General features: G+C 36.9%; 4 protein-coding genes, 1 long non-coding RNA gene and 11 pseudogenes across 26 annotated transcripts; 9 read left to right on the top strand and 7 right to left on the bottom strand.

Moving 5' to 3' along the window:
- Nucleotides 1-105,285: 105,285 nt before the first annotated feature.
- ORC5 (origin recognition complex subunit 5) lies at nucleotides 105,286-199,742 on the bottom strand. Of its 5 annotated transcripts, none has more exons than XM_036230287.1 (14): nucleotides 199,563-199,742; nucleotides 196,463-196,555; nucleotides 193,477-193,677; nucleotides 184,058-184,132; nucleotides 181,086-181,197; nucleotides 176,078-176,208; nucleotides 164,377-164,425; nucleotides 164,198-164,288; nucleotides 151,094-151,146; nucleotides 149,592-149,704; nucleotides 148,636-148,683; nucleotides 139,850-139,960; nucleotides 117,850-117,962; nucleotides 105,286-108,908 (listed from the first exon to the last, which is right to left on the bottom strand). In XM_036230287.1, exons 1-14 carry the CDS (start codon nucleotides 199,632-199,634, stop codon nucleotides 108,800-108,802), a joined length of 1,371 nt encoding a protein of 456 aa, XP_036086180.1. In that variant the 5' UTR covers nucleotides 199,635-199,742; the 3' UTR covers nucleotides 105,286-108,799. The 5 variants fall into 5 exon arrangements, with proteins under 5 accessions (XP_036086180.1, XP_016001407.2, XP_016001409.2 ...); XM_016145921.2 differs by lacking the exon at nucleotides 105,286-108,908 and adding an exon at nucleotides 109,630-110,419; XM_016145923.2 differs by lacking the exons at nucleotides 105,286-108,908; nucleotides 139,850-139,960 and adding an exon at nucleotides 109,630-110,419.
- Nucleotides 168,346-168,464, bottom strand: LOC118611049 (annotated as a pseudogene).
- Nucleotides 199,743-206,882: 7,140 nt separating the features above from the next.
- Nucleotides 206,883-270,949, top strand: LOC107511474 (annotated as a pseudogene).
- A 21,422-nt stretch (nucleotides 270,950-292,371) lies between these two features.
- LHFPL3 (LHFPL tetraspan subfamily member 3) lies at nucleotides 292,372-782,858 on the top strand. 6 transcript variants are annotated; one of them, XM_016145908.2, is made up of 4 exons: nucleotides 292,372-293,154; nucleotides 625,461-625,697; nucleotides 696,326-696,418; nucleotides 697,813-698,789. In XM_016145908.2, exons 1-4 carry the CDS (start codon nucleotides 292,710-292,712, stop codon nucleotides 697,920-697,922), a joined length of 885 nt encoding a protein of 294 aa, XP_016001394.1. In that variant the 5' UTR covers nucleotides 292,372-292,709; the 3' UTR covers nucleotides 697,923-698,789. The 6 variants fall into 6 exon arrangements, with proteins under 6 accessions (XP_016001394.1, XP_016001395.1, XP_036086961.1 ...); XM_016145913.2 differs by lacking the exons at nucleotides 696,326-696,418; nucleotides 697,813-698,789 and adding exons at nucleotides 721,750-721,777; nucleotides 774,347-776,576 and having other exon boundaries at nucleotides 292,374-293,154; XM_016145911.2 differs by lacking the exons at nucleotides 696,326-696,418; nucleotides 697,813-698,789 and adding exons at nucleotides 721,750-721,797; nucleotides 774,347-776,576 and having other exon boundaries at nucleotides 292,374-293,154.
- On the top strand, nucleotides 404,701-406,697 carry LOC118610800. The gene is made up of 2 exons (XR_004954083.1): nucleotides 404,701-405,114; nucleotides 405,518-406,697. It is a non-coding gene; the product is annotated as an uncharacterized LOC118610800 (long non-coding RNA).
- Nucleotides 416,658-416,776, bottom strand: LOC118611057 (annotated as a pseudogene).
- Nucleotides 463,865-463,982, top strand: LOC118611021 (annotated as a pseudogene).
- LOC118611220 lies at nucleotides 488,318-488,436 on the top strand (annotated as a pseudogene).
- LOC118611183 lies at nucleotides 686,507-686,625 on the bottom strand (annotated as a pseudogene).
- A 1,205-nt stretch (nucleotides 782,859-784,063) lies between the features above and the next one.
- Nucleotides 784,064-785,815, bottom strand: LOC107511481 (annotated as a pseudogene).
- Nucleotides 785,816-856,735: 70,920 nt separating this feature from the next.
- On the top strand, nucleotides 856,736-856,855 carry LOC118610999 (annotated as a pseudogene).
- A 10,355-nt stretch (nucleotides 856,856-867,210) lies between these two features.
- On the top strand, nucleotides 867,211-947,469 carry KMT2E (lysine methyltransferase 2E (inactive)). Of its 5 annotated transcripts, XM_016145902.2 has the most exons (28): nucleotides 867,227-867,540; nucleotides 886,150-886,222; nucleotides 888,048-888,096; nucleotides 889,102-889,286; nucleotides 907,328-907,442; nucleotides 908,498-908,724; nucleotides 911,537-911,617; nucleotides 915,740-915,798; nucleotides 916,694-916,869; nucleotides 917,282-917,320; nucleotides 920,235-920,465; nucleotides 920,577-920,707; nucleotides 921,768-921,885; nucleotides 922,844-922,953; nucleotides 926,951-927,215; nucleotides 928,128-928,226; nucleotides 936,239-936,403; nucleotides 936,716-937,024; nucleotides 938,555-938,809; nucleotides 938,973-939,117; nucleotides 939,659-939,909; nucleotides 940,240-940,296; nucleotides 940,449-941,012; nucleotides 942,046-942,332; nucleotides 943,172-943,260; nucleotides 943,369-943,494; nucleotides 943,676-943,773; nucleotides 944,658-946,918. In XM_016145902.2, the coding sequence occupies exons 4-28, from the start codon at nucleotides 889,216-889,218 to the stop codon at nucleotides 946,167-946,169; spliced, it is 5,580 nt and encodes a 1,859-aa protein (XP_016001388.2). In that variant the 5' UTR covers nucleotides 867,227-867,540; nucleotides 886,150-886,222; nucleotides 888,048-888,096; nucleotides 889,102-889,215; the 3' UTR covers nucleotides 946,170-946,918. The 5 variants fall into 5 exon arrangements, with proteins under 5 accessions (XP_016001385.2, XP_016001388.2, XP_016001386.2 ...); XM_016145899.2 differs by lacking the exon at nucleotides 888,048-888,096 and having other exon boundaries at nucleotides 867,211-867,540; XM_016145900.2 differs by lacking the exons at nucleotides 886,150-886,222; nucleotides 888,048-888,096 and having other exon boundaries at nucleotides 867,228-867,540.
- Nucleotides 947,470-947,686: 217 nt separating this feature from the next.
- On the bottom strand, nucleotides 947,687-1,144,031 carry SRPK2 (SRSF protein kinase 2). 9 transcript variants are annotated; one of them, XM_036231061.1, is made up of 18 exons: nucleotides 1,143,892-1,144,031; nucleotides 1,143,750-1,143,804; nucleotides 1,068,531-1,068,594; nucleotides 1,014,440-1,014,591; nucleotides 991,321-991,429; nucleotides 990,526-990,613; nucleotides 990,210-990,297; nucleotides 986,084-986,190; nucleotides 976,166-976,331; nucleotides 974,977-975,002; nucleotides 973,281-973,524; nucleotides 972,568-973,050; nucleotides 967,126-967,226; nucleotides 966,906-967,013; nucleotides 962,236-962,305; nucleotides 961,472-961,564; nucleotides 961,001-961,093; nucleotides 949,741-950,860 (listed from the first exon to the last, which is right to left on the bottom strand). In XM_036231061.1, exons 3-18 carry the CDS (start codon nucleotides 1,068,566-1,068,568, stop codon nucleotides 950,676-950,678), a joined length of 2,151 nt encoding a protein of 716 aa, XP_036086954.1. In that variant the 5' UTR covers nucleotides 1,068,569-1,068,594; nucleotides 1,143,750-1,143,804; nucleotides 1,143,892-1,144,031; the 3' UTR covers nucleotides 949,741-950,675. The 9 variants fall into 9 exon arrangements, with proteins under 9 accessions (XP_036086960.1, XP_036086958.1, XP_036086957.1 ...); XM_036231065.1 differs by lacking the exon at nucleotides 961,001-961,093 and having other exon boundaries at nucleotides 949,221-950,860; XM_036231059.1 differs by lacking the exon at nucleotides 1,068,531-1,068,594 and having other exon boundaries at nucleotides 1,143,892-1,144,026.
- Nucleotides 1,059,619-1,060,054, top strand: LOC107511471 (annotated as a pseudogene).
- Nucleotides 1,090,697-1,090,815, bottom strand: LOC118611024 (annotated as a pseudogene).
- LOC118611138 lies at nucleotides 1,121,080-1,121,198 on the top strand (annotated as a pseudogene).
- Nucleotides 1,144,032-1,145,881: the final 1,850 nt, after the last annotated feature.

Below are 1,145,881 nucleotides of genomic sequence, written 5' to 3'. Positions count from 1 at the left end.
GGTGAACACAATGCAATATATATATATATACACATATATATATGTATATGTATATATATACACACACACACATATATATACACACACATACATATATATGTATGTATATACACATATGTGTATATACATACATATATATAAAATCTCATAGTATTGAATTATACACTTGAAATAATTTTATTAACCAATGTCACCCCAATAAATTTAATATTTTTAAGTTACAAGAGTTTACTCACTGCCTTTCATTGATTTCTTTGAACCAAACATTTTAATATGTATAGGAAAGTTAATCTCTACTCTAATTTACAATGTAAAAGTCAAGCAGAAAGTCTATCAAATGAAAACTATATAAATAGAAATATAGAGAGGGTGAATAACTGAAATCTGTCTACTTTATAGGCTTCAAAATGGCCAAATAAGAGAAAAACCTTCCTTACATAGCAGTTGGTAAAGATATTAAATCTATTACCCATAAGACATGGTACAATCTGAAGAAACTGAGGCTCTTTAGAAAAGGTTAACTAAGTCTTCGGGGAATTAAACTTCAGTGAGAAAGGTGAGGTATTTGAGGATTGGCTCTGATATGAATATCCTACCAGGATATGTTACTTAATGCACCTCAAAATTAAATACTGAAATGAGATAAGCTATGGGTCAATAAAAAATCAGTACATCATAAAATTTCTGAAAAAGAACTCGATTCTTCAACACTAAAAAACCCTTTTTTTAAGCTTCTCTAATTCTGGGTATTTGCACATGCTGTTTCCTCTCTCCTGGAATGTCCTTCCCATTTCTTGTGTCCTAATTTCACACCTTCAGCCATCCCCTCTCCCACCTCACTCCTCTCTTGGATGCTATGGACTCATCCTCCAACTCCCCATTTGCATGTTTTTGCCTCTGAAAGACCTTTTTGAACCAGCACTCTTCTTCCTAAATCAGGTTCTCTGTTGTCACATTGTCCATTATGGTAGGCCCTAACCTACATGTGTCTCTTCAAATCAAAATTAAATAAAATGAAGTTCCCTAGTCACACTAAGCACATTTTAAGTATTCAGTAGCCATATGTGGCTAGTATTTACTGTATTCCACAAAGAACTTACAGACTATGATGGTTAATTTTATGTGTCAACTTGACTAGCCTAAAATGTACCCAGAAAGCTTATAAAATATTATTTCTGAGTGTGTCTATTAGGGTGTTTACAGAAGAAGAGTTAGCACTTCAGTTGGCGAACTGAATGAAGTGGATGATTTTTTCCAGTGTCAGTGAGCATCATCCAATCCACGAGAGCCGAAATAGACCAAAAAAGTAAAAGGGCAAATTCCCTCTCTCTGCTTGAGCCGAGACATCTATCTTCTCCTGCCCTCAGATGTCTGCACTCCTGGTTCTCAAGTTTTTGGACTCAGATCAGGACTATCAAGCCTTCAGACTCAGACCGAATTACACTACTGGCTTTCCTAGTTCTCCAGCTGGCAGATTGCAGATTGTGGGACATCTTGGCTTCCATAACCATGTGAGCCAATTCTTATATTAAATATAAGAGATATATATATATATATATTTCTCTGGAGAACACTTACTAATACATGGGTTGTTCACACCATTGCAGAAAGTTTTATTGAACAACACGTTGTACACTGAATAGGTGAATGAATGCTCTGTCGCTAACACATTCATTCAATCAATATTTATTAAACACCTCCTATGTGCCAGTCAAATTGCTAGATGCAGTGGACACTGCAATGAATATCGCTAATAAAGCACCAGACCTAATGGGATTTAAAGCCTTCAGTGTTGGGGATGGAACAATAAACATTACTATAAACAAGATAACTTCTGCCACTGGTAAATGTTATGAAGAAGTAAAACAAGATGATGTGGTACAGAGAGTCTACAGCAGGGAGCTTTCTTCAGATTAAGGCATCAGGGAAAACTTCTCTGGTAGAGTGAAACTGGAGCCGAAACTTCATGAACATGGAAGAGCCTGCCACATGAACGTGTAGGGGAATAGCAATTTTGCAAGACCACACAGCTAGTAGTAAGGCACTAAAGCAGAACCACATTCGGGATATTCCAAGGCTCAGGAAGGACAGCAGAAGGGAAGAGCAGTTAGGAAATAGGGTGTAGGGTCATGAGGAACCTCTTTTAACTCATTGCCAAACTTGTGAGATATAAAGAGAAATCTTTAGAGGTCAAAAATTAAGTGAAAGCAGGAATTCAAAGATAAGACAGTAAGTTCCCAACCCACCCAGGACTCTGTGATATCTGCCCATTTCAATAGACCTTAAACTTCCATTCTGATGGCCATGTGAGGTGTGGGAACAGGAGATAAAATTTAGGGCCTGCCCAAGGTGGGATGAATGATTCGATAGTGCTACTCTGAGTGGGGTTTGCAGGTCTGCTTACAAATTATCTGTTGCCACTCCAGAGATATGTACAGAAATTGAGAGTGTTTAGAAACTTTCATAGTAATTTTATAGTGCAATAACATTCCATTCCAAGCAGCATTCCATTTTTCTTGTAACTCATTTTGGTTGTATTTTATAAAAGTATCTGTCTGTGATAGATTGCAAACAAGTAGTTTCTGAAGCACTGTGAGAGGAACTTCATGCATAAATATTTACCCATCCTTAATAGCTAGATTCTCAGTGAGAAGGTGAACTAGAAAAAAATTGTCCTCATTTGTCTCAATATTGGCATAGGGTAGTTATGGCAGGGGAATTCTCTCAACAAAATTTGAAGCCACAATCTGGTTCTTAAGAGTTTGTGGACCAAATTATACTTCTGTTTGATTTGAAAAACCTCCAGGCAAGAATTAATTTTAAAGTGGTCCTCGATTGAAAGTACTTTCAGGCACCTGGCAGAAACAAAGTTAAAATTGTTTAAGTCATGCTTCAAAGAATTACAACAGATAAAGATGCATCGAACATATGTTCATAATCTAGAATCACTAACACTGTGAGAAAACAGAACCCAGGGAATCAATAGAAACAGTAGATAACCAGAATCAGATCCATGAAGTCTTCACATATTGGAATTATTAGCTACAGAATACAAAGTGTAGATATTTAATAAATTTATAAAAATGAAATAATGTTTCAAAAATAAAAGTAAGAATAAGGAACCATCAAGAATGATCAAGCATTCTCAAAATGAAAAATATGATAACCAAAATTTAGAACTCTAAAGACAGAGACATCTGGTTCTTGACAGTATAGAATATTATACATTCTTGGAGGACTTCTTCCTGTAAAACAACTAGATTCAGCATAACATGTAATTTTCTTGTGTTATTGGGATCATAGAAAGTAAAGGAAATCACTAAGAGACCAGGACCTTTTAAAAAGGGACTAGCCATTTGGGGAGACCAGGACTGTGGGCAGTGAGCACACGTGATTGTGGGTTCCCAGTCACATTAGGAACTCAATATATCATCAGCTGGTACTACAGATTAAAAGAGGAACACAATGGAGTTTTCAATAAAGGTAATGAGATAATTGGTTATCCATACGGAAAATAATAAAATTGGACCTCTACCTCCCAACGAAAGCCACAGGCTTAAGTATAGGGTTTTTCACTCGCATGAGTCTCTTCCAAGGCCCTGAAGGGGCCTAGAAATTGTTTCACATGGTCATATGTTTTCGTAAAATTTGAAAAGATATTTTGACCACATTGGTTAAGATCAATGTCCCTTTCTATTCTAACTAACTCTTTATGACGTTTCTCTTTGTGTAGATTGTCACCGGAGTGACTGTGAGCATGTTTAAATATTTTAATTTTGGGAGGATATGGTTAAAGAGAAATCAGTTTAGAGATTCACCACATTTGACTTCAGCTGTGTATTATTATGTGGTTTGCAGTCACTGTTCACTGAAGTTATTGCTAGCTTCTGTTTCAGTAAAGAATAAGTTCCAGAAATACTTTTGTTCTCTACTATGTGGACCTAACTAAACTTGTGATATGTAAATGCTGATTAGAGATATCATGATCTGTGTCCTATGGCCCCTGGCACCAGAAATATGTGGATAGTGGATGGGAAACAAGGTATGAAATGTGTGGAGCCAGAAGCCAGTTTGCAGAAAATTCTTCCAATCGAAAGATGTTTCAAAAGTTCTCCTCTGTCAGAAATACATGAAACAATGCAGTGTTTACAATGATAACTATATATTTTTTATAAGATCACCTGAAATGTAATTTAACTTAATTTGAATTCCTGTATTCAAAAGGTATAAACCTGTAATACCACTACAAACAGCAAGACATTTATAAGTGAAGAATCATGTTTCATAACTCTCAATCCATGAATCACATATTTAGTGTGTCTAACAAACTTTCCTCTGACAGTCTGATGGTTCCAAACAAAACAGTACACAAAATTGTCACCTGTGCAGTGCAATAGCCTGAAGAAACAAGTGTTCCAGTGACAAAGCTAAATGTATTGATCAGTAGATCTAGGTATGTAGTATGAGTAATTTGGTAATTACATTCATAATTATTGATTATACCAATATTTAGATAGGATGAGGAAGAATTATTCGAGGAAATGTCAAAAACGTAAAAAAAAATTTAATGGTTTAAAGTTTTAAAAATGTCAAAAACTTTCTTTTTATATAACTGAAGGAACTCAAAACTTTGATAGCCAATGTCATTAAGACAAAGAAAAGAATTAAGATAGCCAAAAATATATAGGTGATAAAAATGAAAATAGAAGAGATCATGAAAATTATGAAAATTAGTGCCCTCCCAAACATGAAATAAAAATGAGAAGATGAAAATAATATAAAGAAAAATACAGTGAATATGATCACAGAACGTACATGAATGTCTGGAGCAGCTTCCGTTTGACAAACTTGTTGACTCAGACAAGCACTATGGATCTTTTATTTTTTCTCCTATTCAGATAGATAATAACTTTACTCAAAACCATTTAACGAGAGTTTTGTAAAACAATTTTCAAAATAGTGATCCCACTAATATTTATAGAAAATTACATCATAAGATGAACAAGATGAACAAAAGAGCTTCTCCAAAAACAAGTCAAGCCACTATAAGATTTTGTTTGAGCTATTGCAAAAGTAAAGGATTGCTTTCATTGTTTTGTTTGTTAACTCTTTTAACAAGACATATGAGTTTGCTCATACCAAATGGATGTTCGGACTGGATAAATTTATTAAGATCCCTCAAATTCGTGAGGACCACTCAAAGCATAAGAAGTCTATGACATATGAAGCAGTTTATTGAAGCATACACAGCCAAAAAATGAAGGAAAAGAAGTATTATGGAAGTAGGTCAGGCAGTTCATTAATAAAAGGATTATAATATTTCTGGATTTTATAATGTTTTTGATAGCTTTTTAAAAATTTGCACTATTATAAATTTTTCTCATTCTTAATAAACATTCTTTTTTATACATAATTTATTATTCTTCTTAAGAAGGCCCCCCAAGTTATATATGCATCTCATGGCCCATAGGCCTGGATCTACCTTTGCTAAGATAGAATATTCAGCCAATGCACATAGGTGTGCCTTTTTACCTGATGTTAACAGGCAGCATTAATTCTGACTATAGATAGAGTCATTGTTTTCAGGTGATTGTGCCCCATGCTGTATCAGTTTTTACATAATTTGAATATTAAATGTAAATACTCAATTGCTAAAATAAAGTTTTAATGCGAAAAGCAAAACTTCAAAACTTTTAGAAGAAAATTTTGAGCTAGATATCTTTCATTTGCCATGCCCCTCCCTATCCACTCTCCAATCTTCTGCACTATGACTTATGCTCGAGATGCTGACCTATGCAGATGACACCAACAGTGTGCCTGTGTCCTCTGTTTTCTGAGTGAGTTTGGCCAACAGGGAAATGAAGCAGTAGACCAAAGGGAGAAGAAAATGGCATCAGGGTCTTTAAAGGGCTCAAATTAGAATGAGGTAAATAAGACATTACACTTTGAAATTTGCCTCTCTACCTTCTATCTAGTCTTTCCTTTTAGACCTCAGTGCAGATGTAAACTAAATTTTCTCACTTGTTTTCTATATCTTTTAGCCTCTTTGTTACATTTAATGTCAATTTGTCTCTCCACCGCATTTGAGGGAATTTCTGTGAAAACCAACTGAGGTTGTGGCTGAGTGAGACAGAGGGCTGCTGGAATCCCAGCAGCTCCTCTTAAATAGCCAACACACAAACTTACTTGCTGACAGACTCTTCCTCTGAACTTCAGTGTTGGGGAAGTAGCTCAAAAGGCACCAGGGACATATAGGTTGGAGAATTGTCTGGCTTCAGGGCAGAGCTGCAAACGTGACTTTCTCCCAGATACCAGTTCTGGTGGAATCCATTGTTACTTTTGCAGGTGGCCACCATTTCTGAATCTCTATTGACCTGGATAATAACATTCACCCTACCCTGGTTGATTCCCTGAGACCTCGCCCCACCCAACCTGCAGATTCACCCAAGTGCTTTTCCATATAAACAGCCTGTCTTGGCTCATGCTGAGAACTTTCCTAAAATTTTTGAGGGGTCACAAAACCACAACAAGCAGCATCTGGCCTCAGTGTGCTCCATACCTCTTGCTGAGCAGCCCCAAGCTCTGCACTAGTAGCAGCCAGCCTCAGTTCACGGCTTGACCTCTTCAGGCATCTCCAAGACCAATACGAGTGGTGCCATCTGCGGATTGCTTGGTAGCTCATGTCAGGTAGCCCCAGGCAAGGCACAGGCTGCAGCTAAACTTGGCCTGCAGCGTGGACCCCTCCCAGGAGAACCCAAGCCAGCAAGCATAGTGGTTGTCTTCAGACCAAACTGGAGCACCGAGCAGGGTTGCATTCAAGGAGGACATACCCAGAAGGCAGACTGAGCAGGTACTACAGCCCCGCTAAAGTGAATCCTGCCCCATAGGTTAGCCCTTCACTAGCCAATACTCACGACCAATCAACCTAAGCATGAATACCTTCCACTAATGTGCAAATAGTAACCAAGTTTCAACTACAAGAGGAGGGCACATATAACCCATACAGGTACACATCTGAAGCACCTGGGGAAGACTGAGTCACTGAGCCTCACAGGACCCCTACTACGTAAGGCCACTCTATTAAGACTGGGAGACATAGCAGATCTACCTATTACATAGAAACAAATATAGAAAGACAGCCAAAATAGGGATATTCCAAAGAAACATGTCCCAAATGAAAGAACAGAATGAAGCTCTAGAAAAAGAACTAGACAAAATGGAGACAAGCAATCTACCTGATGCAGAGTTCAAAACACTGTTTATAAGGATGCTCAATGAACTTAGAGGAAGAGTAGATGAACTCAGTGAAAACTTAAAGAGATAGAAAACATAAAAATGGAGATAGTTAACACAAAAAAGAAGCAGTCAGAAATAAGAATTCGGTAACTGAAATGAATAATACATTACAGGGAATCAACAGTAGATTAGCTGAAGCAGAGAATAAAATCAGCGATTTAGATGATAAGGTAAAAGAAAACATCAAATGAGAACAGCAACAAGGAAAAAAATCTAAAAAATGAGAATAATATAAGGGGCCTCTAGAAGCACATCAAATATACCAACATTTGCATCATAGGAGTTCAGAAGGAGAAGAGAGACGCCAAAAATTTGAAAACATATTTGAAGAAATAATGATGGAAAACTTTCCTAAATAATGATGGAAAACTTTCCTAACCTAATGAAGAAAATAGACATACAACCCCTGGAAGCCCAGAGAATCCCAAACAAGATGAACCAAGAGAGGCTCACGCCAAGACACATCATAATTAAAATGCCAAAGGGTAAAGACAAAGCGAATCTTAAAAGCAGCATGAGAAAAGCAATTAATTATCTATAAGTGTACTCCCACAAGACTGTCAGCTGATTTCTCAACAGAAACTTTGCAGGCCAGAAGGGATTGGCACAAAACATGCAAAGTGATGAAAAGGAAGGACCTACAACCAAGATTACTCACTCTACCTAGCAAAGCTATCATTTAAAATCGAAGGACAGATAAAGAGCTTTCTAGATAGGAAAAGCTAAAGGAGTTCTTCAACACCAAACCAACATTACAGGAAATGTTAGAGGCACATCTTTAAGAGAAAGAAGAAAAAAAGAAGACAAAATTATGAATAATGAAATGGCAATAACTATGTATCAATCAACAATTATTTTCCACATAAATGGATTAAATGCTCTAATCAAAAGCCATTGGGTGGCTGAATGGATAAGAAAATGATATACTGCTTATAAAAGACTCACTTCAGATTGAAAGACATACAGAGACTGAAAGTAAAGGAATGGAAAAAGATATTACATGAAAAGAAAAAAAAGCTGGGGTAGCAATACTTATATCAGACAAAATAGACCTTAAACAAAGGCTATACTGAGAGACAAAGAAAGATCTAGTAATCCCACTTCTGGATATTTTTCTGAAGAAACCCAAAACACTACTTCAAAGGGACATGTGAATCCATATGTTCTCTCCAGCATTACTTGCAATTGCCAAGATATGGAGACAACCTGGGAGTCAATCAATGAATAAATAAAGAAGAGGTGGTACATATGTAAAAATAGAATAATACTCAGCCATAAAAATGAATGGATTATTGCCATCTGTAACAACATGGATGGACCTAGAGGGTATTATGCTGAGTAGAGTAAGTCAGAGAAAGACAAACGTCATATGATTTCACTTACATTTGAAATCTACAGAACAAAATAAACAAACAAAACAGAAGACAAACTCATAAATACAAAGAACAGTTTGATGATTGCCAGGTGAGAGGGGGATTGGGGAGATGAGTGACAAAGGGGAAGGGATTAAGAAGTAAAAACTGGTAGTTAACAAAATATCATGGAGATGTAAAGTATAGCACAAGGAATATAGCCCATAATATTTTAACAACTATGTGTGGTGTCAGATGGGTACTAGATTTATTGGTTGATCACTTCTTAAGTTATATAAATGCCTAATATAATATTGTATGCTAGCTATAATTGAGAACTTTAAAAAATATTTTTTAAAAATATGTACAGCTTTTTGTATATCAATCATCCCTTAATAAAGTGGCTGTTTTAAAAAAAATTGTGAGCAGAATCATGGTAACAATAATAATGAATAATATAGTAATAAATAATTGTACATATTAGAAATTAGAAGTTAAGTTGTGGAATATGTATATATATATAATTATATATATAATTTAAATTGAGGTTGGTATAATCAGAGTTTGTGTTCAGTAGGAGCATACGGGCCAACTTCCATCTTTATTAATAAGAGTTTAGTTTAATTAAACATCATGTTTAATATATATGGCTGTATAGGGCTTACATTGCAAAAGGGTGACCAAAAAAAGTTCAAAGGTGGCAGATTGCATGAGCCTGAGCATCACTTGCCAACCCCAGACAAGGCAATATGAAAATGGAACATTATGGACCAATCTCAATCACTCATGTACAAAGATGAGCCAATTCTAAACAATCCACTGTGAACAAGATAATACAGGATGATAAAGTTGGATTCTTTCCATGACTAAAATAATAATTTTATATTAGAAAAGCTCTTCACTCTATTAACAATTAAAGAAGAAAATTAAAGAATCATTTCAATAGATATAGGAAACTTAGCATCTATTTATGATGAACTCATAGCAAAATGATGAAAGATATTTGCCAAAATATTCTATAAGAAACATTATTCTTGTTGGTGAAACATTAAAAGCATTCCCTTTAAGATCAAGAATGAGACAAAAACACCCTCCACCATCATTTTTATTGAACATTGTATTGGAGCTCCTGGTCAGTGAAATAAGAACAGAAAAAGAAAAAAGAAAGAAAGAAAGGAAATACATGAGGATTGGAAAGGAACAAACTGAATTTTTAGCTGGCAGTTAATTTCTTTCTGCATATTGAATATATCATTACATTGTCTCTGGCCTTTCATTATTGCTATTGAGAAGTCAACTGTCATTAACTGCTGAAGAAAATCTGTATTTTTTTTTCTGGCTCTTTTAGGAATTTTGTGTTATCTTTGATGTTCTTCAGTTTAACTATGGCACATTTATTTTCTGCATAAAAATCCAACTAACTTTCACAGCACATATATTTATTATAATAGTTTGTATATGTTACAAATAATTTGATTACTTACATGGAAAACAGGAGAAAATATAAAACGATACTACTCAGAGCAGCACAACAATAAAACAGGAACAAAATATGCACTCTAGGAAGAAATTCAAACAAAAACATGAAATTATATATGAATAAAATTATAAAGTAATTTTCCTAGGTTACTTAACTCCAAGGAAATGGTAGAACCATAATTCAAATGTAGACAGAATATTCCTAGCAACTAACCACTACACATTTCTGCCTTGAGTCAAAGAAAGAGAAACACCAATTCTTATAACAGATGACAAAATGTAGGAAAGCAAATTAAAACACAATACCATTTCATACTTACTTGATTGTCAAGAGTTAAAATTTGACAATAGCAAGAATTGGCGAAGCTATAAAATGACAGGAATTCTTACAGACTTCTGCTGGAATATAAATTGTTGAAACTATCTGGAAAGCAATATGTCAATATCTAGTAAAGCTGAAGCAATAAAGTAATTTTGCCTCTAGCTATACACCAGAGAGACATCCCAGCAAGTACAGAAGGACAAATGTGCAAGAATGCTCAAAGAAATATTGCTCTTAATAGGAAAAAAAAAAAAAAAAAGGAAAACACCTAAATATCCATTAATTGAAAAATAAATAAGTGTTTTGGTCAAACAACGGAGCAAAAGTTGTTGCCTGTTTAATAGCTTCACTGAAATTTAGCTTAAATACCATAAATTTCATCCATTTTAAGTGTACAATTGAATGCCTTTTAGTTCATCTACAGAGTTGTACAATGTCGCCACAATCAGAGTTTAGAAGATTTCCATTACCCTAAGAAAGATCCTTCATGCCCATTTGCAGTTTATCCCATCTTCCTCACCCCTAGCCTTAAGCAACTACTAATTTACTTTCTATATATAGATCTGTCTTTTCTGGACATTTCATATAAATGAAATCATAAAATTTGTAGTTTTGTATCTGGTTTCTTTCACCTAGCATAATATTTTTTGAAGTGCATCCATGTTGCGGCAGTATCAATGCTTAGTTCCTTTTATTGCTAAAGGAGTATTCTAATGAATGGGTAGACCATTGACTTTTTGGCTATTATGAATAATGCTGCTATGAACATTCACATAAAAGTCTTCGTATGGATGTACATTTTCATTTTTCTTGGGTAGAGGCCTAGGAGGGGCATTGCTTGGGAGTGAATGTTCCCAACTTTATTTGTACCAAGGACCTCTTTAGCAGTCTGATGAAACCTATCAACTTCTTCTCAGGATAATGTTTTTTAAAATTGTAATGCCTTTAAATAAAATATATAGGATTACAAAGAAATAAATTATGTTAAAATATAGTTATTATCAACATACTAAAAAAGTTATGGTAATATATGTGTTTTTATTAACCCATTAACTAATTAGATGGGGTAGCAAGATAAACAATTAACAATTTCAAAACAATTAATGAGCTTAGTCTATATTTCAAGATCCCTGTATTAACCATAATGGGATATGGAAATACCTGTGATTTTTATTGGTGCTAGTCGCTTGTTACTACTATGGTAGATTACTTATTTTTTAATTGAAGGAAATGCTAAATTTCAGTTAAAGGTTAGTGACAATTCTATTTTATATATTTTCCCCTACTCTGTGCTTGTTCTCAACCTATTAAGAACTTAAAATGTAATAGTATATTGGAGTGAAAATGAATGAAGTAGAGCTACTTATTTCTAAATGAATGAATCTTACATGTAATGTTTAATTTAAAAAGCAAGTTGCAAGAGAAAATATACACTATTATGCCACTTACATAAAGCTTAGTTACCTCCTAAATAACACTATTTGTTGTTTAGGCATTCATGCATATATGGTAAAGTATGAAGAAATGCATGGGAATGATAAACAACCAATTCAGAATGTTAATTCAGAGAGAGAGACAGAGATTTGTCCAAGGAGAGGGCGAGGGGGTTTCAATTTCACTTGTAATGATATAATCCTTATGCTGATAGGTACACAGGTGTTGGTATATTATTATATATGTTTATATTTTATTTTCAATGTATTTCTATATGTATGAACTATTTCATAAAAAATTTTTAAAGAATGAATTAACCTTTTTTAAAACATGTAAAGTATAGCCTCTACTTAACTATCAATTACAATATTCAAAATAGTAACACCTTAAATATAACTAAAATACTGTGCTATACTCAAAATTATAAAACTAAAAAATGGAAGATAAGAATTTATAACTTTTTTCCTCACATATCACTCCTAGTTGAGTTTTTGTCTAATTTTTAAAAGTAGCTTTTAAATGCTTTCAGAGATGTTTAATGTTCATTCTCTTAATATTTACTTTAACTTTTCTATTATTTGAACTCTCTGGACTTTCCCAAAACATCTCGTCTAGATAACTTTTTAATTTCATTACATTATTATTAGGGTTGATAGTACCTTTTGGTTGTAAGCAATGGAGACCCGACTCAAATTAGTTTAATTTTAAAAATGCTAGTTATTGGTTGAAATAATCGAAACATCCAAAGAAATTTCTAGCTTTTAGCACAGCTTAAATAATACTGCCAGGACTGCATTCACTCTCTCTCCACCTCTCACCTCTCTTCTTTCCTTCAGTGGTATCACTCTCCAGCAGGCCCTCTCGACATGGTAGCCCTTTGCAAAGTCCAGGTATACTTTATCGTTACTACTGCATCGTGTCTCATTGGATTGGCTTAGAGTCGTCTGCCAATCTCTGAACCAGTAACTGTGATGGAAATGCTGATTGACCCAGTTGGGGACATGTCTCCTAGAGCCTAGGCTAAGTTAATGGAGAGTCAGGCCCTCCAAAACCACGTGGACAATGAGGGAGTAAGAGGTGGATCCCCAAAAGAAAATGTACCAGAAGAAGGGAAAGCGAATGGTAAGCAGAAAAAACAACAAGTGCTCACTGTGTCAACTGAAGATTGAAATATTCTTCCATTGTCTAGCAATGGAGGTTCATGCTGGTATCACGTAGTTCTCCAGTAATTACAAGATGTCTAACAATATGTCTGAATGGTTTCTTTCGCTAAATGATGAATGCTGATCAGGGCTGTTTTTAGAAGTAGAATTCATGGTAAGATAATTTTAATTTGATCAATAAAAGTCTGGACTATTATAAAATAGAGGCCAGGACTCCCATGTTCTATAAAACTTAATAATATTAATGGTGTTTCCTATCCAGGTCTTCAGTTAGCTACTTCCATGATGAAGTCCTACATGAAAAATATATAACCTGAAAATCTTCCCAGTAAAGTTAAATAAAAAAAGAAGGATTTGTTTAATACTATTGGATTCAATGCTCTGTACTGATGTAATGGGAAAATTATTCAAGAACATTTCATTCTTAAGAAAATACTGTCCACATTATCGATGCCTTGATGTACTTGGGCTTATAAAAAACCATAATCTATGCTTTCTGAGCACATGACCTTGTTCGCAATTTCACCACAAATTTTATCTTGGAATTCAACAGCTGCTATTAGTGGTGCTTAAAAAGTAAGTTTTCTGAAACAAACAAGGATACAATTGTAGGTGATATCTACCCCACTTTCTTTCACAGTGTTCAAGGAAATTTTCTAAGGACATTATCTATTTATAAACACTCCTCCCATTGAAATAGGTAGCCAGTATTCTGCTTATCAGGGAATGAACTGAGATTAATAAATATTGATTTATTAAATATTGTTCACCTATAGTATACCGAGCACCATGGTAAGCCCTGGGGATATAAGAGTGAGACATGCAGACAAATAATTATAATATAGTGTGATAAATATTTTGATAAAGTAAATAATATGCATTGTGGTACTTACTACTGAGGATCAGCAAGACAAATGGCAGAGGTATTGGGAATGCTTCAATGGAGAATAAATGTCTTAGGGAAACTTGGGCTAAGTCTTAAGGACAAGCAAGAATTATCCAGGCAGAAGAGGTGGGGTGGAAATGGAAAGAATAATCTAAGCAGAATAAACAGAGAAATGAGCAAATATAGAGAGTTCAGCTAACTAAAAATAGGCTTAAATGAAGAATGCATGTAATTAAAGATATAGGCATTTCCTGGTAGGCCTTGAGAACGGTACCTACTAAAATATCTGTCAAGTGCCCACTGAGATATTATTCATATAATTGCAATTAATTGAATCTTAAAAACATTTTGAATCGGTTAACATTCTTGGGGGTGGTTACAGGAGAAATAGCAGTGATCTACATTTTAGTGTCAATTAGTTTAATCAGTTTACTACTGCTTATCATTTGGTCTATATCAAGGGTCAGCAAACCTTTTGTGTAAAGGACCAAATGGTAAATATTTTGGACTCTTCGAGCCATACAGTTTATGTTGCAACTACTCAACTCTGCAGTTGTATCATAGAAGCAGCCATAAGCAATACATGAGCAAGTGGATGCAGCTATGTACCAATAGAACTTGATTAACAAAATCAAGAGAACGTGATTCTCTGAGGTCTCTAGGTAATAGAGCTATGAATTAAACCAAAGGCTTTGCATTACACAAATAGTGCCCTTTCCTAGGCTTGCTGGCCAACAACAAACCTTGAACTTTGAGCATCTTCATGGACAGACAACACTACTCCTTATTTTTCTTTTAAATGGCTACCCCTCAGAGGCCACATAAGTGATTTCTCTGGAAATCTGTAATGAAGAGAGAAGAGAAACCTGCCCGTCCTTCCTTGATTCATCCCCTGCCTGGGAGAGGCAGCAGATAGGAATCCTGTACAGCTCACCAGCTTTTTTTATTCCAGTGTTAACCCTCCCTTTCAAAGCATCCCACTTCCTCTTCTCCTCTTCAGGCTGGCCTGCGCATGGCACACATTTGTGCTTGGAAATAATTTTGGCTATATGCAGTTTACAGGGAACACTGCATTCCAATTCTGAATTTATTTCCCTCCCCTCATGCCCTCCCCCAAATATAGTAAATTATAGTTAGGGTTTAAACCTAAACATAAGAGCCTATTTCACACATTACATACCTAAAATATAGCACTATTCCACTGCTAAAAGTTCTGTCATGTTTAGTAAATGTGTGGGTCTTGGACCATGAAACTTACTCTGAAAGGCATAAAAATAAGAACTAGAAATACCAAGCCTTTGGGGAGGGAGGAAAAAGAATAAAACTGGCTACCTTTAATAATTTACTTCTCTCATTCCTCATTTGAATTTGAGAAAACATTTAAAGCTTAGAGGGAACTTGCTCATGCCAAACAATTTATCTCTATGAATTCCTTTTTTGTGCACTTCACATGTCAGAGACGCAAAATAATGCCACCATTACTTGCCAGTTGCATGAACTTTGATCTCAAATGGGTCATGAGTCAGTTTCAAACAAAGCACTAAATGTGAAATGATAAGCAACTTCCATGCCTATGATATTACGAGATTTTATTTTTCACATAGTGGACACAATGGCATATTTTTGTCCTAATTTTTCAATTAAGGACTATAATATGGATATTACTCAAAGTCGGGGACAGGCCTAACAATTTTGTTGAAAATATAAACTTCTCAGCATTACACAATCCAGTATATCTTATTTCCTGATAGTTTAATGGACATTTCATTGTTCATTAATATTAAAGCATTTAATAAGAGAAATACCATTGACCAAATTTGTCTTATAATTGAAAATCTAAGATTTTAAGAGCTTAAAAGTGGGCACTGTTAAGACATGATTTCACAAAGTTATTGCTGAAACTGCAGGTACCAATGTAAAAAGTAATAATTTTAAAAGCCTTAACTTAGCCAAATTCTCTATTATTTATAAAATTCATATGTGTTAAATATCACACATTTTACATTAAAATGTGAGTTAAGGCATTTATAACAATAATAATGCTGTAGCTTCAGTATCGAGATATGTAAATTTGGACCCATGACTAAAAGTGCTCAAATTCAGTGGATTTGTAAATAATCAAGTGGTACAAATACTGTGACTATAGCATTAGATTTTTGGATTGTAACCAACTATCTCTAACAAAATCCTCACTCCTTTTGCAAGTACTGCTAGCCCTCTGTAGTTCTGATTATTCTAGAGGGCTTGAAAGTTTTGTTTTATGAGAACCCACAAACCTAAGGATCCATAATGTAGTTCTGACCAAATTTAATGTCTAATAACTATAAGTTATATGCTCATTTTTAAAAAAATGGTAGCTATGATTATTTTTAAAATATTTAAAATATATAATATCATATGTGTGTATGTATATGTGTATGTATATATATATGTGTGTATATATACATATACACACATATATATATAAGTTGGGCCAAATCGAAGCCTTTAAAATTATGACTACTATTATTTTGCACTACTATACGAAGCATGAACAGCAACCATTTGCAACCATGTCTTAAGAGTGATGAGTTTTATAACTCTTATTAAAGGTAATTTTTCAATTATAAGCAAATTTTGTTAATGGCTTTTCTCTCATTAAATTCTTTTTAATAAGACAAAATTACTTATGACATTGTTCCTCCTTTCTAGTAAAATTCCTAGTTCAGTTCACCAAACGACTGCCTGCAAGGTGGGTTTACAACTTTTTAAATTCACTTGTGAATATTTATTCTGGGTGGCATTTATGTGAAGTGTATTTGTAATACTGATAATCACAAAAATCTCCTTTCATTTTACAACAGTTTATAATTTAATTTAAGGGACACGCAATGATATAAACCACTAGCCACTTGCCTTTTCAGTTAAGGTAGAATTTAAGATGAATGTATTAAATAATTTATAATTGTTTTCTATGTTCAGTATGATTAATTTTACATCTTTGGGGTGTCCTAGGCGGAGAAAGCTGGCAAAAAGACTACAATTTATGGTCTTTTAATGCTTAGCCCTCAGATTTTCCACTGAAATACTCCCAGTGTTAAAAAATCCGTATATTTGAGATTGACTCTCAACTGTGTTATTTTCACAGTTCATGAAATTTTCACACTTTCATGAAAATAAAGTATAGCCACCTTGCTTTATTTTGCAGAAGACTTTCCAGTAGGCAAGCTATGGCTCTTCCATTTAAAGTGCCTGAAGGAAAGAGAGAGGATTTTCTCCAAGATTGGGCAGTTCAGAGGCTCCACATGACATGAGGTCTGAAATGCTTCCCCATCAGAAGGCCCAGGGACCTGGCACCCACAATGAGGACAGCATGCCCCTCTGTCCAAAGAATCCACACTCTCTGACCTGGATGGACAAGCCGATCCATACACAGGGTGACAGAGGCTGGTGAGTTATTGGGATCAAGCAGCTTCACTTGTTGACACGAAAACTCTAAACTTTGTATGTCAATAAGCTACACTTTTGGGGAGCTCAGTAATGTGCTTCTACCACAGCCCTTCTCCCTACCCCTGTTAATCATTGAACTCTCTTTTTCTGAATTTGAGAGTGAGTCATGGCTTTAACTCTAGGACAGCCTGATAAAAGTCCAGCTTCAGTGACCTGCCCTGGGATTTCCAGGTCAAAGGAAAAGGAAAAAAGAAGGGAAAATGACAACAACTGCCAACTTAAAAGAGGCCCTGTGACAAGAGTTAATTGTTGAAAAATAATGTTGACCTCACAATGACCTCACTACACCACAGCACTCCCTGCTCATAGATAAACTGAGCATATACCAAGCTATAACATCTGTAAGTAGGATGGAACTTCTTTTGCGCACCACATTTTGAGTTTTGCTAATACAAGGTATACTAGCTAATCTTGATTGGGACAACTATTGTCCTGATATGTATAAAGCAACTGGTTCACTGAGGTTTCAAGTGAGCATGTGTGACCAGTTCCCTAAAAGAGGAAATCATAGGTAAACCCTCAAAGATTTCGAAGGCCCCAGCTTAGTGATTACATCTTCCAAAAGTTACTATTAATAAAACTGGGCATGATTTCGTTGTCTAAGAGGTATTTATTTTATTTAGGTCATTTTATAAATTCAATTGTTAGTATTTTTAAGAAATCTTGAAGCCAGAATGATGAGGGTTTCTTTCTTGACTGAAGTGATACAAACAAGGAATTCTGAACTTGGGGAAGAAGAAAATCACATATCAAAGATTCAATAATCAGAATAATTTTCCAAATTATCCTGGCAAATGAAATGAGAGCAGAATATGTTAAATTAGGTTAATTAGGGCAAAATGCTGTAGATGATAGAGGCTCTGTTAATCCCTCTGGCGACCAAATCAAAACTGTAACAGGAACAACGAGCAGCAGTAAGGAAAAACACCTGGGATCTTGATGAACAAACCATACAAATAGGGAGAAATCCAAGAAATCACCCTGAAGTGGCAGAAGGTGGGGTGGTGCAAGGATGTGGGGCTGCCTGGTCTCCAGCTGCTGAGTGAGACAGAGGCTTTGGCAGCGGCAGAAGCCTCTTAAAGAAGTCACATCTGCAAGCAGATCTTCGCGACGATGGAACTGCTCGCTCTGAGCACCAGGGCCAATTTCGCTGCACGTGGGGGACACCAGGGACTTACAGGGAGGCAGTGTCAGAGGGAGGGCTGAGGTGAGACTCGCAAGGTTCAGAAGTGCCAGCGGTATCCATCGTTCCCTGTTGAACCCTCCCTTCTGCCAGGGCAAGGACACAGTGCCCCGCCATAGCTGTGACATCATCAAACTGGATAACAGAGGTCGCTCCACCCAGAGGTTTCCCTGAAACTATGCCTCCACCAACTCTTGGCCCCATCCAAACCACAACCAGGTGCATACTCAGAGAGTCATGTGTTCCTTCCTGAGCAGCGCCTAGACTCACACTGGAGGCAGCCTCGTTTTCTGGTGCAGCCTTTTGAGGTGGCTCTGGAGGGGCACAGGCTTGGACTAAATTTGGCCTGCAGTTGAACCACTCTCGGGGCTGTGCCACTGGACACCTCAATCCACACCAATCCGCACCAATAAGACTGGGAGACTTAGGAGCTTTGCTTAGTACATAGAAACAGACATGGAAAGGCAGCTGAAATGGGAAGGCAAAGAAGTAGAAAGCATATAACAGAACAGAACAGAGATCCAGACATAATGGAGTCAAGTAATCTAATAGATGCAGAGTTCAAAACACTGGTTGTAAAAATGCTCAATGAACTTTTGAGAAGTGTAGATAAATTCAGCAACGATAAAATACATAAAAATGGAAATAGAAATTATAAAAGGGAACCAGTCTGAAATGAAGAACACATTATCTGAGATGAGAAGTATATTAAATGGAATAAACAAAGGAATAAACAAAGTGAATTTTAAAAAGGATCAAATGCCCTATCTAGAGGATGGGAAAGCCAAGGACATGCAATCAGAATGGCAAGAGATAAGATGTCAAGACTATAAAAATAATTTAAGGAGTATATGGGACACTATTAAGGCTCCAAATATTCGTCTGATTGGCGTAACTGAAGAAAATCAAGATGTTGAACAGCTGTTTAAAGAAATAATGATGGAAAACTTCCCTAACCTGGTGAAGGAAATGGACGTAAAACCCCAGGAAGCTCAGAAAATTCCAAAAGTCAGGGATCCAAAGAGGCCCACACCAAGACACATCATACTTAAAACGCCAAAGGTTAAATGCAAAGAAAGAACCTTAAAAACAGCAAGAGAAAAAGTTAATTACTTATAAGGGAATGCCCATAAGACTGGCAGCTGATTTCTCAAAAGAAACTATGCAGGACAGAAGGGCATGGCAAAAAATACTCTACAGGATAAAGACCCAGGATCTACAATCAAGGATACTTTATCCAGCAACGCTATCATTTAGAGTTGAAAGACAGATAAAGAGCTTCCCAGACAAAAATAAGCTAAAGAAATTCATCACCAGCAGGCTGGTATTACAGGAATTAGTGGGAGAACTTCTTTAAGAAGAAAAAATATGTTATCAGAAACAGGAATAAAGAATGGTAACAACTACATTCCTAAGTGGAAAAGAATTAAGTGCTCCAACTAAAAGGTAGAGTGGAAGAAAGGATAAGAAAGCAAGACCCCTACACATGAAAAGGAAGGGGATGGAAAAAGACATTGCTTTGATGGACCTAGAAGGTATTTAAGTCAGAGAAAGATAAACACTGTATAATTTCACTTATATGTGGAATCTAAGGAATAAAAAGAATAAACTAATCAAAAATAGACCTACAAATATAGTGGACAATTTGATGATGGTCAGAGAGGAAGGAGGTTTGGGGGGCCGAGAGAATGGGGCGAAGGGTTAAAGAAGTACAAATTAGTAGCTGATAGATGGTCATGGGGATGGAGAGCATGGCATAGGGAATGCAGTTAGTATTAATACATTGGCTAGGTGGAGGAGGGTCAAGGGAGGAAAGGAGCAATTGGGGAGATTGTTTTATGAACTTTATAGATGTCTAACCAATGTACTGTATACTTGATACTAATTAAAATAAATTAATTTAAAAAAACAGTGAAGAAATAACAGCTTATTCAAAAAATAGGTTAATATGTGGTTTTTACAGTCAAATGTATTGTTCGACATGATTACTAAATTAAACAATATACATATAAGATGAATTTCAGGGACTAAGGAAGCCCTAAGGTCAGCTCTTACCATTAACTGAGCAAACCCTATATGCTGTTCCAAATTCCAATGACAAGTCTGTTACTGCCGAAATTTATTTTCTAAATTGCTTATTATTGAATGATAAACTATGAAAAGGGGTCAGGGAAATAAAAAGACAATAAGGGTTTAGTAGCAGTCCAGTAGTCTAATTTTAGTATAGTTTCAGGCCATAAATATTACATTTTCTTAATATTCTGTACCTGAGAAAACACTTGCATGCACGAGTACTCATTTTATTTAATTTTCAAAATAAATCCATGAGGTTAGTATTACCATTTCATTCTATAGATGTCAATGGTGAGGCTCAGTGAGTTTAAGAGCATTCTACAGAGATTCATTCAAATGACTGACTACAATATGCCAAGCATGACCAGTAAAATTTCTTTGCCATTCCAGTGCCATGCCAAAGTAACCTCTGACATTCTGATAGCTAGAAAGCAATAGATTTATTTAACTCCTGAAGTACTAATTAGAGGCAAAATTGTGAGCTGCAGCTGAGAGCCAAGTAACCCCTTCCCACCACAGGGCCTTCTCTGGACTTGCTCTCTCTCTTTACCTGTGTTCCACCATTTCCACTTCAATTAATTCTTATTTGAAAAGCAATCTTTAAAAAGAAAAGTATATTCTTAAGAAAAATAAAAAAGATAAGCCTAATTAATAAAAAAAAAGGAAAGAAAGGAAAATGTGGTTTTAAAAGAGAGATTCAACTACAGATATGGAAGAGATTGTAGAAAATGTGGGAGAAATCTGTGCAACCCAATGGCAACAAAATTGAAAATCTATAGGGAAATGGTAATTTTCCACCAAAATACAAATTAGCAAAATTAGTGTAAGAATGAAAAATCTGAACAACCAATAATCATAGAAGGCAACTAAAGATATGCCTTTAAGCTACAAGCCCAGTCGGTATTACAGATCTATTTAGTCTTTAAAAACTGATGATTGTGTCACTTAATATACTCTTGCTCTTAGTAAAATGTATTAATCTCCATTTTATACAGACAGCATGACCTTATTAATTAAACTCAAGAGTAAAAACAAGAAACATAAATTGGTTTTGCTTATAAACATAGATGCAAAATTCTAAGTAAAATATTATCCATCTAATCTAGCACCAAATAAAAATTCTAGGTATGCAAGGATGGTTCAATATTTTAAAATCTTTCAAGATAATTTACTCCACCAACAAATTGAGTATGAAATTATTATTGTTATGAGTATAACAATAGTGTATTAAAACAAGATTTATCAAAATTCACCATCCATTTCTAATTTTAAAAACTTCCAAATAAAATAGAAGTAGAAGGATATATACAGACTGATTGACACAAACCAATAGCCAATATTAAACTAAAGAGTAAAATGCTAGAGCCATTTCTGTGAAAATCAGGAACAATGCAGAATGTCCACATCAACATTATCGTACAACATCATTTTAGAGCTGATTTTTTAAACAAAAAAATTCATATAAATATTGGAAAATAAAATTTTTATTCTTTGTTGCAGGATAAGATTACTGATATTGAAGCTCCAAGAAATTAGTAAGTTAATAATAAAAAAGGAATATATATATCGAGGTAATATATAAAAATATTTAGTTTCTCTTTATATTAGCAATAACCAATAGAATAACATAGCATATTGATAACATATAGAATAGAAACATCACTCATAACAGCACTAATTATGACAAAACATACATGAAGAAAAATATTAAATTGTACTAAGAAACCTAAAGACCTGAACATACTGAACGATATACCCTGATTCTGAATGAGGAACTTTAACCTCATAAAATGTTACCCTTTCAAAATGAATATGTTAATTTAATTCAACTTAAATAAACATATTTTGGAGCTGAGTAATATTTTAAAGGTCAATTGAAAGTGTCTGCAGATAGCCAAGAAGACTCTGAAAAAGAGAATTTTAATATGAGATTTGTCTTGTCAGGTAATAAATATAATATAATGCTATTATAACAAAAATAGTATAAATAGACAATAAAATAGAGAGTGAAGGAAAAACCACGTATAAGTAAATTACAAAGGTAGCATTCCATTTACAGGAGAAAGTAGAACTTATTTAATATATAGTGTAACTACAGTAGGCAAGTGGTCTAGAAAAAAATAAAATTCATTTCCTATCTCACTAATGTACAGAAATAAATTATATATGGGCTTAAATTTAAAGTAAAATATGAAGCTATTAGTTTGCATAATTGTGGGGCAGAGGAAATTTTCATAAGTAAGATAGTAAATTCAGGAACCAATAAGTAAACTAATAAGCATAGATTTTTTCCCCAGCTTTATTGAAGTATAATAGACAATTAGTTGCTCATTTTTACATTGTATAATTCATGAGTTTTTTCATTATAGTGGCATACAATAATTGCCACTATAACTGCCACAAGTGTCAGTTGTACAGAATAGTGACTAGAGATCTATATAACTCACAAAGTAATCATTCTACTTCCCCCTTACATATTTATTACAACATTATTGACTATTTTCCTTATGCTACACTATATCTCCATGACTATTTTGTATCTATCCATTTGTACTTCTTAATCTCTTTGCCCTTTTTCACCATCTCCCCCAAACACCACTCCTATCTAGTAGCCCTCAAAATATTCCTTGTATCTATGAGTTTGTTTCCATTTTTCTTGTTGTTTAGTTTGTTCTTTATATTCCACATGTACATGAAAACATGTTATTTGTCTTTCTCTATCTGACTTCATTCAACGTGATACCCTCTAAGTCCATCAAGGCAATATCTTTTTGAATCCCCTTCCTTTTAGTCTGGGTGTGTTTTTTAATCTGAAGTGAGTCTCTTTTAGGCAGCAAATATAGGGGTCTTGTTTTCTTATCCATTCAGCTTCCCTATCTTTTGGTCGTAGCACTTAATTCTTTTCCATTTGAGGTACTTGATAGATATGTAGTTATTACCACTCTTTATTCATGTTTTTGATACATGTTTTTTCTTCTTAAAGAAGTCCCTCTAACAATTCCTGTAATAGTGGCTTGATGTTGATGAATTCCTTTAGCTTATTTTTGTCTGGGAAACTCTTTATCTGTCCTTCAACTCTAAATGATAGCGTTGCTGGATAAAGTATCCTTGGTTGTAGATTCTGGGTCTTTATCCTGTAGAGTATTTTTTGCCACACCCTTCTGTCCTGCATAGTTTCTTTTGAGAAATCACCTGCCAGTCTTATGGGTGTTCCCTTATAAGTAATTAACTGTTTTTCTCTTGCTGTTTTTAAGATTCTCTCTTTGTATATTACCTTGGGCTTTTTAATTATGTTGTGTCTTGGTGTGGGCCTCTTTGGGTTCATTTTTTAAGGGACTCTTTGAGCTTCCTTAGGTTGTATGTCTATGTCCTTCACCAGGGTAGGGAAGTTTTCCATTATTAATTCTTCAAATATATTTTCAACTTCTTATTCTCTCTCTTCAGGTACCCCTATGACATGGACATCGTTACCCTTAATTTTGTCCTATAGGCTTTTACAATTATCATTATATTCTTGGTTACTTTTTTCTTGCCATTCTGGTTGGGTATCTTTGTCTTCCTCATCTATATTGGTAGTTCAATCCTGTTCTTCATCCACTCCGTTGATTCCCTCTAATATATTCTTCATCTTAGATAATGTATTCTTCATTTCTGACTGGTTCCCTTTCGTATTTTCCATTTCCATTTTTATGTGTTTTTTTTTTATATCTTTCTTAAAGTTATCACTGAATTCATCTACACTTCCCATAAGTTCATTGAGCATCTTTATAACCAGTGTTTTGAGCTCTGCATCTGTTAGATTGCTTGACTCCATTTTTCCTGTATCTCTGTTCTGTGCTTTCATATGATTTCTGCTTCTTTGTCTTCCCATTTCAGCTGCCTTACTGTGTCTTTTCTATGTACTAAGCTAAGCTCCTAAGTCTCCCAGTCTTATTGGTATGGATTTGTGAAGTAGGTGTCCAGTGGCACGGCCCCAAGAGTGGTTCAGCTGCAGGCCAAATTTAGCCCAAGCCTGTGCACCTCTGGAGCCACCTGTTAAGATTCAGCAAACAATCCACAGATGCTGTGCTTATAGTTACCTCAAAAGGCTGCACCAGAAAATGAGGCTGCCTCCAGTGTGAGTCTAGGCGCTGCTCAGCAAGGAGCACCTGGCTCGCTGAGGACACATCTGAATGTGGCTTGGATAGGGCTGCAAGTTGGGGGAGGTGGGGTTTCAAGGAATCCTCTGGGTGGAGCGACCTCTGTTATCCAGTTTGACGATGCCTCAACTATGGTGGCGCTGGGTCCGCACACTGCGAGCAGGGAGGGCTCAACAGACGAACAATGGATACCGCCAGCCTTTCTATACAGAGCAAGCCTCGCCTCCAAGCTCTCACTCCCACAACTCGGAACTCCTTTTGCCCCTTTGAGCAGCCAACCAGGCTCTGGTGCTCAGAGAAAACAAGGCCTTCACTGTGGAAGTCCGGTCGTGGACACGGCTCCTTTAAGAGGTATCTGCAGCTGCCGGCTGCCACTGCTTTAGCCTCTGTCCCACTGAACTGCTGGGGACTGGGCAGCCTTGAATCTTTGCCCCATCTTACCTCCAAATGTTGCAGGGTGATTTCTTATTTCTCTCTCTAGCAGTAGGGCTTGTTCATCTAGATGCCTGGTGACTCTGCTTGCTGTTTGTTCCATGTTTCCATCACAGCTTTGATGTGGTCACAAGAGGGGATGAACAAAGCTTCTAGCAAACATAGATCTTATATAATAATTTAAAAGGCTTCTAGGGCAAAGTATATTATAAAAACGATATATGTGGAGTGGGATTTCAGTACAAGTAAGGGAAAGAAACTTTTTCTCTTTATACCCTTCTGTACTGTTTGGAATGATTTTTTTTGAATGAGGAACATGTATTCATTTTTTAAAATATAATAAACTAATTTCAGTGATTAAAAGTAACATAATGTCACCCTTCAATGAATATTTAAATTTTAATGGACAATTCAGAACTTTTTATCTAGGAAGAATAAGTTTACTTTATTGACCACCAGGCCAATACAAGAGAAACTCCTCAAAACATACCTTATACACTCATTAACCTGGTCTATCTACTCACAACTCTTTTCAAATATTTTTTCTCATGTATAGAACTTCATTTCTTGAACTTTAAAGCTTTGCTGTCAGGATTCCAAGGCAGCTGGGAGGGAAATTTAGTGTTAAGAGGATAATCCATGAAATGTGGAGAAAAGAGATTAGTAAACACATCATATACATCTATTAATACTGTTCATATCACTCCACCACATGTTTTTTGTATCAGGCTGATTCACAGATCAGAAAGAACCAGAAAACTCTGTGTCGAAATTATTTGTTGTGTTCATGTCTTAAGAAAACCTAAAGTCAGTGATTGCATTTCACAAGGCCACTGTGAAAAGCCAGTTGCAGCTTTCTCACTTCGTGTTACCCACACAAGGTAGACATTGATCATATGAAGAACAGACAATAATACTGATAGAATATATATTCTGCTGTTATTCCCATAGCCAAGTCCACCTGACTACAATAATTAATAAAAATGAGAAATCGTTTACTTACAAAAGTCTTGCCATAATATCTGAACTGGGTGGACATGGGGAAGCACAAAGAAACAACAGTTATTTATTATTTGGAAGTCCTCTTTACATTGTCTTAATAAATCACACATCAAATAAATACTTTTGAAGGAAAAAAATTACATGAACTGAGAGTTGAATGTCAGGTTGAGAAGGGAATCTTAATTGGAGAATAGTGGTCCTTAATGGATATGGATGACACTTTTAAGTGTGGTTATCACTTCCTTTCTCTCTCACATCTCGCTCCCAACACAAAGTGATAATTGCTTTAAAAGTAAAGTAGTTCTAGATACACTGATTAGGTATTCTTTTTCCCCAGAGGCTATAAGTAGCAAATCTCAACACCTAATGAATCATGTTATTTCTCATCTCATTTAACAAACTCTAAGAGGCACCTAAAAATCTCTTACCGGGTATTCATTTATCTCAGTAAAAATGTTTGAGGTTGAAGTCTAGCCCAGAAAATGGAACAGAAAGATCAGGAAAGGGAAATTATATAACTGTCATCAATGATAGTCTGCTCTTCTGGACCTGAGTCATGCTGATATTTCCTTTTTGAGAAAAATGTAAAAATCATCAAAAATTTAGAAATCTAAATAAAATATAGACAAACGTTGAGTGTCCTGAATGAACTCATTGTAAAAGAGATAAAAGAAAATGAGAAAAACGTTCTACATAAGGGTTTTTCACAAAAATGAAATAAACACTTGCAACATTCATAGAAGGGACAGAAGATAATTGTAGTCAATTTTATTATACTCCTACTCCTGAGAAAATATCTCAGTCCAGGAAATGAGTTCTGAGATCCTTCCTGTATGTGATAATATGTCCCACTGAGCCTAATCGTCATTAAATGCCCTACTTTCACACAATCTAGGAGTGGATATGCATTTTTATTGATTTTTATGTACCACACCTTCTGTTCCAAAATGGACTTAAGCTAGCTTAAAAAGACCCATAAATTGCAACGAGACCTTCTAAATTAAAAGTATGGGCAAAGAAGAAAGGAAAATAGTTAGGAGCAAAAATAGAGCTAAAAAATATAAGCCAAAGACATTATAATAACCTTACTCTTGTTATTCGTGGGCCACAGATGTAGTGCTAAGCTCTCTAGCAGTGACTGAGAAAGGGAAGAAATCAAACTCTGGTATATCCTTATAGAAGGAAAAGTCCCAATGAATCTCCAGCATTGGCTTAAATTATTTTACTTGTAATAGAAGTACAAATACAGTGGTAGATAGAGTTTAACACTCGTAAAAATCTAATGAAGTAAATAATACCAATACCCCTTTTTATAGATCAGGAAACCAAGGAACAGAGTGGTTATGTATCTTGCCCAAGATCCAATGTCTAGTAAGGGATAAAGTAAGATGTTACTAAGTGTGCTCTTAGATAAACAAAGCATAGATTGTGTGTTTATAGCATTTAAATATCCAACTATATGAAACAAATTTGATTGAACACAAAGCTAAAAATACAAGCCTGCTAACAATTGTAGTGTTATGTGATAAATGATGTTTGAAACAAAGACTTGTGACACTACTAAGGAATTGAGTGCTCAGATGAAAGTTCATTTAAGTTTGGCATGATACGGTTTGATGACTCATTCTCCTTTCATTTTTCTCTAATTAGACTACCGAGAAACTTAGTTCATATGGCCTATTGTGATACTGTTTGGCCTTCCTTTGGTGAGAAGACGACATTGATGTATCAAGCACACCAGTGTTCTTATCTCATCAGTTGTCAACAATTCACAAATATCACTTGGCATCAACTCTGTTGGAAGCACAAACAGGAATTCAAGCAGTGAAACTGTGGAACGGTTTTCAATTATAAGATACAAATTGTCCAAAATATGCTTGTATTAATTTGTTTCCTAGAATTTAAAGAAAAACACAAAATTTAAACATTTTGTGAATAACTCTCAAGTCCCCTCTTTTGAGAAAAACTGGTTTTGGAGGAAACATATTTGACAATGTTCTTAATTTTAAAAATAAATAAATTGTTTAGGTATTACTAATCTTCATACTAGAAGACAGTTATTTCTCATGGGTATATAAAGAGAATAGTATAGAATTAATAATGATTTTGGCTATCTACAGAAAAAGACAAGGATCTTGAAAATATAGTGATGATGTCACACCAAAGGACAACTCAGTAAAAATAACTGATGATCTGGTTTGGTTTGAAGATATATTTTTAAGTAGAGAAAAGCCTATCTTTGTGGAAAGAAGACTGTGGCAATCAACTCACAGATATCAAATACCTGAATTCAGCAAGCATATGTTGTTGACCAAATACAGACAGATTCATGGACTTTAAAAGAAGCTTTTCCATAGAAAGCTAAAGAGCCCAACAATAACTTGAACCTAAATAGATACATTCCATTTCTATTCACAAATGGGCTGAGAAAATATTCCTTGGACATGTACCATCCAAGAATATGTATTTATATGATGTCCTTAAGCTTGGAAATCAACAAGACCTTAAAGATTCAGTATTTCATTTGTGCCCTTTTTCAGTACCATTAACAGTTAGGATAGGATGTCTTCAGCATGACTTACACAGTAATAAAATGTATTTTCTCATATAATAAAATGTCTAATATAGGTTGGGTTTCAGGGTTGGCTAATTTAGCAGCTTGAAAAAGTCCAGGCCCCATGTTCTTTTCATCTCAGTGCTTTGCCTTCCACAGTGTGGACATTTCCTATGACAGATTTCCCCAGCAATCAGAGCATAGTTACCAGTAATAAGAAAGGTACATGATTCCTCATTTATATCCAGCAGAGAGCAAATGAGAGTTTCTTCCCCAATTATGCAATAAGATTACTTACTTTTAGTCTGATTGGCCCAACATAGGTTCCATTACCAAGACAATGTCGTGAACTGATTTCTTAAGCCAGGTTAGTAAACCAACCCAGTTGAGAGACACCATGTTTGATTCAGACTAGTTAAAGCATAAAGAGCCTTGTGCTGGGGTCACCTTTCCCTAAGTCACATGGGCTGCATTTTGTGGAAGCCTGCATAAGACTTTCACTCTGCGAAGGGGTAAGTAGGGATAGGATCCCGGGTAGATAATCAACAGGCCTGGCAATAAAACCCTTTCCTGAGAATATCAACATTTTGTCCTGTGTCCTGACATATCTTGTACAGACTATAGGGGGCAGTAGTGGCTCAGTATTCAATGAATTTCTGTCATGTAGTAAAGAGATACTACTTCTCTGGAGAGGTGTTTTTCTTTAAGAATCATACAGCATTTGCTATCACTAAATTATAACTGATATTTTCATCAATTAAAATCACAGCTACATTGGGTCGAACACATACAAATAATGACTGCTTCCTTTTATCAGTATCTTATTATAGGATCTTTCTGTATCTTGGACAATTTGCAGAATGATTTGAGTTAGCAAGAACAGTTTACACATTTGATTAAAATATTTTCCCTACCAATCATTTGCTGACTATTTGCTATAGAATGGGTAAACAGACAAAAGATACTTCTATATATTTATTCTATACAAAGCAGCATGGTTAACATTAACCTTAAATGTTAAAAATGTTAGAAAGATGAGCTAATAAATATATCAATTACTGATTTAACCAAGAAGACTTCTTGAATGAGTTCGACTCTGAGAAAGAGATGAATGAAAGGTCAAGATGGAGAAGGAAGGTATTACAGATAAACAGACTCCAGTGGACTAAGAAAGAAGGCCTGCCGGGGTGGTGACTCTCTGGGAAGATAGCAGGATGAAAGAAAGAGTCATGGGACTAGTTCACTGATAACTCAGGTTGGATTCTGAATTACTGAGTAATGAAAAACCTAGTGAAGGAGATAGGGATAAAACTAACATTTGTTTGTTGTCTAAAAGGTGCCAGACACTGTTGGATACTTAATATATTTATTTTTGTAAATCCTCACAAGAACAAGCAAAGTAAGTTTTATCATTATCACCCTCTTTCTCAGAAAACTGAGAATCAAAGATGTCAAGTAAATTGTTCAAGATAAGACAGCTAGTAATTGGCAGAAGAATTTTAATCCAAGTCTGTTTACTCCAAATCCTGAGCTTTTCTCACTGCATAAAGTTGTCTCCTGTTGGAAGAAACTGAGCATTTAGAATTGACCACAGGCTGTTGGTGAGAGAACTGAGGGAGGGTACTCCAATTATTTAAAAGAGGGGGTGGTTGGTGGCTATCAGATAGGGCTTGTGTATAATTCTTGATTATAGAGATCTAGATGAGATAATGTACATGTTACTCACAAGCAATTAAATATATAAGGCAAAGGATCCTAAAGTATCTCCAGGTTCTTTGTTTGGTTAATTGAGCAAATGATTCTGCTTCCAACCAAAATATAGAAGACAAAATGTCAGGAATTAATTGTCATTGTTATTAAGAATAGTGATTGGGCCAAGAAACATTTGAAAAATATTTTTATTTGTAGCCCTATGGGTAATATTCTGCAGACCTCTCACTTAGGAACAGAGCTAAATTTCAGGTTTTCTTAAAATGTGCTTCATACCTAACCCACTTAGAATTTCTCATTTGAAAAAAAGATTGAGTTGTTTCCCTTCTTATTATATAGATTAATGGTTTAAGAAAGATATCTATCACTTATATGTGGGATATAAACCTAAAAACACAAACGAACAGGACAGAGACTCATGGACATGGACAATGGACTAGTGGTTACCAGAGTAGGGGGAGGGAGAGGAAGGAGGTAGATGGGGTAAAAGAGGTCAAATATGTGGTGACAGAAAGAAATCTAACTATGGGAGGTGAACACACAGTTTAAATGTATATATGCCTTACTGTTAAAGTGTACAGCTGAAACTTATTGGATTTTGTTAACCAATGTCACCATAAAAAATTCATTCATTCATTCATTTTTAAAAAATTATAAGAAAATAAGGATATCTAAAAATATAAATTATTTTACTTTAAAGTTTGGAGTCTAACAAACTGAGTATTTTTTCAAGGTGAATTGACAAAACTAAAGTGTGAATATTCACATTACAATATAATTCATGGTAGTACTCCATGAAATAGCAAGTTCTCCTTGTCAACTTTAAATACATATTCAGTTCACATTCTAAAGTCCTATCTCTTTTGATTCCATATGTTACAGCTGAGGTTTACATGGTCTGTTCTCAATGGAAAATTTCAGGGCCCCGAGATCCTATTACTCGCTTTTGAAAAAAACTTTTTCATGATTTAATTTAAGAGGTGCATGGTAAATGCTTGTTGAATGACAGCATGTTTTTTAAATGAAAATTTAGCATTTTATGTTAGTACTGTTGGAAAGTGCTGCTGGCTCCTCTGCTTTCTGCTGTGTGACTTCAAACAAATTCTTTCACATTCCGAATGGTGTCAATGAAGCCTTCTGAACACAGTCACTGTGAAGACAAACAGCAATATGTGCAAAAACACCATACATATTATTTATTTTATTAAATAAATAAGTTACAGTAGTGTAAATATTTTAGACAGCATGCCGTTAAGCACCTTAGCCATGTCAACAGGGCAAACCTTGATACTCTACTCTGAGGATGTGAGTGTATAAAAAACCTTCTCTCCTAACATATGCTATAATCCAACTGTCTTATAAATTCAGACCAGCAACCCTCAAAAGATTCCTTCTTTCCAATAAAATGAAGTTTAATAATAATAAAAAATGGGAGAAAAAAGTCAAGAAACTAATATACACTTTCTAGACTATCAGAGTTGTTTATTCCCCCTTTCCCTTGTCTGTTGACATTCCCTTGAGCAAAGAAGCTATTTCTTTTGATTTTTGCCATACATCCACTCTGTACAACTCGAATCAATGATGGTATAACTCTCAAATGAATTAAGTAAGTTTTGAACTAAAATCAAATGTCAATGTTAAGGGTATATATAAGATATAAATAAGAACTCTATTGGGGGGAAGAACTTGAGGACATAGAGAAAAAGAATAATGAGGGTAGCTTGGAGATTTGGAGGGCAGGAGGGAACAGAAAAATCAGAAAGGCCATAACTGTTTGAGTGTCCAGCAACAGTTCCTATGATGAATTCTAAAATTATGATCCTCTCAGACACAAATGCTTCTCCAAACCTCCATTCCTCTCAAGTACAATGCAAGAAAGTATTGTTTAGACATTGTCTATAAGAGCTGCTATGGTGCTAGGAAACAGAGAAAAAATATAGAATTAGCTCAAAGTTCAATGTTGTTTGCATATAGATTTAGGCCATACTACAAAATCCATACTCGTGACCTTGTCCTGAATCCTGATCAATGGAGACAACGACAACAAAAAAAAAAAACCAGGGAGGAGGGAGAATCAGAAAACTTTGGCCACATGATCCTAAAATTGGTGGCTTTCTACCATTAACAAATGAAGTGGGCAACAAATTCAACTAGACATTAAAACAATCAAATTTAATGCAGATGAGATTTTTAAATAAAATCTAGAGAAAAATCTAGATATTTTATTAAATATTAGAATGGTTTTCTAAAATTTATTGTGCTTTAAAGGCTTTACCAAGGGGCTCCATCCCCTCTCTCCCCAGCCCCACTCTACTCTTAGGGTGGTTATTCTGCCTTTCAGTGCTTTGGGTAAGAGCATACAACAGAGTAGCTAGCTACTTGCAACTCAAGTCCTGGAGTCAAATAATCACAGGATTGAATCTGATGCAACTACTACTAGCTTGGTGATTTTAGGAAGTTACTCAACTTCTCCATGCCTCAGTTTCCTCATGTGTAGAGATATAATAATAGTACCTGCTTCATAGACTTGTTGGGAGTGTTGCTCAGCTCAATACCTGACACAAAAAATTCAATAAATGTGACCCTTAATATTAAATATATTCCCTATTAACAGAGTAGGAAATCAAAGGGCTACTCATTTGGGAAACTATGCCTTGCCTTCTAATGATGCACTAGCATGTGGGACACAAAGGAAAGATGTGTAGTGAGCCTCTATCAGGAATTACTGGATGGCCTGGATCTGTTATTGGAAAAGAACATAGGCAATGAGAGCTCCACCATTTCCCAAAAAGGGAGAGAGGATGCAATCTGCCCATAGCTGCACCTCCTAGAATGGATATTTATGTGAGCAACAGATTAAGTTTAAACTTTTTGCGTTTAACTTTTAAAGCTCGTGAAGGACTGCTTCCAAGTGACCTTTATAAACTCTGGGACAGCCCTTGCCTCCAGGGGCTTTGAGGAAATGAAGCTTTGGACATTGGGGTTTAGCCGAACATTAAAGGGATTGTACATCTCCATCCTTACACGGCCCCCAGGCAGAGAAGATAATCTCTCATTTTAAAAAGCTTTCATTTTTCAGAGCTCCTTGGAACCTCAGATTCATTTCATATCTAAGTTTTATAGCTGTTATTTATTTATTTATTTATTTTTGGTAGTCTACATTTACCTTTTTTATGCTTTCCTTTTGCATTGTTTTTTGGGGGAATGCACTTTGGGTTAGAACCCAGCTAATATGCACTACTGACAAGAATGTCTGCTGTGAGTTTTTGAAATTGCTGAATAATAGACCAGTAGACTCCTTTTAAAGTTTTTTAAAAGACTACTTTAAAAACTATTTTTAAAAGTCAAATATACCACTTTGCGACATGTACTTTAGTCATTTATTTTAACACGTATAATTTAAGAAATAGCAACATGTGGGATGTCTTTAAAGTCTTTTATCTGAGGCTCTCTGAATAAGCTTTTATTGTGGTGAGCCCATGAGTCCAACTTATGTCGAAAACAAAGATTCCAAGAAACTAACAAAATTACCCAAGATCATGTAATAAATTGTAGCCAATCTGGACATAGAGTTCAGAACCCTTGACCAGTACAGGGTCCTGCATGAACCTCAGAATGACTGACAAATTTTTCAGACATGGAGGTTTTCCCATCACCACACTGCACGAGTCCACTTCAGGAATGTGGGCAAGGACTCAGGAATATTTATTTTTATACACGGTTCTACATGTTATTTTTAATAATCCTGAGGCAGGTGGTCCAAGGATCATACTTCAAAAACTATATCTTTAAATCTAGTTCAGAGCTCTAAGACAGTGAGTCTCAAACTTTTTGGATTCAGGAACCATCTAAACTTTTAAAAAAGATTAAGAATGCCAAAAAGCTTTTATTTTTGTAGGTCATATCTATTAATATATTTTGTCCTAGAAATTTAAATGGAGACATTAAAATATATTTACTTATAAATCCATTTAAAAATAATAAATACATTCCATGTGACCATAAACAACACATTGTTTATGAAAATAATTATATTTTTCAAAACAAAAAAAGAGTGGCATAGTTTTACATTTTTGCAAATCTCTTCAATGAGTGGCTTAATAGAAAACAGCTAGATTCTCATATCTACTTCTGCATTTACTCTGTTACAGTATGCTTTGGGTTGAAGTACGTGAAGAAAATCACTCAGATAGTTGGAAAAGGAGGAACTATTTTAATAATGTTTTTATATAATTATGAATCTTCTTTGATATTACAGCAAAATTCAACAGGTGGAAGTTTCCTAAAAGTTGGTTGCAATATGAAGTCTGAAACCATATAAATAAATTCTTATAGTCTATCACATTAAAATCCACTGGTCTCACTTGTATTTTGAATATTCTTTTTACTTATTCCTGATTTTGTAACATATATTAGTCATTTTGAAAATACTGTCTTACCGAGTTAGGCAGATCTTCCAAATTTCGACATATTTCACTACATAACATTTAAAAATCACACTCATTAATATCAGCATCAATATTGTCATAAAAGTTAAGTATTGAGAAGCTTTCAAGCTTATGGTAGCATATATAAAGTTTCCAAAATCCTAATTTTTACTTAAAAGTTCGAATTTTATCATTGGCAACAAATATCTAAAGATAGAACCAAGGCTTACTTGGTCTATTTCTGCAAAATCTAAAGAGCCATATTTTATATGTCAGTTCTTTCAAATTAAAATAGTGTTCCATGAAAAAAAGTGGCTTGTTCAGCTCAAAAGTCAAATAATTGCACTATTCCTTTACCTTGAAACAAATGATTAGACTTCGGTCTCCGTGAGCACTTCCCATTTTGTCACAGATTAAAAAGACATGTTCTCAAAGATCAAGATTTCATAAAATTAGTAATTTTTACTGCTTCATCAAGGACATTCTTAACTGAAATTTTTTGTTTGTTTGCTCGTTGAACTGCAAAAGCATAATAGTGAAAAATGACTATTAGTACAATTTGGTACCATTGCCTTGATTTGTCCTAAGGTATCAGCAGCTTGCTTTTTTACTATCAAGACAAATGTCAACACTGCAAAAAAGGCAAATAATATCTTAATGTTTTTATGAAATTAGTTTGACCTTGCAGACCTTATGAAAAGATCTCCAGGAATCCAGGGGTCTGTGGACCACACTTTGAGAACCAATGTTCTAAAAAGAAAGTTTGCTGTTATTTTAATATAATCCACTCTTGAAAATAAAAGGGTAAATTAAGCATGCTGTTCTCACTTTTATTGGTTCATCTTCCCTTAAACAGGTAACACAATGAGTGCAATTAATTAACCCACCACTAAACCATGTAAAAAAAAAAATTGTCATAGACACATGCTAAAAAATGAAAGTAGACCACTTTCTTACACAATATACAAAAATAAACTTAAAATGGATTAAAGTCTTAAACATAAGATCTGAAACCATAAAACTTGTAGAAGAAAAGTTTACATAGGCAGTAAACTCTCTAACATTGCTCTTAGCAATATTTTTTTGGATGTCTCCTCTGGCAAAGGAAACAAAAGAAAAAGTAACCAAATGAGATACATTAAACTAAAACAACTTTGCACAGCTAAAGAAACCAAATGAAAAGACAACTTACTGAACAGGAGAAAATATTTGCCAATGATACATCCAATAAAAGTTAGTATCCAAAATATATAAGGAACTCATACAACTTACCACAAAAACAAACAATTTGATTAAAAAATAAGCAGAGGAACTGAATAGACATTTCTCCAAAGAGGACATACAAATGACTAATTTATACATATAAAAAGATGTTAAACATCATTACTTATGAGGAAAATGCAAATTAAAACCACAATGAGATATCACCTCACACCTGTCAGAATGGCTATCATCAGTAAATCAACAAATGAGTGTTGGTAAGGATATGGAGAAAAGGGAACCCTTGTCCATTCTTAGCAGGATTGTAAATTGGTGCAGCCACTATGGAAAACAGTATGGAGGTTCCTCAAAAATTAAAAATAGAACTATCATATGACCCAGCAATTTCCTCTTCTGGGTATTTATATGAAGAAATACAGAACACTAACTTGAAAAAAATATGCATCCCTATGTCCACTGCAACATTATCTACAATAGCCAAAATATGGAAGTAACCTAAGTGTCCATCAATGGACAAGTGGATAAAGAAGATGTGGTACATATATACAATAGATTATTACTCAGCCATAAAAAAGAATGAAATCTTGCCATTTGCAACAACATGAATAAACCTAGAGGCTATTAAGCTAAGTGAAATAAGTCAGACAGAAAAAGACAAATACCATATGATCTCACTTATATATGGAATATAAAAAACAAAATAAATCAACAAACCAGGAATAAACTCATAGATAGAGAACAAATTGATAAGCCAGATGGGAGGGAGGTTGGGAGGATGAGTGAAAAAGGTGAAAGGGATTAAGAAGTACAAATTGCCAGTTATAAAAATAGTCACAGGGATGTAAATTACAGCATAGGGAATACAGTCAACAATATTGTAAAAACTATATATGTCAGATGGGTACGAGATTCATCAGCATGATCAATTTGTAAGGTATATAAATGTCTAATCACTATGTTGTACACCTGAAACTAATATAAAATTGTGTGTCAACTGTAATTGAAAAGTAAACTTTAAAAAATTTTAAGTAAATAAATAAATAATTAAAATATATATGTCTTGTAGAGCTGGAAAGCTGGAAAACATGCAACATGAGATAAAAACTCATCGCTTTTTATAGAATGGGTAATAACTCAAGTGTCAAATGATGGTTACAACATTTTGAAGGTCTTCAAGCTACTGTTTTACTCTTAGCCTGATATAAAATGAAGGATTAAAAAGAGTTTGGATAAAGTTTAGGTCACACTGGATCTTGAGCCTATTTCATCACAGAGAAAAACATTCCTTAGCTAGGCATGCATAGGCATGCATCGTATATCATAAGCAATACAGAAAAAACCTTCACCCCTGAGCATAAGTGTTCTGACTGTTGGGCGTTGGGGGAATTGCTATTGAAATGATAATAATGTGATGAGAGAAATAAAAATAAATTTCTCTTTGCCCCTTAGGCATTCATCTTCCAATGACTAGATGTTACCCTTGTATGCCTTTCTTTCTTTAGGCACAAAATGTAAAGGTGCTTCAAACTCAGAGTAAAATTTAAATAGTCCAGACATCTGCCTTCTAGCTACGTAGTTACAGCTATAACTTTCGACACAGCCAAAACTGCTAAGAGCCTTAAAATCTCTTCCACCTGACACATTTTACCATAATTGTGAACATTTAATATATATTTTTAGAAATCGATAGATGTTTAATGACTTTGCAATAATTTTTCAGCTATTGCTTTCTGTCCAGGGTCACTGGTTGGAGAGAAGGTAAGAGCCCTGGATATTGGTGCTTTCCCCATCTCTTCACTAACTAGTTGTATGGGCTTGAGCAGACCTCAAGTTTTCCAACACATATGTACATATAATGAGAGGCCTGGACTCTGTAAAGCACAAAATCCTGGAGTCAGAAGGTCTTTGGAGACTATTATCTACTTAAACACCCTCTTTGTTGAAGTAAAAGTAACCATTGCTAATTTACTATTTACTGCAGCCAGGTGCTATCCTGAGTGTTTTGTACATATTAACTCACTTAACCATTAGCCTAATGAAGAAGACAGCTATGGATGGTAAGTCAGTTCTGCTATAACCATGATGCTTGTGTTCCTAAAAATTATGACTCTGCAAAATCATGCAATAATGCATAGGTCTTATGGGAAAATGAGGTAGGGGCACAATCAATAGTCAGCGGCACATATTTTTTTAAATGGCATATAATAAAAATGGTAACACATTTTTACAGATGTGAAATAGTTCAGAAATACATAATTACTGCAACATATATGGTACTTACATTGAAAAAGACCTGAAGCTTGCCTAAGTGGGAACCTGCAGTCCCACAGGCTGTTCACATGTTCCCAGTTGCTACCTTGTGTACAGAAAACAAAATAAGTATAAGAAAAGAGTGAGAGAGAAAAAAAACAGAGGAAACTACAAAACAGAGAAGAAAAAGGAAAAATTAACAAGAGGTGAGGGTGTCTGACTGTGTGGTAGCTGCTTGTTAGTGTGAAGTGGGAGGAGAAGGGTTATCAGAAATCAGAGAGGAGGCTATAACAGCATATTGGATGGGCATGGCTCCTTGTCCTCGCCAGATGTGTGTATTTCTGTATATTCTAGTGGGGCTCAGTTCAGTTGAGTGCAGTTTTCTGCATTCATCTAGTGTTTCTTGTATACCGCCAGGGTGTTGTGCTTAACTCCTTTGAACATTCATGTTTTCTTAACAGGCAGAACTAGCCGTATCTCCATCTTATGTATGAAGAATCAAAGGAACAGAAAAGTTAAATAAATTGTTTAACATTAGGGAGCTAAAAAGAGGTAAAACCAGTACTTGAACTTGTGCTAATTAGCACAAATGGCCATGTTCTCACCATGCTACAGTGCCCTCCCACTTCAGGGAGGAAATGGCTATACCTACAGCCTGTGCAATGCAGTTCCCAGATTTAAAGATCTCAAAGGAGGAAAGGAAACAAAAAAGAGAAAGTAAAAGAAGAAAGGTGGCAGCCGATAAATGATTCAGAGAGAGAGAGAGAGAGAGGGAGAGAGAGAGAAAGCAAGTGGTCATACAAGTTTGGCCAGTATTTATCCACCTTAGAGTTGGTATATTAATTCCAATATTCTACTCAGAGACCAAGCCTGGGAAGCTGAGGTCTCCCTCCATGTTTCACATTCTCAAATGCATTTTCCAAGACATTCTTATTCTCCTTTAGTCCACAACTAAGAAATTATGTTCTGCCCCTTAGAATTTTGGAAGAATATTCAAAAGACCAGCATTTTTTATATCAGTACAGAGTACTTCCTTAGCATGGCTGAAGGAGAGGGCAGGCACTCCTCAATGCACTGGGGCAGCGATGTACTAGGAAATGGTGGGGGAGAGCCCTGATTTGTAACACCTGCCCATTCTGTAAAGTAAATACTCCTATCATGGCCAATTTCAAGCAACTAAAATTCATCACCAGGATTCTGGGAAGCATGGTGGAGTGAGAGACGTCCTCGGAGCTCTCCTCTTGAAACAACAATAAGCTGAACATCTAAAACTCACCCAAACTGCAAACTAGCACATCTGAATGTGGAATCTGAGCATGTCAGAACCCCCGGTGTGGGGCAGTGGACTGGGAGAACTCTTGCAGCTGCCAGAGTTCCCTGAAGGAGTGGGGAGAGGAAAAGGAGTGGTGAGTTCCTTGAACAGCCTTGACTGGGAAAGCTATGAGCTCTCCGCAGCTGGTGGGCACTAGGGCCCAGTCATCAGGGCAAAAGGCAAAGAAGTGTGATGGGAACTCAGAGAAACAACAGTTGATTTTTACTGGCCATGGTTGCAGAACTGAGGCTGAACCATAGCCCTAAACCTCCTACTCGAAGGGCCCCTCTTCCCATACCCTCCGAGACTGATCAGCACGGAACCCCAAAGGAATCTGAGCAAATGCTGACGAGACTGGAGCTACCTCTCGCAGCCTCTGGAGCTCCCTGCAGGAGGAGGGGAAGAGAGAAGGTGCAGCAACTTCCCCGAACAGTCTGCCTGGGAGTGCTGTGAGTTCCACGCAGCCGACAGCAGGGCCTAGTCATCAGGGCAGAAGGCAGAGGAATGGGATGGGATCACAGAGAAACAACAGTTGACTTTTACCAGCCCTGATTGCAAACCCGAGGCTGAGCCCTACCCTTCAACTCCCAACCCAGAGGGACCTTCACCCCATAACTTCCAAGACCGATCACCGCGGAGCCCCAGGGCAATTTAACCTAACGCTGCCGAGAATGTTGCTGACATTGACAGGGACTGAAATGGAGGGTAGCAAGCGTGATTAAATATCTACAAGAAAATTAAAAAAGCATTATTTAGGCTTTATATAAAGCAGGGATCCAAGAGGCTTAGATGCCACCTACTGGAAACCAAAAGAAGAGCGCCTTCTTTGCAGCAGGCTAAAGAGAGTCCTTTATATAATAAATCTTTCTGGCAAAATGGCAGAATATACTTCCATTAAAGCCTAGGCAGAAAAATAATCGATTAAACACCATAAACAACCAAAGTGACAAGAAAGCTTAGAAAGAAAGAGAAAAGTCTCCAGAAAATAAGCTTACAGACATAGAAATATGTGACTTAAATGACAGAGAATTCAAGATGGTACTTCTGAGAAAACTCAGTGAGTTCCTAAATGAGTCATATCAATAATTTCAGGAATTTAAAAAAAACAACTGGATGATCAGAACAATGAGACTGAAACCTTCAAAAAGAACAGAATAGATCTTCTAGATATATATATATATATATATATATAAACATACTGTAAGAGTTAAAAAAGGAAGGAGCAAGCTTGGGAAATAGAGTCGAGCAAACAGAGGAAAGGACCAGTTATATCAAAGACAGAAATCTAGAAATAAATCGGAAGTAAGAAAAGAGAAATTGAAGAATGAAAAATAATGAAAGAGAAATTCAAGAACTAGCTGATACTATCAGGAAAGGAACATAAAAATAATGGGAATTCTTGAAGGTGAGAAAAAAGAGCAGGGACTAGAAAACATTTTCAGACAGTCTACAAGAATTTCCTAAATCTAAGGAATGAACTGGAGCTTGGAATTCAAGTCAACAGAACACCCGATTACCTCAACCTGTGAAGGCCTTCACCAAGATACATTGTATTAAAATTATCGTAAATCAACGACAAAGACAGAATTCTCAGGGAAGCCAGGGAGAAGAAAATGGTAATTTACAAAGGAAAATCCACTAGATTATCGTTGGACTTCACAGCATAAACCTTACAAGCCAGAAAGGAATGGAATCAAATATTCAAAATGTTAAGTGAAAGGAACCATCAGCCAAGAATAATGTATCCAGCTAAGCTCTCCTTTAGAGGAAGGAGAAATTAAGACCTTCTCAGGCATACAAAAATTGAGGCAATTCTCCACTATGAGGCCTGCACTACAGGAAACACTGAATGGAGTCAGCACACCTAAAACAAAATGAGGGTAAAAAAATACATAATTAGGAGTAAGGTGACTATCAGGCAAATAGAAAAAGAGGAGTGCGATCATTAATAAGAACAGAGCATTATAAGCTTAAACGATAAGAAGAGAATTGCTATAGCAAGATAGTAATGAACATTCAGCATACATAGGGACAAAATGAGATAACAATGACTGAAAAGGGAAGGATTCAAAGATCCAAATTCACAAAAGGGAAAGGAGATAAGGCACATGCAGAAGAAAATGGACCACAGTATATTATAGCTATCCTTTTCATATTTGTAGTGGTAACCACATACCAAAGATTCAGAACTAACGTATATAATAAAACAAGAAGTACCAGAGGCAAAACCCACAAAAGCCAACCATAATAAAGAAAAAAAAAAAAAAAAAAAAAAGGATAAAGAAGCAATGGGAAAACTGAGCTACTGGAAAGCAAAACATAAAATGGCTATAAGGCCTCATATTTCAATAATTGCCCTAAATGTAAATGGACTGAACTCACCAAAAAAAAAAAAAAAAAAGGCACAGAATGGAACACAAAACCCAACCATATGCTGCCTCCAGGAGACATATCTTAGATCCAAAGACAAATATAGGCTCAAAGTCAAAGTGTGGGAAATGATATTTCACACAAATGGCCTTCAGAGAAAAGTGGGAGTACTGGTACTAATATCAGATGAAATAGACTTCAAAATAAAAAAGGTAAAGAAAGATACTAAGGAACACTTCATGATGATAAACGGAATCGTATACCAAGAAGACATAACAATTATTAATATCTATGCTCCCAATCAGGAAGCTCTGAAATATGTAAAGCAATTACTAACAGAACTAAAGGAAGAAACAGATCAAAACACTATCGTTGTAGGAGACCTAAATACCCCATTGTCGGATATGGACAGATCATCCAAACAGAAAATCAATAAGGAAATAACATCCTTAAATGATGCATTAGACCAACTGGACATAATTGACATATACAGAGCCTTCCATCCCAAAACAGCTGCTTATACATTCTTCTCTAGTGCACATAGAACATTCTCAAGGATCGATCACATACTGGGACACAGAGATAGCCTCAACAAATATAAGAGGGTTGAAATCATACCAATCATATTCTCTGATCATAATAATTTGAAACAAAAAATCAACTGCAAAAAGAAATCAGGAAGAACCACAAATACATGGAAATTAAACAACATGCTACTGAAGAATAACTGGGTCAGGGAAGAAATAATAAGAGAGATCAAAAGATACATAGAAATGAATGATAATGATAATATAACATATCAAAACTTTTGGAACACAGCGAAAGCAGTCATAAGAGGAAAGTTCATATCATTAAAGGCCTATCTCCAAAAATAAGAATAAGCCCAAATAAACAACCTAGCGCTTCATCTTAAAAAACTAGAAAAGGAAGAACAAATGAAGCTAAAGTCAGCAAAAGGCAAGAAATCATCAAAATTAAAGCAGAGATAAATAAAATTTTTTAAAAAATAGAAAATATATAAAACAAAGAGCTAGTTCTTTGAGAAGGTTAATAAAATTAACAAACCACTGGCTAGACTCACTAAAGAAAAATGAGAAAGGTCACAAATAAACAAAATCAGGGAAGAAAGAGGAAAAATTATGACTGACATCGCATACATACAAAGGATCACACAAAAATACTATGAAAAAGTATATAATAACAAATTTAATAACCTAGAAGAAATGGACCAGTACTTAGAAAAATACAATCTTATTAGACTGAATCAAGAAGATTTGGAAAATCTAAATAGAGTGATCAGTAGCATGGAAATTGAAACAATCATCAAAACCCTACCAAAAAGTAAAAGTCCAGGACCAGATGGCTTCATTAGTGAATTCAAACAAACATTCTAAGGAGATTGAATACATGTTCTCCTCAAACTCTTCCAAAAAATCGAAGAGGAGGTAATACTTTCCAATATTACTCTGATACCAAAACCTGGCAAAGATAACACAGAAAAAGAAAACTACAGAGTGATATCTCTCATGAACACAGATGCAAAAGTCCTAAATAAGATACTGGCGAACCGAATACAGCAACATATTTAAAAGATTACATACCATGATTAAGTGGGCTTCATCCCAAAGGCACAGAGATCGTTCAACATACGCCAATCGATTAATGTAATACACCACATAAACGAATTAAAACATAAGAAACATAATCATATCAATAAATGCAGAAAAAGCCTTCAACAAGATACGGCATCCATTTATGATCAAAACACTTCACAAAATTGGTATAGAAGGAAAGTACCTTAACATAATAAAGGCCATCTATGAAAAACCTTCAGCAAACATTATACTTAATGGTGAAAAATGAAAACCCTTCCCTCTAAGATCAGGAACAAGGCAAGGCTGTCCATTATTGCCACTATTATTCAATATAACATTGGAGGTCCTAGTGAGTGCAATCAGACAAGAGAAAGATATAAAAGGCATCCAAATAGGAAACGAAGAAGTCAAAATGTCACTATTTATGAATGACATGATTCTCTATATAGAGAACCCTAAAGACTCCACTAGAACACTACTAAAAACAATGAGTAAATACAGTAAAGTCTCTGTACACAAAATCGATATTCAAAAATCTATAGCATTCCTATACTCAAATAATGAAGTGTCAGAAAAAGAAGTAGAAAGAATAATTCCTTTCACATTTGCAACAAGAACAAAAAAAAATACCTAAGAATAACTTTAACAAAACACGTGAAGGACCTATATAATGAAAACCACAAGACCTTATTAAAAGAAAAAAAGAAATGGAAAGATATTCCGTGTTCCTGGATTGGAAGAATCAACATAGTGAAAATGACCATATTACCCAAAGCATTATACGGATTTAATACAATCTCCATCAAAATTTTTTAAAGAAATAGAACAAAAAATAATCAGATTTGTATGGAAGCACAAAAGACTCTGAATTGCCAAAGCCATCCTGAGAACAAAGAACAAGGCTGGAGGCATCACTCTGCCCAACTTCAAATTATACTATGAAGTAACATTAATCAAAACAGCATGGTATTGGCAACAAAACAGACACACAGACCAGTGGAATTGAGAGTCCAGAAGTAAACCCATATTTATATGGGCAAATAGTTGTTGACAAAAAAAAAAGCCAAAAACATACAGTGGAGAAAGGAAAGCCTCTTCAATAAATGGTGCTGGGAAAACAGGAAGGCCACCTGCAAAAGAATGAAACTAGACTGTTGTGTATCACCACACACCAAAAATAATTCAAAATGGATTAAGGACCTGAATGTAAGACCTGAAACAATAAAATGCATAGAAGAAAACATACGAACTAAACTCAAAGACCTTGGAATTAAAGCAGATTTTATGAATTTGATCTCAAATGCAAAGGAAGTAAAAGCAAAAATAAATGAATGGGACTACATCAAATTAAAAAGCTTCTGCGCAGCAAAAGAAACCATCAACAAGGTAAAGGGACAACCATCTAAATGGAAAAACACGTTTGTAAGCAAAGCCTCTGATAAGGGTCTAATATTCAAAATATACAAAGAACTCATACAAATAAGTAACAACGAAAAAGCAAACGATCCAATCAAAAAATGGAGAGAGGACCTGACCAGACACTTCTCCCAAATGGCCAACAAATATTTGAAAAAATGCTCAACATCGCTAGCTATCAGGGAAATGCAAATCAAAACCACAATGAGATACCATCTCACATCTGTTAGAATAGCTATAATCAACAGGACAAGTAATAACAAATGTTAGAAAGGTGCAGAGAAAAAGGAACCCTCATACACTGCTGGTGAGACTGCAAATTGGTACAGCCACTATGGAAAACAGTATGGAGGTTCCTCAAAACACTAAGAGGTGATCTACCATATGATCCAGCAATCCCTCTATTGGGTATTTATCCCAAAGAGTTGAAAATCCATGTCCAAAAATATATTTGCACACCGATATTCATAGCAGCATTATTCACAGTGGCAAGGATGTAGAAGCAAACAAAGTGTCCTCGGATAGATGATTGGATAAAGAAGCTGTGGTACATATCTACAATGGAATATTACTCAACCATAAGAAGAGATGAAATATTGTCATTTGCTACAACGTGGATGGACCTCGAGATAATCATGCTAAACAAAATAAGCCGAACAGAAAAAGTTGAAAAGCACAAGATATCAATTATGTGTGGCATATTAACCTAAAAGCAACAAATGAATGGACAAACAAAAAGAGACTCATGGAATTGGACTAGTGGTTACCAGAGGGTAGAAGGTAGGGGAAGAGGGGCGATGTAGACAGGGTAAAGGGGGTCGAATATATGGGGTAGGTGAGGGTGAAATGAGTAAAGGAGATCAAATAGATGGTAGCTGAAGGAAACTGGACTTTGGTAAACACACAATAGAATATATAGATGTCAAATTATAATGTACACCTGAAAATTATATAATCGTATTAACCAATGTTACTCTAATAAACTTAATTTTTAAAACTACAAATAAATAAATAAATAAATAAATAAATAAATAAATAAATAAATAAAATTCATCACTAACTTGCAAAAGTCCTGAATATTTAGCTTTCAGCTCTTCCAAGCCAATAAGAATGAGCTCTGATGCAGGCTGGAAGCTCCTGACTCCTAGTGTTAAGGGAGGCCAGACTTCAAAACAGTCAATGCTCCCATAGTTGCAGTTATGGCCAAACACAAAAACATGAACACAACTCCAATTTACAGATTAGTACACTGAGGCCTAGGAGGGTATTTGATTTTTCATTATCACACAGTATAATGATTAGATCTCTGGTGTTTACACTCTTATTTCATTAACAGTCTAAAGCAGCAATTCTCAAATGTTCACCTGAATTAGAATCACCTGGAGGATTTGTTAAACCACGGATCACTAATGCCCACTCCGAGTTTCAGATTCAATACATCTGGGTGGGGATCTAGATGATTCCTATACCCTTATGTGCACATCCTGCATAATCTTCCTGTGAGTATGGGTGGCATTAGTATGTAAGAGATTTCACTCCTGTGATTAATATATGTTACAAGGCAAAAGTGAAGGGATTTTGCAGATATACTTAAAGTTCCTAATCAGTTCATTTTGAGTTTAAAAGAATGGATATTCTAGGTGTGCCTGACCTTATTAATGAGCCCTTCAAAAGAGAGAGGAATGGAAAGCATGGAGTTTCTTGGAAGGGAGAATTGGTCTGGGCCCTTGAGGTGAGGGAAATCTCCAACAAGGGGCTTGCAAGGCAGAGAGTATATTGAATAAAGGACAAGAAGTATGTAGGTGCAGAAAAATTGGGGAAATAAAAATCAGGCCAGAATGGTTATCAGAGATAGCTAGGCAGTGACCACAGTTGAAACAGTGAACACTGGTGAGGTTATCAATAAGAAAAGGACCAAAGAACCTTGAAGGAAACCCACATTAAAAGTCCAAGTAGGCTTTTCTTAGGTATAGATTAAAAACAGCATGAAACCAACAACAAATAAATCATTATAATAGTATAAATTCTACAATGATCTGTTGAAAAGAAAGAAAGATCTGAGAATATTTTCTATCTACAGTGGGCTTTATTTACTTCTAAGTATTTGAGGTATGACAAATTAGAAGGTTGTGTTATAGAAGTGGTCTGTGGACAAGGAGCATAAGTATCACCCAGAAAATATTAGAAATGCTAGTTCTTCAGCCCCACTCCAGATCTAAAGTTTGCCATTAATCTGTTTTAACAAGCCCTCCAGGAGAAGCCATACTACCCTGAAGTTTGAGGAGCAACACTGTGTTAGGAAAAGAATGGTTATAATAGTTAGGCAGAGACTCAGAGTGGCTGCAAAGAGTAAAAGGACTGTCTAATCTAAGGTATGTTAGTCATCAGGTTATCAGAAAAAAATCAATTTAAACATAAGATCAAACAGCTATCATGTTGATAAAATGTTCTCAGAACAGAGACAGATTCCTTGCCTGAAAATGTGTTGATTATTTGAAAATCTACCATCAAAGCCGGTATGAACATTAGAAAGCAAGACCAAGGGCATGATTAAAAGCAATTAATTGATCATTACTCTATAGAGTTCTATAACTAGACAACCCCAGCTTTATCAAAAGATGGTAGCAGTAGTCATAGCCAGACCTCATGGATCATATTTACTCGCATTATCCTCTAGTACATATAGCTGAAATATAAAGCCCAAGAAATTCTGAAAACCAGTTTAAATGGCTTTTAAGGACTGGATTATTTCCTTTGTGAATACATGGATTAAATAATTCACTTGCAGAACCTCATTGAAAGTTCATCATAGAAATATAAAACTTCATTAGTCTTTCTTATATGTTGTTGCTGACTTATTTTTATCAAAATTTTGTATCAGAGAGTGCTTTCAATTGCAAGTGAGAGAAAACCTCAACCCAGGAGAGCTTAAGCAGTAAGAAAATGTAACTAGGAGCTTAAGGCAGCTCCAAACTCAGTGCTGCAAGATTCTAGTCCCGCCCTGCTCTCCTCTGTGTATTAGCTTCATCTACAGGCTGGCAGCAAGATAGCTCCAGCTGTTCCCATTATCACATCCAGGCACGACAATGTCCAAATGAAGAAGAAGGGCCAGCTTCTTCTTGCAGTTTTTTTTTTTAGCAGCAATGAAACCTTTCCCAGAAACTCCCCAACAGACTTTTCCTCTTATCTTACTGTCCTGAATTGGGTGCCATACCAATTGTGGGTCTTACTAACACACTTCCCATGAGATGTCTTCAGCAAATCTCTCAAGATTTATCCTATTTAGAGGAGTAGAACTTGCCAGCTTCATGGACCCCTACCTTTCTATGTTTCCCTGGGGTGTTTATCAAGTAGAGTTGGCAGTTAGGCATTTTAATAAAATTATTGGTCATTTTCCTTTTTCTATTGGTAAAGGTACAGTCAGTCACAGTATGAGTAAGTATATGACCATGACTAGCTCAAGCTAACCCTATGTGGTGGAATAGATGTTGGAAAGGCAACCACTATTTCCACTACAAATAACAGTGTCCACTAACTCTTATTAAATGTACTTTCTATTGTACTAGGGACTAGGTTAAACACTTTGCTTGTATTATATCATTTTTTTAAAAATCCAGGAGGTATGTACCTTTATTCATTTCATATTACACCTGAGGAACTTAGGCTGAGGTTGATGAATCACTCAATTACACACCTAGTAGATGCAGTACTAGACACAAGCCTAAAGACCCTTCCAAAGACCCACTCTGTTATATGGAGAGAACACATTTAAAACTACTTTTTAAATTTAAATGTACTAGTCAAATATCAGGACTATTATCAAGGCAAGCATGGCCTAAACCTCAGCAAAAGGTCACAGACAGATAGGAGAGGAGATACCAATAAGCATGAACTTGGTTGCTTTCAATGCTTCCAAGCTTTCAAGCTCTAAAAGTTTTATAGCAAAACATAGAAAGAATCTGTGTATATGACTTTTGTGATGTCATGGAGAAACAAAAAGTGCCAGAAAACTGGAGAAGAGCAAATGCCTAAATTTTCAAGAAGCAAAAAAGAATAGATTATGAACCAAACAATAACAGCTAACATTTATTGAGTGCTTCCTCTATGTCTGAGATTGCTCCAACAATTTTATGGTGTAAAATTATTATTTTCTACATGGGGTTTCTGAAAAGATTAAACAAATGGTCAAATAAGTAAAGTATTTAGAATAATTCTTGGCACATAGTAAAACCTTATATAGGCTACTATTGTTATGGAGAAATCAAAGTTCTCCTCTTTATGCCTGCCATCTGAATTTATTTCATTTATACTTATTTAATTTATAGCTGTTATTTCATTTTCTAATTATTTTTCATTAGCAATGTTTTATAGCAATATCATGCATCAAACAAGAGTACATACAATGTTAGTAGATTCATTTTTCAGGAAAAGAAACAGAGGCAAGCAAATTAAGCAACTGATGCAAGATCTCGCGATTTGTTTAGTGGATGAAGCAGGGTTAACATCACTAACACTAGGACACAAGGGCACTTAAAGTTCATCTCTCTGACTCACTAGTGTCAACTAAATCTGAATTCAGCCTCTTCAGCAGTCTGGGGCCTGGGAGATGAATGTCTGAGCTGAGTTTAAATTGCTGATTTGTTATTTACTGAACTATTCTCTTTTTCTTCCTTTTGTGTTTCTGGCCTTTGTCTGCAAGTAGTCATAAAAGTTTCATATAATGACAGATAAGGGACTAAGAAAAGATGCAGGCATATGAAATCTGACACTTAAAAGATGTATTTGTCCTACAATATGCTTCAAAGAAAGCATTTTTCTGGGCATTAAGACAATAACAATGAAAGAACCCCAGCCCTTGCCAACGCTGAATTATTTTGGCACAAAAGTCATTTTGCCTCACCTCACAAACAATAGGTGGTTGTTTCTTAGACACACCTGAATCATTGGAATACCTAAATAGTTAGAGAATAAAAATGTTTGCAAATTCTGAGATGTGAAGGTAGTAGTTTTATTATTTATTGTTTGTTTGTTTGTTTGTTTCTAGAGGCATTTGGTCTCTTTTCATTGTGGTTCTCATTAGCACATAATTTGTAAGTTTCTCTGAGATGTTTGTCAAGTAGAGTTGGTATTTAGTCATTTTTACAAATTTACTGATTATTTTTACTTTTTATAGCAGTTAAAATATTAATTCTAAATTAAATTCCTTTCTCATCCCCTAATTTGAAGTCAATTTTATTGTTATCCCAAATGTATTCGCTTACTCATGTAATCAAAGACCACCACGTAAAACAGCCTATACAACAGATCCCCCAATAGGTGGAAACTGAGTGAGTGTGTCTGTGCATGTATGTGTGTAACCACAATCTGGATAATACAAAATTAAAAAAAAAGAAATTTTAATTTTCATCCCTGACTTGAATTTGTATTATTTATTGTAACCAAGAAAGAAGGTCCACTATCAAGGAAAGGATTGTTGGTTGGTACCACTTGTGGCTCTCTTCACTTCCACTGCCTCAGACTGGAAAAATCAGAGTTTGCTAGTATCCTGGGAATAATGGTAAGGGTGACTTAGCTACTCCTTCAACCAACCAAATACTGGAACAAAATTTCATTGAACGTTATCTGTTATTACACCAGAGTTAAGTAATATAGTTTTCAGACCCAGTCAGGGGACTTGGAGTGACAAAGATTTGTGAATGACATTCTTCATCTATTTGGATGGTCTCTGATTTCCTCTTTTAGACATAGAGCCTTACTCCCAGACTCTGGGTAGCCCATGTAACATCAATTATCAGCAAATATTCCCTTAGGCTCTCTCCCTGTATCTTCTCATCTCCCACAAAAATACCTCAGGCCCTATAACCATTTCTCTACCCATCCCCAAGGAGCAGACTTCATCTCGTGTCCTGCTTTTGCCAATGGTTATAGTCACTCTATGTACTAGCACACTGAGGGAGAAGGAGAGCTTCAAATCAGTGAATGAATCGGAAAAATGAAGAGACTATCAAGAAGAGCCAGCCTGAGAGTAAAAAATATAGCAACCATTCAGACACTTCACATCACTAAGAATAATTCGTTGAGGCTATCCCCTATGTCCCATATGCTACATTAGTGCCTGTCTCCTGCCCTTCAGTTATATTCCCTCCAAATCCCTTTCTTAGCATTGGAAAGAGCTAGTTCTCTGAGGGGACAGATGGGAGGGATGGAGAATGGGAAGAGATAATCCTTTCTACAGTAGTATATCACTTTAGGAATCCCTACAGTAACATGCATCATTGACTATAAAACAATTTGCTTTATTACGGTAAATATGTTATACCATATTTCTGAGTATACAAACAAATATAGATAGTAGTTTTTATGTGGGAGTTTGTACAGATTTCCTTCTTCCCCAAGTCAACCAAAAATATCCTGTAACTTCCAGGCTATTCTCTATCCTCTTCAGTCTTGTGAAGAGGATGAATCCTCACTTACTGTGAAAGATGTTGAGTTTATTTATACAATGAAAGACTTACAGGAAGTGGAGTAGTAAGAGAAAGTAAGAACAAATGCTTTTTGCAAAGTTAAAGAAAAAAAGGTGACAGCAGATGTAAAGAGAAAAGACAATGGTAAGAGAACTGTATACCTGGATTTCTATCAGTGTCCTTTGTAAGACGCAAGTATGAAACAAAATTCCTTATAAAGTATTTTTAGCTATTAAGTATACTCCTTCATTCATGTTTTTAAAACAGCTTTATTGAAATATAATTCATATGTCATGTGTTTCACCATTTTAAAGTTGTATAATTCAGTTGCTTTTAGCATATTCAGAGCTGTGCAACAACACTATTATATACTAGAAAATATTCATCACCCAAAAAAGAAACCTCATTTCTTCCTCTCCCACACCTTGCAACTATTAATATACTATTTGTATGGATTTGCCTATTCTAGATATTATATTTTATATAATGAAATCATATAATGTATGACTTTCTGTTATTGGCTTCTTTTCCTTTGAATAATAATTTCAAGGATCATCCATGTGGTGGCATGGATCAGTACTTTATTCCTTTTTATGACTGAATAAATATCCATTTTATGGCTATATCACCTTTTGTTTACCCATTCATCCACTGATGGGTATTTATTTCTTTGGGGGGAAGAGAGCTATTATGAATGCTGCTGCTATGAGCATTCATGTACATGACAGTTTCGGTTTTCTTAGGGATATATCTAGGAGCAAAAATGCTGGGTCAAATGTTTACTTATGTTTAACATTTTGAGAAACTGGCAAACTACTGTACCATTTTACTTTCTCACCAGCAATAGTGAGGGTTCTAACTTCACCACATTTTGCCAAAACTTATTATGGTCCATCATTTAGACTACAGACACCCTAATGGATGTTAAGTGATGTTTCATTATGGTTTTGATGTGCGTTTACTTGATGTCTAATGATGTTTAACATTACTTCATATATTTCTTGGCCGTTTGCATATTTTCATAGAGTAAATGTCTATTTATTTATTTTTCCCACTCTTAAATTGGGCTATTTGTATATCCTGGATACAAGTCCCTTCTCAAATATAGATCTGAACATATGTTCTCTTATCCCATGAATTGTGGAAAGCTTTTTCAGTCTTTTACCATTAAGCATGATGTTGTCTGTGGGATTTTTGTAGATGTCTTTTATCAGACTAAGAAACTTCCTATCTTTTCTGTGTATGTGCGCACACACACATTGTGGAAGAGTGTTGGAATTTATCAAATGTGGTTAATCTGTTATTATGTGGATGACCATGTGGTTTTTGTCCTTTATTCTATAATATGGTATGTTATATTAATTGAGTTTTGTATGTTGGTCACATTATATAATCTTTTATATGAATTCAGTCCTTGAGGATTTTTTACATCTATTTTTATAAGAGATATTGGTCTGTAGTTTTCTTGTGATGTTCATCTGGTCTAGCTATTAGGATAATACTGGACTCACAGAATAAGTTAGGAAGTGTGCCTCCTCTCCTATTTGTTGGAATTTTGCAAATAATTGGTGTTAATTCTTCTTTAAACATTTGGTAGAATTGACTAGTAAAGCCATCTGGGCCTGGGATTTTCCAGATGGGAAGTTTTAAAATGATTAATTCAATCTCTTTACTTGTTATATGTCTTTCATACTTTCTATTTTTTCTAGAGCTGGTTTCAATAGTTCCTGCCTTTCTAGGAATTTGTCCATTTAATTTAGGTTATCTAATTTGTTGGCATATCTTCTAGATGCCATGCACAGTTCCAGGTTCTAGGTATAAGGGGTGAGAAAAAGAGACAACACCTTGCCCTTATGGAGCACATATTTTCTCATAAGAAAGGTGAACAAGAAGTAAAAAATAAAAGTTATAAAATATATAATATAATGTCAGGAAAAGTTTTGATTTTTGAGTAGAGTTTAATAGATGACAGCTTATTAACCCATTGGACATTATATTCCAATCATAATAAGTTAATAAACAAATATAACATGTTGACAAGATGCCTGTTAGGTTAAGCAGATTCTCATAATGAATTTCTTTTCCTACCTCAAGCTCATATAACTCAAATATAATTTGCATATGTATTTTATTTTTTAAATTAAAGTGTGTCTACAAAGATATTAATTGATCAATTAAGACAATTCACTAAAGGAAAGACAAATAAAATCAAAACAGCTGTCTTAAGTGGCTAGTTGTTTCAGTAATACTTAATCCCACCATACAGTTTATATGAAACAGTTTGTCAATGGTCTCACTTAAATTTAGTAAAAATGATGGCCTTACATAAATGAAATCTGACTGAATAGAAGCCTGTATGTTTAATAGGCTGTACATACTGTACAGCTCTGGGCAAGCTATTTGTATTGTTCATATTGTGTTATAAGAGATTGTGATTCAGAGCCCACCTCAGGACCTTGGTCAGCACCCAGTTAATAGCCCATGTTAGCACATGCAAAAATATTAACTTTAATTATTAAGTTATGCTAAATTATTTATGATCATAATCTCATGATCCATAATGACACTGTAAGGTAGATATACTATTTTCTTCTCTATATATGAAAAAACTGAGGCTCTGAGACATAGTCATATAGCTAGAAGGTGGCTAAGATAGAATTTGAACACAGGAAATTTGACTCTAAGTTGATATGTTTTTACCATTGTGTTATCCTGTCTCCCTTATAAGGAACAGATTATATATGTAAAAAGTACTCATTTTATCAGTTACATGTAGCTAACCTCACATTCCTCAAGTTACACTCATTAATAAAGGAATTTGCATATGTAATTTATAAAAAATTAAAGCAAAGATATTAACTGGTCAATTAAGAGAATTCAAGAATGAGAGAGGTGAACAAATCAAAACAGCCATCTTCTAGCTAAACTATTTCTTCCTAAACACCCCACACATCCTTAGCCTTGCACCTATCTTCAAAAGTTGCCTTTTCATAGACTTCTTGAGAAGACATGTTATGACCCATCTTGACTCATAATGCAGACTTTCTTAAAATCCTTGAAAGGGTCACAAAACTCAAACAAGCAGCATCTGGCCTTGGTATGCCCTGTACCTCTTGCTAAGGAGCCCCAAGTCTGGCCCTGAGAGCAGCTGACCTTGGTTCATGGCTTGGCTTCTCAAAGCACCTCTTAGCCCAGCCTGGTGATGACCACCTGCATATTGCTTAGTGACTCTTGCCAGGTGGCCACAGGCAGGGCACAGGCTGCAGCTGAACCTGGCCTGCTGGTGGGGCCTTGGAGCTTGCACAGCCAGTGTCACTCTTCAGACCTAAACACAGCACCACCTGGAGCTGCATCTGAGAACAACGAACACAAAGGGTAGACTGAGCAGGCACCAGAGCCCTGCTGAGTGAATCCTGCTCCTTAAGGTCAGCTCCTCACTGACCAATCCTTACAACCAATCAGCCAGGGGGTCAATCCCTCCCATTGATATGTACACAGCAATCAAGGTTCACAAAACCCATACAAGGGACACACCTGTAGCACTGGGTTCAGGTGACAAGAGGAGACTGTGCCACTGGGCCCCACAGGACATCTATCACATAAGGCCACTCTACTAAGTCTGAGAGACATAGCAGCCCTACCTACTACATAGATACAGGGAGGCAGTTAAAATTGTGAGACAAACATTTCCCAAATGATAGAACAGAACAGAGCTCCAGAAAAAGAACTAGACAAAATGGAGACAAGCAATCTACCAGATGCAGAGTTCAAAACACTGGTTATAAGGATGTTTAATGAACTTAAGAGAAGAGTAGATGGACTCAGTGAGAACTTTAACAAATATATAGAAAACACAAAAATGGAGATGAAAAACATAAAAGGGGTCCCATCAGAAATGAAGAATACAACAATTGAAATAAAGAATACATTAGAGGGAATCAACAAGAGATTACATGAAACAGAGAATCAAATCAGCAATTTAGAAGATAAGGTAGTAAAAACACCTAGTGAGAATATCAACAACAAAAGAAAGAATCCAGAAAAATGAGGATAGTTTAAGGGGTCTCTGGGACAACATCCAGTATACCAAATTTACATAATAGTGGTATCAGAAGAAGCGAGAGAGTGAAAATCTATTTGAAGAAATAATGATTAAAAACTTCCTAAATCTGGTGAAGAAAATAGACAAAAAGCCCAGAAAGCACAGAGAGTCTCAAAGAAGATGAACCCAAAGAGGCCCACACCAAGACACATCATAATTAAAATGCCAGAGGTTAAAGACAAAAAAAAAAGACTCTTAAAAGCAGAAAGAGAAAAGCAATTAGTTACCCATAAGACTGTTGGATGACTTCTCAACAGAAACTTCATAGGCTAGAAGAGATTGGCAGGCAATATTCCAAGTGATGAAAAAGACAAGACCATACAACCAAGATTACTTACTTTATCCAGCAAAGCTATCATTTAAAATGGAAGGACAAAAAAGAGCTTCCCAGACAAGAAAAAGCTAAAGGAATTAATCACCACCAAACCAGTATTACGAGAAATGTTAAAGGGACTTCGTTAAGAAGAGATTAAAATATGAATAATAAAATGGCAATAACTATATATATATATCAATAATTACTTTCAATGTAAATGTATTAGATAATCCAGTCAAAAGACATAGGGTGGCTGAATGGAAGAAAAGAAGACTCTTTCATATGCTGCCTATAAGACACACTTCAGATCAAGGACACGCACAGACTGAAAGTAAAGGGATAGAAAAAGATATTTCATGAAAGTGGAAACAAACAAAAAACCTGGATAGCAATATCTATATCAGATGAAATATCCTTTAAAATGAAGGAAGGACTCAGTAATCCCACTTCCAGGAATTTATCCAAAGAAACCCTAAACGCTACTTCAAAGGGACATATTAATCCATATGTTTATGGCAGAATTACTTACAATTGCCAAGATATGAAGTCAACTTGACTGTCCATCAATAGATGAATGAATATAGAAGAGGTGGTACATATATACAATGGAATATTATTCAACCATAAAAAAGAATGAAATGTTACTATTTTCATGGATGGACCTAGAGAGTATTGTGCTGAGTGGAGTAAGTCAGACAGAGAAAGACAAGTGCAATATGATTTCACATACATGCGAAATCTAAAGAACAAAATAAATAAATAAAAATACAGAAACAATCTCATAGATATGGAAACATTTTGATGGTTGCCAGTGAGAGGGGAACTAGGAGGGTAGGTGAAAAAGAGGAAGGAATTAAGAAGTATAAATTAGTAGTTACAAAATAGTCATGAGGATGTAAAGTATAACATAAGGAATATAGTCAATAATATTGCAATGACTATGTATGGTGTCATATGGGTACTAGATTTATACAGGTGATTACTTTGTACATTATATAAATGTATAATCACCACTTTGTACACCTGAAACTAATATAATATTGCATGCATCTGTAATTGAAAAAAATCAAAGAAATCATGGTATATAGATCCAATGGGATGATATTCACCCATAAAAAGGAATGAAGTACTGACATATGTTACAATGTGGATAAACCTCAAAAATATTATGCTAAGTGAGGAACAAAACCAGATACAAAAAAGACTTTTGTGTGATTCTGTTTATATGAAATATCCAGAATAGGTAAATCCATAGAGACAGACAGTAGATCAGCGGTTGCATAGGAGTTGGCTGAAGGAATTGGAATATGTATGAGTTTTTCTTTAGAAAGATGAAAATGTTTTGTAACTAGATAGAGGTAGTGTTATGAATGTACTAAAATGTACAACATTGTGAATATACTAAATGTCACTGAGTCGTTGGCTTTAAAATCATTAATTTTATGTTCTGTGAAATTCATCTCAATAAAAAATGTATTTTTAAAAAATGTTTTAAATTAAAAAAAATATTTAAAAAATCTCTTCCTGCTGAAAATCATAAAGATATTCTTCTACACAGAAATCTCCTTTTTAAAAAATGTCTCAAAATGTTTTCCTATTCACTAAATTTTTGTGTGCCTTCTTTTTTGCATTAGACAAATCCCTGTCTCTGGATGTGTGGAGGACACAATAATGAATAAGGAATCAACAATTTTACCAGGCTCAGGGGACCTATGTGTCCCCTCCATAGGTTTTCATCCTTATTGAGAAACATCCACTGCATAACATTCCTGGACTCTCCCATCCCTTCTTCACTCCCAGGAAAGGAATTTCTTTGTTGAGTGACTTCAGAAGCATGGACTGTGAGTACGTAGCTTAGTTCCTCCTTCCCCTTTTCTCTTTGGGATTTGTCTGCTTGCAGAGAAAATTTGCCACAAGGTAAGTTTGGTAGTAAAAGCTCTACCATTATAGAGGGATATCATAGTTTTCCTGGGCTACTTGTGATGGGTGGGTAAGTTGGTCAAATTCTGGGATTCAACATTAGGAAATTCTCTCTTGTCATGTACCTAAGTCATATCCTCTGATTCAACAATAATCATCAATAAACCTAATACCTTTATCTTCATTTCCTGACTCCTTTCTTTATCTTCTGGTTTAGAAGCTGGTGTGTGGGCAGGGGTGCACAACCCAGCCAGGAGTCCACTGTTCAAACAAGGGGAATTTGTCTAGAAAGCAATTGAAAATTTTCAAATGGGCCATAAAGTATTCAGAATCCCTGTATTAGTCAACTGAAACCAACTCGAGCTGGGGAGTTTCACGTGAAGATACAGTGATGTTTCATTGAACTCAAAGCAAAAAAAGCTGTTGGACCTCAGGAGGAAAGTGGAACCAGGAAATGAGAGCCCGGCTGGATTCTCTCTACCTCTTGTCTTGATAGCCAATGTTTTTACTTCATTCTCTTTCTCTGCTTCTCTAGACCGCATGGGTGTGTGTGTGTGTGTGTGTGTGTGTGTGTGTGTGTGTGTGTGTGTGTGTGTGTGTGTGTGTTGGCAGTTACCCACACTGATACAATCAATTGTAGTCATGAAAAGAATCATACAGAATGATGTATATACTCTATCAATAATTCAATAATGAAGGTTATCACTGAGAGTGAGGAATGGGGGAACAACTGTAGTAGGTTTGGGGGTCTAAGAAGAGAGTGTAAAATTGGATGGGAGAGAGAAGCTGGAAGTTTAAGTATCATGGCACTGGTAGTCTGTGCTCAGGGCACCTGTGAGATCTGTGAGATCTGTACTTAGAGACTAGTTGTCCCAGCTATAATTGTTTCCTCAGTCAAGAACAGCTGCTGCTGTGCAGATATAACACAGGCAGAGGGTTTAGTTTAACCTACGTTTTTTGTTGTTGTTTTTTTCTTGGTCAATGAGTAAATCAGAGGAAGAGAAGATGTTGATGGTATTTTGTCTGATATAGGTAAACCTGTCCCTGTTCTCCTTTGGTTTCTACTTAAATATATTCTTGTAGAAGCCCCCTAACTTTCTCTTCTAATTTGGGCTTTCCAGGCCTACTGCTGAATTCTCTTCATGGGATCTCTTTTTAGTGCACACCTAAATTACTGTCACCATTTCTTGCATCCTACAACTCTTTTTGTATTTTTATCTTATTTTCTCAGAAGAAAATTCTTTAGAAGGAATATTTTACATGTAAAAAATCTGAGACTTTGTATCTCTAAAGTTGTGTTTACATTACCATCACTGTCAATTGATAATTTGACTAGGGATGTAGAATTCTAGCTTGAAAATTATTTTCCTCAGAATCCTTGGAGTTCTAAAATTCATGACAATATGTCTACTTGTGGGTCTTTTTTCATCCACTCTTCTCAGAATTGGATAAGTAAATTCAATCTTAATTTAAAGTAATCTATTTCAGATTAATGCTAATTTAATTTAAATATTACATAGAAACTTTTCCCCAACAAACATCCCTTCTTGCCTCCCATCTTGGACTATTATTGTCTTACAAATTACATCTTTACATGTCGTAAGTCCAACAACATAGTTTTATAATTATAGTTTTATGCAGTTATTTTTCAAAACAGTAGAATTATGAAAAAGCCAATTTCAATCTAAAGTCATGTCTCTTTAGCTCTGAGAAATTTTCTTCTATTATTTCTTTGATAGTATCTCTTTTTCCCCCTTCTATTTTCTTTTCCTGAAGCTCATACTAGTAAGATTTGCAGTCTGTTTGTATATTTTCTCTGTTATCTCAATTCTTCTATTATTTCATCAATAATATTTTTATCATCCAAGACCTCCTTTTTCTTCTCTGATTGTTCCTTTTCTATAGTACTTTGTTCTTAACTTATGGCTATATTATGTTTTATCAATATATTAATTTAAATAATAACACATGATCCTGAGACAAACTCATTAGGTAAAGAAAAAAATGTATAGTGACAAGTAAGTTCTTTCTCACCTAGGTCCCAGCCCTAAAGACAATCTTGGTATTAATTTCTTATGAATCCTTCAGAGATATTTCATGAATCTTAAAAACATATAGACACTTAAAAATATATTCTTGAATCTCTTTGAGTATTTGAGTATATAATTTCAGTTGGTTTTTTTTTTCATTCTCTTCTCTTTCCTAAATTATCTTGTATTTTTGGGGGAATCAGATATTGTTCTTTTCTTGGAATTTTAATTTTATAATTCTGTTTTTCTTCATGTGATTCATCGTCATGTGATTCACATGTAAACATGGACTAGATCACTGTAGGTAGCAGATACGGATTTTCTCCCATTGCAAATGTTAGTATATTTTCTTGCTCCTTCTCGTACTTAAGTAGAAAAGCTGCCTAGGATCTATGTTTATGTGTAGTAATGGTGGTAGAGAGAGGGTAGAGGGAATCAACACAATGGATTTATTTTAGAATAAGTGACAGAGAGGTGTCTACAGGCTGGTCAGATGAATGAATAGAGGAGCCAGAATCTACCCAGCAACCTTCTCTCAGGCAGTTCTATCCCTTTACACAGACTTCCAGTTAATGCCATGTTTTCCATCTCCATTGTCACTCCCACATTTCTGCCAACTCCAAGTCCAGAGACCCTCTAGGTTTTGCCTGGCAGTTCAGCTCTCTCCACACTATTGTCCTTCTTTACACTGACACAGAATTGTTTAGGACTACAGCTTCCACTGATTTATAGTAGTTATTAATATCTTCCACCAGATGAAATCTCTCATCTGCTGGTGGTCCCTTTCAGTACATCATCCCTGGGAAAAGTTCTGGGCATTGGTAAAGTGCAGTTCAAATACTCCAGACTAACCTGTCCTGTCATTTGTTAAGTAACATAAAAGAACAGCCCATGACAGGGGTGGGTACTTCTCTAGAGAAGGATGTATTTTTAATGTGAAGAGTATAAGTTTTTTCTTGTGGGTTTGGAGACACATTTGGGGGGGGGGGAGCGGTAGCTCTAGAACAAGGGAGGGAGAAGAAATGCTATTTTTATTAATTTGTTCCTGCAGCTTCCTCCATTCCCCATCTGGAAGATTGGTATTTTCCTGAGGATATCTGGCAGCCTTGTCTATTCCAGGGTTTCTCGTTAGTTTAGACAACAAGGAAAATGCTCTGTAGATATTATTTCTTCCTTATAAATACAGCATCTTGCAATAGTTGCAGGACTTTGGATATTATTATGGCTTCATCTCCCTGGAAATATTTCTCATTTCCTACTTTGAAGTACATTGTTCTCTTCTAATAGAAGGACCTTCGCTCATTTAGGCTTCTAGCAACACTATAAAATTAGAAGGAAAAAAACTTCAGAAGTGGCAAAACAGATGATTAACAGTAGTGCTGTGGCCTTATTAAGTTAAGGATCTCACACTGTTTATCCATTCACACATGCTTATTGATTTAATGTTTTGTAAATTTAGCTCTCTTCAGTCTCAGCTGATGTGTGGGTGCATATACCAACCAGACTGATTTTATGCCATAAGTGAGAAATAACTTGATAATTTATGAGTGGTGAAACCAAAAGTTGAACAGGTTTTATCTTTTCTAAAATGCTGCACATTTTAGACAACTCTCTTCCTAGGTTCTTCCATTTCTAGAATGTAAGCACTTTCTGAGGAGTGGTCAGGGGGAGAATTATGCAATTCAGTCAGCCCACATTTTCCTTTATGAAGTGTTTCTGAGAGAAATGTGCCTAAGTGATGGGGTTTTATTCCTTGCTTTTGCTCAGCATCTGTGCAGAGGTTGGACCTGAACTAATGAGGCCATCCTGGGAGTTCAGTGGCCACATTTGGGATGTCTGAGGGTCTGTGACTAAGTGTCCAGACCACGGAGAAGCCACGATGACGGAATAATTAGTAAAACAAATCCTATGTATTATCTAATATCATAACATCCCTTTCTTAAATGCTCTGTGCTTAACAAAAGAGCTCTCTGGTTTTTGTTTTGTTTTGTTTCAAACTAGGGGAATGGATTTGGTTACAAAGGGGAAAAAGAAGTTCCTCCATTGAAAAGAAGAGCATATATCAGTTTGTGGAGGAGAGGTTAGAAGAAAGTTACTTGAACTTCCTCTTTGAAATATAGCCAAATACACACACATATTTGCACACATTCTTACACACATATTTATGCTCACATATATGTACTTAATGATGAGAAGGATATGGAATACTGAAGACAAAAAAGGGGCCAGCTGGTCAGTGCCCTTCCCCACAAACTTGCTCGCCTTTGGTTTGGAGATGTCTGTGGCAGCCCAAAGACACCTGAACTGGAAAACTGATTTAAAGCACAATAGCTGTGTCAATACAGATCACTCAGAGACCACGGGCTTCAATGTAAAACAGAAACTGCTTTGGCTTAGTTTTGTTACTGGCTGTAATGGAGGAGAGGATTGGAAATCAGAAAGCTAATTCAAAGATTGAAGCTGAAAATGGGGGGAAACACAAGGGGAGGTGTGCATCAGTCAGTCACTGGTCTGTAGTAATTCTAGAAAACAGTCAGGTACTTATTAATTTTTCGATAAGTGCCCAGTACTGCTCCTTGGTTCTTGATTCTCAGTTCAAGTTGACAGTGCTTCCACCAGACTAATTCTTTTAAATAGTCTGCAGGTTCTCCATGAATCTTATTAAATTTAGTTTCAATCATTTTAAGAAAGCCACAATCTCAAATCTCTTTAAGATAAACTCTCTTCTATCTGTAGTCCTTATGAAGCTGCTGTGTGACAGTATCTTAAAATTCTAAGAAGACTCATGGTTTAACAGAGACTCTTTGATATATACCCCTTTAGAAGGGCTTTTTTTTTTCTTTTTTCTTTTTTTTTTTCTGTTTGAGTCTACAGATGCCACCTTAAATCATTCTGAGGTTTATAAAAAAGGATCTTACAGGCCCATCCTAGATTTGATCTTAGCCTGGAAGCCATTTCTTAATTTGAGAATAGCTTGCCATTTTAAGAGATCTCGAGAAAACACACTTTTATTTTCAAATCTAAAAAATCCTGGCTCCTTCATACTCCCTCAAATTTTGATTGAAAATTTAACAATTGCTGTGTTAGTTTTTTTTTTATTTCTCTGTAACAAATTATCATAAACTTAGTAGTTTAAAGCAACATAAATTTATTATTTCATATTTCTGTGAATCAGCCATCCAGCATATTTTAGCTGGGTCTTCTGCTCAGGGTCTCACAGAGTGAAATCAAGGTCTCAGACAGCTGTTCTTACCTGTAGACTTGACTGGAGAAGATCCATTTCCAAGCTCCCTTGGTTAATGGCAGAATTCATTTTCTTGGACTATATATATAAATGAGGTTCCTGTGCCTTGCTGCTCTCAGTTCTTAGAGGCAGATCCTTTCCATGGCCCCCTCACCCTTCAAATCTCTTTACAGAAAAGCACCAGTCCCTTTTAAAGGCTCACCTGATTAGGTCAAACCCACCTAGGATAATCTTTTTTGATTAACTCAAAGTTAACTCATTAGGGACTTTAATTACATCTGTGAAATTCCTTCTGCCATACAATGTAACCTAATCATGAATGCAGCACCAAGAGGTGGAGCTCATAGGGGCCATTATAGAATTCTGCCTGCCAGTTTCTTTTTCGTTCATCTCTCTTCTCTCATTTTATTACGTATAGCCAAAAAACACAAGAAGAACCATCAATGCTTTCCCTGGGAGCTTCCATAACTAGATCATCAAGTTTATTATTATATTTTCTATTTTTCACATTCTGTTACTATATAACAAGAGCCCTGTTTCTCTAACTTCCAATAATATTTTCCTCTCTTTAGGTCCCACTGACAGCTTCCTTGTTAGATTTCCACTAAAACTCTTCTCAAGGCCTTTTAGGTTTTCACTAACATTCTCCTGTGTCTCTTCCAGCTTCTACCAATCATTAGATGCCAAAGCCAATAACATGAAGTTGCAATGACTAAAACTTAGTCACTGAAAATAACAACAATCATGTTTTAGCCCACAAATCTGCCAGGAAAATTCCAGACATAGGTCTGTGTTTACTGAACCAATTAACACATAATATGAGGTGAGATTGCTCTGTTAGATTAAAATTCTCTGGTTCTACTTTTTAGCCATTAATAACTAGTTATTTGGACCAAACTCCCCACTGAGAACTAGAAATTCTGGAACACACACACACAAGAGAGTTAAGATGTGTGGGGAAAATACCTTAGGGAGAAAAAGGAAGTCACAAGATCTGAGTCTGGTATTTGGTGCCACTATCATGTCAAAAGAGATGGCATTTTTACAAGCAGTAGATGAGAAGCTGAGCAGAACTTTTAGCAGACACAGGTCTAGGAGGCAAAAACTGAAGTTCAAGGGTTGGTGAAGAAAAAGAATCTATTTCTTGAAGTGAGTTAGGACTCTAAAGGGATATACACTTAGAGTAGGAGTAAACTGGAAATAAACTGCCCTCTCAGATATTGACATTCAACTTCGAATCATTTTAATTTTTTATAGTAAACTTATCTGGAAGCCCTAGTTCATGGTCAATTTCCAGGAGTAAAAGAAAATTCCCTTTGAAAGAAGATAACATGCAGAACTTTAATTTCCCAATCAAAAACATTTGGGTATTTGAGAAGATAGAAATTAACTGAAAGCCAAGGTAACAAAATACATGTTGATGTTTATTATTTTGTCTGATGGATTTACTAGACATAAACTTCAAAATATATTCAAGGAAGTAAAAGAACAAAATAGAGTATTTCAGCAGATAAATACAGAAGAAGAACAAAATATACTCTACTGGTAGTCCTAATATTAATAGTAACTGATATTAAGAACTTGATGATTAACACACTTGATTTAACTTCCATATATAGAACAGTACACTCAATAAATATAGAATCATTTATCAAAATTCAGCATATGGTAGTTTATCAGCTACTCTAATAAACCTCATAAGGTTAAAATTAGAGAATATATTCTTTGATCATAGTGGAAATAAGTCAGAGGATAGCAACACTATCACCAAAAACCTAAAAAAATTCCATATGTTTAGAACATAAATAATATAATTCTAAATAACCATGTGACCCAGAGAAAATCATAAATTAGAAAATACTTGAACTAAATAATAATGAAAATCAGACATAATAAAATTTGTGTGATGAAACTAAAACAGTGCTTAGAGGGAAATATATAGATGTCAAATATATATTAGAAAAGCAAAGAGGCTTAAAATCAATGATTAAAGTATCTGTCTCAAGAAGTTCCAAAAATAAAATCAAATGTAACCCAAAGTAAGTAGAAGCAGAGAAATTATAACTATGATGGCAGAAATTATTTAAAAAGAAAAACTTAAAAGAAAGAAGATTAACAAAGCCAAAATATCTTATTCTTTGGAAAGGTTATGATAATTGATAACACCTTGGCATGACTGATCAATGAAAAATAGAGATGGCATATGCTAATAAGAAAATGAAACTGGTCCTTCTGACAATAAAAAAGAATAATATGAGGATATTAGGATTATGATGAGAGATTAGAAAGTTTAGGTAAAATGGAAAAATTCCCAGAACACAGTTACTACAAGTGACATCAAAAGGTAAAAACTGATCAACTGATACTAAAATTTATATGGAAATAGAGCTAATAATAGCTGAGATAATTTTGAAGAAAAAGAACAGAGCTGGAGGAACTACACTATCGAATATCAAGATTTATTGTAGACCTCCTACAATTGAAGCTATAGTATTTGCACAAGGACAGACTAATAGAGATGGAACAGAATAGAATCAAGCAAAAGACCTACCCATATATGAATACTTGATTTATGTAAATGATGGGACAGCAGAAAAGGGAGAAGATGGTCTTGCAACAAATGGTACTGGGCTAATTGGATATCCCTATTTTTAAAAAACTGAAAACAAAATCCAGCTATTATTTGACAGTTCCCACAGTCACAGTGGGGAGAAATTCTGAATGAATGAATGAATGAATAAATAAATAAATAAATAAATAAGAAAAAAATCTTTATGAAGTGAGATTGGCAAATTTTTCTTAAATGGACACAAAAGGTACCAACCATAAAAGAGAAGATGAATAAGATTAAAATAAGTTAAATTTAAGAACTCTGGTTCCTAAAGGAAAATATACCAATAAGAGAGTGAAAGGCAAAGAACAGTTTTTTCTATATTTGATATTGTAAAAACATAACAAAGGGCTCATATCTAGAAAAGAGACAAATAATTTTCATAAATCTATAAGAAAAATATAGAGAATCCTATAGAAAGATATCCAAATGGCACAAAAAATTTAGAAGATGCTCAATATTATTACTAATCAAGGAAATACACTAACTAAAACCTCAATGAAATACTACTACACTCTCACCAGAATGGCTAATTAAAAAGAGTGACTATATCAAGTGTTGGTAAGAATATGGAACAACTAGAACTTTCATGCATTGCTGGTGGGAATTAAATTTGTGAGACCATTCTGGAAAAATGTACAGTACATGTACATATATCTTATGGCCCAAGTAGTCCTCTTCTAGGTTTATATTGAAGAAAAATGTTTAAATACATGAACCAAAAGACACGTATGAAAATATTCATAGCATCATTATTTGTAATAGCTAAAAATAAAACATGATAACAACCAAAGTTCCATTAACTGCCAAATGACAAATACTGTGTGGTTTAATCATACAATAAAAGAATGCATAGCAATGACCATGTATGTTCTATGGCCACACAACATGAATCAACCTCACTAATATACTATCAAGCAAATAAATTAACCCCCCAAAATATGTATATTACATGATTACATTTATATGAAGCTTGAATACAGCAAAAATAATCCTGAATAGTCATTTTTGGGACACGTGGAGGCAGCAGAAATTAGAAGATTGGTCTTTCCCCAGCCTCATGGAGTTTCAACTCACATATGCATAGGTTGCTACTCAACCAGAGACTCAGGGAACTCTCTGCTAACCTCCAGAGCTTTCTCTGTGCAACTTCTTCCTCTCCGATACTCTGCTCCACAAGTCCTAGCCACCTTAGCCTCCCCAGTGAGACCTACAGGCTCCCTTTGGGGTTCCTTTTCCTGAGCTGTGGCCTGGAAACAGCCTCTAGGCAGGACACTGGAGCAACTGAAGGCTCCCCTCATTTGTTTTCCTCCTTCCATGGATCATAATCTTGCATTGCGTATTATCTAATGTCTAAAAACCAAATGTTGACATATTTCTCCACTTTTCTAGTCATGTATGGCAGGATTGAAGAAGTATTAAAAGTATAAATATTTGTATCTCACTCCTGGAAGTTCTGATATCACTAAATCCAACATGAGGCCCAGGCGTCTACATTTTGAAAAACATGTAAAAGTGATTCTGCAATGCAGTTTCCTCATTTGTATATGATGAAAAAGAAGCCATTGCAACTTTTTGACAGGCCTGTAGCTCCCTATTTGAAATACTGATGGTCACATTAACAGATACATACAGTGTGCATATTTAATTAGCATATAACATCATTTCAACTAGTATATATTTATTAAGATGTTATTTAATTATACTGGGCATTGTGAACCTATGATTTAAACTCTAAAGTGAAAATATATTCACCATTTTCAAGTACAAAGAGTACAAAGTCGAGCTGGCTTGATATGCATGTCTAATTTTTAAAATTCATGTTGGATATCCTTCTACAAAAGACATCTCTGTTCAAGGATTTTTATAACTTATTGATCTTTTAAGAAAATTACTGAACCCACTTACATTCCGATTCTGTAATCTGTAGCAGTTTTTAGATTATGCAAATACACATATCATAATTTGCATACATATAAGTTTTTAAACAATATAATGGCATTAATAGCTAATATTTATTGAGCAATTATGTGCCAGCCACTGCACTAAATTCCATATATTGACTATATTTTTTGAAACTCAAAACGTCATAAAATTTAGATCTTGTCATTATCTCCTTTTATAGAGGTTGGTATCTTGCCCAATGCGAGGCAATGACAAGGTGTAGAACTATAAATCAGCTTCTGTTTGTGACTCTAAATTCCATGCATCTAATAACTATGCTGAAAAACTCATGCAGAATCAGAAAAATTCCCCCCAAATATTTAGAGATAAGAAAGTAAAAGAGTGAAGAAATTTTGGCTAAACTCTTTCCTCAGATTATTAAGATTTTTAAATAAACTTCTTTCACAGAAAGTCGAATAAAAATTAGCAAATGGGAATTTTTCTAATGATAACCCTTTCCCTAAAGTAAGCAATGACCTTTCAAGTCAATATTTGCTATTATTGATTCAAATCTAAACATACAGTAAGTTCAACTGAAGAAGAAAGTTTTGCCATACCAAAAAACTTTGATGCAGATAAAGAAGAAAATGATTAATCCTGGGGGAATCAGAACTTTGATCCCGCGTTTACCATAGCAGGTGAATAGAAGCAGACACTTAACCAAAGAAGAGTCATCAAAATGAATTAATGACTTCAGGAATCCCTTGGATCAATCTATAGCTCTCCCCATGTTTTAATACCCATTTGTTTCTGTACTAATGGGATGGGTTCTGTTTAGACATCTCACAATACCATACATTCTTTGCTCATTAAAGCTACAAATGATGAACTCAATAAAGTTCAGCCATCAGATAAGGTATTGTCCCATCTCCAAAATAAATGTCTTATTAACTTTCACTAAAAACACTAAGGCAGTCTATGCATATGTGCTTCACAGACTATCATAAAGGAAAGAGCAGGGCATACATTTGCATTACTTCTGTTTTTGTCTTTTTAAAAAGATATACTACTTTCCTTTCCTTTGCACTTCCACACCAGAAACATTTGCCTGTTTCATAAAACTCAGCATAAAGAAAGTTGGCTTAGTAAACTACACATGAATAGAAATAGTGCCCAGGTTTCCACAGTGAACATTAGGGTTGTTCATCTTCTCCACCTCTAACAGGAATTGCAAAGTGAAAGTTATGCCTGGATGTGTAATGCGCACCTGTTTTATTTACTTGTGATATAACTCGAGCTGCTGCAAAAATCGCTTTTGCAGTAAGATAAGAAGTGATAAACAAGCTCCTCTTCCCCAAGGCACAGTAGCTTATCTATAACTATCACTTCATAAACAGATTCAATCTAATTCTCATCTTTTGGTGTCCCCTAGGAAAGCAGTACTGCCTTGCAAAAGGGTAGGAAAATATACACTCTGGCTCACACTGTATTGGATTTGGATCCCAACACAACCACACGATAGCTGTGTAATCTTGAGCAAATCACTTACCCATCCCCTGCCTCACTTCCTTATCTGGAAAATGGGAATAACAACAGTACCTATCCAACAGGGTTGTTGTGAGGATGAATAGAATTTTTGAAATAAAATTCAGTTTCCTTTGACTGCTCCAATAATAACTGCAATGATAAATTCTCCAATATATATCAATCTTATTTGAAATAAGGCAGATAAAGTCTGATAGAGTTAAGAAATATCTAAAACAATCTATATTTGCAATATATCCTAGCTAATTTCCTCCAGGCTCAAGACCCTTTACAAGTCCCTCCTACATACAGAATGTACCATGTGTAGCCTTGGTCAAAAGGGCATCATGTATATTCCTCCAAATTCCCAAGTTACAGTAAGTGCTGTGTCGCTCACCCTTGCAGTTTATCACATATTGTCTTTTATTCACAATGATACCTTTTACTTACAATTTTGCCTCAAATTGGTCTGAGATTTTTTTTAGAAATCAAAGTTTTCCTGAAAACTTTATACTAAACTGCCTGCTTCTAGGTAATTAAGAATTAAGGGAAAAAACTGCATGCATTTTTAATTGACATTGTTTTACTTTTTTTTTTTTTTGATAAATTAAAATCAAGCATGTTTTAAGCAAACTTATGTAAAGTTATAAAATGTCAAATGAAGGACTCCAAATTTTCATTTCTAATTATTTGGCTTCATCATCATTGTGGGAAAATGACATGTTCTAGTATAAAGGATTTAATTTTGCAACTGTTAAGAAAGAAAACTTCATAGGTAAATTTGATTAGTAAATACAAACATGTAACTGTAGCTGAAAATTGTTCGCTTAAAGCTCAGTAAGCCTTTCTGTAAATTTTGACTTTGTTCATGTTTTTTAAATGATGCTATACTTCAGATCAAAAATAGTTATAAAAGTTGTTCTTCTCTGACATCATTCCAAAACAAAACAAAACAAAACAAAACAAAACAAAAAACCAACACTGTGAGCAACTCAAAGGTGAGACTTTGTATAATAGTTCTTTGATTCCTCCCTTACATTTAGCAGCAGGAGCATCATCTGTCATCATCAACATCATCATCAAATCTCCTCTTATATCATCATCATCCTATCATTATCATCATCATCGTTGTTGTCTCGTTGTCATCATCATCGTCGTTATCGGCGTCACCATCATCATCATCATTACGTCTCTTATCTCTTCAGCTAAGGCAATCCCAAAAAGGTCTGACAGCCGAAGACTATCTGTCAGCAGCACTCTCAATGGCTGCGGTAATAAATCTTTTGTTCCTGAAGAGGTACCTGGATGGTATAGCAGAATATCCACTATAATTTTCAAAATAGTGGTAGGTATAATAACCATAGAAGGTAGAGCTGGGCCTTCCTGCATTTGGGCAGATAATTCCTATCTATGATGGTGTTGGGTACTTTTTCCTAGTAGAATAGTTTGGATGACCTCTGAAGGTTGACCTTGTCTATTATCGGCCCTCGAGCCAGTGGCAGTTGAGAGGTTTCCTTGGACAAATAATTATTGCCCTAGTGAATCAGAACATCAATACTAACAAAACACAGACATCTGTTTGAGCAACCATGTTCAATTACAGGTCCAAAGAATTCCTGATGATTCCTTTCCCCAAACTGAAGCCAAAAGAAGCTGAAGAAGAGCTTAGAGCTGACTCCACAACTTAAGAAAACAAAACAAACAATAAAAAAAGCAAAAATAATGATAAACTCTTTGGTAAATAAAAGACGGTTGTGTCTGAGGTGGGTAGATGATGAGGTATGTTCTTTAGCCCCAAATGGGTATAAGCTGGCAGGAAATTTTCTGTTTGAGCTCTTTTCTCTCTCCAGACTGCCTTGAGCAGATAATTGTCTTCTCTGGTACAAGCACAGGGACAGTAAAATAATACCCTGGAAGCTCCAGACACTTTGAAGTAAAGAATGAACAGCATTAAGTGCAGATGAGCTGACAAACACCTCAGCAACCTGCTCCTCCTCAAACCATCCCTATAGTTTGAGCAACTGCAATATTCTTGAATATAAGCAGTTCCTGGGAAGAAGGACTGAATTATTCAGGTAGAGAGGATGATACAGCAGTGGCTTAATGCTGCGCTTCAATACGAGGGCCTCTCCACCATGGGGCACTCCCCCCAAGTCATGTGGTATAGCACTCTCTCTCCTGACTCACTTGGAGAAACACTAGCTGGGGCCTAATAAGCTTTTGCCCCTCTCTCCAGGTAGACATCACTACTGAATACACTAGTCAGGGTCTGACAGGAAGTGGTGGCATAATCAAATTAATAATTTGCGAAGACTTTAGTAACACTATAGTCTGGATTTAGTTGCAGAATGATTACAATCAAAGACCAAATTGGTAAGCTGGAAGATCAGCTCAAGAAATTCTTCCAGAAATATTGAAGAAATAAAGAGAATGGAAGAGTAGTTAAAAACCATGAAAGAAAGGTTAACATTCATCTTGTGGGAGCCCCAGATACAGATAAGGATTAAATGAAAACAAGAACATATTTAAGTAAATGATGACCAAGAGTCTCCCAGTTAAAGAAACATCCAGAATGAAAGGATTTGTAATTATGAATAGGGCACAGAAGAAAAAGCTTACACTAAACACATTACAGCAAAATTCTAAAATGTCAAAGAAAAAGAAAAACCAGATTTCTCAACAGCAAAACTGTACAGAGGACAGATATATAATCTCTCTAAAGTATTGAAGAAAAATAACTTTCAACTTTGATACTTTATAATCAACTAATGTATCATTTAAATGCAATAATGGAATAAAAATACTGTGAGGTATACACGTTTCAGAAAATTTACTACACTAACACTCTTTGAAAGAACTTTTAAAGTATGTGTTCCAGCAAGAACAGACATTAATATAGGAGGAAGCGATATATGAGAAGAAAGAATATGGTAAGATTTATTTTTGTTTAGTTAAGACTTGGCCAAGACAAACAGCAAAAAATATATTCATAATAATCCAGAACTAAAATTTAGCTGATACTCTTAATAAGATATAGAGTATGTCATGGACTGAATTCTGTCCCCCTCAAATTCAGATGTTGAAGTCCCCACTTCCAGTACCTAAAAATTTAACTGTATTTGGAGATAAGTTCTTTATGAGGTGATTAAGTTAAAACAAGGTCATTAGGATGGGGCCCTAATCCATTCTGACTAGTGTCTGTATTTGTAGAAATTAGGACATAAAAAGAGATATAAGGGATGCACATAAACAGAGGAAAAGCCATGTGAGGACCAAAGCAAGAAGGCCATGGAGGCCTCAGTAGAAACCAAAGATGCTGACACTTTGATCTTGGATTTCTAACTTCCAGACTGTGAGAAAATCTATTTCTATTGTTCAAGCCAGCCAGTCTTTAGTATTTTATAACGGCAGCCCTAGTAAACTAATGCAGTGCATAATACCATTTATTGTCTTTAAAAACACATTCAGCAAAGCTAATTTTTTTTTCAAAAAAGCACATATATCTAAATAAATTAAGAACGGTTTGGAAAAATACACACACACACACACACACACACCCAGTAAGGGTATTGAAAGGAAGGAATGGGAGTGAAGAGAAAGAAGGAAGACAAAAATAAAAAAAAGATCAAATAAAAGAAAGCAAATAAAAGAAAGCAAAAGATGGTCTTCAACAGACTAAAGATGCTAACATGTAATGAACTGGAGTATAATCAACACAGTTCTGTACATCTGAGTCCATCTCCCAGCCATCATACCACCAAACGAGGAGGGAAATTCCATTCTGAAAATAACAAACAGGAAGGGTAAAATTAGAGTGAGTTATAATGAAGCACAAAGAATGTGGCATGTCAGGTTTCTGATTAACTCCATTTATATATAATACAGTAAGCAAAGCCACAGCCTTAGCCAGAAGAAGTCCTCTACGGGTGGTAGAGAGGAGATGCTCATGGGGTTAGGGATGAGGTATTCCACAGAAGGTGACTCTGAGAGAACAGATTTCTTCATTCACACACATGATGGGACATTGGTGAATGTCAGTATGCCAGGAGTCAGTCCCTGAGACTGGTAATAGAGGTGCAGAGATTTATTGTTAGACTAAAACTCTAGCTGATGAGAGACTGGAGTTACAAACAAAGGCAGAACTGGACCAGAGCTACTCTGTCTTGTCACCAAGGCCATGAGTATCTTCCATGTGCTTCCTTTTGATTCCTTCCCCTGAAACACCACACTTCTCACTCTCTCAGCTCTTACCAACTCTATTCCAAGTGTGGAAGTCCAAAATTTCCCAAAAACCTACATAGGGAGCTCATTGAGAGACTATAAGGCCTAGCAGTAAATTGAACTCAGAGATAATGCATAGAGGCTAAATCGAAAACATCGACTTAAGTATGAGCTGTTGAGCGAAACAAAATGAACTGGAATGAATTTATTAGGCACAGTAAATTCAAAATTAGAAATTTGACTCTAACCACTGAAAAAGGTAGATTGTCAGAGCTCAAAAAAACTTTACATGTTACCTGGTTTATAAATCCATGTGGTCTTCCTTCATTCAACAACCATTTCCTGACCTACTATGGTCCAGTTATGATGTTAGGCTCTAGTGATTCACTGATGAGTCAAAACAGATCAATCTCTTGCCTTCATCAAACTTTAGTCAAGTGGCAGAGATGGTCAAACTTCTTCCTGCCTTTGAGCCTTCACAAATACTGTTTCTTCTGCCTAGAAGAAACTTTAAATTGAAAGTCTCTTTCTCAAACTTTAGGTTTTAGCTGAAATGTTAAAGGCTTGTCCTAACAACTTTGGCTAAAGTTCAATCCACACACTGGTATTCTCCTTTCATAACACCCTACTTATTTCCTTCATAGCACTTGTTACTATTTGTAATTATGTTTATCAAGTTGCTTTGTTCAATGCCTAAAGTTTACAGATGATAAACTGAGGACCATGAAATCATGGCATACAGCAAGTAATGATCAGAACCAGGATTAAAATCCAAGCTGCTTAAATATATGGAAACTTTAAGAAGCTATGTGTAGGAAAACTTAAGAAGCTATAGATGGAAAAACTGAATCTCAGTTTCCCATTTGTAAAATGTGGTCAATATATCTATACTACCATGGATACCATGCAATGAAAAGATGTAAAGGGCACCCAGACTGAAAAGGAAGAAGTAAAACTATCTCTATTTTAGATCATATAGATGACATAATATTATATGTAGAAACTCCCAAGAAATCCACACACATTAAAAAAAAAAAAAACAACGATTAGAGTTAATAAGTGAGTTCAGTAAGGTTGCAGGATATAAGATCAATATACAAAGATCAGTTGTATTTCTATATATCAGAAATCAATAATCTGGAAAAAGAAATTAAGAAAACAATTCCATTTACAATAGCATCAAAAAGAATAAAATACTTAAAAATAAGTTGAACCAAGAAGGGGTAAGACTCGTACATTGGAAGCTACAAAATATTGTTGACAGAAATAAAAGAAAAGCTAAGAGAAAGTCATCCCATGTTTACAGATTGAAACAATGTTGTTAAGATGGCAGTTCTACAGATTGAATCAACCTGTGAAATACTTATCAAAATCACAGCTGGCTTCCCAAACAATTTTGAAAAAGAAGAGCAAAGTAGAGGATGCACATATCCCATTTCAAACATTATACAAAATTATACTAATCAAGACTGTGGTACTGGTATAAGTATAGACATATAGATCAATGGAACAGAATCGAGAGTCCAGAAATAAACCTGTACATTAATGGTCACCTAGTTTTGACAAGAATGCTAAGATGTTTGAATAGTGAAAGAAAAGTTTTTTCAGCAAATAGTTCTTGGACAACAGGGTATTCACATACAAAAGAATGAAGTTCAATCCTACCCCCTACCATACACAAAAATTAACTCAAAATTGATCATAGACCTAAATGGAAGAGCTGAAACTGTGAAACTCTTAAAAGAAAATATAGAGATAAATCTTTGTGACCTTGGACTAGACAATGGTTTCTTAAATATGACATTAAAAAAATTTTTTTGAAGTTCCCCAAATTAAGAACTTTTATACTTCAAAAGACACTACCAAGGAAATGAAAGAAAGGGGGAGGGAAAAAATGGCCTAGATGATAGAGACTCTGTTCATCCCTCTGGCGACCTAATCAAAGTTGTGATGGAAACAAGGAGCAGCAGCAAAGAAAATTTTGCCTGGGATCTTGATGAATAAGCCAAACAACTAGGGAGAAATCAAAGAAAGCACCCTACAACAGCAGAAGGTAGGATGGGGGGAGGATATGGGGCTGCCCGGTCTCCAACAGACTGAGTGAGATGGAGGCAGCTGCAGCTCCAGAAGCCTCTTAAAGGGGCCGCATCTGCAAGCAGCTTTTTGGGATGACGGACTTGCTTGCTTTGAGCACCAGTGCTGATTTGGCTGCGTGCAGGGGGCACCAGGGACTTAAAGGGAGACATTGTTGAAGTGAGAGCTGAGGCGAGACTCACTGGGTACAGAAGTTCCAATGATATATCCATTGTTCCCTGTTGAGCCCTACCCTACTACCAGTGCACTGGACACAGCACCGCCATATATGTGACAACAAACTAGATTACAGAGGTTGCTCCACCCAGAGGATTCCCTGAAACACCACCTCCCTTAACTTGCAGCCCCACCCAAGTCACATCCAGGTTTATCTTCAGTGAATCAGGTGCTCCTTGTTGAGCAGCACCTAGACTCACACTGGAGGCAGCTGGCCTCGGTTTCTGGTGTAGCCTTTTGAGGCAACTATAAGCACAGCATCTGTGGACCGCTTGCTGAATCTTAACAAGTGGCCCCAGAGGGGCAGAAGCTTGGGCTAAATTTGACCTGCAGCTGAACCCCTCTCGGGACTGTGTCACTGGACACCTACTTCACAAATCCACACCAATAAGAAAGACTGGAAGACTTAGGAGCTTTGCTTAGTATATAGAAACAGACACAGAAAGGCAGCCAAAATGGGAAGAAAAAGAAGCAGAAACCATATGAGAGAACAGAACAGAGATCCAGATATAATAGAGTCAAGTAATCTAATAGATGCAGAGTTCAAAACACTGGTTATGAAGATGCTCAATGAACTTTTGGAAAGTGTAGATAAATTCAGTGAGAACTTCAACAAAGAGATAAAAAAAACATAAAAATGGAAATAGAAATTATAAAAGGGAACCAGTCTGAAATGAAGAACACATTATCTGAGATGAGAAGTATGTTAAAAGGAATAAACAAAGGAATAAACAAAATGAATTTTAAAAAGAATCAAATGCCCTATCTAGAGGATGGGAAAGCCAAGGACACACAATCAGAATAGCAAGAGATAAAATCCCAAGACTATAAAAATAATATAAGGAGTATATGGGACACAATTAAGGCTCCAAATATTTGTCTGATTGGCTAACTGAAGAAAATCAAGATGTTGAACAGCTGTTTGAAGAAATAATGATGGAAAACTTCCCTAACCTGGTGAAGGAAATGGACGTAAAACCCCAGGAAGCTCAGAAAATTCCAAAAGTCAGGGATCCAAAGAGGCCTACACCAAGACACATCATAGTTAAAATGCCAAAGGTTAAATACAAAGAAAGAACCTTAAAAGCAGCAAGAGAAAAAAACAGTTAATTACTTATAAGGGAACACTCACAAGACTGGCAGCTGATTTCTCAAAAGAAACTATGCAGGACAGAAGGGCTTGGAAAAAAATATTCGACAAGATGAAAACCCAGGATCTATAACCAAAGATACTTTATCCAGCAAAGCTATCATTTAGAGCTGAAGGACAGATAAAGAGCTTCCCAGACAAAAATAAGCTAAAGGAATTTATCACCACCAAACCAGTATTACAGAAAATGTTGGAGGGACTTCTTTAAGAAGAAAAAAACAAGTATCTAAAACAGAAATAAAAGATGGTAATCAAAAACAGACTCACAAATATAGTGAGAATTTGGTGACGGTCAGAGGAGAGGGGGGTTGGGGGACTGGGAGAATGGGATGAAGGGTTAAAGAAGTACAAATTAGTAGCTGATGGATGGTCACAGGGATGGGGAGCACAGCAGAGAGAATGCAATTAGCATTAATACATTGGCTAGGTGGACGGTCAGGGGAGGGAGAGAGAAATTGGGGTGATCGTTTTATGAACTATATAGATGTCTAACCAATGTACTGTATGCTTGAAACTAATTTAAATAAATAATTTTTTTAAAGAGTTAAAAAATAAAAAGAAAAGATAGTGAAAGATAGCCCACAGAATGACGAAAAGTATTTATTTGCTACTGTAGGACACTTCGGTTGCTTCCATATCCTGGCCACTGTGAATAATGCTGCTATGAATATCAGTGTGAAAACATATTTTCGGACATAGATTTTCAACTCTTTGGGATAAATGCCCAATAGAAGGATTGCTGGATCATATGGTAGATCACTTCTTAGTGTTTTGGGGAACCTCCATACTTTTTTCTATACTGGCTACACCAATTTGCAGTCCCACCAGCAGTGTATGAGGGTTTCTTTTTCTCTGCATCCTCTCCAACATTTGTTATCACTTGTCCTGTTGATAACAGCCATTCTAACAGGTGTGAGATGGTATCTCGTTGTGGTTTTGATTTGCATTTCCCTAATAGCTAGCGATGTTGAATATCTTTTCATATGTTTGTTGGACATTTGTATGTTCTCCTAGGGAGAAGTGTCTCTTCAAATTCTCTGCCCATTTTTTGATTGAATTGTCTGTTTTTTTTTATTATTGTTATTGAGTTCTTTGTATATTTTGGACATTAGGCCCTTATCAGAGGCTTTACTTACAAACGTGTTTTTCCATTCAGATGGTTGTCCCTTTACCTTGTTGATGGTTTCTTTTGCTATGCAGAAGCTTTTTAATTTGATGTAGTCCCATTCATTTATTTTTGCTTTTACTTCTCTTGCCTTTGAGGTCAAATTCATAAAAACCTTTTTAAATCCAAGGTCTTTGAGTTTCATTCCTATGTTTTCTTCTATGCATTTTATCGTTTCAGATCTTATATTCAGGTCCTTAATGCATTTTGAGTTAATTTTGGTGTGTGGTGATAGAAAACAGTCTAGTTTCATTCTTTTGTAGGTGGCTTTCCAGTTTTCCTAGCACCATTTATTGCATTTATTAAAGAAGCGTTCCTTTCTCCACTGTATATTTTTAGCTCTTTGTCAAGTATTATTTGCCCATATAAACATGGGCTTATTTCTGGACTCTCAATTCTGTTTCACTGGTCTGTGTGTCTTTTTTTCTGCCAATACCGTGCCGTTTTGATTATCATTGCTTATTAGTATAGTTTGAAGTTGGGCAGCCTCGACTGCCTCCAGCCTCGTTCTTTTTGCTCAGGATGGCTTTGGTGATTCAGGGTCTTTTGTGCTTCCATGTGAATCTGATAATTTTTTGTTCTATTTCTTTAAAAAAATGTCGATAGGATTTTGATGGGGATTGCATTAAATCTGTATAATAGGTAATGTGGTCATTTTAGCTATATTGATTCTTCCAATCCAAGAACACGGAATATCTTTCCATTTCCTTGTATCTACTTTGATTTCTTTTAATAGGGTTTTATAGTTTATATTACATAGGTCCTTCCAATAGATGATTGGATAAAGAAGCTATGGTACATATATAAAATGGAATATTACTCAGCCATAAGAAGAGATGAAATACTGCCATATGCAACAACATGGATGGACCTTGAGATAATCATGCTAAGCGAAATAAGCCAGACAGAAAAAGTTGAAAACCACATGATATCACTTATATGTGAGAGATGAATCTAAAAGCAACAAATGAACAGGACAGAGACTCTGGGGGGGGCGGGGGTTGGAGAAAGGTGGCAGATAAGGTAAAAGGGGTCAAACATGTGATGACAGAAAGAAATCCATCTAGAGGTGGTGAACACACAATGCAATGTTATTTCTGTCTTACTGCTGAATTATACACCTGAAACTCTCTGGATTTCATTAACTAATGTCACCATAATAAAAATAAATAAATCAATATTTATTTGAAAATCATATATCTAATATCTAGAGTATATAAAGAACTCTTACAAGACGAATTAAAAAGATAAATAATCCAATAAAAAATGAGCAAAGGATTTCAACAGACAGTTCTCCAAGATATAGAAGATATAGAAATGTCCAATAAAAGCATGAGAAGATGATCAACATCATTAATAATTATGGAAATACACATCAAAACCACAATGAGGTACTATTTCATATATGTTAAGATGGCTATAATAAAAAAGATGAACAATCACAAGTGTTGAAGATGTGGAGAAACTGGAACTCTGTATATTGCTGGTAGAAAATATGAAATGGTTCAGATGCTTTGGAAAACAGCTGGGAAGTTCCTCAAAATATTAAGCATAGAGTTATCATATGTCCCCATAATTAAATTCATTGGTATAGACTCAAGAGAGTTGAAAACACATTCACACAAAAATTTGTATATGAATGTCCACACCCCCAAAGTGAAATCAACCCAAATGTCTGTCAACTGATGAATGGATAAACAAAATGTGGTATATCCATTTAATGGAATATTATTGAATTATAAAAAGGAATAAAGTAATGGTTAATGCTACAATGTAGATGAACCTTGAAAACATGCTAAGAGAAAGAAGCCCAACACAAAATGCTACATATTGTACAATCCCATTTATATGAAATGTCCAGAATAGGCAAATCCATAGAGATAAGAAAGTGAATTAGTGATTGGTAGGGGCCAGGAGAGGGGAGAATGAGGAGTGACTGCTAATGGGTAAAGGATTTCTTTGGAGGGTGAGAAAATGTTCTGGAAGGAGATAGCAGTGATGGTTGCACAACCTTGTGAATGTACTAAAACCCACTAAATTGTATACCTTAAAAGGGAAAACTTATGGTATGTGAATTATAACAACAGAGTTTAATATCTTTCCTGATATAGTGCATATCAACTTCTCGCTCTCCCAAACTTTGGTGTTCTTAAACTTACTTCACTCTCCACCTCCCATCCTCCACCATCATCATCATGGGGTATCTAATAGGACAGTCATGTTTTTACAAAACTCTGCTTCTAGACTCCATCTATTGGTCCCGATAAGTGTCTATTAATTAGGATCCTTCTCCAGGATTTCGAACTTAGGGATGATAAAGAAGCAGTCAATTCTTCATCAGTGTTAGAAATGGTTAGAGTTAAATCCACGTTGAAATCAGAAGCTGTTAACACACCATGTGAAGAAAGCTAGTTCACAGTGAGGAGCAAATTAAGCTGACCTCAGAAGGAGGAAGGAATGAAAAACAAAGAACATGTCCTGGGGGCATCCAAGTCCTGATTCTAGAGGTCCTGGACACCAGATACATGTGGGACCTCCCCATAGTTTGGGTGTCCAACTCCCTTGGGTTCCATGAATCAGTAACTTGTCTCTCTGCCTAAATTAGTTTCTATCACTGTCTACCACATCAATATACTTTAGCACTGCAAAACTTATGGTGAATAATACATGACTGTAGGTTATGAAAAAGAAAATAGTACTAAGAGCTAACATTTATAGGCCTTACTCTTTGTCAGACACCATTTTAAGTGCTTTAAGTGTCTTAACACAATCAATCCTCACAACAATCTTAGGAGGTAGGTGCTACTCTTATTCACAGATGAAGAAATCAAGGCACAGAAAAGCTGAGAAACTTATTCAAGGTCACACAGGTAGTAATTAGTTGACTATTTCTCAAGCTTGCTATTTCATTTTTCATCTCTTGCAGTGTGTTCTTCATCTATAGAAATTCTATTTTTTTTTTTTGAGGGTTTCAACCTCCTTGCTAAAGAACTCATTCTACTCATCTAGTTTTTTTTTTTTTTTTTTCAATTCCTGTGGTAGATCTTATGTGCAGATCCCATGTTCGGACATGCTGGTGTGCAGTTTGGTTGTTTTTTGTTGAGTTTTAAATGTTCAGCTTATTGTTATTTCAAAGAGAGAGATCTGGGGACGTCTCTTACTCTGCCATATTTCTGATGTCCTGGACAGCTGTTTTTCACACAGGTAGTAATTAGCAATGTCAATATTCTTAATCATTGCACTATGTTGCCTTATATAGAGTAAAACACTATATGTGCATAAGTGTTATTATTATTTGGAAGAAATTAACATAGGAAGTTTCTGTATTATTGTGATTAACTATTCTGAGATGTGGGTTTCTTTTAAAAATCAGTATTTCATATGGAAACTTTCAAGAACTATTCATGAAATTTGGTACTTCTAACCTATGATTTCAGTTCTCTGACTTCTATTTATTACCAAAATCCAAACTAACTTTTATAGAGGCCTTGGTTATTATGGATATTTTGGCTTATAGACACAGAGAGCTACACACAGTATCTGTCTCTCTGTTATGCTCCCAAAGAAAGAAATGATCATATTCTGATGTTTTTATTATCAGGAAAGTCAGTAAGTGATCTACACAGAGTTCAACTAGAGCTACAGGGTTTGAGAGAATATGATTGCGTTATTTAAAATGCATGCAGGGCCTACTATTGCAGCTGTAAATCAAAAAGACAACGTGTGTGTTGCCTAGTTCTCCTTGTAGGAGCATCTCTAAATTCATATTAAACTTGCAAGCTGCTTTCTCAAGATGAGTAGAAAATCAGATTCTGGTGAATCCCAGTGCTTACCCAATTTATCCCCAGTGGAAGTTGGAAAGTTGTGCATTAAACTTTACTTCTCCTTCCTGTTAGATCTTCTTGCCGAAGGATGTATCAACTTTTTGTTCAAGGAAGCACTTAAGGGAGAGGCTTTTTCCTCCAGTCTATTCAGTCCCCTGTGTCTGATTTCCTACAGAGTGCTAATTATTGGTGGAAACCTGTTAGATAGAGTTAGAGCATTGGGCATCTTTGTACAAGGAACAGGAAATAAAATTACCACTTCATTTCACATAAATACAAAGTTGTCACCCAAAAGGCAACAACCTGTGCCAACTTCAGTATGAACTGGTGGCCCCCGCAGGGAGCATGCTGGCTTTAGATGTAAGTTAAGAAGGGTGCTGAGGTGGGTGAGGAAACTAAGTTAGCCAGAAAATACTTCCTCCTCTTGCAGGATAATATTTGAAATTCCATGATTTGAGTTTCATTCCTTAGTTTAAGACTTTGCTAGGTTATTGAATTGCAATAAGTCTAAGAGAAGAAGACATTTTAAATGTTATCAATTCTTTGTATCTTATTATTGTTGAGTTTCAGATCCTATCCTGTGACTATGTTTTAGGAATGGAAAGAAAGAAGAAGAATACACTTCAGGAAGGAGAGATAAGTGACAGGAGCCTAGAACAAACCCAAGAGGGTGCTTTAAATGAGGTTCATCTATATATTATTGTGCTTAAGCAGTCTCTCTTTTTACTAGTACCTGATTCAGTCAGCTTATCAATCCTATTTACAAGGTGTCTAAAACTGATTTTATGTTCTCTTCCTCACAAGAATCCATAATGCGAGATTTTAGGTAAGTCTGATGTTTCTGTTCTTACTCTCTAAAGACTGCTTTGATATATTTCTTTTCCCCAATAGCTTGGAAAATAAAGTTAAGCATCAAAATAATTAATGCTAACTACTCATCATCTAACCCTAAAAGACCCTGAAATTTTTCTAAAAATAATTTGAATAAAGTAAGCATGTCTTAAATGTATTAAAAGAATGAGGGTAGAAAATTGATTTATCATAAAATAATGGTTTTGCATTTGTCACAATACATTAGTGACAGACACTCCAATCTCTAAAAATGCAGAGTTTTAAAATAGAAATAATTAAAATCTGTATAGCATCTAACAAATTATCTCTTGATTCTCCCAACCAACCCATAAAGGAGATAGGAATGGTGTTTACTATGTGACAAACGATGAAACATTGGGACTATTTTTTTTCTTTTTTCTCCAACTTTATTTTGTGAAAAATTTCAAATAAAGTTGAAGAGTACAGTATAAATATTTTGCTAACTTTATTTGTACATATACGAAAATATTTGTCTTTTGCTGAACATTTTGAAAATAAGTCACATAAACTTTATCCTTAAATATTTCAGAATTTGTCAATCAAAAATGATGACATTCTTCTTTTAAAGGCATTTTCACTCTAAAAAAAAATAGAAATTATTCCCTAATACTGTTTAACATTTAGACCATGTCTAAATTTCCTCAATTATTCCCTAAAAGTTCTTGTTTTTGTTTTTTTATTATAATATAATTCACATACTATAAATCTATCTTTCAAAGTGTATAATTGAGTGGTATTAGTAGACACCGTCATGACTATTTAATTCCAGAATATTGTCATTTCCTCAAGGAAATCCCTTACCCATTAGCAGTCATTCTTCATTCGCTCCTCCCTCCAGCCCCTGCCAACCATTAATATACTTTCCGTCTCTGTGGATTTGCTATTCTAGACATTTCATATAAATGGGATCATGCAATAGGCATCCTTTGTCTGGCTTCTTTCACCCAGCACGAAAGTTTCAAGATTGATCCGTGCTGTAGAATGTATCAGCACTCTGTATCTTTTCATAGTTGAGAAATACTCCATTGCAAGAATACACAACATTTTGTCTATCCATTCATTAGCTGATGGACATTTGGATTGACTCTACTTTTTGGCTATTATGAATAATGTTGCTACAAACATTCATGTAGGAATTTTTGTGTGAACATGTTTTCAACTTCCTTGAGTCTATACTTAAGAGAGTAATTGCCTGGACATATGTAACTCTATGTTCATTATTTTAAAAAACTTCCAAATTGTTTGCCAAGACAGCTGAACCATCTTACATTCTCACTACAACTGTATGAGGGTTCCAGTTTCTCTGCATCTTCACCAACACTGGTGATCGTCCATCTTTTTATCATGCCACCCTAATGTGTATGAAGTGGTATTTTATTGTGGTTTTGATGTGCATTTACCTAATGACAAGGCTACTGAGACTCATATTTACTTATTGGCCATTTAGATATCTTCTTTGGATATATGTCTATTCAAATCCTTTGCTTATTATAAAATTAGGTGATTTGTCTTTATTATTGAGTTATAAATGTACCTTATATATTCTGGACATCAAACCTTTATCTGATACATAATCTGTACATATCTTTTCTCATTCTGTGAGTTGCATTTTCACTTTCTTGATGGTATCCTTAAAATACAACAGTTTTCAGTTTTGATGACATTTAATCAATCTATTTTTTCTTTTGTTATTTGTACTTTTGGTATCATATCTAAGAAACAATTGCCTAATCCAAGGTCACAAGATTTATCCATGTTTTCTTCTAAAAGTTTCATAGTTTTTGCTCTTAAATTTAGGTCTATGATTAGTTTTGGATTAAATTTTCTATATGGTATGAAGTAGAGATCCAATTTAATTTTTTTTACACATGGATATCTAGTTGTCCCAGCATCATCTGTTGGAAAGAATTCTTTCCCTATTGAATTCCCTTATCACTCTTGTCAAAAATCAGTTGACCATAAATGTATGGGTTTGTTTCTGTACTGTCAATTCTATTCCATTGATCTATGTATCTAAACATATGCTAATTTTTTGCTAGTCTTGATTATTGTAGCTTTGCAGTAAGTTTTGAAATTGGTAAGTGTGTGTCCTCCAATTCTGCTCTTCTTTTTCAAGATTGTTTTGGCTATTCTGGGTTCCCTGCATTTTCAGATGAATAATAATATCAGCGTGTCAATTTCTATAAAAAAGACAGCTAGAATTTTGATAGAGACTGTTTAATATTCTAAAAAATTACAAAGAAAGACTTTTAGATGATAGCCAAAAAGCTTTTCTAAGCAAAGAGGACAATCACCTTTAACTATTTTAATTGTTTCAAAGGACTAAATGTGGGGTATTTATTCCTGTTTTTAAATAACTTCATTTATTTTAAAGAAAAATTACACTGAATAGATGCAAAACTGAATTTCAAAGGGTTTTCATGAATAAAGATGTACACTACCAAGTAATCTACAGCACTGTTACCAAGAACTAGTGCTCTTTAATCATCAACTTAAAAAAAAAAAGATAATTTTGCAAGGGATTTTTTTTCCTTTTGAAGAAATCTGATTGCTAATTATTAGAGAGAGTACTACATAGCTCTAACAACTCAGTGAGGAACAGATTGAAAGATGAATTTTCAGCAAACGAAAATTCAAAAAGCTTCAACCACACTTCAATCTGTTGGTGTAAGCTCTTAAATGCTAGATTCTAGAAGCCTGATTGCCTAGGATTTCAGTTAGTGACACTGTCAAAGAAAAAGATTTTTAAATGCTTCCCATTATGGGTTTGCATGCCAAACACTTGCAGTTAATTTTTATCACTGCTCTTTCTCTTTCTCAATGCTTCCTCATCGTCCCCCTCCCCCACTTCCTCTTCACTGAGTGCTTCCTTTTTTGGAATTTCACATATGGATTTTTAAACATGTCTAAAATAAAGGTAAAATATATTATTACATAAATAATGGATTTTCTTACATCCAGGTCACTGTTGACCCATTCTATTCCAAGTCTTGTGTTACATCCTAAAAAATGGCAGAGACCTGTCTGGAGAGTGTATAGATCAATTCAGATAAATGTGCACATGAATATCAAGATATGATGCTATCCACCCTCCACTGACTCTACAACAAGACAGACTTAGGTGTAAAATTTCCTAAGAAAAAATTTCCTGGTACTTCTAAAGCAAATTCATCTTCGACAGGACTCATGATTAACTAGACAAATTAAAATGTTCTCTACAGCAAATACTATTCAATAGAAGAATAATACTCAAATATACATGTCATAAGTGTGAATTTTGACATCTGCAAAATCTCTTACAAAATAGCTACTTCATGGGTTATATGAGGCAAAGTTTAATCTCAAAGTGGCAACTTTCAATAATTTAGTTTGCTTCTGAGTCACCCACCTTCTTCCACTGTCAGAGAACCTATGTTTAGAGAAGGAAATTTATTTTAATATACCTGTACAGAAAATAAAGAATGTAGTAAAACTATAAGAAAATTCCAGTAGCATATTCTAAAACAAATGCTACAACTGATATTTTATCTAGTTTTTGAACTCTCTGATCCACTAGCCTCCCATGTATTATCAAAAAGGTGAACATATGTATATTTAATGTGTCTAGGCTTCAAAAGGCAATATGTGTTAAGTCAAATAACCACTCACACAGACACGTTGACCCTCTCTCATTTTACTGAAATGTCTAACCTGCCGGTTAGGTGCAGTTTCCAAGAATGTCCTTGTTTAGTATGGTTTAAAACAACTCAAACCTAAGCTACAAAATCCTTGCAGAAAGTTATTATGATAAAGTATACTTTACCAAAGAATTAAGATTTTAATGCTTTCTTTCTTTAACTTGTAATTTAGTATTAAAGAATGTACTCTATGATGGTAGCTTTGAACTTTTTTTTTCACTTTGACCTATATAAAAAATACATTTTATATTGCAACTCAATACACAAACGTGAGTGTGTGTGTGTGTGTGTGTGAAACAAGTTTAATGAAACAATACTTGTCTTTACTATACGCAGTGCACTCTGATATTTTCTATTCTATTACTTTAATTTTGTAAAAATGCTAAGCTATCCACCCAACTGATTTCACAAGTCAATAATGGTTCCCAACCTGCAGTTTAATAAACACTGCTCAAAGTCAGTCTTATCACATCAGAGTAATCCAAGAATTAGACCTCAGTTTGTCACCTGATAACCCCAGCTCTGACTCAGCTGCTGCCCCACTTTGTGTGACCAAGAAGGCTTATATTCTTTCCTATTTTCTTTCTTCTGTAATAGTCTCAGATGTAGTACAGATAAATACAGATGTGCAAAGAGATAAGACTCAGCAATCCTGCAACATCGGTCACAGGCTTTTTAAAAATCCTTTAATTTGAATATAACAATCTATAAAATTGGTAATTATGTAATCAGCAATCAAGAGAGGGATCTATATTGAAGGAGAAATAGCCCCACAAAAGCAAAACGCACATATACTGTCACATTCTAAACCTGCTTCTCTCTAGACTCATTTTTTTTATCCTCTGTCCTCCCTAATGTCAATTTTTTTGCTCAGTAAGTAGAATATAGTTGCCTTCTCTGCTTTAATGTCTGCTTTATTTCCCAGAAAGTTTCTTTTCTCTTAGATTCATGGCAGCCTTCCACACAGTCTCACCCCTTCCTTCTCTAGCATTCTCTGAATAATAGAAGCTCTTTTATTCTACCCAGGGCACTAGCTCTCACTTGACTCCTTACTCACTAATCAATCACTCATTGCCCAAGGATTCCCAGTAAACTCTGGCTCCCCTTCCTACCCTGCCAGAACATCTTTTCAGCTTTCATCAAACAAAGGCAATGATTACATACCCAACCTAGATAAGAATAACAAAAAAAGAGGGGTTTAAAAAGATTATTTCATTACAGGCAACACCATAACCTATTGGATAGATATTAGTCACTGTATCTACCCAGCATAAGATAAAGATTTTATTTGATTTACCCATTGATTAGGTGAAACTAACTGACTCATAGGAAATTCCCTGCTCCAGCTCTGGCTGGGGAAAAAATTTTCTTTAGTAGTCTTAGCCTTTCTGTTTAACTGCGCATATCGCCTTGTTAGTGAGACTGTGTCACTTTTAATTTTCTATTCCATCAGCTGTTGGTTTTGTTCATTAGTTTTACTTTTCTAACAATGAATCTTTCTTTTCTTGTTACTTAGCTACCAAACTAAATACAAATTAAACTTATAACCTAGAATGAAGTAATTTTCTGTTCAAAAATAACTTTTTGGAAGGCATATTTTATTACATTATTCCTTTTTTGAAAAGATAGTCTGGGTAGTACTTAATACCAGGTAGCAAAGCTCAATAAAAAATAATAATAATAACCTACTTGACATTTTTGCTTTATTATTTTCCCCTGATTTTAACTAATAGAAATCCATATATGATTTTTTGCCTATGTAGAGGTATAAAGATAAGTGAAGATCAACCATTATTCCACCACCTACGAATAACCACTGACAACACTTTGGTACATATTCATGGAGACACTTTCTATCTCCCTTATATATATGTCACACGCACAAACACACAGGCAAATACAATATTTTAAAAAATTTCAAAGGCAGTTGTCTTTGGGTGGTTGGACTAAGGATTATTTCTTTCCTACTTCTTTACATCTTTCTCTGCTTTCCATATATATTTTTTTAAATAATGTCCATGCATTGGTTGCAAATCACACACACAAAAATCAAAAACTAAAAAGATTAACTGAGGAGCCATGATCATGTAGCAGGGCAGAAGGATGGCCAAGAGGTAGGCAGGGGAGTGGACAAGGGGAAGGAGTGCAGGTGGGACTGGGGAAGGGTCTGCAGAACCTAAACTTCAGTTCTTGCTGCTGTTCTCTCCAAACTTTCACACTTGGGCACCTTCACAGTTTACTTTTACATGTTTATATTTTGCAGGACTTTGATTAAGAGCTGATAAAAAGAAAATAGTCTAGATCTTTTGCCAATGTAAAGAAGTGAGGAATAATTTATAAATATTTCCTTAACTTCTGCTGGTTGGATCATTATGAAAATCCCACTCATAGATGGGATATAGCTGGCAGGAAAGATTTGATTATTATCTGTCTTCTGCCATCAGACTCAGAGAGGAGGAAGTGCACACATCTCTACGGGACTAAAACTGACTCTCCATAGGCCACTATTTCAACCCAACTCTGTTAAATTACACTCCCTCACCAATCCTAGGAAACCATCTCTTTCCCTAATGAAGCATTTATCACTCTCTCCACACTGAATCTACAGCCTGCTCCCTCTCCTGCACCTGCATCAGCCCATCTATCTCTTCCCTTTGTATTACTTTAGGAGGGAGGCTTGTTATATATTGCTTGTATAATGTTTTAATCATGGATTATGGGTTGCTTTACAGCTCCCTGAATGCTTTGGCAAGGTCTCTATATAAATAAAATTATTATTATTAAAGTCAATTAATCAGAGGCACAATTCACTTTCAGTGTCTGACATCCTGAAAGCTTACTGATGTGGGAGTCTTTTTTGTTCACATGCAGTGTAACAACATTTTTAGGAATCAATAATATAGACCATGGTATTATAGAGGTCTTTAATTAGATTGTAATTTCTACATACATATGGATACATTTTTTTTGGTTGACCTGTTAAGGACCAATGATTGATCAGTAGTGAAATAAGTTATGCTGAGTAATTATGTTTAGGAAGTGCCGGTGAGGCTTGTCTTATAATTTTTAAGCTATTGTAATTCATACTCAGCAAAAGAAAGAAGGGGAGAAGCAGCTCCTTGCATAATTAGAATCTCTAATCCACCTCAATCTCTATTTGACAGGTTCTCTGGAGTAGTTAATAACCTGATTTTTCTTTTTAGTAAACTTTTTATTGAAGCTTACATAACACACACACACACGGAAAAGTGTGCAAATCATAAATGTACAGCCCAACAATTTTCACAAAGCAAACCAAAAAAAGTACCACTCGGATCAAGCAATAGAACATGACCACTCCTCAGAGGCCCCCTCATGCCATCTCCCATTATCACCCTTACTCAAAAGTAGTCCTGATGCCTGTCCCAGATTATTTTGCCTATTTTGTAACTTTTTATACATACAGTCACGCAGGTGGTATTCTTCTGTGTCTGTCCAATGATTTGGCTTTAATGGTACTTAGGATTTTAATTTAGTTATTAAGTACCTGCCATGAGGCAGGAATTATATGAAGGCCAGGGACTATAAAGACCTATTAGAGACAGTACCCACCCCTGACAGTCTTTCAGTCCAGGGCCAGGGGCGATGACAGATATATGTACAGATGGCAGGAGGTCTCTGTTAGTGGTTCTGTGAAGGAAGACAGTGGGGTTCCAAGCAGATGGGGCTCGGTCCCACTGAATTTCAGTAGGTAGATTAAAAAGATTCCCGAGGTCATCTGCTCATTTTTTAGTTGGAGTGTTTTTGTTGTTGTTGAGTTGTATGAAGTCTTTACATGTTTCGGATATTAGTCCCTTATCGAAGGCGTTGTTTGCACCTATCTCCTCCCTTCGGGAGGCTGCCTCCTTGTTTTGTTGATGGTTTCTTTTGCTGTGCAAAAGTTTTTTAGTTTGATGTAGCCTCATTCATTTTTTTTACTTTTTCACAGACACTTTCCCCAAGAAGACATACAAATGGCTAACAGACATATGAAAGATGCTCAACTTCACTAGCTACTGGGAAATGCAAATCAAAACCATAATGACATACAACTTCACACCTGTAAGAATGATTATTATCAACAAGGCAAGTAATAACAAGTGTTGGAGAGGTTGTGGGAGAAAAGGAACCCTCATATACTGTTCCTGATAATATAAATTGGTACAGCCACTATGGAAAACAATATGGAGATTCCTCAAAAAATTAAGAATGGAATTACCATATGACCCAACAATCCCTCTTCTGGATATCTACCCAGAAGATTTGAAAACATTTATCCATAAAGATATATGCACCCCGATGGTCATTGCAGCATTATTCGCAATGGCCAAGATATGGAAACAACCAAAATATCCTTCAATAGATGATTGGATAAAGAAGATGTGGTACATATATACAATAGAATACTCCTCAGCCATAGGAAAAGATGAAATACTTCCATTTTCTACAATATGGGTAGATCTTGAGATTATCATGCTAAGTGAAATAAGTCAGACAGAAAAAGTTGAGAACCATATGATTTCATTCGTATGTGGGATATAAAAATGAAAGCAGCAAACAAATCAGACAAACAAAAACCCATAGACACAGACAACAGTTTAGTGGTTACCAGAGGTAAAGGGGGTCGAATATATGGTGACAGAAGATTTGACTTTGGGTGGTGAACACACAATGCAACATACAGATGATGTATTATTGAATTGTAGACTGGGAACCTATATAATTTTATTAACTAATATTACCCCAATATATTTAATTTTAAAAGTACTCTCTGGGGAAAAAAAAAAAAACGATGTCTATCTTGATACCTGTTATAAGTTTTTAAATTCTCTAAGGACTTAAGTAGGAAGGCATAATAGTGTTGTTTGCACAGTTATTCTGGAGGGACCTTCTGGTTGTCGATGGAGTCCTTCCCTTTCAGCTCATTCCATTCCTCCCCCTTTTTCTAGTTCTATCCCTGTCCTTCTCCTTTTCCCCTCTCTCTTCCCTCTTTTTAGTCTCCCTCTCATCAGGATCTGCAGGTTCTCGTCCCACATCTGCTCTGGATCCTTCTTTCCTGACTGACCCTTGCTTCCAGGGTGAGAGGAGACAAAAGATTGAAGCCTCTATGCTTGTAATGCCCACTTGCCTTCCCAAGAGGGTCAGTGGGCTCATAGCACTTTTGGTGGCTGAGGGATGAGCAGTGGAGAAGATAGATAAAGGGAAAAATAAATATGGGTGGAGGATGAATAGAAAGGACAAGCAAAATCATTTCAATCAATTCTATTTGGTTTCCCACGTTGAGTCCTGCGGTCAATTGAATTGAGTCTGGCTGATTTAATATTTATTGTGTTTCTTGTACTGTTGCCAAGCACTATTCAATTTCGAATATTGAGGTGTCGTGGAACAAGTTTTGTTTTGTTTGATCTCCTGTAAATCCATCCTTCTCTAAGAAAACCCAAAAGGTGGTTTGTGGTGATTATCGATCCACTGAGGAGATGCTGCTCTCATGTCTCCTGCCAGAGGGAGGCTCTATGTTCAGTGTCAATAAGAGACCATTTAAAACACCAGCAAGGGACTTGGACCTCCTACTTCACCATTACGGCAAAAATCCTCAGCCTTTTTCATTTGATTCCGACAGGGTGGATTTTGTATTTTACCCACTGGCTGCCTAAATTGAAGACTTGGCTGAAAATGAACTGGCTAGAGTTCAATAAAGACAAGATAAATGCGCAGGGTTGGAAAACTACAGAAATTGGAAGAGACAGTCCTAGTCCCTCTTTATATGAGATTTTCCACCAGGGGATGTTGGAGTTTCAGAGGACTGACTGTGACTGTCATTTGACAAGTGTTAGGTTATGTTAAGAAACAGAGTAACGAGATGGTGAACATCAAAGGGCTTTAGATCAAACCATCTGAGTTTAAATCTTGGCTGCATCAACTAGCTGGGTGACCTTAGGCTAGCTGCTTAAACTCAAAGGCTCTTCACCAGTCTTTTACTTGGGATGGTAAAGCAGGCCTCACAATTGCTGGGCTGGAATCAGTGAGTGAGATCATATACGTGAAGGATTTGGTGCAGGGTTTGGCACAGCAACTCTAGTGAGTTGTGTCTTTATCTCTTCTGGATGGGATTCTGTTTTTAAACCAGACAATGCTTGTTGATGCGAGTGCCCTATGGTAAAAGGCATATTTTTGAAGAGACCATATTTTATGTCTCATTGGAGGTTAGATTTCGGAAAGGACATAGTTGTTGAAACTCAAAAAATGTAGCTTTCTGGTTTGCATGTCTGATGTACAGATCTCAGGGAAGGCCAGAGGTCCCATGACACAGATAGTGTGGTCTCATTGAACAGTCACTAGGACCCAGACTTTGAATGAAGGAAGACTGCTCCTAAAGAAGCATCTCTTTGTACTTCTTTAAGCTGGGCATTTCAATAAAAATCAGAAATAATAACTTACCCAATATAGTAGCTTAAACTGCTTATACTCCCACTAGAGCATAAAACCAGAATCAATATAATTTAATACTGATATAGCTCTTTTAATAGATAGTAAGTAATGATAGAGTGCTGGGGTTGTTTGCTGATTATTATCTCAAAGAATGTATGGGATAAAATTACGTGCATGTATCTTGTATGTAAATGAAAGTATAATATCCTTTTCATGCCATGAAACATTTATTTAGAGCCTGTATTATACCTGGAATCATGCTTTATGCTGTAGGGATGAGAAAAGACATAGGCCCTGTCATGAAGGAGGCCACAATCCAGTGTTCGAATTCATGAGTGTTTCTCTGGAAACACAGCTTTGAAGTTGTAATGATAGATTAAAAGATTTGAGACAAAAACAATTGATTTCTGTTTTTCTTTTACAGGCTACATCCCCATAGGCCAGGAAATCCTGTTAGCTCTACCATAAAAATATACTAGAATCTACCACTTCTCACCACTCCTCTACTACAAACCAAGACCAAGTAAATTATCATCATCTTTCATTTGGAATAGCCTCTCCCATTACATGATTCTAAACATAGCAGACCAAGAGGCCCTTTTAAAGTGTGCCACCCCTATACTCAAGGCCCTATGCTCAATGGTTTCCTATTTCACTCAGAATAAAAGACAAACCCTTTATAGTGGCCCTAATTGATCTGGGTTCCCATTCCTTCTCTGAACTCATCTCCTATTGCATCCACTTGACCTCTCTGCTCTACTACACCAGCCTCCTTGCTGCAACCTCACGCATTACTCAGTTACCATACCCCAGGGTGCTCATACAAGCTCTTCCATCAGCCTGGACTATTCTTCACCATAAAGCCACATGACTAACCCCTAATGACCTTCAAGCTCTTATTCAAATGTCATCTTCTCAACGAGGCCTACCTTTACCACAGTATTTTAAATTCCCTTTTCCTCTCTCTCTCTTTCTCTCTCTCTCTCCCTCCACCTCCTCTCCCCCGCACCTCCACTCCTCCCACTCCACCACCCCTCCACCTTACATACACACACACACACACACACACACACACACACACACACACGTACACACCAACTCTGGCACTCTGGTACATCTAACCTGCATTTCTATCAATGACTTATTGCTTTATATTTGTGTAATTTGCTCACTTATTATGTTTATTGTTTATTTTTCATCTCCTTCTACTAGAATGTAAATTCTATTTTTGTTATTTTATTCGCTAGTGTATTATAAGCACCTAGAACACTTAACAATACATATTTGTTAAATAGATGAATTAATCACATAATCAAAGTAGTAAGATACCTTGGAAATAATCTGACCTCTATCACCTGATACCTCAAACTTTTCAGGATGCATCTAATATACAAACTGAGGACAATCTGTACTTCTATGCTTTAAATTCAGTTCTGCTAAGAGTACACTCCTTGGCAAATGGATTTATTTACTTAGTTCAATTTTATTTTAACCAGTGGTTCTAAAATTATCTGAATAAAGGATCTTTTTAAAAAAATTCCCATCGGCAATGGACCGGTACTTACATATATTACAATATAAATTAATTACTAGAAACTTAAGTTTAAAATAGACATAATAGTAATAATAAATTAATAATATAATGCATTATTATAAGGAAATACAATTACTCTGTCAAATAACTACAAAAATTTTCAACACTTATTCTTAATTTCCATCTTTATGTCATCGCAGGCAAGTAACAATAGTTGGAGAGACATGCTTTAAGAGTCCAGTCTAGACTCTGCTTCAAAATTCAGTCTTCTCTCCTACCCATCCCCAAGCTTTTGGCATCCTCGTCCCCTCATGCCCTCAGGTTAAGGAGGTTTTAGGCCTTTAAGTTTTGCTAACTCTGTCCACAATTTCTTTCTGGAGAAGGCCTCTAGAAGCCTGCTATGGAATCCTCAAGAATTCTAGTTTAACAGAAGCCCAGTGAGTTGACCTTTGGAATGTGGGGATAAAGTCTTAACTTTCTAAAGTCATTTATCCTTCTGTTGAGGAATAGTAAGACCACTCTTTAAAAGTTTATTTTATATTTCACTATGTTCACTGTTAATAAAAAAAAAAACCCATATTTCTTAAAATGCAACATGCTTAATACAGTTTGTATGTATGGTACCCAGGAACATCTACAAATAAGTCTAAAATTTAGCCATATGTATAAATGCAGTGAAAAATATATCTCTCTTATTTCATAGCACTTAACAGTCTATTATCTGAGTACAGTAATAATAAAAATTGTAACCATAAAAAAGATGTGACCAATTTAAAAGTGCCAAATATGTTCTAGGGGAGGAAGTGGAAATACAATTTGGAAAATAAAAAAGGTAGTGAACTCATATTTCTCTAGCCACTTAAAAAATATGACACTTGCAGCAGAGCTCACATTTCAGTGTGTGTAATTTCTTAACAATAACCTGATTGAGCTTTTGTAAAGTTAACAGGCATTTGTTTTCAGTTTATGTGCAAGACTTCTCCATGGTGATACGTCCATAACATGAAGGCATCCAATATAGAAAATGACATGCAATGCCTTTATTCTTCCTGTTTAATTAATGCTGTGACAACCACTTGGCAGAGCTTGCAGTGGAGAGGAGGCCTCTGTAGGGAACTGCAGGTTACAAGCAGTAAGGAAACTGTCAAACTGTTACTGGGATCCAACATATCAAAACCTGAAGCTAACTTTGCAGCATCACTGGAGGTAAGTTTCAAGGAGAACAAGCAACTTGAGAAATTGGGTGTTTAGTCTAACAAAGAAGAAAGTTGATAATAATGGCAGTCGTAATGTTTGATGCATTTTACATTTCTAGAAAATGGATTCCCACCTTTAAAAAAAAAAATCCTAATACCTATCCAAATCTTTTAGATTTTGCTGACTTACCCACATTTGACTAATTCCTAGGAAAAGTTGGACTTGGAGCACTGCACTATTTCTTGAGGATTAATCATGTAATGAAGAATGGAGCCTTCCTGGAATTCCCTGTGTCAGGCTAGAGCCCTGCATGAGCCCTTCTCACTCCATGATGCCCAGTGCCTCTTACCAAATATGGACGAGCAGCGAACTGGGCTGTTCCCCAGAAAACAGTGGCTGAATGCAAAAATGCTTCTTAGCTATAAGAAGAATTACCTGAGGAACTAAAGTGTTCCAGGAACTTGAAGTTTAGAAGATAAATTTGCAGCACAGTGAGGACTGAGAATGGGAGAAAAAATAACAGCGAAAATGAAGAGTTAAATAAGGCCAAGAGCAAAGGCAGCTTAACACAAGAGAACAGGTTAACCTGGGCAGCGTGACGGAAGCTGTTAAGAAACAGTACAATATGGTCAAGACCAGGGGACAAGGTTATTTCACCACAGGATCTGTGACCTGAGTGGTGTAAGCCCAGTTAGGTGAAGCTCCTCTGCCAACCAGACCCCTCCCTCACTCTTCCTAAAGAAGAAAGCATTCATTGCCTCCAGGTTTCGCTCACCCCATTCTTCCCCTTAACATCTTACCAGTTTTTCAGTGCCCAGGCCACATGCCACTGCCTTCCCACAAAGATATATGGAGTGTGTCCACTCTGTAGAGGTTCCCTGCCTATTAGTCACTTAGTAGCCAGTTATCAGATCAACTGTCACATTATCACAGTACTTGAGTTCAGTAACCCTTATTTTCTATAATAATGGCCTCAAAGCCATTCACATGACTTTTATTACAATATATTGTTATAATTGTTCTGTTTATTACTCATTATTGTTAAACTCTTATGTCTAATTTATAAATCAAACTTTATCATAAGTCTCTATGTATAGGGAAAAAAAGTATATACAGGGTTTGGTATACTATCTGTGGTTTCAGGCATCAACTGGGGTCTTGAAATGCAGCCCCTGCAGATAAGGGGGGACTACTGTAATTACAGTCCTCCATATAAAGCCTCATGCCCCAGCCCCAAGTAGAGACTCTGTGGACAACTACTGTGCCACCGTATGATGGTAAGGTCAATTACCTTTTCCCCGTCACCCAGCACGTATTTTGGCATTATAGTTTCCTGGGGCTTCTTGCATTCAACAAATGAATCAGCAGAACTTGGTTATAAAGATACTGTCTATAAGTGACATCTCTGAATTCATCAAGGACATGGCTGGATGATCTTTAAAGTAAGTGGCTGTCAGATAAAGAAACACTGTTGATATTATTTTTTGTTTTGTTTTAAATGCTCATGTTGGTTGTTGTTTGTATTGCTTATTTTCCACCTATATATATATATATATTCTTCCTTTCCACTTATAATTTAATTTTACTGCTACTGACTCAGAATTGCAATCAGAATAATTATCAAATGTCATTAATGTACCATTTATTCCACAGAGCATGTTTACAAAATTAGTTCACACACATCTTAAACTAAGTCCCAGTCTCCACCGAGCTCTCCTCACCCTTTAGTATGCTGATATTGAATTAACCTTTTATGATCTTAATATTTTAATCAATATACTTTTAGATGTATTAATTTACAAGAACTAGTTTGGAAAGGCTTTATTCAAATGCTTTTATTTTAATATAGACATCTAATGGTTCTTCTTGTTGATTAAGTTGGTGAATTCACAAATACAAGGCTAGGATATTCAGTAGTTTTCAAACCCTTACTGTGTTCTTAATAGGTCCATTACATTGTTTCAGCATCACATATCATATTTTTTAAAGTAGCATCTTATGCTCGATGTATTTTCTTCCTCTCACTGTCAACATTTAAAACAGTCAGATTTCCATGACAACTGAAGCTCACAAGGTCCCCACTGGCTGCTCATGACTTATAGAAGATTGTCAACCCAGCTGAGATTGATTGTGAGGTCACAGGTTTCAGAGGCAGCCCTCACCATGATCAAGAGCATTTCCAATGGAGAAGGAAACATGCCTGGCTTAACCTGTTAGCTACACCTGCCCGTTCCCCATTCATGAACTTTCCTCTCTGAATCAAGGGCAAGGCTTCAAATAAGAAACAGACAAGTTCCTTACCACAAATGTCTTGGGGCCCTTTGGAATACAATATAATGCAAACATGCTGACTCAATGTTTGGTGAAGGTAAACTAAAAACCCTAAAATTGATGTTTGTGGTGTCTACATTCCCATTAACCGGGATGCCAAGGTTTATCTAAAGGATTTAACCTGTGACACATATAGTTTCTAGGGAACAAGAGTATTGAAAATATACTGATCAAAACCTAGCATCACCAAATTTGTAGCCATGAAATAATGGGGTATAGTATGGCTTGAGTTTGAAACCTGGTTTTGCATCTTACTTAGCCTTAGATATACCTGTTAACCCATTCGAAGTTTTACTTTCTTTAGATAAAAAGAATAGTATCTTCCTTGCAGAGTTGAAAATGCAAAACATTTAAAACCTAAGAAATTTAAACCTAGGGTTTGCTTTCCCCCTCTTTTTTGGATTTTTGCCTTTTGTTTTGCTATTATGATTAAAACCACTTTAAATAGTCAAGTACAGCCTTTACTTTTTTTTTTTTTTGGTTTGTTTGTTTTTGTCATTTTGGAGAATAGTAGTTTTCATTCCTCTTGAATAAAACCTTAGAAGCAGAATTGCTGGGTTGTGTGACTATGTATGTTTAACTTTTTAAGAAACTGACAAACTGTTTTCCTAAGTGGTTGTACCATTTGGCATTCCCAGTAATATCAACATAAAAGAGTTCTGGTTGTTTGGCACCCCTGCTAGTGCTTATATTTTCAGTTTGTGTTGTTTGTTTGCTATCTTTAGCTAATCTGTGTGTAATGATGTCTCAATGTGGTTTTAACTTTCATTTTCCTTCTGATTAATGATGCTAAGCATTTTTCATGTGTTTTCTGCCATCTTTATATCTTTTTTGATAAGGTGTCTGTTGAAATCTTCTGTCGAATTTTTAACAGCTTATTTTATTATTGAGTTGTGTGTTTATTACATAGGGATGCTAGCCCTATATGCTTTGCCACTATGATTCCCCAGTCTGTGGCTTGTTTTTCCATTTTCTTAACACTGTCTTTGAAGAAGAAAATTTTTTATTTTAATAAAAAACGACATCATTTTTTCTTTATATTGTTTGCAATTTTTGTGTCCTAATAAGTCTTTGCTTAACCGAAGATCATGAAGATTTATTATGTTCCCTTTGGGAGTTATATAGTTTTAGGTTTTAAATTTAGACATAATAAATTTTTTATATGATTCAAGTTATTATATTTTCATGTTTTGTTTTGCACATGGATTTCTAATTTTTCCAGCATCATTAATTGAGAGGACTATCCTTTCTCCACTGAATTATCTTGATACCTTTGTTGAACATCAATTGCTCTATCTATAATCAATTTGTGTTGGACGAAAGGTGCTCAGATAATTTAGTGGCTATAAATATATATATATATATATATGATATATATAATAAAATATTTTTACATTTATATTTTATATTTTATATATGTAATAAAATATTAAACTTATGAGCATAAACCTGTTCACAACATTCTATTTTTATCTCTTAGCATCTGTGCGATTAGTGGTTATATCCTTTCTATCATACAGTAATTTGTCTTCTTTTTTCTTTGTTTGACTACAGGTTTATCAGTTTTGCTGATGTTCCCTAGTGGTAGACAGATTTTCTTTTTTTCTGTTCCTTTCCCCCAGCTGCAGTGTGACCCCAAAGATTATTATATTTGTTTCCTTTCTCCCAGTGGTTTATGGCATTTTTCATAGGGAGGTAGAAGAGAGGCATATGACTGGGGCTTCATGCCTTTCCACACCAGTTAGTTCTTTTCTCCAGGTTTGCACAATGCAGAGGATTTCTTCAGTCTCTTGCCCTGCCCTTAACCTTTCTTCCAAACTCTTGGAGGAGAGCCTTTGAATGTATACAGATTTATCTTAAGTCTGCATCTCCCAAGAATTCTATATTCCCATAACAGCCCATACTCAATTTTTAACAATTCGTTTAAAATTTTAGCTGTATTCTTCTTACCAGCTTACATGACACCTAGCATCTGGCCCAGTTTAAATGAATGCTCACGTACTGTTTTTCTTTGATTTCAAGTCACCTGTCTTTCCTTAGGTTTCAAGCTAGTTGGTTGCTCCGTTATCTCAGCTTTCTGATGGACTTAAGGGAAGTCATGATTTTGTAGACTTATCTTTTTCTTCTTGTAGAATAGTGTCTTGGGGAAACTCTGTGACTTTCTACATACACAGCTTTTGATCTACCTAATGCAATTTTTTCAATATCTATCAGGAATGAGATTCACATGCAATTCTCATTCACATATGATGGATAATTACATATATTCACGATCTTACTCCAGGGTTATGCTAATTCTTCTGCTCTCTGTTACAATATACCCAAAGAGAACTGAACCATCTGGATTACATAAAACATCATATTGGTCCACTGTGTTGATAACATGGTATTAATAGTGCCTGTTAAGCAAGAACCTGAAAGGAACCTAGATGCCTTGGTATGACATGTCCCCAGGTACTGGATGGTAAAAAAGCCTCTTGAAGATTCAGAAGCCTTTCACATCAGGGGTCTTGTGGTCTGGGATCTCACGAAGCATCCCTTCCAAAGTAAAGTTATTGCACATGCACCTCTTATTACTGACATAGAAACAATGCTTCTCAAGCTTCTTCAGATTCAGGGAGCAACACATACTATTCCTACCTATTAATCAATGATATGAAGGGCTGCTATTTCTGAGAGGGGAGCAGAGCTTGAAAGAGGTCTATAGCAGATCTAGGCTGTAGGACAAGCAACCCTGCAGATCCCATGGTAATAGTACCTGTGGGGGAGAAGAATGTGGTGTAGAGTTCCAATAGCAGAGGTGTAGCTTCCCTTTAGGGCCAAAGCAAATAGCTCTGGGCATGCTACAGTGTTTCAGCAGAAGCTGAGGAACTAACTATGGGATATCAAGTGTCACATGGCCAAAATTTCCCATTTTGATTAACTGGGCACTCTTGGACCCAATTCAGCAGCAGCTATCCATTTCTAAATGGAAGTAATACACTGGATATCAATCTCGAATAGTTCCAGAAAGCATAAGAAAGCACAGAAACAGGAAGCCCAGATCCACAGTTGTTCCAATGACTCTCCCTCAGCTCATATCTATGACTTAATGGTAGGTTTCCCTATGATCAACTAATGCAAGAGAAAAAGGCTGGTTTTGTTTCATGAATGGGTAAGCTCTGTATGCTGGTGCAAGTTGAAAATGGGCTGTTGTTGCATTAGAGCCCTACTCAGTGGAAGGGAAAGATAGTGGTGAGCGGAAAGCCTCTCAGTGGGCAGTTTCGAGTGGTCATCACTTTATATGGAGAGAGAGGTAGCCCCAGGTAAGGCTATAGTCAGACTCAGGGGCCATGGTGAATGGCTTGGCTGGTTGGCTAGAAATATACAAGGAACAGGATCAGGGACAACGAGGTCTGCAGAAGAGGCATGTAGATAGACCTAAGAATGGATGCAAACCATAAGTATCTTCTGCATCCACTGCAGAGGATGCACTAAATCTTACCAAGTGAAAAAGAAAGACTAGGTAAGAAGAAGTCAGACAATTATTATCCTCACTTATTCTAGTGCTTGCACAATAGACTCATGAATAGCTGAGATTCCAGCTATGCATGGGCCTAACAATATGGGTGGAGAGGGAGGAAAAGAATCCTAGGAGACTGAGCTCAAACTAGAAAAGCCTAAGTTAATCTTGAATTTGTCTGTTAGTTTCTACCAATAACAGAAGTGGGGGCTCAAAAAGTAAGTGAATTTCAGTTATAAAAAATATAGCATGTGATGATTTTTGCTTGAGTTTTTCACACCCAATATGTGTCTGAGTTCCTTGTTTGGAGGGAGGGAGCTTGAAGTTTACATTCTCATGGTCACTTCTAACCAATTTCTTACTTTAGCTGATTTTGTGGCTTCCACTGGTATTTCATAGGCTTTAAAAAACATTTACTTAAGTGTCAACCCATTTGTAGAAAACAGCCTCTTTTTGATCTACCCCAAAACATGACTGTTACAGAAAATTTAAGGTTCCCCAAAATGGGCACATCTAGAATTGTAAAATTCCTCCTTGGCTGTATCATCTACACTGTAGCCCAGCTTACAGGCTCTTTTTTTTGTGCTACTGCCTGATGCTATGAATCAAAAATAAAGTCTTATTTTTTTATTCAGAAGAGTTTAGCCATCTTTCTGCTGCCTTACTTCTTCTAAGGAACTCTTAATGCCTTATCTTCTGCCTTTTCTGCATCTCCTTTCTCAATTTCTGCTCCTAGCTACTCATCGAGGTATTCTCTTCTGTAAGAGATACTCCACTGTCAGCTGTTGAGTGAATACATTTTTCTTCATCCAAACCATATAAGCATTAGAGATAATATATGTGAATTGTCTATTAATAGTGGCAGATACATAGATGTTCAAGTGGTAGTTATCATTATTACAATCACATAGTTTTAATTGTGAAAAGTAAGAGGAAAAAATCAATTTTCATCTTCAAGGACAATGTGTCCAGTAATCTAACTTCTGTCTTCACCTTCCTTATTCAGGCAGGTCTTATTTATTGTACGATAATGATGGAACTGTATTGCCAGTTTTAATCATTAACAGACCTGTCAGTTTCACTCTGTTCTGCTTCCCATAACTGTCTTGCTAATGGGCACCACTGTTTACGAAGGAGATTAAAAGAACATCAATGCAAACCAATCAAACATCTGGAGCCACAACTCTAAGCATGTGCACTACTGAGTGTGATTCAGCGGTGGATTTCTCATGATGAGGGTAAAAAATACAATGAAAGATAGACAGATATTTCCAGGAAAAATAAAAATTAGGTACAAATAACCAAATATTCCACACTTAGATCTATTTAGAAGAAACCTTTGTATCCGACGAAGAAATTGAGCATATAACTTTATTTGTTATGTTTGCTTCTGAAATGGAAAGCAAATGTATAGTAATAACAGCTTTAAAACAAAGGGCTCTTAAATTTTAATGAGCACAGTTAATCTGTAAACTCAGCATTTATAGGCCATTTTGTGCAGGCTGCACATGGTGTACATTGTTATACCTAAATCTATGATTAACGCACTCTTTTCCTATAATTTTTTTTAACATTGCAAAGACCAGTTGAAATTTTCATATTGAAATTCAGTATTTAAAATTTTAGTATTTAAATAAAAAGAACTGTAATTGTATCATGGGTTCCATAATCCCATAGAAAAGACTGATCAAAGGTTCCTTACATTACAGTTTACAATAGCTCCCCAGAGAGGGGGGTCATCTGCTAGAAGGGCTCTGAATCCTCCTGGGCAGGAGCTCAGCCAGTGAAAAGGAAGTGTTAGCTAACCCAGAAGAGCTGACCATATTTCCTTTATATATACTTCCTGAGTTTCTACCTTGAACTCCAGACATGTCTATCTGCCTCCTTGACATCTTCACTTAGATATCTAATAGTAATTTCCAATTTACCGTGCCACATCTGAACCATTGATCTTTTCTCTCCTCTACCCTTCCAGATATTCAGGTCAAAAACCCTGGAGTCTACCTTGACTCATTCATTCACAATCAATATCCAATTAATTACCATGGTCTGCAGACATTTCTTTCAAATTATATCCCGAATCTGACAATTTCTCACCACCTGTACTGTTAACATCCTTACTGTTAACAGCCACAATTATCTTCAACTCAGATAATGTTAATAGCTTTCTAACTGCTCTTTCTGCTTCCACCATCTCCCCTATAGCCTATTCTTAATATAGCACCAAGTGATCCAGATCACAGAACCAAATCGAAGCCAGATCACATGACTTCTCTACTCCAAACTCCCCATTTCACATAGAATAAAAACCAAGGTCCTTCAATGCCCTGCAAGGCCACACACGACCTGGCCCCCATCACCTGTCTGATTCCATCTCCTACCATAGTTGCTTTTGCTTCCCGTGCTCCAACCACATTGGCCTCATCATAGCCACAGCTCTTGTGCTTTAGAAAAAGGAAGAGAAATACTTGCAGGGGGTGGAGGGACAATCAGCAGTCTCTGCGAGAACAATTCAAATATTGAAATGATATAAAATATGATCCATCTGCATTCTATAATATTATTATTTTCATCCTATATGCCCTGTGTGATGGTTTAAAATTTGTTTGTAAATTCTTTGACATTCCTTTTATTGACAGGTGGGTCTAATCCCCTTCCCTTTAATACAAGCAGGTCATAATCACCGCCTTAATCACAATGCTGCAAGAGTGATGCTATATAACTTCTGAGGCTAGATTAGAAAAGGCCATGTAACATCTGCTGGCTTCTCATGGGATGCTGGCTTTCCAAACCTGGTCACCATGCCATGAGGAAGTGGAGAGAACATATGGATAGACCATGCATAGGTGTTCCAGGTGAAAATCACTGGCCATCATTAGTCTCCAGACACGAGTGAGCCAACCTTCATGTGATTCCAACTTGAGGCTCAAGTTTCCCGAGTCAACACTTGGAGCCAAGCCCTGCCCAAATTGTAGATTCATAATCAAAATTAATGATTGTTATTTTAGGCCATTAAGTTTGGGGTGGTTTGTTATCCAGCAATAGATAACTGGGACATCTTGTTTCTGTGCCATTTTGTATTCAAATTTCTACAAGTTAGCATCTATTTCACCGCCCTCTTCCATACTTCCCTTATTTTTTTTTTTACTCTGTCCTCTTTCTCCCATTTTATCATCATGATAAGCATTTTTAATAAGCAATTCTATTAAAAGAAACATATTGGCCACACATATTTGAGAATCGGTTTTTGATATGTCTTTGGGATACAGCTTTTCATTACGTCTCATATTTCAATTATTTGTATGTATATAAGTGATTTTTAAAAAAACTGTTCACTCCAAACATTTTTGGTGAAACTCCAACCTTAATTCTCCTACCAATCATATCCGACAGGATGCTATGATCACCATTAGTCTCCACCCTACCCGTCTTCTTTTTTCAATGTAAAAGATACAATTATACTTTTTCTTTAAATTGCAATATAGTAACTAGAAAATCTAGAGAGGGTTAAGAAATTCCAGAAATACCTGAGCAAGAGCAATGCCTCTATTACAGTTGACCCTTGAACAATGTGGGGGTTGGAATGCTGACAACCTGTGCAGTCGAAAATCCACATATAACTGACTCCCCAAAAACTTAACTACTATTATTAAGCCTATTGTTGATTGGAAGCCTTACTGATAAGTCAATTAACACATATTTTGTATGTTAAGTATATTACATACTGTATTCTTACAATATAGTAGACTAGAGAATGTTAAGAATATCATGAGAAAACATGTATGTATTTTATGCATTCACAACATACCTTTTTCTTAATTTTTTGTTATTTTTGTTATTTCTAGGCTACAGTTTGTGAATTTTTTCATATTGTCACAAATCTCTAAAATAATTTTTGATATATTTATTGAAAAATCTGCATGTAAGTGGACCAGCACGATTCAAACCCACATTGTTCAAGGGTTAACTGTATTGAGTCAGCTGAAAGTGATGGAACTGTGTTTGGATCTAACATTCTCCACAAAACTAAAAGTCTAAGTGGGTTTGGTTTTTCCTTTCGGGATCATATACCAAAAGGGACTTAGCCCAGGTCTCTTACTCTCTTACTGTCACTTCATATACTGAAGGGAATAAGGTTTATAGGAATAGTGGAGAATAGTTACTTAAAAAATTAAAATTAAATTAACTTACAGTTTAAGAGCAATAGTTATGACTACCTTTTATATATTTTAACTCAAGATGGTTTCTCCCTCACCATGACCTTAAGAACTCAGACCTTTAATTCACTAAATAGCCACCTCTATTCTGATGACTCCTATATTTATACTTGGTAATAACTCTGATCTCTAACCTAAATCCAACCACCTACTTTACATGAGTACTTGGATTTCTTATATCAAGGCAACATGTTCTGAAACTGAACTCACGATCTCCCTCACCCCAGAGATCCAAGTCATCACACAGGATTTCCTATCTTAAGGAATGGCTCTACCGATGTCAAAAGTACCTGTTGTCTAGGCCAGAAATCTGTCTCCTTTCTGTACTGTTTTAACTCCTATATCCAACACAATGCCGGGCACATAGTTAACTTAGTATTCATTGAATGATTGTTGAATACTTTAATGGAAACTGCCATTAAATCAGACTCTCAAATCCTTTAAAGACCAAGGCAATGAATTACGGTTTATCCAAAACCCAAGCAGATCTTTATAGACTCTAAAATCCAGCCTCTTTCCATCATGCCAAAGCTACCACTATTTACTCAAACAGTTGAATGCCTTCTAAAATTCCAATCATTACTGTGCATCAACATGCAGTTAAATGAATGGATTATAATTTTCTCTGCTGTACCAAATTTCTACTTCTCATACTGTGCTTCATGAATGTGTCACTGCTGGAAAATGAACACTAACTGTGTATTCAGGGCATTTAATGGCAAATTTGAGTGAAATGTTGATATCTCGATAGGAACAATTTCTTTGAGCTCTGCTAAGCATTTTTGAAAGCAAATCATGTCAGCAGACTGAAATTACATGCAAAATTATCTAAACTATTCACATGTGATAGGCAGTCACACTTTCTAGCAGGTGAAGCTTTCAAAATGTAGGAGATGAAGCTGAATAATATCAACCTCTGGTCTAATTACCTCCAGTCCAAGTCTCTGCTCATGGCTGAAGGCATAAAATGCAAACAATTATGGTACACAATAGGGTGAGACATCCGGTAGCAAGGGAGGACACTGTTATAGTCCTGATTGCTGCATTTCATCTACTATTTTAGAGAATGAGTGCTTGAAGCATTAAGGGATGCATTATTCCTGGACATGGTCTACCACTTTACTTTTCTTTGTATAGTAGAAGCAGAGTGGTACAAACTTTGGAGGGACTAAGGAGGTTTCTTCTTACTGAATATATTCATGCTCCAGATGACCTTAATTACATTAAACAATTGTTGGTTAACTAAATCCATATTAGAGATATACTACTAATTGTCTAGCCATAATACTTTGAGGGCAAACAATGAATTTCTCAGTCACCTGTTTCTCTAATTCAATCATTCTTGGCTCATGCCTTTGATTATTCCACAAAATCCTAAAAAAATAAGTAATAAGATCTGCATGTGGATTAGAACCCAGTACATCATCTTTCCATTCTAAAAATAAAAATCCAAAATATTGTGTCCATTGAATAATTCCAAATTTTAAATAAGAACTAAATTTCATAGCTAGTTAGGTAAGGGTACCTCTTCTCTTTTTAGTTGGAATGTTACCACATTCTCTCACATCTTTTCGAAGCCATGAAGATGCATTTCATGATAATAACAATAGCTAACATTTATTGAACACTTACTATGTGCCAGGTACCTTACTTAATTCAGTTTCTCAACCTTGGGACTATTGACATTTTGGATCTGTTAATTCTGTTGCTGGATATGCATTTAAGAAGCTTAGCAGCAGCCCAGGCCTCTACTCTCCCCACTCACACCTATCAGTGACAAATAAACATGTCTCCAGAAACTATAAATGTTCCTTGATGGGCAAAACTGCCCCTAGTTGAGAACTACTGGCTTAGATATATAATTTATCTAATCCTCTAAACAACTCAATGAGGTAGTGCTATTCTCCACTGTAAAGGTGAGAAAAGAGGCACACAGATTGACTAACTTGACTAAAGTTGCACAATCTGTAGAAGAGCCAATATTTGATCCAAGCTAGTCTGACTCCAGAGCCCTGTCTTAATTGCTGCCCTAGGAACTTGACCACTTTCTGACTTTAGGGTTTAATGAGAAGAGGCTTGTTAGATCAGAATCCCTTCTAGAGTTATTGAAAAGGAATTGCTTCAGCAATGAATTCAGGGATTTAAACTAACTCAAAAGAAGGAGATGGGAGTAGGGTCTCTACCTGATTATGTATACCTGGGTCATGGTAATTGAAAGAAGACATTTTAAAAATAGAGGATCAGCCATGTACAAAAAATCTAAAAACCTACAGCTTGGTAACTTTCTACTTCTGCCACCTAAATCGCTTTTTAGCTAGGTAGAATAGGTGCTGAGTATAATTTAAGCACCTCCTCTCTTAATGAAAATATCTGGCCCACCAATCAACATAATTCTCATTATATTCCCTCCTGTAATTAGCAATTTATACCTTCCAATTAGAGAATTCATTTGCAGATAACCCTTGTAAAAAAAAAAAAAGAAAAAAGAAAAGAAAAAAACACAACTATCCATATTAGGCTCTGTTAGTCTTCATTTACATAAAGGTATCGAATTAGTGAGTCACTTAGCAAGCCATTAAAAAATGAATTACAAAACAGGAAAGTTCTGATGGCCCAGTCAGGACAGACAAAATCTGGTTACAAGGTATTTTGCAGAGAAACCACATGTGGAGCTAGGAGCTCAGAGTGGGGCATACAGGATAAGCCCCACACAATGTGGACAGTAGACAGGTGGCCAACAGTGAAGAGAAGCCATGGAAAGTCATTTAAGGAAACTCCCTTCTTCCTGTCCTCCCCAGTTCTCTACTTGACAAGTTCTTCTCCCTCTAATATTCTAGAGTTCTTCCCTTGAAATGTAGATTGGTCCCAGCCTATCCAAGAAGACTGCACAGCAGATCTGCCACTTTATGGCAAACTGTGAGGGCTGAACACTTCCCCAACTGGCATTGCTCTTCCTGGAATCAGGTATGAAGTCTGTCGACCAAATGTAAATGAATCTGGCTTTGCTAAAATTTAAAATGGCACACCCTTTATTCAAGGGTCTAAGGATTTGCAAATCAGAAACACTACCAGGTTAACACCCAGAGTGTTCCAAAGAAAAAGAAAAATTGAGAGTTCTTACAGTAAAAAGTGCATTTGTGAGAAAAAAAAATCAGTCTTGCTTTCTTAGCTTATGGGCTGGTCCAAGATGGTAATCTTCTAGATGTCCGGTGGTCTGGATAATGCATGTCAGGTGATCTGGATAAAGGATGTCAGGTGGTCTGAACATATAAACATTCTTTCTTAAGTTCTTCAGAGGATTATCTATAGGATATATGCATTTTCTGGCATTGACACACTACAGAAAATTTCAAAAGTTTAAGTTCCCAGGCTAGTTAAAACAAGGATATAATCATTTCCTCATGCCTCAGTCTACTTTAATAATTTAGCAGCTTGACTATAGTGACTCCATTTTATTTCTTTACTCTTTTCTCACTACTTTAATGATACATGAATTTCTATGTGCAGGAAACCTAAGCCTGAATTTGCAATGTATGTGGCTTTTCCCTGGTCCTGGCTTCTCTAAACATCTTATGGAACACAAAATTTCACCATCTTCTGTGGGACAAGAGACTTAGAATACGGGTGCTCAAAAGTCTTCCCTTGATGTCTTATGTAGGAAGACAAAAAGGTATGCCAGTCTTCTCTCCCTACTCATTACCTCTAAAAAAAAAAATGCAAGTAGACAACTACTTTTATTCTTTGATCCAGAAAGTGTCAGATAATCACTATATTTTAAAAGGCTTCCTATCCGGGAGTGCCTACTGTGAGAATTTTTCTTCAAGAAAGAAATGAAAGAATGAAATGCCACTGAAATTTAAACTAGGCTCTGTAATTAAGTACTTTACATCTGCACAAAACAATTTTCAAGCATTCAAGTGCTAACAGAAAGCTTCTCCAAAAATATGAACAGACAAGAAAATCAGACCCAAGGTTCGTAACTGATATAACAAGAAAAATTTTTATTGTGGAACTAACTTTAAAGGCAAATGATTAAAAAAGAAAAAAATATCATGCAGATTAAAAAGCTAGGTTGGGTGGTTAATTGCAAGAGTGACCATATAAACCTCACACAAGCATACTAGTTATCAAGTAAGCTTAGAGATGGAAAGTCGGCCTATATCTGATCAAACTACCTTGCTTTTTGAGAAAAGCACGGTGACAGATAAGCATATACAAGCTTGGATTAAAAAAATTTTTTCTATTTATTATGTTTTGCAACTCTGATCTTTTAAAACAGTGGCCTTAGGAAAATCTGCTTTGGCAAGCAACTGCAGAGGCTCCTGTGGAGAGGAAGTGAAAAGACTGGGCTTACATACAAGGGCTGCTGGCACCTTCAAAGTGCAGGGGATAGTTCACAGCAAAATGTAGTCCTAAGTAAATGGGTTTCAGGCAATTTCAGTGTTAAGATAACATCATTAAGAGAAGAACAGATTGTGCTCAAACCCTGCTGTTTATAATTAACACGTTGCTTCCAAATACTCCAGGGTCCCTGGTAAATAGTCTTCTGTTCACATCCACCCAGACCAATCAGAGTATTTTCATCAGATTCCATGCTGGGCCAGCACCTGTCTGGACAAATCCAATAGAGCCAAAGAACTCCTCTCCCTGGCCAGCTAAGTAGTTGGATGAACACAGCTTGGCTTAGTCATTGTCATAGTGTCCATATGGCTTTGAAGCTTGTTTTCACAAGAAATCATACAAGTATTTTATTATGTCAAAGTTCACCGTCCTATAAACAAAAACAGATAATATGTTAGCATCCTCACCGCCCCAGACTGCTCAGCTTTGTATGTATGATTCTGGGAAGCACATACAAAATAACTCAATTGATGCTAAACAATCCTATAGTGCTATCAAAAGCACTATCATAGGATCGACATTAATTTTTCAAAATGTCACTGGGAAAAGAGTTTCTTTAAAAAGTTTCTCTTTCCCTTCTGACAGAAAGTTTGCTTTAAAAAAAATATAAAAAGGAAAAAAAGTTCGAACCATTCACATTTTGTATTTCAATTATACTACAGAAAGTTTAGATTCCATTTAAAAGCTATTTGCTTTTTGTCCAATAACCAGAACAAATTAGAGATGCAAAAGTATTTAAATCTTCTTTGCTTTTAAACATTGTTTATCTTCAAAAACACCTGTTTTATCATTACATAATGCATAGCTCATTTGTCCTCATTTGTAGTTTTCATTCTTTTCAGTCTTTTAACATTGGCTGACCTGTGTGTGTATTGTAACTAAATCCGTATGATCCAAGAATATGATAAAACAATGTGAATGTATATTTTTGTACTCTATGGCAGGCAGAATAAAATATCAGGGAGAGACATATAATTATTTTCCTTTCTGTAAATTCATTCTTCACTATAAATATTCAGACTTGGAGGTTTATTATTTGAATAAATGGTCAAAATAATTAGATATAATGATCTAGCAATAAGTATAAAATTAAAGCCTTAAAGTATTCAATTTTGCAAAAATAATCATCCATGTGAGAAAAGCTTTTTAAAGATTCACTAATTGCGTGCTCTTATTTATTAAACCATCATCAATTAATGTTTTTGTCTCTCATTTTGTAATACACTTTCTAAAAACGTTTCTAAGCCTGACTGACATATCAAATATTTTTAAAATTAGGAATGGGGAACTATAAATACTGCTTATCAAAATACATTTAAAAATAGCTCAAAAGGAGTGGTATGGCTATTGTGGAACCTAACAGTGGACTGAAGACTCTTCATTATAACAGTGCCTCTCTGAAGAACTCCTTTCCAAACAGCATAAAAACACTGCCAAAACAATCCTGTTGTCCCTATCATCCCTCCAGCCCCCAATATAAACAGGTGACTTGCCAACTGATCCCCACATATACTATTCTAAGACATGGTAGAATTTGATAGAATAACCATAAGGGCAACATTGAAAATTATGTAACATATTCCAAAGATAACTTTGCTTGTTAAGGACTGGGAAATGAACAATTCACTTCAAAGAAAGTTTTAACTTATAAAAGGAGCTATGTACTTTGCAAGTGCCTTCTCTGGTTTTTCATGGCTTTAGATACACATGTGCACTTGCTTCTGCAGCACATATACTAAAATTAGATGTATATGAGATTCATATAAAGACAATTTTAAGACTTTGGATAGTTTCTATATACTACAGGAGATTCTCTCATAGAACTCAAATGAATTATTTTCTAAAGTAATAATCTAGAAAGAAATAGGATAAACACAACAGGAGCAATTTGCCTAGGAGTAATCTTAAATCAGAATTTAGAATATTTTAATACAAGTTAATTACATGGAATGTATCTAAGGATTTAATTTAGACTTTATTCTTTTGTGTCACTTTGTTGATTCTTTTGCATCATTGAAATGTCTTTCTCATGGGATACTATTTTATTTCTTTTTAATTTGGTATGCAGTTTGAGTCTGAGTTCTTTTTAGTTTGGTTCTTCTGACAACTTGCAACTGTACAACTTGAAGTTTCAAACTTAAGTTATCTGTACTGTTTTTTCATTGACGATGGAGGTGAAAAAAAAGGAAACTCAGAACTACCATTCACAATAAAAACAGTACAAGGACAATATTTAATAAGGGTCTCAGTTCATCTGCCATCTGTCTTATCCCATACTCTACCTCCATATTCTGTGCTCCCTTTCTAGAACCAGGCTCTTACTGATTCTCTGTCCAAACTTTTCCACTGTCCCTTGGTTAATAAAGCTCTCTATGACTTCTATGTCTTCCAGGCTTAACTGAAGGTTGACATCCCCTGAAAGACCAATCCTTCTCTTAAGCTCTTTCCAATGAGGTTAGACTCTCTACAGTATCTCAGGCAGTCCTGCCAGGTGGGTTTGCTGTCATTGTACAAAAAGCTCTGCTCCTCTGAACTTCATACCATTCAATTCGCCACCATTTATCCCCCATTACCATCTCTTAGTCACTGAATAATACAGCACCTAGTTTAGTCTTCCTTTCCACTCCAAGATCCACATGAGCCTTAGTGACTGCACTGCATATTCGTCGTTTGCACCTCCAACAGCTTTCTATTTTACTCTCACGACCCATGATCACACTCAGAAATATTCTCCCTACACATGTAAATTCAGACATTCTACCCTCTGATTCCAAATTTTTTTCTTTAAGCTGTCTAGAACACCTCGAGACAGCTGGTTCACAAACTCCTTCACTTTCTTCTGATCTACAAATGCTGAGTATCTATGTGCCAGGCAGTGAACTATTAGCACTCTCCTGGCTTTAATTTCTTCCTTCCCTTCCTAGCGTAGACGCCACAGTTCATCACTTCTAGCACTCACTTGCTAGCATCTATCGAATTCACCTGGCAAAACCCCAATATGTGATTTCAATTATATTCTTTTGCCGTCTCAGTACCTAGCATATGGAATGCTGCTGGAGAAGATCACAAGTTTCACAGATTGGTGCCACTGTCGATTCAAGGTCAGGAACATCAACTGGGCCCTCAACACTCCCAGCGAGTTGCTTTCCTTGTCAGCACTTTCTTCAGTCCCCAGCAGCAGCTATCTCAAATATCCATATCCCTCTCAAATGGCTACTACTCTGTCTTTGGTCTCAATGCTGCCCACTTCTTCACAGGCAAAGTAGAAGCTATGAGATCAGAACTCCCTCAACTTCTTGCCACCAAACCTCCACACTCATCTCCATCTGAATCTACCTTTTCCTCTTGTCATAATGTGAAAGGATTCCTTTCACTCACTCAGGGTTATTTCTTTCAATTCATATTTCTAAATCCCATGTTTATATACCATTTCAAAGACTTCATGCTTTAATCTCTCTCTTTTGTATCACTAACTTTTTTAGAAGTCCTTTCCCGTCGGCATTTAAATATGCTCAAATCTTTAAAAAATAATAACCCCCTCACATCATTACAATCACTTTAGCAGGTAATGATCCTCTCTATTCCTCTTTATAGGAAAATATTCTAGAATATAGCCTCAAGGGGGATAGGATGTAGATCTGTTCAACTTGTTGCTATATCCCCCAAGCTTAGCACAGTAATTATAATGGGCAACACAATAAATGTTAAATAAATGAATGGACACATTCTATTTCTTATAAATAGTATTTTAAAATACTATAATCTGACTGTCACCCTACTGTACTCCTGATAAAGTATTCCTGATAAAGTTACAAATGACTACTTTATCACTGAATCAAATAGATCCTGCTTTATTTCATGGCAGCAATTGACAGTTTAGACTGTTACTCCCTTCCCTTAGGTTTTCCTACTACTTTTCTTAGAATACAAATTTCTATAGAACTGCTTAACTTCATAATGGTTTGTTGGGTTTTTTTGGTCTGTTTTTCGTTTTTTGTTTTTTTGCAAGAATGTACCATAAATTACTAATCTATTTCCTTCTTTTGGAATGTAGGTTGTGTCCTGTGATCTGTTGGTCCTCTTCCACAAGTACCTCAAACTAGGCTATCTATCTCTCCTTCAGTAACTATCCTTGGGATCTCCTCTTTCCACCAGGCTTTGATCTGAAATAAGACTTTGTCTCTTTAGCTCCCTTCTTCTTGCTGAACTAAAAGACAAACCCATAATGGCTCCCTTTCATCTGAAGTTTTACTGCTAATCACTATATGAAAACATGCAATATTTAAATATTGAGCATATCCGAAGTTTAAAGCATTGTGCTAGTGTGGAGGTAAAGCAGTAATTGACACAAACACAGTCTCTGTTTTGAGCTTCATGGACTTGTAGAAATAAAGACAAACTGTAATTACTGAATGAATTAAAATGAAGATATATATCAGAAGGTGACAATGGGACCTGTCTATTGTGTGGGATGGAGGGAGTGATATGATGGTGATCATGTTATGTTTGAGAAGGCTTCTTCAGCAGTTATCTAGCTAAAAGAGAGGAGGAGCTGGAAAGTGCTGCAAATACAAAAATGGGAATCACAATGGTGAATACAAAAAACTGAAAAAGCCAGAGAGGTTAAAGTATAAACACCTAAGGGAGATGTGTGTGCCAGGTGTGGCTGGGGCCAGATCACTAGGGCCTTCTCGACTATTTCAAAGATTCTGTTTGATCCCAAAAGTTATGGAAAACTACTGAAGATTTTTAAGTAGGTAGTTGACATTAAATTTTATAAGATCATGGCTATATGTAGACCATAAATTATAAGGGGATAAAAGTAGACAGAAAACCAATTAAAGGCTACCACAAAAGAGATGATGGAGGGCTTAGTCTAAAGAAGTAACAGTACAAATGATAAAAGTGAATGATTTTGAGATATATAGGAGGGACTTGGTAGGCTCAAAAAGACTAATGCTTGGATACTGACAGTGTGGGAGAGAGCAATGTCAGAAATGACTCCCAGGCCTGTGCAACATGGCAGACTGCATTGCTGATCACTGATACAGGGAACACTGGCAGAAAGCTGGGTCATTCTTTTTTTGTTGGCAGGCAAAAGTAGAGTTAGCATTTCTGAGTTCAGTTTTGGAAATGATGTAGCTGGGAAACACCCAATAAAGGTCAGAAGTATTAGAAGAAAGGTCTTGCCTTTACAACTGGGGAGTTATTAATATGTAGATGGTTGTTGAAGTCATGGGTATCATTAAAATTGCCTAGGAAAAAGTATATGCAAAAAGAGCCAAGCCTCATTTAAAGGTCAGGTCGTGAGAAGTTGACACATTAGCCTTAGGAAAAACAACCAAAAAATAAAGAGAAAAACCAGCAACTGAAATTATGGACCTTAAGAGAGTTTTAAGAGCTGTCAACAGTGTTAGGTGCCACAGAGCAAGGCAAATAGCCTGAGGACTAAAAACTCTCCCGAGGAAATGGAATTTAGAGCATAGATGGAAGAATACACTTTGGACAAGAAGAGGGACTTACCCTACTGAAAGGAAAGAAAGAAGATGTACACCAGTGTAGGCAGTTGAAAGAGTTCTCAACTGATAATTTCAATTTGTTTTGTGAAACAGAGTGAATGCTGAACAGAGTGACTATAGATGTTAGAATTTTTCTGTAGTTTGAAGAGAGCCAAGAATCTAGGTTAAAAAGAAGTCTGTGATCTATTCTTTAATACATGAGGTGGAATGGTTGGGAGGTTGCAGAAGATAATCACAGGAGAATAGGGAAATAGAGCTAGAGTGCATGAGTCTCAAAGAAGTCCATATTTTTACAAGAATTGGGGTTAGTAATAATCTGAAGTGGCAACAAGAAGAGATGACACTAAAAGTGCCTGCAATCCTGAGGCATTTGGGTTTGAGAAATAAGTAGCTACTTCTAGAGATAGATCCAAGGGAAGTAGTATGCCCAGATAAGAATCAGGCTTTCATTAAGGCAGAATGTTAGGAAAAGATAGAAGAATATAGGAGGGAGGGAAAGAACAAGAAGTTAAATCAGCAAAAAAAGAAGTACTAAACACCGTGGGAGTGAGAGAGTGAAAGGGAGCAGATGTGGAAAGAAGGTAGTAGTTACTCTTTGGACACTGCCCATGGAAAGTGAGGAAGATTAAGAAAACAAAGGTAGCAAAGCAAGTTACGGAGTTGATAAAGTCTATGACAGAATTCCAGGTCTACAATTCCTGTTCCCTTCTGAGGTGGTAAATGGAAGTGCATTTCTCTGGATGTGTCTAATATTACTGATGCTATAGATCAAATAACACCCGATTCAGTTTGGTTCACTGTGTATTCACCATATTGAACTGTCACAAACTTCTGTCCTATACATGATAATGCTGGGGCATGACCTGACACATTTGGAGCAATGACAAAAATCCCTAAAATAAAGATGCTTCATTAAAAAGTTATGCCTTTGATTGAGGTTCTTAGATATAGAGTTTTTAATATCGTTGTTTGGAAAAAGAAAGTTATTGCCTTATGGCCATAGTAATACATTCAAAAAAACATTTTGCTCAATTTCTTCTGTGTAAAAAGCTGCCCAGTTTTAATATAACGACACATTTCAAAATCCTCATTTTACGTTTTAGTCTACACACCATCAAAACATTTCAAATACCTATATCATATTATCAGAGAACTTTTAATTCAGAAGAGACTTCAGGATTAAGGCTGACAACCTGTACACTTGAAAACTTCAAGAAGCTGCACAATTCATTAAAGGAGATCTACAAATCCATACCCATGTCAAGCACTGTTCTTGGTCTGAATAAATGTTTCATGCCTACATGTTATTAATTTTGAAATATATGTAAAGACTTTCATGATTAATTTTAAAAGAATATTAAAACAAAATCTCCATATTCAAAAAGGTTGAGAAGGTACTGTCTTATGGATTATCTTGTACCACCTACCAGTCTACACAGATATTACCTCTTCTCTACAAGTCTTGGCAGATTGTTATCCAGCTGCAACCATGAGATGAGGTCATTAATTCATATAAGTAGTTGGAACATTTTCCATACCAGTAAGTATACCACTTTGTGAGGAAACTTGTTACATTTTTAGACAACTCTCATTTTGACATACTTTCTTTCCTATAACTTCTAATGCTCTACAATTACTCAGAATTAGTTTCATCCATTTTGCCCGTAACAACTCCTGAAAGTACTTGAGACAGTTACCATATCCTTCCTAAGGCTTTTTTTCTCACAACCTGTCCCTTAATCAGATATAACATGGTTCCTCATTCTACCACTCTCTTTCTGCCCCTTCAGCATGTACCTATTTGTCAATGTCCCTCTTAAAACTCAAGGCACAGCACAGTACACCAGATTTGACCTGCAACAGACAGTAGACCTATTACATTCCTTGAATAAGACACCAGGATTTTCAAAACCCTGTAGTCAGCTCAAATACTTAAGACTTAAGCCAGGTCTCTCCCACCTTGTTTTTGTACAAAAGAGTTTTTTTGTAGTCGACTGTTGAATATATCCTACCTTGCTACTGTATTTCAGTCTGTTAATGTCTCAGAATCTTGATTTTTGCCATCTAACATGTTAGCTAATTGTCCCAATTTTATGTCATTTGTAAATTTGATGAAAGAGTTCATTCTAGAGTGAAACTTATTCATTCTTGGCACTTAAATGATCTTTCCTTGCTTAAATGACTAATGACATTACATTAGGAAGAACATTAATTTTTTTATATTTAGTGTGTCATTTACATAATTCAAGACATTATACATCCATGATTATTCTATACTTACCTAGCAATAGCTCTGATGAAGTCTAGAGATACTGTGCATTTGTATTTTGGTCCATCAAGTTGATCATCATGGCCAACCAGGGTTAACAGCTGCAAGGTAACTAGAGAGGTAATCTAAAATAAGAAAGCATTATTATGAGAAAATGTTAATAAGATTACATGCTGTCCTTGTTTCTGAAACATTTTATAGTTCTTCTGATACAGATATAATTGATTTCACAAGAATATCTGCAAAGAATGACTACTTTGAAATTTGTATACATAAATCGGTATATATGCTTAAAGGCCTAGTTAATCAAACTAACAATCGGTCTTTAAGGTTTCCATTAGAGACAGATTTGTTTCATTAATTACTCACACGACTGCTAACTTTTAAAAACTATAAATAAAGCACATTCCTTCTCTACATAAGAATTTTATGGAGTTTCTACCTAAATACCTCAGAATATAAAATCTACACCCACTTGAAAATCAAGCTGATAAAATGTGGATGTGGGCCTTTTTCAGAGTTGGGTTGCTGATCAAATGAGGAATAAGAAATACATCCTTGGGAAACTTAGGTCAAGATGGCATAGAAGGTAGATACTGAGCTCGCTTCCTCTTGCAATCACACCAAAATTCTGAGGAAACTACAGAACAACCATGATTAGGAATCACCTGAGGTCTGGCTGAACAGAAGTCCTACAACTGGGGACATACATAAGAGGTCACCACAAGACTGGTAGGAGAGATGGAGACACAAAATGGCCAGGTCCTACAACCACGTATGGAGGTTGAGAATCAGGAGGGATATGTTGGCTGTAGAGATCTCTCCACACTGGAGGAGTGAGGGGTCCCGGCTCCACACTGGGTTCCCCTAGCCTAGAGTTCCCCTGCTAGAAAGAGAAGTCCCCGCAACCCTGGCTGTGAAAACAAGCAGAGATTATAGCCAAGTGAGACAGAGGGTTGCAGGAGTTGCAGATGTTCTTCTTAAAGGGACCATGCCCAGACTTACTCAGTGACCAAACTCACTCACTCAGAGCTTCAGCACTAGGGCAGCTGCTCAAAGAGTGCTAAGGACATACTGAGAGGAAATGAGTTGTTGGGCTTCGGGGTGAAGGCTGGAAGGGAGGTTTTCTCCAAGACAGAAGTGCTGGCAGTATCATTGTTCCTTTGTTGAGCCTTCCCCCTTTCCAGCATGTGGATGCAGGTGGCCACCATATCTGAGTCTCCATCAATCTGGTTAACATAGGTGGCTCCACCCAGGTGATTCCCTGAGACCCTACCTCTCCCATCTTGCCAATTCACCCAAGCTGCTCCCAGTAGTTTATTCCATACAAATAGCTTGTCTTGGCTCATGCTGTGGACTTTCCTAAAATCTCTCAAAGGTTCACTAAACCCAAAGCAGCAGCACCTGGCCTCAGTGTGCCCTGTACCTCTTGCTGAGCAGCCCCAAACCTGGCACTAACAGCAGCCAGCCTCAGTTCCTGGCTTGGTCTCTCAAGGCACCTATAAACCCAGCACAGGTGGCAGCTATCTGCAGATTGCTTAGTGCGTCTTACCAGGTGGCCCCAGAAGTACACAGGCTGTAGCTAAACTTGGCCTGCAGCTGGGTGCCTCCTAGAAGGCCCTTAGGCTGGCATATTCAGTGGCTTGCTTTAACTGACACCAGAGACAAAGCACCGCCCGGGGAAGAATATGAGGATGACACATCTGAAGGGAAGACTGGGCAGGCACCAAAGCCCTGCTAAAGTGAATCTAGCTCCATAGGGTCAGCTCCTCACTGGCCAATCTTCACGGCCACTCAGTCCAAGGGTTATCCCTCCCATCAACACGCAAAAGCAACCAAGGCTCAACTACAACAGGAAGGTGCACACACAACCCACACAGGGATCACATCTGGTGCACCTTGCTTAGGGAAGACTGTGTCACTGGGGCCCACAGCACACCTACTATATAAAGCCATTCTACTAAGACTGGAATTCTTAGGAGTCATACCTAATACATAGGAAAAAACACAGACTGGCAGCCAAAAAGGGGAGACAAGGAAACATGTCCCATCTGAAAGAACAGAACAAAGCTCCAAAAACAGAATTTAACAAAATACAGACAAGGTATCTACTAGATGAGTTCAAAACACTGGTTATAAGAATCTCAATGATTAGAGGAAGAGTAGATGAACTCAGTGAGAACTTTAAGAGATAAAAAACATAAAAATGGAGATGGAAAACATAAAAAGGAACCAGTTTGAAGTGAAGAACACAACACTTGAGATGAAGAGCACATTAGAGTGAATCAACAGATTGGATGAAGCAAAGGTTTGAATCAGCGATTTAGAGGATGGGGTAGTGGAGGACATCCAATCATAACAACAACAAGAAAAAAGAAATACCTCCCTCCCCCAAAATGAGAATAGTTTAAAGCAGGGGTCCCCATCCCCTGGGCTGTGGACCAGTACCATCCATGCCATAGGAGCCATGCCGCACAGCAGGAGGTGAGTGGCAGGTGAGCAATTCCCCAGATCTAGCATCACAGACTCAACTCCACCTCAGATCATTAGGCATTAGATTCTCATAGAAGCTCCAGTCCCTGGTGCCAGAAAGGTTGGGAACCTCTGGTTTAAGGAACTTCTGGGATAACATCAAGCATAACAACAGAAGGAAAAGAGAGAGAACAAGAAATTATAAACCTATTTAAAGAAATAATGATGAAAAACTTCCCCGACCTGACAAGGAAATAGATAGTCAAGCCTAGGAAGCACAGAGAGTCCCAAACAAGATGAACTCAAAGAGGCCTACTCCAAGGCACATCATAATTAAAATGTCAAAGGTTAAAGACAAAGGATCTTAAAAGCAGAAAGAGAAAAACAATTAGTTTCCTACAAAGGAGCTGTAATAAAAGAAACTTTGCAGACCAGAAGGGCTTTCATGAAATAGTCAAAATGATGAAAACCTAGGACCTACAGCCAAGATTACTCTACCTAGTAAAGGTGTAATTATAGTAAAGCTATAATTTAGAATGGAAGGACAGATAAAGAGCTTTCCAGATAAGAAAAAGCTAAAGGAGTTCATCACCACCAAACCAATATTACAAGAAGTGTTAGAGGCACTTCTTTAAAAAGAAAAAAAAATCAAAAATATGAATAAAAAAATGGCAATAACTACATATCTATCAACCAGTATTTCCTATGAAAAAGAATTAAATGTTCCAATCCAAAGATAGGAAGGCTGAATGTATAAGAAAACAAGACCTTTAGATGCTGCCTAGAAGAGACTCACTTCAGATTAAAACACACACACAGTTTGAAAGTAAAGGAATGGAAAGAGATATTTTATGATGGACCTAGGAGGTATGTGCTGAGTGGAGTAAGTCAGATAGACAAAGACAAATACCATATGATTTCACGTACATGTGGAATCCAAAAAACAAAATAAATAAATTCATATATATTTTGAGGTTTATCACATGTGAAGGAGGTTGGAGGGTCAGTGGAAAAGGAGGAAGGGATTAAGAAGTTCGAATAGATTACAAAATAGTCATGGAGATATAAAGTATAGTGTAAGGAATATAGTCAATAATGTTGTAATAATTATGTATGGTGTCAGATGGGTATTAGATTTACTGGGGTGATCACTTTTTGAGTTTTACAGATGCCTAATCACCATTGTATACCTGAAACTAATATAATATTGTAAGCCAAGCATAATTGAAAAATAAAAAAAATATATTATTAAAAAAATAGTTTTAAAGCATAGTCTATTTAAAGAAAGTTTTACTTAATGACAAAATGCATGCCCTGAGCTCTTATCTCTCTTTCAATGAGTTGCTTGAAACTTTTACTATGAAGGAATGAGACACAGAATAGGATGGGGAGCCAAGGAATAATGGGATCTTTGAGGTGGGGGGGGGGGGGATAAATACTGCTGAAAGTCAAGACAAACTTGTATCCTTCCCAGTTTGGAAACAAGTAGGAATCATGATGAAAGTAGGCCTTACATTTTAACAAATAAGAAAAGAAAGAAAGAAAAGAAAGAAAAGAAAGAAAAGAAAGAAAGAGAGAAAGAGAGAAAGAGAGAAAGAGAGAAAGAGAGAAAGAGAAAGAGAAAGAGATACATATGAGTTAACACAGTTAACACAGTCTCCTATGGCAAAATAATATTCATTAACTTCAATCTTTTCTATTTTTCTTTAAGGAATTCATTTGTTAAAGTAGGTTAGTAATAGTCACTTGAAACTAATATATTAATCTCTCATTATTATTAAAGGCAGGTTTCTTTGTAGTTCTTTTTCTTTTAACACAGAAGAAAATATAAATTACCTTTTACTTTGCCAGTGGCATTCCCTTATATTTTTATAATTCTATTTTCCTGTGATTCAAATATTCTCATACATTTAATTCAATTCTTTAACTCAAGTAATATTACTCTCCATAGAGAAATACAAAATCTGTCTTTGAGTTACAATTTCAAGAACATTTTCAGATGTCTTATAGTTTTATTACTTTTCCCACATTAGTTACAACAAATTTCAAAACACAAGAAGCTGAACTAGATCCTTGAAGTCACACAGTTCTACCAATGTTCCATGGATAATTGTATAAATTGTGCAAAGGATACAGCACCACTTTAAGATGCAGCAGTCAAAATATTAATAAGATGATTGCTCAATTTGAGGGGGAAGGGGTCTGATATAGGAAAAGCTGATACACAAAAAAATCTAAACCAAAATGAAGTAATTAAAGTAGGACATGATTTTTCACATTAAAAAAATACTAATTTCTTTTATTCCTTGACCTTACCATATGAACAAAAACATACAAATACAGAGTTTAGGAGAATATAAAGCAATGTACAACTGTACCAACAACATAAAAGTACTATGCCAATTTATTAAAATATTGCTGTAGTACAAATGAAAAAAAAATCAACTACAAAGATTAACTTATGAGGTCAACATTTTGAATCTCAAACATATTAATTTATACCCAAATAAAAAGTTCTGGAAAAAAATATGAAACATTGGGAAAATTACTTCTATACACACATAAGTAGAAGAATATTCACATGCCACTTCATTATTCAATACTTAAAATTATCTAATTTTTTCTTTTTTGCAATTGCATATGCATAAAACTCTTAAAGACTTGCTTGCTCTAGGTACTGTGCATGCAGAAATGAATAGGATCATGGAAAATACTGATTTATCTCCTTGCCCAACTTTAAATGTTCATGACAACATAATGAGGTCATATTTCCATGCTGGCATTAATACCTAAATAGCTTGATAAGGTCCCTGGAGACACTAAAGAAATCTCTAGTCAGTGAAGGTTCTCAGGATCAGCTTCATAAAGGTGTCCCAGTTTTGCATGTGTGCATGTGCTGCACAATGTGGCCGTGGAACCAGTCCTTCCTATCTGCTGCAGCAGCCATTCCTGTTGTTGAAGTCCCAAATACACAAAGTGATTTAGAGTAAGGCTCTAGTTCGGCAAAGAATAAATTGGAATATTTTACAGCTGATAAAATTTATGTCTTAGAATGATTTAACCTTTGTTGAGAAAAAGCTCTCTGAATAATGGTAAAACATATTTGAATATGCTGAAATCCTTTTTAGCACTCTTTAATTTACAGAAGGCTTCTCATGCAATTGAGCTCTGAATTACCCTGGAACATATTTCATAAACAAACATTAACAAAAAGCCTAGACAGAAGGGTTAAAAAGAAGAAAAAAAAATACAGAACTTCTTGTCCAGACAAGATGGTATAGACTCGTATTTACTGTTCTTCCCTGCTAAGTACAACCATAAATCCTGGAAACAGCATAAATGGCAACCAAAGAAAAACTGAAAGGTAGAAAGAGGAAGGTAGACTGCATAGGGACCCACAACGGAAGGAAAAATATAGAGGCAGGGAATCTTGTGACTCCCCACCCAACAGCACAAGTGACCCATGCCAAGCATCCTCCAATCCCAAAACCAGAACAGAAAGCTACTCAGGAAGATTTATTCCTCCCCTGGACAGAATAGGAATACTGACAGAAAGAAATGGCAATTGTGAATTCTATATCTCAAAAAACTTCATGAATGAAGTAGAAACAAAAACATTCTCAAATGAGAAAAAACTAAGAAATGTGTCACTAGCAGACCTACCTCTAAAGTATAGCTGCAAGTTCTTCAAACAAAAAGGAAATGATTAAAAAGGAAACTTAAGCATCAAGAATGAAAATGGAATGATGAAGAAATATATCTATCTCCTCATGAGTTTTCTAAATCACATCTGATTAAAAATTATAATGCCACCTGATACTCAAAGACAATAATATTTAAAAAGTGGGAAAGTAAAGGGACCTAAACGAAGTAAGGTTGCCATACCTCCCTGGAAGTGGTAAAACATTGATACCACTTATAAAACTAAATATGCAATTACCATATTATCCAGCAATTGCACCTTGGGCATTTATCCCAGAGAAGTACATGTTCACAAAAAAACTTGTATATAAATGTTCATAGTAGCTTTATTTGTAATAGGCAAAAAACTGGAAGGAACCCAGATGTCCTTCAATGGGTGAATGATTAAACAAACTGTGGTACATCCATATCAGGGAATAATCACAAAGCAATAAAAAAGAATGAACTATTTATATATGCAACAATTTAGACGAATCTCAAAGGAATTAATTATACTGAGTGAAAAAAAAAAAAGCCAACCTCAAAATGTATATGATTCTGTTCATATAAAATCTTGAAATGACAAAAATTTAGTGGTTGCCAGGGATTGGAGGAAGGGGTAGGAGGGAGATAAAGTGTGGTTATAAAAGGAAGGATTCTTGTGATGATGACATTGGTCTACGTCTTGACTGTTGTGGTAGATATACAAACCTACATACAAATAAAATTTCACATAACCAAATACACACAGGTATATACAAAAATGAATACACGTAAAAGTGGGAAATTTGAAGATCAGCAGATTGCATCAATGTCAATTTTCTGGTTGTTATATTGTACTATATTTTTGCAAGATGTTACCTTAGGGAGAAACTGAGCAAAGGGCACACAGGAAGAGAGAGTCCATATTATTTCTTACAATTGCATGTGAATGCACAATTACCTCCAAAAATTTTTAATGAAAAAATTAATACGTAAGAAAAAGATTTTGTAACAATATATAGTAATGGATATTAAATAGATTATTGTGGTGATCATTTCAAAATATACACAAACATGGAATCATTGTGTTGTACACTTGAAATTAACACAATGTTATATGTCAATATACCTCAATAAAAACATACTCATAAATACGCAAAATATAGAGGGCTTTGATAAAGATCTTATAAACTGCTGTAATAAATTTTAGCTCAAAATGTTTAAGTACCTATGAAATTACAAAAATCTACTCATAGAAATAAAAATATTTTTTGACTTTTATTTACAGAGAATGTAAAGAAACTACTTGATTAAATATTGCTTAAAGTAGGCAAATTAGATAATTATTTCAATACTGATATGCTGCTGGGAGGAGGAGATATATGTTTTAAAAAGTTTACAGATTGCAGATTTTCTTACTGAAAGTCTGATGATCAGTTATAACTTGTAGTTCAGCCACAAATGGAATCTGTAGCTACTGGTTCCATGTTGTGAGCCCACAAAGGTCTCACAAAGTCGCTACAAACCTGTGGCTTATACAACTTATTACCTCCTCAACAGCACAAGAAAAGAGCAAAACTGTTATTATATAATCCAAATCTGACTGTTCTATATTTTCTCAAATTTGATTTTTCATTTTTCTATTTTTTTTAAATGGGGAAGGTTTTGGTGAGGGGCTACAAAAAACCAACTGTACTTCAAATTTATTAAAAACTAAAATGTTCCAATGTAATGTAAAAATTATAACATAAAAGTCAGAGCTAGCCCATCAGGACTGAAAACCTTGAGGATCAATACCTCCCTCATTTACGGATGAGAAAGTACAAATCATAAAAGGATGAATGACATTATCAGTCTCTAATCAGTCACCCTCAACAAATATGTTGAGGCACTTTAGCAGATGTTTCAAATTTATTTAATCCAAATATCCCAGTGAAAAATAACAAAAACATATACCATGCTAGAACTCTACTAAAATGCATTTTAGAGTTGTAACAACAAATTTTAAATTAAGCACTTAAGAACATTTAACATATTAAAAATGTTTAGCCAAAATAATGACTCATTTTTGAGTGTAGATAAATACTGAAGGTCATTTGCCAAGACTATTAACTATTGAAATAAAGACTCCAGTCAGTGCTTTTATCAAAATATATATTCTACTGCTCTTCAAAATTCCTGAAAACACCACATTTGTAATCTGGCATTCACTCCTTCCCTCAGGATGTAGCAGAAGCTATGGACAAAATTTGAGGAGAGTTGGGGGAAGAGCTATGGGAACTAGTTAATACTAGTGACCATGGGTAATTAGTGGCATAGGGATTGGAACTTACTGAGTCCAGGCTCTATAGAGCAGATACAGACATTGACAGATCTCTATCTGTAGATGACAGATACAGACATCGTGTAAAACACTTCACAGTTTATCCTAGAACAACACAAGTTTGAACTGTGAGGTCCAATGATACATGGATTTTTTTTTTTTCAGTAAATATGTACAGCACTGTAAGTGTATTTTTCTTATTTTCTTAACATTTTTTCTCTAGCTTTATTGTATGAATACAGTATTTAATGCATATAACATATAAAATATGTGTTAATCAACTACTTATGATACAAGGCTTTTAGTCAATAGTAGAATATTAATAGGTAAGCTTTGGGGAGTCAAGTTTCACTTGGATTTTCAACTCTTAAAGAGTGTATCCCCCTAACTCCTGCATGGTTACACTGTCAACTGTAATTTCTTCAATCCTCATATAACAACTACACCATGAAATAGGTATCATAAATAAACCTCTTTTCCTAGAAGAGAAAACGTCAGAGAGGTTAGTAAATGTTCACAGTCACTGAACTAGTAATAGTAAAATTCAGATAGATTTGAATACTATCTGAATCTAAAGCCCATATTCCTCACATTGCCCCAAACACAACAAAGAGGTAACCTGGCTGGGACAGACTAAGGAAAGCTTTATGGAAGAACTGAGCAAAATGATAACTCCAGAAGCATTTCATTCAGAAAGGAAGTACTATGAATACGATGGAGGTTAGAAATGTAGCAGCAAAGACGCTGAAGATAAAACAGAGAAAAAAACCTTAAATGGAATTGTAGCGAAAAAGATAAAGAACTATCTCAATATAGGCAACTGTCCTACCCCAAGGACAATCCTGTGAATAAAATTATCAGATATGAGCAGTTAGATGTCACCAAAGTAAACGTGGAATTTATTAACCTAATGACGTTAACATTTCATAAATCGGATTGCATATTATTATTAGACATAAAATTACTGTTTAAGGTTTAATTTTTAAAAGATAACTCAAGGTGGGGCAAAAGTGTGATTTCTTAAAATCTGAAATTATTAGACAACACTAAAAATAGTATTTCAATGCAAAATTTCTTGTACTTTTGTGACTTTAAAACCATTTATAAAAAATTATGATTATGAATCATAAAATTAATAAATTAGTTAAGATAAACATTGTATTTTAAAAAGCAAAGATAATAAAAGTTATCCTGAAACACTGAAATAATTTTAATTAAATTATATAAATAAATTTTAAAATGCATGGGGAAATTATTATTCCCCTTCTTGGTTTCTGTTACCTATGAAGATATATTCTTTTGCCAATAATTTTCAGATTTTATGGGAGTATATACTGCTTCCATAGCTGTTTCCTTGCTTACTTGTCTATTGGGTCAAGTTCAAATTCAAATGAATTAAATTCAAATGGATAAAAAGTAGCCTAGTGAGTGGATTTTCTTTTTCAAAGTCAGGATTCAGATTTTGTGCTAGGAAATACAGAATAAAGTTAAGGGAAAAAAATTGTACTAAAAGTCAGTGACTTCACCTTTAAATTTTAGTCATGTTTCCATTGACTTTTTTCCTCAAAATAAAAATTCTGCTTTTTAGTCCTTGGTTTAAAATAAACAAAGCTCCTAAAAATTGGAAGCATCTTGCTATCAAAGAGAATGGTATTCCCTAGTTTTCATATATTAACAGCATATTGACACTAATTAAAGGAATTTATTTTACTTTAGGTTAAAATAATCAATTTACCTAATTCGAAAGCCAAAGTATATATTATTTCCTTCTGACTAGCTCCTATATCATGACTGAAGCATTCACAAAGAAACATAAAGAATGAAAACCTCCTTATACATGGGATATTTTTTAATTTACATCTTAAATGAGGCTATGCAATATTTGCTTAGTTAATCTCTGTATACTACTACATTCTTTGTTCTCATCCACATAGGGGATGAGTTGATTACTTATGTCTTAACAATAGGAGTTCATGTTCCACAGTGAGAGTTTTTTTCTTAATCTGAGAGGCAGTCATTAACAAGCTTCTGCTGGAAGTGCTTGATGTTAAAACAGTGTGAACCTGTTCCCAGGCTAATAAACTATGTTCTTTCTGCCAACAAAAGGAAATCAATTTACAAATGTAATTAATTTTCAACATGCTCATTATTTTTATACTTTTATAGGTTGGAATATATGTCAAATGATTTGTGAAACAGCCTATCCTGCTTGTCCTAAAGGAGCTTTACAATCTAAAACATATTAAATTATTTAAATAAAAGAACTTAATATGTGAGGTTCACACAATCCAATAAGCACTACATTTGACATGATTTCAGGTGATGTGATAGTTTATGAGCATAAGGCATATATCGAGAGACTTCAACTGACATTTTTACACACATTAGGTAGATAGAAAAATACTGCCAAAGATGTTCAACTTAAAATGATCACCTCTGGAAATTCATTTTTTGAACTTTTATTTCACACACAAAAAAGCAGGGAGTGGATTGTTAGCCTTCAAATGTGCTCAGGTAAACAAAAAGTGGCATGTATGTTTATACACACAGGAACTAAAGATAGCACCTCTCACCTCTGGAACTTATTAGCACTTAAATGACTGCAAATCTCTATCCAGAAACACCATAACTGCATGCTTAGGGGAATGGGAAGTCATTCATTGAGTGAGTAAATCCCATGTTCAAGGCACTGTGCCCAAGACACAAAAATGAAAAGACAAGGCCTTTAGGTATTAGGAAGACAAACATAATAAAATGGTAATGGGCACAATATGAGAGTTATGCTGGTGAGTGATATGTATAAATGCAATTATCTGATTATAGAGAAGGGAATGACTAAGACAGAGGGAGGCAAAATGTGAATTCATTGAGAAATGACATTTGATGGATGGACCACAAAGCATAAAAGAGAGTTCATTTCAACAATGGCAGGAGGATAGCACATGTAACAATACAGAAAAAAAATTGGTGTATTTTCAGGGAAGAAACAGCTTATTGTAAATAGCTTTGAGGGTGAATAAATAAAGTGGCAGAAAATGGGGCCAGTATGTGCAGGGCCTTACAAGAAATGCTATGAAATGCAGACTTGGTTTTATAGATAATGTAATTCATTTAAAAAATATAAGCAGAAAACAAGACCAAAAGTTTTTTTAAAGATTTATACTAATACTGTATAGAAAATGAATTGGAAAGTGTCTGTTGACAGGGAAAGCAGTTAAGATGCTGGTGCAATAGATGAAGCTACAGATTTAAAGCAATGGCAGTGGGGATGAGAAGAAAGGAAGAAGAGACATTTGTATTTAGAAGGAAAAAATATACTGAACTCGACTAAATGGAGTGAAAACAAGAGAAGGTTCAGAGATAATTTCTCTATTTAACTGAACCTATTTAACTGAACCTATTTAACTTAACCTAGAAATCATATATTATCTTTGTTTCACACCTAACACTGTACATGTCACAAAAAATAAACATATTTATTCATGTCAAGAAAGACATGAATAAATGACTAGTTTTGAAATCTAAGTAAAAATTAAAAAAATCACAGAAAAAGGTTCAGAGAATAATTTAGTTTGGGATGTATCATACCCTAGATAATAGCTGGCACATTCAGATATTAACATTCAGGAGTCGATCTGGGTCCAGAGCCAGAGGATGAGGACTAGAGATATAGAATTCAAAAGATATCAACAATATCAACAAAAGATATCAAGCATATACAGAGCATTTGAAGCCAAGGAGTCAATAAGGCAGTTCCAGATAAACCTAGCTCTCTTTCTTATTCCTAACTATTGGGATAAGTCTTATTCCATTCTAAGACTTCAACTCTCTACAGGTGCTTGAGTGCTCATGGTGAGGGAGCAGTTAGGTTCTATAGTGACTTGGTACTGAGGACCCTAATTTCTTATCTGGGGGAAAGGAAAAGGACTTTTCTACAGGATCAGCAGCTGAAATATGTATAGGCAGGTGAGGCCAATCTCCTCCAAAGGAATTAGCTGTGAGCTGACAAAGAATCAAGAAAATTTCTCACTGGAAACCATTACCTTAAGCATCAACATTTCTTTTAATCATCCTTTTATAGAAATATTTTAAAATGCAGCACACCTCCATAATGTTAGATTTTCCGAAATCATTTATCTCCTAACGTGTTATTAAAACATCTTTTCTCATCAAACCAATCTAGTCACACTGCTCTATCTCATGGGTGTATCTGCCTTTATGTTTATTATATTAACAGTACATATTTTCTTAAAGAGGTATGTGCACACAAACTCTTTTTCGTACTCTCAGAAAAAAAACAATTGCCAAGGCAAATAAAATTAATTGGTATTGAATACATGTCCTCCCCCAAAATGAATAAAACACATACAATTGGTATATTTATTAGAAGCATTATAAAAGACTGCCTATGAAAATAAGGTATCAATGTACTATTTATTCAAAAATTGAAAGTCTAATTTATGAATTTTTTAATCCCTTAGGTAATATTTTACATATCACCCTTGAGCAATGGTTCCATTTTTCTAGAATTCAGTAAAAATACCTATTACCAGGATGACAGATTCACAAAGGTAAAGTTGTTACACTGAAGAAATTTAACACCAGCTTCAGGGAAGACACGAGTAGAGGTAAACACTGTTCTTTCACAAATAAAAACAATAAAGACAACATTTTACCCCCAGATAATAGAGTAAAATACACTGTGTTTCTTATTATCTTTGGTAATGATTAATTTCAGTAGCCCTTACAACAGAAGTACAGCTAGGGAAAATCAGAGATCAATCTCACTCTTTTCAAATATGAAACATCCCAAAACAGCTTTTAAAAATCTCCTGAAATTAGTACCTCCTGCATAGTGGTCTGATAGCAGAATAGTAATACATCCACACCAGGGGTAGGAGGAGATTTGAGAATCTAATTTACTGCACCAGTGGAGATGGAGCATCATGGCAGTAAGGCTCTTCACTACTAGAGACCGGCCCGCCACGTCAAACAGCACCCCTGCTGACCCATTCATCAGCGAAGTAGGCATTAAATAAGGGTTCTTTACCATCTTTGGAATGGAATGCCTGACAATCTCAGTTGTGGTTAAGAAAAAAACATAGTAAAATTATTAGAAAATGTTAGTGTTCAAGATATTTTCTGTGATTTACATAATTTACCTTAATAGTATCAAGTATTTAAGTTGGATATTAGAGACACTGGAATGCTGGTACAAGCCAATTGAAGGACAGAGAAATTCAAATGAAGAACAGAGAAATTGAAAAAGAATAAATAGCTTTTTACATTTTCTAAATGCTAGTATCCAAGCAATGTTTAGAACAATTGTCCCTTTTGTTTACCCACTTTAATATCTATAAAGATAATTCTCATCCTCAAATCAACTTTATGTGAATATATTACAGCTAGATTTCAGGATATTACACTTTGTTTTTGAGGTTCAAATTCTTATCTAATCAATATATGCATTAGATAGTATTGATTAACTATGAATTCTGATGTTATGTGACTAGCATTTGATAAATGTTATTACTTTTGTAGAAATGTAAATCAAACCATAATATTATATAGTGTACAAGCTAATTTTTTTTAAGGTAAACAGGTTTTAAACTTTATAAATAAAGTCTATAAAATCGGTTATTTGGTTAAAGTGCTTTTGGTTAAAAAAAATCCATAAAAGTAGTTTGAAATACTGTATATAAAAGAGTAATATAATGAGTATAACATTTAATCATAAAGTATTTGAAATACAGCCATGTGACTTTTTAGGAAGAGCCACTTAGTTTCTAATAGGCTACTTACAATGTACTCCTTAGTTGTACACAACTTAAGTTTCAAGTCTTAATCAAGACTGATACTAGTAAACATAACTAGTTATAACCAAATTTAATTGATTAGCAAAATTTAGTTATGACACAGTATCAAACAATCATGCTCCACAACGCTAAGTTCAAGGCATGTCAGAAAAAAAATTCAACAGATTATTTTACTGGAAAAATACACTTAAATAACTATATTATCAAATAACAGGGACTACAAGTAAAAAATCCTACTTTTACTTATTCACTTTTAAGTATTTAAATGTAAATTTTCACTTAAGTATTAGTTCCTTCAGCGAGTACTCTGTCAACTCTAGCATAAGCTAGAATCTGGCAACTGCACCGAATACAAATGAAAGGCAGTAGAAGTCACAGACTGACTGATAAGGTCCTTGAGGGCAAGAAATGCATTTTCCCCACTTTTGTATTCTCTTTACCCAACATAGTTCTTGCAATATAGCAGACCCATAATAAGTTATCTGTTAAACAAAATTTTAAACACAGAAAGAAAAATTTATTCCAACTAGGGAAAAAAGTGAATACTGACTTTGAAGTTTGAACTAAAGTATTATTTTTAAAAATTTTGAATTAAATCATTTACAAAATGTGTTCTTTACTTTAAAAAATGAAAAATTATGTAAATTTACTATATATTTACCTATATGTGAAGACGAATGCCAAAAACCTGTTTTGGTTTAATAAAACGTTAACTGCCCTAATAAGTACAGCAAAAACATCTTCCTATAGCAATGGTAAATTAAGAGATGAAGCACCCACTTCAAAACACTCTCCTAGAGAAAATAGCTAAATTATCATTCTTCTTTTTAATGATAAACACATTGGAAAGTATCTACATAATTAGTTTAAATATATCATGTATGGTTCAGAAACAAACACCTAATGAGTAAAAACTATAAGGTTATCAAAAGCTATAATTAATTACAGCTTATAATTCAGTTGCCCTGTCTTTTGATTGGAGCATTTACATTGAATATAATTAATGGTAGGCAGTAATCATTGCCACTTTATTATTCATATATACATATTTTTTCTTCTTCTTAAAGAAGTCCCTTTAATATTTCTTGTAATATTAGTTTGGTAGTGATGAACTCCTTTAGCTTTTTATTGTCTGGGAAGCTCTTATCTGCCCTTTGATTCTAAATGACAGCTTTGCTGGGTAATCTTGGTTGTAGGTTCTTGCTTTTAATTACTTTGAATATTTCATGTTAATCCCTCCTGGACAGTAAAGTTTCTGTTGAGAAATCAGCTGATAGTCTTATGGGAGCTCCCTTGTAGGTAACTGGTTTTCTCTTGCTGCTCTTATTATTCTTTGTCTTTAACCTCAGCCTTTTTAAATATGATGTGTAGGCTTCTTTGGGTTCACCTTGTTTGGAACTCTGTGCTTCCTGGGCTTTTATGTCCCGGTTAGGGAAGTTTTCTGTCATTATTTATTCAAACACGTTTTCAATTTCTTGTTTTCTCTCTTCTCCTTCTGGTACCTTGTTGCAAATGTCTGTATACTTGATGTTATCCCAGAGGCCTACTTTTTTGGACTCTTTTCTATTGTTGCTGTTCTGATTGGGTGTTATCTGCTACCTTACCTTCCAAATTGCTGATCTGATCCTCTGCTTCATCTAATCTACTGTTAATTCTAATGTATTTTTCATTTCAGTTATTGTATTCTTCATTTCCAACTGGTGTTTATGTTTTTTTTATCTTCATTTTTAGGTTTCCTATCTCTTTGTCGAAGTTCTAAGATCACAGAGCATCCTTACAACTAGTGTTTTGAACTCTGCATCTGGTAGATTGCTTGTCTTTACTTGGTTTCTTTTTCTGAAGCTTTGTTCTATTCTTTCATTTGAGATGTTTGTCTCCCCATTTGGGCTGCCTCCCTGTGTTTGTTTCTATTTATTAGGTGGAGCTGCTATGTCTTTCAGTTTTAGTAGAGGCCTTAGGTAGTAGGTGTCCAGTGGGGCCCAGTGGTGCAATCTCTCTGGTCACCTGAGCCATGTGCTCCAGGCATGCCCCTTGTATAGGTTGTGCATGCTGTCCTGTTGTAGTAGAGCATTATTTGCTGTTAGTACAATAAGACGGATTGACCCTTGGGCTGACTGGTTGTGAGGACTGGCAGTAACTATAGTGGAGGAGCTATTGTGCAGAGGCTAGCTCTATGAAACAGGGTTCACTTTTGCAGGGTGCTGGTGCCTGCCCAGTCTGCTCTCTTGGTGTGTCTTTTATAGGTAGTAGGGTGGTGCTCTGGTGTGATCAACACATCTGGCCACCAGGTGTGTTAGTTTTGGGGCCTCTTGGGAGCTCTGGTACAGGCCAAGTTCAGCCACTGCCTGTGCCCTGCCCAGGGCTACTGGGTACGAGCTACAAAATGATCTTCAAATTGTTGCCGCTTGTGCTGGGCTCAGAGGTGCCTGGGTAAGGCTAAACTGTAAACTGAGGCCAGCTGCCACTAGTGCTGGGCTTGGGACTGCTTAGTAAGAGATATGAGGCATACCAAGGCCAGATGATGCTTGTTTGGGGTTGGTGAACCTTTGAGAGATTTTAGGATGAGCGAAAACAAGTCATTTGTATGGAAAAGCCACCAGAGATGGCTTACGTGGGCCTACAAATTGGATGGGGCAGGATCTCAGGTAATCACCAAGGTTGGGCAAACCATGTTAGCCAGGTTGATGGAGACTCAGATATGGCGCTTGCCTGCATCTGGACCCTGAAGCCAGATAACTCAGTTCCTCTTCCTCATATGTACCTGGTGTCTTTCGAGCTGCTGCCCCTGTGCTGGAGCTCAGAGCCAGTGAGTCTGTCAGTAAGTCAGCCTGTGTGCAGGTCCTTTAAGAGGAACACCTGGGACTCCAGCAGCCCTCTCTCTCTCATTCAGCCAGGGTCTCCACTAGTCTTCACAGCCCGAAGTTGTGCGGACTTCTTTTCCTGGTACTGGAAACCTGGGCTTGGGAGCCTGGTATGGGCTGGGACCCCTCACAATCACAGCTGAGAATCCTCTCCCGATTTTTGATGGCCGCACATGGGTGTGCAACCACCCTGTTCTGTGTCTGCCCCTCCTATCAGTGTCGACATGTCTTCTTTCAATTCCACAGGACTTCAGTTCAGCTAGACTCCTGGTGATTCTCAATGATGATTCTTCTTGTAGTTGTAATTTTGAGATGGCCATGAGAAGAGGTGAGCACAGTGTTTACCCTATTTCACCATCTTGACTGGAACTTCCCAAAATGCTTTTTACTTATACTTGAAGAAATAAAGATAAATTTATAGGGACATTTAAATTTAATTTTTCCTTATTAAATTATGTACAAATATGAAGCCATTCAGAAACTAGATATTATTTTAAAAAATGCAACTTGTTTATATGGTACATACAGAGAACCATTTTTTTAAAGGAACTATGCTTCTTTTCCTATCTTTCAGCTGTTTTTTAATCTTAATTCAGAGTGCATTATTTATTATAATATATAGTAATATAGTAATTATTTTAAACCTAAATTGTAGAATTAAGTGAATTACCGTCAAAAATAATTTTTCAAAATGCTAACTGATCAAATAAGATCAATGATAATGTGATACAGATATATATGTAATTAAATGTCCCTGATTTTAAAGATAATTCTCCTTTTAAAAGTCCCTTTAAAAATGTGTCTCCATAATTTGAAAATAAACTACTTACCATTTTTACCATCTGGAAAAAAATAAAGCATTATGATTTAATATTTTAAAATAAGTGATATATCTGTACTTCTACTGTCTTCAGCTAACTACATAACTACAGGACTATGAAAAAGGTGGGTAAAACTAAGTAAAAGATAAAGACCAAAAGAATAAAATAGATTATTCAAAAATTTCCAAATTATCATTCTTCAAAAAAAAAAAAAAAGAAAAAAAAAGAAGGTAAAAAGGCATAACATGCTCTTAATACACTTCCAAGAAAAAAATGACAATTCAATAGTATTTCTTTTAAAGATGATAAATGGTGGTCGAAAACACATCTCATCAAATGTTTTGAAAGTAACAAACTTTACTATTTACTGTATCTAAATTATACAGTTTCTTCACTTTATCCATGCTGAGAGGAAAAAAATGAAAACGCTGGAATTAATGCTTTGTCATTCACAAAGTTCAGGTATGTATTGAACTACATTTATTTGAATTAAAATTTTTAAAATGATTTATTATCATTACTGCAACATTGCAGTAAATTAGATAAGGCTAAAATTATCTTACATGTCTAAGAAAAATTTAAAAACCATATTTCAATTCAAAAATATGACCATTAATCTAAAAATGTCAAATACACTAATATTCTTTTACTTATTTATGAGACTAAAAATTAATGAGTAGAATTCCATCTAAAATTTAGTAAGGAATAAAAAAACTCATAATACCAACTACAATACTACTATGACTATTATGAATTTTAATAACTTTAAAGATTCCTTAAACTACTACTTTTTAACTTTATTACAGAATAGATTCAAATAAATTTACATGAAATGCAATGAAGATAAACTTTTGCTTCAAGAGAACTTTGAACAAAGATGCCACATTTGATCAATTTATTATATGTGTAAAATTATGAATAATTAGGTATCTGGTAAATCGAGCCATAAAATAGCACATTGCTATAAAACAAACTCAAAAATTGCATATAAAATAAATGAATAGAAAAAAATAATTATCTTCGTAGGCACATTACAACCAATAAAAAGAAATTTAGTTCCAGGCAGAAAATTCGCATGTAACACAATTCATTACCAATTTTATTTACATTTTCATGAAAGTACGTACAGCGTGTGCATGTGTACACATATATATTATTAAACACCTTCAGGTAATTTTATTCATTAAACCAATGTGTTAAAAATAGCTTTCTCTACATATCAAAGACAATATTAAAAAATAAGGTTTCCTGGTTGGTCTTAAAGCTAGAATGTAACAATATTGCCATCTAGTGTTCATATCAAATAAAAACTTACAAGTGTCATACTTTTGTTTTTCACTTAAAAAAATAAAGTGTGAATAGGTTAAATAAAAATTTCCATTCCTAGGGGCAAGAATATAGTTTTGACAGATAAGTAAAAGTAGAAAAACAGAAAAGGTCACTGTGAGTCAATGGAAGGAAAAAGAAAATAAGGCATGTGGAAGAAATACCCTTCTGTTGGATGTGATTTCTGACAAACTTTGTTTTTAAACACAGTATATATGTTACTTGATTATCTTGGATATTTTATTGACTAAACAAAAGTACAGGTCAACTCCTTAGGGTTAGTGATATCATCCCTTTGTAGCACCTACCCTTTGTTTTTCAAATAAAAATCAACTGAGATCAAGTCCTAAGTGATTTGTCATCAAATGAACATAAACAAATTCATAAGAGCCATGTTTTAAATATGTAAAATTTATCGTTTTAACTTCTGCTAATGAAGAGATAAAGAATTAAAAAATTGCTTTAGGTTAAGGTTAAAAAGAATTCCACAACTGTTAAGGCTGAAAAGAATTTAACTTTGTTTAAAAAATATACATTTTAGGCCAAACTGTTACTTAATGACATGACAAGCATTGCTGAAAACAAAGATGGGTGCCACTGTTTATCTATAATCAAGGCCCGCTGCTGGGAAAGTCTTCTTCAAGTCTGGATGTTACCAGTGATTTGCTATGTGGCATTGGGCGGATCTCTTAGGCATTCAGAGCTTCAGTTTCTTCTCTTTAAAGATTAACTTAGTATGTGACAAAACTTTATAAAATGCAAAATGTTCTACTAATGTAAGGTACAACAGGTAAGTTACCCACCAAGATGTGATGGGTGGTGGTGGCAGTCTTATTACTACTAGATCTTAACTACAATGACAGCTACCACCACCATAATATAATCCCATCCACTTTCACAAGTGTGTCTTGTTTTCTTCTAGTCCTACCCCTTTGGTCATATTATCTTCCCTTCATAAATCTCTAGTCTAAAAAAGCTCTATTCACTGGAAATAAGATGTCAGCTAATATCTATTATACTTTCCTTTCATTTACCCATTTTCTCATTTCTGTATAATAAAAATCGATCACTTATGTAAATCAGAAATATTTGAAAAAAAAAATCCTATTCATTCTCCACAGCCCAGCTCCATTTTTCACCTTCTCTGTGAAGTCATCTTTCTTTTATCCTGCCCAATCCAGAAGTGATCTCTCTCTGCTCTAAACTTCTCAGCAGCACTAATTAGTATTAATTTATAGCCTTACATTATTTTTATGTACATGTTTTATCCCCTCAGAATAAGTATGAGATCTCTGAAAAGAAAAAACCTTTATTATCCTTTGTGTTCCGTAGAAAGGTAACATTTGGGCACCTGAGAAGTACAACCACATGTTGACACAAACACCTTCTTGCCCTGTTCAGAAGCACCCCGCTTCCCCAGGCTTTGGCTCTCAAAGATTTACATGTGTCATACCAGCAACATTGTTTAACCTCTCTGAGGCTCAATCCCTGACAGGAAAGATCACAACACCTATTTCATAGTTATGGCAAGAGCAAATACCAAATAAAAAACTCATATATTGGATGTAAAAAGGCATTAATAAAATGTAAAGTTTGATTAAAAATTTAAAAATTACTTAATTTCAAACAAAGCATTTAAATATATATATACAAAATATGTATATATATTATATATATATATATATATCCATCTCTGTAATACAGATTAATACTGATTTAGGATTTTTAAGTTATTGGCATTAAGGCCAGTCTATTCATCTATTTTAGCTAGTTATAGCTTACTAATGGACTAGATCACCTTTCTTCAAGAACATAGAAAAGGTAGATAAAATTTTCTAAGTGCTGACACAAAAATGATCTACCTTCAATGTTGAGCCAAACGAAGAACATATATTTTTGGTTCTCAAAGATTTCTTTAAAAGAAGAATTAAAAGTTACCACCACACATTACATTACAAAATCTAACATCCATTTAGGGCCCAAATTTATTTGTAATGAATTAAAATGTAAATGCTATTTTCATATTTATCAACCTAAAAACATACATAAAACAAAATCCTCATTGTAACATTTCTGGTGACTTTTCTTTTCAATAGTCGCATTTGCTTTTTCTTCTATTCATTCATACTGTGTGCTAAATATTGTTTTTCTGCACCATTTAAGAAAACTATTATGACTATGTTTTTAATAAATAGGTTTTTATTAAAATGGCAACTGAAAAAAACCCTTAACATTTAGTAATTTAATAACTGTCAGTTTCTATTTTATGCTACTGCTGCCATCTAGTGAAAATTTTGAGAACGTAAATCATTCTGGAAAATAGATAATTTTTTAATGCAAACTACCAATCTGTAAGGTATGTGTGTATATATAGAGAGAGATATGAGGAATAAGGATAAGAAGATTACTTCCTGGAAAATCATTTTTTAAATTGTTTTCATTAAATTTCCTTTCTATATTATAATTAATTTAATCATAAAGCTACTCGTTTATTTAATCAGCAATTATAATCATTTAAAAAATTCCTTTATTAAAAAAATCAAGCTGTTTTTATCAAGTTATACCAATAAATACATGTAAATTCAGAAATACTCTCAAAGATTCTATATTTGGAATTTTCAACTACCAAAAACACTATTCATTATATAGTTTAAAACAGTAAATGTGCTGACCAAAACTCTATATGCCTGGAACTCTACCTATTTACCTGAAAAATTCCATAAAGCTTACCTGGGAAAAGATATTTGCTGTTGGAGCAACTCTGCTGTCCACGATACTATATAATATTGCTAATAATCTATCTAGTGGAAAGAGTTTTGGTCCGAGGAGATGATTGCTTGTCTAGAAGGAAAAAGAACATGAGTTTTCTTCTTATAGCAGAGAACTCACTTTCTGCACTATGAATTCCCCGTAACAATATATTTATATTCTACAGTTCCCCAAAGACGCTAACAAGCCAACTTTCAGTCTCTATGTTAAAACTTTATCTGATGTAACCATAATTCAACCCTTAACATTTTCTTCAAGATTTTCTGACTTAACATCAACAAATATTAAAGAATTCACAAGTTATCCAGCCCTATTTTGCTGATGGAACCAGATACTAAGTGACTTAGCCAAGTCATTAGTCAAAACAGCACATAACCAAAATCAAGGTCTAGGTCCTGACTCCTAGTCTAGAACTTACTACTTATTTCTCACCATTCCTCTTCGTGCCACAGACTAGAAATGTATTTGTTCATCATTAATAGTTCTAAAAGGATCAGTTATAGTAAATACTAGCTTAGAAAACTTTTATAATCTGTGAATAATCTGTTGTCCCAAAATAATGTAAAATCCATAAAAAGTTTAAAGACTGTAAAATGTTCATACTGGTGTTCAAAGTCATATGGTACAATAACTTGTCATTAGAAAACTGCAGGGCTCAAGGTCGACTCCTTAGATAATTTTAGTTGCAATGTAAGAATTTAAGTACTCTATATTAGCAATGGCAAATAAAATGAGAATTTATATGCATGGGAATAATTACTTCTTTAAAGAAGAAGGACTGCAAAGAAAAATACCTACTCGGAATTATAAAATGAAATATTTACCTCAGCTATTTATATCTAAAATATAGTTTAGGAACCATTTTTCAAGTCTTGAATTTTGTATGCTTTTCTCATTAAATATGTCAAACATTCAGAAAAATACAGAGGTTAATATAATACCAATGTACTCACCAATAAATTTTATCAAACCCTAACATTATACAATATGTACTAAGAAATAAAACATTAAATTATATTACAAATAAGCTCTAGTCCATTTTTAAACTACCCTACAGAAGTCCATTTTATGGTAAATCACTACCTACTTTAAAAAACTCAACACTGTCCCAAACAATACTGTCATGGACAACCCTGTCACATTTCTCCTTGTACACTTGTGTCGGTTTCTCAAAGTGAGGTTGTTAATTAAAGTACAGGGCAGAGAAAATGTTATGTGTTCACCAATGCTGTTTCTTCTTGGGCACATAGGAAGACTACATTTCTCAGCCTTTGTTGCAGTTAAATGAAGGCCATATGATTAAGTTCTGGCCAACAGAATATGGGTAAAAGTGATGTAAACTACTTCCAAGCCCAGCCTTTCCAACCACTGGCTCCTTTAGTCTTCTTTCTCTTCGGTGGCAACTCTGGAGGCCCCCATGTTTCACTTGACATAAGATGAAAGAATGCCACTCAACTCATAACTCAATTGTGTCATGAGCAATATATAAATCTTTGTTAAGCCACTGAGGGGTAGGTGGGGGATGGGGCGGGGATTGTTGTTGTTGTGTACTACAGCATAGCTCAGCCTACCCTGACTAATACAAAGTACATTCACATATTAACTTTATTTAGGTATGTATCACCAACCTGCAGAATATTGAGGCTCTTAATCTTCCACATTAGCACCAACACTTGGAATCACCAGACTTATTTTTCAGTTTTGCAAGTCTGAGAGTGTAAAGTAATATCTTACTGTTCTTTAAAGTTGCATTTCTCTCATTAGTGACGAGGCTGATAATCATGTCAGGTTTGTTAGACATTCAAGTTCCTTCTTGTATCACCTATTCATTTATCAACTGGATTTTTGCCTTTTTCTTATTGGTTTGTACAAGTCTTTAAAAACTGTGGCCACTAATCAGTTGCCAGTTGTATGAATTCAAGAATAGTGGTTAACACCATGGTAGGCTTTGAAATCAAACAGTCCTGGAATTGGATGCTGGATCCACCACATAAATTATGTAATCTTGGACAAGTTATAAAATTTCTCTTTTATACTCAAGTTTCCTCATCTAGAAATGAGGATAATAAGAGTGACCACATTCGTTAGGTCATTGTGAGAATTAAATAAGATCACATGGAGAGCTTAACAGTGTTTGGCTTGTAAGTGCTCAACAGCTTTTACTTTTACCATCAAGATACACTTGTTTAAACGTTTTTTTCTTTCCTAGAGAAATGTCTTGAAAACAAAATTTTATTCATCTTTTTATCCCTAACACTTGAGGCTGTTCGTTAAATAAATGAATAGATAAATGGATAATGAATTAATAAATAAAATGGTATTAGAGAAAAGAAAGAAAAAAATAAAAGTAAATGTTGAGATATCTAAGTGGAATTGGTGTCCCTGTCCTCATTAACACTTAGAAGTGACTTGAGATTAGTAAAACTCAGCTAATTTCTAAAGTGTTGGGAATAATGTGGAAAGCAATTCAGGCTGAGATTCACATTGTGAAAGCTGCTGTTATTTTTCTGATTTTCACTCTTCTTTTTATTCTGTGATTAGAAAACACATTTCCAAATTAAAGTCGAAGTGTTCTAGTGGCATGTAGGGCATATGATATTTATTTTCTTCACTGAAATGATTCTGTCTGCTATAAATGCAAGCTGGCTTCTCACCTAGAAAGGAAGGCAAAGTCTGAGAAATACCTCACTAGATAGGTCATTAGAGAGGATAAAGACCTGTAAGAATGGAAGAGAATCGAAAAAATAATTATTGAGAAGGTAGAATGAAATAAAAATTGGAGACAGGAACATAAACTTTGAGTTATAAATATTTATGCCAGAAAAACAAAAAACTAGAAACAGTTCAAAAAAGTTGCCTGTAGGGAATTGGACTAAGGGTAAGGAAAGGAAAAAGATTTGCTTCTCCACATAAACTAACTGGCAAGTAATCTGGTACCATACATGTGCATTAACTAAATTAAAAAGTTAAATCTTAAAAAAATCAAATTTCAACTGAGGATACACAGAGAAAAGGAATTCTACAATTGAAGATATGTAATAGATTTAAAATGGCTGTTCGGATAATTATTTGTGGTTTGCTTTTTAATATCTTATGCCTGATTAAATGGAGAGCTACATGAGGGCAGACACATGGACTATTTTGTTCTCTACTGTATTTGCAACATCTAGCAGAATGCTTAGCACAAAGTAAGCATTCAATCAAGATTTCAGGAAGAGGGAGAAAAATATAAAGAAACTAGTAAGTATACATAGCAAGCTTTCAGTTAAGCTCAGGTTTTAAAGGAACATGAACTAAAGACAAAAGAGGCTACTGTAAGAGTCAAATCTATAAGAATAACAGAAGAACTAGAGTTCATCTAGAAGTAGAGACATCTTCGTGATGTCTTTGTTCTGAGAGTTCATTCTGTCAACACTGTCCTTTTCCTGGATTCATACAAATCCACTCATTTCACAAGGATGGTCTCAAATGCCAGCTCCTTCAGTTGTCACTCATCATCATCACTCATATATGTATGTCTCCGTTCTTGAACTTCTTAAATAATTTTCTGTTTAAACAATAAAATTCTTAGCTTTATGTTCATTCTTTAAGTTTCTTCATTCATTCATTCCATTTATTCATTTGTTTAATAAACACCCTTCAAATATAACCAAGTGCTAAGATACTGAGGTGAACAGATAGGCTTCCTTCCCTTAAGGAACTGGTGAGTGAGGCTATTCCTCCACAATTCAACTTCAATTGACTTTTTCTGAAACTTGCCACACACTCCAGCCAATTTTCTTTTATTTCTTTTATATACCCTACACTTTCTCACAGATGCTTCTTGGCTTAAATCTTTCCTCAACTAGAATGTCTTCCTCTACCAATTCTATATATCCATTCTTCACCATTCTTGAGAGCCTACTCACATGCAAACCCTGCCACATATCCTTCCTTGACCAATCCAGCTAGAAGTACTCTCTCCTACAAATCCTTTATGACCCAAAGCAGCCACACATGTAAGAAAGAGGGTACAAAATCAACAATCTGCCTATTGTGGAAAGCCTAACCAGATATGTCTCAGTGAAAGGACATACTAGAAAAATCTTTCCATTATAAGAAAATGGATTTTTAAGGAAATTTCTCTCCCAAACACTGGCATTGCGTGCAGAGAGAGAGAAAAAAAAAGTCTCCCCTGGGGATTTTAACTAGAATCTAAAGCTAACAATGATTTGAATGCAGAATTCACAATCTTTGTGGTCTGAAAATCTCCAGGCTAAAAACTGAACTTCAAATGATCCCAGGTTACTAGTATTCCTAAGTACCTATACAGAAGTAAATGCAAAACCTTTCTAAAGGAACACACCTCAGGTCTCAAAAATTCCGAAGATTAAATAATAAAATGTTCAAGAAACAAGGCATATGTGCATGAGTCAGCAAACATAGAAAATGTGGAATTAGACCAATAAAGAGTTTAAATACTAAAAGACGATAAAGAATATAAAATAGGTTATTTTTATGTTAAAGAAAAATATGACTAGAAAAAGTATAAAAGTGACCAAGCATGAAGTAAACCAATAAACCTTCTAAAAATTACAAATAAGATTACTGAAATTACAAAGGTGATAGAAATAAAAGACAAAACGAAAGAAAAAATCTAAACATAGACCTGAAGAAATTACCCAGAAAACAGCACACAGAGACCTAAGGAAATGAAGAATGAGAACTTAAGAGACAAAGAAAATAGAGTAAGACCTATCCTATGTCTAATTAATATCTCGGAAAGACATATTAGAGAATGGAGGGGTGGCAATATTTGAAAAGTTAATGACTGAGAATTTATCAGAACTGAATAAAGGCATCATTATTCAAATTCAAGAGGCAAAACTGATCCCAAGTAAAAAGAAATCCAATCTCAGAAATACCAAAGTGAAGCTGAAAACACTAAAGGAAAAGAACTTAAAAGCAGCTATGAGAAAATAGATAAATTTTTAAAAAGATTTTTTTTAGCAGGAACAATAAAACCAGAAGACAGTAAAACAATGTCTTCAAAGTACTAAAAAAAAGTTATCAATTTAGAAGTGTACACTTAGCAAAACTGCTTTGAAGACTGAAAGTGAGAAAAAAAAAAGTCACAGGTTCTCGTTTCTGGTCAAGATGGTGGAGTAGGTAAAAGCTGTGCTTGTCTCCTCACACAACCACATCAAAATGACAACTAAACTACAGGAAGCCATTATTAGGAGTCACCTGAAGTTTAGCTGAACGGAAGTCCTACAACTGGGGATATATACAGAAGAGGCCACCTCAAGGCTGGTAGGAGGGATGGAGTTAAGGAATGTGTTGGTCCCATACCCTCCTGTGAAGGTTAAGAATCACAAAGAATATCTCAGTTATGGAGGTCCCCCCAGAGGAGTGAGGGGTTCCAGCCACACGCCAGGCTCCCTAGCGCAGGTTTCCAGTGCCAGGAAGAGAAGTGCCCACAACTTCTGGCTGTGAAAACCACTGAAGATTATGGCTGAATGAGATGAAGAGTGGCTAGAGTCACAAGACATTCCTCTTAAAGGGCCCACACTTGGACTTATTCACTGACAGGCTCAGTGGCTCAGAGATCCAACTCTGGGGCAGCAACCTGTAAAGCACTGGGTACATAAAAGGAGGAAGTGAATTGTCTGGCTTCAGGGAGAGGGCTGGAAGGTCAGCTTTCAGCCAGACAGAAGTGCTGGCAGAAGTTATTGTTACTTTGTTGAGCCCTCGTCGCTCCTAGCACGTAGACAGCAGACTGCAGCCATATCTGAGTCTCCATCGACCTGGCTAACACAGTTTGCCCTGCCCTGGCGATTCCCTGAAACCCCGCCCACCCAACTTATGGGCCCACCCAAGCTTCCTCCAGTGGTTTTTCCATACAAACAGACTGTCTTGGCTCATGATGCAGACAGGGCAGAGGCCTGCTGGCCAGCTTCGGATTGAGATGGAATACCACCTGGGGCTTCATCTGAGAACAACAAACTCAAGAGAAGACTGAGCAGGCACCAGAGTCCTCACAACCAATCAGGGTCAATCCCTACAACTGATGTGCAAACATCAACCAAGGCTCAACTAAAACTGGAAGCACAAACCACCCATACAAGGAACATACCTAGACAACTCAGTTCAGGTGGCAAGGGAAGACTGAGCCACTGGGCCCCAGAGGACACCTACTACATAAGGCTACTCTGCTAAGATCAGGACACACAAAAGCCCTAACTAATACATAGAGACAACCACAGGGAGGCAGCCAAAATGGGGAGACAAAGAAACATGTCCCAGACGAAAGAACAGAACAAAGTTCCAGAAAAAGAACTAAACAAAATGTAAACAAGCAATCTACCAGATGTAAAGTTCAAAACACTGGTTATAACAATGTTCAAATGAACTTAGAAGAATGGATGAACTCAGAAGAAACTTTAACAAAAATATAGAAAACAAAAATAGAGGTAGAAAACATAAAAAAGAAGCAGTCATAAATGAAGAATGCATTACAGGGAATCAACAGATTACATAAAGCAGAGGATCAAATCAGCAATTTAGAAGATAAGGAGGCAGAAAACACCCAATCAGAACAGCAACAAGAAAAAAAAGTCCAAAAGAAATTAGGATAGTTTAAGAGACTGCTGGGACAACATCAAGTGTACTGACATTCACATCATAGGGGTACCAGAAGGAGAAGAGAGAGAACAATGAATTAAAAACCTATTTGAATAAACAATGATGAAAAACTTCCCTAACCTGGCAAAGGAAACAGACATACAAGCCCAGGAAGCATAGAGAGTCTCAAACAAGATGAACCTAAAGTAGCCCACATCAAGACACAATTAAAATGGCAAAGGTTAATCTTAAAAGCAGCAAGAGAAAGCAGTTAGTTACCTACAAGGGAGCACAGCTCCATAAGACTCAGTAATTTTTTCAAAAGAAACTTGGCAGGTCAGAAGAGATTGGTACAAAATATGCGAAGTGATGAAAAGTAAAGCCTACAACCAAGATTACTCATTCTACCCAGCAAAGCTATCATTTAGAATTGAAGGACAAGATAAAAAGTTTCCCAGACAAGAAAAAGTTAAAGGAGTTCATCTCCACCAAACCAGTATTACAAGAAACATTACAGGAATTTCTTGAAAAAGAAAAATAAAAAGTCTAAAATATGAATAATAGATAGCAATAACTACATATCTATCAATAATTACTTTCAATGTAAATGGATTAAATCCTCTAATCAAAAGATAGGGTGGCTGAATGAATAAGAAAACATACCCTTACATATGCTGCCTACAATAGACTCATTTCAGATCAAAAGATACACACAAACTGAAAGTAAAGGAATGGAAAGAGGTATTCTATGAAAACGGAAACAAACAAAAAAGTTAGGGCAGCAATACTTATACCAGACAAAATAGACTTTAAAGCAAAGGCTTAACAAGAGACAAAGAAGGACCCAGTAATCTCACCTCTGGGTATTTATCCAAACAAATCCAGAATACTACTTAAAAGGAACACATGAATCCACATGCCCACTGCATTTTTTTATAACAGCCAAGATATCAAGGCAATCTGGGTGTCCATCAATAGATGAATGGATAAAGAAGAGGTGGTACATATATACAATATTTCTCAGTCCTAAGAAAAGAATGAAATCTTGCCATCTGACACAATAAGGATGGACCTAGAGGGTATTGTGCTGAGTGGAGTAAGTCAGATAGAGAAAAACAAATGCCATATGATTTCACCTACATGTGGAATCTAAAGAACAAAATAAACAAAACAGAAACAAATTTATAGATACAGAGAATATTTTGATGGTTGCCAGATGGGAAGGGGTTGGGAGGTGGGTAAAAGAAAAAAAGAGATTAAGAAGTAGAAACTGGCAATTACAAAACAGTCATGGGGATATAAAGTATAGCATAAGGAATATAGTCAATAATATTGTAATAACTATGTATGGTGTCAGGTACTAGATTCATTGCAGTGATCAATTCATGATATATAAATGTCTAATCATTGTGTTATATACCTGAAATACTATAATATTGTATGCCAACTGTAATTGAAAAATAAAACAATGATTCAGAAAAAAATGAACACACCCAGGTTTTAGCCACTATTAACAAAACTCACAGCTTCTACACTGTGAATTTTATAGTTCAAACTTCTCCATCTTCCGCCAAGAAAAGTAGCAGTGGTTTAGATGTATGAAGTGGAACTAATGCTTCTTTCAATTTCTTCTTGCCCCATATCCCATCTTCAAACGTGCAGATGCTTCTAATTCCCGTTTTCCCAGATTCCTCAGGTCACAACAGTCTGTACTGAAGGTTAGATTTCAGCCTCTTTTGCTGGTTAGTCACCTGCATATCTGTCTATTATGCAATTCTAAATTTTGTGGTTCTCTCATCTGCTTAATCCTCACAAGTTTATCTTTTTTTTCAATATCATTTTTGTGGGTGCTTCAAAGGAGAACAAAAGAAAATCAGCTGTGTTTAATTAAAAATTCCCCAGTGATCTTTTTGATCTACTAATTGACCAAAAAAACTTGTCAACTTTTATCTCTAGTACCAGCTTCTTTGACTGTGCCTTTAATCAATGCATGCAACATAACAAAATACTAGTATATTATAATGGTATCATAGCAATACAAGTAACTTTTACCTAGATAACTAATAAAAGCATGCATTTATCCACTTCCTATAGTATCCTAAATTCATGAGTTTTTCTCATTAGAGAAATTAAAATGTAAATACCTTTTCATGTTTCTTTAGAAAGTTAGTTTTCTTGATTTTCCCATGATGCTGCAAACAAAGAAAATAATTTTTAAGATAAAAAAAGATAGTATTCCACAAAAACAAAAAACATTATTTGTTTAAAACATGGCACAGGCAATACTAATTCGTGTGTCTTAACTTTTTTATTTTATTCTATTTATTACCTAAAATATCAACATATGGTAAGCTGATATGACTTAGATTTCTATTGTATATAATTTTTGAATTAAAAAAATATTTTAAAATAGTGATACTTCCTAAAAGAACTTATTATATTGATGTATTAAAGCAGATTTGTTTCTATAAAAACAAAAGTTCTAAATATAAATGGATTTTTAGTCATCCCCTAAGGCAAGCTGTCAATCTACATAAAAACACTGAGAACTTTCTATAATGGGAAAAAAAATGAATGTGGTCCCTGATCTCATGAAACTAATAAAGACTAGTGGGAGAGATATGCAAAAAAATAAGTAAAAGTTTATTACAAATACATTTAATAATAAATAAAATTGTATATTATTTTCTCAAAAAGAAAACAATTCTAAAATGGGATTTTTTCAGCTAATGTATACACAGGAGAGGCTCTTAAATGTTCCAGATAATGTTTAGAGTGCATGACACTACAGCAGGAGCTTTAGAACAATAAAGGAGTTACCACCCTTAAAACTATTCTCCTCTCATACTTTAAACGGAACCTTATTTATGTATTTTTAAAATCTAAAATTATTACTTAAAGTATACCTGAACTCTTTTGTGTAACTATTTTTCCCATTCAGGTGATCTTAATTTAAAACCTTTAGGGAATGAGTCCTAAATACATAATTAGCAATCTCTTTTTCTAATCTATGTCTGCTCCTTAGAAATTTATGGGTGTTGAGATATTTTAAAATATGCCTGGGATCTTCAAAAGTAAAGTGAAAAGAAGAAAAAATTACCTTAAGGAAGAACCTCTTGTCAGTTCTTGCTGGATTATAAGAAGCGAGGTATGCAGCAATTAGAATAAACTTAGAGTAATATGGAAGTTCCACATGAGTATATGCCGAGAGACCTATACGACAAAAACTTTCATGAAGGTATTTAATAGCCTACCATTGGATTTTAAGTATCTTATCTTCTTTCACTTATTTTTTGACTTCCATACAGTATTCTCTAGTCAAAATGGCAAACTCAAAACAAACAAACAAAAAAAGACAAATTCCTTGAACTTAAAGTGCCATGACAATGATGGTGGTGGCTGATATGCTTTCCTTATTCTATTAGTTTTACTTAGCTCCTATTCTGAAGTCTAACACCTACCTATCCTGCCCTTCAAAGCCACAGTTTCCATGAAACCTCCCCTAATGCTTCCCTACCACACCAAAATAGAAAAATCTGTTTCTATTATGAATTCCTACTTTGTGCATTTCACTTATGGCCCATATAACTTTATATTAACAGTTAATTATATTGAAATTATATTTTTTACCAAGCTATACTGTACACTGAAGGAGTTATGTCTTTTTTTTGTTTGTTTAATCCCTACTGTGCTTTTTGCAAAGGAAATAATCAAATGAATGGGTAAATAAAATGACTGGGTCAAACAGCATTGATTTTTACAAGGGAAGAAGGAATCTGGTTATTTACTGAAAATATAGTACGTGTCAGACACTGTGCTAGGTGCTTTACTTAAGCATCTCTGAATCCTTGTAGTCACTTAAGCTAAATATTCTTCCCATTTTAGATTAACTGAGTTGGGCTCATAGTTAGGGTATAGGGCAGACTAACTACTGAAGATTTTCTAACTCCTGCATCTACTTCTTTCCATTAAGATACACAACTAAAATCACTTGTACAGCATCCCAACCACTGAGAAACCAAAATAAACAAAATAGAGTCTCAATACCACTTCATTTCATACCACATTCTCCTAACCACTAGCCACTGATCTATTTTTTAAGTAAGAATACTTTAAATACTCGTTTATTATTTTAAAAAGTAAACGTTGTTCTATTGGTTTAAATCCAAAGTAATACTTTTTTTAAAAAAAACAAAAACATAAAGCTTGTAAAACATAACTAATTGAAATGCATCTCTTAAACTAGGTTAACATAAAATTGGATTTTATTACATATAAATCATGAAATATATACATATTGAGATAGAACTGTGTCATATAATTCTTTTAACAAAAGCATTTAATGAAATATAAACTGCTTGACTTCCACCTGACATAATCCAACATTTAGAAAACAAAACTGGTATTCGAACTTCGCTTTCTCCCATTTAATTGGAGCTTCGTTTAAAAGAAAATCATTAATTAAAGTATCATTATAGCTTATTATTTGCTTTTATAACATGAATAACTGATGTGACCTATAATATTAACTTTAGTATCTTGATTATTATTAATCAAATAAAGAAGTGTCTCTGGTAATTGTCTCAATATTTTCTTTGATACCTTTCAGTTGTCCAAGATCTGTGTCATCTTTTTGTAGCTTTTCCCACTGTGAACTGAAAGAAAATAGAAAAATAATAATGGATTGAAAATATACTAAGTCAATATGTTGTACTTAAAATAGGGTCCTAGAAAAACTAAAAATTAGTTATTTACAAAGACTCAATTTCCCTATAAACAAGACAATACATACATGCAATATACATGTTTGTACCTCTACAAAATCATTTAGTGTGTATTAGAACAATATAAATTTATAAATACCCAGATGTTAATTTTTTAAAAAATCTTTTATTCTAACCATAATTAGAAAGCTATTGAAAAGTATCAATAAATAAATAATATCACCTATTATTCAGTAAAACTTCCAATGTTCCAGTTACCATATTAGATAGAAACTGTCATACACTATTTCTAAACTCAGTAACAATCTCTTAAAATAAGTAATATTACACCAGAAAACAGAGGCCCACAGGGTTAAGTTGCCCAAGGACACCCCGCCAGTCAGTAGTGGAGCTAAAATTGAATCCTAATAGAATGCTTGCAGAGTTCATGCTATTTTCACTGCCTTGCCTGATCTTACTTGCAATTTAAACTGCTAAAAGAGCCCCAAATATTATTAAGACTACGAAGTGATTATGATATAAGCAATCAAAGTCATAAGGAAACATACCGTAATGAAATGACTGCCTTGGGAGACAGAAGTTTTAGCTGAATAAATCAATACATCATCAAAAAGTAAGGCACTTAGATACAATGGTCTATAAGGACCCCTTCTAACTCTAAAACTCTCTTAAAATGCTAATTTAAAAGTAAACGCCAGATCAGAACAATTAAGTACCCTAAATCAAACTATACATATTTTTTCAAATCTGCAAGCATAGTTGAAAATTCTGGGAATATAGCAAATGGGAATGTTTGATAGGTTATTAATAACTAATGTGGAAAGCAAACAAGCTAACCTCCAAAATAGATCATTTTCTCCATCCTACAGATGAATAGTGCTTCACACAAATTAGAAGGCATTTTCACATTCATTACTTCTTATAAGTGCAAATAAAAATAAATGGTTATCAGTTACAATGTTATAAATTAGACATCCGAGAGCTTAAATTGATAAGATTTTCTTATATAGCAAATACTCGTTTAATGTTACTAACTCTCAAAGGACAATCAGGGAAAAACTGACCATCTTTAATGGAAAGAGAGAAAGCTATAAGATCTACTAAATGTTTATTATGAACCCAGCTCTTAACACATTCCATTTAATTCTCATAAATTTAAGAGACTATAATTTTTTTCTTTATTTACAAATGACAAAAATGAGTCACAGAGGTTAAGTAATTTGATTAAGGTTCCAAAGCTTCTAAGTGGTGGAACTGGCATTTCAACTGAGATCTGACTAAAAAGTCCATCCATGTTCTAAATAAATATATATGAACTATCAATTTCCAGAGGTGCTTCAAAGTCACAGTAGTTATATTAATTAAAACAGAATAGGCCAGAATTTTAAGATGAACGAGGGAATCAGGTTGAAGTCTTTTTTTCATAATTTGTCCTCACTGCTTATAAAAGCTACATAAAACCAACATACAATTCAACTAAGTTTGTTGGATATAGCCTTCTATGACTTTATTCTCCTTTTTCTTTATTTTACTTATCCCAATTATTTAATCTCAATTAGAAAATATGAAATATGTGATTACTGTTATTTTTTAACTCAGTAAAATTTAATTTTACATGGGTGAAGAGGGTAAAAGGAATTAGGGAAAGAATAGACGAACTTGAAGAAATCTGAACACTTTCAAATGGACCAGAAGATATCAGCTGCCTTAGAATGCCATTTTTCTACTATACTATTGTAAAGTTTCACTGGTCCTTTGTGACACATTGTGAGTAAAAAGGAGACTAAGGCCATTATATATAATATGATTATAAAGTTGACCAATTGGAATAAAAATGCAAACTGTCCTATCAAATTTTTTTCAAAAAGACAAATAACAACATAGAGAAATTCAGGAAAGTAACATGTATGACAAAGTTAAAACACACACACACACACACACACACACTTCATATCAATAAATACAAATGAATATAACTCATCTTTTAAAGAAAAGGTTCTCAGAATGCCTCAGTGAGACAGTAGGTCAGATTAGCAGTGCTTATTTCTGTGCTCTATACCTTTTTTGTGAAAGAAACATATTACAGATTATATATAAATTGCAAAAGGAAGAAGATGCCTCTGCATATATAAAACATATTACAGATTAACTGATAACCATTTATTTAATATATAAACATATTACTGATTATATATAAATTCCAAAAGGAAGAAGATGCCTCTGCATATATAAAAGATACATATGTATGTATTTGCATATTTTTTAAAAAGATAGAGAACAGACCAGAAATTCTATATGTGATAAGAGAAAGAGTGAAAGGGATAAGGATGAATGTGAGACTTGAGTACACTTTTTTAAAATACACTTTTAACTTATGAATTATTCTTTGATACCCATCTCTTATCTCTACATCAAGTTTGTTCTACTTTGCCCTTTCTCTCCTCCTTCTCTTTGCATTTTTTAACATTGTAACTATTACTCTTACCCTGTCAGAACATGTAATGATTGATTGATTGATTGATTGATAGGCAGATAGATAGAGATAGATAGATATTCTTCTACCCTTGTTCTCATCTTTAGTTTTGAGCTAACATTAATTAGATTTAGTGCTCATAATGAATCCTTTTGGTAGTGTCCCCAGTCATCTCTGTTGCACCAAAAATGTCAATAGTAGACTCTTCAGAAGTTTAGGAACATAGTGCTCCCTGAGTTCTTACATGTTTAAATGTTTTTCTATAGCCCTGATACTTGAATAAGATTGGCTGAATATAAAATTCCTTGCCTTATACTTCCTTTCTCCTTGGAGTTTCTTAAAAATGTTGCTCCACTTATCTTTATTACAGATTCACTTTCCTTTCTAAGAGATACATCTTTTTGCCTGGAAGCTCAGAGATATTTTTTTTTCTTTAATGTTATTTTTAAAGCTACAAGTACAAGAAAGTCTCTGCAAAAGGCTGAATAATAGTCCCTAAAGATGTCCATGCTCTAATCTCTGGAACCTATGAATGTTAACTTACATGGTAAAAGGGACTTTACAGTATAACTGAGTTAAGGATCTTGAGAGGGGGATATTATTCTGGATTATCGAGGCAGGCTCAATGTAATCAGGATTCTTCTAAGAAGACAGGAGATTACAGAGAAGAAAAAATAATCCATTGCTGCCTTTGAAGGCAGAGGAACGAACACAAGCCAAGGAATGCAGGTAACCTCTAGATGCTAAAAAAAAATGAAAGAAACAGATTCTTCCCAAAAGCCTCCAGGAATGCAGTCCTATGCACTCATTTTAGACTCTGACATCATAAATGTAAGATAATAAATGTATCTTGTTTTAAACTACTAATTTGTGGTAACCTGTTACAGAGCAATAGACTAGGACAGTCTCAGAATTGACTACTCTGGGTCAAATAGAAAAATGAACCCTTTAATAATGTAGAGCAGTCTTTCACTTCTGAAAAGTTTTCTTAGATTATAGTTTTAGATTTTAATTCATATCCATTGTTTTGTTTTTTCAAGAATTTCAATTATACATACACTGAATCTTCTTTGCCTTATATTCCACTTTATTATTTTTATCACTTTATTTAGTTTTGTGCTCTTGGTTGTTTTCATTCTTCTCTTCAATATCCTTTACTATTTTCAGTTGAATGCACTTACTTGGAACTCTTAAAATTTCATTTTCATTTCTAAGAAGATTACTTTTGCTTGAAGTCCAATCCTGAGTTTGGTTAATTTTTGTTTACCCTTCTCCTCTTCTTTGGCCATTTATTCTTAATGGCTGAATTTCTAATTTAAGGTATTTTTTTCATATGTGAATATGATGATTTAAAATTTTTAAATCAGGTTGGAATATTTTAGATGAAAAGGAGGCAATTTCATCACCTAAAAAGTTTTTATTCACATATTCTATTTCTTCTCATAACATCTTTTCTATTTTGTTTTCTCTCTCTTCATTTTGAAATACCCAAAGTTTGCTTAGATCAGCAAACAGATGACTCTATGAATGCAGGGTTTTGGATGACTTAGTAGATTTCTTGATTCTAGAGTACTTTTTTTTTTTTTTAAGAATAATGAAGTGCAGTTTCTTTAACATATAGTACCATCTTAAGGGGTAGGGATGGGCTTATCTTCTGATTTTCTCATTATCTTTTTGTTTGACAGAGGTGGGCTTAGGGAGTGGGAAGGGTGTTATCCCCTGCTTCTGTCTTCACTACCAAGCCTCTAGGGAATGCCATGTCCTTCCAAATCATTTCCCTGTCTCCCCTCAGAAACAGTACTTTCCCAGGACTGCTATGCTAATTTCTGTCCTATATACTCTTAGAATACTTCCTTTTAATTCCTCAGGAGCCAGCACTCTAATCCTTCATGTGTCATACCTCTTCTCAGTATTTTCCCATTCAAGAGTTAGACCTTTTTCGTGGAGTAGATGTCATCTGCATTTCACCACTACTAAGTCACCCCTATACCCTGTCCTGACTATCTTCTTCTCTTTTCTATGCAGTCTTTGCTTAACTTCCCTTCAATGTAAGCTCCAGAGCTGGCTCTGCAAGCTTCAGCTATTTCACAATTTACACATATATTGAAGTTTGCAGTCGACTCTATTGACTCCTAGTTATTGCTGCAGAAATGGATTATAAATGGTTTTATTTGCTCTCCTTATTGATCTTGTGGAGAGAACTAGATTTAGGTGGCCATCAATATCCTATGGAAAACTAGAAGTCCTTTCATTGTAATGTAAGATTCGTTCTAACATCCGAATTTTTCTACCTTTAGAAGAGCAGTTCACAAGCTTTTCTATTCTATGACTTCTAAAATTTCTCATCAATGTTTTATTATTGAAAAAAATAATAGTATCTTATTCAGAAACTAATACATTTTAACCTGAATGGTAATCTAATCAGTGAATTAAATTGAAAGTAAAGTTAGTAAAGTAGCTTAGAGCATAGGCATTTAAATCTTCTAAGGACAATTAGAGGAAGAAGATGAGAGCTGGAGTTTTTAGATGACTTGCAAAGACCACATAAGGCAGAAAATGGCTGAGATGAGAATCAAAACCATGTTCTTCCCACTACACTATGTGATACCACGTCTCCTGAGCAGTTTCATTACTCTGAAATTCTAATAAAAAACAAATGTAGGTTTATGATTTGATTTGTACATTTCTTTAACAATCAAGTTTTCTTTATACCATTCAAATACCTAACATAAATTTTTTAAAAAGCTAAAACAGATTTTCCTGTAGTTATCCAGATTTTTTAAATTTTGCAATTATTAGATATAATTGTTTCAAACTGTGCAACATACTGGTTACAAATTGTCCTTATAGGAGCACCTATATACATAAAGAAATTATTGACTGACATAAAAGGAGAAAGCAACAGAATACACTCTTAGTAGAGGACTTTAACACTCCATTGACACCAATGGACAGATCTTCCAGAAGGAAAATTAACAAAAAACAATGGGCCTAAGAGACACTCGACCAGATAGATTTAATAGATATTTTCAGAGCATTTCATACCAAAACAGCAAAATATACATTCTTCTCAAGTGTACATGAAACGTTTTCCAGAACAGACTACTTGTTAGGACACAAAACAGATACCAGTAAATTTCAGAAGACTAAAATCATAATTATCACAATGGTATGCAACTAGAAAGCAACTGTAAGAAAAAAACTGGAAAATACACAAACACAAGGAGGTTAGCATGCAACTAAACAATGAATGGGTTAACAACGAGATCACAAAAGAAATCAAAAGGTACCTAGAAATAAATGAAAATGAAAACACAACTCAAAATCTATGAGACATGGTGAAAGTAGTCCTAAGAGTGAAATTCATAACAATACAGACCTACCTCAAGAAACAAGAAAAGGATTAAATAAACATTATAACCTTATTCTTAAAAGAACTACAAAAAGAACAGCAAACAAAGCCCAAAGTGAGTAAAAGGAAAGAAATAATAAAGATCAGAGCAGAAATGAAAAAAATAGAGCCTAGAAAAACAACACAAAGGATTAATGAAACCAAGAGTTGCTTCCTTGAAAGGATAAACAAAATTGACAAACCCTTAACAAGACTAACCAAGGGGGGAAAAAAAAGACGACTCAAATAAAATCAGAAATTAAAGAGGACTAGAAACTACAGACTCTACAGAAATACAAAGGATCATAAGAATACTATAATCAATTATATGGTAACAAACTGGACAAACTGGAAGAAATGGATACAGTCAAGGAACTATACAATTTTCCAAAACTGAGTTAATAAGAAACAGAAAATCTAAACTGACCGATTATCACCAACAAAATTGAATCAGTGATCAAAACACTCCCCCCAAAAAAAGTTCTGAGAGAAACATGACAGAGTGAAAGACATCCCCAGATCTCTCCCCTTGAAACAACAATAAGCTGAACATCTAAAACTCAACAAAAACACAGAAACTGCATACCAGCACGTATGAACATGGGATCTGTGCATAAGAGCTACCACAGGCTAGAACCTTGGGAGTCAGGCAGTAGACACGTGAAACAAAGAACCTGCCTCTCACAGCCAGAGCTCCCTGAAGGAGGAGGAGGAGTAGAGAAGGTGCAGCTTTTTCTCTGAACAGCTCTGCCTGGGAGACCTGTGCGTTCCAAGGGGTGGCAGTGCCCAGAGATCAGGACAGAAAGCAGAGAAGTCAGGACAGCAGAAAAATTACAGTTGATTATTACCAGCTGTGGCTACAAAACATGAGGCTGAGAAACAGCACTCAGCCTCCAGCCCAGAGGGCCTCTCCCCTCATATCTTCTGACACCAAACACCACAGAGCCACAGGGGAATCTGAGCAAATGCTACCGAAACTCGCTAATACTGATGGGGACAGAGACTAAGGGTAGCGACCGTGACTGAATATCTATTAGAAAAACAAAAGGCATTATTAAGTCTTTATATAAAGCAGGGAACCAAGAGGCTTAGACACCACCTACAGGAAATCAAAAGAAAAACTCCTTTGCAACAGGCTAAAGAGATACCTTTATATAATAAATCTTTCTTGGGGGGGGTGGGGGGAAGAAAAGCAGAATACACTTCCATTAATACCCAGGCAGAAAATCAGTCTATTAAACCCTATGAACAACCAAGGTGACACAGCAGCTTAAAAAGAAAGAGAAAAATCTCCAGAAAATAAGCTTACAGACACAGAAATACAAGACTTAAATGACAGAGAATTCGGGATGGTACTTCTGAAAAAACTCAGTGAGATCTGAAATGAGTCATATCAACAATTTAAAGAATTGAAAAATCAACTAGATGAGCAGAATGAGTTCTTTCGCAAGGAGCCTGAAACCCTCAAAAAGAACCGAATACAAATTCTGGAGATAAAAAGCACACTGCAAGAATTGAAAAATAAAATAGCAAGCTTGGGAAATAGAGTTGACCAAATGGAGGAAAGGATCAATGATATCAGAGTCAGAAATCTAAAAATAAATCAGAGGGAAGAAGAGAGAAACCAAATAATGAAAAATAATCAAAGAGAAATACAGGAACTAGCTGATACCATCGGGAGAGGAAACCTAAGTATAATTGGCATTATCAAAGATGAGGAAAATGAGCAGGGATTGGAAAGCATTTTCAGACAAATAGTTGATGAGAATTTCCCAAATTTAAGCAATGAGCTGGAGCTTGGAATTCAAGAAGTCAACAGAACACTCAATTCTCTCAATCCAAAAAGGAAAACTTAAATAGACTGATCGGCAGTATAAATTGAAACAATCATCAAAAACCTACCAAAGAGTAAAAGTCCAGGACCAGATGGTTTCACCAGTGAATTTTATCAAACATTCAAAGACTTAATACCTATCTTCCTCAAACTCTTTCAAAAAATCGAAGAGGAGGCAATACTTACCAACCATTTTACGAGGCCAATATTACACTGATACCAAAACCTGGTAAAGATAACACACACAAAAAAAACTACAAACCAGTATCTCTTATGAACACAGATGCAAAAATCCTAAATAAGATACTAGTGAATCAAATATAGCAACATATTAAAAATATTATATACCGCAACCAAATATGCTAATCAATTAAAGTGATACACCACATAAACAAAGTAAAAAATAAGAATAATATATCAACAGATGCAGAAAAAGTCTTTGACAAGATAAAGCATCCATTTATGATCAAAACACTTTACAAAGTCAGTATAAAAGGAAAGTACTTTAACATAACAAAGGCCATCTATGACAAACCCTCCGCCAACATTATACTTAATGGTGAAAAATGAAAAACCTTCTCTCTAAGATCAGGAACCAAGCAAGGCTGTCCACTATCATCACTGTTATTCAATATAACATTGGAGGTCTTAGCAAGTGCAATCAGACAAGAGAAAGATATAAAAGGCATCCAAATAGGAAATGAAGACATCACCCTGTCACTATTTATGGATGACATAATTCTCTATATAGAAAACTCTAAAGACTCCACAAGAACACTAGAAAAAATAAGCAAAGACAGTAAAGTTTCTAGATATAAAATTAGTGCTCAAAAATCCATAGCATTCCTATACTCTAATAATGAAGTGTCAGAAAAAGTGGAAAAAATAATTCCTTTTGCAAATGCAACAAAAAGAATAAAATACCTAGGAATAAATCTAACAGAACATGTAAAGACCTATATAATGAAAACTGCAAGACCCTATTAAATGAAATCAAAGAAGATACAAAGAAATGGAAAGATATTCCATGATCTTAAACTGGATTAATCAACATAGTTAAAATGACCATATTACCTAAAGCATTATACAGATTTAATGCAATCCCCATCAAATTCTCAACAGCATTTTTTAAAGAAATAGAACAAAAACTCGTCACATTAGTAAGGAAGCACAAAAGACCTCGAATCACCAAAGCCATCTTGAGAAAAAAGAATGAGGCTGGAGGCATCACTCTGTGTGACTTCATATTATACTTAAAAGCGATAATATCAAAACAGCATGGATTGGCAGCAAAACAAACACACAGACCACTGGAATAGAATCGAGAGTCCAGAAGTAAACCCACATTATTCTTAAAAGCGATAATAGCAAAACAGCATGGATTAGCAGCAAAACACACACACAGACCATTGGAACAGAATCGAGAGTCCAGAAGTAAAACCATATTTATATGGACAAATAATTTGCGACAAAAAAAGCCAAAAACATACAGTGGAGAAAGGAAAGCCTCTTCAGTAAATAGTGCTGGGAAAACTGGAAAGCCACGTGCAAAAGAATGAAACTAGACTGTTGTCTATCATCACACACCAAAATTAACTCCAAATGGATTAAGGACCTAAATATAAGACCTGAAACAATAAAATGCATAGAAGAAAACATAGGAACTAAACTCAAGGACCTTGGACTTAAAGAGGATTTTATAAATTTGGCCTCAAAAGCAAGGGAAGTAAAAGCAAAAATAAATGAATGGGACTACATCAAACTAAAAAGCTTCTGCACAGCAAAAGAAACCATCAACAAGGTAAAGAGACAACCATCCAAATGGGAAAATATATTTGCAAGCAACGCCTCCAATAAAGGCCTAAAATCCAAAATATACAAAGAACTCATACAACTCAATAACAACAAAAACAACAAAGCGAATGATCCAATCAAAAAATGGGCAGAAGACCTAAACAGACACTTCTCCCTAGAGGACATACAAATGGCCAACAAATATTGGAAAAGATGCTCAACATTGCTAGCTATTAGGGAAATGCAAATTGAAAGCACAATGAGACACCATCTCACTCCTGTTAGAGTAGCTGTTATCAACAGAATAAGTAATATCCTTATTACTTATAAGGATGCAGAGAAAATGGAACCTTAATACACTGCCAGTGGGACTGAAAATTGGTACAGCCACTATGGAAAACAGTATGGAGGTTCCTTAAAACACTAAGAATTGATCTACCATATGATCCAGCAATCCCTCTACTGGGTATTTACCCCAAAGACTTGAAAACCCACATCTGAAAACATATTTGTGCACAGATGTTCATAAGCAGCATTATTCATGGTAGACAGGACATGGAAGCAATGGCAGTGTCCTACAATAGGTGACTAGCTAAAGAAGCTGTGGTACATTTGTACAATGGAATATTACTCAGCTATAATAAGAGATGAAATACTGCCATTTGCAACTACATGGATGGACCACGAGATAATCATGCTAAGCGAAAAAAGCCAGACAGAAAAAGCTGAAAATCACATGATATCACTTATATGTGGAGTATAAACCTAAAAGCAACAAACAGAAAGGACAAACAGAGACTTGTGGACATGTACTATAGACTAGTGTTTACCAGAGGGTAGGGGGTAGGGAAGGAGTGGGGAGGTAAAGTAGACAGTATAAAAGGGGTCAAATATGTGGTGACAGAAAGAAATCTAACTAGAGGTGAAAATACAGTGTAAATAAACATATCCTTTACTGTTAAAGATTACAGCTGAAACTTATTGTATTAGGTAACCAGTGTCACCATAAAAAATAATAGTAGTAATAATAATAATTAATTTTGAGAGCACAAATGTAAACGAAAAATAATTAATGATGGCAAACTTTCCTAATCTGGTGAAGGATATAGATAATAACCCCAGGAAGCTTATTGAGTCCCTAAGAAAATGAACCCAAAGAGGCCCACATCAAGACACATCATAATTAAAATGACAAAGGTTAAATACAAAGAAACAATATTAAAAGCAGCAAGAGAAAAGCAATTAGTTTTCTACAAGGGAGCACCCATAAGACTTCCAGCAGATTTCTTAAAAGAAACTATCCAAGACAGAAAGGCTTGGCGCAAAATATTCAATGTGATGAAAACCCAGGATCTACAACCAAGAATACTTTATCCAGCAAAGCTATCATTTAGAGTGGAAGGACAAAGACCTTCCCAGGCAAAAAGTAAGCTAAAGGAATTCATCAACCAAGCCGGTATTACAGGAAATGTTGGAGGGGCTTCTTTAAGAAGAAAAAAACAAGTATCAAAACCAGGAATAAAGAATGGTAACAACTGCATTCCTATCAACAAGTACCTCAAATAGAAAAGAATTAAGTGCTCCAACCAAAAGACATAGTGGATGGTTGGATAAGAAAACAAGACCCCTACAAATGCTGCCGACGAGAGACTCACTTCACCTTAAAAGACACACACAGACTAAAAGGAAGGAGAAAAAGATATTACCTTCATAGATCTAGAGGGTATTGCACTGAAAAAATAAATTGGAAAGACAAAGACAAATATTGCATGATTTCACATACAGGTGGAATCTAAAGAACAAAATCAACAACAAAAACAAAAGCTGAAATAAACTCATAGACACAGAGGATATTTTGAGGGTTACTAGATAAGGAGGGGTTTGGGGGAGACAGCAAAAAAAGGGAAAGGGATTAAGAGGTACAAATTGATAGTTGCAGAACAGACATGGAGATACAGAGTGTAGCATGAGGAAGATGGCTAATAATGTTGTAATAAATATATAAAGGGGAAGAAGGGTACTAGATGTAGTGGGGTGATCACTTTGTTAGTTATGTGGCTCTCTGATCACTATGCTATACAATTGAAACTAGTATATTACTGTATGCCAATTATAACTGGAAAAAAAACCTCTTTGAATTGTACAATATAAATACCTGCACCTAATTGTCTATTATATTTCAATAAAGCTGGAAAAAAAAATAACAACAACAAAAAAATAACCATGAATAAAGAATGGTAATAACTACATTCCTATCAACAAGTACCTCAAATGGAATAGAATTAAGTGTGCTCCAACCAAAAGAGTGTGTCACTGAACAGATAAGAAAATAAAACCCCTACATATGCTGCTTACAATAGACTCACTTCAGATTAAAAGGAAGGGGATGAAAAAAGATATTACCTTGATGGACCTAGAGGATACTACGCTGAATAAAATAAGTCAGATAGAGAAAGACAAATACCACATAATTTCACATACATATTGAATCTAAAGAACTAAATAAACAACAATGAAAACAAACTCAGATACCGAGAATATTTTGAGGGTTACTAGACAGGAAGGGGGTTGGTGGATGGCAAAAAAGGGCAAAGGGATTAAGAAGTACAAATGGAAAAACACAAAATAGTCATCATGGAGATATAAAGTGTAGCATAAGGAAAATAGTCAACAATGTTGTAATAAATATGTAAGGGGGCAAAGGGGTACTCCATTTAGTGGGGTGATTGCTTTGTGAGGTATATAGATCTCTAATCTCTAAGCTGTACAACTGAAATTAATATTGTATGCCAACTATAATCGAAAAATACAATGAATTATACAATGTAAATATGAGCAACTGTCTATTATATTTCAATAAAGCTATAAAAAAAAGAAATTACGGTTTATATAGATACAATGGAATAGTACTCGGCCATAAAAATAAAATAAAATCCTACCATTCACAATGATATGAATGGACCTAGAGGTTAATACACTGAGCAAAATAAGTCAGAGGGAGAAAGATAAATACTATACGATTTCACTCAAATGAGAAATCTAAGGAACGAAAATAACAAACTAATCAAAAACAGACTCACAAACATAGGGGACAATCTGGTGATGGCCAGAGGGGTTGAGGGACTAGGAGAAAGCAGTGAAGGGTTAAAGAAATACAAATTAGTAGGTGATAGATGGTCAAGGCAATGGGGAGCACAGCATAGGGAATGCAGTTGGTAGTGATATAATGGCTACATGTAGAGCCAGAGGGGTGATAAGAGTAATTAGGGGGATCATTTCATAAACTATGTAACTGTCTAACCAATGTACTGTATACTTGAAACTAATAATAAAATAAAATGCTAAAAAAAATTGTTTGTTTTTCCCAAAACAATAAGAAATAATTTAAACCTCCAGAATTTTTCCCAATGTGAAAACAAAAACATGTATACTTTAATAAATGTCCCAAATAAGTATATAGAAATAATATACATATTAAATAGAAAATTACCTTGATATCTCCCTGAGATAAACAGTCTGCATGGCTTTCTTCAAGTGAGGTTCAATATTTCTCCAGAGTTTGCGAGTATCACGTTCACTTGCTACTCCAAAGGGGAGGAAATTTCAGTTATTTAGAGCTTACAAAATTTTTTTCAAAAGAAATATTAATAAATAAAATTACATAGTTACCTTCTCCTTTAACCACAGGTTCACAATATTTAGGAAAATTAAGTACTGCCTACAAACAAAGAAAAAAAGTAGTTGTCTACCACAATTAGGAATTATTTTTCAAGTAATATTTTTATTACAATTCAGGCAATTTTATTTCATTGCAATTGCTCAAGTAAAATGTTATTACAGTGTATTACTATAATAATAAAACAGTAAATATCAATAATGGTAGTAAAACAACAGGTAAAATATTCCTTAATTGGCTAATCCTGCCTAATGTATTGGTCCCTAGATTTAATACAACAAAGCATACTTTGTAATTTTAGGTCAAAATTAATTATATCACAAAGGACCAAAAACATACAATAAAACACCTCTAGCTCAACGAATTAACCTGTTATTTTCCAAAGTCTGATCATTCTCACAAATTAAGCATCATCTAATTCAGTATAACTCAAATTACTTCAACTGGCAGCACTGAGATTGTTATAAATCCAAGTTCTTCACACCATCCCAGCCAGGAATACTACATCAGAATCTCTGAGGATGAGTCCCAGGAATCTATGTCTAAATAATCTCTCCATATTCTAAAGCCTGAGCAGCACTAACTAATCATATTAGTAGTTTTCCATGAATCAGCACTGCATTCTGAAAGGTTATTTAATCAAATCGAGTACATGTAACTGTCCAAAAGTTTCTATATTTAAGTAAACCTATAAAAACTAGTAACCCTTACTAACAAGTGGAATTTTATGAAATATCCGTCCAAATACAAAATACTTTTCACAACTCTGGCTATTAACATTTAAACATGCTCTCCAATATTATGCCCATTTCTCCTATATTAATCCTCAAATGTAGGCAAATTCCCCCTTCTCTGTATTAGGATTAGTTAAAACAAAATCTAAATTCAAGCCCACTGGTATTTTAAACTGTCTTCTCAACTACCCAAAAAAATGAAAACAAAAGGTTACTAACAAAATCACACAAATAATTCCAAAGCCAAAACAGAAATAATTTTTAGATAATTTTTGATATTATGAATTTTCACTAGCACTGTACATTACACCATATAACTTCCTATTATTTTTTAACTTTTAAATATACAGCTTAATCTTAACTAGTCGCATTAATAAAAAGATGGGAGAGGCATAACTTTATTAAGAAATGACCAAGTGCTAAGCAAATACTAATACTCATAACAGTAACAGAAGCATAATTATCCAGAGCTAATTACAGCCATCTGTTATTTTATTCCTGACCAGTGCGTTTTTATTATGCCCATTGGTCAGCTGAGGGAACAGCAGCAAAATATAAGTTGTCTACAGGCACACAGAGATTCCACTGCCTGAATTTACGATCATGGATCTGTAAGGTGTTTTGGGAATTTACCTCAAAACAAATAAGGATCTCATGTTTTCAAAGACTGATTTAGGTGAAACAGAATATAGATATACCTCGTTTTATTGTACTTTGCTTTATTGCACTTCACAGGTGTTGTGGTTTTCAAGACTTTCCACCAGCAGCGATTATGACTTGCTTTATTGCAATACTCACTTTACTATGGTGGTCTGAAACCCAACCTGTAATATCTCCAGGGTGTGTCTGTACTTCCTTTATATTGCAAAGAAAACTTCATTAATTTACAATCTAGGATAAATACTGAATAGGCTGCCACAAGACAAGATAGGCAATTTGAGAAACTTTCCCAACTCTTTCTCAGTCAATTTTCAAAAAGCCTTCATTGTTGTATTTGAAATTATTTGTTAGAAAATAATCTGATACATGTACAACATAATAAGAAGAACTCTAAGACCCCAAGACTCCTGGCCCCTAATATGCACATACTTTCTCTCAGTTAGTCTATCAAACACTAAATTAGGCACTGCTGTGAAGGGATTTTGTAGATACAATTAAGGTTCCAAAGATTATACTATTAATGGGTGAGTTAAAATAAGGAGATGATCAGATAAGTCTGACCTAATCACACGAACCCTTTAAAAGCTAAGTTCCCTCTGGCTCATCACAGAAGTCAGATATGCTGTGTATGAGAAGGATTCAACATGCCTTTACTGACTTGTAGATGGAGGGGGCCACGTGGCAAAAAATGTGGGTAGTCTCTAAGAGGCCACAAAAAGACTCTTGGCTGACAGCCAGCATGGGAACTTCAGACCTCATTCTAACAAACAAGAGGCAATGGATTCAAAAATCTTAATGAATTTGGAAGCAGTTTTTCCCTAAAGTCTCAAGATGAAAATTCAGTTCAGCCAAAACTTTAATTTTAGACTTCTCATATCCTGAGCAGAGAAGAAGCAACAGTTGCCTGGATTTCTGACCTTGGGAACTGTGAGCTAATGCATGCTGTTTTAAGCCACTAACTTTGTGGCAATTTGTTTTACATCAATACAAAACTAACACATACATTGAAGTATAAATATAAAAACATATTCCATAGCCAAGTACAAATAATTTCTGAACTGTTTTGCCTTTTTTAGAATTCCTAAATTTTACTTCAAAAACATTAGAGGATCAATATCAGAACCGAGAACATCTACATTAACGACAATTTATAGGAATTTTCATCAGTGAGGCCTTACTATCCTAGGTAACCTATATGTATTAACTCATTTAGTCCTCCAAATGATGCTACAAGGTTTAAATGAGTTATTATTATCCCCATTTTACAGTGAATTTAAACTATACTTCTAATCTCTGACTTCTATTTCTCTAATTAGCAGAAAAAACTCACCCCTATTAAAGGGCTCGTTAGATTCGGTCAGAACCACCCTGTTAATTGCTCTGTCTTAAAATATGACATCCAGAGAAACCAGACTGATATGAAAAAATTACTAAGTTGAAATTCAGATAAGGGACAAGGTATTTACATTTCAAAGTACCTCCCCAGAGAATACATATTAATTACAAAGGAAAAAAATACCACCTTAATCAAATGATCGAAGTGAATATTATCAGTAATGAGATGAAATCAAATCTTTTGACACCTGATAGGATGCAATGAGAACACAGCATCATTTCTGTGATGGTCCTGTCAGATACATAACCTGAATCTAATCATGAAGAAACATTAGACAAACCGAACTTGAGGGAGATACTACAAAGGTGTCAAGGTTATGAAAATCAAAGACTGAGAAACTGTTTCAGAGGAGAGTTCAAGAGATATGACAACTGCAATAGGTGATTCTGAACTGAATTCTTTTGCACTAAAGTACATTACTGGAACAAATGACAAATCTTTTTTTTTTTATTTTTAATTAAGTTTATCGAGGTAACATTGGTTAATACAATTATATAATTTTCAGGTGGCAAATCTTGACTAGGGTCTGAGTATACGATTGCAGCAATAAATCAATTTTCTGATTTTGATGTTTGTGCCTTGATTATGTATGAGGATGTCTTTGTAGAAAATGCACACTAAAAATTCAGGGGTAATGGGGAATCAGGTCACAAACTTACTCTCAAATGTTTTAGGGAAAAAGAGGGAAAGTTCTTTTTACTGTATTTTTCAATGTTCCTATAAATTAAAATTACTTCCTAATTTCTTGTTATTAAAATATGCAATACTTTCATTATCTTGTAAATACTATATCTAATGAAATAATTAGAGCAAACTATTAACATGTCAGTACCACTCAATGTGGTTATGATACAAAAAGAATTCTCTGCAGCCATGAATAAAGGAACCCTGTAAAGGCCTAACTAGTAAAGCTGTCTTAAATACCACTTCCTACTTTATGAATCTAAAGATTATGTGACTTATCAGAATAACCCACAGCTACGTTTAACATGGACGAATATCTCAAATAAAATGTTGAGCAAAAGTATATAAAAAAAACATGCTGAGTTTCCATTTACAAAAAAATTTAAAACAAGCAAAACTAATTTTTTTTTTAGGTGAGGCAACCATTGGTTGATTTCACAGATTGCGAGGACCTTGTCAACTTACAATCTCTTATTTTTTATTCTTTACGCCTACAGCACCTCATCTTCCTAGGTGGTCTCCCATCCAAGTACTAACCAGGCTTGACCCTGCTTAGCTTCCAAGATCAAATGGGATCGGGCTTGTTCAGGGTAGCATGGTCATAGATGCAAAACTAATCTTTGATATTAGAAGTAAGGACAGTGATTTCCATCAGGAAGAAAAAAAGAGGAGAAATTAGGAGGAAACATGAAGTGGGCTCCTGAGATGCTGATAATTTTCTGTTGACCTGGATTTATTTACACACGTGTTTTGTTTTGTGATAATTCACTTAGATACATATTTATGGTTTCTGTGCTTTTCTATATGTATGGTATACTTTAATCAAAAAGCTAAGAAAAAAGAAAAATAAACCCAACTAGATTACTTCTAACTAATGACTCAACCTCCCCCTTAAGTATCTTTAACCAAAGAATAGCTCTTCGTGAAAAAGACATCCTCACCCACAAAGCAATCAGTACAGAGATACAAAAGAGTATTAAAGAATACCTACCCACCCAGCTATCTGTCAAATCAATTCTGGCAATGAATGGGATGACAGCTGTTCTATCAGATCACTTCTCAAACTTCATATAACTTTAATATATGATGCAAACCTACAGCAGGTATTAGCAGTATCCATACTTGGGCTCTGTTCATGTTCTTACAGATAAGCAAGATCTCGATCTATTTTTAAGCCTGTGAACTTTTGCTCAGAAGGAGGAAGTGAACTAAAATTACCTGATCTCCAACAGGTTATCAGGCATTTTACATGTGTTCCCTTCTTTTTACTTCACAAAATTTCTTTTGAGGTGATATTATATCTACTTAACAGGAGAGAAAATTCACTTAAAAAGATTAAGAAATTTGGCCAAAAATTACAGAGCTGTTTCTGCATCTGTAAAATGAGGATTCATGATAGTACCTTCCTTTATAGGACTGTCGTGAAAATTAATTGACAATAATAGTAAAAGATTTACAACAATACCCAGCACACAGTAAGTACTCAATAAAGCCTGGCTATTATTTAAGAGGTAGTAAAGTATAATGTTTATGAGCAAGTGCTATGGACCCAGACATCATGATTCTTTATTCACAAAATTTTATAGTCTTTTCATTTAAGTTCTCAAGGACCATTTTTTCCTATCATACAATCAAATGGTAAATAAGCAAAAATAATATGTATAGACACATATCCATGTATATTGTCTTTATGAATGCAGACAGCTGAAGGACAGATTTATAACCACTTCAGAACAATCTCTACCTCATCAAAAAATATTGTTTAAAAAATACATGAAAGAATTTGAGATCTGGGAATTTAATGATACCATATGAAGTAGTCAGAGAGTATTTTGGGTTGGTCAGTTGCATATAAGATAGCTAAGCTACATGCAAGACATCAGAAGTCTATCTGTACTTTATGCAGCTAAAAGGACATCAGCTCCTTCACTGGCCTGCTGCCACTTCTCCCACTCTAAAACATCCATAGGCCATCTACCCAGCTCAATGCTCAAAAGTGAAACGAAACTTCTATTCCATAGGAATTGCTGGGTCTTGGCTATAAAAAGCAGCTATATCATTTTGAAGAATTCATGAAGTATAAATGATAGTCTCAATAATTGTATTTTAAAAGAATATTTATTCAAATGACTTAGTATTATCAGTAATGTCATGTAATATCTTTAAAGATATTGTTCATATGCACTTTGATAGAGTATTTCATTTTATAATCATAAAAATCATCTGGAGTGACATCAGAAACATGGTAGAGTGAAAGATGTCCCCAGATCTCTACCCGTGAAACAACAATAAGCTGAATACCTAAAACTCAACAAAAAACACCCAAACTGTACATCAGCACATCTGAGTGTGGGATCTGTGCCTAAGAGCTACCATAGGTCAGAACCCCGGGTACCAGGGGATGGATTGGGAGAAACAAAGAAGCTGCTTCTTGCAGCTGCAAGAGCTCCCTGTAGGAGGAGGGGGAGGGGAGAAGGTATAGCAACTTCCTTGAACAGCCCTGCCTGGGAGTGCCATGAGCTCCATGAGGCCGGTGGCAGTGCCCGGTCATCAAAGCAGAAAAGCAGGGACGGCAAAGAAACAACAGTTGATTTTTACCAGCCGTGGCTGCAAAACGTGAGGCTGAGCTGCAACCCCCATCCCCCAACCCAGAGGGCCCCTCATCCTATATCCTTCAACATCAAACACCGCTGGGCCCAGGGGAATCTGAGTAAATTCTACTGAAACTGTCACTAAGACTGACAGGCACTAAGACTGAGGGTAGCGAGCATGATTAACATCTGTAAGGGGGAAAAAAAGCATTATTAAGGCTTTATATAAAGCAAAAATCTAAGAGGCTTACACACCACCTACTGGAAACCAAAAGAAAAATGTCTTATTTGCAACAGGCAAAAGAAAGACCTTTATATAATAACTCTTTCTGGAAAAAAAGCAGAATACACTTCCATTAATTCCCAGAGAAATAGTCCATTAAACACCATGAACAACCAAGGTGACAAGACAGCTCAGAAGGAAAGAGAAAAATATCCAGAAAATAAGCTTAAAGACATAGAAATATGCGACTTAAATGACAGAATTCAGGATGGTACTTCTGAAAAAACTCAGTGAGATCTGAAATGAGTCATAGCAACAAATTAAAGAATTGAAAAAACAACTAGATGAACAGAATAAGGAGACTGAAACCCTCAAAATGAACAGAATATATCTTCTGAAGATAAAAAACACACTGCAAGCATTGAAAAATGAAATAGCAAGCTTGGGAAATAGAGTTGACAAATAAAGAAAAGGATTAGTGATATTGAAGACAGAAATCTAGAAATAAATCAGAAGGAAGAAGAGAGAACCCAAAGAATGAAAAATAATGAAAGAGAAATACAAGAACTAGCTGATACCATCAGGAGAAGAAACATAAGATGAATGGGCATTCTCAAAAGCAAGAAAATGAGCAGAGATTAGAAAGCATTTTCAGACAAATCGTCGAAGAGAATTTCCCAAATCTGAGGAATGAGCTGGAGACTGGAATTCAAGAAGTCAACAGAATACCCAATTATCTCAACCCAAACAGGCCTTCTTCAAAACACATTGTATTAAAATTATCAAAAATTAATGACAATGACAATACTCAGGGCAGCCAGGAAAAAGAAGACGGTAACATATAAAGGAAAAGCCATCAGATTATCATCAGACTTCTCAGCATAAACCTTACAAGCCATAAAGAAATGAAATGAAATGTTCAAACTATAAATGAAAGGAACTACCAGCCAAGAATAATGAATCCAGCTAAGCTCTCCTTTAGACATGATGGAGAAATAAAAACCTTTTCAGACATACAAAAACTGAGGGCATTCTCCAATACAAGGCCTGCATTACAGAAAATACTAAAGGGGATCAGCTCACCTAAAATAAAATGACAACAACAAAAAAATACATAATTAGGAGTAAGGTGACTATCAGGTAAAGATGCAGAAAAGTGCAACCCTTACTAAGAACAGGGCATTATAAGCTTAAATAAGAAGAGATTTGCTACAGCAAGATAATATTGAACATTCAGCATACATAGGGACAAATTGAGACAGCAATGACTGAAAAGAGAATTCAAAGATCCAAATTCGCAAAGTGGAATGGAGATAAGGCACATGCAATAGAAAATGGATGACTGTGTGTGTGTGTGTGTGTGTGTGTGTGTATAAATCCCTTTACATATTTGTAATCTAGCCACATGCAAAAAAATTCAGAACTGAAATATATAACATAAAACAAGAAGCAACAGTGGGAAAACTCACAAAACCCAACCAAAATTAAAAAAACAGACACACAAGGACAAGGAAGCAATGAAAACACCGAGCTACCAGAAAGCAAAAGGTAAAATGGCTATAAGAAGACCTCATATTTCAATAATCACCCTAAATGTAAATGGACTGAACTCACCAATAAAAAGGCACACAGTTGAAGAATGTATCAAAACAAAACCCAACCATATGCTGCCTCCAGGAGACACACCTCAGCTCCAAAGGCAAATATAGACTCAAAGTAAAAGGGTGGAAAATGGTATTTCAAGCAAATGGCATTCAGAGAAAAGAGGGAGTAGTAGTACTAATATCAGACGAAACAGACTGCAAAATAAAAAAGGTAAAGAAAGACAGTGAGGGACATTTCATAGTGATAAATGGAATCATGTACCAAGAAGACATAATACTTATTAATATCTATGCTCCCAATCAGGGAGCCCTGAAATATATGAAGCAATTACTAACAGAACTAAAGGAGAAACAGACTGAAACACTAATAGGGGACCTAAATACCCCACTGTCAGATATGGATAGCTCATCCAAACAGAAAATCAATAAGGAAATAACATCCTTAAATGACACATTAGACCAACTGGACACAACTGACATTGACAGAGTCTTTCATCCCAAAACAGCTGCTTATACATTCTTCTCTAGTGCACATGGAACATTCTCAAGAATCAACCACATACTGGGACACAGAAATAGCCTCAACAAATATAAGACAGTTGAAATCATACCAACCATATTCTTTGTTCATAATGCTTTGAAAGTAGAAAAAAAAAAAGTGGCAAGAACTCTAGAGGACACACATATGGCCAACAAATATTTGAAAAGATTGCCAACATCGCTAGTTATGAGGGAAATGCAAATCAAAACCACAATGAGATACCATCTCACTGCTGTTTGAATAGCTATAATCAACAGGACAAGTAATAACAAATGTTGAGAGGATGCAGAGAAAAGGGAACCCTCAAGACACTGCTGGTGGGACTGAAAATTGGCACAGCCACTATGGAAAACAGTATGGAGGTTCCTCAAAACACTAAGAATTGATCCAGCAATCCCTCTATTGGATATATACCCCCAAAGACTTGAAATCTCACATCTGAAAACATATTTGCACATCGATGTTCATAGCAGCATTATTTACAGTGGCCCAGACAGGAAGCAACGACACTTGAAGTGTCCTACAACAGATAACTAGATAAAGCAGCCATGGTACATTTATACAATGGAATATTACTCAGACATAAGAAGAAATGAAATACTGCCATTTGTGACAACATGGATGGACCTCAAAATAATCATGCTAAGCGAAATAAGCCAGACAGAAAAAGTTGAAAATCACATGGTATCACTTATATGTGGGATATAAACCTAAAAGCAACAAAAGAACAGGACAAATAGAGACTACAGACTCATGGACGGACTACAGACTAGTGGTTACCAGAGGAAAGGATAGAGGGGGAGGGATTAGGTAGACGGGGTAAAAGGGGTCAAATATGTGGTGAGAGAAAGAAATCTAACTATGGGAGATGAACACACAATGTGAATATATAAATGCCTTACTGTTAAAATGTAAAGCTGAAATTTATCATTAACCAATGTCACCATAAAAAAAACTTAATTAAAAAAATTATCTAAAGTATGTATTCTTAGTCCCACTTTAGAAAAGAGGAAAATGCAGTACAGAAAATTAAGTATCATACCCAACATAACACAGGTGGTAAGCAGTGAAGCTAAGGTATATTTAATATTAAGTCCTCTGTTCATTCTGCCATATATATTTCAATTATTTGGCACCCACTTCTTAGTAACTGTGTCACGAGCAAACACCACTAGCCACAAGGACAAACAAAACAACAATAGGCATCAGAAACATGGAACTGTACTCCAAAAGACTGCTAAGTTCTGGCTTAGCAATTCATTTTTCAGAGATGTATAAGAAAATTATGATATCTGGGGGTGGGGTGAAGGTTTGAAATACCTTTATATTTAATGCAATATATTTAATGTGGGAAAAACAATAAATTCAATGTGACAAATGTTTAAAAAAATGAAAAACTAAAATTTATTTAGAAAATGAATTACTCTGTGCTTTGCATCTATTTATAGGAGTATAAAAATAACTTCTTCAATTGATCTTTTTAAAAATTATGATTACAATTTTTAGGAATATTATATGGATCGTCAGAGAAGACAAACCTAAATGAATAGTCAAAGTAGTACTTTTACATCTCCTGTCTTGTGCTATGTATAGAGCTAGCCTCAAAAAAATAATACTTAAATACCAATTCCTAAAATAAATTTAAAAGCACACACATAGAAAAGATAACTGAAAAAAATCTTTTGTAGGTGATTTATCAAATTTTCAAGATTACACCACTTGCAAACTTTGAAACAAAAACACTATCCATTTGAAAAAATATATATTTTTATTCTCCTATGTTCTACATATGGCAAAAATAAGAACACTATGTTATTTTTTTCTCCAATGCCTAAAGATAATTTTTTAACGGCTTAGACTGTACTTCAAGCTTCAAGTTTGTGAATATGATGTAATAACAAAAAAAGCTGTAACCTTATCCCTAAATAAAATCTTCCTCAGTCAAACCCAAAAGATTTTATAAACTACCACATTTAAATATTTATTTTCTCCTTTTACATTTTCTTTTCCTAGAAATAGTTTCCCTAGGTAATTCTTCCTTCTTATAAAATCCAGTTTGAAATGACTGCTAACACTGGATTCAGGGGCATCAGTACTAAGGGAGCAGTAACTGCGAGTTATTTCCTAGGAAAGACAGTGGAGTATTTGTTCCTACCTCCAGTGGAGTATTTGTTCCTACTTCCATCTCACCCAGGGACTGTTTACTGATCCTCACTCAGTCTCTTTGTAAACCCCTTCCTCTGTTGTCATCTCCCTTGGGCACCAGGAATCCAAACAATCGACTTCTAAATGATGAGCTTGAATTAGAACAGCTTGTCTTTTGTTTCTTCCCTAATCAGAAGATGCTTTAATCTACATCTAAGTCAGAAGAGACTTGAAATCTAAAACTTCCAAAATGTACTAAATGTGAACATAAATTCATAAGTTCATATGGTCATCTTCCCCTAATGCTGTCTCAAATACACACCCAAATGCACATTGAATCACTGAGAAATACTTTTCTTTCTTGGGGGGGGGAGGAAGCAGAGAAAATGTGCTAAGAGATATAGAATGCTACTTTGTAAGCAACTGTTTTCCAGCCTTAGATACCTTTTCTGTTACATGGAGAGAGGATCTTGAGTATTAATTGAAGGTTTTTAAAAGGGAAACCAGACATTCTTGCCTTTCTTTTACATCCTCATAATTAAAAAAGAAGATCAAAGAAAAAATTAAATATAATTTTCTAAATTGCCTGTGAAATATAAAGCTATTCCAATGTTTAAAAAATTTAAGTAAACTTTTATGTAAATTAGAAATATTTTATATAAAGGTTACTAACTCAAGGTCAATGGCTAATGAAAGACCTGTAATTAAAGCTTCAGACCACACTCAAGTTCATCTAGATTCCAGACTACTATTACTACATATATAAAACCTCAAAGCTATGTCTTACAAAAATTAACAAAGAAGTAAAATTGCTTAACCTTTCTGTTTGTTACTCTTCATTTTTATTTTAATGAAGTTCTACATTTTCTATAATTAGAAAAAAGAGAAGAGAGAAAAACGCTCCTATGGAAGAGTGAAAAGATATAACTAAAGTTTTCTAATCAGGTCAAAGTTTGTACTAACCCACAGATTTCTACCTTCTTATGGTGTATTAGCCTCAAAAGAGCGAGTCAAAATTTCCAGAATAAATTTTCAGCATCCAACCTACCACACACCATTTCTACATGGAAAAATATTAAAAGATACAATCTTTTTTAGAGCAAAATGCTCACTCACCAGATGTCTGAGCTCTTTCAAATCCCGGCAGACAGTATAGAAAACTCCAAGAAGAATATTAATGTAAGCAGCATAGAAATCAGCCGAATATTCTGGAGGATGATCGTGGGACAAGATCTTTTGAAGGTTTCCTGTTCACAGCACACAAATGAACTTAGAATAATTAATATAGCCCCTTAGTTATATCTTCTAGCATTTTATAACAAATGTTTAAAATACACAGGCCTAGCAATAATTAAGGAATAAAACTATTACAAGATTAGAAATATAATACAAATTGTGAAACTGAGGTAAAACAATGATAAACCTAATGTCCTCAAAAAATTCCTAAATTTTGCTTAAGACAAATATCAAACAATGATATCTATAGAAAATCTCAAGAATCTTATTACTGGCAAAAGCAATATGAAGGACAAAAAATAAATAGATTCCATTTTATTTTTCTGCCTATTAAGTAGTCAAATTATAAAAATAAGAAAGGGGTACTATATAAACTAGGGGTACTACCACCAAACTGGAAAATGTTCTTCATTTTTGTAAAGTAAAAAGAATTCATAAACATTTTAATGAAAATCATAACACTTTGTCATTCCCTTTTATAAAACATTTTCTTTAAAAATTTCTTCTTACAACTTTAGTATATTTCTTTTTACATTCTTTATACAATATCACATATTTGGACTTATAAACTTTTATTTAATCCTGCTAGAAAAATCATATTGTAGAAGCATAGTTAAAATTAAACCACCTATTATTCAAAATTTCCCAGTTATAGCACATGAATCCACTAGCCATTCATTCTTTACTGCAGTTCCCTTTGACTTCTTGGTGCAATGGTCTCTTAACACTTCCCAAAGAAATCTTGGAATACGCTGGTATTTTATATCTAGTTCCACAGGGTACAAGACTTTTGCAATACTTACAAGTAAAAACTCTTGTAGGATGTTCTGATCATGTCATTTTCCTTTTGTTTAAGGTTCCAATTAAGTGAGCATTTTTACCATGGATACCATGCCGTTTAGCAACAACTTTTAACTTTAACCACTCTCTTATTCTCTTGTTCCTCACAATCAGTTATATATTTGCAAAATCAAACAACATATGTAGACTACCAATAGATATCCAGAAACAGAAATTTAGAAATAACTATATTATGGGCATCTTTTAAACAGGGCAGTTGATCCAAAAAAATTTTTTTTCAAAGACTAGTTTTATGCTTAGAATATTATCCTGAGCAGATTCCAGATAGAAGACTGTTACTTAATGTGCATTTTTCTATCATAGCTACTGAAAAAAAATATGCAAAAGCCAAAACTTGACTTGGAGTCTATGTAGTTTAATATTCTAACAGCGAAATTTAAATCTAATGTCAAGTTTTTTTTAACTATGCATGGGAAAATATTTAATATACTGAAAACTTCCAAAGGAAACTTAAAACTTGGAGATAAAGATGTTTTTATATAAAAGTCACCAAATCACTGGATAGATGGAAGGGAGGAGGAAGGAAGGCAGGGGAGAAGGGATAGACAGACAGACAAAAAATATATGAGCAAAAAAGATGGTCTATAAAAACATGGATGAGGAAATTTGGAAGTTATGACTTCAGCACAGACTCTACTTCTGAGCTCCGTCTGAACATCTCTGTCTAGATATCCTTTACTAGTGATCCTCAGTGCCTCATGTGAAAGTTGATTAGATGTTATTAATGGCCCACTTCAGTCCTGATGAAAATCTTAATATGAATTATAAATCTCACTGCGTTGCTGCAAAAGTAAAAGAGACTACGGACAAAATCTCCAAGGACAACTCTATATTAAGTAAGCCGCGCCGGCTCTAACAGTCTAAGACTATTCAAGCTTATATAAAACAAATCCCATCTTTAATAGCTAAAAATTGCTTCTAATTGGTCTTCTGATGTCTTAAATTTTCGCTACCCCAGTATAGTATAACATATATTTCTAAACTGAAGAGGGACTTCTGCTTCCAGTCATGATAAAGTAAGAGAATCCAGAAATACTATCTGGTAATAAACTAAAAACTAGATAAAATATAGAAAACAACCATCAAACAGACAGTAAATGACTATGATACCTGAGATAGGGGAAATAAAAGAAGTGAGTCCCACTTTCAGCCAAGATATCTAACTAGAAGTAATTTTAAAACTAGTACAAGGAGAGTTCCAAAAGGAGCCCTTAATCTCAATGAATTAAAGAAACAAAGAAAAGAGCAGAGGGAGCTAAAGCAGCTAGGATTTGCAGGGCAGAGTACAAGAGAAGGTAGTTATGTAAGAAAGAGCTCTGGAAATCTGCACAGGCCCTTGATTCCTAGATATATACCAATTGTTATATGCACAGAGTAAAACCCCATAATGACAAGCAAAAACAACTTCTGGGGGGAAAAAAACAATCATTAGAGAGCTATAAGTCAACAGTTCCCAGAGTTAGAGCTGTAAGTCAAACAGTTCCCAGTTTACATGAGGCTGTGAATCACTTACATTCCCACCACTCAGAATAAAGAAACTGCTGAATACATGGGGCATTCATGCAACAGAGATCCCAGAAGGGCTAAATCTTATAACTGGAGCTAAAATTAAATGCTTACCAGGAAAAAGTCCAACATGCAACAACAAAAAACACAATTTCATTCAGTCAAAAATTACTAAACATACAAAGGCACATAATGGACATCCATAATACAGAAAAATTATTCAACAGAAACAAATCTAAAATCAAAGAGATAATGGAATTAATAGACTATTATACTTATGCTCATATGCTCAAGGATATAAAGGGAAACAAAAGCATGAGATCTGTAATGAAAAATCACACAAGATGAGATTAACAGATTAGACAATTATAGAAAAAAAGGTTAGTGAACTTTTAAAGACAAAAACAAAAACTATTCTAAATAAAACAGAGGAAAAAAGATTTAAAATTTAAAGAGAGATTCAATAAATAAATAAAGAAGGACAATATTAAGTGGTCTAACAGACATATAATATAGTCACAGAAAAAGGAAAGGGGGTGGTTAAATTTTTGAAGAAATAATGGCTAAAAATGTTCCAAAGTTGATGAAACTATACATTCACATATCAAAGAAGCTCAACAAATTTCAAGTAGGATAAATGATAAAAGATATTTTCTTTGCTTTTATTTCTTTAAAGCCCAAATAATAATTTATTATGGGGTTTATAATAAATGTAAAACTGTAGGACAACAATAGCATAAAGGTTGTGAGACAAAATTTATAAGTGACTGAGATTTTCAAATTATATATTATTGGACTGTAACTTATCCTGACTGACACAATGATCAAATCAAAAACCTGATCACCTACATTATAAACCATCTAAGAAAAAAAAATGCATTTTACCAAAAGATGAGTAGTCTGCATGTGGCATAAACCAGAAAACAAGAATTGCAAATTGGGCCCCTAGTGTCACTGCTGAGAGGAGAGGGTATCCTCAATATCACACACATATTCCAAAAGATAATATATGCATGAAGTTATGATTGGATGACATAGCCACTAAGATTATTCCTTTGCCCTGGTTCCATGCTTACTTTCTCTGACTATAATTTGGCTTACCAATTAATGCTTCCTTTCTGAATGCCTTTTTGTGTAATTATGGTATTTTTTGCTTAAAAAAAATTTGAAATGTAAGAGGCACTAGAATTTAATAATCAGATTAAATTCCGCTCCATATATACTTTTCAAATATCCATCAGCCCATACTCTCTAAAACTGGCAAGATCACTTTAGTTATTTAATTATGTCCTCAAATTCTTTCCATCTATGCTGCCTTGTATCTTTTTTTACTTTGTAAAATTTTTAATCAAATTCTATAATTCATTATACCATACTTGAATCCAACTTTGCTAAGGTGTAGAAAATCAGCATTTTAATAATTTTCTTGAATTCTAATTAATATTTTTTTTTTTAAGCCTACAGTACCCGGTAATCCTAGGTGATCTCCCATCCAAGTACTGACCAGGCCCCAACCCTGTTTAGCTTCTAAAAATTTTTTCAATACTGAAACCTAAAATGGGTCATGAAAAAAATTTAACTTCAAACGGCGATGACATAGGTACAAAGAAATCTTTTCAATGAAGTCCTTTGATTTATTCTTTTCTTCTTACCCTTTTCTCTTTTCTTAATTTAACGGTTTTCATAGAAGAGAAGCTATTGAAAATAAGGGCTCCCTGCATCTATTTTTGGTTCCTTTTTTTATCTCAGTTAATTAGTTAAGGCAGGAGGTATTCTTTCATTGCTGTTCTTGTGAAAAAAGACAAAAATGTGATCTTAACAATGAATGTTTACAGCTGATTAGTTCAGAAGGGTATTGTAAATGAGGCCAAGGTCAAGGAATGCTATTTTTTCAGAGCCTGCTAACCACCTTATGCTTCAGTTATAATCTTTGAATCGAAAGTATTATATTTGTATAGTGACATCACAATATTAATCTACAAAGCTATTTGACAACACAAAAAGCTATTGTGTTCTTCCAAAAATAAAAGTCATCAGGATCCACACCAAAAAGAAATAAGAAACAGAAGGGCCATCAGTTGGTACTCTAAGAATACAGTAATGAAAAATGAAATTTACAAAATCAAAAATACATCTCACACAGTACTTAACCCAAGTACACAGTAAATAAAGATTTCGACACAATTTTAATGTGCTTTGCCAACCTAGTCTGATTCTTACTTGTATGAATGTTACAATTGCAATATACACATCTTAATGTACTAGCTAAAAAATGTAAAAACATACCATAAGCACAAATATGTGAGAACTGGTTACTCAAAAAATTTTAGTCATACAAGAATAACCCCTCAGTTACAAAATAAAACCTCTATAAATGCAGAATCATAAGCATTTGAGATTAGAAGCAAACTTTAACAGATTAAAACATCAAAGTATTCCCATTTGAACATGCTGGCTTAATCTTCCAAACAAAGACTATTTTACTGAGTATCACTTATCAAAACAATGTTTTAAAATTTACCTATGCTATAATCAGGGAAATACAAGACAAATGGCTCAAAGCATCCGGTATTTGGACGAAACTTTTCCCAAACAATTTCACTGAGAAAGATAACAGTCACATTTCTGTGGGTCTGTAAAGGAAAAAGAAATGAAAGTAACTGCATTTAAAAATCTTAATCAGAGCACTAATTCCATCTGAATTTTTCTTTCAAATAAATACAGCAAAGTTGCAACATATAACAAATTATTTGCATGTTAATAAGCCATATTTAGAAAACCTAATCAAGGAATTCATCCACTTGCAAATTTTCATACATAATTACTTGGTATTTCCATAAAATTTTGGGATTAATCAACATTTCAGTTACCCATGAATGCTAGAACAGCCACCCAAGGACTTATTTTATAGAAATTAAGATACACATTTGCTTGAATAATTAAGACAAAACCTTTTTATGGGAATTTTTGAAGAAATCGTTAGCTTTCAATCAATAAACAAAAAAATGGCTAAACTTAACAGCTCTCATTAAAATGGCTACAGCAACCAAGAAAAAAAGAGTTGAAGAAAAACAAATGAGCCATACCATATAAACACATATTATTAGAAAAATTCTAATTTTTAAAGGTGATTTTCATACAAAGTATTAAGTAAAATTGATGAATATACATTAAAAACACAAACAAGTATGAATATTCATATCTAAAACACCAGCATTAAGTAAATAGACATTTTTGAAGTATATTTAAGAATTATAATTAGTATACCAGAAAAAATATTAAGAGAACAAGCTCACCATGTATGTTATCCTTCTGCAGAGCAGCCACAAATGCCCTATGCATCCTAGTTAGGATTTATCAATAGATACCTCTGCATTTTCAACACAGATTTGAATTTTTCCAATATTCTTTTTGATATCTCCCAAGTTGACAAAAGCTCTTTTGTCCTATAACTATTCTTAGGATCCTATTTCAGAAATAAATTATAGCATACGTTCATGAAGATTAACTATTTACTGATTCCGAACTTATGTGTAATCTTATATTCCATATTGCATTATTTAGGAAAAAATTATTTTGGCTGCCAAAGAATTAATAATTCCACAAAAATCTAGCATCTTTATGAAAGGAAAAGATTTTTACTTTCAATGTTTTTTGTCTTATAAACTCATTAATTTTTAAGAATTCTTAAATTTATTTCTATAGAGAAAAAAAAGTATGCTCTAACCACAATTATGATGCAAACTATTGAGTTGCTTCTGCTTTAAAATATGATTATCCAAAAGTGTTTTATAAAATCAGTTTAAAATACTGAAAAGTTTTAAAAAATGTATTTATCGGTCTGGAAGGATTTTAAGTTGCTAGTGGGTTCATCTGTAAATGTGTTCGATATACAATATCTATAATAATTTATACTTCATTTTACTCAGATAAATATTTAATATAAAAACACAAAATGCTTTTGCTATATTTCTCTAAAATGAAATACATTTTTAAAAATCAAACATGTTTTCAGAAATATCAAAACAATTCTCTTTTCTGGTAGAGTACAGATTACTGTGAATCTTTTAATTTTCTTCGGTTTCCAAAATTAAAACTAAAAAAAAAAATGTGAAAGGCCTAAAGACTGTGCAAGGACACAAAATCACCATTACTGGGCATGAAGGGAAAAACTAGGATAAGCAGTACTGGAAAGGCAAGGAGATAGCAAGCAGCACTCTGGATACCAGACAGGGAGTCCTAGACCAACGCAACAGGAAGCAGTGGATATGAATGCCAGAAAAAAAAAAAAAAAACAATACAAACACAATAAAATAATGAGAGAGGAGGAGACAACTGCTCAAACAGGACAGGTCTCTGATCTCAGCAGTAAGAGTTAAGCAAAATGGAAAAAGCTAGACTGTGTGAGGACACTTCCAGGATAAGCTACTGAGAGCTACACTTAATCTCCTCCTGTCCTCTCCATATTGGCCCTGGAAAACAATTACTAAAAGTGAATTTTAGGCATTGGCCTTAGGCACACCATGATTTCAGTGGCACTTGGAAAGGCTCCCTGAACTTTTAACAGCTTCTCAAATTTGAATAATGCATTTAATTTTTCAAAGGTGAAAATACTGTAAGCACCATCTCCCCAAATACTTTTTATTATGTTACTTAATATTTAAATAACATAGACATAAAACTACATAGATATAAGCTATTTATGGAAAAAGCACTCACAAAATTATAGAACCAAAATAAATTTATGTTAAATACAAAACTAGAAAAATCAATAAAATTTAAATTAACATTAACTGAATATAATGAACAGTACTGTTTGTTCAAACTAAATTTTTGCTCACTTTGCAAACATGGTTCTAGTAGGAAACGGCCATAGTTCTTTTGTTTAGCATTCCTATACCAACTGGTATGGTGAACACTGAATTCTCTCATCAAATTTCTTTATTTAAACTACTGTAAAACCCTGTTTTTGCCATAATATTATTTGGCTTTCACCTGACACATATTAAAAAACATGCCTGCTCTTTTCCCAGGCCATGACAATTAAAGTGATATTAATACTATTTGGTGCCAACACAACTGTAAATTAAAATGGAAAGTTGGTTCTGACAGAGTAGCCATGATATAGAAATTGAGATAAATCAAAGTAGACGTACCACTCTTTTTTCAGATTACTGAAATGAAAAGAAAATTTTAAATTCTTGCAGAAAGTCAATCTAGCCCATTGCCATTTACTCTAGCAAACACCTAAAATCTTTTCATAGAAAGCAGTGTTAGTCACTTACAATTAGAAATAAAAAGCTAAAACAATTGAAGAATAATTGTTATCAAGTCATAAACTAACTTTGAAAAAAGGCTAATTTCACTCAGAATAGAGAAATGCAAATTAATATCATATTAAGATAACATTTCTCACCTATCGGATTAGCAAAAGGAAAAAAGTTAACAACACAATCTACTGATTAGGCCGTAGCTGAAAAAGACATTACTTACCAATTCTTGTAACCTAAGAAACCCAGGCAAGATATTCACTTCCATATCTCTTAGATACTCTGCTTTATCTAGAACCTTATTAAAAAAAAAAATGCGGCATCAAAATCAATGTGCAAAGCCCTTTACAAAAGATTTACAATTATTTTATAAATGTTAAAAATATTAATAATGTACAATTCAAGAACTAAACTTTCCATGTTAAAAAGTTGTAACATGAATTTTTAATAATATTTACACTTGTGGAAGACATTTTAAATAAGTCAAATAAGTTTAAAAAATGGACTACTGATGACATGTTTTAACTCAAATTTCTAAATAGAAAATGAGTCATAGCTGTATTTAAAAGGTTTACTTCACAAGTAGGTAAACTATAGAAAAGATAATGATGCGAGACATTTTCTTAGGTGTATAAGAAATACAACCATGTGCATTTTTTATTCCATTTGATAATAAATGTCCACTGTGAACCAAAAATTACAACTCCTGACAAGAGAAAGAGAGAGGGAAATTCTGAATTTCACCACGTAAAACTTTTCTTGCTTGAACTTTAACTGCATGCTAAACCCTGTTTAACTAGATAACAGATCATGTTAAGTTAAAAGTTTTGTTCAGTGTTATGACAATGTTAATGGGATTATGTTTTTTAAAAAGATACTTATCTTTTAGAGATATCTAGGATACATACTATATACAGAGAAAGAGCACATACATATTAATCTATATGTATATATGATATACATATATAGTAGAATAGATATATAAAACATATATATTTTTATGGATGACATGATGTGATCCAGGAAACAATTAATGGGGTACAAATGACACAAAAGTCTGGCCACATGTTAAAATTATTAAAGCTGGGTGATGGGTTTACTTGGATACGCTATATTATTCTATTTATATGTTTGGTTTCCATTAAAAAAAGAAAAAATATTAAAAAACTTGTTTGAAGAGGTCATCCATCAGTCCATAAAAAAAAAATCGAGGTCTTAAAAGCAGTACTTAAAACATTTACTCTTTTATCCAAAGAAAACCAAAACAATAATTTGTAAAGATTGGTGCACTCCAATATTAATGGCAGCACAATTTACAATAGCCAAGATATGGAAGCAACCCAAATGCCCATCAACAGACAACTGGATAAAGAAATTATGGTTCATGTATACAATGGAATATTACTCAGCCATTAAAAAAAAAATGAAATACCATTTTCAATGACATGGATGGACCTAGAAGTTATTATGCTGAATGAAAGAAGTCAGAGAAAGATAAATACTATATGATTTCAATTATATGCGGAATCTAAGGAATAATAAGAACTAATCAAAAACAGACTCACAAATATAATGGACAATTTGGTGAGGGACAGAGGGGAGAGAGGTTGGGGAGCTGGGAGAATGGAGTTAAAGGTTAAAGTACAAATTAGTAGTTGATAGTTGGTCACGGGGATGGGGAGCACGGCAGAAGGAACACAGTTAGCATTAATATGATGGCTAGGTGGAGGGCCAAAGGAGGGAGGGAGCAATTGGAGGGATCGTTTTATTAACTACGTAGAGGTCTAACCAATGTACTGTATACTTGAACTAATTTAAATAAATTTTTGAAAAAAACATTTACTCTAACATTTTTTACGTTTTGTTATAGAAATTTTAAAATATACACAAAAGTAGGAAGATTGGTACCATGAATTCCCATATATATTTCATCCAACTTCAACATCATCAACATATGGCCAATCTTGTTTCTTCTATCCACCCCCCACTTTTCCCTCCACCATCTTGCTGGATAATTTAAAGCAAATCCCGGACATACCATTCTCTGTAAATAAGTCAGTATGCAGGTATAAAAAATCAGGACTTTAAAAAAAAAAAAAAAAACATAACCACAATATCACTATCATGCCTAAAAAATTAAACAATATTCCTTAATATCTATTAACCAGTATTCAAATTTCCTCACTTGTATCCATAAATGTCTTCTTAGATTAGCTTATGAGTCAGGATCCTAAAAGGTCCATATATTACATCTTGTTATATTTGGTTTGTCATCTAAGTTTGTTTTCAATAACAGTTTCACCAACTCTTTTTGTTTCCTTGTTATTTATTGGTTAAGAGAAATCGGGTCACTTGCCATATGGAATTTTCCAAATTCTGGATTGGTCGACTATATTTCTGTGATGTTCCTAGAGGCCCTATATTTACTTTAAAATAACAGGTAGATCCAGACTTTTGATCAGATTCAGGTTCAAGTTTTGGACAAGAATACTTCACAAATGGTGTTGTATATTTCTTCTTGAATTACATCAACAAGCATATAATACCCGGTTGTCTCTCTTTTTTGTGATGTTAAGATTGACTAAAAGGTTCAAGTGTTGTCAGCCTGATTCATTCACTATAAAGTTCCCTAATAGCTTTTCACCTAATGATTTCAGCATCAATTGATGATCGCTGCCTGTGTACATTACTAATTAGAGACTGTGATTATTAATTAGGGATTATTAATTAGGGACTACAAAACTATAATCTTCTATGACTTTCTGTATTTATTAAAGGACATTTTTCTAGAAAGAAGCTTCCCTCATCCCCTATTTGGCTACCCAGAAATAAAGTTCATACAGGACAAGAGGGATAAATGCTTGATTTTTTCCCGTTATCTACCAATTTTCAGAATGAGTATGTGTCTGTATTAACTTTCTGTGGTAGCTATAACACATCACTACAAATTTGGTGGCTTACACTAAAAATTTATTCTTTCACAGTTCTGGAAATCCAAAGCCTGAAATCAGTTTCACTGGGCCAAAATCAAGATGTTGGCAGGGTCATATTCCCTTCTACTTTCTTAGTAACTTTCAGGTAAGTGTATAATACAGTATCATTAACTATAATCACTATGTTCTACATTAGGATCCCCAGAATTTATTCATTTTATAACTAGAAGTTTGTACCCTTTAACCAACATCTCCCATTTCCCTTACCTTCTAAGCCCCTGGGTAACTACCATTCTACTCTATTTCTATAAGCTTAGCTTTTTTAAATTCCACATGTGAGATCATAAGTATTTGTCTTTCTCTGACCTATTTCACTTGGCGTAACGCCCTCAAGATCCATCCATTTTGTCGCAATGGCTGAATTTCCTTCCTTCTAATGGGTGAATAATCCTCCTTTGGGAAAAATAATCTAAACTGAGTTTATTCAAAATGGAGTCAAAGCCGCCATTCTGGAGGAACTGCCTAGCACATCTTGTTCTTGAATCTTTGTACTTGGGCTAAAATCCAAAGGTCTAAAATCAACATTGTTTTTAAAAAGAACTGTTTGTAAAGCCAGCAGGAAAGGGGACATCCTGACCACAAGGACTAATGATTATGGACTCTATCTGAAGACAGAATCAGTGACCAATCACATATAGCCAAGATTCGCTCAGCTTATATACCATAGGAATTCTTCTTTTATTTATTTATTTATTTTTTAAATTTTTATTATGGTGACATGGGTTAACAAAACCCAGTTAAGCTTCAGGTGTAAAATTCAACAGTAAGGCATATATATATTTCATTGTGTCTTCATCATCCATAGATTTCTGTCACCACATATTTGACCCCTTTTACTCTATATACTTGCTCCCCTCCCCCTCCCCCTCAGGCAATCACTTTTCGTTTAATCCTTTCCCTTCCTCATAAAAAACCCTTTGCTTTCATCCTGTAATAGGGACACCATCTAGTTTTTTGACTAAATCTATGCTACCCAAACCCAAATTGCAATTCTTTGCCACCCAAATAAATACTTCTGGCCTCTGATTTTAGCTTTTAATTTTAGATTTACAATATATAATTTCATCCACTGATGGCCATTTAAGTTGTTTCTGTATTTTGACTACTGTGAATAATGCTGTAATGAATATGAGGATGCATATATCTCTTTGAGAACCTGATTTCATTTCCTTTGAATATATATCCATAAATAAGATTGCTAGATCATATGGTAGTTCTCTATTTTAAATTCTGAGAAACTTCCATACGATTTTTCATAGTGACTGTACCAATTTATAGTGCACAAGCATTCCCTTTTCCTCACATCCTTGCCAATACTTGTTATCTCTTGTCTTTTTGACAATAGCCATTCTAACAGGTGTGAGGAGATCTCTCATTGTGGTTTTGACTTGCCTTTCCCTGATGATTAGTGATGTCGAGAACCTCTTCATGGACCAGTTGGCCATTGGATATCATCTTTGGAAAAATGTCTATTAAGTTCCTCTGCCCATTTTTTAATTAGATTGTTTTTTTGCTACTGAGTTATATGAGTTCCTTATATATTTTAAATGTTAACCCCTTTATCAGATATATGATTTGAAAATACTTTCTCCCATCTCTCTTTTCATCATTTTGATGGTTTCTTTTGCTGTGTGGAAGCTTTTTAATTTGATGCAGTCCCAGTTGATTATTTTTGTTATTGTTGCCTTTGCTTTTGGTGTCAAATCCAAAAAAAAAGATTGCAGGACTGACCTAAAAGAGATTTCTTCCTATTTTATTCATGGAGTTTTATAGTTTCAGGTCTCATGTTAAGGTGTTTAATGCATTTTGAGTTAATTTTGTGCATACTGTAAGATAATGGTCATTTCATTCTTTCACATGTGACTATCCAGTTTTTCCAACAACAATTACTGAAGAGACTGTACTTTCTCCATTGTATATTCTTGGCTCCTTTGTCATAATTAACTGACCTCATATATGTGGGTTTATTCCTGAGGTCTCTATCTGTTCCACTGATTTATGTGTCTATTTTTATGCCAGTACCATACTGTTTTAATACTATAGCTTTACTACAGTTTAAAATCATGAAGTATGATGCTTCCAGCTTTCTCAGGATTTGTTCTTCTTTCTCAGAAATGTTTTGGCTATTAATAGTCTTTCATGATTCCATATAAATTTTAGAATTGTTTTTTCTATTTCTGTGAAAAATGCCATTGGAATTTTGATAGGGACTACACTAAATCTATAGATCACTTTGGGTAGTAAGGACATTAAACAATATTAATTAATTTGATCCATGAGATCCTGTCTTTTTAAAATAACTTTAGTAGCAGTTGATAGTTTCCTAGTTTTCTATTATGGCAAGATGGTCTAGGTTACTCTTGCACATTTTCTACCCAAACTGAAATCGCCCTTTCTCCAAAGAAAGCTGTTTTTTTTTTTAAATCATTTATACTTTATTAATAAATTTTATTGCAAATTATAATTATTTAAATTAGGAACAGAATTAAAATGTAGGGGGTATTGTTTCCCCGAATAATACAAATTGTTTTATATCTGTTTTATTAATAGACAGCTTGAAACAATGAGTAATTGACCTAAGATATTTCATTCCTAATTAGTTTAGACAAAATAAAACTAAATTGTTTAGTGCTAAAAAGGTATAAGTTAGTTTTTCCACTATGTTGTCCCATTATGCAATTTCCCATCAATCTCCATTGAGATAACTCTCTGATTTAGGACACAGATTAATTCGAATAAATTGGTCAATTTTTATGTCCATTTCAATATAAAACACAAAGCGGCACTGTAAATTAATAGTTCATCCTGATTTGATATAGGTAACCCACTGTAATTAATGATTTTATTGTATTCTAATAAATTATTCTTTTTTTAAAAAGCAATTATCAGAAAAGTAATATTCAGAGGAGTAAAAATTTTAATTCAGATCCAAGTATCTCTTTAAATAATCTATACAAAGGCTTTCTAACACTCTTAATTTATAAAACTAGTTTACTGACTAGAAAACATTCTCAGCCACCTTTATGTATTATTTCCTAAGTACCAAAGATTCCCAGTTCATATGTTAGATATCTGAATAGTGTATAGATTTACTCTAAAAATTTGTTCTAAACTAAATATCTGCAAACTTATCCACTCTTAACATACAGTCAACAAATATTGAATGCCTCCTTTGATCCATAGGGCCTGAAAAATGAGTAGAGCCCTTATTACTTTTCAGAGCTGTTTTTAGAATACTGATTCTCCCTCCTCCCTAAAAACATCTAGCTCTGAAATTCTACTTGTTGAAGTTATCCACATATTCTTGAGTCATTCCTCCTCATTCTTTAAGCATTACAGTTTCTATCACTTCTCTAATACAACTCCTGTATTTTTTGGCTATTCAAACCTACATAAATGACCTCCCTCTGAGATGGGGACTTAGTTCTTTAAAATCCTCTACACTGATGATCTTGTCTCTTATACACTTAGTAAAAAAAAAAAAAAAAAAAATTTTCTAGATCACTGGTTTTTGAAGTGTGATGTGTGACCCCCTGGGGCAGGGGGACAAGGGTGGTGGTGGTGATCCCTGACACCTTTCGAGAGATTGGCAAGGTCAAAACTATTTTCATAATAATAGTAAGATATGATTTGCCTTTTTTACCATGTTGACATTTGCACTGATAGTGCAAAAACAAAGGTGGGTTAAACTAGAGCCTCCTTAGCATAAATCAAGGTGGTAATGGGCCAAACTATACTAGTTGCTGTATTCTTCACTTTGCACTTGCATTTTTTAAAAAATTAGATTTCCACTTCTGAGAAGATGGAGATATACTTTTTCCAATTCTTCCTCTTAAAATGAAGAATCTTGAATATTATATATAAAACAAACAGGGCTAGAGAGAAGGCAGACCAGCTAGGCACCTCTGAACCAGAAGAATGGCAACTCACCCCAGAGAGTAAACTGCCTGAGTTGTCCTTTGCCTCACATATCCCAGGTGTGGAAATGAAGCAGCAGCATTACAGAAAGGCCCACAAGCATAGATCACAAAAGCCTCAACAAAAGCCTGCTCTCTCTGGCCAAAAGACAGGAAAGGGCAGCTTAGTGAGACTTCCAGGACACTGTACTCCCCAAGTTTTCTTTGAACACCACTGATTTCTTCTGCCTCCTCATTTGTTCTTCTTTATCTCCTGAACACTGGAGTGCCACGGGGCTCAGTTACTGGACTCATCTCTTATCTAATTCACTCACTCTCTTGGTGACCTAATCCAGTTTCACAGCTTATAGTACTACTATCTATATGTTCACAACTCCAAAATCCCCATCATGTTGGACCTCTCTTGACCTCAAACTCAAGTGTTCAAGTGTCAATTCGACATCTCTACTTGGACTAACCACACCCAAAACCAAACTCCTGATCACTTCTTCCCCTACACAAAAATCCCCACCTGCTATAGTTTTCTCTACTCAAATACTGACAATTTCATCTTTTCAGGTGCACACAAACTGTTGAGTCATCCTGACTTCTTTCTTTCTCTCCTCCACACTCACTTTGATAGGTTTATCAGAAAATTCTGTCAACCTTAATTTTAAAATATACCCAGACCACTTCTTACCACCTTCATTACTACTACCTTGGTCTAAGCCAACATGATGTTTTGCCTAGATTATTAGAAATGCCTCTAAACTAATTGTATTGGATTCCTACGACTGCCACGACAAAGCGCCACAAACAGGGTGATTTAAACAACAGAAGTTATATGCCACAAACAGGGTGATTTAAACACCAGAAGTTTATTGTTCTGAAAAATAGAAGTCCAAGATCTAGGTGTTGGCAAATCGATGCTTCGTCTGAAGGTGTTAGTGAAGAATCTGTTCCAGGCCTCCTAGCTTCCACTAGTCCCTTGCTTGTGGCAGCGTAACTCCAATCTTTACATGGCATTCTAACTCCTAATATCTCAGAATATGACCATGTACATGTCTGTCTCCAAAATCTCCTTTTTCATAAGGACACTGGTCATTCTGAAATAGGAGCCCAATCTTCTCTAGTATGACTTCATCTTAATTAGAACTGCAATGACCCTATTTCCAAAAATGGTCATATTCTGAGATATTAGGAGTTAGAATTTCAATATATGAATTTCCGGAGAAAAAATTCAATCCGTAACATTAGTTTACATGCTTCTGTCCTTGAATCCTCCCATTGATTCTCAACATTACCACTCTCCCCCTTACTTGAATTACTCCAGCTACAATGTCATTCCTGATATTCTTTGAATACACAAGGTATGCTCTAATCTCCTTTAGACCCTCATGTTAATCTCTGCTTAAAATACTCTTGTAAGATGTTTTCATGGCTTGCCCCTCATTTCCTTCAGGTTTTAGCTCAATTATCATCATCTCAGTGAGATAGCCCCTGTCTTTCCTATTTAGAAAAATAACTACTCTCCCTCACTCGTTTCTCCCTTACTCTATTGACATATCACATCTGACATACTTCACATTAACTTGCTCATTATCTACCTTCCTCAACTAGACTATAAGCAGCAAGCAGGAAGAGACTATTTGGTTACACGTTCTATCTCCAGTATCTAGAAGAGTGCCTCTCATACAGGAAGTGCTCAATAAATATTTGTTGAACAAATAAATGAATGAAATTAAATGAGGAAGGAACTGTTTTTTACATTTAAGGAGATTCAAGAATAAATAAGATTTGGCCCTTTCAGTGAATTTATAACTTACTGTTTTGATCTTTATATTCAATTCCAAATCCAGAAATAATCATTTTTTTAAAAAAAGTTAAGGTATTTTTAAAAATTCACTAATGTAAAACATATTACACATTTTCAATTAACTGCTAGTCATTTTCACATTGATGTAACTACAATTCAGACTTAGCCAACATAAAATCAATTGATTCATCTTTCCCTACAAATTTACCTGATACAACTGACAAGTTTGACCTTTGCTGTCTCGCATTTATTCTTTTCTACATCTCCTGCCTCAACTCTAATCCAGACCCAAATTTCCTCTAATGTAAATAGCTACTCAAAACCATTCTAGCCTTCAGTCTTTCACCTGTTCCAAACTACCTATTCAACATGCCTTCAGAGTAATCTTCCTAAAGCATATTTGTTGCTCTAAAATCTTCCTCTTGCTACATAGAAAGTGAAACAAAGTGCCTTAGTATAGTTTTCAAGATATTCCAGATCTGCCACCACCTATCTTTCTAGTCTTCTTTTTCTCTCTTCATACTTATAACCCACTACAACTATACAATTTGACATTCCCTGGCCTCCATTCCCATCTGCATGCCTTTGCTTACATAATTCCTCCATGTGAAATTCCTAATCTTCAGTTTCTTCCTATAATACCCTAATCATTCTTTTATGACTATCTCAAATGCTGTCACCTCTTGAAGTTGTGCCTAAGTCAGAGTTTGCATCTCATTGGTATCACTTATCAGAATCTACATGTAGTCAGTCATATGTCAGTATTGTCAAACTGAAGCTCTCTTTGTATAAGAAATACATCTAAAACATTTTTGTATCCCAAAAGCACCTTGCATAGTATACTATACATAAGACTCTAAACAAATACATAGAAATTGAGCTAATAAACAAATTAGTTTTCAAATAAGAGATGAAATAATGAAATTAAATTACTTACAATATATACAGTTTGATTCTCAAGACTTTTAGCTTTGGTTACTTGTTTAAACAAGCGAACAAAGTCATTAAACGTGTCACAAGTTATTTGAGTAGAACATCCATCCTCTGAAGAATTAAGATGATTCAACCTGTTTAAAATTTGTTCCAAAAGCAGCCTCAAGGTAAAGCATTCAACACAATTCACAAAGACATGTGGTAGCTGAAAACAAAACAAAACAGAAAGTGTAAAGAGAAAACACACATACACTATAAAGGCTCTTCTGGATATTCCCCATTTGCCCTCCTAAACCTATATCCTACCACTTTCCAACCTGCTATGTCCCAGGAGTCTGACCACTACACACTGCATCGCATAGACTCTCTTATAATCTAGCACTGATTGGATTCAGCCAATGGGAAGAACCAGCAGAAGACTGAAGGAGAGTGGTAAGAGAGAAGCTGAATGTCTATTCCCTTGATTCCCATCCCTACCCCTCAGAGGCCCACAGTTTGAAAGCAGCTACGAGCTTCTTCCAAAGGCCACAGCTCCAGTTGGGTAGCCCTTAGTTGAAGGCTACAGCTCTTGCTGGGGTCTGGTAACAACTTTTTTCTGTGGCCAGTTCAGGTTTGGGAGAGGTAAAGGCTCTCAATGCTTCACCATCCCTTACTGGTTCCCTTAACACTTCTTCATCCATTGTAAAACAGTCCCTTCATTAAACTCATTTCAATTATTTGAGTTTACCATTTGTTTCCTATAAGGATTCAAAACAAACCTGTATTTTTCTATAAAAAATTCTTATAAGTAACCCATGTACATATGAATGTTAAAATTCTTAGTGGAAATTTCATACTTGTAAGTTTAATATAATACCCTTAACTTAATAACGCATAAACCTAGATCAAAAAAAAAGGATTGTAAGAGTTAGAAACCATAATACTACGAAGAATGAGAACTAGCTCTTCATTTAGAGAACTATCAAAATTAAGGTAATTCTGAAATAACAAGGAAATATAAGACTTGCTCACAAACATAGTCTGTTTTCAGGATGAAATCACAAAAGCAGTACTGATCATTCAGAGAAAGACACCTGTGGTATCTGGCACAAAAAAATAGAACCTATAATTCTTTTTAGTTATATCCTATAAATTTCACCCAGTAATGAGGCATTTCTTTCTCTGAGTAACGGTATAACTAAGACTACATTATATATACTAAGGCACAATACCAGCATTTACTGACCTCCCTTACCCCCACAAAGTTCACAAGATCTCCATTATGAATAAATGTCTTGCTTACTACTATCCCTAAAGGCATGACCTTTATTGGCAGCATATTCTAAGTGCCTCTCTGTGTACCTATACCAAAAGTAGTAGTAATCATCATTTATTACAATGACTAAAGAGCAACAAAGACTATAATGTGTTAAAAAATGACATATATCCCATAAATATGTAACTTCCTTATTTAGTTTTCATGCCTATTATACAGACACACACACACTTAATATAGGAGGTTCTCAGATTCTGAAGTCTGGTACAAAGCCCAGGCATCTGCATTTTTAAATGCACGGGTGATCTTAGGGATCAAAGCTAAAACTCAAAAGTTGATATGTGCCTAGCACTGTGCTTGTTGCTAAGGATAATCTCAAGAAACTCAGTCTTGAGCCAGCAAAACACAAATACAATATCACAGCTGAAAGGGCTAAATATTATGACAGAATTAAGCACAGAGTACTGAGGTTGCACAACAGAGGAGAGTCTAACACACTCTAGGGAATGGAGAACAGATTCCCAAAATATAAGTAGCAAAATACATAAGTATTGGCCAAGCCATAGGGTAGCAGAGGCCAAGTGAGTACAGGAAAAACATTCCGAGCAGAGGAAGTAGTATGTGCCAAGGTGTAAAAGTAAGAAAGCAAGAACTATAAGTCATTCAGTATGCCATACATAAGATACAGCCTCAGAACTAGAGCTTACAACTGGGGATTAGCAAACTGCAGCCTGTAGGCCAGCATGTTTTAATAAAAGTTGTATTATAACACAGCAAGACCCATTCAGACAGATATTGTCTACAACTCCTTTTACACTAAGGTAGAGTTGAGTATTTTTGTGATAGAAACTATACGGCCTATAAACCTAAAATATTTACTATCTGACTCACAAGAAGTTTGCCCATCCTGAGAACATGAAAGAGAATATAGCGATTGTCATTAAAATAGCAGCTAACCTTTAGAGTTACTATATACTAAGTATTCTACTAAGCACTTTTTATGTATTAACTCATTTAATTCTTACAATTCCAAATGTTGTCACTATTAGCTCTACTTTTCAGATGGGGAAAGCACTAAGTGGTAAGTTCAGAAGAAGAAAATGAGTCTGCCAGACTTTTAGCTATTATATTATGAAAGATAAACTGAATTCGGCTTATGAAAGGTCTTATATATCAGACAAAGCACTTGAATACTTGCCTAATGATCTTAAGAGAGGATGAAGAATGGACTGCACTGAGTAGACTTGGCAGAAATACATAGAAGAAACAATGATGAGGATGAGGAAGTAGTAAAGAGAAAGTTTAGACAACTCTGTGAATGCTGAGACCATTCTCTGTGATAGGCAATATGGGAAGAAGACAGGGTAAAGGTGATATAGTCAGTTTTGTATTTGTGGAGTTTCACAATTACTGGTTTCAAAGTTACAAATACACCAGAAACAGATTTTAATATTTTTTAAAGAATTTATCATGTGTTTTTTTCTGCAAATATTATCAGCCAATGAAAATGAGAAATAAAAAATAACTTTCTAACATTAAGGCTTAAGTTATGTAACAATCCTTTCTGAAGCTTACAGTCTTTGAATATATTCAACAAAAGATGGTCAGAAATGTTTTATGCAGATGACATTCCTTCAGAGAAAGGTAAACTGGACTAAATATTTCAGATCCCTCCCATTTCTTGGACTCTGAGTAAAAATCAATTAACATCGAGTTTATTTAGGGTTATTCTTACCTCTAAAGTTCTCAACAAAGTTTGTGTTACATAAGTCTTTCCACTGGCAGTATGTCCATATATAAAAATGGATGGAAAGCTGAAATGATGTCTCTAGGAGAAAAAGACAAATATTAATCTATACAGACAAAACAAAAAATAAACACTTATCAATTCATGAGAAAGTTTGATATCGTAAAGTAAAATATTCAATCCAAATTATTTCAATGGTGAGCATACTGGAGTCATCGCACTTTGCATTTACCTGAAGTCAATTCTAAGCACTTTCTCTGTTAAGAAATTAAAATTTCTGAAAATTACATCTGGCACATTTATTATATACTATATATAGTTATGCTTTTTATATTGTTGTACAGGTTCATATATACCAACTCTTGTATTTTCGAATTTATAGGGAATTGAAGAGATTTTTCAAGGATAATTTTGACCATACTCTGTTTTTATCATAACCCTTTTGTAAAGAATCTAATCCCACACAGGCAGCAACTTTATTATACATTTTAGAGCTTTGAAACTAAATAAATATTGCAACGACATGGATGAATCTTGAGACTAGCAAGCTAAGCAAAACAAATCAGACAAAAAAAGTGGAGACCCATATGATTTCACTCTATGTGGACATGGATAACAGTTTAATGATTGCCAGACGAAAGGGAGAAAGAAGGGATGTCACTAAGGAATGTTAAAGGAAATCAAATATATGGTGACAGAAGGAAATTTAACTTTGGATGGTGAATACACAATGCAATATACATATGACTATCTAAATGTACACTTGAAAAATATATAATTTTATTAATCAATGTCATCTCAATAAATTCAGTTAAAAATAATCATTGTTGGAAATATTTTTTATAAAACCTAAACAGGGTTGGGATTTCAAGTCCTCTGTTCTTAGGGAACTTTACAGGATACTTTTTGAGTTATGCATATTAAGTTACCCTGGCCTAAATGTTTACATTTCATCAAGTAAAACAGTGATACTATCTACCTATCTTTCAAAGAACACGTTCCCTAAGATCCTCCTACAGTACATTAAGAATCATCTGTCTGGTGAAAATTAATACTACAAATATGTTTCAGTCATTCAATAAACATTTATTAGATACCTATTATATGCTAAAAACCATGATGCACTGAAGAGTATAAATATCAGTTAAAGACAAAATCTACTTTGGAGTTCATAGTATAGTGGGAAGACATATATTTTTAAAATAATTACAAGAAAATTGGATGATGCAATTTCCATGAGAAAGTAGGGTCTCTATGATCATCTACTACTACAATAGTAGCCATAAACATTTATCACATTCTAGCCACTAAGTTATACATTTCCTTTTGCAGGACAAATTGGAAATCAGATTTATACAGAAAAAAAAACTTTCCAAATGCCATATGCCTATGGCAAAAGCAACCCAAATCCTACAAATAAACTAAAAATAGATGTTTAACTACATAATCCTGTTTTAAAATGTATGTAAAAATCTTATAAATTAACTGGTTCAAAAATTTTGTCCCAAAATTAAATGCATGCTTGCTGAACACCTGTTATACAAATATTATATGTCATTTAAAGAAAAGTTCAAGACATCCTATAGGAACCTTTCTCACACTATCCTAAAACTCTCCTTTTCTAGAATCTTACCGCACTTTGCATCCATTATTTTGTGCTTCATAATATCATAACATCTTTCCTATTGCTCCCTAGAATTAAATTGAACACTTGCATTGTTATTTAACCTTTCACCTTCATAAACCTCCCTAATATAAACTGTAGTAAGCCGGGCTATGGCACAGTGTCTGACACAGAAAAGGTTCTCAGTAAGTATTTGTTCGTTGAACAAATAAAGGAATCTGCTTAAAAATATGAACCAGTTTTTGCACCTCCCTCATGCACAGCACCTTGAAGAAATGTGATAATATTGTTAAACATGATTTGCAGTAAGACTGAAGGTCAAAACTCTTTCTGTAACCCATGCCACATTGATACTGTACATCTCTATTTGCCAACATTCTTTTTCAGGAGGACCACTTCTGGTTAGGGTAATCTGGCTTTATCAACTAACTCCAGGGAAGGAATGCACAGAGCATTTAACCTAGAATATGTTTGAGTGATAATATGGCTAATTATAACTGAATGCATTATAACTAGAATACTTACTGAGTATGCAGTCACTGACCTCTTACTTCCCTAACGAATGTGCCACTTTAGATGAAGGGTGGTACCTTTCCACTTATATTTCACAGACCCACCTCAGGCTGCCATTCAACATTTCTAGAAGGATGATAGTACTTAAAAGGACTTAAGGCAAACCAGAAGATGGGAGAAGGGCAGATAATGGGCATGACTCAAAACTCTCATTTACTCTTTTACAAATAAGATCCAAGTCTGATTAATTCCAAGTCTAAATAATGAGTTTGAAGCAAAAGGCTCCCCAAGGGTGAGAATATAATTTTAAAAACAGATTAAGATTTGAATTGGTGAATGCTACCTCCTGCCCACGGAAAGGACTCCCCTAGCTGTGTCCATCCAGAGGAGACACTTAATCTCTTCTCTCAGACAGCATCAAAAAGTCTCGACTGGATCTCTTCAGGGCTTTCCCAATTCTAGGTAGGCTGCTGAATTTTTAAACTTGAAGCACTACTTTGGCCCTCACTGATCTTGAAAAACACCACCTATTCACACTTGACTTACCCTATCTCACTGAAATGTGCGAACTTACATCTGAATAAATAACACTCTGCAAACACCCGTTGTATAAAATGCTGTTCAGCTGGGGCAAGATAAGAAGCAACTGCTGGTGGCTACTTTAGGCTAACACGATCTCAAAAGTGTGGCGTGTGTAATCGAACACGTCGGGGGATAACATCCTGTAGTGCGAGCCGGTCCTGCACTATAGTTTTCTTTTAAAGGGACTAACGCAAGTTACTTTGAAGGAAGGACTTGGGTAGACCTACAATACCCCCTATACCAACGTAAAAAATGGTCTATTGCCCCTCAATGCAAACACGGAAAAAAAAAAAAAATGGAACACGTCACCAGACCACGGAAACGTTTGCTCCGGGATTTGGAAGAGAAAAGGTAGTTTGACCACAGTACCTCTCCAAACAGGGACTGCAAGGTGGACACTTGGGACTCGCGGCAAAGCACCATGTTTTCCAAGTGAGACATTCTGGCGTCAACCAGGGTACAGTGCAGACGACGGCCAGCTGGCGTCACCAAGTCAGCCGCAGTTCCTTCTCTACAACGCGGGCCCGACTCCCGCCGGAAACCTGACCGACAGGGTTATGGGAGGGGCCGACGTGCCCGTGCGTCTGTATGACGTCAACGCGCACGCGTAACTTCGCCCCGCCTTAGGCTTCAACGGTCTGCGGCCCCCGGCTCTGTGGCTTTCGCAGCGGGAGGGTTTTCCGGCGGCTCCTGCCTGAAGGTGGGCGTCTTTAGGCACGGCGTTTGCTACCCAAAGTCTGCGTGGACTCGGGGATGGGCGAACGAGATGGAACTGAAAAAAGCAAAAAGGGCTCTGTGGGCTGCCGGTGACCCGCAAACCTGTGTTTTTAGTTTTCCCGCCTTGAGGCCCCAAATTCAGAGACTTTGGGTACCCGGGAGCTTTAATCCTGGAGACCCACGCAGGAAGGGAAGCGGGGCGCGGGACTGTGGCCCACTTCCTTACAGGGATGTGGAGAAGGCAGATTCAGATGATCAATATACTCAGAAGATGGAGTTTTTCCCTGTGGCAGAAAGAGCATGTAATGAGGTTGAACAAACAATTTAGAATTACTAGTCTTCATGCAAGGTTTAGAAGATCCTCTCTCTAAACGGAAGAGGTTGTAGTGTACGTTGGTGAGGGCAGCAGGATAAAAATAATTACCCTTAGCATACTGCTTTAACGTGTATTTGTTCATAGAACACCTGTCAGAAACCAGACTCTGGAAGATTCTGGAAATGAAAAAATACAGAAGCGTATGGTGGAAAAAGGGCTTGGGTGCTGAAACCACTGGGTTGGAACCACTGACTCAATGACTTCCGAACACAGACCTTGGAAGAATTGTTGAACCATTTTGAATCTCCACTTATAAAATAGGAATAATAACAGTATAAGCTGGGATATTGCTAGGAGTAAAAGATGTCTGCTCAACATAGATTTAAATTGTGGACATCATGATCAATTCTTGTATTTGTGATGGCCCAAAGGCTCTTTTGATAATCATGGCCTCATAACATTAGCTAGTCAAAATCATATTTTTAAAACAATTTAAATGCAATTGCCTAAGTACTTTAAAGAGTGCGATGGGACCATTCATTAAATCTTTCAATATCTCTTCTTAACGGAACCTAGACCTTACCACCTTCCTAAGGTTGGGTTATACTCATAACACTACATCTTTATAGCATTCAACAAAAATAACTAAATGTTAGTCTCCCTCTTCAGATTCTTTATGAGAGCAGGAAACTCTGTTTTCTTGATAGCTCCATTTTCAGCATATACTGTAGTACATACATAATAAGCAAAGTTATTGTTGACCTAAGAGGAAGTGTCTGGACAGATTAATGAAAGTCGTTTTTGTTCTTTTTTTGGGGGGGAGGGGGGGTTGGGAGGGAGTGGGAGGTGTGGGGACCAGGAAGCTGAGTCTAAAGAATAAGAATTCACCTGCAAGACCAACAAAGAAATTCTAAGACAAAAGACAAAAGGGGGGCAAATGGGCAATCCCATACCAAAGTAAACCTAGTGTAGTGACAGATGGTCAGGTAAGGGACAATTTATGTTATGCTAAAAGGATTGTATCTTATGGAGGCCAAAGAGAGCCAATGATAAATTTTAGGCAGAGAAACAAATGATGAGACTTTAGTCATAGGAAGATTCCTGTGGCTACCGCATGGAAAGTGGGATCATTTTTTTTTAAGACTATTGCAATGTTCAAACAAATCATAATGGCTTAAGTTAAAGCAATAGGAATAGAAGTGAGAGAAGGACAATTAAGGTTTACTAAGCGTAATGTGGCAGGCACTAAGATATATTATCTGACTTAAACTTTAACAATACTAGAAATATTCCTTTTAGCAAATAGAAAACTAGCCAAAGTAAAGAATTTAACCAAAGTCTCACAATTTCTGTATACTTTAACCTAGGTCTGGTTCCTTCATCTTTCCACTACACCATATTGGGAAGGGGCTGAATCTGAGAGAAATTTAGAAATATATTTCATAGACTCGGTAGCTGCTTGAATGAGATGGAAGGGTGAATCATTGAGAATAGCATTTAGGTTTCTGACTTAGATGATTTTAAGTTTTGCTAGTAATTAAAAAATAAAAGGTTTATTGATTAACTTTCCTTTTCATGGGTTAAATTTAGTTTTATCTTTATGACCAAAGTGAGTTCGTCATATTAAATTTGAAGTGTCTTCAGGATGACTAGGTAAAGAAGAGAAGTAAAAATAAGATCTGGAGCTACAGTGAGAGTCTCCTAGAGAAGGAGACACAGAAGTCATGACTATCTAGGTAGTTGAACCAATGTTGTTTTGAATTAGTCACAGAGAATGTGTGTGTGTTATACAGTAAGCCTGCAAATAATGTAATAGTGGTAGATGAAGTACTGTTTAGTGCTCCAGTATTATAAATTATTTTTCCACACAAAGAATGTGTCTTCAAAGAAGACCCCCAAAAGAACTATGTATGGTGTCAAATGGGTGCTGGATTTATCGGGGTGATCACCATAAGTTATATAAATGTCTAATCAGTTTTTTGTTGTATACCTGAAACTAATATAATATTGTATGTCAACTATAATTTTAAAATATAAAAATATAAAAATTAAAAAACTGCAAAAAAAAGAAACACCCCAATAGTAAGAAGTTCACTGAAATCCTCCACATCATATTTAATAGCTATAGTTTTTGGCCTGCTGTATTAAAATTCAAGATTTCATTAAAAAGTCAAGAGTACTTACAGTCACAAGTAGATTATTTCGCTAGGTTTTCTACTTATCAGAATTAGTTTTATAAACCAAAGATTCTGGCAATATATATGGCCCTAGTTTAAAGACTATAAGGACAATAATGTGAGAATGGTGTCCTATAGAAAATGTGAACACAGCCACGAATCACCAATAGTTACACAGTTGGGATGTTTTAAAGGGTTTTGAAAATTGCCAAGTCTATCAATATGTAACTATAAGAGCAAATAAGTACAGTATTTATGTATCAAAAGGATCTTTAATCACAATTTCGATCTTTTAAAGCTAAAACATTACATGTGAAAGAACATGAAATTTTATTTTTCAAAACAAAGCTCAAACTTGTGTTTAAGAGCCAAAAAAATAAGGAAATAGAATGAAACTGAGTTTTACTATCATTATTGTTAATGCTATCAACAATACCCCTGTGCTCATTTAGTCTTTAGTTAGTTACCCTCTAGCTTTTAGCTTAATGATTTGTTTACAAAACAGACATAGAAGCTTTAGTCCTAAAACACTGGGTGATAATATGCACTTTCAGGTTGTTTTTAAATGTGTTGGCATCTCAGGATGAATGAAATACAAATTGTTTTTAAAAGTAATCAAGAATACAGATGTCATAAAGTTGTACACCTGAAATTCACATAATGTTAGCCAATGTTACCCCAGTAAATTTAATTTTAAAAATTGGGGTGTGAGGGGGGCAGAGATGGACCAGGAAAAAAAATAATCGAGCAGAAAGAAAATCTCAAATAAAGGTTGTAGCACTTAGTCATGGTGACACACAAACTAAAGATAAGCCCAAATGTAGATAGAAAGCTTCCAGATTTTAATAATCTAACTTTATGAAAGTAATTCCATTGTCATCCTCCTGCTCAAGTCCTTGTCATCCCTTCTTCCTGCCAGGTCCTCACAATGTACAAGACACTGTAGAACCTGCTCCCCACCTCACCCCTTCCCTCCCTCACCTAATGTTCTGTTTCTCTTCCTTAAATTCACTCCCATTCAGCTGCACTGGCCTCTTTGCTTTCTCTGAAACATGCTGGTCATACTCCAGTTTTTTGTGACTGCACTTATTGTTCCTCCTGGAATCCTTTCCTCAAACTTATTCATATGGCTCACTCTCAACTCTCAGATCTTAGCTCAAATGTCATCTTATTAAAAAGGACTTTTTTGAGCACTTTGTCTCTGTCATGCCCTCTTCCCCTTTTTTCTTTATTTTGGCTCACAGTGCTTATCACTACATATTTTTCTTGTTTTATGTCCCACACTAAAACATTAGCCATCTGAGGAGCTTAAATAACCTAGAAAAGGTCCTGGTACATAGTAGGCACTCAATAAATATTTGTTGAATTAATTAATGATATCTCAAATGACTGGCACAGAGTAGGTGTTAACCCACATTTGTTTAATGAAATGGATCACTAAGGAAAAATTACTGATAAAATACAAAAAAAAGAGAGAGAGACCTAGTTTTAGTTGCAAGGATGATTGTTTCTGGGTCTTTAAATGTGGGATCCCATCCTTACTCAGCAATCTGATTATTGTAGTTTTAGCCACTCTGAGAACTACTCTGAACCCAAAAGAAAGTATAAAATGGTTGTTGTACAAAAAATAGACATGTAAATAAATAAAATTAAGATAAAGTAAAGGCAATTTACTCTGAAATAAAGTTGCCCTTAGGTCCTTTGGTCACCTACTGATAAGAATATTTGAATGTGAAAGACAAGCATGGTTTTTAGAAATTGGGTAATATATCCTTAGTACCAAGTTAGACATTTATGAAAATCCCCATAAATAAATGAGGATATTGTTTAGGGTATTATCTGAAAAAAAAAATTATTTCCAAAATATATTTAATAACATAGCAATTAAATAATAATAACCTATATTCATATTCACATATTTATATTAGGAGAAAACATGAAGTAGATGTGAAAGCAATATCATCCTTAGGCAGATTGCTGTATTATTTTATATATCTTCTCTAACCTTATTATAAATCTCTAATTCAATCTAAGCATATGTCCAACTTTCCCCCTCCCTCTAATTACCACCTGTGATAGGCTGAAAACTGGCCTCCCAAAGATAGTGATGCCCTGATTCCAGGACCTGTGACTATGTTAGATTACATGGCAAAGAGAAATTCAGGTAGCAGATGAAATGAAGGTTATCGGCTGACCTGGAGATGTGGGAAGGAGACACTTATTCAGGTGGGCCCAGTTTAATCAGTGGGTCATTATCAGTGGAAGAGGGAGACAGAAGGAGAACCAGAGAGTGACAGTGTAAGAATGGTTTGGCCTGACATTATTGACTTGGAAATGGGAGAAATGGGTACATGAGCTAAGGAATGCAGGCACCTATAGAAACTGGAAAGGGTAAAAAAATATTCTCCCTTAGAGCCTCCAGAAAAGAAAGCAGCCCTGGTGAAACCTTGATTTTAGCCCAGTGAGATTCATTTCAGACTCTGACCTCCAAAACTATAAGTAAAAAAAAAAAAAAATTGAGTTGTTTTAAGCCACTAAACGTATGGTGATTTGTAACAGAATAGAAAACTAATATATCACCTGTGACATTAGAGTTCATTCTGATTTCTCTGCTAGGACAAAAATTTAAATACACTCTACCAATTAGTACTCATGGATTACTTTTCATAGTAATCATGTTTGGAAACAATTCTAGGGTATTAAAGTAATTAAAAGGGATAATTGTCTTATAGATTTTAAGAGTAAGGGTCATAATACAATATACCCTGAAGTATAATTTTTCTATTGCATCAACATATAGAACAACTCTTGAAATTACATCAAAATATAAAATGCAAAAAAGTGGAAATTCAAGGAAAAGCTGACAAGTGTACTATAGCAAGAGATCTCAACAGAATGTCTCTAAATTACTATTAGGTTAGACAACAATAGTAAGGATATAGAAGGTTTGAAAAACATAATTAACAAGTTTGATTTACCAGACAAACCCATGCAAGTAATAATAAGAATAAAACTTTCTAAGCATATACAGCAGATTTACTTAAGTTGACCACCGTGTACCAGGGCATAAACAAATTTTAAAGGATTGGCATCATAAAGATATTCTCATTGCAATGCAATCAAAATAGATGTCAATAATTAAAAGATAAAAAATATAAGTGAGAATTTGAAAATATGCTTTTAAATAAGTTAAAGAAGAAATATCCTATTTTAAAAATATTTCATACTGAGTTATTTAATATCAAAAATTATAAATATCAAAACATCTGGAATACTGGGAAATCAATACTAAGAGGAAAATGGAACCTTAAAATAACTGGAAATTAATGCGGACTCCAACTTAAGTAATAAGATTTATGTGGTAAGAATAAACCCAAAAGTACAGGAGGAAAGAGAAATAAAGATTTAAAAAGTAACAAATTAGACCAGAAATTTCCAAATAAGAGAGTGGGAAGTTTAAATAAATATACAACTAAAATTACAAAGAAAATACTATTGAAAAGCTTTATGCTAATAAATTTGAAAACTTAGTCTTATGATCTGAGTGTGTTCCCCCAAAATTCATATGTTGAAATTTTAATGTTGGATGAGATTGTATTTGGAGGGTGAAGATTTGGGGAGGTGATTAGGTCATGAACCTTGAGCCCTCTGGATAGGATTAGTGCTCTTATAAAAGAAGCCCTACGGAGATCCCAAATCCCTTCTACCATGTGCTGCTACAGTAAAAAGGCACCAGCTATGAACCTGGAACAGAGCTCTCAACAGAACTTGGCTCTGCTGTTGCCTTGACCGTGGACTTTCCAGCTTTCAGAACTGTGAGAAATAAATGTTGTTCGTAAGACTGGTGTCAGTGGTATTTTATTATAGCAGTCTCCACAGACTAAGACATTGTTTGGTTTGGTTTTCCTTTTCTTTCTTTCTTTCTTTCTTTCTTTCTTTCTTTCTTTCTTTCTTTCTTTCTTTCTTTCTTTCTTTCTTTCTTTCTTTTTCTTTCTTTCTTTCTTTCTTTTTCTTTCTTTCTTTCTTTTTCAATATTCTCCCTCCATTCTCAACTTTTGGCCTTTTCCTGTGCACCTGCAATTCAGAGGTAGTCTTTCTCCACATTCTTGCCTCTCCCCCAGAGAGAGAATGCTGTTTTTTGTTACTTGGTACTAGCTCGTTTGACTACACAGTGGGGAATGTTCTCTGCCGTTCTGTCCTGCTTCAGTCTTAGATAAGCCCTAGACCTCTGGAATGTTTTTTTCTCAGTAAACCTGGTCCTCCCCATTGCATCTAAACTCTGCAGGCTCTTGTATGGGAGAGTATTTTCAGCTTTGCTCCAAGGGTAGAGGGCTTTTTGTCCTTTTGCCCTTCTCCCAGTCCGATAACTTTTTACATGTACTCCGAAGGTGACAATGTTTGCTGCCTTTCTTCCAAAAGCTTGAGACTTTTTGTTATCAAGCAAGGGCTCACTGTCCGACATCCATACAAGCCAATACTATGTCACCAGCTTGTAAGAAAAGAACAAGCTTTCATTGTGAGTCAACCGGCAAGGAGACGGGAGACAAGACTCAAATCTCTCTCCTCAATCCAGAGTTAATGGAGAATTTTAAGGGATTAGGGGGACCAGTCTGGTATGTGGAAGTGCTGGCAGGGCAGGAGAGTTTTGGAACTTGTCTGTTTATGGTAAGATGATGGTAAGAGGTTTCAGCACCTGATCTCCAGGTGTTCAAATTCCAGTCATGTCCTGGTCCTTTGATTTAAAAGGGTTAGAGGTTGTGGGACATGACTTTGGTTCCAAGTGCAACTGGAGGTCCGAGTTCTCTCTTCTGCGCATGCTTTAGCTACATGACTTCTGGTTTTGGTCTGTTGTCTCTAAAAAGCAACTCAGTATCTTGTTAGAAACAGGACAAGACCAGTTTGAGCTGGTTCTGTGATTCCTTTTATAATGAATAAAGGTCAAGGCAGAGCTTTGTTCATTTCCTATTTCCAACATTTCTCAAAGTCTATTTCCCAAAGGAGAGGTGGCCACTTCTTTCCCTCTAGATTTTCACCTCTTAGGGCGCCTTTCTCCCGCTCTGCCCTCAATCTTGCTTTTGAGCATCCAGTGGAGGTCCCTAGAGATGAGCCTGTGAGTGAGAGTGACTTCTTTTTGTGTCTCTGGCTCTTTATTAGTCTTTACCAAATTATTAAAGATTTTAGTTTTGAGGCATAGTTCTGTAATGTAGTGGTTAGCACGTCTGCCTTACATGCAGAAGGTCCTGAGTTTGCTCCCCAGGTGGAGCTGGGGTCTAGGCCCCGGGTGCACTGGGCCCCCTAGGGTGCACCCCAGGTGCACACCAGGCCCCAGGTGCGTGCCATGAGTGTGTGGAAGGAGACTCACTGCCCTGCCTTCAGAGAACCAGTTCTTAAGGGAGGTCAGGAATAGAGGTGTGTGTATGAGGGGGATGGAATTAAAGAAGGGGAAAAGAAATTTTAACTTTGAATATTTTTACCTGCTTGTGTGGCACCTATCTTCTCTCTTACCTCCTATTTTGCTACATATGGAATCAGGGCTTGCATTCCCATCTCTTCTTCAAGGAGCCCGTCTTCCTTCCATTTCAGGCTAGTTCTCTCTGTGATCTTAGCTCTCTGATGGGTTAAAGACTTATTTTTTAACTTATCCAACTGTGATATTGTGGTTTATAAAAGGAAATATGTATTTGATCTTCATCTAGCTTCTGGCACAGACCTCCTAAAACCCTTGGAATTTCCTCAGAGATGAGACTGGCAAAGGCGTCTTTTGTTATGTTAATGAAATGACTTTAGGATTGCTCTTAAGAATGGGGCCTGGTTGCCAGGAGAACCAACCATGTGATTAAAAGATTGGAACTTTTAGTCCTATACCCTTAATTTCCAGGGAAGAGAGAGTGAGCTAGAGGTTGAATCAATCACTAATGGTCAGTGATTTAATCAGTCATATGTAATATGACTATGCAATAAATGCTAGGTAATGCAGCCTCCATAAAAACCCAAAAGGACAGCTCATGGTCCCCTTTTCTAGAGAATTTTCACATTGAGATACCAAAACATTTCCAGGAGGACAGAAGTGTCTTCATTTGGGAACTTGCCCTATACATCTCGTCATCTGGCTATTGATTTGTATCCTTCAATATCCTCTGTAATAAATCAGTAACCTAATGAGTAAATGAGTTTTGAGTCCTGGGAGCCATTCTAGAAAATTAATCAAACCAGAAGAGGGGGTCGTATGAGCCTCTGATATGTAGTCAGTCAGTTAGAAGTGGAGGGCAATTTGTGGGACTGAGCTCCTTACCTACAGAATCTGATTCTATCTCTGGGTAGATAGTTCCAGAATTGAGTTCTCAGACACCCTGCTGGTGTCCAAGAATTCCTCGTTGGTGTGGGGAAGCTTCTACATACACGTTAGAATTGGATCCAGAAACCCTTTTTCTCCAGCTTTTCTTGTTGTTAGGGTGGGAGTGATGCTCTTTCCAGATTTTTACAATCCAGATAGTAGTAAAATTTGTTATTTTTTAAAATCAAATATGTTCTCTTATCTCACTTCCCTTTGTATTCATTCCTTCTGCTCTTGGTTTGAACCTTCCATCTGAAAGCAATTTCATCATTGACCCAGACTGTATCTCTAGGAAACCAAACCCAAACCATCTGCCTATCTTAATTCCAAGCTCTGAAGTTGTGAAACTCCCCCAATTTTCTCAACAAAATTTTCCAGTCTCTGAAGCCTCATAGGATTTATTATTTACACTCATTATACACCTAAAACTTTCAACCTTGTATTACTGATATTTGTGCTTATGGTTCATTGGGCACCAACTGGATTAAAATACCCAAAGTCATTAATTCCATTCATTAATCTAGCATTAATTGAGGACCTGTCATGTTGGAGTACCAGAGACGCAGTGTGACCAAGAGAGACATTGTACCCATCTTCATGAAACTTACAATCTAGGAAGAAAGACAATGAAGATGTAATTAGAAGTTTATTGAGTGCTACAAATGCCAAGTCTCGGTCAGTAATAACAATAAACATAAACACTTGTATATGTTGAATAAATGTATGAATAAAAATCCCTTCTCCACACTTTTTCCCCTCTTTCTATATAATACTTTTAGCTTAAAATATTTTTGTTATGGTCCATGTAACATTATTTTAGAATTTTGTAGTAGCTAGCCTCAGGAAATATTTTCCACAAAATTTTTTCTTTGATAAATGATCAAAACATAGCCACGACAGCCAGAGAGTCCTAGGAAGCAGGGTGCAGTCAGGAACTAACTCATTTGAGCAGGACATGGCCAGGCAGGGTCACCCTGCCACAGTACCACCTACCATATGAGAGCCAAGTGCAAAGTGTTGGGACAAGGAAAGCAACTTTAGTAGAAAAACCAGCAAGCTGAGAATATGGTGGACTAGTGTCCTAAAGAACCATCTTAAAAAAGTGTAAAATTCAGGTTTCTTTTCTGTCTGGGGAAGGGGGAAACAGAAGGGGCAGAAGGTGATCGATGGCCACAGGAACCAGCAGGGCTCTGAGGAAGGTTGTGAAATTTCTTTGCTCTTAGTCTGTTGACTTTAGTTGATGTGAGTCTGGTCACAAGGTTCCTGTAACTCTTTGATAATCATTTTTGTATATACTTCTCTTATCTGCTCGGGAGAGGCATTTTCTGGTTTGGAGCTGTTTTTGTAAAACTCAAGCCCCAGGCAGAATTCCTCTAATGTTTAGCACATTCAAATGCAAGACTAAGCAGAAGCTATTAACCTGAAGGCCATATGAACAAAGCAGGCTTGGACAAGACAGAGTCAGAGAGACTCTGTTACTTTCTGCTCCGGGAAGGCAGAGTTTGAGGAGCCTAGGAGACATCCAAATGGTGATGTCCAATTGGCTAAATGGTTTAAGAACATCATTTGAGCTAAATACTCAGATTTGAGAGTCATTAACATTTAAATGGTTGTTAAATTTATAATAATAATGATGATAATAATAATGATGATGATGATAATGATAATGATGATGGAGCCACTTCAAAATGGAATCAGAGCCCACATCTCAGAGTACCTGCATTGCCCATCTTTCTCCTCACACCTTTGGAATATTTAAAACTGGACAAAATAATCTTTGGGCTGGGCCTAAAACAGCATTGTATTACAAACAACTGTTTGTAAAGCCAACGGGAAAGCAGACATCATAATTACAGGACTGAAAATTAAAGACATTCTTTACAATTAGCATCACTATGTTAGATATCTGCACCAATAGAAATTCCTTCCTTCTATTCTTGTAACTATTCCCCTTCTTTTCCTCGTCAATACCCCTTGCCTTCATCTCTCAATCTGAATATTTAGGTTGATGCCTGAATTAGGGCTTTTGGATCTCAAATGCCTGTTGACTCTTACTTTGGCCTTTTATTTTTAGATTACAAATTCGTGTAATAAGTGAAGTTACTCAAGGAGAGTGGGTAGAATGAGAAGATAAACAAAAGGGAAATATGAAAATCTGAAAATCATCAACATTTAGAATGGGCAAAAGAATAGATTAACAGATTGAGAAGGCAGACAGAGTGAAAGAAAATTAGGAGTGAGGACAGTGTCATGAAACTAAAAAAGTTTCAAGAATAAGGGAATGATCAGCAGGGTCAACTGAAATATATATTGAGACTATATTATTTATGATGTTCTATAGACTGCTTTTTTCCATACAGAATGTTGCAAACATTTTCTCATTTCAATAACTGTAGATCTGCATTGTAATTTAAAATAACTACAATGTAGCTGCTACGTATGATTCAATTATATGGGTGCAACATAATTTACTTAACCAATCAATAACTAAACCTTAAATTATTTCTAATTTTTGCTTTTATAGAAATTTTCTTATCTTCATATATAGATCTTGGCATGTGTTCAAATATTTTCTTGGGTTAAAAATCCTAGAATCAGAATTATTAGGTCAGAATGTCTATAGATTTTAAAGATTTTTGATATATTCATCAAATTGCCTTCCAATAATTTGCTCCAAGTAGCTAAACTTGGGACATCTGGATTAAACCTGGGAGGCTGAAAAGAAGGGTATGTGGTCACAAGCCAATAATGCCACCTGATTATGGCAAAAGGAAATGGATATCCTCTCTAGGGAAAAGCATTTGTGGACAAGGGCTCCTTAGATTAAGATTTACCAATCCTGGGGCCTGCTTTACAAGATAAATTGCTAGACTGACCAAAGAGGAGGTGACAGACAGGTGGTAGGTGAACAGTACGGGTGAAGCAGGAAAGCATTCTCTGTGTGACAGTGTAACTTAACTACCTGGAGATGGTGTAACAAGTTAGGAAAATCCCTCAATTCAGCAGCAGGGTTATCAAGGAAAGTGCTATATTTCTGGCCTTGGGTGGAATTCTTTGGGTATTTGCAGGCAGCTGCAGCTGTAGGGTAAAGAAAGAGAAAGGCAGGGGACTGACAGAAGAACCCTGACCGGAACCACAAAAGGTGCCCTGGGGCTGGGTAGATGAGAAAGAGAAAAACTAGAGCAGTTTTTATGGAAAGAAAATCTCCTAGAAGATCAACAGAGGGTGATTAAAACCCCTGGGGATGGGAAAATTCAATTATTTTGAGAAATAAGAACTTTTGTGTTACCCTCTAAACATCCAGCCTCTCAGTCTCAGAAAGAGAGGGTCACCCACTTATGCCTCTCCCATGCACCAGCTCTAGTGCAGCCTGGCAAACCCACTACTCTGGGCAGGTCTGTTGGACCTAGAGGAGGATGAAAATGGGGCTCGGTTGTCTGCCTCTCTGGGGTTGCTGATACTCACAGTCGGGGACTACACTTACCAGATTTAATTTGGGGTCTTTTAGCTAAACCATAAGAGCTCATCACATCTCCCTGCTGATGAATTTTAGAATGGAAGGCCAAGTAGAACCAGAAAGTGGTTTGAAATAGACTGGAGAGAGTTGGACATTCAGGAAGAAGTCAGCCACTTTACCCTGGCAGGACCCTGGTTACCGGGGAAAGAGGACCTCAGGGGATAGCTGGAAGGGATACAGATGGCTTCGAGTAGCTCTGCAGCTACTCGTCTTTGCCTCTAGATGTCACCCTTGCTGTCGGAATGACGACTGGATCCCAGAGAACCCAACACACCAAGAAAAATACCTTGTCCTCAGGTGGAATGACAAACCCAAACAGGTTAAACTTAGGCACATCCGACCCCGAAACCAAAGGGCTGCAGGGGTGGGAGTGAGGGGCAAATAACTGCTCTTTCTCTTCCTGTGTCAGATAAGTGAGAAGACTGAAGGTTAGAGGCTGAAATTATGGTACAGCAATTGAATTGTCTGAGATTCTTGAAATTTTTCTGTTGCCTGCCTGGACAATCAACTAGTTTGGCCCAGGAGCTACCTCCTACCCCCAACAGGAGGGGCTCCAACTTCTTATTAGCTCCATGAAGATCTCCAAGGTGCTGGGCAGCCGTGTTTCCCAGAAAACCCCTTGTAAACAGCTGATATCGGAATCGTCATTTCTAGGGAACTAGATAATCTCAGTGTTTGTCCCACGGAGATTACTCTCATGCTTGCCCAGCAAAACAGAGGGAACAAAGAGGGATGTCTCTTCAATTAACTTTGTTTTATGGATCTTTGTGGAATAGATCTCTATGGGGTGGAGGAAGAGTTAGGACACTGAGTTCTTTGCTTGGTGCCTTTGGCTTGTGAATGTCCCCCAATAACACCTATTTCTTACTCATGCCACTCTATATTGCAAAATTCGCCTTTGTCTTCCTTATCACACTGCAGAAAAGCAAAAAACAGAAGATCATAAGAACAACTCAAGAGAAAAGTCAAAACTGAGGAAGAAACCACAAATAGACTGACAGTAGACTTCCTACTCAACATGGAAGATTGAGAGAAGAAGAATATCAGCCAAGAGTAAGAGAAAATATCTGTCTCAAATTGTGTGCCCCAAAAACCTTCTTTCAAGAATGAGGGCAAGAATGGAGTCAAGATAAATTTATTTTGATAAGTAGAAACTTAGAGTTTACCACCAACAAATCTATACTTAAGTTACATGTAAAAGTTGTACTTCAAAAAGAATAAAATTAGGAGCAGGAAAAAAAAAATGGCATACATAATAGAGGCTCTGTTCATTCCTCTGGTGACCAAGTTGTGACAGAAACAAGGAACAAACAGCAAGGAAAAATAGCCTTGGATCTAGATGAACAAGCCATACAACTAGGGAGAAATCTAAGAAATCACACTGGAACAGCAGAAGGTAGGATGGATTGAGGACACGAGTCTACACAGTACCAAGTGGCTGAGTGAGATGGATGCTAATGCTGCGGTAATGGCAGAAGCCTCTTAAAGGGGGTGAGTCCACCATTGGACTTTCTTGTGGTGATAGACCAGTGCCCTTTGGCTGCACAGGAGGCACTAGGGACTTACAGGGGACACTGAGTTGTTGGAGTGAGGGCCGAGGCAAGACTTGCTCTGTACAGAAGTGCCGGTGGTATCCATTGTTCTTCTGTTGAGCCCTCCCTCATCCCAGTGTGTGGACACAGTGCCGCCATAGCAGAGATGTCATCAAACTGGAAAACAGAGGTCACTTCACCCAGAGGATTCCCTGAAACTACGCCTCCCCCAGCTAGGAGCCCCACCCAAGCCACATGGAGATTTGTACATGTTTAGTCAGGTGCCCCTTGGACACCTGGGGCACCTGACTAAAGTGAGCACCTGGACTCACACTAGTGGCAGGTGGCCTCAGTTTCTGGTGTGGCCTTTTGAGGCAACTACAAGCACAGCATTTGTGGATTGCTTGCTGAATATTAACAAGTGGCCCTGGAGGGGCACAGGCTGAAGATAAATTTGGCCTGCAGCTGTACCCCTTTCAGGACCGTGCCACTGGACACCTACTGCACAAATCCACACTAATAAGAGCTTTACTTAGTTCATAGAAAAGACACAGAAAGGCAGCCATAATGGGAAGACAAAGAAGCAGAAACCATATGAGAGAACAGAACAGAGATCCAGAAATAATGAAATCAAGTAATCTAACAAATGTGGAGTTCAAAACACTGGTTATTAAAGATGCTCAATGAAATTAAGGGAAGTGTAGATGAATTCAGTGAGAACTTTCAAAAAAAGATAAAACGTAAAAATGGAAATGGGAATTATAAAAGGAAGCCAGTCAGAAATGAACAACATATTATCTGGGATGAAGACTTTATTAGGGGGAATAAACAGAGTGGATAAAGAGGAAGATCGAACCACTGATAAAAAGGATGGGGAAGCCAAGGACACTCAATGAGAACAGCAAAAATAAAAAGCCCAAGACTATAATAATACTTTGCAGAACCTATGGAACACCATTAAATATAAAAAATTCATATCATGGGGGTACCTGAAGAGAGAGAACAAGAAATTGAAAATATATTTGAAGCGTTAATGATGGAAAACTCACCTAACCTAGTGAAGGAAATAGACACATAATCCCAGGAAGCTTAAAAAAATGAACCCAAAGAAGTCCACACCAAGATACATCATAATTAAAATGACAAAGGTTAAATACAAAGAGAGAATCTTAAAAGCAGCAAGAGAAAAGCAATTAGTTACCTATAAGGGAGCACCCATAAGACTGGCAGCAGATTTCTCAAAAGAAACTGTGCAGGACAGAAGGGTTTGGCACAAAATATTCGATGTGATGAAAACCCAGGATTTATAACCATATCTTTACCAGCAAAGTACTTTATCCAGCAAAGCTACCATTTAGAGTGGCAGGACAAAGAGCTTCCCAGACAAAAGTAAGCTAAAAGAATTCATCAATACCAAGCCAGTATTACAGAAAATGTTGGAGGGACTTCTTTAAGAAGAAAAAATATGTATCAAAAACAGGAATAAAGAATGGCAACAACTGCATTCCTATCAACAAGTACCTCAAATGGAAAAGAATTAAGTGCTCCAACCAAAAGATAGAGTGGCTGAATGGATAAGAAAACAAGATCTCTACATATGCTGCCTACAAGAGACTCACTTCAGATTAAAAGGCACCCACAGACTAAAAGGAAGGGAATGGAAAAAATATTGCCTTGACAGACCTAGAGGGTATTGTGCTGAATGAAATAAGTCAAACAGAGAAAGACAAATATGCATGATTTTTCATACACGTGGAATCTAAAGAACAAAATCGACAACAACAAAAGCAGAAATAAACTCAGAAATACAGAGAATATTTTGAGGGCTACTAGATGGGAAGGAAATTGGGGCTGAGATAAAAAGGCAAAGAGATCAAGAGGTACAAATGGATAGTTGCGGAATAGACATGGAGATGTAGAGTGTAGCATGGGGAAAATGGTTAATAAAGTAATAAATATGTAAGGGGGAAGAGGGGTACTAGAATTAGTTGGGTGATCACTTTGCAAATGATGCGGATCTCTGATCACTATGCTATACAATTGAAACTAGTATATTATTTTATGCCAACTATACTTGAAAAAAAAACTCATTGAATTGTACAATGTAAATACAAGCAACTAATTGTCTATCATATTTCAGTAAAGACAAAAAAAGTGAAAAAAAAAGTATGAACTGGAGAAGTTACAGGTATTTGGGGAATGCCTTTGGGTTCCATCCAATTCAGGACTAATATTCTCTGCCAGGTTCTATTGCTTCTGATGCCTGGCAAACCAGAAAATTCAAAGTAGCTCTTATTCAGAGAAAATCTATCTTAGTTTCTTAAGTGTACTTTGCTTTATTCGACAGATGTATTGGAACTTCTAATTAAAGTGATATTACAAAAATGAAAAAATCTTTGGTAAAACAAATCATTTCTCCAAAGTTATGTATATATTTTAAAAATTAAAAATTTTGTACAGTGTTAAAAAAAGAAGGAAAATTATATCAGAAGGAGAGTCTGACGTTCAAGAAGCAATGGTAAGAAAGTGCTAAACATAGATAAATCTAAAATATTGCAAAAATAAATAACAACAGATAGTATAAAATTTTAATTAAAAAATTATTTACTAAAGCGACAGTAACAATAAAATAATATCCTAGGAATAAATCTAAAAAAACAAGCAAGATTTGAAAGAAACTGTGAACTTATCTCTCTAAAAATATACACATGTATGAAAACTTCAAGCTATTTGGTCCTATCTTCAGTCACTTGATAGCAACACCTGTAAAATCCTCAGGGCTACTTTTGGGAAGACCTTAGGGGAGAGAGGCAGGATGCTGAGAAGGCCTAACACAAAACTGGATGTTTGTCCAGTCAGGGAAGCCCTTAGCCATGTATTGCTCCTCTTTCACAGTATCTCCCAGTCAGACAACTCTGGCCCATTCAAAGTATGGAATAATATCTGAAGAGTCCACTGGTGGTTTCTTCACAAGAAACATTTGATCGCATCTTGGGGAGCCCTTCCTAGTACTTAAACACCCATGGTATGTAATTCCTAAGGTTCATCCTACACCTTTTTTGTTCTCAACAACATAATAAAACCTGAGGGGTGTCCATCATAGAGTATTGTTGCAGTTATAATAAGGTATTGTCCCAGACTTGCTGGTTATAATAAATATATGGCCATCCACCATGTATTTTCTTTATAAAATCTGACAAATTCTGAATTCCAAAAGATTGGACCACAAGGATTCAGAAAAATGATTGTGGAACTTATATACTTTGATCTTACTGGCTCACACACACAACAACTATTCCAAGATAGACTCCTTAAGTCACTTATTTCCAACCACGGGAAAATACAACATGAGAGAAGATGTACAGAGTAGTGACTCTCAAGGTCGATTAACCTGAAGGCCTGATCTCTCCTGAGGGCAGACAGGACAATGAAATACGAAAAGAGGTAGCATATGACAGGGCTCCCTGGCTCTCCATGTGGTGTGTAAGTCTGCTGGCCAAGGAAGCAATATGTCCAACATAGCAGTAATTCCCTACCTGTCAGCTGGGCTTTATTCACACATTGGGAACAAAAAGGGGAAGGGGAAGCTATGTTCTATGTCCTTGAGATGGAGGTGAAGTATAGGAGGAGAAGGGAATGGGCAGTCTCTGTTGCCCAGTCTGAAACTTATCAGCAGAAAAAGATCTTTTAGGAAACATAAATCCAGGTCTTGCAAATTAGCAAGATATTTTGCCAAATAGCAACTACATGCTTATTAGGTTTGTTTTATATGAAAAAGAAGATGTGATTGGGGAAAAGAAAGCAATAAAGAAAATGAAATAGGGAGGCTCTTCAATAGGAAATGGTTTATTTCTTTACATGAGGAGATCAGAGCTAATACACTAGAAGGTAAAAATGTAGATGAGAGTCTAAGAATATCAAGAGGAAAGGTACTGACATATGTGGGCCTCCTTGCAGCTATTTCACAGTGTGAGAAGACATCTGGGTTTTACTTTCACAGTTTGAGAAAGCATCCATAATGGGAAGACTTTATTTTATAAGAAAGCATTCATACGAGCTAATTCAAATTCATTCATGAACAAAAGAGGTATGGTTAAGTAAACAAGTATAATTTAAACTTATCTACCACAACAGATAAGAAATATACTTATCTTGGAGATGTTCAGTATGTGTTTTACATAATACCATTACTGTGAGCTTTAAGGAGCTCACCACAGGATTTGACTGGCTTAGACCATTTGAGGCTCGGCAAACTATCTGTCCTGTAGGGATCCTAGTTAACCATATGTACTAGAGTAATGTTTCCTCCATAATGCATATTCTCATAAAAAGTCTGGGGACAGGGAGGTGTGCGATTCTCACAGGCTGATTTACTCAACAGATCAGGGTGAGATTTATGAAAAGTTCCCACTTTCCTATCCATGTTGTGGCTGTGACAGGGTGGCCTTCTACCCCTCTGTCTCACTGGGGATCCACTGGCAAGTTTCCCACACAAGATGTAGAAAGGGCCTTTGACCTACTTTCACATGCTTCTGGTTTTCACATGATATCACCTCCAGCATCTTGCTAGTTGTCTTTATTCTCAGTTCCTGACTGTTTTCTCACTTTTTCTTGGCTGCCACTTGGGATTACCTTCTGTTCACCCTTGGTTTGTGTTTTACTTCCTGACTCTGGGATGTCATCAATTTGACCTGTTTATGTGGTTCTCATCCAGCATCATTTCCGGCTAGATTCAATATCCCTATCCCTTCAGTTCTCTTCCTGAGAGAAGCTGTACTATTTTCCTCTCTGATTAGCCTCCTCCTCCTATGACACACTTGTATCCAGCCTCTTCTTGATTATTTATATATTTAGAGACCAGAGACTGCCATATATGCCATTTAAATTCTGTATAATGACTATATTTCTGGACATTTATTGCTCATTGAATATTTGTCAAATTGAAGATCAATCAAACCGGTTTTCAAAATACAATCAATTGTCATGAAAACACTCTGGTAAGTCAGGATGAGGATTTTTTTTAAATGAAGTAGAATATGAAAACATGGAAAATATGAGTGCATTGCAAAACAGAGTACTGATTTGTGAAATCATGTTTCACAATAGTTGAGAATCTTAAGGTGAAGTGCTTTTTCATCACTGCAGCTCAAGGTTTAAAAAGTTTGAAAGCCATGAATTAGATATCAGGGGGGAGGGTTAGAGAGATGAACTAAACATTTATTGTTTTTGCCTAACACATTCTCCAGCCATATTTCTGGTAACAAAATTACTTCCATTTCATGCCTTTTGGACAGGGTTTATATTTTGCCCACCCAGCCTGGTTTAGAGAACTCTATTCCTAATCATGTGTTTAGCTGAAGAGGAAGCACACAGCAGAAGCCAATCTAATCAAGTACTTCCTGGGATTTCTTTCCTAGAGCTACTAGGAAAAACTTATTCTTTCCACTGGAGTTGCCAGATCAATAGAATATGATTTTAAGGCTACCAGTGGACGTATTGGAGAGACTTGGTGGGGTCGGGGGGGGGGGGGGAGGAGAGACTGCCCCCATTTTAGTGTTACTCCTAAACATTTTTATTACATGAGCCAATAGACTTTCTTTTTGGCTTAAGGTAGTTTAAATTGAATTTTTGCCCCTTGCAACCAAAAGAATCCTGGCCAATAGAAAAGAGCATGGAACAAGGAATGGAGAAACCTAGATTTAGATGTAAGAGTGTCACACCCTACATGTATAATCCTTGGAAAAAATTTCAAAATCTGTATGAGTCTCAGTTTTCTCTTCCTCTGAAATAGGAGAAACGGATAAGATGTAACTCACAATCCTTATTGGTCATCAGAGTTCCCTGTGGGGCTTTTAAAAATACAAGTACCTGAGCTCCATACTAGTTTTTCTGAGTCAAAATCTATAAGAATGTGGCCTAGCAGGCATCTGTTATTTTAAAATAAACTTAGGTCATTCTGATGCACAGCCACCATGGGTAAGTGCTGGACTAGTTCATCTCTAAGGTGTTTTCTATCCTAATATTCAGTGCTCTGTGATTCCAACGAGATCACACAATCTGATTGAATTTTCAGCAGTTGATAGAGCGACAAATGCAGACTCTGGATTTATACTACTTTTGTTGACTGTCCTGAAATGACTAATGTGATGTAAATGGTAATAATTATTAGTTAAGATATGCTATCACTATTCCTAATTAGCCTTATAGAGAAGAAATACCAATACATCAATCACTTTTTCTTGTGCAGACACTCACAATATGGTTCATCATTATAATGAATTCTTTTTTTATCTAAGAAGTAAAGGCCCAAGAGGAGAAATATGGAAGTAAAATAATAAGTGCGAGAAAGTCATATGATTAAGTTTGCTGTGTGTTACTACAAATATTTCCAGTATCCAGAAGTGTCACATTTTAGTTCTTTCTTGTGTCAAGAACACAAATGTAAATTAGAGCTGTAAGACAAGTGATAATACAATGGCTTCAATGATTTTTCTTAAGTAATTTTTTCTTGCTTAGTGATTTCATTCTGTATAGAAAAGGCATGCTTCTCTCATTAATAAAAAACCCACAGAGCTAAGTCTCATTACCTTTACAGATTTGTGTCTATTTTCCTTTTTAGTATGCTGCAAGGTAATTCATTAGTCTATTCATTGTTTTTCACAGAAACACTAACAAGATTAGCAGATTTGAAATCCTTTGTCTGGGAAACTGATATCTTGGTAAATTTTCAACATGTTCTTCTCCCAATCTTTGGTGGAAAAGGCTGTGAGTTATAGGATAGCTGCAGAGTTCTATATGAACCCTTCAAATACACATATTCAATTCAGTATTCTAGCGTTTCCATGACTGTGGCCGTAGAAGGGGGTGGGGAGGAATTTATATAGGTCTGTACTTGAATGATTAATGATAACCTTTGGGAGGGAGGAAGAAGATGCATAGGAACAACTAAGGAGGCAGAATGGGGGAGGCAAGATAGGAGAAAATTTTGCACCTAAGGAAATAACTATTTTTGAAATATTAGAGTAGCCTGCCAGCCTTGACATTTTTTTTTTCAGATACAGAGGAAACTGGGGTGAGTAATTACAAGCAGTAATTGTCATTGTCAAGATAGTTCTGTTATTAGAGAAACACAAAATATGTCTCTTTTAGAGGCACCTCGAATAGAGCCATGGGAGCAGCCATCAGATAAGGTTAATTAGACAGTGGTGCTGAAGCTAAAGACTACAGCTGTGACGATGACAGAAGAGGACATTTTGTCATTCTTAAAGCACAGACTTGCTTTAAAGCAAATTTGGATGGAGCAGTCTAGAAGGAGAAATGGGCCCTGGAATCTGTAGTAAAATTGAAAAGATGGCACAGAAGAAAATCCTACCAAATTCCTGTGCATTAACTAGTCAGATATTTATAATCTTATGTGTTTTCTTATATTCAGGGAATAAAAAATAATTTGAGGCAGAGGAGTGAGGTTCTTTCTTTAGACTCATAATATAGTTGTAATTCATTTTGCTCATGTGTAAATCTAATGAAAGGGTTTAAGTGAGGCAACTCACTGTCTAAATAGTCAATGTTTTAATAAGTATTGAGCCAAAATTTTAACTACCTCATAATTGGAACTTCACCCATGTGGGAAACAAATATGTATGAAATAAGGTGTTAGTTGAAGGAATATAATCTTTATCATTAATTTCACAAACAGGAGAAGCAGTTAGATGAAGCTACCTTCAGGCATCTGGTCCAGGTTTATGGATGTCCAAATAGACATCTCAAATTCTAATAAAGACACATGATCAGAACAACTGACTGCACACACTATCTTGTTATGTGTGGTTTTTGTTTTGCTTTTTAATTCAGAAATGTCTCTCTTATTTTTACCACACCAATAAAAAGAAAAAAAAAAGCTTAAGAAAAAAAGTATATTTAACTTTTATGTAATCACATGTTTAAGATGATTTTCAGAATATAAGAAAAGTCCAAGGAAGTTTAAATTTTCTGAAAAGCCAGGTAACAACGTCTCTCTTCCTCCTCCTTTTCTCATCTCTCCTTTCCTTTGCATTTTATATTTAGGATATGAAAACTCTCTAAGTAAAATGTGAGAACTGTGTGAAAATTAGGCTAAAATGGACTTTTGTTTAGGAAAGCTTTTATTCATCAGCCACAAATAGATGTGATCTTTAAATACTAACATTATTTCTTAGTCTAGATGTAAGAATTATTTTAAAAGTCAAGATTTTAAAAAGACCAAAGTACTAAGATTTCAATTGACTAGAGCAAAGATGTTCGTTCATATATGTAGCTTTTCCCCTTCTCATTTAATAGTCAGTACAATGGATTCCAGTTTTCATTCTGTACTTGAGCCAATAATATCATAAGCAGTACTCAATTTTATCCAAGGGTAATGTTATCTACTGGTAGGTTCAGAGAGAGCTAGTTGAACATTACTGATGATAAAATGATAGTCATGTCTTTTTTAAAAATTAGCTAGAGTTTAAAATGTGTGGTCTAATAAGTTGATTAAAAATCTAACATTTGTGGTTCAAATAGAAATGTTAATTACTTATAAAAAAGATAAGTGAAAAGGTGGTTTTTTAAAATTCCAATCTTATAACTGAGAGGCTCATGGCACAAAGTACTTTGAGTAGTTTCATTTCTGTCGAATTGACCTCCCATCCAGAAGCTGTGATATTTTCTCTATATATAGCTTAATATAATTGCAGGACTCCCCCACCTGACAACATGTTGAAAGTATTCTTTCATTCCTCAAATATTTAGACACAAGGGTAAATGTCCTGAGGAAATGAAGATGAAGGAGGCGTAGTCTCTATCATCAAGAAGCCCAAAAATTAGGCAAGAAAGAAGACATTTACAAATAAATGTCTATTAAGTTCAGACATGGACTAGAGGGCTAGAGGACTAGAAGAGTCTAGCTCTACCAGGAATCTTTTGACTAAAAGATAGCTTCAGAGAGTATTTGATGTTTGAGTTGAGTCATGAAGGAGGATTAAAAGTCTCACAGCCACATAAGAGTGTTCCAGAAAAGTGAATCGCCTGTGCAAGGGCATGAGTTATATGGGAAGGTTTAAAAGCAGCAATTGGTTTGATTTAGCTAGAATAAAAATTGAAAAAGTGGAGGATAACTGAAGATAAGGAGACAAAAAAGGGAGATAGAGGTCAGATGGCAATTACATTTCATCCAACTGGCCAGTTGATTTTTAGCCTTAGAAAACAAACACATATTATTCTTCAAGAAAATTTTACATGATTTCATAGAATTCTTTTCCCCATTTCTCACCCACTACCAAAGCCTTCAGGATAAGAACCCCTGTAAAAGAAAGTATCTTAAGTCAGAGAATAATACAATAAAATTCATGATTTAGAAAGACCATACTTACAATAGTCTGGAGAATATTCCTTGATTACCTCTCATGTACCAGGGTCGAAGAGGGGCAGTCTAGCAGCCTTCCATCCCAAAACAGCTGCTTATACATTCTTCTCCAGTGCACACAGAACATTCTCAAGAATTGACCACGTACTGGGACACAAACAAAGCCTCAACAAATATAAGAGGGTTGAAATCATACCAACCATATTCTCTGCTTATAATGTTTTGAAACTAGAGATCTCAATTGTAAAAAAAAAAAAAAAAGCGGGAAGAACCACAAATACATGAAGAATAAACAACATGCTACTGACAAATAATTGGGTCAGAGAAGAAATAATAAGAGAGATCAAGGGATACGTAGAAATAAATGATAATGATAGTACAACATAATCAAAATTTTTGGAACGTAGTAAAAGCAGTCATATCATTACAGGCTTATCTCCAAAAACAAGAACAAGTTCAAATAAACAACCAAATGCTTTATCTTAAAAAACTAGAAAAGGAAGAACAAATGAAGCCTAAAGTCAGTGAAAGGAAACAAATCATCAAAATTACAGCAGAAATAAATTAAATTGAAAACAAAAGAATGATAGAAAAAATAAGTGCAAGAAAGAGCAGGTTCTTTGAGAAAGCAAATGAATTGACAAACCCCTGGCTAGACTCCCTGAAGAAAAAAGGGAAAGGACATCAAATAAACAAAATCAGGGATAAAAGAGGGAGAGTTACAAATGGCATCGCAGAAATACAAAGAACCATACAAGAATACTATGGAAAAGTATATAACACCAAATTTAATAACCTAGAAGAAATAGACTAGTACTTAAAAAAATACAACCTTCTATACTGAGTCAAGAAGAACTGAAAAACCTAAATAGACCAATCAGCAGTATGAAAGTTGAAATAATCAAAAATCTACTAAAAAGTAAAAGTCCAGGACCACATGGCTTCGACAGTGAACTCTACCAATATTCAAAGAAGATTTAATACCTATTCTCTTCAAACTCTTCCAAAAAATCGAAGAGGAGGCAATACTTTCCAACTCATTTTTTTAAGGCCAATATTACCCTGATATGAAAATGTGGTAAAGATAACACACAAAAAAGAAGACTAATATTGATTAATTTGATACACCACATAAACAAATTAAAAAATAAGAATCATCTGATCACATCAATAGATGCAGAAACAGCCTTTGAGAAGATAGAGCACCCATTTATGATCAAAACGCTTAACAAAAGTGGTATAGAAGGAAAGTGTCTTAACATAATAGGGGCCATATATGACAAAATCTCAGCCAACATTATACTTAATGGTGAAAAATGAAAAACCTTCCCTCTAAGATCAGGAAAAAGGCAAGGCTGTTCTCTTATTCAATATAACATTGGAGGTCCTAGAGAGCGCAATCAGACAAGTGAAAGATATAAAAGGCATCCAAATAGGAAACGAAGAAGTCATACTGTCACTATTTGCGGATGACATGATTCTCTATATAGAAAACCCTAAAAACTCCACAAGAACACTACTAGAAATAATAAGCAAATATGGTAAGGTTTCTGGATACAAAATCAATTTTAAAAAATCCACAGCATCCCTATACTCTAATAATAAAGTGTCAGAAAAAGAAGTCAGAAAAAATAATTTCTTTTGCAATTGAAAAGAAAGAATAAAATACCTAGGAATAAATTTAATGAAACATGTGAGGGACCTATATAATGAAAGCTACAAGACCCTATTAAAAGAATTTGAAGAAGATACAAAGAAATGGAAAGATATTCTGTGTTCTTGTTTTTGGAAGAATCAACATAGTTAAAATGACCATATTACCTAAAGCATTATACAGATTTAATGCAATCCCCATCAAAATCCTATCAGCGTTTTTAAAAGAAATACAACAAAAAATTATCAGATTTGTGTGGAAGCACAAAAGACCCTGAATCGCCAAAGCCATCCTGAGAAAAAACAATGAGGCTGGAGACATCACTCTGTCCAACTTCAAATTATACTACAAAACGACAGTAATCAAAACGACATGGTATTGAAAGAAAAACAGATACACGGACCAGTGAAACAGAATCGAGAGTCCCGTATTTATATGGGCAAATAATTTTTGACAAAAAAAATCCAAAAACATACAGTGGAGAAAGGCAACCCTCTTCAATAAGTAGTGCTGGGAAAACTGAAAAGCTATCTATAAAAGAATGAAACTAGACTATTGTCTATCACCACATACCAAAATTAACTCTAAATGGATAAGGACCTGAATATAAGACCTGAAACAATAAAATGAATGGAAGAAAGCATAGGAACTAAACTCAAGGACCTTGGACTTAAAGAGGATTTTATAAATTTGACCTCAAAAGCAAGGGAAATAAAGGCAAAAATAAATGAATGGTACTACATCAAACTAAAATGCTTCTGCACAGCAAAAGAAACCATCAATTAGGTAAAGAGACAACCATCCAAATGGGAAAATATATTTGCAAGCAACACCTCCAATAAGGGCCTAATATCAAAAATATACAAAGAACTCATACAACTCAATAACAACAACAACAAAACAAATGATCCAATCAAAAAATGGGCAGAGGACCTAAACAGACACTCTCTCTGGAGGACATACAAATGGCCAACAAATATTGGGAAAGATGCTCAACATTGCTAGCTATTAGGGAAAAGCAAATCAAAACCACAATGTGATACCATCTCATACCTGTTAGAATAGCTATAATTGATAGAACAAGTAATAACAAATGCTGAATTGGATGTGAAGAAAAAGGAACCCTCATACACTGCTGGTGGAACTGCAAATTGGTACAGCCACTATGAAAAACAGTATGGAGGTTCCTCAAAAAATGAAGAATTGATCTTCCATATAATCCAGCAATCCTCAACTGAATATTTACCCCAAAAGACTTGAAAATTCATACCCCAAAAGATATTTGCACGCTGATGTTCATAGCAGCATTATTCACAGGGGCCAGGACATGGAAGCAACTAAAGTGTCTTGCAATAGAGGATTGGCTAAAGAAGCTATGGTACATATATACAATGGAATATTATTTAGTCATAAAAAGAGATGAAATACTGCCATTTGTGACAACATGGATGGACCATGAGATAATCTTGCTCAGTGAAATAAGCCAGACAGAAAAAGTTAAAAATCACATGATATCACTTATATGTGGGATATAAGCCTAAAAGCAACAAATGAACAGGACAAACAGAGACTCGTTACCATGGACTATAGACTAGTGGTTACCAGAGGGAAGGGGTTGGGGGAGAAGGAGTGAGGTGATTAGGGTAAAGAGGTCGAATATATGGGGATAGAGGGAGGGTAAAGTGGGTAAAGGAACTCAAATATATGATAGCTGAAGGAAACTGGACTTTGGGTGGTAATCACACAATAGAACATACAGATGTCAAATTGTAATGTACACCTGAAAAATATATAATTGTATTAATCAATGTTACCCCCAATAAACTTAATTTAAAAAATAATAATAATGGGTAAAATGATGCTCAACGAACTTATGGGGAGAATGGGTGAGCACAATGAGAACCTCAGCGGAGAGATGGTAAGCATAAAATTGGACATAGAAACCATAAAAAAAGAACCAGATAGAAACGAAGAATACAATAATTGAAATGAATAATACACTAGAAAGATTCAATAGTAGATTGGATGAAGCAGAAGATTGAATCAGCGAATTGGAAGATAACAGAATACTCCCAATCAGAGCAATAACAACATAAAATAATTTTTTAAAATGAGGATAGTTTAAGAGACCTCTGGGAAAATATGAAGCGAAGAAATATCAGAATCCTAGAAGTACCTGAGGAGGAAGAGAGAGAGCAAGGGATTAAGAATCTATTTGAAGAAATAATGACAGAAAACGTCCCTAAACTGGCAAAGGAACTAGACATACAAATTCAGGAAGCACAGAGTCTTAAACTAGAGGAATTCAATCAGACCTACACTAAGACACATCATAATTAAAATGCCAAAGGTCAAAGACAAAGAGTGAATCTTAAAAGTAGCAAAAGAAAGGAAGCTAGTTACTTATAAATTATCCCCATAAGAATGTCTGCTAACTTTTCAATGGAAATTTTGCAGCCAGAAGGGAATGGCAATAAATATTCAAAGGTATGAAAAACAAGAATCTACAACCATGAATACTCTATCCAGCAAGATTTTTGATTAAAATGGAAGGTAAGATAAAGAGCTTCCCCGACAGGAAAAAGCTTAAGGAATTCATCACCAACAAGCCAACATTACAAGAAATGTTAAAGGGTCTTCTGTAAAAAGAAAAAGGATAAAAAAGAAAATAAAAATAACAAATATTAATAATAAAATGGCAGTAACAATATACCTATCAGCAATCACTTTAAATGTAAATGAATGAAATGCTCCAATCAAAAGACATAGGGTAACCGAATGGATAAGAAAACAAGACCCATGCATATGCTGTCTAAAAGAGACCCGCTTCAGATCAAATGACACTCAAAACTGAAAGTAAAGGGATAAAAAAAAGATATTTCATGCAAAAAGGAATAATAAAAAAAATCCAGGGTAGTAATACTCATATCAGATAAAATAAACTTTAAAACAAAAGTTATAATAAGAGACAAAAAAGGGCATTGCGTAATGATAAAGGGATCGATAAATCAAGAAGACATAATCATAGTAAACATATATGCACCCAACATAGGAGCACCTACATACATAAAGAAATTATTGACTGATAAAAGGAGAGATCAATAGTAATACGCTCATAGTAAGAGACTTTAACATCCCATTGAAACCAATGGACAGATCTTCCAGGCTAAGAATCAACAAGGAAACAATGGGCCTAAAAAACACACTAGAACAGATGGACTTAATAGATATTTTCAGAGCATTTTACCCCAAAAGAGCAAAATATACATTGTTCTCAAGTTCACATGGAACATTTTCAAGGATAGACCACATGTTAGGACACAAAACAGGTATCAGTAAATATAAGAAGACTGAAATCGTATCGACTATCTCTGATCACAGTGGTATAAAATTAGATATTGACTACAAGAAAAAAACTAGAAAATACACAAATACGTGGAGGTTAAATAACATGCTGCTAAATAATGAATGGGTTATTAATGAGATCAAAGAAAAAATCAAAAGATACCTAGAGATAAATGAAAATGAAAACACAACAACTCAAAATTTATGGAACACACCTAAAGCAGTCCTAAGAGGGAAATTCATAGCAATATAGTCCTACCTCAAGAAATAAGAAAAAGCTTAAATAAACAATCTAACCTTACAATTAATAAAACTAGAAAAAGAAGAGCAAACAAAGCCCAAAGTGAATGGAAGGAAGGAAATCATAAAGATCAGAGCAGAAATAAATGAAATAGAGTCTAGAAAAACAATACAAAAGATTAATGAAACCAAGAGCTGGTTCTTTGAAAGGATAAACAAAATTGACAAACCCTCAGTTAGACTCATTAAAGAAAAAAGAGAGAGGACGCAAATAAAATTAGAAATGAAAGAAGAGAAATAATCATGGGCTCTACAGAAATACAATGGGTTATAAGAAAATACCACAAGCAATTATATGCCAACAAATTGGACAATCTGGAAGAAATGGACACATTCCTAGAAACATACAATGTTCCAAGACTGAGCCAAGAAGAAACATAAAACCTGAACCGATTAATTACCACCAATGAAATTGAATCAGTAATCAAAAACCTCCCAAAAAACAAAGGTCCTGGACCAGATGGCTTTATAGGCGAATTTTACCAAACGTTCAAAGAATTATCACCTATTCTTCTCAATTATTCCAAAAAATTCAAGAAGAGAGAAGGCTCCCTAATTCCTTTTATGAGGCCACCATTACCTTAATTTCAAAACCGGTCAAAGACATTATAAAAAAAGAAAGCTATAGGCCTATATCTCTTATGAACATTGATGAAAAATCCCCAATAAAATATTAGCAAACCGAATTCAGCAATACATTAAAAATATCATATGCCATGATCAAGTTGGATTTATTCCTGGGATGCAAGATTGGCACAATATCCGCAAATCAATTAATGTGATATATCACATTAACAAATCAAAAGATAAAAATCATATGATCATATCGATAGATGCAGAAAAAGCATTTGACAAAATCCAACATCTGTTTAAGATAAAAACTCTCAGAAACTGAAAATGGAAGAAACAAACCTCAACATAAAAAGGCCATATATGACAAACCTATAGCTAACATTATACTCAATGGGGAAAAGCTAAAAGCATTTTCCATAAGATCAAGAACAAAACAAGGATGCCCACTTTCACTCCTCTTCTTCAATACTGTATTAAAAGTTTTAGCCACAGCAATAAGACAAGAGAGAGAAATAAAAGGCATTCAAATTGGAAAAGTAAAACTCTCATTATTTGCAGATGACATACTATATGTAGAGAACCCTTAAGATCCCACTAAAAAACTGTTAGAACTGATCAATGAATTCAGTAAAGCAGCAGGTTACAAAATAAATATTAATAAGTCAGTGGCATTTTTATACACGAATGATGAACTTACAGAAAGAGAAATTAAGAAAACAATCCCATTAACAATTGCTTGAAAATTATTAAATACCTGGGAATCAAATTAACCAAGAAGGTAAAAAAAGACTTGTTTTCAGAAAATTATGTCGCTGAAAAAAGAAATCGAAGAAGATACAAATAAATGGAAGCATATACCATGTTCATAGGTAGGAAGAATCGACATTGTAAAAATGACCATACTACCCAAAGCAATCTATAGATTCGATGCAATTCCTATCAAAATACCAATGGCATTTTTCAGAGAACTAGAACAAATAATCCTAAAATTTATATAGAGCCATAAAAAATAATAGCCACAACAATCTTGAGAAATAAAAACAAAGTTGGAGGTATCACACTACCTGATACCAAACTATAGTACAAGGCTACAGTAATCAAAACGGCATTGTACTGGTATATAAACAGTTACACTGATCAATAGAACAGAATAGAGAACCCAGAAATAAATCCATACCTACACGCTCATTTAATGTATGACAAAGGAGATAAGAATATACAATGGGGTAAAGACAGTCTCTAATAAATGGTGTTGAGAAAATTGGATAGATACATGCGAAAAAAAAAAAAAGAAGCTGGACCATTTTTTTAAACTGTATACAAAAATAGACTCAAAATAGATTAAAGACTTAAATGTAAGACCTGAAATCATAAAACTTCTAGAAGAAAATATAGGCAGTAAACTCTCCAATATTACTAACAGGAATTTCTTTTCAGATATATCTCCTCAGGCAAGGGAAACAAAAGAAAAAATAAAGGGGACTACATCAAACCAAAAAGGTTTTGTACAGCAAAGGAAACCATCAACAAAACAAAAAGACAACCAACTGTTTGAGAGAAGATATTCACTAATGATACATCTGATAAGGGATTAATATCCAAAATATATAATGAACTTACATAACTCAAACCAAAAACTCAAACAGTCCAATTAAAAACTGGGCAGAAGACCTGAACAGATACTTCTCCAAAGATGAAAAACAGATGGCCAATAGACATATGAAAAAATGCTCGAGGTCACTAACCATCAGAGAAATGCAAATTAAAACTACAATGAAATATCACCTCACACCTGTCAGAATGTCTATCATCAATAAACCAAAAAACAAGTGTTGATGAGGATGCAGAGAAAAGGGAATCCTCATACATTGTTAGTGGGATTGCAAATTGATATAGCCACTATGAAAAACAGTATGGAAGTTTCTCAAAATATTAAAAATGGATATACCTTTGACCCGGCAATTGTACTTCTGGGCGTTTATCCAAAGAAAACCATAACAATAATTCGTAAAGATCTATGCGCTCCAAAATTCATGGCTGCACAATATACAGTAGCCAAGATATGGAAGCAACCTAAATACCCATCAACAGACAACTGTATAAAGAAATTATGGTTTATATATATAATGGAATATTACTCAGTCATTAAAAAATGAAATCTTACTATTTGCAACGACATGGATGGACCTAAAGGTTCTTATGCTTAGTGAAACAAGTCAGACAGAGAAAGATAAATACCATATGATTTCACTTATATGCAGAATCTAAGGAACAAAAAGAACAAACTAATCAAAAATAGACTCACAAATATAGCGGACAATTTGGTGACAGACAGAGAGGAGGAGGGTGGGGGCTGAGAGAATGGGGTGAAGGATTAAAGAGGTACAAAGTAGTAGTCGATAGGCAGGTGATTCTGATGTCATTTTAAGCATGCCAAAACAGACTGGTGAAAAGTAAACCATGCAAATTTTTTTCTTTAATAAAACTGGGCAGAGCTTGTTCTAAAAACTGAAAAAAAAATGTTGGTGAATCCTAGATATTGATTCTTACTTGCTTTGTCTTACCCTTGCATGCGGCCTCTGCATGACTTTATCCATTCTCGTGGCTTTAACTTGCCTGAATGCTAATCTCTTTGCTTCCAATCTTTTCCCTTTCCAATTGTGTAACAGGAATTCAATGAATATTTATTTAAAAAATGGTATATGGTTCAGTGAACCCATCTTCATAATGTCAAAGAATTCTCTTCTTAAAATGTAAACATGAGTCAGTCTGGAGTCCAGCATAGAATCAATTAAATAAGGCTTAGTAATGGATGAATTCACCCAGGGAGAATATGGAACTAGAGAAGAAAAGACAACGGAGAGCAGAACTTTGGGTGTCAACAATGTTTAAGAGTTAGGTAGAAGAAAATGGGGAGAGTTACTTAGGAGTGAACAGGGAGGTGGGAGGAATATAAGGAAATCCTTATATCTTAAAAGCCAAACAAAAACATGTTTTGGACAGGAGGGCCATAAGTGGCTGTGGTACTAGGGATGTAAGAATGGGCCCAGTGTATGTATGGCTCCCACTTACCGAGACTGATTTAGTTACTGCTACTGCTGAATGTCAAATCTGCTATCAACAGAAACCAACTCTTGAAGAGTCCACCTACCACTTGATGGCAAGTTGTCTACATTGGATTTCTTCTACTATGGAAGAGACACCAATTCATTCTAACGGAAATTGACATATTTTCTGGCATGGGCTTACTTTTCCTCTCCATAAGGCCTCAGCCAGCACTGCTATTCAAGAGTTTACAGAATGATCCACAGACATAGGATGCCACATAACATCATTTTACATCAGAGGACTCACTTTACAAAACAAGGATAAGTGGAAGTGGGTCTTTGGCAATGGGTCCTATTATTCTTATGGTTCTGCATTACCCAGAAGTGACTGTGCTGATAGACGACTGGCATATCCTATTAAAAGCATAACTGATGTGTAAGCTTGGACACAATACTTTATAAGATAAAATGACATGATGTACATTCTGATGGGTCCAGGAACCAAGAGATGAAAGCAGGAGTTGTCCCTATTTATCATCACTCCCAAGAAACTCTCATTGCTTTCCACATGAGGAATTGGTTCTTCTCATTCCTGAAACTGATTTCAGCAGGCTTAGAGGTCCTGATTTCGAAAGGAGAAATACCTCCACCAGGGGACAATGCAAAAATCCTATTGAATTATAAACTATGACTACTATGGCACTTATGGTCATTGTGCCAAGGGAAAAGCAGCTAAAAAGGAGTATCAACATCCTAGCAGTGATAAGTAACCCTAATCATTGAAAAGAGGCAGTTGCCTAATAAGAGCAGGAAGGAATATGCTTGACATTTCGGTGACTCATTGGAGCGTCACTTGGTACTTCCATGCCCAATTTTTATGACGGATAGAAAAGTGCAGCAATCTTGTCCTGAGAAAATCATGGTGACCAAGGCCTTGCCCCTCAGGGATATGCTAGCTGAAGAATCTAGAATGAATAGTAGGGGGCAGAAATGGTGAGTATCAGTTACAGCCTTAAGAACAGCTGGAGTGGCAGGGCCATAATTCACCACATTGGCCTTCTCTGCTAAGTTCCTCCAGGAAGAACAGTCAACTAGAATCCTGAAAGAGCTGCTTCCAGAATATAAATGAAGTGAATCCAAATAACACAAATCATTCACTGTGGTAGACACTGTGATACACTGCCCAGATCCCTCTTCAATGAAAGACATGTCTTCAATTGCACCAGTTGCTAGGACTGCTAACTTTGAAAGTCCTTTCTATCTCTACAGTTCTTCTTGAGGTCAGCCAAGGCTGTCATTAGGCTGTATCACAGCTCCACTTTCTCCTCTTTCCAGTCCTGCTTCTCCTCTACCTTCCACAGGTATTAGTCTCAAGGATTCTTTTTGGTAAACATCCTTCACACTGAACTGTTTCTGCTCCCCAAGGAGCCCAACTTGTGACAGTTCCCTAATGACTAATCCATTATTCCTGGATAAGGGTTCTCTTCATACCACCGTTTATCATTTCTTCAGAGTTGGGATCAGTCCTCCTTAGGAATCTCAAGCTCTTAGTTTAAGCTCATGGGGTCCTTCGGTCATGGGGTCCTCTTTCAATAGAAGTCCATCTGGCCTAACATCTTCTCTCAGCTAAATTTAAACATTCACATGACTGCTATTAGGATATGGAGTCTTGGAATAATACTCTACTATTCTGGCTAGGGTTACACATCTTTCAGCAGATCATAGAGAAATGGAAATTCAATTCAACTAATATTTATTGAACACCTACTCCAGCAGAAACAAGAAGCTACCATTTGGGAGTTTCCAGAGATAAATTAAATCTTTTCCCTGAAGAATTTACAAAAAAAAAAAAAAAAAAAAAGTGCTAGACTAGCAATTTCCTCCTTTGGAGACTAACCCAGAAAAAGCAAAGCCTTTAGTTTTTCACATATTATATGCTTCTTTTCTTTCAGAGCCTAGGTATTTCTGTGAGCTTCAAAGACAACATGCAGAAAGGATGGTGGAATGTATGCCAGCCTATATGCCCTACAGATAGCTTTCAGCTGTCAGCCCTTACAACAACAGCCTCAACCACAGAGAGTGCCTTTGCCAAAGTCATGTCCCTTCCTAGGGCAGTCCCCACCTGCTAATTGATTAATGTGGTAATATAAAACCCTGGCCATCTTTACCCAACTCAGGCTAATTTTGAAGATCCTCCCTAGGTCTAGGGTTCTCCTTGTGGTCAGCCAAGCCTGCCCCAATCACAGGATCTGGCATTCAGCAGTTTCTTTCACATAAGTGCTTTATACCTGAGTCCATGAATAGACAAAATGCCACAACTGATAGTCTATTGGCATATACTTACTAGGTGGTAGATGAGAATCATTATATCAACCAGGGTACTCATGGACAAATACTAGCCACTAAACCCCATTGTATATGCCAAATAATTCTTTAAGGATGGATGGCCCTAAGAGGCTATTTCCACTGACCTATATTTAAGCATAGTGCTTAAGGAGGTCAGGGGTCAGAATCCTGGCTCTAGACAAGCAAGGTCACATTCAGCGCTATATACTATACACACATGTTATTTTGAAAGACCAGACTTCACAAAGAGACTTCCTCAAAGACAAGTTGCTATATTGATAAACATCTTAGATTATCTTCATTATTACAATCATCCAGGCAGATAGAAGTGGGCTATGACCTCCACTTTTTCTTGTTCATAAATAATAATGATATTATTATTTAATAGTATCATTATTATTAGCATAATAATGACTGTCCATGCTGCCTTGCATTTTCTTGTGCAAGTCAAATGAGAACATGTAAATTCACTTTTTTTAAAAAAAGTACTAATTCGATAATCTCAAACACATAGTCTAGAGACATGTTTGGTTTTGTTAGAACAAAGTTTTCGGTGTTTTTAAATTCAGGTCCCTTCAGAAGAATGACAGTTCTCAGGTTTTACACTTGGTAGCCTTCATTAATTTATACAAACCGCATGACCCCGAAGGCTTTCAGCTTGTAATTCTGCTTATGCAAATGTAAGATATTATTATTATCACTGCTTTAAAAGAAACTCATATATTACAATGGCATATGCATCATTAACAATGTCTAATAAATTATAGATAAATCTCTATATTAACTGTAAATTTATTCTGTTTAATGTGAACTCACTGAAAAGAAATGCAGTATCTTATTCATTATTATATCTCCAAAGCCTAAGACAGTGTCTGAGCATTGCAAATGCTCAATAAATATTTGTTGGGCCTAACTAAACCAGATGGTGAGGAAAGTGGCTCATTGTAATATTAAGGAGAAGCAGGACATAGAAATGACAAAAACAAAACAAAACAAAACAAAACAAAACTTAAAAACAGTGGAAATAATTGGTCAAGTAGAAATTGAGCTTTACCCCTTCAGAGAGAAAAGAAAAATACTAAAACAACAAATATTGAGCACCAAGTAGACACAGGGATACAACTAGGACAGTTTAGACTCCAAGGGTTGAGGTTCAGGGAAGGGGAAATGGAGTAGGTTTTTAAAGACAAATAACTGAGAATTGTGTCTGTTCTACAGTAGGAAAGCAAAGCTTGAGTGTCGCAGATTTTGGCAGGTAATATCTGTGCTCGTTGAACAGATAAGTATGGGGCTGGCTGGAGGTGGTCTGCTGTACATATGCGGGTACTCGATTTAGGATTATGACATTAGTTGCCTCTGCTGCTTATGTAAGGTTAACTGTCTAAAGATTATGGTGTTCAGCTCACCTCTGCTCTGTATGCAAAGAAACCAAGTCAGGATTATGTCACCCAGTCCGGTCTGCACAGATGATCTTCTTCAGCATAATCCCCAGCCTAGACTGAAGAGTAGACTTTAAGCACTGCATGCTACAGCCTGTACTATTTGGTTGTGCTATCTTTTGGCTTCCTGACTGCAACTTCTTCCTGCTCCAACTCTTATTACATTGGATTTGTTTCCCCCTTACATGGCTCCCACTTGTTTTCCAATTGAATTAAAATTCCAACTCCAAGTATTCACCCTTATCTTACCACGGAACCCTCCTGCTGCATTCATTCATGCATGTGCATACCCTTTCTTTCATCAAGCCATTCCTTGTACTTTCATATGCTCCTCCTGTCTGGGCCTATTCTAGTTTCCATTTGCAGCGGTCTCCCCACTTTTCTTCACCAACCATTTGTAATCTTAATTTAATATTTTAATTTTGAATTGTGGGTTTATATGTCACTCTTGGAAGTTCTGGAATAGAAATGCATTGTCTCAAAAAGTCATTGTCCTAAGCATGGCTTATCTATCTGGATAAATGACCTTGTCACTTGGGGAAGAACACACATTCTGTGGTGAGGAAGGAAAGGTATTCCTATGTATATGACCACACTGACCATCCGCAAGAGGGTAGATATAAATTGCCTTCACTTGAGCAGGAGGCAGCCTCTTGGTCAAATCCAGCCTGCTGCCTGTTTTTACAAATGAGGCTTTATTCAAACACAGCCACATTCATTCATTTACATAGTGTTTACGGTTGCTTTCATGCTACAATGGCTGAGCTAGCTGAGCAGTTACAACAGAGACCATATGGGCGCAAAGCCTAAAATTAAAATTCAGTATCTAGCCTTTTACATAATGTTTGCCAATAACTAACCTAGAGTTTTCTTTATTTTAGCCTGTCTCATCTCCTCCATTAGACTGCAACCTACTTAAGAAGACGTCCATATTTCCCCCACTACAACTGTAATATACTCCATACAATGAAAAAGTTGAATTTCTGATTGAATGACAGGCATTCATCCAAGAAACATTTTGAAGTACATCAGATGAGCAGGAAAATCTAAAGATGATTTATATTTTATGCGGTGGAAAGGTTATATCCATGCCTTTTATTCTCAATACATTGATTTTTAAAAAGTTTCACTCCACAGGGGTACCATAATAAAAACATCTCATAATAAAAGCAACTTTGCTGAAAAGGTTTTCAGGAGATATAGTCTCTGAGGAAAAGGATTATCTATCTGGTTCACTGCAGTGCTTGGCATAGAGGAGATGTTCAACAGATATTAGTCCATTGAATGACGAATAAATGAGCTTCTCTTCTGGCTGCAAATAACTTTATTTAAAATATGTTGTTTGAAAACATATGTAAACTTGAATTTCACAATGTTCATACTACGCAGTTAATTAAGTAACACCCAGACATATGTTTGTTCAGCGAATGCCAACATATGTGCAGGGAGATCATCTAAAAAAGCAAGCATTTGCAAAATGGCAACTTAGGGAAGCTCTGAAGTCCCCTCTTCCCATGGAGTCTATAGCTACATATTGCCTTTAAAAGAAAAAAAAAAACCTAAAAAAACTAAAAAAAAATACTTAAAGGCCAGCTGACTGACAGCAGCACATTGAGCAAATAAGAAGAAAACCACATCCAAGTGAAAAAGGCTGGGACACAGTTTCACCATGAACCGCCGCCTCCCACACTCCCACCCCTGGCATGGTGACTTAGAACTGGGAGGGAACTGAAAACCCAAAACCTGGAGGTTCTCCCTGAGGAGGAAAGGATTTGAACCCCACAGAGAGCATCCCAATTTTTAAGACGTACACTTCCGAGACGAGCCCAATCAAAACTAACTGTGCTCACACCCATGAGACCCACAAGACTAAACCCATCTGAGATACATCTTTTAAAGGGCTCCTGCGATTAAACTTATTCACTCCAGGGTCCAGCACAGAGATAGCAAATCATGCCCAAAGTAAAGGTCAGTCACTTATTAAAGCATTGGCCTGAAGGGCAGATATCTATTTAACACACACATCTAGGAGCCTGCTGGAACACTCTCCAGGGACAAGACTGGCAGGTGCCACCTTTGTATTCTCTTTTTGCTGTGACCTAGACAGCAGCGGTCCCCAACCTTTTTGGCACCAAAGACTGGTGCTCCTATGAGAATCTAATAATGCCTGATGATCTGAGGTGGAGCTGAAGCAGCGATGCTAGCACTGCAGAGCAGCTGCAAATACAAATGAAGCTTCGCTCGCTTGCCCACCGCTCACCTCCTGCTGTGAGGCCCTGTTTCTAATAGGCCACAGACCAGTACTGGTCCATGGCCCAGGGACTGGGGACCCCTGCCCTAGAACACCAGTATCTCCCAGAAGGGAGCTTTCATACATATCTGGTACCCCAGTTTCTGCAACTGCCACCTAGGCGATACCTCTTAATTGCCTGACTACAGAGGCTAGCAGAGCTTGCATTACTCTCTCTCCCCCTCCTGCCCACCTTCCACTCTCTCTAGATAGACATCACACACATAATACAGAAAAATCCCCTGTGCTTCACGTACTCATTCCTCTGCTGTCCCCTGAACCTCTGGCAACCACTGATCTTTTTTGTTGTCTCAATACTTTTAACCTTCTCCAGAATATCACGTAATTGTAATATAATTCAAGAATATCATATAATTGGAATCATAAAGTCTTTTCGGACTGGCTTCTTTCATTTAGCAATATGTGTTTAAGTTTCCTCCATATTTTTATGTGGCTTGATAGCTCATTTCTTTTTATTATTGACTAATATTCCATTATAAGGATATACCACAGTTTATTTATTCATTACCTATAGAAAAGATGAAATACTTCCATTTGTGACAACATGGATGGATATTGAGATTATCATGCAAAATGAAATAAGTCAGACAGAAAAATTTGAGAATCATGTGATTTCACTCATACATGAGATATAAAACTGTGCAGGTTATTGTGTGAACATATGTTTTTAACTCAATTGGGTAGATACCTAGAGCACAATTGCTTAATCGTATGCTAAAACTATATTGAGCTTTGTAAGAAACTGCCAAACTGTCTTCCAAAGTTATTACACCATTTTGCATTCCGACCAACAATGAATAACTGTTGCTGTTACTTCATGTCTTTGCCAATTTAGTGTTGTTCACTAATGTCATTTTGGGGGGATTTTAATCATTCTAATAGATGTATATTGATATTTTATTATTGTTTTAATTTACAATTCCTTAATACCAATGATGGTGAGCATCTTTGCATATGCCATCTGTATATATTCTTAGGCAAAGTGTTTGTTTACATCTTTTACCCAATATGTTATTGGGTTATCAATTTTATTATTATTGAATTTTAAGTATTCTTAGTATATCTTTGATAAAAATTATTAATAAAAAGAGTATAGTCATACTTGGAATATACTTTTTAAATATACAGTAATTCTGTAAAGAGTTCTCACTAAATACATTGACTAGGTCTTATTCAAGTGGATCATACGAAGCTATTGATTTTAAACATAATTATTTTATTCTGAAATTTACCTAATTACTCAGACTTTTCTGATTCATTTCTTTCATTTCTATTTTCTCCACTAAAATTTTTTTAAAAATTTCTTCCTTTATAACATTTAGAAAATCATATATTCTATGCGTATGGATAAAGACTAGCTGAAATTGTATGAGTAAAAGGAGTGTAAAATCAGACTGCTCTCCAAAATAATCATGTTACAATATTCATTTATTAATAGAAAGATAAAATTTGAATAATCCAAAAAAGTTTTTAAAAAGCATTTTTTAAAATTGTTTTACACAGATAATAAGGAGATTTTACTATAGAGCCTTCATTGTAAAGCCAAAGGAATAGAAAATAAATGGTAGCAGTCCAGGAACACTTGATAGAGGCAATTAATATTCATAACAGTATCTTATGCCTACAAAATATTGCTTATAAAAGATTGTTATAGCTAGTATATAAAATCCAATTGAATTCTTCAGGATTAGCACAGTAATGTCATTATAGTGTGAAATCATGTTATAAAACTGTAATTATGCTAGCCTAAATAAAATGAGAATTTGTAGCAGAAAAATTTATTTATTTATTTACATTTTGCATTTCACTAACTCAAATGCCTTCTATCTAGACTGTACATCCCATAGTCCTATAAGAACTGTACAAACAGGAGAAAATGGAAGCACCAACTAAGGTGCCATCTATAGGATATCACAGAAAAAGCAAATGTTATGTACTGTGGGATTATCTAGTTAACAAGAAGCAACTAACTACAGGCCACTTTCTGGGATGGGAAACATGTAGAAGCAAGGTCTCAGAAAGAAAGCAAAATACAGAATCAAAAGAGCTAGTTAATTACTATTTTTGAGTTGACTGGATGGAGTAAACTACATGGTTCAAGTAATGAGATACCACCCTCATTTGTACTTGATTTTATAATTTTCAATGTACCAAATCAAATTTAAAAAAATTATTTGCAAAAAAAATCCTTTCTTTATGTTTGATTTGTCCAGAGGGCATTTTGATAAAATAAAGACTCTCGAAACAAGAAGTTAAGAAATCTAGATTCGGGGTGGCTCCATAATGTAGTAGTTAGCACGTCTGCTTTACACACAGAAGGTCCCTAGGTGGAGCCACGTGCCAGGCCCCAGGTGTGTCAGACCCCAGGTGCGCCAGGCCCCAGGTGAGCCAGGCCCCTTCCCCACTCCCTCCCGCTGTTCTCCTCTTTTTACTTCTTTTTCTCAAAGATATTCACAAAACTTGCTCTTTTAAACCATTTACCAAATGTTAATAAAATAGCTAAATATACCCAGTTTCAGGTCTTGCATTAATGTTATTTTATTTTCATTACTATGATTTTCCAGCTGCCCAACATATTACACAGTTTATGGATTTAGCGCCTCCCCCCCAGCCTTCTTGGCAGCCAAAGCACAGGCATATGACTGACTTCATTAGACTCCACCAATGATACTTACCCACGGAACACTTAAGATTTAGAAGAAGGTAACTTGGAGCAGAAGAGTCTGCATGCTGGCAAGCAAGGTGACAGAGGTGTGGCAACCATGAGAATGCATGCCAGACATCCAACAATGGGGAACATAATGACCACAGTCCTCAGTTGCTGCCCTCTGAGAACCACCACAGCTTTTGTACTGAGGCCACATAGCTGTTGAATGAGCGATGCAGGAATATTCAAGCAGGCCCATTCCTATTCTCTGATGACCAACTTCAGCTGGAAAACTCCCTGAAGTTCCTTCCAGAAACTTTCTTAGACTGCAGCAGTCTAGTACACCTCTATTCACCTTCCCTCTCTTTTCCCTTCACTCAGGGTTAGACTTGGTTAATGGTCTGATGGCAATCCCCTCCTACTCCAGCATCCTTTATTTTCTGTCACACAGGAGTTTCCCCTAATAAAATCCTTGCATGTTTGATGCTGTCTTGGTATTTGCTTCTAGAATGACCCAGAGTAACCACGAGAGGCATTCAGCTTTGAAGGAAGGTAGTGGCTACAAGGTTGAGTCTCTGGCATTAAAGCAGCAAAGGTTGCAGAAAAGTCAAGGTCCTGATACCAGTGCTCGATGAGGGCTGTGGTGGATGTTCCCTTACAGGGCAGTTCTAATGTATGTTTGGAGACATTTTCCCTAGAACCTTAGTCTCAAATCTCATTCTCTAGCTACCTCTACAATTCCAAGAGCTTCTTAATATCTTAATATAAAGTATTATTTATGCTTAATCAGGCAAAATAACTTTTTCATCCTTAAAGGTAAGAATTCTAAATACAGAAATTGATTATAGAAGTGATTAAAGGCAGCAGAACCTTAGAAATAGAGAAAATCTGAAATGGGTTACCTGAGCTGGTTGGGGCTGGTAGATTCTAAAATCTAGCTAATACTAATGGATAGATTCTGGCATCACATGGCATACACAGAGCAGCAAAAGAGCTAATTAAGTTTAGTAATACAATTAACACTTGGAATAAAGCAACATGGAATAAAGTGCCCATTAAAGGCAAGACTTTGTACGACCAAGCATCTGCTACCATAGAAAGAATATGAAGGTTGTGAGGAATTTAAGGGCTGTAGGATAAGCTAGTTGTTTCTAAATGCACTGAATAGTTTAAAAAGAATAAAAGCCTCAACTTAAATTCTCAGCTTATGGAAAACCAAGGAACATCTATGATTATGATATCAAATTTCTTATCAAAAGTATTTGTAGGACAACATCAGAAAACCAAACTCAAAATTTGATTCTCTAAATTGCTTCTTTATATCAGTTGAATTCACAGCCATGTCTGTTCTCTATAAGGAAATTAAGAGAAAGACTAGGACCCTAAGAATTGAATGGGAACTTCAGGGAAGATGTGAGTGACTCAGAGAATTCTAAATCCACACAATCCTCTGTGCCTCTTTTTAGGCGGAGCACCACCTGCTCCTCTGTCTGTGGAGGCTCCTCCTGACTTATTTAAAGACCCTATGATTATCCCACCTCAGTGTCCAGCAAGGAGAAGGCAATTCTCCTTCTGCCACTAGTACCATCTCCCATGTCTCCAGACCTTTTCCTGGAATCAGTTCCCAGGAAGCCCAAAGTTGGCCAATACAAGGCCAAACCTGAGGATCAAAGACTCACACTCCAAAAGAATTGCATTGCTAATTTGCATTGATGAATGGAAGGAAGGAAGGGAAGAAGGAAAGAAGAGAAAGGAGAAAAAAATATATGTATTATAAAATGTTCTAAAAGAGAGCAAGGAAAAGAGAATAAATTTTTTTAGATTAGGTTAAACTTATATGAGTACACTCATCAGAGTTACTGGATTAGTGTTTGAGAGAATTATATAGGTATTATTTGATTGGTCAGTTGACTCAATGTTCCTCTAGTGATCCCCTAGATCTGTAGGTAAAATCTACCAGACAACTCTTTCCTCTGCCATTCCAAGACTTGCTTACTCAATGGGCTCATAGAAAACATAACTAACCTAGCCTTAGTCAGATTCTGTTGCTTGAAACTGAAGACTCTAATGTAACATGTATCTTTAATTTTAAAAGTTAAACACAAGGTATATTAGGTTTCTCCACAAAAACAGAACCATTAAAATAATATATATTATTATATATAATATATATTATATATAATTATATATATGGATTATGTTATATATACATTATATATATATATATGTATATACACACACACACATTTTTTTAAGGAATTGACTCACGCTATTATGGATGATAGCAAGTTCAAGTTCAAAATTTGCTGAATGAGCTAAGAGGCTGGAATCTAAGCCCATGTGATAGCTCAAGTCTGAAAGATTTCAGCTGAAGGTCAGCTTTTTGTTTTATTCTGGCCTTCAGCTGATTGGATGAGTCCCACTCAATGGAGGCACTCTACTTTATTCAAAATTTACCTATTTAAATGTTTATCTCATCCAAACATTCCCACAAAAACTTCCATAATAATGTTTAACCACGTATCTGGGCACTGTGGCCCATCAAATTGACACATGACATTAACCACAACTAGATAAATAAAACTCTTCATCAGAATACTGAGAGTATGTATTATAAACTAGGAATTATTTCTATAGATGGCTGTATTTAACTTTTTTGTAAATAACCCCAAAAGTGAATGTCTAGGACAATATAACTTGAGTCCAGTTTAAAATCTTGAATTTAAATGCTACAGAATTCCCTACTGTACATTTTTAAAAATTACTTGTTCTAATGTCGATGGTAGGATAGGAGGGCACCAGTCTATAATGCCTACTCTCAATTCTTTTTTCTCAGTCAATATGCTTTATTAGGAGATTTCAAGCAAGTAACCTTGGTATTCATGGCACAAACCTAAATAGAAGCCCGTGAAAGATAATCAGTAAACATTAAGACTCCAAAGTTCTGAACCATGGAGTCATCAGGCTATTGATCTTGCTTGTTTATATTTATCTTGCCAATGGAAATCCTAAAATATATCACCTTAATGTGTATTACTAGAAAATAAGTGCAAAATCACAGAATAGATCATATACTTTAATGAAAGGCAAACAGATGAAAATGATTAATAGTTAGAGAACATTTTCCCCTAGACAAATGGAGATTTAACAACAAAAGCATATTCTTTTTATTTAATTCAGTCAAGGTTACTTTTTCATGATGTTAGGGTGATAGAGGCCCTACAGATAATATTCTCATAAAATTTTCTCTGCCTAATATATAACTCAAATGAGATATAAAAAGAATCAGTGAATTATTCTATTGAAAGCAACATTTTATAATAAAAATCTGCAGAAAAAGATGAATTAACTTTATGCATTATGATATCATTATTTGACCTCCCTTGAACTGAGAATTTCAAGGACTCTTGAGAGTCAGACAAAAGCTATTTAGTTTCACTGAAGGCTTTATAAGTCTCCCCTTTAAACCAATCCTGTATTCAATGTTCAAGGTAATTATTACTTAGTGACTCACAACACAATGTTCTTGGCCACTAACATAAGTGGTATACTAAACAACTAGGTTGTCCATGTCAAAACCCACAAGTGCTCCACAATCCTGCCTTTGAATAAGCCCAACTATTCTAGAAAGTGTCATAGAAATATAATAAATTTACTTTCACAGTATAACACTTAAGAACAATAGCTTAACTGTTATTTTAAATCATCTTCAACAATTTAATGACATAGCTGGGTATGGCATGGTAGAACATTTTCTCTTGCGTCTACTTTCCATTCATAAAATTCCTATGCAATTTGTGGTTACTGCAGTAGATGGCAGTGTTTTAAAACTTCCTCCATTTGTAAATTAGGACAACTGGGTGATTATCTTTAATCAGGCTATTTATATTATGTATAGATGAGTCTATACAAAACAGTCATGCTTTGATTTTCACATTCGTTACTTCCTGGGCAAATGCTAAAAGGCAATGAAATTTGAATTAACAAACATGATTTGTGTACTTGAGAGGTGCCAGGTGTTACTTGAGGAGTACATGAAATTATCAGAGCTTTGGAAGGAAAAAAAAGTCAGGGTTAAATTGTACTAATATTGGTCATCTGCAGACACTAATAGAGCCTAGAAAACTTTAAATGTGCCTTATAAAGAAGCCAATACTGAAATGAGGGTTTATACTTTATGTAATAGTCACTTAGTAACCCCAGAAGAGGTGAAATTATTCTCTCCATTGAAAAATATTTCCGACTCTCAGATTTGCACTGGAAATCTTTAGAAGTGCTTTTGGCTGAGTATTGTTCAGCATCAGTAATATGTTATTTGCTTTTTATTTACTATTATAGATATATATGTTCCTAGCTTTTACCAACTCCACCTAGAAGCAGTAATTTAAGCTTTGCTTTTTTTTTGTTTTGTTTTGTTTTTTTGTTTTTGTTTTTGTTTTTTTTTTGGTCACTTTTCCTTTTCACCACAGAGAAAATGAAACATTCCCCATTATCCTTGAAAATAGGCAGAGGTTTTGATAATTGGAGGAAGGCCAGGAAGAAACCAACATAACTCCTGATTAAGCATTTCGTGGAATCTATCCTTCTCCAACCCGGTACATTATTCTCCTCCAACACTTCCTGAACACAGAATATTAAACACTTCAATGACCAATGCGAGTAATGATCTGAAAACTCTGCTTAATAAACACCTAGTATGTGTTTTTCTGATTTTAGATTAACCCTTGATCATGCATTTCGTCCTACTTCCTGTTTCCTCAGGAGATGTGCTCTATGAACTATCCATTCTATCTTCTATCTGACCTTTTCCCTTTTCATTGGCTTCCTCCTCTTAGTCTAGAATCATGCGCAATCATTCTCATCCTAAAAAAATTAAAATTAAAAGTCTTTCTCTTGATCCAGAACCTTATTTCGGTTATTGCCTGTATTAGCTCAGGATGCCATGACAAAATACCATAGAATGAGTGGCTAAAATCAACGGTTCCCAACCTTTTTGGCACCATGGATCAGTGCTTCTATGAGAATCTAATGCCTGATGATCTGAGGTGGAGCTAAGGCAGTGATGATAGCATTGGGGAGCTGCTGCAAGTACAGATGAAGCTTCGCTTTCTCTCCCACTGCTCACCTCCTGCTGTGAGCCCTGTTCCTAACAGGCCACAGATCTGTACCGATTCGAAAGTCCAGGAGTCGGGGACTCCTGGCCTAAACAACAGAAATTTATTTTCTCACAGTTCTGGATACTGGAGGTCCAAGATCAGGGTGTCAGCATGATGAGTTTCTGGTGAAAGCTCTCTTTCTGGCTTGCACATAGCCACCTTCTCACTGTATCCTCACATGGCAGAGAGAGAAGGATCTCTCTCCACCTCTTTTTATAAATCCACTAATCCCACCATGAGGGCCCTACTCTCATGACTTAATCTAACCTTAATTATTTTTCCAAAGCCTTGTCTCCAAATACCACCACACTGATGTATTTGTGATAACACCCCACATCAGAACATATGAATTGGGGGAAGGAAGCACAAACATTCAGTCCATAACATTGTCCCATTGTCCTTCTTCTGGAACTTTTCTGATAACATTCTGGTAAAAAGTAACTTTCACTTCCTGCTCTTCTTCCTCACCTCTCCTTTGTTCATGACTTTTCACAATTTGGCTTTTCTTCTCATAATGTGACTAAAATCACTAAAATAATCAGTGACTTTAATGTTTAAGTTCAAATACTACTTTTCAGTTATTTTATGTCTCTCAAGTGTCCAATGCTGCCGACCATTTTATTTCCTCGGCTTTTTTTCTCTGGCTTCTAAGTCACGATGCTATTTTCTGACTCCTCCTAGCTCCAGAGTTTCTCCTTCTCAGTCTCGCTTGGATTGTGTTCCTCAGGGACTTCAATGTCAGGGTTCCATCGTCAGTGCTCTTCTCTTTGTAATCTATATTCTCTCCTTATTCCTATGTCTTTATCATGGCCTCTGTGTGTAGTAGATCGCTGTCTGTCCAGATGCAAGGGAACTCTCTGCCTGGCCAGGCAACCTGTGTCACTGTTCTAGTTATTTAGACAAGTATTTTTTTTCAGATGGAATTAAAATATGCCTCCTTACTGATTCTAGTTTTTTCCTTTATGGGAATATAAAACAAATTTCTCCTCTTACCTCTCGAGAAGAGCTCTTAAAATATATATTTTAAAATCTCTATAATAGTCTTTCTCAGTTTTTTCTTATCATCTGAAAGTAGCATGTTACCTCTACTGCTCCTCCATAGGTATGGTCTCCAATTACTACTCCAATTACTTCTGGATACTTCACTGTCAATTCCTTCCTTAAAACGTGCCTCTAGAAAATCACACATACTACTCCAGAAGTAAAGGAACTATTAGTCTCATGATCTTGACATTATTCTTTTTAAAATAAAATGATCTTCTACAAGATATTTTCATAAACGACAACCTGTTTCCAAAGCACACTTTCAAGGCACAGTTGAAATTTTTCGGAAGAAAAAGTACACAAATTGTCATTTATTTCTATTGACTTTCATGCAACCATTTTTTTTTTGTCTAGTATCCTAGTTCATAGAAATAATAAATTGTAATAATATAATCTATTGTGCAGTTTCTTTCTATTGAATAAATTATCATTCCTAATTTTACCTTTTGACATTTGAATACTCTGTTTTCTGGGACTTTCTCCAAGTTACTGATATTGCTGAATAGGACGAAATCACAGAAGAACCTCTTATACTTTATTAAAGATACTGCCTTACTGGCAGTGCTGTGTGCTTTACTCAGGATTTGCTCTGGAAGTAGGCTGACCCACAATATCATAAACATCAATGTCATAAGCATTAAGCTTGCATAATTCACCAAGGACGCTGTCATGTCATCAACCTATTTATGAGGCTGTTATGAAAATCTTCCTCAAAAGTTTATTAAAAAATAAGATACATTAAATGTCTATGATGTTTTTGTGTTCCACCAAGCCATAAGTCTTATCCAAAAAAGAAGATTCATTTTATATGATTGTTTTTGCTGAATTCTTTTTTATAGCTAATGAGCACTACATTTTCCATTAAATACTCTATTTTATAATATGTCCAAAACTTTTTATTTTATCTTGATTTTTATTACAATTTTCAGACAAATATTAAGTTGCCTTTCCCTTTCCTTTCTCATTTGTTTACTTGCCTTGAGTAGTTAGGCCAAGTAACTGGGCAGAGACAAATCCTTTGTATTGTTTCCTTTTTCTAGGATATTTTGCTGACAGGTTTCTGTAGCATGGTTTGTTACAGTGATGAGAAACTCTCTATAACCTAAATAATATAGCCTAAATGATAATTATTCCTCTGAAGTAAGTTTTGCCACTGTGTCACACAGGAGTCTTCCAAAATAAAAAAAACTATGCTTTTATTGTACTTTGCATATCAGTCTCTCAAGTACATTAGTGAGCTTCAGAGTGTGATTTTCATTCAGCATTTTAATCCTAGACATATGCACATAAATATATTTCAGGAAATTCTGATTAGCTGTATCATGGGTATGTTTCACATTCAGTTGCAAATATTTCAAACACTTTGATTGCAGTATAAATGTTCTGCCTCAAGATTCTTCCACATTCCAAAATATTGCCTCAAAATTGGTGGTTGAGAATCTATTTCTACCAATTTTCACAGCTTTCCAGAAACATCTTAGTCAAGCAATGTATTTGTATAAATGCTATCACATTTCAGTTCGCCTTTTCTTGACTTCCCCTGATCTATTTGCCATTAGGGCCTTACTCACTAGAGCAAAACAGCTCTAGCTGCTCTCTTAACCTTCTGAGCATCTACTATCAAGCTGCGTTTCCCCTGAACTTTTCTTTTACAGTCTCTTGCCGATCACTGACAACCTCCCATCCTCATTACTGCTGCTCCATCTTTTATTTTCCCAACCTACATAATCAACCCCCATGAGGAGCATTTGTAGTTAGATTAAATCTCATCTACACTTAAGTTTAAAATTTCCAGGTGTTTGCCCTTGATTTCTAGCTGCCAAATGAGACACTTCAATTCCTGTGAAAAGAATTTGAGGCTATAGTCAGCAGGTAGAAGAAAGTTTTGCTTCTGATGGGGGAGTTATTTTCTTCTTGCTCCTGAATCAGATTATATCTAAATCTGGCCCAGAAAGTAAAGCTCCTTTTTGTCATTTATTTACGATGCCTGACATAAAGGTAGCTTAGTCAGAATGGGCAGTGTAGAGTCTGAGCTAGTCCCTTAAGACAACTATTTCAAGAAAATTAAGGGGCAAAAGTTTGGAGAAAAAAACTGAAAAGTAACCCCCCCCCTCAAAAAAAATTTTTTTTGGTTATATGTAGCAATTAATTTGACCAATTATGTAATTCTTAGACTGATAGTTACCTTAATCTACAGAGAGGTCCAACATAAGAAATCATAAAAGATCACTAGGGTCGAGTGAAACCAAAATTTCTACTTAACCTCTAGAATAGCCAAAAGGGAATCAAACAACAGATACCTCTTTTATAATTTTTGGGACTGTAATTAAGTCCCTTAAGAACTAGAAAACTATATTAAAATTATATTTTTGATTCATAAGCCTCATGGGTTACAATGAGTTATTGGATAGTATGGTGAGCAACACCTGACTAAAGTTGATCCTATATGCCTGATAGAAGAATAAGTCCTACATGAGGTCAATTTAATTTCTGATAAAAATGATTAAATCATCGTTCTTAGCGAGCTGGACTGAGACAGAAAAATAATGGTCCCTCTGACATGCAGTCATGTTGAAGATTAAAAAATTATACTTTCAGCTAAAAATTAGAGTTCTACTGTAGCACTTTATATAATGACAAGCCATTGGTGATTTCCCATACAAGATCAATCTTATTCAGGAAAGAGAAAGCCTAGAAAGTAAGAAAGTAATCTTTCTTTTATGAAAATTAGTCTACTCCTAAAATTGATTCAAGTCATGAAAAATGCAGTATTTCATCTGGAAAAATCAAATTTGAACTTTTGACATTCAGCATGTTGAAGAGGTAGTATATTAACAAGGCTGACATTAATGGAAACAGAATTGGTTGCTCAGATGGCCCTATATTTTTGCAGATCTCACAAAAATTCTCTGCTTGGACATTTTGAACAAATATCATTTAAAATAAACTTCCCTAGGATGGTAGGGAGGAGCTGCATACACAGAAATATGTACCTTCATTAATTTATGTTGGCATATTTTCAAGGAAATTGAAATTAGAGAAAGGTATGAAATCAATTATATAAATGCACTGATACAGTTCTCAGTGAAATTGGTATTCTGTCAGAAGGTGGGAAATTACCTAGTGACCAAATGCAAAAAAATTAATGACTCATTGACACACCTAATTCCACTTACATAAAACAGATGGCCTACTCAATTCCCTCACTATCCTTTGGTCATCTTTCTTCTCTCCAACTAGGATTAACATCAATACATTGAAAAAATGGTGGTCTTCTTAAATTGTTTCTGTTACTATAATATTAGCTTCTGTACGTCTTCTCTTTTTGTTTAATGTGGCTCATAGAAATCAGTCAGAAATCAGTCTTCAGGAGTAGATTATCTATTCCGAGAAGGGTAAATAGGTTTAGCCAAATGGAGAGTCACAAGTGTCTTATGCAACATTAGAGAACTTTGTACCAGCAAAAAGCAAGTGGTCTAGAAGTTGGAATCTAGAAGTTGTTTGGTCCTAAACCTCATGATAGCTTCTAGGTAAGTAACTTCATGTTTGGCATCTTCTCAAACATAGCATTAAGATCAGATACTGTTGATCTTGCTTAGAATTTGCACTGTCTTCACACCAAAGCTGTGACTTATTGGGAAACAGCAGCAGGGACCACACATTAAGTAGTAATCAGGAGATTGCTCAAAGTTTTCAGTAAAGGCAGATCGTGAGGCAAGAAACATGTATTTTACATGATTGGGGCTCCGAACACAGAAGTCTTCCCTATGGTGTACCTCTGAACTGTGGGGAAAGAAGAGCTGATCACAAATGTACATTTTCAGCCTCAAATGGGCTCATGCACTCAGAAAGTTGCTATAGTAGAAGGAGTAGCGGCAGCATTAATACGAATGTGTAGATATGTATGCTGCTGCAGTGGTAAAACACTTCAGTTACTTAAACTTACTGAAGAAATACATCTCAAGTTATGTGTGAAGTTTATTTATGAAAGTGGCATTACAGGAGTACTTTATATTTCAATAATCTGTGTTCTCCATTGATTTCAAACGATCTGGTGTTCTCAGGAAAGATCTGTATTTGTATGGGGAAAAGCCAAATTTCCATTTGGAGAGTGTTAAAATATGGAATAGCAAGGCAGATGATGAGCAGGATAGACTGGGTTGGTCCATAATTCCCAAAGGCATGGAAATCAACATTTTTACTTCTTGAAAAGATAAAAGGAAAAGAAAAAATGTATTCAGCAATGGACCAGCATTTGCCATTAATTGTAACTTAACCCAGTTGCATATTGAAGAGCAGTTACAGTCCTTTACAATTTACATAACAATTAAGAGTAGTACGATTTATTTACAAAGGGCTCTTTTGATGTTCTCTTTGCAATGGCCCATAAAGTCATATTTTTTTCATCCAAATAACATTTTATCTGAATTCCAAATTTAGTCCTAGGAAGAAATGTAGGCAGTCAAATACGTTTGTTGGGGACATGAGCCACGTGAGAATCCCAAGCCTCTCAGAATTTGTGTCAGCTACTCTGTCTTCTCTAAGTCCAGTTATGTCTCCTGAGGTTTCCATCTTTATCAGCACTGGACCCTGAAGACAGGATGGGGGACATCATGATGTTCCCCTACCTAGCATCAAATACCCGTCTGTCATTTGAGTCCCAGTTTTCCTCTGGAAAATTATCCCTCCCTCCTTCACTAAATGCAGAACCGATGGGCATAACAATCAAGATGTCCTGCCTCCTGTGGTCAAGGGGTAGCACTATGACCCAAGCTAGGTTATTAGAGGCTTTTTTTGTGGAATTCTGACTCTTGAATTGAGACCAATACAAGGAGATGACCCATTCTAATGAAGGTGCTTTGAAGAGAATGTCCATAGGTTCCTGTTATTGAGTTCCCTCAGACCACTCTGGACCCTATTTTTACTACATATTTGCTAATTTGAATTTGCAAATCACCTCAACAACATTCTCCCTCCCTTTCTTTCTTTCTTAAATTAGCTAATTTTTTTTCTCTCACTTACATACAAAGACTCTAACAAGGGAGCTATTTTCTCAGCCTGTAAAATCTTTCTCTCAGAATACCAGTCCCCATGGCCAATCTTCTCTATTTACTCCACTCTTTTCACAATATCTCACTGACACTTTGTGAGTGACCTGATGACTGCTAAGCGAAGATGCCTCAGGAGGGTATAATAAGGACAGGAAAAGAGACAAAAATTTTCTTAACAAATATTTAGTATTTTAGATGTCAAAACCTTTTTTTCTTAAAATTGGAGATACTTACTTACATATTTGAACTCCTGATATACCAAAATTGGATCCTACTTCATCAGCAATTCAAATAAAGATGTTCATCGCAGACGATCAGCAACTCAAATAAGCATCTGGCACACTGCCAGAAAATTCTGCACAACCTGCTGTTCTCAGGAGTGGTTCCTATTTATTTCTCTCTACAAAATTGTGTAGAAGGCAGGCTTGGGTGGGAGATTTCCCTTTAGGGATTTCCTGGAAACCACCTTGGTGAGAGCCAAATGTGCCCCTTAAAGGCTTTCTTGTTTTGCACCTTTTCCCCCTATACTTTCTTGTCTTTCAAAGTCATCTAGCTCCAATTCCATATTCACTTTTTTTTTTTTAACATCTTGACTTCTGGGTTGGGGTACAGAGGGCTAGTATGAGGCTCTTTATCCAGAGGCATTCTTTTTTATTAATTTCTGAGTTTACTTTGTCTTCTATGTCTTCCACATTAGCCTCTTTGATATTCCAATATGCTTTCCAATGGTATTAGAAAAAAGTAAAAAAACTCCTTCATTGTATTGAAAATAACAAATGTGTAAGTTATTACAAATCCTAAAGCCAATGTTTTTTAAACTATGAATCAAAACTCAGTTGCAGGCTATGAAATTAATATAGTAGATTGTGTTCAATATTTTTTAAAAATAAAATTGCACAGAGTAGAGTAGAACTGAATAGAAACTCTCACAATAACTCACTCATAATAAAAAAAAAATTAAACATAAGCTTTATCTCTCTGATGTGTAATTCATAGTCTTGTCTCTTTGGACTACGTCAAGATCCAATTGGGCTGCCTGATTGACATGCCCCCCTCTCCTATTCCACCCTTTGAGAAGCACAGCATCTCTGCCACATTCTTCACCTTGTATTCTGGCCTATTGGAGGATACAATGCGTCACTTACAAGATGGTGTAACACTGTGAACTTTGTTCTCCAAGCTCAGTAGTAAATTTGCCAACATGAGGAGTGAGGGAATTTAGGAAATCCTGTAAGCGAAGCTATTGTCTTGTTGCCTAAACCTACTTTGCATGTCAGAAGCTGAATTTCACAATGTTACCATGTTCTTACTCTGCATTCTGCATTTCTTCTTTACAGTTCCTAATCTCTCAGACAAACTCTTTCACCCACCTTTGGATACCTAGGCTCAGTGGAGTGAAGGTTAAGTACCCAGGAAGGCAAGAAAGAAAAAAGTACATTCATTTAACAACTATCATCAGGTTATACATACAACGGCTTCTTCATGTAGTACCAAGCTAATAATGAGTATTACAATGTTTCTCTGAATGAGAATTTTAACTTAATAGCCTCTAAGTTCCTGTTCAGTTCAAGATTCTATCATTCTAAGAACATCTGTACCATTTCCTCTTTGAACTCTCTACCTATCACCCTCTATACCTTCCCAAGGGCCGAGTGCCCTTTTGGTATCTTACCCTTCTGTCCTCCAGGTTCACCAAGTTCATTAATGTTATTGCAAATGGCAGAATGGATGAAAAATATTCCATTGTATATATATAGAACACAATTTCTGTTTCTGGACACTTAGGTTGTTTCCATATCTTGGCTACTGTGAATAGTGCTGCAATGAACATGGGAGTGCAGATATATCTCCCTAAGGTACTGATTTAATTTCCTTGCGTTATATACCCAGAAGAGGTTGCTAGATGATATGAGATTTCTATTTTTATTTTTTCGAGAAAAGTCCACACTGTTGTCCATTTAGAATATAATCCCTTGAAATATGAACACTGTATACTAAAAAGTCTCAAGTGACTTGCCAATTGCTGATCTTTTCAGTTCTCATTCTATCTGATCTCTTTACAGCATTTGATACTGTTGGCCTCTCTTTCTTTAAACTCATGTTAATTTCCATTTATTCATTTAATGAATTTATTGTCCACCTACAATGTACCAGGCATTGTGCAGGAGCCAGGATAAACATCAGTAAAACACAGTAGCAATAAAAATTCCTGCCCTTATGGAACTTACTTCTTAGTAGTAGGGGAAATTTTTGCATTCTCTTGCCTTTTTCACTTGTGCAAGTCTCCTCCAAGTTCTCTGATAGTTCTTCAGGCTTTTTTTCACCTCCACATTCTCTTCTCTCTCTTTAAATGTTTATGCTCTACCATGGTTCCTCCTATGGACCTCTTCTCTTAATGTTTTGTCTGCTCTTCCAGGATAATTTTGTTTGGTCTCATGACTTTAACTTCTGCCTACATAACATTAACATTTATGTTAATATCTCTATCCCGAGCATCAGGACCAATTTTTAACTACTTACTGAAAATGTCTATAGTTCCTCAAATTCCATTTATTTTTTAAAATAAGATTTATATAATATAGACACATTAATTAAAAATCTTAAGTCACCTTTAATTTATATCAGTCAAAAACTTTCATCTATTGTATTACTAAATATTTATCTAGGTTTTGGATCTTGAAACTTATCAACTGTCCCATTGTAACATCCTCCTAACTGACCTCCTCTCACTCTAATATCCATTTTTCACATTGACACTGAGTTACGTTGAGACAGAAATCTGATCATGGCATTCTTCTGCTTAAATGTTAATGGCTCCTGACCTCACATAGGATAAAATTCAAACTCCTTTATGAAACACCTAAGGCCTTTCGGAATCTGTCTAATCCTTGTCTCCCACAAAGATGTTCCACCCTTCTACTGGAGCCAAACCAAATTTCTGACACTCACATCAATCAAGCTTTGCACATGTAACACTTTCTGCCTAAGAAAAGAGAAGGTGACCTATCATCACTGAATATCCACTATGTGCCAGGCATTGTGTTATCCATATCCTCCTCCATACTCCTGAAAATTAGTTGTGGTTTTTCTTCATTTCGAAAATGAGAAAAATCATGCATAGAAAAGTTTTAAAACCTTGCTCAAATTCATAGAATGTTTAAAAGCTAAAACCAGGATTCAAATTTACTCCTTTTGATTCTAAATCCCAAGCACTTTTCACTAAATGTCTATACTCTGGCTCATTCTCTCTTTGTCCTTCAAGACCCAGTCTAAAATGCCACCTCTTCTGTGAACCTTTTTTCTGACCCCCAAGTCAGAATTTGTTACTCCCTCTTCCAAACTCTGGTCCCACAGTGCACACCTCTCTGTGGTAGTTCTCGTCACATGTATTGTAGATATGTACATGTCAGCATGTGGGAAAAGAGCCACATCTAATTCATCAGCAAAGAAACAAACAGGGAGGTGAAAACAGCAACAACTTACTGACTGCTGAATCTCATTTCTAGTATTTATTAACCATGTAAACATGGCTAATTTATTACTCCTCAAAGAATTTCTTCACCTGCCCAATGGTGATGACAATACTATAGCAAGGTTTCTACCACATAGAAGGCTCTCAGTAAATGTTAAAATAAAAACTTTTAAGAATATTTGATAGTTTGGTAGTTATTTCAAGATATAAACTCACATTTTAGGGGATCTTCTGCAGAACTTCAATAGTGGGATTTTTGTTATTTGTGGGAGACTGGACAGAGAGGTGATTTGAGTTAGGCAGAGCATCAGATATTTCACTCTGCTCATATTTTGGTACCCCCAAATGCTTGCCTTAGTGGGACAGACCTGACTGCTAGTAGAAACAACTTATTCTAAGATCTCTTTAGCTCCTCTTCACAAGAGCCAGTCCTGTGCTGAGCAGGTATTGAGAACATACCCACTGATTGACTGATTTGCTAATTGAAAATTCTTAGCTTTATAAAGAGAAATAAATGTGTGTTTTATTGTACATTCATGAAAAATACTTGGTAATAAACTTAGTTTCACAAAATATCTTTAAAAATATATATATCCCTAAAACATCTTTCATAAAGCTAATTATTGTATTTTAATATTTATGTAATCTTTCTGTCCACATAGACTCAAAAGCACTTTACAAACAGATTTATTGCCTATATAGTGTGTTCTAGTCTATTAAAGTAAAATTCAATTAAAATGCAACCACCTTCAAAGTAGGGCACAGCAGATGTTTAACAGCTCACAGCAATACCTCACAGCAGTGCAACTTAAGCAATAGTTGACGAATGAAAATGAAGAATTCCATTTTCTATTTAAGCTACAGGAGCAACAGAGAGAAGCAGAATGTAATTATCCAAATTAGAAATTTTCTGTGACACTGAGGTCACCATCTCCACTATTCACAGAAGGAACAAGAGATATTTATTGATCACATGCAGCAAAGAACACTGTTTTATTTCTCTGCTGATGAACAGCCCCCTCAGGCACATGGACTCCAATACTCCAGTGATGAGAATTCATGACAAAGCTGGGAATGCTCTTCAGGACTTCAAAAAGGCAATCCCTTACTCCTTATTTTTCTACCGCAGGGCTCAGACAAGAGTCTGACCTCTAGACTGTCTACTGAATGATACAGTAGAATACGATGTAAATGATGCTGCTCTAATGTCTCTTTTTGTCCAGTGCAGTAGGGATATTACTGGCATTCAACTTGATCTTGAGTCTAAATGGAGTGGAAAACATTCTGACCACTTCGTTCTGTGATTTTCAAGTTCACTGCTGCTGAAGACTAAAGGATACTGAGGTGGGTCGGAGTTTCACTTACACATGCAGATGTGATTTTAAGAGAGTGACTAAACAATATCAAAGTAGCCTACAAAGAGTAAAAAAAAGAAAAAAATCAACCACTGAAAATTTCCTGGATGGAGAACTAAATATGTCTCTCTTTCTTCTAGATGTGAGCTGGTACTGCATGCACAAGTCAGCTTAATCATACTGTGTGTACTAATCATATGTCCTACTATATTGCATTTAATTTAAATTCCGGATAAAATAGGTTTCCAGATAGAAATGAAAAAGAACAGCCTCTCGACTTCGGTTTGGGTTAAACTTAATAATAATATGACTCAATTTTGCCTTAATCTGATAGAATTCTAAAATTAGAAACAAACAGAAACATGCTAATGAATTTGTCTCTGGGTCAAATTTTTACATCAACTAGCTATTGTAACGCTATTACATAGTTCATTCATTTTGGTAATGGCCACCAGAAAACAACTTTTGATAAATGTAGAATTAACAATTATTCTGTCTCTGCATGCTGAGGGAAGGATATCTCTACAGTCTGAAGGAGAATGAAGCCAGCAGTTTCTGGTAGAGGCACTCTTTATCTCTAAATCATACTCTATTTAGATGTTTTTATAACAATTTTACCCGACAAGAAATATAACTTCATCTGCTTAGATATTATTGTATAACCTCACCTCTAGCCTATGGATTACAGGAATTAAATACTGAGATATATATATTTTTTTCCTCCTATGTAAGAAAAGCAAAAGTCTTACTTAAGATGTTTATATGGACTTGATTTTCTCAAGATCAAGCAGATACAAATCAATATGTTTATTACATACCCACCATGTGCACAAAACTGTGCTGAGTGCTAGGCAGATATAAAGATGAACACAATGATCTCTTGAATCCTTACAATATCTCAGGAATCTAAGGAGATGAGAATGAGCAAAAACTAAGACACAAGGTCGCACAGAATGTTTATGGTAGAGCCAGAATTCATATTAGAACTTTTTGTAGTTGGTGCTTCCCTTCAGAAGCAGAGTTTAGAATTCGGCCTTAGAAATATCAAATTGTTTTCAAGAGCATATATAGAGTGATGGAACCAAGAAGGTCACCTTCAAGATAGCAGAGAAGAATCATCTCTGGTCAAACAGAGGAGAGACAAAATTTGGAGACTAAGATAGACACAGTCATCTCTCTCAAGATTGAGATTTCTCCTGTCACCTGATAAACTTTATTCGTTACTCCTATCCTTGACTGCTGGGTCCTTCTTGGCACAGAATTTTCCCCTTCATAGCCAGGCTCAGAAAGGAGTCATCTGCCCTTAAGGCCCTTGCTTATTTATCTAAGTTTTGCCTCAGACACCAGCACTTTGGCACCACACTATTGAGACTGCTCTCCTAAGATCACTAACAACACTTCTGTCATTCTTCTCAGTGCTGCAATGATCCTGTTTACAGTTTCCTTTATCTTGAATCTCTCCTTACCACTGCCTCTATGACACCACCCTTTCTAATCTCCGCCCTCTCAGACCACTCATATGTGGCCCATTTCACAAGCCACCTCTTTAATATCATTCTTTCCAAGAATTCCATTCTTGGTTCTCTTGCTCTGTTAATCTCCCAGAGAACCATGGAGAGTGGAAATAACCTGAGCTTCTGAGACAGTAATGGAGGTTGGAACATTGATTCTTCCACTTATTAGTTATGTGATCTTGAGCAAGTTTTTCAACTTTCCTGAATCTCAGTTTCCTTGTCTTAAATAATATGGGGCTAATCATGCATATTTCAGCAAGTTCTTATGAGAAATAAATATGAAACCATAAGTAAAGAGATCATCTCAGGTCTGCCACATGGCATGTTCTAAGTAATGTTCGTTCTTCTTCACCTACCACCCCTGTGTTGATAATGTCTTAATTTATTTTTCTAGCTCACACCTTATCTCAGTGAAGGTATACACCCTATCAGGGCCCACAAGTCACCTTAGATCCTATCTTCTACCTCACTCCCACGTGGAGCCCATTGGCCTTACAGCTCTTGAATTAATTACTCACTTGTTTTTCCACCATGACTCCCATCTCACTTTGGGATACCGTCATCCTTTCTCTAGACTATTTCAGTAGTCTTTCAGTTGGTCTCCCTCTGGTCATTCCCACTGCTACCTCTCAATCCATCTCCCTCCCTAGTTACCATCTAAAGCATCTTCTCTACTGGAAAGCCTTCACTGGCTCCCCATTGCTTAGAAAACAAAGCTCACATCTTTTGCATGGTGTACAAAGCCTCTCAGAGTTTTGCTTTTATTATAACTTTCTGCTTTTATCTCCAACTCCTTTCCACAGACTTCCTGCCTTCCATTCTTACCGATCTACTAGTAAGTTTCCTAACTCACATGTCCTTACATTCTCTCTGCCTTTTACACACTGATTGCTCTATCGAGTGTACTCTATCCCCTCTTGCTCATCCTTCAAACCTCAATTATCACCTTCTCTCTTGAGTCTTCCCTAATGTTTCCCCTGCTTCTACCCTTTATATGCTTTTTAATTCAATAAACATTTATTTCTTTATTCAATGAATGTTTATTGGACCCTGAATTAGTTATCTATAACTCTATAACAAATTACCCCAAAATTTAGTGGCCTAAACATTTATTAAACAATAGTTTCCTTGGGTCAGAAATCTCAGTACAGCTTAGCTAGGTTCTCAGGCTTAGTTAGGGTCTCTCATAAGGCTTCAATTAAGGTGTCATTCAGTGTTGCAGTCATCTTAATATTTGACTGTGAAGGATTAACTTTCAAGCTTATTCATGATAGCATAATTGAGTTATTGGAGAGCCATTGGGCTGAAGGCTTCAATTTCTTACTGGCTGTTGGTCTAAGTCAATCCTTAGTTCCTTGCCTCTTCACAAATCATGTCACAACATGGCAGCCGACTTTATCAGGGAAAACAAATGTGTGTGTTGGCGGCGGGGGCGGGGGCGGGGGGGGTGGTGGGAGGGGTCGGGGGTAGGGGGAGACCAGCAAGATGAAATTACAGTCTTTTATAAGCTTATCTCAGAAGTGACACCTCCATTACATTTATCATAAAGTGTTCATTAGAAGCAAGCCACATTCAAAGCTCTAGCCCACATTCAAAGGGAAAAGTTAACACAGGGCATAAATCCAAGAGTGGGGATCATGGTGCCATCTGTAACAGGCAGTAAATACTGGACTAGGTTTCTCCTGCCATTAAGAAACACCTACTCTAGGAAGGGAGGGAGATATGCATGCAAATAGTTGCAGCCATTTGAAAATGATATAATAGAGCAGTACCCAAGTTCATTGGTTAGAAATGTTCTTGGCTGTGAGCTACAGCAAATCCAATTACAGTGGCTTAAACATATCGGAGTTCAGTTTCTTCACATAATATGAAATCTAGAGGCAGATTATTACTACTGTTGGCTTAGTGACCCTTCACAGGAAGGTCAAAATAAGTCTTTAATTCATACTTTTCTTGTCTCATGGCTCCATGATGCTATTGCACCTTCAGGCATTATGTCTTGTTTTAAGGCAAGAAGAAAGGGATGGGAGCATTAGATTTTCTCCTCCCATAGCTTTGTTTTTGTGTTTTGGAAGGAAAACTCTCCTCAGGAGATTTTTTTCTCTCGGAAGCAATGAAGTATCAAAATTAAGAGTATGGATTTTGAAGCCAGACTCAGTAGATTCAAATCCTATCTCAATCAATTATAAGTTGTTTGACTTTGTTGCCTAACTACATCTCACTTTTCACATCTGTAAAATGGTTAGACCACTTTACTTCATAGGATTATTATGTTAATTAAATTATTAAAATTATGCAATGATCTTAGAACAGCACCTATGGGTACTTTATATACCTTTTCACTGTATCACTGATGTTTTTGTCTAACCAGCAAGAACTAGGTCACATGCTTATTCTTGAATGGATCACTGGTTAAAAAGAATGAAATTATATGACTATTTTGGACGAGTGTTTCATCTTGTAAGGCTGGACAGGGACCTAAGATCAAGGGATCCCACCTACCTACTCAACAAATTGGGTTCTCTTGTCGAGGACCAATGTGGCAGAAAAAATAAAGGCTGTTGAGAAGGCAAAGGTATCTTGGGAACTGTGGTTGGACAAATAATAGTTCTTCAAAGGTGTCAATGTCCAAATCCCTGGAAACTTACGTGTTGAAAGGATTTTACAGATGTCAAGGATCCTGAGAGGGGAAAACTGCCCTGGATTATCAGGTAGGCCCAATGGAAAAACAAGGATCCTTATAAAAAAAGAGAGAAGCACGAGGTGTAGAGGCAACGAAGGAGAAGTGAAGACAGAAGCAGACACTGAAGTGATATGATTGCTATCTTTGAAGAAAAATGGGGGCCAAGCAATGTGGGAAGTGTCTAGCAGTTGGAGAAGACAAGGAAAAGGACTTGGAGTCTCCAGAAGGAATACAGCCCTACCGACACTTGATTTTAGCTCAAGGAGATTCATTTCAAATTTCTGATCTTCAGAAATATGAGAAAATAAATTTGTGTTGTTTTAAGACACTAAGTTTGTGGTCATTTGTTAAAGCAGCCATAGGAAACTAATACAGGACAGAAAGGCAGAACCCAGCCTCTGCTCCTTGCTCTTCTGCATGTGTGTCTGAGGCTCACCTTCACCACAGCACTCTCACATCACTCTCACTGGACCACAAAGTCTTGGAAGGCAAGAATGGTCTTATTTCCTCTTGTGTCCTCCAGGCCTACCACATTGTATGACACATAGTAGTAGACATTTAACTATTTCAAATGTCGTAGCCACCAGCCCCTGAAAGACACAGACCACCAGAACTAAGTGAGTTATAGGAAACATACTCTTTATTCAGCCAGCTGGGTGCCAGGGGCACGTAGACCTCAAATTAAGCAGCCCCAAAATGTAGAGGTACAGGGGTTTTAAGCCCAAAATCCCATTTTTCATTCTGTCTAAACACAAAGGTCTATTTTTCTTCTATTAATTACCTGTCAATGCACAGGTCAGGTGTGCAAGCGGGGGTACAGAAGCAGAAAGCTTATTGTTAGAATGTTTTGTTCCTATGGGTGACGGCCTATGTTCTCATGGACATAGCCAAGCAGTAATTTTCCAGCCAGCACACAAACAAATAAATGGATGAGTTATTAAAGAAGTCTCTCACCAAGTAACAATTTAAGGATCACAATGAAAGATGTTAAAATCAATTGCTGAACACAATCAGTGAAAATACCTGGATCCATAGCAATATAAAATACATAGGACCAAATTTTAGGAAACCACAAAGAGAAATATAAAGTGTTCTAACACTACACAGTGTGGTATGTATGTGTTTGTATGTGTGAACTAACACTTTGCTCCCTACAGTGGGATAAAATAAGCAGAGAATTGTGAGTGGGAGAGGGACAACACAAAATTCAACAAGGAAGGGAAAATAAACTCTTAGAATCTTGAATAATGTTTTACTAGAGTAATTAATAAAATAAGAGGCATTTCCAATCTGGATCAATTAGGCAAATTTCTCCCAAATTGAACTCACGTGTAAGAATTTAAGCTATTAAATACATTAAGAGTATTGTTGCTAGATTAAAATATAGGGTTTTTTTTTTTTTTTACGAATTAATATCTTAGTATAGCAAAGGCTCCCAATTTTCAGAGGCAATTTCTTCACTGAAAATCACAAAATAGAAAGTATATTCCCTTAACCACCAAGGCCTAGAAACTACTGGTTTTCTTTAACTGTTATTAATAGGAATTTTAGACGGGAATTGCAACATCTTCAGCTACCAAATCTGGAATATCAAAGTGACTTCCCTTTTGCTGTGCATTTAATTCATTTACTTACTTAACTCAAGCCACTTTCAATTCAGTTTAAAATCAGGAATAATTACACTTAAAGCAAAAAAGAACACCTCTCTTTATAAAGGACATGATCATAGGCTCATACTGCTTCTTACACTTTTCTTTCTTTCTATTACTCAAAAAGAGGAAGAATTTGGTCAGCCAATTTAAGTTTAGTGATGGTGGGATGGGGGAAAAGATTTATGAAAGCTAGAGACCTTTACTATCCATGACAAAACAAAGTTGATCTCTGAGTACAGGCATTGAAGGAAATCAGCTTCAATATTTTCCACTTTTCTATTATCTCACATTTGGGTGCAGGTTACCAGTTTGTCACTCTTAGTCACAAAGGAAGATCCCTTCTCATTTCACTTGGGAAATACTTCCCATAAGCATGAGGTTTCTGAATAATGAGGAAGATAGTAATTAGCAATATTTATATCCTAAGATATAAAGCTTGGGCGCTGTAAACTGACTGCCTGGTTACAAATCCAGATTTACCATTTACTAAATGATTATTCTCAGTTTCCTTCTTTGTAAAGTTGGGGTGATGATAATAATAATAATAGGACGTGTGTTATGGGGTCATTGTGGGTTTTAACCTCACTGGTTAAATGTACAGTATTTAGAACAGATCTTGTCTGCAGTTGGTTTACAATAAATGTTAGACCTTATTATAATCTGTCACTGTTCTGAATGACCTAGTGATTATTTATAGAACTTCTGTATGATTTTTTTTGATCGAATCATGAAATGTTTGTGATAGAAAAAAAAAAATCTTAAAAATCACCTGGTCCAGTCCCTTCAAGCCCTCTTGCCAATCTTTTTTTTTTTTTCACACAGTAGTCAAAGTGATCTATTTCACCTGGCTTAATATTCTAGCTGCTCCCCTCCCCTCATCATGTATTAACAATTCAAGACTGTTTTGCTAAGCTCTGCCCTACCTTGGGCTTCCCAGGAGCTGTTGCTTCTGTCTCAAACACTCTTCCAGTTATCTCACTATTCTAATTCTCTTACCTTAAGGCAAATATAAATTTTCTACCTTAAGGTAGGATCCCATCTGTGTGCTTACAGAGAACTCCTCTACTTTTTCCGCTAGCACTTATCTTTGTCTGTATCCAGTTCAGTGACGGGAAGGGTCATCTTCTCCTTCTCTATAGCTTTATCTTTAAGACTAAGGTCATTACCTGGAACATGGTAGGTGCAAAAAAAAAATATTTGTTTTATTAATGAATCACTAAATCAATGATTTTTCCCCAGGGTACTCAGGGCAAAAATAGGATTAGAATTAACGTTTCTTTCCTCCATAGGCATTGATCAATTCTTTGGACAAAATGGAAAGGCTTTGTTTAGTAGTCATTGAAGATGTCAGAAGAAATATTTTTTTCAAATAACAAACATAAACACTCTTACATAAATAAAGCACCAGGATTATATTTTAAATATCTATTCCTTGCCTTGGCTTCTTATAAACATGAACATATTTTCATTTCTTGATTTTATCCTTTTCACTTGGCAGATAATGGTTTTTTTCTTTGTGTGTGTATGTTTAATGGAGCTGAGATTAACATGGATATTTTTACTTGACAGTTTCAATTTCTGAAGCTTCTTCTTATAACCAAACATCTTTAATTTGATACTATATCAGTGGTTAGGAAGGGAAATTTTTTATGATGGGAAGTATCTGTCTCATAGTTACTGACTACTGTAATTGTGAGAAAGAAAATAAAATAAAATCATCCACCTGATCTCATAAATGTGCTGAAAGTCTTAAATTAAGAAAAGACTGCTTCTCCCCCGTGTAGAATTAAAGAGAAAGCCTCAGAGTATTGATGTTCAATATAAACCATTCCATTTCAGCCTTCATATCAACTCTGGCAGGAGGAAATGAGACCCCAAAACTCTGCATTTCTGGTAATGCTTTCACTTGTCCTCCCCAGCTACGGGCCCAGGCTCTCTGACTTGCTCTTCTTTGACAATCCCAGCATTAATTTCATTGCATTCTTTTATCTCTGCTTACTTTAGTTACCAGTGGCTGTTCAGGATGCCAGGTCATCTCACCTCCCACCCACTCTAATCCCCAAGCAATTCTGCATATTCTCTTTTACGATTTTATCTCACTCCTTCCCTTTCCAACAGTTCTTTAAAACTTGTGTTCCACCATCATAAAATCTCCTCAATCTTCAGGGAACATTGCCTTCATTTTCTCCCCCTCACAAAAAGGTGGCAATCCCCTCCGGACTCTGCTTCCACTTTGGCTTTCTCAAAGGAAGGCTGTTTTCTTCCCATACTCTGTATGACTGGGATTGGAGGTGGTCCTTGTTTCTCATTACTTCCTATAGCCCATTCTTTCTCTTCCCTCTCTCTTACCAAATGCCAGTTAAAATTTTGAGTCATCGGAATCTGCTACTTGCTACCTCTCTCGTTATCACCTAAGGACTCCTCCTCATTTTTGAAGATTTTACTTTAGGCCTTATCTTGGGTTCGGGTTCCCCATGAAACAGATTCTGGAATATTTGTATGAAGGAGGTTTACTGGGGAGTGCACTATGGAGTAACATTTGTAAGGTAATAAAAGAAGTCAGATTAAATTAAAGAGAAATTGATCCATGATGTAGCTGCAAGAGAGTACCCAATTCACTCCGTGGGAGGCACCAGAATTGGAATAGTCCTTCAGAGTCCGCCCCAATTGATAGCATCACTTGAATCTCCTCAGGGACCTACTTCTTTTGAAGTGAAATTTCTTAGGTTCAATGGCTGGGTGGCCTCATGGTTTCCTGAGACTAATGAATTGTGATGCACTAGATATTGTAGGTGTGAAAGAGATGGGAATAGAGCTTGGTGGTAGTACTGGGATCAGAACAGAAGTAAAGCTAGAAGTGAGGTCAGCAGGTTGCATCCGAGACTAAAGTTATGTTGGAGTCAGAACTGAAATGGCAGGCAAGTAGGTCACAGGACAGCAACAATACTTACTTCTTCCAGCGGAAGTTGGAGCTGGCAAGGAATGGGAGGTCACTTCCATGGTCTATCTTCCTTATTACAGCCACAACCTTATATCCTTCACCTTTGTCCCATTGGTCCTACACAGCTCAGTTCTAGAACTTATCTGGAACACAATGAAATCAAATGAATGAATCAGATGTGCAGTTTACCCCCCCTAGCTTATTTGCATTTATAATTCCATTTATATAGAATTAAACATTTATCCATACCAACTTTCTCAGACTTGAAAAGAAATAAAAATGCAGACTTGAAAATTAAATAAAAATATTTAAAATGCATCTTTAAACGTTGAATACTTGACCTCATGGGGAACTGCCAGACAAATTCAGAGAGAAAGACACACCCCAGAGAGAGGAGGAAAGTTGTTGAGGGCTCTCTGAGGTGATCTGCCACTGTTAGGAAAGATACCAAGAAACTTGAGCTTTGATTTAGCAGCCTCGGGGGTAAGGAGACAGAAATTGAGTCCTACACCAGAAAATGCTACAAAACACTCAATAATGAAATAAATCAGTAATAAAATAATTCTGGAAGTACTCTTCCAGAAACTAGAAAGAAGAAAAATTTCCCAACTTCTTTTACGTAGTTAGTATATCCTCGATTCCAAAATTCAATAAGGATAGTATGTGAAGGGAAAAATAGAGGTGAATCTCAACATATAGAAATAGTTGCAAAATCCAGGCATGTGAGATTGGGTTAACATTAAAATCAATCAATCACAACAAAAAATTGAGGTAGAAAAATCATATGATCAACTCAAAAGATTTTTAAAAATACAGCTTAAATGCACTATTAGAATGCAAAGGAATATTATATGCAAATGACAGTGAGTCAACTATAGCTAAATGCCACAATATAAATGAATCTTACATATAAAGTTAGCTAAAGAAGAATATCTATAGCATGATTTCATTTATATAAAGTTTAAAAAAAACAGGCAAAATGCAATTACATTGTTTAGGAATGCATACATAGTTGGTAAAACTATAAAGAAATTTTTACTGTAAATACAAGAATGTTGTTACGTTTAGAAAAGAGAGCCTGTGATTGGATGGGATACATGGCAGGTGCTGTCAATGTTTTATTTCTTGACCTAAGTGGTGGTTACTCAGGTGCCCACTTAATAATTATTGTAATTGTTAAACTTTATGGTTTATGCACTTTTAAATATTTATCTTATTTTTTACACCAAAAAATATTTTTTAAGAAAACATTTCAAGACTCACAGAAGTAAAACTCTCATGGATGCATTTTAGGCACCATGTATGACAAGTAGCAGGAAAACTATTTTTCGGTAAAGTAGGCAGACCCACAGCCCCTTCAGCCACAATACATACTCATCTGTTTTCTCTGCTACTCACACAGGCACTCTTGCCCTCTGCAATCTACCTCACAAGACTGGAAAGCCTGGTCCTTATCATTTATGCATCTGTCTATTGATTTTGCCATGATCTTTCAGAACCAAACAAACCAACTTATGATTAGTTCAACCATAACACATCTTAAATCTAAATTGAAAGCACAGTAATTATTTTCATGTCTTTTAAAAATTTGAATTACACAAACCAATGAACATGATCCCAAAGCAACTAAGATGATTATTTATGCCTTGTAATTTGTCTGGTCGTGGGTCATAAGAAATAAGAAATAAGAAATAAAAGACACTGAAAAAAGTCAATGATAGAAGATACAAATGGAAAACTTAGTGTGTGTGTATATATATATATATATATTTTTTTTTTTTTTGAATAATAGCAACAGCTCATCAGAGAAGCGCTTGGGAGTTGTCGTGGCAACAGTAATACATGAAAGTGAGCCTTTAGCCTCCAAGTCTCCCTTTTCTCTCTTTTCTAGTGCTGGCACTAAATAGTAAAGAATGGTCCCAGATGATGTGTAAAACCTATAATGTTTATAAATTGGTCTCAGTTAACTCATACAACAACCTTGAGTTTCTAAACAAATAATACACTGATGAGTGTTAAGAGAGCAGAGACATCTCCAATGAATGTACAATGCATCCAGGTCCCATAAAATAATATAATATGGCATATGGTTGGGTTTACTGTTGGTTTTCCCATATCAGACCTGATTAGCATCATGTGTAGTTTCAAGTTCTGAATTTTGTTCCATCTTTATGACACTTTGCTGTAATATATCTCATTTCAGCCTTCATATCCCTGGTCTCTAATCAGCCTACATTTATTTATCCATTGTACAATAAATAGGTAGTATAGTATACTGATTAAGATAGTGGAGTTCAGGACTAGATAAACCTAAATTTGAATTCCGGCACTGCCACTTATTTGCTGGGCAATCTTGGGTGACTTACTTAATATTTCCAAAGTTAAAATTCCTCATCTGTAAAATAGAGATAACTATAATTATAAATATAATCCCTCAAATAGGATAGTTTGAGGGTTAAATGAGATAATATCTATAAAAGCACTTAGCACAGAACTTAGTACATATTAAACACTCTAAATATTAATATATTATTATACATAAAATACTACCCATGGCCTATGATTAAAATATCTATAATTATAGATAATTTAAGCAATTTTTTAAATCGCAGAAAAATTAGAGTTTTTAGAATATAATTCTTGAACACTTTATTCAACTTCTGTTTCTGTTGCTGATTTAATGTGTTTTATTTTTCAGTTAATATTTGGAGATACTATTCAAAGATGACTCTGCCAGACTTCTCGCTGCTTTATTATGCTTTTGCTTGGGTCCCAATCTCAATCACAATTAAGAGTGGTAAGCTCTGAGAGACAAGGCTCAGTTTAATTCCTATTCATCTATAGTTCAGTAAGTGAGATAAATAAAGCTTATAAATATGCCATATCTATGAGTATAAAAAAAATAGAAGATTGGACAACAACTGGCAAAAAGCTGAAAGAAATAAGAATAATGTGAAATGACAATCCCACAGCAAGAATTAAAACTCTAATTCAAAAAGATATATGCACCCTTATGTTCATTGCAGCAATATTTATAATAGCCAAAATACAGAAGCAACCTAATATCCATTAATAGATGATTGGATAAAGAAGATGTAATACATACATATAATGGAATATTACTCAGCCATAAAAAGTAATAAAATCTTGCCATTTGCAAAAACATGGATGGACCTAGAGGATATCATGCTAAGTGAAATGTCACACAGAGAAAGACAAATACCAGATGATTTCACTGATATGTGGAATCTAAAAACAAAATAAATGTACAAACAAAACAGAAACACATACAGAAAACGAATTGCTGGTCGCCAGATGGGAAGGGGTTTGGAGGTGAATGAAAAAGGAGAAAGGGATTAAGAAGTACAAATTGACAGTTATAAAAGTGTCATGGAAGTGTAAAGTACACCATAGGGAATATGGTCTATACTATTATAATATTATACTATTATATTATTATAATAACAATATATGGTGTCAGGTACTAGACTTTTCAGGGTGATCACTTCATAAGGTATATAAATATCTAATCACTATGTTATACACCTAAAACTAATGTAAAATTGTATATCAACTGAAATTGAAAAATAAATTTTAAAAAGAGTATGTCAAAAATGTGCAGAAAGGTCTTGGTAAGGCTCATTGCATTCAATTGTTCTAGAAAGCAAAGAAAGATCATAACTAGCCAATTGAGGTCTTATTCACTTAGTCTTGAGGACTTCTGGGTACTTTTCCCAATAGCTAACAGATACCGGTTAGGAGTATAAACTTGAGCCAGGTTGCTTACCTTTTATTTTATTTTTCTTAATCGAAGTGTGTTATACGTTCAGAAGCATGGATATTTTGTGTACAGCTTGATGAACTTTCACAAAATGAACATCTTCATGTACCCAGCACTCAGATAAAGAAATAGAACATTGGTGGCCTAAACCTGAGTCCTGGCCTTTCGCCTTCCTCCCAGAACATGAATTTCAGCATCTGTTCAGCTTTTCCACCAGTTACTGGCCCTTGGGCTCTGTGTAGTCACATAGTTACTGGGTCTGGCCAGCAGCAGCACGGCCAGCGTGTACGCAGGTGCAGGGGGCTCAGCTCTCAGATCTTTGTGTCCCATTCCACCAGCCTCCGAGGTGGTTGAGGGTGCAGGGGCCTGGCTGCAGGAATGGCCTGGTTCTGGAGGGTACAAATGATACCCAGACTAAGAAGGGGACTATGCAATACCTGAATGACCACCTGGCCTCCAACTTGGTGAGGGTGAAGAGCCTGGAAGCTGATAGTTAGAGACTAAAGAGGTAAATCTAAGAACACCTGGAGAAGAGGGGATCCCAGGTCAGAGACTGGGGATGTTACTTCAAGGCCACCAAAGACCTGGGTGCTCAGATCTTTACAAGTTCTGAGGACAATGCCTGCATTGTTCTGCAGATTGACAATGCTTGTCTGGCTACTGATGACTTCAGTCAAGTATGAGATAGGGCTGGCCATGCACCAGTCTGTGGAGAGTGACTCTGTGGGCTCTGAAAGGTCATTGATGACATCACTATCACTCATCTACAGCTGGAGATGGAGATTGAGTCTCTCAGGCAGGAGCTGCTTTTCATGAAGAGAACCATGAAGAGAAAATAAATAGTCTTCAAAAACAGATTGCTAACTCTGGGTTGACCATGGAGTTTGGGTGCCCCCAAATCTCAAGGCTTCAGCAAGATCAGGGCAGACATCTAGGGCCAGTATGATGAAAAGCTTGGAAAAACCATGAGGAGCTAGAAAAGTGTTGATCCCAGCAGATTGAGGAGAGCACCACAGTAGTCACTTTGCAGACCTCTGAGAAAGAAGCTGCTAAGATGACACTCACAGAGCTGAGATACAGCCCAGTCCTTGGAGGATGACCTGGACTTGATAAAAAAAAATCTGAAATCCAGCTTGGAGAAGAGCCTGAGGGAAGTGGAGGCACACTATGCCACGCAGATGTAACAGCTCAACAGGATCCTGCTGCACCTGGAGTCAGAGTTGATCCAGACTTCAGAAGAGGGACAGCGCCAGACCCAGGAGTATGAGGCCCTGTTGAACATCAAGGTCATACCGAAGGCTGAGATCACCACCTACCGCCGCCTGCTGGAAGAAGGGAAGGACTTCGATTCTGGTGATGTCCTGTACATCAACTCCATGTAATTCATCTAAAAGACCACAGCCACCCACAAGATTGTGGATGGCAAAGTGGAAATCTGAGGTCAATGACACCAAAGTCCTGAGGAGTTAAGGTAGCAGAAGTGGAGCACCACTCGAGGGGGGCAGGAGGCTAATAAAATGCTCAGAAACCATCAAAAATAAAAAGAAATAGAACATTATCGGCATAACAGAAGACTTCCTTAGACCCCTTCCCAATCATTACTGACACTTTCCTATTATTGTTGCAAGAAGCAACACCCAAAGGAGGAAATTAAACGCTCAGACAACTTAGTTAAAAGGAGAATTTATTAGCTGGCGGAGAATGTGGGGCTTAACAGCATCGAAACACGAGCTCTCCTTGGTTAGATTTCTTACGGTTTATATACCTTTGTAGTGTCCATGCAAGGGGCACATGATTCCTTTGTCTGAGGTTTTACATGTACCTCATGACTCGGGATGCGGAGCAGTTTTGGGTTGGGGGCTGCAAGAGGGAATTTCTAAACTACTGATCTTATCTTATCTACAGGTCCTTTGTCTTGTAGATGTTGCAAGAGTTTCCAGAAGGCTATTTAGAGATTTATAGGATGTGGTTAATCTATAACCAGCTGAGTCAGTCCTTTCTACAAGCCCTTTCCTTTACATTTTCCAGATGCTTCCTCTCCTTTCTTGTTAGTGTCACTTAGTTTTGTCTTTTAACTCCGTAACTAGTTTAAATATCTTTAAATAAAGATACAATGTATAATTCTGTTCTTTTTCATCAACAATATTCTTGTGAGACTATGATTTATAATAAGAAATATTTATTTGGTCTTTGACCTTTTCCTGACACAGGATTCCTAAAACTCTTTAAATTTCCTAAGTGATGAGAACGATGAAGGTGTCTTTTGTTACGTTAATGCAATGACTTTTGGAAAGCCCTTAGGTAACCTAAGAATGGAAGCTGGTTTCCAGGGGAACCAGCTACAGTGATTAGAGTGTTGGAATTTTCATTCCCAAACCCCCAAACAGGGGTGGGGACAGGGAGAGAGGAGTAGGGCTCAAGGTTGAATCAATCGCCAATGGCCAATGATTTAATCAATGACTATGTAATGAAGCCTGCATAAAAACCCAAAAGGACTGGGTTCAAAGAGTATCAGGTTGGTGAGCATGTGCAGGTGCAGAGAGAGGTGCTTGGAGAGTGCATGGAAACTCTGCACCCTTTCCTCCTACCTTGTCTTGCGCATCTCTTCCATCTGACTGTTTCTGAGTTATATTCTTTTATAATAAACCAGTGATCTACTAAGTAAAATATTTCTCTGAGTTCTGTGAGCTGCCTTAGGAAATTAATTGAACCCAAGAGTTGTTAGAACTTCTAATCTATAGCTAGTCAGTCAGAAGCACAGATGACTGGAATCTAAACAGAGGTGGGAGACTGTTTTGTAGGATTGACCCCCTAATATATGGGGTCTGACACTACCTCTGGATAGATAGTATTCAGAATTGAGTTGTAGGACCACTGGTGTTGAAGAATTGCTCATTGGTGTGGGGAAATACTACCTCCCCCATATGTTGGAATTGGTGACCAGAACATCTAGACACTCACCTGTGTTGTATATGGCTGTGGTTTGCTTATTTTCATTGTATATAGCATTCCATTATATAAATATACTATAATTTTTAAAAATCCATTTACCATTGATGGGCATTTGGGTTGTTCTCATTTGGGGAGTTTTACACATGGTGGTGCAATAAACAGTCTTGTATCTGTCTTTTGGTGTACAGTATGCAGTCTCTTTCATTTTCGTTAGAATGCATATCTAAGAGTGAAAATACTGGATTGTGGAGTATGCAAATGTTGAGCTTAGTAGATACTGGTGAATCAGTATCTTCACTTAGCCAAAGTTGGTTTTGCCAAATTGTACTCTTAATGTAAGGAGGAAGAGAAAGAACTAAAATGTTAATCAGGCTACATTCAGAGACTGCCAGACCAGGAGGATACCTGCAGGACAAAGGAAGATTTCTGCTGGAATTGCTAACAACCCATTTTTCACACCTGTGGAAGGGGAAACAAGAACAACAGTCTTTAAATGGTGCCTTCCACAAATAAAATCATTCATTCCCTGTGGCTAAAACCATGAGGAATCTATGGATTAAAGGCTAGGAACTATCAACAGACCTTTTAGGCTACATACTCTTCCCCTTCCCCTTCCTCACTGTATGTCCCTAGCAAAGGAAATGGGAACTAAAGAATGACATACCAATTGAATTCCTTGAACACTTGCTCCCCCCACACTCCCCAAACTCCCCCACCCCACTCACTGCCTTTCCAAGTCTCTCTCACTCCTCTCATTCTCTGCCTCTGAGAGGAGACCACACTCTGTGGAGTGTTACTTCTTTTCTAATAAACTTTCCTTTTGGCTCTAACTTTGACGTGTGTATTGAATTCTTTTTACACTCTCTGTCAAAGAACCCTCTTCTTCTCTGTGTGTGGGGCTAGGTCTCCCCGTCACTTGTCTTGCATCACTCTCACCTGTAGTATATGAGACTTCCAGATGCTTCTTATTCTCACTAACACTTGGTATTGTTGTGGTGCGATCAAATCTAAGACCCACAGAGCCAATTGAGATGAATTGCGACTGACTCTCTGCCATGCAGGGTTAGAAGAGATCAGTCTCGAGCTCCCAAAAGAGGCAGTTTATAAAGCCTAGAACCATGTCCTGGTTAACAAGTAAGCAGATTACCACACCCTGGTTAACAGAATCAGAAGTAAATCCTTAATGCTGGCTTACTGGAAAATTTTCCACCCTTAACATTCCCCACTGGTTTTCTAGGAGAATTCAAATCATTGATTCGTCAACCTGGAGCAGTGGGCAGTGAGCTCTGAGAACTGTGAGTTTCACTGCCTACACCCTTTTTAGACATATGTGGTTAAAAGTAGGTCTAATCCTCTCCTATTCTGTCAGGTTTCACCTGGAGCCATACAAAGACCCCCTTACTTTAGGACAGAGAGAATTAAGACGGTCCAGACTGGACCCTTGATAGTCTTACTTTTAGTGGGTCCTCTGTCCAACGCAGGGTCCATTGCTCTGATGTCTGTGGTGGATGTGCAGCCTTGATTCTGGTATGGTGAATGCAATGATGGTGTCCAGCTGCCTTGACCACAGTGGATGTTGTTAGGATGATAGGGAAAGGTCTGTCCCAGCGGGGCTCAGGAGATGAAAGCTGTACCTTTCCCACCCAGATCCAATTGCCTGGAGCGTGGTCGTGTGGCTAGACTGGATACTGAGCAGTTGTTCTGGTGGCAGAGACCAGTTGGTGGGTCTCTTGCTGTGCAAGAGCTGTTAGCTTTTCCCCCCTAACTTGGAGAGGGGAGGTGGGGGTCTTCCAAACATTATTTCATAAGGTGTTATGTCCTTACAATAGGGTGTGCAACATGCCCTTAAAAGGGTAAAGGGGAGGAGACTCACCCAGTTTTTGCCAGTTTCCAGCTTGGACTTAGTTAAGGTTTCTTTCAAAGTCCTTTTCATCCTTTCTACCTGTCCTGAACTCTGAGGCCTATAAATGCAATGCAATTTCCAATTGATCCCTAATACCTTTGATAGAGATTGGCTGGTCTGGGCGATGAACGCCAGGCCGTTGTCGGACCCCAATGTTATGGGCAGACCAAATCAAGGCACTATTTCTGAGACTAATTTCTTTGCTACTACCTGAGTGGTATCCTGCTTGGTGGGGAAGGCTTCAGTCCATCCTGAAAAAGTGTCAACGAACACAAGCAAGTACTTGAATCCGAAAGTTCCCGGGCTGACCTCAGTGAAATCCAACTCCCAATGTTCCCCCAGTGCTTGTCCATTTAGTCTCGCCCCTTGTTGTGTTTCCTTGAAGGGCTCTGGATTCACTTGTACACAGATGTGGCACCGGGCTGATATCTGCTTGGCCATTTGTTGCAGCCCTGGAAGGGAATAGTCTCTTTTAATCAGTTCAGTTAACTTGGTTCTTCCCAAGTGAGTGCTCTGGTGAACCTGGGTTATGAAGTCTCAGCTCAAGGCCTCAGGTACTACAATGTGGCCATCTGGGAGCCTAACCCACCCAGCAGATTCTTCTTTGCCTCTCAGCTTGTTGCATAGTTCAACTTCCCCTGAGTGTAGGTAGGGGTGTCCGTTAGCACTCTGGGCGGTAAGGCCGGCAGAATGTCAATTGGCCCCACTGGTTTTTGGGCAGCCTCCTTTGCTGTCTGATCAGAGAAGGAGTTGCCCTGTGCTGTCTCAGAGCCAGAGCTCTGGTGCCCTGGGCAATGGATGATTGCCACTTTCTTTGGCAGCCAAATTGCCTCAAGAAGGGCTAGTATTTCCTCTTTATTCTTAATTTCTTTTCCTCCCGAGGTCAGTAACTCCCTTTCTTTATATAATGCCCCATGTACATGTGCCTTGGCAAAGGCATACCTGCTGTCCGTGTAGATGTTAACAGTCTTGTTTTTACCCCACTGCAGAGCTTGAGTCACTGCCACTAGTTCGGCCCTCTGAGCTGAAGTGCCATGGCTTAGGGCTTGTGCCCAGATGACAGTCTCAGTGGTAACCACTGCAGCCCCGGCATACCTGACTCCTTCTGAGACAAAGCTACTCCCATTCGTAAATAGAGCAGCATCTGGATTCAGCCAAGGGCTGTCTGTCAGGTCTGGTCTGGTGCAGGTGACGTTCTCTAGGACCTCAAGGCAGTCATGCAGGGGTTGGTGAGGGTCATTGTTGGGCAGTAGGGTAGCTGGGTTGAGTGTGGCAGTTTTCAGGAACTCCTCATTCTGCATCTTTGAAGAGGATGAGGGGGCCCTTCTTTTTGGGGTCTCATCCTTTTTGAGGACACTCATTCTTCCAATGTCCCTTTTTCTTGTAATATGTGTATTGGTTCTTCTCTAACTTGACTCTCCTGGGTCCATTGTTCGCCCTGGGTGCCTGTTTTCAGCCTCTGCCTTTTCTTGGAGGTCGCTTTGGCTGGGCTTCTTGTATGGTTGCAAGCAAGATCTTGGTCATCTTCTTAATATGCGCTATATCTACCTCATCTCTATTGTTGGATATTTGTTGGGCTATCTCGACCAGCTCAGACAGGTTCTTTCCTTCAAACCCTTCCATCTTCTGCAGTTTCTTTCTAATATCTGGGGCCAACAGACTGACAAAGGCCGACTGACTGACAAAGGCTGAATTCACCCTTCTATTATTAGGGTCCTCCAGGTCAATAGGGGTATATAACTGGCATGACTCTAAGAGTCATTCCAGGAACACCACCGGTGACTTATCTTTAGTTTGAATGACCTCGCTTACCTTAGATAGGTTAGTGGGTCATCGGGCGGCAGACCGGAGGCCCTGGAGCAGAAGCTGGTGATACTGTTGGAGAGCCTCCTTACCTTGGTCTGTGTTGGGGTCCCAAAGCAGACAGGTGTTCGGGAGAACATGTTGGATACGGGCCGGACATGTTGGAAGGCTGCCCGTTAGGCTCTAATACTGCTTTTGCAGCCTCCCTCAGGATCCATTCCCTCTCCTCTGAGGTATAAGGGACCTAGAGGAATAGCTGACAGTTGTCCCAGGTTGGCTGAAAGACTGTTTGCAGGTCGAGTGAGCCCTCTGATGCCCACCCTGTTCCAAATGTGGGCCAATCTAACTGGCAGAACCTCTGAAGGTCAAAGGGAGTGACGCTAGCTGCCTAGGCTTGGGCTTGTCTCCTGAAATCCTTAAAATGGTAGGACGATTCAAGGAAGAAGCTTGACTCATGTTAATTAAAACAGGCAAGATCCCCACATTGAAGGAGGGTAGGACGATTCAAGGAAGAAGCTTGACTCATGTTAATAAAAACAGGCAAGATCCCCACAAAAGCCAAATAAGCCAGGGCTAGGATCAGCTTCTGACCTAGCGTCCAATCAGATGGGCCATGGAGGCCAGATCTAAGGAAAGAATTAAAATACCACACTTTGATATATGGAGTAAGCTTATGAAAATCAAGGCAATAAGAGGGTAATAGTACATTTTGACAGTCCGGACAGACAGACACAATACAGAATACAAAACAGTTAACAGACTAAGGTTAACCAGTCCAGACAGACAGACACAATACAGAACAGTACATTCGACCAGTCCGGCGACCAGTCCAGACAAACACAATATAGACAGACAAGAACCAGTCCGGACAGACGGACACAATACAGAACGCAAAACAGTAGTAACAGACTAAGGTAAACCAGTCCGGACAGACAAACACAATACAAACTACAGGTAACACAAAACACTAGTGCACCCCAAAACCAGAAGTCCAGTCTGACGTCTCAGATCTTGACCGAACTAGGGAAGAATTGCTGCATCCACCCTCCCACTAGTTCCCCAACAGATATCCAGAAACCTGGATACCTGTAGTGCAGTCTGACTCACCGGTGAAGCTGCTCCAGATGGCTCGTGCCCAATTGTTACAGAATTGTACCTTTTGTCCACCTGCCCTCCTGGACAAGTCCGCCTGGCGTCCAGGGCTGAGGAACATCTCTCAGCGGCTGTCCCCTAGATGGGGCAGGTCCTCGCCCAAGGTGGCCGGGGTCATGGGTCTTAGGAGATCTCCTCCTTTGGAGAAATCTCGCTGGGGCCTCTGAATGTTGTGGTGCGATCAAATCTAAGACCCACAGAGCCAATTGAGATGAATTGTGAGCCTTTATTAGCTGACCGGCGACTGACTCTCTACCACGCAGGGTTATAAAAGATCAGCCCCAACCTTCCAAAAGAGGCAGTTTATAAAGCCTAGAGCCACATCCTGGTTATCAAGTAAGCAGATTACCACACCCTGGTTAACAGAATCAGAAGTAAATCCTTAATGCTGGCTTACTGGAAAATTTTCCACCCTTAACAGTAGTATGCCTGACTGCTTAATTTTAGCCTTACTGGTGAGTGTACAGTGGTATTGTTATGGCGCGTTCAAATCTAAGAGTCATGGAGTCAATTGAGATTAATTATGAATCTTTATTAGCCGACCGGAGACTGACTCTCTCCACTAGAGAATCAGCCCTGAGCTTCCAGAGGAGGCAGCTTATAAAGCCTAAAACTACATCAAACAAACAAGCAGGTTTACAGAAGCAGAAGTTATCCATTAGCATATCTTTGCACAGGATAACTACACCCTTAATATTAGCATATCTTTGCACAGAATATCTCCTAGAACTACACCCTCGTTAAACATTAAACAAGCAGGCAGGAGTTGGCCATTTGAAAATTTCCCCCCCTTAACAGTATCTCACTGTGGTTTTGATGTTCTTGATGAACTATAAGGTTGAACATATTTTCATATGTTTTTGGACATTTGGTTATCCTCTTTTGTAAAGTGCCTGGCCAAACCTTTTGCTCATTTTTCTATTGTACTGTTTCTCTTTTTCTTATTGATTGGAAAAATTTTATTAATATATTTTATTAAATATATGTATTCAAGGGTTCATAAATAGCCAAAGTAAAATAGATGAATCACTGAAGTAGTAATTAGTAAAAATGTATTTGTTCACACCAAAAAGACAGTTTGCAAATCAGGAACAAGCCAAAACGTGGAATGAGGCTCAAAGAAGTGACCAAAGCAAGGAGTTTTTATATCTTTTAAATAAAAAATTAATTATTTTTGAAGAATTGACAACGGGGTTCAGGCTTTGGGTAGCAGATTGCTGAAGATGAAACAAAGTTTGTTTATATAGCCTTTTGGCCTTGAATTTCCTAATGCTGGCAATAAGTACCCCTCTCTTTCTCTTGGTACAGGGAGGCTACTTTTTGTATGAGAAATTTATTTCCTCCTTTCAAGGAGCGCAAAAGAGGGTCAGGGTGTCCTGCTTGCACTGGTTGTTTCTTAAATAACTTTAATTCAAAATAATCAATATGCTACTTTGGCATATTTTGGGGCGGTCTGACCTGAATCCCATTATTAGCTTTGCAATATAAGCTAAATTAAGCTTTGTATGACTAAACTGGGAAGCTTCAAGGCTGGTCTCTATTTGCTTTCGATTTTAAAAATATAAATTATTCTGGATATGATTCCTTTGTCAGATACAGATACTACAAATATCTTCTTTCAAACATTGTTTTTTTTTCTTTTTTTCTTTCTTAACAGTACCATTTGAAAAATAGTTTTAATTTTGATGCAGTTCACTTTATCAACAGCATAGTGGTTAAGAAATTAGCCCTGAAGTTAGACATATGTTAAAGTCCCAGTTCTGACTCTTATTAACGTTGTGGGATTTGGGCAAATTGTTTTACCTATCTAAGTTTGAGTTTCCTCATCTGCAAAATGAGAATAGGAATCTCATCTCCACATGGTACTGCTGTCCAGATTAATTAGGATCATTTGTGTGAAGCACTTGGAACTCTCCTAGGTGTGCAAACCGTTATTATCCACATCATTATCATTGTAATACTTATTATTTTATTTCCATGTTAAAATAATCATGTAGGAGCCAAGTTGTTGAGAGGAATAGCTTGCCAGTCTTTGGTATCTGCAACTCTCTAAATAAACCTTACTAAAAAAAAAAAAATTATGTAATAATAGCACAATTTTAATAGGCTCACATCATGGAGTAAACATAATTAATTTGTTCATATTAATTTTAATATAGAAACATAATGTTCTGGAACTGTTTGATATTGTATTGCAGGCCTGGATCAGGCAGTGCAGTTGAAGAGATTTCTTCATTGTCTAGAATCTACATGACTAGAAAGCATTTGATTTGCCAACACAGTTGATTTTGAGTCTTTAGTTGTCTCAATCCGTTTTTATGTTTCATTATATCAGTTGTGCCTTAATATAGTGAAATTCCACCACACTATGTCGATAAAACCTTTGAAAAAGGAAACATACTTCATTATTCTCCCTTTAACATCACTGGGAAAAAGTTCTTATGATCACATTTACACAGTTGTTCATCTAGATTTACCTGAAACTTTATTAAACAACTTTCTGAAAATAAGGTAGGCATTTTTGGTAATTTGCTGAAAACACTATGGTATCATTCAGTGTACCGTGGTCTTAATTTTCTAAATTATATTCTGGTTCCCCAAGTTGCTAGGGCAAACTTAGAGTTAGGATTGTTCTTCACCTAGTGAACTTGTAATAAAACTGCGACAAACATGAAGACAACTGAAGTGGGAAGGCGAATGATTTGACATAGTGAGAAGTAGTTTTGAAAATTGTAAACTGACTTATTTCTTTCAAAACTGCTTCACACATACCATCTGTTTATAAAGGTCAAGCAGAGACTGGCCATCTAGAATGAACCTAGAATCAGTGAGTCACGGTGTATACAGTGTAAGACTTGGTATTTACTAAGCACTTTCTATAGCCAAGTACCTTCTCAACGCTTAGTGTGGATTATCTCTTTTAACCTTCCCCACAATCTTTCAGAAGGGGTACCATTTCGTACCCATTGTACGACTAAAGAAACTGAGCCTTGGAATAAATAATTGAGCCTCAATCACACAATAAATGATAAGTCAGGATTCAAACCCAGGTATCCAGACTCAGTATCTGTCACTCTTTATTCACAACGTACCATGCTCTATTTGCATTCTATCAGTAGGTGCTTAACTTCTGAGGGGAGACTGCAACAGTGCTTCTTAAGATGTACTCCAAAGAGTTATGTTCCCCCATACTGCAACCATGATAACCTGACTGGCTTAATGATCAGCCATATTGCAGTGAATCCACAAAGTCCCTCGATTAGTACATATCTAGTAAGACACACTCCACAAAGCATGCAAAAGTAAAATTAAGAACCTAAACCATTCTAGACACTTTGTTCAGAAGAACTATCACTGAAAATTCCTTTGATCAGGTATTTCTATTATCCTTGTAATAGTCTTTTAAGCTGCTTCTTTACCAACACATACCAATTACCATTGAACCCTGTACCACAAGGCAATTTAGTAGACTTAAATAACATAAGAATTGGAAATTATATAGGAAAGAAGAGATTAAAAAGGAATAAGGGATTGGACAGAAATAAAGCATAGAATTGGGATCTAGATTGATTGAAAAGATATAAATTCTTTATATTAATGTGATATTTTGCGACTCTTTAATGTGATGTTCTGATGGTTTCTTCTGCTCTATTCAATTATTAAAATGGTTGATTGAAAAGCACTTTGCAAGTAACTAAATAATCAATCTGATTTAGTGATTTTAACAATCTAATCTGATAATATTTCAGTAAAGTATGAATCTCATTCACTATATATTATAGTTATCTCTGCTGTGTAACAAACCACCCCAAAACTTCATGGCTTAAAAAGAATAGCAATCATTTATCTGGGAGAAAGGCTTTGCAGAGGTGGCTCATTGCTGCTACACATAGTAAAAGCTGGAGTGGCTCGACTGGGGGCTGGATGATCCATTTTTAAGATAGCTCACACAGAATGCTGCAAAATGGTGCTGGCTGTCAGCTGGGAGTTCTACCAGAGTGATGGAATGGAGGGTCTTATTTCCCCATCTTATGGGCTTCTCCATAGGCTATTTGGACTTCTTCATGTTTTGGAAGCTGATTCCGAGAACAAAGGTCTCAAAAGAAACCAGATGCAAGCTGTTGCCTTTTACAGCCTAGCCTCAGAAGGCACATAACATCACTTCTGTTGTAATCGCAAGCCAGCCTAGATTTAAGAGAAGAGAACATAATTCCCACCTCTCAACAGGAGGAGCATTAAAACTACACATTAAGAAAAGCATTTGGAATGGGAGATATTGTTGTGGCCATTTCTGGAAAGTGCAACCTACCACACTGTATGTGGCCATCATTCACTGAGCACTGAATTAAGAGTTACATTTTTAGTATTAAGGAAAAATACACACTTATTGTCTGGAGAGGGAAACAGGAGGTATTCAAACAGTCACATAAATATATATGCAATTATAATGGTGATTAATTGTGCAACTGAGAGATCATGAGGGAATATGAAGTCTAAGAGGTCAGCAAAGGCTTTTGGGAAAACAAATAAGAGTTAAACTGAGATCTTAAGGATGAGGAAAGGTAAATTTTTCAAAGAACGTTTTCTGCACAAGGAACAGCATGTGAAAAAGTTCTATGGCAGAAGGATAGAACATGGTGAGAACAAGGGTATGAAGAAGGCTTGTGTGGCTGGAGATGTAAGCGAGAAAGTGAAAATAAAATAAGCTGAGGCTAGAGAGGCTTATAGAAGAAGTGTCTAGACTAGGCAAATGCATGCTAAGGCTTATTGCCTTTAGTTCCAGAGCAGTGGGACACCATGAAGTGTTCTAAGCAGATGCAATGGCATGATCATATTTGCACTTCAAAAGGTACACTGTCTTCAGTGTGAAAGATAAATAGTAGAAAGTGAAAGCAAGGAGTACAATAATGTGGCTATCTAGTAGTTCAGGCAAGAGGAAACTAATAAACTAGCCTGGTAGTAGAGATAGGGAGAACGGAACAGATGCAAAAAACAGACAGGAGGGCCTGTGTTTACTTAGGTCTCTTCTGAACTACTGGACTCCAGTTCCTCTAGAGTAACAAGGGTCAAATCCAAATAACCTTTGACTCCTTACCACTCAGCCCACCATCTGGAATTTAAGAGATAAAGAATGAATGTTTGTTGGATGAATGGATGGATGGATGGATGGATGGATGGATGGATGGATGGATGGATGGACGAACAGAAGAATGAATAAGAAAATAGATACACCTTTCCTCTTTAATTCCAAGTTCTTTTGCCGTAGTGTCCTTATTCCTATTGTTCTCTCTTCTCTAACAACCTCCCTGCTTGTTCTCGCCGCTCCATGCCCTTATCAATCTATTCCTCACCAAGGGAGTTTTCTTGCATCTCAGGCCAGTTAGATTCCCTCAGTGCCTTCAGAAAACATCACTTTCAGATGTTAGAACATACTTCACTGCATTGCAGTACTCACTTTGTCCTTTTTCTGTGATCGTGTGAGCTCCCTCGGGCAAGGACTGTGTCTTGTTCACATCCTTAACCCAAGCAAGCAGAACAGTGTACAACCTACAGTAGGCACTAGTTAATATTTGTTTATATCCGCGAATGACGGAAATGATTTCTGTGTGGACAAGATCACCAAATGAAAAGGTGTCAGATATGACATTCTGTGGTGGGAAGTTAGGAGGGCAACTAGACTTTTCTTCCAAAGGGTTTCCATTGCTTCTGCCTGAAAGTAGGCCAGAAGGTTGCTGGTGAGCAGTCCTCATTGCTCTTCTTCCCTCCCAGTGTGCAACCAAGAATCTGCCTCAGCATTTGAAGAAATACTCAGGTGAGATTTCAGAATTCTCCACCATAAAATGCAATAGGAATGAATTGGGACCGAAAAATATTTAAAAGCAGGTGCTTTCAATTAAATATTTAGTAAGTAGACTATCCCTCCCAACAGAATAATTAGTTGAAGCACTATTTTATGCTTTCAGTGAGGTCACTAATAAAATATAAATACTCATGTAAATGGCAAACACTATCAGGTAAATTGCATAATAATTTAGGCTCGTGTGTCTTAAACCAAAATCCACATGACATATTCTTCAGCATTTGTGACTTCTCTAGGAGAATTTTTAATTTTAGTTTTAAATTAGGTGTTAATTTAAAAATTAATATAGCATATTTCAAATTATCTGATACACTTACTGTTTGGTGGGGAAACAGGCTGAAAAACAGTATTCATAAAGTTTTAAAATAGAAGAGGGTTATATATTTATGATTGCATTGATGTCGAGTGTGATCCATCAAGGAGGTTAGTTTTAAATGTGTTAATAAGCATGTCCAGGTCCATTGCACATCCCAATGTCAAGATGATAACACTCATCCCACAAATATTATACAGCTCCTACTAGTTTCAAAGACAAACAAACAAACCTCAAAAAACCTCTTATTTTGGACAGTGATAATTTGTAATTGAAAATCATTTTCAAAGAATAAGATGTTAATTTCTTATTTAGTGACTACAATAATATTATTTGAAAATGATACTGTGCATCAGAGTAATATTGTGAAGTAATAACATATAATATAAGTGGTTTTTATGTATAAATTTATTCATTTATTTTTTTGGTATGTGCAATAGACCATATATTGTTCCATGCTTTGAGAACACAGCGGTGACTCAAAACAAGTTCCTGGTCCTGTGCAGGTTACGTTCTTGTGAATGACATCTAGGCACCAAGTAAAGCCAAAGCACATTACAGTCCAACTATGCAAAAGAAAGTTATACAGTAGTTTGGAGGAAAAAGAGTGGTGAGAATTGAGTCACCACGGGCACATTGTAGTCTACACATTGCAGCCTCTAAAATACCTATGCTAGATCAACCATGTCCAAATTCACAGTGAGAGAGGACTTACTGAGTTGGTCTTGTCTTTGTATATCAACTTGCATAAAGTTGATTAGCATGTGAATAAATAACATTTAAGAAAAAGATTTTTAGTAGTTGATATCTTTAAATTCCTCAGTTATATTCTGGAAATGTTAATATGCATTTTATTAGTTTGATGGTTTGACATAGTTAATTTGTAAATTTCTTTTTGGGTTGATAATTGCGTAAGCAGATTTTAAAAGAAGTATAAACAGGAGGAATTTAAATTTAATTTTGTAAGCAGTTTTATTGAGGTATAATTTACATGCCATAACATTCAATCTTGTAAGTGTGCAGTTCAATAATTTTTTAGTAAATTTCTACAATTGTGCAACTATCACCACGACTTAGTTTTAGAATAATTTAATTTTCCCCAAAAGTTGTCTCGTGCCCCTGCTTCCACCACCAGCCCCAGGCAATTACTAATCTGTCTCTGGAAATTTTCCTATTCTGAAAGTTTCTTAAAAACTGAATGTTTTATGTCTGGCTTCTTTCACTCAGCATAATGCTTTTGAGGTTTATTCACCTTGTAGCATGTATCAGTTTTTTCATTTCTATGGCTGAATAAATTTGTTACATACATAAAATACATTTTGTTTATCCATTAGCAGTTCATGGACGTTTGGATTGTTTTCTAGCCAGTCTGACAATCTCTAATCTTTGATTAGAGTGTTTGGTCCATTCACTTTTTTTTTATTATATCTTTTTTCCCCTAAGTTTAAAATACATTTTCAGTTTTATATGTAATTTTACACATAATTTTTAAAATTCAACTTTTTATTTTAATAGAATTGTAGATTCACATGGAGTTATAAGAAATAATACAGAGAAGATTCTTGTGTACCCTTAACTCAGTTTTCCCCAATTAACATTTAGCAAAACTATAATATTATAGCAAAAGTAGGATATTAACATTGATACAGGCAAGAAACAGAACACTTCCATTAATGTAGCTTTCTGAGCCATACTCACTTCCCTCCCATATCTACTCCCTCCTTAACCCCTAACAGCTGTTGATCTGTTTTCCATTTCTATAAAATTGTTATTTTAACATTATTATATAAATAGAATCATACAGTATATCATCTGAGATTGGCTTTTTTTCTCTAGGCATAGTCCCCTGGAGATTCACCCAGGTTATTGCACGTATCGATAGTTTGTTCCTTTTTAAAAATTGCTAAGTGATATTTAGTTTTGAAGGACAGTTTTCCTGGTTATAGAATTCTTAGTGGACAGTTATTTTTCCTTTTAGCATTTTGAATATATCATCCAAATGCCACTGACCTCCATTGTTTCTGGTGAAAAATTAGCCATAAATTGTACTGTCATTCCAGTGTTCTATGAATTGTTTTTTCTTTCTTGCTATTTTCAATATTTTCTCCTTGTCTTTAGTTCTAGCAGTTTAACTAAGCTATGTTTATATATGGATCTCTTTATGTTTATTCTCCTTGAGATTTGTTGACTTTCTTGGTTTTGTAGAGTAATGTTTTTATCAATTGTGTGATGTTTTCAGCCATTATTTATTCAGATAATCTTTCTGCCCTTTTATGGGACTCTCATTTCACATTTTTTGGTACACTTGATATTGTCCTACAGAACTCTGCTTATTTTTCTTTACTCTTTTTTTCTTTCTGTTCTTCACTTTTCTTTGATTTATCTCCAGGGAAAGTTCACTGATCTGCTGTTGAACCCATCTAGTGATTTTTTTCATTTTAGTTATTGTACTTTTTAACTCTAGAATCACCATTTCATTCTTTTTGTAGTTTCTATCTATCAAGATTCTCTATTCGTATAGTAATAGTTGCTATATTTTGTCTTTAAACACGGTTTCTTTTCATTTTTAAAACATATTTTAAAAGAATTGCTTTGAAGTTTTGTCTGCTACAACCAATACTGAGATCCATTCAGTCAGTTTCCACTGACTAATTTCTCTCCTGAGTAAAAGTTAGATTTTCCCATTTATTTGTATGTCTCAATATTTTTTTTTGAAAACTGAACATTTTAAGATAAGTTATAGCAAATCTAGATTCTGATTTTTCCCTCTAAGAGACTTTTTTCAGTAACTTGCCTGGATTTAACTTATAGACTCTGTCTCTCTCATAGTGTGTGGTTGATGATATCTCTGCTCAAGTTTTTTTTTTTTTTTAATATTATTCTTATATAAAAATTTTAGCCTGGTTTCCTAAAGCTTCTCCGTGAGTCTGCATAGCTTAATGGTCAGGAAATGATTTGGGCAGCAGTTATACTCAAGTACATTAAACCTATAAAATTTCCATCCTCTGACCACGGATTTCGGCATTTCTCAAGTCTTCCTCAGCTTTGACTTTCCAACAAATTCTTTTCTGTCTCCTTTGAATGTGCATGTCATTCCTCAGTTGGCCAGGGATGTGTGCAAGGCTTATCTAGTTTTCCTGTGGCTCTCTCATTTCCAGGGTATCTTCATTAAATTTTTGACTTGTCTATAGCTTGCCCCAAAGTAGAACCTCAGTGTAGAAGAGCCATAAATTATCCATACTCATTTTCTATTGTGGTTGCTAATTTCAGTAATAATGTCGTTTGGCATGAACTTTTGTCCTCGCTCCAAATGAAGTCTTTCCCCTTCTGGCAGAAGCTGATGGTGTTCACTGCTGGCTCTGCCCTACTAAAACAATATGCTAAATGAGCTGGAGATAAGTAGAAAGGGATACATTCCAGGCAAGGAGACCATAGTCCCACTTTTCTTATCCAAGTTCCGGTATTTCTTCAAGAATAAACACGTCTCAATTTGTTGTTTGCCTTTGGTCAACCTTTAAGGACTTAAAATGGCTGTTTTGACAATTTTATTCCGTTTTATACTTGTTTTGGAGGTGATGATGCACTGCCTTCTTCATGCTGCCATTATTGAAAGTCAAGTTAAGTTTATGATTTAAATATGTAGATAAAATTGGATATATACATTTAGATAACATTACAATAACAATTTTGTGTTATTACTGTGGGTATACTAAGGTGTTTTTCTTTTTAAGGTGTATATTCATTTGGAAAATACTGTAAGCTTTTGAGAGTTCACAAGGCAACATAAATTTTCTCCACTTTCAAACTAAATGCCATTTCTGATCAAAGATGCTTTAGTAGGCATCATGCTCAATATTGTAAAGTGGAGAAATTCATTCTGAATCTATCTTCTCAGAGGACTTTTTTCAGTTTATTAATTTTTCCATTAAAAAATACCAAGTAGAGGCAGATTCTTCAATAAAAAATGAGTAGGATGAACGTTTATTCTAAACGAAATATAGCAGGGGTCCCCAACCCCCTGGCCAGGAAGTTACCAGTCTGTGGCCAGTTGCAAGCCCGGCCGCACAGCAGGAGGTGAGTAGCAAGCAAACAAGTTAAGCTTCATCTGTATTTGCAGCCGCTCCTCAGCATCACTGCCTCAGCTCCACCTCACATCATTAGGGTTTAGATTCTCATAGGAGCACTGGTTCCTGGTGTCAAAAAGGTTGGAGACCACTTGTCTATAGCCTTTAAACAAATATTATATATACATATAGACTTTCCAGGAAACATTTGAAAAGTAAGTTGATTTTAAAGTTTTGTCATAGGATAGATGTAATAAATTTGATTCATGCTCTTAAGTTTTCACTCGTTTGTTTCCTGTAAGGGAATTTTATATCCCTAGCACATTGACTTTTGGCTCTTCATATGATATGCTTTGCCCCGCGGAATCACATGCTATGTTTAAGCAGAAGTTTTAAATACAGTTTTATAACTTTTCCCAGCCTCTTATATTTCCGTCCTTATGCCAACAACATGTCCCAGATAGAGGCAGCTCCTTCAACTGGAACCTCACAAGGAGAATACAAGAAGATCCACATTTAGGCCCACTGCCTGGAGCAGAACCTTAGCCAACCAGCAACCATCATGTGGTGTGGGTTAGAAGTAAATGTGGTTATAAACCACTGAGAGTTCGGATTGCTTGTCACTATAGCAGTAAAAGAAAGTATCTGGATGGGGTTCTTTTTCATTTAGAGGGGCGTTTGGGGTTATAAGATGTAAAATATATGCTCTGTGGCTTGGGGAGATTCTCAAAAGTTCTGAAACTGAGGTTTAAAAGACTCAAGTGATTGTAGGAAAGACAAACTTTGTGGATAAAGACATCTTTAGCAGATAATCCAGGCAGTGGTTTCAAATATGATCCATAAATTAAAGGTACTAGGGTAGCTGTTCCAAATGAAATCATCAATTTTCAATCAAGGTGCACCTCGAGTGAAAACTCCATGAAGCAAGTTCAGAATAAAGAGCAAATAGAATTTTTTTTTTTTAAGATCAGAAAGGCCAACTAGTACTACATTGAAGGAGAATAGAATGTACACACTGAACTTAAAACTTTAATATTGCTCCATTATAGACTTACAAAATCATACCTTAAATGATGGTTATGTTTCCATAGTATTTTATTCAATAGCAGTCACTACTTACCTTCAGACAGAATTGTTCTGAAATTATCGAGGACTTAAAAGGTTAACAGAGAGACGGTTCTTCTAGCACAAGCTATGGAGGTGTTTAGCCTTCAGAGAAAAAACTTATACTTTTACCTGGGTTATGGAAAAGTGAAAAGAACTTATAAAAGGTCTGACTCTTAAACAGAATCCAATTCAAAATAGAGGAAAAAGAGAAATGAGCAATATTCCTATTGCTCATTTTTCTCCACAGGTGGAGCTCCTATCTCCTTGCAAAGTGGTATAGATTAGATACAATTAAATCAGAGCCTTGTGATCTATTTGATCTTAATTTGCAGGGGGCATTGAAACACTTAATCTATCTGATTGCCACTGCTAACCTAGTGACTGATTAACTAAGAGGTATTTCTTGATTTCTGAAAAGCCCTTAAAGAAAACCAAGGTGGGGGAGGGGCAGAAGGAAACCCATGGTGAGTTAAAAGAGCTTCATTATTAGAATCTTTATACTCTGGAGTAGGATCTGATACTGACCTTGGTAAAGCTCTACAAATCAATTAAGTAACAGATTTTAGAAATCATCTCTTTCTATTTCCCAAGGTCATAGATAGCAACGACTCACCTGAAAACATTAAGTACCCATCACCTGAAAAATTATAACAATTGAGTTTCAGAAAGAGTTTTCAATTTTAAATAAAGTGTTTACATCACCAGAGTCTCTCTCTTGTTAAGTCTTGTCTCATTTTTTTTTTCAAGTACTGGGTTTTATGATTTTTTGCAAAGTCACTCTTTGTAGAAGAGAATTTTACTGCATAAAGAGAGCTTAGAATTCACCTGATGTGCCCTCTCCCTTGCCACAATTCTAGAGGTGAGAAAATAGAGTCCCCAGAGCCTTAGACACTTACAGTCTGGATCTGGATCCCAAGTCTCTTGCCCTCCAAGGCTTTCACATCCCAAGCCATCATAGAGTAGTTTGGGATCAAAACATTTAGTCTTTTAACTCATCCAGAATCTCTTTAGCAGTGTTACATAGTCCAACCATTCTGTTGTTTTCTCTTTTATAGTCCTAATATTATTAAGATGCAGTTTGGGAAAAGAGTGGGTCTCACTACTGACTCTTTGTGGCAGTAAGAGAAAAACATTTTTAACAGTCAGGTTTGAGATTTGAGTGTTAGTGTTTCTAATTCAATGCTGTCAATGACACTGGCTTCTATTAGTTATTTAGCACATATGAATCATGTTATAGTTTCAAAATAGTTTTCTATCAATAGTAACTTCTTAGCATGAATCAAGCTAGTTTTATTATTTCCTCCTCCTTAAAACAGCTTTCCTGGTCACATATTTGATGACTGTAATTAGTTGTCCAGATGCTTAACTGTCTGAACACCTACAATCTACCTGGTGCCTAACAAAGCTTTAGATTAAGGGTTGGGATAGCTTTCTTCTGGAGTTTCTGGTAGCCAAGGACAAGGTAAGAGTTGGCAACAGAGGGATTTGGGAAGATGTAGAAAGACAATCTGTCTTTACTGATGACAACTGAAGAGTTTGCAGGTGTTCTAGCTCATCCCAATTCCAAGCCTTGGGTGACTCTGCCTTTATTATAGAAATCTATGGTGAAAGGCAGAATAGAGGTGGGAAGGGCCGTTGGCAGGGTTCACTTTACCCTTGACTAACCCCTCACTTCAAGGGGAAACCCATGAGATCACTTTAGATCAGAGAACAGCAACACTGGTCTGTTCCTAGATGCTGTTGACAGGAGGGGACACCTTGAGTGATTCTGAACATGAACCCAGAGGCAATTCCAAACCTAGAATAAGAAAAAGGCATGACTCAAATAGAAAAGCTCTTTGAATCACAACATTTGAATCTGAGTCACTCGCCAGTCTTTTCTTTATTCTATAATGGCAATTTAAGCATTGAGGTCTAAAGCAGGCCTTTTGATTCTCAGACTTTCCCCTCTCAGCAAACTTCCATCTCAACCACCATATAGGAAGAGTAAGATCTCTTTTAGTCATTGAATTTAAAGAAAGACCACTTCATACAAGTGATTTGGGGAATTCGAGGGCTTGGGAGAATCACTAGAAATTATTGTCGGTTTGTACTTTAAAGCTATCTCTGCATCTGGGACACATGGCCTGTCAAATGGCTCAATAAATCTGATTACTCTCATTTTTCCTCTTCCTCCTTCCATGTTAAAACTCTTCTAATTTTCTGATCTACCAGCAACTTCAGGGGGACTTAAGTTAAATGAAACCTAACTGAAGTTATGACCTTTCATTGTCACCAATTCATGATGATGCATCATCACGTATTATATTTTTAGATACTTGCGAGTGTTATATCGGGCCAGCTCATATTTAGGTCATTCACTCCACCTTCCCCAAACCCCTCTGATTTTTAAAAGACTTTCAGAGCCTCTACAACCATACTTGCAAGAAATTCTTATTCGCTTAAACCTATGTCTCATGCTACTGTTCAATTCTGTCCTCTTGATTTCCAAAGTTCTGCCTAATGAAACTTGAACTATAATACCTAAATTTCATACCTATAAGAAAAGCTGAATTTAAGATTTCAACTCTCACCCTTTTAAATTCTTTCCCAGTTTCAGCCCCTTCATTATTTTGTGGTATAAAATAATCTGTTACCAAAATCTGCTGCTGCTATGCACCCTTCTGGTTCCATTGCTTCAAGTAGGGGTTACATGTTTCTTTTTATCAGACTCAGAAGGAACCAAGAAAGTAACTAATGGAAATAAAGAAATGGAGTTTGAATGTCAGGGACCGTTAAAAGGGCAATAGAAAGACTGGGAGAAATTCATTAAGCTAAGTAAACAGCAGGTATAAAACAACAATGCCACTTGCAAATGTAAGGAATTGTGTATGGATAATTCAGGGGAAATTATTCTGAAAACAACTCTGGTTACTGGAACTTTGGATTGCTGGGCAGGGGGAACTACCTGGAAAATAAAAACCATCACCTACTGTCTTCCTCATTGTATCCATAGCATCTAGCACAGTGAATATTTGTGTAAGAGATATAACACTGGCCAAACTATCTAATGTTTTCAGACAAATTATACGTTTCTGTGACAGTCACTTCTATGCCCCTACAGGCCCCATCTATGGCAGGGTTTGTGTGAAAAACGACTTGACTTAAAGGAATGTATAGGGCACCGACTGACTACAGTTCGGCTCCCTACAAAGAAGGGAAAACGCGAAGAGGTAGCAAGCTCAGTTCAGCAGACATGAGACCACCTTTGAGATATGTCTTTTACATTATTGTTTGCCAGCTCCTGCCCAACTTCTCCTGTCTCCACCTTGTGGACCCGAGGCAACCGAGGAGTTAGCAAGCGGCAGTTCTGTTGTAACCCGGAAGTCTCTTGGGGGCAGTACGTCTCCTTTCCCTTGGCATCTCTCGCTTGCAACTGCCGCGCTGCCCCTCGCGTCTTGGCAAAGATGCATAGGTCGAAGCACGTTGCTGTGCGGAGCCGAAATGCTCCCAGATTCCGCCTCGCGCGCGGGGTTCCTGACGCCAGCCGAGATCCTGGGATAGCCTCTAGGATCCAGTGGGTGTTCCCGTCCCTTTAGATTCTCCCTCCCTAGCTACAGGCCCGCTTCTCAGGCTCACGCCAGCTACTCGAGGAGCATCCCACAGGCTCGCGGCGGTCTTCCATGCCCCGGGGCACTTGGCCGCTCCGGCCGGGCCGGGAGGGGGAGGGGCGGAAGGCGGGAAGCGGAGTCGGGGCGCTGGAGCTCGAGCTCCACGTTGCCCCGCACGGGATTTGTCGCCTTCAGCTGCAGCAGCTGCCGCGGCGGCGGGAAGAGGGGTGGAGGGTAGTGAGAAGGGCTGGAGCCCCGGCCAGGAAGGAGGGAGGAGGGCCGCGAGACAGTGCCAGGAGAGCCCGAGGGGTGCTTGGCGCTCCCCCGCCCTCCTTCCGGGAGCTAGGATGCAGACTCTGAAACTGGCGCTGCTGGGCTGAGGCGGAGGCAGGGGAGTTGCAGCGCGCGGCTCGGTGAGTGTGTCTCCTGAGCGCGGAGAGGCGGGGGAGGCGGAGGACCAGGAGGAGGCGGAGGAGGAGGGGGAGAATGCCCGGAGCCGCCGCCGCTGCCGCCGCCGCCGCCGCCGCTATGCTCCCGGCTCAGGAGGCTGCGAAGCTGTACCACACCAACTACGTGCGGAACTCGCGGGCCATCGGCGTGCTATGGGCCATCTTCACCATCTGCTTTGCCATCGTCAACGTGGTGTGCTTCATCCAGCCCTACTGGATCGGCGACGGCGTGGACACCCCGCAAGCCGGCTATTTCGGGCTCTTCCACTACTGCATCGGCAACGGCTTCTCTCGGGAGCTGACCTGCAGGGGCAGCTTCACGGACTTCTCCACGCTGCCCTCGGGCGCCTTCAAAGCCGCCTCCTTCTTCATCGGCCTCTCCATGATGCTCATCATCGCCTGCATCATTTGCTTTTCTCTCTTCTTCTTCTGCAACACGGCGACCGTGTACAAGATCTGTGCCTGGATGCAGCTCACCTCCGGTGAGTGCGCGCTCACTTCCGCGGAGGCGAGGTGGGGGGACCCCGGGGCACCCGAGCCCGAGGCGCGGGAATGGGAGGGACCGGGCTGTGAGTGTAGCTGGATGTCGAGCAACTTAATCCGCTCAGGCTTGGGGGTGTGGGAGGCGGAAGCCCTGGGAGGCCGGAATCCCCGGGGTTCGCCAGCCTCAGCACAAGCCTCTTGTCCCGGGGCTTTCGAGAATTTCTCCTGTGCGGGGACGCCACCCAGAGGGACCCGCCTGAGGCAGGGCGGTTGCTGGGCCGAGTCCGCTCAAAACTAAGGGTGGGAGAAGCTACTGCTTAGGGCGTCTGTTCTGGGACTGAGGAGGGGCTGACACAGCGGGACGAAAAGCGGATTTAGAGAGGTTGTAGTTGAAGGAGAGTCAGTGTGCTCTGTTCCTCGCTGGGACTGTTTCTGTCATTGGTTCTTGGGAGACGTGTGTGTGTGTGTGTGTGTGTGTGTGTGTGTGTGTGTGTGTGTGTGTGTGTGTTGGAGGAGGTGGTGGCTGGAGTGGAATTGTTTCTCTGTCCCGAGCAGTTGTAAAAATTTTACCATGCTTCTAGAAATGCATAAATCCTACTTGTTTTGGGTTTCACCCTTTTAAGAAGAATGCAGCTTAGGAAGTTCCTTAGCAATTCTCTAGTGTCCATTTAGTTTGCTTCCTTGTCACAGCAGAGGTTCTTCCATTCCATCTTTAAACGAAGAGAGGTCTTAAGGGAATCAAGGTCTCGTTTTTGGGAAGTGCCTTTATTTAGGAAGATGAGAAGAGAGGAAAACCTATTTCAGGAGTATCTCTGATCACCCTTTGCCAGTTGGTAATAGATTGTTGCTAGCTGGAGAATATGAAATTAATTTTTTTCTGAGTATCAAAGTTACTCTTATCCCAGAAAAGATAGGGGTGCATTTCCCGTCTCCTTTTACTACATGCCATGTGAAGCCAACTCTCACTCCGCCAGCCACCTTGGGTGCCCTGCCTTTGAAGGCAGCTCCATCCTCCCACACTTGACACCTCCTTGTTCTAGCATTGTCAAGGTCCTTTTGATTTTATGGATGATCTGATGTAGAGGAATAGAAGATGTCTCAGGCAGCCAAATTTTCTCATTTGTGTTTTGTTTTATTTGATTGTTTTCATTCTTCAAAGATGTTACCTTCGAGATTTTGTATTTATTACTATGCTTGGGAAGGTTTTCTGGGGAGTAGGGATTTGATTCCCAAGTTTACCAGAGTGATATAGGATGATTAAGCCCCCAAAGGTGCTGGACAAGAGAGTTAAGTTTCATCATGATCTTATATTTGCTATTTTGATATAAGAGAAGCTGATGGGACACTAAACTAGTATGGAAGCATTTGTCATATATTAGGTGTGTCTCAGCTGATTTAGGTGTGTCATGAACGGTGAACGTGCTCCATGTGAAAATCAAGAAAAGAGCTCTTTTGAGACTCCTCCGACTCTATTATCCTCCTGAAATGTGAGAATTCTTTGTTTTTCCTTCTGTCCTTCCACTCCCAACATGTTGAGGCACCCTTCACCTCCCTCCCACCCCATGTTTTTATATATAATGTAAACTCATAGAGACATTTCAAGAGCAGACTGAGATTTGGAATAAATTCATGTATTATAGTTGTTCTTGACACTTAATTCTGGTTTGACTTTGAAGACAATAGGACATTGAGAATGCAGATGTTTTAGAAAAAGAATTGACCCTTCATAGCTAATTTTAATTTTTCTAAGTTAAATGACCTATTTAGACTGGTGATTCCAATTAGATTGTTTTTCAAAGGTCTGAAAATAATTTGCAAGTGATTTCTCAATACATATTTTTAAATATTTTATTTTTATGAGGTTTTTGTACTCTAAACCCAAATTATTTTTTCTTTTTAAAGGAAAGAAAACTATTTTGGGTAAAGAATGATCAGCTTTCAAGTTAATACAAACTGCAACTCTTTTCCTCTTCTTGAACACAGAACACAAAAAATTACTTATTCCGGGATAGTGAAATATGAAGTTATGTTTTCAGAGATTTGACATTAATATATTATATGTTCCTATTTGTCAATGTAAAAATGTGATGATAGCCTTTGTACTAAAGAATATATAAGGACATTTACTTCATTTTTGTAGTGGTACAGGTTCTTCAGGTCTAAGCATACTTTTTAAAGCTTTTATTTGGTATTTTATTTCTAGATAAACCACAGAAAGACACAAGTTTATTTATTAATAAAGTATGTTAATTAAAGAAGAATGAATTATGACAATGGGGCAATTAAGAATCAGTCAATTACATTCACAGATTTTTAAGCAATAGGATGTAGATGTTTCTGAAAAATGTCACATTTATTATGGGTTTTGGGGTTTTGATTTTTAAGTCTCATGACACTAACAAGAAATTTTTGTATAATGTAAACTCTTATGGACATTTCAAGAGCAGACTGAGATTTGGAATAAATTCCTGTATTATAGTTGTTCCTGACACTGTAAGTTACTTTCAAAGTTCAGTTTTGAACCATTAGGCTATTTCTTTTTACTGTTAAGAAGACTTCTCATACTTTTAACTGTACCAAGGCTAATCTCAAGTGTAATGTGCTACAGGGAAGGATGAGACTTAATGCACCATTTTGTTATTAGAGACTGTTTAACCCTCATTGAAAGTCAAATGATTAACTTGTGTATTTAGTTATCTAGGCATTTTAATATAGTAACATCATTAATTAGAACTAGGTAGAATGTAAAACCCTCATATGAAATGATACACTAAAATGATGAGGCAGGAGACTTTCTTGTGGCAATACAACATTCAGAATTATTCTTTTTATAATTCTGGACTTGAAAATTATGTTGCTCTTCTATCTCGATGTGTGAAGAACTAATACTTAATGGTGCTGTTATGAAGACCTGCCCTTTCCTTCTTGCTCTCCCCTCTAAATCATTACTAACCTCAGTGGAATGAAACTGTAGAATTAGGAGCTAATATGTCACACTACTGTTGAATGTAATCAACAGTAGTTGATTACATATGGACTATGCCTGATTTAAAAACTGAAGACATGAAAATAATACCTAAAATAAATAATAGCAATCAGGGATCCGAAATTTCCAAATTTACAGAGAGATAACTTTTTGAGAAGAAAAGAGAGCCTTTTCTTCCTTCTGTATGATTTCTCTAACATGAAAAGAAGCAGGTCTGTAATTGGTCAGACAGGGTAATAAAGCCCAGATTTAAAAAAGTCAAGATGGGAAGGGAATTTTTTTTTTTTTTTTTTTTTTTTTTTTTTTGCTTTGGGACCTTGATTCTCTGCTTCCCTAGTTTTGTTCTTTAAAGTGTGTTTCAGTCTGTTTTCAAATCTCATAAAGGTGTTCTGTTTCTTTTACTGACTACAAGCTGTATCTTGAATTATTTCCAGAAGCCTAAGTGTTAATAATTGTAGGCCAAAGAAATCTTTTTTTTTTTAAATAAGCTAATGTATTAAGGCAAAAATCATTGTTTTTAGATATCTACCGTGGACTTCTTGGTTGAAGGCAGCAGATGAGGTATTCGCTTTCATGTATGAAGAAGGGGCACCTGATCCAAGTTGGATTTCCTTATTAAGGAGGGATAAGGATAGGAGAAGGGACTTTATTTACCAGATCCTTTATCTCCTATCATTCTGAATGTGCCGACAAGAAGGGCCACCAAGATGGCAAGGCTCTTCTTGGTGATATGGGTTAAGGGTTGAATTGCTTAGTCACTTTCCCTGACCTCCCAACTTTAGTTTTGTTTAGCTCTTTTTGGCCAACTTGCTTTCTTAAATTTTATAACTTTGTCAGATGAGATGAGACTCACCTGAGGTAATCATTGCATTTCATAGTCTGCAAGGCCAGCCTTTGTAATGTTATACCATCCTATCTCATGGTACCTTGTTCTTCGTTATATATCTTGTCAGCATTTGAGACTACAAATGTGTTTGTTTATTTGTTTAATGTCTGTGTTCTCTAGTACACTGAAAGTTCTATGAAGTCATGTCTGTTTTTTCGAACAGCATAGAAATCAAGATCATGGACACTGGAGTAAAAAGACGTTTGAACTCGGGTTTGAACTCAGACTCTGACACTCACTGACTGTGTAACTTGGGGGAATTATCTCTTGTATTTCAGTTGTTAATCTGCCCAGTGGGCATATAACTGTCCTTACCTTAGGAGATTGGTACAAGGATTAAATAAGCAAATGTATATACTGACGATAGTACTTAGTGTATAGTAAGCAAGCACTATTTGAGAGTTAGCTTTGCTTCCTGTTCTTGTGTTATTTTTATTCCTGTATCTTGGCACACAATAGTATGTGTATGTCTGGCAAATAGTAGGTATTCAGTAAATTTTTGTTGAGTTACTAACTTAAAAAAAAAGAATGATTAATGGGGCAAATGAAAGGAGAAAGGAGTGATTTAGAATTTCCCAGATACCATGTTGAGAAGTGAATACAGAATACTTTGAAAGCCACGGTGCTCATCTTTCTCACTGGTTTGTGACATCAGCAGTAATTGAACTAGAGGAACTCTTCCAACATTCTTTGATGGCAATGGTTGTGGCTCGACAACCTAATTCATGATGATCTTATTCTCAAATGGAGGAATTTTCTGATGCATAGGTAGTGATCTTCATTACAGCACTGGGAGAGAATCAATTATATCTTAGAATTCAGCAGATTTTTCCTTACCATTTAGTTTCTTATGAAAGAAAAATCACAGTATTCAAAATGGAGGTTTTTGTAAGAATCAAAAGATCAGGCTTTTTTTCATAAGCGTAGTGACCCATTTCCAGGTTGCTTTTCCTTATGTGCCTTCAGGAGCAATCTGGACAGATGATGTGACTTCTAGGTTTCCCATTTCAGTCTTCTGGGCACCATGCAGATGTGCTCTTCTTTGACCTGCCAGGCAGTCTGCCAAGCCTGCTCAGATAGGTGGCCCTGTGCGTGTAGAACTCTGATGTGGGTGCCCTGAAAAGGGGACAAGGTTGGGATTTATCTACTCAAGCACAGATTTGGCATTCAGGACCATCATTAATTCTCACCATTTGGCCTGTGCTGAGCAGCATGAGGAAGTGAGGTCTTGTCTCAAAGAGCTTCTGATCCATCTTGAGTTCAGTTATAGAGTGACCACAGAGGGATTTTTCCTATGCCAGAGCATTTTAAACATTCCCCCAGTTGCAGAGGAATGAATGTATATGCCTGGTGAGGGTGGTTTTCATTTTTAACAACATATTCCACTTCTAAGAATTTTCTATTTACCAAGCCAAACTTATATGGAAATGATTTGAAACAAAAATTTAGAAACTTTATTATTATTATTATTATTATTATTATTATTTGATTTTATGTAGTGTGACAAGGAATGTGACAATTGAAGAGATATGTTGGAAATTAAGTGAATAGCTGTGAAAAATAACAGGCCTCATATAACCCAAAATATATATTGTTAGGTGATTTTTTTTTAGTTCAAGCCTGCACATTTAACAGCTTTTAACCATTGTAAAAATGATAACAAGGTGCTTATATACTTCTATAAATAATAAATACAAACATACATACCTACCTAATGTAATGTGGTATCAGATACTTAACACGAAAACAATTATTTAATGTTTGGTGCTTATGTTTGATATGAGGCTATGACCCAGTAAAAAGAATTCAGATGGCCAGGCCAGTATATTACATTATATGCGCATACCTTAGAAGTCTTTCAAAGTGAGCAAAATTTTTAAAAAAGAGAAAAAGAGACAGTGGAGCATATAGCTATAGTTGCAGTATGTGGCTCAGTACACTTCTGTGTGTGGTGTGAAGAGATAAACTATGGGAAGAGGAATAGAAAGAACTTCTGATCACACTAGTGTGAAGTAATACTTAAGGAAAATTCTAATTTGGGGGCTTAATAGCATGATAACTATGAGAGTTTTAAAGTGTAATTTCCATAATGTGTTTGAATTTTGGGGGTCAGCACTACCTTTACTTAATGTGATTTTTCCCTTATAATGAGTCAACTGGAATTTTTATTTGATATGAGGAAAGACCAAAGAGCTAACCTTTATTCTTAATAATAACAAGAAGATAGTATCAACAGAAATAAGAGGCTGGTTCATTTAACAAATGGTAGGTAAGTTATTCGATGATTTAAACATAAACTTATGAAAAATCATTGGGTCATTAAAAAAAAAAAGGAATAAAAACAACCTTTCCCAGAATCCTAAATGTTCACATAATTATATTATGCAGGTCTCAAATTATAGCTACGATTCCGATGCTCCTATTGCATAGAATTATTGTACCATTCATAGTTAAATCATCCTAACTGTAATCTTGAGCATATTTCTCAAAAACAATGAGGGGCTAGCAAGAGGAAGATAAATAAGTTTTTAATCAATCTAGACATGAACTATACCTAGCTTCTATTTAGCAGAATGAAAGCAGTAAGCAAACCTTTCTGAAGTAGAGTTACTGACATGGAATTGCCAGAATGAGTCTTGCATACCTGACATCTTCTCCAGCCTAATGAAACAAAGTCTGTGGCAGGGTAAGGACTGTCTGTCTATATGTGCATATGTGCTTCATGGGAGAAGAGATCCTAAATGATAGACTGAGTGAAGATAGTCTAATTGCATCAGATTTAGAGATTATGGCTTATCAATGAAAGGGCTAGTGGAAGAGTCGTGAAAGGCAGTGAAATGAATGATAAATTATTGTCAATCAGAAAAGAGGTCTTAGTTCAGAATCAGACATGCAGAACCTAACTAATAGTGTTCTCCATATATATTTTTTGCCCTATTTGAAAACAGTGGCAGACAGGAGTTTGAAGGGAATTTAACTTCAGCTACAGTACAGAATGCATCATAGGCACATTTACTTAAGTGTCTGGAGACCATTTGTGGAAATAGTCTGTGAAGAGAGTGCTTTGCATTTCCCCTTTTTGGTTTTGATGAAGATCAAGAGTAAGGGTGCAACATCAGAATGGGAAATGTGTATCATCGTTGACAAAAGGCTCAGTATTTGAAAAACAGACAAATATATCCAGCTGTGAAGAATGACAAGGATTAGAAGAGTGACACCAAAAATAATTGAAGTATGAATAAAAAAGAATTGAAGAAATTCAAGGTTAAAAAGCATGTGGAATTTGATAACATCTAAAGCCTGTTGAATTTGATATAACCAATGGCTTAAAAATATAGTAGCACAGAAAAAGCAGAGAGTTGAAATATGCATCACAGTGCAAAACAGTGTGCAAATTCAATTACCAAGAAAGAAAAATTATGGCTCCACCCGCCTCCTCCATACAAGGAGTTATAAAAGATTCTGAGATCAAGGTATTCAAAGGGAGAGATGATTGAACTTCCCGTATGGCAGATGGGAATATGGAGAAGGATTAAATAAGATAGAAAAGGTCATTGTACAATGTGATAAAGAGCATTCTATAGTTTCTCTTTGAAAGTCTAATTACAGATTATGAAACTAAATTTGTTTCTACAATGATTTTAATGGGGAAAGAGAACTTCCAATGAATGTATTTAGGATAAATATATTTATGGAACATTTTAAGAACATGTACAGTCAAGCTAGATTGAATTCGTCTAAGATATAGATGATTAATAACCAGCAATATTGTGGATCTGTGTAATGCCAAATATCAGTTAACCGAATATTTATATTTTAACCAGTTTACTGGGCCAGGTGTGGTACTGACTAGTTGGCATTTTTTGAAAACCTTCATAGGGAAAAGGAATGCCGTATTGCAGTTTTACTTGGTGACACTTTGGGTCATGATATCAAAATACTAGTATGTAATGATCAGCATTAAAACTTGGATTAAAGCAGAATAGAAAATATGAATGTAATATAGATAATGGTTTTATGAAACCTTTATTTACATATGTGTGTATGGGTTAGATGGCAATGTATAATGTATTGCTTACTCTGGATTGTAGTAAAAACATTCGAAAGACATTATTCCAGAGAAAAGATGGTATGGTATGAATTTGGAAAAATAATTTTCTCTTCACTGGAAAATTGTAAAAATTTCACATTATTTTGTAGGTGATTTTATATGAGAGGGTAGAGTAGATAAAATATACTTAACCTAAGCAATTTGAGATATTTTTCTTGGCTTTTATTCCCTCACCTCCATTAATGACTTTTAATGCTAATGTACCCCAATTAAATTATGGGTTGAATGAAAATAAGACTTATTTTTCCAGATGTGATTTGGTTGGCCATTTCATGGTATAAAAAAGTGACATAGTCCACCTCTGAGCAACAATCCAGCTCAGCAAACATTCAAACAAGTGTATTTAACCCAGTGCCAAATGGATAAAGACTTACAAGCTTTTAGAAGTTGGATGGATATTAAAACTTAACTTAGCAATCTCCTGATTTTCTAGATAAAGAAATAATGGCAAATACTACCTACTGAGCAACTGCTATTTGCAAAAACTTTTAGTTTAGTATATTTAACCTTTACAACAATCCTGCGAGGTTAGTATTATAACATCCAGTTTGCAGATGAAGAGAGGCTTAACAATTTTTAGCAGTCTCAGAGCCAGTAAATGGTTGAGCTATAATCAGATTTTCCCACCCTATAGCACACTGCCTTGGCATCTGAGAGAACTTAAGAATCTTGATAAAATTGCACCTTGTAAGAATTGAAACTAACACACATCTGATTCTCAGTTCGGTGCTATTTCTACCACTTTCTTTTGTCTCCCAACTTAATGTGCATTTGTTTAGCATAAGTCTTTGATATGCATTTTCACCATTCTGTATCAATAGGAAGGGAAGGAACTGCTATTTACAGGGAAAATAATTATCTACATGTTTACCAGATTTCCCTCTTCAAGCATGCTTAAGTGTGATGAGGTATTCCTCATCTCAACCTTTTCGTTTCCCTAACCTAGAACCTGGGTGGTTCTTTGCCCACACTGCCCCTCTGGTTATGTCTGATCTCATCGCTATCAATCTTAGGACGTGAATCCTACAAGACTAGGGCAAATGTCAACAGCTCTGTATCATCCATCCCCTCCCTGCATCAGATGCAGAAACATTCTTAATAGATTAGCTTATTGATGGTGGTGGTGAAAGCGGTGAAGGTGGACCGGATCACCAAGTCACAGATACAGTTCCAGAGAGGGAACAATAGACTTGGCAGCTTCCGGAGGCATTAGGGTGAGGAAATGGTTGTAAGATTTGCATCTTGACTTGACCACTTATTGGCTGGATGATTTTGGGCAAGTCGTCTTACTACTCTCGACTTTTCATATTCTCGACATTATTTTTCTAAGATTTATTTAATTGTATTCCAGATATGTATAAAGAGATTGCAAGTTATGAACATTAAAATATATCATCTGTTAATTAAATGTTGCTGAGCATATACCAACAAAGTAAATGTTAGGAAAATCATGGAAAATAGGGTGAAATTAGAGCCTAAAGCAAATAGGGTACAATCTTAGACAAAGTTACATTTCCTCAATAAAAAGACTTTAAATAAAAATATCTATATTCTGTGTCTTAGGATTGTTGGATTAGTCCATGTAGAATGTAAATAAAGCACTATATACTAGCATATAGTAAGCACTCAGTGTTCGCTGTTGCTGTGATCACTGCTACTACCATTGAGGAGAGCAGGACTGGAGGAGTGGTTAGTATTCAAAAAATTAGTGGACAGGAAAATTGAACTCACAATGCACAATTTAAAGGACAATTTTGTTTCACAATTTGTTTATGCCACACCTACCTTGTTCTGAGGATCAAGGAAGATAACAGCTATGAAATCTTTTTAGAAACTGAACAGTGTTATGTAAATACCATTGTGATTACTATAATGGATATTGTATATTACTAACAAACCCTGATTCAGTTAAGAGTTTAATTTTGTGTTAGTAAGGTCTAGCTCTTCCATTTTATTTGTCTAAATTAATGACTCAAAGTAATAAGAATGTATTTTGGAGACAATTTTGAACTGTTTAATAATTTTAACTGAACAAACTTGAAAAAAGCCACATTTTAAAGGCAACGTGGACCATCTTTAGATTATGATAAGACCTACCTAAATACTTAGGAATTCTTAAGTTATCCAAAGTGATAGAAAAATACTCAAATTATTTCTTCTTCACAATCACTAAAACCAAAATGGAATATTCTCAGTCTCTAATAGCATCATGTAACAACAGGAACAAATGTGAAGAAGCCTTTTTTTGTGACTATTTTAAATGTAGCGCTAATGTTTTAAAAATTGTTTCTTAATATTATATCTCTGAATCTTTATTTTTCTTCCCTAGCAAGAAAAGTAGTGATTTAAGATTCTCCTTGTATTTCTTTAGCTTTTCTAAAGAAGTTTAAAAATAACAAACCCTTACATTGCTTCTTATTAATATTTTCATTTCAGGTTTAAAGTCATCAGCTTATTATAAAATGAGAACATCAGTTCATTATGACTACATCTATGACCATGACCCAAACCACTGGATTGAATAATGAACAAATGAATGTTCTCTTCTCTGCATATTATCAATATCCCTTTTATGCTGAATAATCATTGTTGATGTTGATGAGAACTTATTAACTAAGTGTGCTTGAAAGATGCTATTGAAAAGATGTTGGAAAAGAGGTACTTCTAGAGATGCTGGTGAGCACTGCTGGATAGTCTTCCACCTGCGTCCTGTAGGTCATAGTGAATGGCTCTGCTCTTTTAGACCTCTCAGTCTCCTGGAAAGGGCTCTCCAGCAAGAGAGCTAGGATGGAGAAATGGGCCAGGATATGCCCCGACCTAGTTCACTTTACTGAAGACCCCTCCACTGACTGCAGGATGGACTCTAGAGGGAGCTCCAGCCCTGTTATCGTGTGCTTCTTAGAACTTTGCCTTTTATAGGGTCAGGTCCAGAATCGTTTTTTCCCTGACACCACGTGTCAGGTAACATTTTAGATGAAGAGTGGAGGATAAAATATGAAGGCTGAAAAAGAATGAGAAAACGGATTTACCCACAATACATGCAGTAGGAGGAAAGCTCCTTTTACCTACAAAGAAAAAGCCAACTCCTCCTGGACTTTCCTGCAGCCCATTTGCCTTGATATCAATTCTTTTAAATTAGTCTCTATAATTTACCTGACCTTTTAGGGAGCTTTTTGACTTTCCAGGGTCCTACTTTTTTGAAGGACTCATTGGCATGGTATTCCATCAGAACATTTTGGCTGTTGAGTCTTAGCCTAGAGATGGACACTTTAGAATAACTTGAACATCACTGGATGATTAGCAGGTCACTGGAGAATTTAAAAGAAGTTGAGGGATTCAGAACTACAGGATTCTAAAGAGTCATTTGATCTTGGTGGTCATGAGCTATGCATTATGTTTGCATGTCTGCAGCAGCCCAGACATGTTTTGCGAATGAAAAAAGTAGAGTTGGAAATTCCATTTCTTGGGAAACTTAGGAATTTTTCAGAATTTAAAAATGATGTTTACAATAACTAAGAACAGGGATCCTATAAATATAAATAATGCTTCACAGGATCAGAATGAAAAACTGGGCACCTAATTTAATTACTAGCTATATATTCTAGTCTCCATTTCCATAAAAACATCAGGAAAAAAAGAAGGAATGAGTACCTGCTTTCTCTTATAGCTATTGCAATTAGATACAGTTGTACACTCTTACATAGGTTTCTCCACTGCAAGCCACTGAAAAAACACACAAATTCCATTCTCTTTTTCTTTTTTTAAAAATGGAACCTAAGCTCAATCTGATTTTTACCTCTTTGGGAATCTGAAGTGCCGAAAGTTCTTTAGAGGAAAACTTTCAAACAGCACTCTTTTCTGCTCAACATCAAGCCTTTATTTTTTTCTATCTCACAGTCAAAAAACATTAATTTTTAATCCTCACCAGAAGTCCTCCTCATTAGCCCCCAAACCCCACTCTGACCCAGTTCCAAGGCCAAACAGAAAATTTGAAACTATACCGATCTTGCAGTTCAATACAGCAACCTAGCATTGGTCTGAGACCTCTTAGAATTTGTGGACTAGCTTAATGTGCATAGAACAAAGGGAAAAAGCTCTGTAATCAGTCTGAGTTCATTTGACAAAAACTGTTCCCTTCCTTTGTATACTGTTAAAGAATTGATTTTTTTTTTAAACAAAAGTTCTCTAAAAAACCAACCTAATGATTGTGAGAGGTGGTTCCTAAATGCTAAACTTTTAATTGTGATAGATTTAATTGTGATTTATTCAGGTAATAGAATGAATCTCATATAAAATTCTTTTTCTCTGTCTCATGGTGACATGAACAATTCTTATGGAATATATTCCCAAATGTGTTTAGTATTATAGGTAGAAATATAACTTATAAGAAGGCATATTTGAATTTGTACAATGAAAGAGGTGATTTAAATTTCTCTTGTAGTTATAATGTTATTTAGCTTAGCTATCATTCTGGTTTTGTTTAATATTTGCAAAATGAATCATTGTTTTAGTTCATCTGCAAACATATTATGAATAATATATATTGCATTTGTGTGTATGTGCCTGTGTGTGTTTGTGTGTACAATTTAAAGAATAATACTTGTGTGTCTGCCACCCTGTTTTCTGATGATGTCTATCCACAGGTAGCCACCTTCTCGATTTTTGTATTATTAGCCTACATTCCTTATAATAGTAATATACATGTAATGTACATATACATGTAAGGTACACTAATGTATATATTTCTGAGTAACACATTGTTTAATTTTTGTCTGTTTTTAAAGGAAATGTTTTTAATATTTCATCATTTAGTATGACATAAGGGGTAGATTTTTTTTCTGCAAATACTATTTATTAGGTTAAGGAAGTTCGCATATTCATTCCTACATCGATAAGTTTTTAGATTGTGAATATATATTGAATTTTATCGAATGCATTTTCTGCATCAGTTGAGATCAAATAATGTCTCTGAATTAATGTATTGATGAGATGAAATATAATACTAGATTTTCTAATGATAAAATAATCATGCACTTAAAAAACACTACCACTTTGACACACATTGTGAGTCTCAGTCTCTAATATTTTATTTAATATTTTAAAAAGTATTTTCATGAGTAAGGTAGATCTTTTTTTCCCCTTCGTAATACTGTCTTTATTTAGTTTGGGTATCAAGATTATGTAAGACTCATAAAACTAGTTGAGAAGTCTCTCTTGTTCAGCTTTTTGAAAGAATGTATGTACTATTGGAATAATCTTTTTTTTTTTTGAATGTTTAATAGAAGTTATAAAACTGTCTGGGTCTCATATGCCTTTGTAAGAAGATTTTAAACTACTGATTACGTTTCTTTAATTGTTATAGAATCATATTTTCTATTTTATCTTGAGTCAGTTTGTAAAGATATATTTTTTCTAAGAATTTGTTCATCTACATTTTCAAATTTATTGGCATATAACTGTTCATACTAGGCTTTTACAATCATATAAAAGTTTGCTGATATCTTCTCTGTTTTCTTTGACTCAGTTTTGCCACAGTTTGTCAGCTTTATTAGTCTTTTAAAAAGAGCCAACTCTATTGTTCTGCATTACTTTCTTCTGTTATGTAGCATTAATTTTTGCTTTTATTTTTTAAATTTTCTTCTATTTTATTTGCATTTATTCTCTTGTTTTTTTCTAACTTCTTAATTTGGTTACCAAACTCATGAATTTTTAGCTGCTACAAACATAAAAACTGTTTATGTAAAATTAGACTTTTGAAGAGATTATCATTAAAAGTTTTGATCTGGAATTGCATGCGATCATCTCAAGCATAGCCTGAATGGAAAAAAATAGATGTTGGTGAAGGAAAGCTCAAGTTACTTAAAATATTTACATATATTCTGCTGGCATGGTTTATACAAATCCAGTATATTTAATATTGAATGTATATTCAATATATTTAATATTCAATATTCTATTTTTCTTATATAAAATAAATATAATAAATGAAAGTTACATATTGGTGTTTCCAAATACCCTCTCATTTATTCTAGCAATTGCTATTGTAGTAATATCATCTTCTATGTGTATTAGAAAAAGATGAGTGAAAACTCTCAAATATCAGCAATCAGTTGGTGCCACCAAGCTCAGTGTCAGCTTTAGTGCTCAATTGCTTCTTTGGACTTTTGCTTTGTCTTTTTTCTTACCTGTAAGTATTTCTCTTACTCTCAACTCAGCCATACATGTTAACAATTTTTTAGCATTTTGAAGTGCTCTATTTGAGAGGGTTTTTTGAGTCATCTGGTCTTCCACATTTCCCAAAATATAAATTCCATGGATAACATTCAGTTGACTTTGCTTAGTTCTATGGTCACGTAAACTCCAAACTTTAAAGTCCTAAGTCACCAATTTATGCTATTGCTAAAAGAGGGACAGGATCAGAGAAATGTGGATTGGTGCATGCAAACTAATTATAATTTCTGGACCTACTACTCAAAACTCATGAATCCCCCACAGTGAGTTAGCATCATGTTTTTCTAAGATAAACTATATATTAGGAGCAAAGGAATGAAGGTCTCTACTTCTAATGGTATATACATGTAATAGAGTAGATTTCTCTTAGTGTTAATGTAAAAATGCTAGATGAAATTACAAAAAATACTATCATTGGGTTCTCAGTCCTTTTATTCTAAACTTCATTTATATTTCCTTTTGCATGTCTGTTATGTGTATTAGAGGAGATAGGAAGACTAAAACACTTTCTAATATTTAAGATATCTTCAGATTTGTTTTCTTCTTAGGTTTGGAAAGAATTTTGTATTACTAAGAAAAATGTAGAGGCAGCTATATACCATACTAGATAAACATATAAGCTCTGAAAGCAAAACATCTGGGTTTGTGTGGCTGCTACTTCATTTACAAGGTCATTGTATGACCTTGGGCCAATTTTTTAGACTATCTATGCCTTAGTTTCCTCATCTATAAAATGAGGAAAACTATAGTAACTGCCTCATGTCTGGAACACAGAAAACACTCATAAATGTTAGATATTAACATCAACATCACAGTTGTCACCATCATCATCGCTCTCTAGAAAGGCAGTCCCAGAAGTATTTTAAAAAGTAAAGGACCTAGTATGTTGCTGTTTTGTAAAAGCCCCATATGACTTCAATATTTTATTTTTCTTTCATTCTAAAAAAGAAATCATGTACATTTTGGGGCTGTTAATTCATTGTTACTGCCTTTTTTTTTTTTTTTTTTTTTTGGTCAGGTGTAGCTCTTGTCATTCTAGGTTCTTGTGGAGATTTGTCGATTGTGAGAGGAGGACAGAGGAAGTTGTGGAATTTCCCTGAAGTGGGTGCCCTGTGGGCCCCTTTTTCGGTTTGGACCGTAGAGATCTGTGGAAGGATATCATTAGGGCTCAGAGAGGACCGGTAGTAGTTAGCAATTGTAGTTCCTTGTGACCTTACTGGAAACTTCTTGAGGACAGGGATCATGGATGTTTTATTCACCATTATATATTTAGTACCTAGGATCCTTGTTGTAAGTTTGCCTTATCTTTCAGTGCACTAAACTGATGCCACAACTCCAAGCTTATTTTAGGAATTGGTATAAGACAATTTCTCAGCTCTTTTTAGAGGATGGGTCAACATAGTGACCCATCTAGATATCTTATCATTTCTGTATGATTTAAGCTCTACTTAAGAAAACAGGTCCTATTTTTTATTTCAAGTTCTGAAATGATGAAATGTGAACCAAACTTGATTATCTTTAATATTATTATCTTTAATATCATATTTGTGTATATGAATATGGAATGACACCTTCTAAATGGCTCACTTTGACCAGAGAAATATGACACTGAAAAATTGATGCTTTGTTAAAATTCAGCATGTGGGTTTGTTTTATGGTTTATAATTTTTGACCTTAACACAAAGAATGAAAATGTTAAAGAACCAAGTAAATACTAACATATTTGAGTATAAACTTCGTTTTCAAACAGGTTATTTCCCAAAAGAAATTCTTTTAGTTTTCAGCCTTTAAGGTCACAACCATAAAATCTGAGAGTAGAGCAACATGGGAAGATGTAGAGGACAAATGAAAAGACAAAAAGACAGAACGGTATAGTTCAAGTAACTAAACAGATGGGACTAGCATGTGACAGAGCAGCAGTAGTCTTGTGTAGTCTCCACGATCCTTGCTCCATTTATGGACATTTATATAATGGTTGCAAGGGGAGACTCAGATCAAGTCTAATCAGGGAGCCAAAAACCCTTTTTGTTCCACCTCCCCTCCTCTTCCTTCTCAAATTTGGCTTGACGTTCAAATTCTTAGGGAAGGAGAAAAACCATGGAGTTTATAATTGAAAAAAACCTATGTAGGTAGGGAAAGAATGTTTTATTTGGAGGCTAACAAAAAGGACAATACAAAATAAAAAAATTAATCCAAGCCTCCTTGAAAATATAATAACATTGTTTGCTGCTTCCCAGGGCAATAATAAGGTGATGTCATAAGACATATTGCATAATCGTTTTTTCTTACAAAATAATTTTTACCTTTTTTTATCATTGTATTTTAAAAATAGAAACCCTCAGATATCAGAAAAAATATGTAGAATCTCAAATATAGTTGTAAAGTAGATATTGAAAGCTGAAGAAAAGTGTTGGTACATGAATTATTCTCTATGGTAAATACCAAACATACATGGGAGCCTTTTCATGATATTGCTCAGTTACATTGTTCACAAGGTTTCTTTAAGAAAATGCGCCTTGTTTTTTATTTTAAAATGACTTTTTGATGTCTGGCTGCTATGGTAACTGCTATTTTATTAAAGAGTAACATTATAGTCAACTAAAATTGTCAACTTGTTGGCATGCTATTCTAGATTTCCTTTATATTTATTCTATTTTCTGATTTATCACATTTGATATAATCTTACATTTTGGAAATGCTTACATTTTCCTATGTTTGTTTATATGTTAGATGAATATTGTTGTTAGGTCTGAATAAGGATTCAGTTTTATTGCAAAACCAGCTCCTTTTGCCTGCAATAGTACCATTTACTGAGAGCTCACTGTGTACCAGGTACTGTTCCAGTACTCTACATATTACCTCACTTAATCCTCATAAAGTCTATGGGGAGCTATTTCTTCTTGTTGTTATCATTTCACTGATATGGAAATGGAGGCACAGAGAGCTTAAGAAATGTTGCCAAGATCATACAGCTAGAATTGTGCTGTCCAATACAGAAACTTCTAGCTACATGTGACTAAAATTTAAGTTAAATGACATTAAAAATTTAATTCCTCAGTCACACTAGCCACACTTCAAGTGCTCAATAGATCCACGTGGCTAGTGACCACTGAACTGGACTGTGTAGAACAGAATATCTCTATCATTGCAAAAAGTTCTATTGGACAATGCTGTTTTGAAGAAGCAGTGAAGCCAGGCTTGAAGCCAGGTGGCATGGTTCCTGGGTCTATACTCATAACTACTACACTGAAACGTCATATTGTCCACCTTCCATTAACAGTAAAGGGACTGGTACTGAGAGTCAATGAGTTGATATTGACCTGAAGGATAAAGGGCAAGACTAATGACAAAAGCCTGACTAGGAGATTCATTCATTCATTCATTCATTCTTTCCACAAATCTTTATTGGGCACCTGCAGAGTGATAAATACTGTTCTAGATACTGTTGATAATAGCAGTGAACCAAATCAGATAGATTCTCTGACCCCACAGAGCTTACATTCTGCTAGGGAAGAGAGACACACACAGATTATTAAATACATGATGTATATCAGGTAGTGATAAATGCTGTGGAGAAAGTGTAGCAAGGTAAGGGTGATGATAGGGAGTGCTGATGAAAAGTCTCTCTGATAAGATACCGTTTAAGAAGAGATCTGCAAGCAGGACAAAGAGAAGCGAGAGAGGAGACTCCAGGCAATAGGAAAAGCAGAGCAGAGGCCCCAAGGCAGAGATATGTGAGTTCAGTTCATATGTCCAGTGCCACACAAAATGGCAGGCATCCACAGAAATTCCTTCTCTTCCTGATTGTCATACCTCATGTTTCAGCCTTCCTTACCCTCTGTATGAAGTCGCCTTCCTTTCCCAGTTCCTGTGTATCTTCCTTTGGGTCCTTAGAGTCTATTGCATTTCTCTTACAACTATTAATTTTGTAGTCTTCAAATTTGGGAACACAAAGCAAATCTTAGCACCCTTCCATGATTAACCTTGTCTTAAAGGAGTTACAGGATCATACATGTTTGAAGAATATTTCTGCTTTTCATGACCTCTTTCTCCCAATAAGTAGAGACTAGTCTACCAGATCAGAAGTTACTATATGTAAAGCCAGGCTGATAAAATTATTTTTAGAAGAAAATTAAAAAGAAAGGAAACTAAATCATAGTCCTGGACTCAAGAAACAATCTTATAAATGTAATTTTTAATTGTTAATAGTTTAACCAAGCACAGAAAATAAATGCCTGGCCTTAGAGCAAATTAAAAAATGTCAAGATAGCAACTACATTGATACTCCATAAGGATACATTCAACCTCTCGTTTGCTAAGCATTAGGAAAAATTTGATTCTTAAAATGGTACCTAGGAATTTTCGTGCACCTTTCCTCCTGACTATGGCACTGGTCCTCCCTTGGTCTCTGCTTCCTCTAAGTCCAAGTTCATGCTTTCATTTTCTCTGTTAAAATTTAGCACATTATCACTGCTCCTCCCTTCTTGTAATTGTGAGAACAAGTGAGTTACTAGATGTAAAGTATTACTTCTACAATGATATTCCATGCGTTTTACATATAAAATACTTTTACATGTAAAGTTCTTAGAAGAGTATAAAGTACATGATAAGAATTCCATAGATCTAAGCTGTTATTATTATTCTGAGCACTCTAATCCCTTTCTCTGCTTGATTTAAGCAGATCTTGCCTCAAAGCATCCTACCCTTCCTTGCTGTAGCCTACGCGTATCTGCCAGTCCCACCCCTCTATCCTGGACAGCTCATACACAGTGCATGTGCCCTTCAGTGAACACCACTTCCCCTCCTGATCCTCCTAACCAACCCTTAAAATTGGAGTTTTTACACCCTGAAAACCCTTTAAAATCCTGTGCGAGGCACTGTTGAGATTTTGCCTATGCGCCACAGCATTTTATAATCTAAAAGGAAGGCCTCAAGGTAGAGGATAATAAGCCTGGTTGTCCAGGAGTACAGCTTTCTCTATCCTTTTCCCTCAATGTAGGCCAGACCATGTGGGACTACCTCCGTGTCTTCAGCCAAGAACCTGGAACCCAGGTAGAACCAGTCTCTTGCTCCTGGCTAATATCAGAGTGACAATTGGGGCTCCCCAACCCATTTAAAAACATTCTAGAAAAGCTCCAAAGTTGGCGGGGAGCCTGTGAGGGATACTCAGAAAGGCTACTTTCCCTTTGCAGTCCTGGATGCCTCATAGTGGCTCCAAACAGATTGAAATTTACTTATTTCTGTTTACAAGGTATTTATGAGGAAGCAATAAAAGCTCCGACATGTTCATGAAACCAGGCATATATGTGTGTGTATATATATACCTATACATACACGCATATATACATGCATACATATATTCACATATATATTTATATAACACTATTGGCCACTCTGTGAGGAAGTGTAAGATATTTAACACTAGCCAATGATGGAGGAATTCACATTTTAAAACTCCCTTAGCTTATAGGCAACCACACTGAAGAGGAGTAAAACAGGGTGGGCCGTGCTGCAGGTTAGATGGGACTAAATAAGGAAGGAATGTAGGTAATATATATTCCCCCCCAAACCTTCTTAATATCTGTTGAGTCATATTAGCCCTTTTTATTTATATTTTCTCAGGCTTTAGTTTAGGTCTGTGATCCTGATAGATACAGTGATAAATTATTCATTTGTATGCAAATGAAAATAACAGTTTCTAGATGGAAGAAGTGTTTGCAGAGTGAGAGTAGTACCTGTAAGATAAAGGATAACCCTATATAACTACCTACGATCTGCATTATGGCTCATTTTCTTTATTGGTGTCCAATTAGCCTGGAGTTATAAGCACCCATGCCTGGTAGAGCAGGGAGAATGTGCTTCAGTAGGTCAGCAGAACCTGCATAAAACACAAGATATAATAGTTGTTCCCATTGAAGGAATCTCGGAAGATACAAGAGCTGTGTTGGGTGTTTTCCTTTTCTTAACACTTTTTCAAGGTAGATTTTGTTATTCGCTGATGATATATCATCTGAAGCTCAGTGAGGTTATGTGACTTATCCAGAGCCATCACTATAATTGGAAAGGCAAGGCTTCATTCTCTCTTTCTCTCTTCTTTTATACATTCTTTCTAGTTCCATTTTACCTCATCTCTCACTCCCATTGTCTTCCTTACCCACTGCCAAGCCATTATAAAAAGTCTGATAGTTATCTTTTGTTTGTATGGATTCTTATAAAAAAATAACCTTTCTTGTTTGTGTTTCTGTATTTTTAATTCCTATAAATGGTATTCTACTATAGATTTCTTACTCTGTTATCTGTTTATTTAAAACAATTTTTTGGCAGTGCTAGGTTGTACTTCTGATCCACTGTTACTGACGCTGCACAGTACTCAGCATAGGATCCACCACATTTCATCTTTATTAAGATGAGATGTGTGCTGGCTTTGCCTATGCAGTAAATACACTTATTAATCTGGGTGGCAGATACCCAGATTGCCTCTAGATCTCTACCTGCTGAATAACCCTGCAGTGGGCATCTTGTCTACAACTGTTGATGAACTTAGGTGAGGTCATTGGGAATTGCTGGACCATAGGGCACACATACGCCAACTTTGACTATATTGGGTCAGTTTGCTGTCCAGGCTGGCTGCTCCAGTCCATGTCCACCAGCAGTGCAGGGGCACTCCTGTATCCTCTTATCCCCACTGGTACTTATATTTTTCTCATTTTCTTTATTTTCTAGTTTTGGTCAGTCTGTATGGTCTAAAGTGGTATCTCATTGTTTTAGTGTACATTTCTCAAAATATTTAGTGTTCTTTAAAGAATCGCCTCTTGATCTTTTCATATGCTTGTTAGTTTTCTACCTCTACCCTGTGTTCCCATTCAGGGGATAAAGGATATGGTCAGGGTGTTGCTCATTTCTTTAGACTAGCACTGTCCATTTGAAATATAATGCAAACCACATATGTAATTTCAAGTGGCCAGATTAGAAAAGGTAAAAGGAGATAGGTGTAATTAATTTCAATAATATATCTTATTTAACTCAATAGATATAAATTATTATTATATAAATTATATAAATTTCCATGTATAATTGAGAAAACAATTATTTAGATGTTTATATTTTTTTCCATATTAAGTCTTCAAAATCCCATGTGCATTTAAATTTTCAATGATTGAAGTGAAATGTCAGTTTATACAAACAAAGTTTTATTTAACAGAAAAATACATTGTTTATAAAGTTTTAGATATACCTGATTATTAGAAATCCCTTCTTGTATTGAAATAAAATCTGCTTCTCTTTCATTGTTACTCATTTGTTATAATATTGCTTTCTATGGCCACACGTAGAATGTGTAATCTGTCTTTTAGAGGACAGCCTGATAAGCCTTGAATTATAGCTCTTGAATTTCTCTTTCCTCATAATGTTTTCTCTTCTTAGTCCTCAAAATCCCCATTTCTCCCACTTGTCCCTCACATGACATAGTTCCTTTACCTCTGGGTTTAACCACATTGGGCCCTTGGATTGATTTCGTTCTCAATTGTTCATATCTTTCCTGAGATGGGCTATTAGAAGCAGCATGGTTCTTTAGATGTAGTCTATGGATGGGGCAGTGTCCAAATGATTCTAGCTTCCTCTGACCCAGACACTGTACACCACTAGAGTAACTTGAAACTAAATAAGTTTTTAACAATCACATTTGGACTTGGTTAACAATTACTTGTTGTCTGGTAATTCATCTGTTGATGTTTTCCAAGCACCCACTCTATGTTTAATAGATATATAAAAGTATAGATTAGATGTGGCCTCTTACTAGTAAAAATTTCTAAGCAAAGACAATCAAGCTTATAAAAATAAAATTTGTTTAAATAACATAATAAATTTTCTCCAGTGTAACTGCCCCCCTGAAAGCCTTGCAAAGACCCATCTTCAGATAAAACTATAGCATGCCTTAAGTGACTGGAGAGATTTCTTAGACCCAAAATTAGTGGAAAACCTTTTCCACCACTAGCATTTATCCACAATGAATTAGTAGGGCAGTCTTAGAATCTGTTGTTAATCTGACATAAGGATTAGTTAGTATATTTATTGCATAGGCAAAACCAGAACACATCTCACTTTAATAAGGAAAATATGATATAAAAGGTAAATTTTCATATTGATATAATTGATATAGTTCATTCCACAGGTGTACCAAATTAAGACATAATGATATGAGATATGGTAGGCATTAATAATAAAGAGTATGAAAGATTGTAGGACAGATGTAGTATCAGTGAAATGATCATACTAGGATATACCTTTTATAACAGAAGAAAACAAAAAAAAATGCTGTAACAAAAGAAAGAAAGATGTGGTTGCTTGCAATTTACAGTCAAATATTCAGATTTGGTCACTGCTCAGTTCAGGGCAGGTGAGAAGAAATGAAAAAAATCCAGACTCGTGGCAAGAATATAGCAGATAAAAGAAAATTCTTCCTTGTTTCCTCTACTCCTTAGTATTGATCACCAACTTCTCCCAACCATATATTGAGAGAAAGAGGTAACAACTTTAACCCTTAAATTAGGTGAGGACCAGTTTGAGAAACATGATGGAAAAAATAATCAAGAGAATGGGAAGACATATGGGCCTGGAATCATCCTTATCTGACCCTTCAGGATCCTTCTGCTTTCTATTATTTCCAGGAGGAGTTTCATTTGGGTTATGGCAGCTATGGAATTCAAGTGTTTTCCTTTTGTTTTGGTAGAACGGGAAGATCAAGAGAGCAAGTGGGAGATTGGGGGAACAGATGAAGAAGGAAGAAAAGAAAAACTCAACTCTGACCCAAAAGGATTAAAGATGGACTCTAGTTCCCAATTCTCCCAGACTCCTCAGGGCTTAATTTCACTTCAGCGAACAATCGTTTTATAGACACTGTGCTAGTCTTCATAGGATCCTAAAGAATAGATACATCACTCACACAATCTGATGGGAAGGAGATGGCACAAGTGCACAGACAATGGAAATCAAGGGCAGAGTGTGCCAAACGGTCTAAGAGAGACGCAGAGTGCTGTAGAAACTCAAAGGAAGACTTCACATTTAATTCAATTTGGGAACTTGGGGTGAACTATTGAATGGATAGTCTTTGAGGTAGACTTTAAAGGATGAGTAGGATTTTCACAGACAAAGATGATCTGGGAAAAGCATGCTATTCCTTCAAAGGGAAGTCCCAAGTGGTATTTTGTAGGCAGAATTCCTTGCCTACTGTACTTAGAGTACAGGGCTAAGTAGTAAAGGCTTCCATGCCTGTGCTCTTTAGGTCTCACAGTATTGTGAACATAAACCAGAATAGTCTCAGAGCTGTGAGACAAGCACTTCCTGGACAAGTCATGTGTAGTATTGGCCGGAAACCTGGTCAGGAAGTATGAGTCTGAACCCAGGATACAGATAGAGTCAGGCTTTTTTCTTCCTCTTAATGGCAAGTAATAGTTATTGTTTGAGGCATTTGGGCAAATGACTATCTCAAACAACTGTTTAAGTTAGGACATCTTTAAAGTTCTAAGAGCACTAAACTTTTAGATAGCTAACTTCAGTGGACTAGAAAAAGCAGAATAGTTTTTTCCCTCCTGTGTTGGTCAGGGTTCAACCAGAGAAACAAAACTGATAGGAGATATATATTAATAGATTTATTCTGAGGAATTGGCCTATATGATTGTGGGGACTGACTGGCAAGTTTGAAATCTGTGGGGCAGGCTGTCAGGAAGGGCAGGCTGGAACTCTTGCACATGAGCTGAAGCCTCTGACCATGGGTGAAATTTCTTCTTCATCTTTAGGGAAGCCTCAGTTCTACTCTTAGGGCCTTCCAATTAATTATGGGCTTTAAGCACATGTATGAAGTATCTCCATGGCAACACCTAGGTTAATGTGTGACTGAATAACTGGGGCCTATCGCCTAGTCAAGTAGACATGTAAAATGGACCATCATACCTCTCATAGACCAGACCTGATATTAAGGTGAGATCAGGTAACATTAGCAATGGGATTAGGTAACTTAGAGCAATGGCAGAGGGAAAGCAATCAAAGATACAAAATACAACATATTATATGAATCTATTTACTTTTATGAATATCTGGAATAGACAAATCTACAGAGACAGAATGCAGATTTGTGGTTGCCAAGGGCTGAGGGCAGTAGAGAATGGGGTTTCTGTTTAGGGATGATTTAATGTTCTGGGACTGGATAGTGGTGACAGCTGCACACCATTATGAATGAACTAATACTATTGAATTGTACACTTTACAATGGTAAATTGTATGTTATGTACATTTTTTACTATAATAAGAAAAATCAAATGCAATGGTTATTAAACAGTTCTCTGCAAAGCTAACTGCTGTGGGCCCGAAACTGGAACACACCTCTCATTGTGGATTGGTAGGGTGTAATTTAAAAGTACCAGTTTAGTGTATTTACCTTTGGGGAGTCAGGTCCTTGACAAGTGGCAGCCTCTGCTCCCTCACACACTTGAGGTGGACATTGTTCAAGACTATTGTTCTGAATCCCCAGCTTATAATGTGAGGGCACAAATAGGCTTTGCTTAGACTATTGAAAGCATATTGAATAATAAAGATAATATAGGATTGGTGGCTTACACAGAGCCAGTGACGGAGATCTTCAAGTGCAGGGAACTTTTGTTTCGAGTGTGCCCATTGAGAAGATGGGCCTGAATCTCTGGCCTGTCAGAAAGAAAACCTGAGATTTAGCTTGTGTTCTACTTGGGTTCCTGGGAGTATTTTACCACCATGGCTCTTTTCTTCTCCATAAATGCTGTCGTGTTGTTCAGACCAGCTTTTTATTGGGAACTATGGTGTGTGGGTCTTTTCCTTGTATATAGCGTGAGCTCTTGTCAGCTTACGGTGGATGTCAGCATAATGATCTTTTGCAGCGGTGACAGTTTAGAGAAATGTTTTTTAAATTTGTTGCTACTGACAGACATAGATGAATTCCCAACCAGAGTTATGGATCACCAAGAAAATGGGCTCTGACAGTGCCCTGGAGCTGGCGAGCAGAATAGACCTTCCATGGGAGAGGCTGCATGGCACACAAGTTTCAGAGCTGTTGTGTGAGATATGTGTCATTTCACAAAACTGATGCTCAGAAAGGTGAGTACCTTGCCCAAGGTCACACAGATAGTAAGTGACAGGGCTGATATAGAAATATATAGGTAAGTCAGAACCTGAAATATAAATGCAGTGACAGACTTGACGATAAAATCCAAGATTTCTAGTCATTGTATTTTCAGCTGTAGAGGGGGTTGATTTCCACATTGGAATTTTTTTTAAGGTAGAATTTTTTTTTAAGGTTTTCTTTGGTGTGTTTATGTGTGTATGTGTGCATGTGTGTTTACACATTTACAAGCATTTTTGCCCAAGACGAAAGCAAAGAAAGAATTTGCAGAAAGATTTCAGAGAAAGTGAAAATGGGGAGATCATCTGCTCTGAAGACTCACAGATCCCCATGTTAGCTTCTAAGCTACGATCAGGGAACTATAGCCTGTGGACCAAATCCCTCTTACTGTCTGTTTCTGTATGGTTCCACAAAAACATAGCTAAGAATGAGTTTTTACATATTTTAGTGGTTGAAAAAAAATCAAAAGACTATTTTTGTAACATCTGAAAATTATATGGAATTTACACCTCAGTGCTCGTAAGTAAAGTTTTATTGAAACACATCCATGCCTATTCATTTATGTATTATTTGTGGCTGCTTTTGTGTTGTAAGAACAGAGCTGAGTAGTTGCAACAATGACCATATATCCCATAAAGCCTCAAATATTTACTATCTGGTTCTTTGCCGAAAAAGTTTGCCAGCCTCTGCTCTAAGCTCTAGTAGTGTCATTTTCTTTTAAGGCTGGTGAGAAAACAAAATAACATTGTTTCCATTGTTTCAGGAGCTTTCTAGTGGAGCATATTGATTTTATTTATATATTTCTATTGATTTTTGGTGTTACTTTAATCTGTGTTGGCATGAAAGGCCTGAAATAATTGTTGTACATTGTGAAGGTACATTCTAAATAGCATCTGGAAAAATCTCTCATGATTGATTTTGGTAAAGCAGCTTTAATTTTTAAATTGCTTTTGAACATTTCCAACTGAAAGTGAATACTAAGGGAAAAGGGTGAGATGGATAATAGCAGCCCTTGGCCTCATGCTACCTCATGGGCTGCCGTGAGGATTAATGAGATAATGTATAGGCAACATTTTGTGCTTCTCGAGAAAAAAGGTGCTACAAAAGAATAAGACATTATTAATAATATGCAGAGGGCCTCGGGGTAATGATCTTCATCTCTGACTCACAAAATAGTAGGTTTCTACTAAAACAATTTATTTTGATGATTAAACGCATATCTGTAATGGGGCCAAAGTAGCAGGAAAATGTTCGAGCAATGAAAGAGACCATTGTGATTTCGAGAAATATAAATCTGTCTCGATTTTTAAAAAAGATGATTTTGGCCAGATGCTTCTGAAAAATAAAAGTAAGGTAGCAGGGAGAGTAGGAGAAAGAAGAGGGAAAACCAACAGAGTGCATATTTCTGGGACGGTTAACCTGTGGATATGTGAGCTTCAGCTGCCAGGGACCCTCTGAGGCAATCTGTGGAATAAGCCTCAGATCACCTTTCCTAAGGAGGCTGAATTAGTGAGCTCCTTAAATGATAAAAATGACCGTTGCTATGTTTTGAGGTCAAACATTGTGCCAGGAGCTTTGCCTAAGTAGTTTTGTTTAATTCTGAAAAAAAATCTATAAAGGTATCTGTAGTCATATTTAACAACAAGAAACTGAGGAGTTAGTATAAGTTACCTAAAGTCACTTGGTGTTAGGCCCAGGATAAAATCCAGGCTTGCCTAACGGAAAGAAAGCTCCACTCTTTCCTCTGGGCTATGTAAGACTGTAATTGCCTCCTACTACAATTTAAGTTATTTCTAAGTTTTGGTGTTGGAGGATTGGTATGTATTAGGAGGTTATGCTGCAGTAACAAATAACCCCCATAATATCAGTAATTTAACCACACTTGTTTCTTTTACTACTCGTGCATGAGTGTGTCAGGGTTGCTTCATCTCGACATTAGCCTCATTTAGAGATCCAGGCTGATGGGGCAGCGCTATCTAGCAACGTTGTTTCTAGGATGAGGCAAGTGAGGCCCCTCTGTACTCACTGTCGGGGTCGCGCAAGTGCCAAATTTGCATTTCCATGACCCTGGGAGTGAGTACCTCCTAAATTGTGTACTGTACGCACCTTGCTGTCTTTACTCTAGTCCAGTCCAAGCAGCAGAGGGAAGAGGGCCTGGCGAAGCACATGTGGCCTCTTGAAGCTTTCACCCAGGAAGACATTGCTATTTCTGTTTACATTTCATTGAGAAAGTGGGAAGGACACCAGATATTGGTGAACAATAATAGAGTCTCCCAGAGTAGGTTTGATTTAATTCGCTTTTACAAGTGTCTTCCTTTTCTTGTTAATAGGTTAACACATTTAAGCTATTAGGAAGATCATCATGGCTTGGAATATATTTAATTCAGATGTTGACTTTCCTGTGTGATCTCAAGAAAATTCAGAGTAAGCAAAGGCTGCAGCTGGAAGTTCCTGTACTTGAGTATTAGAACCAGAGTGACAAGGAGGGTGCTCTCTCCATAAGTTTCTGCCCCCAGTCAGCAATCCGTAGCTAATCTTGGGATTTAGCCATTTTCTAGATGGCATGGGAGGCAGAGGAGACAGGCAATTATTACCCACAGATTTCGTTTGGAACGTGTAATGAGAGCCCTTGGCAGTGGGCACAGTTTGATAATAATAGAGCGTGATGATGGCGGGGGGCTTGTTTGTAAGTAGTTGTCCTTTTAAGCTTGTGGTCCAGCAACTTCTTTTGTTGTGGGCCGCATTTTCTCTGATTCAGAAACAAACCATACAGAGTAAATGTAAAAAGAACATTACCCACCCTGCCCCCCCACCACACGTGTGCATTTCAAAGAGATATTGCAAGAAGAAAAATAACTTTGAACAAATAATAGCAAAGCCAACTATAGACATTAGATTTTTATGTCTGCTTAGCCCTGTTCAGAAGTACAAAGAATCCAGATCTTCTACCAAAATTCTCTTCTTATCTGGGGGCAAGTTCTAATGGTGGAAAATGGTGTGGTAGTGTCAGGATTAGAATGTAGGTATTGAGGGAAAGGACAGAGTGTTAGGAGACAGGGTTCATATTATAGTAAAGAACTATTGCACTCTTGTGTTTTTCTTCACTCTAGCATGCACAAGTTGGGTAAGCATGAGCAGGTCTTCACTTGTAAGGTGAAACTGGAGAAGATTGTAGCTCTGAATTTGGTGATGAGAATAAAAGAAGAGTGTCAGTTCAGGGGGTAGCAGAACAGAGAAATTTCTTTTTTAAGCTAAAAGAAACTGTAAGATATTTGTATTTAGAGGAGTTGAGGGTTACTGAAAATGTGGGAGGAAGAACATTTCTGTTATAGCAAGGTTGTGAATGACGTGGGAGACAGTGACATCAGGAGACCAGTGTGAAAGTTTCAGTCCTGAAAAGTGAGGATACTTCTCCTTTTAAGCTGGAGGGAAGACACGGGAGATGAAAAGAATGTGGTAGTGTCAAGAAGATCAAAAGCCTTGTGCCTTCTTGGTCATCTGCCTAGAAAGTATTGTCAGGGAGGGGAGGTAGACATACTAAAGAGTAGAGAAAAAGTTTGGAACAATTGTGTGGAGGGTAATCAAGAGAATTACCGAGACGGTAATAGAAACATTTTGGAGCATAGCAAGGACTCAGATGAAGTCGAACAACAGGAATTGTGCTAGACCATATTTCTCATAATTTGACATGCATGGACAATGTAAGAGGGAGTCTAAATGTAAGATGGCTACCTTGGAAGGGTTGCCCTTGGCGACTTGGCCTGAGAGGAAAACAGTCTGAGGTTTCCTTTGAGGTTTCCTGTGGTCTCTGAGGGAGCAGAGAAGGCTTAGTAGGAACAAGAGTGTGGAGTGGGAATTACATTCTCTTTTTGAGGAGGTTGAGGAAGAGGTGGGAGGAGTGCTAGACTGTGAGCCCAATGAGGCCAGGTCCAAAGGTCTCCTTTACTTTCTTTGACATCCTTGCCCATAATGTTGTCAGGCACACAGAGGATGCTCAGTGGGTCTTTATAGAAGTAAATCAAGCTGAGTATTATCCAGGATGATGGCAAAAGATGGAGTCAGGCAAAAAAATTCTGTGATGACTGGGCTGCAGACAAGGTTGACATGTGCAGGTCTCATCTCATTCAAACTAGGAGGTGACCTAGTTTCTTCTGCCAGGCACCCTATCAAAAACTTTCCTTTCCTCTCTTTATGACTGACTCCACAAATAAAAGGTAGTTCCCCTAACTACTCCAGCTGTGCTTCCCACTTCTCTAGGAAGGGTTTCTGCTATCATCCTAATATAAAATTATATCCTCCTGCTTGCCTGTATCAACACATTTTATGGTCATGGCTTTGACTATATTCTTGCTAATCATTCCTAGAAATTCAGTAAATATAATACAGATAAAACGAAACAGAAATGAGAACCCAGCTGATTTGTATTAAAGATGGGTGAGTCCATTTGTAGATTACTGAATTTTGAAAAATCGCCAGCGAAGAGGAAACAAAACAAACAGCTAGTACTGCTGAATGTAGGATTTTTTCTCCATTTACTTTGCTAAGTGTGGATGGTTGTTAATTACATATTTATGACAATACTTCATAACTTAATTATGAATGTCCTGAAGCATGTTTTCTGAATGTAATAAAGTCTGGACTGCATGGGGCCCTCTAATTCCATTATTCTGCTATTAAATTTTATCTGAGAAGTGGTTTAAGTTTACTATGGAGTTTGTGGATTAATTATATTGCGGTAGATTTAGTTGGGTTCTCATGATCAAACTAAAATACCAGAGAGACAGCCTCAATTTTTGAGAAGTTCTATAAGGTTTCTACTTTTACTGTATACAAATAATGTAGTTGATTATCAGAGAAAACTATTTTGGTGTTGCGTTCCAAGGATCTTACCTTATGGGCTGTAAAAGTCAGGGCAGCCCTTTATTTCCAGCTTAGGAATTAATAGATGCTCTGTGTTTAACTCTTAACCTAAGTGCCCATCTTTCTTATTCTCCTGTTTCTAAATTAGAGAATTAGTATGTTGTTACACTCAAGCGTCTGTGTCTTAAGAAGGGATTCAGTTTTAACTTCCATCTAGTACTAATGTTGGGTCAGATAAAATGGGCCGTGGATGACTCTGGGACATAGATTGTCAGATTTTAAGCAGGTGGGAGAGGGAGACTGCTGTCTTGTAGGTGACAACACCTAAAGCTAGTGGATTTGGGAACAGCATAATTAATGGATGTTTTCCAACTTGGAAATTCTAGAGCTATTCACATAGTATTAAAAAAAAAAGTGTGTGTGCGTGTGTGTTTTGGTTTATTTTGTTTGTTTTTGTTTTGGGTTGCCCAAACATAAAATTGCATTGTCATGACTTGCAGATGAAAGAGGCAGTTGCTGAGGGATTGATGGGATTTAAGGAGGGGGAAATATCTCTCAGAATTTTTTATTATTATTGTTATTATTATTATTTCATCAAAGACACAGGGAAAGACTGCATGTATGTAATGGTCCTTTTACTAGAAGTAGCTATACCCCTAGGCTTAGTTTCCTTACTTTAAGCCTTTAGCCCAGAAGCACTGGGAAATTTATCGTTGTAATTCTTTGGCTATCATTTGTTGCCTGTGAACCCAGCTTTCCTTTCATTGGCCATTTGGTGTTCTTGCTAGGTGAGTTATCCATAGAGAGTGGCACTGAGTGAAGCTGTCAGCTCGTTAGCAGAGGCCCTGTGATTTAGGTGCACTGTGGGATTCAGGAGGGCTGAATCAGGAGTCCTTGCCAGGCAGCCTTTGCTGTGGGTCCTACACTTTGTTTTCCCCAGCAGAGCAATTTGGACCTGAATAACATTTTCCTTGGGTTTAAAACCTTTGTCCAGCTTGTTTTGAGGGTATGAAGGAGAAAGGAAGGAAGGGACATGCATGATTCACTTTGGGACTTTTAAGACTTTAATTTTAGCTTAGCAAGAACCTGCAGGACCTTGGCAAAAGCAAAAGGCTTGTTATAGACACCTAGCTACCTGAATGAGGTGGGGGAGGTGGGGACCCACTTCTCTGGCTTGCAGTCTGTTCCTTTATACTTACCAGCACTTCCTAATTTTCATTTATTTCATTGTTCCTGCTTCTGCCAAAGTTTTCTCCCTCCCCCCACCCTCTAGCATCTGCATCCTATTTCCAAACGTGTTGTTAGTGTCCTGTTTCCAAGCATGCATGAGTATGTTCTTTTGTTTTTCTTTACAAAGCATTCCCACAGACCAGCAATTCTATGGTTTCCATAAGGATGCTTCCTTTTGGATACCACTGTACTGATCTCCTAGAAGAGGATGGCCAGCTTGTTCTGCACCGGTACTAATATTTATTAAGTATCTGCTATATGTCAAGTGTTTAATTTGTGGTAAGACAAAATAATAATGTGAGAGTTAACACATAGCCTTTATTATGTGACAGGGTCTGTTCTATACACCTTCTATATAGTGTTAACTTGTTTTATATTCACAGCAGCCCTGCGAGGGTTGTGTTAGTCAGGGCCTATTCAGGAGACAGAAACAACACCATTTAAAAATTAGCATTATTGCGTATGATTTATAGACCATAAAATCTATCCATTATAAGTGTACAATTCAATGATTTTTGGTAAATTTATATAGTTGTGTAATCACCACTATAATCCTGTTTTTAGAGTAGTTCTGTCATTCCCTAGAATTTCCCTGAGCTTGGTTGCAGTCATTACCTGCCCTCATTCTCAGTTTCATGCAACCACTGGTCTTTATATCTCTAAAGACTTACCTTCTCCAGAGATTCCTCATAACATGGAATTCTACAGTATGTGATATTTTGTGTCTGGCATCTTTTGATAGTGTAATGCTTTTGAACATCATACATGTTGTTGCATGTATCAAAAGTTCATTCCTTTCATTGCTGAATAATACTTTATTGTATGGATACACCACATTTTGTTTGTGAATTTCCCAATTGATGGACATTTCCTTTTTTTTTTTCAGTTTTGACTATTATGAATAATGTGTAAGCATATGTTTTTATTTCTTTTGGATAGATTCCTAGAACTGGAATTACTTGGTTGCATGGCACATTTATATGTAACTTTTTAAGAAACTACCAAACTGTTTTCCAGAGCGGATGTACCATTTACATTCCCACGAGCAAAGTATGATAGTTTGATTTCTCCACATTCTTGCCCATATTTGATGTTGTCTGTCCTTTTGATTATAGCCATATTAGTAGGTATGTAGTGGTATCTCATTTGGTTTTAATTTGCATTTCTTAAATGAATAATGATCTTGAGCACTTTTTCATGTTCCTATTAGCCATTCACATGTCTTATTTGGTGAATTGTCTTTTCAAACCTTTTTTTAATGTTCACTTTCTTTTCTCTTCTTTTCTTTTCTTTTCTTTTCTTTTCTTTTCCTTTCTTTTCTTTCTTTCTTTCTTTCTTTCTTTCTTTCTTTCTTTCTTTCTTTCTTTCTTTCTTTTTTTTTGAGTTAAAAGACTTCTTTATATATTCTGGATACAAGTCCTTTATCAGATATATAATTTGTAAATGTCTTCTCCCAAGCTATAGCTGGTCTTTTCACACATCAATTATTTTAATAGAGATAATTTAATATGAAGAAGTATTAACCATGTTAGCATACATGTTAACTCTCTACTGAAGAATTGAAAAGAGAAAAAAGAGCACAAAAGCTTCATGGAAGCAACCACTACAAGAAGCAGCTAAGGATGGAGGAACAAAAGGAAGAGGTTAAAATTAAAAGACTAGAAGCTTGGAGAAGGAGCTAAAACTTACTCCTCTGAGGAGAGGCTGCTGCCCGCTTGGTGTTGTGTCTATGAGGGGGTACAGTAAGGCCATTTCTTGTCATGTTGGAAAAACTGCAAACTGGAATCATCTGCTGTTGCTGGAACTGCCACTGGGGAAGAAGAAGAGCAGTTAGGGCAACGGACAGGAAGATCAAGAAGTTCCTTTTCCTCCTCTAGCCTTCCAGTTGTCTTCTGCCCGCACCCTCTGCCCCCCACCACCCTCCACCCTCCCACCCCCACCACTCCATGCTGCTCTTTCCCAATGGCAGAGCCTAATGAAGGGTAAGATGACAAAGCAGAAATGTGACTTGCAGAGCCCCAGCCCCAACGTCAAAGAATAGAGTACAGAAGGAGGGTTTGAAGTTGATAGACAGTAGCTTAATAACCAGCATGGGTAGGTGGCATTATTCCCATTTTGCAGATGAAGAACTGAGGAACAAAGAAGTTACATAAATTTCCCAAGATATTCAAGCTGGTAAGTAACAGAACTGGGATCTGAACTCACATGTCTGGCTCCAGAGCCCATTTTCTTAACTGCTACATTAGTCTGCCTCTCAGGTCCAACCAACCATAAGTTGTAATAAAACATGGTTTGCAAACAATGCTCTTTCCTATTGTGAACTCTTGGATCTTCTGTGGTCCAAAGGTCTTGTTAGTTGATAAAAGAAAGTACCATACATATTTCTTCTTATGGTTCTTGAAAACATGGAGAATTAATTGTAGAGTTCTAGGTCCTACATAGAGAGACCTCAGACAGTGAGCTTTGGCTCTGGTCTTCAAAAGAAGCCAATCCACCTGATTGTTCCTTTTTTTAAAATAATAACTTTGTTTTCCATTCTTAACTCTTCACTTTCTATGACATTAAAATGGCTTACTAACAAGGGCACATGGTTATTCTTCCCCCAATGTTACCCACGGAAGATGAGATCATTAGTCATTAGAGGAGAATCATTCGGAAATGGTTCTTAGGGCAAGGGCCTAATTGACTTAATTCTGTGTTTTCCCGTTGATTATGTCTTCCTCTCTTATTTTTTAATTGCTTTCTATTTCTTAGAGTTTCAGAACATAGTTCACTATTTTCACTTTGGACTTGATGCTTTCATTGCTTAACTTCAAATTCTGGAATAGTGATATTACCATGACTTTCTCCAACTGAGAAATTAGGCAAAAAAAATTTTTTTTTCAGATGAGTCACAGTATGGATGTTACACAATATGGATTATAATCCACAATCGGCTGTCTGGTACTCTTATGCTTAGAATTTGAGATTTTAGAACACTTGAGTCTGAGTATATAGGTACATAATTTTGCATAGACAAATAACATTACAACAACAACAACAACAACATCTGGGATATGCATATATGCATAAAGCGTATGAGTATTCCCCCATTCTATGAATATACATGTAGGAGATATATATTTTCCATGACAGATTTATCTAGACCAAAAGTCTGGATCAGAATTATCTCACTGCACATTGAGAACCTCAGAGAAGATACAATTTTTGGTGGGTGGATTTTAAATTCATTTTTCTTTTCAGTGAAGTTACATTCCTTTAAAGCCCTTTCAGAACTGTTGCCTCTTTGATGATAATATGTTAGTGTTCTAAGCAGCCATTAAAAACAGTAAGAATTCAGCCAGAGTGGCCAGGGCCTAACCATGGCTTCAGTCTTGTAGCAGGAGGTACTCATGTGTCCACTCACAACATAATCCAGTCTCTAATAGCCTGTGTGCTGGTGAGGAAGCTATTTTCTCATGTGTACTTTGAGTTTTGGGCTCTTGCCCTTTTCTAGTCAGGGAGCCTATGAAATGGAAATTCAGGGTTGCAGTTCTCAATAAATGATCCTAATTTGGGACCTGCAAGAGCAGTAAATCTGATGCTTGCATCTAAGTATCATAGTTCTTGATTCATCTGTGACTTCAGTGTTCCCAGGATACTGTTCACATCCTATTATTTTTAGAATCAACTGGTTGTGATTTTATTATACATTATCCAGTGAATGGTTGAATAATGAATTAACCGAAATAAAACACTTGACGCCTGTCATTGACCATATTTCTGAGTAAAAGAAAATGTCTGTGGCTTAAACATGCATTTCCCAAGTTTTCTCCAGAGATACTTAAAAAACAAAACAAAACAATAAAACAAAAGAAATAAACAAACAAAAACAAAAACAGTTCCATAGGCAAATAAGTTTGTGAAATGCTGCATGCTCTAGTCCTCTACTAAAGATTCATAAGGCACATGAACATATTAAAAGTTCTGAGAAGTCTTACAAGAAATCATGCTAGTAATCTTGTTAATCCAACATGTTCTACTTATTTGACTGTTAGCCCTTTCCCCTTATGGAACATCTCATGGAATAGTGTACCCATTTGGTATATTCTGCTTTTACCAAATTTTTAAAGACAACAAGGTGATTGAGATTTACTTGAAAATAACATCAGAGAAAAAAGTCTTTTTACTTGCACAGTAGCAGTCATATTTCAGGAAAAATTGTGAACTAAATTAAATTAATTTTTAGTTGGATGAAACTAGGAAAAAAGTATTATATATGTTTTTAATATTTCTGAAATTATTTTTGCTTTCTATTTATTGATGATGTGTTATAACCTGACATCTTTTTAGTTCCCAAGCTAGGAATAAACATGTCTTGAATATTTGTTGATTTAGAGGATAACTCTGTTATCTATGAATGGATATTAAAATTTCTTTGCAGACTGGGGATGGGAGATTAGAGACACATATGAAAAATGGAAATTAAAACACAGCATGGGAAGTATTTTGTGGGCGTTGCCTGGAGTGTTAGAAACACAGAGTCTTACTTTGATCTAATAGGATGGTTTTGGTAGCACACTCCTTCCTTTGAAGGGCATCAAGGGGAGTAATGTTATTGCAAGTAATTTTAGAGCCCACTGGATGTGTGAGTTCCTCCTCCAGACTGTGAGATTCTTAGGATGGACTTTGTTTTTGTGTTGTTAGGTCCTAGCACAGTGCCAGGCACATGGTAAATAAGAAATTACATTTTTGAATCTTCAGTGAACTAGTAGAATTGTAAGCAGAATGTTTTGACTCCTCCTGTCATTCAGATATTTTTTTGCCTTATGCTATTTGCTTCAAGCAATAGACAAACTATTAGTTTATTTTAAATTTGATTTCTAATGAATTTCATCTGTAGAAATAATAATGCAAAGTAAAACTGAAAACAATGGATACTGCACATGGTACATTTTGGTATGTTTGACAAACAAATTGTATAACCAAATCTGTTTGGTAAATTGAAATCTGTAAAAATTGACCTGGAAAAAATTGGACTTGATGAAAAGTGGTCAAAGTAATATAAAACTAACAAGACTCAGAATTTCACGTGGTTAAATTTCTGGTTGGCTAATTGTTCACAGAATAATGAGATCTTGATGACATTTAGATTTGCAAGATTTGATCCCAGAAAAATAAATGAATTTAGTAGAAACAATAGATGTAAAAGAAACCTCACAGACACTGTTCTGGATCCTCCACTTTGATGATGAGTCTCTGGAGGCAAACCTGCACGGGCTAGTATTTCTTTCACATTATTTTCCAGAGAATGTGTTATTACAGTTCTCTAGCAACTGGCATTGTCTTACCATTATCATAGCTGCCTGCCTTCATCTTCTGTATCAAATGGTTTGCCATCATCTTTTCCCAGCTCACTGTTCCCCAGAGTGCTTCAACATCAATCTGCAATATTTATAAAAATGCAGATTCTTGGGTGCTACTCCTAGACTATTGAATATGAATTTGTAAGGTTTGGCCTAGGAATCTGCATCTTCACAGCATATTGGGTGATCCTAATGCAGATTACAGTCTAGAAACTACTGGTTAATACATAGGATTCATGATATTGGATGTTGGAAAGGACATGAACAATAAATACCATTGGTGGCAAGATGTCAGGACAACACACATTCATTCATTGATTTATCCAATAATTCAACATAGTTTGTGGACACCTTTATGTGTCAGGCTCTGTCCTACCTTCATTAAGTTTACATTTTTGTGTTAAAGACTGACTATACACAAATAAAAAAGTATGTATTTTCAGGTAGTGATAACTGCAATGAGTAAAGAGTAAAGAAGTTTTCATATACAACTTTTAGTGTATCATCAAATACCAAGAGCTAGATGAGGTATCTGGAGCCCTTCAGCTCCCCAGTAGGGTAAGGGTAACACTGGAAGTTTTCCCCTGTTAATACCTCTGCTCCTTTTATGGAATGTAGGTTGTCATGGTAATAAAATAGGGCTGAACTGGCTGGGGGTTGTGAAAAATTGCATGATGAGAAGGAATTTTCGTTCTATAAAAGCTTTTGTCAAAATACACTTCTTGGGCAGACATCAAGCAAGTTGGTGAGGTGTCTGCAGACCAGTCTCTATTACTCTGGCCTGGCAGAGAAGCAGTGGCTACATTCTTCTTTATCATTGCTAAAATATATGGTAAATTGTTATTTTAGTCATTTTACCAATAATATTTATACATCTACAATTCAGAATATATAGTTTTTCCTTCAGAAGTTCTAGGAGTCCTGCAAAGCAAGTTGGCAATGTTGTAGGTATGCAGTATACTTGGGTATGACTTTAAAATTTTGATATATGATGTAGTATAAAGCTTAATTTTCTTGCTGGAAATTTTGTTTGGTGAAGACACAAAGGAAATATCACAGATTGGCTACACTTTCCCAGATATCTGGATGGTTTCCAGTTCCCAACTAACTCCAGGAAGGATTGCAGGAAGGTTGAAAATATCCTAAACTGTTGTGGGTGGCAGGGGACTAGATGCATTGTGACATCTTGTAAAGTTCCATGCCTTGTTTAATCACAGGATAGAAGGTAAGAATTTGCTGACTCACTAGCCATCCTTGCAGGTGTGTAGTTTAACCATCCCCAGGAAAGGTGACCGAGAAGGATCATAGGGTGCTGTAAAATGCTGAATACCTCTTGTAAAACACAATTAATTGTTAAAATGCCTTTTTATTTCCCTGCTTATTTGTCACTTGGGGGGAGACATAGCTCCATTCTTTATAGGAAAAGGAGAGAAATCAGTTTTTGATGTCTCACAAAGGCACATATAGGTTAGAGGAAGGAGCCTTTCAAACTGAATGCCTGGAAAAGCTCCTCTTCATTATAATATGTTTTGATTCTTCAGAATCAATTTTTAAAGAAATGACAGAAGCCTCATTGTTTGAAATATTTAAAAACCATCTATTGGCTTTTCTGAATAATCAGCTTGAACCTGTAAAGAACTGGGTCAATTAACATAAATTGACTCTTACCATTTTTTGTGACAAGTTGGCAAAACAGTGACTTCTCCACATTTCACCCCACCTCAAACTGTTGGGTTGTCTTCTCAGCATTATATAACCTCTGTGAAGGACAAAGCTACATATTAAAAAAACTAATAATGCTTCCTAAAGTTCCCTGTGTCTTCTCAGTAATAATAGCTAAGTTTTTATTTGCTTTTAACTTAGAAACCTAGAGAGTACTTGCCTGTGGCTTCTTCAATTCTTGTAAAAATTCCATCTTGTGAAAATAAAATGGATGCAGCACTGAAGTTGAATTCTAAACTTTCCCAAATGAAATTTACTTTCCGTCTAGTCTCTTAAACATATCAATTCTTTTGGGGTATGACTTTCACATAATAAAATGCACTAATTTCAAGTGTACATTTCAGAGTTTTGACAAATTATACACCTAAGTAAAACTATCACAGTCAAGAGGTAGACTATTTCTACCATCCTCAAAACTTTTCTCCTCCCCATTGAGGTTGTACCCCTTGCCCTTGACCCAGGCAACCACTGATCTACTTTCTTTTATGATAGATTAATTGACGTTTTCTTGAATTTCAGAGAATTGGAGCATGCAATGTATAATCTTATGCCTGTTTTGCAAAACATGCTTTTAGATTTATCAAAATTATCATGATTATCAATAGTTCATTTTTTCATTGCTGAAATTCTGTTTTATGGAGGTACTACATTTATTACCTATTAATGAGCTTTTGTTTTCAGGTTTTAGCTATTGTGAATAAAGCTGCTATAAACATTCATGTACAAGTCTGTATAAATACGTTTTCACATTTCTTGAGTAAATATCTAGAAAAGAAATTTCTTAGACATAGGGTAAGCATGTGTTTAACTTCTCAGAAATTGTTGTTTTCTAAAGTGGCTGTATCATTTTACATTCCTACTAGCAATGTATGAGAGTTGCACTTCCCCATATCCATGTTCACACATGGTATTGAATTTGTTCACACTTTGATTATAGCTATTGAATGGATGTATAGAGATATCTCATTTTAATTTGCTTTGTTTAGAGTGCTTATTGGCTGTCAGTATATATCTTCAGTGAAGTGTCTTCAAATCTTATGTAAGAGTTTAGTATGAGAGTTTTTCATATATTCTTTATGTCAGTCCTTTGATTTATATGTGGACCTTGAACATTTTCTTCTAGTTTGTGATTTGCCTTTTCATTTTTTGTAATGGAGTCTTTCAAAGAGTTCAGTTAATGTTTTCCTTTTATGCTTTAGGTTCAATTTATTCTTAAGTCTCCCAACACATCATCTAAGACATTGTTCCTAAACTAAGAATGAAATTTTAAAACCAGGAACCAATAGGATCAGGTGAGAGTGCAGACTTTTATTTTACAAACATAGCACAGAAGTTTTGAGAGAAATAGTGCAGGATGGCATGGAGATACTGACCGTGCTGTTTCCTTCCAACTTCAGTCCAGCCAGAGTTCATTTATAGGGCAAGCTTGGAAATTTAGATTGATTTGCAGATTCCTAGTGCCATCCCAGGACAGAGCCAGGTCTCCACATTGATCTCTGAGAGAATTTGAGGTAATTTGGGGGAATAGTCCACACTTCCTAGGCCTTCCATGGTGCAGACCTGTCTGAACCAAAGCAAAATAACTGCTGACATTGGGGAATCTCCCTTGTAAGTTTGCAAGTGTGCCTGTCCACTTTTGATGCTTTCTCGAATATGAAAATAGGATTGCTCCCTTATTTCAGGAGGCTAGTACTATAATAAAGTGCTTCTTTTCTTTTACATCTTGGACAAGTCAACTATGTTAATTGTCCAAACTGGCAGTAAGGAAGTAGGACATCCAAGGAGTAGAGTGGTATAATAGACACATTGGCTGATGACCTTTCCTGTAGTTTATACTTCTTAGACAAGACCTGATAAATCAGAAAGCCACAAAACTATCTGGGAAAAAGTCACAAAGTTTCAAGTAAATGTAAAGATCCCATTTTAACTTTTAGGGAAACAGAAGTAATGGGAAAATAGCTTCTCAACAAAGTCACTGCTCTCTTATGTAGAGGAAATAATGGATGTGGGTAGAGCCATAGTTTGGGATCCTCGATCACAGTGCTGTCCCAGGTTCTATCAATTCCTGTGCTTTTCATGATGAGAGATACCATATTTGAGTATTTATTGGTCTGGTTATATGAGAATACTCTGATTAGAGCAGAAACATTGAATTCTGCCCATGGCATAGATTTAATAAGAAAAATATTACTTTCCGTTTCTTGATTCATAGTCTTTTCTGTTGCATGATATATGTATGTGTATAATAATAATGATCTTCTTAATAGTTAACATAATGGTTAAGAGCACCAGATCTAAAGTTAGACTCCATCACTTTCCAGCTGTGTGACCCTGAACATGTAATTGTATCTTTAAGCCTCAAGGTTCTCAACTCCAAAATGGGCAATATAACATAACCTTTCTCACAGAGTTTTCTTATAAAGATTCATTTAGATAATCCATGTGTCCAGCACATGGTAAGTCCTTAATAAATATTAACTATTATTTTATTTAACACAATATACTTGTACTTAAATATATGTAGATATATTGAGAGATGGAATTAAAATGTGTTAGATATGGACATGCAGATAATCAGCACATGGTAACTGGCATGTCTGCAGAAGGTTTAAGAACAGATGGAAAGTTTTATCAGTCAAGAAGGTGGAGCAGGTAAACTGTGCTTGCCTTCTCTGACAACCACATCAAAATTACAACTGAACTACAAAATAACCATCATTGAGAACTGCCTGAAATCTAGTTGAACAGAAATCCTATAATTAAGAATATATGGAAGAAGCCACACAGAAACTGGTAGGAAGGGCAGAGATGTGGAATGGCCAGTTCCAACCTACATGTGGTAGTTAAAAATATGGTGGTATATGTTGGCTGCAGAGGTACTCCCTGAGGAGCAAAGGGTCCCAATTCCACACTAGGCTCCCCAGCCCAGGGTTCCAGTGCCAGGAAGAGAAGCCCCCACAACTTCTGGATGTAAAATAAAGTGGAGACTGTGGCTGAGTGAGAGAAAGGGCAGCTGGAGTCTCAGGTATTCCTCTTAAAGGGCCTGTACATGAACTTACTGACTGACAGACTCACTCACTCTGAGCTCCATCGTTGGGCAGCAGCTTGAAAGGTGCCAGAGACATAAAGGGAGGAACCGAATTTTCTGGTTTTAGGGTGAAGGCTGGAGGGACTGCTTACTCACAGACAGAAGTTTTGGCAGAAACCATTATTCCTTTGTTGAGCTTTTCTCTCACCCAGAATGCAGAGGCGGGCACCATAACTGAGTCTCCATCAACCTGGCTAACATTGTTTGCCCAGCCTTGTGATTCCCTTAAACACTGCCCTACCCAACTTGTGGACCCACCCAAGCTGCCTCTAGTGGCTTTTCCATACAAATGGCCTGTCTTGGCCTAGGATGTGGACTTTCTTAAAATCTCTCGAAGATTAACAAAGTAGCATTTGACCTTGGCATGATCTGTATCTGTTGCTAAGCAGCCCAAGCCTAGCACCAATGGCAGCCAGCCTTGGTTTGCAGCTTAGCTTGCCCCGGCACCTCCAAGCCCAACACAAGTGTTAACCATCTGTAGATCACTTTGTAGCTCGTACCGAGTAGCCCCGGGCAGGGCACAGGTAGCAGCTGACATTGGCCTGCGATAAAGCCCCTCGTAGGAGGCCCCAGAGCCAACGAATCTGATGGCCAGCTTCAAACTACATCAGAGAACCACCCAACCACCTCCACAAAAGACACAACCATAGGTCAGACTGGGTAGGCACTAGAGTCCCGCTAAAGCCAATCCTGCTCAGTAGATTCGACCCCTGCACAACAGCTCCTCCACTGTAGCCCAGTCAACCAATAAGCCTGAGGGTCAGTTCTTCCCACTGGCGTGCAAAGAACAGCCAACACTCAGCTATAATAGTAGGGCACAAACAACCTACAAAAGGGACACTCCTGGAGTACCCAGTTCAGGTGACCAAGAAGACCGTGCCACATGACACCGACCACATAATGCCCCTCTACTAAGACCAGGAGACATAGCAGCCCAAACTAATACATAGAAGTAAATGCATTTAGGTAGCCAAAGTGAGGAGACAAAGAAAAATGTTTCAAATGAAAAGAATAAAAAAAAAATGGAGATAAGCAATCTACTAGATGTAGAATTCAAAACAGTGGTTATAAGGATGCTCAATGATCTTAGTGATAACTTCAACAAAGACACAGGCTACATAAAAATGAAGATAGAAAACTCAAAAATCAGTCAGAAACGAAGAATACAATAACTGCAATAAAGAATTCATTAGAGGGTATGGACAGTAGATTAGATGGTGCAGAGGATTGAATCAGTGTCTTGAAAGATAAGGTAGTAGAAAACACCCAATCAGAGCAGTGAAAAGAAAAAAAAAATTCAAAAAATAAGGATAGTTTAAGGGGTGGCTGGAACAACATCAAGTGTATCAAAATTCATATCATAGGGATATCAGAAGGACCAGAGAAAAAGCAAGGGGTTGAAAGCCTATTTGAAGAAATAATGATAGAGACCTTCCCTAATCTGGTAAAGGAAATAGACATACATGCCCAGGAAGCATGGAGAGTCCCAAATAAGATAAACCCAAAGAGGCCCACACCAAGATATGTCATAATTAAAATACCAAAGGTTAAAGACAAAGAAAGAATCTTAAAAGCAGCAAGAGAAATGCCATTAGTTACCTACAAGGAGCTCCCATAAGAATGTCAGCTGATTTCCCAATAGAAACTTTGCAGGCCAGAGGGACTGGCATGAAACATTCACAGTGATGAAAAGCAAGGACCTATAACCAAGATTACTCTACTCAGTAAAGCTATCATTTAGAATGGAAGGACTGATCAAGAACTTTCCAGACAAGCAAAAGCTAAAGGAGTTCATCAGCACCAAACCAGTATTGCAAGAAATGTTAGAGGGACTTCTTTAAGAAGAAAGAGAAAAGAAAAAAAATCGAAGATATAAGTAAAAAAATGGTAATAACTACATAACTATCAACAATTTCTTTAAATGTAAATGATTAAATGTTCCAATCAAAAGGCATAGGGTTGCTGAATGGATAAGAAACCAAGACCATGCCTACAAAAGACTCACTTTAGATCGAAAGATACACAGACTGAAAGTAAAGGGATGGAAAATGATATTTCATGAAAATGGAAATTTAAAAAAGCTGGTGTAGCAATACTTACACCAGACAAAATAGATTTTTAAGCAAGGACTATAACAAGAAACAAAGAAGGAGCGAGCAATTTCATTTCTAGATATTTATCTGAAGAAACCCAAAGTACTAATTTGAAAAGAGAAATATACCTGTATATTTATTGCAGCATTATTTATAATAGCTAAGATATGGAGGCAACCTGGGTGTCCATCAATGGATAAAGAGATAAAGAAGAGGCGGCACATATATACAATGGAATATTACTCAGCCGTAAAAAAAAAAAGAACTCTTGCCATCTGCAATAACATGGCTGAACCTAGAGCATGCTGTGACAAGTGGAGCAAGTCAAGCAGAGAAAGACAAATGTCATATGATTTCACTTATATATAGAATGTAAAGAACAGAATAAATGAACAAACAAAACAGAAACAGACTCATAGATACAGAGAACATTTTGATAGTTGCCAGACGGGAGAGGGGTTTGGAGAATGTATGAAAAAAGGGAAGGGATTAAGAAGTACAAATTAGCAGTTACAAAATAGTCATGGGGATGTAAAGGAATAGAGTTAATATTGTGATAACTGTGGTGTCAGGCACTAGATTTATCGTCATGATTACCTTGTAAATTATATTAATGTCTAATCACTATGTTATACACTTGAAACTAATATATAATATTGTACATCAATTTTAATAAAAAAATAAATATTTAAAAAAGAACAAATGAAACATAAACAGTATTCATAGATATAAATAGAAGAAAATATTTCAGGGCTCAAGAATGACCCGAATCTGCAGATTGAAATGGTTTACCATGTTTCAGGAAAAATTAATGAAATAGTTGTAATCTAAACATATCTATGTGATATTTTTGAATTTTAAGAGTAAAGAAAATTCTGGCAAACATTCAGTAAGGGAAAAAAGTTTTCTACAGAAGAATAAAATGTCAAGTTAGCCATAGAACTCTCTATAATATGATGATGTGTCGACAGATTTTTAGGAGAAATGTTTGTAGTTGAGAAATTCTATATCATTTATTTACTATCCTGAAAATTTAACTTACAGATATTCTCTAGCCAAAAAAGAAATGAATAAAAATGAAGACAGCAGAAAGGGGAATTCAAAAGGAATCGTGAACCTTAAAATCACTCGTGCAGATTTATTCTTAACTGTTTAAAACTTGTTTACTGTTAGAATGTAATTATAATAAATACGTCTTAAGAGATAAGATAAACACTAGTTTAGTATTTATAAACTTGTTATAAAATCCTAATTTTTTTTGAGAAATAGCAAATGTGGGCATTAGTAAGGAGAAAAATAGTAAATATCTTAAATTTTTAACCTCAAGGAAGAGAGTTAACCTCAAGAAAGTTTCACTCTCCTGCTGATAATTAGTGTCAGGGGCTCAATGTGAATTTTAAAGCTGAAAGGTACTTATAAGTGGAATTAAAAATAGAACCAAACCTTCCGAAAAGTATTGAAACTGAAAATCAGCATGTATGATGGGTGAATTTTAAGGCATATAAACTATGCCTCAATAAAGCTGTTTTTAAAAAAGTATAGAAATAAAATATAAACATGTTACAAAAGAGATTGCAAAAGAAAGATCAAAGTACTATACAAAATCAAAATCATGGAGCATAATGATGAAATTAAAACATTCATTTATGACTATATTCAGGTTATGACTATAAATTAAAGTGAATTCTATTTCTCTATTTACTCACCAAGATTATAAATCAAGTCAGTTAACAAGAAAGTTCAACAAATCACTGTATGTGAGAGCAGACAGTTAAGTATGGTGACTCAAAAAGGTCGACTTTTGAGTTTCTAGCATTTCTGCCATATGTGCTTAAACATTCTTATTTTTCATATTTGCATGTTATGCTATTAAACACATAAAGATTCAAGACTATTATCTCTTTATTGTGGACTATGCCCTTTATCAATATAAATAATACCCCTTTCCCATTTGCTTTTTTGGCCTTCCTTCATTCTATTCTGAATAAGCTTCACCCCTCTCCATCCTCCCGACTACGCCCAAACATCACCTAGGTCCTTCAGGGGGACGCAGGAAGGTCAGTCCTTTCGTTCCTTTCCTATTTCTTCCTTGCCTTTCTTTGGTTTTACTTTCCTTTCCTTTCCTTCTTTCCTTTCCTTTCCTTTTTCCTTTCCTTCCTTCCTTCCTTCCTTCCTTCCTTCCTTCCTTCCTTCCTTCCTTCCTTCCTTCCTTCCTTCCTCCCCTCCCTCCTTTTTACTTTCCTCTTCTCCCTCCTCCCTTCTTTTGTTTGACATGCAGTTATTGAATGTTTACTCTGTATCAGGCACTGACTGCACTTGTTCTGGATATAAAGTTGTAAGTAAAACACATATGGCTCCTGTTCTCATGGAATTTAAAATCTAATGAGAAATTAAGATTTTAATTTCTGTTTTTATTGTTTGCCTGATAATTTTCTGCTTATTTATTTATTATAAAACACTTTTGTAAATGAATAATGATAAGTTGATTTTGACTTGAAAAAATCTACCCTTTTTCATTGAGAGCTTGATACTGGGTGAAATAGCGCTTCTACCAGAACAAATGCACTAGAATGATGAGAGACACTAATTTGATTAAAAATACCAGAGATTAGCATAAAAATATATATCCTCATTCATCATTTTCATCATTTAAATTAGCCTTAGCTAAGAAATTGTGAGGTGGGCAGAAGTTGTGTTCCCCACTCTCACTGTGGGCCGTAGACCCCATTCTGGGATACTTAGTTCCCCTTCACCTCACCATACATTCACTCTCCTACTAAATTTTGGCTTCTAAGACTCATCTATGCACATGGATAAAGAGGGAATTTTTGATTATCTAGGGCAGAGGTTCTCAAAATGTTTTCCCTGGACCAGCAGCATCAGGATCATCATCACCAGGAAATTCTGTTAGAAATGTAGATTCTTGGGCCTTATCCCATATCTACTGAATCAGAGACTCTGGGGGTGGGGCCCAGCAATTTGTGTTTAACGGGTTCTTATGCTGATTCTGTTGTGGGGGTCCTCAAGCTTTCTGCACACTGGAATCACCCAGGGAGTTTTGCTAATTACTGATGCTGGAGTCCTACTATCAATGATGCTGGATTTAATTGTTCTTGGATGTGGCCTAAGCATCGAGTTCTGACCTTGTGCAACCAAAGTTGAGTACTATTAGCCTAGATCTTTACAGACTGTCATTCTCTTGATATCCCATTTCTGATCATATTTGACATATCCTATGTCCTATTTCCACAATGAAATCTGAATAACAAAACAGCCAACTTCATTAACTATCATATTGTGGTGAGATGGTATGCAAAGTGCTTGACCGGGCTTTGAGACAGATGGCCCTGATTATTATTCAGGGTTTTGGCACTTACTGCTTTGTGTTTGTCAGCAGGTTATCTCACTTCCTTATGGCTCAGTTTTCTCATCTGAAAAATATTAATCAAAATACCTGTTATATACTTACCATGTGCCAGCCACTCTTAAAGGCAGCTTCTGTACAAAAATCAATGTATTGTTCATAGTAGTTTTAAGAGATAAGTACATACACTATTTGCCCCCTTTCACAGATGAGAAAACTGTGGCACAGTGAGGTGCTAGTACCTCATAGACCCAGGCTTCAAGTGCAGGCTCTCAAATTCTACATCCATATTCCTGACCACCATGCCATAATGTCCCATAGTGATGGTAACAATTGGAGGTCGTGAGATTTTTGAGGATCATAGTGTAACAAATGTAAAAGCCCTTAGTAGTACTTTAATATCTGTGCTTTTCCTCCTCTGAACTGTGCATGTTATAGTTTCATTGCTTATAGAGGCTCTTGTTTAATACAGTAACTCTAATGCAGGGGTATCAGAGGCCAAGACAGAATATGGGTGCGGTCCTAGGCCACAGGACTGTCAGTGCCTTTCACAAATTGTTGGCTTCCCAATCTGCTTAGACATATACTGGCCTTGTCAATCATTATTAAAGTTAATTTTTTAAATGTATATGGTAATTGGCCTCTGTGAGTGTACTTTTAACCAGATATTCAGATGAACTAGCATTTCAAAAACTTTGGTTTAATAGCTTTTGCCCTGAGATCTTAGCATTTCATTGGCATTTACTGATTGAATACGCAGCACCTGGCTTCTTTTCTAAAGTGTTGCTATGATGGAAATGGTCTTTTCTCCTAAGGAGAAACATTTTAAATTCATTTGATTTTTGGATGGAAATTGTTCCTCTCACTCGGTAAACCTGAACTTTGTTGCTAGTTTGCCTCTCTTTTTTGACAGTATTTAAAATCTGAAGACAAGGAGGAATGGTCCTGTTTTCTTTGTCTTGTCAAGGGGAATAGAGACAGTCTTATGGACTCTCATTAAAGGTTAGTTTTGAATCTTGAACGTCAATAGATCTCGTTTCTGTGTGCCTTGTGAATTTGTTTTTAAGCATGTCATAAGTTATGTGACCTTTAGCAATTGCCTTCTTTCAGCAATCAGGAGGGCATCTTGTGGATCCTGGAAGCTTGGCTTTTCTTTTTACTCACCTGGCTTTTTCTTTTCCATCTGTGATCTGTAGAAGTAGAAAAGAGAAATTTTGAATATGAGCATAGTATATAGGGAGAATAAGTTAAATAGTAAGCAATAATGATGACAAAGGAAGCTAAACGAAACCAAGCACTGAGGGTGTTGAGGATGGGAGAAGTAGAGACCCAGTGAATAAATATGTTTGTAAATGGTTAAAACCCAGAAACTGAGAGAGACTAAATAAAAAATTGAAGAATGTAATGGAGGTAGAAGACTACACAGGAGGACAAAGGTGAAAAGAAGGATCAGGAGTCTTTAGACAGTTATTTGGATGTCAAATGCCACAGTAACCTGTTTAATGCAGACAATAAATAAAAAATGGGTGGAAGAGGCTAGAGGTGATGGCAAAACTGAGATGCTTCCTAGAACTTGGGTCTGAGCAGTAATCTGTAAAGTAAATTTGAGGGACTTGAATGAAGCCAAGTATGACTAAAGAATGAACATTTCAAAAGGACTGTTTGAAGTAGCATAGATTAAAAGGAGAATCAGCAAAGAGGATCTTGGTGAGAACCATTCAAACTTTGCCCAGAAGAGGGAAGTCTTTCACATCAGAGGGTAAGTAGTAGTTGGGAAATTTAATCCTAATTATGTTTTTTAATATTCATTTTAAACTTATAGTTGACATTCAATATTATATAAGTTTCATGTGTATAGCATTGTGGTTATACATTTATATAACGTACAAAGTGATCCTCCAATTGCAGTGAGGATTTTACAGGTTACCTTAGACTAGCTGGATTGGTCTATTTGAAAACCTGGGGCTTCTGAGCAGATAGTACTGATGACCAGCTTTCTGAAAGGGGGATTGTATGCCTCTGCCACTTGTAGAACCACTTTCCGAAACCCTGACCTTTTCTCACCCTTCTCAAGCTCAGGGAAACCATGTCCTCCCCATGTTAGGCTACTTCCTTTTCTTGTTTAAGTGTCAGTCTTCTCCTTCATCCTAGTTGAGGCATTGCCACCTTAACTCCTTGTTGGGCTCAACCTTCCACAAAGGCTGGGGTGGCCCCGAAAAAGCACAAAGAAGGTGCTTAGTTCCTCCCTGTTCGAAACCCAAAGCCCCGCCTCCCCTCACTCCTCCATCTGAGAAAAACCTTAGATCTTACATGGTAAGGTTGCTTTACATTATTTCCAGTTTCCTAAAGAAACAGGAACAAGACAGAAGTTAAGATTTTAATAGATTCTCAAGCCTCAGCAGCCCAATATCACTAAACATTTAAATGTTATAACAATTCTCATTGCCTTTTTCTGTGCTCACCTGGCAGTCCTCTCAAAATGATTTGTCTTCCCACATAGATCTACCTACAGGGAGAAAATACACTAGACCGGCTGATGTAATTATTGTGTTTCTCATGGTATTTATAGTTCTTATTGTAAATTAATAAGTTGGCATTCTGATCTCTATGAGCTGGTTAATGAGAAGCTGTCCAAGAGATGTGGCCCCACTGGCTTTAAGCTGAGTGTGCAAAGCCGAAGACCAGACTTGGCACCAAGATAATGATTGCTTCTTTAAAAGGCATATTGGTAGGCAGCCAGTCTTTCTCTCCTGGTGATACTTGGACTCCCTGGGAGGATGGAATTTTATCATTTATGCATACATTCACTCATTTATTTACCCACTCATCTACCAGTTCACTCTTTCATTCATTCAAGAAACGGTTTTACTTTAATGCTAGAGTGAGCTAACGTAACTACATTTTCTTACCTACATTATAATACTGTGAATTATCAGTGGTTCTAAATTGAAGATTAATGCAACCATCACATTCTGTTCTTTTGTTCTTTCAATATAGAAGTAAGTTTTAAAATGCTTATTTTTAAAAGTTTGAAAGGAAGAAGCACTTCTGGAATGGACCTCCAAAAATTGAACCTCCTCCATAAGAGCAAAAAGAACACTGGCAGTTATCAAAACCAACTTTTTGACCTCTGGTAATTAACGAAAGGCTTGCAAAGATCTGAGAAGCAGCTATTTAAGAAAAACAGCTGAACCTCAGAACAATAAGCTTTATGACATTTTTATTTGTCCTATACCCAGCCCCTTTCCCAGCTCTGTGGTAGCCTTCAATACTAGTGACCTCACAACCATGGTAGTTGTGAAAAACAGCAGCATAGCAGCCACTGGAGTGGGCATAACAGGTTAGGAATGCTTCAAAGAGTCCCATCTCCAGAGCATTGTCTTTCTTTGACCTCTCTCACAGTTCCATGGAAAACCTCTGTTCACAGGGCATTGCTATTATGTGATCTGAGCCAGAGCTCACACTGCAGGAAAACTACTCTTCCTGAGGTGTATATAAAAAACAATCATTGACCATTATTTAATATCACACATACCCGAGGCTGCAATGCCAGTTGGGACAAACAAGAGCTTGCCCTCAAACTTCAAAGATAGATATGAGAAACAAGATGTCAAGAGGAGCTTTTGAAAAGCTCTGCCATAGTCCTGGGGATCTAGAAGGCCACATACATGTGCAAGGCTGTGATCATGTCAGGAAAGACCAGGGAATGTCCAAATTTCTCATGACTGGCTGATGTTGAGGCTCTGTACAAGCAAGAAGTAAAGGCACTAAGGAAAAGTTATAAACTTTCAGAGCATTGCAGGTGGCCCACTACACACATAGAATCCTGCAGCAAAGGCTCAGAGACTGCTGTTTTAAGGCAAGTAAGAAAATCTTTGTCCAGTTAGCTGACCATTAGGCTAACTGAGCTGAGACAATCTGTGGCTACATATAACCTAGAATACAGACTTTATAGAACTAGTTCAGGAAAGTCACTAAACAAATAACAACAGAAACAAAAAAAGAGCAACAACAATAAACCCTGAGTGGGGGGGGAGATCTGATTTTCAGTGTTGCCACGTTGTAGTACTTAAAAATGCCCACTTTTTAACAAAGAATTATATGTCAGCCAAAGAAACAGTTTGGCTCAAAAAGCAGTCAGTGGAAACTATTCCTGAAAAAGCCAAGATGTTGGACTTTACAGACAAAGACTTTATATCAACTTTATGAATATATTAAAAGAACTAAAAGAAACATGTCTAAAGAATTAAAGGAAAATATATGATGTTTTACCAAAGAGGAACTGTCAATAAAGAGATTGATTATAAAGAACTGAATATAAACTTTGGAATTTAAAGAACAATAACTGAAATCGAAAATTCACTAGAGGGCTTAAAAGCAGATTTGAGCTGGCAGAAGAAAGAACTGACAAAACTGAAGCAAGCCCAATCAAGAATATTCAGTCTGAGGAACAGAAAAAAAGAATGAGCAGCGGAATATACATTCTTCTAAAGTACACATGGAACATTTTCCAGGATAGACCACATGTTAGGCCATAAAACGACTATCAATAAATTTAAGAAGATTGAAATCATATCAAGAATCTTTTCTCACAACAATAATATGAAACTAGAAATCAATTACAACAAAAAAAGTGAAAACACACAAACACATGGTGGTTCAATAACATGCTACTAAACGATGAATGGGTGAACAATGAGATCAAGGAAGAAATGAAAAGATAGTTTGAGAGAAACGAGAATGAAAACACATCGCAAAACCTATGGGACACAGAGAAAGCAGTCCTGAGTGAAATTCATAGCAATACAAACCAACTCAAGAAACAAGAAAAATCTCAGACAAACAATCTGACCTTACACTTAAACAAATCAGAAAAAGAACAGCAAACAAAGCCTAAAGTGAGTAAAAAAATAATAAAGATCAGAGAGGAACTAAACGAATAAAGTCTAGGAAAACAATAGAAAGGATAAATGAAAACAAGAGCTGGTTCTTTGAAAGGATAAACAAAATTGACAAACCTTTAACTAGAGTCATCGAGAAAAAGAGAACTCATATAAATAAAATCAGAAATAAAAGAAGAGAATTAACTATGGACCGCACAGAAAATCAAAGGATTATAAGAAAATAGTATGAGTAATTATATGCCAACAAATTGGACAATCTGGAAGAAATGGACACATTCCTAGAAACATGCAATGTTCCGAGACTGAGTCAAGAAGAAACAAAAAATCTGAACAGATCAATTTCCACCAATGAAATTGAATCAGTAATCAAAAAACTTTCAAAAAACAAAAGTCCTGGACCAGATGGCTTCATAGGTAAATTTTACTAAACATTCAAATAAGAATCAACACCTCGTCTTCTCAAACTATTCCAGAAAATTCAATGAGAAAGTAAGGCTCCCTAATTTTTTTTAAGGGAAGGCCTCATCATTACTCTGATTTCAAAACCAGAAAAAAAAGACAGTGTAAAAAATGAAAACTATAAGCTGATATTCCTGATGAACATTGATGCAAAAATTCTGAACAAAATATTAGCAAACCAAATTCAGCGATACATTAAAAATATCATATGCCATGATCAAGTTGGAGTTTTTCCTGGGATGCAAGTTTGGTTTAATATCTGCAAATCAATTAATGTGATATACCACATTAAAAAATTGAAAAATGAAAATCATATAATCATATTAATAGATACAGAGAAAGCATTTGACAAAATCCAGCATCTATTTATGGTAAAAACCCTCAGCAAGGTGGGAATAAAGGGAACAGATCACAACATAATAAAGGCTATATATGACAAAACTACAGGTAATATCATACTCAGTGGAGAAGAGCTAAAAGCATTTTCCTTAAATCAGGATCAAGACAAAGATGCCCACTTTTACCATTCCTATTTAACATAGTATTGGAAGTCCTAGCTACAACAGTCAAACAAGAAAGAGAAATAAAAAGTATCCAAATTGGAGCAGAAGAAGTAAAACCATCATAATTTGCAGATGACATACAATTTAAAGAGAACCCTAAAGATTCCACCAAAAAAACTGTTAGAACTGATAAATGAATTCGGTAAAGTAGCAGGATACCAAATAAATATTCAGAAGTCAGTGGCATTTTTATACACTAATGATGAACTATCAGAAAGAGAAATTAAGAAATCAATTCCATCAGAAACAATCAAATACTTGGGAATCAAATTAACCAAGGAAGTAAAAGACTTGTTCTCAGAAAATTATGTCATTGGAAAGAGAAGTTGAAGAACATATAAATAAATGGAAGCATATACCTTGTTCATGGATTGGAAAGATCATCATTATTAAAATGGGCACACTACCCAAAGCCATCGATAGATTCAGTGCAATCCTTATCAAAATACCAATAGCATTTTTCATAGAACTAGATCAAGAAATCCCAAATTTATATAGAAACTATAAAAGGCCCTGAATAGCCATGACAATCTTGAGAAAGAAGAACAAAGTTGGAGATATCACACTACCAGATATCATACTACAAGGCTATAGTAGTCAAAACAGCTTGGTACTGGCATTAACAGACACATAGATCAATGGAACAGAATAGAGAGCCCAGAAATAAATCCACACCTATAGATCTTAGATTATTTAATCTATGACAAAGAAGGCAAGAATATACATTGGGGTAAAGATGACCTTTTCAACAAATGGTGTTGGGAAAACTGGACAGATACATAATAAATAAATAAATAAATAAATAAATAAATAAATAAATAATCACATTCTTACAACATATACAAGAATAAATTCCAAATGGATTAAAGACTTAAATGTAAGACTCAAAACCATAAAACTTCTGGAAGAAAACATAAGCAGTAAACTCTCTGATGTTGGTATTTGTAATTATTTTTCTGATATATTTTCTCAGACAAGGGAAATTATATATATATATATATATATATATATATATATATATATATATAAATGGGACTACATCAAACGAAAACATTTTTGTGCAGCAAAGGAAATACCAACAAAATGAAAAGAAAACCTACTGGGAGAAGACATTTGCCTATGATATATCTGGTAAGGGTTTAATATCCAAAATTTATAAAGAACTCATACAACTCAATGCCAAAAATAACAAACAATCCAATTAAAAAATGGGCAGAAGATCTGAATAGGTATTTCTCTAAAGAGGAAATACAAATGGCCAATAGACATATGAAAAGATGCTCAAGATTGCTAACTATCAGAGAAATGAAGGTTAAAATCACAATGAAATATTACCACACACCTGTCAGAATGGCTATCATCAATAAATCAAAAAACAACAAATGTCGACAAGGATGTGGAGTAAAGGGAACCCTTGTACACTGTTGGTGGGTTTGCAAAATGGTACAACTACTACGGAAAACATTTTGGAGGTTCCTCAAAAAATTAAAAATAGAGCTACCTTTTGACCTAGCAGTTGCACTTCTGGTTATATATTCAAAGAAAACCAAAACAATAACTTGTGAAGATATATGCACCTCTGTGTTCATTGCAGCACTATTTATAATAGCTAAGATATGGAAGCAACCTTAGTGCCCATCAATAGACTGAATAAAGAAGAGGTGTTATATGTATACAATGAAAGATTACTCAGCCATAAAAAATGTAATGTTGATGCTTCTGGTCCTCCAACTAATAGACTTGTCCTATTACCCCCCACACACCAAAAAATCAACTTTAGAAATATTATCAATTAATGTCCTGGTGATGTAATTTATGTCATTTTAATTTTTAAAAATATTTTTCTGCCTTTTGATTCTTAGAAAGCTTTTTTTTTTTTTAAATGAGAAAGAAGTAAATAGCTCTTTCTAAGAAAAGGAAAATAAATCCTCTGCAAGCACATTATATTTGTTTTAGGCTAGTTTTAGTTTTCTATCATACTTCTGTCGAGAGAATTAATTTTGTAACAAAATTATGGATGAAAATCTAAATATATACATTCATATTATTGTTGATTTTTTAATTTTCTTTTTAAACATCTGATTAGCATTAATAAGGCAATTGAGATTAATTAGTTATAGTTCCTAGCCACCATTTTCTAAGGATCAACATTGGCAGGTGCTGTGACTAGTTCTTGCTTAGAAAACTAATTTTAATATCACAGTTACCCAATGTCTACTATACACCTCATAGCCGTGAAAGACGCCAAAGAAGAAGGAATTCTAAAGATTTGATTTACGAGAAACTTCTTGTGATTTTATCACGTACTAGACAGGTTACTAAATAACAAGGCTCATTTTAACATGACTAACAAACATGGAGATTTTAAAATTAAATCTAATTTTATTCTAAATTTGTGTGTCCACATTTAGTTAAGAAAGCTAACCTTATAGTTTGTCATTTCAGAGCAATTTAGTTGTAATAGCTGGATTTTTCGTATGCTTTCCACATTCTTTGAGTACATTCAGTGACTTACCTGTGTCCTCCAGCCAGTCTGACACTTAGTATTGTATCATTATAGACAATAATATTTTTTTTCTGTAACTAGAAGCTAGCTTCTTTGTCACCTACTCTCAGACTTTCTTCCACTCCTACCCCAGAGACAATCTCCATAGTGTTTATGTAGTTAGTTATTAGAAGTACCCACCGACTGACAGGAGAAGCAGTGGTTAGAAGTGGGAGTAATTGTGCAACGGGTGGAAGGAATAAATTGCCTGCCACTGAGATACCAACGTTCTTGTGCAGTTTTTCTGTCTCAATTTTTGCTCTATCCTAAACATACTTTAGGAGAATAAATGTCAATACTTTATGAGAATAATGTCTTCAACCTGGATTTTTCTAGGGCAGCAGGTGATTTTACATATTCGATTAATGACTTAATTCAATTATGACTAATGACATTTATTTTTTATTTCCTAATGTTTATGGTGTTCAGTTAGCTTTAGATTTTAAAATACTCTCAAAAATATAACTTTGCTTTTTTATAAACATGCATTTATTAGTAAAGGCTCTTAGTGGCTAAAAGTGATAGAAATAGGCAAGTAAAAGTAAGCCCCAAGGGAGAAATCCCAGGTTGTTTCACTGGCCTCAAGAGCAAGAAGGCAGGTGGGCCTGAAGGAGAGACATAATGGATGAAGACCACCACAACTCCTCCATTCTCTCTGTAGGAATCTTTCCCTGCCCTTGGGTCCACATGGTAAAAAACATGGCCATTCTACTGCCTCTGAACTTATGTGTTGTTAGACCTGTAGGTTCAGCCATACTAAGCTTTCTCTTGGACCTATTCAAGATTCCCAGGAAGTGGAATTGGGGCTGGACCTTTTTATTTTTTATTTTTTTGTAGTTGCCCATTTTATGCTAGGGTTACATTGAAGAAAAAAAAAAAGGCTTCCAAAGACCCACTGTTACTGGGATTACTGGGGGACATGAATTAGGTCAAATTCAGGGAAACGGAGATAGCACAAAATGACAAAATAGCATTGACACAAGTGAAATAATAGCCCTTCAGGTCTTCAGAGCAGTGGTTACGGAAGGTATCAGAGAAAGTTGGTGAAAGAAAGATCCACCGATTAACTGAAAGCAGAGGGTGCTGCCAGCAGTGGCAGAATTACGATGCTGTTACTCTGAGTTCCTCAAGGGGGCGAATGACACCTCTAGGATAGTAAAGATTCTTCAAAGCTCCATCTAAGGAAATCAGACATCTTCTTTCTCCAACCCATACTCTTCATTAGATCCCGTTTTTATCATGAAATATTGTACAAAAGCACAATAATGAAAAGTTAAGGGGGAAAAAGGTGAAAAACATGCAGAGATTTTTCTTCTGTTTTTAGTTGTAATGTTTTGCTTGATTGGGTTAAAAAAAAATCAGCTTAATATACCCAATGAGTCCCAATAAAAGCTGGAAATCGAGAAGACTGTAAATAAAATCAAATGTGAAAAATATATATTGAAGCATAAAGAACATTCTTATAGATTTTAAGCCACATTTAATTTAAGGGAATTTGTACCAGTGAATTTACCAAAAATATTATACAAATTCCATAAAATTATAGGCTATAAGTTATATCATGTAGCATTCTTATCTTAAGAAATACTCTATAGCTGTTAACACCAAGAGTAGGAATTCTTTTTGTTTTGGGGATTTCATTACTCAACAAATCATTTCACCATATTCTTCCTAACTTCCGTAGTTACTTAACTTTAAAAAAATTATGTGTATTAACATTAAGTAGTACTTAATTTTTGATCTTCCTACTACATCATCTAAGAAAACCTGAGACCCTTGAGACATTCTTGGGAATTCCTAGGAATTCATGGTCATGCTCACAATGGCAGCATAGGAAGGAAAATATAACTATTGGTCAAGAAGTCTTCAGTTGCTTTTTCACATCACGCCCTAGTTGTTTTTTTTTGAAGTGACAGCACTTTCCTTTCTCTCTTCTCTGGGAGCAGTCTCTCCTTCTCCCATTGAATACACTTCATGATAGCAGAAGTAGTGCATTTCTTACCCTCCAATAACCCACTTATTCAGGAAACATTGAGTATCTGCTACTTGAAAAGCAGAAGGAGGGGTGTGAACAACCAGGAAGGAAGCAGTGTACAATGAGAGTAAACCAAGGAGTGTTTAGTTCAAAAGGAGGTGATGATAAACTTGAGGCTGGCAGGGAGAGTGGGAATGGGACAGGGAACAAGGAAAGGGCAGTCCATGTTAAACAAAGAGCACCAGTAAAGGCTCCTGTAGGTTCGAAGTTTATCTTGAGCTCCATGGAGATAACAAAAAATGTAATCACTTAAATGTGCAGTTTCTCATGGTGGATAGACAGGGTGAGCCCTTACTCTAAATTTATCTCTTTCAAGATGACAGACTAACTCCTGTGAAATTTTAAGATGGGTATCCTTTTCTATTCAATTAACTTTTTGTTTTTGTTTTTTTTTGGTAAATCTCTTCAGTTTATCAATTTTTAAAAAACAAATATTACAACTCTACAAAATCTTCCTATGAACATTTTACCAGTTATGAAGTCGAGAGTGAACTGCAGAAGTAAATGAGTCATTGTCAATTTATAAAAAGTTCACAGCCCTCTTCCCACTTGTTTTGAGTTAGGTCCCTTCCCATGGAAGCAACTCTGTAATATCTTCCCTGTGAAAAGCATGAGAAAGACAGAACTCTAGGGCTCAATCCTTGTTTTCAAATATTTTCTGAACACAGGGAACAGATATCGCACATGCAAGAGAAATTTCGTCAGAGTTAGTAACCTATCACTGTTCTATCTGGATTTTTTTTTCATGTTATTTGTGGGTTTCCCTTTTCCCACTTTGTGGCAAAACTAGGACAAAGTGAAAAGGTAGGTGAAAAATTATCCCAATAAAAGCATAACATTTTTAATGCTTTACAGTTTACAAAGCGTTTCCACATGTTTTGCCTCATTGAATTCTCACATTCATCCTGTGCTTATTATCCCATTATACAGAAGAGAAAATGAGACAAAGAGAAATAAGGTAACTAATTTTTCAGTATCTTCCTGCCATTAGCAAGGAGTCAAGCCCAACTCTTCCTTTCTCTCATACCTTATTATAGTTTAGCAGTTCTGAGCTGCCTGGGTAACTGCCGTATCCTATTCCTCACTCTTACATTTCTGTTCTTCACTGGCAAATTTCTATTTTCCTTCCCTCGGGAAACTTTTTTGGACAAAGTAGCATCCCCTGGGTGCTCTCATAGGAACTACATGTTCCTGTATTACAGCTCTTATCATACTGTTTTTTTTTATGAGTTGTTTGTTTTTCTTCCTTCCTGGCCTTAGTGTCTTGAGAGCATGGATTAAGTCTTGTTTGTTTTGATATCTCCAGTGCCTACCATAAGGTCTGACATACAGTAGATGACTAAAAATAGTTTCCTTTCTAATGACTGGGATTATAGTCATGGTTGGAGTGAAAACACTGGTTTGCAGGTGCTTGTGTGTGCTGCTGACAGTTGGCAGGGAATTCGGGGGAAAGATGTCTCTTCTTGTGGCGTTTTCTGAGGGATAGTTTGTGTCAGCTGGCCCGGAAGCTGTTATCTCTGATACACTCTCACTTCCCTAGATATCTGGGGTTCTCAGGTGGGCAAGGTCCTGGTGCAGCTCTGGAATACTAGAGTAAGCATCTAAGTACTAAATTGTTTGCAATTAGAGTGAGTGTTGGTATTTTGTGCAATTTTAAATTTGCTGGGCAATTTAAGATTTTTATTTATCATTTGTTATTGTTCTCGTTTTTTTTTCACATTTATCTATAACTGAGTGAGATCAGAGTAAAGTAAATGATAATTCCATTATGTTATTCTGTACTTAAGGCAATTATATTACCTTGGAGCGCCTACCCAAGATACCCAAGGGGTTGTATTGAGGGCTATATAAAAACACTACGAGAACTTGACCTGCCATGTATTTTTACAGATTAACACCTTTGTACAGTCATCCAGGGTCAAGTTAGTTAATGAAGTTCAAAGAAAACGACATAAATTCTCTGCTATGATGATGGACACAAGAAGTGTCTGAAACTGCCAATTAACTATTGTTAGAAAGAACAGCTTGACATAAATTGCATTGCAACTAAAGTTGTATTTGGCAGATTTTGTCCAACATTTAATGGGAGAACATAATTAACCCTACCTGATAGGTCAATTCTTTCAGCTACCTAGGGGCATATCCTTAAAGTTATTCGTAATGATAAGCCATTTGCTTGCCATTTTGCTAAAGAAATTAAAATATTCTACATAGACCATACTGAGGTTCTTCAGTTTATGAGTAATGATTGCCTAATGATTCCAGTTTCCTATTACCTATCATCTGATTTTTATCAGATTGCATAAGTGGTAAATGAAAAAATCTAAAATTTGACAACAAAGACAATACTCATTATACTTAGCCAGATTAACAAACTCAAATACCCTTTAACATTATCTAGATTGGCCCATTGTGTACAGAGAATGCACTATATAATTTCTGTGAAAATCACAGACATTTTAATTTTTTCTTAATATATTCACCTCAAAATTTCTTTTTTTTTACAAAGGTTATATTATTTTAATGATAAAAATCATAACAAATTACAAAATTCAAAAGTTATACAGCCCAAATATCAAAAATATAAGACAATAATATATTTTACGAATTAACCACCTGACACCACTCTATTTTCCTAAATTTTGGGTTTATATAATCTTTGATAGCGTCTTCATAAGAGAATAATTTTGCAACATCATAGAGGATACAGAAAAATAATTTAGCCTGGCTTTTGCATAATTGAAAAGTTATTTTTTATTAATAACTTCAAGAAAATGTAATGATTTTGACATCAGAGCTTTTAAATTCCATTTTGACATGCTATGGAAGTTTTTGATATTTTGAACCTTTTGCCAGTCTCCTGTCTTTTCATTTCTTATGTGGCTTCCATGAGATAATCATGCTAAATGAAATAAGCATACAGAAAAAGTTGAAAACCACATAATATCACTTGTATGTGAGATATAAACCTAAAAGCAACAAACGAACAAGAAAAACAGAGACTCATGGACATGGACAATAGACTAGTGGTTACCAGAGGAGAGGGGACAAGGGAAGGGGGAGGTAGATGGGGTAAAGGGGGTCAAATAGGTGGTGACAGAAAGAAATCTAACTATGGGAGATGAACACACAACGTAAATATATAAATGCCTTACTGTTAAAATGTACAGCTGAAATTTATCATTAACTGTCACCATAAAAAATTAATTAAAAAAAGATTTTAAAAAATCAAATAAAATATACTTAGTTTATATAAGAGAAAATTGACACATATCAGTAAGTTGATATATATGATAGAAGAGGAATTTGATTACACAATTGTACTGTTCTATACTGTAGAGTGGCAATTTAAACTTGCAGTTTGGTTTGACTTATTTCAATTTAATCTTCTATATTTTTCATAATTGTTCATCAGATAAATATTCAAATAATAATAGAATGAAATATATCACCTCAAAATTTTGAACCTCCTCCTTCAAAACTTTCCTAAGAATTATTTATATATTTTTTTCATTATAATCATTTGTAATTATTTTTATAAATACTTTCCATTGGTGAGGATAGCCACTATCTGTAAAGGTTTACTGAACTCTCATTATATTATTGTAAGTAATTTAGAGCTATTAATTTTATACTGACATCTATACTGGAGTCCTGTAGAAGTGACAAAATGCATATAATTTTCTTGATTGTTAGATTGGAAGCTTAGGACTAGTTCTAGTCTGGGGCTAGACCCTGGCACTGGGCTTGGCTGTGGGTCTCTTCACCTCTCCCCTGTCAGTGGCAAGGGCTCTCACTCTCTCTGTAGTGCTCTGAGGCAACACAAGTAATGAATTATGTGTGGAGAAAATCAAGATTCTCAGCTGCAAACCCTAAGCACAATAGAATATGGCTATTCTAGGCCCATTTCTAGCATTTATCCCAAATAAGTTAGAAAGATCCTTGAGATTCTTGAAGGAAAAGAAAATCTGAGAGAAAATATTGTTGTGCATTTTTCAAAGGCTATCAGGATGGAATTTTAAAAAATATACTTAGCATAATGTTTAACCTAACGTTTTCATTAAATAAAAACAGCCAAGTCAATTTCAACAGTGTTTGGAATACCATAAAATAATTTGTATTTGCAAAATGGAAAAGGACAGAGACCAATGGAAAAGAAAAACAAATGAGTGTAACCTATTGGATGACTCAGAATTTCAAAAACAGAAGTAGAAATTCTAAACTCAAATAAATTTTATCTAAGGAAAAAGAAGATACCAAGTGTCATATTTTTCAAAAATTTAAGAAAGAATATTTAGAAAATATAAGTCAAGCAAGACAAATTAGATTTCTCCTAAAGATAGCCATAAATAATCGTATACATTCTCTGTTTTTGCTTTTATTATTTGATGGCTAGCTGTGTACCTTTCATTACGAGAAAGATTCAGGAAATTGTAGAAAGAATCCAGTGAGGGAAAACAAATAATATAAATTATTAAGAGAACAATGGAATTAATTTACCAGGAAAGATTAAAGTAGCAAAGAATGTCTAGCTTTGCTTTGAAGTGACTCAGGGGAGTGATAATAACAGTCTATAAACATTTAAAAGGTGTAAAACACTGAGAAGAAGGAGGAATTATTTAGCACGATGCCACGTGGGTATAATCAGAAATAACAGGATAAACTCCAAAAGGTTACAAAAAAAGCTTCAACCAGCGAATACTTTTGGTTGGCTGAATTCTTACTCCCTCTGGAAGTGCTACAGGTTTTAAACATTGAGCTTTCTGAGCAAATAAAACATTAAAAGTCCTCTTTGTTTTTACTTATTAGTCTTCTCAGTCAATCCACTAACATCCTCAGATCCAAATTCCAGGGAGGTGGGGAGATCCCACAACCTAATTAAAGTAAATTTATATGAAAGTTTAAATTAGGAAATTGTGTCTGGCTTACTTAGCAAGGGCTTTTGCTAGTAGAGTTCATTAATACTGTTCTATTTCACCTTATCTGGCACGCCCTACTCTTTATTCAAGACTCAGTTCATATTGTCCTGGAAAAACTTTTACCACACAATTAAGGGTTAAACAGTTGACCTGGGTCCTTCTGGGACAGGATGAGCAAGCCTGTACCCACCCTGGCATAACACAGTGTGATAGAATCCCAAGTTTACTTGTCTGTTTTCCCTGCTAGGCCCTGGGCTCCTTCAGGCCAAAGATCATGTTTTATTGATCTCTGCATCCCCAGCATTTCTCAAGGCACTGCGCACAGAGAAGGTACTCTGTAAACTTCAGCTACATGATTGACTGACTGACTGAGTAAATGCATAAGGAAAAGATACAATTAATGATGGAACTATCCAACTCTTTCCTTTTGAATGAATTATTTTCATCTTTGGATAAGTTTTTAATTCTCGGATTCTTTATTATCATTTTTAAAAATATGGTTAAAGATATCCTTGGAGGAAAAAAATGGAGGACTATAAAGTGAACCTTCAGGATCTTGCTAGAATGAGAGTGGTTTTGGTGGTACTGGGGATCAAAGCAGTCCTAAGTGAGTACAGATGCTCTCATTCTGTCTTTATGTGACAGAAAGCCTATAATGGAGGTGCTGTTCCTAAGCTTTGGCTAGAGCAGAAGTCGGCAAAATACTGCTACCCAGCCAAATCTGGCTTGCCACCTGGATTTGTATGGCTCATTATCTAAGAATGATTTTTGCATATTTAAATGTTTGAAAAAATCAAAAGAAGAATAACATTTTGTGATATGTGAAAATTATATGAAATTCTAATTTCAGTGTTCATAAATAAAGTTTTATTGGAACAGCCAGGGTCATTTGTTTATGTATTGTCCATGGCCTTTTTTGTGCTATAATAGCATAATTTGAGGAGTCGAGAATCATATGGCCTAGAAGCCTAAAATACCCATCAAGCTCTTTAAAGAAAAAAGTTTTTTGACCTTGCTCTAGAGAAACAAGAGTTCTACCAAACTGTTGGAAAGAATGGTATCTTGTGTCTTGGTTATAAGCTAAATCTTTAAACAGTTATTTTAATGAGATCACTGTGATAGTTAATTTTTTTCTGGTTTTCCTACTTTTTGTAATTGCTGTTGATACAGTAGTTGTTTAAATAATTAAAACTAAACATTATTTTATTCTCGAAATATAATTACATTTAATTAAATATCTTTAGACTTTTAGTCAAATAAAAGATCGTTTTTAATGCCTATGTGATTCATTAGAGATCAATAATGATTTGAATATAGGTCTGTTTTTACTGAAGTAATAGTGTTTGAAAAATGCATGCTATATTTTAGAGAGATTATTTTGACTTTCAGTAAATAAAGTCTGACTTGAAAATCTGGTTCATAGCAGCAAATCACAGTAGTCACCTCTCCAGTCATAAAAGGAATCAGAATTGAGCCATAAATGTGTTAAGACAAACTGCATGCATTCAAACTAGTAGTTCTGTCTCCTTGGGTTCTGTCTTGGCCTATGTCAGCTATAAGCCTTTTTAGGAAGCAATGTAGCTGAGCTCCATGTTTCTGACCTGAATAACTCAAGTGAGTAGGTGGTACCTTTCTTGCTGATAATCAGCCACCTATGAACCTAGCTCTATTTTTATTGAACCATTTTGTATTTTTATCCTGTTCTGCCGTACGGGGACTATACATGCCTTGAATTCATAGCTTATTACCCAGGTAGTTTAAACCAAAATAAACAAATAAACTTTTGTGGAATTACCTATACAAAGAGGGTGAAAATTAGGATGTTCTCAAATTTGTTATTTGACCCTAGTCTATTGTTGATACTTGGCAATAACCGATAAGGACCATAAAATCTATTTGACAAGTTATTACATCTACTTTAGTTACTTGAATATTTTTTCTTAGTCACACAATTTTTAAAAATTTATTCATTTTAATTAGTTTCAAGTATATAGTACATTGGTTAGACATCTATGTAGTTCATAAAACGATCCTCCTAGTTGCTCCCTCCCTCCCCTGACCCTCCACCTAGCCAATGTATTAATGCTCCTGCATTTCCTATGCCGTGCTCCCCATCCCCATGACCATGCATCAGCTACTAATTTGTACTTTTTTAACCCTTCACCCCATTGTTCCAGCCCCTCTCCCCTCTGTCCATTACCAAATTGTCCACTATATTTGTGAATCTGCTTTTGATTAGTTTGTTCTTTTTATTCCTAAGATTCCACATACAAGTAAAATCATATAGTGTTTATCTTTCTCTGTCTGACTTAAATACCTTCTAGGCCCATCAAAGCAATATCTTTTCCTATCTCCTTCCTTTTAGTCTGTGTGTTTTTAAATCTAAAGTGGGTCTTCTGTAGGCAGCATATATAGGGATCTTACTCTTTCAGCCACTCTATCTTTTGGTTGGAGCATTTAATTTTTTTCCATTTAAGGTACTTATTGATAGGAATGTAGTTGTTACCATTCTTTATTCCGGTTTTTAAAACATGCTTTTTCTTCTTAAAAAAGTCCCTCCAACATTTCCTGTAATACTGGCTTGGTAGTGATAAATTCCTTTAGTTTATTTTTGTCTGAGAAACTCTTTATCTGTCCTTCAACTCTAAATGATAGCTTTGTAGAATAAATTATTCTTGGTTGTAGATCCTGTGTTCTCATCCTGTCAACTATATTTTGCCAAGCCCTCTGTCCTGCATAGTTTCTTTTGGGAAATCAGCTGCCAGTCTCATGGGTGTTCTCTTATATGTAATTACTTGTTTTTCTCTTGCTGCTTTTAAGATTCTTTCTTTGTACTTAACCTTTGGCATTTTAATTATGATGTGTCTTGGTGTGGGCCTCTTTGGATCGCTGATTTTGGAATTCTCTGAGCTTCTTGGGATTTCATGTCCATTTCCTTCACCGGGTTAGGAAAGTTTTCCATCATTATTTCTTCAAACGGCTGTTCAACATCTTGATTTTCTTCTATTATGCTAATCAGATGAATATTTGGAACCTTAATAGTGTCCCATATACTCCTTATATTATTTTTATAGTCTTGGGATCTTATCTCTTACCATTCTGATTGCTTGTCCTTGGCTTTCTCATCCTCTAGATAGGGCATTTTATCCTTTTTTTTTATTCACTTCGTTTATTCCATTTAACATACTTCTTATCTCAGATAATGTGTTCTTCATTTCAGACTGGTTCCCTTTTATAATTTGTTTCCATTTTTATGTTTTTCTTTTATCTCTTTGTCGAAGTTCTCACTGAATTTATCGACACTTCCCAAAAGCTCATTGAGCATCATTATAACCAGTGTTTTGAACTCTGCATCTGTTAGATTACTTGACTCCATTATATCTGGATCTCTGTTCTGTTCTCTCATATGGTTTCTGCTTCTTTGTCTTTTCATTTTGGCTCCCTTTCCAAATCTGTTTCTATGTACTAAGCAAAGTTCCTAAGTTTCTCCATCTTATTAGTGTGGATTTGTGAAGTAGGTGTCCAGTGGTACAGTACTGAGAAGGGTTCAGCTGCAGGACACACTTACCCCAAGCCTCTACCCCTCCAGAGCCACCTGTTAAGATTCAGCAAGCAATCCACAGATGCTGTGCTTATAGTTACCTCAAGAGGCCACACCAGAAACCAAAGCCAGCTGCCTCCACTGTGGGTATAGGCGCTGTTCAGCAAGGATCACCTGACTCACTGAGGATACACCTGGATATGGCTTGGGTGGGGCCGCGAGTTAGGGGAGGTGAGGTTTCAGGGAATCCTCTGGGCAGAGTGACTGCTGTTACACAGTTTGATGATGTCAGGGCTATGGCAGTGCTGTGTCAGGGGCATTCGGAGTGGAGAGGGCTCAATGGGGAACCATGGATATCGCCGGCACTTCTGTACCGATGAGTCTCGCTTATGCCCTCACTTCGACAATGTCTTCTTGTAAGTCCCTGGTGCCCACTGTGTGCAGCTGAATCCCACTGGTGCTCAGAGCGAGCAGGTCCATCACCGTGAAATCCACTGGCAGACACGGCCCCTTTAAGAGGCTTATGCCGCTGCCTCAGCCTCAGTCTCACTCAGCCGCTCCAGACCCAGCTTCCCCATGTCCTCCCCCATCCTATCTTCTGCCTTTGCAAGGTGCTTTCTTGGATTTCCCTTTAGTTGTGTGGCTTGTTCATCTAGAACCCCGGGCGATTTTCCATGCTGCTGCTCCTTGTTTCCATCAGAACTTTGATTTAGTCGTCAGAGGGATGAGTAGAGCCTCTGTCATCTGTGCCATTTTTTTCTCTCTCACTTGAATTTTTTTAAGGAGGGATGTGTGCATTTGTGTGTGATTTGTTTTAACAAATTCAGATAGGTAGTTTTTCAATAGAATTGATTCTATTTATGAGATATTACTGTTTACTTAAGGTAAAATCATGAGATTTATTAGTCAGTTTTTCTAATGATTAGAAAATTTCAGTACTACAGATTTACAGAATGAGGTAAAAAATGACATTTAAGATATTTTCTCCTAATAAATATTTTATGGTGTAAAAATATTATTTCCTCTCCCTGTACTTTTACTTATTAATAATGTAGAATTAACTGGAAAAATGTTTTTAATTGCTACTTTAGTAGTATGTGTCATACTTAATTTATCAAACAACTGGCAAAGTAAAAATAAAATCCAGGTATTCCCAAATAATAATAGCTAACATTTACTAGGAAATGCCTGGTATTCTCCTAAGCGCTTTACATAAAATTTCTATCTTCATCCTGTCCCAAGTTTAATGAACTAGATACTGTGATTATCCTTATAGAACTTGAGCAAAGAGAGGGCAAGTAAGTTGTCTAAAGTCACACAGTAATAGTGGATTCATTATCTTCTTGGCTACTTTTTAATTATAAATTTTATTTTTATAACTTTGGGACAAAACAACATTTAAAGCTTAGATATGTTTGAGAAGATTTGGATTCAGCATGTATTAATTGAGTGTTTATTACATGTTAAATTCTAGGCCAGTGGCATTCGCTTCCTATAATTCTCTTTAATCCTCACAAGAGTGTTGAGATGTAGGATTCATTATTCCTGTTTTCTGAAATAGGAGATGGAAATTTAAAGATGTTAGTAAGTTTCCCTGAGTTAAACAGGTAAAATGACCGCTAGAATTCTAACAGAGTAATTCATTTCTGCATATATCTCTCTGGGAGTCCTTTTTTCATTTATTGTCCTCTAGATAAGGATTCATAACTTTTCACAAGTATGCTGTCAAGTTGTAGTTACTCACTAATTTAAAGCTTTCCATTTATAACGTAGCCACTCTCCACCTAGATCCTGGCTGAGAGCTTACTGGTAAGCTGGGACCCAGAGGAATGGAAGTGTAGTTATACCGATGATATATTCTTATTTGTCATGAGTCCAAAGATGATAGATTTGGACCAGTACAGCATCCTTACATGCAGAAGACAGAGGGAACATTTTACCCATGGAATGCAGGCCGAGTCAGAAATGTTCAGAGAACAGTTTCAGAGCCAATACCAGCAGTGGTTGTTCAAGAAAGGATCAAAGAGATAACCAATATGCATTGCTTCTATAGACTGAATATTTATGCCCCCCTATTCAAATGTTGAAACATAATCTCAAATTCGATGGTATTAGGGGTTGGGCCTTTGGGGATTGATTAGGTCGTGAGGGTACATCCCTCATAAATGGAATGACTGTCCTTGTAAAAGAGACCCCAAAGAACTCTCTCACTCCTTCCACCATGTGAGGACATGGCATGAAGATGGCTATCTATGAACCAGGAATCAGGCTCTTACCAGATACCGAATCTGCCAGTACTTTGTCCTTGGACTTCCCAGTCTCAAGAACTGTGAGAAATATATTTCTGTCATTTATAAGTCACCCAGTTTATGGTATTCTGCTATAGCAGCATGAACAGACTAAGACATTTGCTTATCTACTATGTGCCAAGAAATTAACATATTTTCTATCATTGATTCCTCAAAATCACCCTAAAATGATGTTATAACTATCTCCATTTTAATTGATATATTAATTGAAGTCAAAGGGTGAATAAAATGCCCATAGTTATGTAGTAGAATTCACACTCAGGTTGTCTGACTCCAGAGCCCATGACTGTTCTACTGAACTAAATTCTTTCTTCTCAGAGAAAGACATGGGTAGGTGTACAGGAAAAAAATGTGGGTGTTATTGCTGTTGCATAGTTGTCAACTCATGTCAGTTGTCCTTGGTTATTCAGAAATGCTATGGAAGCAATACAGATATTCTCTGATCTCTTCCTGTGGTCAATGGCAGATGCTAAAACCGGAGGGTTTCAAAAGATACAGAGGCACACTCTGCTTTCAGGGAATCTGTAATTTATGGGGTATTCCAGGGTACTTGCATAGTCTATCTTTCTGGAAATCCATGCTCAATAACTTATATCTCTTTGGTCATGAGTTAGGAAGAGCTTGGACTTTATACTGTAAACTTATTACCACAGTTATGTTAGTGAACACACCCATCATGTCACACAACTAATTTTTTTCATGCGTGTGTGGTAAGAACATTTAAGAGCGACTCTCTCAGCAAATACCAAATATATAGGTATTGTTAACTATATTCACCATGTTTTATATGAGACCCCAGAACTTAGTCATCTTATAACTGAAAGTTTTTACTCTTTAGCCAACTTCTCTCCATTTTGCCCAAGCCCCAGCCTTTGGCAACCACCATTCTACTCTGTTTCTATGGTTTAGCTTTTTTAGATTTCACATATAAGTGAGATCATACAGTATCTTTCTCAGTCTCACTTTGCTTAGCATAATGCCCTCAGGTCCATTCATGTTGTCATAAAAGTCAGGGTTTCCTTATTATGGTTGAAAAATATTTTTTATTGTGTTTATATACCACAGCTTCTTTATCTGTTAATCCATTGATGGACACTTAGGTTGTTTCCGGGTCTTGGCTATTGTAGATAAAGCTGCCATGAACATGGGGGTACAGATATCTTTTTGAGATAATGATGCTACTTCCTTCAAATAAGTACCTGGAAGTGGAATAGCTGGGTTATATGGTAATTCTATTTTAATTTTTGAGGAACCTACATTCTGTTTTCCATAGCGGCCATACTAATATACATTCCTACCAGCAGTGCTCGAAGGTTCCCTTTTCTCCTCACCCTTGCCAATGCTTGTTGTCTCTTATCTTTTCGATAATATCCATTCTGTCAGGTGTGAGGTGGTATCTCCTGATTTTTAGGAAGAACACTTGAACCAAAACTAGGAGACCTGGCCCAAATTCCTTCACTAACCAGCTGTATGCCTTGAAAAATTATTTAACATCTTTGTGCGTCTATATTAACCATTAAAGAACCTACCTTACTTGATCATAGGATTGCTGTGAGAATCAGCTGTGTAACAAAATAGTGAATGTGAAAACAAGTTAACATAAATATAGGTCTATTAGTGACTAAAGGGAGTAATAATCCACAAATTGAAATATTTTACCATTAAACTGACTGACTATGTTATTTGTGAGATATAACACATCTTGTTAAAGATAAAGCAAAATCATGCAAAGGGCATAGATAGTGCATTACTTCTTCAGCAATGAGGAAAATATGTGTAATAATATACTTAATATTTGTTATTAATGTGGATCACACAAAGATAAGCACCAAATGAACTTAATAACTCAAGGAAAGAGCTAAGAAGGATATTAGTAAACATGTAAATTAAAACATTTGAAGGATGGATTGGCAAAGCAAAATGTCTCATGCTGATATATCTTGAGTGTTTCAGTGTGGTTCTAAGTGACTTTCAGAAATGTGATTAATTTCCTCATTCATGCAGGAAAAACCAAGACCTAAGCAGATATTTATTTTAGTAGTTTAAATCTTCCTGTGATTTAAACACTGCAGAATAGAGAAGGCATATTGACTATGCCCTCTTAAAAGTGTATTTTTTCTAATTGGAGTAATTTCAGTGAAGTTATTTTAATTAAAAGGTAACATGGGCTTAGTTGTGTAGAACATGTTATAACTCTGTTCTCATGCTTGCTGGCAATCAGTTGGTGTTGAATGTGTTAACGTCTTGATTTTTGACTTACAAGTTTAGTTCTAGATTCCAGTAGTCTTTTTTTTATTGATAATAATGCTGATTACTTATCTTTATAAGTGAAAGGATTAACAAGATGATAGATACAGTGCCATTGACTGTATTATGAATATCTTGAAGCCGTTCCTCAGAATGGCAGGTTGTTTTGGCTAGATAAGAGTTTTGCAGTAAAACAACCAAGAAATGTTTATTGGTATAACTTTTCAATCAGAGATGGTAGGAGTGGAAAAATAGTTGATACAGTTTTTATTTATTTTTAAAATTCAATAGTTTTAATTCTTTAACACACACAGGTAACATGTCCCTCAAGGACACTCCCTGCTTTCCTCCTAAAATTACCCCAAATAGATCTAATTGAAGCTTAGAATAACCATTTCAGAACCCTGGAAATAGGCTACCCAAAAGAAGTCCTCAAAAAACAATAAAGATTCTTGTACTAGTAAATACCATTAGTTGTTTGCCACAAGTCTTTCATTAGCATTTTTATAGCAAACCAGATTTGAATAGGTCACTTGCCTTGTTTCTTTCCAAAGTTCCTCATCCCCTTCTAGTCCGCCCCACTACCCATACACAGTAAAGGGACAGAATGGATTGTAATCCTGCTCTTGACCTATTTACTTTCTGCAAATGTAGAGGAAGAAGTGGTAGCTACTAATTTTTTTTTTTTCAGAATCACCTACTGGCTTAGAAATATGTCAGGCAAAGGGAAGGAAAGAGATAGGCTCTGGCTTATTACCACCTGAAAAGTCCTTCCGCAGTCAGGTTGGTGAACAGCATTGGACAGCAAAGTGAGAGCCCCAGGTGGTACTGACCTGCTTCTTCCCTCAAATGAGTTTGATATTGTTAAACCAACATTGAGAGAAAATCTGTGGTTGTAGGTTTCACATCCTTGCCTTGTCTTTGCCTAGGATGTGCCTGTTGCCCCAGTGGGCCCTCACCCTTTGGTCTGCTTCTCTGAATCCTCATCATCCTCAAATATACTGGCTAAGACTTAGGAAGCACTTATTGGTCAGGTACTCTTCCAAGGTCTTTTTCTATTAACTCATTTAACCCTAAGAAGAACTCTATTATACCTATTTTGTAGGTGAGGAACCTGAGGCACAGAGCAGTAAGATAACTTGGTCAAGGTCACATCGTCTGTGAGAGGTAGAGTAGGAATTGGAACCCAGGCGGTGTGGCTCCAAAGTCCATGCTCTTGACTACTAGGCTCTTTGCCTTTTCTAAGAGAACTCAGCTCAGTGTCCCTCGCCTCCTGTGAAACCTTTCTGAGATGCTCCAAATGGTAGGAGGGTGTTCTGCACTACAAAAATCAGTGTGTTCTAATAGAAATACCAGCTCATATTGTTTTTAGTAGCCTAAGGTCATTGTTTTTGGTTCCTGTCTAGTCCCATCACAGTCAAAATCAGACAAAGCTTCCAATATATGGTATCACCAGTTTTGCTTTTGTTTTTGCCAGGAATCCTGTTTTTACTTCTCATTTGGCCTACTGGCCAGATTAATGTCTTTGCTGTAGAAAAGGTGATTTAAAATATTAGAATCTCTTGTTCATTAGAAAAGACAAGACTTTTAAAAAGTATAATATTATAGTAAAGGTGGACTGTTTAAATGAATGCCTTCATCTCTTCTAAATGTGGGATTATATTTCTCCAGTATTTCAGTGAAAGAGAACTGTATTACGCAAAGTTTAATTTTTATTTGAAACTTGTTCAATGGCATTTAGTATAAATAGTAGATGGAGAATCAAAGTTATACTGAAAATGATTAACTACCAGTCACAGCGGCTTTCATAGTTTATCCATGTAAAAATTACATACTTAATTAGAATTTCCCTTTTGCTTTTTAAACAGAGCTTCAGGACTAAGAAGAGGAAATTGCAGCTGATGAGTTCTCAGGATCCCTAGCAGAGAAGTTTCTGTGTGGATTTTTAAAAGGATCTTTCAGAAGGAGAACATTATTAGGCATTTCATAGAGTTTCTTAAGAGCCTCTGTATTCTGAGCAACACATGATTGTGCCTAGATCTGAGGACAGGGAACTCTCAAACAAAACACAGCTGTCCTGATATTTTAAGAGAATTGTAAGGGTGACACTCCGTGTAATCAATTGAATTATTCTTTCCTCCCTTTCAGAAGACAGAAACAATTTGTAAATGCAAAGTTGCTGTTGAGAATGTAAATTGGCTAGAGTATCTGTTTATGCTGTTAGATTTATGCATAAACTGTAAATGGCACAAACAAGGTCTTATTGACCTTAGCAGCTAAGTAGTGATCCAAAACATTCTCATTGCATTCAATTTCATGCTGCTACTAGCAGTGTAACAATTTCAGTTTTGAGGGTTGAATTCTCTTACTGATTCAAAGAGAACTTTGACAAATTCAGATAATGTTGCCATCTAAAAATTTTATCCACCATTCCAAATGAGTATGATTTCAATATTTAATAATGGCATTGCTTAGTGTGTATTTGGATAGTAGCTAGCATCCATTCACGGGTCAGCCAAGAAGAAAAAAATTGCCCCATGTAGTTATGCTACCAGTAAATGTTAACTTCGATTAGTATATAATTGAGATTATGCTGGAAAACAGTGAGTACAGAAATTGACTTAAGAGCATAACCTTTTTTTTTTAAAAAAAAAGGGGGAGAATAAATTCTTAATCCATTGCAAGTATTAATAATTCAACGATTCAACAACAGATACTTGTTGAGCATGTTATGTTTTCTGATCTGTGCTAGGTCCTAACAACAAAATAGTTAAGATATAATTTCTGATTTGAAAGTTTGGTTGAGTTGCTCTTAACTATTCTGTGAATGAGTCTTCCTGTATATATTTTTCTTAATACCCCCAAAGTGTTAGACGGATTCACTATCCCTAAACACTACTGTGAAATTCCCACTAAGAAAACAATAAATTATAGTACCAGGTTGGAGATAGACCTTGGGCCATGATTCTTCCCTTTCTGCCTCTTGAAGAATTTTTTGAAAATTATATAATATTATAAAAGACAATTGTGAAAAATAGAGTGCAGCTATTTCCTAACCTCAGCCCCGATATAATATTACTGTTATTTTCCAGTTCTTGGCAGCCTAAGTATATATTTCCACATGCCTCTAATCATAAAATACATCCTATTTTCTAATCTGTCTTTTTATTTAATGTGATACATAAATATATTTTTTAATTAGTGATTTTTTTTGAACATTTGTAGATTGATGGAAGAATTGGGGGGAAAGTACGGTGGATTCCAGTATCCCTCCCTCCCCACCTGCCCTGCACCGCAGTTTCCTCTGTTAACATCTTGCATTAGTGTGGCACATTTGTTACAGTCGATAAGCCAATATGGATACATTGTTATTAACCACAGTCCACAGTAGACACTGGGGTTTAGTCTTTGTGGTGTTGTACCTTTGTCCTTTAGTAGATGAACTATGGTACCACTAGACAATAGAATACTATTCAATGATAAAAAGAAATGAGCACTCAAACCAGGCAAAGACATGGAGGAACCTTAAATGCATATTGCTAAGTGAAAAGAGTTAATCTGGAAAGACTACATACTGTATGATTCCAACTAGATAACATTTCAGAAAAGGCAGAACTATGTGAGTAAGTAAAAAAGATGAATGGTTGCCAGGGGTTAGTGGGGAGAGAGACATGAATAGGTGGAGCAGAGGGATTTTTAAGGCATTGAAACTATTCTGTATGATACTGTAAGTGTGGCTTTATGTCATTGTACATTTATGGAAACCAAAAGATACATAAATATTTTTATACTTTTAAATAGCTCTGTAGTATTCTTGGTGGAAAACAACAGAAATATAGCCAATTTAAGTAGAATAGGAATTGTTAAAAAACATTAGATAGCTCTAGAATTTCTAGGAGGAGTAAGTACGTCCTATCACTGCCACCAAGCATTAGACCTTGCAGCTTGCACTGGAGACGCATTGGCATGGGTCAGTAGATATCACCTGTTATGGGTTGCAAGCTCTTTACCATGTATGGGGACGTTGTCTCACACAGTAAAACTAGCAGATCCAATGTGGTTGCAATTTCGAACGCAAGTTCTATTGATATTGATGAAAGACAAACCAGAAGAAATATACTGCTGAAAAACTATGGAGGGTGCTTAAATGTCAGGTGAATTGGTTTGAAATTAGTAGGGACTAGAGTGCCACTGGTGTTCTGAGCAGCAGAGTGACAGGTTAGAAGTGTTGCCTTGGAAGAGTAGTCTGGTGACATTGTATAGGATTTATTGGAAAGAGAGATACTGGAGTTAAGGAGTCAGTTAAAGAGATAAATTACTATTGGTATGGTAACAAAAGCTTGCAATATAGTTGAGAGATTGATATAGAAGAGTTGTGAATTTGAAAGACATTTCTAAGATAAGAGAATTTAGTGGCCCATGAAATATGGGGAGAAGGAAAGAAAAGCCAAAGATGTATCATGTTTCACATCTCAGTGACTGGAGGATTGATATCACTTAAAACATATATAGACATTAGAAGAAGAATGGATTTTAGGGGGAAGATTATAAACCTGATTTTAGACATGTTGACTTTAAGGGGGAATAGCTTCATCAAAAAGTTCAGGAATTCAGAACTAGAACTTGAACGAAGGATGAAGCCAAAACTAGAGATTTGGGGTCCTCTGAGTGGAGATGTTAGTTGAAGGTGGTGGCTATCTGTATTGCTGAAGGAAAGGGGGAAGAAGATGGCATGGAGGCTGGACGTTTAGAAATATTACACTTAAAAGGAAGGAGGAAGAAAAAGGGGCAAGGGGAGGACTCAAAGAAGTAACAGTCTTCTCCGTGTTATAATGGGATGCATATAGGTCGAACTGGATGAGGATGCCCAGAAATACCCCAGCCACACCCTTGACAAATTTACACTCATGCTAGACTCCAATTGAAAAACAAAGTTCAGGGAAGACAACTGGATACACCATAGTAGCCCAGAAGCAAAGCAGGATGGAAAGCACTTTTTTGGCCTTCTTTGAGGAGTTATAGCCAGGACTTCTCATTGCTTTTGCTACAAAGAGGGAGGAGAGAACCAAAGGGCCCAACCCACTGGAACAGTGCTCATCAAAGTTTCTGTGGTACCCTTCCCTCCCTGGTAGCTGGAGTGGTGAAACTGGGATATAGAACAGCTATGACTATCCTCTTCCTTATATTTAACAAAGATACCAGACAAATAGACAGATAGGCAACAAAGAGACTTGTAAAAGAAGAAAAGAGTTCTGAGGATGGAGGAAGGTGAGAATTGAAGAAAGATCACATTTAAGTTTTACTTGATTATGGTAGCCTTCCAAAAGGTAGATTTAGTAGAAGAGTAGATTCAAACCAAATTGACAGGATTGGAAAATAAGCAAATGGGAAATATGGAAAAGAATTAATGTGGACTATACTTTGAGATAATTTGAGTTGAAAGGAATCAGAGAGATGGGCCAACAACTCAAGGGCATAGGCAGACTGGGACATTTGTAGTTGTTTTTGTATATTGTTTGAAAGATAAGGGAGATTGAAAGAGAACAGAAACAGTAAGTTTATGCAAAAGAGAAATATATACTTAATGAAATAAGAATTAGAAAAAGACTTCTTGTTGAATTTTTTCAAAAAAGGAAAATGCTCTTGGTTTAAATGTAACTGGAGTCCATGAGGACTGATGAGCAAGGATAACTTTGCTCCTATAGGTTTAAGGAAGAAAGATAAGATGTGGGCAGGTTTGGGTGAGGGTGGAGAAGAGAGAGTGGAAGTGAGTCCTGACTAGATGAAAGGCATTGTGACAGGAGAAAACGCAACATGTCGCAGATGGCCACCTGTTAGCAGCTGATTTTTTTGGAATGATATCATAGAGTTAGAGGTCAAAAAACTTAAAAGTTTTCTTGAGAAGAGGACACAGATTATTTTCTGCGCCATCTTAAACTAGAGGAAATGAAGTCTTCATTGACTGTTAGAGAGACTCAGCCAGGGAAGTCAGAGAGAAGATGTCTGCTGTCAATAAGAGACATTACTTAAAGCACTAGAAGAGAAAAATGGAGAAGAATAAGGTAAGTTGCCAAGACATGTAGAAGAAAAAAAATGGATTTGGAAATTGTTCAGATATGGAAAGCAAAGGTTGTCATAGTCCTCCTAACCGTGGTCTTCCTAATTTCTTCCTCCCCCCAGATAAATTAGGTTGGGCTATATGGTTTAAAGAGATTCACTTATCTTCAACTAACTACTATTGCAGAATGGTTAAACAAAGTTCTAGATTTATACTTCCTGAGCTTGAATCCTAACTCCATCATGTGCTATCTATGTGACTTGGGCAAGTAACCTTATTTCTCTAAGCCTCTGTTTTCTCACCTATACAAAAGGGATAATACTATAATGCCTACCTCATGGTGAAGATTATATATGGTAGAGCACCAGTAAAAGGTCCCATAACTGGCAACTATTATACATTCATTAACATTAATATTCTCTTACCATGATGATGGTGATGTAAAGTACATTGGAAATTCAGAGATGAATAAGATTGAGCCCCTGTCCTCAAGGACTCAGAAGCTATTGAAAAATATGTTAATACCATCAAGGGAATGAACAATTAATATAAAATTAATTGATTTATTGAACAAATAGTTACTGAGCCCCTTACATGACTCTAGGTGCTAGGGAAATGTTAGTGAATGAAACATACCAAGATTTCCTGCCCTCATGATATTTGCAGTCTAGTGAGGTGTGAAAAAACAAATAAATGATAGAGTAAATAAGTACAATCTGTTATGAAGTGGTATGTGTTAAAGAGAGGAAGGAATAAGCTAAGGGTAATAATTTTGGGTATGGAGAGCTGGCAGGGATGCCAATAAAAGTATAGTTAAGTTAGGCCTCATTCAGCAAGGTGCTTGGGGTTGTGATGAACATTTATAATGAAGTCATCAAATGGGCTGCTGCTTATAGAAGTACAGAGGTGGCCAACAAACTTGGCTTGACCAGAGGAGAGAGGGAGGCTTACCACTCTAGAGGATGTTTGAACTAGAAGGGGCCATCAGCAATCAGAAAGACTGGCCGACCTATGGAAAACAGTACAAAAGTTCCTCAAAAAATGTAAAATAGAAGTGCCATATGATCCAGCAATTTCACTTCTGGGTATATACCAAAAGAAATCAAATCACTATTGAAGTGATATCTGTACCTCCATTTCATCGCAGCATTATTTACAATAGCCAAGACATGGGAACCACCTAAGTGTCCATTGACAGTTGAATGGATAAATAGAATATGATATATGCAATGTGTTCAATTATAAAAAAGAAGGAAATTCTGTGTCATTTGCAACATCATGGATGAAACTTGAGGGCATTTTGCTAAGTGAAATAAGTCAGACAGAGAAAGACAAATACTGTATGATCTCACTTATATGTGGAATTTAAAAAACAAACTCATAGAAACAGAACAAATTGGTGATTGCCAGAAATGGAGGAGGATAGTGGATGGGGAGAGGCTGGTCAAATGATACAGACTTCTAGTTATAAGATAAATATGTTCTGGGATGTAATATATAGCAGGGTGACTATAGTTAACGCTGTATTATATGTTTGAAAGTTGCTAAGAGAGTAGATTTTAAAAGTTCTCACCATACACAAATTGTAACTCTGTGAGTTGATAGTTATGTTAATTAACCTTATTGTGATAAGCATTTCAGAATATATACATATATAAAATCACCGCATCGTATGCCTTAAACTTATAGAATGGTTATCAATTATATCTCAGTAAAAGTGAAGGGGGAGGGGAAGCTGGCAGAGAACTGACCTATTGAGAGGGAATGGCCTGGGTAAGGCTTTAGCTTTGTTATTAAAGGAGGCAATATGATGCACCCTAATGTCCTATCCAAATTACGTACTAGTGCTTTAGACAAGAGATTATTGTATAGATGCTTCTAACCCTTAAAAGAAGGGGGGCACAGACTGTGCTTCATAGTGTTTTTTATATTGTTTCTTAAACTATGACTCCTTTACCAAGTGTGTGATTTACTGGCATTATTTAGAGAAATTGGTTTTCTGATTTAACTGTCTGTCTCTTGATAGGCACTTGCTGTGCAGGAGGCAGCAGAGCCTCACTTGGCTCAAGGTACTTTTGCTGGGGAATCAGAGAACTGTCTTTTGTAATTCACAGAAGTGCTGCTGGATGAAGGTACAGAAAGAAGAAAGGCCTTCCACTGAGGCACAGAGGAGCTCTTATAAAAGCTGTACCAGAACTAGACAGTCTTTCAATTCATTTCAAAATGCTCACAGCTTTCCATTACAGAGGAGGTTATGTAAGACCAAAGAAAGATAGATACTAAAAGTACAGACTAACTGAATAAACACCGTAGCACCTCCCCTACCCCCAAAACAAATCCAACTATTGCTTAATCTTAAACCTCAGCCAGCTAGATCTGGAGACAGTTTTGGTTGTCACAACTAGTTGAGGGAGAAGCTACTGACTGACATCTGGTGGGTAGAGGTCAGGGATGCAGCTGAGCTGCCTGCAATGCACAGGACAGCCTCCACTACAAAGAATTATCCAGCCCCAAATGTCAGTAGTGCCAAGGTTGAGAAACCCTGTGATAGAGCATAAAATTTAAGCTGGGAAAGTGGGAACAAAGACATGGAGTAGATGAGGGGTGGTGAAAAGTGGTACAAACAGTAGATTGTAGGGTTCAATACGGAGAAAGGCGCGTTGGATTCAGGCAGTGGAGGGGAGAGGATGACAAACAGATGTGGGGGTGGAGGGGGAATCTTGAAATAGGGATTTTGGAGAGTGGTGTCCAGTTATTGATATAGTAGACCCTCCCCTTTATCCATGGGGGATATGTTCCAAGATATTACATTAGTGGGTTAAGAAATACTTTTTGATAAATATCTTAACATTGAACTTCCACATTGCTTCAAAATTATGTGCTATGGACTTTCTTTTTTACTAAATGCAGTTCCTTGGGAGAGGAGAAATTGTGCATTATTCATGACTCTCACTGCTGCCCCAGCCACGCCCTAGCCCCAATATATGGCACATAATAAACATTCAAAAAATGTTTATTGAAATAAAATTGAATTGGTAAATTTTTATAGAGTACCTACTGTGTACTAGGTACCACGCTAAGTTCTAGGAATTCAAGAACATTGTATCTCAAGGTGTTCAGAGTCTAGTCAAATATAGCAGAGATTTGTCCATTGTCAACACTCAGTGATGTTTATGGAGGGCTGGAAGGCAAGGTGGAAGAAGAGAGAAGAGAGGAAGAGAGGGAAAAGACATGCAGTGTTCTTTAGTATCTTCAGGGAGACCAGTCTAGTTCTCAAATGAAACTTCTGTGAACTTGAAAAGCTGACTTTGTGGATGAGTGAAATATTATTTTTCCTAATTCCATTTCAGCCTAAATTATCTCTAAGTAGAAGGGGCTGCTAAGAAATTAACAGGTGAAGCAATCATAGAGCTTTTCTTCTACTTCCTAAAGGAAGAAAATTATTCTTTTTAATCTGTTAATTACTTAAAAATGGATGGTGCTAGTGTCAGATCATCCTTTAAAGCACACCTGGCAGGGTCTTTGTTTGAAAATATTTTGTCAACATGTAGTTTAAATTACTGTGTAAATTTGAAAGAAGCAAACCACAAATCTTAAAAAAACATTCTATGATCAGGCTTCGTATTGACATAACCTGGCTTGTCCCCTGGCTTAGTCCACATTAGGGCTTTGCTGAGCTTTCTCCATCTGGGGGTTTAAGCAGGCCAATGGCATATGTGGAATCTGAAGTTCTGAACCCTATTTCAAATTCAAATTGTGTAGTTTTTCAGGTACCTGACTTTTTGTATACAGGGTCATGAACAAAGAAACTTGGATTGTTCAATTCAAGCAATCACAGCTTGATAACATCTCATGTATCAGTTTTTGCTGTAATGAGCATCAAGAATGAGAACTATCACCAGCAGTTCCAATTGCTTCTTGAAAATATGAAAGCTGAGATTACACAACATATGCTAGAATAGAACATGCCTAATTAAAATGGATGGAAAGTGCTATCCCAATGAAATAGATAACACCTCAGTGTCACAATACATCAGGTAGGTACCAATAACATTTCACCTTGCTCACTTAGTTTTTAAATGGTCATTTAGCCACTTAGAACTGCAGTCATATTACACTGTCTTTATATAATAGCATCCTAAATGATGGCCATTTTTTAGGTGTCTGTCCACAATTATGTTAAAATCTACATACATTCCCTGGTAGTGTGGTCCCACAATGCCAAGTTTTCCTCACTTAGGAGAGACTAGAGAACAATTCATGTGTGAAAATAGGATCATAAAATAATAATTAATTAGATTGTTTCACCATATCCAAGAATGGTGAAACAATCTAATGTCTAAGTAAATTTTCTGGTGATTAATATCTTTTTCTTTCAGAGATGAGAAGAATTGAATTTTCTTGATAACTTAGGGGGTAACAAAAATAGGCATTTGTTTTTCAGTTTTGATGATTTAGCACATTCTCTTGCCAATATTTACCTATATGTAGTTTACAAAGTAACAATTGCTATCCTGATTATATTGTCTGATATTGAATCTAGAATTTGTACTTAATTAAATCTTCACAGAGCTATATATAGTACTGAAATATCTACCTCAACCCCAAGTCATGGCTTCTAGCTTATCAGTCATGATCTGTTTTTGTGGAGCTACAAGAATTAACCATTTAGAATTAACCATTTAGAATTATTATAAAACAACTTTGCAACTCTCAAAATTTTTATTTTGTAATTGTTTTCATGTTTTTACTTTTTTCATTGTTTGGAGATGAATGAAACAATATTTTCCCCATCCAAATGCTTAGCTTTAACATGATATCAATATGGTTTTCTCTGGTAGACTAATAGAGTGTTTTTTTAAATAATTCAATTGATAGGACTGTATCTTTGGATGCTTTCCTTGTGTACACATACTGTCCTCTGGGAATTAAATATTGGTGTCGGGGCTAGGTTCAGAATTTGACCAAAAATAAATAAACAGAACCATCCTTACTTCCAAATGCTGGCACAAAAAGAAAAATCCCTGTGATAAACTGAGAAACATGATCGAATTAGTAACTACCAATGATATTATCTGTTGTTTTTTTGTGGTCATGAGTATTTCTCATTTTATTCAGAGATACATGCTTTTCTCGATGAAATTGCTGGTGAACAAGCATTTAAAAATTAACCCCGCAAAAAATCTGCCCTATTTAAAAAACAGCAGCCTAGATTTTTTTAATACAGGGATCTGTGTTAAAATACTTCATGTTACATCTTTCACAAGAGTGGAACAGGTTTCACTCTTTCCTATAGAAAGAGTTGTCAGTCTCTATTAATGTGCCCCCAAAATCTTCCCTTAGCTTTCTGAAGCAAACAAGAGGTTCCCTCTGAAGCAGCCAAGCAATGAAAAATTTCCCTTCACACCCTCGCTAGGCACTGAAATAGATTTACTGTGCCAGCTAGGAGTTAACAATCCCTGATGTTACTTATATCAACAAAACAAAACAAACAAACAGAATAGCAAAGAAAATACCAGAGCAAAGCAATACCTATTTAAAGATCCAGGGAAAGATCCAGGGACACTCATTACAAAAAGGCTGAAAAATCTCAGCACTGCTGCTTGGGATAGGAACAGTGCAACTCAGGTAAGTTACTTTGATTTCAGTTTTCCTTATCAATAAAGGTAGGCTAATAATACATAATAAGATTGTTTTGAAGCTTAAATGAAATAATACGTGTACAGATATGTGCTGCATGATGACATTTTGGTCAATGATGGATTGCATAAAGAATGGTGGTCCTATTCCCTAGTGACATTGTAGCTATTGTAATGTCATAGTGCAAAGGATGCAAAAATCAATAAGGCTGTGGTTGAGATGGCAAACAACTTTAATCTGGATGTGGATAAGGATGACACTGAGGAGCTCCTAGAGGTGGTGCCTGAGGAATTGATTAATGAGGAGTTGTTGGAACTGGAACAGGAACACATAGCTGAGGAAGAAGCAGAAGTTTTTGCATATATGAACTTTTCTGTAGAGGGAATGCATAGTTTTCAACTTCGGAGGGTTTTTAGGATTCAAAATTGTAAGAACCACTTTACAATTAATTAATTGGTTTAGTGCGTAAAGGGCTATTTTATTTTCTATGAAAAGGAGTAAACTTAGGTACACGATGAGTCATTGTCCCAGGTCCCATTTTATACTTACTATGACTCTGTGAGAATTCTTTATTGAATTTGTAGAATTCTGTACTGTATGTAATATAAATTGAGGATGTAAATCTTTGTAAATCATACAACTGTTCAAATAGACTTGGAAGGTGTTTAGGGGCAAAATCAGACCTAAAATTTCAGGTTAATGCTAATAAATCACATTCGAGATAGCCTTAAGCTCAGAAAGCTATATTGTAAGATTAGATTTCTGTAGACAAATAATTTTTAAAAACATTAATTTATCCATTCTGTAGACAAATTATTTTTAAAAACATTAATTTTTTTTCACATAGATACTAGTAATATGATTTGTTAGGTGTTTACTTAATTTATTAATATATTATTCATTATTAAGTATGTTAAGTGCTTATTAAGTGTTTTGTTTGCCTATGGGATATATCTTTTTTGTTAAAGATGTGACTTTCTTATTTGGTGGCACAACAGTAAAGTAAAGGAAAAGTAAACATTTTAAAATGAAAACAAATAGGAAAAATGGGATTAAATGCTTTCCATAATATTCTTTTTAATATTCGTATATTAAAAGGCATTAGACTTTGATAGTTTTCATTTCAGGTTAGATTTCTTCTCTTATTTTTATCACCCCTCTCCACCCAAAATATATACACTAGTATTCTTTATGGTATGACATATTCTGGATCTATTAGAGCATAAAAGTATCCTTAATCAATGACTTAGATTGTTGAATACCTCTTTTTCCTTTTCTCTATTTTGAAAGATCACCTCAACAAAGTCTTTTTTAAATTGAATTTCTGTCTAAATGTACATTTCTTCCTGCATTTATGTTATGTTTTGGGTAACTATAAAATAAGTGATTATTTTTAGACTGACACCATAGTCTATGATTTAGTTTAAATATGTGCATCATATGTGGAAAGGCACCATTGACTGCACTTACTAAATCATTATGCTCAATTTTTTTGACCACTCATTAATTATGCAAAGGTTTTTGTTAAAATTCAGCTAGTAGATTTCTATCTCTCATGTCATTAAATTGTCAACTGAATTCCTTATGATTTTCAAGTGACAAAAATAAGGCTATTTTCAAGATTCTATAAGACACATGGCAATGATAATACAATTATATTTGATCTAAGAATATGTTTTGAATTCATATTTGAATATGAAGATGTCTGGTGTTCTGAGAATCAGTAGTAATAAAAAACTTCAAATAATAGCTAACTATACATATTCATTATACACTACATCTGCATCAACTGTTGTGTTATGATAGTCCCTAGCTACATGTAGTTACTGATCACTTGAAATGTGACCAGTGCCACGTATCAAAAGAATAATATTTTAGAGATATAAGGATAAATAAAATAAATTACTAATATTAGTTTCATCTGTTTCTTTTTACTTTTATAATGAAGCTACTGGAATATTTTACTTTATTTTTCTTTTTTATTAATTTTATTTTTTAAATTAAGCTTATTGGGGTAACATTGGTTAATACAATTATATAATTTTCAGGTGTACATTATCATTTGACATCTATATATTTTGTGTGATTACCACCCAAAGTCCAGTTTCCTTCAGCTACCATATATTTGATCCCGCTCCCACCCCCTACCCTCTGGTAACCATTAGTCCATTGTCCATGTCCCCGAGTCTCTGTTTATCCTGTTCATTTGTTGCTTTTAGGGTTAGATCCCACATATAAGTGATATCATATAATTTTCAACTTTTTCTGTCTGGCTTATTTCACTTAGCATGATTATCTCAAGGTTCATCCCTGTTGTAACAAATGGCAGTATTTCATCTCTTCTTATGGCTGAGTAATATTCCATCATGTATATGTACCACAGCCTCTTTAGCCATTCATCTATCATAAGGCACTTTGGTTGCTTCCATGCCCTGGCCACTGTGAATAATGCTGCTCTGAACATCAGTGTGCAAGTATCTTTTTGGATATGAGTTTTCAAGTCTTTGAGGTAAATACCCAGCAGAAGGATTGCTGGATCATATGGTAGATCAATTCTTAGTTTTTTTGAGGAAACTCCATACTGTTTTCCAGAGTGACTGTACCAATTTGTAGTCCCACCAGCAGTGTATGAGGGTTCCTTTTTCTCTGCATCCTCTCCAACATTTGTTATTACTTGTCCTGTTGATTATAATTATTCTAACAGGTGTGAGGTGGTATCTCATTGTGGTTTTGATTTGCATTTCCCTAATAGCTAGCTATGTTAAGCATCTTTTCATATATTTGTTGGCCATTTGTATGTCCTCAAGGGAGGAGCGTCTGCTCAGGTCCTCTGCCCATATTTTGATTGGGTTGTTTGGTTTTTTTTTGTTGTTATTGAGTCATATTAGTTCTTTGTATATTTTGGATATTAGGCTCTTATCAAAGACATTGTTTACAAATATATTTTCCCATTCGGATGGTTGTCTCTTTACTTTGTCGACAGTTTCTTTTGCTGAGCAGAAGCTTTTTAGTTTGATGTAGTCTGATGCATTTACTTTTGCTTTTACTTCCCTTGTCTTTAAGGTCAAATTCATAAAATTCTCTTTAATTCCAAGGTCCTTGAATTCAGTTTCTATGTTTTCTTCTATGCATTTTATTGTTTTAGATCTTGCATTCCGGTTCTTAATTCGTTTTGAGTTAATTTTGGTGTGTGGTGATAGACATCAGTCTAGTTTCATCCTTTTGAAGGTGGCTTTCCAATTTTCTCAACACCATTTATTGAAGAGCCTTTCCTTTCTCCACTATATGTTTTTGGCTTTTTTGTTGAAAATTATTTGCCCCTATAAATATGGGTTTACTTCTGGATTCTCGATTCTGTTCCACTGGTCCATGTGTCTGTTTTGCTGCCAATACCATGCCATTTTGATTACTGTTGCTTTGTAGTATAATTTGAAGTCAGGCAGAGAGATGCCTCCAGCATCCTTCTTTTTTCTCAGGATGGCTTTGGCAAGTCAGGGTCTTTTGTGCTTCCATACAAATCTGACGATGTTTTGTTGCATTTCTTTAAAAAATTCCAAATGAAATTTTGATGGGGATTGCATTAAATCTGTATAATGCTTTAGGTAATATGGTCATTTTAACTATGTTGATTCTTCCAATCCAAGAACATGGAATATCTTCCATTTCTTTGTACCTTCTATTTTAATAGGGTGTGTAGTTTTCATTATATAGTCCTTCACATGTTTCGTAAGATTTATTCCTAGGTATTTTATTATTTTTGTTGCAATTAAAAAAGGAATTATTTTTCCCACTTCTTTTTATGACATTTCGTTGTTAGAGTATAGGAACGCTATGGATTTTTGAACGTTGATTTTGTATCCAGATACTTTTACTATATTAGTTTATTGTTTCTAGCAGTGTTCTTGTGGCATCTTTAGGGTTCTCATCTGCAAATAGTGACAGTGTGCCTTCTTCGTTTCCTATCTGGATGACTTTTATTTATTTCTCTTGTCTGATTGCACTTGCTAGGACTTCCAATGTTATTTTGAAAAACAGTGATGATAGTGGACAGCTTTGCCTTGTTCCTGATCTTAGAAGCAAGGTTTTTTGTTTTTTTACCATTAAGTATTATGTTGGGCTAGGTTCGTCATATATAGCCTTTATTATGTTAAGGTACTTTCCTTCTATACTAATTTTGTTAAGTGTTTTGATCATAAATGGATGCTGTATCTTCTTGAAGGCTTTTTCTGCATCTATTGATGTGATCAGATGATCCTTATTTTTTAATTTGTTTATGTGGTGTATCACATTAAACAATTGGCGTATGTTGAACCATCCTGTGTCTCTGGATGAAGCCCACTTGATCATGGTGTATAGTCTTTTGAATATGTTGTTGTGTTCAGTTCACTAGAGTCTTATTTATGGTTTTTGCATCTGTGTTCATGAGAGATATTGGCCTGTAGTTTTCTTTTTTTGTGTGTTACATTTACCAGGTTTTGGTATTAGAGTAATATTGACCTCATAAGATGAGTTGGGAAGCATTGCCTCCTCTTCGATTTTTTGGAAGAGTTTGAAGAGAATAGGTATTAAATCTTCTTTGAATGTCTGGTAGAATTCACTGGTGAAGCCATGTGGTCCTGGACTTTTACTTTTTGGTAGGTTTTTGATGATTGTTTCAATTTCCATACTGCTGATCGGTCGGTCTGTTTAGATTTTCCATATCTTCTTGATTCAGTCTAAGAAGATTGTATTTTCTAAGTACGGGTCTATTTCTTCTAGGTTATTAAATTTGGTGTTATATACTTTTTCATAGTATTCTTGTATGATCCTTTGTATTTCTGTGATGTCAGTTGTAATTTCTCCTCTTTCATCCCTGATTTTGTTTATTTGTGTCCTTTCTCTTTTTTCTTTAGTGAATCTAGCCAGGGGTTTGTCAATTTTATGAACCTTCTCAAAGAACCAGCTCTTTGTTGCATTTATTTTTTCTATTATTTTTTCTTTGTTTTCAATTTCATTTATTTCTGCTCTAATTTTGTTGATTTCTTTTCTTTTGCTGACTTTAGGCCTCATTTGTTCTTCCTATTCTAGTTTTTATAGATGAAGCGTTAGATTGTTTAATTGGGCTCATTCTTGTTTTTGGAAGTAGGCCTGTAATGATGTGAACTTTCCTCTTATGACCGCTTTTGCTGTGTCCCAAAAGTTTTGATGTGTTGTACTATCATTATCATGTTTCTATGTATCTCTTGATCTCTTTTTATTTCTTCCCTGACCCAGTTATTCTTCAGTAGCATGTTGTTTAATCTCCATGTATCTGTGGTTCTTCCTGATTTCTTCTTGCAGTTGATCTCTAATTTCAAAGCATTATGATCAGAGCATATAGTTCGTATGATTTCAGCTCTCTTATATTTGTTGAGGCTATTTCCGTGTCCAGTATGTGGTTGATTCTTGAGAATTTTCCATGTGCACTAGAGAAGAATGTATAAGTAGCTGTTTTGGGATGGAAAGCTCTGTAAATGTCACTTATGTCCAATTGGTCTAATGTGTCATTTAAGGATGTTATTTCCTTATTGATTTTCTGTTCGGATGATCTGTCCATATCTGACAGTGGAGTATTCAGGTCCCCTACTATGATAGTGTTGGTTTGTTTCTCCCTTTAGTTCTGTTAGTAATTGCTTCACATATTTCAGTACTCCCTGATTGGGAGCATAGATATTAATGTGTTATGTCTTCCTTGTGCATGATTCACTTTATCATTATGAAGTGTCCCTCAGTGTCTTTCTTTACCTTTTTTATTTTGAAGTCCATTTCATCTGATATTAGTACCACTACTCCCGCTTTTCTCCAAATGTCATTTGGTTGAAATATCATTTCCCACCCTTTCACTCTGAGTCTATATTTGTCTTTGGAGCTGAGATGTGTCTCCTGGAGGCAGCATATGGTTGGGTTTTGTTTTGATACATTCTTCAACTGTGTGCCTTTTTATTGGTGAGTTCAGTCTATTTACATTTAGAGTGATTATTGAAATATGAGGTCTTCTTATAGCCATTTTATCTTTTGCTTTTTGGTAGCTTGGTGTTTCCATTGCTTCCTTGTCCTTGTGTTTCTGTTTTTTTTTTTTTTTTTGGTTGGTTTTTGTTGGCTTTCCCGCTGATCCTTCTTGTTTTATGTTATATACTTCAGTTCTGAATCTTTGGCGTGTGGTTACCATTACAAAAATGAAAGGAATAGTTACACACACACACACACACACACACACACACACACACACACACACACATATGCAGTCATCCATTTTCTTCTGCATGTGCTGTATCTCTTTTCCGCTTTGTAAATTGGATCTTTGAATCCTCCACTTTTTAGTCATTGTTATCTCAATTTGTCCCCATGTATGATGAACTTTCATTACTATCTTACAGTAGCAATTCTCTTATTATTTAAGCTTATAATGCTCCATTCTTAGTAAGGATTCCACTCCTCTGCTTCTATTTGCCTGACAGTCACTTTACTCCTATTTATGTAATTTTATTATTATTATTATTATTATTATTATTATTTTGTTTTAGGGAGCTGACCTCTTTCAGGATTCCCTGTAGTGCAGGCCTCTTAGTGGAGAATTTCCTTCACTGTCGGAAAGTTCTTAATTTCTCCTTTATATCTAAAGGAGAGCATAGCTGGATGCATTATTCTAGGCTCGTAGTTACCTTCACTTAATAGTTTAAATATTTGATTCCATTCCTTTCTGGCTTGTAAGGTTTGCACTGAGGTGTTCGAGGATAATCAAATGGATTTTCCTTTATAAGTTACCATTTTTTTTTCTCTCTGGCTCCCTTGAAAATTCTGTCTTTGTTGTTGATTTTTGAAAATTTTAATACAGTGTGTCTTGGTGAAGGTCTTTACGGATTGAGATAATTGGGTGTTGACTTCTTGAATTCCAAGCTCCAGCTCATTCCTCAGATTTGGGAAATTCTCATCAACTATTTGTCTGAAAATGCTTTCTAAACCCTGTTCCTTTTCATTGTCTTTGTTAATGCCCATTATTCTTGTTTGCTCTCCTGATGATATCAGCTAGGTCTTGAATTTCTCTTTCATTAATTTTATTCTTTGGTTTCTCTCTTCCTCCTTCTCAATTATTTCTAGATTTCTGTCTTTGATACCAGTGATCCTTTCTTCTATTTGGTCAACTCTATTTCCCAAGCTTGCTATTTGATTTTTCAACTCTTGTAATGTGTTTTTTATCTCCAGAAGATCTATTCTGTTCTTTTTGAGGGTTTCAATCTCCTTACTCTATTTATCTAGTTGTTTTTCAATTCCTGATATTGTTGCTATGACTAGTTTTGGAACTCACTGAGGTTTTTTAGAAGTAACATCCTGAATTCTCTGTCATTTAAGTTACATATTTCTATGTCTGTTAGCTTATTTTCTGGAGATTTGTCTCTCTTTTTTTTCTGAGCTGCCTTGTCCCATTGGTTGTTCATGGTGTTTAATGGGCTATTTCTCCCCCTGGGCATTATTGGAAATGTATGCTGCTTTTTTTCCAGAAAGAAGATTTATTATATAAAAATATCCTTTAGCCTGTTGCACAGAAGGCACTTTTCTTTTGGTTTTCAGTAGGTAGTGTCCAAGCCTCTTGGATCCCTGCTTTATATGTCTTTAAAAATGCCTTTTTATTTTCTGATAAATATTTAATCACGCTCGCTACCCTGTGTTTCAGTCTCTGTCAGTGTCAGCAACAGTCTCAGCAGTGTTTGCTCAGATTCCCCTGGGTTCCTCAGTGTTCTGTCTTGTAGGGTTTCGGAGGAAGGGCTCTCTAGTTAGGAGTTGGGGGCAGTGGCTCAGCCTCGGTTTTGCATCCACAGTCAGTAAAAATCAACTATTGTTTCTCTGCAGGCCTCTTCTCTGTTTTTTGCCCTGATGACTGGGCCTTGTGCCAGCTGGCCATGGTGAGCTCACACTTTCCCAGATAGGGCTGTTCAGGGACCTCACCACTCCTTCTTCCCTCTCCCACATCCTACAGGTAGCTCTGGCAGTTTCGATAGACTCCTTCTTTATTTCTCCCAGTTCACTGCCAGACACCCGGGTTACTGATCTGTGGTAGCTCTCATCCACAGAACCCATGTTCAGGCATGCTGGCATGCAGTTTGGGTGTTTTTTGTTGAGTTTTAGATGTTCAGCTTCTTTTTGTTTCAAGGGGAGAGCTCTGAAGATGTCTCTCGCTTTGCCATGTTTTTCTACTGTCCTATGCATGTTCGTTTTTAAAAACTTCAAACAAAATTATTAAATCTCTAACAAGGCTGTTCATGAAAAAATAGAGAAAATGTAAATTATAAACATCAGCAAGGAAAAGAATGTTGCTACATATTCTACAAACTAAAATATACTGTAAAGAATGAATATGAACAAGTATATGCCAATAAACTCAACAACTTAGATGAAATGGGCAATTTCTTGAAAATTAGAATGTATCAAAATTGACAGAAGATGGATTAGAAAATATGAATGGCCTATATCCATAAAAATTATTAATTTTTAAAAAATAGTTCCTCACATTGCAAAGTCCAGTACTTGGTAGTTTCACTCATGAATTCTAACAAAGAATTAAAGAAGAAATAATAATGTTATGCAAGCTATTTTAGAAAACAGAGGAAGAAGAAATACTTTTTGACTAATTTTATGAGGTAAGAATAACTCTGGATACCAAAAGCCAGGCCAAAGATATTACAAAAACTACAAATAAATATCCTTCATAAACACAGACACAAAATCCTTTTAAAATTAACAAGTCGAATCCAGCAATGCATATAAAAATATTATAAAGAAGATAATACATAGTATATATAATATATACCGACTAGCTAGGGTTTATCTCAAGAATGAAAAGTTGGTCTAACATCCAAAAATCAAACAATGTAACTTACCATATTAACAGACTAAAAATTAAATATCCTGATTATCTCAAATGATGCAAAGTATTTGATAAAAATTAATGTCCATTTACTGATTAAAAAAACAACTATCAGTAAACTGAAAATAGATGTAAACTTTCTCAGTCTAGTAAAGGATTCTTACAAAGTGCCTATAGCTAAAATAAGAGTTGTGAAAGATTGAATATTTTCTCCCTGATATTAGGAACAAAAAAAAAGATATCCACTGTCAGCATTTTTATTTAACATAGTAGAAGAGATCCAAGCCAACGAATAAGGCAAGATAAAGAAATAAAACAAAAATTGATAAGAAAGAAGTAAACTATAAACAACACGATTATATAGAATATTCTAAGGAAGCAACCGCAGCTTCAGCTACACAATAAAACACACCGGAACTAATAAGTAAGTTTCAGAATATAATATATAAGATCAATATACAATACAAAGCCATAAACTTGTCACCCATAGAATATGATCTTATTTAAAAGCAAATAATTAGTATGGCCATATGAAATTTTGACATAGTCAAACAGCAATTATATAGAACAGCCTAATAATAAGGGGAAGGAAACTCTGAGTAATTTAAGTTCCCAGACAGTTAATACATATGTGCATATATCTTTATATACATAAGCAAATAATAATCGACCTAGTTTATACCTCCCCTCTTCAGACACTCATCAAATTAAAGAGAACAATTCATTGGTTTGTTTTCTCTCTGTCCCAGCTTCTCTCAGAGTAGCACTAATTAGCACAGAAATGGCTGGAAGGGAAGTGGAGTAAGGAAAGAAGAAAGAAGGTAAGCCTTTTTAGTTCATAAACTGTAATTGCATGTTAACTGAATTAGAATGCTAGGTACAGAGAGAGCTCAGGAGATATTATTGCCACAGATACTTTCTGGTTGATTGAAGACATATGGACTATGGGACTCTATTTCTAAGGAATTGTGTGATTACATAGATTAACCATCAATCCTAAGGAAGATGGGGTATCTACTTGTAGAATATGTACATACACTAACATCTGAATTTTTACCTAAGTCATGTGAATGGTTTGTTTCAATTATTTTTTTCTTATTTTTTAAAACAGCTTTATTTTGAGGTATAATTGATATACAAAAACTACACATATTTAATGTATACAATTTGATGAGTTTAGATATATGTAAAGCCAGCACCATAATCAAAGTAATAGACATATCCATCACTACCAAAGTTTCTTTGTGCCTCTTTTTTGGAAGGGGTCAGATAAGAACACTCAACATAAGATCTACCCTCTTAACAAAAATTTCAAGTTCATAATATAGTATTGTTACTGTACTGTGTTGTACTATGTTGTACAACAGTTCTGTACAAGTTATTCATCTACACAATTAAAACTTTATACATATTGAATGGCACCACTCCTTTCCCTCCTCCCTCAGCCCTGGACAACCAACATTCTACTCTTTGATTCTATGAATTGATTATTTTAGATACTTTATATAAATGGAATCATGCAATATTTGTCGTTCTGTGACTGAGTCATTTCACTTGGCACATTGTCTTCTGGGTTTGTACATATTGTCACATTTGGCAGGATTTCCTTTACTAAAGGTGAAAACTATTCCATCGTATGTATATACACATTTTTAAAATCCATTCATCTATTGATGTACATTTAGGCTGTTTCCATATCCTGGCTAATGTGAATAATGCTGCAGGGAACATGGATGTGCAGATATCTTTTGGAGATCCTAATTCCATTTCTTGTGGTCGTATACCCAGAAGTAGGATTGCTGAATCATGTGGTAGTTTCGTTTTAATTTTCTGGAGGAATATCCATATTGTTTACTATAGTGGCTGCATTCTTACCCACAGTGTACAGGGTTCCAGTTTCTCTACATCCTCACCAACATTTGTTATCTTTTTTTTTTTTGATAATAGCCATTCTGACAGGTGTGAGATAATATGTTATTATGGTTTTAATTTGTATTTTCCAAATGATTAATGATGTTGAGCATCTTATCATATATTCTTTGACCATTTGTATGTCTTTTTTTGGAGAAAAATCTATTCAAGCCCTTAGTCCATTTTTAAAATTGGGTTATTTGTATTTTTGCTACTGAGTTCCTTATATATTCTAGATATTAACCTCTAATCTGTTTCAATTCTAGCCTTATTGTAATTCTTCTCCATGTCAGCTTATAGATAGATAGATAGATAGATAGATAGATAGATAGATAGATAGATGGATATTGACCTGAAGCTTTGGTACAGGGATTCTTGCTTTATTTTAAAAGATAAAAGGGATAACAGTATATGTTGAATTGAACTGAATTAAAAATCTATGGAGACTGAGGGAACAGGTATATAAAACCTAGATGAAAGAGTAGATTGCTAAGGTTTTGAGAACTGTTATCTTTTTATGAAGCAATTTATGTCTAGGAACGTAGATTTGTGGCTTACTGGGTAGAATCTGGGTTTTTAGGTTGATGATTCTCTGAGTATTTTTTCAGCCAGATGGTTCTACAGGCTGGGTGCCATCTGACCAGACAATGTTTAGTTAAATTATTTAATTGTGTGTTTATTAAAGCTTGCTCTTTTTGGCAACATATTGTACCTTTTTAAAGTGTCTCCTTGGCAAACTGCTGAGTTTGGGGTGGTGATTGTTTTTTTTTTTTTTAAGTATATTACTAGGGCTACCAGAGATCACTGCTTATTCTCCTATACTCTAGAATGCCAAAGAATAGAGCTTCTTTACCTTTGGACCTCACTGCACTCTTACCACAGCTGCTTTTTGATTCTTAAGCCTGATCCTTTATTTTGTAATATTTGGGCATGTCCTTTGGAGTTATTGTCATAAGTGATCTTGTGATTGATGATTGAACCCTGAATCCCCTCACTGAGTTACATTATCTTGGAAAGTACCAATAGTTTATAGCTGACAGCTGGTAACCATGGCAGGACCCCATTTTCAGAAAGTGTGATTGGGGTAACTTAAGAAGACAAAGATTAATGTGGCTGGCAGAAACTTGGGTGATTTTGTGGTACTGTGCAGCCACTGAAAGGGAAGAAGACAAGCAAAATGTAGCCCCTAAGCTTGTCCCTCAAGTGAGCAGCACAGCATCACAGAATACTAGCATCTCCCAATCCCATCTAACATACCAGATCACACCCACATTGGATGGCACGGGTTAGGCACAGATGAACAAATTTTCAGAGGAGACAAAAGGAGTCCATGACCATTATTTTCAATGCATGAATGTTTGGCCTCCAGAGTGTGTTTTCTCATAAGCTCTGATCATGTTGTGAATGCCCATTGGCACTGAAGGATACAAGTGCTATTAGACATCTTGGCACGGCCCTTCTCTACCCATCCGGTCCACCACTTATAGATTAGGCAAATGGCTGAGAGTGCCTAGCATTTACAAAGACCCTCTATATTAGCTAGGAGAAAATTCAGAAGCATTTGAGACAAAAGAAATAGAGGTTGCCCCCAGGTGCTTCCCTTTAACCAACAAGGACATTTAACTCTAAAATTCCTTAATTCCCAGAGCAACTCTGACTTTTGCCCCCTGGTAAGTTGTCTAAGTGGAGAGTCTGGACCCCCACTCCCATTTCAGACTAAGGCTGCCCTAACAGTATTCTGCAGAAGCTACTGGCTTATAGTTCTGCAGCTTGTTCATGAGTATTCATTAGTGGTCAGAAAAGGCAGAATAAGTATATTTCTTTGGGGGAACTGAAAGAGAGTAATAGGAGAGCATACAGAGAGCACAAAAGAAATTATAGTGATAAAAAGATGATCTATCAAAATCATAGCATCTAGATGAATTTACCGAACTGAAAAGTAGATTAATGCAGTGTTTATTTCCCCAAAAGTTGACTGATCATGACCACATAATATGGGTCATTTGCAAATTAACACAACCTTTGGGCATTATACAGAGGGTAGGAAAATGATATCATTCCACATGCGGTTAAATACTTATTCTGAAACTGGATTTCTTTGATGAGTTTCCCTTCTCAGGCATAGTTCAATACAGTAGAGAGACAGATATAAGCCAGGGGCTATTTGTAACCAGCAGAGCAGCTGTAACATGCCTGCAGAGTGACTTCATTCATTAAAGGAAATCCATGCATGGTAACTCCGGCCAGGTGCACATCCCTGAAGAAAACAAACAATAGCACTGGGTTTTTTGTGTTGTCAGGACAATAATGTGTGTGTCAGTTAAGCAAGTGCTACGTTGTGATTACTCTTGAAATCCTTTGAATTGAATGTTAGTTTAATTGACACCTACATTATGCATGTGTTAGAAGCCACTCCTCAGTATTTTTAAACATCTGTAATATATAGATTGTGTTTAAAGGGATTCAAAATTTTAGTTTTACCTAGGTACTCCACTGTGTTGGTTACATAATAAACTTCTGTCAACCTAACATTGTTCTTTGTCAGCAATTCTTAACTATGATTTCTAAGTTGCAGTCGCCATGTTTATTGACTCATAAATATGGACTGGCAAGGTCTAACTTCAAAGAACCTTTTTTGGGTAGCTTGGTAATTTTTAAAAGCATATTATAGTTCTGGGAACCTTTCTAATAATTGTTAATTTGCATGTACTCTATAGTTGATCTGAAGTTTTGTGTTGCCTTGACAGTTTTTGGTTTGTTTGTTTGTTTTTATTTTTGTTTGGTTTGTTTTTTTAAATTTACTTTTATTATGGTGACATTGGTTAACAAAATCCAGTAAGTTTTAGGTGTACAATTCAACAGAAAGGCATATATATATATGTATTGCATTATGTGTTCACCTTATTGTTTTTGTTTTTAATACTGTATTTTTCATCTGGCCAAGATGCGGTAGTCTTGTATATCTATTTGTTATTAGCAACACTTAATAACACTTATGTCATTAAAACATGAGGCAGTATTTTATAGAATTAAAAAATCAACTTCCCAAGCTTCATTGTATAGGGAAACAATATCACATAATAGATAAGAGCATTGGTTTGGAAATCAGAGCTCTAGGGTCCAAATCCAGCTTCCCTACTTACTAGATATGTCTTTAGGCAAGCTACTTAATCTTTCTAATCTTTGGTTTTCTCATTGTTAAGTGGGAAGATAAAGATTATCTACTTTATAAGATTATCGCGAAGAGTAAATGAAGTAATCCCCTTAACACAGGGCTTGGCACACAGTAAATGTTCAATGAACTTTTCATATCTCATCTATTAACATTCTCGCAGACTTCAGAAATGGTGCCTATCCCTGGAGTTAATCATCCTTTGTCTGGTTACTGTGTGGAAGTGACATAAAATGGCCAGACTTCTAGCTTAGTGCTTCCTTTTTTATATAGATACTTTTTTCATTTACAACAATGAGATTTATATCCAGGCAAAGTTGAAGATATAAAATTTAGAAACAATTAATTTCATTCTTTTGTAAGTCTTTTAAAAAGGGGGTTTTGTTTATTGTAATACTCCACCAATTGTTTGGATCCCTCCTCTCTTCATATTTCTCCTACAAGTTAATAGCAGCAAAGCAAGGAGAGAACTAAAACCATTTTTCTGTCCTTTGATTTAATCTGAGCCTCTTGACCCTGATCCACAAAGCAGGATATTTCATCTTCTGCCAGAGGTGCTAATTAAAGTCAAGTGTTATAAGACATTGTTCTTATCACCAGGAAGTCAGCGCCTTCACAGAGGGACGTAAGATAATTTGATAAAACTTGATATTTATTTGATAAAATATCTTGCAGGTCAGTTTCTGTGATTTTTTTCCTCAAGAGGCTTAGGAATTATCCCCAAAATGAAAAAAAAAAAAATCTTTGAATTTGAGAAGTAATTTGTAGTAGAAATTGACTTAAGGGAAGTCAGTTCCATTTGTTTTCTGCTCTCTGATCATTTGTAATGGCCTCTTGCATTACAGGAGGAGGAAGGGGGCAGATGGAAAAACAAAGATAAAAACATAATCACTAAAGATGAGGCTGCCAAAAGATTATGCAGAGCTGTATATTTCCTTTCTGCTATCTATAAACCCTTTAGATAGAAAGATTCTTGATCAGACCTATTTGGAGATAGCAGTTTTATTTGGTACTCACATCTGATTTAGGTCTTAGCACCTTTAAGTCTTAAACTTCTTTTTCCAGATTTTATCAACTTTAAAAAAAACTTGCAAGTTACAAAATAACATGCTTGCTCTGATTAACTCATACAAATAGATAAGCAAATTCTTAACTTCAGGAGAATTTTAGTATTCAGAAATATAGGTAGAAAAACTGTTACATTAGGGACAGTATTGAAATCTGTAGTTGTTATTTTGCATTTCAGTCTTGATTGCAACTTTCTAAAACATTTTATCTTTTTTCTACAACTCTTTCTCAAATATATTATATGCTTGAAATTGCATCAAACTTGGATCTCAGACTTTAGAGTTTAGGGATTTGCCCATGTCGTTGGGGCAGACATTACTAAGAAGCTACGTTCTTTCTCTAAAAACTCCGATAACTTGCTTTAATCTGAGCAAAAGAAAAGTTATAAATTTTTCTCTCCAGTGGTCTTTAGGATTCATTTATTAAATACTGAACTTAAAAAGACAATATTTTCTCTAATTGGTTAATCAAATCATTTACTGATGCAAACTATTGAACTAGCTTAGTGACTTACAGAATTACAAGCTTCTTACTCTCAAGAATTTTTTTCATTTAATTGGTCCTACAAGTCAAAAAGTCAGGTTCTTTATAAAGCAAGGCCATGAATGCTCTTTCTTTAAATCTTTAAATCCAATGGTGTTTTCTTTTTTCAATTGAGATATAATTGATATATAACATATTAGTTTCAAGCATACAACATAACATTTTGTTATTGTACATATTGAAAAATGATTGCCAAAGTAAGTCTAGTTAACAGTCACACCATACATGGTTAATTTTTTTCTTTTTTTATGAGATTTATGATTATTTATATATTATTTATTTTTATATAATATATATATAGTATTATATATAAATAATAATTATTATTAACTATGGCCTTTGTGCTGCACATCACCTCCCAAGGTACAGTGCATTCTCTTAGTGTTGTTTTCTTTAGTAGCTCTCAGATGTGGAAACACTAAGCAGGTACTCCTCTTACTTTTTTGACTTCTGTGTTCCTTAAATAGAGATTTTGAGGTTCATATCTTAAGTATTTTCTATTCTCTGGAACATTTGTTTTTATAAAAAATACTTTAAAATGTTACTTTCTATTTTTTATTTCTTATTATGATCAAGTTAAATGAAAATATCTACTTATCTGAAAGTAAGTGTTCAGGACACATGTACAGTATTAAGTTGGACCACATGAAATCACTATTTCTGCAGGTCAAATATGGTCAAATATTGGCAATTTCTTCTTTTCCTCTTGTATTTTTGTTTGCTTTCTCTACTACTATATAGGAGATCCATTTTTGCCTGAATAAATCAAGATATGATTTAGTTTTAGGCTTTCTAATACATTTTAATGAAAGAATTCTTGTTTTCAACTAAATTGATTAATTTGGATGTTCTATTTTCCTCCTCAAGTCATGTGGGTAACTTCCATTATCATTAATATGCTACAAATATTGCAAAGGAAGATGATATTATTGAGGTTTTTTTCAGTTATATATTGGAATCATGGATTTAACTGGTAGTAGATCTTATAGTTTTCTGAGTATTAAATAGTGAAAAAGATAGGAGAATTCTTTCTTTCTTTTGCTTTTCTTCAGTAAATAGGTTATTCATTCCTGTCTACAATGCCAGAGTTAGAAATAACTGTAGCCATTTCAAGGTCTTACCCTGTAGCTGGTTCATCTCGTTCCTTGGCAGGCACAGACGGTACTTTATATGATGACTCTATAATTACCCAGTTTTGGTAAACATGCGTTATTTAGCCAATACAGCAAAATGGCTCCTTCAGAGCCATTACATTGCAGTTCATCAAGTAAATAGTGATTTAGCCATTTTCATGAAAAATATGTGTTATTTCGTTGATAGCCTGTCAACCCACAGCATTCAGCTAATTCCCTATCACCCTTTATGAGTATTTTGGAACCTCTTTTGAAAAGCATTACTGTACTCTATGAATACTGTACAATTTTCTATTTCAATTTAAAAGTCAGTTAATGTGATTGTTTTTTATAGATATTCCTATTATGAACAGTATCTCAGTGTTAGAGATATCAGCACACAGTACCCAGACTATTAAGGTGAATTGTTTTGATAGAAAAGAAAATGGCTCGATTGCCTTTTAAGAATGGAAAGAAATGATTTTATAATGTTTAGGCCCTTTTGACATTTTTGCTTAAATTTGATGTAATTTAATGACAGAATTTTAAAACTCATTTAAGAAGATATGCTTATGTGTCTATTGCTCTATCTGAAAGCAGGTGTACACTGGTGAAGCTGAACTTTAATACAAATGGAGTTTGTTTCACAAACAAAGATGCCTTTCAGATTACAACTAAGATGATGTCTTTAGAAATCCTTCAAAAGAATCCATTTTCTTCAGGCTAAAATTACAATGCGGGTTTTTGGGTATCGCCTCCTAAGGGACAGCGAGAAGTAGCCTCATAACTCAAAAGAGAGAAATTCATGAAGACAGTGGTGAGGATTCTGTGCGCATTTGTTTTTGTGGTGATGTGCCATGCAGAGATTACTAATGAAGTAATACATTGGGATGTGGATGGAGTTCCTACCCACTGAAATGATTTTTATTTTTCTGAGAGACAAAAATAGCTGCCTCGGCATTCTGTGGTGCTGGGCCTTGGTGGAAAATGTTGTGGTTTCATGCTTCTTCCTCTGATGACATGATACATATATTTAACAAAGGTGTGACAGTCTGAATATATTTAGCAAATCTCTGTAGGGCACAGAAGTAGAAAATTAGAATGGAATCACCCACCAAAGGACTTCAAAATGAATTCCCAAAAAACCACAATGGGCCTTGCTGTATTCAATAACTCTATGAGGACAGGGCGAAAAAATAACATCTTGATTGCACTTCACATATGAATTAACAGTGGTTCATACCTCAATGTGTCTTTTCAGGCCTTAGTTCAATGGTTTGCCTTAATCCATATACATTCCTAAGAAAATTCCTTTAGTCCACTTCCCTAATCCATGTGTGATTTAATCAGAGCAGAATTGAGTTTGAGGACAACGACCTTTTGTCCATGGTGCTGTCCCATCATCCCTTGTGGTGATAGTGGCCTCAAACTCTGCCTTCTCTCCCCAACTAGTGACCCTAGGCTGTCTTCCCTAAGAATGGTGAAACATTTTCTATTTTGGATGACCACTTGTTTGATAATCAGAGGTGTCTGCCTGTATTCTCTTGATTAGTGACACATGAAGACAGTTCCTTCACACTTTGGCTGCTTCCCTCAGTTCATACAACTTTCTGGCTTTGTTTTTACATTTCATCCATCATTTGGATGGATATATTCAAGGAAAATGACCAAAAGAAAACCAATTATGAAGGATACTATATGGCAGTTTGTTTTCTGTGTGTGTTTGTTTTCCCTCAGAAACACCTGTGGCCTTCTGAGTTTTCCTGAAGACTCTCAGGAAAAAAAATCTCCTGAACTTATCAGAGAAATCTGGAGAGCCGAGAGAAGCAGAGTGAAAAAAAAGTGGGAAAAAAGTTGTTTTACTTAAAGTGCCTATTATCAAAAGTGCCATCCTTAGCATTAAAAGATTCTTTGTGACTTCTGTATTTTAAATACAGCCTTTTAAAAAGTAGTTGTACAAAATGAAGTTACTCTTCTAGATAGGAATAAGAAGAAAGAATGGTGGTCTGGGCTCTGTTTTTGCCCTTCTGACATCTCTATGAATCTCCTTTCCCCATTCTACAGTGAGCTTTATTATTCTCTTTCTGAAAAGCCTTCACTGCAGAAACAAAGCAGAGTGGAAATGAATGAATAAGATGACTCCTTTAAACCTACCTCTGCCTCTTCCCTTTACCTTTCTATGCTAGAGAGTGGTATCTTCCAGCATGGGTGGCTAATAGGTGGACCAGAGCCCTGAGCAAGGAGCCTATAGCTCCTCCTAAAAATCTAATGAAGCTGAGACCAGAGAGAACCAACAGTAGAATCAGAACTATAGGTCTGGATTTGACTTTTCTGGATATCATATACATGTAGTGTGACTAATTAGTTTTTTCATGTAGAGTGTCAGAGGGAGTGTTGACAGAAAATGGGACAATACTCATAAGATTACAAATCTAAAATTTAGTAAAACCTGTAAAATTATAGATTTTATTTATTTTTTAAATTATTACTATTTTTTGGCGACATTGGTTAACAAAATAAAGTAAGTTTCAGGTGTATAATTTAATAGTAAGGCAGGTATATATTAGATTGTGTTTTCCCTTCCCATGGTTAGATTTCTTTCTGTCAACACATATTTGACCCCTTTTACCCCATCTATGTCCCTCCTCCTCTGTGCCCTTACCCTCTGGTAACCACTGGTCTATTGTCCACGTACATGAATCTATGCTGATTTGTCCTATTCCTTTGTTGCTTTTAGGTTTATGTCCCACATATAAGTGATATCGTGTGATTTTCAACATTTTCTGTCTGGCTTATTTTGCTTAGCATGACTATCTCAAGATCCATCATGGTTGTCACAAATGGCAGTATTTCATCTCTTCTTATGGCTGAGAAACAGTCCATTGTATATATGTACCACAGCCTCTTTGACCATTCATCTACCATAAGGCACTTGGCCACTGTGAATAATGGTCACTGTGAATAATGGTCACTGTGAATAATGGTCACTGTGAATAATGCTGCTTGAACATCAGTGTGCAACTATCTTTTTGAATATGGGTTTTCAATTCTAAATACCCAGCAGCAGGATTGCTGGATCATATGGTAGATCAATTCTTAGTTTTTTGAGGAACCTCCATACTGTTTTCCAGAGTGACTGTACCAATTTGCAGTCCCACCAGCAGTGTATGAGTGTTCCTTTTTCTCTGCATCCTCTCCAACATTTGTTATTACTTGTCCTGTTGATTATAATTATTCTAACAGGTGTGAGGTGGTATCTCATTGTGGTTTTGATTTGCATTACCCTAACAGCTAGCGATGATGAGCATCTTTTCATTTGTTTGTTAGCCTTTTGTATGTCTTCTTGGGTGAAGTGTCTGTATTTGCTTATTGTTTCTAATAGTGTTCTCGTGGAGTCTTTAGAGTTTTCTATTTAGAGAATCATGTCATCCACAAATAGTGACAGTGTGACTTCATTTCCTATTTAAATGCCTTTTATTTCTTTTTCTTTCCTGACTGCACTTGCTAGGACCTCCAATGTTATATTGAATAACAGTGATGATAGTGAACAGCATTGCCTTGTTTCTGATCTTAGAGGGAAGGTTTTTCATTTTTCACCATTAAGTATAATGTTGGCTGAGGTTTGTCATATAGGCCTCTATTATGTTAAAGTACTTTCCTTCTATACCAGTTTTGTTAAGTGTTTTGACCATAAATGGATGCCGTATCTTCTTGAAGGCTTTTTCTGCATCTATTAATGTGATCAGATGATCCTTATTTTTTAATTTGTTTATGTGGTGTATCACATTAATCGATTGGCATATGTTGAACCATCCTGTGCCTCTGGATGAAGCCCACTTGATCATGGTGTATAGTCTTTTGAATATGTTGTTGTGTTCGGTTCACTAGAGTCTTATTTATTGTTTTCACATCTGTGTTCATGAGAGATATTGGTCTGTAGTTTTCTTTTTTGTATGTTATATTTACCAGGTTTTGGTATTAGAGTAATATTGACCTCATAAGATGAGTTGGGAAGCATTGCCTCCTCTTCGAATTTTTGGAAGAGTTTGAAGAGAATAGGTATTAAATCTTCTTTGAATGTCTGGTAGAATTCACTGGTGAAGCCATGTGGTCCTGGACTTTTACTTTTTGGTAGGTTTTTGATGATTGTTTCAATTTCCATACTGCTGATCGGTCGGTCTGTTTAGATTTTCCATATCTTCTTGATTCAGTCTAAGAAGATTGTATTTTCTAAGTACGGTTCTATTTCTTCTAGGTTATTAAATTTGATGTTATATACTTTTTCATAGTATTCTTGTATGATCCTTTGTATTTCTGTGATGTCAGTTGTAATTTCTCCTCTTTCATCCCTGATTTTGTTTATTTGTCTCCCTTCTCTTTTTTCTTTAGTGAATCTAGCCAGGGGTTTGTCAATTTTATGAACCTTCTCAAAGAACCAGCTCTTTGTTGCATTTATTTTTTCTATTATTTTTCTTTGTTTTCAATTTCATTTATTTCTGCTCTAATTTTGATGATTTCTTTTCTTTTGCTGACTTTAGGCCCATTTGTTCTTCCTATTCTAGTTTTTACAGATGAAGTGTTAGACTGTTTAATTGGGCTCATTCTAGTTTTTGGAAGTAGGCCTGTAATGATGTGAACTTTCCTCTTATGACCGCTTTTGCTGTGTCCCAAAAGTTTTGATGTGTTGTACTATCATTATCATTGTTTCTATGTATCTCTTGATCTCTTTTTATTTCTTCCCTGACCCAGTTATTCTTCAGTAGCATGTTGTTTAATCTCCATGTATCTGTGGTTCTTCCTGATTTCCTTTTGCAGTTGATCTCTAATTTCAAAGCATTATGATCAGAGCATATAGTTCGTATGATTTCAGCTCTCTTATATTTGTTGAGGCTATTTCCGTGTCCAGTATGTGGTCGATTCTTGAGAATTCTCCATGTGCACTAGAGAAGAATGTATAAGTAGCTGTTTTGGGATGGAAAGCTCTGTAAATGTCACTTATGTCCAATTGGTCTAATGTGTCATTTAAGGATGTTATTTCCTTATTGATTTTCTGTTCGGATGATCTGTCCATATCTGACAGTGGAATATTCAGGTCCCCTTCTATGATAGTGTTGGTTTGTTTCTCCCTTTAGTTCTGTTAGTAATTGCTTCACATATTTCAGACTCCCTGATTGGGAGCATAGATATTAATGTGTTATGTCTTCCTTGTGCATGATTCCCTTTATCATTATGAAGTGTTCCTCAGTGTCTTTCTTTACATCCGATATTAGTACTGCTACTCCCGCTTTTCTCCGAATGTCATTTGCTTGAAATATCATTTCCCACCCTTTCACTCTGAGTCTATATTTGTCTTTGGAGCTGAGATGTGTCTCCTGGAGGCAGCATATGGTTGGGTTTTGTTTTGATACATTCTTCAACTGTGTGCCTTTTTATTGGTGAGTTCAGTCCATTTACATTTAGGGTGATTATTGAAATATGAGGTCTTCTTATAGCCATTTTATCTTTTGCTTTTTGGTAGCTCGGTGTTTCCATTGCTTCCTTGTCCTTGCGTTTCTGTTTTCTTTATTTTGGTGGGCTTGTGTGGATTTTCCTGCTGGTCTTTCTTGTTCTATGTTATGTACTTCATTTCTGAATCTTTGATGTGTGGTTATCATTACAAATATGTAAAGGATAGTTATACATATACAGTTATCCATTTTCTTCTGCATGTACCTTATCTTCTTTCCCCTTTGCGAATCTGATCGTTGAATCTTTTTTTTTCAGTCATTATTTCAATTTGTCCTTATCTATGCTTAACATTCATTAGTATCTTACTATAGCAATTTCTTATTATTGTTTAAGCTTATAATGCCCTGTTCTTATTATGGGTTGCATTCTTCTGTTTCTATTTGCTTTATAGTCACCTTACTCCTAATTATCTATTTTTTCCTTTCATTTTGTTTTAGGTGAGGTGACCCCTTTCAGTATTTCCTGTAGTGCAGGCCTCATAGTATAGAATTTCCTCAATTTTTGTATGTCTGGAAAGGTCTTAATTTCTCCTTCATATATAAAAGAGAGCTTAACTGGATACGTCATTTTAGGCTGGTAGTTCCTTTCACTTAATAGTTTAAATATTTGATTTCATTCCTTCTGGCCTGTAAGGTCTATGCCGTGAAGTCTACTGATAACATAATGGGTTTTCCTTTATGAGTTACCATTTTCTTTTCCCTGGCTTCTCTGAGAATTCTGTCTTTGTCCTTGATTTTTGATAATTTTAATACAATGTGTCTTGGTCAAGGTCTTTATAGGTTGAGATAATTGGGTGTTCTGTTGACTTCTTGAATTCCGAGCTCCTGCTTATTCCTTAGATTTGGGAAATACTCATCCACTATTTATCTGAAAGTGCTTTCTAGTCCTTGCTCTTTTTCCTCACCTTCGATAATGCCCATTATTCTTATGTTTCTTTTCCTGATGGTATCAGCTAGTTCTTGTATTTCTTTTTCATTATTTTTAATTCTTCGGTTTTTCTCTTCTTCCCCCTGATTTATTTCTAGATTTCTGTCTTCGATATCACTGATGCTTTCCTCCATTTGGTAAACTCTATTTCCTTAGCTTGCTGTTTCATTTACAACTCTTGCAGTATGTTTTTTTATCCCCAGATGATCTATTTTGTTCTTTTTGAGGGTTTCAATCTCCTTACTAAAGAACTCATTCTGCTCATCTAGTTGTTTTTTCAATTCCTGTAATTGTTGATATGACTTGTTCCAGAACTCACTGAGTTTTTTGAGAAACACCATCTTGAATTCTCTGTCATTTAAGTTTCATATTTCTATGTCTGTAAGCTTATTTTCTGGAGATTTGTCTCTTTCTTTCTGAGATGCCTTGTTGCTTTGATTGTTCTTGGTGTTTAATGGACTATTTCTCCACCTCGGCATTAATAAAAATGTATTCTTCTTTTCTTCCAGAAATAAGATTTATTATATAAGAGTGTCTCTTTAGACTGCTGTAAGGAAAGTGCCTTTCTTTTGGTTTCCAATATGTGGAGTTTAAGCCTCTTGGGTCTGTGCTTTATATAAAGCCTTAATAATGCTTTTTTTTCTTTCTCTTACAGATGTTTAATCTTGCTCGCTACCCTCAGTCTCAGTCCTTGTCAATGTTAGCGACAGTTTCTGTAGCGTTTGCTCATATTCCTTTGGGTTCCGCGGTGTTTGGTCTTGGAGAGAATGGGGGGAGGGGCCCTCTGGGTTTGGGGTTGAGGACTGCATCTCATACTCAGTTTTGCAGCTGGGACTGGTAAAAATCAACTGTTGTTTCTCTGCTATCTGCTTATCTGCTTTCTGCCCTGATTAGTAGGCCCTGCTGCTGGTTCCTTGGAGCTCATAGCACTTCCAGGCAGGGCTGTTCAGGGATCTCCCTGTACCATCTCCCTACCCTCTCCTCCTACAGGGAGCTCCCACCTCTGTAAGAAGCAGCTTTTTTATTTCTTACTGTCCACCACCCAACACCTTGGGTCCTGACCTGTGATAGCTCTTATGCATTGATCTCATGCTCAGATGTGCTGTTGTGTGCAGTTTGGGTGTTTTTTGTTGCGTTTTAGATGTTCAGCTTATTGTCATATCAAGGGGAGAGATCTGGGGATGTCTCTCACTCTACCATGTTTCTCCAAACTCCTTCTCTGCTTTAATTAAAAGACATGAGGGGCATAATTGTAAAACTGTTCCATTCTTTAATTCTTATGTGGCCCATCTATAAAGATATAAATTATTTGGAAATCCTATCCTTTGGTTTTATTCTCCAGTTTATACACTATTAATGCTGAATGGAAAGGAAATGAGGTATATAACCTACATTTTCCATCTTGTCTCATTAGTGTGATCGATTAGCCAGTCTCCTCATTGTGCCTCCATCATTTTGCCTAAGAGCCTCCTCAGTGTTTTCCTTTATAATTTTATTTAATTTTGATGCACAAACTAGGTGTGGATTGCAACTTTTTACTTTATCACTAATATCAACATTGACTTATAGACAGCTTTGCTCTCCAAAAATGGATCTTGGGGTTTTAAAAAGCACAATTATTAACATTTTTATTTTAATGGATTATTGGTGATGAGGCAAATTAAGTGAATCACATAATACTTACTCAGGTCTATCATATGCCACTGGTTGATTAACAACTAACTACATAGATGAAATGTTCCAATCAAAAGACAAAGGGGAGCTGAATGGATAAAAAAACAAGACCCTCACATATGCTGTGTATAAGAGACCAACTTCAACTCGAAGACACACACATTAAAAGTAAAGGGATAGAAAAAGATATTTCATGAAAAGGGAAAAAAAGCTTGAGTAGCAATACTTATATCAGATAAAATGGACTTTAAAACAAAGGTGATAATAAGAGTCAAAGAAGGACATTACATAATGATAAAGGGATCAGTACAACAAGAGAGTATAACCCTAGTAAACATTTATTTGCCCAACCTAGGAACATGTAAATATATAAAGCAAATATTAACCAATATAAAGGAAGAGATCACAGTAATACAGTTATAATAGGGGACTTTAACATCCCATTGACACAAATGGACAAGTCTTCCAGACAGAAAATGAACAAGTAAACAGTGGCCTTAAATGACACATTAGACCAAGTGGATTTAATTGACATTTTTAGGACGTTTCACCCAGAAGCAGCAGAATATACATTCTTAAGTGTACATGACCATTTTCCCAGATAGACCACATGTTAGGCTGCAAAACAAGTCTCAATAAATTTAAGAAAATTGAAATCATGTCAAGAGTCTTCTTTGACCACTATTGTGAAACTAGGAGTTAATTACAAGGGAAAAAAACTGAAAAACACACAAACATACAGTGGTTCAATAACATGCTTCTAAACAAAAAATAGGTGAACAATGAGATAAAGCAACAAATCAAAAGATATCTTATGAGAAATGAAAACACACACACACACACACACACACACACACACACCCAATCACCCAAAACCTATGGAACACAGAGAAAGCAGTCCTAAGAGTGCTTTCAGTTAGCAATATAGGCCAACTTGAGGAACAAGAAAAAGCTCAAATAAACAATCAAACCTTACAGTCAAAAGAATTAGAAAAATAATAGCAAACACAGCCCAAAGTGAGTGGAAAGAGGAATAATAAAGATGAGAATAGAAAAAAAGTCTAAAAAAGCAATACAAAAGATCAATGATACCAAGAGCTGGTTCTTTGAAAAGATAAACAAAATTGACAAAGCCTTTAACCAGACTCATTAAGAACAAAAGAAGAGTACTGAAATAAATAAAATCAGAAATGAAAGAGAAGTGACAACTGTCTCCACAGAAATACAAAGAGTTAGAAGAAAATACTATGAGCAATTGTGTGCCAACAAATTGGACAATCTGGGAGAAATGGGTACATTCCTAGAAACATAAAATCTTCCAAAATTGAATCGAGAAGAAACAGAAAATCCGAACTGACTTTTTACTATTAACAAAATTCAATCAGCAATCAAAAAAGTCCATACAAACAAAAGTCCTGGACCAGATGGCTTCATAGGTGAATTTTACCAAACATTCAAAGAAGAATTAACACCTATTCTTCTTAAACTGGTCCAAAAAATTCAAGAAGAATAAAGGCTCTCAGGCTCATCTAATAAGGTCACCATTACTCTGATTCCAACCAAAGACTTTACAAAGATAGAAAATTATAGGCCCATATCCCTGATAAACATAGATGCAAAAATCCTCAAGGAAATATTAGCAAACCAAATTCAGGAGGACATTAAAAAGATCATACACCGTGAATAAGTTGGACTTATTCCTAAGATTCAAGGTTGGTTCAATACCCACAAATCCATTAATGTGATACACGACATTAATAAACTGAAAGATTAAAATTATAAGATTACAACAATAGATGTAGAAAAAGCATTTGACAAAATTCAGCATCCAAAAACTCTCAAAAAAGTGGAAATAGAGGGAATATACCTCAACATAGTAAAGGCCATAGCTGAAAAACCCACAACTAACATACTCAATGGGGAAAAGCTAAAAGCATTCTTTTAAAATCAGGAACGAGACAAGGATGTCCACTTTCACCTCTTTTATTCCACATAGTATTGGAAATTTTAGCCACAGAAAATAGACAAGAGAATTAAAAGTCATCCAAATGGGAAAGGAAAGTAGTAAAGCTGTTTATATTTGCAGATGACATGATATTATATATAAAGAACCTTAAAGATTCCACCAAAAAACTGTTGAAACTGATAAATGAATTCAGTAATGTATCAGGTTACAAAATTAACATTCAGAAATCAGTTGCAGTTTTATATGCCAATAATGAACTATAGAAAGAGAAATTAAAAAATAAAATAAAGAGAAATTAAGAAAACAATCCAATCCCATTTATAATTGCATCAAAAAAAAATACTTAGGAATAAATTTAACCAAGGTGGTAAATGACCTGTACTTGGGAAATTATAGGTCATTAAAGAAAAACTGAAGGAGCTAGAAATAAATGAAATGTATAATGTGCTCATGAACAGTAAGAATGAACAGCATTAAAATGTCCATACTATCCAAAACAATCTATAGAGACTGAATGCAATCCCTCTCACAATACCAATGGCATTTTTTTACAGACCTAGATCAAATAATCCTAAAATTTATATGAAATCATAAAAGATCTTGAATAGCCACGGATGTCTACCTGATGTCAACCTCTACTACCAGCCTATAATAATCAAAACATCATGGTAATGGCATAAAAACAGAAACAAAGATCAATGGAACAGAATGGGGAGTCTAGAAATAAATCTATGCCTATATTGTAATTTTATCTATGACAAAGTAGTCAAGAATTATAAATGATATAAAGACAGTCTTTTCCATAAATGGTGTTGGGAAAACGGGACAGATACATGCAAAGAAATTAAACTGGACAAATATCTTACACCATATACAGGAATAGACTCAAAATGGAGTAAAGACTTAAATGTAAGACCCGAAACCATGAAACACCTAGAAGAAAACATAGGCAGTAAACTCTCTGACACTGCTCTTAGTCATATTTTTTTCAGATATATCTTCTTGGGCAAGGGAAACAAAAGAAAAAACAAACAAATGGGACTACAGCAAACTAAAACATTTTTGCACAGCAGAGGAAACCAACAAAATGAAAAGACAACCTTCTGAATGGGAGAAGATATCACCTATGATACATCCAATAAGGGGTTAATATCCAAAATTTATAAAGAACTCATGCAGCTCAACAGCAAACGAACAATTTAATTAAAAAATGGGCAGAAGACTTGAATAGGTATTTCTTTAAAGAGGAAATACAGATGGCCAATACAATATGAAAAGATGCTCAAGATTGCTAATCATCAGAGAAATGCAGATTAAAACCACAATGAGCTATCACCTCACACCTGTCAGAATGGCTATCATCAATAAATCAAAAAACAAGTGTTGGTGAAAATGTGGAACAAAGGGAACCATTGTATACTGTTGATAGGCTTACAAAATGGTACAACCACTGCGGAAAACATTTTGGAGTTTCTTCAAAAAATTGAAAATGGATCTGCCTTTGATCCAGCAATTGCACTAGCCAAAACACTAATTTAAAAAGATACATGTACACCTTTGTTCACTGCAGCTTTATTTACAATAGCCAAGATATGGAAGCATCCTAAGTACCCATCAATAGATGATTGGATATAGAAGAAGTGGTGCATGTATACAGTGGAATATTACTCAGCCATCAAAATTAAATCTTACCATCTGCAATGACACGGATGGTCCTAGGATATTATGCTAAGTGAAATAAGACAGAGAAAGACAAATCCAATATGACCTCACTTATTTGGGGAATCTAAACAACAAAATAAATAAACAAACAAAACTGAATCAGACTGATAGATACAGAGGACAAACTGATGATTGCCAGATGGGAAGGGGGTTGCAGGGGCTGGGTGGAAAGGGTAATGGGATTAAGAAGTACAAATTGGTAGCTACAAAATATTCATGAAGTGCAGCGTAGGGAATTAGTCAATAATATTATAATAACTGTAGAACCCAGGTGGGTTCTAGACTAATCGAGGGGATCACTTTGTAAGTTACATAAATCTCTAACCACTCTTCTATATACCTGAAACTAATATAAAATAATATTGAATTGTAATGGCTGAAAAAAGACTGATAGAAATTTATTACTTGCAGGAAAATTACTGCTTGGCTGTGTCCATGGGAACATGGCTATGTCTATGGGAACATAGGCTGTCACCCATAGGAACATAACATTCTAACAATAAGCTTTCTGCTTCTTTACCCCCGCTTACGCACCTGACCTGTGAGTTGACAGGTAATGAATAAAAGAAGCATAGACCTTTGTGTTTAGACAGAATGAAAAATGGGATTTTGGGCTTAAAACCCCTGTACCTCTACATTTCGGGACTGCTTAATTTGGGGTCTGTGTACCCCTGGCAGACCCAGCTGGCTGAATAAAGAGTGTGTTTCCTATAACTCACTGAGTTCTGGTGGTCCATGTGTCTTTCGGGGGCTGGCGGCCACAACAGAATGTCAGCTCTGATTGAAAAAAAAAAATGTGTTCTGACTCTATTTCTAAAAAGAAAAAAATCCCAATATGTAAAAACTAATTATGTTAGGAGATTTTGCTACAGATTTGGCAATATTTGTTGCGTAGGTTCACATTTTAGCTTTAAATGCTTTAAGATTTTTTTTCTCAGATTTATTTCCAACTCATTTTAATAGATCTCTCTTTCTTCTATAGTTTTTTAAACCTTGTATTCTGTTATTGGCCTATTTGCTTTTAGCCATCCTGTGCTGGGGTAGGTTGCATCACTCTTAGATTCTGTTTCTCACATCCCGTTGTCCATGGTCTTTTCATTAGGTTCTGCAAATGAAAGGCACTGTTTGGCTATTAGGCAGTATGGAGATGAGTGGTGTCCAGTTTCTGGAGGATTTACAGCATTGCAATAGAGGTAACAGCATTGTCAACCATGGCCATGGAGGTAGGAAGGGGCAGGAGGATATCTGGGCAGCAGAGGAACTAAGAAGCTAGAGGTTTATATACTCGTCTTATTGTTCCAAGATAAATAATGGGATCAACATTAAAACATGGTATCCTCTTTGATTATGATTTTCCAGGGAAATATTATCCTTAATTTTAAAAAAGAATTCATTTTTATTGCTTCAACAGATTTACAAAAAATTACCTCAATAACACCTTTACCCCTCAACAATTTACATATCTTAAAATTTGCATCTCTTAAGCTATTGCTATTGAGAATGTGCAAAAAGCAAACAGAAAAACCTTAAACATTATTGGAACTTAATGGCATGTTTCTGATTTCAGTCTTCTAAAACTCTATTTTTTTATTGCAGAGATGGTTAGGAAGAAGAGTCGAAGAGTCGGAGTCTGGAAATGCATTAACTAACATGGATAAGGGAGAGGGGAAGAATGGCAGTGCTAGCATCCCCAGCCATGTCTCCACGGCTTTTTATTCTCTCTCTCACAAAGCTGGCTTTTGTTGTTATTATTAGTTACAATCAGATTATTAATTACAGATTATGGTCAACTCCCAAATTCAGCCTCAAGGCCACCACCATGTTATCAGCTACTCCCTCTTCTTATCCTTGTGCCTAGAGCAAGAAGTCCCATAATAGGTAAGGTGTGTGTGCCCTCCCTGTAGTGTGACCTTGTTGCTCCAAGCACCAGGCATCCTGCCATGACTGCAGGCATCTCTCACAACATTTTTGGAGACCACTCAGAGTCTAGAGATACATTTGAATGAAGGGATGAGCTGCAGAAATTCATCACATAAATGTGTTTTTAGACAAGTAATATTTTAGCCCTTCTGCAAGAGAGCAGTACATGTTGACATTGGAAACAAGAGAAGTAAATAGACTGTGTTACCGGGCTCAGACAACTGTATATATGTCTTAGGCCATTCAGGCTACTATAACAAAATCTCACAGACTAGTTATAAACAACAGAAATTTATTTCTCACAGTTCTAGTGGCTGGGATGTCCAAGATCCAGGCACCAGCAGGTGAAGGCCAGCTTCGTAGATGGCATTTTCGCTCTGTGTCCTCATGTGGTAGAAGGGGTGAGGAAGTTCTCTGGAGTCTTTTTTTTTTTTAAGAGAACTAATCCCATTAATAAGGGCTCTGCCCTCATGACCTAATTACCTCCTAAAGACCCTACTTCCTAATACCATTACATTCGGGTTAAAATTTTAACATATGGGTTTGGGGGGAACATAAACATTCATTCTGTAGCATTATACTAATGCTATTCTATTTATAGCATTATACTAATGCTACTACGAAAAATATCGAGATAATTTGGAAATAAGCTGCTCTTCCACTGCTAAAAGCTAACTTTTTTTTTTTCAAATTTTACAGCATCAGTTAAGTCCCCGTGTTTAGCCTTGTTCAGCCTCAGCTCTGAAACCGTCTTTTATTTTGTCAGTTTTAGGTGGCCCAAGGCTTAGGATAAGTGGAACTGGGTGTTTGACCTATGTAATTCCTGCCTGTGGATTAAAAGGGATTTTAGCTGGAATTGAAATCTTCTGATGAGAACCAAATGAAACCACGTTGTTAAGACTCCACCTGTTTCAACAACATAGTATTTGCCTAGAATCACCATCTGAGTTTTGGTTTCTATTTCCATTTTTTTCTTGATCAAGAACCGTATTTTGGACCCTTTCCTTTAAATCTTATCTATCTCCCTCCAAAGTGCTCATCATTGTTAGGCATTAACTCATCCCAATGATTCTCTAGTTATCTCCGTTATTAACATAAATTTCCTCTGTAGCTTCACATTGGTGCCTCTCTTTCCCAACATTCTCTCTAGAACATAATATTTTTTATTTTTTACTTGCATCTGCTAAATCCAAGTGTCTAATGCTTAATAGTTGTAATGCAGGGCAAGGAAAGTGACTTTGAGTTTATTGTTCTCTGGTGGTGTCAGTAAGTTTCATTGTAAAAATGGAAGGGAAGCATTTCTTGCCCTACCTGTCTCATAGAGTTGATGTGACAGTCAAACAAGAGAAGATAGAAGGCAGTAAGAGATAATGGAAAGAACCGAAATTGGGGGAGGAGTGAAAACTCCAGCTTAACTCATATCTCTCCAACATAATAACACTCCTTGAGTGTCAATTTCTTCCACTGTAAAACAGGAGCAATAATAATTCCTACTTGTCTCATTCATAGAAGCGCATTAGGAGCAGTTGAGATATGGTATGTGAATATACCTTGTACATTGTAAAGTGCTATAAAATGTAGATTATACAGGCTTATATCTAATCAGGAAAAAAGTGGCAAACTTATTGTGAGGTATTAATTCATTTCGTTATTTCTGTATTAGATTGTAATGCATGACAAACACACTAGCTTCTGTTATTTGGCAAGCTACATAGATGCATATTTAACTTAATGACATTTTGGGGTTCATTTCTCCTCACCCAATCAAGAAATTAGATACATTTGGATAGGAAAATATTTGAGAATAGACAAATAGGAAACATGGGTTGGCAATAATTGATAATTTGCACAGAGCATATTATGAACTTAGACATCAAGTCATTTGGTTTCTTTATTTCTCCCTCTCCTCCTCCCCCTCTTCCTGTTCTTCCTATTCCTCTTTGTCTCTCTCTATCCTTTCTCTTTTTTTCTCCGTGTCTTTGACCCTATAGGCTAACCCATGGATTTCCTTACTGCATTGTTTTTACTTTCCCACAACTTAGCAGTAAGGGATGTCTTTATCCAACTATTGCCCAGGAGAGTTAGATCTGTCAGTGTTCCGTGAACTCAAGATATTTTAAATGGAAAGACTAATATAAAGAATTAGGTATTTATGAAATCATTGAAAGGTCTGGAGGAGCAGAAATCATCTAGACTGTTGATTTCAAGGTTAAACTAACATAGCTGCAACCCAGAGGTCAGAAAGATGTTATTGTCCTCCCTTCCTCCCTATCTCAATTGGTTTGTATCCTTGAAGTTGATGACTAGACACTGGAAAATGGAGTCTAGTTATTGAGGCCATAATTACCTATCTTGCCAGCCTAAACTCATATGGGAGCATCTCATTGGCAATTGCATTCAGAACCCTGGATGCTAGGGAGTCTAGAAATGCAATCCTCTCTAAGACTGGGGTGAGAATAGAAGCTAAGTGCCAATAGCTTCAGCTTGGGAGGCTGGCTGGCTTATGTTGCCAGATCATCTCGAAGTTTTCAGAAACGAAGGGAGAAAAATATGACTTCGAGTAATAAAGAACCAATAAAATAGATGCATCATTTGCACCCTTGCAAGTGAGAGCAAATATGATAAGATCTGCTCTTAGACTGAGAGTTGTATAGGCATGTTTCAGCATAGAATAGTTTCTATGGAGAATGACAAATTCTCCAAAATAGGAAGTACTTGTGGAAACATTTTCCTACCTTTAACCAATGAGGGGCTCCCCAGGCACTACAACTTTGATCCATTTAGCTCTCTCGTGATTCATTCAATAGGAGACTTCAATTTAACGAGCGCACAGCAAACCTTTGCCCTGTTTGGAACCAGGGCATATGGATGGTTTGATCCAGCCTGTGGTCGCTGAAGTAAATGAAGTGAGCACCGACAGCTTTAGAGCCGATGGGTTTATTTCTGAAATGGCTGCTGCAGATTATTACAAGTGCAGTCTGGAAACAGGGAAGCAATGTCACTCATGGCTAAAAGTAGACCTAGTTCTATTTCCAGCCCATCAGAAATGTATTTTGTATAATAGAAAAAGGACAGGGGGGTTTTAACCCCTTCCACCTTTTGTGGCATGTCCCATGAAATTGGCATATCTGATGATGTAGCTTTAAAGCACTGTGTAGTGGTACTCATTTTGTGAATACTTCCTGGTAAGCATTAATAGGGACAGGCACTAAACTGGATTGTGTTTGTGTCTTTTCCTCTTAGTAAAAGTTTCCTCCCCCAAATAAATAACTCATTAACTATTTAACTATTCTTATTTTTAATATTATTTACCAGATTTAGCTAACTCATAGAATGTGATATAAATCTTCAAAGGCTGTCCATGTACCTCAGATAACTAACTTTAAATTTGCATTTCCCATCAGTTTTCCTGCTTATCCTTACTTGAATTTAATTCTTGGAGACCTCCAGGATTCATGATGGTTCCTCCTCCTAAATTAACTTTAACAGGGTTAGAACTCTTTTCCCTAATTGTAAGCATTAAATTTTGTTTCTGCTTTTATAGGAGCAAACAGAGGTTGAAAAAAAGGCCAGCTGGGAGATATGGAGAGAAGAAAATGGATATTGTTGGGGGCTTTACCACTCTGTTCTTAGTATCTGGCCCCATATTTTCAAAAATAAGAAAAGAAAAAATGATCTATTAGAGTGACCTGTTTCTAGCCAGAGCTGGCTATTATTGGTGATTCCATTCTACTTTTATTTCACAGACAGGGTTAATCTATATTCATCCTTTTATTTTAAATAACTACTCATTCTTTGTGAACCTATGTCTCTCATGTAGTCCCATTCATGTAATGTATTGAGTGTAAGACAGGATTTTAAAGCATTTGTGATATCTCAATTCCTATTAAACTCAGCTAAGGTGGAGCATCTCATCTTCACGACCATTTCCATGTTTGGCCTGGGAAGAATACCAGTGTGTTACATTTAGCCAACACTTTTAGTGCTCCCTCTATGCAACCACAAACAGCTCTACAAATATTAACTCACTGAACTCTGATGACAACTCTATTGCTCCCTGTTGTACAGATGAGGAAAATGAGGGACAAAGAGCACAGGGAACTTGACCAATGTCACATACCTAATGAGTCCAAGGTTGAAATCTGTACCCAGGAGTCCATGTCCTTAACCTCTTTGCCTCTCCATCACAAATGCTTGTGGTAGTCTTTTTATCGATGCTTTCTCTTCACAGCAAATCCTCCAGCTTTTCCATCTCTTCCCTTTCATTCCATCTCTCATTTCCATAATCTGGATTCTAGTAGGACCTTTTCTGTGCAGCTCATATTTCATATTCAGGACACTGCCTTTCCACCAGTTCCTAGCCCAGCTCTTTCCACCCTTTGCCTTGTTGAAGCTTTCTCAGTTTCCTGGGAGTCCAAGAAATCTCAGTGTTTCTATGAAAACACCCCTGACCAATAAGAAAACAGTTTCTCTTTGTAATCATGGAACTCCCACAATTTTCTCATTTATCATATTCCTGATGTATGATCATTATGCTATATACAATAGGACAATTCAATATTTCTTCCCATAGAGTATGCTCATTTACTTTTAGTATATTTTCTGTATTTGTGTTAATGTTCACTTAGACCCTAGATGTCAGGAAAAGTACATGTAATTCAATTCAAAACATCTCATGGAGTATTCTCCCCGCCTTTAATCCCCCCACCCCAACTTCCACCCCTGACCTATGGATGTTGCCATTTCCCCTTAAGAACTGGATCTCTGAAGGTAGGGTGTTTCCTCCCACCTGCTCACCGTGTGCACTAGGTGGGATGAGGGTGGGGAGCGGAGGGGGGCCTGACACGCCCCGGGTATGGTCTGTGGCTCCACCTGGGGAGCGAACCCAGGACCTTCTGCATGTAAAGCAGACATGCTTACCACTACACTATGGAGCCACCCTCACCATGGAGTATTCTTAACAAATATCTTTGATGGCAATGATAATGGTGATAGTGACAATTTTCAGTTGTAGGGTGAGAATATGATGTTTTGCTGTTGCTGTTGAAAGAAAGTGAAGTGGCTTCCTTCTTGTTGTTCTTTTCTCTTCCCTCCCCCCATCATTGTGACCATGTGTGCTTATGGTGCACCAGCTACAGTTCTGATATACATGATTTTTTTTAATCCTCATCACCAATATGAGGTGGATATCATCACTCTTATATTACACATGAAGAAAAATATGTTTAGGTAGCTTGCCTGGGTTCATATATGACAAGGCCAGGAATTAAATTCAAGATATTACAAGATACTACAAGACTTCAAAGTCTGTAGCCTTGACAATTACTATTTTCGGTTTATAGAAAACTTTATGAACCGCAGATAAAAGGTTCTCTATTGCATGACCTTGGGCAAGTTACATAATCACTCTTATTTTTCCTGGCAACATTTTATTGTAGTGAGTAGAATCAGAAAGCTGCATAATACAGTTTCACATTTAGTACTTTCCATTTGATTTATACCTTGAAATTGAATTATAATAACAATGTCCATAGATATTATGAGAAATCTCACACTGAAGTTAATCTTACCCTGAAATCTTACAATCATTAATACTCTGACCAAATATTTTAATGTAAAATTTTTATTACTTAAAGTTTGTAATATGTTCTATTGTAGCCACTATAAGCAAAACAAGAAACATCACTTCATGCATGCCACTGATGAATTTTATATGCTTTTAAGAAGAAAAAATAAGAGATGGATAGAAGCTCCATTTTAAAGAATCCAGTTTTAGTTTCTATTAAATGGGTAATATGAAGTATGGTCCTCAAAAGCTACTTCATTCTATTTTTAATTACCTTTGAATACATTTGCTTTGTACAATATTAGAAAATACAGGCAAGCAAAAATAAAAATTAAATAAAACTTCATGTTTCTACGAGTCAGAGGTCGTCAATGTAGCATTCTCTTGCATATTTTTCTAGATGTCATTGTATGCACATATGTGTATGAATATTTGTAAATATGTATTTTTAATTAATCAAAATGTTATCCTATTATAACCACTTATGTAATTTTTTAAATCAATAATTTCCTTTTTATTTAGGTAAAATTTCACCTCTTCTAAATCAAGTCCATATTAATATTTCCCAACAGACCCAGTACTTTTCTATATATTGGTTTTGTTCGAACCAGCATCATTATATTTAGTTATTATCCTTTAAGTCTCTTTTAATTTAACACTTCTTTTTTTATATGATACAGGCTTATTTAAAAAATGCAATTTCATGGTAAAATGTCACAATCCAATCCTTGATTGAAGATTTCAAACCTGATCAGGATAAAACTTAATGAGGAATTATAGGATCCTTCTTCATTAGACCCTCCAGGAGACTGATAACAAATATTAATGATTCTAATAAAAGAGATTCCTAATTTCAAAGAGCTGTAATTTAGAAGAAATTAAAATTTTATTATTTGTGGAACTAGATGCAGTAAAATGGAGAACTGTTTTCAAACTAATGGCTCAGAATTATACTGACACATTTTGTGAAATATAAATGCTACAAATGTTGTGGTGCGATCAAATCCAAGACCCACGGAGCCAATTGAGATGAATTGTGAGCCGTTATTAACCAAATAGCGACTGACTCTCTACTACGCAGGGTTAGAAGAGATCAGCTCTGAGCTCCCAGAAAAGGCAGTTTATATAGCAACCAGCACATCCCTGAGCAGATCACCACACCCTGGTTAACAGTTGGCCGTTAGCATATCCTTGATCAGATTACCCTGGTTAACAGTATCTCCTTGATCAGATTACCCTGGTTAACAGTATCTCCTTGATCAGATTACCCTGGTTAACAGCGTCTCCTTGATCAGATTACCACACCCTGGTTAACAGGCTCAGAAGTAAATATTTAATACTGGCTTACTGGAAAATTGTCCACCCATAACACAAACACACTGTCTGTGGTGAGAACAACTACCAGAACTCTGTAGGGAATAAATGCTGCTTTCGGTTTTAGTTTCACAACCTGTTCAAATGTGGTGGGTTTTTTTTTTTTTTTTGGTATAATTTATGATTGGATTTTCCAAAAATTTTCTCTTAACGAAAATAAAGATTTTCTTTATGCAGATCCTTCCAAGTTGAACTTCTCAGTGGAATACTTACATGTTCTACAGTGCTTTTCTTGTATCTACTACAGAATGAATAGAAAATGGCAGGCAGGTCATCATAGAAGCTTTAATACAAATAGGCTAGTTCTTACAATCTTCCTATCATCAACTGCTTCCACAGTTTTCCAAGAAAATAGGTATTCAGAGCTAACTTTGTGCCTATCTATGCATACATTGTGGTGAAAAACTAGGACTCTGGAGTCTGATTTTATTTAAATCTCTTCTCTATTGTATGACCTTAGGCATATTATATAATTACCCGCTGCCTCCTTTCCCCTGGTTGTAAAGTTAGAATAAAGCAGTCTCTATCTCATGGGGTTCTTGTGGAGATTAGATGAAATACTTATTTAGAATCGTGCCTGGCACATAGTAAGCACTAAAGAAATCTCAGAGTAAATTTGTTTTTAAAACTAAATTTGACAAATGGTATATGAAAGCACTTCTCTGAAAAAAATGTTCCTTAATATTCACCCTTCACTAAGAGAAACAAGAAAAATAAAAAATAAAACATTTATTTGGGGAAAGGTATTCTTAAGCTGCATGGCACACATAATCCTCCTTCTCCCACCTAGACACACACACACACACACACACAGTGTATACCATTTGTCCACAAGCTCACAACTCTGTTCTCTGCTCTCAAACCTGACACTGTCAGGGACAGGACAACACTCCAAGCCAGGAGGTATATGTGATCTGCTCAGCAGAGTAGTTGTGTAAAATAAATACTAAGACCTCTTGCTTCTACCCCAGTTCACTGTAGCTGAAAAGAAATCATTCCAGTCAAATGTAGCTTGTCCCCTGTCTTCTGGATGGCACAAATATAAGTATCTCTAGAAAGTTAGAATTTGATCTGCTTCTAAAGGCCTACTTTGAGATTCAGTACAATTCATGTGGACACATATTTGAGAGTTAATTATAAGTAGGTAGTATACTAGGCCTAAGGTAAATAAAAGGATTAAGAACTTTTTCTTGACTTCAAAGACCCTGTATTTCCAAAATAGGAGATGTAATAGCAGAATAAAATATATGCTGAGAAGACATAAGCAAGGGGTCTTAGAGGGGCTTTATTTTCTGTTGCAGAGAGAAAAGAGTTGTTCTTACTAGATAACATGGAAGAATCACATGACAAGATAAACCTATAAAAATTATAAAGGCATAGGGGTCTAAAATTAGTATGTGGCATATTAGGGAATTGTGGGATGTCTGAAGCACTGAGTATTGAGGGAAAAGGCTAGGAATATAAACTGGAACCAAATCACAAAGTGCAAAGAATCCTTTCAGGGAAGATTGAACTTCACATTCTATGCCAGAAGAGCTGCTGAACATTATTAAGATGAGAAGAGACATAATGTGGTCAGTTAAACAATATTTTTCTCTGGGAATGCTACCTTTTATATAAAACACCCCTCATAAGCTATAATGTTTCTCTCATTAAGTTCTTAGCATGGACGGCGAAACCATTATTTCTAATAATATCTAAATATTATTTTCTAGCTTTTATTTTCTGTCATCGGAGTAGTGGTAATCAAGAGAGACTTATGGGAATAATGGTGAAGATAGAAATTCAAAAAGACGTGACCCATTATTGTCAAAGAAAACTGCTAAATATTTTTGTTAACCATTCCCTACATCTGTCCTGGTGGTTTTAAATTTTTAACAAAACTAGAATTCTTCAGCCCGTTACCTGAAAACTCTTGTTCTTTGGTATATTAGAAATCATGTCTTACAAAAGTACAATGGTGGTTGCCAGGGGATGAGGAGAGGAAAAAATGGAAAGTAGTTGTTCAGTGGGTCTATAGGGTTTCAGTTTTGCAAAAATGAGAAAGTTTTGGAGATCTGTTGCATAACAATGAATATACTCAATGCTACCGAACTGTACACTTTAAAATGACTAAGATGGTAAATTTTATATTATGTATTGTTCAGCACAATTAAAAAAAATTTTTTTAATTTTATTAGTAGGGAAAGTACACTTCCAGACATAGAAACAGGCCTAAGCAAGAGAAGTGTGGCTCAAAAGGCACACAATTACAAATTTTAAAGAAAAAAAATATGTCTTACAGAAAGAGCTCTGTGGTCAAGTATGTTTGTAAAACATGCACACTTATAATTCTATTTTGGTAACCTAAGAGTTCACAAAGCCCTAAGAAGCCCTACAGTAAGGGAAACCACTTAACTTTGTTTAGAGCTAAATTTCTAAACATAGTAGTACACACTAGTTTTTTCTCAAAATAATTTAGGAGACCTTTGTTAGACTCCATGACTAGAAAATGTTGAATAATTTGTTTTCTATTCGATCATAAATGGAATATCATGAAATTCTTCAAACAATGGTTTTTTTTTTGCTATCAATTTTTAATCTCTTAATTTTGAAAAAAAAATTTTTAATAGATATCATCACTGACACTAGTCTAATTTAGAAGTAATTTTTCTTCTTGCCTGAATGTAGTTTGTCTTGAATCTGTGCTTACTAATCTTAGAGAAATCAAATTGGTGACCTTTGTTTATTATAGATATTCTCTCTAGCATTTTTTATTGACAGACATCCAGCTATTGCCCTCTAAAATGGGCATGCCTGAAGGAGCCTCTTTGTCAATGATTATTATAGAAAAATAAGGCAAACACAAAATCCGATTGGAGATACCACACAAGAGATATAAAATAGCAAAATAATGTAACAGAACAGTCCTGGTAAAGGATTGGGAAACTAGATTTCAGATTATGTTAATTGTTGATATTGTTCCTGATTTTTGTCACCCCTTAAGTATTGTAAGACCCAAACGTTGGAGGAAATGGGAGTATATCAGTATATAAATGCTATCTACTGAAACCCTGAAATGACTCCTTAGCACCCTCTTTTTTATTATTACTAAATTTAAAAAAAAAGAAAAAGAAAGGAAATGGTTTGGAGGAATTATTTTGACTAAAATCTTCGTATTAAATAAGTTAGAAACAAGTACAATCCATAGAAGAACACATCTGGAGCAATATTAACTACTTGAGGGCAGGAAAGGGACTGTTCTATAAATTGCTCTCAAACATTTCACTGTGATCCTGGTCTCTACAGACATAATTCCTTATAGGTAGTTTCATTCATTTATTAATTTATTTGCTATATATTTATCAGCTGTTAGCTATTTGCCAAATGCTGTGCTAGGCAATAGGTAAAAAGCGATGAGCAAATCCAGTGTGGTCTCTGCTGTCATGGTTCTTGTCATTAAGAGAAGATAAACATTAATCAAATGATCACACAAATGAGTGGACAATTATGAACACAGTGATGTATTTTTTAAAAAAGAAATGCTGTCCTAATATAAGCATTAACAAAGGAAACTATATGTCTTAGAGTGCTTCACTGAGAAAGTGACACTTAACTGAGATTTGAAGGATGACCAGAAATTAGCCAGATGAGGACAGAGAAAGGAAAGCTTTCCAGACATGAATAGCTTGTGAAAAGGACTAGGGGCTGTTCCATGTTGAACCCCATCTGGTAGCAAATAACTACAGAAATCTTCAATGCTGTCTCTGTTTTTCTTTAATGAAGGAAATATTAGAAAAATAAGCATTAAAATGTTAAATATGAGTGCTTTGTATATATTTTTACCTTTCTGTTTTTATTCTTTTTTTATAATGAAAATATATACATATTTTTTTACACCTATAGCACCTGTCTTCCTAGGTGGTCTCCCATCCAAGTACTAACCAGGCCCAACCCTGCTTTAGCTTCTGAGATCAGACAAGATCAGGCATGTTCAGGGTAGCATGGCTGTAGACTGAAAACAATATTTTTATTTAAAGTTAAACGTTATAAAAAAAAACTCATGAATCAAAAAGGACTTTTATTGGATTGATAGTTTCATAGGAACCCTTTTATGAAGCTCTGTTATCTTAGTAAAACTCTTGATCAGTTAAGAAATTATTTCAATTTTCACAGAATTACCTGGCATAGGAAGATGTGTGGTCTGCTAGTTTCTGGGCTTCAGTCACCAGGGATTCTTGGTAGTCATACCTCTGAATGAGTAAGAGCAAATATGGACTTTGGGGACTCCTGAGCCAGTTTCGTTGTTTGCTTCCTTAGTCTTTTCCTTCCACGGCTCCGCTCACCTACAGGAGTCTCAATGAGGCATGGAGTCCTCCAGAGGGAAAACAAGAGTAGGGTGGGAGTGGAGAACAACCAAAGCACTTCAGCTCATCCTGATCCATTGCTGGCCAGTGCTTCACCTTTTTGTTTGTTCTTGTATTACCCATGTCTCTGATATAATGATTCTAAGGAGCAGGAATTTCATGTTCTCTGAGTGCTACTTTTAAGTGTGTTCCATGCATTCTGTCCCAGAATCTTAAATCTCTTTCTTAGGTAATAAACATTTAAAGGCTATTAATAAAGGAGCCTTAGCAAGTTTCAGGCACTCTTTGGTATGTTGCTGCACAATTAGCTCTTAACTATTGGTCTTAACTCTAATGCACAAATAAAGTGCTCCCTGAGAGCAGAAAGAATGTCCTGTGAAGACAGTACTGACTGAGGGTGGGGTGGTAACAGGACAAGATTGCCCCAAAACCAAATTAGGAGACCACACACTGGTGCTGTAGTGGGAGATTTCCCTCTGTGGCTGAGTAAAATCACTCTCAAGGAAATATGCCTTGACTGGAGTCTGCACTCTGCTGGGGTTGGCTGTTGACTCTTGTGCACATGGTGGGAAAGGACTTCACACTGAAAGAAATATTCAAGAATTCATAGGACCCTTATCTGAAGAGAGAGAAAAACAGTAAGCTTAGTTTACTTAAATCTAGTCACCATGTGTCTGTCACAGTTTTCATTAAGGAGTTATTTTCCTCAGGCACTTAATTCTCTAATGGCTATTCTGAGGGATCCCCATAGGAGCTCTTAAGTATGCTAGTTCTGTACCACCCCTGAACTAACACAAGATGTTGAGGGTACTTCTTCCATTTCTGCTAACATTAAACAGTCCCAAGGGAGAAATTTGATCAGCTCCCAGACTTCCCATGTCTGCCAAACTTGCAAGATTTTTGAGCCCTCACTGCCTCTATTCCCAACCCCCACAGTTGGTGTCTGTATACACGCATAGAGTAATGTTTCCTGTTTGTGTAGCAGCTTATTATTTTCTAGAAATTTCTTGTTGATCATCTCATTTGTTCCTCACAATCTGTAAGGTTGGCAAAATAGGTTTCATTATTTTCATATGCAGAACAGAAAACAGAAACTAAGATGAAGGTTATAATGTTTAAATAGTATTTACCCATCACTCTCATAATAAACAGGTTTTGAAATATTTCATCATGGAATCAAGTACGAAGAAAAGAAAGCCTTGCATAGTAGGTAAATTAAGGTCTTGGAAGAAGATAGGCCCCAATATGAATCTTGGTGTTGTGGGACCTAATCATTCAACCTCTCTGAGTCTCTCTTCTTAACTATAAAATAGGAATAGTGATTCTACGTCCCAGAATTGTTGTTGAGATAGAACGAGATTATATATGCCAAGTCATTTAGTTCAGTACCCAATACACAGCTGGTTCTCAACAAATGACACCCCCCCGCCCCCCCCCCCCCACACTTTCCAAAAGGAATAAAGTGGAATGATACTTAAATTCATACCTAGTTGTGACCAGCTAGTTGCAGGCAGCTCTGCCCAACTGCAAATGAAAATTATAGAGAAAATGCCTATTTATGAAAGGGAAAATGTATTTCGAATAGAAAAGAGAATAAACAATTTTACTTGAACAATTGGAGTGGATTATTCTGAGAATATTTCAAGGATATATAATTGTGAGGCTTGAACATTATTTATTCCCAGTTGCCAAGTCAAGAGTGGCCTCTTTATACAGCTATTATAAGCTGTTTTAAACCACTTCATTAAGTATCTCTGAAAAAAATAAATTATGGAACATATCCTACTATTGTTCTACGGACAGAGTGTTCCCTCACTCTGAGTTCCCCCCACACAAAACTACTTGCAGATCTCTGACACACCTGGATACTTCTTGCTTCAATGCTTTTGTTTATGCTGCTTTCTCTGCCTGGGGGGCTTTCCTCTCCCTTTCATATACATCTCCCTCTAATAGCATAGGGACCTTGTCAGATTCATCCAGTGCTCAGTGCTGTGCCTGATACATAGCAAAACTTGGTATTTAGTGAAAGAATGAGTGAGTAAATGAATGTTGATGGTTCATATTTCAGACACGAGAGTCAAAAGAATATTTTACTTTCAGTGCTCCTTAAATTACAGGTATAGACTACTCATACAAAAAGGAAAAGTGGTAATTCAGAACCCAGAGACCAAATTCAGTTCATTTTGTGGGCATCAGTGGTACAGAAAGGAGACTCCCTGGAAAGAGTTCTCGTATTTGAGAAAAAAAGTTCTAAGTTCCGGTCATTTGTGCTTTCTTCTATAAAGCGTAGATGCCATCACTGAGGGACAGCGGGAAAAGGGCATGGGAAGTCTCATGGGTACAGAAGGAGATGGAAAAGGAAATGTGGTTGGAGATTGGGAATCAGAAAAAAAATGAGGACATGAGAGCCGGTGAGGAATCCAGTGTGTTCGTAAAAATACTCTGAGAATATCACTGTACATAAGGGGAAGTTGAAATTTTTCAATGTCTCCTAAATACAAGATTTATGGCACCTCACCCCAAGCATTTTTGAGTGTTAATAAAAGCTATTCCTTATAAAAAAAAAAAAAATACCTCTTTTAGAAAAGATATAGGCTCAAGGACTAAGCAGTTGACCTAGGATACACCTCTGTGTGGTAGCACATATTGGTGCCCTGGCCACATCTGTAACCATGTACCCACCTGTCTCTCCCACCCCTAGAGTATTGGCTGCTATGGGCTCACACTTATAACTTTCACTGGAAATTTGCCCTATTGGAGGGTAATTGCCCTGCTTGAGTGGTTATTGCCTCTTTCCTCTCGGGGGTGGTCTGCAACTGACTGATTAACACAGGAGTACAAAAGCCCAGGTCCTTTTCCTCAAGGTGAAAAAATTCTATAGTGATTGCTATCCACACTAAAGAATTCCCCAGGGGATAATGCTGAGCTTAGATTTCAGTTGAACCACATCCTTGCTTTTTCTTCTTCCTCTGTCATGTTCCTTCACTTCCTTACAAGTTTGTCTCTTGAGAACACTCCCTCAATAAATCACTTATGAAATTGTTTGGCTTGGACTCTGCTTCTAGGAACCCAATCAATCTAAACCCAATCTGGTGGTCTGGAAGCCCTCTCATGGAGTCAGACCTTCTTAATTAAGGGGTTCCAGAGGTTTGCTGTCAATCATGTTTTCACCCTGGTTGAGCCTCTTCGAAGCCACTCTTCTCAGCCTGATTAGATGTCTTATAAGTGGGGTAGTTAACAAAGTTCTTCTTTAAGCTGGGTCTCTTCTTTTAGACTCATGTGTTTACACTCCTATGACTCTCTCCCTGCTTCAATGCGAGTAGTAGGCAGAGTGAGTCAGTTATTTGTCACAAACGGGGCTAAAAGAAGAAACTGCTTTTCTGAGGTTTGCTTTTCTTGTTATTTCTTCTACTGCCCACCTCCTCAAACCCTAAAACAGCAATTGCTTGCATCTCATGAACATTGAACAGACTTAGAATCCAAAAGGCGCTGGCAAGTTGCCCAGTGTGCCATATGCCACCTTTTCCCACTCCAGGTGTTTTCCCTCTTGACTGGCAGCTCACAGGCTGGCTGTGGTCCAGTCTGAGGAAAAGAGATCTGGGAAGATATGCTTAACACATTTCTTCATAAAGCCAAGTCTCCATCTGGGTTTTAGTTTGTTGGACAGTGTTTGTAGATACCTACATGGAAATGTACACAGGATTACAGGAAGTATGTTGGATATACTTTATACTCTGGTGATGTAGACACATGTGGAACCACATGGAGATACTCTCAACCTCGGTTTTGCAGTTTGGAGTGATCACATTATTGAGGTATTGACTCTAAAATAGAAGGGAGTCATTAAATTCTGTGAAAATATGCTCAATGCAATAAAAACAAATGTTTGGGGACCATTTCACCAACAGATAAGAGGACAGCCATTGGTTTTGACTCTTAGACCTGACTTATTTTTTGAGACTGATTCTGTTCCCTTAGATACCCTTCTAGTTCTAAAGTATAATTGAAAACAATCGCCAGCAAGTGGTGATAATTAATTGTTGATAAACTGTTTTTGAGTTCTGAGATTAAACAAGAAAGGTATAAATCAATATGACTATCACTCTAATTCGCCATTTTATAAATTTTGTTAGTCATAATTTTCTTTCTTAACCAAAGAGCAAGCTTTTAAAATTAATGATACACAGATTTTAAAAGTTATTTTTACTGTTTGCCTCAAGAAAAAAGGTATATCATGTAAAGGAGATGTAAAAGCAAATATGTGGGTGAGAAACTCTTGACACATTTTGAAATATTTATAGCTCTTCCAAGTTACTTAGTGAAAATTCTTAAACTTATATTTTAGACATGTAGTCATTTTATATAAGATACTGATTCCAGTAAATGAACATTTGGCTTATATGTCAACTTTATTGAAAGGTTTTTATACAGTATCCTTGAGGTATTCAAATCTTATTTATCGTAATAGGCCTAGAGATTCGAATTTTTCATTCCTTTTTCTCTCCTTCAATGATTTGCAGTCCTTTAAGTTCTTATGTCCCTTATTTTAAAAAACAAACAAACAAACAAACAAAAAATTTTCTCATCGTGCTGTGACTGCAACCTACTTTTTCTTCCATCTGATTTCAAATAGTGATGCTGGCTCTGAAATATCAAGGGAAGCTGGACTAGCAGTCAGGCAGTGACACACCCCAAACCATAGGGAGTCTCAAGGCTCACTCCCCACCTTACTTACCTCACACTCACATGGTGACAGTTTTCATCCCTTTCCCTCCTTCATTCCATCTCTCAGAGTATGGATATTCCTGCTCTAAAATGCTAGGGACAGAGCATGATGGGGAGGGGCAAGGGGGAAGGTGAAGGCACTGGGTTCCACAGGGAGTGTGCTCCTGCTGATCTTTTTGGTTTCTCGATTCCTTTTGAACTTACACTCCTGAAGTCTCTCTTCTCTCCTTGGGCAGGTAAGGCAAAGGATTTAAGAGACCTCACACAGAATAGGGCTAGGGGTTCTCCAGAGATGAAAATGGAATGATGAGCAGGGGAAGAAAGGCCTGATGAGCTCTGTTTTTCCATTTACATATTATTCATACAGTTTTTAATAGGTAATTGATTCATGTGATTTAAACATTATGAAGCGTATAAAATTATACAGTGGAAACTGTCTTTTGTATCTTATTCTTATCCTCTCAGTTCCTGGTCATGATGTTGACTTTTGCACTAAGAGAAAGATATTTTATCCTGCGAAGGCAGTATCCCTTAATGCTCATTGTACAGAGTGTTCTTTTTTTAAAAAAAAAAAAAATTTAAAATGTTAGTGATATGTTTTTATTTTTATTTTTGGAACTACTGGTATGGTGAATTATATTAATGTAACTCTAAATTTTGAACCATCCTTTGGTCATTACTCCTTAATGTACTGTTGAATTCCATTCACTAGTATTTTATTTAGTACTTTTACATTGACATTCATAAGTAATATTGACATATAGTTTGGGAAAATTTTTGTGCATTCTTTATCATCTTTTGATATTAATATTCTGCTTACCACATACAAAAATTTGTAAGTGTTCCTTTTGATTGTATTTCCATAGAACAATCTAAATAGCATTGTAATAATGTTGCTTTTAAAAGATTAGTAGGATTTGCCTGTGGAGGCATCTTGGTCTGGTGCTTTTTAGGGATGAGGGAGATCTCGTTGATAGCTTTCAACTATATAAATTAACCACTAGATTTTCTATTAAAAAATTTTTCTATTAAAAAATTGGAGGCAGGGAAGGGCATACTACATGCAATCTGTGATTCACAAACTTGAGGCTTTCTTCCTCTTGGCTTCCACCAAGACAGGCTACTTCCTGCAAGTACGGCTTGTCTCCAGGATTTATCATGTCTGTTTTCCTTTGCCTCTCTGAACTAAACTAGGTCAGCTCACTTCCATTTCTGCTTCTTTCTGTTGCATGCAAGATCCCCTTGGGAATGGGACTCTTAACTACAGAAAAATGTATTTTTGTTATTCCTTTCTGAGACCTCCCACAGCTGAATTCTTGCTTGGCTCCTCCCCTGTTTCCCCATGCAGCTTCTGGGTAAACATTTTAGTTTCTTCTCTAAAAATTGAGTGTGCTTTTGAATGATTTTCTAGAGGAGAGAGGGAAAATGTTATATCCACACCATAATTCCTTGATGAATTTTTGAATTCTTTAAGGAACAATGCTCTTTTAATTAGTTCACTTTTCCTTAGAAAATGGTAAGATCTTGAGTGTCAAAGGGCCAAGAAGGCAGCCACACTGCTTTTCACCTGGTCTACTTGAGTTTGGGCACCTGGGATTTTTCACTATAAGGGAATAACTGTACAATCTCTCTCTCTCTCTCTCTCTCTCGTTCTCTCTCTCTCGTTCTCTCTCTCTCATTCTCTCTCTCTCTCTCTCTCTCTCTCTCTCTCTCTCTCTCTCTCTCTCTCTCTCTCTCTCTCTCTCTCACCTCCAGAGCCTAAGAATTCGGAAGGTCCAAGACCTGAATTATACCTATTCATTCCCTCTTAGGGAGGGTGGGTGTCAGATGGTCAAGGGCTAAGAAGAAGTCCAGCTGACCATGACAGGAGGTCCAGCTGATCAGGCAGCTTTGGGAATTTCGACATACGGCAACAGACTGCAAGTGTAGTTCAGGTAGGAATGAGGTGTCAGGGAGCCTTAACCTCAGTGACACAGTGTGTAGGGAGTCCAGAGCACGCAACAAAGTTCCAGGTAGGCAGCAAAGTCTATCAGCATTTAGTAGGATATAGACTCTGCACTGAGAATGGGTAGAGATTGGCAAAAAACAGATTCCAGTTCTTGGGAGACTGGGGCTTTAGGCAAAGTAAACAGAGCTGTGTAACCTGTTCTGGCTTCAGGGGCATATGACCTATGTAGTCACAGTATCCCATACTCAGAAAGGGCCTCCATGTGATTTACTGCTCTATTGCACTATCTTGGAATTTTTAATATACTCTGAACAAGGAGCCTTAAATTTTCATTTGCACTGAGCCATGCAAATTCTTTAGCAGGTTCTATATGCAACTCAGAGACCAGGGAATTCCTATTCACCCTTTAGATTTCAGTTTAAACCTGCAAATATATTCTCTCTTACCTTTGTGTCCTCATCATCTGGTGTGCCTCAGTAACTATTGATTTAATAAATTAGTGTAATGGTCACTAGAAGGGGAGCATGAGGTCCAAATAACTGACTTTGTGCTCTTTCAGTTCCCGCTTGTCAGGAACAGGATGGAAGTCTTAGGTGGGAATGAAACCACAGGTTACTAAGCTCTAGACTTTGAGAAGTGTGAGGACTGGGAGCTGGCCCATTGAAGACTGTAGGTGGATGGTGTCATATAACACCATGTGTGTGATATAGGTAATACTATAACCAATCATACCCCCTCTGGATCTAGACAGATATGACTGTCTAGTTCACCAGAATAATGTGGAGATTTTGTGGATGATCAGTTCACTCTTATTTGCCATGTGGCAGGGTACAATCAGCTGTGCGGTTTACAGCCTCCTTACTGCTGAAACCCTAAGCTTTTCAATTTCTATTACCCCTCACACTGTGGCCCACTGCAGGCTTAATGTGAGCTTCTCAGAAGGTTTTTTGCAAACATCCCAACCATCCCACGTATTGGTGTAGGGGCCGGAGAGGGACTTGTTAGGCAGTTTTGTAGCTAATTTTTGTATAGTTTCTGTAGTTTTTTTAAAAATCATCAGTCCCACTTTTAACTTTCCTAGCCAGTCAATCCACTTTCTTTTTCTTTTGCAACTAGACAGTCTTGCCTAACCGTCTTTTCCTAATTATTTTACTAAATAAGAAAAAAAGAATCACCAAATGAGCAACCAACATTCTCTTATCCTTTAAAGTGCTTCCCTTTTGCTCCTATACTACCAGGTAACCTTTCCATAGAAACAACCCAAATCACCCCCAGTAGAGTGAGATCTAATCTCTAATTCATAAGAGATTTACAAACAAATAATGATCCCTTTTAAGAGAAACCAGAAGCTGTAGCAAATGCATGGAGATATTAATTCTTCTTGACCTGTGGCAGAATATCTGAAAATCAGCCCCTGAGTACTCAAATCCAAGAATTCCCCTGGGCATATCAGACAGCCTTAAAAAAAAACAAAAACAAAAACAAAAACAAAAAAACCTCTTTACTCTCCACTGGGTACACAGACAACCACAAAAGGGCCTAAAAACCTAAGGCTGCTAAAATAAAAAATTAAATCCCCATATGTTTAAAACATTATAATAATGATCAGAAAAAAAGGCAGGAAAAAATGGATTTAACTGTTTTGCCAAAAATCTTGCCCTAATTTCTTTTTCCAGATAAAACAGTGTGTAATATAAAAACTGAGCTTCCTCTATCTAAATGCTACTCTCTGAAATTCCCTCATCCTTCTTTTCACATGTTTCCTTTTGGGGTGCCACACCTATTTTTAAGGCCTTCTTATTGAGTTACATAGTTAAAATAGTTTTAGCCATCCGTGCTTGGTTCGCTTCTTGCCTTGTCCTAGGACTAAGTGCTGGTAACCCCTCTCTGGTCCATGTGGAATTTACACAGGTGTTCATTTACATACTGAGTTCATTTGGAACTTAGTATAAGTTCCTGGAAAGATTGGTATCTAGATCCCCGTGGCCAGGATTTACTCTTAATGGTTCAAAGATGCAGAAAGCAGAGCCCAAAGAATAGGAGCAGTGGGCCTCACTCCAGCAGTAGCTCTGAAACATAACCTAAGGTTTAGATTAAACCAGAGACCCAGATATTCAGTGCTGATGTTTCATTTTTATCCTGACTCCACAGATTTACCTTTGCATCAGCAGTCACTTAACCAGGAATTCTGGCAATACTCTACTTTCCCATAGAATATACAGCTGGGGGAAATAGAGTGGAAAATGACCACTTCAGCTGAGCTTTAGCGGATATTTAATGTGTGCATAGGTGTATATATCCCCTGGCAGATCATAACATAATCCAGTTGAAGTTCTACATTCATATTCCTCTTAGATACTTTCATTTATCATTACAAGTAAAGAGATGATGATATTAAGTTTGGCAAAATAGCAAGAATTTTTCCATGTAAAAAAAAAAAATTTTAAATGGGAGAGGGGTGCTAAACATAAACACAGTAGCCCATTTATTGCCTCAGGGTGGACAAGGACGTATCAGGGCATTAACAGATACCTGCTGGGGTAAATCAGATCACTGTAAGGGAGGGCTGATTGGCCAGACCTGCAGCCTTCTCCACCGTCCCCCTTTATACTAGGCAATGTGAAGATGGGAGCATAAAGACATAATATAAACAAAGTATAGAATTATCTTTTTACATCTAAAAGTGATTTATCTTGTGTTCTGTATTTATATTATGCAAATTAAACATTCTACTATATCCAAAGTAATCAATACAATATTGTCTCATCCAAATTAAAATGATCACAGAATACCAAATACAAGTTTAAAAAAATTTAAAACTTACTAATTTACAATCCTCAATTTCATCCTCATCACATTTTTCACACATTCTTAATATTTAAGAATAAATATTCTTCTTCAAAAGTCAAAAATTAGGTCTGTGTTCTTAAGGAAAAGTGTCTGTGTGTACCAGTGTGGAATGTTTATCTAAAAAAAGTTAATTGGATTTGAGTGTTTCTTTCCTTTAGTATGTGCTGATTCACCAAGAGTTAATTTAAAATTATTAAAGATTTTTTTCTGTTCTAGCATAAATTATCAACCAATAGATAACAGCTACAGGATTGTTTGAATAACAATGCTATTATGAATTGGATTTTATTTTAAAATGTTAGTTTTGCATTTGTTTTTTCACTAAATGATTGTTCCCCTTTCTTATTTACAAGTAGTTACCAAGAAACAACATCAGAAATAGGATAGGATAGAAATAGGATAGTAACACTCTTGAAGCAATGGACCTTTAGAGCAAAGAGGAGACTGACTTGCCTCAAATTGCTTAGTACTGACTCATTGTAGGGAGAATGTCTGAGTTTCAAATTCAATGTCCCTGAAATTATCCATTCAGAGCATATTTGAACCTAAAGTCAGACCCTAGACCATACTGAATTCACTAAAGAAATGGTACCTTGCAGGATGTTTTGGGCAATAGCTCTGTTTTCAGGCTTTGGCTGACACATGTTGTTTTGTTGGCTGGGTTTTCCAATTGGAACCTTGTATAGTTAACACAGAAAAGCTTAATAAATATTGTATAATAATAAATAGTCAAGACATATGGTTCCAGTTCTTATGTAAATTCTATGAAAATCTATTCTGCTTTTCCATTTATTTATAACTACCATGCCCCCTAGTTTAAAGGATATCTGACATATGAGAGTCCTAAAAATGTTGCTTTCCAATTCGAAATGTCTATTTTAACCCACTATCTCTCCTTTCTGTTCTCTTAGAGGAAGGTGTAGATGTTCACTGTCTTCCCTCCATTTGTATCTTTGATCCCATTCTCTCCTGCCTCTTTGAGGGCTTTCAGCCATCTATCATCACTCCCTACTTTTATTTCTCCTTTTCCACCAGCTCCTTCTCCAGACCCTGTAAATAGGGACAAGTCTTACTGATTCTAAATGACAAAGCATCAAAAACTTTACTTTCTCCTTCAAGCAATTCTCCTTATTCCTTATTTATTTATTCTTCAAATTTATTAAGAGAGTAATATATATATATATATATGCATTGTTTCACTTCATTTTCCACATGCTCCTTTAATCTAGCTACTGTTCCCACTGTGCCCTGGAATCTTGAAGATTACCAATGACCTCTTTAAAACCCCTCCCAGTCTTGGCGCTCACCATCCCCATTCTCTCTGCAGAATCTGATCCCTTCCTTTCTTGAGATGTTCTACACCTTGGACAAGGGCTTTCCCCATTCTCCTCCAATGCCTTTGATTGCTCCTTCTCCATTTCCTCTTCCTCCCTCAACACATCTCCTAGTGTAGGTGAGATTTTTTATCTTTAGCTCCATTCTCCATCCCCTAAAGCTCCCTGCCTATGAAATGGTTCCCAGTATCAGAGTTTCAGTGTCTCCTCTGTGTAATGACTTCCTGGTCTAACTTTTAGTACCTAGTCCTACTGATACTCCTGCCTTCCCAGTCTTAGACACTAGGTTAAGCATTAACTTCTCCCTCTTCCTTAACTGCATAGTAGTTAATTTTCAGATGCTGTTGATTTTACTTCTGCAATGATTCTATTTATTTACCTAATATTATTTTACAGCATAGTTGGGAAATTCTCATCAACTATTTATCTGAAAATGCTTTCCTATCCCTATTCCTTTCCCTCTCCTTTGAGAATGCCCATTATTCTTGTTTTCTCTCCTGATGGTATCAGCTAGTATTTCTCTTTCATTATTTTTCATTCTTTGTTTTTTTCTTCTTCCTTCTCATTTATTTCTATATTTCTGTATTCAATGTCACCGATCCTTTCCTCCATTTGGTCAACTCTATTTCCCAAGCTTACTATTTCATTTTTCAACTTTTGCAGTGTGTTCTTCATCTCCAGATCTATTCTGTCCTTTTTGAGGGTTTCAATCTCCTTGCTAAAGAACTCATTCTGTTCATCTAATTGTTTTTTCAATCCCTGTAATTGTTGATATGATTCATTGTAGAACTCACTGAGTTTTTTCAAAAGTACCATCCTGAATTCTCTGTCATTTAAGCTGCATATTTCTATATCTGTAAGCTTATTTCCTGGAAGTTTTTCTCTTTTGTCCTAAGGTGCCTCGTCACCTTGGTTGTTCATGGTGTTTAGTGGACTATGTCTCTGCCTGGACATTAATGGAAGTGTATTCTGCTTTCTCCCCTCCATGAAAGATTTATTATATAAAGGTCTCTCTTTAGCCTGTTGCAATGAAGTCATTTTTCTTTTGGTTTCCAATAAGTGGCATCTAATCATCTTGGATCTCTCCTTTATATCAAGTCTTAATAATGTCTTTTTTTTCTTATAGATATGCAATCATGCTCGCTACCCTCAGTCTCAGTCCTCATCAATGTTAGTGACAGTTCTGGTAGTGTTTGCTCAGATTCCCCCAAGGCTCTGCGGTGTTCGGTCTCGGAGGACATGGGAGGAAGGGCCCTCTGGGTTGGGGAATGGGGGCTGTGGCTCAGCCTCATGTTTTTCAACTGCACCTGGTAGTAATCAACGGTTGTTTCTCTGCCATCCCCACTTATCTGCTTTCTGCCCTGATGCCTTGGCCCTGCTGCTGGCCGCGTGGAGCTCACAGCTCTCCCAGGCAGGGCTGTTCAAGGAAACTGCCACACTTTCCCCCGCCCCCCACTCCTCCTACAGGGAGCTCTAGTTGCGGGAGGCAGCTTATTTATTTCTCTCAGTCTACCGCCCGACTCCTGGGGTTCTCACCTGTGCTATCTCTTATGTGTAGATCCTACACTCAGGCAAGCGGGTGTATAGTTTAGGTGTTTTTTTGTTAAGTTTTAGATGTTCAGCTTATTGTTGTTTCAAGGGGAAAGATCTGGGGACGTCTCTCACTCCACCATGTTTCTGATGGAATGATTTGTGGATTTTCAACCAACTTTGCATCCCAGGAATAAATCCCAGCTGATCATGGTATATGGTCTTTATAATGTATTATTGATTTAAGTTTGCAATATTTTGTTGAGGATTTTTGCATTTATGTTCATCAGGGATGTTTGCCTATAATGTTTTGTTTGTTTGTTTGTTTTTGTTTTTTTTCATTTTTGTTTTTTGGTTTTGGGGGTTTTATTTTTTAATGTCATTGTCTGGGTTTTGAATTAAGGTAATGGTGGCATTGTAAAATGAGCTTGGGATTCTTCCTTCCTCTTGAATTTTTTGGGATAATTTGAGAAGGATAGGTGTTAATTCTTTGAATGTTTAGTAAAATTCACTTGTGAAGTCATTCAGTCTAGGATTTTTGTTTGTGGGGAGTTTTTGACTGCTGATTTGATGTCATTAGCAGTAATTAGTTGGTTCAGTTTTTGTTTCTTTTTGACTTAGCTTTGGAAGGTTGTATGTTTCTAGGAATGTACCTATTTCTTCCAGATTGTCCAATTTGTTGACATATAATTGTGATATTTTCTTGTAACCCTTTGCATTTCTGTGGTGCTCGCTATCACTTTTTTTTATTTCTGATTTTATTTCTTTGGGTATTCTCTTTTTTTCTTGATGAGTCTGGTTAAAACTTTGTCAATTTTTTTTTATCTTTTCAAAGAACCAGACCTTGGTTTTATCTTTTTCCATCCCTTGGCTTTCAGTTTGTGTGTTATTTTATCTGAATTGGTTATATTGTAGTCAGCATATAAATGGATTTTGTTTCCTTATCCATTTAGCTACCCTGTCATTTGATTGGAGCATTTAATCCATTTATGTTTGAAGTGATTATTAATAGGTACATAGTTATTTTTATTTTATTATTCATATATGTGTTCTTTTTCTGCTCTTCTTCTTAAATAATCCCCTTAAAATTTCTTGTAATAGAAGCTTGGTGGTGATTAATTTCTTTAGCTTTTTCTTGTCTGAAAAGCTCTTTATCTCACCTTCAATTTTAATTGATAGACCTACTGAGTAGAGTGGTCTTGGTTTTAGGTCCTAGCTTTTCATTACCTTGAATATTTCATGCCAAGCCATTCTTGCCTGCGAAGTTTCTGTCGAGAAATCACCTGACAGTCTTATGGGAGCTCACTTGTAAATACCTAGCTGCCTTTCACTTGCTGCTTTAAGGATTCTTCGTCATTAGTCTTTGGCATTTTAATTATGATGGGTCTTTGTGTGGAGCTCTTTGGGTTTATCTTATTTGAACTCTCTGTACTTCCTTGATTTGTATGTCTAGTGTTTTCTCCAGGTTAGGAAGTTTCCCTTTATTATTTCTTCAAACAAGTTCTCAATCCCTTGTTCTTTCTCTTCTTCTTTTACCCATATGATGCAAATGTTGGTACACTTGATGTTATCCCAGAGGTTCCTTAAACTATCTTAATTTTTAGGATATTTTTTCTTGTCGATGTTTCGATTGGGTGTTCTCTGATTCCTTATCTTCCAAATCACTTTTTTTGATCCTCTGCTTCATCTAATCTACTGTTGATTCTCTCTACTGTATTTTTCATTTTAGTTATTGTATTCTTTATTTTTGACTGGTTCTTTTTTATGGTTTCAACGTGCTTTTTTTTATGCTTACTATCTCTTTGTTGAAGTTCTCACTGGGGTCATCTATTCTTCTAAGTTTATTGAACTTCCTCATATCTAGTGTTTTGAACTCTGTTTCTAGCAGGTTGCTTCCTCCATTTCATTTAGTTATTTTTTTTTTAATTTTTTTTCTGTTCTTTCAATTGTGACTTTTGTTTGGTTTTGTTTTCTCATTTTGGCTGCCTCTCTGTTCATTTGTATGTATTATGCTGATTTTCTACATCTCTCAGTCTTGGCCAGATGGCCTTGTGTAGTAGGTGCCCTGTGTTGCTCTGTGTCACAGACTCCCTTATCACCTGTGCTGTGTGCTCCAGGAGTGACCCTTGTGTGGTTTGTGTGTGCCCTCCCACAGTAGTTGAACTTTGATTGCTGTTATCATATCAGTGGGTGGGATTGATTCTAAGGCTGACTAGCTATGAAGATTGGCCACGCCCACAGGGTATGAGCTGCTGTGTGGGTGCTGACCCCACAGAGTGGGATTCACCCCAGTGGGCATGTATGCCTATTGAGCCCATCCTTTGGGTGTTCCACTTGTGAGGCTAATCATGTGGTGTTCTGTTGTGTTCTGATGGCAGCTTCTGGGAGTATCAGTTCTGGAGCCCTTAGGGAGGGGCTCCCATGCAAGCCAGGGTCAGATGCTGGCTGTGACTTACTGGGGATACCTGGTAGGAGCTAAAAAGTGATCTGCAGTTGGTTGCAGCCTTTGCTAGATCTGGAGGCAGGTGGAAGAGGCCATGCTGGGAATCGAGGCTGGCCGCCACCAGTACCAGGCATGAGTTAGCTTAGCAAATGGTCTAGGCCACCCCAAAGCTTGAGTCTGCCTACTGGTTGCCTGTAAGGCTGATAGAGCCTTTTGGTGCTACATGAGTTGGGTAGGGCGGGGTACCAGGGATTCACCAGGGTATAGAAAGTGGCCAATGCAGATTAAGATTTGATGCCACTGCTGAGCCTATGGCCACTAGCAAAAGTTTCAGATCACACTGAAACTAGCTACTGCCTGCCTTGGGCCATCAGACCTCCGAGATTTATTCAAGAAGTACCGCAGCTTGGGCAGAGCTGGTTGCTTGCCATTGGAATTGTCTCCAGAGATGTGCAGACCAAGGTCTGCTGATTGTTGCTTTAAAAAGCCTCCTGCCAAGAGAAATGGGTGAGTTTGATTACCCTGCTGTGACCTGGCTCTGGCAATTTGGAAGTTGTAGGGTGTGGGGTCCCAGGGAGTCACTGGCGAAAAGTGAACAAAAATTGAGCGTATTTCACCAGGCCAGTTCAGGTTCAGATTTGGTGTCAGTGCCGAACCTGTGGCCTCTCACAAAAGTCTCAGATCACACAGAGGACAGCCATTGCCCACCTCAGGCTGCAGAACTCTGAGATTTGTTCAAGAGATACTGCAACTCTGGCTGGAGTTGTTACCCGCTACTGAAAGTGTCTCCTGAAGTTCTGCAATGATTCTTGCAATCATCTTTTTTGCTTTGGTCCCACCACCACTATCCAAATTCAGTTCCTTATTACTTCTCTCCTGAGCTATTACAGTCACCTCCTAACTAATCTCCTCTCCTGATTTCTTACTACCTACCCTACACCATCCTAGAGGCCTATAGTATCTAACTAGAAGTGATTGGTCACAAGTGACTACCGAGCACTTGAAATGTGGTCCCAGTGGAGATATGCATTCCCACTGAGATATGCAGTAAGTGCAAAATACACACCTGATATTGAGTACTTAGTACTAAAAGTATAATATACCTTAATTTTTATATTGGGTACATGTCGAAATGATAATATATTGTGATAAGTATTAAAATTAATTTCATCTTTTTCGTGGTGACTAGAAATTTTTAAATTACATCTGTGGGTTTTAATATATTGCTGTTAGGTAGCACTGCTATAGTGCATAGTGAGGCTTATGTTATTTCTCTTCTCAACAACTTTCACAGCTTCTCATTACCATGAAGTGATATTGTCAATAGAAGGAATAACTAGCATATATTACTCTACAAAATGCTTTTACATTTATGCTTTGTTTAGTGTCATATCCAAACCTTTTAGTTCAATATTTTGTGCCCTGACCCATCTGGTCCATCCTATATTTTGCATTCATGTATTCACTCATGTAACAGCTATGCATTATCTCCCTCTATTTCTTGTTTATAACTTACATGCCTTAAAACCTTGTCTGCCACGTAGTCCGCATTCGTACCCTTGCACTTTCACTCCTCTTTGTTTATAACGTTCTCTCTGTTAGAACTTTGTTCTCATTTTCACATGTCTATGTTCTTCCATTCTTCACTATCTTTAATAAAATCTTCTCTGCTTCTTCCACGACAGAAAAATATCCTTCCAATTCTTTTCATGCTCTGTGCAGTGTGTGCAATTTTGCTCTATGATCCTCCAAAAGATCATGCTTGATTGATCCCCTTCCTCTCTCAAAATCAATAACAAGAGGCAGAAGCCAAGATTACAACTGTCCCAATATGTCGCCCTGTTTCCTTTGTACCTCTGTCTCTCCCAAGGCATTTCTGTAGTTCAGACATCTCTTCAGGGAAGGCTGAATGCCTTCCACCTTCCACCAACCCATCCCATTACCAACCAGCCAGAGAGTCAATACTTTCTTTGGATTTCATGACACCTTTATTTGAGCAGTGTTTCACTTTATTTCATTCTCAGTATATGCCAGACACTCTGACATTATCTCAGTTAATCCTCACTCATTACTTCACTTTGAGAAGATAAGCTAATTGTGTGAAATTGCACAGCTAGTAAATAGAGGCACCAGGATTTTAGACAAAGTCTTGACTGTTCCAAAGTCTGTGTTTAGCCATTAACCTATGTGACTTCAGCTTAAGTGTAATTGGATATACCTGGCTTCGAATATGTATCTCATCATTGCTACCAGATGTTAAACTGAGGACAAGAGCAGTGCTCACTCTCTGTGCCCAGCATGGAGCAGTGCACATGGGATGTGAATACAAAGCACTCCAGGAAAGGGAGGGAGGGGAACCCTAGAACGTTTTTAATCTGAGCTTTTTAAAAACTTTCTAATTCTTATGAACTTTTTCAAATTATGTTTCAGGTGTCACTTCTGCATCTTAATGATATAAAATTAAAAGCATAAATGAAGAACAAGGTCCCTTTTGCTCACTCCATCATTCCTGACCCAAGCAGCTCCCAATCTCCCTAAAAACAGTAGAAATCACCCCACAGCCTATTTTGTGGTTTTATAGGTAATTTTCTGGGTAGCTGAACTGCTGGGGGTGTAAGAATGGATGAGTAGATTATCCGATTATTATTATGATGATCATCAAATATGATTGACAAAAAACAAAAGCATTCTTCCTAGAGCATGTTTTATGCATTTTACAGGTTTACTTGTGTTAGAACAAAGCTTGCTAATTTACTTGATAAAGAGTTTCTTTGGTTTCAATCCTAAAAAGTAAAATTTCATTTTGAATGTTATTAATTTAAAAATATATACACACATAATGTGAGGGTATGTATATTTTAAAAGCAATACTATTTTATCTGATAAAGAAGATTCTTAAATTTCATTCTCAAAAGTAAAATTTCCTTTTAAACATTATTAATTTAAAAAATTAGTGCACATACATAATGTGAAGATACACATTACCGGTAGGACAGCAATAAAGCCACCTGGAAACCACTTAAAACCTTCATCTTCATCTTCATCTGTGAGAGCTGGCACATCTACCACTTTTAGTAAACAGCCTATGATATGCATTTTTGGGGCAAAATCTCATTTCTCTTATTCTGCTGTTACTATGGTTACCATCCTACAGAATCCCTGCACCAGTTAAAAAAAAAGAAGGAAGGGAGAGCACAAACATAAATTTCAATCTTAACATCCTCTCTTAAGTATGTAAAACTGAACAAGCTCTGCAGGGGTGGAGAAAGTACCAGCCATTCTTCCCTCCAGAGGGTCCCACTGCTGGGAACATGCCTTGAGACTGGTCAGAAATCTCAGGCACTGATGTCCCAGTATTGCCCATTAAGCTCATCTCGAATGCCTCCATGAAAGGCAGCAGACACCTGAAGTGGGGAAGAAGCAGAACCAGAGCCCCGCTGACTCATTTTGATAACAGAGAATGGACATCTGAGTCACAGAGTTCTAACCTGTCATAGCCTGTCACAGATGACATGTGAGAAGCCAGGATCCAAAGGTCTGGATTTTAGGAAAGTCAGAAAATCTAGGCATGTCAGTGGGGAGGCATAGGTGCTCAAGGCCTGAATGATTTTTTCGAAGTTCTTTTCTTTGAAGCAGGTTTATATTTGATCCTCAGTTTCCTAATCTTTAACATGTAAAGAAAAAAATAATACCCACCTCGCAGAGATAAATAAGATTATCATTATGGATGTATTTTGTGAGCTGACAGTATTATAAAAGGCAGTTTTTAATCATTATGGTTATGGTTATTACTATGACAACAAAATTAGCCATGAATACCATGACTAGTTTCATGCATTCTATCAAAACATCAGGCCTTGAAACTTCTCTTGTCATCCACTTTCACGTTTTGTTCTAGACATTTAATTTTTGCACTAGAAGATAATTGAGCCAAAAACTTTTTATCTGAAATTGATTTTAATCCTTATTTGTTACATTCACTTATGTTTCACTCATGTATGTGAAAATAATTTTTAGTAAAAGTTTTGCCTTTTTTGGCAATAAAAATGTTTGGAAATGCTAGCTGTTTAGGCAAAAATGTGTCCGCATTCAATAAACGAAAAACAAACCTTTAAGTAAAATTTTAAATGGAAAGAAGTATTCATCTATTTCTTCTTTGAGGTCCAGTTCCAAAAATGTTCATTGAATTTCCTTTCATGATGACTGTGGGTCTAAGGTATAATAACTCAGGGAAGCTCAAATGAAGTGAAGCATAATTGAAAGTTATTTCTTACTCCGAAAGTGATGGCACGGACATGGCTAGTAAGGCTTTTTATTGCCCTAATCTTATTTATGAGAGAAGTAGTTTTATCTTAACTATTCTATGAGGAAAAGAATACAGAACTAATAGTCAAAAGACAGGAGTCCAGTCCTCTCTTTGCTATCAACTTGGTGGGTGATCTTAGGAAAATTGTTTTAGCCTGGTTTACCAGTTATCTTGTTTGCAAAATAAATCATACCTTCCCCATTCATCTTAGCAAAGTTCTTGCTATAAAATGAATCGATGCCATTGTGCTTCAAAAAAAGGTTTTTTTCATGCTATCCCAAACCTGCATTGTTTACATTTTTGTTAGTAATTGCTCTTCAGGGAAGAAACCCCTTAAAGTTATGATGAAGCAAAATCCAGCTCTTTTCCTTTAAGTTACTACCTTAGTATTGCCCCCATGCAGGCCGTTGGTAAGTTCCACCACGCACCAGTCCCAGTGGCTCCCAGGACTTCGGAGAAGCCTGTCAAGTGAGTGAGGGAATCTTTGTGTTTGTGTTAGCTTTCAGCACCAGTACTGCATCGTTAATTACAGAGTGTCTTCCCTCCCTAAAGAGTCCTAGTGACTAGTAATAAGGTAAATTAGCTCACTCTATTACATTAATTTCTTCTTATTGGGAGATTTAAATAATTAAACTAATGATCTCATCCATATTTTGAAGCAAGATAATAAAACACATGCAGTTATCATCGCATTTACTCAAAAACTATGCAGAAGTTGGTAAATTGCTTTAAAAGATTCGTTATTTTTTAGTACACTTAATGGTAGAAGAAATAAGGAAAATACTCCCAGAAATAAAGAGAATAACAAAATGAATCAAAAGTTTAGAAAGATGTTTTACAACTTTTATTTTCCAACTGCAGTAAATGTATTATTCTGTCAGAGTTTTAAGGCATTGTTAAAACAATCCCTTTAACACAGGGTTGAATTATAAAGATGAACACAGTACATGTGGATGGTTAAATGTTTGCCTTGGCTATGCATCATCTCTGTTTGGATGGCAGTTTCCAGGACTGATTCAGTTCAAGAAGAAATGGGAATATGGGTAAATATTGATGCCTCACGTATTCCACAGGTAACCACAGCCTTTTGTTTAATAGTAACATAGTTCTTCTGAGGTTTGCTCTTCTCAGAGACATTTGAGGGGGCTAGAAAGCTTCTGGAAATCTTTTTCAGCAGCCTGTTGATTTTACCAATATCTTTGTGATTCCTTCTAATCAACTGGAGATCAAAATTAGATATTTTGAAAAACAAAATGGAAAGAATTTGCTATATATAGCCTAGCTTGCTATTTTACAATGTACTAGGCACTAAATTTTGCATTATAAAGCCAAAATTAACATTTCACCTTTATGAAGGTAACAAAGATAACTAGTGGAAATATATAAATATAATCTCCACAATTTCATTTCATTAGTATTTTGTGTTGATGAGAGATGAAGTCCCTATGATTTTGGTGTTATCTTTTGAATCCATCCACTTTCTCTTTCCTTGTTGCTTCTGGGCTGCTACTTCAGGCTTCCATCCTCTCTCACCTGGACCATTGTAATTAGCCTCCTTTGGTTTCCCTACCTTACATCTTTTCCTCTTCCACACCTTTTCCTTCATGCAGAAGACTCAGTGCATTTCCTAAACATAAATCAGATCACTCACCAACCTGAAATTCTTGAGCAAATCCCTGCCCGTAAAATAAAGCCTCTCTTCTGTTCATACGTGACTGTGTGCATGTCTCTCAATGTTATGTGCTCCTTCATGTCTCCAAGCCTATTCTCCTAGGAATATCCTTATTGTTCTTTAAAATGCCTTGTCATCCTTCAAGTGTCACGTGTCCCTGAGATGCCCTCTCAAACCTACCCCATCTCCTCTATACTTCTAGGCTAGCTTACCTGGTATATAGTTATCTTGGTATGCAGAGTTGTCATTTTATATTACAACTTCATATTTAGCCCCTGCCTGCTCATCTTTGTCATTAATATAGCCCCAAGTTTTATCACAGTATCTGACAAAAATGCACAATAAGTGTTTATTACATGAAGGAAGGAAGAATAAAGGAACTTGGTTTGGTGTATTGTTTTTAATTTCAAATATTATTCTTTGGTTAATCATAATTATCTTTTCACAGACTCTTTACCAATACCAAATACCACTTTAATGTTGCTTTTTTTCCAACATCATTTGTTCCACTAATTTAAAGGCTATTAAGTAACATTTTACTTAAGCCTTTAAAACCAGTCAACTAAACTGCTCCAGTCACTTGGGAGCAGTTAGTGCTCTATACAATCACTAATATAATTTAAACCAAAGGCAAATGTTTTAGATCTGAAGTTAAGAGCAAATAAGATGTTAATAAAATTTGGAGCTCCATCTAAATGGAATTTTTTTGCATGTGGTTTTATTATTGTAAAAGTAGAACTGAAGATAAACAGTTTACTCTCTGAATGTAATGGCAAGTCATACTGACAAGTCACTCATTCCTTCCCTTCCAGGGGTTTGGGAGTTGTATTTCCTAGGCCCTGCTCTTCTTTGACATCCACCATAAAATATCCTAAATTCAGAGATTCTGGGCCAGTTGACCTGATAACAGCCTGGGGCAGAGGTATGTTGTGAAAAATGAAAGAGAGCTCTAGAAATGATAGATTCCAATTTGAAATAAGGGGGAAAGGAAAGGTCATAACTCAAGGAAAATCTCAATGAAAACCAAATATATTCTGCAGCTATGTCTAGACTCTACTATTGAATTAACTGTAGCATAGTTGATTTGATGGTTGTCCTTTTTCTTTCCTTTTCTTTTTCTGGCTGTAGTAACTGGATTTCTGAACAATAAATTAGATCAATTGTCCTCTACCAAGAATCAAATTAACTGAAAGGAATTTCAAGATAATCAGATTGTGGTCTGCTTATTGTGAATGCATTTGGTCAAGGGGGTGAAAATTAGATTCCTAAGGATACCTATAAGGAAAATGATTTAGTGAAAATAGACATGAATTATCAAAACTTCACATGTCATTATTGAGATTTTTATGGATATTAAAACAATTCAGAATATTCATGTCCACAAAAATGGTATCCTAACGGTATAGCATGTTACTTTCTATGTTATATATGAAATATAATAATGTAAAACACAATTTATTTGCTAACGCTCGAACTAGTTAAAAATTTGTTCTTTGTCCCATGGTTCGTAATTTGGAAATAAATTTCACTTTTACCTAAAGAATAAGGAAGAAGTCAGTTTTAAATACTTCAGTTCTTAAGACATAATGCACCAAATTAAGAAAAAAATGGTTTTATACTATTCTTATATGAACGAAAAGATGACAGAAATCATGTTGGTTAGGCCATCTGGCCAATAAATAAAGTCTTACAGAGGTCTTGACTGACTGCATGAATTATTACTGTTCTACACTGAGATTACAAAAGTTTGTACCTGTTATCCAAGGTGGATCTAAGATGCTGTGCTCCATCTGCCTCCAGGGTGTAAATAATATTTCTTATTGTTTATTCAACTCTATAATGTACTAACTGGGTAATAGGATGGTTCTAGCGGGCCTAATTTTCAGAGTATTTTGGCTTAAAAAGGTAATATTCGGTTATATCCGAATCCTTAGAAAAGGGCATTCTTCACATTGTCAGTGATAATATAAATCCTTTCAAATTTTCTGGATGAGAATTAAGAAATAGTTACTAACAGCTTTAGAATTCTGGAAATCCTTGATCCCAGCAATTTTCTTCTAGAAATTTATACTAAAAATGTAATTGCATATGTTTGCAAATATTTAATTACATAAATGTTTATCACATGTTTGTAAAAAGAAAAACTAGAAAAAATTTAAATATCCCATATAAGGTATTGGTTGAATAAGCTTTATGGGACAGTAGAATACTATGAAGCTATGAAAAGATATTTACATATAATTTAAATGGTAAGATGATTTTAAAAAAAGAACGAACAAATGTATTGTGTTTTAGTGAAAACAAACACATGTATGTACACACACACATGAAGAAAAGACTGGAAGTGATTTAACTCTCTGGCTTCTGAAATTATAGGTGCTTTTTATATTCCTCTTTTTTATAACATATTTTTTCCTAGATTTTCTATAATCATGTTTGTTTATTTTGTAGAACAAACAAAAAATCATTTTATGTGCCCAAGGCAATGATTACTAAAATATTATCAAGTATTCTGTTTTGTGGTTTGATCATTCCGTATTTAAGAAATTGTTTCAAGTTCAACCAACATTTTTTTGCTTTCATGAAAGCCCATTCTTTTTTCTTTAGGCTCTTGTTTTATATGTCTTGTTTTGTTTTTATTTGGTCAAGGATGGAAAATAATTGTTCAGCACACTTACACGAACTATGCTGCATTTGAAGACAATAACTGAGTCACCTGTTACTCATGCTTCTCATCAGGCCTAAAAATACCCCATTCTTTTCATCTTTCTTTGTGAACCAATTTTGATTCTTTTAATCTTTATTTGTGTTTATCTCTGAACCTTCTCTACTTTCTTCTGTAGAATTTTAAATGCAGCGATCAAACTGGAGACATTCATAGAAAAATGTAGCTAAGATAGACTATAAAAGAAGTCGTCCTTAACCTATAGCTATTCAAGAGCATGATAAATTATTTTTAACAGTCATAGTTAATTATGTATTTGCCTTACATTTATAAACAGTTAATATTTCCAGGATTTTCTTTCTTTCTTTTTCTTTTGGCTACACATTTATTTTATTACACTTTATTGCAATTTTTAATGTCTGCTGTTAAATTTTTGTCTTCAGCATTTTCTTTTTTGTATGCTTACCTGTATAACATTAAATTGCATTCTCTTGATACTAAAATATCTCAGAAATGTTAAGGTCATGTGATGTTAAGAGAAATAACACCCCTTCTGATTGAAAATTCTCCACAGGTCTGGAAAGTGCATTCCTGATTGTGGGGCATTAATGTTGAATACAAATACATTGGCCTTAAGGCTGATTCTGATGCACACCCATCACCTCTTCCTCTAGGTTTCAGCCTTGATTCAACTATCTGTTCACATTACACTAGGGCAAAAAACACCTTACTTCCTACCTTGTTGATGAGACATTGTGTATAATGGCATTAAAACCTTTGCTATATTTTAGGTTAAATTACTTCAGTTACTATCCCTTTGTTTTTGCTGTTTGGAAATATCATAAAAAGAAATACAATTGGTTCAGCATGCTTTGGTTCTCATAGAGTTACTGTAGAAGATTTTTGTTGACTGATCATCAACAATGGAACAGTCAGCCTGATGAAATTTTCCTAATCTTCAAGGACTGCAAAGCCACACTGCTCCTATGCAAGAAGTAGTGCAGTAAGGCAAAACTCTTCAACATTTACAGTTTTGTCAGAGTGGCATTGACCCCCCGAATCAATATTCATAAAGATGAGTATTAAAGAAAATACATAGTACTTTTCTGTCTTATGGGACATAAATCATATAACCAGTGGAATTTTTGTCTTTTAACTCCATGATTACATTCTGTCATAAACAGGAGAGAACATTAAACCTAGGCTATATTTTTTAAAAGCCTTCACATTGAAATGAGATATGGAAATGAAAAAGCTTTCATATCGCTGATGTGAAGAGCAAATTAGAAGCAAATGATGATAATTATAAAGCACAACCTTGTGTGCTACTGTATATGCCTAAAGGTAATGAGGAAGTAGAGGGTAAAAAGTCGGAGCTAGCAAATGGAGAGCATGGAGAATGGTGAGCTGTCAGTGAGTTACAGGTGAAAAAGACATAACATCAATGATGTTGAACATCATGGGGAAAATCATCTGATAATGGATGACTGAGTTGTTTTGTTTGAGAGAAAAAAATTAAAATTCTTTGAGAATATTGCTGTTGGTTAATTATCTTATATATAAAACATATTTATGTATCCAAAAAAGATAAGCACAAGGTGATGGATGAATTACCATAGTAGGAGAACTCAAATACATATTCAAATATGAATAAATGCAATTAATGGGATTAGTCGCTATTGTAATTAACAGAGCATCTCATTGTAATATGAAAGCTAATCTCTCTCATATAGATTAATGAAGAGTCTTCAAAAAGTTACCCTTCTCCATTTTCCAAGATCATAGTTACAGACCAGAAGTTATATAGTAAAGACAGCTTATATATATCTCTTCCTCGAAAGCTGAAAATTAATTTGAGTACACATAATTTGTATGCATTTATTGAAAGTGAGCTTCACTTTTAATTCACAGGAATAGCATGAAAACTAGCCTTATAAGGAAAATATTGTTTTTTCTTTCATTACCTCAAAGCGTGCAGAGCATACCTCAGGACTCAGCTTTAGGTGTACCTTCTCTGGGAAACCTTGCAAAAACCCTCAAAGCTCCTAAGGGTTCCCATGACAACAAATGTGCACATTATGTTCCCTTCCATTTATTCCATGACCTATTCACTAATCTGTCTCTGCCACTGTTCTGTGTCAAGTTCTTGAGGGTGTATTATACTCACTGTTGTATATCCAGTGCCTACCATAGTACCTAACACTACTCTATGTTGATTAAATATATATAATATCACTTGGATACCAATCTGACCCTAAAAAGTAAAGGTTGAGATTATAATCTCCATTTTATAGTGAAGAAAATGAGCTTCTGTGATTTATACAAATTCATACAGACAGTTAGTGAAAGAACTGTGATTCAACCATTTGGTCACAGAAACAAAGGAAGATGGAATTTTAAGAGGAGTAACCAAACAATTCTAAATGGAGCAGACATTTAGATTTAATTCAAAGAAAAAGATACAGAGATAACTGGTAATCTTTGAGAGCAGCTTCAGCATAAGACCAAGGAATGGAAGTACAAATCCAGAAAATTTAGAGAAGAAAAATTGCAATTAAAGGGAAGTAACAGAAATTGCTGACTAATTTACAGAGTTTTCATTAGAGGCCACAAAAAAAATGTGAAGGTCCTAAGAAGGCATCTTAAGAAAATTGTTTTCCAGAAGGAAAGACCTCCTGTACACTTAAAGCACAGAGCCAGGTTCCACCTCCAGGAAGATGGATAGATGTATTTTTCTTTATTCCTCCTGCTAAGTACAACTAAAAAACTTGAACATTATATACAAGCCTAAGGAGACTCTGAACAGTAGAGATAAGGCAGATGGTCTGGACCTTCAGGCTTCAAATAACTACAGAGAAATGAGTTCCCTGAGTTTTCTCAGAGTTGGAGTAGAAGAAACCAGAAACACTGACGTGTCAGCAGGCAGAGAGAAAAAATACTGTCCCAACAGAAGTCTGCTCTCTCTAGACAAAGCACCAAGAAAGGGGCAACAAGATAGAAAACTTTTAGATTATAACCAGTCTACTCCAGCCAAACATTACTCATGAAACTGTGGCCCCACCTCCACCCATGCCAGCAACAGCCAAATGCAGAGTTTAGACTTACACTCACTTCTACCCTCTCTGTGCTGTAATGAGTCTCTCTCTCCCACCCGTATCTGCTTCAGTGTTAGTGGAGTTCACATGGAAAGCTTGGACTTCTACCCCTACCCAGCAGTAACCAGGTGCTTCTCCTCCTCCCCACTGGGGTACTGTCAGAGGAGGTCTAGTGTAGAATCAGCACTACTGCTGTCACCCAGTAGTAATTAGACTAGGCCAATTACAATGTCAGTGGAGGACACACTTTCATTCCCCTTCCAGGAGCAACAAAAAGTCTGCAGCCTTGGGTGTCAACAGATCCCAACAAAGGAACATGGAGTTCTACCTGCACCTAAAAGTACCACACGGTGCACATCCCCCTTCATCTGCCAGAGTGGTATCAGAGAAAAACAGCTAAAACAGTGGTTTAAATAAGATCCAGGGTCTCATAACATAACATGAGAATGTTCAGATTTCAATCAAAAATCATTTATACTGAGAATCAGGATATCTCAAACCAAAGGGAAAAAAGACAATCAATAGATGCAAACACCAAGATGACAGAGATGTTAGAATTATGTGACAGATTTTAAAGCAACTATGATAAAACACTTCAACAAGTAAACATGAGTAAGCTTGAAACAAATGAAAAAAAAATTAGAAAACCTTAGGAAATATGTAGAAAGTTCCAGGAAATAGAGAATATTAAGGAAAAACAAAATGGAAATTTTAGAACTGAAAAACACAACAACTGAAATTAAAAGCTCAGTGGATGGAATCAATAGCATAATGTAGGGGTCAGGGGAGTCAGTGAACTGGAAGCCAGAACAGTAGAAATTACTGAATCTAAGAAACAGAGAAACAAGAAAAAGAAGAAAACTGAATAAAGCCTCAGAGGCCTATAGGATTATAACAAATGATTAAAATTCATGTCAAATCACAGAAGGAGAGAAAGAGGATGGGGGTAAAAAAAGTACTTGAAGAAACGCTGGCTGAAAATTTCTCGGATTTGGCAAGAGACATAAACCTACTGATCAAAGAAGCTAAACAGGACAAACCCAAAGATATCCACACCAAGACTCTTTATAATTAAACTTCTAAAAACAGACAGCCCCGCACTCCCCCCCTTCCCCCTCAAAAATCTTTTAACCAGCCAGAGTAAACTGGTACAACCATTCTGGAAAACAGTTTGGCAATTTCTTAAAAAATGAAACATTTAGCTACCATAAGATTCAGCACTAATACTTCAGGACATTTATCCCAGAGAAACAGAGACGTGTTCACACAAAAGCCTGCACACAAGATTCATGGCAGCTTCATTCATAATAGCCAATAATCAGAAACAACTCAGTTATCTTTTATTAGGTGAACAGTTAAAACGAGCAGTGGTATATTCAACCCAGGGAATACTGCTCAGCAGTTAAAAGGAACAAACCTGGTACATGAAGCTACCACAGCTGCCAGGATGTATCTTCCAAGAATTATGCTAAGTGAAAAATGCCAGTTCCAAAAGGTTATATACTGTATGGTCTTATTTACATAACATTTTTTAAATGGCAAAATTGTAGAAACAAAGAACAAGGTAGTGGGTGCCAGGGGTAAAGGAGTAGGTGAAGGTAGAAGGGCAGGGCTGTGGCTGTTTATAAAGGGGGATCCTTGTGATGGTTTTGAATATCTTGTTTGTAATGTTGTACTATAGTTTTGTAAGCTGTTACCTTTGAAGAGTACTGGGGGTTTCTACATTATTCCTTACAATTGCATGTGAATCTACAGTGCTCACTTAGAACAAAATGCACAGAACCAGTAGAAAGGGAAAGACTGAAGACGAGAAGAAAATGTGTGAGAGAAACAGGAACAGGGAGTTTTACTTTTCATTTAGGAGCTCTCCCTGGTGTTCCCGCAGTTTCAATTCCAATCCAGCTGTTTATTAAGAAGTTATATACAGAGATCTCCATTACATGGCGAGTCTTAATGGACCAAGTAGAGGCAATAATTAAAGATGGAGAGTGGCAAATACAAACACAATTTCTCTCTTCCCTCCTTCTATTCTCTCTGGTCAAATACTCAACCTAGAACAGCAGTTCTCAATCTTGGCTGAACATTTTAATCATCAAGGGAGCTTTGAAAAAATACCATTGCCTGGATCCACCCTGCCCAAAGACTGATTAAATTGCTCTAAGGTATCTCTTGGACATTAACATTCTTAAAGGTCTAGGAGTGTTGTTTGTAAAGTGTAGTAGCCAAGGTTGAGAACCAGTGGCCAAATGGAGTTCCACAGCCTGTTTGAATCTTATTTGTGGGTACACATCATGTGTTTGTTTCATATTGAAAATTCAGAGACAAGACTGTGGCATGTGTAAACCATTCACTGTGCCTGTAGTGATGAGGTTAAGTACATTTTTTAAGGTAGAGATTATATACAAATGAAATTAATTAACATGGTTGTTAGCTTCCCCAAACTGGAAAGTCCCCAAACTTCCCTGCCTGTCTCACTGGCCTTCTTCCAGCTCCTAGAACATTCCATGTTTTCTTTTACTACAGAGCTTTTTAATGTATGCCATTCTCCTGCACAGATCCAGAAGTCTCTCACGCTCATTCTCATTTTTCGCTCTCACATACAAAACCATTCTTCTTTTACTTCTTTGTCTAATAAATTACTTTCAGTTCTCATTCAGTCTTCACCTCCTCAGAGAAGTCAGCCTTTTATGCTACCATAAACCTCCTTCCCCGTATTTATCATGGTTATAATTTTACAATTACTTTATCGTTATTCCATTAACATCTCTCCACTAGAGTGTAAACTCTGTGAGGGCAGAAATCTCCAGCCACCAGTGCCTGATGTATGATAGGTGCTATCTGTATATGATACCTGAATGAACCAGTCATTCTCTATTTAGAAACTTGTGGAGTGTTCACCAGAGATAGAGGATGTCATAAAAGCAGTTGCCTAGGAATGGTTCAGCTGAAAACTAGTTAATGTCATTTTGGGCAGATCACTAAGTTTTCCTGGGGCTCAGTGTGTACGTCTGCTAAACAAGAATGGTCCTCACACTTAGCTGCACATTAGAACCACTGGGGAACCTTCTAAAACACCAGTGTCTGGGACCCAACACAGATGTACTTATTTAACTGGCTTGAGGAGGAACCCAGGTATTAGACATTTTTAAATGCTCCCAGGTGATTGAATATGCTGTCAAAGTTGAGAACCACTGGACTGGGCTTAATGAAGTCTAAAATCTGGCACGATTACAGAAGTTTGGGGTAACATAAAGCAGCCCATCTCCTTTTGAAATGACCCTCCTTTTCTGTTAGGGTAATCACTCAAAGGAAACCGAGCCAATGATAACTCAGGGACAGAGACAAAATGAAAGCTATTTGTAACCTGCCACATTAATTTTTTTCATATTTCTTTTACTTTTAATAGTGAAGGTGTTCACACTGCCATTTCTCCACAGACCTGGCCTGTTGGCACCCTATGAAGTGAGATTGTGAGATGGCGCTATGTGAGGTACAAGTAAATTGGAAATTAATTATTGACATAAAATCAGAGCAAATAAATATTAGCTCTTTTGATTGTTAACTTTCTGATTTTCAAAATAACAGTTTAAAAACACATCTTTCCATGAAAATACTGAGAGGGATTAATCAGCACTGAAGATTAATTCCCTGAGACGTTTCACTCTTTAACAGTCTCCTGGTTTGGTTTTCAATATTTGGCCCTAAAAATGAAGTCTGATGCCAGATTTCCTTTGTTGCCACTTTTTAGCTGTAATTGACTCTAAGATATAAAAGAACTCATCAGGTTCTGTGACTGTTGACCATAACAGAGCAATATCCCTGTTCAAAGAACTAGGATTACAGAATGCAAACAAGGAGAGAGCTCATTAGCCAGGCATATGAGAGACTGCCTCAGAAGTAAAGCCAGAACCGTGTCCTCCAGCTTCTTTCATGTTGTATTATTTTTTGCTGTTGTTTACTGGGGTTGTGACATAAACCTCAGCTGATTAGTAGAATAACTTGGATTTTAAACAAATCATGCTTTGAAGTGATATGATTTTATTCAAATTAGAAAAGTTCATTGGTACAAGAAACAAAGCCAATACAAAAGGAAGGATTTTTTACATTTCTTTATAGCCCTGGAGATTAAGTGTACCTCTGTGGTGGTCTGTTCACAGAGTGTGGAAAACACCAGCACAGTTTAAGTTATTGGGAATCAGGAAGAGCTATCCTCTTTATTCTTGAGCAGTGTAGACAACACATCTCCTCCTCTGCCAGAGTCAGTCTGATGCTCAGGTCAGGGACTCCGAAGCCTGTTCACTTCTTACAGCCCAGAGGGGTATTCTTTGAGCCCATTCTTTAGTGGTTCAGTTACTTAGATGGCACCTCCCTGAGTGTTTAACTTAAATACTAAAAGTTAGAGGCCTGAATGCACTCACAGTATGTTAGGCATAGAGAAACCTTTTATTTGGGGAGTGATGAGTTGGGTAGAGGCAAGCAAATGGCTGGTTTTCTATTCTGTATTGAGGAAGAGAGAGTAAAAGAGAAAATTTCCCCATTTTTCACTATGTCCATCGAAAAATAGCTCTGGCTTCTATCCACCAATAATCCCTCTTTGAGGATGAAGGCAACTTTGACCATTCACACTTTAGTATGAATTATGTAACTTAGAAAACAGCTCACTTTCCTCCTTAGGGAGTGAAGAGTGAGGTTAATTTCAGAGCACAAGGAAAAAGATTTGTGTGAGGTCCCAGGGTGGGGGATTTCAAATGAGAACTCCTGATGCCTGGGTCAGGAGGGAAGTCCAGGAGTAAGGGGTGTTATAAATATGGCAGACTAGAGGCCATTTAAATGTCTACTTTGTACATTCGCCTATATTTAGCCATTGAACTCTGTGGCAATAAAAATATACTTCTTGCCGCACTGGGTATGTACATTGCTATAGAGAAATAAGAGGTTTTGTTATCTTAATCTAAAAATTAGAAAGTGTCATTTCCTTAGGAACATGTATACAGTTGGCCAAAGTGTAGCCAACTGCCCTCACAATCTATCTGGAGACTCAAACACCAATTAAAGCATTGCCTTTCATCCTCCCTTTGGTTCCCTAAGGCCAGAGAATTCCCTACTGGGATTCATGTGCTTCCAGGACTCACAGCGTGTTCATGCAGTAGGCACACACGGAGAGCATAAGGAAATCAACTTTCAGGTCCTAACTGATCTACTGGAGAGAAAACTTTCAATCAATATGTCAAGGTGTTACGCAGGTTCTTCTTTCCCACTTTCCCTTTCATAGTAACTCTTTTTCTGCATTACAAAAGAAATTTTCACCCTTCCAAAACTCACTATGGTAACCTCCAGAATGCCAAACAAAGGGACAACTGAAACTATTGAAGCAGGTAAGCCTCCCTTAATTAAAGCACTTAGGCAAGGCATATGTCTTTCCTGTCTTAGACACATTTCTCTTATAGGCCATGGCGATGTTAGAAAGCAAGTACACTGGTCCTTGTTGAAATGTTCTGAATTCCCATAGTGATGGCAGTTTTTCCTTAATGACTCATTTTTTCTACCACCGCCCCCAAAATTATTTGCAAAGAATATGTTTCTATGGAGGGAGAGTTCTTTGAAAGCAAAGTGAAACGAAGCATAGATAGAATACTGAAGATGGTAGTACTTTATTCCATTCTTGCAACAAAGTCTTGGAGAGCTCCATACTCTGTCTATCTCTCTGAGTGTCAAAAATTTGAAGCGAGGTATCTGTAACAAAGATGTATATTAACACAATTATTAGAACAGAAACATGCCAAACTCTCCCTAACAAAGAGTGAGATTGTCAAGCCAATTGTCTGACAGTAAGTCATGTTATTAAAAAAAAAACAAACTTGTATTGGCAAATTAGTATTGACATTGACAATGTTTTTATTTCTCCAACCATTTTTGAGTGTAGTGAATTAAATAAGATGTCTTTAAGTGAAAGATAACAAGTATAATGAAAAATCATTTGAAAAATCTTAGTAAAATATTTTTGATACACTTCTCAGAACCTGATAACGCTAATGCTGCTAATGAATATCAAATGCCTTTATAAGACAGATTTCTGTTTTCCAAAATGAATTAAAAGTTGCCAGAGGTGTGGGGTTGGGAGTGGATGAATGGATAAAAAGGGTCGAAAGGTACAAACTTCAGTTATAAGTCCTGCGGATATAATGTACAGAATGTGACTATAGTAAATTATACTGTATAGCATATTTGAAAGTTGCTAAAAGAGTATATATTAAAAGTTCTCATCACAAGAAAAAAATTATAGTAATGTACAATGATAGACGTTAACTAAACTTATTTTTGTGGTGATCATTTTGCAATATATACAATATACAAATCATGTTATACACATGAAATTAATATAAGGTTATATGTCAATTATACTTCCATTTAAAAAATGAATTAAAAGATATAAGCATTAAAATTAATTTAAAATGATTATTATATTTGTTTTTAATTAATTTTTTATTTTTAAATTATATTCAACATTCAATGTTATATTAGTTTCAAGTATACAGCATAGTGCTTAGATATTTACATAATTTACAATATGATCTCCTATTGATAAGTCTAGTACCCACCTGGCACCATATGTAGTTATTTCAAAATTATTGACTATATTTCCTATGCTGTACTTTAACTCCCCAAGACTATTTTGTAGCTACCAATTTGTGCTTCTTAATTCTTTCCACTTTTTTCAGCCAGTTCCCCCAAACCCCTCCCATCTGGCAACTATCAGTTTATTCTCTATAACTATGAGTTTGTTTTTCTTTTGGTCGTTCATTTATTTTGTCTTTTAGATTCCATATGTAAGTGAAATCATGTGGTATTTGTTTTTCTCTGTCTGACTTATTTCACTTAGCATAATACCCTCTAGGTCCATTCATGTCATAAACGGTAAGATTTCATTTTTTATGACTGAGTAATATTCCATTGTATATATGTACTACATCTTTATTTAATTATCTGTTGATGAACACTTAAGTTGTTTTAATATCTTGGCTATTGTATATGAAATGTCTTTTTTTTCTCTTGTTATAGCTGTTGTTTTAAAGTCAATTTTTTTTTTCTGGTATAAATATTGCTACCCCAGCTTTTTGGTTACCATTTTCAAGAAATATCTTTTTCTCCCTCTTTGTTTTCAGTCTGAATATCTTTGATCTGAAGTGAATCACTGGTAGGCAGCATATGTAAGGGTCTTGTTTTCGTATACATTCGGCCATCCTATATCATTTAATCCATTTACATTTCAAGTAATTATTGATAAAAAATGTAGTTATTATCATGGTATTTTTCATTTTTTTTATTTCTTCTCCTTCCCTTCCTCCTCTCCCTGCTCCTCCTCCCAGAAGTTCCTTTAATGTTTCTTGTAATACTGGTTCAGTGTTGATGGATTCCTTTAGCTTTTTCTTGTCTAGGAAGCTCTTTACTTGTCCTTCTATTTTAAATGACAGCTTTGCTGGGTTGAGTGAGTATTCTTGGTTGTAGGTCCTTGCTTTTTATTACTTTGATTATTTCATGTCAATTCATTCTGGGCAGTAAAGTTTCTGTTGAGAAATCAGCTGACAGTCTCATGGGTGCTCCCTTGTAGGTAACTTTTGCTGCTTTTAAGATTCTCTCTTTGTCTTTAACTTTTGGTATTTTAATTATAATGTGTTTTGGTGTGGGCCTGTTTGGGTTCATCTTGTTTGGGACTCTCTGCGCTTCCTGGCTTGTATGTCTATTTCCTTCTTCAGGTTAAGGAAGTTTTCAGTCATTATTTGTTCACGTAGGTTTTCAAATCCTTGCTTTCTCTCTCCTTCTGGTATCCCCATGATGCAGATGTTGGTACACTTGATGTTGTCTCAGAAGCCTCATTTTTTAAATTGGCTTTTTTTTTCTTTTTGCTGTTCTAATTGGGTGTTTCCTGCTATCTTGTCTACCAAATTGCTGATTTAGTTCTCTGCTTCATCTAATCTGCTGTTGATTCCATCTAATGTGTTCTTCATTTCAGTTATGTATTCTTCATTTCTGACTGGTTCTTTTTTTATGATTTCTATCTCTTTGTTTAAGTTCTGAGTTCATCTTTTCTTCCCCTAGGTTTATTGATCATCCTTAAAACCAGCGTTTTGAACTCTGTATCTTGTAGATTGCTTGCCTCCATTTTATTTAGTTCTTTTTCTGGAATTTTTTCCTGTTCTTTCATTTGAGACATGTTTCTTTGTCTCCCATTTTGACGGCCTTCCTGTGTTTGTTTCTATGTATTAGGTAGATCTGCTACATCTCCCAGACTTAACAGGGTGGCCTATGTAGTAGGGGTCCTGTGGGGCCCAGTGGTATAGTCTCCCTGTTAACTTGAACTGGGTTCTCTAAGGGTGTTCCTTGTATGGGCTGTGTGTGTCCTCCTCCTATAATTGAACCTTGATTGCTGTTGGCATTTCAGTGAGTGATTTTGACTTTCAAGCTGCCTGACTGTGAAGATTGTCTGTGACTACAGCGGATAAGCTGTTTTTCAGGGGCTGACAGAGCAGGATTCACTTTAGTGGCACTCTGGTGCCTGCTGAGTCCACTCCTTTAGTGGTGCTCTGGTGTGGTCTGAAGCTAACCATTGGGTGTGTTGGTTCTGGGGCCTCTTGGGAGGGCCTCCAGTGTAGGCTCAGGTCAACTGCTGCCTGTTCCTGGCCTGGGACCACTTGGTAGTTGTCTGTGCTGGGCTTGGAGGTGCCTGGGAGAAGTTATGATGTGACTGAGGCCAGCTGCCACTAATGTCAGGAGCCACATAGCAGGAGGTGTAGGGCTATCTTTGAGATAGCCACAGCTTTCTCAGTTATCACAGGTTGGCAGCTTGTGAGGAAAGCCACTGAAAGAGGTACAGGTTTTTGTGTGGGTTGGGTGGGGCAGGTCTCAAGAATTGCCAGGGTGGGGTGAGAGTGGTATTAGAGAGGTAATGGAGACTCAGATTTGACACCTGCCTGTGCCTGCTGGCTGTAGGGAGGGATTGCTAAACAAAGGAACAATAGGGCATGCCAGCACTGGAGAGAGCTGCCCCTCCAGGCCTCACCCTGAAGCCAGACAATTCAGTTCCTCCCCTTATGTCCCTGGTACCTCTCAAGCTGCTATTCCTTTGCTGACTTAGGGCATGTGTTTGTGAGTGAATCTCTGCAGACCCTTTAAGAAGATGCCTGGGCCTCTACTAGCCTTTTTCTCACCCAGATAGAATCTGCACTGCTTTTCACAGCCAGCTGTTGTGGGAACTTCTCTTCCCAACACTGATACCACATGCTGGGGAGCCTTGCTTATCAGAGAGGGACCTCAGCTGAGATATCCTGATTTTTACCCAGCAAATATGGGTGTGGGCATCTCTGCCCCTTCTTCCAGTATTGATGTGGCTTCTTCTTTATGTGTTTAGTTATAAGACTTCAGCTCAGCTAGTCTTCGGGTGGGTCTCAAGGGTGGTTGTTGTTCTATAATTTAGTTGTAATTTTGATGTGGTCATGGAAGGAAGTGAGCATAGCATTTACCTGTTCTGTCATCTTGCCTGGAAGTCTCCCTATTAATATTAGATTTAATTAACTAATTAAATGTATTTGACAAAATAATTTTAAATGAAATTGCATTATATTAATTTGATTATTAAGTTATTATTAAGCAATGACCCTGTGATTTTTGACATGTAACTCAAAAATTTCAAATAATTGGGTGGTATTATAACACAATTTCATCTACATATTTACGTGAATAACATTTCCAGTATATGTCTATAAAAATGAAAAATAGCAATCAAATTGAGCCCTGTTTCATCCTAGTAATAAATATTAATCTAGGACTATATAAGCTAGATTAACAATAACAACAAACCATTAAGAGTTGAATTTCCAGTAAGATTTTACTTGGATAATTTATCAATCTTATTATCTAAATAGTTGTTTTGATCACTTTTATACTACTAATAATATTTATATAGTACTACTAACAATTATAATTTTTTCATTCAGAAGAAAAATTTTAAACTTTTTATAGCCTGTGGTAAGAGAATATTTTTTAAAAAAATCTAATCTCTATACTTTTTTGTTTCAGAGAACTATGATAGAGTAATCAATAAAGGATTTCAAGGATGAAAATATATTATATTTGTATAATAATTAATGGAAGAAATAGAAGGCAAGTACAAGTTAAAGGAGCAAATGAGTGGTATTATTATTTTGACAAAGAAGAGACTAAGCCTGTTTTTTAATTAATGATAATGTATATCTAATCTCTGTGGTATTTAAATTCCATTGGATATGTTTAAAAGAGTGGTAAGAGTTTAGTTTTGGAATATTGATAGACTTCCTTTATAACTAAGAATTTTGCGTGTTAACTTGAAAAACGTATAAAAGGGCACATAATTTTTCGAAATTTTGGGGCTGGCATACATGAGCAAAAATGTTTTGGAGACCTTTGTCTTAGAGATTTCCCTTTTCTTCCAACGAACGTCTCCTCCCCCTGTTCCCTCAAGATCCTCACTGCTTCTTTCCAAACTGACATGCTGATGCTCACTTTGGTGTTAAGCACTTACTCTTTTCAAAAGGCATTTGTGTTGTACCAGGGTTTCCTGGAAATAATAATGTGATCTAAAAGAATGATGCTTGAATGAGAATTTTCAGTGATGGACAAAGGTGTTTGAGGCAAGAGGGAAAGTTCCCAGAACTCGCACGGGTATTTTGAGATTTGCTGGGTCCTCTCTGATTGCAAGTAATACAGGGCTGTCAGGAGAGCCCAGCCAGTGAGAGCAACGTTGGAAACTGTGGGTCAAATAGAATTTTCGTTAAACTCATGACTGAGGAAAAATTAAACTCACTAGAAACATGTTGCTTTTATAATTTAACAAAGATATTTCTGACATTGCCTGCTACAATATTTTGATAGATGTGTATATGCACCCAAAATAAGATTGAAACTCGTTTAAAAGTAGAGGAAGGAAACTAACATCTTTCAAAAGAAGCCAATCATTTGCATTCTTTTGTTTCTTTGGGTTTTTTTCCGTTGCACTGACTCAGTCCCCCCACCCCCCTCACCTCCTCACACACAGAGCTCTGTGTCAAGAAAACACTTTTTTTTTTCATTACAAAAAATTCACTTAGCAGGCCAAAGTCATTGCTTTGATGACTGTGTTGACTAGTAAGTTTATCTTGCCTGGAAGACAAATACAATAATTGATACAGGAGAGATAAGCCAGCTTGTTCACAGAGGCCTTTATGTGCTTTTGGGAAAATGACTGTGGACATCAAATTGAAGGTGCTCAAGAGTATCATTTTTACAAATGAAGAATTATAAATTATAAATGTGGTTGTCCTTGGGACTAGTGAAATTCATCCTGCCTGTTTGGATTTCTGCAATTGTCAAGGTCTTGCTGGATGTTAAGGTATCAGCTTACTGAAAAAAAAAATTTGTGAGCACCAGGTGTGACAAAATATATGTTTCCTAGCCTTAAGAAATCTAAAATCCAACCTCATGGACAAGATTTGTTCTTTAAGAAATGACAGACAAATACAAACAGTCTTGATTGTCATTTGTCCTGTACTACAGTTCATATGAAGAAGATTTCATTTGGAGCTAAGCCCATAGGGGAAGGAAGGTTCATGGCATGGTACGAGACTTGACTAGGGCCTTGAAACCAAGGTAAGACTTTGAATAGTGAGGAGAGTCAACAAGTTCTTTCAAGCCACAGGGAAATGCTCACATATTGTGTTCACAGAGTAAATAGTAGACAGTGCTCCTTAGAACAGTGAGTTTGAAGAGAGGGGGCAGGACAGGGTCATCTCCAACATACACACATATGTGAGCTTGAGCTCTAATTGTTCACTCACAACTTTATATAAAATATGCTGCCCAAATTGATCTTGGCTAATAGCACCTTCCTGGGTAATAATAATCTAGTATTTCTGAGCCCCTACCATGTGCCTGGCACTGCAGTAGACCCTCTAAGTAAATACATTATTTATACATTTAACAATCTCATATGGCAAACTTGTCTCTGGACTATATAAAACTGACATACACTGGAGAATCTAAAAAAATAGCATTTTCCCAACCTACATGTCCATCTATGGATGAATGGATAAAAAAGCTTATTACACACACACACACACACACACACACACACACACACACAATGGAATATTATTCAGCCATAGAAAAGCAAGGAAATCCTACCATTTGTGACAACATGGATGAATTGTAAAGACATTGTACAAAGTGAGGTCAGTTAGACAGAGAAAGATAAATACTGTACGATCTCACTTATATGTGGAATCTAATTTAAGAAAAATACACACACATCCAACACATAGAAGAAGAGATCATGCTTGAGGTACCAGAGGCGAGGGGTGAGAGGAGGGTAGTCAAAGGTACAAACTTCTAGTTATAAGATAAGTACTGGGGAGGTAATGTACAACATGATGACTATAGCTAACACTGCTATATGACATATAGGAAAGCTGTTAAGAGAGTAGATCCTGAGTTCTCATCACAAGGAGAAATTTTTTTATTGTATCTATATTGCCTATTGAGGTAATCATTTCACAATATATATAAATCAAACCATCGTGCTTATACCTTAAACTTATTCAGTAATGTATGTCAAATATTTCTTAATAAAACTGGAAAATAAATAAATAAAAAGTGTTTTCCAACTCTTTTGATAATAAAAACATTTTCTAAGACTAGAGAGAAAAATTATCATAAAAATTAGTTTTTCCTTTACATGTATATTGTATGTGTTAACAGCGTCCAATGTATGAAGTAAAACTTACCTCATGACCCATTAATCAAAGTTGATATTGCTTTTCATTTTCCCCTTCCTATCCTCTAGTCTACAGGCATCTTTTCTCTATTCTGCATAAAAATCCATTATAACGAATGTTTGATATATACATAACTACTTATATGATGCATAAATCTCCTTCATCAGCCACGTTGGTATGCCCTGCAACACGGAAATAGATTATCACTCTTCAGTGAATAATTCAATGACTACAAAAGTCCAAGGAAATCCAGGACCTTGCTGTCTTCATCCTAGTTCAGTAATAGAGTAACAGAGCCTCTGAGTGGTAATCTTTCAACCTGGCTACACTGCTAGAGAAGAGTTTAAAACATTCAGATTCATGTTACTCTCCCAAATTTATTAAGGAAGAGTCTCCCAGCTCTGTCCCAGGAATCAGTGAATTAAATATTTTCCTTCACATGATTCTGATGCAGAGGCAGTCCATGATCAGGTGTTTATTCTCAGGCCTAACCCAGTACTTGTCAGTGTTTGTTGAATGAATTAAACTGAATCAACCACTCATGACAGAACCTATGGTATTGCTCAAGGGTCATAAAGTTTTATCTACAAAAAAAGTATGTTTTAATTTTGTAACAATAATTACTATACTATTTTGAATAAAGACCAAGAATAATGAGAATGCTTTAATCCTAAGTTGTATTGACCTAAGTTGTATTGGCCCTTCAGATTTCTTTCAAACTTTGTAGGTTCTTTGCTTCCCTTAAGTGTTCTTGAAATTCTGTTCATTTCAACCTATTCATTCTTTTTTACTTTCAGCAGTTTGCTCAAACGAACAAACAAAAAACCCAGGATTTTTATTCATTTTTCATGGTTTGTCTTCTGCAGTGCTTCAAACCTTTGACAATTTATATACACCTAGTTTTTCTGCTATGATGTTGGCTTCCTAGAGAAGCAGAATGTTGTGGCCATATGTATCGTTGTGGAAATATGAGAAGATGGTGCTGATTTAACAGCTCCTTCAGTTTATGTTGGAGTAACAGTTTCCCTTAAAATAGTGGTGTGTGTGTTTGTTTCCCACTCAAGAGCTGAGCTCCTTAATGTGTATCACACGTCTTAAATCTCAATATGCTGCTCACTATTTTAGCTCCAGAAATCACTAAATTCATATCGTCCCAAAAGAAGCAGTTACTCTCTTTTTCAGACTGCCAGTATCACTACTTTTATATGTCCTTATTCCACTCATAGTGGAATATATGAAAATCAAGCATTGGAAGTCTGAAGACCAACACCATTAGTATAAATATATATGATAAATATTCACAGACCCTTCTAGAGCCTCCTGAATTTATGATTTTCCCAGGCATTATTTTACTCTAGAGTAGTGCAGGCACTTTTGGAAGTAATAGAAACTCAAGACAGTGAATTTAAGCAAAAAAGAAAGTATTGGCTCCTGCAACAGAGAAGGCTACTTAGGTAATTCACAAGATTAAAAGAAGAGCTTAAGGAATCAAGTCTCAGGGACTGGTCCAGAAGAATTGCCTTCAGATCTCTATCTTTATTTTCTCTTGACTCTGCTTGTCTTTCCTTGGCTTTATCCTGCAAGGAGGGATGTTCTCCCATGTATAGAGAAGAGGGCTGCTGGAAACCCAGATTCATACCTATCAGCTTGACAACTTCAGTAGAAAGACAACATTTTTCTTTCAGAGTCCATGTATTGATCCAGGAAAAGATTTGGGTTGGTCTCACATGAGCCCTGTTCCTACCCTGATTCTGAATTCTGTGGACCTAGTATTAGTAACATGCGGTTCTCATTAGTAAAGACAGAGAACCCACTTATTCAATGGTTGTTATAAGGAAGACTCAAAATCCCTACCCTCTTGAGCTTACATTCAAGTTGGGAGACAGATGGTAACTAAGCACACACTCTTATAATAAAATGCCAAATAGTGACAAGTGCAAGAAGGAAAAATAAAGCTGGGTAAAAAGAGTAACGGGATTATGACCTTAGCTGAAAGTCAGGGAAGGCCCTTCCAAGGAGATGACACAGGAATGAAGTAAGAGCACAAGCCATGTGCGGATCTGGCAGAAGGGTACAAAGGCAAAGACCTCGAGGTGAGAACAAGCTTGATGTGTTCACACCAGTGTGTCTACAGCAGAAAGTGGTGTGGTGAGTGATGATATTGAAGAGGAGGGCAGGGAGCAGATACTGTAAGGCCTTGTAGTCCACCACAAGGAGTTGGGGTTGTATGCTAAATGTGATAGAGAGCCGTTGGGGTATTTCAGGGGTAGCAGTGGTGAGATCCAGTTTTTAAGTTTTGTAAGGTCAGATTTTTCTGTCTGGCATAGAATGAATGGCCAGAGTAGAAGCTAAATGATTGGGTTGGAATTCATAAAAATTTGTCCTGAGGCAGTAGCGATAGAGGTGGTGTGAGACAGGAGCAGATTTGGGATCTATTTTGAAGTATAATGCACTGGATTGCAGACAAAGGGCAAGAAAGTGTCAATAAGAAGAAGGAAGGAATGAATGTAAGGAATCCCCCAAAATAGGGAGAGTAAAGGCAGAAAAAGGTCTTGAATTGAACAAGGGGTAAGTTACTATTTTTAAATAGAAGAATATTAGTAGTGATCTTTGAGAGAGGTGCATATAGAGTGTTGGGGAGGGACAGGTGTGAAGGAAGGACAATGATGAGGAAGATCAGGCAACAGACTCAAGATGGCCTGTTTGATAGTCTTGGCTCTACTAAAGCCATTCAGCCCCCCTTAGCCTTAATTTTGGATCAGAATACAGAGAGAAATTCACTTATCTCCTAAACTCTTTAAGAAATATCTATTTACTTTTGCCTCCACACCTGAAACAGGATAGCTCGAGATTCAAACTGTAACAAGAGCAGGAACTTTACCTCTAATATTTAAAGAAGGTGACACTATTTATTTAAATGTAAATCACAAATCAAAGTTTATGCATGGTTATCTTTGGGGACATTGATCTCTATCCTTCATCTCTTGAAAATGGCTGTTCCAAATTAATTAAATTCTTATGAGAGAAGAGGACTCAGCTAGAAGGCAGATAATTAAATTAATAGCTTCTTAGACTTTGTGATACATTTTTTTTCCACAAAGGAAACCAAAATTAGTTGCTTTTACATCAGGGATTCCACGGGTTTGATCATTTTAAAGGGATTGGTATCTTCCTTTTGGGTTCAGCAGCCAGCAGGGGATTTATTAACATATTTCAAAGCAACTGGGTGAGTTGCTGTGATTGGTAGAAATATATACAGGAGCAGGAAGGACTATACAGTTATGTAAATAGAGTCATTTAGCTTCCTCTTGGAGGATAAGCAATGTTCTAATATGGGAATTGAAGTTAAATTTGGTGAGAAGGATTCACAGACTCCAGTAAAAGGATTTTGCTTTCCTTTTTTTAATCTTTTTTTTTTTTACTCTAGGCAGATAAACAATTAAAACACCTACTGTAAGCTCAAGACTATGTGATACATACAGAATGACGGTCCCAGGTATGAACAGTGAAAAAGCTAATTGAGTGAACAAGGCAAGTACATAAGAGTCAATGATGAATCATCTAAGGGAATATATAATGAGGGGCTAAGCCATGTGCAACAGATATGTTAAAAGATGTTTCAATCACATAGGATTATTTCTTGTTCTCTGAGAATTCCAGGTCTTTTCTAGGATTATGAAAGGTCAATTGCAACTTCCATATTAATTAAGAGAGTCATAATTATGTAGGTTGCATGCCTTCACACTTTGTCTTTTTATTTTCTGAATAATTAAGTTTAAACACCTTAGCATGTCATTCAAGATATATGGCTAAAGACTATTTTGGGGTATGAGGAATAGGAAACCTAACTCAAACTGGCTTTGACAGTTTCATTAGCTCATATAACCAATCTAGGGGTGAGTACACTTTCATGCATGATTTGATCTAGGAGCTCGGTGTCTCCCAAGCTCTCTGGACAGCCTTCTCCTGCATTGCTTTCAGTCTCAAACTCTATATGTTACATCCTGATAGCTCCAGGTTCACAGTCCCAGTGGACAAAGAGCATGTGCTTTATTCCTAAGAGGCTCAACAGAAGGTTCATTGCATCTCTTATTTCTGATTGGATTGAATGTCCATCTCTGAACCAATGATCAAAGTCAGAAAGATGTGATTGGCCAGACCTTATTAACATGGCTTTTCTTGAATATCCGTTTGCTGTCTTTAGGACAGTAAAACAACATACCTTAAATATGAGTTTCCTCACTTAGGCCTTGTATCCCCAGCTTTATCTCTTGCTATTCCTCTTTCAGTCCCCAATGTTCCAATCCCAAGAGATTAATTGTTGTTCCCTAAGGACTTTAGGCACTTTTCAAGATTAAGAGCTCATGTCTATGCAGTTCCCACTGCCTGTGATGTCTTTTCCTCTCTTCAGAAATATTCAGTCTGACAGTTCAAGACCTAGCTCCTGCCTGATCTGAGCTGATGAAGAGTTCTCCAAGAAGCGTAATTAAGAACATACATGAAATATTGGGTATAACACCCTCTTCAGTGAAAGTAGTCATCAGGTGGTTTCCATCTCCTGGTTTCCATCTATCTTTCTCTACAGAAGGCAGGAAATCATGTTGAAAGATTTGGCCCACAGTCGGAGGGCCAGACTAATTGGAAAGGTGGCAGGAGAGATCCAGGCTGGTTCAACTGGCCTAGAGAGTGACACGTGAATCAGAACAAGAGTGGGCACTATCTGTGTAGTGCCATTCGAGAAAAGGCTGAATCAGCACTGAGAGTGGAGATTCTGGGTGGGAGCCTAGCATCGAACAAGTCAGGCTGGGGTAAACTAAAAAGTGCAAATTTGAGACTAAGATTCAGGTAGAATGAGTCAGGCTCTGAAGACAGTGTAGACATACATGACAAGAAGAGTGAGGGTGTGCAGGTACCAAAACACAGACAAAACTGGACTATGAGGGGGTGTTGCTTCAACTATTTTTCATCCAAGAATGTGCCTATACTGTGTTTTTATCCTCCTAGTCTAAATGGTTTGTACAGCTTCTGTTGGAATGTTAAAAATAGTGTAACATCTGAAGCGGGGCTCTGAGATATTTGAAAAGAAAAGATGATACAATTGAATAATCATTATTATGATCGCACCTCAGAGTTTGAGACTTGGGCCCTTAGTTCTAGATCTAAGTCATATTACAACCTATGGAAATGAAAACAAGTTAATTCCCATAGACTTGAAGAAGAAGATATATATATTGGTTCTACTTTCTGATTACATTATTTGGCTCCAATATAGCCAAAATTATTTTGCACTGGAGGCCACATGGCTCTTTATGGCCACAAACAGTGAGCATATGGCCTAGAGGGTGCTTTCCTCCCTAGCAGTTATATTTCCAGTACACCCAGGACCCAGTGCAGCCACAGCTGTAATTGGCAGACAGCTAATACGGCTGGCTGGTTGTTTGCTTGTCCTTGTAAAATTAAGCATGACAAGCCAATGAGGGGTGGAGCTGTGCCTGTTGTAAACACATTTAGAATTCAAGAAAAGCAAAGTGTAGATTTGAGAATTTGATTTGTGAAACTCATAAGTATTCATTCATTTCTTAACCATAGTTCATTAAATTTAACAGTTGTGTGATTCCAAATCCACAGATGACAACCACAGCATATTTTGAGCAATAAATTAGTAGCTGCTTTAAGAAATAGGAATGATTTAACCGTGTATTGCGGAATAGTAATAGAAGCACTAAAATCTGCCCTTTTACCTCCAAGGGGTTTGTTTTAAAGGTTTAGATTGCAATAGTAATCATTCTTTTAATCCTTCACCATGTAAGCAAGTCCGTTTTCACAGGCAGTTATTTACTTGTCTTGTAATAAAAAGTGATTTATAGTACATGATATCGATTTACATTTATAGCTTTTCTCTATGGCAGTGGCATAATGCTCTTTGGTTGTTCTAGTGGAAAGTGCTTTATAATTATCTGATATCTGAAACAAAAATATTACTTGTATTTGAAAAGTAAAAGTTCTGGAAGGGCCGGCGATAGGTGTGAGTTACAGACCCTAAGTCAGCGCTGAAGGGTGCCCCCTTAACTTTTACTTCTTGTGTTAAAGACCACTGATATATATTTTTATGACAATTATCGCATCTTTTTTCATTTGGTTTTACTTTTGTCTGTATTGAGTATTTCTTTTTTTTTTCCCTCTACAATTCTTTCCCCAGATATGTGCAGACAGATCAGCTCACTTTGTCAACTGAGAACTTCAGGGAACAGTAGGATTCCGATGAAGACATAAGCAGCTATCACTAGCCAACAACCACAATATCTGTTAACCACTAGATAAAATAAGAGTGGGCAAGAGCCACTGGGTCTGAACCGAGCATTTTCCCAATGGGAGGGTTAAACTTCTGCTGATTAACATACCCATGATCCGGATTAACCTTGTGGCATACATAGCGTTTGTATAATTGTGTCATCGGCTTTGAAATGAGAATCTTACTTTCAGAGATGCTTCAGAAGCGATTGTTTTACTTTTTCCTGGAACCTGAGATGTCTACAGAGATAACCTGGTCCACACTTTATCTGCAAACATGTCTTTTAGGATTTCCCTAAGGATCCCATTTAGATGTATATAAAGGGGTCCATATGGGAAATTCTTATACACTGAATAATTTATGAATTTGTCACAGTGTTCAAGGTAAAAGAGAAGCTGAGTTTAATGTGTCAATGAGGAGAGGGTGGAGGGAGCATCAGCTTTCCCGAAATCTTCCAAGGAACCTATAATATTCAAGCTTCTACTTCTAAATCATACTATTTTACCCATATGATTATATATAATTAAATGATTTTTATAGTCATCTTTTATCTATTAGCATTAGCCAAATCTTCTATATTAAAATGGTTTTTTTATAGAGGTTTGTGGACCTTCTCAAGGCCTCTTTCTACACTTGTGTGACCACTCTTCTTTGAAACTATCTTTTCCTTTGGATTCCACAGAAGCATGAGTTCATGGGTCTCCTGCCTTTTTCATCTTTCCTCCTTGAAATCTTTTATGGGGATTTTCCTTTGTCCACATCTGAATACTTATCAGTGTACAATTTTTGGTCCTCTTTCTCTCGCAAGATGATCTCACTTGCCCTCTGTTTTAATCAGAATCCATCTACCAGCTAATGACTCACCCCTCCAAGCCCAGTGAACTTTGTACCCTCACTTCCAAATATATGCTGAACACCCCTATTTGAATGTTCTGTAGCACCCCACACTCAAAACATTTCCTAAGCAGAATGCCTCAACCTCATCTTACCGACCTGCACCCTCTTTGTTGTTCTTTTTAGAATTGAAATAGTTGTAATCCCCATCCTTGCTCCTTAATCTTGACCAGCCCACCTAAGCACATAAAATCATTACCTGTCTACGCCATGCCACCCTGAACAAGCCCAATCCCGTCTGATCTTGGAAGCTAAGCAGAGTCGAGCCTGGTTAGTACTTGGACGGGAGACCACCTAAGAAGACCAGGTGCTGTAGGCTTAAAAATTTTTTTGAAATAAGGGATTGTAAACTGACAAGGTCCTTGCAATCTGTGAGGCCAACCAAGAGTTGCCACGCCCAAATAAACAAACAAACAAACAAATAAATAATCAGCATCTGGCTAAGTAGTTGCTATAGCTGCCCCAGATTTACTCCTTGTCTCCTTATTACTCTTACTCAACTGGCTCTGAGACTCCAGGTTTGACTGCAGACTTGGCCTCTGACCTTGACAGTTTGGTAATTTTTGGTCTCCCTTTTTGCTTCTTGAACTTCAGCTTCCCTTTTAAGACTTGTTTCTATCTCTCACTGCATTGTCCCCCACAATCCTGGCAGAAAACTTCCTCAGCCAGTCAGGCTAACTTCCTAGGCTGCCCCCCACTGGTGAAGGATGAGCCACCGTTCTCCTGACTTCCACACTTGGCTTGACTCCTCCCTCACCTTTCTTCACCTTCTCACATGGAATTAAGCACTAAGTTGTCACTGAACCTGTTCTGGACTCTCCTTTACACCCTTGCTGACACTGCATTAATTTAAGCTCTCATCCACACTTCCTTGGATTATTTAAACAGCTTCCACATGATCTTGAATCTCCTATTTTGTTCCATACACTGCAGCCAGAATGATTGTTCTAAAATGCAGTGCTGATCATTCCTTTGCTTAAAACTCATCAGCAAATATTTGCAACCCTGATATCTCGTTGAAAAAAAAATATCCATGAAACATTTCAAGTATATCGATCTTGGCTTCAACTCAGGGAATCTGTGATAAGGCTCTTGCCTCAGTGTGCTGAAAGAAGTCCTCGGGGTACTCTGATGTACGGCTTCCTTAGCATGGCCCCCCCAAATCCACTGTGACCTGCCTCCGTACACATTTCCATCTCACCTCCTGCTCCAGGAGAGCTGGAAGGTATCTCTTACCTCTCTCTATCCTTGGTGTTCATTGCCATTAACTGGACAACTGCAGGATGACAGCAAGTATTATCAAAGGATCAGAGCTGTTTTTGAGGTCACTAAGTAGCCTGGAGTTACACCTTAAAGAATTCCTTTCTAATTGTTCAAACCGTAATTCACTGTATTCCTTTTCTTAATTCCATGTTCGATGCTATTTCTGTAGGGTATTAGACAAAATAATTCCTCACCCTACTTGGTATTTACACCTTTAAAGTATTAATAGACTGCTTTTGTGTCCTTAGTTAGTCATCACTTAACTAAGCAGTATACATCTTGCTTCCACACTATTAATTTAGAAATCCAATCCTCCATTAGGTGATAACTATTCCTGAATTATTCCATTCTTTTATGTGTTCTTAAATTGTGGTTTTCCTGCTTTGAATAGCTAGATTGTAAACCCATTGAGGAGAGCAATTATGACTTACAATTATGACCTCAGTGTTATTGTTACCTCTTTCATGCTTGACACAGACCTGGGCATAAAATACAAGGTCGGGGGGAGGGGGGAAAGGGAAGAGTAAATTTTTCAAGACTCCTGCTTCTGTCGTTTTTTTCTTTTTTCTTTTTGTCCTGTTCACCTCTGTTTAAAATGCTCTTACTGCTACCACTGGGTATTTTAGATATCAGTATTTCTGACTGAACTGTGAATAGCCTTATTCAGGAATAAGCTTATTCTTTGGTAAGAAGGAAAATCTAGGAGAAAATGGAATACTTTGCATTGTTTTACATCTCTGGAAAAGGATCGATCACATCATATAACTTGAGAATTTGCCAGATATCCAAATGATGCTTCTATTAAGCTGCATAAATTATGATTTTGGATCTGTTTTATAAGAAGTTGTATTTGGCTACAATCCAATGAAATGTACCAAAATACAGTTTTCAAGGCATTCAGAACTGTACCTCTCATTCGATTCTGTGCATGCCCATGTAGTAGCTGGAAAATATTCATGAAGTTTCTATTACTGGGTGAAATAATTCAGGACCCATTTCAGTAAATCCTTGATAATTTATAGACCCCCCTCTGCACTGACAACCATCTCAAGCATCCAGTTCTGTTCTAAACACAGCTTCAAGAAGAAAAGCTTGGTTTGTTTTGTTTTGTTTTGTTTTGTTTTTACCAGCAGAAGAATAACTCTTGGGCCCTACAACAGTGAAAACCATAGAACACCTAAATTTCAGACAGAGAACACTGGTTTGCTGTTAGGAATGTTAGAAAGATAAAAGCCCTGTGCCAGTGGAGAAATACATCAAAACCAGGCTAGCCTTTGAGAGCTAAAGAACATGGGAGAAGCATGGGCATCCAAAGAGACAAGAAAGAAGGAATGCAGAGAGAAGAGGTGGTGCATAACTAAAGCAGCAGAGATAACAAGTCGTGGACTTCCTCAGCTCGTTACAATTATTGCACCGGAAGTCATGGAAAGACAGAAAAGAGAACAGTTCTGCTGTCAGAAAGTGGGAAGCAAGTGACATCAACACACATCCTGGTGACCCCTGGAGCCAGTCTTGTGTGCTCACTAGCACAGTTACTGTAGCTCTGACATCTGGAGGAGCCATCACTGTGCCTACAAGGACCTCCTTACCAGGCTACATCATCTCCCGGTGGCCCACACCAAGTATATGTTTATGTGCAGCCATAGCTACATGGTGGGCATGGTAAATATTTCATAATCAATAAGAGAATCTCAACTCAAATCAAGATAAAGTAGCATTTAATTTTCTCTGTTTAGGAAAGCACAGATGAATACAATACATGTTTTAAGATTTCTAATTTTAAAAATATTTGCTATAAATCCTTAAACAAGGAAAACAAAACAAATGCACAAAGTCTCTAATAAAATTGGGGGACTCCTGTAACCCCAAGCTATGATAAATGAAGATGGAAAGCAAATGTATGTTAGAGGACAGCGAAGTCACATTTTCATGTATCTTTTAATGATTGACCCAGCCCACATGCCTGGGAATATTTGTGATTTCATGTCCAAATCAACTGAAAAATTTTTTCCCAAGTGCAGTTTCCCAGACCATTTGATTAAATCTCCCCATAAAATAAGAATAAATAATCGGCTCTTTCTCAATATCAATTAAAGTTGTTCTTTCAGAGGAGCTATTAATCTAATCTTTGTCATCTGATCTTGATCAGGAAACATGAAATATAACTTTTGACCTCTGGCTTCTCACGTCTTTCCCCTAAATGGCCAACTTCAGGTTCTCTAATCCTTTTACACTGATGAGAAGTTGTATCTCATTTACTTCCCCTCTACAGCCTGCACTGTTTATTTCAGAATGGTAACAAAGTAAGCTTGCATTTACACAAAAACTCTTCCGCTAATTTCTTTCAAGTCAATACATTTATAATAGAACACACCAAAAAGTACCAAAGAATGTCAATAATGGGCAATAGCGTTAGGCTTAAATGAACATTAATTTAATCCTTGTTTATTATCCTGTGGTCCTTGATATCAATGTTGTAGACTGTTTAATTTTCGAACTCTGGTTACCTTTTTCTTTAGGTTGCAGAAGATGTTTCTGTCCCTCAGAGTTTGATACTAAAAATGAATTTTAACTGCTGAACCCTTGCAACTTCTTTAATGAGCCTGGCTGATCTTTAACTCAAGAAATCGGTTGCCCATCTGTTCAAGAGGAGCTTGACTCCTGCAGTTTGGCTTGCACCACAGAAGGCATTTCAACACACAGCCTCCATCTGGTCACTGCTGCTTGCTAATCTAAAAAGAGACTTGGAAGTGTAGGGGAGAGTGACATTTCCAGTTAACAGTAATTGTTTTTAAAAGCTCTCAGCTTCTTTTCATGTTTCCCCCTCTTTCTGACACTTCCATTTCTCATAGAGGACTTTTAGAAAACAAGTTATTAGTAGACTCTTCAGACTATAAGAAAGATATTCTTGTGCTAAATTTTCTCAGTTAAGCAACCTTGGTTTTGCTTGTTGGTTGTCTGTTTGTTACTCCTCCTTCTTGATTTTGGGTTTCAGCCCCAAGTTGTTTGATTTTCTTAGATACATTGCACATATCTGAAGCAAGTGTGAGGAAACGGGATGCTCCCTCTAAGCCTACATCTGAACCATCACCCAGCCACTCTAGCTGTTTTATCTAGCTTGATGATTAAAAAAAAGATTGCATATGTAAATCCATGATGCATCTGTCAGCTTTGATTAACATGGATAAAATTGTTGGATTTCCTACTTAATGGATGTGAAGCTCAGATAATCTTATAGAGGTGAAGGATTATCATTAATGACACTTCTTTCACTAACCTAAATCAAGACAGTACTCTCAAAATGTGGTATAGATTTACAATATTAGACCTTAAACAAGAAGAATATCCTACTATTTGCAAAAACATGGATGAACCTGGAGGTCACTATGCTAAGTGAAATAAGTCAGACTCAGAAAGATAACGGCGTGCGATCTCACTTATATGTAGAATCTGAAATAGACTCAGGGAAGCAGAGTAGAGTAGTGGTTGCCAGTGGCTGAGGGATGGGGGATATGGAGAGGTGTTGGTCAAAGAGTATAAAGTTTCATTTATGCAAGACAAGTCAGTTTCAGAGACCTAATATACACATTGTGATTGTAGTAAACAATACTGTATTATATACTTGAAATTTGCTAACAGTGTAATCTTAAGTGTTCTTACTACAAAAAAAAATTAGAGAAGGAAAGAAAATGGTAAGGTGAAGAATATGTTAATTAGTTTGATCATGCTGATTCTTTCACAGTGTATACATATATCAAAACATCCAGTTGTACACTTTAAATATATACAATTTCCATTTGTCAATTAAACCTCAATAAAGCAGGGGGTAAAATAGAGAGCACTTTTTCCTTAGTGGTCTCTAATGCGAATGGATGAGAGAGGTTGAAGAGACTTGTCTAGAATAACGTATGTACAATCCTACTTATAAACAAATGATTCTTTTAGATTCTTTGTCACCAAAATCCTCCTTGGGTAGGTAAAATCTATTCTGAAGCCAGGGGCAGTTTTAGACATTGTCTGACCATCTCACCAGACTATATGTCATAGTAAAAGGAGGTCAAGGCAAAGTTTCTTCTGCAATAAGCAGTCTTTCCTGAGCCCTGCTAGAGAAAACAAAACTCTGGGCTCGGGGTTTTTTGGTTCACATGATGAATTCTGCTACAAAGATCTTATTTACCGTGTACTATTATATTATTTAACCATTGAAATATCCAAGCCATGAATCACCACTGCATAATCATGCTAAATTATTAAACAAAAATAGCTGTGTTTACTCCACATAGGTTTTGTGAATCTGAATACTGTGACAGCTGAAAGGGAGCTTATGAGAAATGTGTTCTTAGATCAAAGCTCAGGAAGCCTAACTGCGTAAGGTTCCTAGGTGGTAAAAATATATGACACGTAGGGATGAGTTTCTCCTGACTGCACAAGGCTGAATTATGAAAGCTGGAGCCCAGTTTAGAAGATTGTTTTTCAGACGTCTTGTATGGCCATGAACGTTTGTCTTTGAACACATAATCAAACACACACTGAGTGTTGGGGGAAAGCATTGATGCATTTTCAAATGCGATTTAAAACATGTCTAAAATGTTTTCACTGCCTCATCAGCTACGCATGGCGGCTGTCTACTCCACAGGGCAGATTTTTTTATTGCTTTATTTATCACAAAAGTATTAGGAGGAGCTTTGGGTACACGTAGACCTAGGTTCAAATCCTAATTGTCATTTGTTATTTTTGTGATCTTAAGCAAGTTTCCCATCATGAATAAAAAGAGAGGACTATGGATTGTTAAAGAACAGTAATGATGGGTGTAGTAGGCAGAATAATAGCCCCCAAAGATATCCACAGTTTAATTCTCAGAACCTGTGAATATAGTAGCCAATCCCCCTTACCCATGGTGGATATATTCCAAAGACCCCCAGCAGGTAGTATGGAATCCTAGATATATATTATGTTGTTTTCCCATACTTACGTACCTTTTCACTTAAAGGAAGCATTTTATGGCTTCTTTTTGGCATATCTGAATTTCTGCCATCTCCACTCTTGCATGTTGTGGCCATTATGAGTAAAATAAGGATTACTTAAACACAAACACTGAAATACAATGACAGTTGATCTGATAACCAAGCCAGATCCTAAGTGACTAATGGGTGGGGAGTGTATATAGCATGGATATATACACGGATCTATAGCATGGACAAAGGGAAGATTCATGTCCCAAGTGGGATGGAGCTGGTGGGGTGAGATTTCATCACACTACTCAGAATGGTATGAAATTTAAAACTTATGAATTGTTTATTTGTGGAATTTTTCATTTAATATTTTCAGAACTTGATTGATCATGAGTAACTGAAAGAGCAGAAAGCAAAACCATGGATAAGATTGGACTTCTGTGTGTTACTTTAAATGGTAAAAGTAATGTTGCAGATGTGATTAAGTACGGACCTTGAGATGGAAAGATTATCCTAGATTATTCAAGTGGACTCAATCTAATCACATTGGTCCTTAAAATCAGAAAACCTCTTCTGATTCAGGTCAGAGTCAGAGAGATATATGACTGTGGAAGAATGGTCAGAGAAGTGTAACACTTCTCTTCTGGCTTTAAAGCTGGAGGAATTGTGCTACAAATTAAGAAATACAGGTAGCCTCGACAAACTGGAAAAAAAATTAAAAAAATAAAAACCCAGAATCTCTGTGAAGGCCTCCAAAAAGAAACACAGTTCTGCCAACACCTTGATTTAAACCCAATGAGACCTGTGTCAGACTTCTGACCTATGGAACTGTAAGGTTATAACTTCATGTTATAAGATCACTGAGTTTGTGGTAATTTGTAGAATAGGTATTCCTGGGAAAGGGAATGGCTTATCCAAAGCCAGAGTCAATTCAACCACTTAAAACAGCTTGCTTTTATTGGATGCCCAATACTTACTAGCAAGGCCCTTTTCTACAAAGGCAAGGAGATGCTGCTGGTTGTGGCCTATATAAAAAGAATTCCAGTAGGTAGAATACACAAAGTATCTCAAACAGTAAACTAAATAAGGAGAAAGATTGCCTCTGGTTTGGGACAACTTAATTTTTACATGCTAACTTTAAAGAAGGAGTAGAAGTTTTCTAGACAGTGATGTGTGGGAAGAACATATTGGTGTGGGAGCATACAGCACATGGGCAAAAAAGTCCAAGTCAAGGGAGAAAATAATGTAGTGAGGTCTGATTGCCCTGGAAATGAGATCAATGCTGGTCCATGATATATGCACCAGTGTTTTCTCAGAAATGAAAAAACCAGGCAATAAAATGAATCCTTTTATAAAGTTAAATGCATTCCATTTAAATTTCTTCTTTCATCTTAAGATTATGTTTTTTTTCTATTTTCAATATTAAAATTCTATTTAACAAAATGATGGTTGAGTGGTTGTTGCTATTATTGTTGTTGAAATGTTCTTACCTGGAAAAATGAAAAGTTAGCAAACTTATGTTTGTTTGTTTGTTTGTTTTTGTATAGGTGTTCTGGGTGGAGAGGGGTCTCTGATTCACAAGATGTGGAAATCTGGAAGGCAGAGTATTATGACAAAGAATGAATTGGGAGGAATAATAGGTAATAATGAGATTCAGCAGGAAAGTTAGGGGGATAGATTTATGCAATGTTGACTACCAGAGTAGAAGTTTGGGTTTCAATCTCTTGATAATAGAGAGTGGATAAATATATCATTCAGTGACATTCAATGCTGTATTCTAGACATTGTGTAAGGTATAGGTAAACTATGTGGTGTGAGAAGAATGAGAATATAATACACCTTACCTGGCTAGAGCGGTAATCTATGGAGGAAAGCAATCAAAAAACCATATTTTAAAGAATGGGAGTTGGTATTACAAATGTAATTGGTGGAGGGACAAAAAATTCTATAATGAATGTTCTAAACCACAGCTGATTCCACCCCTCACAGCCCAGGTTACAGGGATGTCTCACAATATCTGGCAACATTTTTGATAGTCATCATTGGGGTTGGAGTACTGCTGGCATCTAGTGGGTAGAGGCCATCCCATGATGCACAGGACAAGCCCCCACAACAAAAAATTATCAGTCAGTTATCAATTCTCTTCTGTCCATCCCTACTGCCATTGTCTTAGTTAAAAGCCATCGTTATCTGTTGCCTGGGTTACTGAATGTAACAACCTTCCACTGGCTTTCTTCTCATTCCTTTTCCTGATTATTGTCAAAGGGAGCTTTCTAAACAGTTCTTCTGACCTTATCACTTTCTTGCCTTAAACCCTGTGGTGCACAGTTTCTCTTCTTTACTTTGATTGTGCTTGTTTTCTTCACATCCACATCCTCCCCATCTCTCTCTCTCTCTCTCTCTCTCTCTCTCTCTCTCTCTCTCTCTCTCTCTCTCTCTCTCTCTCTCTCACACACACACACACACACACACACACACCACTCTGGATAACTCTTGCTCCAGGTCCTTCAGAACTCACTTACAGAGGGAGAGCTTCTCTGATCCCCAAGGCTGATGTAAGTGCCCTTCCTGTTTGCTTCCTTGGCTTCTGTGCATGTCTCATCAATGCTTTTACTAGCCTTTGTATTAGTGGTTCCTTTATCTGTCTATGTCTTCCACTAAAATACGAACAACATGAGAGCAAGGACCATATGATTCTAATATGTATGCTCAGCACTAGGCACACATAGGTGTCAGATGATACATATTGAGCGAATGTCCCCCCCTTCCACCCCCAACACTCTGTATGAACATTAAGTTAGGTTCAGTATTCTTGAAACACAGGAGGGCCAGATTAAAGCCTGTTTCCTCCCCTTAGACCAGAGGTTCCCAGCCCCTGGGCTGTGGACCAGTACCTGTCCATGGCCTGTTATAAAGCTGGCTGCAGAGCAGGAAGTGAGCAGTGGGCCAGCGAGCAAAGCTTCATCTGTATTTGCAGCTGCTCCCTAGTGCCAGCATTACTGCCTCAGCTCCACCTCATATCATCAGGCATTAGATTCTCATAGGAGCACCAGTCCCTGGTGCCAAAAAAGTTGAGGACTGCTGCTCTAGACATAAGGTGATGAGGATCTGGAGTAAGGTTTTGACTATGAGGAAGGAAAGGGAAGATGTAAAATACACAAAAGAAGCAAGTCTGTAAGACTTGTTGATAGCAATGTGGGAAGAGAGAGATTACTGCAAAGGATTTGTAAGTGAGCAAGTGTGTAAGACCAGGATACTAACATTGTCATAAATGATAATACAGAAGCATGCTTCTGTACTGCAAATTATCAGTAATTGTTGAGTGAATAAACTTGAATGTTTATTTTTAAATTTGACAACCATTTAAATAGAGCGTAAAGATGGTATTTAAAACCATAAGAATAAATGGGGTCCCCCAGGAAGATGCCTAACAAGGAAGAGAAAGGAACTTAAGACCAAGCCCAAGGAACACCAACAATTAAGTCGTTAAAGGAGGAGCCCAGGAAGGAGATGAAAAGGCAGATGCTAAAAGGTAGAAGCAAGCTGGAAGAGCTAGAGTATGCTGTGAAAGCCATGCTGGGAATGTTTAAAGAAAGAAGTGATCTTCTCAGTGATGTGCTGCTGAGAGCTTGAGTAAAATAGGGCAAGAAGTAACTGTTTCACAGAGCTTTCCTTCTTGGTGAGAAGAAGTACTAGGAGTGCTAGCAGACACTGAGGACGGAGATGACCACCAAGACAGCTTGGTTTTTCAAGGCCCCAGTTCCGGCACCTGGTCAAGCAGACCCGGCCTTAACTGTTTTCATACCTTGTATCATTTTGACTTTGTTTCTTTAAGCAAGATAAGGCAATTCAACTAAGGAAGTTTAAAGCCCTCTAGTGTCTGAGCAGTCTTAGGAAATAAGAATGGCTTATTCAATACTTTAAGGGATGAGCAGTCCCCATATCTACTTCTGTTCATCAGAAGAGGTTCCATCTTCTGATGAACAGAAGTAGATATGGGGACTACCATAAAAAACCCAGGACCTGATCACAGACCCAAGTTACTCTTTGAGACTTCCCAAATTATTCCTGTACAGAACATGCTCTGATACATACCCAGTGCTGTTGCTCCCTCTTCCTCCAAATGGAATCTTGGCTAAGAGACCCTGCCCAGATAAGTTATGGTCTTCAATAAGTAGTTACTCTTGCCTCTTCCTCAGACACACCCATCACAGGTGGGAGGCTTCTGGAACTACCCAGTGTGCTGGGGGTAGGGGGGTGAGGAGACAATTGATGTTGATTTTTTGTCATCTACTTTACTCAATACAAGAGTCCTTTAAAGAATACATGTCATCAGGAGTTTTTCATTCATTCAACACTCAAAAATGGGTGAGAAAAAAAACAGAATTATGTTATTTAAACTCTTCTAGCTAACCTAGGTGTCATTCGGGCAAATGGAAATAAATCAATGTACTATAATTCAAATGCTGATGGCTATAAAACATCACTAATAACTGGAATTGCAGTGTTTTCCAATGAATTTTAAGATCCCATTTTTAGAGAATGAAAGTAACCCAAATAGTAAACTCACATTTATAGATCTGGGGAACATTTGTATGGCTCCAAGGTCATCTCAGAATATAAGCTTACCATGTATACAAGTCACTTTGTGTAACAAGTGGTGATTAGGCAAGCAAGCACAAGGTTATAATTTGCTTTCACAAAGACAGAAATTTGAAACATTATAGGGTCAGATGCATTTTGATGGGACATCTGTTGTCTTCTCCCACAGAAATATAACTTTTTCTTTTCCCATTAACCCCAAGCCCTGAAGTCATTTATCTCTCAGTCCTTTCTAGGACAACCAGGAGTTTTAGCTGAGAAATGATGGGAGAGAGCCATTCGGTGTCAGTAATGGGGGCTTTTGAAAAAGACAAAAATAGTCCACCCAACGGATCAGTTCTCTTCCACTCCATCCTTCACATTGCATCTCTATTTATCTGCAAAGATGATTTCTGAAGAAAAAAGTGTGTTTTATGTGGTAAATGGAAAATGATTTGGGATAGAGGAGTATGCAATTGTGGAACTCTTTAAAATTACAGGTTCTCTTCCTTTCCCTCACCAGAAGTAAAGCTGTTCTTATAAGGCAGGCTCTGGAGAAATGAAGAAGTATCTTTTTAGCCTTTTTAAAGCGTATTTGTCTTCATTTAGAACAACCTCATGTAAGCCTTAAATTAGGATTTCTGGATTAGGTGCATTAGATGTAACCTGACAGTTTTCCCATTGAGATTTATACCAAAATGGAGACTGCCTTATCTCATCTTGAATTTAAGCCTCTGTGTCCTCCCCATCCTCTGACCTAATAAGTTCTCAAATCATTTTACCATTGGAAGTTGTCCAGTTTTTTCTTTGGTTTGATTAGGGCCAACCGAATAATACAAACATCATTCCCACTTACACCATTCCTGAGAAAACACATGCTTCCTTTTTATCCTCATCTTTCTCTGGCATTGTTACTTGTCACTAAAGAAAGATTGAATACCAAATAAGTCTCACCAAATGTATCAGCCTGCTGAGCTGTAGGCTTTTTATCTCTGAATGGCCTGTTCTGGAACTCCTCTCCAATGTTCATCTCTGCTGATTCCTATCTCACAGAATCATTTCCTAGATTCTTGTACTTGTCTAGTGCTGGCCTCTAGGGATTATCCAAACCTTGTTTCCAATCAACTCATCTGCATCTTTGCCTGCCTGCTAAGCATAAAGAGGGGTTCTAGTCTTCCAAGGGCTTTCTTCAAGGTTGGTTTGGTCTTGTGGCTCTGGTAGAATACTGTGTAAGCCACCACCTCCCTTCCAATTATATGGACAGCTCATAGAGATGTTCCTGTGTCCAAGGGACTTAGTTTAGCCATTTGAACCCTTCCAACTAAGACCCCCTTTGTACCACAATCTAAAGGGTTCCATAATTTGAGTTTACTGCTTAAGCAAATCTATTTGAAAAGTCTAAGAGCAAGGAAATTGCTCTGTCTTTCTGGCCCCCTGCCTCCACCAGGCCTGCTTCCACGTGGGGATTGAAAACTGAAAAGTACACAACAGCCAGGAACCTCTTTTCTACATGGATTAGGCAAGCATTCTCCTTTAGTTCTCAGCTTGTGTGAAAATATTCAGACACTAAAATATAAAGGATCCTTGGTCGTCTCTGAACCCACTGTGAACTAAAAATCTTATAAAGGATACTGACACAAACACATAAAAATTACAAAGGAAGAAAATGTTGGCTGGGTATTAGCAAACTGAATTTTTGTTTCAGAGGCTCATTTTGAGCTATTGAGACTTGTTTAATTATATCGTCGATATTTTAACTTTCTGGACCAGAATGCACCGGATGGGTCTTTCTTTAGTGGATGCACCCTGTTTGCAGTCTGACTTTGAAAGAAATATCCCAGGGAAATAACCATGGAATTTGATTTAACAGCTAATTGGTTACTTGTATTTAACTGTATATTTCTAGTGGAAATACATGAATCCACTACACAATATTTAATCTAGAACTTTTAGATCAGTAAACTAATTTATCTTTGAAATTCCCTTGATGTGTTGCCAAGACTAATTGCCAGCTACTTATCAGCCACACATTGTATAATAAAGGTTTATGAGGCACTAGATAACAAATGTAACTTTGTTGCGGAAAATGACAAAAGACACTAAAGAAAGTCAAATAATGAAACTTTTAATTGATGTGAAGACTGCTCTCTTAACAAATGGCCCCTCACTGTAATGTAAGTGATAATGTAGATTTCTTTCATTGTAGCACAAATTGTCACTATTGCTTAATGGCACATTGATTTAAGATTCACTGTAGCTACAGAAATTCATAAAGAGAGCTTATCACCTACAATAAATTCTTGGGTCCTCGAGAGGCTACACACTGAGTTATGAAAATTCTTGCTTTGATTTTGGGGGCCTGGGTTCAGATTCTAGCTCCATGACCTACTCTTAAAAAGCTATGTGACCTTAGTCATTACTATGAGCCTCAGTTTTCTCTTCTGTAAAATGAAAGTAATAACTTGTGTGTATATATCTTACAGGTTTGTTAAAAGGAGTAAATGAGAAAATGTAAAATTTCTGGCACATATGTTAATAAGATCTCAAAAAATGGTGGCTTGAAATAAGTATGATATATGCCAGTTAATTTGCCTGCTTTCCAGTGGACTAATTTATTTGCCTGTCATTGAAGATGGTTGCATTTGTTATTTCAATATACTCAAGGGATATAGTGCAGTTCTTTTTCAATAGTGTATTCTAGCGTTTGGAATCTGGGCTTGGAAACATGCAAATTATAACAGGTTTGAATAATCAATAGTGACATGGTTCTGGAGGTGTCCTTCAAAGTTGCCTCTTGAATATAAAAACGGTTTATGTCTATATGTATCCTGTATAAATAAGTCATGATAGTGAGAGTTGACAGTATTCTCCAGCTATGCAGTGGGCCATGTTTTTGCATGCTATTCCTAGATTTAGAAACCTTCCAAACAGCACATTGACCAACTAGTTCACTGGCCTTTCTCATAGCATAGGACATGAGAAGTAAGAGAATGAAATAGAGATTTATACCCTTCTAAGGTTCAGGATCCAGAAGGTTGTGGAGGGAATATTTGGGCCATTGCTCTTCAGGTCCCACTTATATCAAATACATCTAATGAAAAGTAATATGACAACCAGTTAAAGTTTCAAAATTTTAGAAAAAAAAATCTTTTTATTTGCTCACACAGCAAAGATTAGTAAATCCAAGCTAAATCCAAGCTATTCCAATTCTGGAAAAAATAGTATGCTATAACATGATTTTTCAGAAATATAAACTGTACCGAGGCAACTATGACAACATATACAATTACTTAATACTTAAAGATTAAAAATTTACTACATATTTTAGAGTGTTATTTTATCCTAAATAGTATTTTTTCTATATTTAAACTAAATAAGAACCCAAAATTCTGAAATCAGTATTCTTTTAGCCATAAAATTTTCTTTCCATTAATTAATGCAGTTTTCCTCTCAGTCTTCATTTTTTTGTTTCATTTTAAGCATTTTTTTCTCCAGTTGTTTTGTGTGTACTAACATATAAATAGTGTTGTGTTAAATAAAATGAAAGTAAGAGATAAGAAAAGGAGCAAATGCAGAATCCAAGTAAATATAAACATGTATACTCTACTTTTCCCAAGCCCAGATTCTAAACTGCTTTTTTTTTTTAACCTGATGATTTTTTGAATTAAGTAGTCTATTTGTAACTATTTGCTGGAGAAAATTTTCTTCTTTAAGTGCTCCATTAGGAATTCCTGCCAAGAGAGAGAGAGCTTGGCCATGCTTGCAGTGGTTAGCCAGACCAGGTAAGCAATAAAAAGAAAGAGGTACCCACACCCTTTTTTTGTGTCTTCCTGTAAGAGAGACACAAAGCAGCATTTCTCTGCCAATTGGAGCATAAGTCTACCAGCAGCAGACTGTGTACCAGCTCTGGGAGGAAATGAGGCAGCTGCCACTGGGATTGTTTTCTAGAACCCTGTGGTCTGGCTGCTTGCACAGACCCACTAGACAGTAGCTTAGTACATTTATTTCAAATGTTTGATAGAGTTATACAGTCCTTAAGGAATTCTTAGAAAAGAATTTTTGACTCAAGAAATATTTGGGAGAACTGGATTTTATTTCAAATTTGAAGAATCCAGTAGCTGGGTTTGTGGTGAAAAAAAGACCTCTATAGGTCAAGATGGAAGTTAAGATATATATAGGGAATAATGATGCATTGGTGGGAAAATTAGTAAATAACAAATATGATTTTAAAAGTAATGTGATTGTCCATACTTGATGTAATAATCAAGGTGGGCTGCTGAAGATCATGGATCAGAAAGGATACTTTCTCATCCTTACTATATCACAGACCCTGTTCTATGCGCACACCCACCCACACACATTATATATGTTAATCCTTGCTACAGTCCTATCAAGTAGATATTGATATTCTCTATATTACTGATAAAGATAATCAAACATAGTGAGAGGTTAAGTAAACTGCCCTAGGTTGCATAGCTAACCTGTGATGCAGTTAGAATTCAAACCCAGGTAATCAGTTTCAGAGAGTACTTTCAACCATAACCTTATAGTGCTTTGAAAGGAAGTGCTGGAAGGAACATTAAGTATGATTTTTCTGTCATCGAACTCAGTTTAGTGTAAGGGAATGAGCAGGAAATTTGTCTAGGAAACCAGAGGAGTCGATAAAAGTAAGCTTGTGCAAGTGAAATCTGTTTTCCTGCCATGTAAAATGGTATAAAATGAAGGTAGAACTGTTTTTAACATTCTTCAATGCTATGCACATAGAAACTATACTGCTTGGCACAATCAAAAATAATTAAAGTAAGTCTAGAGGAGTCACTAGCCTAGTACCTTTTCAGGATACACAATTTCCAGCACCTTCTCCCCCTACACATACATGCTTACGTATACAATATGCGTTTGGTATGCACTCACTCTACTGAAATATATATTGGAGTCATGGGAACCCTCAAGGGACATTGGTGTTAGAGTTTTGTTCTTACAATTGACAGATAATGAGGAGGAAGTGATGCGATTAGAAAATAATTATAACAACTTTAAATAATCTGAGAATGTCTTTACAGAATGAAGAAAATATTTTGCTTAACTTCTGTATTTCTGTATCTATTTGGAGACCTTGATTATTAATAATTCAATTTATTATGTACCAGGCAGTGTACTGAGTGAGCACTGCCCTCCTAGAATTTACTGCAGAGGAGAAGACAGAGATGTTAACCAATAAATATGCTCTAAGTGTTGTATCATAGGCCTGTAAAAGGTACAGTGGAAACCAATGGGAAGAAGTAATCACTTTTGCCCTGGAGAAAAGAATAAAGGGTGGAGTAAGGCTGTCAGAGGGTGTAATTGGGGAAATAACAGTTCGAGGGTGAGGAAGAGTGGAAAAGGCAATGTGGGAAAGAACATTCTGTCCAAAGGCACAGAGTTACATCATGAGTAATTTGAAAGACCACAGAATGAGTGAGAGGAAAACCATATAAGAGGGAGTTGGAAATATAATCATTTGCCAGAAAACCAAAGCATTGATTGTATGGCAGAGGGGTTCTGGACTTCTCTCTTAGGCCATGAAGAGTCATCGGGGTTTTAAGTAGTAAAGTATCTTGATCAGATGTGTGTTTTAGGAAGGTCACAATGACCTTTGCGCTCACAAAAGCAGCAAGATTACCAGCTCTGTTTAAATCTATGGAAATCATTTAAGTTTCTTAGATAAAGATAGGGTAATATAACATTATTTTATCTTTCCACAGCGAGAAATTATTCTAGATTTTTTAAGCAATTTGTATAAGAAGTTATAGTTCTTGATATCTTTTTCCAATTACACACTTCATAAGAAAAGAACAAAATCCCTTCAAAAATATTTTTATCTTCCAAACAGTATGAAAGCCTCTCAAAAATTTCCAGAGCTCTTCTAGCTCTCTCTCATCAGGTTATATTTAGCTCAGCTATAGACCTTGACCTTTTTAATAGACTGCACAATATGATGCACTAATCAGAACATTCCTTACTGGACTTAAATGGGGATAACGCCAATCTCAGCCTTGTCCACACACATACACACACAGGTACACACACAAACACACAGAGACACTCATTCATGTATTGGAGTATTTTGTAAAACAGCTATTAAGTTGGCTCAGGAAAAGGCAAATGTTTTGTAACTTTGCTAACAATATAGGTTTTAAATAGGCTTTATTTCTTTGAGCTTAGGGAAGCATAGATTTGCATTTCCTTTCTTTCTTAAGAAAATTGTCTTTTTGTATAGTGTTAGCATATTTCTAGTTGCTATAAATTTTAACTTGAATAGCTCTTCCTTTGGTCCTATTTCTCAGGTATGGTTTGGTTTTCAAACAGGAACTGTATAATCGACTTGCATGCAAGTGCATAGTATTCTTCATAAGAATGTGAACCCTCCCCTCCTTTCTGTACTTGCCCTCACCCACTTTGCTGTAGCTCCTATGGATTGCTTTTGCTCAGGGAGTCCTTCGTCGTGTTGTCAAGTACTTTTAATGCAGAATGAAGTTTCTTTACCAATGCTTCACTATATTGTTTATTAATGTAGTGTTAATACTAATTATAGCATTGATGACAAAGTGGGAGACCATGCATGCCCTCCTGACCCTTGACTACACAACTACTCAAAATTAATCTAAACTATCCTATTCACAATCCTATTTAAAATAAACATGATTATCAGAAGTAAAAATAAAGGAAAACTGAATAATCAGAGGATAAACTGGATCGTTCTCCCAGGGAGGAGTATGAGAACAGGAAGAAAGACTCCTTTTGAAGCATATCAATCTCCATACGGAAATTATAGCAGCTTGGCCAGCTGGCCATTCACTTATTTCATGGTGTGCTCTGCTCATCAGCCACCTTCTGCTCTCCAGAACACTAGTTTCACAGCCTAGAGCCTCCTGCCTTCTTCTGTGAAGTACTACCTACCTTAAGCTTTGTCACCCTTAACAGTGTGGTCTCTGCCACTAGTCTGGCTGGGTTTGAATCCAGCTTCACCACTTACTAGCTAGCTATATGCTTTTAACCTCCTTGTGCTTCAGTTTTATAATTTAGAAAGCCCTGCCTAGATAGGCCATAGGGCTTAAAGTAGTCCACAGCAATATTAGAGAGGTATCAGTCAGCAACCGAAGAAACAGGACATGAACCAAGTAATCAAGATGAGGGAGAATAAACACTAGCAAGAACAGGGCATAGTAGCCAGGGTCAAACAGATATCAGCACCACGAACAGCTCTAAGCGAGCAGAGCAGCATGGCCTTTCCAACAAGAAATGGTTCGCTTTCTGACTTAGTACTGAAGCAATTGCCTCTTAATTAATTATGGCTCACCAGAGTGTCACCTTGTCCATGGTCGGGCTGTTTGAGATCTAACCTGACCGAGATATTGCTGAGGGACCTGTGAGGAGGATTTCGGTTTCCTAGCAGTGGAGCAGGAATGGGAAGGCATCCTTCTCCCCTCAGAAAAATTATCGTGGAGACGCACTATTGCTTTTGAGTTAAGCAATAGAGGTCTCTCTGAATCAGGGTTGGAATTTAAAAGGAATAAATTCAGTTCCTGGCTATTTCTAAGAAAGTGCATGTATTACTTGTAATTAATTCATGTTATGAAATACATATGTGTAGATTTTGTAATTGAAATATTTTAAGTGTAACAGGTTTTTATTTGTGCTGATTGTGATCTAATGACTCCAGTGAAGAAAATTACTATTTCCTAGTTTTCCTTCTTTTATCTAGATTTTTATGATCTGGAAATATAAAGTACAAATTAAGCCTGTAGGTTCATATCTTTGTTCTGCCTTTTATTAGCTGTGTGACTTGGGCATGCTATTTAACTCTCTATGTATTCAGTGTTCCCTCTTTATATGAAGATATGAATGGTGCATATTTTAATTATTATTTTGAAGATCGAATGGGTTAATCTCCATAAAGTACTTGGACTTCTGGCCTCATTAAATATTGATCTGTGTTATGATTTTTGTTATTTATATATTAGATTTCTTTATTGTAAGGTACTTCTCCACATTTCCAGCTCAGTTTGCAGCTTCTAATATGTTATTTCAATCCTTAATCTAAAATAAGAATCCAGGTCTTGTTTTATAGATGTTTTTGCAACATTCTAGCCGTGAGAGGCAATATTTCACATTCTTAGAGTTTACACCTCCTGAACTGAAGCCAGAGTTTGGCCTTCAGATTAATAACTCAGGGCAGAAGGCAGCCCACACAAACTGTGCTGTAAGACACAAAAATATGCTCTTCGCTGCTGCTTTGCCACCTTTCTATCTATTTTGATACATGTTTTAAAAGACTCAACATTCTCAACTTAGATAGACTTCAGTTCTTTTGTTGTCCAAAATGAGGAATGACTTGAGATCATCTGTTACTTTCCTAATCTCTGAACACCTTACAGAAAAATTTTAACCCTAATTCTTCTGGTTGGATAAGAAACTGCCTTTATACCCAGTGATTTTAGGAATACGAATCTAAAATGCTAGTGGTTTAAAGTCACCTTGTTTACATCTCTCATTTTAGTTTAACTTTAATTTTGCTGTGCCTTACTAGTCTTCATCACATTTCTCATGAGCTTTAAGGCAATTTACAAAGTAAAACCACAGAATATTAAGATCATTTCACACCATACAAATAAGCAATTCTCCTTTGTTGCCATACTAACATCTCAGCTGTTATTGACATTTTATGGTGAGAAGTAAACACTGAACTTAATTAGTCCAGGCTTGCAGAATCTTCTTTTCCCAATAACTAGTGTCTGGTCAGACTAGAGGCTTAAGTGTGGACTGTGTGAATGTGAATAATTGTGGATTATGGATTTATTCTGTTTTATTCTGTCTCCCAGGATTTACTTGTGATGTCTCTGTCTCAGAGTTTTTTCTTTACAATACTCAGGATTCCTCTTGATATTAATATTTCTAGCTAATGATAGTTCATTAGCAGCTACCATTTTTTAGGTGATTATTATGTGCTAAGTATTATACTAAACATTTCACATGCAATATCTTATTTGATTCTCTCAACAGTCCTACAGTGTGGCTAGAGAGATTAAGTAACATGGCCAAAGTCGCAGGATTTACCCTATGTTCGTCTCCCTTAAAACCTATGACCATAACCCCTGTGTTATGGGATTTATTGCCTCTGCTTTTATTGATTGATGTTCAGAGGCCTAAATTAGGGTCATAGATTCTCATCATATCCAAGACTCAGTAGTTCTTCATGTAGTGGTACTACTTTAGAAAATCTTTCCTTGCATTATAAAATATGTCAGTAAAATAGGTTAAAAGTGAGCAGTAGGAACTATGTAGTGTTAGATATAAAGCTGGTTATTGCAAAGAATGCAAAGATATTTGAATAATATAATGAACTCATCTAGATACCTCATAGAATCTCATCATCTATATAAAAGGTAAGTTTTTATATGAGAAAATTGAACATAGAGAAATGTGTTCTCCTGAATGTCTTTCCATAAGTTCTCTTCTTGGTAATGCCTTATGACCAAAGCAGTCAGATGTGAGTAACCAGTCTGCTTCAGAAGGTAGCTGAGGATAGGAAGGTTGTTCTTAAAATAACAGAACATTAATGGCCTCTCTGCTCCTGAAGCCTAGGAGGGCCATGCCATAATGCTCACTTTGCCTCTGTGTAAGAGGAAAGTGTGCCTAGATTTCCATGGGGTTGAGACTGGAGAGGAGAGTGCCATCTTTATTTCAGTGACGAAGTTCAGGCTTGGGTGTTGGCTGTGTAAATTACTCATGCTCATTGCTCCCATTAGCAATGACTCTCCACTAGTGATATTGAAGTATAAACTAAAGGAAGTCAGTGATGGAATCTTGTGAACCTGGAATATTAAATAATATTGTGCAGCCTGCATTGATCTAGGGTCATTTTGCAAATGGCTTAATTTATCAATTAAAAAAATACTATTAATGAGTTAAAATTATAATTGACCAGTAGACTTAAGTAAAATAAAACTAAGTCTTTGAAATCACCTTTGTGTTCAAATGTAAGGGACAGATTTATTGAAAACATTAAGTCCTGTGGGGGTAACCTTATTCAATGCTTTGGCTCTAACAACAACAACAACAAAATGATCTAATCAAAAAATAGTCAGAGGACCTGAACAGACACTTCTCCATAGAGGACATACAAATGGCCAACAAATATATGAAAAGATGCTCAACATCTCTATAGCTATTAGAGAAATGTACATTAAAACCACAATGAGATATCATCTTACAGCTGTTAGAATAGCTATAATCAACAGGACAAGTAATAACAAATGTTGGAGAGGATGCAGAGAAAAAGGAACCCTCATATACTGCTAGTGAGACTGAATATTGGTACAGCCACTATGGAAAACAGTATGGAGGTTTCTCAAAAAATTAAGAATTGATCGACCATGTGATCCTACAATCCCTTTACTGGGCATTTACCCCAAAGACTTGAAAACCCATATCCGAAAAGATATTTGCACGCCGATGTTTATAGCAGCATTATTGACAGTGGCCAGGACATGGAAACAATCGAAGTGTCCTAGGATAGATGATTGGATAAAGAAGCTGTGGTACATATTGGAATATTACTCAGCCATAAGAAGAGATGAAATATTGCCATTTGCGACAACATGGATGGACCTCGAGATAATCATGCTAAGTGAAATAAGCCAGACAGAAAAAGTTGAAAATCACATGATATTGCTTATATTTGAGATATAAACCTAAAAGCAACAAATGAACAGACAAACAAACAGAGACTCAGGGACATGGACAATGGACTAGTGGTTACCAGAGGGTAGGGAGTCGGGGAAGAGGGGAGAGGTAGACAGGGTAAAGGGAGTCAAATATAGGGGAGTAGGGGGAGGGCGAAGTGAGTAAAGTGGGTCAAATATATGTTAGCTGAAAGAAACTAGACTTTAGGTAGTAAGCACACAATAGAATATATAGATGGCAAATGATAATGTGCACTTGAAAATTATATAATTGTATTAACCAATGTTACCCCAATAAAATTAATTTTAAAAAATACTATGGCTCATAGATATTTTGAAGGAAACTAAAGCCCTCCAGAAAATCATATTTTTAAGCCTACCTCCTGTTCAGAAAGCCCTATTTTAAATAATATATTTAAGAGACTAATACATAAAAAGACATGTTGTTGTTTATCTGGGCACTCTTTAAAAAGCTGTATTTAAGAATAAGGACTAAATTGGCCTATTAGGTAAATTGGTTTAACTTGTCCAAAACAGATTTGTTTGGTAGATTTAAGAGGGGAAGCAAAGAGAGGAGAGAGAAGGAACTGACAGAAAATAGAGAAGTAAAAGTTGTCTAAATGTTTAAAATGGGAAAACACTAATTTAAAATATAGATTACTTATTGCTTGGATCTTTAATGAAGGTCATTCAGCAAATGCATGTACTTTGTCTATTGCATAACAGTTAGCCTCTGTTTGTTTCTCAAATTTCTGTATGCTTGCTAAGTGACACCACACTTTATCTTCCTGACTGTATATAATTCCCAACAATCTTGCCATATGACCTGTCACTCCAAAGCATCAATTCTGGGGCAAGTGAAGTCATGAATATGTCTCATTTTGCATCTCAATTCGTCAGAAAATATGATAAGTGGCTTTTGTATAAGAACTGGGTCTATAGAGGTATGGGAGCCTTTGTTTATTTTTTAATCTTCCCTTTTAGTAGCCTTTATATTATCAGTCAACAGATATTCTAAGCTCCCATTCTGGGGCAACCACTGATATATGAGTGTGACTATTTGTGATCATCTGTGGCAGGGCCAATAAGCATGTTATACTATTAAGGCCCAGAGCCATCTATTCGCCAGACAAAATAAGCATTTCACTCAAAGAGCCAAACAGAGGTAGGAATTAGAAGGTCAGCTCTAATCGGTTTTGTGACTCAGAACCTGCCTTCTCTCTACACTTATTGCTTACCCTCAGCTTTCATATCTAGAAGTGCGAACACTCTGACTTCTCATGACAAGTGATTTTACGGAATCTTGTGAATCTATGGAATCATGTTTAGAAAGTGAATTGTGAAATAACAAATATTTATACAAGGGCTTCCAAAATTCCTTTTTAATATTTAGAAGGAAAAATGATGGGTTTCAAGTTAGATCCAAAGATTACTCATATTATTAAATCTGAGATGTGTGGATAGGGCCACAACATGAGCCTCAAGCCCTGTTCTGATCTCTTTTCCAGTAGTCAGATGATGGCTCTAGGTGTATATCCTTCTTCCCCAATAATAACACAGAGGCAGTTGTTCACCCTATTTCATAAGAATTAATTACTATTTTTTAAGATGAAAAATTCTGAGGAAATACTACATGTGATTGAGCCAAGTCCTCTCTGTGCCATTTATTTCTTTGTTTATCCAAGCACCAAGGAAGAATTTTATTTTTCTCTTAAATGCAATTCTCTGTTTAATAACTGTATTGCATGAGGTACTTCACAAGGAAAAAATGTTATATTCTTTCAATTGAAACTAAAAATTCTCCTTGACCTTTTGTTAGGGTTTCTCTTCTTCAAGTAAGGTGCTTGTGGTTCATCCCTCACACTCTTTTGTGCCAATCTTCTCTAATAACTATTGTAATTCTTAACAAACTTGGTTTTACTTTCATAGTTTCTTCCCAGATCACTATATACCAATGCTCCTCAACTTATGATGGTGTTACATCATGATAAATCAATATGAATTGAAAATATAACTTGAAGATGCATTTAATACACCTAACCTACCAACCATCAAAGCTGAGCCTAGCTGGTTTATACTGAATGTACATCACTTTCATACCATCACAAAGTCAAAAGATCGTTAAATCAATTGTCGTAAGTTGAGTACTGTGTATCTTCTATATTTTGAATACAAAATAGAGTGCACTTAATGTAAAACTAAGTTTTTAGGTGGCACAGTCTTTCACTTAACTTTCATGAAAGTAGAGTTTCCAAAGTGATTTTTAGTGATTGAGAGACTGTGCACATTTTAGAAGACTCTATTTCCTTTACCAATGAGTTGAACAACTTCTCAATAATTATATCCAAAGGAACACATGTGCAATAGAGCCGTATTTAGCCATAGCAACATTTTAGACCCTCAAAATAAATCAGTCACTCTCAGGAGATACCAGAGTTGAGAAGCCTTCTTCAGGAGGGCCAATGCTGCTTTCACTTGCCTTGGTTATACCCATGTTGTGTCAGATGTGGGATTTTATATTCTTTTTGAATGTATTGACGTATCTAAAGCTGGTGTGTCAGCTCATCTGTGGAATCGAATGAGGACCTTGACAAGTTTCAGAGTCAAACCGACAGACAACTAGGACAAAATCATCCCTGTAGTCACAAAGCTATGTTTGTCTGTTCCTCTTTTGTGGTGGTTCTGGAATCCTTTTAAAAAGTATAAGAAACCTGTTTTGTTAGAATGCAGCCCATAATGAAGAAAGTGACTGGGGCTAGTGGTGACAGGAGGGGGCTTCTTTCTTTTTACTTTGTGTTGTGAATATGTCTCCAAAGACCTAGTGCAGCCTTCCTCATGCTCCTGTGGATCACTGCCTCATTCTGTAAAGGACATGCCTGCAGTACAGACAGAGGATCCCTGCTGCTGAACTAATGGTCATGCCAGCTGTATTGTATGTGGACCTTCCCACCTCTCCCAGACCTCAGATACTTTTCCTCCCATCTCTCTGAGCCATGGACCTAAATGCATGTTTGCTGCCTTCTCAGACATGTCTCTGGATACCAAAGATGTAGGTACTGCAGGTTTTGTAGGTTCAAAGATGTTAGATATGGAAGGGGCCTGTGTGTAATATCCTTATTTAAATTACCCTTCTTGGCTACGGCCATGCTACCCTGAATAAGCCCAATCCTGTCTGATCTCAGAAGCTAAGCAAGGTGAGGCCTGGTTAGTACTTGGATGGAAGACCACCTAGGAAGACCTGGTGCTATAGATGTAAAAAATAAAAAAAATAAAAAACAAGGAATTGTAAGTTGAAAAGGTCCTTGCAATTTGTGAGGTCAACCAAGGATTGCCTTGCCTAAAAAAATTAAATAAATAAAAAAACAAACAAATAAAATTATATTTAAAAAATAATAAATTACCCTTCTCTTCAATCCCCACACCCCTCCTATGGGCCCTCAAGAACCCTGGAGATAAAGAGCTTCCAATAGAATCCTTAATACTTGTGTACCTGAGATTCATCTGGGGAGAATTTTCAAATTCAGGCTCCATAGAGAACAACTTGGTAGATGCAAGGTGGACCTCCCAAGGTGATTCTGACGTGCTGTTCTGGCTTAGCATCTAATACCATGTGGCACTCTTCCTTTTGTGCTAAATGTACTTGTGTTTCGCTCATCTCCCTCACCAAAGTGTGAGCTCCTTGGAAAGAACCATGTCCTATTCTTCTTTGAATTTTATTTCTTATCTTACGGTAGATGCTCAGTATTTGTAAAAGAGACAGGAAGTTCTTAAGCTGAGAAAGCCAAGCATGACTGCAGCTTATATTATATCCTAAAAATCATACTGCTTATCTGGCAGCTTTTCTGTTCCTTACCAGTTGTCTTGGTCTTTTTATCACATGTGACATGGTGCAAATTCTTGATTCAAAAAAAAAAAAAATCCACTAGTGGTACCCTCCCAGAGGCCAGAGAAATCAGAATTCATCTTCTAAAGCATTACAAATTAATGACTAAACTTTTCAATCAGTTCCTTAGATTGCTGCTAAATTTCCCATGACTGTTCTTTGGTATGTAAAATAACATGATGTTACTAAAAATCTAGTGGGCTTTTTTTTTTTATGTGAATTAATGGGGAAAGAAGTTTTATACTGCCTGAATATTGAAGCATATATTGAGTATATGGGAAAGTGACAGGCTAACAAATGTATTTTAACAAAAAATAATCCCCCTAAGAATTAATAGATTTGGTGATTAGTCTTCATTACAGGATTCAAGGCTTCCACTGACATATTTTTATTAAATTATGTTTTTCAACTTGTCTTTTGTGTTATGTTTCTGGATAAATGATCACCTACAGACAATATAGAAATCAAAGTACAGAGAATCAGAGGATCAAGTCTCCCTGCGTCCTTGCCTTTCTCCCTTGAGCCATGGTATCTCTTACATTAATTTCTAGTGTAGCGCCCATGACATTGTAGTACAAGTATTTATTTTTCATGAATGTTTCTTCTACTAGACTTCAGGCAACATAAGGACAGAGAAATGTCTTATCCATCTTTGTATCACCAGCATCTAGCCAATATTCAATAAACACATTTATATGAATGAATAACATTCGACCTACAAAATTAAGTAGTCTTACGTTTATAGCAAAGGTAGAAAAAAATTGTATATTAATTTCTCATTAATAGCAACAATTGTAAATATGGTATTCATAAAGATAACTAAAATTTATTATGTGCTAGGCACATGCTTAGTTTCAGGTACTATGTCATTTAATTCTGACAGCAAACCCTATAAGGTATATGCTATTGTTTTCCCTGTGCCCATGATACAAAGCAGGCTTAGTAAAGTTGAGTAACTTGCCTCAGGTCACATGGCCTATAAACAATGAAAATAAGATTCAAACCCAACTCCATTTGATGCTAGAGACTTTCTTCTCAACCACTGTGCTATACTGTCCTTCCACCCCAGCTGCTACTCAGTTTTCCTAATTATCTTCAAGGACAATCTTAAGACAAACACATGAGAATCATAAATATTTGCTACAACAGAGACATGCCTCATTGTGTTTTGGAGCACCAGAGTCTTATATGATGTTAATTTCTCCAAAATCTGTTTTCTTTTACATGTTTAAAGTGCTGTCTGAAATTAAATTAGAATATTTCTTTGTTATAAAAGCTGTAATTTCCAATGGCCATTGAAAAATTGTGGGATGGGTAAAATTTATTATTACAGAGTAAACCCAATCAATTTGGATTGATTGATTGATTGATCAGTCGATTGAAATCTTCCTATTTCCACATTTTGCCTGTTCTTGTCAGTCCTGCCGTGTGCTCATCAGCATTGGTCATCAGCATTGCTTAGAGCCCTCATGGTGGCACCACACTTTGGTTAAAGACAGCTAATGCATCAACCTTTCCTTGGGTGACTTCCATATGCAAGAATGTTTCTCTCACAAGAAGGACTGTAATTTCAGGAGCTCAAATTGCTATGTTCTCAGTGACACCACTGTCTACTCAGCCAATGTTAGGTAAACCAGGATTCAAATCAGAACCTGGGCTTAGTGAAATAATTTGCATTTCTTATTATGTCACAAGCAAAAAAAAAAAAAAAAAAAAGAACGGAGCAGTTTTCTTGAACTCCTGTCTCCTTGATAGTAAGGAGCAAATTCATTTCTAGTACCTGTCCTTGTTTATCTTAGAATGGATGCCTAACAGTGGCATTGTCTCCATAATCATCAGTTTTCACCAATAGAAGTATTTCTAATAAGCTCTATGCTGCTTTCTTATGAACTCATATATATAAATATACACCCTACCTAGATAATCCCACTTTTCCTCCTAATAATTATTCTGGAATACTAGCTGTTCTTATTTTGTAAAGAATCAGACATTTTCACATTTCTCACACTTCCTGCCATTAGTGTTCACCTGATAAAAAGAGTTCTTTTGGAGAACCCAGCATATGTGAATAAGAGTAGCATCTGAATTAAAATGTTAATTTGATTTTATTTTACACTCTGTTTAAATTCATGTTGCCTTAGTATTAAAAAGCCTCTTACAAACTCTTTCAGCAACTTCACCCTAAAATTTATGATGTCTGTAACTCATTCTTCTCATTTTTACATGGTGCCCTGAAGTGTCTGCTTTAGACTGTATAATAAAAAGGCTATGAAAAAGTTCAGAATTTGTCATTTTATCCAGTCAAGAGACCATAAATGATTCTCCATTAAACCAGACTCTTTCCTCTGTTTTTTATCTTCAGTCAGTGGCAAAAGATGAAGTGTGGAATGAAGTTCTGTTTCAGCACAAATCAGAGAATCTTCCATTTGGACAAAACCTTGAAGCTCTTGCATTCTCCATCCTTTGCCTCCTTACAGTGTAGCCATCTCATCTCTGAAGCCCCTCATAAGTGATTCTCTTGAGCACATTTAGTGAAAAGTAGCTCACTTCTTTCAAGAAAGCCATATCCACTAATGGGTGGCTCAAGTTATAAGAAAAATGCTCCATGAATAGAGACAAAAATCTGCTTCCCTGTTATTTCCACCAATTAACCTAAATACTGCCTTCAGAAGAAACACCACATGTATTTCATCTTTTCCCCCCTCTGGCAACCCTGTAGGCATTTGCAGACAACTAAGTCTTCTCCAGGCTAAACATTCTCCCACTCTCATTCCTCCCTCAGAAGAATGGTATTTGGTATATTCATCACCCTGATGAGTCTCTGGATGCACTACATTTTGGTAAAAATATTTTTTACCAAAAAACGTTTTTTTCTTATTTAAAGAAATTTAATATGCAATATGTAAAGTAGAATATAAAAACCTTCTAAAATCTTAACACCCCCTTTCCAAAGCATAACCCTGAGATATTTTTTTTCTTTGATATCTTTCTGGCTGTCAGTCTGTCTTAAACTACAAATTTTAACTGAGTAATTTTTTTTCCTTCAAGAGATGTACCATTTGAGTTTTTTTTTAAAATTGCCAAGTCAGAAAGAATGATGGTGTTTTTAAAGATTTTCCTCACAGATTTGAACCTATATTTTGTTACAAAAAAAAAAATTTTTAATATACAACCATAGGCTCATCTATGGTTCACCTTTTGGAAATATGACTTTGGGAGCAAGGGAGAAATGTGGGCGTTGGTTTGGTGAATGATCAAGTCTGTTTTAGTTCAAAAGAAATAATATTCATCCGGAGAAGGAGAAGAATTCTATAGCTTTATTAATGTAATTGGGGTGCAAAAATCAAGCTGTTTGGGGAGATTTCCTTTTCTTCAAACATGAAATATTTATGAATATTTATGATGTTGTCCAACAATTTTTATGTACCCTAGTGTCATAGAACTACATATTTTTTCTCTCTTTATAAAATGTGATCTATTGTATTTTATTTCTGGTTGATAATTTTTTCAAAAGAGCAGAAATGATTCTTAGTATTTTACTAATTAGTTACCTCATAATAGCATGTATTTCCTAATAGCACTCTGCTTTTTAGGGTTAATCTTGTATAGGGATTAAAGTAGATCAGTGTTTTCCTAAGTTTGGAACTTGAGCACTGGTGTTACAGCAGGTGATTTTAGGTGTTAGGGACCACACAGAATAACACAGATCATAAATGATAAAGGTATTTCTTCTTTAATTATCTTTCAGTTATGTTAATTAAAAGAACTAAGTCTCATGTTGGTCTCTTAATGTTAACCAGTTTCCTTTCAAGTAGAAAGAGTAGGTCTTTTCAGGCACAGCTTTTGACTGACCACAAGATTTAGCTAGAATTAGATAGGTTTTTTTTTTATTGTATTTTCATTAACAATTACCTTATAGCAATTGTTATTTTTTTTCTTTTAAAAGTAGTATAGGGAGTTTTCTTTAAATCAATTGATTTAGGGAAGAAAAGTGAATTCATTTAAAGAAAAATATTAAGAAATAATGTGCAGGTGGTGTTTGGCTATTAAATAATATATGGATACATTTAGGAAACTGAGATGTAAAGGAAATGCCAACTAGTATGAGATGATTTTCCATGTGTTTGCTTCCTTTGGAATTTTTTGTCCCTCCTGTTCTCAGCTACAGTTCTACTTATATCAGTCACTGAGTGGCCCTTTCTACCTAACAGCAAGAATCCTAGGTATAGGCCGGGAGGAGCATATTCCTGTTTTTCAATAAGCTCTTTTCAGTGGCCCTTCCTGATAAAAAGGGGATTAGTGGGTAACATTCCTCTTCTCTCTCAATACCATCATTTATTCTGGTCACGGTACTTTGCATTGCACAACTGCATGCTGCATGTTCCTCTTCCCTTTAAAGTTCCCCCAGCTAAGCTTTCTCCTTTGTCTTTGTTAAAATAGAATAATATTCCACTTTAATTTCTGTGTCAGTATGAATGACATCCATCCACAAAAGAGCATAAATTTGAAGAGGCAGGGAATGGAATGATTGAAATTTGGAATAAAAGATTGTTGTATCACAGCTCGAAAATATTTACTACTAATGCAGATATCTTGTGTCCAAAGCAATACAAAAAAATAGATGACTATGAAAAACCCCAGCAAAATTAAGAAATTGTAGAAGTTCCCAATAATCTAAAAATCATACAAAGTGAGTTTTCCACTTATATTCACCACTAAAGATTGTCGACCAAGGAAAAGTCCAACTAAGAGAAATGGCTTAATTATCTACTCAGAACACCATTGCTTCATCTGAAAAGAAACATGTCATATTGGTCCATTACCATGCATTTCATTAGGGAGCAGAGACAAGGACAGGAACAAGCTGTGCTGGATAAGGAACACAAAAGTCCTACAATATCATTAATGGATTATTAACTTTCACAAAATTAGGATAGCATAAAGTACACTTAACATACATTTATACTGGAAACATAACTATCATCTTTCTATTCAGAAAAATCCCTTAAAGGACTTTACATTTTTAAAGTAGTGCTTTGACAAATTCTAAACCTATGGAAAACTGCTCAAAGAACATAGCAACTTTTAGAGTTCCTAATTTTTTTAGAGTCTTTTAGTGGGAAAGGGAGAAGAACTAGCAAGATGTCCTCTAGAAAATAAAACGAAAAAAATACTGTGAGAATTTGAGGGTGGTAAACACAGGTATTGTCAAAAATCCATCTATATTACACATTTTCATGATAAATAGAAATCTAACTACCTATTCTGAAGTGATATATGATAAAGGATTTTTTTTTTTTACTTTGGAAAGCTTACTTTTAAACTTTATTTATGTTTATTTAAGACTTTTCCCCCAGTCTCACATAATTTTAGAGTTTTGCATATGTTACTGTCCTAGAGAAAGAGAAGGCAGTTTTGGAGTTAAAGAAGAGCAGCTGTAGAATGCTCTATGCTTGCAGGTCTTGGGAAAAGGATGAGAAAGGGCACCCAGTACATTTTAACCCCAATGTAATCTGTGAGAGTTTTACTAAAAAATGGTCAGTGTTTTTGATAATAAATATTAACTCTTTAATCATTATAAATGTCCAATGAAAGTAATAAATTACTTCTTGTATATTCGTTTCTGAGAGAATGAAAATGGAACACATACAGAAAAAGACTTCTTTTTAAGAAGTGGCTAAGAATATTTTGCATATTATTAATTCTTTAAACTTGAGAGTTGGAAATAGCCTTAGAAGGAATCCAATTTCCCCAGTTTGGCAAATCAGAAAAATGAAACAGAGAGAAATTGTGCCTGGCTCAATTAATCATGGAACCAAAACTAGATATCGGACCCCCGCCTCTCAAACTATTCTACTACACCATTATCCTTGCCCCGTGGCTTTTAGGAATTCTCTGTAAGGGTTTGCATGAAGACTATAACATGTCCCTAATTATACTGAAAAGAACCAACCTTGAAAAGAAATTCGAGATAAGTTTATTTAAACAAAATAATAGAAATTGAGTATGGCTAGCTAGACAATTCTGACTGTAAATTTCACTAAAAGTGTTATGTACATTTTAATGTTATTGACCAAAGAAAAGTATATTTTTAACATGTGAAAAGTGGATGATAAGATAGCAGATAGTGCCTCCAGTTGGAGATAGGACCTGCCCAAAAAGTCCCCATGGTGGGCTCACTCACTTTATTCTTCAGAAATGAGGAGGGAACCTGCTTCCCCTACCCTAGACTGGTGTTCTTGAAAGCAGTGTCTCCAGAACCTCCATGTTTAGGGGGCAATCTCTTTGGAACAGGTGGTTAAGGAATTTATCCTGTAGCCAAGATTGCAAGCATGCTGTTGCTATTTAGACTGTTCATTTTCAATAGTTTAGGGAAGAGAACTAATGGAGATTATAAGTGGGCTCGAGTACCTCCAACATCCTTCCAGTGCTAGGCATTGGCATTGGTTCTTAACCTTTAAGACTGCCATCCTGTCTAAGCAAAGAATAAATTTGCCTACTCCACAACCATAGTGAACATAAGTCTTTCTCCCAGGGCAGACATACTGATCCTCTGTGTTACGGGTGAGAGTTTGCTGTCCTTTTGCCATGACTTGCACTGTTTTATGGACCATTCATTTCCCAGTGACCTTCAGTCAACGGTCTTATACCTTGACCTCCAGATCCTTTGAGAAGCAAACAAATTATGGCTATAACAACATCATGACTAACGCTTAAATGAGAAAGTGATTAGTGCCAAATTTCCAAACGTCATCAGTCTTATCTGCCATCACTTCCTGAGGATCCTATTCTAGATATATCTTTGTCTCTCTGACAGTCTCTCACTGGGTTCTTGCCCACAGTGAACCTATCCCCAAAGGTTCTCTTCTTACCTTCACTGAATTTTAGACTCTAGCTCAAACCTCTGTTTAATCATTTGTCTTCTGATGACTCTTATCCTTATGAAGCACTTAAAAATCAACTGAATCCATATAGCCTCAAGTTTCCTGTTTTCCATGAAAACGATACAGCATTTCATTGATTTATTCATTCAATGCGCATTTACTAAACATCAAACACGAATCAATAACTGCAATTCTAAGGACATAAACACTCAGTTCTTCTCAGGAGAGAGATATATTATGCTGATGGGATGTATTTAATAGATAGTTAAAGACGATATGCTCTAGGAGAAGCTATGGGAGTGTGTATAGAAGCAGGTGGGAGTGAGGATGTCAGGGTGAGTTTCCTGGAAGAAGTCACTTGCATCTTAAAGGATAAGTAGGCATAAAAATGATTAAAGAGAGAAAGGTATTCAGGCAGAAAGAACAGCATAAACAAAAGCCTGGATGAAAGAATCAGCACAGAGTATATAGAGAATTTCAAATAGTTCATTTGAGAGCATAAAGTGTTAAGAGGAAGTGAGTGGCTAGGCAGTCACTGGAAAGTTTAAAGCATGAGAGTAGTGCCAAATTTATAGTCTAAAAAGATCACTCTCACTAAAGAATAAAGAATGAATTTAAACGTGCAAAGCTGGAGGTAGGGGGATAAGTGAGGAGGCTGTGCCTATAACCTATAAAAAATTATAAGGACCTGAACTAAGCCAGGCAGAAGAAAAAATTGAGAGCTACATATGAATCAAAATAAGCAAGACTTTGTGAATAATTGGCCTTGGGCTATGTGAGAAAGAAGCAGGAGTAAAATTAGGACTCGGTTCTAACATAATGATTGGGTGGATGATGACACCTTCAACTAGGGCAGACAATAAAGGAGGGAGAGCTGGGTTAGAGGAGGGACAGTGAGTTTGGTTTTGACTGTGTAGGTTTGAGGAGACCATCAGATATTCAAATATGGAAGTGGAGCTCATAACTTGAAATATAGGAAAGTTAAGTACTAGTTAAAACCATCAAGTGGATGAGATCACCTAGGGAGATTTCATAGAGTGATAAAAAGAGTAAAAGGAGAATGAAACTCTGGGGAAAATCCCCTTTTGAAGAACAAGCAGAAAAAGAAGGTCCAGAAAAAAAGATGTGGAAAAATAATGGTTAGAAAGGAATGAGGAGAACCAGGAGCCCATGGCATTGTGAAGGCCAAGGAAGTAGAGAACTTCAAGAAGGAAAACATTATCAGTATGAAAGTTCAGGAAGGAAATTCAATATTTTAAGGACAGAAGGTTTCCGTTAGATTTTGCAACCCAATGCAGGATGATTATTAGCAGGTAGAGATGGTAGTAATGAATGCTGGATTGCAATGGATATATATGAATAGATCGAAAGAAGAAGTAAGGATGCATTTGAGAGTTTTGATGAAAAAGGAAGAGAAAGATGGATCATAACTAGAAGGAAACAACTAGTAGAAGGAAAAGCATCCAAAGGGTGGTAATGATTGAAGATATGGGGAAGAAATAGGCAATGGTGGATAAAATGTGGTTCTAGAGTTTACCGGAGAAGGTATGGACTTGACCCACTTCATCCTCTAAAACTTGAGTATGCATACAAAGATGGGTTGAATGTAGGTAAATTTGAGGGAAAATTTAGGGGACCCTGAAACAGGAAGTTGCATGAGAACATGCCCAATGTCCCCTTGTGAGATGAGTCTGAGAGTCCAACCGAGGGAAAAGGGAAAAGGAACTGACTGAAGACAAGTAAAGAGGTCAATGGGAGATACTTCCATGAACATTTTTGGACACTTAGGAGGCAGGGACATTGATACTGGGCCCAATTAGCAAATAAAGGGGCCTGAGGAGTTATCTTAATTTCAAACCTATCCAAGTAGATGATGGTAGTATAGAAGCTGTTATGGAGTTGGGGCAGGGGTGAAGAAGGAAAGAGAGAAACACTCTCCTTTTTCTTTGAAAGTAATACTGCTCCAGGAGAAGATAAAATATTTGAAGCTGGTGATGGGCAGATCAGATTTATTTTTATGTTCATATTTTCAAAGACCTACTCTCAGTGGTCAGTGGTTAGCAGTCAGCAGTGTGTGTGTCTGCATTAATGAAGAGTCAACAGTTGAGTTAAATAACCCAACCTTCTTGTTCTCCTCTCTTTATTTAGACACCTTCTCTTTACCTTCTCCTGAGTTCCCCTCTCTTGTATCTAAATTTGTTATGTGGTTCTTAATTCCCAGCAATGTGAAAATAAGTGCATAAACCATTTTTATTCTAATGCTAACTATATTTTAACTGATGTTAGAGAAAAGTATTTGACATCAAAGAAAGTGTTTGAATTCAGTTAAAATTCAGGCATCAGTCTTCAGTTGGCTGCTGACTTGGAGCAGTGTCTAGTATCTCAGAGACACTTTTTACTTAATGGGTCAGATTCCATCACAGAAAGAACAAATGAGACTGTTTGAATAGTTCTCCCTTCTGAGAATATTTGAAAAATATAGAGTGACCAGTCCTCTTAATTTTATAGTTTACACATTGGTCAAAACCAAGGATAACCATCACTGTAGTCAAGTCATTTTAACTCTTCAAGTCGGTTAAAATGTTTTATCAGCCATCTTGACTCAAAAACATCTGGAACTAAGAGACAAGAGTGGGAACTCCACAAAAGCCGTTGGGAGATTATTTCACCTTTGGAATTCATGATCTGGAAACTTCCCACACATTTAGACTTATTTCCTTTTGTTAATTATATGAACTCTTCCTTGAAACACCCTATTTGAAAAATATATTGGTTCTATTCTTCAGCAATTTTTATAGACTCCTACCATGTTCCAGACTATGTGCTGGGGGCAAGGGATGCAAAGATGAGCAAGTCGCAAAGTGTGCCTTCAAAGAAACCGAGATGCACCTTCATCATGTCACTGCGTGGTGCCAGCAAGATGCTTCCAGGCACCTAAATTGGACTGGGCCAGTAAAGAAGAGGTGACAGTGCCACCATCAGATTTGTTTTGGAAAGCTAATTCTTGTTTGGAGGTTCAAATAGTCCAAAGCCAAGACCCATAAACACTTCATTGATATTATTCAAGAACAATTAGTATGGTCTCCCGTCCAGAAACAGCAATGAGGAAAAATTAAAGAGCCCAAGCTCCCCCTGGCAGTGTAGTGAGAGAACTGCTTTTATGGACTACACTTTCATTATCTCAGCTGATTGGATACCCACAGAACTGGAAATTATAACTAAATCTTTATCATCACCACACCATTGATTCTAGCTTTCAAATCAATCATGTAATAGTCCCCCTGTGCCGCAGTTTCTCTATCATGTAAACATGAAGTGGCAGTGGAACTACTGCTTTCAAGTCTTAAATAAAATCCTCTCCCTGCCTTTCTTTTTCATGGCGTCAGGTTACATGTGGCCAGCCTACACATGATAAATTCCCTTCACCTTGTCTCTTAATTCAGTTGCCTTGTTGAATCACTTGCTGCTGACATTCTTTGAAGTCACACCAAGTTCTCTTTTTACCTCCTTTAACACTGAAAGCTTCATATTCTACTTCGAGTCATCTTGATGTATGTGAGGCAAATAATCATATCCTTCTACTATGTACTCGAACCTTTGTGTTTGCAGAGTCTTAAACTTTCAGCCGCTGCATTTCATTATAGGGCCACATGTAATTTATTTTCTGTCAATGCTCTCAAATATTTTAATTTTTCCTAAAGATTTTCTTTCTATTCAGTGTCTGCAGATTGAATTATCTAGTTCCTCCTGCTTTATAAACTAGCTCCTCACAAGTGTCATTAAGCTCCTGTTGAATGATAAACTACCAAAATTTAAGTTAAGGGATTTTATTCCTTTGCCTATGTCAGAGAAATTTACTTTTGCATTCTTAAACTATATTGTCTTATTAGTGAAAATCTATTCTCCACTCTTAATAGATTGTGAGTAGTAATAGACAATTAAGGTATTTTCCATGTGAAAGTATCCTAATGAAGTGCTTAAAAGAGTGGGGGGAAAAGGCTGTCATGTCATAGAAACAACAGAGGGCCCCAGTAGAGAGAGATTTGGTGGTCAGAGGTGTGATTGTATAAGACCAGCAATTAAATTATTTTGTTCTGATCTAAACCCAGTTCTTGTTATTAGCTAAGTAACATTCACCTAAAATCGTAACTGTTTTTTTTTTTTAATATGATAGATCGATTTTCAAGGAAACTACAATTATTGTCAATGGCAGAGCATTTAATAAGAGGCTTTCCCACAAATATAAATGACAAAAGCCATCCTTGGAGGATGTGAAGATCTGTCCTTAGAGTTTCATCCCAGGGTAAAGGGGTCATGAGTGCCTGGCAACTCAATAATGGATCATCTCATGATTTCATTTAAAAGAATTTAAATGATTTCATTTTAAAGAATCAACTTTAGGTGCTGGAAGAGGCTTAAGAGCTCATTTAGTTCAGTTTCTTTCTTTTATAGATGAGGAGCCTGAGCTGCAGCTCTCAGCCCAGGTCTGACGGTTGTCTCACTTTCAGGCCAGACCACAACCTAACCTTGAATTCCATACTGTTTAGAATAGTCTTACAAAACATCATCCATGTAGTATTGTGGTGCTCTACACAGGTATAAGAATCAAGATGATACCATAGTATCATCATCCTGAAATAAGGGAGATATTTTGTCTGTTTCAACTATACCACTTGACATTTCAAATTCCTATTTCATAACTTTAGAAAGATCTACTTAATTTTGTTTACTTATTCAGCAAACATTCACTGAAGACTTACTCTGGGTCAGGCATTGTGTTTGATACCTTATTTATTTTCATTAAATAATAACAAAATATACCTTAAATTTAATCAATGGTTTAATTTGGCATCTTATTAAAAAAGTAGCTAATAACATTTTGCATAAAGGCTTTTATATATTTATTATTGGAGGTATTTGGAGATTAATTACACAAATCTCTATTGAGTACATATCATTTACTGTGGGATTTAAAGACATCAGAGGAGAATGCTTTTTACTCTGTATGTCTCAGAGAATTGCCAGTCAGTGGTATGGTCCCCTGTGTGACCAGAGGTGTAGTTAGCCCACACTTTTTGTCAGCAACTCACCCAACCAAAGTTGAGAGGGAACTCAGTGCAGTGTGGAGGCTCATTCACTCATTTATTACAAACATTACTATGATGAGGATTTTTTTAAAAAACAGCTGCAACATAATTAAAGACATCAGAGGAGAATGCTTTTTACTCTGTATGTCTCAGAGTAAAAAATAAAACAGGATAAGGTTAGCTGCTGCTACCAACTTAACTTTGATTTCTAAAAACAGGCAGAATACCAGTTAAACATAGCAGTTCCTCCTGTAACTCCAATAAGATGAAAACGCAGGAATAAAATAGTATAATTCCTGCCTACAAACCTCACCTCCAAAATGTAGAAAGACTAATGGATCAAATGCTTTAACATTTCATAATGTAAAAAGCAGAGGAGACACAGGAGTGGCAACTGGCACTGCAGAGCCAAGGCAGCAATAATTTAAGTGCCTGTGGAAGGGCTACTAATGATCATGGTATTAAACTGTATTTCTAGAGGCAACTACAGTTATGCAGATGGAATTTTCATAACCTCTTAGAAGGTCTTTCTAACATCTTCTGGGAAAAATTCTCCAGGCCATGGTTGGGAGCTGCAGTTTAAGTAGTATACAGGCAAAGTAGCTACATGCTTCCTCTGGGGTTTACACTCAAAAGATTTCAATCCAGTGTAAATCTGATTTGTGCTATCTTACCTTTAAATATAGCTTTCAAAAATTGTTCAAAATTTTATTTAAGTTGGTATATTTTTTAAAATCTAGTCAATAGTACTTTATATTTTAAAACATGGTGTTCTATAATTGGGGGGAAGGGCTAAGTGAATTAAATTCCAGCAGTATATAAATATAAGTATGATTGCATATATGCTGTATATTTATAAATGTGTGTGTATTCCCCTTGAGCAAAATGAATACCTATTTCATATAATGTTTCTTAAATCTACGTATAGTTTCCCTTAGTGTTCCTCTGATATTCACTGTTTTTCTGGAAGTTCTCATCTGGTTTCATAAACTATGCCTTCTATAAATGCTAATGGAAAAACAGAAGATGGAGTTTATTCTTTATAATGTGAGGCATATTGAGCTGTGGTTTCTGTGAGTGGTTGGTCACTCTCATTATCACCTTGTATTTTCCAGAAAACCATCACTGTACCCATTCTGCCCCAAGGCTTCTAATGTGTTCTGACATCTTTAACAAATGCTTAAAGCGTTTCCACAATAATACAAACTCTTTTTCCCTCCTTAACCTGGGGAAGTGAGAAAAATACATTTGGCTCTGTCTCTCTATGGAAGAAAATAAAAATTCTGGAAGGAAATTTTGTCAGTTTATCATCTTTTAGAATATCCGGGAGAATGGTAGCTCAGATAAAGAAATGCAGTAGGGGACAATTATTTAAGGCATTTTTCTAAATCACTTAATATCAGTTGTTTGTGTCCGAAGTGTCAGAAACAAGTTATAGGCAGTTAGTTTTTCCAGGAAAGAGGTTTTAGAAAGACACTGTGATTTATGTTTTAAGAGTCACAGTATTATGGACTTGTTTTGAAAAGGTTTCCTCCAGGCATAGGTAACTCTTAGCGATCCCCTTGCCAGGGAGGCTCAGCGGAGCTGCCCTGTGATGAGCCTGCTTCAGTCATAATCTTTGTCACTTTTCATCCCACTTCGTGAGACATTTGAACATGGGGATTGCCCATCTATGATAAATTCTGCCCTTAGCTGACATATCCACACTCCCCTTCTTTAGCCAGAGGTACCCCGCTCCCTTCACCTGTGGCTTCTAGGCCTTAAGGCAGCTAGGCCAAAACATTCCACATTTCTGAAGGCCCAGTGAGTCAACATTGGCTATTGTTATTGTTATTCTAAATAAACACTTTGTATTTTATAGTTACTTAACTTTCTCCATTCAGAAGTAAACTATAGAAACCAGATTAAAACTCTAGTGAGAAAACTAAGCCCAACCCATAATAAAATAAATGTTTACTGAGTATCTGCTATGTGCACGGAACATCAAGGGACACAGTAGTGAGTTAAGACAGAGTTTTCATCCTCTTGGAGCTTACTATGTAGCTAGTCTAGAGCTAGAGCTTGCATGTCATAGCTCTAGAGGTTGAGAGTTGTGTCTCTTTACTAGTTAATAGCAAGATTTACAACTCAAAACCCAGCTTTTTGTAATGAAGTACTTACTTAAATTGCTGATTATTGATGGTAGATTCTGTGCTATAAATATGACTTTTCCATGTTCAATCCTAAATTGAAAAAATGAGATACCCAGGAATGAATTTGCAAAGACTGTCAGGAGATTTACAGAAATTAAATCACTCACTCATCTATAGTCAAAATAGGTTCTGAGAATGTTTTTATGCTTAATAAATTCCTTTCGGCTGACTAGTCGGGTTCCCTCTGAAGTGCTGATATATGCAAATTATTGGTGACTATTTGTGAAGGTCCAGGAGTGCAGTCTGTCAAAGATGACAACTGCAGTATATGTTATCTTTTCCTTTTCCCAAACAGTTTATTGTGAAAATTGTCAAACATAAGAAAAATTGAAAAAACTGCAGTGATCACCCATGTACCTACCGCCTAGATTTTAGAATTGTGAATAAGTTTTTGCTTTATCATATATGTTTCCATCTATCCATCTATCGATCCATCTTTTCGTATATTTCAAAGTGAGTTGCAGGCATCAATGACCTTAATACCTAAGCACTTCAGCGCGCATTTCATTAACTAGAGTTTGCTATTTCATTATAGTGTGAAATACAATTCTTAAGTGTACAATTTGGTAAATTTTGGCCAATGCATAAGATGCATATACCTCTGTAACTCACACACCTATAAAGATACAGAACATTCCTATTCCTCCAGTAAATTCACTCATACTCTTCCCAGTCAATCCCACTCCTATCCTCAGAAGCTGTTCTGATATTTTTTTTTACCATAGATCAGTTTTCCCTGTTCTAAACTTCATATAAATTGAATAAGCTCTTTTGTGTAAGGTTTTTGTCACTCAGCATGATGTGTTTGAGGTCCATTCATGGCATTGTATCTATCCTAATTCTTTTTATCATTGTCCAGTATTCCCATGTATGAATACGCCGAGTTCATTCATCTACTCTCCTGCCAATAGACACTGAGGTCATTTCCAGTTAATGAATATTATGAATAAAGCTGTGATGGACATTCTTATTCAAGTTTTCTTTTGTGGACATGTTTCATTTCTCTTGGATAACAAGCTAAGAATGGAATTGCTAAGTCATAGGGTGAGTGTATTTTTCATTTTATAGGAAATATAAAAATTCTGTTCATCTGTCAGATGCTTTCCTCAGTGGTTGAACCATTGCACGCTCCTATCAGCAAAGTATGAGAGCTCCAGTTGTTCTACATCATTACCAAAATTTTATGTTGTCAGTCTTTTTAGTTTTAGCTATTCTGACAGATGTGTAATGATATCTTACTGTGGTTCATTTTGGAAATCCCCAAAGGCTAATGATTTTGAGCATTTTTTCATATACTTATTGGCCATTCATTTATCTTCTTTCGTGAAGTGTCTGTTTAAATATTTCTTTCATTTTTATTGATTCATTTGCCATTTATTATTGAGTAGCAGGTTTTTTAGTATTCTGGATACATGTTCTTTGTCAGACATACATTTTATGCATATTTTCTACTGTTGTGTGACTGGCCTCTTCATTTTCTTAATAGTGCCTTTTAATGAACAGAACTTTTTAATTTTCATGAAGACTAATTTATCAGTTTTTTGTTTTATGCATGTTTTCCGTGTCCTGTCTAAGAAGCCTTTCCTGCTCATAGTTTGTGAAGATCTTCTACGTCTCCTTCTAGAAGCTTTATAGTTTTAGCTTCTATATTAGGGTCTATGATCCATCTCAAATTAATTTTTGTATAAAAGGAAATTCCCTTTTTCTATATAGATAGCCAGATGCTGCAGTACCATTTGTTGAAGACTTTTTCTTCCCCATTGAATTATCTTGGCACATCTATCAAAAAGCAAATAACTATATAAGTATGGGTCTATGTCTGGGCTCTCAATTTTGTTGCATTGATCTGTTTGCCTGTTATGTCAGTACCACACTATGTTGATTAATGTAGCTTGACAGTAGACTTTAAACTAAAGTATTAAAGTCCTTTAACTTTGCTCCTCTTTTTCAGATTGCTTTGGATGTTTTAGATATTTTTCATTTCCATATAAAATTTTAAATCAGTTTGTTAATTTTTACCAAATAAAGCATTGATGCGATTATCAGAATAGCATTGAATCCATGACTATTTTCAGGAAAATTGATGTTAACCACACTGAGTCTTCCAATCCAAACACATCTATTTCCAATTTACTTAGTCTTCTTTAATTTCTCTCAGCAATATTTTGTAATTTTCATATGAAAAGTTTGTATATCATTTAAAAATGTATTCCTTTTTTAAATCTCTTTAAAATTTATTTTGTTTTTCGACACCGTTTAATTTCATTTTTCATTGCTAATATATAGAAATGTTATTGATTTTTATATGTGGACCTTGTATTTTCCAACTTATTAAGTTGTAATTATTAAATCTAATAATTATCTCTTATTTTATATTTTCTACTTAATTGTGCCATTTGTAAATAAAAGCATTTTCCCCTTTTCTTCTGTCCATTATTTTTTTTCAAATTAAATTTATTGGGTGATGTCAGCTAATAAAATTATATAGGTTTCAAGTATATAATTCAATAATACATCATCTGTGTATTGCATTACGTGTTCACCACCAACAGTCAAATCTCCTTCCATCACTATATATTTGATGCCCTTTACCCGTAACTACTTCTCCCCTCCCCTCCCCATTTCCCTCTAGTAACCACTAAACTGTCTATGAGTTTTTGTGTTTTTTTTGTCCTGTTCATTTGTTGCTTTCAGTTTTATATCCCACATATGAGTGACATTATGTAGTTCTCAACTTTTTCTGTCTGACTTACTTCACTCACTTAACATGACAGTCTCAAGACCCATCTATGTTGTTGCAAATGGCAGTATTTCATTTTTTCTCATGGCTGACTAATAGTCCATTGTATATCTATACCATATTTTTTCCAATCACCTATTGAAGGACACTTCAGTTGTTTACATGTCTTGGCCACCATGAATAATGATGCAATGAGATCAGGGTGCATATATCTTTACAGATAAAAGTTTTCAAATTTTGGGGGTAGATACCCAGAAGAGGGATTGCTGGGTCATAATGTAATTCTATTCTTAATTTTCTGATACACCTTCATGCTGTTTTTCATAGTGGCTGTACCAACTTGCATTCCCACTAGCAGTGTATGAGGGTTCCTTTTCTCCCACAACCTCTCAAACACTTGTTACTTGTCTTGTTGAAAAATAGCCATTCTTACAGGTGTGAGGTAGTATCTCATTGTGGTTTTGATTTGTATTTGTATTTGTATTTTCTCAAACAGCTAATGAAGTTGAGCACAGTTGGCCGTTTTTATGTCTTCTTGGGAGAATTGACTGTTCAGGTCCTCTGTCCATTTTTTTTAGATTAGCTTTGTTCGTTGTTGAATTGTATGAGTTCTTTATGTATTTTGGATGTTAGCCCCTTATTGGAAGTGTTGTTTGCAAATATCTTCTGCCATTCAATTGATTGCCTCTGTTTTCTTGATGGTTTCTTTAGCTGTGCAGAAGCTGTTTAGTTTAATATAGTCCCATTCATTTATTTTTGCTTTCATTTCTTTTGCCTTTGAATTCAAATTCATAAAATCTTCTCTAAGACCAAGATCCATGAGTTTAGTATGTATGTTTTCTTCTAAACAATTTCAGGTCTTATATTTAGGTCTTTTATCCATTTCAAATTAATTTTGGTGTATGGTGACAGATAGAAATCTAGTTTCATTCTTTTGCAGGTGGCTTTCCAATTTTCCCAGCACCACTTATTGAAGAGGCTTTCTTTTCTCCACTGTACGTTTTTGCCTCCAGTTATTTGCCCATATATATGGGTTTATTTCTGGGCTCAGTTATGTTTCATTGGTCTGTGTGTCTGTTTTTCTGCCAATACCATGCTGTTTTGATTTTTGTCACTTTGAAATATAATTTGAAGTCAGGCAGTGTGATACCTCCAGACTTCTTTTTTCTCAGGATGGCTTTGGCTATTGGGGTCTTTTGTGATTCCATACAAAACTGATGATTTTTTCTTCTATTTCTTTAAACAATGCCATCGGGATTTTGATGGGGATTGTATTAAATCTGTATTTGCTTTGTTTTTTATTTATTTTCAATCTGCGGCCTTTTATTTATTTATTTTGCTTACCTTATTGCATTGACTAGGATCTACAGAACAATATTAAATATAAGTGGTAAAAATGGATATCCTTGCTTTTTTCCCTGATCTTAAGAGAAAGTAGTAAACATTTTATCATTGAGTATAATATTAGCTGTAGGTTTTCTATACTACTCTTTACTGGATTGAGAAGTCCTCTTCTATTTTGCTAGTATTTATTATGAATGGGTATTAAATTTTGTCAAGTGCTTTTTCTGTCTCTATTGAGACTATTGTATTTTTTTACTCTGTTCATATGGTGAATTACACTGATTATTTTGCTAAGGAATATATGTATATATATAATCTCCAGATAACACACACACGCGCGCACACACACGTGTGTGTACGCGTGCGTGTGTGTGTGTAAAATCTCCAGATAAAAACTTAAACTTATTAGTCGCTAGTCTGGCACTCCTGGAGCTATAGCAGAGAGTATCTGGATATGTGAGGTTTTAAAGTACTGTCAAAATAGGCTTCTCCAAATCAAAACATTGCAAACATTCATTTCCTCCCTGTAGTCAAGCAGTTAAATAGAAAAGAGAGATCATTTACTTTATTTTGATTAATCAATTTTTGACGTGATTGCATTTTGTTCTCTATCAATTAATAAAATATCATTTAAATGTAAACCAACCACTAGCCATTATCCAGTAATAGAGTTCAGTTGTTATATATTAAATTAGGAGACTAACCAAGGTAAGAAAGTCTCACTGAGTTCTTAGAGTGGAATCTTGAATGTTTAGAAAGAATGCATTTTCTTAAGGAAATTTGTTTATATTACCACTTGCAAGAAACAGTAAAACTTAGAAGTAATCTAAATAAGAAAGAATCACAAGATGGTAGAAAAGATCACTGGTCATAGTGGTACACAGAATAAACTTCTAGAAGTCAGCATAGTAGTTTGGTGAACTCGACTAACCTTAATCAACGTTAAATAAGGGGCTTCTGTAGAATTATTTTTGGTTTTATGTTTTTATATGTTTTGTATTTCCACTAAAGCCTTATGCCCCTGCATGAGGGTAGCCATTCTAGCACATTGTAGTTGCTCAGTGGCACCTGAGCCTCAAGGGTCTCTGCCATGATTGGCACTTCTCTCTACTCCCAATACTCTTATATAGTGTTCTACCTGTCCTCCCTTTCCTCCTTTTACTATCTGACCTCTGTCTTCCCTGTGCCATGGCCTGTCACAACTTCTTGGGGTACCTGGGGCTATATTGCCTGGGGGAATGCCTATGACTAAAAGGATTCTACCCAAGAAAATCTTTTAACCAACTCTTTGTTTCTCTAAAGGAAGATATTGACATATACCATGAACAAGTTAAACTTTTGTCAAGATTTGCACAGAGCTCTGCAGCATTCTCCACCGTCCTCCTCATTGCTTTAAATCACAGCCACTTTATTTGAATATGATGAAGCTTATGATGGCAGTGGAATACAGCACTGGAAAAAAAAACACACGCGCGCGCACGCGCGCTCACTCACACACACACACACACACACACACACACACACACACACATCCCATAGCTTTGTCCATGATAAATGTTTAAGAGAACAGAAGCCTGTACATGATGAAAGTTTTGGCAGGTTATGCTGTTCTACAGTTTATCAGTTGATAACTTTTGCTGCCTCCAAGTCACTGCATTTTCCCAAGTGAAGAACCTTTGGCTTAGTGCTAGAAGTATACACGCTCCGCAGAAATGAAAAGTTATTAAACCAAGACTACAGGGGAATGCCGAGAGATGCTCTGTTTGTAATTCTAGGGAAACAGTTTAGAACACACTTTTTACAACTTAACAAAATTGCTTGAAATCTTGTAGGGGAACACCAGCCTTTTAAAAATCTGGTCCCCAAGGATGTCATTCATCTTTTAGATCTAGTTGCTGCAAAACACTGATAATACACAAAATCTACTAGGTGTTAAATCTGCATCTACCAGTAACTTCTGAATTAATAAAATTACCTTAAAGTTAATGCAGTCAGTGAGAAGAGTTTAATGATATTTGAAACCTTCACGGTAATAATTACAGATGAAGAGGGTCAGTCAGTTGAGAATTAACATGGAATGTGAATAGAACGAAAATCTGAATTAGGATATCAGAACCTGCATAAATTGTGGGGAAGGTGAACCATGAAAATAAAATTCATTTATGTTCATTTGTAAGAAAAAAAATAAAAGAAGGTGTGCTAGAATTTGAACCTAGGGAAATTTTAAGTATTTGGACAGTTTTAATGAGGAAAGAGAAAGGGGTGTTAAGGATGGTTAGGAAAGCAAGTTAAAGATGGAGCATTATTTTTTCTTACACTTACTTCTTTCATTTTTTTTAGTGTACTAAAACAGCTATTTTAATTTTTCTACCGCTCCCACCCACAAGTTTCTTTTCCCTGATGTCATCTATACACACACCTTTTATTTCTCCACTATATTTTTAAGGGGAGAGGTAGCATGGTATATAAATTATCCTTCTTGCTCAAAAAATAATTGACTGTACAAAGCATTATAATGTAGAAAATGGAAATAAGTTAAAATATATTTTCTTCTAATTCATCTTACCCAGATCTCCTTTCTTTTGGAAAGGTATTGCTTTATTAATGGCATTTACTTTAAATGTTATTTTAAGATTTCCTAAATATTTTAGAATTAGTATTGTCTACTCATTGCATTTTCATAGAAGGCAGCCACAACAGACGGTGTGTTAACTTTTAAAAACATGATTGGCTTACTAACCAGATGCAGGTCTCCTATTTTACATGTCAGTCATATGTTTTCTTTTAAAAAAAGAAAACCCTCTAGCAGAGCACATTAACCCAATCTATAGGACCCTAACGAGTCAACTGAAGAACTCTGGGAGAAGTCAGTAGGTGTTTCTGGGAGCATGTAAAACATTGAAAAGTCCCTTCTTTCAGGTGTATCCTGTTGAAAGATCACATCCATGTTCTTCTCCAGTTCAGAGGCATAAAATTAAGAGTTTAGTATGTATGAGTGTGAAAAAAAAAAGACAGAAATCATCTCTGTGTGATGTCAAAAATAATAAAAAGGGAAATACTCACTGAATTTTTCATTTACTTAATCTGTTTTTACTGAACATTTGCCATGTTACAGACACTGTGATATGCTCTTGAGATACAGAAATGAATATGAAAGTATGGTCCTTGCCATCAAGGAAGCCCCTCTCTATAATGAAGAGATAGCTATGCAAATCAACAAATGTAACGACGTAATTCGAGTGTCATGATAGAAAGATACATAAGGGCATACAGAGAGATGAGGTCAGAGACATTCTCAGAGTTGAGTCTTACAACTGAGTGAATGTCCACCTACTTGACAAAAGGAAGAAGGCAAAAGAGACAGATACAAGAGCCACCATGAAATAGCTCAGTTGTGGAAATTAAAAGTAGCTAAGTTTAACCAAAGAGTCACAACACAAGGGGAATGACAAGTTGGAGAAATAGGCAGGTTCCAAATTACAAAAACCCTCTTAAACTCTATCAAAGGTGTGGATGTTATCTCTGAGGTATTTGAGAGTCCTGAAGGTTTTAATCAGGAGTAATAAAATCATATTTGACAGTTATTAAGATTACTCTGGAGGTGGGAAGCAAGACTTAAATATAAGGGAAAATGTTTTAAGATATTTTATTTTTACTAGAAATTAAATATTCAGCAATTATATCATGAAAACAATCTGAGTGACATGCAGAGTGGGTCATACTGCCACAAACTGCAGAAGCCATTCTTCGGGTTGGTTCTGTTGTCTCCATCTACTAGCTTAGAGGCTGCCTCTATTCTTATTGCTTCTCTGTCACTCTGATCAACAAATGCATTCATTTATTCAGTGAGTGTGTGTGTGCCAAGTCCTGTGATGGCTCTTGAGATTGTGTGACAAAAGTAACTCATGGTCCCTGCTCTAAAAGTGTTCACTGGGCCATCCCCAACTGTCTTTCTGGAGCCAGACATGCCCCTTGAAGAGTCCTAGTCTCGTTCCTTCTCATGCAGCCACATCTGACTTTTCTCTCCCCCTTCCCAAAGTCAAACTCATTTGTTGCTCTCACCATCTTCATGTGCCAACTGCAAAGTGGAATTGCAACAGTTCCATTTCGAGAATTGCCATGAAGGGAAGAGTTGGAGGGTTGAGTTAGAGGATACTTAATGGTCCACTGCTGAGTCGGAGCCTCATCTACTAGTTTAAATATTTAACAAGGGGACCCTGATTTTTACAAGGTTGCTGTATATGAACTTGCTAAAAGTTCTTATTACTCTGTCACTAAAGGAATCAAAAATTTCAAATTCCCATTATAAACTTTTAGGTTAACATATTAATTATTATTTTGATAACTAGAAAAACTGCCCCCTCAAGCAAATCTCAGAGCATAGACTTTATTAACCATACTTTTAGACTGTTGTTGGACCTGTTATCTGCACTGCATACGTCTAAATTAACACTTAATGGTGCTACTTCCCCTTATATGTTCTCAGTTTGTGGAGAACACCTTCAGAAATTCCTTGCCAACTTCCTGTGGTCAAGTTGTTCTAGTGGCATGAATTTCTTGGAAATTGATTATTAATGGTGTGAACATTTCCTGAGGGATTTCAATGCTGCACTTCATAATAAATCAAAACTATTCTTTGATGATGCTGTAGACCTCGTAGCATAGCTTTCAGTAATAAAACTTTTATTCATAGCCTTGAAGGCTTCATGATAACCATGTCAGCTTTGGCAAAGGGCTAAACAGCACATGCTGTTCCATCATTAATTAAACAAATGTTTATTTGAGAGCCTACTGTGTGACAGGCACTGTTTCAAGTGCTGTTTTCTGTACCCTGCTTCTATATAGTCATTCTCCAGGTCTCTGCCTAAAAATCAAAGACTTCCCTCAGTCCTCTCAACCAGGTTAGGATCTGAAAATTCCAGGGAACTGACCCAATTCCAACATGTGTGTGGAGGCTTTCCTATACCAATAAGCAATTGTCAGATGCCAGCAAGATGCTGAGACTTCAACTCAATATTGGCAGATAGAATCAGATTCCACAGATAAGGGGCTCAGCCCATAAAACCCACCCTCTACTTCGTACACCAGTCACAAGCCCAGGTTGTTACCTGCACTTCTGACTGACTGGCTATAAATCAGAGGTTCCCATGACCCCCCCTCCTTGAGTTTGATTAATTTGCTCACGGAACTCAGGAAAACATGTTTACTCACTAGATTACCAATTTGTTACAAAGGATACTAAAGGATATAAATCAATAGCAGATGAAGAAATACAGAGGGCAACGCCCCAAACAAAAGAGTTTCTGGCCTTGTGGGGCTTGGGTTCCAGCTCGGTGGCAATGGAAGCATTCGGGCTCCTCAGTGTGGAAGCTCTCTGATAAAAGGACTGGGGAGCTGTCCTTCAGGGTTTTATGGAGACTTCATTACACAGTCATGATTGACTAAGTCATTGACCATTGGCATTTATTTAGTTCAACCTCAAGCCTCACTTCCTCCCTCAGAAATCTAGGGATGGACTGAAAGTTCCAGTCCTATAAGGAGATAGTTAGCTCCTACAGGTAACCAGGTTCTACCCTTGGGTGGGTTCCAGTAGTCACCTCATCATCATAATAAGAGTAATTCCAAGGGGTTTGGGAGCTGTGAGCCAGGAACTGTGAATGAAGACCAAATATATATATTTCTTGACTATAATATTGTCAAGGATCCTTGATAGATGCTCTCATAACCCTCTGCAACTCTCCTTAGATACATTTAGCACCATTAAAATTTTGCAATTACTTCTGTAATTTAAAGGGTGAGAAAAAGCTCAGCCTCCTTTGCGAGACTATAAGCTTTGTGTTGATGGGAATCATTTCTTGATTGTGTAAACAATCAAGATTGCTGAATCCCAGGTAAGATGAACTGCTTTGATAGAACCTGGCATTTTCTAATTGTTTTTGAATGAAGTACTCCCTCCAAATGCCCCTTCCTCTTACAGAATCTGCTTCAAACATCCATTGCAAACATACATGAAGTTAAGTTCAAACCATGAGACACTTGTTTATCCAATGGTTCTGCAGATGGTCTGAAGCAAGCCTTTCCTAGGCTCCCCTGCTATTGCAGCCATGAGCTCTAGCCAGTTACTGTGTCAGTGTTCATACTGCAAATAATTCCTTTAATTTTATCACATGGGATACATTCTCCTTAAGACCTTCTCAGAGCTCATAAAGGTGTGTTTAGTTGAGAGGTACCATTTAAGAGCTCCTTAAGGTAAGAGCTCCAAGGTAAACCCACAATGCATTTAAATGCATAGAATTGATTTGTTGAGACAAATCACACAAATCTTCTTCAGGAACAGCAGAATCTTCATGAAGTAGTTTCCTCCATTTGTGCTTTAAATCTCAATATGATTGATGGATAGCAACACGACTGAGTGAGGACTTTTCAGCTCTCTTTGTCCAACGCTAAGTAGAGATAATAGTAATTCTACATCTTTTTTGAATCTTATTAAAGGTTAGAAAATTAAAATCACTTTGTTCAGATTTATTTGTTTGTTTCAAGATAGAATAATGGCATATAAATAATAAAATGACAGAAAGCTCTTCAGTGTGCTTCATACTTGCCTCAGTAATCATAGGATCTACCATTGAAGGGTGGAGGTTGAATCCAAATACCTAATAATGCAACTGAAGTTTTACCCTCTTATTCTAGGCCAGCTTTCCTTCTATTAGTATCTGACGTTCATTGCCAGAAGATGAATGGCTAGGCCTTTTTGCTCTTTATTGAAGTTATTAATGAACTCTAAATTATTATCTTTGTACATGTCTGTCTTCCTCAAGTAACCATGAGCTCATTGAGGGACTTAGTAACCCTGTCGTGTTCATCTACTTTATCTCCAAACAGCATTCACAACATCTAACACCAATCTGGGTGCTGAATAAATGTTTGTTGAACAACAGGAACTCACAAACACAACTTCTTCTGTTCTTCTCCACCGAAAGCACCTATAGTCATCTCCCCTCCAAATAAATTTATGCTGTCTCTCTTTCTAAGTCACATAGCTATAGGACGATAAATGGATATATAAGATGCCAAAACAATAGTACTTTGCCTAATGGAAGTAACATTCTTTTATCAATTTGTATATATAGCATGATAAGGTATTTTTTTTCCTACTTAGAGTTCTTTTGGGATAATTGTGCTTTCTCATCTTTTGCATACTACTTAATTCAATTCAGTCATTCTTTCTGTTGAATATTCATTAAAGTTGCCTTTAGAGCTAGCTATAAAATAAAATTTTCGTTTTCACTCCTTACATTTCAAGCTTCGATACAACCGAATCATTAAACACTTTAGTTAAGACTTGCAGATGCATCTTTAAATTGATCCCCCTTGATTAAAGGTAGTTTGTAGGCATCTGATAATACAGTCATACCAGAAGGAATTAAATGCTTATTATTCTCATTAGATTGTTCAAGTCTACTTTACTTTACTCCATTATATAAATAGACAAATAGAACCTGCCTTGATTGAGATATGTGGTTTAAAAAAAAAAAGTGTGGTTACTTATTCCATCAATTCAGAGGAAATATAATCTTAAAGTCTGAATAGACTGCACTTTTAAGGAACTGGAATTATCTTTGCCAAAATTCTGACTATAATTATTCAATTGCAATCAATATATAAAATTTCTTTGTATATTGACAATATTGGCTTCTTATCTTAAATAGATAAACATTCTACCAACTGTATCTATTTATTATTTTTAAGGATAATAAACAAAAAAATTTTATTGTGGCTCCCATTTGAATTATCACAAGTTGAGAATTAGTGACCCAATAAATGAGAATTATTCCTGTAGCTTCCTACTAGTTTATGTGATTTAAAAATTCATATATATGGAATGAATAAGTATTATCACCATTGATAGTCTGCCTCTGTCACAGAATTGTTTTATATTTACTTTCTTTTCATTTTTGTTGGAATTAAACTTGGCTTTCAAGGTCCATTTTGGAGCTAAATTTTTCTTGTAACTATACTGAGTTTCTTGAACTGGCTGTATGGAAGGTAGAAATAATAGGACAGAGTAATGATGTTATGTGGTCCTTAATTGATCAACAAATCTTCTGTCCTCTCTTTATTGGTAGAGCAGCATTAGACTTTGAGAGTGAAAGAAACTATCATATGTTTTATGCATTCCTTTCCTCATTCATTCAATCCATATAGCACCTTTTATATGCCAGGGACTGTGCACAGCATTGGTGATATGAGGATGAGCCAAACACATACCACTGTCTAATGAGGGAGACATTGGAAATTTAACACCTAAATTCAATAAGGAAGGTCCGTGATGCAGACATGCACCAGTGTTAGGGAAACATCGCAGAGGGGCCTAAAGAGAGACCTAAATTCATGACAGCAATGGTGAAGAGGGGACCAGAGACCTGCTCTCTTTCATTTTCCCATCCAATCAACCAAAGTGCCTCTACCAGCCAAATGCCAGCAATGGTTGATGTGAGGCCATTCAATAACCAAGGTCTGGCTAGGCACTAACTTAAAAGTTTGTAAAAGCCCTTGTCCTCTTAAACCCAGGCACCATCTAGATCATCCCTGGCTCTTCAACAACTGTAGGCCCTTTGGTTTCACCTGACCAGGCTCGTTGACTCTAGCCCTAGGCCAGGAGTCTCAGATAAGTACTTAGGCCTCTTGTCCTGGGTGAGATGTCTGTGTATGGTAATGCACCTGGCCTTCCTCACCACTCTTTAATGTTGTGTTTAACCCTTAGAACTGTAAACTGGGACACTCCTGGCCCACAGACTCATTGGTAGTATTGGGGAATGAGGGATAGGAAAATAATCTGAACTCATAGAAGAATTGTTAAGTAAATTTTATCATCATAACATGACTTCACTATTGAATACTGTCTGTTTTCTTTTTGAAAATAAATCCTTCATTCTTTTTATTCGACAAATGTTTATTGAGGTATTAAACTCTGTTCTGTGGAAAATATAAACCCTCAGGAGCTTAAGGAACTGGCATTATTTCTATTTACTTTCCCTATCACCAAGCTGATCTATGACTGAAAGATTTTTGTAATACAGGTTCTAATAGGACCTTCACTGTTCATTTGAGCTGTTACCAGAGTCATTAGAGCCATCATTTTGCTGTTGATGATGGTGATGACAAAGAGCTTATGTTTCAAATGATTTCCACTTTTACAAAACATTTTCCAAACTATTGTCACATTTTCTCTTCACAGTGAAGAAGTAGATAATGCTGATAAAATCCTCTTTTTTACTGATAAAAATTTAGAGGCTGACCTAAGACTAACTTAGTCACTTAGCTCATGGTGAAGCCAAGAATAGAGAGTCCCATGCTTGAATGATACTCTGTAACTCATAAGTGGCAGTACTGTTTTTTTGATTCATTCTTCAGTGTCCCTGTGACTTAGAGTCCCCACTCTTTTACAGATGAGGAAACTTAGGTACATAGGAGTGATATAGCCACCCAAGATCATGCATATTCAAATCCAGCTAAGAGGTATTAGCAGCTACTTTGAATCAGGCACTGTGCTGAGTACATTCACATATAATGTCTTATCTCATCTCCTTACAACCTGTAAGGGTAAGTATCATTATCCATATTTGACACAAATGTAAACCAATTAATCATCCGGGTCTCCATTTACTGGTAGTGGAGTCACTTCTTAAACTCTTTTCTAATGTTTCCATTAAACCAGAGGTTCTCAGCCTTTTTTTTTTCACCTCCAATTCATTTATAAGTAGTGTGCATGCTCATTGATACTATCTCATCTTACACAACAAAGATTTTTCATAAAGGATTTGTTCCCATAGGAGATGTATCAGAATCTGCTAGGAGAGAAAAAGGAGGTATAAAGAGGGGCATTCAGTTGAGAGGGTAATCTAAATTAACATTCTTCTTCTTCCCTATTGGTGACTAAACTATATCTCTTAACTCTTATAACAATCTTTTTTAAAAAATCCAAATTTATCTGTTTTATCCTGTTAACAAAAGGGTATTGAGTGCCTACATGTGCCAAGTATATTCTAGGTATTGAAGATATGGCAGTGAACAAAATCAATGAGGTTCCTACATTTATGAAGCACAAATTCCAGATAGTGACAAGTTCTCTGAATGAAATTAAACTGGATGATGGGATAGACATAGGAGAGAGGGGCTGCTGGATAGGATGGTCAAGGAAGTCCTCTCTAAGGAGTGGCACTTAGGCCAAACTTGAATGGCAAAAAGCAGGTGGCCATGCAAAGAGCTGGAGTCAGGTCTTGGATATTTTCTTGCCCACAGCAAGCACTGATACTGCTCTCTCTTATTCCACAAAGGCACCCAGCATAAACTCCACCTCATGGACTCCCAACTTGAGCCAGAATGCTAAAAGCACCAGCAAGGCCTGGTCCTTAGCAACCTTTCTCTATGCCAAAGCCTGGAGCTGGGTCTGGTCCACATGACCTGGAATCACAGACTGTTCCATAGCTCCCAAGCCCATAGGAGTACTCATTCTATCTTCAGCAAAGATAGAGACTTTCACAGAGAGAGCTCCTGATTCACATGATAGTTGAATTTCAAAATATTTGTTATTTCAATACTGAAAAACATTCACATCAGTCAATTATTTTTCTATGTCTTTGTTAAGGATCCAGATTCTTTTCTTTTCCTATCCTCTGTAAGGAGCTCAACATACAAGCAGGAAACAAGGCAACTAGTGGAACAGGTGAGAACTAGAAGATTCTGGAAAGCACCTTGGCTCATGGTTTCTTGTTTGCCATGTTTATACCTCATGTCCTGTAAACTTTAAAACCTAACCTTAAAGGTTAGTCATAGAATAAAGGAGGCATATGATCCCTGGTAAGATTTTTCAAATTAACATTTCTTCTGCCCCTCATAAAAAATTCTGGAGATATGGCCCTTTTGGCAATAGTCCTTATACTCAGGTCTGCTACTCTTGGTGTCTGTTGGAAGAAAAAAATTTCTGCAATCTACTGGAAGAGAATTTTTCACAGAGCCAGCCTCTAAATAAATTATAACTTTTAGAAGCTATCAGTGCAGAGTCAAGATATGCACAACCTTGGCTGATGACCCTAAGTTGGAATTAACATACTCCCACCCTTCCACAATACTTGGCATGTCTGTAATGGCACCTCTTATATTGCACTTACCTGTAATTTGCACTGTCTCTCATCTCAGTGTGAAGACAGACACCTTTCTAGTCTCACAGGGGCGTGTACATAGATGCTGAAGCTTTGTTGAAAAAAAAAATGTTGTATTCAAACACTTAGATATTTCCTAATTTTTTTTGCATTGATGCATTTGGACAAAATCCTGAATTTCTAAAATAAGCTTCTCAAGTAGGATTTAGACTATAAATCAGTTGATTTATTCCTTCTGCAAATACTCATTCATGTGTACTCTGTTGATCAGCTTACCCCTCACAGATTTTAAAATACATACTTAAAAATAACAGTTATCACTTTTGAAATCTATACACATAATGATGATTTAATTTTGAGATTTCTGCAACTTACAGCGCTTAAATATCTCATTTCAATCCACCTAAGTTGGCAGAAACTCTGAAATAAGCTTTTCTTGGATAACAGAATAACTATGTCTGTCACTATGATATGATTTTTTTTAACTTTTGGGGAAAGCAAACAGCAGGAAGATCAAATTCCTCCAATAATGGATTTTCCACTCAATTATTCAGCTGTCGAAGCTGCTGGGCCATGCAGAACTAGTTTCAAGACTGCTCTACTGCCAGATGAAGCTTTTAGGATTGCTAGCCTTCAGGGAGCCTGGGAATTGTTCCAGTATGGCCACAAAGGACCATCAGAATTAAATGTACTTTACTGGGGAAAAATAGCTATTTTCCTATTAAAATTTACCAGCTATCTCCTTCATCCTTCAAGGTTCTAAAATGACTCTCAATAAACACAATTCTGTTATTTTCAGCTGTCTATCCAAGATATCTGTAACTAAATATTCAAATAACCTATGTTTCGAAAGTGTAAACACAACTAACTTTTTTAATCCATAAGAAAAATTCTACACTATCAAAGAAGATTCTTAAAACTTTGATAATTCTCATCTGAAATAATGGCTTTTGCTTTGTTTCATAAAGACAATTCCTTAACCTACCTCGCTTTCTAATTAGCATGCCTTTCCAAAGAATTACCTTCCTACTAATGGAATAAAATAAATGAAAGTTTCCTCCTATTAAAGCAATTGAGGAAAATGGCCAATTCCCCTGATTTCCAGTGGCAGTGATAGGCATGCATATTAATTTACTTAATGGCTATCTTAGTTGCCTTTGAATTAGTCTTTCAAAATTGCGCTCACTCATAATGCTGCAGTAGTACAGACTTATAAGGTAAGAATGCTTGCCAAGAGTAATGAATGAAAAAACACTTTATTAATATTACACACAGACACATGCACACACATGGATATACACACAAAAATTCAAAAGCGTACTCTGATTTGAACAAGTTGATTGGGAAATTATAAATTTACGAACATCAGTAAGTGATAGTGCTTATAAAAGCAATCTTTAATGGCCTCAAATAACATTTTGGGTGATTCAGTTTACAGATAACTTTCAAGAACATTCCCGTAATATTTAGCACATTGCAGTTAACACAACTACAGAAAAAATCATATTAAGAAGGCAGAAAATCCAAGTCCTTTTTAAAGCTGGTCACAACCAAAATGACAGTTTGTAAAAAAGAAACATCTTTAAAAATATTGAAAAAATTACCACAGATTTTGACAGGCTTTTGCTTTAAAATATAAAGGTGTTGGATAGAGTCAATCAAGATGACACATTTATGTGGCAGAATTTGAAAGCTGATGGGACTGGAAACTTGCAGTATAAACCACACCCTATCATCGTTATCAATGTTTATTGATTGGATCACTTCAGTATGCCTGGCTCTTGGGGAGACAGTAATGAGTGAGATTTGGAAGCAGAAAAACAGACAGAAATTTTGGAAGGCACTATTGCTTTTACTTTTTTTTTTTTTTTTTTTTTTTGCAAATTCATCATTTGGGTGTCTACAGACAACTAGTTTTATTGTTTTGAATAGCCTGACAGGTGTCCAGGGCTGATTTACTTTGACTCCGCATTCGAAATGCTTCATCTTTTGTGAGCTTGGCAAATCCCTTATCCTCTTTGAACTTCAGATTTCTATTAAAATGTAAAAAGTGGAAATAATGATAACACCACTCCTGCCTGCTTCAAAGGGTTAGGAGGAAGGTCGAGTGAGATCCTATACGATAATGGCTTTGAAAACCACAAAGCAGTGCACAAATGTACGGTGTCATTCTTACTGTCTCAGAAGAGTTGTCTGTCTGAAACACATCAAGCAATCCCGAAACCCTAGCAATGTGGAGGAGTGCATGTTCAGGTCAGAGTCACTGGTCTGTCTGCAAAAGGCTTTCAAAACTCCCTGTGCAATGTTCCCTCTATAACCATCATCGTGAGTAGGTCCAACAAGAATGAAGATTCAGGGCTCGTTGCAGAAGGTCAGCGCCTACCAGGTGCCAAGCCCGACACCAAAGGCACCACGCCTGGCATTTAGGAGAACACCCTCATTTCCTTGAAGTGAGAACAAGTTGTAAAAGATACTGACGTTGTTCTAGACATTGTATCAGTACCCTAGGCAGTTTGGATGACACTGGCAGAAATCTAACCTTTAAGCAAATGGGTACAAATCTAGACATGGTGATTAAGTCAATGCAGTACAGAGATTAAAAAGTGAATTCTGCTTGATCCACCTATGTGTGCCTTGGCCTTATCATCTGTAAAATGGAGAGAGTAATAATGCGTCTCTAGTGGGGTTGTTTAAAGGATTAAATTAGATAATCAAGCACTTAGAATAGTGCCTTTAACATAGTAAGCTTTCAACGGAAATTAGCTAGTTTTATTTTTATTATCTTAATTATGATTTAAACTCCTATACCTCCATTTATAATATAAACACAAGCAACAACCCATCTCCTGGAAGTAGAGAATTTTTTTTTCCAGTAATTGAGATAAATCTTGAGATACATAACTGTTTTTATTTTGAAGTAAATAAGGTTTAAATGGAATATTCTCTTTGGTTTAAGAAGTTGGACACGATAAAGGGTTTCAGCTTAAATGAATAGGAAGAGGTACAGAATCACCAGTAATGAAAATTGCAAAGAATATAAAAACCCAGGAAAACAGTAAAGTACAGTTAAAATGACAATATTGGTATTACACTGTGCCCATGAAACAGCTGAGCATGCAGTTCTTGCCAAGTTTGTTTGCCATCACTTCCTAAATTTGGCTGGTGAGTAAGGAAGACATCTGGAAAAATAGTTAAAACAAAACAGTGTCTAATTAGTTTTTAAATATTTTAGTTAAAAAGTACAGTAATTAAATAATGCATTTCTGAGGGGATAAAAGGAAATGACTATTCTGGGAAGACACGGTATTATATTCTCAGACATTGCCAATGGAGATATTTGGGGCTTGTGAGGGAAGCATAATTATTTCTTCTTTAATTTTTCATAAAACTATTCAAACTAACAAAAAGACCAAAAATAATATAAGACACCTTTTTCCCACCACTAAGGTTAAATACACATCAACATTTTGCCTTAGTCTCTTCACAAAGTTATTGCTAAAAACCAAAATTATATCCAATTATTGTGTTATCTGTTCCCTATTCTAGTGTTAATTATAGCTGGCTATGTTTCTATTTTCTGTGACTACGGATACAATACAATAAATTGAAATTTGGACTTTGGATTCTGAGTTGTAAAAAAATTCTCCCTATATCCTGAATCTTCTGAGATTCACTGGGAATCTCTGATTGAATTAGTTAGTTTTTTTTTTAAATAGATTAAAGCAAAGCCAATCCTCTACATTAGGTGGTATGATTTAAAGCAGTAGTCCCCAACCTTTTTGGCACCAGGGACTGGTTCCCCTCTGAGAATATAATGCCTGATGATCAGAAGTAGAGGCGGTGATGCTAGCGCTGGTGAGCAGCTGCAAATACAGATGAAGCTTCACTCACTGGCCTACCTCTCACCTCCTGCTATGCAACCCATTTCCTCACAAGCCACAGCCCGGTACTGGTCCAGGGCCTTGGAAGTGGGGACCCCTGATTTAAATCACCTTAGATATCCTGCATATTTAAAAATGTTTTTCCCTTCAACTTGCCAGTTCCTCTATTGGTCAATTGAATTATAATCGCAACTCACTCCCGTAGGGTTTGTATTAGTTTGGATTATCTAGAGAGATAGAACCTATGTATGTGTATACCTACATGCCTACATACAGAGATTTATTATAAGGAATGCACCGCTGTCCTTCAGGGATATTCCAGAAATGGGCTATAGTGCTGCAGGTGTCTCCTTTCAGATAATACCTGCCTATCAATGAAGAGCCATCTCTAAGCCAGGTCTAACTCTTCTGTTCCTCTATCACCTGATCACAGGGAACTTTTCATGAGGCTATAGGTGCAGGCTGGGAAAAAGAAGGCAGTGAAGCAGGTATGGGTACCATGCACATTTGGGCCATTTCATGTAACTGACTTGTGCTTTCAGGGCCTTCTCAAGCCCAATCATATATATGGCACTTATATTTGATGATGCAATGCTGCTGTACATGCCAAACTTTATGGCTTAGTGAGTAAGATAACACCCAATTCGTGATGAGCAGCTCAGGTTGCATGGTAACATGTGACCCATTGTTCAGCCTCTACTAGGCCCAATAGTCAGCCACAAACTGTTACTGAAAAGAGTAGTTATCTGTGGAGAACGATAAGGTTTCACTTCAAAATCCTAAGGCCCTGCTCTACAGTTCACCTACAGGAGTCTGCTAAAAGATCCAAATAGCATCTCTCTCTGCCACACTTCAAGCACCATTGGATCTTCTGGATCATATAACCAAATGGGAAAGCAGCTTGCACAGCAGCCTGGACCTGTTGCAGAGCCTTCTCTTGTTCTCAGCCCCATTCAAAACTAGCAGTTTTTTGGGTCACTCAGTAAATGAGCTATAGTCAACCTAAATGAGGAATATGTTGCTTCAGTTATAGAGGAGGCCAAATATAACAACTTATCCTTTACCTTGAAAGTTGAAAGGACACCCAAACATGCCTGTTTTCACTGGACCCCTAGAAATCTCACTAAGGTAGGTAGAAGGCCTCTAAATTTTGTCAGATTTCTCTCTCACTTTCTGTCTTACAAAGGTCTTAGTAATAAGTCTAGAATGGTTTGTACTTCTTGCTCACTGCATCCAAGCAGCATAATTTCATCAATGTTATGGATCAATGTGATATCTCATGGAAGAAAAAGGCAATTAGATCCCCGGAAACTAAATTATGACATAGGGCTGGAGAGGTGATATACATCTGAAGTAGGGCAGTGAAGGTTTATTGCTGGCCTTGCCAGGTGAAAGCAAACTGCTTTTGGTAGTCTTTACTAATAGATATCAGGGGGAAAAAAGCATTTGCCATATCAAGATTTTCATACCAGGTCCCAGGGAATGTGTTAATTTACTCAAGCAATGAAACCAAATCTGGTACACCAACTGTGGTTGGAGTTACCACCTGGTTAAGTTTACAATAATCCAATGCCATTCTCCAAGATCATTCTGTCTTCTGCACAGGCCATATAGGTGAGTTGACTAGAGATGTGATGGAAATCACCACCCCTTTGTCTTTCAAATCTTTGATGGTGGCACTAATCCTTCAGTACCTCAAAAAATTCAATGTTGCTTTTGGTTTACTGTTTTCCTAGGCAGAAGCAGTAGTAGTGGCTTTCACTTAGCCTTTTCCACCATCATATCTCTAATTCTACTAGTCAGGAAATCAATGTCGAGACTCTGCCAGTTGCTGAGTATATCTATTCCAATTATGCGTTTGGAACTGGGGAAATAACCACAGGATGGATCCAGGGGCTCCATGTGAGACAAACCTGAGTTAAAAATCCATTGATCACCTGATTGCCATAAGCTCCTACTCTGACGTATGGACCACAATGACATTTTGGAGCTTCTAAAATTAGTGTTAATTCCGAACCAGTGTTAGTAGTCCCTGGAAAGATTGTTCTCTCCCCTCTGTCCCCCAATGCACAGTAACCCTGGTAAGAGGTCGTAGGTCCCTTTGGGGAAGGCTGAAAGAAAGACTTATAATACAGATTTCTGGCAGTGTACCAGGGTACTTACTCAAGGCGCCCAGCCTCCCCTTCATTTAAGAGGTTCTGACTCTGTTAATCAGCTCAAATATGGGAACTGATTGAGGTGCCATCATTCTATTTTTATGATTTAGGTTGGATTTTTGTTCATTTGACCTAGAACTTTTCTGCTTATATAGATCAAGGATTTAGTAGGCTTCCTATCTATTTCACTTCTATGAACACCATGAACAACTAGCCAACACCATAGGTTTGCGGGAATCAGATTATTCTGCCTGCTGCTTTGACCCTGTTGCCCTGTAGCAGTCACCGCACCTACTTTGCCTTTGGCAATCTAATGCTGCCACTGAGCTTCTGCCACCCTGGAATCTAATTACTCTCACTGCAGTTAGGTTCAATTCAGTGACTGCAGTCCCCACTGTAATGTGTGGCCTACATGGAAAAGCAATCACAGGACTCTTCAAGGATGCTGGGGCTCCCCCTCACAAATTGATCTCATGGTATTAGTGAAAGATATGTCTTCTGGACCCTTCCAGGGTGGGTGAGCAAGTCTTAAATGACAGTAGGTCTTAAATGACAGCCGTGGGTTGGGGACGCTATTTCCACTCAGGTAGAAAGGCCTCTTTAATGCCAAAGAAGACACATCAGAATTTAGGGGCCCAATGTCCCCAGCTTCATCCGGATCTTCCCAGACATTCTCATTCCAACTTACAGAATCCTATTCTTTCCCAGTTAATCCCTTCATTTTTTATATTAGGTTGGGAGTTCAACTTGCATTGTAATTCAGCCAATGGAAGAAGGAGATTCTGCATTTGATTTTCAGCAGTCTCAGTTCTGGGAATACAGGAGAAAAGGGTCCCTTTGGGGCACCCGTAGAAGCTTCCAGTCATTCATGTAGCACTTGAGCTGAGAATTTGAATTCTTGAGTTCATCCTTTTCTCACATAACTTTGTCAAGAGACATTAATAGCAACCTCATCCTTGTTAGATTTCTAAAATTATTCAGAGCTATCACATACAGAATTACTTAATTTCTTCTTATAAGTGGTTTGACTAGGGGTACTAATGGAGATATTTTGCAGACTCCTGTTGTCAGATTATACCATGGACTATCAGTACTTTCTTTACTACTAGAATATTTATTAGCATCTTGAAATCTAATCAGATTAGGGAGCTAATTCCAGAAACCCCCAAAGAATTTTAAAAACATCCTTAAATATCTGTTCTCTAGAGAAACAGAACTAATGATGTATGTGTGTATATAGCTATACACATACATTATTATATATATAGTTTATTATAATAAACTATATATATTATATATGTATAGTTTATTATAAGGAATTAGCTCACACAATTATGGAGGCTGAGAAGTATAAGATCTGCACCTGGCAAGCTGGTGACTCAGAAGAGTCGATGATATAGTTCCAGTCCAAGGAACTATAGAACCAAGGACCTGAGATGCAGAAGAACCAATGATGTAAGTTCCAGTCTGAGTCTAAGTTCCAAAGCAGGAGACAACTGATGTTCCAGCTCAAAGATAGTCAGACCAAGAGAGAATTATTTTACTCAGGCTTTTATTTTACAAGGGCTTTCGATGATTAAATGAAACCCATTCATATTGAAGAGGACAATCTGCTTCATTCAGTTTACCAATTCAAATGGTGTTTCTCATCCAGAAACACCATTACAAACATACCTAGAAATAATTTTTAACCAAATAGTTGGGCACCACATGACCCAGTCAAGTCGACAGGTAAAATTAACCATCACAAGGTGGATGAGAAAAAGTAAAGCAGCTTTCTTGAACACAAACTCAGCTTAAATACCCAACTTCTGGTTGTGTGGAACAATCTTCTAACAATCTTTTTATTTGAACAGTAGCATAAATCAGTTGAGTCCTATGAAGAAATGAGATGCTGGACCAATAAGTTTAAAATGCAGTGAGACAGGAAGGTTGAGAAAACAAAGCAGCTCTGAGACATCTGGACCAGGAAAGGCAGATGTGGACTGATAAGGGAGTTGGGGTAGAGTCTAGGATGGTGATGATAATTGGTGGTGGTGGTGGTAGTGGCAATGAGGGCAGATAAAATTTATTGTTAAACAATCATAATGAATTAAGCAGGTACCATGATAACACTAACGTTATTTAATTATCAGAGCAACCATATAAGGCACACACTGCAATTGTCCCCAGTTTACAAATAAGACAACTGAGACTTCCGGAGTTTATATCCAAAGGTTATTGCTCAGATACAGAGCTGGAATTCCAACCCACTATGTGAAACTACTTGGAGGGGATACCAATATCAAGTAATAAAGACTGCATGGGAAGGGATCAAGGCAAGAAATACACATCATGCACTGCATAGTTTTGCCTTAGCTAATTAGAAGGTGTGTTTTTAGAATACTTGAAAGTGTCTAAATCAAAGGGCAAACAAGGCAGACTAATCTCTGATGTTTACCTCAACTCAGAGAAGTTGGCAATAAGGATATTTGACACAGCAAAAGAAGAAAAGGGAAAGGCAAAAAAGAAATAGACTCATCTTTGCTCTATTTTTTCATTCCCAAAGTTGTAATTAATTATAGTGGAGAAAAATAGAAACATGGAATCAAAAATTAGACAGTTGATTAAAAGGCAGAAAATATTAAAAGAAATTCAGAGGAATTATTTAGGAAGAACAATAGAGTAAGAGTAGTTACAAATATAACAATTAAATCTCAGTTTAGGTTATTTGGAAAAAATAAGATAGTATAGAGGTACTGTGCTTTGTATAATATGTAATGCAATCCTGGGCTGCCTTATACACTTGAGGCTGATGTGTAGGCTTTTAGGAAGCATGTCACCCACTTCTGACATCCAGCTTCTGACACAGCAATTTGCCCAGAGTAGTACCCAATAAAATATTGTCATTCTCCAACATTGAATTGGATGATTATCACAACTACTTTTCCATTATTAGACAATAGTCTAATTTTTTTCTTCCTTTGAAGTTATGTGGTATGTGAAACATTAGGGAGTTTAATTGCTTAAGTATGTTTGAAAACTTGAGACCAGAGTTTAAGAATACAGAATTTGTAGTATACTGGATTTTCAATCTCAACTTCTCTACCTATAAGCTCTAGGACTTTAAACGTGTTATTTAAACCTTCTGGCCCTCAGTCTCCACTTTCATAAACTCATGCTGCTTATAGTCACCTCCCAGGTTGTTGAGGACCTGTATTATCCTGAGTCTAGTATTATCTTGATGCCTCAATAAATAGTGATAATGGATGGGTGGGTGGGTGGATGGATGGATGGATGGATGGATGGCCAAGAAGCAAAACAAAACAGTGAATACCTCAAAAAAGAAATGTGGACTTACAAAACCCAAAATTTAGAATAGAAAGTCCCATGAAGCTGAGAAGCCTCCAGGAAGGCATTCAGCTGACCCTCCCTGCCGACCTAACAGGTACCACCACCTCTCTAATAACTGTGAATAGTTTTAGAAATATTCGAATGGTTTGTTTGGGCTTCTAAAATTTGACTATGGATTAAAAATCTTAAAATGAGCTCTTGAAGAAACCTCTCCAGGCACCTGCGCTGAGGTCTAAACCTTCACACCTCTCTATTGATTAATTGTGTAATTGTGGGCCGTTACAGGTAGGTGGAGTGCTGTGAAGGATGATGGCACTGCTTTGCTTAGAGAGATTGACATTTCATTTTTCCTAACTGACTTTTCAAATAATTCTCTTCCTCCTCCTCCACAGACTATCTGAGAATCCAAATGTTGTGAACTAAACTGTGGCATTAATCATAGCTTCCTCATTCCAGAATTTTTCATATCAGTGTTTCCCCATATTACACTCAGCTCTCACGCTTATGACTGAGAGGTGGAATTGGAGCAATTCACTTGGAAACAAATATGCAGAGAAATGTATTTAATAATCACAGCACTTGTAATAAAGGCTACTCACTTACATGTGGAATCTAAAATAGTCAAACTTGTGACAGAGCAGAATGTTGTTTACCAAGGGCTGGGGATGGAAAAGTGGGGACATGTTGGTCAAAGGGTACAAACTTTTAGTTATAAGATGAATTGTTCTGGAAGCCTAATTGTTCTGGAAGCCTAATTGTTCTGGAAGCCTAAGTGATGATAGTTAATGACAATGTATCACATACTTAAAATCTGCTAAGCGTTCTTACCACACACAACAAAACAATAACGGTGAGATGGTAGATATGTTAATTATCTTGGTTGTGGTAATCATTTTACAATGTATATGTCTATGAAAACGTTATGCTTTACCTAAAATATATACAATTTATATTTGTCAATCATACCTCAGTAAAGTGGGGGTGAGTGGTGGGAAGAGAGTCAATACTAAATGATGTCAGAACCCCAGACATTTTTAAAGCTCAATGCCCAGATGGAGACTCCACAGATCAGCTTAGGGCAAATCTGCTTTTAAAGGATCTTAAACTACGAAGAAGAATTTTAAGAACAAGAAGTCTATCGCCTTGAATCCTAAAACTTCTTTCCTGTGTAATAGTAATCAATGCCTTTTAATTGCTGCTGTCAAAGAAAGAAATCGAGGGGTTAGAAAATAATCATGCTGTTGGAATTACCTCTTCAGAACCAGTAGGATAATGAAAGGACAATGAAAGGTAGTGATAAAGAACAGTCTTTCCCTTCTTGCCTTGTACAACACCACCTTCCACTCATCTTCAGGTCATTTGCCTAAACAACTCCAACTTTTGGACCATGGCTTAATCATTACTTTCTCTGTGAAGTGTCCCCAACCACTCTACCCTCAAACTTAGATTAGAGTTATCAAAGAGAAGTTGTACCAGGCAAGTAAAACAGGCAAGGATAGCTTAATTTGAGACTATTACAATGGGGGGAGAGATTAAACTAACTCTGTTGAAGGGAAAGGCCAGAGAGCTTTTAAACCCTGGGGTGAACGAGTAGAAAAGTACTGGAGGACATGAGAGGGGAGGTTGGTCAATGAAATTAGGCCATCTGTGTTTGCTAATTAGCACTTAAATTAAGCTCCTATATCCCTCACACCCCAGCCTAGCTATAGGGGCACTATCTTGATAATTATACATCAAAAGATGGCTCCCAGTCTTTGAGAAAGACATTTTTGAGACATTTCTTGTACCAGAAAGACATTACTGGCACAAGTCTGGGAGAAGACTTACATCTCAAAAGGGCAGAGAAAATTTACAATTCCAAGTTTTCTAATGTAAATGCTCTAAGAAAATGGAAAGCTGCCTTTCTAAAGTGCAGTCAGGTTGGGGGGAAACTTTAAAGACATCTTGGTCAGGGCCCTCCTGCCTATTATACGCTTTCATAATACTTGTTCCAATTATAATTATTTGTTTGGGCTTCTGAAGGTTAGACTGTGAATTTACAAGCTTAGCAAGAACTCTTGATGAGAGCCCCAAAGGCATTTGTATTGAGTGTAACTGATTTATTTAATATCTGTTCGTTTGGGCAGGGACAATGTCTCTGCGCTTACCACTATGTCCCTAGTACACAGTACCTGGCACTTAGTAGACTTTAATTAAATATTTGTGGGAAAAGTTCTGAAATAACCCAGTTCCTTCATCCTTTAGATTTCTTCTCTGCTTTTTTTTTTCTTTTTCCTTTTTGGTATCATAAGGTTAAAAATCTTTTGCTATTGGGTAAATGGAGGACTTTATTCATTAAGTTATAAATATTTATTACCAAGAGCACAGCACTGTCCTTCCCAAAGACCATGCCTTTTACCTGATTGCTCCTTGATAAGTAAACACAATATACCAAAAGTTTACACACGGAATTCACAAAATATTTGTTTATATGAGCTGACTCAAACTAATTAACTCTAAAAAACGTGGGAAAAACTTTTGTATACCCTCTTCAACTTTACAAAGATGCTTTAAAGAAGATAAATGACATATGTCTCTTTAAAGGGTTATTTGGAAACATTTGTACTAATGTCATTTTTCTTCTCTCAAAAAATACTTCCCCATAGCAAGTAAAAGCATTTACAGTCATTCTTTTTCAGAAAGTCATTGTAGTTTTACAAACATTTTAAATCATTGCTCAAGTCTAGCCTTGGACTAGAATAATGAGTTCTAATAGAAGAATTATACTATTTATAGAACCTAGAACCCAAGCTCCTTTATAAGAATAGTTCCCCTAAATTTAGTGATTCACCTGCCTTCTAAATAAAATAAAGATGATTGTTAACTGAATGTGAAGCCCCATGAAGCGGACTTTATTAACAATGAATCTAGAATTTTAAAACTTTCTTCAGCCACCAAGAATCACTCAGGGTTTTTCATGCATGACATGGAACAGCATTCTTAAATCATAACACGAATTAAAGGCTTTCATTTCTGCCAGGACCATCATGTAGTTACACTGTAAAGACAAGAAAAGCTAACTTATTCCTTTACATATTTACTTGGTTCTTGCCAAAGTTTTAGAGTTGGAAGAGTTTTAATAATGGCATCAATATTGGGGGGGGGGGGGGAGGAGAGTGTTCCCTAGATATAATTCACGTTTTCATAGTGCTAACATATCTGGATATGAGGAGGAAAATCTAACTAATAGCCTTCTGTTTTTTCTAGATGATATCTAATGTCCAGATATTTCCAGATGCCTTAATCACAAAGACACGTAGTTGTGAATAATAATCAGATGAATGTTCTAACTTCATCCAAATATTCTAACTTCAAGTAGCCCCAAAGCTCACTTCACTGTTATTGGCTTTGATGATGACTTCAAGCTGAGACTGTAGATTTTTAGTTTTCCTTAACATATTTATGACATTAGTAATTCCATAGTTTGTTGAAGACAAAATCTAAGCCAGTGTCTGTGTATTTAGGAGAAATTTGCAATCTGTGCACACTAAATCAACTATATTGCTTGCAGCTGACAAGTAACAGAAAATAAACTCAAATATCTTAAGCCTTAAGCTTGAACAATAAGGAATCAAATTATCTCACTAAACAAGAACTCACTGGTGAGGCAGTTCCAGACTAATTGAATCTGCCGCTTACCAATATCATCACTGTCCTTTGTTCTTGTCCTACAGTCAGTCTTCCAGGTGTCTTCCTTGTCCTCAGAACCAAAAGGTAACTTCCCAAGCTCCAGATATTGTGTATTACAGAGAAGGGAAACTTGTTCTACAGGTCTGTTTTTATCAGCCAAGGAATAGACCCTTTCCAGCAATTTTCGTGTTGCATCATATTATTTAATCATCTGGACAGGCCTAAACCAGCCACTTGCAAGAAGAATGAGATCATAAAAGACAGAAAAATTAAGATTTCTCCAAATCATATGCCCCAAAGAAACCAGGTTCTACCCATAAGGACAGAGGGAATGCCTGTTCCTAGACAACTTGCAGGGTATTCTGAAATCTTTAGAGCTCATCCAGTCATTTTTTCATAAGCAGCTATTTTCTCAATGCCTACTTTAGACCCTAAGGATAAAGCAGTAAGGAAAATAGCCCTACTCATATTAAGCAAGTGGTCTAGAGACATAAGATATTTAAAACAAAAAGAAACAAAACCAAAAAGCAAATAGACAAGGAGATAAAAGCTGTGGAGAGGGAAAAGAAAGGTAAAGGGGCAAGGGAGTTACAGCTTCTGAGGGCGGTGTGTGTATATGCATGTGTCAGGGGCGTGAGATGGGGGATAAGGGGTATTGTATGGAGCATTTCGGGAAGACCTCACTGATAAGGTGTGTCATTTGAACAGAGAATTGGGATGTAATTCTGAGTGAAATGAGAAGACATTGGAGGGTTTGAACAAAGGAGTGATGTGATCGGACTTATATTTTTAGAAAATGTAAGGACTGCCACAGGAATACCGTGAGGTAGGAATACCATCGCCATATTCCAGGTGACAGATAATGAAGGCCTGGCCCAAGGTATTAGTGAAGAAGGTGATAAGTGGTAGTATTCTGGATACACTTTTAAGATAGCACAAACAGAATTTGCTGATGGAGACTTAGACATGGTGTGTGAGAAGTAAAGAGCCAAGGATGACTCCAGAGGCTTTGAGCCGCTCAACCAATAAGGGCAGGTTTGCAATGACCACTGGATTTAGCAACATGGATGGAGCTTATCAGTGACCTTGACAAGGACCAGAGTCTTTTTTAGTAGAATGATGGAAAAGGATATCTAATCAGAGTACCTGCCTGTTCTTAAGGAATGGACTTTGAGAATGGCAACTTTTATGTTATGAAAACTTACGGGGTGAAAAGACAAGCCCATCAATAAACACTATGCCCAGAAATGTGTATAGATAAAAATCATGTCTGTCCTGTCAAAATACTTGATGTATGCAGAGACTGACACAAGCAGGCTTGGATCACTGTTCAGTGGTTTAGTAGTGGTGGTAGTTGCTGCTTTAACAGAGGTTCCATTTTTCCAACACCTTTCCCTTAACATTATGAACAATCCCAAAAGTTATTATTTTCTTAAGAGTTACCCGTTTTATTCACCACTATATCCAAGCATCTAGAAGAATGCCTAGCACAAAGTAGGATTTCGATATGTATTTGTTGATTGAATCCATACTTATTTGACAACAGGACTTCAGTCCTTGGTTGTTGATTTTTTCCTGTAATCTCTTTTCATACTAGCTCCATAAAACAACCATTCCTTTTTTTTTTTTTTTAATAGCCAGAGACTTTTTTTCACCCTGGCTGCTTATTATAATGTACAATACACACCACTATAGAGAGTGTGTTTTATAGCCATGAAAAAAAAGTAAGAATAAATTCTATAATGAAGAAAATAGTATCATCAGGGCTTTAATAAACAGATGCTTGATTATCAATAACCTTACTTAATGCTTACTATAGGCATTACGATACCTATTCATACGATTCTTATCCCAGCCCTATGGTGAGGTACTATTATTAGAGCCCCCACTTTATAGATGAGAAGATTGAGGCATAAAGAGGTTAAGTGTCTTGCCCAAAGTTTCATAGTTGGTAAGTGCCAGAACCAGGATTTGAACCCAGGGAGTCTGGCTCTACAATCCATGTTCTTAAAGGTCATGCTCTGCTGCCACTATTTACCTAATTTTAAAGACCGTACCTCTTCCAATTTATTGTATAGCAGGTTCCTCTTATCCACGATTTTGCTTTCCAAGATTCACTTACCTATGGTAAACCACAGTGTGAAAGTATTAAATGGGACATTCCAGAAATAAATAATTTATAAGTCTTATTGCACACCGTCCTGCCAGAGACATGAATCATCCCTCTGTACAGCATCTCCACGCTGTGCATGCTCCCCACTGTTAGTCATTAGTAGCCATCCTGGTTATCAGATTAACTGCCATGGTATCACAGTGCTTGTGTTTAGGTAACCCTCATTTTACTTAATAGTGGCCCCCAAACGCAGGAGTACTGAGTTTGACATACTAAAGAGGAGCCGTAAAGTGCTTCCTTTAAGTGAAAAAGTGTGTATGTATTGTAAAAAACATAGCATACACAGGGCTTGGTACCTTCCATGGTTTCAGGCATCCATCCACTGGGGGTTTTGGAACATATTCCCTGCTAATACGGGGAGTGCTGCTGTACATTATTGTTTGATGACATGTCTTCTCATTTCTTAATGAAAAACTTACATGGGCTATGTCATAGGCCTAAATAACCTAAAGAAACATATATACATATAAAATATATAAATATATGTTAAATAGTTTTTGTTTTCAGGGAGAGAAACTCTGTACTAAGATTCTGAAAGGGAAGAGTAATGGAAAAATTACTAGATTGAGATTATTTGGCTCCCAATGGGAAACTGTAAAATCCAGAAAGGCCACATGACTTAGCCAGTCTCACAGCCCCATAATTGTAGAGCTGGAGTTAGGGTACATATTATCTTGCCAGCTACTTAGCTGAGTTTGGAGGTGATATCTTAATCAAGTTCAGAATGACATGTAATACCCTTTGCATGAACAAAGTAGAATACTAGAATGCAGAGCAGCTGAAAAAAAAAAAAAAACAGGCCTTTTTGTAACTTCTCAATTCATCTTTCTCCTTGTAATTTTTCACTCAGTGATCAAGTAAAATCATTAGTTGTAATTGTATCGGGAGCATTTCTTAGACTTAACACCCTCTCTTTGGACTCCTTGAGAAATGAGACAGCACACCTTGTGTGCTGTGGAGTGTGGGAAATGGGGAAAGCTCTTTAAAACTACGAATTGATTCTTTTAGATATAAGTCACTTTAGTAAGAATAATATATAATTCCTCATATTGTTTCTCATGATATTTATTTCTAATACTAATTTTAGAGCACAATATGGAAAATATCCTACCATTAATTCCATTGCTTTTCTTTATTCTTCCTTTATACATCTGTTATTTTTCACATATTCCTTTTACTGTGACTTGTTTTAAAATGTCTAATATAATGTCAATAGTATTTTATTGTTACATTTCAGCTGTAATTATAGTTTCTTTTTCTTGTTTGAGAATTTTCTTTGCCAGTGCTTGTTATGTTTCTTTTATGAAATTCAATTGAATTTTTTATTAATTTGAATGATTTGGATGAGAGCTATTCTGGTTTAATAGAATGTTAAATATTTATTCTAGTTAGAAGAATATTATATATTTATTAAATCAATATGCTGATATTTCAATTTTCAAATAACTCATATTAAACATACTTAATGCTCATTAATTTATTCTTTAAATCAGAAAACATTTATTACCTGAATCAAGCAGTATTCTAGATACTGGGAACATAACATTGTCATGTCTTTGTTCCCCAAGAAGTTTATGGTCTATTTGGGGAGCTAGACAAGTATCATATAGTATGGCAAGTATCATATAACGAGGGTAAGAACACAGCATTTAGTGGACCTTTAGATAAGCCTGTGACTCAGCCTTAGGGAATTAGAGACTCAGACAAATCTTGTTCACTATAATTTGGTCTTGGGTGATTCAGAGGACACTTTGGGATCTACTAGTGCTTTAGAGTTGTTATTGAAGCAGATATCACTACTGTAGATTTATAAAGGTTTTTGTCAAAAGTTTTAAGTGGAACAATGATGAACAAACCCTATAAAAATATAGAGAGATTATATTACATATTTTTTTGCTTCTACTTCATCTTTGCTTTATTGTCATATTGTACATTTGCTTCCATTTTGACCATTTATCACTGCATGATGGTCTTTGCTTTCTTCCTCCAACTCTGTGATTATATAAATACTTTTGTAAATCGACATTCATTACATTTCTGCAGATCCTCCTTATCAGTGTTAACTCCTTGTCTAAGCTTCCAGAGTGGTCACACAGCAACGCTAGCCAAATAGAAATACTTTTATCTTTAGTGTAACACTTCCCCTCACACCCACCTCGACCCCCGCCCCAGTGATTTCCCACTCTAGGTACATAATGGCCCAGAGCTCTCTAACTCGTCACTGAGAATCTTGAAATGGCAATAATTCTCATGTATAGAAGCCCGGTTTGAGGGTTAACAATGAACAAGAAGGCTAAATGAAGTACTCAACTACTTTTTAGGTAGCCAGAGTACTACTGCAGATAAAGATATCATGAGGTCATGACTGAGGCTGACCTTCAGTGGCCTGAGGTTGGGGAACTGTCTCATTTTCCTCCTCACAGATAAAGCTTTTTCCTCAAGCTTTTACTGTATAAATCTCTACCCTCTTTAGGAAAACCTCTATTGTCTGTTTCCAGGAGTTGGCTTTGTTCAGGCATTTGTCTTGTCCATCTCCTCTTACATAGACAATCTATGGGGAAAAATTAGGACTCCTAAACTATCCTTACTTTTTTTGTGATTCTTTTCTTGTTGCTATCCTGGTTGGGTGTTTTATGCTATCTTATCTCCCAGATCACTAATTCAATCCTCTGCTTCATCTAATCTCTGTTGACTCCCTCTAACGTATTCATTTCAGACTGGTTCTTTTTTGTGTTTTCTATTTCTATTTTTATGTTTCCTTTCTCTTTGTTGAAGTTCTCACTGAGATAATTGAGCATCCTTATAACCAGTATTCTGAACTCTGCATCTAGTAGATTGCTTGTCTCAATTTAATTCCCTTTCATTCTCTTTCTGGAGCTTTGTTCTATTCTTTCATTTGGGACATGTTTCTTTGTGTCCTCATGTTGACTGTTTCCCTGTATTTGTTTCTATTTATTAGATAAATCTGCTATGTCTCCTGGTCTAATAAGAGTGGCCTTAATAGTAGGTATCCTATGAAGACCAGTGACGCAGTCTCCCTGGTCACCTGAGCTGCATGTTCTAGGTGCGTCCCTTGTACTTTCCTGTTGTAGTTGAACCTTGGTTGCTGTTTGCACATCAATGGGAAGGACTGCCCCTCAGGCTGATTGGTTGTGAGGACTGGCCATTTACTGTAGTGGAAGAGATGTTGTGCAGGGGTGGTGTGGCCCTCCATAGCAGGATTCGCTTTTACAGGGCTCAGACACATGCTCAGTCTGCCCTTTGTGTCAGTCATTTGTGGAGGTGGTTCAGTGTTTCCCTGGTGTGGTCTGAAGCTGGCCACTGGGTGTGTTGTTTATGGGATGTCTTGGGAGGGTCTCTTGCTGGTGAAGGTCAGCTGCTGACTGCCCCTGCCAGGGACTACTTGGTTAAAGCTAAATAGTGATCTGCAGATGGTTGCCACTTGTGCCAGGCTTGGAGCTGCTTAGCAAGAGGTACAGGCCATGCCAAGTCCAGATGCTGCTTGTTTGGAGTTTGTGAACCTTTGAGTGATTTTAGGAAAGTCCTCAGCATGAGCCAAGATGGGTTATTATAAGGAAAAGCCACTGGAAGAGGCTTGGATGGGCTCATAAGTTGGGCAGGGCAGAGTCTTGGGGGAATCACTAGCATGAGACAAACGATGTTAGCCAGGTTGATGGATACTCAGATATGGATGGCACCCTGCCTGTGTCTGTATGCTGAGTATGGGGAGGGCTCAACAAAGGAACAATAGCTTCTGCCCACACTTCTGTCTGAAAGAAAGCTGCCTTTTCCCGGAAGCTAGACAATTCATTTCCTCCCCTTATGTCCCTGGTGCCTTTTGAGCTGCTTCCCCCTTGCTGGAGCTCAGAGTAATTGAGTTCATCAGAGAATAAGTTTGTGTGTGGGCCCTTTACGAGGACTGCCTTTCGTCTCACTCAGCCACAATCTCCACTGATTTTCATAGCCAAAAGTTATGGGAACTTCTTTTCCCAGCCCTGGAGCCCTGGACTGGGGATCCTGGTATTGGGCCGGGACCCCTCGCTCCTCAGAAGTGACCTCGACAACCAAGATATCGTCCCAATGTTTAGCTGCCACACATGGGTTTGGGACCAGCCCATTCACATCTCTACTCTGTCAGTCTTGAGGTGGCTTCTCATATATGTCCTCAGTTATAGGACTTCTGTTCAGCTAGACTTTAGGTGATTCTCAGTGATGGTTGTTCTGTAGTTTAGTTCTAATATTGATGTGGTCACAATAGGAGGCAAGCTCAGTGTTTACCTACTCGGCCTTCTTGACGATCTCAGTCAGGTTTTTTCTCTCTTGACGGATTAGTAGAAAACTCTAATATTTTATGTGAGAGGTTGCACTGAAAGAATTTCCCACTCCAGAAACAAGCGTGCTCATGTTTTTGTGTGTGACCTTTCCTAAAAGCCCAATGCTAATATGTAATCTCCCAGAGTTAACACATTTGCAAACGGAATTATTGCCCACGCTAGCAAACACATATTGAAAGAAGCAGCTGCTAACCAAGAATGAATAACAAAAACCACTGAAGAGTGAGCTGAGCAAGAGGGGGGCCGAAAACTTCTAAACAGAGGTGCTTACATTGACACCTTTCCCTCCATGGAGCTGGGAGATCATTTTATCTTATTGTCATCTGTAAAGATAATGACATACTAAGGAATTGTTATCTCTCTCACAAGGGAGTCGTAACTGGCTTTTTAATTGCATCTGTAAATAGGGAAAAGATGGCAGCATGTGCATTAAGACTTCAGTCCTCTCCTTTTATCATAGAATTGTTGAAAGTAGGAAGGGCAGGAAGAACCCTTACATTAATAAATAGAGATTACAAAACTTTATAGTAACTTTGAGTTCTAGGTTTCCAATTTTTTTTTAAAAAAGATAGGCCTCTTATGCTCAATCTTCTGGTCTTTTAGTAACCTACATTGACACAAAAAAACATCATTTTCTACTCACCCAAAAAAAAAGTACTCTTTTTCACCGCAGAAGGCAAAGCATACGTGTTCATTAAATTCCCTTGATTTCTACTTATTGTACTATGAACAGTGAATCTTCCAGGGTGTAGTAGATTGTGTTTCCAAAAATGACTGCAACAACATCTCCCTCCCATCACAGCTTTATGGAGATGTAATTCACATAACATTAAATCCATCTGTCCAAAGTGCACAGTCCAATGGTTTTTAGTTACTCACAAGTTGTACAACCATCAACGATAATTGATTTTAGAACATTTTCATTACCTTCCCCCAAAACTTCCTATTAGCAATCGCTCTCTCTTTCCCATCCATCCTTTCTACCCTACAGCCCTAGGCAACCACTAATCTCCTTTTCGTCTCTATAAATTTTCCTATTCTGGACATTTCATATAAATGGAATCATACAGTATATGATCTTTAGTGACCAACTTCTTAACATAATATTTTAAAAGATCATCTATGTTATTGCATGCATCATTACTTTATTCTTTTTTATTGCCAAATAATATTCCATTGAATGAACATATCACCTTTTATGAATGGTTATGGGCATTTGGGTAATTTCCACTTTTTTTGCTATTATGAATAATGCTACTTAGAACAGTCATTGACAAGTTTTTATGTAGACATATGTTTTCATTTCTCTTTAGCACATACATAGGAGTGGAATTGCTGGACTATATGGTTACTTTTATATGTAACCGTTGGAAAAATGACCAGACCGTTTACAAAGCAAGTATGCTATTTTACATTCCCATCAGCAGTGAATAAGGGTTCTGATTTTTTCCGCATCCTCACCACTTGTTATTTGTCTTTTTATTATAATCATCCTAGTGGGCGTGAGGTGTTCTCTCATTGTAGTTTTTATTTGCATTTCCTTGATGGCTAATGATGCTGAGCTTCTTTCCATGTGTTTATTGGCTCTTTATACATGTTATTTGGAGAAACGCCTATTTAAATTCTTTGCCCATTTTTTAATTGGGTCATTCATTTTTTTGTTATTAAGTAGTAAGAATTCTTTATACAGTCTAGATATAAATCAGATATATGCCTAGCAAATATTTTCTTCTCCCACATGCTCTTTTGCAATGTGATTTTGACCTTTTTCTTTCAATCTGGGCTGGACTCTTTCACCCAGACTCATTTGACCAAGAGTATGTTGCAAGAGTGACTCTGAGTAACCTCTGAGTCTGTATTTTAAGAGATTTTCAGGTTATGCCTTTAAATATAGAAAAATTTCTTCTTGGACCTAGCAGCCAGGCTGCGAGAAAGCCCAAACAGCCATGTGGAGAGCTCCACATGAAGGGAAACTGAAGCCGAAGCCAGCATGAACTGCCAGCCATGTGAGTGTAGACCTTCCAGGTATTCCAGCACCCCAGTCAATGCCACATGAAGCAGAACATCACAGATGTGCCCTGCATCAATTTCTTATCAGAATCATGAGAAAATAAAATGGTGTTTTTAAGCCACTAAATTTTCAGTTAGTTTGTTTCACAAAATTAACTGATACACTGGGAAAGCGACTATTTGTGTCTAGTTCAGAAATTAAAGGTTATATCTAATGAAGAAACTTGCTATAGAAGAGATGATGTTTTTTGGTGTTATAATTAGAATCCTAAGTCTTGAATATTGTGGATGTTAGGAGATTTTCCAGTTGTTCAGGCAGTAGTGACCTCTCAAATGCTACATCACTTCAAATTTAAACCAAATATCCAGAGACTTTTACACACATCTAAAAGTAGAACCATCCACCTTTTAAAACAATTCAGGGTAGAGTTTGTGGAGCTGCAGCTATGCTCAGCCATCCAGCTTCTAGCTAAGAAGCCAATATTGGGAATCAGAGACCTCCTGTAATTAACTCCTGTAGTATGTAGATAAAGGAGGACCTGCTGAAAACCAGGAACTCCTTTGGAATTTCAACTGTTCTAATAGTCACTCAGAGACAAGGCACTTCATCTTAGAATCATCTTCCTCTGGAGATCCAGAATCCCATAGGGGATTCGTGGGGAAGGAGGGCGAGAAAGGATGATGAGCCCAGTGAATGGGCCTTCTCATCACCATCCCTTCAGCCAAAGCAGCTTTGCTCTTTTGTGACTTAAATATTGGAATTTTGAATTATAATAATTATTATTATGAAGAAAAAGAGAGATGGATTAATGGATGGAAGGAAGGAGAAAGAATAATATTCTTTGAGAGACCATTTAGCAGTATCTCTTCAACTCAAAAAAAAATCGAAGCATTGAAAAAAGTGGCAGGTTGAGATTTATAGATAATAAGCATTGTGTTTTACCTCCTTAAAGACTATGAAGAGTTAAAAAGTCATCTTCATTTTTCCCACAATTGTTTAGGTGGCACCTACCTGTAAATTATATGTAGAGAGCCTTTCTTCTTTTTTTTTTAAAAACATCTTCACAAATCACATATAGCCAGATGACTATTCACTAAGATGGTCCTTGCATCTTACTAACATGGAGAGTGTTAACACTCTGGAGAATGTTAAGTATCATGCAGTTATTTAAAAATACTAATTACATTGAATAAATTGTCCTCCTTCACCATGCAAAATGTCTGCAAAGAAGGCGACCATTCTATATTAATTATGACATCTATTTGAAAATAATGCCTGTAATTGCATTTAGTATTTTGGAGCCTATTACAGAAAACAGTCAGCTTAGACAACAAACTTACAATTTTGCCTTTTTGTTCTATAAGCAAAGTGCTGCTCATCTCAGTTCCACGATATGTGAGACCCAAATCCTCCCATTCGTGAGCCAGGCAGCAATAATAAGCATGGCATTTCTATCAAAGAGTGAAGTAACACTTAGCATTTTCTATCTTCAAAGTGTCTAGTACATGTCCCTTAATTTTTTACCCTATTATCTCATCCATAAAGGAAGAATAAGATCATGTTATCATTTTTATAATTGGTCTCTCTGTTGAGACTGATATCACCAATCATTTGCAATGTGAACATCCACCTCCCTTGCTCATTGGCTGTCCTCTACTTTCAAATTACAAACAACTTGCAGTCTTTAAGTGGTCTCTAGCGCATCTAAACTTGGACTTCAAAAGGAAATTTTTACCAATTTGCAACTCTACCCTGGAGTCTTTCATGAACCAAATGTGACTTTACCAACCAAATACAATCACAGTTACCCACACAAAGATCTCAGGGTTTAAAATGTTTACATGGTACTCACATCATGACACTTTATCAAAATTTCCAAAATAATATCCTGGGCAGCCAGCTGTCATCTTCCCTCCATGGCCCTACAGAGGCAATTTGTTTGACAGGCCTTAATAAGCTCCACTCTCACACTTAGCATATATTCAATGAGAATAAACAGCACAATGTACTGTAGTCATTCCTTTAATATAAATAAGACAGTAACATTGTAGGAAAAACACCCACCAAGCCCATGTAATTTTTTCCCTTTAATCACAGTATGCACTATCTCCAGCACCTCACATTTTAAATATGAGTGCCTGCTCCTCGCACAACTGCTTTCCAGAGTGGGCGGTGTTGTGTGACTCATTATCAACCCCAAAGGCACTTAGAACTCTGGTTATCAGACTTTCTGCTGCTAGAGTCCAACTGTTCACAGTATAAGTGTTAATATCAGAGGCAGAAGGTTTTAGACTTGCATTCTATTTTTTTAGTTTCCCAAATAGAAATCTACAATAAACTGAATTGCTCTGGATTTCATAATATCCTTTCTTTGTTCTCTTATTTAAGCACTATAAAATACTTACCTCCCCTCCATCCTTCACTTCTATGGCCCCCATTGTAGTGACCTGTTGTCTCCAATCTAGTATACAAATCTGTGTAATTTAGGATTTTTGACACATGGGTGCTGAACATTATGAGAATACAAAAGGATTTTAGATATTATAAAGTACTGGTATGCCTTGGCTGAAAACATCCAGAAACTAAATTATTTAATTGACGGAACACCCTTTCTGCTGTTTTTGTAACCAAATTATGGGGTGTATGTTGTTCTGGTGATGGAAGGTAAATCTTCAGAAGGAACTAGAAGAAGACATATTTGGGGTGATCAGTCTTACCCACAAAATTAGGTCTCTTCCTGGGCGATTCTTCCAATGCAAAGACCTTCTGACTTTTGCTAGCCCCCATGAAGATACCGTCCTTTTCATTATTTGTACTGAATGATCTTTTGAACAACAAGCAAGGATGAGTTCAGCACCTAAGGCAGTTCCTTGCATAGTGTAAATGCTCTGTATTGAGAATCTGAGATTAGAACTCTGATTTCTGAAATTTGATCTATGATTAAACTGCCAGACTATACTGACTCTAAGGCAGAATCCAAAGAAAGCACTTTTGATTTATTATGTGGTATTATAGAGAGTTATTGAAAAATCTAATAGTCTCCTCTGCATTTAACTGCTGCTTTTGCAATAAAGAATATTGGGAAATAACTGTAACCATGAAATATCTAAACCAGGTGTCTATAATCCATTAAAGGTATTACATTTATGACCTTTTTCATCCTGAATCATCAGGGTAATCAGGGTTTCTAACAAGGGTGCTGTGCCCACAGGTAACTCTTGAATGCCTTGGATGGAAGGGCATAAAGAGCAGACAGAGGAAAGCACAAGTGTGAGGTGTATGACAGTACTAGCTGTGACAGTAATAGCTGTTGTTCTTTGTCCATTGACAATTAGATACACATGGCCCACTCCTGTTTTACATCAATGTTGGTAATTGTGCATGGGTGTGGAATTTCACTAAAGGTAATATATTAGGTAATTACCAAGCAAGTCTGAGATAGAATTGTACTTAATTGCTGAAGCTACTACCCTAGACTGAGCCTTCCCTAAAACACTGCTGTATTCAGCTAAGATAAAGCACTAGAAATCAAAATACAGCACTTCCCTGGTATACATAATCCCCAGAAACTGACAAATCAAGATGCAGAATTTGACAAGCAACAAAAATCAAATGCTCAATGATTTTTTAAATCTGATGATTTACCAATGAGCCTTTTATATTTACAACATATCTCTTGGGGAGATATCAGTGATGACATAAATAATATTTACTTTTAGACTGCCTCTGTTGTTGGAATACTAAATTTGGTTAACAGATCTTCCCTAGTGGTCTTATCGGGTGGAAATTGCCAAGGATCTCACTGCATGTGCATAAGTACTAAATTATTACAACTAGAAGCAGTGTTTTGTGATCATTGGAAATAAGTGGCAGTGTATGTGGGGAGGGAAGGAGGGAGGAAGGGAGAGAGGGAGAAAGAGAGAGAGAGAGAGAGAGAGAGAGAGAGAGAGAGATTGAGATTGATTCATATTACTGAGACTCCCTAGAGATAAATTTGGCTTTTCCAGTTAAAATTAAATGTACCATTTTTATAGGATTTTTCTATGTAATGTTAACTAAAGGTTAGTTCTTTTTAAGAACTGACCCCGAGTCTAGACTCATTGATAAGTAGTGGTGCCTTTGGACATTTAGGCCATAATTTGAGGAAGCCACACCTGAAGTGGGAATGTTTCTTGGTATAAGATATGAAACAGGCTTCTCAAATCCAGGGGGTTGATGACTGTCCTCAGTACTGGTCATATCAACATTAGCTTAAGTATTTTGGAAACGTTCTTTACCTAAGTGTCTGGGGATAATGTTAAATAAAATACTCTTTTGTCTTCTGTCAAATAAATTTTGTTCAGGCTTTATTTCTTTTGTGTTTCATTGTGATGCTACCACCAAAAATATCTTATATCTTTTACTAGCTGATGACCAGAAACATCCTCCCCTTTAGTCTCATTGTTCTTTCTTCTGACATATTAGACCTGTCTCACTTGCTGCTCTTTGTATTATTCATAGAAAGATGCTGCTGACATCACTGATGCCTATGTGCTTTTGCATGGTGATAAAGACTGATGAGGGATCATCGGCTCCCTACTCATTGCACATCATCTAGAAAGTAAGCTGCTGGCTTAGTCACTGTTCACAGATGTGCTTTGTTACTCCCTAGAATTTGTATTCCCACAGGTCAGAATTATTTACTTTGTCTCTGAGGGCCACAAGGCAGGTTGATTAGTTTGCTGCTTCTGGAGTATTTATAGTGTAGGAAGCAGGATCTTAGGTCTTCCTCAGGAAATCACCATGTTTATTTTGCCTGCCCTTCCCATCTCACATGGAAGCTGGTTAGTAGGCCTTCTGATATCTATCATTTGTACATTTACAACCCTACACAGCTGATACACTCTAAGCCTGGCTTTAGTGCTGATGGGGTGGCTGTGTTCCAGCTCACTTCCTGTGACTCAGACTTGCCAATTGACACATAAAAGGTATTGAGTAAACTATTTAAAAAGCTACTTATAGTAGCTATAGCCAGTCTTTATCCCAACCAAACTGGCCCTTAAATATCATCCCTGCTCTGTAATCATTAGCAATCTCTTCAGCTTGACAGTGTTGATGCCACATTAGATGGGATTCACTTCTGACCACAACTCTTAAATAGGAAATGTATAAACTGGACTGTGTGCATTTTTAAATGTCACTTATGCCTCAAAGCTATGGATACTTCTTTGTGCATTTTTTTTCTGAAAGAGTTGTCAGCATATTATTTGTCAAAGAACTGACAAAGACTGAAGGTTCTAGCTATCCCTAGTCATTCAGTTAGCTCAGACTAAGTAAGAAGGCTCCAGTGAGCATGGTACTAGATCCCTCAAGGAAGACATACAGAAGAAAGGGAAGACAAAGTCTCTGTTTTGGTGGAGTTTGTAATTTACCGTCAAAGTCAAAACAGACTTATAAAAGAGATTTTAAACATTTAAAATGTGTATTTTATATTGCACATGTTAACCAAGGCCACAGAGGTGCCAAGGGCAGATGTAGGACAAATGAGCGAATAGTATATGATAAGGTTCATTTAGAAAGATTTTGTTAGAGGAATTGAATGGTATGTCAAGTTTATAAGGCAATAGGATTGATTCAGAGGAGGAAAACAAGCATTCAAGAAAGAACTAATCACATGTAAAGAAGGTACAGATGTTTGTGAGAATGTAGGTCATCTTGTGGAAGGTGGCATGCAGATTTGTCTAGATTAGAGAGTGCTGGCAGGAGGAAGATGAAAACTGGGCTTTCTAAGATGGCAGAGCAAGATGGAGACTATCAATGGGAAGCCAAGAACACCAAGCACAGGAGCTCAATCTAGTAACTCATCACTAGATGATTCAAGGCAAGGGACAGCTCTACTGTTTTGTTTTACATTTGCCAGGAGTTATGGAGTTATTTACTTACCTGATCCTTACAAGTTGGAACCAGTTCTTTCTCATGGCCCTTGTATATAGTCAAGGTCCAATTATGAGAGAAAAACCACATAGTAGCTCAAACTGGAAAAGTTAAATATAAAGAATTATTATTTATAACAGGGGAATGGAACGACAAGAGATTTATTAGTGAAAAAAAGTAAAGAGCTCAAAAGAAGATAAGAAAATCAGATATAAAGTAGCCACTGCCCTGAGAGGTTAGAGTATCCAAGGAAAAGCCTCCCTCCCCCCTCTCTCCCACCTCAGGACTGAGATCCAGGACTTAGTGGAGAAGAAAGAACTGTAACTCACTGAATAGCAGAAAAGTAATTGTGGTGCTGCAATGGTGGAACTTGCTGGAAATCTGCCCTCAGGTGCCAGGAAGTGTCTCATCTCCTACAATATCTCTGTAACGCCCTTTACTGACAAAGCTTAACATAATATTAGCTGACAGAGGAAAAGTATTTAAAAGGCTCAGCTCAATTTTTGGTAAAGTATGATTTGCACCTCAGGTAATAAATTAATAACTGAAATACTCTTCTCATTTCAAATATAAAACCATGTCGAATATGCTTTTAAAACTAGTCACCTGTGTCCCACCTACCCACCCAACTCTACTTTTTCCAGAGATCGCAATTGGTCCTTGGAGGGAGCATGACCCATGATTGAAAATCAGTGGTCTAAACTAACATGATTATATTCATTCAGTAGGGCTACCAATCACCTCTACATGCAAAGGATGGAGGAAGAATGGTTTCATCAGTCTTTGTGAAAAAGTCCTGGGTTGGGAAGTGGGAAGGGGGCAGGGTAGGGGGGTAGTTTGTTGTAAATACACTGTGGGCTCACAATTTGATATGATCTCTAAAAAAATAAAAATAAACACACACAAATATAATCTTAAGATGCACTAATGGGGTTCAGAACAAGAGATATACTGGCCTAGTTTTTATCTGCAGAGCTTTTCCTATGGTCTAAATATTGCTTTCAATTCTAGGCACCTTCTTTTAAAGATAATGAACTACATACAGTACTTTCAAAACAGTGTGATGAAGAAGCTGAGGACAGTTAGAGAACCTAAGGATATTAGCCTAAGAAAAAGAAGTCACAGGCAAGACATGGTTACAACCTTTATAAGTACTTTCATATCAGAAAACAATTTTAACTTATTCATCATTGTGCCAGAGAGCAGAAGAGGAATCATCAGGAATATGTTATGGGATGGAACTTGAGATTCAATCTAGGAATGACTTTCTCAACATTAGCAGTATTGAGAAAGGTCAGGGACTGCTTTCAGAGGTAATGAGTCTCTTCTCTTTGGATAGAGGTAGGACAAATTTCTCTGGTCCTTTATAAAATTCTATGAACAGGCCAAGGCAGTCCTACTTATCCTAATATTCCTTCAAAAAGACAGGTTCAACCCTCATGTTTAACACATCCACTAAGTTGAGATGTGATAAAGTCACATCTCTTTGAGGAAGAAAATAAAGAAGAGACCTCTAAAATCAGGTTTTCATATATTGGCAGCAGTAAGACTTGAATCATCCCAGGCCTAGAGACCCAAGTAGTTAAATTCCTGCACATAATTAAGTTGCGTAGTACCATTACTAATACTACTGTTTGATTGTACTTTTCAGGGTATAGACATTATTATTATTATAATAAATAAAAAGGATTTGATGGTTCATTTTAAACTGTTATGTAAATTCTTAGTGGAAAGATTATTACAGTCCTATAACATGAAGCAATTTCTAATACATAATTATTATGCAATAACCTGATTGCATTTTAAAAGGTGAACAATGACTATCTTATAAACGTTTCCTTAGAAACTTGATAAATCTCTCTAGCTTTCCATACAGATAAACTTTTTAAATTGTCAGGATTGTATACATTCAGGGCACTGGGTTAGGTGTTAGATGATAAAGGTATAGATATGGAAACTATGACTATTTTGCAAGTAATTAGATAGTAACGCTTTGAGCACCTCAGATAAGTATTATCTCAATAAGTACCAAGGATGAAGATGATGATAACAATGATGATAATGTAGTCCAGAGACCAGTTTTAGTGCTGAGAGACTTCTGAAACATTCCCAACCCTGGCTAAGGCTTCTGTTTTGGTCATCTGTAAGTCATTCAGTTTTTCAATGTAAGATACTCTCTGGAAAACATCAGTCAATCTTGAGTGATAGTTAAACATTTGGAAGCAAAATTTAGTAATTTGTCTTCCATTCTGAATTTATAGATTATATTCAACATATATCAATTTCAAGGGAAAGAACATTCATTCTAGTCTGCAAATAATAACTGAGCACCTGCCTTGGGACAGGCATTTTATTTGTTTGTTTCTACTCAAGTTACTGGAAAAAACACTGGTAAACCTCAGGCAACCATAACCTAGGACTAAACGAGTTTACCTGTGGCCTTCTCATAGAGTGATGACTATAAGTGGCCTCTGTCCCCCATCGATTTGGCTCAATGTATAGCCATAATGAACCAGGAATATTTTTGTTTCTGTGAGGATAGAAACCACCTGAGATCACCATCTTTTAGAACTTTTTTCCTAAAGCTTGCTATTAGACAGAATGGCCACTTGTTCATTATAATATAGTAATAAGGGATCGTTTTCTCAACATGTACAATTTGTTATTATGTTGTATAATGACATTAGTGGAGGCTATCTATCTTTTTAATCTGTCCTGGATGTAAAAGTTCTCACATGGGAAGAATTTGCCATCTGTAAATATTCACCTTTATTAAAGTAACTAGTAAGGTTGCCTCCATTTAGCTGATTTATTTCAATTTGAGGTATCCATTTTTTTCTGCCTAACAATCATCCATCCATTTTTCTGGCACTAACTTTGTGGGCCCACTCACTTATGAAACACAGCAGCTGGTGTTGAATTTAAAGATTACTTTGGTAGTGTCAATCACTCCTCACTATTCACCTATACAGTTCAGTGATTCTAATACAGCACTGGTTAAGTACCACTATTATCCTAAACTTTCATAAGGATATACAATAAATATCTTTGTTTCCTCACTGATGTCTTTTTCATTTTCTGCAGCAGATATGTAAAGTACAATGACTAATAAACCTTTTTTCATAAAATATATGGTCAACTATGTGTATTAGTCAGCTTGAGCTTCCATAACAAATGTTGTAGCTACTGGCCCCCTAAAGACACACCGACCACCAGAACTCAGTGACTTACAGGGAACACACTCTTTATTCAGCCAGCTGGGTCTGCCAGGGGTACGCAGATCCCATATTAAGCAGCCTCAAAATGTAGAGGTACAGGGTTTTTAAGCCCTAAATTCCATTCTTCATTCTGTCTGAACACTGTAAGGTTCAGCGGCTCGACAGAGTCTGACTCATGATTAACAGGTGTCCTTTATTGAAAGGCAAGCGGTCCTGGGCGAGGTTCTCTGGTGCTAAGGAAAGGGGCCAGAGAAGTCGCACCTGGGCAGGGTAGGGGCAGGGTTTTAAGGGTCATGTCCAGGAAGGGGAAGATTCAAAAAAGGCAAAAGCATAGCGTGGGGCTCTTTCATTGGTACAGCCTTGTGGCACCACAGCGTGGGGCTCTTTCATTGGTGCAGCAGTGTGGCTCCATGAGTATAGTCCTGGCACCCACGGATTGGTCCATGGGCCTCAAGTGGCTAGCAGGCAGGAGCTAGGAGCGGGGACCTGGCCCTGGGGCCTTTTCCAGGATGCTGGCCTTACAAACACAAAGGTCTATTTTTCTTCTATTCACTACCTGTCAACCCACAGGTCAGGTGCATAAATGGGGTTACAGAAGCAGAAAGCTTGTTTAGAATGTTATGTACCTATAATCAAAGCCCTATGTTCCCATAGCGATAGTCAAACAGTAATTTCCAGTAAGAGTCATTTATTTCAGCCACCACACAAATACCATTGATTCGATGACCTAAACAACAGAAATTTATTTTCTCGTTCTGGAAGCTGGAAGTCTGAGATCAGGGTGCCAGCATGGTTGGACTTGGCTCCTGATCAGGGTTCTCTTCCTGGATCGTAGATAGGCCTCACAGCTGTGTCCTCACAAGGTGGAGATAGAGAGCTCTAATGTCTTTCCTCTTATAAACTCACCAGCCTTATTGGATTAAGGCCCTGCCCTTATGACCTCATTTAACTTTTATCACCTCCTCATAATCCATATCACCATATATGGTCACTCTGGGGTCTAAGACTTCAACATCGGAACAGTGGGAGGGACATGATTCAATACATAGAACTATGTCTTCAGGATTTCTAAACTACTAGCTAGAGTGCCAGGGAATATGCTAAAAACTTTACACATTTTCATTTAATCCTTACTAAAATTTTGACTTTAGTAGTAATATAGCAAATTTAAGGTCAATGAGGTTAAGCAAATTTCCAAGATGAGAAAACTATAAAAACTCAGAACTCAGATTCAAACCCAGGCCCATCTAACCTCAGAGCCTAGGCTCTTTCCAGTTATACCATGTTGCCTTAGAAAATATTTTATCAATATTTTGTCAGTTCATATATCATGAGCAAATAACTTGTTAGACTAACATTTTATTCAATAAGTTGAACAGTTATTTTGCCACCTGGATACAGAATATTCGAGGAAGTGTATGCTCTTGTCTTTTTATCCTATAACTTATGATACTTCTCTGGGGAAAAAAATGCTAAGGCAACAGAGAGAACAAAAGCAAAAGTACAAACTCTCTCTTGATTAAACAAAGAGATATATACCATCCCAAATTACAATATGTGAAAAGAAAAAGCAAGTAGAAGAATGGTAAATGACTTATCCAAAAAGACTAAAGATAATCCTATGTACCACAGGCAAGGGAAGAAGGGAGATGACAAGCAAGTCCAAGTTTTCTTCTGTGGGCCTCTTAAAAAGTCTTAGAAATTTGAGAGATTGAGCACCACAGGAGGAGGAAGGCTGTGGCTAAAAAAAGAGAAAGGTATTTGAAAGACTATGTAAGGAGTAAATAGAATCCCTCAGAATTTTACCTCTATTCCATGTAATCTTGAGACAGATCTTCCCCCTACTTTCATGTAAAATAGAGGTTTATTCCCTGAAAAAAAAGTGAGTCAGGTAAGTTCTGGACTCAAGGACACCAGATGCCAAGGAGGAAAGTGTATTAGAATTTAAATGGAGGGATTAAATCTAAGTCTGTCCCTTTCCCTGCTCTAGTATGCTAGAGATCAAATCTCCAAGCAAAAGATTGTAGTATACTTCTCTGAAGAAACTGAACCACACCAAAGAACTATAGATCCTGACATTCGGATATTCCTCTCAAAATGACAGCTTGCCATCCAGTTGCCCTACAGTAAAGCCCTTTAGTATACCATTTCTGCCTATACATCGGACTTCCGATCATCTTTTTGATGTCTCACTTGGATAAATAAGTGGGCAGAAAAGGATCAGGTGGCATTTGAATAATATGAAATACAAAAATTAAAACAAATAAACAGACAGAAAAACTGAGCCCAGGGGGGAAAAGAAATAGTACAAAACAGAACAGAGTCAAATGTCAAAGAAACTATAATCAAAATGCTCAGAAAGCTAAGAGAAGAAAAACAAAACAAGAATAAGATGCTATGTAAAAAAAAAAAAAAAAAAAAAAGGAATAATTAAATACTAAGAAAGAACAGTTGCAAATTTTAAATAGTGTAGCCAAATAATTTTTTTCAATGGAAGCCTCTCCAAGAAAAAAGAGACAGAAAATATGGGAGTTAGGTGAGGTAAGAAAATTGAGTATTAATTCAGGACACCCAACATCTAATTAAGAGGAGTTATAGAAAGAGAGAACTTAAAAGACAGTTAGGAAGAAATTTTTAAAGATATGAAACAGAATTTCCTAAGACAGGGTGATATTAATTTATAGTTTGAAAAGACTACCAAGTACACAGTTAATGAATGAAGACAAGTATACTAGTATACTCCAAGGTACATCTGTAAGGTCCCGCTGCTCAACAGACAGAGTCTGACTCATGATTAACAGGTGTCCTTTATTGAAAGGCAAGTGGTCCGGAGGAAAGGGGCCAGAGAAGTCGCACCTGGGCAGGGTCGGGGCAGGGTTTTAAGGGTCTTGTCCAGGAAGGGGAAGATTCAAAAAAGGCAAAAGCACAGCATGGGGCTCTTTCATAGGTGCAGCGATGTGGCGCCACTGTGTAGTCCTGGCACCTGCGGATCGGTCCATGGGCCTCAGGTGGCTAGCGGGCGGGAGCTAGGGGCGGGGACCTGCCCCTAGGCAAGGCTTGGGGCCTTTTCTGGGAGCGCTGGCCTTACAACATCATAATGAAATTTTAGAATGGAGAGAAAGAGAAGATGCGAGAAAGCTTCTGAAGAAGACAAATGGACAAAATGTAAAGGAAGTGGAATAAAAGTATTGGAATTCTCATGAGAAATAATAGAAGACAATAGAGCAATAACTTCAAGATATTGAAAGAAAATGATCTTTAACCAAGAATACTATGCCCAGCCAGACTATCGTGTAAACAAGAAAGTAAAAAGAAGACATTGTCAGCCATGCAAGCACATGAAAAATATTTCTCTTTGCACCATTACTCAAGAAGTTACTGAAGAATGTGTTCCACAGAACCAAAGAGAGTGAACTAAGAAAGAGGAAGGCAAGTAGAGATCCAATACAGGAAAGAAACAAAGGAAGCCTCTGGTATGAGAGTGACAGCATGACAGCTCAGCTCTAGGTCAAAGCACAGTCAGTCAAGATGGTAGCAGAAAAATAAAGGATCTAGTAGGCATGTCTTCGAGGGAGAAATGGACCAATATGTTAAATGACAAATTTGATCATGTAGAAAATCATACTGAGATGCATTTTATAGAGCTGTTAGAGGTTAGCTGTTAATCAAGTTCCAGTGAAGATGGAGTAGGTAAATGCTGTGCTTGCCTCCTCTCACAAGCACAGCAAAATTACAACTAAACTACAGAATAACAATCATTGGGAGTCACCTGAAGTCTAGCAGGACAGAAGTCCAACACTGGACACACAAAAGAGGCCACATCAAGACTAATAGGAGGATTGGAGACAAAACGGGCTGGTCCCACACTTGTGTGTGGCTTTTGAGAATCAGGAGAAAAATATCGGCTGTGGTGGTTCCCCCAGAAGAGCAAGGGGCCCCAGGCCCCACCAGACTCCAGGGTTCCAGTGCTGGGAAAAGAAGTCCCCACAACTTCTGGCTGTGAAAACAAGCAGAGATTGTAGTTGAGTGAGATGGAGGACTGAGGGAATTGCAGGCTTTCCTCTTAAGGGGCCTGTGCCTGGACTTAATTGGTGATGGACTCACTCACTCTGAGCTCCAGCTCTGGAGCAGCAGCTCAAAAGGCACCAGAGACATACAGGAAGAAACCAAATTGTCTGGCTTCAGGGTGAGGACTAGAGGGGCAGCTTTCTCCCAGACAGAAGTGCTGGCAGAGGGCATTGTTCCTTTGTTGAGCCCTCCCCTACCCGGCTTGCAGACACAGGCAGGCATCATATCTGAGTCTCCATCAACATAGCTCACACTGGTTGCCCTACCCTAGGTGATTCCCTGAGGCCTGCCCCTCCCAACATGTGGGCCCACCCTACCAGCCTCCAGTGGATTTCCCATACAAGACGCCTATTTTGGCTCATGCTGTGGACTTTCCTAAAATCTCTCAAAAGTTCACAAAACCTAAACAAGCAGCATCTGGCCTCAGTGTGTGGTGTGCCTCATATTTCTTGCTGAGCAGCCTGAAACCCAACTTTGGTGACAGCTTACCTCAGTTTGTGGCTTGGCCTCTCAAAGCACTTCTAAGCCCAGGCTGGGTGGTGGCCATCTACAGATTGCTTGGTAGCTCATGCCAGGGGAATGGCACAGGCTGCATCTGAACTTGGCCTGAAGCAGGGCCCCTCCTAAGAGCCCCTGGCCTGCACATCCACCAGGAAAGACTGTGCCACTGGGACTCATAACACACCTACTACATAGGCAGCCAAAATAGGAAGACAAAAAAATATGTCCCAAATGAAAGAAAAGAACAAAGTTCCAGAAAAAGAAACTAAGTGCAGATAAGCAATCTACCAGATGCAGAGTTCGAAACACTTGTTATAAGGATGCTCAATGAACTTAGGGAAAGAGTAGATGAACTCAGTGAGAACTTTAACAAAGAGATAGAAAATATAAAAGTGGAAATAAATAGGAGTCAAAAAAAGAACGAGTCAGAAATGAAGAATACAATAACTGAAATGAAGAATACCTTAGGAGGAATTAGCAGTAGATTAGATGAAGTGGAGGATCGAATTAGCAATTTAGAAGATAAGGTAGCAGAAAACACCCAATCAGAATAGCAACAATGTACTGTATACTTGAAACTTATAATAAAATAAAGTAAAATGCTTTATAAAAGAGAGAGAAAGAAAAGAAAAAAGAATTCAATAAAAAGAAAGCTAGTTTAAGGGGCCTCTGGGACAATATTAAGTATACCAACATTCACATCATAGGGATACCAGAAGGAGAAGAGAGAGAATTGAAAACCTATTCCAAGAAATAATGACTGAAAACATCCCTAATCTGGTGAAGGAAATAGATATCCAAGCCCAAGAAATAAGAGAGTCCTAAACAAGATGAACCTAAAGAAGTCCACACCAAGACACATCATAATTAAAATGTCAAAGGTTAAAGACAAAAAGAGAAACTTAAAAGCAGCAAGAAAAAAAGCAGTTAGGTAGCTACAAAGGAGCTCCCATAAGACTATCAGCTGATTTCTCATCAGAAACTTTGTAGGCCGGAATGGATTGGCACGAAATATTCCAAATGATGAAAAGCGAGAACCTACAACCAAGATTACTCTACCCAACAAAGCTATCATTTAGACTAGAAAGACAGATAAAGAGAGTCCCAGACAAGAAAACACTAGAGTTACTCACCACCAAACCAGCATATAGAAAATGTTAGAGGGACTTTAAGAAAAAGAAGAAAAAAAAAGAGTAATAAAATGGCAATAACTATACATCTAGCAACAATTACTTTCAATGTAAATGGATTTAATGCTCCAATCAATAGATAGGGTGGCTGAATGTATAAGAAAACAAGGCCCTTACATATGCTGCCTACAAGAGACTTACTTCAGATAAAAAGATACTCCCACTAAAAATAAAGGGCTGAAAAAAAATGTTTCATGAAAATGGAAACAAAAAAATCTGGTATAGCAACACTTACTGCAGACAAAACAAACTGTAAAACAAAGGCTATGACAAGAAACAAAGAAGGACCCAGTTATCCCACTTTTTGCTATTTATCTGAAAAAACATAAAACACTACTTTGAATGGACATGTGAATTCATATGTTCATTGTAGCATTATTTACAGTTGCCAAGATATGGAGGCATCCTGTGTGTCCATCAATGGATGAATGGATAAAGAAGAGGTGTTGTTGAGTGAGATGGAGGGCTGAGGGAATTGTGTGTGTGTGTGTGTGTGTGTGTGTGTGTGTGTGTGTGTGTAGATACATATATGTTACTCAGCTATGAAGAAGAATGAAATTTTGCCATCTGCAACAACATGGATGGACCTAGAGGGTATTGTGCTGAGTGGAGTAAGTCAAACAGAGAAAGACAAATGCCATGTGTGAAATCTAGAGAACAGAATAAACAAACAACAGAAACAGGCTCATAGATACAGAGAGCATTTTGGTTGTCAGATTGGGAGGTGGGAGAATAAGTGAAGGGGGTAGGGGATAAAGCGGTACAAATTTGTAGCAAAATAGTCATGGGGATGTAGCATGGGGAGTAGAGCGAGTAGTATTGTAATAACTAAGGTGTCAGATGAATACTAGACTTATCAGGTGATCACTTCATAAGTTATATAAATGTCTAATCACTGTGTTGTACACCTGGAACTATAATATTTTATGTCAACTGTAATTGAAGAAAGTTAAAATTACAAAAGGCTTAATCAGATATTCTCCCAATGATCAGTAAATAAAAAGTCAGCTATTAACTATAGGAACGATAAAATGTAATTCAAGAAAGGAAATGAAATCATATTAACTTTCTAGCTCAACAGGAAACAACCCTTATGTAGTTACTATAATGAAAACACTGAATATATATGGACCTAACCAAAGCTGAAGTATAATTATATTGGGAGGAGAGGGAGAATATTTACCTAACATAAAGAAAATTAAACTTTTTTCAATAGAGAGTATCTAAAGCAGATGCATTGAGGTGGCAGTATACATACATTACTTATAAATATGGAAGTTAGTGCCAGAAGGAACAACTCAAACCTCTGCAGGATGGGGACGAGATAAGGCAGGATATGAAAAACTGCTATTTTTTATTATAAGGCTTGTAGCACTGTTGGACTTTTTAAAATATATTTGTATGTGTAATATTTTTATTAAAGTAATATTTCACTTTTTTGAAAAATGAATAAAAACCTTCATTTTATATACAAGGCAGTATTTGGGGGGTGGGAGGGAATGTTTCAAGCGATGCAATGGAAACTATCATTTGGATCTTGGAGAAAAACCAAAAGCCACACACATCAATGATTAAAATCCACTTATCTATATGCCAGATTTATGTGGGTTGATAATTTGAATTAACGTGTAAAACCGCTGACGTCAAATAATTACTCAAAACTGTACATTTAGAAATGTACTTGAAGTTTCCATATGTCAGAACTCCTTAATTATTTTATAATCTTATTGCAGTTTTAAGGTGTTGGGAAAAATACTTTAGATTATAAATATACTGATGGCCAAATCAGCCTCATTCAGAGCATCCAGTACCAGCATCTATTATGCAGTTTCTCTTCTCTCCCTGCCAGCGAAGCTCGAAGCTCGAACACCTACCATTTATAAATCACACAAAGCTTTCTATAGAAACAGAGTTCTTTAGAAATGTACATTTTAGGAGCAGTATATATGAATTTCAAAGAAACTGTTTCTAACTAATGAAAGTTTGAACAATTACTTTAGTCTTAAGATACTTAACACTTAAATATCTACATCTTGATTAAATCTGCTAATGGAGAGAATAGCACAGATTATCTAAAACATTGCAAGAAAAATATTTGTTTAGTTTTAGACCATACCGCATGACTTTAGAAGCATATTTACCCCTTACATATTGCTTCCTAAGGCTGACTTATGTTAAAGACAGGTTTGCTTTTTTCAAGTGAATATATCCTATGGGTTGAGGAGCAAGAATAAATCAAGCTAAGTTCAAAGTAGGACAGGGAATAAGTAAGTGTATGTCAACTGTGTTTTGGTAATACATTATTTCCTAGACAGCCTATCTTATTTTCAAGTGGGATGCCAAATAACTTGAGAAGAATCATAAGTAATAAAGGTTTGAATGTGAAAATAAGCCAATCAATTTTGTAGAGAGGATACATGAATGAACTAATTTTGTTATGAAGGAAGATTTGGCTGATCACTTATAGAATAATTATCTCCTTAAGTAGCCTTCATTTGTTCCATTTTCATTTGAGGTTGTCAATTAATTTTGATGGAGAACTGCAAGGCAAACAAAAGTTTTATTTCATGGTGTTTTAGGAGTTGCAAGTTTAAGGCACAGATTTGGGTAGAAACCCCAACTGTGAGGGGGAAAGAAAAAAGAGTTTATAAGGACAGAAAAGGGGGCATCTTCCAAAAGGATTATACAAGTTGCTCTGAAAAAGCTGTGATTAGTCCTGGCAAATGGATTTACACTATGCTATATACATGATTAATTGTTTATTTCTATTGCTAGGTAGAAGTTTTATTTTCTTAATAAAGAGTTAGTTCAGTGATGTAGAGCCACTTTCAGGGTCTTTATCAGGATGTAGCTATTTAGTTTATCCCAGGTCAAAAGTTCATTTTCCAGTGAAGCGGGTGTGTTAGCTCAGTTTTCAAGAGACCTCGTGGCTCCGTTGTAGACTGTTCTCTCTCATCTCCATTTTGCTGTTTTTCTTTCACAAGATAAACTTAAGAATCAGAACTGATTTCTTCTAGAGAAGGGATAGTATCCAAATAGATACTTCTTTTTCTTGGCAGTTTCCTTTAAGTAAATTATAAGAGGTTTTCTTCTGGTGCTAACCACTCTTTTTTTTGCTGATATGCCTCTGGTTTTAGTGATAAATTCCTTAAATTGGAGAAAGCTTTAAATGAAAGAAGAAATAAATGAGAGAATTTATAAAATGTTTACAACTACTTAATCACATCTTCATAAAGTTAGGCACTTACAGAACTTTCTCCGTTGTTAATGGTGAACTTTTTAAATTGAGATATAGTTGACATTGTGTATATTAGAGCTTTTTTATTTTTTACATAGAAAAAAAGACTTCCCCATGAATGTGATAGGTATCTGTTCTCTGCACCTCACTATATTAGCCAATGTTTTTGAAGTAATACATAAACGATGAAAAAAATTCCAAGTTTTGTAACTTGACATAACAAAATAAACATAACATAGCTTTTGGTTATTGCCTTTAAAGATTCCTCGGGAGCAATATTTAAATTACTTTATACTGACATTTTCTACTGGCCCGTAACTTTAAATTTTCACAGTTTTTTTAATTTTCTGTTCCTCCTCTAGAGTAATCTAGGGTGGAGAACATGGTAGAAAATAGAGAAGAGAATATATGTAGAGAAAATATGATAGAGAACAAACATAAGTATGAATGTTTCCAATTGCAAATGGTTTTTTGCTCCCCTTCTTTAATTTTCAGAGCCTAGTACATCTTGTGTTTACAAAATGAAGTGTCTCACTTGTGAAGTTTCTTCTTTCTCATTATTGGTAGAGGGTTCTCTTCCCCCTCCATGTAGAAAGAATGGCCACTTTTTACCCTACTTCCACATTCTTTCTCATAACCTGGTCCCACACACCTCCACGCAGGGCATGATAGGAGAGGATTGGAGAGAGTCATGCTCCCATCTGCTGCCAGATCTGATTACAAGACATCTGGTGGAAGTCTTAGCTCTGAAGGTTTCCCCTTTACCAGGTGGCATTCTGAATGTTAAAATACTGTAGAACTATAACCCAGCATCTGCCTCTTGAGCTGTTGTTTTTTAATATCTTATAATATATAGCGATTTTCCTCCTTAGTTTTCTCTAGTTTTATGAAGTTAAAAGCTTACCCTCCCCTTTTAATCTAACTTTAGTGACATTTATCCAAGGGTTTCTTGAGTTCATTTACTTATAAGCTCTTGTGTTTTAGATATTTTTAAAATAAAATCAGGTTGGTCATTATTCTGCAGAGGGGGACAGGAATGCCACAAGGATCTGAAATTTCAACTTGGAAATTTCAATAGGGAGGCATTTACCCACCAAATCTGTCCTGTTGGTGGATCCTCAACTTCTTCATCTAGCTCTGTCTGCAGGAGGGCAGCTACTCTGGCCTCATTTCTTTCTGACCCCTTCTATACTGAGTTCTCATGCAGAAAATATAAAAAGGACATGATAAGTAAAAATTTATCTTAGATTTCCTGTAGCCTCCATAAACCTGTTTTCTTGTGTTTAGAAGTAAGAATAGTATCTACCTCACTTCGTTTTTCTTATGATTACTTAAGATAATCCATATTAGTTATTGTTATTATGCTCTTAACTACTTCTACCACTACTACAAGGCCTGTTATATATAAAATCATATACATTTTATATTCATTATTATTATAATATATGTTATGATTCTTTTGTATAGATCTTCTTGAACAGTTTTTAGAAATTTTTGCTCTTACCTTGCAGTCTCCATGGTAAAGCTAGAGCCATAGGAGAAATTGAGTGCTCCTTTGTGAGCTGTAGGTCACTAAGGCTTAACCCTGAATGCACATTGGAATCAAATAGACAACTTTACAAACTGTTGATGCCTGGACCCCACTCCCAGAGGTATTAAATTATTTGGTTTAAGACACAGCCTGGACCTTTTAAAAGCCCCCTAGATGATTCTAATGGGCAACCAAGGCTAAAAACTACTGTTTTGTTTAAATTTAAGCTACCTGAGCAAAATCTAGCCTGGGGCTCTATCTTCAGTGCACAGCTTCTAGAAACACCAGCGAATAGCACATTCACAAAAGAACTCTCCACCCTATGTGGAAAGAATTGCAGGGTTTTCTTGGGTGGCAATTGAAGTATGATCTTATCCATGAGAGACCCTGAGAAGTCTACTAATGAGCCCTTGTAAGTTAACACAGTTCAAATCCAAGTGTTGTTAATGGATCTCAGATACTGGTTCTTTGCTGAGTGTTACCGTACTAGGAGACTGTAGCCACTGATAAAACATTTCCTGTTTTTGAATTGACAATAGTCAAAATAACTTGTCATTGATTTCACATAATAGTCAAAATACTAATTATTAACTTTCTCCTTCAACATCAGACAATTATTTCACTGATGCTGTCATAAATTACAATTGCAGTTTCTGAGTCTTTTTAATAGACTTGGAGACTTTCATCTGTAGAATGATCAGTCCTGTTGCTGTAGGTGCAAACTTCATGCACCATCCACATCCTCTCACACAGAGCTCTTGTTTGAACACTAACCCAAGCTCGACCTGCCAACACTGTGAGAGTTCTTTACCAACTTTGTTTAACCTGACAGTTTCCAAGAAACCTCTTTTTTACACACTGCCTGTAACACAAACTGCATAAATAGTATCGGGTAATTGTTTTAAAAAGCTCTCTCTCTCTCTCTCTCTCTCTCTCTCTCTCTCTCTCTCACTCACACACACACACACACACACACACACACACACACAGCATGGATTAACTAGCAGCACTCATACCCACTCTTGGGAAAATAACATCGAGAATCAGTCGTAATAAAATTGAGTTAGTAGCATTCTCTTCATGTGCCAAGCTGAGCGCTTTAACAATGGCCAAGGCTGAATTTTCTTGATAGAAAGGGTCCTTGATATCTGGCAACCAGCAGGAGTAATGGCTTTATCCTTAGCCATCGGAGCCCTGCTCAAAGCTGTGAGAGACTTTGGGCCAGCTTCCCTCCCCTGTCTGTGCTTGCTGCTTCCTCTAAGGACACTCCTCCCCCTTTCCTACCTCCCACACATCTAGCATCTATCACAGTGGTTTCCCAGCCATAGCTGAACATAAGAATCACCTGGAGGAGCTTTTAAATCATAGAGGCCCAAGCTTCATGCCAGATCAATAAAACAAAACACACAAAACTCCAAGTATTTATGTTTCTTAAAGCTCCAAAGTGGTTCAATATATACTTCATGTTGCAAATCACTGACCTGGGTCTCTTGTCCATCAATCACCACCTCTCCCCACCACCCCTCACCATCCCACTATCCCTCTACAGTTCCCATATCTTGTCAAAGAGGCAATTACCTGGGATTTTCAGTTGGATCTAGACTATTTAGATTCTTCCTGTCTCAAGTACATGTGGACACAGCCTATGCTTTGCTTCTTCCACACCTGTAGAGCAATCCCAGTTACTCTTCTCAAAACAGAAAGCAGGGCCCCAAAGTGAATTATGAGCAAAACTGGGACAAGGATACATGGTGTGCATATAATCCAGACATTAGTGAACAGAATTAGAATTAGAAACAAGGGCCAACCCACAAAAACATCCCTCTACCTGCAGGTGCTCAACAGAGGTGAAGTGTTGGGGGGCTCCATGGCTAAGAAGTCCCAAAGGTATTACAAGGTCTTTTTTTTCCCAAAATGCTTGCTTTTCAAACATGTATTTTTATCATGTTTTATGAATTAACTACATTTTATTTCAAGGTAAATGTTATGTGCACACCTGAAAAGTAGGATCAGATATCTATTGGAAAGAATAGACCTCGAAAAACTCTTCTACTAATATTAAACTGTTAACACCCATGACACAATTTCTGTGTTTAAAGTTCAGTAGTTTGAAGTCATTTTCTATTTTGTATGGCTCTATTTCTCAAGACTTAAACCAATTCCTCTTAAACAGTTTTCTGGTGGAACGTGGTACCTGGTGTCTAGGTTCATAGCGCATTTCTAATCTTGGGCCTTCTCATCCAGGCAAGGGAAGAAGTAGGCCCTGCCTTTCCCTGAACCACAAGTTAGTTCATCTACTCAGACCAACTCTTCTGCTCTCAAATCTTCCATCAGAGAACTGCCCAGATAAGTTTGCAGCCCCAGTGTGGGAAAGCTTGGGCCAGCTTTTGAGTTGCTTAAACTTTCCCAAAGCTCCTTGTAAGGCGAAGTCAGTGTTTAAGGCAGTGTAGCTCACAAGTGATACCTCAGTCTCTGGATTTAAATCTTGACTTGCTCAAAATTGTAAGTAGACAGTTTACTTGACGTACTTATGCCTCAGCATCCACATCTGTAAAATAGGATTGCCTAGCTTAGAGGACTGACTGAAGGAGTATGTTAAGTGCTTAGACTCAATACCTGATAAGCATGAACACTTATTAATAATTATTCTTATGGTTAGGTATTTAAGGGCATTTTTAAGTTTGGAAGATTTTAAAGTTTTTTTCTATATCATTATGGAATTAAGGTAGATTACTTCATATGGAAGCATTGGCTGTATTAATTTTGGTTGCAAGAAGCAAAAATCAACTCTGGCTCTCTTAAGAAGCTTGAATTATTATTATAAGGATATAAAGATGTTTAATATAATCCAAGGATAGGAAGGCAGCCTGGAAAGCACTACAGTCAAGGACCACCCTGTGATGCCTGCTTTTGCTCTCACGTCGATCTTTGTGCATCTGCTTCCTTCTTCTCTTTCTGGACCAGCCTTGTCTCCTCCTCAGTCACATAGCAGAGCTTAGCTGACAACAGGTCCAGCCACCAAAAGAAATAAAGTTGTTCTCTTTCAATGCCCCAACTCCAAATTTCTAGATACGGTGATCACGGTTCGTGTTATGAACCAACTATATTGTAAGGAGAAAATGTATTCTATCTCAAGCAAATACAACCTTTTAGAACACGAACTTCTCTAACGAAGGTTTGCATACTTTCCAGGATGATTCAGAAATGTAACTGGTAGTATTTTCTTTCTGGAAGCACAATTTTGCTAAATGATTGAAGGTGGGGAAGAATTTTATGTAATATTAAAATAAACTTTTGTACAAACGACTAGGCACACCGTGTTATATGTAGATGAGACCACTCAAATATCATAAAGATGTTAACTCTAAGTCGACTTGTTAATTTAGCCCAATCATAATAAATAAAGGTATTGAAAGCACTCTCTCTTTCCCTTTCTCCATTTTTTCCAGTAGAAAAATAGACAAACAAAAATAGTCAGGGAAACTCAGAGTGGACAATAATGGGGGACTAGACCTCACTAGATTTTATAACATTGTAAAGCCTTAACAAGTAGAACGATGTGCCATTGGTGCATGAATCAGACCAATGTAATTGAGTAGAAAGTTCAGAAATAGACCTCGACGTAGATGGGATTTTTGTATATGACCAAGACAGTGTTGCAGATTGGTGGGAATGAACTAGTCAATAAGTGGTAACGGAACCACTGAGCACTGAGTGCACGTGAGAAACAAAAACAAAATTTGACTTATGTGATGCACCAAATGTGACAATAAATTATAAAGAATAAAGCCATGGAAATACAGGAAAACACTGAAAGAATTTTTACATGTCAGAGTAAAAAAGGACTTTCCAACTGTGATTTAAAATCAAGGAGCAAGAAAATAAAAAATTGATAACTTTAAATATATAAAGTTCAAAAAACTTCTTAGTGGCAAAAAACCATACCCTTAAGCAAAATCAAAAATCAAACAACCTGGGGAAAATATTTCTCTCTCACAAAGAGCTAAACTTATCAATTATATAAAGAGCTCCTAGAAATCAAAAGGATAAAATGAAGAAGAAAGAAAACGGACAAAGGATATGAAAAATAGAGGTCACAAAAGAGGAGTTACAAACTGCTTAAATGAAAATGGCTTAAATGAAAGATGTTCACCTTCACTCATAGTAAGAGAAATTAAAAATTCAAACTGCACTTAGATACCATTTTTTACCAATCAAGTTAACAAAACTTCAAAAAATTCAAAATTGTGTTGGGTCATGGAGAAATAAACTTCATGTGTAGCATATGAGGAGTAAATTGGCTCAATTCCAATGAATGAGATATGGCAGTATCTATCAGATTGTAAGTGCATATGTACTTTGACCCAGCAATTGAAGTTCTACCAATTTATCTTACAGGTATTCTTGGAAGTGGACAAATTGTATGGACAAGGTTATTCATTCCAACAACAGAATTAGAAACTAAATGTCCATCAAATGGTGACCAGTTAAATAAATTATGGTACATATAGACAATACAGTACAAAGCAACTGTGAAAGGAAAGGCAAGGTGCAGGATGAAGTATATTGTAGGCTAAAATATCTTTTAAAGGGAAGCAGTTAAAGAATATGTGTGTGGGTATGGGTGTGGGTACATGCACTGTATTGACTTGGTTATCTCTAAACATTACTGAAAGGATAGACAAGTGACTAAAACTTGCTGTGACCTATTTCATAGGAGGATAGCAAATGGAGAGATGAGGAGAGTGGAGGGGCATAGAGATTTCATATTAACCTGTTTAGATTTTATTTCGGAAACATCTGAATGTATTATAATCTATTCAAAACTTTAATACAAAGTTTTTAAATAAATAAACATGTTAGCCTAAAATACAAAATTTACCTATGTTTTAAAAATAAAAAGGAATCTTTTTTTTTTTTTAGTAGTAGTAGTAGTAGTAGTAGGCTCAGCCCCTTTGAACAGTCTGAAACTTCTCCAACCTCAGTCCTCAATCCTGGAATCTTTCCAAATAGGTTTATCTTTCACTTGATCATAACAAAAAATTGGACTGAGTGATTTCTAGTTTTATCACATGAAATATAATCTCCCAGTGAAAAAGAATTTTTTAAAAATTCCTTGGGTAATGCTGTGTTCCCTTAGAATATCTCACAATAATTTGTTCCTGACAGAAAGAGAATGTGAAGTATTCTGTGAAAGAAATCATTTATAAATACAACAAAATGTTTCTAAAGGAACCATGTCTAACTCCTCTTGTGATGTGAGGGACTCTCCTGACATTTCTGCTCTGTGGGGGTAGGTTTTCCATTCTGCTGCTCTTATCATCACCAGCAATCAGAGCAATGCCTCATGCCTCTAGGAGAGGCTCCCTGACCTGCTCCAGGCACTGCGGCCAGGGGTCCGTGAGCATTTCCCTCAGATGGGCCTGGGCTCACCTCTTACTAACCTGGGAACAAAAATAAAGTACTTATCTCTTTCCCTGATTACTTAACAGAGGGATAATATGCTATTATTATCCGTCTGGGGAGGGAGTAAAAACTTTTCCTCTAGGTTCAGTGAATGGGGGCCTGTGAATTTAACCAACACAAGACAGATTAACAAGAGGAAAAGAACATAAATGTATTGATATTTTATAAGCACGGGACTTAATAGGAAAGAAATGAAACTCAAAAAAGCAGTTAGACCTAGGAGTTTATATATCCTTCTTAACAAAGGAAAAAGGGATTGAGCTTCAAGAGATGGTAACTTGTAGGGAAGTGACTAGAAATATACGGAGAAATTAATGGAAGATAAGGGGTATTTTAGTGAAATTTGTTTAGGCAGACTTATCTCAGTGCAGCTCTTGGTCAACGGTGATAAGAGTCACTCATCTTAGTATGGGAGAAGGGGAAATTCATGCCCTGCTTTTAGGCAGATAAGGGGAGGGCAGAGAACTCTTCCTTTCTATTAATTCTTAATTGCCTTCATTTCAAAACAATCCTTATGTCAAAGAGCATATTTGGGATGGCATATCCTCCTGATCCCCTTCAGTGCTGATATGAGGCTTAAGTAAATTGTGTACAGCAACACCTCCAATACCAGGTGTATTGTAAGGTGTTGATAAATTAGCTTTTCACTTTATAAATGTGTACTTTAAAGAATGTATTCACTTCCATTTGGGTTGTTGGTTGCTCACCAAGAATGCTAAATTTTATTTTCTATAAGAAATTGTATTTTTACAATTTTTATAATTTTATTTTTATAAGAGAAATCATTCTTTAAATGATCATCAACATTATTGTAAGCAAAGAAAAATAGTGCTATATGTGCGTATGATGAGGAATTATGATTCAGAGTTTTGTTCCTGTGAAATAGAATATAAAAATTGGCAAACAGAGAAAAGAAATCTGAAAATTTTTTAGCTGCAATATCTGGTTTCCATTGGGAAAATGAATTCTAAAACTCAATAAAAAATTGTTTTAACTGAGAAAACTCTTGAAGTTTACCTCTAATGTGTATTGTACTAAAACAAATTAAATAGGCAGGCACAAATTGTAGTTGTCCTAATCAAATGTAAACATAATTATAGGGGACTGTGCTATTGAATGTTTATATAAGCTAAATCATTAGTCACTAAGTTGATTTTCTGCAAGTATAATACACTCAGAGTACAACAATGAGATTTGAATTACAATTCATTGTTAATAGAAACTATTTCTTTTATTCAGTTCGTAGCAAACTTCTGTTAAGTACCAGATCCTATGCTAAGTGCTGGAATACAAAGATGAATAAGCACAGTGCTTGCCCCTCCCCTTTAACATCAAGAGCTCCCATGGAGCTGTACACATGAGCATCTCAATGCTGTCTGCTCAGTACTATGGCAGCCGGTAGAAACAGGTAATGATTCTCCCAGAGTCACAGATCTCATCTTATGCCCAGTGAAAGGTATCAGAAATACTTCTCAGACACCCCAGAACAGTCTGGAAGTCTTGGAGGAAGTCTTAATTATTTACTTTTTTTTTCTTTTAGCCCAATAAAAGCACAAATCTCCCTGTTTTTTGCTATTTGTAATATAGCTGCTGAAAAATGTGAGTTTTTTAGAAAGAAGGAATTCCTCTGTCTGGATCAACTCTAGAAAGCTTAAATTTATAAAGGCTCATGTCACCCAACACTCCAAGTAAAATGGTCTGAACTAAGTCAGGCCAACATATTTCCAACTCAGGGTAGCTCTGGACCTCTGGTAGCTAGCCGAATTTGGCTTGAGGTAACGATTCTTGCCCAAGGAAAGTATCCATCCAGCCTCCAAGGAAATATAATAAGTCGAGGCTGGAATTATAAATTTGAGTTCTACAGAGATCTAGGAATAGTCTCAAATAACTTGGTTCATCTTCCTGTTGTTGCATTCATTCTTAGCACATATTTGCAGGATTTTGCCACAGCAAATATTCATTTTAAAAGTACTATATTAATTAGAAAATGCTTTCAGCTGCAAGTAGCAGCACATTCAACTAGCATGGCTTTAACAGTTATTTCTCTCAGGTAAAATTACTGGGATTTGTTTTAACAAATATACAAGGCCAGCACAGAAATCTCCTTGATTCTCTTGTCCTTTTCCTCACAATCAGTAGATGTCCAGTTCCTCCCATCCTTTTTCTGTCCCTTTAAGGAGGAGACAAAGAAAGGGGCAGCATCTGTATCAGAAAAGCAAAAGTTTCCGAGTGAACCTACAGCAGACCTGCTGGCAAATCATTGGGCCAAAAAGGTAAAGGGAGTTGGGAAGAGGATGAGTCAGCCAACCACCAGAGTCTGCTGTACACTCCTCATGGATCCTGTGGATGATAGCGAGACGAATGGATAATTGGCCTCATATGCTAATTAAAACAAATTGACTCATATCATCAATGACATCTGTCTTCTGAGGAAGACTCCTAACGAGCAGATTGAGGAGAGGCACTTTCACAGACAACTCCTAGATAATAAGGGTGATGGTAGAAATCATTGTCCTCACTGCCTCTTTCTCCTTTGCAAACAGCCTCTTCAAGCAAGAGTTAGTTAAATATCTTCAAGACTTAATGAATCTGGAATATTAGACAAATATTTCATACAAAGCTAATAACAACAATGCATAGCTATACATAATTAAAAATTATTCCATTCAGATTGGGCACTTTAATGTTAAAAGCTGCTGATTACCCTTTCTCATGTCAACACAAACAAATTTTGGGGGCAGATAGAAATTCCACAGTGTGGAGGGAGAACTGTCCTTGACACTGTGGAAAGATTCAAAAGAAGTCAGTGGCAGAAAAAGGAGACAAGATTGTAAAAGCAAAGTGGACAATCACTTAACGTGATTCAAAATTTCTATGGAGCATCACAATAAAACCTCTAAAATGAGAGTCTAGTGAGAAAAAAAAATCAGACTCAACAGTGATTTGCTTCAGTAAGAGTCTGTCTTCACCTTAACAGACTTTTAAGAATCTAAAGCCATCTCTGAGTGTTGTAGACCAGTGAGGGCGCAGCCATGCAAGAATAAGTCACACTGCATAACACTGCATGGGGTACGGAACAAGGGCAAGTTTGAACCAGACCATGGAGGGAAGTTGGTCATATCTTTGAATGAGTGGGAAACAGGGTGCAGTTTCATGGGCCACACGGAGAAACACTTTCTCTGGTGATGTGATTTCTCTATCATGAGCTAAAAATCCAAACCTTCTTGCTCTAAACCTGGCAGAAACTTGAACAATACCTTGATTGTCTGGGCTCCTTATTGCCACTATTCAGAAATAAGGTTTTTTAAGGCAAAGTCTAGCTGGCCAGAATGCACCGAACCGTGTGAACCTGAGGTGCTGGAAGAAGTGGGGATCTCTGGGGAAACACATTTGTGTGCGGCCCAGAGCCCCAGGGCCTTGGCACCTGCTCCGAGTTGCCTCTGTGCCTGGCAGCAGATCACATGCTCACCCTGGCACATGCCCTGAGCAGTACAGTTAGGAAGAGAAAGGAGGCAGGTGCCTGCCTTTGATTTTCACTCAGGCAAGGCTGGTCTGGGTACGAGAGAACCAGAACCATGATTTTTTCAAAGAAGTGTACAAAAGAAAAAAAAGCAATTTGAGCCAGATTCTTCCTTCCATCTCCAAGCCCATGTACGGTGAGGCCTCCAGCGTATACCACCGCTTTTATCTTGCTAGGAAGCACCTTGGAACATGAGGTCCAGAATCACTCTGCCTCTCACTAAGCCATTTCTCGGACCCTTGATTTCCTGATTTGTAAATGGTGCTAATAATTCCAGACTCACAGGTTGTTGTGAGGATTTAGTGATATCACATATATGTGATGTCCACCATGATTTTCTGACCCAAAATAGATGCTTGGTAAATGTCAGTTACCTTGTCTATGTCCCTCACAGGATGTAGAGGTTTTGTGATAAGATGTAGGAAAGGAGCAAGGGAAAGGCGTCTGCATTTTTAACCTTGGCAACTAGATATATAGAGTTGCTTTTAAATGAGAAAGGAAATGTAAGAGAAGGAAGAACTGTGGAGACGAGATGTTTGGTTTGGCACATGCTGAGTCTGACAGAAGGAGATGTTCAGAGACGTTTGAAAAGATGATCACCTGGGACAGTAGATGGTTTTGCTTGAAGCCATTAACAAGGGTGTGAGGAGTACAGAGAAAGGGCCATTGAAAGGCCCCGGGGAGCATCAACAATGAAGGGTAATTTGGAGGAAATAGAAAAGTCACAGGCGTGGAACCAGCTGACACCCAGGACTCTTAGGCAGTTTCAGAAAGAAGGTCTGAGTATAAGGTCAGATGCTGCAAAGGCCTGGATGATGAGGATGGAAGGAGCCCACTAAAGGTCAGTGGGGACACGAGGGAGAAAGCACAATAATTACTGGAGATTGAGAAGTAGGTGGGAGGGAGGTAAGAGCTCAGAGGTGGTGCATGAAGGCCATTCTAATGGGGGACCAAATGTGGGAGTATCAAAGAGAGAGGAAGGGGATAGTAGTTAAAGGCTGGTTGTAGTCAATAACCACTACAATAAGGAAGAGAGTCCAGTATGAACAGCTGAATTTTGATTCATGCAGAGGTAACTTGGTGTTTTAAAGGGAGAACGATGCAGGGGGCACCAATGGGGTGGGAGTTTGTGCAATATCAGAGAAGTGAAAAATTAGAAAATTCAGATAAGGGGGTTGGTCAATGTGATTAGGCCTTCTGGTTTTGCTAACTGATCCTTATTAAAGTTACACTTCTACCTTCCCACAGAGACCTAGAGATAGGGGTCTTATCTTCCCTCGGTGTTAGCTGGAACAAAAAGTAAGTTCTTTCGGCAGCCTTGAGTTTTCCCAGGCATGAACTTAAGCGGTGCTGGGACATGGACTTGAGCTGTTATAAATTGTGCTAGAGTTTGTTCAAGTCTCTTAGTGGAGTGGGGGTGGAGTAGTAGATGAAATCGTTTGTGCTGTGTGTCTGCAGTCCTTACTGGCCAAGGTTGAGGCCTCGTCTAGAAGAGGGCTCAGGAGCCTGAGTTTGTTTCAAGCAGAGAGTCTTTGTCAGAGGAGGCAGGGTCATGCAAACAAAGATATTTTTAAGTTGAGTGGAAGGATCCAAGAGAAAAGAAAGATTGAACCAGAAATTGAGGATATGGGAAAAAGCACAAGTGATAAATGCCCAGAGTGGAAACTAAAGTCCCATAAAGTCCAGGCGTCAGCAAAAGTGGCCATATATTAGCTCTTGCTGGCCATATATTATCTCCGTTGAGTATTATTCTTTCTTTTTTAACCCTCTAAAAATGCAGAATCCTTTTGGCAATACCAAAACAGGCTGCAAGCCTGATTTAACCAGCCACCACTTTCCAATGCCTTTTCTAAGCTCTGGTTTGATCCCATGCACTTGTGTAGGTCACCCTTGTCACCCCTCAAATTTACACAGAACACTTTGACATTCTACCTGCTTGTGAGGACTTCCTCTGAAAATTCACCTGCAAAATTTCATCCCTTCCTCCCAGCCAAGAAAAAGAAATTACAACCTCATCCACTAGATGCAGAACTAATTTGTTGCTTGGCGTCCCCCCAAATCTTCAGGCCCGATTCATCCCATCAAGCTGCATGCCAACAACCTCCATTCAGAGCCAGGCGATGTTGCCTCCCTGGAGACAGCACTTTCTTGCCCACCACTTACGCTTAATTGGGAGCAACTTCCTGCATGACAACGCTCACATTAAAAATATTTTAGGATGGCACCTAAGATCTGCCCATTCACTCCAGGCCAAGAAATTCCCGACTCGCTTCCAAAGAGAAACCACAAGTCGGTAACCCTCGGACTGCAACTCCATGTGCAATTTAATTTATAAGTTTCTTACTTAGCTGCGTTGTCTAAGAACAGAAACAGGAAAGCAGATGTGACATGTGTCCATGGCATCATACTTGTACTTCTGCCCTCGGTCACTGGCGGATCATCCAAGGGATGACAAAGGAATTTGCTCCTTTCAGCTCATAAAAATATCTGAGAATTTTGTTTGTTTTAAATATTTGGAAATGTTTCCAGAACCAGAGGATGTAGAGGGGCTGCCATGCAGAAAAGATTTCCTGCATCTTGTGCTCTCTTAAGTGTACCTGTGAGAAAAGCAGCATGCTATAGTGGGAATGTTCCAATTTGGAAATCAGCCTTGGATCTGAATTCCTGATTAAAATAACTGTGTGACCTTCAGCAAGTTACTTAACTTCTCTGACCCACAGATTTCTCCTCTGTGAAATAAGGATAATCATGCATACCTTATGGGATTATCATGAGGATTAGACATAATACTCATAACCTTCTGAGTGAGGCATCTGGGACCCAGAAAACACTCAGTAAATGGTTGTAAAATAATATTTATAAGGTCATAGAGTCTCATTTCAGAAAATATAAAAAACAGCTAGGTGCCATATATGCCCAACAGTATGGATATTCATCTGCTTGAGCAATGTGACTTTTTTTTCAAAGTCTCTTTCATTTTTAATTCTGTAAACTCCAGATTCCTAATCACACACTCCTTTATCCCACCAGCCCCTTCTTATACTGCAGATCATACTCCATGTCAGCTAAGCAAACCCTGTCACACACATGCACACACACACTCACACTCCTACCTTCTCACATTCACACTTGCTGCATTTCCTACCTCAGGAGCTTCCTGTGGCTCCTTCCCTTTCTGCCCCCTCCTCCAGCTAGTCCAGGAAGCCAGCCCTGAGTGATGACAACCCTGTTCCACTCACTCCCCCTCTCTCACATGTACATATACTGCTATGTAGCTAGCTTTGGCAAAGTGCAGTTCCTATGTTTTCTCTTGCTATTTTTCTAGTTGGATGTCTTTTATTTTTTCAGTCCATATGTTTGTTCCATCTCTTAGGTTATCTATTTCTTGGCACAGGGTTCTACATCTTGTTTCTTCGATTTTTCCTCTGGGCGTATGACTGGCATCCTATGAGTGTGTTTGGTGATTAAAAACGGAGAAAGATTGATTCTCTAGGCAGATATGGGTGTGCATCATGAATAGGTGCAACTGACAATTTTATATTCCAAGAACGATAACTTGGCTATTACAAAAGCAAATAAATATTTTGGCAGGAAACAGTGTCTGATATACACTTTGGGCGACAGCCTTTGAGGGCAAAATTGGAGAAACCCAAAGAATCACATGCATATGAAACATTAAATGTCTTTTATTATAAAACATAATTTTGGAGACTAAGACTGAAAGTAGGTATTCCGTGTGTCAAATTGTTTATAGCAGGGAATTTCGTTACAAAAAATCAGCAAAATGCAAATAGAGGTGGTATTTACAGGATTCTTTGGTTTAGTGCATCTTTTCTTGTAGTAGAATTTAACCTATGTTTCATTATCTTTCTCCTGCCCCTTCTCATCTTCCTTTGAAAGAGTTCCAGCGACATCTTACCATTCATTGTTAGTTTCCTTGGTTACCAATGACTTTCAGTTTTCATTTGTGGGTTTCTAGTGTTAAACAAAATATCTCTCTACTTTTGTGCTGTGTTGACAAAGGTTTAGAACTAGCAATTGTCCTTTTGTCTCCAGAAAAGCACTGTATTTTGTTTTTTCAATAAAATTACTACAGTAACAATAGAATGGAAAATGACTCATAGCAGTTTTCTTTACTGAAGAAGTTTTACTTTCCTTGTCATAAATTCCAGAATTTGTTTTAAAACTCTATATGATCAATCTGGTTGTATGAAAAATAATTTGAATAAAATAAACACATAAATAAAATAAACAAGATTACTACTGCTAATTTTTTCTTCATTTGATTCTCTCCAACATCCATGAGTTGACTAAATGTTTTATATGATTCCAGGGGAAAGTAGGTAAGATGGGGATTAACGAGTGCAGGTGAAAAGTCTGTTCATAAAATAAATGTATTTTTTACAGAATTACTAAGTACCATTCTGTGTCACAGTGAGTTCAAATGAGCTTAACCCAAGTGAATCCATTAGTCTTGTGAGGCCTGGAATAGACCATAGAGGAGGTAAACATAAGCTGAGAAATAAGTGTCTGTGAGCAACCCTGGGGGCTGCTTTTAAGGCTATGACACTACTGACTTCCTGCTCGCAGCCCTGCTTCGCTGTTTCCCTCCATGCTGCCTGGAACTTGGTGACCAGATCTCCTGGCAGAGGCTGATACACGATCCTGAGTGGAGGGATGACAGACACAGGCATCCTCCACTTTCAGGCTGTCTAAATAGGGTTGCTCTTCAGACACTGCTCTGCCTGAGAAGGACCTGCCCCGAGGAAATCCACAGCCCATGTACCACTAATTTACTCTGATCGCCATCCTTCTCAGCATTCTTTCCAGACTTCTCCATGAGGGGCTGTGAACCTGTCTGGCTGGATATCTGCTGGTTGTAAGACCATTTGCAATAACACTTTATTTTCCTTTTAAGATATCACATGGTAATTCCTCATGTGAGCATCTTCACATTCTGCCGCCTTTTTAAAGAAAGGTCACGGGTGTCTACCACTTCTCTTTGGATCTCACATTTTTACATTTTTTGGACTTGTGGTTGTTCACCAGTCCACACCTGAGAAAAATATGCCTGGCTAGAAAAAAGCCCTGGCCTCCCATCTACCTTCGTTTAAAGGGTATGACTAGGAGCTTAGCTGACTGTGACGACTCAATTTCTCTACATCCCCTTATTTTTTTAAACCATGTGAATCTAACAGAAGATAGTATACACTGAGCACTCTTATGTACATACTAACAGAGGTTATGAATCCCTCTTTAAGTGATCTGTAAGCATCAAGCTATTCTAGTACCAACATGCTTTCTAACTCTGTGTATTTAAAACCAGTAGCTGCTTATACAACCTCATCTTTGAAGAATTTAGACTAAATGAAATGCTGATGAAAGAAACCCTGCTTCCCAGAGCATGCTCTAGTAAGCTTGCCTATCAATAGTTTCACCTGTTCTAAGCCATGTGCAGCTAATGACATTTAAAAGGCAGAGTTTAAGTTTGAGTCTTCAGACAGCAAATCATTGGTTGAAATTCATTCTGAGGATTAAAAATAAAATCTTTTTTTAAAGTTTCTGTCAGATATACCCTTGTTTAGTTTTAATAGTTGGCACTTGTTTAATGTTCAATATATGCAGAGATCAAATCTTCCTAGCAGTCCTGTAACATAGACAATAATAGCCCCATTTTACTGAAGAAATTGAGGATTTTGTAGCTAATTACTTGCCAAATACATAAAGATGCCTGGATGTCAATACAGGTCTAGTACCAAACCCCACACTCTTTTCAGCACCTTTGGCTTTCTGTCCGTGCATTCCATTCCCACCCACTCTCCTCTCACCATCTTCTTTCCCTGCAGCTTCCTTCCTGGTCTACTATAGACTTCCTCTTTTCAGCTCAGAGGTTACGGTTTTAAACTCTTGCTTTTCCACTGTATTGAAAACTTCCACAATCACATTCAACTTGAACAGCACTAATTGTAGTAAATCCTGAATCTCGACAATTGAATAATATTTCATTTTATTTGGTTACTAACTTCCCAGTAGAAAGCAATTACAGTGATATGTAGGCCCACTTAATCAAGTGGTTTTTTTCATAGATATTAGTACAGTTATTTTCAGCACTGAGCCTTTGAAATAAAGGCTTTGGCAAGAAAAAAAAATGTGTCATAATATTAAATCATAAAATGCTTATTGGAAGAAAATAATACATTATTTCAAGAAAAATTATGGAGCGAATTTCTTGCTGCATCACAGAATCGTTTGGTATTTAATGCTAACTTGGCCAAATAATATACATATAGCACTTTATACACCATTAAATACAGTATATCTCTATATATATTCTTGCAAGTTCTCAGTTCTGACTTATTTTAAATATCAAGTGTATTTCTAGATAGATAAGGTTGAAAGACTCTTCTCAATATGTATACACATAGATCTTTCTGTATTCTTTTCACTCCAGTCCAATTTTGAAAACATGCTGACCTAGCAAGTCTGTAAAGCAGTTTAGTTCATCTCTGAATGGCTCAGATTCCCTAGAGGTGACATCAGTGGTTCTCTATCTTTAATACCTGGAGTACTTATTAAAAAGTTGCTTCCTTGGGCTGCACCCCAGATTTAAATTCAGGATGTCTGGTTTGGGGCACAGGAATCTGGATTTTTGACAAGTACCTCAGATGATTCTGACACAGGTGATCCCCAAACCCTATTTTGAGAAAAGCTGGATAAAGGATAAAGAGATAAAGGAGCTAGCATAATATCCCTTATTGGAGTCTCAAGACAGGCCTGTGACATAGAAATTTATCAGTAGAAAATCTGAGATTTAGTGAGGTCCCCATGTGCCTTTGCACATGACCTCCCCTATCTGGAACCCCCTTTACTTCCTCTCTGCCTGATTAAACCCCACTGGTCCTTTAGGGTTCAGCTCTAGGTAGGCAAAGTACATGATCTTCTCCTTACTCACAGAGCCCTTGGCTTGCTCTGATAGTTTGATACTTACCACATTGTAGATGACTAGTTCTACACCTGTCTGTGCCCCACAGGCTGTCACCTCCACCATGGCAGGCTTCATTTCAGGTACCCAGTGCCTCCACCAGAGCCTGAAACTTAGGGATTGCCTCCTAATACAGCACCTAGATTGCAGAGCCAGGATCTAAACCGCTATCTTCTGTCAGCCATTCATGGCTCCTCATCAGGAAATTCCAGTTGCTCCAGCGGGTCATGGACTTTTAGATACCTTCCAAGAGTGCTCTGCAATATACACAGTATAGCCACATACTTTTTCTGGATGCTTCTGGTGATTTAAATTCTGGTAGGTGAGTTCTTAGCAGAATTAGGGGAATAATTTGAGGCCCTAAAACAGATCAAAGACACTACTTTTCAACACAAAAATTGAAACCATTCATTTGGTACCTATAGAAATGTTCTAAATAAGCAAGTGGACTGAATAGTGAAAGAACTTTACATCATTCACTGCTTCTCGAAAGTTCAGATGGTAAAATCAGGGAAGAAGCTGTCTGCTACCATAGAAAGAGGTCTTCCTTTTGTCCACTTTAGCTACAGACCCTATTTCTGAGCTAACTACCACTAATATTAGAAAGCATTAATTAGAAGTGACCCCTGGTGTGCCCCGCTGGCCCTCTGCCCCCAGAGAAAGGCCTCACTGTCACTTTCTTCCTATCATTACAAGATGTTTAAAACTGATTCCCTTCTGGCCCTCAAGTCTTCCAAAGCAACCCTTTTTGTTTAATTGAACTTGGTATATAGCGAATAATCTGTTTACCATCTGCTTTGTCAGCACAGCCAGCCCATCTCTGCCCATCTCCAATTCCAGGCTGAGATCTCTTTCTAATCAATTGTGGCTTGGACAAAAAAATATGTATATATGGATTTTTTTTTCCTCAGTCAATGTGAGGGAGAATGTTAGTCATACCACGCTGCCTGTTTATACTATGCCACATTGTCTATTTCTATCAACTGTATGCAAAGTTAGCAGAAGGCACATGATTTGCATGTCAGAGTGTGTTAGAAAGTTGCTGTATAAACAACCCAATGTTAACTTCTTAGTCACCTTCTGTTGTATGCGAAGGCATAAGGAAATAGATTACTTTCTAGTCAATGTCAATCAAGTCATCCTTGAAGACTTTCATCTTTGCCTTGAAGGTTATATTAATAGCTACATTTGCATAGATCTTTCCTTTTTAAAAAACTTCCACATTTGGCTTCACAACAGCCCTTTGGGCATCAATATTCATCTGATCTTACATAACACACAGAAGTCAAATGGTTTTCCCAAGGTCACATACTCCTTTGTACACTATTGTGTCTGGTCTTTTTATTACACTAGAGCAAATCACCTAAAAATAGATGCTACAGATCCTCATATTATGCATACAAATATAAACTTATAGGGATTTAAATTGTAAGACTGGTGCTGCTGCTGCTCCATGTGGTCATGGAGACATTACATTTCTATTAGTAGCACAGCTAACTTTCTTAATGAGACAGATGCCATGTATTGAGACCATGTGAGCACTGGTATCAGGCACTCAGGGATGATGCAGCAATGGTCCATGAGATTATGGAACCAGAGCACAGTGAATTCAGTTAAGATGGCATTGAAAAAAATTGAGGTTCCCAGAAGGTGGTGATGGCAGCTGAATATCTAAACAATACGCAGAGTCTCCTTGGCCTCTGAAAGTGTTCTACCCCGGTACTCTCTTACCAGAGTCATTTCCCCCAAATAGTTCCAACATCCATGGCAATGTTACTAATCGAGCTGGCTCACTGTAGACCACCATCTGAGAAAGCGAGCCACCTGAACTGCCCTCTTGGAACAGGCACTTAAATCAGAAAGCAAAAATGCCTATGTCCTGACTTTTTTGTCTTAGTTTACTTGGTTGAGAGGAGAAAAATATACTTATGTTATTTTGGCATGGGGTCAAGGAGAAATATTTGGTAGGTCCAAAATGTGTTTCCCTCATAATATATAGATACTGAAACTTTGACAACAGGACATAGCTTGTAATATTTTCAAGCTATGGTTCAGTTCTGGTGGTACGTTTGAACGGAACCATCTTACAGATAATTATTATAGCAGAAGTATGTTATTACTGTTTGGCTTCACTGCTCTAAGAATTTTCCATATATTATCTCATTTAATCCTCCCAAAGACCCAGTGATGTAGAAACTGTTATTAATTTCCATTTTGCAGAGGAAGACACTGAGTGTAACAACGTTTAATAACTTGCCCAGGGTTACACAGCTAAAAAATGGAATGCCTACAGTCCAATTCAGATAGCTTTGCTTCAAAGCCAACTCTGTAACTATGTGCTCTGTGGGATGTGGTGGGTAACACCCAACTTTCAAAGCAATGAAGATACTTGACAAGCACTTAATGAATATTTATTAGAGATGAATGATACAAATAAATGAGTGAACAAACAAACGAATGAATATTCAACCAGCTTTTAAAAAGGAAAAAGAAAAAGCAATATTGGAGGTAGTTACTATTGATGGAAACTATCTTCCCAAATATTGGATCAAAATAATTTAATAAAAGCAAAAGCTCTATATTATTGCCATTAGATTACCAATTTTTAAAGTTCTAAGTTAAAATGTATGGTTTTCCGGAAACACTACTTAGACATTTTGAACTGGTTCTCTCATAATTATCTCAAATAAGTCATGACCATCTGTGTTTAAAAATACTTTCTTCTTCACCATAATTTATTTAAGTCTGAGTTTCTAATGTAGCCTTTCTTTACAAATCTGACCATGCTTGGCATTTTTTTAAAATATTGATTTGAATGCCTCTTCTGCCAACATTAACATTAATATATAAAATAAAATAATAACCTTGATCACAAACTCAAGACCTTGAAGATTCTTTAGTTCAGCCTCCTGAGTTTATAATCAAACTTGTGTACAGTGTACAGTGCATATAAATATGAATCTGAAATGCTTTATGGATTTTAAAAACAAATTATTTTAACAACATGGTAGAAGACAAACTCATACATTGAGGGAAAAAAACATACCAGGAATTACAGATAGCCAACATATAAAGAGAATCTGTGTGGATTTCTCCTTTTTCCTCAACATCTTTGGGCAGCCAGTGTCAGGATTCCAACCCAGGAAGAATTGAACTTTTATTTGGAGGGATTCAGCTAAAGAAAACCATGCTGTTCTGGTGGAAATTCCCCATCTGCAGGAAGAGCCAAGACTCACTCATCCTTCCCTGAGCATAGATCCAGGTTGCTGATTACAAACACAACATAGCTACACCATCTGGTTGGAGAATTCGTACTCAGCATTCAGAGTGATAAAGACTCCATGCCCTGCTAGCAGCCTCACTGTCATGGGTAAACCAAGGAGAGTTATACTATACGACCAAATTTTCCAGGTTACCATGGGGAAAAGCGAGTTTGGAAAACTACCTATTTTATGCCGAAAGAAAACAACCAGATAACTAAAAGAGCTTTATGCAAAGATAAGTTGATATTTACTGTCACAGAGACCCATGATTCCAGAATTGTATCCATGTAAACGAGAAGTCTTTGGAGATGAGTACCCAACTATTTAGTCACTCAAACCATATTTATTCACCTTGCCTGGAGGACTATCAAAACTTTGAATAGGACAAAGATATTACTGCATGTATTTTTAGTGTTAGGTGACATACTAACTAGGTATCTGCCCGGGAATTATCTGATTCTTTAGGGGTGTGTTTCTTTGAATTGCTATTTACTATTGGTTAGTAGATAGATAATGACTTCTAGAAAACTGATAGTGATGGAAATGATTCTTGTCTGATAGCAATCCAGTGAATTTTGTCCAATGGAGAGAGAAGTCATTTCTGTTCCATATTCTGTCCCATAGAAAAGATAACTCAAAGGTTACATTTTTATTGCACTAGGGCATTAGCCAGTTTTGTACTAAATTAGCAATTTTATTTAACGATTCTTTTTTTCAGCTATATAAAACTTTGGCCCTCTAATTCTCTTCAAACACATGCTAAAATAATACAAATATAAAGAAAAAATTAAAAAATTTAAGATGCCTCAAATAGAGAAGTTTATTTTTTCCCTCACACCTTCAGATCCAAATGGGTGTTCCTGATCAGGCATTTTTTATCACCATGATGATTTAAGAACCCAGGCTCCTCCTTCCATATTCTGTCTCTAATATCCCCAATGACAAAGCTGACAAACTTTCTTTAAAGGGCCAGATAGTAAATATTTTAGATTTTGCCAGCTACACAGTCCCTGGCAATTCCTCAGTTCTGTAGTGCAGAAAGCAACCAAAGATGACTAAGCATGGCAGTCTTCCATAAAATTTTATTTACAAAAACAGGAGGCAGGCTAGATTTGGCCCACAGGCTAGATTTGGCTGACTCCTGACCTTGGGTCTCAGACTCTTCTCAGAAAAGGAGGAGGACACATATTCTTTCTTGAGTCACCTTTTTCTGAAAAGTGTCACACATCACTTTTCATTGGTTGCCGCTAGATCCCAGGGTACCCAGGCAATGTAGTTCCGGGCTTAGAAGCCACTTTCAGGCAACACCCTACACTGTGGAAGAGAAACACGAGTACCTCATAGACATTGAGCCTTCTCAGCCACAGGCATATCGCACACATAGCCACTATTCCTCTGGTTCTATAAAAGGAATGCATGTTGAAGTTCGGATTTCTTAAAAGCAGTACTATTCATTGAAATGAATTTTTGCATTTAATCACTAACTTACTGGTTACAAATTTCTTGGCCCAGACTGCTATTATAAAACTAACTTTCAAAAGAGGTAATTCATTCTGTGTTGGAAATAATATGTCATGTTTTTACTGGAATGTTGTTGTTATCTACAAATATAGCATCTAATGGAAAGTGGTAGTTTGTGTATCTATAATTACCTGTTGGCTTTTCTGTATAGTTTCCATCAGAACACTCAGCAGGTGGGTCTCTCCATAAAGACCAGACACTCGATTGTTTCCATAGTTGAAGTACTTTCTTCAGAAGGAGAGAAAAATATTGTTCAGAGGTTTAAAAGCCATGTTCTAGTTATAAATCATTTAATTAAAAAATACAACCATATTGAGATTTTTTGATTGTAAAGAAATTCCAGGAGTTTCTAAGCAGCATTTTCCACAACAACTTTGACCCATCTATGTGCATAAACTCTGCTTTGCATTGTTAAAGTTGTGTCCAAGGCAGCAAAAGTTACAATATGGGCACTCTAATTCACATGTATCTCTTGTTCATAATTTGTCTGAAAGAAAATGTGATTATTTTCAGTGAAGCTTTACATGTTTTATCTATGCTCAAAGGTGAGTTATTTTAGATTCATGAGGAAAGAATGACCTATCTCTAATGTAATTGCAGATAAGGGAAGAACTGATCTTCTGCTTTGTCTTTGACTTTTTCCAGTGCTTTGCCGCTAGATCCTAGGGTACCCAGGCAATGTAAGTGTCTTTATAATCTCTTAACCATCAGAGAAGACTTCCTGACTCAGACAGTGTGAGGTGGTGTGTTCTCCCACTGTTCATCTCTAACATCTCTCTCTTCAAGATCTCTCTCTCTGGTCATAAAACCACAAACTCCAAACTCACTGCACATGTACCTTGCTTTACCTTTACAAATCCTATTTAAAATATCCATATGGCTTCTAATGATTCTTGGTGAAACCTTTTTAAAAGTGCAAATTCCCAGTGCAAATATCCCCTCCTGCAATTATCCGGTTTTTTTTTTTTTTCTGTGGGAAAAAGTCCGTAATTGGCTTGCATAGCACCTGGTACAAATGAGCCCATAAAGGTGTTTTATGGTGGATATGCCCACATTCTTGTAATCACAAATCACTTTCACACTCCTTGCCTGTATTAAACATCACATGCTTTAGGCCATTGCTGTCACTTTATAGATTTGACTTTTCAAGGCTCACAACCCAGCAGCTCCTTCCATCCTCCTGGGTACCTCTGCCTGTAATTTAAATTAGCTGCCCCAGCAGGACTGGTGTCATCTGGGTGATGAACTTGAGGTCAACTTTGCCACTCTTCTTCTAAAGCCTTATATTTGGAACAAATATCAGCATAACTAATATTAGTTATCCATTTGGTGTATAACATTAAACTTGTCAAAATAGCTAAGGGTAAATAATAAAGTTGACATGCCATTATATTTGCAACTTACAACTTACTGGAGTAATTAAAGAAATGCAAGGAAAAATTACAGAATTTTCCACTATATAGTCACATAGTGATATCAACTTCTGGCTTCAACATTAACTAGTTATGTGAAATTGAACAGATTACTTAAACTCTTCCATTCTCAGTTTTCTCTTTGTATGAAAGACATTAATAATCCCCATTTTCAGGCACCTCTAGGTACTAAGCACTGAAATGGCTGCTCCACATCTGTTATTTAATTTCTTCCTAATACAACCTAACAAGATGTTATTATTCCCATTTTATAATTTAGTTTTAAAAATGGTGTTTGAGTTTCTTTTTCTCAGCTAATATTAACATCCTTATTTCTTTTGAAAGAATTATTCTTTCATTTCTTTTGTAGATTATGACAGTATTACTAAAGAACTATTGATACAAGCAAGAGGGAGAAGGTTTAATTTTCTCCTAATACCTTTTTCCTTCTTAGAAAATTCACTTTTATATCCAAGTGTATCTTTTGCTCCTGTTGCTACTGTTGCAATAGTTACTCATGCAAACTTCTTATGTGGTGGTATATATACAGGGCTAAGATTCAGCCAGTAGGCATGGGAGGGACCAAACTAGGGGGTCAATAGTTGATATTTTGACTGTATCCTCTCTGACTCACCACATTAACTGAGATGTTAAATATTTTGAATATCATCCCACAATAAATGGTCTGGGCTCATGGAGCCCTTCTCTGTCAGTTGTACTAACCATCTTGTTTTGTAATCTATCTGCTAGGTGTGTGTTCCCCATTTCTGGACTTATGGCTTTTTTGAGCCAGAGACCATATCTTAATTCATCTTTGTGCTCTTGGTTCCAAGCACAGTAGTTGACAAAATGTATGTGATCAATTCATGTTTAGATGAATAAAAAGTGACTAAAGAATGCATGACATGAAACCAAGGCTCAGAGAAATGAATAGTCTCTTCAAGGTCAACTGCTAGAAAATCACAGCACCAGCTCTGACTCTTCTCCCTGCATCTAATCCAACTGATGAGGGAATTCACATCATAAGGTCATGACTGTGCCTCACACTTAGTGGGAATTCAATGTTTGTTTCTTCCCCTTCTTTACTGGACTATTGGTAAGTATTTTAGTCTTGGACCTTTATTTCAAATCACAATTTAATCTAGTCTTGGCTTTGTGGACTCAAGAGAAACACACCCCTCAGTTCCCTCCAAATCCCTGTGGAGTTTCTTTGGTGTTCTTTCCCCTTTCTTCCTCCCTCTCATTTTGGTTGATGCTAGGAATAGCTTTACATTGCTACCCTCCTCTTTATAGCAAGTGAGCCCTCAGGGTTCCTGCATCTTTTTCTCGACCCCATCAGTAAAGGAAAAAATGTGGTCATTTCTGTACATGACTGTCTAATCTGAATGAAATAATGTTCTCCCCTTTCACTTAACCCTAGATATTTATATCCTTTGCAGTGATAGCTCACTTGCTGATTCATTTATATTTATGTGCAAATCTATTAAGACATCCAGCAGACCCCCTGCGGGTTCACAGCCTGCCCTCTGCATAGGTCCTATGTCTTTAAAAGGATGGAGATGACTTAAAATCTGAACTAAATCAGAATTTAATTTTTTTAAGCACTCTAGCAAAATACATAAATGGTTTATTCACAAGTCCAAAGTGACTTAGCAACACATAATATAAAGTTGTTAGTTCTTTAGAAATACTAAATTAGCATTTGTTTGTTAGTTTGCCTTAAGAATTTCCAAAATAGAATATTAAGTATAAAATTATTTGCCTTTATCTGTGTTATGTGTTCTCACCTGACACTTTCTGGAAGGTCACTGATTTTATGTAATCTTATGATTAAAACAGCTGATGCATAATCAGAGATCTTTGTAACCAAAGGCGACATGCAGGGAACCTTCTGGCTGGTAGTTACTACCTGTCTTTGCATTTTTGCCACATGTGTTGTGTGAAATCTTAGCTCAAATAGTGCCAAGTGTGATGCTTTCTGATGTTTTCCAAAAGCAGTGTGCATTAGATTGGAAAAAAAAAAAAACAAAAATACTTGAGGAAATAAGACATGCAGGTATGAGGCAACAGTACAGAAGAGAGGATGTGATGGAAGGCAAAATTGCTTGCTAGAGACTGTGAGTGCCATGTGAATTTACAGACATTGCCCATAGTAAGCTGTGCATCTCATGGCTTAAAGCCAAATTAATCCTCAATTAGCGGCAAGAGCTCAGAACTGAATGAGAATAATAAAGACAGCTATTTTCCAGTTTTGAAGTGAGAGCTTCAATTAGAAGCAATGAAAGCATAGCACCTTTAACCACTCTATGTTGGAACTGTATCTGTGTGAAACTTTTTACCTATCTGTATATCTCTCTTCAAACAATATTGTCCAAATCATTTAAGAAGGGTAGAAACTGAGTTGCCGAAGAGGATTTCTGTAGGATTGTTCAGATCCTTGTGAGAAGAGACCAATAGACATGCTCTGTTCTTCACCGGGGTTTTCTTGGCCACATCAAGGCTTTTCTAGTATCAACTTAGAGAGAGCAGGTTCCCAGTAGCAGGGAGTTGGGCATCTTCTGCTTTGTCCATGATTAGGAAAAGCTCAGAATAAATGTTCTTTGAAATACAGTCCTATACCACTTAACAATGGGAATATGTTCTGAGAAATGTGTTGTAAGGTGATTTCATCATTATATGAACCTCATAGAGTGCACTTACACAAACCTAGATGGTATAACCTACTACACACCTAGCCTATTGGTATAGCCTATTGCTCTTGGTCTACGAACCTGTACAGCATGTTGCTGTAGGCAAGAACACAAAATGTATGAGACTGTTGCCAGCATAACGTGGCATGCTATTTTATAGCAAAGTTTTTTATAAGTAAAAAGTATATTTTAAAATAACAATTAAAAATATAGTAAATACATAAGCCAGTAACATCGTTGTTTATTACCTGTACATAATTGTATGGGCTATACGTTTATACAACTGGCAGCACAGAAGGTTTGTTTACACCAGCATCACCACAAACACATGAGTAACACAATGTACTCCACCATTAGATGGCTATGACATCACTAGGCAATGAGAACTTTTCAGCTCCATTGTAATCTTTGGGACCACCATTGTGTATGTGGCCTGCCCTGGCAGAAGCATCATCGTGTGGCTCATGATGATAGCAAAATCATGTGTTCAAGAAGCTTTTATTTCTTCATCTTTTTCTGGTCAGTTCCCACATACCTCAGTGTTAACTGTCAAATACATAGCAAAAGAGAACCCAGATCAATCGAAAAGTGCAAAATTATAAAAACGTTCTACAAGAAAGCGTGTGATTATTTTATTACATTTGAAATAGGAAAAGGACTTTGTAAGACATAAAGCAATGGAGAAAACTCTGAGCATGGGGGAGAGATTGACACACATGACGGTGTAAAATTTTAGTATTTCTATACTTCAGAAGACATCATAAAATTTTAATGCAAATCAAAATTAGGAGAAAATATTTCCAACGAAGGGTAAGTATATCCCAAATATAATCAGTCTAATAAATCCATAAAAGAAACACTAAAACCCTAAAAGAAAAAGAAATCAAATACCTAAGCAATTCACAAGAAAAGAAATACAAATGTATTCATTAAATAAACACCAACTGTGTTGCAAGGTATTATTCTAGGTGGAAGAATATTCAGTAAAGAGAAGACTGAGTTCCCCCCTTCATGGGAAAAAACATTTTGATATGAAAAGACAGGCAAGAAGCAAATTTTAAAAGTAATTAAATATATAATATGACCAATGGTGTGATAAATATTTTGGAAAAAAATAAAGCAGAGTAGAGCAATAAGGATTCGCAGGGGTTGGGAAGCTGTGTACCTACGAAGGTGACATTTGACCAGAAGGAAAAGAGGGTGCTCGCCAATGAGATATATAAGAGTAGAGCTTTCTTGGAGAGAGAATAACAGGTGCAAGGGCCTTGAGGTAGAGAATACTTTGTACCTTCAAAATAAGAGCCACCAGTGAGGTTGAACAGAGTGGGCAGAATGGAGAGCAATGAGCAATGAGATCAGAAAATTGGCAGATGGGATGAGGGTATGCAGGGTCTTTCCTGCTACTCTCTGTCTTTACTGAGTAAGACATGAAGCCCTTGGAAGTTTAAAAGGATCATTATTTGAGTTGCTATGTGGGAAAACGGTGAAGAGCACAAAGGCTGACACAGAGAAAGCAGTTAAAAGGCAATTGCAACAATTCAGGTAGGACATGAAGGTAGCATGGACCAAGGATAAAAAAGGAGTTGTGAGAAATAATCAAATTTGGATAGATTTTGAAGGTAGAGTCAACAGATATTACTGAAGGAGCCAATATGGGGTGTGAGAGAGGAGCCTCAAATGATACTTTTTTTTCTTAACCTGAGCAGCTAGAAAGATGGATCAATGACCTGCAGCATGGGGAAGACTGTGGGAACAAGCAATAAAACTCAGGGTCTCTCTTTTAGACATGTTATATTTTAGGAATCCCTCCAAACTTGTTGGATACACGTGTCTGGTGTTCAGAGGAAGGATGGAACTAAAGGTAGACATTGGGAGTTAGCATATGGATGTTTTTTAAAGCCTGAAACCTGAGGAGGTAATCTCTGTCTAGGTGCTGAAGAAGTAGAGAGAAAAACTGTCTGAGGCTAAGACTAGGGCACTCCATGTAGAGCCCAACTGATGACAAGGAGCTAGCAAAGAAAACTGAGAAGTATATAACAGTAAAATTTTTATGTAGTCAGATATGTCGAATTTTGCTACATGGTTTGCTCCATTGCTTTTAGGCTTGCCTCATCATTTTATGCTTCTAAGGATATTGTACATTAAATCTAAAGGCAAAAATCAAGATCAGGGGAAATTTTTGAACAAAGAGTTAATATTCCTGGTATATAAAAAACTCAAAAATCTCTAAGAGAAACATAAACACTTCAGTGGAGAAAAGGATTACATATATGAACAAGTGTAAAGTCAGGGAGTCATAAGCTTTATGCTTGTCATCTTTTTACTTTAGCAAAAATCCATCTTTGGCTTCCAAAGAAGTGAAAATGTAATACCTTAAGTATATAATCTAATGTAAAAGCAAAAATGTAATAAAATGTGTCATCAAGAAACTTCTCATATCATGTGTTTATGATGCACATATCCTTTTTTGATAGACAATATTTTATCAAGCATGTTTTGTTTTGTTTTTTCATTATCTGATAACCACATTGGAGGAAGCAAATCATCATAGAAATACCATTGGTATAGCCTCACTGATATATAAATACCTATAATTGAAATAAAAATTTCCCTTACCAAAATGGCAAAAAACACAAAATAAAAAAGAATTCCAGAGTGAGCTAGGAGGTATAGAAATGGTCTTTCTGAAACAATGATGGAAGGTCTGTAAATTAACATATGTTTTCTGGAGGACAGTGTGTCGATTTGTATCAAAAGCCTGACAACTTGGCATACTTTTTGATTCTTAGTCCTTGCCTTACAAATCCAGATTCTAGAAATGTATTGAAAAGAAACAGTAATCGATAAGGGCAAAGATCTAACTACAAGAATATTCACATTATCTACAATTGAGGCTGTGAAAAGTTGGGAACAATATAAACAATACAGAAATGTCTAAATGATAAAATACTATGCAGCAATTAAAAATTACGTCATAGAAGTAATGACATAGAAGAATGTTTCCAATATAGTGAAACTGTATGACTTATCTCTATTTACATATGCCTAGAAAATAGACTGAAAGAAAATCAAAATGTTATGTTAATCTCTGGGTAGTATGAGATAAATGATTTTAATTTTATTAAATTTGCCTCTTTCAAATTTTCTACCACATATTTATTAGTTGCATTGGCACGTAGAGCAATTACAGAAGAAAAGGCTAGGCATTTTTTGCAAAAAGAACACAGAAGCAACATTTTAGGGTAGCATATACATTAGAACTTCCTACAATGATGAAAATGCTTTATATTTTTGAGGTTTCATGCAGGAGCCACACTGGCTATTGAACACTTTAAATGTAGGTAGTTCAACTAAAAAACTGATTTTTCATTTTAATTACATTTACAGAACCACGAGTAGATAATGGCTACTATATTGAACAGACTGCCATAGGGCATAGAGGAAAGGATCAGCAGACCTTGTTCAATTCAAGGAGAGCTCCGAATTAGTCAAGATCTGAGACCATTGGCCCCATTGGAGTTATGATACCCATCAGTTTCCTAGGAGAAACTGGAGTTTTATTTCCCACTCCAATGTAGAGAATTCAAAGATGCGTGTGATTTAGATATAAACTATTTAGAGTTCTTATTCCATATGTAGGGTTTTTTTCTTAATTTATATACTTGGTTAGTCATAAAATTTATAATTAAAGTACTCTTCTGGATCTTGGCAAAGATAGAATTCTGGACAGGGAAAATGCTATCCTAATATTACTGGCAAGGTTTCTTTCTTTCTTTCTTTCTTTCTTTCTTTCTTTCTTTCTTTCTTTCTTTCTTTCTTTATGGTGACATTGGTTAACGAATCCGAAAAGTTTCAGCTGTACTCTTTAACAATAACAATGTGTGGGTTCACCTCCCATAGTTAGATTTCTTTCTGTCACCACATATTTGACCTCCTTTACTCTATCTACCTCCTCTTTTCCCCAACCCCTCTACCCTCTGGTAACCATTAGTCTGTTGTCCATGTCCATGAGTCTCTGTTTGTCCTGTTCGTGTGTTAGAGGCAAGGTTCTGATACCCAGAGGAGGTAAATAGCACACCTTATCGAATGATGCTTTTTAAATAGGCTTATTTCTGTCAGAAGATACTGCACATTAGATTTACAATTGAAGAACTACTATGTAATAACCTCTTAAAAGGAGGAGAGAAAAAAATTCTTTCTTTTTGGTATTTTGTTTTGCAGTCAATGGTTTAAAAGCTGTTTCCTTCTGCTTTAAGTGTTTAAAAGCTTCCAAAAAATCTACTATTTGTTTTTTAACTAGAAAAAAAAGACACAATTCTTAATCCTTCTTAACCAGGATTGTTAAATGTTATAGCACTTAAAGTAATGTAACTGCTATACGCTGAGGGGAGAATAATGTTTTAAAAATAATGAAATTATGGCAGAAGCATTTAGATATAATTATATAGCCATAAAAAATTCAATTAGGCTTTCATTACATTGCAATTAACTCTGCATTTGAACACTAACATTACTTTTGGCCATCAGTTTCACTTGTTACTTGCTTTTTAAAAATAATGTGAATTTTTTTTCTTTTTTTCACATTAGTATGAGAAGACTCTTGGAAATTTTAATCAAAAGATAAATAAGTTTTCTTTAAGAATAAGCAAAAAGTAAAAGAAACTATACTTTGCTATTATAATTCATAATTATACGATGTATTTAGTTATCTATTTCTGTATGACAAATTAAACCAAAACTTCACAGCTTAAAACGTGTATTAGTTGCATGGTTTCTGAAGACAAGGAATTCCAGAGCAGCATAGCCAGGTGGTTCTGGCTCAGGGTTCCTCATGACATTACATTTAAGCTGTGTGCTAGGGCTGCAGTCATCTGAGGCTTTAACTGGAGCCTCCAAGAGGAGGGTTCTCCTCCAGCATGGCTGTTGGAAAGAAGCCTCTGTCCTTACTGGGTGTTGGCAGAAGCAGAGGCCTCAACACATGGATCTCTCCACAGGGCTGCTTGATTGTCCTCACTACGTGGCAGTTGACTTCCCCCAGAGCCTTATTCTCTTCGTTAGAAGAGAGTCACTAAGTCTAGCCCATATTGGAGAGGTAGGGAATGAGGCTCTGCCTTTTGAAGGTTATAAGATGGTATCAAGAAATGTGTATACTTCTCTTGAATCAAAACATATTTGGAATATTACTCTATCATAAGAAAAAGTGAAATACTGCCATTTATGACAACATAGATAGATTTTGAGATTATCATGCTAAGTGAAATAAGTCAGGCAGAGCAAATTGAGAGCCATAGGATTTCATTTATATATGGAATATAAAACTGAAAGCAACAGACAAGCATGACAAACAGAGATTCATGGACATGGACAGTGGATTAGTGGTTACCAGGAGGAAAGGATGGGGGGGGTTGGAGTAAAAGTGGTCAAATATATGGTGACGGAAGGACATTTAACTTTGAGGGGTGAACACACAATGCAATATACATATGAAATATTATTAAATTGTACACTTGAAACCTATACAATTTTATTAACCAATGTCACCCCAATAATGGTAATAAAAAATCAAATTAAATAAATAACATACATGGAAAGCTGTAGGCTATTAACTAGCTTGATCCATGTATGTTTATTTTATGATGCTATAGTCAAATAGAAAAAGGCAAAGCCATACTTAGAACCTAAGTAGAACTTACATGCTGAGGTTCATAGCCAAATGTCAGATTTGCAATATACCTTTTCTTGGACTTGTGTTACATAGCAATTGTAACTTTATGCCTGACACATTTTTCCCACTAAGGATGTATCTTTGGGAGATCAAAAATCAAAAATAAATAAAAAATGCATGCTACCTTCTGTTTTCCAAAATTTCTGCTAGGCTCGTTACAAAAGAAGAGCCCAGGTGGTCTCTCAACTCTGAAAGAGGCAAAAAGTATAATAGTGGGTACTCTGCAGCTTTCCCTTCACTGATAGAAGACATTCTATTTGAAATAACCCCTTGTCCTTTGCTTTTCCCTACCTGCATTCTTTCCCTGGATGATCTCATGCAACTCAACAAAGTTCAAATTTTTATTTATCACCAGCCCAAACCTCTCCCTGGTCCTCAGACTTATGTATCAAGCTGCCTACTCAACACCTCTGCCGGGATGATTAATTAGCTTCTCAAACCTACCATGTCCAAAGCAGAATATTTCCTTCAGAGTCACAGGGGGGAAAAAAAGCGGCAAGCTAAGCATGCAGAACCCTGAGCGCTAGTTGCTCCCCCTGAAAATGAGATATTTTTGCCCACATGGTTATGTGGCTACTTAGTCATCCTACCTCCCCCATAGGCTATGCTCCTCCTTTTGCTGATGGGACAGAGAATTGTGTCCCCACTCATTTGCAGCAAGAGTAATTTCCTGATTGGGCTTCAAGCTGAAAACAGATTTCCCTTATTGGCATGTTATGGTGCTTTTTATGTGACAGCATTCATCATCCCTCATGGCTGCAGGAATATTTGCCAGCAAGGGGATTACTCATCAATCATTTATGCCCAGGATTGTGTGAGCAGCATAAGCAAGTGTTCTGATGGTATGATTTCAGCATACTTGCAGTCCTTTTTCACCCCCAAAAATCTCCCTGTTAAGACCTACTATTTTCTGGTTCTCACCATATCAATCATGCCTCACAGGCCTTCGAAGTAACTCCTCTTGTAGGGCCTAACATTTCTCAGGTCCTTCCAAGGAAGTCCATCTTGAAAGACTTTTGTAGGTTTTGTTCCATGGTTGTACAGGAAAGAGCAATGTACATTACAAAGTTACACATTAGCAGGGACAATTTAATATGAGATGCTTCCTGTCACCTCTACGAGATCATTGCTTGGAAGAACCAGGACCAAAAAAAATAAATAAAACAGAAAAAGTTGGACAGGAAAAGCAAGATAAAAGATAAGGGAAGCTTGGGTGTTGCCTAGATAGGGGAATGTTACTTGAGTGCCAAAACACAGGAAGGGAAACATCTAAAGGAGGGAAAATTAGCTTGGTTCTAAATTTCATTGAATGAATGAGGTACCGGCTGAATGCATAGAACTACAGGTATCCATCAAAATGAAACCAAGCTTAAGCTTTTGAAATATTGCTATTTTATCGAGAAAAGTAAACACATACTTGAACAGGTTATGTTATATGAGATATGGTCTCTATCCCAGTGTATTAATAACAATATTTTAGTTTATTAGGCAGTTATTAAGTGAAAGTCATTGTTCTAAATCCTTAACACATTTTTTTCATTTTCTTTGGGGCTTTTTGGGGGTATACCCTGTGTATTGTCTGTCTCCCCCAGTACAATTGAAGTCCCATGAGGAGGAGGAGAACAGAAACTTTTATCCATCTTCCTTGCTGTTATATACCTAGGCAACATCTAGAATAGTTCTTGGCACAAATTATGTTTTTACTTATTGAAAGAAAAAAGGAGATCAAAAGGTACAAACTTCTAATTATAAGATGAATAAGTTCTTGGGATCTACAGTGAGGTGACTAGTATACTATATTGTACACTTGAAAGTTGCTAAGAGAGTAAATCTTAAATGTTCTCATCACCACCACCACCACAACAAAAGATGGTAGCATGTGAGGTGAAGACTGTGTTGACTAATCTTATTGTTATAATCATTTCTCAGTATATAGTGTATCAAATCATCATGTCATACACCTTAGACTTACCTAATGTTATATGTCAATTATATCTTAGTGAACTGAAAAAAAAGATGAAGGAAAGAAAGAAGGAAGAGAGGAAAAGAAGGAGGGAGCAAAAGGAAGAAAGGAAGGACGGAAGGAAGGAAACATCACATTTAGTCTCCACAGGACCTTGTTATCCCTATTTTACAAATAAGAATATTGAGGCTTGAAGAGGTTAAGTAACTTCCCGAAACCACACAGGTAACAAGGGACTTGATTCGCATATGCATTCATTCAACAAATATCATTCTCTTAACTTTTAAAAGACAACACTAGGGCACATAAAGGCCACACATATGGTCCTGGTTTAGATTCTCATACATATCTATGTAACTTGTGCATAATACCTAAATAGATCAACTTAAATCCAGATTCTGCAGTCAGCCTACTGTAAAGGATTTAGAGATACTGTGTATAATTAATTAGCTGGGTCCTCGTAGTGCACAGATGATAATCGTTACCTCTCTTCTAGATAAACTGGTGGATTAGCAAATTAATAGTTATGAAAAAGCCTTGAAAATATAATGAACTACATAATTGCCAAGCATCATTATTAACAGCTTAACTAGTTATAGAAAATAATTCATGTAGGCATCCTGAAAAAGCTAATGTTTTACATGTCTCTTTTTCAAACTTATTTCCCTTTATTTAAAAATAGCCAGAAGAATAGAAAGATACTCCCATGCCCATATTCCACTAGTTGTGTGACTTTGGACCAGAGGTCTCCCTCTGTAAACTCTTGCTCCTCAAAGTGTCATCTGAGGAGCACTCACTGCACAGGCTTCACCTGGGAGCTTGTCAGAAATGCAGAATCTCGGGCGCCAACCCAGACCCAGTGATTCAGAATCTGCAATTTAAGATACCCAGGTAACTCATCCACGCATTGAATTTTAAGAAGCATGGCTTTTAGCCTTAAAGAACATCATCTGGTAAAATGTAAAATTAAAGTGCCCTACATAGTGCCTGACAATGCTCAACAGGATTTTGTTCCTTATGCCCCAAACACCTGTAGTAATGCTAACCTTGAAACTTCTGGGAAGACCAAAGTGTTCTGACACTACAGAGTCAAGTGAGGGTCTGGCTTTAGAGGGTCCTTTTCTCTAATGTGTATTTGCAAGTTTATTCCTAACTGCTGAGCTGTTGTTAGGATTTGATTGTGTCACGTACTTAATATGCAACAGTTTGAATTCAAGCTTGTCTTGGATGGAATATTTTTCTTCTTTGGGTGCTTATTTATATCTGACTGTAAAAGCAATATACGCTTATTGTAGACAAGTTAGAAAACACAAACCATTGCTGGTAATATACGTGTCTTTCTTACCAGTCTTATTTCAGGCAAACGTGGGATTATACTGTTGAATTTTGTGACTTGATTTTTTTACTTGTCCTGAACACTTTGTTACATTATATAATTTCAAGATAATTAGATGGATCTCAATTATTCTCTTTTGTGACTATAGCAAAACTTAACCACTCCCAATTGAAAGGACATGCAGTTTCTGATTTTGTTTACTATTTATATCATGTTATGATGAACATTCTTCTTTATAAATAAGAATCTCTGTCCATGATTTATGACATATTAGCGTTGATTCCTTCACAAAATTTACTGAATCAAAAGGTATTTGGTTGCTTTACTTTGATACATAATGTCAGCTTCCAGAAAGACTGGCAGTTTATGGTCCCAAAAGCAGTCTAAGTACTAATCTAAATAAACTCTGGAGTTAGGGTATGTTTTTAAGTTTCTACTATAATTGAGGAGCGATATAATGATGTCAATATAATTACTTTAATTTATATTCTTTGTTTCTTAGTAAACTTTAGTATTATCACCAAGTTATGAAATCAAAAACAATTAAAATTCCATAGCCCTTTAATTCGAGCTAGGAATAATAGACATTTATACATTTAGTCCTATTAGCTATGAAATTGACATTCTTCTTCATTTATTCGAATTCAATACTTAATCAAATTTTGGGGGGTTGGCTATAGTATATACAATCTTATTATCGATAGACAGCTCATTGTCTAACATTTGTGAAAAGGCATATCTACATTTTAGGGTAGAATTTAACCTCTTCATTTTATAATAAAGGGAATGCCAGGATTGCTTTTAAAACTTGAGTTTCTGCAATATACATTATTGTCAAACTTGTTAATTCACGACTCTGTATTTAAGTTTTACTTTCTATCATTTTCCTTTTATTTCCCATATTGTTGTAGTGCTAGAGTTTATTCATGATAAATATTCTTTCCTGCTTAAATGAGATCCAAGCTGAATCACCCAGTCCTCACATAAATAATAATGTTATATTAGTTCAGAGTTTTTCAAAATCGGGCCCCTAAAACTCCCTCTTCTAAGAGACCTTCTAAGGTACCCCTTCTGGATACCCCTTCTCATGACCTAACCACCAGCCTATCCACTGGCCAGCTCAGCTCAGCTTAGGTCAGCTTCTTACCTGTTTTTTATGCTTCTGTTTCAGATTTCCATTGAACAAATGATTGTGTAGTAAAATAAATAAATAGAATGGAATGGTATAGAATGAAATGCTGGTCCTTCCACAGAGTAAAATCTGATTCTTGCTCTTTGAAAGATCTTTAATATTCCTCTGAGGGATAGGTATGATAGACATGTTTTCAATGGAACTTTTTAACCTATCTTATAGTCAAATCCTAAAAGATCTTCCACCTTACCAATAGACAGTATAACATGGGCAGGTCATTTTTGTTTTTAGAACTTGCAGCTTTTCTAGTTAGTTGAGATTGTATCATATTTCACCCTACCAGAGATGGTATTTGAATACAAGATGACTAATAAAGACTAATAAAGCACATTAGGGCAATTGAATAAAACTTATGTGATCTTTTCTGCAGACAATAATATAACAGGTAGTTTTTCTATAAAGAGAAAGATGAAATTCTGTATCTTAGGCTTCGCAGGCCATGCTGGTCACTATTGCAGCTGTTCAATTCTGACACTGTAGTAACCAGCCATAGACAATATGTACATAAACAAATGAATGTAGTTGTGTTCAACAGAACTTCCAATAAGACACTGAAATTTGAACTTCATAAAATTTCCATGTGTCGGTGTGTTGGAAAAACCTTAGTCATCCTTTATTCACAGTGCTACCCCTATACCAAGCAATTCTGTGACACCAGCTTGGTGTCCTACAATTTAACACAATTCTGACACCATCTACCTGGAGATAGCATGAGATTCCACAGGTTTAGGGCTCAGTCTCATAAGACTGCCCCACCCATTTTTCAGATGCCAATCGTAAGACCCAGTTGTCACCTGTACTTCTTCTGACTGACTGGCTATAAATCAGAGGTTCCCATAACCCTCACCTCAGGTTTGATTAACCTGCTAGAGTGGCTCACAGAATTCAGGAAATAAGTTTATTTACTGTTTACCAGTTTATTCTAAAACATAATAAAGGATACAGATGAACATCCAGACGGAAGAAATGAGCTTCCGTGCCTTCTCCTTGAATGCCAACCTCCCATCTCAACTAATTCATTTTTTTTTTAAGTCAGAGAGTAAGAGCACTCAGGTGCTATAGGTGCTCAAGCTGCCAGAAGATATAACTAGGTACCTGTAGCCACGAGAGATCAACCAAGCATCATAACTTCAGGACCCTCGGCCTCTCAATTCTATTCATCCAACAAGAGACATTACATAATATGTGTAATGTCTCACATATTCCATGATACACGTATTATGCATGGTCACTTTTCAGACCTGCACAGTGAAGTTGTAGGTGTTCCCATATGCGGATCAGTCGCTCCTTGAGATCAGTTGATTAATGTCTATGAAGATTTAGATGAGAAAAAATCAAGAAAATGGATAGCAAGTGCAAGCAAGACATTAGTAGACATTGCAGCCAGCTGATTGCATTTTACCTTGATAAACAGAAATACCATTTAAGGAACCATGGTGCTGCAGAGGATAATGGAGGCCTGAAGCATACCATTTAGCCAGAGGGGAAAGGAAAAGGAAGAGGATAGCAGCCGATCCTGACTTTATTGAAAATTAGAGGGGTGCTTTCTAAAATGACTTTCTATTAGATAGATACTTTCTGAAATTTATGATCAAGAGAATAAATTTCTACTTGAACTCCACTTAGTGCCTTGCCCCTCTCTTCAGAGAATAGCTGTAAAAACAAAGTTCCAAACACTCAATAGAATGTTTAAGAAGTTCTGTTTTATCTTCAAGGCCAGGTTCAGAATAAATTTCTCCATGGCCAGAATTAACCAGGCTCTGAGTGTGAATGGCCAACATCATACTCTTAGCCTCAGTCTTAATACTACAAGCTCCCCAATTGCTTGACCCACAAAGTCTGTTTCTTCCTGGGTTGCCCTCTTCAACAATTTCTAAGAATGACAGTGCAAATGGGATCAAATCAGTTCTTTGCCACCATCTTAGGCCCCAGTCTGAGGTCAGGCCTCTGCTTCCAAGGCCTAGATACTAAGTATAAATTAAAAGCATATTCTCGGAAGGAAAGAAGAAAGGAAAGACAAGGAAGGAAAGAAGGGAGGGAGGGAGGAAGGAGGGATTCTCAGGAGGCTTAAGCATTTAAGATATAAATGGGCACAATTTACTAGATTCACGGAGGACTTTTGATTCGCAAACGGGTGGAGCATGTCTGGCCCTATTAAAATAGTTTTACTGATGGTAATGTGTTCAGCGTGTAAACAGTATAGACAAAAAAAGTTAAGTAACGAGATTTTGTTGTGTTGGGGTTCTTGAGTTTCTCAAAATAGAAATCGAGGGGAAACCCCAGAAAAACTTCCAAATGCTCAAGGTGCAAGGGAGGCAACACAGAGGAAAGAACGTCCTCGGAAATGACTGGGCTGGCTTTGTTTGGCTGCTTTTATAAGCTGAGGACAAAGCAGGCTTCCGCGGGGCGGGGCGGGGCGCAGGAAGGAGCGGGGAGGCGGGCTTTTTGAAAATAGCAAGTTTTCTGTACCTGTTATGTTGCCTGGTAACCATGTTTGCACCTGAGCTGTGGGGCAAAACGGAAGGATGCTCGTTATCTCCACCTCTGCCCCCCTCAGGAAAGTCTAATAGCAGTCAAACCTTGATTGACTGCGCATGCGGAATAGTGGTTTTAACATTTGTTTGGAAGTAAACAGGAGGTAAGGGGATGAGGTGTTGACATTCTTGTGGTCAGCTTCTCGGGAGTTTCTCCTGGCCATACCGTATTCCTTCAGCCCAGGGCCCAAGTCCCAAAGCTGTCTCACAAGGGTTGGTGAGATCCTATGTTTTCACCTCTAATATTTTATATCACCCCTGCTCTTTCCATATTTGAGAAAGCTAGGCGGAATTCTGCCTTCATTCCCCATGATAATACATCAGGACACAGATAACCAGAGTAAAATTCTTGGCTTTTGAGTTTCAAGAGCTTAAGCCCTGCCCTAAGACAAAAGATGTGGAAGAATTGCGAGTAATGAGAGCAAAGGGCCTTCAGGGTGTGAGGAGGTTTGAAGGGAGTAAAAATGGCCCCTGAAGAGAAGTCCTATTCCTTACCCTACCCCAGGGCAATGTCTCAGGCAGGTGTTTGCTCAAACCCTCAAGATACATAGAGCCACCAAGAGGACAGCCCCACAAACAGTATATGACATGGTTGTGTGTTCTAGGCAGATAGGCCCCAGATTGCCTCTAGGGTTCCCTGCACCACCCATAAGGAGTGGAGGTGAGCCCTGGTGCCTGATGGGAGGAGAGAAGTAGACCTCACTGCAACACAGTGGTATGAAAGCAGCATGTGATCCCCATGCTCCAAGAGTGAGACAGGCAAGGGTGGAGAGCTGGCCAACCTGAAGGGCTTTGCAATTGGATACAGGGTAAGTGTAACAGCACCCCATTGGACCAACAACTGAAAGCCGAGGCATCTCACCAGACACCAATACCGATAAGAAACTCAGGATCAGAGTTCTATAAGCCTGCCTGGAGTTTAAACAGAACCCTAGAGAAGAGACAAATGAGAACTTTGAATTGCCTGATATTAAATTTCTACCATCCAGCAGTATGGGAAATAGAACTTAAGAAAAATACAGAAAGTTGGGTTTCTTGCACACCTGAATTTGTGATCTGAGATTCTGAATAACCGCACACAAAATTAGGAATTAGTTTATGTTCTGCATGAACAAGAATGTAGGAAGGTCTACCAATAAGGTCTTATCATTAAAGGAGGGTTTCCCTCTCCTCCCCTATTCAGAAACATAAAGGATCATAAAAAGTATTCTGGAATCTTTTAACACCTAAAGTGTCATAGCAATTACCTTGTGGGCAATATCAATTTACAGTGGTTTGTGACCTTCTCCCAAAGGGCTACTGTACAAAATTTCTGGGGAAAGAGGTAATTGGGAAAAAATATCTAAAAATTCTCCTTAGAGGGAATAATGAAGAAACAAAGGTTGAGAAATACTGGTCTATTGCTATATGGAAGACTTAGAAACCAGATTTAATAGTCTCAGCCTGTGTATATCAAAAACAACACTTACTAAAGTCAATATGGCAAACCCATTGAATCAACATAGTTAATTCATTTATTCAATTAAAAACCTAAAAACCCTTCCTTTACTTTTTTTCTGAAAGTAGAAGTGGTGGGCATAGAAATATATAAAGGTGTTTGTGGATATGATTGATGTCAATACACAGTTCTTTGGATTTACAGTTCTATGGATACCTATCACTACCACCCCACCCAAAAGAGAAAAAGGAAGTAGTTTGTCAGGTTTTTAATTGAATGTGAATGAATTAATTATGTTCATTCAATATAATGGCCATCTCTATATAACCAGAACTAAGAGTGTTATAATAAAAGATGCAAAGTAACAAAGAAGTAAGAAGACAGACAAGACCCTTATCAAAAGAGTGTAACCTTATCTGTTAGGTTAACTAGCATTTTGAATCCTCACTATTGTGGTAAGAACAATTAGCTGGCGAGAAATGCCAAATGAACATGAGAAAGTATCCTAATTTGTAAACAAAGCCAAAGGAGGTATTGAAACTTGGAAAATAAAGGGCTTTGAAACTGGATGCTTCAAATCTGGAAGATTTGTACATTGTTTCTGCTGGGCGAGGTCCATGACGATGAAGTAAGGTAACAGGAGGAATGGAAGGTGTCCAGAGGAAACATACCATATACCTACTTGGCCTAGAAGCAATAGCAATACATTTACTAGATCTAGCAAGTACCTAGTATAGATAATCAAGATCAATAGGCAGTTACTAGAAGCCCTGGAACCCAGGAACAAAGCAGTAGGCTATAGTAGAAAGAGAAAACAGATTTGGGCTCACATCTTTGCTTCCCTACTTTCTAAATACAGGTGCCCTTTGCCAGGTGATTGTGATTCTGGGCTTCAAACCTCTCGTCTATAAATCAAGAATAATCTCTACTTGCAAGATTATTTTGAGGATTAAATGTAAACTGCAAAGTACCAGTGTCTAATAAGTGTGTTCAGCACATGAGAGTTTAAATAAAGAGCTGGGTGAAAATTTGGATGGATTAAACATAAAAAGATAAAGTGTCACTAAATTCTCTGTGTGTGTGCGCGCACGCGCATGTGTGTGGGTTACCTCGTAAAAGTTGACCTTACAGAGAGTTCTGAGATTATGAATTATCTTAGCTAAGGGAGAGGGGAGGACATGTTTTAGAAGAGATGATATAAACAAGTGTAAGTACCTGCTTCATCACCACTAAGGAAAAGGACTAATCACAGCAAAAACTGAAAGATTCAAGATCATTTCACAAAAGATGGAGAAATTGATGACTCTGAGGATTTTTTAGCACCTGATAAAATGGGTTTCCCTGAAGAATTCTAAACCAGGAATTCATTTGGGAGTTGGCATTTGAGCTGCCATTTATAAAATAAATAAGTAAGTAAGTAAGTAAATAAATGCATAGAAGCAAACAGACTCATTGGAAAGGGGGTTCATAGCAAAGGAATGAACTTGCACAAATGGCACTAATTAGGAAAGACTGTATAGGAACCATGTGAAAAGATAATGGTCTAAACCATGTCAGCTGGTGAAAGTAAAATTAAATTACCCATCATTTTATCCCTTTCTTAGAAACGATTTCGTCAACATTTCATGAGAGAGAACGAAATCAGTCACTCTGGGTAAGATTGCTCTCTTCCATGTCAAAGAGACCTTTGATAACAAGGAAATAGTTCTAAAATCAGGAAGAAATGGACAATGATACAATAGGAAAATACTGTCTCTAATTATAAAGGCAAGCATTGACGATCGACAAGAGATAAGCTCTGAGAAAAAACTTAGCCAACAGTTTGAGTGCTTTGAGAATATATATGAAATATGCAAGTTTTTTCAAGTTGGCAGATACATGAGGAGGGTCACATAATTTATATGTTCAAGAATCCATAAACAAGGATTGAGCAGATATACTGCCTGAGAGAATTAATAGCACATGAATAAAAAATATAGAGTGATGTTTCCTGCCAGAAGGAAGTTTATAGCCTTCTTTGAAGCACCAATGGCACGGAAATCAGATTTGCAGTATATTAGGTCAAAGAATGTAAGTATAATAATTCTTTGTCTTTCCAAAAATAAAAAGTAGTGTGTTTTGGAGATCGGAACAGTTTCTCTTTAATTTCAGAAGCACAGCAAAACTATAGAGCAAAATTTTTATTTTGAGCTTTTCATCTAACTTGTCTTTATAATTGAGTTTTAGTCCAGTGCTGATGCAATATTTTTGTTCTTAAGTATGAAGGGACAAAAGCCAGCTTGTCGATTCTTAACTTGTATTCATGGAACATCGGCAGCAAAAAGAATACCCAGTTAATGAATTGGTTGTCCTAGGGACCTGGTGGGAAGGCAGTGGGTAGAGTAGCACATCGATTCCTTCTGTAATTCTGTTTTGCCTTTTAGGACTTTCAATTTAAATTCTCATTTTTACCATGGTTGTGCCATAAGTTTCTTATTCTCTGGGTGATGGTTTTCATGTTCTTGAGAAAGAAAAACAAACTAACCTAAATAAGTTTCAAATCTTCCTCCAATTTCACAGGGCCTTTGTGTATTAATCTCAAAATGCCAAGAGGTACACTTCGACCGTGCCTCATTGCAGGCAGGTTCTTGATGTGGGACAGTAGTCTGTCAAAGTTTTTATGGGGCTTTTGTTACATTTTGCTTATGAATTTTCTGCCATCCTTTTGAGCGAGGGCCAAAAATGAATACACTAAAATTCAGATGTGTAACAAAAACTAAAAATAGTTTTTATTTTCTGTAACTGATCCTAACTTGCATTACAACTCCCATTGCCAATTAGTAGCAAAAAGTTTTAACAATCATAAACTTACCAGTTAAAGTTAACCATGTTTCTTTCTGTTCATTAAGCTCTTAAGAAGTTGACTGAAACTCTTTTGGATCTCAGTCAATTCAGTTGTTAAAACCATGGACCAGAAGCACAAACAACAAAAGAAAAACATATGTAAATTGAATTTTATCAAAATTTTAAAGTTTTATGCATTGGACACTATCAATAGAGTGAGAAGGCACTCCAATTGGGAGAAAATTTAAAAATGGGCGAAGGATTTGAATAGACATTTCTCCAAAAAAAGATATACAAACAGCCAATAAACACATGAAAACATGCTCAATATCACAAGCTATTAGAGAAATGCAAATAAAAACACATCACCTCACACTCATTAGGATGGCTAATATATATATCACTGGAGAGGATATAGAGGATTTGAAGCCTTTGTGTGGGGATGTAAATGGTTTAGCCACTAAATGGTATGGTTTTCCACAAAAAAAAATTAAATATAGAATTACCGTATAATCCAGCAGTTCCACATCAGAGTCTACAGCCCCAAAAATAAAATAAATTGAAGCAGAGATTCAAACAGGTATTTGTACCTCCATGGTCATGGAAACATTTGCAATAGCTAAAACGTAGGAGTGTTTATTGATGAGTAAATGATAAACAAAATGCAGTACATATATAATGGAATATTATTTGGCCTTAAAGAGGAAGGACATTTTGCATGCGCTACAACATAGATGAGCCTTGAAGACATTATGCTAAGTGAAATAAACCAGTCACAAAAGATAAATATTGTATGACTCATCTTATATGAAATTCCTAGAGCAGTCAAATTCATAGAGACAAAAAGTAGGGTGGTTGCTGCCAAGGGCCAGGGGTACTGGAGAATGGGGACATGGTACATAATGACTATAGAGTTTCAGTTTGGGAGGTGAAAAGTTCTGGAGACTGATAGTGGTGATGGTTGCACAACAAAGCGAATGTCACAGAACTGTATACTTAATATGGTTAAAAGGGTAATTTTTATGTCATAAATACTTTACTGCAATTAAAAAAAGAATTATAAGGGCAGTTTTCCCCCACTTCCCAGGCTTCTCCTGGTTGCATCTTCTTTCCTAGAACTTAGGTACCCTCATAGCACTGGTGCCAGGCCCTTGGTTTGCATGCTGACATCAATTGGGTGACTTGACCCAAGGACGCTCTGGCCATACTGCCTCCAGCGTTATATCTTTGGTCTGTTTTCCCAAAGAGTTTGTTATCTTTCTCTAATGAGTAGGCCCCCACCTCAGCCATCAGGCCTTACAGGTCCCCTGGGGTCTGCAGCAATCTCTATTCATTCTGCAATTTAAGAGTCCAAACTTCAGTCCTTGGCTGCAAGATCACTTCACCCCTTGCTGCAATGACTCCATTCTGGAAAGACCACCAGTCAGCATCTTTAGGGATCTTCCAAATCCTCCATATGTGAGGACCATGCAGGATCTACAAGCTACTGAGAATTACTAAGAGCTGCCTTGAGTCCTCTCTTGACATCAACATGTCATGTCACCATTTCATTTTCTCCTGTCCCTTCCCATTATGGGCTCAAAGGTGATCAGCAAAAAATAAAGTACATGACCCCTCTGTCTTTTTCCACCTACCCGTCCCCCTCATATAGGTGCAGCCATTGGATTCATGAGGGACCCAGTCTTCACTCTTCTGAACTCAATGCCCATAAATCTCTCCCTCTCCTGATTCTCTCAGCATGAAGGCCTCTCCACTCCTTCTCAGAACTGGATGTGACTTCTCATGTGACACATCCTGCAAGAACTATTAAGTCTTCTATACTTTGTCCATTGGTTAACTTTAAAAGTCTAAACAGCCTTAACATTAATATGACTTATAAATGTGTTTTTGTATTGAGTCTCATGGTATGTTTAATTATATTTCCTTTCTGCATGAATAACTTCAAGGAGGATGTGTTTTGCATTGGAATTAACGGATTCACTGTTCTTACATGCCGGTTATTTTAATTTATGCCAATTTTAGTTTACAGTTTTGATTTTTCTATTTCTATTTTTTTTTTGCCTTGTATTATTTGACTTCATGATGTCCTCTAATTTTTCTCATCCATCACATTTTCTATTCTGTCAAATCCCTGTTTTACTAGAACCTTCCTGTCCCCTACCCAATCTATACCAGTCAGTCAGTCTCCAGGCCTGTTGCACATTCAGTAACCAAAAAACTCCTTTTATTGCTCTCCTGGTTTGGATCTACTGTTTAGGGGTCCCATGCCTTACAGTTTCTTTGTTTACACTCTCATTTTGCTGGAGTATGTCCTAAGAATAGATGCGTGGGTAGTAAACTTTGAGTCTTGTGTCTCTGTCTTTACTCTGTTCTCCCACTTGATGAATAATTGATATAGTATTCTGGGATAAAAATTATTTTTTTCTTAGAATTTTTAATGAATTACTGTATTGTTTTCAAATATCCAGTGTTGCTGATGAGCCTGGTGTCAGTCTTATGCTTGTCTTTATATGTGACCTTTTTTCTCTCTAGAAGCTGTTAACATTTCTTTCTCTGGTATTCTAGTTTTACAATGACATGTGTTGTTTTATTTCACTCATCCTGCTCAGCATTTAGTGAGCTTTTTAAATCCAAAAATTCACATCTTTCAGCTTTTCATAATTCTGAGAACTCCTTTTTGCTCTGACTTTTTTATGGTATTCTGTTCTTACTCTTTAAGTAATCAAAATTGTGTATCAAGGGGGACTGGTAGGATTATGCCTTTTGTGTATTTGTAATTCTGTTCTTTTCCTTATATTATTTCTTATACCTTCAGTGACATTTCTTCTGTTTATTTTTCTTGTTCTCACCTCATGTCACATGTATTCATCAAATATCTACTAATCCTTAATTTTTCATTCACAATTCAGGATGAGGCAAAAACAAGCTCACTGTGAATCCTGAACATCTGAATAAAGCTTATTTACTGGTGGACCTCACTTTAGGATGAGCTGACCTTCGCACTAAGAAACAAAACTGCTAAAACAGGAAGTTCTTTTCTCTTAAAAGCCAGTTCCCACACTGGTTGACTCATTCTTCCCAAACAGTTCAATCTTGTTGGAGGAAACTCTCTAATTATTTTGCCTGTAATATAAACTCCTGACTGATAGGCATTATGTACCTGGGAAGGGAATAGGGCCAAGTCTTCCATACAGACACCTTCAATTAACCCCTATTTTCTACTTCCTATCTCATCCTCAATTTCACCTGGCTTATCGAGTGTCCTCAGCTAGGGTGTTTCCGCAGCCTGCCTCCTTCATCTCGTATTCTAAACTGTGGCCTTTTCCAACTTGTTCATCATTCACTACTCTTCCATCTGTTTCCGTGCTTCAGTGTAATTCTAGAAGGTCTCAGCTGCCAATAACAACCCTCACCTTCCATCTACTCTCTTGTTTGTTGTGGGATTACATCTTCTTTCCTATATAGTCAATTTAATTAGAGTCTTACAATAAACATGTGTTATCAATCTACTATCTTGAAAGGAAAAACTTTGCCCTAAGGGTTTTGGTATAAAGAGCCCACCTTCCCATTTTTTCTAGATTATTTTTTAACTTGTAGTATCTATTTAATTTCCAAGCTGTTTTTCTAGTCAAGTTTTTATTGTTCATGTCTCCTCTTTTCAAATCAAGATTTAGCTTCTAAAGCCCATCTTTGATGAATTTATTTAGGCTCCTCGTCACCAAATTGATGTTTGTAAATGTTCTATAGATTCAAATTATCTATTCCGTTTGAAGGGTAAAAATTCTACGAATGTCAATTAACTTGACCTTGTTGATTACGTGATTCAAACCCTTTTATTTGTTTTATTTTTACACTATTTTTTTCTGTCAAGCTCCATATAGACACCTTCAATTAAAAATTATAATAAAAATTCTATAAATATCAATAAAAAGTTTATTAAAATCTCCCACTGTGGTTTTATTATTTTCTCCTAAATTTTTTAGCGACTTTTGCCTTATGTATTTGTCTACTATGTTTGTGCATAACCTGGTACATAAACGTCTATGGCTTATTTTTCTCTGGATATCATCTTTGGCAGTATATAATTTTTTTTGTCCCATTAAATGCTTTTGATTTTTAATTCTGCTACTCCTGCTTTCTTTGTTTGTATTAACTGGGTTTATTTTTTTCCATGCCCTTATTTTCAATCTTTCTTTGTCACATTATTTTAACTATGATTCTTGTTAACTTATAGTTGGATTTTGTCTAACTGAATATGATAATGTATTTTCATTGGGAAATTCAGACTTTTCACATTGATTGTGATAACTGATATTCTTTATGTTATTCCTTCCATTTATTTTTGGTTTAATATTTAACATACATCACTTTCTCTTTTCCCTCAACTTTTCTTCATAAGTGCTTCTCACTTTTTTCCCCACCTTACGTGGGACAGAATGGCTAGAGGGATCTGCAGTTGGATATTTCCCTTCTCCCTAGTTGATTAGACTCAGCGAAATTGTTTCCTTTGAGGGCAGGCCTGGTTAAGAACAAGTGCTCCTGATTTATTCATAGTCTTGTCTTTTTTCCGCCCACTGCCAGAAACAAAAGGGGATTTTTCTCCTAGCTTCACTATAAGAACCTGGCAGAGCTCCAAAAGGGAAAACTCACAAAAGCGTGGGGGCCACCCTATGAGTGGGTCCCCTGAAGTTTTTGACTCTCAAGACTTGTCCATACCAATCCCTAGCTCTTCATCAATTACAGTTCAAGTTTTCCTACCCCAGCACTGGTTCCTGCTTGTGGGTTTCTACTCTGTTGAGTTGCCTCTGTATCCACCTGTCTGTCTCTAATTTTGGAGGCAACAATTTGCCCTGTGACCTCATTTCCCTGACAGATCTAAGAAGAGTTGTTGATTTTTTAGTTTGTTCAGCTTTTTACTTATAGTTAGGACAGAGTTGTGACTACTAAGCTCCTTACATGATGGACAGAGAACCAGAAGTCCCTCTCCTTTCTTTTCTGGCTTCATCTGTTTTCTCTTAATTGAATTTTTTCCCTGTTAATTTGAAAGTGTTAATTGTTTTCAGTTCTTCCAAGGTTTACCTTCTCACCCCAACAGCTATAATCTATTTCTCTATTAACATTTATCAAAATAACCTCTTCTATCTACATTACCCCTCTCTACAGTGGGGACCTGGAGCTGGTTCATACTGAATCATCTTGTTCAGACTTGATAGCTTGAAATCAGCCATGGTGGAGTATTTACACCATGGAAATTGGCAAACACTACAAAGCAGAACTTTATTTTTTTGTTCATTTTTCCAGAGTCAGTTGTTACTTATTTACAAGTACACCACTACATTTCTGCTTCCACTAAAGTTTGTAGATTTTGCTGGACTGCTTCAAAATTTTTGTCATTGTTATAATTTTATATGTGGAAACTTATGGGGTTTTTTTAATCCAAGGAATTTATAATTGTCACCAAGCTATAACTAGTAACACAGTTTTTCCCATTAATCCCATCTGAGTCTTGGTAACCATTATTAATATAAAAACTTGTCTTCAGAAAAATTTTCTTTTTTAAAAAATTATTTCTCCATATATTCCTTTTCCTCTTCTCAAAACTCTTAATATTTACATTTTAAGTCTCTAACCAACAAACTTATTTTTTTCCTCATATCCTTGGAATTTCGTTCTTTTGTGCCATTTTTTTCTATCAAGTCTTCCAAACCACTCTTTCAGTCCTCAACACCAGGCATCTTCAGTTATTTTTCCTTTTTAATTGAGGTTTTTGTTCAGTTCTAGGAAGTCTTATATATTCCAACTGCATCTTCTCAAGGAGCCTCAAAAGTACTGATAGAGTTTTCTCCCATTTGTTCGTTCAGTTCTATGGCAGTGGGGCCCCCAGGTCCAGTTCTGCTTTCCCTTTCTCCCTTGGGTCTCCAATGCTTCTTAAACAAATTGTCATTTCTTTGCCTTCTCATGGTGGATTGACCTTTAGCATCCATTCAGCCAGGACTTTGAGGTTCTCCAGGCTATGATGTCGAACATGAAAACTTACACATATGTCAATTGATAAGCAAATTAGCTAGAAATTGCTCCACTAAGGCAGAAAGGGGACCTCCCTGGGGACAAACAGCAGTCCTCCCTCCCTAAGGAAATGGAAGCAGCTCAGCCTACCAAAGTATCCTCCTCCAGGCCATGTGGTCTGACAGCGCCTCCCAGGAGCATATGTTGCACATGCAAATAGGCCTGTGCTTATGTCGTCCCCTCGAGCAGCAGGAAATGTGGAGTCTTCACTCTACAAACCTCTCCACTTTTCCTCAACACCACTGGAAGCAAAGACCTTAACTCTCAAGTTGGCACAAGCCCTCCTGGCTCTGCTAGCAGCCTCAATTTATTCATTGTGTTTTCAGAGGAGGAACTTGGAGGAATGAGTCAGGGATATGTTCTCAGTCCTCCATGTCTCAGTAAACATTTTTGGTGGCAAAGTAATTGAAATGCTATAAACCTACAATCTGACCTATTTCATTGTTATAGTAGCTGCTCAACATCATCAGACTAAAGCAACAAGAGATGTGGTATTGGTCATTACCTCAAAAATTCCAGGACATCAACTCCTGCTAGCCAGTGACACCACTGGCAGGTGAACCAGACAGGAATATCACTCACAAACAAAGGCCTTAAAAAGACACTGTTATGTAGTATCTATCTCTGGCCTGGGACACAGCACCCCAAAGACTACTGGGTAAGAGGATCACCAGCACCTCTGTACATTGTCAAAGCAAGACCAGTTGGGTCAGATGGGCAGTATTCTCACACGCAAGAATGTTGGCATCCACAACGTAGCTCTGACTCTAGGTGGAGGCAGAATCAAAATTTAGGTTCAGTAAAGAATGCATCCCAGAACCACATTGTTTGAGAATGTATGAACTTAGTGCATTATGGTAGTAAAAATTATAGGTATTAGCTATATACCAGAAGTCAGTTTTCAAGTCGATGGTGCATATCTCACAAAATGCTCCATAATGGCCTTCTCTTTTGTTAACCTTCAAGTGGGAGAAAGGTCATTGGTCAGTTGTATGGGTGGTGTTTGTCTCAGTGATGGAAATTCAGTGGTCAGCAATGATGTTAATATTGTTCCAGATTAAGAACAATCAAGAATTTCAGCCACAACTCTCATTCTTGGCAACATCTTTAAAAAACAGAAACCACAACTGGCTAACATGAGTAGCTGCAATTGTGAGACTCCAGAGGAGGTAGGGGGTCATACCTATAAGATCTGATGCTCCAGTAGACTAGTATATGATGCTGACCAACATATTGGCCCCTCAGTACCTGATGATAAGAAAACAAAAAGCAGCTGTTGGTCTTTATTCTAAATTTGACACCAAACATTCAATATCCCAGGTATGCCAGAAGAGCAGTTGCATTATCACTCAACCACATCTAAAGCACCACCTCAAGTCAAATCCAGTATATGAATGTGCCTGACAACAGATGAATAAAGACCTAAATTCATGCTCCATTAACCTTAATATACTCCAGATCTCAACATTTTTCCCAGGGTGCAGAGAGCTCAGTCAGGGAAGAGCCAGAAACTTAGAGTTGCTAACCACCCAGTTCACTGAAAAATATATTCTGTCAAATTTAGGATTACATCAGTCTGAGATGAATAAAATAAACACCACCCCTCATGTCCCAAGTGGGGAAATTTCATAGTTAAGCTGACCTGCAAGATTGAAACACTGTAGAAACCACAAGAATGCACTGGCCAGTATGTATAACCACATGTCAACTGGAACCTCAAGGTATCTCAGTTAACTTAAGGATTTAATCATCCTTGATAGAGGTTTTGCCGAGACCACAAGGAGGATGTTCATTGTCCTCTGACCCATGAGGAGTTTTGGGTAAAATCTGTACCTTTTCCCTTTTCTCTAGTACTTTCTTTTTTTTAGATTTTTTTCTGTATACTGGCTTCATTCTGGCTTATAAAGGCCATGCTGAGTTCTCCACTGATTGCATCTGTATGACTGAAAACACTTCTTGCATAATTTAAGGAACTGAAGTGATTCCCTACCCGATGCATGAAGGAGGATGCATAAAAAAAAAAAAAAGCGAGAGAGAAAAGGTGAGGTTTGGGGGGACATATTCAACCAAGATACTACCAGCCAAGTCAAGCCAAGCAAGAGTAATCTAAAACCATGAAATGGTAATTAATTCTGAAAATACTAAGAAAAAAATCCAGAGGGACATAAGAGAAGCCAAAGACCTAGACTATGTCAGAAATAAAAGATAAGAGGACAGCAGTAGTCTGAGTGTCTAGAACTCTTTTCCCCTCACTTACAAGGGCCAGCTTGGAGGGCTGGTGGAAAGAACCAAACACCCATCACCATGAAGAAAAACACAAGAGCGAGGTTCTTGTCAGCTTTTACAGTCCATAGATCACTTAAGGTCTCTAGGCAGCATTCTAGGATCTGACACTGAAAAAAGATATGGAGTGTCATCATTCCAAATATGGGTATGGTGAATCATTTCTCCTGCTACTTAAACTCTTTCAAGGAAACATAACTTTTATTCTGGAAAAGTGTAGAGCTGATATTTACTATACTCCCGCTAGAAGAAATGAATAGCATACCACACTACTAATGACGGAGGGAGCTTGAGTTTGAATATTATTGTAATATAATAGAGATATCCCTCAACCTCCTCAGCTTGAGACTATAATCCAAGTTCACATTCCTTTGGCTAGAATTATTGCCTTTTTAAAAATCTCTTTTGTTCTACCTGGTAATCATAAATTTTGCATATTTCAATTTTTATACTGGTTACCTTCTTATTCTCAATAGTTATGTTTCTACCTATATTTTAATATTTGTATACTATAATTTAAAAACCATGCCTCCTACACGCATTCACACGTACCATTTTACCTTCCTTCTCCAGCTATCAGTCCTCTGTGCCCCAGTCCTCTTTTGACTCTTGGATCTGTTTGAAAGAATAATGGTCTGGGATTAAATATCTTAAATTTTCTCTTTCAGTAAATTTTGAAATTTCAAAGCATTACACCAAGTGGCCTATGTCTCCCTTTTTTTCTCACTTGGTTACTCATTATAGCAGTTAAACCAGGTACCTTTTTAGATTACAAATCCATTGAGAGAAGGAATTAGATCTGTCTTAATCGCCACTATTCCCAGACCTGGGATGTAAATAATAGTTGTCTGACTGATAAATTCATTTGCTAAAGATATGTAAAAATCATTTTATTTCTGGCCATACAAAAATGGCACTTCTTAAGACCCATCAGTCCCGATAACTCCCATAATGGAATATATTACTTTAAAGATCAACAACAAAAATAATCAGTGAAGTTCCTGCATTTTAATTTACTGAGATATCATTGCCAGTTATTTCTAGGGATGTCATTTTGACAACTCAGAAAGCCGATACTTTGGTCCATTACTTGACGCTCATGGGAACTCTAGTATTATTCCACCACAAGACCGTTTCTCAGTAATGGCCTTCTAGCCACGTACTGCAATACAAATACTTGTTGATGAATCCAGCCTTTGCATTTTTTCCCAATCTACTTTGACCTTAATTATTGGCTCTATTTAGTTAAGTTAAGACTGGCCTTTTGTCAGATTATCTATGTCAGTCTCCTCAGGTATTAAGGGAATCTACTTCTTTATTGGTATTCTAATTTTACTACCAGAGGTAGGCTCTGTGTTTTCCTGAAACAGTGAAAAGTAAACTCTAATTTTATAATGGTTAAGAGGTGGAACAGCAGTCAGACAACTGAAGGTGTCAATCCTGGCTCCTCACTTACTACCTGTGATATTTTTCAAGTTACTTAAGCTCTCTATTCTTGTTTAAACTTCTATAAAATGGGGGTAAAAATAGTACATACTTCATAGGGTTGTAATGAGGTTTAAATGAGTTGCTCCATAAAAAAGAGCGCCTAACTTAAGTGCTCAATAATATTAAAATTTATTTTTACATTATCAAAATATTTTTAAAAGCTGAAGGCACTAGTAGTTTTTGCTCCAATTACCCTGCCAGGTTTTTTTTTAAATTTATTTTTCTCAACATTTGTTCAAACTTCTCATCTCACTGGGGATTAGGGACTCTCAGATACCAAATGATGACTCTGGCTTTATGGAAAAATAATAATACCATTAATGTTCAGAGATCAGCACTGATAAAATGGGAATAATGGGTAAAAATTGAGGTACTGAGCTCATCCCACACACTAGATCCATAACTAACTCCATGCAGCTTCATCTGGACTTCCCAATATGTTGCCTATCTTTCTGAAGATAAGTTTGAAGGTTGAGCCCACAGATTAAGTGCATCAGTACTGAGGGGTAAGGAGCTAGGACCTATATGTACCTTATTCAAAGTTCCAAATGTGACAAATGGCAAAAGTTTCAGGAAACTTTTATTTAATGCTGTCACTCTGCAGGCATCAGAGGTATGCATGTTGATTGCCATTTTGAAAGAATGGAGATAATACAGTCTTTGGTTACAGCCTCTACAGCAGCAGTCCCCAACACTTTTAGCACCAGGGACTGGTGCTCCTATGAGAATCTAATGCCTGATGATCTCAGGTGGAACTGAAAACAGTGATGCTAGCATTGGGAAGCATATGCAAATACAGGTGAAGCTTCACTGGCTCACCCACCACTCACCTCCTGCTATGTAGACTGGTTCCTAACAGGCAACAGACAAATACCACTCTGTGGTCCTAAGGTTGGGAACCCCTTTTCTATAGGACTAGACCTGTTGAAATGGCCTTGTTTGCTGTGGTTTAGATGTGGTCAGCCAACTAGCATGCTGTTTAAGAGAAATAACAATGCTGAAAGGCAGAGAGTTGGGACTAGGGAGACTAGGCTTATACAGAGTCACTAATGGGAATAGCCAGTAGCTATTCCAAAGTTAGGCTTGATTCAAGCTGGAGGCAATATCTAAGGCAGAGAGTTGGGCAAGCAGTGGATTGGATCCCACAGCAGTGGATTGGAGCCCCCAAGTCATGGCCTTTATGAATATCACTTGCTTTGGTCAAGGTTATCTATCCTCAGAATAAGAATCAAGCTTGCCTTGAAGGGTTTAAGATAAAGAATTTACACAGCCAGAGCCAGGCAAATTATCAGACTCCAGGCAAGCAGGCTCAAACTAAGGTCAAATGCTGGTCATAAAAGAAACCATAAAGCTAATCAGGAAACCAAGACAGAACCATGTCACAAGCTGAGAAAATCTAGCAGAGACGCCTGAAAAACCAGCATAGGTGCTTGGAAGTTGATCCCACACAGTAAATCCACAAAGGGCTTTATACCCCTTGCTATCAACCGTTTTAACTACAAATCAGAAGCTAGAAACAAGATTATAACAACACGTTACTGTGTGTATCACTATGTGTTAGGTTGACTATTGCTTTCCTGAAAGACATCTGCACCCTAATCCTTGGAACCTGTAAATATGTTAAATTACACGACAAAGGGTAATTAAGTTTACCGATGCAGCTAAATTTGCTAAACAGCTGATCTTGCAATGAGGAGATTATCCTGAATTATCTGGGTTGGCCTAATTTAATCACATAAATCCTTAAAAGTGGAAGAGACAAAAGAGAGGGTCATGAAAAGGACTGGGCTCACAGTTGCAGGCTTTGAAGATAGAAAGAGACCATGAGCCAAGGGATGTAGGCAACCTCTAGAAGCTGGAAAAGGCAAGGGAATGGATTGACCTCCAGAGCCTTCAAAAAGGAATGCAGTTAGCATTAATATGATAGCTAGGCAGAGGGCCAGGGGAAAGAGGGAGCAAATGGGGATGATCGTTTTACGAATTATTTAGATGTCTAACCAATGTACTGTATACTTGAAACTAATTGAAATAAATAAATTTTTAAAAATTTCAATCCTCCCTCAAATAAAGGAATATAGCCTTACAACCACCTTGATTTTAGCCCAGTGAGCCTCATTTCAGAGGTCTGATCTATAAGAACAGTAAGATAATATTTGTGTTGTTTTAAACCACTAAGTTTGTTGTGATTCATTAGAGAAAAAAATGAATACACATTACAAATTAGAAAGGGTTTAATCTAGATTGTGTTCAACCCTTTCAAATCAATAAAACCACAATTTGTCCAAATAATACTTCTTTTATGTATAAAAATCAACTTCTCTTTAAAGACTACAAAAGATACCTTAAAGAGGAAGAGCAGGCAGTGTGTGTTGCAGGGTAGAGAATGTGTGTTTATCTTCTTTTTAGTCCCTAGAGCTGGGCTCAAGTATGATAGAGACCAAGACCAATGCCCAGATCATGGTTGCTCTAGACTGTTCTCAATTTCCAATCAGAAATTTTAAGTTCTCATGGTCATGTATTGATGTCCAACAAGAATCAATATCCCCTACTCTGGGCAAATAGGTTACTGGTATTCTGAATTCCACTACTTGTAAAAAAAAAGAAAGAAAGAAAGAAAGAAAGAAAGAAAGAAAGAAAGAAAGAAAGAAAGAAAGAAAGAAAGAAAGAAAGAAAGAAAGAAGGAAAGAAGGAAAGAAAGAAGGAAAGAAGGAAGAAGGAAAGACGTAAATAAGAAGACGAGAAAGAAGGACAAGAAGCAGGACAGAAGAAGTCATTATGATGACGTAGCCTCCTTCTTAGAAGGAATCCCGCTTCTTGGGGATTTTCTCTCTCTCTCTCTCTCTCTCCCTCCCTCCACCCTCCCTCCCTCCGAAATACCCGCACCCCGAAGCCAGCACGTAAAGAAAGAAAGAAAGTTCTTTACTGAAACATATTTCAACAAGTATACTATCTTATCACTGTATTAAATATTCCTAACTAGTGGAGTTTATCAGTAATTTATATGAACATCATCCTAGAATTTAAAATGCTTTATGTCATCACAGTACTATAATTCCATTCATACACCCCACCCTTGAGAGTGTCAAATGAATTACAATAGATCTATATTTAATGACAAGAAGGAACCTGGGGCTATGGTTAAAGGGTAAAGAGTACAGAGGCCTCAAGGGAAGGGAAGATCCCCATGTGCAAAGAGCAAAAGCCAAAGCTCCCTGCTTAGTTTCTAGAACTTTCTCCTCAGCTACTCTAGTGCACATTTTCAGAACAAAACCACCTTCTGGGCATTCATTGGCAGGTTAAGACTGGGTTAAATTCCCTTTTAGTAAAGGGAGAAGGCATTGTTCTTCAGGCATTCTTCTTCAAATGTCATATTGGTCAAAGTTTTATCTATAAAGTTTAGGCTACTGCTTTTAGAATTTGAAGTTGAAAGATGTTAGAAAATCTTTTCACAGAACATTTAACATACTGACTTCTCTCACCCTCTCTTGATACCTGACAGTTCCAGTTCAGTTGCTCTAGGGACAAACTTCTTGTTCTAAAGCAGCAGCATTCTCAATAAATATATAAATTATGGTCAATCTTATTATATAAATTATGGTAGATCTTACCATCCATTGGCTATGGCCTAACACATCTCAAATTATTTTCCAAATTCTGAATAAATTGTTTTGAAGAAGTAGCAAGGAGAATGGAAGTCTAAAACAAAGAAAGAAAAAACAATTTAAGGGAAATCTAATGGGAAAAGGGAGCAAGACATTTAAAAAGATAATTTGCCACGATGGTCTTTTTTTTTTAGCAGTTTTTTGCTTTAAATGTAATAACTAAGTCCCCTAGAGTCCACATAACCTTGATCTGAAGTGTCCTGGGGCGAGGGATCAGAGGAAGGAAATGACATGAAAAAGGAGCAGACTCAGCATAAGGAGCAGTCAGCTGGAAGATTTTGTTACCCAGAGCCCCATGGTGCTGTGCAGCATTTTTTAACGTGGCAAAAAAATAATTCAGTGCTTAGTCTAGATCATGTCTCTGAATGATATTATAAGCCCTCTCTGCAAAGAAATCGACAGCATTTCATAGCTTATGCAATTTTTCTTAAACTATATAAGCACCAGGACTGGGACAGAGAAATAGATAGATAAAGATAAAAAGATGGATAGATGGATGGATGGATGGATGATAGGCAGGTAGGTAGGTAGATAGAGAGATAGAGAGATAGAGAGATAGATGATAGATAGATAGATAGATAGATAGATAGATAGATAGATGATAGATAGATAGATAGAGATAGATAGATTAGATAGATAGATAGATAGATAGATAGATAGATAGATAGATAGATAGATAGATATAGATAGATAGACAGACAGACAGATGATAGATAAGGGGGGAGGATGGGTAGGTAATCAGCTAAACTGTGAAAAAGTATAACCTGGGAGCCTATTAAACGTATAAATGTGTGCATCTAATGTTCTCTTGAAAGCAGTAAGATCCTTCATCATTAAGGATGGTTGGAGAAGTATTCATCTTTCTTGAACTTGATTCCACTTTAACATTTTTAGTGTGCAATATTTTCTCCATGTGTTTTCTTTGAACAGTTAATTTTTGCCATTTGAAATTTCTAAAGCATTAAAATGCTGTTTCCAGAGAATAAAATTAAAAGTGAGCAAGCTGCGTAAAAGAAATATCACTGCTGTAAGGCTGTATTGGTGCCAAATTCTGTTTCAGGAAAATGTCTAGAAATGGGCACGGTTCCCAAGGGTTCTAGTTGGCTTGAGAAAGTTCATCCTCACTGAGGATAAATTCTGTTGCTCCTAAGGTCACCCCTTCTGCTGAGAAATAAACTTCTGGTAGCCAGATTTGCATGAGATTCCTGACCTTGTCTAATTCCAGCCAATAGCAACAATCCCAGAGTCCCGTGGTCAGAGTGGAGAGCGAATGGGCTACCATCTCTGCCTGCTGAACAGGAAGACATTGAATCAGCTCATGAATTTTTTCTACAAGTATGATTATTTCCCACAACATGTGTATGTCTGGAGCATCAAGCGAATACAAATTTGTTCCTAAACCTGAATACTCTAAGGTAAACAGTAGGTAACCAGTAAATAATCTAGCCTGGGCATCCCTGTGTCAGCACAAAGCTGATTGATGAGAGAAGGTTTTGGCAATGAGATGCCCAATTGAAATAATGCACAAAGAGCCGACATGAGAACAAGATGACAGACCAACCCTTTATTGCAGGGACCACATAGGATTCTATATGCCAGAGAACAATAGTGGCATTCTGCCACACATGCATGGTACAGCAAGCTGAGTCATTCTTACATAAGCTAGGTGCAGGCGCACTACTGCATTTAAGGTAACATGCCGGATCTGGGGCCAAACCTTAGCCTCGAGCCTGTATTGTGTCTGCCAGGCCTGGGGCCAGCCAGGCCTGGGGCCCATACCCTGTTTTACAAATAAAGTAGCCATGACACAAAAGAGCCACTTGGAAAAGTGCTGACAGGGTAATCATTGATTTCCGTTGCCTTGCTTTGGGTGTTGTGGCTAAAGCAGATTTTGTTGGGAGAATGGTGACAGATGTACTATGACACAGGGTCCTGTTCATATGGCCGTGAAGAAAGATGGTAGTTTTTCTCTTAAGATCCTATGTCTGAAATGCAGTATAGATTTTTAGCATGTGAAAATGTTGCCTGAATCTCGCAAGGGCTCACCTGCAAATCTCAGACATGTTTGTAACCTGACAGCATTTTTGGTTTTGTGTTTATTGAAATGTTTATTAAAACACTGTCTTTTAAAATCCAAAGAAGTTACTTAAAAGGAATAAATGTTCACAAAAACTTAAATAGAATCTAAATGATTCATAAAAGACATGAATTTTTACCTGAAGCAGATATAATTTTATATATAAGTAACCATATTTAAATTAATAAGGTACATATATATTTATTGTCATTATACATATATTCTTAAAAGGAATATATACCTTTTAAGAACATATTAAATGTTTGGCTAACACCAGCCAACCTAAAATATCAAGCCAAAAGATAAGGTTAATTTTCTTGTGAAATGTGTATAAAATCAAACATACATATATTTATACAATAAAACCTCATTAATTCCCATTCCACACATTTAGAATTTATAATTATTCTAATGTTCTTGGCACTACATATAAGATGAAATTCTAATTAGGTGAAATGCTAGTGTTAAAAGAAATATTTACCCATATAAAAGCAACAGTTTCTAAGTATTATTTTAGTAGTAGTTCTTGTACTCAAAGAATAAATGTCTAATTAAACAACATGTTAAGCACTGCCAAGATTCTGTAAGTGCTCTTAGTACTAAAACCAATATTCTAAAGTAATTTCATGTGCATCATTACTGTTGATAAGAATAGCATAGATGGTGTTAAAATCGAGACCGCCTGAATTCCAATTCTGGGTCTACCATGTGGGGACTTTGTATGACCTTGAGAAAGCTATTTGAAATGTCTGTGGCTCTGCTTCCTCATCTGTAAAAAAGAAAATACTGTCGGGATTAGCGGAGAAGGAATGAATGACAACCCTCTGTACCCCCTCTGCAGTGAGCTGAATGTTTATGTCCCTCCAAGATTCATAAGTTGAAACTATAATCCTAGTGTGATTGTTATTAGAAGGTAAGCCTTTAGAAAGTATTAGGTAATGAACATGGAGCCCTCATGAGTGGGATTAGTTCTCTTATAGGAAGAGGCTGGAGACCTGGCTAGTTCTTTCCGCCATGTGAGGATATGACAAGAGGTCAGCTGTCTGCAACCCAGAAGAGGGTACTCACCAGAACCGTGTCATGCTGGTGCTCTGATCTCAAACTCCCAGCCACTAGAACAGTGCAACCCTCCCAAGCTCTGAATCAAATGAGAGAAGAGCAGGCAGATAGAGGACAAAATATCCCCTTTATTATGAGAAAGGTTGAAAAACATGGCTCTGGATCTCTTAGCCAAGAGGCATGCGGGCAAACGTCTCCTAAGGCTGGTATGCCCAATTCCTCTCCTCCAGAGAGTCCTCCAGGAGCTCTCACTCCATCTCTGTGGAGAGAAATAAGGAATGAGATAAGGGTCTGAGAGTATTTCAGGAAAACGGCTTCTTTGTGGAAACTGGAGGAGCCAGAAAGAAGTGCTCACATGTTTTCCTTAGTGCTGAGAATTAAATGAGATAATGCACATTCAGAGTGCCCCACTCATGGTAAGTGTTCAGTCAATATTAGCTATTATTACGATGTATTATTAACTGTCATTATCACAGTTTCAAGGAATTTGGTTATATTCAAAATACATATCAAATGCTAGCTAGTTGCAGTAGAGAGATCAGAACCACATTATATTTTTAAATTCTAAATTCTGATTTGTATTATATTTGATTATAAACCCTCAAAATTTGAGTAAATTATCATTATGTTGTACAATTAAATGTTTTTCCTCATGTCTGGTATCATTATATAAAAGCAAGTTCTCTATGTAGCTCCTGAGTACTGGTGTGAGTGAAAGCTGATCACCCCATTTCATCTCTGGGGGTTTTAGAGCTGATTCAGCAAAAAAGGTACAGACTCCTTTACTCAGGCAATTAGCGCTAAGCTGCTGGACAGAGAGTAGCAAAGCTTTTCTTATCACACACAACTTTCTAACTCTTCTCTTTTCAAAGCCTGGTGTTTATTTGCACTTTCTCTCCCACCACTTCCACCTTTCTAAAGGATGTTGTGTCTTTTGTGTTACAGCCCCAAATTATTACCCACAAAATTATACTGGGTTTAAAACCAAAATTTATCAAGAAACAATTTGTTTTCTCCATGGACTCTAAACTGCAGTATTTCATGTTTTAGCCTATCTAGTAACTCAGTTTTCCAGAGGTATAAATGTAGCACCTTTTCTAGACATAGAAATACCATAGCTCAAGTTTGCCAGCCATGTGCCCATGAAGCAGCCACAGGATGATTCTCGTCTCTCCTTTACCAAGTGTTTAGAATGAATGCTCCCCCAGCATAGCCTGGCAGCTCCCTGGCATCAGTTTCTGCAATTACTGTATGCCTGAATAATTGATAGAGTTAAGTGAATGCAGCTTCATTTTTTTTCACCAAGTTCTCCTTGAGTGCTTCAGCAACATGAGGCAATTTATCATGATTTTTGTGCAACAGAGCATAGAGTTTTTAAAGAATGAACTTAGACTTTCTCTTCCTGTTCAAAAAATAAGTAGCTCTCATGTTCTCAACATTAACAGTCCTGATTAGGACAGTAGGACCAGAGATACCAGCAGGCCCAGGTGACCCAGACCGTAAACCCAGTCACTTTGTTTGTCTTGCTTCATTTTCCATTAGAGAAAGACCCAATTAAAAACATTTGTGGATTTTTCTAAGGATGTTCTCTTCACAGAGGTTACATTCAACCCTTTGGCAAGAAAAATTTTAGAACAATTAGTGGCCCCCGGGAAACACTATCTGCTTGTGTCCTATTTCAGAAGAACCCGTGTGGACATCAGCCTCTCTCAACACAGAGGTTCCTTTCAGAATGTGAATGCTTCCTAACCATTTGGAATATGCTTAAAATTTAAATCAACAGTCACACCCTCACAAAGATGCCTTTATTATGTATTTTAGATTAGAAGATATTATGATGTCATACAGTAAGGACATGAGTTTCTTTTCATCATTCTTCTCTGCTCACCTCTAGTTTGTGAGCTCTCATTCCTCTTTAGCATTCAAGAATGTTCTCTGATTTACTTGCAGAAAACCTGCTGCTGGATTGAAGGAAGATATAGCTGTGAATAGGTTAGTCATTTCCTAGGTGACACTCTAATAAGAAACCCACTTTTGGATAATAGATTTATTAGAACTAATTTTCCAGTACTCCTCATGGTCAAGAAATAGCATGTCCAAATTAATCAAATGTTCTGGTGCTTCATCTAATCTAATATTTAGCAATAGTGCTACGTATTACAGGATGAACAATTTGTAAAGAATTAGACATAATTAATTATAGAGCCAGGAGGAATGGTATTTAATCTTTCATTGAGACATTAGCCTAGGATCTTTCAGGTACTTCTTAGGATTAGGGACGGCTGTTAGTTTTCAGTGGCTATACAAATCATGCAAGTTAATAAGATTCTGGTTAATAGAATGCCAGAAAACAGAATTTATTATAGCACTCAAGCATTAATGCAGAACGTAATAATAATACCTTCCCCCAAAAAACCAACAGAGCCTAAACTATTTTAATGGCTTAAATTGATCTTAAATACGTTATAACTTCTGGGGGCTGCCACCTTTCAAATATAAAATAAAACAGCCAAGAAGAGGAGAAAATGGGGGAGGAGAAATAGGGAGAGAAGAAAATGTATATTTTGATAATACATTGTCATAAAATAAAATTTGTTATGCAATGGACATCTAGAAGCACAGCTTCCAAAAGGATAGAATTTTTTAATTTAAAAATTGGATTTTAATTACAGATTTCACTTATGAAGCTTTAAAAGCTTTTAAATGCAATCATTTTATTTTTAGTATCCTACTATACAACCATTCACATTTTCTAAACAGCTAAATTAGAAAAGATTATAGCTTTCATTTTAAGAGAGGACAAACAAGAAAGAAGTAAAAAATCTAGTGCCTTGTGTCCTGAAGGACACCTGGAGTACACTTGTTAAGGGAGAACTAAATATTTTTCCCCAGGAGGCCAAACCCTCACCTTATTGGCCCAGTTTTTATATTAAGATTTTGCTGAACAGCCAACTCCCTTAGACTATTGAATATAATAATTGCATTTTTAAAAATTTTATTTCAGCAAAATACCCATTTCACAAAATAAAAAGCAATTGCAAATTCTATTATTTGTTTTCCCAGATTCTTTACTTACTATTTGATCAAGAAAGTCATAGACTTTGAAAATAGAAAACAAGGGTTTGCCATTCATATTCTCTTGTGGTTTTAGTTTCAGAGTACTAATTCTGCCTCTGCTCTTTTTATCCCAATCTGAAACTCAAAGTTTCCAGAAATGGAAACCTTTTTTTAAAGATAGTCTACCCTCAATGCAGAAGACCTTGAGAAAAGATGGCTTTCCACAAACATCCTGTCCCAGGGAGGTTGTCCTGTGATGTCCAATAACATGCATGAACCTGTCACTTGGTGATTTCTATTAAGTTTAGCTAAAACTATAAGTTATTCTCCAAGTAATTCCTATTCATAAAGAAAAAGTATTTTTTCTTTATAAAAAAGTAATTTTCTCATAGATAAGTTATTTAATATGTTAAAAGGTATTTAGAAAGTTTTTTAAATATTCTAATTAACATGGACTTTTCTGAACTATGATTTGAATTCAAAGATCTTATGTAATTTCTCAAATATATGAATTTTTGCTCATGGAAGTCATCTTTTTAAAATTCACAGATTGTTATTGCTAGACAGTGCCTTGGAGAACATGTTGGTACTGCGTGCTGGGAGATACAAAGGGAATAGGAATTTGAAAATATTTTCAAATTATTCACTTCATTTCTTTCTAATTATTCTCCTAAGTACTTACAATCTGTTGTCTAGTTATAACAATGTTTCTGTTATATGTCACCTAAATATAAATCCATCTTTAAGTAGACCTTCTGTAGTTTTTGTGATCTTGAGTAGTTGTGATATTGACTTCTATAAACTATATTTTAAACTATACTAACTCTTACAGTTCATCTATTCAGTCATTCACTCTCCCGTTCAAACGTGTTTTAGTGCCTACTATGTATAAGGCACTGTTTTACAGCTGTGAAAATGATGTCAGACCAAAGACTCTTTCCTCAGAAAGCTCATACATACTCTGTTAATTGAGATAATACTTGTCAGCGCTGAGGTGATCAAGAAAGGAAGATTTCAGTGGTGAGACGCCCAGTTGGAAGACTCCACAAGAGGCCGACATGAGAATGAAACAGTAGGCACCAACTTTATTGCCAAGAGTGTGCACTTCTGTGCAAGGGGACCTCATGGGCTTTATATATGTCAGAGAACAATAGTGGCATTCTGCTACACATTCATAATAAACAATAAACTGAGTCATACCTGCATAAGTTAAGCGCAGGTGCCTTACTCCATTAATGTAACATTTTAAATCCAGAGTCCTATCCCTAGCCATGAGCTTGAATCATAGCCAGACCTGGGACCCACAATACTTGTAAACAAATAACAAATGTAAAATGTAACAGGGACTCTAACATAGGTATAATCAACAGCCATGAGAGTTCAGAGAAGGGCAATTATGATATTATGATTTAAAATAAGAAAGAAACAAAAATTCATAGACAGAGACATTGGTATGATGGTTACCAGAGGGAAAAGGAGGTGGGGGGGAGAGGTAGAAGAGGGTAAAGGGAGTCAAATGTTTGGTGAAAGAAGGAGACTTGATTTTGGGCGGCGAACATACAATGCGATATACAGATGATGGATTATAGAATTGTACACATGAAATCTATATAATTTTATTAACCAGTGTCACCCCAATAAATTTAATTTTAAAATTTCTAAAAATAAAAATAAATATATATTTAGTCTTCGTCCATTATTCCTGACACAGAGCTTCTAAAACCCTTGGAATTTCCTCAGTGTGAGGGTGATACAGGTGTCTCTTGTTACGTTAATGAAGTGGTTTTTGTAGAACTGAACCAGTGGCTTATGGAATCTGTCCCTATCTCCAAGTAGATAGTGTTAGAATTAAGTTGAATTATAGGACATCCAGTTGGTATCCAAATATTGTTTGTTAGGGTGAAAGAAATACCCATACACGTGTGCATGCAAACACACACACACACACACACACACACATCAGAGTTGGTACCAGCATTAATTTAGCAATATTCTAGGATTTGAGATGGCTTGTTTTGTGGAGGATGTTGCATTTGACTTAAATGTTAAAAGATATTTAAGAGTGGAGCATATAAGGACAATAGCGGGAAATACTCCAGGCAGAAGAGAAAATAGAGATCAAAAAACTTGGTGTGTGGACAGGGAGTCATGTTTAGTTTAGCCCAAGTGAAATGGAGAGTATAAAAAGGAGGGGGACTGGAAAAGTAAGTGGTGCCTGGATCATGGAGTCTTTGAATACCTAAGCTATCTGAGTGCTCTTCAATACCAGCATGACGGTCTAAGTGGTATTGTGTAATCTGGATTAAAGTTAGGGTGAACTGAAGGCTGGATTTTGAGCATGACGGTCTAAGTGGTATTGTGTAATCTGGATTAAAGTTAGGGTGAACTGAAGGCTGAGAGAAGTTAGGGTTCTCTTGGAGAAATAATGAAGGTTTTAAGTAAGAAATTGTCCGTGACACCTACCCGTGCAGAGGTATTGCACAGGTAGATGAAAGAACCATGGCAACATTTGGGATGTGGGGCAAAGAAAAGAGTGGAATCAAGTATGGCTCACATTTCTGAACCATCATTCTGTAATATCAAAAGAATCCTCAAGCAGAATTCCCCAGGCAGCTTTCTTTCTTGCCACCCTTCTTGGTCTCTGTCTTCTCTGGACTTGCCTTATACATCCATGCTCCTGTTAAAAAATTAGAAAGTGGGTGTTCACTTCTAGCTTGTTCAGTAGGTAGCAGTGAGGCAAGAGTTATATGACATCCCTTCCTGCCAGCTTCAGGAAGTGTTTGGCTTTGATAGTCACAGAACTGTAACTCAGTTGTGCCATCATAGTCTTCCTAAGTCGCATGCCCTGGCAGTCATAACCTGCTGTGTGATGCGTAGTGCTTGCCTCTCTTGCAAACTCAACATATCATTTCTCCCTCCTGGTAGCCCCTCAGACATGCCAAGCCTCTTTCCAATCTTGGAGCCTTCGTGCATGCTGTTGCCTAGAGCATCTTCCCCATGAATTTTAAGTGTCCAGTACCTTTTGTTTTTCTTTCTTTCTTTCTTTCTTTCTTTCTTTCTTTCTTTCTTTCTTTCTTTCTTTCTTTCTTTCTTTCTTTCTTTCTTTTTCTTTTTTTTGCCCTAGTTTAAATCGCTCAAGAGGTCACCATCTCTAAAAGAGGTTCCACCCATTTTTCTCTTTGAGCCCTTTGTTTCTTCCCTGCCTGGTTCTTATTATTTAGAACTCTTTCATTTACGTGCTTAATCTTCTTTTTTTTTTTTTTTTTTTGCCTCTTTTCCTAACCAAATATAAGCCCCATGATAACATAAACCATGTCTCTTTTCTTGATCGCTGTATTCTTAGCACCAAGAACTATGCCTGGCACTCCGTAGGAAATACTCTGTAAGTAATGGTTGAATTAATGAGTGGATGAATTAATGAATGAATCCACCTGTTCAGAAAGTTCTTTATAACTTAAAACTATCATTGTTTACCCCTAATTTAATTAAATATAAAGAGAGTGGCAACAATAGCCAAAGTAACATATTCTTCTTTAAAAAATATTCATATGATTCCCACAATGATATTTAGAAAATCGAATATAAGTATTCTCCTTAAATTTCTGAATTTCCAGAAAAGTGATGTGGTGCCACACCATGTCACAGTGTTTTTATGCCTTTTTAAAAATGAAGAGAATAGAAAAGAAAATATCAGAGTGCATTGCATGTGAAAAATATAGTTTCAAGAAACTTTTCTGTTTGTACGTGTATGTAGGAGATCGCAATATGAAATTATATTTTACTGTGATTCAAAGTACATACATACATTCTGGTATTTTCCACATTATCCTAATCCTGTATCCAGCTGCTGTCATAGCTCTTCAAATCCAGCATTGAACTGTCATTTCGCTGTGCTATGATTTCTTATGCACATGATTCCCATTTGCAATGGGAGCCTTTTCACAAATGCACACATTTAATTCAATTTTTTAAGTATTTTCTTATAGATCAACATATCTTCAATTCTCTCAGATGCTTGGGCTCTCTGTGAAGTGCATTCCTGCAAGGTGCTGGGCTGTTTTTAAGTTAACCAGGGGAGGGAAAAACACTGAGTAGGACGTGGTAAGATTCACTATTCATTAAACCAAGAATGTGAAACAGTGATTTGACAAACAGTACCAATATTTGCTAGAATAAAATTTGTTAACTTTTTTTTCCCTCTCTCCCTCTCAGCTGCCTGTCTTGTGCTTGGCTGTATGATTTTCCCTGATGGCTGGGATTCAGAAGAAGTAAAACGAATGTGTGGAGAAAAGACAGACAAATACACTCTTGGGGCTTGTTCAGTCCGCTGGGCGTACATCCTGGCCATTATTGGGATTTTGGATGCCCTGATCCTCTCATTTCTGGCATTTGTGCTTGGTAATCGACAAGACAGCTTGATGGCAGAGGAACTAAAAGCAGAAAACAAAGGTAAGATTGCTTTGGGGAACTCTTTACCTGGACACCTAAGCACAAAAAATGATACTTTCCACCTTTCCCATTAAATACCAGTACTTCCCTTATGGGTTTAATTTGTTGCATCTTTTAATGCTGTGTAGTTCACAGACTTTCCCCCAGGCTTAACTCAAGAAATTTATGCAATTAAAATATCGTATTTTTTGTCAACTGTAATTGAAAAATCAAAAAGTGGTGAGGGCTAGGGAGGAAGGTGAAGGAGAATAAGAGGTTCAAATTTTTAGGTATAAAAGAAGTTATGGGGATGTGGTGTACAGCATAGGGAATATAAATAATATTTTTATAGTGTTGTACGGTGTCAGATGGTTGCTGGACTTATCATAGTGATCACTTCTTTAGGTATATAAATGTTAAATAAGTGTATTGTATACCTGAAACTAATACAATATTGTATGTTAGCTATATTTTAATAAAAATCCTTAAAAATAAAAAATCTTATACTTTTATATTTACCTTTCCGAGGCTCTCTGAGTCCATCATTTCAGTTTTTTCTTCCTTCCCTCTCTTGAGTTAATGGTTATGAATATAGCTTTTTGTGTGTGCAGTCTATTTGACTAAATGGAGAATGCTTCCAGGTTATTTTCTAGGTTGAAATAAATGCCTTAGGAATCTCAGAAAATGATATATAAATGACTTTATTAAACTGTTCACAATCACTTTATTTAAAGTCAAACTCATTCTCTCAGAGAAAGGTAGAGATACTGGCCCCAAATAGTTACAGTTAGAGATTCAGTAATTACCTAATTAGATGAATTTTAAATGTGTTATCTGGATAATCAAAAGTCATCATATTTCTTTTCAAAAAAGAAAATGTATCCAGAAACACAAAGAAACTAGGATAGAAATAAGGACATTGACTAGTGAATGATACAGAAATATTACAGCAGGCCAGTAAGGTAGTAAGTCATTATTCAAGATGAATCATTTAATTTTCTTTCCAGATTTCTAAACCAGTTTCTTAGGATAGAATTTACTATATTAGTTTTATTATATACTTTGATTCATTTAACTCTTTATCTTTATATTATCTTTAATACTTTAAAATTATAACAGTACTTTCAACTGAGTGACTTCTTTTTCTAGCTTTTTTTCTTAATTTGGAATTAAATCTATTCTTGAATTATGAAATTTGGCTTATTTCAAGTAGTTGCTAACTTCAGAAACTCTTGACTGCTTCAACAAGCCTCATATACAAGCACATATTAGTATCTACATGAGTGTCCCATGCAATGATAGTATAGCAAGCTTTATATTTAGACTATCACTGTTTATGCTTTTAAATTATGAACTATAAGGAGAGAAAACTGAGAATTCCAGGAGAGCAGCAATCATCCACAAACCCTTTATCTTCCTGATTTATATACAGAACACATATTAGTTTACTTGGTTATATCAAAAATATCCTAAACACAAAAACAATCCTTTCTCAAAGAAGTAGTGCTGATACTTCCTAAAAATGCAACCCCTTCTCTTCAAGTTGCCCTTTCTAAATAAAAAGGATAATATGAAGCTAAGTATTATACTTTATAAAGCATTTTACAGATTTAAAGTGCTTTCACATACACTCATTAGTTTTGTGCCCTTGTCTGTTGTCTTTATGACTTGTTGGATGTACATAGGTCTCTGTCCAGTAACTTCACTTTGAAGTTAATAAGGATAGCTCAGTATTAAAATAAGTTACCTTTCCATAAAGAAGGAATTAAAGAAAATTCTTTCTGCAAACTCTTGAATTCTACCACTACCCAGTAGTGAACCAGAATGCTCAACTAAACATTCAAAATTATAAGGAGAACCTTTAACTCTGTAGACATCCTTTGACCACAAATAAGAAATTCAAAAGAAAGAAAGAAAGAAAGAAAGAAAGAAAGAAAGAAAGAAAGAAAGAAAGAAAGAAAGAAAGAAAAGAAAAAGAAAAAAGAAAACCAGGAACATTTTTACTTGGCAATTGGGAATTCTAACTCCTGTCCCCATATATAAGTGACAATGGTTCTAAATTCATGCTTCAGAAAGGAACAGCTAGGATTATAGAATAGCGCTCAACAGTTTTCAAAAGGGATCTTCTCTTCTGGTTGACTCAGTTAAAAGTTATGCCTGATCTTTTCTGTCTAGGTTTTCATTAAAGAAAGCATCATTTTCCACTCAATGATACCTTGAAAATACCTTGGTGAAGTGTTGATGGGAAAGAAAGTTAAGAGGCCAACATGAGGCTTAGGGACTGTGTCTGATTTTTCTGTGTTCATCATTTGCATGTATCCATAGTATCTTCCATGAAGGGCTACAATCAGAAGCAGATCACTGGTAGCAAATCAGATCCAATAAAGTAGCAGAAAGTATCAGGCCACATTGATGAAACATTTCAATTGTTCTACATTTTTATTTCACAACCAGAATTTCTTTATCTGGAACTGAGAAAGCATGAACAGCTCTACTCTGCAGGCCTTTCAGATCCTCATACAATAGGCTCTGTTTAAAATGAAACCAGGATCCTAAACCTTGTAAAAAATGTAATCAAACCTACATATTTCTGGAACATAGTACAAGATTTATAGACACCGTGTGAATTAGCCTATATTATTTGGTATTATCTAAACACTCGTTCAGTGTTCAAACTCCCAAAGTTTGAGGGAAGACCAATCAGTGGTTTTGTATGTTTGTGTATGAACATAGTTTCACTAAACAGTAGTTTAATGGCTTCCAAGTGCATGCAGTAACCAAAACTAAATAGCATTAATGTCTATAGATCATAAGGGAAGAAATATCTAATAAGAATAATTCATAGTCAGGAAGTTGGTTATAAATGAGTACTTTTACAATTCACATAGATATATTAATATAACTTTTTGCTTACTAAAACATTTTTTTTCACTGTTAATTTTCTTTTCTATAAAACTACCAAGATATCCTTTGGTAGTCAAGGCCTCCTTTAGGTTCCAGGACAATGCAAGGAGACAGAGGCAAATCTAGCCTCATGAAATTTTAGAAATTTTTAAACTCCATCATGCCTCTGGAAGCATAAAATACCATATCTCAATTTTTGACTCAATAGAGTAAAATATTCATACATTTCTATATACATTATATCACTATACACACTGTAGTATCCTTTGGAATCTTCCAGTCTTATGGTCTGCTGATCATGTATAAAGTAGCAGGAGCATTATAGAGAGAATAAACACGAAGTTTATCTTGAGCAGCCTCAGGTCCTAAGCAGTCTTGTGGCATGATCATATATTCTTTTTGTGATTTTTGGAATTAATCTAGCAACACACTTCCCTCATTTATCAGGAAAGCCTTCAAATGGGTTCAGGTTTTCCATGTATCATTACAGTAAGGTAAGGATATTGCTTAGAGCCATGAGTCCTTCACAACAACCACCCCAAATAATGAAACAAAAATTAATGTTATGTGAATTCTAGAATATATCAAAGGAGGAAAAGGAACTCGGTTGTAGTTGAACTATATTCTGCTCACAGAGTCTTAAGATGAAAGGGAATATAGGATGCTACTGAGCCATAAATTAACCATCGCAAAGGTGCTATTCAAAGGGAAAACAAGGGTAAGGTACACAGGTGAATGACTTCACCAGTATAGACCACTGCCTCTTAAGATGAATTTCCAGTGACCTCACCCCAACCCCATTTCATTGACCCCCTTCAACACCTCCCACAACATTTCTTAAGCTTCTCCTTTTCCAGGAATGCAAAGATAAATTAAGAGGTCTTTAGCTGAAATGTATCATAAATTGTGACATGGCAAAATTTAACATACTATCAACAAACAGAAAACAGCTTTGATGTCCAAGTGTTGTCATTGAAGGAACTTCTGTAAGAGATAAAGTTAATCATCTATGATGCTCCTTCAAAGTCCCAGAAAATTATTTCTTTAAAAAAAAAAAAAAAGCCTCACTGAAAAACAAAGAGTGGAAACTCTTTAAATATCCAATTAAGTTTATGCAGGAGTTGGCACAGGCAAGAAAATTAAACTGCGTACTCTGAATTTGGGGAGCCAGCCCTGTAGGCTATGTGCCGTCCCTGGCTTTGGGAATAAGAATAGGCAGGTGTTCATTCTTGTTTGGGAGTTCAGTAGCATAATTTCTAAATGAGCCGACAACAGTAAGCATTTAACCTCAGTACACTGCTTAACTGCATATTTTAACATACTGAACTGTCAAGTCAATTTAATTATGTAAAATTAAAGTTTCATCCAGATAAAATGGATTTGAAATGAAAGCCTCATTTTCAATTTCTTTCATTAGTTGGAAAAGGATAAATAATTACATTTTCCGGCGTTCCTGTGCCACAAATATCTCTTACCTTGTGAGACACCATTCATAAAGAGGTCTTTTTCTGCATTTGTGTTTATGGTCTTTGGAATTGCTTATCAGATAATTGGGTCCTCTCATGAGCAATTTTAAAGTCACTTTGTCTTCTAGCACTTAAACTACAAATGAGAAAACATGATTACCCATCAAGTGATGACTTCAACTACCATTTATTTATTAAGTGATTTAAGCTCTTCTTAATGCTATAATACAGGGAGTTAGAATAAATTTATTTTACTTAAATAACTAATTGAGAAACTCTTCAGAATTTTGATTTAAGGTCCCATGCCATGCCCCAGCCCAATGGTGTAATGGAAAGAGCCTGCAACACCCGGAACAGTGCTGTTTCTGACATGCCCTGAGGAGCCTTGCACCATATCTTAATAGTTTCAGAATTAAGCTTCCTTGTCCATAAAAAGCAGTCTTGTGTAAATGGCATCTGAAGTTTCTTCCAGCAATAAAATATCCCAATTCTGAGGATACTTTCAAAGGTGTCCTTTGAAGACACTGCGAGGGCAGCAAGATCTCAGAGCAGTGAACACACTAAAAGCTTTTTCAGGGACTTGTTAGCAATGCATGAGTGACGAGGAGAAGGGAAAGATAAAGTACCAGCGGAAGGAACTCTAGGACAGCTAGGGTTTCTCCCTTAACCAGATATCTACCTACCCAGTGAACCGTGCCGTCATGGCCCCGTTCATTCACACCACCACAAGCAGAATGAGTCAATTTTAGAAACTCTGGCCCATAGCAGAAGAGCTTCTTTACCTCACTGGATTATCATATTATGTGGTGTTCATGTGGACACTTTGACAGTGGACAGAGCTCCAGATCAGAGGTGAAAACTTTGTTTCTGGTCTCAACTCCAGCAAGTCCCTTAACATCTCAGACCCTCAGCTTCCCCTTCTTTAAAGTGACAATAATAATTATCCCCAGCCCTGCCTCCTGCGAAGGACTGGAAGAGTCCAAGAAAAAAAAGCATGTGTGTGGAAGCAATTTATAATCAATACGTACAGAAGCTTTACTTATTAGTAATCATTTTCCCATATAGCATTTATTTGATCTTTGTAATAATCCTGTGAAATGTTTATTACCCTAGTTTTTGAGGTTCATAAAAGTTAAATATTTTGTCTAAAATTTCACAGCTAGGAAGGGCTCAAACAGAAATCCTTTTACTTGAAATTTCAAATTCTAGTACACACCATAATATAATCAATTCTTGACAGATGCTGATTCTATTGTTTTCAACTTTACCAGTCAGCCCTGTACAAGTTATGTCTTAAAAGAGTTTTGTCTTATTTTCATTTGGTAGATTTTAGATAATGTTATTTAATCAAATGTTTAATACACTTGAGAATGAGGAATAGCCTATATAACCGATTCCCTTGCTTGACTATGTAATTTTACAAAAACCCACTGAGACACAGAACAGATTGGTGATTGCTAACGGTGAGGGGAAGGGACGGGAGCAAAATGGGTGAAGGTGGTCAAAAGGTACAAACTTCCACTTATAAAATAAATGTCGTGGGGATGTAATGTGCAGCACTATTAACTAATGCACAATAGTTAATAATACTGTATTGTACATTTGAAAGTTGCTTAGAGAGTAGTTCTTAAAAGTTCTTATCACAAGAAAAAAAAAACTATGTGCGGTGATGGATGTTAACTAGACTCATTGTAGGAATCATTTTGCAATATACACATATATCAAATCACTATATTATATACGTGGAACTAATATAATGTTACATTTCAATTATATCTCGATTTTAAAAAACGAACAAAAAATACCTAGTGAGGTCAGATCAAGAAGGTCAGACAAATGCTTTGAATTAAAACTTTATTAAACCCATAGTGAACTGTTTCCCAATAGGATTCATGTAGAACAAATTTCTCATGGTCATCAAGGTGTCTTAGAATCTGCCTCTAAAATATTGAATATATCCTGGCACTTTTTCAGAAGGGCTAGAATTAATCTGAGAGTTGGAGCAGATCCTAGAGGTCCTCATAGATTTGTTTTATGTACTTAATGCTGCTAAGTACTCTCCTCTGACTCTTTCATAAACTCACTCTGCTCAGGCTTCCCCCCACCCCAGCATTTCATAGACACTGTCTTGAGAAGGTCACCCCCAATCTCCTAATGCTAAATTTCACAGTCAATTCTTATATTGACCTCTAGCAACCTTTTTCATAGTTGACCACTGGCTGAGCCTTGAAACTCTTTCTTTAGTTGGTTTCCAGTAGATGACCTTGTTTAAATTTCCTTCTACCTCTCTGAAGCATTTTCTGCGTAGTCTCTTTTGGTGATTTCTCCCTATCCCTCCACTTTTCCTAGCTATACTCAATTCCTAGGTTATCTCATCTGGTGCCATAGCTTTAAATAACATCTATACCCTAAGACTCTCAAGTCGAATCCATTTCGCACCTCTCCAATGAACTCTGGTCTCATATACCCAACTGCCTGCATGATACCATTTTTTGAGTATCTAATTAGCATCTCAAACTTAACATTTCTCTCAACGCCTCTTCCGGCCACAGTCTTCTCCATCTCAGTTAATGACAACCTTTTTCTTCCAACTGCTCAGGCCAAAACTTGAACCATTCTGAACTCTTTTCTTTCTCTCACAACTCACATCCAACCCATCCAAAACTCTTGCCAGCTCTACTTTCATGTATATATTTAGAATCCTCCCGTTTCTCACCCCCATCACTGCTGCCATCCTGGCCCAGGCCATCACTGCAAGACATTTCTACATGGTTTCACCAGTTCCACCACTGCACCCTCTCAGTCTAATCTCAACAGAACAGCCAGTATTATTTTGTCAAAGAGTTAGTTAGATCATGCCATTCCTCAGTTTGAGACCCTCAGTGACTAGAGGATTTCACTCAGAGGAAAACCCAAAGTCCTTTACCACTACCTACTAGACTATGCAGATCTGCCACCAGTTCTGACCTCCTCTCAGTTTCTCCTTTCATTTCCTCTGCTCCAGGCACATTGACTCAATGTTGTTTCTTAAATACATGAGGAACTGTCTCATCTCAGGGCCTTTGCATTTGCCTTAAATGTGCTTCCTCAAAAATCAGAGCTCACTCTCTCACCTCTTTCAAGTTTCAATCCAACATTACCTTCTCGGTGAGGTGTTCCTTGGCAATTTCTCTAAAATTTCATACCTGGATAACTTTATCTAACCCACTATATGTTTTACCTCTTTTTCTTAATTGCCTGCCTCCCCTCAGAAAAGCTGCACAAAGGCAGGGATTTTTGTCTTCTTTGTTCACTACTTTATCCCCCGTGCCTAGAATAATCTTGAAACCTTTCTACCATTGCACAGATCTTAACCTTAGAAAATGTTTGCTTCCATTAAGTTGACATGTACCTTCTTGTAATGTCAACCCATTGCTACTCCTATTCTGCCTTAAGCTATTGACATATTTAGAAAAAGGTATGGTGTCTGTAATGGTTAAACTTATACATTCACCAGGTGGTATAGTTCCATGTCTTGCTGGGCATCTGGAGACACCCAAGTTGTCAGTTCTGTCCACTACCCACTCAAGAAGCCAGGGAAGAGGGTCACCTCCAGTTGGGAGGAGGCAGAGGGTGAGGACATACAAAGGTGTGGACCAGAGTCATTCGTGGATGTGTTGCTGGAGTAGGTCTCCTTCAATTTACCTTCCATGCCTAGAAGTAGCCCGGAGAACATCTGAACTTCTGAGATTGACTCTGGCCCATTCAACAAATACATGCTAAGATCATAAATGTTTTCAATCGACATTCTAGCACAACTTTAAATGAAGCCTGTAGTTAGCTGAAAACCTACTAGCTTCACTCCCTACCCCCTCCACCTCCCGCTTTCTCCCTTTTAACAGGATCATCGTAAGAACTGAAAACAGGGAGTTTCGTTACCTCCATGAGATTAATGGATTATATTTCTTTCTAAGTTACTGATGTGTGGCCAGTTCTTTCTTCTATTATAAGACTGAGTCTAATTTCAAATCTCTGCACTCTGGGTAGCTTTGGTAGACACCTCAGTATATGAAGTTAATTAGTGACAGTTATGTCTTTTGAAATTTACTGCTTTTATTTTAGTATGTAATACAGACTTGCTCATTAATGCAAACTGCTTATATTTCCGGACAAATCCTTCATTTCTAGCCTTTTCATCTATACATTTAAACTTTTAGACCACAAATATACTTATGAAATTTTTTTCTTCCACGTATGTATACCCAAAGATGTTTATTTTCTTCATGTATCTAGTTAGTTTCTCAACAATGAACCCCCTCTAGCTTCTCTCTTACCCATCCTGGGGTCTCTAGTTCTTTTCCATGTGTCCTATGGAGAAAATACATCTACTAAGTGAAACCTTAGTGTTCTTGATTTTAATTTTAGTTAAATCTTCATAGACTTCAGCTTCCCTACTCAGATTTGTTTTTTAACATTCATAGAACTTTTTTGGCAGAGTGGATCATTACATTCTTGCTACATGTTTAGTGATTTCATTGTGAGGTCAAAGAACACAATGAAAATGTAACCTATAACTTCACTTGCCCCTTGCAAAGGGAAACATAATTGTTCTTAACCTCTGGCAGGATGAGTGGGAACACAGTACAAGCAAAATCCTGCTGTGATAAATAAGTGTTGAGGTTAAGTTTGCAGAAATATGTGTTACCTCTGTTGGTGCTTCACAAAATATGACCGCCCAAAAAGCTACAAATTTCTTTTATTGCTCTAAGTTTCTTGAGAACAAGAACTACATCTTAACTGTTATCTCCAGTGTTACATAGTTCCTAGGACATAATAATAAATGCTTACTAAATTTGAGCACTTATTATCATTTTTATTGAATCAATTTCATGGATAAATGTGTAAATATTTAACTCATCTTCCTATTTAGTATGTCTTCTGTACATGAAGCAGTTAGTCCCTTACTTCACTGATTGCAAAGGAAATAAATTTACCTGCACATTTTGCACAGATAAACATATTTTAAAAGAACCAAGGAGTGGAATATCAAAACAATTGATGCTTTAGGCAAATCACTGCACTTCTTTAGGCCTTATTTCAACAGCTACAAAAATGTACTGTGCACTTAACTGTGCACTAAGCCATGGGTAAAGCTACAGTATTCAACTTACCAAATGTTTCTTTTGTGTCTGAAGCATACCAAACCTATTGATAGGCACTGAGGATTCAAAAATGAGTGGCACAGGGCTTGTCCCAAGAATCTTTGGGGAAGACATTTAGTGTTATAAGTTCTAGGTTATATTTCTGAGATCCAATCCTGTTCTGACATCTGTGGCTTCATTTTGTTGGTGCCACCTCTGTATAAATAAATGAATGCCATTCTCTGGGCAGCCGACTTACTCCAGAACCAGTGAAAGATGCTATAATAAGCAAAGATTGCATCACAAAGATAATTTGACATATAAGGTTTCATCTGCTGGAAAGCTTTAAAAAAATCAGCTTGTGGAAAAATTAGTATTAAACAGAGAACATAACTATGAAGAAACAAAAAATACAGTAGATATATGTGGCCTAAGGACAAGGAAGACTGACAGGAGAGATGGAGGTTTTTCTCATATTGCTAAGACATTCATATTAGATCAGGCTATTTAAAATCTAAACTTCAGAAACTGTTCTGGGGAAAAGTCATTTGTATTTGTTGACTTTATCGCTCTTGAACCACGTCTTTACAGTCAACTTGCCAGCTCATAACAGCAAGTGCTGTGTTTCTGCATTTTACGGATTTTTTCTTCCTAGTTTACTGCCCAGTAATAATCTGAGACTCAAATTTGATGGGCAGAAAAATCAGTTTGGCCTGAGTAGCTATCATCTCCCTCACTTAACTTGACCATGTCGCCTTTGATGATGTGCCTGGAATAATCAGGAAGTGAAATATGAATCCTGGAAAATACCACACGATGCTGTCTGCAAGTCGATGTGCTGTCAAATCCCACAAAAGTGAGAGTGACGACGTTGTCAAGAGATCTAGAGGGCAGAATTCAACCAGGGAGAAAAGCAGCTGTGGCGTTAGTGTTAGCAACCCCAGCATATGTTCTGACAGAGCCACTAGACAGACTGGTCACTGGAGAGAAGCCCAGGCAGGGGCTGGATACAGCCCATTAGGCAGCAGGTGAAGCTACAGCACTCACCAAAAGGACGGCTCTAACTCAGTGCCCTCATAAAGGGGCAGCTTCCAAAGAGAATGTAAACAATTGTCCCTTTTCCCAGAGAAGGTGGCAAGCCTAGAAGTCACATGAGCAACCTGTGTCTGCCAGTCTGATAGTTCCTCACCAGAGGCTGGCCTTTTGGTGCCAAAGTCCAAACTGAACCAGACAGTCTCTGATTATTAACCCAAGCAGGAAAAACGCAGTTTTCTGGTCTCTGGGAGCTTTGTTTCAAGTTTACACATTTAAAAAGAAAAAAGAAAAACTTTTTCTGTCCTTGGTAAGTGAGGCCCAAAGATGCTATATAGATCATTACATGGTAGCAAATGAAGCTATTTCACTTTTTTTTTTTTTTTTAGGAAAATCTTCTAAAAGCATGAGTGACTATTTTTTTGGAGGGCGGGGAGGAGGCAGGGGGAGGAAACGGTGGTTCAGCCTAAAGAAAAGTCTTAATGGTGGGCTCAATAACTCTTCAAATGTTGGGGTGATAATTACCCCAACTCTCTCCTCTCATCTAAAAAATATTGAAATACAATCACAGAGTGAGGACATTTAAAGTGAGAAGTCACCTGGTTCTTTACAATCACCTAGGGAGATTTAAAAAATATTCCAGTGCTCGGACCCCGCTCTGGAGGGTCTAATTCAGTTGACATGAGGTGGATCCAGGTATAAAAACTCCATAAGAGGTTCTAATGTGCAGCCAAGACTGAGGACCAGTGACTTCTCTCAGCACCTTCATTTTACTGATGAGGACACTGAGGCACAGAGATGGGAAATAAAGAACGTCTCATCAGTTTGAATTATTATAATTAGAAATCAGTGGGTAATCCATGACATATTCAAGTTTCATTTAATAATAGCTAATAATCACCTCCCCACTGCTGCCTTTTTTGGACACATATCTCTCTACAAGTACTGAGAAATTGATTCGTGCCACCTACTGGCTCTGAGAACTCAAGTAAACCTAAGTCTCAGCATCCTCGTACATAAGGACATTAATAGAACCTGCCTCGTGGAGATTCTGTGAAAACAAGATAAGATAATGCATATAAACTGTCACAACGTCTGACACATACCAACTGTTGTTATTTTTAGAGCTTTGATTTTACTTGGCAATCATATATAGTGCTTATGTCATGATTCATGCGGCACAGAGCCCAAGCCCTAATCCCCTTACCCTGCTATCTCCCTTTGTTCCTGAAACTCTGTCATAATGGAGGCCTCGTTAAGATCTAGAGATTACTCCCTCCACATACTCAAATGTAATTTATTCATCCGGTACCTCGATGAATATTTTTAATAAGACTGGTAAGGGTTTGTTTGTTGGTTTGGTTTTGTTGTTTGTAATCTGCCTACACATGCCCATTATCTCGGGACTGGGAGCTGGGGAGCTTATTATTTTACATTTGTCATCCAGAGAGCTCAAACTGTGTAGCTGGCTCTGCAAATTCAATGGCAGTCTCCAAGGAAAGTCCATGATCCCCTGATGGAAACGTGACTCATTCCTTACAATGTTACCCATTTTCAATCCAACTAAAAATTCCATCACTGCATTGCTGGACAGGAGAAGGAAATATCCGAGGCCTTAAAAATGTCTGTGAGAGGTGCCTTTCAGAGTGACGGAAAGAAGGGGTTCCACCCAGGCAGAGGAAGCAATAAAGACAAGAATCTCCTGAAAGTGGGATAATGTGATCGCTTCAGTTCTTCTGCAGGTGATAACAATTTAATGCCCCTAGGCTAGCAAGTCCTTGTGTTCTGGTTGGAACACGTCTTTATTTTCCACACTATAAGCATGACAAATAAAATCTATGTGTCAAACATTAGTAACAAAATTATTAGAAGTTAAAATAAATCATGAGAGACTCTTTCCCCATTATTCAAAAGCCCATTTCTCTCTGGTTATCTCTCCTGATGCACTCTGAACTGATTCCTTACCAGCTAACTCACACCCACTAGATAATACCTACAGCAACCCTTATCACTATAATTATTATTATTATTCAAAAAATAATTTTGGGGTAGTAGGTATCAAATTTCTATGAGCATAATATTTACCTGGGATGCTTATTTTAAATGGAATACAATGAAGTTTTAATGAATGGCTCCAGAATCTTTGTTTTTAATTAAAAAACTTTCTTTTTTAGAGTAGTTTTAGATTTATAGCCAAATTAAGCAGAAGATACATAGAGTTCCCACTTGCCCCCTTCCCATACACACAGCATCCACTTCCATCAACATCCCACATTAGTATGATGCATTTGTTACAACCAATGAGCCAACACTGACCCCTAGTTTACATTAGGGTTCATTCTTGGTGTTGTACATTCTATGGGGTTTGACAAATGAAATCTTTATTTTTAACAAGTACATTCAAGTAAGTGTGATGCAGTTGATTTGAGGACCACATTTGAAGCAACGCTGCTTTTGGACATTTATAATCCAATTAACACTGTATTCTAATATAATGATACCGAGGCCAACAACCATAGCCAGACCAGTACTATTACTTCAGAGTTCCTTTTCATAAATATCCTTCAATGCATAAATAGGCTGTATTCCAGATTCATGTTTTAGAACTCACATCATGTATTTTTCATAGAAACAGTTGATGTACACAATAATCACGTTCTTGGACCTGCCCATCAAAGCTAATTTCACTCATCGTCATAGGAATAAGCTCATTTTAGCAATCACATTTTAAAAAGAAGGCAATAGAAATGCAAACCCTAAAGTCAATAGACGAAATATATTTTTTTTAAAAAACTTGGGTAACTAGTAGGATTTTTAAATAAAGCTTTAAAGACACAAATCAGAATGCAAAAAGAAAAAGAATTGAATTACATTAATTGAATTACATTAAAAAGACTTCTGTTCTCTAGAGACTATGGTCACCACCACCAACCACCACCACAGCCCTTTCAAGGGCTTCAGACTCCAGGCCAGGTAGCCTTGGTGGTTACATTGCTGAGATTTTCTCCTGGGAGAAGGCTGAGCCCAGAGTGGGGTCCAAGAGCTGCTCAGGAAATGGGCCAACGTTTTTGAAGCCAGTGTGTTAAACCATGTTAATGGGAACAAAATCCTCCCAAACCTCCCTTACTTCATCTTACCCTGTTGGACTCCTAACTGCAGGGTTTTCTTGGTTTAAAGGAAAAAACAAAAAACAAACAAAAAAAAGCTTTGGGCGGACTGGCCTTACATACTGAGCAAGAAGAGGAGAGCCACAGGTTTATTAATGGGTGTGTGAGTGTGCAGTGCTTTACAGGAATTTAAGATCTCTACCCTTGAAGAAAGGAATGTATTTTCATAAAAGCCATAGATAATGGTCCTTTTACTTACATGACCTGCTAAATAAATGAGATCCTGCAAGGATTGAGTTTGGTAATCTATTCTTAATTCTGTTTCTGATTTAGGACCAATTCCCTTTTATTCGTTTAAGTAGATTTTATTAATGAAAAGGAAGCACTTTTTAAGAAAGCATTTTCAAAGGCAGTTGGGAGAGGGAGATATTTACACTCTGAGGCCACAGAGATGCTTTACATCCTTACTGGAATGTGGGTTTGGTTGATAAATTCCTGTAAATAGGCCTGCTCTGTGCAATGAGCCGGTGACTGACACTGAATTCTAGTCCTGTTGCATCAGCATCGCCCTGTTTCGATATGACAGCTGATTGATTTCAAGAATTACAAAAATTTCTTATTAACAAAGGCATTTATCCAACAAATACTTATGGTGTGCACGCTGGGTACTGGGCACAGGGAGCAGGGTGGTGAGCAAAAAGGAAGTAGTTCCTATATCATATTGCTGACTGTTGAGTGAGGGAGAGACTCACTTTTGATAAATTTGTGGGATGTTTCAGAAGACTTAGGGTTGCCCCTTTATGTCTCTGAGAAGTCCTTGATGATAAAAAACAAACAAACAAACAAAAAACACCATCTCTTTGTTTGGTTATATTCCAGCTGGCTTATCATTGGGAAAGGAGTGATAATGGAAGAAAGATCAAGGGAAGGGAGGTGGTAAACAATTGCTTGATACTGGAACTTAATGGTAGGACTTAGCATTTGCTTTTTACAGGGATGGGATGGATGTCCTGATATTAAGACAACCTGTATTTTTAAGTAGCTATTATCCATTCTACCACCTTTCTTTAGTGACTGTTTTGCTTTAGTTCCTCAGTTCTTTACCCAAAAGATGCTAAATTATGTTTATACAGTAAAATAAATAAAGTGATTTAAAGTAAAATAAAAAAAAACCCAGAACTTCTGTTTATGAAGAATATTTAGGACAAAAACCAACTAACGGATTAGGAGAAGTTATTTGGAGCATATCGAACTAACAAGTATCTAGAATAAACAAGAAATTCCTCCAAATTAATATGAAAAAAATCAAACTCAGTTACAAAATGAGCAAAGATTACGAACAGGCAGTTTCTAGAAGAGGAAACTCAAAAACAGCAACAGCATGTAAAGAAATGTCTCTAATCATCGGTAATTAGAGAAAGGTAAAATAAAACAGCAAAGAGTTATCAATTTGCATCTTTCAGGCTGGCAGAATTTAGACAGCATAACAGACAGGGGTTTGCTTCCATGTGTGGCTAGTGGGAGTGTGGACTAGAGCAATCTTGTCCCATTGTTAAACATACCTATGACCTAACAGTTCTGCTTCTAGATTTATATGCAGGAATTTTTCACTGGGGCCATAAGGGACTGCATATGAAGGTGCTCTCTGAAGTATTATTTGTAGTGGGGAGTGGGAAGAAATTTGGAGGTTCATTATAAAGGAGTGGATAAATAATTTGAAGTGAGTGGAAACCATAGACTAGCACCTCAGGGATAACAAAGTACATGAACACGCAGCAACATGAATGGATCTTAAAAAATGGATGCTTAGTAAAAAAAAAAAAAAAAAAAGGAAACAGAATAAGATAGGTAATAAAATATCATTTATGTAAAATATAATGCATACCCAAAAGCCATCCATCTTGCACAAAAATGCATGCATCGACAGTTGCAGAAGCAGGCTGAGAATGGAGACAATTGTTTTCCATCTTTCCCACGAGAATCTCACAATTGGCATCAGTCTTCTCTACTTTACTCTTATTTCCTCCCCTTTTTTTTCTCTTCTACCTCCCCAGTACCACAAAAATTCTCACTTTTTGCCACCAGTTGCTAGCACAGAATGATGTTAGGTGAGGAAAAGCATGAGGGGTAGAAAAAGGGAGAATGTGGGATCTGTTGTGATGAGAAAGTAAGGAGGACAGCAGACAGTTTTTGCTGTGTACAAGCCATCACAACACTCAGTGGCTTAGGAAGATCATCATTTATTTTTCCTCACAAGTCTGTGCATTATCTGGTGGTTGGAGCATCTGGGTTAGATTTGTCTGGGTTGTTTTTGTTCTACATGTTTCTCATCCTCTTCCTGGAACTAATAGGCTAGGGCATCTTTCCTGTGGTGAGAAAGGGACACAGAAAAATCAAGCTCAGCAGCACAAGGACCTTTAAAGCCTCTGCTTTGTCACATCTACTAACATCCTATTGGTCAAAATAGGTCCCGTGGCCATGCCGACAGGTAAAGATTTACACCCCAACCACAGGAAGAAGCTATTGCAGTTACCAGACAAATAACAAGGAAGGGTGAAGAATTGGAGACATTCATGCGGTCAGCACTGAGGAGGCCACTTATTTCTTATGAGTGACAGAAGAGAGGCAACACAGCCTAGCTGGAAAAACAGGAAAACTGAATACCAGAGGATGCAGAAATTAGGCCCAGGCCAGTCTCTCTTTTATTCTCACACACAAAAATACTCATATGCATTATGGCGGAAGCGCCAACAAGATAAATCTTACTATGGAGTCTGGGGGTGTGAGGTGCAGGGGGACGGACATTTATCCTTAACGAAGTACTTAAAGAGAACTGAACAGATAATTCTGTTTTCAGATATTAAAAAACGAAACAAAATAAAACTTTCTGGAATCCAGAGCCAATGTGGAGATGTTAACTAAGGACTGAGGTAAAGCATAAGTTTTATAAAGTTTGTCCCTAACCTTTAAGTAGACATTCCTTACCCTGGACCTTTAATAGACTTACTATCATAGCCTATTGCTCATGTTCATATTAATATCAATAGTTACAGTCTGGCATTGATGAAATTTAAATACAAAATTGTCAGTTTTGTATCCCCAAGTCTTTTTAAAGAAATAAATACATCCTTTGTCCCAGAGTTGGGGAGGACCTGCTCAAACAGCCTGAAATGTATATTCATATTACATTAGAAACGCAGAAGTTTAATCTTTCAAAGACGCATTCACTCATTCAAAACGGCATTCTCGATTTGAATACCAAATATAGATTCTAAAGACTTTTTTCACTATTGTGTGTAAAATATTTCTTTTTCTGCTGCTAAAATTAAATTTAAACATGTTTTTATATTTTAAAAATATGGCATTATTGTACCAAGAACCTGGTACCTAGAATAGTGCCCTGCAAACAAGGAGAAAAGAAAGCAATGAGCCTTACATATGAAAATCAATAAAATAATAATCATGGATATGTATATAGTATTGTTATTTATTTTCATTTTAGTCCAGCCTGGAACTAAGACTGTGTCTCTTTCAGTTCCACACCCTCACTACCTGGCTTAGTGCCTAGCATTAATAGATGCTCAATATTTATTTGAACTTAACTCACTGGGAACTCTATGCACCCCACCAAAACGAAAGCATGATCAGATATTACACATATTACACATGTAATTTTATAAGTATAGATTCATCTATCTTTATCACTTGACCCATTCCTTGTGTCATTGGTTGGTTTTCCCAGAGAAACATCACCCAAAAGAGATATAAAAAGATGCATGTAATCCTCTGAGGTATTCACGCCGAGGACTTCTTTCTGTTGTTAGAATGCTCTCTGCATCTCCTGAAAAAGTTGAGTTCTTAGAATAAGACTAAATATTGAAAACACAGAGCGCCACATTTCCTTAATCCCAAAATCTTTTTAACGATTACAGCAAGCTTGTGTTGTCTTGAATCATTTAAGCGGTGTAAATACAAAATTGTCATTTGAAACATCTCAACTCAGGTAATTCCATGAATGTTTCTCTCTGTAATATATGTGATTGACAGATGATTTCCTGAGCAGATTTTTCAGCAGAACCAAAGACAAGTACACATATAAGGAAATCGCCTTTCACTGTCTTGTTAAGCAGAAGATAGAGTGGGCAGATGATTAAAGAGCTCATTTCTGAAAACTGACTTTTAAAAATGTCTGAAGGGTTAATCGAATCTCTAGATTCTGCCTGTAAGAAAACATGGAGGGATGGGGGACCTCTCTGTGAACTTTCCTTAACTGTGGACATTATTACCAAGCCCAAGTTATTCGAAGTTAGCCCTGTGTTTACGTTTGCTCCCCATCCTAGCCTCTGCTTTGCAGATCTTATTATTTCTTTGCAATCTCATTTCACCACTGTATGAAGGTATGTGTCTCTGGAGATTTCCACTGACCTTTGAGTGATGATCATCTTAATAAGTCTATTAATTTAACCTGCCTCACAGACTGTGTTGTGAGGGATAACCAATAAAAAGATTGTGGAATCCTTTGCAGCTACAAAATGCTGCAAAGATGACAATGAGAAACAATTCTACAGAAATCGTAAATTTTTTAGCCAAGAATCTAATAGTAATTTTTAGCAGAAAACTCTCCGCTTGTTCCCTGGGTCCAGCATGAAGGCAATGCAGTTACCCTGGGGACGCCTAGACTAGCACTGCCCAACAGAAATGACATGTGAGCCATATATGTATTTTTATGTTTCCTTATAACCACATTTTTTAAAGTTTTTTGAAAGATGAAATTAATTTTAAGAACATACTTATTTAATTCAATATATCCAAACTTTCAATTCAACATGTAATCAATATAGAAAAGATAAATACTTTACATTTATTTCATACTAAGTCATAAAAATTCAGTGTGTATTTTATACCTGCAGCTTGCCTCAAATGCATATGCACATTCCAAGTACTTGGTGGCCACACATGGCCAGCGGCTCCTGTATAGGACAACATAGGCCTACAGAGCAAATAGCCTGCTTAATTTAAGATGTCCAACTTTTTCTGAGTAACATCCATGAGTATGAAAAAATGCTCTTAATTATCCACAAATATTGTTGTATCTTACTTGCTGGAATTCCCAGCAGGAACCCAACTTTAGGAAGTGAAGAGGAAAAGCACCAATGTTTTCTGAACTGCTGTCTGAACCAGGGTTTAGGTCCTCTCATTTACCCCGCAACAGATCTGTGAGGAGAGAAAATGGTCCTCACTTTGCAGAAGAGGAAATCAAGATTCTTGGAGACCAAGGTCTTGCCAAGGTCACACAGCTGGTCTTGGCAAAGGGAGGGAGGAACTCAGGCTTGGCTCCAGGGCCGTGGCACTTTCCCCCATATCATGCTCCCTCCTCAGACATCACTAGGTATCAGTGATTCGCAAACTGGTGAGCATCCAAATCACCCAGAGGTCTTGTTAAAAACACTGATTGCTGGGCCTCACACTCATAGTTTTTGATTCAGCAGGTCAGGATGGTACCTGAGAATTTACATTTTATCAAAGTCCCAAGAGACACTGATGCTGCCAGTCCTAGGACCACACTTTGAGAGCCTCTGCTGTGTACACTGGATCTGAGACCTTTGATAAGGATCTCTCTACCTTAAGTTAATAATGAGGCTTCCCTAGGCTACCACAAACCCAACTTCAACTAAAGTTGGCTACCATTCATTATGAACCTTTTTACTCACTTACAATTAACCATTAAACATAAAGACTTTCTTGCAAATAGGAAAGAATTCTTTTTAGCCATTGACCTCTAATTCTTTTCATTCTTGCAAGGGAGCATTCTTTTCATTTCTCCTATTATTTTTAATAATGGTTTTTAAGCCCTCTCTCTTATCCCAAACTCTGTCACATCTGAAGAAAAACAAAAGATTTCCCGATGCACGTGATAGAGCCCATCATTTTCACAAGATGACAGCAGGCCCAGGTGTGCTGATTGGATAGAACTGGGTCAAACTCAGTGCCAAAAATGGAAGAGTCATGTTCATTAGAGGCTTTATCAGAAATATGGTAACATCTGTGTGTTCAAAACAGAAAAGAGAGGCAGGCTACATTTTCCTCAGTCATCTAATGACAGTATAAATGAAAGTAAGATGGTGTGGGGTGCTTGGGCTGGAGAGACCGCTAGGTCTCTCAGTTTTGCTCACAGCCTACACCTTTCTTAACAGATGCATGAAGCCTGTTTCCTTATCTGAAGGTGGAGTGATTGATTTGTTTGTTTTTAATTTTAGAATAGTCCATCCTTTTAGTACTTAGAGCTTTTAAGGAGGGAAAGGGTGGGATTTGGGTGTATTGGAATAAATGAATAAAAATTATAATATTCCAATATCACAAAGACATGTTTTGAACAAAAACATTAGGAGAAAAGGCCACCAATTCAGTCATGTCACCAAAAATATCCGCCATTTCTCAAAACTTTCCCCCACCATTTATTTCTCCCAATACTCCTGTGCTCTGCTCTGTTCATGGACGCTGGTTCTGAGGCAATTCATGAAAGGAAGGTTTGGGGGAGGCTGAAGTAAGAAGAGGGAAAAACCACAAGATAAAAAACAAACCTGAAGAGTTCTTTTTCTTTATAGTACAGTTTATAAATGCAGAATCCCTTCATTTTCTATGATTTAAAAGCAAGTAGAACTGCCTTGGAGTGATTTCCTCAAACACATAGCCTACCAGAATTTTCATTTAACTGCATCTCTACACAAGCCTAGACTTCATCTTTAAGACACAAAGCCCGTGCCCTGGAGGAAAAGACACAGAATGCCATATTGCAGTCCTTTCGATAGAAATGCCAGCAAGCCGTATTAGGAAGTAGATGTTTGTCTCTAAAACATCACAAAAAGGAAGGTTAATAGATTTTGCCAGGCACCACCAAAGGATTTGCTAACCTAGTCACATTTCATTGCTATAGCTCAGTGCTTCTCAAACTTTCATGTGCCAATAAATCACCTCAAAATCTTGTTAAAACGCAGATTCTGATTCAGAGTAAGCTTTAAGTGATATCAGTGCATTACACTTTGAGCAGCAAGAACGTAGAAGGCTATTTCATATCTGAAAACACTACCTGACATGAGAGGGTTAATATCCAGGATCTGAGAATAGATCTATTCACTACAGCAGGAGGGGAAGAGATAGATGCAGGTAGCAGTAGGAAAAATAGAGACCCCACTACAAGTGACAAGAAAAAGGCAGGTGGAACTTAGTATCCAGAGAATAATATAGCAAATAGTAGCAATCTAGGATGTCATGATCATTGCAAAGTTATGTGCAATGAGGAGTCAAAAATAACACGTATCTGTGAAGGCAGGCAGCTGAGTAGGAGATACTTAGCCATAGAGTTAAACACAGAAGAGCAGACGAAGGGTAGAGGGAGAGGAAGGAAAGGGAACCATGAATCCTGGCAAGAACAAGATGATAGTGGGGAACTGAGAGACAAACTCAAACCACGGGCAACAAAACAAAGATCCATTTGCCTAAAGTGAAGCTTCAGAAACATGATTGATCTCACAGATATGAAAACTCGGTCCTAAAGAAACTAATATTTAATATGCTAGGTCTGTGTGCCAGGCACAGTTGCAAAGGGCTTCATATTTACTATCTCACGTAATTCTCACCAGTACCAATGACAGCCATTATGACTCCATTATGGACAGATATCTGAGGTTCACAGGGATTCTCCCCTTTCCAAAGGTCCCTCACTTTCTATGTTCTTTCCATGGCTTTTTGCAGCCTAGCAACACATAGATAGATGGTGTTGCCTAATCCTAACCCAGGACTCCTGTAATCTGCCCCCAGATCCAGAGAAAGAGGTGGGCCTTCAGCATAGCAAGAGGCCTAAACTGAAGATGGAAGAGGGAGGGAAAGGTAGGGTGCCAGGCATTGTGTGACATAGTAAAGAACTGTCATTTACTAAGGCTAAAATTCAGAGTTGTGATTGTGCGAGAAATGATCCGGTTTCTTTGTTAACCTTTCTAATTATCTCAGTTCTTACAGGAAGCACCAATATCTTAAGCTCTAGGCTTCTCAACAAGTAATTAAGCACAAAAAGTCTTGAAAGAAGACAGAAGAGATATTGTAAAGGTCACAATGTCCTAACCTTAACCAGACCTTGCCCTTGTTTCTCTCTTGGTCAGAGAAGTGGCTGTCCCAGAATATCTCATTTCAAGAAACCTAATGGCTTTATTGCAGCATTTTCAAGAACCTGACAGTCACATGGGTGTTTGATGAGTATACTCTTCAGTTGAAATGAACATAAATTGACTGGATCTAGTTTGAGGAGAAAGAGAGCAAGGTAGATATGGTGGAGATACGCAGATTCGCTCATCAAACCCTACTGTATGCCGTGCATGGTTTGTGGCAGGCTGCAGGCTGGAACTGAGAGACGGCAGTTGTTTAGACTCCTTAGGGTGCAGTTTTGCACACCACAGAGCTTCCACCAAGCAGAGTTTACCTCAAGAACTGGAAGACATGCCCCAGAGCTGGTGAGGGGATGTGTGTGGGGTCTGGGTGCCAGTGTTAGCAGATATGTCCGTGGCTGGTTCTTTGCTTCGCAGGTATCGAGAATCTTCCTGGCATGGATCCTGACAAAAGCAGTGTGGTTCCAAAGCCAGTGGCTGTAGGAGCAGTTTCTTGCTTCCCCAGAATTCTGGAAGGGGCACTAACTTCCTCCATTTCTGTGGGCTTGTTTGGGGAGTAGTCCTGAAAGCTTGGCCTAGAGCTTGCTCCTCTCCCTGCCAACTACTTTGTAAGTATCTAATTCCTGCATTAAATCCCTTTCAGCTCAAACTAGCTAAAATGGATTCTCTTATCTGCAAGTGAATCTTGACTAATCCAGAAGGAATTTACAATAAGGATACTGGGGATGTCACCTATAAATGAAGTAGTAAAGAAATCAGAGAGTACTTTTTCCTTCATACTCTCTGTGTATATCTCTGTCTCTCTCATTTACTTCATTCTTCCTTCTCAGTAAATCTACTTTGTCTACTAATCAGCCTTTTGCACGATGCACTTGAGTTCTCCTCTCCCTGTGAAACTTGCTTAGAAATGATGGACAGTCCTTTAATCCTAATTCCAAATTCCTAAGGGAGAGTATCTGCTTGGCATAGTTTAGGCTAGATGTCTACCCTGGTTCAGTTGGCTATTATTTCAATTACAAAACTCTGTGAAATTTCTTAGTAGTTTAATAACCCAAATTTACAATTAAGGAAATTGGATCTTAGACAGTTTACATGATTTGCCTCAAATTACACAACTGTTGAGCAGAAAATTCAGAATTTACACCCATGTCTCCTGACCACCAATTCAATGATTATTTCACTATACTATTACTGCCTTTTCAGTATTTATAATTATATCTGTGCAGCGTGTTACAATTTACAATGTTTTTTATATCCTCTACCTCATTTGATCATTCCAATCGTCCTGTTGTTATTGTTATCCCCACTTTACAGACAAGAAAATTGATACTCACAGAAGTTAGATGACTTGTTCAGATCATACATTTCATAAGAGCTGATGCCAAGGTTCAAACCTCCATCTTCTGGTTGTTATAGGAATTCATGTTGGGGTAGGGATGAGAAAACCCAAAATGTAAATGGAGCTAAATCTCACAGGATATCAGATTTGATATCTTAAAGCCATCACTTATAATGGGTTCTAAGAAAAACAAGAAGATAATACTTCGTTTTTGTTTCATTTTTGATGAAGTGGTTGGGGAAATTCTGTTGGACCCTAGGATTCTTATAAATCTAAATAAATGGCAATTTTAAGGAAAGGACTCTAGCCTATCTACAAAGGAAGAGTCCCCACTCCCTTCTCAAAACAATAAGAAAGGTTATGACACTAACAGGTTGCTAAGGAGCTGATAAAACACACCTGAAATAGAATTAAATTATTTTCTTTCAAGTTTTATGATCAGCATGGACTGCTGTTGAGCTCGGTATTTGACCAAAGACCTTGCTATAGTGTCTTGCTAATCTGCACTTTAAAGAGATACCTAGATGACCTTCTAATTTTAATACATTATGGAAATTATTTCTGTATGAGAGGGACAGAATTAACATGAAAGATGCATTCTTGCTTCCCAAAATCACTTTTAGAAGTGGTTAGACTTTCTTTTAAATCTAACTTTTCAAAAAAAGGCATTTCCCACGAGAAATTACAAAGGCATTTTATGCACGATCTTGGACTAATGGTTATTGAGCTGCTGTCGTGTGCTTTGCACAATACAGAGCAGGCAATGGACCTAATATTTCTAAATTTTGTGAGCAGCTCCATTATTTCTCCCATGATGACCCTGGGGCAGCGGGACAGAACCCCATAATAGAAGGCTCAATTATTGTAATCCTCTGTCAGCAGAGCTTTCAGCAGGCGTTTCCACTCCCCACCATTTATGTGCAAAGCAGATATCTGATTAATTTGTGGTACAGTGATGGAAGTCCGGGCTCCACTCTCTTGTGCAGAAATCTTGTCCTCTGATAAAGTTCTGCAGCAACATCAGGCTCAGTCCAATCCACTGCATTTCTGACCACTACTTAGGAACGGTTTTAAAACTCCTGTATGTTCTTCGCCATTTTATAGTTAGCTCTTTTCATCTCTAAAACTCTAATGGCTTATTTCAATATCTTTTCTGCTATGTCATTGTTGAATAACAAAATTTTCATTCCTGAGTTTGCACAAAAATCCATGATTGTCTGGAATGACCCTACAATAATTTCCATGAACAGTAAAGCTGAGCTTTTCGTTATTTTGGCTTTCTAGAAGAAAAATTAAAGAGACTTAAGAGACATGAGAGACAATATGGAGAGCTAGGAGTTGGATGATCAAAAGCCGAACTAGTTTCTGGATGCCATAAGACCAAGGCTTTGGCAGAGGCCAACGTGAGAAGCACCCTCTTTGTCAAGGCATACTTAGAAAGTTGAACCATGAAGGGCATGAAGGGCATGAAATAGGACCTTTCACATGGATCTGTTCTGATCTTTGCTGATTTTCTCCACCTTGTTTATTTTATGATGATCTTAATTTTAAAACTAAAATATTAAATGGGTTGATTTCACCTGAAAAACTCTAATTGGCTCTCTCTTTAGGATTCTATTTTGCTGCCAAGCCCATGAAAGTTCTAGGTAAAAGAGCATGGAGCCTTTCTCTCCCTCCCCATCTATGAGGCAGCTCATGAAAAGAACCTCTGGGGCTCCTCCCACGCAATTTGAAAACCACTGCCATACTTCTAGCCTGGCGCATAACCCTCCAATTCTGAACCCCTCAGATGAATGGCAGAAGTATGACATCAGAGAATGAGAAAGAGCAAACATTCCTTTCTTCTTTCATTATCCTCCCCCCTCTGCCTCCCACTCCCATATTTTTTTCTCTCTTAATTTTCTTCTCTCCTCAATTTTTCTCTTTGCTATGGCAAAGTTCAAACTGTGGATTTGGAGAACCATAGAAGATGTCCTAGAAGAGTCATACTCAAACCACTTTGGGGAGGAAATCTCACTTAAGGGTTTTTCTTCAGTATCTCTGATTGGCACAAAATCCAAAGTAGCTTAGTCTTGATTTGTATACCAAGTTTATACATTCTATTTCCATTATTTGCATTTAGCAGAGCTTATGGTCATGGGAAGCATTATAATTGTTTGTCTTTAGAAATCTGGATCTTCTTTTTAAAAAGTTAAAAACAAAAATCACCGAACATCTCTAAATTTTGAATGATGAAGTTATAATCCACACCAATAAAGGTTAAAGTCCTGATCAAATGGGATAAGCTTAGACTTTCTGAAGATGATATTTGTCAAGGTAACCATCATGCACAGCCTCTGCAGTCTTCTAGTTTAGTCCCCTCAGTGAGAAGACTAGTAGTGATCAAATATGGAGTCAGAACTAGAGCAGCCGAGTATTAGTTGGAGCTGAGAAAGGCCACTTGACCTTACATTTAGGGAACGAGCTCTTGAAGATGAAGTCTGAATGCTAGAGGATCTGTAAATCCAGAGGTGCCTCTGGCAGATTCCTTTCATCTTGGAGAGGACCTAGAAAGAATGTTTGAAAATTCAGATAACATCCAGAGAAACAAGATTAACAGAATCACCTCATCTCTGATAGTATGAGGAAGATGATCTGATTCTCTCCAACTGGTATTTATATCGTTTCTGGATAAAGTTCACATCTAGGCTTCTCCAAATTAGTTTTAGATACCTTTGTATAATTTTCATTTCTTTCATAAGGTATCCTCAGCTTACTTTGTTACACTACCTTTTATTACTAAGTACCTTTCATTGAGCTTCTCATGAGACACACCCTAATTAAACCAGCCTTCCACATGGGAGTGATCTTGTTGAAAAAGTCTTGGAAGTTAAATGGACTGGCCAAATCCACAACCAAATCCACAGGTTGGTTTAAAAATAAAACCCAGAGTTCAACAGCTTCTGACTCTCCTAACAATCAGACCACTAGATTTGGGTGTTTTTTCTTACTCATAGGATAATTTTTATTTATATTATCTTCATGTGATATGACCTTTAAGAAGATGGTAGAACAAAGGAGATAAATAAGGCATGTGATTTTATCTGTGTAAGTACTCCAAGATTCTGTTTTCTATCTTCTCATCTCCACCCTGTGGTATCTCTACAGTTTTCTAATCTCTAAATCTCTGAAATAATGACACTTTCAGCAAAGAAAAAGAAGCTACTGACTTCTTCCACATCAACCTCCAAGGAAAATATTCATGAAAGACTAAAACAGACAACCAAACATCTTTGTGATTCTTCCATTGGGGGGATAAAAGGCAGAAACATTGCCTCTTCCTTCCCGTTACTGGAAATACCTCAGATCTCTGGTTTGGATCTTCATGTTCTTTATTGTTTTTAAGTACAGTGACCTGGTCAGTTGATTGAGGGAGTCTGAGAATTTGCGGAGAACGCTTTTCTTGGCTCAGTAAGAAAAAGATAACACCAGAGGGTAATATCTCACTGGCCTTCTGTGGACTGACTTCACAATCCTGTTTCTAGGGAGTGAAAAACTACTCTCTCTGTTGCCATTTTTATTAGTGAAGTCAGCCAAATTGAATCTACTCGTTCACCCACACAGCTAGAGGTACTGTGTGACTAAACAGTATGAAATGACAATGCAGGGAACTCCCACAGTCTCTTGGTATCCCTTTGTCATTTATAGATGCTCTTCTCAGCAGCAGAATCCCTGCTAATTAGCCAGCTGGTTTCATTATTTCTATGACTGACAGTTTTCAGATGATGAGAAATAGGGCCAGTGAGCAAGACTTCTATCACTAAGAGATTAGTTTGATTTTTATTTCCAGGAACAGAACACTACTCCTAGCATCACCCTTTTAGAAGACAGGTTTGTTACCACCTTCTACCAAACAGAAACGGCCTTCTCCAACTGGCCTATTCTGTTGCACTGCAATCCTTCATATAGATGTCAATCAGGTATTTCCATAACCATATGCATACACAACTGTTGGATTCTATGAGTGAAGTAAAATGGGATGCCTGCACAAAATTTCTCTGAACACCAGCCTAGTCTTTCTCCATGGTTTTATTAATTGTTAAATATAGATGCTATTCAGTAGTTAATCAAGAAACAAGATTGCCCTCAGTCACTTGGGAAACAAATAGAGGTGTGGATAGCATTTCAAACATCCCAGCTATTTCTCATTAAATACTTCTTTTTTCCATCCAACCAGTGAATACTAAAGGGGACAAGCTGCCTTCTGCCTTTATGTCATATATAAAAGCCAAGTTGAAGGGTATACAACTCTTCAAGTTTGGGAAGAGAGACCTTTGAGCAGCTTTTCTTACTGTCGTTAAGGAGGAAACAGGAAGAATGGGTTTTGAAGGCAGAGACATGTCTAAACAAAATATTAATGTTCATTTCTCTTTTGCCTTTCTAAGTATGAAATATTCTCCCTAAAGAGCCTAAAGCCTAGATCCTCAAGATTAGAATTGTTAAAGAAGGTATACAAATATTAGGTTGAGCCATAGGAAATTGCCGACACTCGACCTTTTTTAACATAGAAGGCAATTTCCCACAGTGAATCTAATACCAAAAAAATTTAACAATTTACTTTTAACATACAAAATGGAATTTTTCACCAAGACAATGGCTAAAAAGCAATACAATCTCAAAAGAGAAAAGATTTTCTAAATTTATTTATTTGACCCATCAAGGACAAAGTAATGGATAGGGTTTTCTCTCAAACCCTCATCTACCTTTAAGGCCCAACCAAAAACCTGAAGTCAGCCTTGTACAAGATATCTGGAACCAAAATATACTGTAAGAGTTATTTCTTCGACCTGAGCCAGAAGAAAGTCTCAGAGTCTTTTTCAACATCCAGGAAGCCTCTATCAAGCAATCTGAAATAAAACCAGAAATGAAGACTATTTTTCATGGCTCCTGTGGGCTCCCCTTCTGTGTCTTTGTTAATGCTGTTATAAACTATTAGGTGACCTCTCCTTCCTTTTACAACTTACTTCTTCAGCTCCCAAGTTTCCAGTCCCCCCGCCCTTGCCCTACTAGAAGGTAAATTCCGTAAGTGCAGGTATCTTCCTTCTCTTCATTGATAAACTCCCAAAGCCCTGTAACAGTGCTTGACACGGAGGTGGAACTCAACAGGTATTGACAAAATGAATGAACGAATGAATGAATCTTTGCTTGTTTGACTCATACATCATCACCTCTGTAATGAACCTTCCCCAGCCCTTCTAACCAGATTGCCACCTCACTCTCCTCTCACTTCGCATAGCCACACAGTATGAATAACTCTTTTACTGAACTTATCATACAGCCTATAGACCCTCAATCAATGTTTGTTGAATTAAATTAGAATAAGAACAAAGATCTGACCAAATAATTAAAATAATGGTACCTCGCAGGTGTATGGCAGTTCACTTTTTCAGATATGTATTTCATTTCATTCAAACCTATAAGGTGAAAAGGACAGAAATTATCTCCATTTTATAGGTGAGGGAACAAAGCCACAAACGTGGTTTTCTCAGGATTTGTTCATGTCAGAGGTAGCATTTGTCTGCTCAGTGCTCTTTCCCCTACATAGTGCTGACATTTGATATATCATTTACTTCAGATGAGAATATATTTATACTCTTCAATTCTACAGGTTTTAAAAATATATACTAGTTATATAGTTATAGTTATATTTTGAGTATTTCAGTAAATGTTTTTAAAAGAAAACTGTTTTTTTTAGCCCAACGAATATTTTGGCCCTGTTTTGTAGTTACTAATTAATACTGCTTATGTTGCTCATAACCCTCATCCTTGAGTGATTTGCTTGAGTGATTTCCTTGTGATTTGTTACAGCCCTCTCTGAAGAGAATAAGAAACTTTAGATTTTTTTCTTCTTGTCTTTTTAATATTCTAAAATGACAGTTCCCTACTGGCCAATCATTTATAGCTAATTATAACTACTTATTCATGATGCTTCAGTGTTTGTTATTCTTTCTGTTCTGTCACCTGAGAGGGGTAGAGCAAATTTTGTAAACCCTATTTGACAGATGAGAAAAACGAGGCATAAAGGAGGGAACTGAATTGCCCCAAATCAGTCAATCAGTTAATGACACAATGCCTATTAAAATCCAGTCCTTTTGCCTCCAGGTCCTGCACTCTTTCTGCTCAAACTTACTGGCCTTCGTGTGAGCTGTCTCACAGCCACGCAGTCCCAGGTTGTGCAGATGGGGGAGCTCAGACAACGAGCTCAGGCTGCCTCCTCACAGCAAGCCCTACGAGGACACTGGAACCCATGCAGCAGTGCCCTTTCCCATTCCGATGTCACCTCGGCTCACTCTCTTCATTGGGAATGGAAGGGCTGTGCTAAACTGCACTGCTGCCTGCAAAATAACATCTCACAGAGATAAAGTAGAAAGCAGAAATCTCATTCCCTTGCTGCCTCAAGGTAGAGAAGAAAGCGTCCTTGGCGCTCCTCCTCCGAGAGTGAGTTCACCTTCAGAATATAAATGGCAGCCTCTTTCCCATGATGTTTCTTACTCTTGAGGCAGACAAACCACAGGTTTAGTGGGTAAGACACATGACTTGGGCTTCAGTCCTGCAATCAGATATATTATTTTTAATTCAAGTTCTGTGCATTTTAGCTAACATTTACTTTATTGGGTAATTACCTTATTCGGAGTGCTGTCAAGAATGCCAGCTTGCTACGAAAGAGGTACTTATTGACAGCAACACAAAGAAGCTGAGGTGGGTTTTTCTTTTAACCTGTTTATTAAAATTTTAAGTCACTTACTCCCTGTGGGCTTTTCCTTCTAGTTTATATGGGATCACAACTGCTTGAATGAAAATGCAGTCACCCAGCCTCCCTGGCATCCACACCATCTGCCTCTGAGCCAGAGCATTCCCCTGGGGGTCTCTTGCTCACCCAGAAACTGAGAGGGCAGTGAGGGGCCGCTGGCTAGGCTTCGCCCATCATCCCAGGAAGGTAACCAAGGACAGAAAGGGTGCCTCTGGGAGAGTACCAGGGTGGGCTCTACTCTGAGATGGAGGGACTTCCTATGCCTAGCTATAATCAACCCTGATTGTCCACATTCATGATAGCAAGTAACAGCCCCATCGGCATTGTCCAAAAAGCCACAGTTTTACCACAAAGCCATCACAATTCTCCACAGCAGAACAAAAGTACTCTTCCGTTATGTAAGTTTGAGAAATACCATGCATACTTTATGGAAAATCACAGAGCACGGAAACATCCAGAAGATTCTGAGAAATGTCTCCCAGTGTTATAGGTTGAATTATACCCTCTCCTCTATATATATGTTGAAATCCAACCCTCAGTACCTCAGAATATGACCTTATCTGGAAATAGAGTCATTGCAGATATAATTAGTTAGTATACGTCACACTGGAATAGGGTGGGCCTCTAATCCAGTCCATTTCTGTCTAACACTAAATGTTCTCAGCATTCATTCTTCAGCTTCAGATTCTTTTTAGAATGAGGCAAAGAAATAGAAATTGAAAGAGAGAAAGGTGACAGAAGGAAAGGAAAAGGAGAAAAAAACAGGAAGAAAGGGGTGCTTCCTCTTCTATTCCTTTTCCTTACAGGGCTCTCATTAATAAAAATTAAAATTATATTGGTAGTAATAGCCAAATTTATTGAGCACTTGCTATGTGCCAGGCGTGGTACTATTTTACATACATTACCTAATCCTAACAATGAGTTAGATATGGCTGTTATCTCCATTATACAGATGAAGACACTAAAACAAAAGATTTTTAGATAATTTGTCCAATGTCACTCAATGAATAAGCAACAGAGGCAGGATTTGGTCCCAAGCAGGCAGTATCCAGGACCAATTCTAACCCTTTGTCTGTACGCTTCTATACCTTCACTCAGATCATGTTGTGAGAACAGGTCTTTGCAACCTGAGGCCAAACAAAGCCTTTGCTTTTCCAGTGCTTAAACCCCAGTGAAGCCTCTGACAAATGCTTATCACATGTCCCAGTGTTTTTCCAGAACTTGGGCTTTGTAGAAAAAGAGCGCTTTGAATACTTATATTCTGGGCATCAAGATGTGGCTCGTTTTATTCAAGTACTTTTGTATATTCAATTCTTTCTGATCATATTCCTTTTATGGAGTTTTGCTCTGAGGATCTCTGTGCAGGAAAAGGAGCATGCTGGATTAAAGGCCTCATTCAGGAAGCAAAATATAGGAGTCTTAGCATCTTTATAAATTGGAGCAGAACCACACTGTAAAATTTCCACTTGCCCTCCCTCTTTGATACAAAGCAGATGCTGAGCCATCAGCTCTGGTGTTACAGTCACAGCAAATTGCTGGCTTGTATGGGGCACGTTCTATTTCAAGGGTCCTGCCCTATTGTCAACGTACATGTCAAAAGCTGAATCACATCAAGGCTCAAAAATAGGATAACTATAATATGATGCATTTCAGGCCATGAAATACAGCTACTAATTTTTTAAAGGATACTAACCAACCAATATTTCCAAGGAAGCCTCAGCTCTGTTAATATTTCCCATTTGTACCCAAATACCCACACTACTTTGTTCAAAAAAAATCTTTTTTTCATTTTCTTGCCAGGTTTGTGAGAATTAGAGACTAGGTAGATAAAAAGTTACAGAGATTAAATAAATAGTTTGCAAGAATTTAAAATGCCCTCTCCTGCCAGACTGAAGAATGTGATTTAAAACCTCAAAGATTTTTTGCTTGCCCTGGAGCAAACAGCCACTGTAATAATTTAACTGGAAGCTTTTATTACATTACTCATTAACTTTAAAAATGCAAATCTTCTCAACATTAGCAACAACTAACAATCTTTCTTTCTCTCTAAAAGACTTACTCTTCAGGGTTTCTTATTCCGGATTCTCAACTTTCTCTTCTATCTTGTTTCCTTAGCTTATCGGAATATAAAAAATATGCATGCTCACTTGCTTACATCTTGATTTTCCATGTGTACTCTAAAATATGTTTGATTTGCATTAGAATCTTAGAATGCATTGTTTTGAAGAATGTAATTCCAAAGAAAGGAGAATGTAATTCCAAAAATAGCCTCTATTCATATTCTCTAGTTTGGGTTTAAGGTATAAAGTGGCTAGTACCAACCAAAGCCAAAAAGGAGAAGATGTCCAGTGGATCTAAATCTAAATATATTTCTAACAACATTGAAGCTTCGTGTGGTGAACATTATAGATACAAAGGACTAGGAAGTGAATCACTCCTAGGAGTCCAAAGTCATTCAAGCTGCAACTACAGTTATATGCCCACACTGATGAGAAAATGTATTTGGAAATATTTTAGCCTTATTGCCATGATGATAATGCCAAAACAGAATTTTTTTAAAATAACACCCCAAATCTAGATGTCACCAAGTCACCCGTGGATCCCCTCAATGCAGTACTCTTCTTCAGGACTTCCTCCCAAGCTCTAGCCAAGATGTTCCAATCTGAAACACCCTGAAGTTCTAGTGCAGCCACAGGAACCCGCTGACAGCTTCAAGTTGGTCTAAACCACTGTTCTCACACAGTAGTACACATCGGAATCACCTTCCAAGCCTCCGCCTCCACTGGGCCTCACCCCTAGTGTTTCTGAGGCTGAAGGTTTTGGGTGAGGCCCAAGAATGTGCATTTCTAACAAACTCTCAGGTGATGTGAACCAGGACCACAGTTGAATAACTTCTAGTCTTAAACTAATGACAAAGTGCTGTTTTAATGCCCCAAATGTTTATACTGACATTTAGATGTTTTACTTTCATTGCATATTTCTTCTGTGTTTGGTTTCCTGTTTTATAGCATGTAGAACTGTGAGGATTGGATTGTATGGCTGGGCTGCTAAACTGAAGGTTAACTATGGCCACACTGTAAAAAAACTGTGACAAGCTCTTACGACAAGGAGAATAGGCATACCTACTTATGGCTATACACCCCAAACCCCTCTGTGAAAAGCCCCACTTGAGAAATAAAATGATGCTCAATATTGTAAACTCTGCCCTGAGACCTTCTATCTGGAAAGGAACATTATGTTCCAACATTACCCAAAGGGCACATTTCTATCTGGTTCTAAATATCATGACCTCTAGGAGTCTCAGGTTGTCTGGGCCACAGGAAAGTGATGCAGGGAGCTAAACTATAGCCCAAGAGATTATGGCGTGGCCTTAAGATAAAGGAGCCACCTCTTATTTTCATTTTCTGCCTTGAAAGTACAATGTTGTATGTGTGGCACATTCTTTGTTGCATTTGGAGATGAACACTTGGGCTTGAGCATGTAGCATTTTCCTTCCCAAGGAAAACAGCATTCCAGGGGTCATCAGGAATGGCACTTTAATAAGCCCTGAGTTCTTTGGCAGACACCCCTGCATGGCCCATGGGTCCTCATCCTATTGCTGTCAAGGTATCGAGTCAGAAAACTCTGCAGGCTGGAGTCTGATGGGAACAAGGAACCCCAAGCTTCTCCAGAGGACACCTGCTGGTTGCCATGTCTGCAGGTTGCTATGTTTGCAGTATCTGCAAATTTCCCTTTATAGATAATTATTGTCTTGGCCTGATCCAAACCCCCAAAGACAACCTTCTCAGAAATGACCAGTGTCTGCATGCTTCAGAGAAAGCTATTCATCTCATGTAATTACTCCGCAGAAAACCAGGGAGGCCACTTCACCATCCAATCTGGATGGCTGGTATTTGGCTCAGTTGCTGTAGATGAACCATTTGTTGTCTCCTCTTCCTTATCTGAGTGACTGAGTTGGAATGGGAACACAGCAGAAATCATATTCTTTTGAGAAATTCCTTCAAGTAAAAGGAAAAGGGGGGCTGGGATACCATGTAATTTAAGTAAATTGTTTTGGCAGCCTACTTCACCAGCTGCTTATTGGCCTGTGCAGGATGCGATGTCTAAGAGAGAATCTGGGTTGTATTTAATCTGTTCTTCTTTCCCAAACAGTGCTAACCCAAGCTGTTGGGCTCAGCTTCCTGGAGCTAGAGTCCTGCCTTAGAGGAAAGAGAAGAACTGAGGGGTTAGTGGACCAGTGCACATAAGTGCTATGGCTGGAGAGATCCTGAGCCCCACATACTTCTCATGCTTCACATGCTTTTGAAACCAGAAGATTGGATGGGGTTTAGATTTATCATTGTCATGGGGTCTCAATGGTCCCACCTCCTTGACTCATCTAAAGCTCAATCCCACTGCTCATTCTTCCACAACCTTGTGTGGAGGTGTCGACAGTAACCCCTAGGGCTTAAGTGCCTTCATCAGCTGTCACTTCACTAAGCCAGAATCCATTAACTATTGGAATAGCTAAGTTGCAAGGAGTTTGGGATATATGTCTGGTGCAGGGAGAGGGGAGAGGCAAGAGCACATCAAAGAGAGACTTGACCACTCCACAGATTTACCCAAGAGGTATCCTGAGTTCTACATCCTTACACGGAAGGAACGATTACCCTGATTCCCAAGTGGAATTAAAATTCTTCACTCTGTGTTTCTTTGGTTCTTCAGCAATTATATGCACCCTGCAGGAACTTTCTGAGCCCACTAACATCCATTGTATTCCCCCACACACCTCCTACCTTGGTCAGCACACTCCCCTCTGCCCCAGACTCCCTTCCCCTCCCACTATCACCTGCCATTTCTTTTCTTGGAGCTCCTGGCTTGGGGCGCCTTCTATGCAGTGGTTGGGTGCCCCTACTCTGGCACCAGACTGTCTCAGTTAAAACCCAGGCTCGCACACACACCCTGTTACGTTCAGCAAGTGCTACGCCATTCTGTATTTCAGTGTCCTCTTCTCTAAAATGGGGATGATGCTAAGAGAGCCCACTGCAGAGGGATGTCAGGAAGGTTCCATTCAGCAGAAGTATTTTATGTACTTGCCGTAAATAAATGTGAGCTATCATTATTCTTCCAGACCCAATTTGAATGCCACATGTGTCCTGTATGAACCCATCCTTCCCTCTTTTGTTCCCTGCACAGAGCCTCCAATAGCTGTTTCTACTTGTATTGTAATTATCGGCAGCTTCATGTTGCAGAGCATGCCTGACTACCTGGGGTCAAGGCCTGGCTCTTAACACACTTAATTGCTATGTGGTCTCCATGCCTTGGTTTCTTCTTCTGTAGAATAAAGATGATTGGACTCATTTTATAGTGTGGTTGTGAGAATTAAGCAAGTCATACGTGTAAAGCACTACAACAGTGCCAAGCACACAATAAACACCACATAAGCATAGCCTTTATCAGAGCATGTTCACTTGTCTATCTCACACACAAAACTTTGTGCTCCTTGAGGGCAGGGAGATGCCTTATTTATTTTTTTATCGCCATACCTAAAATGTAGTTCGGCAGATTATAGTCCAGGACTCTTGATCTCTTATTTTCATTTCCTTCATTTCTTCCTTTCCCTGAACATAGGTTCAGCACTGATAAGTGCTAGCCACTGACAAACTTGATAGACACATACAGCAGGTGTGACTAGATGACAACCCATAGACTTCTTATTTTAGCTGTAGTCTATCCCTGAGAAGCCATCCCTGGAGCACAGCTTCATGGCTAAGACCCCTAAGTTGAATTCCTCTAAATAGTATAAATTTGTTTTTTGGGTTTTTTAAAGTGATCTTCAATCTACTTCATAGTTTATCATTGTGCATGGAAGTGAAAGAAGAAAGGCTGAATTTTACAAGTATATGCCCAGCCCTTGGTTCCCCCATCGCACCTCTCCTCTCGTGCAAATCTATACAAGTGTGTCTCCATCTTTCGGTAGAAGGATCCGTATCCACAAGAACAGGACCCGCCCCCACACTTGTGGCCACTTCCGACTCTTAAGTGGGTGCAGAACCTCACTTTCCTTCTTGGGAACCAAGACTCCCTGGAAGGGAGAGCCAAAGCAGGAACCCAGGAAAGCGCCCCACTCACACTGTCAGCAAGGCCCTGGCACTGCATTCTGCAATAAATAAACTCCCTAAGTTCTCAACCTCCTCCTTGAATTTTTTCCTTCATTTCCTTACCTCTACTAAAACCCAGTCCTACCCTGCACTTCTGCAGCCCTGTCCAAAGGAAAACGGTCATTGTCCCACAGATTTTTAAGGTGGTGGCAACAGTGTTCTCCTTGATGTCCAGTGATGCTTCCAGGGCATATCTTGACACATGCAAGTCAAAAACAAACAAGTGGGGAAAAGGCTCCTTGAGATTCGTGTCACCAGTCTGCTTCTCTCGCAGCCTCTCCCCAGTGCTTTAATTTGCAGCCTCGCAGGCCTGCACACTTTCTGAACACTTTGGCAGCTACCCTCTAGTTTTCCTTCACCCTCAAGCCCTGTCACCTTCCCAGAGACCTCATGAATGAATGACCATCCACATTCATGTAAACTTTCAGTTCATTGAGTTCCTCTGCTTCAAGGTTTTTCACTTCCTCTCCACTCCAGCTACCCACTTAAGATCCTGGACTATGTCATTAACTAGAACCTCTGAAAAACCAAAACCAGATATCCATTATCTGTCCTTCAAGCTTATCGAGGTTTAAGCCCTGAAACTCGACTTTCTCAGTCAACACTTGCTTCCTGATGAGTGCATCCTCACTTCAACCTTTTTTTTTTTTAAACATCCTCAAATCCTTTGCCATGTGTCCTTATATAAGTCCATCAAGACTCCAACTTAGATTAATTCAACTGTCTGCCTTCTTTGATTCTATACCTGGACTGTTAAGCACTACCAAAGGGAACAGAAAATCACAGAACCACAGAAATAGGCACTATTACCAAGGATGTGATCCTTTTGTTTCTCTGCTATCCCCTGTTATCCCCTACAGTGGCTCTTTCAGACTCTCTCCATTCTCCTAAAAGTCTTATCTCACCAACTCCCCCAGAAGACTGAGTATACAACCTTGTCTCCTACCTCACAGGGGAAAAGAAATAGGTTCCTTCAGATAAAGTATCCCCTCGCCTTACAACCACTAACCTTCTACACATTTGTCCTCCTCTCCATTATAATTTTCCTGTTCTCTCCAGTCATAGTGGAACAAAGGTCCCTCCTGTCCCACACAAATCCCTCTGCTTGTACCTGGGACCACATTTCCTTCAGCTTCCGCAGAATCTTACAATATCCATTTGCCATCAGGATCTCTCTTCACTCTCTCCCTGCATTGTCTGTTCTTCCCATCAGCACTGAATATGCTCAAGTCCAATAACTTAAAAATGAAAACCTTTTCTCAACCCTATATACACCCAGATCTACCCTGTTTCTTCATCATGAAGATTCTTGACAGAATTACTTTCACATTCTGCCTCCTCATGCACTTCTTCACTGCAAACTATCTTCAGGACTTACCAGACTCACCAGTAACCTCTGTGCCATTAAATCTAAAGGGCACTGTTTGGTTTTTTATCTTTTTCTACTTCTCGACAGCATTTGACATTGATAATCACTCCTTCCTACCTAAAGCCCTCTCTTATTTTGGTTTCTATGACACCACACTTTCCTTATTTTTCTTACAATTATTCTGCTTTGAGGGTCTCTCTTCCCCAGCCTGCCCCTTAAATATTAATGTTCTTCATGATTCAATTACTGAAACTGTTCCAATTATCTATTATTGCAGAACAAACAACCCCCAAACTTAGTGGCTCAAAGCAAAAACCATTCTATTACATTCATAGTATTGTGAATATTGTCTGCTCCACAGGGCATAGACAAGGGTCACTTGATGATATTCAGCTAGTGGCTGGGCTGGGCAGGAAGTTCCAAGATGTCTTCACTCAAATGCCTGGCACTTTGGTAGGGATAACCAAAACGCTGGAACCCTATCTCTCTCCGTGGAGTCTCAGGACTTCTCTCCAGCAAGGTCGTCAGTCATCTCACAAGACAGCTCACAGATTCAAGAATAAGAGCTATAAGAGATAAGCAGAGGAATCTTAGAGCCTGAGGTTGGAGTCTGGCACAGCATTACTTCTGCCCCATTCTATCAGTAAACTAGTCATAAGCCCACCCAGATCCAAGGAAAGGCGACATAAACTCCATCTCTCAATGAGAAAAGGGATCCAAGAATTTGTGGGCATCATCGAACCACCACAAACTTCTCCTCAATAAATACCAGTCTCCATCATCTTTCTCCTCGAATCTGCAATGCCTTTCTAACAGGTCTTCCTGCTCCCATGTTGCCCCTTTTATTCCATTATCTAAAATGAAATCAGAGCAACCTTTCAGTAATGCATATCATACATTACTCTCCTGACTCAACAGCTCCCATTGCCATGACTAAACTCAGCATGGTCAACTAGGTCCTTTGTGAATCGTCACTACTTATACCGCGACCTTCACCTCTCACCACTTCTTATACTCTACACTCCACAATAGTGTTGTCCCTAAGCATGCCATGCTTTCTTTTATCTCCACGCCTTTGCACATTCTGTTCTCTTTGGGCACTCTTTTACCCAGCTCTTGCCACACCCCACTTCCTGTAGGTGAACATAAGCACACACACACATACATTTTCACTTTCACCCTCTTTCAGATCTTGATTTAGACAAGTGACTGTCAAAATGTGGTCCCAGAGCAGGCAGCATCAGCATCAACTGGGAACTTGTTAGTAATGCAAATTCTCAGGTCCCACCCCAGACCTACTGAATCAGAAATTCAAGAGAAGGGGCCCGGAAATATCTATCGTAACAATTCCCACCCCCTCACCACCCAACCCCCACTACCAGCGATTTGGGTCATGATAAAGTCTAAGAAACCCTGGTTTAGACATCACTTCCTCCAGGCAGCTTCCCCTGATCTACCTCTTTACCCAGCTACTGGGATAAGGATTCTTCTTCTGATCATATCCCTATCACAGGTAATGTAATTGCCTACTTACTTATTTAACTATAGTGGGCTCTCTTTGAGATTTCATAGGCGGGAATTGTATCCTGTTTATTGCCGTATCCCCAACATCTATGTAATGCCTCTTGCAGTAGTAACTCAATAAAAGTGGTGAAGCCAAGATTCAAACCCAAAGGTGCATCCAAATCTTCTAAAAAAGTAGACTACAAACACCAAAAACAAGAGATGTAAATGCACTGAGAATATTGATAGCAGCTGGGATCAAGCTTCAAGTGAATGTTTTGATCCTTTCATAATAGGAAGGAAACACTAATTAGATACAGTGCCTGCAAAAGATTTTAATAAAACCCCAGAGGGAAAAGATATGCACTGCTGAATTAACCTAAAACCCTGATAATGGACCACTTGACTCTAGCCCTGAAGTCAGATAAACTAAATTCATCATTTTCCTGTTTCTGCATGGACACTTCCTTTATTATAACATACACTGTCTAACTATGTTTACTGGAATTTCTAAAATGCCACTGAATCTTTGGAAATTTGGCAGAAAAGAAGAATCTGGGTCATGCAACTGTGAAATCTAAATAAGGTATAATTAACGTCTCCATCCATTTTCACAGAAATGATGCTAGTTTGCAAACTATTCATTAATTCTGCACAATAACAGCAACTGGGTACAATGCAGACACTAAGCCAAAGATGAGAGGTTGAGTGTAATGCTAACCTTGAGTTCTGCTGGTGATCTGTAAGAATGAACTGCTTCTATTTTCTGCATGGAAAGATATGACTATTTAAGAATTTGGGGCCAGAATTACCATACGGTAGCAGCGTAATTACTGACTCTTAATCCTTTTAAATGTAACCTTGTGACTGGCAAAATACCCTACAAAATAAAAAATATTTCATGAATCACTAGGGAAGGTGGGAAAATGGGCCCTTCTCTTTAGAAATAAAATGACAAATAACTGAATCTGAAAATTAAGATAGACCTGAATTCAAGGCCCAAATCCTAACTAGCCCTTTGGCCTACTTAACACTTCTGTACCTCATCTGTAAAAATACCTATTCAGAACAATGTTTTGAGAATTAAATAAGATAATGCATGTATTCTGCTGAAAGTAAATCTAATATGCAAAATGTTAGCATATTAAAATATTAGCATTTCTATTCTTCCTATTCACAATTAGACAATGTTATCAAAATCCAAGTGAACTGTAGAAAACAATTTGGTGTTTCCCAAAAATTAAAAATAGAACTACCACATGATCCAGAAATCTTACTTCTGAATATTTATCCAAAATAATTGAAAATGCCATGTCATGGCAGCCTTATTCACAAATGCCTAGAGGTAGAAGAAACACAAATGTCCATGAATGGATGAATGAATAAACAAAATGTGGTATATCTATACAATGGAATATTATTCAGCCTTAAAAAAGAAAGAAATCCTGTCACATGCTACAACATGGATGCACCTTGAGAATATTATGCTAAGAACATAAGCCAGTCATAAAAAGAAAAATGCTTTATAATCCCACTTACATGAGGTTTATAAAGTAGTGAAATTCATAGAAGCAGAAAGTAGAATGTTGGTTACCAGAGCTGGGGGAGGGAGAAATGAGTAGTTGTTTTTTAATGGGTATAGAGTTTCAGTTTTATAAGATGAAAAAGTTCTAGAAATCTATTACGTAACAATGTGAATGTACTTAACACTATTGAGCTCGACACTTAAAAATGGTTAAGGTGGTAAATTTTAGGTTATATGTTTTTTTACCACATTAAAAAATTTTTTAATTAAAAAAACGTGGACCAAATTTCCTCTCTTTGTTCTCCCTAATACTATGCGTTCCTGCCCTTCTCACCACTCCTTCTTAGCCCACTTTGTTACCTCCTCTTCTCCCACCTTCCTTTTGGTCATCGAGGTTCCTTGGGGTTCTGTCCTTGGTTCTCTTCTTGCTCTCACACTCTTCACACTTCCAGCTTTACCAGCCTCATACATGTTGATGACTAATGACTGCTCTACCCTAAATCTCTGAAATAGAGCCCGAAGCTTAATAGCCACTCAATAAATATTTGTGAAGTAAATGAATATCTAGACCTCTAGTACCTACCCGACTCAAAGCTGTAGAAGCTAGTCTCTGAACACCTCCAACTGACTGTCCTATAGGTCTCTCAAATTTAACACATCCAAAATCTAATTTATTTAACCTCTCCTAGGTAAAAAAAAAAAAAAAAAAAAAAAAAAAAGCTCTTCCTCATGATCTTGGTTAATATTGTCCTTGATTCTTCCAACCTGCATTCACTGAATATCCGAACCCTATTGGTCTTCAACTAAAAATGTTTTGAGAATCTGGCCACTTTTCTCCTTCCCTGGGGCCTCAACTTCATTCAACTGGACTACTGCAGTAGCTTTCTTTCTGTCTCCCTTGCTCTTCCAAGTTCATTCTCCACACTAATGCTAGATTTTTCTTTCTGAAGGGCAAATCTCGTGTAGCAAAACTGCTTAAGATTTAACCCCAGTAAGCACTTCCACAGGCTTCTGTGTCCTACCAATTTAATTTCACAAACACTGGCAGAGCCAATAATGCCCCTGTATTCTGGCTCCTACCTGCTCTGTCAGTCCTTGCTCCCTGACCCCAAGTCCCCCCACATTGCCAGGCCTTTCTATAACCCCATGTCTGTGTCCATGCTACCTTCTGTGTAGACAAACTCTTCACCACCCTCACCTTCTCCTGGAAACAATTCATGCTTCATGGGTAATAAGCGAACACTCAGCCAGGAGCAATATATAGCCATGATAGAAACAATGTCACCTTGAAAATTTTCTTACCTCACACAATGCTTCAACCAGCTTAGCTACTGTTTGCAGACTGAAATGTTTATACAAAATTCAGCTATCCACAAGAATGATATAATGTCAGGGAGTGGAGTCTTTAGCAGTAATTAGAACTAAAATAGTTAATTTTATCAAAATCAAAGCAGCATAATGGTTAGGATTCACATTTTGGAATTATCTGTAGCTGTATTTCTATTTCCTCAGCCTCCTCATCTATAAAATAATAAGAAGAATAACACCTGTCTCAAATTTTGGATGAGATGATATATAATTTGATTAACCCAATACCCGGCGTAATGTAATGCTAATAAATGGCAGCTATTATTATTATAATAGAATCAACTTTATCTTTCTGATACTTAGACATGCATTATCACTAGCAGACTTCATTAACATCTCTAGCACCACTCTGTAATTCCATGTGGACATGACAGTAAAAGGGACAGAAATAATAAGTGTCATACTGAATAACACAGTTAGATGAAGGTTCATGATCTTGTTGGGTAAGACTACATTCTGTGCGTGTGTGTATGTATGTGTGTGTATGTGTGTGTATGTGTGTCTGTTCCATACTAAACTTGAAGAAAAGATTTATATACCTAATAATGTTATTACATATGGTTGGTGCAATCTAATTCTGCTCATTTGTTCTAATCACACAATTAAGTTTAATTACTCGGATCGTTCGTGTGAATGCATTTATATTATTAGAAAAATAACTTTTAAAGAAAAAATGTGATCTATTTACTGAAAGTCTAGTGTTGTTCAGAATCAACAAGAAAATCTTAGAAAATTCTCTTATTACACCCTGTATGTGACTAGGCCTAGTAGGAATCTGTATTTTATTAAGGGATACCTTTGTTATTGCAAGCCACCTACCTTTATGCATTGTTTTGTTTTCTTGTCTTTTAAATGTTATCATTGGGCCCTACGGCACATAGTCTTCCACTTTGAAAATGGGTGTATTCCCACAGTGCATTGGGAACAACCTAGAAACACTCTTAATATCATCACTCAACCAAGTGGCAGTAATATTCTCTACACTGGTGGAAAGAAAACTTTGATATGCTAGACTTAGAAAAATGGTGATGCTTTCCTAAAGCGATTTTCAAAGGTAATTCTGGCTAGCCACTGTCTTTAACCACAACTCCTGTGTAAATGCAGTTTCATTGAAGAATGAGAGAAAATGAATGAAGGTGAAGAGAAAAACTGAGGAAGCGGCTAGTATGAGTTGGATGACTCATTCCCCAGCACCTCAGGAAAATGTGTCCTTGACCAGGAATGGTCACATGTTCCAATTGTTGATGATGTCATTCGCTCAGGCTTCAGCAATTCTCACAGCTTTCACATGAGGAAGGCAGGGAGAAGAAAGCCTTACCCTCATTAAAAAGGCAAGAAAGTCATGGTCCTGACTTGCCTCAGTGAGAAAGCATTAGGTTTGAACTCTAGACTCAGTCTATCTTCTCACATATAAAATTTAAGCACAGAATAGAGTCCTCTATGCTTTCTCAAAAGAGCAAAAGTAACAGAAAAAGGTTTTTATAGCCCTTGGATGAACACTACAATAGATTAAAAATAAAAGTGTAAAGTGTGTGAAGAGAATGAATTAGGTTAACAGAGGAGTCAGTCTGAGGAGCTGTAGCTGACAGGATTCAGGATGTAGCACTACTGATGCCCTCTGGAGAACTTGGTCTAGAATCGCTCGTTTGCATCTCTTGATACATATATGCTCAGCTCCCTAATAGTCAGGCTGCAGGTGATTCTGATCTGCCTATTAAACTATAAATTAGTTGACCTACAATATATGTCAAAAATTATAATAGCAGAACCAGGAAATCTGCTGAGAATACTCTTCATAAAGGAATTATACTTTCTTCCATGTGTGAACAGAAAGAAATGCTTTCTACTCTTCCTCTGGTACTACACAAAATTTATAAAAGTATCACTGGGGGTAGGGTGCATTGCAGGGGGTTTAAAAATTCAATGAGAGGGAGAGAAAAAAAATGTAGATGATAGAGGCTCTGTTCATCCCTCTGGCGACCAAATTAAAGTTGTGATGGAAACAAGGAGCAGCAGCAAGGAAAAAATCGCTTGAGATCTAGAGGAATAAGCCATACAACTAGGGAGAAATCCGAGAAAGCACCCTGCAATAGCAGAAGGTAGGCCAGGGCGAAGTCATGAGGCTGCCTGGTATCGAGTGGCTCAGTGAGATGGAGGCTGAGGCAGCCGCGGGAGAAGCCTCTTAAAGAGGCCGCAACCACGAGTGGATTTTCATGGTGACAGACCTGCTGGCCCTGAGCACCAGTGCCGATTTGACTGCGCACAGAGGGCATCAGGGACTTACGGGGAGACTTTGTCGGAGTGAGAACCAAGACAAGACTCTCTGGGTACAGAAGTGCCCACGATATCCATTGTTCCCTGTTGTGGCCTTCCCCCTTCCAGTGCATGGACACAGCGCTGCCATAGCCAAGACATCATCAAACTGAATAACAGAGGTCGCTCCACCCAGAGGATTTCCTGAAACCCCGCCTTCTCCAACTTGTGTGACCACCGAAGCCACATTCAGGTATATCCTCAGTGAGTCAGGTGCTCCTTGCTGAGCGGCACCTAGACTCACGCTGGAGGCAGCTGGCCTCGGTTTCTGGTGTGGCCTTTTGAGGCAACTATAAGCACAGCATCTGTGGGTTGCTTGCTGAATCTTAACAGGTGGCCCCGGAGGGGTAAAGGCTTGGGCTAAGTTTGGTCTGCTGCTGAACCCCTCTCAGGACTGTACCACTGGACACCTGCTTCACAAATCCACACTAATAAGACAGGGAGACTTAGGAGCTTCGCTTAGTACATACAAACAGACACGGAAAGGCAGCCAAAATGGGAAGACAAAGAAGCAGAAACCATATGAGAGAATAGAACAGAGATCCAGATATAATGGAGTCAAGTAATCTAACAGATGCGGAATTCAAAACATTGGTTATAAAGATGCTCAATGAACTTTTGGGAAGTGTAGATAAATTCAGTGAGAACTTCAACAAAGAGGTAAAAAAAAAACCATAAAAATGGAAATGGAAATTATAAAAGGGAACCAGTCTGAAATGAAGAACACATCATCTGAGATGAGAAGGATGTTAAATGGAATAAACAAAGTGAATAAAGAAAAGGATCAAATGCCCTATCTAGAGGACAGGAAAGCCAATCAGGACACTCAATCAGAATGGCAAGAAAAAAGATGCCAAGACTATAAAAATAATCTAAGGAGGATATGGGACACTATTAAGGCTCCAAATATTTGTCTGATCAGTGTAACAGAAGAAAATCAAGATGTTGAACAGCTGTTTGAAGAAATAATGATGGAAAACTTTCCTAACCCGGTGAAGGAAATGGACATGAAATCCCAGGAAGCTCAGAGAATTCCAAAACCAGGGATCCAAAGAGGCCCACACCAAGACACATCATAATTAAAATGCTAAAGGTTAAATGCAAAGAAAGAATCTTAAAAGCAGCAAGAGAAAAACAAGTAATTACATATAAGGGAACACCCATAAGACTGGCAGCTGATTTCTCAAAAGAAACTATGCAGGACAGAGGGCTTGGCAAAATATAGTTGACAGGATGAGAACACAGGATCTACAACCAAGAATAATTTCTTCTGCAAAGCTATCATTTAGAGCTGAAGGACAGATAAAGAGCTTCCCAGACAAAAATAAACTAAAGGAATTTATCACTACCAAGCCAGTATTACAGGAAATGTTGGAGAGACTTCTTTAAGAAGGAAAAACATGTATCAAAAACAAGAATAAAGAATGGTAACGACTACACTCCTATCAATAAGTACCTTAAGTGGAAAAGAATTAAATGCTCCAACCAAAAGATAGAGTGGCTGAAAGGATAAGAAAACAAGACCTCTACATAAGAAAAGGAAGGGGATGGAAAAAGATATTGCTTTGATGGACCTAGAAGGTATTTAAGTCAGACAGAGAAAGATAAACACTATATGATTTCACTTATATGCGGAATCTAAGGAATAAAAAGAACCAACTAATCAGAAACAGAATCACAAATATAGTGGACAATTAAGTGATGAACAGAGGGAGGAGGGTTTGGGGGGCTGGGAGAATGGGGTGAAGGGCTATAGAAGTACAAATTAGTAGCTGGTGGATGGTCACGGGTATGGGGAGCACGACATAGGGAACGCAGTTAGCATTAATACGTTGGCTAGGTGGAGGGTCAGGGGAGGGAGGGAGCAATTGGGGGGCTTGTTTTACAAACTATGTAGATGTCTAACCAATGTATTGTATACTTGAAGCTAATTAAAATAAATTTTAAAAAATTAAATTTAAAAAAGAGAAATCTTTAGTGGTAGCTGCAAGATGATTTCATGTTTTTCTTCCTTGGATACTATACTCTCAGGAACCCTAGAGCTTGCTGGGAGAGCTTGCCTATTCCTAATTTCTTTATGGTTGTGGATAGATAGTGGATATTTAAGAAGTTCAAAATAATGAAGTTTCAGTACCAGTGATAGAAAGGAAGCATAACACTCAACTCAAAGTCAAAGATAATTTTTCCATCAGTGTCATCACTGCCTCCTCTTCCACTTCCTTTTTCTTCTTTCCCTTACCCCACGAAGGCAAGGGCTTGCTGCCTACAACCATCCGATGGATAGAGACACTCAGGTAGATGTCTTAGAAAGGAGAATGGGTAGAAGAATATGCCTCCAGCCTCTTAATTCACTAGAATGTTGGCAGCCTATAAAAATTTTTTTTCCATCTTAGAGAAGATCTCCTCACGGCCAGCTTCTTTCCTGAAAGCCACAACATGTCTCTCTCTCATTTGAATTTGAAAACTGTTGGAATTCCCTGTGAGTCCAAACTCTATTACAGATGAATTAATAACCTCCATCACGGCTACTTATTTCAGTTCACTTTGACATGGTACTATCCATGACCAAATAGCTTTTTCACTATTGGCTCTTATAGTTCTTCAAAACTCAGATATCAAAAGAATTCTGCTGCCTCTGGAAAAGAAGGCATGCAGCTGTAAAAAAAAAAAAAAAAAAAAAAAAAAAAAAAAGCTCTCTGGAGAGCAAACCCAAGCACTTTGTTCCTGTGCCTTGTTTTTACTACTGTACCTTTCCCCCTTCATTTACTAGACAAGGAGGATCTATTCTGTTTTGCCCATAATCAGTAACTTATAGAGCAGAAAAATAAGATGCTCCACAGATAAGCTGAAAACGTTTGGAAAGTTGGTAGACACAATTCAGCAATCACTTATATTTGAGTACATAAAAAACTGCTTTGGTGAGTATCTGACTGGGCAAAGAGGTATGTGTGAACAACAAATGCAAACCTCATATATCTTGTGAGCTGACCATGAGTCTGTATCAGATCCTGCTGTTGTTTAGCATTTATAAGATGCAGTCAGCTGCACAACTGGATGGTAAATGAAGCATATAGTTTTCCTCCTGGAGAAAGAGGAGAAAACGGAAGAGAGGTAGGAAATGTCTATCATAGAAAACTAAGTGTTTAAATCAAAATGAAAAGAAACAAGCAGAAAGACTAACATTGCTTTCTAGGGAATGAGACATGGAAAGTTGGTTATTCATTGTGAAGAAATTTAGAAAGTACTCTAGTGATATTTCTGTCTCTGGATCTACTTAAGATGTCAGTGATGAAAAAGCAATATTGCCAAAGATAGTACTATGTTAGGGAGAAAATCAATAGCAGCCACAAAAAGGTAATAAATTTTTCTAAAGAATAATTGGAATTCATACTTATAGGATTGTAACAGTTCTCAGAGCAGCCAAGAAGCAACTAGGCGGCCCTGCACTCACAGCTGACCAGACAGGAGCTAGGTTTGGTTTGGTTTGCTTTTTTAGCAACTTGGCTCCAATGAACTGTTCTTGTCCCTCACTGTGAAAGATTATAGAGCTGCCAAGTTGGATATGATGGAAATCTAACTTCAAAATAGAATTTAATTCTCCTTCTGGTCTCATTTTTTAAATTGCTAAACCCTTTTATGCTATTCCCTTTAGGAGAATGTGGTGTCCAAACTGGTGGAAGGTGGAAGGAGCAGTGCTTTAAAGGCTTTTGGATCCACTAAAATAAAATCTGGACACAGGAAAAATTAGTCAAAGGTTGAGATGAGGTCACCCTGAGAGGGGTATGGTACAGCAAAAGGGAGAAAAAAGGTTCTGTTTCTGTTTCTTGTGGAGGATGCTGTCTAGATAGGTGTTCCCGCTTCGTCAACTCACAGAGCTTAGACATGTGATATGCATACATTTCTACACATACTACAGAAGTATAATACACATTATACTTCAATAAAACATTAATGTTAGAAAGCCTTTGCATTCTCTTGCCAAATTTGCTCTAAATAGCCAATGGATTTGGGGGAGGTCACTTAAGCCCTACAAAATGAAAAGTTAGACCAGATGATCCCAGCCCTGAAGCTTCCCAATGCTGTCATCATTGGCACATGATGAATGCGTAGCATTGATATTTCTTCTATTAATGACTTGAATAATAATCAGAACATGGTGAAAGTTGCCACAGGCTTTCCCAGAAAAGGCAAAGCATGGAAGGCTGTGTAAATTTGCCACATGGGGAATGATGTAGAATAATTGGAACTACAAGGCGCATGTTGATATCAAAGAAGTAGGATTAGGGTGCTCTCAGTGTGGGCTCCTACTTTGAAAGCAGATGTTCATCACACAGCTAGTGATGTGTGTGATCACATTAAATTTCAAAGCCAATGCTTCTCTAATAATTTCTTCTCAAATTTAGCTGCTGGAAATTATGATTCTGTTAAAACACACTGCAGGAACTTCCAACCAATCCTGCAGTTGGGGTTACAAGCTGTTCCTTTCCTTTCTTGTTTAATATGCTGAATTTAAAGATGACCTGTACAGTGACTAATTGACAGCTAGGAAGAATCAGCATCTATGTCATCAGCGAAAAGTTGCCAATCACATCTCACATGGATGGGAAAAGTCCAGGGCCTAGGCTGGAGGGCACTTGCTGGAGAAATTACGGCAACCTCCATTTGCTAAGAAAATGAACTTTACCTAACTCCGTGTGGATTTTTCTATAACTTGAGTCTCTTAGAAAGCAAAATATGTTTAATATTTTGTTCTACTAAATATACTATATTTAGCTCTACTAAAGAATGCAGAAGGTAAAAATAAATGATTTTGATAATCCACTGTACAATCAGACTAAATGGTCAGCACCTGGGTAATGTATCTATAGGGAAATTCTTAAAATCTCTTTTAAAGTCTCAAAAGTTACCTAGAGATGAGTCACCTGATTCTACTAAACCACTTGCCTTTATCCCTCTGAAAACCATTCTGGAAAACCAGGCCAGACATGCTCTCTGATGGCCGGTCCCTCTTCTGAATCCCAAGAATAACCCTTTGGTATAAACATAGAAGTGCATTATTTAGTCTTCCAGCAAACATAAAGGGAAACAATGAAATGAAGGAAATGCAAATCATGAGCTGCCACATAAGATCCTAATTACCATAATTTGACCCATCCTTCTTCCCACTGCCGGAAAGTTAGCCTTCTGGATGAGAGGGAGCCAAACTAGCTAGATAACAGCCTTCTGTTCTCTCTCCCCATCCCTTGCCTCCTTTCTTACTTCCTCTCTTCCATAAATGATGTTCATTAAGACAGTGATTCTTCTAACAGTTTGTAAGCCTCAATTGTATTAGTGAAAGCTTCACATGACTTGATAAAATGAGCTAAAGAAAAGGAATAGGAGGCAGGGGGGAGTAGACACATGCTGTCTCTTTATTCCCCAAAGCAACTGTCAGTTCCAGAATATTTTCCTAGAACCTGCCAGAAATTTCTCTGAAATCAACCTTGTTAAATAAAAGGACAGTAAATCTAAAAGGTTCAGGTCTTCTATGAGAGTTTTAAAAAATATGAATAATTCAGAAAAGGGCCAATTCAGACTCCACATGTCCAGTCACATCAGTAACACCATGCCCTCCAACCACATACAGCTCTGGGAATGTTTCCATTTCTTAGCTTATGCACAGCTTTGCCTTGTCCCTGACTCCTCCAAACTTCTTGAGGTAAGTTAACTTGGCATAGGTTTTTATATTTATGGTGGTAAACGAACCAGGCTGGGAGACATACAAAATGTGTTAACTTCATGCCTATTAAAATTCACCAAAAATATGCCCATTAAAATCTGGATCTAAATAGCACACCCCTGCCCACATTAGTGCTGACTCTTCTGCCTTTTTCTATGACAAATGCCATGGAAATGGGCTCTGCTGTCACCCTTCAGCTCATGTACAGAATGTGATGGGATGTTTCAATGGCAGCTTTAAACCAGCTTGCTAAGACTTCAATAGTGCAGCCCCAATTTAGGACTCAAGCAAGCAAGTCATTAAATCACAAATCTCACAGCTCCGTGATAGTACGTGCTGCTAACAGATTAGAGGGACTGCTCCACTGACCTTTTGTATTATATAGCATTTGACCATGTGGGCTGCTTCAATTTCAACCGGTGTGTAGGCAAGATACAATTTAATGATCAAAGGGCACGTTTTCAAGAAGCAAAAATGTCCTTGAGAAGTCAATCTCCTTAGCACTGGTGTAGGGGCTACCAGTGAAGGCAGGCCAGGAATGGACCAAGTAGTTGGAGGCAGAGAGTAGAAGTTCAGCAAGCCATATTAGAAGGTCAGTAAACAAAGGGGGGAATTCATAAGATATTACGAGTTTGAGCCAAATTTAAAATCTATATCCAAGTGAAATGTGACAAGAGGGAGAGGCAGCCAGTAGATAGTGAATCCAGAGCTACAAATAAAGCAGGAAGGACATGATAGGAAACCTAGTTAAGCAGACATACTATCTTAGATACTTTCAGCTGCAGGCAACAGAAAATTCAACTCAAAGCACCTTTAACAATACGGATTTTTTTGACAAAGAGAACTGGAAGTGCAAAGGCGGAATGGGCTTTAGGTCTGGCTGATCCAATAGCTAATCATTTCATCAGAGACCCCGGTTTATCTCACTCTGTTTTTACCATCCACAGTATCAGCTTCATCCTGAAAACAGTTTCCTCTAGGTCACAGAATGGCTGCAAGCAGCATTTGGATGTCCATGCTTTCTCCCTCACATCCAGGCAAAGCACGGGAGTTACCCCTAGAAGAATGAGAAGAAACTTTCCCCAAAGTCACTACAAACTTCTCATAGCATCTCATTGGCTTGAATTATGTTTCATGTTCTTTCCTGAGCCAATTACAACCAGGTTAAGATTATTTTGATTGACTTAATTGCATCAAGGCCAATTCCTGAAATAGGAAATAGGGTTGAGTTTACCTAACTTAATGGGCCATGTGGGAGAGAGATAGATAACTAATCAAAGTCAGCATTCTCCTAGGAAGAAAAAAGAGATGTACCCTGCATGGGTGATATAAGAATCTATAACACCCTTCACCAAGTCTTTCTGGCTTTCCATCTTCCTGGTACATGATGGGATTATGCTTCCTGGCTCCTAGAGGTTAGGTAAGGCAATGAGACTTGTTGCAGACAACAAGTAGTGAGCATAAGTGATGCATGTCACTGCGAGGCCAGAAACTTTAATGGCCAGTGTGAGGCTTCCAGACCTACCTTTACTTATGCGTGGGAGACAAGTGAATGCTCAAGATGGTGGCTGCTGCTTCAGTATATATCCCCAAATAAGGAAGCAAAGAGGGGAGCCCCTAGCCAACCCATGACAGAGATGAGCCAGAAATAAACCTTTGCTGTTAAAACTCACTAAGATTTTTTTCTTATTCCAACATATCTTAGTTTATCCTTGATACCGCTATAAACAACATTCATGGCAACAGCTGATGCTAGCACTTGGAGTCTTGTCCTAAGTGGGGAGGCCATGTGAGGTGGATACCAGTATCACATACCAGCGAGGGATGGGTGAGCAAGTACTAGAGCCAGAAACAGAGCACAGTTTTCCTGAGACTTTCCTTCTATGGACAGAGCTGCCACTAGGATTCTTGTCCTCAAAAGAAACAAAAAAAAGTTTATACCTAATTCATCTCTTTCAAGTAGCCTAATGAACTGAAGGACATAGACACATGCTTGGCATATAAGAAATAAAAAGGAATCTACTTTCTATTGAATTTTTTTAATTAAAGAAATTACTTTAAAAATTTGGAAAAAAAGAATTATCCAAATCAAGAAAATCTGAATTCATGTAAACAGTTATTTAAGATAAGCAATGTATTCATGAAAAAAATAAGCTACAAAGCAGAAAACAAAAATGTTAAGTCTCACATTTATTAAAATAAATTTCAGTTTTTGAAATGCATTTGAAACATGAAGTTTGTCACAAATTGGCATGCATATATAACTACACATATGCAATGTTTATTACTCTAATAAATAGTCTTACCATAAAATCATAATTTAATACCATTTCATCTACAATTGACTTTTATTGAGATATAATTTACATACGCTGTGTAAGCTTAAGTTGTTTAATGTGTTTATCTGATGTATTTAAACATTGCAGTATGATTGTTGCTACAGTGTTAGCTAATGCTTCTGTCAAGCTACATAATAGTGAGTGTGTGTGTGTGTGTGTGTGTGTGTGTGTGTGTGTGTGTGTGGTAGAAACAATTAAGATCTAGATTCTTAGCAACTTTGAAATTTCTAATACAGTATTGTTGTCTATAACACCTGTGCTGTGCATTAGATCTCCAGAACATATTTATCTACTGGTTGCAAGTTTGTACCCTTAAAATCTCCCCAATTCCCCCATCTCCCAACCTCTGGTAACCATCATTCCACTTTCAATTGTCTTTTTCTTTAAAACACATTTTAAAAGTATGAACGAATAGATAGATAACGTAAATTATCTTATAATCCTTACCAAGCAAAATAAGTGTTGTAAAGTCTCTGGATATTTTCTGATTGTTGAAAGCATAGTTACCAAATTAAAATAGAAAAAGTCTCAAAAAGTTTTAGTGAGTAATGGCTAAGATACCTCTTCCATTTATTCTTCCATATTTTATTTCTTTAAAAACCTTTTAAAAACCAACTCCAGTCTTTGCTGCAGATTTTTTTGGATTAACTCTGACCTGTGTATATTGTACAATGTTTCTAACCACCTCTATAATGATGAACTATGTGAAATTCCTTGGTGTAATCTGAGAATGATTTGGAGAAGTTTTTGTTGTTTTTCCTGAGATTCAGTGGGAATGGGATTCGTGTTTAAGACTGAGTGGTCTTTTTTTTCCTATAGATAATTTTTATTACTGCATTTGAAAATATTCTATCTGGTTATTGAAAGTTTCCAGAAGAGAATACCTGTGTAATTTTGATTAGGTCACAATCTTCAAAATATGTTATGATTGCATAACATATTGACAAGATGTTCATTTTTTAGATCTTTTTTTTTGTCATGTTCTAAAATGTAGTCATAATTTCCAATCTGAGAGCTGTTTTTACTATCCTTTCAGAAATGAAAGTACAAAGGCATAGAAATTGTTACTATGTTGTCTGCTGGCTTGTGAAAGGGCCCTGGCCTAGGAGCCAGAGGACCTGGGCTCTGGGTTCTGGTCTTGGCTGGCCGATGTTCGGGCCATGAAGTCTAGGCAGGAATAGATTTTCAGACATTTGCTGATTGGAAAGATACTGGGCACATTTACGTCCAGGCAGCCACACCAGCCTCACCTCAAAAAGTGATTTCTTTTCCTTGGACAAAGGATCCTCATGGGTCTGTCTGGTCAACATGGAACCATGAAGCACCAGCACTGCCCAATCAGTCCCTAGTGGTCAGTCCAGGGAGAACAGCATCCCAAAGCCCCCAACGCTGGCCTCCCTGTGTCAGGACAATCAGGGAAGGGCAGCCTCTCCCGGGATCATCCTTGGGCATTTATCATCGTGGCATCTGGCCTCCCTATTCCTGCCTTATGAGCTAGAAGCAGACACTCTGCTGACAAAAGGGCCTGCTGGGCAATTTCTGTCATGCTGTTGCTTCCCACACACTGTGCCCTAAAGCACCTCATTTTCCTTCTCTTTTACTTTGATTAATGCCCTTCATAAGTTTGCCTTCCCACAACTTCACCCTGTAGCATTTGGCCAGGCATAAACCCAGATGTCATGATCTCTGGGAGTTGTTTTCCATCTTCTTTCTTGGCAATTACATCAGCAGCCTTCCTCCTGACCCAAGACCATGCTGGATTTTCTTGTTCTGCTCTTGCAGGTGACCTTCTTTGTGCAAGTGCAAGATGCCAGGTCCAGGTTTTGCCCTTTGTTGCTATTATGTGAATGAGCTGAAGTTTTTACTAGTTACAAAGGCAGGTCATGAAAGGACTGCTGTCCCTAAACCAGGGATGTCCTTAAACCCAAGGCTGATGTTGCTTATCCTTTGAAAACCTGCCTCATTGGTAACTGAATTCACATCCCAGTTTGCCCAATATACTTCTCTCTTATTTGAAAAACAAAATAAACTGTAAGTATTGCTGTTTAAGTGAGGTTTTGTGAGCTTTCCAGGAAGCCTCATGCTCTCTAGGATCTGTGCGACAGGCTCAGGTTTCATTCCTAAGTCAGAATGAGAACTTTTCCTCCTGCCTCTCCCACCATTTCTTCCCAGGGTGCTTCCAGCTTATCTTCCTCAAGTCTTGCCTCCCTTCCCTCCCCTTTCTTGTGCCCTCCTTAAACTCATCCACCATTTTAACCAGCATAACCAGCAACTCCAGCTACAACCCCTCTTGACCTCCAAACCCTGTTTCCAAATGCCATATGCAGGACATCCTGGAATACCTTAGGCGCCTCACATTCAATCTTCCTAACTGAACCAATTGTCCCTTTATCTCCCCACCCAAACCTTTGCCTCCTCCCACCATCATCATCCAGCCTACCCAAAAACCTCTTTAAGTGTTCCGCAGTGATCTACTTCCTTTCCTTTATAGCTAGAGAGATAGTGTGGGAAAGAGGACTCAAAGAAAGGGGTAGGAGTTGAGATGCTATAGTTCTTATACACACCCTTAACTCTGGAACCAAAATCAAGGAGGATACAGGAGGCAGAGTGCAATAGAAACTCCAGATAAGTTTCTGGAGGCCTCCGAGTAGATCGGGCCTTGGCCTGGCTTTCCCTGGTAGTGTCATGATACACTTCTTATAAAGAAATCTACATTCATCTGGCACCTGAGCCGTGGGTTAGAAATAGCTGAGGGAGGTGTTCAGGTAGATGGGCCTAAGGATATGTTTCCAGTTTCCCAAAGGCATCTCAGAAGTTCCTTCTATCCCAGAGAGGACTGGACGGGTTCTAAGAACACCGGTACAACAGAACCTTGCGATCTGGACAAAGAGGCCACAGAGAGTGAGGACTTTGAACTGGAAGGATGTGGCTGATATGATGAATGCAAGCAGCAGGTGACCCCAAGGACCAAACATGATCAGGCATACTGTAGGGACAAAGCACTCAGGCCCAGGACCAGCCAGGTCTAGCTAGGGCCTTCACAGAAATGCCCATTCCCATCACCATGAGGACATAGAAAATGTCCTCTACACCCATATGAGGGGAGGTTGGAGACTAAGATAAAGAGTAAATACCCTGAATGTTTGAGTGTAAGCAGCAGAGGTAGAGTTAACCTGAGAGGAACTGTTTTAACTTGGAAGAGAGGTTTCTTTATTCAGCAGTGAGGTTTTCTTTAGTTTATGTTTTTCTCTCTTACCACTAGGTTGAGAGCTATCAAAGACGATTAGGGAGTAGACAATAAAAAAGCTAGGGGGTTGTTTTCACAATTTGAGTTGTAGTAGTAAATTTTTGACACTGTTATACAAAAATCGTCATTAACCCTTCTCCCCTACCACACCCTTTACCACCATCTAATAGCAGACTAGAGGCTGTAGACCAGCAGTCCCCAACCCTTTTTGCACCAGGGACTAGTGCTCCTATGAAAATCTGATGCCTGATAATCTGAGGTGGAGCTGAAGCGGTGATGCTAGCGCTGGGGAGCAGCTGCAAATATAGATGAAGCTTTGCTTGCTCACCTGCCACTCACCTCCTGCTGTGAGACCCAGTTCCTAACAGGCCACAGACTGGTACTAGTCCACGGTCTGGGGTTTGGGGACCCCTACTGTAGACTATACCTCTGAACTATCTCATATGTGTGTCATATCCTTTCCATCCCCAGTGCCAATGCCAAGATTCTCCTGGTCATCGCTTATCTGGATTTAAGGGGTATACTGTCCTCCAGCTCCCAACCCCCCTCTTTCTAACCCATCCTCATCTACATTGCTGGATCATCCTTAAATATGTTACTCCCAGTTTTAAAATCTGGGATAACTCCTCGTGACTAAAGGGTGCTGTTCAAACTCTACAGCTGGTACTAGAAGCCCCTTTTTAACCTAGTCCCACTCCAGCCTCTGCCCTACTAGTACTCCCCTCTCTCTCACACATTGCGAGTTCAAGCCATAGCAACTATTTACTATTCCTAGAATAGATCAAGTGTTTTCACTTGCTACTCTTTGTACTTGTTATTTTCCCCGTTTAGGGTGTCTTTCTTCTGCTTTTACCAATTTCTAGTCCATCCTTCAAAATCCAGATCAAACGTACCACTAATTTAACATCTTCTCCTTCTTCGTTTCCCAAGTAAAATTTATCACCAATTCCTTTGTTCCATTTACACCACATATAAGCCTATGGAAACCATAAAGTACCAATTTCAAAAATTCTGTCCCATTCAAATAGAAGGAAAAATATTTGTGGACCACATTCCTCAACTTCTGATTCCAAGGCCACAGCCATGTTTGCCAATCACTGTTAGCCTTTCTTATATTGGATCATGATCTCCAGTTTGCATATCTAACCGTGCACTAAAATTACAGTCTTAAGGAGCAGGAATCATATGTATTCATCTCTATAACCACTCCTTTCTACCATGGTCACTCCTTCCACCCTACTGAGCTTAATAGAAGGACGGCCAGCCTATTGGCAAATTAGAACTTCCCCATCCCATGATGGGTCCACTTCCACCCAGAGCAAAGGGCTGGAAAATAGAAAGAAGACTTGGTTTCAGCTCTGGCATGACCCCTCGGCTAGATGCCTTTGTGCAGTGCACAAACTACCCAGCTATATGCAATAGTCCTGGGGTCTAAGATATAATAAGGGCAAAATCAATCTTTATTGATGAATGAACTTGTCTAGGAAACATCCCCTACCTTTGTCCCTCTTATATTATATGAACTGTGTGCCTGTCATTTACATAGTTTAGGTATCACTCTATATCCACCAATCAAATATTCTTCAAAGTGCCATTAATAAACTAATGTCAGGCTTAACCACAGAATCTTATTATCCTATGATTTGCAACATCATTGAAAAATTATTTACCAGCACTTTGTAGAGTACTCAGCATAGGCACTCAATATATGCTTATTAAATAAAACTGACATTATTATTTGAAAAACATTGTAATGCCTTTGATGGTTGCATTATAACTGTTATCTCCAACATGTTTAGGAAAATAAGTGAACTATATTCAGAGATTATATTTTAAGTACCAGTTGACTAAATCATAAAAATAACAGCAACCCAAACATTGGTGTAATACTCATGGCTTATTAAACTACAAATCTGTTTGTTTCTTGCTAATGTCTCCATCACATAACCAATTGGTGTGTGCGCCTCCACATCCCACCCAGCATATTCACACATTCAGCCTTCGAGCCAACTTAGAGCTCAGGAAAAACCAACAAAAGACTCTGGTGCAAGTTGAGGTAACTGGAAATGTTAGCATATGGCCCTTCATTTCTGGAGTGAGGGTTGGAAAGGGAGAAAGAGAATTTTAGAATCTACAAAGGACATCGTGCATGTCAATAAAGGCATTGTGCTGTAGCCTATCTTGATTTTAAAAGAAATAAAGTATATTAGCCATATATTTACTTGAGAGAAGCTATAAATTCCTTTTCAGGATATGTATGTATTTTGGGACCCTTTTGTTTCTCTGGACTGCTAAAAATACCACAAAGTCAAACATGATAGGAAAGTGACAATTATGCAATCAATGCCACTGCTTTTATCTCGAACCTTGTGTAGCTCGTGTTAAGACAATTCACTATGGGCTAAATATTTTAGGTAAAATATTTATCAATGTAGGTAAAATAATTTGTCAACTCTAAATAATACTGTGGAGGATTCAAATGTTACCTTCAGATGAGATATAGGATGTTTATGATACTAAAATGTGTCAAATTTCTTTCTCTGTGTCAGGAATCTCTCAGTTGCAGATCATAGAAAACTTGATCCAAACTGGATAGAGCACGTTAGGAATAATTTACTTCAGGTATAACTGGATCCAAGTCTTGTTCAACAATAGCAGCGGGCCTCAGTATCTCTTCTTGGTTCTCCTTCTGTTCTGTTACTTTCAGCCCTAGGGTTTACATCATAGTAAATGGAGGCAGCAGTTCCAGGCTCTACGTTCTCTCTAATTTCTAATTAGTCTGAAAAATGGGGCATATCTTTGCAGGATTCCTGAGGAAGTTTCATGGTTTCCCATTAGCTCTTGTTGAGTTGTGCTTCCAGTTCTTAGCCAGTCCCCAGACATGTGATATTCTGAGTGGTCAGGCTTGAGTCTCAGGTCCACATCTGAAGCTGTGGGACTTCCAGAGTCATTTTGGAAATGCTGGAGAGAACTGTCCCTCAAAAAAATTCTAGGTAGAATTAACAGAAGAAAGATGAATGCATAGAAAGCAGAATAAAAACAATAGATGTCTGCTATCCCTTTTTCTTCCTGTAATAGCCTCTAAGTGGCCCAGTTACCCTCAACTTTTGGTATTCTTCCCTTTTATAATACCCTCTCCTTGAGTGCGGGTAGGACCTGGGATGTGTTTCTAACCAATTAAATATGACAGTAGTAATAAAATGTCACTTTCATGATTAAGGTGAGTAAAATTGTGACTTCCATCTTGCCAGCAGACTCTCTCTATAGCCTTCTGGGCTTGCATGCTTTAATGAAGCAAGCCACTTCGTTGGAAATGCTCACATGCCAAGGAACTGAAGGTGGCCTCTGGATAGGAACATTTGGCCCTCAGTCCAATAGTCCTTAGAGTACTGAATTTTGCTAACAACCACTGAGCTTGGAAGTTTGTCCTTTCCCAGACAAACTTTTAGATGAGACTCCGGCTCTGGGCTAACACCTGGATGTAGTTTTGTGAGAGATACTGAGATAGAAGACACAGAAATGTGTACTAGACAAATGTGTGCTACCTGAAGCCACTAGGTTTTTGGTATTGTTGTATGCAGCAGTAGGTAACCAATGCACTTCCTTTTCTCTCCCACATCCCTTTCAGAATCTCTCCCAGATCTGTTCTGGTCTCTCTACCCAGGACCCAGTGACAATCTTGAACAGCAGACGGCTCATGTAGAAAGGTCTAGCTCTGCCTGTTCCTCATGCACTTCCCTCACTTCTGTGTACACTGACTTCAGTTTACTGTTCAGAGAAGCATCTGACTGGGCCAATTATCACAGATTCTTCAAGTCTTAACCCAAAAGAGAGGACATTCAGTGACATTTTTTACTGATGTTATCTTGGGCCCCTCTGGCACTCCTCAAATTCAGCTGCAAAAGATAGGCCCACACATAATGTGAAGGTACAGAGCTGAATGGTATGGAAAAACTTTGGACTCCAAAATAACTGTTCCTTAGGAGAGAAGTGATTCAAATGAATATATAATCCTTGTTAATGACAGATCATGACTGCCTATGATGATGTGGACAATTGTCACCTGCTACTCTTTTAGAGGTCCTCTCCTACCTGGAGTCACCATGAATAGCCAGAGTTGACCTCCATGGTCCCATACCAGCTTTCTTTCTGTCTTTGGTTGCTTCCTCTTCTTCCCCTGCTTGTTTTGCTCATTCCAGCGATGAACAGCTGCAGTCCATTAGAGCTCAGGCTGCAGTTGCACTGAGGGAGGATTCATAGGGCTGCACAAAAGCTTCCAGCCACCAAAGCACAAAGCCTTTCCTTCAGTCAGTCTCCAGCGTCTCCCAGCTCTTAGGAGAACTATAAACCTACATGGGGAGTCATATTTTTTTCCTGTGGTACTTTCAAGGCAGACTCCAAGCCCCATTTCTGCTCACAGCCATCTCTCAGCCCAGTCACAGTTGTTAGACTGAATTCCTCACCCTTTGGGGAATAGCATTTACCAGGTTAACCCTTAGCCACCTTGCTTTATATCTGAAACCCGGGCTTTAGTCTCGCGTGAATTCTGTGATTCTGCGACTCAGCATAGTATCTCCATCACATTGCACAGTAAACAGTGATATGTTTTGTGATTTATGGGTGTATTTATGGGTAATTAAAGCCTGCATGAGACTGACAGTGCAGGAATTACCTCAATCCTTGGTGAAGAAACAGCTCTGCCTATCACATGGCTGTTGCTACATGCAAGCTTTCAGAAAAAAGAACAGGATTAGGAAGGAAAAGCTCACTAATTTTTTTTCTAATTGACATTTAGGCTATTTGGGTCATAACCACTTGGAAGTTCTGAGTATTTGTTTTGCTTCGAGAGTTTTTTCCCCCAGAGTTCTGATGCTATGTGCTACAAAGCATAATGATTCACTCATACTTAAGTTTCAATTAGTTCAGGGCTATGTTACTCATAGACAGTTTAGAGATGCATCACATCTTTTGAATTATTAAGTCAAGATAAAACTCATTCTGTTAGGGGAAATTTTTCTATGACAGCTTATCCCAAGAATCCCGAATGGTTCTGGATCTTTACAGATTCCTAAACTAAAAAAGAGATTGCATTGACTCCAAAGCTGTTTTTGATAAAAATGCAAGTTGTGGATTATGAGAACCAAATATCAAAATTCTCTTTTCAGTAATGATACATGTGCTCTTGGTGACTGTGAACACTTTCTCTTGAGTGTCTACTAAAATGAAGAGCATTAGGATCTTTTTAGGACGTTCATCCATTATGTTCTATCTGAACATCATCTGAATCTTTTCTTTTTTCTTTTTTTTTTTTTTTGGCGAGGCAACCCTTGGTTGATGTCACAGATTATAAGGACCTTGTCTGCTTACAGTCCCTTAGCTTTGATTTTTTATGCCTATAGCACCTGGTTTCCCTAGATGGTCTTCCATTTAAGTACTAACCAGGCCCGACCCTGCTTAGCTTCCGAGATCAGTAGGGATTGGACTTGTTCAGGGTAGCATGGCCATAGACTGAATGTTTTCAAAATGAAAAAAAAATCAAATTGATTAAATTCCATTGACACTTCTAGAACGGTGAGTATTTGTTAGTGCAAGGAGCTCCCTTTGCTTTCCTTTAGTTGTGAACAGAATATTTTTCAAGCACCAATGAGGAATGAGGAAAGGGCACCCAGCAAAGACCCACTGAGGGCCAGGCCTGAGATCAGGCATCTGCCTTCACCCTCCTAACTACCAGAGCCAGCGGCCTCATTTCACTCCCAGTGCTTCTCAGGCATTAAACATGCCTTTTGGAATTGTCTTCTCCTTTTCTCTGTCCTTTCCTCCTTCTATGTGTTCTTTCTAATAATTTCATTTATTCCTATGACTCTGTTGTGGGTTGAATTGTGTCTCCCCCAAAAAAGGATGCATTGGCATCCTAAACCCCCAATACCTTAGAATTTGATGTGATTTGGATATAGGGTCTTTGCAGAGGCGATATGGTTAAAATGCAGTCATAGAGCAAGACGTAATTCATATCACTGATGTCCTTACGAAAGGGGAACTTTGGAAATACGAATAGACACACACACAGGGAGAATCTTTGGTGATGCTAAGGAATGCCAAATATTGCTAGCAATCCACCAGAAACTAGCAAGAGGCCTAGGAAAAATTCTTCCTCACAGCCCTCAGAAGGAATTAACCCTGCCAACACCTTGATTCTAGATTTCTAGCCTCCAGAACTGTGAGGCAATAAATTTCTTTTCTTTAAGCCATTCAACCTATAGTACTTTGTTATGGCAGCCCTAACAAACTGAACTAGCCAATTTTTATTTCAAGCTCAAACCTCTCTTCTAAACTGCCCGATTAACAAGGAATACACAGGTTTCTCAAAGTTATGTAAAAGGCTTATTTAGCCCAACACCTGGACCAGAACAAATTCTCAATAAAAGTTAATGGTGCTGCTACTGCTGACAATGATTAGGATAGATGATGCTGATTGTAGTGGCAGAAAAAGGGAGAGAAGAAGCAGCAGCAGCAGAAGTAGAAGAAGCAAAAGAAGAAGCAGAAGGAAGAAAATGAATTGATTAAGCCTGGCTCCCCTCTGTGAAACACAAAAGATGTAAACAGTCTCAGTAGATATACATGTTTTTTATGTTTGTGCTTTCCCCACCCACCCACCCAAAGAGTATAAATCAGACTCATTATTGAGTCTTCTGAATGTTTGTCCTTACCGAACACCCTGGCACACACTGTTATTTAATCACAAATGGGCACCCTTGAGAGGAAATCATAATTCTTGGGCCCCTTCATGCAATCAACAGAAGTATTTTTTCTTGTCAGGTGATCTGGAACTCCACCTCATTAGCAAGCATTATACTCCATCCAAGTAGGAGAGGAAAAAGTGATGTAATATCACTACTTAAATCACTGTGCCTCTGATTTAAGTAGCTGTCTGACTCTCAGCCTACACTTCTCACCTTCATCCAGACTCCTCCTCTGATAGAGATGAGGAGGCACAAAACAGCAAACTATGCTCACCTCCTGCAAGAACCAGAATGTCCTGGTTATTTCAAATAATACTATTTATTGATCACTTATTTCATATTTGTTATTCCAGCTGATCCCACCAACCCCCACTTCCAGCATGGAAGATTTATTATTCCCATTTCAAAAAGTACCACCCATTTCACAGGTGGCTAGATCCCCCAAGATAACCTAGGTAGGAAGTGGCAGAGCTGGGATCTGAACCAATGCCTTTGTGACTGGCCTGCTTAGGGCCCAGTCCCTGGTGCATAATAGATGCTCAATAAGTATTTCGTGGCCTGCATTCTTTCCACAACATAGTGGAAATTCTCTAGAATAGGAAGAGAAAAGGCAAGGAAGGAAACTCGAGACCAAAGCTCTGAGTGAAAGATAGTTATTCATTCTTTTTGTTCTACCAATGGCTGATTCCACCAACTTATAGTAATTACACACGCATCAAGGCAATATTTTTAGCTATCTTAAGACCAGTGACTCTTTAAAACGGGTAAATAACAACAAAAAAGATTACTATCATTTGGACTATCTCTTGATTTTAGGATAATCCCTCACAAAACACTATTTCATTTGGTCATTTGATGCCCTCTCATGCAAAACCCACAGATCTTGGATCATCTTTCTAGGAGGTTAGGAAGGAGTCTAAAGTGCAAGTCTTGGAGAGAGACAGATATTGTATTCTATCACTTATGCATGGAATCTGAAAAGCCAGACTCATAGTAACACAGAGTAATTGTGGTTGCCAGTCGGTAAGAGAAATGGAGAGATGTTGGTCAAAGGGTATAAACTTCCAGTTACAAGATGAATAAATTCTGGGGATCTAATGTGCAAAAGAGTGACTATAGTTAACAATACAGTATTAGTTACTTGAAAGTTGCTAAGAGAATAGATCCTAAAAGTTCTCACCACAGAAAAGAAATGGTAATTATATGATGTGATGTAGGCATTAACTAACACTGTGAGGTAATCATATTTCAATACATAAGGGTGCCAAATCGACACGTTGTACACTTTAAACTTATACAATGTTATATGTCAATTATATCTCAATAAAGCTGGGAGAAATTTGTTTTTAATTAAGTGCAAGTTTTTCAGCCTGTTTGTTTCCGGAAGTTTATAAATCATTTAACATCTTTTTCCTAAATGTCAGGTTCCTGAGACAGGCAGAAGAGTGCATATGCCTTCAGATTCTTTTTTTAGTACTTATTCAAAAGAGAATGAACAAAATGTGAAGAGCTCTTTCCAATTTCCACTTAGGAGAGCAGATTAGTGAATGTTGCAGACTGTTCACATCTGCCTTTGAGGGACTTGACCTGGGCGTAGGACAGATTTTCTATTGATAAAAATCCCAAAGCTCTTGATCCAAGGTCAACTGTGTTTACTAATTCTTGATACCCTTCTTTCTTAAAATATATTACCAGTGCTCTCACAAAAACAATACTTTTAATCTTGAATTACTGATAAATAGTATGTCCTGTATATGAATAGCTTAAAGAGCTTATTTGGAAAGCAAGAGAAGCATCTGACCCAAACAATGCAGAGGAAGTTCATCCTACTGTGGCTCAGATACCCTGGATTTGGATGTTAGTCATTTCGTTGGTGAATCTTTTCTGAGCATCAGCTATGTGCTGTCTACTGAGCCAGGTGCTGGGGATGCAATGATGAGCAAGATGAACATAGTTCCTGGCCACTCCAGAGCATGTTGTCTATTAGAAATCGATTTGAATAAATTGTGATAAGTGCTTCTATAGAGAAAATGCAGACTGTACCTGGAAAGAATGCTGAATCTAGTCTAGAAGTGTCAGAGAAGACTTTTAGAGGAAGCAACAACTAAGCTGAAATCTTAAGAAGCAAGACAGGCTAAGGGGAGGAGTGTGCTAGACTAGAAGAATTGTATGTACAGTGACTCAGAGAGAGCGTGGGCACAGTGCTTCCTAACACCTGAGGTCCTGAATGCCTGAGAGGTAAAAGAAGATATGAGAAATGCCGAAAGGGGCAACCAGAAGGCTCACGATGGACCTGTAACTATGGACTTCATCCAAGGGCAATAAAAAGTCATTACAGGTATTTAAGCAGAGGTGACATGATCAGACTCATGGTTTAAAGGGTAGAAATCAAGTTACAGAGGAGCAAGCCTGGAGACAAGAAGACCAGTGAGGAGGCTGCATACGATAACCCATGCAGGAGATGGCGATGTGCGCAGAAGCAGAGGCAAGCAGATAGAAGTGCTTGGTTGAAGAGAGATTTCAGGAGTAGAATCCACAAGTCTCGGTGAGAGAGAGTCATTCTTCTCTCTGCTTTGAGCCACAGGAAGGATAAAGGTACCAGTACCTGAGAAAGGGGACATCAGTGGCATAATGAGTTGGAGACATGGAAGGAGATTGGAGACGGAAAGACATGAGTTCCTTTTGGGTAGAGTGAGCACATCATTTATTGTCCAGACTGGCATACATTTGAAAATAAAAGGAAACATTATTGGTGCTACTGGGGCAACGTAAACTGAGCCTGTACCTGGCGAACCAGACATGGCCATTCTACTTTGGGGACATATGCAGGTTGGAGGTATTAATAAAACATTCAAGTAAAGATGTCAAGTAGGCAGCAGATGTGTCTGAGCTTGAGATGAAATTCTTGATCAAAGATTTCACCACCAGGAAAACAATTAAGGAAGTTGTTTCTTTCCAATCGCTTTACGTGTTTAATTAAGACACATTTTATGATTACTGTCAATGAGATGCCAAAATAAACTGGCAACTAAGGATTGTTGCTCTGTTTTTTCCTTATAGCACATCTCATATCAGATGGTACAGGAATGCACCTCGGTGTGTCCAGGAGAACTGTCTGCATCTCAAATTTAGAGTCAGGGTGAATGTGACCAAAGGCAACTTGCCTAAGGTCAGACTTCTAATTGGAGTCAATTGAGAGAGCAAGGATGGATGAACACACATATATTCTCATTCCTGGAGGGGGAAAAGGCTCATCTACTGACTCAGGATTAGTGGCATCATTTTATATCTGGATGACAGCATGTTGTTGCTGTAGTTGTTATAATCATTAGCAATTATCATTATTATTATGACAGATGCCACACTGATGCTAAGCATCCATCTTTGTCAACGCTAGCATAAATGAATACATATATTGAAGTTCTTTCCACTTTTAGTTCTCTCATTTTGAAGGCTAAACCTGAAATAACATGAAGACATTTATTGCTGTCACCTACTAGCTGATTATATCATCATAAGAGGAAGCTGTTTTAGAGAATGCACACAATGAAGGATTCGTACAGTGTGTCTGCAGAATTAATACAGCCCACAAATATTAAAGTTTAAATTATTATTTCATAATTATTTGATAATACAGAGAATTATTTCTCTAATGCTGAGGAAATGGCAGCCAGTGAAAATTCAAGAGTCACCAGTGGATGCTCAGGCTTCTCTCAGCGTCCGCAGCACCATGAGCCCTCTGTCTGTTGCGTATGCTCTCTTACTTGAAAAGTGATCAATAACACTTTCTTAGTGACTGATCTTCATGACAATCTAGGAGGTCTCCATCAGAACTTAAATCATCATTTCTTTAGCATGACCACTGCTAATAGAGAGCCAATAGCTGCTGAGAAAATTATGATCTCAAAAAGGAAAGGGAAATGACCCAAGTGGCTCTCCCAAATAGAATAAAAGAATGAACTGGTATATTCGTACAATGAATACTACACAGCAACAGAAATAAAAGAACAGCTACCCACATGAACGGGAGTGAACCTTAAAAATGCATAAGGTTGAGTGAAGGAAAAAAGCATAAAAGGAGACATACAGTATTATCCTAGCAGCAAAATTGGACTTGGAATATTTTTGAGATGTGTACATAGCTGATAACCCCATAAAGGAAAGCAAGGAAGTGATTGCCATAAAAGTCAGGCTAGTGTTACCCCAGGAGGAGAGAAGGGCACGTGATAAAGACGGGACTCATGCAGTCTCCACAATGCTGGCAGTGTCCTGTTTCCTGACCTGGCTGGTAATCACACGGGTGTTCACTTTACAGTTATTTGTTAAATCGTGTGTTTGTATTTTATGCACTTTCCTGAATGTGTGCTTTACTTCATAAATATATATATATATATATATATATATATATATATATATATATTAAGATGAAGAGACTACTTAAATAGCAATATCAGGAAGACCTAAATCTGTACATTTTAAAATTCTAATTACAATGATTTATCCAAAGGGAACAAGAATTCTTCTACTTTAGTCTTTTCTTCCTTCCATTCAGAGCTCTTCCTCAATGCTACTTCCCTCTCTGATAACCCTTTCTTTTAATTCCACTCAACTCTCCCCTGCCCCTAACCCCACTCACAGTTGAGTCTTATCCACTGGACCCTCTCTTGGCTTCTGACCCAACGAAAGGTCACCTCTTGAAAAACTGAAGGTATAGTTATTGAGGAACATAGGAAAGCTATCACACTGCCCTACCTCAGTACTGGGGAAGAGGCTAAGTGGTGAGAATGGCCTCCTGCCCAGCTTACATTATTGGTAATGTACCCCTCCTCTGTGAAGAATGAGGGATTTATACATGGAACTATTTTCTCATTCAGAATGAAGAGTCCAAACTCCTCCTTGTAGCTGATGGCAACATTCCATACAGGCCAGTACCCCTTTTTCACAATGAGAATTAGCATCATGGTATACTTTCTGTGGCCCATTCTAGGACATTCTACAACAGTCTTCACCCTCATGAGTTATGAGACGGAGATCCCTGTTTGAAAAAACAACCTGAAGAACTGAGTCCTATAGGATAATATTTATTCTTAATTCTCCTGGGAAAATATTTTTCGTGGCAATCACCTTTTGTTAGTAGATTCCAAGCTTTTCTACTAGGCCCACCAGGAGTGACAAAAATAAGCCATCTGGGTGAAAATCATGTCTAAAAACCTCATACCTGTTACAAACCTAGTTTCCTTTCAGCCTAGCAAGATTCCATCCTGCTATCCAGGATTTGGGGGTCTGCATGAAGCTTCAGAGCTGCTTAAACCTCTACACTATGTCCTGAGATTGCTTCATAAAAGATTCATTTGCCAAAGATAATCAAATAGTCTATACAAAGCATAAATGTGAGGTCTAGCTTGAACTTATTCTATTTCCTTGAATTGAAATCATCACCTTTGATCTTAATTTTAGTTTTCTGTGGTAACCATGGTTTCAGAATCTTTCTTTCAATTACTGTGAGCAGTTGCATAAAGGAGGTGTTGTGTTTAATCTCTTAAACCCATCTGAAATTTCTGCACTGGTCTGTGCAGCAACTCACTTAAGAAATAAACTTCAGACCCTGCTTTCCAAGGTAGATAGTGGCTGTCAGAACTGAGCAGTTACATTTTTAGGCACTAGACTTAGCAGAAGACTCAAACCCAAACAGCCTTTGTCGGGTTAAGAAACACCTCATCCTGCTCCAGTTATTCCCTTAGCCTCCCAGCCTTGGGCTGTTTTAACACCAGCGCATTTATCGAGAAAATGTACTTTCCAAGCCTGCCTCATTAACTGTGTCTTCTGAGTTCGCAAGGTCCTCAAACACACACTTCAGACCTCGACCACATTAATTTCTGAACAACTAACTCCTCCAGCCATTCTTCAATTCCTCTGTAACTTTTTTCCCTTCTCCCTCCTCCACTGTCCACCCAGTTAAACTCTTCAAGGTCTGGCACAACCCCCATTGTGCCTGGTCGCCCCAATCCACAGTGGCTTCTGTTCTGGAGCCATTGTTCTGGAGTTCCCTGCCTCTGCCTATCTGAGCACTTTGTGTTGCTTTGCATTGCTGTTTATCTCCGCTTAAGTAGAGCCGGTTCGCCAGTCCTCATTTTCATTCCCCTGGGGTGGACCCCTGTCCAATACTTTGTGGTCACAAATGATGCTCATACCAGGCTGGGCATTCAATCTTCATGTGTGAAGTAAGGCTCAGCTTTTTTTTTTTAATTTATTTTTTTGAGGTGATACGGCTAACGAAATCCAATAAGTTTCAGCTCTACACTTTAACAATAAAACATATAAATTTACACTGTGGGTTCACCTCCCATGGTTAGAATTCTGTCACCACATATTTGACCCCCTTTACCCTGTCTACCTCCTGCCTCCTCCCCCATCACCTACCCTCTGGTAACCACTAGTCAATAGTCCATGTCCATGAGCCTCTGTTTGTTTGTCCTGTGTATTTGTTGCTTTTAGGTTTATATCCCACAAAAAAGTGATATCATGTGATTTTCAATTTTTTCTATCTGGCTTATTTCGCTTAGCATGATTATCTCGAGGTCCATCCATGTTGTTTCATCTCTTCTTAATATTCCATGGTATATATGTACCACAGCTTCTTTAGCCAATCATATATCGTAGGGCACTTCAATTGCTTCCATGTCCTGGCCACTGTGAATAATGCTGCTATGAACATTGGTATGCAAATATCTTTTCAGATATGAGGTTTCAAGTCTTTGGGGTAGAAATGCATTAGAGGGATTGCCGGATCATATATTAGATCACTTCTTAGTTTTTTAAGGAACCTCCATACTGTTTTCCATAGTGGCTGTACCAATCTGCAGTCCCACCAGCAGTGTATGAGGGTTCCTTTTTCTCCACATCCTCTCGAACATTTGTTATTACTTGTCCTGTTGATTATAGCTATTCTAACAGATGTGAGATGGTATCTCATTTTGGTTTCGATATGCATTTCCCTAATAGCTGGCAATGTTGAACATCTTTTCATATATTTGTTGGCTATGTATATCTTCCAGAGAGAAGTGTCTGTTCAGGTCCTCTGCCCATTTTTTGACTGGATCATTTGTTCTTTTGTAGTTACTGACTTGTATGAGTTCTTTGTATATTTTGGATATTAGGCCCTTATCGGAGGTGTTGCTTACAAATATATTTTCTCATTCTGATGGGTGTCTCTTTACCTTGTCGACAATTTCTTTTGGTGAGGCTCGAATTTTTTAATCTTACCCCTTCTTCATTTTAGCCCACACAGACCTCCACCTTTTCACCCCTCCCCTGATTCATCTTCTTTAACTGCTGCCTTGGCCCAGTCAAATTCCGAATCAGAAAAGAGCATGGCTTTCTTGTTCTCAGGAACTTTTCTTATATAAATTCCACCTTTTTAAACAAACTGCCTTTCCAACATAATCTTTGGAATCCATCCTTTTCCAGTCTCTTGGTATACATATTTGCTTGTGTTTAGGTCAATAGTATAATCTTTACTCTTGTTCATCTTTCCCCATTAGACCGGGAGAATCCTGAGAATAAAACTATGCCTATGCTTTATTATACAGCCCTGAGAGCTTCACATCCACTAGGAACACAGAGATCTTTACAGATTGACAGTTTTAGGTATAAATTCACAAGAGCCTTCTCCTTCACATAGTACCACTTGTTTTATTCTAATCTCAGTGAACCCCCTTAGCCACACCATTACACCCTCATGCTCCAAATAGTCCTGCCTTCACACCACATTATCAACTGTCCTTTAAAATCCTCCCATTTACTGATTCAGTCTTTAGTTGAAACATTATTCTAATGTCAAGCATTTAGACCCGTGCTGGTTAAAAATTAAAGTTAAATACAATTTATTTCCTTAGCCACACTAGCTACATTTCAAATGATTGATAGCCACATGTAGCTAGTGGCTACCACTGGCCAGTACAGATATAGAACATTCCCAACACCATAGAAAGTTCTATTGGACAGTGTGCTTAGAGCAAACAAGCAAGAGAAGTAATGACACAAGAGTAAGAAAGATAAATTGAGCCAGCAGGGTCATCTAGTTCATTTCAGAGTTCTTAGGGATGAGTGTGTCTAAACTTCTCTGAGGAATATGGTGGTTCATTTTCCTTCTCTGTTTTATTTTCTATTGATTTCAAGGAGAGTCTTTTCACCACCCCTCTGGGTGATCGATTGAACCAGCCACAATCAACACAGCCAGGAAGTTCTCCCTGAAGTCTAACCTTGTTTGTGGGATCTGTTGGCAGGCTAAGACAGCTGACCTGGGCACTCCAATGCATGTGCATCTTTAAATATCTATCTTCTTGGTTTTGTTAATGTCAGTCATTGCACTTCCAGTTTTATGCAAAACTCTTATGTACTTGACCCTGGGGTGAACATATCATTATGGACCAAGTTTATAAGTAAAATAATTAATATCCTAAATTTCAGGTGCTCAGAAGTGCTCAGAGGGGGAACTGAAGCAAAGACAAAAAAACAGAGAAGACAAATCACCTTCTGGTTTTCTATATGGATTGGGTTTGAGTATGTGTTGGTTTTAGTAAGTCTTTCCTTCTCTCTCTCTCTCTCTCTCTCTCTCTCTCTCTCTCTCTCTCCCTACCTCCCTCCCTCCCTCCCTTCCTCCTCCCCTCTCCCACTCACTCGAATGCTTTTTTAAAAAGTAAGGAAGCTGTAGTAGTTCCTGTACAAACTCAAGATCTCTGAGATTTTATCTTTAAATGTTAATATTTAGGCTTCTTCCTCTTTTTTAATCTCTAGTAATGCTATCACTGACATTGAGAGTCTATTATCTCACCACATGTCTGCTACATAAAAGAAACTGCCTGTACAATTCATAGTTACACAGAACTTTACGAGAAAATATATCATGGCCCCATCGGTATTCATAATGTTTATTTTACATGCTAAGCATTAGGAAAAGCCTCAAACCATTCCAAGCATTACTAAATGGATTTAATATCAGCTTAATTTGATCCCTATAAAAGCAACCGAAAATTTTTCGTCTTGATCCTGCTAAGAAAGTAGTAAATCACATGAATGATAGGGAATGTGCTTGCGTTTCTAAGGATAATTCCAGAACAGATGGTCCCTATTTACAACCATCACTATTACCATATCACCACTAGGAATTCACCACGGCTCACCAGGCTCACCACAGTTCAGTTTTATGCAAACATCTTCTGCCCTTTATCTGTCTCCAAAAGAATATATTCCTCTTGGCCATATGGATCTGGAGCAGGGAGGGGGAATCTTTTCTCTCAACTGCTTATATTCAGCATGCATGGGAGGCTCCTACATGATTACACACATAAACCTCTGACCCTTGATTCTGAATCATTTCTCACTATCCCAGCAGAAAAAAAATTTTTTTTTTTTTGCAGTAAGAAACCTATGGCTTTTTTCCTCCTCCTCTCATAAGAAGCAGCAGTTGTATTACTCCTGCAACATAAAATATATGTCCTTCAGCAATAATACCCCATGCCACAGCAGCCAAATTAATCACTGTAAATGCTGTTCACAGGAAACCCTTTACTTGAAAGTAATCATGACCATTCAGGATCCCAGTTGTTTTATAGCAGAGCTCATGGATATTTGCATAACTTTAATAGGGATTCCACACCATCTTAACAAATCCACCACTGCAGTCTGTGTTTTTGAAGGCACATGGACAGTTTGTCAAGGAACAATCAGTTTTAAAAACTACAAAGAGACAAGCATGGCTATAGAAAATGTTTAGCTGCCACAGCAGTTCCCACTGTCACCAGGCCTCTGATGGAAGGGGAACTAAGATCAAAGCAATGCACAGAATAAACTGATAGTGACATTTTTTAATGAAAGATAAAGCTCTGTCTATTCTATTTCCTTGTGTGTTTAACAATTCGGGCTCCATGTTTATGTTATTGCAACATTCTCTGCAGGAAAATTGGGCTCATTGGGATGTTTGCACCTTCTCACTCCTACACATCTGGACATGTTATATCTGAAAATTGGAAAATGCAAGTGCATTCACAGACCATGCAAAAACTGAGAGTGGGAAACGCCAAGCTCATTTATCATCCTTGGTGAAAAAATTGTACAAGCAGCTTCTTCTGCAAGAGAAGCAAATGAATGAAAGGGTGAGTAAAGTGCTAATAACATACCACAGATCCAGATGAAAGTGTCAGTGCTTCTGCTCAGTATCTGAGCAGCTGAATGCTTCTCTGGGTTTTGATTAGGAAGATACTTAAAGATGTGAGCTGCATGCCCATGAAACATTTCAAATCAGTAACAGAGATGATGCTGGCAGGAGATGTAGGCCAGGGTGAAGCCCTTGGCAAAATCATGAGGTGATGAATCGGTGTTTCCAGGGGTCTTGGTCAAGGCTCCCAAGCAGCCCACCTCATGCCCAGCTTTCTTCAGTTTACTAGCAAGGCATGTATAGAATCTGCAACACCAGCATCCTCCCAGTTTCACATAGAACCCATTTCTCCCTGCAATCAGGCAGCTTGTCTCACTCTGTCAGTCTGAATCCCATTGCCTCAGTGAGCACTGACTTGGGGGAGTCACCTTATCTCCTCCCTAGGCAAAGAAGCAAGACCTCTGTGCTGTAAGGTCCTGGCTATACTCCCTTCAATGGTGAAGGGAAATATCTCCCATTCCTTCACAAGGAACCCACTACCAAGGAATGTAAACACAATTAGTTTTTCCACCAGTTTGTCCTGAAATTGATTTTAAGCATTTTCAGGATCTAATCCCAGACAGAAGCCTAGAAAGACACCTCCAGTTCTCTCTAGGCTTGCACTTGGCTGTATTTCCCCTTCCTCTGGGCATTTCAAATACCTCCCAGGTGCCTTCTTCTCAACACTTTCAGTCTGCTATTTCTTTTACTATGTAGAAGGTTTTTATTTTTATGTAAGTCCACTTATTTACTTTTGCTTTTGTTGCATGTGCTTTCCATGTCATACACAAAAAAGAAATCATTGCCAAGACCAACATCAAAGTGCTTTTCCCCTGTTTTCTTTTATAAGTTTTATGGTTTTATGTCTTATGTTTAAGTCTTTGATTCATTTCAAGGTAATTTTTGTGAGGTGGTGTAAGATAGGGGTCCAATTTCACTCTTCTGCATGTGATTATCCAACTTTCTCAGCAATATTTATTGAGTACTCTTAGCTCCCTTGTCAAATTTTAGTTGACTGTATATTCAAGGCTTTATTTCTGGGTTCCCAATTCTCTCCCATTGGTGTATGTGTTTATTTTATTTTTACCAGTGCCATACGGTTTTGATCACTATAGCTTTGTAATGTTGTTTGAAATCATGAAATGCGACAACTTCAACTTTGTTCTTTCTCAGGATTGCCTTGGCTATTCAGGGTCTTTTGTGGTTCCATTCAAATTTCAAGGGTATTTTTTTTTCTATTTCTATGAAAAATCTCATTGGAATTTTGATAGGGATTGTATTACATCTACAGATGATTTAAGCAATATGGATATTTTAACAATATTGATTCTTCCAGTCCATGAACAAAGGATCTTTCCATTTATTTGTGTCTTCTTCAGTTTCTTTCATTAAAGTCTTAGAGCTTTCAGTGTACACATCTTTACCTCTTCAGGTAAATTTATTTCTAAGTATTTTACTCTTTTGGATGCTGCTATTAATGGGATTGTTTTCTTTCAGATGGTTTGTTGTTAGTATACAGAAATGCAACTGATTTCTCTATGTTGATTTAGTATCCCACAACTTCACTGAAGTCATTCATTAGTTCTAACAGTTCTTTGGTAGAATCATTAGGATTTTCTATATCTAAGATAATGTATCTGTAAAGACAGCTTTACTTCCTCTTTTCTGACATGGGCGGCTTTTCCCCTTGTATAATTGCTCTTGTTAGGACTTGAAGTTCTATGTTGAATAAGAGTGGTGAGAGTGGGCATTCTTGTCTTGTTCCTGATCTTAGAGGAAAATCTTTCAACCTTTCCCATTGAGTATGATGTAGGCTGTGGGTTTGTCATATGAGGCCTTTGCTATGTTGATATGCATTCCATCTATGCCCAATTCGTTGTTTTCTGCATCTATTGAAATGATCATACAATGTTTATCTTTTATTCTATTCATGTAGTGTGTCACATTTTTTGATTTGCTTATGTTGAACCATCCTTGCATCCCACTTAATCATGGTGTATGATCCCTTAATGTTCTGTTGAATACAGTTCACTAATATTGTGTTGAGAATTTTCACATATATATTAATCAAGAATATTGGCCTGTAGTTTCCTTTTTTTTATAGTGTCCTTTTCTGGCTTTGGTATTAGGATAATGCTAGACTCATAAAATGATTTTGGGAATGTTCCCACTTCTTCAGTTTTTTGGAAGAGTTTCAGAAGGATTGACATTAATTCCTCTTTAAATGTTTGGTAGAATTCACCGGGGAAGCCATCAGGTCCTGGCTTTCCCTTTGTTGGGAGGTTTCTGGTTACTACTAATTCAGTCTTCTACTCATTATTGGTCTGTTCAGATTTTCTATTTCTTTATGAGTCAGTCTTGGTAGAATGTATGTTTCTAAGAATGTATTCATTTTTTCTAAATTACCCAATTTGTAGGGTATATTTATTCATAGTACAAGCATATCTCATTTTATTACTCTTCACGGGTGATGCATATTTTACAAATTGAAAGCAAGCTCCTCCACCAGCAAAAAGTTGTTACTTGCTTAATGCAATACTCCTTTTATTGCAGTAATCTGGAACTGAATGTACAATATCTCTGAGGTATGCCTGTAATCTCTTATGATTCTTTGTATTTCTGTGGTATCAGTTGCAATGTCTCCTCTTTAATTTCTGATTTTATTTGAGTTTTCTCTCTTCCTTCTTCATTTGTCTAGCTAAAGATTTTTCAGTTTTGTTTATATTTTCAAAAAGCCAGCTCTTGGTTTTGTTGATTTGTTATATTGTCTTTCTATTCTCTGTTATGTTTATTTTTACTCTGACCTTTATTATTTCCTTCCTTCTATTAACTTTGGGTTTAGCTTGTTCTTTTTCTAGTTCCCTGAGGTGTAAAGTTAGGTTGTAGATTGAAGATATTTCTTTTTCCTTAACATAGGTGTTTGTCTGGGAAAGTCTCTATCTTTTCTTTGTTTCTGAAGGACACTTTGCTAGAAACCAAGTTCTTAGTTGACAGTTTTTAAGTTTAGCACTTTGAATATATTATCCCACCCTCTCCTGACCTTTGAAGTTTTTGCTGAGAAACCCACTATTAGCCTTATGGGGGCTTCCCTTGTAAGTTACAAGCTTCTTTTCTTTTTCTACTTTTAAGACCCCCTCTTTATCTTTAATTTTTGACAGTTTTATTATAATATGTCTTGGAGATTTCTTTGAGTTTGTTTGGGGACTCACGAGCTTCATGAACTTGGATGTCCAAATCTCTCCTCAGATTTAGGAAGTTCTTGCTCATTATTTCTTTCAATAACCTCTCTGACCTCTTCTCCCTTTTTCTTCTGAATTCAAGGACTCAGATAACTCACAGATTATTTATTTCGATAGTGTCACATAGATCATGTAAGCCCTTTTCACTCTCTTTCATTCTTTTTTCTGTGTTCTTCTTTAAGAGGATAATTTCAAAGTTCCTATCTTCTAATTCACAGATTCTTCTACTTGATCCATTTTGGATCAAGAGTTGATGCTCTCTATTACATTGTTTCATTTTATTCATCGTATTCTTCGGCTCCAGATTTTTGTTTGGTTATTTTTTTATTTCTTTCTTTTTATTAAACTTCTTGACTTTTCTTGTGTCATTTTCCTGATTTTGTTGATTTATCTTTCTTTGTTTTCTTATAGCTCACTGAGCTTCCTTAAAACAGCTATTTTGAATTACTTTTTGGGTAAATCACAGATCTCTATTTCTTGGGGATTGGTTATTGGAAAACTACCGTGTCCCCTCACTGGTGCCAGGTGTTCTTGATTTTTCATATCTCCTGAAGTCTTGCATTTCTGTCTTAGCATTTGTAGTTAGTAGTCACCTCCTCCAGTCTTTACTAACTTCAGGAGAGACATATCAATCTGTCAGCCCTGCTAGGGATCCGAGACTTTATCAGATTCTCTGTGTATTCATCTGCTCCATGCTTCTTGCTCCCTCTTGTGGCAACATTCTTAAGCCTGTGTGCATTCTCTCGATCCTGCAGAGCCAGGCCATGCAATGACAACCTCCCTTTTGCTCTCCCTTTTGCTAATGTTCAAGTCTGTAATTTCTCCCAGGTTCACAGATTCAGACTCACTAGACATCTGCAAAAGCTCGCTCTTGCTGTCATTAGAAATACTCACAGGAAGTCAGCCATAAGGTAGTGCAGTGTGTGGATGAGACGCTGGAGAGATCTGTAGGTGAGGCATCCCCAGTGGCTCGTAAGTGGGTCTCCCCATGGAGTCCCTCATGTGGTTAGTAGGATCTGCATCCTCTCAATATGTTCCAGCCTCCCATTTGTGCAGCTTACAATTCACAAAAGAGAAATGGGCCTCTTTGGTAGCATCCCACTTACACACACTCGCTTGCCCGCATGGAAGAAATCACAGGCTCTCTTGCCACTGACCTGTGTCACCTTAGAGAAGGTGTGACACAGGTAAAGTCAAACTGTTTCTCTTACCCTCTCCAATGTATCCAATCTCTTCTCTTGTGGTTGTTGTTGTTTGTTCCAGTGGTAGACTGGAACTTCTCTGCTGGACTTTTGGACTTCCACAAAGGCTCTCTTTTCCGGAGATCGTTGTCTAAAACAGTGCCCTCCAGAGGTTCCCAGACCACATCAAGAGTCGCTGGAGCTGGTTCATAGGGCACTCAGGGTCCACAGCCGGTACCAAGATTCATATGCCTATTACTTGATGCATGAGTAAGTAGGCAAGGCTCCTCCCTGATCCTTGGCCTACGGTACTGGTTACAGAACCAAAACCAAGTAGCCTTGTAGCCTAGTTCTTAAGGTTACAGACTTGTTTCTGGGTTTATAGTTAGGACCACGGTCAGCGAGTCAGTTTTGGACTGCACCAGGATTTCACAGTCTCCTACTTGGATCCCACAGCTCCCACAAAGGCACTTTCATCTGTGGATGGATGCCAAATTGTTGTGGAGGGGGAGATACCAGTGACAGATGTGTTATTCAGGCATCTTGTTAACATCATTCCTTCTGGATACTCAGAGTAATTTTTATTGCATGCTTTCTGCCTTTGAAAAAATATCATTATGTGGCATCAAATTTTGAAATAAATGTGCCAGGGGGGTGCCTGCCAGAGAAAATCCATTTTGTGGTTTTAGCAAGTGTCCACAGTGGTGAGGACTTGGGGAAAATGAGGCTGCCCTGTGTCCTCCTCCAAGGTCCTGAGCAGCACAGGCCCCTGCTAAGAGCATGGCAGGGTTGCCTTCAAGTGAGGAAGAGAGGCAAGGAAGTGAAAAGTTCTGATTTCGAAGCACTTGCAACTGTGGGCAAGAGGCAGTTTAATGCGGATTCACTCTGAAGTGAGGGTTGGGGTAGGGAATACTCTCTTGGTTCTGAAATGAAACTCCGAATTATCCCCTAATTACATTTACCCGTCATGCTTCTCAAAAAGGGCCAAATCTTAATCCAGGAGGTATAATCATACCTCCCTGGGCCCAAAGTTCCAGGAAAACAAAAACTTGACCCATTTCATTCATTCCATGTGATGTGAATGAGGTGGGACACTGAATTCAGGAAATCTGATTTAACTTACAGTGTGACCACCTCGCTATATTGCTTTATAACCTTCTTTTTTCCATCTTTAAAGACATAAAGTAACAGAGCTTTGAGAGTTATAAAAGTAAGAGTTCACAGAGAAATGAATAAAATAACCGGTTCTCTCAGCTCTAAGTGAAATCTCATTTAGATACAATAAACTACACAAATCAGAACATAAGTGAAGCACTTTGCAAACACAGATTAAGTACTATAATCAAAGGACGGAAAATTTACCAAGAGTTGTAGAGAGCTACTTAGCTCCCCTGAATTGCAGTGTAGAGATGATAACAGCCTGCGTGTATTAAGAAGGCATCAACACCAGGCAGAGAAAGGGCCAACCTGATAAAGCATGAGGAGTTTAACTTAGACTCTGGAGACAATCACCTGGAGGAAGGTGAAGGAGATATTTCAATGATTTCCACCCAACTACTATAAATGGAGCTTTATCCCCCTAAGGAGGTTTCCTCAAGAAAGTCTTGACTGGATGAGGCTGCAGTAGCCCAGGGCTCATGCTGTGCTCCAGAAGTGATCTTTGTCTGAAGAGTCTTTCTCAAAAGTGGAAAACATAGAGCCTAATACAACTCTAGTGTAGCCATGACATTTCTAAACACAAATGTCAAAGTAGGCAGTCTTGGTCCAAGTAGATATTTGATGCAGGAAATGCTAGATTCTTAAAAAACACTTTTGTCAGGTAAGAAAGTCCCTAAAATTTTATTCTAGTCTAATTCTGAAAGTTTGCCTCCCACTGTAGATTCTCTAAGTTTCACCACTACTGACACCTTGGACCAGCTAATTCTTTGTGGGGATGGGTCTGTTCTGCGCATTGTAGGATGTTTAGCAGCATCCCTCGCCTCTGTGCTCTCTAAGCCACTAGCACTCCTCAGTTGTAATAAATCTAACTGTCTCTAGTCATTGCCAAACATCCCCTAGGATCCCAAAGTTCCCCTGGTTGACAGCCGCTGGCCTAGAGGAAGGAGTAACATTTTCTAATTCTCACAAAGGCACCCTATACAGGCTAGCAGTGGTCTGTTAACAAAGCCCTGTGTATCTGCCCCTAAAACTAAGTAAGCCGTATCAGCTTGGGAGATTCCTAGATGGAACAGAGGTTCAAAATAGCTGTGATCTTCAGCAAAGAGTTAACACAGAGAGAAAGGACATCGGTGGGAGAATTTTAAAGGATAGTGGGCTGATACCCAAAGACCGCTTTGTTTTTATTGTTCATTTTACCAAGAAGTGCTTGTTGAGTGTCTACTATATGACTAGCTTGGGGCTCTACCCTGTAAGAGATATAAACCCAAGTACCATGGAGTCCCAGGCCTCCAGAACACTAGTCTGCATGAGGAAATGATCATAGACATGTCCAACAGTAGGTCTGTGCATGATGTACAAAAGTAGGAATACGTGATAGTATATACTATAAGACATAGGGAAGGTCCTGCAACACAATATGTGGATAATGTGACTGACAGCTCATAGATTTAAAAATACAGAGAAAGAAGATGAATTCATTCAAAAAATTTTCTATCACAAAACAATTTTAATTGTATAAGTATCTTTCATCTGAATGACAAGTTTGGAAGCCCCAGGTTCTAAGCCCAGTTATGCCCTAACTAGCTATGTGACCCATGACAGCCACTCACTTGCTCTCAGCCTCAGTTTTCCCATCTCTAAAATGAGAGGGCCAAACCAGGTAATCTCTTAGGTCCTTCCAGCTACAACATTATGAGCGCTTTTCATCAATTGTCTCTGGGTCATTGTATTTATTAAGCAGTTTTAGGTTTCGAGATTAATTTCTTATGATGTATTTCATCCCAGAATGTTTTACATAAAAATTGCATTTCCAAGTCTGCAGTAGCTTTAGATAAAATATATGTTATGCCATAAAGATTACTATAGATTTGTAAAGCAAAATTCAGAAACATTAAATAGCCCATAGTGTTTTAAAATTAATTTAACTTTGAATGTGTCTGGTAATAAATGGGTTTGATATAAGCCTTTCAATTTTTTGCTCCACTTCAGAGAGTGAACAAAGTACAAAGTGTAAGTCGACCTCCACATTTGCTGATATGCCCACTAATGTGGGGGGGGGGGGGGAAGAAAAATAGATATGGCTAATAAACCATTCAAACAAGATTTAAGAGCTTTGAAAGCACAGGGCCCCAGCTTGTGACTTGCCTTCCTTGAATTGTTCATGTGACTCAGGTTGTGCAGACACAGAGTGGCTATTAGGAGCAGTGGGTCCAGTAACTCAAGACAGAACAGCACTTAGCCTTAATTATCCATTTCAGGTAGGCATGTGTGAGTGGGAGAAAGAAAGAGAAAATATGTGTTAAAATAGGGGGTGGTTAGAAAGAACTAGGACTGAGGTCAGAAGGATATAAATGATCAATTACTTCCCCACTCAAGTTGGCTTGGGTCAAACATAGCAATGGGAGCCTGATGGACTGGAGCATATTTAGACAGCAAAAGATGTCCATGCAATTGCTTGGAATAGAATTTGCTATTACATATTAACTGCTCTGTGAGAAGAGAGGCAACATGGAAATATGATGGACTTGGGGTCAGATTGACCTGGGATCAAATCTTAGCTCTACCACTTTCTACTTGTCTTTCCTTAGGCAACTTATATAACCTCTTAGAGACTCCATTTTCTTATCTATAAAATTGGTATAATAAAACCTATCATCCAGAATCATTGAAGGGATTAAATGAAATAATATGTGTTTCAGGATTAAGTCAATGAGCATATAACAGAAAACCCAAATAACAGTGCCTTAAACACAATAAAGGGTGATTTTCCTTCATATGATATGGAGTCTAATGGTAGTAGTTCTAAACTGGCAAAAGAATTCTATAACATCAAGAACGTCCACAGTTTCCTTCTTTATTTTGCCATATTATCTTTAGCATGTGGCTTCCATTCTCAAGATTACCTTGTGATTATAGGATAGTTGTTGTAGTTCCAGCCATCAGGTTTGCATTTCAAACAGGAATAAGGAAGAAAGGGGAAAGAGTAAAAGAAGCCCGCCTCCCAGCCGAGTCTTTAAAGAGTCTTTCTAGATGCTCCACCTCACAATTTCTATTTATAATTCATTGACCAAACCTGTTTTCAAGGGAGACTGGAAAAGCTAGGATTTTAGCCGGTCACGTCGCCGCTCCAAACAGTAAAGGCAAAAGGAGAGGGTGCAACAACATGGACGGACCTCATGAGAATCACGCTAAGTGAAATGAGCCAGACAGAGAAAGCTGAAAATCACATGATATCACTTATATGTGGGATATAAACCTAAAAGCAACAACTTAAAAAAACAAACAAACAGAGGCTCATGAATACGGGCAATAGACTAGTGGTTACCAGAGGGGAGGGGGAAAGAGGGAGGTAGACGGGGTAAAGAGGGTCAAATATGTGATGACAGAAAGAAATCTAACTATGGGAGGTGAACACACAGTGTAAATATATATATATGCCTTACTGTTAAAGTATACAGCTGAAACCTATTTCATTAACCAATATCACCATAAAAAATTAGTTAATTTTTTTCAAAAAGGAGAAGTTGGATAGTGGTAATTAATTAGTAATCTCTCTCATAGTATGTAAAGCATCTAGCAAAGGCAAAGGACTCAATGAATAATATTTAATTGTTATTATTTAATTTATTCTAAAACTATTTTGGAAATGCTTGGCCTATCTCACCATGCTGACTCTCTCAGAAGGCCTCTCTTATCATTTGGGGACCTCGCAAAGGAGGTTGATCCTCTTTCAGATCACAGAGCTTTGCATTTTTTAAAGCAGCTCTCCTGTGTTTATCAGGCCATCTATCTCAACCCCAGATTGATCACTCCCAAGTCCTTTAAGTCAGATAATATTATTGGAAGTCCTAAACATTCTTTTTTTAAATAAATTTATTTATTTAAATTAATTTCAAGTATACAGTACATTGGTTAGACATCTACAATGTTCATAAAATGATCCCCCTAATTGCTCCCTGGCCCTCCACTTAGCCATCATATTAATGCTAAATGCATTCCCTATGCTGTGCTCCCCATCCTCATGTCAATCTATCAACTACTAATTTGTACTTTTTTAACCCTTCGCCCCATTCTCCCAGCCTCCCAACCCCCTCCCCTCTGTCCATCACCAAATCGTCCACTATATTTGTGAGTCTGTTTTTGATTAGTTTGTTCTTTTTGTTCCTTAGATATTGCATATAAGTGAAATCATATGGTATCTATCTTTGTCTGGGAAGTCCTGAACATTCTTCTCTAAACTAGATCTCTCTTTAGCTGGGGTTCCACAGCTGAACATAATGACCCACGCATGAGCAACCCAAAAGGAAACAGAAGGAGGGCCTGTTAGCTTCATAGTTATAGAAGTTCTCCTTGTAGCTCACTCCTGCTATGTATGACTCGTAAATAAGCCTTGGGGTGTTCTTTCATCAGAGGCTCTGAAACGGCCCCAGACTTCCTCCTATGGGACAGTCCGAAAACACAGCCAACCCTCCTGGGATCTGGTGCCCTCAGAGAAGAGAGCCAGGGCCCCTCAGTCTGTCCCACCACCTTCAAATTCTTCAGACCAGCAGGAGGGTGTTGCCTGTTCAGTTAATTACCAGGTAAAAAGGTTGAGGTGACAGCTTCATGGGATGGGGAGGCAAGAGCCCTTGCCCCAGCAAGCAATGAACTCAGTATCTCCAATCTAGCCCCTTTCTCTGCCCTTTTGTCTGAAACCAAGAGACTTAGATGCCCAGGTACCCTTCCAGCATAGGACTGGTGTCCTGGGGGTACAAGACTTATGCTCAGGGGTCACAGGCCTGACAGACCTTTTCAGGAGTGAGACAGCCAGGGCTCAGGAGACCACAGCCAGCTGACCTCCCGTTCTCCAACCACAGGGGTGTTGGGTGAAGGCACCCAGGCCGCAGAAGGTGAAGAGGTCTTATAGACAGATGGCATGAATAGGAAAGTAAGGGGAAAACATTGTCCTCAAACATACTGATTTTCAAAGACCATATTTAGGAGACCCAGGCTGTGGTTTGGCTCAAGTTCCTGGTTCCAGGACTTAGTTTCAGCCTTCAATACCAGGGGAGACAGAAGACTCCCATCAAGAGCCACCCCCCTCAGAGATACCAGTCTCGCTGACGAAAGGTTAGCAGCCTGCCCCGTCCATCATCAAGGGCAAGCAGAAATGGGGGGAAATGAAGGAAAAGAGTAGGAAAAAATTAAAAGGATCCACTCCTGCAGTGGGGAGTGTTAGAAGTCACAGTGCCTTTTAAGTCATAGATTGCTGGGCTGCTCACAAAATATACAGAAGTAAAAGTGGTTTCCCTTTTAGATACGGTGCATATCCTTCCTGGGTTACCTCAGACAGTCCCGGTTTACACCTGGTGACTGACGTCATTATCAACAGCACCCATTTTCACTATCAAAAGTGACCTGATTGGTGACTCTACCTTGGAAAACAGACTAGAAAGTATAAAAAATTATTCTTTTAAAACTTTTCTCCTATAACTTATGTTTATAGCTAGAAATTGGCCATTTCACCATATGAGCATATAATTTTAATCATATTCTTAGCCAAGCTAAGTTATCTTAATCAAAGTAGTATGTTATCAAGCTGCACATTTATTTTAAATTTTTAAAAAATATTATCCATGCATAATAGCAATACTGAAATTAACCAAGAAGAGTTTTGATGAAAAGTGCAGTCGATGGAGTTTTTTGTTCCCCTGATGGCTAGAAAATTCAATGTAGCAGATCCAACTTACATAAAGAGGGCTTTGGAGAGAGAGTAGTTATGCTCTCAGAAGTTTCTTGTATGTGAAAATATGTTTTCCTAAATAAAAACTGAGTTTGTTACTTCTGAAGGAAAAACAAAAAATTTTAAAAGACCATGCAAGCAGCAACATTTAGAGCCTGGAGCTATATGTCAACCTATGTATAAGCACATTCTGTATCAAGGAGAGAATCGGGGGTGATGCACTGCCATAGTGGGCAAGCGACCTGCAGCTCTCCTCCACAGTGCCCTCCCAGCCTTTTCTTACTCGCTGTCCCCGCATGTACCCTACTTACACCAATTCACCAGACACCCCAATAAGATTTCCAGATTCTCTGAGAGCTCCCCTGCAGCAGTTATCTCATTTGAAAAGTAAAGAGGCTGTGGGGATTTCCCTGCATCACAAAAAGATTTTGAAGATTAATGAGCTAACATTTCATAGAACACGTTAATACATCAGAAAAAGATGCTTCAGAATGCTGTACGACCCACACAGGACACTAGATAGAATGTAGTGTTCAGAGCAGCCAGAGCTGAATTTGAATCCCCGCTGAACCTGCACTACTGTTGACTAGTTAGGTGACTTTGAGGAAGAGACTAAAGCCTCTGGGACTTGCTGTCCTCATCTGTAAAAGGAGGATACTAATGCCCACTTTCCGGGATCTCGTGGAAATGGACTAAGAGGCACAAGGAAATGCTCATCGTACAGTAGATACTCTCAGGTCCTCTCCTTGATTAGCTCATCATTTATCTGGGGACTCATAATGTGTGTACTATGGAAAAATTTTCAGTACCCTTCCTCTTCTATTTCCTATCTTTTACTATTTCTATGTGTATTGGTGAAAGTTAAGCTGGAACAGTGAGAAAATTTTGAAATGGAATGAAACTTTTGGAAATCAGCATAGTCCTTTGTTATTTTCCACTTCAGTAAAAGAGCTTGGCACAGAAAGTAGACTTCAATATTTGGGGATTTAGATGCAGACAATTGTCATTGGCGCTTATGGTGGAAAATCTACAGTTGATTGTATTGGCCATCATTCTATCAGACAACGTTAATACCCATAGCATTATATCCTCCACTGAACCTAAAGAAAATAGACCAAAGTTTTCTCCCAGCTACACATTCAATGACTTTCATTCATAGGACTCAAATGTAGGCATCTAAAAAGAGAATTTTCTTCATAACTAATGTTCATTCTGTCCAAATGTGTCACAGAAAACATTCTTGTAAAGCATATTTAACTTAGCGAATTGAGTCCTAAAGCATTTCTTTTGTTCTGTTATTCCTCATTTATAGGAAGCATTTGTCCTCCTCGGAAAGCTCTTTTCCTGTCATGGCTCATCACCTTGTCTTAGGATCTTTCTGTTCAGTATTTCTGCTTGATGCAAAGATCAAATCAGATGGTTAGAGTAACTAAATCCTCAGGAGGACTTTCCTGTCTCTAGATTCTGTCAGGGCTAAGCCTCAAGCTCCTTCTGAATTCTCACCTTTCTCTCTCATCTCTATCTCCTGGATGCCATTGGACATCACCAATGATTTTGCCTTCTAACCTTAAATATTCTGTAGCATCAATTGCTTCCTGAAATCACCTGTTTAGACCTATTAGACATCAGTGAGGTCTGACTAGGCAAGAGGGACCAAGATGGCAGTCCAGATGCCACATAAAGTGTAGCAGTTGCCATTGTCCAGTAAAGACAAACGTTTGCACAAATGAGAGTGGGACAGAAGAAAGACATAGGGCTAAAAGCCAGCTGACAGGCTTCCAATGTTCCATTGACTAGTTAATTAACACACCACATGTACATAATCGTTCGATGTTGCCTGCTCAGGTCCTGAAAGCAGAAAAGGCAGCTTCAGTTTCATAATGGTATAGGTGGAACACACCCAAAGAACTCCTTTATTAGATCTCTATAGTGCTGAGAAGTTTGTTCTTCTCAATTAACCTTCACCGAAGGCCATTGAGGCCTTGGAGAAGTAGAGATGCCTTTTATTGTGATACAGGTCGGAGACAGTTGTCAATCAGATTTACATTTATTAGACAAATATAAATTCCTATTCTCTAACATTTTCTTTTTACCATTTATTCCTCCCCTTGCATTCTTTTCACTTTTATGGGTTCTATGGTGAATTTTCTGTAACAATTAATGGTGTGGCCTCTGAAGTCAGATGCCCTAAGTTCAAATCTTGGCCTTTTAATTTGCTATCTATGTGGCCTTGGGTAGACCACTAGGACCTCAGTCCACTGATCCATTTTAATGGAATAGTGAGAATAGTGCCTACCCAATAGATTTATTGAGATTAAATGAGTTAATTTTCACAAAGATTTTAATATCAGAGTAAGCAATGATTAAATATTGCTCAACCAACCAACATTTGCTGTGTGTTTTGCTACAAGAGTGATTTTTAAATTTTCTCTCCACAGCGTCCCACACTTTGCATTTAGGCAGGCAACATCCGGAGCTTAGGAGATTTGCTGTAGGCATGAACAGCACTAGCAAAAAAGTAATCTTAGATGAGCTATGATCCTTGGGTAGTAGGTAGTCACTTGTTCTTTCATTCGTTTTATTCAGTAAATATTTATTGAGTACCTAATATATGCTAAGCACAGGTCTAGAAAATTGAGATAAAGTAGTAAACCAAATAGACAAAATTCCACATCTCCTGGAGTTTTTTCCTAGAGGGGAGAAATAGGCAATAAATAAATTTAAAAGGCAAGAAAATATCAGAGTGTGAAAAGTGCTATACAGAGAATTTAAACTGAGTAACATGATAGACAATGACTGAATAGCTCCCCCAGTTTGGATGTTCATGGAGGGGCTCTGAGGATGCAACATTTAAGCTGAAATCTGCAGAGACTGACCCAACAACAATCAGTGTCCAGGAAGTGGGAAGAACAGGTGCAAAGATCCAACGATGGGAATGAGGAGCAAAAAGAAGACCCACGTGGCTGAACAGTAGTAAATGAGAGGGAGAGGGGGGTGAAATGAATCTGGAAGGGAGGCAAGGGCCAAATACTATAGGCTTTATCAGCCGAGGAAAGGAGTTTGGACTTTATTCTAGTTGTGATCAGAGCCATTGGATGGCTGTGGACAGGGAGCAACACGATTAGGCTTAAAATCTTAAAGGCACCTCTTGGCTGTTTTGCCCCTCTCTTTACTGTCCATGGGCGTGGCTGGTCCCATATGCTGAAGCATTTAATGTCTTTGGAAGAAGTTATCCCACACAGCCACACAGAAAGTTCTCAGAAGACCAAGAGGCCATATTCTAATCTGAAAAAGTGTATGATTCTTTCACCATTTATGCCTTTAGGAAGTGACCAGCAGTGATTAAAGCAAGAAGTTACCATCTTCCTTGGGAATTAACGACCAAGAAAGACAGTGTCAGGACTGTGGTGAATATGAAGATTAGGTCCTACTTTTCAGCACCCTGTTTTTCATGAGTTCACCATGTTCTCCTAGTCATTTCAATATTCCAGAAATAATTGAAGGCTTACCCCTGCTGAGCAGGGATGAGCCAGGTTAATTTTTGAGATGTACCACAAACTAGATACCAGGAACACTTGGCTGTTATAGATTATGAGACTGTATAGGTCCCTTCTAGGAGCTATGTCAGATAGAATATTGATTTCCTCCTGAGGACAATTAAAAATTGCACCCAGAGTGGTGTCTTGGTTCTGGAGCTCATGCAAATGTATTTGGAAATAATCTTAACGATAACAAAATGAACATCTTTCCTAATATTTCATGGTGAAGACTTTTGTTCCATTAGGAAACTATCGATGTATGTACAGCAAACACTGGGCAAGGAATCAGGAACCCTAGGTTCTGAACTCAGCTCTGCCACCAATGTGTTGTGTTTACAGTTTGGCAAAGTGCTTTGGCTCCGAACCTTAGTCTGCTCATCCCTGATGGGAAGAAATTGGACTGACTCTATCTTGGATCATTGTCAGCTCTCACATTTGATTGTCCATATACCATCATCCTGGTTTCCTAGTGGCCCACGTTTATGGGCCCACAGCTGACTGGACCACACTGGGATTAAACCTACACCCTTAACTTGTTTAGAATCATTTTATATCAGTTTAACCAGCCATCTCTGCAGTGAGGAGGAGTACAGCTTAAATGAGTTTATCTTTCTCACTAAACTGCATACTCTTTAATAATACTGTAGTCACTAAATTTTACTGAATGTTTACTATGTACCTTATCTCGCTCAGTTGTCATAATAGCCTCATGAAGTAAGTACTAGCATTAGCCCCAATTTAATGCCAGAAACTGAACCTCACAGAAGTTAAATAATTTGCCTGAGGACACAGCTAGAGTATATAAGATTTAAACCCAGGCTGACTCCAGGGCCCATGCAGGAATTCAGCAGCCACACTCCAATGCCATCACTTACTTATTTTACCATATTCCATAATACATATCTAGGTGTTTGACAGATAGTTTCAGATGCTCAATAAGTGACTCTTGAATGAATAAATGTTTAATGCTCTGCTATCTTGTCTTCAGGATTTACTCGCACTGCTTTGGAGAAGCAATACAGCCTTGCTAACTGGAGGCTGACCCATTCTACTTAGACTTTGTTCAGAATTGTCCATGAGACCAGCCCCAGTAAGCAGAACCTAATCTATGTGATGGTTAATTTTATAAATCAACTTGATAAAATATTATTTCTGGGTGTATCTGTGAGGGTGTTTATAAAATAGGTTAGCATTTAAATCAGTAGACTAAGGAAAAGCCCTCTTACTAATGTGGGTGGACATCATTCAGTCGTGAGGGCCTAAATAGAATACAAAGGTGGAGGAAAGGCGAATTTGTTCTCTTGCTTGAGCTGGAACACCACTTTTTTTCCTGCCTTTGGCCATTGGAGCTCTGGGATTTCAGGCCTTAGGACTCAGACTGGGATTTATACCATCAGCCCCCAGATTCTAGGGTTTTTGGACTCAGACTGGAACATATGCCATCGACTCCCCCTGGTTCTCAGGACTTTGGTCTCAAACTGAATTACACCACTGGCTTTCCTGTGTCTCTGGCTTACACATAGCTGATCATGGGACTTCTCAGCCTCCATAATTGTATGAGCTAATTCTTATAATAAATCATATATATATAGTAGTCACCAAATTATATGTGTTTGTGTGTTTAAAAAATCACCTATTGGTTCCACCTCTCTAGCCACCCTTGACTAATACAACTTATACAAACATTTACATATTTAACCTACATAAATGGTCCTTGCCATGCTGTAACTAAGCACGTCTCCCCAACTTTTTTTTTTTGAGCAATAGTTTCGACATAGAGGGATGAAGGTGAAGACACATGAGAACTACCTGACAAGTTTTTCAAACTACAGAAATTCCAACTGTAGCACCTCCCCACCCTCAACAGATTCTAATCCTATTTGGGTAAGAGAGAAAATGTCTAGTTTTAACCAAGGTCCCAGGTGTTTCTAACATGTTTCCCCATGCACTTTTACCACTCCCAACCCACATACACAGCTCCATTGAGAAAAACCACCACTTTAGTGAAAGTCAGTTCTATCTTATTTAAATAAAGGCTGATCTTCTTATAATCTAAACTAAATGATGAGGCTTTGTGTGGCTGACTTGAACATAGACACCCAGACTTAGAGCTGTATTGTTTGTTAAATAATTATCCTCAGTACATTCCAGATGAGTTTCCGCTGAAATTGACTTATATATTTACATTTCGCTGTATCTTTTTCAGAATCTGACTTCTAAAGTATAGTACACAGCTTGCATTCAAATTTTATTAAGGCATAAGAAATGTTACAGAGTAGCATGGTCCTACAGAACAATGATGGAAATACACTGTATCTGCTCTGTCCAATACAGTGACCCAGGCACTTTTGGCTTTTGAGCACTTGAAACATAGCTAATGAGACTGAGCAACTGAATATCTTATTTTATTTCACCTTAATTCATTTAAATTTAAAGACTCATATGTGGCTAGTTCTTATCATATTGGAACATCCCAATATGTAGAATACAAAGTTGAATTCCAAGTACAGAGAAACATTCTTTCATTTTTTAAAAACAACATAATGTAGAACTAGGATCCATTACAATCTTTCTGTTTATTTGTTTGTTTGTTTGTTTTATTAGTTTATAGTATACAGTACATTGGTTAGACATTTATCCAGTTTATAAAATGATCTCCCTAATTGATCTTTCTCTCCTCTGGTTCTCCATCCAGCTATTACATTAATGTTAACTGCATTCCCTATGCCATTCTCCCCATCTGCATGACCACCTATCAACTACTAATTTGTACTTCTTTAACCCTTCACCCCATTCTCCAATCCCCCATTCCCCTCACCTCTGGCCATCACCAGGTTATCCTCTATATTTGCGAGCCTGTTTTTTATTTACTTGGATTTTTTTTCTTAGATTCCTCATGTAAGTGAAATCACATGATATTTATCTTTCTCTGTCTGACTTATTTCACTCAGCATAAAATCTCTAGGTCTGTCCATGTCATTGCAAATAGTAGGATTTCATTTTTTTTAATGGCTGAGTAACTTTCCATTGTATATATGAACAATAATTCCTTTATTCAATCATCTGTTGATGGGCATTTAGGTTGCTTCCATATCTTGGCTATTGTCAATTGTGCTGCCATCCACATAGGGGTGCATAGATCTTTACGAGTTATTGTTTTGGTTTTCTTTGGATAAATAATCAGAAGTGCAATTGCTGGGTCAAAAGGTATATCCATTTTTATTTTTTTGAGAAACCTCCAGACTGTTTTCCATAGTAGCAGTACCAATTTGCAATCCCAGCAACAGTGTATGAGAGTTCCCTTTCCTCCACATCCTCACCGACACTTGTTGTTCTTTGATTTATTGATGATAGCCATTCTGACAGTAGTGAAGTGGTATCTCATTGTGGTTTTAATTGCATTTCTCTAATGATTAGTGACCTTCAGCATCTTTTCATATGTCCATTACAATCTTTTTTAAAAATTACTTTCCTTAAAATGCAAAAGTAACAGCAACATTGTAAAAACCAAAAAGAAATTCTGACATGCTTACATTTTCACTGGGGAAAAAAAATACTTAACAAAAAAATATTCTGACCCAAGAGTAGAAGAAAGCAGGTAGATAGGAAAGAGACATTCCCAAGAGGAGCTCCCTGGCAAATTCCTCATGGCCTGTGAGACACAGAGTGGTGAGAGAGTGTTGAGAAATGTCCCCTCGGAGGAAAATCTAATGTGTCGTGAGTCAACTGTCACCCCAAAGGTAGGACAAGATAGCAATGTTAAATGTGTGAGATTGTAGAACAAGGAACTTAACTACCATGTAAGGTCAGCTGAGGTGCTTATAGTGCACTTTAACTGATGTAACTTCATTCCTGAAATCTAGAGAGTGGCTGATGCTGCCTACATGGCAGGCTGGAAATCTCTATCTTTTTTGTTTTAGAAAACTGGAATTTTCATTAAAAATACTATTCCACAAAGGCAGGATTATGCTGAATTTTGGTCTAAAGCAAATACTAGGAAAATCACAAAGTGACCAGAGAATGAAAGAGAGATAGGATGATGAGATAACGAGTATACAGGACATACAGCCTCCATCGTAAAAATGTGAACTAAAAAAAAATCCATCACATACAAAAGACATAGCTCTGAAGGAGTGAAGGTAAAAGAGGACATAAACTGAAAAAGTTCCTAATGAGCCCAGAGGAGAGAGCAGAGACGCATTCTGAGCAAGGACAATGTTTCTAGGACAGGATATCAAGAACATATTTTTGCGGGGAGATAAGGGTCTCTGGGTTTAATAAGGACATTTAAATTTTTTGCTTTCATTTTCTAATTCTAAAGATAAAACTTGTCTTTTTTCAGGAGAATTCTCAATTGAATATTATGTCCAAAGAATGAGGTTTTAGCTTTCTTAAGTAAATGTTTCTCAAATATTTCTCAAATATTGGTTAAGAAAATTTATTGTAGAGAATTATCTTAGAGTTACTTTCCTTTAAAGGGGTCCATAGTTTATTCAAATTTGTGAGTCAGTGGCCTAAAGGCAAACCACACACATCATTTGATCTTTATTTTATTGGAGGAGTTAAAGCAGTTTTCTAACTTTGCCCTTGGCTTACTTATGAAAAAATGAAGCCTTTCTAAATTCAGAGGGTGGGCTGAGCATATTATTTGTATTGTATTCCTAATGAGTATCATTGCTTAGAAAGCTTTGTTCTTCTATTGAAAATGGAAGCAGCATGTTGGGGTAGTCCTGGACCATGAGTCAGAAGGCCTACCACTAACCCTGACTGTCACTTGTCCTCTGAGAGCCTTTGTGTCCTTATTTGTTAAATGAAGCAGTGGACTGGATAATTAATTTCCAAGGTCATGGTTAGCCTAGATTTATTTGATTCTAACAATAAATTACAGCATCCTCTTATATTTCTTCTTTGAAAGTCTCTCAACTAAAAATTGTTTTCATTAGGACTTTATTTCATTTCTGTTCTTTTCATTGGTACCCTCTACCACTGAGCACTGAGGGCCCAGGAGGTGATACATTTGAAGGAAAAATCAGTCAACACTCAGCATTTCACATCTTCCACTACCACCTATGAAGTGGGAAATTAAACTATAGAACCCTAATCCCCAGGGCTTAGCGTAAATCACCCGGTAAAAGAAATACTTACTCAGAGGGACATTTTGGGTGATTTTCATAAAGTTTTTAATGAATGAGGCAGCTGTTCACTCGAGTGTGAGTAAATCAAATGGAAACATAAAGGCTATGTCTATATTTACATCTTGAGTATTATCGATAAAATTATTTAATGAGTAAATCTCAGCCTATTAGTTAATTACTACTATAAGAGTGACTTATATATTTAGTGATCCCTCTGAAAAGTCAAAGTTGCCAGTACAAGCAGTGATGGTACAAGACCTGTCTGTGTCTGTAGCAAAGAGAAATGCATGTTCCAAATGCATGGGAACACCAAGCCGCAACTGCATTTTAGAAGGGCTATTCCTTTTCTCTAAGGAATCCTCTTTCACTCCATGGAATGATGCACATAAAATTGTCCCATTGCCTCAACCTTGATTGGAATATGATGCCTATGGTCAGAGGGATCCAAAAGAGGTTTGCCTTGAGACCTGACTACATAGCTAAGACAGAACATAAGACATCAAAATATTCTAATGACTACTCAGGCATCAGCCTTTTGTCTAGTGACAGAACCCATTCTTTTGGTCTTTTTCCTACATGAGCTACCCACTGAAACAGGCTGACATCTTACATCTGTACTGCCTTGGGAAAGAATTGGGCAGTAGGACCCAGAGCAGAATTCAGAAGATACTGCCATTTTTTATTACTAAAATTCACACTGTACAGAATGATGATGCCATGGCTATCTTCACTGCATCAAGAGCTCCAGACCTCCAAATGTAGTTCTGTGACCTAATGGGCTCATTGACCCTCCAGGAGACATGGCATTGCTTGTCTCATCAACAATAAAAATGTGACTGCCTCTGTCTCTTCTGCTAAAATAATGACCTCTGCACAGTGTGGAATGAAAACCCTTTGAAGCAAGAGAATGACTTATTTGAAATGATTCCCTTTGAAATTATCCTCTCTGTCCCATCCTAGTTATAATTTGGCTAATTGCTTAGTAGTTCTTTTTAAATATCTCCATTTCTGCAAACATCAGTTCATTAGACCTATTTTTTTCTGGCAGAAAATCCCTTTGTTTCTCTAAGTAACCCCTGCCCTTTCCTCCCATTTGCACTTTTGCCTGAGCAGCCTTCTGATGATCTAAACGGCATCCTTCTAAAATATGTTGAACAGATCAAGGTGTCTCTGTGTTCCAGAGCCCAAGCACTGTAATCTATGTCCTCAAAACAGTACCTTTGATTGGGACCTAAGAGCTAAAACTGTGTCTTTGAAAAGCCAACTTCCCACACAATGCAACACACACACACACACACACACATCATTGGAAATTATGCTTTTAGCACATATATGTGTACATATATATATATGCCTTACTGTTAAATCGTACACCTGAAACTTACTGGTTTTGTCAACCAATGTCACCGTAATAAAAATAAATTTAAAATATATATAAAATAAAAAAATAAAAAGCCAGCTTCCCTGACAGACAAATGAAGCTGTGATCACTGGCAGCCATGACCCACCCCTACAGCAAGGGGTATGTTGTACATGACATAGTGAGGGGCCACCCAGGAAAGAAAAACTTAGGCCCAGCCTTTAGGAACCTACAGTCCAACTAGCAGCTGGAGACTTCAACTCTAGGGTATATTTAAGAATGAGAATATTATCCAAATTAAAACTCTGCTATAAGCAAAGTTCTCAGAGCACAGCAACATGTGATTGGGCACCAGAGATGTACACACACACAAACACGTACCCTGGCTGTTGTGAGAATGCACCTAGCTGGAAACTGAACACCATGGTGGTATCTGCAGGGGATGAGTGCCTTTCTATGACTCACCCTTTCTGATAAAGTTCAGTTAGGGTAGGCAGCTAAACAGACACTGCTGTGTTCCTTGTCATTCTTCCTTTTCATATTTTACCAGCTGAAGGCTTCCAATGATGCTTATATTTTTCATTTGAAATTATGCTTTTAGCACATGACTTTCCAACTTTAATAAGCAAATTCCTTCATCCAAATGCTCACATCCCAAAGAGAGCCAACATAGCCCTCAATGCCTTTGAGGAAGTGAGAAAGAGCATGAGGAGACAGAGTGACAGAGGAGAGCTTTCATCCTGGAACTTTTCTGAATAATCAGAAAACAATTAAAAGAGATGTAAGAAGAGAGCCAAATGGGAAGCAGGAAGCAAGAGGCTATAAAATCAGATGTGAGTTGTTAAAGGGAAGAAATTGGTTGTCCATAGGTCAGAGGAGAGGACAGCTCATTAATCTGGATTTCCTGGAAAGCCACATGTGTTCATAAAAGTCCTGTCTCAATTGGTTTATCTACATGTACAAATGCATCACTTGGAGGTGAGGGGCAAGATTCATTCTGAGGGAAAGTGAAGACCTACCTAACTGAATACTGGTAGTGGCCAGCCAGAAACACAGCATAATTAGCAAAGGCAAACTCAGCCCACGTCATCTTTACTTGCAGGCTTCTTTTGTGTTTAACTGCAATATCCTGCCAACTTTGGTCAGAGCTTATGGAATGGTTCTGGGAAAGAATGGGGGAGAAAAGTCTGTCTTCCTGCGTGACTTGGTAGTTATGACCCACCCTGTTCTTGCACTGGCAACTTTTAGCAATTCTCTGTGTGAAATACTGGATGGATGCCAGTTAGAAAATGTAAGATGCCAATAATACAAAGTGTCATACCTGATGATGTGTACACATCCTTGAATTGTCCCACATGAACCAGTCCTCAGGGTTCTAATTGACCTGTGTGTGTGTATGTGTGTGTGATTGATTTTTACAGTCCTCCCTAGGCATCCAAGGGAATTGGTTCCAAGACCCCCGTGGGTACCAAAATCCATGGATGCTCAAGTCCCTATATAAAATGGCTTAGTGTTGGCATATGATTTATATTTGCATGTAGGCTAGAGCAGGGTATGCCTACACATAATATCATTTATTTAGATTTAGTATAGTGCTTAGCACATGGCAAATTCAAGTTTTGCTTTTTGGAACTTCTGGAGATTTCTAATTTCAATCTACAGTTGGTTAAATCCATAGATGCAAAACCCATGGATACAGAGGCCAGCTGTATTTATCTTTCTTAAAAAGCTACTCCAGATTGCTTTTGGAATTTGAAATGATACCTTCAAAAATTATAACAACATATGAAACTATTATTCCATGCATTTCTAACTTTGTCCTTTTCTCCCGAACATTTTGATTTCTTGTATTGTTTTTCTTATTGAGCAGCTAAAATTCTCTTCAAGTCCTTGACTTTTTGTATAAAAACTTTGATCATATAGTCTGAGTGGTATTGACTGAGGAAGCCAAAGATAAAGTAACTACAACAACAATGATATCTAACACTTAGATAATGTTTGGTATTGAATAGGACTGTTCCAAATATTTCACATGTAGTATTAATGTATTCCATCCTCATCACAATCTTATGAGGTAAGTGATGCCATTAGATCTATTTAACAGATGAGGAACCTGAAGCACAGAAAGATAACACACTTGGCCAGGGTCACACAGCTAGGAAGTGACAGAGCCAAGATATGAAACCACAATCTGGCTCTCAGAACTATGTTTTTCATCATTATAAATCATCACACGTGTATCTCTGCACACTATGAATGGGATGGCCAGGTATGACATTTTTATTTTTAACTTTTAAAAATAAAGTACAAGCTCTTAATATGTTTTACCTTTAACTATTTTGTTTTTCCCTCCCAAACTCTCAGATGATGGAAATGCGTAAAGCAAACTAAGGTAGTGTGAGACCACACCATGTAAGTGTGAGCATGGCTCCTCGTGGGTCCAGCTGTGTTTTGTGTGCTTCTGCCTACTGTTCCTGCATGTTCTCTCCACTGTTCTGATTTCTGCTTTCGCCGCTTGGTGCTTGGGCCGCATGAACTGTCACTTTTAAACCATAGATCTTATGTCTTTGTTCCTGATTTTATATTTGTGCTTTTCTCTCCCACAATCCCTGGCACAGGGGTAGGAGGCAAAGCAGCTGTCAGCCTGGCACCTCCCAGGGAAAAAAACAGGGGTCCCCGTTGGAATGTGTTTGGTTATTGTTCTCCAACAATGAGCCCTCAGATTGTCAGCTTTTAGGATTCTAGGCATATTTCCACATTCCCACTGTAACATACTACTCCACAGTGTGGAAACGTTTACAGTCCTCTCCATGCGTGCCATGTTCACCCATAGTGCACTTTTGCTATGCAGTGTCCTTCTGTGGCCGCCAGCCTAAACAGGTTGTTGTTCTGTGATTCTTTGTACGACTAGATGCTATGTGAAAATAAATACCATTGCGCCATGTAATAGGACTAAAATGAGCCATGAAAAGGAGTGGTAATCTTCTCATTTATTGTTGTCTCTGTAAATATGTATACAAAAGACACACACATATATTTAAAAGTCTATGATTGTGAAAAAAAGAGGGTAATGGTTTTTAAGCCAAATATGGGCTATATTGGCCCTTCATTGTATACACAAATACACATACATACACACAGTCCCTTTTAGTGTTCCTTGAATCTACATAAACTATATTTCCACTTTGAGTGAGTTCAAATGTGATAAACTAGATTGCATTGTGCCTGACAAAGAGTATACCTGGAACATTTAAAATATGGTCATATGTTACCGTACAGCCTTTCCTACCTGACCATAATATTGGAGAAATAACTGCCTCTTATTTTCAATCTCACTAAAGTTTTGAGTGTGTGTTGAACAGGAATTAGTTAGGAGGAAACTTTGGAAGTTAGTTGGCAAAGATGACAAGATTTTAAAATTGAAGGGCTCTCGTAGGCTTCCAGTCAAGATAGCAGAGTAGGTAAACACTACACTCGCCTCCTTTCACAACTACATCAAAATTACAACTAAAATAGAGAATAGCCATCATTGAGAATCACCTAAAGTCTAGCTGTACAGAAGTCTTATAACTAAGAACATATAGAAGAAGCCACCTCGATACTGATAGGAGGGGTGGAGACATGGAATGAGTTCATCCCACACATATATAGCAGTTAACATTTGAGGGAGATATGTTGGCTGCAGAGGTGTCCCCTGAGGAGGAAGGGGTCCTAGCTCCATACCAGGTTCCCCAAACCAGAGTTCCAGTGCCATGAAGAGAAGTCCGTACAACTTCTGGCTGTGAAAACCAATGGAGATTGTGTCTGAGTGAGATGAAAAGCTGCTAGAGTCTAAGGAGTTCCTCTTAAAGGCCTTCTCATGGACTTTTTCACTGATGGACTCACTCACTTCAAGCTCCATTGCAGGGGAAACAGCTCAAAAGGCACTAGGGACACATGTGGATGAAATGAGTTGTCTGGCTTCAGGGCAAGAGCTGGAGAGGCAGCTTTCTCCCAAACAGAAGTTCTGGCAGAAGCCATTGTTTCTTTGTTGAGCCTTCTCTCAACCCTATGTGCAGATGCAGGTGGGTGCCATATTTGAGTCTCCATCAACCTAACTAACACCATTTGCCCCACCCATCATGCAGACCCACTCAAGCTTCCAGTGGCTTTTCCATACAAATGGCCTTTCTTGGCCATGCGGTGGACTTTCCTAAAATCTCTCAAAGTTTCACAAACCCCAAACAAGGGGCCTCACTGTGCCCCTTACCTCTTGCTGAGCAGCCTTTCCCACACGGCTCAAGCCCAACACAAGTATCAACCATCTGCAGATCACTTTATAGCTCATACCAAAATGCCCCTGGTAAGGCACAGGCAGCAGCTTATCTCGGCCTGTACAGAGGCCCTCCCAAAAGGCCCCAGAACCATTACACCTGGTGGCCAATTTCAGACCATACCAGAGCACCACCCAACCACCTCCACAATGACACACCCAAAGGGCAGACTGGAAAGGCATCAGAGACTCACTAAAGCAAATCCTGCTCTGTAGTGGTCAGCTTTAGCATGACAACTTCTCCAATGTAGTCATGGCCAGTTCTCACAAGCAATCAACATGAGGATTAATCCCTCCCATTGATGTGCCAACAGTAATCATGGCTCAGTTACAACAGGAAGGCACAGACAATGCACACAAGTGGCACACCTGGGGCACTTGGCTCAGGTGACCAGGGAGACTGGGCCACTGGGCCCCACAAGACACCTGCTACATAAGACCACTCTACCAAGACCGGGAGATGCAGCATCTCTACCTAATACATAGAAACAAACACAAGGAGGCAGTCAAAATCACATGGAAACATGTTTCAAATGCAAGAACAGAACAAAACCCCAGAAAAAGAACTAAACAAAATGGAAACAAGCAATCTACCAGATGCAGATTTCAAAACATTGGTTCATAAGGATTCTTAATGGTCTCAGTGAGATTTCGACAAAGTAATAGGAAACATAAAATGGAGGTAGAAAACATAAAAAAGAACCAGCCACAAATGATAAATACAATAACTGAAATGAAGACTACGTTAGAGGGAATAAACAGGTTAGATGAAGAAGAGAACTGAATCAGTGATAAAATAGCAGATCAGAATAGCAAAAATAAAAAAGAATTCCCATAATAAAGATAGTGTAGGGGGTCTCTGGGATGACATCAAGTATACCAACATCGGCATTATAGGGGTACCAGAAGGAGAAGAGAGAGAGCATGGAACTGAAAACCTGTTTCAAAAAATAATGGCAGAAAACGTCTCCAACCTGGAGAAGGAAATAGACACATAAGCCCAAGGAGCATAGTGAGTCTCAAAAAGCTGAACCAAAAGAGGACCATACCAAAACACATCACAGTTAAAATACCAAAGGTTAAAGACGAAGAGAGAATCTTAAAAGCAGGAAGAAAAACAAGTTAGTTACCTGCAAGGGAGTTTCCATAAGACGATCAGTTAATTTCTCAACAGAAACTTTTTAGGCCAAAAGAGGTTGACACGAAATATTTAAGGTGATGAAAAGCAAGGACCTACAACCACAATCACTCTACATAGCAAAACTATCATTTAGAATTGAAGGACAGAAAAAGAGCTTCCCAAACAAGAAAAAGCTAAATGAGTTAATCAACACCAAACCAGTATTATAAGAAATATTAGAAGGTCCTCTTTAAGAAGAAAAGAAAATAAAGATTAAAAATGTGAATAATAAAATGGCAATAACTACATATCTATCAATTACTTTCAATAAGGTGGATTAAATGCTACAATCAAAAGACATAAGGTGGCTGAATGAATAAGAAAACAAGACCCATATATGTTGTCCATCAGAGACTCACTTCAAATCAAAAGATACACACAGACTGAAAAGTAAAGGGATGGAAAAAGATAGTTATCAAAATGGAAACAAACAAAAAAACTGGGACAGCAATACTTCTACCAGACAAATAGACTTTAAAACAAAGGCTATAATAAGAGACAGAGAAGGACCCAGTAATTTCACTTCTTGGTATTTAACCAAAGAAACACAAAACACTAATTCAAAAAGACATATGCATCCATGTATTCATTGCAGCATTATTTACAACAGCTAAGGTATGGAAGCAACCTCAACCAATAGATGAATGGATAAAGAAGTGGCACATATATAAAATGGAATATTACTCAGCCATTTAAAAAAAAAAAGAATGAAATCTTGCCATCTGCCAAACATGGATAGACCTAGAGGGTGTTGTGCTAAGTGAAATAAGTCAGTCAGAGAAAGACAAGCACCATATTATTTCACTTAAATGTGGAATCGAAAAACCAAAATAACTAAACAAATAAAACAGAAACAGACTAATAGATAAAGAGAACATTTCGATGTTTGCCAGATGGGAGGGGGCTTAAGAATGTGGGGAGAAAAGGAAGGAATTAAGAAGTACAAATCGTTATTTACAAAATAGTCATAGGGATGTATAGCTTAGGGAATATAGTCAGTAATATTGTAATCACTATGCATTATGTCAGATAGGTACTAGATTTATCAGGATGATCACTTCGTAAGTTATATGAATGTCTAATCACTATGCTGTACACCTGAAACTAATATAATGTATGTCAACTGTAATTGAAAAATAAAACATTGTTTAAAAAATAAACTTATAAAATAGAAATCTGTATAATAATTGAAATTTGTTAATAAATAAAATTAAAGGGGCTCTCAGATGTGACTGAGCACTGCTCAGTTCCCTGCGTTGTTGAGCTCCCAGCTCATTGTTTTTAGACAGAGTTCTGGAGCTGAAGCATTCTTAGAGATGGAGCCTTCACTCCAAATCCCTTAATTCATAGAAGATGGCTGAGATCTCTAGAGGGAGAGTAACTTGTCCAAGATGGAGCAGAGCCAGGATTGAAGCTCAATCCTCCTCTTTCCAACCAAGCATCTCATCAGTGTATTATCCCAGCTCCTTTCTCTCTTGAGAGAGAACCCCATACACAGTAAAGTGAATGAAAGTAAAGGGGCATACATCCCAAGAAAGGACCTCAGGTCATAGTCCTGGCGTTGCCACTAAATATCTGAGTGAGCTTGGCAAAGTTACTATGCCTCTCTGGACCTCAGGCTCTTCTTTTGTAAAATGAATTTGAGAACTGCTGATTTCAAAAAGTACATAATGTTAAGTTTGCTCCTAACCTCAGGCTGTTTTACATGTAGTTGTCTCCCAGCAGTATTCATTTCCCAATATAGCATTATGGAAAAACTTACAGTCAGGCTATGCAAATGGGGATTGCCCATGGGAGCAAGAGCCCTGTGAGTCTGTTATTAACTGAGAAGGACAAAGACAGGAGGGAGAAGGTGCAGAAGAGAAGCCAGTAGTAGCCTGCCCCCCTTACACAGAGGTAGACATTGCAAGTGTCAGGTTTGGCCATAATAAATATGCTGATTTCTGCAGTTTGGAGTTATCTGGCTGTTATCTATTTCTGTCCTTTCCGAGACATCACAAATTAGAGCCCTGGAACTTATGGAGACCCAGTAGGTGCATAGGTTACATTTTCTCCTTTTGGTGTATTGTTTACCGAGTTAACATAGCCGGGAAAGTCTAGAGCAGTGAGAGACTAATTTGAAAGCCAGAAAGATAAGAATAGAGACCCACACATTCCAGCTTCCAGCAGTTTTGAGATACACCCCATTTACATAAAATTATAGAACCACAGACATTAACCAAATATGCAATGTCCTTTTTTATTTTTTATTTTTGGATGATTAACATGCAACGTCATTTTAACAGAGGTTTCTTTGTCCATGGTAAATCCATAGCATTTTTATGATGCATCTTTTTTATAAAACAAAGTATCATCATTTGATTTAACATTTTGGTCCATTTTTGTTTCCATATAACGAGTTTGATTTAATATGCAACTTTTTCCAAAATAGCCCATCTGGTCTGCAGCAGCCTTCCCTGGATCTGACAGCGATTCCAAGTTGGGTGAGAACAGGACAGGATATGGTGGGGTGAGGAGAATCACAGAGGTGGATAATTTCCTGTATTCTAATATTGCTGGACAAAATGTAGCACTGCTAAGAGCTGTGACCTCAGGAAGTATTATTATGGACAATCAGGTGTCTGCGTTGTAGGAGTCAGGAACTCGGTCATTGGATCCCTGCCAAAAGGTTTACATGGAGGTCCGATGCTTGGAGAAGAGCGAGCAGATGAAAAGTAGCAAACATTAGTGATTTTATTAAGTAAAGGCAGAGGAAAGTACACTTGGAAGAAAATCCAAGCGGACACCACAGTGAGGATTGGGGCTTCAAGAAGTTGAGGGTTGGGGCCTTAGTATTTCTTTGTTCTGCCTCTGTACTCCCTACCGCAAATGGAGCGAATTTCCTGCTCCTTCCTTTGACCCGCCTACTCCAAGCTGAGACTTGCGCAGTGTGTGCCGGTAGATGGGAAGTCTACGCCTGCGCAATGGGAATTTTGAGTGTAGGTGCATGCTCAGTTAACTCATTTTGCCCAAGCTAGTTGAGCACCCCCAGAGTAAGGTCATGTGATGGCCATTTGCAGTTAACTGACCTGGGGAAGGGGGTGAGGAAGGTACCGGGCACCACCAGGCTTTTTGGTCTGTCTCTCTGGCTTCCGACCTTGGGAGAATGAGAGAGGTGCTAGAAGCCTAGCCAGACACCTGGTTGTGTATTTTCTTCTGCTGAGCTGGACTCGAGGCTTCGTTAACACTTCATTGACCTTCTCCCTGCGGTTCATGTCTACTTATCTACCTACCCTGTCAGTATCACTGGGATAGAATTTCAGCTCCAGAATTTTGATGTAGAAAGGGCTTTAGAGGCCATAAATCTAGCTGGAAGAATTGTGCTAAAGGTCTCAACTGCATTCGCATGGCACTTCAAATAAGGTTGACATTTTTCATTCGACTGTATCATTTGGAGGGAGCGGCTGATGAAAATTATGGTAAGGGTTTGTAGGTCCTTTCTTGGCAACCATAGTCGCCCATTCCTTCTCCCGTAACAACTGCAGTGCTGTTTGAAGAGGAAAATGGCATCCTTGAGCAGCCATGCAAGACCAGTTTGTCATGTTGAGGATGCTGGGCAGGCAGGCACAGGTCATGAGCTCCTCACCTTACTTTCCCCTTGTCCTGAGAGCCCCCTAAACAAGTCAAACAGAGGGGACTTAACAGGTCCTTTCCAGCCCCTTTCTTAGGTAATCATTGTCCTCCTGAGACCTCTAGTGGCAACGTTGGTAACTGCAGGTGCCTAAGGATGAAAAGGAGGAACCAAAGAAAACTGCAGGCTGCCCCTGAACCGCACAGCCAAGCAGCCAGGGTAGTCTGTGGAGGCCTCAGCCTGAAGTACTCTCTAGATGGAAGAAAGGAAACATTTGTGTCCTGACATCCCTTAAATATAAGCCTAGAGGCCTGATGACACCACACACACACACAGCCATCCACCCAGGAAAGAAAACCATGACTTTTTAGAAATGATTTCTGCCTGGTTAGCCATGGTAATGAAAACTCTGCCTTTTTTTGTACTTCCAATTATTCTGGCTTAGTGCTAGTATCTACTGGAGGTGCTACTTTTGGCCAATCCTTCTCATCTTGCCGTAGAACAGACCCGTAATTCCATGTTTATCTGAAAGTAAACTGAGCTCCTGAGAGTCTGAAGCACCAGCTCCTAGAAGCTGGACAAATGCACACACCATTTGCTTCCTAAGGGCCCTGCTTAGGGGCTTGGCTTCTGGGGCAGGATGGCCCTGCAGTGTTTTCCCAGACATCAACCTCCTGGAGAGGGAGAGTACAAGCGCTCCACCATCGCTGGCTCCTACACGCTGATCCTCAGCAAATAGGTTACACCTGACCGACACAAGACTAGATTGTTGTAATTGCTTTAACCCAACGATTCTCAAAGTATCGTCCCCTAGACCAGCAGCATTAATATCACCCAGGAACTCATTAGAAAGGCAGATTCTCAGGCCCTACCCCAGAACCACTGAATCAGAAACTCAGCCATCTGTGTTTAATGAGCCCTCCAAGTGCTTCCGAGGCTCGCTCAAGTTTGAGAACCACGGCTCCAAGCCTGATTTACAAAAGTCAGTATATGTAGAGTTACAAATTCTCGGCTTCTTTAAAATGTAAATTCTGACCCTTCACTCATGGTGATTTAGTAGTTCTACAGTGGGGATGCAGAAATCTGATTTTGAAACCATCATTCCATGTAATTCTGATGTGGGAGATTCACGGACCACCATTTTGAAGAATTTTACTCTAGAAAGAGCAGGGCCATCTTTGCTAGCACGGTTTAGTTTCCTCTCTTGAATTAGAGATATTGTTCTCATATCTCACCAGTCATGAAAGGTCTCAGGAAGTATGTCGGAGCACTCCAGGTCTCTGGAGGGGGTCATATTGTTCCCTTGACAAATTAGTTTTTGCTGCCACTGTGAGGAAAATCTCAGTGGAATCCGTATCGTAATCCAAAAGTGAAACCTTCCTCTGGAAAGAAATGTTAATTACTGAGAGAACAGAAAGAACAGGAAGCCTGTGGCTTCTTGTGAGTCTGGGTCTCAAAGGGGCTGTACCAGGCTCAACCAAGAAGTAGTGTGTCATTCTCTAGGCTATGAGTACATCAGATACCAAGTTGCCCTTTATTCTCTCTTCTTAACAGAGATTTAGTGGCACCTTCTGAATAGGACCCAAGAGGCTAGTTCATTATAATACTACTAGGAAGAAATGGTTTTCAAAACCTGAGGTGTGAATGCACTTGGCTTATATGACCTCTGCTTTGATCACCCTGAAAGAAAAAAAGTTTATTTTTGTGATTGAAAAGTCCCAACTCTCCTCAACGCAATGCTGGGCCCTACTGGGAGCTCCGGAAGGGATTTTCCATTGTTCTTCTGGCCCATGTAACATCCCAATCTAACCCTCCACCCCAATTCTCTCGAGAGCCCTCACACCTTCACGGGGCTCTGATTCACTGGAACATGCTCTGAGAAGGCTGAAATGCTAAGTCACATTTTCAAGGATTTGACAGAAGCAGAGCAAGGAGGGACTTGGTGCTGACACTTTCTGTTACCACCTAACGTTCCCAGTCATTGTCTAGGCACCAGCATGCACAGATATTATCAAGAGAAGTCTCTATTCTTTCAAATTATGTAGGTAGAGCAGGCAAAAAGCTAGCTCCCTTCCTCTTCTCCCTCCTTCCTTACCTACCTGCTTTCCAATCTTCTTCCTCAACCATTTTCCAATATTTTCCAATTTTCCAATGTTCTCAGATTTCCTATGCTCCTGTGATTTTCTCTAGCTTTACCCCTACTCCTTTCTTCTAGTTGGGCCTCCCAAAATACTGAAAAGCACACACCCCACCCCCCTTACCGCAGGAGCTCAAAGAATTTCACCAGCATTAACTGCTGAAGCCACACTCATCCTGCCAGACAGGGAATGCCACCTTAATTTACTATAAAGTGTAATTAAAAGACAGATAATTCAGACAGAGGGAGAGAGAAGGGAAGCAAGAAAGGGAAGAGCATCAAAGAAAAATCTAGAGAGAAGCCACAAATGGGACAGAGTGAGAGCACTCTGCTTAAAATCCTGGGTGGGCAGGAAAGGGAGGAGGGGGAAGAAGTGAGAGCAATGCTGAAAGGAAGACAATCGCAGAGAGGAGAGAAGGCTTTTGTCCAGGCAATAAATTATCTCTTCACACCAAAATGTTTCTGGGCAAGAAGGACCCTGTTTGGGAGCTGGGGATGGGCAGGGCTGGCACCAGCTCTCCTCTCCCCTCGCTTACTTGCTCTTGGCTCCTGCACCCAGGGCCAACCAGCTCTATGAGTGTACATCCAATGTACTGCCACTGGGTCCTGAGCTCGGTAGAGACCCTGTGTTTGAGGTTTCACACTTTGCAGCCCCAGTCCTGACACTGGAGCAAAGAGGCTTGGAGACAGTGCAGAGTGTCCTGCTTCCTGCTGCCTCCTCTTCCTCCTCCCTCTCCCCACCCCCATCCCATGTCCTCGCCTCTCTAAGGGGTGGATTCTCAGCCCACTCTCCTGTACTCTGGAACCTCAGCCCTGCCTGGCTTCCTCTCCCTGGGCCAGCTTAGTGACCACAGAGACCCTGTGACCCAAGCGAGGGCCTGGGCCCAAGTGGGGAAGGTCATGGTTGGCTGCACCTATCCTACAGCCTCTTGGGGCAGGGCATGATGGTGGCCATCCCACCCAGAACTGGCAGTACTATGGCATATCTAGTAGACATTAGGCAGGAGGCCGCGACTTGATGTGAGGCAAACTGATTGCTCACTCCTAGTCCACTTACCTAGTATAGAAGCTGCAGTACCGTAGGAGGTGGAGAGGGCGTCATCTGTCTGCAATGAAAAGGGGAGTTCCCCAGGGCCTGCCCCAAGCCAGGGAATCATGCATGGATCCAGCAGCTGTGGAGGCTGGAGGGTGGGTAGAATCCCAGCAGCCAGCAGGCTGGAGTGGGCACACAGGGTCAGTCGGGCTCCTTAGCACCTGAGAAGGTCCGTTTAGCTGCCCCGTGCCAGGGCAACCCTGTCTTCCTCCTTCCGAACTTCCTGAGGCTATCTGTGTTTGTCTTTTCTCCAAGGTCAAAATACAAATTGTGATTTTGACGATTGTACAAATGAGTTAAATGCTCTGAGTTAAATGTTGTGCATTTAAAACTGACATTACACAATAAAATAAACAGTAAAATTCATGCTAGTAATTTAAATTTTTTAATTTTTGTTTACTTAGAATGGTATTAAATAGCAAGCAAAAGACACCATAGCCATGGTGGTTGCACAACAATGTGAATGTATTTAATACCATTGAACTGCATGCTTAAAAATGTACAAGATGTACCTCTAATATGTAAAAGTAAAAAGGTTAAGATGGCAATTCTATGCTATGTGTATTTTACCACAGTAAGAAAAGGGGGAAAAAATAGTAAAAACAAACATTGCGACAAGGCAAGAGAGAGATCACAGGAAAAAAAGAAAAAGCTTCATGTTTTAATAAGCCGAATGGCATCTTTTCCTGCATTTGGGACAGTTTTCACCCACTACTGGGCCTGCAGTTTATGTAGCTGCTTCTGCCTGCTCCTCGTTGTCTCCCCTCAATGGAGATGATCATGTTCCTTCTCACAGTGCTGGGGTGAAGTTTTATTCCTACGAAGGGATAAGTTCCAAATCTATACCTGAAGTGACTTTCAATCTTAGTACCCATTCATCCACAGGAAAAAAAAGACTTGAACGTAAAAAAAATAAAAGAGAGAGAGAGAGAGATTCATGCATTTTGACGAGCATCCAACACTTTTCTAGGTAATCTCACGTATGCACAGGGCAGTGTGAGAGTTCCGTGATGTGGTCAGTTCATTAATTACGAGACCTTCTTTTATTTTAATTTTAAAAAGTCAGATATTTATACAATCCATGATGTGATCCCTCCAATCGCTCTAACACCCCATCTGGCATTACACAAGGCCATTACAATACTATATTCCCTATGCTATGCTATACTCTAAATCCTGTGACTGTTGTGTAACTTCTAATTTCTACTTCCACACCCCTCACCTTTTCCACCCAGCCCCCAGCTCCCCTTCCTTCTGGCAGTCACCAGTTTGTTCTCTGTATCTGAGTATGTTTCCATTTAGTTTGTTTCTTTTGTTCCTTAGATTCTGCATATAAGTTAAATCATGTAGTATTTATCTTTCTCCCTCTGACTTATTTCACTCAGCATAATACCCTCTAGGTATAGCTTCCCATACTCAACACAGATTGTCTATATTTCCAGCATATTACAAATGATTTAGGTCATTTATCACTCTCCTTTCTAAAGTCTGGTGCCTCAAAAGATAATTAATAAACTTGTAGCTTCTCATAGTTTTAGTATGAAAACAAAGGGATAAAGCAGATTTAAGCACAGAAAATATTTCTGTAGCACTATTTGTCCAAGTAAAATTTGTGGGCTACATTTTAAATGAGGATTTTTAAAGAGAGTATAGAAACTTGGCCCTTCCATGTTAAAAAAACAAAAAACAAAAAACTTAAACTAAGCTGCTGTGGTTTATAAGTTCCTCATAATTACTCTCCATGGACTCGTCATGTAGCCACCCAAACACACCTTTCTCTGCACCCTCATGAACTTCGGTAAGCTCTTCAGGCAGGCGTGAGAAGCTTAATGTATTTCCTGTGAAATTGTACCGTTCTTCTTGATCAGCTTATCCCAGCTTTGCAAATCAAAAAAGTTTCATTCCTGGCATCAACAGCCTGTTAAATTGTTTCTGATTAATAATTAAACCTTAAGACTCTTTCAGGGCAACATTTCCAACAACAGATTAGTGGGGAAGGGAGAGCGATGCCATGTAGCACTGTGTTGTGTCATGGCGGAACAGACTGATGATCTCTAGTGGAGGTTAAATACAGATGCCAGGTTCTGGGGGAGTTTAATTCCTTGGAAAAACCATAGAAATACACAGAAATTTCTCGGCTGCAGACTGAAAGACCTAGCATTTATTTCCTATTGATGTACTTACAGTGCTAATCTAGACGCATTCTTCTTGAGCTTAGAATGTGACTGTAGGTCATATTCTTGTGGTTCACATTAAACCTCCTTGGATTTTGAATTATTTATAGTGGCATTCCAGACCATTTCTTCCTTTAATCCTGAAGGCAAAAATACAATCCTCCTTAAATGTCAGACTGAGAAACAGATAAGCTTCCGGCTTAACAAACCAAAAGAACAGTCCTGGATGGTTTGCAGGTGTTTAGTATGTCCAAACAACTCTAGATCTTTATGACAAATTTTTAAAGCATGTCAATCCTTGTTTATTGTATAACACCATAAGCCCAGATTCTCCCAGTCTATGACTCAAGGTAATTTCAACCCTATTATTATTATCCCTGGATAAAAAAAAGAAGAAACCTAAAAATAAAAGAATGAAGAGATACTTGCATGTAGATGGGCACCCATCCCATGTTTAAGTAACCCCTGAGTTTCTCAGTGGAGGCCTTCAGCCTGCCCTGAAGAGTTGCATCAGGACCACCCAGGGGATAGGTTAAAATGCTGCCTCTTGTACTCTTTCCAGGACTACCGATTCTTTTTTTTTTTTCTTTTTTTTTTAACTACCAATTCTGACTGGGAATTTTTGAGTGAACCAAGAGGCTCTTGTGTAGTACAATTTGAGAATCATATTTTTATTAATTTTGATGACTCATTGTATTTTCAAAACCTAAGGATTATGCAGTTCTATTGCACAGGTGAAAATCTTTAAATCACTTATTTAATAGGATTAATTTGTATGTTTTGTAACTCCCAGAGATTGAGAGCAAATTTCTTTCTACATTCATTCTTTCAGTAAGCACGTACTGAGTCTGTGAAAGACCTAGGCACTGTGCCACCTTCCGTGAGTTAAGTGATCCTCACAGCTTCCGTATGTGCAGTGACACCTGCATGTTTGGCACACTTAGGAAAAACTTGGGCTGCGTGAGAAGGGTGAGAAGTGAACCTTTGAGAGGATTAGGGGAAGAGGCTAATAGCTAAGATACTCCCCATGACCTTGCATTATTGTGATTTTGCTGTATGCTAGGCCTTTGCCTGTGTTATCTCATCTCGTCCTCACAATAATCTATGAAGTAGGTTTGAGTATATTGTCCCCATTTTACAGATGAGGACACCATAGCTTGGGAGGCTATTTGACCAGTAAGCAGTGGAACAGGGATTCACTTTCAGCGTCTGCTACCGAAATACAAGTTCTTAGTCAATGATATCTCAACTGTCACAGCAGTTGTCCTTTCCCTATGATGCAGAAACTGGAAGGTCATGTTTTCAAATGTGAATATTTTGTACTATCCTGTCACCACCTAATTTATATTCCAAAGTGATTCATTCTATATAAATCCATGAAGCACATATATATGGATGCCAGGCTCTGGGAATACAAGGTGAATAAATGTGTGCCTCAAAATGTAAAAAAATAAAACCTTAAAATTAAAAATTAAGGGATTGTAACCTGAGAAGGTCCTTGCAATCTGTGAGGTCAATCAAGGGTTGCCTCACCAAAAAACAAAAAATAAAAAATAAAAATAAAAATAAAGAAAACCCTGTTAATAATCAGTCATATAGAAAGTCCAGAACTAAAACTCAGAACCTCCAAATTCCTTGAGCAGTCTTGAAGCCATCAGGTTTCCTGGCCTACCTTTCTGAGATTATCCAAGCAGAAAGAATTTCCAGCTGCCTTGCATCATTGGGATGTCAGGATAACTGCTGGTTTTTCTGTTCTTACTCAATCACAACCACTCCTGGGGGCAGTAAATTTGGAACTGAATCCTCTTTGTCATGGAGACTCAAGAACTGTAATTTCTTAACACTTTTCAGTGTATTAACCTCAGTCTTTTTCCTCCTTGCTGGATGCTGGTAAAATTTCTTGGGCTCCTGAAACTGGCCCCCTCAATCAAATCGCTAATGATAAAGAGCAAAGCCATGCACAAAAGCAGCCTGGAAGTCTATAGCCAAAGGTTCCGCAGGAGAGAAACAGGGCACGTGATGTGCAGTCATTACTACACATCAGCTTCTGTGGCAGTTAAAGTCTAGTTAAAATAAGTTGGTCAACTCTAGCTGTGTCCCAGGTGACTTCCTGCTGTGAAAGCTGAATACAAACCAGAATATCTCACTGTAAATATGAAAAAATGTCTTGAAGACACTTTACTTGCCCTAAAAGCTACCACTGCAGATTTTTTTTCACCACAAACCAATCAATCTCTAAGAATTTTCCTCAGTCCCCCTTTACAAATCAGGTGTTTCAGTAACGATGGGGGCTTCCTAGGGGCAAGATGGGGATCTGGGGCAGGCTCAGATCATACAGCAAGCTACAACCACAGGCCTCCCTGTCCCCTCACATTTTGTTCTCCCAAAGCAAAACCATCCCAGAGACCCTCTCCCAAACATAAATATAGACAGAGAGTGTGTCCTGCCATGCCATTCTCAGACTTTGTCAGCACCCCAAGTTGCTTCCCTCACCCCCACCTTGAGAACTTTCAGTCCAGGATCACCAACAACATCCTGTCTGCTTTTTCTACCTCTATTCCTAGGCAGCTGAGCATAGCTGGAGAAAGACCCCAGACATAGTACTGCATCTGCTACATGTTCATATGAGTAACCTCTGCAGAGCACACCATGCCACTTGGCACTGCTTTTATCCATTTCTTGTTTGCCCCTCACATGTCTTTTTCCAGAAGTGACTCCAACCTCCTCCTCTGCTCAAGCCTGCAACATACCTCCACCCTCGGTGGACCCCAACAGACCCCTCTGCTGAGATAAAGCTCATTACAACTTCAAGTTCCTTTTTATTCACTTCAAATCTTTTTTTTTTTACTTTTTTTTATTTCCTGATCTCTGTCTTTTTTTTTTTTTTTTTTTTTTTTTGGTCCCAGAGACTACTTTTCCTCCTAAGATTTTTTTAGATAACTTCCCATTCTCCTCAGCCCCCAGCCCCTGGCAGCCACCATTCTACTTTCTTTCTCTATGATTTTGACTTCTCTAAGTATCTCATATAAGTGGAATCATACAGTATTTGCCTTTTTTTGGTAACTGACTTATATCACTCAGGGTGATATCCTCAAGGTTCATCCTTGTTGGAGCATGTGTCAAAATTTCCAACTTTAAGGCTGAATAATATTCCATTGTGTATATATATATATATACAATATTTTGCTTATTTATTTACCCATCGATGGACACTCGAGTTGCTTCCACATTTTAGCTATTGTGACTCTTGAGTTCTTAAGGTCTTCTCTTTCTGCCCCTCCAGAGTTTACAGTCTATCAGAGTTTACAGTTTACAGTCCAGAGTTTTTCCACATTGAAGTACTTTCTCTCCAGTGGCATCTTCCCATCATCCTGTACATATGTTCGGGACCGTGAACTTCACCCTCTGGTCTATATCATGAGCTTTTACTCTTTCTCTTGCCTTTTTACTACTTTTACTACTACAGTTTCATTTTTTAAAATAATCTTCACACTTCTACTTTCACACTACTTATTCATTCTTTTTGAAAAAAAATTATGACTATTTTCTCACAATATGGCTTAAGAAAAAAAGCATTACCAATGCTTCCATTCAGAGCTGGATTGGGATTTAATCTTGCTTCTAACCCTTCCATCTCCACCTCTCAGACACACACACACACACACACACACACACACGCACGCACACACGCGCACACACACACAGGCACACACGCACACACACATACCCAACACACACCCCAAATGGCCTTTTTTCTCAGGCCTTCTCTGCAAACTTACTTGACTCTTCTCCTTGGCACTGTCTCTTCTCCTAGCCCTCATGACCCTGGGCTCTCCTTCTTCCCACCCCATATTTGCGGTTCCCCTTCTTTGTCTTCTGTAGCTCCTCCTCCCCTTCCAAGTTTCTGTCTGGCCTAAGTCTTTGCTCCTCTCGACGATCGCTCTTCTCTGTGTTATGCATTTCTACTGTTTTACCTCTCATTGACTCCCAAATCTTCATGACTCCCAAATCTAAATATCCAGTCTATATTTTTCATCCAAATTTCTATTTGCATGATAGACATAATGAGACTGTCTTACTAGCACCTCGTATAGGCAAACCGAAGAGCTTGATCTTTCTTGTCTGACATTCTCAACAACTCAGATGGGGATATGACTTATAAAATTTGCAAGGGACAGAAAGCTATGTGGAGTATTGGAAAACAGTATGAATCCAAAAGATTTTGACAGGTTGAATCTAATAGGAAGAAATGTAACAAAGGTCAAGGTAAGGGCCTGACTGATTCTAAACACCCAACCACACCATCAGAAAGGTCATAAATCAGGAGCTACAAAGAGGAAAGCCACTTTGTTAAGTGGCAAGGTTATCAGGCAGCAATACTGTGAAGAAGCTAATGGAATCTTAGGCTGTAAAAGATGAATATACAGAGCAAGGAAGAGAGTGTCTTCCTCAATTTAACAGTACTTGATTGAGGCCTGCAGTGCTGATTTCAGCTCAAAAACATATTCAAAGCAAGGCTACCGGAAACTTGGTGGGCGATGGAAAAGGGGCAACTGGGGCCATGAAAGTACCAAAACAGGTTGTATGGGCATGTCCTAAGTTCTGTCCAGCAGGAGAGAGATTAGACAGGCCCTTTGTAGCTCCATGTTACACAGCACCAGTAGGAGGCACTACAGGACACTGATTCAACCCAGACCAACTCTCCAATTCAGAGCTGCAGAACTTGGAAAGGACTTGTGAGGAAGTAGTCAGTAACTAGGGGAGGGTTCCAAGCTCAGTGGCTATGGAGATGGAAATTCCAGCTTCTTCTCGTCAAATCTCTGCCACCACAGAGATCCTTGATTATGTGTACCTGCCTAGAACTGAACTCTCCATTAAGGGTTAAAAGCCAAAGTTCATTCTTATAGCTACAAAAAAAAAAAAAAGCGCTTAGTGATTTAAGAAAAATTTTAAATTCAGAAAACTTGGAATACAAGAAACTTCCTTGACTTATTATAGGGTCTCCACTAAAAAAACAAGGGCAAATATTATTCTTAGTTGTGAAATGGGAACTCCTGCCTTTAAAATCTGGAATGAGAGAAGATGACTCTACTGTTACTACCATCGAGCATTATGCTGGATGGAGGTCCCAGTGAAGTGTCAAAAACGCTTCTCCCCCTAAGAGAACATAAGACAAATAGAAAGGGCATAAGGCTCTCCTGAGTTTGATACCTAGCTGGGTTTGATACAATTTATATACCTTGGGAAATTATTTAACCATATCTTTTCTTTTTCTTATCTATGAAATGAGTAATCGTGTCTACCTCAAGGAGATTTTGTGAGGGTTATGCCTCTGGGGGGGTGGGGGTGGTGGTGGTGGTGGTGCACAACCGGATCCCAACGGGAAACAAATGGTGCCCTCATTCAGGATAATTTAGGAGAGTTTAATGAAGTGACTATTTACAGCAGAGTGGTCAGGACTGAGGAGAACCAAGAAGGATGACAAGGCCTCGGCATGGTAGCAACAGAAGGAGACTTTACCTAAGGGATGGTTACTAAACGCTGATGAGAAATCTAAGTGTAGCTGTCTCTCTGTAACTGTGGCCTTCAGTAGAAAAATACTGCCACCCAACCTGTTGCCTATTAGAAGAGAAAACACCCCAACCTCTCTCTCTCTTTCCATCCTCCAGTCTCCTACCAATGTTCCTATGGGCTGAAGCCAGAGAGCAAAAGAGCTCAGTCGATGCAGTCTAAGGGGTCAGCCTTCTGGGGCATAGAGCTGGGTGGAAAACAGTGAAGAATAGGTCCATGGGGGCCATCAGAAAATATCAAGCAAAGTGCTTTATAAACTTTAATCTTTTTTCTCACTCCTCCCAGTTGCATTCTCATCAAGCAATGCTAAAATATAAATTGGAGATTTTTTTATCCACTCTTACATCTTTTCAAAGAGCCTCAATTCAAAGGGTATTCATTGTTTTATTTAATCCCCTAGCACTTTATTAGGTAAACTAGGCAAGTGATATTATACTGAGGCTTAAGAGATTAACTGACTTTTTAAATATCATAGAGGGTCCAAGGTTATAACCCAGATTCATTAGATTTGTGAGATGTCTCAGATATACAGATGCCAAAAAAGGTTACTTAAAGATGAACCCTTTGAGTAAACTAATAGATCTTAAACATTATTATCATCTATCAGGCAGAAAGTTGTGCCACCAAAAAAGGATTTGAATCCACTTATAATAAAGTATACATATATATGTGCATGTATAGTATATGTACATATATATCTATATATTATTTCTAATAAAGGATAAATATACAACAAAAGATACACATATTATTAATAAAGGATAAAGGGAAAATCAGAGCCAAGGAATGGAGCACAATGCAAATATTTTAATTATAAAAGTTACTCTAGTTGTGTGGCTGAGCATCAAATTGAATTCTGAGCTTTTTGGCATCAGTTAAGTTATACAATCCTCATCAGTATACCAGAAAAGAAGCAGTATACTATTTTCTGATGGAAAAGGGGAAATGTTGTTAGAAAAAAAAAATTCTTTAATAGGTTTCTTATGAAGGAAACTTCCTTCTATGTAAGATACTGAGTGACATAATGGACAGTGTTCTTGACAACAGTTTTATAGCTAATAAACATGAATATTTTCACTGGCTATTTCTTGAAATAAGATCATAACATTAAAGTACTTCTCAGTGAAGGTGATCCTGGGCATAAAGTTTCCTGGTGTACTAATAAAGTCAATGATAGATCTTAGAGAACTTGAGGGGAGAGGAGAAATAGTCCTTCCCTTGAAACGAGCTTCCCTAAATGGCATTTCTTTCAGGCAGGCTTTTGATTGGCAGATATCTGGAGGTTAGTCTCTCCATCAAGGTCTGCAATGAGTGCTAGGGTCTGATGCTGCCGACTGAGGGAATTCATGGGCTTTGGTGAAGAGGTCAGCAGGTGGTAGAGCCAGTGGACAATCTATTATGACAGCATTGTGACTTCTCATTCATGGAGACATCATCTCCTGACAGGCAGCAGGTTAGAACTCACTCTGACAAATGATACTGCAGTGCCTCTTCCACCACCTTCCAGAGAATTGTTTTCAACTATTGGCAACTACAAGGACCTAAACTGACTCGAGGATAGAAAATACTCTCAGTTTCGCCTCCTTCTAGTATAAACCTTAAATATAACTTCCCCCAAACGCCATACAGCCTGCCAGCTAGAACCAGCCACTCACCTTTTGCAGGGAGTCACATGCCAAAACTAGTTAGAATCCCCTATCCCTGAACTCTAATGCAGGTGAAGTGAGATGAAAATGGATTTCAGGGCTGGACTTGAAAAGGAACTAATGTAGAAGTTCCAGTAATATTGCCACCTCTAGGCATCAGGCACCTTAAAACATTACCTCTAATCTTCACTATTTTCCTTTCAGGCAGGTTGTATTATCTTTATTTTAATTCTCAGATTAGAAAATGAGTTTCTGAGATGATAAGCAATTGGCCAGGGTCACACATTGGTAGAGCTTTCTAGCTATCATCGGTGCCAGCTTTCTCTGACACTCAGGCTCACACTGCCATTCCCCTCAAGGCAGCAAAAGATATGATGCTTTGGCCTCTGTGGTTTGGAGAAGGACAGGTCTGGGCTTCCTGGCTGCCTGTGTATGAGCTGCTGGTTTTCCTGGGTCTCAGGTCTCTGACTGAGTACCTGGTCCAACTGCTCCTTGTCCCTGCAGAGCTCAAAGCTGGACACAGATCTGGACCTGCTGCCCCTTGGGACCAACTTTTCAAGGAGCTTTATCCACACCTCCCATTAACCCTCACAACAACCTGGAAGTAGGTAGAGCCAGAGAGATAAAATTCATTACAGGACAAAGAGGTAAACCTGTCTCTGTCTCTGTCTCTCTGTCTCTCTGTCTCTCTGTCTCTCTGTCTCTCTCTCTCTCTGTCTGTCTCTCTGTCTCTCTCTCTCTCTCTCTCTCACACACACACACACACACACACACACACACACACACACACACACCCAGCCTCCAGGATGAGAGCTGGGAGAAGAGCTCAGCTGCTCAGAGTGCCCAATCCCAGAAGAACATGTGTGGGAAGATGTTATATAGCTGAGAAACTTGGTATCTGTCAACAACCACATGCTTTCTCAGAAGTGGATAGCATAGCCCAATTACACAGGGCAAGAGCGAAGCTCTGTTAATTGCCCTTCATATCTGGCTTAGTGGGTTTTTTCTAATTAGAGCCCTTGAACCGCCCCTAAGAGAAATTAAGACTAGGAATGGCTTTATGTTATTGATTCCAGATCATATTGTTGTGTTTTCCTTGACCTCCATTTGATTTTCTCTCTTCATCTCAAAATCCTATAAAGCGAACAATGCAAAAATGATGGGTAAGAGGTTGATCTTCTGGTTGGAATATTTTGACTTATTCTTATGGGTTTATTGAATTTCATTCTGGCCAAACGAAATTGCATGTCCTGCCTCCATTTTCAAAGAGCATCTGTCAACACCAGTGGTCACTGACCAATTACAAATAAAGCAGCACAGTTAAAATCTCTGTTTTAGTGACATCAAAAGCTATCCAAAATACAGGTGCTGTGTTTTTAGGATCTTGTATTACTTCCTCTTTGGTTGAGATCTGTGTGGCAAAAACCCTGAGCTGCCTCAGAGCAGCTTGTGGTTGGGATGGAAGGGCCAGAAAGCCAACTGACATTTACTAAATGCCTACTGCATATCAGGCATCTTCCTTCAATTATCATTATTTAGTTCTAACATAACTCTAAAGGGTAGGATGTATTCTCCTCACTGGGGAGGTGACAACACAGGCACAGAGACATCAGGTAACTGGCTCACACAGTGAGTCACTGGCCGGGTCAAGATTTGAACCCAGTTCTCTCCGATTATGAAGGCCTTTTTTTTCTTCCTTCTGCCATCTTCCTGACTCCATTTTACCCCTGAGAGAACCAGGCACTGAACTCCATAAAATTGGGATGTCATTCATGATAGGCAAACAGCCCTGGAGAGGAAGTCTCTCATAGTTTGCTGAGCAGATCTAATCCTGATGCAGACAGATGCATTTCTTGGGAAGGGTGAGGGATCTTTATTTTTTAACTAATGTTATTCTTAGTTTCAGCCTAATTCTTTTTCCTACAATCCCATCTTCACCTTTTTCCCAGCCTTTATCGATTCTTCTCACCTCCAAAATAATTTCTTAACTTCTCTTTTTCCTTCTTGGCTGATTTTTTGCCCATTCATAAAATAATGAATGGGGGTTGCACTTAGCTAATTTTTCACCTAGCATGTATTGAATCACCTGCTACATGCCAAAGAGAAATAGACAAGAAAACCAACAATGAAGCATCAGTTGCTCTTGGAGCACAGAAAGAGAAGCTAAGTAGGCCTATAAGGGTGAGGAAAGCATCCAAGAGTAGTTTCCTTATCCAGGATAACCCACTTTTACACCAGTGGAATCCTCTGCAAACAAAACAAAAGTCTCATAGTCACCCTTTGGGTGTGCTTATGTTCATTCAAGAGGGATAGTATGTGTACTATTCAAGATCACAGACTCTGGAGCCCCCAAACTGCCTATGATAAAATCCCAGGTCTACCACCTGCCAGCTATAGCACCTTGGCCAGGTTATGTAACCTCTCCATACTGCCCCTTCTCCACTGGTAAAATGGGGATAATAATTGTGCCTACCTCTTGGACTGTGGTGATATATGTTTATAAAGTGCCTCCATCATTGCCTGGCATAAAGTTAGCACTATATAGCTGTTAGCTGTTATTCTTCTTCTTCACTCAGTAATATACATTTGTGAAGCCCCCTCTATGGAAGGAAGAGTTCTGTGCAGGAGACAGCACTGAATACCAAGAAGCAACGTAGGATAATAGCTAATGGCATGAAGTTTCATATCGCACAGATCAAGTGCAAATCATACCTCTGCCACTTACCAACCTTGTGACCACAAGCAAGCTACATACCATCTCCAAGCCTACCTGTACTTATGTAAAATGGAAATAGTGATATCTGTCTCACAGGACAAGGATTAAAGGTGAAAATATATGAAGGCTCTTGGCACAGAGCCAGTCTCATGCATGGCAAGGGCAAAATACATGTCAACTGCTAATGTCATTGTGGGTACTGTCACAGGTCCACAAAACTGACTCCACACAGAGGTTTCAGCCAGGTGAGGAAGCCAAACTCTACCATCCTTAAAGCAAGTGGCCTGTGACAGCAGGACCTTCACGAAAGACTGAAGGCCCAGCTTTGCATCAAGGAAAGAGGCTCTGGGAAGTTATCCATTAACTCTGACTTTCTCCGGGAGGCTCACCAGTAGCAGATCCAAACAACCTGGAATGTAGGATTGGGTATCTGGAGGACTCAGCCAGCCATGCATGAAGGATGTACAGCATCCTCAAAATGTTCTAAAGAGACGGAAAGGGTATCAACTGTGAAGTCTTTTCCTCCCTGAAATGAGGATGGGGAGGCACCCTATAGACAGTGTGGTCAGATGTACCAGTCCTGAGAGATCCAGGTCTCTAATTTAATGTGGGACTGAAGCAAATACCAGCACTTGACTGAAGGTCAGCCTAATGAGCCTCAAATACTTGACAAGTGTGTTTTAATCTTTTTACTAGCCAGTGCAGGTTGAACTACTAGGCCACTTAAACTTTTTAAAAGAAAACAAAGTGGGTATGGTTTGTATATATGAATATGTCTGTTAGGTTCATTTGATCTTCAACTCATTTTCCTGTTTGTAAGACTATTTTAAAAGGAAAACAGTGGCAGATGATCCTACTGAGAAAAAAATCTGAAACCAGTATGTTAATTTTAAAATTTTGATTTTTAGCAATGTATGAATGTGTTCATAGACTCCCCCACACACATTTATTTTTCTGTTCACTTCCAATGGGATTTCTGGTACTGACAGCAAACTCCCTTCACACACTATTTGCCTTCACAGACTAGGGGATCTCAGAATTGTAGCAAGGCCCCTGGCAACACTTCTAGTTGTACCCATTTTACAAACCTAGTCCCAGTAGTCCTCAGAATGTGAGGTCTGACAGTGCTTGTGTGGGAGCAATAGCAGGGGCGGGGGGAGGAGGGGCGAGTAGTTAAGCTAGCATTTGGAGATCCCTAATGAAAACTGGCCTCACTGACATGGGTGCTAATGTTGGGGTGAGCAGAAAGTGAGCCCAGAAATGTGATAGGACTTGCAAGAGATGCCATCTACGTAAAGCTGGCAGCTGCTCTAATCTCGTTTCTTTAATTCTCTTTATTAGTAAAACATTCAAAATATTAAACTCACTCTGGATCTTAAATTAAGTTGGACAAATCACAATTGATGCCAATTAACTGTACTGAAAAGCATTTCCTCTTAATACTACAATTCACAATTGCACATCATTGCAACCTAGTTTATTTTCTTTAATTAATATTTGACTTATATAAAAAGAGATGGGGGAGATTTTTCAAGAGTGTGTTTCTGTTGACAGTATTTTAGCACCTAAAAGGAAGATTTTTTACACTAAGGTAATTCTTTACTAAATTCAAATGAGTTCAAATTCAAGAAGCTTTCAGAATCACAATACATACATGTTAATTCAGGCTCATTCATTGCCCCTAATCTGTTTTGATGGTTCTTGCAGAGAATAACTTTACATGAATTATCCTGTTTATAAGGTGAAATAGTCATTCTCCATACATAGGCCAGGCATGGGCAAAATCTGTCTTCGATGCTCTTCCTCATTCCTTTTGTTGACCCCTTTGTCGGTGCCTCCCTGCCCACACATCCACAGATCCTCAAACCTCTTCCACCACCCTCCCTCCAGCCTATCAGATCAAAGCCAGCTCTGCACTGCCTGGCCCAAGTCCCTCAAAATTTACTGGTCCTAAATCTTGGCAAGTCATTAGAGCCCATCTGGGGAAATTTTTCTTTTTTTTTTTTATGGTGACATTGGTTAACAAAAATCGGTACGTTTCGGCTGAACATTATAACAGTAAGGCATATATATATTTACATCATATGTTCAACTCTCATAGTTAGATTTCTTTCTGTTACCACATATTTGATGCCCTTTATCCTGTCAATCTCCCCTCTCCCCTTACCCTCTGGTAACCAGTAGTCTATTGTCCATGACCATGAGTCTCTGTTTGTCCTGTTCATTTGTTGCTTTTAGGTTTATATCCCACATATAAGAGATATTATGTGATTTTCAACTTTTTCTGTCTGGCTTATTTCACTTAGCATGATTATCTCAAGGTCCATCCATGTCACAAATGGCAGTATTTCATCTCTTCTTATGGCTGAGGAATATTCCATTATATATATGTACCATAGCTTCTTTAGCCAATCATCTATCGTAGAACACTTTGGTTGCTTACATCCTGGCCACTGTGAATAATGCTGCTAATATCTTTTGGGGTATGGGTTTTCAAGTCTTTGGGGTAAATATACATTAGAGGAATTGCCGGATCGTATGGTAGATCACTTCTTAGTTTTTTGAGGAACCTCCATACCGTTTTCCATAGTGGCTGTACTAATTTGCAGTCCCACCAACAGTATATGAGGGTTCCTTTTCCTCTGCATCCTCTCCAACATTTATTATCACTTGTCCTGTTAATTATAGCTATTCTAACAGGTGTGAGATTGTATCTCATTGTGGTTTTGATTTGCATTTTCCTAATTGCTAGCAATGTTGAGCATCTTTTCATATATTTGTTGGTTATTTGTATGTCCTCTAGGAAGAAGTGTCTATTCAGGTCCTCTGCCCATTTTTTGATTGGATCATTTGGGGTTTTTTTTTGTTGTTATTGAGTTGTATGAGTTATTCGTGTATTTTGAATATTAGGCCCTTATCAGAGGTGATGCTTGCAAATATATTTTCCCATTTGGATGGTTGATGGTTGTCTCTTTACCTTGTTGACGATTCCTTTTGCTGAGCAGAAGCTTTTTAGTTTGTTGTAGTGCCATTCATTTATTTTTGCTTTTACTTCCCTTGCCCTTGAGGTCAAATTCATAAAATCCTCTTTAAGTCCAAGGTTGAGTTTAGTTCCTATGTTTTCTTCTAAGCATTTTATTGTTTCAGGTCTTATATTCAGGTCCTTGATCCATTTTAAGTTCATTTTGGTGTGTGGTGATAGACAACAGTCTAGTTTCATTCTTTTGCAGGTGGCTTTCCAGCTTATTGAAGAAGCTTTCCTTTTCCACTGTACGTTTTTCTCTTTTTTATTGAAAATTATTTGCCTATATAAACATGGGTTTACTTCTGGACTCTCAATTCCGTTCCACTAGCTTGTGTGTCTGTTTTTCTGCCAATACCATGCCATTTTGATTATTGTCTCTTTGTAGTATAATTTGAAGTCAGACAGAGTGATGCCTCCAGTCTGGTTCCTTTTTCACAGAATGGCTTTGGCAATTCAAGGTCTTTTGTGCTTCCATATGAATCCGATGGTTTTTTGTTCTATTTCTTTTAAAAATGCCAATGGGATTTTGATGGGGATTGCATTAAATTTGTATAATTCTTTAGGTGATAAGGTCATTTTAACTATGTTTATTCTTCCAATCCAAGAACACAGCATATCTTTTCATTTCTTTGTGCCTTCTTCAATTTCTTTTAATAGGGTCTTATAGTTTTCATTATATAGGTCCTTCATATGTTTTGTAAATTTATTCCTAGGTATTTTATTCTTTCAGTTGCAATTGCAAAAGGAATTCTTTTTTTCTACTTTTTCTGACATTTCATAATTGGAGTATAGGAATGCTATGGATTTTTGAACATTGATTTTGTATCCAGAAACTTTATTGTATTTGCTTATTGTTTCTAGTAGTTTTCTTGTGGAGTCTTTAGGGTTTTCTATTCATGTCATTCATAAATAGTGACAGTCTGACTTCTTTGTTTCCTATTTGGATGCTTTTTCTATCTTTCTCTTGTCCGATTGCATTCGCTAGGACCTCCAATGTTATATTGAATAACAGTGGCGATAGTGGACAGCCTTGCCTTGTTCCTGATCTTAGAGAGAAAGTTTTTAGTTTTTCACCATTAAGTATAATGTTGGCTCAGGTTTTGTCATAGATGGCCTTTATTATGTTAAGGTACTTTCTTTCTATACCAATTTTGTGAAGTGTTTTGAACATAAATGGATGCTGTATCTTGTCGAAGGCTTTTTCTGCATCTAATGATACAATCATATGATTCTTATTTTTTAATTCGTTTCTCTAGTGTATCATATTAATCGATTTGTGTATGTTGAACCATCCCTATGCCCCTAGAATGAAGTCCACTTTATCGTGATGTACAATCTTTTGATCATGTTGCTGCACTTGGTTCACTAGTCTCTTATTTAGGATTTTTGCATCTGTATTCATGAGAGATACTGGTCTGTACTTTTCTTTTTGTGTGTTATCATTACCAGGTTTTGATATCAGAGTAATATTGGCCTCATAAAATGAGCTGTGAAGCATTGCGTTTTCTACAATTTTTTGGAAGAGTTTGAGGAGAATAGGTATTAAATCTTCTTTGAATGTTTGGTAGAATTCACCGATGAAGCCATCTGGTCCTGGACTTTTACTTTTTGTAGGTTTTTGATGATTGTTTCAATTTCCATACTGCTGATCGGTCCATTTAGATTTTCCAGTTCTTCTTGATTCGGTCTATGAAAATTGTATTTTTCTAAGTACTGGTCTATTTCTTCTAGGTTATTAAATTTGGTGTTAAATACTTTTTCATAGTATTTTTGTATGAATCTTTGTATTTCTGAGATGTCAGTCATAATTTCTCCTTTTTCATCCCTAATTTTATTTATTTGCGTCCTTTCTCTTTTTTCATTAGTGAGTCTAACCAGGGGTTTGTCAATTTTATGAACCTTCTCAAAGAACCAGCTCTTTGTTGCATTTATTTTTTCTATTACTTTTTGTTTTCAATTTCATTTATTTCTGTTCTACTTTTAATTATTTCTTTTCTTCTGCTGACTTTAGACTTCATTTGTTCTTCTTTTTCTAGTTTTTTAAGATGAAGCATTAGATTGTTTATTTGGGCTCATTCTTGTTTTTGGAGATGGGCCTGTAATGATATGAACTTTCCTCCTATGACCGCTTTTGCCATGCCCCAAAAGTTTTGATATGTTGTACTATCATTATCATTCGTTTCTATGTATCTCTTGATCTTTCTTTTTATTTCTTCTCTAACCGAATCATTCTTCAGTAGCATGTTGTTTAATTTCCATGTATTTGTGGTTCTTTCCACTTTCTTTTTACAATTGATCTCCAGCTTTAAAACATCATGATCAGCTAATATGATTGGTATGATTTCAACCCTCTTATATTTGTTGAGGCTATCTCTGTGTCCCAGTATGTGGTCAATTCTGAGAATGTTCCATGTGCACTAAAGAAGAACGTATAAGCAGCTGCTTTGGGATGGAAGGCCCTGTAAATGTCAATTATGTTCAGTTGGTCTAATGTGTCATTTAAGAATGTTATTTCCTTATTGATTTTCTGTTTGGATGATCTGTCCATATCTGAGAGTGGGGTATGTAGATCCTCTACTACAAGAGTGTTTCGGTCTGTTTCTCCTTTAGTTCTATTAGTAATCGCTTCATATATTTTGGGGCTCCCTGATTGGGCATGGATATTAATAAGTGTTATGTCTTCTTGGTGCATGATTCCCTTTATCATTATGATGTGTTCCTTATTACCTTTCTTTACCCTTTTTATTTTGAAGTCTGTCTCATCCGATATTAGTACTGCTACTCCTGCTTTTCTCTGAATGCCATTTGCCTGAAATATTATTTCCCACCCTTTCACTTTGAATATATATTTGTCTTTGGAGCCGAGATGTGTCTCCTGGAGGCAGCATATGGTTGGGTTTTGTTTTTGATCCATTCTGCAACTCTTTGCCTTTTTATTGATGAGTTCAGTCCATTTACATTTAGGGAGATTATTGAAATATGAGATCTTCTTATAGCCATTTTATCTTTTGCTTTCTGATAGCTCAGCATTTCCATTGCTTCTTTGTCCTTGTGTATCTGTTTGTTTTATTTTGGTTGGCTTTTGTGGGGTTTGCCTCTAGTCCTTCTCGTTTTATGTTATATACTTCAGTTCTGAATCTTTGGCATGTGGTTATCATTACAAATATGTAAAAGATAGTTATATATATATATATACAGTAGTCCATTTTCTTCTGTGTGTGCCTTATCTCCATTCCCCTTTGTGAATTTGGATCTTTGAATTCTCTTTTTAGTCACCGTTTTCTCAATTTGTCCCTATATATGCTGAACGTTCATTATTATCTTGCTATAGCAATTCTCTTCTTATTGTTTAAGCTTATAATGCCCTGTTCTTAATAAGGATCGCACTCCTCTACTTCTATCTGCCTTACTCCTAATTATGAATTTTTTTTTTTTGTCATTTTGTTTTAGGTGAGCTGACCCCTTTCAATATTTCCTGTAATGCAGGCCTATTACTGGAGGTGAGGAAAAAGAGCAGGGACTAGAAAGCATCTTCAGACAAATAGTTGATGAGAAATTCCCAAATCTAAGGAATGAGCTCGAGCTTAATTTTTGGATGTCCGGAAAGGTCTTTATTTCTCCTTCATATCTAAAAAAGAGCTTTGCTAGATACATTATTCTTGGCTGGTGGTTCTTTCATTTAATAGTTTGAATATTTGATTACAGTCCTTTCTGGCTTGTAAGATTTGTGCTGAGAAGTCCAATGATAATCTAGTGGATTTTCCTTTACAGTTACCATCTTCTTTTCCCTGGCTACCCTGAGAATTCTTTCTTTGTTGTTGATTTTTGATAATTTTAATACAATGTGTCTTGATGAAGGCCTTTTTGGGTTGAGATAATTAGGTGTTCTGTTGACTTCTTGAATTCCAAGCTCCAGCTCATTCCTTAGATTTGGGAAATTCTCGTCAACTATTTGTCTGAAAATGCTTTTTAGTCCCTGCTCTTTTTCCTCACTTTCAATAATGCCCATTATTTTTATGTATCCTCTCCTGATGATATCAGCTAGTTCTTGTATTTTTCTTTCATTATTTTTCATTCTTTGGTTTCTCTCTTTTTTCTTCTGATTTATTTCTAGATTTCTGTCTTCAGTATCACTGACCCTTTCCTCCATTTGGTCAACTCTATTTCCAAAGCTTGCTATTTCATTTTTCATCTCTGGTAGTGTGTTGTTCATCTCCAGAAGTTCTATTTGGTTCTTTTTGAGGATTTTGATCTCCTTGCTAAAGAACTCATTCTGCTCATCTAGTCGTTTTTTCAATTCCTGAAATTCTTGATATGAATTGTTTTGGATCTCATTGAGTTTTTTTAGAAGTACCATTCTGAATTCTCTGTCATTCAAGTCACACATTTCTTTATCTATAAGCTTATTTTCTGGAGATCTTTCTCTTTCTTTCTGAGATGCCTTGTCACTTTGGTTGTTCATGGTGTTTAACGGACTGTTTCTCCGCCTGGGCATTAATGGAAGTGAATTCTGTTTTTTGTTGTTTTTTTTTTTTCCAGAAAAAAAAAATATATAAAGGTCTCTCTTTAGCCTGTTGCAAAGAAGGCATTTTTCTTTTGATTTCCAGTAGGTGGCATCTAATCCTGTTGGACTTCTGCTTTATATAAAGTCTTAATAATGACTTTTTTTCTTATAGATATTCAATTACTCTCAGTACCCTCAGTCTCAGTCTCTGTCAGTGTTGGCGAGTTTCGGGAACATTTGCTCAGATTCCCCAGTCCTCTGCAGCATTCCGTCTCGGAGGATATGGGGGGAGGGACCCTCTGGGTTTGGGTTGAGGGCTGTGGCTCAGTCTCGCATTTTGCAACCGTGGCTGGTAAAAATCAACTATTGTTTCTCTGCCGTCCTTACTTCTGCCATCCCCACTTCTCTGCTTTCTTCCCTGATACCTGGGCACTGCCACCAGCCACGTGGAGCTCACAGTTCTCCCAGGCAGGGCTGTTCAAAGAACACACTGCACCTTCTCCCTTCCCCCTCCTCCTGCAGGAGCCCTAACTGCGGGAGGCAGCTTCTTTGTTTCTCCCAGTCCATAGCCCTACTCACAGGGTTCTGACCTGTGGTAGCTCTATGCACAGATCCCACGCTCAGACATGCTGGTGTGCAATTTGGGTGTTTTCTTTGTTGAGTTTTAGATGTTCACCTTATTGTTTTTTCAAGGGGAGAGATCCTAGGATGTCTCTCACTCCACCATGTTTCTCTGGGGGAATTAATTCATAATAAAATATTACCTGACTGATAATAGCCCTCAGATAATCCCAGATAATATAGCTCATTTTAACCAAGACCTTCAAAGCCTTAGGCATGTTTAATGGTAATAGAAATGTTACTCATTAGTAGCAGATAAAGGAGATTTTTCAGACCTCAGAAAGCCTTTTAGAATTTTTATATTATTAGACAGACAAACAAACAAACAAAAAACATTACAACTCCACACCCACAATAGAGGCAGAGAGGCAGGAGGATCCCCAGTTTATTCAGCTGATTCCATCTTTATATCAAATATTTATCAATTACCACTATGTGTACTGCATTGCACCAAAGGCTAGAGATAGAGGAAGACATTCTATATTTACAACTTTCCCCTCCCTACTCTCCCTAAAATCATTTTTTTTTTAACATTTTGGACACTGGATTAAAAAGCAGTTTCTCAGACAACCCACAGAATAAGGAATAAATATTTGGAAATTATATGCCTGATGAGGGACTTATATGCAGAATATATAAAGAAATCTTAAAAATCAACAATTAAAAGACAAGTAACCCTATTAAAAACTAGGCAAAGAATTTAATAGACATTTTTCCGAATGATATACACAATATATAGATGGCCAATAAGCACATGAAAGATATTCAACATCATTAGTCATTAGGGTAATACAAATTAAAACCACATACATACATTAGATAAATGTGATCAAAAAGGTATTTAAAAACAACTGTTGGTGAAGATATGGAGAAAGCGAAATACTCATATTGGTTATAGGAGTGGTGTAGACATTTTAGAAAACATTTTGGAAATTCCTCAAAAAGTTAAAGAGTTACCATATAACTCAGAAATTCTACTCCTAGGTATATACTCAAGAGAAATGGAAACATATGTCCACACAAAAACTTGTGCAGGAATGTTTACAACAGCATTATTTGTAATAGCTAAAAGGTGGAAACAATTCAAATAATGATCAGCTGTAGAATGAATAAACAAATGTGATATATCCATACAATGGACTACTATTTGGCAATAAAAAGGAATGAAGTACTGATTCATGCTACAACATGGATGAACCTTGAAAACATGTTGACTAAAAGAAAGCAGTCACTAAAGACCACATCTTGCATGACTTCATTGATATGAAATGTCAAGAACAGGCAAATCCAGAGAGACGGAAAGTAGATCAGTGTTTCCAGGGGCTAGAGGGAGGGGAGAAAAGGGAGGTATGAGGTTTTTGTGGAGATGAAAATATTCTACAATTAGTACTGCTAGTTGCACAACTCTATTAATACCCTAAAAATTAATGAATTATATGCTTTTAGAGATATTTTATGGTGTGTGAGTTATATCTCAATGAAGCTTTTTTTTTTTTTAAGTTTTTCTCCCATAGGACATGGGTAGTAAATCTTCAGGATGGAGGCACGGTTTATGTTTAGGGTAACTAACTGTCCTTATTTGCCTTAGACTGAGGGTGTTACTAAAAATATAGCTTTCAGTAGTAAAACCTGAAAAGTCTTAACCAAACCATGCAATATATTGAGGACATACTTCTACAAAGAAACCATTCCATGTTTATCGGAATTTAACTAGGCATCCTGTATTTTTATTTGCTGAATCTGGCAACCCTAGTTGTACAAGATAATCCAATTCACCTAGATCAAGTTGAAGCAGAGATCTAGGATTAAGATTAAAAAACAAAGAGGGACAAAAGGAATTTGAAGTTAAGGAAAAGAGCTCCCAAAGCATTTTGTAACCTTTTCCAAGACCATGACAAAACAGTTTTGTAGAAATCTCTTTTCACAACCTTCTGATTAAAGTTCTCTCATTCTCCAGGTCTATAGCAAGGGGTTCATTCTGAGGACTCTTAAAAATGACATTAATAAATCATTACATGAAATAATGTTTTCTTAAAGGTATTTCACCTTGGAAGAAGCTTAAATTAAGCTCCCTCTTAGTAGCTGAATGCATGATGAATTGTATTATAAGTACGTCTATTTTTAGCCAGCTAGTGCTTTGGCAGACAGGCTGTTAAAAATAGAAGCAGACCTCTAGACTACAGGAGGGAGCTTTCCTTACTGATTACTGAAAATGAAGCTGGTTCTTCGAGCCTAAATGATTGAAGGGAAGGTGTGTGCAGCTGTGTGCAGCTGTGATCAAGTTAAAAGACTGTGGCTTATAATTTGGAAATTAGTGTGTCATATGTCACTGAGTTAGAAGATGAGGGACATAGCTCTAACTCAAGTTCTCTGAAAATTCTCAGATTCTAGAAATAAAGGATTTGTGTGCTTAATTAGGGGAGAGGCTCAGTGTTTTAAGAATTATTTATGCATATATCTGTCCTCTCGAACTATGATTCAGTTCATTGATTTCTCAAGCACACCCGATTACCGGCCACCAGGGAGTACCAAAGCAGCCTGTCCCAGAGAAATGTGTGCAGGTCACTGAGTCATTGACACTTCTGAGCACCTGGGAGATCATCACAGCCTTTTCTTTGAGCTTTTATGCCCGGACTGTGCCTTTCAGCAATACAACACAGTGATTGAGCACGTGGATTTAGAGTTACTCACACAAGGCTTCCAAATCTAGCTCTCCTGCTTAAAACTTTTATGGCCTCTTTAATCCACAAACAGATTATAATAAAGTCCCTCCCTCAGAGGCAAATATAAGAATTAAATGAGATAATGCCTGATGCATGATAAATGCTCAGTTCCTCAGTACACAACAAAAGTCTAATGGCAGGTTCAGGCGCTAACAACATCTCAGAAGGCATTAGCTTCCTTCCTTCCATTCCTTCCTATTATGCAATCTCTTCCCCCTTCCTCTCTTATTTCTCCGGGATGCTCTGAGACCTTTCTTCATCCTCTGTCAATTCAAAGGTCTTCATCTGGCAACTTGTTGAGTTAGTTCTCAACAGAAATAAGCTATGACTCCCAAAGTCCTCTCTACCCCAGTATTTTCCCAGCATAGCTCACAAGCCATGTGCATCAGAATCATCTGGTCCTACAAAGTTGGAATTTCTGGGAATGGAACTTAGGAATCTTCATTTTAATGAGTTTCCTAAGTGCATCTTATGCATGATAAAGCCTGAGAATCTTTGCTGTATTCTTAGTGGAGAGAGAATATGCTACAGATTGATCTCAACCAGCTGTTAAAAAGGAAATTAGCTGATCATCTGATTAAAGTAATTCACACTGAACTGTGAAGAACAAATAAACTCCCCTTCCAAGAGAATTAGCGTTCTAACATTTTGCAAACCTTAATGAATTTCCACATTTTGCAAACCTTAATGAATTTCCAATTTTTGAAATATGAGGGATGGATGTTTAAAGAAAAACCAACCTTGCCTGTGACCACTGCCTTTATATGTGCATCAAAAGGAAGGATGTATGACTTAGCAGCTCATTCCTCCTGCCCTAGCCCCCTGAAATTTAGCCCAAAGGCTGGTAGCTGGTGGAGAGAAGTGGAAGGCAAAGGAAAGAATGAGAAATTGAGGAAAAGTAGAGAGGCACAGGGCAGCGGGGAGGGGAGAGGGAAAGGAAAAACTCTCTCAAATAGCACTCAGTGCTCCAAGCTTGTCCAAGTGCAAAAGGGACCGATGGAGAAAAGAGCCTACCCACTATTTTCTCCACTGTATCCCAGAGACCATCACAAGAGGGACTTCTATTTTATTTGCTATACAATTTAATTTTTTAATATGAAGCTGCAAGGGAGAAGTAGTCCCCTTGCTCTTCTTTGCTGTTCCCAGACCTCTTCTGCCTCTAAAGGTGGGTATGGCGCAGGCCCCAGTCCTTGGGCTTCCCCTTCCCTTTTTCAACCCCAAGTGAATTCTTTCAATCTCACAATTTTAAATACTGTCTCCCAAATATGTATCTCCAGGCCCAACCTCCCACTTGCACTCCAGACCCTTTTTGTCTAACTGCCTACTCACCACCTACATGTTTAATAGGCAGCTCAAACTTTAACAGGTACAAAACTAAACTGATTTTCCTCCAAAATGATGTTCTTCCCCAGTGTTCCCCAGCCCAGTAAATAAGACCCCACTCACTCCCCTTGGAAGATGGCGATCCACCAGATAGTGTGTTCCCTCATGCAGAGAAATCTTCCCTGACCATCTGCTCCAAAATTGCAACTCTCCTCTTACCCTTATTCCTTTTACTTCATAGAATTTAAAACTACCTGACATATACAGTATCTATTTATTTATTTATTGTCTCCCACTTAAACATAAGCTCTGTGAGAGAGGAGACTTACTCTCTTTTGCCCATCACTGTATCCCTTGTGATTAGAACAGTGCCTGATATACCATACGTGCTCAATTGATATTTGTTGAATGAATGAAGCACCATGAAGCAAAAGTAGGAATGTAAGTAAGTGTAGCTATTGACAGGTAGCTTCAAGGTTACATCGAAGGTCTTATTTATTAGGAGAGTTTGAGCAAAGAATGGAGTAACTGGTTCTTCCCCCCCCCCCCCCGCCCCCTTGTGTTGTTATTTTATTCCCTATTCGATAAAAGTTCATTTTTAGAGTTCTGGACCTCCTCTTTGTACTCACAGAAAATTTCTTCTTTATTCCACATTCTAAGCGCTCAAAAATTATACATAGTCACAATTACCAAATCACAAACTTAGCTTTTACCCATTTACTCTACATAAAACAGAGCTAATGAGATTAGGCAATAGAAAGCTTTTCTATTGCAAAATTATATTAATGGAATTCTCCCAGGGGCTAAGCTGATTTCTGTCTGAAAGTTAAATGCATTCCAGAAATCACATTAAAACTCTCCCAAGCCTCCAGGGTCTGAAGGGTCAAGAGATGGGAAACCTGATGTAGCTTCACAAAGCAGCTTACTACTCTCAACATGTAACTCTACTTTGTGAAGTTCTTCCTGTGCCTTAGAGGAATACATAATATTTTCTCTTTTCATGCCAAAGCTTGTGGTGCTGACTGCCACTTGCACATAACTGGCATCAGTTCCACAGACCACAGCAAAAAGCAAAAATGATTCCTTTGTAGGAAACAGCTAAAGTTAAAAGAAGGTGACTATCTAACTTATCCTATAAGAATATTGTCTTAGCTTGGAGTCCCCCATAGGCAGATCCTGGAACAAGGAATTAAATTCAAGTATTTTGTTTAGGAAGAGATCCAGGAAACACTGGTAGGGGGTGAGAAAGTGAGACAGGAGAGGGAGGGCAGCCAATGCAGCACGTGTTATCAAGCAAGTATCTACCTGGGTAACCGGAGGTCAATCCCCTCGGAGAATTATGGCAGCCCAGGGGCAAGGGAGGTGATATTCACATATCTATTCCCATTAGTCATTGACTGAAGGGATAAGAGACATTAATTTTCTGGCACTTCTAGTCTGCCCTGTGGGCTCTGGTGTCCAGACAAAGTCCTCCGGCAAAAAGCTGGAGGGGCTGAAATGGAAAAGCCCAAGAGAAAGTGGTAGGGCACCGACAGCCCCTGCTACGAGTATTGACTTTTCCAAAAACCATTTCCTAAAAATGGACACTCTCCCATAAAGTCATCTTCTGTATAATTAAAGCATAACAGGAGAACTCTGAAAAGTTTTCAGCAAGAATGGAAATCTTGGAGAAGTGTTTGGAAGCAGATTGAGTGCACTAGATCTATTAGTGGAGCTTTCTGGGTTGGGTTTGAGTTTTTTTGTAACAACTCTCAACAGCCTGAGAGTTAGAACAAGTTATGAAGAAAAGCAGATGTGCACTTGACTGGAGAAAATAGCCCTACTTCTTATTCTGGAAGCTGGCACTTCCCCTGGGATGGCCATCGGAAGGGCAGCACCGGCTCTGGGCTGAGCCTCATTCACAGAGCCACTCTGACCACTCTCCGAGATGAAGAACCATAGATTCACGTGCACGTACGTACAAGCTCACTCAGAGACCATAATGTTAGAGACACAACATAGATTAATTTTCTTATATTCAGGCATATTTTAAGACCCCCTCACCCATTCGAACAGTAAACAATCTAATTATATAAAAATATATAATAGAGAAGTACATACATTCCACAGCAAAGAGCCATTGAGAGCCTACCGTGACCTGGTTCTTGTCATTGACACCCACACAGTGCCAGTGGGAAAATACCCTTGTAGATAGATACATGATACTCTAGTGCTGTCATTGCTCTATCTATGAACAATGCATGAACAGTCATGTGTGGGAGTGGAAAAGGCAGAGACATTAAACTACCCCTGATAATATTTGGAAAGCATTCTCAAAGGATGTTTGAATGTTTGGGATGAGTCTGTTTTCCAGAGAGGGAAGAAGGTAGCTTCAAAAAGTCCGAGATAAAAAGGTGGAAGGAAAAAGAAACTGTCACATGATAGCTTCACCTCAACCGGAGATGATTGGAGTCTGATTAAAGTCAGGAAGAGAACAAGAAAAAAAGGCAAAATACACACATTACTTAAACTCACAAAGGCTGCCAACTCAATACATAGTATCTAAAATTGATAAGTTAATAAATTGGGAATATTAGCATATTACATCGACTATTGATGTAGCTGCTGTAATAAAACCAGAGAGTAAGACTGGGTATGAGAAGGGATGAAATGAGGTGGCTCTTTTCATTACAAGATCACCTACATGGTTTGATCTTTTTTAACAATATGCACATATCACCTCGATAAAATAAAAATTTTTAAATTCAAGCTGCTACACTCTACCTGGTATATTGTATCCATCTCAAAATTATGTAAATTCAAGCAGTTTTTCGTACTAAGGAGCAATTCTGATTATCTTTCCTAGAGATGTTCTTTCCTTCTCTCTTCTTTCATTCAGTCCTTGGGATCAGGAAACATCGAAGAGGATATTTTACAGCTCAGCAGAATAGTGCAGAAAGCATTTCTCTGCCCCATTCCTGCAGGGTAGACCAGAGACCCTGAGGAAGGCTCTAAGAAGTCACCAGGCCATTAGATCTTCATCTTCCTAATTTGTGCTTCATCCCTCCCATCACTGCATTTCAGCTCCCTATAAGAGCTCAGGGGGGAAAATATCCAATAGCCCTGCCCAGAGATCCTCGCTTGATGTAGTGGATAAAATTAACCCCCTAAATTGACTGTGTGTTTGTCCCTTTAGAAGTGATAGGCCATCCTGCCCCCTCAGTGGTATTTAAACACTTGCCTGGTGAAAACCTCCATGCCCTGAACTGAAATAAACTGTTAGCAGGAAGGAAAAGATTGCAGGACAGAGACCACAAAAGGAACAGCAGGGAAACCAGTCTCTGCTGAAACCACCTTCATCAGCCAACCAGGTTTAGATGGACAACTGCTTTCATTCTTTGTTACTTTGTCTGTTTGTTTACCTGAAATAGAGATTGAATGTGGCTCCTAGGAAGTCCTGTGGAGGGTGCTGCCGCGGCTGCCCAACCACACAGGCTGAGGAGAACAGACCAGATATGGCATCTGGAAACTCACCAGCAGTGACCCTGTTTACCTCATACCCTGCCAGAGTTGGTGATCATTGAATGTTTGTTTAACTTTCTTTTGATGTCCAATGGTATATAATTTCTATTTCTACCATGTCTATTAAAGCACCTATTGCTGCTGTCAGGACAAATTTGTTGAGCCTTCCTGCTGATCTGGGTGCCTTGCCTACATGCACCCCAATCTTCTCATATCAGAGACATCCAATTACCAAATCGAGTCCATTTTGAATGGTCCCTGAATCACAGATAAAATTATCAAAGCCTGGTTGGGAAGCCTTTCTAAGGACCAGAAATCTCTTCCTTATCTGTAGAAGAAGAATATCTTATCAGAGTGAACAAGCAATGGACAAAGGAGAAATGACAAGTGTTCTGGGGAAGCATCATCAGCCCTCCTTTCTGTGACAGCCACCAAAGGCAACAATGAATAAAAGAGATATGGTGTAGAGAGACTAATGGGAAACATCTGTTGAGGGCGACTCTCAGGGTGTCTTAGCTCCCTCCTGACCTGCTCTGCCTTGGTTATAGGATCTACTGGACCCATTGAATCACCTTGAACAAAAGTTAATACTGCTACCAGGAGTCTAAGAAAAAGAAATTGGAAATTATTCTTTTTTATTGTTATGACTTCTTCCAGTCCATATGAGAGGATTCTTCTTTTGCAATACTCTGCATATTGATCTCACTTTTCAGTATTTATACATTCACATAGAGTGTATTGAGTGATATGTTGAGGAGTACATTGAATATATGTGGACGTGGCAAAAGGGAGGTGCTTAGAAATACCCATAGGCCAAAGAGGGCATAGAGATGGCCAACAGAGAAGAAAAAATGCTTCACTGCTTATCAGAGAAATTCAAATTAGAACCACAATGAGATATCATCTCACACCTGTCATCATAGCTATCACCAATAAATTAACAAATAAGTGTTGGCAATGATGTGGAGAAAAGGGAACCCTTATGCACTGCTGGTGGGATCCAGTGCAGCCAGTATGAAAAACAAATGAGTGTTCTTAAAAAAAAATTTAAAAACCTACCTTAATACCCAGCAATCTCACTTCTGGGTATTTATCCAAAGAAACACAAAACACTAATTTGAAAAGATGTGCACATTCCTATGTTCATCGCAGCATTATTTACAATAGCCAAGATATGGAAGCAACCTAAGTGCCTATCATTAGACAACTGGATAAAGAAGTGGCGGTATGTACAATGGAATATTACCTGGCCATGAAAAAAGATGAAATCTTAACCATTGGTGATACAGAGGAACCTAGGGGATATTAAGCTAAGTGAAATAAGTTGGACAGAGAAAGACAAACACCATATGATTTCACTTGTATGTGGAATCTAAAAAACAAAGTAAACAAACAAAACAGAAATAGATACGGAGAACATTAATGGTTGCCAGATGGGAGGAAGGTTGAGGGGGCTAGGTGAAAAAGGTAAAGAGATTAAGAATCTTGGTACAAATTGACAATTACAAATTAGTCACAGGGATGTAAAGTACAGCATAGTCGATAATACTGTAATAAGTATGTATAGTGCCAAGTGGGTGCTAGACTAATTGGCGGGGGTGGGGGGGGGTCACTTCATAAGTTATATAAGTGTCTAACCACTATGCTGTACACCTGAAACTAATATAATATCGAATGTCAACTGTAATTGAAAAACAATTTTTTTTTAATTAAAAAAAAAGAAGAAATTCCCACAGGGCTATCCCTTTGATGTGCTGTCTTCAGACCATCTCCTAATTACCCCCTCAGAGAAACGAACACAAATCCTTTGAAGACAGTAGAACATTTAATTTCCTTTTCTTTCCAAAGCATTTAATTTTCAAAATGATAACAACACATTTTTTCTAATTATTAATGTAATGCATATTTCAAAAAGAAAAATCAGATAATACAGAAAATGACAAACATCCTAAATCTATCATTCAGAGTTTAATTAGAATATTATAGGGTAAACCCTTCCATTTTCCCTATGCCTATATAAACATATTTCATTTTCAAAAATGGAATCACACTATACATGCTATTTAATAGCCTGCTTTTTTCATTTAATGTCATGGATATCACTCATTTAACATAGATCTTCATTCATTTAAAATAACTGTATAAAAGTACCACAATTTCTTTATCCAATCTCTTATTTGAAGCATTAAGTTTACTTTCAATTTTTTCCTATTATAATCTCACATATACAACTTTGTTCTATTGTTATCATGGTATATTCAGAGAATTTTTTTTTTTACAAACATTCATTAAACTCCATTTGTTGGACTCAAACTGAGCCTCCAGCCTCATCTGTGCAGAACAGAGAAGGAAATGGAGAGACAAGCAAGACTACTTCAAGACTCATACTTGACTGGGGAAGCAATATCAAAGTAGAATACTCAAGAAAACACTAGAGCCAGATCTTGTCTTTATAATTTTTTATCCTTACAGATAGCACTCAGAGTCATAATTATTGAATTTGTTCTCTCATTGGTAAAATGGAATTAATGATATTACTTGCCACTTAGGGGTATTTGTGGGGAATTGAAGAGCATAATGTATGAAAATACTTAGCACAGTGCCTGGCATACAGTTGGTGTTTAAAAAAGTAGCTATTATCATCATACAGAAATCTTAAAATCCTAGCCAATAAACTACAAGGAACCAGGAGTACAGCTGATTTCTAAACTTTTTTGGGGAAATGTCCTTACTGGGAATATGATTTGACTGAGGGTATGATCACATCTATAAAACAGCAAACGATCCCCTCCTGGGGTTAAGTTTGTTGGTGTCTTGCCTTCTTCCAGCCAAAGGCTTTCCCCAAGTAATAGTATCGTATTTCCAGCACCTAGATGTCATCCGTGGTGCCTACAAAACCCTCAAGAGTTACCTTAAAGTGCTTAATTCCAAATAAGCAATAAAAACCTGCATGGATTTCTCATTTTATTTGTCAAAATAGGAAAAACTTTACAGAGAGTTCTTAGAAACTACTTTTCTCAATTCTACTCTATTTCATCTCCTCCTGTCACACCCCAAGAAGAATGAGTGTTAAATGCTGGCCTTGTTTCCCCAAACAATCCTCTAAAATAGGTGTAACATCCATTTTACAGGTGAGAAAGCCAAGGCTATGCAAATAAAATTACTTGGCCACGACTAAGAAGTGGCCAACCCAGGATTCAAATTTCCTGATTCCAAAGCCCAGGTGCTAAGAATCTTAAACTTAAACATAAATGAGAATCACCTGGGGAGCTTGATGCTGATTCACTGAATCAACCTGGGACTGTGAAAGCTACATAGTCACAAATACCCAGGTGACTGAGATCCAAAAATATCCAGGGGCCACACCTGGAGCACTGTCCTTGGCCATACATTTACAAGCCTGGTTTCGGAGGTAGGATTCTCTAAGGTCATAAGATTTTCTTCTCCTGGTTGTCACCAAAATAACTTCAATACACCTTCGAATGAAGCCATGTGTATACTTTGGATATTTGCTGACTTACAAAATGGGTCTCAGAGCCAGATTCTCTTTACCTGTTGAAATCTTCTTTAATATCTTCCCAGAAAAAGAGTTAAATCATTGCAGTGACCTTTCCTTCTCTGAAATCCTAATGATTTATCCTCCAGGTCTTCTTATCTTTTCCTCTATTAACCAGTTATTAAGCTCTATTAAGCTTTCCTACTTAACAACAGGTTTCTAATACTTCACATCAGTGTGAGAGAACTGGTAAAATGGGAAAATTTGTGACATTTGGGGGAAGGCAGCACTGGGATATTTTTCAAACTAGGTTCCACAAGTGTTTGGAGAGCTGCAGAGGTGCAATATAGAGGAAGGGTGGGGGGAGAGAGGAAAGCCTGGCCAGTGCAAGGTTCTGCATTCAATTCTGTTTGATATGTTTTATGTGAACTGGCATGCCTAAAAGATTCGTTTGAAAAAAGTTTTCACTGGAAAATAAAACTAAAAAACTAAAGGTGATACCCGTCTAGGTCTCAAGAATTCTATCCAAGTCTTCAGCTAACTAGCTAGATGACTCGCGAAACGAAAATTTTAAAAAGAAAAAAATTGGCTTTATTGATACCTGTCTTAGTCTACTAGGGCTGCCATGACAAAATACCACAGACTGAGTGGCTTAAGCAAGAGGAATATATTTCGCAATTCTGGAGACTAATAGATCAAGATATTGGTGGGTTTGATTTCTCATGAAGCCTCTCTCCTTGGCTTGCAGATGACAGTCCTCTTGTTGTGTCCTCATATGGACTTCTTTCTTTGCAGGCATGATCCTGGTGTCACTTTCTCTACTTATAAGAATATTAGTCCTGCTGGATTAGGGATTCACCCATATGACCTCTTTGAGCCCTCATTACCTCCTTAAAGACCTATCTTCAAATATAGTCAGCTTTGAAGAGTAAGGCTTCAACACATGAATTTCAGGGGACACAGCAAATGCCTAAGGGTCCTTTCAAAAAACTTCAGAGGTTTGTTAAGCATCTACTATATGCTGGGCCCTGCTCCAAGTACTTGGGACACAGTGGCTTATCAGAAGTGGCCTTTGCACTTGAGTTCACTGTCTAAGAGAACTAGGCAGGCTCTGACGAGGGATGACTGGAGCAAAAGGGACCCAAAAGAGAGAAAGGAGCATTCAGGAAATGTCTCCCAGGGAAGCAACTTGAGATGAGATATGAAATATGCAATCACAAAACTTTAGGAAGGGCATTTCCTGTGGAAGGGGCACAGGGGCACAGGCCTGGAGGGTTCATTCCAAGATCCACAGGTCACATTCAGGAGGCCAGAGCGCGCGTGCACACACACACACACACACACGCACGCACGCACGCACTCCCCAACCCAGGGGAGGAACCAGGGGAGAGAGACTGGAGTGGGGAGGTCAGAAGGCCATGGGAGTGGTGCTGATTAACTGGACTCATTTAATAACAGAGTCACTTCTAAAAAGTATTCAACTGGAGAACAATGTATTCACTTCTGCATTTTGCAAAGCCTTAAAATTCTGCAATTCAGCCAGTCTCATTACCACTATGTCATTTATAGCTAATTGATGTCAGGCAGACAGTGATGGATTACACATTTACTAAATGCATTAATTCTTGGTTACCTCTCTAACAGGGGTTGGGGAGTGTGTGTGTGTGCGTGCGCGCGCATGTGCTGATTAAATCTTAATTATCAATTGCCTTCTGGATCGCGCTATCCACATCTCTTTGGTTTACAGAGGAACCATACCTCATACTTGAATGTCTTATTTCATAACAACAAACACCCATATGGATAATTAGGATCAAGACTATTAAATTTGTCATAATAAAGGCATATAAAACCTCATGATCCTGATTTCTCTGCCTGCTAAAGACCCATTTAAGACCATAGGTTCACATTCTAAGAAACAAAAGCCTCACTGCTTCTTGAAGGAAAGAATGAGTTTATGGTTTTAAAGAGCTGCGCCTTTCTGCAATTTCACAGAAGCTTGTAGTCACAAAGAAGAGGAGCATGAGTTGAGTTTTAATAGGTAATTATTAGTAAATTCCTTTTTAGTAATACTGATTTCAGTGCTCCCTGAGAAATTTTCAAAAGATAATCCCTTTCCTATTGTAAATTCTGTGCTGAAAGAGGATAGGCATTAAAAGCAATTAGATGCACGAATATAGATATATTGATATACATTGTTCCAGTAATACAATCAAAAACAAAATCTTCCCCCAACCCGGAAAATGTCTCCATAAAAGTAATAGAAAAAGAATAGTTTTATTATTTAATAAGCTTTAAACTAGAACATGATGCACATCACAGGCAATCTGCTAAAATATTACAAAGACAAAATGAAATTTCACCTTTTTACGTAGCCAAATAGATACAACCCATCTCAAATATGATTTCAGGATAAACCATAACTAATCCTCAAGAGGACTTGACAGCGCCATTTATTATAAACAATTCACCCTAGATTTATCTGATTAATTGTGAGTGACCATTGGTGTTAGTTCATTGGTTTCATACAAAGGAAAAATAAACTTCTCTTATCTTTATGACAGAGGTAGTTTTGCAATATGGAGCAGGGCACACTCTCCAGTAAGGCTGCTTCTCTCTCACAGAAACTGGGAGATGGAGAGCTATTGCCCTTGATGTTTACATTTCAAAGAGATGGCTCCCAAATTCTTGAGGAAGACATTCTTGGGTCTTAACGCTGTCAAGAGCCTTATTTAGTTTCTAAAAAGATTTACATACATTTCAAAAAAACAGAGAAAATTTATAATTACAATATGTCTAAATCCTCTAAGAAAAGGTAGAAGGGGAGTAGTCTCTTCCTTATTTTCAACAGGTAGAATTAAGGCTTTTATTTATAGTTTCTATTTGTCCTTACACCATCAAGGTAAAAATCAAATTCTCAACAATAATAATCATACTAACAACAGGAATAGTTAACATAATACTTACTGTGTGTGAACTTATTTAATGCTCACAACAACTCTATTAGCAAAGAGTTATCTCCATTTACATGGGAGAAAACTAGGCAAGGGACCATGCCCAAGGTCACAGAACTAATAGGTGACAAAACTATAGTCCACACCCACACAGTCTGTCTTCAGTGTCTCCAGTGAGAACCAGTGGGCAATCCTGTCTCAGAGAAAGTGAATCTTTGCATGACTTATTGTTGGTTAGTGTATATATGTGATATTTCTGGAATATGATAATGCTATATACACTATTCTTCACTGAAAAAAAAAAAAACCTGCCTACATTTACTGAGCTCTCCCTATTTGCTAGGTTTGACCATTAAGTCATAAACATGTTATAAGCATCATCTCAATCTTCAGTACAACCTTGGGAAGTGGGTACCCCCATCTTCCAAATGAAGCACAGAGACGTTAAGAAATTCTCTAAAATTACCCAGCCAGTAAGTGGCTGACTTGAAGCAGGAAACGGCAAATTTCCCCGAATTGGTAGGAGGACACCAAGCCCTGTACCCGTGAGAAGAGGGTTCTTGGCGGAGAGTGTGGAAAGAATTTAACACACATGCCAAAGTTAGAGTCAAAGAAAAGTTTATTGGAGAAGAGGTAATGCTCCAAGAGTGTTGTCTCCTCTCAGAGGCAGAGAGTGAGGGAGACAGTACAAGAGACAGAGAGAGATTAAAGGCACTGAGAGGGACCCTGAGTATTCAGGGAATTCAGTTTATATGTCATTCTTTAGTTACCATTTCCTTTGATATGGATATACAGTGAGGAAGGGGAAGAATATGTAGCTGTGAAAAGGTATTGGACACCTTAAAGACCTCTGGCACCAAAGCAGCCTGCAGGGCTTGGTCTCCTCGCCACTCGCGGAAATTTGCCTTGTCCTGCACTGAAATTAGGATTCAAAGCCAGGAAAAATAGCTCCAGAACACATGCATTTAACCAATAAGCAATATGCCTCCAAGAAAACCAGGAAACCTATATTACCAAGAAAGTCCATTTGACTCTAAGATAGTGTTTGGAAAAGAAGAGAAAGTATGTTGAGAGAGAAAAAGAGCACCTCCAGCAAGAGAAGTACAGACAGAAGGAAGGAACATGGAATTAATACAAATTATCACTGATAGTCTTTCCCATATAGGATGGAGAGATTAGAGGAGGTTGTGTGAGACTAATATTCAGTGTCAACAGACAGAGATGAATTCATTATTTGAGAAGCGAACACATCTTTGGTTTCCATGATTTGCAATTTCATGTGTGGTAATACTCAATTTGGTTTTGCTTTTATTTATATTTTTCAAAGATTGTCATGATTAGATAGTGAGCTGTTAATATTGAGCTAGTTCGTGAAATGTAAAGGCAAAACAATTATGAAAAATTACAGAAGAGTGCATGGCAGTCACTAAGGTGGAGATGGCACATTAACATCGACACCAGATTTAATAGCTCTTGTGAAATGCACTAAGAATTAAGGGGCTACACTCTCATCCTGCCATGGGTATGTCTTTAGGACTTCATTAATAAAAGCCTTTCAACCTGTATAAAATATGGAATGGCTTCGTGTTAAAACTGGACAGTGAATATTATTAATAAATCAGAATCACCAACATTCTATTGTCAACACACCTGGTTAAGGTCTACCAAGTAATTGTGTCTGTTTTTTTTGCTTTTAATAGAGTCTACAGTAGTCCTTAATGGGACCAAGAGGAGGAAAAAGAGAAATGTTCATGAATTAAACATCAAAATTCCTCCTCATGAATTGCTTACTCTCTAGAACAGGTTGCGCGAGACAGCGGCTAGCCAGACGTCAAAGTGTAACTGTCAGCTGCGACCAGAATACCACAACAGGAATAGCCTAGCATTATCAGTGCCTGATTCTTAGGCCACTTTCTACCCCTTCTCAGCCAAGATCTACATGAGTGACCAAAAGAACAGCTTTAGCAATTATCCTCCAACTCTCCGTGTTAAAATCAGTATGTTAGTTCAAAAGGGAGGTAGAAGGAGACAGAAAAAAAAGAGAGAGAGTGAGACTTCAGGTGACCTTTGGCTGATTATGACACTATAAGCATGGCAGCCTAGGAAGATCTCCACTCCCTGTGTCTCCATGGCAGTTCCAAGAGAGGCAAATAAGGACAAAAATGCCTCCTTTGGGCTGGAAGGAGTGATCCACTCGGACTGATCTAGAAAAGCCTTTAAACTTTGAATATTTCACCCTTTCATTTTGTAGACGATGAGTTACCAAAACTCACTTCTCTGGGTAGCTGCTCTTCTCCGAGCCTGCCAGCTCTTGCCATCTAGAGAGTGTACTATCCTTCTCTAGTAAATCTGCTTGCTTGTCTTTAAAAAAGAGAGAGAGAGAGAAGCTCTGAGCTACAAGCCGGGGTTGCACTGTGAGCAAGGCAGAGGAGGTCCTGTTGGCCTGGATCTCACATTTTAATGGGGGAGGAGAATAGAAAACAAGAAAATGAGATAATTATAGATCGTGAGTTGTGCTATGAAGCAAACAAACTGTAACGTGATAGAAAGAAACCAAAATGAACTATGCCAGGAGTGTGGTGGAAGTCTGTGGGAGTTATTCCTATTTCGTTTCTTGCTTTTTGTTCTAAACATGTGAAATCAGTCTCTGATCCTACCTGGAAAAAAACAAATATAATAATACTTGGTCCTTCTTTCCTTTTTTCTTACTCTTCATCCCTCTACTTCAGCGGCTGGCACTGAAACTATAGACGCCACCAAGTAGACAGAGTCACACACATTAGCTCAGGCTCAACTAAAAATCCAGATACAAACTAAATTATAAAACCCAGAAAGTAGTACTGGTGTTGCCTTCCTCATTAGTGTAAGAAGGCAATAGAAAATATAAAAGGGCTGGTGACTAGGATATAACTTCTTATCCAGCTGTCTTGTAGCACTGCCATCAGGGGCCAGAGAGTATACTGACAGGGACTGATGAGTGGGAGGGCTGCAAGCAAGTAAAGATGAGCAATGGGAATATACCCATTTTCATCAACCCACTGGCCAATTGCACAACAAACACCTAACAAATTCAGACCCTTTAATCACCTCTAGATCTCATGTTAATCAGTCTGTAACCAAAATTAGTGTTAGGTTTCAATTGAGCCCACAAGTATATTGTGAGCATGCTTTTATTTTCAGCACAGATCCAAACCTCCTGCCATTAGACCACATGAGGGACAAACAAATTTTTGCCCAACGAGAGAATACGGATAGACCAGCAAGTGGAGGTTGGGGGTTCAGTTATTGCCCCTCTAGAAACTGTGTGTCGGAAAGGAAAAAACAAGTCATAGATGGCAGCACACTTCCTGACGTGTGAGCATTATGTGAACTGTCCAGGTACACATATCATTACCATGTATTTAATACAGCAAATCTAAACCACAGTGGGCGGGGGGGGGGGGGGGGGAAGACATTTGTCTCTGTTCCAGTTATCTATTGCTGCATAGCAAACTATCCCAAAATTTAGTGACTAATAACTTTGTCAGAGTTTTGTTGAAAACTCTCATAACCATTAGGATGGCCACTATCAAAAAAAATAACAATAATAGTAGAAAATAACAAATGAAGAAATTAGAATTCTTTTGCACTATGGGATTGAAAAAATGGTGCAATAAAAAAAATTATGGAGTTTCTTCAAAAATATTAAAAATAGAACTACCATGTGATCCAGTAATCTCACTTCTGGGTATATATGCAAAAAACTGAAAGTAGAGTCTTGAAGAGATATTTGGACACCAGTGTTCATAGTAGCATTATGTAGAGTACCCAAAGGATGGAAGCAACCCAAGTGTCCATTGGTGGATGAATGAAAAAATAAAATGTGTTATATCCATACAATATATCATTCAACCTTTAAAAAGAAGGAAATCTTGTTACATGCTACAACATGAATGAACTTTGAAGATGTCATGCTAAGTAAAATATGCTGGCCACAAAAAGACAAATATTGTATGATTTTGCTTATGAGAGCTATCTAAACTCACAAAATTCATAGAAACAGAAAGCAAGATGGGGGTTAATAAGGGATGGGGGAAGGAGAAAAGAAGAGTGTTATTTAGTGGCTGTAGATCTTCAGAATTACTAGAGGGAAATGTTCTGGAGATCTGTTTCACAACAATGTAAATATACTTAACACTACTGAAAGGTACATTTAAAAATGGTTAAGATATAAATCATATTTTATGTTTCCTACCACAATAAAAAGTAAACTTCCTATACTCTTAAAGCCCAGATTCAATGTGACGGAAACATAGACTGCACCTCTCAACGGAAAGAATGGGAAAGAATCTGTAGCCATTTTTAAGCTGCCACAGCCACTATGGGGCACATCTTGTCTAGAGCACCTGAAGACACAGATTGTGAGATATTATTTCCAGGTCACTCTATTCAATCTCCCAGAGAGAAAGGGTGTCAGAAGGCCTTGTGAGAGGTAGGTGCAGTTTAAAACAACAGAATGGGATGAAATGACTAAGTCCATATAGCCAATGAGAAAAAATGGCCTGCAATTCCTCCCTTACTCGTTTTCACAGCAAAGATTTAGCAAGCCATTCATTCTGCTAAAAGCCAGATGTTGCTACCATTTTTTCACTCAGACAGTGCCTGCTCCCTCGGCTGTCATGACAGTGGGGGCTCGAGGCCCTAACTGAATAAGTCCAGTAGAAACCATAAGCAAAAGAGGACAACAGGAGGCCTTTCAAAGTCCAAACACAGAAAACTCAACAACGCAGCATTTAAATAGTCCAGACAATGTGGCCATTATAAATGCTGCTCTCATGCACAGTGATGCAAATGACAGTTTCGAAAAGGATTTGCAAAGAGCCCTGTGGAAATGGACATGGGCAACTAAGAGCTGGTGAGGTGTTACAAGGACAAACCTGACTGAACAAACACCCAAAGAATCATTGAATGACTTATTATTCAGTCCTGCTCTGTACAAACCCAGGAGAATATGATGTCTTTTTAAACCACCTCCCTTGAGCTGTGCAGCATCCACAGTGCAAGGAAAAAAGATTTGAAAAAAGCAGAACATCTTACATAGTGAAGATCACAGTGTAACCTCACTAACACTTCCACCGAACTCTGCAAACTGCCTTGGTGTCTCAGTCATGAGACTGCAGGAATGCCAGCAAAATCTGCAGAGGAAAACTCTGCCTTTTATCCTCTTCCACCTACTAGCTTCACAAGTGTTCTCAAAGGGCTAGCCATTTCTAAGCCTTCGGGTAAAAAATTCTTCTTTGCGGATGCCATTTAAGAAATTGTAGTAGCATTCCAATTTTACTCCCCACAGCAAAGTATTTTTCTGATATTGCATGGGGAGTGTTTGTGTTCTGATCGCCACTGGAACAAATATGCTGGTTATTTTTAGCCCAGCATAGTCTGCAGAATTCTCACATACCCCAGGGTTCCTATTGCGTGGTGGTATCATGCACTAGGAAAAAAAAATACACAGTGGTAGCAGTGTCCAAGTAACTCAATCAAAAATTCTCACAAGAGGGTGGCTCCATAGTGTAGTAGTTAGCACGTCTGCTTTACACTCAGACAGTCCTGGGTTAACACCACAGGTAGAGCCACGAACCATACCCTGGATGTGCCAAGCCCCTGATGCACCAGGTCCTAGGTGCAGGCCGAGAGCTTGTGGGAGGAGACACCCTGCCTTCAGAGATCCCATTCTTAAGGGAAAACAGCAACATCCATAGGTTAGGGGTGGAAGTGTCAGGGGTAGAAGTGTTGGGGGGATTAAAAGTGAGGGGGGGGGAATTCCCATGAGGCCTTGTGATAAGCAGCCTGTGCTCACGGGCAGGACCCGGACTAGAATAAAGCCAATGAGTCACGTAGTGCCTACAAATGAAGGAGGCACTCACCCTGGTTTGCATGACCTTGAGAGTGAGCACCTCCTTAAATCTTATACACTAGGATCCTCATTGGCCTCACCCTAGTCCAGGCGTGGTCCACTGGCTTCACTCTCCTGTTTCCACTCATTCCTTAGCAACCTGCCCAACACTGATACTGTGAGTGGGTAGTATAGTCCCAATGTTGATGATGGAATGAAAAAGAGAGCTTCAAGAAAGAAAGGCTGAGTAATTAATGGTAGGGTTACAGTGAGGGATCCAAAGACAGATTTGGCTACATGGAGGCTACGGGTGACCCAAAACCAGAGCAGATCCAAGAGGGTTGGTGATGAATGACCTGTTCTGGTCAGCCCTTGGGCTGCAGGCCCAATGGTGAGGTGTAAACAGAAACCCCTGTGAAATTGGCCACAGATGCTTCCTTCTTACAAGAAGGCTCGGGATCTTCGAAGGGAGGTGCATATCCTGCAGGAAGCTCCCTTCTCCCCCACAGAGCAGGATGCTCTGTGGCTGCTCAAAAGCCCTTCCACCCCCATCTGTTCTCTTCCCAGTTCACTGTGATGTCATAAAGCCAGATTAGCAGGCTTAGAGACAGGAAAAGGGAAAGTGGAAGTCTCTGGTTCCTGGATGCCAAAAAATGGCTTATACCAAAGCAGTATTTTCTATCATGAAATCAGGAGTATATTTATTTGCAAAACTCAAGAAAATGGAGACAACCCTCTTGCCTCCCTCTTCCTCTGCATCACACACATGTAGCACTGGGCACTTCCTTATGCTACCTTCTTTTCCAAGTGCACAGACACTTTTCAACACCTATTTACCTATTCTTCTTCATATGCTTACAACCCTCACCCACTCCTTTCTCCACTCCAGCTACTGCTTTTCACAGATTTTACTGGAAAATCCAGACATTCAGCTTTGTGGATTTTAAATTGAAAAATATCCAGAGTGAAGAATGCCAGAGTAGTGGAATCCTGGACCCACAAACTTGACTTTGGATTTCATCTAACAAGAGCTCCTCTGTGGTATTGCAGCAGAGACCAGTTCAAGGTTCAGAAGTGCCCATAGCACTGTACAAAATCCACAGATTACTTATATTGCTTTTAATAATATCTGAAGAAAGCATTCCCTTCCATAGGGCTTCTGCTAGCATGATTCAATCTCAGAAAATTATTACAGACTAATCATCATTACGACATGATCATATTTCAATTATCCCCTATGTAGTCTACTGGGTACCTTAATGTAACTGAGTTCTCTCACTGAGAGAAGTTCATTAAAACCATAATGTGCATAAGATTTGTTTAAGTGTGTTGGAAAACAAGATTATAAATACTGGAAATGACAGAATCTTTCAGAGGTTTATCTAGCACTCATTCAAATGCCATAATCTTATCCTGTGATGTGGATTGAGGACCATATATGAATAATGAGTGAACTGTTTTATTATCATTTGTGTTTCTAAGTGCTCTGTGATGCAAAACTGTTTCCTTTCAGCCCAAATCTGGCCAGCTAGGTGCCTTGACCCATCTTCACAATAGATAAGGGTACCCCCTTAATGCCTGGTTAACAGTGCCAATGTCTACGAATGTCATCTAAAGAATGGAGTCAGTCACACCATTTGTGGTCTAGTTATATCAATGAAGCAAAAGAAAAGCAGCCAGCCCCTGAGAATTTGTCCTAACTCTAACCCTAAACGAACAAATGGAGCTTTATATGCAAAGATATTCATTTCTGATAATAAAGGAAAATCTAGAAACCTACCTACATATATGACAATGGTGAAATAATGGAGAATGGAAAGAAAAGGAATGGAGATGGGAATGGAATATCATGCAGCCATTAGAAATTGATGCTGATAATGCAAAGAGTGGAAATGTAGGAAGCTGTTTTTAATATAATGTTAAAAAGTGTCATCAGTAAGTGTCACCATGTTTCCAGTTATATAAAATAAGTCCACATTTAGATAAGAAAAGGGGGAAAAAACATGGAAAGAAAACAATTGGTGTCTCAAGGTGATTAGATTGTGGGTGATTCATCTATATAATCATTTCTTTCCTAGCTGTTATAATGTTGATTGTATAATAGATAAATAAAACTTGAAGGGAAAAGGAAAACACTCACATGAGACATTTTCTATATCAGGCAAAAAAAAAACAAAAAACAAAAAACAAAAAACAATGACACTTGGGATCATTTCGCATCCTTTCTTGTTCCCTCAAAGCAGCCTGTAATCTTCACCCAGATATACGGAATATGCATGTCTGGATTATAGGGGGGACTCCTTGCCAGAAGACTGTGCTGTTTGTTTAATAGAATAGAAACCTCAAAATTTTCAGTCTTCTTTGTAACAAGTGCATTTGAGACATTTGTTGGTATGGTTTTTCTTTGACGAATATGCACAAAAATCTTGCTGACAGAAATTGATTCTTTTTCTTTCTTTCTTTTCTCTTTCTCTTCCCTACCTCCCCCCATCCCTTTCTGCAGTTCTGCTAAGCCAATATTCTCTAGAATGAGCACAAGCTAAACAAATCGAATAACAGCTTTTGTACATCAACATCAAGAAGGAAGACACTTGAGAGAGATCAGAATACAGAAATGGATATGACAAAGAGTGAAACATCCACTTGTCAAAGCACCTGTAAATCTAGATCAGCAGATATGGGAGTGATTTTCTGGAAGGAGATGTGATTATGGATTTAACACCAGCTCATTGGAAACTATCATTGAATAAGATTAGATAGCATTCATGAGAAATTGCATTCATGAGAAATCACATTCAGGAAATACTTCAAAAAAGAGAAATACAAATATGCTAGAATTAACATGTAAAATATATACGTACTGAGGTTTGTAAACTGTCCTTTTTAAATAGAACTGAAAACAAAAAGCTTTAATCTTTCAACATTATTTTTAAAAAGGCAGTCAATCTGAAATTATTCCTATCTCAGTAGCCAAGAGGCTGACCAAGTATCATTTATTGAGAAAGCATCTTAGAAAATGCCTCTGAATATCTCCTTAGGAGCCATGACCTAGGTTCCCCCATCTCTGCTGTTCGTTTATTTCACTGTGTAATTAGTTACAACCACTCAGTTGAGAGATGTAACACTTCAAATTTTTTACTCCGTCTGTGTTCAGTTTAATGTCTGTACAAGTTGTTATTAAGAAAGTGTTTCCGACATAAACTATTACTCCATCAAGCTGTATATTACAAAAAGTACATCTTTACATCCTAGGTTCTCAAACAACATAGATTTCCCTATCTTTCAAGAATATCAAGGAACTCTGAAAAATGTAGAAAGCTCATTTTCATCTTCGATGCTCACGTGTAATATATAGGCTGCTATAAAATAAATACTTTTTCTAATTCTCCCTAGTATATGCATAGTAATTTAATATACTTTATAAGTAGGCATCTAAATATGTTTTTTTCTATTTCTTTGACATCATATCATCAAAAATCCATATCCTTTAATTCCCTTACTGACAGGCACTTTTGTTTTGTTTTGTTTTTTAAAAAGCCATTTCATTAAATCTACTTCTAAATGATAGTAAGTGGTACTAACTAAATAAATAATAACAATAGCCTTAGAAATAAATGAATATATACTTATACAGGTCAAAGAAACTTGGTAGGAGTAAGTTGCCTTTTTGTTTACTAATGTTGGTTTCAAAATACTCAAAAATTTTTTAGCTTGTTGGCTTTTGAAAGTAGGTACAATTGATCAGTTGTCTTCAACAATCTTTTGCTCCCCGACTTCCCCTACCCCCACCTCACACATATCCTGCCAATATACAACAACAGGAAAATATTTAAAAATTGAAGTAGTCAATTCCTTGAGAATGAGTACAAGCTAAATTGTACATTCAGGGCTAATCAATGTAAGCCAAACCACGTTCTATACCTGAGCAGGAAACATGCCTTCATTTTTGGACTCAAAATTAAAATCGAATTAACATATATTACTGGAGCACCTATGGAGGATAGTATGAGTAATACAGATCATAGTTGACTTTCCTTACCCTCTCTCTATTAGGATCACACTCCTGTTTTTCAAATATTTCTGGTACTAGACATCTTTTCACTATAAACAAGATTATGTTTCTAATGGCTAAAAATACATTACAGGTATACATAAATGAATGAAACCCAATTCACAAAGATAGGGATTTTCTAAAGAACTAAATTAAGGGAATACTTATTATCACTAAAGTATTAGCCATTCTTGGAGTTATTTGTTGCTTTAAATATTAGCTCTTCCACTGCATTCAAAACACCCTACTTACTAAATTTAATTACACACAACTTTTCAAGAATTCATTTTTTATTTAAAGAGAGATACCTCTCTATCTGCAATAATGACAGAAAGTATGGGCTTTCTCTTATCCATGTAAATTACAGATTCCATTGGGAGTTTTACATCACTAATAGTGGTATTTACAAAAATGAAAAATGTTTCTTATCCACATGCAAATGTTTTAAAAAAGTTTTTCCATAAAACCTAAGTGTAATTTAGCATACCACAGTGCTCTGAAGATGGGTCATTGACAATGTACCATTTGTACATAGGTAATACACATGTAAATCACTAAATGTTGATTCAGTATAAGAAGTATGTTTTTAACTTTTTTTTAAAAAAAAGTGACTCCCTTTCTCATTCTGTTCTGTTGTATTGCGTCCAAAAGTTGTGTGTAATTTTTTAAGGTCCAGGAAATGTAAAGAAATTTGTTGGAATATCTGAATTTCTGTAAAAAATAAAAAATAAAAATAAGATTTTGTTATTTTAAAAATTGCTTGGTTGTGTGACACACATTCAGTGCATTCAGTGTCTGTCTTTGTCCAGTGACCTAAGGACAGGTGATGATTTGACTTAAATAACAGATCTCCTTACTCTCAGATTCCATAATATTTGCTACATATATTGGATATACAGGACCCTCATGTAGAACACATCATTAACATCTCCAAAGCCTCTTCTAGCCAAATATAGACATACCTCAAGCTAAATCTTCATATTCTCAGTGGAATAAAATTGATAAGGAAAAAGCCAGACTGTTCCAGTAAAACTTGACCTGAAATATTGAATTAATTACTCAATCCTTACCTTGCAAATTGAAAACAGCCACCTGTTCCTTAGACATGAGCACCCTTTTTGAAATAGTTCAATACAATATATATACAACATACCATTGAATTATACACTTGAAACTCATTGGATTTTGTTAATCAACATTACCCCCAATAAATTTTAATTAAAATATATAATAAAAAAAGAAATAGTTTATAGTGAGTATGTGCAATCTAGGTGGGTTCCAATGCCAGATCCTTCATTTACTATACAACTCTGAACGACTCTAAACCTTGATGTCCTCATCTATAAAATGAATATAAATAATATCCAGCCCCCTAGTGGTGTTGTGAGGATGGAAATTATAGTAGTTGTGTTGTACTCGACAATAGGAGATATTCAATGAATATTAATTCCTTCACCCTCCTACTTACATGCAAGACATTGATGGAAGAAAAAAAATGTAAAACACAGTCTCTGCTCTCAAAATGCTGAAGATAATTAGAGTAACATTTATGATCAAGGATTGAAAATTAAAATGTCTACAGGGGTCAGGTAGATACATAGATTAACAAAGCAAAGACAGTCATGTTGGGGAAATGATAGGGAGAAGTGGGCACAGTGGATCCCTGGAGAGCCTAAGTCCTGTCTAAAGAGATTAAGTACCCAATATTCAGATCTAGTCACTCAACAAATAAGTACTGAGCCCCCTAAGTGTACCAGGTACTATTCTAAACCCTGAGAAGGTAGTGGTAAACCACACAAGCAAAATCTCTGCTCTTATGGGTCTTAAGTTCTAGTAAGAAAAAAGACGGTGAACAGAAAAATGTCAGCTAGTAACAGGTTCCCTAGAGAGCATTAAAACGTGGTGGTGATGATGGGAAAATGAGAAGGCTAATCAAGAAAGGACACTATGGAAAGGTAGGTGACATTTAAGTAAGAATGAAAAGAAACAAGCCAGCCATATAAAGAAAGGGGGAAGGACATGCCCCATAGAGGAGCCACCAGTAAAAAGGCCAGGAACAAGGTCACTATGCTTGAGGAGCAGCAACGCACATAGGTGGATTATCTGAGCTGAGCCAAGAATGAGCTCCAGGCTTTGTAGGCCAGAATGGTACATTTTTTAAGTGTGAGAAAAAGCCATCTGAGGGCCTTAAGATTAAGAAAAGAGTGATGCAAACTATTTTATATTTTTTAAAGATTACTCTTGGCTTCTGCTCGTAGGAGTATGAACTAGATATTCTAAAAAGCCTTCCATATATAATACTACTAGGTCTTGGATGAATTACAATGTGCTTATTTATTAATACATGACTTAGCTTGCAAAAAAGTAAGAGAAATCTTACTTTTATCGAAGGCATAAAAAAAAAAGAAGAAACTGAAAACTGAGTGTGAAGTGTAAGCAAATGCAAAAATTGGGATTACCCAAAGGCAAATCCATATATCAGAGTAGAGTATGGGAGACTAAGCCTTGGGGCATTGGAATTGGATGAGCTAAATTCGAGACCCCCATCCCCACACCAAACAGGAGACTTGAAGATAGCCACAACCTTAGACAGGTGGACCAGGAAAGATATTCATGCTAGCAAACAAAAGAAGCCTATCAAGAAGTCTCTTTGCATACTCACTGGTTCTAGATTGGGGTGGAGTGGGGTGGGGGAGAAACATTCACCCCCTGAAATTTTTAACCTATGGACCTGGCCCTCTCAAGTCTGGAATTCAATCACACATTGGTCAAAGAAACTATAAACTATGAAATAAAAGAGCTTACTAGGGCTCTGGTAACTGGTAAACACAAACTCACATCTTATCTGGAAGAAAGCATTTTTAACATATCTCTCACCAATTAAGCTCAACAAATTATGAGACTTGTGTTTCTGCACATCTTGCCAGCAGAGACACTGACTGTCTTCATTGAAAGCTATCTTTTCAAGACTGTATAGCAAACAGCCTAGGAAGGTAGAGACAAGGCCTCTCTCCAGAGCAAAAAATAAATTTGTTAATTGTTCTATAATAGAAATGTCTCCCTTTGGGGCAAAGTTCAGGCTGGCTTATTGCCCATTTAAAAAAAATTCAGGTTTTCTAAACTCAGCGTTCCTGTCCCGTAATGCAACATAGTATAATGCAGGTATCATCCAGCCCTCTTCTCATAACCTTCTGGGAATGCAGCATGGGGAACCAATACCAACTTGCTGCTTGTTGTGCCATGAGTAATAAAGTCCTTTGTCTCTGATCCAGGAGTTTTGTGTTCTACCAGCATCCATAAGACTATGGCAGGCTATAACTTCTTAGTTTGCAAGTGTTAAGGTGGGGAAATTTTCAAATGGCCAACTTCTGCTTACTTGTTTAATGTTTAACCAGGGTATAGTTCTAGAAGGTATTCTGTGGGAAGATATGCTAATGTTAAGGGTGTAGTTATCCTGTGCAAAGATATGCTAATGGATAACGTCTGCTTCTGTAAACCTGCTTGCTTGTTTAATGTAGTTTTGGGCTTTATAAACTGCCTCCTCTGGAAGTTCGGGGCTGATTCTCTAGTGGGTAGAGTCAGTCGCCGACGGTTAATAAAGGCTCATAATTAATCTCAATTGGCTCCATGAGTCTCAGATTAAACCCACAACACAAATAGGATAAAATCTCAGACTCTTCACAATTCTTCAGTTATCCACTTGGAAAAAAAGGAAATGAGATATCTGACACACACTGTACACAAAAACCTATATGAAATGAATTAAAACTTAAATGTGAAAGGCAAAGTTCTAACTTTAGAAGAAAATATGTATAATCTCAGAAAAGGGAAGGATTTATTGAATAAAACAAAATCATAAAGAAAATAATTGATAAATTCAACTCAATTAAAATAAAAGACTTCTGTTATCAAAATATTCCATAAAGAAAACTAAAAGCCATGACTTGGGAGAAGTTATTTGCTAAATATATTACTGATAAAGGATAACAATATACAGTATATAAAGAATTTTTAAAAACCAATGTCCTAAAAGGCAAAAAAAAAAAAAAAGGGGGATAATGAGCAAAAGATATGTACAGAAATTTAACAAATAAAGAAACACAAATGGCAAACATATGAAAAGATACTCAACTTTATTAGCGATCGACAAATGTCAATTGCACAATGATAATACCCATTTTATTGGCATAAAGTAAAAGTCTAACAACATTAAGTATTAACATAGTTGTACAGCAACAGGTTTCTTATAACTGCTAACAAGAGTAGAAACTGGTATAATCACTCTGAAAAACAATGGCATTATCTTGTAAAGTTGAACAATTGCATAAGCTAAATTAATCAATTCTATTACTAGGTATATACATGCTGGAGAAATTCTTGCATATAAAGACCAAACACGTGCACAAAAATAGAAAGCAAATATTCATCAACAGAGAGTAGATAAATAAATTGTGGATTCAGTTAATTAATTTAATATCACTAAGGCATAGAAATGAATAAACCTAAGTTACAAACACCTACATAAATTATTATATTAAATATTTAATGTTGAGTGGGAAAAAAATAAGTTACAAAAGATTCACTATGACTTCATTTTTAAAACCTCAAAAAAAAGCAAAACAAAATTCTTCTTTGTTTAGTGATAAATATCTACATGGCAATATTATAAAGATAGAAGAAAAAGACTGATAAAAACAAATCTCACAATTGCGGTTACTTCTGGGGAAGGGAGCACCTAGGGAGGGAGTGTAATCAGGAAAAGTATAGAGGCACCTTCAACAGTTCCGTATCATCGAGTGGAGGGTTCATGGTTTCATTTCTTTTCATGCTTTCTAAATTGTATATATCAAATTTTGTCCAATGAAATAAGAAAATTTAATTGAATACTTTTTAAAAAAAACTTACAATCATGAGGAAAAGGGATGGTAGGGTCAAGAACAGAGCAAGGAGGTTGGGGGAAGGCTATTTAAATAGTCAAGATGAGGGAAGATGACGGCTTAAACTAGAATAGTCAGAGTGGAAACAGAAAGAGGTAGACAAATTTGGGAGAGTGTTACACATTGGGTTTTCTGGGAAGGTGACTCTGAAAAAGATCAAAGTGAAATAAGTTTATTATGCAGTGCTCTCAGGATCGACACCTGTGGAAGGGAAGCAAGGGGGAAGGAAGGAAGCAGGTAGGCAGAAGGAGATGGTGGGCTGTGATGTGGCCTCAGTAAAGGCTTCAGCTGACCCCACAAGGAGCACAGAAGTTGGGGTAACTTCTCAGAGCTGTTCTGCATCAATGAGGGGGTCAGGCCTCAAGCATCAGTCACTGTATGTGAGTTACTTGCCCACGGGCAGAGAGTGTGATCTTGAGTGTGGTGGCTCTCTTTTAGCTGAGGGCTATTTCCAGAAAGGACAGAAGGCTATGAAGTGACAGTGTATCTAGCATCTGAGGGAATCAGTCCTCTGGTCCTGAAGAGGGATCTGGGGCCATCTCACAGCCTCTACTACAGATACGTGTTTTTGGAATATGAGACTTTGCCCTGGGAGTAGAGGATGGTGCCATTTACTGAGATAGAAAGAAGAGGGGGGAGGAGGAGGTTTGGGAGATGAAAATCCAAAAAGTATTTTTTTGTAAAATTTAAATTCAAGTTGCTAATTAGAAATTCAAGAGATGTCAACTTAGATAGGCAGTTAGATAGAGATGTATGGAGTTTTAAGTAGAAGTCCAAGCTAGAAACCCAAATTTCGCAGTCAGAGCTATTAGCTTTTACGGCTCGGAGAATGGATGTGATCATTTAGGAAGACTACGCAAACATCAAGAGGTCCACAGGCAAAGCCCAGCCCACTCTGAACATAGAGGTAGAGTTGAGGATGGGAGCCATTAAAGGAGACTAAGAGGAGCCTAGAAAATGAGGTGTTATGGAGGCCAACAGGGAAAAAAGTATTTTAAGAATTAGAGAGTGATTAAATATCAAATGCTGCTGAAAGATCAGGTAAGACAAAAGCAGAGAAGAGATCACTGGGTTGGGCAGTTATGGTTACAAGTGATGTTGACAAGAACAGTCTTTACAAAGTAGTGGAAATAAAAGCAGTCAGCTGGGAAAAAGCTGAAATGGAAGATGTGAAGATAGCAATACAGACAACTTTTGCAAGAAGTCCATTGGAGCCGTTTGAGACAAGCGTTGTTAGCTTTTCTAGTTTCTCAAGACAACATAGAATTTTTTATAATATTAATTGTTCGATAAGTTGGTACATTGTTAAACAGTGCAGACCAACATTGTGAAAGTCAAAAACACATTTGCGAGCCAGGTTCAGCTCGTAGGTTGTGAGTTTCTGACTTTCATAAAGAGAGCATGCTCTCAAAGAGTAAACTAAATATCATGGCAGAATATGCTACGGGACAGGAGAGTGGGTGCAGGAACCCTTGGGAAGGTTGGGAAGGGTAGAAAGTTGGGTAAGATCCACTTAAAATGACCACAGAGAGGAAGGCCAGTTTCAGATGGACTTTCTCAAAGTCAAGATCAGGGAAGTGAGAAAGAAAACTTTTTGGCAAACCCATGTGACTATATTACCAACCTATCTTTCAATCTAGCATTGATCAGCAGTAATACCTTTGATTTCTGTGTGGCCCTCTCCTTGATGTTATTTAGGTAGAAGGGCCAGATTGTTAATGGCTTTTAAATTCCAGCTACTTTGGGTTTTATTATGCAGGCAATGGGAAAATCATTGAAAGGTTTTGAACAAGAGAAAGATATAATCAAAGTGCAATTTTAACAAGATTATTTCTTCAGGAGTGAGCAAGACGGAGTCAAGCCAGGCTAGTGAGAAGCAGAAAGTCTACTTTGGAGACTCTTCCAGTTGTAGAGGTGGAACTAAGAGGTGAAGACTGACTGAGAGAGAGAGAACCATTTCTAGTCTACATGACTAGCCAGTTGAGGGCATGGCAGAGGTAAGAATGGGGTTGAATGGGCTGACATGCAAAAAGCAATAATAACTAATATTCGGATAGCACCATAGAGTTTACATGTGTTTTCATGTCTAGTATCTCATTTTCTCTGTGAGATATTATTATGCTCATTTAATAAATGAGAAATCTGAGGCTCAGAGAGGCTAAATGATTTACCTGTAAAGTCACAGAGGATGGTCTTAACCATAAATGTCCCTACTCCATGCTTTGACAATGGCTTTCAAATACACTTGGGTTCTTAGTGGTCTGTGTGCAGGAGTCATGCTGTGTTTGTCTTTCAAAAGTCACGTCCTTAAACTTCAGTTCTTGGAAGATTAGCTAGATTCCATTTCTTCGATGCTGCTTTCCTGTGAATCTTCTAGAAGAGACTGATAATTTGCATATGATAGCTAGAGAGAAAAAAATCAAATCAGTTTCTAAGTCAGTTTTGCACTTTGAGAACATTTAACATCCAGGTACACATGTACAGCCTTCTCTGAAATAAAACATAATTCTCTCTCCTGGGCAAGATATCAGAGCATTAAAATTTATCCTACAAGAGCCATATCTTGGTGAACTAAGGTAACTAAATGCTTTTCCCTCACCTCTCACTTCCTGCTCTCATTCTTTCAAAGAAAAAGCTTGGAATTCCCATTTAATAAGTGAGATCTATTTCTTTATTTCAACCACAAGTCAATAAGCCCAGGGGCTAAGATGTCAAACCAACCTGTGGGTCAATCCTACCTTCCTAAATGACTTAAATACTGGCTTTTTCTCTGACATTAACTGAAAGGAACTTCCCCCAAGGATTAAATTGGCAGCTATATTTGTAATTATGGACTAAAGGCTGATTCTTAGCCAAACCGAGATGCTGAACTGAAAGAACCCTAGAAGTACGTGCATGTGATGTTATCTTGCTGACTCAGTTTCCCAAGTCTAAACGTTTACTTAAATCTTTGGCTTCCTCCTAAGCAAGAATTCTTAAAATTTTAGAAGCAGTTTTTCTTATTAAAAACAAAAACAAAAACAAAACACTTTTTAGGTCTTTTGACTTTAAAAAGCTTGTGAATTCTCTTCTAGGTGATTGAAACCCACTTTGAATTAAATACAATTGCCCTGATCATGTGATGAAGCAATGAAAAATGATGAAGGTGTTTTCCTGGAGGTTAATTTACTATACTCCCCCCATCCACCACGATACCCCACCCCACCCTCTGCTATCTGATAGTGAGCCTTGCTATTGAAACTTTCCTACTTAGAAATGACCATAAACTAAAGAAGCAATTGCCTTAGGACTCGTCTTGCTAACGATGCACAAAATAAATCAAGGTAAAGCACAGATGCTCATACACTCAGTTCAGAGCTATGGCAGCAGCTTGATGCTGAAATGCTGAGTTTCCCGGGGAAGGAGATTGGTGTTACCACTCTTGCCGCTCAGGGTGCTCGTTGCTATTACGAGGCCTGGCTGCAAAACAAAGGCTGAACGCTTTTTTCGCCTTTTTTGTTTTTGTTTTTGTTAAAGCAAAAATCGTTTTCGGATTTATTTCAGTTAGCGAAAACAGGTACTAATGCAGGTCTTTCATAAAAGCGAAGCGGCCTAACATGAACTTCGGAAAAGGTGGAGATACCTGTGTACAGATTTAGCAAGCAGTTGGATTTTTTAAACTTGATTTATACTGCCATCTAGTGGTACATCTTTCTGTAGGTCCACTGGGCACCCTTAAATACATTGTGGAATCTAGGATTTATGCTGGCAAGTGTAGAGAGAACTAGCTCCTCCATGTAACCTGAAAAGTCCCCTCATACAGGCCAAGAAAAAAAAATTAACATAAATATGGAAAAAGGCTCCCAACAGAGAGTCTCTTAAGCCACAGAAGCTTATAATATTAGCTTTAAAAAAAAACATAAATAGGTTTAATTTGTCACCATGAAAAGTCTGAATTTTAAACAGATTATTGGACTGGGGGCTTGAATCCACCAGCTCATTCAATTTAAGCACCTGTCCCATCACATGTAGCTTTTCCAGAACTGCTACCTTCATCATGAAGCTCTACGAGTTTTCCCACTTCAAACTTGGGTTTCTTCAACCTATTGACTTTTCTAACAAAGACATCATGGAGAGGATAAATAGAATGGCAAGACTTTTCTATGTCTTTTCCAATGATATCCAGAAGCAATTTATTGACCACTTCTTTCAAGTCATTTGTCTGCACCGCTCGGGTCATGATTTCATCATCTTCTTCCAGATTTTGCGGACCTGTTGATGCTGAGTGTAAGAGGTCTTCCGAATCCGATTATTGCATTTTTTTAGTACAACCAACATGGAACAGACTAAGCAAATAACCATCAGTAGTCTTGACATCAATAAAAGCTTTAATCAACATAAGCTTCAGTCGTAGTCTGCCATTTTTTGACCATGGAGTACATTTTGTCACAGGTAAGATCCATGAGATGGAAATGAATCAGGCAGTTTTTCCCCTGAAATTCTGTTTCTAGCTTGAATTTTCTAAATGCAACTTCATCATTCTGCGGATCAGCTAGAATCACTTCAAAAACACAACCCTTAAGACCATCAGATGCAATTTTGGTTCTTTGAGTTCCCATGCCTAGTGTTTTTCCAACATTTCATATATTGAACATAGTTGATGCTTTTACATCATACCAATATTTCTTTAAAAATAGGTCAACCACTTTATTCTTGGCTCCTTTTTTGCTGCCTTTAGAAAGGCACTTTTTCTTGCCAACTCCCACGGTGCTGCTCAGAGAGCCAAAAGAGAACATTAGCTTTTTTTTACTTATATATTTGATTTTACCATAATTATTCTACAGAAGCTGTTTATCTTAGATAAATAAATACAATCCTGGCTGATTAATTTAATGTCGCTCTATTTGGCTTTCTGGGTTCAAATCCTAGTCCTTGAACTCATTATGAAACACCTCCATGCCTCAGTTTTCTAATCTATAAAACAGAGGTAATAATTAAATGTACCTCCTAGAGTAGTATAAGAGACACTATATGCAGTACAGAAACTAGCACAAAGAAAATGCTTAGTGGAAACACAAGGTATCATTATATACATATATATATTAGCAGATCGCAGTGAGCTGAACTTGCATAGCCCCTCAGGACAGCCCACTGTCCCATTCCATTAACAAATAGATCCTTAGACACAATGAGGACCCAAGATCAGGTCTCTGGACACTAGAATTAGCATATGATACAGCAATTCTGGATACTTACTTAAAGGAATTGAAAACAGAGACTCAAAAAGATATTTGTACACCAGTGCTCACCACAGTATTATTCACAATAGCTGGAAGGTGAAAACAACCCAAATGACCATCAACAACTGAACAAACAAAATGAGATATATACATGCAATGGAATATTATTCAACCATAAAAAAGAAGGAAATTCTGAGGCATGGATGAATGTTGAGGACATTATGCTAAGTGAAATAAACTGGTAACAAAAACACTATGCGATTCCACTTATGTGACATTCCTAGAGTGTTCAAGGTCATAGAGTCAGAAAGTAGAATGGGAGCTGGAGGGGAGGGGAATAGGAAGTGATCGTTTAATAGAGCTTCAGTGTGGAATGATCAAGAGTTCTGGATATGAAATGGTGATAACTGCACACCAATGTAAATGTACTTAATGCCACTGAATTATAAGCTTAAAAATTGTTTAAATGGTAAATTTTATGTTACACATATTTTACCACAATAAAACAAAATAGGTAGGGCCAGATCCCAGGCCACACATTGCCCTACTCTCTACCCTCATCTATAGATGCTGTCTGAGCAGCCCTGGGACACTGCCAGGGACAGGGATCCTAGCAGGGAGCTCCAGGACCTTAAAGGAGGCTTCACAGCCTGACTTCCCCAGTCCCCACCCCACCCATATATGCAGGCACCTTGTGTTACCTTCTGACTCTTGGAGGAAAAACAAAGAGGCAACACCCTGGAATCCTAGAAAGATGCCAGGGTTTATGTGACAATGTCTCTTTAACGCCAACCTGGACATTTCTTTTAACTGAAGCTGCCTGTTGAATCAAGGTTATGCTTTTAAAAGAAGGGAAATACCAGAATAGTGCACATGATTCAAATTTTCATTTGTGAGTAGAGCAAGGACTAAACATGGACAACCTTGATGCCTATTGATTAACACTGAGAAACAGTTTAAATGAGCCAGTGAAGCAAAAGATAAGCCAGATCCAGAAACAGCTGCAGCTCTAACCCCCTGCAAGAGACTGGAAATCCATGAGACAACTCAGCAGGTTGAGAACTAAAAACCTGCTGTTACATGCTTTATACTCAGAATAAGTAATCTTACCTGTAAAAGAAGCCAGAGAAAAACGAAGTCAAAAAGTCCTTCCCCAAAATTCTACCGAGAAACAGCTTGGGGGGTGGGGGAGAGAGGTTTGGCCCAGCTTTTTAAAAAACTTATTTCTATTGGGGTGACATTGGTTTATAACGCTGTATAAGTTTCAGGGGCGCAACACTAAATTGACATCTGTATGTACCACATCATGCTCACCACCAAAAGTCCAGTTTCCATCCTTCACTGTACAGCTGAGCTCCTCTTCACCCTCCTTCCACAGCCCTTTCCCCTCTGGTAACCACTGATCTGTTGTATGCCTCTATAAATCTGCATTTGTTTTGTTTTGTTTGTTTTTGTTTTTATATTCCACATATGAGTGAAATTATATGGCATTTGTCTTTTTCCATCTGATTTATTTCACTTATATGTGTCAACTCCAGTTGTCACAAATGGATACTACCCAGCACTGTGTGACTGTGTGTGTGTGTGTGTGTGTGTGTGTGTGTGTGTGTGTGTACCACTTCCTCTTAATCCATCCATCTGTAGATGGACACTTAGGTTGTTTACATTTCTTGGCCATTGTGAATAATCCTGCAGTGAACATAGGGGTACATATATCTTTTTAAATTTGTGTTTTAATATTCTGCAGATAAATATCCAGAAGTGGAATAGCTGAATCATATGATAATTTTATTCTTAATTTTTTTTTTGAGGAATCTCCATACTGTTTTCCATAGTGGCTGCACCAATTTACAATTCCACCAGCAGTCCATAAGGGAGCCCTTTTCTCTATATCCTCTCCCAATTCGTCATTTCTTGTCTTTCTAATAATAGCTATTCTAAAGGTGTGAGGCAATATCTTATTGTGATTTTGATTTGAATTTCCCTAATAATTACTGGTGTCGAACATTTCTTCATGTTTCTGTTTGCCATGTGTACATCTTTTTTAGAAAAATGTCTATTCAGATCTGCACATTTTTAAATTAAGTTGTTTGTTTTTTGTGGTTGAGATACATGAGTTCTTTATATATTTTGGATATTAACTCTGATCAATGCATGATTTGCAAATATTTTTTTCCATTTGGTAGGGTGCCTTTTCATTTTATTGATAGTTCCCTTTCCTGGACAAAAACTTTTCAGTTTGATGTAGTCTCATTTGTTTATTTTTCCTTTTGTGTCCCTTGCCGTTGAAGTAGAATCCACAAAACATCACTAAGACCAATGTCTAGGAGATATCACCATCATTTTCTTCTATGTATTTATGGTTTCAGGTTTTTACATTCAAGTTTTTAATCCATTTTGAGTTAACTTTTGTGACTTGTATGAGATAGTGGTCTAGTTTCATTTTTTGCATACAGCAGTCCAGTTTTCCCAAAAAATCATTTATCGAAGAGGCTTTTCATTTTCTATTGTATGTTCTTGACTCTTTTGCCATAAATTAGTTGTCCATATATGTATGGGTTTACCTCTGGGCTCTTGATTCTGTTCCATTGGTCCATGTGTCTATTTTTCTACCAGTACCACACAGTTTTGGTTACTTTAGCCTCGTAGTATAGTTTAAAATCGGGGGATGTGACACCTCTGATTTTGTTCTTTTTTTATCTGGGTTGTTTGACTATTTGGGGTCTTTTGTAATTCCACACGAATTTTAGTATTTTTTTATTTTGTTCCTGTGAAAAACGCTGTTGGGATTTTGATCGGGATTGCATTGAATCTATAGATCGCTTTAGATAATATAAACATTTTATCAATGTTAATTCTTCTAATCCGTGAACATGGCATTATCTTTCCATTTCTTTGTGTCTTTTTCAATTTCTTTCAACAATGTCTTATAGTTTTCAGTGTACAGATCTTTCACCTCCTTCCACCTTCTTGGTTAAATTTATTCCTAGGTATTTTTTATTTTGTTGTTGTTGTGATTGTAAACAGAATTTTTCTCTTAATTTCTTTTTATAATTTTTCATTATTAGTGTATAGAAATGCAGCAGAGTTTTGTACATTAACTTTGTACAACTTTTGAGTGTTTTTTATTATTTATAATTGTTTTTTAGTGTAGTCTTTAGGGTTTTCTACATATAAAATTATGCCATCCGCAAATAGTGACAGCTTTACTTTTTTTCTTTCCAATTTGGATGACTTATATTTCTTTCTTTCCTGATTGTTCTAGCTAGAACTTCCAATACTGGGTTAAATAATAGTAGCTAGAATAGGCATCCTAATTTTAGAGGTAAAGCTTTCCGTTTTTCACCATTGAGTATGATAATAGCTATGGGTTTATCATGTATGACCTTTATTGTGTTGAGGTACTTTCCTTCTACACCTATTATACTGGCAATTTTTAGTATAAATGGATACTGAATTTTGTTAAATATTTTTTCTGCATCTGTTGAGGTAATCATGATTTTTATCCTTCAACTTGTTAATGTGTTGTATCACACTGATTGATCTGTAGATGTTGAACCATCCTTGAATTCCTCAAATAAATCTCACTTCATCATGGAATATGATCCTTTTAATGTATTGTTGTATTCAGTTTGCTAGTATTTTGTCAAAAATTTTTACATCAATGTACATCAGAAATATAGGCCTGTAATTTTCTTTGTGTGCGTGCGTGTGTGTTATCCTTGTCTAGTTTTGGTATCAGGGTAATGGTGGCCTCATAAAAGGAATTGGGAAGCATTACTCCTCTTCGATTTTTTGGAAGAGTTTGAGGATAAGTATTAAATCTTCTATGAATATTTGGTACAATTTACCAGTGAAGCTGTCTGGTCCTGGACTTTTGTTCCTTGGAAGGTTTTTGATTACTGTTTCAATGTCCTTACTAGTAATTGATCTATTATGATTTTCTATTTCTTCACGATTCAGTCTTGGAAAGTTGCATGAATCTAAAAATTTCTTCATTTTTCTCTAGATTTTCTAGTTTGTTTGTATATAGCTGTTTATAGTAACTTCTCATGATCCTTTATATGTCTATAATATTCATTGTAAGTTCTCTTTCATTTCTAATTTTGAGCCTTCTCTCTTTTTTCCTTTGTGAGTTTAGATAAAGTTTTATCAACTTTGTTTATCTTTTCAAAGAATCAGTTCTTAGTTTCATTTATCTTTTCATTTATCTTTTTAGTCTCTATTTCAATTATTTCCACTCTGATTTTTATTATTTCCTAACTTCTACTGACTTTGGACTTTGTTTCTTCTTCCTTTTCTAGTTCCTTTAGATATAAGATGAGATTATTTATTTGACATTTTTCTTTTTTTCTTGAGGTAGGGCTGTATTAGTACAAACTTCTCTCTTAGTACCGCTTTTGCTGCATCCCATAGCTGTTGATATGTCATATTTTCATTTTCGTTTGACTCTATGTATTCTTTTATTTATCCTTTGATTTCCTTGTTGACCCAATAATTGTTCAGTAGCATGTTGTTTAATCTCCACATATTTGTGATTTTTCCAATTTTCTTCTTGTAGTTGATTTCTAGTTTCATACCATTGTGGTTGGAAAAAATGCTTGATATGATCTCAATCTTCTTTAATTTATTAAGACTTGTTTTGTGTCCCAACATAAATCTATCTTTGAGAATATTTCATGTGCACTTGAGAATAATGTGTATTCTGTTGCTTTTGGATGAAAAGTTTCATATATATTTATTTTAAATCTATCTAATCTAATATGTCCTTTAAGGCTGCTGTTTCCTTGTCTTTCTGTCTGGATGATCTAACCATATATGTAAGGAAGGATGTTAAAGTTCCATACTACTATTGTGTTGCTGTCAATTTCTTCTTTTAGGTCTTTAATATTTTGATGCTTCTATGTTGGGTGCATATATATTAATAAATATTATGTCTTTTTGATGGATGCCCCCTTTATTAGTATATAATGGCCATCTTTGTCCCACGTTACCTTTTTTGGCTTGAAGTCTGTTGTGCCCCAAATATGTATGGCTATACCACTTTTGGTTACCTTTGCATGGAGTATCAGCTTCCACTCCTTCACTATGAGCCTGTGTTTGTCTGAAGCTGAGATGAGTCTCTGCAGGCAGTTTATTGTTGTGTCTTATTTTTTAATCCATCCAACCACTCTGTGCCTTTTAATTGGTGAGTTTTTTCCACTTACATTTAGGGTGATTATTGTTATATGAGCGCTTACTACTGCCATTTTATCTTTTGTTTTCTGTTTGTTCTATATCTCTGTTTCTTTTTCCCTTGTGTTTCTGTCTGCCATTTTAGTTTGGTGGTTTTTTTTTTTTTTTATGATGTTCTTCTCTGTTTACTCTTTTTTTATGTTTTATGTCTCTGCACTAGATTTTTGTTTTGTGGTTACTATGTAGTTTATATAAAATGTCTCATAGATAATATAGTCTTTGTTTTCTGCTGATAGCATCTTATCTTAAAAAGCCTATCAGGTTCCATTCTTTTCTTCCTCCACTTTTATGTGTTTGTTGTCACAAATTATTCCTTTTTATTTTGTGAATTCTTTACCAAATTGAAGTAGCTATAGTTATTTTTAATGTGTTCCTCCCCTTTAAACTTTTACTATATTTTAGTGTTTAACACTCTAGTCTGAAAAGGCTCTGCATTGGCCCAGTTTTTTAAAACGATTCTATAATGAGGCACACATTTTTAAAATATTTATTTATTTAAATTAGTTTCAAGTATACAGTACATTGGTTAGACATCTATATAGTTCATAAAACAGTTCCCCCAATTGCTCCCTTCCTCCCCTGGCCCTCCACCTAGCCATCATATTAATCCTAACTGTATTCCCTCTGCCGATGCACACATTTTTTTAATGTATAACCCAGAATTTATTGATCATCTGTTTTCAGGTACTGTACTGGGAGGATTATTATGTATTTATCTAATGCTGCATAACAAGTTACACCAAAATTTTGTGGCTTAGAATACCAATAATCATGTATTATCTGTCACATTTTCTGTGGGCTTAGAATTCAGAGAAGGCACAGTGGGAATGGCTTATCTCTGCTCAGGCTGCCTGGGACCTCAGCTGGAAAACCTGAAGGCTGGAGGCTCGAATCATTTGAAGACTTGTTCATTCATATGCTTGATGGTTGATGCTGGCCATTAACTAAGAACCAGCTAGAATATTCACATTTGGCCTTCCTATGTGACTTGGGTTTCCTCCCAACATGGTAGCTTAAATCAAAAAGCAAACATCACAAGAAGACAGCCAGTGAAAACCTTATTTCTTTTGTGACCTAGCTTTAAAAATCATGCAGCATCACTTTGGGCACATTCCGTTGGTTGGTACAGTTACAAAGATCTGCTGAAATTCCTTTCAAGGGCGGGGCGGGGGGAGAGGGGAGCGGGGAAATAGACCCTACCTTTCCTGGTGCAATGTAAGAAGAGCACTTAGGTTGTGATATCTATCCATATATGTTGATGTCACGGTCTTTGGAAAATACAATTTTTCCACATTGTGCTTTATCTCAATTTATCCTCAAACAAAATGAAACAAAACAAAAACAAAAAAACCTATGTGTTCTGTTGCTCGTGGGCGCCATTACCCCAGCAGGAAGGTGGCTCAATACCTAAGATGGCTGAAGGCTCACAACCAAAGTTAGAGCAGAGGCTTCCTGGGCAGCGGGATCAGCCAAACAGAGAAGTCCCCGCCCTGCAACCCCACCGACATCCTGGGCCAAAACCTTTTAAAACCGTGCCTATACCCTAGACATGTGCGACTTCTCTGGCCCCTTTCCTTGGCATCAGTGAACCTTGCCCGCAGACCCTAATAAAGCCTGTTTCATACTTTGCTTTGGCTCAATCTCACCCTCATCTTCGTCTCCTCCAGCCGATCACTTTGAGGTAGATATTATTAGCTCTATTTTCCAGTACGGGAAACTAATGCTCAGAGAAGTAACTTTTCAATGTCAGACACCTAATAAGAACAGCAAGGGATTCTGACCCCAGTGTCCAAGCTCTCAACCTCCAAACCACCCTTCCTGCTAGAGGGTATATTGACTTATCTGCAAGTAACCACTGGAAGTTCAAATTTCCGGTCTTTTTATGAATATGCACAAGTTCTTAGAGAAAAAATAATAATTTCTTATTACAAGAAGATTGGATCTTCTGTTCCTTCTATAATCTGGGCTAGAGTTTCAGGAATATGTTGTATAGAAATATTATGTCAAGCTAGACAGTACAAAGTACATAGGCAGCCCAGAGTAGATATCAATGGACTTCATGTTGTTAAGGGTGGAAAATTTTCAAATGGCCAACTTCTGCTTCTATTGTTTAATGTTAAACAGGGTGTAGTTCTAGGAGATATTCTGTGCAAAGACATGCTAATGTTAAGGGTGTAGTTATCCTGTAAAGATGGGTTAATGGCCAGTCTCTGCTTCTGTAAACCTGCTTGCTTGCTAGAGGGGATTTTGGAGCTTTTTAAGCTATTCCTTCTAGAGGCTGGGGGCTGATTCTCTAGTGGGGAGAGTCAGTAGCCAGCTAATAAAGGCTCATAATTAATCTTAATTGGCTCCATGGGTCTTAAATTTGATTGCACCACAACAGTGTGTCACCAAAGAATAAGCCTGAGTCCCTACAAAATGGCCAGTGTACTTGCACAGAAAGTTGCCACCACTTGGACCTTGTCCAGTTGACCCCCAAATCAGCCTAGATATATTCAGTAGCCAACCTCCAAGATGCCCCGCCCAATGATTACTGTCTCCTGATATTCAGATCCTTGCATAATCTGCTCCCACACTTACTGGCATTGGTCTATGTGATGAAGAGCTTATGACAGAAGTGATGATATGTCACATCCAATATTTGGTTTTAAAATATTGTGACTTTTGGGGTGGTTCCATAGTGTAGTGGTTAGCATGTCTTCTTTACACATAGAAGGTCTTGGGTTTGTGCCCCAGGTGGAGCCATGGACCATACCCCAGGTATGTCAGGGCCTGGATGCTCCAGGCCCTGGGTACATCCAGCCCCAGGTGCATGCGGCGAGTGTGTGGGAGGAGATGCCTCGCCTTCAGATATGCAGTTGTTAAGGGGAAATGACAACATCCGTAGGTCAGGGGTGGAAATGGGGGGAGGGGGAATTAAAGGGGGGGGAATTAAATAAAATAATAAAATAAAGTAAAATACTGTGACTTCTGTCTTGGGCTCTCTCATCACTCAAAGAAAAAGATAGCTAGCATGTTGTGAAAACATTCAGGCAGGCTACGGAAAGCTTACATAGCAAGGAACTGAGACCTGTAGCCAAAAGCCAGCAAGAAACTAAAGCTTGCCAACAATCTGGCTGAAATCTCAGCTAAACTGCTTCTGGATTCTTGACCCTCAGAAACCACTTAAGATAACAAATATTTATTGCATTAAACTGTCAGGAGCCATCTTAAGACTAGAGGTCCGCCATTATAAATTACCAGGAAGGTCACGTAGCCAGAAAGAACTTGTTCTTCTTTTTGCATAAGTCACTCAGCACCTTCTAACTAAGCAACGGGAAGCCGCAATAACCGCAGGACAGAACGACGCTGATACCAGCTGGCCAATCAGATCATGCCATATACTCCTCTTTCCCTAATCAGCCCTACCCCTTTCTCTTATTTCCTGTATAAAAGCAACTGCTGCTCAGAATAAAATTTGAGGCTTGATCAGAACACTGTCTTGCCTCCACTCTTTTCTCTCGTCCGTGTTACCCCTCTTTTCTTTAGGTTGGGTTCTCCTCGGTTCTCCCACCAAATAACCGGTCCCGCGGGCGGGACAAGTGGCGCCCAACGTGGGGCTCGAGTGCAGAACCCTTACCCAGGCGGACTACGAAATAACAGAGGCTGCAGCTCGTTAAGGAGAAGTTTTTCAGAGAAGACTGCCTTTCACCGCTCATGGAAGGTCCTCGTCTTCGGCTCACCGGAGATCGCCGTCTTCGGTGAGTGTTCATCCGCCTTAGTTTAGTTTCAACACGGACTGCTAGGATCATAAGTAACAAATTTTAAACGGGGAAAAGAGTTGAGCATAACTCCCTCTGTCTTCTCTAGGTCCTCTTGTCTTTTCCTTTTTTTTTTCAAAGGATTTGGGACTTTTCTCTCTAGCCCGCTTCTCGGCACAAGCCGTCCACCCCCGAGGTTAGAGGCTGCTTTTTCTGAGTTGGGAAAATACAGTGTGTCAGTCGACTTTAAGGCAGAAGTCGTCCACTCAGAGGGCATCCCGGTCGTAGACCTCTCCCTCCGCCCTGGAGAGAGCTGTAGGTCTGCGATTCGCCTCTTGAGAAGCCGTGTTGGCGGATTGTACCAACCGACTGCCCACGTCGAGACCTCTGGTATAATCCCTCCTCTGCCGCCTCTGTAAAAGAGCTTTGTCTATGCCCAAAGGCACAGCCGGCGGGACGTCCGTAGGCATCGCACGCCGGGGGGTCCGTGTTAGCGGATTGTACTAACCGGCTGCCCACGCGGGAGAGAAGTTAAGTTCCCTTCTCCTCCTTTTTGCCTTGATACCTATGTTCACTTCCTCAGTTCCTATCCCTCTTTCTTTTTAGATAAATAAAACAAAAAGATGGGACAAACCTTGTCCAGAGAAGCACTATTCATAAAAGACTTAAAACGTTCATTCAAGGAACGAGGAATCCGAGTAAAAAAGAAGGATTTAGTCAAATTTTTTCTCTTCATTGATGAAGTCTGTCCCTGGTTCATAGTAAATGGCCCCGAAATCCATCCAAGAAAATGGCAAAAGGTAGGCAGAGACTTAAACGATAAGTTACAAAAGGAAGGCCCTGATGCCGTCCCCGTCGCTGCTTTCTCTTATTGGGGACTAATTCGAGATATTGTAGAAACCGCCTCCGATGACCCCGAAAAACGACAACTCTTGTCAGTAGCGGAGTACTGCCTTAAACCGCTGTCTCGCTCAGCATCCGTTGCTTCTCTTCCCACTGAGAAGCCCCCCTCTAGATGTCCCTCAGTCGTTATAGACATGAGCGATCCCTCTCCAACTAAAGGCATATACCCTTCTTTGCTCACAAAACATCCCCCTTCTCCTAAAAGTCCTCTTACCAATCCCTTACTGACTAAAAGACCACTCAATGACCCCTTAGATCCTGGTGATGCCGCCACCTTAGGAGATGAGGCCGTACGATATCGTAACCCAGATTGGCCTTCTACTTGGCTCCCACCCTACAATCCACAGTTCTGTGCGCCTGTTCTGCCATTCCCCGCCTTCAACGGCAACAACCTTTCACAAACCAAAGATAAGCTTGCTGCACAGATGGCCGAGATAGAGAGCAAACTAGCCTCCCTTCAGGCTGCTTTACAAGAGACTGTCCTTACCGCCCAACGCTTGCCCATAAAACCCTCCAAAAACCCAAAACCAAAAACCCTCACCTTCCCTGTCATCACCCGATCCCAACGACCTGAATCTCCCACCTCTAACACCGCTGATCCCCCTGATGCCCCTGAAGGTGGAGAGGACACTGCTGACAATAATGATGAAGAAGAAAGCAGTGACGACGAACTCCCTCCCCCCACCCCGGAGCGTAGAGAGTTCCATAAATTACAGTTCAAAAACTTAAAAGAACTAAATACAGCTGTCAGGACTTATGGACCTAATGCTCCTTACACCTTATCTGTCCTCGAAACACTGTCTCGAGGGGGACACCTTCTCCCTTGTGAATGGCTCCGCATAGTCCAGGCTGTCCTCACCCGTGGCCAATATCTAACTTGGCGGGCTGATTTCTGTGACCGCTGCCAGACTATAGCCGCTAATAATCTTAAAAATCCCCGCTCTCATTCTTGGACCTTTGAAAAACTTACTGGTCAGGGGACATATGCCACTGAAGAGCGACAACGAAATCTCCCTATTGGACTCCTTTCTCAGACACATAATGCCGCTCTTGGGGCCTGGAGAACTCTTCCTAGTTCTGGCACCCCCACCACACCACTCACCAAGGTTATCCAAGGTCCCCAGGAAGATTACAGTGAATTTGTCAGTCGCCTTCTAGAGGCTGCTGAGCGCGCTCTAGGAAGCGACGCCGCTAATGACAGGTTAGTCAAACAATTGGCTTTTAAAAATGCTAACGCCTCCTGCCGAGCCGTCCTCAGGGGTAAGACCCGGGACAAGACGCTCGATGAAATGCTTCGCTTGTGCCGAGACGTTGATCCATTTACTTCCAAGGTATCTCAGGCCATTCATCTAGCGGTTGGTGCTGCAATCCAGGCCAACCCTGGCCAACAAAAAAGTTGTTTCAAATGCGGTCAGCCAGGGCACTTTGCCCGTCAATGCCACGGTTCCCATGACATCCAAGACTCAAAATGCTAGGTGGCTCCCTGAGAGACTTATTAATTAACCCATCCAGGGAAAAACCCTGAGATTATCCCTCTCTCTGTACTTTTTACAGAAAACCTGGAGAAATGCTGCTATTCGTCAAAATGTGGTTGATAGCCTCTTGGATACTTCAAACCGCAAGTATTAAGCTTTCCGTATCTAACCAGTACCAAGTCTTTAATTTCACTTGGATCATCAGAAATCAGGCTGGTGATATTGTCAACTCTACCTCCACTCTTGGAAATCAGCCCTCCTGGCCCCAGTTAGAAGTAGATCTTTGTGCCCTAGCCCTAGGGGCCGGTGCAGACTGGGGTACCCCCTCTAATTTTTGGCCCCAAGATAAACCTGTTGATGCTCCTGACCCTACTTATAACGGTAACCTCGCTGGTTGCAACTCTTACATTAAAAGGGCTAGCCTTGCTGATCATATGGATGGCTTTTATCTGTGTCCTGGCCCCACCCACCGAGACCGTTCTCTAGATTACAAATGCGGCCACTCCAGTGAATTTTTCTGTGCCTCCTGGGGCTGTGAGACCGCAGGTGATGCATATTGGGGACCCTCCTCTACTTGGGATTACATTACCCTTCGGAGAAAGTTTCTCCCTAAATATTTACAAGACAAACTTAAAATCACTACTCCAGAGCCTCCTAAAACTCAATGTCAACACGCTTGGTGCATCCCTCTTCTCATTTCCTTTACGGAAAACGCAAAAAATAAAGACTGGACAGGCCGAGGATTCACTTGGGGTCTGCGTCAGAGACACTGTGATGGCTGGACGTTCGGTTGTTCAGATCCCGGGTTGACCTTTACTATACAGCTTCTTAAAAATATCCCTAATAAAGACGCTACAGCCATAGGACCTAATCCGGCTCTACGTCACCTCCCTAAAGATAAGGCTCCTATCCTTAAACCCACAACTACATCAGGTAAGCTTACAGCCACACCCCAGCCCAGCCATAAAAAAACCACCCCTTTTCAGCCTACCATCCTGCCTGGGCCTCCTGATTCTTCACAACTTATAGTTGACTTGATTAATGCCTCATTAGAGGCTCTCAGAGACAAAAACAGCACAGCCCATCAAGAATGTTGGATTTGCTTCTCGCCTATCCCTCCTTTTTATGAAGGCATAGCGACCCTTGAACCTCCCCTTTTTACAAATGATAGCGGTGCTTTGTTACATACTCAAGACCCCTTTACAGCCCTCACCCTAACATCTATCTCCGGCTTAGGCCTCTGTCTCATAGGACCAGCAATGCGTCCCCCGACCAGCCTAATTCCCATATGTAACCAAACCATGACAATCAATCACACATTCTCATATGTGCTTGCTGCTAGTGGCACTTATTTTGCTTGCTCCTCTGGCTTAACCCCATACGTTTTTACATCCCACTTTTTGACCTCTCGCGATTACTGCGTAGTTGTTGTTTTATTCCCCCGATTTTTTCTCCACGACCCTAATACTTTCCTTCAATTCATAGATCCAGATGCCACGTCCCGTAACAAGCGTGAGCCTCTCACTGCTATCACCCTTTCTGTCTTGTTAGGTGTCAGTGCCATAGGAGCAGGCACTGGCATTGCTTCCTTAGTCACTTCCAACAACCAATACTTACAACTTCAATCTCTTATTGACAAAGACCTTAATAACCTCAGAGAAGGAATACAAGACCTAAAAGACTCTGTAGCGTCCCTCTCAGAGGTAGTTTTGCAAAACAGAAGAGGGCTTGATCTCCTCTTCCTCAAAGAAGGGGGCCTTTGCGTGGCCCTCAGAGAAGAATGCTGTTTTTATTCTGATAAGACAGGCCTTGTGCAAAATAGCCTTGACAAGGTAAAAAAGAGTCTAGAAAATAGAAAAAGAGCTAGAGAACAACAAGAGTCTTGGTACCAAAACTGGTTCTCTGCCTTCCCCTTGGCTTACCACCTTGCTACCTAGCCTTTTAGGACCTTTTGTAGGCATTTTCTTACTAATCTCATTTGGGCCTTGGGCATTTAATCGTCTTACAACCTTTATCAAAGACCAGGTTGACAATGCAATCAAAAGACCGTTAGAAGTCCATTACCATCGCCTTGCCTCCCAGGAGCCGGTTGACAGCTACAATCAAGAACCGCCCACCGCGCCTGTCGGTCTGCAGTTCTCCTTCCTCGATGAAGAAATGAACCTTCCCTGGTATAGCAGAATATGGCGCTTTATCCGTAGGACCTAGCTCCCGCCCTTCGGGGACGGCCTGGTAACTGGAGACAGGCCCGCCTCTTCCGATATAAAACAAGAGGCCTGGGCACCGAGCTGAGTGCAACGTCTAATAGTGCAAGGGAAGGTCCTTACCTGACCTGCTCCAGAATTCCCTGAGAGCATGCCTGGCTACCTAGAGGTTAGCTGACATCACTCTGCCACTCCCAGCCTTCGGGAGGAGTCAGGCCACTGCTCCCTCACTCGGTTAAAGCTCACCCCCAAGACGCAGAGGCTGGTAGTCAAAGACGGGTAAGAATCCCTCAGGGCTGGGACCAACCTAAGACAGGGCATGATTGCATGACTTTCATGTGCCGATGACGGGTAAGGCCCAGACTGGTGAGGGGTCGCCTAAGACAGGCACAGTCTATCTGCGCCTCAGCAAAAAAGGCTTTGGCATTTTAAGAAGTAAAAAAGGGGGAGATGTCAGGAGCCATCTTAAGACTAGAGGTCCGCCATTATAAATTACCAGGAAGGTCACGTAGCCAGAAAGAACTTGTTCTTCTTTTTGCATAAGTCACTCAGCACCTTCTAACTAAGCAACGGGAAGCCGCAATAACCGCAGGACAGAACGACGCTGATACCAGCTGGCCAATCAGATCATGCCATATACTCCTCTTTCCCTAATCAGCCCTACCCCTTTCTCTTATTTCCTGTATAAAAGCAACTGCTGCTCAGAATAAAATTTGAGGCTTGATCAGAACACTGTCTTGCCTCCACTCTTTTCTCTCGTCCGTGTTACCCCTCTTTTCTTTAGGTTGGGTTCTCCTCGGTTCTCCCACCAAATAACCGGTCCCGCGGGCGGGACATTAAACTGCTACCTGTAGGGGTCATTTGTTATATAGTAAGAGTATCTGTATAGTTAAAGAGCTAGCGTTTTAGGGAGCAAGCATGCTACATTTAAATTCTGATTTCACCATTCCCTGGGGAAATAGCATGACCTCTCTGAGCCTCAGGTTCCTGGGAGCAAAAATGCAAATGACATTAATTTCAAAGTCCAAGTAAGGATCAAAGGAAAGAAGTTAGAACAGGGAATATTCTTCCCTCTCAACATTTTAAAGCTAGACTTAAAGAGTTCCTTCAGAGCAAATTTCTCTGTGATAATAATAGGTGATAATTGTACAACCAGCATTGTAATAGCAATAATAATAATCCCCTATTTCATTTGAGACAATGTTCCAAGTATTTAAATTTCAGGCACAAATTTCCTGTAATATTACTTCAGCTGTTTTATTCTGTCTATATAAAGACATTAAAAAGATTGTAGCATTAATATAACACATTACGTATGTTCAAATTTTGTTTTATAGAAATGAGACTTTAAAAAATCCTATCTGCTTATAGTACAAGAAAGTAATTAAATTATGAAACAAAACACACTGCACTTATTTCAGCTGCTTCTCATAGACATGTAATCATTGAATATCCATAGACAAGTATTCATAGGGTACCCATTTTACCCAAGATATTGTCTTAGGTACTATGAGGTATTAAAAACAGTCTAAGGAATCATCTCTGTCTTCAAGGAATTTATAGACTTTCTAAGATAAAAAGCATGAAAACCTAAATACTATAGGATAATGCTGTAAATGTGGTGGCAAGGATGTAAATGAGTAAATAACACAGCAAGCTAAATTGGCTTTGAAGATGTACATATCTGGACCTTAATCTCAGATTTGCTGTTTACCAGCTTTGTGGAGTTAGGCAAAATCACTTACCTATCTGTGCCTCAAATTCCTCATCTGTAAAATTGGGTTAATAAGATATAGGTTTATGAGATGCCTCAAAGGGTTGTTATAAGGACCAAATGAGATAGAGTCCCTGATATAAGAGGAACACTCTATTTCTAGTATATATAATATGTGCAGGTGTTTGTTTATGTGGAGGCTGCAGGCTATTAAGAAGAGATAAAGTAGGGGGGGAATATGGAATGTGCTGGGAGATAGTGAGAAGTGGTTCTTAAATCAGTCTTAAGACCAAGTCAGCTTTAAATGATGGAGGAGGAGAAAGGGCGGGGGAGGGGGGAGGTAGGATGGAAGGACACATTGGGGGTTCTGAGCATATGAGAGAATTGGAAGGACAGCCTTGAGATCATACTGCCACCAATAACTTCACTCTGCTAAATAAGAAATGATAGAACAAACCATAGTAATGGCAAAACTTTATGTAGCATTAAAGACGTTGTGTTTATCAACTTACTTAATCCTCATAACAACGCTATGAGGTAATACTGTAGTTATCAACTCTGCTACAGAGGACAACCTCACGCTACAGAGAACTTTAATAACTTGCCCAAGATCACGTAGCTAGCGAACAGCAAAGCTGGGCTTTTAAGCCCGTCATTCCCACTCTAGACCTTGGACTCTTACCTGCTGTATTAAACTTCAACTAGTTAATTAATGATACATTTTTCATTCTATTTAACACTTTCCCAACACCTAGCCAAGTCCCAAGAAACCCAACAAAAATCTCATAGGAAAGGTAAACTAATGTTAAATTAGCTCAAGTTAATAATAGTAAATCAACAAAAACATTATCTAAATTTGTCCCAAAGTAATGCTTTATAACCTTTAAGGATCAGAGACTTCTCTAAAAATCTGACAAAAAATAAGGCTTCTCTTTCAGAAAGATGTTCATGTACACACAAATATAAAGCATGCATAGAATGTCAGGAATTACCTGACCCCCACCCCCAGGGATGAGCTCTAAGTTGACACCTTTTGATCTCACAATTTCTAGAGCCAGATAAAGCCCCTTCAAGTGCAAATAGTATGGGAGTCACACCCAGCCCCAATATGCACAGATAATCAGGGATGCGGGGGCAGGAAGCTGTTCTGCCTGCAGTCTTCAACCAGGTACATTGTATTGACTAAGTATTGAGTTCTTGGTGAATCTTGGGGTCTGGGAATGCTGATGCTTTCATGCTGCCAGGATGGAGGGAGCAGTCTGTGGGTGGGGTCTTTTGGAGGAAGACTATATGACCAGATGGTGTTGCTTCTGCCCTACCATTCTGGTAGGCGCCACTGGCAGGCGCCACTGACCACTGCGGTGGTGAGAACCCATTTCCTATCCTCAAACAGTCCTGCCACTTGCATACTGGGGCAGGCCAAAAGCATAAGAAATAGTTTTCTTTCCCCTCACTCTGAGTTTAGCAGCAGTGTTTCTTTCCTGTCTAATTTTCTTCTGTGCAAGGAACAAAACAGAGAATATGATATAATATTAAAGAATGAGTTTAGGAGACACAGGTCCAAATGTCCAAATCCCAGCTTCACCACTTACCCAGGTAAGTTACTTAGCAGCTCTGAACTTCTGATTTCTATTCTAGAAAATATAGAGACTAATGTTTACATTTACAGAATTGTGAGGATTAAATAAGACAATACACTTAAGTTTCTGGAACATAAATACTTAATGTATTATCAGTTGCTAAAACCAAACATCTTGTGGTGTTTCTGGCTACCAAATTTCCACTGAGATTAACAGCCTCCTTAGATGGGTGTATTTAAATCTGTGAATATCAAGACCTATCTTGACCTCAAGAATCTATGAGATCCATAAATCCCAAACCCAGATGCCATTACCATTTCCTTAGATTTCCCACCTTTCCTGGCACAGAGCTTGGTGAGCAACTGGATGTTGGCAGGCACAAGTGGGCCATTGGGTACTCTAGAAGAGCTAGGGTCACCTTAAGACTTCCTGTTCACTGTCAGAAGACAGGGTCAATGTTAAATCATGACTTCCTTACAGAGCACTTTGTGATGGGGACAGTTTTCTGCAATGGTTTGGTTCTCTGAAGAGCCTTTGGGCAGGCTCTTCACCTCTTAGTTTGGAGGTGAGGAAAGGGCTTGGGGGAATCAGCTGGATTTATTTATGCCCTGTATCTTTAAAACAAACAAGAAAATAATTTAAAGATTTGCAATGAAAGATTTACTGTAGACTTAACAAAATAGAACCCAGAATTGAAGAAAAAAGGAGCAGATGTGATACCCCTAAAAGGTACCACGATCGTAAATTTCACTCTACACTTCTTGAATAAAAAGAGACAGTAAGTTTCATAGCTCTCATCAGAAAAAAATAAAATGTGTCTCTGGCCATATCGTCCTGAACGTGCCCAATCTCATCTTATCTCAGAAGCTAAACAGGGTTGGGCCTGGTTAGTTAGTACTTGGAAGGGAGAAAAAGTAAAATTTCAATTTGTAGGGAAAGTCATAACTCTTTCCTAACACTAAATTCTGGTGAAAATTTTCCATGTGGAATGTACATAAGAATTTGGAGTCATGCTAGGTACTGTCTTCAATAACTGTTTTACATTAAATAAATGATTTTCATGTGACTCCTTATTATAATAACATGAAATAAAACACCACCTCAAGGGAGATGATCAGTGAAGAGGTTGAGAACCGGCCCCTCCAAGATGTGCCACTTTGGCATGAGGATATTTTGAGCTGAAGGAAACTGAGACTCTGCAGGCCCCAGAGAAACTTTTACTTCTTCCTTAAAGAATTTCATTCAGGGTATTGCCCAAAATAAGAGTTGCTGCCAAAAATAACTTTAAAATCTATCTGTTATGTCAGGGCAAACATCCGATTGCCTAACAACTGATCTCTCTTCTTATCATCTTGTGAATTACCCTCCTCCCCTCTGAATCCCAGGTCCCTGTCCCATTCCTTGGCTCAAGATGGCATATATATCTCATTTTACCTTTCTGCTTTTGAACATCTCATGCATGTGGGGTTTCATATGTGCCAAATTAAATTTGTTTTTGCCTATTAATGTCTCATGTCAATTTGATTATTAGAGCAACCAAAAGAAAGTTTGTCGGGTAGAAAAAAATTCTTCCTTACCAACATTAGACAACATCACAATGAGAGACATTCTAATGTGGCTTAGTGTCTTCAAAGAGTCAATATCATTACTGCTAGTTTTCTAAAAATTATATTTAAAATCATAATAAAAATATCTAGTTTGTGAATATATTTATTTTGTACCTAATACTTGTAAATTATTAGTCTGTGTATATTAAATCACTGTATGATGCTGAGTTTAATAACAAATTTACACAGCAAAAAAAGTCAATATCATGAAAATCAAAGGTGGGGAGTAGTGTTTAAGATTTAAAATACAGGATACTGAAGAGATGTAACCATTTCCAATGCATTAATCTTGGTTGATGAAGAAAACCCTTGTAAGACATTTCAGTGATAGTCTAAGAAATTTGCATATGGACTAATTATTGTTAGGTATGAAAATGGTATTGTGGCTATCTAAAAAATATCCTTTTATTTACTCATTTATTTTTGAAGATATATCCTGAAGTATTTAGAGGTAACTTTGTCCAAGGAATGGGACAGGGACCTGGGATTCAGAGGGGAGGAGGGTAATTCACAAGATGATAAGAAGAGCGATCAGATGTTAAGCAATACATATACTTGGCACCATTTCAAAGTGTGTATGTATACACACACACACACACACACACACATCACAAATGAAAGATATTTGACAAAATCTTAACCAGTGTTGAATTTAAGTAAGGGATATGTGGATTGGTATACAGTCTACTATGCGTTTGAATATTTTCACAATAAGAAGTGAGAAAAGAAAGACATGGGGGAAAATATCAGAGGAGCATGTACATTGCATGTGCCAGAGAGAAAAGCCTGCAGACTACCCTGGGCACACCAGGCTGGGAGGAATGAACTTGCTATGGACTGAATCATGTCTCCCCTATAATTCATGCATTTAAGTCTTAACCCTCAGTACCCTAGAATATAGCCATATTTGGAGATAAGGTCTAAAATGAGGTCATTAGGGTGGGTCCTAATCCAATATGACAGGTGTCCTTACAAGAGGAAATTTGGACACAGACATATGCAGAATAGATGACGTGAAGACACACGGTTAATAAGATAGCCATCTACAAGCTAAGGAGAGAGGCCTGGAACAGATCCTTCCCTCGTGGCCCTCAGAAGGAACCAGTTCTGCTGACACCTTGATCTCAAACCTCTAGCCTCGAAAATAAATTTAGAAAATAAATTTCTGTTGTTTAAACCACCCAGCATGTGGTTCTTTGTTAAAGCAGCCTTGGCAAACTAATATAGAACTATATAGAACTCGTTGATTTACCACCAAAGCCCAGGAGCCTTTTCCCACTCCCGCCCTGTTGCCCTGACACTGAAGTCTGGGAACTGCAGAATCCTCTCTGGGCAGAGCATGACAGTGAGGCCCAGTCAACCTGGAAAACAGAATTTTGACCCATCAGACAGCTATTCCCCTGAGCAGGCTGGTAACGAACACACACTCCCAGTTCCTGGAGACTGTTCATTGAAATTGCTGCAATCCAAGTCTGACACATACTGGTCCTTTACCTTTTCTAAGTGCTTTCTGATTTTTCCATCTTAAAAATTAAGAAGCTCTGGGGGGTGTGTGTGTGTGTGTGTGTGTGTGTGTGTGTGTGTGTACATGTGTGCGCATGTGTTGAGGAAGAGAGAACCTAGTTATAAGAGCCCTGTAATTAACATTTATGCTAATAACAATTAATATTTGACACTTTGAATTATAATTGATAAAATCTTAACCAGTATTGAATTTAGGTAAGGGATCTGTGGATTGGTATACAGTCTACTATGTGTTTGAATATTTTGCTGCCATGCTCAATCATTAAACTATTTAAATAACTTCATCCTTGTTGATAAATAGCATTGCCCTCCTCATCACCTCAGCACCATCTGGAAAATCCCCAACATCCAGCAGCTAATGAGTTAATGTCTGGCACCAAAAGGCCCTCCAGGATCTGCTCCAGCACAGGCTTGCCCTCCATTTTAGTAAGAAGGATCTTCTCTGCCCTTGCTGAGCCGTTACATGCTTGTCATGTTCATCCCTGCTTGGTATGATCTCAGCACTCTCCCCCAAATTCTTTATAATACATTATTTCACAACTTCGGAGTATATACTAGTAGTATTTCCTTTTACTATGAAGAAGCTAAGGCTCAGAGAAATTAAGAAATTAGCTGTAGGTCACGGACAGAGTTTACAATAGCTGCCCCATACTTTGTGGCTGTACCTGCCCCCCCCCCAAATTGTTATATCAGAATTCTTTTATCCTTCAAAGAGGAAAAAGCAGAGCAGCCAAGAAGAGTTCAGAGGTTGCAGCCCCAGGTTCTGGGGAGCCTAGGTGTTCTCAGGGTTCCCCTTTTCTCCAGGTAACATCTTCATATGAAATCATTGCTAAAGGTGCTAGATCATAGTAAAAACTCACGAAGGACAAGTAGTCCCACAACAAAACAGCTTTGTAAAGCTGCGCTACAGTTCTGGGCTCTCCACACTGCAGAAACTACAGAAACTCAAGAAGACCCCTTGCCTGTGGCAGTGGTACCACATGGAGGATAATGCAGGGTTGAGCAGGTAAGTACAACCCACTTTAACCTTTCAAAGCAGTGGCAAAGTCTACACAGCTGTCTGAGGAACACTTGGACATCCTTTGGTGCTGAGAGTTTTGCTCCAGGAACTTTGCCCTCAAGTTCTAACTTACTGGACCCTGATGCGGGCCGTGCAATACATGGAGGCCCACCTCCCTCCACCTTTGCCCCTGCCCCCTGACTTTCTGGTGACCTTCCAACTTTGTTTCTGCCTTTCCCATGGTGCTTAACCCCTATTTGACCTTAAGATTCTATAACCCTAAAACCTAGTCCTGCTAACCAGCTGGCTTGGGTACAATAGCACTTGGAAGGCAAAGTTATGGGACTGAAACCAGAAGAAAATCCATTCATGAGAGGAGCAGATGGCAGCTGGAAAGCAGAAGGGTAGAGACAGGAAGGCCAATTTCTACCTCCTACCGGACCTGATTATCTGGGGATTTCAGAGCAAGAGTCACTCAACCTCCCTCGCCTAATGAAGGCAGTGACGATTATCACAGCCCCCACATCCTTCCCAGCAGGGCTCAGAAGAGCAATCCCACTGATAGGAGCTCTGAGATGGAAAGCAGTGAGTAGAATGGGGTGGGAAGTCATCTAATGCCACCAAAGAAATATTTCTGAGGGCATGTTATTTTTCAAATATTTTTTAATTTTTCAATGACAGTTAACATACAACAAACATATTAGCTTCAAGTGTACAACATAATGATTATATATACTTAAGTTATTTAACTTAAGCATGATCACCCTGATAAGTCTAGTACCCATCTGACATCACATATAATTATTATAATATTACTGACTATATTCCTTATGCTGTAATTCATATCCCCATAACTATTTCTATAACTGGCAATTTGTACATCTTAATCCCCTCCTCTTTTACACCCATCCCCCCAACTCCGCTCCCATCTGGCAACCATCAAAATGTTCTCTGTATCTATGAGTTTGTTTTGTTTGTTCATTTATTTTGTTTTTTTAGATTCCTCATATAAGTGACATCATATCATATTTGCCTTTCTCTGGCTGACTTATTTCACTTAGCATAATATCCCCTACGTCCATGCATGTTGTTGCACATGGCAAGATTTCATTCTTTTTCATGGCTGAGTACTATACTATTGTATATATGTGTCACCTCTTGTTTATCCATTCATTTGTTGATGGGCACAGGTCGCTTTCATATCTTGACTATTGTAAATAATGTTGCAGTGAACATATGAGTGCATATGTGTTTTTGAATTAATGTTTTGTGTTTCTTCGGATAAATACCCAGAAGTGGAATTGCTGGGTCCTTCTTTGTCTTTTGTTACAGTCTTTGTTTTAAAGTCTATTTTATATAGTGTAAGTACTGTTGCCTCAACTTCTTTTGTTTGTTTCCATTTTCATAAACTATCTTTTTCCATTCCTGTACTTTCAATCTGTGTGTATCTTTCAATCTGAAGTGAGTCTCTAAAGATCAGCATATATAAGGGCCTTGATTTCTTATCCATTCAGCAACCCTATCATTTGATTGGAGCATTTAATCCATTTACATTTAAAGTAATTGTTGATAGATATGCAGTTATTGCAATTTTATTATTCACACATTTTTTATCTCTTTTTGTATTTTCTTCTTCTTAAAGAAGATCCTTTAATATTTTTTATAATGTTTGGCATTGATGAACTCCTTTAGCTTTTTCTTGTTAGTGGTTTGAACTCTGCATCTGATAGATTGCTTGTCTCTTTTTTTTTTTTAGCTCTTTTTCTGGAGTTTTGTTCTGTTCTCTCATTTGGGATATGTTTCTGTGTCTCCTCATTTTGGCTGCCTCTCTGTGTTTGTTTCTTTTATTATTATTTATTTTTTACTTTTACTTTTAAATTAATTAGTTTATTTATTTAAATTAGTTTCAAGTATACAGTACATTGGTTAGACATCTATGTAGTTTGTAAAATGATCCTCCCCACTGTTCCTTCCTTCCCCTACTCTCCACCTAGCCAACATATTAATACTAACTACATTCCCTATGCCATGCTCCCCATCCCTGAAACCATCCATCAGCTACTAATTTGTACTTCTTTAGTCCGTCACCCCATTCTCCCAGCCCCCTAAACCTTCCTCTCTTCTGTCTGACACCGAATTGTCCACTATATTTGTGAGTCTGTCTTTGATTAGTTGGTTCTTTTTATTCCTTAGATTCTGCACATAAGTGGAATCATATAGTGTTTATCTTTCTCTTTCTGACTTAAATATCTTCTAGGTCATTCAGAGCAATATCCTTTTCCATATTCTTCCTTTTCATATGTAAGGGTCTTGTTTTCTTAAACATTTGGCTTCCCTATCTTGATTGGAGCACTTAATTCTTATCCATTTGAGGGACTTGTTGATAGGAATATAGTAGTTATTACCATTCTTTATTCCTGTTTTTGATACATATTTTTTCTTCTTAAAGAAGTCCCTCCAACATTTCCTGTAATATTGGCTTGGTGGTGATAAATTCCTTTAGCTTATTTTTGTCTGGGAAGCTCTTTATTTGTTCTTCAACTCTAAATGATAGCTTTGCTGGATAAAGTGTTCTTGGTTGTAGATCCTGGGTCTTCATCCTGTCAAATATTTTTTGTCAAGCCTTTCCATCCTGCATAGTTTCTTTTGAGAAATCAGCTGCCAGTCTTATGGTTATGCCTTTATAAGTAACTATCTGTTTTACTCTTGCTGCTTTTAATATTCTTTCTTTGTTTTTAACCTTTGGCATTTTAATTATGATGTGTCTTGGTGTGGACCTCTTTGGATCCCTGATTTTTGGAATTCTCTGAGCTTCCTGGGGTTTTATGTCCATTTCCTTCACCAGGTTAGGGAAGTTTTCCATCATTATTTCTTCAGACAGCTGTTCAACATCTTGATTTTCCTCAGGTATGCTAATCAGTTGGATATTTGGATCCTTAATAGTGTCCCATATCCTCCTTACATTATTTTTATAGTCTTGGCATGTGATCTCTAATTGTGTGTCCTTGGATTTCCCATCCTTTAGATAAGGCATTTGATCCTTTTCTTTATTCATTTTGTTTATTTCATTTCACATACTTCTTGTCTCAGATAATGTGTTCCCCATTTCAGACTGGTTCCCTTTCATAATTTCCATTTTCATTTTTTATCTCTTTGTTGAAGTTCTCATTGAATTTAACCAAAAGTTCATTGAGCATCTTTATAACCAGTGTTTTGAACTCTGCATCTGTTAGATTACTTGACTCCATTGTATCTGGATCTCTGTTCTGTTCTCTCACATGGTTTCTGCTTCTTTGTCTTCCCATTTTGGCTGTCTTTCCGTGTCTGTTTGTATGTACTGAGTGAAGCTCCTAAGTCTCCTGGTCTTATTAGTGTGGATTTGTGTAGTAGGTGTCCAGTGGCACAGTCCTGAGTGGGGTTCAGCTGCAGGCCAAATTTAGTCCAAGCCTCTACACCTCTAGAGCCATCTGTTAAGATTCAGCAAACAATCCACAAATGCTCTGCTTATAGTTGCCTCAAAAGGCCACACCAAACGCCCAGGCTGCCTCCAGTATGAGTTTCAGCAAGGGGCACCTGACTCACTGAGGATACACCTGGATGTGGCTTGGGTGGGGCCACATGGTGAGGAAGGCAGGGTTTCAGGGAATCTTTGGGCAAAGCAACCTCTGTTATCCAGTTTATGACTATGGCTGTCATGACTATGGCAGCGCTGTGTCCTACCCACTGGTATGGGGGGAGGGCTCAACAGGAAACAATTGAGACCACCAGCACATCTGTACCCAGTGAGTCTCACTTTGGCTCTCACTTTGACAATGTCTCTCTATAAGTCCCTGGTGCCCCCTGTGTGCAGCACTGGTGCTCAGAGTGAGCAGGTCCATCACCGCAAAAATCTGCTTGTGGACGCAGCTCCTTTAAGAGGCGTTTGCCACTGCCGCAGCCTCTATCTCGCTCAGCCTCTCGAGACCAGGCAGCCTCACGTCCTTGCCCCATCCTACCTTCTGCTGTTGCAGGGTGCTCTCTTGGACTTCTCCCTAGTTGTATGGCTTGTTCCTCCAGGCAGTTTTTCCTTACTGCTTGTTCCTTGTTTCCATCATAACTTTGATTTGGTTGCCAGAGGGATGAATAGAGCCTATGCCATTTTTTTTTTCTCCTGTGTTTGTTTCTTAGTATTAAGTAGAGCACCTATATCTCCCAGTCTTGGTAGATTGGCCTTATGTAACAGTTGTTCTGTGCAGCCCAGTGGCCTAGTCTCTCTGTTCACCTGAGCCAGGTAGGTGCCCTAGGTGTGTCCCTTGTATGGGTTGTATGTGCCCTCCTGTTGTAGTTGAGCCTTGATTGCTGTTGGCACATCAATGGGAAGGGCTGGCCCTCAGGTTGATTCGTTGTGAGGACTTGCCATATACAGTGGAGAAGCTGTTGTACAAGGGCAGCCTGACCCTACAGAGTAGGATTCACTTTAACAGGACTCTGATGTCTGCTTGGTCTGCCCTTTGAGTGTTTCATTTGTGGAGGTGGTTGGGTGGTTCTTTGGTGTGGTCTAAAACTGGCCACCAGGTGTGGTTGGTTCTGGGCCTTTTGCAAGGGGCCCTGGTGCAGGCCAACATCAGCCACAGCCTGTGCCCTGCCCAGGGCCATTCAGTATGAAGTACAAAGTGATCCGCAGATAGTTGCCACTTGCACTGGGCTTGGAGGTGCCTAGGAGAGACTAAGCTGCAAACTGAGGCTTACAGACCACTAGTGCTGGGCTTGGGGCTGCTCAGAAAGAGGTGCAGAGCAAGCTGAAGGCCAGATGCTGCTTGTTTGGTGTTTGTGAACCTTTGAGAGATTTTAGCAAAGTCCTCAGCCTAAGATAAAACAGGCCATGTCTATGGAAAAGCTACTAGAAGTGGCTGGCTTGGGTGAGCCTGCAAGTTGAATGGGACAGGGTCTCAGAGAATTCCCAGGGCAGGGCGAATGGTGTTAGCCAGGTTTATGGAGACTCAAATATGGCATCTGCCTGTATGTGCAGGCTGGGTGAGGAGAGGGCTCAAAAAAGGAAAAATGGCTCCTGTGAGCACTTCTGTCTAGGAGAAAGCTATCCCTCCAGCCCGTGCTGTAAAGCCAGGCAATGTAGTTTCTCCCCCATGTGTACCTTGTGCCTTTTGAGCTGCTGCCCAGTGCTGAAGCTCAGAGAAAATAAGTTCATCAGTGGGCGAAACCATGCGTGGGTCCTTTAAGAGGAATGGGTGGGACTCCAGCAGTTTTTCATCTCACTCGGCCACAATCTCTGCTGATTTTCACAGCCAGAAGTTATGGGGACTTCTCTTCCTGGCACTGGAACCATGAGCTAGGGAGTCTAGTATAGGGCTGGGACATAGTACAGCCAAAGTATCCCTCTCGATTTTTAACCACCACGTGTGTGTAGGACCAGCACTTTCACATCTCTGCCCCTTCTACCAGTCTCAATGTGGCTTTTTCTGTTTGTCCTTAGTTATAGGACTTCTATTCAGCTATGCTTTAAGCAGTTCTCAGTGATGGTTATTCTGTAGTTCAATTGTAATTTTGATATGGTTGTGGGAGAAGGTGAGTACTGAGTTGACCTACTCTGCCATCTTGACTGGAAGCCTGAGGGTGTATGTTATTGTTAAATAATTTTATTCACTTATTATTTTGTGTCTTTGATAATAGTCATTCTAGTAGGTGTGAGGTGATAGCTCACTGTGGATTCGATTTTCATTTCCTTTAATATATGGTGACAGATGGAAACTAGACTTTTGGTGGTGAGCATGCTATAGTATATACAAGAAAAATATCCAATTATAATGTTATACACCTGAAACTTATATAATGTTATTACCTAATGTTACCTCAATTTTTAAAAAATTCAAAAATAATTTTATTTTAAAATTTCACAAGTAATATATTTGTATTAAAGAAGGAATAGAAAAATAAAAAGAAAGAAAAGTCACCATACTACAACTAGGACATAATCACTTTCAATATTTAGTATATATATATGCCTGTTACACAACACTAGATACTACCTTATACATCCTCAACAATATATCATGAACATCTTTCCATATTAGTAGAGCCACTTCTACCACTGCCTTTTAGTAGCTGCAGTGTGTTTCATTATATAGATAAAAGATAATGGTTTAAGCCAATCTTCCAGTGTTGTTCATTTGGATCATTTCTCATGGAATTTAAATTCTTTGATGAGGTGGCAGATGACGAGAACAGAGAAGACAATATCTTAGCCTTTTATGGTTCTCAACCCCATCACCCACCCCATCCATCACTCACTGTCCCACTCCAATCTAAGCATTCTACATTTCTGCATTGTATTCCCTCACATTCAATCTCAGGATATTTCTAGATGTTTTTCTGTGTGATCCCTGTTCAGAAACATGTGTTGTAGGGGTCACAGCATCCTCTCTTACCTCGGCTTCCCCCTCTTAGTCCTTGGAGATAACATATCACCAAAAAAGGTGACTTTAGGAAGATCTGGTTTCCAGCATATTTTGTTCTATTAGTGGACAGCAATCTCCCAGTTACACTGGTGGCATTTTCCTACCCACATTAGAGTTTCTGCCCGATTAAACAAGAGGCCCAGAAACTGGCTAGCAGAGAGTTAAAATGCTCCTGCAGTGAAAGAGGCCTGAGAAGGAGTAGGGAGGAAGAGATGCCAAGTAGGAAGCTTGCAAACACACACACACACATGCACTCTTCAGAGCCTTTGCACATAGATGAGAAGTTCTCACAAGGAGACAAAAGTTGTATCTTATGCATTTCAGAGTGTGAGAAGTCAGAATCTATGGACTAAATACAAGCATCTACTTTGCCCCAAAAGGAGAGATGCCATTGTCAGAGGTGTCCTGTGGGTGCTAAATTAGCTTTGGGCTGAGATTATGTTGTCAGAGATATACTACACACCATTGCAATCTTCATTTTTCCTAGTCTCTGTGGTTTTGCTTTAAGGTTGCTCCCTTTTCTCATTTCCTCATTGTAACATCAAGAAAACAGTGTGCCTTAAATGATTAAAATACAGATTCTGAGGGAAAAATAAATGAGGTAGTCAAGGGAGACCACTCCTGCTTTTGGCAATTAAAGGGAGGCAGAAGGAAGGGGAGGTCCAGCCTCCCCCTTCTGACCAGAGTGACAAGAACAGATTAGCCACACCTCTGACTTCCCCCTTCCCTTCTCTGAATAGTACCCACCCTCTCCAAAGTTCCCCACACTTGAAAACCTAAAACTGTCTTTGTCTTGTCTTTCCTCTACTCTCACACCTAAGTTGTTGTCAAGTTCTGTGAGCTCTTTCTTTCCACTTTCCTACTTCCACCCCATCTTTTCCATTTCAAGGGCAACTGCCCTAACTCAGGCCTTTTCCTTACATTGAACAAGTACCCCATCCTCCTGTTTGTCCTTATCTTCTCTACTTCACTTCCTTCTGTTCTCCCAGTCCATTCTTATAGACCAGATTAATGTCCCTAATAGATGAAATGCATTATATTGTCCTGCTAGAAAATTCTCAACAGATCAGCAGGAAAAGCCCATTATAGTTAGGCTTTGTCCTATTCTCCCACGCTTTCTCTCACTTTAGCATCCAGTCTTTCCTGGAATGCCCACCTCTCCCTGGAATTTCACCCCTGGAAACATCTAGCCTTTCTGATCTTTACCTCTGGGAGCAGAATTACCATTCAAAGTGAATCTCTATAAATCTTTTACTTATCTCTTAACCACAAGAAAACATTGCCTCTTCTATGGCTTTATTCTTTGTACTTTTTACTGCTCTGTATTTTATTATCTAGTTAATGTTTTATCTCTTCTATTGGATTACATTTCCTGAAGGATGGAGGCTATGTTTGTTGGTCCTTGTGTTGCCTGCGACCCCAGAAAATTCTGAGTTTATGTGACCTGGCTTGGTAATTACTCTGGCAGCTCCATTGGATACACTGTCCACTTGAAGACATGGCCATCGGCCCTGGAAGGCTCAGAGGGTCCCCCACCTTCTGAATTCCCAGGCATGAGATCAAATGCCAACAACTCACTAAAGGAGTTTAGGCTGGTGTGATGTGTTGAATTGTGTCTCCCCAAAATGCACATATTTAAGTCCTAACCCCCAGTACCTCAGAAAGTGACTTTATTTGGAGATAGGGTCTTTACCAAGGGAACCAAGTTAAACAAGGTCATTAAGGTGGACCCTAATCCAATTTGACTGCAGTCCTTATAAAAACAGGCATGTGGGCCCAGAGACAGACATGCATAGAGTGAAAATGATGTGAGAATAGAGGAAGAACATCATGTGCAAGAAGGAACTCCACAGGCTACCAGAAGCTAGGAGAGAGGCCTGGAATAGACCTTTCCCTCACAGCTCTTCGAAGGAACCAACCCTGCTGACACATGGATTTCTAATGTCTAGCCTCCAGACTGTGAAACAATAAATTTCTGTTGCTTTAAGCCACCCAGTTTGTGGTGCTTTGTTAGGGCAGCCCCAGCAATACAGCTGGACTTCTGAGAAACATGCGGAAGGCAAAACTAAGTCTTGGAGATTCTCTGGGCAGGAAAGTATTGTACCCTGGAGGCAAATAGCCCAGAGCCAGCAGCTGAGCGGAAGTGGCAGGTCACCCCCCACCCCTACTCCAGGTGAGGGCTAGCATTTGGCCCTCCCGATATAGCTCTTTGAATAGAGTATTTTGCTTCCGTATTTGGGCAGGAAAAGTAACAGTAAGGATGGATGGAGGTTGGAAGGGTGGGCAGGAAACCCACACTGAAAGGCACACCCTCCTTCCAGGCTCCAGATGCTCCTAGCCAAACCCCTTTGAAATGAAAAAAAAAAAAAAAAAAAAAAAACAGAGACAAAAAAAATGGAAGGACCTCAGAAGCTCTTCAGAGGCACTTTGCTCTGCCCTAGAGACTCCTTCCTAATTACCACCTTCCACTGTGGCTCCTGGTGCCTCTTTCCTCCCCAGCAAGGGAGCCAGGGATGTGCAAACAAACGCCTGTCCTCCTGACTCAAAGGGGTATTTCCCAAACCTTCTTTACCCCACCTCTGGGGAGCCCCAAATGACTGCTAATTATATGAAGATTGAGTCCATAGAATGAGGTTAGCTAAATGTAAGGCCTCCCCATTAGTGAACAGGAAAACTAAGGCTCGACGGGTTTCATATAAAGGCTGGCTGCTGGTGGGGAACATAAGCCAGAGCTTCTGCCTCCCTGGAGTCAGCCCCATACCTTCCTACGGTGAAGGCGGTGAACAGGGAAAAGCAGAGGAAAGTATGAGGGTAGAAACATGTAATGAGCTCAAGAGGAACCACCTGCCTGGGGCCCATGGCTATGGATCAGCCAGTATCACTATAATAGTGAGTACTCTGCACCAGGCACTAGCTGTGAGTACGCTATGGGGTTACTGCCCATGGGGTTATTGGACACCTAAAATGTACAGTCCAAACTGAGATATGCCATAAGTGTAAAATACACACTGGACTTCTAAGACTTAGTATGGAAAAAAAGAATATAAAATATCTCATTAAAACTTTAAAAATATTGCCTATATGTTAAACGGATACTTTTGTACAAATTGTGTTGAATAGATTATATTACTAAAATTAATTTCACTTCTTTCTTTTTATCTCTTTCAATATAGTGACTAGTTTAAGTTACACGCAAGTCTCACATTTATATTTCTCTTGGATAGCACTACTCTGGGAAATGCTCTGAACACAGCATTGGGCCTAACCCTGTGCACAACTCTTTAGGGTGCTGCTATCCTCATTTCCACTTTACAGAGATAACACTCAGGCCCTGAGAAGTTAAGAAACTTGTCCAATGACATAGCTGGTAAGAAGAAAAAAATCCAAGAAATACAAGCATGGCAGCAGAGAAATCAGTAAGAAAGTGAGCAATGAGAAAGATTTGGACTGGGATGATGAGAGACACAGAGGAAAATGAGCAGATTTGAGATACAATCTTAGGTATAAATATTTGCTATGTGCTGTACATGAACAGCAGTGATGAGGAAGAGGAGGAAAAGGTGACTTCAGTGTCTGGCCTGAGACATAGAATCCTTTGTGGTCACAGGGCCTAAGTGACACAGGGAAGGAGGCACGGATGTCCTCTTCAAGGTCCTAACTTTTTCATTTACTGACTGTGATATCTGGAAGTTTATGTCACCTCTCAGAATTCAATTTCCTCAGCTGGAAAATGGTAATAATAGAACCTCTTATAACAGAGTTGTCACGAAAAAGAAATAAGATGTGTTTAAAGTGCTGTATAAATATTTGTGTTAATTGTTTAAAAAGAGGGAGAGAGGTCTCAGGATCCAGAAACATTCCTGTCTTCCTCTTTCTTGTCATTTCCCAGGCTTCCTCATCAATGATTAGCTCCCAGGTCACCTCCCCAGGGAAGCATATTAAAGACAGTTCAAGTGGCTTTGTTCCCCCAGGAAGGCTGCATCCCAGAGGTCACAGCCCCTTTCTCACTGGAGGAGCTGGGCCAGAGCCACAAAGCTGAACGGACTCCCACAGTCTCAGGCCATCCCTGGGCAGACATCCACGAGATGGGGGCCATCTGGGCTCCTCTTCTCACCCTACATCACCCAGGGTCAGGATTCTGTGTGCAAGATGCACAGCCACAGACCTTCAGGGCAAACTCACAACAATCTCATGTACAGTCTTCACTGTGCCGGAACGGAACCCTCTCAATGCCATCCAGTGCCATGGAGCCCTACATTATATTTCGTGAAAACAGCACCCCTGGGGTACGCAGCAAGACCTCCTTGAATCAAAGCCAATTGCTGGATTCCTCCTTTTGTCCTGCATTGGCCCAGGCAAATCTGAATAGTTCTGAGAGCTCACTTCCTCTGTTTCCTCACCTCTTTCTAGTAATCCCAGGCAGGAACTCACCCTGAGTCCTGCTCCTCCTTGGTTACAGTCCCATTTGGAAGGAAATCTGAATTGAATGAGGGGCCATTCCACCATCCTACCCTGGCTTCTCTCCTGACCTTAGTGCTAAACTGACGTTTCTATCTATCACTGCCATTAGACTAGGCATGGTTGATCCTACTCCTGTCTGGTATATGGTGCTCAGTAAATGTTTGCTGAATGAATAAATAAATGAATAAGTAGGTCTCTGCTAGGATCTCTGAGGATAACAGTTTCCTGCAGAGATTATTGCATTTTAATGGAAGGTTCTTTAAAATCAAAATGACCTCAAGAGCTAAAGGATTGTCTCCTCCACTGATGACCTGCCCAGCTGTGACCCTTTGAAAAAAGGAGCCTTTCCAGTCCTTCTAAGAGGATGGATGCCCAGTAGGCAACTGCTTACTGCTGACACTTGCCCCAGCTTCCCTATGGAAGATTCCAGGCTCTCGGAGGCGGCCTTACTGTTGCCTTCCCTGGCATAATTGTTAGGTATCTGGAGCCTGTGACAAGGCTGACTTTTCTCACATCACCCAAATTTCAATATCTAGGCCTTAAGATACATGGCCCAGGCTATCTGGGCCGTACTTTCCCCACCTTCTGGAGGACCCTCACCTCCCGATTAATCATACTGGGCCTTTTCCATGTCTCCTATTTCTGAATGTTTGTGAACAATACCATTTCTCAGCAGGGCCGGGACTAGGGTGAAGCAAGTGAGGCACTCACCTTGGTGCAAGCTTTAAGGGGATACCAAGTAATCAGTAATCAATATAAACAATATTTTGATATAACTATCATTTTAAAAATCAAAATTAATGCAAAATAATCCACAATGAACAAAATATCAACATTTTAAAGATTGCATTAAATATTATTTATCTTATTTACTAGGTTTTGTGGCACCCCCTTAAATCTTGTGCTAGTGCGGGTACCTCACTCACCTAATGCTAGTCTCAGTCTCCCAAGAGTAGTGTCCTCATCTCAGCTCTGGTCTTTAACTGGTGCTGGCTTTAGCACTGACTTTAACTTGTGAGAATCTGTTTGAAGGAGGTTGGTAGGATGGTGATTGGCCTGGAGCACGGCTGGGGTTGGGGATGAGGGGCGGCAGTATTTACATTTTACAGAAAGCAATGCGAACAGATAGGCAGGAGGCCAAGTCTATTGTTCTAAAGTTTCCAGAGGCCTTGAAAGGCCCTTGGGCTCTGTGGTCTGAAGATCAGAGGTGTAAAGGTTTCTGAACAATCCAAGGCCTTTGATACAGTTGCCAACACCCACATTTTTCATTCTGGGAACAATGCCATGAAGAGCCACAGCCACCTTCCCCCACCTAAGAGAGGAAGTGTCTGCCGGTTGTGGGTGGGGGCAGGCCACATCAAGGCAAGGGTCAGAAGGACAGAGTCTTTCTTATCCTGGCTGCTGGCCCTCTTCCCTCGGGTACACACTAACATGCCCACCCTTTTGTGCATTCAACCTATGCTTGTCTTATTCCTCTTGTCCTTCTTGGCCAAAGCCAACACACATCTCTATTTCTCCCTACAGAGGAACTGTCCCAGAACTTGTATGTGAAGATGTACCTTGTACTGGTTCAAAACAAACACGGCCCTACTCTGTCCTTACTTCCTGGCCCCACTGCAGTTTCTTTTTCAGAAAATGCAAATGAGAGTGAGCTGTCTGGTTATAAAGGCAGGGGGACACAACCTGAGGTTCCTTTCCCGACTGGTGCCTTTAGTATGCTCTTCCGAAAAACTGGAGCATCAAATCCATTGACAACATCTTTCTGGGGATACGCCAGCTGGGGTTACTCCACAGAAGGGTAAATATCTGGGCTCATTTGACTGCTGTTTTGGAGGAATGCAAGTGAACAAAAGGGAGTTTCCACTAGGCAAACTGTTTCTTCCGTTTGCTGTCCTTTGATATTTTGCTTTGTTCCGGTGTTAAACCACCAAGTTTCAGAATCAGATGAAACTTCTTGTAGTGAAGGCCTACCATGAGGTCCCCATCAACCCCATTACCTGGTGATTAAACTAGATTTCATGATATCAATCAAAGGACTGGCTTTGGCCAAACTCATTGTTTTGTATCAGGCTGTTAATATTGAGCCTGGATCTCTTGAGATATTTCTCCCTAATGCTGAGCTGATGGAGATATACACTTTTTCTGGGAAAGCATCTCCATGATTTCTCCTCAGCCCCACAACTCCCTAGGAATGACTGGGGGCTTCTTTCCCTGTCAGCTGGCTCTTATGAGGAAATAAGGAAAAGCCGCAGAGTGGCTGGGCCTGGGAGAGCCCCTGCAACAAGAGTCTGACAGCAAATCAGCAGTTATCACTCTTTGAAAGGGAAGTGTGGGTGTATTATGTTGCTGTGGCAACCAAAGGCAATAGAGCCACAAACCTCAGAAGGCAGAGCCTATTAAACGAGGGGGATTTTCAAGCACCTTGTGTCCCCCACAGACTGGACCTAACTTAATCAAGTGAAAAGTCACCATCCAAAATTCCTCAATGATGCAGAGGAAGCCAGGGAAACAGTCAATGGTTAGTCATCACTGACTCACAGTCACAGAACGTTAGAGCAGAAAAGAGCTGCAAAGAGCAGCCAGTTAGACGCCTCGTTGTACTGAGAAAGGAATTGGAAGTCGGAAGGTACTTGATCAGGGTTCTGTTGCCAGTGAGTGTCAAAGCCAGAACCACCACCCTTAAGGCCTTCTCTTTGTATAGCTTTAACAGTTCACAAACACTCACACTGCTTTAAATTCTTCTGACCTTAAATCAAGAGCAAATGTTTATTCTTCTTCAAAGAAGAGGCTAAATAGAGACTGCCCAGTTTTCTCATCTGGGAGGAGAAGAGTACTTTTCTAATGGAATTCTTGTTAGGGTTCAATGAGTTAATAGTTTTTGGATTTAAGAGGCTATAATATGGGGCACCACTCATCCCTTACAGAGTTCTGAGTATTAAGGAATGGGCAAGAAGAAATCAAACAAATGCAATCAAAATATCAACTTCATTACTGATAAATTTTATACTGGAGTTAGTGGCTTATATTTGTGGGTAAGTGAACTCCAGAATTAGACAGGGTACACTTGCAGGCTGGAGCAGGTCTTCCAGTCGGGAACTGCCCCTGGAAACCTTGCAGCATGGGAGATAAGGTCTGACAGGATGCCCAGGAGGAGGCCAGCTGCCAAGAAGGGTCTGAGCTAAGCATATGGGTTCATACCCATACTCTTCTTCCCACTCCCAGCCTCTTGTCCCTCCCTGCTCCTGGGCAGAAGTAAGTCGAGGTCAGAAATCTTATGCTAGAAAGCTTCCTCCACGTGGAAGAAAACATCAGGGGTGAGGGAAACTTTTTTCACCCCAATAAATACATATATAGCACTTAGCACTTGGTACAGTAGTAAATCTCAGTAAAAGTTAGCCATTACCATTAGGATTCTTGCTATAGCCTGTTAATCATACCAGAGACTTATTTGCTTTCCCTGGTGTGGCTTCTCTAATTGTGTCTACCCTCATTAGATGTGTGACCTTTGGCATGTTACTTAACCTCCCTAAGCCTCAGTGCCCTCCTCTGTACTAATAATATGTACTTACCCTTTAACTGAGAGGATTGCATGATTTAAGCGGAAAGGACTTAGTGTGGTGCCTGGAACATAGTAAATAGTCAGTAAATGGTGACTATTGCTATTATAAAAAGAACTTGGGAGCCCAGAGCAAAATAAATGCAAAATTAAGACTGAGACATAATCGATTTAGAAGAAGCATGTTAAGGAAAGGCTGGCTACTATCCACTAGAATTATAGCAATTGCTTTTATCGGATCCACAATCTAGATGTCTTTTCCCATCACTTTCCATAAAATGAGAAACTCTCAAACTGGTGTTCTCCTTGGGAAGATGATGAAATTCTTGAGGCTGTGAGCTCCTTGGGAAAAGATTACTAAGCGCCGTTTAGCATGGGGCAAAAATGGCTAGAGCTAGTCACAGAATCTAGGAAGCCCTGTCCAAGCTCTAGGAGGGTAGATACTGCAGATTATCTTACTACTTTGTCTTTAGCACCTGGCATGGTGTCTGGCACAGAGCACATGTTTATTAAATATTTTCTGCATAAGTAAATGAATGGAGCAGGTTGCTCTCCATATCAGCTATGGGGAGATGGTGACTAAAGGGATGTGGGCTGATTCCTTTTCTAGATCTACAGAATGCTGAACCAGAGCATTTGTATAATACTTGACTTCAGTCCTGCTGAGGGGGAGAGGAAGGGAGGAGGAAATCACCCACAAAAAAAACAGATCACTGCTTTTTTTTTTTTTTTTCCTCAAAAGCCCAATGGGTGTGCTATTTTGAAAATGGGAGCTTGAGTTATTTATGCTATAGATTTCCTATGCAAAGTGATATGAGTATAAGATGTAACATTTTAGCAATTAAGGTAAACTATAGAAATAGCCCACTTTGAAACTAGGGCAGCTGTAGGACCCTGGCAGATATAATAAGACATGCAAAGAAGCTACAAGCACATTTTATATAATAGCAAAAGACTGCAAAGAATACAGATGTTCACCTATGGGAGACTGTGAGCTCAACACCACACAATGGAGTACTGTGTGGCTGTAAAAAAGAAAGAGGAGTAGCTCTGCATATCAAAAAGACCTCTAGAGTATATTGTTAAGTGAAAAAAGCAAGGTGTGGAACAGTGTGTAGAGTATGCTATTATTATCTAAGAAGGGGGAGTACCTACTTACATGATTTCGCTTTTTTTTTTTTTAATGTAAAGATAAACCAAACACTAGTAAAAATAGTTACATATAAAGAGATGGGGAGATTGAGTGAAGGGGCAAGAAAGAGAAGTTAGACTTGACCTCTCTCAATGTTCTGTAGATTTGACTTTGGAACCACGCATATGTTTTAAATAATTATAAAAGTTCAGTAAAGACGGGTTAAAAAAAGAAATTCCTAAAACTTGAAAGCAAATAAAACTAATGAATATAATTGAATACTGAATTAGAGACTTAACTATACAAAATTATCTGATAACTTGAAAATACGGAGAACAGACTATATCCCCATTATGATATATCCTAAAGATATAAAGGAACTGTGTATCAGTCTGCTAGGGCTTCCAAAACAAAGTACCACAGACTGGGTGGCTCACACAACAGAAATTTATTGTCCCACAGTTCTGGAGGCTGGAAGTCTGAGGTCAAGGAGTCAGCAGGGTTGGTTTCTTCGAAGGTCTCTTTCTTTGGCATGTAGTTGGCTGTCTTCTCCCTGTGTCTTCACATAGTCTTCTCTCTGTGCATGCCTGTGTCCTAATCTATTCTTATAATGACACCAGTCATATAAGATTAAGGCCCACCTTAGTAACCTCATTTAACTTCAATTAACTCTTTGAGGTACTTCAACATATTAATTTGGGGGGACACAGGTCAGCCCATTACAAACTGTAAAGAAATTTATAGTCTATGTTTTAGTAGTAATATTAGTAGTAATACTAGTATTGGTGCGTATGTGTGTGTGTGTGTGTGTGTGCGCGCGCGTGTGTGTAGTTTGAGTTTCAGCCCCAGCCAAGGCCCCAGACACCATGAAGCAAAGACCTGTTTTTCTTCCCAAATTCCTGACCCATAAAATCATGAGGAAATTTTAAAAATTGTTTTAAGTTGCTGAGTTCAGGGATAATTTTGTTATACAATGATAGTAACCAGATAGAAGCATTTTATCCCAACTCCAAAGAATGGGGCACCTAAATCTTATCAACCCTCTAGATATATAATTCTACCTACCGGACTGCAGGATTAAAGAACATGTTAAGGAAACATAAACCACAGAAATACAATCAGAAAAATCCAGAACATAGGAATATCTGCAGGAAAATGATCTGGCTTTTTCAATAACAATAACAAAAAAAGTTACAAGAAGAGAAATAAAGAAAGGGAATGTGTAGATTAAAAGACTTGAGAGACAGATCAACCATGCAAACTCAACATGTGGGCTTTGTTTGGATTCTGATTTAGACAGACCAAAACAAAAATATTATTTATGATACCATTGGGAAAATTTGGATACTAACTGGATATTTGATGGTCTTAAAGTTATGGTTAATCTTTTTAAGCCTGATAATGTTATTGTGGTTATGTTATGTTTTGTTTTAAGGGTCTTTATCTTAAAGAAATTGGTGCTGAAGGATATGGATGAAATGATGTAATGTATGGATTTTTTTGTTAAAATAATCATAAGTCTATGGAAATAGATCAGTCATGGTGTTGTCTTTTCGAAGCTCATGGTCTAGTGGCAAAGGAAGAATATATGCAAATGAAGTATAAGGAGAAAAAAAATGCTAAGTATTGCATAAAAGGAATAGTTGTCTGTCTAGGACAAAGTTTCAACAAAGAGTTTATCTTTACACAATCCATTCCCACTCAACAGACTTATATGCTTTACTCAGTATCTACAACTCAAGCCTCCCAGAGCCTAGTGTAACATAGGTTTGAACCTGTGTACAAAATATGACCTCAAACTATCAGTTATAATAGCTGCAGCCTTCACAACATTGCAGAGGGGGGTCAACTTCATGAATCTATTTTATGGTCATCTTAGCTCAGGCTGCCATAACAAAATACCATATCCTGGGTGGCTTAAACAACAGACATTTATTTCTCACAGTTCTGGAGGCTGGTTGTCCAAGATCAAGGTGTCAGCCAATTCTCTTCCTGATGATAGGCCCTTTCTCTTTTTCGAGCCATGTCCTCACAAGGGGAGAGAGAGTGTCCTGATGTCTCTTCTCTAATCTGCTCGTAAGGGCACCATCCTTATGATGTCACCTAAACTTAATTACCTCCTAAAGTTTTGAGCATGTTCCAAGTTTTTCCTTCAAATATCATCACACTTGGGGGGTAGAGCTTCAATATATGGATTTTGGGGGAACACAATCAGCCTATAGCAATGGTCTCCTTCAGTGTAGCTGCATCGGAATCGACTGTTGAGCTTTTAAAAAATATTTAGTATCAGAAAACTTGTCTCAGATTCAATAGGTTCAAGCTGGGCCCTGACCTCTGACTTTTTAAATAGCTTCCTGGTCATTCTCTTGAGCATTCTAGAAGAGAACCACTGGCTGAGAAATGGCCAGTCCATTAGGGGTGGCTACAGCTGGAAGTAGGGACAACTTAAACATTACATTTCATAAGGTCAGTATTTCCATCCCTCAATTTCTACTTTCTAATTTTGATTTTGGATTTATTTTATTTTATTTTTTGCTTTCACAGTTCAGGGACTGAGTACTGACAAGCCTCCTCACTCTCCTGAGCAGATACTAATTCTTCAATGTACCATAATCTCCAACATCTGAACATAGTCACTATTTTGTACTCATCTAAATTAATCCAATTTAGACTTGCATTATTTTCTTTAGCTGAAGCACTTCAGAAAGCAGCATGAAGTTTTGAAGTTGCTTTTTTCTTCCCAGAATGAGAAAACTCTTCCTCAACAGAGGACTTTTGTATTTTCTTTCTTGGTCTTTAAACTTCATTTAACACTTTTGGACCCATCCAAGAAAAAGAAAATTTTCCAGACTGTTCCAAGGAATTACACATATGATTTATAAGAATATAAATTCCTTATAAAACTGTAAGTTTGCTTTGGTTCACTAAAATATGCAATGTATTTCATGAGATTAATTTTTTAAATATTTTGGGTCTTGGAATGGGTTTCAAGGTGCTACAATTAACAATGAATTAGTTGCAAGCTGATTTTTAAATATGTTGAAATTTTGCCTCTTCCCCTTATCTCTTTGTTGCCTGCCTGTGGATGACTTCCTTGCATCAATTACCAGCCTAAAATGATTGAGTGTGCCTTGTTCGCTGTTTTCCAGGCACAGTGAATGACAGGAGAAAAGGAAAATACACATTCCCTATCTTCAATATTAAAATGCAGGTGGGGAGATAAGAAATCATAAAAAATTATAAAACAGTGTAAGTTTTGAGCATGTTCCAAATTTTTCCTTTATTAGAATCCATGTTAGGCTACTAGCTTAACTGACTAGACAACCTGCGTGATTTGTTTTCTTCATTCTTCTTTGGCCAAGCGTGGGCTATCAAAGAAGGCAACCTGGCATTTTCTCAAGGGCCTATGAAATAATCTGAGCTTTGAATGAATTTGTAGAAAAGAGAAGGGAATAGCCATGGTCTCTGTCACTGAAACTTCTGCACAAATTTAGGTATCAGTGGAGCACTTTGCCAAGAGAAGATTTGACTGCCAAGCAGTGCTTGGAAGGAGCTGCTGCCAAGACAGTCTCCACCTGCCTCTCTTTCTCTCTCACTTTAGTCACTGCTGATATGTGAGCTCAGTCACTTTTTCCCTTCAAGCTCAAGTTTGCTCATCTAGGCAGTACCTCTTTCCAGTGGACCAGCATTCTGCAACCTGTTCACTGTAAAGTCGACAGCAAGCTTTGTCACAAATGCAGGTCCTTGATTTACCCCATGTTCTGGCCAAAGGATCCTTAACTCTTATGTATGTGTTTTTTTAAGCAAAATTTTATAATTCTCAGACTCTAAGAAAGCAAAACCATGCCCCAGTGCCCAGGGAGAGGCTATGCGAGAGCTAATTAGGTTTTTCTTTGCTTTAAGTAAGTAGCTTGTCTCACCATTCCAAAGGACTGACTTTAATTCTCAGCACTTTCTTTCTTATAATCTGCCAAACGTATAACATTGCAGGACAGTGAGATCTGGATCCTTGGTCCTGGAGTCAGGCTGTGAGGCTGTGTGATTCCCTCAAAGCGCACATTTGATTTTATACCCTCTGCACCCTTTTCTTATTCAATCGAGACATAGAAATAAAATAAAATGCCTGTTTCATACTTACCCTTGGGAAGAGAATTACAAAGGGTAAGTGTGTCAATTTCCCAAGAACTCATCTTATAGGAAATTTCCTACCTGGCCTGCCAGAGAGAACAATTCACAGGGTTACTTCATGTGACTGCAAGTGCCTTGTCCAGTAAATGCCTCCTGGGACCTCTTTTGATTGTTAGTCAAATTTATATGGAATCCAGGGGTTCTATCTGCTTAGCACCGCCAGAAGTCCAGGATTTTTGACTTTCTTACTGCTTAGATGCTTTTTGCCTTATTTCACTAAGCTGAATGTGATCAGTATCTCTGGGAAGTGAATGCTTGGTCTGGTTATATTTTATCATGACAAGACCTAAATTTATTTTACCTTTATAAAATTCAGTCAGAACCGTATACTGTATAATACCATTTATATGAACTGTCCCGAATAGGTAAGTGCATAGAGACAGAAAATAGATTAGTGGTTGCCTAGGGACTAGGGAGTTCAGGGGCAGCAGGGAGGGAGGAATCAGAGTGGCTGTTTATGGGTATGGAGTTGCTTTTGGGGTAATAAAATGTTATAAAAATGTTTGTGGTGGTGGTTACACAACTCTGTAAATGTACTAAAAACCATTGAGTTGTACATTTTAAATGGGCAAATTGTATGGAATGTGAATTATATCTCAATAAAGCTGTTATTTAAAAAAAAATAGTCACAAAATGCACAGGGAACATTGAGGAGAGTATGTACCTGAATTTGTTCCAGTGGAGACAAACCACCTTCCATCACTAAAGGAGAAGAGTCTAGTCTCTTATCCTGTCTACCCTTACTGCATACACAGCTTCTCTTTGGGGCTTTTTACAGTCTTGTTTTGGTCAGTGAGCAATGGTGAAGGCCTGGTTGCAGCTTGCCCTTGTTTGCAATCAACAATAGATATGAATAATGTGACCATGGCTCAAGTCAGCCACACACATGGATTCTAGAAGTTTTGGACATGTGCTGGGAGTTGGTGGGGCTGACCAGCTAGAGATTCGGCTCCTTTGAGAGACAGTGGTTGGCCACACTTGGACTCCAGGGCCAAGAGGTTGGTGAAGGTTGGGAAAATGTCTTCACCTGACCTGAGGGTTGAAGGTTGCTGTGGAAGGAACTCTGAGAGAAAAGAGAGTTCTCTGGCTTGGTCTGGACAGATAGTCTGGGAATTTGTGAGAATCACAGCTTTTGAGCCCAACATTTCTCAAAATAACTTCTATTCCAGCACCACTCTTCCACCTCACTACCCTGCCATCCCTAACCTCTAAGGGAAACTATACCAGGTTGAGAGGAGGGGAGCAGGGGAGCTGGAGGGAACTGTAAGTGACTGCACAAGTAGTAAGGTACAGCACCAGTATAAGAACATGAGACAGTTCTCCCCTGTCACTTAGTAACAACGGTCTGTGATGGTTACTTTTATATGTCAAATTGGCTGGGCCACATGCCAAGATATTTGGTTAAATATTATTCTGGATGTTTCCCTGAGGGTGTTTTTGGATGAGATTCACATTAAATCAGTGAACTTCAAATAAAGCAGATTGCCCTTCAAAGCAAAAGTTGAAGGCCTGAAGAGAATGAAGGGCTGAACTCCCTGCACCAAGAGGGATTCTGCCGGCAGAGGCCTTTGGACTTCATCTGCAATGTCGGTTCTTCCTGGTTTGCCAGCAGAATCTGTGGGCTCAAACTGCAACTGTCTCCTGAGTCTCCAGCGTGCCGGCCTTCCCTATCAGATTTTGGACTTGCCAAGCCTCTACAATGGCATGAGCCAATTCCTTAAAATAAATATTTTTCTCCATATATACACATTCTATTAGTTCCGATTCTCTGGAAAACCCTGACTAATACAGGCCATACTTCTCCCTCTTCAGGAATGACACCTGGAGCAGAACAGAAAGGAGACTGGATGACAGCAAACCAGGGACAGAAACTACCAGAGTAGGAGCTAAGGCCTCCATGCAGCAACTTAGTAAGCACAGTTGGTAGAGATCCCTGTGAGAGAACGATGCCTTCAACTAGAAAAGAGGGCTTGGGAGGTATCCATGGCTGGTGTAGCTTGGAGAAATGTGGGTACACTAAAATACGGAAGCAAGTCATGCCTGCCAAGCCAGAGTCTTCATGTAGAAAGTGCTTCTTATAGGGAGGGTCAGACCCACGTGGGCTCCCCAGGCTTGGAAGCAGTTATTTCAAATTTCTGTTCTTTGTGGACAAAGCTATTCAAATACTCATTAGGCGGGGGGAGCAACATTCAGTTTCTTGAGCAGCCTTCAGATGTTGGAAGCTAGACTTTGAAGCTCCCCTAACAAATAACAAATAGCAATTCTTAAGTCCTCATGCACATGGGATAATGCTTGGCAGTCAACCAGGGGCTACATTCTGAAATAAATAATATCCACTTTGTCACACTTCCACAATCTATAAACTTTTTTTTTTTTAATTTACAAACACATGCATTCTCTGAAACAAGAGTCTTGTACATAAAAAAAAATGGAAGGAGAAAAGGGCCTTGATATTTAGGAGAAAAGGAGTTTTCTGTGAGCACAGTTACACAAGAGAAGGTATAGAGGAGGAACTGAGGAAGCAGAGAGCAAGGCAAAGGCCAAGGTCAACTGAAATAGGAAAATCAGCCAGAAAGCACATTGCTTGGTCTTTGAAGATGTTTCCTTTAGGTCCCACTTTGCCCCAAAGCCTAACTAAAGATGGGATGGTGAGTGCTCTCACCTGAGTCTCTGCAATACATATTGTTCACACGGCTTCTTCGGCACATGGCATGGTTTTCTGGAATCATAACCATTTCTGTACAACTGTCCTGACTCCCAAGTTAAATTTAAAAGCAGACTCTTTTGGAGAGCTAGCATATCCTTAGTGTAAGAAATATAAACCAGACTAGGTTTTAAACACAAAATAAATTAATACAGGGAAGTCAGTGCTTATGAAATAGTTGAAAGTACTGAAGGAATAGGCATCCAGGCTGGGGCCTTCTGGAATGACTACCTGGAAACCATACAACTGACCCCTGCCCCACCAGGAGCTACAACCTATGTCAAAATTATAAGGGTGGAGATCAGGGAGCTAATGAACACATGGAAACTATTGAGCTCATGAACACACTGCAGGTGCTGTACTCAAGAAGTATAGAAGTCGGGTTCAGAAACTGCTGTTGCCAACAACATGAAGCTTGACCAAGCTGCAAAAAAAAAAAAAAAAAAAAAAAAAAAAAAGACGGCTAATGACTCCACCTTCTGAAACTCACAATCAGTGACTTGCACATTCACAACTGTAAGGGAGACTGGGAGATGTAATTTTAAGCTTTCCAGCCTCTGAAACTCAGAAAGGCACCCAGAAAGAGGTAGGAATGGAATCTCAATGATAATTTCCAACACAAGTAAGTAGTGATTATAACTGGGCTGTTATTCTTGCCCTATCTCAGGGATAACCTTGTGTTGGCCTATTCAGCCCTACCCAAGATCAAATGCAAGGCTTAACTTTCCCTTCCCTAGCCTCCATGCCACTAGAGGTCCAGGGCCTCTCCTTTCTTCTCAAAAGCTTGTGAGCTTTCCAGAATATTGCAAGGAGGGATGGTTCATGTGGAATAGAGAACACAGAGACCCAACAATTTCTCTTGTCTGTCAGGCAATGGAGAGAGTGTGGTTGCTGTCAAGTGTAAGTCCTCACCAGACATCTGCCAAAAGGCAACTAGTATAGCTCTTTGGCACAGGCAAAGTATAGGGCTTACTTAGAAGCAGACTGGCACTCAAATCCAGTCCTCTCCTCCTGGCCCCACCACTTCTCTCTCATCACTTCCCTTCCATCTCCCTCATCCCTCAGCTTGGGGAATACTCTCCCACTCTGGGTAAGAAACTTTGCTTTTATGTCTGATGTTTTCTCCAAAATCTGTTGCCTATAAGTCTTCTCCAGTCCCCTAAGGGCCTAGAGCACTGGTTTTCAAATGTTGCCTGCATCTGAATCACCTGAAGGGCTTGTTAAGACACAAACCATTGGGTCTCATCCTCAGAATCGCTGATTCAGTAGATCTGAGGTGGGGCCCGAGAATTTGTCTTTCTAACAAGGACCAAGATGATGCTGATGCTGCTGGTCTGAGGGCTGCACTTTGGGAACCTCTGGCCCAGGCTTTTGAAACTCCAAAATACTGTGCTTTCTGCTCTCAAGTCCCATTCCTTAGGAATGAGCAAAGAATGACTTATCTGTTCAAATGGGGAGATAGGGCAAGGAGAAAAAAGAAATCTGGAAGACAAAAAAAAAAAAAAAAAAATTCAATGTTTCAAGAAATCAAAAAAATTCCACCACCCAGTAATAATAATGTAACCCCTTTGTAACATTTTTGACGTTTGGTAGAGTGGTGCTTAAGTACTTGGAAAACCTTCCTACTAGATGGTGCAAAATAATTTTTCTTTTCCCCTTGAATCTTCCACCTATCCCTACCAAGTATTTCTTGGAAGACAAAAGGGAACAAAGTCCCTCCATGTCTTCCCGATCTTGTATCATTCTGCATCCTCAGCCCACAGAACAGAGACCTTTAGAAGGAGCCTCCCAACACTGTGCGTACACTAAAGAGACTCCGTGGTAAGTGCCAGTCTCCTGGCCTGAGCTTTGAGGTGCACCATGCCAGTGGGGCTGCAGGGCCATTGTTTCCACCCAGGGGCTCCTTCCCTGTACGTGTCATTTCTGGGACAAGCTTTTCGAAAATGAACTTGGTGGAAACTAATTGTTTCACCCCCAAAATCCCACAAAATACCAGCAAACCCTAAATCATGTAGGTTATATGAACAAGGCTTGTTATTGTTGGCAGAAATAGTCTTATTCTGGCAGTAAACTTCTAAGAACATAATGAAAGTGCTTTTTAACATCCTGTTTTTCACTCCTTTTGTTTACTTTTGAGAATTTCTTCCCAAACAGTCGCTCAAGATTTGAAAGTTGCCAGACTTTTATTTTATTGGTAGTTTTATTTGGTTCATTTTCTATGTTTCTGTGATTATCTGCTTTCAACCTTAACTCAGTTATTGAAATGACTATAAAGACTCTGAGAGTGGCTCAGGAACCATATGGGGCTGGGTAACAGTCTTCTAGAGCAAAGTGAAAAGCTCTGAAAAGCTAATGGCAGGCTATCAAGGTCCTTCATGGTTCCCTGTTAGTGGATAGGTAAGCCTTGGACCTAGGAACCTGGATATCTATGATAACTGGTCCTTGCGCTTCCTCCTGGACAAAACACTTCACATCTCTGTGCTTTTCCAGGAGTCTTCAAAAACGTTCATTCCCCATTTCCCATGAAAGTCAGTCTGGTGCAGGGAGTGTGGACACTAGAAGTAGACAGCTTCATCCAGATCTTGCTTCTGCCTCTTAGCTGTATGATCTTGGGCAAAGTACTTGACCTCTCTGGCTCAGTTTTCTTATCTGTAAAATGAGGATGATAAAGCACTTACTTCATTCAGTCATTGTGTGGATTGAATAAGTTAATACTTATGAAGTACTTACTTAGAACAGGCTCTAGTGTGTAGTAAATGCTCAGTTAAACTTACTATTCTTATCGTGAACTTGCTTATCTTGTGGTGTAAATTAGATCATGATATGAGATTACAATTATGGACATCCTTCTGGCTTCCAGATTGGTTGGCAATGGACTCATAAAGTCCTGGTCCTTGACCAAAATTGTCCTGGTAGTTCTCCAGGACAATTTGCTCCTTATCAGCAACACTTGTCATCCATTTTGTTAGGTCTCTGCTGCTCCATGTCAGAGGTCAAAACACAGAGGCAGATGTCATGGGTTCAAGAAATCTAGCCTGCCATCAAAAGCCCTGCTCTAAAATGTGGCCTTCCTTGTTTTTAGCCTACTCAATGTGGCCTGGGAGCTGTGAAAGCTCAGTCCTCCTCCTGCCATTAACTAGATGAGTGACATGAGACAAATTACTTCACTTCTCTGGGCTTCAGTTAAAAAAAAAAAAAAAATTAAAGGCTTGGGCCAGAAGCCTAAGCTGTGGAGCTTCCTAGATCCAAAATCTTCACCTGATGGATGAAAGCACTCTGGTGATAAGTTCGATCATTGCCAACAAGCCCCGTCTACTGGCAGTGAAGCCAGCTGACATAATGGAAGCATAGGACAGGCAGACACAACAATCGGTTTTCAAAGAATGGTGTCCAACGCCTATTGGGAGGCAGCATAGCTGAGATCCTGTACAGCCCAGAGTGTGGTCCACATAGCACATTGTGCATGGGAACAATGAAGAGGCAAAGAGAGTGTCAAGAATCCTGGGCCTGTGGTCAAGAGTGTGATATTGTGATTTATAATAAGAAACATACATTTTGTCTTCGCCTCCCTACCCCGCCCTCCACCCTAGTCCTGTCATAGAACTCCAGAAAACCCCGTAATTTCCTAAGTGATGAGATAGATCTAGATGCCTTTTGTTATGTTGATGAGGTGACTTTTGGACCTCATTTAAGGATGGGGACTGGTTAGCAGGAGAACCGACCATTTAGTTGGAAGGTTGTAATTTCAGTCCAACCTCCCTGACCTAAGGAGAGGAGAAAGGGGTTGGAGATTGAGTTCAATCACCACTAGCCAATGATTTAATCAAACAAGCTTAAGCACTGAAGCCTCCATCAAAAAGACTGGGTTCCAAAAGCTTCCTCGTTGGTGAACAGGTATAGATTTGAGGAGAATGGCACTCAGAGGAGGCATGAGAGATCCTTGCCCTATGCCACATAGCTATTCCTGAGTTAAATAATTTGGAAAGTAAAATGCTCCTCTGAGTTCTGTGAGCCACTCTAGCAAATTAATGGAATCCAAAGAGGGTGGTTGTTGGAACCTTCAATCCATAGCCAGTTGGTCAGAAGCACAAGTGACATCCTATACTTGAGATGGCATCCAAAGTTGTGTGTGTATGTACTGGGGAGTGAAGACTGGGGAGTGGTAGGACTGAGCCTTTAACCTAGGAGATCTGATGCTATCTCCAGGTAGATAGTGCCAGAATTGAGTTGAATTACAGGACGCCTAGTTGGAGTCTGACAACTGCTTGGTGTTGTCAGACATTAAAACTGGGAGCAGAAATATACCTGGCATTAAAAAGATCTAAGTTCAAATTTTAGCTGTGCTGTTTACAATTTGGGTGACATTGAGCAAGTCACTTAACTTCTTCCAACATTGGTTTCTCCAAGTGTTAAACATAAACTTAAGTAGTAAGACAGTTTCTGAGCTAGACTAAGTTCTTCAATAACTGTCATCATCATCATCTACATTTTAGTAGCATCAGCGGGTGGAAGGCGGGAGGCAGGAGGACTAACCTGGCCAGCCAGGCTGGATCTGGAAAAGATAAGCAGATGAAGTTCAGTAGATAAGGCAAGCTAGAATCTGGTTCAGGCAGTTATCTTCAGGGAGCAAAGTAAACAGGGGGAATGACTGTGTCTACATTGTGGACCAAAGTCATTAAGGAGTCATGGCTCTTGAGCAATCAACTGCTTCCCAGCAGAGTCCCAGCCAGTGGGGGCTGTGGAGTGGTGGATAGGAAGGCATATAGCTGGCAAAGAGCAAGACAGTAATCGAACCTCAGTGAAAGGGCAGCTAGCTCTTCAGTCCTAATGAGGGAAAGTGAGGCACAAGGGTAGTGTAATGACCTAGGTCACTTCAGGGTAGATGTCAAATAGAGGAAGGAAGGAAGGAGAGGAAAAGCTGTGAGTGGGAGATCTTGTGGGTTCTCAAAGCTCTGCGGGAGCCCAGGACATCATTACTTGCCCAACCAATCATGGCCGTCAGTGACTTCAATGCTCAGAGCACAGCTCCTAGCAAAGCGATCATCTGGTGTCCAGGGAACCGAGTGATCAGTACATGGGAATCTGAGGGACACAGGAGTAGGAGATCATTCCTCAACAGTGACAAAGGTCTAGGCTTTGAAGAAAAAGAATTTTCTCATCTGCCTAGGATGCATAGGGAATTTGTTCTTGGAAAAGAGAGCTCAGTTTTTTAACAACTGCTGAAGCAAAACAAAATGAAAAGGTTAGAGTATGAGAATAAATAAAATTACTTGGCCTGCAGATTTAGTGGAATTTCCCCAAATAGTTTACCAAATATAAAATATTTTAGGCTCAAATTGGAATTTTCTTTTTTTTTTTAATTTAGAAGCAACCCTGAATACTCAGACCCTGTTATAAACTGTGTTACCAGAAATCTGGAAGTTTATATTCCATATTTCCTGTCATTATTTTTCCCTACTCTTTTTTTTTGTAGTTATGTACGATTCATATGCGGGGGAAAAAAATCAGTATCTGGGATAGATGGCAGTTTTTCTAAATTTCTTAGTATCCTCACCTGCTCATGAGATTTTTATTTACTTTAACACCTCTTTATGGTACAATTCAAAATATCTGTTGCTCCTCTACACATCACTGCATGATTTTGGCCTCAGCTTTGTTGAGCTTACCGAGCATTCGTGTTTATGTTGTGAGCCAAATATCTCTGTATAAGGCCCACTTCGGTTGCGTGCCATAGGATTTCATCTACACCTCAACTTTGAAACAAATCCCCTAAAGGAATTAGCTCTATCTCCTTGCTAATGAAATTATGAACAGCAGCAACAATCATTTCTTTTTATTTTTTCTGAGAGGAAATGCTTTAAAGAAGTCTCTGGTTTGAAAAATGGGAGAAGTTGGCTCATATCCTTATAGATCCTTTCTGTACAGATTATAGATGGGTTTTTAGTTGAGCTTATGGTCATCATCTAATAAGTAAAAAATAATAATTTATCATGCTTCTTATGGTATAACTATATCTGAATTATCTTCCAACTCCATCTGGCACAAAAATTTCAACTTAGGTACAAGATCTGAGAACATGGTTTGGGGGCAAATGGGTAAAGATTACTTCTTTCATGAATTTCATCAGAGTCTGTTTTAAAATTATTATGCTATTAAGCTGTTGTTTTTAGAGTGTTATGTGAGCTTAAAGTTTTATATATAAGTAATTAAAACTTCTATTTCATTCTGCAGTCCATAGATTTAATTTTATTACTGATTAATGGAATACAAAATGATCTTGGTAGTTATTTTGGCTTTAACTGTCTTCATAATCTTTATTAGGTTTAACTGGCCTAAAATCAGCTAAAAAATTTATTGGTTTCACATTCGCTGAATCAGAAGCTTTTATAAAGGTTTATTCTGTTGATAAATAATGTCTTGATCTCAACATTTTTATTAGTCCTACCTTTAGACTTTAAAAAGAGATTCCTGATTCTATTAGAAATTATTTTGGTTAGGAAGTAAATATTGGTATTTATTCTTGGTTTTTATTTGCAGATAATTAAAAAGCGGACTTGAAAGATGTTTTAAAAAGTTGAATTATGTAAATGTAAATTGTTTTCCTATGTCATCATAAGAACATGTTTAAAATAGCATTTCCAGACCAATGATGAGAGCTGTGTCACAACTCAGGGATGAAAATTGATTTTATTATGTGTTTACACATATTATGAAGAAGAGAATCCTAAATTGTCTTTATAATTGTATTGTATCTAGTAGTCACAAAGTAATATTTTGGGCACCACAAATCTGAGAAATTTTTAAGATGTGGAATTATTGTAGAGCTGCCAAGAAGTGGGAAAAAAAAAAGTGAACTGAAAAATCCAGATAGTATCATTTCTTCCTATTCAGTGTTGGTAAAATAGTAAAAAGAAGTTTTTATTACATACAACTAAAAATTACCAATTAAAATGTGGAAAAAGTGTTCCCTTGCATAGTCAAATGCTAGGCAGGAAAATATAAGGCCACCAGAAATTACTATAGCAAGTTTCAGTAAAGGACTGCAGAACAGTAAGGCCTTGTGAATCCCATATGGTTTATTCAAACAGTGTATAATTCAAAGCAATTGCTGCTCCCCAGGCAGGGATTTACCATTGCTACACTTGAAGGGAGGATAATGTGTCATTCCAAAGGGAAATCAGGTCTGGAAAGGCCTCATGGTTGGAGAACCTCATATGTCCTCAAACAGTATCAAAGCAGGCCAAGTAAAACAAAATGACTGAGAACCACCCTGTGAAGTCAGTCTTCCTGAACTGACTGAGCTGTATTTCCCTTGCTTCTCTCCTGCTTTTTTGGTGGATGGCAAAATGTCCCCAGAGCAAGGAGGAAGTGGGGAAGGCAGAGAAACTCAAGTCTTGGCTAAACTATCACTTAGAAAGTGACTCCTTCACCCCCTGGCAAGGGCTTATGAGTACACTCCAGAGAACTCCATCTTCCCTGTATGAACTATATGTATTTTAAGTAATGATGGCGGATACGGAGCGGCCTCCCTTGGCATAAAAACACTGGACAAGAAAGAGTCAGACATGAGTCATCCGCAAGAGGAGGTGTGAATCATAACATGTTTTGAACACTTTTGGTCAACAATACTTCAGAGAACAATCCTCGTTTTATGTTGTTATTTATGTGAAATTAAATGTGAATATCTTAAAATTTCATGATTTTTAAAAACTCAGCTAGGATTTCAGTGATTAATTGACCGTCATTTCCAGGGACACCAACCTATGTCAGTTCCCCAAGAAACATATTGTGAGGTCATGCTCGGTGGCTAGTTTCTGTGAACCAGCTAATTAGGCAAATAAATGAATAAATAAATAAATAAAAGCGTTGATAAAACCCTTATGTAGAATCCATTTTAAATGGATTCATTTTTTACCTGAGAACCACCTGTTAGACATTCAGGTAATTGATAAGAAAGACCCTTAGATGAGATATTTCAGCAGGTCTGGATTCAAATCATCTTTTTATGGTCTAGAATTCTGAGTTGCTGTTATATGTTGCAGCATGCACTTAGCATTAAAATGCTATGGCAGAGGCATTTGTTGCTTACCAGATATTTATATACTTCCCCACTGATTCCAGTCCCTCTGTAGTTTGTTCTGTTTAACCATTGAGACAGAAGTGAACGTGTGTACCTTGCTGAGCATAGAAGAGCAAGTGTGAATTCTCTATGCATTCTCTTCCTCTACTCCCAGGATGGTGGAAGCCTAAGACTCCAGTAATACAGCTCCAAAAGTCAAGAGGCCTCTAACAACCAGGGTTCTTGAGCAGGATTCCCTTATCTCCATCTCCCACTAGAATGCCGACCTGTAACTGTCACATAATGAAAGCAAGAATAAACTTTTTTGTGTTAAGTCTGGATTCTGGGCTTAACTTGTTACTCTACAGCTGCTTTTCTAGATGTTTTTATAAAAAAGGAAACTCCATCTGGAAAAAGAATGAGCAACCTGAGTTATGCAGTCCTTGAACAAGCACTGAGGCTTTGCCAGATTGCCTTTGTGTCATGTGCCCCCTAAGTTATTCCACTCCATCAGTTGTCATTGTTCCTTCAGAGAGTGAAGGATGGAGTGACGAAGTCAGAGGTTGATATCTGACATTTCTCTTGTGATGGTTTCTTATTTATCAACCTCCTGAGATTTTAGGCTTGCATAAGGTACAAATCAGTGAAATTATTCATTGTGGTTTTTATTTGAGTGAGCTAGTTTCCGCTCCTAAGAAGGATCTTAACAAAACAGGAAGTTTTTCTTGGATCTAGAAATGGAATTCTTGCCTTCTAACATTAGTTTTTAACAACTTCTGCAAATCTCTATTTTTCTACTTCCCTGTCAGACGGTGGGGCAAGTAGAAGAAACTAGATAAATCCAGAAAATGCTAATTAGTACAGTAGTAGAGTTAGGGTTGATCTGGTTTGAAGGGGAGGAGAATAAAATGGCATCCTAACCAGGCCAGACCACATCCTCCAATTTGACCACTTTATCTCCTACCTCGCCCTACCTTGGGCTTGGAAGAGGTATGAAGGGCCAAGAAATACTATGACAGTTGGTAGCCACTCCTTGATAGTAACGCTTGACATATGTATCCCAACTAACATTCCTCAAACATTTTGATATGCATCATCTATCAGATTCCAGGAGGGAATACTTGATTCTCATATAGGGATTGAGAAAACCACATGTAATTCATTTCCATTTTACAATAGAAAAATGGGAACACTAAGAATTTACTCAGTAGGGTCACACAGAAGAAACTAAAATACAACTCTCCCGATTTCTATTTCCTTTCATCTGTATAACAGGATAGATTTAAAGTTCTCTCCCTACCCCACCTTATACAATAATATAGACCATTTATCAGCACCACCATCATGTAAATCGCCACCCCGAGATTCTGTGTTATTTATGTCTTCATTTGTATTAGGCAAATCAGAAAAGACATCAAAATCCTAACTTTTCCTAACTTGATAATCGCTGGGGGATGGAGTCACATGATGCTACTTCTTTAGTTCTGATTTGCATTTTGTATTTCTTCTCCCAAGAATAAGCATGTATTACTTATGCTACACAAAAATAATAGAGGGGGTAAGACTGTCTCTAGTTTTCAACATTTTCTGTAAAGAATTTAGTGGGCTTCTTAACTTAGCACTTTGAATTAAATGGATTTGAAGCAGAAAATTACCGGAAGGGAATTGTGGCAAAAACTGCTAGCTGTCCTCCAGTCTGCTATTCCTATATAATAAAATTTCTAGCTGGACCTAAGGTCACCAGTTTCCCAGCCTCCTTTGAAGCTAGATATGGCCCAGTTGGGAGAAGTGATGTATGCGACATCTGGATTGTTGCCCATGAAGAACGCCTTCACTTTCCTTTCTGCTGGAGCTGGAGCAGCTATCTTGGACTATAAAATGGAAGCCATGTATTGAGAAACTAGACCCTTAACACTGTTGAACTGCCACTATATTTTGGGTTCTTTGTTAGTTGTTGAATCCATATCATAAGTAATACCATATTTAAACATTTAGTAGAACAGTGCTTTGACTTCCTAACCCTGAAAAAAAAAATGTCCTCTTTGGAAAGAATGTATAATTGAGTTACTTAACCTTTCTTTTGTTTCTGGGCACAAGGACACATTCTACCTCAGCAACGAAGAGTTCTTAATCTAGAACATGTTATATAATAGAGATAGTGAAGAAACTGCAGAAATTAATCTGGTATTTTCAGCAGATAATGTATATACTTGGGCTCTTAGTTTCCAGCTTTCTGCCAAATGAGCCTTCTTGCCATCTAATCTCTCAGGCAATGTGGTTAATTATAGGCCATAATGTGCCACTTAGTATTCAAATTATTGAGAATTCTAGTTATTCATGTATTAACACACAGGATAAGATGACTAAGGAAAAACCATGGAGCAGCAACTTTCTAATAAAAATCTGGACTTTTTGGATAGCTCTTAAGAACAAAAAATTTGTTTACCTTCTGAGCTGAGTTGCTCATTGGCCAGATTCCTGGCGTATACTCTAGTCTGTGACCTTCCTGACTCATGCTAAGCCCCCTTATAACCTATAACCAGAATGTCATATTTAAAGAGAATTAGGTGAAGCCCACCTAATCCATGTTCATTAGCAGTTCTGATTTATTCATGTTAATTTGCAACCTCATCCAGGTTCCTTCCAGATTAAAATAATGCCTAATTTAATGCTGGATATACTTCACGGTTGTATCTGAGAATTCCTTCATCACTTCCAAGACTATGCTCTGATACAACAGCCAAGGTACTTTATTAGTCCATTTTCCCTGTTTTCAAATGAGGAATCTGAAGTCATGCAGCAGCATCAGTATTTATACTTTCCTGTCTGAGGTGAAAGCCTTGTTTTGTTCCCAGCTCTCCCTGAGGTGAAAGCCTTGTTTTGTTTTCCAGTCCAGAGGCTGCAAAGGCAATCTGACAGCATTCCAGCCCAGTCAGCATCTTCACTGAGTTTTATTTGCTGTCAACAGTTGTAAATTTCCAGAATCCCAGATACATCCATTAAAAAAAAAAAAAAAAAAAGCCTCAGAAAACTCCATGTAAACGAACAGTGAATTGAAGTCCCACTGGAATTCTCTGCCTCTGGATTGCCTCCACTAGCGCAGATAACTGAGAACTGATAAGATTTTATTTTTCTTGAAATACAGTCAATTTCTGACATCTGACTCCTGTAATTTTGTGAAATTTCTCAGTTATGAAGAAAATGGTTGATTCTATGCATTAAAGGCTGCTTTTCAAATGTGAAACCTATTTTTCTAAGGGAGAAACTGAGACTTGTAAATAACAGTACTTCTCTAAGTCCCAGATTTTGCTGAAACTCAGTGAGGACACACATATAGGAAACTCTGTCATTAATATTTCTTTCTAAAAGTTCCAGAAACCATAGTTTCTGGTTAAATACCCTGCTGGAACAGAAGGCTTCACCAAAACAAACAAACAAACAAACAAAGTAAAAAGCCCATTGGGCTGAAGGCGACTCATTAACTCATTTAAGTTGTGGCCCTTCCAACTTCTGGGAGGCCCCTCCCCCATGTCTGTGCTTGTGGCTTTGATTTATAATCTTCCACCCACTCAAACCCTGGCATACACTAGGATCCTACAATAAGGTTAAGATGTGAACCTGAAGAAAGCTTTTAAGGACAAGAGTAAGCTGCAGGTGGGGCTGGAGGTAGGGGAGGTGGGCCAAAGTTAGAGAGGAAAAGTAATTAGGAGACCCCATGCTTGGCAAAGTGAATGAACACATGTGTTGGGAAGGTCCTGCTGATGGAAGGACTGCTGAGCGTGGTTTTGGTGGCCAAGACAGGGCCTTTGATTACGTTGCACAGCTTCCAGTGGGAGAGCTCACTGCCCAATGTGGTAAGCAGCACAGCATAGCCAGTGTGTGAATACCCTTCCCCTTTGTCATTTTTACATGCTTGCACAGCCAGATCTCAGTGTTCTCAGCTGTAGAGCTTGGGCTTTGCAGTATTCCCTGTAGGGTAAACAGCAGCTGTAATCTTCTGCCAGGAAAAAACTTGCTGCCCCAGCTTGGAGGTTTGCTGGATGACTATAAAAGTTTTTCTGAAAGAGAAAATGAGATACTCTGTGGACCAAATTTTAAAAACTGCAAGCTGTTAGGTCAATGTGAACCTTCATGGTTTTGATCATTATTATGGCAGGGCTAGATAGGTGTCTTCCTTGAAAAGAAAGAAGCCTCAGAACTGCAGGCTTAGTTCCTGAAGGGAGTTGCGAGATTCCCTTTGCACCTTCTGAAAATTGCATCACTCACATCTCCTTTTGGAAAGTGTTTGAGGTAGCATTGAGGCCATGGCCTCTAAAGGCTGACGCAGGATTGAGGACTGAAGTCTGGCTTTGACAGTTATAGGGGTGATTAGTACAATTTTATTCTCTGGGAAATAGGATAATACCCTCTACCTCCTGGATGTGGTTGTGAGTTAGACGTAAAATAATTTAGCACAGTGTCCAAGTACATAATAGAGGGTCCATAAATGCTTAGCTGGTAGCTCAGTCTAGTTTTGCACCGAGGAAGTAGAAGGGAAGGAGAAACTGACCTAAAATAAGAAACATAGAAAAAGCATGGAGACACTTACTATATATAGACCAACCAGACTACAGAGAGACTCAGGAGTCAGAAACACCCAATGCTTTCTTCAGGTAACTGGGTTCTTTGGGAACCCATGAGCTAGTGATATTAAGTATCAAAGTTCATGTCTATCAACGCAGGATGGTCTCCTAGAATACCTGGAGAGGAAAGGTATCTCTCGGATTGTGTCAGAGGAAATAAATTTTAGCTGCGTAACCTAAGCAATGCTGGAATTAGATTAAGCTGGATGAGAACTCTGGAATATCTTACTCACATTGACTTGTAAATCCTGATTCACCTGGGTTCGAGTCAATTACGCTATTTACACTTGTGATAAGACAAATATTCTCTACAGCCCATTGAGAAAGTACACTAATCCAGAAAAAATTGGGAGGTTCAGGCTTAAGAAACAGAAGTTAGAATCCAAATCTTCAAATTTTTAGACTAATCATTTTCCCTATCATTTTATGTCTTCACTATTTTCTAAGATCTACCATGTAATCATTTACACTGAACATTAAAATAAGACAAGCATTTCTTAACAGTGTGCAATTACAGGCACTATGAAGGATGTAAAGAAATTTAATACACTTCTAGACTTCAGAGATGACATGAGTTGACTCAGTAAAATTGGACCAAATATTAGAATCATAGGCTTTTATTCCTTTTTCAGCTACTTTAACATTCTTCACATTCTCCAAATAGCAAATTATGACAAGCTGATTGATTACTGTATTCAACCATGTTTAGACTGCACCTATTTACATGTAAAAAACAGCAATTACTGAGCTCTTACTATGTGCAGAGCATCCACATTGCATATTTTAGTTCATTTAGTCCTAACAGGAACCCTATATAGTTCATATATCTATACTCCTTTTACAGATGAGGAAACTGAAGCCTAGAGATTAAGGAAGCAGTTTAAAGTCACAGCCAAGTGTGATAGCTAGGAAATAACGGGTAGGTACACAGCAGGGTAAGTCTCCTTGGTGTTAGAAAGCAAGATCAATCGCATTGGGAAGGTGGACCAAAATATACATTTTATCTTCTTCCAGTTAAAGGCTCTGCAAGGATAAACCATGTTTTTGACATTTAAAAAATAATACACTAGAGGGCGCAAACACACAAGCTGTGACTTTAAAACTGTTTTGATAATGAAGTTCCCACAAGTGCTACTATATAATCAGTAATGGATTCAAGCCAAAGTGCCCTCCCCCCCAAAATATGACACAATCTATGATAATTAAGATGCTGTAGTTCTGTCCCCTCAATTAAAAAAAAAGAACCTCATGTTTTATATTAAACAATTCAGAATTAGTCTCTACTTGATACTGAGTATTATTCAAAGTGCCTTTCAGGTGTTTCTCTTTGCTCAGTCTGCTGAAGGAAAGGGTTGAATAACCTGGTAAGGGTAGGGGTAACCTGGATGAAAATAAATTTTTAAAAATTACACTGAGATATATTTTCTTTTAAATTTTATTTAGCAAAGTAAAACATGCATATATTGTTAAAAGGAAAAAACCCATATCCAAGAGCTTAAAATGAAAAGGAACAAGATCTCATCCTCAACCTTAAATTCAAGAGACAACATTTATTGGTAACTTCAGATTTCGAAATAATGTTTATGATTCTATTTCTTATCAAACAAACATTGTTTTCTCTATGAAAATTGGAGTTAACAGAATATCCATCCCTTATAAGTCACAAATACATAAAATTATTTTTTTCCACTAATACAAGAACTCTATTATTGTACACTTAAAAAAGATGAAATTAACATTTTGATGCATATCCTTACACACGTTTGTTTTACACTATATATTTTATTAAACTACATAATGCTCATTTAGTATTCTCCCATTTCTTTTTTAGTTTGTTTTTATTGTAGTATACCTTATATAAAAGCTAAACGTTCTAAAGTATAAGGAACTTCCAGCTCTTCAACTGGTGTTGGGGTGAGATAATTTCACTTCACAGTGGGAATTCTGGTGTTTGACAGTATTATTGTTTCAGTTGTGGGCCACTAAGACTACTTAGTGTCTGAAGCCGAAAGGACTTGAGAGGCCATCTGGGATTGCAGAAATCAACCAAAATACGTTAACAACTCACCCTGGAAAAGAAAAGTTCTAATTATTCCTTAACTTCTCAAGACTCAGTGGATCATGAAATCCGTCATGTCTGGAGTTTGTCCAATTTTTGTGGAAGATAATCTTCTGTGTATCATTCCCTTATAAATTACCACAAGCGCAGACTACAACAGTCATCAGTGCAAGTAAGAACAAACAAAAAACCCCACAAATGTAGCATCTCTCTTGCTCTTTTTATAAAACCTGTTTCTGTTCCCTATCTGCACCTGGTTCCAAAGGGTGGAGGTAAGAATATGGTAAGCATTATGGCCTGTCAAGTAGCAACCTAAAGTGAACATGGGAAAAGGCTAGTCTCTCTCTTCATTCCCTGTGAAAGTCACACGAAACCAAGGCTTGTCCACTATCGCAACAGAATATTCAGTGTCCATCCAGTACAAAGCTCTGCAAAAAGGGGCAAGTCAAGTTGAATAAAAACAGAACTTCCTTTGGAATCAGGAGCCTGGGAGATGGCAAACATGCTGAGAGACATCAAACACCAGCTCTTTTAGGTGGGAGACCATTCTCACCGGGACAGAGAATCAAAAACACTTTCCATACCTAACTAGCATGGCATTGAGCGAATAGATGCTTGATAAGTCAACATAGCTTTCCCTTATTTTTACTTATTAATGCCAGGTACTATTCTGCTAGATATTTTTCTAAGGGCTTTGAATACATTACCTCATTTGATCCACTAACAAAGTAAGAGGCTTAAGAGATTAACTTTTTCAATCCGGACACAGCTGGTAAGGGGTGGAGGCGTTAGAATTCAAATACAGGTCTGTCCCATGGCAGGTCATCGTTGTTCCTGCCTCCCCTAGCCGACCATCATGAATACTCAATAGTCATTTCCTCTCGACACACAGGACAATGGACATACTTGCCGATACCAGCATTTCCGGAAGATCTGGAAGATGGCGGCTGTGTCAGACTCTCAGTCTGAGTAGTGCGTCACCGCCGGGAGAAGCTGTAAGTGGCATTATACTACCTTTGGAGAAAAAGAGCGGATGGGACGAAAGGGATTTAAGAAAGACTTCTAGATACCTAAAACACTAAAGCCCTGGGACCCGAGGACCGTAGACAGCGCTGGGCGGAAGCGGGCCCGGCAGAGGGAGTGCTGCGCCGCCCAGGCGCTCAGCCGCAGAGGAAGCGCGTTTCCGGAGCTACTCTCAGATGATGCAGCCGGGGGGGGGGGGGGGGGAGGGCGAGGAGGCAGCTCCTACGACGCAACTGACGGGCATCTGCGTGTGCCTGTGTCCTCCTCTGACACCGCTGTAGTCCCTGGCTTGGTCCTACACACTTTCGGCCTCTGTAGAGGGGAGAACCACTTTCAGGCGCCGGCCGCCGGATTAGGCGCGGGTGCATTTATCCCGCTTGCCCCTCCCCGCCGGGAGGGCGACGCCCCTGGTCACGCCGGAAACAGACGGGGACACGCCCTTCACCGCGCAGGGTATCCAACCGCCCAGACATAAACGCCAGGCCCGGACTTGCTCGGGCAAACAGGCAAGTTACGAGTTTGCATCTGCTGCACGGCCAGCCAACACCTCGTTTTTCCAGACGGGGAGCTAATGTTAGGACGACTTGGTAAAGTTCACGAGGGCAAAATACCACCGTACCGAAAGAGCGAGGGAGCTCACACTGAAGTTTCTCAAGTGTAAAGTGGCTGGTATGCCCTTAAAGGTGTGTCCACTGTTGTGACAAACCAGTTACATAATCATATAAAGGGGCTATGTCCACAAAAGGGTTATGGAATCTGTCTTGGTCAAGCTGTTTGAAGGCTTAAGTTCTCTTAAATATTTCTTACTAAAATAAAATTCCTTGGTGGCTTCTCACCTCAGCCACTTTTAAGAGAACTAGTTCTCTCTCAGCTGAGAAGGGGTCATTCTAGCTGGAAGCTGGAACAACATACCCCCAACTTGAACAGGGCGCTGAAATACCAGTAAGTTAGAGGCCTCATTACTTAGCCTTCCTTCAGAATTTTAACACCTGGCAAGGGATTCCTAACTAGGAGTCCGCTGACAAAATTGACTTGTGTTTATACTACACATTTATAACATCCTGACAAAGGATTCGTAGACTTTATGTGGCTGTCAAAAGGTACATGGCACAAAACTAGTTAAGAATTTCCGCGTATTGAGGGGTGAGGGAAGCATTTCTAGTAATTTTATTTAAGGTGACTTAAGCTTTTCTGCAAGCCTGAAACAATTTGGCTTGGCCAGTAAAGTGTGTCCAAGGAAAAGGTACATTCATCAGAAGCACTCCTACTTCAAGGGACTATTCCAGAAATCAGGCTGTCATGTTACCTGTCCATATTTTCCATCTTCAGTTGGGAATGAGATGTTGATTCGTTAAGCTGCAAATAATTTAGTTTATGAAACCATGAGAAAAGGAAGGATTCCGATCAAGTAACATCTTAATCCATACTTAGAAATGTTTTAAAGCTGTATTTTTTATGTACAAAGAATCTGTTTTTTGCACCTGGACCACTCAACTAGTCCCCAATTGTGGCTGGGTTCACAAGACACTAATGTAACTTGTTAAATAAAAAGCCTATCAACAAATGGTCACTTGGGTAGCAGTATGTTTTAAAAACCTTTAAGCAAACAGAACTTCCTTTTGGATTAAAAAAAACCTGTTAATCCCTTTAACTCATTTTACCAGGTGATACCCCCATCCCCTCACAGTTAATCTTTGAAAGTGGCACAATTAAATCTTTTTGTTTTTAACCATGTAGCTTTCCTGTTCAACAGGAATAGAGAGGGACTATCAAACCTCAGATGTGATGCAGTTTTTCTGTGAAGCTCAAAATAATTTTCTCCCCTCATTTTGCCCTGTAAATTCATAGCTCCCTAAAAATAAAAAATCTGTGATTGCTCATTTTCTTGACAACTAGTCATGCTATTCCCTATATATGCACTGATCGCTACAGGCTTGTTAAAAAAAATTGATCTGGGTTTCATAAAATATCCCATAATTGCATTTTAAAAGCAGAGACGATCTCTTTATTGCAGTTGCAATACTGCAAAAAAAGAAAAAGAAAAGGAACATTAATTTGACTACAGTTACCTTTTCAAAAAACACATAAGACTGATTTGATAATACCTTGGTAGTTTGTCAAGAATCTGCACTCTCAACAGGCACCATAAGTAATTCTGATCCAGGTTCACTCAGGATCTACATTTTAAGAACCACTGGCTTAAGAGACAAATACTCCAAGCTTTCTTTGGTTGGTCTCAGGTTATCCTGGCAATGTGAAGATTTTGTCTTAGAATCAGATGGAAAATACCTATGGAGGCACGACAGTCACCAAACTAAATTATTTGTGCAGAAGTGCAAATTCACTTTGGAATTCAAGTTCTACTGTATTATAAAGGAGCAATACAATCAAATGAAATGTGCTAGATGGAGAAAAACCTGTTTTATAAATGATTATTAAAGGCATTCAGGCTCAGAGACAATGTATTCCAAAAGTTCAAGTTCTCCATATTTATAAATAAAACTTACAATTCTTTATTACCTTGGTTAATGCTAAGGTCCTAGGTTGAGGGAAAAGTGCTGGAGTTGGCAAATAGAACCTTTGAAGGCCCAGGACCTGAATTAAGTTATAAAAAAAAAGACCGTCTTGCAGTCATACCTTGCCAAATACTTGGTCAAATTTGTTGGCTAAATCTAGTGAGATGGTCCCTCCACTAAAGATGTTAGAGGTTGTTTCATCTATACCTAGGTTTCTCTACAATAAGCAGCTACAGTTCTTGTTATCAGTCCTATACCCACTGGGACCTTGCACCAAGGATCAGTGCCACGTGGTAGAACACAGAATCTCATATTTGCTAGTTCTTAACAAGGATAAGAATGTTAAGTGCCAAATTTGTATATTGCCCACAAGTGCTAAATTTCTCTGCATAGGAATAAGACTTAATCCATTTCCCATTTAGAAAGAGTGCAGCTTACTGCTAGAGGTAACTTTATATAATAAACAGACCCTCTGAGGCTGAAGCAAATCTGGTTTTCAATGTGAAAACATAAAAACTATTCTTGGGAGTTATTTCCAAACAGAACTTGTCTCTAATATTACTTAAAAGATAACTGGATTTTGTTAACAAAATAATGTATTTCTGCAATTTAAACACACCACTCAGTTCTTGCTTGTGCAGTTGTAAAACATACATCACTTATTAATGCTCAAGTAAATTCTTTTTGGGAAATGTGATTAAGTACACAGCCTTGTTTAAATTTTGGCATGAGTTCTGCCCAAGATAGGCAGCTACATATGAAATGTACATGCACTGATGACCAATTTTAAAGTCTAATATAGTTTTGATAATTGCTTTTATTGAATCTGATCAACTTTCTTAGTAGTCTTTGATTTCATTGCATTAAAACTTTTAATTTAGTAGTGCCATCTTTGAAGGTTAAGTTCTCCAGTGACAAGCCAATAATCTCTCCATTTATTGTCACTTATCCCATTATTTTTTAAATACTGATCACTCAGCAGGTAACAGATTAAAACTACTAGAGATATACGAAATCAAACTTAACATGTCTATATTTGCCCAATTGCTGTGATGTACCTTTTTAAATTACATTTTCTTTCAACACATTCACCACTAAAATATGGGGCATGAGACCCTATACTGATAGTTTAAATATACTGAAATCAGTTTAAATATATCAAAAACTTTTTACATAGCATTATAAATTCATTTTAATGACATATTACTCCATCTACTGGCTGTGACATGGTGATATAATTTGCCAATTCCTTAGCCAGTTCTTAACATTTGTATTCTGACCTCCTGGCTAAATTGCCTTCCCTCTTTTCTATATACTGACTTAATCCCTTGATGACCAGCTGGCTCTCTGGCTTACTAGTTGCCATTTTAGCATTGTTTTTAGAAGTCTTATGTTCAAAATATTTCTCCCTTAATGCTCTAGTCCAGGAATCGCAGCCCCCCCCCCACCCTTTTTTCCTTGTATGGGGCCACACAAGAAATATTTTAGGCTTTTCAGGACAGTCTTAGTCACACTGCCCCCCCCCCTTTATAAATGTAAAAAAACATTCTTAACTCCCAGGCTGTAAAACACAGGCTGTTTGTTGTGGTTTGTCCATTCCCATTCTAGTCCTTAATGGGAAAAAGGGTATATAAAGCTCAACTGCGTATATGTACATATGACTCTAATTACTTAAAAGTGTTGGCTAGATATTCAACTTGGTCCCCCCCCATAATGCAATTTAGCACCTCAGAGTATCACTTTTCTTTTTGACCAATTAATACAGCAAGTATTTTATACTTGCACTACACCCTTGGTGAAAAAAAACTAAATGATTATAAACTGAGATTTACATTTATTGCAGCATTGGTACAATCATATATATTCCCACATTTAAAAAATAACACTTGAAAAAATAACATCAAGGCTAAGTTCCTCAGCTTTTTATTTGGTTAGTCTGCTTATGGAATGAGCTATATGTCCAAATTACCTATTGTTTGCCACCCATCTACCCAGTTCATTTTACTTGTTTAATTTTATTTTTTATGGCGACATTAACAACTGTACACTTTTAAGATATTGTATTCATCTGATCTCGGAAGTTAAGCAGGGTCGGGACTGATTAGTACATGGATGGGAGACCACCTAGGAAGACCAGGTGCTGTAAGCATAAATAAAATAAAAAATAAGGGACTGTAAACTTGCAATCTGTGAGGTCAACCAAGGGTTGCCTCGCCTAAAAAAAAAAAAAAAGTTGTCCAAATAAGCTGCCCCAGAATCACTGTGGCTGTTTTAAACAGGTCAGATGGATGCATACAGAGAGGTATATGAGGGTTTTAGACTAATCCTCAATTCTGTCAGGTTAAGCTTAGGCTGGATTGACTGACCACTATTGATGGCCACAAATACACCTAGCTTTCTTAAGACTGTCAGTGTTTGAAAGAGATTTTAATGGGGTGTTCTTGTTCATGTATTTGGCACTTGTATAAACTCTGGCTCTAGGAATAGTGATACTTGAGTCTCTGGGAGGCAATAAAATCAAATGATAACAAGGAATGAAGGCCAAATCCTTCTCTTTAACACCCGTAACTTCATCTTTATCTCTGCCCTTGGGTGCTTATAACTTACTACTTGTAACTGAAGCCATAAATTCTCACTGCCTCTTTGAATAGTAAGAATGATTAACACAATGGAGTGCTGAAAAGATTAAATGCTACACCTCATTTGTCCTTAGTTATATACTTATCAGGCAGGGGAAATTAAGATATAGTCATCTTAAAAAAAATTTCTTCCTACCTCAACACAATTCTTTATCTTATCCATATAATCTTAAATGCAATTGTGTTATCTTTGTGCCTTTCAGATTATAATTCCACAACTGATGACCAAACTAGTGCACTACTTTGGTTTCCAATTTGGAACAACTCTAAAACCATTAAGTGATGGTAACATAGGAATAGCTATGACTCTCAAAAGGTAGTCAAATGCCTCATCTCAATAAGGACGCCTATGAATCTAAGAACAAGATTCCCACTGTCCCTACCCAGTACACAGTGAAACGACAACTAGGTTAGTACTATCAGCATGGGAAGACCTGGTTGAGCTTAAGTTTGATCTTGGGGAAATTAAATTGTACTTTTTTCATTAATTAATCATCTGGATAATACAGTGACCATGGTGGTAGTTACTCAAAATTAAAGGTCTCTCTCAGTATTCTCAGAAACAATCACACACACCCATACAAAATCAGTTTATTACCAGCTTGATGAAAGAAGTGGGTTTTTTTTGTACTGAATTTACTTTTTTTCATATATATCTTCACATTGTTTGATTATATTATTGACTTGCTTAACTAATTTGTAGTTCTTTATATTTAGCTTTTATAAACTTAAAAATCAAAAGAATGTGTTTACCAATCAGAGGTGTGAACTTCAAGCAGGGATCAAGACACTTGACTTTAAATGTTTTGCCCAATTATGTATTTCTATTAACTTTTCGATAATTACAGTTGACATTAAATATATTAGTTTTAGGGGAACAGCACAGTGGTTAGACATTTCTATAAATTACAAGGTGATCTCTCTGTTAAGACACTAAATTTATTAATAAGCAAATTGATGTCTCTCGGGCTGAAGGCACAAGTAACCAAGTTGAGACAGAGGTGTGTTAAAATCACCCAATTATGAAGAAAATACTTCTATCTTTTTGGCCAGTACATTATCTCCTAGGAAGTTAACTATATAAAAAAATTAATTATATTCATAAAGTTGCCTGATAAACCTGTTACCAAAACATACAAGTGGAATTATGAGAATACAGTACTTACTGACATTAAGGCTGGAATATTTTATATTGAAGTGGATCCTTTAAGTCCTTGCTCATGACATCTAAATTTCTGAAGATCTACCACTCTTAAATTACTAACATTAAACGAAGTGATTCTGAGTTGCACTACTGGGATTTAAAGTTACTGGTTTCACCTTTAATTAAAAGATCACCTTGTCTAATATCTGAGATTAGTTGTAAAAGCAGTAGGGTGAAAAAAAAAGGATGAAATGTCACTATGTTTAAAATAACAGCTGATGCCATTTTAAGATGCTCATATATATTAAAAGTGGGAAGGAGTTTAGAAATAAGGCTTCTTTTTCACAACACTCCTAAAAAAAGATAGGCTCACAGGCTAACAAGACTTGACCCATATGTACTGTAGGAAAGAGTTCAGTCCATCAGAATATTCTAAATTTCTTAGAAAACTATGTTGCTGTTCTGATGAAATCTCCAAGAAATGTTAAGAAATGGTTCATGGTAATAGTACCTAAAAGCTTCTCAGGTTGAAGAAGAAATGAAGTCTTTACAATGTAGCTCTATACAACAGACATTATAGCAAAATGCTTCATTCCATGTTTTTCAAAGTAGCATTTGCATGAAAAGTACCTGAGGAAGAAGTTTGTCAAAAACGCAGATTCCTGGGTCATACTAAGTAGTGTAGCATATGGTTCTTTAGAAATTACTGCATTCTAAAAAAATTATGAATCATGAAAGCTAACATCTTGTTTTGGAGAACTCTGGGTGTGGAGTCCAGGCGTGTATAGTTTAATAAGCTTCCCAGATAATTATGGTGATCAAACTGGCTTGGGAACCACTGAGTTGCAGCATTTTAACATGCTCATGGCAGGGAAACTAATTTTTTTAAAAGTGGATTTTATTTGGTCGCCATGACCTATAACCCTAGGCATAAGAATTTGTCTTCAATGAAAATTCGAGTGGTTAATTGCTTGTGCCATGGGAGATTGGTTAGCACATTAATGGATTCAACTTTACAAAAAGATATTAACAAAATAATCTACTGCTGTTTATAAACCATTGAAAATTGAAGCTAAATAACTTTCCATGTAGAGATAAACATATTTTGGGATGCATAACTGTTTAGTCCCTAGGATTGTTGCTGCATATTGGTAAGCATTTATGGATCTCCACTCATACTTGTGGGACCAGAGCTCTTCTTTTGAAATGAGATGCCAGCATCCAGCATCTGTTAATAGGGTTGTTGAACTGTTTGGAAAAGTTTGCTATGGGAAATTTCTCTTCTCTGATGTAATTACGTTAAAGAACCTTTATAGTTATCTATTATTATTATGCACTGGAAAGGCAGGTTAAACCTGAAAAATGATAACTTATAACCAAACACCAGAAGGTGGATAAGAATTTTCAATTTGCCTAAAGCAATTTAACACTTTTTTTGAGAGGAGGTTTTATTTACAATTGACAGAAAAAAAGTATCAGAATATTTTTCACTGGGGATTGTTAAGTCTTTCAAGATAATTGTGATGGATGAAATCTTAGAGGTCCAGTTATTTTCTCGATATTTTTTTCTAGAATAAGGATGGCTTTGCTCTTGTTCACACATCATTACCAATTTTAGGTTTCCTAATTTTTAACTACAAAAATACATCTCTAACCCCCTTTCCTTCTCTTCACAATTTAAGCTTCCTAGTTATTTTGTATATTTATACTTACACCAAAGAGACCTAATTAATCAAAACATTTATTTGAATACTATGTCCTAGGTATTAATACAAGCACTACACGTTTATCTGAGGGAGACAAGGCAAGTTAAACACTGACATTCAAGGGCTCACACTGTAGCAAGGGGAAGGAGATTTTACATAATTATAAACTGCAATAAGTGCTATGATAGCCGAAGTAGAAGGTACTTGGAATTATAAAGAACAATGGACTTCTTTAAAGAGCATGAAGGAAAGCTTTATAGAGGAAAAACAGTTGAAGGATGCATTCACAAGGGAGAGAGGGACTATTCCACATGCACGCATATGGGCGTATACACACTCATTTATTTGGCAAATATTCAGGCAACTGACTACTTACTCTATGACAAGCCTGTACTAAAGTAGAGGCAATGACGATGACAAAGGGAAGTGGACCAATATAAAAAGAAAGAATGAAGATTACTTAAAGACATAACAGATTAGGGTGTTAGGGGATTGAGGGCGATTCCCAGGTTTCTGACAAGTTGAGACCATACTATTTTTAGTTTGTATCCCATTTTTAGTTAACCTACAAGCATTTTCTCACATCAGTACAAATTAGAACATCTCTGAAAAAGTTGCTTTCTATTAAGTCTACAACCCAGAAAGAACCTTGATGCATTCTATGAAAACACACGCAATATACAAAAGCCCCACAAAATTGAAATCCTATTTTCATGTTACCATTGCTTTGTAATAAGTAATGCTTTAAAATAGTTCTTTGAAAATACAATGGCTGTATTTATGGACTTGACTATGTCCTAATTTTCTCTTAATAACTATTTTAAAACCAAGTGTGAGTGTTGCTATTTAGAGAATTAAAACTGACAAGTGAATTATTGGTTTCTATATTTCTTAACATTTGATTCATTCAAGAAATCCCAAGGTCTGAGAACCAATGGATTTGATTAGCTCTGAAGTCCTGCCAACTTTTTTTTAGTTTGCCTCTCATATATACTGGATTGCTACATTCTACCATAAAAAAAAAAAAGAAACGTTGGTAATTATTTTGATTTGATTCGCATCCTAGACATCTATATGGACATGCATTGTTTCATTTGTCCTAAATCCCTGAAGTTATCCTATCTTCAAACAATGGCTCTGTATTCCAGAGATAGAGAACGTGAACTTTTCCCATAACCATTGTTATAAAGGCTCCTTATAAGACACCAGACCTAGATTATGAAGCAGAAACCCATGATTTAGAAGGAACAAATCTAACCTGCTTGTTGCAAAGCTATCTAGTTGCTGACTGCTACTAATATATAAGGGAGTTACCCATGCACCTTTACAAGGCTGTTTATTATAATTAACAATCACTCTGTTCTTATAAGCACACCCTTCTTCCAAGTAGCTCAAAGCCTTCAGATACATAATGTCTCCTTGATGTGGTAATAACAGAATGAGCAAGCAAGGAAGTAAGTTTTGTCAGAGAGAGGGAGCACAAATAACCAAATTCTCCTTTCAAATTCATAACTTTAAGTCTAAATAGCCTATGTCAAAACTCTGCCTATTCCCTTAATTTAAACAGGGTCAATACCTACATTTACCTTCATATGAACATTCTAGAGCCCCAAGCTTTAAAAAGTTCACTGGTCTGGCTATAATTTTTGAGTTCCAAAACACTAAGATTTATGACTATTTATTAAAGAAAGACTTTTCATTAAGAATTCCTTTCGAAGAGCTAAAACTCCATATATAAATGCTTAGCTATTCTCTTCCCATCTCCCCAAGCTTTACTACATGACTTGACTTTGCAATCTGGTTCCTTCACTTTACTTTGCTAATTTATATTTTAGAATGATATTTTCATTTTCAAACAAATCAGTTATTTCATAAAAACATATGGCAAGAAAAAAATTTTTAAAAATGGAAGACATAACCCAAGTATTGGTCTTCTTGGGAGAACACCAGAGAGCAAGGGCCGGTGAGGGGAGGGGGGAATTTACACGTAAAAAACCAAGCAGCTGCTGCTTCTCCTCCACAAGTATTTTTTTACTGAGCACCTGTACAGACAACAACGAGTTTAATCTTTTTTAAAAAATCAATTATACTTTGATCTAGGTCTCCAATAAAATTTTCTCAGAGTTTAGTTCTTATTCTTGTTAATTCTCATTTAGCTGACAGAAAAAAGGACAGAAATACTTAGAAATAGCTATTAAGCTGTTCACAGCTATTCAGGTCTCATAATGATTTTGGTTTTCATTACATAAACCTCAATCTATTACTTTTAAATGTTTCCTGTTTTGTTTTTAATTTCAGAGGCTATTTGTACCTAAAGCTATGAATTAGGAAGTAATCTACTACTAAGTGCAATTTAAGATGTTTTTGTAGCTCAATATGAAGAAAGTTTAAGAAAGTCTTAATTTCCCTCTCGATTTAACTATGTTAACTCCTGGTCATCTTTATAGACCAGGAGCTTTTAAAATACCGAAGTTGTAAATCATCAGTTATAATAAAATTCATTCTTGCCTCCAGAGCTAAGGACAAATTTAGAACACTTTGATACATGTGTATTTGTAGAAGGGTATGCATTGTTGCATTAACTGCAGAAACCGAAGTTGTTGATGGAGAGGAAAGTCTGTAGAGTGTAGGGGTGAAAAAAGGGGTAGGGCAGTTAAGAGTGAGAACCAAAACTTAGGTGTCTACTGTTAATGGTCACCTAGGAAAGCAAGACAGGATATATAAAATATTAAAAACAAAAATGAATAACAACGTAGTGACTGGATTCATATAAAAATGGAGGAAAAAGAAAGTAAGATCAAATTCGATCGCACCTAGGAAAATAAAGTACTTATATCCTAGTTATCTTGATGGGTTTCTCAATGTCCTGATTTATAAAAAGGACTAAATCAAAAGTCTCTTTTAACACTAAAAACGAATGTGTAATACATACCATAAGGCAAAGATAATGTAAATTCAGCTAACATAAAGTAAAAATGGTATTCATTCTTAGCTGGCTCTGACCTTTTAGCTATCAGTAGATGTTTAAAATGAATTTGGCGTCTAAATGATATCCATAAATTAAAACATATCCCTAAATCATTCAAACAAGCAAGTTTTAAACACACAATACAAAGCATATAAAAACCACACACTTGTACCATATTGGTGACATTTTACATGCTCGAACAAGGGCTTACACATTTTTGTATGCAAAAAAAAAAAAAAAAAAAAAAAAATCTTTAAAAAAAACTCACTGTGAAACTTCTAGTTTCAGACAGGCTTCTTTTGTCAAGTAGAAAACTACCGTAAGGTTGATCGAATGGTGGATAGGGGATGCAGGTAACAGCTTTTGTAACTTAAAAGGAATAAATATTTATGGCTGATAGAACTATAGTGATCAAAATGTGCAACATGGGAATTCCTAGGTAAGAAACATTCTTAAAAATCTAGCCATCTACATGTCTTTGGCCATGCCACCCTCGACACTCCTGATCTTATCTGATTCTCAGAAGCTAAGCAGGGTCGGGCCTGGGTAGTACTTGGATGGGAGTCCACCTAGGAATACTGGGTGTTGTAGGCTTAAATAAAAAGTCTAGCCACGCACAGAATTTTATATACATAAAGAAAATAGTGACAGCATACTATTTTTGCACTTTAAATGCAATGTTATAACTTAATTAGTTGTTACTTCTGCTTTCTAATGGGTGTACTCCCAGATCATAATATAAATGGATGAATTATGAATAACCAGTTCTTCTAAAATATACACTATAAAATGGGAGAGAACATGAAAGTCACCTGGGAATTACAATCACAACTGTCTATATATGACTGTTTTCAAGTCACAATCACTACAACTTTCTTCTATTGGTAGTTTTATTATGGTCAGATGGTTTGGTTTTAATATTAACGTCTTGGTCATGAAAGGGTAATACATGTGTTATACAATTTGATTGTTATGATTTCTGCTTGATTGCCGAATGTCCAAAAGTTGGCCTAAAACCATAAAAAAAAAATAATTTTGCATGGACATAATAATGAATTTAAGATGTAGTAACAAACAAAAACCACCCAAAATTTGTAGCAGTTTTAACAAAAGGTTTTAATAGGGAAATCAAGTGTCAAGATATATTTCTTTATGCAGCAGCAAAATTAAAGTTCTGGCTTTTGCTAAATATAGGTATAAACAAAGGTTGCCTGTCCTACATGGACTCTCAGCATAAAACTTAAAATGCTAGAACTGTCTTAAATTCATGGTTAATAGCAACAGTTATCAATTACTCATCATCTCATGCTGTTAGAAAGGTCCGCATTTGCAGATAATTGACAATTCACAGATGATGAAACAGATGAAGTCATCAATCAAGATCATGCATACTGTGACTGGTAAAATCTTACACAAGAGCTCATACGTGCTCTCATTCTATGTGAAACAAGAAATGCGATAAATCAATTTTATAATCCTAATTCCACCTAAAATTGATATATATGAGATCTATAACCTAGTATACTCAACAGACTCTTTACTAATTGTACAATTTTAAATTTTTAATTAGTGAGCAGTATCTGGTTTGCAAGTCTACTCTGAGACTTAAACCAGTCATTTCCCTCAAAATAGAAGAGGACAAAAGAACAATAAAATGGCTTGAGCTTCACTGGGAAAAGGACTTGAAATTAAAAAAAAAAAAAAAATTATCTGGGTCCAATACATCCTCTTTTCCAGTTTCATCAATGTACTTATGTAAGCCTAGACAAACTGATTTAAAACATTCTATTCCTGTTCTGTGCCTTTGCACATAAAGCCATGCTGCCTATAAATATTTTGTGTTTCACTGTCCCTACCCCACCCCCTTCACTACTGAAATCCGCAAATATTTTTCCTGAATTTAAAACTTTGATTCTTCTGTGAAACACATTACCTATGAACTGGCATTCCTGATTGAATAATTATAGTACGTACCCATTTTAATCCTAAACTACATTATAAATTAACAAGAGTACAGAGCAGTTTTAGCTTGCTCAATGACAGGTACAAATATTTGAGGGAAGAACATGACGGAAACTAGATTTGAGAGACAACAGCGGCAAAACCCAGTTTTATAGTATGATGATAGATTACAGTGGTCCCCAACCTTTTTGGCACCAGGGACCAGTGCTCCTAGAAGAACCTAATGCCTGATACTCTGAGGTGGAGCTGAGGTGGCGATCCTGCCAACACAGATGAAGCTTTGCTTGCTCACTTCCTGCTCTGCGGCCTGGTCCCTAACAGGCCACGAACAGGTACTGGTTCCTGTCCTAGGGGCTGGGGACCCCTAGGTAATCAACCAGAATATTTTGCATCCAATTATATATTCAAGTGTCTTTTACTATCATAAGCACATGCTATGGAAAAATTTTCAGATACTTAGTGTCAAATCAGATTGTTATTTGTGTAACAAAAACTGAATGCCTGTTTTATGCCAGGAACTTTTTACATTAGCTACAAAGATGAAATGAGACGCTGTTTATCAACATTCTCACAGACTAACAGAAAAGAGCAACATGAACACAACAGTATGACAGGTACAGAAGTAACAAGGAAAAGGGAATGTCTCATTTTCTGGATAAAGATAACTGAGTTTACTACAAATCAGTAATTGCTCCTGGAGCTTTTATTTCTCATTTAATCTCTAATCACTACGATGAAAGTTACCATTTTACCTATTCTATGGATTATGAAATTGAGGCCCAGAAAGCAAACTACTTAATATCTCACTTGAAGTAGAAGGGCAGATATTAAAACTTGGGTCATTTTAACTTCAGTTGTGTCCATAAGGCTCAAATGCAGAGGCGCCAGATGGACTTTGTATGTCTTTGCGTGCTCAGACTTGATCTTCAAATCTCTCGCAAACTAATCGTTTAAGCAAAAAACAAAAACAAAACTGGTTTGGAATGATGTTTGATTACAGAGTTAAGGTAGAAGGGTAGAACCATGAAGCATGAAAGGAAATTCAAGAAGTTGAGTAAATTGTTTTTAATTTGTTTAGTTTGAAGTACTTACATTTAGTACTTCCATTTGAGTTCAGAGATTATAAATAGTGGAGTCATCAATAAGTAAATTTGTGAGGATTAATACAGGTGGTGAAAAGGTGACTAGGGACCTAACAGGTAAATTACTAAAATTAATAAGTAACTAATGAAAACAGGAAGTAGAAACTAGCAAAGGGTTATTACCAGATAAAGCAAAAAGTTTTAAGAAGGTATATTTTAAGTAATCAAATGTTATAGGCTATGTAAGACCACATACATTTGGAGCATATAAGAATATAGAACTTGACAAAATTTTATAAATGCAAATAACTGCATATAGTCTTATTCTCCAGAAATAACAAAATTACCCAAGAGGCTGAGTTTGTGGAAGGGAGCCAATTAACTTTTTAGATTTATAAAATCCAAAGCTGGCATAAATGAACCCCTGACTTCAGAATATATCGTCAAGACTATCTTTTCTCTTAGCCATTTAATTTTCTAAAGGATTCTTCAATTATTCATTTGATGTATCCTCTTATCCTTTTTACTTCCATTTGCCCTTTAACTGGCCATTTAAGTCAGAGCATGGGAATAGAGAGTAGCCCAGAATCTCTTACACAGATGTGGTTAGACAAGTTTTATTTAGGACAGGGAGGAGATGCCTAGAATACCATACTATTGTTATATGAACTTGAGAGAGGTGAGTTATTTTCACTGCCTTTTCAGGTTTATACTATTGTACAAAATGAGAGAAAAAAATGACATTTCTTGCTTATCCAAAATAAGCTCTCTTTAGGAATAAGCTGTCACCTTAGCATAGTCTTCCTTAGCATAGCCTTCATTAAGAATTTAAATACTAGGGATTAGCCTACATTGGAGAAACAGACTCTCTCTTTACCTAAAAACATTAAAGTTTATCAGAAAGACATTAGGAACCAGGCATTGGGCATAATGTGAGTTAAGTTATGTGATGGAGAGGTATAAATAGGCTGCAGAGTAAATACGTTTTTATAGGTAGGTAAAAAGGAGAGGTTTATAAATTCCTACTAGTTTAGTCGCTAAGTTGTGACCTTGCTATAGTAAGAATTCAAGTACTTAACAAATTAGTAGCAATTTACCCAAATTCATAGTTTGATATATTTACTAATCTCATGTGCTCACCAAACATTCATGCTACCTTGTCCCTTAAGAATCAAGTCATTGGTAGTAGAAGCGAACTGGTTTGAGAGGGTTAAACAAGTACATAGTTTTCAAAATTTTTGGAATCGATTTATACCATTTTACTAAGGGAAGAGAAAATCTTCCTTAGGCGAATAACTGAAAACCTCAGTTTTAAAAACAAACAAATCCTAAAACAGAAAACTTGGCTCAAAAATGTCCATTCCTTAGAATATCATTTACATTTTTAGAAAAGCACTTAAACATGTTACCTATAATTTTTGTGAATTACAGAATAATTTCATAAGATCTTTCTTAGAATAAAATAATTATTATTCTTACTATGGCTAACCAGACTATGTACCAGCATATAATTTAGCTATCTAAAAAAACAAATGGCAACAGTTCATTTTCCTAGGTCTAAAATGTGGACATGTCGGCAGCTTTCTTGCTAGATTTGTCTACTAAAATGGAATCTACTCAGCTTTGACTTCATCTTTGAAGACTACCAAATCTCAATTATTTTTCTTGTGAGTTCTTTATTCCCTACAAGCAACAAGCATGAATGTTTCTGCAATGTCTTCTATAACCACCTTTACTGTATTATTCCCACTCGTTCTTTCATGCTCTTCTTATTCCATCTACATTAAAGGCTCTAAGAGCCAGTCTCTTCCCCTCAGTTCAAAGTAGGTAAGATTCTAAACAAATCCTAACATTTCATTGTCCTATGTCTCCACTCAGAACTAAGTCTTCATTCAGACAGCATAAGTAGGGCAAGGAATATGAACTTTGGCGCGGAGAGAAACGTGTTGAAATCAGTGCTGTCACCTTGGATTAGATTATCATTTAACTGAGATAAAGTACACACGATAGTATCAAAAATGTTTCTGGGCACTCAGAGTGCTCCTCTTTTGTAATTCTCCTCACTCTCAGTAAACTAGTATTAATGACCTGGTGTGGCATGCCTTGCTAATTAAAAAATCAAAGAGAAAAACTTGTTATTCCTCAGTCCTTAATTCCAACTGCTATACCTTCCCTCACTTATTAACCACTGTTCTTTCCTTTCTTTGATGTTAACTGTCAGCAACACACCAAGCTATATATAAAGAAATGGATGTGCCATTAAAATTGAGCCATATTTTAAAAGGGTAGAATAAAGGCTCAGAGAAATTAGTAAGGAAACATTTAGATAGATAGAAATGCTTAAAAGGTTCTAATTATTTAGTTTATTTTGTTAAGCCATTTGAAAATGTAAGGTCTAGCAATTATGTTTCTTGTGCCTGAAACATGGTAGGAATACAAATGATTGAAATTAGAGCTAGAGTCTCGATCAGTCCCAGGAACAAAGCAACCAGAGGAAGAAAAACCAGAAATAAATTTGAGACACAAATATTAATATACTTTGGAAAGACACTTTTAAAATAAATACTTTTGAGGATAAGAAATATTAAAGTAATATCTCTAAGGAATAAATTTCTATATAATTTAACTCAAGTTCAGTTATATGAAACACTATTTACCCTAGGTTGATGACAAATTTATTTTGGACCAGTGTCATACACAAAATATTGTTCATTTAGGTATATTCTATACCTCAAAGATAAGGCTGCCACTGTTTTGTGGTATGCTTACAACAAAGAAGCAAACATAAGACGACCCCCACACCCAATGTTCTTTTATAAAAAACAGAAATGCAAGATAAACTCTGCATACTTCAGTGCTTATGTCAAACATAAGTTCTGAAGAAAAAAGGCCATATAATACTTTTAACACAACCATAAGCTCTAAATAGTCAATAAACTACGTACATTTAGAAATTTTGTTCTGTTTAAGCTACTACTCACTTCTCCAAGCATATGAAGGACTGCCAATAGGCTTTACTGTTCTTCACTGGCTGTCTTTACATTTGACACTCAAGTTTACTGGATATTAAAGGGCCTTTTTTTTTTTTTTTTTTTTTTTTACTAAATCTGCTGTTAAATCACACCAGAGAACGGTGGGCTCAATGAGCTTTTTGCTACCTTCCTATTTGTTTCATTTAGGAGAAAGTAGATTACTATTTTCTCCAGTTTCCAGATGAAATTTCAAACAAACTAAACATAAACAGTTAATAGGAGTATGCTATAGGTCTTATCTTCTTGGGAGAGCGGAGGAGAGCAGAGAGCAGGTAACTTTGAAAATGTTCTTTTGGACACTTAAGAATAAATGTATTACTCCTCTCTTAAAATAATTCCAATTGATTCAAAGTATCCACAACCTCTGAAAGTTTCTTTTGACTATTTGCAAATACGGATTTTAAACTGTGTTAACATAAATAATACAGTGCCCAGGAAGAGATAGCATTTACCTCATTTTTCAGGAAGTGAAATTAATCAGGTTGTGTACGCTAACCTTAACCTTTTAAGGTATATTTAATGATTTTAGTTCATATAATTCTCAGATATAAATCTTTTCTTTCTACACTTAGAGGACACTAAAGTCAGGGGTTAGGGTGGGGCAGAGGAAAAGCCATAAAAAACAAAATCCAGTCAAAGTCACATGTAATTCAGAATATTTCCTTACTTTGAACTTTACTCTAAAAAAAGCTTTAAGAGCAGACAAAACAGTAATCATCAATATTTATAACACTCATCTTTAACTCATAAGTGTCTTATCGCAGAGCTTCATTTTAGTCTTTGTAAGCCCTATTACTGGAATGCCAATCTCACAACGCATAAACTGTACATAGCTACTAGAGGCTGGCACATTAACACGGCAGAAAAAGTGACAAAAACTAAATTCAGGGGCACGATAAATCGGGCCCTCCAGTATCAAAGCAAACAGTATTACCTACCTTGACAAACCCCAAACACACCAACAAATTATAACTAGTTTTATATACTGTTGACATTTGTAGGTCCTCTAGATGAGAAATATGTATGTTGACTAATACTAAGGCTAGTTTTTTTCCATCTTCTTGAGGACAGAACTATCTGTCCCACTGGGCTGGCCCCATTTCCCCATCTATTTTTTAAGAGGAGGAAACTTAAGTTCCTGACCATCACTAACCTTTCCTCTCATCTCCAAACTCTAGTGGTGAAAAGTTTTTCTGAAAAAGTTAATGTTTTATAGTTTGGACTATACGGTCTATCAGTAAAGTGTCTCTAAATCTCTAAAGAAACATGTACACCTGAATGCCAACAAAATGTCAAGCACTGGGGTAGGTTACCAAAGAATGGCTCATTTTACTTGAGAGTAGAGATTTGAAACAGTTTCAGAAGCAAAGGCTCAACTTGTGTTATCTAGGAGTGAGTGTGAAGAGGCACTTCAGGTAGTATGGACAAAGGTACAAAGGCATGAAATAGCACAGCACTTTGAAATGGTATGCATTTTAGCCCCTCAGGGGATGTCTGCTACAGTGAACCTAGTTAGCTCTGAACAGAAACCGGAAACGAAGGTTGTGATATGATTTACTCAAATAATGAAATGTAGGATGGGTGAAATAATTTTTTTGAGGAAATGGGTGAAGAAAAGAATCAAGTACTAAGCTTAGTATTTTTGAGTGCAGGAAGCCAGTAGACCCCTGTAAACCTTAACTTTGTATCTGCAACTCTGAGATGGTAGTCAGAGAAAGGAAATAATGGCAAATAGTATTTAAATTCCACAGGAATGTAAAGAGAATTACAGCTTAACGGATTTGTGAATTTGGCAAGTAGAAACAATGAGAACACATGCTTATTAAAAGTATAAATTTGCTTCCATTAGCTTGAAAAATGGCCTCTTTTCCTTAGCTTCAAGTGCACTAAAGCTAGGAACATTATAAAAATCACCTTAAAATCTATTGACTTCATATTTAGTCCCTCTTTTCTAAGATGGAATAAAAGTTACTGTGAGGGTGAAGAAGACACAACTTACTTCATAACGAATAGATCCTTGAAATTATTCAAGAGTTATTAGCAAAATGCTTATTTCATGTTGAGTGAACAAAACAAAAATAAAGCTTAAACTTTAAAATCTTTGTACTCCGTAATGTTTACAGCTTAATTACTAACTTTTCAAGTTCATTCACATTGTTACTTCACTGAGAAGGAAGCCACAAAAGCTAGTACTGATTTAAGTATACGCGAATTAATTAAAAACCTTAATTGTTTTCAAACTACCAAGTCTACAACTAAGACTAAAGGAAATAGCGCAACACTGACCCCAGGTTAAACGTATCTTTTCAGATCCAGCAAACATTTCCTCTTAGCATTGAACAGAGGTGGTTCTGTCAAAAATCCAGCCAGGTTTCAGATACAAATGTCTTTGCTGAATAACTCCTTATTCTCACTTGACACTATTCAAGGAGATGTCTATTGAATCTTCACTAGTATAGTTGATGGCCGCTATACTAGTTTGACCAAGCAGGAATAAACAAAAACAAAATTAGTCTTCCATACTCAATCTGCTAATTTAGACTTTAAGAACTTTTGAACTGTTGAAAATCTTCACATAGCAAGGTTTCAAAAACTAAATCTAAAGCTCACACTTCTACAAAAGTGATTTAAAGTAGTAGCCTTTAATAGTTCATAACAGTGCAGGAATCCTAACATTTATCGAGTGATTATAAAATTTTTAAAAATTTATTTTTAAAAACCACAATAAGGGGGAAATAAGAAGACAACATAAAACTGAAAGTACTGAAAACACCCTTAAAAACAGATAAGTTGGTTTTTATTCTGTATTACTAATCACGCCTAAATTTAAAGAGAAAAGCAAATCCCGGGATAAGATTGCACATTCTTGCAGGATATACAAACAGGGAGGATACGGGAAGAAAATGAGAAAGTACAGACGGGAAGAAAATGAAAAAGTACAGATAATTTGAAAATGGCTCTCAAAATTCAGATGGTATATATTCCTTGCTTTCTTGCAACTTTTTGGAAAGTAAGTGTTCCTGGGTGTTATTTACACCTGATTCCAAATTCAGAGAACATATTTTATTCGGATCAGAGAAACTTTTACGTTTTCTCAGAAAATAATTGGTATTATTTGACGTCGTGGCCCAGGAGCTAGTCTCTCCTTTTAACTCACTCCAGTGGCTGAGGACTCAATTGATTCCGATTTCCACATTAGGGACCTGCCATATTACGTAAACATACTTTACAAGGAGAAAGGCAGATAGGAAAACAGGGCACCAAACCTTCTCCACTAACAGCCTTCACACACTATAAGGAGTGTCCCACTGGGGGCTTTCCCCCTGGAGCCGCAGCTGTTAAACCGTATGGGGGAGGAAGCGCGCGCTCAGTCATCTCTTCCTCTTCAGGCCGCCAACGCCGACCGCACCAGTCTCCCCCACCCCAGCCTGGGTCTGAGCCAAACCCCACAGGAATGCAGCCGGGTCACATGCGCTGCGGCGGCGGTGGACGTGCCTCTCCCCCCGCACCCCAAAGAGACCCAGCGCCATCTTGCCCTGACGCAGTTACAAAGTCACGGGAGAAATTGTGTTTCCTCATCCGCGCCAGCGCCCCAAAGTTCCGCAGAGGCCGAGCCAGGGCCCTCACCTCGCGCAGGGACAGGAGAAAATGTCAGGGAAGAGGCTTGAGATTCCCTTCGTCGCTGCTTGGCTTCCATACCGGCCGCAGGAGCGACGATCACCATCGTCACTTCTCCCTCTCTGCCTTTCCAACAGCCTCTCCCGAAGGCACTGGCCCCACCCGCTGCTGCAGCATGAGGTCATCGCTAGCCAATCACAACGCGCCCGACGAAGGTATCAAGCACTGATTGGCTGCATGAAACGCCTTTGCCTCTCCCCATTCCGCTTACCAAGCGCTCCGAGTCGCTGTGGGGCAAGAAGACGGAAACCGCCATTTCGGAGAAAGGCCCCGGAAACAAGAGCCGGAATCACCATGAAATTTTAGTGGGGACACCCTTGTTTTATTCTTTGGCTTCCCCCTTTCTTCTTCGAGATAACCGCTCTGCCCCTCCCCCGTTGAGTCACCGCCACATAAAGGAACTCCCGCTCCCCTCCCCGCATATTGTCCCGCCGGCGGGGAAATCCTTCCCCGGGGCCAAGAGAAGGAGGCAGCGACGGCGGCAACTGCACCGACAGCAACGGCAGCTTTTTACCCCGATACACGGTGGCAGGGAGGCGGCGCAGACGGTGGCTGTATTTTTCCTGCTGTTTCTCCCCCCGACCTCTTCCGTTTCTCGCTCCTCCATCGAGACGGCGCTGGACGCGCCAGCTCGGCTTTTATCTGGTGCTCGGAGCCTGCGCACTGGAGCCTCTTCAGCCCCTAGTGGGCGTCGATTTACGCCCTAACCAAGTTCACCCTGCGCTAGAGGCCAGACTAGGGAAGGGGTGGGGTAGACCGAGACTGAGTGGTTTGAGAAGTTAAGTGCACCGCTTTAGGAGGGCAATGGGGTAGAGGGTCGTTCCCGAAGCCTACTACAATCATCCTTCCACACAGTAGTGGCGTACCCAAGCTCACCGATATCCAGACTTAAAGGCTACTCGGGAGAGCGGTAAAAAACCAATCCCACCAAATACTGAAACTTCCCCAAACCTTCGGTGAATTGTTGAATGCATCTGTTGTGAAAATGACGGAGATTCTGTCCACCTCTCTGCCTCCAGTTGGCTATCTTCGAGTTTCTGTGGAGAGGCAACGGCGGGCGGCAGCCCACAAGCAAAATGGCGGCGGGCGGATTCGTCCCCTCCCCCTCTGCCCCTGCGGAGCGGGACGGGCGGGCCCCGTGCACTTGCCGCCGCGGCCGCCGCGGCCGCCGCCGCGGCCGCCGCGGCCGCCGCCGCCATTTTCCCAGAGCGAGAGGCAGTGACACTGAGCGGGCGCAGGGGGCCCAGTCGGAGACCAAACCTGAGTTCGGGAGCGGCAACAGAGGGACCATAGACACGCTGAGAAGCCTCGCAATCGCCTCTGCGTTCCTGTTGACTATCTGGGTGCCCCCTCCCCTACTCCTCAGTTGCTGGTGAAGAGGCTGCGCGCTGCTGTTTGGGGAGGGGGTGTGTGGAGCCGGGTCCGGTGTCCGCAGTGACTGCTCTCAGATCGTGGAGGTGTGGAGAGACTCCTTAGGGGTCGAGCAAATAACGAGGTTCTGGTGTCTGGTGTGTGAACATCACAGGTCAGTGCCTGTCGTCTCCTTGGGGGTTCATGGAGTTTGCAGGGTGGAGGGACGTGTGTTTCAAGGGGGAGGGAGGCTTCTTATCTTTATCCTTCATGGGAGACTCGACATTGACTCAGGTGTCTTGGCTTGGGAAAGACGATGCTCGTTTGAATCGAATTTATCCTTTCTCTGACCTGTCCCTAGAAAGGGAGCATTATGGCGGGTTTTAGGGTTGGGGAAGGGGAAACTGGCAGTTAAACCCCCTTGAGAGTGGGAGTTAGGGAGGGGGCGCACTCCTCTTTGGCAGTAGGTTAAGGCCGCTTGGTTGAGGAGGGAGGCTTGTGACTGTTAGTAGGATTTGTGTCGAAGTGGTCCCAGGAGCTGCCAGCCCTCCCTTACCCTCCACCGCATCTCGTTCAGGTGCTGAAAACCCGTGTAGGCCTCATTTTCTTCTTCCATTTCTTAACTGGCAGCCGCTGGTATAATTTTCTCATCAATACGAAGGAATTTAAGAGAACGCCCTGGGTCTTTATCTCCCTTTGTGGGAGAACGAGACAGCTCCTCATCCTCTCCAGGAGAAGGTAAACCCGCCCCTGAGGTGGTCACCTCAGTACCCGGCCTTCTCAGTCTCCTCCCCCACTCCTCTTGCATTATCGTCGTCCTTTACTGTGCAGGAGGCTTAAAATCCCCAATATGGCACATTTTAGAAAAGCTTATTTTGACCAAGGGTTTGGCACAAACACTGTGGCAGCAGACAGAATAGAAACAAACGGTTCACTGTGCTAAACGGGGGCGGGGGAGAGAAAAAACAACCCAGAGTGCTCTCTTCCACTGGCCTTAGTTCCGTAGAGATCCTTTCTTGCTAGACATTGTCTTAAGAATGATACAATTTAAAGTCAAAGAAATCGCTAGAATTAGCTTTAGATTAAACCCTGTTTTTCCTGTTTGCTCCCTTTTTAGAGATGTGAATAACATAAGGTGTTTAGAGTTCTAGAGACCTTGGAGAGAATTAAGTGAGGTGCATTCAACTCTAGGCAGGAGACATCGTTGCAGAATTGGAAAATAGTCCATTTTTTCCCTTTAATGTTCTAGATGGGGAGTAAAAAGTGAAATTTCCCTCTTTTGTCCTTTACAGATTCTAAAAATGGCGGCCCCAGGCTGATGTTGTGGTAATCTAATCAGCTCGGGTCCTCCACACCCCATGCAGTGCGTTTGTCTGCAGCATATTACAGGCTTATTATGTTTACATGAAAAGACTGGGCTTTTCCCCCCCAATACCGTTTACAAAGATGTATTGATTTTACTGAAAATTGCAATGGTTTTATTTTTGTTGATTAATTTTATTGGTTTTTCCTGAGAGGCAAATAAAATGACACCACTTTTGAAAAAAATTGAAACACTCAAGTAGCCTTAGAAATTTCAATAGTGAGGTTAGGTGCTCTTAAATATGTCCCAAAATTATTTGGGGACAAATAATAGTTTTTGTTCGGTTTAATCGAAGCATACTTTATACAATATGCCAGAGTAAATTTAAATGTTTAGTAAGTCCAACCTGTTTTACATGACTAGACATTTTAGAGTAAAACGTTTCCTATCCAACACTAGATTGATTTTGTGAATTTTGGTTTTTGTTCTCTGTCAGATTAATTTTTAGGGAGCTGTACAAACAAGCCTAAACCTGTTACTTCACTGGGTGTGGAGATGTTTGTTCTTCTCATTATTAAATTTTGCATCCACTTTCTCCATATACTTAAGCATTCCTTAAAAATTTTCTAAGTTAATTGTCTATTTGGCGAAGTGAAGCTCCATGCTTTGGTGCCTTTTAACATTGTCTTATGGCATACTTTCATAATTATGTCAGTAAAAAAGTAAGGCTTTAGTTCTCGATTCCCTAACCCCCAAAACAAGCTCATTTACCACTATGGGATGTAATATTTAGTCAGTTTTAGTAGACTTTACAAGCCATACCATAATAGGGTCTTGAATCCACTTTGTGCTAATTTCAGAATTTTGTAGATTGAGGCAGAAAATTAAATGTTGTAATTTAACTATTTTAAAAAGTGGATGATGAGTGGTTAGAATTTATCTCTGTAGTGGGAAGTTGCTTTTTTTTGTTTCTTTTTGGCCTAAACTAAGCGGTGAGATATGAGTGGGCCATTAATGGTATTTAATGACTATTTTGATTGTGAATCAACTGAAAGATGAGTGCCTTTCAATCCAGTAGTACTTTAAAAGGTTGGAAAGTATACACCCTTTCATGATTCTTTTATTCCATTGTAAATACTTCAGAGCAGAATTTACAATGAATAAGAGGATCATGAAATTCATATATGAACTAGATGTTAAGTTCCTATTATTCTGTTACGTTGTATAAAACTAGTAAGACTGAAGTTTCTGTTCTACAAAAGAATTGTAGAAATAAGTGGCATAAGGAGTTGCATCATGGAAGACTTGAGCATACAACCTTACTTGGAATCTCCAAAATATTTTATTGTAAAATGAAATATTAGTGGGTAGTGGGAGAATTTTTGTCAGGATTTTGGGGTCAGTACTCATTCATAAAATGCTGAGTGATCATGTAAATCCAGATCTTTTAACTGCTGTGTAAAGATTGTGCATTTCTTTTGAAGATAAAGTAGTTAAGAACTGGTTCAGAAGGTTGGTACTTTAAACTTAGTATCTAATGTAGAGAAGTTTGGTTTATGTAGTCATAGGAGAAGACACTGTACCAATGTTTTTCTTGTTAGTGACCTTTGTGAGCTCCAGACACATAAAGCTTTTGGACTTATTTGGCTTCAAACAAACGTTATCAAGTTAGAAATTATAAGAAAAGCCGCCTACATTCTACTAGTTTTCCTTGTACTAGCCTCTTCATTGCTTTGGGTTTTGTTTGTTTTGATATTCTTTGGTTCCTATAAAACGAGACTTTTTTTTTTTTTAGTATATTGCACTTTATTTTAAATGGTTATCTTATAAATAACATGGCTATAAATGTTTAGTTTTTATTACTGTACATCCCAATTGGCCCTCCGTGTTTTAAGTTAGGATTGTCTGGGCAAATTTATTAAAAGGCTAGGCATAATTTTTGTTTCCAGAGGGTTTTGAAACATTTGGTTCCCTTGGTGGAAAACTAGTCAAATGGTCTTTGTTAGGATAGCTGAGTTTGAGGGATTAGTAATTTATCTTGTTTAAGTGGATTTGTAGAAAATAATATAATTGGAGAGCAAATTATATTTTTAGGGACTGCATTTTGATCATACTTCCCTTTTGTTGTCAGTGTAAGTTACTGGATCCCTTCGTTCTCACTTTAAATTTAAAACCTTTTACAGGGCTTCTCCATTTCCCTTCAGCTCTTTAAGTCTCTTATAACTCTCCTGAAATTTTGGGTTGTCTGTCTTCCTCACAGCTTCCAGCCAGAGAATTTTACCATATATATTACAGTAAGTTACAAGATTTGGATCTAAAAATGAGGAAGTGAGGAGAAAAGCCAATTAATATGTTAAGAGACATTGTTCCCCACAATACAAACTTAGTGATCTTAGTGAAATTATAACTTCTTAAGTTGATTTCTTATTTCTAGGAATAATGTACCTATTTTCATGCATCAAACTCTTAAACCTATGGTTTTATTTTTAAAAGTGTTATTGTGTAAATCCTAACAGCTCTGCTTTTCTGGAAGTTACTACTGGGACGTAAATGTGTATTACCAGTGTGTTTAAAATGTATAAAACCAATAGAACCATGATGAGCTATCAAAAACTACTTAAGAAATAGTAGTATGGAATTTTCTTAAAAGATGCTACATTTATTTTTTAAATGTTTTAATAATGTATAATAGCTTTTATCTTCAAAGGATTTATTCTTAGTAGATGGTAGGTGCTAAATTGTTGAATTTAACTGAGCACATTTATATATCAAATATTCATGGTGATCAGGGGACTGTTTCATGTCTTTTGTTAGAATAAATATATAAGTACTTGTATTCAGTGAGACTAATGTTGACCATAGAATTACTTTTAACTTATGGTAAAATTATTTTTTGTGTAGACTGGCAAACTCAAAAAGATATTATTTGAGATATTGCTGTATAAGAAAAATGTTAGCTAGCTTTTAGGCTGGGTGTAAAACTAGAGTGCCTCATTGTCTTCTTTTTACTGTCTTTGTAATGTACACATGTCGGGAGTAGCCTCATTTTTTTCTTAATAGTGGAAGGATAATATTTTTTTATTACCTAAAAATTTATTTGCTACGGAAGAGCAATATCGGTGGTTGAAAATTGTTTTTAGTGCACTAAATGTGAAGTACGCAGTATTTTACTGTAAAAATTTTGCTATTATAGTTAAATAATAAGTATCTTATGAAGAGGTATGGATTAACTAAAGAAATTTTTTTTTTATTGTGAACACTTTAAGTGGTATGTTAAAAATCAAATGGTGGTGACCCAGTCTTAATCAATTTATTTGTATGTTTAAGAATATGAGAAGTTTTTATTAATCATTGGTAACTAATATGCATTTTATTTTTAGGTAGTTTAGGGAAGCCACGTTTGTATTTTAGGTGAATCTTACAGCCTTATCAAATATCCAATTTGGTTATTTACCTAAACTATTTAAGCTGTTTAACCTGTTGCATTGAAAATGTTCCACATCACAAATCACAGAATTCTTTTTTGATATGCTGCATTAGGATGCCATCAAAACATACATGATGCCTTTTAATGAGTAATTTTATAATATAATTAATGAGTAAAAAATTATTTGCCCATCTTTAATTATTTTTTATTTTTATTTTTTTTTGCATTTTAAAACTCTTAAATGTGAAATCTGGGTTTAAGAAAGGAACTGTACACAGGTCAACATGAGAAACAAATGATTTTGCAGTTTTTTAAAATTCTAGTTATGTAACTGAAGAAGAGAGATAATTTTCTAGCAACTCTTATATGATTGCTCAATTTAGAGTTAATTTAAAGTAATAAACATTCTTGGTCCTGAAGTTTGTTGTTGGGAAAGATAATATTGAGTAATCACACCTGTGGTACAGCCAATATGGTTGCAGCATTTAAGGTCTGAGCCTGTGGCAGAAAGCAAATTAATATAACAGTGGGATTAAGTTAGTTTCGGTTTGTGATATATATAAGATAATTTTAAAGTTCAAGTTCACATGGTTATGTTATCTAATATTTTATCTGAAACAGAACAATTTATAATCTGTTGGGTTTTGTTTTTGAAGGATATTTAAAACATTTTTATTTAAAGACAATTTACCCTGATTCCTATATTTTTCACTGTTTAGACTAAACAGGTAAAGCCTAAACAGACTAAACATGTAAAGCCTGTCCATGGTTTTTAGCAAAAAGTGAGGAATGTCGTGAAAAGGATTGAACATTATCACTTAGGATATTGTCAGGAAAACAGGTTTTTTTTCCCCCCAGAAGTTTACATATCAGACTATATGTGATAAAATCTTCTAATATTTTTTATTTCACAGACTAATAATGGAATTTGATAGTTTCTGTTTTTGAGTTTACAGAGAGACCTCTTGAATTCCTCTTAATGCTGCTTTATATGTTTAAAAAAAGACAAGGTTCAGGAATTTGAAAACTTGCTTCCTCTTTAAAGATGTGGCAAAGGATGGGAAGATTCTGATCTAACTGATGTCAGTGATTAGGACTGTGCTTCATTCAGTAGGGGTAAATTGATGGGCCTCTGAGAGTTTGGTCTGATACATAGTAACTCTCCAGACAATAAGGTTGCTTCTTTTGGAATTATTTGCTTTTCTGTTTCTCTTTAAAGGAAGCTGTATAATTGGTTGAATTGACACAACCTTGTTACATCTTACTCTTAAGCCCCCATGGAAACAATATTTTTCAAGCATAGACAAAAGATTAATTTAGCCACTATTTGTCTTACACCAAGTATTTCTACTTCTGAAAAACCTGTTGTTTTAGGGTTCGTTTGGATACAATGAACAGAAATCAGCTCCAACTACTTTAAGTAAAAGATTTGTTCTAAGGCTATAGGGAAATCTCACAGAATTTATTTGAGGGAAGTATAGTCGGGCCTCACAGGAGTTGGCAAGGTGTCAGAGAGCCACTGTTCTCCATCTTGATCCTTCTAATTAGCTATGACTGGAGATGGTGGTAGGGTAGTGGTTTATGGTGTGTCAGGGAGTAGTTTCTTTGGGTGGAGAGCAAGAGAAGGACACCTCTAATTCATCTAAAAACAATTGCCTTTTTCCACAGATTTACTTGGGAGGGCCTCCAACACTAATTAGCATCAAAGTGATGATTCTATTTTTAAATTTAAAAACAAATATTATAAACAAATATACATGTGTAAGCTGAGGAATGCTTTTAAAATAACCCAAAAGTTTTTGTTTTCTTTTAATTTTTTAATTTTGAAATAATTACAAACATACAGAAAAGTTACATGAATAGTACAAAACTTCCTTGAACCCTTAACCCAGATCCCTTGAATTTTAATATTTAAATAAATGTTAACATTTAAGTAAGTAAAGTCACATTTACTTTATTGTTCTCTCTGTAATTATACAATTTTTTTCTGAACCATTTGAAAATAGATTGCATACACCATGCTCTCTTACAGGCCTTAATAAATACTTAAATATGCATTTCCAAGGAACAAGCATTTTAGGTAACCAGAGTAGTTAAATTCGGGAAATTTAATGTTGATATAATACTTTTATCTAGTCCGTTGTCCATAGTCATTTTCATTAGTTATTTAAACTATGACCTTTATTAGCATTTTTTTTCTGGTACACTAGCCATTCCAGAAAAACAGATGGCATTTAGTTCTCAGGTCTTTATAGTTTCCTTTAATCTGGAGAGTTCCTCAGTCTTAACTTTGTTTTTCATGATATTGGCAGGTTAGTTTTTATACAGCGCCCCTCAGTTTGAGTTTGTCTAAGGTTTCTTCATGATTAGATTCAGATTTTGCCTTTTTGGCTACAATACTAGATAATATGTGATCCTCTATAATCTGAAGGCACTCAGTGTTTTTTTTACCCCTTACCAGTATGTTCATTTTGATTACTTGGTATTAAGGTGTTGAGTAGTTTCACCATTATATAGTTAGTGTTTCTCATTTTGCCACTATTATGTGATTTGTGGGCAGACATTGTGATATTGTGTAAATATTCTGTTCCTTGTCAGACTTTCCTCTCTTAGATTTAGTGTCTACTGATAATTCTTTCCTGAATAAGTTTTTGCTTTGGTGATTGCAAATACACCAACGTTTTTAGCAATTGTTTGTTTCTGGGTAATTGGGATTGTGGGAGTTTTATTTTCTTTCTGATTTTTCTGTAGTGCATGTAGGTTGCTTTTGTAATCACAACAAATGAGAAATTTTAAGAAAAGTAGAGAAAATTTAGATTGTATCAGGTAGTATTCCAGCATAGTTTTCCACACTAATGGGATTTAAAATAGTTTCTTGAATGCTGGTCTAATTTGGAGTTCAGAACACAGAAATTAAGTACTTAGATTGTTAAATTATTTTTTTAATAATGTAGTTCTAATTCCTTATTTTGTTTTTAGAATTGTTGATAAATGAGCATTGTTACACTTGTTTATGTTTATGATATGCTACTAATACTAGTTTGATTTCTAAGATAAGGCCAAAAATACGTATTTTAATTTGGTGCTATTCCCTTTCTTCTATTAAAAAATATTTCAAGTAATGTTTTTGAACTAAATTTTTTTTTTTATGAAGTCACTGAGATTTTTTTACATATATGCAAGTCAATACTTTTAAAAAGGGTTGGTGAAGTGGTATATTTAATATAGTAGGGCATCAAACATCTATAACTTAAGAACAAAGTGTGTGATTTTTGGAACCTCGTAATTAAAGAGATATGTGCTCATTGTAGGAAAATTCAGAAGAACAAGAAAGGGACAAGAAATGGAAAACACTTGTTTAGACTTTAATTACATTATAGTACTTTTACCAATTTGGCATATTTCTGTTTCATGATAGCAAAATATTAGTAGTGAAATAGGATGATAATTTGAATGTCATACTAATTCAGGCCCTGGGTAAAATATTGAAAGAAAACTATTAATTTCTTTGGAAACTCTCAGATTGGAAGAAAAAAATTTTGAGACTTGTGAATACTTGTAGAATGAGGATTATATTCTCCAAAACTTAAAATGTTCTTGTGAGAAAATGAAGATGAGCTTATTTCAGAATAGTGAGCATTAATGACGTGATACAGTGTATTCTTAGCATTTTGTAGGTGCTTAATTGGTTTAAAACTGATTTGAATCAATGGTAGCTGTCTTAAGAGAATGAAAGTTCACTTTATAGCACTACCAAATCCTATTTATCTCATTTTTTTACCGAAAAAGAAAAAAAAAAGTTTTGGGAGAAAGGTGCAAAAACAAGTCCCATATGAACTAGAGGATTTTCTTTTAGGCTGGAATCATTGTCCTGGACATGTAAAGTAGCACTCTATTGATTGAAGTTAAGAAACTAGAGTTAGAATTGACTTATGAAATCTTTTTGTTAAATATTTCTCATCATGGCCAGGCGCCACATGTATCATTTACATGGAGTGCTTATTAAAATGAACATTCTTGGGCCTCATTCCAGACCTTCATAATCACATCTATTGGGGCCTCGAATTTGCATTTTAGTACTAGTCTCAGCTGATTTTTACACTGTTTCAGCTCTTCCCTTTTTTTTGCAAGTAAACCCCAGGGAGGTTAAATAATTTTCCAAAGGTTATATAGTTAGTGATTGATCAAGGATTAAAATTTAGGCCCTCATGTTTGATGCTTTATACTTTTCTGAGAAACCATGCTAACTTCCCTCTTGAGAAGCCTGGATACTATTTTTGGATTCTCTGAATGAAGGATACTGGTCTTTGTGCAATGTCATGTGACAGATTCTTTATTTAGTGCTTCTGTACATCCCAATTCAAGATGATCTGTTGATTTAAAGAACTCATGTGTTATTTGGATAAGAGTCTGGGATTGGAATTACAGCAGTCCAATTTTGGATCAAGTTGTTCTGGTGAGCCTTGAATGCTGGGATAAGAGTATTGAGCTACTGAAAAATATGCTCTGGAGAGTGATGTACTAGGACATGCTTATCCACCGTGTCCCCCTCCCCCCTTCACACACACCAAATTCTTAAGACTGTGAAAGTAATATATGCGTATTAAAAGAACTCAAGCATACTTCTTTAGAGGCACTATTGCATAAAGCTTAAGGGTAAAAACTCTAGGACCCTTGAACCAGGTTGTGCTGCTTTGTGACCTTGGGCAAGTTACTTAACCTTTTCATACCTTAGTTTATTGAACTGCAAAATGGAGATAGTAATAGAGCCCACATTGTAGAGTCATTTTGAGAATTCAACTTAATATGTGTAAAATTCTTAGTAAGCTAAACAGTGAGCCCCTAATTCCCATCCCTAGTGTTTCTCATATGCAGAGGTGGTTTCTATTTATAATTTGTGTTTTTTCTGACGTGTTTTGTGTAGATACTGTAGAAGTTTCTTTAACTTTCATTTAACCAACCTGCAGGATTGCTACTCCTTTAAAAAATACTAATGCCCATTGCATGTTGCATGATGTAAACTACTGTGCTGCTTCCACTAATTGAGTTGAATGATCATAAGAGTCACATGATTGTTCACAAATTGGCTGATTCCATTGAACTTGTATTGTGTTTATATTATTAGACATTACATAAACCAATGATAAATGAGTGAAGAGAGAATTGTTTAAATGAAAACTAAGTTAAATGCTTTGGAAAACTTGATAAAGGCAAATTGCTAAAGAAAATTGTTATGAAGTTAGGTATAGGTAAGATAGCTAACAGATAGATTATGGGAAAGAAGAATAAAAAACTAGAAAGAAGTCTGCATTCATATTACCTCACAAGTGTCTAAGTGATTTCCTACCTTGAAATAATCTAAAACCAAAAACCATAGATCATGCATGATAGATATGATTTATATAAGAACAAGAACCCAGATTTCAGTTAGAGGAGCCATAGTCAAAGAGAACATTTTGGCTTGACATCAGAATATTGATAAATGACATTTTAAATTAAAAATACAATGTTTAAGATTTTTTTTTATAACTTTACGTTAACCAACTTTGAGGAACTAACAAACTTCTAGTTCTATTTTTTTATATATAAATCCAGATTTCTTTTTTTAATCCAAAATGGGATGGATATTCTCTAACTTTCTTTTTTCATTTAGTACCTTGAAAATCTAAAAATGCTCTTTTAGGGTCTGATTCTGGTTTGTCCGGTGAAGCTTATAGATAGAACCTATCTAGATGAAATGGCAAATTTCAGATGTGTCTGGAGGTTAACACATACACTGAAGTATCAAAGTCCAGTAACCTTTGTTATTTTCTAAGATTGAAATTGTTCTCTTCTTAAGGACTATCTTAACTCTGATAACATAAGCTAGATCTATTTAGTGGCAAATAGTTAAGTGCTCTACATGTGAAAGCATCATGGTAGCTACTAATTTTGTCTCGTTGGTCTTGCACATATTCCTAAGGGAAGTAACATGATTGTATTGGCTAATATTCTCAGGATAAGTTTTGTGTGGTTTTTAGATTTTAGCTTGTAATTATTTGATGTATTGTAACCTGATCATTTTATGTTAGTAGTAACTTATTAGTTATACATTAATGTAATAACTACTTGATTTTTTAATTCCAGGTTAAAACTGACATATTATGGAAATGACAATATGATTGTGCTAAAAGACATAAGTTCTTTTATTGTATAATTACTTTGAGAATATATATCTGAGGAACTGTGATATTTATTGTTTAAATTTAAAGTGATTATGGAGATTTAAAAAGAGATTCTGCTGGTATAGCTTCAGCTAACATTTACAGGCAGTTTAAAGTTTATGCCTCTTATCTCTTACAGTAAATGGTTCCTTAAGGATTTGGGGAAAAGTTATTTCTAGTTCAGTCTCTAACTTCACATAGTAATTTCTTTCTCCATGTTAAATGACTTTTATGAGAGTGGCCAATTAGCTCAGTACATGTGGATTATTTTTCATTTATATATAATCTCTTCACAGAAAGATCTTTACAATGAAGTTTGAAAGTGAACGAAAGTGTAGCCTGTCTCATAGCAAATATACTGATTACTTACAGCACTCATCAATTCTACCAACCTCATTCCTGACATTTTATTTTTCCCTTTATCGTAAACTTTCTCAGTGATTATATGGTTCGTCTAAGGCTACTCTAAAAGCCTGTTTTGAACAAAATACATAATAAGTTAATAAACTGCATATCTGAGTATTTTTCCTAATAGAGACTTAGCTCTACTTCCGTAATTCATATTTGAGGATAAGATACATAGATCTTTTTCCTCTTAAGCTTCAACTCTACTTGTAATATGCTAGTTCTATTTCCAGGTTTTGGTTTTTGTTTTTCTATTTATATTAATGTATGAAGAGGAAGTAATTGATTGTTGAAAACTGTAAATCTTGGAATTAAAAGATTGGGGAAAATGATGTAGAAGTAAGTGGTTTAAACATGGGAAGTATTTTATTTTTTTTAATTCACTTTAGTCTTTGCTGATTTTTTAGGTTGTTAAATACTTAGAAATTAAAGCGCTCTTAGACTTAAGATTTTTATGGTAATTATTTTAAATGCATGTGTAATAGTAAGATAACCTCATTTACAGTAATAGAGCTGCTGTTTTTTTCACCATTTGAGTGGCTTCAGTGGTCAACGGTATTGTGACTGGAATTGCTTAAAGTTATAATTAAATGTAACTTCATGTCTTTAATTCCAAGAGACAAGACAAATAGTGTTTATAAATGAGTATCTACAGTGTATTTATATATCTTATTTACACAGTAGCTTTGGGAGATATATATTTTACACATTTTTCATGGGAGGCCTAAAAAGATTAAGTATTACATAGTTAAAGAGTGACTGATCAAGAATTCAAATTCAAGTGATTTGAAAATCATCATAGCTTTCTACTGATCCTTATAGAGGACTAATTTTTGGCAAGGTAATGAGAATACACAAATTATTCATTAAAAGCAGTTACTTAAGAAAACTAAGGTGTCCTTGATTATATTACCTTGCACTAGCTCATTTCGAATGCCTTAAGAGCAACTTAATTTTGTTCACTGCTCATTTCCCAACACCTAGAGCAGTATCCAGAACATGGGGTATGCTCAATAAATATGTTAAATAAATGAACTTGAATTTATTTTATTATATTTTGAAATAGAATAGTTGCCATAATCTGTGGGGAAAATGCTTAAATAATACTCAAGATTTCTTATGTTTGGATACAGGGTTCTCAGAACTTAATGGTGAAAAGCTGGAAGGGTTGTTAATTGTTGGAAATTAATTCAGATGATGAAGATGGTGGTGGAGGCCATGGAAACTGAGGTAGAATGAATCTGAAACACTAGGGAGGCACAGAAGACTGGATCACAAATATACTAGGAGACTAGATAAAAAGAGGATTAAAAAGAGAGTTGAGATACTGATGAGGTACCAGTAAGAACTGTAGTGGAAGAAGGTGTGTGGAAAAGATTCAGTTTGAAGGTTTGTTTGATTTTTGCAGTGATGGCAGATATTTGAATAGGTATATACCCTATAGATGGCTGAGATTAGGAAATCGAATAAATGAATAAATGCAAGGTGGATGGAGAATAACAATGAGGAGGATTGAGCTTTGAGGGACAACCACATGTTAGCATAATAAGGTAAAGAGAAGCAATTAGAAAAAACAAAAAATTTCCAGAAGGAAATCAATAACATTCTTCAGTGACAGGTTTTTTGTTTTATATTGTTTTGTTTTTAGGATATTTTCATGTTCATCTAAAAGGAGGAGAAGGAATTAAATGTGTTAGAGAGAGGGAAAGTATGTTTTAATCAAGAATAAGATAGGTGGTATCTAAGCCACTATGTTCTAGGCTTCTAAAGCTTATATCTTAGTGCTTGCTGTATGGCAGACAATCTAATTAATCCTATTAATAGCTGTTTCAAAATAATGTGTCAACATACAAACCAGTGGTCAAAAAAATATGTTTTTAGGAGGTTACAAAGGGAAGAGATTAGTATTAAGTTTTATAGCTGCAACAATTTTTTGAATTAACCTAGTCAAATTTTTATTTATAGATGAGGAACCAGTCCTTAGGAGGTTGATCCACTAGAAACCTCAGAGCTAGTTTTGTGACAGAGATGTCTAAGTTGGGAAATTGAGAAAGCTTCAAGGAAGTATTGGTACTTCAGTAATCCTTGAAGGTTTAATAAAATTTTTATTGGCTGGGACGAATATAAGTATACGAAAATAACTTTAGAAAATTTGAAGAAGATGAGCAAGGATATCTTATCAATAGCAGAAAGACTGGTATAATCAAAGGATTTATCTATTGGAAGATTAGTTTGGAACACGGTAACCTGATAACATCAAGCTTAGGTACTTGACTGTAATTACTGTGAGCTACTATTCTTTTTGGAAGAGGACAGTTAGGAAACTAATGGGTTTTTGAAGCATATTTGTTTTTTGTTCAGTGTATAAGTAAGTCTAAAATAGAGTACTGGAGCAAATCCCCTCCTCTATCCCTTTTTTGAGATGAAACGTCCAGGTCATAGCTCAGACCTGCTAATTCAGAATCTTTGCATTGAATGAAAAGTAGTATTTTGTGAATCTATGTTTGAGAACCACTAGTTTAAAGGTCAAGTTAGGATAGGGAGAGAGACCACTTAGAAAATTATTCTGGTAGCCCAGATCTGAGATAAAATGTAGACGGTAGATCAGAAAGATTTGTTTAAATCCTATTAATTAGATTTGATGCAGATTATTCTTAGGGGAAGAAGAGAGGACTCAAATTCTCTAGTCTAAAAGAAATTATTTAAAATAATGATAAAGGAAATACTTAGTTAATGCTGGAGATTAGAATAAAGAATGAAAAAAAATTATTGTCAGTTTTGTTTCGGTCAAAAAGTATGGCCTTACCTGGTAGCATACTCATCTAAAGGCAAACAAAAAGCAAGACTGAGCCAGCTTAGTGGTCTACGTAAGACTGAGTGACTAGAAATAAGCGCAGGGTTTTTGTTGTTGTTTTCTTTGATTTTTAATTACAACAAACTTTAATACTACTTTTTGGAAAAGTATTTTTTTTCTCTTCTGCCTTTGGACAAATGGAATTTACCAGTGAAATAAGTTTTTCATATTACATGTTGAGTCAGTATTTTCTTTTAGCCAATGATTTTCAAATTATTCCCCAGGAAACCTTAGGCTTATCATGGAACTTGTGTGTGGAGGATGTGCAAGCAGGGACATACCCTTGCCACCCTCTTTAACTACAGACATACCAAACATGAGGTACAATGGGTATGCCTACCATACCCATTAGCAGACATTAATCACTTGCAGCCTTCTCCCATTATGTCTGGTTGTGTCCTCCTAAACACAACGTTTCAAATTGACACCAGCAATCATTGGGGAAAGCATAGAAAAGCAAAACTATTTTTTCATCCTAGAATCAAAACAGATGCTTAGATTTCTGTGTAAGATTTTATTTGTAGGAAAGTTTCTATCAATAGTAAAATAAACGTTTGAATGCCACCATTTTAATGTCATTTTAAAAATTATATTTATAATTTTGAGGTAATTTGTAGATTCACATGCAGTTGTAAGAAATAATACAGAGAAATTGTGTGTATCCTTACCCAGTTTCCCTCAATGGTAACATCTTGTAGAACTGTAAAACAATCATGACTAGAATATTGACATTGATACAATGCACCCATTTTGTTCAGATTTCCCTAGTTTAATTTTTCCTTGTGTGTGCATGCGTGTGTGTATTTCTCTGTATTTTTATCACACGTGTAAGTTCCTATATCCACCATAGTTAAGATATGGAACAGTTCCATTACCACAAGGATTCCTGGTGTTGTCCTCTCATAACTACACTAATCAGTTCTACATTTCTATAATTTATCATTGAAGAATGTTATATAAATGGAATTATACATTATGTAACCTTATTGGGATTGTCTTTTTCTCCAAACAGCATAATTTCCTTGAGATTTATTCACATTGTTGCATTTATCAGTAGTTCCTTTATATTGCTCAGTAGTGTTTCATTTAATGTTATTTTCCCATTTGATAGTTACCACATAGAATATACAGCTTCAGAATTTTTCTTTTAAATCTACAGAAAGTGTTATTTATCATTTTATTTTGTTAAATTCTCTGGCACTGTTTTCTCCTGTCTCAATCCCCAATTCTCAGGACTGCTGAGAACACAATTTAAAAACTCATGTAGATAATTTTTTTTTTTAACTGAAGGAAGTTTTAGAGCCCATTGAAGTATGTGGCTTTATAGTACTCATTACTTTCTTACATAAAAGTAAGATTTTAAGGAATTTGGGAAGATGCGATTATTCTTAAGTTTGAAGATTCTTTTTCTTCTGCATTTGTATATTGAGCGGTACATCCTAAGGTATGTATTTGTGAGCCTTGTAACTAGAAATCATTTTTATTATATTCTTAGTTATGAATAAAGACTAACCTCATTCCAAGAACAATTTTGTGTGTGTATGAAAAAGAAATAGTTCATTTATTCCTGTAGACTGTGATATCAACCACCGAATAACTACTTGCATAAAAGGCTACATTTTACTAGATTTTACACTATAGTTTAGTGATCTCCAGTGCTTTGACACATGACATACTATTAAAAAATAATAGCATGGTGTATTAAACTGGATAGCATTGAAATTATTTTAATTTGGGGTGGTGATGGAGGAGTGTGCCAGTACTTTAACTGGTTACAGAATTGGTGTTTAGAATAGCTTCCCAAAAAACCTGAGAGAAAGAATGAGACCCCATTACATAATACCAAACGGTTCACTGTATCATAGTCATACATGTATTTTTTGAGTTAATGGACTTTATTTTTTAGAGCAAGTTTCGATTCACCTCAGAATTGAGTGGAAAGTACAGAGTTCCCTCATGCCTCCTCCCCACACACAGCACAGCCTTCCCCATCATCAACGTTCCTGATCATTATAGTACATTTGTTACATTTAGTGAACCAATATTGATACATCCTTATCAACCAAAGTGTGTTGTTTACATTAGGGTTTACTTCTTGTGTTCATGTATTTTTTTTTAAAGGTGATTCTTTATACTTTGATTCTAATCAAATCTCTAGTGAGCTAAAGATAAGGTAAACTGGAATGTAAGGTGAGCTACTGTGGAGTTTCAAAAAATACTGGCTGATTTGGGAAAGTGCTTTATGGTTTGATGCTTATTGGTTAATATCATAAGTATTGCCATTGGTTTATTCTTTGAAGAGTTTAATCTTATCAGCCAGTCTCTTTTGATAAAAGCTCTGAAAAGGATTTCAGGGTCCAGATGATCTATATATATTAATCATTAGTTTAAGAAAATAACCAAAACAGTATGTTTAAGGTTTAAGAAAATAACTGAAACAGTTTGTTTGAGGTTTGTAATAAAGAGGGTTGGCTGTTGACTTTTTAACTGAAACTACTTCTCTTAATACAAAAGCATCCTTTCTCCTTTACCGATAAGAATGGACTCTCGAATAGATCAGAAATTCTTAACAGTTTACTTGAATATTACAAGTATAATTACTGAGAATTGTTCTCCAATACCCATCTTTTAAGAGTTTTTTCTAAATATTTAATTCCCAGAAATTTTACCTGATAATCATAGGTAACAGCTGAGTGCCACACACAATCCTTGAAACAATTCAGATATACTATATTCTGTGATTATTCCTATTTACAAATAAGGAACTGAGGCTTTAGGAAAATAAGTAAACCTTATTAATAAGTGTCAGGGTATGAAAGTGGAAGTGTTGCTACTTTGATATTGAATTTAAGTAGGAACAGTTGTAATTGTATTAAATACGATAAGTGAAACTTTATAGAACACGAAAATGTGCTTTTTGAACATTGAATTTTATGTATAGGTTTCCGTTTTCCAAGTAGGTTCGCCAACATTAACCCTGACTACAAGAAGACAGATTTTCCAAGAGATCTTATTTGCTATAAAAGTATTAGAGTGTAAGTTGAATTGGTGAAATTCTTTGTCTCTGGGAACCAAATGATAATTAAAGGGAGACTCAAGTTAAAGTTTAACTGGTTAGATAGGTGATCTTTGCCTAACAAATAGTTCCATATATAAGGAATTAAATATACTTATGCATACATTAGTAATCTCAAATTTGGAGCATTGTTCCCTTAATTTATAAATTGCTTTCGGTTCAGTAGTGAGGCATGTGTTTGTTCCTGAAAATAATAGGAAATTTGAATATCTTTATCCTTTCATTATGAGCTTTGCACCATCCCTGAAATATTTTAAAGACAACTTTTAGACTGAACCCAAGCATCTCTACTTTTGTAGTGTTTTAATGCTGTTGAACTTTGTATAAGTTTAACCATTCTGCCTTATCTTAAAAGGTGGGTAATAAATATACCTACACCATTGGCTCTTTGTAAGGACAAAACATTGTAAGCACTCAGTATTTATTAAAACTGTTATAACCATTGGGGAGGTTTGAATATCAATCAGGTAAGTGCTAATGGAGCACTGATAACTAATATTAACCCAATTAAAGAAATATGTAATTCATTGTTATCAGTTTTTTGTTTTTTGTTCTTTTTTAGATTTTTAGAATCTGATATTTGTTGTTTTATCAGGAGTAATTCTTTAATGTTCCTGGACTGTAAGATTATCACCCTAACCTACCTGCATTTGTAGTTGATGCCCAGAATAGTGAAATGACTTTCCCAGTTTCATTGGTAGTAGCTTGATAATCGTTTGTGATCAACCAACCAGTATTCTTTTTATTATACCTAGTCAACTGCTATAAATAAAAAATCTTAAATGAATGAAAGCAGTATAACTTATAATTTATAATGAATTTTCTGGTATGTGGTCCCTCACAATTTCTTTTGTTTCTTTATTTCATTTCTATTAGTAATTAAGTTAAATTTGCCTGATTATTCTCTTAGTGATACTTGTCCAAAATATAAACACATTTAATTTTAAATATTTGTTGAGCTTTGCATAAGGTGAACTTATTGAAAGGTAATAATAAATCACCCTTTCCTCAAAGAGGTGATTTTAGATTGGGCACTTTCATTTGTAATTTTGGAAAAGAATTTCTCATATTTTTATCCTTTCTGTCTTCGAGTATCATATTCACCTTTTCAGTGGTATTTTTGTTTTCTGAATTTTTTAACATGGTCTTAAACGCAGCCTGAGTCTTCTAGTTTTTCTAATAGATTGTTTTCTAATTTAATGGCTTTTCTTTGTCTTTTACTTTGTTTTTCCTACTTTAGGGTTTTGTTTTAGTATTGTTGCCCTTGCCTTGCTAAGTCTGTTTTTAATAATTGTTTTTTTTTACCAGTTTCTTTAGTTTGATTCCGTTTTTATCTTTAACTGTTGTCTTGTGTTTACATTTATTTGTTTAAAAAAAGTGAATAAAAATCTTTTTAAGAATAGCTGCTGTCTTTGAGTGAATCCCTTTGGTTTTAGGTGCCATGTTAGACAGAAGTACCTATAATTTTATGCCATTTAAAAACAGCTCAATACTCCTATGTTCACTTGATTTCTAGGTCTATTCTGGATAGCAGGTTTTGTGAAGACATTTATTCTTTCTTGGACCTCAGATTTACCAGACATCTCATGGTATTTCCTTTTATATTATTTTTTTAATGGCTGCCATTTACTCTCAATGTATTTTCTGTATATCTTACTTTTTTACTTGCCAGTTAGGTAACCTTTTTTTTTTTTTTTTCAATTCACGTATAAGATGCGAAAGGTTTGTGCTAATTGTTTGGATTTTATCGAATTGTTTTTCCTCTAGTTATGCCTATGTTACAAGCTCGTATCTTTTCTGCTTACCACATTGTTTTCCTCTTTCTTTTCTTCTTATTTTTAACGTCACAGTGATTTGACCCTAATGAATTTATGATTTTATTAAGTATCAACTGGGTTTGTGCGTTTTCTGGCTTTAGAGTTTGTTTTGTTTTGATATTAATGAATATTTACCAATTTGTGGTCTCAATAGACATGACCTCTTGTCTTCTGACCTCTTATGAGCAAATTACTAAGTTCTTACCTATTGAATCAAAGTCAGAACCTCTGGTTCTGTTTCAGATGTGATGATTTGTCTTTATCCTAGGAATGAGTTTCAATGTTTTTAGAGAGATGACTTTCTGGAGGAGGTGTCATGTAGTTTTTATAGCACTTAATTGAATAGATTGACAACTCATTTGGTTAATGAGGCCGGAGCTGCAGTTTTATCCTGGGTGCTCTAATTCATTCAGCAATCCTTTGTAGAGTGCCTATTATGTTCTGGGCACTGTGCAGGGTTTGAGAGATAGGCAGCAATCACACAAATATAATCCATTGTTGAAATAGGCTTATGGCAAACTTATCACTGCTTTTTAAAACAGCTCAAATATACTGTTTATTGAGGGTTGTATATTTATATAAAATTGGGTCACTATTAAATACATACTAAAAAATACATACTCTTAGGTTGAAATATTCAGTTACCTAAAAGAATGAATAGTGATTTAATTCCTGCTTTCCAGGTTTTGCCTCTGGTTAAAAAAAAAACAAACATTTAACAATGTTTACATAAAATATAAGATTTCCTAGGAATTTGCCATAAAGATAAGCTGAGTGGAAGAAAACTTCTACCAACTAGATGCTACTAAAAAGGAAGAGAATTTTTTTTTTAATTGTAATTGTTATCTGTTGTTAGGTTCAAGTCTTTAGTATTTTAAAGAGATATAGAATAATTTAACATTTGAGTAGAACTTACAGTTTTTATGTATATTACTTACATTTTGTCATTTAGAAATTTTATCATTTTATCGCTCTGTATGGGTTAATAAATATGGCTTTAACGAAGTAACTAAAATGGTCACAGGTGCAGAAAGGAAGGTAGGACTTTTCCTTTTTCTCATTCTGCTTTTATTGTTTTTAGAGGACAGTTTTAATTTCATGGCACAAACTATAAAAAATGACAAGTAGAGGACCATAATTTATTTTCAAAAACTATTAGATTTTCTTTAAATGAAACCTGAAGAATTTTTCTATCCACACATTTTTTTTTTTGTGATGAAATAAGACCAACTCTTCTTTTGTGACTACCACTTACCGATTGCTAATATGGGTAATGCATTGTACAAAGTACTCTATTTTACAGTTGCTATTTCTTCTCAGAATTCTTGTGAGGATAAATTAAACCTGGAACATGATGCTTAAAGAGGTTAAATAATTTGCCTAGTACACATATCTAGTGAATGTTAGAGAGGCTCCAGTGCTTATGTTTTAAACTTTTAGGTGCACTTGCTTATTATTGTATATTTTTATTATAATAATTTGTAATTTAGTGGCTCCCCCCAGTTATACATGGTTTAAAAGTAAAGTCTAGTTTTCTCAGAAAATGCAAGCCACCATTACCACCTTATTTTCATATTTTGGTGTTTTCCCCCTTAAGGTATGAGCCCACAGTCTGCATCATCTTTGTGAAATAAGAATTAACCTGAGTAGGTATTCCTGAACTTACTTGTAAAAATTAAAGATAAATATAAGAATTACTGTTTGAAGAAACTGCTCTTTAGTATTTTGGGTATAACATGACAGGGACAATTCTGACTGTTGCTCTTTTCCTGTTTATAGGATTATCAATCTGTTTCATTCCCAAGTTGTACTATATCATTGCTGAAAAGATTTTGAGTAGCTGTTTCACAAACAGTACATATAGCAAGTGTTATACGTGAATTTAGGTTTAAAAAATTGATGTCGAAGCTGAATATATTTTTGTAACTATGGTAAATTTGTTTTAAAAAGTACTTCAATTATATTAGTTTTCTCTAATAATGGTCTGTATTAGAAATAGAGAACACCCTCAGTACACATGTATTTCTGTAGTATGGAAAGTGACAACCACTGTAAAACAGTTGCTTTTATTACAAATAAAATAGCTTTCCTTTTAAATATATGTAAACAGTAGAGTGGAATTTTTTAAATCTAGGTTTTATCTCTTAAACTGAGCAACCTGGATTAAATTATTAAACCTCCAGTGGTAAAATGGAGATCCCTATCTCAGCGTTATGGGGATTAAATAGATCACATGAAAAAGTTTAAGTATGGTGTTTAGTCCATAGAAAATACTAAGTATTTGTTAGTTTGTTACTAGATCACTCACTGAACCAAGAAGACTTGTTTTTGGATACTGGTGCTATAAGAAATTCTGTTTATCTTTCAAAATGAATAATAACTGTTGGTTCTTCACTAAGCAATATTGACATCCTAAATTCATTTCCTGAGGAAGATTATGATTCAGAAATTTTCTTTTGATCACAGTCATATGGCTTAATTCCAAAAAATAAACGAAATAGAGAGTCCCTGAGCAAATTCTAGCTTATGTTGATGATTTATTAAAGAATGCTTTCTTCATTTATTTTACTTACTGATAATTCTTATAGTGTGACTGTTGCTAGGAATAGGTAGATGATTCTTAACTTTTTGTTCCCTTTTCTTTTAAACAGGGTTTGTGGATGCACTTAGATGTTTGCAATGAGCACTGTGGCTGGCATGCCCCAGTGTTTTGGATACCAATGCATAGGACTCCATAGTAATCGAATTTATCAGAGGCGAACGTCATGAGCATAGTGATCCCATTGGGGGTTGATACAGCAGAAACGTCATACTTGGAAATGGCTGCAGGCTCAGAGTAAGTATTTAAATTAAAGGTATTTTGGCTAGGGAAAGGCAAAATATTTCATACAATTATTTTAGCACAACAAAGCAGTTCTTCTCATTTTAGACCCTTGGCTCAAATAAAATATCAGAAGGTTAAGACATAAATCCTTTCAACTAAAATTACTTTTAAAATAATTTTTGAGTCAAAATGCTGTATCTTTTTCTAATTTTTTTTGTCTTTCCTATTTGCTAATTGTTGACATCAAGAGTCAATATAATTGGTTGTTTTTTTTAGATTGTAAGATGTCATGTTTATATTGGAAAATAATATGGTTTTAAATATGTATCTTTAAAAAATGATAATATCTATTTAAAGACTTTAACACTAAGTTATTGCTGTGAAGATTGATTATTTGTTTTTGGAAATTGCAAAGGGTTCGGGTGACAGACAGTGTTGGAAGCTGAAGGATGGGAAGGTGCATGTTTATGTTTTTTGATTCAGTATGGAATTGCTTAATTGGGACCCTTATTGACCAGAAAGCTAAACTTAGTGGAATTTAAGTTTTTTGAAAAAAGGAAATTTATTTTAAGGCTCCTAGACCCTGGTGTACAGAAAAAACGAAAATGCTGTTATTGATCTCCTTTTGCTAACATTTCAAGTGGCCTAGAAGTATTTTCACCAGTCCCACTTCTGCCATTGGGAAAGACAGAGATGCTCTCTAATATTCCTATAATATACTAACTGTATAGTCAGTCTATTTAACTGTATGATTATTATAATATAGTTTTTAATAGCTGTTATGTTTTTTTTGTGTATGTATAAGTTATTTTTGTTGTAAATAATAAGATTCCCAAACAAGGCACTCTTGTGACAGCCGCCCAAGTAGGGACATTACTAAGGAAGGAAAGAACCTGGAAGTAGGGCTTGAGGGGCAAGGTGTTTCAAATCTAAAGTACTAGTCTTTCTTATTGTAAAGCATCTGATAGGTGCAAATCCATATTCAATAATAGCTATAGGCAATTATTTGTAATAATCAGATTCTTTGCTTCTTAAAAATATTTACCTCGATAGTCTTTTTTAAAAAATTGGCATTTTAAGGAATTAGTACAAGATACAATTTATGAAATGTTATTTATATACTAGATAGGAATTTGTTTAGTATACAATGTGAGATACACCTGTACCTTGTTTGACTGTCTAGTATGTGTACTATAAGGGAATTCACAATGAAAACCACATAATTATATAGTTAAAAAGGAATGAATAATACATCGAAAGAGGACAGTCTAGGGGATAGCTGTCTATTTTCTGTATTAAATACATTTATAGAGTATAGAATATAAATATGACTTATATTATGGAACCAAATCTTTTCTGGTATAAATATGGCCATTTTTAGTATGGAAAATTTATTAATTTGTAGGTAGTTACAAAATGACTATCTTTTAAAAAGTGTTTTTGCGTTAGGAACTTTTTTTTCCTGTTCCACACATAGGTGTCTGTCCCTTGGGCATGGTCCCTCACTCAGTGGACACAGAAAGTATAACAGGTGCCAAGTTTTATTATGGGGCAACCAGATTTTTTTTAAATTTAATTTTCAAAACTTTTAAATTCTCTTTTTTAATATAAAACCTAGAAGCTTAAAAAGACCCTTGAATAACATTTTCCCCTCTTCCCACAGAAACAAAGCTTTTGGAGCTCTTTTGATAAGAAATTTTGAAATAATTAACATGTTGCTTCCTTTTATTTTCAGATACATAATCAAAAGATACTGTAGTTGTGTAAGTTGCAAGATGTTGGGGGAAAGGTGCATGGGTCATCCCTGAACATTTCTTTGTTAACCTCTTGTGAAGCTGAGTAATTATTTCAAAATAAAATGTTTTTTAAAAAGAGAATTACATTTTATTGTACTCATGTGGCTGTATACTATTATTAATTCTATCTTAGTTACTTTTTTAAAAGAAGATTGTACTGCTAAAATATAGTATATCACTAATTAATTTAAAATTTAGGAGGTACTCAGGGATTGTTTATTGAATGAATTCATGTACTGGACTAAATTTATACTCACTTCTAAGGCTATAAAAAATAATTTATTGAATCACTTAGAGTTCATCTGGTTTATCTTGTAGCATTTTATAGGTAGGAAATTGAAGATCTAGTTCAGAGTGTATGAAGAATGGGTTTGCTAAACTCTAGTCCAGTATTTCCATACTTGGTAACATTTGCTCTTGGACTATTATGTCTCTAAAATAAAACTCATTCCCACCAAGTCAGTTTATTCTTCGTGACATATTTGTTTTCTTGTCATCACTACGTTTTGAAAAATCTTGGATTTTGCCTTTCCTTTGGAGTGAGGGATCTTGTTTTTTACTACTTTCTGCTCTATATTACCTTGCCAAGAGTTGGCTCTCCCTGAATGTTTGAACTAAAAAGAATGGTTTTAAAATACTTTAGGAATAAACTGATTAGCAAATATTAACTATGATTTAAGGATAACCATTTTAATAAGAATAAAATATTGTTGCATTGGCCTAAGTTTTATCTTAAGCGGTTGTAAACATTTCCACAGTCAAATTTAACAGAAGATGTTTTATTTTAAAATAACTTTTAATTATACATAGCATTAATAAAAACAAAAACCTAGACCTTGGTGAACACAAATGGGAGTTGAAACCAAAGGCTGTTGTGGAGACTCTTAAGATACTCTAAAAAACTGCTTATTAGCCACTCATAGGTCTTGGCAGGAAGCTTTTATCTGCATTTTTTTTGTCTTGAGATTTGAAAAATACTAATCATAACCTAACATACAAAGGTTAACATTATGACTGTTTTTCTCACTAGTGCCTGGCATAATCCTTCATACAATTAAAAATATGGAGAAGTAATGATATATTTAAAGGGAAAGCTGAGTGAAGTATAAATATTTTTTAAAGCTTGATTAGCAAAATGACCATAACTGGAATAATGGCACCACCTTTCTTATCAGGAAGCTGTATCTATAGTGTTTTTTGATTAACTTGCATGTCCCTAAACATAGGCTAATACTAGAAGTAGACTTCTAGCATAATTTCAAAGGATAATAATAACAATCTATGAGAAAGCTCCTTTTAGATTATCATTTATAAGCATCAGCTGTGTGCAATGTGTTGTACTAGAGGTTCAGGTTACAAAGATGAAGTGTAAACTTTTATCCCTACTCTTAAGGAAATTATAATCAGTTGTAAAGCAGAACTCTTGATTATAACAGTCAGATAGAAATGTACTGTGACTCGCGTACTTTAGAATTTTTCTAGTAGCCATATTAAAAAGGTTTTTTAAAAGGTGAAATTTTGTTAAATATTTAACTGAATATATCCAGTGTATTATTATTTTAATGTAAAATCAGTATAAAAATATTAATGACGTATTTCGTTTCATTTTTACACTAAGTCTTTAAAATCTGATATGTACTTTATACTTCCATTGCCTCTCAATTCGAACTAGTCACATTTTAGGTGGTCATTAGCACATATGTCTAGTGGCTACTCTTTTGGATAGAGAAGCCGTAAACTAGATAACAAAGTGGTGGGATTTCAGATGAGAAAGGAGCAGAGAAGCCTAGGCTAACTATAAAAGTTGTACAAGTGAGATCATAGCAATCTAACTCTTTCTGAATAAGAAAGATAAAAATATAGTGATGAGGTAGATAATGTTATTCTCAATTTATAGGTAAGGAAACTGAAGTCAGAGAAGATAAGTGGCAGAGGCAGAACTTAATATGTTGGTTTTAGGCCTTTTCTATTATAGCTCCTTTACTTAAAAAAATGATTTATATAACATAACTACTTTGTTTTGATGTATGGTTAATGTAATTAGTAGTTTCAGTTTTAGAAGTAGTAAATTTAATATTATAAATGACTGCATGTAACAATGATATTTTCAAGTCTTTGCTCAAGGATAAGGAGTATAAAAGAAAACTTAGACTCCCTTATTACTAAATAGACAGGAAAGTTGAGCCAGAGTGCGGCTGTTTGTTAGAACTGTATTTTTTTTTTTTTATCCTAATAGGTAGAAATTACCTCTTCTATTCCAACCATCTAAATTCCTAAATTGATTAAATAAGCAAAAAAGACAGGAAACATTTTTGGAGCCAAAAAGTAGGACGAGGTGTAAATGAGGAATGTTAAATTTCTTCTTTCCTAGCCTTTTTAAAAAAGAAAAACCAAATTACTTTTTCCTCTCAGAGATTGGGAACATGATTGCTAACATTGAATTGCTTTTAATATTACTACTAAATATCTCTTGGTATCATTAGAAATCAGTTATAGTGAGTGTTTACATAATTAGGTATATTTTAGGATGAGGTGAACAAATTAGTAAATGTGACATGTGTAAGTTAGAGGTGAATTATTTTGGAGGAAGTCTCGTAGTACTATGCTTGGCAACATAGTAAATGCTCATTTGTTGACTGAAAGTAGTAAAAAGAATCTTGAGTTTTCAGTTTTGTTCTCCTACTAACATACTACTGAGCACACACAAACCACTTATCGTGAACTTTGGTATCATCATTTGAAAAAGAGGGCTTAGATTGAAGTATTAATGTGCTTCTTTCTAACTTCAAATTTCTGAGATTCAGTACATTTTTACCACCTGTATTTTGCTATGGCACTTGATATTAAGTGATTTTAGTGTCACTGGAGCCACCTGCTGACAGAATTTATTAATTTGTTGACGTGGTTGCATGCTTCTAACCTAAATTTACATATCGAAGATACTAAAATGTTTTGTGTATATTTAAATGTTTTAGTAGCTTTTTACTTGTTCATTTTTCACTAGTGCTTAAAATTTTTGCTTATGATTTCTTTATACTTTTTAACTATCAAGAAACATTCTCGGCTGCTCTTGAAGGTGTTTATTTGCTTATCTTAGTACTTTCATTTATATGTGGTTTTGTTTTAATATTCAAAAGCTTGTTTTAAAGTATTCCCCCAGCATTATTTAGGACTGTTCTTAAAATGATGCTGAATTTCTCATTTGTTTCATACTTAATCATAAACAATTTTTTCTTCTAATTTTTTTTACTTGTAATACTGAACACAGAGCTCACTCTATCCACACAACTGTATTAGTGTATAATATTTTTTAATCATCCCAGCAAAAAATCAGGCAGGTCTTGTTCCCATTGTGCAAAAGAAATGCAGCTCAAGGAGAAGAACAAACTTGCCTAAGACTACATAATTAAAAAGTAGAGCTAGGTTTGAACCCAGGATTGCTCGGCTCCAGATCCATGCTGCCACATAGGTTAGAAGGTCTAGACAGGTTTTGTTAAAGATGAGTTAACTGAAGTAAAATGCCATCTGTGATAAACTGAGGACAATTGTTATACCAAACCTGTTCTCCATTTTTTAAAATTTCCTTTATGCTATTTGATGTGTACAGTTTTAATATGTCTTTAAAAAATAATAGGTTATAACAAGGATAAAAAAATGGACAAGATTTGATCACAAATCTGAAGGGGCATATGGAGGATTCAACCGTGATCTTTTACACCCATTATTATGACAGGGAGCCATTCTGTCCATGTGCCATTACTGATACTCAAGTATGTGGTATTGAATGTTTTAACATTAAATGTAAAATAAGAAGTTTCACCTAAAACACTTGTTTAACTTAATTAAAATCTATATTTTAAAGGTTTATACAGGGAGGAAAATAAATTTTTGATGAGGAAGAAAGAAATTATGAAAGTTCAATTTCTGAGTTATCAGAGTTTATTCAATTATTCTGAACTGTCCTTTTTTTCTAAATGCCTCTCTTAATGTAACGGTTGGCACTCTTCCATTTTAGATCTTAAGTTCAGTTCACCTAACTTAAATGTCTGCATTAAAAATATATAATGTGGGTTAGGTGATAATTTATGATGGCTTTTTAAAGGATAAGAATATTTTGATAGAAATGTAAATTTGTAAATTTGTTAAGTGGTTCTAGAAAAACAGCAACATCAAGTAGATTACTGTAGACAAAATGGTATTGTTTTGCCTTCTGGGTTTTGGCAGTAATTCAGAACTACAACACATTTTCATTTTTAAGAATGGAAGTATGACATAAATAATTTTAATGACCAAAAATGTTCTCCATATTTGTAAAGTTTGTGAAGTAATGAAAATTAAAGTGGAATACATGTAGGATTACCAGAACTCAGGGCTTTGTGAAACTCTAATAAAGTGACATATAGTACCATTCGTAATACAAAAATAAGGTAAAGCTGTTTACTTCATTAAAGTCATAAATAGCAATCTAGTAAATTCCACAGGAATAGTGAGGACAGTTGCAGTTTGGTGGGAAAAGTGCTAGACCAACTTAAGAGATCTCGGCTTTAGTATTTTCTTTGCTATTTTAACAACGTGTAATTTAGAATTAAGAGTTCATTTTAGAAATAAGGAAACTGAGACCCAGAGTGGTTATGGCATGTCCCAAGGATACACAGTGATTTAGGGCTTTAATTTAGTGATAGATTTAGGGCTTTAATCTAGAGTTTGTGACACTTAGATCAGTTATCTCCTGGTCTATAAAACTACTCTCTGAAATACCTCTAGAACAGTTCCTGCCCTACTGCATTCTGTCCCACACTAACCAGAATTTAGCAGCTGATCCTGAACCCCTAGCTCATGACAAAATTGTCTGGGGTTCCAGAAACTGCCCTCCACACTATACCATATATCTAGCTCAGCAAGAGCAGATCTACTACTACCATTTCTGGGCTCGAACAAATCTTCAGGTGTAAGGAAAGGAAACCACACCCTGACACTTCCTTGGGGCCAGATGCAAACTACCACATCTTTGTTCTACCTGCTCACTTTACTAAATCTTAGCAACAACATTTCTTCTTCAGGCCCCCAACTTTACCTCTGGGGGTCAGAGATAGGGTCTGGGAGTGGCTAATTAAGGTTAAATCTTGGCCATCTGTCAGTATCATCTGTGCCTCCCTCCCATTCAGATGCTTGAATCCTCTCCTTTGTTTTCCCTTTTATTAATTCTTCTACCTGCTTTGGTACAATTTGCTAATATTGCTTTGACCATGCTGCTGTCACACTAAAGCTAATGCATAGTTCTTAGGCCTTATATAACTTGTTCCCTTCGCCGGATTTGATCCTATCAACTATACCTTTGACTTTAGTGAAATTGTCCTTTTGTGTGTATTTTTTTTTTAATTGTAAAATATACATAACATAAAATTTACCATTTTAACTATTCGTAAGTATACACATCAGTGGCATTAAGTAGTGTCACAGTGTTGCACAGCCATTACTACTATTTTCAGACTTTTTTATCATCCTAAATAACCTTGTATTCCCTCCAAGCCCCAGTGCCTGGTAACCTATATTTTACTGTCTTTATTTGCCTTTTCTAGATATCTTATGTAAATAGAATCATAAAATATCATTTTGTGTCTGGCCTATTTCACTTAGTATAATGTTTTCAAGGTTCATCCATGTTGTAGCATGTATCAGAATTCAATTTTTATGGCTGAATAATATTCCATTGTATAGATGTACCACATTTTGTTAATCTGTTCATCAGATGTTTCCACCTTTTGGCCATTGTGAGTAATGCTGCTGTGAATATTTGTATGCAGTTATCTGAGTTCTTGATTTCAGTTCTTTTGGGTATATAATTTTGGAGTAAAATCACTGGTCCATGAGATGATTCTCTTTAACATTTTGAGAAGTTGCCAAACTGTTTTCCATTTGGTTTTCTTTTTATGCCTTAATTTCCGTTTTAAGTGTCTTCTCCTTTTTCTTAAATATTTATGTTTTCTAGGAGCCTGTACTTATCTTACTTCGTAAGCTGTCCTGGAGATTTCATCCACTTCTATAGCCTTCACTATTTCGTATGTGCTGAGGACTTACTTCCAAATCATCCTTAACCTCATTCTGTCTCACGAGCTCCACCCATCTTGCCCTCCTCATTACTAGATCTCTTAATTTAAACATTTCATGACTATAAAGTACATGCTTGTTGTAGAAAATCCTTTTTTACTTTTCAGATTACTTTGGAATTTAAAACTAAGTTTAGAGCGAGGGTTAGCATTCTTTTTCTGTAAAGGGGCAAGGATGCATACTTAAGACTTGGAACAGTATGGTTGCTGTTGCAACTCAGCTATGATTCAGAGAGTATGTATAAATAAATGGGCATGACTGTTTCATTAAAACTTTTTACAAAATTAGGCACCAGGCTGAGTTTGCCTCAGGGATCCCTGTTTGCCAACCTCTTCTTTAGAGAAAGTGAATCTTGAGAAAATACTTTTTCTAATAAAGAATACCATTTTTCTCTGATTTCATTGGCTTAAGCAAGTACTACTAGTTCAGTGGTATGACTTTTAAAATATAATAACTCAATAGGAATTTCTTATTAAAAATATTTATTGAGGGCTTATTATATACTGTTTTCAGTGCTGAGGACACAATTCCATATTTAAAATCCTATATTTATATTCAAATTGTTTTTCCTCTTGTAAAATGGATAAAACATCACCTTTCTTATTAGAGTCCTGTTCTTCCACATGTCCTCTTCCCTTTTCAAGATCTTAATACTTCACACTTGCCTGCACTTAGTTATTCCACATATTCTGAATCTTGAATTACTCTATTAGATCATTCCTGTCTCACATAACTATCTTAAAACTCCTGTCCCCTGTTATTTATTATTCCATTTCTCTGTTTTCATTAGCAAACTCCCTGAAAGAGTTGTTTGCATTCAACATTAGGCTGCACAACACTGCTGTAACTACCTATGTTGTCAAACTAGTTGGTAGTCTTTTATAATTTGTATAGATTTCTAAGCATTTGATATAAATAACCATTCCTTCCTACTTGAAAGATTTAACACTTGGCTTAACAGGCCACTTTTTCTCATTTTTTTGCTCGATCTTCTGCCCCAAATCTTTTTTTTCTAGGCTTCTCTTTTCCTGTTAATAACCCCATTTCTACCTAGTTATTTAAGCCAAAACTTTAAGGTATTCTTGATTGCTCCTTTTCCCTCACCATCCACACCTAATTCATTGGTCAGTCTATATCTCCCTCCAAAAATATATTTAGAATCAGTACAGTTCTCTCTATTTCTAGTCCAAGTCCTATCATTTCTTTTCTTGACACTGCAGCAAAATAGCCTCTGTTTCTTTTCTTCCTTTCTATGTAGAAGTTAATGTGATTCTTCTGAAGCGTAACCAAATCATGTATTTCTCCCATTTGAAAACCTTCCAGAGGTTTCTTGTTTCACTTAAAATCCTAACTTCTTTTGGCCCCAAAAGCCTTACTTCTTTAATCTCTACTTACTTAATATTTTCCCTTTGGCCTACTATTCCTCCAACATTGAGATTATTTTCCATGTTCTTTTGAACATTCTAAATTTGTTCCTGCCTCAGGGCCTTTGTACTTGCTGCTCCCTCTGCCTGGAATATTCTTCTTTTGTTTTTAGCATAGTCTTAGCTGAGTTCAGATATAACTTTCAGCGAGGCCTTTCTTCTCCACACTTAGATAGTATCTGAATAACCTTTCTGAAACCATTTTGTTTTATTTTATTATTTCTTTATCTTTTTTACTCAAATACAAGCTCCATGAGTACAGACACATCTGTTTTATTATATGTTACTGTCTCTGCAGCACCTACCATAGGACCTGGCATATAGTAAGTATTGAGTCATGAATCATTGCTTGACTATCTCTTGGCTAATTATATAGGAATGATTGTTAATAGCTAATATCTTAGCTAATTCTGTTTTGATTGGTTAGGAGAGACAGAATTAAAACTACAAATATTTTACAGCCTCTCCATTGTAGAAAGATGTAAAAGATTGAGAATTGAACAAAATTTCCCTTGTATGTAAAAAGAGTCTTACACAATTGGTGTGATTTCAATGAGTTGAATGCTATAGTATTTTAAAGTAGCAGTTCTAGTTAGTGCCTATTTCAGGAAGCTGGGAAATACTTAAAGGCAATGGGAAACTTGCAGAATTAGAATAGTAACTAGAGAGAGATCGAAATTTACTACATATATTATGTAAGTGACTGTGTCTAGACCATGATAGAATACATTAAGACAGAATGTAGAAGGAGGAGAAATATAAAATTCTCCAATATAAGAATTTTAACAAGTGATTGTATTTTTTTTAAGTGATTGTATTTTGTCCGGAAGATTGTTAATCACATTCTTTGTAACCTATGAGGGATTAAATGATGGAATTTCTCAGTTCATATAGTTAAAAGGAGGAGTTTAAAATATAATTTTATTTTTTCAACTCTAGAGTCTATGTAAAGATGTACAATGATGTACTGTAGATCAAAAATAGGTACTTCAAACTGACTTAAGTTTTGTGTGGCTAACCAGCCAATAAAAGATTGTTTTAAATAAAACAGCCTAATGAAAGGTTTCTTTCAGAATTTATGATAGTATATTAAGGGAAAAAGTAGATTTAAAGAAGTTTGACATGTCACATAATAACTAGAAATTAAGTGAGTAAAAATATAATTTGAGTCATAGTCAGCAAATAACACCAAATTTGGTAAGCTTTTAAAAACATTATAAGAAGGAAGGCTGCTAGAGAATTATTGGGAGCTTCTTGTTGGTAGTATAATTGATAAATTCAGAGATTACCACGAGTTCAGTTTTCTTTAAGTAATAAAATATTTGAAAGTCTTCTATTTCCACGTTGTCATCAAAAACAACTAAATATTGGATGAATCTTTAGAGTGGTTAATGTACCCTGTGTTTTCTACCTAATAAAAATTAATGTAGATGAATCACCAGGTGAGTTGGTCCAATACTTGATAATTGAAGGAACTTAAGGATGAAATAACAATATTATTAGTTGTAATAGCAAGTTGCACATTTTTATATTCCTTTCTTAGATAAAAAGGTTACCAGTTTGGATCATGGCCACCATACACTCATGAGGATCACTGTGAAACTAGACCGAGTACTAAGTTTTTCAATAAAGCAAAGAACTGAGCAAAGTAACTTATTTGTAAATGGGAATGGATGGAGGAAGGTGTTTTGGAGAGGTGGTACTTTTTACATACTGTGATCAGTTTCAAGGTTTCTCCTGAATCTACTAAATCTGGGAGAATTATTTACAGATTACTCAACCTCACAATTGAAGCCTTCAGCTTTATCTTGCCATGCTGATATTCTGATCACATCATTACTTTGCTTGGGAGAGAAACAAACCATTAGTTTGCCTCTCTATAGTTTTTCAGGATGAAGATCGTATTCTTTAGCTGGATGCCCAACCTACTTTTTGAACTAGTCTTTGTCTAATTTATCTTTCCTCATCTCTTGCGTTTCCTCTATAACTCTCAACTGCTCAGAATTTTATCAGTTCTTTTTATTCTGTGGTTCCTAAACATCAGTGAACATAAAATTTAAAGTGCTTATCAAAATGCAGATTTCTGGGCCTGATATTTAAGATTTTTTATTCATTTGAGTAAGTAGAGCTGTAAAAAATTTTAACATGCACTACAGATGATTATGATGCTGTTGGTCTGTCAATTATGCTTAGAGAAATATGTTTATACGTGTCTTACTGCTGTTATCTCCGCATGTATGCCGTCTGTCTGGAATAACTTCTCTACCTTTTTTCACCTATTTCTTGGGCTGGTAACTTGTCATTCTTTAAACTTGCTTAAATATGGCTACTATTATGAAGGCACCCTGTGCCAACCTCTAATGGCATTAATATAGCCATTGATATACTTGTTTATTTTCCCCTTACATCATTTTCTTGAGAAGGACCACTTCTTTCACTTCTTTATTTTTTAATTTCTAGCATCTCAATGGCTTCTACTTTCTGTATGCTCATATGTTTATGGAATGAATGCAAACTGTATAATTCTAAGTTCTTGAAGGTAGAGACAGTGTCTTATCTTTAAATATTTCATAGTCCCTGGCAAACATTAGGCTTTCAATATTTGTTTAATATGTGCTAGTCAAACACATCTGTGGATGTAGTCCCCAGGGGGCTCTGAGTAATAGAAAGTTTTAAAATTTTGTCATTTTAATTTTGAGCTAGGATAACATTTAAGTATGTTTAGAATCATCCTAGATAACTACTAGTTATACTGAATACTGCCATGAAATTTGTGCAGGTTTTTAAATCTGTGTTCAGTGGTGTTGGTACACAGATCACCTAAAGTTCTTGTTTCTCTAAATCCAAATCTCCAAAGAAAAATACCCTTAAAGACTCCTCATGCCATTTTTCCCTATCTTTTTGCATATGCGTGCCATATTATCTTTCTCCATCATTACCGGCTTTTTAAATTAATTTTTTAAGAGAAGATATACTTGGTATAAAGTTCATATGTTCAAAATCCTGTATATTTTTCAGCATTCTCACCTTTAATGAAACCTCATGTTATTTTTTATCCTTCCCGTTACTCAAGTAGATAATGGCCTTCTCTTGAGCCCCCTAGAGTCTAGAGCCTAGACTTTGACCTATGTAGCTCCTTCAAGGAGGTCTTTTTAGGTTCAAATAAACATTCAGACTTATATAGCTATCAGAGACAATGCTTAGCACTAGTCTACATGGTACGTAGAACAGGAGCTTCAGCCTATTGGAGATAAGCATCAGATGTTCCTCTTTGTGAGGCCATGTAGGAGTACAGTTAGCCATCCAGGGGCTATTTTCTTTGGCTTCTCAGGTGAATGGTCAGGTACAAGGAGACAAGATCCACTTTGGACTGGTGTGAGAATGTCCCTGGTTTAGAAGCTTCATGTCCCTCAGAAGCCAATATTTCTTACAACAAGTGTAGGCAGAGCTTCCATGTTCCCTGCAAGGGACATGCCAGTTATAGGAGTCACTGTATCTTGGAGAAGTTCAAATCTGTGGTATCCTCATCAAGTATTTATAGTCTTCCCAATCCAGATACAATTAATTTACTAATCAAAGGTCATTTTTATTAATGTGCCTAGCAATACAGCAAATTAGCTATCAGGTTTTTAGGGGAACAGAGGTAGAAAGTTAAGATCAGCATCTCATGCAAGAAGAGGAAAGTTTTATAGCAATGGCAATACCCTGTTTTTGCCTTGTAGGGTTTTTGTGTACCTCTGTTTTTGCTAACCCTACTGCTCCTCCCAAGATCAGAAACTCTTTGAGGGGTATGAAATGTGTTTTATATTTCCTGTTATTCTGTCAAGCATCTAACAAGGTACCTTAAACATGTAGTGAACATCACTGTAGAACTATTTGTTGAATTACAGTTTGTATGCTTCTTTGACTATATGGTAAATCCACCAAAAAAGAAAGAAAAAGAAAAAAATTTTCTATGAATGGGATTTATAAATGGTAACAGTGGAGGAATAAACTTTCTGGGTCAAGTGGTAATAAAATCAGTGGTGTCCCCCTACAGCATTACTACGGTTGCTCTTAATGCCTATATGATTTCTTTGGAATAGGAACTACATAATGATATCTCCAGAATTATTCTTTCATGTACAGAAAACTTAATGGTGATAATGTACAGATTTATGAAGACCGAGTCAGCAGAAAATGGCAAATGTTTCACTAAGGGTAGGGACAAAAATACTAAATAGGATCATTTCTTGACTTTGGTATAGGAACCTGCTAAGTCCAGCTAAATGATATCATCATCACTTTGTACCAGAGTATATTATACTCATAGTTAGGGTACCCTCCCTTTCTGCCACACTTATTGAGGAAATAAATGGATCCGAAGAAAGATAAATGATCACCAGGGCTTAAGGGGCTGTGTTATAAAGATGGATGATAGGATTGGAAACTATGTCTTAGAAAACATGATAATTCAGTGGAGGTATGAGTGAACCCATATATGGAAGCAAGGAAGGGAGGAAGGAAAGGAGAGAGGGGAAGGAAAGGAAAGGAAGATTCTACAGATCTTCCACAGGCTTCTAGAAATGCTCTGGACACCTTCCTGAATTGGGAGGAAAAGAGTTTTTCCACTTACCCATTGCGTAAAGGATATTAAATATAAGATTTAAAAATAAAACGTGGAAGTTAAAAAAAATTTTTTTTAGAAAAGAAATCAAAAATAGATACAACAGTAGGGTGAATAGTACAGTAATCCCAGGTGGCCATTACTCAGCTTTAGCATTATTCAAAGTTTTATTTCCAGTCTTATTTCCTCTATCCTACAGCTTTATTTAAAGTATTTTAAAGCAAATCCCCACATCTTTTTACCTGTGTATTCTGTATACATCATTAACAGATAAAAACTTTTTAAAAACTACTACAATACTATTACATAACAATTAAGAATATTTCCTTAATATAAAATGCCAGTTCATCTTCAGATTGTCTCAAAAATGGCTTTTTGTAATTGGTGTGTTCAAATTGGGATTCTAATAAGATCTACACGTTGTATTTGATTGAAACGTCTCTTGAATCTCTCTTCATTTGTGACAACCTTTTAAATTTGTTTTCCCTTACACCGTATACTTCCATATACCTGTTGAAGAAACTGGGTCATTTGGCCTATAGAAGTTTCAACATTCTGAATTTGGCTGATTTTCCTTCTGGTCATGTAATCTTCTTACCCCGTATTTCTGTAACTGGCCAGTCAGATCTAGAGATGTGATTCGCATCAGATTCTTGTTTTTCCTCCTCCTTTATCCTCATTTTTCTTTTTTTCTTTTCAGCCTAATATGTGAGACTTTGTATTTTCCGTTGCATGGCATTAGGAGAGGCACATAAAACTTGGTTGTCTAACTTCCAGTGATGATAAAAACAATCAACAGGTTCAGGTGTTGTCAGCTTTATCTGTCCATGAACTTTCATCATTTCGAGGTTTTAGCATCTGTGATTATCTGTCCTGTAAATCCATTATCTCTTGAGGGTTACAGATTGGTGATTTTTCTAATTCGATCATTCCTTCCGCATTTATTACCTGTTAGGGAACTTCCAAATGAAGCAGTCAGTACCTAAGTATTGGTTTAGTTAACAAGAGAACATACTTATTTCAGTTTTAGAGCCAAACTGCATATTAGAATCTCTTTATGCATTTCAGTTCCTCTACTTATGAGAAACAATTCCAAGTTTTGAAAAAGTGAATTCATCTACAAATTCTGGAGGTTTTCACCATTTGGCTGTACCCTATTGCTTTTATATTAAAAATACTTTAATTACCTGTTATTTTTGAACATTTTGAATTCCCAGACTAGAGAATGATATCTTTTTGGCAGTTTCTCATGGGTAAAGAGATAATCCTTTGACAATGATTGCTGCCTCAGTGATTTTAAGAACACATACAAAACAATATATGAATGAGTACAAATAAGTATCATACTCTTTTTGAAAAGTTGCATCAAAATTATGTAAATGAAATTTCACTTGTCTATAAGATGAATACAGCACCATGTTTATGTTTCGATACATAAGTATTTATAGAAATACTATGCTAATATGCTATGCTATGCTAATGCCTGTATATTAATTTAGTATTTATGTGAATATATATAAATTGGCTAAACAGAGCACTGGAAAAACTACACAAAAGTTTATTGTCGTATATTATTTCTAGCCCGGTCATTAAAGTTTTATTAAAGTTTTATGATAATGTTCTGAAAGATTTGGAGGAAAACTCCTGTGTACTTTATATAGTGAATTTTGTTACTGTGCATTCCTGCCAAGCTATGGTCCGTGTATAAATATGGTAGGGTTGCTTGGATTTAATTAATTATTTTCTATCAATTGAACATTTAAATTATTTCTGCTCTGGTATATAGTTTGATGAATTGTGTTACATTGAACATCTCAATTCTGCAAGTCTTTAATTAGTAGGAATTACTTTCTTAGGATAAATTTCCAAAGATGGAGGTACTGGATCAAAAGATGTTTGAGTTTGACTTCTGGTATTGGTCACAAAGTTGTTTTCAGATTTATTGTGTTCTCAAAATGTAGAGCTTTGAGGATATTTATCAGCATGAGACTTTTAAATAACATATCTAAGGATATCTGTTGTCCTGTTACTTAAAAAAAAATTAAATGCTTATATTACAGGAAAATCCTTAAAATATGTCAACTAAATTTATTTTTTAACAATTGTTACCTTTTAAAAATTAAGTAGCAGCATTAGAAATGAAGATTTTTTTTAATAAATGTAAATTTATTTAAAGTATACAGTACGTGGTTAGACAGAAATGAGGATCTTGATAGTGTTTCTGCCTTCTTGCATTGCCAGCTTTTCAGTGCTGCAGCTCTATTTTGAATCATGAGATTATGCAAAGCATTTGTGACTTATTTACATGCTTAAACTTGCCTGCATTTGTACGGAAAGTTTTATTTTTTTATTCCTAACCTTTAGCTGCTCCAAAACATCAAAGTTTTTGCCACACTCTTTAGTAATGTATTCAGAGTTTGATCTAAATTCTTTAGAGTGAATCTTTCTATTCTGGCCACAATTCTTACAAGTTACTTTAATGATAGTATTGTAGATCAGGAATTTCTACAACTCCCCTTTTTCCTTCTATGTATTTTTTACGAATTTGAAAGAAATCAATATTAGAAAGTAATCAAAGGCAATTTGATAATATCTATTTCATGTGCATTTTCCCCTTTGTTCAGCATTTCTGCCTCCAGGAATCCACGTTGTCAAAATGCTACTATGTATGCAAAAAAGAAATAGTAGGGTGTACAATTGCAATGATATCTTTAACAGTGAAAAATATACATATTCGGCAATAGGAAAATTGTTAAATAAGCTATGATACATTCATATAATGAAATAAACAATTATTAACAAAAGTAAAGAGATATATATTGACATTGAAAACTGGGAAAAGCACACTGACTACATACAGCATATTATCACTTTAAAAAATTATTAGATATATTTATGGATAGAAAAATTTAGAGGGGGATGGATGCAGAGCATCTTAATAATGGGTATGCCTGGGGTTTAGATGAAGACATGGTCTTTCACTTTCTTAGTTACTTCCTATATTTAAATTTTAAATAGTAAGTATGTATTATTTTGAAATTAAGGAACAGATTTCTATTTTAAAAGAATGAGTAAGTGAATTTTTAACATAACAGTATTATATTAGGTGAGTATTGGTTTTCAGAGAACTCAGAACATTTTGGAGACTCTTCCTTCGTAATCTCTTTCAGAACCATTTAACAACCTTAGTTTATGCCTCCTCTCTACTGATTCTAGCTCACTGGTTCCCACAGCAGCATCCACTTAGTGCTAAATTGAGAGTTTGTGCAGGGGATGAGAGAAGGGGGTGCAGTATATCAAGAAGCAGTTGATTTTAGAAATATGACTAATTAGAGTGTAACTGCATTAAGTCTTAGACCATGAAGAGTACAAATAATACTAAGTTCTACGAGAAAGTTTTGGTAAGGGTTATCATGAAATAATTATCTTATTGATGGCTATGGTAAAAATAAAGGTATGGAAGTAAGTCATGTTGTATGTACACAGGGGGGAAATTAATTACAGTGTGAATTAGCCTCAGACATAGGTTCACTGCCACATTGATCAATAGGAATTTGACCAAATAGGGCTCAGGAGGATTGATATGAGTAAAGAAGTTGAGAAAGTGATGTATAAAAAAGCTTATAAGTCAGCCATAGTGAGTGAGTTGTTATTCCCAGTTGTATCGGTAGTTGGCCTAGTCATCATCACTTAACCATTACCAGGCCAGAACTGCTGATGTTACTCTACCATAGGCTGCTGCTTATGTTTTTTATAAGCAAACCTTGGTTAAGGGTGAGCTTTCCTATTTCTTTACTGATATTTCCAAGCCTTCATTATATCTTAGCACACTGATACATACAGATGCTCCTTAACCTAAAATGGGCTTACTTCCTGATGAACCCATTTGTAAGTTAACATTGTAAGTTGAAAATACATTTAGAGCACCTAACCTACAAACATCATAGTTTAACCGAGCCAGCTTCTAAAAGCATATCACTTTCATATCACCGTAAAGTCTGTCTAATATAAAAAGACATTTATGTATAGCCAGTGAAATAAATGCTTATAAGTTTAAATTTATTAAAAAGAAAAAAAATACAAGTGGAATTCTCTTTGATGCAACTTTTTTCCCTCCAGACCAGAATCCGTAGAAGCTAGCCCTGTAGTAGTTGAGAAATCCAACAGTTATCCCCACCAGTTATATACCAGCAGCTCGCATCATTCACACAGTTACATTGGTTTGCCCTATGCGGTAAGTATCAAGCATTTCTCTAGAAGGGTATTTTTTTATATCTGGAGGTTAAAAGTAGATGTGTGTGATATTGTGCTTAAAGCTGAATATTTAAAAAGCATACTTATTTTATACTATCTAAACAATTAGATACATAATTTGTAGTTTAATTTTTTATTGCTCTAACTATATTCAAAGGATTACAGTTCTATAAGAGGAATTCTTTAGAGGTTTTATTATCATTACTATTATTATTTTGTATTTTATGCTATTATAGTTTGATGTTATAATTCATTCCTTCTTTATAAAAAGACTGTAGGTAGACTTGTACTGTCTGCTGTTAATTCTGAATTATATAGTAACATAGAGTAAATTATATAGTTACCATTTATTGAGCACTTATGTGCCAGACTTTGGTAAGCATTTTTACATGTATTATCTCAATCTTCAAAATCAGCCTCATGTGATAAGTATAATTTTCATGTCTATTTCATAGCTGAGAAAATGAAAGCTTATCTAAGTTAACTTATTCAGTGTTGCATAGCTGATTAGAGGCAGAGCTTAGATTGAAACAGTTGCAGAACTGGACACATTTGTGATATTGAGGTACAGTTATGAGAGATTTTTACCGTTTGTACCAGAATAAAAATTACCCAATTAAAATTTCCCATTAATGCTTTATAGTGATACTTTATCTTTTATAGTTGTTGGGGTTATTCTTCAGCTTCCACATTCCTGAGATTGTTTTACCTGTTCTCACATCTTACACCTGCTTTTATCTTAAAGGTGGGAGTATGTGACCAGAGGCCTGTGAAGATAGATATCTTCCGATTGGGGTTGAGGGGTGGAGTTTGAGGAAAGTCATTGTGAAGGTGACCAAGATAGTACATAGACATTTTCACTTATTGCTATTGTTTGATATCTAGCTTCACCAAGTCATTATTTTAAAACTATTAAGAAAGAAACGGGCCAATTTCATATCTCTTGAATATTCAAATTAAGGATCGAATTTTAAGTTGCTTAATTCATATCATTGTTGAAATTATATCATATTGTATTTGTGTTCAATTATCCAGGACCATAATTATGGTGCTCGTCCTCCTCCAACACCTCCAGCCTCCCCTCCATCAGTTCTTATTAGCAAAAATGAAGTAGGCATATTTACCACTCCTAATTTTGATGAAACTTCCAGCGCTACTACAATCAGCACATCTGAGGATGGAAGTTATGGAACTGATGTAACCAGGTGCATATGTGGTTTTACACATGATGATGGATACATGATCTGTTGTGACAAATGCAGGTAAAATATTTCACACCATTAGTTTATTTTTGTTGAATGCTGCTAACGTTTGATTGTTGGGTGTAGTAGAAGATGATTAAAGAAACTTTTGAAGGAATTTATGAATGCATTTTAAAGATTTTCTGCTATTATCAATGCAGTCTGTTTTGCTGGTAAAAAAGTTATTTTAGAGTTGATTAGGATTCTTCATTGCTAATTGAGTAATAGGCAGGCAGTTGTGATCATTATTCATATAGGTTCACATCTCTCTTTTCACTCATTCAGTAATAATATAACTACATGTAGTAAACAAGATAGAAATGAGAGGAGAATTGAGTCCTGTGTGTTTCCTTTGGAAGTATTTGTGCTGTATAGTCAACTGTGATTTTCCAATTTGGGGGAAATTATACATTTTGATTGATGTTTGTTTGACCTGACTCTCTCACCTCCTTTTGACTTGAACCTTGCAGCACTCTGGAGTCTCCTTGAACCAGAACCACAGTCTCCCCTCCCCCAACCCTGGTTCAACCACCAAGAAAGGCCTCTTCCCCTAGAGAAGGTGTGATTGGGACAGAAAGTGGGGCTTTGTTTTATTTCTTTCTTTCTTTCTTTCTTATTTATTTATTTATTTATTTATTTATTGGTGGGAAGGAGTTGGGGAGGATGGACAGGGAACAGTAGGATTTCAGCCTGAAAGTTACCAAGTCCATTCCCTACATAGTGTGAGAAGCAGAGAATATTTAAGCAGTGCACTGTAGAGGGTAAGAAAGTTTGATAGTTTACAGAATTTCCTGAGTCTGGTCCTTATGGCATAGCTTCATTATTTAATTTGAAATAGTATAGCATATATCCATAAATATTTTACATTGTTTTTAATATTCCCATTTATTAGATTAATTGATTCAAGGTTGGATGTTATTGTTATAAACATGCACCTAGGGTTATATTTCAAAGAGTTGATTTACCTTTGCCAAAAAAAAGGGGGAAATTAGTCTTATGTGGCATATGAGATTTGATATTTTTATGAAAAGTAATGTTAATACTTTGAGTTAATAATAATAAAAACATTGTGGTACTTTTACAAATTTAAAAATTTCTCATTAGCTGTGATACATCATTACCATGAACAATCACCTCAGTAAATTTATTCAAGAGGTAAATTTAAAAACTAAAAGAATAACTTCAGGGATTACTTTTGTTCATTTTTTAACTAGCAAAATCTCAATTCATATAAAATAGCTTTCTCTTAACTGATCTTGTCTGTGATAAATTACATTCCATTTGCAATGTTTTTATTTAATGTGTAATCTAAATAGTGGTTTTTTTTTTAATTACGATGATCTATATATAATGTAGAATTATCTTTATTAGAAAATAGTGGAATAGTCCATAGGATTTATACATATCTACAAATTCTTGAAGGACCAGTTCACAGTTTTTGGATTAGTCAAGGTATTTGCTTCTCGTCAACTGCTCTCTTTGTTATAAATTTATTTTTTATTACTCTATTTTTCTACTGCTTAACCAGTAGTATACTGCAAGGCTTAATCTTTTCTCCTCTATTCTTGTTTGATATTTCCTCTGTGTATTTTCATGTACCTACTGCCCATACTCATCTCTTTCAAGTTTTACACCTAGGCCTCTGATTATTTGTTCATTTTGTAGTTCTGTTTCTGTTGTCTGCATGACATCATTTTTTACCCCCCACCCCCCAATTAAACTTAATTTGTTATTCTAACCTTTTTTGTCTGGTGCTCTGCTTATTTTTTCATCTTTCCCCCCACATCTTTGATATATATTCGATTACCTTCTACTTCTACCAGTTCTTATCCCAGGATTCTCAGTTAAGAAGTAAAAAACAATAAAATAGTTAATTTAGTAGCTTATATATTAGAAGCGGCTAATTATTATGTAAAGAATAATTAAGACTTTTTAGAAATAGGCATATACACACACACACACACACACACACACACACACACACACTTTAGACCACTAAAGTCTTGGCAATAAAATACAGTAATAATACATTTCGAAATGTTTGCCTCAAGCTGGTCCATGTATTCCATGAAAAGTAACTAAAGAATAGAATAGGTTTAATCTCTAGTTTCATGGAATATTTCTTGGATTCTTTAACTTCATCTTCTTTGCCATCATTTCTAGTTCTGTCCTCTTTACCTCAGGTCTGGAATGTTGGGAAAGTCTCTTATTTGTTTTTTTCTCCTTCCAGTTTCTTAATTTCTTTGAATTAACACCATGTACCATTGAAGAACCTCTAGTTACCTGTTAGCAGAGGGAATCTACACACATCCTGATATTCCAAGTCCTGTTAATCTGACTACACTAATCCGTGTTTACACCCTTCTGTTTCTCAAAATAAATATTCCTTTTCATATATATTAACCACTTCTGACTATTGCTCCTTATATGTACCTACTTGGGAAGACATTGCTACATAATCTTTTCCTAATTTCTCAAACGAGGTTCTATTCAAGTTCATTATCCTCCAGGGTGCCTTTCCCATTAACTCCAAGTGGTGTGGACCTCTCTACTTTGTGATTGCTAATAATATTTGTAATGTATATCTTTTACAGTTTAAAATTATATTTGCTTTATAAATTTATATTATATATAATACCTACATTTGTCCTCTTGTTTTTACATCTATAGTTTTATCTTTCTGAGGACATATTTCTGTGAATTCTTTACAATACCTTTTACAGTACTAAACTCAAAGTAGGCACTTTAAGTGATAGTTAAATTGAATATTAAATCTTAATTTAAGGATGATTTTAATATTTTATGTGTTCTACCATTTTTTTTCTTTTTTAAGTGTTTGGCAACATATTGACTGCATGGGGATTGACAGGCAGCATATTCCTGATACATATCTATGTGAACGTTGTCAGCCTAGGTAAGTTGTGCATAGCAATAATATTGTCAGTAATTTTACTGAAGTGATCTTCAATTAATAGAAGTTTATGTATTCTCGTTTAAACAATTATTGGATTGTGGATTACTGTATTTTATCAATTCTAATATACACTTTTCATTTTTGTGTTTTTCTTATGTCTCTAAAATCAGGAAGAATCTTTCCATTGATAATGTGTTATGGTTTAATTTTTAGGGGGTTTTTACTTTATTAATGATACATAAAATAATAGTGTGTCTTCTAAGTGATAGTACTTTTTCTCACCGCAATTCAGTATGTTAAAGAGAGTTTTCTTAGAAGGCATTGCCTTAATTACAGAATTTTGCAGGTCTGTACTATCTTTTCACCTGTTTGCAGTAATATGTTTTTTAAAAATCTTTTTATTATGGACATTTCAAACCTATATAAAAATAAAATAGTATAATGAACCCACATATTCCCACCACCGTTCTTCAACAAGTATCAACAATCTTTTTTCATTTATACTAAAATGTATTTCTTCTCCCCTTCACATTATTTTAATGTAAATCCAGGATATATTATTTCATTCATAGATATCCTTGTATATTTCTATATAAATATTTATGGGCATATATTTCAGTACATATTTATAAAAGAATTTACAAAATAACCAAAAACTTATTATACATGCAACAAAATCTATTATCAGTCAGCCACTATGAAAATATTGATTGGTTGATAGATACCTTTTAAGTCTCTAGTAATCTAAACTTACTCCCCTTACCTCCTTTGCAATGTGGTTTTTAAAGGAACTGAACTGGTTATCCTGATGAGTTTGCCAGTTGAATTATCATGGTTTAACAAGTTTCTCTGTTCTCTATATTTCTGTAAATAGATATAAGATTTCGGTTTCTTTTATTTTTCTTTGTGAGACCATTTGTTTCATAGGTGACACACAATACCTGGTTGTCTCTATGATGGACTCATTGATAGTTGTTCTTTAGATCCATTAATTTATTAGGAGTTGCAGATTAGTGACATGTTAATTCTGTTGCTCATCGCTTATTAGCTGGAATATTTTTATAGAAAAACATGTTGCCATATTAACTGTTCATTTTCTTAAGGTATAATTCAAGGAGGAAAGGCAGGATATATATTTGTGGATTCTTAGCCTCTACTTACCAGTTTTCAGAATAAGAAAAAAATTTAAATACCATTATGAATTCAGAGACTTAAACATATTAGATGTCAGTCTATTACAGTTACTATCTTTATTAATGTTTAAATATTGTCCCATTTTTGGTCAATGGGAACTTCTTGAAGTTGTTTCTGGAGCCCTAGTGATGTTTGATAGTTTTTGTGCTGATAAAATAAGAGCTTATCTTATAGTTCTATGTCCCAAACTCAGAATTAGTTTTCAGGACCAGAATCTCAGCTAGTCATGCCCCTTGCTACTGAATTGATCTTTTTAGTGGACAAAGCTAGGAAATTTTTTTTTTTGCCTATTTGTTTATTTTTAAGATAAAATACATGAGTTTATACTGAAAATATAATTTAAAATTAGGAATACGAGGAATAGAAATAAATTTTACTTAACCTTTTTTTTATTGAGGTAGAATTTTACTTTATAAATGTTTCAGGTGTACAACATTATAATTTGACATCTGTATGCCATTTAACCATTTCTGTGTTCCATCTATAGCTCCTTTTATCCTAGTTCTCAGCAGCAGTGTAATTAGAATATCGCAATTACTTACTCAATTGCTTAATCCCATTGAAGGACACAGCAGTCTCTATAGTAACAATACGTACATTAGCACCAACAATACGATTACTTAGAGCAATTAAAAACGTTTTCTTTCTTTGGTTTCCACAAGGGATGTTAAGTGAATTTATTGTATTTAAAGTCCCTTGAAAGAATTTTACTATTTGGTTATAAGATTAACTGGATACACACTTATGTTGATTAGGTTATTTTATTTTCGATTTTTGAAAATTAAACCTTTATTTTAGGTTAATTGTAGATTCATGTGCATTTGTGAAATAATACAGAGATCCTGTGTATCCTTTACCCAATATATCTCAGTGGTAACATCTTTCAAAACTATTAATACAGTATCACAACCAGGATATTGACATTGACATAATCAAGATTCAAAATATTTCCATCGCAAGGCTCTCTCATGTTGCCTTTAATAGCCATGTCCACCTCTCACCTCATCCTTCCCGTCTCTGACCTTTGGCAACTGTTTATACTCCTTTCCTGTAATTTGTCATTTCAAGAATGTTATATAAATGGAATCATACAGTATGTGAACTTTTTTGGATTGGCTTTTTTTTTACTCAGTATAATTCCCTGAAGAGCCATCCAATTTGATGCATATATCAGTATTTCATTCTTTTTTATTGCTGAGTAGTGTTCTGTGGTGTATATATACCACAGTTTGTTTAACCATTCACCCATTGAAGGACATTTGGGTTATTTCCACTTTTTGACTATTACAGATGAAGTTGATAGGAACATTTGTGTACAGTTTTTGAACCTAAGTTTTCTCTAGGATAAATACCCAAGAATGCAATCGAATGGTCATATGGTAGTTACATGTTTAATTTTATAAGAAATAAACTATTGTGCAGAGTAGTTGTACCATTTTACATTCCAAAAATGTATGAGTAATTGTTATTTTTTATTTTTAAACATTTCATTTTATACTTTTATTTTTTATAATTATATGTTTGTGTAATTATGTAAGAAGTAATCCTGTAATTCTAAAGTCAAATATTTAAAATAAGGTATATTCGTGTAAGTCTAACTTCTATCCCAGAAATAATTTTTTTAAAATTGATTATTCCTTCCATTGTTTTCTTACTAGAAACAGCTGTATGTGTATTTGTATTCCCCCTTTACTTAAGCAGTAGTATATAGAGTTTTTGCCACATTCCTTTTTTTCTCTTAAAAATACATGCTGAAGATCACTTCGTAGTAGTTTATAGGGATTGACTTATTTTTTTCTATAGCTTCAAGGTGTTCCATGTCTTCCATGTACTATAGTTGGTTCACACAGTCCTTATGGACATTTGAGTTGTTTCCCGTCTTTTATAATTACAAATAGAAATGTGAATGTTTGGTAAAGGGGTAAATGTAAATGTAAAATTTTGTCAGATATCACCAAATTCTCCTCTAGTAGGAGCTGTACAGTTTTGAATTCCCACCATTAATGGATAAGCATGTCTATTTTCCCAAGTCTTACAAGAGTGTGTGGCAGACTTGGATTTTTAACAGTTTAACTAGCTGAAAAATAGTAATCTTATATTATACATTGCATTTCTTTATTGTGAGTGAGGCTTTTCTATGTGATTTGTTTCACTTTATGATAGCAACTAGCCATTTGCCAGATAGTTCTTGACGGGGTAAGTATCTGTTGATGAATTCAATAAGAATTGGTTAAAAACTGACCATTTAGGAGCAGTCAATTGAGTGATATCTACTTATCATTCAGTGATTACCAGGATAGTTATCAGTGATGCTGTAGGATACTTGTATATACTAGTAGACATTAAGGTAAGTCTATTACCGAGTTGCAGGCATTTCAGTCTAGAGCTCTTATTCTCCCACCTAGTGTTATTTGATCTCTAGACTAATAAGTTAGGCAGTGAAACATTGAAGCAGGGGTCAGGGTAAGGGGAAGTAAAACAATTACCATGGATGATACTCCATGAGTGGAGGCTGAGGGAGGTTAATGATACACTTCATTGTTAAATGTTTAGTGTTTATTATTTCAAAGAGGAAATAATTTTAGGCAATTGGTACAATGCCAGTAGATTCTCATTTAGTGTTGTACATTATTTAAAGACATTTTATTTGTGATTTTAGTTAACATTTTTTTCCAGACTTTTTACTTTAAATATTCTATTTGAAAACAAAATGTACTAATTTCCTAAGTAATTAATCACTTAACTAGCATTTACTGTTAATGATGCTAAATCAAATCTAAACTGTAAGGCAAGGGATAGTATATATATTTTATATTGTTGGATTTTCAATGAGAACATTAGAGAAATTATAAATTTTATCACTTAAATCTGATTTATATCTAAATTTATGAAAATTTGATAAATAATCCTGTTGATATTTTAATGTAGGAGTTTGGATAAAGAGAGAGCGGTGCTACTACAACGCCGGAAAAGGGAAAATATGTCAGGTGGGTGCAAAGGATCTATACTAAATTAGGATTAGTGTGATTGAGAATAACTGACCTGCATAATTTTAGTTGTACATAAACACTTCACTGATGAATGTTGCTTGTATATATAATTTACAGTCTCAGATATAGATTTTAAATATATATATTTTTTACAGATTATAGAATAAGAATGTAGGAAATAGGAAACTAGAGGGAAATAAAAATTATAAATCATCCATATTTTCCTACACATAGGTAACCTATTAGTTTCAAGATGTTAAATATGTTTGCTCTTCAGAAAGATGGGGATCATTTGGAATAGTATTTCTTTCATGTTTAGGAACGGAATTTAGAAGTATAACATTTGCTACAGTTTTCATTTTGGCTTAAAACATGTTGATACCAATATAGCTGGTTTTATGTAATCATAGTGTATTGAACTGTTCCTGTGTGATGAACATGTGGGTGGTTTCTAGTATTTTGTTTTTTTACCAATAGTACCTTCAACAAAACACACTTGGATTTTTTTTTTTTGTACTTTTGTCATTATATATATGGATAGATCCCTAGAAATGGAATTGTTAGGTGAAAGGGATAAGTGCATATAGAATTTTGCTAGACATGGCTACCCTTTGGAGGAAATTTTGAATTTCTACTGGCAGTGTATGCAAGTGCATGTTTCTCACAGTTGCACCATTTGAATGTGCTCTCTAACTTTTGTATCCTTCTAGTTTAATGAACTGATATTCATAGTGTGCATTTAAATGTATCTTACTATGAGAGAGGTGAGGAAGTGAAAAAAGTGTTTATTTTTCAGAAATATGTAGCTATAATAGTTTCTTGTGTAGAATACTGTTTTATTGTTTGCAATAGAAGTATTATACATCCAATAATTTTTATTTTGCCTTTGAAGATGGTGATACCAGTGCAACTGAGAGTGGCGATGAGGTTCCTGTGGAATTATATACTGCATTTCAGCATACTCCAACATCAATTACTTTGACTGCTGCTTCAAGAGTTTCCAAGGTTAACGATAAAAGAAGGAAAAAAAGTGGGGAGAAAGAACAAAACATTTCAAAATGTAAAAAAGTAAGTTTTTCAAAAAAAGTAACTTTTCCTTTTTTTTTTTTTTTTTTTTTTTTAGATGAGTAGGTAGGAAGTGGTGGGAGCTGGGTCTTATTATAGTAATTACTATAATATTTTTTATGCCTATTCAATTTTTATCAAATATTTTTCCATGGTTATTGAGCACACAGAAAATTTAGAATTTTTGTTAGCATTGCATCATAAAATATTTTCATGTTCTTATGTAGTCTGCATTCTATTTTTAATAGAGAATAGTATTCTATTCTAATTAAACATTCTAGTTCTGGTGATACTGTTTTTTACCAAACTCTTTGTAATTATGAGACTTCAGTAAAAACCTTCAGTGTACCAATTGAGTCTTAAGTATTAATTATATCCACCTTAAAAAAAAACTCAGAATTCCATTTTATTTCAGGCCTTTCGTGAAGGATCTAGGAAATCATCAAGAGTTAAGGTAAATACATTAAATTTCAGCACTTATTATCAATTGTCAATTATTCAGGAGCTTACTAAATGGTTGGTCATTCGTAATCTTTGCTTTCTTCGTTGTGTGCATTCCATTGCTTATTATCTTTATTAGAAGTGGGAACATAGAGAATTCTAATAGGATTAATATACCACTCTTAGAATTTATTATGTTAAAATATTAAGCAAAAGGAAGTATATAAACAATTTCTAATATTAAAATTTTAGGTAATCTGAATTTCAGTTATCATTGCATTCCATTTCTCCATTACCACTTAGTGTACATGTACTAGATATGTGAACATGCTGTCTAACTTCAGTCACATTTGAAATTTGAAAATTTGCTCTTTTGCATAGTTGAGATTCTAGTCATTGAGTCAAGGCTGTCATCATAAACTACTATAAAATCACCCATAGATCCACCATATAAGTACAAAATAGTCACTTGTAACTTGAATTAATTAGGATACATCCTCAAATTTGTGGATGCCAAAATTACTGAGAGAAGCAAGGTTCTCCAGCTCTGCCTCCCCCTAATAGATTACAGAGGTCAGCCATATAATGTTACTGTATAGGTTTTTTAATAAGGTAGTAAAGGATATGGTTTTTCAAGTTGTCAGATAATAAAATAGTATGTGGGGAGCATGTTATAGTGTATCTGTTGTCCTTGTGATATAAAACATAATAATTATTCATTATTCCACTTTCCTGGAAAACAAATCATTAAACAGTTGTCCAATGATTATTCTTCCGTACTTTTGTAATTCTTTCTCAAAAATGTTAATATATGGTGTCACTCAGCATACTTTAAGTCCAAAGTTTTATAAAATACTCTATATGTTAAAGTTCCAATTTTATACTTACTATGTTAAACTTAGATTTCTGGTATTTCCGACAGAATAAAGAGATCTACAAAAGTTTTTGGATTTAGCCATTGGAACTATCGATGCTCAAGCAGTTTTCCTTTCTTCCCAATTTATCTAGTAACTTCAATAGCAGGCTTAATGAGGAAGGAGCATGTTTTACTTAATTGAAATATTTTCATTTATTATGTAAAGTTGTGACTGAGGAAGTGATTTTAAAAATTCTTTGCATCATTTAAAAATCTTTTCCTTAATTTGAAGATATTTCTCTATCAGATCATTACAATTTCAGTAAATCTGTAGTATAAGGTTCAAGACATAGAATAGCTGTGTTAGAGATATACTGGGTCAGTAGAGGGTTTTGGGATAAGGGGGCAGGGACAAAACAAAGAAAACATTGAAAACAGTAGATTTCTTTTAAAATGCTGGGGAAAGCCTTGATATATAGCTTCTCATATTTGCATAAAATGTTCTTTATCAAGTGGTCATTATAACGTAGAAGACATAAGTACATAAAATATCATTTGGTAAATTAAACCTACCCCCATCAAATAGTCGAGGAACTTATTATACAGTTGACCCTTGAACAATGCCATGATTAGGGGTGCTGACCCCCTGCACAGTCAAAAATTTAAGAATGACTTTTGACTCCCTCAAACTTAAGTTGTCCCGAGAAGGATTGTTTCCAGGACCCACCGCAGATATCAAATTCCCTATATAAAACAGCAGAAATCAATATATATAGTCGAACCTCCACATTCTCAGACTCCTAACTGCAGATTGAAAACAGTACAGGTATTTATTGAAAAAAATCCGCATATAAATGGATTTATGCAGTTCAAACCTGTGTTGTTCGTTCAACTATAGTTTGTTTCGTTTTAGAAAGGAATGATAGTTTTCATAGTAATAATTAGTTACTTATATGGAAGGTTGACTGATGGTAAATTTTAGTGTTTCTGTAGACATGTACATGTTTAGCAAGATATATAAGGATCTTTATGAAATCTATATGTGATATAAAAATTTCAGAGTTACATTATTATAGAAAAAATATTTTCTCATTAAGCTGTTTAATATTGTAGAAAGAAAAAACAGTTTTTACAACTAAATTGAAATTTCACATGTTAAATCATTATAAATTTGAATTATGCTAATGATAAGACACAATATATGTTCTTGTTATCTGCTTTAACTGATATTCATCCTGAGATTGCAAATAAGAATTGGTTATGGCAGTTCAGGTTTTAATACATTTTTTTAAATGTGTGGTAATTGTGTCTTCCCATAAATTGCATTCCAGTGGAAATAGTTCTCCCTTTTGTTTTGTAACATTAAGAAGAGAGGTGGTAATTTTTTACTACTTAGTATTTAGCATTCTTAACGGATTATAATAGGGGCTTAAGCACTTAAGCTTGAGGGTCCTCGCCCTCATTATGACCTTTAAATTTAGGCTATGGACCATTTGGGTACTTTCACATTCTATGAAACTTTTTATTCTCATGTCAAATTTATTGTGTGAACAATTACACTAAATTAAGATATCAAAGTACATTTTTGTTATAAAACGTGTTAACATTTTAGTATTATATCAGAAAATAAGTTTATACTTAATATGCATTATGTGTAGTTCATATAATAATTACACATTTATTTTGATTAAATAGAACTGTGAATACAGAATAGATGTTGGCAGTCTCTAAAATTTTCATATGCTTTTTTTGACCATTAGATGACAATAACTTGAAACCTTTGGGTAGTTGCGATTTTATAGATAGCTTCCATTTGGCCACAGTAGTGACGTGAAGCTTGAATTCTTTTCCAGCTTAACTCGGCTTCTTTGTTTTCCAACTCACATTTGTGTGGCTTGCAGTATAAAAATGTAGCAATCTGCTCATTTATGGTCTTCTTTTCATTAGGACCAAGTTAGTCTAACATTTTAGTTTATTTTATATTCTTTTATGTATAGACTGTCATTGATTTTGCGTGTGTATATAAATACTTTGAGCCCAGATACTAATGCTTAGTTTGTTGCGATTTTAGGGTTCAGCTCCCGAGATTGATCCTTCATCTGATGGTTCAAATTTTGGATGGGAGACAAAAATCAAAGCATGGATGGATCGATATGAAGAGGCAAATAATAACCAGTATAGTGAGGGTGTTCAGAGGGAGGCACAAAGAATTGCTCTAAGATTAGGCAATGGAAATGACAAAAAAGAGATAAATAAATCAGATTTGAATACCAACAACTTGCTCTTCAAACCTCCTGTAGAGGTAAAGATATCATTTGGCAAAAAGTTACAAAACAGAAACCTTTTTCTACTGTTAAGTAGTTAGACTGAAAAAGCAGTGAAGTTTAATTAATCTCAATATTTCTGATTTTAGAGCCATATACAAAAAAATAAGAAAATTCTGAAATCCGCAAAGGATTTGCCTCCTGATGCACTTATCATTGAATATAGAGGGAAGTTTATGCTAAGAGAACAATTTGAAGCAAATGGATATTTCTTTAAGAGGTATATTCATTTATTTTCCTATGTTTTTTATAGTTATGTATTGAATTTTTGGCTCTTTTACCAAGATGTGTTTATATGTATTTTGTTTTCCTAAGTGATCATTTTAGTATTTAAAACTATAGTGTGGTTGAACAGTGACTAATGGTAACTTCTAAACTATAAGAAACTATAACAACATTAAAAATGTAGATATATTCCTCTATCTCTAACCCATTTCTTTTTTGCTGATACTCCTGAAACAATCTACTTCAAAGATAAACTGCAGCAGTATAGGTGGACGTTAATTAAAAACTGATTTCCAGAGATTATAAGGAATGCTTTCCATCTAGGACCTTTCCTAATTCCTTGTTACATAATTGCTAGAACTTAGAAAAACCATTGCTGACTGTGATAGGCAAAACCCTTCCTCTTTACTAGATGATGTTAGATTTGGTCTTACATTAGTGCCACAGCTTTGAACTCCCACTTTCATGGTATGGAATGGCTTTGGAGGCCTCTGATATGGTTTGTGATTTTGGGAGGGAATCGATGTGACCCTATGATAGCCATTGCTTCCCTGAGGTCAGAAGTACGTTTGTATCTCTAGGGAGATAACATTATCAGTCTTTATACTATAACTTTACTATATACTTTAAAACTATTTCTTGTTTATAACTTGAGTTTTCATTTAAGATATGAAAGATATATAAGAATCCTTCCCTTTTATATAGCAGATTTGATTTGAAATAGTGCTATAAGCTATAAATGAAACACCTAAGTGAACTAGGAGATAGGGACTTTAAAGATATCCAATTACAAATCCTTCTGTAAAGGCAATAGTCACCCCCTTTTTAACTTTAATCATAAATTTGAATTTCCACCTTCAATTAATTACCTTCGATTTCTGTAAGGTCATGGGAAAACGTAAAAATCTTAATTAGTATGAACTAGGCTAGTGGTTAAGAATGGACTCTGGTATCACACTGCTTTATATTATCTTTGCTTCACTACTTATTGTGAGTCTTAGAAGTTTCTTAAACTCAAAATGTTAATAATTTATAATGCCTTTCTTTCTTTGTAGACCATACCCGTTTGTTTTATTCTATTCTAAATTTCATGGGCTAGAAATGTGTGTTGATGCAAGGACTTTTGGGAATGAGGCTCGATTCATCAGACGTTCTTGTACACCCAATGCAGAGGTAAGCTTATATATAAAGAAATCTTTTGGGGAGGCATGGGTTGGAAATGTATGAAACTTATTAACCACAGAAGTCTGGTAGCTTAAAACACTTTTTAAACTGTTCATACATTTTATACTACCCAGTATCTTTCAACTGTGAAAATTTACGTGATGTTACCTGAGGTTTTAAAAATGACTTTGCACATTGAAGAAATTGCGATGTTCCTTGTAAGAGAAAATATCGAACTTTTGTTTATTCTAGAAGCTCTATATATGGGTCAAATAAATATTTTGACTTGATCAAAGTAGATGACAATGCCGAAAGCTAAAATAAATTTTGTAGGTGCTACTATAAAACTTTTTATAAAATTACGCTTTAATGTGGAGTATAAAATAATATTTCTGAGGTTTTTTTATATGGAAAAATAAACATTTTTACTTTTATAATTGTATAATATTAGTTAAGAGTGTAGGTTTGAAGTCAGACTTACTACTAGATTCATGTCTTCTCTTTGACTGTCTAGCTTTATAACCTTGTCTGTAATTTAATTTTTCTATAAAAATGTGTTATGAGGACTAAAAGAGTTAATATATGTAAAGTGCCTAGAACAGTGTCTGTCATAGAAAATTATAGTGTTAACTGTACCACTACTGCATTTCATCAAATTGAAGATGCCACTCCCAATTTCACATATGCGACAAGGTAAAAAAATATGCATCATAGAATTGGTGAAAAATAATGTTTTCTTTTTAATGCTACATAGTGAGCTGTCATAGCGTTTGCATCAAGCTTGTGCTGAGGTACCCCTTTCCCAGTTGATAAGCACTGATTTATTGTTACAAGTCTTGTAATTAATGGTTTATTTTCCATGCTGTATTTGGGAAATACTTTAAAAGGAATAGTTTTCAAAATTGTCGGATGAGTACCTCTAAAGGAAGAAAATAATTCATAGATATATAAAATTATTCTTTAATAGGTGAGGCATGAAATCGAAGATGGAACTATACATCTTTACATTTATTCTATACAAAGTATTCCAAAGGGAACTGAAATTACTATTGCCTTCGATTTTGACTATGGGAATTGGTAAGTTGAATTCTGTAAATATGATATCTATTGTTTCAAAAATAGTTCCTTAATGTCCTCAAAAAAATTTAGTATTTTATAGCATTTTATTTTTATTTATTGTAAGGTAATTAAAAGTACTTGAAAACAAGCATTTTGGTATAAGCTTCCATTACAGCAATGTTGTTTAGTTTTTTCACAGACTTTCCTTAATTACTATTATAATGTAAATGCTAATAATAATTATGGTTAGTAGTCCGAATTCAGCCATACAATACTGACCTTGTTTATGTGAAAATTTTTCCCTTTTCTTTCTTGTATTTTCTAGTATAGTTGGTATACAATATTATATTAGTTTCATATGTACAATATAGTGATTCAGCATTTTTATACCTTACAGTGATCACCCTATTAATTCTAGTAATCATCTATCATCATGCAAACATCACAATATTAATGACTATATTCCCCTTCAGTTTTTCATCCATCCTAGCCCCCCTTCCCTCTGGCAACCATCCCTTTGGTCTCTGTTTCTAAGAGTCTCTTTTTGGTTTTTGTCTGTTCATTTTGTTCTTTTAGAGTCCACATATAAGTGAAACCATGTGGCACTTGTCTTTCTCTGACTTTTTCCACTTAGCATAATACCTTCTAGGTCCATCTATGTTGTCACAAGTGGCAAGATTTCATTCTTTATTACTGCATAATATAGTGTGATTGTGTGTGTGCGTGTGTGTGTGTGTTTATACCACATCTTTTTTACCATTTACCTATCGATGAATACCTAGGTTATCTCCATATCTTGGCTATTGTAAATAATGCTGCATTGAACATAGGGGTCCATATATCTTTTCAAATTAGTATTTTTGTTTTCCTTGGGTAAACACTCAGAAGTGGAGTTGCTGGATTGTATGGTAGATCCAGTAGTTTTTGAGGAATCTCCATCCTGTTTTCCATGGTAACTACACCAGGTTACAGTTCCAGCAGTAGTACACAGGGATTCCCTTTTCTCTACGTCCTCGCCAACACATTATTTGTTGACTTTTTGATAGTAACCTTTCTTATTGGTGTGGGTAGTAGAAGCACATTGTGGTTTTGATTTGCATTTCCCTAATGATTAATGATGTTGAGTATCTTTTCATGTGTCTGTTGCCCATCTGCATGTCTTTGGAGAAATGCTTTTTCATGGCCTCTGCCCATTTTTTGATCAGATTGTTTGTTGTTATTGGGTTGTATGAGTTCCTTATAAAACCATTTATCAGATATATCATTTGCAAATATCTTCTCCCGTTCAGTAAGTTTCCTTTACTGTGTAGAAGCTTTATAGTTTGATGAAGTTCCACTTGTTTATTGTTGCTTTTGTATCCCTTGCTCGAGGAGACATATCCAAAAAGATATTACTGAAACTGATGCCACATAATTTACTACCTATATTTTCTTCTAGGAGTTTTATGATTTCAGGCTTTACATTTAAGTCTTTAATGCATTTTTAGTTTATTTTCGTATATTGTGTAAGAGGGTGGTTGAGTTTCATTTTGCATGTATCTGTCCAATTTTCGTAACACCACTTGAAGAAAATGGTTTCTGCATTGTATATTCTTCCCTCCTTTGTCATAGATTAGTTGACCATCCTTCTCGTTTTATAGGTTGTACAATTTTAGTCTTAGGATTAATTCGGTTAATCTACATGAATGGATAATTTCACTTTTTGCCTCTCAAAACAAATTGTGCCAAATTTTCTTTGCAGTATAAATTAAGAGTTTGTTCGAGATCTTACAAAGAAACTCTGACAACTATTGTTCTGAAACACTGCGGAGGGGGGGGAGTTCATTCTGAGTATAGCAACTTTAATTTCAAGTTTTTAAATTTAACGTAAAAAATATAATAATATAAAAAGTACATGTGCCTACTTCCCAAAGTAAGAAATGAAACATTATTCATTGAAGCCCCATCTGTTTAGCAGCCAGATAGCATCTCTCTTCCTACTTTTGCCAGAGATAACTGCCATCTTTAATTTAGTGTATTTCACATAGTATCTAGTATTTTGTATATTTTTAATTATAGGTAAATTATAATCTTTATCGTTTTCACCTGTTTTCATTCATTACTTTTGTGATTCGGTTTATGTGCAGATCTAGTTTGTTTCTTTGCACCATTGATGGTATTTATCCATTCTACTCTTGGCGAACCTTTACCAAAAAAGGCTCCTATGGCTTTTTGAACACATCTGCATGTATACACATTCTCTCCATGGTAGGGGACCTATGGGTAGAATTGCTGGGTTATAGAATATGCACAGCCTCAGTTTTTACTAGACATGGGTGAATGCCCAGTTTGTTCCAACAGTTTTACTTCTTTGCTCCACTTACTTTACTACTTTAAAAATTAATGCTAATCCATAATTACATTATCCTTGATTATTTTGTGACTCCAAGGATCTTTTTATACATTTATTTGTGATTTGGCTTTCATGTTTTGAATGCCTGATCATCTGTCCATTTTTCTGCTGGGCAGTCTTACGCCTTCTGATTTTTTGGGGGTGGTAGGGCATTCGTTATTTAGTAGTCTTGGGTTATAAGCATTTCATTTCATTTCCTCCTGTTCTGTATTTTATTTTTTGAATTTTGTGTGATAATCTATTTAAATGCATAAGTTTTTAATATTCAATGCTTTTTCTATCAGTGAAAATCCCCTTCTTTCAGTATGTATTTCTATTTGATTGTCGGAATCAGATTTATCATCATAATTTGTTTCCTTTTAAGTCCATTTTCCCCCAGAAGGTAAAAAATGTAGCATAATGGCTCTTTGCTCATTGCTTCAAGAGACTATCCCATAGTGTTTAAGAATATAAGATTTTTATAATCTGACTGGTTTCAAATCCTAGTTTAGTCACTTAAGCTGTGTAACCTTGGACCAATTTCTTCATACCTTTGTGCCTTAGTATCTTATGTATACTGTGAGAATAATACTACTCATTTAACAGGGATGTTTTGAAGATTGAGTGTTTAAAACAGTTCCTGGCACAGAATAAGAGCTTAATAAACATTAGCTGTTGCCATCATTATTTGCAGTTCTGTTATCAAAGAAAACATCTAGTAAGAGTTTTAAACTAGTTTCTAACCTGATATGCGGAGGTGGGTGGTAGACCATAAATGTTTGAAATCCGATTTACAGAATGTAGGCAGTTAGGCAGTTTGACCTGTACCTTTAACCAATGTTGAAAGTAAATGAGTAGGAGTATTAGATACTTGGAAACATAAATTTCTATTTATTGTGAACAAACATTAAACTACTTAAAACGTGCAAAGTGGGAGGCTTCTATTATTAACTCAAACTTGAGCATTTAGCCTGTATCCTAGAGATAAGCTAAATCTTGGGGGTAGAGATAGATAGAGAGGGCAGAGCACTAGGAAATATTGAAGAGATAAAAGTGTATTATCAGTTCTTTGAAGGTGAGAGATAGTATAGTTATTTTTCAAGCTTTCATTTGAAAGAGGGAACACTTAAGAGGGGCAAAAGGAAGCATAACTTTAATTTTTTTCAAGATAGCTTTTTAAAGAAACCTGGTTATTGAAATTATTCGTTAAGGGGGAAACTAGTTAAGGTTTGGTATTTATTTTACCTAGCATATTTTTTATTTAGATCAAATTTAAGGTTAGTATTTTGTCACTTACATATATACTTTATAACACTCTTGGGACCACTGAAGTAAATATGATATTTACCTTCTTAATATGAGTCATAGTATCATTTTACTTAAAAAGATTTGTTTTAAGTTGTTTTTTCCCCCTATAAGCATCACTAGTTGTCCTTATGATTGAAGGCCCATAAATCAACTTTAAATTCTTACACTGTTTTTATAAAAATAAAATTTTTTTGGTAGTTACCAGGAATGCAAATCAGTGAAAAGGATTGCTTATAATTAGTAACAGCATATAATTTTGTGGAGTTACAGCTTAAAATGGATTAGAAAATTTTTGGTTTTTGTCTGGGTTAAATATTTAACTGGTTATCTTTGTAGTAAGTACAAGGTGGATTGTGCATGCCTCAAAGAAAATCCAGAGTGCCCTGTTCTAAAACGTAGTTCCGAGTCCACGGAAAATATCAACAGTGGTTATGAGACCAGAAGGAAAAAAGGAAAAAAAGAAAAGGATATTTCAAAAGAAAAAGATACACAAAATCAGAATATTACTTTGGATTGTGAAGGAACAGCCAACAAAATGAAGAGCCCAGAAACTAAACAGAGAAAGCTTTCTCCACTGAGACTATCAGTTTCAAATAATCAGGTACTGAAATGAACTATATGCTCTACTGATTCCTGATGACAGAAGTTAAAGGAAAATATTGTCATTTTAACTTTGTTTTATCTAAAATGGTTTAAAATCTGTTTTAAGTCCATTCTGTAATGAGGTACTTATAAATGTAAAATAAAGGTTCTGTTAGATTATGTATATTTATTAAAGTACTAAGAAACTACTCAGCCAGCAAATCTTTGCAGAATTGAATATAAGGTTTTTCTAAGGCTGATATGTCCTTGTATTCATATTAAATGTTCTTAAAGTGTTAATGCATAAAATTTCCTTTAATATTTGCAACATAATTAAATCAGTTATATAAGGGTGACAGGTATGATTTTTGAGAGAAAATTTTCATAAAAACACAGAATTTTGAGAAAAGGGTGTGGCCTATACATCTGCCCTGCCAGAAAATACTTTGTTCTATGCCCTCTAAACAAATGAAAGTTAGGAAGGACCACTTAATTTAGTTAAATGAAGGTTTTACTCATCTTCAGTACCCTGCCTTCTAAGAATAATTTTCCTTAAGTCTTATATTGAACATTTATTGAGCACTTAGTATTTGTAGGCACTGGGTCTTGTAGGCACTAGGTTTTGTAAAATGATTTATATATATTTATGTTTTGGGGAAGAGTTTGAATATAAGGCTATATTACCGTATTTGACCTTGTGGGCTCTATTGATAAACACATTATTGACTAAAACTTTAAACAAAATTATTTGAATGATTTTTAAAAAATTCTTGAATTAGGAAACCAGTTTTAAATTTCTGAAATGGGTCAAATTGGCTTATAATTTTATATATGTTGAATTAGTTTGATTGAAAGACATTGAAAATAGTTCAACTCCCTTAATTGTATGTGGAGTAGGTATTTCTGTAAAGCAGTCATTTCCATCTTTCAGGAACCAGATTTTATTGATGATATAGAAGAAAAAACTCCCATTAGCAATGAAGTGGAAATGGAATCAGAAGAACAGATTGCAGAAAGGAAAAGGAAGATGGTAAGTTGGGAAGCTAGTAGCTGCTTCATGCTGTCATTTGGACTTAGTGACAGCTGTTCTACTCCTAGTAACCCTTGCTGCCTTTATGAGGTTTTTCTTCTGTTTGAAAGCATCATGTGACATTGAGCACTTGTTTGGCTTTGTCATTACCATTCAAGTTACTTCCACTAATCTTTTGTACTTATTGTGTATTCATTAGCATCTTAGAATGACATTTAAGAAATAATTTAACATTTTTGAAGCTGAAAACTTAATAAATTTTCATCCCAGAATTACTGTGCAAAATGTCTTTCATTAGCTAAATGTATCCTCTTTATAATTTAATGTAAAACAAAATGGAATTTTAAAGCTTAAAATAGCACCAAATAAATGGCTTATGGAAAAAAAAAATCCAGTTTGGTAGCTACTATTTCTGTATCTCATATCATTATCATAAAATAAGGTTTTCATTAAAATAAGATAGTATTTATATTCTTTATTTATTTGCAAATGTCTTACCTGTATAAAAACTAGGACAAGATATTTCCTTCCAAATCAATGGTAGTTCAGCAGTCGATAACAATGTTTAGGTCAGTTAAGAAAGTTTGCCCTAAGATTTGAAAATGACTTTATACAACTAATGATCTTAGTACAGGTTTTCTCCAGTCCTTTATTTTACATGCTCCCTTATTTCCTGTTTTAGTGATTTTCATGCTGTATTCCATGGAATCTCAGGTGTCATATACTTAGGGGTAGGATCTTTGGAATTTGTCTGTTGTAGGCCCACTCAATATAAGTCCGTTTTCTGTTTTATTACCTTGATCTAATACTGCTTCACTGTTGATGTTCAAAATTGTGAAAGCAACGCAGAACTGTTTCATAGCCTCAGGACTTCAGAAACACTGCTCTCATGAGATAGGGTAGTGTTAGAATTAGGAAAAAAGAAAAATATAGGAGAAAATATTGGAGGAGGTGGTAATTTAATTTTGAAAAAAGAGATTTCTTCCTGAATCTAAAGGAAACTTTTGCAAGATTCATTTCATCTAAAATACCTATACCTACCCAAATTACCTATGGTCCTTTCTTGACTAGATTTCATATTGGCCTGTTCATTCCACAACTGCCACAGCCTTGTACCTGCACTAATCCTGCAGGAACTTGTAGAATACCAATTTAGAATATCACTAGATTCTGTAGGTGGCATGTTTTGGTAGGAGGAACCTCTATCACAAGTATAAGTTTTAAGGGCTATAACTGATTTGAAAAAAATATATATATGAAATTAAAAACCTGGAGGTTTGTTCTGTAACCATATAATAATTTTATTCAGATTAAAGTCTGCTTAAAATTTTAAATGACTTTGGTGCTACTTTTAAAAGATTTCTATTAGTGCTGAGAAAAGTTACTGGAGCTTAGAACATCCTCATTTTCAGAGCCCAAAAGAAAAAAGAGATACCCTTTTGCTGTTGTTGAGCATAGTGGAACTTTGGATAGAAAGACAAAAAGTTTTACTTGGGAATCTAGTTTTGGTCCTGATTTTGCCTGTTAGTATATTTTTATATTTATTTTACTATCTATCACTAAGGTGGCTGTGATTTTTCATAGGTCTAAAATGTGGAAAACTCAAAAAAGTATAAATGTTTAGAATCTAGGTTATAAAATATTTTAAAATCTGGCTTCTTGACCTGGAACCCCGCGAAGTCAACTGCAGTGTTATTTCTAATTGGTACATTTGCTTTGATGTTTTAATTATAGAATTTTTGGATATACTCCTATAAGAGTGAAAAAGCATGCGTCCTAGGATTCTTAAGCAACTGGTATAGTTGTTCCCCCTTGCCCAAGTATCAGTATTTGTGAGGACCAAAATAATTGGTTTTTAAAAGTTCAAGTACTAATCAGCATTTATTTGTCTAATGTTAGCCTTTTATAGTGGTTAGGTTAACATCAGTAGTTGTAAAGACAAGGTCAACTCCTGAGAAACTTATGTCAAACTGATTTAAATTTTCACCTGTGACAGGACAGACTTTATTATTAATATAAAGGAGATACTAGATTGGACTATAAAAGGAGTCAGTCATACTTTCCTATCAGGTAATAATGTCCCAGGTAATAATGTCCAAAGTCAAATATACTTAAGTCCATCCTTTTGTAGTATAGCTTGAACCATATGAAATTGATTTGACCTAAATTTTTACCTACACAAATGTCAGTTTCATATACCACAACCTCATATTTAGCATTTTCCTCATACTCCAAAAGTTGCTGCAGTGGATTTATGTATTTTTGCTGCTGACTTGTTCTTGTTGGTGAGAATGTAAGAAAGTCTCTGCCTTCAGGGGCATTTAGAAAAACAATGCAGGAAAAAGTATGGTAAAGGAGAAAGAAATATGATGGCTTATAGCTGGGGGCGGATCAGAGACCATTTCATGAATGAGGTAGTATTTATGATAGATACTTATGAGTAGGGTTTAAAGAAGTGCAGATTAGCTTATGGCTAAATTGTATGGAATAGAATAGTTATTTCTCTAGGGGAAATAGCCTGGAGGTAGTTATGTGATAAATCTTATTTGGCTGAGATTATAGGCTGGTGGGGGTGGGGGGGATAGGGAGTTAAGGTTGTTTGTAGATCATAGGAAATATTCAATGGGGATTTCATGAAGGACTATCTGTTTATTCAAATCACTGTGTGGCCAGGATAGAAAGCTACTCTTTTATTAACAGTCCCCCACCCCGTCCCCACCCCACCACCTTTAACTTGTTATTTGCTGATAAAAGGAAACTTGTGGCTAAATGGTATGGAACAGAATAGATGGTTATTGAACGTTTCCTCTTTAGCTAGTAAGAAATACTTCATAGGCAGTGGGTTGGAACTGACTAAAGGGATTCTTATAAATCAGCCCCATTAAGCTATTGCAGTTGAAACACAGTCGGCTGTTTATATTCACCTGATTTTAAAACAAGGGCACTACTGAATAGACTCCCCCAGGTACACAGTTGAGGTGAAGTGGCTGTAACATTGCCTGGGGTAAAGAGAGCCTGCAAAAGGGGATTAGATATTGGGATGCTAACCTTAGTTTGTTCAACTAAAAGGTGATCATAAATTACAAATCATTTGGTTTAAATTAAGGCAGCTTATCTCCCCCATTTATGTTACAAAGAAAACATCCTTTATACTATCTTTTAATATATTTTGAAAATTTTCCATAACCTTATGAAAAGACTGTACCTTGGGAATATAGTCTTGGTTAATATTTGATGACCCACCATAGTCAGATTCCATAAACTGGAATTCATGGAAAGGGGTTCAGGATAGAAATTGGAGAGACAATTTAAAGAATAAGAAAGGATGGTTACCTAGGTATGAGTGTCTTCGATTTGTCAAGCATATTACTAGGATGTAAACTACATAAAGGTGAGAAATTGTAGTTTGTCATAGACCAAGCTCCTACAGGGAAAATGCCTGGCTGGCATCTACAGAAGTAGATGATCAATAAATGAACCTACTAAATACTCATGGCAGCCATTTGATGAAAGAGTTCTCTATAATACTTTTTAATGTGAAGTATGAGGGCTGAGCAAATTATGGGGAATCCTGCATCCTGGCAAGGCCTCCAAGGCACAACCTAAGCTTCACTGAGTTTATATTCATGAGCCTGTAATTTAAGACATTTCATGAAAAAAAGCTCTGTGGCCAGTTGTTTAGGAAATGGTATATGCCATATGTCTAACTTTGAGATTCCCAGTATACATGGTATGTTTAAAAACTCTTGAAAAATTGTTTGCATTTCCTAAACTTGTACACCCATGCAGTGTTTTTGTGTGGCATCTTTAAATTTCCACAAATTTTTATTCCATGGCACACAGACTCTGGGAAAACACTAGTATGAAGAATTCATGCTGTTATTAATGCCTCTAGAAAGTGACCTGATTTAGAAGATCACTTCCGAAGATACAAAAGAAATTTTAGTAATAAACATAATTAGGGAGAGTACATTTATTGTCATAAGTCACCTGGTGACACGTTATATCATCCATCTCACTTTTATCTCCTTATAGCATTAAGTTGATGCTGATGACTAATTTTCTAAGGCTCTCTTTTCTCTCATAGTTTAGGAACTGCATTTCTAAAGATGAGTAATTAATTGTAGCAAAAGGGAACTCTTTTATTTTTATAGGTATTCTGTTCAAACAAAATGAGGATATTCAGCTTTAGCTGCCCTGTAATAACGATTTCCAAAATCTTGTTTAAATACTTGAAGATACATGCCTTCAAATAATAGTGACACATGCTGTATATAATGTACACACACTTATTATTTACTTAATAATTTGTGTTTGCTATATGCTGAGCACCATTTAAAGTACTGGGTTAACAAAGAAGGCAAAGGTCCTGTTCTTGAGATGCTTTCCTGGAGGATGGGGTGTAGGGAATAACATACGAAAATCAAATAGGAAACATAGTATGGGGGCAGACTCAATTGTCATGTGGTAGAGAAGAAATGGAGATAACCACATGAGCTATACTTAACTATTTTGGAATAATTTTATTAGTAACCAGTCTTACCTATTTTTTTTTAAAGATTAATAAATCTCTAATTCCTATTTGAAAGGATAAGGGAAGTTACCTGAATAAGGAATCTTTTAATTTCTCTATTTCAAGGCTGTAGATTAGCTTAATATAGCACGTTGGCCCTGCCCTTTTCCTTTTCCTTTAAAAGGTAAGTTTTTCATTGCTTTGTTTTTTTTAAGCCCTTTCCCACCTGGTAGCAAATTAAAAAATTAAATCATGAGTTCCTAGCTGTCTTTGTTTCCTTCTCAATTCTTATACCCTACTATACCCTACTACAAGCAAATTCCCTCTAAAGCTACTATGGGGCATCCACAGTTCATAAGCTTAACATTTACTTAATTTCAAATTATCAAATATCTCTAATTGGGATGAATTTTAACAGTTTATTCAGTAGTTTACTTTTTAAGTTGCGATATTATATAAAACTTTAACTCATGTTCTTCATTATGTAATCTTTGAACAATATAAACCTTAGGTTTTCCCCATTTGTTAAATAGGAGGCTTAGACAAGATCTCCATAGTCTCTTCCAAGTATAAAGTTATATGACTTCAAGTTAAATTTGTACCCCAGTGCATTTATACACTGAAGCAGAGTTTTAATAAAAATTCTCAAAATTCTCAAGTGATAAAATTCTACAGAGATATCACTAAACAGTCTTTGTTTTGCCTTTGGGACATGACATACTCTGTATTTGCTGTTGTAAAACTATAAACTATGTCATAAAAGCAATCTGTACAAAGATTTCATGAGAGATCCCTCACAGTTAAGTTTAGCACCCAACACTCCAGCATTAACAGTGTGCCCAAAAATACCTAGCAACCTGATTTTAATTCTGTATCAATATAAGGTCTATCAGTTGCCCAGCTCACAAATGGTTTTGAGGTCTGGATAGTCATAAGTTTGGAATACTCAAGTCAGAATATACAGGCCTTAGTAGCAGACTTATGTGATAAATATAAACTACATCAAACACAGATGCTGGAGTAATAAAGACTCCTAATTTCTCTAATACCCCTAAACAGTCAGCTGGAATTACTTCAAGCTATACATAAAACTTTTTCAGTTAGATCTAGCACATGGGTGATAAATTTTTAGTCATTAAATGTACTGCATATCTGGTTATATGTTAAAGAACACATTATTTGCAGTAGTGAATATAAAAGCTGAATGATACATGAATCTTAAGGAATTTAAAAATCAGTTTGCTAATGATTTTTCTCATGTAGAAAATCAGACATGCTTACATTGCCAACATTTGTGTTTTAAGGTGAAGCTAGGTTAAAGCTATTAAGGTATCTGTTTAGTGCTTTCAGTTAACAATTGTAGTACATGTAGAAAGAGTTATGCTTTGCTGTATGCAGTGTGTCAGTGGTTAATTGGAAGGAAGAGTAAATCAAGAGCCAGGAAACTTGTGTAATAATTCTGAAACTTCCTTTGAATGAGTCACTTAATAACACAAGGCTTTGGTTTCTTCAGCACTGTAGGGTTAGATTATTTTTTAAGATCCTAACCAGCTCAAAAAGATTGGGTCACCTCTAAATAAAGGATTTTGCTTTGACTACCAATTAGTCGTATTATTTATAAAGGGATTTCAGTTTTTAATTGAATGAGTTGGTCTTTACATAAAATAATTTCCTCTCTAACCCTCACACTCACCATCCAAAACAAGTGAATACTGGACTATGTCCAAGAAACTTGGCATAAATTCATATTTATCTTAGAAAATCTTGGATAGTCATGATATAGAACATATCTTCCTTGGGTACATGACTTGTGGGTAACTTTTTTTAATAGAGAAAATGATCTTGCTAAGACAAGTTTATTCTTGAAGAATGTACTTTTCCCAAATTTATTTTAAAAATTTTTAAAGAGATAAATACAATAATAATAACCTTCTCCCCCCACCCATCCCTATTGAATAGGTGATGCAGTTAGGAAAATTATCTTTTTTAGTTACTCCAGATTTCTAAATTTAGCATTTTAGAAAAGCCTTGATATATGGAAACAGGATTTTTATAGAGAGCCGTTAAGATAAAAGGGAGTCTAGTAAATTGATTTTAAAAGACCAGGACATGAATTATCTAAGGAAAGAATTGAGCTTTAAAATTTCGATTTCCAGTTAAAAAAAAAAAAAAAAGTTTTTTTACCTGTGCTATTAAGATGCAGATATATATTCATGAACAAGTAATCTTACCTTTTTGGACCTTAGTTTCCTTACCTGTAAAATAAAGAGGGTGAGGACAACACATTTTGTAACAGTGACACATTTACAGTATGGCAATTTGTTTTAACTAATCAGAAACTTATAAGTATTCTCAGAGGAGTTTTGTTGACATACCTCTTTGTTCCCTTACTGAATATAACAAAGAAAAAAAATACAGGAAAGAGTAAGCAGTAGTTTCCAGAGTGTGTCTTGATGCTTGAATCTCTGCTGATAATTTCTGGAACTAAAGCTCCATCGTTGAGAAGACCATGCAGCCAGACCCTGAGTTTCTGATCTTCCCCACATCGATGACAATAAAGGAGGAGACAAATGGATTTGAGCCTCAGGACCTGGTTCTTCTTATTTGGAGAACTGGACAGTTGATGGACACGCTTCTCGTTTCTGGTTGAATGCCGAAGCATTTGCCAGACCCACTGGCCAAGGCCCTGGGTCTTGATTTTAATGTTCTTTCTCCAAAGAGAATACTCTGAGGAACTCTTGCTGTTCCTCAGTCCCTGCCTTGAACTGTCATTGTAAGACGGGAAGAGCAGAAGGCAGAGGAATGCCTTATAAGAACTATAATGGAGGATCAGAGAGCTAAAATGGAAATAATAATTAACACTCACGGAATGAGTGTTAATTTTCCAAGTACTGTTGGAAAACTTCACAGCTATTATTGGTTTGAACTCAGTAAGAATTCGGTGAAGTGTAAGTATTACCACCCACATTTTATAAGAGATTCAAAGGATAACTAGGGTTAAGTTTCCTAGGGTCACAGAGACAGTAAATAATTGGTTTGAACCCAGGACTTTACTACACAAATATCCTGCTACCACATGTCACTAATATATTCACTCCTTAAGTTTATATGAATTTATCCTTTTCAACATATAACCTTTTCAACCTTAGGGACTTCATATCTTAGAAAGGCTGACTTTTGTACTATTGAGAAAAAGATTTTGTTTGGTAAAGTGTATAGTTTTTGAGGCTTTTTATTTTGCTTTATTTTTACCACTGACAGTCACACCCAAGTGTTCCTTTCATGAAATATATTTGTAATGGCAGGGCTTACCAAGATGTTTGGGATTCTGAAAGATCTCAAATGAATATAAATATTTCCTCCCACACACATCTACCATCAGTAGAAGTGTTTTCCCAACAGCATCATAGAAATTATTTTCTAAATTTGCCATGATCATTTGGACTTTTGAATTTTTAGAGCAATGATATTTATGTCACTTAAAATTTAAATTTCATAGACAAGAGAAGAAAGGAAAATGGAAGCTATTCTGCAAGCTTTTGCCAGACTTGAAAAAAGAGAGAAAAGAAGAGAACAAGCTTTGGAAAGGATCAGCACAGCCAAAACTGAAGTTAAAACTGAATGTAAAGATGCACAAATTGTCAGCGATGCCGAAGTTATTCAGGTATTATCATTCAGGTCTAGTTAGATTTTCACCCTTAAACAATTTCCAATAAAATTTTCATACATGATTTAATCTTATCTATGAAGAATTTTTAAAGTCTTATATTAGCCTTTCAATAACAGTTTTCAAATCCTTTGAGAATTTAGATATAAGACTCTGTTTTGGAGAATAAGAAAATTTTTAACTATATTAAAATAGTATATACTGAAATTCATAAAGAAATTTGGGGAAATTAGCTTCTAAAGTAGATTTCAACTTCTCATTTATATAAACATAGTATTAAAAGTTCCATTCTGTTGTATTTCGAATTAGGAACAAGCGAAAGAAGAAACTGCTAGCAAGCCAACTCCTGCCAAAGTGAATAGAACTAAACAGAGAAAAAGTTTTTCTCGCAGTAGGACTCATATTGGACAGCAGCGTCGGAGACACAGAACTGTCAGCATGTGTTCGGATATCCAACCATCTTCTCCTGATATAGAAGTTACTTCACAACAAAATGATATTGATAATACTGTACTTGCAATAGAACCAGAAACGGAAACTGCACTAACAGAAATAATTACTGAAACTGAAGTTCCAGCACTTAATAAATGTCCTACAAAGTACCCCAAAACAAAGAAGGTATGATTCTTAATGTAAAAGCTGTTTTCTAACAGTGTCTTACGGTGTTAAATATACTCGTATTTTTAAAGTTCAATCTCTAACATCTCATAAGGAAAAGAATTGGAGGCATAGATTTTATACCTGGAAGGTTTAGCTATGAATGAGAATTGCAAAACTAAAATCAGTTAAATATAAATGCGTTGTTATAAAGACAATTATAGCATTCATTCTGTCAAGACTTTTTAATTTTGCCTACCCTGTGTACTAAATTTACTTATCAGAAATAACTGGTTTTAGATGTTATTCTTTATTCTTTGTATTTTTAATAAATTCCACAGTATAGATTGCAGGAATTAAAAGTGAAGAAATTGTCAATTTCCATAAAATGTACTAAGAATATGAACATTTATAAGAAAGGTTTAGTTTTAAATCAATTTATTCATAAAAATTTTTGAAAAATTACTCTCAGCTTTAATGAAACAATTATGGTAAACTATTAACCGAGATAAACCAACCAGTTTTGTAGCTAAACAATAACAGAACATCCTTTAAAGCTACTATTTGGGTAGAATACCAAAGCGGCAATCCCTTGGCTATTTGGGGTGGGGGATAGATCATAAATGGACCCTTCTCATACACTTCTATATCAAAATACTTTGAAACTTAATTTATCTTGTCTTTCTTCTTACCAAATTCACTAGTTTGTATGTACTTTGAAACAATGAGCAGATTTAGTAAATATCTAGAATGAACCCAGGCGTATACTTTAATGGTGAGTCAGAGGGGTTAGTCAGAGATAAGGTCTAAACACAGTTTTGTCAGATTTGAAGTTCGTGCTCACCTTACTGCACCACAGATTTTGAACAAGCCATCCAACACTTGCTCTCAACAATGAGCAGTTATTTTTGTCCACTTAGGAAGGATAAAAAAATAATAGCAACTTTTCTTTACAATTTTGATTAGTGAAAAGGAGAACTCTTTTCACTAAAAGAAGCTACTTTACAAATGTGACATTATCTTTGCTCTCTAATTATACAACTAGATGATTGTGGTGCTATAAATGTATTTAAATCCCTAGTCAAACACCTTTAATCAGTAATGATTGTCATTGCTGAGTTTGTTTTTTTTACTTAATGCATATGCACTGGTCACACCTGGAGATTCTGATGGGCAGCCAAGGGTAGAAAAACACTGTCCCAAATCAGATTTTTCGAACAAACTGAACATTTTATACTTATAATAACAGAAGCAGTATCAAAGCTGAATTTAGTGTTTGTGTTTATAAGATGGTACTGAAGTGTCCTAGATTTTACTGTTTTACAAAAGTTACCATGTGTTTTGTTCCTACAATGTATTACTGTGGAAAAAAAAAAAGTAGTTGTTGATAAAGAAATGTAGAATAACATTTTTTGGACATCATAGATAAATACTTAAGTTACTTAATATCATTTCAGGTAATTTTTCAATTTCAAATTTTGTATTAAGACCATTCCTTAGGAGAATCTGTGTAATTACATATATAATGTTCCAAACTTTTCTTTTCTCTAGCACTTGGTCAACGAATGGTTAAGTGAGAAGAATGAGAAGACAGGAAAATCTTCAGATAGCCTTTCAGAAAGGCCTCTGCGCATAACCACAGATCCTGAAGTGTTAGCCACACAGCTGAATTCTTTACCAGGTCTTGCTTACAGCCCCCATGTATACTCTACTCCTAAGCACTATATTAGATTTACTTCACCATTCCTTTCAGAAAAAAGAAGAAGAAAAGAACCTACTGAAAACATTTCTGGCTCATGCAAGAAGGTAAACTTTTCTGTGGGTATAAAAATCTAGGAGCCAAAAGTCAGTCATTTCTTACTACCAAGTGAAATGCTTTTTGAATTGGCTCTGCATTTATAGGCTATGTGAAATAGGCTATGTGAACAGCTACAAATGGATTTCTCTTCATTTATTTTATGTATTTCAGCGTTGGTTGAAGCAAGCTCTAGCAGAAGAAAACTCAGCAATTTTACATAGATTTAATTCACCCTGTCAAGAAAGATCCAGAAGTCCTACAGTCAATGGTGAAAATAAAAGTCCACTACTATTAAGTGAAAGCTGTTCCCTTCCAGGTATAATTTCTTCACAGCATTATTTTAGTGTGAAGAACATGGCAGAATGTACATAACTTGATAACAGGCACATTCTAGTTTTTATGTACTTAACAAAAGAAGCGCATTGTTATATTTTCTCATTTCTGTCCTCCAACCTTTTGAATGTAGACATGAAAACCTTAATTTGCAGCAGCATGTATGATGGTGCTTATGGTTGAATTTTTGGACTAGTTTTGGCTTGTGGGCTGCCTTCATGTCAAATAGATTAAAAAAGACTCTTATAAATCAGTTAATAGAACATTTGTACTTCTAAGATTTCTTCTCTAAGACCTGTAGGCCAATATGCCTTCTGGTAAGATAATGCGTGCTAATAGTGAAGTTAACTAAGGGGTGAGGAAAGACTGTTTCATGTTAATAATATCTTTAAAACCCTGAAATTTAGTTTTGAGGTGAAAGTCATCATTACTAGTGCTGTTGATGTGTTGCTCTTTCCCAGGATATATTACAGATTATAGCAAATACCAGCATTATAATTTCTTATAAACTATTTCACCAACAGATTTAACTACACCACTAAAAAAACGAAGACTTTATCAATTGCTAGATTCTGTTTATTCAGAAACCTCTACACCTACTCCTTCTCCATATGCTACGCCAACTCACACAGATATTACTCCTGTGGACCCATCATTTGCCACTCCTCCACGAATAAAGTCAGATGATGAAGCCTGTAGAAATGGTTATAAGCCCATATATTCACCAGTTACTCCAGTAACTCCTGGCACACCAGGAAATACCATGCACTTTGAGGTGAGTTAATGGAAAAAAAAATTTTAATATTGTACTGAGTTAGCAAAATGTTTTAAACTATAAAAAATTTTGGAGCATACATTTATGTGAATATAAACTTTTTAATTTTAATTAAAATGAGTATAGCTTTCATCTTACTGATATAGTCAGACTAAATGACTGTGTATCAAGTGGACCTTAAAGCAAATGATCTTATATGGCAAATGGAAGTGAAAAAGAAAACAAAATTTAAGTCTGTATAGTAGTTTCTCATTGTAAGTTTTCATTTCTATAAATATGGATATAGTTATATATATATTAATTTAATTCTGATTATTTATTTTTATGTAGAATATTTCTTCCCCAGAAAGTTCTCCAGAAATTAAGAGACGCACTTATAGTCAAGAGGTAAGGAGTTATTCAGATATCCAAAAGGTTATTTAAATTGATTTTTTTCCTAGTATCGTTATTTTGCTTTAATAATTATTGGTAGATTTTTAAATAATTAAGATGTGGTTACTTAAGTGTGATTTTTTTTTTTTTTTTAATTTTATAAACAGGGATATGACAGATCTTCGACCATGTTAACATTGGGGCCTTTTAGAAATTCTAATTTAACTGAACTGGGTCTACAAGAAATAAAGACTATTGGTTATACAAGCCCTAGGAGTAGGACTGAAGTCAACAGGCAGTGCCCTGGAGAAAAGGAATCTGTGTCAGACCTTCAACTGGGACTTGATCCCATTGAGCAAACTACCTTACATAAAACTATGGAAACATCTACACATGACAGGACTGATTCTAACAGCCAACTGGAATCTTCGCACTCTGGACGGGGTACACTATATTCTTCCTGGGTAAAGAGTCCTGACAGAACAGGCGTTAACTTCTCAGTAAACTCTAACTTGAGGGACCTGACACCCTCACATCAGTTGGAGGTTGGAGGAGGCTTCCGAATAAGTGAGTCAAAGTGCCTGATGCAGGATGATACTAGAGGCATGTTTATGGAAACACCTGTGTTTTGTACTTCAGAAGATGGGCTTATATCTGGTTTCGGACGGACCGTTAATGACAATTTGATCGACGGAACTTGCACACCCCAGAATCCACCACAAAAGAAAAAGGTTACAAATTTAACAATTTATAGTTCTTTAATATTTTTTTTTTTCAAACTACCTCTGAGGGTAATTAGTGCTTATACTATCACTTAAGGCATTCATATTTTAGTTATTCAAGTAAAAATTTTTGATATGTATACATTTTTAAACCTTTTGTTAAGTGCTCAGTTAATTAGAAAATGTTTATAGAGAAATAAATCATTCTAGTATGGAAAATTCTTATAAGGAGCATGGCTTCTGTGATCGAAACCTCAAGATGATTTATTTCAGTCAGAGGGTAACTTTTTAAAATAACTACTACCCAACCGAATAGAGTTGATTATTTGTGTTATTGCCTTTATTTTACATAAAGGAGGCAGCCTTATAAAAAAAGAAATGCCTCTTTCCTCTGTATTTATAGGCCATGGATATAAATAAGAGAATATAGAAAATATGTTATATAAATAATAAATTCCCTGATTTACCATCATTACTTGGTTGACAGTCAGGGAGACAATTAGAATGCCTTATTTCAGAGGAATGGGAGAAACTACACTTATTTTACTACACTTATTTTATTTGTTAATAGGCTTATTGCTTGATAAGTCAAAGAATTTTAGTGATGTGTGCTTTTAATTTTTATAACAGAGTCCAGTTGGCAACTTTGTGGGAAGCAATGTAGTATAGTGGAAAAGAGCACGGGCTTTCAAATAAGACCTAGGTTCGAATCCCGGCTCCAACACTCACCAGCTGTGTGACCTTGAGTGAGTGAGTTACTCAATTTCCTCATCTGTAAAATGGGGATGATAATATACCTATTTCATAGGGTTGTTGTGAGGATTAAATGAGATAATGTATGTAAATCATCTAAATACAATGCCTGGTATATATAGTAGGCATTTGATAATTGTTAATTATTGTTATTTTTTGTTCAAAATCAAATTTACATAATTTTCCAAATATAAATATAGTAATTCTCTTTAGAAAAAAAAAAAAGAATAGATTGACCCTGACATATGATACAAGAATAAAAGATTTGCTTTTCCTTATCTTTCTTAAGGTTTCTCTATTAGAATACCGAAAAAGACAACGTGAAGCTAGGAAAAGTGGCTCTAAGGCAGAACACTTTCCACTGGTTAGTGTATCACCTCATGCAAGTGGAAACTTGAGCAGCAACAATGGTGATGGGTGTGCCAACAGGAGTGAAAATGGGGAGCAGGTAGAAAGCACTGCTAGCCTACCTTTACCAACACCAGCTACAGTTTATAGTGCTACTTCAGAAGAAACCAGCAATAACAGTCCTGTTAAGGAAGTTTCTGCCAGTGAGAAGAATGAACCGGTTCAGTGGTAAGCCTATTTAAAAAATCTAATTGTTAACTTTAGAACTACAAGTGGTATACCTAATAATTAGTCTTTATTATTTGTGAAGATTTGTAGTATTCTGAAAAGAACAAGCTCCTGTTAATGAACCATCTTCCTATCTGTTGTTCTCCCAAGGCTAAGGAGATAGAAGTTTGTGGACATAATTTTGAAAGATCTTCTTTGCTGATGTGTTTTACTGTATATTTGCCTGTGTTGCCAAAGGTCCATTGTGTTTACTCCTTGATAATGTTTACATTTTCACATAAATCTTCCTCTCCAAAGAACCTTTATCATAGTCAGCATCCTGGAATTTCTTTACCAGTTATCTTGCAAGAACAACCAAGTTTAGTGTCTCTTCAGATGGAGTAGAAAAAGTTGGATATAGGATGGGTCTTAGCAAAGGGTGGGAAGCCACATTCACTTTGCTTGTTGGTCCCCTTACACCTGAGAGCTTCCTGCTAGCTGCATAGTCAGACACAAGGTAATGTGTAAAGGGTACATATGATAGCTCTGGTAATCTGGAGTAATAATTCTGAATGTTAATACACTACCTTCCAACCTCTCCCCCAGCTCCGTGACCTCCCCTTTTTCACCACCCCCTGCCTTTTCACCAAGATATCACTTAAGACAAAGGAATAGAGTCTAATTGAGTACTCCAAATAAATGAGGATAAAATCTCAGTTTCAAAAGCTGAAAGCTATTAGACAAAGTGTTTTCCCAAAAGAGCAAAAGCCTAGCTCTGAGAGGACATGTTTTAACTATCAAAGGACATACTCTAGCTGGCAGTAGCTTCTTTGAATTGATGATAGGATTTTATTTTAAAGGACTGCCTCAACTTCAGTAGAGCAAGTGAGAGAAAGGAGTTACCAGAGAGCTTTACTTCTCAGTGATCACCGAAAAGATAAAGATAGTGGTAAGTGACTTTGTTCCTTTGCCAATAGGTGGAGTCAGCTAATACTCTGCACCCTTGTTCTTTGCAGTTCTAATGTTCTCTTTGGGTCTGCTTCTGCTTCATCTCTAGGGGGAGAATCACCATGTGTCCCATGTTCACCGAGTCATATTCCGTCTTCACCTTCATCTCATTCAAATCACATTCCCCAGTTGCAACCCAAGGGCCCAGTCCCTTCTTTCAGTGAACTTATGGAAGGTCAGTAAGCAGATGACCTATCATGGTTATTGTTTTTTAAATATCTTTTTAAATCAGAAAGGAGAAAACCTTTATAAAAAGTTGGTTTGAATAGTAGAATGCGTATACCTTTGTAGTATTAGTAAAAGACAATATTTATCATGGAATTTTACATTTACTATAGGTTTTTTCTGCTTTATAGATCCTGATCCTGAAAATCTAGAACCCATTACTGCAAATGAATGCCCATCTCCAGATACTTGTCAAAATACTTGTAAAAGCCCTTCAAAAATGAGCAAGGTAATAACATTGACCTTTAAACATGGCCATTCAGAAAAGTGGATGGTATCAGAAAAGTGGGTAGTAATAAGCACACAGAGATTTTTCTGCTGTAACAAATATCAGTTTATAGTATCTGGGTACTTTTCTTTCAAAATTTGACCAAACTTTCTAATAATGTGCTAAATGTACTTAAGTAGCTTATTTTTTCCAAGAGCAGAACTCTATTCTCTTCGGTGTCTAGGAAATTCATTGTTTTTTTTTTTTTTCATTAAGTATTTAACCACTCAGTCCTCTAAAAACAAAATGTCCAGTGACATTCACTTAAAAGAAATGCTCTCTCCATCCTAGATCATAAAGATATGCTAATCTAATGTGGCAGTATCTTTGGAAACTAAGATGAGGAATCTGAGATTGATTTTCTTGTTCCTTAAAGAACATCATATAAGTAGTCTTGTACTTGGATTATTTACATTTAAACAACCTAAAAGGTATTACAACCAAAATGGTTTCAGGGAACAAGTTGACTTTTACCCAAAGCAATTATAATTATGTTGGGTATAGAAATTTCAGTTATGGAATTGAAACTTGCTAAGTCTAGGGTTATTAGAGTTCTTGTAGTGTAAGGCTCAAAAACAGGCTTCATTGCTTAGGGGGGAAAAGCAGATTAAATTAAAAAATCTATGATTTCCTTAACTTTTCTTAAATAAAAATTAATTCAGGGAATTCAGTTTAAGCTTATTACTAGAACTTGTTGAACTACCTAAATACCCTGTGCCTCTGTAATTGACCTCTCAAAACTTATTCCGTATCCATTTTAAAAATATTTAAGTAACATTAAATACCAACCTAACATTTTTATTTCTTAAATTTATGTAAATAGTTTGTTTGTTTTCTTTTCATAGCCTGCTTCACCGGGACCTGTAATCCCTGTCCAACCACATGGGAAAATACTCACAAAACCAGATTCCCATTGGGAGGCAACAGTTATTGTGTCAGAAACTGAGAATGGTGTTCACCTGAAAACTGAACTCCAACAAAAACAGCTATTAAATAACACCCAGGCACTTTCAAAGAATCATCCTCCTCAGCCACTCGTTCGTAATTCATCTGAGCAGCTTTCACAAAAGCTGTCTTCTGCACCAGTGAAGTTGCATTGTCCTCCATCGCCTCATATAGAAAATCCTCCAAAGTCATCAACGCCTCTCACACCTGTCCAGCATGGTTATCTTTCACCAAAGCCTCCTTCACAGCAGTTAGGATCTCCATACAGGCCTCATCATTCACAGTCACCTCAAGTTGGAACACCTCAGCGAGAGCCTCAGAGAAACTTTTATCCAGCAGCACAGAACCTTCAAGCCAATACACAGCAGGCAACTTCTGGAGCATTATTTACACAGACACCCTCAGGACAATCTTCAGCAACATACGGTCAATTTAACCAACAAAGTCTGAACACCGCGGCACCACCACCCCCACCTCCTCCGCCTCCTTCTTCTTCGTCTTATTATCAAAACCAGCAGCCCTCTGCGAACTTTCAGAATTATAATCAGCTTAAAGGTAGTCTTTCCCAACAAACTGTGTTTACATCAGGACCAAATCAAGCACTTCCAGGCACCACAAGCCAGCAAACAGTTCCAGGACACCATGTTACTCCAGGGCATTTTTTGCCTTCTCAGAACCCCACTATTCACCATCAAACTGCTGCTGCTGTGGTCCCACCCCCTCCTCCCCCGCCACCCGCTCCAGGACCACACCTTGTACAACAGCCAAGTTCCCATCAGCAACACTCTGTAGCACATGTAGTAGGGTCTGTTCACGCTGTCACCCCTGGGCCACTTATTCATTCTCAAACTGCTGGACACCATTTGCCACCACCCCCTCCACCTCCTGGTCCTGCCCCTCATCACCATCCACCACCTCATCCTTCTACAGGACTCCAAGGTCTACAAGCACAACACCAGCATGTTGTAAATTCAGCACCGCCCCCACCACCACCTCCTCCACCTGCCAGTGTTTTGGCTTCTGGGCATCATACCACATCAGCTCAAGCCTTACACCATCCACCTCATCAAGGACCTCCACTTTTTCCTTCCAGTGCTCATCCAGCTGTACCACCGTATCCCTCACAAGCTACACATCATACCACTTTGGGACCGGGAGCCCAACACCAGCCTTCTGGAACAGGGCCACATTGTCCGTTGCCAGTCGCAGGTCCTCATATTCAGCCCCAAGGACCAAACAGTATTCCAACACCTACTGCTTCAGGGTTCTGTCCTCATCCTGGCTCTGTGGCCCTGCCACATGGGGTTCAAGGACCTCAGCAGGCATCTCCAGTACCTGGACAGATTCCAATTCACAGAGCACAGGTGCCACCAACATTTCAGAACAATTATCATGGTTCAGGGTGGCATTAAAATGGACTCCAAAAACATTTTTTAAAATGTTCTGTAAAATAAACTGTATATTTCATATGTACCTATTAAGGTACTTTTTAAAGCTTGTACATGAAACTTTGTATAAAAAAAAAACACCAGTGCTCTTTCATTGTATCTTTCCCATTTTTGCTTTTTAAAATTCCTTTTAAAATGTGCTATTAAGCCAGTATTAGGTATCTTTATTTTGTTAAGTGAACATTCCAGCTGTGTTTCTGGCAGTAGAATGGATGCTACATCTTTAAATTTTATTGTTGCAGTTAAATTCATTTAGTGGATGTTTTCTATATTATTTTATACATATGCATTAAGTACAGAGCTAAGTAATGGCACTGAGGATTTTCATTTTTTTCTGTCAGCAGTTCTGTGAGTGCATCTTAGATATAAAAATGCAATACAGATTTTTTATAGTTTGGTGTGGACATGGCTCATTTTGTTTTATCGGTTATTTGCAAGCAAATGTAATTTAATGTATAGATGATTTTTAATGTCTCCTGACAAACTGTAAATAACTGCATTTCTTTTGCGTATATAATTGCTTACAGCTTTTCTCATTTGATATATAGCATTGTACATATGACAAGTCTTTGCAAAACTGTGTGACCTTTGTGAAAGTAGTACAGTATATGGCCTTTAATTTCTTTTTTATTTTAAATATACTGTCACATTGAAGCACTGGTTGGGCATTTTAATTCATGTTAATAAATCACAATTATGTCAGTTTTACCAAATTGTCCTGTACAACTTCTGAGATTGGGGTCTCTTTAAGCAAGTGTTTTTACAAAAGTTACATTTTCCAGATACAGTTTATAAGGAGCCTTCCATTTTATTTAGCAACTACTACTTCAGCTGGACTATAGCAAGCATCAGGAGGCAGTAAGGATTGTTCCTGTAATGTTTCTACTTGTCATTTTTGCAGGAGCAAGAGCCATAAGAAACTATATTATGTAAAAGCTCTGTACATTTACTTATATGTGCCATACAAAATGAACCCATACCATTAAAGCATTACACATAATAGTTCTAAATTATAACTTACAACTATTTGAAAATATGGAGTAGTTTGCCTAAAAACAGGAATATCTAATTTGTACATTTTAAACATGACTGAAATGTCCTTTAGATTAATCGAAATAATTTGAAACCCTTAAATTAACATTTACTGTATAGCTATACTATTTTTAAAAATAGAGAATTTTTAAAATTTGTTTTGGGTGTACAAAATTAAAGGAAAAGGCATCATAGATCTCTCAAGTGAAATAAAGATGGCTTCTCAAGCGAACACTTTACTGCTGAAATGTAAAATGGTAGTTATTTTGGAAAATAAAAAATTCTTGTCTTCTACCTCAGGAGGATTAAGCATAACCAGTAGAAATGACATTTTTTGAGTCAACGTTTATCATTAGCCAATTACTTGATGTAATTTGGCACAGTATTCAAAAATTCTGTGCATCAGAGAAAAAAAAAGACTAAAATGACAGATTTGACAGTATTGTAACTCAAGTTTTTCACTTTTAATTTCTATTTCCTTTTAAAAATTAACTCTTGATAATACATTAATACAGCTGCATTTAGGAATCAATCCTAATCAGCTTCACATTTTAAAAGAACTTAGGTCAACTTTACCAAACAAAATTCTATTTATGGTATTTGCTAATAAAACACTTGTCTATGATGTCTTTACATCATCCATCCCAATAGTTTCAAAAAGAATAAGTTAACTCGCATAGTGAAACAGCAATATACATCTCTTTAAAGGATTTTTAATTCCTCATAGTTTTAAATTTGCCCACTACATAATGTATACAGAAGCTTTTCTATAAACTGAAGAATCTTACATAATTCTTTGACTCCTTAATGAAGGATACATATACTCTCAAATACTGTCCTCTGCCAAAATTTCATAAAATTAAAAATGGAAGAAAAAAGTGGAATTTAAGAATTTCAACTTGTAGATACAAACTGAAGTTCTCTACCCTCAGTAAAAAGTTTTTTTCCTGTTAACTAGTTATGTACGATCTAGTTATAGGAAGAAGTTAATAAATCAGTTTTCACCTAAAAAATGTATGCTTTTTTGAAGCTCCTATATCCACTTTTTCTCTGCCTTTGGGCAGTTCTAATTTTCAGACAACCAGCTTCTGAATTTGCTATAATCACATAAGTGATCCATTGCTTGTCGTTTTCCATGAACACTTCACATGGGACTAAAGAAAAGATAAAGCATTCAACTAAAATCACTGAGCTGGCTACGGTGTTTTGCAAAATGTGGTTCTCACTTAGCTTATATGCATTATCGTAAAGCTACCAAGAACCTGGTGAAAACCATACTATACTTAAATGTATATTCCTTCTAGAACAATTGATTTTTACACTGTAAACTATTTATTTTATCATAAGGGACAGATCATTAACAACAAACTTGTTTACTTCCCAGCAGCCAAAACTGCATTAGACAAATTTTCATTACAGTGAGCTATAGCCTTGATAAAAATTCTTAGAGAACACATAAATGTACTCTGTGGTTCTAGTAGAATGGTTCCTGTGGAAATGGTGGATACCATTCACTGGTCTACAGCCACCATCTGTCATAGAACTTAATGTAGCCTATATCCTCATTAAAAAACTTGGAAGCACATTTCATAAATGGATGGTATGTTCGACCTCACAGTGATATGTGATATAATGCTAACTCTTAAGAGGATGTGTCTTGTTCCCTTCACAGTAAACAGTTAAGAAAAAAGGTTTACAATGCTCAAACAAAATATAATTAATGTTTTTGATGAAACATGAATGAAAGGATCACTGAAATTCTAGGTATTAACTTTATACTACAGAGTCTTTTCTAAATCTGTATTCTATACCCTCACAAAACAATGAATGATTTTCTTATGATAAGCCTTAATTTGTGTTATAGAACTACATTTCCTGAAACAGAAATGCTGATATTTCCTTTAATTGGGTTACTACACTAAAAGGATAGCAAATGTTTGTTAATTCTATCGCTTCAAACATAGGCCAATGACCAAGGCAATATCTGGAAAAAAAAACCGAGAACACTTTAATTTTTAAGACAACTGCAAGCACCTCAAACAATGGATTATTGTTACAACACTTGTTATCTTTTCACAATCTAGTTATTATTGCAAAGGCATATGGATAAATGTTAATGGACAAAGTCAAGAAAAAAGAGGCACCTTAATGAATGTAAAATTAAAAAAAAACAACTGGCATTCAATCCACTGACTTCTATAAGAGGCTAAATATACCTCTGTATATTACATTCTAAAATTGTATTGCCTACTATGGTTTGTGTCCTGGTTTCTACAATTATAAGGAAATGCATAAACAAAATTATGTGCAACCTTCAAAGGGAAAATCATTTTCTCAACTTCAATGCATGGAAAGACAATCAAAAAACTAGTAAAATTAGTTGTAGCCACACATAAAACTGCCTATGGAATGAACGCAATCACTGTTACCTCTGAGACATTAGTATTCTGCCCAATGCACTGCACGCTGTATATGCCACACCTTGGTTCTAGACAAACACGAACAAGATTTTCCAAAAATATATATTTTTTCATTCCACACACTGAACATGTTTCTCTTGTCCAGTTTAATCTATGTAGAGTTTAACTTACAGTGCTTGGAGGAGGCAACACCACATGGTACCGGGCCATCACATTTTTAAAGGGAAATTGCTGTTTTTCCTTAAAAGTACTTTTAAAATATGCAAAAGTAGGAAAGGGAGTGCTAAAGTATAATACATACTCTAGAATGAGAACCATGTATTTTTCTTTAAAGTGCCATATAGAGAATGATATAATCCAGAGCCACTTTGTTTAAAATCCAATGAAAAAGGATTGTTATGGAATGAAAAGTTTGCACAACTTCCTGGAGCAAAGTTGGCTACATGCAACTCAGGCTACAAAGCACTCAGGACTTGGTAGCTTTTCTGAATTTGGAGTCCCCATCCCATATTTAATGGAAATTAACATTTACAGGGTACATTTACATACACTATAATACAGGAATGGTGTCCCTTTGCCATAAGATAAACTTGTACATTTCCTTGCTATTACTTGGTTCCAACTTGATAATTTCTTAAGATTGTAAATTATGTAGTATTCGGCTAAAATATTTCTTCATAAATAGTTACAAAACCTGCCAAAACACAAGGGGGAAAGTATTTTTCGTTCAAAAAAAAACCTGACATTTGAATGTCACACAAGAAACAATGCTTAGAGACATGTTATTGTTTCCAGAAGAGAGTGGGTCAGTAACTACTAAGCTGAAAATAAAGACTACCCTTCCCCAGGATCACAGTGCACAAAAGCAAAATGTCAAACGACAGTACCTCAAAGCAAAATAAAGGTCTGAGGATGAAGCCAGCTCACTTGTAATCCTGTTAAAGAATGAGAGTCACCGTTTAGGTCCAATGCACTGGAAAACATTTGCTAGCTCAGAATGCTATATTTGTAGAATCTGCTAAGAATTCAACCAAGGATGCCGAAGGCATTCTCCAGCTGAGGCTCGCTTTTCTGGAACCATTTCTAACATCGGGATCAGGAAATCTGTAAACTGTGCAGCATCTTCATGGGGCCACCCATACTTTTCCACAAGTACATCAAAGAGGCTCCAGGGCTTCAGCTTGGTGATGTGCCGCAGTTCTCCTACAGGGAAAAACAGGCACTGTCAAGAAAGCTTCACATGTGCATTTCCCACTGATGGTCCAGGAAGGTTCAAGGAAGCAGATACCTACCTGCTCAATCCTATGCAACAAAGGTGGCCAACTTTCCTCCTCAAATAATCATTATATGCATATGTGTGTCACATTTCAAGTAAGTTTGACAAATGTAAATAGGAATTAACTTAAAAGGGACTATTTCATTCACATCAGTCCTTAGTTTCATTAAATAGAGCCTGCTGAATGCGCTCAAAACATTTTCCTTTGCAAAGACTGACGGAGGCACTCTCACTCCAACTTATCTTTTGCAGTCTGCAAATTTGCTTGAAAAATAAAAACTTGAAAGATACACACTATTTAAACCCCTTGGATGAGTATTTCACATGTTACCATGCAAAGAACAGTGCTATTTGAGAAGTTTCTGTGGTGGTAGAGATGTACTTTACCTGTACTGTCCACTACGGTACCTACTAGCTATGTGGCTTCTGAGTACTTGAAATGTGGTTAGTATGATTAAGGAACTGAAGTTCTATTTCAATGTATATACCCACAAGTAGCCAGTGGCTACTATTCTAGATGACACAGACAGCTCTAGCCACCAACCTGAATCAAATACTATCCATTTCTACATATCTGTTGAAAAACCTAAGATATAAGGACATCAATTTGTAAACCTGGAAGTTACTCTTTTCAAAATGTGCTAGCTGCAGTATAAATACAAGCAGCCCCGACTGACATAACAGAATGACTAACAAGCTGGTAAGTGGTCTGTAACTGTAATACAGCCTTTTTCATAATAGGAGAAAAGTTACTTTTAAGCCAGATCGCCAAAAGGTCCACATAATTTACATTGTAAATAACCAGATTACCTGTTGAAATTTTCACAGGACGCCTCACCCCTGCCCAAAGAGAGGCCTCCTTGGGTGTCCTTAGTGGCTGCCCCAGCAGCTTCCGCAATCAGGCTGCACTCCATTTCCCACACCCTCTTGGGCCCAGAGCAAGTAGCACAGAGCTGAGGCATGTAACCACTCGATGGGCACCCCTCATACAAGCACCAATTTCTCCCTTTCTCTCTTCCCTTTCACCTATTATAATTTGACCAACATGGTGAATTTTCTCATGATGTGCATTACCGACAGGTCTCAGAAGGCTTGATTTGTTTCACCCATTTATTCAACTCAATTTAGAAACACACCCTTTCTCTTTAGTCATAGAGAAAATTAACAATACAGAAAATTACAAACACAAGATAAATACCTGAAATCCCACCCTCAAGGACTTTTCTTTTGGCCTATACTCTTTTCATGTATGTTCTTATAAAATGCTACATCTACAGAATTGTAATCATGGTGTGCACAGAATTCTAAATTAAAAAATCATTAGAGAATGTTTCTTGTTAAAGGGGTTGGTGCATAAAATAAGCTTCTGGCTCCAATGTGAGGACTGGGGATAGAGTTAAGTGTGGCTTTCCAGACAATTAGGTCAGGTCTGTTTTCTTAAGGGAGATGGACATGCCGTCTTAGAGGAAAGAGTGTTCCCTCCTGTGGAAGGAAACAGTCTCCATGAGAGCAAAGTCAAAGGGCAATCACAGAATGTTCGTCCCCTTTAACCTGGAAATTCCAGTTCTAGGAATCTGGCCAAGGAAAACAAACCTTGCCACCCACCAACCTACCCCCGGAATATGCTCAATGCAAAATATGTACCTGCAGAATTTCAAATGCTCGGTAATAGGAGAATGGTATTTAAAAACAAAAACCAACCATGGTACATCCATTCAATGAATATTATTTAATGTTACTTAATAACATGGAGGGAAAATACATGGTACAATACTTGGTAGTAAGAGAAGTCAAAACTATGTTCTACACGTGATCACAAGAGTGATCTTCAAAGTGCCCATAAAGAAGGAAAGCAGGTAGCCCTAAACACTAGCTTTGTTAGAAAGTTGTCTCTCTCTTTCTCTGCATTTTCTATAAGGCAGCTCTATTGATTTTATAGTGACTGTCAATCTCAACAGAGCAAGGCTAAAGCAAACTGAGAAAGCTCAAACATAGCATGCCTAAATAAGTCCTCTGGAAGGGGAGAGAGCTTTATTTACATTCATCTATTCTGACCTGTCAATTACTCCTCTCCAGGTTTGGGGATGAATGCAACTGCCCAGAAGCACTGTCTGCTCAGAGCAAAGGAATGCAGTTCTGAGGACGCTAGAGTTTTGTTTTTGTTTTACTCTTTTAATTAAAAAAAATTTTTAATTTTTCGATTGCAGTTGGCATAAAATATTTTAGTTTCAGGTGTATAACAGTGATTAGACACTTATGTAATTTACGAAGTGATCACCACGATAAAGCTAGTACCCACCTGACATCATACAGTTATTACAACATTATTATATTCTTTATGCTATACTTGACATCCCATGACTCTTTTGTAACTACTAATTTGTATTTATTAATTCCTTCCCCCTTTTTACCCACTTCTCCATGTCCCCTCCCATCTGGCAACCATCAAAATGTTCTCTATGAGTTTGTTTCTGTTTTGTTTGCTTATATTCTTTAGATTCCACATTTGAAATGATATGGCATTTGTTTTTCTCTGTCTTATTCCACTCAGTACAATATCCTCTAGTTCCAACCATATTGCTGAAGATGGCAAGATTTTGTTTTTTTGTTTTGTTTTTGTTTTCTTTTTTTATGGCTGAGTCATATCCCATTGTATATATGTACCACCTCTTCTTTATCCATTCATCTACTGATGGACACCCAGGTTGTCGCCAAAACTTGACTTTTGTAAATAATGCTGGAATGAACACATGGATTCACATTCCCCTTGGTAGTGTTTTGGGTTTCTTCATATAAATACCCAAAATATGAGATAACTGGGTCCTTCTTTGTCTCTTATTATAGACTTTGTTTTCAAGTCTATTTTGTTTGATATAAGTACCATTACCTAAACATTTTTTTTTTCCGTTTCCATTTTCATGAACTATCTTTTTCCATCTATGTTTTTGTGTGTCTATCTGAAGTGAGTCTCTTGTAGGCAGCATATGTAGGGGTCTTGTTTTCTTATCCATTCAGCAACCCTATCGCTTGACTGGAGCATTTAACCATTTACATTTAAAGTAACTGTTGACAGATACATAGCTACTGTCATTTAATGATTCATATTTTTGATCTTTTTTTTCCCCTCTTTTTGAAAATTTAATTTTTTTTCTTCTTCCTCCTTTTAAAGAAGTCCAACATTTCCTGTAATACTAGTTTGGTGGTGATGAACTCCTTTAGCTTTATCTTCTCTGGGAAACCCTATCTGTTCTTCAATTCTAAATGATAGCCTTACTGGGTAGAGTAATCTTGGTTATAGTTCCTTGTTTTCATCACTTTGAATATCTTCTGCTAATTCCTTCTGGCCTGCAAAGTTTCTGTGGAGAAATCAGCTGACAGTTTGATGGGAGCTCCCTTGTAGATAACTAATTGCTTTTCTCTTTCTGCTTTTACGATTCTCTGTCTTTAAGCTTTGGCATTTTAATGATGATGTGTCTTCATGTGGGCCATCTTGTTCGGGACTCTGCGCTTCCTGGGTTTGTATGTCTATTTCCTTCGCCAGGTTAGGGAAGTTTTCAATTATTACTTCTTCAAATGGATTTTTAATTTCTTGCTTTCTCTCTTCTTCTGGTACCCCTATTATTTGAATGTTAGTACACTTGATGTCATCTCAGAGGTCCCTTACACTATCCTCATTTTTTTGGTTTTCTTTATTCTTTTTGCTATTCTGATTGGGTGTTTTCTGCTACCCTATCTTTTAAATTGATGATTCAATCCTCTGCTTCATCTAATCTACTGATTCCTGAGGATGCCAGTTTTTATACTAAACTAAAATCCATCAACAGGCATTGAATTAAGTACACTCTTCAGTGAAAAGAAATAAGCTTTACCCCATAAATGACAAAATCTGTATAGTAATAGCAATGAAAACAATACAGTGCTGGGAGGCTATGAAAAACTATTCAGACCTAACTAGCAGTACTGTAAACTGATAAAACCATTCCCAAAGAACAGCCTAAGATATCTTAACATACTTTTGAAGAGGTAATCACAGACAAAAAATTGTATTTGCAAATATGAGGTCTATGATAGGGCAATATGCAAAATAATCCTAAGTACAATAGGTTCTAAATACATAATATAACAATATAAGAGAACACTGAATTGTCTAAAAAATATGTAGATATGTAAATAGGTGGAAAAGCTCCATAATACCAAGAAAAAGAACAGGAAACAAACTCACCTAGGCTTTGTGATTATATGTACAAATTCTTAAATCTTACATTTAATTCAATGATAAGAGGAATGCTATCTTACAAATAGTTGATAAAGGTACTTAAAAACAAACTCTAAGGGACTTCTGGTCAATATGGTGGAGTAGGAAACCACTATGCTCACCTTCTCTCACAACCACTTCAAAATTACAACTAAATTATAGAACCACCACCCTTAAGAATCTGAAAGATCAGCTGAAAAGAACTCCTACAAGGATATAAAGAAGCCATATTGAGACTGAATTATAGCTTTCTCTTACTCTTTTATAAATTCTAAACTATAACCTACCAGGAAAATAAAGTTCTTAAAAATAATCCCCACTCCCCCTGAAACCCAAACCCATTCTAAGTTCCCAAATTTGTGTATCTACTGATAGCAGTAATGCCAAGCACAGGCTCGTCTAATGACTAAGGGCCGAGTCCACTTACCAGCTCCAGTTCTGCATATAATACACAAGAAACAACCACCTTCACTACCGCCACTTATAAAAACATAAAAATAAGTAGCTTCCTAACAAGTTAAAGAATTTTTGTCTTAATAGTTTTTTCTTCTAGGAAAATATACCAAGATGTGTTTCAGTGAAACAAATTGTGGAAATAACTAGATACTTAATTGTGACAGTCTTTACTTTTTAAACCATTTCCAAACTTTCTTTCTTACCCAGAATACTGAGTATCACTTAACCCTGTGTTTTGGCATTGGCTCTCACACTCGTGCATGTAAACAAGAGACCAGCAAGGCTTCTTACTAGATAGATGGGGGCCCTGTCACCACTGCTGTTCTTAGCAGCCTCTGGGCCATCTAGTCTCACTGGGACAAGATCACCTAGACAGGGCCACAAAAAACTGACAAGAAATGGGCACTGTGGGAGGGCTCCTCCCGCCGCCCCCCCCCCCCAACCCCAGAGTAAAGGCTCTGGGACTGTGACTATCTCTGCCAGTCCCAGATTATTATTAGGTTACTTTTTAAGGGAAAAAATTAAGTACTTCCATTATACTTTTCTTAAATATTATTTTAAGTGATTTGTGAAGGGAAATATATTTTGTCCACGAAATTATACTATTTCAGAATTAAACAGACAAGCATATGAGGTTTTACACCACACATGGGGGACTATGAAGGCAAATTTTGGTACTATATATTTCAGGGAAATACTGGTAACTAGACAAAAAAAAACATGATATAAAATATATTAGAATAAATTTCAATAGTATACACATAGAAAGGAAACCTATCAATAATTTACTAGTATAAACAAGAAGCAAAGAAGTTTGAATATATTTCTACAAAGTACATGTAGGTTCATATATTGAGTTCAAAACCTGTATAAACTCTACCTCCCACTTATACAAAAATTAACTCAAAATGGATCATAGTCCTAAATGTAAGTCCACATATTGTATAAATGCATTTATATGAAATGCCCAGAACAGGCAAATCCATAGAGAAAGAAAAGCAGATTAGTGACTGCTGGGGGCTGGGGGACTGGGAGGGGTTGGGATAGGGCAGGGGGACCACAGTGAGTGAGTACTGATGGGCACAGGGCTTCTTTCTGAGATAATGAAAATGTTCTAAAATTAGACTGGTGATGGTTACATAACTCTAAATATACTTAAAACCACTGAATTGTAGACTTTAAAAAGGTGACCTGAATGATATGTAGGTTGTATCTCAATAAAGCTGTTTTTAAAAACATGGTACAAAGCATACAACAGAATAACTTTAAAAGAAATCCAAAGTTGTGTTAATGCACATATAAAACATTTCACTGACTGGTAAATAATAATAAATAGCATGAACTGTGATGAAATTTACTTGAAACTGTTATAACAATAATTTCATTTTTTTCTTTGCATCATATGCTCACATTCAGAATTAAATACATGATTAAAATAGTATTTCAAACCTATGATCAGCTGTGGCCTGTAGTTTATTATTTTAAAAAATGCCTTTTGCTATGTATTGCAGGGCATAGCATCATCACTGTCACATCCTTCTATTCTCCATTACTCTAGCTTGGGGAGCGGCTTTATCATGGAGCCTCTGAAAAGGGACCCAAGTGAGTGTGAAAGAAGGTGCTACTGGTAATTACACCAGGATAATGGCCAGAGGTCGCCAGGACTGCATCAGGCAAAGTGGAACAAACCATCACCCAGCTTCTAGCTCACAAAGACTTCCATCCAAAACAAAGACTAGATTAGATACAGGTTAATGTTTTTAAATTTAATAACTAAATATTGACTGAACCTACTCTTTACCAGGCACACCCCTAATCCAGGCTCCAGGGACCAGCAGTAAAACAGACAGATGGAGCCCTATTCTCACAGAGCTTAGCCTCTAGGAGAAGAGTTTACCACAGAGAAGAAAAATCAGATTTTTTATAACTCAGAATTAATGGTTAAGATGAAACTGTACTTTAAGTAGTTTAAAAGTTTTAAGGCTCACTAGGATGAGGAAACTTTCCTAGTTATGTCCCCAGTCAAGCTCAGGCTGAGGAGATGGGCCCTGAGCTGACCCCTCCACATGGCCCGTCTGGGCGTAAGGCACCTAACGGGACAGAGCCTGCATTTGATTTTCTACTTTAACACACGGACCCCATCTTGCTCCCTGGCCTTGCAGTGGGGATGAAAGCTGTTTCCCACCATGGGGACAGAAAGCAGGAAAACCTGCTATTTGTTCTGTTTTGATCCCTGGCTGCTTTCCAACGTGATGTAAGCAAATCAATAGCAATTTTCAGTTTTGTTTTTCTTGTTATCAGTTCTGGCACAGAGATATTTTAGAAAAAAAAAAAAAACTTTTAATGAATACATTTAAGATCCCATTTTTTAAAAAATGTGTATTCGCACACATTGCTTAGGGAGGCTCGCCCAAACATGTCTCTTATGCAACAGGGCATGCCCCTCACCCTGACATGGTGAAACCTATTTTCATGACAGACCCCCATTCATTCCAGTATCCTTCCAGCCAGTGACTTGTGTAAAAACCCTAGATCCCTTCTGATTTCCAGAGTCATAAATTCTCCCTTACGTTCAAAGGAAGGTTTAAAAAAAGACTAGTTATCACAGTATCACCAAATCAAAGTGTTTTCGGTCTACCTCTACCAGGTATTCCATATGCATTTCAACTCTACAGGTCACCTTCAACCAAGTGCCTCAAAAAGAACTGCATACACAGGTCCTATTGCAGATATGACAACATGATGATGGAACAGTCTCATATGGGCACAGGCAGGGAAGGGTACAGACCAAAAGCTGATGGAAGGGCCAATGTGAAAACTGCCTCCCAGCATGAGGGGCACTGGACAGGGAGCTCTGAGCTGAAACTAACCTCCCATTCAACACCAGTCACCATGATGAATAAGCTCATCAACCTGTCCTCTGAAGGAAGCTCCTGCCAAATGGGGTGAGGAGAAGGTTGAGGCTCACTGTTGCTTCTGGGCTGGTATTCAGCAGGCACTGTCCCTGGAGGTTTGTAGTTCAGGCCAGTGGCAAAGCCTAACAGCAGGATCACATCAGGGCAGCTGCCAACCCCGAGCACACATGACCTCACACTGCTTAGAGCGCTCCCTCCAAATACCCTAATGTTCATGACTTCATTTTCTCACCATGCAAGGCTCTCCTTTTGTCCCTCTTCTTTTTCACCACAGTTCATAGTCTGTGTTTCCCAATCCACAGATAATGGACACAGATTAACTGAGGAGCCCAGTCCCTCTAAGTGGCTCCTCACTGCAGAGGAAATAGTAAGGAGCTATACGATTAAAAAACACTCCTTGAGTCTCTTTATTGGCTGCTGTCCCTTGCCACGCCTTACACCCATGGTGAGAAATGAGACTCCCCACAGCCTGGTGCCAGAGCCTGCTCATCTGTCTAAGGCAGGTAGCCGCTTCACTTGGCTGGAGAAACAGGTGTTATGGCTCAGTGTCCTCTTGGTTCTTCCCTCTCCCTTCTGGAGCATCAGCAGATCAATATTGTTTTCTATTTCCACAACAGACTAGACTGGTAGCTCTTGGCCACTCTACCATTCTCTCCCTGCCCCAACCCCCATCTGACAATGGTGAAGGAAATGGCTGAGGGTTCCCTGCAAGTCACCTACCGGCCAAGTCCTCCTGGGGGCCAGGCCATCTCCCACAGGTTCTGAAAACATTCTGAAATATGGAAGAAGGGGGTCTGCCTTGATTAAAATAAACACAGTTCCCAAGCCACACTGAATCCCAGGCCATAATAATGCAGAGCTTTTCCTTGCTTCAATCATTTTCAAATAACAGTTTCTGAAAGTTTCCTAAACTGAGTCTGCTTTCTCAGTAATATTGCTGTCTAGAAGTTCACAATGTTAATACTGTTTTCCTATGTATAACTTTTGCTTTAGCAATAACAACATCAGTTACTATCTGTGCCACGTGCTACATAGGCACGCTTTTACACTTTCTTATTACGACGACGCACCCTGAAGTTACCCCCAGTGGAATAGAGGTTCAGAGATAACATCATGGTAAGAGCCCCAGTCTTACAACATGCTCAAACCCCAGCTCTGTTCAATGGCCAAGCCATTTTACTGCCCTTAACACTACTTGGACCTATGTGCTAGAGGAGAACTTTCTGTCTTGCTCATGTGATCCAGACTCAAAGACTAGATTCCCAGAAGCCAAATTAATACAGGTTGTGTGAAGAACAGTTTCCCTGACAACTTTTTCTCCCTGTGACAAGCCTTAAAAAGGTAATGTGTCTAGTTGCATGTCACAGACTGCCCAATGGGTGGTCCCAGAATGGCTGGGAGTTGTGGTCACTGTGCTCATGTAAGTGGAGCAAGGAACCACCACCTCCACGTGGCTGGCTCTCCAGTCTCACACACCCAACAGGGAAATGCAGCAACCTAGGGCTGAAAAGGGCTGGTTTGGCTGAACAACAATGAAGCATATAATAAAGGATTACTACTTTGCAAGAGTTCCTAATCTCATAGGAAAATTAAAAGTCAAGCTGGTGCTCCAAATTTGGCTAAAGCAGGGGAGACAGTATCTGGGACTTTCAGAAATTTCTAGAAACTCCATGTCCTGCTCACACCAACTTTAAAAGTTCTTTAAGGGTGTTATAACCCGCCCTCTCCGCCCCCCCACCCCGCCCCAAATATCTAAAAAGAATACATCCCTAGGGAGGGGTTCTTTAAATAGAAATCCCCTGGGGCTTTTGGGTGCTTTTAAAAATCAATCTCTAACAAGGGATTACACAAGGCAAAGAAACAGTTGTTCTGGGTCATGCCAAGGGGAGACAAACAAGAACTGCAACATTAAAACAAATCGGCTCGACAGTATGGGGTAATACAATGGGAGAATAAAATTTGATTTGTAAGAGTGTGAGATGCATGGGATTTCACGGGCCTACACCTGCCACAGAAATAGCTCAGAAAGATCAAAGAGGATGTCAGTGGACACTCATCAGGTCCAGTCTCTAGGCCGCCTCTGCTTCAATGCAGAAACACACTGGGCTCCATGAACTACCTGGGAAAATGTAAAGGTAAGTTTAGCTGAATTCTAAAAATCTCTTAAACTCCTTTTTATAAATACTTGAATGCACAGATTGGTGCTTAGAGCAGGAAAGAGGTACGGAGTACATGAAGGATTTTAGGAAGACTGTCTCTTACAAAATTCTTGTTCCACCAATATCAGATGGTTCATTCAAGATGATTTCTTGGGAGCTTCCTTCAGCAGAACTCCCCTGTTGTTAAAGTCCAGATCTTTCTCCACTGCCCAACTGTGAAAGCTTAATTTCTCCTTTTGGAGGAGGATTATGCTGAAATTACTGTTGCATGAATACCGTTACCTTTTCTGGTGAAAAACTCCTTGGAATATTTTCCCAACATAGCGTATTTTCGAGGAACTTTCCCCAGCAGTTCAATGATCAATGCTATGTGATCTGCATTGGGAAACATTGCCAGCAAAACAGAAACACACGACAGTTTAATCAGTACACTGCATGCAGACACTGCCACTGCCCGCGCAGACAGAAACAGAGCGCGACTTCGACAATCAAAGGCACCAGCTGTGCCCACGCGGCCTGGCGCAGGGCACCCAGCAGCTGAGGGCATCATGGCTGGAGGAGCCGATGCACAGGGCGACCACGGCACAGGGCCAAACTGGGTCTTCCCCCTCAGCTTCTAAATGAGCACAGGAATTCTGCTGGGTTGCTTTTTGAATTTAGGAGAAATGCCTTTGTCACCATTATTGCTGCAATCAGCAGCTGCTATTCCGTTTCTGTCTGCATCGTGCGCTTTTCAAAAAGAAGAGGTACTACCTCTGCGATTGAAGAATTCCCGAGAATATTTTCCAGATAGAGCAAAGTGCCTTGGGATACTGCCTAGCAGCTCTATGATGTGGGCTATGTGGTCTATGGAGGAGAGAAAAAAGAGATACGGGAATGGGAAGGGCAAAGGGAAGGAGGGGACAAAAGAAGAGGGAAAAAAATTGAAATTAGTAAATACTCAGAAATAGATTCAAATCAACAATGTTTGCAGCACATCCATGCAGTGGCATCTGGGACCGGCAGGCCTCGGGCATCATCTAGAGCATTAATGGTGACTGATGCCAGCTCACCCCAGGCAACCCCTAGCATTGCAAACAAGCAGGAGATGGTAGGTTTACAGATGGAATTCAAGCCAGAATTCCTTGGTTTTCAACTCAGCTGCCAAACAGGACAGAAAAATGGGCAGCAGATCGGTAGACAAAAGGACCTCGGAGAGGCTTTGGGGTTTGTACTGCCTGTCCTTCCCTGGCCAGCTGGGCTTAGGGCCTGTGGGCGGCAGGAGGGAGAGGTGGGCCAGCTTAAGGCCAAGGGCCCTCCAGAGTGCTACCCGCACCAGGAAGCTCTGTCCGTTCACTGCAACTGAGTGAACGTCAAGCTCAAATTTCAAAAAAAGGAAAAATAAAAGAGCAGTATCTAAATTGGGCATTTGATAACCCAAACATAACTCTATTTCAGTACATAGATACAATGCTCTCCAGAATTTCAGGACCCCCAGGAGACAAGGGCTGAGGTATTCAGCTGGCAGCAATACTCACCTTCATCTCTGGAATAGTCCTCCCCAGAATGTGGTTCAAACAAATAATCTCCTGTTGCCAGCTCAAATGCCTAGGACACAACAGATGACATGCTAAGGCACTTCGTAGAGACTGGCCCCCCAAGTCAGAGAGAGTTTCTCCTTTTACAAGAGATCCATTTTCTATGAGGATCTGAATCGAACCAAAGAGCCTTCCATTATAAAAGGGCTCAACACCAAATTTTTTCTTCTTCCAAAAAGTGAAAATAAGCTTCAGAAACATTCTTACACCTCCTCCACTGCAAGATGTAAGGGCTGTGTACTCTTTTCATTTTGTAAGAAGCAAAATGGCCATGTCTGCACATCAGCAAGTAGCGCGTGCAGGCCTGGCTGGAGCATAGCACTCGGCCCCTCATGGCAGAAAAAGGGCAGAATCCAGGCCACAGGTCTGTCTGACCCCAGCGCCTGACCTTGACCTGCAGGCTAACCTGGATGGTGGGTGCTGCTGCTCCCTTGAAGCAAAGACCTTCATGTCTTAATAACCAAGGGCTATTGTCAGCATCTCCTTATCATTTCATTTATTTCTGACTAAATCAAAAGGACACCTAGAGCTTAAGAAGCCCCACTGCTCTGTCACCTGGGGGCCAGGAGGAATCGGATCACCAAGGAGAGCGAGCTACCTGGGTGACCATTGTTTGTCCCTATCATAGGAGGAGGGGACACGGGGGGTGGGGGGAAGGGCGTAATCTCGGTTCCCTTGTTCACATGCACACACGCTTAAATTCAGGACCATGAGTTTAATCTGGTAACAATACGTAGAGATGGCAAATCCTTTGCTCTTCTGATTGATCAAATGTCATGATTTAAAAACAATACAAAACAATGCCAGTTTTGGTTTTTGCCAGTTACTTCTATTCTGTATTAGATCTTGCTGTTCCAAAAGGCACTCAGGGGCCCAGTGCCACCTGCACTGATATCGTGGACCAGACGCCATGGCACCACCGCCCCTCTGGAGACACTGCCCTCCCCCTCCTGCTCTCGATGAACCGTCACAGCACTGACCCTCCTTCTCCTTCTGCCAATAAGCACAGAGTAGGGAGAAGGCAACGCTGGGGAAGACTCATCTGCCTGCGGCTGGGGCACCTTTCCCGGCACTCTAAACAAACCACAGATGGGCACACTCAACTCAGGACCACCAGTTCATAAATGCAGGATCCCTACCCTGAACCAAATGTGGGTCTGAGCAGGGCCTGGACACATCAAGTCTTAGCACAGAGCAAGATGGTCATCCAAGTGCTGAAACACCTGGGCAGGTCCTCACTGGGGCCTCTCCTCTCTACCCAACAAGCAATAAAGACACTGGGCCAACCCCAGATCAGGGTTAACAAACCTCACATCGGGCCACAAACCCAAGAGGAAGAGCTAGATTCCTCACCTAGGACAGTCAACTCAATACAAGCCAAGAGAAAAAGGTGAAACCCTAGTAGAAAAAGAAGATCCAAAAAGCTATGTGATGGAAGCGCTACAGAAAGCACCACCCTTCTGTGGGTCTTCACTCACTCTCACTTTGAAAAACATTTCCATCTGGTTGTAAATATTTCTTATAGTCTAACACTAAGATATGTCAGCTGAGCGTTCTTTGAAAGATGACTATTTTGATTAGCGCCCATGTATTTCCAATGAAACCCTTAAGTCAAAGAAGCCTATCGATGAAATCACTTAAAAGAGAAAAGGGAGAGGCAAGGCGGAGGCTCCCCTCATGGTATCTGGTCCTGGTTCTCTGGAAAGTGAAGAGATTTTCTTAAGACAGGACACGCACAACAGGGCAAACACATGTTACCATGAAAACATCAGCCTCTGCACTTTGCAACCTGTTTTTATGGTAGCAACTATGAAACCATGAAAGATTACTGCTGTCAACTCAAGAGGTTACTCCCACTTTAATCTTGATAATTATTATTTATTTTTAATACTTGGGAACTTTGGATTCTTCTCTCTGTATTTGGCTTGATGCCCTCCTTGGGCCTGCCCCTTGACCAACCTCTGTTCTCAGGTTCTGGAGAGATCTCTTTCCTGAAATGCCCTCCCATCCCAACATGCTCCATTCTGAATAAATAAGGGCACCTATTAGTTCTGTGATGTGATCAGTGCTGAAGAAGTTTGGTGGCATTTATCAGACTGGCTTGCTTCTATGGCACTGACTCAGGCTCACCATGGAGTCCATAAAAAGACACGTACTATTAAGGGACTCTGTCATCCAAACACAGAGGAGCCTCAAATGCCTCAGCCCACACAGAATCATTAGATCATATACACTTACATCTGGAGGGGCCCCAAGCTCAAGAAAAGTAAGAGAGTCAACAATTGATACACCCCAGCTGTGCCTCATATTGTCGTGCTTTCTCCGCTGTGAAAGTGCTGCTCTCTGACAACAGCAAAGGTACGAATTAGTGTGCACCCACAGGTAACAGCCACCACGCAGGGGTGCTCATCTCCACCACCGTCGCTGTTCAGATTCAATGCCATTTATAACACTCAAAGGACTCTGGGATTTACCACCGAGAACAGTCTTGAGCTTTATCACAGCTTTGTATTATTACGAATTTAACATACTGTTATATTTTTAAACTTCAACAAACGAGTAGTGGTGGGGAAACACTGCTTCACCTTTTCCAGGTTCTCTATAAAGAACAGCAAGACCTCTTAGCTATGACCTTCAGGGATAAGGGGAAAGGGTGAGGAATGAAGGCTTGGCCCTTCCAGAAAAAAAAAAAAAATCACCCCTTTGACAACCAACTGATTTCAAAAAACCCTCATAAGCAGCAATGGGGAAACTTATACTTAATTTCTTGGAAAGGTGGGGGGGTGGAGGTGAAAGGGATCAAGTAAATAAATCCCTTCCCTTAGGAATTACTGATGTTTATGCCACTGTTCACAGCAACAGTGGCAGAGGTACAAACTCTTATCTAACTAGGCAGACAATCTGGTATAAAACTGTACTGACAGCTTCACCATTATTTTACAACATCTGCGATCTTGTCCTATTTTTCTGGTTGTGTCACTTAAATTTAACACCCAAAATTAGCAGCACAGGATTTCAGAGTTGAAAGAGTTCTCGAAGTCTAATTCAGGGCAGCCCTGATACAGCCTCTTCCGAGTTACTGGGGACAAGTAAGGCTTGACCTCACCACATCCTGAAATGGAACACTCCTCCCCCGCAGCTCTAACTGTTCAAAGTGCTCCCTTTCCACTGACCTCAGCCTCCCACGGACTCCCATGGCCTCCCATGGCCTCCCAGCTCCTATACCCCATCCTGCCCTCTAGAGTCACACAGAGTGTGTCTAATTCCTGTCTACACAGTGGCCTCTAAACTCAAAGGAATCATCGCATTTCCACCAACGCTTTTAAACATTCTTTTCTATAACTGACCACAGCAAGGACTTCATTTCTTTTTGAAACTCATTAAAAAACTTCATTTAAAAATTTATCTGGTTAGTAGCCATCAGAGAAATGTGGGAATAGAAAGGCGCTGTGGCCATCTATTTGGCCTTATCTCTTGCCTCAGATCATGCTAACTTGAAAGACACAAAACATCTGCTTTTCTTCATATTGCTTTTACTTAGCATCAGAGGCCAACATAGTCAATTGTTAATCTTTGAATGACAGTGAACTTAATTATTCAGTATTGCTTTTTTTAATGAGAAAGCAAGTGGCGCACTTTATACACGTGCCCTTGCTTTTAAATATCAGAAGAGACTTTGGAAAAAAACATGAAATAAAAAAAGCATGAACCACCACCCTAAACTACATGCACACGCACGCACGCACACACACACACACACCCTTTCCAATATAGGACTACGAAGTACAGTCCATAAAGAGGAAGGTGCTCAACTGACCAGGAAAAGAGGGCAAAGAAAGAGAAACTGAAATTGACTTACAGATGGACCATTTGTGCTCATCAATTCACAGGTAAGGAGTGAGAAAGAGACATGCTGGTCGGGGGTGGGGGGGAGTTTAGACAGTTAACTTATGATGTACAAAATTGGCAGTAACAGTGAACGGGACACGCTGGTGGAAGAGGAGGCATCCTGAGGCCTGGGAGCCCTATGGGAACAGATTCAGTGAGAGGAACATATACAGATGCTGTTGTCTCAGAAGTGACCAGGTAGCCCGGCCCAGAGCAATAAGCCAGAATATTCTCTAGATTTTTCTTAAAAAACAAGAGATACAAAACACTGGATATGGATATAGGTAATCCTTTCATCTCTATAAGGAGATAAGGTCTGTCGGAGGCCACCACAAAGGACTCCAGCCTTTTGGCCCCAGACAGTCTTCACCTAACAACATGAGTGAAGATGAAGCTATGTACCACCTGAAAGCTTTCAGTAACCAAAAAGAATTACCTAGAAGTCATTTTGTCATCACAGAGGAGGGTCTGATTCTCTGGGTTGTGGGCTACACCTGGTCTTTAGAAGAGACTGTCTCTCACAAGACCAAATCAGACCAAACTCAGGACATGCCTAAGAAGAATTCTTCCAATTCTTAAGATACCCAATGCAGCAAAACCTTCCCCTCACCCATCCCATGGTGGACAATCTTCAGAGTCAGAAAAACTTCAGACAGTATGCACTGGTAAGCATTAAAGGGATGAGCCTTTACACAAGAGAAAATGGCCAAGGCCAGTCTTACCATACATGCCGTACTCCAAATGTCAGCAGGTGTACTGTAACCTGCTCCTATTAAAACCTCTATGGATCTATACTGACGTGTCTGGATGTCTTCTGTGAAGTGTTTATGCTGAAAGGTAACAGAATGCATTACCAGGGTGGAACACATTAAAAAAGAAAAAAACAGTGTCTTTTAACACATGATCATGACCAAAATGTTTTAGAAATAAAATTCTACTTACCACCCAACAAGCATTTCCCAGGTCAGCAATTTTAACTCTAATTTTATCGGCGTTCCGTGGATCCAGGGGGTTCACCAACAAGTCAGCCGCCCGGGTTTTTGCTGGCATGAACAAACAGGACAGTCAGTGCATGGGACAAGCAGTTTACATGTGTGCACAAAATGTTTGCCAGGCACAGAGCCTCCTTTTCTAGATAAGTGATGGGATGATCATTTAGGCCTGGAATCCTAAATCCCAGGAAAATATTTCACAAAAGAGAAAATCGGCCGCCAAGAGACTGTCCTGCCCTTTCTCCTTTGTTCCTGATTCCTTCACCTCTCAGTCAGCCCTGCTGTGTTCCCATATATGTCCCTCTAGCTGTTCCTTTTTGTATCAGAGCCCATTCTGTAATGGACCACACATCTCGCTCATTTGTGCATTATTACACGGAGAAGACTCAATCCTTACTGAGTGACTCACGGTTCACCTAATACCCATACATCCTACCCTTTCTTCTAAATGGACTAACCTCAAGGATTAGATGATGGGTGACTAATAAATACAAATTAAAGGCCAGGACTAATCAATCATGGTTTAGCTCCAAACAAGAAACACTCTAGAATAGAGGTCTTCTGAGACAGCCTTGGCCATAAAGGCGACCCCTGAGGTCCCTCATGATCTTGTCAATTAATCAGGCCCCTCTAAACCCCAGGGCGACCCTGAGAGAATCTCAACAGCAGGCACAGGGCCAGGCTTCTCAGGGCTCTTAGGACTAGAAGAGCTTTTCAGGTAAGTTGAGACCATGCCTGCATCAAGCACAGTTAACCAAGGGGAAAGTGACAAAGAAAAACTGATGAGGCCCAGGCAGAAAATGCTGGAGTCAGTATCTTCATCAAACCTCAAATTGACCTATAGGCTCGGATTTCTGGAAAGGATGAGATATAACCATGGCTTTCATTTATTTTAGAAGTAAATCTGAAATGGTATTTATAGACTAAACAGAAAAGCCTGCTCAATACAAAATATCAAACACCCTTTTGTTCACTCAAAGCTGGCACACTGCTAAAGCTACCCACGCGTCCTTCTGGGTGCATCTGCATTGTGAGGCCACAGGGCTGGAGGAGGCTCCGATCCCTGGGCACCCCACACAGGTAGCAAGGCCAGGCGCCCAGGACCTAAGGCACTGATGTGGCTCCCCTGCAGGGAGTCAAAGGATGTGGAGAGAACTCCAGCCAATGTTTTAACCCCTAAGACCCATTCCTCGGGCTTATGGATCAACCCGGGCCGGCTAGGCTTGCATATTCCCTTCTTGCTCCTCCTTCTTGTTCCTTCCCTCTTTATAAGAAGCTGATCCACCACGGGGCCTCAGCAAAGGCCAGGAATTAACTGAGAAAGAGAGACACGGGAACTTGGAAACGATGAGAAGAAAGCAGCACGGAGACCACACAAGGAGGCAAACTGAATACCCTGAATGGAGAGTGGACTAAGAGGAGAGTTCCAGAAGAAACATAAAAATACTGAGCCAATGGATGGATTGGCAGCACAAGAACTTGCTAGATGAATCCTCACATCATTTAATCAGAGAGTCAGGAGGCAAGAAAATTGAATATGAGGATTGCAGAACTGGATTCAAATCTAGTTTTAACACCAACAAGTTTTAAGACTCTGGCAAATGACTTCAAGTGTTTGAGATTCAGTAAAGAGGAGAAAGAAGGGACCACTCCTCCCCTATGAATGAATAAAAGACCAAACACAGGAGAGCCGTAGCAGCTTCTGGCTGGCCAGATCCAGGGGTCCTGCTCAGACTGAGACCAGCTGGGCCACCTAACCTACCCTCTGAGATTGAAGCTTTTAACTGGACAGTGATGGGCCACTGTCCTTCTTTGGTGACATGCTGTTTTCCTCCTGGTTCAGGTTCATAAATAGTGAGCCAGCTCACAAATGATACTATGGATTTTACCTTAAAATTTTAATTGTGTAAGAACACAGAGGAGGTAAAAAATAATTTGCTCATATTTCTTTCTTTCTCAGTTACCTATACTGAGGTAACTAACTATAACACTCAAAAAAGTGCATTTAAAAACAGGGACACTCATGCTAGCTGTGTAATCATACCAATTTTACTTGGCCTAGGATTCAGATCACTTCTTCTGATTAAGTCATTGTTGTGGTGACCTATCACAGCTCTTCCTTGCTCTATGCTTCTACCAAGGAGGGAATGGAAAGTGGGAAGACAGAGGTAGGAAGATTTCACTTCAGGAAGGGCAGGGGCCCATAAGTCATTTCTGATAAGCCAGTCTTTGGTTGACGTCATACAATTTCATCCCATGTGAAGCTATCCTAGAAACCAGTAAGGTGGCAGCCAGTGGAGCCTCAGAGTGCTGAAACAGCCATCACCACTTATCTGCAAGGCCCTGTACTAGGCCCACACTGACTCTTTACAGTTTAAAACATCCTTATAAGGAAGGCATGAATACTCTTGCTATATGTAGGAGGTTCAATACCAGGTCCAAGCAGAAAAACGGGGAGATTTAATGCCTAAACCTGGCCTACTCATTCACCAAATATTTACTGAGTTGCTTCTATGCGACAGGTGCTGTCTTGGCACTGGAAACAGCATAAACAAGACATGCAAGGTTACCTCACCATACCACGAATTAGGAAACTCATGCCCAGGCTTGGGAATGTGGGCAATAAAGTAAATGAATGAATGATTCGCACACCATGCCAGGTGGCTCTATATGCTATGAAGAAGAACAAAGCAAAGGAAGGAGATGGATGACGATAGGGTGTTCAGGGGAGGTCTTTTCTGAGAAGGTGACGTTTGAGAAAGGTCTGAATAAAGAGAGGCACAGACAAAGGAGACAGCAAGTACAAAGTGGCACAAACAAGCTCCCACTTTTGAGAAACTTTAAAAAGAAGCCCGTGTGGGAGGTGCAGAACGAGCACAGGAAAGAGAGGGGGTGATGCAGGAGACGGTATCGGAGAGCGAGCTGCCAGGGAACAGACTGCACAGACCTTGTGAGCTTTAGAGCGATGCCTCTGGGTATTATTCTAAGAAATACATTGGAGATGATGGGGGGGGGGTGTTTAAAAAGCTCTCTCTGGACTGCTTTACAGAAAACAGGCTAGGGAGCGGGAGTCGAAGTGAGATGAGAAGGGACCCGTATGACACTAAGCAAGGACTGACAGTGACTTCAAGGTGAAAGTGAAAGGACTCAACATACACCAACATTCCTGGAGGTTAAAGCCAACAAGACCACTCTGCTCCAGGGTCTCTGTCCTTCAGATGTGATGAGAACAACACCTAGGCTATGACTCCAGTAGCTAATAATCCAAGAGAAATCCTGTCTCCTCTTCTCAACCGTCAATGGTCACCAAATTACTCTAGGGAAAAGTTCACATTCTTTAGCCTGGCATGTAAGCTCTTCCCTCAATCTTCTCCTTCTGGCCCAGCCTTTTCTTCTACTATCCCCTAATGTATACACTCTGCTGTAACAATAAGGATCTACACAGACTCTGAAGAAAGCTTGTTTCTCTTGTCTCATGTTGATGTCATACCAGGTGGCCATCTCCCAGCCTCTAGGCCATGCCCCTTCCATGCAGGAAATACCTCAGATGCAGGAGGGTTACCCACAGTTACCAGACAACCAAGCTGAAAAACAAAACGGAATGCCTCCAAACACATGACTGGATACGGAGATTTGATCCAGTCCCTACCACATCCTTAGAATTTAACAATATTGAAAAGGTATACTTGGTAAGAGACTGGGATCAATTAAAAAAAAAAAAAATAGATCCCTTTTATTTCTCCCCGATTCACCTAACAGACAGGGTGCTAAGGATGGAATGTGTTGGACAGAGTACAATTTTGATTATGAATGGGAAAAGGTGGGAGAAATGGAAGAATAGAAGAATATAACCAGGGATCACTGATTTGTTTGTTCAGTTTTCAATAAATATTTATCTTAACACTGAGTTAGATGCTGAGGATACAAAGAGAAAAGCATACAACACACTCAAAGAGTTTACATCCTAGTGAAGACAAAGATAATGGAAATGAACAATGACCATACAGTTAAGAAAAGTATGACTAGTAGGAAAAGAGACAGGCCTGCTGGGAAAAAGAGAAGACTTATGTTTGAGCTATTACCTGACAAAAGGATAAAAGATTGTCAAAATTATGGACAATAAATAAATAGGAGGAAACATTCTAAGCCAGAGGTAAAATAAAAGCAAAAGTATAGAAGCGTGAATGAACATGCCCTGTGCATAAACATTCTTTATTAAGTCTTAAAGAAACCCGGAAGAGGCTATGCTACATTTGGTGGCTGAAAGTGTCAGAAGTAGTGTGGTAGTAGCCTGAGAGTAAAGGAGACACACAGAGGTGAGCTCTTCCTTAGATCAACCTACATCCTAGCTGACAGCATCTCATATGTACCTTAAAAAAGTTCTGCTCAGAGTATGTCAAAGTTAAGAAAGAATGAGAGAGAGAGAGAGGGAGGGAGGGAGGGAGGGAGGGAGGGAGAGAGAGAGAGAGAGAGAGAGAGAGAGAGAGAGAGAGAAAGGAAAAGGAAAAGGAAAAGGAAAAGGAAAAGGAAAAGGAAAAGGAAAAGGAAAGACCAACCGACCACATCTTTAGGATGATTAGTTACAGCTAGTGAGGAATAACGGCAGCCCTGCAGGTCTCCTACCTGCTGCAACGAAAGGGGCTGCCGAATTTCATGGCCTGGCTCACCCATGGACTCCCCATGTGTTAACACTCCTGTCAGCAGAGGGAGCAGAGGGAGCAGAGGGAGCACAGGGAGCAGAAGGAGCAGAGGAGGTTTCTGAGCTTTTGACTGTGGGCCCGAATGGAAACCAACCACGATGCACGGTGTTTGCATACTGAAGTCCCTTGGCATGTCACCCTCAGAGATAAGTCACTCTCAAATTAAGGGTTTGATATAAGTCATCACATTTGAATACATCCCACTTCCTTTAAAATTTCAACAGCTAAGTCCTATAATCAGAACAAGAATCAAAATAAAGACACCTCTTCCTCAATATAGACAAAGCATGCATTTCTCCTTGAATAGAAACTAAACAAAACAAAAAACAAAAACTAAACATTGCACTACCAGATGGAAGTACAAATTATAAATTAAACTACACATTCTAGAAAGCTACGGGCGTAAGTTCTTAGACTTGGAAGGGTTGCAAATGTATGATGTCTCTAAATATAGAAAGAATGAAGAAAGCTAAGAAATAGGATCTGATAAGCAGAAAGCAAGAGAAAGCCTAGAGGCACAAAATATATTTTACAATAATTACTTATTTGCAAGTATGAAAGTAATAAAATGAAAACGGATAATGCATACATACGTAGCTTTATCATCTTCAGGCAATTCTCTTCACAGCATCTGTCAAGTGTGTGACACTTAGGCCACTGAAGGCAAATAGCTGATAGGGAGGGACACTTACTTTTTGGCAAATCCCCAGTGCTGGAGGCTGAAACTGTCCTGCTTCTGTCATGGGATGGACTGCTCTCCTCATGCTCGGTAAGTGGGGATCCCCCGGAAAGTGCAGAGCCACAAGCCACAGGTTCTAAGGGCCCAGAGAACAATGATGTGGAAAACTCTGGAAACTGTGACTCAGGAATTTTATGTCGTCCATTTGGCAATTCACCATTGAATTGTTCATAGGAGCTACTGTATGTGTAATCACTTTCTGCGTTTGGCTCATCGAGGTTATATTCCTCAGGATTTGGGCAATCTTCATCATCATCATCTTCATCATCCAGCTGCGGTTCCAGGAGGAATGGGCCATTCTCAATATGGCCATTGGTTTTGGGTGATTCTATCCACGTAGGGTCTATGTTCACAAGTTCTTGTTCAACATCGTCTTCATCTTTCTCAGTGTTCTCTTTCTCGGTGTCTTCTTTCTCTTCCTGGTCCTCAGCTTCACCTTAAAAGGGTGATGAGTTAAGAATTAAAACTTGTTACTCTCCCTAACACAGTGGCACTAGGTACTGTACTTATCTCCTCCAACAAGAGACATTTCTGAATGTGCTTAAGTACACTTCTTGACTTTCAGGGTAAAATCCTCAGGTTTTCAAAATCTTACTGTTCATTTATACTAAATAACTATCCTACTCTGATTTGAAAAAATTAGCCCCTTCCCCAGATTTCACTGACCATTGTCATGTGTAGTCTCTTCCTCAGCGGCCTCCTGTAATCCTGTTTTTAGTTTCACCTCTGGGCAATAGTCATCATCTTGTTCATTGGAAGGTACAGTTGATGTGACATTTTCTTCTATGATTTTCCTTTCTGCTTCTCGCTCCAATTCTTCTATTTCCTGCAGGCGCTTTTCCAATAACTCAGCCTGCCTTTTCTGCTTCTTTTTTAGTTTTTTCTTTTTGTTTTTAGAAATTTTTCCTATCTACAACATGTAAGAAAACACTATAGGTCAGTTTGCTTCTTTTTAAAACACTAGGCAACAGCATAAGTGCTGGCAGCATGGCAAATACCAACACGATCTGTTTTTTCAGGTTGTGCTCAATTAAAATCACATGTCTAGACATGAGATGCACCTGGGGGCTAGGATGACACTCAAACCAGGTTAAAAAACAGTGCTAATATCAAATAATGGGACCGCTACCAGGTCCTGCAGCTTAAATCCAATGTCTTTTTCATGTAGACTCTAAGAACTGGATATGCTGATACCCTCTAACCTTTAAACAAAGAAGCGTCTCTTGCCAGTTTTTATTTGCTGCTTCCTATATGCAAAGTTAACAATGTCCCTCTCCTTACTGTCTTACCCAGCTGTCTACCAAAACAGGTGTATTTCATTCACTGTTGGTCAATAGTTGGGTCTCACACACTGAACTGTTATCAATAGCCAGGGCTGCGTGAATGTAAAAATTGAGCATATGAAGTAAAAGAAAAAAAGAAAAAGCCACACTTTGAGTCTGCCTCCAACCAGAGCCATCTGAATTGGAAAGTACTGGCAATGAGAGTCTCCAGTTTTCACAAAATCAGTAATCAAAACAAGCTGCTCAGGCCATGGGAAACTATGGGAAACGGCTCGGCTGGGCTGCTCAGCAGGCCAGGCATAACGACTACAACTCCTGTCCTGGGATTCCCATTCCAAACCGATGGCTGTGGGCAGCACTCTGAATTTCTGAACATTTCTTTTCAAATGCTTTTATAAAGCTCTCGAACTTTCACAGAGTTCATAAAGCTCTTTTAAAATCTGTAGGTGACTCATCAATTCAAGATATATATATACATTCTGTCCTCTACTGGAACCAAGCCAAGTTTAGGTCCATTGGGGTAGGATTTAATTCCAGGCAGTTTGCTTCATTTGATAGGACTTACTGTTTTGACAAGACCGTAAAATAGATAATACTCTTTCATATTTAACTGCTGGCTAGAAAAAAATTAGAACAGCTTCAGAAAAAAACAGTTAAATTAGAATCCAATCAGAAATCAGGTAAAGTGTTTTTAGACTAATCCCACTTTAAACTCTACCTCCATCGCCTCACATTTTACCGGGCTTAGCCAACAGCACTCACGAAAGTATGAGAAAAATAAATATCCAACTTAGAAGAGCTCTCACTGAACAACTCTAAATATCAGTTCAGCTTATCAAAACAGCAAATCTTATATATTCGAGGATACACAGTATTTAAAATGTAACCTGTCTTTTACATTAATATACATTATAACATCCGTAACTGAGAAAGGAACGACAAAAAAATTCCTCAAAACACTTAAATGAAAAATGACTGCAGAGAGAAACAAAAACTAATGTTATAACTTGTAAAGTTTAACAATAAACTGTTCCTTTTGACATGAAGGTGAATATATACATATATGTATAAGTACTTACAGGTTTTTGCTGTGGAGCCGTACTCACTAAAACAAAACAGAACGACTGTTTAGAAGAAAACTGATAGATGTCTTAATGTAATTTAAACTGTAAAATTAAATAATTAATGCCTTTTAATGGCTATCCAACTTCGACAACTGTTTAATATCAGAGTTTCTGAGTCATACAGCTCTAAAGAATGTTTACTCAACCCAAATAAATGATTGGCTCTTAAAAAGCACAGCAGCAGTTGTCCAATGTGGAGCCATTTCTCTTATTCATCTAAAATTAAATATCCATTCATTTCAAAAACACTCAACCCCAAAGCACAGACTGATAAGAAAATGGAGACGAGTTCACAAATGAACACAGTCATCAAACCAAATTTGTTTTATAAACAATGAACACTTCGGAATATGTACACGGAGCAAGTTTATACAACTAATCAAATACTGCAGTAAATATTCTAGAAATCAAATAACCAGACCTTGCTAACCTCAAAAGCTTGACAGACTATGGTTCCATGATCTAAAAATCACCCTGATGGTAAAAATCAAGATTCAGAAGCACTACAACTCCAAACACACCAAGTCAGTCTCGGAGCTGTAGCCCTTCGGTGTGCACACCTGCCTGATGACACACTAGGGCACAGATATTGCTATAAAGAGAGGGTGAGAACACAGTGAACACTTCACTGACACTGAGTATTTCATTACACTAGGAGAAAATCAGACATAAAACTCTGTACACCAATACCCAAGTCACTTGGTATTCACCCTTGAGTCTTCTGAAACTGATTCCAAATATATCAGTTAGGCTCAGATTGAGATAGCTATGCTAACTGAAGAGTAGGAAGCATTCTAACAAACCTGAAGCTAGAAAAACCTTCTGCTGACTACAGGTCTGCTACATGAAACCTGATACTATATACCCCTTTGCAGGGTAGTGGACAACAGAGAAAAATGTTCAAAAGTGGATGAAGCATCGGCAGGTAAGAATTTAAATTGCCTTTAAAGAGAGAACAAAGTTAACCGATCCAAATACTAAAGTATAATTTAATTGGGGTGTCTTCTCAAGAAAAAGGTCATTATTTATAGAAATCAGGCATTTACAAAATTCCTTTTAAGAACACGTTTGCCTCAATTGTCTTTAATATGCAACTTATGAGGCTCTCAATGTTCCCAAACTGACTGAGAAGAAGCTGGCTCACCTGCAGACCCGGAAGGAGGAGGAGCACCTGCCTTCTGCCACTCAGTGGCCTCAGCCGCCATTCTTCTCACATATGCATCATCCACACACATCAGAATGTTTTCCGGCTTTATGTCAGTATGAATGATCTTGCACTTACTGTGTAGATAATCTAACCCCTGTAGGACCTGGTCATAGTAAAATCAAGAGAGGAAATGAGTTATTAATACCTTCATTATGCAACATTTACTTGTAAAATAAGTAATATTATCACAAGGCACAAAATTCAATAGACAGAAAAGGATGTTTAGTAAATATCTTCCTCCCTCCCCACCCCAGCCCCCATAGGAATGTAGTTCTTTCCCACAAGCAACCAATGAGTATAATTCCAGAGATAATTTATGCCCATGAAACAAATGCATCTATAGATATACTTTTTAAATAATTTTATTGAGATGTAAATTACATACCATGCAATTCACCCTTGTAAGTGTATAACTCAGTGGTATTTACATGCGCAACCATCATCACTACCTAATCATTAGCCAAAAAAGCAGCACTGTACTCATTAGCAGTCACTTCTCCATCTCCTTCAAACTCCTCCAGCCCTAAACAACCACTAATCTACTTTCTGACTCTGGACATTTTATATAAACGGAATCACACTAAGTTGTCTTTTGTAACTGGCATGTTTCAAGGTTCGTTCATGTGTAGCATGTATCAATACTTCATTGTTTTAATTGTCAAATAATGTTCCACTGGATATACCACATTTTGTTTAGCCAATCACTTGATGGACATTTGGGTGTTTTCCACTTTGGGGCTATTATAAATAATATTGCCATGAACATTCATGTTCAAGTTTCTGTGTGAATATATGTTTTTATTTTTCTTGGGTATATACCTATGAGAGCAACTGTTGGGTCATAAGGTAACTCTATGTTTAGCTCCTTTTTGGACTACCAAACTGCTTTATACAGTGGCTACTCCACTTTACAGTCCCACCAGCCATGTATGAAGGTTCCAATTTCTTCATCATGGCCAATGCTTGCTGTGCTTTTTTTATTTCAATGACTCTAGTGGGTATGAAGGGTGTATCTCATTGATCTGCATTTCCACAGTGACTAATACTATGCATAAACTGCATACACTGCAGAAAAAAAAGGCCTAAGTTTTTCTGGACTTATTTCCATTAATGAGGAACTTTGTTCTTTTCAGATCATGTTCCTATAGATTATAAATTGTACATGCTTAATAAAGATTAGCATTTAACAAATATCATTCAAACATTTTAAGTTATTTAAGGGACTTGTCTACAAAAGAAACTGAGAAAAAGACAAGCAGAAGATATGTACTATCATCCAACTCTGAAAAGTTCTCAACAAAAATCCAATGTTTCTTCTGTATACCTTGAATACCTGGCTAAACGACCTTATCAGACGGTACAGCATCAGAAAGTAAGAAAACAAAGGTTTTAGAAAGTAAATGAAAACAGAAAGACCTCTCTTTCAAACAGGATGAAAATCTCTCATCAATAATAACTTTTCCTAGGAAGTATTTTTATATGACTGCATTAACTAATATCAATCAATGATACTAGGCCTATCGTTGGCCACATGCTGGTCTAGGTATTTGACAAATAGCAGTATACAAAGTTCCCTGTCTTTATGGGGCTTATATGGTCCTGGTGTCCTCACAAAACTTACTGTTTCATGCTGGGGGAGGAAGGAAGGGGCTGGCCAAAAAGAAACCAAGCTGAATCACGGGCACAGCAAATATAATTTAACACGTAGCTGAGTTCCTAGCAAGCAGTACCAGTAAATGTCAGCACTTTTCCTAAGGATCTTCCCACCACCATCTCATCCACAAGCACCTGTATCTTTCCAGCCTAGGATTTTCATTGTTCTTACTTAGGTTGTTTTACTGTGGGGGAGGCTGCACAGGTAACAGGTCATGTGATCCACCATCCAAATGTGTTAATATGAGTTCCCAATAACAATGAGGCACTCGAGACAAGCAAAGTATTCTCAGCAAGAATTTAAGATTCTAGATTTGTAAAATATTGCCTAATCCATTCAACTGGATTAACCTTCCTCAAGAAGCACAGCTTATAACGTCTATTAATACAAGCAAAAAGACTTTACTACTGGAAATCCAAATCATTAAAGGAAAAGAAACAGCTAAGAGATGTAGCATTAAAACACAACCTTGAGACTCAATACTATTCCTAAACTGTTGCTCAATCATTCATTCACTGGACAAGGTACTCTGAAGCTGTCTGAGCTTCCATTTTCATATCTATAAAAAAGGGGGAAATGTACCTATTAGAAATAATCTGTGGAAAACTCAAAAACAAGGTCTAGCTCATAGGAAGCTCAAAATAAGTGGTAAAACTGAACTAAGCCAGAAGACTTGTACTGATACTGACTAAATAACTATGATTTCCTAAGTCACTTATTAAACCTCTCCACTCTCATTTCTTCCATCTCCATGTGAATAGGCTCTACTTGATAACTTCTGTGGTACATCCCAGCAATGAAAGTCCATAATCTGATTCTGTAATTTCTATTAATTCTAAACTATTAAAAAACAAACAAAAAAAAAACACCTTTAGCTATAAGCTAAGAAAAATGGTTTTATTTTCAAAAATATCATTTCTGTTCTCAGCCAGTGTGTTTTAAAGCAATAAAGCACTACAGAACCCAGAATCAAACAATAATGGTGGACAATCATAAAGCAATTTCTGCAGAATTACAAAGATGATGCAAAAAAAAAAAATCAATGACTCAAATTTTATGTTCAAGGACAGATCTCCCCTTGCAAATTCTGATAAACAGTTAAAAGCAGCCTTTACTAATTTCTCTCCTGTTGCATTCATTTGTCAAATCACTGTATATTTGTCTTTCTTGCTTAAGAAAACATACTTGGCCTCATCAGCAGGAGGCAGCAGAGGCTGTAGAAATCCTTTGGCTGCCATCTGTTCAAATCCATAGCTGTCATGAAAGCTGAGATCAATCTAACCACATATGGGCCGGGGACAGGGCTGCATTCACTCAAAGGAGCCAAACACACCCTCCCAGAGCAGGGGCCAGTTTCCTCCATGGGAGACAGACTTGCAGGTCAGCAGTGGCGCAGAAGCAAAGACAGAGCCCAGGGCTGGGAGTGAGAAGCTCCGGTTCTTCATCAGGAAACAAACAGCCATGTCTCAGAGCAAGTCCTTTCCCTCCAGTTCAGCTGTATGATAAGGGGCCAAGTCAAGATGGCCCCTAAGGTTGCTCCCTATACACCTGAGAACTACATCAGAGTGTTAAAAACATAAGTCTGCTCCTTTCTACCACAGCTTGCTAGAAATAGGTCTTGTAATCTTGCAGATAATAAGAGGAAGAATAAATTGAGAGTAATGTGGTCACTTAGCATGAAGGCCTCTCCTCCCTGGTTCTGCTCACCACCCACAGTAATGCTTCCCCCCAAAATCTTAAAAAGGCAAAGAGAAACAGAATGAGAGCAAGTTTCCAAACTATTATATGACTTGTCACAACGTGGGGACCTTCTTCCTCGCCCCTACCTGAACACATGACAAGGGCGCAGAGACTTGGCCTGCCTCTTTCTGTGAGTAAAGCCTTCCTAATGAAGCACCTACTGGCGGCTAGGTAAGCTGGCAGAGCAGAGTGAGCTGGCCCTGAGCAAGGGCGCTTCACTCAAGTACTGATTCCTCTGGATGTAGGGGAGATGCCAGAGCAGTTCTCCTAGAGCCGAGAAACTTTCTTCCTAGGAAAGCTAACGCTCCCACTGGATTTCTCTTCCTTACTAAGACAGACATGAGGTAAATCCTACGAACTGCTTCTGAAACATGTGACAAACTGAATGGAGAAGTACGGGAAATACCTGCTACGGTAAGAGAGAACAAGAACGCGATACTCAGACAAAAGTTTCAGTGGACACTGTCCTCACTGCCCTTGTCCTGAAATAGCCCTCTGCTCCTTGCTTCTTCTAACACCAACTGGTCAAAGGTAATGAGAAAACCCAGCAGCTGTACTTCTGAGGGTATTGAGGATGAAAGATAAATCCATGTGCCCGCCATTCATACTGTGGAATAAGGAGTGGAGGGAAAGGCTTAACTCTCTTAAAAGGGCGCGACTTCATCATATTTCTGAGTTGAGGACCCAACATTTCGAGGAGAATTCCAAGTTAGCATAGAATCCCACACTGAACAAGTCCAAGAATATAAATATGCTTACCAATTTAAAATTTATCTTCTGAGCTAAAATTCAACAATACTGTCTTGATCAGAATGAGTTCACTGATGATTAGGACCAGTGAAATAATCAAAATGGTAAATACTAAGTATAGATAAAATTGATGAAATCTGTGACAACAAATGAGTCAACCTGCCAGGCAGGGCCACAGCTCTTGGTACTGCCCACAGTTTCCACCACTCCATCAAAGGTGGGTTTGGAAAAGCACTTCATTTTAAATGTCTCCCTAACTTACATATTGCAGCACATGTGACAAATTACAAATTACCTGTTAAAACCTAATGGCTGTACTTGTAAACAATCTAACTGTCAAGCTCTACTATTAAGAAAAACCACTTACTATACACAGGGACACGAATGCACACTTTTCACAAGACTTGCTAGAATTTAAAATGCTCCCGAATCTTTCAATGTAGACATCTCGCACTACCCTGCAGTTGAGAGCATGGCATCAAAAGTTATGTGTCTTAGAGTCAAATCTTGGTTCCCCCACCACAGTAACTGTGGGACCTAAGGAAGTTTTTATCCTTCCTGTGCAAGGCCTTCTTCAGAGTGGAGATAATAATGTCCCTGGCCTCGTAAGGCTGTGGTAAGGACTAGAGTGTATAATACAATTAAAGCACCTACAACAGTGAGCACCTAAAAGACCAAAATAAATGTGACAATTACGTTAACAAAAAATAATAACTTTAAAATCAGCTACCCTTACATAAAGTCAAAGAACAGTAACAGCAAAAGTGTTGAAAGAAACTATCATGTGTGGAACATCTTTAAGGTACCACAAATAACAAATACTGCCAACACAAGCACCATTTTCCTTCTTTTGGCTTCAGAAATAAAACCTAACATAAAATAGATCTCAATAGAGCTGATTTAAAAAGGAAAAAAAGAAAAGAAAAAAGAAAAGAGAAGAGAAAAGAAAAGAAAAGAAAAAAGAAAAGAAAAGAAAAGAAAAGAAAAGAAAAGAAAAGAAAAGAAAAGAAAAGAAAAGAAAAGAAAAAAGAAAAAAAGAAAAGAAAAAAAGAAAAGAAAACTATGGGGCAAATAAATAGACAACCACAAGACTCCATGCTTGAGGCCAGAGAAGCAGCCTGGTGGGAGTAGGAGCGGGGGCAGGGTTGGTCCACTGCGCAAGGCGAGATCTCTCTCCACCATCACTAGAAGTGACCAGGATGGTTGTCCTATGACCCAGCACAAGGGCACCACGGCTACACAAGGACAACTAAGAACTGATCAAAGGGTTGACAGTAAGTGTATAGGAAACCCTGAAAAAGAGTGTCTGATTAAACTATGTCATCACTTTTAGAAAATAAGAAAGTGGTTACATTTACCTACATCGAATCACAGGTCAATAATTCTGTAAAATCAGAATAAGAGGAGTATTCATATTTCTTCATTTAAGAAAAGATAACTTATCAAAAACATTTTCTAACCACCTACTAACAGAAGGAAGGAAACAAGGAAGAGATGTGGAACTCACAACGTGTCTCTAACTCTGAGATGCGCACAATGCAGCCGGAGAGACAGGACGGCCACTAGGTGCTCAGTGCTCTGCTGTGTACTTTACCACGAGCACTCTGAATTAATCTCCACAAGAAAGCCACGACTTATGTATCATCATCCCAATATTACAAATGAGGAAATGGATGCACAGAGGCTAAGTAACTTGATCATCGGGGTCACAAAACAGTGCCAAAGTCACAATTTGAAATTAAATCTATTGCCAAGGCGTGTCCCACTGGAATTTCCTCTATTCCAGTGGTTCTCAATAGAAGGAAATTTTGCCTCCTTGGGGCCATTTGACAAAGTTCACAACTAGGGGTGGTGGTGGCTGACACCAGTGGGTAGAGACCAGCACCCTGCAATCATGCGTAGGAGCACCTACAACAAAGGATCCTGCAGCCCAAATGTCAGCCCAGCACTAGGACTGAGAGGCTCTGTCTTACAAAAGACCCCACAGCCATTAGGAAAGGAGCAAATGCAGGCATGAGGCACCCTGAGGAGAAAAGAAATTCCTTCCTTAATTGGGGGAGTGAAGCTTTCATCACAGAAACAGTGTTTTGCTTGAATCTTTAAAAATAAGAGAGGATGGTGTTTCCAGCAGCCTGGGACAAAAGAAATGATCACAGATGTGGAGCTAAAAAATGGCACTGTGAGTATTTTCTCTAAAATAGCTACAAAATGAAAGTAGTAAAAATTTGAGAATAAAATTTCTGGTAAATAGGCACGTGTTTATAAATGCTTAGGAGATCTTTGCATATTCATAAGAAATTAGTAACTTGGTTGACTCCAGGAGGAAAACTAGGTGCCTGAAGGACATGTATTTTACAACACTCATGTGTATTACATATTTTAAAAGATTAACTAATGAGGGAAAATTTACCTGCCTGGAGATAAGAGCTGAATCAGAGTTTGTAAGGGGAAATCTGGGCTGACACTGGAAGGTAGAAGACCTTAAACAGGGTCATAAGAACAGTGCTTTAACTCTCAGTGGACACAGATCGAGAACAATTCTAAAGATATGATGTGTGTGCTGCTTGGCAAAATGGTAAAAGCATGAGCTCGAAAGCCAGACTATCTGAATTTGAATTCCTGCTCCGCCATGTATTACTTTTTAAGTTACTTCCTGACTGGGGACAAGTTACTTAACCTCTCTATGCCTCAGTTCCACTCCTATAAAATCAGGAGAGTAAAAACATCTATGTCATGGACTTATTGGGAGGATTCAATTAATTAAAATTTGCAAATCAATTACAACTGTGCCTGGCACACAGGAAGCATTGAACAAATATTTATAATTATTAATAATAGTATCCCTTTGCATCATAACAATAACCTAATAAGGAAGCTACCTTACTATTCTTTTATTTATGGTGAAATTGTGGCCAAAGGAGGTTAAGTAACCTGGCCAAAGTCCTTTAACTAAAGTAGGATGTACATGGCAATCAAACCCAAGCTCTTTATCATGCCATATACTGCTTCATGAAAGTTGACAATGTTAAACTTTAGAAAACAGGCAATGGAAAGCCACTAAAAGTTTTTAAATGAGGATTATGAATCATTAAAATGAAATTTCACTTAGGAAGGTAACTGCCAATGGAAAGAATAAACTGGAATAAGGAAATAGGCAATGGGCTGGACTCTGGGAGAGCAGAAAGAAGCCTATGATGGTGCTGGAAATGGAAAGAACATCAAGAGTAAAAGACACAGAACAGGAAGAAGTCAAAGGCTAAGTCACTAGTGAAGTATGGCAAATAACAAAACCATGGGGATGACTGAAACGCGGTCAGCTATACCTGACTTTGAAGGTGAAGGAGGACACATGGAAAGAATATTGGAAAGCTCACCCTACCTTGTCTTGTTGTGGGAAGGGATATAACTGGGTAGGTCTATTAAAAAAGGATCTTGTCAGTACTACCTAGGAGTCAATACTAAAGCCACAGACTGAATCAGAGGGAATAAAGGGAAATTCAGGTACAAAGATTATTAACTGGGGACATATAACAATTTACTACTTTGAAAGTAAAAAGATTAGGGAGAAAAAATATCCAGATTCCATGACAATATTTTTCTTAAATAAAATTAAAGATGGGTTCACATTAAAACAAAACTTCTACTCACTATGTCTACAAGAATTAAGTGCAGATGATGTAAAATCAAAATTTCATCTTGAAATTTTTCTAGAACAATAAAATACCACAAGAACTCTTAAGTCTCCAAAGCATAGTATATGTGGATCACAGTGAGGATAATACAATCACTAAGTCATTTCTTCATTAAGCAAATATGCATTAAAATTACATTAAACTCCAAAAATTTCATCTTTAGATTTAAAAACTCTTTCGCTTGCTAAGAAAGACTAGATTTTGTTTTCCCATTCTGAAATACAACATAAGTATCAATGGTTTATCTGCTAATTCACCTCCTTACACTGCCACCATGCCTGAGTTGTGGTGACATGGTCAGTCACCTATGTCAACAGCAGACATCTTTGAAAATACAGGGTTCAGGAGAATATAGAACCTGTATGAAAAATATGCAAAATGGCATTTCTAAAATTATTTACTTTTTGTTAGAATATATAAATCTTTTAATATTTTCAGGATTTATCAGAGATAATTAAGAATCTCTTTCAGAGTTTTAACAAGATATTTTTAGACTGCAGAGTTGCCACTAATATAGTTATAAATACTGAAGTGTCACTTGGGGATCAAGTAACTCAAATTAACATACTAATATTCCCCCTCACCACTATCTTCTACATTAAAGCAAAGTATTGTTTTCTTCATGTGAGATATTAGCCACATTAAAATAAACTGAAATGCTATACTATCTAAAATTTAAAAAGGAACAGACATATTATTAAACAAAAGCTAGCCAAAAATCTATACTAGACACATATGCACGCCTAACATAATACTATGTATAAGTATAATATTGCACTGTATAAGCCAATATAAGCCAATACAAAGAGCCTTTCTCTTTCCAGCCCCTCCCAAGTAACATCTATAATATTAGAAGACAAGCGGCAAGTCTGCACTACAAAAAGACAAAGATAAATGAAGAGGTGAATACACACACAGGCTGACTAAACAAAGCTACCTATACACATCATTTCAAAAGCAAAATCTAGGATGCTTCCACTAAACAAATTTTAGCTTGAAATTTTTTATAAAATGGGTTTAAAAACCTACTCATATGCATGTATGCAAATATTACATACAATTGTTAGGAAGGTGCTTTTTTGAGGTCCTTATCTTTTGAATTCACAATTCTTCAATTAGGAATCATTCCCTCATTCTTTTTCTATTTAGGAATTCTGCACCAAGGTCTATATTTCAGATCAACCCTCAGGGAAATCTAGCTCAGGATCTAGACCTGGGGACACAGGAAGGGCTTCAAACCACCTAGTGCTCTTCTCAAGCAAACCAAGCAATTCCCCTGATGTATTACTTACTCTGAAAAATTACCTATAGTAATTATCATTATATCATAATAGGTAATCCAGAATAAGTCATATCTACAGCTTTCCTAATTTAGGCCGCAAAGGCAATGAGTGGAATACAGACTGGTATATTCCATGCAAAAAGCTGAATCTGGTAAACATTTCTAATTAGAAAGAGATCTTCCATATATGTATACTTTCATTCTATAAATACTTGCTGGAGCATCTGTCATCAAACTAGACCCTAGCTGAACATTTTCTTTAGTCAAGACAACTGAACGAAGCACAAATCTAATACAATAATTTCTACATAACAAACATTCCTTAAATTATCTTTCATTTTATTTTAGTCTTTATCCAGATACTTAGAAAAAGCAAATAAACACAATAAATAATCTATTTCTTCTGAATTATCTTCTAAAGGAATAAGTTGGACATTTTATAATAATATTAGATAAAATGATTTTTCATTATACAATAATCACTACCTTAAAAAGATCAAAAGAAATGTATGCCTGAAATTTACATTGCTCCCTTTACAAAACAGAATATCATTAAAAACTGATGTAACGAGTTCAAAATGTTATGATTATATATGTATACATTTTAAAAACCAGAATTATATGTATTAAAATATATGTATGTATGTATATGTATTTTTAAAAAATAAATAAATAAATAAAAGGACAGGAATTCGTGTTGCTAGCCCAGCCAGTTAGGTATTAGGTAGAAGCCTTACCTGTCGAATGATACTCTTCACACAACGAACTGGAAGGCCTTGATAGTTCGACTTGATGATCCACTTGAGGAGATGGTGGCCAAGCACTTCAAAGACCATGCAGACATCTGGGATGCGGTTAAGGATCGTTTGCGGACACAGTTCCTAGGCTGATGCAATTACTAAAAGCAGCATCGATATGGCACTGAGCAAAACATTCACAAAATGCAACATTAATACTATCAATAACAACAAAAGCAGTCATTTACTATTTCTCATCTAAATAAGACAATCTAACATTTACTAAGTACTTATTATGTGCCACATATTATTTAATGTGTACTTGTAACAACCATAGGAAATTATATACTTATCCCCACAAAGAAACAAGGAGTAAATCTCAGAGAGTTTAAAGAACAATCGTGCATTAGAGTTGAAGAGTGATAGCGATAACCCAATCCCACATTTAGCCTTCATAAAAATGAGCAACACCAGGAACTTCACAGAAATTGATGAGAAAAAAAATAAAGAGCTCCCCTCTCTTAAGTGTCCTGCCTGCCTGCCTGCCTGAATTTCTATTCCATAGGTCACATAAAACACTTTTTATGTGTTTTAAATTTATCAAACACAATGAAGACATTTAATCTTTTCTTCAATAATATCTTTCATTGTGTAACTAGATCAATTTTAATACAGTTTTAAAGAATGTATGATCACAATATAAGATATGGCATTTAAAAACAACCTACAATAATAAAATCTCAGGAATCTGTTGTTGTTTTTTTTTTAAATATAAATTCTACTCAACCATTGACACTTCAGAACTATGGCCCATAATACAAATACATTTGTCATTCATACAGGAAGATTTTAAATGGCTCTGAAATCATCTAAGAATATCTGATTCATCACTAGAGGCCTACAAATAAGTTACTATAAAATATTAGTTGATTTATTACTTTTCACAATATCTGTACATCACAGTAACTGCTTTAAATATTTTTAATAAAAATAAAATGTTTCTACAATGTTGGAGAACACGTGAACTACAAATTTATTCATAGATAATCTAAGACCAGAAATGTCTTACAATTTCCCAGGCTCACTCACTACAAAAACTGGCAGTGAGTAACAGACATACAGCCGAAGATTTCTATGTGATGAACCATGTCTTCTCAAATCACTGACAAATCTAGACTACGATGGTTTTACAGCATGTTATTTAACAGTAAAAATAGTCACTAGAATGTATATATGTTTTAAAAAAAAACAAAAAACATTTACCTACAAATTATGTGGTTTATCCAAAGAAACCATCGCCCTGTGAGCTGTTGCAGGAACTGCCTTGCAGATCTGACTCAAAGCAGAGAGGCCTGCCCTGCCTGCCCATAAACAAACAGGCTCATAGGGAGGAGAGCAGGAGCAGAAAAGGACCAGCTCTATCTTTCCATCTATCAAAAAAGGGGAAAATGCACTCACCAACTAGGAGAAATTATATTGAAACAAAGGGTGAAGTGACATCAGCAGTTATTGGTGCTTGCTAGTACCCTCAAGTCAAATCTCTAAAAGAAATACAGGCATAGTTCATATTATTGCACTTCACATGTTCTCTGTATTTTACTAAATTTAAAGCAAGGCTCTTCTTCTACCAACAAAAAAGATTCTGGAACTGAACCCACAATATCTCTGAGGTATGCCTGTATAAGGGATTAAGACTTAGCAGATGCAGAAACAGGATATCATTTTTTGGATTTAAGCTGGGAAACAGTTTTGTCCTCAGGCTTCTGGAGCTTGAGCAGGTAAAATATCAAAATGTTGGATCTGTTCCCAAAATGACATAAAGGAAACAGCTAAAGACCAGGAAGGAGAAGACCCTGGCTCTTGACACATCCCTGACACTCATCAGTCACCAGGTTCTGGATAAGTAATTCAACATCCCTGAACTTGCAAAATAAAGGTACAGCAGACACTCCATTATCCAAGAAAGATATGTTCAAAAACACTTTGTGGATGCCTGAAACCACAATACTACCGAACCCTATGCATACTATGTTTTTTCTTCTACATTCGTCCCTATGATGAAATTTTAAAATTAGGCACAGCAAGAGGCTAACAATAACTAATGATAAAATGGAACAATTATAACAATATACTGTAAAAAATGATCCATGAATGTAGTCTCTCTCAAAATACCTATTGTACTGTACTCCTCCCTCCATTTTGTGATATAATAAAATACCTACAGGATGAAATGGAGCAAGGCAAATGACACAGCGTTAGGCTACTGTAAGGGTTACTTGAATACAAGCACTACTTTCCCATTAAATCACTTAGTAGCTGTCTCAGTCAATCTGATAACTGAGACAGCTACTAAGTGACTAACAAGCAAGAAGTGTACACAGCACACATTGGCCAGACAAAAGGATGATTCACGTCCTGGCCAAGACATTCTGGAAGGTATGAGATTTCATCATGCTACTCAAAATGGCATTCAATTTATAACTTATGAATTATTTCTGGGATTTTCCATTTAATATTTCCAGACCACGGATAAATGAAACTGCAGAAAGCAAAACCGTGGAAGTGAGGGGGGCTGCTGTGTCACCTCCATAAGGCAAACAAGGAGCTATCTTAGAGGATCCAATATGAAAATACTGGAAAGAACATTCTGGATACTATCTCTTCTCCATGTGCTATCAGCTGGAACCTATACTTCTTGGATTACTGGGCATTCGCTGATCCCCTGTGGCCCTTTACCAACACCCAGGCAAAGGGAAGGTGAAAACCACAGCTCCTTTCCACTTGAGCCCCTTCCCCCCCCCACCCCCACCTAAAACTAACGAGAATGCCAACAATTCACCAGCAGCCCAGTCAAAAGTGGTATTCTCAAAAGAGAATGGGAAATAAGGCATAAGGTACCTTTGCTCTATCTTCTTGCTAGACACATTTCTTTTCCAATAGGACCTAGAATTAAGACGAAGCCTTCTCTAGTTAAAAAGCAAAAGGAAGAGGTAACTAAGAAACTTCCATCTTTCAAGAATTATTAATTCTAGCGAGATAACTTCTTTATGAGAAAGCAAATACCCTGTATTACACTTTAATGAAAAAGAAAAAAATATTGAACAATTTAATCATTAAACAACCAAAATAAGTTGATACAGACAAGAGAAAAAGATACTAGGAAAAAAATAATCTTATTTATTAAAATATGGTTCAAAACATCTCTTAAAAAGTCATTTTTCCATTATAAAGAAAATTTGTATCAAATAAATTATCTTTATTTGATGAGTTTCATAATTTTTTAAGTCCATATTATTTTCAAAAGATGCATACTGACATTTATAGAAGAAAAAACAGGATGTGTAGGGTTTGTTTTGAAATAATACAGCACGAGATACGGGTAAATGAAGCAACTGTGGTCAGACCTTGATAATTATTGAATATGGATTATAGAATTATAGACATCCACTATATTACATTCTCCAATTTTATGTATGTTGCAAAGTTTACATTATAAATGTTTTTAAAGAAGAACAATGCAGGTCTCCTTTCATTAAGCACCGGCTTCTGTGCTTAGAAAATGTATCACTTTAGTTTTTCCAGGCTTTTCCAAAGCAGATAAACTGGGAGCAAACGACACAAACCAATGCACTCCCATATTCACCTGGTGGAAAGATGATGCCCTGCAGGGTCAAGTGCAACTCTGCCATGCTGACCATGAGCAAAGCATTTTGCCTTTAATTGCCTCAATTAATTCTTTGCAGCTACTGAAGGATACCTAGCCCTTGTGCATAAATTCCTTAAAGTTTAAAGTAAAAAGAACTGTTGGGATATGCTTCCAATTACTACTGCAAGAATAAACTTCACTAGAATAAAAAAGATTAATAATTAATTCTATGCCAAAATCAAGTCAAGTGTTATAATAATTTTATAAGATGCTACCACATGTAAAACCCCAAAAGGCCCTTACAGAGAACTCCAGGCATACCACTTACAACACTCTGTGATAATGCTAGAGGCTTTATGTGGAGAATGATACAGCACACAGAAGTTTATGCAGGCTTATATTTCTATTTTTCAAAAGAAAAAAGAAAAAATACAGTATAATTCAGCCATTAGGAAGCAACAGAACTGTCAGAAAGGATACGTATACCATTCATGCCTGAAATCTTGAAGTCATCGATTAGCTGCACTACCATGTCTTTATTTGGGTCACTGGGATCACTTTCTCTAACCTACGGAAAGAAAAATGAATCAAGAAGAGAGGCATTTAAAACTGAAAGTCACTTCTACTATACCAACCAAAACTTTTAATAAAAGTTGATGTCATTAAAAATAAGATTTGATATTTGAACTTACAAAAAATAAATTCAATTTCGATTTAGTAAAACCTAGAAAAATCCCTCTGTAAAATTTTAAGTTGTTAATTTTTCTAATAATCATTCACATTTTGCAGTACTTACACATTTGAGCAATTTTATTTCATCCAAGGCTGTCTCCGTATAATGCTGGGCGCTTTTTACAACTTTCATTGCAACAAATCTTTTCCCCCTTAAAAAAAATGCATATTTTTTAATATTATTAGCAGAGGTGACCAATATGAGATATTTGCAATAAATAGAAACTTTTAATAAGTTTTCCTTTAAGATAGTGCTTTTCAAATTGTGAAGCAATAATTAAGCAGTGGTTTCATGGGTCAAAACAATCTTTTTTGTGAGTGTTTTTTTTTTCCTTGACAAAATAATATAGACTAGAAAATGTCACTCATCACATAGAATCAGGGTAAGAATTAGCTTGTAACACTTTTGCTTCAGTAGACACATATGACACACACACACACACAACACGTATATTTGTTGTACTGAGAAGCAATGGTGTTTCATACTATAGGTCATAGCTTTAAAAAAAAAAAGTCAGAAACCTCTGATTTGAAAGGCCTGTACATTATTTTTTTATATTTGAAATATTTTTCTGGTAATGATAAATTATTAGGAAAAAATATTGCCCCAGTATAATGTAATTTCAATTAATAAGCCTCAGATATAAAAGGAGAAGAAAGTGTTTTAAGATAAAAGGAAAATGAACTTCAAACTGAGGGGAGGAAATGTATAGCTAGGTAAGGCAGGCCTGCACTAACAAGCACTTTACATGCCACAACAGAAACAACAGAAGGTATGCCCCTCAGTCATACCTTCTCCCAAAATAAAGATGTTGAACTAGGCCAGAAATCAAATGTACAAATGACAAAGAGCACTTACTGCATATCCCAGCACAGCCAAACAGTAGAGAAGTGTCCCCATCCGAGCTTCCTAATAACATGATACCGGCCATTGAAGAGGTCTCCAATTTTCACTGGATGGTAGCCACCTTTAATTAAAAAAAAAAAAAATCACAATAAATACTTTTTTCCTCTAGAAAAACATTAATAGAATTTCATCTCTTCCTTTGTCAGTTCTTGACGCTACTAAATGAAGCTGTAAAATTTTTTTTTAAAGATTAAAATGTTTAATAATAAAACATTTTTTCAAGAATATATTTCATCAAAAGAAATATAACCCAGCAATTCCACTTCTGGGCATTTATCCAAAGAAAACCAAACACTAATTCAAAAAGTTATATGCAATTCTATGTTCACTGTAGTGTTATTTACCACAGCCAAGATACGGAAGCAACCTGAATGCTCATCAACAGATGACTGGATTAAGAAGTGGTACATATATGCTATGGAATATTACTCAGACATAAAAAAAAAAAGAAAAGAAAGAAATCTTATCATTTTCAACAACATGGATGGACCCAGAGGGTATTACATTAAGTGAAGAAAATCAGACAAAGACAAATGCCATATAATTTTACTTATATGTGGAATCTAAAGGACAAAATAAACAAACCAAACAGAAACAGAGTCATAGATACAGAAAAGAAACTGGTGAATGCCAGATTGGGGGAAGGGAGTGAACTAAGTGAAAAAGGTGAAAGATTTAAGAAGTACAAATTGGTATTCATAAAACAGTCACAGGGATATAAAGTATAACACAGGGAATATAGTCAATAATATTGTAATAAGCATGTATAGTGCCAGGTAAGTACTAGACTAATTGGGATATCACTTCGTAAATTACATAAATATCAAACCACTATGCTATACACCTGAAACTAATAAAAAATAATACTGAATGTCAACTCTTAATTGCAAAATAAAAATTTTTTTAAAAAGAAAAAAAGAAAAATGTCCTCTGCCTATTAATGTAACTTTAAAAAGCAAGAAACCACCCAGCATTCCATAACGATAATTTTAGGTTTTATATTTAAGTCTTATTTAAGTTGTAAATAATATGTATGTTAGCTCTTGAAATTTCCAAACGACATTTTTTTCCTCTAAGCTATAAATGTAATGAAAAAAATTGGGGGGCAGTACAACATAACTCACCAAAATAAAGAATGTGGACTCTGCATAATTCTGCAAATTCTGCATACACTAACAGTTTATCATATAATCTATGACAATTTACCCTCCATCAGAGCTTTTCTCCTTTTACCATTTTTCCACCAACCTCAAACTCCCATCTGAAAGCAGACTAAAGAGGGAACACAATTAAGGTAGACTTCTGGGGGAGGATAAGGGTGCTTCAAACAGACATCTGACCTAAAAAGTCCTTCGCTTTGCATTTCTAAATAAAATAAGCAGGCTACAAAGCAGCATGTATAATAACATTTTTGTGAAACACACAAGGAAAAGTCTAGGAGGATAAGATATTAGCAACAAATATCTCTGGATCTAAAATTACTTTAATTCTTTTAATCTATATTTTATTATTTTTATCTTTTTTTATTTCTTTCTGAAACAATAACTTTTCTACTTTTTATTTGTTGGCATCTACTGCTTTTTTATTGTAAAAATATTATTTTTCATTTTTTTCAATCTGGAAAAATCTTACAAATCAAGAAAGACATGAGTAGTTTGTGCCTACTTTTGAGCAGCTCAAAGCAGGTGCAGGAAATATCTAAACCACATCCTTCAATACATCTGTAATTCTCATAGGTCTAGGAGTAATATTTCAAGAAATACTCCCAATATTTATGAATACTAAATTGTGTTGAACCAGTGAAGCAAGAATTTGAACAGACACTGAGTTTCTAAGATGCTTACTTTCATACCACTGCACTTGCTTTTCCTGGATTTTAATACAGAAGTCTACAACAATTTTGGTTTTAAAATATGAGCTAAAAGATAATAAATTAGGAATAAAATATAATAAACTGTTTAATGGATAGATGGGTGTTAACTATACTTATTGTGTTAATCATTTTGCAATAACATGTATGTGAAATCATTAAGGTATACACCTTAAAACTTAGACAGTATTGTATGTCAATTATATCTCAATAAAACTGGAAGAAAACATGGCTAATTAGTTACTTAGAAGGCTAACTAAAATTGAAAAAGACTGAGTTTACAATACAGTTTTAAACCATTAAAATTAACAATGAAAGAGAAGAAAACGATTATTTTTCAAATACTAATCAGGGGCACTGTGCTAGGTACATTATTTTCAAAACCATGTTCCATGAAATGAAAGTAAATTAAAATATGTTGCAAGTGTTCCACGGCGGGGGGCGGGGGGGGGGGGCGGGGTGGCAGAAGAAAGGAAGAAGAATGGAGAAGTTCTGTCTGGGAAATGACAAGTTAAACAAAGCAAAGCAGATTTCTTGACCAAAGGGGTTCTGAGAGCCCAATGTCAGTGGGAACCTCTGAGAGGAGAGTATGCTGCAAATTCCAGACATATCTGCTCAGGAAACCAATTCTTCAAAGAATCAGTCACATTTCACAGCACAATGATGTCTGTATCATTTCTTACAACCACTCTTCAGAGTACATGGTGTTATTTCTACACTGATGACGTGGTCATGGACACAGTTTCAGCGACAGTAAGCAGTAGGCTGGAAACTGGGTCTGACTCCAAAGCCCATACTCTGTCTACCAGTAAGAAATGCACTCCATGTTTAACAACTGAGGACTATTCGCCAATCAGTATACAGGATACACTTAATATCTTAATTTAAAAAAGCCATTTACTACTTAAATGAGTATTATTGCTAACATTAAAGTCACCAAAGTTAAAAACAATTCAATTGTGCATAAAGAGAAGAAGCTATCACTATCGTATGTTTCAGGTATGGATTCTCAAACAGCCAGAGTGTGTACTTGCGAGCAAAAATAGAAGAGCACTCTTTTCAGTGTAATCACTGCATAAATGCAGCTGTTCCTTTTCTCAAAGGGACTTTGAAAGTTGAACAAAAGAAATTATTAGTTTAATCCAGTTATCTCAGGAACCCACAGAACAGCTAAGAATATCATGGCTAAAAATAGGCCAACTAAACAAGAAAGACATAAAAATAATTTTTAAGTACAAATATAAAAGCAACCGAAAGTCCTAAACACCCTTTTATTTTGAAATTTTGACATACGCAATTTCAAATTTATATTTTATAATCCTTATTTTCTAATTCCCAGATCTCTACAGAAAATGACAGTCTCTTCTGACCAATTTTTCAATCTCTTCTTATACAGTGGTAACTAACACCCTTAGTGTCAGAAGGCTGGAAGATCTCTCTCAGAGCAGACCACACTAATCTACCCAAAACCAAGTGAATTAGAGTAAACGGACTCTCCAAAATTCTGTCAGAAAATTCTCCAGTTCCCTGAGATTAGCAAACAAGATGTGCCATAATGTCCCATAATGAAGTCTAGCACACAAGGAAGCTTGAGAACAGTCACAGATTAGACAAGGACCCCCTCCTCCTCTTGTTACTTCACCAGAAGGCCATACAGGATATAGGGTAATGGCCGTGCTGCATGTGGGCCCTGCTTAGGGCATCAGTGAGATTCCCAGAAAGGGTCAATCACTTGATGACTACAACTTAGCGGTTTGGTTGATGTAACTGTACATCAATATTTATACTAATATAAAAACTATGCATTTATCACCTAGACGTTTTCCTTTTATTCTTAAAAATATATATATAAGTTAGACTGAATTACAAACACAAGAGAACAAGAATAGGTTAAGTAATCATTAAGCTCACTGCTCAGCTTTCTTCTCCAACTCTTACTCCTCTCCAGCACACCAAAGAAAACTATAACTAAAGCTCCACCTATACTATTAATGAGGCTCCAAAGAAGACAATTCTAAAACCATCCTCAGCTGTTTGAGGAGGATGTTGGTCGAAAATAAAGATGACTCTATTTTCTCTGCCTGGCAAAAAACAGGTTCAACTTGTAAGAGCGAATCCAAAGTTCAGAACTCTTATAGAATGTAGTCTACAAGGATTTTAAGCAAAGTATTTTCTACTAAAGATAGTATAAAGTCTTCATTTTTTTCACTGATCCTAGTTTCTCAGCCCTATGATGATGAGGCTTCTCTCCATCACCACTGAAGGCTTTCGAAGGGCTAAGGAGATTTGAGAATCACCTCTAACACAAAGTCTTTAAAAAGCAAGGGGTAGTAAAAAGATATTCACAAAACAGTAACAGACAGACACATTTTGAGTCACTGAAGATTTCAATACTCTCTTCCCCAAAATTAGCAAAACAAGTAGACAGAAAAGCGGCAAGGATATGGAAGATTTGAATACACCATCAACCGATTTGATGTGACTGACACTTATAGAACAATCTACTCAACAGCAAATATTCTTTTCAAGTACATGGAACGTTTATCAACAAAGACCATATACTGAGCCATAAAACAAGTCTCAGTAGAAATTAAAAGATTCAAGTCATATAAAGCATGTTTTCAGATCACAAAGAAATTAAATTAGAAACCAATAATTGAAAATCCCCCAAAATTGGGAAACTGGCAAATTTCAAAAAAACCCATGGAATAAAAAAGGAACCAAAAGGAAATAAAGTATTTTACACTAAATGAAAATGAAAATATAACATACCAGAATCTGTGAAATGCTGCTAAAGCAGAACTTAGAGGAAAATTTAGAGTACTAACTGCCTGTATTAGAAAAGATTATCTCAAATCAATGACCTCAGTTTCTATATTAAGAAAACTAGAAGAGCAAATGTAACCCAGTCACAGCAGGAGGAAAGAAATAATGAAGATATGAGCTGTAATCAGTGAAATAAAAAGCATAAAAATACAGAAAATCAGAGAAACCAGAGCTAGTTCTCTGAAAAAAATAATAATAATAATAATTAATAAATTTCTGGCCAGGCCGACCTGGAAAAAAGAAAACACAAAATACCAATGAGGAATGAGTCAGGTGACATCACTACATAGTACACAATTAAGGAGGCAAGAGACTATTACAAACAACTTTATGCCTATAAATATAAATAGTTAGATAGACTGGACAAATACCGTGAAAGACACAAAGTACCCAAGTTCCAATCAAAAAGAAATGCATACCTAAATAACTATGTTAAAAAGTGAATTTGTAGTATTAAACCTTCCCATAAAAAAATTGGTGAATTCTCCCAAACATTTATGGGAAAAAATAAAAACAATTGTGCACATGCTTCTTGAAAGGTAAAAAGGAGGAAATACTTCTAGTCTCATTCTATGAAACCAGCATTACTTTGATTCCAAAGCCTGGCAACGACATTTTAAGAAAGCCACAGACTAATTTTCCTCATGATGGAGATATGAAAATTCTAGACAAAATTACATCAAATCTAATTAAACAACAAAGAAAAAGGATAATACTTCAGATGACCAAGTGGAGTCTATTCCAAGAATGAAAAGTTGGCTTAATATTTAAAAATCAATGGATGTAATTCACTAGAGTCAAAACACTAAAATAGAAAAACATGATCAGTTCAATAAACAAAAAATAATTTCATGACAGAAAGCCAACATATATTTCTGATCAAAATTCTCAACAAAATAGGAATAGAAAAAGATCTATGAAGAAAACCTACAGATAGCATCAGACTTAAAGGCAGAAGACTGAATGCTTTTCTTCCTAAGATCAGGAACAAGATAAGGATGTCAGCTCTCACTCCTTCTGTTCAACATTGTACTGGGAGTTCTAATCAGCACAATCAGGCAAAATGAATAAACAAAAAGGCATCCAGACTAGAAAGTTAGAAAGAAGTAAAACTATCTTTCTCAGACAACCTGATTGTATGGAAAAGTTGAAGGAATCTGCAAAAAGCTACTTAAAACTAATAACTAAGTAACAGGTAGCCAAATATTAGCTCAAAAAATAAAAAACAATTGTATTTTTATATATCAGCAATGATGAGGAAATGAAATCTTTAGTCATTTACAATAGCATACAAAATATGAAATATTTAAGAGATAAACTGACCTATGGGAGGAGAGGGGCTGAACACTGACAACTACAAAACACTGCTGAAAGAAATTAAAGAAAACCTAAAGAAATGGTGTTCGTGGGTTACGAGTATCAATATTGTGAAAGATGTCCACTCCCCCCAAATTTATAGATTCGGTGCAATCCCATTCAATATCCCAACAGGCTTTGTTGTAGAAAGTGATAACTAATTTGAAAGCTCATATGAAAATATAAAAAGCACTGATTTCATTGCATAAGGGCAATTTAGTGGAGAAAGAACACTTTTCTACAAATGGAATAACCCTATGTTGAGAGAGAGACAGAGACAGAAACAGAATTTTCTACAGTTTGCATCATATGAAATTAACTCAAAATGAATCAAAGATCTAAATCAGAGGTTCCCATGACCCCCTCCTAGGGTTCGACAATTTTCTAGAATGACTCACAGAACTCTGAGAAACATACTAGATCACCAGTTTATTGTAAAAGGATATAATGCAAGAACAGCAAAATGGAAGAGATCTGCAGTTTAAAGTATGGATGAGGAGCAGGTACGGAACTTTCCTGCCCCTTTGCCCACACTTTGCCCACATCTCCAAGTGTTCACCAACCAGGAAGCCCTCCAAACCCTGACGTTTTGGGTTTTTTACAGAGGCCTCATTACGTAGTCATGGTTGACTAAATCACTGGCCACTGACAACTGATTCAATCTCTAGTTGTCGATCTCCAGTTCTCTCCTCCCTGGAGGTCAGAGATGAGACTGAAAGTTCCAACCTTTCGAATCACAAGGTCGGTTCTCCTGGTCACTAGAGCTCCCAACTTTAGCTGCTGTCTGTCTCAAAGTCACCTCATTAACATAACAAAAGACAATATAATGCTTTCAAGGCTTAAGAAATGCCAAGAGTTTGTGAGCTAGGAAAAAAGGGAAATACATTTTGGTCATCATGTATGTTATAAATCACAGTTTCACAATCTTGCATGTATATAATAAAGTAAGATAAAATGTTAGCAATTCTTCAACAATACTAAATGTTAGTATCCTCCTCCACTGAGGAAATGCAGGAATTCCCTATACTATTCCTTCAACATTCAGGCATGTTTGAGAATTTCCATAATGAGAAGAATGTCATTTTTCACTTGTCTCATTCCAAAAGTATGATGGTGAAAGGAACTCCAGCGATTAGGGACAGAGAAGGTCGGGCCCACGTCCAAACACTGGGAGGCAGAGAGAAGGTTGCAACGACGACCAGTTCATGCTCCTGGGTGCGATTCCGCTTTTCCTAAAATAAACTCTAAAAAATAGGTTAACAGGGAAAAAAAGAAAAGCCCACTCAAGGTTCTTGGCACGTATGATTTCATTTAAAGTACACAACACTGGGGCGCTTCACTGTCAGTCCTACTGAGCAAGCACAGGGAAAAGAGCTAACGCGGTTCCGCACTAACCCAGTGTCACCCAGGAAGGAGGCACTCGAGTCAGGATTAGAACTGAGATCCTAGAACCTGCGCCACGTTCTAAAACCCGTGTTCTTTCTGTTATACCATGTTTTAGTATTAACCCATCAGCTAAGATATGTCCCCCTTTTCTTCATGATTAGGATTCTAAAACAAATTATATGTATAGTGCTGTGCATAAACAGAGAAAAACTAAACTAAATTAAAAACTGTCATTGAAAATACCTATTTTCTCAAGATAGAGAGTTAGAAATGGTTTGTCTGTCAATGATTCGTAACAATTTATTGTAATTGGCCTTTAGGAACAAAATCTTACAACCATTCTTTAGTAACCATAATTTAGGCTACAAAACAAATATAAAGCCAACTTACTAACTTAAAATTTAATCACACATATTTCCTTAAACTTGACAGCTACATCTTTGAGTTGTGAAAAATGTTTGTAGGTGATATTAAATAAAAATACTGAAATCTAAGAATACACTATCCTCATTAGTAACTTACAGTACAAATTAAATCACATGTACCCCAATAGAAACATTAATAATACTAAATATCAAAAAGAAAAAGGAATAAAGGTATAAGGGTCCTAGAATTTACCCCAAAAACTTTAGCAATAATGGAGCCTCTGACACAACTACTAAACTCTTCGGGAGAGGGGGGATCAAAAAGCAGTCAGAGAAATTGTTATTTAAAACTCTTGCATATAAATTAATCTGTTACATCGAATATTCTCTGTAACACTAACGAATGGGAGAGAGCTCTAGAGGGAAAAGCAGAGTAAATGCAAATGCTCCAAAAGACAGAGGATTCCTATTTATTTATGACCTAAGATGGTAACAATAAAAATTATTTGAGCATAAGATAAATATAATGGATGCAGAAACAATTTTTGCAGTAGGGCTAGAGAGATTTAAGTAGCATCCATAGACTGAAAAATCTTGCATATCTGAAATGTTAATAAAGGCCAATAAATAATTTCAAGCCCTTGCCTACTGTCAATTATTTATACACATTTATACTTAAATTTGGGGATACTGATTTTGACTCGGAACACTGGCATTTTACTAGCTTTGTGACACTGACCAAATTACCTTATTTCTCTGGGTACTTGTCCCTATCTCACTTACTCAGAACCACACCAGGGCACATATTAAGTGCCACATAAGTGTTTACAATTGTTAAGCCATTACCCAGCCCACTGTGACTAATGACACAAATTAACAAGTCAGAAGGCCAGGGTTAAGGGTACTATCTATCTATTACTATTTGAAGATGGTAAAACTGACTGGCCCAAAGTGTAATCTAATTCATTAGGACAGCCCAATTAGCAAAAGGTTTTTGATACTCTAGATACGATGATTTATAACTGTCAACTGTCGGGTGAAAAAGAAATTAACCTGTCTTTATTAATGGTTTAGTCAAACATTAAAATGTCCTTACAAGAGAATCAAGACTTTAGACATTCAAATTTAATATCAGTTCCCAACAGATATGGTTATAAAGACTGTGGCTTCTATTTTGGGTGCTCTCTTTCTCACTCTCTGCTAAGCTAGCTAGCTGCCTTTATTGTGAGCAGTCAGTTCTGTAGAAAGGCCCATGTGGCAAGGAACTGAAGCCTCTAGTGAACAGCAGTGAGGAAGTGAGACCTACTAACAAGCACCTGCAGAAGCTGGGAAGCAGATCCTCAGTCCAGTCAAGTCCTCAGATGACTGCATCCCAGCCGACAGCTTGACTACAACCTCATGAGAGAACCTGATCCAGAACCAACCATATTTCTGCATGTCTTTTGCAGAGAGACATCAACAGCCTTTGTTCCAGACTATATTCTAAGGTTTCTATAGTAAACAACTTGGAAAATAGGCATATTATCTCTCTCTAGAGAAGAGGATAGGTTAGTTTGCTATCCGGTATAACAAATATCTCTCTCAGGAACAAAGGTTGGCAGGTTCGGATCAGTATTTCCTAACTTTGGAGTTCCTTAGCTGTGATACATACCCATCATGCAAAGCATCCACCCAGGCCTGCTTCCACATGGCTCTTGAAGTCTTTTGTCTCTGACCCAGGAGTCTCATGTCTTCTACAAGCACCCATAAATCTATGGCCAGCTAACTTCTTAGCTTGCAAGAAAGGTAAAATCTCAGAAGGGTCTTGGTTCATGATAAATTTATCTTTGGCACAAAGAAAAAACACTCTTGGTTAGAGTTGCTAGTTTATTTTCACCTTATGAAAAAAACTGTCAGTCTTAGAATCACTACATTTCCTTCCTTGCTTTGATGACTAAGAAACCCAGAGGCAATCTACAACGCTCTCAAATTGTACAGACCTGTATTAATAAATCTTTACATATTAACCTTAATCTGACTTTATGTAATTACTTCCATACTATAATTTCCTCATCTATTTGTTTATTGTATTCTACGTATTTATTTTTAAAATGTCTCATTTATGTAAAGAAATTGTTAGGATAAAAATAACAGCTACTTATCCCTCAGGATAAACTTAAATAAGGCTCCCTCCTAGGAAGCATTTCTTGATTTTCCTGGCTGAGGACGGGCCCCTGTCTTGTATTTCTCTTATGTACCTCCATAATGCCAGTTACATATGTTCGGTTACACTTCTGTTACAAAACACAATACAATGTATTTTAATTATTTCTATTCTCATTTGTCTTTCCCAGGAAATTATAAATACTATTAAGACAGGGACAGTATTCCTAGCACATAGTACTTGAATTGCAAAAGACAATAAATACAAGAAAGAGAAGCAAGAGAACATGACACGAGAGAGACAAAAAACAAATGGGAGGAAGAATGTTCTCTATTCTCTGGTATGATGTGAGGGAAAAGTGGGCTAAAATTAAATTCTGAGTTAATATCATACTTTAACAGAAAAACAAAGGCAGGCTGAGAAGAAAGAAGAGATACCATGAGGAAAATTGTAACAGCAAGATGGCATGTTTACAATAAAATACGTAGCCACAAACCAGAAGTTAGAAGCTACATAAAAATATACACAACTGTACCTAAGAAAGAAAACAAGAACAACAGCACAATGGGATCAAACTGTGAAGAACCTTACAAGTAGTGCAAGTTTAGACTTTCATTTTAAAGTGCGGAAAAAAACTGAACAATACAGTATGTTCACAGATTTCCCTTTATTTCTCTTATGACCAGTTGTGGAAAAAAGTGAATAATCTAAATGCATCCCAGGTAATGTCATATAAAAACACTGCTAACGGAACTGTACAGTAGAAAAATTATATTCCTATTACACTGTAAAATTAAAATGTGTAGTATTTATGGCAAGCTAATAAGAAAGAATATTTATAAGATCCTGAGCAATGTGATCATATGATCCACAAACGTTCAGGAAGTTAAAGTACCTAATACTTCCATACATTTACAAAGTTAGATAAAAATCAAATAAAAATTAAAAAGGATTTCTTCTGCTTTTATAATCAATATTCTCAATTTCTTGTCATTTTAGTGTTATAATTTTGTAACTACAGAAAAAAATTCTAAAATAATGATATCGACATTCCCACTTTCTAGAAAAGACTTTCAAGAATGACAAAGCCCACTGCAGAAATGCAAGTCACACTCTGAAAACCTATTCTGAAAACCTAATCTCTACATTCTACAGTCTAAAACAACCCTCAATCATTTCTCAGTCTAGTAAGAATGCTTTAGAGCATAGTATCTTAAACGTATCTTGGGGGTTGATAGGAATCTTTAAAATGCATACATGTTAACATCAGATTACAAATGGGTGTTTTCAAGAGACCAAGTTTAGAGATGTACTCGACTCTATATTTGGGTCACAAGTTTTCTCATACAAATACAACTAAATGCTCATTTTCACTGAAAATTTTTATGAGAACACTAATACCCTACAAATCTCATCTCAGAATTCACAACTAAAGAGAGTTAGTTAATGGACACATTTTGTATCCATTACCAACATTTCCTGTCATTTTTTTAGCGCACAGTGCCAGACACAGCCATTTTGTTTCTTCAGGGCATTTTTGATAGAAAAACTTAGACCATGGATCCGTTAAATATGTTGTTAAAATTTTTACCTTTAAATTGAAAAATATAGTATATGGAAACTAAACACAGATTCTTTAAAGCCCATTTGATAGCCTAGTTAATATACCTACTTAATAGTATGCTGTAAGGTTGAGTATTCCAAAAGATAAGTATAGGCTTAATTTTTCAGGTTTAATTTTGTGCTCTAATGAAATCAGTCTTTATAGCTTTGATTCTAGTTGTTTAAAGTTTTTTTTCCCCCTATTTATTAGAGGGCTCATGCAAAAAATATTCCCTCAGGGCTTCATGTAAATAACAGTTCATACAGGACCTTTATAATTGAAGGTCAATTTGAACAGATAAAAAATCTTTCGCTCAGACTTTCTTTCCTTGAGTATGTCAAGTGTATTGTTTATTGTTCTATTGTCTTTTTGGCCTGAAGTGTTGATGTACAAAGAAGTTTGATAACAGCCTGATTTTTTCCCCTGGTAAGACATGTGGTCTTTTTGCCTAACAATTTTAACACTGCATCAAGCAAGCAAAGGCTGCTGTGTTTATTGAGATTTTACAGTGACTTTTAAAGATTTTATGTCTTCATTCTTGTTCTTAGCCTTCTCTTTACTTGCTTTGTGGGTAAAGGAAAGTAAATAGACATTGAGATCCTAAATGGGGGTTTTCTTCATAGTAAGCACAAGCTTCAGTACATGAACTTGGACAGCGTTCATATGTACTCAAAGATTTGGGGCTCATTTCTTGATTCTTGTTTCTGAATAAGTACGAATACTGAATTATGAAGTGGAGGAAAACTGATCTTGGAAAGATCAGTTAGATAAAAAGTAGATAAAAGTAGAATTCAGAAATCAGAAGACACTTGAGAAATACTGAAATCTCTTTTACAACTAAATAAATATTCTCTCAGTAACTAAAGAACTTTTAAATTAAAAGAACCGTGAAAGTTGTTTCCTGGCTATTTAAAACCGAAGGCCATACTTATATACACTCAGACATAAAAATAACTAGATAACTAGAAGATTAAATTATTTCAAGAAGTCAAGACCTATTGTTATTTTGGGCTCCTACTGATGACGGTGCAGAGGTATATCACAGCGCACAGCAATGTCTGACTCAGCCATGTAACTACAGGCGTGTGCCCAGGTATATGTTACCTCTACTGTAAAAATGAAGAATAATGCATTGTAAATAATCCAAATTCTCAATTATTCTAAAGAAATCAAAAACTTGGAAAAAGAACACGAGTCTTAGTGACAAATGACTATAAATGCGGCACGTAAAAGGTCTTCAACATATATACAAAAAGAGAACTAATTTTGAGGCTCATTTTCAAGCCCCACCTAAGTTTTACAATCCAAGAGTAATTAATGCTTTCCAGTTTAATCATCATCAGAAAGTCTAACTCATGTACCAACTTGTGCATAGTCCTGTGTTAGACACCCAACATAATTTAGATAGTCGACTTTGGGCTTAGGGTTCACATAATCTATGTCAGACAAAAAGAGTATTAGATGAGTCTATATCCTTAGAAAAGTGGTTACATAATTATACCAAAAAATAAATATAAATAAACATGTAGGAATCTGCAAAGTCCTCTCATTAATTTCTTGTAACATTCTTCTGATAGACTGTATTCTCCACAGAAGGCTTTAACATATCTCCAAAAGCACTTGTTCTTCTAGAACCCTGAAGTTCCACTACCAAGAAATGGGCTGTACTTTTCCTCCTGATAGATCTAATGGGTTTCTGAATGTGCTTCTGACCAAAAGAATGTAGTGCAAGTGACTGTGTGATTTCTGATGCTAGGTTATAAAAGGCAATACAGCTTCCACTTTTAAGGTGGACATTCAATTTTGGAACTCTTAAGTTGTCAGGCAAGCAGTCTGACTACTGTGAGGTAGCCATGCTGTGAGGAAAATGAGCCAGAAGGAGGGCTCCAGCTGACAATCTTAGTGTCCCCAGGACAGACATGTGAATGAGCTTTCAGATGATGCCAGCCCCCAGCCATACAGTCAGCTCAAGCCTTTGGGATGTCTCAGCTGAAGTCTCAGATATCATGAAGCAGAGGCAAACCACCCAACTTTACCCTTTATAAATTCTAGATCTATAAAATCCATAAGCAAAATTAAAAATAGGCTTCAGTCTACTAAGTTGTAGAATAATTCATTACACAACGATATAACCATAACAGTCCTCATTGCTCTCACAACAGCTATATAAAACCTCCTCCACTATTTTCTAAAACAGATGTGCCTTCAATCTTTCTAAGACTAGCCCACTATATCCAAAAAGTACTCATTTAATTCCTTCCTTGCTGGTCCTTTAACTTCTCCTTAGATTTCTCCTCTTCTGCCTAGAAATATGCTCAGGTATCCTGTCCTAAAATCAACTTCCCCTTATCCAAATCTGATCCCACCCTCACAAGCTACAATCTTCATTTCATTGCTAAATTCCACCGAAGAATTGGCTATGCTCTCTTAAGTACACCTTGACATCTGTATGACCCACTGGCCCTGAATGATAAGTCACTAGGGGCCCTCCTCATAGGTAGGTTGACAGGTCCTTTCTCAGCCTTCATCTTCCTTAAACTATGACTTAACTAAAAATTATTATTAACTCCTTCTTTCTTGAAAACTCTCCTTCTTTTATGTCTCAGATCTAATTGTCTTGGAGAGAGCACCATCACCTCAGTATGTTACTAATATAAGAAAAATTACTACTGCCTAGGGAAGATTTTTGATCTGGAAGTCTGATGAGATATTCAGGTTTAAATGTTCACAGTGAATACAGGATGTAGTAAATAAATCTGAGTGGGCTACTAAAAGAATCAATAAAAGGTAAAAATAGGTAAAATTATTTTAACCAGCTTATAAAAAGGACACAGGAGAATAATATATAATCAAGCTATGATGAAGAAAGTATAATCAAAGAACTAAAACTTCTTTTTTAAAAAAATACAAGATTACATAACACAAAAATAAAAGCAAGTTTTAAAAACTCAGTGATCAAAAAAATACGAAGGGCACAATTTTTAAAAATATTAAATACAAACAGTCTTACTAATAATCAAATGAGCAAAACAAAAATGAGATTATTGGCAATACCATGTGAGGACACGGTTAGTGGTGCTACATGGAGCCATATACTCAGGTACTTCTGCTAAGTGCACAAATCAGAATATCTTTTCTGGAGGGCAACCGGTGATGTGCTTTAAAATTACAATGTGCTAATCCTTCGAACTAGCTAATCACATCTATGCACGTATGCTCAGGACAAACATGTGATGAATATGTAAGATAATATACAAGAAGTTCCCAGTAATATCATTTACAATAGTGAAAACTGAGAACATATAAATGTCTAATCTGTACAAAGCTAGTTAAAGTAAATACACAGATTAGAATATTACACACAAAACAGTGAATGAGAACTATATGCAGGGTCATGGAAATATATCCATAAACATTACTGAAAGAAAAACAGCATAGTATGAAAGAGCATGCTCAGATTAATCTAATTTATGGAACTTTTACACATATGGATGTACTTATACACACATAAATTTTCTGGGAGGATATCTATGAAACTTTTAAACCCCTTTAATTTACCTTGGAGAAGTGGACTGTGCAGTAGAGCTTCAGAAGTAAAATTTTACTTTTTGCTTACTTTATTTTGTCTGACTTTTATAGATCATTTTTATTATAATTTGTTGAACTAACAAATAAGTAAACATATATTCTGCAATATAAGCTTAAACACATAGCTGTGGGAATGCATATATAAGGTCACTTATAACTGCAGGTATGAACCTCAATTTATATAGTACTTCCTAACATCAAAAGCCAACAAAGAAAGGGGTGGGGGAGGGCAATGTTAAAAAGATTAAAAACAAATTAGGAGAGGGTAGCACTATAGCTTTCTCAGGTACTGAGAATGGAGGAAAATGTTCATGGACCCTCATAAGTAGAACAACACGTGTTATCAGAAGCCAGCCATAAAACACTACATGTTATATGATTCTATTTATACGAATAGTCCAGAATAAGCAAATCCATAAAGACAGAAAGTACATCGTGGTTGCCAGGGACTGGGAGGAGAAAAAAATGGGCACTGACTACTAATAAACATGTTTCTTCTGGGGGGTGATAAAAATGTTCCAGATTAGATAGCGGTGATAGTTGCACAATTCTGTAAACATACTAAAAACTAGTAAATTGTATGCTTTAAGGGGGTGAATTTTATGTAATCAATAAAAAAATTGTATGGGGGAAAAATAGCAAGTTTTCAATTACTGCTTCCTATCAAAATGAATAAACCAAAAAGGAAAAAAAAAAAAGCGCCAATGAAATTAGAAACTTCTTTATTTCATTTCAATCTTTTCAATTTTCCAGGTTGAAACAGGATCCAATACAGAGAGAGAAAAATCATCACGATTCTATACCATCCAGAATATCGAAGCTAAGAAAGAGAAATCTGAATAAGAAACTCGAAGAATATCATACTTTTCTATACCAGCCTCAAATGGAAAATAAAAGAGAAAACATAGATAATACTACATTACAAACTTCAAAGTTGCTAAGAGATTAGATCTTAATTGTTCCTACCAAAAAAAAAATGATAGTTATGTGATGTGATACAGGTGTTTGACGCTAAGGTGGTAATCATACCACAGCATATAAATGTGTCAAATCAACACCTTAACTTACACAATTCTGGTGTCGATTATATCTCAGTAAAAAAATATTTTTACAAAAGAGAAAATAAATTACTACAATACTTGTCTCATTACCAGATTCTGTTGGTAAATGGTTTTAGATCTCAAGTAAGAATCAAACCCGCCTGGGCCTGCCATGGAGTTGGTAGAGAACCCCAAGGAGCCAGAGTGCAAGAAATGCTTTGCAAGAGCATTTGTTTGGGCCCAAAAGAAGGAAGAAAGAACAAAGGAAAGGAAGCTCCAGTGAGCCTATAAAGGATAGGGGGAATATGGGACAAACAGTGAGTGAAAATGAGCCATCTCCTGCCTGTGGACTCTTCTGAAAACCAGACGCCAGGAATCAGTGGTGTAGGCCAGTGGACAAGAGCTGTGGGATGGCTGGAGGAACTGTTTCGACAAGGGGGACACTGGGGGGCGGTGGCATAAACAGTACTATACAGGCCCCCGGGGGGACAAAGCAGGGACTGGAAGGCGTTTGGTCCGGTCTCTCTCACTACTCTTAAACCATACAATCCTGCTCTGGCACTGAGTACAGCAGGGACAGCCCCAGCAGCACAGACAAGAGCATTCTCATATAGTGGGTACTGGCAGCACCTGCGGGAGCAAGAGGCAGGAGGAAGATCATGGCAGACCTCAAAGGGTGACTCTGGCCCAGATTCTACAGCACCCTCCTCTGGGGAGGTCCAGATCTGAAAGGGCAGACTACGTAGGGGATTGACAGATGATGAGAAGATCCACAGACATTTAGAATGATTACCAGTAGGACTCATCTACACCTAAAAATGGAAAACGCAGATTACACAACTGAATATGTTCACGAAGTTTGTATTCGGAATAACAAAGCTGCCATCTTATTAGTTCCTCAATCTGTTCCACATCAAGTTGAATGTACATCTTTGATTGCTCTCCTACCTCCCTGACTACTATATGTTTCTTTCAACTTGTTCTTTCTCCTCTGGTATTCCATTAAATTTCTCAAAGGTTTGCCATTGAAAAGCCTCTCTCTGAATCTCTTTTACTCACTTAACACCCGTTATATGACTGGTTTCCTATCAAATCTATAATACTTGTGTAAGGTTTGGGAATAGTGCATAAGACCCTCACTTCCAACAAAAATGCAGAGTTGAGGAGTCTTAAAGACCACCCTCACTGCTGACAACAATTATATGTTTAGAGGTACTGTACACTGTGCTCAGTTTCAATAATTAATAATTTGTGAGAACTTGCAGAACTCACTGAAGGCCATTATACTTGTAGTGACAGTTTACTAAAGTATAAGGGCTATAGATTAAAATTAGTGAAGGGAAGAGATATAAAAGACAGAATCTAGGAGGGTCCCAAATGCAGAGCATACAGCTATCCTCTCTCAGCAGAGATATGAATAGCATCACTTCATCTAGGTAATGATATGCAACAATACGCACAGAGCATTGCCAACCCAGCCTTGGAGTGCAGAGTTTTTATTAGAGCTCCATTATGCAAATAGACAAAATAGCTGATCTGTCTGCATCCTCTAAAAGCCCCTACCACAAATCACATTGTTAGATTATCTGGCATGGCCCGAGGTGCCCAGGTTGACTTTTTTTGTTTTTGTTTTTGTTCTTGTTCTTTCTGAAGACACTTAAAAGGCAGGACATCCCAAGGGCTTAGAGTTTAGGGCAAAGGCAAGGCCTCTTTTCTGGCAATGTTACATTCTTTACTACATACACTATTTGCTTACCTTCTCTTCTGAGCCCCAGATTTATATTTCTAGCTGCCTTTTTTGTATCTTCTCCAGATTCTTTAAACTCAAATGAATAAAGTTGAACTCATAAAAATTTCTGCAGACCAACTGTGATATTTCACTGTTCCCATCAATAAAAAAATTCAGCTCTTCTTATGAGAAATTGAGGCAGTCTATATAACCACAATACAAGATACAAAATTAGAAGGAAACTGGGGCAAAGAAAACATATCCCAGAACAAAAAAATAAAATGCTGTAGTAAAGTTAGGACACAATACAATACTATAAATTCTTGTTCACTTATTAGTGGTGGGTTGCACACTGGGCTCTAAGCTTTTTAACAGCCGAACAATACACAAAACAAGCAGTTTCAAAATTCACAGTCCCTTAAAAAAAAAAAGAAAAAAAGATATCCAGAAGGCACTACTAATCTTCTTCCAGTCACCTCAGGGTTCAAGACTTAAATTTCATCAATGTCCTCTATATTCAATCATTTGTCAAATGATAAAGATGCTGCCTCTGTAAGGCTGTTTGGTTTTTTGTCTTCTCCTCTGTATATATTTTCTCTCCAACTCCGATCATTCAAGATCCGCATTAATCCATCACTTTCCGGTTCAAGATCTACAAAGGTTCCTCACTGCTAAGTTTTTCTTCTTTGTTAATATTTTTTTCTCTTTACAAAGAAATATGTGCTCAACAAAGAAAATCAAGACAAAGGTGTAGACACATACACACGAAACTCTATAATCTAGATATAACTAGCTACTGCACTTTTTTTAAATTGAGATAAAATTTACATGCAAAGAATGTCAAACATCTTATGTACACAATTCCCTGATATTTGACATATGTGTATGCCCTCATCAAGACAAAGACCATTTTTCCAAAACCTTAGTTTCCTAGTATTCTCTCTCCCAGTCATGTTGTTTGTCAACTATATACACTGCAAGTATTTTCTCCTAGTCTGAAGCAGGACTTTTTATTTATAACATGTCTTATTCAGCAAGTTTTTTTTTTTTACTATTTTGAAGAAATCTAACTTATTAATTTTCTTATTTAGGTCATAATTCTTGTACACTCTCTCTAGGAAATCTTCCCCTTCTCCAAGGTTGTGAAGATGTTCTCCTACTTTCTTTAAATAAGCTGTATACTTTCAGCTTTACATTTAAATATATGATCCATCACAATTTGATAAAGATAGCTTTTAAAAATCTACACAAACAAGACAAAGATGTCCACTCTTACCACTTCTTTTCAGCCTTGTATATAAAGCAAAGAAGCAAGCAAGAAAAGGAAAATGCATAAAGAATGTTAAGGAAAAAGAAAACTATTTGCAGTAATATGATAAATCACTTTGTGTGCAGAAAATCCAAAGAAAACCACACATAAACTACTGTTTTCCCTCGTTTGTTTTTCATAATGTATATTACTAAATGATGCTTTAATTTACCACATGTACAAATTTTTTTATTTTTATAGTTGTCCTCTGCATCAGCGGTCCCCAACCTTTTTGGCACCAGGCCAGTGCTCCTATGAGAATCTAATGCCTGATGATCTGAGGTGTTGCTGAGGCGGTGATGCTAGCGCTGGGGAGCAGCTGCAAATACAGGTGAAGCTTCGCTGGCTCGCCAGCCGCTCACCTCCTGTTGTGCTGCCATGGACAGGTTCCAGTCCAAAGCCCAGGGCTTGGGGACCCATACTCTACATGATACTCCCACCAAATTACTCTTCTACCATCATCTTTTAGCTTGTGCATTTGTTAAGAAAACTAACACACATAAAGCTTTTTCAAGGACCCCGTTCCCAGCCTCCAGAATTTAGCCAGAAAAGTTCCCCACCCCTACCAATAAAGTCGAATTATTCTTAACTGAAAGGTACTTATTACAATTTCTATGATGTCTTTTCTTTTACCTCTAACCACAGACAACCTCACTCCTTTTAAACCCTCACAAACTTTCCTTTATTTCCTCTCTTATAATTAATAAACCACACGAAAAAGATGAAAAAGAGTCTACGTAATTTTTTAATTTGGTCTATTCATTCAGTCAACATTCAACAGGCCAGAGATTGTTCTATCTAAGTGTTCGTAACAAAGCAGGAAAGCAAGATAGGCAAAGGCTCTGCCATTAAACAGTTTATATTCTAGTGACAAAGTCTTGAGGCCATGAGCTAGAAAGTAGGGGTGGCTGCTTCTCATTTACTTTAATATTTCTATGGTAAATTCCAACACTTAACACATACTAAAGCCTCAAAAAGTTCATGTGTCATGCTAACTACCCTCATCAGTAGCAATTCACAGCATTAACAGCTGTCAGAATTTTCTCGCTCTCCAAGAAAGAAAAGTCATTAGGCCTTATGTAATAAATTCAGAAGCGTCTATCACTTTGTTCATATAGAAGCAGAGTTTCTTTTCAAGGCTTCAAGAAAAACAAATTAAGCCAATTAACTTTAAAAACACACACGACATGGTGAATTAAGTATGTGTGTACAGTGGCTTTAAGGAAAAGAACTGTGAATGAATAAAAGTTATGTTTCATACCAAAAAGAACATACATTAAAGACTACATTTCTGTAAAACACTTGAGCTACATGACATCATTTCTAAGACAACCTTGTGTAAGCTATATTATTTTCTCTCTTAAAAAACAGAAAATATAAAATAGTCGTAAGTCATATATTCTGGAGACAAGGCTAATGAAAACTTATAAACACCAATATTAAATTCTGAGTTATTAAAATTCAACCAAAGTGTGCAAATATTTGTATTATTTACAAATAATACAAGGGACACAAGGAAAAATATCCTTTCATTGATAAAAGGATATTTACATAATCTGAAAGTAACTCTCAACAATGTATGGGGTAGTGGGGTGGAGAGGTGAGTAACTTTAGATATCTGGAAGACACCATCTGAAACATGTGATTGACATCTACTGTAATGGTATAATCAAAACCATGCACTACCTGATAGAATTTCTTTTTGATATTCCAAACTAAGAAACATTATACAAAATAATTGGCCTACGATGTTCAAAATGTCAGTCATGAAAGCCAAGAAGAGAGTAAGGAACTGATTAAAGAAACAAGAAAACGAAATATAATGTGATTCTGTAATGAATCGGTTTTGTATAAAGGACAGTATTGGGCAACTGGCAAAACCTGAATGGAGTCTGAGGATTAAATGGTAGAAATATATCAATGCTAACTTCCTAATATGGTTATATTATGGTTACATAGGAGAATGTACTTGATTATAGGCAAAATAAACTAAAGTACACAGGAATGAATAAAACATCATGTCTGTAACTTAAATAAATGGTTATGGTCTATACCACAAAATTCAGAAAAAGGTATCTGTCACATGCAATGCTAATTAAAGTTATAAGTTACTAACCAAAGTGAGATAAGAATGAGTGAGTAAGTCTGTGGCTGTGTAGGTAGTAGACAGGTGTGCGTGTAAGAAAACCTTACCACCTCTAACATGTCTTAGTGAGGCTGACTTTAATAAAGATATTTAGAGTTCGGTGAACACAACCTAGAGTCAACCTTAACTATGAAACCCTTCATTCATAGTCCTATATTTTGGTCTGGAATGTCCACAGTGTGGATTCGCTGAGGTAGTAAAGGGATGAAAGTACTGAACACATCTCTTGACCCAAATGTGAGGCAAACCGTTTTCATTCCAACATGAAGGAGCCTGTGTGCTGAAGAGCGCATTCCTACAGGCCACCTTAATGCTCCATCTAAGCAGCAAAATCAAAAGCCAACTGTCTATACCTCTACAAACAACTTCATTTCTGAACCAAGAAATGCAGGTCAAGAGGAAGGATGAAAACCATCTTTTCACCTTTCCAAACTATCTCTGTACCTTCTTTTCCAGGTTAGATGATGATGACCTTTAGGATCACAATCGCTATTCATATAAATGCTAAGGACCCACAATCCCTTTACTAAGGAAAACACTGAGTCTGTGTGTAGAAACTCACACCTATGGAACACTCAGGTTAGAGAGGAAGATTAGTTCTTAAACTTTCCTAGCAGAACAGTAACCTCCTCTTTCTCTTAACAGATAAATAAAAAGTACACTGTTCCTTAACCAACACACAAATGGCACCTGCAATCACTCGATAAATTCCCACTAAGATACTACAGAGCCAAAGATTCATTAATACTTTCTGGCCTGAATGTGTACATCTTCTGCCATCTATTCTTATGCTGTATAGAATCTGACTTACATTTTCCTTAACCTGTGCATGGCAAATAAAGTCTTGTCAACTGCTCCAAAGCTCAAAATTCCAGATGGTAATAATTTTCTATTAGAGGAAATTAAAATTCAAATGAGGAAGAGTTAAGTAACAAAGGCAATCAAATGGACATAGCAACTTCCCTTGATTCTCATAGTCTAGTCTATACAAAGTATGGAATCTGAATTATATTGTTCTCAAATTTCACCACACGACAACATGCTTGCCTTTTAAGAGTTTAACTATATGCTCCTGGTCTTTATGAAGCCTCAATACAAGAGCACTCCAACTGAATAATTTCTGTCTTATGTGAAACCATAGCTGAAAACATAATCCACTACATTGCACAATGGCAGAACCCACAGAATGTCTTTTTTGTTGTGTACAATGCTAGGAAAAAGTTTGTCTCTATAAACAGAGTGGCAGGCTTTCTTTCCACAGACAATGAATACTGTAATTCAATGCTATACAGAGTAAGGAGCAGTTCCTTGTTAGACTCTGGGGATCACAAAACTTAAAGCCAAATGCAGTGAACGACAGTAAAACTGGCTCCAACAGACACCTGGTACCTTCTACTCTCTATGCTCTTCTTGGATGGGTCTTATGCTTTTTATACTATCTTTAATTCAATCAGCAGATTTAAATCCTCTAGAAAGTACCCTGAGTATGTGTGCACATACATATGTACATATTTTATCTTATAATTTTCCTCCTGACGTCACTTACATTTTCTGGTATCATTCTATATTTAATGATCTAAGAATTTAAAATGATAATGACACCATGAGGCTAATATAATAAAGACCAAGCAGTCTGCATCATTAACTCCTCTTGTCCACTGCTCCAACAAATCATGGGATGGGCTCAGTGGAAAAGACGAGCAAACACACCTTTGCAGTAGTCCGCGGGGTCCTCCTGCTCCTCATCGTCTGAACCCAGGATCTCCTCCTCTGGCTCTGGGGGTGCTGGGTCTGGCAGAGGCGGCGGCGGCGGTGGAGGTGGCGGTGGAGGAACTAAGGGAGCTTTCTGCTGAGGCTCCGGCCTGCAACAACAAAAGAAAAATCCCTATTTACTTAGAAGTAAATTTTGCATTATGGACACACTTGAGAGTTTCTTAATATGAGAAAAAATAAAGCCTATGACACACTAAGAAGAAATGCTGGTTAATGTCATTTCATCCATTTTAACTAATTTCAAATAATGTTTCAATATACAGGCCAGAAAGAAAAACTACCCTCACTAGCTAAAAAAATATATATATATTTTTGCAGGTACGTTTTCACCTAAAGCTTCAATATTTTTTACAGTCTAACAATATTATGAAATGTGAGTGAAATAAAAGAGTATCCCTCCAAGATTTCCAAATACATCCCACAGAGATCATAAAAAGACAGATGAAAGCAGCCCTGAACTTATAAAGGGGCTTATTTTCTGTTATTTTAAAAATCTGAATTTCTTTTACCAAAGAAATAGTAGGAATGTGGTTAGATTTCTTGGATAACTCATAAAAGCTGACTGATATGAACTGCAGCTGATATATGGTTATTTTCATTAAGGAATCCAGTTACGTATCAACCTTGTTTACCAAGAACACTGCCCCAAACTGGATATTAAAGAAAACACTCACTGTCGGTAAAATACAAATACAGTTCATACATTAACGCAAGGTTTGCATTACCATTTTTAATTGTCACAAAAAGACTAAATGAAATTGAGTACACTCTTTTACAAAGAGCAGGAAAACCTGTAATACAAAATATAAAAATAAAAAATCTTGAGATGTAAACCTTCTTTCAGATATCTAGAATAACTCAAAGACATTTTAAATACATTTGCTTAGAAGCAATCATTATGTAATTCTATAAAAATCAAGGTTTCACTTACTATAAAATTTAACTGCTATTTCTAACCATGTCCCAATGGGAAAACCTGAACCTAAACGCCTCAGTTTGGGTGGGAGAAGCACATCTCTCAAGCTGTAAGCGGCCCTAACAATGAGCTAGCCCTGGCTGTGTAGGGATAAGGGGTCAGGTTGACGAATGTGTTTCCCAGAGGTAGTTTCAGCAAGGCAAGCAGGGAGTCTCCAGTTTGGGGAGCAAGGAGAATCCCCTAAGCGCTAAGATAACTGCCATTTTTTTGCCCTGCCCACTATTCATGTTTCCTTTCAACTTTTAAGACACTGCTATTCCCTGTACAACAGAAGGCTAGTTCCAGATCCTCTCTCTCCTTGCTGTAGTCCAGCCTAAGGCTCACTTTCCAGACCTGGAACCTTGATTAACTCAGCTGTCACAGCGTGAAGTTCATACATAGCTGCTAGTAAGAGGCAGAGCCAGAGGAGCTGCCCTAGCCAGTGCCCCCTTTCTAAAGTGGACCACTGAATTCTTGCCAAGCTAAAAGCCCCAAATAGCCTTTACTGCATTGCATTTAGCCTAAGTTAGCTGCAGCTCATTTATGTGGTGTGCCACCAAAAACTGAAACTGCTACAAGCAACAAAGTGGGGAGGAGGGATGAAAGGCAGCAGAGACACCACCAGTCATGAGGAAGGGTGGGGATCACATCCCACTGGTAACCTTAAGGGCAAACACTGGTATGTATGACTAGATACTTACTTAAAGAATGTATATGAGCAAAAATGAATTTATGGAGACTTAAAGTTCCACCTCCCTGGGGAGCAGAGATGAGGAACATGGTGGTGCTAACAGAGTTAACCATTCCTCCCAATGGGAGCACTGGAAGGGAATAATCACAACCGAACACCTGCATCGCAGCCAGAATACATCCCAAATTACCAATGGACCTCATCAAATGCAATAATCTTTCAGGCAGCTTTGCAAATGTTCGTTTTCTTTTCAACATACATGGCTTTACTGAAAGCAGAATGGTCCCGGGCAAGACAGGGCTGAAGGAAGGAGGCAAGAGAGGGATTATGACAGCTTCCCCACTTCCCCAGGGCAAGAGGATGTTAAGATACATTCCTCAGCGATGCAGGAAGAACCTGTCTGACAAATTTGCTCCATCAGAAATACTTTGAATGTTGGCTATTTCTTAGTTAGAAATTTTGTAAGGAAAAAAAAAAAAGAGAGAGAGAGAGATTCTCTACATTTACAAGAAAAAACAATATATTCCCTATAGAAACCATGTAACAATTAATGAAAAGAGAAGAATTGGAGGGTCTCATTTTACCAGTGTGGGGCATACTATGCTCAACACTGCTGACATTTGGGCCAGATTATTCATTGTTGTGGGGGCTGTTTGCACACTGTAGAATGCTATCAACATCTCTGGCCTCTAGCCACTACATGTCAGCAACACCCTCACTGCATCGCTGCCAGATACATCCCTCATTTGTGACCACCAAAAATGTGTCCACACAAAAATCATCAGATTTGTATGGAAGTACCAAAGACCCCGAACTGCCAAAGCCATCCTGAGATAAAAGAATGAGGCTGGAGGCATCACTCTGTCCAACTTCAAGTTATACTATAAAGGGACGGTAATCAAAATGGCATGGTATTGGCAGAAAGCAGACTCACAGACCAGTGGAACAGAATCGAGAGTTCAGAAATAAACCTATATTTATATAGGCAAATAATTTTTGACAAAAACACCGAAAATATACAGTAGAGAAAGGAGAGCCTCTTCAGTAAGTGGTGCTGGGAAAACTGGAAAGCCACCTACAAAAGAATGATACTAGACTGTTGTCTATCACTACACACCAAAATTAACTCAAAATGGATTAAGGACCTGAATATAAGACCTGAAACAATAAAATGCATAAAAGAAAAGAGAGGAACTCAAGGACCTGGGCCTTAAAGAGGATTTTATGAATTTGACCTCAAAGGCAAGGGAAGTAAGAGCATAAATAAATAAATGGAACTACATCAAACTAAAAAGCTTCTGCTCAGCAAAAGAAATCATCAACAAGATAAAGAGACAACCATCCGAATGGGAAAATATATTTGCAAGCAACACCTCCGATAAGGGCCTAATTTCCAAAATACAAAGAACTCATATGAACAACAACAACAACAACAACAAAATCCAATCAATAAATGGGCAGAGAACCTGAACAGACACTTCTTCCTAGAGGACATACAAATGGCCAACAAATATATGAAAAGATGCTCAACATTGATAGCTATTAGGGAAATGCAAATCAAAACCACAATGAGATACCATCGCACACCTGTCAGAATAGCTATAGTCAACAGGACAAGTAACAGCAAATGCTGGAGAGGATGCAGAGAAAAAGGAACTCTCATACACTGCTGGTGAGACTGCAAATTGGTACGACCACTATGGAAAACAGTATGGAGGTTCCTCAAAAAACTAAGAATTGACCTACCATATAATTCAACAATCCCTCTACTGGGTATTTACCCCTAAAGACTTGAAAACCCATACCCAAAAACATATCTGCACACCAATGTTCATAGCAGCATTATTCACAGTGGCAAGGACATGGAAGCAACCGAAGCGTCCTATGATAGATGATTGGCTAAAATGCTGTAGTTCATATATACAATGGAATATTACTCAGCCATAGAAGAGATGAAATACTGCCATTTGCAACAACATGGATGGGCCTTGAAATAATCAGATTAAGCGAAATAAGCCAAACAGAAAAGGTTGAAAAATCACATGATATCAGATATGTGGGATATAAACCTAAAAGCAACAAATGAAAAGGACAAACAGAGACTCATGGACATGAACAATGGACTAGTGGTTACCAGAGGAAGGGGGAAAATAAAAAAATCAAATGTTAAAAAAAAAAATTATTTATATATAGTATGAAAAAAATAATAAATAAACTTGCATTTGGAAAAAAAAAAATGTGTCCAAACAATGACCAATGCCTGGGGACAAAGTCATGCCCATTTAAGAATCACTGCACTAGTAATATTTTCTTTATATAGCTTTACTACAATGGAGTAGACTGTATCTGTGAAAAGAGGGAAGAGATTCCAATTCACAGCTCAAGTACCATCTTCATAATGTCTCTCGATTACTCTTTACCCATTTAGTGAGTTTCCCATGTCACTTAACAGAATTCTCAGACCCCCAATCTCAGTGAGCATCCCACCAGTAAAGGGGTGCACTGAACAGGCAAGTAGGAAGCTCCTCTCAAAGCCACTTCTATCAAGTTAAAGGGATGAATCGGGGTTTCCTGAAGTATAAAGAAGGTTGAGTAATGTTGGTGTAGTTTTTCAATTGGCTATCATATCAAAACCTCTAGAACTGTGCTGTCCAGCATGGTAGCCGCTGGCCATGTGTGGGTACCGAGCACCTGAAATGTAGCTAGTCCAAACTGAGATGTGCTATAAGTATAAACTATGTACTGGATTTCCAAAATTTAGTACAGGAAAATGTAGAATATTTTATTAGTAATTCAGTATTTATTACATGTCGAAATAATGTTTTGAACATAATGAAATACATTATTAAAATTTAATTCACCTGATTCTCTTTACTTTAACATGGCTACTAGAATACTTCAGAGGCTGGCATTATATTTCTACTGGATAGAACTATTATTCTAGACACCTCAGATTCACCGACACCAGAAAAAGGTTGGCCTCAAAATACAGATAGATTCCTGGTAACACCAATGATTATTTTTTCAAAGGCTTCTCCTAGTAACCTGCTTCATGCCAGTTATTGCCAACTCTCAAATCACTCGATTCATCATGGTAAGATTCAGTACAATGTAAGTGCCAAATGTTATAGTCCCAATCACTGATTCTTTTTCATCCCATCTGTTTCTTGTTATTGTCTACCACCTAGGAGAAATACAGGTAAATATGTCTTAGGGCAGATACATGCAAGAGAGAATAATGGCACACCATCTTTAAGGCTGGCTTCTTCAAAGTGGTTTCTGGTGGCTTCTACAGTACTTCAAAGCCTGGTTAAATCTCAATTGTTTAAAAGATCAATAAGCGACAAGTTATCTCACCAAATATATACTCATGAAATATATCAACAGGTTAAAAACTATACTTCAATTTAATCTCATGAAAACCATCAAGAAGTTATCTCATGTACGAATTACTAGAAGCACTTAAGAAGCCACAGGGGGGAGGGGGAATAAATATTTTCAATAAGGGTGCCAGCACGATTAAATGGTAAAATACTAGTCTTTTCAACAAATGGTCCTGGGATATCTGTAGCCACAAAAAAGAAGTTGTAACATATATGAATACTAATTCAAAATAGGTTAAAGACCTAAGTAAAGGAATAAAAACTATAAAACTTACAGGAAAAAAATTACAAGTAAATCTTCATTACTTTCTGTTAGGAAATCTTTGTTAGATATGACACTAAAAGCATAAGCAATAACAGACAAACTGGACTTGATCAAAATTAAGAACTTTTATGCTTCAAAGAGCATCATCAAAAGAGTAAAGAAAGCCCAAAGAATGAATGGAAGAAAATATCTGCAAACCATACAACTGATAATGGACTTTTATTTAGAATATAAAAAGAACTCTTAAAACTTGACAATAGAAAGACAAACCAATTTAAAAACAGGAAAAGGACTAAAACAGACATTTCTTCAAAGAAGATAAACAAAAGATCAGTAACCACATGAAAAGATGTTCAACATCATTAGTCATTTTGGACATGGAAATCAAAACCACAATGAGACACCACTTCGCACCCCATAGGATAGCTATTAACAACAACAATGACAACAAAAGATATAACAAGTATTGCTGAGGATGAAGGAACAACAACAACAATAAAAGATACAACAAGCAGTGCTGATGAAGGAATGGTCCTGGGACAAATGGACATCTCATCCGTTATAGCAGGAGTATAATATAGCATAGCTCTTTTGGAATATCTGTCAGTTCCTATAAAGTCTGAATTTAGAGTTACCATATAATCCAACAATTCCACTCCTAGGTACACAACCCAAAAGAAATGAAAACAGACATCCCAACAAAACTTGTGCAAAAATGTTCATGGCAGCGTTATTCAAACAGACATAAAGGAGAAACAACCCAAATGTGCATCGACTGATAAATAGATAAATAAGATGTGGTATATCCTTACGATGTAATAATATTCAGCAATAAAATATTCAGCTATGACATGGATCGCCCCTGAATACATTACACTAAGTGAAAAATGCCAGCCACAAAAGACCACATGTTGCATGACTCTATTTTATATCAGAATGTCCAGCATAGCCAAAAACTGGTGGTTGCTTAGGACTGGGGTTTGAGGAAGAGGAGAGAAATAAAGATTGACTGCTATTAGATACAGGGTTTCTTTAGGAGGTATGAAAATGTTCTAAGAGGTGATGGTTGCACAACACTGCGAACATACTAAAATAAATTGTACACTTTGAACATGTGAATTGTATTCTAAGTTACACCTCAAAAGGCTTTTTCTAAAAAACACAAAAGCCTATACAACTATATAACATCTTTTGATGACCACTTTATATCTTAATGATGTATATGCTTGAAAAAAAAAAAAAGAAAATAGCTACATTTACATTTAAACATGTACGACTGCCCCAGCCACATTCACAGTGAAGAGAAATATGTAGTTCTATAAAAAGGAGACAGAATCACACAAGGCACTAATCTGAGACTATTTCTCAACATAACAAGAAATACACCGCCTCAGAGACTGAAATAAAAATTTACAAAGCAAAATTCCAACTAGTTGTTTATGTTTTTCACAAAAAATTATATTTATTTTGCCTTACATAAAACACAACTAAATATTCTAATCATTACCCCCAAACAGGGCTCCTATAACAATGCAGTTTTAAAAGATGAAATATTTCTGTAAATATTATACTAATACTAAAAAGGTTTTATCATGCTTACCTATTTAGTAATATAATACTAAATATTGTATTAATACTAAAAAGGTTTTATCATGCTTACCTACTTCACAGTTTTCATACATATTTGCTCTATCAGAAAATAAAAACTGGATAACCCTAACAAAATGTATGCGCCATCTCTTCTAAGCTGCCATGACAACCAGATGGGAGTTCCGATTTCCTTCTAGCTGCTACTTCTTTTGAAGAGAGAAAAGTAGTATACTTCATATTTGGCAGAGTAGGGAAAAGTCCTTTCCTTTGTTATCAGCCTAAATGGCAACTGATACAATTTTAAAAATTCATTCATTCAATTAATCTTTAACCAAAATATAAAGAAAAAGAGTTCAAATGAATTGCTCCAGGTAGTCTTCTAGGGACATTCACATAAAGTCAGATTTCATTTTCTTTCTTCCCTATGTCCACCATCTAAACCTAAAACTCACTCTTTTCCTCCCTCCTTCTCATTCTCCCTCTCTCGGTGGAAATTGTTAGCCTAAGAAATATGCAATCTAGCAATACTACTTAAGGATAGAACCCACCAATATTTACCTTCTCTACAAAGAGCTTCCCCTAAAAAGGCTTGCTGTAACACTGGTACAGTCAGGCAGCTGGGGAGGAAAAGGCCATAATGATTCGTATATTCCTCTCTAATAAAAAGAGAATGTCTACGATTTGTACAAATCAAACCTAAATGTGAAGTGTCTGCTGTGGTGGCCAGAAATCTAAATTAGCCCCAATGACCTTCACCCCTGTATAATTCCCTTTTCTTCTGAGTAGATCCTGTGAATGTTCCAAGATCACTCTTGTTAGTAATTGTTATATGACAACAGGGAAGCTACACTGGGTGGGCCTGACCTAATCATATGAGCCTTTTACAAGTAGAGGGTTTCCTCTGGCTAGTCACAGAAGTCAAAAGGATGTGCTCTAGTTGGCCTGGATAAAAGCAAATATACGGCTGTGAAAACTGCCCAAGAGGGCAGTAGAGCAAGAACTGCAGGGGGCTCTAGGAATGAGAGAGGTCCCCAAACAACAGCTGGAAGGATAGTAAGGACTTTAATGCAAGGAAATGAGTTTTGCCAATGACCAGTGAGTGATCTGGGGAGAGGGCTTTGAGTCCCAAATGAGAACTGCTGCCTCTGCCAACAGTTAGATTTCTATCCACTGAGAATGCAGCCACGCTGTGCAGGCCAAACTTCTGACCTATAGAACTGTGAGGTAACTATGGATATTGTTTTAAGCTGCTATATGTGTGTAATTTGTTATGCAGTAACAAAAAATAAATAGAGATGTCAAGTTCTCAATAAGTAGTAGACTAATTCATGTTAAATTATCAGATTTTGGCCTTGACAGTGAGATCTGTTTTTTTTGTTTTTTTTTTTTAATAATTGAATTGGCCAGAGGAATTAAGGAAGCTGGATAAATCAAGAATAGGAGTCAATTCTCTTTGGGGCATAGACAGGTATACTAAAAAAAAAATTTATTCCCCAAATTCCAACAGAATCAATCATAATTCTAAGCCAGATACTTCAGACTTCCCATTTTCTAAAACTGCATTGTTTTTTAGAATATGAAACATAGCCAACTAAAAGTTAGTGAAGATGTAAGTAAACCGGTTAATCTACATTTTAGACAACACAGGAGTTGATGGCTTAATCACCTAGCAACACATATATGTCATGGCTACATCTTATGCCACGGGTACTGTTAATATTTTATAAAACATCTGTGGGATGTGGCAGAGAAGTTTACACCAAAGAGTTCAAAGGTATGTAAAATGACACCTACTGATTCCACAAATACTCAGAATGGTGTCTACCACATGTAGGATGCATACCACTGCACAAAGGGACCCAGCACTGAAGGAGGCTCGGTCTAGCAAGGAGGAAAGAAATGCATGTGAAAACAAGGCCCAGGAAACAGGGTGACCAGAAGCACAAAGCCTCACCGAGGAATGATCTAAAGTTCCAAGGAGTCTGCGATCTATCCTTAAGGCAAATAGAAGTCACGGAAATGCAATTTTAGCATCAGAGACTTGCTTTTTGCAAAGAACATGTTGAATTGTGTACAGAATGGGTAAAAAGGAGAAAAGCTGGAAGCAAGGAAACTAGTGATGAGTCCAGAGAAGAGATGATGAAAACCTGAACTCAGGACCTGGTAATTTATTTACTGGAGGTGGATGTTTGTCTCCTATATTTCTGGTAATAAGATAGTATAATCATTAATTTGGATAAAGAACAGAGGAGCAGAAACAGGAGGAGGAGGAGGAGGAGGAAGAGTTTTCAGAGAAAACTTACTTCTGTTTTGGCTCATCTGAGTTTGAGGAACATGTAGGATGCCCAGCAGTGTAGAAATATAGTAGAATGCTTGATATATAGAATCTATAGCTAGAAAACAAAGGTTTGGGCTGCAAATAGAAGCAGAGATCATGAGCAAGCAGCTGGTAGTTACTTCAGTTCCATGCATGTTTAAGTGCCAAGGAAAAATGAGGAATGAAAGGGACAAGGGCAGAGCCACCTTCCGAGCTGAAGTACAAGGTTATTCAAGCCATCAATAGAATCTAGACTTCCTGGCTCTAGATCTACAGGCAATGACCCGTGTTATAAATATCAATATAAATTCATTAATTTCAAATACATGTATAAAGACTTCACGTAAGTTGACCTTTTACATCAGGATGAAATAACACATACAATAAGAACTAGCAAATTAAGGACCAATATGTGCTTCTATCTAAAAGCTCTGTAGGCCTTCTGAAGCCAGCTGTGTGTAGGTTATACTGCTACAAAAAAAATTGTTTACTAAGACCTGTATGTTGATGAAACTTACCATAACCAGTCATGATTGCCTCATGCTACTCAGGAAATAATGCAAAATGTACCACTTTGGACAAGACTTCTGCAAACCTCCACAAACTTTAAATCTGAAAGTAACTATAAATATACAATAGCCATTAGCCAAATTAACTGAAACTGAATAAAATTTAAAATTTGGTTCTTCAGTCACTGTAGCCTCATTTCAAGTGCTCAGTGACTACATATGGATGGATGGATGGTGGCTACAATACTGAGCAGTACAGATAAAGAAGACTCTGTCATTACAGAAAGTTCTACTGGACAGTACTGTTCAAGGCTATATTTTAGCAGCGTGAACCTCTTCTAGCATATTATTTTTAATAAGTAAGATAAACCGAAAAGACTTTGGAACAGTTTTCTATACAGCCCACTACTGGAAGTTTTAAAATAAACTGTAAGATGATAAATAGAGAGGGTATATCCACTTTAAATTTGATAGATGATTCCAATATATGAACACCCTTTAGGGCTCAACATACCACATTACTGGAATTCATCTTACTGATAAACTCAGTGACAGTGTGTGTAAACAGCAATATACTGGGACCTAAATGTCCATCAAAAGAGTACTGCTTGATAATATGATAAATTATTGCACGTGCATAACACAACTCTTGCTAAAAGTAATGAGGCAAATGAAATTAAGAAAATTCCATTCATAATGGCATAAAAATAATAAAATACTGAGGAATAAATTTAACAAAAAAATTTCAAAACTTATGCTATGAAAACCAAACATTAGTGAAAGAAAATTTAAAAGACCTAAATAAATAGAAGGACATTGCATGTTTATGGATTGGAAACCTAATACTGTTAAAATGACAGTAAGCCCCAAACTGACCTACAAATTCAATTCAATCCCTATCAAAATACCAGTTGGCTTCTTTGCAGAAAATAACAGGACATTTCTAAAATTATTATGGAAATGCAAAGGCCCAGAATAGCCAAAACAGTCTTGAAAGAGAATAAAACTGGACGACTCACACTTCTTGACTTCAAAACTTACTTTGAAGATATAGTAATCAAGACAGTGTGACTATAGACATAACAATGACATAAAAATGAACATAAAATCAATGGGAATTAGGGTCAAAAAATAAACCCTCACATTACGCTCAACTGATTTTTCGACCAGGGTACCAAAGGATGTCAAGACCATCTGATAGGGAAAAGTTATCTTCGATAAATGGTGATGGTACAACTAAATATCCACATACAAAAGAATAAAGCCGGACTCCCGACTCAAGCTATACACATAAATTAACTCATATAGTTCAAAGACCTAAATGTTAAAGACTAAAACTATATAAAACTAGAAAAGATGTTTATCATTAGCCATTAGAAAAATAAAAATCAAAACCACAATGAGATACCACTTTACACCTACTAGGATAGCAATAATAAAAAAGTCAGGTATTTAAACAAGTGATGGCAAAAATTAGAACCCTCAATACACTGCTTATGAGAAAAGAAAATGGTGAAGTCATTTTGAAAAAGACTTGAAAAGCCTTAGGCAGTTTCTCAAAGCATTAAAAAGAGTTACGATATGACCCGGCGATTCCACTCCTACATATATATCTAAGAGAAATGAAAACATACATCAAAACAAAACCACATAAATGTTTATGGCATCATTATTCATAATAGCTAAAAGGAGAAATAATCCAAATGTCCATTAATTGATAACTGGATAAATAAAAATGTGGTATATCCATACAATGGAATATCGCTCAAAAGAATGACAATTAAAAGAAATGAAATACTGACAGATGCTACAAAATGGATGATCCCTGGGAACATTCAGGTAAATCAAAGAAGCCAGTCACTAAAGATTATTATTGTATGAATCCATTTGTATGTAATTCCCACAACAAACAGAAAGTAGATTAGTAGCTGCTTATGGCTAGGAGGAAGGGAGGGGGAAAGGGGTGACTACTCAAGTGTACAGAATTTCTTTGGGGAGTGAAGAAAATGCTCTAAAATTAGGTGGTTGGTGATGGTTGCACAACTCAGTAAATATACTGAAAAATCTTTTAATTGTACATTTTAAATTAGTAAATTATATAGTATTGTGAACTACTTCTCATAAAGTGGTTACATAAAAATGAGGCCATCCTTTATGTACTAATATGAAGATATTTCACTAATGAATACAAAGGTGCAGAGCATCTGTGTGCTGCATGTATTGTTGGGTTTACCTACACACAAAGCATGTGCCTCATGTTCACAGAATGTCTCTGGATGGAACAATAAGAAACAGACAATAGCTCTCTCTAGGAAAAGAAACTCAATGACTCAAAGGAATTAACTTTTCAAAAATTCCCTATACTCCTTTCCTACTTTTTCAATTTAGTAGTATGTGTATGACTACTGAAACAAATTAATTTATAAGGACAGGAAAAGAAAATAAGGGGGGAAAAAAGTAGATGCTGGGAAAGTGGTTCATATCTATAACCAATCCACCCCCTAACATCCCCATCCCCAGCACCAGGGAGAATTTACTAAAGAACAACATAGTAAACTATCTAGGGCATGGGCAAGTCACACCTAATTCTATTTCAGAACTGGAGAGTTAGGATAAAAGTCAAAATGCAAACCATGTGCAACTTTCTGGTAGAAAGGCTATTGGTTAGGTTTCAATACCGGGTTCCATCATTGAAAAATTCAGGAAAACTCAAGCCAGTGACAACTTTTCTGGGCCTCTAACGAAGGTCAGAGTGTTGTGATAATGATAATTGATAACATAAACTCCCTGGTACAGCAACTGTGCAGTGTTAGGCAGTCAATAAAGGTTAATCCTCACCTTCCCACCCTTCTGGTGTATAGTTACAATGAATGTTTCCTTAGCGTTCCAGTGGTGACTAATAAGTACACCCTGATGGATCACACAGAATGCTGCTGCTACCAGACCTCTGGGCCTCTCCATTCATCTGTGAGTGTCCTAATCCAAAGGTCAGCATCAGCTCCATCACCTTAACCCCTCCACTTCTACACCCATGTATATTATAATCATTAGGTAAGAGATTTAAGTTTCACAAGGATCTCTATTGTTACTGACCACATAGTTCTCACAAGGCAATATGACAAAATGGGTTGTATTGCTGTTAATATCATCTTTGAAGAAAAATATGTCTAACATAAATTTTTAAATTTTCAAGAGTAAACCCAGCCCCCATGAGTCACCATGACGGCAGCCTTCCTTCTGCTGCAGCAAGGACTAGCCAGAGCACTGAACGCTATGCTCCTAGAAGGACCAGTGTTTCAAGGATTTGCTCTTACAGTTTCTCTCCACAAAATCAGGAAAGTGTGACAATGGACTACCACTGAATCTAAAGAAGCCAAGTGCACCAAAAAAGCCTGCACAAGCCATCTCCACGAACCGTTGGGCAACACCACCTACAATAATCTCCAGCACCATGACTGCACCACGCATGCCTTCCCGTCCTAGGCCTAAACCAGAGGAGCCTCCTGAAATGTTGGCTGCCTCAGCCCTCTTCTGGATGAGTTACCTCACCACTCGGCTCAGTTTAAAGATCACCCTTACACCATCTTTGCTGCATTCTTGCCTGAGAAAATAAAGTGCACTCGAGTAAAAAAACAATTGACTAGCAAGCAAACTGCTTAATAAATGTTGTCCAATAACACCTGACTTGTTCCAACTAGGTCTTTTTTGACAGACAAAGTTTAGCTTAGTCCTCAAAGAACTTCTTGTAAACCAGGGTTCCACACAATGGGTGTTACACAATAAAGCTGTTCCCATCTTAAAAAAGTGTTTCCCTCGTAGGTAAAACACAATTTACAACTGCCAGCATGGAATTCCAGTCACCTAAAGATTTGTTAGTCCTCTGCAATACATTCCGCCTCTCTGAAACTTTACAATTTCATTCATTTATATTCTTAAATTTTAGATAAACAGCTTCCTTTTGAAGACTGTTGTTTCAATTAGCCCTAACGCCAACCTTATTGTGGGAATTGTGTACACAGTTATTCGAAGTCACTGAAGCATATTGGTGTTATTACTGTTAAGAGTGGCCATCTTTCAAAGATTGGTGGCTACCTGATGAAGCCATTAGAAAAACATTTTCTAGGGAAATGAGAGAGATTCTAGAAGCACCACCAAGCCCAATCCTAATGGGACAGGGTTTAAGAATAAGGTGAATGAAGGTTAGGATTCCAACAAAGTGAAGTGGTATCCAAGGACAGGATGCTCTAGGAAGGGACAGAACTAGAGAAAGAAGAACCAGGCACCTACAGTCAGCCACTTAGTCAGACTTGGGATACCATACATGTAACTTCTTCAGACTGGGGAGGAAAGGGAATCTGCCCTGAGATTTTGCAACTCAAGATTCCCTTCATGTAGAGTTAGCATTTGAAATTATGATTATAATAATGGAAACCCCACAAGCCAAGAAATTAAGTGCTTCTGGGTCACTGCTATCCCAGTGCTCGTGGAAGAAATGAAAACAAATCTTCTTAGGGGAAATGCACCCTCAATCAGGGCTCCTTGGAAAACCGCTTAGCAATTAAGACTGGGCAAATGTGACTTAATAATTTTTTTTCATACTACTCAATGAGCAAGTAAAAAAGAATAAAGAGAAAAAAATAGACTTCTGATACTAATATTATAAAACATACTATAAAGTATGTTCATAATGTTGACAGAAATAAAGGAAATTAAAGCATGACCGAGGAATGGGGTGGGGGAGACTTAAAATTAAGAGACTGGAAGATGGACCTGAAGAAATCATCTAGGATACACTGCACAAGGATAAAGAAATAATAGCTGAGAACTCTCCAGATTTGTTTGATAAAGGCAATATGTCTCAGATTCAAAGAGGGTAAAGTGTGCCAGTTAAGAGAAATCCTCAGTACAGTAAAACAAAGAACCCCAAAACAAAGAGAAAAAAGTAGGGTGGAAAATACAGTCAGATATTCTATACAGGAGTGACAACTGCACTGTCACTAAACCTCTCAAAGGAAAGAAAGGAGGTCAAACAATGGTATTTTAAGATCATCAAAGTACTGATAGCTAATAACCATCATTCTCATTGTATACCTGGCTAAAGAAAATAACATATACATAAAGCAAATAAAAACACTTTGAATTCAACAGAAATTTGAGTTTCCCACTGACTTCTTCTAAAGAAAACTTCTTTAAACATAAATATTTATAAAAATATAAATTTACAAACTTATAAACTTCTATATTTCAGGAAGACAAATTATTAGGAAAGAAGGTCTAAATTATAAGGGAAAATGGTGAATCATAAGAAACTGATCAATATCTGAGTATATCAAAACACTGAATATATATCTCCAGGCTGGCAATAAATACATTACTTAAAATAACAATATTTTTAAAAAGAAAACTCTTGAATAACAGTATTATTCTGAGCACTCTACTCATAATTAACTCACTTATTAAGTTAATACTCAAACTACTCTGAGGTAAGTACTATTATTCACCTCATTTTCGCAGTTGAAGATCATGAGGAGCAGGGGGGTGGGTAATAATGTGTTCAAAGTCACACAACTAGAGCCAGAAGGAAAGCCTAAACAATGGAATAACTAACTACCAGGCAGCAACTGGAAGCTGTGAAATACTTTGAGCCCAACTTTCTGGTGAAACTAAATCTGTGGCTGCTCACCAGTGGACTTGGTGGAGCGCGGAGGGTAAGTGGTAGATGGCAGACAATGGAAACGGATGTGAACAGGAAAGACTTAGGAACCACAGTCACTGACATGAGAAGATTCCTCAACTGCAAGGGTCCATAACCCCCGGGCCAAGGACCTGTACTGCTCTGTGGCCTGATAGGAACCTGGCAGCACAGCAGGAGGTGAGTGGTGGGGCAAAGTAGCTAACCTTTATCAGTTTTTGCAGCTGCTCCCCAGCGCTAGCATCACCACCTCAGCTCCACCTCAGATCATCAGGCATTAGAGTCATAGGAGCACTGATCCCTGGTGCCAAAAAGGTTGAGGACCACTACACGGATATTCACTTACAGCATTCAGGCTTCTCCAATCAGAGAGTGTGACTAAGCTTGAGAGAAGGTCCAGGAATCTGCACATTCGATAAGCATTCCAGGAGACTGTGCAGGTGGTTCAACGGCCAAGCTTTTAAGAAATATCACTACCATATGCATTGGTCTATGCCTTTTATACATAAGGTGTTTGAGCATCCTCAGATTTTATCATCTGTGGAGGTCCTGGACCAATCCCCCACAGATACCGAGGGATGACTGTACATGTACATGTAACCACTATAACCATTACATACAAGTCTTTAGTCTAATTTTCTATTTGACTTTAATGAGCTTTAAGACAAAAAAAAAAAATCGTGTTCATGTACAACCTGGATATTAGGTGTCAGATAAATCCTTAGACAAATGTGCTAGTTTAAAGCTCTCCAAAAGATGATGGAAGAAAGGATATATTGTGGCTAAACAATGGAATAACTACTCAACAATAACAAGACAATAAACAACAAATACAACATGAATGAACTCAAACGCATGATAAGTGTGATAAGTGAAAGAAGTCAAACACAAATGACTACACAGTATATAAGTCCATTTTTAAAAGGGCAAAGATCAATGGTTGCCAGGTGCTAAGGAGTAGGGGGAGGGTACTAACTGCAAGGGAACTTTTGGTGCTGATAAAATGTTACCTACCTCATGACTGTGGTTGTGGTTACACCATATATGTGTAAATTAGTCATAATTCACTGAATTGTATACCTGAAATTGGTGAATTTTATTTTATGTAAATTATAACCTTATAAAGCTGACCCCCCAAAAAAGAGCATCTGAGCCACCTGCAACCCCTCCTCAGTCACTGATATTAATGGGTGGAAAACTCAGTCCCAACTTTCACCACCTAGTTTTATACTATTCACTACCTTTGAATGGCATTTATTAAACAGGTGAAAAGATAAAAGCTTTAGAGTTGAATGTAAGAAGAGCCTTACCAGAGGTGGAAGAGAAATTCAAAACATAAGGCGGTGCTGAGACTAGCACCCATGAAACTAAACACTACAAATTACTCTCTTGTTAATCAATTATTCACTTGTTCATCAAAGATGACATAATGCCATCTCAGTACAAGTTTATCTGCCACCTGAAGACTGTCCTGAAAAACATCACATCCATCTCTGACAGGGCAGGCACTAAGGTACTCTAGCAGCCTGAGCAGCCCACCAACTGCCAAACAGAACTGAAACTGTGATGTTCTCTCCTTCCTTTATGTCATAACTTCCATGATTCTACTCTACAGTTCCAAATTATGCTTGATTATCTTCTCTGCAGGTACAGAGAAGATAGCTCATTTATTTGTTCAAGAAATGTTTACCAAACTACTTTTTTGCTAAAATGAGTCTTCATTCATGGAACCAGACCTAATAGATTAGATTAGAAAGGTATACAAACAACAATATAAAAATCAAGGCAGACAGTGATTTGAAGACATTATTTCCTTAATTAACTCAACAGATATGCAACTGTTAAAAGATCTAGGTGATATAATGATAAGAACAAAATATACAAAAAGCAGAAATGTTCCCTCTGGCTAGTTGCGTCTCAGGAAATGCTTACTCAGAGAACCGAGAGATGACTGAGGTTTATCTATGAGGAAGAAAATGTTCTGGGTAGGTAGGGAATGTGCTTTCGAAGCAGGAGGAACTGCATGAATGAGCATAGGTATGGCAGCAGAAAATGGTTTTTCCAGTTTCGTTAATATACAAGGCCCTCGCAGTAGAATACTAGCGGAAATCCTAGAAAGAAAGGTTGGGACCAGATTTTGACACTCTTGAGTGAAAAATGTGGGGTTTAATTCTGATAGGATATAAAATGCCATGCAAAATTTAATTTATTTAAGAAGCAGTAACACTATAGTTCTTAAAGAGAACTATACAGCACAATCACGTAGAAGCTTTTTCAAAAAACAAAAGCCTAGAACCAGAAGATCCTGACTCTGTAGGTCTGGAATGTGGCCTGGGTACAGATCACTAGGAGACTGATACACACCCATGGTTACAAACTAAGGCTGCAAGGAATCATTACCACCTCTAACCTGGCTTCCGGAAATAAACTGAAGTGTGTCTATGATTCATATACAAGCAAGAAAAGCAGATACAAATAATATCTAATGCTCCAAAATATTTCAGGATTAGGAAAGCCACTTTAATAAATATTTCTTAAAAAGTTATTACATTAATCAGTCTCTTTCAATCACATACTTCAAGTACAACCAAATTTTAGTTAATTCATTAATATTTACTTATGTATTCGCGTTCCAACTCAGAAAAGCATAGCTAAAAGACTTCTAATCCAAACATGACTAACATGTACATTTTTCTTCTCTCCTTTTCATAGCAAAATAAATAAACAAACAAACAAATAAATAAGAAAATCCAAAAGAAAAATACAATAGAAAAGTTAAAATCAAGGAAACAAGAAACTCAACTATGCTTAGAAAACAAGTGAATGAAGTGAATGGAGGAGGTAATACCCAGGAAGAACATAAGCAGCTACAACCAAAAGTGATTGCAGAAAGAGGCGCCAGAAACTGCCTGCCCAAAACACCAGAGTCTCAGCAGCACAGCCGGGGGTGGGGGTTGGCGGAGATCCTGCTGAACACAGAGCTCAGCGGGATGGATCTTTTGCCCTCTCCACACATCCCCATGCCCAGTGCAGCCAGACGGCGAATCTTTCCTGAGGCAAAGACAGGACATCTTGGAGACAATAGGCACAGAGGGTATGGTAAGGTACTGAGATGAAAAAACAATTTTGATGAATATTGACAATCTCAGACTTCTTACTCCACTCTCCTTACAGAACATATGCCCAGCTTCTCTCTCTCCCCTGGAAAGAAGCATGGAGAATTCTTTGCTGAAGAAAATGAATAGCTAGCTACACTCAGGCCAGGCCCATTTATAATCACAACAGAATTTTTTTAATCCATCTCTTAATAACCAGTGATCTGTGAAGAACATTTGCGTTATCACCCACTGGGTTCTCCCTATGTCCTGATGAAGATAAACCAGCTCCTATGCTCGGGGTCCTTCAGGCTTTCCAGTGCTGGATGTCGATCACTCTTTACCATGTATGATGTCAGGTAGATGACAGAGGACAAGAGCTATGGCTTAGTGCCTGTGTACTGAGCACAGATCCTTACTTACACATTAAATAACATATGCTGAATGAAAGAAATCAAAATTTAAAAAGTATATGCCTGCTACTTTTTAAATCATTAAGCCTATAATCTAATACTTTCGATTTCATTATCTTACACTGATTCTAAACTTCAATGAAGTCATAAAATTTTTCTGCATTAAAGAATACATTTTCTAGTCCTTTCTTTCCCCCAAATATGCAGTAAATAATATGACAATTAAAATTATAAGAAATTCTGTTGAATAGAGATACTATTTCTACACACCAGGAGTTCATCTGTAAAGAATCCTACTAATGACTCAGTCACATGCTGGTGGCAAGAACAGACAAATATTCCCAACCAGTATATACTTGACCTAGAGGCATACAAACTAAATAGTCTATTCATCACTACTTATTAGGGAGAATTTTAGGAACTCAAACAATATATGACTTAAATCCTAGAAGTAAGGTTTCATTTAAATGATTGTTTTAAAATCAGCAGACAAAGAACTAAATACAGAGCAACCCCACTACCTCCCAAAAAAGGTGGAGTTTAAATGTGACAATACAATTAATACTTTATATACTGAATGCTTTACATAATTTTGTTTCTCCTAATTTTTGGATCCATTTATAGTTTTGACTGTCCAAACTGTAATATCTAGCTAAAATAAAAACTCTTTCCATAGTTTGCTATCATACGAAACATACCATCAAAAAAAAAAAATTCTTGAAACCTACCTATCACTTAAATGTGGGATAAAACAAACAAACAAACAGGACAAACAAACAGAGACTCCCGGGCATGGACAACAGACTAGTGGTTACCAGAGGTAAGGGGGGAGGAGGGGGGTAGATGGGATAAAAGGGATCAAATATGTGGTGACAGAAAGAAATCTAACTATGGGCGTTGGATACACAATGCAATACATACATGCCTTACTGTTGAATTATACACCTGAAACTTACTAGATTTTGTTAACTAATGTCACCAAATCAAAAAAAAAAGGTTGTTTTTTTTTTTTAAAGATAAAGATCAAATGATGTATGTGGTCTGCCTCTGGGCCACTGACCCACAAATTTAAATAAACTATGGACCCCTTTAAAGGAAAAAAAATATCCAAAACAAGAGTATCATTCTAGAATAACTGTAATACACTGTTTTCACTACAGTTCACTTTAACTACTTTGTTCATCAAAACAGATTCCCAGCCCTGATTTTTGTCATCTCGGGATGTCTCATTTGTTTCACGGGCTACTTTGAATTGTTTTAAAGGTTTTTAAGGAACACTGGAGGAGAAGCAATAATGACATGTGCAGAACAATAATCCTTTGAAATTATAGGGAAATAAGAGTAGACACTGATCAAATCCATTACAAATCATTAATTTAAAAAATATTAGCAGTATTTATTTGGGAATCAGAAAATGAATTTCATGTGAGTGAACTTGTGTAAGAATGAGGTTTACTAAAACCATTCACTATCTTTTAACGAAAACCTCTATATTGCACTATTGGCTTTGTACTCTTGTCTTTACAAATTAATATTTTGATACTTCCATTAAAATTGGAAAAGTACAGAGTAGTGGTTAAAAACATGATCTTGAAAGGTCATTGACCTGGTTTAACTTCCAGCTCCATCAGCTGTGACCCCTGTGGCCTTGAGCAAGTTATTGTACCTCTTTAATACATACTTTCCCCCATCTATTTATTCCTCCAGCTACTAAAGCCCTCATGCTCTTTGGGTCCAACAAGCATTTCTGTCTGCCTGCTAATCTGTGTACAGAAGAAAACTTGTACTTTTCTTCTGGGATCTCAAACCAACATCACACCAAAGGCAAATGCTACTTTTGCCCCTAAAACATCTGTTTGCCAAGGTCTGTGCCCCAGACCATTCTGTGACTACTCTCTTACTATCCATCCCTGAATCCTGTTGATGTTCCTCCTATGGCTGTCTCCCTTGTTCATTCCCCTGCCTTAAATGTCATCCTTTATCATCCATCTCTGACGTCATGACCTCCTCCTCATTCAACCCACCACCCTCCTTTATCAGAGCCAACTTGCCAAAATAGATATGACCCTATGTTTTTTCTGCATGAAAAGTAGTATTTATTTTATTTCAGATAACAAAAATACTCAATCATTATTAAAAATATATAAATGACAGAACTATAAATAAACTAATTATTTACAGTCCTAGTGTCAAAATAAATCATAATAATATCTCCATGTATTTACTCCCAGTTTTTACCCAGGTATATTTTACATAATTTGAGTTCGTTCTTTTCATGAGCATTTCTTCTCTAAGTATCATTTTAATAGACAAAGATGACTTCATCATACAGATCTACCAAAATTACTTAAACATTCGTTTCCAGCCTTGAGAGATTGTACATAATATTGTGAAAAACATCTTTAGTCACACATCTTTGCCTGTATTTTACAAATCACTTTCTTGGGCACAGTCTCAGGAGTAAATTATCAGGACAAAGATTATACATATTTAAAAACTAAACATACTACCAGTTTGCTATACAAAAAAATCTCAACTGCTTAAGCTGGGCTCCTGCACGTCTTCTACTGGGAACATTCTAAGAACAAAAGAAAGGATCCTTTGGCTCATAATTTTTCTAATAAGTAGCATTCCTTGCTATAAAAAGTAATAAATTAACTATAATCAGTAAAGTTTGCAACTTAAAATCTAAAGTAAGATCTGCTCAAACAATAACTAAAGATAATATTCTAACATTTTAAGCGGAATCTAGTTTGTTAACAGCAAAATCATTGGTAAGTTGTAAAACTTCTATTTTTTTTACCTACTTCAGTATCTATTTTGAGTATTGCTAACTATTTAAAATATTGTCCTATTCATTCCTTATAAGTATCTCATGATTATATTTTTTAAGAGCATTCTGGTATAAATACAATAATTGAATCAATAACATGATTTTTAAAACATACTTCCAAAGGATCTGCACTTATATGCAACTATAACCTTACTGGCCATTTATTATATAGCTATGTGTTTGTTTCATCATGAAGGAGATTGATATGGTCCTTAACCTCGTGGAGTATTTTGTTGGAACTACACTAAAATCAGAACAGGGAAGGTTTACATCTATAATTGTATTGGTGGGAAAAGCCAGCTAAACTCTAGTTCCTGCTATAAGCTTGGTACTATCCATATGCTTTCACATTTATTCAAATAAATTTTTAACTAATTTTTTTAAAGGGACATATGGTACAGAAGAAATGTTCTCTACTGATGCCAACTTCACTTTATGCAAAATGACCTTGGTACAGGATTAAGTGGAAGGGTCTACCACTAAGTACACAGAGATACTGCACAGCCTTAGTCCAGAACAGGCATGTTGAGAACACATGACTTCACAATCTTAACTCCACTTCCCCGAAAAGGCTCAAAAGCAATAATTCCAAAAAAGATTTGTGCATCTCTTCAGCTAAAATAAATAATTAAAAATTTAAAAGACTACAGCTATTCTTCATCATCACCTTCCAAATCCTTTCTGAAGGCTCGCTTGGCAAACATGACAAGGCCTTTTCTGAAGGTTTCTAGCATGACTAGTCACAGGCTTCCTTTCCACATTTTGACAACCCAGGCAGAACATGGCACTGGTGCCTGTTCCTTCACAATGTGTCCCTGCCATACCTCCCTACCTGAATTCTTACTTCAACAAAGCTCATTTCATCATAAATTAATTTAAAGGAGGACTCCAAACTACTTACTTTAATCCTGCTCCCTGAGAACAACTGTCTGTTTTCTTATTGTAAGGAAAATATGCTTCCAGGAGTGATGTTTTATCTTCACAAAGTAATAACTGACTTTCAAAAGACACTGAAAACTGTAAAAGATTCAAATATTCAATATGTTGGTCGTGTACTTTCATTCAACAAGAATTTACTAAATACCAACTATGTGCCACACATGCATTGTACTGGGCACTATGCTGATTTACAAATAAGAGGACAGAATCTCCAATAATGAAACATACAATATCATGCTTGTTTGCATTAATGACTACTAACATGTCAACTCCTTGAAGATTTTTAAACAACAGCTCTAACATATAAAGATGGATGCAGAGAAGCAAATTAGGTTTCATTTTACTAGCCAGGTGCCTCTCAAGAATAGAGGGAAAAAACGGTTTATATTTTATGGTGTCGGTTAAAATTGTCAGCTTTGGTTTTTATCAAATCTCTTTCATGTGGTGAGGACAATAAAGTAATAAAAGAATAAATGCAAAGCTCGCTTCCTGAAACCAGTTACAACTAAAACAGAAGTTAAAATTAGAGACCTAGGAAACGATAGTATCACTTTAAGAATTCTTGTAATGTTTGAGAAAGCTAACTCATGAAGAAAAAACAACACCCAATAACTGATAGTATATCTAAAATTTCTGTAAACATATATAAATTGTATTATGAGGCAAAACCATTCTCTAATATCATTTCCAGTATCTCCATTACTGTTCCAACAGGTCCAGTTCTTCCTTGTACATCTTAAACTAATATTGTATATTGGCTATATTTTAATTTAAAAATCATTTTTACAAAATCAAGCTAAAAATGAGTATCATAATTATCTTCCTATAGAAAACTGTGACTAGTCATTTAGTTTTCTGCATCTGAGACCTATAACCTAATACGGCTCTTGTGTTTACCCTTCTCAGGAAGAGCACCACCTTTTACACAGCTCTGTGGTAACCAGAGAAGTGTGGGGACCATCCTCGCCTTCAGCCACTGCTCCTAAATCTGATCAGCCACTAACGAATCGACCCATTTGATGTCTAGAGACCCTGCCCTTTCCACTCTCGCTGCCCTATGTACAGTCCACAAACACTCAAATACTGAATTATTACCATGTTTCCCTCAGCCTCCACTCACCTGATGTATGTCCCACACTGTAGTGAAGCGACCCTTTGAGTGTGATCTTTTCATTCTTTTCTTAAATCCTCTACCCTCAAGATAAAGCAAAGGATGTTCTTAACATGGTAAACACAATTTTAACATTCCAGGCCCTGCTTACTTCTCTAACCTCATCTCAATGCCTTCGCTCTTTTTTGTTCCTCCCTCTTGCTCATTATATTCCATTGTTTCAAAACATACAAAATAGGTGTTCCCACCTGCAAAGTTAACAAATCTTACCATTTAGTTATATTAGCTCCAGATCTCTTTAAATTACGGACTAATTTGTTATAGACAGGGTTGAAGCCTCCCAATTCCTTTCCCCTCCCTTTTACAGGTAACAGCTATCCTGAAATTAAGACTCATTATTCCTATGTATATTGTTATACTTTAACTATACAGCTTGCACCAATCAATGTTACACTATATCCAACTGTGTGTGTAATTCCACAAAATATTATTTTTCACTCAATTTGCCTTCTGAGATTTATCCATGTTAATATACATAACTCCAGTTCTCATCTGAACTGTCATACAGTATTATATTGTCTGAATACTCAATACATTGAGCACTTTTCTCAAAGAACGTTCGGAATGTATCACTTTACATTCTTACAAACATGCTAAATTTTCCACAAACATCTCCTTGTACACATGTACAAGAGTTTCTCAAAGGTAGTCTTTGTCAAGTTATACTCACCAACTCACGAAATCAATGTTTTGGGTCACAATATTTTACTGAAAATAAGATAATATAGAAAATACCAAAGTGTGTTTCATGTAGAAAGAGCATTGCTTCTTTAACCATATTTCAGTTAGACACGAATTGATCTGTGTATGCATTGAGCAACAAAAGAATAAAATATGGAACTCACTGCTTGAAGGTGTGTATCTAGAAGTAAAAACTCTAATGAGCAGGCTACCCACATCTTTGACCCTGATACACTAATAATTTACATAATGATACACCTGGAATGTTCTTTTAAAGTGTGAGGTAGACCTCCACTATTAAGTTTATTCCATACAGATAACCAACTGTTGCAGCAATTATTTATTCATTTTAGATCGGATTATAAAGTTACAAATGTACAAACTATTTTTTACAAACTATTTCAGAAGAACTTCCTTACAATATTGTCATCCCTTCCTCTCTATTCATTTAATATTTGAGAGTGCTTTATGTCCTCAGAAATATTGTCGTTTTTCTGCAGGAAGGCCATGAATGGCTCTCGTTAGAGTTATTTCTAGGAATTCAGACTCTCCGTCCTTATTCAAAAAAAAATTTTAAGTATTCTTAACTACCCAGAGAATACACCTCTCGCTCATCATCTGGTTAATACTGGCTCAAGTTTTGGAACTTTTAGAATTCTAACTCAAACTGCATTGTTGGTTAAAACACATCTTGTCATTATCCCTAATTTATTTCATGAATTTGGCATGCTGAGCTACTATTTAAAGTGATTTGAGTTATTCTCCCTGACCCAAAAAAGTTTCAACCAAATGTTTATTTGCCAAGTCAAAGTCAAACTTTTCATGAGAAAAGGGCTAAATTTCAAGACACACATGAGCTTAAATATAAAAGAGTGTTAAACATCAAATTGGCTAATTCAATTTCCTTTATGAATTTTTCATAATCATGTTAATAAAAGTTAAATTTACCTAGAACACTGCCACCATCCAAAAAGTGTCATCAAAGGTTTGGCTCACATTTCTGCCAGCAAAAGCAGTGGATGATCAATTTTATTTGACTAGCAACTATCCTCCATTTTCACTGGAGAGTCACTGCTGCTACTGACGCTGGAGCAGGTTACAGAGCCGCCACCCAGCAGCTGGATCACCTGCCCTAGTAACTTCCTATTGAAGACTCGCACTTGAAACCAAAAGTTGTTTCCATCTGTGTTATGTCCTGGATGAAGTATAACTGGGCTTCCCAATCATCCGCCAGCCTCTCTCACAGAAGACAGCCACCATATTCACCAAAGCCAGTCTTAAGTATGACACATAACCTATATTTTCACTCAATACATCTCAGAACTTCTAAATTTGCTGAAAATCTACCCAACCATATTTTATATTGTAAAAACAGTATAGAAATTTATTTTTTAATAAAGTTTAATAAGCTGTGTCTAGAAAACAAATACTCTTAAGACTGTGGAGAAAATGGGAAATAAATTTAGTAAAAATACTTACCAAAAATACATTGTACTTATTTTTGTAAAATCTTACAACTGAATTCATACTGTTAAAAAAAATAATAGTAGAGTAGTGAGAGTCTATACCCGTGTTGATGTATGACGTACACATCAAACTGCAAATTGTCAGTTAAAGTACATAGGTTGATGGCTATTTAAATTTTAATTACTTAACAATAAATTAACCTAAGAACTCAGCAGTCAGTCTTACCAGCCATACTTCATGTGCTCAAAAGCCACATGTGGGGTGGTTTACCATACTGGACAGAACATTTCCAACATCGCAGAAAGTTCTATTGAGCAATGCTGCTGTGGAATTTAAAAGTTATAAACTGTGTTAACAAAATTATATTTAAAATAAAGCTTTTTACTACTAAGTACAATCTTCTGTTGAGTCTCAGAATGTCCAAAATATTCAATCTATTTTCAATAAAATAAATGTAAAATGATATCTGCCTGTAAAATATTTAGGGAACTATTGTATTTATATATTTCCCAGTATACAAAAGAGAAGAAATTTTTTTGCTTGATTGTTAAAAATACCAATGCATTTGCATGTACTCAAAAAATAAATAAAATGTATGCCTTAAAAAGACATCCATGTCACCAGCAGCAAAGACCTCCTCCTCAGAAAAGCCCCCTTCTTTCGAGTTTAGGGTTAAATCAAAAGAATATATTGATTGGGATATAAAGATAAGAGAGCAGTGATCACTTGCACCTGCACTCAGGAGCAGCTCCTCTCTGGCTTCCTCCACTCTTCTATGTTAGATTAGAGGAAACACCTGAGTAATGAGAACTGAGACCATTACCTGCCACCTGGTCCTTTTCCCCCTAGAATAAAAAGTCACTAACTCTCAAACCCAGTAATAAAAGCAAATACAGAACTCTTAGAACTTAGTAATAAAAATAAATAAATGACTCAATTTAAAATTGAGCAAAGGATCTTAACATTTCTCCAAAGACTATTACACATGGCCAATAATCATATAACAGTAAGTAACAAAACTCAACATCATTAGCCATAAAAATGAAAACCACAATAAGATGCTACTTCACACCCAACAGGATAGCTATAATAACAACAAGAAATTGGAAATCTCTGATATTGCAGATGGGAATGCAAAAGGCCACAGCCACTCTGGAAAACAGTCTGGCAGTTTCTACAGAAGGATAAACATAAGAGCTGTCAGGTAGGCTGCCAGTCAAGATAGCAGAGTAGACAAACACTGTGTTCACCTCCTTCCACAACTGTATCAAAATTATAACTAAACCACAGAACAATCATCATTGAGAATGGCCTGAGGTCTACCTGAACAAAAGTCCTATAACCCAGGACAAACAGAAGAAGCCACATCAACTGGCGGAAGGGGCGGTGACACAAAACAGGCTAGCCCCACACCCACGTGTGGCAGTTAAAAATCGAGAGAGGAATCTAGGCTGTGGAGGTCCCTCCTGAGGAGCGAGGGGTCCCAGCTCCACACCAGGCTCCCTATACCAGGGCAGCTCTCTCCCAGACAGAAGGGCTAGCAGAAACCACTGTTCTTTGTTGAGCCTTCCCCACTCCCACTGTGCATGCCACATGTGAAGCTCCATCTACCTAGATAACAACATTCTCCCTGCCCTAGTGACTCTTGAAACCCCACCCCACCCAATCTGCGGGCCCACCCAAGTCGCTTCCAGTGGCTTTTCCATACAGTCTTGGCTCACGCTATGGACTTTCCTAAAATCTCAAAGGTTCACAAACCCCAAAAAGCAGCATCTCGCTTCACCGTGCCCCATACCTCTTGGTGAGCAGTCCCAAGTCCAGCATTAGTGGCAGCGGCCTTGGCTCACAGCTTAGCCTCTCCCAAGCACCTCCAAGCCCAGCACAAGCAGCAATTACCTGCAGATCACTTCGTAGCTCATACCAAGAGGCCCCGGGCAGACACTGGCAGCAGCTAATTCTCTCCTCACCCTATTCTCCAACCCACTTTTACTTTGAATTCATTTTTATATCTTCACTTCATTTGCTGCCAAAACAAACAAACACCATATATCACAGCACAAAGAAACATCTTTACTGGCTAAAGGAAAACTTTTATCTAGAACTTTTTTTCGCCATTAACTGGACCAGTAACTCCAAACAGTACTTTTTAAGTACATAATATATTGTTAAGAAAAAAATTAAGGTTTTAATGTATTTATTTTTGCACAGTTATTCTGTCAATGGGGTAAAATGTATTAAAGGCACTAAAAATGTAGTCATGCAATTCCCTCTTCCATGTTGTACATTCAATGCGGGAGAAAAGGTAAAAATTAAGTAACTATAGTATATTTCATTATACACAATTATACAAAAAATGCAATGTCCTAGACTGATACAAAGGTTGAATTTAGATCTTTTGAATAACATTCATTTGAATAAAGTTCAGAACATTTCCTTTTGAAGCTGCAAAGCACATAACTGAATGAAAATCTCTCCAAAAAATATTTTAAACAAATTTCTGACATTCCAATACCTGAATACTAAAGAGAAAGATGCAATAAAAGTTCTTTAGATGTACAATAATGGGCCTGAGGTAAAAATGTAGGAATGATAACAAAACATCTTTTTATATTTTTATTTTGGAGTCACACTAATATGTAGTCATATTTCATTTTCCCAAAATTTGAAGAGACATTGCTGCTTCAAATGGTCATCCTTTTCATGCTACATACAAAAATCCAGACATCTAGATATCTCATCTTTATTCTAGCAAACATAGAGCCTTCATCTTTGTTATGACAGAGCTATATGTCCCTCCCTTCCTGTCATCCCACATTCACCCCACAGATGGAAAGAGAGAGCAGGGGTAAAATTGTAGAGTGAGGTTCCATGATCAAAGAATAGGAATAAGTTCTGGTTAGACTAAACTACTGTGTAGCACTGAGGCTAAGAGCTGAAAAGTGTCAAGCAACCACATAGAGCAAAAACATTTGAATACACTATCAAACAAGAGTGGTAAGAGAAGAAGCAAAGCCGAGTCACTGCCCCAGGGGACTAGTCCAAGTGCCAAAGCAGAATCTGCACAAATGCTTATAAGAACTAAGTGGTTCTGATTTAAAAAAAAAAAAAAAAAAAAAATGATGAGGACTTAGTGATCCAGGAAGGTTTCAAGGGGATGTGATATTGAACTGGATCTGACACACAGGTAGAATCCAGGCAGAAGCAGGGAGAACATGTTGTAAAAGACTCAGTCTTTCATCTAGCCTTGAAACACTACAGTAGAAATGAACACAGTCTGTCAGCCAGATGCTGAGGTGCTCGGTCTGAGCACGAGTACCTGAGGATGAGAGTGACCAAAACCACAGAATCTTTTAATAAAATTTTAAACCCTTTAATAATTGAGAAAGATACACATCCTTCAAAGCCCATCTTAAGTAAGACTGACTGACAGAGGCTGGAACACTTTGGGCAGAGGGAGCAGTAACTAGAGTCAAGGCAAGCACAGCACTCCAGTCAGGCAGTAGCACAGCATCCATGGGACAGAACAAATTCGGCTACAAAAATAGTGGAGACAGACACTGGAGACCATCACTGTCAGGCTCTGAAATCAGTAGAAAAGTGAGTAAGCAGTAAATGGGGAATAGGGAAATGACAAACCATGTGTGCTTTAGAAGTATTAATCTGGCACACTCACACAAGATAAGTGGAGGAACACTGGATGCTAAAATGACTTTCCCAGAGAGTGGATTTCTTCCCCTATAAAAGGCATACATACCAATGAGATGCCCTTGGTTTATCTTTCTCATCTACTCCATTTTTTTAAAAAACCACACATATAAAGATGTACTAAAATGGGCACATTCCTGCTGTTGATGAATGTAAACAACGTAACTGGATACTATATATCAAAAAACATTAAAATGGTCCTATCTTGTGATCCTTAGAAATTTATCCATAGAAAATAACCCAGACATTATTCAGTTAAAAAAAAAAAGTAAACAATTCTCAAGAATCATTGTTTATAGTAACAAACACATTACAGGACCCTATGAATACAATATTCTTGAATTCATTATTTTTTAAATGATTTATTTTTTAAATGAAGTTTAAAGAGTTTGTAATACAACATTAAAGCAAAATGGCAACATAAAATTGAATTTAAAAGATTATTATTATTCGAACACTTACAATCTAAAGTCTCTTAAGTGATGAGGTTGCAAAAGGAAGTAAATAACACAAAATTATTCACAAATGAACTGACCAGTCATAAAATTAGATCCTATTCAAGTTACCTCTCCCTGCTGGAGGGTAGTGGGGAGAACAGATTTGTTTAATGAAGCACAGATCAATTAATTAGTCAGTCTTTCACTGAAACTAAGCACTTGACAACAGAATGCAGATGGAATTCAGTAAAACTGAAAATCTTGAAAATATGTTAAGATTTCATGGTGACAATAAAATAGATGTCGACTTCAATAACAGGCAAAGCTACTGACAAAAACCTAGTAGACTATCTGTGGAAGACGAGATCAACAAAGATAATGCATTAACAGGCTCTTCAAACGAGAACTTGTATATTAAAGAATTAGGGGAGATCACTGGAAACAGATGAAGCTCTCAACTAACTACTTTCACAAAATAAGGCTCTCAACAATTCCTGTAAAATTCACATATGAAGTGAAAAATATATACTTGGGGGGTAAAATATTACACTAAAAACAACATTTGAAGCACTTTGTTCATTCTATGAACAATGCTTCAAGATGCAACAATGATAAATTATGTTTAGTATAATGTAAAATTAACTTAATTTTAACAAGTGATAATTACTTATATCAAGATAAGGCCCAGTTAAATCTTTTTTACTACTGGTGTAAAATTTAGGACTCTATTTAAAATAGATTCACATTAAGACTTTTCCTATTCCAATATTAATCAGGTAAACTCAGTTATATAAAAACAATAAATAAACAAGCAAAAGACTGCAAAATATACAAGTTAGTTGCCACTAGAATGTAAGATTATGGGTGATTGTATTATAAAGGACAGAATTAAACAAATACTATTTGAAACAATGCAAATATCTTTATTAGTAAATAAGATTTTGAAACATATGCTATACTGTTTCATCTATGAGTTACTACTGCTTTTTGAGCAATCCATAGATAATGGCATCTAAATTAGAGAAAATCCCTCTCTTGTGTTTAAGAGTTATATCCTGGGTCCCTATGATGTGCTAAAGACAAAACTGAGTCATAAGCATGTTTCGATGCTTACTATGTTCCACTTCATTCAACACTTAATTTAGTTATTCATTATTACCTCAAAAAGGCAGCCTTAAAATATATTTACATAGTAAAAGAAATAAAGCAGCAAACAGAAAACACTAAAGCAATGAAGATAGGCACACTGATGTAATATGCACCAGATGCAACAGGAGGCAGAAGAAAGTACTCTCAACCTCAGAATGGGAAAGAAGACAGGCTTAGTAGACATGGAGAGAAGATGGTAAGAATTTCACAGCAGACAAGACCCTCGCATGGAGAAGAAGGAGGTAGAAGACCATTTCAGGCAGAGAGGACAATGTAGTTTTTTGGAAACTACAAATATTATCTGTCAATTGCTTCCCCAAAATTTTTGGTGAACTTTTAAGGTAGAGGACTGAAACGGTCAAATATTTACTGATAATATTTAATTTTTAATTTAAGTAAGTATGTTTAAATCCATGTTATATTAGAAAGGCTGTTTTTCTCACTCTTGTGAAGTAAATTCATTCAAATGCTTCACGGTATCTTTGTCAGCACTGCACTCATCAGTAAAGCCACTTCTTTCATCTAAAGACAGTTTCCTAAAATATAACATCTTCATTTCTCAGTTGTTTGAAATAATTATTGTTTTTGGATTTATTTAAACATATGATACTATCACTGAAACTGTTATCCCAACTCAATAATAGCTACTCATTCAAGTCAGTTAGTTTTTCCATTTGACTTTACACACACACACACACACACACACACACACACACACAATCTGGAAAACGTAATTACAAAATTGATGTTAAAATGCCTTTGCCTTTCTTACTATTCCCACTAGTGAATTCTAAAACTATCTGAAATTAAACACTGATTGAAATCATGTCAATTTATAATATGTAATCACAAAGAGTTCTTTGCTATTCAAAATAAAGTCACTAAAATAGCTGCCCCTAATGAGAGAGATTTTTACAGTGCTATTCTCTAGGAGAGTATTTCTTGGGGGAAGCAGTCCCAGTACTTCAGTATTAATTTCTATATGCAGTGGGGGTGGGGGAGCCTTGAAATAGGTTTGAACTAGATCAGTGGTTCTCAAACTTGGCATATATCAGAATCGCCTGAAACGCTTGCTAAAGCACAGACTCCTGAGACCCACCCCTGAGTTTCTGATCCCATGGAATGGGTTAGAATCTGAAAAGTTGCATTTCTAAAAAGTTTCCAGGTGGTTTCAATACTGTTGATCCAGACACCTTGCTTTGATCCAGATTATGCCAGAGCCTACTCATCATGTTATGGGTTTGGATTTTATCCTCGAGTTATGGGGAGTCATTAAGGAGTTTTAGGGAGGGAAATGACATTACGAGATTTGTGGTTTTTAAATTATCACTCTGGCAGGAATATGGAGGATGGAGCTTTCACATATAACACAGTTCAATTATTCTAATATGTATATCTTTCCACGTGTATAATTTCTAACAGCAGGATGCATTTTTCAATCAATGGTGTATCAGAGTTTAATAGGCAGTGAATTTTCTTTCTTGGTGGTACATAAAATAATGGCATAATTTACAGGTGGCTGATTCACTGAAAAACAATGTTATTTCTCCTCATAGCGTGGTGCTGGAAGAGTCAAAGCAAGTTTTATTCCCATTATACAGATAAGGATTTGGTGTCAGTATAAGAGACCCATTCCAGTGAGTAAACGACAGGTCCAAGATTAGAAAATCCATAATATCTGACGCATAAACCAAACATCTTTCCCCTAACATGATAATGATTACAATAATGACCTGTAGTTTGCTTGCCAGAGAGAGGAAAAGGAAATGAGGACACACCAGAGCATCAGAACATACAAACAACAAAAGCCGAAAAAAGTCATATGGACACCAGGTGTCAAAGGCCAAATTTAAGCAATCAAGATGAATCGCTTCAAGTTTTTTATTAAGAAACTATAAATAAATGAAACGGCCAGATGAACTATCTCCACATATGCAGAGAGAGAATCAAACAGCAGTTTGGGAACAGTTTTGCACAGTGCTGAAAGATGCAGAATATGATATAATGTCTCTGAAGAGACAGACACTAGGTTTGAGGATTCCCTTTAAATTATAGTGGGTGATACCATGAAGTGAGGTTTGTGCCAAGATGGGCCCTGGGCCTGGAGAACCACCAGAACACCATGCACCATCAGCTTTCTGTGAGACTACCAAAACCCCACAACATCTCAGCAGCAAACAGAAACAACTCTCAAAAAACCACAAACTTTATGCTTTTAATCACATTTGTTTGAAAAGGTGTGACTTTCTGAAATACCATTCTGTAGGCTGCCAAAATGAGTTTTTTAATTCTAAAATTTGGAAACATTAGAATAGAAAATCTAACAAATATTATTTGTCATAATACCCTACACATTCCCAAGGCCTATTGCAAGTCTACTAATAAAAGATCCACAAAATTATACATATCTACTCAGCACACTCTGAAAAGCATACTTACACCTTCACTTGAATAATTTCAAATGTTTTAATTCCTAAGAGAAGACTATGCAAATACTCTTCTTCACCAAACAAATCTTCCTTACTAAAACAACTAAAAGTTCAGAGGAGCAAAATCATCTAAGCTGATCATTACTCTAGGGCCTAGATAGTTTTCATCTCTGAAAGGAACTTTAAATATACAACTTACATTTCACTTTCAACTTCTGACTAGAAAAATCCGGAAAGACTTAAAAGTGGCCACAAAGCTTAAGCTGTAACCACCATGTATGTTTAAAAACTTAATACCTTGACTCTGATAAGCAAAGAATTGTCATCTACCACCAGACATGAGACACTTGGGTTCTCTATTATATCTGCAAGCCGAACTTTAAGAATCAAAGAAAACACATCTTGAGCAATTAACCAAGATATTTCTAATTTGCCTAAGTTCATTATAAACATTTAAGTCTAGGACTGATTCAAGGAAAATCATTTAAATATTAACAGCCAAAAACGGCGGTACATTCTGACAATTAAAGCACTAAAAAAGCTACAATATTATTAAGTTTGACACAGCTCATGAGTAAAATAACCCAGAGTTAAAGGCAAGGCATATATCCAAATCAATCCCTCTGTCAAAATAACTACCCTCAACCAGACAAATGACAAGAGGTTCTAAGTAAAGGCTGAATTATGCTGGGTAAACAATATCAAAGTAACCTCACCTGAGACTCGGACTAGTGGTAATTAACAGTCACTTTAAAGTCAAACCCAGATTCCCTTTAAAAGCACTTGTTACCTCAAATTCCTAACAGATGGATAACTAGACTGTTAATATTTTTTCTCACCCCTTAGTTGTAAGCAGATGATAAGAAAACTTCAGACAAGAGTCATCATTAATAATAAAACATAAAGCGTCCTGGAGTAAGAGGTGTGGTCTGCCCCTGCTCCCTGGAGGCCAGGGCACAGGCCCACCACCCAGGCTCCGGCTAGAATACTCCCACTTTGAAGTTGTCACTCAAGGTACCATGCAGCAGATGCACAGTGGGAGGGATCTGGCTACAGGAGTAAAGGCATGTCCAACAGTCAAGATGTCTCAAGATTGGTCCAGCTGCCACTGTCAGGCTGTCCTATGCACCTGCCCCTCAGCTTTTCTGTTGTTTCATTGCCTATTTCAATCATTCCAATAAATTTTATTTCTAGTTAACATAGCCAAAGTCAGTTTGTACTGCTTGGAATGCAGAAGCCTGATTGACAGCCTTCACCATTAAACAGTCTACATGTTTGTTAAATAATTTTTGAAAACTCGTTTTCAAAAAAAGTTATTTTGTTTTGGTTTTAATAACAAAATCATTTCATTTAGTAGAAAATTATAATGTAGAGATAAGTACAATGAAGTACATCATTTAACCTCACCACCTAGACACAACCAACCACACCACATCCCTTTCGGTGCACACCTTTCCAAACTTCCTACCAAAATGAACATTTTGACCCAGAGAAGAAAGCGTGGGTGCAGTAACCACAATGGCGATCTATGAAGTCATTAAGCCAGGGTGACCAGCCACCCAATCCATCAACCACTATACTTCTGAGACTGAAAGGGCTTCTTTCCCTCCTTCCCCTATTAGTAAATATGCCAAGAAGACATATATAAATTGGGGCTAACCTGGGCAAATGCAAGTAAGTATTTGCCCTACATACCTGAGTAGTTCAGTCTACTGATTAGGTTCCCTACTTCAGAAGTAGTCCTGTTCTTCAGAGGAGGCTATAAATTATAAATTCTTCTTCCTAACAAGATTTATTTTTATCAGTTACCAAAAGGAGGAGCAAAAAAAGATAAATCTAAATCTTAATGGATCCAAAATTTTAATGAAAAATTTCTTCAACAACAAAAATGTACAAGCAATTAGCATCAAAAAATACAAAATACAGATATTACTTCTAAGTTAGGAAAATGTTGATACAATTTGTCTTTGCACAAGAAGCCACTCAATGAAAAACATACAGAGAACAAATGGCTTTTTTCCTGAATTAGTAAGGCACCACTGAAGCAGTATATCTGGTTCATCACCCTCAAAATAATAAATCATTTTTTTTTCTGTAAGTGGGCCTGAGCACTTAAGAAGGCTAGAAGAGGAAAACAGCATGAACATCAAAATACGGTGTTTCAAAAATACCCTTAGGAGTTGACAAGATGTACATAATTAACAAAATCTAGGCAGAACCAGATATAGGAAGAGTATTCTACAACATAAAGCAAAAATAAAAAAACAGAAAAGTCAGGGTACAAATTTAACTGCACGGTGATAAGAACAAGAAAATCAGAGTCTCCTGAGCTTAAGGGCTCTCCCCTTTCAGCCAGAATCTTGCTTTCTGCCTTAGTCAGCAACTGCTCCTTACCTACAGGCTATTTTCTCAACTCTCTTCTCAAAGTATTCATTGTTGAAGATGAATACTGCTCACATTCCACATCTCCACTGATCATATTTTACCTATAGTAGAATAAGCTCAATCTCTAGATCAAATACATTGGGCATAGCCTCAAAAAGGTAGAAAGTAAATTTTCTATAAACTTATATTTATCCTTTTATGGAACGATATTCAAATAATCACTTTATCTGGAAGCAGTAAGAAATGAACATGAATACATTTTAAAACAGTTTTTTAAACTGAGTCCCAAGAATATAGAAAAGGTATGAAAATCATGTGAGGCACCATCCATTATTCCTGGTTTATAAAGTTCTCTGCGTATAAATTCTGGACAGAAATTATAAACAGGCAGGGAGGCCAGGAGGAGGGAGGGAGGGGAAATGATTCTTTTAAACTTAAAAAGCCTAAACATAGACTGTAATTCAGAAAGTACAGAATGAACTAACAGCTGACCTTTGAACTCCACTTGTCTCTAAAAATGGAAAGATTTCTGGGCAATGAGAAAGAGCACTACTTAGAAACGGCAATTTTGAAAATTCATTTTTTCCTACATGTTGTTTTTCCAATAAGCTCTTGATTTATTGTAGGCTTTTAATTACCACAAGTGAAAATATTTACCTGATATTTACCAAAAGGTTTATTTACCAAATATTTTTTACCATATACATTTACCAAATATCTACCTATTTCCAGCGCTTAATTAAAGTAACCTTTGGCAATACTATTCTGGTTCACAGCCTATAATGTTTTTTTAAATTAACATTTTGTTTGGTTGCCTTTTAAAGAACATTTCAAGAACCATTGTGCCAAATTGGAGAGAAAAAGTTAAAGGCAAAAAGATGCAAAAACTCTTAAGTGAAAGCACAGAAATGATGTCAGAATACAAAAGAAATAAACTCTTTTAAAAATTGCAAAGCAAAGAAGAGACCTAACTTCTTTCCCTAATTTTGTTTCTAAAGAACTCTTATTCTAATACCCAAATTAGATGATGACGAACTGAGGTATATTAACAGCACTGTAGGGCTAAAGTTAGACATTCCCTCTCTGCAGCACCTACCAAGCTCCAAGATCATTTATTGAATGATTGCCTTGTCTTAAACATTTTAAGTACATTATCTCAGTTTAGGGTCCATGGCTCCAAAACCCATATACTCTATCATGCTGCTTTCAGTTCTGCAATTCTATAAATCTATTTACACAAGATAATCTCATCCTTTGCAAGAAAGGGTGATTCTGTGCAGCAAGAAGATCAAGTGAGCCATGATCTTTGTTACCACTGCAACTCTCTCCCTTCCTGCCTTCACATACCCCCATCATCTCTCAGCAAAATGACTGGACAACTCCTTGAGGATTTACACCATAAGTCATTCCCTCTACCACCCCTCTCAAAAGGGTAACTAGAAAAGCTGAAAGATATTAGAAGAAAATCTTCCCCCAGGAAAAGATCACCAGGGCCACTGTCAACAGTCTGCCATATTCTGTATAACCTTACTCCAAGCCCAAGGACAAAATCAAGTTTGGTATATTTTTAAAATAAAAAATTAACTGTTTCCCACTGTCATTTCCATCCTGTGCCATTATCACATGGTTGACGACAGTCCACATTCCTAGGTCTGGTACTTCGTCTGTAAAATGAACAACATAATCTCAAATGAGCCTTCTTCCTTGTTAGAACTGTAAGTTATCTGAGGTACACTCCGCTCTTCCTTTTCTTGCTTGTGAGGAAGAGGCTAGAAATTTATTGGGGGCAGGTAGATAAAACCCCAAAATATGTAAAGCAAAACAACCATTATTAGGTTCTGGTGTGTACACAAAGCTCTACTCACAGGCACACATGCAAAGTCCAGTCTGGAACAAGCAACGAAACACACCCCAGAGCTTGTGCTTCGCCAACTCGAAAGAAATCATCTATTTTTAGCTCAAATCCACTCAAGAGACGACTGAGGCTGGTCTGCAGCAGCCAACTGAACAGCCAAACAGCCAACTGGGCTTAGTAATGAATCTTAAGGCAAGCTGGATCCCTAAGAGTAACCTCTGGCTTGACTACAGCTATAAACTGAATATTAGAACGCAAAGCTACAAAGGTTTAAAGCTTGCCAAAGAGGAAGTATTTCAAATATATAATTCTACTTCAGCATTTTATGTATTCTGATAGAAGATGTGGCCAAGGCTCAAAAAAGTCTGGACATCTTTACATTCTAATTTTAATTCTCCAATTCTACATGAGTCATTCTATAGCTGAGAAACCTGACATAAGAGCAAAACTGGCAAGATTAAAATTAAAATCCTAAAGTCACTTGCAAAACAACCTTAAATAATAAATGGTGAATTTAGGGCCATGAACAAGGTTGAGAATTTTAACACACTCTGAATTTCAGGAAAGGAACAAAATTTTCCATTTTAGTTACGAAGATTATCTCTAAATTACAGCACATTAAAAAATGCCTGCAGTTCTGAAATGGCATAAACAAAATTTTCCCAATCCAATCCAGGGAGCTTTGCCTAGTATTTCCTGTTGCTGGCATCAGTGAGATGTAAGGGAAAGAGCACGAGACAAATAGGTAACCCAAACTGAAGTCCCAACTCTGCCATTAACTGTGCGTGCCTTCACGGCTCCAAGACTCCATGGCTGACAGGCAAGTCAAACATCAGGTAGGCATCTGTACAAGAACACGGTACTACCAGAAAAAAAGCTGCTAGAGATCCCAATAAAAGCAATGGGAGTCCTAGAAGGTTTCTGAGCACAGGCAGACTGGTAAAACTGCTACAGAAAGAAACATTTGGCAAAGCTTTTCAGAAGAGAGTAAAACAAGAAAATACTGCCCAATATCTTCTAATGAAAAAGACAAAAATAATTTTTTCTGAGAGAAAAATTTCCACACAAATTGGGAAAGAAATAAATAGCCTTTATTCAAATAAATATTCGTAGTACTACATGGGCCAGAATATGTGCTAGGTACCAGGAACATGAAAAAAGATAAAATACTTTTTCTCTCATGGTCTAGTGGGTTGACAGGCAGCTTCTGAGTACAGATGTATAAGTGGCATACTGGGAGAAGGGCCCTCTGCAGGGGGCTGGCAGGGGCAGCACAGAGCTAGTGAGGCACAGAGGGAAGGGTCCTTCACGAGGATGAAATGGCTCATAGGACCGAAGATGGTGGTGGGTCAGTAGGAGCACCAGGCTGTGAAGGATCTTCTTAAGCTGCACTAATGACTCTCTTTTAGGAGAGTGATCTTTTAGGTGGTACGAAGGGCAAAGAGTTGGCTAGTGGCAGTCAGGAAAGAAACTGAGCAGCACTAGAGGCCAGAGAAAAGGAATAACTGAATAAAATCATCATAAGATGGGGCAGGAGCAGAAGCTTTGGGAAGGACTTCTGCAAATGAATCAATAGGACTTAGTGATCAAGTGGATGAGAACCAAGAGGAAAATTGAGATAAGCTAATGGTGAGGCTTTGAGTCTATAGACAGTTACATTCACTTTTTTAAATTAAAATGAGCAGTGTAACAAAATTTTAGACAGAAAGGCAATTCCCAGTCATAGTGGGCCCCACTGTTGCAGAGCCTGCCAGTTAAGAAGTAACACAAGCAAGAATCTGGCAGAGGTGATAGTGCAGTCTGAAGCAGCTGCTGCAAAGAAACGCTTGAAGGTTATAAACACGCATCAGCAAAAATCCTCACTATTTACTGAAGATTAGGGAACTTCTTTCTATCTGTACACAGACCTCACAAAGTTTCCTGCTGCCTTCTTTCTTTCTAGATAGCTAAGATGTTCATTTAACCCACAGAGGCAGGCTACACAAAGGTAAAGTTTGTCATTGGCCCAGATCCCCTAAGGGTAGACATAAACCAAAGGGATTATTTGTTCTCTCTCCCTCCCTTCTACTACAACTCCCCTTACAACAGAGAAGTGAAGCACGGATTAGCCATATAACCTATCTATCAGCACAGTCGGGAAGGATAAAACAAGATAATGAGTTTGGTTTAGGAACTGTTAAATTTGAGGGTCCAATAGACATTTAGGTAGTGATGTAAAGTAGGCAGCTGGATAGTCTGTAGCTCAGAATAGAGTTAGAGGTATAAACTTAGGAGTCACCAGCACACAGATGGCATTCAACACCATGGAAACGGAGAAAATGCATAAAAGAGCAGCAGACCAAGGACAGAGACCCTAAGAGGGCCAAACATTTAGATAAAGGAAAGACCAACAAAAAAACTGCAAAATATCACTTTTAGTTCCTCATCTTCTATCCCAGCTTCTACCCTAACCGAAGACAGAAACCTATTATATTTAGCTTATCTATGTATTCCAGTGACAGATATTTTTTATACTGAAGACAATTAACTATAAATTTTACCCATTTCGACAGGTAGCCAGTTAGTGACAGTAGTCTCTCATGTGCCTAGAACTGTCAGGAGAAAGGGAAGTGCACATGAGAACAATCAGCTGATGAGGGGCATTCCCAGGTAAGGGTTCACAGCCCAAAAGCCTTCAATAATTAGGTAGGTGACTGTGTGGCATTAAGACCCATAACAGTGAATGTTGGGTTCTGGTTCTACTGGAGTGGGCCTGAGCCTCCTTATGGGCATTCATATTCATATTCAGTGTTTTGTGGAGAAAAACAGAGGACCCCGGTACTTAAAATATACCATGGACTAGGAATCAAAACCATGTCTCCAAGGGCTCATAACTTTAGCACAAGGCTGAATGCTAACAAATTTTGTCTTTATTTTATATTACCAAAGTCTTCTTTCCTGCCTATAATCATTTTTCTCTACAGATAAAGCATGAATACGTTCTGTGTTGTAAAAGGAGGCACTTTTTTAAACTGATCAATTCTATGGCTGGGTAAGTTATCCCTAATCCATCTGTAAAACAGAGATAATACTGCTATGAAGACTAGTTGAAAGAGTGCTAGGAAAAGGGTCTGGACTCAGTAAATGTTCGGCCGTTAAGGAAAGATAAGGAAGAGGAAGAGAATGAGCCAGAGTAAATGATGACAACCTCTCCTAAGTACATCAAAATGCCATTAATGCCTGCAGAGCTGCAACAAGCATCTAAGTGCCATACATAAAAAAAGAAAAGCTAAACCTTTTGTTGGCTTCTCATTTGATTGTTCAAATGGAGATTTGGGGTTAAAAATCCTTAGGTCCAACCAGGGTGAATAAGAAAACGGCAGAAAATAGAAAAACTTGAATTCTGTTCCTGTGTGCTAGTTATATGCACTCTGTTTCATTGCCAAGGTTGACACTCCCACATCTTTGTGCCTTCTTGATGCCTATACACTGAACTCAGCAGAGGAAGGCATGAAGAGCACATACTCTTATGAAATGCATGCGGAGGGAGGATGGACAGTTCTAAACTGAAGAGAAAATCTCATATAACAGACCAAGGTGTTTATTACATTAAAGGCAGCCAAGGATTCCTCTAAAGGAGTCTTTCATTTATTCAAACAAACTGTCAAACTATAACTGATAAATAACCAGTAAGAATAAAAGCAAGCATTTTTTAATCTCTTAAGAAAGTTTTCTTTCACAATTCTGTTTAATTCTATTAGACTTCCTTTTCAATAAACGAATTTAATAACATTCACTATAACTGTAAACCTTGTTAACCTGAATTAACCAGAGGCTCCTCCCTTATATAAGCTAAGGATTACCCCGGCCCCAAGATCAGGATGTCCTTTTTCACTATGGGTCCAAAGAATACTAAAATAATCATTCCATCTATTTATCTTTATTTCTTTTATGGGACATAACAAAGACTTAGAAATTTGTCTACATCATTTTATCTTTCTTTTTAAAAACAAAGATTCAGAAAACTAAACTAATAAACTTAAATTAGTAGGACATTAAAAAGAATATTTTAAGTCAGTTAAGCAGTGTGATGACAGATAATTACACAATATTCTTCTCCCTTAAAGGGGGAGGGCACTAAACATATCCTAAGAAACCAACTTTATCAAAGGGCAACTAACTAGAGAATACAATTCCCTTTAAATTACAAATTTGAGTTAAAGGAAATAAATTCATACAGTATAATACTGTCAGGATAGGAAGAGAGAAATAATAAGAAAATGGAATTAAGGTAGAGCTTAGGAAAGAACAATAAAGAAAACAATATTCTAAATGAAAAAAAGGTTAAAGTAACTGAGTTTATGGACATTCTTGCCAGAAAATATAGAGTTCAGTGGTCTTTTAAATCTTTGATTAAAATTAAATTACATTTAAAATTTAGTTCTTCACTCATGTAGCCACATTTCAAACATTAAGAAAGCCATGCCTATATTATAGATCCTTCCATCACTGTAGAAAGTCTTCTGTAGAAGTGATACTTTATATATCCAACGAGCAAAGACTTCTCTCACAAATTGTTGATAGAAAATTTTGAGACAAACATTTCAAATTATTAACTATAAATCAAGAAACCTGTCATGATTAAGCACATATAACATAGAAAAAATATTTTAGGTTCAACAGGCCAACTACCTGTCTTTGGAAAGGGGCATCTCTACTCATCCAAACAAATAAGGGACCGCCCTCTTTTAAAAGCCTTGGAGAGAATTATTTCGTAGCCTCTCTTGGTAATCCACTTCAATGTTTAACACTGCATTAAGGAACTCATGTTCCCTCTATCACTCAAGTGCTACATACTGTCATAATTTTCAACCCATTTCCAGAGCAAATGAAGAAACTTTTGCCACCAACTCTACAGCATGTCCTACAACCTTCCATTCTGGAGGAAAAAATGGATTTCTTAGGACTTCTCAGAAGATCTTAGTTTACGCCTGCAAGAGCGTGTGCATGTCCTTCCTAAGCTTGAGCAGGGCCTCTCCCTTGCTATCACCTTGCAATGGCCCTGGATAAATTTCAGCATAAAGTTCAAAATCCTTACCACTGAACAGAGAGTCCTTGCCGCCAGGACACAACATCTGTCTCTGTCTCTGTCACTGTCTCTCTGTCTCTCTCTCTCTCTCACCTAGTTTCCCACCCTTTCCCAGCCTTATGGAATCTCACTCTGATGACTCATGTGCTGTTTCCTCAGCCTGCAATGCTAACCTGAGGATTTGGACTTTGGATTCCAGTCCTCCTGCTGTACAAAGCACACTCTTCATCCACTGCCCCCAAAAGGCTCAAAATACAGTATGAAAAATGCATCTTGCTAAAAGGAAAATCCTGACTAAAAAGGCGATTAAATCTTGCAGTAACGTTAGTTAACAGTTATCGAAAATCCTTTAAAAAGGCGATTAAATCTTGCAGTAACGTTAGTTAACAGTTATCGAAAATCCACAAGGTGCTGATTTAATGAGGAAGGTTGGAGATCATTAATTCTCACATATCTTTAATAAAAAAGGAAGCCAACCACCTATGTTGAATGTTTTGTTATCTGTCTAAAGTGAGAAGTCTGGATCATAAAACTTCTTGAAATCCCTTATAAGATTAAAATTCATTAGCATAAACACTAAGTACACCTTAGGTTGTTCATAAATGCTTGACTGAAAATGAATCTACTGTGTCTTATATCTTGTTAAACTTGATTGTATTGACTTTATCTTCATTTATGCATGCCCAATGAAAGAATGAACATCCTTTATACACTGCCAGGAAGAGTGTAAAGCTGTGCCTTTATGGAGACAATTTAACACTCCATATAAAGAGCCTTCAAGTGATTCCATTTCTAAGACCAAGACTCAATAATTATGATACATTTTATCCACAGTATGGACTCAGTCCTATGCAGCCTTTAAAAATGACACCACTTTTAAATGATGCTGGAGATAATTTAATAAGAAAAATTATATGTTAAGTATAAAAAGCAATTCCAAAATAATGTCAGTGTATTGGTTTTTCTTGGTGATAGTGCTATGTTAAAGTATATCTGCCTCTTTTCCATAAATCTATTTATATTACACAAAAATTAAACTTAAAATAAAAAATTAATAATGCTGACTGACCTTTAATGATAAAAGTGTAATGTTTTTCATGTTCTTTTTATCTGGATTTTCTAAAATGAATTAACATATCTTCTGAGATATGTGGAAAAGGCTATGTTAAATAATCACAATTAATTTAGAAATAAGATTTGGTTCTACTACAGAAACTAGGATATTTTCTCCTTATAGGTAATAAGAGCAATGTCTAAAGTGAGACATTGCTCTTTAGTTTGCCTGTCAGGAAACTTAAAGCCAAATTTGGCAGTCACCTTTAGTAGCTGCATGGCAAATACCACATACCGGAGTGTGTGTCTGGCTATCCTCCCTCATAACCTTCTACCCTGACCTGCATGTTCTCTGACTCTTTTTCTATTGCATTGTAGATATTTTTCTTCTAACTAGCCTCAAAATCTTTTTTGTGGAGAGGGGTATGAGTGAAGGGGGAAAAGAAAGATAGAAAAGGAGGAGAAAAAGGATGAAGTGACAGCTGTGCAAACAGACCATTCTACCTCTGTAAGTTTCAGATTTATTAAAGTTTAAGTTCCACCATAGTGGGTACTCATATAATAAATAAATAAAAATAACAACTTCCCATTTTGAAAAATAAATATTTTGGAAGGGCCCTTCTAACTTTAAACAGTTGATATCTTATTAAATTTTGGTATCTTAGCATATGATTATAAAGCAGTCATCACCAGTGTTTTTTGCATGTTTGAAATGTCAGAAAAATCCAAAGATGTACTCTTTAGCATGACAATAGTTTGACTTATGTGCCTTCAATCAACAAATAATGCTTAGTACTCTTAGGATTTGAAATTCCTTTACAATAAGTCTGAACAGGTCTGTGGCTCACAAATTGTAAATCAATGTGCTATACCAAAGAAATGGTTTAGCTACCATGAGCTGAATTTAGATAGCAGATATTCTTTTTTTAAAGTCAGCATGACTTTCTGTTTTTGGTTCAACTTGCACTAACATTTAAAATAAGAGATCTTGGTCTTCCCTTCTACGGCCATCGCTGGAGCACCAGCAAGCCTAAATGAAGTTCAATGCCTTTGTGACTTCTGACCACAGCAAGAACCATAAAAGGCATTCCAGTGCACCTTCCCACATTCACGGGAAGATTATGTCTTCTCCCCTTCCCAAAGAGCTAAGACAGAAGTACAATGTTCAATCCATGCCCATTAGAAAGGATGATGAAGTTCGGGTTGCGGGAGGACACTACTACAGGCAGTAAACTGGCAAAGTGGTCCAGGTTTACAAGAGGAAATATGTCATCTCCACTGAATGAGTGCAGCGGGACAAGACTAAGAGCACAACTGTTCATTTGGGCATTCACCCCAGCAAGGTGGTTATCACTAGACTAAAGCTGGACAAAAGACCACAAGTTCCTTGAACATAAAGCCAAATCTCGACAAGTAGGAAAGGAAAACAGAAAATATAAGGAAGAAACAACTGAGAAGATACAGAGATAAAGTAATATTATACACAGCTTTCATTAAAAACTGTAAAACTGAAAAATAAGAGATATCTGACCAAAAAAATAATGTCTCAACTTCTAAAAATCACAAGAGCTGGCAAAACTTGACCTGTATTATGACATGGCAGTAATCTGCAAGAGCTGACCTGCAGCCACCTCTCCAGATGGGGTTTTGGTCTCCAGTTTTCTAGAATCCCCACCTGGCTCTCATCACCATTTACAGTGGACCTTGGTAGGCAGCTGTGTTTGTAACCCCTTCGCCCCAGCTCTAGTCTGTATGAAAGTTTCCCAAAAAATGCAAGTAATGGTTATTTGTAATTCCTTCAAGGAGAGCCAAGGGTCGGCCTCTCACTATAGAGTCATCCATGATACAGTGCCTCAGCATGCATATCCAAGAAACTGACCAAGTAATATCAGGGGTAAGCCAACCACTAAGTCTCTTCTTTAAACATCCTGTGCTTTGTGCTACCTTTTCTTTTCCCTATTTTCCAAATCACTGAGTGGCTAGCACATAACAACTACTAAGAAATGTTGGATGGATGGATAGATGATAGATGGATGACAAATGTAATATACACCATAGTCTTAACAACTTCTAGCTATAGGCACAAAGAATTCTGCTACAAAGGAAATCCACAATGTGACTGCTAATAGAGCTTTTTAAATTATTATTATTATTATTATTATTATTATTATTATTATCATTGTTATTCTTATAAAAGCTGCTCACAGTTGTTCAAAACTTCCCTGATCTAACATTTGGGAGAAAGTGGTTCCCAAATGAAGAGGAAGAGCTACTACTGCTATACAAAATGATCTTAGGTGCTACTTGGGACTTGGTATTGAATTACAAGGAATCACATACTGAGAAACTTACTATTTTCCTAAGGTTCTTTTAATCTATCTGAGTATATCAAAGAACAAGTCTTACTTTGGCACTAACACATGTTTAAGCCTCTTTATGACACTTGCCAATTTAATTTCCCTTGTAAACAGAAGAGCATATGGCTCAAGCCTGAATACAACAGAATCTAAACAGGATTTAACAGTAATTGTTTTTAAAGGCAAATTATACTGGTTCTTCAGTTCTGGTAGGAATACAAAGATTTGTTTTAAAGAAAGTTAACTTTTAAAAGGCATTACCACAATTAAAAAACAAAAAACAAAGTGTGACATTAAGTAAATAAAAGCAGAAGGTAGAATGCAACCATAACAAAAGGCAACCATAACAAAAGGTGATACACAAAATACTGATATTTGGGAGATGAATGACTGTTACAACGTTACTAGTTTCATACAGAGATGGAAATTCTTCAGATTTACTTTAATTTCATTAAAACAAATGTAAAAAAGATGTGTAATAATAAATGACATTTTTATGGTGACAGAAAAACCGAAGATTTGTAACCCTGACACTTCATAACAGTTAAAGTCATTAGCTTCTGATTATAATTAACTAGATATAATTTTATATATAATTATTTATGACTATATGTGACTATAATCTATAAATCTACGCCAATAACATCGAACTAGATGGCTCCTATACCAAGTCTCACAAAGCTCATAATTTGTAAGATGCAAATGATAATACGAAATGAAATTCTGTGATAAAAGCACTTCTATATTTAATATCATAAGTTTGGGCTAATAGTAAATAAACCAGTCACATACAGTCATATAGACCAAATGTCATGATACGCCCCACTGTCAAACAGCAGCTGTGACAAATGCTGTACAGGAGAGGTACATGTGTCTATAAGGGCTTACAATAGGCATAATTCGATTTAGGCAGGACCTCCTTGTGATGAGAGGGATGGCAGCAGCAAAACAAGGCAGGATCCACACGACCAAAGTCAAAGGAGTCTGAGACTGGACTGGAGAGTTTGGGTGTTCGTTGGCACAGATATGGAATTTACCTTTATGCCGAGAACTATGGGAAGACAGCTGAAGGGCTTTTAAAACAGAGTGACCTACCTGATCAGATCTGTGTTCTGAAAGGTTTGCTCTGGCTATAATGAGGCAACCCTCCAAAGGAATCAGGAAACAGAATCAAAGATTAAATTGATAACAAACAAAATCATTTAGAAATTACCACATCTAGATTAAAAAATAATGACCAACAGGAAGGAAGTTCAGATAATTGTCCAGCTTTTTTTTAACAGAAATGAAAAGATAACACTACACTTTTATTTAGGTATATGACATAAAAAATTTTAAACAATATAAAATTTAACATTTGTAACATATTGAAAATGTTTTAACTTCTTGGTCAGACCTAAGGTGGCCTACCTCCCTCAAGGGCTTTCAAGGCAGAGGACTGGAGTTCCTGGAGAGTCTAAGAACCGAGGCTCTGATTACCTTCCTGGTCCCCTGCCCAGGCTTTTCTTCATGTTTTAGGCTTCTAATGAGGTTTAAAGAAGAAATAGTTTTGCTACTGAAACCAAGTCAGAAACCCAATGTTAACTAACCCCTGTGGCTTCTAGGACCCAGTTAAGAGATTAGAATCAGTCAGTGGGCGCATAGTACCTCAGATAACTACACCCTATGGCTCCTATTTGATCTAAACTTCTAATTCTGATCTCTTTCGTGAAAGCTGATACTCAGAAATAGTCCCCTATCTGCTTCTAAGGCTCCTCAAAAAGGCTCCAGCTCTGGGTCACCCTGGCACACCCACAAGAACACTAAAAGTGAAAGGGGGAAAAAAGCAGGGGAGGGGAGGGAAAGGGAGGGGAGGGGAGGGGAGGGAAGGGGAAAAGAATATACAGCAGCAAACTGGAAAGCAACTAGGGCACAGCTGTGAGTTGTAGACTGGCACATTCATTTTGGAAATCTGGCAACACCCGTTGAAGCTCAGCAATGGCACTCCTAGGAATGTACCCAACAAAAATGCATGCACAGGTCCATTCACCAAAAGACAGGTATACAAATGCTCATAGAAGCACTATTTCTAATAGCCACAAACTATAAATATCCCACATGCTGATCAATAGCAGAACGAATAAATAAAGTGAGGTATGTTCAAATGGTGGATATATCTACAGCAATGAGACTGAATCAATTAATTACAACTACTCACACGGGTAGTAACCTTGGGAGAAGATGGATGAGGAGGGTTTCTATTTATATATAATGTCCAAAAACAGATACAACACAATAATCATATGCGGAAATAATCTCAATCTTTACCTTAATATTAAAACCCAAAATAAATCACAGACTTAAATATTCAGAGTTAAAAACTTCTATTAGTAAACATAGCAGAAATCCTTAGTAACCTTGGGCTTGGCAAAGATTTCTTAAATACAACACATAAACTGCAAAATTTTTTTTAAAAATCAATAAATTGGATTTCATAATGACTATATGATCTGTCCACTCTCCTATATATATGTTGAATAAAAACACTACTAAAAATTAAACAAAAACTAAAGTACAAGGATTGAGTGGAGGGTGGACAACAAAATTAGCCACGAGTATTGTCTCACCACTAAGGAAAAAATATATATATATCTCAAATACATTTGTCCTACAAATAGAGAAACAAAGCCACCAGTGGCAGAGCAGAGGTTAAAAAAGGTAAAAAGAGTTATTGGGAACTGTCTGTCCTACCCTTCGAACTGAAATGGGGAGGAGTACAATGAAGAAAGAATCTTCTATAAGATGGCTCTCCTGCCATGATTATTCTTAGTTCGCCAGAGACATGCATGGAGGAAAGCATATTCAACATTAAGAGCAAATAAAAGACATCTTGGTCCTGGATTCTTTTACTGAATCTCCTTCATTTCCTTCTCTCTTCATTTAGTCCTATACTTATTTTATTTTCTCCCTTCATTTCTCCTTATTTTTCCAGGCTTCTCTTTTTGCTTTCTGCAACCACGCATCATTATCATATGCCCTTTTTCTCTGCTCTTAAGAGGCTCCAAAATAAGAAAAGGAATTAAAATGCATGCACAAAACTAGCACAGGTTCTTTATATGTTTCAAATGCTCTTATATTGAAGGGACAACGTATAAGCTCTATTACTTTGCACCGATCTTGTTTATACAGCATTGTTAGAATATAGGCCACAGCATAAATATTTTTGTACTTCCTCCCTCTCCCTTTTTCTCTTCTCCTGAAAAAGGTAGCTAGCAATTTGTCAATTCAAATATGTGCTAGCCAAGTGGGATGCTAATTATCTAGGCTACTACTTCTTACTTATTCCAGTATAAGGACCCCTTATTGCACCAAAATAAAAAATGTCAAAAATACACACACGACTAGAAAATGATCCTTTTAGTATCTGTTCCCTGAGAAAATGCAAACCTAATAGGCACTGATATTTTACTTTTGACTGACTGTGAACTTTATTAATTAATACGCATCCATTTACATTTAACAGCAACGTGGGCAATGCTGAGTGTAAATGTAGATTCTCAGCTTCACAAACTGCTCAGCCCTCCCTGGAGTCAGCCCAAATGGATTGGGAATCATGGCTCTGAGCACTCTGGGCTCAGCTCTTCTTTTGATTAAGAGCTGTCGAATTTTGTTCATGAGTTCGCTGCAGTAGCAATATAGTTTGACAAGTTTAGTACAGCAAAGTGCTTTCTGTTCACTCGGGATCTTTCTAGCATGATTTGTCTGAGTCCTTCCAACAGCCACTATTTATGTGTGTTCTCTCTCCTCATTACTTAGAACTATTATCTAAAAATGTTTAATAAATGATTGTTACCTTTTTTCTAGCTATTATTGTTAGTACTACTTTTACTACTTTTCTTCACTTACTCTACCTCATAAATTTCCAAATACCAATAGTGTTCTAGCTTGGGAAGGCAAGAAGAAACAAAAACTTAAAAACCTAGTTTTTTATCAAATAAATATACACACCTTGTTTTTTATTTTTTTACATTTACATGGAGTAGATGAGGAAGTAAAACTGTGTGTGGCTCTGTCCCTTCCATATTTAAGATGAATATATGCCTTCATTCAACAGGCAATCCAAAAGAAAATACTCGTAGTAAGAGTTACTCCTAAAATCTGTAAGAAGGGTATTGTCTTGCAAAAGATTGATCTTCCTTTTAACTGGCAACAGCATACAAATCAGGCACCATTTTTTTTTAATCCATTCGTTAACATTCTCTGTCCCTAATTTTAAAAATGAGCAAGAGCTAACATTTTTCTCTTTCTCCAAAATATTAAAAAAAAAAAAAAAACTATAACTTTTTGTCACTCCATTGGTTTCTGTCCTATGAGTCAACCATTCTGAACAGAAGTACTCAATGCCTCCCCTATAAAATGACATTCGATGGACCACCATTATTCTTTTTTTTCTCCTCTTTTAATTCCCCTTCCACACATACTTCCACCCTGACCTACGGATGTTGCCATTTCCTCTTAGGAACTGGATTTCTAAAGGCGGGGCATCTCCTCCCACACGTTCCTGGTGAGCACCCAGGGCCTGGAGTCCACCTCACCCCAGGTATGGTCCATGGCTCCACCTAGGGATTGAACCCAGGACCTTCTCCGTGTAAAGCAGACATGCTAACCACTACACTATAAAAATATAATTTTAACTTTCAAGGTGGTAATGTGATGTTAAAATAATATTTTCTAATTAAGGCCTCCAAAAACATTCAAAATTCCATTATGGTATTACCTCAAATCCTATTTGTATTTTTCAATGAAAGATCCAGAAAGGTCTACAAAAATAAATTTTTTGTTTTGCTTTTCCCATTTTACAAAATTGTCTGAAAAAAACTAATTCAATCAACACTAGCTGTTAGAAGACTAGCAGCTCCCATTAAGCAGGTTAAGAATATGAGATGGAAAAATTATTAGGAACGTCACATCACTATTATTGAAAATGTTGTTTCTCTACTTGGTTCCATGAAATATCAAAATATTATTCTATACTGTATACAGAGCAAAATCAATTGTGGCAAATAATAACTTGGTTTCTTAAAAACAAGTAGTTTCTCCCCTCTATAAAGAAGACTGGGTTTCTTTATCCTTCCTCCCAATATAATATATACATGGGAACAGTGACCATATATAAATTCCAAATATCTCTGAGACTCAGCCCATCCTTCAAATGACTTTAAAAAATAAATAAATAAAGACTTTTAAAATTTAGGTGATAGGTGAACAAGGAATTGAAGAATGTAATGATAATGCCACATGATACTATAAGCTATTAAGTTCCTGGGCAAGTCTACGCCATGCCACCCTGAACAAGCCCAATCTCGTCTGATCTCGGAAGCTAAGCAGGGTCGGGCCTGGTTATTACTTGGAAGTACTAGGAAGACCAGGTGCTGTAGGTGTAAAAAATAAAAAATAAGGGATTATAAGCTGACAAGGTTCTTGCAATCTGTGAGGTCAACCAAGAGTTGCCTCACCTTAAAGAAAAATAAAAAAAGTTCCTGGGCAAGATTTAATGGTAGTAGGCCATAATTTTCTTAACTTTGGATTCTTGTTTTTCACGTTCTTCCACACAAATTACAAAAGGCAAATGATATGACTATTCATCATTGTATGGCTTTTAAAAGATTTTAAAAAAGAGTAACTTCTATTTCATACTTAACATTAACGAAACAATGTCTATGTTTGCAGTGTTGGCTGACCCATAAACTACATTTAACACCCACTAAGTCAGCATATCACAACTGCCAAATATTATGTGTAAGCACCGACCCTCCCCCCGCCCCAACGAACAAAGCAAGCAAGCTCTGATAAAACTGTGTAGAAAGTTGTCGTAAGCATAGAAGATTATACCTAAACTTTAAAATCATGTCACGTACATCCCCCCCTTTACATCCAGTTTAAACGCAGGAGCTTAGGAAATTAATTAAGTAATTAAAATATTTTAGAGTCTTTCCTTATAAGAATATATTTTAATCATAAAAAACCTTCACCCATTCCTAATTCATTTCTCATTAATATTCATTCATTCTGTTCAACTCTCAATTTATCAATATAGAATTCATGCTATTCAAAAAAGAAAACCAACATAATTATGGCTGTCATCTCATTAAGAATGCTCTTCCCAGTAACAGAACTCTAACGTTACAGTTGGCACCCAGACCATCCACTATTTGCACCACCACGCTCTCCCCTTCCCATCACCACCATTTTACTGGCAGAATATTCACAAGGCTGAAGGTCTGTTTCTTCATCTCAGCAAACAGAATACTTAAAAACGTATGGCTAGCCACAAACTAGAAGTTAGAAGCTACATAAAAATAAACACGAATGTACCTAAATTGTTCTGTTTTCTGTCTCTAAAGAAAGCAGCAACATCTTCCCTATCTCTAGTGCCTAGGATTACAACCAGGAGCCTTTCACCTAATTATACTAATAAATTGCTTTAATGTCATCATTTTGCCATCAGACTATGTCCTCCATACATTAGTGTGCTTTAATTTAATCTACTTTACCATGGTAGGTTCTTCACATATTTTTTCCAGTGTTTTTCCTATTTAATCCCTAACTACCAAATTATTTATCTATGTTTTCCTAAATATTAAACCTATGAACAAAAAGATAACCCTGAAAACTAACCACAGAAAAGATAAATCAATACACCTTAAATACTAAATATCAACATCAGGTATAAACTATTTATTAGGTAATCAAGAGAAAGGTAAGCATCAACTGTACGCCCCCAAATCCCAATTTAAAACATTATGTAGTATACAGAATTTTGGAAAATGGAAATGAACACAATATTTACATAGCAAAAGAGAAACTATAGCCTCATTTCTGACTTGAGATTTTTAAAAAATCTTAATTCTATTTATTAAGTAAAACAGCCATTTTAAGGAAATAACTCCTTACAGGTATAATCATTTGATTGACAGATAAAATAATTGCTTTAAAAATACTTGAGTCATTTTGTCCTTACCTGCAGGCATGAACCATTACTGCATGCAGTGACTGTTCCATTTCCTAGCACAGACTTGAAGAAGCATCATATCTCTCTTTCAGAATGTGACTAATCTGTGGGTTTGCAATTTCTAAGCTATTTACAAATGGCACTCCCTTTCCACATAAGAAAATACTTATTACAACCAAAAGTCAAGAATTTTTAACCTAGATCTTACAAATACTGTTGGCAATTATGTGTAGCAACATCATCAAAACACATGAAGAAAATGTAATACTAGAATTTCCTTAAAGAAAGTAAGATATTTGTTTGTTTTTAGCTAAGCAAATTATTTTTTAAAGCCTTCAACAGCTGTCACACAGGAACCAGCAGTCTGCCGTGTTATGGTGTGCATGCTGCAGCTGATTAGCCTTCACTATTTTTTAAAAATCAATTACCCTTTGTAAAAGCAGAACAGCTTGGCCATATACACATCTTCAATATAGCACAATGACCAGCATGCAGTACAATACATTATGTAGCAAACTTGACAAGAAAAAAACATGTCCTGGTTTGTTTCTTAGCAATGCTACACCATTAATTGTTCATGCAAGAGATGTAGCTGTACCTTTCTGATGAGGACGACTTCTCAGAGTTAACTGACATCAGCAGCTCAATCTTCTGCTTGATTTCTGGAAAAATCAGAAAATATTCACAACCAAGATTGCCTGCCCTTGCTTTCAAGCCTTATATCAAGAGATTTTTCTTCTCTAATCCCTTTTGTTCAAAAGGAGGCCACAAGATTCGCAGTACTTCTGTTAGGACTGGGATTCAATGGTGCTATAAAGGGAAAAAGCTCCAGAGGCATCAGGCCTTGCTAAACTATGCACATGACTGTTTATGAAAGCAGGAAGTACCATTTCTTTTAAGCAGAGGGGTGTTCTCTTTTTTAAGGTAGAACCAGTCTGGCCCTACTAGAAGATTTTAAAAGCAGCAAATTAAAATGCAAAAGAGAAATGCTAACAACTGACTTCAACATACTAGATAATCTCAGAAGCCTGGGTAATAAGGTTACAGGCTGTAATAAACAGATATGCAACCCCTGGCTACTTCTATTCCACCAGCCCTGAAAAATATGGCTCAGTGAATCATTTTTATCACTTAAAAATGAAACATTAAACCAGAACCCCAATTTATAGATTAAAATTGTTTAACCTTTGTTATAATTTCTTGGTTGTTTTTAACTAAAGATAGAATTAATCTCTACTCTCTAGCTCCTTTAGAGAAAGACTTTTATTTTACACCTTAATTTCCCCCTCCTCCTTCACAGTACAGCACAAGTGAACAGCAACACCCAGTTACCTAGCAGATAATCTACTTCTCCTTTTAGGAAAGGACTGACAATGCCATCTAAAACAGAAATAAAAGCGCCAATTTAATTTAATTAAAAGACTGCCTGATACTGACTTGGAAAAAAAGATAATAGACTATAAGGGAAGGAAAGGTAAAAATAAGAGAGAGGTAGAAAAGAGAAAGAAAAAAATCCATTTCCTTTAAAATACTAATGATTAACCTAAAGCACATAATTTTAAATGAATAACACTGACATGGTCTTATCACGCAGACTATTTCACATGTAAAACTGTTTTCCTTTTCATAAATGTGTTTTCCTATTTGTAATTAAAAGTTCAAATACCAAAAATAAAACACAGTGCCACTGAAATGCTATAGGCAGTGTCAGGATGTCGAAGTAGACTTCAATAGTTTGAGGTTTTTTGTTTTTGTTTTTGTTTTTTTAAGGGTTTAACAAAGTCTAATTTTTACAAATCTTGACTACAGAAACCAAAGAAATATGAGAAGATAGAAAGGGAAAAGGAATAAAAATTGGTTACATAAAATACTATGGACCTCCACAGGAATATCTTCCTCATGTTGTTAAAATAAGGGTTTTTCCAAAATTGTTTAAATTTACAATTCTTCCTATGGGCATGACCAGTATGGCACGAATATCTTATGAGAGAACAATTCTACCACGATTATAGCCAAACTACCTAACCACTGGGGAGAGCATACTGCAATGTGGTTAAATTGAGATGATGATAATGAAACTTACCTTGAGGATTTTTACATGGATTACAGAGCCTGGCACCTGGTACCATAGTTAATGCTCAGTAACGTCTCTCCCACCAGGTTAAAATGAGCTCAGTGTTTTAAGAGTTCGGGCTCTGCTGCCAAGTAGCTTTGGATTTGAAAGCTGGCTTCTCCAACATTTTTAATAGCTACATGACCTTGAGGAAATTACTTAAACTCTCTAAACCTCTATCTCCTCTCCTATAAAATGGGGATAATAATTCTTAGAGGGGCTGTTGTGAGGATTTAATGAAATAATCCATAAAAGTCATGGAGTGTCAGGCTTGGCACATAAATCCTCTCTGCCTAGCAAAGGACAGTGATCCTAAATAACTATTTGTTGAAGGAATTAATGAGATGCACTACTGTCGTCCCATCTTAAAAGGTTTTCCACAGTTTTAATCCATCTTGTCCCTCTTACTACTAACCTCAACATCCACCTGTTTATCATTAGTGTTATTATATATGGAAATTTAACTTTAACCTGTATCTTAGTCTCTCTATCTAAAGACTATCCCCAGCTAATCAACTAACCACTTTAGAAATGAGGTTACACTTGAATCCATCTTCACTGTGGCAATTTTTCATTCCAAAAAGAAAAAAGTTCAACTTGAGTGTACCTATATAAAATCTGTACACTTAAGCTGAAAGACCCAACGTGAAACTACACAGCTCTAATCAAGTTTATACCAATCTTATAAACATTGGAAAGAAAAATAAAAACTCTAACCCATTTTCTGGCTGGTAACTTTAGGAGGTCCAAACCAAATGGTTTTAAATAATACATGAAAAGGTTTCCAACATCATTTTTACATTTTCTTCAAATCTTCAGATTTTTTTATAGCTTCAGAAAATTGAAAAGTTCAGGAATGTTCCCAAATACTACGTTAACACTGTATCCTTTGAGTCCCATATGTTCCATCTATGCTACTGTCTTACCAGTACTTTATCAATACCATCCACAGGTCTGATTACCCCTGCAGTCATCAAGAACTCCAGAAGCTTCGTCAGTTTCATTCCATCATTCCACCATAAGAACTGCCACAATCCTAGGGGGCTTTGGTGTTCATGTTGATGTGACCTCCAAAAATCTTGGCTAAGTACTGTGGCCACCTCAAGTCTCCTCACAGTCTCTTGAACCTCTGAAAACCTCTGATCACTCGAATCATCTACTTTCATGACCACACTTAGGACGTTCTCTTACCCGCGCTACAAATATTTCCCCCAAATTAGTTGATTGTTTTTCTATTTTATTCACAGTATCCAGCCAGGACCCTATACTTTATTTTTCTGCAATTAAGTCCACAAACCTTTTCCTTTATGAATTATGGTCTCCTGTTAAACTTGGACTTTCCCAACACTAAACATTTTTAAATCATCATCCTATTTTCCTCTAATACACTTTATAATTTAATTTTGCACGTCAATCTTGGACCCTCCTAGAATTTATTTTGCTCTATGAATTGATAAAGTGTACCACTATGTTTTTATAGTTCACATTCTAAAGCCTTATACCCACCCACCTCCACAACTCCACCACTCCTTGGTTCTTCCAAAGCAGCAGAATTTACAACCTTGTAAATACATATTTATTTAACCATTTATTTAACCATTCACTGTCTCCACTTATGCATTCAGGCCAATGAGGGCGAAAGGGCCGCACCTCTTTATTTCACAAAAATAATCGAGTGGTGCCCATGCAGTTTGAATAAGCATATTTAAAAATTATAGTTCATTTGATTTTTTTAGTCATAACTTTGTTTTAATTGCTAAATAACATTATACAGCAACATAAGTTTTGATGGTTTGTTTTTTTTTTTTAATGCTTTTGTATTTTTATGATTCTTCTAAATGTGGGTTCTTTGCTGGATCATCTTTTTTTCACCCAGACCTTAAAATGTTGGTGATACTCACATGACCCTCCTCTTTTCCCTCACTGACTCTTCTATCTGTACCCTTACTCCGGGTTCCCCAGGTGATCTAGTGGTCAGGACTCAGCGCTCTCTTTTATCTGTACCCTTGATATTCACAACCATAAGGGCACTGATGATGACCAAATCTGAGTTTCTAGCTTAATATGCCCCTCCACAACCCAGAAATGTCCTTCAATCCCTACTAGACATTGTCACCTAAATACCTGGAATGCAATATCTAAAACTAACTTCATTAACTTTTCAATCTAATGTCTTCTCCTTTTATGGTCTTTGTTTTAGTGAAGAGCAGCATCGCTAACCCCCCAAACCCCCAGACGGAAATTTTTCAGGGATCCCAGACTAATATCACTGTCTCTTTTGGGATATCATTACCACCCTTCTCCTTTTTATTAAATGTTTTTATTATATGTTTTATGCTCTGGAAATGCTGCGATCTACTCTAAGATGCCCCAGACACACACCATGCTTTCTCACACGAAGTCTTTTCTTACACAGTTTGCTCTGCCTGGAATACCACTGTCCAGTTAGTTTCTCTTGCACATGCAACTCACTTTTCTAATCTCAGCCCAATCATTATTTATCCTTTGACATCTTCCTGGACACAATACAGTTCACCTCTTCTGCCCCTCCATGTATCACATACACCTGCATTACTTGTTTGATTCCCCACTGCAACCACAGCTTCCTTAAGGACAGGGAATTGCATTTTCACTTGGATTCACACATGTCTATTGATACTTTCATGGTCACTGTAGCCTATTCTAGTCTAGTTAATGTTAATGGTGCAATCCAGCTAAGTTAGTTTCCTTAAATATGCATTGCCAGATACAATTAATTGAAATTCAAACAACTGCAGAGCAAGAAGGATACTCAGATGCCATCACCTAGCTGAATCCACAAATTTATAAAGAAATTGGAAGGGAAAAATGATTAGCTAGAGGCAATAATATTACCATCTCCAAAAGATTACCGTGTCTGAGACCAACAGTTAAATTTCCAAGGACTTAGCAATGCAAGCAGAATATTTCAGTCTTTTTTTAAAATCAGCTTCATAAATGCTATTTTCTCATATCTCCAATCCATTAGAATCATGACTATTAGTTGGCTTTCATAATTAAAATAACTGGTTGGCCTGTGACTTTTCTTATTCATCACTTTACACAGCAAAAAAGAAAAAAAGAATGCAATGGGAATTCTCCTACAGACCTTCATAATATCCTTTTATTCTCATTATACTAACACTTTACAAGGTACTCAAATTATTTGTAAAGAGGAGTAGTTTAATTCTTCAGCAGTGGGCTACTTTCTCTAATATTTCACTTTCTACTCAGTCACATGAGGTTGAAGACTGCCGGAATCCTTAATGGCCATGAGTCCCAAGCTGAGCCAATCCCTAAGAATTCTGACCAGGAATAGGAGTTACCGGTAACTAATACAAAACTAAGTCCAGTAAAGATGGTGCTTCCAAGACCACCTGGAAAAGGAAATGAACAGTCCCGAATCCACCTGGAATTCTAAGAGTGAGAGCACCCTAAAACTAATACAGGGATGCCACAGAGGTGACATACCTCTGTGTCCTTTGGATCACTAAACACCAAGCACAAACTCACATAAGACCTTTATTTTATGACATGGAAATTAAGTAACACAATAATTGGGCAGATAATTCTACCTAAATTCTCAGACCTACATCCTTTTCCCACAAGTTTATTCCAAGAGATTTACTAAACTACCTTTCATTTGCTAAATTCATTACATGATTATCCAAAAATCTGATTTTTATTTTGGGTATATACTTTTTTTTTTTTTTTAATTACTGTCTCATATATATTTGGAGCCATTTCCAGCTACAAGAAACAGGTATGTACTCAGGTGAACTCAGGTGCTAGGATATTACTGCAAAAATAGGAAAATACCTCAGCAGACCTAAGTACCAGAATCTTGTTCAGAAGACAGGGAAGGTCTTGAATCTCAGTTTGTTACCAAGTGCTCGGAGGGACTGTTCTCCACCTTAACACTTCATCATCCTGGAGGAGCAACACCTCTGATCCTAATTTAATTTCTCCCCTCACCATCAATTAACGTCTTCTCCCTATTTCACATGTTCAGAATCTGCTGACTCAGGATGCATGTTCAGGACCTTCTCTCTTGGTGTCTCCAATTTAAGCCTAGGAGAATATTTAAGGGGCTCCCATTTAAATGCAAAGGAGTTGCCTGCAGACACTTCCCCAGCTCAGTCAAGAGTCAATCCCTGATAATCACCATCTGGAACCAAATATTATTGATGCCCTGACTCAATTCAAGAGACAGACACGTAGTAAGAGACCCTTCTTCATGAGGAGGCAAGAGTAAAAGCAAAGTCTCAGACATCAAGGTAGGTCAATGCTGACTGATCAACACCCTGAAGATCAATGTAGCCTAAAAGGGAGTCCTTGTTATCCCAGCATTCATTATTCAAGTTTTCTCTATTATGAGAAAACATAGAAAAGCAAAAATTGTGCAAAAATAATCCTTAGTGAACTAACCATTCAAAAAAGTGTCCCCAGTTAACACCAGCCTTTGTCCCCACCCATCAAATGCTTTCTCTATAAGCCTCTCACTGATGGTCATACATTCCGACAACTCAAAATGCAAATCCAGAGCAAAGTAAAAACTAAAAATTAACAACAAAAGATGCAACATTTGACAAAGTTAATGGCAGATACTAAAGAAATGTTAGAATTCCAGGAAAATCCACTGACAAATAAGGATTCAGGAGTTAGGAAGGTTAGTAACTGATGAGAAAAGTCAACAAGGATAATAATATGTTAGGTGTTTTAAGAATAATTATTTCATTATCAAAGGCTCACAAACATAAAAAAAAAAAAAAACTCAAAGTCTGCAAAAAATGTCCTTCAATTACAATTGCATTGTAACTTCCAAGCTACCCAATCATATTGCTAAAAAAAAAACAAAACAAACAAAAAAAAAACACCAGTATAAAAACGTATGCCAAAACAATCAACACTTGATATAATTTTTGTTCATTCTAAAACTCAGCATCTCTTAAATTGTTAAATAAAATATAAGCTTACTTTCAGAATCTAATTTTATTTTTCAAGATAAAAATCCCAATTTCATCACCATTCTTTAAAAGTAGTCATTTTCAGTATCAAATTTCCTCCTTCCATAATTCAAAAAAATTACTTATGTTCCTAAATATGGTACTGTGCAAGCCGACCACAATGTGTTCGTGCCAAACTCCATGTTCATGGCAAACTCCGCAACAGGGCAAAGGGGTGGGAGCTAAAGGAGGAGAAGGAACTGACCTCAGGCTCATTAGCTTTCCGTCTAGAACTTTCAAGGTGGCAGCTACTGCCACTTATCAAAATCTTTATTTACTAGGGAAAATGTTTATCCTTCTCTCACCTTTTAAATTATTACTCTGGGTGTACTGTATAGTCCAAAAGAAATACTAGCTTTTTTTTTTTAAGAAAAATAAAAAAGGTTATTAATTTCAAAATTCTAGCAAGAAAAGTGGATCAATCCCCTCACATTGGAATTCCCATCCTCACCCACACCCTGGAAGCCAGCAAGCAAGAAGGCAAGGAAAAGAAAAGACTGTTCCTCAGCTCAAGACCCCAGAGATCACCCACCAATCCTAACACAAAATGGAGCATGTTGACACTTTACACAGTTCATCATGCAGTACTTGTTACCATTGTTTTGTTATTTTGATGTTGAAAATTTTAAGGAACAACTAAATACAAAAATGCATTAAAGTATGAAAATATGAATGTTTAAATAAATTCCTAATTTTATTAGCCTCATCATCAATGCCCTCTATTAGAGGTGATATGTGATGAAACTAATTCCTAAAACTGTCTACAGGTTTCTTACCACAGTACAATATCATTAATAGTTAATCCGGCCACTATACAGAACAAAGACACTCTTACCCTGACTCTGTTGGGGAGACAAAAGAAGTTACACAAGTTCTTAGATAACTGAGCTGTTACACTCAGGGTGTGTGTGATCCAACGCTCTGTTTATCAGGAATCCAAGTTTTAAAGCTATCTCTGTTTTACACCTACAAAATATCACTTGTATATTTTTCTAAAATGATGTATGAATTTCAGAAATTATATCATAGAATACTCAGAAAATGGAAGTATTTATAAAGCTGATTTTTTCATACTAGATATTACTATACAACTGAAACTACTTGGTTCTCTAATATTGTGACATAATTTCATAAATTAAGATATTTTAATATCATTAATAATTTTGGCATAAAAAGAACTGTGAGTTCACCAAGGCAATAAATACCTGCTCTCCTTTACTAACTCCTTTAGTAAGCCAAGGCACACCACTCAACCATCTTAAAAAGAAACTTCGCCAAGAAGTGGCAAAATCATTGTGTAAGGCTTATTTCCATATATAAGAAAACAATCCATATCAAAATACGTGGATATAAGGAAGAATTAGTGTCCCTAACTCCCAATCCACATTAATTTTCAAGCTTAAAAACTGGAACTGATGTTATATACTCCAATTTCCCCACCTTTCTACATTCCCTCCGTACCAACAGGTTACTAAGCTAGGCGATACCAGAACAGGGGGAAGAGGGTGTCACAAAAATACGTAAGGCGAAATTCCTTCCCTCAGAAAGTCCACAGTCTAATATTTAACATTTAGCTTGAACCATCAGGCTTATTTAGGCCCTTTAAATAAAATGGATTCATTTAACCCTTACAACAATTGGAGAAAATAGATACTTAATATAATTTCCATTTTACATGTTTGGAAACTGAAGCTTTGAAAGTTTAAGAAATTTGCTCAAGATTCCAGAGCTATACAATTCCATTGAAAAGAATAAAATACTGAGATATCAATTTAACCAAGGAGTGAGAGACTTGTACACAGAAAACTACAAAACACGGAAGAAATTAAAGACCTAAATAAATGGAAAGACATTTTTGTATATGGATTCGAGGAATTACTATAATTAAGATTGCAATACTCCCCAAATTGATCTACAGATTCACCTAATACCTATCAAAACCCCAACTGCCTTTTTGCAGAAATGGGCAAGCTGACCCTAAAATTCATATTGGAATGCAGGGGACCCTGAATAACCACAACAATCTAGAGGAGAAAAAAGAGCAAAGTTGGAAGACACACATCTTGATTTCAAAACTTACTACCAAAGTTACAGTAATTAAAATGGTGCAGAACTGGCATAAGGATAAACATATAAATCAATGGAAAAGAATTAAAGTCCAGAAATAAACCCTCACACTGCACTCAACTGATTTACAATGAGAGTGCCAGAGCCATTCGACAGGGAAAAAAGGTCTCTTCAAAAGATGATCTAAATAACTAGATCTCCATATGCAAAAGAATAAAGCTAGACTCCTCTCCCACACCATATACAGAAATAAACTCAAAATGGATCAAAAATCTAAATATAAAGGCTAAAACTATAAAACTCTTAAAGGGAATGTAGGTGTAAATCTTCATAATTTTTGGATTTAAGTTCTTAAATACAACACCAAAACCACAAGGAACAAAAGAATAAACTGAACAGCATAAGAATTTTTAAAAATTGTGCATCGAAGGATATTATCAAGAAAAAAGCTAACCTGCAGAATGGGAGTAAATATTTTAAAATCACATATCTAATAAAGAACTAGAATCCAGAATAATAAAGAACTCTTATAACTCCACAACTAAAAAACCCAACAACTCAATTTAAAAATGGGCAAAGGATTTAAATAGACATTTTTCCAAAGAAGAAATACAAATGGCCAATAAGCACATGAAAAATTGCTCACCATCATATGTCATTAGGGAAATGTGAATGAAAACAAGTATGAAATACCTCTTTACATGTACCAGGATGGCTACAATCATGGTACCTCTGCTTTGGAGAACAATATGGCAGTTCTTCAAAAAATTAAGTAAAAAGTTACCATATGACCCATAATTCTACTCCTTGGTATACATACCCAAGAGAATTTAAAAACATCTTCAAATTGTTCACACAAAAACTTGTGCACAAATGTTCATAACAGTAATATTTATAATAACCAAAAAGTAGTTATTATCAACTGATGAAGGAATAAACAAAATGTAGCCTATCTATTAAAGAAATGGAGTACTGATAGATAGATAGATAGATAGATAGATAGATAGATAGATAGATAGATAGATATATGCTACCACATGGATGAATCTTGAAGACACTATAAAGAGTGAAATGAGCCAGACACAAAACATATTGTATGATTTCCTTTTATATGACACGTCCAGGAACAGGGAAATTATACTGAGACGGAAATTAGATCAAGGGGCTGAGAGGAGGGAGAATGGGGAGAGGCTGCTAACATACCCATTTCCCTTTAGGATGATGAAAATGTTCAGGAATTAGATAATGGTGATGTTTTCACAACACTATAAATATGCTTAAAACCACTGAGTTGTACACTATAAAATGGTTTTTTAAAAGGGAATTTATGTAAATTTGATTTCAATTAAAAAAAAAAAAAAAGGATTGCAGAGCTAGCACGTGACTGAGTCAGGATGAGAGCCCAGGCGGCCTAGCTTCAAAAGTCTCACTCCACAGCTATGCTGCATGGCCTGCAAGGAAGAAGTGATCGGTCCACCTGCGGAAAGAAAATGGTCAGAGAGGTTTTGGGGCTCGTTCACAAGGGGTAAGAGGATTTTGCCAAGTGAAGAAATATCCTACTCTAAACAGGAAAATGGCACACACAAAGCTACAAAGAACCATACCATGTGGGCCATCCGAGCTGCTGGTGACTGCAGCAATGAAGTAGGTACTGGTAGGAAATGAAGCAAGAGACACTGGCAAGAGAGGCCTCTTCCAAACATCTTACATGCCACATAAAGAAGTCCTGGTTTTACATAGGGTAGAAATATAAACAACTAAACAGCCAAAACTAAAAGAGATTCAGCAGGCAAATATGATTTAAAAGCAAAATTTTAAAACCCTGATTCAAGCAGGGGAGGAAATATTAAAACTTCAAGGAGCTATTTATAAGATTCATCACTTTTTCACAATTCATTTTGTGTCTGTACGCCCACATAGTATCCCCTCGGGAACTTTGCCAATTATCACTTCTCACATTTGTTGTAAATTCTAAAATTCTCACCTCAAGCCCATCAGTCACTCATGATTTCTATAAAAATCATTAACATCACCAAGAAATAGTAAAGTCTACTTCCAAGGCTTTTGTTGCGTTACAAAATGTTATGAAGTACCACAAATACATTAGCAAAACGGACTGAGGCTCCTTTATTCTTGCCTTGTTGTCTGTGAGATTTCCTACCAATTACATGAACATGAAATCTGAACTAGTTCTCCATTTTAAAATGCAAGAATCAACGTATCGGGGTACCTTAAACATATCAAGGACACAAAAAAACTTAGCTTTGTTATATCAAAGTGGCTTTGAAGCAATACTCCAGAGTGCAAGTTCTTTGTACTTACCATCTTTAGCCATGTACTGAGCTGCTGATATCTGGACACTTAGAAAAGTATTTTAAGCATGAAATAATGCTTGAAGATTAAGACACTGGGAATAATAATTGTAATAAGCAGCAAGAGCAATAATAATAAGAGTTAACATTTCATACCAATTACAATGTGTCAGACACTCTTCTATTTGCTTTATCTATAAACTCTTAATACTCTCAGATCTCTGTAAGATAAATTCTATCATTATCCTCATTTAACAGATAGGAAAACTGAGGTACAAAAAAAGGCCAAGTGACTTACCATGGTTCATAGAGCTAGTACAGTGGAGGGAGAATCTGAACCTAGATGAATACACGTAGAGTTCTGGGCCCTCGACTACTATGCTCTATGTGTGTCTGATTTAGAATGTTCTTTAATTTTTTCATAATAAAAAAACTTGAACACTAATTTGTATTACTATTTTTGAAAGTTATAACACAATCCCACAAATACAATCCCATTCAGACTTCATGTTTATAACTTGCTGTCCCCTACCTTAAAAATAATCTCTTTCTCTCTATCAATCTTAAAACAATCATTTATTATACCTATACACTTTGTTAAGTATTTGGAAGGATAAAAAAATCGAGTGTCTAAAATAAATTGAATTATTCTGCTATATCTGACTACATTTTATGGTGTACGTTAAGTACAGGGCCAGTTAGTACCAGTTGTAATATGGGCAGTCTAAGAAAGTCTCAGGATGTATCTTTGTATTTAATTTTCATATTCATGCCAAGGGCCATTTGTACTGATTCACACACCTACTAAATCACTCTCTTGGGGTGATAACACCTAAAATGTCCTAGATGTACAAGCCAGTACTGAGAATCACTGGTTTTACACTTGGCCCCTGTCCTCCCTACATAATTAAGCGACAATATTACAAATACACAATTTATTTCACAAGCACAATTAGCCAGTCATGCCAAACAATATTCTATTTATTGACTTCAATATAGAGAATGCTAGATAGTTATAATCCAGCAATTTCACTCTTTCATAACTAAGCTAGAAAAACACTCACGTGTATCCTAGCAGAATCACACAAAGATGCTCATCATAATGCTACATGCAATGCAAATAATGGATAACAACCCGATTGTTAAATCAACTATGGCACATTTATTACACACGGCATTTGAAAAAAATGAGGTAGATGCACATGTTATGAATGATCTCTAAAACTATGAGAAAACTGTGGCTTGCATAATACACACAAATATACTACTTTTGTTATATATATTTTCATAGATACATAGGTATGTGCACATAAGTACATACACATGCATATGCAAATGAAAATAAAGTAGAAAAGAATACATTCTGAAATCACTGGGAAAAGGTCTTCCTTACTTCTGGAGATGAGCCATAGAACAAAGAATGGTGGTCAGAGGGATTTTATCTTTATCTGAACTTGAATTTTTTATAGGTATCACTTTGTAATTAAAAATAATTTTCTCAAATAATGTAAAGTGTTTCCAAAGGACACTCCCTTTTGTGGTTACACGGCTTTCAAATGGACACTGCAAAAAAGACTGCTTTCGCACCATTATAAATAGCCTGCAAAATGCCAATTTTCACTTTCAAACCAAATTCACAGTTTAATCAAGGTCAAAGGAGTGTTCTGTTGGAATTCTGAGAGTGTTATACTGAAGGGGAAAAAAGAACAAATAAATTATTCTGACACTGTTCTAGCATAAGAAAGGGAGTTTCATGGAGACTGTAAAATTGTCATTTAAAATGGGCTTTAAAAACTAAATTCAGTCTGTCCCTTCCAATTCCATCATAAGCAGACTCTTAAAATAAAATAAAATTGCTGAAACAAATTGGTGAACAACAACAACAAAAACCCTCTCTAAAAATACAGGTATTAATTTAGCAACTCCAAAATGTTCAAGTCTCAACTAATGGATGGACTGTGCTTATGAAAAACACATGACTGCTGTAGAGACAGAGAATAGACAGAATAGCGTTTAAGATAAAAACTTAGAGGCTCTAAGAGCCATCTGAATATTAAGGTTTTTTGTTAGACAATGCCGAAGAAAAGGGCCATGTGCTTAGGAAGCTACGGTCAAATGCCAGGGCAATTACATAGCAAGAAATAACTCCCACAAAAGAAACACAGCAATAAAGAGGTGAGTGTAGAATGTCTCAAGAAGTAAGAGTTTTCAAAAATTCTAGTCTTGCTTTTAAAAAAAAAACAAAAAACTTCCTTTCGTTCATATCATTATCTATTTAATAGCAAAATGGCTCCTCAATTTATACTGAAATATACTAGCCAATATATTTTAACTCATATGAAGTACTCGACTTTTTTCTTCTTCTAAAACCTAACTCTGTCTGAAATTTTGACTGCGACTACAAGAAAGTGGTACAGAAGGAAGAGGAATGTTATTTGGACTGATATAATTCTATTTCTTGAGTTAGAGAGTATTCTAACTCAGGTGTTCATTTTATTCTTTAAACTTATACTCACATTTCATGTATTATAGGCATGAAAGATTTCATGATTTTTAAATGTTTTAAACCAAAAGAATAACAGAAAGAGATGCCAAGGCAAAAGTGAACATTGTTTATGCTAAAACGCTTGCCTAGCCCCTCCTAGTATTTCCAATGCCCTCACAGCATGGTCTCTTCCTCAATTCCTCCTATGAAATACAGGTAAACCTCAGCTACCATGGCTTCAAGGAATAAGTGATTCTGGACAGCTATGTTCATGACAGTTGAAAGACTAACTATCTTAATTTAATTGAGTCATTCTGGATTAAACTCTTCATGTTTGATTAAAAAGTAGCCTAAGCATAATATAAAGTTTCCTGGCTACCTCAAAGCCTTTTATTACAGGCACTACTAAAATATTCTCAGGGCCTCTGAACAGTAGCTGAAGGTCTGCTTCTGCACCAAAAGCTCCAGATTAGGACAGTGCTTTTTGGCTGGTATAGTTTTTCTGTTTTGTCTCTTGGTCAGCCATACATCACTGTATGTGTGCACTTCTAATTGGCTCACTCTAATCTGCTGAGAAAACAATATAGTAGGTAGTTTCCCACACTACACAGTTTCCCTTAAACTACAACACCTTAATGTTTATGAGTTCTAAATTAAGGCTAATGTAGAGTGCTAGTCCCACTCTCTTTTGAGGGTCCAACTGCCACAGTACCTCTGTTTCTCTTTCATCTGCTTCATTCTTTCCCAAGAGTTTTTTAACAAGCACCTTCAAAATACTGACACACAATCAGCTTTGTGCTGAAAGCACTTCTCTGTATAAAAAGCACAATTTTTCAAAAGTAAAATAGTACACTGACAGCAAACAAGATGATGTTCATTTGACTTATAGCATTCAGTCCTCTAAATTTACCAAGGTTTCCGAATCTCAATTTATAACCACATTCCCCAGCTTCTAACTTAAGAGATACATTTAGTTTTGTCTCTCATTTCTTAAGGAACCGAAACAGTTTTGCATCTCTGAACATTAAAAGGGGTATGTTGTAACAACTTATTTCCAATTAGTTTATAGAGGAGTCTTTAGAAGAGGGATTCTAAACGTATCAAGGATATTTTCTAAAAATCAAATATGCTATGAAGGGTAAGAAGAATTACAGGGAAATGAGAGGAGAAAAAATATTATGTAATAAGTCTACTCACTAGAACTAAAAAAAAAAAAATCTAGTCCCAGGAAGTGAAAGGAGAAAGAGCATCATTGCCAATCTCATCTTTAAACATTTAAGGAAGGCTAATGGGGCAATTCACGAACAGAATAACAACAACAGTAAGAGCAGCTAACACTGATACTGAGCTCACTGTATCATACCCTGTTGTGGAGGCTTTCCATTTATTAACTGATTCAATCTAAAACCCTCCATGGAACCGGTATTATAATTATCACCTCTTGTTTTTTGATGAGGAAATAGAGATACAGAGAAGTTAAGTAATTCTGTTCCAGCTCACACAGCTTGTAAATGGAAGAGCTAAAACACAAACCCAGGAAACCTGGCTCCAGAAGTCACTACTACATGCTGCTTCTCATAATACCTGTAATGGGTTCACAATAACATTTGTGATGGGATTCAAGTGTCATAAACTAATTTTTAAAGATGTAGAAACTAAAATTACTTAATGAGCCTCTGACCCATCCACTGGACAATATTCTAGGGAGTCTGCAGGAACAATAACTCATGGGTGTGACAAAACTGTCAAAATGAAACCAATTTTATTTTAGAAAAAAATACAACAAATGGACTGTTAGAAATAGCATATCAATTGCCAGAGCTATTTAGTTTCAGAGTTCAATAATATACTGACATAATAAAGTGATGTGGCCCTGAGCTCTATAACCTGCTGGAAATGTATGCCACATTCTCCTTTATCATAAACTGTACTTAATGTTGTCTTATTCAACATCTGCAAAATTTTCAAAACACACTGGCTTTCCTTAATGCAGTGACCATCTCATCCATAAGATGTGTGAACATACTACAAGCCTATGGTCCTTGGCTGTGCACTTCCAGAAAAGACTAAACATACAGAGGTCTACACTACAATCACCCAAAAAGCGTTCTGAGATTATCACATTCTGGCAAACTGCTTCCCCAAACCTGCAGTTTTATCAAGCTTAAACAGAGTTAACAAAACCTTTGCTGAATCATCAATACCAATTATTTGTTATAATTTTTAGTTAAATTATCATTTACATACTACAAAATTCACCCTTTACTGTTCAGTTCTGCCAGTGTTCTCTGCAACACACAGATAGATGTTGTGGAACCACCCCAAAAACAACATACAGAAGTGTCCCATCGCCCAAAACATTCCAAGCCACTCTACAGTCAAGCTCTCCCTCACCCCAGCTCACAGAAACTACTGATCTGTTTTCTGTCCCTATAATCTTGCCTTTTCCTTTACAAAGGCAAATGTACAGTCTGTATGCTTACCAGTCTGGCTTCTTTCACTTATCACAATACATTTTAGATTCGACCATCTGATACACGGTAATTAGTACATTTATTTTTATTGCTGAGCAGTATTCCACTGTACAGATGTATCACAGTTTATATTCACTAGTTGAGAGAAATTTAAATGGTTCCCATTTGGGGCAATTGGGGGGGGGGAAGCTGCTATGAAAGTAAAGATTTTATATGAACATTAGTTTTTGTTTCATTTGGGTAAAGGCCAGGAGTTGGTTATGTGATACAACATGTGCATGTGAGAGGTCCAGTGGCTCCATGTCCCCATCAGCACTTGGTATAGTCAGTTTCTTTTTAACCATTCTAAAAGGAGTGTAGAGGTATCTACGGTTTAATTTACATTTCTCTAATGACTGACAAAATGGACCGTGCTTATTTGCCATCTATATATTTTCTTAAGTGAAACATCAGCTCTTCTTCACATTTTTAATTAGTATCTTTTCTTATTACTGAGTTCTTTATATATTAAGGATAAAAGTCCTTTTTCAGATATATGATGTGCAACTATTTTCTACCAGTTTGTGGCTCTTTTTATCTTTTTTTTTTTTTAACTCTTTGCTGTTGGGTTTTCGTTTGGCTGGTTGTGTGTTCCTCTTTTCAACTTAAGAGTGTCTTTCAAAGAGAAGACTTTAATGGAAATTCGATTTATTTTTATTTTTTTAAAATGGATACTTTTGGTAGCATACCTAAAAAATCTTTGCCTAACTCATCACAAATACTTTCTGCTATTTTCGTATAGTAGTTTGTAGTTTTACATTTAAGTCTATGATTCATTTTAATTTTTGTATATTGTACAAGGTACCAATTACTTTTTTTACATTTTCCTTTTAATTTTTCAATTACAGTTGACATTCAATATTATATTAGTTTCAGATGTGTATCAATTACTTTTTATTTTTGTTGTTTGATCCAATGTTCCAGACCTTATCACAGTATTTACTTGACAAATGTTCTCTGAGCACCCGTATCTGAACTAAGAATCTGAGCGTAAGTAAGAGGACTCAGATTAATACAGGAAATGGCAACATACTTAACTCACTAAAATACAAGGTGTTTTGTAGAAACAAAGTCCGAGCACAATGGCAGAAGAGACTCAGCAGCTAACGGCTAGGAGGGGTGGTATTTACACTGAGCAAACAGTTCTCGGGGCAGAGAATAACATTCTAGGAAGAGGAAATACCACAAGCAATATACAAAGATGTGAAAGAATAAGGCTTGTTCAGAAAATAGAGGTGAAGGGGTTTCTTCCTGACCACTTTGTATTCATGGCAGACACTTCCACATGCTAGCATTTTTGGCAGGAAGTTTTAGGGGATTAAAAAGCCACTAAAGATGTAATTAACAAAATTTAACCCAGTCACTACTACAGTATAATGGTCTTTAGTACAGTGTGCTCAGAATAAGCTGCCAAGCCCCAGCCTAGCAGAAGTCACCTTTGGTCCACCCACAACTGATTCCACGCCAACCCTGCAGGCCAACAGAGCCCAGCACCCCCAACAGAGCCTGCCTCCCCTACAAGGCTTTCACCTGCCCTCCATCACACCAATCTCTCACCACAAAGAAACCCAGCAACAGCACCCAATCAGCTTGAACTGCTTGCCCACCTTCCCAGAACTTGTTCGGCTCAGTTAGCCCAGGTCACCTATGCCACCGGCACCACTAATATGCCCTAATTTCCCAGCCGCCTCCCCCTAACCCTTAGAGACCTGGCCCCAGTGCTGACTGGAATTTAAGAATCATCAGAAAGTCCCTACATCCTCTACCAGCCTCTTAAAGGACCGCTTCTTGTCCTAACCAGACTAGCTGCCCTTGAGGATAGGACTTCTCCTGCAGGCCCTGGAAACTGAGGCCCCTGCTCCACTCACACGCCCTTCATTCTGCAGGACCTGGATAGAGGTGGGGCCACTATTCTCACTGTCCTCAGTTTCGCTTTTCCATTCTTGAGACCGATAAGAAGGTTCAACAGGTAGAAGAGCCCAATCCTTCAAAGTAAAAGTTCCCCATAACCTTTTCAACTAAAGGATTCACCCCATCTCAATGTTTCGAACAGCATTTTTTTCATCTAATTTTTTAAATGAAATATTTGCTATATAGCCCATAGATAGAATGCAGGATAAACCCTGTTTTAAGAATTGTGCATTTCTTAACCTTTTTGAAAAAGATATTGGTGAGCTACCCTTTCAAAAATTAAGGATAAAGGATAATAAACATTAAGTCAACTGCTGTTTGAATAAACCTGCATCTATATTCATAACAGCAAAGCTTTACATTTGTTATCTGGAGAACGAACACTTTATTTAACTGAAACACTAATATTTTCTTCTATCATATCCCTAACTTTGAAGAAGAAAACCTACCCCACCTGCCCCACACCCCAGAACACACACCTATAGCTTCTACACCGAAGGAGTAGTCCAATGACTGGCAGCTTGCTAAAGAATCGCAGATTCTTAAGAGCTGAAGAAGACCCCAGAAGTCATCTGATCCTGTCTATCACTTATATTTGCAAAGATTCATCTTTCCTCGACTCCCACTCTGGCTACAAGCCCTTAATGGCAAGATCTTCCTCTCTCTACTCCTAGGAACTCAAACACAATGCCCTTGATATGAAAGGCAATCGATAAAAGCTGCCATAAGATTAACGGGGTAATTCTGAGTTATCATTTTTCCTGACTCCTGTAGCATCTGGCAAAGAGTACATTCTTTTCCTCTGGCTCTCCTTCCTCCCCCTCAACCTAAATATCAAGCATCTTCTCTCAATAATCTCCATAATCCTAAAAGCTTCAAGGAGAATGTGAGATATTGCTACCCCACTGGACTTAAAGTAACAGACTTGGGTCCAACCCCAAAACCCTGTTAGTTTTGTAAACTTTGAGAAAAATTATGAAATCTGTTAAGCCTGTTTTAGATTTAGTGCAAATTATATTTTATATTTTATATATTTTTTTCTATTTAGCCAAATCTTAATGTTTCTGATATTAAGGCCTACCTAAAAAATCAGAACCTAAAAGAACACTACAGCTAACATAGCTATTTCTAGTTAAGGAAAATTAGTATGTTTTAATTACCTTAACAAAAAATTTTTAAAGAAAAACTTTAAAAAATCAGAAATATTAACCTTTTGTTATGTAGGACCATGGGCACCAGAATAATGGTCTTTTCATCCCACAAGAAGCATAAGCCATTTTGATACAATGCCTTCCAGGAACAGTAAGTCACCAAAACGGCTTAAGCTTAATACAATCATAAATTTTTGAAGATGACAAAATGGATGGACTGTAGGTATGCCCATCATGCAATCCTTCATATAAATATTTCTTTCCACTGAGCTTTTAAGAGTTTGTGTGTGACATAGAGTTTATTGTGAGACTTGCTGAGACTAATCTGGAACACAGTTATTAAATGCTGCCTATCAACAGGAAACTCTTGGCTCAGACCAGCCCCCTTTCCCATAAGTCCTAATTTCTGTAGCTCTCCACACAGTACAATTTATGTTTACTCTAGAACTGTAAGAGGAATACTTGGTCCACAACAAGGGAACATTTTTTAAATGTCCAACAGTGTAAAATAAGAGTGTGTTGGAAGAGTCCTCTCTATGTGTGACGAACTGGAGGTGAATAGATTTAAGCTGAATATCTATATGGTCACTGTAAGAGGAATAAGGGGCCAAAGAATACCATCTCCTAGGTCAAGACTGTCAAGTAAAAGACTTGAAGTGAGCATGTGCTTGCTCTGCCACACAATCTCAACCAATCTTCTCACCTGTAATAACAGTATTCTGATTTTTATTTGGAGATCCACTCCTCTCCAACACTCACACTTCCAATGAAGCTGCCACCAACACACGTATCCAAGGGAATGCCCATATCACAGTTCCCAGAGAATGAATTCAGTGGCAGATGACCTAAGCTACTCTAATCCAAATAAATCTTAGACTACAACACAAACATTTATACAGACTAAAATATTTCCAAAATAAAAATGATTACTTCTTCAAGTCACAAGCAGATGAGGATACCATCATAGAGTATTTAACAAATAGAGAAACTCTACGCTTCAACTAAATTTAATGTACAATTTAAAAGACAAAAATATTAGAACACAAACTAATAGTAAACTACTAAGTACGACTTTTTTAGCTACGTATCTTACATCATAATTAAGATGAACTAATCTTTCAACACAAATATGACTACAAAGTATAACTAATGTTCAGATACAATTGATGGAAACAAAGGAACAGGCACAGGAGGAATGTGTTGTAACTTCTTCATGTGCAACAATCAAGGCCAAAACACTATCGGTTGAGATGAATGCATGTATAAGCTCCATGCCAACATAAAATTTAAAATGACCTTACTGAGAAACATTAAACGTTTAATTTTGAGTGGCATTAAATCCACAAGTGAAATATATGAAAATAAAGGAGGAAAGCGCTTAATTTTCACATTACTATAAGAAAATTAAAGGAAGTATGAGTGATTCTTTCATGGCAGCATTATATTGCAAAAATATCCTCAAGTTTAGGGTCAGCAAATTGGATTTGAATTTTCACTCCTTGGTATCTTTGATTCCTTAAATTAAGTCTCATCTTCCAGAAGTCTATCACCTCCTCTATAAAGTGCTGTCAAAGTAATATTTTGATTCATCCAATTGAATGATTATGCAGAAAAATCAGAATACAAAGTTGGCAGGGGGTAGGGGACTGAGCAGAGAGTTTCAAACAAATATATGGAAAGTTAGTAAAGATTGTTCCAAACATTTTCACTAAGTGACAGAACACTGAGAACCTGCTCTGTTTCATGAACAGCTAAAAAAGTAACATTTTGAGAAAATTAGTAGAGCTAATAAAGGTTTTCCTTATGACCTGAAAACATGAAGTTTGCAATGGAAAACTTTGCTGCAGTCCAAACCCAAGAAAACATCCATATCAAAATCACAAGTGAGGACAATGTTAACTTGTTTATTTGATCTCAATGGCATTGCTAACTTAGAAGCATCCCACAAAGACCCAGAGTCAATTGGACTCATTGTTCAAGTAGGCCAGACAAAACAAGGAGTTAACTGTGGCTCAGAAACTGGTTTCATCATCCTGAAACGTTCTGGCTTACAGTCTGTGAGTCAAAAACAATAAACCAAAAAGCTCTAACAACCCAAATTGCCTATCCAGGTTATTCACCAGACTTGGCACTCAATGACTTTTGGCCAATGCCAAAAACTGATTCTAACATCAAAGGATAAAAATTTATAACCCGTGAACATATTCAAACCCTAAAGGTGCAACAAGACCTTGGAGTACAATGGCAGCATTGTTGGAGTAACTGCTCACCATTTAAAAGCCAGATTCATTTCAACTTGAGACTGGCAAGTGTATTTATAAAGAAGTCTTACTCACACCATAAAAACTGCAGAAAAGTGGAACAAGGCAGATATGATACGCACGTGTGTGTACTAAAATAAATTAAAATGTCTTGCCAAAACACTCGAGACTGAGTTTTGTCTTAACCGTTCATATCCCAGTAGGTAACATCCTAAGTTAAATGACTAATGGTAAGAAAAACTGACAAATTGAAAAAATACAACATTTGGTCTATCTTTTCATTTTAGTATTGTGACTATAGGAATCCAGAGAGTAATTATGTACAGAACAATCTCCTCTGAGCACCTCGCGGCTGCCCTGGCTCCAGCTTACTATTAGTAATTGCTACATGCCACCTACCAATCCCCAGACTAGGGACACCTCTTTGCTAAAAAAAAAAAAAAAAAAAAAAATTAAAAGCCTTCCTAGACTAGAGCTAAATCAGAAAGTATATAGTTTTAAAACCAAACTACCGCCACATAGCTAAAGAAAATCCCTGACTTATATGCCATCCTAAAAAAAAGGTGACCTAATTAAAAAATATAAACTATCGCTCAGCCTAGACTCTAGAAGCATCTAGACTGTAGCAACAGATAACTCTTGCTCAAAATGCTTTAGGTCAAGTACCTATTTTAATGGGTTTCTATGTTCTCTGGGATTCTAAAGCCTTAGAAGGAGCAAATATAAAATGTTTACCTAACAAAAATCCTGCTGCTTGTTACCTTGTCACAGCAATATACAAAAGACCATGAAAAGGAATATTTACTTTATTCCAAAGAAATAACTTTATTTTTTTAATTTATTATATTTTTTTAGGCAAGGCAACCCTTGGTTGACCTCACAGATTGCAAAGACTTTGTCAGCTTCCAATCCCTTATTTTTTACACCTACATACAGCACCTGGTGTTCGTAGGTGGTCTCCCATCCGAGCACTAACCAGGCCCAACCCTGTTTAGCTTCCGAGATCAGATAGGATCAGGCTGGTTCGGGGTGGCATGGCTGTAGATGAGAAATAACTTTAAAAACAACATTTCTTGCAGATAAACTATGCTCTCCTCATCATTCTTCTGTTATTTTAATTATCTTTTGTATAATCTGGAGAGAGTGAATGCTGAATTACCCAAAAGGAAGATGATGACACACTGCAGAAAAGAAAAAACCTCATCTACCCTCTTAGGTTCAGGGACTGGGGCATATGAATCAAACTGATAAATGACAGATTAACAGAAGAAAAAGGTTATTTACACATACAACGCATGAACACACTAAAATATTCCTAATGAGTAACTCAAGGGGATGGGGAGAATACAGGCCTTACATACCATTTTAAGAAAAGGTGACAAAGTATGAAGAGCCTGAACAAAGTAAAAGGAGTTTGGAACTTCTGTGGGTGAAGAGTTTGGGAGGACTTGTGAGAAGATGTCCAGGATATGCATGGTAAATAAGGGTTGTTTACTACGGTTTTTTATGCAGATAAGTCATTCTCTTCCAGGTATGAGAAAGGTAAAAACTTTTATAAATGGATATTATGTCCTGCTTTTAGAAAGAATGTAAGAGAGCTAATTACCTTTGGCTCACAGCAATTTTTGGAGTAGCATACTCCAAAAATACGTTTAGGAAGACAACAAAAGAGGGGTACCAAAAATTAGAAGAAAGCTTTTTTCTTTAAGACTGATATTTTATGTACTATTTAAATCCATGGGTAACAATGAGAATTCCACTGGCCTTCTTTTCTTGAGTTTGCATTTCAGCTCTGTCATTTTTCATTCTGCGGAGCAAGTGTTTTATACTTTTAAAGAACTTAATTGGCCCCTGGTAGGCCCTCTATCTCTGTACTTTCATTTTGTGCCTTTAAACATATTTACCTAAATATACCATAAGTAGTTTCACATCATTAAAGTCATAACTATGAAATTATTATTGCAAAGGACATGTTGCTAGAACCAGACTGTGTAAGCAGAAATTTGTAACCTTTAGAGACCACACACTATATCTGCTGATCAACTCTTTTAAACCAGGCGAATAACATTCTTTTCAAAGCTCATGAAGGAAAGAGAAGTTTTCTGCCCTTAAAGTATCAGGATATTACTCTGCCTGAACAAAGAAAAAAAAAATCATGTAGAAAGACATGCTGACTAACTGCCGCCCTCTGGTAGGCAAGATGCCACCTTCAACTGGAAAACCATTTGACCAAGACACTCATTTACAAATGTCTTTATCCACAATCCATTTTAATGTTGTATACATCCCTAACTTAAGGACAGAATAAATTTTTAAAAAATAAGGAAAAATGGCATACATCTCAAAACCAAAACAATATCGAAGGAACATTTATATAAAAGAAAATAATACCAAGAAGAGAAAGATATGGCTACAATACTGAAAAAAGAAATGTTTGAACATAAACTTACAACTTGATTACAGAAATGCAAACTCACATTTATGATCTATTGTTAAACTGTCATGCCACCCTAATTCTGAATCCTTTCCCTCTTTAATTTACAATTCCGCTTAGTGGAGAAAAAGACTGAGTATCAAGCAGGTGCAAATGAACATAGCCTGCAAACACAAAGGCCTCAGTTCGAAAGAAGGTTTTAGTTTAAGGGTCAGATTTTATAATGGAAAAGAGATAATAACTACCTTAGAGGAAGACGTAATCATGAATTCCCCAATAAGGGGGTGTGTGTGTGTGTGTGTGTGTGTGTTCATTCAATTAAAGTAATTAATTTTAGTGCTATTTTAGTAGAGTCTTACAACTAAAAAATTCAGAAGCACCAATGCCCTTGCATCTGCCATTCTGGATACAAAGAGGCTTTTCTTCATGTAATAAGAAAGCCTTATTGTTAAAAAAAATTCCATGATCTTTCAAAGATAAATAAATAAACAATAAACCAAATAAAGGCATATAGAATCAAATAATTTCCGATGTATAATAAATAAGCAGTTTACTCCAGAACCTAAGTCTGTTGGTGGCCTGAGACTTCCACAAATACCAAAGAGGACAGCGAGAGATGAGAAAAGCCTCCCTCCCCCACCTCCCTGCACACCCTTACGGCGCTCACTGGCAGTGCTGTCCATTCAGTGACTGACATTTTTTACTCTTCCCTGTTGTTTCCAAGTATTATTTAATTATTACTTTTTATACTCTACTCCTAAAAAGACAAAAAGAATTATTGATAAAAAGTAACAACAGTATACCTCTACAAATGCCTCAGCTCTGCCTTGAAGTCGTTAATAAACATAAATATAATACAGAATCCAGAAAAATTTATATTGAAAGTGGTGGTATCAGTGCTAAGATCATGGGTAGGTTTTTTTCTTCTTTCTACATTTCTGAATTTCCTACATTTGACTGTAAATATATATATTATAATCAGAATATATACTTTATTTTTTATAATCATAATAATAATTTAACAATTAAGTGAGATAGACCACGGTGATTAAGTATATTGACTCTGGCTGACTGCCTGAACTTGAATGACAGCTCCTAAAATTCAAATTACTTACTATCTCTAACTATCACCTACAAAAACAATATAAGAATACCTATCTACCTCATAAGACCATAGTGAGGATGATGCAAGATATTATATGCAAAAGTGCTTTGCAACGTGCTTTGCAAAGTGGAAGCCCTTGATAAATATTAGCTAATAGCCATACTACTATAATTGTAGGCTTATCACTTGAATATGTCCAAATATTTCCCAAAGTTAGAAATTTGTGAAGTTAGAGCTTTTGTTGCTCCACCTGAAGGTCTTAAGTTTATGATACTATTTTCATAGAAAATTAATTCTTCGAAAAAAGGGGGAATAATAAAATATATACTAGAAACAAAGCCTGTCCTTTTTTTTGCCAACAACCAAAAGTGAAACAGACTGAGATAGCACCTGAGCATCTGCTCTCCCTTCTCCCATGTCCCCTCCCAAACACTTAAACAGGACTATGTTCTCAGAGAGCTCTAGAAAACCAATGCTGGCTATGTATATGCATAAATGGAAAGTACTGGATACTAGAATTTCTGTTTAGGACAACCAACAGGGGCAGGGGGCTACCCTAAGGAATGGCGGACATAAACTGATTTTCATTTAATTGTATGAACTTGACCACCTAAAAAGCTATAATGCAAAATTCTTATTGGGATTTAAAGCCAAATAGTATTCTTCTGTTTTTGAAGCTTTCTACTTAATAACCACACATAAGGTAACATAAATTTCACTCTGAATTCTTATTTGTGAATCTCTCCATTAATAAAAATAGTAATAGAAATAGGAGAAGCAATGTGCATTAAGTACTTACTAAACACCAGACACTACTGTAAACATCACATATAATAGTTTATTTACTCTATGCCATAATCCTTTAAGGTACATACTTTCAGGATTCCTAGGTACAGCTAAGGAAACTGAAGCACAGAGAGGGGGAGTGGTGAATTCAATGACTGAAACCCAGACATTATCTCTTGCTTTTAACTACTGCACTGGTCTCAGTTTAGTGGCTGCAATATAACCACGTCCTATTTAGCAGGACCATTTCTTCTGTGGTACCGAAAGCACCTGACACCTGTATCTTGAACATATCACAGGGCAGAAAAGGGGTAATCATGAGTTTCTGCTTATTAATCAAAAGATTCCTTTCCCACAGAGAGCCATGACAGTTATCTTACCCATTCCTTCACTTGATCTGCACAGTGGCTTAAGAGAATACTGTCAGCCACAGTACAGTATTCCTAGTAGTTATTCATTTTTATCTGAAAAGGAGTTTTATAATTAACCTAAGTGTTTATATGACTTATAACAGCGGCGAAAATGAACAGGAAAAATGTCTCCCTCCTAATCCCTCATTCTGACTGAAGACATCAGCATTTCTGCCCCTGGTTCTCACACTTCTCTAGTCCTCAACCTGCACTCCTGCAGAGTCAAGTTTCGAAAACAAAAAACTGATCCTATTATTGCCCTGCTAAAAGTCCTTTGATTTTGAGGCTTGCGATCTGTCCCCCATAAAAATATAATGGTAAATGTGGACCAGGGCCCAAAAATGTGCCCACAAATTTTGTATACAGTCACACAAAGATCACTATTTAATGCCCTAAAATTCCAAACATAGGTAACGAAATTACATTTTAATTTCATGAAGGAACTAAAGATTTCTCTAAGTGGTCCACAAGTATTTGCTAATGGTAAGAAAAGTTTATTTTAACCAAAAAACCATACATCGACACACAGATTACTTGTCAAAAATTTTAAAAAGGAATTTACAAACTTCAAAATGATAAACTTTCTCATAACTAAATGCTTCATTTCATTTGAGCCTATGTCACCGAGGCAGTCTCTGCGAACATCACTGGCATATGCACACATGAACATTTAAGGCACCATCCTCCATCAGCCTCACAGAAAAACAGAACTGCAGAAAATGCCAAATACCTAAACTCAAACTAACTGCCGCCTACCTTCTACCAAACAACAAACCAGAGACAGACAGATGTGGTAGTAGGGCATGCAGTATGTGGAATCTAATCCCAGGTGTCTCAAAGGAACACAGCAGGTAACAGGAGTAAAGCAGGCCTCTTGTAAGAGAAGGGTGGGACTACCGCAAACCATCTAAAAAGGGGCACAGCCCAGTCCAGAGAAGAGCCCTGGTGAAACAATGAGAACACAGGGTGACCAGATAGCCTCATTTCTTTTCAGGGACAGGGATTTTTATATGAACTTTGCCAAGCTGCCAAGTATTGTGAGGCACATGAACACAACCGCAGGTGTGATCCAGCGCACACCCACCAGTTTGCACCTCATGATAGTATTGATCTTAATTATTCATTTGACAGACAGGTACTGTTGCCAACCCTGTGCCCACACTCTGCCAGGCATGGGGACAAACAATGAAGACATCTCAGTCTGTGTCCACATCCCATGCAGGAAAAGCACAGACATCGTGCCATAAACACTGGGGTTAGCACAATGACAGAGCCAGGTAGAGGCCAAGAAGGATGTCCAGTCAGCACAAAAAGAGTGTAAGAAGTCAGGTAAGTTTCCCCCTGGGGGGTTATCTGGGATGAGTCCTAGTAGGACTGAGCCAAACAGAAAGGAAAAGGGAAGAGGACAGGCTGCAGCTGGGAGAACAATAATGCAAACCGAGAGGCTAGAGAGATGAGGGTGGAAGGTGCCCTGCTGAGTCCAAGACCAGGGCAGGATAAAGAAGATAGTAGAGAGGGGGAGAGAGGAGAAGAGGGAGAAGGAAAGGGAGTGCAGGCGAAGGGAAAGCAGAGGAGAGGATGGGGGAGGGTGCACCCAAGCAGCTGGACCAACTGAAATTCAGGGAAGAAGAATGGACTGAACGCAAATGTAGGTAGCAGATAAAACCATGAGAATAGATTATATATCAGTGTGGAGAAGGCAGCAAGCTCAACAAATGCATTTATAATATTAATAATATTGTAGTAAAGTGTTCTCTTTACTAATATGTTAAAAGTAAAAAAATGGAAAGTCATAAACCAAAAAAAAAAAAAATTGTATTAATCAATATCCTACACTAATTGCTACACACTTCCTTTCCATCTAGAAATACCCAATGACATTCTTCTCCACAATCTTCATTCTATTTATTTTTCCCTTGATCCTAATTTTTATCTACTTAGAATTCTCCATTTCGGCACATCTATCATAAGCCGCTTCAAGCATCATGTGAAATGAAATGGAGCATAAAAAACTGTTTTTTCTAAGTTTAAAAAGCCAAACCCACCTTTCTACAAAATACACAATTTCTTTGTCAACTGTTTCAGCCTTTCACACAGCACAGGCCAGAAAGAGAGATGCCCTCTATTCTTTTCAACCAGAAAACCCACACTCTAGGAGGGCCTTGGCTCTGCACAGGGTATGACCTTTCTTAACTGCTTTAGTTAACTAAATGCTCCAATAAAAGTAAAGAGCTATTCTGTGTGTCAAAGGACATTATCGAGAAAACGAAAGGAATCTACAGAATGGGAAAAGTATCTGCAAATCATTTATCTGATGTGGGTCTACTATCCGAAATATATAAAGAACTTTTACAATGCAACAAAAAGACAAACAACCCAAATTAAAAGATGAGCAAAGGGACATGAAAAGACATTTCTCCAAAGCTATAAAATATCCAACAACCACATGAAAAGACGTTTAACATTACTAGTCATTAGGAGAATGCAAATAAAAATCATAAAATACTCCTTCACACTCATTAGGTTGGCTATCATCAAATATAAAAAATACACATAAAAGATGTGGGAAACTGGAACCTTTATATATTGCTGGTGGGAATGTAAAATGGTTTAGTCACTGTGAAAAACAATTTGGCAATTCCCCAAAAAGGTAAACACAGAATTGCCCCTACAATCCAGAAATTCCACTCCTAAGGTAGATATCCAAAGGAACTGAAAACAGGTCCTTGTACATGACTGTTCACAGCAACACTACTTGCAACAGCTAAAAAGTAGAAAGAACCCAAATGTGCATCGCTGGATGTATAAACAAACTGTGGTACATATGTTCAATGAATTATTATTTAGCCATAAAAAGGAATGACGTCTGACACTTGCTACAACATGGAACCTTGAGGATATATGCTCAGTGAAATAAGCCAGTCACAAAAAGACACACACTGTATGATCTACCTACGTCAGGTACTGGGAGTAATCAAATTCAGAGAGACAGGAAGCAGAATGGTGGTTGCCAGGGTCTGGGGAGTGAGGGGAATGGGGAGTTGTTTAATGGGTACAGTTTTAGGTTTCCAAGATGAAAGAGTTCTGGAGACCTGTTGCACAAAAAGGTGAATGTACTTTACTGTATACTTAAAAATGGTTAAGATGGTTCATTCTAGACCAGCACAGTACATGCAATATGTGGTTGTTGAAAGAAATGAAGTTTAGGGCAAAAGTATTCCAAATTGTAAGTGTCTGTTTTCTTCAAAATCTGATTTATTCTCACTTTCCTTGAAATGTACATGTAAACGGCCATATTAAAGTGATCACTATGAAGACTTGCAAGCACCACATAAAAATGCTTAACATGTTAAGTAAAAAAGTAAAAAATGAAATTATATCTAGGCTATATTTACTACTTACAAATGTTACATATGTATATCAACAAAAAGTGGAAGGTAAAATAGAAAAAGGAAAACAATTTCTCTATTGGGTGATGAAATTATTGGCTTCTGTGAATGTGCTTATGTTTATACAATAGTTTTAAATTTTAAAAAATTGTTAATATGGTAAATTTTGTTATGTGTATTTTGCCAACTTTTTTTTTTTTTTAATTTTAAAGAATGAAGTACTGATACATGCTACAAGTGGATGAACCTTAAAAACATCACCCTAAGTGAAAGAAGCCAGACACAAAAGGTCACATAGTATGAAATTTCCAGATTAAGTAAATTCATAGTGAGAAAAAGCAGACTGGTTGTTGTCAGAAGCTGGGGGGAGAGAGAACGGGGAGCGACTGCTAACAGTATGGGTTTCTTTATGAGGTGATGAAAATGTTCTTGAATTAGATGATAATAGAGAGGGTGGTACAACTATGTGACATTCTAAAAACAACTAAAACATATACATTTAATGGGTGGATTTCATGGTAAATTATATCTTGAATTTCAAAAATTTTAAGTAAGAAGCTGCTGTTTTGGAGCTATAGTGCCATATAACAAAATTAAAAAAACCAAAACTCTACTGATCAAATGATATTTTCCCACATTTTATTTCCCCACATTTCCCAACTTGTAAGTTATCTGCAAGTAGCAGTTTTCTGGTGTAAGGTAACACAATTTCTTTACTTCTCTTCTCCTTTCACTAGAGGAAGCAGCCTCAGGCAGGTGAGTGTGTGAGAAGTTGCAGCACTCCCTGACTAAAGACCCCACCTACACACATGTCCTTCCCAGGGCCCTTGACCCCACCCTCACTGACCACTCAGGGGCTCTACTCTGTCTCTTCTACTGCTACAGGTTCCCCTCACTGCTGCTACTCATCTCTGCTGTCACTTTTCCTTTTCTCTTGGGCTGGTTACTCCTACATCTGGGCCAGCGCTCAGGACAGACAAACGTGTGCCCTAACCACAGTAGGGCCTTATGCTCAGGAGCTGCTCTTTAACTGGCAAAGTTTTATGAACTCTAATGCTAGAAGAAGGGATTAAAAAAAGAAAAGGGAAAAAATGCTCTGAAGACAAGGGAGAGAAGGAATAAGAAACTGTTTCAAGTTACAATAACAGAATCAAATGTCCAAAGATTAGGGGACACTCTGTTCAGTCAGCCACACCAGAGGAGGAGGACTCTCTGTGACTAAGGACTATAAAAGGACAGCTAAAGGGTTGTGACAGTCAAGGGGTTCAAAGAAGCAACCAGAAACAGAAAAAAGGGGAAAATTTAAAAAGGCTCAGAGTCAGAACAAATCCCTCCCTGAGCCCACACCTGGCGTCTGGTTATAATGACAGAGCAGCAGAGGCAGAATACCACCCAAGACAAGCAGGAGGAATGAAGAAAACGTGAAGTGGCAGAGAAGCACACTGTATTTTGGAGAGCTTCAACCACTGACAATGTAACATTCTGACTCCAGGTAGTATTATCTGTGTTGTGCTGGACAAGCCAAAGTTTTGCTGTACCTACTATAACTATGATTCCCCAAAGCCTCTTACATTTGTATAGCCCTTTGCAGTTTGCAAAGTTCATCTAAGCTGAGCCTCACAATTATTCAATTTACAAATGGAAGGTCTTCTGACTTTACTAATCTCTCCACTGGGTAACACTGTGTCCTCCTCTGCCTGTCAGGGGAAATATACATCATAGGCCCATATCCTTTGAACAAACAGAAAAATCAGAGCCGAAGGCAGGAGAAGCATATGAGAAATGAACATGCAAATATAAACAAAAAGATTATTCTCTAAAAAATATATAATATCTGCTACATGCAATGCATAAGTATACGTACAGCATCTACATGCATGTTAAATGTAACAATAATAAAGCAAACAATAGTGTGCCACCCACAACATAATAACTAAAACACTATTAATACTGTATAAGATATCTGTCCCATTATCCTTGCCAAGACGATGAGAATGAGAGTAGTAACTACAGGGTAAGGCAGGAAGGAAACGAAGATTCTTGGGTTTTATTTTCCTTTTAAATGGGGAAGACAGGAAAAGGGGGGGAAAAATGCAAGATTAAAGCTGTGAACTTCAAAATCCACTTTGGCAAGTTAAAATAATTTTATTAAAATACTGAGCCCTTGTGCACTCATTCAGGTCCTGCCCAAGATGCTGATGATGATCTTGTTATGTTTCTCCAACCTCGGAGAGCTAAATCCTTGCTAGCAGAAGCACAGGCCCAATTTCATACCATGAATTACGGTATGAATTTTTTAAAACTCATTAAGTGATGCTTCCACCAAATAATAAAAGAGGTATTTTTGCTTCCCCAAAGGTGACACTGGGTCCTCTCTTTACGCCTGGTAAATTCTAACAGCCATTGCCTCAGCGAAGAAAGCCAGAAGAGTTTCTTCTTCAAAGTCCACAAACTCCTGAGACTGAAATTTAAGAACATTTTGCTTCCCAGCCAAGAGATTTCTTCCCTGTAGGTTTCACTGTAGGATAGGTTGTCATTTTAACCACAGCATTATTTTTATCACATGTAATTAGAGGAATTGGAAGTGCAGTCTCCCAAATCTTATAAACTTAATTCCATCTTAAAGCACTAAACGGACATTTCTGAGTTCCATTTTCAACAGCTCTTTCAAAAGATGGTTCCCTCTCTACCCACAAATGCAGGTAACTCACCCCAACTTGATGCCTCCGTGGTTTGTTTGGGTCTCTTAAAGGCAAGATTTTCATCTTACAGCTTCTGGGTGCAAACTATTCCATTCACTGATGCCTACCTAAACTCATACATTCACTAGTATTATCATATCACCTTGTTTTATTTTCTACAGAGCATTTACCTAAAATTATTTATTCGTGGTCACTACTGTATCCCTAGCACACTGAATAAACAGTTAATCGAATATTTGTTGTACTGATCAATAAAAAACTAACAAAACTCCCCAGAAATCTTCAGTGAGCCTCCCCTCTCTTCTAGGAATCTCAGAATACAAGGCTCACTCCCACAGTGTGTATGTGCAAGAGCTGTGGTCCAACAGGTGTACTCAGCCCTGCTACCTGCCACTTATTAGTAGCACTGTTGAAGAAGCTACTGCTGGCCAGTGATGGAAAAATTTATGCATCAGTAAGTATAATACACAAACATGTCTAAACTCCTAAGTTATGTTTTAAGTCAAATTCTGGAAGAAACTGGTAAGTCAACTAGTTTGAATTCACTAAATAAAAGGAAAGAATTGAGCATTTTTATTGACTTTCCTATACAAACTGCACCTGAAGTAACCAAACAGTTGATACAGGGAAGCTTCTCTATAAAACATTCAGGAAATGAATATATTAAAAAATGACAGAATAACATCATCAACATTTTAGAACACCTGACAAATTAATGGATATAAGCAACGGTCATTAGGGGCTGATAACATCACAAAAGAATAGATAATCAGACATTGTATTTATTGAAAGATTAAAATGTTAAAACTTCTTTCTGCCAAATATTAATAATCTTTTAAACGCAAGTAAAAAATGGCAACATACATGATAGGGATTGTGGGTGTGGGAGGAGGTATAGAGAGGAGGGTTACATAGACATGTGTTTCTTGAACTGTTTCTTAAAAAGAAAAAAAAATCCAAATAGAAAATCAGGCAAAGAAACTAGAAATTTATAAATGAAAAAATAGAAGCAGCTAATAAAATAAAGGAAGTTTATTTAAATTAAAATAACTTACCTATTTGTTTTAAGCATATTGTCCAAAAGTCACAAAAGTTTAATATAACTTGTGAAAGTATTAAACTAGCAAAACTTTCCAAAGATCAATTTAAAACTGTTTGAAAATATATTTTTAAAACACCTGTTGTTGATTCAATAATTTGACATTTAGAAGTTCATGTTCCAGAAAGTTTATGCTCATTAAATGTTTACTACAGCATTAAAATAAGAGCAAAAAAAGAAAGAAAGAAAACTGTAAACAATAAATGTCCAAAGATGGGAAACATCAAATGAACTGTTCAAATTTAGTAAAATTTCATTAAATAATCATTCTCACAAAGAATATTTAGGAAAAAAGGAATACACTTTGGAATACATTAATCTTAAAAAAAGACTCATAACAAAAAGTATGGTGGGTATATCAATTTTCATAATAAGGAAGATTTATAAAAGAAACTAGAAAGATCAATACCAAAATATTATCAACCCCTAATTAGTTAAGTATTTTTTCCTTTTATACTCCTTTGTAAATTCAAATTTTCTTGCATCAAACATGTACTATTTTCACATCTGGAAAAGTAACACACCACACATGCCACTAGTTAAGCTGACTTAAAGGATTTTAATAACACTAACTCTACTAAAAACCCTGGGCAACTGATTTAAGTTCTCTAGGCCCTTTTCTTCAAAGATAAAATTGAGAAGCTGAACTAGATGATTGGTTTTCAAACTGTGAAATTATGCATGTAAAGTGCTTAGCACCTGGGCCAAATGAACACTTAAACCATGTTGTTTACACTGTTTGTTACTATTAACTAAGGGCTCACAGCAGTGGCAAACAGAGTCTACTACCAAGCAAACAGGAGAATTCCAGACCCACCACTCTCACTTCCGCCATGAGAAAGCCTTTAAATATTAGAATCCTGGATACAACTGCAATTAAAGAAAAGGTTCTGCTGTTTAAAAGATCTAAAACCACTTGATTAGATGATCCTTTAAGTCCCTTGCAGTATTATGTCACTGTAAATATTATACATCTGTATTTTCATTCCTTTGGCAAGCTTAGAAATATTCTCAGTGAACACAAATAAAAATCTGGGTTAACTGTATTTGGCATAATTCTAGTATACTGCATAATAAATTGTTAATTCTATGATTCTATGATCATGTTCCTCCTGAGCCGTGTTCAAATTACAGATATGAATCACTAAAAATTTTATGAAATTACTGAGTTGGTATCCTGAAACTCTCAGTCTGTTTACACAAAGCAAAACAGAGTACTAAATAAAAAGACATATTTTAGGTAATCTTTAAAATGTTCCTTTGAACTTGAAGGTAAGGAATTCTTTAAGCAGTGGGAAATACCTCTTAAATTACTGTTCGGAAAGGACTAGAAAGTAGCGTTAATATCTGTAGTCTACCGCTCAACTGAGACGCTCTCAAGGACGAGGTAAAGCACAATATTTACTCACCTGTACGACTTACCCTCCATGGTAACTGCTTCGACAACAAACTAATACAAATAATTCCGAAAACCAAAGAGTCCACCAGATAAACACTGCTCTCAACTTTTAGCTTTGGCAATATTTTACTCCTTGACCTTACTCCAATTTTATGAATGAGATCAAGATCAAAAAACAAACAAACAAACAAAAAACAGTTGTGGTTCATTTCTCCATCTAGAAGGACGCTGGATTTACGGGAAAATATAACTACTATGATTTCCAGTGCTTTCAGGAAACCTTCTGGCCACGCGTCTGTGATTTCACATTGTTGGAGCAGTCATTGTATCCCTGGGGGTTGCAACTTTTAAGTTTTCTCTGGCTGAACCAACAAAGAAGGCACACCCAGATTTCTACAGAAACTATGATCCCAGGAAAGATTTTGAGATGAAGACTGGCATCTTTCACAGTTCAAAGTGATTCTGAAATATAAAGAATTTAAGCTGACTTCCATGGAAATTTATCACTGACCTGTATTCCTGAACTATGAAGCATGAATATTGGTCTAAGAATAGTTTCTCTTGATAAATAAACAATTAACAAATACTGTGAAGAAGAAAAAAAATCAGTTGTTTCCATGAGCATCTTTCTAATCAAGAATCCTATTACTCTTAATAACAAAAGGTTAATGACAAGATAAGGAAGAAACTAATGAAAGGACACAGGCAATACAGAGATAGGGTAACAGTTAACACCTGACCTTTGATTAGACTCTTCCCATTTCAGGATCCATTACACCCAACTGGAAGCAAGTGTGGCTAAGAGAAGAGCACGTGGACTTTGATCTCATCCAGAATATAGTTCAAGCCCATTGGCCATTATTTTACTAGTTCTATTACCTTAGGCAAACTATTTAACCTCTCAGAATCTCCTAACCTTACTGTAAATAAAGGATAACAAATAATTAGCTCACAGAGCAGTTGCCTGATGCTTAAATAAGAATGAATAATAAGAAAGTCATAAACATTTGTTCCCTCCCCTTCTCCATTAGATCTGAAAATTGTACTCTGGTTTGATTTTCTCTCTCTCTTCTTCTCCTAGGCAGAAGTCAGGGATAGGGGGAATGCTGCCATGGCAATTCAATAATGGGACTATCCACCCCTCCCAGCAACTATCAAAGTATGGTTTACAAATCCCATGAAATCCATGAGATCAAAACTATTTTCATATGATATCAAGATATTATTTGCCTTTTTCACTGTGTTGACATTTACACCAACAATGTAAAAGCAATGATAGGTAAAGGTGCTAGTACTATGGCACCATCAAGGTAGTGGCCCCAAACTGCACTAGCAATCATTATATTAACAAAGACTTAAGATAATGCCAGTCGAGAGAGAGAGAGAGAGAGAGAGAGAGAGAGAGAGAGAGAGAGAGAGAGAGAGAGAGAGAGAGAGAGAGAGAGAAGCACCTGTGCAGTTGTTTTAACTGTGAGTAGAACTAGTTCCTCTTTTCAGAGAACACCTTTCTTACTTGACTGACAGACAAGCCATGGTTATTCCAATTTGGAAATCTGGCAGACAAGATTCTCAAAATGAATGAAATGAAGCTATTGCTTTAAAGAAAACAGTTGATGCAAGGACACAGGATGGATTAAAATTTTTTTTCACATATTTCAGCCAAAATGGCATATTGTAACAGACTAAAGGTAGAAGAATGTAAGAATTTAGCTTCTATTAAGCTAGACTTAATGAGATTTACAAAAATACAAAACAATGTCATTCTAATTTTTTGTTTAAAAAATACCTATTTTTTCCATTTAAAAATATACTATTTATGCTAACATGAAATTAATGGGTATACTATTGTTCTCTTAAATGAACTGACGTTTTTTAAGTTTATTAATTTCTAATACAGTAAGTATCAATAGATATAAACTACATTAAAAAAAAAGCTCTTTGGTCTTCTCAAAAAATTTTTTCTTAATTTTTTTATGAGTTAATTTGAGCTTTATTTGAACCAAGCTGATGATATGCTGGGAAGCAAGCTCTCAAATGCTCCCTTCTCAATAATTTTTAAGTCTAAAAGAGATCTGAGAGCAAAATGTTTAAGAATTACTATCCTGTACCATTACCAAGTTCCTTAATTAAACCTATCTGAATACTCGGAAATGTCACTCACCACTTGAGCCTTTTATATGTTCCTTCTGTCATATCCTTAACAGCAAAGAACTTAAGCAACTTTACTTTTAATTTACCCTTTTGTTGTCAATATGCCAGCTTAATTAACCTTTTACTTAATTTTTTGAGACATGCTCCCCTACCTCCTTTGAGAACACTGAGTAAAACTCTAACCCTGTTGAAAACGGATCCCAGTCACTACAGAACGCATGCAATTCCTGGGTTCAAGGCCAATATCCTTCGGTCTCTGCCACTAGGCCCTAGTATAAAATCCTGGCACTAAAGAGCAGGAAGGTATCAGTACTTCACATGTCCGGTTTTAAACTATATACTGTACTCAATTTATAAAACATTAATTTACATGCATGAGTGAAATTCATGCTTAACAAATCCCAGGCAATATTTTCAAGTAAACAAAAAAGTCACATCACAACTAAAATAAACACAAATCCCAAAGAGTAAAATAGCAAAATGTTATGTATTAAAAACTGCTTGATTTACTCAATATTTAAAAACTGACTGGCAGACAGTTAAGAAAAACATGTATTCACAATCACCCTTTATATATCTCTAACCTCTGTAAAACTGTTATTAATGTAGACTGACAATTAATAATAATTTTTAACAATTAATAACAATTTTTCATCACTGTAAATTTCTTTCTCAATATAGCAAAGACTTACAATTAAAAACAGAATAACTACTAAACATTAGTCACTCAGAATATAGGGGTTTAAGTACAACGGCCTCCAGATCTTCATAGTTTTATGAACATTTTTTAACATTAACAGTATTTTAAGGATTAAAATTACCTTCTCTCTTCTACATTCCTGAAAACTTATTTAAGAAATATATTAATGATTAATGAGCTTTAGTTCTTATTTACAACATAGACTCAAGTTTATTCCAGGAAGAGAGAAAAAATAGCATAAGCTTTTTAAATTTTTCCCAGTTATTTTTTCAAATAATTAAGGGGTATTTTTCTAGTAATCCAGTTCATCGAATCTTCAAATACTTTTATTTTCCTTTGAGCTGCAGTATTGTCTGCTGGCTAGATTTGCTGTATATTTAGGGCAAATTAATTTTCAAAATTAGGCTTTAACACACACACACATTCTCTTTCTCTCACAAACACACAAACACACACACACATATCCCTAACTGAGGTACAAGAATAAATCTTGGAAACTAAGATTCATATTTGGGTCAGAATGTCTCACCTTAATTCGTTTAATTACTCTAACACAAAAATTTTGGCAATTTTATCATTTGGAAAAGGAAAAAAAGAGAAATTATATAAGCAAAATGTTTATGCTAAACCAAAGCAAATTTATCAATATAATTTATTTACTGTTTCTCATTTAAAAAAATACATTAATAATTACCTTGAAAATAAATTACAGAATAAACTATAAATTTTCATTAAAGACAACAGGTAGCCCACTTCCATAGTACTGAAATAACAGGCAAACAAAATAGCTCTTACGAAAGAACTCAAAGGACAAAATAAAGCCAGTACTAATTGAACCACTTAATTTAAAATGTATAAAGCTAATTTTGCATTCAAATCACAAGTCTCTACTGAAAGCCAGACTGTAATCCACAAATACCTTCTCCTATACAGCTCCTCCTTAGAAGTGAATTCTAGGTAAACCCATATACAAATAGACTAAAGTAAAAGTTTGCACACCAAGACCATTCAATGGAGAAAGAACAGTCTCTTCAGTAAGTGGTGCTGGCGCAACTGGATATTCACATTCCAAAACCCTTTAGTTGGACTCACAGCTCACTCCATATATAAAAATTAATTCAAAATGAATTGACAACCTGAATATAAGAGCTAAAAACATAAAACTCTAAGAATAAAACATAAAGTAAAGATTCAGGACTTTGAATCTGGCAACAAGTTCTTAGACTATACAAACAAAAAGCCTGTGCAACAAAAGAAAAAACAAGTCAATCAGACTTCATCAAAATTAAAAAATTTTCTGTACCAGAAGATATCATTAAGAAAGTGAAAGACAACCTACAGAAGAGAAAATGTTAACAAATCATATATTTGTAAGGGTCTAGTATCTGGAAGATACTAACATAACAAAAAGACAATCTGATTAAAAATTAGGCAACGGTTTTAAATAGACATTTCTCCAAAGATATACAAATGACAAACAAGCACATAAAAAGATGTTCAGCAATGAGAAGGCAAATAAAAGCCACAATGAGTTATCACTTCACACCCATGAGGATAGCTAATTTAAAAAAAAAGAAAAGAAAAATGAAACTAACAAGTGTTAGCAAAAAAATGTATGAGAAACCCTCATACAATGCTGGAGGAAACATTAAATGGTGTTGTCTGGGGAAGAGGGGATAGTTTGGTGGCTCCTCAAAAAGTTAAACATAGCATTACAATATGTCCACAGTCCCACCCCTAGGTATATCACCAAAAGAACTGAAAACTGGTACTCGAACAAAAACAAATGCACATTCATAAAAGCCAAAAGGTGGAAACAACCCAAATATCCATCAATGGATAAATGGATAAACAAATTGTGGCATATAAATATAATGGGGCATTACTCAGCCACAGAAAGAAATGAAGTTCTGATTCAAGTTACAATTGGATGAATCTCAGAAACATGCAAAGTGAAAGCAGCCTGACACAAAAGATGACATATTGTGTCATTCCACTATATAAAATACACAGAATAGGTAAATTCATAGAGACAAAAATGCAGACTGGTAATAGCCAGAGGCTGGAAGGAGGAGCAGTGGGGAGTGACTGTTTAATGGATATAGGGGTTCTTTTGGTGGTGACAAAACACTTTGGAACTATACAGAACTGGTGGCTGCACAACACTGTGAATGTATTCATTACCACTTTAAAGTGATCAATTTTGTTGTATGAATTTCTTTTCTTTTCTTTTTTTGTTTGTTTGCACAGATGTCTCATTTGCTAGTCTACACAGCTCCACTTCAGCCAAAAATGCTCTCCCCGGCTCAGCAGTCTACTCTCAACACTCAGGTCTCCCTGGCTGACAGCCTGGATGCAGCTAAAAAGAAATCACTGGGTCAAAAATCACCTATGAAAAAGAATGAATGTACAATCACATAAAAACTGAAATTTTATGCTAGGGAGTGGGGTGGGGGTGGGGAGACCTAGGGCAAAGTATACACTAAAACTTCCATAACAAAATTCAAAAACAAATGAACGTAAGGAAGGCCTTCTGTGAATGCAGGCAGTAACAAATATTGAAGTCTGCATTACCACCAACACTTACAAAATACCAGGCAGAAATGACTTCCTCCTGAAAGTTTCAAACTTTAAACCACAAAGCACAATTGCACAGAAATTTCTCCAAAACACCTACCCATATTTCACATTTGAGACATTGTAGACAGTGTATTACTTTTTCAAGGCCTGAGTCTTAATGCAAATAAAATGGTTAATACTGGCACTGTTCAGAATGTTAAGAACAATGAAGTCTTTCTTCTCAGTTACTTACAATGAAACTTACTCAGCTCCCAATTGTACAAGATGCTACATATTAACATAGAACACAGGGAAACAGTGTTTCCTGCCTTTGGAGTGAATATTTAAAGGACAACATGAAAATGGTACACTAATTTTTCAAGAAGAGGAAACATATTATGTGTAATACTATATGTCTATATCTTTAACACGAAAATAAAGATTTGAGTACACATCACTCACACTTTTCCCTTGGTGGAACCAAATTAAGCAGCTGAAAACTTCATCTAAGAAAGCTTTCATCAAATAAGAAATGCCAACTCAAGTATCCACAACAGAAACAAATTTTTGGAAGGATTCAAATTGCCTTTCTTTGGAAGTACTTTGACCAAACAATTCACAGCTGAAAAATGAATCACTGTGCAATGCAGCATGAATAAGCAAGGCTGGTACACCCTTTAACTGGGGAGGAATGCTACTGATGTTTATCAGGTACATCCAGTCAGATATTATGTCTAGAGTGTTCACATCTATTAGCACTTAATACTAAGTAATCCTATTACTCCTATTATAAAGGCCATCATGTATACTGAAGTATATATAGGTACATTAGGAAGTTAACTGAAGCTATTCGTTAGTAACAATCACTTACAGATGATTTCCTTCAAGCAAGACATATAAATCCCACAGTACCCTCCCCAAAAGGGCAGCTCTCAACATCAATACTTATACTAATTTGATAATCAAGTAATCTATGTCCTCATCCAAATCAATAATAAAAACATTTAATAAAATAGGATGAAATATAAAGTATTTCATCTCACCAATCATGAGCTCTTTGTAAGTTAGTGATTAATTCATTAATATTTTTGGAGAATAGGTGTTAAAGTATCTAGGTATGTAATTACATTAACATTTCTCCAGCTCTTCAACAAAGTGTCACTAGAGACTACTTGTTAAAAGCAAGACCTGGTATGGCTAAAATAGCCTGTTGGTCCCACAACAAAGATTCTATAGCATGCTGTCCACATGAAGTAACTGAGAACCAGAAAGGTCAACACAGTGGTTCACACACCTTCTCAAAGGATGAGCTAAGACTGGAAACCAGGTCTTCTGACAAGCTCTTTTAAAAAAATAAAAACAAAAATGAATTCATGACATTATGTCATTATCTCTTCCTAGTTTCTCAAACCTTAAAAAAAAAAAAAAAAGGAGGAAAAAAGCTATCCTTGACTCTTCTCTTACCTTACATCCCATCAGTAAATCCAGTCAGCTCTACCTTCAAAATATAAGTCCCCAATCTGACCATTCTCAAGTCCTCCACTAAGACCACCTGCCCAAGCCAAAGCCATGCTCACAAGCCATGCACACCAGACTGCTAATATCAGACTGCAGCAGCAACCTCACTCCAGGTCTCCTGCCATTCTATAATCCATTTCCCCCATTCAGTGGCCAGAGTAGTATTTTTTCTATTTTTTCTTTCAGTTTTGATACCACAAAATTGCAGAAAAGTACAGTGTAAAGAATTTTTTCACCAAACCTGAGAGTTTGTTGCCAACTTGCTGCAACATTATCCTCAAATGCTAAAAACAAGGATGGTCTAAATAACTATAACAAAATCGCCAAGATGAGAAAATTAAGATCAACAGATTACTATGACTGACTCCTCCTCCTCTTCACGCCCCACTCCAGGCCACCTCTCATACATGGTGGGGACAGCCTACGCTCTGACTCCCCATGCAGTATGCTCTCCCTCTGGACACTCTCCTCACCCTGGATCAAACTCTAGCATCCCACACCAAGCCATTAGTCAGAAAAATCCTGTCTTCACCCTACTTGGGCTCTGACTCCTATGACAGCTGTCGTGCCCTCTCAACACTCTGTCCCAGGCCACCCTCATCCTAACTGGTCCCACACATGCTGCTCTGGGCCATGATAGCTCCCCACATCCTCTACTCACACTGTGAGTGCCTACTCTGCTCTGTCCCACCTAATGAATTTAGGACAAAACTGTTCAGGAAGAATGAGAAAGAGCGATCACTTTTATTTATTTTATCTAAGACTGATCACTTTTAAATGAACATAGATTATTTTACCCTTCAATCAAAATCCTCCAACAGCTTTTCAATTGTTCTCAGAATAAAATCCAAACTATTTTCTATGGTCCAGTTGGCCCTATAAATCTGTGCCCTACCTCTCTAGATCACTTGATCCAATCTATGCTTTCTGGCCTTTAGTCTGGTGTTCAAACTAAACTCTTCCTCACTTCTGGGTCTTTACATTGTGTTCCATCTCTTTCAAAGTTCTCCCATCTTCCCAAATCTACAAGGTCAGAAACATTTTTCCTTAGAGGCTTTCCCGTAGTCCCTTCCCCACCCATCATCCTCACACTCCTACCTATCCACTTGCCTTTATCCTCTTTATAGCACTTACTGAGTACCTGATATCATAATATGTATTTATTTATAACCTACAATGACAGAACAATTTCTTGCTTCTTATTGAATCTTCATACCTAGAACAATTCCTTCACAAAGTAGGTACTGAATGGCTGCATGATGGCTGAATTGTTCAAGAACCAATCTTGGTGACACAAACCAATTAATCATAATGCCATCTTGCATTAATATGATAAATGTAAAGATGTAAGAAATGGCTGTGTAATTTTAAGATATTAACGTTGACACTTTACATGGTGCTTTAAAGCAGCAATCCCCAACCTTTTTGGTACCAGGAACCAGTGCTCCTATGAAAATCTAATGCCTGATGATGTGAGGTGGAGCTGAGGCGGTGATGCTAGCGCTGGGGAGAGGCTGCAAATACAGATGAAGCTTCACTCATCTGCCCACCACTCATCTCCTGCTGTGCAGCCTGCTTCCTAACAGGCCACAAATCAGTAAGTAGTCCGTGGCCCAGGGTTTCGGGACCCCTGCTTTAAAGTATACTATTACTTGCAATGACTCTTAGCAGTATCTATGTTAAGTTTATCTTCTCTTGCAGACACACAAGGCTCAGAAAATTGCAATGACTTTCTCAACATTACACAGCCAGTATTAGATGAGATCATGACTGGAACTTGGGCCTTCTATGTGCTATTAATTATACCATGCAAGGCCCTCTGCATGTGCCCCACTAGTCAATTGCCCTCATAATCTCCAATATCCCTTCCTTTCAACCTCCAGAATCAATGGAATGTTTCAAAAGAACAGCTAGAAGTGCAGAAACACTATAATTTTAAACCCTACCTACAAATTTATGTCTTACTGAAAGCATAATTCATGTACTGACTACAAGTCTATTACATGACAGCTCTGTTTATATAAAGAGTTCAGGCAAAAGACTCTTGATAATTGGAATTTTAACACCACATTCCAGGAGTCAGCAACTACAGCCCACCATCTGTTTCTGTTATAACATGTGAGCCAAAAATGTTTGCATTTTTAAATGGTTGGGGGTAAAAAAAATAATAATAATCAAAATAATAATATTTCATGACACCTGAAAATTTTAAGTATTCAAAGTCTGGCGTCCATAAATATAGTCTGACTGATACACCATCGCTCATTCATTTATGTATTATCTATGGCTTTTTCCATGACAATGGCAAGGTTATAAGTGGTTTTGACAGAGATCATATGGCCTAAAAAGCCAAAAATATTTACTATCTGGCCCTTTACAGAAAAAGTTTGTCAACCACTGCCAGTCTCCTGATTTTGCACCCACTGCTTTGTATCCTTTTGAGATATATAACTGTCTGTTACACATCTGACTCCCTAAATAGATTATAAGATAATGAAGAGTGAGGCCCACAACAGCATGTTCCTTATCATATCCCCAGTGTCTAGCAATGCCCATTTATACTAGGTGCCCAATACTTGCTAAATGGATGAAAGCATAGATGTGAAATTTGGATGAGCTAATCAAAACCAATCTCAAACAAGAGTTTCTTATAGAAGATATGAACAATACAGATTATCAGACTTCCAAAGGAGTCATACAAATGACTCCATCCCTTGGTGCATTCCAGTAATAAACCCCAACATCACACAAAAGGACAGGAGATTGGGGAACAGAGGGCTTTAAACCAATCTGCAGCTAAGTAGTAATGGGTATTAACAACAACAAAAAGCAGGAAAATAACTTAGGGTCCCAGGCTCAGATGTGAGCCTATACCAATGATCTACAGGATGGGCTGCCCCTGTCATTCATCTAATTTATTCACTCACTTTAAAAGGAACCTCTTTTTAAAATACAAACAGATCAGAAAAGCTAAAAAAATAAAATCTTATGCATTTATGTGGACTAGATAAAGTAGTTTTAATAGTGAGACAGAGAGGGTAAAAAAGTAGGCATCTTAAGTGACACCCTCAAGGACTGAGGCAGACTTAGATGAGGTTCTGAACCCAGGAACTTAGGGAAAATCAAACACTGGGAGGGGGAAGTGGAAGGACGGAGAGGATAAGATGAAAAGAGAAGGCACACCCATCAACGATATATGGTACTGGCCACAAAATACAATAAATTTAAGAAGACTGAAATCATAATAAGTGTTTTCTCTGACCACAATGGTATGAAACTAGAAATCAATTACAAGAAAAAAAAAAAAAAAAACTAAAAAATACGTGAATACATGGAGGCTAAATAACATGCTACTAAACCATGAATGGGTTAACAATGAGACCAAAGAAGAAATCAAAAGATACCTAGAGACAAATGAAAATGAAAACACAAAGACTCAAAATCAATGAGACACAGTGAAAGCTGTCCTAAGAGGGAAATTTATAGCAATACAGACCTACCTCAAGAAACAAGAAAAATCTCAAACAATCTAACCCCATAATTAAAAGAACTAGAAAATGAGCAGCAAACAAAGCCCAAAGTAAGTAAAGGAAGGAAATAATAAAGATCAGAGCGGAAATAAATGAAATAGTGTCTAGAAAAATACAAAAGATCAATAAAACCAAGAGCTGGCTCTTTGAAAGGATAAACAAAACTGATAAACCCTTAACCAGACTCATCAAGAAAAAAAGAGAACCCAAATAATTAAAATCAGAAATGAAAGAGATCTACAGACTCCACAGAAATACAAAGGATATAAGAAAATCCTATGAAGAACTACATGCCAACAAATTGGACGATCTGAGAGAAATGGATATTCCTAGAAACATACTATCTCCCAAGACTGAGTCAAGAAGAAAAAAAAAATCTAAATCAATCGATTACCATCAACAAAATCAAATCAGTAATCAAGAAACTCAAAAAAAGAAAAGAAAAGAAAAGAAACACAAAACTCCTGGCCTAGATGGCTTAATAGGGGAATTTTACCAAACATTCAAAGAAAAATTAACACCCACTATTCTCAAATTATTTCAAAAACTTCAAGAGGAGGAAAAGCTCTCTAATTCTTTTTACACCATTACCCTGATTCCAAAACCAGACAAACACATTACAAAAAAGAAAACTTCAGGCTGATATCCCTTATGAACATCGATGGAAAAATCCTCGACAAATATTGGCAAACCAAATTCAGAAATACATTAAAAGCTCATACACCATGACTGTTATAGATGTATTCCTGGGATGCAAGGTTGGTACAATATCTGCAAATCAATTACTGTGATATACCACACCAACAAACTGAAAGATAAAAATCATATGATCTCTCGGGTTTTGGCACCAAAAAAAATTTGATTTAAAAAATCATATGATCATATCAAAAGGTGCAGAAAAAGTGTTTGACAAAATCCAGTATCCATTTATAATAAAACCTTTCAGCAAACTAGGAATAAAGGAAACGTACCTCAACATAATAAAGACCATACATGATAAACCTACAGCTAACATCATACTCAATGAGGAAATGCTAAGCATTTTTTCCTTAAGATCAGGAACAAGATAAAAATGCCAACTTTCACCACTTCTATTCAACATTATTGTACTGAAAGCCCTAACTAGAGCAATCAGACAAGAAAGAGAAATAACAAGCATCCAAATTGGAAAGGAAAAAGTAAAACTGTCATTATTTGCAGATGACATAATATATATATATATAGAGAGAGAACCTTTAAAGATTCCACCAAAAGACTGTCAGAACTGATCAATGAATTCAATAAAGTAGCAGGATACAAAAGTAATAATATTCAGAAATCAGCTGCATTTCTATACACCAATGATGAACATTTCTATACACCAATGATTAACTTTCAGAGAAATTAAGAAAACAATTCCATTTACAATTGCAGCAAAAACAATAAAATACCTAGGACTCAAATTAACCAAGGAGGTTAAAGACCTATTCTTGGAAAATTATGTCACTTAAAAAAGAAACTGAAGATACAAATAAATATACCATGCTCATGGGTAGAAAGAATAAACATTGTTAAAATCATCATAGATTCAATGCAAGCCTTATCAAAATACCAACGTCACTTTTTAGAGAAATAGAACAAATAATCCAAAAATGTATATGGAACCACAAAAGATCCCAAATAGCCACAGCAATCTTGAGAAAGAAGAATCAAGGTGGAGGTATCATACTACTTGGTATTAAACTATACTACAAGGCTATACTGATCAAAAACATCATTGCACTGGCATAAAAACAAACACAGAGATCAATGGAACAGAATAGAAAGCCTACATCTAGACATTCATTTACTATATGACAAAGGAGGCAAGAATATACAATGGTTATAAAGGCAGTCTCTTCAATAAATGGTGTTGGGAAAACTAGACAGATACACGCAAAAAAATGAAACTAGATCAACTTCTCACACCATATAATAAACTCAAAATGAATTAAAGACTTAAATGTAGTATCGGAAACCATAAAATTTCTAGAAGGAAACAAAGGCAGTAAACTCTCTGATACGACTATTAGTAATTTCTGATGCATCTTCTCCAGCAAGAGAAACAAAAGGAAAAAAAAAATGGGACTATATCAAACTAAAAAGGTTTTGAACAGTAAAGGAAACCACCAACAAAACAAAAAGACAGCCTAAGGAATGGGAGAAGATATTCACGTATGATACATTGGATAGAGGTTAAAATCCAAAATTTAAAAAGAATTTGTACAACTCAAAAACAAAACAAAACAAAAATCCAATTTAAAAACGGGCAGATCTGAACAAATATTTCTCCAAAGAGGATATGCAGATGGCCAATAAGACATATGAAAAGATGCTCAAGATCATTAATCATCAAAGAAATGCAAATGAAAACCGCAATGAGATTATCACCTCACAACTGTCAGAATGGCTATCATCAACAAATCAATAAACAATTGTTGGTGAAAATGTGAAGAGAGCTCTCATACACTTTTGGTGGGAGTCCAAATTAGTAGAGCCACTATGGAAAACAGTCTGGAGGTTCCTCAAGAAATTAAAAATGGAACTAACTACCTTTTGATTCAGCAATTTCACTTCTGGGTATTTCCCCAAAGAAAACCAAAACACTAATTCATAAAGAGCTATGCACCTCTATGTTAAAGGCAGCACTATTCACAATAGCCAAGATATGGAAACAACTTAAATGCCTATCAACAGACGACTAGATAAAGAAGTTATATACAATAAAATATTACTCAGCCATAAAAAAAAAAAAAATGAAATCCTACCATTTGCAATGACATGGATGGACTTAGAGGTATTATGCTGAGTGAAATAAGTCAGACACATAAAGAGAAATACCATATGATTTCACTTATGTATGAAACTAAGGAACAAAAGGAACAAACTAAACAAAAACAGATTCACAGGTATAGAGGATAATCTGGTGACTGCCAGAGGGGAGGAGGGTTGGCGAGCTGGGAGAAAAAGGTAAAGTGTTAAAGAAGTACAAATTAGTAATTTAAAAAGTCATGGTGATGTAGAGCACAGCATAGAGAACATAGTTAATAGTATTGTAATGGCTATGTGTGGAGCCAGATGGGCGATAGAGTAATGGAGAGATCACTTCATAAACCATATAAATGTCTAACTAATGTATTGTACACCTGAAACTAATTTAAGAAGAAAAAACATATATGGTATTAGAAGACTTTTACAAATCAGTATTATACTTTTGTATCATTTATCGAACTTCTTTGATACAATGCTGTATAGCTGATATAAACACCAATGCATTTATAACATTATAACACAGGAATATAACCCCACTAATAAACAGTGATTTTTCCCAATTTTTCTATCATACAGTGCTATAAAGTTTTTTTTTAAGTATAAACTTATTTTTATTAAGTTAAATAATCCTATTTATTAACGAGATTATTAAACATAAAAAAGGAAGGCAAATAATAACTCACCAAATCATGATTATTTTTATCCACCAGGTAATAAACCAAATAACTGCATTATCACTCATTTTTTAAAAACAACTACAAATTAATCATCCAACTATCAATAATCAATCATGGCTTTACAATGAACTATGAGTATCATATCAAAATAAAATTTGTACTGATTTTTCGAGTTAAAAGTATAGATTAAAGGTATAAGCACAAAATGTTTGTTTTTGGAAAAATACAAATGTACCTTGTTTATCATTTATACTATTTTTCCTGAAATGTTCTTTAAAAATAAATTCAGATATTGATTTGTTGCCACCTACTGGTTAAATTCATATTTGAATATTATCATTTCATATCTAACATTTACTACAGTCAATATTAAACTGAGTCAAAAAATATCTTAGTAATGTTCTTTATAAAACTTTACTAAACGACTCTGAAAAATTCAGCTCTGGGAAGTTTTTTAAGCTACATCTTAAGTTAATGGTATCTTGACTTTTAACAATATCCTCACATAAAATTTTCATTAGTAGATTGAGACTGTGTTTTAAAACTAAGATACCATTATAATTCATGAGACATAAAATCTTTATTTCATTAAAAAACTTTCGAAATGTTTTTTCCTTTACAACTCAAATGTTTATTATACGTGTCAGTTTTCCAGAATATTAGGGTTATAGAACTTGAGATATTGCCATCTTTTTACAGGATCCAAAAAAAAGCTTCTACCTTACATTTGTTTGTTTTGAATTTTAAATATCTTTTATTCTATAGCAGTCCCTCCCCCTCTTTTTCTTTTTTTTTTTCTTCTTTTTTTTTTTTTACACAATTTGTTAAAACAGTTAGTTGTCTCACTGCATTTATTTTTAAAATCACTCTTGGTTACACAGATTTAAAAAGAGTAACAAATTTAACACATGGACTTATTTGTGGATCCCAATTCCAACAAATTAGCAGTAAAATGTAATTGTGGAAATATGGATATAGACTGGGTTTTAGATGACAACGAAGAATTTTGTTAATTTTGTTAGATATAATGCATTGTGATTACATAAGAAAATGTCCAAATCTTTTAGTGACTGCTATGGACTGAACTGTGTGTCCCGCCCCACCCCTCAAAATCCATATGGTGAAGGCCTAATCCTCACTGTGATGGTATATGGAGACAGGGCCTTTGATAAGTAATAAGGTGTAGAGGAAGTCATGAGGGTAGGACACTTGTTATGGATGCCCTCATTAAGAACTGATAACAGAGACCTTAAACGTCACTTTCCAAGGTAACACTCAGCATGTCAGGGCCATCTGCAAGCCAAGAGGAAGGCCCTCACCAGAGGCTGACCATGCTGAAACCCTAATCTTGGACTTCAAGCCTCCAAAACCATGAGAAAATAAATTTCTGTTGTTTAAGCTACCCAGTCTATGGCAGCCTGCACTAACATAGTAGTGCATATGGAAATGTAGGAGTGAAATAATATATCAGACATCTGTTTTTAAATATATTCACAAAAGAGAAAGGGAAACAGATACAAGAAATGTACAAATTTAATCATTAAATTAAGTGACAGGTACTTGAGGTTTAATTTGCTATTAGCTCATACTTCTATGTTTGAAATTTCTCATAATTTAAAACAAAAAAAACTTTAAATTTAATTACTATTTAAACTTTAAATAGTAATTCCTATAAACAAAACCAAAAAATACAGTTTCTTTATAAGATAAAGTACAGATCTGAAATTACTAGGAGACAAAGGTAAAAGATGACTTGAAACTTTATCATTGAATAAATCTAGTAAAAATTGTTGCAAGATTTTTAAAACAATCTATTTCACCTAAGAGTCTCAGGCATTGATGTTAAATACTCATGTTCTAATTAAGTAACTTCTCCAAATTATTTATTTGCTTAAATGAATCCCATTGTAAATAGGATTTTCAAAATTATATATCTAATAGGTTATTGCTGAAAATTTTTATTATTGATTTTTTGGGGGGAACAGTTCATTTTCCTTAAATCTACTTGATTATAATTTTCAAAATAGTCTTGGATTTTTCAAATAGACAAAATTATCTGAAAATAAGAAGCTTTACTTCTAATTTGTGTGTTTTTTGTTTGATTTTCTTGTCTGATTGCACTAACATTCCTAGAATAATACTAAGCAACAATGAGGAAGAGCAGTCGATATAATTTCGTTCCTGATTTTAATGGGAATGATAATATTTATAACATTTACTATGATCAGGGTTACCATTTTAAGACTGAATTTTTTCTTAATGATTTTAAGGGTCTTTCTAGTCCTGTTTTACAAAGAATTTTCAACATATATTCACACTTGCTCCTTTAATCCACTCTTGCATTAATTATTCATTAAGTCCTGTTCTCCAGCAGACTAAGTTTAATTTTGTCTTCTATGTATAACCCTGGGTCATCACTGTATATAGTATTTAATGTTCTATGCCCTAGAAAACATACCCTTCAAAAATTTTGAATAGAAGTCTATAAGGCCATTTTCTCTTTTAGTTAAAGGATTCCAGACTAGTTTGGGGGTTCTTCATGTTTATTTCAGTCATCTCATCCATCTCACAAACACCTGTTGGTCACCTACTGTGATCCAGATACTATACACCAGGCGTAGGAGAAAAACAATGATTAATAATCAATTGCCATTTTCAAAGAGCTCGCACGATCACAGTATTTAGTTAAATACTGTAACAAAATGCCAAAGAAGAAACAATATCAATCTAAGATTTCCAGAAAATTTCAGGTGGTAATAGCTGAGTCTTGAATGCTGAGTGATACTGGTCAATAGCAGTTCTCAAATCAGGGTCCAAGAACTCCTGTGGCCACCAAGAATACTACTAAAAGAGTGTCTATTTTTTTTCACTCATAGTGCAATAATAATGGTGGGTAAAGTGCTGGTGCCTCAGCATAAATCAAGGCAATAAAAAAATTTTAAAAATTAATTTTAAAAAAGCTCTTCTCACTTAAGAATGTCATTAATGAAGTAAAAATTATTTTTATTAATCTCCACACCCTTAAACATATATCTTTTTTAAGTTCTGTGTGACAAAATGGGAAATGTGTATAAAGAACTACAGCTACACACTGAAATATGATGACTATCTCAGGAAAAAGCACTTGGGTAATTATTAGAACTGTGAGCTGAACTAGCTATATCTTTCTTACTTGGAAGAACAACAGATATACAAGCTATGCTTATTCAGACTCTGGTATATGGAAGATATTTTCTAAAAAATTAATGAAACAAGATTATCATTTAAAGAAAAACAGATAAAAGTATTTGCCAATGATAAAATTCAAGAGAACATTAGAATTTTGTAAAACTTTTATCTATCACCATAAGCATGGCAGATCTCAATAGTTTGAAACTTTTCAGAGATATATTAATATTATTTTTGGATACTGTATAATGGCATGTGTCAACATGCATAACTCAGTAAGCCAATATTTTCCAAATGATCAATGTGTAATGTTACAAAATCATGTACTGGGGAAAGTTATTTAAAGTATAAGAAAAGTATAAGAAAATTACAGGTTTTACTGTAACAGAGTATGAAAGTTCAACAATATGGGTTCAGATTCTACAATACAACCTTTCTTCTAACATTTGCCAAGTTTCAGTACAGTAATAAAGAATATCTATGATTATCTGAAAAGGCTATCGAAATACTCTTTTCTAACTACATATCTGTCCAAGACCACATTTTCTTCATACACTAAAATTCAATATTACAATAGACTGAATAAAGAAAACAGTATGAGAATCCAGCTGTCATTAAACTGACATTCATGAGGGTAGCAAAAATGTAAAACACTGCCACTCCTCAGTAAATGTTTGTTTTGGAAAAGTTATTTTTCATTTTTAAAAAATGTTATTTATGTGGCCACATTTAAATAACAATAAACTAACCATGAATAACCTTTAATTTAAATTTAATTTCTAATACAGTAAATATTGATAGCTATAACCCATGTAAATGAAAAGCAAATTTTTTTAAAAACTAAAACCTAATGTTAGTGAAGAATTTCTGAGGATGTCATAAAATATTAAATAGTCTACAGCCATGACACCTTGAACATGCCCGATCCCATCTGATCTCAGAAGCTAAGCAAGGTCGGGCTTGGTTGGTACGTGGATGAGAGACCACCTAGGAATATCAGGTACTGTAGGTATAAAAAAATAAATAAATAAAATAAGGGATTGTAACCTGACACGGTCCTTGCAATCTGTGAGGTCAACCAAGAATTGCCTTGCCTAAAAAAATATATATTTACATTGTGAACAGAAAAAAGAAACGTAAAAACAATTATATCTAAAAGAATAAAGTGAAAACTGTACTATATAATCTAAATGGACTAAATCCTAACACTTTAAATACCAGTTTCCTAACAATGATGGAGCATCTTCCTTAAAAGTAAGCTTTAAGTCTATCTTTTTCAACATGATCCTTTAAGCACAATAATTCTAATCTAAATAAAGTAGTAAATGATGCCTGACAAATGGCTTCTGCTTTAATTTCCTAAGAAATATTGCAGTGCCACTGAAGGGGATGCCTCGAAAGCTGGCACTGGCCATCTTCCTGCATTAATAGGTTGAGTCCCAGATTGGCCCTACCAACTTCTACCTAAATTCGTCCACTTTCCAAGATTGCAACTCCTCAACTAACTCTTGGCTTGAAACACATCATGACAAGACTAGCCAGGTCCTAATGAATTTCCTTCTAAATAAGAAAGGCTACTGCAGCCAAGACAAGAGAGAGAAAAAAATAACTCAAGTCAGTTTGACAACTGTCAACCTCGACAGGGTAAACCACAGGCCTTCTACCACATCTGCATGGTATTCAAACTAAAGAAATGCTCATCCCTACAACTAAACATATGAAAACTATTTTAGCCTATCAGAGAATAACAGCTTTTTAAAATGGGAAAACAGCTTTTTAAAATGAGGATTTGTAGATTGTGAAACATCTCCTACTCTCTAGCTTATTAGCGTTAAAATCACTTCACTGTGTCTCAGAGAAGCATGTAGCATCAAATACAGGCATACAAAAACTTCCTCAAAACTGATAGCCATTCTCAAATGAGATCTTTTTAAAACAGATTTATACTCACAAAATAGCCTTCTGCTAGAAAGAGAAATGATGAATTATGTTAAAAGCAAACAATAATATGTATGCAAAGTACATACATATCAGTTTTCAAAACAATTCTGGGCCCTTGACATATTTTACCTAAGCTGTTTGTGGGCAAGTTTAAACATCAATTTGTTATAGCCAATTTCATTCAAGAAAAAAGAGGAGGAAAGTTAGAAAGTTAACAAAGAGGAAGCTCACAAAGTCAAATGGAAGGGACAAAAGGTTAGAATGCAAGCAGCCTCAGATAATCTCAATTGCCTCATTTGGACTCTTCCTGGAGGGTGGCTCTCCCATCACTGGGCACATACAGAAGTCAAATTCCAGGAAGGCAACTCCAGGTTTAGATTGTAAGGTGCCAGCCTCTTCGCTAAAAGAAGACAAGATACTCTCTATCCCCCTACCAGCACTTCCACTAGCAGTCTCAATCAATACTCTATGACTCAGAAAAATGAAATTAGGGTGTTCTTTTCAAAAGATGATGGCATGAATGAACGGCCAAGAAATAACACATGCCCACTAGGCGAGGTGAAGTTACTATGTTTTTTTTGAAACATACTTGACTTTTGTAACTGATATTCTGGAAATTCACCTTTGAAATAAAATAATAAAGCCACGCCAGGAAGATGTGACACAAGAGAAAGTAGACGGCAGTCCAACTTCTTAATAATCCTCCATTTCCTCATTTCTTACAGATTGTCATATGCAGAGATGTAATTAGATATACCTTCCCAAAATAGTATAAAGCACCGACATTGAATTATTTCTTTATCAAATTTTCCCTGGACTTTAAGACATAATTAAATGATCTCTTTCCAAAGGCTATCCTTTCTGCGCTTATGCTTATTTAGAGTAAACAAAGTAACTTAAGGTGCCTTTAAATATACAATATCATTTTATTTTTGCCTGCCATGGACAACTCAGATTTTTCCATACATATCAAATTAACCCTTGCAGCAATCTCATGAAGTAGGAACAACAATGGTTCTCAATCAGGTGTGATTTTTATATCCCCTCCTGACACCCAAGGCCCAGGGACATGTGTCAATGTCGGCATACATTTTAATTGTCAGCCTGAGCAACTGACACAGGCATTTACAGTGTCACAGTAGAAAAATACTCCATTTTACTGATGAAAAAACAAGTGCAAAGATTAGGTGATTTTTGACCATTCTGTTTCACACAAACTGGGAAAGCTGCAATTTAAACTTGGGTCTAATTCTAGAATCCACAATCATAAGCATGATTTATATAAGTTGTAATTAAAACAAAGTAAAAAACTTGCAGTTTTTAAAATTATATGCAATAAAAGCATAAAAAATATTAAATACAGGGATAAATCTGACAAAAGATGTGCAGGACCCATATATTGAAAACTACAAAATATTGCTGAAAAATTAAAGACCACATAAATGAATGTAGGGATAATCGTGCTCATGAACCAAAGACTCAATATTGTTAAGATGTCAATTTTCCTCAAATTTATCTATAGATTTAATATAATTCCAATAAAAATAAGCACTCTTTGGTAGAAACTGATGAGCTGATCCTAAAATTCATAGAGAAATGCAAAGGACCTAGAATAACCAAAAAGAAAAAGAAAAAAAAACTTTGAAAAATGACAAATTTGGAGGACTTATACCACCTACCTTCAAGAGTTATTACTAATCAAGACAGTGTGGCATCGAGACAAAGAGATGAACAGAGTCCATAAATAGATCGCACGTATACGGTCAATTAATTTTCAACAAAGGTGCAAAACCAATTCAGTTGAGAAAAGCACAGTATTTTCTACAAAATAAAATGCTGGAAAAAATGGATACCCATTTGTTTAAAAAAAAAAAAAAACTCTGATCCACAATTATTTTATGTGTTTCACGCATAAAAATTAGCTCAAAATGGGAAAAGTAAAAGCTAAAACTATAAAACATCTAGAAGAAAACATTAGGCTATCTTTATGAGACTAGGTTGGGCAAAGATACCTTAGAATCAATACCAAAAGCATGCACATAAAAGAAAATTCTGGAAAAATGGACTTCATCAAACTTAAGAACTTCTGCTCTTCAAAAGACTTTCAAGAAAATGAAAAAGCAAGCACAGAATAGGAAAAGTATTTGTAAATCATATAACTGATAAAGGACTGGCAGTAAGAGAGATGGTTAAAGGTGGGTAGAAGCCTTTGAGGAGGCCTTGGATGCCACCTATGTCTCAAAGAAGCTACTGCGAATGTGCATAAAATTCGTGATAATTAGGGTGAACACAATATTTTAGTAGTACCTGAGTCTTAAATATGGGAGAAGGTAAAAGCCAAAAAAACCTGTAAAAATTTGTGTGTTCGGTTGTCCAGTTCTCTACCAGAACTTAGGCTGTTGAAGAAAAGAACTCTCATTCATCTTTCATTTCATACATACATTTGTTGACTCACTATAGTGAGTGTATTTCCTTTTTAACACTTTGTTTCAATACCTCACTTAATAAGATTATCAAGCACTGGTTGAGTCTCCTATTTTTCAAATACCTATACTTCCTAGTTTCCAATGCCATATCCTTCTATTTTTCAGTAACATTCTTGCCAGAGGCTGGCAAATTTTTTCCCCAAAGAGCCAAACGGTAAATATTTTAGGCTTTTTAAGCAATATGGTCTGTGCACGAAAGCACCTAGACAATATGTAAACAAAATGAACATGACTGTTTCAATAAGATTTTATTCCTGGACACAGAAATTTAAATTTCACATAATTTTTGGAAGTCACAATATAGTCACCTTCTGATTTTTCTCTTTTATTTAAAAATGTAAAAGCTATTTTACCTCATAGGCCACACAAACAACAGGTACTGGTTTGCTGTGTTTGGCCAGCCAGCCAGCCAGTTTACAGATTCCTGCTCTGTGTCCTAACTCAAAGGTTCAACTGTACAACCCTTCCATTATCCCCTATTTCCATGCACCACAATTAACTTTATTTGCAAGACTTTCTGCTAAGCTCCAACTGTGTGATCAGTCTGTGGGTAATGAACAATTAAGCATTCTTTTGACCTAAGCCCATTCAGTTTCACCCACATTCACACTTCAAAAAAGACAAACTTATCTAGTTTCTGATTTAAAATACTGAAGGGAAGGAAAGGGGGATTTTAAGTAATTGTGTAAATGGAACAAAGAACAATGACACTCTTATTGGTGTCAAGTGTTAAGAGTCCATTATGATGAATCTCAATTCTCAGTCCTAATTTCTCTCCCACAGATTCAAAAACTAAAAACTAAACTGTACCTTTTAAGTTTGCTAATTAGATATTCTAAATCCATTCTCATATTTTAAACAAATGCACAAGACCAGACTAAATAAATTAATAATATGACCACATACATTGCAAGAAATAAGAAAATACTGTATTATAACGAAAACATATTACATAACAATTAGAAATCATGATATAGAGTAAGGTAAAACACAGCTGAAACACCATAGCTTTTAAAAGATGAAAACTTTTCTCAAATTCATTTATTCAAAAACATTTATGCATTAAGAAATCAATGTGTTTGGAATACAAAGTTGAGCAAGAAACAAGTGTCTAAAACAGACAGACATGGTCTGTGACCACCTGTACCTATGATCTATATCTCCTCTGCATAATATCACAGCCACTAGCCACATGTGACTATTTTAATTAACTTATATTAAATAAAATTAAAACTTCAGTTCCTCAGTCACACTAGCCACACTTGAAGTACTCAGAGCTAGCCTGTGGCTATCATATTAGACAGCACAGATACAGAACACTGTCATCATCACACAAAATCCTGTTGGACAGCACTGGTTTAAAATATATAACATACTTCCTTGTCTCCACTGACTAAACATAAAAAAATGAAACTTAGTGTCTTCCTTCCTTCAAAAGGGGAATGTAAAATGTTTACCACTGCCTCCTAGGAAATCCACGTAACAGTCTTTCTACAAAAGTATTTACTGTATTTAAAGCTGAAAAAACTTCCTAGGTTGACACATCCCACCAAATAAATCATCTTAAATGTTTTCATCAGGGTTTTAAAATTTGTACGGCATTCAGGGAATGAGTATTTCATCATCAATAACTAGTTCAACCTCCTTATTAGCTTTAAACCACCCTCAATTGCAACTTAAATAATCTCAACTGCAGTCCTGGAAAGTGAAAAATTCTGAACTTCATCCTGATTATCACACAACTCTCTTTCAAGTAGAAAACAGTTCCTCTCTGTCACTTGTGCCAAGTGCTGGCACATAGAAAGCACTCACATAATTGTTGCATAAAAGGTCAGTGAACTATCTAGTACTGTTAAAAAAAAAATAATACAAAAGCCAGATACCATCTCACAACTATAGGTATTAATGGAGCTTCAAATCTCTGCTGCTGATTTTGTATACACTTTGTTGAGTGCAGAATTTAAATGGCACCACACGTTTGTGCGTACGAGCTTTCTGGTTCTCCATAAATCCAGGACTTACTGAAAAGTGAAAAGTTTACAAGCGGAAGAAAAGTACTGCGCACTGGCCCCAGAACTAGAAAATTAATGTAAAATTTTCTGTTACTTAGCTATGAAATAGGCTAGCTTTTAAATGAATATGTATAAAATAAATAAATAATTTGAAAAATAAAAATAAAACTACACACAAAAAATAAATGAATATGTATAAATACAAAGAAATATTATTCAGACTTGAGAGTAATTCTGTCATAACACTACAAAATGGATGAACCTAGAGAACATCATGCTAAGCAAAATAAGTCAGTCCCAAAAAGGCAAATGATGCATGATTCCACTTGTGTAAGGTATCTAAAGCCATCAATCTCTGAGAAACTAATGGTGGTTGCCAGGGGTAAGATAAGAGGGAAAGGAGAAGTTTTAAGTTTAATAATGGGTACAGAGCTTCAGTTTTGTGAGATAAAGTTCTAGAGTTGTGTTAAACAAAAATGTGCACATAGTTAATACTACTGTATTGTACACTTAAAATGGTTAAGATGGTGGTAAATTTTAGGTTGCATTTATTTTTCACAATAAAAAAAAGTATCTATAAATTATTTCTCATAGGTGACAGAAAACTGGCTCTAGGGCAAACTTGATATCTTTCTAAAGAGAACTCAAAACTGTTGTATGTAAATTATTTACGATGATCTCCAAAGAGGTATTCACAATATTTCACTACTGAAACTCTTGTAATTATATGAAATAAGATATCTGAGAACCTTCACAAAGATATGTACTACAAATATAATTTAACAATACTCTATATAGGTAGTGTCAATTTGTATTTTTCTACTATAGCAAACAACAGTGTAATAAATCTTGTCTCAGTCATTTTTAAAATTAAAAGTCAAATGGTTTTCATATTAGAAACTAGGGAAAAAATGTTTAATAAAACTCTGGTGTCCATCGGGTACAACAATGTGAATATACTTAATGCCACTCAATTGCACGTACACTAAAAAATGGTTAAAATAATAAATGTTATGTCATGTACACTTTACCATAATAAAAACAAATTCTGGTTTCAGTAAGAATTAAGATGTTTTATGTATGTCACTTACAAGTTTAGGAACCACTATTAAGAAAAGTCACATGTGGTAATTTGCAACTCTAAACTACTACACTAATAAAGACATCTCAAAGGTCTCAATTATTGATAAAAGTTACAATTACATCACAATTGGAAATTTTCCTTGAAAACAGAAGTTTAGAAAAACATTTTCAAATTGTTCCATACAAATGACATAACATATTAATATTAATGAAATTATAACTCCTTGGCAAACTGAAGTCATTATTTGGCTCAGAATAGTTTGAAATATTTTCTTACCAAACTAGTTCTGTACAATCCGGTGATATGTTTTTAAAAATAAAAAGTTTAATTTAAAGAAACATATTTGAACTTGCCAAGAACATATTAAGTAATGCGGGATGAGGATAACAGTTGCATTAAACTACAACCATACCTTAATACCTTATATAATCAGGGATCCTTCTTAAATACCTATGTGAAAGTCTAGGACCAAGTACCGGCCTAGGCCGAATTACAGAATAAAAGAAAAAATAACAGAATGGACACGACCAGAAAAAAAAAAGTCTTAAAGTTACTATTTATTAAGTAATGCCCGGCATAACATGTACCAGCATCCTGCTAAATAGATCACATGAATTTTTTCTTAATCCTCGCAGTTACCCGAGATAGATACCTTAATTAATCCCATATTATCAATGAGGAAGCTGAAACACAGATAGGTTAAACAACATGCTCAATATTACACAGCTATTAAGTAGCAAAACTAGGATAAGAGACCATGTCTGTCATCAAAGCTCAAGTCCCTTTAAAGTTTACAAAGCCCGCCTGGGTGTCATCTTTTGCTACCACCTTTGTAACACTGTGAAGTAAACTGCAGTTTTATGACACCTATTTTCTCAGAGGAAACAGACGTTTGGGAGGAGAAATCTTGTCCTCAGAGTCTCTTAGGGATCAAGCAACAGAGCTGGGTTTGGAACCCAAGTCATCTAATCTCTCGTTCAGAGCCTTTCCTCTTCAATATACCTGACCTGTGTGGTAGTTTTAAAAATATATTCACGAATTGTTTAATATGCTTATCTTCAAAAGTAGAATCTAAACTCTCCCCTCGGTAACTCACTTCTAACAAAGAAAATATAACGCAAGTGACAAGTATGAGACTTCAAGGGCAGGTGTTAAGACTTCCCAGAGTAGAGCATTTAAAAAAGCACCGAGGCTTCCGCCTTGCTCTCTGGGGTCATCACTCTGGATGTTGCGAAGACACTCCAGGAGAGAGCCACACGGCAAGGAAGGAGGACCTCAAGGAAGGAGGACCTCGTGCCAATGGCCATCTAAGCAAGTCAGCTGCAAGCAGCTCCCCCAGCCCCATCAACCCTTCGGATGACTGAACCTGAGCCAGAACCACAGAGCTACGCTGCTTCCCAATTCCTAACCCTCAAAAACTGTGGGACATAAATGTTTGTTGCATTAAGCCGCTTTGGATTTTTTTCCGCATTATGAGGCATAACTGACAAATAAAACTGAAAGGTATTTAAAGCGTACATCCTAGAGATTAAGCCACTGTGTTTTAAGGTACTTTGTTACAGTGATAAATAACTAATTCAACCAGGAAAACTCAAGAGACATATCTCACATGTGACCAATACCTTGCCATTGCAATTAACAGTCAAGAGTATAGGCTCTGCAGGTCACCTCTTAAAAGAAGCTGTTGTTTTGCAGGGGGTGGGGGGGAGGGTGGAGTGTGTGAAATCACCCTTAAGGTGATTTCTCAGATTCAGTTTTGTCTTCTGTAATATGAGAAAATAACTTCATTTTAAATACCCTCCCCATTTTACAATTATCTTTCCATTTACCTAACCTCCTGGAGTCACTATGAGGATTAAAAGGAAGACAGTATACAGAACTTGGCATGATGCCCAATTGGTAGTGAAGGTTCAATAACCATTCACTGTTACTAATCCTATGCCTTTAATCTGCTCTTCACTAGCAGCCTTCCCCAGACTTACAACCATGCTTTAAAAATCCCTAATTCTCAATAGGGAAGCACTCCATTACCCACCTAAGTTGTCCAATAGCCTTTTTTACTGGTCTTCATTTGTTCCATTTACTCCTCTGTTGTGAATGACACTCATCTAAAACTGTATCCTCCTTTGCTTCCAGAGAATGAATTAGTAACATGGTTCTCTTCCAGTCTCTACTACTGCTGCTACTCCTTCTCCCTCTCAAAATGTAGGTGATTCTCAAAGTTCTCTTCTTGGTCCTTATCTCTTAACTCTCATAGCTTCAATGATGGCCTTTTTGCAGATGACTGACTCCTAAATGGATCAGATTCATACTCATCTGAGTCAAAGGTCCCAATTTCCCCAGCTCAACAGCCCCTTATGAATGTCTCACAAGTATCTCAAACTCAACAAAATCTGAATTTTTTGCCTCTCCCCCTTACTCCTTACTTTTTCCCCTCCTTCCTAAACCAACCCTGCTTCTCCTCCTGTGGTCATTAACAGACCAAAACCTTCAAAGTCAGAATGAGATGTCCAAAGTCATACTAAAATCCTCCCCCCTTCTGCCTTCCACAAGTGTATCAGGCACTGTACGGGGTGCCAGGGACTCATAGTCTAGCACGCTTCTAATCACCTGTCAAGTATTAATGATTCCCCCTGTGCACACTCACATATCTATCCCCTCTTTTTTTCATTCCTAATACAATCACCCATCTTCTCACACCTGGCCTACTGTGAAACATGCTAAAATTTGTCTCTAAATCTTCAATCTCTGCCCCCACCTCAAGCCATCCTTCAAAGAGCTGCTCATTATCTTTCTTAATGCAGGTGATCATACTACTCAGCTCGTGAAAAACCTGCAATGCCCCCCCAACCCCAATGTTTACAGAGGAAGTGAGAATTCCCTACCACCTTAATGGTGTGTCATGCTTTTTCCACTTCATCATCTTCTGCATCCTGCTATATACTCCACACATAAGCTGAGACATGCAGGACATCATTCTCTCCCTAACACTCACACCTATTTATCAGCTATTCCCTCAGAATGTCACTGACTCTACAAAAATTACATTGGTTAGTCATCAGAAATAACTGATCCTTCCCTTATTTTATATAGCACAATGCCTGTACTTCTATTTGCTATCAACCCCTTCCACTTTCTATCACTGTTAGTTTGTTTGCCTGTCTCTTTGAGTAGGTCATAAATCCCTGACTGCCATTAATTAATTTGGCAATCTTGAGTAAATTGCTGCATTATCTGAGGTTCAATTTTCTCATCACTAAAATGAAGGGGGTATATTATGTAATTACTAAGGAACTTCCAACTCCAAAGTTCCACAAGGATGAGTCTTATTTGTCTTTGAAGAAAGGCAGTAAGCACAGCTGTAAGCTTGGACTTGGTAGCTGCTTCTGAATCCCAGCTCTGCAACCTACCAGTTCAACAGTGGGCTGCAGCTTAACATTTCTGTGCCTCAGCTCCTCATCTATAAAGTGAGAATAATAGTGTTAGCCGTCAGAATTTTCTTTTTTTATTTTTTAATAAAGTTTACATATAATTCACAGATATACAATTCGTCCATTTAAAGTGTACAAGTCGATGACTTTTAGTATATTCACTAAGTTGTACAACCATCACAACAATCAATTTTAGAATATTTTCATCACCCCAAAAAGAAACTTATGGCCACCAACAATCACTCCCCATTTCCTCCCCGCCCCTTGCCCTAGGCAACCACTACTCTATTTTCCATCTCTATGTATTTGCTTATTCCAAACAGTTCAAATAAATGGAATAATATAATATGTGGTCATTTATGACTCATTTCTTTCATTTACTATAATGTTCCCAAGGTACACCTGTGTTATAGTACATAACAGGACTTCATTCTTTTCATTGCTGAATAATATTCCATTGTGTGGACATATACATTTAGTTTATGTATTCATCAGCTGATGGACATTTGGGTTGTTTCCACCTGGCCGTTATGAATAATGTTGCTCTTTTAGTTTTAATAGAAAATCCAATTCAACCTGGCTTAAATAACTAAAAGTCCAGTGTGTAGTCTTTGCTTCAAACACAATGAAGCATCGCCATCAGGGCAATTTCTCTCCACCTCTGTTTACTGTTCATTTTCAGGATCTGCCTCTATGACAAAGTGGCTTCAATAATGCCATTTCACATCCTCTCACAGTCAAGCCAAGAGGAGAAAGCAAAATCCTCTTTTAGATACTTAAGCAAAAGCCTTGGGATTAGTTCTGGGTGGGCCCACAAGCAGGAAGCAGAAACTGAAAGAGGCCAGGCTCCACCCCTGGAGGGTGAGGGAAAACAGGGAAGGGATCCAAATGATGTGAACCAAAAACAGGTAAGAGATAATACCTAGACAAAAACTGAGGCCTCTTTCCAGTAGGATAAATGGATTCTGGACAGCTGGAAACTCTAAAAAGCTCAATTCCACATTGTAGTGAGAATTAAAGATGATAAATGCACATTGAACATTTAGTAGAATGCCGAATACACAATAAATGATTAATAAATGTTACCTGCTCTATTACCTATTATTTGTATTAGAGAAACCGCAAGAAATTGATGGAATTTGACTTTTAAGGGAAAAAAGTCAATTTCATATAGCTCGATGTCACATATACTGAGCTTAAAATTCAACCTGTATGTGATTTTTCACAGTGAAATATAAGACTGCATCTGTATCAAAAATGAATGATGCTTATTTTCAAAATGTTTAAAACTTCAGGTTACAGAGTAAAATATCTCTACTTTGAAAGAAATTTCTCTGGTCTTGTGGAAAATATGAAGAGAGAGGTCTCTGAAAATGGGTTGTGATGCAAAGCATTTCCTGCCCTGACAGTAGCATTCTAGTTCAGGCCTGACATCGACCTTAGTCCTTTATTAGCCAAAATTCTAGATCCGATCTATTAAGAAATTTTTTCATGAGAAAATTTCTCTTTGATTTCTAATTACAAGCCAACAGGAAACTAGAATTGCCTTTATAAAAACAGATTTTTCAGTCTTGCTCAAAATACATGTCTTTCATCAAACAAGGGATATCAAATGTCCCCCCCCCCTTTTTGGACTCTGCCTAAACATGATTAAAAAATAAATTTTAAAAACTACTTATTGGGATCACCAATTCCTTTTATCATGTCTTACTCTCCTCCCAATCCCTATTCTAGTTTCAAATTATAGACCTAGATAGAGATAACCTGCCATCAACAAATTTTTAGATGTGATGGTAAGTTCATTGCTCTAATTCACTCTGAGGACCTATGCTTAGAAGACATAACTTACAAGAGTTATAACTGAGGGGGAAAAAAGATTTAAGCTAGCCATATGCATGTTTAGATGCTTAAAAAAAAATTTATAATTCCATAGCTTTCCTTTTATCATATTATAAAAATACCTAAAATACAACTGAAACGCCATAAAATAATAGCTGCAACTTACTCAGCATTCGTTATGTGCCACACCAAGGGTAAGTGTTATCTCATTTAATCCTCACGTTTACTCTCTGAGAGGTGAGTACTATTAGCTCTATTTTAAGATGAAGAAATTGAGCCTTAGAAAAATTAAATAACTTATCTAACACCACTGGGAAAAGTGATGCTTTCATAACTTGAACCCTGGTCACATGCCTCTGACAGCAAAATCAGCCTCAGCAAAGAATATTCAAAGGTAAACCAGACTTTGGGGAGATGGAAAACTATCACATCTTTTCTGGTAAGTTTTGAAAGTAAAATAGCCTTTGCCTACACAAAGTTAGGAGATTCAAATTTTAAAAGAGTAAAGTTACAAAGCCTAAGATCCACTAAAAAGTAAACCTATCCTCAAATGTCCCTTAACTTGATCGCAAAGACACTCACTGCAGGTAGCAGACATCACTGAAGCTAAGGAAAAGAGAACAGTTCTGCTATTACTGTTATACCTACAGGATGCTGGTTACTATATAAAAAATACCGAAAGCCTTAGCCTTGTAACAACAAAAAATGAAACAAAAAACAAGTTTTTAAAGCTAAGACAGAAAATATATTACACCTTTTTTTCAACTGTCTTATGGTATACCCAAAATTTTATAGGTAATGCAACTTCTATCCGGCTCCTATCATAGACGCACGTCTATGATAAATTAGTCCAGCCTCCATTCAGAGAAAGAGGATATATTTTTACTTTTTATAGTAAAGGGAAGAATTGAAAAATAAGATTCTTGCAATCTTTCTTTGGGGGCAAGAAACTTTTATCTTCTTTATCAGCCCCAGAATGGCTTGTCTTTCTGCAAATTAAATGGTAGTTTCAAAGACCACTGAATTAGAATCTAGAACTCTAAGCCAGCACGCTAAACTGTCCTGGCCACTAAACAGGTAAGTGACCTGAACCAAGTAACTTCACTTCAAGCCCCTATTTCTCCTTCACTAAAATGTCTCCACTGAAAGAGAAATGAAGAAATGAAGGCCTGAAGAAACTTAAGCTGTGTCCTAAGAAGCTGCCATGGGGAGCGCAATGGTGGTGAGGGGAAGGCCAGGCCCTCGCTGGCCAATCCTCCCAGAACGGAGCGGCTTTTCCACTTTACACATAATAGGGGTTCTATGTAATAATTTTACTTTAAAACCATTCTGCTACTACAAAGAGTGAAAAAAATTTGTCCAGGTGCTCACTGAAGTCTGTGCCACTCTACTGCATTTCCAGATCCACAGCCTTACACAGTGTATTTCAGCTGTGAAAGACATAGTCAATTTTACATTAGTGCTGCAGTTAACATTTAGTTACATCCTATTTTAGGAAAAAAATACCTCATGCCCCTCCCCAAAAAACTTTCAAGGGATATTCTGAAGAGAAAACTAGGATAAGATCTATAAATAAGTGGCTGCAATAGCTAGCTGACAGCTGAAACAGTAGCTGCAACCATTGTTCCCCAGATGCCAAAAGCAATGACAGCACCTGGTGACTAAAGGAAGCACCCAGGAATCTCTTCCAAGTATACTGTCCATCCTATCTTATCTCTTCTAGATCTCAATTAAACTTCTGCTTCCTAGGGTTATGAAGGTAGCCCTGGGTTGAAGTCTTTCTTTACTCCTTTTCTCCCACCCTACCTAGTAAACCTGTGCAGCTCACACAATCTGTCCGGGGCACATCCACTAAATTTCAGTAAAGGACACAAACATCCACACTGAGTGTTCGGCCAAGGTGAATAGCGATCTTGTGTGTTACAACACATCCAAGTTTATTTAAAGCATTCTACAGTCTCACCCAGATGTACCCTCTTGTCCCTATCTTTTTAGGCTCCACATTCAAAGACCCTGACTTGAGAATTAAAATACCCCAAAATATTTTCATTAATAATTAATACAAGAAATATCTGAAATAAATGCACTCTGGAAGTCTGATAATCTAATTATTGATTTTACACTTTTTAATGAAGCAGTCTGACTACAAAGATACTAAACATAGAATTCAATTCAAATATTCGGGGGGAGGCCCAAAAACATTACATTTTGTAGTATTTAGCATGGAAGACTAAGAACTCAGTATAAAATATCATATATGCCCGGATATAAGCCATGATCTTTGCTCAAAACTTACCCCTCAAAAAAGAGGTGGTTTCCTTAGATTCTAGTCTTTACGAAGCCTTTATTACAATAGACTGCTCTCAATTATCTTATTTTTAACATAATAAGGCAAAACAAAAATCTTTAAGACAAAAGGAAAAGAACAAACAAGACTACTGTAATGCTAGGCCTGATGGTAAATGGTATGAAACTGTGACCTGTGTAACTTGAAAGAGACAGATCATTCCGGGAGGAAATGGCCCTGAAGCTTCCAGGACAGACTGAGAAAAGAGGGAAGAAGGGATGAAATGCTCTACGCTGACTTAAAACTGTGTGGGGGACTGTCTCAAGCTACTTTAATCAATACTAATTTGGGAAGCTTAGAGATTTCAGCGCAATACAATCAATTTAAAAGGAACAAATAAATTCAACACATTTTTGGAATTATTCCTCAGGGTATGACTTCATTAATACTGTACACAAGACTTTTCTTTCAATTGCTTTAAAAACCAAGAAAATCATTAAATTGCAATAATAAATGTAATTCTACAGAACAAATGAGAAAAATAAGCCTATTGTTTTGCAAATGTTAGTTATGTATAACTTGGATAAAATATCGTATATGGATTCAAGAATGATGCATCTCAGTTTAGATTAAAATAAATATGTGCAAAATAAATAAATAAATTTGCATTTAAAAAATAATAAATATGTGCTCTCTTCAGTTTTTCCATAAATTTAAAATTGCTCTAAATAATAATGTTTTTAAAGAGATCAGATTTGTGTTTACCAGAAGTGGGGGAGGGGGAATTGGACGAAGGTGCTCAAAAGGTACAAACTTAAACTTACAGGTAGAAAAAAATATTCTCAAGAATGAACCACTCCCTATCTTGTTTCTTTTACACAGACAAAGCTCATTCAACAAGTAAGCTTTTTAAAAGATAAAGAAAAAAGACTATGCTATCATCTCATTAACTCATATAACTGCAAGTTCACTTCTGTCTAAAAGGTATAGTGCTGAGACTGCTTTAGCTGTGGCCTCTAATGGCTTCGTAACTGCCAGAATGAAAGGCCAAGGTTAGGGTTAATCTTGAATTTTTCTGCAGACGGTGACTTTGCAGACCATTCCCTTATTGAAGTGCTTTATTCTCTTGGTTTGTCAATCAGCTCTCTTCTGGTTTTCCTGGTTTCTCCTTTACCAACCCTGCCTGTGGCTTTCTTCTCTTTATAGTCACTACCTTTAGCCAGCTGTCACTAATAAGCTATACCCAAACAACTCCCAACTTAGGTCTCCTAACCCGGGCTCATCCGGGTGCTCCAACTATAAACACTTACTAGTATCTCTACCTGGAAGTCACCCAGATACCTCCAAAGCCTGACCAAAGTTCATCCCCAAACTGGCTCTTTGTCCCCTATCTTGAGAAATGACAACATCATCCACAAATTTAGCTAATACAGAAACCTGGGACCCATTCTAGACCCTTCCCACTGTCCTCCCACATTAAATGGAAACTAAATCCAATGAATTCTATTCCCTTAACACCCATCAGTTTCATGAAACCACCTGCAGCCTCCTCTTCATGCTCTCTTGGCCTCCAAGTCCTCCACACAGTAGCTAGAATAATCTTTTCTAAAAATGTCAATCTGTGCCTCTTAACAGCACCCCAAGCTCTTGTAAACTATCTATCTCAGTGCCCCACTCACTGCTCACCACACCCTGCACCCCAGCCTTACCTACTTGCTTGACATTCCAGGAATACAAACCTGACAATTTACACCTCCACATGTTTACATCAACTGCAGTGTTGCTCTGGCCTCATGGCCCTCGCCCTGCCCCCTCTTCTTTACTTGGTAAATGATCACTGGCTCTCCAATATCTAGTTTAACAGAACCCTGCGAATCTACTAAAAACTACTGAACTGTACACTTTAAGCAGATGAATTGTCTAGTATATAAATTATATCTCAGTAAAACTGTCATAACTGTAAGAAAAAAAAACTTACAAGCCAATATATATTCTTTTAAATGGGCAAAAGACAAAACAGGCACTTCACAAAATAGGTAATTCAAATGACCAATAAACATATTCAACACCGCCACTCAGGAAAATACAAATTAAATCCGCAATGAGGTATCAATATATACCCACAAAAGCTAAAATTAAAAAGAATGGCACTATTGAATGTGGCAAAGATGTGGAGCAACAGAACCTGTCACACATTACTGGTGGAGTATAAAGTAGTGTGATCGAAACTATTTCATAATAAAGCTGGGGGAAAAATATCTTCCAATTACTACTAACATTAAGCATATCCTATTCTATATAGCCTAGCAATCCGCTGCGAGGGCATGTCCTCAACAGAAATGAGACCCAATGTCCACGAAAGGACATGTACAAGAATAATTATAGCTACTTCACTCAAAATGATTAATAACCGAAGGAAAAAATACTCTACAGAAAAATAGATAATTAAATTGTGGTATATTCATTCAATAAAATACTACAAAACAATAACAATGGTACCTGCAACAACATGAACAAATCTCACTGACATGTTGAGTGAAAGAAGTCAGACACAAGAGTATATTCTATATTATTTCACTAAGCTCAAAAACAGGTAAAACTAATCAATAATGATAGATATCAGCAAATTTATTACCTCTGAGTGACAGAGTATAGACTGTACAGAGGCTTAAAGAACCCTATGGAGTATTGGAAAGGTCTGTATCTTGATCTGGGTGTTAGTTACAAGGGTATAAATATAAGTAAAAATCATCAAACTGTACACTTAAGATTAGTGACTGCTCTTTCCTAATTTACTATATATACATGCATGCATATATGCCAGAACTCAATTTTTTCAAAACCAACAAAAGTATGCACACGTAGACTATAATTAATGGTACTGTATTACATACTTGGAAGTCAACAGAGTTTAAATGCTATCATCATTTTTTTAAAAAAAAGTAATTATGTGAGAGTATGAAGGTAGTAACTAACCTTGTTGTGCTAATCATTTTACAATACATTTGTGTACCACCAAATCATTGTGCTGTACACCTTAAACTTACGGTATATGCCAAAGATACCTCAATAAAGCTGGAAAAATATTCACAAGTAAAAGGATAATATGTCAAGTGTATACACACATACCACAATTGAATTTTTTAAAAACAGTACCATGCACAAGTAAAAGGCTAATTCACCAAAATAATTGGTAGAGCCACCACTAATGTTTATTTCTCTAAATTGTTCTGTACTGTCTGAACTTTCTACCATGACCATAGTACTTACTTTTATCCCTTAAAAAAAATAAAACTATTTTGTTACAATAATAATGCTAAAAACAAACCAGGTCCCTTCCCTTACCTTACAGTGCTCATCACACTGCCCTACAGTGGTCTGCTAACCTGGCAATCTCTACTGCCAGTTTGCACTGGGCTTTACTTAACCCTCCTAACACCCAACACACACTGCCTTGCCCTAAGTATCTGCTTCATATGTGTTGTATTGAATTGTCATTCTAGTAAACACAAATGTCTACTGAATAAACAAAATGTATCACACAACAAAAAGTCAAAAATAAGTGATTACCTGCCATGGGAGGTATTCCAAAGTCATGGGCTTGCAAGCTTAAGTTTATACTACTGAGAAGAGTTGAGGCTTACCTAATAAAGATATAAACTTGTACCACAGCATTCCTAAACTGTCTCACCTGTGATTTACTGACCCAGTGCCACCAATCGCATGCCTATCATTTTCTGCATTAATGAGAACCCATACAACAGAAATTGTATAAGCAATCACCAACAGGGCTCACCTACTTATAGAGCCCAAAGGATACAGCACAGAGTCCCATCCCCAACAGCATACACACAGATCACAAGATACTATGCAGAGAAAAAAAGAGCCAGAGCTAGACACCAAAAGACTAAGTTGCTAACTTGCTAGAAGGTCAAAATACAAACATTAAAGTCCTCCAGCAATCATATTCTTGAGTATTTATCCTACAAAAACAGAAATATGTTCACATAAAAATCTGTACATGTTCAGCAGCTTCATCTCTAAGAATCAAAAACCAGAAACTATCCAAATGTCTTCCACAAGTGAATAAGGAAATTGTGGTACATTCACACCATGAACTTCTACTCAAGCAAGAAGAAATGAGCTACTGATAACCCAACAACATGGATGAGTCTCAAGGGCACAATGCTGAGTGGGAAAAGTGAATCTCAAAAGGTTATACACTGTAATTCTATTTTATAGAACATTCTCAAAGTGGCAAAATTTTAGTGATGGACAACAGACTAGTGCCAAGGGGTTAAGGCAGGGGAGGGTATGATTATTAAAAGGGAATAAGCCAGTATTTGTGGTGATGAAACAGTTCTGCACCCTAATTGTGGTAATGATTACACTATACAAATGGTAACACACACACACACACACAGAGAATGAATGTAAAAACTGGTGAAATCTTATCTGATAAAATAATATTGTGCCAACATCAATTTCCTGGTTTGGATGATGTTCTATGGTTATGCACAATATCATTACTGGGGAAAGCTGGATGAAAGATACAGGGGGAGCTCTGTATTGTTTTTGCAACTTCTTATGAGTCACGTTATTTCAAAATAAAAAATTTTATTAAAAAATAAAGGTGGTAAAAATAGTTTATAGCCAAGAGTGGAAAGAACCCAAACTGTACATCAATAGGTAAATGGATAAAATGTGCTATATCGAAACAATGAAACATTATTTGGCAATAAAGGTATGAAGTACCCATACGAACTGCAACATTATGCTAAATGAAAGAAATCAGACACAAAACTATATTCTGTATGATTCCATTTATGTGAATTATCCAAAATAGGTTAGTTGCTGGGGACAAAGGAGAATGGGGGATGACTGCCAAATAAGGGTTTCTTTTTGGGGTGATGAAAATGTTCTGGAATTAGATAATGGTAATGGTTGCAAAAAGCTGTGAATATACGAAAAACCAGCAAATTATACACTATAAAAGAAAGTCGATGGTATGTGAATTATGTCTCAATAAGTTACATATAGAAAAAGATTAATAAAAAAAGACCTTTTAAAAATGTTATACATATACACATGCCCCAAAGCAAAACTCTATCCCGAGCTATGTGATTTATGATTTGGCTAATTCTTAAGATTCAAGATTGACACTGTAGTCCTTCCCTGCTGCCTGTTACAATCAACACAATAACTGGCAAACTAAACTCACCGGAACAATCTGACAAGATTAAAATTTTGACTCAGCCAAGCAAAGAAATCTTAATCTTATTCTGAAAACTATAAATTTCAGTGTACTAAAAGAAGTGGCCTACAGGAACTAGATCAATTCATAACAGCTTTCAGAATTGAAATGAACTAAAATGAAGAGCCAGCTAATACATACCAGTATACAAGTAGACAATGACAAAAGTAGATTGATCACATTATATCAAGCCAGGCCTAATTCAAATTTGCCAGTCATCACAGTAATAGTTTTAAATTAAATCTATTATACCCTTTCCTCCTCCAGAGCAGGGGTCCCCAACCCGCAGGCATTGGACCAGCCTGTCAGGAACAGAGCTGCAAAGCAGCGAGAGGCAGGCAAGCTAGCAGAGCTTCATCTGTATTTGCAGCAGTTCCCCAGTGGTTGCATCACTGCCTCAGCTCCCCCTCAGATCTTCAGACATTAGATTCTCATAGGAACACCGGTCCCTGGTGCCAAAAAGACTGGGGACCACTGCTCTAGAGAATAAAGCAAAAAGCAAAAACACTGGGCATCCGGAAACCTGAATTCTGGTCCAAAGTAGCGTAATTGTGTGACCTTAAACTGTCAGAGGAGCTTGTAAAATAAGGATTACCTCCAAGACTCCCAGTCTCCCAAAGTCCCTCTTTTGCCACCTCTTCTCTCCAGTACCACTCCTTGCACCCTGAACCAAATCATCATGGTTTCCCAAGTACAATAATTGGCCAGCCCCCATTTTCTACTTCTCCCTGGCCCCCCAATCCATTCACAATCCATCTCCTGATAGCCCACAAGGTGAGGCCCTCCCCACTCTGACTCCTTACCCCATCGGCATCCTCTTTGGGAGGACTCCAGCCACCTGAGCTTTGGGTTCCACCAACATTCCTATCCCGTTCCTCCCCAGGACCTTTGCCACACTCCCATCTCCTCCTCCTCATTCTAGCTGCTACTCAAATGTCACCTCCTCAGAGATCAGAGTTTGGACTCTAGTCCAGGGCTGTCCTGTCTCAACAGCTGGGCATGTTACTTACCCATGCTGTGTCCCCATTTGAGGGCTCTTCACAAGGGATAAACACTTCAAGCCATCAGCACAGTGAATGGAACATTGTTCAAATGTTATCACTATTACTTAAGGTGTTCCATCTTAATTTTCTCCCTACGCCTGAGCACTATCTGAAATCATCATCTTTATCATTTTCTTTGTTGTTCTCTCCAAACCCCACAGCATGTAAGTTTCAGGAGGAGCTCTATTTCTCTCCTTCTAAGCTCTATCACTGCCTCCTAGGAAAGGCATGCAAATACTTGAACACATGAATAATATCAAGCATCCCCTTAAAATAATGTCTTGATTCAAAGAATTAAGTTAAAAATGACACTGCCTTAATCAAATATGTAAACAACTTACCTCCTCTCACCAATTAATTATCTTGCAGACTAACCAGTTCATTTAGTCATTGGCTGGAGAGGGAAGAGGGGTTCCTACTAGTCTTATCAAATAAATATAATGGGAGAAACTGACAGATTAATCTGTGAGAGTAAAAGTTGAACGTTATGGATATACTCTAATTCTTTATAAATCCAAACTGAAGCACACCAAAAAAGCCTCCTGGCCATTAAGAAAGTCATACCCTGAAATACGAAACACATATTGACTTGTTTAAAACTTTTTCTACATCTATGCATATATGTGTGTGTGTATATATACACATATATGTACACACAGTCATTCCCCAAAACTGGAGACATGCTTTTTTTTAAGTCCTTTTTAAGTATGGAAATAAAGGCTTTGAATTGAAAGTTTTGATTGAAACCTAATATTCAGGATCCTAAACATGACAGTTTTCCTTACTTACTGGCTAGTTTTCTGGTTCACCAAAGGAAATCCCAAATTTAAAGTTGATTGACATAAGAAAGTTAGCATTTTTTTAAGCATCTAAAACTATCATATATCCATCCCGTATTAACCTCTTAGGAATCCAAAACCCAATTTTTACCCACCAGTTCAAAAATCCTCAATAAGTATTTTTCCTACTAATATTTTTTTAAGGAAGGAATTATGTGAATATCCATTTTGTGAAATCCTGAACATACTTTCGAATGAACAATAGTCCTGTCATGATATACCACATTTGTAATGACTTGGGCAGTTTGCATAGATTCCACCAAAGAGTATGAAATTCGCTAAGCAGAGACCAAGGCAAACAGGAAGGAAGGAAGCTTAAGAATGCTGCAGGGTAGCCCCCCAAAGAAGACAAATAAATCCTTCGCGATTTTATTTAAAGATGATCATAGTACCAAAAATACCAGAGTTTCTTGCTCAGAAGGAGCAAAGCCACAAATCTAGGAGTAAAGATGTTGAACGCTGACGGATTTTTTAAAACTAAGAAAATAAGGAAAGAGGCAGCGGCACTTTACGGAGTCGGAGCAGCTCTCCAGGAAAAGCTTCTCGGGAGCCGGCCGCTCCCACTCCGGTCCTCCGCCAGGCTGGAGGTGGCCGGCGGCTGGCACGTTTAAAATATCACCACCCTATTCATCAACTCCCGGCACAATGAGGGACCGGGAAGCGGCGCCGGGGACCGCCCGCGCACACGCCCACCCGCCCCGCGCCGCAGCAGGCACTCTCTGCCAGGGCAGAAAGTTTCGAATACAAACCCGAGTGCCGAAACGCACAGGTCTCGGCGCTCAACTCGCGCCAGGAACACGCCGGAGGTGAACTTCTTGACAACCGGCTCGGGTTTTCAGCAGACAGGCCGAGAGGCAGGGGCCGGGGAAGACGAGGAGGCGACGGGCACACACGCCCTCAGACGCCCACTCTCTCTCCGCTCGCACACTCGGCTCCTCTTCTTCTCGGGCCCGGGGGTCCAGGTGGGAGCCCCGTCCCGCGCGCTGCGCGCCGGCGCCCCTCTCGAGAAGGGTCTGCGACCCCCGGGCCAGCTCGGCGCGCAGGGAACGGTGCGCACTCGCGGCGGCTCCTCGCCCGGCCGCCCCGATGGCCGCGGCGGCGGGGGCCCGGGAGCCCTGGGTGCCCCGGGTGGCTCCGCGAGCCGGCCGCGGGCTTGCGCGCGCCCCTCCCCCGCCCGCCGCCCCTCCCCCCGGGCCGCCCGCGGGCGCGCAGGAGCCGAGCGCCGGTGTCCCTGGGGATCGGGCTGCCCGCCGGCCCTGCGGATTCGGCAACTTCCCCGGCGCGGTCGCAGGCTGCCCCCGGCCGGGCGGGAGCGGAGGTCCGGGGGCTAGCGCAGCGTGGACTCACTTTTTCGGATGTTTCTCTCTTTTCGGCCTCCGTTTTCGGGCCTGAATGGCCAGCACTGGGGAAAGAGACACACATTAACGGTCGGGCCGGCCGGCCTGCGGGGCCGCGTGGCAGGGCAGAGGGGACGCCGCGGGCCACTCACCTTTCCGGGAGCTCATTCCGACGAGGCAGAAGGGGGGCGGGGGAGACTTCGCGACGGCGGCGGTGGCGGCGACGCGGGAGCCGAGCTGGGGTGCAGCCTCCACTCGCTCCGCCAGCCCGGAGGAGGCGGGAACCGCGCCTGCGCCGCCGCTGTCGCTGCCGCCGCTCCCGCGGGGGGCCCAGCAAGACCCGCCCCCGGCCCGGCCCCGCCTCCGCCCCGCCCCCACCCGCCCAGTGGGGTCAGGACCCCCGTGCCGGGCCCCTCCCGCGCACCCCACACCCACACGCTCAACCCGCTTGTGCAGAAACGACCCACCAGGAGCATCACCGCTCCAGCCCTTGGCCTCCCCACCCTAGCCCGCGGCGGGGGCCTCCGCCTCTGGCGGCCCCGCGGCTGGTCCAGGCCTCCCGCCTCCCCTGGGCACCCGGCCGGCGAGACCCTCCCTCCCCAATGACAACCTCACCCCTACACACCCCGGCCGGTGGTGTCGCCCGCCTCTCCATGCGCCCTTCCTTGGCAGGCGCCTCCGCGGGTCTCACACCACCTCTCTTCGCGCGGCCTCTTCTCCCCCTTTGCTCCTCTACATCCTTGCATCCCCATGAGCGCCTCTTCCTTCCCTCTGGCGAGTGTGGAAAGGTCACAGGACCAAAAGCCGGGCAACCTGGGTCCTTAACTAGCTGTGTGACCTTGGAGAAGTCACCTTATCTCTCACCTTTACCTAAGCCAGAGTTTAATGAAGGAAGAGTTACAAATAGCATGGAACGTAGGATGAAGCTTTTGCACATGAATTCAAGCACAGCTCAATACATACCGTGTACAACGGTTTAACGCAACAATCCCACCAAGCAGTTATCTTCTCCATCTTACAACGAGTCCCAAAGAAGTTCAACAGTTTACCCAGCAATCATCCAAATTTAGGCCTCACTGATCCAAACTCTTTCTAATAAAGGTGTGGATCAAGTTGGTAGTGAAACAAAATAACTGCAATGTTTGCTTGTTTGTTTAAATAATTAAAATATGTTTGATAGATATCCTGATCATTTACTCTCACTTTAGTTACACAACTGTATTCTTAACTGATCAAAGTAGCTAGTCTTTATTCTAAAGATGCTAAACCCAAAGAACAGAAAGCACTGCTTGGACTGCAAGAGTTTTTTACTTTCTCAACTTTTCGTTTTCAAAAATATCAAACCTATGGAAAAGTTAAAAGAAAACTGTAATGAACACCCATATTAAACCCTATTCACCATTTTTTAACATTTCACCACATTTGCTTTCTCTGTGTGTAGATGTGTGGGGATGGGGTTTGGTTTGGTTTGGTTTAGTTTTTGCTGAATCATTGAGTTTTTTGCAGACATTGTTACCCTTTACCCTCAAATATTTCAGTAAGTTATCTCCTATATAATTAGAATACCACCCTCACTCCAAAGAAATTTAATATTATATCTGTAACACACTAAGACCATATTCAAAATTTCAAAATGTCTCTTTTTAGCAGACTTTTTTTTCCAATCCAGGACACAAAGATCATGCATTGCATTTAGTTGTCAGCTATTTTTAAACATCTTTAGAATAATCCCTGCTTTTTTTTTCCATTATAACATTGACTCTTTTGAAGAATGTTCCTCTTTTTGTCCTCTGTTAGAGTCAAGTTAAATAATTGTATCAGGTACTCAATATAGATGATATTGTGCCCTTCTTAGTACTTCGGGGTCAATACCCATATCAAGTCAGTTTGTTCTATTATTAGAGATGTTGCATTTAATCATTTTTCCGTGGTGAAAAAATTCTTTTGTATTTGAAAAAGTAACCTGTGTAAAAAAAAAAAAAAGGCAAAAGACTCAAGAAAGAGACATCTCTCCAAAGAAAAAATCAAGTGCATGAAAATATGTTCAATGTCATTAGAAAAATACAAAGTGCATGAAAAACCAATTCACACCTACTAGGATGACTATAATTTTTTTAATGGAAAATAAGTGTTTGCAAGGAT

Source organism: Rousettus aegyptiacus, unplaced genomic scaffold (assembly GCF_014176215.1).
Source record: "Rousettus aegyptiacus isolate mRouAeg1 unplaced genomic scaffold, mRouAeg1.p scaffold_m13_p_13, whole genome shotgun sequence".
Taxonomy (NCBI): Eukaryota; Metazoa; Chordata; class Mammalia; order Chiroptera; family Pteropodidae; genus Rousettus; species Rousettus aegyptiacus.
Note: the sequence above shows the minus strand (reverse complement) of the source record. Positions and strands in the feature narration are given on the sequence as shown.

Excerpts from the sequence above, each read along its gene's own strand:
- LHFPL3 (XM_016145908.2), top strand. The coding sequence starts at position 292,710 with ATGCCCGGAGCCGCCGCCGCTGCCGCCGCCGCCGCCGCCGCTATGCTC. Across the intron at positions 293,155-625,460 it reads CTGGATGCAGCTCACCTCCG|CTGCCTGTCTTGTGCTTGGC; the intron begins GTGAGTGCGCGC and ends TCTCCCTCTCAG. Across the intron at positions 625,698-696,325 it reads ACTAAAAGCAGAAAACAAAG|GTGCTCAGAAGTGCTCAGAG; the intron begins GTAAGATTGCTT and ends CCTAAATTTCAG.
- ORC5 (XM_036230287.1), bottom strand. The coding sequence starts at position 199,634 with ATGTCTCACTTGGAAAACATGGTGCTTTGCCGCGAGTCCCAAGTGTCC. Across the intron at positions 196,556-199,562 it reads TGCAGTCCCTGTTTGGAGAG|AGACATCATTTCAGCTTTCC; the intron begins GTACTGTGGTCA and ends TTTTTCTCCTAG. Across the intron at positions 151,147-164,197 it reads TATCTCAGGGAGATATCAAG|TTCACAGTGGGAAAAGCTAC; the intron begins GTAATTTTCTAT and ends ATTTTCTTTCAG.
- KMT2E (XM_016145899.2), top strand. The coding sequence starts at position 889,216 with ATGAGCATAGTGATCCCATTGGGGGTTGATACAGCAGAAACGTCATAC. Across the intron at positions 920,708-921,767 it reads AATGGATATTTCTTTAAGAG|ACCATACCCGTTTGTTTTAT; the intron begins GTATATTCATTT and ends CTTTCTTTGTAG. Across the intron at positions 943,774-944,657 it reads GCCCTTCAAAAATGAGCAAG|CCTGCTTCACCGGGACCTGT; the intron begins GTAATAACATTG and ends TTCTTTTCATAG.
- SRPK2 (XM_036231059.1), bottom strand. Across the intron at positions 961,565-962,235 it reads GGACTATTCCAGAGATGAAG|ACCACATAGCCCACATCATA; the intron begins GTGAGTATTGCT and ends TCTCCTCCATAG. Across the intron at positions 961,094-961,471 it reads GGAATTCTTCAATCGCAGAG|ATCACATAGCATTGATCATT; the intron begins GTAGTACCTCTT and ends TTCCCAATGCAG.